Raw genomic sequence first — 1153433 nt, forward strand, 5'->3', positions numbered from 1 at the left:
ATTATGAACTACTTTAAAAGGGAGATCATGAAATGTTCATTCTTGTGCTTCTTTATTGATTGGGAAAAGTTCGCTCTTATGTAAATTAAGTTTATATCCAGAGAGCTGGCTAAACTGGTCAAGAAGTGAAAACATTGGAGGTAAGGATGTAGACGGATTTGAAAGAAAAAGTAATAAGTCATCGGCATAAAGAGAAACTTTATGCTCAAAACCCCCTCTCCAAATCCCGGTCAGTTCAGGACAATTTCGAAATGCTAGCACCAAGGGTTCTATAGCCAAATCAAAGAGAAAGGGACTTAAAGGGCATCCCTGATGGGTGCCACGTTTGAGGTTAAATAACTGGGATTTCTGGAAATAGCTGCATTTCTTGAGTTCCTGGCGGCAAAGGCTCTGTCTCGCACAGTGAATGCAGACCAGACAGAACTGTTGATTCAGGGTTTCTGGTTTAGATAGACACTGAACAACTTTTGGAGGACAATGTCCTCAATGCACTTCCAGATGAAGTTCGTGACCCATTCCGTGAACTCGGAGACATCATCATCACAAAATACATTCCAGCTGATGACATCAAAGCAGTCCTGCAGTGACAGCGTAGTAAATGAGCCTCCCATGGACTGTGTAAGCAGGGGTTCCCAGTGTTGAAAAGGCAGCACGTTGTGGGGTAAACAATGTCTTCCTGATGTTCAGAAAAGTTAGTTGATCATATCTGATGTGACTATTAGCTTCTTGAACAAGAAATGTGAAGGAAATTAATAGTACACTGTAAAGTGGGTACGGCATTCGCACCATCTTTTTGCCAGAGGCCATTGGAAATATCTCAGAAATGACAGCTGACTGCTCCAAGAACAAAGAATTTCGGCCGCGCATAAACCAACAGCATCATTGAGGAGAATACCCTGCAGACCTAAAGACCAAACCAAGCTATTGGACAAGACCAATGTGGTCTACAAAGTCCAATGCGGGGACTGCAACAAGTATTACATCAGCCAGACTGGCAGAAAGACATCCACAAGGATTGGGAGAGGCATAAATTCGACTGGGCATCGGTGAAAGTCATGGCACAAGCAAGCACGCGGCATTGAATTCCTAGAAGCATGGTCTTCTGAAAGCGATTCTATAAACAGATATGCATCCCACTTATAAGCCAATGTGGGCAAAATTCCAGACAATGACAGAGTTCACCATGTAACCAATTAGCAATGGGACTCCTTCCCTCAATCACAATTGAGTTTCTATAATAAAAACAAATCAACTGATTGATAAGTATATAAAGGAAAAGCTTTCGGAGAACACATCACAAGTGAACGGTTCACTGATGATGTCTCCTCTTATGGTGACGAAAAGTTTGTAAGCAAGTTGCTGCTTCACTTGAAAGGGTCATCTGAGTTGCTGGATTGTGGGAGGAAGAGAAGAGGGCCCTGGATAATGTTGATAGTTTACATCCTGCAAGGAACTCACTTTAACTTAATTAAATGATTCCTAGTGTTTCAGCCTCATGTGCGCTATCATTATTGAAGTTAATTACTCAGACATCAAAAGCCCAACTTCAAGTAATCCAGGTAGTAGGTTGGGTGGCAGGGTGGAGACATGTCTCTACCAATGGAGTTGTAAGATGCTCCTTGCCTTCTCTTGGGCAAGGTGTGGCATCTGGTTAGCCCCCACCCCCTGATCAGGGTCACGTGAATCCAATATGAGCAGATGGTGCGTATCTCAACCCTAGTGATGTTCACCATTGACACCGGACACACAATTCCTAAAGAGTATTGATAAAAGCTGGAGTCACCCATCTTGTAAAGGCACTGCGCAGAAGGAAATGACAAACAGCTTCTGTAGAAAAATTTGCCAAGGACAATGATAGCCATGGAAAGACCGTGACTCCCTGCATCATTTTTCACGGCACATAATGGACGAAAGAGTGGAGGAATAAAGGAATTCCATAAACAATCCTATGTAGATGGTGTAAGATAGAAATATGGATGGTAGTGTAATGTTATTACAGCCTCAATGAGACAGGCTCAATTCTGCAGCTGTTTACAAGGACCTTGCACGTTCTCCCTGAGACAATCTGGGTTTCTTCTGGGCACTTCGATTCCACCTTCCAAAGATATACAGGTTAGTAAGTTAATTGGTCACATGAGTGTAATTAGGCGGTGTGGGCTTGTTGGGTCGTAAAGACCTGGTACTGTGCTGTGTCTCTCAATAAAAATTAAATTAATAAAAAAAACAAAAGAAAGTCTTTAATACTTTTCAAGTTGGGGGTAGGAAGTTTTCAGGTTTTCTCTTATATGAGCTGCGCTTTATATTTTAAAAGGTGAAAGACAAAAGTTGCTTAATTTCCAAACGCTGACAAATCAAGTTTCCGTTCCATTAGTTTATCTACCACATACTGGTATTGTTCCAATTTAGTTTGCAGTGAATGTTCTAAAATCAGTGAAGTATTGTTTGGATCAAAAGCTCTGACAGTTATTGAGTCTCCATGATTAATATGGGCTGTAAGATGATTTCAAGCATATTATTCTGTCAAACATCCATATGCACCAGTCAACAATTCACTGAAATTTGAATAAGGAAACCGTCATTGGATTGTTACTTTTTGGTACAAATCTTAACAGAAACTATGGTGTTAACAAATAACTGTATTTATGTCTTCAAGGATATGACTAAAAACTTCAATGACACGTTGTTTCATGAATGAAGCTCAGAAGAGAATCAGACTGTTTGGCCTAGCTATAGAAACGTTGTGCACATCTGTTCTAACATCTATGTTTTTCAGTCAGTTACTCACCAACTAACTAGCACTTGGGTGCCGGAATGGACATACACTTCCGGCCTATCCTTTGCCCCCTTCCCCACAACTGCAACCCTGATGAAGGACCCGCTCATTTCAAAGGCCTGGCTCGACACAGCTCTGATCATACGTAAGCCTGGCTATTCCATTGCAATGTCGGAACTGTTGGGTCTATAAGTCCCAACACCGGTTCCTCCTGTTTGGTCCAGTCCCCATATTGAAAAATGGCTGGTATCTGCAGGTTAACCAATTAGTCACCCCATTAAATCCTTGACTCTACTGCCCTCACTGTGTGTGTGAACACAGATATACAGTGAGCTAAACAACTCCTCAAAAATCACCCAAGGCGGAAGCTTTCTTTTTGGATTTTTAATGAGAACAATTTTGTGACACTGCAGAGAGGTAAGTAAAATACATCTTAAATTCATACACAATTATCACATGCCTGAATATACTAATACCATCAATTATCCTCACAGCAGGTGTTAACCAAGGCAGTGTACAGATAATTAAGTAGTTGTAAGATTACACGTGCATAACACTCCATATCTATATAGTGTAAACACATTGCTTAAAGATAATCATAATATTTTGTTCAAAATGCCTGCTAGATGTTTATTAATATTACCAAAGCTTAAAATTCTCAGATATTTCTGTTTCAAGGGCAAATAAAGATTGGATGGGGATGCATGTCTTTCCTCTGTGTGCTTCAAATCAGAAAAAAATAGCCTGCATGCAGGAAGTGGTGTTTAGACAAAGTAAGCTACATCCATAGAGGCCGTTAAACTCTCAAGCAGGGTCAGAACACTGGGCTTCACATGGCTCAGTGTTGAGAGGTCAGGAGTAACCAATGGGATTAGGATCTGAAAAATTTCTTCTCCTACTTGACTGCCCATTGGCCAGTTAGAAATAGGCCATGTCAGATGGAACATGCCACAATTTGGCCCAACATGTGTTAATGCCCCAGTGCACAACTAGTGCATTATTAAGGATCTGGGATCATTTTCACGGTGTGCGCACTTCAGCTGAGCTCTTGGCTGTTTGCTGAAGTCACCGTACAGGACTGGTGATGCCTGTGGAATGTTGGCTTCGTGTACCCTGTGACGTAACCTGGAGAATACTGGACAATGTTTACATTGTGGGAAAAGGACTTTTTCTCTAAAGTCATCTGTAAATACACAAAGCCTGAATTCAGGTGATCCTTTTCAGGCAACTGCTGACAGGTGCTGATGGATCCATTTTGGACAGCTTCAATAATGATAACACACTTGAGGCTGAAACACTAGGGACCATTCAGACACCCAAAGATCAAAGTCAAAGTAAAATTTATTCTTAAAATATGTATATGTTACCATATACTACCTTGATAATTCATTTTCTTGTAGACATTTACAGGAAAATAAAAGAAATGCAATAGAACTTATGAAAAACTATACATAAAAAGACTGACAAATAACTAACATGCAAAAGAAGACAAATTGTGCCAATAAGCAAAAAAATAATACTGAGAACATGAGTTATAAAGAGTCCTTGGAAGTGAGTCTGTAGGTTATAGAATCAGTTCAGAGCTGTCTTGAGCGCAGTTATCCACGATGGTTCAAGAGTTTGATGTTTGCTAGGTAATAACTAGTCCTGAACTTGGAGGTGTGGGACCTAAGGCTTCTGTGCCTCCAACTATGATAGTAGCAAGAAGAGGGTATGGCTTGGATGGTAGTGTGTCCTTGATGATGGACGATGCTTTTCCATGGGAGTGCTCTACATAAATACGCTCAATGGTGGGGAGATCGTTGCCTGAGATGGACTGGGCTGTATCCACCATTTTCTGTAGACCCAGAGAGGATAGGGAACATAGAGTGAAATCAGACAGAAATCAGTGGGTAGAATGAGACCACATGGTGCAGAATAAATCACAGGTAAACCCACACATATTTTCTTGTATAGAATCAGAATTAGAATTAGGTTTAATATCACTGGCCTTTGTTGTGAAATTTGTTGACTTTGCAACAGCAGTAAAATGCAGTACATAATAATAACATTTGTGAATTACTATACTGTATATATGAGGGATGATTGATAAGTTCGTGGCCTAAGGTAGAAGGAGATGAGTTATACAGCTCTCATTACATGCACATGCAGTTCAACTCTGAGTGATTATGCAGAAAGTTTGAAGTTAGTAACTCATCGGGGTGATTGATAAGTTTGAGGCCTAAGGTAGAAGGAGTCAATTTTAGAAAACCTAGCACATTTATTTTTCAACATAGACCCCTCCTACATTTACACACTTAGTCCAGCAGTCATGGAGCATACGGATCTTGGACCTCTGGAAAGTGTCCACAGCAGGGCAATTGATAACTTCGTGGCGTAAGGTAGAAGGAGATGAGTTATACAGCTGTGTGACATGCACACGCAGTTCAACTCTTTGAGCGATTATGCAGAAAGTTTGAAGTTAATAACTCATCAGGGTGATTCATAAGTTTGAGGCCTAAGGTAGAAGGAGATGAGTTATTAACTTCAAACTTTCTGCATAATCACTCAAAAAGTTGACCTGCATGTGTAATTAACGAGAGCTGTATAACTCATCTCCTTCTACCTTAGGCCACGAACATATCAATCACCCATTCGTGAACAGTTTCTGGAGGTCCAAGATCCGTATGCTCCACGCCCACTGGACTGAGTGTGTAAATGTAGGAGGGGACTATGTTGAAAAATAAATGTGCTGGATTTTCTAAAATTGACTCCTTCTACCTTAGGCCATGAACGTATATGTGTGTGTGTGTGTGTGTGTGTGTGTGTGTGTGTGTGTGTGTGTGTGTGTGTGTGTGTGTGTGTGTGTGTGTGTGTGTGTGTGTGTGTGTGTGTGTGTGTGTGTGTGTGTGTGTGTGTGTGTGTGTGTGTGTGTGTGTGTGTGTGTGTGTGTGTGTGTGTGTGTGTGTGTGTGTAAAATAGTTAAATTAAACAAGTAGTGCAAAAAAAGTAGTAACATTGTGTTTATGGGTTCAATGTCCATTCAGAAATTGGATGGCAGAGGGGAAGAATTATTCAGTGTTTACCTTCAGGCTTCTGTACCTCCTTCCTGATGGTGGCAATGAGAAGAGAGCATGTTCTGGGTGATGGGGGTCCTTAATAATGGATGTTGACTTTTTGAGGCATCACTCCTTGAAGATGTTCTGGATGCTACGGAGGCTAGTGCCCATGATGGAGCTGACTGAGTCCTGTACTGAGGGAGTAATATATAATCATTATATATTACCTCCTCAGTACAGAACTGTCTAAAGCACTTGTCCCTCCCAAATGGCATCCCTCCTGACACTTATCCCTGAAAATGTGACAAGTGCTACACATGTCCCTCTACCTCATCCCTCAACGCAATTCAGGGCTCCTAGGTGAGACAAGATTTCATCTGCGAGTCTGCCGGGGTCACCTATTGCATCTAGTACTCCAGGTGCAGACTATTCTACATCGCTGACACTTGAAGCAGATCGGATGTCAGCTTTGCTCTGTCCTCCACAAAAGGCAAGATTCCCCAATGGCTACTCACTTCAATTTGACTTCCCATTCCCATTCTGACATGTCAGTCCATGCCTCCTCTACTGCCATTATGAGGTCAAACTCAGGTTGGAAGAGCAACACCTCTATCTGGGTAGCCTCCAACCTGATGGCATGAACATCATTTTCTCTAATTCTGAGGTTTCTCCCCACCCCCTTCTTCGTTCACTCTTTTTCCATTCCTCATTTTGGTTATCCTCTCAACCCCACTCTTCTTCTTGCCTGCCCATCACTTCTGTCTGTTTCCCCTCTTTCTTCCTTTTCCGCCATGGTCCACTGTCCTCCCTTATTAGATTCATCCTTCTTTGGCCCGTATTTCTTCCATCTGTCAGCTTCCAGCTTCTTACTTCAATCCCCCACCCTTCCCTACCCACCCATTTTCTCCCTCACCTATTCTAGCCTATCACTTTTCAGATTATACTCCTTCCCCACCCCTATTTCTGGCTTCTTCCCCTTTCCTTTCCAATCCTGATGAAGTGTCTCGGCTTGATCTGTTGACTGTTCATTCCCCTCCATAGAAGCTGCTGATGAGTTGCTCCAGCATTTTGCCTTAGATGTGTGAACCGGATGGATTTTTAAAACAAACTTTCAAGATGAGTGTCCCTGAGATTTTGTTTTTAATCCCATATTTCTTCTACTTCAATACTTTAAAAGTTAAAACCACCAACACTCAAGATTGGGTTTGAACTCAGGTCTCTGGTCTGATGGTCCAAAGCCTGAGCTGCTGGTCCAGTATCTCAACCATTGAGTGTACCAACTCCAGATCAGCATCCCAGTGGAACGGCAGACCTGGCTTGCCAGACTCGCCCAAAGACAAACTATCTTGTGTGAGTTAGTGGAACTTAGAGGGATCCCTCGATAATAAAGGGCAGGTTGGAGCCTGAGAAGGTGGAATACCATCCAAAAAGTTGTTCTTTTCCCTGATCAAAGGTTCAAAGGTACAATTTAATGTCAGAGAAATGCATACAATATACCTCCTGAAATGATTTTTCTTCGCAGCCATCCACGAAAACAGAGGAGTGCCCCAAAGAATGAACGACAGATAGATGTTTGAACCCCAAAGACCCCCCCCAGCTCCCCTCCCTCCCGCGCGTAAGCAGCAGCAGGCAACAATCCCCCCTCTCCCCACCAGCAAAAAAAAAGCATTGGCACTGCCACTGAGCACTCAAACACGAGCAAAGCAACAGCAAAGACACAGACTTGCAGTTACGCCAAAGACTTCACGTTTCACCTGGTATTTGATATACCCCAGATTCTCTCTCTCCCCAAAAGGGAGGAAGAGGTGTCTGCATTTTCCCAGCGAGTGAGGAGACATAACAAACAACTCGCTGGTTTACGATGTTAAAAGTTTGTTACATCGCTTTTTTTCAGGCTCTGTGCCTGAAGATCACAAAGATCCCAGGTCTCCAGGCACACAGTCTCAGATAACCCGACTCGCCCGACAGCACCCTGGTCTCCTGCCGTGACACCGACCCTCGATCTGCCCCGAGATCCTAGGCTTCCGAATCGGAGCCGGACTCTTAGGCCGAGCCTTTGACGTGCCGAACAGCAACAGCTGATCATGGAACCCCAAGAGTGGGTCTCAGTCCCGCAAAGAACCGTAGTCAGTGTGTAACTCTTCAAAAGAACCCTGAAAGGGAAAAATAGAGATATTAAAGATGGAAATAGAGCTGTTTCCATAAATGCAAGCAAAGGAGTCATTCACTGACTTTGCAACTCTGGCCTTGACAAAGCTGAAGGATTCACAGAGTAACTCTAGCTAAGAATATTCTGCTCATAAGATCTTTCGTTTGTAGATGAGATTGAAGCTCTCCTATCCATGAGTCCTCATTGTCCTGTTTATCAACAACCCCTATATTCCCCAGGATTCGATCTTCTCCGACATCCTTTTCTCCCTTTACTCCTTTCTCTTTTCTGATATCCTCTGTTTTGAGGATGTCTGCGGGGAGTAAGAATTCCAGGCTGTATATTGTATGCATTCTCTGATATTACTGTATATGGAAGCATTGAACTATTGAACAAGAGGGTATAATTTCAAGGTGATCTGGAGGATGTCAGAAGCAGTTTTTTTATACAGAGGATGGTAATTGAATGGAATGCATTTCCGGGGTGGTAGTAGAGGCAGATATTGTAGGAACATTTAAGAGACTCTTGGAAGGAACATGGATGATAGAAAAACAGTGGACTATGTGGGAAGGAAGGGTTAGATTGATCTTGGAGTAGGTTAACAAGTCAACAGAACATTGTGGGCCAAAGAACCTGTACTGTGATGTACTGTTCTATATTCTATAATGATGTTCTCGTGTTTAATCCTCTGTCAGCTGCCCCTTTGGTCTTGCACCCTGTCTTTTGTTTCCTTCTTTTTCATGTCATTTCTTTCTTCTCTTCCTTGTCATACTTTGTAATATTTTACTTTCCTGTCTCTCTCTTTCTCACTCTTTCTCCTAAGCCTTTCTTTCTGGATAACTGCATTTGAGTGAAGGTATCAAATTGAAGAGGAGTCCTACAAGAGATATGGAAAAATATATATAATTGACTTTGAGCTGCCCTGATACGATTATCCTTTTTCAATTAGATGCAGATAATAAATTAATTCATTTATAGTACACTTTGGATATAAGAGTGGCTGATGCTAAGGCTTTCTAAATAGAGAGGCAGGGGGAGAAACGGAAATGCACAAAAAGACTTGGGGATCTAGGTATATAAGTCATTATAGAAAAGCTTGCAGGTGAAAAAAGCAATCAAAAATGAAATGGAATTCTGGGCTTTAACATTGAAGGTTTAGAATGTAAAAGCATGTGAGTTCTGCTGCAGTTATTCATAATGTTGATTAGAAGTGAGGAATAAGCCATTACAAAGACTACATTCTCTGCCCTGTGGTTCATGTGGTGCTTATGTGTGTGTATGCACGCGTGAGTGCTTATGCATGTATGTATGAGAATGTGTATGCATTTGAGTGTTTGTCTGTGTCTACGTGAATAAATAGTATGAGGCATGACTCCTACCCTGAGTTATTAACCTCTTTTGGCATTCTCCCCCATCCCCCCATCCCTATATTTTTTGATACAATAAATAGTCTCTCTCCATCACTTTCAAGGCTGATGAGGTAAACCCAAAATCTCAAAAAGACCCTGAAATCCCAAATTCAGCAGAAATCCCATTATCCTTTTTGCCGTTGAACTTTCCCTGCAACCTGCTAATTATTAACCTCCTTGGTTCTCCCATTTCCTCTGCATCTTAAATCTCTTCCAGCAAATTTTACGACATATGCCAGTGATATTAAACCTGATTCTGATTCAGATCTAGTTTATCTCTACTTTTTTTCCAGCTTTGATGAAAAATGATTGAATTGAATCATTAATTCTGCTTCTATTCCCACTGACGCTGCCTGACCCATTGAGAATTTGTGGACTTTCTATTTTTCTCTTCATCATGTACTTCTAGCTAAAATCTACAAACATGTTCCTTTTCAATTTTGCAGACACCTTTCCTACAGCTTCCCATCTTCCCGTTGGAATTATTCTTGAACAGATCTCCACTACCATCACAAGATGGCACTAACCAGTCTCTGACTCTGACATTATGCATTCTTTCTTCTTGTCCGCTCTCCTTTCATCTTCTTTGAGTGTGGTTGACTACTCCAATCTCTTTCAAAGCCTCACCAACAACAATCAGCTTACTGGGTCAAACTGGTTCCATTCTTCTCCATCTGCTGGCAGGGGAGCAAATGCACACTGACTTCTCTTCCCATCTCAGCACTGTTCCCAAGAGGTCTCCAGCCTTGACTCTCTCTTCCTTATTTAAATAATGTTTCCCCTCTCTCCTAAATGTCAATCTTCCAGAATATATTTTACTATTTATTAATTTATTTGTGGTAATATTACTTTATGTGTTGTGTGTGAGCTACTGTCAATGTACTGTGCTGTGCACCTTGATTTGGAGGAACGTTGAATCGTTTGGCGGTATACATGAATACAGTTGAATGACAATAAACTTGAACACAGATATGAATAATAGCGAAAAATCTAGATAGATAGATAGATAGATAGATAGATAGATAGATACTTTATTCATCCCCATGGGGAAATTCAACTTTTTTCCAATGTCCCATACACTTGTTGTAGCAAAACTAATTACATACAATACTTAACTCAGTAAAGAATATGATATGCATCTAAATCACTATCTCAAAAAGCATTAATAATAGCTTTTAAAAAGTTCTTAAGTCCTGGCGGTAGAATTGTAAAGCCTAATGGCATTGGGGAGTATTGACCTCTTCATCCTGTCTGAGGAGCATTGCATCGATAGTAACCTGTTGCTGAAACTGCTTCTCTGTCTCTGGATGGTGCTATGTAGAGGATGTTCAGAGTTATCCATAATTGACCGTAGCCTACTCAGTTTTCCTCTTTCCCACCTGTCTCAACTTCTTCACTGCTTTTGTGTTGTCACATTGTTGGTCCAACCTGTAAATCCTGCACTTTTATCTAAGACTTTAGACGCCACTCTTTTCCCTCATTACAAGCACCTACTTCAATCCATATTAGACCATTGCCTCAGGTTTGCAACCATGTTACAGTATTTCTGCTCATCTATTGAGTTTCTAACCCTATTTCTTCAGCACTCTCGCCCCCTGGCATTGCCTGGCTTCACTTTCATCTCAGCTTATTTGCTTCAAACATTGTTCCAATATCCTTTCCTCCTTCAAAGTTCAATGTTCAAAGTACCGTACATATATCTCACCACTTTCGCCTTCTATGCCACTTTCTATAAGGAGTTTGTACATTCTCCTCGTGTTGATATGGGTTTTCTCGGAGTGCTCCAATTTCCTCTCACATCCCAAAGACATACGGTTAGGGCCAGCGAATTCTGGGCATGCTATTTTGGCGATGGAACCATGGCGACACTGTGGGGCTGCCCCCAGCACATCCTTGGACTGTGCTGGTCGTTGACATGAAGGATGAATTTACTGCATGTTTTGATATTTTGACGTACATACAACAAATAAAGCAAATCTTATTTTACTCTCTGTACTCAGTTCCTCCAGTCTCATTATCATCCTTGTGTTCATTAAGTAAGCTTCCCTATCATTCCAATGATCTAACCTCCATGTTTAAACCTCTTTCTGAACATTCTCCTTCTTAATTTTGTGGAAAGCAATGTTTTCTTGCTGTCTTTTATTTAATTTCTTTTTTGTAATATTTCACCTCTTAAGCAGCCTGCTTCCTTGGCTCTCTGAGTGCCAAGTTGTAAAATTAGTCAGCTCCATCATGGGGATTAGCCTCCATAGTATCCAAGACATCTTCGAGGATCCAAGTGCCTCAAAAAGGTGGCATCCATTATTAAGGACCCACCACCCAGGACATACCCTTTTCTCTTTGTTACCATCAGGAATAAGGTACAGAAGCATAAAGGCACACACTCAACAATTCAGTAACTGTTTCTTCCCCTCTGCCATCAGATTTCTAAATGGACACTGAACCCATGAACACTACCTCCCTACTTTTCAGTTCTATTGTTTTGCACTAATTTAATTTAACTACTTTATTTACATATTTACCGTAGTTCACTTTTTCCTCTATATATTGCATTGTACTGCTGCTGCAGAGTTACCAAGTTTCACAGCATATGCTGGTCTGCAACACAGACCGGTAGAGTCAGTAGACAGTAGAGTGGGGCTAATGCTTAAGAGACTTCATCATTCCAAGACTAAAGGCCGATCTCGCAGCGCACTCTGACAGAGCACAGCAGTTCGCAGACGCCTTTGAGGTCACAATGAGGAACAGTTCTGGTGACAGCACCTCCACTGATTCTATGTGGTCGCAACTCTGTGACACCATCTATAGCTCAGACATAACAGCGTTTGGGGAAAAAAGGAGCACAAGAATGCAGACTGGTATGAAGCTCACGGGGAAGAATGAAGCAAATGACTGAGGCCCCTGCTGACCGAGAAGGAAAGCCCCTGCGCCAGCACATGCGATGTCCTCAGCGCTGCTGGAAACAAGGTGTAGCAAACTGCCCAGCGTTGTGCGGACAACTACTGGCTGAATTTCTGCAGCAAAATCCAATCAGCTGCCGACAGCAGGAACGTTTGACGGCATCAAGTCAGCAACAGACCCTTCAGCCACTGAGACTATCCCACTGAAGTCGAAAAACGGGGTAGTCATCGTGGGCCAGAGCAAGCAGCTTGACTGTTGGGTAGAGCACTACCGGGAACATGGTGACCGATGCTGCCCTGGGGGGACTGCCTGGCTTGCCAGTCGTGGAAGAGCTTGATGCTTTGCCATCTATGGAAAAGTGGAAAAGCCCCAGGGAAAATGGAATTCTCCCCGAAGCCTTGAAGAGCAGGAAGCCTGCCTTGCCGCATCATCTACATGAGCTTCTGTGTCTTTGCTGGGAGAAAGGCCATATTCCCCAAGACCTGCGAGATGCCAACATTGTCACATCGCACAAAAACAGGGGTGACTGTAGTGATTGTAACAACTACTGTGGCATCTCTCTCCTAAGTATTGTGGGGAAAGTGTTCGCCCGTGTCATCTTGGCACGACGTCAGAGCCTTGAATCCATCATCTACCCAGAGTCCCAGTGCAGGTTCCGAGCAGGCAGGTCTACAGTGGACATGATCTTCTCACTGGGCCAGCTGCAGGAGAAGGGTCGAGAACAGCAGAAGCCACTGTACACAGGCTTCATTGATCTGACCAAGGTGTTTGATCTCATCAGCAGAAACGCACTCTTCAAACACCTGCTAAAAATTGGCTGCCCAGCGTCACATCTTCTTTCCGTAAGGACACGCACAGCACTGTCTGCTTCAATGGAGCAACTTCTGCTGCCTTTCCAGTGAGCAGCGGAGTGAAACAAGCTTGTGTCCTGGCCCTGAGCCTCTTTGGAATCTTCTTCTCCATGTTCCTCCACTATGTTTTCATGGACTGCACTGAAGGCATCTACCTTCACACGAGGGCTGACGGCAAGCTGTTCAACATCACTTGTTTCCTCTCCATGACCAAAGTTAGGAGAGCCCTCATCCATGAGGTGCTGTTTGCAGACGATGCAGCACTGACATCACTCACTGAAGGCCGACTCTAACAAATGATTCACCACTTCGCCCGTGCCTGCAAGGAGTTTGAGTTACCCATCAGTCTGAAGAAAAACATCGGGGCCCAGGGTGCAGAATCTCCCCCAAAATCACCACTGATAGTTGATCTCTCGATGTAGTGAACCGAACATCACCATTGATAGTTAATCTCGATGTAGTGAACTCTGTCACCTATCTCGGGTCGACCATCGCCAGCTCCCTGTCGCTCAAAGCAGAGGTGAACAGCTGGATTGCCCAAGCTGCAGGGGTCATGGCCAGACTGAACAAGAGAGTGTGGAGCAACAGACAGCTGACAAAGACCAGGCTGTGTGCGTACCTGGCGTGTGAGCTCAGCACACTCCTCTCGCCAGTGAAGCTTGGACACCATACATCAGCCAAGAGAAGAGGCAAAACTTGTTCCACGTATGCTGCCTCTGGCACATCTTCCACTTCTCCTGGCAGGACAGAATCACCAACACAGAGGTTCAGCACCTCCAGCATCAAAGCAGTACTCAGCCACAGATGCCTCAGATGGTTGGGCCATGTTAGACGGATGGACCAGGGACGCGTTCCCAAGGACGTGCTGCACGGTGAGCTGACCACGAGGAAGACCATGCCTCCACTGCGGGATGTCTGACATGGAGCTGGCAGGCGTTGACCTCAACACACGGGAGGAAACAGTCGAAGACTGTTACAGCATGCAGGGCTGCACTCAAAAGTGGTGTACAACGTGCCGGGATAGCAAGGACCAACATGCTCATCAACAAGGCAGCTGGAAGAAAAGCCAGAGCACCTTCCTCATTCACCTGCAGCCGCTGTGAAAGAGACTGTCGCTCTGCAGTGGGGCTGGACAGCCACTCCAGAAAGTGCAAAAGCCCCAAGTCTACAACCCCAACAACCGTCAGAAGAAGTGTCACGCCATCGTCTCTCGAGAATACCCATGCTGACAACGATTATCATAAACATGAGGAAATCTGCAGATGCTAGAGATTCAAGCAACACACACAAAGTGCTGGTGGAACGCAGCAGGCCAGGCAGCATCAACAGGAAGAAATACTGTCAAAGTTTTGGACCGAGACCCTTTGTCAGGACTAACTGAAAAAAAAGATAGTAAGAGATTTGAAAGTGGGAGGGGGAGAGGGAAATCTGAAATGATAGAAGACAGGAAGGGGAGGGATAAAGCTAAGAGCTGGAAAGTTGTTTGGCATATATACCATTATCATATATTGCATTGTTCTGCTGCCTCAAAGTTCACAAATTTCACAACATATGCCAATGATATTAAACCTAATTCTGTTGCTGCCTCATCCCAAATTCTGGAATCACATCCCCTATATTCCTCTACTTCTCTAGTCCTCTACTCATGCTGGTAGTAACATCTTCCATTAATCTTCAGGTTATCCCTCCTTATCTCTCCATCTTTGTACTGATATTTCATTTCAATGATGGTTCTGCTTAAGAGTCTCTGATCATTTTTCTTCATGAAAGGCACTGGCTACTGACTAAACATAATCAACATTGGCTAAACAAACTTCAATGGATCAAGGTGAAAGTGGTCATTTACTTTGGAGTCACTTCACACAGCAATGAAATTATAGCCAATGCGGTATAATATTTTACAGTGGAAATGCATTCCTGCAAAGTGTTGGACCGCAGTAAAAGTTAATGTTCTATTAAAATGTGAGTCACTCCACATTGAGCTACAATAAATATTTAAATAAAACTTGAATCAGGTAACTGGGCTGTAGACTACCAGCATCAATTAAAGTGTACGCAGCCATTTCTAACAGATCCATACGGACCTCTTCTTTGTTCTACGGTCAGTAGTGGAGATGTTCACAGATAAATGGACAACTGTTCCATTCACAACTCATCAAATAATGAAACAATCCATTCCCATAATCATCAAGAGCTGAACAGGATCAGGCTTGAGGGGAAATGTGACAAGTTACATTTGGGTCACTCAAATCAGTCAAAACTCGACATAACTTTATTATTAAAGTACAAAATTGTCATCTCATTGGTTTATTCATGGACATTCACAATTGATATTGAGAAATGCAACAGAATCAATGTAAAACTACACAAAAACAAAGACAATATGAAAAAGGAGACAAACTTTGTGAATAATAAGCACGAGGAAGTCTGCAGAAGCTGAAAATCCAAAACAACACACAAAATGTTGGAGGAACTCAGCAGACCAGGCAGCATCTATGGAACTGAATTAAACAATCGAAGTTTTGAGCTGAGACCCTTCTTCATTACTTAATTATTATTAAATAATAATAATAATAATAAATAAATAAGTAATAAATAATATTGAGAACGTGAATTGTATTGTCCTTGAAAGTCAGTCCATAGGCGAGTCAATAGTTTCGGGCCCCCCCCACCCAGACCAAAGCAACCTGCTTCATCAGCATTGGATCCACCATGTCAAATATTTGCTCTCTCTACTACACTGCACAGTAACCACAGTCTGCGCCATCCACAAAATTCACCGTAAAAACTCCCCGGGGCATCTTTAACAGAATTTTTCAACTTGGCAACTTGTATTATCAAGTGAAGCAGGTTGATGGACTACATGGAAGATCCCCTGAAGGTCAAATGTCATCTTGTTGTAAAAATAAATTGCCCTTCTTCATTGCTGCTGGTTTAAAACATGGAGCTCCCCAACACACTACACTAAGAGAGCAGCGTTATCACTCAGCCTGCAGGGTCCAAGGTGGGTACAATGGGCAATAAATATTAGTCTTGCCAGTGAAACCTGTGACTGAGTAAAGTAATTACAATGGGCAGTCTTAGAAAACACAGTCAGGTGTTGCGTCCTCCTTATTGGTAATGGGGCACAATTTAAAATACATTAAAATACATTCATTCAACAAAACAGAAGGATTTTTGTAAAATGAATGTGTCATTGTCGATAATTAGACAAGATTCAGGAATTTGAGAGGACTACTGACTGCCCTTTGTACAAAAAATCTTGCAACCCAGGTTAATTAAAGTTGTAATGTTAGAAAGTTCTACCTGTGGAGGGATGAAAATAATGTTTATCAATTTAAAAAAAAGAAAATTTGAAAAAAAAACACTATGCAAGGGCAGGGCGGGATGGACACAGGATGGACAAGGAGAGAAACGCAGCAACGATTAGAAGCTGTAGACATGAACTGTTAAGAAAGGAATTAATAGTGAGTATCTGTATCCTACTAACTTGAAAACCTCAGGGTGAAACCCCTGGAGGAGAGACAATAGCGATAAAAGATTTTATCTGTTAAAGCAACAGCTTTAGCGAGACACTATCAACAGAGACCAGTGTCCAAAATCCCTACCATGTAGTCAGGAATTAGTTCTGTAAAACCATACCAAGGGATTTAGTCAAGTTTTTGTACAAGTTTGTGAATTGACTTACTGGGTACAATAAACTATTTCATTCCAATGAACCAAGAAACAAGATGGCGAACCAGTGCGGAAATGAAATATCTAATGACGCAGAGGATTCAATACGGTTGAATGTATCAGTTATTTTCATTCGAAGCATCTGAAATTGCTTTTCTGCAAGAAATGATTATTTTTACAAAGACTTTGATAAGCTACTGAATGAGATTTACTTTGTTTAAGAGTTGTGATGTTGGAGAATTGTTATGAAAGGAGTCAAGCTGTATAGATACATAATTTTTGAATTTGAATTTAAGCTTGTAGATAAGCCTGTAGAGTACAGAGAAGATTTACTAGAATGTTACCTGGGTTTCAGCACCTGTTACAGGGAAAGATTGAACAAGTTAGGTCTTTATTCTTTGGAGCGTAGAAGGTTGTGGGGGGACTTGATAGAGGTATTTAAAATTATGAGGGGGATAGATAGAGTTGACGTGGATAGGCTTTTTCCATTGAGAGTAGGGGAGATTCAAACAAGAGGACATGAGTTGAGAGTTAGGGGGCAAAAGTTTAAGGGTAACATGAGGGGGAATTTCTTTACTCAGAGAGTGGTAGCTGTGAGGAATGAGCTTCCAGTAGAAGTGGTAGAGGCAGGTTCAGTATTGTCATTTAAAGCAAAATTGGATAGGTATATGGACAGGAAAGGAATGGAGGGTTATGGGCTGAGTGCGGGTCAGTGGGACTAGTTGAGAGTAAGCGTTCGGCACGGACTAGAAGGGCCAAGATGGCCTGTTTCTGTGCTGTAATTGTTATATGGTTATATATACTGCCGGAACTGAAACTGAAGTTAACTTGAGAATAGGAATTATATTTGGTTTTCTAATTAACTAGGGATAAGTAAAAGGGAAAGTTTAGTCTGTAAATTTTTAAATACGGAATAACACTAGATCTAATTAGTTAGAGAAACTGGAGTAACAAAGCTTATTCTATTGAATATCACTGATTCTAACTAAACAGGAATTTGGCTTTTGGTGATTCTAAGATTGGAACCTAAACAGAATATTTGAATTTTGAATTGTTCTTGCTCATGTGAATATTTTGTATGTGTTGTTGTTTTCTTATGTTAAAAACTTATTTCCAGAAGTGTGTGATTTCTACTCACTGCCTCCTCCCGATACCTGGATTCTTCTGATGGCCGACTAGCACCTAGTGTAATTTGGTTTTCTCAGAGTGCGGTGACTAGTCACACAGGATAAGACTGGTGCTGCACAGGTGTTACAATCTGCTTCAGAAGGGTGCTCCTCAAGTGCCATGAATTCAGAATTCAGGCCTGATCAACCTCAGCACCAGTCTTAGGGAGGGCACTTCCTGCTCAGCGATTCGGAAGCCTCCTCCCCTGTGGAATTCTCCTGCACCTGATCCAGCCAAGGCCCAGACATCACCCTATTTCTCGCTTCTGCATCAGACTTCCTGTTTAGAGTGGGGTCTATTAACGTAAGGCCTAACTTCAACGTGGTCTCCAGTTCCTTGCTGCCAGAGTGAGTGGATCTAAGTCATTTGAACATGATCAAGAACAGAGATTGCCCTCTCTGTCTCGCTCTCTCTCTCTCTCTCTTTGTCGATGATTGTCACTCTTCCTCTTTCTTCTTGTGTCTCACTGTTTCCCTTTCTCTTTGCCGCATGGTGCCTGCTTTTCTCTTTGTGTTTCCGCATCTCTTCCTGTCCCTAGTCTGCTCTGTAAGGAATGTAGTACACTTAACGCTGTGCCCTCCCGTAGCAGACTGGCAAGTACGCACGACTTTGGCAACGGTTTACACAATCAGTGAACAAACAGAAGAATCCACCAGCTCTGAAATTGGACTCAGCTGCACATAACAAGCTTGCTGTAATTGGAGGCAATTTCTATATTCACTGGTGGTTAACATGATATTCGTAGAGTACAGCACAGACCCAGGACTCCAGCCTACCTAGTCCATGCTAACCTGGTCTTCCACTGAGTCCCATCTACCTACCCCTGACCATATCCCTCCATACCCTTCTCATCTGTGTACCTATCTAAACTTCACTTAAATGCTGGAATCGGACCCGCATTCACCACTTCCACTGGGAGCTTGTTTCACACTTGCACCACACTCTGAGTTAAGAAGATCCCTCTCACATTCCCACTCACTATGTCACCTTTCACCCTAAACCTATGACCTCTTCTAGTTTCACCCAACCTGAGGGGGGGGAAAGCCTGTGACCTATGACCTGCATTTTTCACTCACACTGAAAGACAAAACAAACATCATAGCAAATCTGGAAGACGTAGCATCCAGGACATCTTCAAGGAGCGATGCCTCAAAAAGGCCGCATCCATCATTAAGGACCCCCATCATCCCGGACATGCCCTCTTCACGTTGTTACCATTAGGGGGGAGGTACAGGAGCCTGAAGGAACACACTCAATGATCCAGGAAAAGCGTCTTCCCCTCCGCCATCAGATTATTGAATGGAGATTGAACCTATGAACATAACTTTTTTTTCTTGCACTACTTATTTAAGTAATTTAACTTTTATATATATATTTGATATTTATCATTATAATTTACAGCTTTTACAACATCAGCCAGCTCCACACTGGCACTAGACGTGTGTGTGTGTGTGTGTGTGTGTGTGTGTGTGTGTGTGTGTGTGTGTGTGTGTGTGTGTGTGTGTGTGTGTGTGTGTGTGTGTGTGTGTGTGTGTGTGTGTGTGTGTGTGTGTGTGTGTGTGTGTGTGTGTGTGTGTGTGTGTGTGTGTGTGTACAGTATATAGTTACTGCGATTCTCAGTTTTCATTATTATGCATTGCATTTTACTGCTGCTGCAAGAACATCAAATTTCACAATGTGTGGCCGTGATATTAAACCTGAATCTGATTCTGAGAATATCAGTGTAATGGCTCCATTGCAACATTGATGATTTGGTCACAGCCTCTACTAAATTTTCTGCCTCTGCTTATGTCCACATGTACCACTTACACTGACAGTGCCACCTCTATAGACTGCCGCCCCCCCCCCCCCCCCCCCCGCTTAAAAGGCAGTCAACAGTGCCGTGTTGATGAGACCATATATTGTTGTGGCTTGGGAGAAATTTACAGTGAGGGGCTGCTTTGACCTGTCTATTACAGCAGTGATTCCTAGACAGATAGGAGAGTGGCACATCTCCTCTCCCCTTGCCACCCAGCCCCTACTGTTCTTCTTTACTTCCATGCTGTGGTATGGCAGCTGCAAATGAAAATATCCTTTCAGGGCAGGCAAGGGAAAATCTGCAGATGCTGGAAATCCAAGCAACACACACAAAATGCTGGAGGAGCTCAGCAGGCCAGGCAGCATCTATGGAAAAGTGTCCTCTTCTGTTATATTCCCCCTTCTCCAGCCCTGTAACTCTTTCACCAATCGATGTCCCAGCTCTTTATTGCCCCCTCCCCCTCCTGGTTTCACCTATCAATTTGTGTTTCTCCTCCTCCACTCCCACAACATTTAACTCTTTTTTTTGTGTGCCATACTCTGCCAGAGCCTCGGCAACCACTTTTTTTTTCAAGTGGTCATCTTGGAGGAAAGGTTCTGTGAGTGGTCCCCCACGTCCTTCTCACAGCGCAGTTGTTTTTTTTACGAGGCTGAGTTGCTGGCTCGACACTCAACCCGGCATGGATGGAAAGCGTGTCCGGTTGCGGCCCGACTGGATTCAAACTCGGGAAACTTCGCTCCGGAGTCCAGCGCTGATGTCACTGCGCCACCAGCCGACAACTTTTAACTCTACTCCTCACCTTTTTTCCTCCAGTCCTGCCGAGGGGTCTCGGCCCGAAACTTCGACTGTATTCTTTTCCATAGCTGCTGCCTGGCCTGCTGAGTTCCTCCAGCATTTTGTGTGTGTTACTTTAAGGGCAGGCTCGTTTCCCATCTCAGTGCTTGGCAATGATGTGACAGCTGTGAGTTCTGCAGACAGCTGCCATCAGGAAGAGGTTAAATAATGTTTTTGCTCACAATTCCAGGTCTGTTTCACTAATTCCCTGGATTTTTGTGATGCCTTGTGATTCCCTGAATTTTTGTGAAGGTCGGTGATGTGGATAATGCAGAGGGTTGTCATAGGGACAGTGACAGGGTACAAATCTGGGCTGAGAAGTGGCAGATGGAGTTCAATCTGGAAAAGAGTGAAACGATGTACTTTGGAAGGTCAAACTTCAATGCAGAGTATAAGGATAAGGGCAGGATTCTTAACGGCAGGGGACAGGGAAACATAGGGAACTTTGGTCCACGTGCATAGATCCCTCAAGTCTGCTGCACATGTTGATGGGGGGGGGGGGGTTAAGAAGGCATATGGTGTGTTAACCTTGACTTGGAGGTGCCACGGTAGTGTAGCAGCGCATCACTATGACAGCCTGGGGCATCGGAGTTCAGAGTGCAGTTCCAACGCTGTCTGTAAGAAGTCCGTACGTCTATCCCATGAGCACGTACATTTATTATGGGCACTCCAATTTCCTCCCCCAGTCCAAAGGCACACCGTGGGTTAATTGGTCACTATAAATTGTCCTGTGATTAGGCTAGGGTTAAATAAGTGGGTTGTTGGGCACCGTGACTCACTGGGCTGGAAGAACCTGCTCTGCGCTGCATTTCTAAAGAAATAAATGAGTTGGGGTAGTGAGTTCAAGAACCACGAGGTAAAGTAATTCTATAAAAGTCTGCTTAGGCCACACTTGGAGTGTTGTGTTCAGTTTTGGTCACCTCGTTATAGGAAGGTGAACACTTTAGAAAGGGGGAAGAGGAGATTTTCTGGGATGCTACATGGATTAGAGAGCATATCTTATGAGGGAAGGTTGAGTGAGTCAGGGCTTTTCTCTCCAGCGTGAAGGGGGATGAGAGGTGACTTGACAGAGGATTCTAAGATGATATGAAGCATAAGTAGAGTGGATATCCAGAGACATTTTCTCAGGACATAAATAGCTAATGTGAAGGGGCATACTTTTAAGATGTTCAGAGGGAAGTATAGAGGGGCGCCGAAGGTAGATTTTTTAACACAGAGAGTGGTAGATGTGAGGAACATGCTGCAATGCCAAGGGAGTGGTAGAGGTAGATACATTAGGGACATTTCATAGACTCTTAGGTAGGCACATGGATGAAAGAAAAATTGAGGGCTATATGGGAGGGAAGGGTTAGATTAGTCTTAGAGTAAGTTAAAAAGTCAACACCACGTCGTGGGCTGAAATTAGCTTTTAACAGTAACTTCCCCCCAAGCACTTTGTCTCTCCCCAACCCCTCCTCTCCCCGTACCTTGATGATGCTTCAGGGATCTGGTTCGCGGCTTCTGATCCTCAACTCCATGTTCAAGTCTCCAGGATAACCCCATACTAGGCTCTGTTTCCAATCTTGATCATGAGCCCAATGACAGATCACAATGTCATTGTAATCACAATATCCCCGAATCAGAAATCCCTCTCTTCAGAGGGAACGACGTACAGCAGCATTCTTAATCGATAAGCACCTGCCAGAGCTGTGAATGTGCTGGTGACAGATGCATTTCTTTAACCTCAACATGAGAACTATTAAAAGTACAGCCCACGTGTGACCCATTCAGTAATTGTTTTCAATCAGCCAAGTGATGCTAATATATATATAAAGCGTTACAGTTCGCTGGAGTAAAAAATTGACTGTGTGCAGGGGCCATGTCCGAACTTGACATAGAGCAGTGGCTGCAAGGACCATCAGTAGCAAAGTCAGTGAAAGGACTTTCTCACCAAGGAGTTCGAGAGCATGTGGAGCACTGGCTGAATGCGAAGTTCCATTTTCTTACTGGAGTTGCAATATATCCACCTGATTCTTTTCTGAAGGGGATCCAATCTCTAACTGCTTTCACGTTAGCTGCCGTGCCTATATTTTTGAAATGATGGGCAGGGATGAGCAAAAGGAGGAGTCCCATAATGGATGTAATATAAACGGCTACTTGCTTCAAATCGTTGCAACGAGAATCGTCTGAATTGATGTGACATACTGTGCTTATGTTTAGCAAAATATGGAATAGGAGCCTACAGACCTTGAACTTGATCTCGGATGATCACTGATCTTATTTATTTATTGTTTTAAAGATACAGCATGGTAACAGGCCCCCTCTGCCCAAATTACACCCATATGACCAATTACCCAAACATCTTTGGAATGTGGGCAGAAACTGCACAGCAATAAGAAGGACGTACAAACTCATTACATATAGTGGCGGAATTAAATCTCAGTCACTAGCATTGCACTGATCGTTACACTACCATGTTGCCCTTGTTGTTACCTCAATGCCACTTACTTGCCTGTTCCCCATAGCTCTTAGCTCCCCCACTGTCAAAAGATCTAACTATTCTGGTGGTGGCATCCGTCGGTCTCGAGAGACCATGGATCTGCACCTGGAGTTTCCAGGGCGCAGGCCTGGGCAGGGCTGTATGGGAGACCGGCAGTCGCCCAAGCTGCAGGCCTTCCCCTCTCCACGCCACCGATGTTGTCCAAGGGAAGGGCACTAGGACCCATGCAGCTTGGCACCGGTGACGTCGCAGAGCAATGTGTTGCTAAGTGCCTTGCTCAAGGACACAAACACGCTGCCTCAGCTGAGGCTCGAACCAGTGACCTTCAGGTTACTAGTCTGATGCCTTGCCCACTAGGCCACGTGCCAACACTAACTATTCTAGTCTTGAATATACTGAATGAGCCAGCCTCCACTGGGGAAAGAACTAGAAAGATTCACATCCTTACAGAATGATGTATTTCCTTTCATCTTCATTTTTGCATGGGCAACACCTTAATACTTTTATTTATTGAGATACAGCACAGAATAGGCCTTTCCAGCCCTTTGAGTCACTCCACTCAGCAATCCCCCGAATTAATCCTAGCCTAATCACGGGACAATTTACAATGACCAATACCTACCAACTGATGTGCTTTTGGACTGTAGGAGGAAACCAGAGCTTCCGGAGGAAACCCACATGATCATGAGAAGAACATAGATACTCCTTACAGCCAGCAGTGGGAATTAAATCTGGGTTGCCTGTACTAACCACTACGCTACTGTGCCTTCCTTACCTTAGTTGTAGACTTCCCTATAAGGGGAAACATACTCTCAGCATCTATCCTGTCAATCCTCCTTACAGCCTTATACCTTTAATAAGGTCATCTCTTATTCTTCTAAGCTCCAATATACTAAACCTGTTATTCCTTTTATTGGTGTTGGCGCGTGGTCTAGTGGATAAGGCATCAGTCTAGTGATCTGAAGGTCACTGGTTCGAGCCTCGGCCGAGTCAGCGCGTTGTCCTTGAGCAAGGTACTTAACAACACATTGCTCTGCAACGCCAAGCTGCTTGGGTCCTAGTGCCCTTCCCTTGGACAACATCGGTGGCGTGGAGAGGGGAAGGCCTGCAGCTTGGGCAACTGCCGGTCTCCCATACAACCCTGCCCAGGCCTGCACCCTGGAAACTCCAGGCGCAGATCCATGGTCTCACGAGACTAACGGATGCCTATATTCCTTTCGTTGTGAGACAGACTTTTTTCTAAATTTCATCTAGTGTAAGCTTAGTCCTCCTCAAATAGGGAGATTAAGACTATACTTCCGGCATGCTCTCACGAGCATCTTGCACAGTTGTAATCAGATTTTCTTTTATATTCCAACCCTCTCACCAAGAAAGGCCAACATCCTGCTTACCTTCTGAAATACTTGATCTTCATGCAAACCACCTTCATGTTCTGGGAAGTTTCACATGATGTCCTGATGAATGGTCTCAGCCCAGAGTGTTGACTCTTTATTCCTTTCTATTGACGCTGCCTGACCTGCTGAGTTCCTCCGGCAATTTGTGGGTGTTGATCTAGGTTTCCAGCATCTGCAGAATTGTGTCCATATATTCTGTACAAGGTTGAATGCAGACTGTAGAACACTGACCCTGGTGTGACAATGGGATGAATCCTGGCCAAGATTTAGAGAGTTAATGAAACAACAGAATAGCTGAACAACAGCTCAGTCAAAGAAGTAGGCTTGGAGGAACATGTTAAAGAAGGGAAGAGTGTTAGCAATGTGGAAAGTTTTAAAAAGCAAATTCCTGACAGGGTCTCTGCGTCTGAAGGCACAACCACCAGCAATGCAATAATTAAGAATGAGGGTGGTCAAGTACAGGGGGAATGGAGAGATCAGGACTCTAATACTGGGGAAAGTTATATTTGAATGAAGGAGTGCTGACATGGAAAATTTTGAAAACAAAAATGTAGATTTTGAAATCGAGCCATTATCTAATGTAGAGCTGATGTCAATCTGCATGCATGCTAGTGATTGGTCATGTGGACATGGGATGGGTTGGGACATTTGCTGCATACCTTGAATGTCCTTTAGTTTAGAGAAGATAGAACAATGAGGCCAGCCAGCAAAGCCTTGGAATAGTCAAGTCTGGAATGAACACAGGCTTGGATGAGGGATTCAGCTGGGACAGTGTTGAGAAATGGAAATGGCTGGCCTTGGTAAGTGAAGGGTACATTGTCTAAAGCCAATTTCAATTTCTCTCAATGTTTGTGTGTTGCCAGGATGGCCTTGATAAAATAAGAACAGGGATAAAGAGATTATGATTTCACGTATCTCAAGTCAAAAACAATAGACATAGATTCCAATCTAAATTCTGAAATGGTGGAGAGGTTGTCACATATTCATAGCCGCTACTGCCAGCCTAAGTGTGCCCCTATAATCTTGAATGCTAGAATTGAGTTTGTCATCTTCTGCAAGTCCTGGGTCAATACTGAAGATCAAAGCCAATTGGAGGTCCAGATTGTAGCCCAAAGGTCTATTATATGGATTGAAGCCCAAAGGTTGATTGGTGATCCAGAAATCAAGGCTTTCTTTGTGCTAACGCTGGGGAAGTTGGGACCCAGTGTTTGCAAATCCACAACTCCACTGGAGGATGGAGGCCAAAGATGGCCTGTCCTAGGGGTAGAGGACTGTGTATTGCGTGGGTAGGGTCAGAGAGGGAGGAGTGAACAGGGCTCGTTTTACTGTTGTTGCTTGGTGTGTTCCGTCTCATTGTGTCATGCGTTGTTCTGCCGAGCATTGTGGGAATGCTATAACGGTGCCAAAATGTGTAGCAGCATTTGCAGGCTGCCCCCAAAATATCCTTAGGTGCATTGGTTGTTAACACAAATGACACATTTCATTATAGTTTCAATAAACTTGTGATAAATAAATTTGAATCTTGATCTGGACCTGCTTCTGCTAAGAATACCTCTCTTCCTATAAAGTGTTTGAAAACATCCAGTCCCAGCAGCTACACAGTGCTTCCAGCCTTGACTTTTCCGTAACTCAACATTAATGCAAAATTCTATAAAACAGCAATGTTCGAACAAAACAAGAGAATCCAAATACATCCTCTCAGGGGAAAGGGCAGGAGGTAAATTAACCCGGCATTACATAGCAATACAGTAACCATGTTACTGGTGGCATGACATATAGCAAGCAGGGCAATTGTGTCATCAGCACTTTCAAAGATTAAACACTGAAATTCCAGGAATAAGATTGAAAAGTCTGAATTGGTCTGACGAATAAAAATAGTTAGATATTGATTTTGTCAGCTTACTAAAGTCAGCACTTGCATTCTGCCCTGCTAACATACGACAGCCATTGAACAAATTTGTACACATGTTTCACTTAATAGATAAAGATGATAGGTTGGATCAGAAATGCTGAACATTTATGCATCAATTATTACTCAAATTATAGGAAATATGAATGATACCTTCCATCAATGATCTTCCTCATTTGTAATAGCCTGGTTCTTGGCAGTAGATCAAATTTCTGATATTTCTCTGCCAATTCAATAACCCTTCAAGGTCCAATGAAACATTGTAAAATGCATCGACACAGAATACAAAGTAGCAAATCATAAAATGAAGGTTTACAAGTTTACTTTCAAATACAGTGGATTCTGGTTAATTAGGCCACCAGTTAATCGAGGCAGCCGTTTATTTAGGACAACTCATAAAGAACAAACACTAATTGAGAACAGAGCCAGGATTCCCTTCGTTTGCTTTCTGCATATCTTGTCAAATTAATTGTGACTGGCATGGGTTTTATGCATTCTGTAATTATTTAAAGTGGACTCCTGATTAGCACTGATTGCTGAGTCCTTGTGTTGAGAATGATTTGTCTCACAGTGGCACTCAGTCGTGCCACTGATATTCTGTTGAAATTCCTATGTATGGTCTCTTGTTGCCGTCTCTACATGGAAGTCTGCTATTCCTCCACATCTGATTTCACTCGTTGCCAGTACCCACTGTGACATGTATGATTACCTATAACTTACTGGGACTGAATAAGTGATGCATCTGTATATGAAGAATGCACTTTGTCCACTAATTTGTCATCTCTGCAGCACCTGGGCCAGTTAACACATTGAATTGTATCCCTTCTATCATTAAATAAAACAAGATGTTTTACACTTACAGAATTTGGATTAGAGAAGAAACTGGTCTAGGTACATATAGTATGAGCACCAGCAGTTCTTCAAGTCTGCTCCAACTGGATCGTAATTGATCCGAATCTTGGAGAAGGAACGATAGACTGCTAATGCTGGAACTTGGAGCAACAATCTCTTGGAGGAATTCAGTGGGTCAAGCAACGTCTGTGAGAAGGAAGGAATTGCAGATATTTTTGGTCGAAACCCCAGAGTTTCTAAACCCCAATCTTTGACTACTCTTTAACTCCCACAGATGCTGCTCGATCCACTGAATTCCTCCAGCCAATTGTTTGCTAATTTAAAAAATTAATGATTAGCTTAATCTTTAATGTCACGTGCACGTTGAAGCTTCAAAACATGCAGTGAAGTTCGTCAATGACCAACAGAGATGAGTTTGTACTAGGGACAGTCCGTAACTGTCACCATGCTTCCAGTGCCATAACTGGCTTCATGCTCAGTTCTTTTTACGTGCCATTATTCTGTGTTCCTTAACAGGTTAAATTGTCAAAACATCAAGTGATCTCATTCTTGGAAACTACAAAGCTACTAAGCTTCTGGGTAGGAAATTTGGAAGCCAATTATTAGCTAAGATTTGTTGACCAGAGGACACTTCAATAGACATTGAAACGAAAAGAAGTAGACAAGCACCAATACAAAAATGAAATAGCCTTCTTCACCTATATACAGTACTGTGTAAAAGTCTTCACAAGATCCCAAGACAAAGGAGCACAAGTAGGCCATTCAGCCCATCGAGTCTGCTCCACCACTCCACCATGAGCTAAACTATTCTCCCGTCTAGTTCCAATTTCTGGCTTTTTTCCCATATCCCTTGATACCCTGACTAATCAGATACCTGTCAATCTCCTCCTTAAAAACCCTCAATGATTGGGCCTTCACAGCTGTATGTGGCAACAGATTCCATAAATCCGTGACCCTCTGGCTAAAAAAATTTCTCCTCTTCTCTGTTTTAAATGGGTACCCTCTAATTCTAAGACTGTGACCTCTTGTCCTGGACTCACCCACCAAGGGAAACAGCCTTTCCACATCTACTCTGTCCAACCCTTTCAACATTCAAAATGTTTCTATGAGATCCCCTCTCATTCTTCTATACTCTAATGAATACAATCCAAGAGATGATAAACGCTCCTCATATGTTAGTCCCTACATTCCAGGAATCATCCTAGTGAATCTTCTCTGAACTCTCTCCAACATCAGCACATCCTTTCTAAGATAGGGGGCCTTAGGCTTACATATATAGCTAGGTGGCTATATATTACTGTAGTAAATATAGCCTGTTAGGGTTAGGGTTAGGGTTAGGGTAGTAAATTTTTACGTGCCATTATTCTGCGTTCCTTAACAGGTTAAGTTGTCAAAACATCAAGTGATCTCATTCTTGGAAACTACAAAGCTACTAAGCTTCTGGGTAGGAAATTTGGAAGCCAATTATTAGCTAAGAGTTGTTGACCAGAAGACACTTCAATAGACATTGAAACGATTACCTATAACTTACTGGGACTGAATAAGTGATGCATCTGTGTATGCATCCTTAGGTTTCAATAAACTTGTAGTAAATACTGCAAGTACTGTAGTAAATTTCTGTATTGCACTGCACTGCTGCCCCAAAAATAAATTGTTATGACTTATGTTATGAATGATGATAAACCTGATTCTGATATGGATCTCTGTTGTGGACTGAGAGTGGGAAGGGGGTAGGGAGAGGGGAATTATGGTTGGAAAAAGGAAAAGGGAGAGGGAAGCATTAGAGGGACATTCTGTATTGATCAATAAACAAATTGATTGGAATCAAGAGATCTTGCCTGGTGTCTCTGGACTGGGTGTGTCCATACTCATGCCACCCGCTGCCCCTGGGCACTCCTCTGCCACTTGTCCTTCACCTTTGCCTTCACAACATCCTTTGCATCCACCAGATTTACCAACTTGCTCTCCAGTATTGTGCAAAAGTCTTAGGCTCCCTAACTATATAAGTGTGTCTAAGATTTTTGCACAGTACTGTATGTTCTATGTGAGTTTACATTCCTTCTGGTGGAAGAATGTATTTGCATGGTTATGTGTAAATTATTATTGTATATAATTAGAACAAGCATCAAAACATGCAAGCAATTAAGAAGGGAGGTAATTATTATACAGTACGAGGAACAGAACACAGTAAGTGGTCTCATCAATATATGGATATATTAACAGACGAGGTGTTGACTGTGCACAGGGTTTTGAACATCTCTGCACCAGGGGTTCCCAACCTTTTTTTATGCCGTGGACCTCCTCCGATAACCAAGGGTTCCCAGATTGGGAACCCCTGCTCTGCACTGACTTGTAGTCAAGGTGTATGGAGCATTCCCATTCACTGTGGCAAAACTTAATCATGCAATTCTCAGGATGTAGAGAGACAAAGATGTCGTGGTCTCAAATGATGGTGAGAACTTTTCTCCTGACCAGTTCTTATCGAAAGCAGGTGAGACATCTTACCGGACTCCTTTATCAAAGGGCGCTAAGCTATTTGCTTGTTGTGTTTGTAACGAAGAACTTTGAGCAGGAAAATCAGGATTTGTGCACATGTCTCCATCCATCCACGTGATAGGGAAGAGGTAACTGGGGAAGGATTTAAATTGTCATTTGAGAGGTTCAAAAAGTTCCAGCTGTTATGTTATAAGCTGAAGCCATCTCATTGCTACCATCAGGATGGAGATACAAGAGTCTTAGGTCCATGAATGAGACATTCAGGAATATCAGGGCAGTATCAATAATCAGGAAACAATCTCTTCTTCAGAGTACCCATAGCTTTCCTAAATGACCAATAATTCAGAAACCTCAGCAATATTGTATAAGTGTATCAGATACTCCAGTATACACAGGAAGGAGGAAATATATAACAGAATACAATGGACAGGGAGATCACTCAATAAGAGGTACTGATTATTACCCTAAGTATCCCATTTACATTTCCGGAAACATACTTTGGAAAGCTGAATTTCTGGGAAGATCTGCAAAGTGTGTTCTCCATAGGATTTGTCTTTAATTACAATTAGTTGAGTTTAATAAATGTGACAGAAAACTGTGTATTCATTTGTCATCATATGTTACACTTTAATAAATCTATCCATTTGGTAAGAAGCTCCTAACCATTATAAGTTTCATTAAGTAACTCATCTCCAATTATTAGTCATTGATGCATCCCAACAGTTTGGCAAGATCTGTTTGGAAGAAGCCACCGTTAAGGCCTATTCTGGAGTGAGGGTATAATTTCAACAGCAACTAATCTTCAGATTTGAATGTGGATTGTAAATTGGATCAAAAATGCAGTTATGAACAATAGTCTTCCTGAAGCTGCAGATTGGAATTGATTGCAAACTGGACAATACTGATTAACATTCACTTTCAGTGCCTGGAGTGCGAGTGTGAAAAGGAGGTATTTGAAAATCATATGTAATGCAAAGGAAGCATTGTAGATACATTGTAACTATAGAATTGTACTGCTGTTACCTTTGATCTTTAGCATATGAGATTGTCATGTACTGTACTATTGGGTCAGACCAGCCTCTTCTTCCGAGAGAGTCTTGAATGATGAATAAACACTTCTGTATCTACCAGCTTCAGTGTATCTCCATTGACTTTGTTCACATTACAAATCCTACTATAACATCATACTCTTTGAAGAGTCCATCAATTTTGTGAGGAACCCACTCCTCTTGCTCATTAAGTTGCTGGCCAATTCAGTCAGTAACCCAACAGTTTGCATTTCTCACTGAGCAGAGCCAACAGTTTGGTGAGTCCGTTCTCAATTTCTTATCAAGTGGACCGTCCTTGTTTTTGGTCATCGAGCAGTCCAACAGTTAGGGGCATTCCTTCTCTATTCTCATTTTATGACGGTCAAAGTCTGGTGACAGCAGGGAAACTCCTGAGAAAGAACTTAAGTATGCAGAGATGTGACCTGTACTACATAAGTACTTACCTATCAGCAAATCCAGCTAAAATACACAAAGAGAAAATAAGTATGAGCAGAAGAGGTGATTACATGGGTGAATACTGTAACATGTGGCATATAAGACACTGCTAATGAACTGTAGTTAATAATCTCAGCTAATTGTTCCATCATGTTTTTTAAAAAACTGTTTAATTTAGCACACACCATTTCCAGATACTCTGCAAAGTGGAACCTGTCACTACTGACCTTTTAAGGATCACAAACTTATTAAGAGTTGAACTCAGGTGCATCTTGACAGATAGCTGTCGTTAGTGACTTTCTCACCCTGCCAAAGATTATCCTGTCAGGTCAGACGCATCAAAAACCCAGCCTGCCTCTCCATGGGTCTCCTCAGACACAGTGAGACTGACAGTCAGACCAGCTTGGGATACTGAGGGTTACAGTGAGGGTTTAGACAAGAAATACCACATGCATCACAATGAGTCACTCTCTAAAACTCACTGCACAGAGGTTAATCTAGATGTCAGATTTACTGACAGCTTTGAAATTGCTTCAGGGCAATGCTCCATCTGAAGTTTTAAGGTAGCTCTCAATCTTACCCAGGCACTAGAAAATAAAAAAAATAAACACAAGAGATTTTGTAGATGCTGCGAATCTTGAGTAACACACACACAAAGTGTCAGAGGACCTCAGCAAGTCAGGCAGCATCTATGGAGTGGATGATGAGGTCCTGATGAAGGATCTCGGTCCGAAACATCGACTTTTTGTCCTATCCATAAATGCTGCTTGACTTGATTTCCTCCGGCATTTTGTCTGTGTGTTTCTTTAGGAAATGAAAGATTATTTTTGTTGTTTGGCTTTGTGTGCCTAATCCATGTCACGATTTCCCTAGCAACTTGATAGCTTGTCTGAACCATGTGTGGGCGTGTGCGTGGGGTGAGTGTGTATAAGTGAGTCGGTGAGTGTGTGGGTGTGTGCATGAGTAAGTGTGTGTGTGTTTGTGTGTGTATGAGTGAGTGAGGGTGTGGTTGTGTGATTGAATGAGGGCATGAGTTTGTATGGGTGAGTGTGTGTGTGGGTGGGGGGGGGATGTTTGGGAGGGTGTGTGTGTGTGTGTGTGTGTGTGTGTGTGTGTGTGTGTGTGTGTGTGTGTGTGTGTGTGTGTGTGTGTGTGTGTGTGTGTCCGGGGGTTGCTTGTGTGTGTGAGGGGGATGTTTATGTGTAGTTAAAGCTGAGCCTGCACTCTAGTATCCCCCGAGTGAGAGCAACTGCTGCTTGGTGAGAAGCCATCTAGGAAATCTTCCAGTGTGTCCTGTGTCATGTTTTATTCAGGCTGCGCCTGCCTTCAGCAACATCCGTTCCTTTCTGAAAGTGAAGCAGTTCACCATTGTTCTGGGTAAAAGCTCCGTCTCTCAGCGAAGTTGCAGAAAGTCAGACCACTGGCACGTGACAGACGTCTTTAGCAAATGATATCATTGCCCTGTCACGGTGCCAGATCACGTTTCTGTGCACAAAATGCACTGCAGGGTAGAGTGAGCCACCTTGAGAAGCTGCACACATTGTCAGTGGAAAGGTACTTGTCCAGCAGAGCCTCTTTCGGTGTTGCATTAGCAAATGATTTCTATTGTCCATATTCTCCACCTACAGCTCACGCTGCTGTCTAATGCCACTCTTTATCATTCCATCCTAATTGCACTGCACTCCAGGCACTGAACAATGGAGAGGGTAATGATTGTCCGGCCTTCAATAACCCCCGACCGTCCTGCCATTAGGAGCAGTGTATTCACCCAACGGCTCTCCCTGGCTCCCAGCGCCCGGCTCTCATTGAGATGCAGAGCACGCTGCAGCCCACTTGTTGACTTGCCTGGCAACAAGAGACCTTTTCAGTGGGAGTGCGATCCGAGTGATGTCTACATTTCCGCCAAAGGCTCCGAGGCAGCTGTGTCAGTCAATGCAGGGAGAGCGAGAGGCAAAGGCGGGAGGAAATAGCCCCCTCGCACACATCAAGCACGGGCGCGCCACCTCACACACACACACACACACACACACACACACACACACACTCACACACTCTCTCTCTCTCTCTCTCTCACACACACACACACACAATGAGAAAAATATTAAAAAGCTCGTGTGAATTAGAAACACAAGAGTTTGTGCAGAAGCTGGAAATGCAGAGCAACTCCCAGAAAATGCTGGAGGAACTCAGCAGGTCAGGCAGCATCTATGACCCAGAATAAACATTTGACGATTCAGGACTGGAAAAGGAAGAGAGAAGATGCCAGAATAAGAGGGCAGGGCGGGGATTGGGGGAAAACAAGCTGTCACATGAAAGGTGAAGTCAGCTGAACAGAATGTGGCTGGCTGGGGGATGTGGAGTGAAGTAAGAAGCTGGGAGGTGATAGATGGTGGAGGTAAAGGGTTGAAGAAGAAGAAATATGATAGGAGAGGACAGTGGACCGTGAAAGAAAGGCAAGGAGGAGGGACACCATAGTGGAACGAGAAGGGATAAGGGGAGAGCCAGAACTAGGTTGGTAGCAGAAAGTGCTGTAGACGGAATGGGGATAAGGAAATAAGTATTAGTTTTACATGGACTATAATGGGCAAACTTGCAAACAGTCCTCATGTTTTTAATAACCCATGAGTTAATGACATCATGTTGAATATGCATGGCCCTGGACTGGTTTATTCCATGAAAAGCGAGAGGCTCTAAAATGTAGTGTTAAGTTTCTTCAAAGAGTCATAACCTTATTTCCCACATCTGGGAAGAGGAAGACAGGTCAGACACAAAATAATTTTCTGTCTGTCTTCTTATCTTTTTTTAAAGTCCTGATGAAAGGTCTCAGCCCAGTGTTGACTGTTTACTCTACGTCAGCATTCTGTGTGTGGTTTGCTTCGAAGACAAGCCAAGTAACTTCAGAGATGAGCATCTTTGAGAGGAAACGAATTGATTGATAACTAAATTGGGGTGTGCAATAGGAAAAGCTGTATTTCAGGTCCTCCGAGTGGTCATCCTACTGCACCGTGAATCGCAGTAGGGGTTTAGCTTTCTAGTTATCTGGTAACTGAACCAAGTGAATCCTGGGAATATACATTTGTAGGTTCTGCTAAAGTACAGCATGATTTTCATTGATTCTATTGTTTTACTGTGAATTCCTGCAAGCAAATTAATCTCAAGGTAGTATATGGTGACATATATGTATTGGATAATAATTTTACGTTGAGAATTGAACTTTGTTTTGGTACAATGTTTTTCAGTGGTGACCGAATGGTTTGAAGAAGAGACCAGGGCTTAAGAGAGATTGCTTGTTCACGAAACACTGCTCTGGGTATGGGTCAATTTGCTATATTTGAAAATTACAGATCAAATTAAAGATTATCTTTATATAATCACACGCACATCAAAGTGTTGAAGAGTGCAGTGAAATTCATCAGTTGTGTCAAATCAAATCAGTGAGGATTGCGCTGGCTAGCCCACGAATGTCACGATGCTTCAGGCAGCAACATAGTGTGCCGACAATTCACTATCCCGAAATGTACATCTTCGGAATATGGGAGGAAACCCACATGGTCACAGGAAGAACGCGCAAATTCCTTTCAGGCAGTGGTGGAAATTGAACCCTGGTAGTTGCTCGCTGGTGTTGTACTAGTTTTACACCAACAACCACACTACTCTGCCGCAAATTTTAACTCTCTAACCAACATATGAAGAGATTAAATTATCAACACACAGCAAAACCCTTCAATTTAGATTACTGCTTAATTAAAACCTCAGATCTGTTTGGCAGTAGGAGCCGTATTGTGCTGTTAAAAGTTTTCAAAGGGTCATCTTTTCCCTGGGGTTTTGTGCTTCAGTCAGGTGATTTGTGACAATGTGTGGTATTCTGCTGATACGAGAACACACACACACACACACCCCCCACCCCCAGGCTGACAGTAGCTGGCATGAAAATTCTGCTCAGCTAAAAGCAGCCTTTTCAACTATGGACAGCTCTGGTATAATGCGTATTTCCATTATGCAAATTGGTTATAATGGGATTGATGGACAAGCGACCACTATTTGCATTACTCAGGCCGCTTTGGTTAAAATGCAACAAGGAACTGGAAAACCAGTTTAGATCTGCTGTGAAGGGAAACTACAGCTTGTGGTGCTACAGTGTGAATTTTGTAGGCCAGCGAAGGCGAGGCCGAGTTGCGGGATGAAGCTTGAGGGCGTGAGATGGAGTCGGAGCGAGGTAGAGGCATGCCCGAGGAAGCGCCAGAGCAGGGTAAAGGTGTATTCAAGACAGAAGCGGCGCGAGATCGAGGCACATTTGAGATGGAGTCGGGGCACGCGGAGCGAAGGAGAGTCAGATTCGAAACTCGTCCACCTAAACCGAGATCAAGTTGTGAAGATGAAAGTCTGCTGCGTTAAGGCTGGGTACGAGGCAAAGGGTGGCGGCAGGGTCCAGGCCTAGAGCACATCGATGCGTCAAGGCCTGGTTCTTAGGGGGAGGAATGACCCGACGTTTAGACTGTTTAAATGCCGGGCCAGGTGGATCAAAAAGACAGGGTGTGGGACCATAGACAAAGTTTGGGCAGCTCTGCTTGCTGTTCCACAATGTTTACTCCTCTCTTTACCAGACTAAGGCAGAGGCTGTGGCCTGCTCCAGCCACTCCAGGCTTTGTGTCTGAGGACTCACTCTTGTTCTAAATGCTATTTGCTTACTTTTATTGCTTGCACTATTCTTTCCTCTCCCAAATACGTTGGGTGTTTAATATTATTTTATGGATTCTTTGTTTTGTGACTGCCTGTAAGGAAATGAAGAAAATGAATCTCAAGGTTATATATATATATACTTTGATAATAAATGTACTTTTTGAACTTTGAGCATTATGGCAGAAATATTTGTAAAAAGCAAATATCTAGAAGAATCAGAACATCAGAACTAGCCCTTATTCACCTTTGATAATATTGCCTTCTTTACTTTTAACCGACTTAAAATGTACTTTGAATTTGAATTTTAAACTCCCCGATGTTGTAGACGCAGTGAGGTATGGTTCTGTCAGCATTACTACTCGCATGACAACCAATATTTCAATATCATTAGATGATGTGCCCAGCACACATTTCCCTTCTTTCACACTTCAGCTGAAATACTCACCTTCTGTGTCACACTTAACACAAACAAAGGAGTCTACCAGACTCACTATACACCTGGGAGAATATTTTGGCAGCCCTTAAGCGTACATTCAGATCAGCTCACTTAGCATTTACAGCAGGAACTTCTTAACTGAGCCATGTTTGAGTTCTATGTTTACGGATCAGAAGTAAACATGGGGGCAAAATGCAACTGTGGGCAGAGAGCAAACACCTTTGCCCTTATAGTTTTATAAGCACTAAACAATTCTATAAAACGACGCAATTAAGAATAAGGAAAAGTCTTATAATTGGGCCTGTCCCTAATTAACCTCCATCATGGTGACCTTTATTTGGATGACAGAGACCACTATTAAAGATTTAAAAAAGTTAAGAAATCTCATGCTAAGGCAAATGATAAATGCTGAGTTTCTCCTATTCCTAACCGAGCCATTGATTCAATGAAGAATTACACAGAGCTTAATCTCTTTGCTCATCTTTCTTTGACCCCACTTCATGTATCCCCCATCAACCTAATCTTCTGTTTTGTAGGGACTTAGCTCCTTATGAGACGTTAAGCCAAGGTTTCCAAGGTCCCCATGATTGACACAGAAGCGAGTGAGGGAGTTCTGTCTGGTACCTTTGTCAATATATCTTAAACACAAGAATTCTGCAGATGCTGGAAATCCAAAGCAACACTCACAAAATGCTGGAAAAATTCAGCAGGTCATGCAGAGTCCATGGAAATGAACAAACAGGTGACGTTTCGAGCCGAAACCTTTCTTCAGGACTAGAAAGGAAGGGGGGAAGATGCCAGAATAAAAAGGTGAGGGGAGGGTAAGAAGGATAGCTAGAAGGTGATAGGTGAAACCAGGTGGTTGGGAAAGGTAAAGGCCTGGAGACGAAAGAACCTGATAGGAGAGGGGAATGGATCACTGGGGAAAGGAAAGGAGAAGCTGCACCAGGGAAAAGTGAGAAGAAGCTGGAGTGAAGAATAGAAGAAAAGGGGAGGGATTGGGGGATTTTTTTTAATGGAAGGAGAAATCAATATTCATGCCATCAAGTTGGAGGCTACCTACATAGAATATAAGGTGTTGATACTCTAACCTTTGGGTGGCCTCGTCGTGGCACATGGATTGATATGTCAGAACGTGAATGTGAATTGGAACTAAAATGTTTGGTCACTGGGAAGTTCTGCTTTTGGAAGATGGAGCAGAGGTGATCAGTGAAGCATTCTCCCAATTTATGACGGGTCTCACCAATGTAGGGGAAGCTGCACAGGGAGCACCGGATGACCTGAGTGGATTTGCAGGTGACGTGTTGCCTCACCTGTTTAGGACCCTGAATGGAGGTGAGGGCGGAGGTGAACGGGCTGGTGTGGCATGTTGGGTGCTTGCAGGGATAAGTGCCGGGAAGCAGATTAGCGGGGAGGGATGAATGGACAAGGGAATCACTGTGGAAAGCAGAGAGTGGGGTGGAGGTAAAGATGTATTTGAGATGGTGGAAGTTGTGGAGAATGATGTGTTGGATGTGAAGGCTCATGGGGTGGTAGGTAAGGACATGAGGAACTCTTTCACTGTTAAGGCGGCAGGAAGATGGGGTGGGCATGGAGGTCCAGGAAATGGGAGAGATGGTGCAGAAAGGGAAACCTCAATCTTTGAAGAAGGAGGACATCTCCTTTGCTAGGAGAGAGGCGTCGGAGCTGGTATGCTCAACTGGGAGTGGTGTGGCGCAGTATCCGGGCTGGAGTTGGTGATGCCCCATTCCCACCTCAGTGTTCGCTCAGCAGAAGACAAGCTCTATTGTGGTCGACTGAAGATTTCAATGGAGTCAGGGTCTAGACTATATACGTATATATATTTATCATGGTCATATTTTATGATATTCTGTATGTGCGAAGACTAGGCCTTGAGCTGTGGTGTCACAGCCACCAGGAGGGACAAGTCAGACCTGGTACATTCCCCTGTGAACAATGTGGCGTGCTGTCCCGGTAGGAGTTAGTGCTGCCAGTGTTAACTCGGTAAAAGACAAGCTCTATTGAGGTTGTCTGCAGATTTCTGAGGTGTTGGATGGCTCGAGTTTACACTTCTTTATTGCGTGGCTGTATCTTTCTATCTTATATGTGTTATGTGTGCTTTGTGCCCTGCGTGACTGTTGGTACTGTGTTTTGAACCTTGACCCTGGAGTAATGCTGTTTCATTTGGATGTATTCATGAGTACTTGTGTATGGTTGAATGACAATTAAACTTGAATTGAATTGAATTCCTGGAAAGGAAAGCATCATCCTGGATCAGATGCGACCGAGACAACAGAACTGAGAAAATGGAATAACGTTTTTACTGGAGACAGGGTGGGAAGAATAGCTACGATCAAGGTAGCCACGAGTCCTGATGAAGGGTCTCGGCCAGAAACGGCAACTGTTTATTCCCTTCTATAGATGTTGGCTGACCTGCTGAGATCCTGCAGCATTTTTGTGTGTGTAGCTGTGGGAATCGATAGGGTTATAAAAGATGCCAGTTGACAGTTGTTTCCAGAGATGGAGACAGAGAGATTGTGAAAAGGGGGGAATAGGTGTCAGAAATGGAACAAGTGAATTAAGGGCAAGGGCAATGCCGATCTCACTTTTTTATATTTCTTATTGTAACTTCTAGTAATTTTATATGTATTGTACTGGTTGCTGCAACAAAACCACAAATTTCATGTCCTATATCAATGCTACCTGATTCTGAAGAATGGAGGAGTTGGTGTAAGGCTGAGACCTTCAGATTTTTGGATCGCTGAGCTCTCTTCCTGTACAGAAGAAAGGGTTTTCACTTAAACTGGAGGGGGACTGATATCCCAGCGGGAGGGTTTGCTAGCACTGCATGGGGTGGGGGGGGGGGGAGGTGTTGGTGAGGAGGGTGCTAAACTAGACTTGTAGGGAGATGCTAACCAATGTGCCAGAACAGGTAGTAAAATGGTTGTGGAGACATGTTGTTAAGACCATAGATAAAGTCAGGAAGCAAAAGGTTGAGCATGGTGAGTTCTGAGTTGTCTATATTTCAATGAAAGAAGTATTGTAGGAAAGGCAGGTGAGCTCAGGGAATGCATCAACACATAGAATTATGATATTGTAGCCATTAGTGAGACTTGTTTTCAGGAGGGGCAGGCCGGCAGCTCAATATTCCAGAGTTCCATTATTTTTTGATGTGATAGAGCGGGAGGTGTGGTGTTACTAGTTAGGAAAAATGTTATGGCAGTGCTCAGTCAGGACATACAGGAGAACTTGTCTAGTTCTGGAACTGAGGAAAAGAAAGGTGTGACCACACTAATGGGGCTATATCATAGGCCACCCAACAGTCTGCGGGATTTAGAGGAACAAATGCGAAGAGATTACAGACTGTTGCAAGGAACATAATGTTGTGAAAGTAGGTGATTTTAACTTTCCACATATTGACTGCGACTCCTATAATGGAAAAGGACTGGATGGGGTAGAGTTTGACAAATGTGTTCAGGAAAGTTTCCTCAATCAGTACATAGAGCCCCAACAAGAGAGTGGACAAAATTGATCTATTAGAGAATGAGACAGGGCAGGTGACAAAAGTTTGTGTAGGGGAGCACTTTGCATCTTGTATTCGTAATGCCATTAGTTTCAAAGTAAATATGGGAAAGGATAAGTCTGGTCTGTGGTTGAGATTCTAATTTGGAGGAAGGCCAATTTCGATGGTATCGGAAAGGATCCGGCAAGTGTGAATTGGGAAAGGCTGATTCTGGCATTGGTGGACTTGTTAAGTGGGAGACCTTCAAAAGTAAAATTCTGAGAGCACGAAGCTTAGAATAAAAGACAAGGATAACACATTTAGGGAAACTTGGTTTTTGAGAGATATTAAAGCCCTGCTTAAGGGGAAAACAGGAGGTGCATAGCAGGTATAGGCAGATAGGAACAACTGAGGAGTATAAGAAATGCAAGGGAACACTTAAGAAAGAAATCAGAAAAGCTAAAAGTGGGCATGAAATTGTTCTAGTAGACAAAGTGAAGGAGAATCCTAAGGGCTTCTTAGGGTAGCACGGTAGTGTAATGATTAGCACATCGCTTTACAGTACAGACAATGTGGGTTCAATTCCCGCAGCTGCCTGTAAGGAGTTTGTACGTTCTGCCTGTGACCACGTGGGTTTCCTCTGGGTGCTCCGCTTTCTTCCCACAGTCCAAAGACTGTGGTTGGCAGGGTAATTGGTCATTGTAAATTGTCCCATGATTAGGTTAGGGTTAGATCAGGAGATTGTTGGGCGACTTGGCTCAAAGGACTGGAAGGGCCTATTTAGCACTGTATCTCAATAAAGTAAAATAATAAAAAATTATGTTAAGAGCAGAAGGACTGCAAGGGACAAAACTGGCCCTCTGGAATATCAGAATGGTAAGCTATGCATTGAGCCAAAAGAGATGGGGGAGATCTTACATGGATATTTTGCATCTGTATTTACATAGGAGATGGACGCAGAGTCTATAGAAGTGAGGCAAAGCACCAGCGTGGGAACGGACCTGATACAGATTACAGAGGAGGAGGCGTTCGCTGTCTTGAGGCAAGTCAGGGTGGACAAATCTCCAGGACATGACAAGCTGTTCCCTTAGACTCTGTGTGAGGCAGGGGCCCTAGCAGAGATATTTAAATCATCCTTAGCGTTAGGTGAGGTACCAAAGTATTGGAGGATGGTTATTGTTTTTCCACTATTCAAGAAGGGCTCTAAGAATAAACTAGGAAATTATAAGCTGGTGAGCCTGATGTCGGTAGTGGGAAAGTTATTGGAGGGTATTCTAAGAGACTGGATATATGAGAATTTGGATAGACAGGGATTGATTAAGGATAGTCAGCATGGTTTTTTTTGTGTTCTAGGTCATGTCTAACCAATCTTATAGAGTTTTTCAGGATGTTACCAGGAAATTGGAGAAGGCAAGGCAGTGGACGTTGTCTACATAGATTTCAGCAAGGCATTTGACAAGGTCTCACAGGGGAGGTTGGCCAAGAAAGTTCAGTTGCTTGGCTTTCAAGATGATGTCGTAAATTGGATTAGACATTGGCTTTGCAGAAGAAGTCAGAGAGCAGTAGTAAATGATTGCCTCTCTGATTGGAGGCTTGTGACTAGTGGAGGGCTACAGGGATCGGCACGGGGTTTATTGCTGTTTGCCATTTATATTAACAATCTGGATGATAATGTGCATAACTGGATCAGCAAATTGCTGGATGACACCAACATTGGGGTTGGAGTGGACAGCAAGAAAGACTGTCCAAGCTAGCGGTGGGATCTGAGCCAACCAGAAAAATAAACTGAAAATGGCTGATGGAATTTAATACAGACAAGAGTGAGGTTTTGTACTTTGGGGGGACCAGCCAGTTTAGGTCTTACACAATAAGCGGTCGAGCACTAAGGACTGTGGTATAACAAAGGGATCTGGGAATACAGATCCATAAGTCATAGATCAAAATATTGAGTACAGGAGTTGGGGGAATGTTACGTTGAAGTTGTATAAGACATTGGTGAGGCAGTATTTTGAGTATTGTGTGCAGATTTGGTCAGCTACCTACAGGAAAGATGTAAATTAGATTGAATGAGTACAGAGAAAATCTACAAGGATATTGCTGGGACTGGAGGACCTAAATTGTAAGGAAGATTCAATAGGTTAGAACTTTCGGATGTAGAAGATTGAGGAGAAATTTGATAGAGGTATACAAAATTATGAGTATAGAAAAGACAAATGCAAGAAGGATTTTTCCACTGAGGGTGGGTGAGACTATAACTAGAGGCTATGGGTAAAGGGTGAAAGGTGGAATGCTTAAGGGGAACATGAGGGAAAACTTTAATCTGAGGGTGGTGAGAGTGTGGAACGAGCTGCCAGTGCAAGTGGTGGATGTGATTTTGATTTAAGAGAAGTTTGGTTAGGTACATGGATGGGAGAGGTATGGAAAGTTATGATCCAGGTATAGGTCGATGGGATTAGGCAGATTAGAAGGTTTAGAATGGAGTACATGGGCTGAAGAGCCTGTTTCTGTGCTGAACCATTCTATGAGTCCCCTATGACTTTATGATTGTGTGGCTGAGCTTGCTAGTCCTGATCCTAATTCCCATGTTTATATGTAAAGTAGATTATTGCAATGACAGAAGATAACTTGGACACGTCACATGTCCAAATTATCAGAATCAGAATTAGGTTTAATATCGCTGCATATGTGTGACACTTAGCAGCAGCAGTGTAATGCAATACACGATAATATAAAAAATAAGCAAATCAATTACAATAAGTATATATATGTATATTGAACAGCTAAATTTGAAAAAAGACAGAAATAATAAAAATAAGAGAGGTAGTTTTCATGGGTTCAATGTCCATTTAGAAATCAGATGACAGAGGGGAAGAAGCTATTCCTGAAATGCTGAGTGTGTGCCTTCAGGTTTCTGTATCTCCTTCCTGATGGTAACAAAGAGAACAGGGCATGACCTGGGTGATGGGGGTCCTTAATAATGTCTGTTACCTTTCGAGGCATCGCTCCTTGAAGGTGTCTTGGAGGCTAGTACCCAGGATGGGCTGACTAATTTTACAAGTTCCTGCAACTTACTTCGATCTTGTGCAGTAGTTAGCCACCCCCCCCCCACCCCCATACCAGACAGTGATTCAGTCTGTCAGAATGCTCACCATGGTACATTGGTTTTTGAGTGTTTTAGGTGACAAGTCAAAGCTCCTCAAACTCCTAATGAAATATAGCCGCCGTCTTGCCTTCTTTATAGTTACATCAATATGTTGGGACCAGGTTAGATCCTCTTGACTCCTAGGGACTTAAAATTGCTCATTCTCTCCACTTCTCATCCCTCTTTGAGGATTGTTTTGTGTTCCCTGGTCCTCCCCTTTCTGAAGTCCACAATCAGCTCTTTGGTCTTACTGACGTTCAGAGCAAGGTTGTTGCTGCGTCACCACTCAACAAACTGGAATATCTTGCAATTTATGTACATCATAATAACAACCATTCCTAGAAAAAAAGCTTAATTGCCTGTAAAGCACTTCCGAATTTTTTTCCCAGGTATGTGAAAGGTACTGTTGAAATGCATTTCTGATGAAGTGTTCTGATGAAGGGTCTTGGCCTGAAGTGTTGACTATTTGCTCTATTGCATAGATGCTGCCTGGTCTGCTGAGTTCCTCCAGCATCGTGTGTGTGTGTGTGTTGCTTCGGATCTCCAGCATCTGCAGATCTTTTCTTCTTTGCAAGTTAATTGTGACCAGTCCATCTGTCTAATTGATATTTTATTTTTACTGCCCCTGGCCCCAATGTCATATGCAGTTCCAGCAACATCGACACTGGAAGTCCAGAGAAATGGCAAAGCCTAACTTTGGACGCAAGCCCAATGCACTATCCATAACAAAGTTCCAGCCTTAAGAATTGGCTGTAGAAAACTGTAAATTCAAAAAACTGGCAGTCTCCACATCAATATATCCCATTGCAGGCAGCATGGTAAAACAAAATATCACTTCTGATAGCAAAACTATTGAACTGAAAAGTAGCTTTAGAAAAATAGCTGGAGTTGGAAAGGCAGCTAATCCATTCATTTTGCACAATTGCATTTTGACATATGACTTTATCATCACCACACAAAGCCCTGGTTTATGCATGACACTTACTTTGACTCACTAATATTTCCTGCTTCTCGCTACAGCACTGGCTCAGTGGCTCCTTCACCTTCGATTCACAATATCATTACTTCACATCCTAATAAAGAGGCCGAAGCTGACACTCCAAGGCAGAACTGAGGATATGCTGCAATGTCGATCGTGTTGTTGTTTAGACTTAGCATCTACACTCCCGGGTTCCATTGCACTATTCCGGAGAGCAGGGAATCTTTCCCTGACCAAAATTCAAACCGGGAAGATGGCTGCTAACTTTCTGTGTGCAAGCTGATTCTGCACTTCCTACACACTTACAGTGACGTGTATTTATAGGCATCAATGACCTAAATTGAGATCATCAGCTCCATCTTAAATGGGATGACAAGACCCCAGATTGTTTTCTGTGCCTTAGCGAGGACAGCTTTGATTTCAGGGTTGTGGGTGGGTTCATTAATGGCATATACACAGACCAAACATATAAGTGTCTGTGGAAGGCGGCATGCTTGCATGGCGGTTAGCACGATCGCTTTACAGCACCAGCAGTAATGTCGTGGTTTGATACCCACCACTGTCTGTAAAGAGTTCGCACATTCTCCCCCATGACTCCGGGAGCTTCGGTTTCCTCTCGCATTCCGAAGGTGTATGGTTAGGGTTAAGGTAGGTAAGTTATGGACATGCTATGTTGGTGCCAGAATTTGATTTGACACAACTGGCATAGTCCACCGCATGTTTCTTTGTTTTGATGTACATATGACAAATAAAGATAAACTTTAGATTAGAATTTTGTTTTCAGTTACAATTCCAGCATGAATTTGATCCAAATTCTAAAGCAGACTAGGCTTTGGAAGTGTGGCAGTAGAGTCAACTCCAAAAGAAATCAGCCCCACTGATGCGTTAATGAGGCAGGAAAGCTATACCAAGACTGTTACCCATCTCTCTTATTAATGCCAGCTAAAGAAGGGATGGTCACACTGCCCTGATGTATTTGTAACATGTAATGTAATATTGCTCTACAACCCACCCCTTGTTCTTGAAGCCTTCATTTGTCCTCTTTTTAGAATCAGTGTGAAGGAGGCCAACTTGGGTATATGATGCTCCCAATTCATTCATTCTGTTAGTCCCATTTCCTCCCTCTCCCCTTTGTCCCACAAATATTTTTCCCTGAAGTACTACTTTAATTCTTCTGAAAGCCCTGAATGATGCTGTTTCCACTCATAGGAACAGTTCCACATCATAAACATTCTCCATGTGCAGGTTTCCCAACCTGGGATCCATGAACTCCTTGGTTAATGGCAAAAATCCATGGCATAAGAAATATTGGGGCCCCCTGTCTTAGTGATAAAGATTTCCCTTACATCTCCCAAATATCTGTTGCCTCTAATTTTAAATCTGTAAACTTTGAACCACCAACCAACGACAACCTATCAGTTAACCTATCTGAATCAGTTGCAGTCTTGTTTACATCTAAACCTTCTTTGCTCGAAGGAGAAAGGGCCCGTTTCTCCATTTCAACCTTACAGCTGAAATTGCCCACCCCCGGAGTTGTCTGGTGCAGTTTTGGGCCCCTTATCGCTGGAAAGGATCCAGAAGAGGTCCGTAAGAATAATTCCAAGAATGAAAGGGTTAGTGCATGATGGGTCCGGGCCTGTGGTCATTGGAGTTTAGAAGAATGAGAGGGGATCTCATTGAAATTTATTGAATATAGGTAGAGTGGGTGTAGGGACAATGTTTCCTATAGTGGTGGATTCTTGGACCTAAAGGCACAGCCTCAGAATAGAGGGACGTCCCTTTAGAACAGAGGTGACGAGGGATTTCTTTACGCAGTGGGTGGTGAAACTGTGGAATTCATTGCCACAGGCAGCTGCAGAGGTCAAGTCATTGGGTATATTTAAAGCAGAGGCTGATAGGTTCTTGATTAGACTAGTCATCAAAGGGGTTCAGAGAGATAATAAATCAGTGGAGCAGACTCGACGGGCTGAATGGCCTAGTTCTGCTACTATGTCTTATGGTCTTAAGGCTCTTATGAGTTAAAACCTCATACACACATATAATAAGTGCAAGATGCACTGTCAAGGACACTTGGTCAGTGAATGCTTTCAGGAAGCGTTATAAATGTAATTATTGTTTAAAGGACATCAGCAACAGACACATAAAACCTAATGGATCAAACTGGATCTAAATACGTGGAACAATTAGCAAAGCTTGGATTTTTTTTTTTTGATGCTATTTGCTTTACAAAGCAGGTATAATTCTTCACTTCCAATCCATGTCAAATGACAGACATTTTATTCTCAAGGGGGATCTAGAACTAGCTGCTCATCTTAAAACTGCTGGTTTGCCGCGGCCTTTGCTATTATGCAAGTAACCTTGACCGATAAAGTACGGCTGCGTCACAAGACATTGATCTATCTGCACAACACACAATGTTAAGTCAGCCTTCCTGGGTTCTCCAATAAAAACTCATCATTTCTGAGAATGATATTGCCAGAATGCGTCTGCCACCTCCAATCAGCAGTAAATCAAATTTATTTTATAGGAGTAAAACTTTATTACGTGAAAGATGAGATATAATTTAGAATGGTCCCAGTGAATGCTGCCTTTGCAGTCTAATGGTCCTTGTGATTAGGTTTTTCTTTGCTGCATCTCCGTCTGGTATGAGGCGGCCATGGCACAGGATCGAAAGAAGCTGCGGGAAGTTGTGAACTCAGTTAGCTCCATCATGGGCACCAGCCTCCGTGGCATCCAGGACATCGTCAAGAAGTGATGCCTCGAAAAGGCAGCATCCATATTTTAGGACCCCCCTTCCCTCTTCTCATTGCTACCGTCAGGAAAGCCTGAAAGCACACACTCAACGATTCAGGAGCAGCTTCTTCCCCTCTGTCATCTGATTTCAGAATGGACATTGAACTCATGAACACTACCTCACTACGTTTTTGCACAACTTATTTAATTTCACTATTTTATATTAGCAAATGTGTGTGAGTGTGTGTTTACGAGGCATCCATTAGTCTCGTGAGACCATGGATTTGCGCCTTGGAAGGTTTCCAGGGCGCAGGCCTGGGCAGGGTTGTATGGGAGACCAGGGGTTGCCCAAGCTGCAATCCTTCCCCTCTCCACACCACCGATGTCGTCCAAGGGAAGGGCACTAGGACCCAAGCAGCTTGGCACCGGTGTCGTCGCAGAGCAATGTGTTGTTAAGTGTCTTGCTCAAGGACACAACGCGCTGCCTCAGCTGAGGCTCGAACCAGTGACCTTCAGATCACTAGACCGATGCCTTATCCACTAGGCCATGCGCCAACACATGTGTGTTTGCTAATTTACTATAATTCATAGTTTTTATTATTATGTATTGCATTGTACCGCTGCCACAAAAACAACAAACTTTACGACATGTGCCAGTGATATTAAACCTGATTTTGATTAAATAAACATCATTCTTTGAGGAGATATACTGTATCCTTAGGAAATGGGGTGGGAGGAAAGTTTAGACCAGCATATGAAACTTAATGGTCTTGGTCTTTATTACTGGTCTTTACTGTGGAAATTGCATTTCTGTTTTAAATAGAATCCAGAAAGGGAGGCAGGGACATTTCAATGTGTTCAAACAAGATCAAGCAGTGTGTTATTTTTAAGACAGGAACAACTAATATGGCACCGAATGATGAAAATCCAAAGGGTCTTATAAAACATAGGTAACATCATTATTCGTGTCTAATACACACTCCAGACGCAGAACTGGTTCTTAGTGAGTTTGTATTTAATCTCCACGACACTTATCAGAAAGTGCTATGGAGTTTATAGATCCTTCTCTCCTCTCTGAATGTCTTCAAAATTAAGAAGAGAAATGGCTGGAAATGTTGTGCAGTTGGCCAGAATATCCAGTTAGATATTTGAGCATATTAATATATTGAGATTAAAAAAGTGTTTGGTTGAACTGAGAGCTTTGTCAGATCTCACCAAAGGAAAGTAATGAATAAACGACCCTAAAGTCGGTCTTGATTCCAAGCATAGGCCTAGGCTATGAGGTCAGGTCCAGAGATTCTCCTCCCTGAAGGACATCAGTAATCCATATAGGGTTTAGAGTCACTGTTAGTAATATCAGTGGTCTGGATTTGAGGGTGAGTGGAGAATGAGTTCAGTTTGCTTCTGACCCTCAAAGTAACTCCATATTTAACCACTGCAAATCTGACAGGGATAACTCACTGCACAAAGCCAGCTCTGTTCACAATGGTAATGCCCCACAAACTTTATCAGCATGCTAGTGGTGGGGGACTTAGGTGGAAGGGGTGGCAAAAATTTTCTGCAGAGATTTAGAGAACAAGCAAGATATGACCACCCCAGATTTTTTGGATGTTTCTAATACAAAATATCCATGAAAATGTAATTTATATTATGAAAGATCTAAACAATACCTTCTTTTGGAAATTTTAAAGAAAGTAAAATATGTCTAGACATGAAAAATTAAACAAATGCTGAATGAAAATTTACCTTTTTCCCTCCGAGTGTTCCTTCTATTTAAATTGGTCATGGTTTAAGAGAAAATCTGAGACTTTCACACTCACTTTGGTACACTGAACTTGAATGCTACATCCATTTTTTAAATCAGTTTGTTTAATAAACTTCAGATTTCCAAGATTACTTGAAGGAATTTGACTTGATCTTTAAATTTTTTTAGTCCAGAGCAATGATGGAAGGCACCTGGGAACACCAACTTCTGTAAGTTCCCTGCTGAATTACATTTAAGATATGTCACTGTTCTTTCTATGTTGCCAGGGCATAGTACTGGAACAGTCCATCCAACGGCATTGTGGGAGTACGTTCACCAGAAGGAGTCAACAGTTCATCACCACTTTCTCAAGTGCAATGAGGGATGGGCAATAAACGGTGACTATCCCAGCAATATTCACACAACATAAATAATTGGAACAAGTATTCCCACTGTGATCTCAATTATGATATAAAGTTCACATTTGAAGCAGTAATTTTGTTTAATACATGGACACTGAAATACTTGGCAGCACAGTGGCATAGTGGTTAGTGTTACAGCACCAGCTTAAGATTGAGATTCAATTTCTGCCAGTCTGCAAGGAGCTTGCACTTTCAGCCCCTGACCGCACAGGTGCTCCAGTTTCCTCCCACATTCCAAAGACATACAGTTATGGTGAATGAGTTGTGCGCATGCTATATTGGTGTTGGCAGTGACACCATCACAATCCTTCACTTATTTGTTATGATGCAAGTGGTGCATTTTGCTGTATGTTCCAATATATATGTGATAATTAAAGTTAATCTTTAATGTGTAGCTGAGAGATGAGGAATTTTAATTGCAGTATCATTTTAAGTGAACCCTGGACCTCTCTGTAGCTTCCTATATATTTTTGTTGAGTACCCTACATCCCTCTGCTCTGAACAGTGGCTTCAGACACTAACTGCATTGTTACTCTTACAGAGACAGTTGGAGAAGGACACAACTAATGAGTGAAGAAATCATGAGGAAACAGAAAACAAAGAGATCAGGTTCAATATGACAGCGAGGAGAAATTGAATGATTTTATTTGACATGGCCTGATAATAATGATAGAATGTCTAATGGTCTCATGCTCACATGTGACTTTATAATTCACTCGCATAAATCATTATCAACAACTTGCAAGTATATAGAGCCTTTAACATAGAAAGATGTCCCATGGTGTTTCACAGGGGCAGAATCAGATTAAATGGATTTTAAGAAAATATCAGATGGGGAAATCAAAAGCTTGATCTAAGAGAACTGTCTTAAGGTAGGACTGTTATTTGTAGAGTAAGAGGGGATTGCAGGGACAATTTCAGATCGTAAAGATAGCAGGAGTATTGGCTGCCTGAATGGAACGGGCAGTGAGCAGTACTGGTGGAAGGAAGTGGCAATGCACAATAGGTTAGTGTTTTCATGTTGGAATAAAAACACAAGAAACATTTCAGTAGTGAGCCATTTGGTTCATCAAGCCATTTCTGCCATTCAGATGATTAGATGGCTAATCATCTAACTCATTTTTACCTTCCTATATCATTCCCATATTTGTGGAGTTCCTTAGCATCTATAAGTCAGTTGCCTACTTAGTGACTAAGGACGTGCATCCCTCTAGGTTAGGAAGAAATCCAAAGGTAACCCCTTGGGTGAAAAAGCTTCCATTCATCTTAGTTCCAAACAGCTCCCTGCTTATTCTGAGCTGACCACCAATTCTTAATCTCCCCAGCCAAGGGAATGATTCTCCCAGCAACTATCCTTGTAAACCCTTTTAAGAACTGGAACATCTCGCACCTCTTTGAGCTCTGGGTGACTTTGTTAATTTCTCCTCAAAGGACAATCTCATCATCCCAAAAAGCAACTCTTTCTAAGTATTAAAGCAACTCTTTCAGAAGTTACAGATTTCTGTAGTTAGTTGAAATACTGTTCCCTAGGAAGTAGCAGAGAGTCGAGAGTTGAAAGTGATGGCTGTCCCAAACCAATTGACGTGGCTGCTATCAAGTGTTTTCTGGTTCATCAGACACTGACATTCTAATAGTTGGATGTAATAAAGAAGTAATCCTCTAACTAGCTTGCCGGCTGTGTGAACATTAACCATACATTCTGTTTCCATCATCCCCTCATGTACATGGGATGGCCCATTAATCATGTGAATAACTAAGATTTACTTTAGTTATAAGGATGAGATTTGTTGGAAGCAATCAAAATAATTAGAACCGAGTTACGGGGCAGTTACTCACTTTTTTTTAACTCAGTTATTTATTGATTAGTGAGTGTCAACAGGCTTTGGATTTATGACACTGCGAAGCCCTTCCTTTACAAGTATCCATTGTTCCCACAGATCAGTGAAAGACTGAATAGGTTTTTTTTATATCCACAGTTTTGTTAACCCTTGGACAGAATCAGCAGCGTGCGTAATACAAAAGTACATTTTTTAAGGTTTACTCATCAAAACTTTGACTTTTCTGCTTTTAATGAGAATTAGATTTACAGAGAAGCAGCCAGATGGCAGATGATGGAATATGTTGTCAGATTTCAGCCTATATAGGACAATGGGGTCTTTAATTAATGAGTCTTCAATGAGCATCCCAGCCAACTGCTTATCTGGGAAATGCAATATTTGATTTGCACATGTCATTGTAAATTCACGTGGGGACTGTTCTAGTCAATGACAGACCTGCATCTTAAGTTGGATAAACAGCTGGGGGAAAAGTTAAATGAGAGGCAGTTACTGTCCACACTCCCGGCTCGCTAAGCTCTGCATTAAATAAACATCGGATCCCTTCTTCTCAACACTGACTTTTCTGCTGACACATAACTGTTCCTCAGGCATGGCACCTCATGATGTACTGAGATCTTGAGGTATACATTTGGTGTTATATTGTGAACACTTCGTTGGAGATTTTCTCCGGTCATTCAAACACAATTTGAAATATGTTTGCAAAATACAGCTCAGCAAGGGGTACAGACCAAGAGAAGTCCTTCCCAAAACTTTTTTTGTGATTTGCTATACCAGAGGTATTTTGGTCTCCTTGTTACTTTCATACATCAGCGACTGAGCTGGCCTTAACTGCATCTTCAGTGTCAATGCCGCGTCTTTGCCAGGCCAATTAATTTTAATTCCCAGGATGGCAAATCTGTCCAAAGTTGCACTTGGTAAGTGTTAGACACTCTGGCATCAATTCTTTCCAGCTCATTTTCAGTCTTGGTTCAGGGAGTAATGGAGGTGAATGGCATATACATGGCAACAAGAAAAAAAATACTATTAACGGCTTGCTTCCCTTTCACAACAAAAAAAAACTAAAGGTGGCTCTGGAATAAAAACATAAAGGATGTGGCATTTTCTTCAGCTCCTCAGCATCTACAGATCTTAATGGAATGATGTCAAGTCTTTCGATAACACAAGCCAAATGAGAGAGAATTTGGGATGCACTGTCTAATTCAGCATCTCTGACTGGCTTTCGACAGGTCACATGATTACTGTTAATCACTGCCACTTGTAACTTGTTCCCAGATTACGTTTTTGAATTGGCACACATGATGCTCCATGTCAAGGTTGGAGACATATTTGCCAAGATTCAGTGGCCAGAGCGTTGTCCAAGTAGGCTTCCAGACTTTTATTTCTTTTCCCATCTTTTGTCCAATTTGCTAGTTTGGTGGAATTCCATGTTCACAGAGAATAGTATGGATAAGCTTGGTTGAGTGAACATTGCTTCATTGTCTCTCCATTTTAGCATAAATGTGATTCGTAGAACATGAGGTTAAAAGCTTTCTGAATGTGAGAAATTGGGTCAGCTTTGAAGAATTAGAGGATGAGGTTGCTAATCCCACTCTTTGCCATTACTTAAGTCCAGTCCAATTGTCTCTGTGCTATGGCCTCTGTCCTTCACTCGTTAAGTTTATCAGAGCACAGCTATTTCTTGGTATAAAATGACCAACAAAATATACAGGAGCAATAAAACAGCACAGCTGAACATTTGAGAAACCCTCCATAACTTAAAGCCCATTTCAGGAGTCCAACATCTGACGCACAGTTTTGAACTTAGACACATCCTGGTGAGATTTAAAGTTGGCACAGCTTTTGACATCAGATTAGTACTCAGTACAACCATTGTTCATCTCTAGACTGCCAACTGGCAATCAGAAAGAAGAGATAGAAGTTGCTTCTGTGAGCCTTCCCTCAATTTACACTTGTTTCCTCTGCAAGTCTTCCCCTTGAAGAAGCAGTTGACCGGCTTGGTGATCATTGATGGTACTCAGTGAACTTATGCTGCAAAGACCAACGTTATTGTTATGCTGAGGAGATTTCTTGCTTCCAACCATAGTGAAAAAATGGTGTGGCCCAACCCAAGTTCTTTTGGCTAGATCACAAAATCTTTTTCCTTCCACAGAGCTGCTTGCGGCTTCATCCAAGGACCAAATGAATCAAAGGATGGCTACAGATAGTGGCAATGGGTGATGGGCTCCAAACTACCTGGCAAGACAGTCCCATATGGCTTCAACTATTGACCATCACTCCAGGATAATTACAGGATCTGCAGAAAAAATCTCCATTGTATTTCAAATGCATGTCACATCTACAGACTCTTTACTGGTAACTTGGAGGACAACAGTTTCAATTGGAAACCCCTTCCTGAAGCAGGACATGTCTGTGACTCATTACTCTATGACCTGTCATACAGGAAAAGAAAAGTGTAACCTATTATCACCTCCACAATATTAATATGGAGTTCACTTCTATTTCTTAGAAAAAAAACTTTGCTGAGTTTTATAGCATAGAAATAAAAATAAAATGAAAACATTTGTGTCTAAATATACAGATGGATAATGCACTTAGCTATTTAAAGCATCATAACTGTAGCACACAACTTGGATTGTTGACAATAACTTTAAAATAACAGTTGATTGACAAAAGGTACATAGAACTGGCCAGGACAGCAGGCGGATTCAATCTACACCAAGCGATTTGTGAACGTATGCAACCATTGTGGCACCTGCCTTAACCACTGGGTATTTTAGCTCAGTACCCCCAAGAGAGATGGTTGGGCAGCTCTTCTGCTGCACTTTCTCAGGTTTGTAGAGACATCCTTTACTGATATTATGATTTCCCTCAAAAGGTTTAAGAAGTTCCAAACATTGTTGATCCTTTGGAAGAGAACTTGGAGTGATCATCCAAACGCTGTTGAGGCTAATCCTGTCCAGGTCTGAAGTCACCGCAAAGGGACGGCAGCTCCACAGCAGACCTGCTCACCGGATGAACTATTGAAGCAAGCGTAGACCTGGGGGCTGCATCCTTAATTCAGATTGAGCTTTAAGCAGGCTGAGGGAGCAGTTTGAACCCTCCTGGGTAATCAGGCTTGGAAGTCGGATAATCTTAATGAGCTGGTGGACTTTGCACTGCTCTTAAGCTGTGTCCTCCTTCACACGGAAAGGGGGCTGTGGTGTGCCAAGGTTGCACTAGCCTGGAGCGACTCTGTTTGGAACCTAAACTTCCTTTCCATTGCAACAACCTTCTGGGTGCAGGTACCAGGAAAACCGCCTCCAAAACAACTGTACATTTTATATACAGCAGGCACTTCACTTTTTGAATTTCCCAAATGAAGCCAAAGTTTACTGTTGGGATTAAGTACATTCAGGAGGGGCGGAAACACTTAGCCCACTATCCTAGAATATCCAGGTAGATGGGGGAGGTCTTGCCCAGAGCTTGCAGAAGCTGATGAATGTCTTTGATGCTTAGCCTCTGCTGGGGCTCTCTCTGCCAGCATCCGAGCATGATGTCATATACCTCCTTGGGACAGACTCTCGGCCTCTCCAGCACACGCCCTTGTGTGATGCATTCGATGACCTGCAATTAAACACAACTACTTTTAGTTTCTGATATCAGCTCTAAATGCTGTGCTCTTGTGTGATGAACGGGGCTGCCGCCAGGCAGAATTTGCTGGCGGTCTCCAAGGAGGCATGTCTTGGAAAACATGACAGTTTCTGAAACAGATACTGACATGTATTGCCCACTGTTACACTGACCCACTCACTGTCTGGATCACTGCCCCATTTAGAATGTGGATGCAACCCCTGCAGTTTCTGATTTGGCAAGCAACAACTCTTCAGTAACTGAACACATGGTACTATGCTGTCTTTATTAAAAAAATCAAGTTTCAAACTTATTGAAAAAAAAACAAATGGCTGGAGGATCACAGCAGGTCAGGTAGCATCTGTGGAGGCGAGACCCAAAACATTGGCCATCTCTCTGCAGATACTACCTGACCTACTGAGTTCCTCCAGCTTTTGCTTTGGATCCTAGCATCTGGAGTCTTTTCTATCTTCAAACAACTTATATTTGTGCTCTTTCTGGGCTGGATTGGTATGTTAAGTCATATTAATTTTTGCCCTCCTTACTTATACAGGAATAATGGGACCTTACATTCATATAGCATTCTTAATGGAGAACAACATCTCAACAGTACTCATATTTAGCATTGACTCAATGGGCCAAATGGCCTCCTTCCATTTGGCAATAATATTATGATTTTAGAGGTGTTATTATACAAAAATCAACATCTAGAGGGTATTTTTAAATCCTCTTAAAATACTAGAAATGCCCAGACATCATCCCTGATGAAGGTGTCAGAGTTCATCATTGAACTGTCCATTTTAATTGATAATATTATAATTATAATTATAAAGCACCTGGCTGGAAGCCCAAGAGGAGTTTATTCATCATATACGCCGGGAAATCCCTAGATCCTTCTTTTTTAGCACTTCAGGAGTTAATATTGCCTAGTAAATGAGTGGCCCATATTAGATGGGTAAAGGAGAGCATCTAGCAAAGGGTTAACACACCAAGTGAAGCAATGGTTAGCTGTCAAGGGGTCTAGTATACCCCAGGGAGCAACAAATTCAGCTGCCAGATCTCCTTAGTTTTATGATTTGGTAGTTTAACATTTTACAAGGATAAACTTGGCATTGCAAGTCATGACACTATTGACTGACCATCAAGGTTCCCGGTAACCCAGAAACAAAATACAAGCTGCTTGCTTGTGACAAGTATGGATGTTGGAGTGGGCACACCCAGCTGCAACATCAGAACACTATTTTGCAAAATAACAATAGCGCAGATAAAGAGAGAATCTGATCTGAGTACAATCACCCTCCTGATTCCATCAGGCTGATAATCACCATAAATAAAATGGGCATGGATGCACTGGAACTGAGAGAATGATGAAACTGAGATCTAAATGACAAGAAGGGAAATTAAATCCTTGTAGCCTTATGAACAATATGGTTCATTCTTCCTCTTATTATACACATGCCACCAATTAAGGTAATTAATTACATTTTAATTTGGAGCATATTCAGCTGTGATTACCTGCTCACCAGTGTGACTACCTGAACGACACAGTGAGTCCCAAAGGGAAGGTGGCACTGTGGGATATAGGAGGTACTGTGGAGTCAACCATTATCGATGCCGCTGTGAAAAGCTACTGCAATAACAGTGTTATATTTTAAAGCTTAATTTTTATGAGCCAAATCCTGCAAGGTTATGAACAAAATTAACCTAACGATGAGCCGATTGCTCTTCTGTGCTGTAAGTTCCTATAAATCTATTCTAGTCAATAATGTAGAATGTCTAAAGTCCAATAAAGACGTACAAAAAAGCTGGATGAACTCAGCAGGTCGGGCAGCATCCGTTGAAAGAAGCAGTCAACGTTTCAGGTCGAGACCCTTTATCAGTATCTGACAGTGTACTTTGTGTTTAAATTCCAATAACAAGGGTGGATTCAAGCAAGGAGGAAATAGTGGGCAAACAAAAACTGGATCAAACCGAATATTTTAAAGAGTGTCTTAACCAACAAGGGGGAGGTGAACTGAATGGTTTAAGAACATAGATTATAGAATATTACAGCACAATACAGGCCCTATGGCCCACAACGTCATGCCAATTTTTTAACCTACTCTAATATCAATCTAACTCTTACATGGTAGCATAGTGGCTACAACAATGCTTTACAATACCAGCAATCTGGGTTCAATTCCTGCTGCGGTCTGTAAGAAGTTTGTACTTTCTCCCCGCGACTGCGTGTGTTTCCTCCAGGTGCTCTGGTTTCCTCCCACAGCCCAAAGATGTACCAGTTGGTAGGTTAATTGTAAATTGTCCTGTGGTGAGGCTGAGGGTAAATGGGGGGGGTTGCTGTGCGGTGCAACTCAAAGAGCCAGGCCTGTTTTGCACTGAATCTTGATAAATCCATATGCCTAGCTAAGAGTCTCTAAAACATCCCTAAAATGTCTGCTTTTACCTCCACCATTGACAGTGTGTTCCATGCACACAACACTTTGTGTAAAAAAAAACTACCTTGGACATCCCCCTAACATTCCCTTCCTTTCTTACAACATTCCCCTCTTTTAAGGAGGGAAATACAGAGAATTTTGCTTAGGTACTTCTGGGACTAATAAAAAAAGGTGGTAGGATCTAGAATCAGAGGACTGGAGAGAAAGTTACAGAGTGAAGATGAATGATGTTACAAGGGAATTTAACCAATGAGAATTCTAAATGCCAGATGGTCAATGGAACATGGGCCAAAAATAGTATTCAAGCCCAAAGCTTAGAGATTATATCCAGTGGCAAAAGCACTTGTGCCCAAACCACACTTACAAGTTGTTTAACAAATATTTTGATGTGATACTGATTATTTCCTGTTGAAAGCTTGCTAATCACAAATTTGAACACAAGAGATACTGCAGATGCCTGGAAATCCAGAGTGGTACACAAAATGCCGGAGGAATTCGGCAGGTCAGGCAGTATCCATAGGGAGGAATAAAGAGCCAATGTTCCAGGCCGCGAGCCTTCATCAGGACTTGCAAATTTGGATCAGGCACTTCCTGGTGAGATTCAGTGCCAGATGGACTGACATTTACCTGATGTTTTTTGTGCACACAATGATATATCAACATGCACAATGCTCATTCCTGCCTAACTGATGGAAATTTAGCAAAAATGTCAATCTGTTCTCCTTGGGTTCATAGCTCCCAATGAAAGAAGCAAACACTTCATCAACTCTGTAAGGGAAAATGAATTCAAGGGGTCTCTACTGGGAAGTCAATGTGTGACAGTTCATGTTAGGCTACCTGAGTTTATTAGTTTATAAAGCACCTACTTTCAGTGGCCACTTTATTCGGTACCTCCTGTACATGATAAAGTGGCCACTAAGTGTACGGACATGCTTTTCTGCTGCTGCAGCCCATCCACTTCAAGATTCAACATGTTGTGCATTGAGAGATGCTCTTCAGCACTCTACTTGTACCATGTGGTTAAATAAGTTACTGTCGCCTTCCTGTCAGCTCCATCTGGCACCAACAATCATTCCACAGTCAACTGAGGTCACATTTCTTCCCAATTCTGATGTTTGGTCTGAACAACAACTGAACCTCTTGACCGTGCCTGCATGTTTCTATGCCTTGAGTTGCATTCACAGGCAGGTGTGCAGGTGTACCTAATAAATACACTGAGTGTATTTCATCTGCTTACAGCTGAGACACTTCCTCCAGCTGCTGCAAGGTGCTGAACCCTGTTTTTAAAGGCTTGGAGCCACTGTCTCATGGTAGCAGACCTGCACTGATAATTGAGGGTGCAGTCGATGGTGTGCTGCCAGAACTATGGCAGTCTTTGTTCCAGTTTCTCCGGCTGGCATGGGGAGATTTATTTAAGGCCATAATTCCTGATGGCAAAGGAACGGCAGCTGCAATCTCTGCAGTGGTCCACTTAAATTGTTTTTTCCCATCCTAATGATTTTTTCTAAGATAGTTTTTTCTAGTCTACTAAATTTTAGATAATCTCTCAATTGGATATCCGCATTAAATGGAGCACCTATTCACCACATTCAATCATGGTGAGCTCCAGTTTCTAGACAATTGAGCAATGGGAGATAATGAGAAGGTTGTGAGAAAGCTGAATTTAAGGAGTACACAAATTTAAACCTGATTGGGGCACTTTAAACAGATGCATCTCAGATGAAAAAACAAATATCTCTAATATGCTTAATTACCTCAGGGTGGAGCCTGTCTTTTGGAGCATGGTCTTCATAAGAAATTTCACAGTCAAAGTGAAGGGTATTATGATACCTCTTCTCCTCACCTGCCTATCACCTCCCCCTTCAGACTCTCCTACTCTCCATTTCACCCATGGTTCTCTCTCCTCTCCTATCAGATTCTCTCTCCTCCAGCCCGCCATTTTTCCTGCACACCTGGCATCACCTTCTAGCTTGTCCTCCTTCCCCTCCCCTCACCTTTTTATTCTGGCAACATCCCCCTCCTTTCCAGCCCGAAGCATCAATTATTTATTCATTTCCATAGGTGTTGCCTGACCTGCTGAGATCCTCCAACATTTTATGTGCATTGCTTTGGATTTCCAGCATCTATAGAACATCTTGTATTTATATATAGCCCTGACGAAGGGTTTCGGCCCAAAACATCAACAGCGCTTCTCCCTATAGATCAGGGGTGTCAAACACATTTTAGGTCACGGGCCGGATTGAGCAAAATGCAGCTTCATACGGGCCAGATGAGTCGGACGCGTGCAAACGCAGCTTTTGTTGCCTCCATTTTTTCAGCCTGCTCTCATGTGTCTCAGTCTCTGCTATAACTACAAAGTGTTTCACTTTACAAATTCCGTTTCTTATGAAGAAGACTGCCGAGCAAGACTGCCGAATAAACACTAAAAACCCTGAAAATCTGGTACCTGAATAAACTCAGCATTAGCCATATCATATGCCATAGACGCTTCAATTACTGGGGCCAGCTTTAATAGTAATTAGATATTATCTCGCGGGCCAAAGATAATTCCACCGTGGGCCGGATTTGGCCCGCGGGCCTTGAGTTTGACATATATGCTATAGATGCTGCCTGGCCTGCTGCATTCCACCAGCATTTTGTGTGTGTTGGTTGAATTTCCAGCATCTTCAGATTTCCTCGTGTTTGTATTTATAGTGTATCCTGCTATATTCTTTCGTAGCTCTCCACCATGTTCACAACTACACCTATGTTTTGTTGTCTGCAGATGTACTAACCCATCTACCTATTCATTCAAGTAATTTCTGCACATCACGAACATCAGAGGCCCAGCACCAGTTCCTGCAGAACATCACTGGTCACAGACCTCCAGGCAGAATAATACCCTTCCATACTATCCCCCTGTATTAAAGGGCAAGCCGATTCTGAATCCAAAGCCAATGGTGAATACAAAAGCCCAAGTGTTATGGACAGCGTGAGCCTGAACTCCTGCAAAGCAGAGCCTCAGAGTCCCATTCTTTCGTATCTGAGCGGGCAAGCTGTTAATTTCACAGCCTGTGTATCCCTGAGTGGTCTAATGAGCAAGTTAAAAGCATGTTACATTTTGGTGTTATTACTATTACTTATTTCTTAATTATTAGCACAGGATTACACCTTTGTAGAAGTCTGAATGGAGCCATTGACTAATCCACCTTAATTAAATTAATTTCAATTACATCTGCTTTGTTAGAATCTCTGTAACTACACATTTTTTGTTTCTGTATGGCTAATTCTTATCTGCAATTTTCTTCTTCTGAGTGTCTCTCAATTTGTAATCTTTTCCTTTGAATATCCTTCTCACTGCATCGCATCCCCAATCACAAACGTACTTTTCTCCCTTCTCCAAATGCTTACATTTTTAGTGCATTCGCAATATTTTTAGCGCATTTAACAAACTCATCACAGTCAGCTGGGTTCGGCCAGTCAAGTTTCAAGATTCAAGTTTAGACTCATTGGTTGCGCGTATATCGAAACATACAGTGAAATGTGTCATTTGCATTAACAGCCTGAGGATGTGCCGGGGGCAGCTCGCAAGTGTCAGCATGCTTCTGGTGCCAACATAGAAGCATGCTTACAATTTTTAGCAGAACAACACGCAGCCAACATACAACAAGACAGGCCCAGCAATAGCAGAACTTCCTACCACTCTACCTCTCCATCACCAGGACGGGACACCTGATCTTCATCCGAGGACTCGCATTCTCGGAGACTATTGTCCCTCGTAATAGGGGCCTGCTGACTGCAGTCCTTGCCCTCAAGGATCATAGTTTTTTATCCTCAGTGCCTGCCAATCCAACCTCCATCTTCGAAGAATGCTCGCTTTTGACCCAGTCTTTTGTCGAGTTCATTCACTATCATTAGCTAGAGTTATCTCCTGTTGTGTACCAAATTAACTTCACAGTGCACAACCATGTCAATCACAACACCTTGCACTTTGTGATGTATACAAATGACATGAATGGAAATGTTGACAGGTTGGCACGTCTGCAGACAGCAGAAAAATGGGTGCAGTTGCGAACAGAGTGGAGAGCTACGAAAGGGTACAGCAGGATACACTATAAAAACAAGAAGTTCTGTAGATGCTTTCGGGCTGGAAAGGAAGTGTAAGATGCCAGAATAAAAAGGTGAGGGGAGAGGAAGGAGGACAGCCTAGAAGGTGATAGGTGAAGCCAGGTGCTGGGGGGAGAAGAAGGAATCTGATAGGAGAGGGAGAGGATCATGGGAGAAATGGCAGAAAGAAGGGCACAAGAGGGAAGCGGTGGGCGAGAGAGGAGAAGAGGTGAAAGGCCAGAGTGGGGAAAAGAAGAAAAAAAATTAAAATGCCAGAAGGACAAATTGATGCTTAGGCTGAGGTTGGACGCTACCTATATGGAATATGAGGTGTTGTTCCTCCGCCCTGGAGAGTGGTCATGGACGCTATGGACCAACATGTTGATACAATGTAGATCAGTTACAGATACGGGCAGAGAAATGGCAGATGGAGCTTAACCTAAGCAAATGTAGGATTTTGCACATTGGGAGGTTACAAGTAAGGGGAAAGTATATAGTTAATAGCAAGTACCTTAACAGCACAAAAGGATTGTGGGGGGATGGTTCAAGTTCATAGCTCTCTGAAAGTAGCCCTGCACGATAGGGTGAATCAGGCTTTTATCTTCATTGGTCAGGGCATTGAACATTAAAATCATGAAGTCATATTGAAAACTTTGGTTAGACTGGACTTGAAATATTGGGTACAATTCTGTTTGTTCCACCATAGGAAGGATGTAGAAGCTTTGGAAAAGTTGCAGAAGAGGTCTATGAGGATGATGCCTGGATTGGAGCCTATGAACAGTGGGAGACTAGATGAACTTGGATTTTATTTTTTCTTGGAGCATTGGTGGTGTTAAGTTTATTAAACTATGAGAGGTATAAGTAGGTTAGATAGTCAGGATCCTTTTCCCAGAGCAGAAATATCAAATACCCGAGGATGTGCGTTTAAGGTGAGAGTGGAAAGCTTTAAGGGAAATGTGTTAGGAAAGTTCTTGTACACAGAGAGCGGTAAGTATCTGGTATGATTGTGGTGTTTAGGAAGCTTTTAGATAGACTTGTGAATATACAAAAAATGGGGAATGTAGATCATTTGCACACAGAAAAAATTTAGCTTAATGCAGCATTGTGTTTGGTACATTGTGTTTCGAACAGCCTGACCCAGTGCTGCACTGCTGTATGTTCTAACATGCCCTGAGCTAACCAGCCAGATTTTTACCTCGTTGTTTGAGAGCTGGAACCAGGGCTGTTTGCCATAGGTGAAGATCTCCCACAGGATAACTCCGAAACTCCAGACGTCACTCTCGGTGGTGAATTTGCGATACATTATGCTTTCAGGTGGCATCCAGCGGATCGGGAGCATGGTGTGACCACCCACCTAGAGTGCAAACAAGCAAGAAAGTCAGGATTCTGTGAGTCACACAGAAATACCACGGAGAGAGTTCTTTTACACTGTGACCTGCTTCCTGGAGTCCCTGGTGGCAAAGACACAACAGCTGCGATCTCTCCAGGGAGCTGGCGTCGGGACTGCATAGGTCACATTTTACCATCCTACTGAATTTTCAAAGGCAAATTTTCCCTGTTTCACACTTTCTTTGTGTTTTTATCACAAGGTATCCCAATTATAAAAAGCATGGTCAAATATAGAATAATGCAATTTATGTGTTGGCTTGTTTGGTTTCTGGCTCCTCAAATTAAGCACATTTGGCAAATGAGACCTTACCATTGAGTCAGGCATAATGATTACACAATTGACGATGAATAAACTCTGCTGGGAATGTCATTAAAATAGTCATTGCATCACTTCAATGTGAGAACACACAGATTTGTAGGTACCAACAATCTTGCACAGGAACTGACAAAGTTTCTCAAATATTTAACAGGAAACTAAACTCAATAGTACTGCTTCAGCTGATGCTGGTTCACTGTGTGTCAGTTCCTTATCCAGATATGAACTAATTCTCAGATTAGAGGTGGTATCCCTGTCCAATGAACTTGGATGGCAGAGCACGAGTATTTTTAGTGCCGTGCAATCCAGAAATGTTGGTGGTTTCCGGCTGAAGCATCAAAGTTCAAAGTATATTTATTATCAAACTACATATATGTCACCTGATACTACTTTGAGATTCGTTTTCTTGCAGGCCTTCACGGTAGATACAAAGAAACACAATAGAATCAATGAAAAGCTACACATAAACAAAAACGGACAATCATTGTGCAAATAAAAAAATCAAACAAAGAAATAATAAATAAATGAATAAATAACACTGAGAACATGAGTTGTAGAATCTCCCCTCTCCTTCATCGTTTCCTTCCTATTTCCCTCTCACCTTATCTCCTTACCCTTTCTTTCATGGCCTTCTGTCCTCTCCTATCAGATTCTCCCTTCTCCAGCCCTTCACCTCTTTCACCAACCAACTTCCCAGCTCCCTTCACCCCTCCCCTTTCCCGGTTTCACCTATAACCTTCTACCTTGTATTCCTTCGTCCCCTTCCCCACCTTCTAACTCTGACTTCTCATCTTTTTTCCTCAAGCCCTGATGAAGGGTCTCAGTCCAAAATGTCAACTGTTTACTCTTTTCCATAGAAGCTGCCTGGCCTGCTGAGTTCCTCCAGCATTTTGTGTGTGTACCTTAAAAGTGAGCCCATGGTTGCGGAATCATTTCAGTTTTGATGCGAGTGAAGTAATCCGCACTGGTTCAGGAGCCTGATGGTTGAAGGGTAATAACTGTTCCTGAACCTGATGGTGTGGGAACCAGGTGGCAGCAGTGAAAGAGAGCATGGCCCGGATGACGGGGGTCCTCGGTGATGGATACTGCTTTCTTGTAGCAGTGCTCCTTGTAGGTGTGTTCAATGGTGGGGAGTGCTTTTCCTGTGATGGGCCGTGCTATATCCACTATTTCAGTCATAAGTCCTACTAGCCAGGATCTGTATTCCAGAATTTAGTGTTTGCCCTGGTACAGGACGTGTAGCTAGTGACACCAGTTGTGGTGTGTTGCATGGTTAAAGCCTGCGTTTCCCAGGGCCAGGGAAAGACTACCACTTAACAATCTAAAAAAAAATGCCAGGAGCACCAATCTTTGAGTTCCACATTCATTTAAACATCTGCAAAAAGGCTCCCTATAGGGCACTTCACAGGGCAGCTCTAAAACTGGAGGCTGCTCAAAACTCACCCCATCTCTAGAGCATATGGAGAATGGTTTGAAAAATACAAAACATCCAGTGAGCAGTGGTAGTGTGGGTGAAAACACTTTGTTAATGAAAGAGGTCAGAGGAGAACGGCCAGACTGGTCAGTAACTCAAATAACAATGCATTACAACAATGGTGGGCAAAAGAACATCAGTCCATGCAAGACGTCGAATCTTGACAATGATAAGATGGAGTGGCTGGTGGATTGGTGTGAGGGAAACCTAAGACTGAACATGGAGAAGTGAAAGGAAGTCACTGTGGACTTCAGGAGGGTGTAGACCAGGCATCCCCCTCTGTGCGTACTTCTGTAGAGAGAGTTAAGTGCACAAAATTCCTGTGAGCTCACATCATGGATGACCTCACCTGGTCCCTTGATATCCCCTCCCTGAACAAGAAGGCATAGCAGCCCCTCCACCTCCTAAGAAGACTGAGGCAAGCAAGGCTCCCCTCCACATCCCCCATCTCAACTGCGTTTTACAGGAGTACCATTGGGAGCTTTCTGACAAGTTGCATCTCCTTTTGGTATGGGTGTAGTTGAATGTTGCGCCAGAAGTCCTTGCAAAGGACTGTGAGAAGAGCTGAGAGGATCACTGGGGTCTCCCTACCATTCACTGGGGACACTTATCAGGAGTACTGCATATGTAGGACTCATTACATATTGTTATGGATCCCACCCTTCCATCTAGCACCCTCTTTGACTTTCTACCATCAGGCAAGAGACAACGATGCATAAAAGCAAGAACAGTCAGGATGAGAACAGTTTCTCCTCTCAGAGCATTAGGGTTCGGATCTCTTGGCCACATCATATTCAAAGTGTCACTGGTTAACCTCTTCTGTACCTTCCAATATTTAAAATAAATGAACTTTAATTGGTTATTTTTGTGTGATTCATCTGTAGATTTTATCCATACCTTCATAAATTATTGCGTGTTATGAGTACTATTGTGCTTTAGACCTTGGTTCGAAGAAAAGTTGTCTCGTATCTATATACAGTATATATATATGTGTGTGTGTGTGTGTGTGTGTGTGTGTGTGTGTGTGTGTGTGTGTGTGTGTGTGTGTGTGTGTGTGTGTGTGTGTGTGTGTGTGTGTGTGTGTGTGTGTTATATATACAGTATATATATGTTATATAGATATATATAATATGTTATGTGTTGGCATGTGGCCAAGTGGTTAAGATGTTGGTCTAGTGATCTGATGGTCACTAGTTCAAGGCTTGGCTGAGGCTGTGTGTGCGTCTTTGAGCAAGGCACTTAACAACACATTGCTCTGCGACGACACCGGTGCCAAGCTGTATGGGTCCTAATGCCCTTCCCTTGGACAACATCGGTGGCATGGAGAGGGGAGACTTGCAGCTTGGCCAACTGCTGGTCTTCCACAAAAAAAAACCCTGCCCAGGCTTGCGCCCTGGAAACTTTCCAAGGCGCAAACCCATGGTCTATCGAGACTAACGGAGGCGTACACATATGTTATATGCATGTATATACAATAAGCTTGACTTGACTTTTCTGAAAGTGGATAGGCTACAGCAGCAGAAGACCACACCGGGCTCCACTCCTGTCCTAATAAAGTAGCCACTGAGTATAAGTTGTAGTTGACTGTTTCAAGCAAAAGGAAATGATACTGTTACAATATCATGTCAGTTATTTTGTGATTGATGTCCCATATCTCCCCTTCCCCTCAGCTCACTCACTGTTCTTCCTCCTTTTGCCTTGCATTTATGTTCTGAATGTGGCACTGTGCCTTAAAGGAAACTGCATACCTTCTGCACATAAAGAACCATGAATCTCCCTCCTACCTTCCTACATATCTCTCGCTTCACCTGTCCTGTCTCTCTCCATCTCCCAATGTGTCATTATAATAAATGGAACGACTATTATTAAGCTGCCTGCAGATGTTACTGTTTATGTAACTAAGCATTTGTTGGTTTAACACATTCATTTGTTTGAAGGTTTATTCAGCTGTGTGTGTGTTGGAATCTATTACTTATGGTACCTGCCTTATGACTACTGCCATCTGCATGTTCTCCCAGCCCTTGCTGCTATATTAATAAGCAATTTTTTTCCCCTTGCAGTTCAGCAGATTTTGAAGCCCTTGCCTGCAGTGTGTTACTTTGTGAAGCTCATGACAGCAGGCTGAACCTAAATAAGCTCTCCAGCAGCATCACTGAGAGTTTTATCCACAGGTAGGATCAGTAAGTACTCTACATTGAGCAAACCTTTTCCTGTTGACTGGGCTGGGAATGGACCTCATCATATCTCAAATGGAATGCAAACACTCTTGCCATAACTACATACAGATTTCAAGAGATGGGAAGGATTATACATTCAGACGTCAATACTCAATCAGAGAGAGAATGAAATTTGAGATGAGGAAAGTTAAAAGAATGTTATCATTTATTGCTTTGGGAAGTGTGGGGATTTATGTTTCAGTTATAAGTGGCACTGAATTCACAATGAAGCTGCTTTCTCTTTGAGAAAAGTTGGCATCATCTTTACTCCTTGAGGCAGCTTCCAGAGGTTGGGTCAACTTACGTTTGTAGGTCTGTCTTGTTTAACCCTTCCTAATAAGACAGCCCACAATCCTGATATGAGTCCAGTTTACACTCTCTGATTTTGCTTCCAATGCTTTTACGTCCTTCTTGAAATGAAATCAAAACTATACGCAGTCCTCCAGATGTGGAGTTATTACACTAATGCCCAGTGTGACTGAGATCAAGCCTCTCCAGTTTTGAATTCAATTCCCTTGGCAACAAACAAGACAATTCAATTATTTTCCTGAATTATGTGCTGTATCCACATCCTAGCTTTTTGCAAATCATGTACTAGGATGCCCAGGTATCTCTGACTCTGAGAGTCTCTCAGCAGTGGGCACTTTAGAATTTTAGTAGGGTGGATACAGTGTGAGAGGACTAGGTGTATTTATAAATGATGGAAGAGGAAGATTATATATATGGAAAAGAGTATGAGGGGTTGAAGATAAAGGCAGAAAGAGAGCAAAAAGCAGGAAAGAAAATCACAAGAGATTCTGCAGATGTTGGAAATCTTGAGCAACATGCACAAAATGCTGGACGAAATCAGCAAGGCATGCTGTATCTAAGGAGGGGAATAAAGAGTCGATGTTTTGGGCCAAGTCCTTTCATCAGGACAGGAAAGGAATGGAGCAGAAGCCAGAATAAGAAGGTGGGAGGAGAGGAAAGAGTACAATCTAGCAGATGATAGGTGAGGCCAGGTGAGGGGCAAGGTCTTCCACCTATCCCATTCCAGTTTCTTTCTCCATCACCACCCCCATTCCACCCACTTTCCTTCTCCCCTGGTTTCACGTATCATCTGTCAGTTTGTCTTTCCAGTATTTTCCAGTCCTGATGAAGTGTTTTGGCCCAAAATGCTCATTCCCTCCATAGATTGCTGCCCAATTTGATGAGATCCTCCTGCATTTTTTTGCGTGTCGGTCAAGAATTTCTGTATCTACAGAATCGCTTGTATTTACAATTTCCTTCTCTGTACATTGTTATCAATGCCCCTCGCCCCTTTCCTAAGGTGAAATGTCATATTAACATATTTTGTTGCACAGAGTAAAGAAGGCACATTTTGCAGATGTACTGTCTGTTCTGAGAGGAACAGTCCACAGGAAGCCCTTCCAGCTTTCTATTCAGAGCAGGATGGTAATGCCCAGTGCTGCAGAGAGCATGAGAAGGGATTGACTACCAGTTTCTCAAATGTAGAGGGTACGGCCCATGACTTTGTGGCACAATAGTACAACTAGAAGAGCTGCTATCTCACAGGTCCAGCAACCCAGGTTCAATACTGGCCTTGAGCACTGTCTTTGTGGAGTTTGCTCATTCTTCCCTGTGATCCCATGGGTTTCCTCCTGGTGCGCTGGTTTCCTCCCACATCCCAAAGATATGTGAAACCGTAAGATATAGGAGCAGAAGGCCATTCAGCCCATTGAGTCTGCTCCACTGTTCCACCGTGGCTGATTTATTATCCCTCTCAACCCCATTCTCCTGCCTTCTCCCCGTAACCTATAACACCCTTACTAATCAAGAACCTATCAACTTCCACTTTAAGTATACCTAATGACTTGGCCTCCACAGCTGCCCATGGTAAAGAATTCCACAGATGCACCACCCTATGGCTAAAGAAATTCCTCCTCATTTCTGTTTGAAAGGGATGTCCTTTAAGGTTTAGGAGTCGACTGTGAAGATTAGCTTTATTTGTCTCATGTGTACAGTGGAACATAATGTGAAATGCATCATTTGTGGCAACGGCCAGCACAGTGCGATGCAGCCTGTGTGTGTTGCTATGCTTGCAACCCACTAACTCTAATTTGCACATCATTGGAATGTGGGAGGAAACTGGATCACTTAGAGGAAACCCACATGGTCACAGGGAGAGCATACAAACTCCTTACAGACAGTGGACGGAACTGACCCCCATTCTTACAGCTGGTACAGTAATAGCTTTACTCTAGCCACAAAGCAACCATGCTCCCCTGTATATTACCCCTGTGGTAGAATTGACGGGAATGTGGGGAATGTACAGTAACTTACAGGGAAAATTCATGACAGAACATGTGGATTACATCAAGACTGGGGTGTAGTGGACAGCGAGTAAAACTTGCTGTGGGATCTGGACAAGCTGGAAAAATATGCTGAGATATGGCAGATGGAATTTAATGCAGACAAGTGTGAGGTGTTGCACTTCACGAGGACAAACCAGGGCAGGACATCAAATTCTCCAACTTCCGGTAATTCCCTCCCTCTCCCTTCCCCCATCCCACTTTCACTTTGCCTCCTCCTCCAGCTGCCTATCACCTCGCTCATGACTCTGCCTTCTTCTACTACCCATAGCGCTTTCCCCTTAGATCCCTACTTCACCTCTCCTGCCTATCCCCTCCCTGCTTCCCCTCCCCCACCCCTTGATCTTTCCTCTGATTGGTTTTTCACCTGGCACATCCCACCCTCCCCCCACCTTCTTTATAGGGCCCCTGCCCCCTCCTTCTTTAGACCTGACGAAGGGTCTCGGCCCGAAACGTTGACTGCTCCTTTCAACGGATGCTGCGCGACCTGCTGAGTTCCTCCAGCTTGTTTGTACATCTTGATTTGACCACAGCATCTGCAGTGTACTTTGTGTTTACATGGTGAGTGGCAGGGCACTGAGGAGTGCAGTAGAAAAGAGCGATTTGGGATGCAGATCCATAATTCCTAGAAAGTGTAAGATAGGGTCGAAAAGAAAAGCTTTACGCACATTGGCCTTCATAAATCGAAGTATTGAGTACAGGAGTTGGGAGTTATGTGGAAGTTGTATAAGCTTTGGTGAGACCTGATCTGGAGCATTGTGTGCAGTTTTGGTCACCTAGCTACAGGAAAGATGTCAGTAAGTTTGAAAGAGTGCAGAGAAAATTTACAAGGATGTTGCCAGGAAATGAGGACCTGAGTTATAGGGAAAGGTTGAATAGATTAGGACTTTATTCTGTGGAATGTAGGAGGATGAAGGGAGATTTGATAGAAGTTTACATAATTATGAGGGGTAGGGGTAAAGTAAGTGCAAGCAGGCTTTTTCCATCAAAGTTGGGTAAGACTAGAACTAGAGGTCGTGGGCCTAGGGTGAAAGGTGAAATGTTTAAGGGGAAGTTGAGGGAAATTTCTTCACTTAGAAGGAGGCGAATGTGTGGAATGAGCTGCCAGTGGAAGTGGTGGATACGGGTTTGATTTCAACATGTAAGAGAAATTTGGGTGGGTACGTGGATGGGAGGGGTATGGAGAGCTATGGGCTAGGTGCAAGTCGCTGGGAGCAGGTAATCAATAGTTAGGCATGGACCAGATGGTCCAAAGGGCCTGTTTCTGCGCTGTAGTGTTCTATCACTCTATGAATAGGATTGCCATACAGACTTAAATGCAATCCCAATGGCTGAACAGCCTCCTGATGTGTCATGAAGAAATCTGGGCTTATGCAGCTTGTATGGAAAAGTTTTATGAGGCAACTTTAGGTGAAGTGGAGCTGTGAGCTGATAGGCAGCTGCATGCTCATTAACTTGAAAGGAATAACAAATAGGACAACAGTTGGAATGGACAATCAGATACAGATGGTTATGAGTGTGTGTAACAGAATGGATAGAGATCGTTTCCAGTGAGTGACTAAGGGATTCAAATCAATACATAACTAAAAGGTTTAGCAGATTGCAAGAAAAGCTATAGTACTGTGCAAAAGTCTTAGGCACATATACCTATATAGCTTGGATGTATAAGACTTTTGCACAGTACTGTGGTAATTTTTTGTATTGGACTGTACTGCTGCAAAAAAAAAACAAATTAATGACATATGTGAGTGATGATAAACCTAATTCTGATATGGGTCTCTATTGTGGACTGAGAGTGGGAAGAGGGCAGGGAGAGGGGAATCACGGTCGAGAAAAGGGGAGGGAGTGGGAAGCACCAGGGAGACATTTTGTAAAGATCAATAAACCAATTGTTTGGAATCAATTGACCTTGCCTGGTGTCTCAGGACTGGGTGTGTCTGCACCCACGCCATCTACCACCCTTGCCACTCCTTCTCTGCCACCTGTCCCACATCCCTCCCGCCACTCCCCACTCCCAAAATCTTTTGCTCCTACCATATTTACAAACTTGCTCTCCGCTCCATATATGTGTGTATGTGTGTGTGTGTGTGTGTGCGCGCGCGCCTAAGACTTTTGCACAGTACTGTATTTTAGAAAAAAACTATGTTGGAAAGAATTTGTCAGAATTTTGTTATTAATGTGAACTGCGAACAAAGCACTACACATTGAGAGTAAATATCAGAGCAGAAATGATGGACCAAATAACCTGTTTCAATGTTGTAGTTTCACGTAGCTGTGGAAAACAATTTTGTCAATCAGTCTGTGTAATGTACAAATGCAACCAATTGTACAAAAAATATCGCTGAATCTGAGGAAAGTGGGTTGCGTGTAATAAATTTCAGTTTAATTAAAGTTACTCTTAATGAGTTTAGAAGGGAGGTCAACGTGTTCTCAATATGCACTCTTTAGTGAAAATGACTGGCTTGTATCTCTTGCTGTTGATCAGCTGCATGGGAAAGGGAAGAGCAGCGTCATCCTGGGACTGGTAAGTGATATTGATGGGATTTGTGTTTCTGAATTGATAATCAACAGTAAGGCAATCTCAGGATTCAACTGAGCCATCTTTAATCTTTTCAAACATAACCCTCTCAAAGAGCACAGATAACAGGATTATTGGCAGATTTCTAAGAAAATAGAATTAGGCGCTTCATATGTTAAGAAGAAAATACATCAGGTCACAACAGTGGCCCTATTTGCTCCGTAACTGACTTCCTATCTGTCGCATCTCCATTGTCAGGGTAACCTGGACCATAAAGTGGGCAAGTTACCTGACAATTACCACTGGGAGTTTGATTAACAGAATATTCTCAGCTTCTAAATCTGGGCTGAATTCTAGATCACTCGGGGAAAAGCCACTGCCCAACTCAATGACCCTGTTTAAGGCTTTTTCACTGTAACACTGTGCTATTAAGGACTGTATTCCATAAAACCATGAGATTATGAAACATAGAAACAGAATTAGGCTATTTGGCCCATCATGTCCAGTCCACCAATCCATCAAGGCCGATTTATCGTCTCTCTCAACATCATTTTCCTGCCATTTCCCTGTAACCCTTGACACACTTAATAACCAAGAACCTATCAACCTCCACTTTAAATATACCCAATGACTTGACCACCACAGCCATCTGTGGCAATGAGTTTCACAGATTCACTGGCTAAAGAAATTCCTCCTTCTAAAGGAACATCTTGTATTCTGAGGCTGTGCCCTCGGGTCCTAGGCTCCCTCACTATAAGCAGTATCCTCTCTATGTCCACTCTATCTAGCTCTTTCAATATTCAATAGGTTTCATTGAAATCCCCTCGCATTCTTTAAACTCCAGTGAGTACAGGTCCAGAGCCATTAAACGTCCCTCATGCATTTAACTTTATTTAATTCTAATTTTGAGACACAGCACACCAACAGGCCCTTTTGGCCAAATGAGCCTATGCTGCCCAATTGTGCCCATATGGCCAATTAGCCTACTATCCCACACATTTTTTGGAATGCTAACCCTTTCATTCCCATGAATCTTCTTTTGACCCTCTCCTGGATGCTCTCCAATGCCAGCATATCCTTTCTTAGATAAGGTCCCAAATCTGCTCACAATACTCCAGGTGCGGTCCAACCAATGCCTTATAAAGCACAGCATTACATCCTTGCTTTTATAGTCTAGCCTTCTTGTTAATGGACTATTAGATGGAGCAGAAAAATGCTACAGAGATATTCCTATAGAAAAATGCCAGAATGTTGTAAGGATTTCCCAAGGTCCTAATGCTCACTGAATTAATTACTCAGCAGTGCCTGATTGTTAAGAATAACCAAGGAAATCAGCAGCTGGTGTGACTGCTTATAATCCTGGTCTCAAAGGGCCAATCTTTTGCTGAGTATCTGTGCAACATGGAGTTTCAACATTTATCGTGACACTTCATATTACTTGAAGAATGAAATTCTGGAGAAACTGGGATCCCAAGATCCCAAGGAATTGGAAATATTCCTCAATATAGGACATATCCTCTCCACGCTCACTCTATCTAGCGTTTTCACCAGGGAGCTGGAAACATTTGTTGCTGCATTTGGTGTACAGCTACAGTGACAAGTCTTCATCCGCTGAAGATCAGGTTGAAATGCCTAATAAATCCAGAAGTAATTAAATCCACACGTGGTAATTTACAATTATGAAATGATCTGGGTCCCAGATACTAACACACACCCTCTAATTGACTTTACAGCAAAGTGCATGAGGCAATGCCAAGTATTTCCTGCAATTGATTTGTTGAAATGAATACATTTCTGCATGCATCAGTGAAACCAATATTAAATACTTCAGTAATGACTTCGATAATGACCTATCATTAAATTGTAGGAAAGCGCTTGTTAACAGTCACCACAGTGGTCTGATTTGCAGACATATCTGATTTTTGTTACTGTGGAACTGAACAGTAGCAGTTTTAATATTTAATTAAAAGAAATGGATGCATGTGGTTCAGTCCCCTTCTGACATGTGGAGCCTGCTCGGCAGTGGGCACTAGGCTTGTCCTCAGATACACGGTCTAACAAGGATCACCTGCATCAACCTCAATCATTCATCTCATAACGGGAAAGCTGTGATGCTGCAAGTGAAAATTTTTTTAAAAAACAACTTCCTGGAATTCTGAAATAAAACCAGAACATGTTGGAAATGCTCAGCAGGGTGGTTAGCATCGGTGGGGAAGAGAAAAGAAGTGTTTATCTTTCAAGTGTCAAGACACTTTTGTCAGAAACTGAAATGGACTCAAACGTGCTTGGGCCTGAAGTGTTAACTCTGTGGATAGTGCCTAAACTTTAAATATTTTCGGCATTTCCTGTTTTCAACTGAGGGGTGAAGCAGTGTTCAAGCTCACTCACTTTTGCTGGCTTCCCCAAGCAGCATTGCCAGTTTAATGCCATTGCCATTGGTGGGCTGGACTGAGGTGGAGTTTGAGCCATGGGTTGATATTCTTTCTCTGTGAAAATGCCCTACTGGACAAAGAATTTAGCTAGCTCCTTCATTACAACTGCTGCCTGAGACTGCCTGAAAATATTCACACTGCACTCTGTGGCCACTTTATTAGGTACAGACGATACATAATAAAATGGCCACTGACTGTATTTTTGTCTGTTCGTGGTCTTCTGCTGCTGTAGCCCATCCACTTCAAGGTTCAGTGATGCTGCACATCACTGGAGTACCGCATAGTTATTTGAGTTGCTGTCGCTTTCCTTTCAGATTGAATCACTCTGCCCATTCTTCTCTGACCTCTCTCACTAACAAGAAGCTTTTGCCCACAGAACAGCTGCTCATCGATGCTTTAATCTTTCGCACCCTACTCTGCAAATTTGAGAGACTTTTGTGCATGAAAATCCCAGGAGATCAGGAGTTTCCGAGATACTCAAACCACCCCATCTGGCACCAACAATCATTCCACGGTTGAAGACACTTAGATCACATTTCTTCCGCATTCTGATGTTTGGTCTGAGCAACAACTGAACTTCTTGCCTATGTCTGCGTGTTTTTATGCTTTGAGTAGCTGCCACATGATAATTCTTTTTTACACGGAGTGGTAAATGTGTGGAACACCCTGTAAGGGGTGCTGGTAGATGCAGATACATTAATGGCATTTAAGGAGCTCTTAGATTGGCATGTGGATGGTACAAAATGGAGGGCTATGCCGGTTAGATTGATCTTAGAGCAGGTTAAAAGGTCAGCACATCATTGTAGACCGAAGGGCCCTCCTGTGCTGTAACATTCTCTGTTATAAGTTCTATTTTATATGTTCATTATTGTATGTTCTATGTTTTTATTGTGAGGATGCTGCATGATCTAGTCACATGCTTCAAACATTATCTGCATTTAATATGAAGGGATTGGATTGGCCTGATCTGATACTCCTATGAAAATCACGCAGAACACAATATGGGGACAATGGAGCTAATCTGCCTTCCTCCTTGTCCACAGGCTCTTTCCACCTGAGCAGGAACACCGCCTATTCCACGTGTATAAGATCTTTGAAAAGGGAATCCAGGAAGAGCTGCTTAACTTGTCATAGAGCAGGGACAACCTTGAATAAGCTGTAGATTTGGTGCCTCACGGCTTCATTGGCATAGCTTAGATCCAGACTGTCTGCAAGGTTGTTTAAGATTCTCGCTGCAGTTGCTTGGGTTTCCCGTGTAAACTGGTCCAGAGATATGCAGGTTAGTAGGTGAAAAGGCCATAAACAATGTCCTTAGTGTTCAGATAAACAACAGAACTGGGGGGAGTTGATAAAGAATGCGGGGAAGATAGGTTACAGGAAAAATGAGTTGAGCAATAAGATTGGTCAGTGAGTGGCCTTCGACAGGCTGAAATGAACTCCTATGGCATTAAGAAATATGGAAGTACAAGGCCTTTGGTTTGAGTGGGTTGAATGATCAACTCCCAAGAAGTAGAAATGGAGAATTAATATTGGAAAATAACAGATTGGCTTTTATTCAGATTGTACCCCAGATGAAAGTATCTAGAGATTTTATAAGACTATAAAACATAGGAGCAGCCCATTGAAATTTCTCTGACATTCCATCATGGCTGATTTATTATTGCTCTCAACTCCATTCTCCTGCCATCTCCCCATATCCTTTAACACCCTTACTAATCAAGAACCTATCAACCTCCACTATAAATATATCTACTGACTTGGTCTTCACAGCTATCTGTGGCAGTGACTTTCACAGACTCACCACCTTCTGGCTAAAGAAATTCCTCATAATCTCTGTTCCAAAGGGGCGCCCATCTATTTTGACGCTGTGCTCTTGGGTTGTACACTCTCCCACTATAGCAAACATCCTCTCCACATCCATGTATCTAAGCCTTTCAAAATTCTATTGGTTTCAATTAAATACCCATCCACCCCCATCATTCTTCTAAATTCCAGCAAATAGAGGCCCAGAGCCTTCAAATACTCCTTATATGATAGTCCTCTCATACCTGGGATCAGTCTTGCAAACCTCCTCTGGACTCTCTCCAATGCCAGCACTAGAAGGTGATTTTGGGAATAGTGTCAGATTGAGTACTGTCAAAATATGAGTTGCACTGTTGAACAAAGTTTGGTAATACTCCTTTCGGCTCAGCTGTGTCAGAAGCTAGAATTTGTTGTCTAGTCTTGTCTCCCACTCAGTGGGATGAGGTGCATCCTGCAGTCAGGATGGTTTAAGGAAAAATAAAGTGCTCATTGAATGAGGCCTTTTATAATAAGGAAAAGCCTAACACCTACCCTGAAATAAGCTAAATTTGAGATATTACCTGTTGGAAAGTAGAAGCATTGAGAGCTTTCTAAAGAGGGAAATGTGTGCAACTTACTTTGGAGAAATTTAATTTAAAACAAGATGCTGGATTCCAAACCAACGACAAATTTAGCGGACACAAGAAATTCTGCAGATGCTGGAAAACTTGAGCAACACACAAAATGCTGGAGGTACTCATCAAATCAGGCACAGTCTATGGAGAAGCACAGAATGGTTGATGGGAAGTAACGGTTCTTGAACCTGGGTGCCATGGGACTTGAGGCTTTTGTACTTCCTGCCAGATCGTAGTTGTGAGAAGGTCCCTGATGGTTGTTGCCTTCTAGAGGCAGCCCCTGTAGATACTATCAGCGGGTGGGAAAGATGTACCAGTGATGTATTGGGCTGAAACCACCAGCCTCTGCAGATCTTTATGTGCCTCTGTATACAGTTTGCCATACCACAACATACACAAGCAATCAGGATACTTTTAACCATATAGGAGCAGGGGGATGTTACTTAGGATAAACTATGTGGAAATTGGGTCTTGACCATAACAATAGCAGCCTCGTTAGGGTGGTTAATGCAAGAGAAACACTGAAGGGTTGACTGTATTCAGAGAAGGGAAGCAGATCACATACCAGCCACAGACACAAATATTTCACTTCTGAATCTGATGTTGTTGCAGAAATGTAATTGAAGGGATTCAGATGTTGAGCTGCTGGAAAGATGGTCTTGGATTCCCAGTGTGATGGGGTAATTAAAGGTTTGGTATAAGGAGATAAGAAATGAAATGGTAGGAGAAATAGGCCAAATGACCCTTAAGCCTGTTCTGTCAGTGGATAAAAGTACAATTTATCTGATCTTTGATCTTAACTCCACTTCATGCTCAATTCCTGTGGCTCTTGACTCCCAAAAATCTATCTCAGGTTCCACAACTTTTTTTGCTTCCAAGTTCCACTTGCTTCATCCTCTCTGCTTTGAGACTTCCCTACAAAGTCCAAATTGCTGCACCAGGGAAACATCCGCTCTGTATTTTTATCTGTCTAGTGCCTAGGCTTCAAGTATGTCTCAATGAAATCCTTCCTATTCTTCTGAACTCCAGGAAAGAATAAAACCACAGGTTTTTATGCAGAGACAAAGATGGCAAGTGATTTGGAGATTGAAGTGGATGGTACATAAGTGTAGGCAGACATTCACAACGTCCATTTAGTACAAGTGGCAGGAAGGGAAGTTAGATGGTCAGCATTTCAGCAGAAATAGAGCGGCATGGTAGTATGGTGGTTAGGGCATCACCTTACAGCACCAAATGAGGTTCAATTCCCACCACTCCATCTGCAGGGAGTTTGTACATTTTCCCCTCGACAGTGCGGATTTCCTCTAGGCGCTCCAGTTTCCTCACACGTTTCAAAGACGTATGGGTTCAGATGAGTGAGTTGTGGGCATGCTATGTTGGCGCAAGTGGTGGCACTTGCAGGCTGCCCCCAGCAGAATCCTCGGAATGTATTGGTCATGGATGCAAAGAATGCGTTTCAGTGCATGTTTCAATGTTTTGATGTAGATGTGACAAATGAAGCTAATCTTAATATCAAGAGTGAAGGAGATTATGGTTACACAGAGAGCGTTAATGGAGGTTAGAGATATGCTGTATACCTCCTAACGTCATGTGGCCAGTGATCTACATTCCCCGTAATAACTTAAGGTTAGTCTTAAGTTATTATTTAAGATGTAAGTTATTACATCTAACATAATACTCAGAGACTCATCAGGCACTTTCTCTCATGGTCAGTAAGAACTCTACTCTGTAGTGATCTGTGGTTAGTGAAATGCCTCCAACATAATAACCAGTGATCAGCGAAATACTTAACTGTTCATATGCAGTGGTGAACAAGGATACTAGTTTGTAATGTTCTACAGTCAGTGAGGTATCTTCAATAACTAGCAGATGATAAGGTAATAAAAATAATGTCCCGTGGTTAACAAGGTATCTACACTTTAATGTCCTGTGGTCAATGAGATACACGCACTGTGATGTTCTGTATTCAGTAAGTACCTACCCTGTAATAATCGGTACTGTAGACATCTCTTGACATTCCAAAATCTCCAATTTTGACCTGTACAGATCCTCCGACCAGGCAATTGCGTGTGGCCAGGTCCCTGTGCACGAAGTGCTGTGAGGCCAGGTAAACCATGCCAGAAGCGATCTGGGTGGCAATGTTCAGCATCTGCGCGATGGTCAGCTCCCCTTTCATTCGTGGCTGTCCATCCACCAGGATCATCGCATCTGGACCCCGAGCCCTATGGAAGAGGACAGTCAGAAGGATTGGTTAACCATTAAATGTCACCACCCCCACACGGGGGCTTGACCACAAAGCAGAGCCAGGGTAGGTCTGGTTCTTCCATGTTCAAGTCTCATCAGGTGACTCCTGTGTTCACACACTCTGTGGCCATTATATTAGTTACACCTGTATACCTGCTTATTAATGCAAAAATCTAATCAGAAAATCACATGGCAGCAACTCAATGCACAAAAGCATGTGGAGATTATGCATATATGGTCAAGAGTTTCAGTTGTTATTCATACCAAACATCAGATTGGGGAAGAAATGTGATCTAACTGACTTTGACCATAAAATGATTGTTGGTGCCAGATGGGGTGATCTGAGTATTTCAGAACCTGCTGATCCCCTGAGATTTTCACTTAAAACAGTCTCTAGAGTTTATAGAGAATGATGAAAGAAACAAAAAAAAATTCACTGAATGTCATTTCTGTGGGTGAAAGTGCCTTGTTAATGACAGAGGTCAGATGAGAATGGCTAGTGTAGTAACCACTACACTACTGTATCCTCCGCTTTTATTAACACAAATTCCGCAGATCTGGAAATCTTAAGCAACAATCACAAAATGCTGGAGGAACTCAGCAGGTCAGGCAGCACCTTTATTCCTAGCTTGGTAATACTGGTATTCACTGCTCCTGAACTGAAGCTGTTAAAACTTGTGTTGGCAGCTCTGTAGTGACAAATAGACCAAACTAGGTTAGGGAGGTAGGTTTTCTCTTTGATGGATATGCTATTCCTTGGAGGGAATAAACTGTCTACATTTTGTGTTAAGAACCTTCATCAGGACTGGAAAAGAAGGGGTCAGAAAGCAGAGCGAGAAGATGGGTGGAGGAGGAAGAGTACATGCTGGCAGGTGATAGGTGAGACCAGGTGAAGGGGAAGATGGGTGGGTGGGGGAAGGGAGGTGATTGGTTGAAGAGGTAAAGGGCTGAAGAAGAAGTCCAGCACATCATTCCCCATAACTTCCACGATTTCTAACATAATGCTACTGTTGTAGAGAACAGGGCAAACCCGAACGCAGGACACAGGCACAGAGATAGGGTTAGGATGCAGTCACGGGCATGAGTGTTGAACGGCAAACAGGAGGGAGTGCAGGAAAGCAGGAGCCAGGCAGAACTTATCTTGACACAGTATAGAAAGGGAAGCAGCAGACAAAGCTTTTCTTAGCACGGAGAGACGGAGTTACACAGGTACACATCGTAACTGGAGTAGAACTTAGAAAACTTATCTTGACATGGAGAGACAGAGTTTCACAGGTAAATCTCGGTACTGAAGCAAAACTTAGAACACACAATCCTAAGCTGCCAGGAAACGCTAATTACCACACTGGCAAAACCAATGATCTGGCAACTAGTGGGTGCAAAGATGGGGTTCTTATGCTGCAGGTCTTGACAAAAACCAGGCCTGCTGCTGTCAAAGGAAATTAGGAGAAAATGGAGAATTAATGGTCGGAACCGTGGCACAATCAAAGGGAATTAGGAGAAAATGGGGAATTAACAGTCGGAACTTTGACAGCTACCACTAAGCACATCTTTACCTCCACCTCCCCACCGTCTATTTTCTCTACGGATCGCTCTCCTTGTGACCTCCTTGTTCCTCCGGCATTCATCAGTTTTTATTTACCTTCACCTTATTACCATCAAGCTGTTCATGACGTGTTTAAAAATGGCAGGAATGGTCAAGCGATCCCAGAGTAGGTACAGCTCGAGTAAGATAGATTACATTCTAGCCATACACCGACTGAGTCCAGGTCCAGCACAGCTTAAGGACTAAGTGAACCCGTCTCCCCTTTCCTTCACAACAATCCTCTTATCCCTCGTTATAGAGTAACCCCCTACTTATCTTTATCCCTGCAAGGAATATCCTCTACTCATCTAAAGCTCCTGGCCTGTTTTCACCAGAAAAGCACAATCACAAGCAGTAGTACTGCAGTTGTCCTGTTCTGTCTGTTTATACTATCCCTGGGGCTACTGGCACTGTTCCCTTTGCAGCAGCCCAGAGAAGGCTGGCTGCCTATTTGTTAACTTGTGTGTAATATTAGATTGATGGCTGGAATAAAAGGATACACTTTCAATAGTACAAATGCCAGCACAAACCCAGCTCGTGATCTGTGGTTAATGCACAAAGCAACTTGGCACTAATGTCAGCATTTTGTTTTACTTTCTGGTTTGAACGTGATGAGTGAAAAAAACACTGCCTGTGGGAACGAAACTTCAACAGGAGATTGCGGGCGGAGAGCTCTGGAGTGCATGCAGAGATGAGGCTGAATTATCCCATTATCCTCGAAAACAAACAGACGAGTTCAAAAGGTTTTCCCATTCCTGGAGAAGATCTCTTTATGCAACCGTGTGAAAAATTAGAATCTGCACGGTAAATGCATCAAGGGAGTAGCCCATCAAAATGACTACCCAGGGGAATGAAAAAACAAAGCAATCAAGATCCTTGTGTGAGGGAATAAACATCCAATGTCATTGCTGTAAGGAATGAAACTCAAAAGGGAAAAAAGTTCACAAGCTGACTTCCTGAGGGTACAAAGTTATTGAAAGCAATGCCTAAAATGTAAACACCATTGTTTTCCATACTTTTGTAGTTCTGTGGCATTTCTTCAACTAAAACAATTGGAAAAATATGACAAACTCAATTCCTACATCCTCTGTCTGAGTTCAACTATCAGAATTACCTTCAGAATGTATCTTTCCATCTCTTTGCAATCCTGACTCAAAAGGCATTTGTCAAGATCACAAAATGTGTTAAGAAGACCATGCGATCTATCAGTTTAACCCTGCGTTCTCTTGCCACTTTGTTTATTAAATGATTCAGGTCTAGATATGGGTGGCAGGGTGGAGATAAGTCTCTACCAAAGGAGGTGTAAGGCACTCCTACCCTTCACTGGACTGTATAGTCACCCTTGGGCAAGGTGTAGCACCTGCTTAGTCCCGATCAGGGTCACATGAAGCCATGGGAGCTGATGATGGATGGTTGTATGAGCAGCTGGTGCATTTCACAATTCCTGGTTTTACGACAACTGAAGCCAGGCAGACAGTCTCTGAAGTGTATTGGTCACCCGCCTTGAAAAGAAGAAGCCAATCGCAAAGCTCTAACCTTAGAAAAAATTTGCCAAAAACAATCATGGTCATAGACATGGCACATAATGACGATGATGTGGTTGGTGATGGATGGGCCTGGACGGAATAACAGCTCAGCATGGATTAGATGGGCCAAAGGGCCTGTTTTGGTGCTGTAGCGGAGTATGACTCTATGACTCTATTCTGTGGATTTTCTTCAATGCACTGTGCTTCAAAGCCCCCTGGTACTGGTCTGTCAGCATGAAAAGGTCCTTTGAAGCTGTCCTAGACATTACCCTCATAGGTTTGAACCCAGTTTTCCCTTGACTTACTTCCACTGCTGATTTTGCACCATTCCCAATGAACATTTTCTATAAGAAAAAAAAGATCTGCAGATGCTGGAAATCTGAAATAAAAATGAGAAGATGCTGGAAATGCTTAGCAGGTTAGGTAGCATCTACAGAGAACAAAACAATTTAATATTTCGGTTTGATGACCCTACATCATAATCTTTTTGTTGTACCATTTATTATTTTAAATAACTTAAGAAATAGGAGCAGGAGTTTCCCTTCGGCCTCTCTAGCCTACTCTCTTAAACAATGTGGCTCAGTCAATTCCAGTTTATGTCCTATCATTATTGTGCTTGATTTCTCTATTAATACAATAAGGTATAGGAGCAGGTGTAGGCAATTTGGCTCATTGAGTTTGCTCTGTCATTTCACCGTGGCTGACTTATTATGCTTCTCTTCCTCATTCCCCAACCTTCTCCCCGTTAACTTTGACATCCTTGCTAATCAAGAACCTTTCGACCTCTGCTTTATGTATACCCAATGATTTGGCTTCCACAGCAATGAATTCCACAGATTCACCATCCTCTGGCTAAAGAAATTCCTCCTCATCTCTATTCTAAAAAGACGCCCTTCTATTCCGGGGCTGTCGTACCCGGAAATGTAAAGATAAAGATCCAAAGGTGAGCTTTATTTGTCACATGTACATCAAAACATTGCAGCATGCAGTGAAATGTGGTGTTTTGCATCAACGATCAACACAGTCTGAGTTGTGCAAGTCTCACCAAGTTCCTGGTGCCAACATAGCACATCCACAACTCACTAACCCAAACCCGTACATCTTTGGAATCAGGAGCACCCGGAGGAAAACCGCGCAGTCACGGGGGGAACGCACAAACTCCTTACAGACAGGGGGCGGGAATTGAACCCCGATTGGTGATCGTCGGTGCTGTAAAGCAACTTTGTTAATCCCTGTGCTGCCATGCAATCTGACCTTGGTGTCATGGCATTTAACGGCTGCACCTCCTGAGACAACTTGCATAGAGGATTTCAAAATGTTCTCTCTCTCTCTCTGTAAGGGGACTTCTTTTCATCTGCAATAAATGGCATTTTCCTTGTAATAAGACTGTGACCTTAAATCCGAGACTTCTCAACAAGTGGAATAAACTATTATCTGTCTCTCAATAAGATATTTATTTATTATTTCAATGAGATCACCTTCCATTCTTCAAAACTTTGAAGCATAGAAGCTTATGAGAGATTGAAGAGACAGCAGAAGGTGGAATCTAAAGCAACACACTAGACATTGGAGGAACTCAGCAACTCAGGTAGTAGCTATGGAGAAGGAGAACGAGCAACTGACATTTTGGGTTGAGATCCTTCAGCTGGACTTGAACAGAGGTTTATCTTTCACAATGTCTCCTTCTACGTCAGATTTGCTTTCTCAGGAACTGGCCTGGCCAACTTTCTCTCAATGGAAAAGTCAGCATTAATTTGGTTCACATCTTCCCCAGGTTATGAATATTGAATGTATAAAGGAGCCATTCAAATGCAAGTGTTACTAGAAAACATAAATACTTAGAAGAGAGGGACTCCATTTTCCAGCAAGTTCGGAGTGAACAACATATGGACAATGGAAACAGGAGTAGGTCGTATGACCCCCTCAAACCTGTGCTGGCATTCAATGAGATAATGGCTACACTCACTATGTTCTCTTTCCAGTCCAACCCCCATGTTGCCTAGTGTTCCTTGTCTCCTTGCATGCAGTTTCCCCCGCTGTGCACCCAAAGTATTGACGTAATCATGAAGAAGACATGCCAATAGCTGTACTTCATTGGGAGCTTGAGGAGGTTTGGCTCTTATGCAAATTTCTATATATGTCTCATGGAGAACGTGTTGATTGGTTTGCATCACAGCCTGGTATGGAGAAGATCATAAGAGGCTGCAGAGTTTTGTGGACTCAGTCAACTCCATCACGGCAGAATCCTCAAATTCAAGTTCAAGTCAAGTTCAAGTCACTTTTTATTGTCATTTCGACCATAACTGCTGGCACAGTACACAGTAAAAACAAGACGTTTTTCAGGGCCATGATGCTACAGAAACAAAACAAAAACTACACTGAACTACGTAAAAACAACACAGAAAAAAACTACACTAGACTACAGACCTACCCAGGACTGCATAAAGTGCACAAAACAGTGCGGCCATTACAATAAATAATAAACAAAACAATAGGCACAGTAGAGGGCAGTAAGTTGGTGTCAGTCCAGACTCTGGGTATTGAGGAGTCTGATGGCTTGGGGGGAAAAAACTGTTACATAGTCTGGTCATGAGAGCCTGAATGCTACGGCCTTTTGCCAGATGGCAGGAGGGAGAAGAGTTTGTATGAGAGGTGTGTCAGGTCTTTCATAATGCTGTTTGCTTTGCAGATGCAGTGTGTAGTGTAAATGTCTGTAATGGCGGGAAGAGAGACCCCCCAGTGATCTTCTCAGCTGACCTCACTATCCGCTGCGGGGTCTTGTGATCGGTGACGGTGCAGTCCACACCATCGAAGACATGTTCAAGTCAAAGGGCTTCAGGAAGGTGACATCCATGAATAACGACCTCCACCATCTATGACATGTCCTCTTCTCTTTACTTTCAATGGGGAAGAGTACAGGAGCTTGAAGACCCACACTCAGAAACAGCTTCTACTGCTGTGCCATCAGATTTCTGAACAGTCCATGAATCTATTCACAAACAAGAGAAAATCTGCAGATGCTGGAAATCCTGGCAGCACACATAAAATGCTGGAGGAACGCAGCAGGCCAGGCAGCTTCTATGGTAAAAAGTACAACTGACATTTCGGGCTGAAACCCTTCGGCAGGACTGGAGAAAAAAAGCTGGATCTATTCCTTTTAATTTGCACTTACTTTTATTTTTGTAGTGTTTATAGTAATTTTATGTTTTTGCGCTGTACTGCATCCACAAAGTTACACATTTCTTGTAATTTAAATCAGTGATAATAAATCTGATTCTGACTCCGACCTCCTTCGTGTTGACAGTTGCTTTGGAGGAAAAAATTTGTCATATCTTTGAAGTCCTCATGGATTCTAAAGAATCTCATTCTTTGGCAACCCACTCATCTTCTGCTAATATCTGACAGAAGGAAATGAAAGAAGGATAAAGGAGGGGATGGTTGACAAGAATCAGATCCATTAATATTTAAAGCTTGGATGTTTATGAATGAACCACATCCAAAGATGGGGCACTTCATATTTTTTGGCTGCAGGAACTGACACATAGTGACTGGGAGCAGACAGCCTGAATCTCATTAGCAACCTTGTTGTACTTTATGGCACAAACATGAAAAAATCTGAAGATGCTGGAAATTTAAGCAACACAAACAAAGTGCTGGTGGAACGCAGCAGGCCAGGCAGCATCTATAGGAAGAAGTACAAAGAGTTAGGGTTAGGGTTGAAGGGTCTCGGCCCGAAACGTCGACAGTGCTTCTTCCTATAGATGCAGCCTGGCCTGCTGCGTTCCACCAGCATTTTGTGTGTGTTGCTTGTACTTCATGGCAGTCTGTTTTTCTCTAGGTATTTGCCGAAGCCTACACTTATGCTGTTCAGTGATTCAATGAGTCCCATTTAATATCAGAGAGCATACACAGTATACATCCTGAATGTCTTAATCTTTGTAGACATCCACAAAATGGAAGAAAAATGAAAAAAATGTTAGGACTCCAAAGCCCAATCCCCTCTTCCACGCACAAATAGAGGCAAAAGATTCAACCTTCCCCCTTGCCACTCGCCCCACCTGCCTTAGCAAAAGCATCAGACCCCCCCCAACTACCCTCCATGCAAGGAACAGCAAAGCCCTCGAGGCGAGCATACTCTAGAGTCCCTCAAAGAAAAACACTGTTCAGCCCAGCACTGCAAAATCCACAGGCTCTCTGTTGCACTAACAAGGGAGAGAGAGGTATCACTCCTGCCACAGTGAGAGGGAGACCCAAAGCTCGCTGTTACTTAGTTACAGTCTGCAGTGTCGCTTATTTTGACAGCAGTGTACACTGCTGTCTCGATGTTCCGATCACCCGCGATGCTTCAGTCAACAACACCGGCTGTTGCTCAATATTTACTTGTTTCAACCGAGAGATGTACAATTTGACCCAAAGTCTTGGGATTGCAACAAGGATGGAAGATTACAAATAGTTATGTTGCCAAGGGCTTCACTATATTTCTCCTCTTCCAGCATCATTGAAAGAAGCAACATCCCTTCTCTGGGACAAACTACTTGTAAACAAAAGCCCAGAAATTCAATCACGTAGTGCATGTTTTTTCTTATTGAGCTGAAGTGGAAAAGCAATCACACTTTTCGAGCACAAGTTGTGCATAATGAAGTGTAGGATTGTGTACTTTTGCAATGGGAATGCTGGGCAGTGACATCAGTCACCGCAACTGTGCAACTCGGAAACAGCATGGAATGTGGCCATGAAAACAGGTCTTAATAGAAGGAAATTACCTATTCAAATGCTTTTTGTACGGGCAAGTCACACCTGGACTTGCGTGTGGTAGTATGGACATTGACTGATTCAAAGTGTATCATCGTAAATCTCTTTGCCCCTTTATTAAGGAGAGAGGGAGCCTGTAGCATGTTGAATTGGTTGGGTGAATGATTCGTTTTTCTGTACTGTAGATCATGGTCTCTCTTGGGGGCTTTGCTATTGTTTGCTTGGTGGGTGGTAGATGCTGGTGTATTTTTGCCGAAGTAAGTAGGGGGAGGGGAGAGCTGACGCGTTGCTGTTGTTTGTGTGTGGAAGGGAAGAGAAGGGGACTTTGGGCTTCTAATATTTTTACTGGCATTCATTCTTTGGGGTACTCTTCTGTTTTTGTGGCTGTCTGTGAAGACCAAGAATTTCAGGTTGAATATTGTATACATTCTCAGATATTAAATGGAACTAGTGAAATATTGAAGTTCAAAGTTTTAAGTAAATTTACTATCAAGGTGCGTCCACTCAGTGGCCAGCTTATTAGGTATCTCCTGTACCTAATAAAGTGGCCACTTAGTGTATTCTTGTGGTTTTCTGCTGCTGTAGCCCATCCACTTCAAAGTTCAATGAGCTGTGTGTTCAGAAATGCTCTTCTGCACACCACTGTTGGAACATGTGGTAATATGGATTATTGTCACCTTCCTGCCAGCTTGAACCAGTCTGGCCATTCTTCTTTGACCTCTCTCATTAACAAGGCATTTTCACCCACGGAACTACTGCTCACTGGATGATACTTTTTGAATTTTTTTGCACCAATTCTCTAAATTCTGGAGACTGTTGTGTGTGAAAATCATAAGCAATCAGTAGTTTCTGAGATACTCATACCACCCCATCTGGCACCAACAACCATTCCACAGTCCAATTCACTTAAATGACATGTCTGCCCCATTCTGATGACTGATCTGAACAACTGTCAAGTCAAGTCAAGTCACTTTTTATTGTCATTTCGACCATAACTGCTGGTACAGTACACAGTAAAAATGAGACAATGTTTTTCAGGACCATGGTGCTACAAGAAGCAGTACAAAAACTACACTGAACTACGTAAAAACAACACAAAAAAAAACTACACTAGACTACAGACCTACCCAGGACTGCATAAAGTGCACAAAACAGTGCAGGCATTACCATAAATAATAAACAATAGACAATAGGTGCAGAAGTAGACCATTCGGCCCTTCGAGCCTGCACTGCCATTTTGAGATCATGGCTGATCATCTACTATCAATACCCGGTTCCTGCCTTGTCCCCATATCCCTTGATTCCCCTATCCATAAGATACCTATCTAGCTTCTTCTTGAAAGCATCCAGAGAATTGGCCTCCACTGCCTTCCGAGGCAGTGCATTCCAGACCCCCACAACTCTCTGGGAGAAGAAGTTTTTCCTTAACTCTGTCCTAAATGACCTACCCCTTATTCGTCAAACCATGCCCTCTGGTACTGGACTCTCTCAGCATCTGGAACATATTTCCTGCCTCTATCTTGTCCAATCCCTTAATAATCTTATATGTTGCAATCAGATCCCCTCTCAATCTCCTTAATTCCAGCGTGTACAAGCCCAGTCTCTCTAACCTCTCTGCATAAGACAGTCCTGACATCCCAGGAATTAACCTCGTGAATCTACGCTGCACTTCCTCTACAGCCAGGATGTCCTTCCTTAACCCTGGAGACCAAAACTGTACACAATACTCCAGGTGTGGTCGCACCAGGGCCCTGTACAAATGCAAGAGGATTTCCTTGCTCTTGTACTCAATTCCCTTTGTAATAAAGGCCAACATTCCATTAGCCTTCTTCACTGCCTGCTGCACTTGCTCATTCACCTTCAGTGACTGATGAACAAGGACTCCTAAATCTCTTTGTATTTCTCCCTTACCTAACTTTACACCGTTCAGATAATAATCTGCCTTCCTGTTCTTACCCCCAAAGTGGATAACCTCACACTTATTCACATTCAAACAAGACAACAGGCACAGTAGAGGGCAGTAAGTTGGTGTCAGTCCAGGCTCTGGGTATTGAGGAGTCTGATGGCTTGGGGAAAGAAACTGTTGCACAGTCTGATTGTGAGAGCCTGAATGCTTTGGTGCCTTTTGCCAGATGGCAGGAAGGAGAAGAGTTTGTGTGAGGGGTGTGTGGGGCACTGAACTTCTTGACCACAATATTCCCTCTATTTTTTCGTACAGCTGTGCAGACCAGCTATTGTTCTGAGCAGAAACTTTTGCACAGCCTGAAAACTGCATGGCACTTTAAATGTTTAAATGGTAAGAAGATCCTTACGGGTCTACTCAGTAAATCCATAATAGAATAATAACCACGATAGAATCAATGAAAGTCTGCACCAACTTGAATGTTCAAACAGTGTGCAAAAGACATCAAACTGTGCAAATGCAAAAAGAAAGAAATGATAATAAATTAGTTAGATGTTAGTTAGATCCCAGTTGGACTACTACAGTTCGGTTTTGGTCACACTACAGGAAGTATGTGGATACAATCGAGACAGTGCAGAGGAGATTTACAAAATTGCTGCCTGGATTGGGGAACATGTCTTATGAGAATAGGTTGAGCGAACTTGGCCTTTTCTCCTTGGAGCAATGGAGGATGAGAGGTGTCCTGATGGAGGTGTATAAGATGATGAAAGGCATTGATCGTGTGGATAGCCAGAGGCTTTTTCCCAGGGCTGAACAAGGGGGCATACTTTTAAGGTAAACACAAAATACTCTGCAGATGCTGGGGTCAAAGCCACGTGCACAACACGCTGGAGGAACTCAACAGATCGGGCCGCATCCATGGAAGTGAACAGTCAGCGTTTCGGGCCGAGACATTGACTGTCCATTTCCACGGATGCTGCCCGACCTGCTGAGTTCCTCCAGCATGTTGTGTGCATGGTTCTAAGGTGCTTGGAAGTAGGTACAGGAGAGATGTCAGAGGTAAGTTTTTCACACAAGGAATGGTGGGTACATGGAATGCACTGCCAGCGAAGGTGGTAGAGGCCAATAAATAGGGACTTTTAAGAGCCTCTTAGATAGGTACATGGAGCTTAGAAAAATAGAGAGGTAGGGAAATTCTAGGCAGTTTCTGAAGTAGGTTACATATCCGGCACAATATTGTGGGCTGAAGGGCTTATAATGTGCTATGGATTTCTATGTAGCCTGAGATGAGGGTCCTTGGACATGAGCCCATAGGTTAGAACATAGAACATAGAAATCTCCATGATTGAAATGTTCCCAGGTTGTGTGAAGTTATCCCCCTTTGGCTCAAGAGTCTAATGACTGAGGGCCTGTCAAAATTTATTTTCCTACAATGTTTGGGATCACATTCATTTGTTCCAGGCACTTCCACCAAATTGAAGAGTATCAATCAAAAGATCAAGATCCTTAGTTACTTTTCCACCTTTCTCATATGTATGTACACAAAGGTTCCCCTAATCTGAGCATCTAGAATTGTGAAACTCTGCAAAACATCAGTCATAATTTCAGCAAAAATGCTCTATGATATCAAGAAATTGCTTGATTCTGACCAATGGCCTATTGAACTGATAAACAGATAGGAGGATGATAAAGATTCCAATGTGTTAAGAGCATAGATTTCTGTGAGTGGTCTGGGGAACGTTACTCAGACAGCTAACAGCAGCAGCTTAAATGGCCATTGACTTGATTGCCTTGCAGAAAAACCACATTATTGAAGGAAAGACCATCACTACTCATCAGAATAATTAAAGTTGTGTGTGAACTGCCTTTCATTGATTTGGAGAGATCTGATAAGGTGCTATACAAATGCAAGTCTATTAGAGTTAATTTACATTTTGCCCTGGGAGGAATGCTTCTGGCAAATAAATGAAAAGGGTCTGAAGCAACAGAAGAGTAGCTGGAGAATATGTGAGCATCCCTGCTAGCTAACAGATTTGCTTTCTTCGGGCAATGAATTGTCTGTGGTAATAAAGAGAGAGACTGCAAATTCTATCTGATGGCAGCTTTCTGCTCGAGAGCTCTCAATGACACAGAATCGTTCTGTCATCCAACATAGGTAACAAAGAGGAACACTCAAATCAAAAGTAGATAGGGCATGGAATTACTTTTTCAAAGTTTCTATTATCCAACGTGACTAACCAAAAGAAAAGCCTGATATATCTGGTTTCTTTTGTTCTTATTAGTGCATCAACATAGTTAGAGCAAATACAAAATATCCTATTGAGAATTGAACCAAGTCCCAGGGAGGACAACTCAGTTGATAAGTGCAGAGCAATTTCACAGTATAAATATGAGAAAGCCCATGGAACGCACACAAAATGCTGGAGGAACTCAGCAGGTCAGCCAGCATCTATGGAAATCGATGTTTTGGGGCCAAGACCCTTCTTCAGGACTAATGTTAAATGTTAGATTTCAAGCATTAACGGTAGATTTCAACCCTGTACCTGATCTATTTCACCCCATTATAACAGATCCACTTGCTTTCGGGAGCTTGAAGCGTGTAAATTAGCTGCCAGGTTTCCTACGTCACAACGCTAAGCACACTTCTAAAGCACTTCATTGACTAGGGGATGTGACGAGCACAAGAAAGGAGTTGGACCGACGCAACTTTGTTTTGCCTTCCTCAGAGACATAGCATCATAATGCTTCACCATCTGGTAGGGGGACACCAATGCAAAGGATCGGAAAAAAGCTGCAGAGGTTTGCAAACTCAGCCAGCTCCATCATGGACATTAAGTCAAGTCAAGTCAAGTCACTTTTGTTGTCATTTCGATGTACACTATGTCCAGTACCTAGTAAAAATGAGACAACGTTTTTCAGGACCCAGCATCCAGGACATTTTCAAAGGACAATACCTCAAGAAGGCAGCATGCAACAGAAAGAACCCTCACTGTCCTGGACGTTTCCCGTTCTCGTTACTACCATTTGGGAGGAGGCACAAAAGCCTGAAGACGTACATTCAACACATTTTAAGAACAGTTTCTTCTCCCACCATCAGACTTCTGAATGACCCTTGAACCCATGAGCACTACCTCACTCAAATGCTCTCTTTTTACACTACTTATTTATTCTTTATATTTTCCTTATGTAACTTACAGAATTTTTTTGTATTGCACTGTACTGCTGCCACAATACAACAAATTTTATGACATCCATCAATGATAATAAACCTGGTTCTTATTCTGGTTCGGAATCTGCTAGGTATTTCAGTTAAATTGGGAAATATTTTCACACACAAATGCTAATGGCACTCTGAGTCTCATTCCATGGATTGTTCTGCATGCTGCAAAAAATCGAAGGTAAAGAGAAACACAAGGAGGTTTGCAGATGCTGGAAATCCAAAGCAACACAAACAAAACGCTGGAGGAGCTCAGCAGGTCAGGCAGCATCTACAGAAAAGAGTAAACAGTTGACGTTTCAGGCCAAGACTTCTAATCAGGACCACCTGCTGAGTTCCTTCAGCATTTTGTGTGTACGTTGCTACAGAAGATAAAAAAATGTTAAAGAATGTAAAACAATTGTGGGAAAGTGCAAGCTATAGATCAGCATGGATCTTTGTACCTGAGTGGTAGAAGCCAACAGTCCCTCACTTTAATGGGTCACTTATTTCAAATGGGAGCAAATTGACTACATCAAATTGATACATGATCTCTGTAGTCCTTATAATTTTTCTTAATCTGATCATTGGTCATGCAAAGATTGGGAAAGGAAGGAAAATGGAGGAATCAAGAACAATAAGTTCAAACTTCAAAGTAAATTGATTATCAAAGTATATACAAGTCACCATATACAACTTTGAGATTCATTTTCTTGTGGGCATACACAGTAAATCTTAGAAGCACAATAGAATCAAAGAAAGATCGCAGCATCTGAAGCTCATCCACACCTTGCCTAGTCTGTAAAAAATCCCATCAACAAAGCCCGACAGGCAGAGCACTCTGCACCATTGAGCACAATTACAAAGAGCACTGCACAAAAGAAGTAGCATCCACCATCAAGGTCTCCCACCATCCATGCCATGCTCTCTTCTCACTTCTACCAACGGGAAGGAGATACAGGGGCCTTGGGTACCACACCACTAGATTCAGGACCAGTTATTACCCTTCGACCATCAGCCTCCTGAACCAGCGTGGATAACTTCACTCACCTCAACACTGAAATAACTCTACAACCTGTGGACTCACTTACAAGGACTCAACAACTCACGTTCTCAGCATCATTTATTTGCTTATTTATTTTTATATATATGTTCTTTTTATATTTGCACAGTCGGCCTTCTTTTGCATCTTTGCTGTCAGTCTTTGTAGTTTTTCATTGACTATTGCATTTCTTTGCGCTGGTGTGAATGCGTGCAAGAAAATGAATCTCAAGGTAGTGTACAGTGACATATATGTGCTTTGATAATAAATTTACTGTGAATTTTGAACTTTGTCCTCAGCAAGCCTCATCTATTTAATAGTACAGTCAGTGACCACATCAGTGTGGGAAACCTCGAAAGCTTGCCATGACAAATGAACTCCCCTAATTCCACAGCCAATCGGTGTGGCAGGTCTTACACGGCACATACAATACATGTCAGCCGGTAGCCTTCGACTTTTCATTTAATATCCTCCTTCTCTGCTTTGAAAGCTGCCTGTTTGTTTGTTTATTTCTCTCCTGACAACCAGTTCCAGCTGGGAGCGACTTGCTGCCCCCTTCCTTTCATCAAGTGAGACAATATAATTTGTGCCCATTGTTTCTCAGTGACACCACCACAGCCTGCTGAGCTGGTGATCTAGTGGCTTCTGAACAACTGGATCAGTGAAGTACAGCAGGAACACAAAGCACTCGGCACAGTTTCAATCCCTGAAGGAAGGCTGTTTTAAATTAAAGAGGCTGCTTCTGCACATCGGTCACCTTTATGGTTGAATATTTCCTCTAAACACAATAAGCAATGAAACACTGACCTTTCACACTGACAACTCCTGCTGTAGACAGAATGGATTGGTTGATAATACAGCATGCATGCTGGATTATTCCTTATGCTTGTGCAGACTCAGCATAGAACAGGCATATTTAAACGCTCGCACTCTTGTTTCAAGTAATTTCTAATATTGTCTAATTATTCAAAGTGGTTGCAATTTCTTTTCAGTAATTACAATATTCCAGGAATCATTCCTTTCCCAGATGCACCTCCTAATTACTCTGTCAGGGACACAGAAATGAGTTCATGGAATTGGGTTTGCTTTGTGGCTGAGATTCTGCATAGGCTGAAAATGAAGGTTCACACGTACAAAATGCTGGAGGACCTCGGCAGGTCAGGCAACATCTATGGAGAGGAACAGTCAGTGTTTCAGGCCGAGACCCCTTCGGGTCAAATTCTGATGAAGGGTCTCGGTCTGAAACGTCGCCTGTTCATTCGCCAAGCATCTGTGCTCCATCCGCCAGAACAAGCGGGATCTCCCAGGGGCCACCCATTTTAATTCCACTTCCCATTCCCATTCTGATATGTCCATACATGGCCTCCTCCACTGTTGGGATAAGGCCGCACTTAGGTTGGAGGAACAACACCTTATATTCTGTTTGGGTAGCCTTCAACCTGATGGTATGAACATCGATTTCTCAAACTTCCAGTAATGTCTCCAACCCTCCTCCCCTCACCATTTCTCATCCTCTTGTCCCTCTCTCATGTTATTCATGTTATCCCCTTGATTGCCCGTCACCTCCCTCTGGTGCTCCTCCCCCCCACACCCCTTTCTTCTTTCTTCCATGGCCTTCTGTCTCTTTGGCCAATCAACTTCCCGGCTTTTTGCTTCATCCCTCCCCCTCCAGGTTACACCTATCGCCTGGCATTTCTCTCTCCCCTCCCCCCAACCTTTCAAATTTACTCCTCAGCTTTTTCTCTCCAGTCCTGCTGAAGGGTTTTGGTCTGAAACGTTGACTGTACTTTTTTCCACAGACGCTGGGCCTGCTGAGTTCCTCCAGCATTTTACATGTGTTATCCTGAATTGGAAAGGTCAGATGCGTGTCGAATCGTGGTGATGGTGTCTGGGCGCCCCAGAGCTGTCCGAGAGTGAGGAATAACCTGGAGTTTGGATGATTTAAGTGCCAAATTGACCAAGTCAGGGTGTCGGAACCAGAGGTGAGGGATGGGATGGTTCTTCCTGGTTCTGCTTGCTGTTCTGCAATGTTTGCTCAGCTCTGCACTGAGCTGAGACTAAGACCTGCTCCAGCTGTGGTGACGCCTGGCTTCATGCCTGTGGTCCTACAACATTTACTTAGCGCTACAATGAACTGAGGCTGAGTCTTGTTTCAGCTGCAGTGATGCCTGGCTTTGTGTCTTTCGTAGAACTTCAGTTCTGAATGCTATTTGCCGACTTTTATTGTTTGCTCGTTTCCTTTTCTCTCTGCGCACTGGGTGTCTGATGGTCTTTTTTTAAAAATGGGCTCCTTTGGGGTTCAAATCACAAACAGGAAAAAATCTGCAGATGCTGGAAATCCAAGCAACACACACTAAATGCTGGAGCAACTCAGCGCCTTTTGGAGTTTCTTTGTTTTGTGGCTGTCTGTAAGAGGACAAATATCAAGATCGTATCGTGTATATATACTTCGATAATAAATACACTTTGAACTTTGAATTCAAAATTGGATTGCCAATGTCATGTGTTGTTGGTGTGAAGGTTCTGGTTTTGTGTATAAGTTGGAAACCACTGGGGATCAGGCACTGCTGCAGAATGACATGCACAAAATACTACACTGATGATTCCCTTGGTGTATTACCAAGGGAATGCTTCACTGTCAGTGGCAGTGTCATTCAAGTGACACTTTAATCTGAGAGACTGCACGCCCTTCTATCACACGGAGCTCCATCTAACTTGCTTTGCCATTTGGTGTCCAGCACAATCATTCTCAGCATGCATCATTTCCCTCGGCCAATGAGAAGGAGGATGTATGTCTTCACTATCCTGCTGGATTACTTCCACTAGTCCCCTAGAGTGAAGAGCAACACACAAAATGCCGGAGGAACTCAGCAGCGTCTATGTAAAAGAATAAACAGTTGACGTTCTGGGCCGAGATCCTTCATCAGGTCTGGAAAAGAAGAGGTAAGAAGCCAGAATAAGAGGTTGGGGAGGAGGAGGGGAAGCCAAGTGGGTGGGGGAAAGGAGTTGAAGTGAGAAGCTGGAAGGTGATAGGTGGAAGATGTAAGGGCTGAAGAAGAAGGAATTTGATAGGAGAGGACAGTGACACAGATCAAAGGGTGGTCAATACATGGAAGTACTACCAGAGGAAATGATTGAAACAGGTTCTTTCATCACCACCATCATGTGCCATGTCGTATGACATGGGCGATCATGGTCTTTTGACTAGAATTGGTCTTAGAAAGTTCTACAGAAGTATTTTGCCATTGCTTTCTTCTAAGCAGTGACAATTCAATCCATTATCAATCCTCTTCAGTCCTGACGAACGGGCTCGGCCCGAAACGTTGACTGTTCGTTTCCACGGATGCTGCCCAACCTGCTGAGTTCCTCCAGTGTGTTGTGAGTGTTGCTCTTCAGAGATTGTCTGCCTGGCGTCGATGGTCCCATAACCAGGACTTGTGATGTGCCCCAGCTGGTCCCATCGCTTTATGTGACCCTGAATAGGGTGGCTAAGCAGGTGCTAGACCTTGCCTAAGGGTAACTGTAGGCAAGTGGACGGAAGGAGTGCCTTACAGCTCCTTTGGTAGATACGTATTTCCACACCATCACCTGCACAGGTACATTAACATTTATAAAGTACAGTCGGCCCTCCTTATCCGCAGGGGATTGGTTCCGAGACCCCCCACGGATACCAAAACCTGCGGATGCGCCAGTCCCTTAGTTAACCTGGCTCAATGCTGTGGTCTTTAGGACCCAGCGGAACCCCGGACTTTATTTAACATGTCTCAGTGCGGTGGACATTAGGACCTGGCGGTGCAGCTCTGAATCTGCAGTGTTTCTGTTCACAAAAATAATCATGATCGCGACTGAAAATAAGGTGGCAGTAATAAAGTGATCGGAAGGAGGTGAAACACCATCAGTCATTGGAAAAGCATTAGGCTACAGTCGGTCAACGATTGGAACAATTTTAATGGAGCATTTGAAAGGCCCTGCCCTGATGAAAACTACAATTATTACTAAGCAACACAATGGTTTAATTATTGAAATACGTATGTTCCTTAAGTGTTTTATATGTATAGAAAGGTAAAATATGTACTATATACTAAGAAAAACGTTTGACTAACTGACACTAAATAATACTGGATGTACCTGTTCCGACTTCAAATCTGACTTAAAGATGGACTCAGGAATGGAACTCATTCATAACCCGGGGAAAGCCTATACTTTTAAGTCATTTCTAGATTACTTATAATACCTAATAAAATGTAAATGCTATGTAAATAGTTGTTATACTGTATTGTTTAGGGAATAAGGACAAGAAAGAATAGTCTGTACATGCTCAAACAACGAGTGCTGGGGAGCGAACTTCTGGGTTTTCCCGATCCGCGGTTGGTAGAATCCGCGCATGCGGAATCTGCGGATAAGGAGGGCCAACTGTACTTGGACAGGTACATGAATATTAAAAGAGTTAGAGAGAGATGGTCCAAATGTGGGTATGTGGGATAAGCTTAGATGGGAATTTTGGTCAGCAGGGACCAGTTGGACTGCTTCAGTGCTGTATGTTGCTTTGATTCTGTGACTCCCTGATGATGGGCCAACTATCAGAGAAACTGCCTCACTGTGCTGGAGATCTAGCTCCAATCCTGACCTTGAATGCTGTCTTTGTGGAGCTCACACATTCTCTCTGTGACCGAGTGGGTGTCTGCCCATCCCTCCGCCACCCCCAGCCCAACCCCCCCCAAATTTGAGTGACCACGTTTCCTTCCACATCCCAAAGACTTGTGGGATTGGTGCCTTAAATGGCCACTGTAAGTTGTTTCGGCTACATGCAGTAGTTGAGCAAAGAATATGGAGCGAGGTCATGAAGATGCATGGAGAATAAAATATAGGAATAGTGTAAATAGGTGGTTGGTGGTTGATGAGAAATCAATAGGCCAAACGACTTGTTTCTATGCTGTACGTCTCTGTGACTCTCTCTAAGGTGGTGATGATGTTATTTTTTAAGGTGCTTCTGCAAATATCCTTGAGTCTTTTCCTCTGCCTTAGTCTTTTGCGATAATTACGTTTTGAAGTAGAGTGCTTCAAGATGGTACCAGGGGCAGTAAGGACTAGCAACCTGAGCTGTTTCTTCTGTGCCTCCCATCAGTCCATCAAAATCCATCAAAGCCAAGAAGTAAACCCCCAGGGGAGCCCGAAGTGGTGGGGGGGTGGTTAAGAATGAGAACCCCAACCAGATGGACCTACAGACAAAGACCCATGCTAATGTTCAACTGACTATGAGCAGGGAATGTGTTTGTAAGAACCTGCCAGGCCAGGATGAGATGTTTGAGCAAGGAACAGCAGGTTCAGTGCACAGGGATCAGCCCCTGGTGAGACACAGGAGGAGCCAGACCTGAAGTCTGCACCCCCACACCTCCCACAGTTTTCAGAACCTCCATGTACTCAAAGCCACAAGTTCAACCATAACATCAGAACATCGCTGGGTGAAGTAGCCTCCAGCAAGCAATGAGGATGAGTGGTATCTGTTCGACCATGATATGGACAAGATACTTGAAGCTTTAGGAGATGTTGGAGACAGAAGGGTCAAGTTCATGTCAATGCCCATCATCAGTTTCACTACAGAGAGGTTTGGCACAGAGGAGAAGCATCAGGTGCATGGACCCATGTGATGAACATGATGGCCAACAAGATCAGCCAGCTACGACAGGAGCTGAGATCACTTGAACGAAAGTTCAAGGAAGAAGCAGAGGAGGAGAAGGAAGCACTGCAGGAGCTTCGTAACATCGTGAGGAAGAAGCTCCTCACCCTCAATGGGGCAGAATAGGACAGACGGCGCAAGAGGGAGAGGGTCAGAAAAAGGGCTGCCCTCATAGCTGATCCATTTAGCTTCACTAAGAACTTTCTTGCACAAAAATTGAGTGGACACCTGCCTTGCCCAAAAGAGGAGATTGCTTAGCATCTCCAGGACACCTAAGCAGATGCAACCAGGGCACAAGACTTGGGGGCATGCAGGGATCTGATAAGCCCACCAGCTCCTACCACTGAGTTCAACAGCAAGGAGCCCAGCTTGAAAGTGGTCCAAGAAATAATAAGAACATCTAGGGCAAGATCAGCAGCTGGACCAAGTGGAGTACCATACAAGGTATACAAGTGCCTCCCTCTGTACGGATGGTGGAGGATCCTCAGGGCGAATTGGAGGAGGGGGGAGTGTGGCCCACCACTGGATATTCGCAGACAGTATCTGGATTTCCAAGAAGGAGACCTCCAAGAATATCAAACAGTTTTTGGTCATCTCACTGCTCAGCATTGAGGGGAAGATATTTTCCATTGTCATTGCCTGACGCCTAATGAAGATTCATTACATTGACAGAATGGTGAGTTAGCACAACTTCCAGGGTGCTTAGATCATACAGGAGGGATCACTCAGTTGATCAGAAAAGCACAGGAAGGCAAGGGAGATCTATCCTTTCTCTGGCTGGAGCTCACAATTGTGTATGGTTCCACACTGAATACGCTGGTTGAAGTCACCCTCGAGACCACCATGTTCCAAACAGGACCAGGAAACTCATTCTGGGCTACTACAGTAATTTCAGTCTAAGAGTCACCTCTGGGACAATCACATTTGATTGGCATTGTCTTCAGAAGGGAATAATAACAGTGTCCGTGATCATCTTTTCCTTGGCGATGAACATGTTGGCCAAGTCGACAGAGGTGGAGTGCAGAGGCCCATTGTCCAGGTTTGGTGCCCGTCAACCACCTATAAGAGCATTAATGGATGACATAACTGTGACAACAATGTCAGTGCCAGGGTGCAGATGAATCCTCCACAGTCTGGTGAAGCCCACTACTTGGGCAAGGATGAACTTCAATCCTAAGAAATCCAGATCCTTAGTATTTAAGAGAGGATACATGGTTGACAAATTTCACTCTAAACTGGGAGACGACCAAATTCAAGCCTATCAGAGAAGCCTGTGAAGAGCCTTGGCAAGGTGTTTACCAGTCTACTGAGGGGCACAGCACCCATCGAAGCAGCCAAGGAAGAGCTGCAGCAATGGTTGGCTGCTGTGGACAAGTCAGGGCTGCCAGGAAGACTCAAGGCTTGGATTTACCAGCGTGGTATTCTCCATCAGATCCTGTGGCCTCTACTAGCTAATGATGCCCCACTGTCAACAATTGCAACCTTTGAGAGAAAAATCAGCCAGCACCTAGGAGCCTAAACAGCTTCACCTTATATGGGCAGAAAAACAGACTGAAACTCCCCATCAGCAGTGTGAGTGAGGAGTTCATGGTCACCTGCGCAAGAGAAGCGAGTCCAGTGACCTGAAGGTTTCGCACGCTGGCGTTGAGTTGAGGATGGGCAGGAGGTGGAGGGTGCAGGATGCAGTTGAACAAGACAAAGCACGGCAGCGCCATTGTGTGCTGGTGGGCGCGGTGGCATCGGGATGGGCGGGCTTGGGTTGCTTCCCAACTGTCCTCAATGATAAGGGGCAAAGGAGCGTGGCGCCAGTTGGGCCAGCGCGAGGTGCGAACTGATATGGAGGAGCTACGCGCCAGCAAGTTTGATGGCACGTGGCAATAAGGCATGTGGATAAGTTGGGACCGGGTAATGGAGTGTGTCTTGTTGGGGGGAAATTTGGCAAGCTGAACCCCACCGCATCGGGTTCCCGAATCCAAACGGTCTATGACGTCTTGCCAAGCCCAGCGAACCTCTACTGCTGGGGTAAGGCTGAAACGCCAGCATGGTCCCTGTGCTGAGGGAAGGGGAGTATTAGAGTACATCCTCAGCTGCTGCCCAAAAGCTCTGAGGGAAGAACACTATCGTTGGCACCACAATCAGGTTCTGAAAACAGTGGCTGACACCTTGTGCACAGCCATCGCCCAGCAAAGCAAGCAATTGTTTTTATCAAGGCAGAGAAGGCTCAAATGCAATCCAAGGGTCATGCCAGCCTCCTAGAAACAGTAAAGGGCTGGAAGTAAAGAATCAACCTGTGGAAACAGTTCAGATTCCCTGAGCATAGCTCCTCAACAATGCTTAGGCCAGATATAGTGCTACTGCCACAGTCATCTAGATGGGTGGTCATGTTGGAGCTGAACATTCCCTGGGAAGACCAGATGAAAAGACCCATGGAAAGAAAAAGACTAAGTAACAAAACTTGGTGGAGGCTGCTGCAACAAGGGGTGGTGGGCATACTTTATGCCCATAGAGGTGGGCACGCTAGACTAGATTTTGTACTCAAACCTCTGCAGTTGGACTTGAACCCAGTACTTTTTAACTCAGAGATAAATAGCACCAGCTAAGTCACCGCTAATGTCAGAGAGTAATCACAAAGTAAGTGAAAAAACGCTTCTAATATATCTTTCTCTCCAGGAGAGCTCACAGCAGAGTATTCAAGATTGATCTTGAAACTCCAGGTCATTTGCCAGTTTGACAACCATGGGTCGGAGGACATGTTACCATTTTAAGATGAGTAGTGGATATTTTGAACATCAAAAACCTGTCAACATAGGTTTACAGGTAACAAATAGGGAGCATAGTAAAGCCATTAATGTGCTTCTCTTGGTCACTCCAGTAGAGGGAGTTGGTTTTCCACATGCTTGCAAATACTTCCTTTTGCTCTCCATTCATATTATTCTAGTGGATAGAATCCCTTCTCACATTCAAAACCTATCTAGTTTTGTACACGTTTGGATATGAACACAGTGACCCAGCAAGGAGCTTGCAGTTGCCGAGAGTTGTAAACTAAAAATGCATATCATTTTCTCTGAGAGAGGAATGTGGAGCTGTGATGCTTCAAGCTGCGATTCAGCTCCTCTGAAAAATGCCTGAAGGCTAAAAGCACCACGGTTCAAAATAGACACTGCAAAATCACCAGTGCAATTGCAACAAACACTCAACACAATTCTATTTACTGCTGTGGAGTTACAAACGGATGGGATTCCTGGATCTGGGCTAACTTCCCTTGTTAGCTTTATCAGTTCCCATGATTGCACAAAACCTCGGGAGAGTCGAGCAAGTACTGGCCTTTATATACGTTAGAACAATTTTTGGGGTTAGCACATGCAGCAAATAACTTTAACTTCAGCCACTAGTCTTCAGATTCAAATATGAATTGTAGATTAAAACTAAAATGTAGTTCTGAACAATGGGTTTGTAAGAACTGTGAACCAAGTTTAATTGGAAGAACAGCCATGCTGATTTAAATTCATTATTTTTATGTATTTGGGCGTCTAATACAGGTGTGAACAAGAAGGTTTGTTGGCGGGAAGATCCAGGCATTTGAAACTGTTACATGTAGTTCAAAGAAAGCATTGTAAATATGGATTTGTTTGAATTGTCCTGAACTTTTCTTTGATCTTAGCATATAAAAAGTTATGTGTTGGGTCAACCAGAAGTCTAGCTCTCTCTTTCTCTTCTCTCTATCTCTTTACCTCTCTCATAACTCCAAAGATTGTCTGCTTATTTGTGATATTTTGTCAAATAAGGAGACTGCTTCATATCTGCCAGTACTTTTTTCCAATGTCTTATTTCATGCAGCAATATAATGTCCCTAATATTCTCAAGTCTGTGAAATACATTTGAAATCCAATCACTGTTTTGATGTTGAAAACATGGAAGCCCAGCAAACTCTCCACTGACATTAATGGTATAGGTTTGTTTCAACACTGGCAGAAGTTTGCTCAAGATAATGAAGATAACCCTCCAGCCCAAAACACTTAGCTCTTCTTTAGTTCTGTCCACCCTACTATAGGAAGGATGGAAAGGGTGCTGAAGAGGTTTACCAGGATGCTGCTTAGTTTAGAGGGCATGAGGCTGGATAAACTTGGGTTGTTTCCTCTGGAGTGGCAGAGGCTGAGCAGAAGTTTGTAAGAGTATGAGAGGTATAGTCAGGGTAGACAGGGAGTATTTCCTTCCCAGGGATGAAATATCTAATATCAGAGGGTGTGCATTGAAGGTGAGAGGCGGTAGGTTCAAAGGGGATGTGAGGGTTAAGTTTTTTTACTCAGAGAGTGATGGATGCCTGGAATGTGCTGTCTGGTATGGTGGTCAAGATTAATACATTATAGGTTTTAAGAGTCATTTAGATAGGCACATGAATGTGAGGAAGATGGGGAGGGGGAAAATAAACATTGTGTTGGTAGGAGGGATTAGTTTGAGGGAGTTTTTGATTTGCTTTTTAGCTGGCTTGGCACAACATTGGAGGCTGATGTTCCTGTGCTGTACTGTTCTATGTTCTATGCTCTTCATTAAAGCTTCTTAAGAGTCTCAAGCATGGTAGACAACGCTAGCGGTTCATGACAACTTCTCCAACACTCTAAGCAGTGCATTGCAGTGTCAATTAAGTCACCCGAATGGAATTTGATTGCGGAATCTTCTGGCTTGTCTTCCCACCTGAAGGTTAGCCATTATGTTATTCTGTGGGAATACATTGGATATGCAAGAAATTCTGCAGATGCTGGAGATCTTGAGCAACCCACACAAAATGCTGAAGGAGCTCAGCAAGCCAGGCAGCATCTATGTAGCAATATCTCATATTCTAACTTGGTAGCCTCCGCCTGATGGTATGAACATAGATTTTTCACACTTTTGCTAATTTCTTCTCCCTGGCCCTTCTCACTTTTTCAATTCCCCACTTCGTTTTCTCTCTCACCTCTTACATTCTCCTCCGTTGTCCATCATCTCCCTCCTCCTTTCCTTTCTCCCATGGTTCACTGTCTTCTCCTGTCAGATTCCTTCTTCTTTAGCCCTTTACCTCTTCCACCTATCACCTCCCAGCTTCTTATCTGGTTTCACCAATTACTTGCCAGCATGTACTCCTTCTCCTCCCCACACCTCCTTTTCTGGCTTCTTCCCCCTTCCTTTCCAGCCCTCTCAGCCCAAAATGTCAACTGTTTATTCCCCTCCTTAGATGCTGACTCCTCCATCAGGACCACAACCTTGACGTGGTTTAGAGGCTCTCAGTGACCTGAAGAGCTACGTTGGCTGAAAGCAGGGCTTTATGACTTGGCTCTTGGTAGGATCACCCATGCCAAACTGAGTGATACAGATCAGCTTTGACCGATAGGGCCTGTTGTTGGCAGCTATCAGAGTGAAAGAGATAAAAATAAAGGAAGAGTGTAAGTGGTAAAGAAGGCAAATGGCATGCTTGTCTTCATCAGTCAGGACACTGTGTTTCAGAATCTAGAAATCGTGTAGCAACTGTATAAGACTTTGGCGAGTCTGCATTCATGATTGTATCGAGTTTTTGGTGCCCCCTTACAGGAAGGATGTGGAAGCTTTGGAAAGGGTGCTGAGCGGGTTCACCAAGATGCATCCTGATTTAGAGATAAGGAGAGATTAGATGAAAGGATTGTTTCTGTGGAGTTTCGAAGGCTGAGGATACAATGAAAGGTGTCATTTTGGGAGGAGAGTGTGATGGAAGCGTGGCTATACTGTCACATGCTTCTTCTGTTCCATTTATTCAACTCCCAATGTCTCTCGACATCCAGGGTTCCCTCTACTCACTACCCTTGGCTTTCATGCTTGAAGGAATATGTTGGCCCTGAGCTCTCATTATTTATCTTATCACTACTCACCCTCCACACCAAAGCCTACTCTTTATGTTGCCATTTGTGCTATTGACCAGAATTGAATTTCTTTGCATTTGAATTATATGTTCATGTTTAGCCCATTGCTCTTCTCCCTCTACACTCATCACTGCTCAAATGCCATCTATAAAGTTGCTAATGACACCACTGTGGTTAGCCGAATCTCAGATGGCAACGAGGAAGTATACAGAAGTGAAATAGAACAGCTAGATGAATGGTGTCGCAACATCAACCTTGCACTCAATGTCAGCAAGGTCAAAGAATTGATTGTGGACTTCAGGATAGAGAAGTGAGGAGAACACTCACATCTTCTTCAAATGGTCAGCGGTGTGGCACAAGGGCTGAACAGCATGGAAACATTCCTGGGTATTAACATCGCAGAGGGTCTATCCTAGGCCGAACACATTGATACAATCATGAGGAAGGTACACTGGTGGCTCTACCTCATTAGGAGTTTGAGACCATTCTCAGGGGTTGCATCTTCATCTGCTATGGAAGCTTCATTGCACGGGATAGAATGAGGCTGCAGAGGGTTGTATACTCAGCCAGTTTCATCAGAAACACAAACCTCCCTACCACTGAAGGCATCTTCAAAAGGTGTTCCCTCAAGAAGACTGAACCGATAATTAAGAACTCTCATCATCTGGGGAATGGCTCATTCCTACTGTCAGGCTGGAGGTACAGGAGCCTGAAGATGCATCACCAAAACCTAGGACCTTTCTACGAAGGGTGTCAGCCTGAAATGCCAACTGTACTTTTTTCCATAGATGCTGCCTGGCCTGCTGAGTTCCTCCAGCATTTTGTGTGCGTTGATTAAAATTCTAGGAACAGCTTCTTCAACTTGCCATCAGATTTCTGAACAATACATAAATCCATGATTGCTACATCTTTATACCTCTTTAGCACTACTTAATTATTTATTTTTATATTCTAACCTTTACTGTAATGCTACCAGAAGATAATAGATTTCATGACACATATCAGTGATAATAAAGATGATATTAATTCTGATATGCAGAGGCTCTAGGTATGAAAGCAAGAAAATGATGTTAAATTAGCACCATTGGACCAGAGCATAGATACTTCACTCTGTTCTGGGCAGTCTAGTTATAGCAAAAGTGTTAGAGACATGGAATGATGGTGGAACTAAAGCAGGTGACAATAGAAAAAAGTATTGGGTTCATTTCAAAATATGGTGAAGGATACAGAACAGGAGCTAAATATTTATTCAGAATTAAGAGGGTAAATACTGGACATTTATTTAGAAAATTTAAAAATATACATAAATTCTGAAATAAAAGCAGAAAATGCTGGAAAAAAATCAGCAGGGCAGGCAGCATAATAACCTAAGACCATAAATAATAGGAACAGGAATAGGCCATCTGGCCCATCGAGCCTGTTCTGCCATTCAATAAGATCACGGTTGATCTGGCCATGGACTCATCTCCACCTACCTACCTTTCCCCCATAGCCCCTAATTCCCCCACTATGCAAAAATCTCTCCAACTTTGGATCTGTGGGAAGAGAATCAGTTAACATTTCAGGTCAAAGTCTCTTCATCAGAACTGAGAGAGAAAAGCAAGTTGGTGGAAGTAGGTGAGAAGGTGTAGGAGGGCAATGGGGAGAGTAAGGGCAATGTTTGCAATAGGGTGACATAACGTAGTCATAAATAGACAGTTCGTCCACTTTTTTCAAGGACTTACCAATATTTTGAAATTTGCCATCTCTGCATAGTCTATCTTACTGACTCTTTCCAATAGACAAAATAGAACGGATGGTTGAGTGGTGTTGCAACAACCTTGCACTCAACATCAGCAAGGCTAAGAAATTGATTGTGGACTTCAGGAAGAACACTCGCTGGTACTCATTGAGGGGTCAGCTGTGTGGCACAAAGGGTGAGCAGTGTGGAAAGATTCCTGGGCATTACTGTACGAAATTTAGAAGAATGGGGGTGAGGGAGATTTCATTGCAACCTATTGAATATTGAAAGGCCTACATAGAGTGGATGTTAAGAGAATGGTTCCTATAGCGGAGGACTCCAGGACCAGAGGACAGAACCTCAGAGTATAAGGATGTACCATTAGATCAGAGATAGGGAGCAATTTCATTAGCCAGAGCATGGTGAACCTGTGGAGTTCATTGATACAGACAGCTGTCGAGGCCAAGTCACTGGGTATATTTAAAGCAAAGGTTGATAGATTCTTGACTACTAAGGGTGTCAAAGGCTTCAGGGAGAAATTAGGAGAATGGGGTTGAGAGGGATAATAACTGGAATGGCAGAGCTCGGTGGCCGTAATGGCCTAATTCTGCTCCTATATCTTATGGGTTTATGTAAAAAAATAGAAGATTAATTGTTTGCATTGTTTGGTAAAATAGTAACTAAAGGAAAGCAGTGAATGGCGAGTTTATGGTGGGAATGAGGACTTTTTTCAGAGGGTTATTAGAATATGAACGATGACTACTTTGGCTCTGACCACTGATATTTAGAGGTCACAATTTTACTGACCTTTTTTTTTGGCTCTTCCCTTATATTCAATTTCACCCAAAACTGTTGTATCAAAAATTTGCACAATTTAAAAAAAAGTCAGATTATTAAGACTGCACTGTGATATCTGAGTGACCAATGAATCTCATTTATTACGTAATGCAAAGTATGATGCAAGAGATCACTATCCCACATTGGCAGTTCTCCATTCCATCCTCTTCTTAATGTAAAACACTCCAAAACATCCTTTTCAGCCCAAGGAATACAAATAATTATTGTTGTGTGATAACTCTGTGGTTTAACACTGTTAGAATTCTGAGTGTAAATAAATTCTCATTTTTTTAATGATCAGGTAGTTCCCTGCATGGGATTCACATTCTTACCTGCTTGCACTGATATGAAAACGTTGAACAATTATTGGCAGACTAATTGGTTCTGTGGTTACTGCCTGTTTGCATGAAACCTCAGAGTGTTCTGAAAGACTCATTGCTCTGTAATTCTTGCTTTAAATGTGTTTTAGGCCTACTTCTTTTTCTCCCTTTGCATACAACTTAAAATCTTCTCCAATTTAGCATAGATGTTTTTATAACACCGAAAGGAAAGTTGTTGTAATTATTTGCCATGTCAAGGGAACTGCATTGAGCTTTTCTTTTAACATCATGATTTAGAAATTGGATCATTACAATTTTGCCTGCTATATAGAAAACCTACAGCACAATACAGGCCCTGCGGACCACAAAGTTGTGCCAAACATGTCCCTACCTTAGAAATTACTAGGCTTACCCATAGCTCTCTAATTTTCTAAGTTCCATGTACCTATCCAGAAGTCTCTTAAAAGACCCTATTGTATCCGCCTCCACCACCATCGCCGGCAGCCCATTCCACGCACTCACCACTCTCTGAGTAAAAAACTTACCCCTGACATCTCCTCTGTACCTACACCCCATCACCTTAAGCCTGTGTCCTCTTGTGGCAACCATTTCAGCCCTGGGAAAAAGCCTCTGACTATCCACACAATCAATACCTCTCAGCATCGTATACACCTCTATCAGGCCACCTCTCATCCTCCGTCGCTCCAGGTAGAAAAGGCCGAGTTCACTCAACCTATAAGGCATGCTCCCCAATCCAGGCAACATCCTTGTAAATCTCCTCTGCACCCTTTCTATGGCTTCCACATCCTCCTTCCTGTAGTGAGACGATCAGAACTGAGCACAGTAGGAGTCTGGCCAGGGTCCTATATAGCTGCAACATTACCTCTTGGCTCCTAAATTCAATTCCACGATTGATGAAGGCCAATACATCATATGCCTTCTTAACCACAGTCAACCTGCGCAACTGCTTTGAGCGTCCTATGGACTCGGACCCCCAAGATCCTTCTGATCCTCCACATTGCCAAGAGTCTTACCATTACTATTATATTCTGCCATCATACTTGACCTACCAAGATGAACCACTTCACACTTATAGTCCTGATGAATGGTTTTGGACTTAAATGTCGACTGTTTACTCTTTGCCATAGATGCCGCCTGGCCTGCTGAGTTCCTCAAGCATGTTGTGTGTATTACTCTGCAAAAAAAATGTTTATTAAAATCTGGGCTTTAATTTTAGTATCTGTATTTTTCCTAGCCTCAGTTATTCAGTTGAAGTATAAAATAGGAAGTGGTGTTCAATAACATGCAATGCAATTCTGTGCCTTACAAAGGCCTCTTCTGTGTAAGTTAAGAAGATTCCCTTTGGGCTTGGTTAGGGAGAGCCTCCTTAAATCACACAGAAACTGGTCTTGGGCCAGTGCTGGGAACTCCATTCAGCCAGGACCTCCATAACCTACTTACTTTCCAAACTGAATGTTCAGCAGAAATGTAGCACACCAGGGGAGAGCCGGGTTCAGCACTTCTCAGCAGTAATGTGTGGTAAAGTATGGCATTCTTTATCAGTATAGAAGATAAGGGATTCAGCTCCATTCAATGAAATAAAGTGATTGGGCCGAAATAAGGGTCTTTCTTCAGATGTAACCTGGAGCTGCCAGACAGTTGAGGAGGAAGGAAAGCTTTAAAACGATAAAAAAGCCAGGCAGGTTCGTGCTTTCTCTGTATTTCCTTTGCTTCTTTCCAGGAGACGGCATGGGAAACAGGCTTGCTGCAGAAACCACACGAGGACGTTAGAAGGTATCTACTGTACACGAAAGAAAAGTGGTCTGGAGAATATGTTTAATAAGAATCAGAAACAGAAGCAGGTTAATGATCACCGACAGGGCAGTGCAGTACATAATTTAAAAGTACTATGTTACTAGAAGAAACATTACAAAATGAATAAGTAGCGCAAAAAGAGAGCAAAATAGTCATGTGGTGTTCATGGGTTCATGGACCATTCAGAAATCTCTTGGCAGAGGGAAAGAATATGTTTAAGTTGAAAAAGCATTTTATATTGCATTGTTGGTTTACAATAGATGTGTATTGGAAATTCCTCAACCAGTTTTTTTCTGAGGCAAACAAAACAGCATTGGGCCTCTCTGGAGGAGAGACTTCCCAAGTTGGATTGGAGCTAAACTTTTGAGTTTCCAGGGAAAATGAATCCAGATATCCTTTGCCAGCAGTGTGGATCAGAGATCGCTGGCATAGTAGCACACGCAAAATGCTGGAGGAGCTCAGCAGGCCAGGGAGCATCTATGGAATAGAGTAAAGAGTCAATGTTTCAGGCCGAGGCATTTCATCAGGACTGGCGTAGGCTGGATTGGAGCATCTGTATTATGACTTTATGACTACGAGTTTGAAAAGATCACATTATGGGGTAGTGAAGAGGCCCAGGACACACTTATGTTTCAGGGGCACTCAATCCACCCAAACAGTCTGCTGACAAACAAGAGAAAATCTGCAGACGCTGGAAATCGAAGCAACACACACAAAGTTTTGGAGGAACTCAGCGGGCCAGGCAGCATCAATGGAAAAGCTTGCAGCTGACATTTCGGGGAAAGGCCCTTCAATAGGACCGGTCTGCTGGTCAGCTGTGGAGTCAGCAGCTCACAGACACTGTCAGCCCAGAGTCACAGCCTGTGGCTCCAATGAGGCAAACAATGAAAATGAGAAATTGATAGCCTGTATAATAATGCATGTTTTTTCTGTCTCTCCCCTCCTTCTCTATGCCTTATTAAGCGGCAGCATTATGAAGAGCCCTTGGACTATGCATCCAGCAACCTCAGGGCTGCGATAAAGAGATCTTTCCTTGTGCACAGGTTTCTTTTCTTTTATGTATTTATTGAGATGTAGCGTGAAATCGGTCCTTCTGGACCTTCGGGCCATGCCGTCCAGCCATCCCCCTGATTTAACCAGAGCCTAATCACAGGAAAAATTATTATGACCAATTAACCTACCAACCAGTACGTCTTTGGTATGTTTATAATTGTTTGTGTTCATTTATCGCGCTGGACCTGTGGATATCGTTCATTTCAAGAGTGAGACAGATGTCTGGATACAAAGAAAACCAGGAATAATAGGGAATTGAAAGTGGGCGTAAACCATGATCTTATTGAATATTAAAGCAGTCCTGGGTCAGAAAAATAAGAAAATTTGCAGAAGTTATAAATCCAGAGCAACACACACAAAATGCTGGAGGAGCTCAGCTGGTCAGGCAGCACCTATGGAAATGAATAAGCAGTCAACGTTTCGGGCCGAGACCCTTGTTTAGAACAAGGTAGTTAGTTGGTTGTCTCCTACTTGTATTTCTGCAGCTCTTACAATGCAATCTTTTAGTTCTTCTGTACATAGAACTCATCTTATTAAGATGAAAGAGGAACATTTTCTAACATGGAATCCTCTGTCGCTTCTTTTCTAGTAATCATCAAGTTAATAGCTTGCCCCTTGAAACTTCCTCTAGAGATTCCATTTCAGGTGTGCGAGTCTCTTGTCAGATTTAACATTAATTATCTTGCATAAGAATTGACCCCTTTTAGCTACTGAATTAATTCTTTTAATTTTCAAAGAGATGTTTTGAATCATTTTTCATCTTTCATCTAAAACAGACAACTGGGTCCCTTGGGGTTTTTCTGCCTCTGTTCCATCACTTACTTTCCAGCTTGATGCAACTCTTGTGTTTACCACTTCCTGTACATTACTGGTGTTGGGGCGTATTCTGGAGTTATGATATACAGCAAATATTAATTGCTACCAATCTTCAGATCTGAATGTGGAGTAGATTGAGTTTAAAATGCAGCCCAGAACAATGGTCTTCCTAGAGTTGCAGACTGGGGTGATTGCAAACCAGGAATCCATTCACCTGAGGTGTCTGCATATAACTCACCAACAAAAATAATTAATACTCATTTTCAGTGTGTTGATGGGAAGATACAGGTATTTGAAAAATGACATGTTACTCAAAGGAAGCATTATAAAGGCATTGTAACCGTAGAAATAGCCCTGTTACCTTTGCTTTTGAACATATAAAATTGAGTAATATTGAGTCTGGAGGCTCCTTCTTCCAAGTGTCACAAGTATGATGCCTACCTGTGTGCTGAGTAAAAATGTCTACATCACCAGCTTCAGTGTCTCCCAATGGCTTTGTTCAAAGTCATAACTGGCCCAACTGACATGTTCATTTTGAACTAATGTTTTAGCACTGGTGGTAAAGTGATATAAGGATAAATTGGTCCGACTTAAAATTCAGACATTGCATCACCGTTTATTCCATTGCCACCTGATTGAATGTATGCATCTCTGAGAGTGAAAGACAATGAGTACCAACTGTGGATCATATTGTCTAACTCTAAAAGTTCAACCTGCATTTCTCATCGTGGTTCATGCTTGTACATTGCTGATGCATACGTTGGAGGTCAATGTCCTGACCATTGTCCACTCTCTCAATGAAACAAATACGAGGATAAACCTTTGAACCTACATCTGCAAAATGAAAATCCTCTATCGACCTGCTCTCACTCTGTAACACTGCCCTTAGGTCATAAAGATCTGGAGATCTGGATAACTGGCCGGTGGTGTAGTGGCATCCACACCGGACTTCGAGATGAGTGGTTCTGGGTTTCAAACCGATTGGCTCCTTGCATGCTTTCCATTCATGTTGGGTTGAGCATCGAGCTAGCAACCTCATAAAAAATACAAAAATGCTAAAGAAATGGCAAGGTTGGTGCCCAAGTGCCACAAGGCACGGAACGGAACAGCAACTAGCCACAGGCGAGGTCCATTAGACCAGAAGACTATAAGGCATATGAGCAGAATTAGGCCATTCAGCCCATCAAGTCTGTTCCACCATTCCATCATGGCTGATCTTGGATCCCACTCAACTCCATACACCTGTCTTCTCACCATATCCTTTCCTGACCCATCAGGAAACGATCAACTTCCATCTTAAATACACCCATGGACTTGGCCTCCTCTGCAGTCTATGGCACAGCAATTCACAGATTCACTACTCTCTGGCCCAAAATATTTCTCCTTACCTCTGATCTAAAGGGTCGCCCCCCAATGTTGAGGCTGTGCCCTCTAGTTCTGGATACCCTCACCATAGGAAACATTCTCTCCACGTCCACTCTGTCTAGTCATTTCAACATTTTGGTAGGTTTCAATGAGATTCCCCTGCATTCTTCTAATTCCAGTGAGTACAGGCCCAAAGCTGCCAAACATTCCTCATACGTTAACCCCTTCATTCCCAGAATCATCCTCATAAACCTCCTCTGGACTCTCTCCAATGATGATACATCCTTTTGAGATATAGGGCCCAAATTTGTTTAAGATACTGCAAGTGTGGTCTGACTAGTGTCCTACATCTGCCCTTCTGACCCTCAACACAGCCCCCATCCTTTACTCCTCGTATACCATGACTGTGTCACCACCCACAGTTCCAATCTGCTAATTAAATTTGCTGACAACACTACATTGATTGGCCTAATCTCAAATAATAACGAGGCAGCCTACAGAGAAGACGTCATCACCCTGACTCAGTGATGTCAAGAAAACAACCTCTTCCTCAATGTCGCAAAAACAAAGGAGTTGGTTGTGGACTACAGGAGTAATGGAGACAGGCTAACCCCTATTGGCATCAATGGACCTGCGATTGAGAGGGTGGACTACCTTTAAGTTTCTTGGCATCCACATCACCGAGGATCTCATGTGGTCTGTACATCTGGCTGTGTGGTGAAAAAATCACAACAGTGCCTCTTTCACCTCAGACAGTTGAAGAAATTTGGCATGAGTCCACAAATCCTAAGGGCACAATAGAGAACATCCTGACTGGCTGCATCACTGCCTGGTATGGAAACTGTACTTCCCTCAGTCGCAGGACTTGTAGAGTGTGGTGCAGACAGCCCAGTGCATCTGTAGATGTGAACTTCCCACTATTCAGGACATTTACAGAGATGGGTGTGTAAAAAGGGCCTGGAAGATCATTCAGGACCTGAGCCACCCCAACCACAAACTGTTCCAGCTGTTACCATTTGGGAAATGTTACTGCAGCATAAAAGCCAGGATCAGCAGGCTTCAGGACAGCTTCTTCCATAAGGCCTGACTGATTAATTCACACTGATACAATTGTATTTCTATGCTATATTGACTGTCCTGTTGCACATACTATTTATTACAAATTACTATCAATTTCACATTGCACATTTAGATGGAGACATAGCATAAAGATTTTTACTCCTCATCTATGTGAAGGATATCACTCTGCACCTCTGAAGTTTGAACCTTCTCCCCATTTAGAAAATAGTCCGCACTATCGGTCCTTTTACTAAAATGCATTTTCACACATTTCCCGACACTGCATTCCATTGCTACTTTTTTGACCATTCTCCAATTTGTCTAAATCCTGCTGCAATTGCATTGCTTCCTCAGCACTACCTATCCCTCCACCTATCTTTGTATCATCCACAAACTTTACCACAGAGCCATCATTTCCATTATCCAAATCATTGATAAACAATGTGAAAAATAGCAGTCCCAATACCATTAGACACTGGCAGCCAACTAGAAAGGGCCCCTTTTATTCCCAATCACAGCCTCATGCCTGTCAGCCATTCCTCTATCCATGCCAGTATCTTTCCTGTAATGCCATAGGATCTTACCTTGTTAAGCAGCCTCATGTGTGGCACCTTATCAAATACCTTCTGAAGATCTAAGTAAATGACATCCACTGCCTCTCCTTTGTCCAACCTGCTTGTTACTTCCTCAAAGAACTCTAACAGATTTGTCAGTCAAGATTTCCCTTTCCAGAAACCATGCTGACTTTGACTTATTTTATCATTAGTTTCCAAGTACCCCAAAGCCTCATTTTTAATAATAGACTCCAACACTTCCCCAACCACTGAGGTTAGGCTAACTAGCCTATAATTTCCTTTCTTTTGCCTTCCTACTTTCTTAAAGGTCCTGGAGGACTGCTGAGTAGCTAATGTTGTTCCATTGTTGAAGAAGGGAACCAAGGTTATCCTGGAAACTATAACCTAGAGAGTATCACATCAGTAGTAGGGAAGTTACTGGAGAGAATTCTTTGTGATAGAATCTACGAACATTTGGAAAACCATGTCCTCTTTAGGGAGAGCCAACATGACTACGTGCAGGGCGAGTGGTGTCTTACTTATTTGATTGATTTTTTTGATGAGGTGATGAGGTTGATTGAAGAAGGTAGAGCTGAGAATGTTGTCTACATTGATTTTAGTAAGGTGTTTGACAAGGTCCCTCATGGGAGGCTCATCCAGAAGATTAAGATGCATGGGATCCATGGTGAATAGACCTTTTGGATTCAGAACTGGCCTGCCCATTGAAGACTGAGTGAAGTGGCAGAAGGGACTTACTCTAGCTGGAGGTCTGCAGGGATGTGTACTGGGACCTCTGCTGTTTGTGATGTATATAAATGACCTGGATGAAAATGTAGATCGGTTACTAAGTTTGCAGATGATATGAAGATTGGTGGTGTTGTGGATAGCGTAGATGACTGGCAAAGTATACATCGGGATATAGATCAGCTGCAGATATGGATCAAGAGATAGCAGACAAAATTTAACCTGACCAAATGTGAAGTATTGCACTTTGGTAGATAAAATGTAAAGAGACAGTACACTGTTAAGGGCAAGATCCCTGGAAGTGTTGATGAGAACAATGATTTTGGGGTCCAAGTTCATAGCCCCCTGAAAGTGGCTACACAGGGGGTTAAGAAGGCATATGGAATGCTTGCCTTTATTAGTTGAGGCATTGAGGTCAAAGATCAGTAAGCTATGTTGCAACTTTATGCAATACTCGGGAGTTAGGCTGCATCTGGACTATTGCATACAGTTCTGGTCACCCCACTATGGGAATTATATCAATGCTTTGGAGAGGGTGCAGAAGAGATTTACTAGGACGTTGCCTAGATTAGAGGCCATGTGCTATAAGGAAAGGTTGTACAAACTTGGATTGTTTACTCTGGAGCCACAGGGGCTGAAGAGGAGATCTGATAGATTATGAGAGGCATGGATAGAGTAGACAGACAGTATCTTCTTTCCAGGGCTGAACTGTCTAATACCAGAGGATATGTACTTAAGGCGAGAGGGGATAATTTCAAAGGAGATGTGAGGGGTAAGTTTTTTTACACAGAGAGTGGTAGGTACGTGGAATGCGCTGCTTGGGTTAGTGGTGGAGGTAGAACATTAGAGACTTTTAAGAGACATTTAGAGAGGCACATGAATGTGAGGAAACTGGAAGGATGTGGACATTGTGCAGGCAGAAGAAGTTAGTTTAGTTAACCACTTGTTTGCTAATTTAATTGGTTCAGCTCAACATTGTGGGCCGAGGGACCTACCCTATGCTGTACCGTTTTATGTTCTACATTCCAAAACATAGAAACATATTGACTGCATCCAAGACTAGCATAGTCTGAGGATGGGCTGTAGACCACAAGTATCACCGATATTTCTGGCATCAACAAAGCAAGCCCACTACTTGCAAAAACGAACGTTTTTGGAATGTGGGAGGAAACTGGAGTACCCGGAGAAAACTTGTGCAGACACGGGGAAGATGTACAAGCTCCTTTGAGACACTGGCAGGAACTGAACCCTGGTCACGATTGCTGGCGCTGTAAAGTATTGTGCAAACAACTACGTGGCCATGCTGCGCTACCGCTTAATAAGAAATCAAGCAAAAAAAAAGCATTTTTAATATAAATGCAGCATTGTTTTCCGGGTAAGTTGACTGATGGAGTATATTACAAGAAAATACTCGATCTATCTCTATTGGTAATTTTCATGATAATGGTGTTGAAACAGAATCAGAACCAGGTTTAATATCACTGGCATATGTTGTGAAATATGGTTTTGTGAAAATGTACAGTCAATGCATTTGCTTGAAATAAAGATCCATTTCCCTTCCAATGCCAGACGGCTTTGTCAGCTGTAAAAATCAATATATTTTATTGATATCTAGAACTCTGTTATATTTCAGAGACCTTAACAGCATAGAACAGCACAGAAACAGGCCCTTCAGCCCACAGTGTCTGTGCTGACCATGATGCTAATTTAAATTAAAGCCTCCTGCCTGCACAGGATCCACATCTGTCCATTCTCTGTGTGTTCATATGCCTGTCCAAATGCCTCTTCAACACCTCTACCATGTCTGCTTGCACCACCAACCCTGGCAGTGCAACTTTTAAATTATTACAATTGATTTACAGTTAATAATATTGACTTAACCATTCTAATAAACAATTATGTTAATCTCATCTAAAATATATATGTTTTTAGAAAATTGTCTTCAGCTTTCCAAACTGTAGTCCTGCAATCCCCATTGCAGTTGATGACATCTCAGAACTGGTGCTCAATCTAAACTGGGAGATAATTACCTCCAGGGTAATTGCAAGAGCCCTTAATTACACTGGAATTCAGAAGGATGAGAGGAGATCTGATTGAAACATATATGATTATTAAGGAATTGGACACGCTAGAGGTAGGAAACATGTTCCTGATGTTTGGGGTGGGGGGGGGGTGGTAGAAGTGCAGAACCAGAGGCCACAGTTTAAGAATAAGGGGTAGGCCATTTAGAACAAAGTTGAGGAAAAACTTTTTCACCCAGAGAGTTGTGGATCTGTGGAATGCTTTGGCTCAGAAGGCAGTGGAGGCCAATTCTCTGGATGCTTTCAAGATATGGGGAGAAGGCAGGAACTGGGTACTGATTGTGGATGATCAGCCATGATCACAGACAATGGCAGTGCTGGCTCGAAGGGCTGAATGGCCTACTCCTGCACCTATTGTCTATTGTCTTTGAGCTGTGCTGTCCAGCAACCCCTGATTTAACCCTGCCCTAAACACAGGACAATTTACAATGACTAATTATCCTACCAGAGGAAATGCACACGGGGATGTGGAGAACAGACAAGCTCCTCCAGACAGCGGTGGGAATTGAACCTAGGTCGTTGAGTAGAGTGTTGTGCTAACCATATGTCACCATGCCGTGCTCAGCTCCGATGCTGAACTCCAGAGGCCAAATGAGCTGAAAGATGCAGCCCCCAGATCCATCAGTAAATTTGAGATTTCAGCATGTAATAGCTTACAGCCTTTTTAATGTTTAAGCACCAGCTGCAACCATCCCACTCTTTTCAGGAGGGGTTTCACTTTATCCCTGAACGCTTGTGTTCTGAGTTCTTGTTTACTCTGCAAAGCCGGTGAAAGGGAGCAAAAAATGTGCAAAAAACAGAGTGTACCACCAACATTAGTTCAGTACCTCTTGCTGCAAGTAAAAAATTCACTTTGGGAGCAGCAGCTGCCTCCAAATCCACTCTAAGCAGCTTTCACAATGCTCCAATCAATACAGCATCTAGTGAAGATTATTAAGTAAGAACATACAGTACTGCATGCTGGCATGCCACATGTTTAGAAGTGGAAATTTGGAAAATGTTGCTGATCCATCAGGAGTGAAAATGGGATAAAACATGCAATTACAGGCATACAATTTCATATAATTGTCTTCAGACCCACCGCTAAAGCAGTTGGTAAGAAAATAACATTGAAATAAGTCAACTTCCCGCCATCTGATGGCGATTATTATTCTGTTTACATTTCCAAGTGATGGGGTGACAACTAAATGATAATCAAATGTAAATGTCACAAAGGAATGTATGATATTGGCCAATAAATTGGCAATTGACATATCAAACAGTTCACATAATGAGACAGAATGATATTCACTGGGGAATAAACGGTATGGGAAAACTTCCAGAGAACGTGGAGAACAGTGGGTGTAAAAGAGGTGCCTTGATTCATCACAAATTGGATCAATATGAGAAAAAGTGTTTGAAATCTGAACCAAAAAGAACTTTTGATCACAGCATTATAAACTGAATAGGTGAATGATTCAGACTGGTTGCTTCATTTCATCTCTTCTGAACAGGCTTGACTGAATCCTGTCTTTGAATTTCTGATTTTGACCAGAATTTGTGAGTGTCAGGTAGTTCAAAGTGACTTTCTTCAGCTACATATACAATTAAAAAAGTAATTACTGTTTAATTGGACTATACATATTTTTCAGCTATTATGCCAGAGAATAAAAATGACTTGTTCTCTCTACTACCATCAGGACGGAGGTACAGAAGCCTGAAGGGACACACTGAATGATTCAGGAATAACTTCTTCCCCAATTTCAGAATGGACATTGAACAGATGAACACTGAAGTCATGCATGATGTTAATAAGTGCACACAAACCTGTATGCACACAATCGTTATCTAAACCTGACATGTGCATTCAGAAACCTCAGACAAATCCATGGCATGGTAGCGTGGCTATTAGCGCAATTTCTTCACAGAACCGGCAATCGCTGATCGGGGTTTGATTCCCGTCACTGACTGTAAGGAGCGTGTATGTTCTCCAGTTGAACGCATGGATTTCCTTCAGCTGTTCCGGTTTCCTCGCACATTGCATAAACGTACAGTTAGGATTAGCGAGATGTGGGCCTGATATTTGGGAAGCGTGGCGACACTTGCGGATTGCTCGTGTAAACGCAGACGCAAATAACACATTTCGCATTTCATGGACAAAGCTTATGTGCAGAAGCCCATACAAGACCAAAGAGATGATTGTGGACTTCAGGAAGGTGCAGGGTGACCACCCTTTACTGCACATACACAGCTCCTCTGTGGAGAGAGTTAGGGGCACCATGTTTCTGAGAGTGCCCGTAAATGTACAATCTCACCAGGTCCCTTGACATCTCCTCCTTGATCAAGGAAGCTCAGCAGTGTCTGCACTTCCTGAGGAAATTGAAGCGCGTGAGGCTCCCTACCCAAATTTTAACCAAATTTTACAGGAGCACCATTGAGAGTATCCAGACCAGCTGCATCATTGACTGGTATGGGAATTGCAAGGGGTCTGACCACATCCTTACGAAGTATTGCATGAGGGCTCCTGAGAGGACTGTCAGGGTCTCTCTTCTACCCATCATAGATATTTATCAGGAGCACTGCACACGCAGGGTCCTTCCCATCCATCCATCGATCTCTGACCTCCCCTACCATCAGGCAGGAGGTACCGTAGCATTAGGACAAGAACTGTTAGGATGGGATAAAGCTTCTACCCCCAGGCAATAAGATGCCGAACCCCCTGCCACCACCCAGATCCTACCATGTATGAAGAGGCAGTCGTGTTCTACTGCTTATTTTTTAACTTGTATCAGATATGCACCCTATTAATTGTTAACTTAATTGTGGTAATATTACGTTATGTGTGTTGTATGTGAGTTATATGTGCTGCATTGCACACCTCGATCCAGAGGAACATTGTCTCATTTGAATGGCAATAAACACGAGCTTGAACTTGAACCTGCATAAGCAATGTCTGTAGTGAGATGCTGAAGATGTTCTATTGGTCAGTTGTGGAGAGCGCCCTCTTCTTTGTGGTGGCGTGTTGGGGAGGAAGCATTAAGAAGAGGGACGCCTCACGTCTTAATAAGCTGGTAAGGAAGGCGGGCTCTGTCGTGGGCAAAGTACTGGAGAGTATAACATCGGTAGCAGAGCGAAGGGCGCTGAGTAGGCTACGGTCAATTATGGAAAACCCTGAACATCCTCTACATAGCACCATCCAGAGACAGAGAAGCAGTTTCAGCGACAGGTTGCTATCGATGCAATGCTCCTCAGACAGGATGAAGAGATCAATACTCCTCAATGCCATTCGGCTTTACAATTCAACCACCAGGAGTAAGATATGTTAAAGTGCCGGGGTTAGGACTCAATGTATTTAAGTAAACTACTTAAGAACTTTTTAAAAGCTATTATTAATGCTTTTTGAGAGGGTGATTTTAGATGCATATCATATTTTTACTGAGTTAAGTATTGTATGTAATTAGTTTTGCTACAATAAGTGTATGGGACATTGGAAAAAATGTTGAATTTCCCCATGGGGATGAATAAAGTATCTATCTATCTAACACACACATGCTCAAGTGTTACACACATAGCTGCAGCAACTCTAATAATCAGCACGTTTGGAAACAGATGCTGTTTTTGTTGCTTCTGTCATTTAGGAAGCCGCACCGTAGTGACATTGAGCTGTGGAACAAGATGTCAAACACTAATCAGGGACCAACTGAACCAATTAATAAGTCGTTTCACTGTTGCGCTGAGAAGCCAGCATAAATCACAAACAGCTTTCAACGTGTGGAAGGCCCATCAGAAAATCAGTGCAAGTACGAGAACAGTGCATATGCCACAATAAAATCATTTGTAGAAGACATGCAGTACTGCAGTCTTGGGTTTGATTCATGCGGTGAACCAAAGCACCGGGTTTTCTGTTAACGCTTGGTGTGGTCTTAGCAATCCATCTAGGTAGCACCATATCATGCTGTACGTATAATGAATTGCCGAGGCAGACATTGGAAAAGGATTCTGAAAGAAGAACTGGCCCATTAGCTAAAAATCAGTACAGGAGCCTTAGGTCCCTCACCACCAGTTTTAGGAGCTGTTATCCTTCAACCATCAGGCTCCTGAATAAGCACGGATAATTTCACTCACTTCAACGCTGAACTGATTCCACACCCATGGACTAACTTTCGAGGACCCTGCAAATCAAGTTCTCTGTTTTTAGATATTTATTTATCTATTTACTTACTGTGATTAATTTTTTTCATTTGCACAATTTCCCACAACCTAGACACTCTCAAGGACTCTTCATCTCATGTTCTTGATCTTTATTACATACGAATAATAATAATAATAATAATAATAATAATAATATCATCATCATTATTCAGTTATTATTATTTATTTTTTCTCAGTCCAAGCTGGTAAAACCTGAGGTACCTGTATAGCCAAGCACACTTATTTCTCAATTGCTAGGAACTTTTGGACTATTCTAGTGGTGTTTAGTGTCATGGCTTTCTGAAGATTTACATAGATATTACTGTGTAGCCTTAATTGTTTAATGCTTTTGTGTAGTGACTTTGGGATGATACCAGTTGTAAATATTACTATTGGGACAATGTATACCTGTTCATGTTCCAAAGTCTTTTAACTTCCTCTTTTAATTCAGCATATTTCTGGTGCTTTTCACATTGATTTCTGTAAGTTATGAGAGTTTGGAATGGCTATATTATTAATAAGTTGTTTTTGCTTGTTTATTCTGTATTATTATACAGTATCCAGATGGTTATTATGGATTGTCCTATCTGTAATAACTCGGCAGTCATAACTTAATTTGTGGTATTCTGACTCTAAAGCTGGATCAGGCCTGCATTTACAGTAAGGTGTGATTTTATTATCAACGCCAAGTGGTTACGGCATTGGTCTAGTGATCTGAAGGTCGCTAGTTTGAGCCTCAGCTCAGGCAGCGTGGTGTGTCCTTGAGCAAGGCACTTAACCACACATTGCTCTGCGACAACACTGGTGTCAAGCTGTATGGGTCCTAATGCCCTTCCCTTGGACAACATCGGTGGCGTGGAGGGGAGACTTGCAGCTTGGGCAACTGCCAGTCTCCCATACAACTCTGCCCAGGCCTGCGCCCTGGAAACTTTCCAAGGCACAAATCCACGATCTCTCGAGACTAACGGATGCCTAGTTTGAAACTTTCTTTTAGCATTTTCACATTGGTTGTCTGTCCCGTTTGGTGCAGTCTTTCATTGATTCCATTGTGTTTCTTGTATTTACTGTTAATGCCCACAAGAAAATGAATCGCAGGATTGTATATGTTGGCAAATAAGTACTTCGATTATAAATTTACTTTGAACTTTGAACTGTGTCTTCATTTGCACATTAGTTATTTGTCAGTCTGTGTGAGTGGTTTTTCATTGATTCTATTGTATTTCTTTGTTCTGCTGTGAATGCCTGCAAAGAATGAATTTCTAAGCAGTTTATGGTACTTTGATGATAAATTTACTTCGTACTTTGAAATATATCCTTGATACTTGCCTGCACCAATACAGTGACCAGTACAATTCAGCCGGCAGCCTGTGCTTCTGATTCATCCTATTACCGAGTGTAATTGACATCTGTCAAGTAGGTGCTACCTGCCTGGAGATCTGAGACCTACACATCCCACCCATCTTAGTTTTACTACTGAAGAAATTCAACCTTGAACCTAGTCAGAGTAAAGTGTGTCGATCTGAAATTATGCTTCTGCTTCTTGGGCACGTCCTTTATTAGCTGAAATTACACTTTGCTTGACAGCGACATTGCAATGACACCAGGAAATGATCATTAAGAGACTTTAATTGTATCATAAGAATTGAAATAATGTAACGCATCATGAATTCCTAGCCTTTTTGTGGCAAATAACCATTCTGTAATTGTTAAAGCCTTGTTATGGACTCTTTTTAATCTCCTTTCTGTTGATCAGTCATATCTTCTATGAGGATTGCGATAAATAGGGAACATGGGACTGCATCTTAAGCTGCACAAGTACTGAGCATTTGCACAACCCACTGTATTCTCAGCAAACTGCACCTGCACTCTGCTTCTTTCTGGCTCCCAGCCTTTGGGTCAACTCCAGAAACAATCATGATCTCATTCCTCCACAACAATGTTAACACACAGCTTTTAATTTTTTTTTGTATTGGAAGCAAATTTCTAGTACAAAAACACTAATATTTACTAAACATTAGTGGGCATGTGCAAAATTAAAATTTAGGAGGAATAATGGAAAGTGTTTTTTTTATCTCCAGTGAGCCGAGTTAAAAGAGGCACCAGTCACATTATTTAAGGCTGATGTGATGGCTTGGGTGACAGGGTGGAGATTCGTCTCTACCAAAGGAGGTGTAAGGCGCTCCTTCCTGCCATGACCTGCAAGTCACCCTTGGGCAAGGTGTAGCACCTGCTTAGCCCCATCGATCAGGGTGACATGCAGCCATGGGAGCAGTGGTGGACGGTCGTACGAGCAGCCGATGCCTATCACAAGTCCTCCTTCTGCGACCAATGATGCCAAGCTGACAATATCTGAAGAGTATGGCTGGTAAAGTCACAACCCAGAAGGAGGCAATGACAAACCACTTCTGTAGAAAAAATTGCCATAAACCATCATGGTCATGGAAATACCATGATCGCTCATTGCTATGCCACAGCGCATAGAAACATAGAAAACCTACAGCACAGTACAGGCCCTTCAGCCCACAAAGTTGTACTGAACATGTCCTTACCTTAGAAATTACTAGGCTTACCTATAGCCCTCTATTTTACTAAGCTCCATGTACCTATCTAAAAGTCTCTTAGAAGACCCTATCACATCTGCCTCCACCACCATTGCCAGTAGCCCATTCCACGCATTCACCACTCTCTGAGTAAAAACCTTATCCCTGATATCTCCTCTGTACCTACTCCCCAGCACCTTAAACCTGTGTCCTCTCGTGGCAACCATTTCAGCCCTGGGATAACGAATGAATGTATGAATATACAAACGTGCTAGTTCTGTCACTAACAATGCAGCATTGATTTGAGGGTGGTCATACTATAGATTCACCAGAGTCATCCCACAGTTTAAAGGTTAAGTACTGTGGATGGGATATATAGAATGAGCAAAAATAGAAACTCATAAACACATCTGTAGATGCTGGAAATCCAGACCAATACACACAAAATGCTGGAAGAACTGAGCAGGTCAGGCAGCATCAATGAAGAGGAATTAATATTCAACATCTCAGCTCAAGGTGCTTCGTCAGGACTGGAAAGGAAAGGGGAAGAAGCCAGGATAAGAAGGTGGGGCGAGGGGTAAGGTGTACAGGCTGGCAGGGGATAGGTGATAAGGAAGGACATGCTGCTGTGATAGCTACTGGAGAAACAATCAGTGTGTCAGGCTGTATCCTTGAAAAGAGAAACATTCAATGCTTTGGATCTGTGATCATTGGTCTGAACTGGTGTGGAAGTCATGACAAAGCAAGGTCTAAGATAATGTGCAGGCAAGGATAATTTACAGAGAGTGAGAGGGCAATGCAGACAAGAGAGTACTTTTAAGATCATAGCTTCATTTTGCACAGCATGGGGCCAGTGCCATTTGGCATACAGTACCAAGACAACATTAGGATGCAGACAAATGATTCTAAGGTGAGACTTATTATTGGTCAGTTACTTTACTAACTCTGAAGTATTATTCGCCTGTAGCCCATAGATTCTATTGGTTGTCAATAGCTCTATTGTTGTAGTGTGATTGGTGATTGGTTATGCAAGCAAGGAATTTGAACATCCACAAGGTTACCAATTGGTCAATTTCTGTATAAAAATGTCATTCATTGGTCAGAACTGGTGTGGAAGTCATGACAAAGCAAGGTCTAAGATAATGTGCAGGCAAGGATAATTTACAGAGAGTGAGAGGGCAATGCAGGCAAGAGAGTACTTTTAAGATCATAGCTTCATTTTGCACAGCATGGGGCCAGTGCCATTTGGCATACAGTACCAAGACAACATTAGGATGCAGACAAATGATTCTAAGGTGAGACTTATTATTGGTCAGTTACTTTACTAACTCTGAAGTATTATTCGCCTGTAGCACATAGATTCTATTGGTTGTCAATAGCTCTATTGTTGTAGTGTGATTGGTGATTGATTATGCAAGCAAGGAATTTGAACATCCACAAGGTTACCAATTGGTCAATTTCTGTATAAAAATGTCATTCCTTTATTAAAACTTTAGAATAGTTTGATGATAGGGAGTTGGGTAGTGCACAGGTAAATAGAATACGATTGGGAAATTTGTCCAATAAATCAGTGAAGACACTGGGAAGGAGAGAGATGCAGATGTTTTTCTTTCCAGTTATGCAATCTGTCCAGGTGAGTCTTACTGCATTTTCTATTTCTGTTTCAAATTTCCAGCATCAGCAGTTTGATTTTTGGATTTTAATATGCAAAACAAGCACACATTCTTGGGAGCATAGGAGATGCAGTGATGTAAGTGATTTGAGAATTCAATAAAAGGTGACGCAGAGAAACAGCTAGTAGATCTGTGCCATGGTGCTCTAGTGATCCAAGTCCAATCCTGACCACCAATGTTATTGGTGTGGAGTGGACACGTTCTCCCTGGGACTGCGCGGATTTCCTCCATGTACTCCTGTTTACCTACATACCAAAGATGTGTTGGTCAGTTGGACAATTGGCCCCTTGTGTGTAGGTTGGCATAATGGAGTGGTAGTGTGTGGGATGAGTTGATGGGAATGTGGGAAGAATAAAAATGGGACATGTGGAAAACGATGGTAATGGACAGCACAAATTTGATGGGCCGAATATCCTGATGCTGTACCACTTCACTCGACTGTATGTTTCTAGATTTGCAGATTTATACTTACATACACTTATGGTTCTATTTTTGTTTTTTTTTTAAACTTAGATTTTAGCTGGTTCGGCACAACTTTGTGAGCCGAAGAGCCTGTTTCTGTGCTGTACTGTTCTATGTTCTATACCACAAGCCAAGGTACCTGTCTAGGGCTGATCTCATTTGCCTCCAAGACTTACCTATCTACGCACTCGACCAAATGATTTTTAAATATCATAATTGTACCTGCCTCATCCACTTCCTCTGGCAGCTTGTTCTATGTTCTTGCCATTCTCTGCATGAAAAACTTGCCCCTCCAATACCCATTAAATCTTTCCCCTCTCATGTTAAACCTATGCCCTTTAGTTTAAGAATTCCAAGTGACCTGAAACACATCACTTTGCATTTGTTGAGTTAAATTCCTTCTGCCCTTCCTCTGTCCGCCTTCCTAGTTGATCTATATCTTACAGGAGTCTTAGACATTATTCTTTGCTGTCCATTATACCACTAATTTTAGTAATCTGAAAGCCAGCTAATAATCTATCTGCATTCTAATCCAAGTTATTAATAGATGAGTGAACCCAGCACTGAATCTTGCTGCACATCATTGGTCACAGGCCTCCAATCCAAAAAGCAACCCTCCAGTTCCTACCACCAAGCCAATTTTGTATCCTGTTAGCTCACTCACCATGGATCCCATGTCTTCTAATCTTCGGACCAATCTACTGTGCCAAAACTTGCTGAAGGCTTTACAGAAATCTATGTAAACAATCCCTACAACACTGCCCTCATCCATCCTCTTGGACACCTCTTCAAGAAACCTGATTTCCCACGTTGTCTTTTCCTAAATCGATCTTTGCATTTCCAAATGCAATTAAGTCTGAACTCTCAAAATTCCTTCCAAAAGCTTTATGACCTTTTGGAAATGTACAAACCTGTGTGAAAGTCTTAGGCACCCTAGCTGCATGTACATGTCTCAGAGTTTTGCATAGTACTGCAGCAATTTTGTGTATTGCACTGTGCGGCTGCCCCAAAAAAAAACAGATTTCATGACCTGTGTGAGTGATGATAATCCTGATTCTGATATAAGACTCCATTGTAGACTAAGAGTGGGAGGGAGAGGGGAATCATGGTTGGGAAAAGCAGAAGAGAGAAGGGAGGAAGCACCAGAGAGACATTCTGTAATGATCAATAAACCAATTGTTTGGAATCAAATGACCTTGTCTGGTGTCTCAGGGCTGGGTGTTTCTGCATCCATGCCAAACCCCACCGCTGGCACTCCTTCTGTTCCGCGTGTCCCACATCTCTCCAACCTAACCATTCCCAACATCCTTTGCTCCTGCCAGATTTACTCACTCTCCACTCCATGTTGACAAACACAGTACAGTGCAAATATTTTAGGCATCTTAGCTATATAAATGTGTCTAAGCCTTTTGCACAGTGCTGTATTTGCCAACGTGGTGCAGAGAGTGAGCTTGTATTTGAAAAACAAGAGAAAATCTGCAGATGACGGAAATCCAAGCAACACACACACAATGCTGGAGGAAACCAGCAGGCCAGGCACCATCTATGGAAAAGAGTACAGTCGCCATTTTGGGCTGAGACCCTTCATCAGGACTGGAGAAAAAAGATGAAATATCAGAGTAAGACTCCTTATCTTTTTTTTTCTCCAGTCCTGATGAAGGTCGACTGTACTCTTTTCCATAGATGCTGCCTGGCCTGCCGAGTTCCTCCAGTATTTTGTGTGTGGAGCTTTTGTGTTTGTCAAGGTACTTGTAAGATGAGCAAAGGAATTTTTCTTTTGCCCCAAAAAGAACAAGGCATCTGTCAGAAATTCCAATAATACTTCCTATAAACTGTAACTGATTTAATTTATTCACAAACTTCACACCTTCAAATCTGAGATTACTATTAACTCGCTGATAAAATTTTGCCTGCCAATGATATGGGTGTGGGCTGGGTCTGAGCCTATTCCAGAACTTCTGAGTATTTGGTGCCTTCACAAGTTGCCCACCAATTCAGGCTCATCTTCCTTAACATTTGAAAAAACAATAGACAACATCATTACTTTTTCACCTGAAACTTTGTCTATCGCTTCCTTTGAATAAACTGTGATGGTCTCCCTCCTGTAAGGTATGAGGGTTTTCTTTCCTTTTAGAATCAGAGATATATGTCAAAAGGACATTAAAGATTGTCATTGGAGATGCAAGGGATTATTTAATTCATACACAAGCTATGGATGTCGTGAGCAAGACCCGATTCCTATATGTCCCTGAAAAGAGAGGTTTGCTGGGGCATTTCAGAAAACTGCCAAGGGCCGGCTACATATGTAGCAAAGGGTCTGGGCTGATGTAGACCAGACACAGTAAAGAAGGCTGATTACATTATCTAAAGGATGTTACCGTAATTCAGTCATTCCATCATTGATGTTATTGAGATACAGCATTTTAAATTTCAGATTAATTTATTTAAGTAACCCAGTAATCATGGTCTCTCCATCACTAGTTCAAACCTCTGGAAACTAGGTCAGAAACATGACTACTGAAGAGATCGGGGCTGACAGCTGATACCAAAAGATTGTGATTAGACAGACAAAAGAAAGACATCAAAGAGGAAGAAGATCAATATCAGGGAAGCAGAAAGCTTCTGTTGGAGAGATAGCACATACCACATTCAAACCACATCTTGAGTTTTGCACACTTCAACATCAGTCCCAGAATGGACCTGAAGCAATGCAGTCATACTTAGTGTTGAGAAATATGCAATAATAGCTATTGTCCTAATTAAACCCGTAGACAGTGATCCAGTTGAACTCTGTTTAGACTGGCAATAAGTTCCTGATACCTCAGTATTGGGTTGCATTCACATGCACAAGGTAGATGAGGGGTTCCAACTTTTTGTATGCCATGGGCCAATGCCATTAAGCAAGGGGTCCGTGCCCAGGTTGGCAATCCCTTAGATAGAGGCAATAATAATGAATAAATTCAGACCCAGAGTGGTCTGATGCCAAAGAATGTCTCTACCCTTAGTCTAGGCCTGCCTGAAAGTGCAAGGCCCACAGTGTTCAAAGGAATTGCTTGTGCAAAGTGAGAATAACACGTGATGTTATGGGACATTATGGCCTGCTGGTGGTGTAGTGGCGTCCGCACAGGACCTCAAGGCGAGTGGTCCCGGGTTTGCATCTGGCCGGCTCCTTGCATGTTTTTCATTCATGCTGGGTTGAACATCGAGCTAGCAACTCGGCCTCATTAAAAACAGACTAAGTGCTAAAGAAATGGCAAGGGTGCCACCTGAGGCACCACAAGGCACTGAGAGGCACAACAAATATGGTCCATAATCAGCCATCTCTGCCCATTGGAGTATTTAGTAGGCAGTCAAAGAACAGTTCCACAGTTCCAGTCTTAGTGCAATTATGTCTGAGTGCACCTATCTTATGATGGGATTGGTAGAGATGAATTTAAGCCCCTGGTTGGGTACCGTCAGGAGAATTGAGATGTTTCAAAGTGAATAAGCATCATATTTATCAATATTAAAATCCATCTGCCAACCTCGCCTTGCAATTTTGCAATTAAATAAATTTGCTTAATATGATTTCCATGAATGCTATTAATCTCCATGAGATTATTTATCTGGCCAGATGGGGTAGCATCAACAACAAATTATATAATATTTCAAGTTTTCTTCTCATGGTATCTGAGTATCAGAAACAGCAGTGACCTGGAACAGACCACTTCAGAACTGTGCTAGTCAGAACATTTCTTAATTATTATCAACTTCCGTTTCCTATTCCCAGATCAGTTTTCAGCTCAGTTAACTAATTCGCCAATATTTCCATGAACTTTGATTAGTGTTAAAAGCCTCGCGTGTGGAACTTAATTAAATTGATATTGAAAATCCAATTAAATTATAGCCACTAGATATCCCTGTCCATTAATCCAGTTAACTCTTCCACAGTCTTTTTACTGGAGAGTCCAGAATGAGCATTTTGCACTCCCAAGCCATACTAAGTTCATCAATATATTTCTCCCTCCAGATATTGGCACAATTGGTCTATTCCTTCCACTATGATATTACTATTCCAAAGCACAGTGTCCTTCTAATTTTCAATCAACTTCTAACCCATAGCCTAAATTCCCTGAGTACTGTTTTATATATCATCCACATGCAACTTTAACAAATGCCTTTTAGATATTCAACTCCATCAACAGAATCATTGACCAAAACTCATTGTGATGTTATTTCTAAGAGATGGATCAGACAGGATCATTACCAGTTCATGAAGTACATTGAGTCTGAATAATCTCTATCTGTTGTGTTACTGTTTGAAGCAAGCAATTTGAAAGGCAATTGGCATTTTGGCCTTTATTTTGAGCGTATGATACAATATTGGCGCATGGCCTAGTGGGCAAGGCATCAGACTGGTAACCTGAAGGTCACCGTTTTGAGCCTCAGCTGAGGCAGTGTGTTTGTGTCCTTGAGCAAGGCACTTAACAACACATTGTTCTGCGACGTCACTGGTGCCAAGCTGCACGGGTCCTAGTGCCCTTCCCTTGGACAACATCGGTGGCGTGGAGAGGGGAAGGCCTGCAGCTTGGGCAACTGCCGGTCTCCCATACAACCCTGCCCAGGCCTGCACCCTGAAAACCCCTGGATGCCACCACCACTATGATACAACAAAATATTTACGTAGACAATTATATAATGAGATAATTATAATATTGTCTATGTACACTTAATGGCCATTCCATTAAGTACACCTGGTTGTTAAAGCAAATATGTAATCAGCCAATCACCTGACAGCAACTCAATGCATAAAAGCATGCAGACATGGTTAACACGAGGAAATCTGCAGATGCTGGAAATTCAAACAACACACACAAAATGCTGATGGAACGCAGCAGGCCAGGCAGCACCTACAGGGAGAAGCACTGTTGATGTTTTGGGCTGAGACCCTTCGTCAGGACTAACTGAAAAGAAAGATAGTAAGAGATTTGAAAGTAGGAGGGGGAGGGGGAAATGCAAAATGATAAGAGAAGACCAGATGGGGTGGGGTGAAGCTGAGAGCTGGAAAGGTGATTTGGCAAAAAGGATACAGAGCTGGAGAACGGAAAGGATCATGGGACAGGAGGCCTAGAGAGAAAGAAAGGGAGAGGGGAGCACCAGAGGGAGATGGAGAACAGGCAGAGTGATGGGCAGAGAGAAAGAAAAAAAGAGGGGGAAAAAAAACTAAATATATCAGGGATGGGGTAAGAAGGGGAGGAGGGGCATTAATGGAAATTAGAGAAGGCAATGTTCATGCCATCAGGTTGGTGGCTACCCAGCTGGTATATAAGGTGTTGTTCCTCCAACCTGAGTGTGGCTTCATCTTGACAGTAGAGCAGGCCATAGATAGACATATCAGAATGGGACATGGTTAAGACGTTCTGTTATTGTTCTGACTAAACATCAGAGTAGGGGTGAAATATGATCTGAAGTGATTTTGACTGTGGAATGATTGTTGGTGCCAGACCGGATGGTTTGAGTATCCTAGAAACTGCTGACTTTCTGGGATTTTCACTCACAGCAGTTTTCCAGAGTTTACAGATAATGGTGCGAAAACAAAAAAAAAACAGTGAGTGGCAGTTCTGTGGATGAAAATGCCTTGTTAGTGAGAGAGATTGGAAGAAAATGGCCAGACCGGTTCAAGCTGACAGAGAGGTGACAGTAACTCAGATAACCACACATTACATCATTGGTTTGCTTAAGAACATCTCTGAATGCACAACATGTTGAATCTTGAAGTGGATGGGCTACAGCAGCAGAAGACCACGAACGTAAACTCGGTGACCACTTCATTAGGTATAGGAGGTTCCTACTAAAGTGATCAGTGGGTCTATATAACAGTTATTTGTATGTGCATTGTGTTTTATAGGATTGATTTTATATTTATATTCATAGTGTCTTTTTCATTCTTTTTTCTTATTGTGTTCCTCATCCTTATTGTGGTTATTTAAGGCTGTCTTAGCCAGGGAAGATCGTGGGGAATAAGCTCCCACTACTTATTCGTTGTTTCCAATGGCATGAATTTCAAATAGTTTCTGACAAATCCAAGGGGAAGGTGCTAGTTCAAATAAGTATTTCCAGAAATGAGTATTACAAATTCGAAGAAGTAATAGACATGTTGCCTAAAAATGAAAACCTTAACTTGAAACTGGGTGGCCTACTGAACCATTTAAGGGGGGGAATGTAGAGCAATTTAGAATCAGACACACTGATGAACCTGGAGAGAAAAGTAGGCCAGAACTTCCATCTTTGTACTGTCTCTGTAAACCAGAGGGATTTTTATAACAATCTGGTCATTTCATGATCACATTGACAGATGCCAGCTTTATATTCCCCATTTATTTAATTACTTGAATTTAAGTCCTGTGTTCCTATGAAGGGATTTGAACACATGGCTCTGGACCAATAAACCATGTTTTTGCACGTTCATTCAGTAAATTAACCACTGCTATCAGACCCTTGTGGGATCAAGCTGACAAACCAGAGCCCTTGACTAAGAATCAGGAGACATAATTTTAAGTTATTTATTGGCTTGTCTGTTGAAGAAATGCAAATAAACTAGATAAAAATATGGAATATATAAAGAAAACTAAATAGTACTGAGCCTATCGAACTGCATTAAAACTCATCTGGTTCATTGATGTTCCTTAAGGTAAGGAGGTCCCAAATTCTGCAAGCTCTGTGATTCTGATCACCTACCTACAGGACAGAGTTTGGAAAAACATTACAAGGATGTTGCTGGGACTTGAGGGCCTCATTTATAGGGCAAGGTTGAATAGGTTAGGAGTGCACAAGAACAAGGGGAGATCTTATAGAGATATATTAAATTATAAGGGGTATAAATAAGGAGAGTGCATGTAGCGTTTTTCCCCATCAGGATGGTGAGGCTAGAGCATGAGTCTCATAGGTTTAGGGTGAAAGGTGAAGTATTTGGATGTGGGACTAGGCAGAAAATTTGTAGTTCGGCACAGCCAAGAAGGGCCAAAAGGCCTGTTTCTGTGCTGTAATGTTCTATGGTTCTATTTAAGGGGACTCTGATTGGGGGAGTTCTTTATTCAGAGGGTGGTGAGAGTGTGAACAAGCTGCTAGTGGAAATGGTAGATGCAGGCTCATTTGTAGCATTTAAGAGAGGGTTGGATAGGTACATGGGTGAAAGAGGTATGGAGGGTTAGGATCTGGGTACAGATGGTGAATACATCCAGACATGGGAAAAGCCCTCCCCATCTTTGAGCGCATCTATGTGGAGAGCTGTCTCAGGAAAGCAGTATCCATCATCAAGAACCCCCACCACCCAGGCCAGACTCTCTTCTCACCGCCTCCATCAGGAAAATGGTACAGGCGCCTCAGGACCCACATTATCAGGCTGAGGAACAGTTATACCCCAGAACCATCAGGCTCTTGAACCAGAGGGGATAACATCACTCAACTTCACTCGCCCCATCACTGAACTGGACTCAGTTTCAAGGACTTTTCATCTTATGTTCTTGATATTTATTGCTTAATTCTTTATTATTATAATTTTATTATTTTCTTTTGTATTTGATGGTTCACTGTCTTTTGTTTATCCACTCTTTTCAGTGTGGTATTTCTTTGATTCTATTATGTTTCTTGGATTTGCTAAGTATGCCCTCAAGAAAACAAATCTCGGGATTGTATATGGTGACATATACGTACTTTGATGAGAAATTTACCGTGACCTTTGAGGTAGTTGAGACTAGATAGATCAGGCTGGAACAGACAGGATGATTCAAGTGGCCTGTTTCTGTGTTGTAGTGCTCTATTACTCTATAAACTTGTTGAACTTCTGCATCCAGTGGTAAATGTGGCTGAAGACTCTTTTGTCTATGCTCTGAGGTGTCCCAGTAACCCACTCAGTTACAAAGGCAAGTAGAATAGGCCAACTGCCAAGCCCTGAGTTTCGTCGAAGAAATCTCCAAAAAGCAAAGCGGCTGCTGTCAGCTCAAAGGTGAGCAGCAATTGTCCCGTTCAGTCATGCCAGTTGTTCATTGAGTGATGATGTAGCCAAACAATAGAACGAGTAATGGAACCAGCTCATTCAGTTAACTGCTTTTCACACTCCACACAAGCCGCCTGCTATTCCCATTCATTTATCACTTATTCCAATTTCAGTCTTCCCATTGAGAGCCTCGTAGCAAATGCAAGCTCTGACTACGTGTCAAGCCTCTTCCTGAAGCTGTGAGACTTCTGAATACCCTGCATATTAGTGGGTGCACACCCAGTAAACATTATATATGACACCAGGAGCATTATACTGTTGTATATTTAACTATATGTCATATATGGACTTTATATCAACTTGTACATCCGCAGAACTTTTTACATTATCTGTTAATATTATTTTGTTAATATTACTTTATGTGATGTATGTACTGTGCACCTTGGTTCAGAGTAACTTTGTTTCATTTAGCTGTATATGGTTGAATGACAATAAACCTGAAGATTCCCATTCTGATATGTCACACGGCCCATTCCCATTCTGATATGTCCATGTCCCATTCCCATTCTGATATGTCATGTCCTATTCCCATTCTGATATGTCCACGTCCCATTCCCATTCCGATATGTCCACGTCCCATTCCCATTCCGATATGTCACACGTCCCATTCTCATTCCGATATGTCACACGTCCCATTCTCATTCTGATATGTCCACGTCCTATTCCCATTCTGATTTGTCCACATCCCATTCCCATTCTGAAATGTCCCCAGTGGCCACCCATTTTAATTCCACATCCCATTCCCTTTCTGATATGCCCCCAGTGGCCACACATTTTAATTCCACGTCCCATTCCCATTCTGATATGTCCATGTCCCATTCCCATTCTGGTTTGTCCACATCCCATTCCCATTCTGATATGTCCCCAGTGGCCACCCATTTTAATTCCACGTCCCATTCCCTCTCTGATATGTCTACCACCAAACTTGAACTTGAAACCATTTTGAATAGGGTTGCTGGGCTTGGGGAGAATGAGCTCAGTGGGGAAGGAAATGTGCAGGTCTTTAAATTTTGGAAGGTTACCTTTGCTCATCCTGAATGTCTTCCGATGATTGTGAGCATACAAATCTATAATCTCACCAGATTACCGGGGAGTGCCATGCTCCCCTTGCCCCTGGAAACGTGTATCTGGAGATCCCACCAGATGGTCAGGTGTCAACATTTCATGCAAGGAATGTTTGACCAACTGCTGCGGGTCTCCTCTATAAATACGAATCATTACAATATGAATGGCCCTTGTTATCTTGAACCTCCAGCAATCACTGCACAGAGGTATCAACAAAACCTATAACTATTGAAAAGGAATTATTCAACATCATTGTTACTTAAACCTTTCTATTAGATTATTATTGAAGCATTGCAAAGGAAATTGTTCCAATCAATGAAATAAAGCCTATAATAGTTAATAATACTCCATATCCATTTACAACATCAAATTAAAAGCCTATTACTATTTGTCTTGGAATATTTTCAGCCTTATCTTAATTAATCATCAGGAAGGATACCAAAAGTCCTTTGCTCATCTGGAAACTCTCAGCAAGAAGGACTGTTTCCATTTGAAACAAGGCCTGAGAAATGCAAAAGATAAATGGTGCACTGTTGAACTATGTTCAGCGGTCAAATTAATATGTACACTTGCTCATCAATGCAAATATGTAAACAGCCAATCATGCGGCAGCAACTCAATACATAAAAGCATGCAGACATGGTCAAGAGGTTCATTTGTTGTTGAGACCAAACATCAGAATGGGGAAGAAATGTGATCTCTGTGACTTTGATCATGGAAAGATTGCTGGTGACAGACAAGGCGGATTGAGTATCTCAGAAATTTCTGATCTCCTGGGATTTTCACACCCAGAAGTCTCTAGGGTTTATAGCGAATGGTAGAAAAACAAAAAAAAAATCCGGTGAGCGGTGGTTCTGTGTGTGAAAACACCTTGACAATGAGAGAGGTCAGAGGAGAATGGCTGGAAAGTTCAAGTTAACAGGAAGGTGACAGTAACTCAGATAACCACATATTACATCAGTGATGTGCAGAAGAGCATCTCTGAATGCCCAATACATTGAACATTGAACTGGATGGGTTGCAGCAGAAAAAGACCACAAAAGTGATTGTAGTGGTGATGTTATTAAGTGCAGGAGGTACCTAATAAATTGGCCACTGAGTTTAAATCACAGCAACTCAAAGATGTTGCAATGAGATCTCGTGCATGCTGCTATAAAATGGAAAATGATATTAAACAAAAGATGATGCAGAATCCTCCTGGAACACATCCTTGTTGAACAGATGTCAGTGCCGAGACATTTTTGCGTTTGCTGTCAGACTTCATCAAACCCACAGTAAAAGGATAATAAGTGTTGGGAAAAATGCAATCGATATTTATGCTAGGCTGCACCACAAACAAATTTAACATTTAATGCAAGACGAAATTAAATTACCTGGCTCTGCTGCTTTACATTAAACATACAATGTTTTATTTTTTTCCCCTCATTTTTAAAGCAATTTCTGCAGTTGTTTACATTGGATGCCGAAAATCAATTCTGTGAGCTACTTGCATTGTGCTAGTGATTTAATCATTGGTGCAGTGTAAGAGGAATATTAATTCTCTCTTTCGCACTGAAAAGCACTGGAATGGGAGTTAAAATGAAAGCGCTATACTTATAATTCATTTTCCAATCCCACAGATATTTTAATATCTTCAGCTGGCTGACTTATCCACTTGACTCGTTTGTGGGTCATGTGTAAACCTAGAGACCGTTCACATGGGTAGGCTAGCAGCACAACTTTAGTGCTTCACTAAGCAGTCAGGCAACAGACACAGTCCGCCCAGTAGGCACAAAGCCATCAACCTGTCAGGTAAAGGCTATCATTGTGAGTTCATGGTATGATCTCTTAAAGAAGGTATAAACATTGTCCAAAGCTAATTTTTGATATTTTGCCATCAATTGTAAACTGCAGCTAACCCGTAACTTGAATCACGAACACAAGAGATTCCCAGATGCTGGAAATACAACAGAGTAACACACATAAAATGCTGGAGGAGCTCATAAGGTTAGGCAGCATCAATGGAAATGGATAAAAGCCAATGCTTCAGGCTGAGACCGTTCATCAGGGCTGAAAACGAAGGGGAAAGATGCCAGAAAAAGAAGGATGGGGAGGGAAGCAGGACACATATATGTCAAACTTAAGGCCCGCGGGCCAAATCCGGCCCGCGGTGGAATTATCTTTGGCCCGCGAGATAATATCTAATTACTATTAAAGCTGGCCCCAGTAATCGAAGCGCCTATGGCGTATGATATGGCTAATGCTGAGTTTATTCAGGTACCAGGTTTTCAGGGTTTTTAGTGTTTATTCGGCAGTCTTGCTTGGCAGTCTTCTTCATAAGAAACGGAATTTGTAAAGTGAAACACTTTGTAGTTATAGCAGAGACTGAGACACATGAGAGCAGGCTGAAAAAACGGAGGCAACAAAAGCTGCGTTCGCACACGTCCGACTGATCCGGCCCGTATGAAGCTGCATTTTGCTCAATCCGGCCCATGATCTAAAATGCGTTTGACACCCCTGAAAAAGTGGGTGGAGGGACGATGACATAAGAAGCTGGGAGATGATAGGAAGAAAAATCAAAGGGCTAAAGAAGAAGGAATATGATAGGGGAGGAGAGGGAAAGACGAGGGGCACCAGAGGGAGGTGAAAGGCAGGTGAGAAGCCAGAGTGGGGAATTGAAGAAGAGGGAATTGTGGAGGGGAAAAAAAATTACCAGATGTTGGAGAAATTGATGTTCATGCCATCAGGTTGGAGGCTACCCAGACAGAATATGAGGTGTTGCTCCTCCAACCTGAGAGTGACCTCATCATGGCAGAGGGGAAGGCCATGAGCCGACGTGTCAGAATGGGAATGGGGATAGGAGCAACACACACAAGTTCTTTTGGAAATACAGCATGGGGACAAGCCTTTCCGACCCAACAAGCTCATGCCACTGTGACCAATTCCCCTACTAACCCATATACCTTTGGAATGTGGAGGGAAACCCATGTAATCATGCAGGAGATGCTCGAGATGTTCTCAGCCGCAATGTCAATTGCTTATTCCCCTCCATAGATGCTGGCTGGCCTGCTGAATTTTGTTTGTGTTACTTCTTTAATGACCATGTTGTCTGAACAGTGAATGGAAACTGACCACTAAACTAACAAGCCAGTGACTGGAAACCAACAATATTATAAACTGAGTGCAAACCGAGTATAAGCCTATTGGGCAGTGATTTAAATAGTGGCACAGACTTCCTAGATCCTTGACCGTGGCTGCACATTGTCCAGAAAATGATTTTACCTACAAGCACAGCAACTGACGTAAGAGTAGTGCAGTGGGTGCACATTAATTCATTTCTTTGACTTGCATCCATTTAGAACAGAGATGACGAGGAATTTCTTTAGCCAGAGAGTGGAGAATCTGTGGAATTTATTGCCACATACGGCTGTGCAGGCCAAATCATGGAGTATTTAAAGTGGAGGCTGATTGGTACTTGATTAGTAACGGCATCAAAGGTTGCAAGGAGAAGACGGGAAAATGGGGTTGAGAGGGATAGTAAATCAGTCGTGATGCAATGGCAGAACAGACTCGATGGCTGAATGGCCTAATCCTGCTCTTGAGTCTTTTCCCACATTATTGAACCCCACTCCCACCCCAGCCGAACAGTTCATTTCTTCCACTCAACATGAGGAGACTTACAGGCTCAGATTGACAACACTTATTAAGATGAATCATGGATAAACATCAAACCTCCATGCAGAGATGCTGAAATTCATTTATTTCAACACAATTATTCTGAAACCAGCATCTGCCGTACATTCTGCAATTAAATTAAAACCTATTATCTAATCTTGAATGCTCACAATTAAAAACTTCAGAATGTAAGGCATTAAATAAATTAAATTAGCAGCTCTGAAAAAAAAATGCCTCTGGATATCTTCTGTTATCTGTTGTTTGAAATGCACGATTGCTGTTATGACTTGTGGATAGTGCACTCACCTGAGGAATTTGTTCAAATCTCCGTTCTTCATGTATTCAAAGACCATGATGAGGGGGTCTCCGTCCACGCAGACACCATAGAACTTCACAATGTGCTCATGCCGGAGGTTGGTGAGGAGCTCGGCCTCTCTCTGGAAGTCTTTCCTTGCAGAGACAGTGGCATCTTTCAGAGTCTGGAAGGGACGGAGAGAGTATGAGATGGTAAGTTTGCTTCAATCATCATTCAGAAAGTAAGTCTCTGTAGTTCACTAGCTGGACCTGAACCTGAATTATTGCATTCAACGCTGTGAAGGATTTAAAGACTAGAAGGGTGCAGAGGAAATTCACTGGGGTAGTGCTGAGTACAAAGAAGTTCAGTAGCATGGTAGAAGGAAGTACACGGTTCGGTACAAAAAAGTTTCCATCAGGGAAGAGTCTGGGTAGCCTCAATGCCATGACCACCTGACTCAAAAACAGTTACTTCCTCAAGCCATCAGGCTGATCAACATCTCTCACCTTTACCCAGTAACCCATCCCATCACACACCCCACTACCACTACTTTCAGAATCTGCTTATTTAGAGATACTCCCGTACCTAGTATTACTCTATATACATACAATCAGTCTAAGTATATAAGCTTATCTTATATATTTGCATTTATTGTGTTACTTATGCTTATTGTGTTTTTATGATGCTGCATCAATTCCTGAGTAGCAATCATTTCACTCTCCTTTACACTAGTGTATTGAAGAATGACAATAAACAATCTTGAATCTTGAATGGAGTCCAGGCAAGTTGGCATCGTTCATTCATTATGTGGTTTAGATAGAGATTTAATAGAAAACTTCAAAGTGACAGGGGTTTTGATGGAAGTGATTGAGGGATACTTCCCAGTGGGAGATGGTCAGTAACTAAAGGAAATCAACTTACTGCAATGGGCAAAAGGAACTGGGACAAGTTTCAAACTATTTTTAACTAAACAGTAGTATTTTTGCTCTGGAATGCACCACTTGGAACATCAGTGTAAATAGATGTATTAATATATTTCAAAAGAGTAATGGATTCCATGGTTGAAAACAAAATACATTGGATTCCAGTTAATTGGGCCATTGGTTAACTGGGGCAGCCCTTTATATGGACGAACTCTTAAAGAACAAAAACAAATCAAGAAAATTGCTGAGATTCCCTTAATTTATTTTGGATTCTATGCCTCTTTATTGGGGCGGGAGGCTGTTGCTGAACAGGTTCTAACTGGCATCAGTCACGCACACTTGTGTGTCCGTTAGACGCTGCACTGTGCTTAGAGCAAACAGTTTTTAAATAGTGTCACTTGTGTGTTTGTGTTCAAAAAGCAGTAACTTTTGTCACTGATAGTAGGGGATAAACAAGCAGTACAGCAATTCAGAACTGCTTTGCTCACAGTGGTTTCAAGCATACGGGCTTGGAGATGCCAGAGATGGCCAAGAGTGAAAATGAAACTATTTCACTTCTTCAACAAGTTAGCAACAGTGAAGAGTTTAAAGGTATCAACAATCATTTTGAATGTTATAATGAAAGATTTGGAGGATGCAGACATCAGTAGCATTGTATGAAGGCAATCCATTATCTGCACTAGGTGTCTGCTCTGATTTCATTCATTCCTCTGTCAATAACTATTAGAAATTAATACACGGTTTTATAGTACTAATTTGTTCTGTATTTTATTTAAATACATCATTTCTTACTCAGTTTGTCCTTTTTATATTTTTTAATCTATTTCCAGAAACTTGAGCTAATTGGAGCAGCTGCTTAATTGGGCCAAAACGTATCGGTCCCAATTAAACAAATCCGTTGTTTTAATGGGAGAGAACAAGAGAGTGGGAATAACTATATTTCTCTTTTAAACAGCTGGCCAAGAATAATGGCTCAAATAGCCTCTTCCTGTGGGTTATGGTTCCATAAATACATTCCACAACATTTCCTAAAATGTGATGAAGTGTTTAGCACATGACAGTACAGGCACTTCAGTCCATGATGTTGGGCCAACCTTATGCAATATCAATCTAACTCTTCCCTCCTATGTAGCCGTCCATGTTTCTTTCAACCATGTGCCTATCTATGAGTTTCTTAAATGTCCCTAATTTATTTACCTCCAGCAGTGCACCCACCATGTCTCTGACATCCCCCCCCCATAATTTCCTCCAATCACCTTAAAATTATGCCCTCTTATTAGCCACTGCTGCCCTAGGAAAATGTGCTGGCTCTCCATTCTATCTATGCCTCTTATCATCTTGTATATCTCGATCAAGTTTTCTGTCATCCTCCTTTGCTTCAAACAGAAAAGCCCCAGCTCACTCAGCCTACCTTTGTAAGACATTTTCTCTAATGGTGGTAAATCTCTTCTGTAGCCTCTCTACAGCTTCCACATCATTCCTATAATAAGGCAACAAGACCTGCACCAAGACTCAAGCAGCTTTTAGAAGCTTTACCTGTCAATCTATAACCTACTGCAGCTGCCATTTGGTATGATCTCTCCATAACTGACGTTAAGGGCTGAGAGAGAGCCCATCGCAGTCCAAGGCCATTGCTGTAGGATTCAGGCGTGTCTATCTCAAGAAATAAAATTAGGGCCAGCGTCTTGTTTGGTTTTGGGACAAAGAATCAGGGAAAATATTTGATACTCAACACTTGGTTATAAATCTTAATCTGGATGAAAAGCCAGCATTAATTTCAGTTTGCAAAAATTAATAAGCATGAATTTTAGATAAATTGGTGAATTAGATGCTCAGCTGTGGGACACATAACACACTCACCTTAACTGCCACCAGCATCTTGTCCTTAGTTGGGCTCAGATTGTAACATTCAGCCAAGAAAACTTTCCCAAATGCTCCCTCGCCCAGCTCACGCTTCAGAATGATATCTCTCCTCTTGATATGCTGTACATCTGTGACAGTAAACAAAACAACGACCGTCCGAGGTTGAGATACGCATCATCGGTTAGATACCAGCACTAATACGTGGTATATCTGAATTTACCTGATAAAAAAGTAATCATTGCAATTACGGCAACCTTAATTCAATTTGCCAGATTATCCAGCAATACACACAAGGAAACATCAATAGGCAAGCAATAACGTCAGGAGTATATAGATCATTGTCCAAATACCCATTCTTTTGGAAGCATTTTCTAGCCTTGTTCGGTATACGAGGACTCCTGATTTAAGAAATGATCGCTGGTTTAGATTTTTGCCTGGGATTGTTTGGTTCAGGAAGGAATTTACCCCTTCTCATCTTCTCACCTGCCCATTACCACCCTCCCCCAATGCGTTTAGTGTCCTTCCTCCTTCCCTTTCTCCCATGACGCATTGTCCTCTCCTATCAAATTCCCAAGTTTTTCAGCCCTTTAACTCTCCCACCTATCACCTTCCAGTTCCTTACTTCATCCCCCCTCCCCCACCCACCCGTCTGCCCTTTCACCTGGTCCGACCTATCCCCTGCCTGATAGTACTCCTTCCCCTTCCCCACCTTCTTATTCTGGCTTCTTCCCCCTTCCTTTCCATTCCTGATGAGGAGTCTTTGCCCAAAAATTTGACTGTTTATTCCTCTCCAGAGGTGCTGCCTGACTTGCTGAGTTTCTCCATTTTGTGTGTATTGCTCTGGAATGGGAAAGAATTCTTCCCTCTGAATGCACCACAGATAGCCTGGCCCAAGGGCAGGTTCCCTGCTCCTGATCACTGCCAAGTGAGACTTGGAGGAGAGGTGGCATTTGCATTTGCATCATCATCTAAGGTATGTGATGATGAGAAGAGAGTGTGTGACAACCTGGTCAATGAGCAGCTGTCACCCAGGCAATAAAGTGGTGGCTGCTTACAGCTATGGGTGGGGCAGTGGTCCAGCTGGTATAGCTGTTGGCACACAGTTCCAGTGACCAGGGTCCTGCTGTTCTGTCTGTGTACAGTTTGCATGCTCTCCCCATAAATTTGTGAGATTATTTCCATATTCCAAAGAAGTGCAAGCAGGTCGCTAAATTGTCCATTATAAATTGCCGAAAGTCAGTAGCTAAGTGGAGGAATCTAGCAGACCATTGCTGGGAATAGGGAGGAAAACAATGGGACTATTTTCGGATTTGTGTCGATAAGTGTTTGTTGTCTGGCATGAGTTGCATGAGACAAAGGGGCTGTTTCTGTGAAATTGACTCTATTGCCTGACTGACTGTTGCTCACTGACCAAGCCATGACACGCCCTCTTCTCATCATCACAAACTTTAGAACGGGCTAAAGTTCGGCAAATGCAAACTGTCTTCCAAGTCTCACTTGTCGGTGATCAGGAGCAGGGAACCTTCCCGAAGGCCAAGCAGCCTGTGGTGTATCCAGAAGGAAGATTTTTCATTCTCTGTTCCAGAGCAAATCACACAAAATATTGTTGACTTCAGCCCCAGTCACCACCTTCAGCAGACACCAGACACTTGCCATCTAGGACATGTTCTCTTTTTGTTACTGCCATCAGGGAGTCTGAGGACCCACACTAAATGCTTTACAGAGCATCTTCTCCTCCACCATCAGATTTTTGAATGGCCCATGAACACTACCACACTATTTCTCTTCAGCACTATTTATTATATTTTTATTTGTATCTACAGCTACCACAATGCAAAAAAAAATGTATACAGCGCTGTGCAACAGTCTTAGGCTCATATCTACAGCTAGGGTGACTAATACTTTTGCACGGTGTTTAGTGATTTTATGTATTGCACCATACTGCGGCCGCAAAATAAGCAAATTTCATGACATATGTGAGTGATGATAAACCTGATTCTGATATGAGTCTTTATAGTGGACTGAGAGTGGGAAGGGGGCAGGGAGAGGGGAGTCATGGTTGGGAAAAGGGGAAGGGAGCGGGAAGCACCAGAGAGACATTCTGTAATGATCAATAAACCAATTGTTTGGAATCAAATGACCGTGCCTGGTGTCTCGGGGATGGGTGTGTCTGCACTTGCTCCCCACCTTCTATGCCACCTCTCCCACACCCATAGAACAATACAGCACAGAAACAGGCCTTTTGGCCCTTCTTGGCTGTGCCGAACCATTTTTCTGCCTAGTCCCACTGGCCTGCACCTGGACCATATCCCTCCATACACCTCTCATCCATGTACCTGTCCAAGTTTTTCTTAAATGTCAAAAGTGAGCCCGCATTTACCACTTCATCTGGCAGCTCATTCCACACTCCCACCACTCTCTGTGTGAAGAATTCCCTTCTAATGTTCCCTTTAAACTTTTCCCACTTCACCCTTAACCCAAGTCCTCTGTTTTTTTTTCTCCCCTAACCCCAGCGGAAAAAGCCTACTTGCATTCACTCTATCTATACCCATCATAATTTTATATACCTCTATCAAATCTCCCCTCATTTTTCTACGCTCCAGGGAATAAAGTCCTAACCTATTCAACCTTTCTCTGTAACTCAGTTTCTCAAGTCCCGGCAACATCCTTGTAAACCTTCTCTGCACTCTTTCAACCTTATTAGAACCATAGAACCATAGAACATTACAGCACAGAAACAGGCCTTTCGGCCCTTCTTGGCTGTGCCAAACCATTTTTCTGCCTAGTCCCACTGACCTGCACCTGGATCATATCCCTCCATACACCTCTCATCCATGTACCTGTCCAAGTTTTTCTTAAATGTTAAAAGTGAGCCCGCATTTATGACTTCATCACTACCCCTCCTGCAGCACTTCACACTAGTCATTTCCAGAATCTATTGCTCCCACCAGATTTACAAACTCGCTCTCTGCTCCATATTGAAATTGTGGAAACTGTGCAAAAGTCTTCAGCACTTTAGCTATATATATATGCCTAAGACTTTTGCACAGTTCTGTAACCAGTGACCCACTTTATTAGGTACACCTGTACCCGTGCTTGATATTGCAAATATCTATCAGCCAATCATGTGGTAGCAACTCAATGCATGAAAGCATGCAGACATGATCAAGAGGTTCAGTTGATATTCAGACCAAACTTCAGAATGGAGAAGAAATATGATCTAAGTGACTTTGGCCATGGAATGATTTTTGGTGCCAGATCAGGTGATTTGAGTATTTCAGAAAATGCTGAGATCCTAGGATTTTCACATTCACACAGTCTCTAGAGTTAACAGAGAACGGTGAGAGAAACAAACAAAAAGCATCCAGTGAATGGTAGTTCTGTGGGTGAAAACACCTTGTAAATGAGAGAGGTCAGAGGAGAATGGTCAGACTGGATCAAGCTGGCAGGAAAGTGGTAGCAACTCAAATAACCACACTTTACAACAGTATTGTGCAGAAGAGCGTCACTGAATGCACAACACGTCAAGTCCTGAAGTGGATGAGCTACAGAAGCAGAAGACCACACACTCCTGTACCTGACAAAGCAACCACTGAGTGTATGTCAGTGTCAGTAAAGAACAGACTTATTTCAAGGTGAGCTACTAGGCCAATACAGGAGAAATGGGGACTCACATCGCACTCACCCATGGGCTCAGTGTGTGATGGTCAGCTGTCAGCTTCTGTAGCAAACAGAATGGGAAGGTGTAAGGAGGAAGAGAGTGCTGATCAGAAATAGAAGCAGAGACACACAAGACCATCTAGGTATAGAAAAGGTTGAGTTACAATTTATACTCTTGAAATCTTGCCACTGTAGCTTGTTCCCAGCTATGCACTGTTTCAATCCTTTTTATGTGATAAGGTTAACCATCAGAAAAATACAGTGTCCATTGCTTAGCAAGAACAAACTGAATCGATTTGACATACCTATTCTAGGTTACTTTGACTGCTTATCAGGATCTGCTAGCCTTAACACCTACAAAACCTAACTGAAGTTCTTGGTCAGACAGAGAATAGAGCTTCATTCAGCGGATTCAGGGTTGTGGGTGAGTGAGGCTAGACAGAAATGCACAAGAAAAGCAGCAACGTTTTTAAAAAAAAATTGAGAGCACTGCTGGAGAACTGGCACAAAGAGGCAGAAACCCTGCCTTTAAATGAACTTGCCTTTTGCCAGCGGTTCAGAAGAGAGCCAGCAGGTCAGAGCCTCCTCGCTGGGCAGCTCCTCTCCTACCTCCGCGTCTGCACAGTGGACCCAAGATGGACATAATGCACTGGAAGTCAGATGCCTGTATACGTAACCTCTAACTTTGCATCAGGTCTTGCCACTGGGTTCAGAGGTGGTTTCTGATTAAACATTGCTGAGAGGCCAGATATGTTTATAGCAAATCATGAGAACAGGATATTTTGTAGATTGAACCTAGGAATTCTGCCCTGAAGAAGGGTCTCAGGTGAAACATCGACTATCTATTCCCTTCTTTAGACTTTTCCTGGCCAGCTGAACTCCTCCAGCATTTTGTGTGCATTGCTTTCAATTTCCAGCTTCGGCAGTCTTCCTCGTGCTTAGATTCCACAGATGCTGAAAACCCAGAGGAAAAAAACACACACACACACACACACACACACACACACACACACACACACACACACACACACACACACACACACACACACACACACACACACACACACACACACACACACACACACACACACACACACACACACACACACACACACACACACACACCAGCAGAGGTCAGGCAGCATCTATGGAGAAGAATAATAGTTGATATTTTGGGCTGAGACACTCCGTCAGGGGTCAGAGCAAGAAATCACAGATTTCATAGCAAGCCAGCTTTGGCTGGTATATCTGCTGGGTCACCATTCATGGAGCTTAGCGGTTATCGTAACGCTTTACAGGGCCAGTGACCTGGGTTCAATTCTGGCCGCTGCCTGTGAGGAGTTTGTGCATTGTTTCCATGACTGCGTGAGTTTCCTCTGGGTGCTCTGGTTTCCTCCCACAGTCCAAAGCTGTATGAGTTAGTAGATGAATTGGTCACACGGATGTAATTGGGCAGCGCAGTCTCACTGGGCCAGGAGGGCTTGTTGCCATGCTGTACCTCTAAAATAAAATTCTGCGAATAAATGTAAATGTAAGTAATGGCTTGTGATTTTAATTTAATTACTATTTAGATTTTTAATTAACTTACACTTGCTAAATGCACTTTAATTATTTTTTCGATGCTTTGAATACAATTTTTAATTAAACATAAGAAGTTTTTAAATATCCCACATGCTGTTTAAAAGGGCACTGACAGCTCAAGCCTCCAGAGTGGTGTACTACTAGGGTCTGCCACCAGAGGCTCCACTGTCTCTCACTGGCTGGTTGAAGCTGCAGCACGCCTTGAGGATATTCCTCATAATCTCCTCGTTGGCCATGTGAGAGCAGCTGGGGGAGTGCTGCGATGATTATTCTGAAGGTGTGAGAATTGCATATCCAGCTTGTCAGATGCACTGTGCTTCAATTAAACAAATGGCGAGGTGATTCCGGCCTGGTCTGCCGTGACAACCCACAGGAGAGTTTACAGGCTCAATTGTGTCACACGGGCATAAAGAGAAGCTGCTCTCTGGGTTGGGAGGCAGCATAATGCATAGAGGAAGCAGCCCACAGAACGTCAATCATGCTGACAGACTGTTAGCAAGCACATCTTAAGAAATCCCTGAATTTATGTGGGCAGCCTAAATGCTAAATGGGATTGACATGATGCAAACAAGAGGATATTAAAAGCAATGGTCTGGGAACCCTAACATGCTCTCTGTTACCGTCAGGCTATACTTCATGTGTACACCCATTAAATCACCAGCTCTATATCTGTCTCTGACAGCCAGTGGCTCTGCTGCTCCGATCTTCATTGGTAAATCCAGATCAAATTCATTTCTTATCGTTCCACCCTTACTCAAAGACATTTTTATAAACCAGCTCACAATTAGTGAGCCAAAAGTATTCAATCCTTTCTTCATTGCACTTTAACTCCTTAAGAAAAAGCACAAGAGATTCTGCAGATGCTGGAAACCCAGAGCAACGCACACAGAACTCAGCAGGTCCTGATGAAGGGCCTCGGCCCGAAACGTCAGGTCTCTCGTCCTCGCCATAGATGCTGCCCGACTTTCTCCAGCATTTTGTGCGTATAGCTGCTTAACAACAATGCCTCCTCCATGACAATCAGAATCAGAATCAAAATCAGGTTTAATATCACTGGTATACTGGCATATGTCATGAAATGTGTTGTTTTGCGGAGGCAGTACAGTGAAATGCATAAAAGATTCTAAATTACAATAAGAATATAAATACTTTTATGCTTTGCACTGTACTGAGGCTGCAAAACAACAAATTTCACAACATATGTCAGTGTTAATAAACCTGAGAGGCTGGTGATGAAACATTTCAACTCCTGCCTGAGAAGTGATTTGGATCTGCTCCAATTTGCCTACCGTCACAACAGGTCCTCAGCAGATGCCATTTCATTGGCTCTTCACCCAACCCTGGAACATGTGGTCAGTGAAGGTGCATACATCAGGATGCTCTTCATTGAATATAGCTCATCTTCCAGTACTATCATTCCCTTAAAACTAATCAGCAAGCTTCACGAGCTTGGCCTCAATATCTCCTCGTACAACTCGATCCTCAATTTCCTCACTTGCAGACTCCAGTCAGTTTGGATTGCCAACAACATCTTCTCCACAATCTCCATCAGCACAGGTGAACAACAAAACTGTGTGTTTTGTTTTTTGCTCTACTCACTTTACACTTACGACTGTGAGGCTAAACACAGCTCTAATGCCATATTTAAATTTGCAGGTGACACCTCAGTCGTTAGATGAATCAATGGTGGTGACAAATCAGCATATAGGAGGGAGATTGAAAACCTGGCTGAGTAGTGCCACTACAACAACTTCTCACTCTATTTCAATAAGACCTGAGAGCTAATTATTGACTTCAGAAGGAAGAAACTGGAGGTCCATGAGCCAGTTCTCATCAGGGGATCAGAGGTGGAGAGGGTCAACAACTGTAACTTCTTCAGTGTTATCATTTCAGAGGCTCTGTCCTGGGCCCAGCACATAAATGCCTTTATGAAAAAAATTATGAAGTGCCTCAAATTTCTTAGAGTTTATGAAGATTTGACATATCACCCTTTGACAATATATTGACAGGTTGCATCACAGCCTGGTATGGGAATACCAGAAAGACAGTTTGTTGGATTTTTCACATTGGTTGTTTGTCTACTCTGTTGGGGGTGGTCTTTCATTGATCCTATTGTGTTTCTTGTACTTACTGTGAATGTCCACAAGAAAATGAATCTCAGGGTTGTATATGATGGCATATATGTTCTGTGCTAATAAATTTACTCTGAATTTTGATATCCATTATCAACCATCTAGAATAACATTAGCATTAATGCTATCTCCTGCCAGGATTTGAATTGCTGGTTTCTCACACCATGCTATGATTTTTGCAGGTTCTACCCTAATCTCTGTCTCCTCCTCGTGTACCACTTTCTGCTGGTGACCCACCTTGATTCCTGCCATTCGCTGGTGTTCCACCCTGTTCCCTCCCTCCTTCTGTAAATGCACCTTGCCCCATACCCCTGTCTACTCCTGGTTATGCACATTGTCTTTCCTAGTCCGTGCCTCTGAGTGAAGCCAGATCATCCATTCTAGTGATTCTGATTGAGAGATAAATACTGGCCAAGCGCAACAGAGAATTTTCCACTCTACATCATAGACATGACCTGTGATCCTGAGAAAGCAGATGTGGTCTCAGTTCAATACCCTCAATATCTCAAAAAGGTAACTCCAGAAGAGTCTCTCTCAGTACTGTACAAGTGTCAGCTTATATCTTTGTGGTCAGAACTTCGACAGGCTGCTGCTGCAAGAAGGCAATTTAGCTGAGTTTATAGAACATTGATCTCTACAACTCAATTAGAACCATGTCAGGGTTCTTTCACTTTTACTGTTAACTTCCCACATATCCATAATACATCTTAGGCCTTCCCTTGGGGTTGATGAGGACTTGTTCCCACTCCATTTCTGAGGAGTGGAAGACGCCTGTATGAGAATCCTTTTAAGGTAGGTTGATCACTAAACACTAGGTAACAAATGGTCCTGACAGAAAGTGATCTCAGTCCAATCATAAGGAGGTCCAAGACAACTGGAGACCAAATAGAGTTCACTCACCTACACACACACACATGCAGATGATGACCACACACAACACGGTCACAAAACATGACATTACCCACACTCTGTTCCTCAGTCCATCTTCCTACTATCTCATCCTGGTCCCTTTCCTCCTCCAAACCCTCCAACACTCCTCCAGCCCAGTCCTCCTTCTCCTCTGTCTTGCCTTCTCCCCTTTCAACTCCCTGTGGCTTAGTTGCTTTTCCCTATTTTGCTTGATCCCTCTTCCTTTCCCTCTGAAGTCCTCCAATCCCCCCCTTCCACCACCACTCTCCCCCTCCAAGGATGAGGCTGCTCATTGACCATTGTTCCACCTGACTTGAGGAAGTACTTCAGGTCCAATTGCCCACTGGATGACAGAGAGATCCCACCAACCTATCGAATGCTGAGCACAGGCTCCAGTTGCCCAGGTTAACATTTATCTTGCAACTGTTGGATTGAGGTATAGAATTAGGAATAGATGGGCCAAAGAGCCTATTTCTATGCTGCAGTGCTCCACAATTTCAATTGTATTATTTTTCTAATAGCTTAACTTTAATATGCTTATAATTTTTATACAATTATCTATATATGGTTAGTGTTAAGTGAATTTTCAGTGACTATAGTGTAGCTGATACTGTATTTTCTAGAAGCTTAGTTTTCTGCAGCAGGTGTCACCTCTCTTGAATCTGGTTACTTCATAGATGACATCTCATCAAAGGAGTATAATCGTCTGCGGGTGACATGACTGCAAACTTGTTTTTCTTTGTTCTTTGTTCTCACAACACAATAAACACACATAACTACCCAGCTTTATGCCTCATTCTTGACTTCTGAAGAACCTCCGAATCAATATCACCAGACCCAACACAACCAAATAATTAATGCAACTCAGTATGACTTTCCGAACGGTAACACACAGAGAAAGGACATTCATCTCATGCGGGCATTTGTACCCAACTGGACACATTATCCTGTTTCTATTTTGCTGTTTTCAAAGTCATTACATTACAACGGTGATTGGATTTGCCTGAAGATGTGGAAGGTACTATAGAAAGGAAATGTCTTCCTGCTTAGCTCAGAAACATGATCTGCAGAAGCTATGAGAACCAATAGCAGCAGTGGCTGAAAAGAATGAACCTGCTGCCTGTCCATATTCTGACTCAGGATAAAATTCCTCGGTAGAGATCGTAAACAGCACCAAATTTCTTGGTGTTCACCTGATGGAGAATCTCACCTGGTCCCTCAACACCAGCTCCATAGCAATGAAAGCCCAGCAGCATCTCTACTTCCAGCAAAGGCTGAGGAAAGTCCATCTCCCACCCCCTATCCTCATCACATTCTACAGGGGTTGTATTGTGAGCATCCTGAGCAGCTGCATCACTGCCTGGTTCGGAAATTGCACCATCTCGGATCGCAAGACCCTGCAGCGGATAGTGAGGTCAGCTGAGAAGAGCATCGGGGTCTCTCTTCCCGCCATCACGGACATTTACACTACACGCTGCATCCGCAAAGGAAGCAGCATTATGAAAGACCCCACGCACCCCTCATCCAATCTCTTCTCCCTCCTGCCATCTGGGAAAAGGCACCGAAGCATTCGGGCTCTCACGGCCAGACTATGTAACAGTTTCTTCCCCTAAGCTATCAGAGTCCTCAATACCCGAAGCCTGGACTGACACCTTGCCCTACTGTCCTGTTTATTATTTATTGTAATGCCTGCACTGTTTTTGTGCACTTTATGTAGTTCTGTGTAGGTCTGTAGTCTAGTGTAGCTTTCTCTGTGTGTTTTTTTTTACATAGTTCAGTCTAGTTTTTGTACTGTGTCATGTAACACCATGGTCCTGAAAAACATTGTCTCATTTTTACTATGTACTGTACCAGCAGTTATGGTCAAAGTGACAATAAAAGTGACTTGACTCGACTTGACGTGAAATCCTGAGCCTATTTGAGCCCAGAATCATATATTCCCTCTTAGATTTAATTATAGGATTTAAGACCAATCATGATAACCCACAGAATTGCCCCTGAAAAGGTTGTGGTGAGGAGCTCTCTGGAATTGTTGCAATGTTTCTGATAAAGCTGTTCCCCAGAGCCGTTGGTGAGGGGGTTCCACCTATGTCCAAATGTTCGCAGCTTAGCTTTTGTATTTTCCTGAAATGTTGTTGCATCCTGCATACTTTAAATTTCCAACATTTTATAGATGGATTGCCTCTGAATTGTAATAGGAGGCTTCGATGCAGAGTAATCCGTTGCCAGAGATAATTTCTGAAGAAGTTAAACAAGAGAGACCAATATTAGATTACACAACGCCTAAACGAAACTGCCGTTGTCTCTCTGAAGGAGCTTGTGCACATTAAGTTGACTTTGACGAGGAGTAATCCATCACACTGACACATTGTGTCCACATCAGAGTGTGAGCTCTCAAAATATTCTGGTCTATTGGCAACCCTGAGGAACATGGTATTGAATAGAATCATATCTAAATAGAAGAATATATTTCAGCCCACTGAGTTTGCTCTGCTATTCTCTCATATCTGAATTAGACCATAAGAGCATTTAAAACATTGAAGAGAATGCCTGTGTCCTCTGGAGGTTGGAGCAGCCATAGCTGATCACAATAAAGTGTACGGGAAGAGGCTCCACTCGTGAACTTTGAGAGGCTGTTTCCCTTGGCTGGAGAGTTGAAATTCTCAGGATAAGGGGTCAGATCAATTAGGACTTAGGTGAAGTGCAACGTCTTCACAAAAAAATTTTGAGCATCTTTTAGAACTATAGAACATTACAGCACAGGAACAGGCCTTTTGGCCCTTCTTGGCTGTGCCGAACCGTTTTTCCACCTAGTCCCACTGACCTGCACCTTGCCCCTATCCCCCCATACACCTCTCATCCATGTACCTATCCAAGTTTTTCTTAAATGTTAAAAGTGAGCCCACATTTACAACTTCATCTGGCAGCTCATTCCACACTCCCACCACTCTCTGTGTGAAGAAGCTCCCCCGAATGTTCCCTTTAAACTTTTCCCTTTTCAGCCTTAACCTATGTCCTCTGATTTTTTTCTCCCCTAGCCTCAGTGGAAAAAGCCTGCTTGCATTCACTCATCTATACCCATCATAATTTTATATACCCTTATCAAGTCTCCCCTCATTCTTCTACGCTCCAGGGAATAAAGTCCTAACCTATTCAACCTTTCTCTGTAACTCAGTTTCTCAAGTCCCGGCAACATCCTTGTAAACCTTCTCTGCACTCTTTCAACCCTATTAATATCTTTCGAATTATTTAATCCAGTCCCGAAGAAGTGTCTCTGCCCGAAACGTTGACAGTTTATTCATTTCATAGATGGTGTCTGACTTTCTGAGTTCCTCCAGGATTTTGTGTGTGTTGCTCTGGATTTCCAGCATCTGCAGCACTTCTGGTGTTCAGATTTATCTACTGCCGATGCTCACTCACCGAGCAAGCATGAAGCTTGTTGGAAGGCATGTGATATCGGGTAGGGGATAGTGAAGTTGAGGTGGATGACCAGCTGAGATCTTGTTGGATGGAGGACAAGGCCTGATGGACTGTAGGTCCTGTGTCTTGCTGTTCTTTTTTCATTCTTCTTATGCAGTTGCATTACTCCACTCTAGTTTGGTGGTTTCTGAAGTGATTGATAAAGCCACATGTGATCCACGCTCTTCCTCAAATTGTGTAGGAGGTGCCAGACATAGCACATAAATAGATACTTTAATAATCCCAAAGGAAATTACTGTGTCACAGCAGCATTACAAGTGCACAGATATAGAAATATACAAATATTAGAAGAAAAGTAAGAAAAACTAAAAAGATAAGTTACCTCAAACAGTGTAACAGGAAGGGGTTATCACTTCCCCTGCTATAGGCTGACTCATTCTAAAGCATAATGACTGCATATAGCACTCTTTGGAGCAATGCAGTTGTCTTAGTCTACCACTAAAAGTGCTCCTCAGTTGAGCCAAGGTGGCATGCAGAGAGTGAAAACCTTTGTCCAGGTTTGCCAGGATTTTCTAGAGGGTCCTTTCTTCTACCACAGCCTCCAGTGTGTCTAGTTAGACTCCTACAACAGAGCCAGACTTTCTAATCAGTTTATTGAGCCTGTTGGCATCACCCATGTTGATGTCATTGCCCCAGCACACCATTGCATTTAAGATTGTACTGACAACATAGATTGATAGACCATGTGCAGGAGAGGCCTGCATTCTCCAAAGGACCTCAGTCTCCTCAGGAAGTAGAGGCAACTCTGGCCCTTCTTGTTTACCACTCTGTGTTGATGCCTCACTCAAGTCTCTCATCCAGGTGCACCCCCAGGTACTTATAGGTCCTCACTACATCCACATACTCTCCATCAATAGTAACATGGAGCAGTGCAGGCTTAGTCCTCGTAAAGTCCATCACCATCTCCTTTGTTTTTTTGATGTTGAGCTGCAGATGATTCAGCTTGCACCATTTGACAAAGTCCTCCACCAGGGCCCTGTATTCATCCTCCCGCTCTCCCTTTATACACCCAACTATTGCTGATTCATCAGAGAATCTCTACAGATGACATGACTCAAAATAGGTAGGTATTTTGTGAACAAGAGAGGGAAGCTCATTCTATTTTCTTTGGCAGCCCCTCGCAATCAAAGGTGACTTGCTTCCATAATAGATTCTGATATGATCAATGAGGCCAAAGTGGGATGCACAAATAGGGCAGAAGTGTTTAATGGGACAGACAAATTGTGACCCATCTGTGTTTTCTGCCATTTATGCTGGGTTTCCACATGCTCCTGATTCATGGACCCAAGTTTCACAGTGGAATTCCTATTGGCCCTTCCTCACATTGTCTAGTCATGGGCCAAGGAGAACAAGGAGTGTGTCGAGGTGTAGCTCTCTTTCAAAGGGATTCTGTCCATTTGGTAAATCCTCCAGTGCCTCGATACTGGTGATGATGTTCTTGTGGAGGATGCTAATGTTGGGTTGCTTATCTAGATGGTAGACTTGGAGTATTTTGTGGTTTCTATCCAGTACCTGGAATAGTTTGCTGTAAATAGACCAAAACTCTGATGCACCCTGAGGGAACTGATCATCTGTGACCTAATAAACAATGAGCTTTCTGCCAGTTTTGACATCTTGATCTTCAAACATCCTTTTCCTCAGGTGACCAAAGGCTGTGTCGGTGTGCTGATGTCATGGTCCTGGCTGGCATTTCCCTTTCCTCCCTAATTGGTCCTTAATCCCCACACTTGATTCCCAGTCTCTCCCAATTCCTCTCAATCACCAGCATCTGGTTTCCATTAGCCACCAGAGGATAAGTCTCCGACAGCTCCGGTCAGCCCTTGCCAGATTGTTGGGGGGGGGGGGGGAAAGAGAGAGAGAGAGAGAGAGACCTTGCTCCAAGTCTTTAACCCCATATCTCTTCGTAAACCAAATCTCCCAGGTCCTGACTCAGCCTGATCCCGATTCTACACTCTCTACGGAGATCCTGCCTCCGTGTCGGAGTCCTGCACTTGGGTTCATTTTCCTGCCACGTCCCTGCCACAGCTGAAGGCATTGGAAAGTTTAATCAGGTGCTCCTGACAGGAAGTAGATCATGTCTGAATAACACTCTATGTCCACAAATACAAATACTCCAGTACTTCGTTTTCTGAGTCTGAAAACAAGACACTATTGTAACACAATTTTGGCTTTCATCAATGACAAATCTGTATGGTGTTTAAAATAAATATATTAACAAAGTATGTACGTTAACATATACTGCCTTGAGATTCATTTTCCTGCAGGTTTTTACAGGAAAATAAAGAAATACAATGGATTTATGAAAATCTATACATAAACAAATATTGACAAACAACCAATGTGCAAAAGAAGACAAATAGTGCAACTAAAATAATATACAGAGACTTGGAGTTGTAAAGAGTCCTTAAAAATGTATCTGTGGAATCAGTTCAGAGTTGTGGTGACTGAATTATCCACGCCATTTCAGGAGCCTGATGGCTGCACGAAATAACTGTTCCTGAAGCAGGTGATCTGATACAGCAACTTTAATAGACCATAGACCATAGACCATAGGAAGAACAGGCCTATTGGCCCACAATGTGAGTGCCAACTTAACTCAAACATGACACCAAATTAAACCACACATCACCCTACAATTACCTGCTTGTGCCGAAAATGCTGGAATTCCATCCAAAGAAAGAAGCTCAGACAGAAAGTAATATGCCACTGATGCACATAAGGAGATCAAGTTCAATGATAATCCTGTTGGCCAGAGCAGGGGAGGATGAGATAGACAGGTGGAAGGATTTAAGGAGCAAATTGAACAAGTGCAATACAACTTGGGGCATTAGCACTAATGCTTGGAAGGTGATAACTGGGAATCAGCAGGGACAACAGAATTAGAGGAAGACAAGACTTTTGGCGGAGATTACTGAGATAGGTGAGCTTCAAAGGATGGGTACTTCACATTTTATAAGTACTTCTGAATAGGTAGTCAATCTATGTCAGTGAACAGAGAGTGAATGATGAAGAAAATAAATCCTGGTCTGAGTTAGAGCATGGGAAGCAGAGTTCTGGATATATGGAAAAGTTCAGAAGGTTGAAGATAAGAGACAGGCTAGAAAAGTGGTCAATTAACAGTAATCAATTAAGCCCTGGTCTACTTTGTATTCAAATCATTGAAGCGCTGTTTAGAATTCCTGTGATGAACTTCACAAGCACTTAACAGCATTTCTTGAGCCTTAGCTTCTTTGAAAAATGGATATTGAATAGACTCAGCAGATTCGCAGTGGGGAGGATATTTCCTCGGATTAAAGGGTTTACAACGGTTACAGCCTCAAAATGTGGGTTGCACCATTAGAAAGGAAAAGAAAAGTAATTCCTTTATTAGGAGGATGACAGACTTCTATAATTCCCTACCGTAGAGATCTGTGGAGGCTCATTCATAGGCTGCTTTCAAAAATGAGATCAAAGGATTTCAGGATATGAGAGGAGTCAAGGTACACATGGGCCAGTGCAGGAAGATGGAATTGAGGAAGAAGACCAGCAGTGATCTTATTGAATGGCAAAGCAGCTTGAGGGGCCAAATAGCCTATTCCTATTTCTTATATTCCAATGTTCCAGACGGAATGAGAATCAGGGTTATTATCGTTGTCTTATATGATGTGAAATTTACTTTTTTTGTGGTAGCAGTAAAGAGATAAAACTACTAGAAATTACAAAATAAACAAATGGTGCAAATAAAAAAAAGGAGCAATGTGATCATGTTCATGCACGGTTCACAAATCAGCTGGCGGGGGGGGGCGGGAAGAAGCTGTTTATGAATCAATTGAATGTGGATCTACAGGTGCTTGTACTTCCTCCCCGATGGTAGCAACATGAACAGGCTAGCTCCCAGAGAGTGGAGGCTGGATTTTGGGTACTGTCTCTTGAAGATGTCTTTGATGGTGAGGAGAGTTGGGCTCGTGATGGAGCTGTGAGTCTCTAACCCTCTGCAGCTTCTTGTGATCATGTACTTTGGAGCCTCCACACCCGGCTGCGATGCAATCATTCATTCAGAAAGCTCAGCATGGTACTTCTGTTGAAGCCTATAGGAACAAACATAATCTTCACAAGTGCGGCAGAGCTGATGCCATGCCCTCTTCATGACTGCATGAATGTGGTGGGACCAAGATGGATCTTTGGAGATGTTGACACCCAGCTCCTCACTCTTCCCACCACCCCTCAAGGAGGACTGACCTATGATAGATAGATAGATAGATAGATAGATACTTTATTCATCCCCATGGGGAAATTCAACTTTTTTCCAATGTCCCATACACTTGTTGTAGCTAAACTAATTACATACAATACTTAACTCAGTAAAAAATATGATATGCATCTAAATCACTATCTCAAAAAGCATTAATAATAGCTTTTAAAAAGTTCTTAAGTCCTGGCGGTAGAATTGTAAAGCCTAATGGCATTGGGGAGTATTGACCTCTTCATCCCAACTTTCCCTTCCTGAAGTCCACAGTTGGTTCCTTGGTCTTGCTGATGGTGAGTGGGAAGCTGTGACACCACTCAGTCAGCTGATCGATCTCACTCCTGTACGCCTCCTCATTGCTATCTGAGATCTTAACAACAACAGTGGTGTCATCTGCTCAATTTATAAGTGGTGCTTGAACATGTTTAGCCACTCACCGTCACAGTAGAGACAGAACAGAGCAGTAAGTTAAGAATGCATCCTGGATGTTTCAAGGATTCAATCACATCTGAACTGATTCCACAACTTATGGACTCACTTTCAAGGACTTTCTAACTCATGCCCTCGGTACTATTTATTCATGTATTATTAGTGTCCTTGTATTTGCACAGATTGTCTTCTTTTACACATAGATTGTCAGTCTTTGTGTGTAGTCTTTTCACTGATTCTTTGTTTTACAATGAATGCCTGCAAGAGAATGAATCTCAGGAAAGCATACGGTGACATATACTTACTTTGATAATAAATCTACTTTGAACTGCAGCAAGTATCCTTACGACATATCCTGTTTTGCACACTCTTAAACCGGTGCCTATTTGCACCAAATAGTCTGCTCACCATAAGCACAAATTCCAACAATAGAGCTCTTAAACACTGACAGACAAATCATGTAAAAATGTCACTTGCCATATAAACCTGTTGGATTAATTAGAGCCTTTCAAATGACACAGTGTGCTGGTGAATGAATATAACGTGACAGAAATGCTAACGACAAATAATTTAATTAAATACAAAACAAAATGTTATCTTCCCCCATACATCAAAGGACAATTGCAATGTAAAAATGCACACCCCCACTTATTCATATCTGGCCACCTACGTATTTTGAGCACAATTCCGAGCCACATCTTCGGAGCAGAGCATGATTATTCATGAGCCGCACGTTAGCTTCCAAGGCCCTGAGTGCTGAATCCCACTCTGCCCAGGTTAGCTTCTGTGGCTTTAACACAAAAAGGATAATGGCAACAGACAGAGGACAGTGTGTTATCGTTTATCACAAGGCAGTTTTAAAAAAAAACTGCCAGGAGGCAGGGCTTCTAGTGGGCGGACTCCCAACCACTGGAGCGTGAGACAGACAAGGCTGTTAGCAGACAGGACACCTACAATTAAGACACCTAATGGTAACATGTTCATTGTGTTTTATCTATTACAATCACATAGTTCTGGAATTGTTTGGAACGCCTGCCTGCCAGTTCCTGATATCAGGTTACTCCTGGTAAAATGGTGGCGTGCTCAGATGCAGCAGCTACTTGGGGTCCAATCTTGCCTCAGTCGCACATCATTGCGGGGTTCTAGGAACGTCAGGTACTGCAGGACTACACCATCAGGGAGCTGCCCAATAGTGATGGAGCTGGACTTAGCGCGTATCGTTGTTGTGTTGTTGCCTGGACTAGTGTTGTGCTGAGATGGTGCACGATCCAACAAATGGGGTGAGTGATTCAAATGGAGCCAGTGATTATCTTGGATGTTTTTATCAGGATTGTAGGACTGCCCTCAAAACAAGGGCTAAGACTGCCTTGGGTGTTTTTATTGGGACTGCAAGACATTGATGAGACCAATGGACGGGTAGTAGCGTTGCCTAGGTTGTGGAAAGGACTAGACCTCGGCTGCAGGGTTGCCTTGAAAGCAGCCACCCAGGGGAGAGAGCAGGGGTTTCTGCTGGGTTCACCAGAATTGTGCTGGGTTGAGGGGGGGCCCATCCAGTATTCACCTGGTGCTGCCACCTGGTGTTCACTTGGTGCTACCCTCCAGTATTTGCTCAGTGGCAGAACAAACCGAACCAGGACAATCTACAGTCCTGCCACTCGGGGACTTGGGCTATAGTTTTTGAATTCATAACCATATCTGCTATTTTTATGATGTGATATTTGCAGTGTGCTGTGTGTTGTTGGTAACGTTTTTTGCACCCTGGCTACGGAGGAATGCTGTTTGGCTATGTTCATGTATGCTTGAATGATAATTAAATTTGAATTTGGACTTGAACATGTTCCATGATATTCATTGAAATCAAACTACCCCACTTTGAGGAATGTACAGATTGCAGCCATCCAAATTTCCCCAGGGATAAGATCCTACGATATAGGAGCAGAATAAGGCCATTCAGCCCATCGAGTCTGCTCTGCCATTCCATCATTGGCTGATCCCGGATCCCACTCAACCTCATATACCTGCCTTCTCACCATATCCTTTGATACCCTGACTGATCAGGAAACAATCAACTTCCACCTTAAATATACCACTGCAGTATATACCACTGCATACACTAAAATAAATATACTTAAATATACTTAAAATATACCACTGCATATACTAAAATAAATATACTTAAATATACCACTGCAGACTTGGCCACCACTGCAGTCTGTGACAGAGCATTCCACAGATTTACTACTCTCTGGCTAAAAAACATTCCTCCTTACCTTTGTTCGAAAAGGTCACCCCTCAATTCTGAGGCTGTGCCCTCTAGTTCTGGATATCCCCACCATAGGAAACAAGATGCCCACATCCCTGAATATATCAAAACATTCTAGTATAGCCACTGATATTCCATCTTTAACTAACCATGGAAACCCAACTTAGCTGTCGAGCATTAAATAGTCTCAACTATGCTTTGCCTGAAGATGAGAAATCCAACTTCCACCTTAAATGCTGCGTGTGGAGATTCCAGTTCAAAAGAAAGACTGGGCATTTCTGGGTATCTTAGGATATCTAAGGATATCTGCTTATGAAAGAAGTTTCATAAACATCTTCCATTTTAATGTTAGGTAGAAAAATTGAGTTAACAAAGTTTTAATCCCCTGCAGCAGATAGAATCAGCATCCCTTGAGCAGTGGGTTTGCACCTTGAGGATTGCACACACTTTTAGAGCTTAGAACATAGAACATTACAGCACAGGCCCTTCAGCCCACAATATTGTGCCAACCTTTTGGTCCCCTTATCTGAAGAAAGGATACAGTAGCATTGGAACCAATCAATAAGAATTCACCTAACTAATTCCAGGGATAAGAAGATTGTCCTATCAAGGCAGACTGAACAGACTGGGCTGTGTTCCTTGAAGTTTGGAAAAATGAAGGCTTAAGTCCCTTAAAGGGCATGACAGTGTAGATCTTGGGGTGTTTTCACTTGCAGGGTCTTGAACAAACATAGATTCAGGATTAGGGGCCTCAAAGAATCTAAGGTAAATAAGAATTTATTCTCACAGAGAACGGTGAATCTTTGGAATTCTCTGTGAGTTGTGGAGGATAGCTCATTAGAATTATTTAAAGCGGGGTTTTGAAACTAGGGGTCTTGAGGGCTATAGGAAACTGACTCGTAAGTGCTGAAGCCTGGGATAGGTCAGCCATGATCTTATTAAAGGGCAGAGTTGACTTGAGGGGCCAGGTAGCAACTACTATCCTCTTGTACTCTCATGCCCATGGCTCACTAAAGATTACTTTGCATTATTATTTCTATGTCAGAAGATTTTTGGTTCAAGGTGCTAGTCTAACAATCTGAGCCATCATTCTGGGTTTGTACCTATCACCAATTCTGAGGGACTACTGCATTGTTGAATGTGCTGCCCTATGGCTGATACATTACAAAAAAAGAGCCTCCATTTGATTTCCCCATGTTGATGTAAAGGATTCTTGGCTTGAATTTGTTCAAGAACAAGATGTCCTGACCAGTATTTTATCTCAATCACTAACAAAATATCACCATGCTGTTTTGGGAAATTGTGCATAGATCAGTTGCTATGATTTCTGGATTCTAACAATGACTACAATTCAGAATGTGCTTTATTAGGACTGAGACAGCCTGAAAGGGATCTGAATAAATGCGTCTTTCTTTTTAACTGATTGGGATTAAACAGATTTGCCTCTTTGTCTATTCTGAGATACGTACCCAGCACCCAGGCAATCTTTTCTAGCCATTACAAAGACGCCATTAGACTGTTGGATTATTACAGGAATCTCAGGCTAATTTTATCCTGTTCTCCTTCTATAGAAATGAAGAACCCAGGACTGAACATAGAATTTTCATCTTTATTCAGAATTTAGAAAATTTGCTATCAATGGAGTAAGAGATGTGATGGAGCCAAGCATGGGGAAATCGGAAGCTTCCAGAACTAAGATCTCTCTGTGTCTCTTTTCTGACATAATTTTTTCTTAAATGGGCACTCTACATAGAATCCCAGAACTGCATTCCCTGCAAAATCTCACAGTTAAGCTGATTTCATTCTCATTCAAGACCTCAGACATCTTCCCAAGAAGAAGTAACTGAACCCTTGATTTAATTTACACTCTCTGTCGTCAATGGCCCTAGACAAATTTGGCCTTCATGCTTCAGATTATCCTCAGTAGCTCTTTGGTTTACCATCAGCTCACACATGACTGAACGGCCAAACACCCAAATAATCACAATACTAAGTTTACCGATGACAGTGGTGGGGCTCGTCACCCACAATGACGAGACGACCCACAGACAGGAAGTGGAAGAGCTCGAGGCCTGGCACCAGTCAAATAACTTCTTCCTCAATGTCAATAAGACATTAATCCTAGCTTAATCACAGAACAACTTACAATGACTAATTAACCTCGGTATGTCTTTGGACTGTGGGAGGAAACCGGAGCGCCCGGAGGAAACCCACGCGATCACGGGGAGAGTGTACAAACTCCTTACAGGCAGCAGCGGGAATTGAACCCAATTCGCTGGTACTGTAAAGCGTTGTGCTAACCACTACACTAAAGTGATGTGCCAATTTATTGTTGCAAACACAAGGAAATCTGCAGATCCTGGAAATTCAAGCAACACACACAAAATGCTGATGGAACGCAACAGGCCAGGCAGCATCTATAGGAAGTAGCACTGTCGACGTTTTGGGCCGAGACCCTTCATTCCACCAGCATTTTACGTGTGTTGCCAATTTTTTGTGTTTATTGTTATTATTTATTATTTATTTACTGTTATGTATTGTATTTTATTATTATTATTGTGTTGTTTATCTCATTGTGTGCTTTTTTTGGGCTGCTGTAGATTGGCAGTAACAATTATTTTGTTCTCCTTTACTTTTGTGTACATGAAATGGCAATAAACAATCTTGAATCTGGAATAAATCTCCTAATTTCTTAGCAATTGTTGGTAATGTTCCCAGAACAACAGAGAAACCTCTTGTTAAAACATTTGGTTAGTGGACCCATAGGCTTATTCTCACCTGCAGGGTGTCACAGCGTGAAATATTACATCGTAAACATCTTACAGAGGAATAATGAGAAAACGAATAGCAATAGAATTTTCCAGAAAAATATTAATATTCACACACACTATGTTAAGATTACTTTACCACAAATTATGATATGAAAATTATAGATTCACAGGGCTTCATGGTGGAGTAGTGGTTAGCACAACACTCCCTGTATGTTTCCCCCAAATGCCCTGGTTAATGGATAACAAACACAAGAAAGACTGCAAGCGTTGGAAATCCAAAGCAACACATGCTCAAAATGTTGGAGGAACACTGCAGGCCAGGCAGCATTTATGGAAAAGCATAAACAGTTGATACTTTGGGCTGAGAACTTTAGTCCTGAAGAATGGTCTCAGCCCAAATCATTGACTGTTTATGCTTTTCAATGGATGCTGCCTGGCAAGATGAAGGACGAAATATCTTTGCCTGGATTATAAATAAGTTCACAAGTTGCTCTATTTCTGAGATTGGATTTGGGTACAAAAACAATCGCAACCTTAATATAGCAGAAAATGATCTGAAGAACATTGTTTGCAAAATAAAATCAATGCTGAACCATGTAAAGAGAAGTTAGGGCAGATTAGGATTTGATGAGGTTTTTGGGTTTCAATGGACATACTAAAGAAGGGAAGAGAGGTGGAGACTGGGTGAGTTTGGGGAGTGATTTGCTGTGCTTAAGGCAACAGACAATGTGCAGCAGAACACGGGGTCAAGCAGTATCTGTGGGAGGAAAGGAATCTTTCACATTTTTCAACAAAACACTACTGTAATCAGTCCTGGTGCAGGCTTTCAACACGAAACATTCTCCATCCGACAGATGCTGGTCGAGCTGATGAGTTCTTCCAGCTGTTGCTTGTTTCCTCCAGATTCCAGCTTCTGCAGGCTCTTATGTCTCCAGTGAATAGTGCCTTGGCAGCTGAAGGTATGGCTGCTAATGGGGGACAATTGATCAAACAGCAGAACTAGAGGAGGGCTGTCACTCATTTTAATGTTTTTTTTACCTGTTTATTCATGGGGTGTGGATTTACTAATCTGTTTCCATTTAGGGACTGTCCCCAATTGTCACTAGAAAAGTGTGTCTTACTAAGCCATTGCAGAAAGTCAGCCATATTGGATGCCACAGTAGCACAAAGCTATTACAGCTTAGGGTGTTAGAGCTTGGAGTTCAATTCTGGCATCTTCTATAAGGAATCTGTACATAATTCCTCCAGGTGCTTGCGTTTTCACCTACAGTTCAAAGATTCATAGGTTAATTGGTCATGGGCAATTATCCCATAATTAGACTATGGTTAAATTGGGGTTGCTGGCAGTGCAGCTCGAAGAGCCAGGAGGATCTATTCTGCGCTGTTTCTCTCTAAATAAATATCAGGGGTATTAGTGAACCAGATTTTATATCAATCTTATGGTTTTATAATTATCATTATTGATATCAGCTGTTCAATACAGATTTATTGAATTAACTAGACTGATATTTCCCAGCTGCCATGGTGGGATTTAAACTCATAACTCAGATTTACTAGGGCAAGCCGCTGAATGTTAGTTCAGCAACTTAAGCACAATGCCACTGTATACATTATTTAGCCATTTGGGACAGGCTCTCAGTTAATCAATACCTCAATTCTCCTTTAGTTTTGAATCAGTCCATGGTCTCATTCCCCTTCATCTCTGAAATCTATTCCAGCCTCATAACACAGCAAGATATCTGCTCTTCTCCAATACTGCCCTCAGGATTTATTGAAATTTAATTGTCCTTTTGTTGGTAACCGTGTTTTCGGTTACCACAACCTTCCTAAATCCAACTACCTTTCACTTTTCTTTTATCCTTAATGAGTTGAATTGGAACATTGGAAAAAATGTTGAATTTCCCCATGGGGATGAATAAAGTATCTATCTATCTATCTATCTCATTGGGCCGGAATAGCCTTTTACCATGCAGTATCTCTAAATAAAATAAATTAGGTGACACATTGTTGTCAGACCCATCTGCTCAACTCTGGTCAGGCCACAATGAGCATTGTGTTCATTTCTGGCTGCTCCACTCTAGGAAGGGTTTTGAGGCTTTGGGGAGGCTGCAGAAGAGGTTTACCAGGATGCTGCCTGGTTTAGAGGGCATGTGCTATCACGAGAGGCTGGATTGTTTTCTCTGGTGCAGCAGAGGCTGCGGCGAGCTCTTATAGAGGTTTACAAGATTATGAGAGGCATGGATAGAGTAGACGGGGAGAATCTGTCTCCCAGGGTTGGAATGTCTAGTACTAGAGGGTATGCATTGAAAGTGAAAAAGGGTAGGTCTATGGGAGATGTGAGGGGTAAGCTTTTTACTCAGAGTCGTGAATGCCTAGAGTGGGGTGTCTGGTATGGTGGTAGAGGCAAATACAACAGAGGCTTTTAAGATAGGTACATGGCTGTAAGAAAGATGGAGGGATCTGGACATGGTGTAGGTAGGAGCGACTAGCGTTTAGACTTTTTTGATTTGATTTTTGCTAGTTCGGCACAACATTGTGGGCCAAATGGCCTGTTCCTGTGCTGTATTGTTCTATGTTTTATATTCTAAATTATTGCACGGAACTGATGTCTTTATGGAAGTGAAGACAAAAAGTTGTTAAGTTGTATCCCCGAAGGATCTGGCTGGATAGATCTTTTATTCCAGGGTCTAACCAGACATCAGTCTCAGTTTTTTATATATAACATAGATCATTGGTGAAGGTACATTAGTAATGCTGTGCAACCTTGAATAAAAGCATTGATGTATTTTTGGCAGGCAGGGATTGAAGCACAGATATCCATGGCCTCAGGCACTGAAGCCTGAGCCATTACTGAAGTGAAAGACAATTAATGTGTAGGCTGTGAAGAGTTTCTGCTTAATCTGCATAAAATATGCAGCAGCGCAATTACGCTGACTGACATTTACTCCACTGTGAGTTTCTGCTCCTGTGTGGCAAATGATTGACTGAGGTCTGCACTCTACAACAAACAGTCTTTGCTGAAATATACACGCGTTCTTCACTGGAATTTCTTCTCTTAACTCAACCTAAAAGAAAATATAATCCCCTTTGCCTTCTTTATATTTATCATAATTTTTTTTGTGAGTTAATTCCTTGAAGTGTGCTTGGTATACTGTCAATTTAATTCCTCAGTTTACCTAACAAATGTTGTGATTTTAGCGGGAAAGGGCTGTGTTGTATTGACATCGGTGCAGATGTCTAAATAGGATCACAGTGCATGAGACAAAAACTTAATCTCCAGAATCTCAGTGATGGATGCACTGACCAAGACATCCTTTAACAAGAACACTCGCTTGCTGACCGTGACATTTTAAATAAACGATTTATTTCTGAATCCCAACAATCAAAAAGATGCTACTCAAAACAGAATTGCCAACCGGCTGCAACTCTGCAATATTTGCTAAGTTTTCTTCCGTCTGCCCAAAATTGTGCTGTTAGCAAATAAATTGTGCTGAGTTTAGGACATTTAAGCCATATTTAAGTTTGCTGACGACACCACTGTCATTGGCAGAATCAAAGGTGGTGATGAATCAACATGTAGTTCAAAGTTCAAAGTAAACTTTATTACAAAGTACATGCACGTCACCATATACAATCCTGAGCTTCAATTTCTTGTGGGCATTCTCAGCAGATCAATAGAATAGTAATTATAACAGGATTAATGAAATATCAGCCAGAGTTCAGAAGACGACAAACTGTGCAAATGCAAATATAAATAAATAGCAATACCTAATGAGAACATGAGATAATGAGACAAGGAGTCCTTAAAAGTGAGATTATTGGTTGTTGGGGCAATTCAATGATGGGGCAAGTGAGTGTGGTTATCCCCTTTTATTCAAGAGCCTGATGGTTGAGGGGCAGTAGCTGTTCTTGAACCTAATGATACGAGTCCTTTGGCTCTTGTGTCTTCTATCTGATGGCACCTGTGAGAAGAGAGCATGACCTGGGTGGTGGGGATCTCTGATTATGGATGGCGGGAGACTGAAAATCTGGTTGAGTGGTGCCACAACAACAGCCTTTCACTCAATGTCAGCAAGATTATTGACTTCAGGAGGAGGAAACTAGCCTTCATCACAGGATCAGAGGTGGAGAGGGTCAGCAACTTTAAATTCCTTAGTGTTATCATTCCAGAGGATCTGTCCCAGGCCCAGCACTTAAGTGCACTTATGAAGAAAGCACTTCAGTGCCTCCGTTTCCTTAGAAGTTTGCAAAGGTTCAGCAAAACATCTAAAGCTTTGACTCACTTCTGCAGACGTGTGGTGGAGATATATTGAGTGGTTGCATCATGGCCTGGCATGGAAATACCACTGCCTTTGAATGGGGAATTCTACAAAAAGTAGTGGATGTGGTACAGTTCATTACGGGCAAAGCCCTCCTCACCAATGTGCACATCTACATGGAACACTGGTGCAGGAAAGCAGCGTCCATCATCAAGCACTCTCACAATCCAGACCATGGTCTCTTCTTGCTGCTGCCATCAGGAAGAAACGCCAGGAGCCTCAGGTCCCACACCATGAGGTTCAGGAACAGTTATCACCCCTCAGCCTAAGGCTGTTGAACTAGTGGGAATAACTTCACTCACCTTCACTTGCTCCATCAATGAACTATTCCCGTAACCTATGGACTCACTTTCGAAGACTCTTCATCTCATGCTCTCGATATTTATTGCTTATTTATTTATTTTTATTATTGCTTCTTTTTTCTTTTGTATTTCTATAGTTGTCTTTTGCACATTGGTTGTTTATGAGGTGTGTCTTTCATTGATTCTATTATGCTTCTTGGATTAACTGTGAACACCCACAAGAAAACAAATCTTAGGGTTGTATGGTGACGCATATGCACTTTGATAATAGATTTACTTTGAACTTTGAAAATCTAATTTGCCCCATTGTCTATAAACAGTACAAAAACTCCTCTGGCAGCTGTTTTACCAGGGGATCTTTGTCAATTAACCTTTGCCATAAATACTTAATAATTAGAGAAAACTATTGGTCTCTGTTTACAATTGCCAATAGTGCAAATTTCTCTCATTAACTCCAACAAACATGAGTCTCTCTAGCTGCACAAGCCTCAATAATTACACAAGGTTGTGATCCCTTTACTAATCCCTTGTGCTACCAGTGGCGTGTTTCCATGAGGTGAGTCTGACAATGTGTGGTGAAATGTGTCGGGTTCACAAGGGGTCAAATCTACATCCTGATAAACCATTTGGCTTCATAGAGCATGGAAACAGAATATTCATCCCACCATATCTATGCCAACACGTGGGAGCCCAGCACTATTATGTGCAGAATCCAGCGCTTAAACACTACCCTTCAAGGCTTCACCAATTCAAGAGCTTACCAGGGTACCTTTAAAATGCTGTCAGTGATTCCACATCCATCCACCACTCTCTGTGGCAGGTTCATTTGTTTGTTATATGCCATGTCGTATGACGTGGGCGATCATGATCTTTCCATGACCGTGATGGTTTTGGCAATTTTTTTCTACGGAAATAGTTTACCATTGCTTTCTTTTGGGCAGTGTCTTTACAAGACGGGTGACCCCAGTCATTATCAATACTCTTCAGAGCTTGTCTGCCTGGTGTCAGTGGTCGCATAACCAGGGCTTGCGATCTACACCAGCTGCTCATATGACCATCCACCGCCTGCTCCCATGGAGTCACATGATCCTGATTGGGCGGGGGGGCTAAGCAGGTGTTACACCTTGTCAAGGGTGACCTGCAGTCTAGCAGAGGGAAGGAGTGCCTTACTCCTCTTTTGCTAGAGGCAAATCTCCAGTTTGCCACCCACTCTGGCAGACACCACTCTTGAATGCCCTCCTCATATTCCCTCTCAGTCTCCTATCCCTTACTTTAAGTCCATCAGTACAAGAGGAAAAGATCCTGTTTATATCCTTTGTAATTCCATACACCTCAATCAGGATCCCCCTTAACACCCACTACTCAAGGGAAAACAGCCCCAGACTCTCCAGTATCTCCTTACAACAAAACGCTCGAACTCAGGCACTATCCTGGTGAATATGGTTTGCTGTCCTGTCCAACCCTAGGAAGAGGGTGAGGTCAGACTGTCATAGAATCATAGATTCTTACAAACAGGAAACAGACCTTTCAGACCTATTCCAACCATCAAGCATCTAGTTACAGCAAAGCTGCACAATGATTATTTTATTCTTATTACTTTCCAATCAAACCTCGCAGATTCCACCTCTCACCAACACAAATTATCGTGGCCAATTAATTACAAGTCTATGGGATGTGGGAGGAAATTATGTAGGTTGAACAAGTTAGGTCTTTATTATTTATTTTTTATTATTATTATTAATCTTTGGAGCATAGAAGGTTGAGGGGGGACTTGATAGAGGTGTATAAAATTATGAGGGGGATAGATAGAGTTGACGTGGATAGGCTTTTTCCATTGAGAGTAGGGGAGATTCAAACAAGAGGACATGAGTTGAGAGTTGGGGGCAAAAGGTTAGGGGTAACACGAGGGGGGAACTTCTTTACTCAAAGAGTGGTAGCTGTGTGGAACGAGCTTCCAGTAGAAGTGGTAGAGGCGGGTTCGATTTTGTCATTTAAAAAAAAATTGGATAGGTATATGGACAGGAAAGGAATGGAGGGTTATGGGCTGAGTGCAGGTAGGTGGGACTAGGTGAGAGTAAGCGCTTGGCATGGACTAGAAGGGCCGAGATGGCCTGTTTCCATGCTGTAATTGTTATATGGTTATATGGTTAAATTCTTCTCTGAAGGTCTATCCTGGACCCACCATACTGATGCAATTACATCAGCGGCTACAGTTTATTAGGAAGTAGAAGAGATTTGGTATGTCACCAAAGACTCTAACAAAATTTCTACAGGGCATTCTCAAAGTTCAAAGTTCAAGTTTATTATCAAAGTATGTGTACCATAAACAACCTTGAGATTCATCTTCTTGCAGGCACTCACAAAACAAAGAATTACAATAGAATTCATGAAAAACTCCATTAACAATGATAGTCAAACATCCAATGTGCAAAAAAGGAAGAACAAATTGTGCAGATGAAAAAAAAACAAACAACAGTCCACAGAACCTGAACTGCAGAGTCCCTGAAAGTAAGTCTACAACCGTGTAGCCAGTTCAGCGCTACAACCGGTCTCAGATGGCCGTAGGTCAAAGCCACGGAGCTAGGCCCATCACTGAGGGGAATGCCAATGGCTGCAGGCTGCAGCTGCAGTGTCAGTTCAGCACTGAATAAAGTCACACAAAGTGGTAAGCTGAATACCAGTTCATCCTTCACCCTTGGCTTTTAATCTGGCTGCTTGAGGCTTAAATTGGCCAAACACTGGCTGACTATCTGGCCTGGGGCCGAGGTCCCACCACATCAATCCAACCCGGAGTTTCAGTTTGGCCCCAAGTGCACTCAACAATGGCCTCTGTGGCCAAACCTGTATTCTTGAGAATCCAGTTCACTGGATCCTTTGGGAAAGCACACAAACATCAGGTTGCACAGATGGTTCAAAGGGACACCCCCCAATGGGAAATTACAGGCTGAGAATGGCAGTAGTCCTAGTCCCAAAAAAATTTTTTATTAGAATTGTTAGTAGTACTCCTTGCTGTCTGCAAAGCTTTGCTGAGTCTCACCTGCCAGTTAGATTGCAGGTCTGATCTAACTGGTTGCATCACCTTCTGGTATGGAGTGGAAAATGCTACAAAGTATGACAAACTCTGTTAGCTCCATCATAGGCATTAGTTTCCCCAGCATCAAGTACATCTCCAAAAGGCGATGCCTCAAAAAGGTGGTATCCATCATTAAGAATCCCTATTACTCTTCTCATTCCTATCACCAGAGAAGAGGTACAGGAGCCTGAAGACTCACACTGAATGTTTTAGGAACAGTGTCTTCCCCTTTGCTATCAGATTTCTGAACAGACAATAAACCAACTCAGGAACACTACCCCAATATTTTTGATCGCTTTTGTACTACTGGTTTAAAAAAATATATATTATATATAATAAATTCTTATTGCAATGTATGGTACAAAATTGCAGTTGTAGCATTTTTTTTATGCATTGCACTGTACTGCTGCTGCAAAATAATAAATCCTATGACATATATCAGTGATATTAAACCTGATTCTAATTCTAAAACTATAGCTTCTGAGGAAAACCAATGTAGTCACAGAGAGAACAAACAAACTCCACAGAGAGTATCGAAGGTCATGATTGAACCTGGGTCACTGGAGAAGTGAAGGGAGAAACTCTGCTAGCTGTCCCACCATGGATTTGCCACCTGGAGCAAATGCTAAGAAGAGTTGGGAAATGCCCACCACCTCTATAATATTGCATCCTATTTGTGAAGAAGTTTTGGAGTGCAAAGCATGTGCCAATGGCCTGCTGCCCAGCCAACTGACGGCATTTGTGAAATTGATTAAACTACTGGGATTCTTCACTCAAGACTCCAAAGTTGGATGACGTATCATTAAGCAGAGAGAGGATCATCATTCATTACAAAATGGTTGATCCTGTCTACAGGTGTTGGCTAATATCATCCCGGCAACTTGCACTAGTGGAATGCTGATAACACTGTGAAGTCGGCAGTGGAGAAGTGGACGTCAAGCGGAGATTACGCAAAGTTAGGGGAATGATGAGACAATCGGCACCTGCTGAACTCAGTAAAGATCTAGAGGGCAGCAGGGTGGAATGGTTTTAAGCATTTCCAGAGCAGATTCTGTATGAAGTAGGAGAGAGAGAATGTGGAAGAGGGACGAGTGTGAAGAGTGAAGGATGAATGACTAAATGCAATCACAGAGAATTTGCAGAAGATGCAAAAGAGATGTCAGACATTCAGCCCATCAGTATTGTCCTACCTGTTAATGAATGGCTTACATTTAACTTCATCCACCTTGTTTACCGAAATAAAAAGTATTTATTTAGTTATATTACTAAACCAGGTATTCACAACTTTGGGTCCATGGACCCCTTGTATAATGGTAGAGGTCCATAGCATTAAAAAGATTAGGAACTCCTGGTCTAAGCCAACATTGAATGCCCATCCTCAAATGTCCCCTTAACTTGGTGGCTTGCTAGGGTATTTCGGAGGGCAGTTTAAAGCCAGATCTGCTGGTGATTTGGAGTCACATATGGGCCAGAACATGTGAGTACATCAGATCTGGGGTTGGCATGCTAATGTAGCAGTTAGCATAATGTTATTACAGTGCCCGCTATCGGGTTCACTTCCTGCCATAGTCTGTAAGGAGTTTGTATGTTCCCACTGTGATTGCATGGGTTTTCTCCAGGTGCCCCAGCTTTCTCCCACGTTCTAAAGATGTGCGGGTTACTAGGTTAATTGGTCACATGGGTGTAATTGAGCGGCATGGGATTGTCGGGCTGTATCTCTAAATAAAAATAAAGTATTTCTTTCTCATATAGACACTGGTGAACTAAATAATTGTTTTACAGTAGTCAAATTAATGAGAAGTGTTTTTAAAAATAAAATTCCTTTTTGTGTTACTAGTTGAATTTAGATTGCTCAGCTGCCAGGTTTGGATTCAAATTCATGTTGTTAGGTTAGTCGTGCAAATCTGAAATCCACTGGTCTGGAGGCAGTTGGCTTTGGTAGTCAGCTCCAGACAATGACTCAACAATGGGCTATTTGGCCTCAGGGGCACACACAAAATTCTGGATGAACTCAGCAGGTCAGGCAGCATCCATAGCAGGAAATAAATAGGCATCCGTTAGTCTCGAGAGACCATGGATTTGCGCCTTGGAAAGTTTCCAGGGCGCAGGCCTGGGCAGGGTTGTATGGTAGACCGGCAGTTGACCACGCTGCAAGCCTTTCCCTCTCTACACCACTGATGTTGTCCAAGGGAAGGGCACTAGGACCCAAGCAGCTTGGCACCGGTGTTGTCGCAGAGCAATGTGTTGTTAACTGCCTTGCTCAAGGACACAACACGCTGCCTTAGCTAAGGCTCAAACTAGCGAACTTCAGATCACTAGACCAATGCCTTAATTACATGGCCACGCGCCAACATGCGGGAAATAAATAGCCAATGTTTCACACCAAGACCCTTCATTGGGGCTGGAAAGAAAGGGGGCAGAAGCTAGAATAAGAAAGTTGGGAGAAGGCCAGAAGAGCACAAGCTGGCAGGTGAGAGTGAGGAAAGAGGTGGGTGGGGAGGGGGGGATGAATTGGAATGATGTGAGGCGTTGGGAGCTGGTATGTGGGAGAGGTAAAGGATCTGAAGAAGGAGGAATTTCAAAAGAGAGGACACTGGATCATGGAATAAAGGGAATTTGGAGAACTAGAGGAAGGTGAGAGCAGGGTAAGTGAAGATAACATTGACAGGGCCACCAAAATGAGCAAAATTGACATTCACGCCATCAGGTTGGAGACCACCCAGGCAGAACATGAGGTGTTGCTCCTCCAGCCTGACCTTGGCCTCATTATGGCAGTACAGGGGTAAGTGAACAGATATTCTTGGGGGACACATCAGTCTTGGAGGAACAGCAGCGACTCCTTCCTTAACTGTTTCAGAGTTTCTAGGGTTTACATAGAATTACTTACCATGTCCAGACATCTCACTGTCTATCGGCCCAGTTGAACCCTTTGACAGGGATGTGGGGAGTAGCAGTGATAGTGGAGTACATTGTGCCACCAGTTCACGAGGGCAGTTCTGGTCTCAGGTGGACTTCCACTATTATATTGATGCTCATTCACCATAGCTGTGAAGGCTGCCTTTCAATGGCCACTGAGTGGCCATTTGCTCTTTGTCTTGGACAAAAATCACAAGGCTTCCTAAAAGCTGATCGGGGAACCACTCGATAGGTGTGGGGAGTTAAAGTCATGACTGATAAATGGTAGCTATGGTGATGAGAAAATGAGGGAAATAATCAAGCGTGGACATTGTGAGGTCATGTTAACAAAAACAGAAATTGCTGGAAATATTTGGCATCTGTGAAGCGTGTTATGAGGAAGATTCTCAGACCTCAAATGTTAACCATTTCTCATTTTACTGATGCTGTCTGACTTCAAGTGCTTCCAGAATTTTCTGTTTATATTTTTGATTTCCAGCAACCTTTCTGCAGTTTTCTGATTTTTTTTCACAGTTGATGTCATTGTAGTACATATAGGTGTGTAGATGTGACTTTTGATACACTAATTTCCAGACATTGCTGTCAATTGAGAGTTTACTGCTTTCAATCAAGAACGTTTGATGGCAGCTCGATCTCTCCATTGCCCTAGTAACTAGCAATACTCAATAGCCTACACATATTGCAGTCACATGATGACGCAACAAGACAAAATTTAGCTGGGTGGTTATGGCAACAAGGTAGGTGTAGAAACAAGACACACGCAAGATCAAGGTAGAAAAAGAATGTACATTTCTGATAGATTTGCCTGCTTACCTAATGTATATATTGCAGAAAAGCCTCTCCCACTTATGTTAAGGGTTTGTTAGTCAGAGATATCAGAAATCCTAAAGGTTAGCTGTACAGCTTGGTATAGAGGCTTCAATGCACAAGATCACAGGAAGGTGCAGAGAGTAACAAACTCAACTAGCTCCTCTACGGGCACAACCCTCCCAACCATTGAGGACATCTTCAAGCAGGGTTGTCTCAAGTAGGCAGTATCCATCCCTAAGGGTTCTCACCATCCAGGATATGCCATCACATACCCCCTCACAGAGAAGGTACAGGAGCCTGAAGATCCACACTCAATAATTCAGAAAACTGATTCTTCCCCTCCACCATCACATGCCTGAATGGTCCATGATCCTCGTTATTCTTTTCTTTAACTATTTATTTGTTTTTATAATTTATAGTCAGTTTATATCTTTGACCTGTACCACTCCTCCAAGAGGACCACAACCTTGTTGTAGGGTGTAGATGCTTGCATGCCTCAATGACCTCAGTGCTGGCTGGGGTCAGGGCTTTGTGCTTTGGTTCTTGGTCGGGTTACAGGTCAAAGAGCAGAGGCTAGACTAAGAGAGGTTCACTGGACCACTTGTTTCAGGGGTTCAGCTCAGTGCTAACAGCCCTGAATGGTCAAAGAAATTGTTATGAAAACAGCAATGAAGAATCCTTCCATACAGACGGAGATGGAACCACCAGTGGCATAATGGGCAATAAGTGAATTGTATCGGTGCCACAGAACAACAAATTTCACAACATACTGTATGTATGTTTGTGGTCTTCAAATGCCGAAACCCATCCATTTCAAGGTTTGATGTGTCGTGGGTTCAGAGATGCTCTTCTGCACACCCCTGTTGTAACTCATGTTTATTTGAGTTACTGTTACCTTCCTGTCAGCTTGAACCAGTCTGGCCATTCTCCTCTGACCTCCCTCATTAACAAGGCATTTTCACCCACAGAACTGCCACTCACTGGATGTTATTCATTTGTCACACCATTCCTTGTAAACTCTAAAGAGTGTTTTGTGTGGAAATCTTAGGAAATTAGCAGTTACTGAGATACTCAGACCACCCAATCTGGCACCATCTGGCACCAGTCAAAGCACAGTCATTGCACAATCAAAGTCTCTTACATTACATTTCTTTCCCCACTCTGATGTTTAGACTTAATAACAACTGAACCTCTTGACCACGTCTGCATGCATTGAGTTGCTGCCACATGATTGGCTGATTATATATTTGCATTAACAAGCAGGTGTACAGGTGTTCCTAATCAAGTGCCCACTGAGTGTATGTCAGTAATAATAAATCCGATTAACTAGTTCAACCTTTAAAGACAAAAACGGGATCTTTCCCAGCAATGCAACTACTGTGGCTAATTCACAAAACATTTAACCAGGAAACATACATTGGCTTATAAACAGAAAGGGTTAACTTCATTCACCATCTGAACATTTGGGAAATGAAATAATTTTCTGTTTGTGAAGTTGATGGGATTTTCAGGGTTGGTGTTATAAACACAACTGCCATCAATGGCATTTTCACTAATGAGAATCCAGCCACTTGGAAAATGTTGATGGTTTCTCTTTCCCTCTTTCTTTGCTTTATTCGGACCTTTGTAGAAATAAATGAACTCAGAGGGATGCATAAATAGGGCAGACGTGATGTGTCTAGCAGCGATGACTGCTAACTAACTGTGACTAATATCACCAGAGTTTGCCTGGGTGACTCCAATGCATATAAAGTTAAGCACTGTTGTCACCTTCACAGCTGCCTGCAAGGCTACTGTGAGAAACAGCTTGCAGTGACTGACGCATCTTACAATAGCTTGAGAAGGATAAAAGCAGTCTCCTGAATTACAGCCATGGGATAATTATTCAGGTTGGACTTTGGAGATCCATGGATCTTGCATCTCAGGATTTCATGGTTCAGGCACAGCCCCCCCCATATCATCTGCCAGTTCCCTTTCTTTCATGTTCTGTCTCCTCAGCACCCTCCCTCAAAGTTCAGGAATAATGAAATCTCCACAGGGAATCGGCATTATTTCACTTCTATTAAATGCTCAGAAACTAGAAGCAGCGGACAGGCAAACAAGATATTCAGGACTTGTAAATCAATGGAACCACAGGAGTGGAAACACGTCTCCTGCTGACCATTGCACCCACAATCAATGCACCATTTCCTTGAGATGTCGGGTGATGTTGATCTGTCACAGCCACTCCCTGCAAATGGATTGTCTTATGTAGTCGGCTCCATCTTGGGTACTAGCCTACAAAGTACCCAGGACGTCTGGAAGGAGCGGTGTCTCAGAAAGGCAGTGTCCATTATTAAGGACCCCCAGCACCCAGGGCATGCCCTTTTCTCACTTTACCATGAGCTAGGAGGTACAGAAGCCTGAAGGTACACACTCAGCGATTCAGGAACAGCTTTTTCCCCTCTGCCATCCGATTCCTAAATGGACATTGAACCCTTGAACAGTACCTCACTTTTTAAGTATATATTATTTCTGTTTTTTGCGTGATTTTTAATCTATTCAATATATATATACTGTAATTGACTTACTTATTTACTTATTATTTCTTTTCTATGTTACGTATTGCATTGAACTGCTGCTGCTAAGTTAACAAATTTCCTGACACATGCCGGTGATAATAAACCTGATTCTGATTCTGATGTAAGTAGCAGCACAAAACTGGACTAGCTGCATGCAATTGGAACTTGTAATTTACATTTTGATGGCGTGTTTTTGGACCGATTGAGTGATATAGCGCTTTGCTAAGGGAGTTCGGTGAGGTTTGTAGTGGAGGGTGTGGACTGGAGGCCTGGATGTCTGGAGAAGAGGCGTGAGCCATGATCAACTCCATTGCTTTTCTCTGATGGGGGCTTCGAGGGCTTGAGCACATGGTTGACTCCATGCTTTTCTACGATTGAGGCATCAAGCAAGGTTGAAATTGATAAGGATAAGAGCGGAGGACGGGCGGTGTTTGGTGCCGTCTGCTTCCATTGACCAGTCTTCCTCAGTGCAGGACTCCTGTGGCAAGGATTGATCAGAACAGGCTGTGGACTCGTTTTGGAGTCCTTAGGGTTCATGTTGCATGTCTTTCTGGATTCTGGTCACTCTTTGTTTTGCTGTTTTTGTGCAGTTTGATTAGGGCGGTCGATGTGGTCTGGGGCACCTTAGTGAAGAATGATTTGCTCTGCACAGGACTAGTGATACAATTCTGACTTGAACTAAACTGAGTACGACTGGACTCCTGGTTTGATGTTTGATATTCTCTGTGTTGACCGCTTGCTTTCTGCCCTTTGCACAATTTGTTCTTTTTTGCCCGTTGGGTGTTGGATGCATTCTTGAACATGTTCCATGGCATTTCTTTGTATTGTGGCTGCCTGCAGGAGGTCGAACCTCAGTGCAGTATTCTGTAAACATACTTTGATAATAAATGCACTTTGAACTTTGAACTTGCAGCCTTTTAGAAGACATGGTAACTAAGGGGTTAATCAGCCTGCTGACCATAAATAGGAACTCACTGGGTTATAAAAAAGAACAGGAATCTAATAACAAGCTACTGTAATGATAATGCAATCCTATCTATAAAGAGAAACTGAACTCTGTCTTGGTGTCTCTAGGTAACAATAGCAGCCATTCAAGACTCCAAATAATTTTATAAACTCAGTGATGAGACATCAGAGAGCTGACCTTTGGATGAACCAAGGTCAAGTGGGATGCGTAGCACTGCCAAGCCTTATCACACAAAGGCACGATGCAGAATTTAACATCACTCACTTCTTCCTATTAAAGAGTTCTGGGTGCTTTTATCTGAAAATGTCAAACCATGACAGGCTGATTCACACTTTGGCAAATTCTCCATCATAAGGAATCTGCATTGGACATAATTGACAGAAACAACATCTCAACAACCAGAACACGTATCTGAACATCTTAGAAATGACATAACATTTTAAAAACAGGGTCACAGTCTTACAGTAAGGGGGCTAGGTGGGCTCTGGACTGAGGTGGGAAAATTTATTCTTCTTCCACAGGCTAGAGAATGTTTGGAATTTTCTGCTCAATAGGTTGTGCAGGTCCAGTGACTGAGTATATTCAAGGCACAGTTAAATAGATTCTTGGATAAGAAAGAACTAGGAGAAAGAGGCTTTGCGGTAAAAGATTCAGTGGAGGAGAAGGCTGAAAGATCCACGTATGTTCATGTTCCTAAAGCGTTCTCAGGTACGCCAGCTCACGTGTTAATCCCTCTTTGTGGGACTGAACCATGTTTTGACCTGAAACATTAATTCTCCTTCTGTCTCCACAGATACCGCCTAACCTGTTGTACACTTGAATGCTTTCTGTCTTACTTCAGATTTCATGCTCTGGAAAGACTGAAGTTGAGAATATTCTTTGTACTGAGTTATTTAACTTGCGCTTGGATAGCAATTAGATTGAGATGGAGAGCCAATATTGACTTGTGCCACCACTGTCAGGTGTTCTAAAGACAGTCAGCCTCAAAGATTTGCACTGCAATCAAAGTGAAAGACTGCTACCCTGCCTCGGGGGAGAGGTGAGCCGGCGCAGTGAGACATTGAATATAATCAAAAGAAGCATAATCTCGTCAAATAGAAAAACAATCTGAACATTCTGAGAAATAATAGAATCGTGGGTCATAGAACACCTTACAAACTAATTTTTCTCCTTCCTGCCTGATAGAGCCTCACACACCAAATGTGCGCTCAAATCATCTTCCTTTATGTGGCCAACTTATTAGGTACGGGAGTGGAACCTGGTGTGGTCCTTTTGCTGCTACAGCCCATCCACTTCAAGGTTCAATGTGTTGTGCATTCAGAAGTGTTCTTCTGCCCATCACTGTTATCAGGCATGGTTATTTGAGTTACTGTCACCTTCCTGTCATCTTGAACCAGTCTGGCGATTCTCCTCTGGCCTCTCTTATTAACACAACATTTTCGCCTACAGAACTACTCTCAACGGATGTGTGGTGCACGAAAATCCCAGGGGAGATCAGCGGTTTCTGAGATACTCAAACCACCCGTCTGGCTCCAATTATTTCATGTTTAAAGTCACCGAATTCACATTTCATCCCCCATTCCCTGAGATTTGGTGTGAACAGCAACTGAGCCTCTTGACCATGTCTGCATACTTTTCTGCATTGAGTTTCTGCCACATGATTGGTTGATTAGATACTTGCATTAACAAGCAAGGGCAAAGGTGTACCTAATAAAGTGGCCACTGAGTGGCTATGATGACTGAAATTAAAGATTTCTGGGTTTAAGTCAGAAGAAACAGGAGAAGAAGTAATGGATTGTTTGGGGACTAAAACAATACCAGAAGGACTAATGAAGGGAGCAGTTTGAGAACCTCAATACATTTTAGTATAAAATTAATAGTTGGCAAAAGTAATTTAAAGAGAGAATTGTGAGTACTGATCTGTTATGAGTCAAAGACCTTTCTCAGCACCATTATCTGGTGCTTGCTTTTTTTGATCCTGTCATCTTACTGTGGCTGAATTCAATGACTATCAATTATTTAGTTGATTACAGGGAGATCTGTGCATTCTGATTAGTTTTAAATGAGATATGAACTTGTGGCTTCTTTCAATATTTCCCATTTGAATACCTCCAAAAGAAGAGCAGAATTCATATAGCAGGCATGCAAGTGCATGTTTAGTATTTCGTTTTTTTATCTAAGACAATAAACTAGGGTACATTCCACCAATGGGGCTGTTTGCCCCAGCCAGCACCACCTCTACATCACAATATTTTGGAATGTGGCCTATCCACAGCCAACTTTTCCTCCAATACCAAACAAGCCCGCCCAAAAATCTGCCCACAGTAAACAGCTTTATTCACAGTTAATTACTTTGGACAGCCTCCAGCACAGTCTGTCCCACACACTGGAATAACTCCCTGCAGGAACTAAGAATATACAAGGGTGGTGTAAGCTGTATGCTAGTGATGGATATAACTGTGTTTCATGGTCTGTCGATCCGTGAAGGAAGTTACCTGGCTGGTACAGGTGGGCAACACAATACTGTAGCAGTTAGCATAATTCTTTAGGCTTCCAGCGGCCTGCGATCGGGATTCAATTCCCGCCGCTGTCTATAGGGAATTTGTGTGTTCTTCCTGTGACTGTGCATGTTTCCTCCAGGTGTTCCGGTTTCCTCCCAAATTCCAAAGATGTACAGATCAGGGATAGCAAGTTGTGGGCGTGTTACGTTGGTGCTGAAGGTTTGGTGGCTCTAGCACGCCGCTCCTAACACATCCTCAAACTGCGTCGGCCAGTGACGCCAACGACGCATCTCACGCTATGTTTTGACGTCTCACTGCATGCAGCATTTATGCTAGCAACCAACACTCACCTGGGATGTGCTGGGGAAGCTCGCAAGTGTCGCCATGTTTCTGGCCCAGAACTTACTACCCCTGACCTGTCTTCCTCTGAAATGTGGGAGAGAAGTGGCATGGTCATGGGGAGAACATAGAAAATCCTTTCAGGCAGCAGCAGGAATTGAACCCCGATCGCTGATCACTGTAAAGCATTATGCTAGCTGCCACTGCTACCATGCTGCCGGCTTACGTTGCCGTGTCACCCATGAAAATACCTTTCCTCGTGCAACTAAAAGAACGTGGATCACTAGAATCCAGCCTCCATCACCCTTGTATGTTGGCCCGGCCATTGCCAGCAGCCCTAGTCTCAGCGACTCAGAATCAGAATTAGGTTTAATATCACCGACATTCATCATGAGATTTGTTGCTTTGTTGCAGCACTACAGTGCAATACATAAAGACACAATAAATTACAAGAAAAATATATCAAATAACTTAATTAAATAAGTAGTGCAAAAAAGGCAAAAGTTAGTGTACAAGGGTTCATTGACCATTAGAAATCTGTTGGCGGAAGGGAGGGAGCTGTTCCTGAAGTGTCGAGTGTGTGTCTTCAGGCTTCAATACCTCCTCCCTAGTGGTAGCAAGGACTAGAGGGCATATCCTGGGCAATAGGGGTCCTTAGTGATGGACATCACATATTTGAGGCACAGCCCCTTTGAAGGTGTCTTTGATACTGTGGAGGCTAGAGCCCATGATGGAGCTGGCAGTGTTTGCAACCCTCTGAGCTTTATCCGATCGGGTGCAGTGGCTCCTTCAGCTCAGACGATAATGCAACCAGTTTGAATGCTCTCCACAGTACATCTGTAGAAACCTGTTAGAGTTTCATTCCCACTAACGTGAACACTGCAGTGACCTGGGAGACCAGCCCCTCCAACACCAGGACCTTCCATGCCCCACTTTCAGCCACCAGCAGCTCTCCTGCTGTCATTAGCATTCCTGGGAGCTTCGACAGAAGGGTAATATTTCTCCTGATGTGTATATCCTCACTAATGCTTCTATTTGAATTTCAAAACCAAGTCTGCATTTTCTGCTTCAGTACTAGCTTTGTAATGAGTTGTACATAAGTAATACACTCGGCAGATGTGACTGTTTGTTTTCTGCTGGCTGACATTTTAGAGTTGCTTGTTGGGCAGAATAGGATGTGGGCACTGTGCCCATGTTTATTAGAGTGGGGATTGCATGTATAAATCACCAGATGATTTGTTTTTGTATTGTTTTTTTGTAGTAGAATAATTATTGACCTGGATAATGGTCTTTTTCAGAGAGTACGATGGGATCATTTGATGCTGACTATAACCATGGAAACAGGCAGTATAGAAGGCGGACATTCAGCCCATCATAATGCTGATGGCCAAAGAAGAGCTTTACATTTAGAAGATTAGCACGGCCCCTGTACAAGAATGACATGCAAATTCTTGAAGTGTTCCATATTTCTGCTCAAGGTATCGTAACAGTTAGCAAAACGCCGTAGAGCGCCAGCAATCACAGATCGGCGTACAAATCCTGCTGCTGTCATTAAGGAGACTGCACATTCTCCCTGTGGCCGCGTGGATTTCCTCTGGGTACTCCGGTTTTCTTCCACATTCCAAAGATGTGCGATTATGTTTAGGGTGAGTACGTTGTGGGCATGCTATGTTGGTGCCAGAAGCATGGCGGCACTTGTGGGCTGCCCCATCACAGTCTTTGGACTATGTTGGTCATTGATGCAAAGCAACGCAATTCACTGTGTGCTTCAATATTTCAATGTACATCAGACAAAAAAAGCTAATCTCTTGAAGAGATTAAATAAAGCTCCCTGTAGTATATGGTCACCTGCTTCAAGCAGGCTTTAATTATACTGGCACTTAAGAAGAACATAGTAACCTGCTTCAATGACTATTGTCTAGCAGCACTTCCATCCGGTATGATGCAGTGCTTTGAGAGGTTGGTAATTAAACGTATCAACTCCTGCCTGAGAAGGAATATGGATCCCCTCCAATTTGCCTACCTCTGCAACAGGTCTGCAGCAGATGTGATTTCATTGGCTACTCACTCAGTCCTGGAACATCTGGACAGTAAAGATGCATGCATCAGGATGCTCTTCATTGACTACAGCTCGCATTCAGTACTATCATCCCCTCAAAACTAATCAATAAGCTTCAAGATCTTGGCCGCAATACTTCCATATGCAGTTGGATCCTCTATTTCCTTACGTGCAGACGTCGGTCATTTTGGATGAGCAGAAACATCTCCTCCACAATCTCCATCAGCATTGGTGCATCACAAGGCTGTGTGCTTAGCCCCCTGCTCTACTCGCTTTATGCTTATGACTATGATGCTAAGCACAGCTGTAATGCCATATTTAATGTACTGATGACACCAACGTTGTTGGCCAAGTGAAAGGTGGTGATGAATCAGCATACAGGAGGGAGATTGAAAATCTGGCTGAGTGGAGCCACCACAACAACTTCTCACTCAACGTCAGCAAGACCAAGGAGCTTGACTTCAGGAGAAGGAAACCGGAGGTCCATTAGATAGTTCTCATCAGGGGATCAGAGGTGGAGAGGGTGAGCAAATTTAAATTCCTCAGTGTTATCATTTCTGAGGATCTGTCTTGGGTTCAGCATGTAGGTGCCATTATGTAAAAAGCATGGCAGTGCCTCTACTTCATTAGAAGTTTGTGAAAGTTGAGCACGGAACCTAGAACTTTGATAAACTTCTAATGATGAGTGCAGGAGAGGAAAGTATACTGACTGGTTGCATCACACCCTGGTATTAAAACATAAAAACCCTTGAATGGAAAATTCTACAAAATCTAACGTATACAGCCCAGTCCATTACAGATAAAGCTCTCCCCACCATTGAGCACATCTACATGGAGCGCGGTCACAGAAAAGCAGCATCCATTATCAAGGAACCCCACCATCCAGGCCATGCTCTCCTTATACCGTTGCCATCAGGAAGAAAATACAGGAGCCTCAGGACCCACACCACCATGTTCAGGAACAATTGTAGTGTGTAGGCCTCCGTTAGTCTCGATAGACCATGGATTTGCACCTTGGAAAGTTTTCAGGGCGCAAGCCTGGGCAAAGTTTTTTTTTAATGGAAGACCGGCAGTTGCCCAAGCTGCAAGTCTCCCCTCTCCATGCCACCGATGTTGTCCAAAGGAAGGGCATTGGGACCCATACAGCTTGGCACCGGTGTCGTCGCAGAGCAATGTGTGGTTAAGTGCCTTGCTCAAGGGTACGCACGCAGCCTCAGCCAAGGCTCGAATTAGCGACCTTCAGATCACTAGACGAACACCTTAAACACTTGCCCACGCGCCAACACAGGAACAATTATTAGCTTTCAGTCATCGGTCTCAGGAATCAGAGGGGATAACTTCATTCAACCTCACTTGCCCTATCACTGAACTGTTCCCACTATCTATGGACTCACTTTCAAAGATTCTTCATCTCATTTTCTCGATATTTATTGCTTATTTCTTCTTCTTGTTCTTCTTCTTCTTCTTCTTCTTATTATTATTTATTGTTTTCTTTTGTTTTTGCACATTGGCTGTTGTCCATCCTGTTGGGTACAGTGTTTCATTGGTTCTATTATGTTTCTTGGATTTACTGTGTATGCCCACAAGAAAATGAATCTCAGGTTTGTATATGTTGACATATACTGTATAAACTTTGATAGTAAATTTACTTTGAACCTTTGGTCATCCAGGTTATTACCCACATTTTTTTTTCAACGCAATGGCATCTTCTGCCTTCATTATCCTTTCAAGCAGTGGGTTCCAGACCTGCAGAAACCTTTGAGTAAAAGCTTTCTTCAAATGTCTTCTAATGATTCCACCATCGACACTAAACCCGAGTCAACTAGTTTTTGACCTGTCTGATAGAATATATAGCAGTGTCCTGTTAACTTTCCCAAGCCTCATTTTAGCTTATAAACTTCCTTTAAAACTTCTTTTGGCTGCTGCCTTTGTTCCAAAGAAACATTTTGCCCCTTCTTAAAGATTAGTTTTCATTTGTCACATGCACATCAAAACATCGAAAAATCCAGTGAAATGTGTCGTTTGCATCAACAGCCTATACAGTTCAAGGATGTGCTGGGGGCAGCCCACAAACGTCACCATGCTGCTAGATCCATAACATGTCCACAACGTACTAACCCTAACCTGAATGTTTTTTTCATTTATTGTGATTTAGCATAGAATAAGCCCTTCTGGACCTTTGATCACACCACCCATCAATACCCTGATTTAATCCTAGCCTAATTACAGGACAATTTACAGTGACCAAATTAATCTACTAAATGGTCCATCTTTGGACTGTGGGAGGAACCCCCCCCCCCCCCCGCCACTCGGCCACGGGGAGAACGTACATACTCCGTAGAGTCAGCAGCAGGAATTGAACCTGGGTCACCCCTGTACTGCGAAGTGTTGTGCCTACAACTACGCTAATGTTGTTTCGTCCCCGTCATTGGAATCTGGAGGAAACACAGTCACAGGGAGAACATACAAGCTCCTTACGGACATGGCGGGAATTGAACCCCAATTGCTGATCGTAGACGCTGTAATGCATTATACTAAATGCCATGCTACCAGGTTGCTGTGCTACCCATGTAACTAACTTACTTAATAACTAGTATACTTTGGCAATAGCCGTGAAGCCTCTTCTGCACCTCCTTGTAAACCATCGTTGTCTTCCTCTTATGTAGTGACCAGGACCAACCATTGTTGTCTAGCTATGACTGAACTAGTGCCTTTTACAGTTCAGATATGACCTTCCTGCTCATACGTTCGACACTTTGATTTTAAATGTAATTATATTAATTACTTGGGGAGTCACTGTAGTGTAGCAGTTAGTAGAACAGTTGGTAAGTTAATTGGTCATTGTAAATTGTCCTGTGATTAGGTTAAGATTAAATGGGGGGTGGAATTGCTGGGTGGCATGGCTCAAAGGGACAGAAGGGCCTATTCTGTTCTGTATCAAGAAAAGCCTCAGGTTATTCTTGATTACTATAACTTATTGAGCACTGATATGTTTAAAAATATCTCAAGGAAGTAGGAGAAGACTACGACCAAACTACTAAATTCTGCCTGCTCCTGCATTACTGAACTTATCTCGGTTCCATTCTACTTCCTTGGTTCAGTCCCTTCCCACCGACATCCGTGATGCTTCTCAAACTACCGATCTCCTCAGTAACCTTCAATTGCCTGGTCCTGAATGCCTCATCCATGGAACTACTACCAAACCACTAAATGGCAAGAACACCATAGAACAAGATGGTGCAGATGATGGAAAAAAATCTACTGCTCATTACACCAATAGCATTTAGGGCAGCAATGAAGGTCCTCCATCTCTGTCCGTCCATACCACCACACACAGATAGAGAAGGAATCTTCATTGTTGTTTCCATAACAATTCTTTTTGGCCAGTCAGGGTTGTCAGCCCTAAACTGAACCTTCAAACCTGGAGGACCAGTGCACCACTTTTAGTCTGGCCTCCACCCATTGAACTGTTTGGCATGGATGACCCTACCAAGAGGCAAAGCACAAGGCCAACATAGCTCTCTGGGTCATCAAAGCATGCAAGCCTCTAAACCCTACAGCAATGTTGTGGTCCTTTTGGAAGACAGTTCATGAGGCGACCATTATTCACATAGCTAATTTGGATTCAGTGTTTCCTTGAATTTAATTGAGACAGTTTCTCTTTTTTGCACTCCTTATTTGATTTAACTTTATATATATATATATATATATATATATATATAAAACTTTATATATAGGCATCCGTTAGTCACGTGAGACCATGGATTTGTGCCTTGGAAGGTTTCCAGGGCGCAGGCCTGGGCAGGGTTGTATGGGAGACCAGCAGTTGCCCATGCTGCAAGCCTTCCCCTCTCCACGCCACCGATGTTGTCCAAGGGAAGGGCACTAGGACCCAAGCAGCTTGGCACCGGTGTCATCGCAGAGCAATGTGTTGTTAAGTGCCTTGCTCAGGAGCACAACGCGCTGCCTCAGTCTCGAACCAGTGACCTTCAGATCACTAGACCTTATCCTAGTGCCTTATCCACTAGGCCACGCGCCAACACTTTATATATATATATATATATATATATATATATATAAAGTAATTTACAGATTATATTATTATGTATTGCAATGTACTGCTGTGGTATAGCAACAAATTTCATGACATATGCCAGTGATATTAAACCTGATTTGGATTCTGAATCATTACTTACAGAAGTTAAGAAAACTCTCAGTGGAAGTCAAATGAATAAAACAGTGCTGCCTCTTGAAGAAGGAAGAAAGATATGAGGATTTTCTGTATTGGATTATGTGTGAGAACTGTGTCTGGGGCGATAGATTGTTTTTTTACAAAAGGAACTGCAAATTGATCTGCTAGGTATGGCATCTGTCATTCAAAATATTCTGGCCTGCGGAATCCCTCCAGCATTTTGTGTTTGTTGCTTAAAAGCATAATTTTGTTTAGTCGTCCCTGGATGGTATTGCCTCTGCCAATGACATGGAGTAAGACTTAGAATAAGATATCTGGAGTTTATGCAATAAGTGGTTTATCTAGAGAACAAGGTTGATGTAGATAGCACATACCAGTCAATTTAAACAATATCTGCAGCACCCAGAGTCTGTTTGAATACTACATTGCAAAGACAAAGTTTATGGAATCCATCTTTCGACCTACTGTTGAACCACAGTACAGTACACAAAACTTAACCAATGTATGCTAACGTCACCTGATTAAATCAAGATGATAATAAAAATAGTAACTGGAGATAATTACGTACAAATTATGGACATAAAATCAATTCTGGTCACTTTGTAGCAGTACTGTTGTCAGATATGATATATCGGAGGATTATCCAATCGTTTCCATTCTGGCTAGGGATATTGGTAACAACAGATGCAGCCAATTTTGTTGACAACAGCAAAAAAATAGAACAGTCAAAGTGGCAAATGAAATACAATGTTGGAAAATGCATGGTCATGTACTTTGGTAGTACAAATAAATGTGCGGACTATTTTCTAAACGCGAAGAAAATCCAAAAATCTGAGGTGCAAAGGGACTTGTGAGTCCTGGTGCAGAACATTCTAAAGGTTAACTTGCAGATCGAGTCGCGGTGAGGAAGGCAAATGCAATGTTAGCATTCATTTCAAGAGGTTGTGGCGACCCACATTCTGCGCAGGCGAACCGGCTCACAAATAGCCAGCGCGCGGGGAGAGACTTTGGTAATGCACCTCTGACGTCATTTCCGCCCGGAGAGGGCGGGCGATAGGGATTTAAATGCCAGCGCCGCAAAGTTTGAATAAACTAGTCTCGAAACGACTTACCGACTGCGTGTCGTTATTTCAGCTCTGTATGTAGCACATCGCTACATTGGTGACCCTGACGGTCCAAACAGGATTTGGACCAAAGATGACCGACTCTTCATCTGTTCACGCAGTTTCGCTAAAACTGCCGACTTTCTGGACGCTGCGACCACGCGTGTGGTTTAGCCAAGCAGAAGCCCAGTTCCAGATTCGGCAGATATCCTCTGATTCCATGCGTTACTACCACGTGGTGAGTGCCCTTGACCAGTAGACGGCCGCCCAGGTTGAGGATTTCATACAGTCGTCCCCGGAAGACGGCAAATATGAAGCATTCAAAGCGCTGCTCATTGGGACCTTTGGCCTCTCGCGGCGTGAGCGGGGTGCCCGCCTGCTTCACCTGGACGGTTTGGGAGACAGACTGCCGTCAGCATTGACGAACGAGATGCTGTCCCTGGCTGACGTACACAAGCCCTGCCTTATGTTCAAGCAAGCGTTCCTAGAGCGACTGCCCGAGGACATACATCTGCTGCTGGCCGATGCAGATTTCAGTGACCCCCGGAAGGTGGTGGCCCGGGCAGATGTGCTGTGGAAAGCCAAGAGGGAGAGCGTGGCATCCGTCGGTCAGATTACCAGGCCATGCGCCCAACAGCAGACCAGACCAGTCCCAGCAGGGGGGTGCACACAACACAGAGGCAGGAGTGAGGAGGCCAGTGAACAGTGGTGTTTCTACCACCAGCGGTGGGGCACAAAAGCCCGCCATTGTCGCCCGCTCTGCAAGGGCCAGGGCCAGGGCCAGCTGCCGCTAATGACTATGGCGGCTGGGCACCAGGACAGCCTTTTGTACATCTGGGACAAACAGTCGGGACGCCGCTTCTTGGTTGACACCGGAGCGGAGATCAGCATCTTGCCCCCGAAGGGGTACGACACCCGCAACAGGAAGCCAGGACCCACCCTGAGGGCCGCAAATGGCAGCACAATACGGACCTACGGCACCCGCACAGTGCAGCTGCAGTTCGGTGCCAGCCGGTTCACGTGGGACTTCACACTGGCTGCCATGGCCCAACCACTCCTGGGGGTGGACTTCTTGCGAGCTCACAGCCTGCTGGTCGACTTGCAAGGGAAAAGACTGGTACATGCCGAGACTTTCCAGACGTTCTCCCTGGGTGAAGCCAAGTTGCCGGCCCCACACCTGGACTCCATCACGCTGTCGGACAACGAATTCACCAGAATCCTGGCGGACTTTCCATCAATTCTGGCACCACAGTTCACAGCAGTCATGCCCAGACACGGGGTACAGCACCACATTCCGACCCAGGGACCTTCCGTCTACGCCTGCGCAGGAAGGCTCCCCCCGGAAAAGCTCCACCTGGCGAAGGAGGAGTTCAAGAGGATGGAGGAATTGGGGATCGTACAGAGGTCCGACAGCACATGGCCTCCCCCCTGCACATGGTGCCCAAAGCAGCCAGGGGTTGGAGACCATGCGGCGACTACCGCAGACTGAACGAGGCTACCACTCCAGACCGCTACCCTGTGCCGCACATACAGGACTTTGCAGCAAACCTGCATGGGGTAAGAATCTTTTCCAAAGTAGACCTCGTCCGGGGATACCATCAAATCCCGGTGCACCCTGAAGACATCCCCAAAACAGCACTCATCACCCCATTCGGCCTGTTCGAGTTCCTCCGAATGCCGTTCGGCCTGAAGAATGCCGCACAGACGTTCCAGCGGCTAATGGACTCGGTGGGACGCAACCTGGACTTTGCATTCATTTATTTGGACGACATCCTTATAGCCAGCAGTAGTCGCCAGGAGCATCTGTCCCACCTCCGCCAGCTCTACTCCCACCTGAGTGATTTCAGCCTCACGATCAACCTGGCCAAATGTCAGTTCGGTCTCGATACCATTGACTTCCTGGGCCACAGGATTACCAAAGACGGGGCAACACCTCTGCCCGCCAAGGTAGACGCGATCCGCCACTTTGCCCGGCCCAACACGGTCAAAGGCCTGCAGGAGTTTGTCGGTATGGTGAACTTCTACCACCGTTTCCTCCCCTCAGCAGCCCGTATCATGCGCCGTTTGTACACCCTGATGTCGGGGAAAGGCAAGGACATTACTTGGGACGAGGAGACCGCGGCCGCTTTCGTTAAGGCCAAGGAAGCCTTGGCAGATGCCACGATGCTGGTGCACCCCAGAACGGACATTCCGACCGCACTCACGGTGGACGCATCTGACACAGCAGTCGGTGAGGTGCTGGAGCAGCTCATCGAGGGGCGCTGGCAACCCCTAGCGTTCTTCAGCAAGCACCTACGACCACCTGAACTCAAGTACAGTGCTTTCGACCGAGAGCTGTTAGCACTGTATTTGGCAATCCGGCATTTCAGGTACTTCTTAGAACGCAAGCCGTTCACCGCGTTCACAGACCACGAACCGTTGACCTTCGCGTTCACGAATGTGTCCGATCCCTGGTCGGCTCGCCAGTGGCGACATCTGTCCTACATCTCCGAGTACACAACGGACATCCAGCATGTCTCGGGAAAGGACAACGTTGTGGCGGACGCACTCTCCAGACCAGCTGTCCAGGCCCTGTCCCCGGGGGTGGACTATGCAGCACTGGCGGAGGCACAGCAGGCAGACAACGAGATGCCCAGCTACAGGACCGCAGTCTCAGGTTTGCAGCTGCAGGACTTTCTCGTAGGCCCAGGTGATAGGACCCTCCTGTGCGACGTGGCTACCAGCCAATCTCGCCCCATCGTCCCGGCAGCCTGGAGGCGGCGAGTTTTCGACTTCATACACGGTTTGGCGCATCCATCTATCAGGACAACCATCCGGCTGGTCTCCAGCAAGTTCGCGTGGCACGGACTTCGCAAACAGGTCAGTGAATGGGCCAGAACGTGCACGCAGTGCCAAACAGCCAAGGTGCAGCAGCACACTAAAGCCCTGCCGCAGCAGTTCGAACCCACCCACCGGAGGTTTGACCAGATTCATGTGGATATCGTGGGCCCCCTACCAGTGTCCCGAGGAGCGCGGTACCTCCTAACTATGGTAGACCGGTTCACAAGGTGGCCAGAGGCGGTCCCGCTCACATCACATCTGCTGATTCCTGCGCCCGAGCACTGATCGCAACCTGGGTAGCACACTTCGGGTACCGGCCCACATTACCTCCAACAGAGGCGCCCAGTTCATCTCTAGCCTGTGGTCGGCTGTGGCCAGCCTGTTGGGAACGCAGCTGCACCACACAACTGCCTACCACCCACAGTCGAACGGACTGGTGGAACGCTTCCACCGTCACTTGAAGTCGGCTCTCATGGCCCGCCTGAGAGGACCTAACTGGGTGGACGAGCTTCCCTGGGTCCTGCTTGGAATTCGTACAGCGCCCAAAGAGGATCTGCACGCCTCGTCAGCCGAGTTGGTGTACGGCGCACCCCTGGCCGTCCTGGGAGAGTTCATACTAGCCCCAAGGGGGCAAGAGGAAGAACCCGCAGCAGTCCTGGACAGGCTACGCGAAAGGCTCGGCAACCTGGCCCCTGTACCAACTTCACAGCACGGACGGACCCTGACCCATGTACCCAAAGATCTGCAGAACTGTAAGTTTGTGTTTGTATGAAGGGGTGGACACCGGGCACTGCTACAGCGGCCGTACGAGGGGCCATTCAAGGTGATCAACAACAACGGGTCCATGTACGTTCTGGACATTGGGGGGAGAGAGGAGGTTTTCACGGTGGACCGACTCAAACCAGCCCATGTGGACTTGGCGCAGCCGGTCGAGGTTCAGGCACCGCGGCACAGAGGCAGACCTCCCAAACAGAGGCTGATCCAGACTGTGGACATTGGGGGGTGTATCGCCGGTTCTGGGGGTGGGTTATGTGGCGACCCACTTTCTGCGCAGGCGAACCGGCTCACAAATAGCCAGCGCGCGGGGACAGACTTTGGTAATGCACCTCTGACGTCATTTCCGCCCGGAGAGGGCAGGCGCTAGGGATTTAAATGCCAGCGCCGCGAAGTTTGAATAAACTAGTCTCGAAACGACTTACCGACTGCGTGTCGTTATTTCAGCGCTGTGTGTAGCACATCACTACAAGGTCTAGAATACCAAAGCAAGGATGTGGTGCTGAGGCTTTATAAGGCTCTGGATCTGTACTCACTGAAATTCAGAAGGATCTAATAGAAACCTTTCAAACGTTGAAAGGCCTGGACAGAGTAGATGTGGAAAGGATGTTTCCCATGGTGGGGGAGTCTAGGACAAGAGGGCACATCCTCAGGACAGAGGGGCGCCGATTCAAAACAGAGATGTACAGAAGTTTCTTCAGTAAAATGGTGGTGAATTTGTGGAATTTGTTGCCACATGCAGCTGTGGGGATCAGGTTGTTGGGTTTATTTAAGGCAGAGATTGATAGGTTCTTGATTGGATATGGCATGAAAGATTACAGGGAGAAGGCCGGGAACTTGGTTGAGGAGGAGAAAAAGCAAGGATCAGCCATACAAACAAGCTGGAGGAACTCAGCAGGTTGGGCAGCATCCGTGGAAATGAGCAGTCAATGTTGGAGTTCCTCCAGCTTGTTTGTACGTGTTGATTTGACCACAGCATCTGCAGTGTACTTTGTGTTAAGAATCAGCCGTGATTGAATAGCGGAGCAGACTCGATGGGCCAGATGGCCTAATTCTGCTTTTATGTCTTATGGTCTTATGTTTATCAAGAGAGCCAGGAGAACAACTCATTTCCACACCAACACCTATAATTCCTCAGGAGGCTGAAGAAGTTCAGCATGTCCTCATCGACTTAGCAATTTTTATCAATTCACAAGAGTAAGCATCCTGTATGGTCGCATATTGGCTTGGTATGGCAGCTGCTCTGCGTGTGACATACAGTGTTAAAAGAGGTGACAGTGGATGTTGGACACCTGAAGGGCGATGCTGGAGAGGTAGTAGAGGGGGATAACGAAATAGTGGATGAATAGTGAAGTAGTACAGGTCCACAATCCCTTATCCGAAATCCTTGGGGCCAGTTGCATTTTGGAATTCAGAATTTTTCGGATTTCAGAATCCCTCCTTATTGGTTCCGGGACCCCCTGCAGATACCAAAAACCATGTATGCTCAAGTCTCTTGTTTAACCTGTATCAGTACGGGTGGACTTTAGGACCCGGGGGAGCTCCAGACCTACGCGCATCCTCCCATATACTTTAAATCATCTCTAGATTACTTATAATACCTACTACAATGTAAATGCTATGTGAACAGTTGTTATACTGTATTGTTTAGGGAATAATGTCAAGAAAAATATTTTTTTCCAACAAAAACATTCAATAAAACATAAAAATATACGGCTTCAAACAAACCGAATCAAACACATGGTAAATGACTTATTGGAATAAATGAGAACATCACTGTCACTATAAAACTTCAGTAACTTGTCTTTCTGTTTCTTTAAATCATATACAGTGGTAGTTCCAACACCATATTCTTCAGTAAGACGCTGCACAGACACACCACAATCAAGCTTCTGCAATTACTCCACTTTCTGCGTTATTGATGCTTCCTTCTCTTTTTCTCATTGTTACCCATAGGGTTATCTGCAGCTCTTTTTGACATTTTCACAGTGAAATTCAACACAAAGTCAACAGTGAACACAAAATAGCAGCGAACAGCAAATGCACGTGTAACCAGTACGAGCGCTGAGCCACAACTGACGTCTGGTGGCTTCTGCTAGTGCTGCCACATCACACCTGAGTGATGTCAGCTGTTGGCAAAAAAAAACTTCAGTTTTCAGAGCTTTTTGGATTTCAGAATTTTGGATAAGGGATTGTGGACCTGTATTTTGCATCAGTCTTCACTGTGGAAAACACTAGCAGTACGAGTATGGTGGAAGTTCCAGTTGTCAGGGGGCATGAAGTGTGCAAAGTTACCATAACTAGGGAGAAGGTTTTTGGGAAACTGAAGGTCAAGAAGCCACCTGGAGCAGATGGTGTACCCCCCAGAATTCTGAAAGAGGTGGTGGAAGAGATTGTGGGGACATTAGTTATGATCTTTCAAGAATCACTAGATTCTGGAGCGGTTCTGGAAGACTGGAAAATTCCAAATGCCACTCCATTCTTCAAGAAGGGAGAGAGGCAGAAGGAAGAAACTATGGGCCAGTTAGTCTTACCTCTGCGTTTGGGAACATGTTAGAGTCGATTATTAAGGATGAGGTCTCAGGGTACTTGGAGGCACATGATAAAATAGACCATAGTCAGCATAGTTTCCTCAAGGAAAATATTCCTGACAAATCTGTTGGATTTCTTTGAAGAAGTAACAAGCAGAAGGCCTTTGAAAGGTGCCACACATGAGGCTGCTTAACAAGCTACAAACCCATGGTGTTACAAAAAAAGATCCTAGCATGGATAAAGCAGTGGCTGATTGGCAGGTGGCCAAGACAGAGAATAAAGGGAGCCTTTTCAGACTGGCTACTGGTGACTAGTGATGTTCCACAGGAGACTGTATTGGACCAATTCTTGTTATATTATATGTCAATGATATGGCTGATGGAATGTCGGCTTCATTGCAAAGTTTGCAGATTATATGCAGATAGATGGAGGAGCAGGTAGTTTTAAGGAAGCAAAGAGGCTACAGAAGGAGAATGGCCAGATTAGGAGAATGGGCAAAGAAATGGCAGATGAAATCAGTAGAAGAAATGAAAGTGTTGTTTCTTCTAAATGGAGAGAAAATGTAAAAAAACTGAAGTGGAAAGGAACTTGGGAGTCCTTGTGCATGATTTCCTAAAGGTTAATTTGCAGATTGATTCTGAGGTGAGGAAAGAAAATGCAATGTTAGCATCCACAGGCACCTATAGAGACCAAAGCTTTATGTACATTTAAGGCAGAGGTTGATAGATTCTCGGTTGGGCAGGGCATCAAAAACTACAGGGACAAAGCAGGAGATTGGGGCTGAGAGGAAAATTGGATCAGACATGATAAAATGGCAGAACAGACTCAATGGGCCGAATGGCCTAATTCTACTCCTATATCTCATGATCTTAAGGCGACCGTAAGAAACTGCAAAGCGTTGTTAACACAGGAAACAGCCTCCACTCAATAAAGCAGCCAGCATAATGAAAGACCCCAGCCACCCCAGACACTTTCTCTTCTCCTCTCTCTCATTAGGCAGAAGATATAAAAGCCTGAAGCCATGTACCACTAGGCTAAAGGACAGCTTCTACCTCACTGTCATTAGAGTCTTGAACAGACGAACTGTACAATAAGCTGGACCCCTGGCTCCACAATCTACCTCATTATGATCCTGCACTTGATTGCTTACCCTCTCAGTAATTCTGTGGTAGCTTTCACACTTTATTCTGCATTGTTATTGTTCTACCTTATTCTAGTTCAATGCGCTGTGTAATGATTTGATCTGTACAAACAAAGGGAAGACAATATTGTCACTGTATCCTGGCAAATGCAATTGCAATACCTTGTTAGTCGACTGTCTACATGGTAAGTTGAGGATTTATGTCTGCTTAGTATTGCAGTTTTTAAAGGTCTTTTGCTGCTGTTCGCACTATATTGAGACAGGATCATCTGAGAATTGCCACCTTGCCGTGGTAGAGAAGCTTATGAATTCCTGAGATCCCGAGAACGATGTCGCCTGGAGCTTAGTTCCAACCATGGAGGTAAGGGCAAGGGGAAGGTTCCAGGTGAAGAGAGATCCAACCAAGACCTCAACAGTGACGTTGGCAGAAGGTCATGACGCATCACAACAGAAATGAAGCCAGAGGAAGGCTGGAGCTGTGAAGTGTCTCCAGTCATCTTGCATTCCACGCGCATGGACCCTGACTCATACTTCAAGGGTCATGTGGTGGCTCTCTGTGCATCAGCCTCCCCACGTTAAACAAAGTCACACACAGGCACTCTCCATTAAGAGAATAAGCCCTCAAGAGAACATCATTCTCAACTCAAGTATTCACACCATTACTACTGTTGAGACAGACATCACCTTCCTTATTTAAATATAATTTGAAGGTACCAAGATAGATCATCATTCCACAGTCATGTAGCAATATTGATACAAGCAGTGCCTCTCACTGAAGTAATATGATTCAGAACTAACTAGCTCTTCCTCATGCAGACCAAGAATATCCCTGTTCAATGTCATTTTGCTCAGATCAAGATGTTCTGGTTTATTTTTCAAAAGGTTATTTGAAACGTAAGGTGAGTGACTTAGGACTGTAATGAGAAATTTCTTGACTCAGAGGGTGGAGAATGTGGATTTCCCGATCACACAGAGCCGTAGAGGCTAAGTCACTGAATATATCTAAGATGGAGACGGATAATTACTGAGATGCAAAAAGCATCTGGGGAGGGAGCAGCAGTATGCTACAGAGGCATTTTCATTTTATACTTTGATATGTATTTTTGTTATATCTTATAGTAATTTAACCTATACCACTGTACTGCTGCTGCAAGAAGAAAACATATTTTGTTGCATATGTGAGTGATGATATACCTGATTCTGATATGGGTCTGTATTGTGGACTGAGAGTGGGAAGGGGGCAGCGAGGGGGTAATCATGGTTGGGCAAAGAGGAAGGGAGCGAAAGCACCAGGAGAGACATTCTGTTATGATCAATAAATCTGTAGTTTGGAATCAAATGACCTTGCCTAGTGTCTCAGGGCTGGGTGTGTCTGCACCCACACGCCCCTCCATCCCTGGCACTCCTTCTCTGCCACCTGTCCCACACCCCTCCCATGGCACCACACCCTTGCCATTCCTAACGTCCTTTGCTCCTGCCAGATTTACCAACTCGCTCTCCACACCACACTGGCAAGCACAGTACTGTGCAAAACACTAAGGCACTCCAGCTATATATATGTGTGCCCAACACCTTTGCACAGTTCTGTATAATAATTTTCATGAAACACAACAGGTTTAACAACTTATGTCAGTGATATTAAACAGTCAGCAACATTCCTCTATGGATAACTCAGTTTGGGGGCAGGCTGTTCTACAGGTAGGGTATTTAGCAAATATTAATTTCAGCAGCAGCCGTTCTTCAGATTTGAATGTGGATTTCAGATCGAATTTAAAACATAGCTCAGAACAACGGGTTTCCTGGAATTGCAGGCTGGGGTCAATCACAAACAAAGAAACACTCCCCTTTGACCTCATATACCTGCATAGGCATGAATGCAACCTAGAGTCAGCGGAATTAACATCCATTTTGGGTGGTTGGAGTGTGGATGCGAAGAAGTTGATATTTGAAAATTATATGTAATTCAAAGGAAGCATTGTAGATCGATTGTAACTAGAGAATTGTCCTGCTGTTAACTTTGATATTTAATATATAAAAATGTGATGTAATATTGGTTTGAGAGGCCTCTTGCTCCAAGAGTGTCTCAATATGATAGCTGCAGCTTATCTTTGTTGAGTAAAGCACTTCTGTATTCACTAGCTTCAGAATTCCTCAGTTGACTTTGGTCACACTACAACACAGACCAATAAGTTTCAGTCAGTCCATAGGCCAACTTTCACCAAGTTAGTGATCTACCTCTGGTTAGTGATTAGCACTTGATGTCAACCTCTAATCGTCACAGTGTTACCTGATCCATTGGTGGCAATGAACAGGTAGGAGAAGTGACCCTGCCAGCTATTGGCTGAGGACTGAATGTCACCTCTGACTAATTCACAGCAGTATGTGGGTCAGAGTGTTGGGAATGGATGTGGGGAAGACTGTGAAATAAAAACACACTCGGACCACAGATCTGGGCTCCAGCCCCCGGTGGGCCACAAACTCTCTCTCTCTGGACTCTGACCATAGATTTGATGCCCTGCGGGCTATAAGCTCCGGAGGCCCCAGCTCCGGGTCCGGCTCAGACCGGGATCCTATGGCCGGGACCGTCGGTGCTGCCACGGGGTCCTGTCGCCCATCCTATTCCCCTGCTACCTCCTATTCTCATTGTGACTCCCAGCCTTCCCTTCATCCCTCATCCCCTCTCCATCCCTCCAATCCCTCATCCTCCCCTCTGCCCACTCTCCCTGAACATCCCAACACCCCTCCTCCCCCTGAGACTTCCCACTCCTTACCCTCCCTTAACCCCAGTCCCAACCCTTGCCGTGTCTTCACCATCCCCCCGACCTTCCCCTATCTGAGGCAGAATGCTCTGTCCTCAGTGAGAGCCTCATTTTTGTCCCCCTCCACCCCCACCTCAGCGAGTTCCGTGTCTGCCATGATGCTGAACTCTTCTTCCGCCGCCTACGTCTCCGAGCCTACTTCTTCAACAAGGAGCCCCCCTCCCCCCAGTGATGATCCATTCTCCCGGCTTCTACGCCCCTCCTCCTCCTGGACACCCCCATCGGGCCTTCTACCTGCTCTCGACCTTTTCATCTCTAACTGTCGCCGAGACATCAACCGTCTCAACTTCACCACCCCTCTCTCCTATTCTAACTTCACTCCCTCTGAACGCACTGTCCTCCACTCTCTCCGCACTAACCCCACCCTCACCATCAAACCTGTGGACAAAGGTGGTGCCGTAGTCGTCTGGCGGACGGACCTCTACCCCACTGAGGCCAAACGGCAGCTCTCCGACACCTCCTCGTACTTACCCCTGCCACAGGACCCCACCAAAAAACATCAATCCACTGTCTCTCACACCATCTCCACCCTCATCAACTCCGGACACCTTCCTCCCTCAGCCAAAAAACTCATAATTCCCACACCCCGCACAGCTCGGCTTTACCTCCTCCCCAAGATCCACAAGCCTGACTGTCCTGGCAGACCCATAGTTTCAGCCTGCTCCTGCCCCACCGAACTTGTGTCTGGCTTCCTGGACTCCATTTTATCCCCCATAGTTCAGTCTCTCCCCACCTACATCCAGGATACATCCCATGCCCTTCACCTCTTCAATAACTTCCAATTCCCCAGCCCCGACCGCTTCATTTTTACCATGGATGTTCAATCCTTATACACCTCCATCCCACATCAAGAAGGCCTCAAAGCCCTCCGCTACTTTTTGGATAACAGACCCCACCAGTTCCCCAGCACCACCACACTCCTCCGGTTGGCGGAGCTTGTTCTAACTCTCAATAACTTCTCCTTTGGTTCTTCCCACTTTCTCCAGATCAAGGGTGTAGCCATGGGAACTCGCATGGGTCCCAGCTATGCCTGCCTCTTTGTGGGTTATGTGGAACAGTCTATGCTCCAAATCTATACTGCTATACTGGCACCTCTCCCCAACTTTTCCTCCGCTACATTGACGACTACATTGGTGCTGCTTCCTGCACCCACGCTGAGCTTGTCAATTTCATCAACTTTGCCTCTAACTTCCACCCAGCCCTTAAATTCACTTGGTCCATCTCGGACACTTCTCTCCCCTTTCTTGATCTCTCAGTTTCCATCTCTGGAGACAGACTATCCACTGACATCTTCTACAAACCCACTGACTCCCATAACTATCTTGACTATACCTTTTCCCACCCTGCCCAATGCAAAAGTGCCACTCTCTATTCCCAGTTCCTCTGTCTCCGCCGCATCTGCTCCCAGGATGAGGCTTTCCGTTCCAGGACTTCTTAAATGTCCTCTTTCTTTCAGGATCGTGGTTTCCCTTCTGGAGTCATCAAAGATGCCCTCACCCGCATCTCCTCCACTTCCCGCACTTCAGCCCTTAACCCATCCTCCCGTCATCACAACAGGGACAGGGTTCCCCTTGTCCTCACCTACCACCGCACCAGCCTCCGGATCCAGCATATTATCCTCCGCAACTTCCGCCACCTTCAACAGGACCCCACCACCAAGCATATCTTTCCCTCCCCACCCCTCTCAGCTTTTCGCAGGGATCGTTCCCTCCGCGACTACCTGGTCCACACGTCCTTCCCCACAGAACTCCCACCCGGCACTTATCCCTGCAAGCGCAAATGCTACACCTGTCCCCACACCTCCCCCCTTACCACCATTCCGGGCCCCAGACTGTCCTTCCAGGTGAGGCAACACTTCACCTGCGAGTCTGCTGGAGTCGTCTATTGCATCTGGTGCTCCCGGTGCGGCCTCCTCTACATCGGCGAGACCCAACGCAGATTGGGGGACCGCTTCGTCGAGCACCTCCGCTCCGTCCGCCACAACAGACAGGACCTCCCGGTTGCCACCCACTTCAACTCTGCCTCTCATTCCCATCTAGATATGTCCATACATGGCCTCCTCTACTGCCACGATGAGGCCAAACTCAGGTTGGAGGAGCAACACATCATCCACCGTCTGGGTAGCCTCCAGCCTGGTGGTATGAACATTGAATTCTCCAATTTCCGGTAATTCCCTCCCCCTCCCCCTTCCCCTATTCCAGGTCCCTCTCTGCCTCTCTCCCCTTTCAACTTTCTGCTTCTTTATCTCTACAGTTCTTTCATGCTTATCCCCTCCCCCTCCCCCCTTTATCTTTCCTCTGATTGGTTTTCCACCTGGCGCCTCTAGGCCCTCCCCAATCCCCTATCTCTATTACTGGGCTTCGGCCCTCTCTTCCCCCCCCCCCATTCCTGATGAAGGGTCTCGGCCTGAAACATTGGCTGCTCTGTTCTCACGGATGCTGCCTGACCTGCTGAGGTCTTCCAGCGTTGTGTACGTAGACTGTGAAATAACCTTGTTCTCCTTTAAACTTCAAAGTAAAATTTATTATCAGAGTACATGCAAGTCACCACATACTACCCTGAGATTCTTTTTCTGCGGGCATACTTAGCAAATCTACAGAACAGTAACTGTAAACAAGTTGTGCAAATGCTGATATAAATAAATAGGGATAAATAACAAGCATGAAATAACAATATAACAGAGTCCTTAAAAGAGTGTTGCTATCTCCTTTTGTTCAAGAGCCTGATGGTTGAGGGGTATTCACTGTTTCTGAACCTGGTTCTGCAAGTCCTGAGGCACTTGTACCTCCTACCTGATGGCAGCAGTGAAGAAAGAGCATGGCCTGGGTTGTTGTGAAGGCATGAATGTTCAAGATCAAGTTCAAGTTGTATATATTGCCAAACAGAACAACATTTCTCCGACACAGTATATATAACTCACACACAATGCAAAGTAATATTACCACAAATAAGTTAACAAATAATAAAATATATTCCAGATGATTCACATTTAGCATCCTGATTGAGAAGTTGCAGAACCTGGGCCTCTGTACTTCCCTCTGCAATTGGATCCTGTGCGGATTGGCGATAACACATCCTTCTCGCTGACAATCAACACTAGTGCATCTCAGGGGTGTGTGCTTAGCCCACTGGTCTACTCTCTATATACACATGATTGTGTGGCTAGGCATAGCTCAAATACCATCTATAAATTTGCTGACGATACAGCCATTGTTGGTAGATCTCAGGTGGTGACGAGAGGGCGTACAGGAGTGAGATATGCCAACTAGTGGAGTGGCGCTGCAGCAACAACCTGGCACTTAATGTCCGTAAGACTAAAGAGCTGATTGTGGACTTCAGGAAGGGTAAGATGAAGGAACACATACCAATCCTCATAGAGGGATCAGAAGTGAAGAGTGTGAGCAGTTTCAAGTTCCTGGGTGTCTAAAGATCTAACCTGGTCCCAACGTATTGATGTAGTTATAAAGAAGGCAAGACAGCAGCTATACTTTATTAGGAGTTTGAAGAGATTTGGCATGTCAACAAGTACGCTCAAAACTTCTATAGTTGTACCATGGAGAGCATTCTGACAGGCTGCATCAACGTCTGGTATGAAGTAGCCTACACAGGACCAAAAAAAGCTGCAGAAGGTTGTAAATCTAGTCAGCTCCATCTTGGGTACTAACCTACAAAGTACCCAGGACATCTTCAGGGAGCAGTGTCTCAGAAAGGCAGCATCCATTATTAAGGACCTCCAGCACCCAGGGCATGCCCTTTTCTCATTGTTACCATCAGGTAGGAGGTACAGAAGTCTGAAGGCACACACTCAGCGATTCAGGAACAACTTCTTCCCCTCCGCCATCCGACTCCTAAATGGACATTGAATCTTTGGACGCTACCTCACTTTTTTTAATATACAGTATTTTTGATTTTGCAAATTAAAAAAAAAATTCAACATACTGTACATAATCGATTTACTTGTTTATTATTATTACTATTATAGTTATTATTTTATTTATTATTATTATTTTATTTATCATTAGCATTTTTCTTTACTAAATTATGTGTTGCATTGATCTGCTGCTGCTAAGTTAACAAATTTCACGTCACATGTTGGTGATAATAAACCTGATTTTGATTCTGATTTTGAGGTGCATTTACTACACAAGTTAAAAAGTAAATATGTATAGTGGATCCCAATGAAACCTCCACACAATATCAGTCACCCCATTTTGCTGCCCCATAACCCTTGGCATTTTCAGATCCATGCCAATACCGTATTCAGTGCAAAACAGCAGAAAGCGGCACATTCCATACCTTCAGGGCAAAGCTGATAATTCACACCAACACCAAAACTATTGAAAAGTAACACACAAAATGCCGATGGAATTCAGCAGGTCAAGCAGCATCTATGGGGGGGGGGGGTGGAGGTGGAATAAACCATCAATCTTTCGGGCCAAGGCTCTTTCAGACATAGAGTTCAGGAATTAGCATCAATTTATTCAGTATCCTGGGGTCATTGAATCATGGAGATATAGAGTGATATAATAAGAATCAGAAAAGAGAATTTTTCTTCCACTTAGACTTATGCAAGAATCAACATGCAATTGCTGAAGGGAGGCTGGACAGATTTTTGATGTAACTTTGCTTGTGAAGAGAAAAGTTCAAGACTATCAAGAAAGGTGAATGGGATTGGAACAAATTAGATGACCCCCTTCAAAGCCCACCTGAGAACGCGAGGAGGAGTGATCTTCAATTATCTGAAAGCACCCTGAGTGCTTCAATGACTCAAGGCAGCGACAGCAGTTCAGCGGACTGCATACTTGAAGCTTTTATGCTATTGGACATCTGGCATTGGATAAACTCTCTTGCTTAAAATTAACTGGGTACTTACCCACTCCATCACAACACTGTCACCGGGAACCCACGTCCCAGTCTGTTGTTGAGAGAACAGTTCCATCCGCGAGGCAGCAATCCAGACCGGATGTTACCCGCTCTTTCAACAACTCAAATCCAACCCCAGCTTCATTCGTCAAAATGGCAAACATTCCAAAACACTTTGAAAGTGCAGTAAGCTCTGCAGTTAATGCCTGCCTTGCTAACATTCTTAGACCTACTGACAGCCGATTGCACTCAGTGAACCTTTTCTGAGATGCGCGTCCTGTAAAACTATTTAAAATCCATCAACATTGCCAGAGGGCTGACAGCCATTTCAAATAAACTTTATTACTTCACTGATAAACATGGAAGGAGTAACAGCAAATGTTTCAACAAAGAAAGAACAATATCTCTCGTCAGTAATTTTAATGCTCACATCAGTTTTACAATAATTTCATCCTAAATTGTGTTTGAACAAATAACCATTATCTTGTTATGCTTGGTGATGGTGAGTTACAGAGTAACGTTAGTAATTAACAAAGCCTCATTGTAAAATAATCCTCAATTTCATTGTCAAGACTCCAGATTTAAGCACTTGATTTTTTTTTTGTTTCATTTTAAGCTCTTATAATCTCCCAGTAATTGTCAAGGAGAATTACTGAACAAGAATTACAGAAAACACCACATGTCACAGACGCCACAGGCAGCTTGGTGGTTAACAGACAGAGCAACATCACACAGTGGTTTTGGAGGGGATGTCATTTCGCGGTTGAGCTGCTGACACTGGCATTTGTGCGGTCTTGTCCTGGGCACTGACATGTGGCTCTCTGAGAGGATGGGAAGGTGCAGGCCTTCACACATTACTCTCGTCCTAGCTGCTTTGTTTTCTACCTCCCCAAGTGTGACTTTATCGCGTTCTGTGTTGTTTTTATTTGTTAGTGAAAGGCCTGGTGCTTTGTAACTCAACTTAGCTGCAATAACCTGCCTCTCACCTCGCTCTGGCGCTTTCTCCTATCGTCCACTCTCTTCTCCTTCTTCAGTCCTTACTTCTTCCATCTATCACCTCTCAGCTTCTTACTTCAGCCCTCCTCTACCTACCTACTTAACCCCTCACCTGCCCACTATCATGTTCTGGCCTGTATTTCTTTCCCTCCCCCACTTTGCTTTTCAAGCTCCTTTCCCCTTTCTTTCCAGTCCAAAACGAAGGGTCTTGGCCTGAGACATTTTTATTCCTTTATTCCCTTCCTTTGGTGCTGCCTGTCCTGCTGAGACTATCCAGCATTTTGTATGTGGTGCTCTGCATTTCCAGCATCTGCAGAATCTCCTGCGTTTATGATTTGATGCAATAAAGTTGATATTCTCCTGTTTCTGCAAAGTCACTTACAGACTTTTAGTCAGATATTTTAGCAGTCCAACAATCCTAAGCTTATAGTGGGCACATTTTCACAGCTTTGATCTATTTTCCTGCATCTTAACAGCATTATCGTGCCTCTCCATGTTTCCACATAGCATCTGGAAACTATACCTTCCCTATAGGTGTTTGCTACGTTCCTACAAAAATATCATTTACTGATGTGATCTGGACTATGCATATGTATGGACCTGTTTATTGTACAATTGTATCTCATACCCTATTCTTATGTCATCTGAATACCTGACTAAATAATCAACCAACGACATTTATAATAAATTGTAAAACTTTAATTACATTGAATAAATCTTCTGAAATCATTACAATTTCACTGATGATTCTGAGAACATTAAAATTTAAACAAAGTGACCTGAAGTGAAACAGTAGATTAAAGGCTGATTGTAGTATTTCCTTGTAGTCAGTCCCTCTGATGTGCATGAACTAAAGTATCTGTTCGGTTTTAAAACAGGGGTGGATCCCATGAGACACAAGACCAGAATCTGTATTAAAAATGCCACAGATAAGAATGCAATAATGAAATCTGCATGGTCTCTTACAGAGTGGCAACTGAGCTGCTCAGTAGCCCGTCTACAATTATATACACAGATGGCAAACGGTACGTCACGGTGAGGAGATTAAACGGGAGACCTCAAGGGAGGGGGCATGGTTCATTTATCTAAATATCCTACAAAGTGAGATTTCTCTTTTGTTACAGGTTTGTGCCATCACATCCTGACAACAAACGGACCAAAGTCCCACGGTGGCATTTACATTCGAAAACCAGAGGTTTTCCTAACTAGAAAGGTCAAATCTTCTCATGCTTTTAAAATAAATGTGCAAAAATCCTACATATTAAAATGACAGAATCGGGAAAGTTTCTGGCACAGAAACAGGCCACTCGACCCACCAAATCACGACTTGCTCGCTCAATGAGAATCCTAACCATACTCTGGACTCTTTTTCCTACTGTTCTCTCTTTGTGGAATGGGTTTTCAAATTCAGCAATAATTTGTCACACAGATTCTAATTTCTAAACACTCCAGGAGTGAAGATTCTTCTGTCAGACTGCTTCTCCATTCCTTCCATAAGTCTTGGAGACCGTCTCCTTGCTGCTGTCCCTTTTCTAACTATTCTCTATAGAATTTGTTTAGAGCAGTAATTAGTGACACTGATACTGATTATCAGCATTCTGAGTATAAAGATCCTTCTAGTTAGCTACCTCACAGATCTATGAGGCCCCCTCTCCTTTCACCCCTTGGAAGCTGTCCGCTCTTCCCACCCTTTAACAACTCCAACCTGACTACTCTTTGAACACTCTCGACTCTAAGAAGCACGTTTAGCTGACCATTGACTCTCACGTGCCTGAGATGAAAGGGTGGCACTTGAAATGCATGCAATACACACAACACGATGCTTGGGCAGATGTTGTGGGGTTCAGAAGAGAGCGTCACTGCGAGGGAAAGCAGCTCAGAAAGAATAAGGTTGCATTGATATTATCAAGCAGAGTTGAAAGAGACTGTCAATCTAGTCTGGTAGATTAGCTGAATGCTTGGCTTTAATCCTTGATCTCCGAGAAATTCAGCCAGGAATATTGTATTAAGCAGAGGCGAAAACACCGCTCAGCCAGGAACATCCCCAAGTGCCAAAGGAAAGCAACAGTCCTGCATGTTTGATGTAAAATAATACAACTCTTTCCCACTGGTATTGCAAGTGAAGCAAACTATCAAAGGCCTGGACTTCACTGCTGCTCAGTGCCGAATAAGTTGATCCCAAAATAAGCAGCTGCTGGAGCTACAATTGATCTCCATGCTGCTCCCAATGGAAAGTGACTCTTGTTAGAATGAGGGGTAAGGGAGAAGATAACAGGTTAGTACACTATTAGCAGAGATATTTATAAGAAAGCTATAATCACTGTTGGAAGGAAAGAAGGGCTAACGGGTTAGTGAATCAGTTGTGACCTTCATGGAATAATCTTGGGCTTTGGTTCATGGAGGAAAAGGACTCCTGTTCCTCTTGCTTGCTCAAGCACTTCTGTACATGTTAATAAGCCTCTTTAAAATTGGATTGGAGATATAACAGGCACTGAGCTTGATTGACTGGAGAGTCAGTGGACTGCCAAATCTACCTGGTTCCAAAGGCATGGCCCTTGGTAATTTTGTTCTGTGTGCATGTGATTAGCTGTTGTAGTTTGTGCATTTCCCACCCAGTATCACTAAGCCTTCACACGGTGGAGGATATGAAGTTAGGTGCTTTTCTCCTCCACTGCTGAGAATGGAACTTCTCATGGAATTTTGCTCCTGCGCCTGACAACACCTCGCCCAAAATGACCGCCTGAGTGCAAGTAGTTGGGAGGCTGTTTGACTTCGCATCCGAGTCAGAATTTGTTCTCACCTGATGTTATACTTGCACCCTCTTACAGGATAATGGGAAGAAGCTGGGACAGGGGCTGATCCTCTCCCTCCCCCAGTCCTGGATGGAGTGTCATTCATTGGCCTGGGCTTAACCTTAGGTCCTTCCACTCTGCATATACCACCCGAGACGAGTGGCAGCGTACAAAGGAAGAAAATAAGTATGGGCTCAAGGATGGACACGAATGGAGACAATGGTTTTTAACAAATGAACAGCACGTGAAACACACTCAAATCTTTGGCATCTTGAGTCTAACTGTCCTGCTTCAGTAGCACAGGTCCCAGGGTGGGTTAGGTATTGTGAACGTCGACTCTTTAAAACCTAAAAAAGAAAACAAGAACACAAACAAAAAAAAACACAGAAAACATCAAATTAAAACGATGCAAATGAAAAGGGAACTGAAATTAAACACGGTGAAACAGAACTGAAATATTAAATTATGCAAGAAAATTTTGCTAATTTGGAACCCGATGAACTGGAACCATAAAATGCCTTATCACGTCTTTTAAAGGTACTTTATGAACAACTCAAAGATGCAGTGACTGTTACCGGTTGGATAAAATTTTTACATCTGAAAAGACCTTGTAAGTAAAATGAGATTACTTTATTTGTTTACTTTGTTTTGGCTACTATTTAGGGAGAAATGCTGGCCCAGATGTCAGGAGAGCTTCCTGCTCTTAATATAAATAGTCTCACGGAAGCTTTAACGCCCAGAAGAGGAAGGTGGTATTGCGTGTGAGTAGGGGGTCATGGTAACATAGTGGTTAGCATAACACTATTACAGTGCCAGTGTCCTGGGTTCAATTCCTGTCACAGTCTGTAGGAGTTTGTACGTTTCCTGTGACCATATACAAAGTTCCTTGAAAGTGGTGTCAAGGGTAGACAGGGTAGTGATGAAGGCACTTGGATAAAGGAGTTGGGAGATTATGCTGTAGTTGTACAAGACTTTGCTGGAGCATTGTGTGCAGTTTTTCTTACCCTGTGATATTCGGATGGAAAAAATGCAAAGAAGGTTTATGGGAATATTTCCAGGAGTCAAGGACATGAGTTATAAGGAATGGTAAGGCAGGCTAGGACTTATTACCTTGGATGGAGGGTGATCCCATTAAGGTATAGTGTATAAAATCATGAGCAGCATTAATAGGGAGAACGGACACAGTCTTCTTCCCAGGAAAAAGGAATAAAATCTAGAGCAGGGGTTCCCAACCTGGGCTCTACGACCCCTCGCTTAATGGCAGGTGTCCACGACATAAGAATGGGAGAGAACCTCTGAGTTAGAGGGTGGTGGTTTAAGGTGACAGGGAAAACACTTAGAAGGGATCCCAAGGGCAAATTCTTCACACAGAGGGTGGTGTGCATTTGGAACAAGCCGCCAGAGGAAGTGGTTGAGGAAAGTCAAGTAACAACTCTAAAAAGAACTTGGAAAGGTACACAGATAGGAAAGGCTTGGAGGGATATGGGCCAAATGGGGGCAAGTGGGACAAGCTTTGATAGGCATCTTGGTTGCCATGGACCAGAAGAGTTGAGGGATCCTTTCCATGCTGTATAACTGTTTGAATCTGACAGACTCATTCACAGGTATTGTGTACTGATTTGTGAAGACACAGGAATGTAAATGAAATGTTAGCATTCATTTCAGGATGACTAGAATATAAAAGCAAGGATGTAATGTTGAGACTTTATAAAGCACTGGTGAGGCCTCACTTGGTATTGCAAGCAGTTTTGGGGCCCTCATCTTAGAAAGAATGTGTTGAAACAGGAGAGAGTTCAAAAGAGGTTCACAAAAGTGATTTCCAGGATTGAATGGCTTGTCATATGAAAATCATTTAATGGCTCTATAATTCAGAAGAACGAGGCGTGACCTCATTGAAATCTATTGAATGGTGAAAGGCTTGATACAGTGGATGCAGAGAGGATGTTTCCTATGGTGGAAGAGACTAAGACCGAAGGACATAGCCTCAGAATAGAGGGGAATCCTTTTAGAATGGAGGTGAGGAGGAATTTTTTTTGGCCAGAGAGTGGTGAATCTGTGGAATCCTTTGCCACCGACATCTGTGGAGGCCAGATCATTATGTATACCAAAGATAGAGGATGATAGATTATTGATTGGTCAGGGCATGAAGGGATATGGGGAGAAGGCAGGAGATTGGAGCTGGGAGGAAAATTGGATTGGGCATGATAAAATGGTGGAACAGACTCAATGGGCCAAATGGCCTAATTCTGCTCCTATATCTGATGGCCTTATGAACTGCAGAAGACACATATGTCAACAACATAATAAATCAGTGGATCACCCAGAAATTATAGTCAGAAACTGGAGCTCAGGAAACTGTGAAATAAGGAAATAATCATCTAAAAACCTCAGCAAAACTCTTACTACATCCCTTGAATTAGCTTCCCTTCAAATGAATACCATCTAGGATACTGATTATGATTTTGAATCCCACAATGGCAGCTAGAGAATTTCAATTCAACTTTAGTCTTAAAAATCCATCTGGCTCACTAATGCTCTTCAGAAAAGAAAATCCTGCCATCCTTACCCAGCCTGGCCAAAGTGTGTTGGTATAGACAATGAACGCTGCCCCTGTCAGTGACAGTCACATCACGTGAATGAGCAATTTAGCCCTCAGCCCCTAATCTGCATTCAATGATACTGGAGGGTGAAGGCCTTTTATTTCCAACTCATGAATTCAAATACGGTGCCCCCACTGCCAATGACCGTATAACGTTCATCGGTTACAGTTCAACCCTGGTAATAACTAGATTATAATTGGCACCTGTATGCAGAGCAAGGATCGGAGCACACTGTGTCAATTATTTTCTACTGAACTCGTTATGAGCAGTTTAGTATGCTCCTGGGTAGGGAAAGTTCCAGAGGTGGACCTGCAGCTGCTCCACAGACCTGGAGCCAATTAATGTGAGGAGCGCTGCTGCAAGAAGCAGAGGGATTCCTCATGACAGTACTTCAAGGGAATGACACTCAGATACCGAACCTCCTTCTCACTGACTATTTGATAACGCAAAGCATGGGCTGATATGTAGGTTGCTCCATTTTTGCATAGGTATTAGTGAAGGACCTGAAACAACAATCTCCTTTAATTCAGATTAAACAATCTGGAATATGTTCAAGAACACCAATTCCTTTATGACATGCAATAGAAATGGGGAAGATGAATTGGGCTAGAACAGGGTCAGTTGGATGCTGGTATGGGAATCTACAAGTCCTCAGGAACAGATGGTATCTCAAGTGAAGTTTTAACTTGGCAGAGGTCAGCTGTGAATCCACAATCCTATTGCTCACATCAGGAAAAGCCGGAATATATTAGGAGACATTGGAGTTGAGGTAATCATGACTATCTTCAAGAAAAGAAACATCTGCCTCTGTGTCTATTTCTGTCACTTCCCTCCCTTTTCTTGATCTCTCTGTCTCCATCCCTGAAGACAAACTGTTGACCAACATCTTTTATAAATCTACCAATGCCCACAGTCTCTTGTAAAAATCTATTCCCTTTCTCAGTTCCTTGATCTCTGCCATAGCGGTTCCCAGGATGAGGCTTTCCTTTCCAGGACATCAACAATGACTTCCTTCTTCAAAGAATGGGGTTTTCCTTCCTCCACTATTAATGCTGCCCTCCATTTCCTGGACATCCACTATCGCCTCATCTTTCCACCACCTTAACAGTGATAGAGTTCCTCATCTCCTTACCTACCATCACATGAGCTTTCGCATCTAACACATCATTCTTCGTAACTTCTGCCACCTCCAAAGGGATCCTACTACCAAACACATCATTACCTCTCTCCTCATTCTCCCCTTTCCACGGGGACTTCCCCCTTCAAGATTCCCTTGTCCATTCATCGCTCCTCACTAGCCTCCCTCCTGGCGCTTATTCCTGCAAGCGGTCAACATGCTACACCTGTCCATTCACCTCTTCCCTCACCTCCATTTAGGCTCCCAAATATCCTTCCAAGTGAGGCAACGCTTCACCTGTGAATATGCTGGGGTCGCCTATTGTTTCCGATGCTCCTGATGTAGCCTTTTCTACATTGCTGGATCCATTTTATATTACAGGACCACTTGCTGAGCACCTCTGCTCCATCTACCAAGAGCAGAACTTCCCAGATGTTCCCAAGCATTTTAATTCCAGTTACCGTTCCTGTTCCAACATGTTAGTCCATGGCCTCCACATGTCACAACGAGGCTATACTTGGGGTGGAGGGCTAATATCTTATATTCCATCTGAATTGCCTCCAATCTGATAGCATGGATATCGATCTCTCCTTCTGGTAAAAAAAATCTTCCCCTCCTGTCTTCTATTCCCCACTTTGGCTTCTTACCTTCCCCTGGTGCCTTTCCCTCCTTCCCTTTCTTCTAGGGTCCACTTCCTTCAAATTCCTTCCTCTCCAGTCCTTTACCTTTCCCAGCCACCTGGCCTCGCCTATCACAAACTAGCTACACCCCTTCCCCTCCCTTCACCTTTTCATTCTGGCTTCTCCCCCCTTCCTTTCCAGTCCTGAAGAAGGATCTCAGCCTAAAATGTTACCTGCCTGTTCATTTTCATGGATGCTGCCTGGCCTGCATTTTTTTCTGTGTTGCTTTGGGTTTCCAGCATCTGCAGAATCTCTTGTGCTTCTGGTCTGTTTGTGTTAACTACAGAGGGTTTTCTGTCATGTCAGGGAAAACCAGGATCCTCTCAATCAGGCTCTCTCAGTGCTGAAGAGCTGCACTCCCAATCGCAATGTGGATTCCACGCATCTGGAGACACAGTGGACGTGATCTCCACTTCTGAAAAATACCTACAGAAATGTAGGGAGCAGCACCAACAGGGCCTTTTCCAATCTAACTAAAGCTTTCAACTTTTCAGCTGAGAGAGGTTTTGTAACACACTCCTTACGCTGTGATGCCCACAGGACTTGTTACCATCCTAGGTCTGCGTCAAGGTATTATGCAAGTCAATGTCCTACTCAGTGAACGTCATTAAGCGGGAAAGGATGCTGGAAAGATTCATAGGATGTTACTCTGACTGGAGGGTTTGAGCTGTAGGGAGAGGGTGGATAGGCTGGGGGCATTTTTACCCTGGAGCAAAGGAGTTTGATAGTTGAACTTAGAGAGGTTTATAAAGTCATGAGTGATTTTATGTCCCTCCAACAATCTTTCAGCAGTTGAAACAATTTACTGTTATTCTTTAAAAAATGGGAAACTGTTTAATCTACAGCAACTTATAGTCTTTTAACATCTTTGGACTATTTTTACTGTGCCCATGGTCTGTTTTTTATCAATGATGGTATTGTTTGCACTGTTGTAACTATATGTTGTAACTATGTGGTTTTGTGTAGGTCTTATAGTTTTAGTTTTTGGTTTGTTGGGTGGTAGAGTTGGTCTCCTGACTTGGTGTGTCTGGGTAGACTTGTTTTGTCTGGTGGGTTTGGAGCTCCTTTCCGGGGAACGTACTAAGATGGTAGTGCGATATTAATAAGCAGCAGCCTCTCCGGACTCTGGATTTGGGGATTACCAAACGTTATGTGGATTTTCTGGTGTAGTCTGTTTTGTCATGTGCATTTGTGATATCATTCTGGAGGAATGTTGTTTCATTTTTTAAGGCACACTGCATTGCAGTTGTGGTTTCTAAATGACAATAAACCAAAATTCAATTCAATTCAAACTACAGAAACAAAGTAATCTAAACCATACATACTTGGATGATAAATGCCTTTTTACAAAGCTACAAGCCATTGTAAATTCATTACTAAAGCATTTGAGTGGATGGTACTTCACATTGGTAAAACAAGACTCCTCTACTGACCTGCCCATCCATACAACACTATTTAAAATTCATAGTGAGAGCCTGGAAAATGTCGACCACTTTCCTTATCTAGAGTGCCACCCCACTGTAAGGAAGGCATCATTGACGAGATTCTCCATTCCTTTCAAAGTCTTTGATTCATAAATCATGTATGCACAGGTCTAATGAAAAAATTACTTGTAGCAGCATCACGAACACATAGCATTAGATACAAAACATCCACAAGAAAAGCATTAACATAAATTATACAAAATTATATGAGAAGGAAGACAATTAGAACTAATCAAAATACGAAGTGCATTCTAATGCAAGTTGGTCAAGGTGGTGGTAGAGCTGCTATTCTGAGGTAGTAGTTAGGATTGTGCAGGTAGGTGCAAGAGCCGACCTGGCTAAAGGGAAGTAGTTGTTCTTGAACCTGGCGGTGTGGAACTTTGGCTTCTGTATCTCCTGCCTGATGGTAGCGGTGAGAAGATGGCATGACCCAGCTGGTAAGAATCTTTGAAACAGATTTTGCCTTCTTGAGACAACAACTTACGTGGAGAGTACCAATAGTGTGGAAGGGTGTACCATATGACCATTAGACCTTAAGACATAGAAGCAGAATTAGGCCATTCAGTCCATTGAGACTGCTGCACCATTCCATCACAGCTGATTTATTATTACTCTGAACCTATCCACCTGTATACTCACCAAAACCTTTGATGCCTTGACTAATCAAGAACCTATCAACCTCCACTTTAAGCATACCCGATGACTTGGACACCACGTCTATGTGTGGCAATGAATCCCACAGATTCACTACAATATGGCTAAAGTAATTCCTCCTCATTTCTGCTCCTAATGGGCATCCCTCTATTTTGAGGCTGTGCCCTCTGGTCTCAGACTTAACCACTGTAGGAAACAACTTCTCCACATCCAGTCTATCTAGGCCTTTCAATATTGAATAGGTTTCAATCCTCATCATTCTTCTAAACCCGAGTGAATAGAGGCCTGGAGTTATCAAATGCTCCTCATACATTAACCCTTTTATTTCCGGAATCATTCTTGTGAACCTCCTCTGGGCCATCTCCAATACCAGCACATGTTTTTGTAGATAAAGGGCCCAGATCTGCTCACAATGCTCTACGTGGGGTCTGACTCAGCATCACATCCTTGCTTTTATTTTCTAGTCCTCTTGAAATCAATGCTGACGTTGCATTTGCCTTCCTTACCACTGACTAAACCTCCAAATCTCCAAGTTAACCTTTCGAGAATCCTGCAGGAGGACTCAAAAGTCCTTTTGTACCTCTGATTTTTGAATTTTCTTCCATTTAGAAAACAGTCCACGGTTTTATCCCTCCATCTGCCACTTCTTTTCCCATTCTCCCAACAATCCAAGTCCTCTACAGGCTCCCTGCTTCCTCAACACTACCTGCCCCTCCACCTATCTTTGTATCGTCTGCAAACTTGGCCATAAAGCTTTCAATTCCGAAATACAAGTCATTGACATAGAACGTGAAATGACGTGGTCCCAACAAAGATCCCTGCAGAAACTCACTAGGCAGCCAACCAGAAAAGGCTCTTTTTATTCCCACTCTTTGCTTCCAGCCAGTCAGCCATTTTCTCCTCATGCCAGTATCTTTCCTGTAATACCATGGTTCTTATCTTGTTAAACAGCCTCATGTGTTGCACATTGTCATAGGCTTTCTGAAATATCCAAGTATATAACATCCACTGACTTTTCTGTGTCTCGTCTGCTTGTTATTCCAACTGATTTGTTAGGCAAGATTTCCCTTAAGTAAATCATGCTGACTTTGGCTTATTTTATAATGGGTCTCCAAGTTCCCTGAAGTCTCTTCCTTAATAATGGACTCCAACATCTTCCCAACCATTGAAGTGAGATGAACTGCCTATAATTTCATTTCTTCTGCTTCCTTTCCTTTTTAAAGTGTGGAGTGACATTCATAATTTTCCAGTCCTCCAGAACCATTCCAGAATCTAGAGATTCTTGAAAAATCATTACTAATGCCTCCAATATCTCTTCAACTACATCTTTCAGAACTCCAGAATGTAGTTCATTTGATCCAGGTGACTTATCTACCTTCAGATTCCCAAGCACCTTCTCCTTAGTAATAGCAACTACACTAACTTCTGCCCCACTGACCCTCCTGATTTTCTGGCATACTGCTCTTGTCTTTCACAGAGAAGGATGACACAAAATACTTATTAGGTTTGTCTGCCATTTAGGTTTGTCCACCATCACTACCTCTCCAGCATCATTTGCCAGTGGTGCAATATTGACTCTCACCTCTCTTTTAATCTATATATCTGAAAAAATTCTTGATATCCTCTCTTTCATATTATTGGTAAGCTCACCTTCATATTTCATCTTTTCTATCCTTATATTTTTTATTTGCTTTCTGTTGGTTTTCAAAAGCTTCCCAATCCTCTAACTTCCAACTAATTTTTGCTATTTGCTATAGTAGATACTTTCTCTTTTGCTGTGAAGGATTGGGCTGAGTCCATTATTCTCTGCAGCTTCTTGTATTCATGCACATTTGAATGGTGTTCCCCTGGAGGAGAGTCTCACCTGGTCTCTCAACACCAGCTCCATAGCAAAGAAAGCCCAGCAGCGTCTCTACTTTCTCGAAGGCTGAGGAAAGTCCATCTCCCACCCCCCATCCTCATCACATTCTACAGGGGTTGTATTGAGAGCATCCTGAGCAGCTGCATCACTGCCTGGTTCGGAAATTGCACCGTCTCGGATCTCAAGACCCTGCAGTAGATAGTGAGGTCAGCTGAGAAGATCATCTGGGTCACTCGTCCCGCCATTACAGACATTTACACTACACGCTGCATCCACAGAGCAAACAGCATTATGAAGGACCCCACGTACCCCTCAGCCAAACTCTTCTCCCTCCTGCCATCTGGGAAAAGGCACCGAAGCATTCGGGCTCTCACAACCAGACTATATAACAGTTTCTTCTCCTGAGCCATCAGACTCCTCAATACCCAGAGCCAGGACTGACACCAAATTACTGCTCTCTACTGTGCCTATTGTCTTTATTGTACTGCCTGCACTGTTTTGTGCACTTTATGCAGTCCTGGGTAGGTCTGTAGTCTAGTGTAGTTTTTTTTCTGTGTTGTTTTTACGTAGTTCAGTGTAGTTTTTGTACTGTTTCATGTAGCACCATGGTCCTGAAAAACATTGTCTCATCTTTTCTCTGTATTGTACCAGCAGTTATGGTTGAAATGACAATAAAAAGTGACTTGACTTGACTTGAATTGTTTCACCAGACCTTGATGCAACCAGTCTGGATACATTCCACATTACACGTGTAAAAGTTTGTTAGAAGTTTGTTAATATGTTGAAACTCCTTAACCTTTTACGAAAGTAAAGCTACTAATGTCCATCTGCTGGAACCAGGAGAAGTTAATTGAAAGAAAGGATGTTTGAATATCAAGACTTCATGGTCTTATAGGTTATGGGGAGAAGTCAGAAGAATGGGGCTGAGAGTGATAATAAATCAGCCTTGATAGAATGGTGGAGCAGACTTGATGGGCTGAGTGCCCTAATTCTGCTTCTATGTAATCACTCTGGTCCATAATCAGTTGTAGTGGTGAAGAAATGTTCAAGGTGGTATTGAAAACTTCCAGTTCACACCATCATGAATCCTCAGAAGCCCTACATGAAGATATCCAGGGAAACACCACCTCCTGTCTGTTCACTTACTTGCCTGGACAGACTCCGGCTCTGTTGTTGATGGAAGTGTCTGCAGTCCGTACACTGGCCATCCGATCATTTCAGAATCCACAGAACCAAAGTCGTTTCCACCAGTTCAGCAGTCACCATCCTTTGCCACCTTCTCCTCTTCCCCATCCAAATTCTCTTCCTGAACCCTTACTTCACTAACGACAAAAGTGTGGGCCTGAAGGCCACTCTGAAGCAACCACAAACATTCCTGTGCCCTCTCCCGACAAAACCGGAGTGGAATTGAATCAAACTTGATTTCAAGCATTTGCCTCAAGAAATAGATAGGTTTGAGAATATAGTCTTGAACTAATGAATGGCTCAGTGAATTTGAACCAAAGGATCTCTTCTTCTGAACTTTATCTGTGAAACCATCAATATATTTATGTTAATGCACCAATAATGAGATTGCAGCTAGCATGCATCACTATAGCGTTATGTATTACAAATGATATGGAAATGTTATATCTTGTTTACTATGATTAGTTTAAATGTTTATTGACTAAAAATTCATTCCAGTCTGTAGCGCTAAACTCACTATTTAGTTATCTTTGTGCTTTGTATTCCACTGAAATTCATTCCATTATCATTACATTCAAGGACAAGTTGTGTTTAGCATCACCAAGCTGCAGTGAATTTCTTTGCATACATTTATAGAATTGCAATAGGTCCAAAGGAACTAGCAGGCAGAAATCAACCAAATTCATAAACACAAGAGATTCTGCAGATGTTGGAAATCCAGAGAAAGAAACACAGAATACTGAGGAACTTAGCATCTATGATGGGGAATAAGAAGTCAATGTATTGGGTGGAGAACCTTCATCAGGACTGGAATGGAAGGGGAAGAAGCCAGAATAAGAAGATGGACGGAAGGGTGAGGTGTACAAGCTGGCTGGTGATAGGTGAAACCAGGTGAGGGGTAAGATGGGTGGGTCAGGGCGGGGGGGGGGGGGGGGTGGAATAAAATGAGAAACATCATCCATTAAGTGAGAAGCTGGGAGGTGGTAGGAGGAAGAAGTGAACGGTTGAAGAAGGAATCTGACAAGAGAGGAAAGTGGACATTAGGAGAAAGGGAAGGAGGAGGGCACCAGAGGGAGGCAATGGGCTGGTGAGGAGAAGAGAAGGGGTAAGAAGCGAGGGAAAATGGGGAATGGAAAGAGAGAGGAGGATGTTAATAATTGGACGTTAGAGAAATCAATGTTCATGCCATCAGGTTGGAGGCGACCCAGGCAGAATATCAGGCATTGCTTCTTCAAGCTGAGACCACTCGTCATGGCACTGGAGGAGTCCATGGATTGACATGTTGGAATGGGACTGGGAAGTGGACTTAAACTGGGTGGCTACCAGGAAAGCAAAAACAGCAGCTTAGGTTTCTCAAGAAAGATTACAAACAAATAAAAATAAATTGAAAAAAAAATCTCTTTTCATGTTGAAAAGTAGGATTTACTACATCTTTCTTCACATGAATTATTTCAATAATGGACACAGGAAACTGGGTGGCGGTCAGGAAGGGGAAGGGGGTTAAGGAGCCAGTGCAGAGTGCCCCTGTGGCCAGCCCCCTTAAGAACAGGTTTGGATACTGTCGGGAGGGGGTGGGTTGTGGGGATGACCTAACAGAGGAAAGTCGCACTGAGTCTGCCTCTGTGACTCAGCAGGGAAGAGGGAAGCAGAGGCATGCTGTGGTGATAGGCGATTCGTTAGTTAGGGGAACAGACAGGAGGTTCTGTGAACAAGAATGGGATCCCTGATGGTATGTTGCCTCCCAGGTGCCAGGGCCTGGGATATCTTGGATTGAGTCCTCAACATTCTTGAGTGGGAGGGTGAACAGCCAGAAGTCATGGTCCACAAAGGTACCCATGACATGGGTAGGATGAGTGACGATGTTCTGCATAGGAAGTTTGGGAGTTAGGTGATAAGTTAAAGAGTAGGACCTCCAGGATTGAGAACTCAGGATTACTACCTGTGTCACGTGCTAGGAAGATTATACAGTTTAATACATGGCTAAGGAGGGAGGACATACAATTTTTGGATCATTAGGCTCTCTTCCAGGGACGGTGGGACCAGTACAGAAGAGATGGTTTGCACCTGAACTGCAGGAGGACTAATCACCTAGCAGGAAGGCTTGTTAATGCTACACGGTGGGGTTTAATCTAGAGTTACAGGTGGATGGGAACGAGAGTGCTAGATCAATTAATGGAGAGATTATGGAGGCAGATGTTGTAAGACCTCAGATAAAGTTAGGAATCAAAAGGTAGAACATGGTGCGACAAAATCGAAAAGGATGAATACAGGGATGAAGATGTTGTATCTGAATGCGCGCAGTATATGGAATAAGGTAGATGAACTTGCAGCACAGGTGCAGACTGGCAGCTATGACGTTGTAGGCATCACCGAATCATGCCTGGAAGATTATAGCTGGGAGCTTAATGTCAAGGATACACATTGTATTGAAAGGATAGTCAGGAAGGCAGAGGAGGTGGCATTGCTCTGTTGGTAAAAAGTCAATTCAAATCATTAGTAGGAGATGACATAGGGTCAGAAGGTGTTAAATAATTGTCGTTAGAGCTAAAGAACTGCAAGGGTAAAAAGACCCTGATGGGAGTTGTATATGGACCCCCAAACAGTAGTAATGATGTGGCTTACAAATTACAACGGGAGATAGAAAATGCATGGCAAAAGGGCAATGCTGCCATAGTTGTTGGGGTCTTCAATAAGCAGGGAGATTGGGAAAATCATACTGGTGCTGGATTACAGGAAGGGGTATTTCTAGAGTGCCTATGAGATCCTTTTTTGAGCCACCTCATAATATGATCAAACTCACCCTGAAAGTCAGATCTATCAGTACTCCAATGGAGTAAAGGGAATTACAGAGGCATGAGAGAGGAGTTGCTCAGAATTGATTGGAAAAGAAGATGACCGTCGAGCAGCAATGGCTGGAATTTCTGGAAGCAATTCAAAGGGCACAGGATATATACATCCCAAAGAAGAAGAAAAATTCTAAAGATGACACAATGATGGCTAACATCAAGGTCAAAGCCAACATAAAAGCCAATGAGAGGGCATATATTAGAGCTAAAATTAGTGGGAAGTTAGAGGATTGGGAAGCTTTTAAAAACCAACAGAAGGCAAATAAAAAAATCATTAAGAAAGTAAAGATGGAACATGAAAGTAGTTAGCCAATAATACTGAAGAGAATACCAAAAGTTTATTCAGATCGATAAAGTGTAAAAAAGAGGCGTGCATGGATATAGGTCCACTGGAAAGGATGGCACATAGGTAGTAATGGGGGACAATGAAATACTGGATGAACTGAAGAAGTATTTTGCATCAGTCTTCACTGTGGAAGATGTTAGCAGTATGGTGGAAGTGTCAGAGGTCATGGAGTGTGTGAAGTTACCATAACTAGACAGAAGGCCTTTGGAAGACTGGAAAATTGCAAATGTCATTCCACTCTTTAAGAGAGAGAGACAGAAGAAAGGAAACTACAGTCCAATTAGTCTGACCTCAGTGGTTGGGAAGATGTTGGAATTGATTATTAAGGATGGGGTCTCAGGGTACTTGGAGGCACATGATAAAATATGCATAGGCAGCATGGTTTCCTCAAGGGAAAATCTTGCCTGACAAATCTGTTGGAAATCTTTGAAGAAATAACAAGCAGGAGAGACAAAGGAGAATCACTTGATGTTGCGTATTTGTATTTTCAGAAGGCCTTTTGCAAGGTGCCACACACAAGGCTACTTAACAAACTACAAGCCCACGGTATTACAGGAAAGATTCTAGCATGGATAAAGCAGTGGCTGATTGGCAGGAAGCAAAGGCTGGGAATAAAGTGAGTCTTTACTGGCTGGCTGACAGTGACTAGTAGTGTTCCAGGATTGAATGGCTTGTCATATGAAGAGCATTTGATGGCTCTGGGTCTGTAGGCACTGGAATTCAGGAGAATGAGGGGTGACCTCATGATGAAATGGCAGAGCAGACATGATGGGCCAAATGACCTAGTTCTGCTCCTGTATCTTCTGGTACATAGAACACAGAACACAGAAATTTACAGCACATTACAGGCCCTTCGGCCCACAATGTTGTGCCGACCATGTAACCTACTCTAGAGGCTGCCTAGAATTTCCCTCGTGCATCGCCCTCTATATTTCTAAGCTCCATGTATCTGTCTAAGAGGCTATTAAAAGACCCTATTGTATCTGCTTCCACCAACGTCTCCAGCAATGCATTCCACACACCCACCACTCTCTGTGTGAAAAACTTACCCCAGACATCCCCTCGATACCTATTTCCAAAAACCTTAAAACTATGCCCCCTCATGTTAGCCATTTCAGCCCCGGGAAAAAGCCTCTGGCTATCCACACAATCAATGCCCCTCATCATCTTATACACTTCTATCATCAGGTCACCTCTCATCCTCCCTCGCTCCAAGGAGAAAAGGCCAAAAACACTCAACCTATTCTCATAAGGTACGCCCTCCAAGCCAGCAACATCCTTGTGAATCTCTCTATAGTATTCACATCCTTCCTGTAGTGAGGTGACCAGAACTGAACACAGTACTCTAAGTCTTATAGACTTGTAATATTTACCTCAAAAATCAGAAATCATTAAAATTAAATGGGAGATAATGAAACAAGTCCTCTGAAGAGAATGTTCATTTGGAGGGAGACTTTGCATTGAGGTCTGAGGTACAATCATATTGACCTGAAGTTCATGTTACCTCCCATCATTTAGACTTCCCCAATTAATCTCTATGATATTACACATGGGTGACTTCATCCAAGAGGTCAAAATAATTGCCACAAAATCTCCCTGCCGGGCATCTAGGATCTGGGTAAAAATGTAAAGGAAGATCTTTAATTGACTCATTTCTGCACTGAACTGAGGCTATGGCCTGCAACTAATGGGCTCTTGACTCGGCTGTGGTGACTCCTGGCTTCGTGGCTATGGACTTACTTTCATGAACTTCAGTTCTGAATGTTATTTCCTCACTTATATTGTTTTCATGTTTTATTTTTTTTGTTCTGCATATTGGGTGCTTGAAGGTCTTGTTTTTTAATGGGTTCTATTGGGTTTCGTTGCTTTGTGGCTGCCGGTAAGGAGACGAATCTCAAGGTTGTATATAGTAAACATACTTTGATAATAAATTTATTTTGAACTTTAATTGATTTGATTGAAAGGCTGGGAAAAGAACAGTGCAAAATCTTAACAAAGAAGCTCAAGAACTAACATTTCATTCTCTTTTACACTTGTGTACTGAAGAGTGACAATAAGCGATCGAAAATACGTCTTGAAGTTATAATGGCAAATTCAATGTCAATTTATTAAGACAAATAGGAAGAAAAATCGCACTGAGATAGAAAGGAAAAGACGGGAAAGAAGGACCTCAAGTGAAAGGCATACGGGTTCATGTTCAGAGGGAAACAGATTGATATTAATTAACTCCTATTAGGCCACCAAAATATTATTTATACCTTAAATTATTTCTTAACACTGAGGCTTGTTACAAAGGATCAAATACAAAAGAACAAATGTTGTTCTTATTATCTCAATAGGGATCAGCAAATGTGTTTCCATTTTGAGGAACTTGACAATTTCTTGATGAAAAGTTATATAAAAGTCTATAATAATTTAGTGTGTAATATATCCAGTTGTAGTTAATACAGTACATGAATGTAACATATTTACATTACAGACTACACAGCTCTTAAGGCTGATTTATACTTGTGCCTACAGGCTACGCCTGCTGATTTTCACCTGCGTTGCTCTGTGCCGTAGCGAGCATGCATGTGTTTGTGTGGGGTGGGGTTTCTATGGCACTGTGTTGAGTTTCTTCATGAGAGACTTGGACGAGGAAATGCATTTCAAACATTTTCACAAGTCGGCAGGTAGACTTGACGATTTGGTTCATGTATTTCGCATTGGTGTACAGACATGGCGGAGAAGAAACAACCAGAAATGCGTAGGAGGAAATGCGATGCTACCAAACGGACCAATCACAGTAGTTGCGGTCTGCATCGCCATGACGCGTGAGTAACTTTTCTAGAGAGGTGCACATCACCCTACTGCATAGGGTACATGACACCTATGGCGTAGATACAACACAAAGTACAAATCAGCCTTAAATACTTAACTATCTGTACAATGTGCAGCAATCAGATAATATTTAGTAAAACTCCATATATGACAGTTCACAATTTAATCCAGGCCTGTCCTCTTCTTACTCCTACCATTGGACAGGAGGTAGAGAAACCACACCTCCAGGTTCAGGAAAAGTTATTACACTACAATCATCAGGCTCCTAAACTGGCATGGAAAACCAATGACCACTATTCTGAACTGACTCTATTTCCTATAAAATAACTTCCAGCAACTCCTTACAAGTAATGTTCTTACAATATAGCTTTTACTTGTACAGTTTATCTTCCTCTGCACACTGGTTGTTTGCCAGTATTTGTTTATGTAAGCTTTTGTAAATTCTATTGTGTTTCTTTTTTGTCTGTAAATGCTTGCAAGAAAATGAATTTCAAGGTAGTATATGGTAACGTGTATCTGCTTTAATAAATTACTTTGAACTAATCTAGAATGCAATTTATAATATTATTAACTAGAGTTAAGTTAATAGATTAAATTTTAGAGACAGAGACAAAATTTTGAAGACTAATGTATACTGCCTGCAGAAGGCGGTAGCTATGTAAGCATTTTATATATTTATTATAGTCTGTATTAGAGTGCAATTAGGAATGCAATGCATTGCCATTCTGCATCTGATGTGGTCTAATGCAGTAGTGGAATTTGAGGCCAAGAGATCAAGGCCCTGTCATCGATGAGTCTGAAGTTTGAGACCTAGAGTTCGGGGTCCCATCATCAGTGAATCCGCAGTTCAAGGGCTGGAGTTTGGGGTCTCAACACCTACAAGTCCTGGGGTCGATACTGAAGATCAAAGCCCAAAGGTCGTTTGGAAGTGCGGAAATCAAGGTCCGATGGCTGAAGCCCTGGGTCTCAAGTCCTCTGGGAAAGTCAGAGGCCCAACATCTGTGAGTCCGTGAATCCAGTGGAGACTGGAGACCCAGAAGCAGCTTGTCCTGGGGTCCTGGGACTGTCTGTGAATGTGAGTGGGACAGGGAAAGGGACTTCTTTTGCTGTTGTTCTGCTGAACATTGTTGGTGGCCCCCACCACATAAAAGCTCAAGACCATAAGATGTAGAGCAGAATTAGTCCGCTCAGTGCACTGGGTATGCTCTGCCATTTCATCATGGCTGATTTATTATCCTTCTTCACCCCATTCTCCTGCCTTCTCTCTGTAACCTTTCACATTCTTGCTAATCAAGAACCTATCAAACTCCACTTTAAACATACACAATGATTTGGCCTCCACAGCCATTTGTAGCAATGAATTCCACAGATTCACCACCCTCTGGCTAAAGAAATTCCTCATCTCTACTCTAAAGGGACGTCCTTCTACTCCGAGGTTGTGCCCTCTGGTTCCAGACTCCCTCATTATAGGAAACATCTTCTCCATATCCACTCTGTATGGGCCTTTCCCATTTGATAGGTTCCAATGAGATCCCCCTCAATTCCCTTTCATTCCCAGAATCATTCTTGTGAATCTCTCCTGGACCCTCTCCAATGCCACCACATCCTTTCTTAGGTAAGGAGCCCAAAAATGCTCACATTCAATAGACAATAGGTGCAGGAGTAGGCCGTTTGACCCTTTGAGCCAGCACCACCATTCAATGTGATCATGGCTGATCATCCACAATCAGTACCCGTTCCTGCCTTCTCTCCATATCCCTTGACTCGGCTATCTTTAAGAGGTCTATCTAATTCCTCCAAGTGCAGTCTGATTAATGCCAATAAAGCCTCAGTATTACATCCTTGCCTTTATATTCCAGTCCTTTGGTTGTGTTGGTTGTTAACAGAAATAACACATTTCACTCTGCGTTCCGATGCACATTTGATAAGAAAGTGATTCTGAATCTGAATCTGTAATAAAGTCTCATCTGCTGCCCATTTGTTTAACGCAGGTTTATGAGGTGTGTGCTGCACATTTCCCCTGTTATAAGGTTGGGCGTGAAGTGGGTGTTAGCAATGATCCCATTCAAAAACCCAACAAGCGTTTAGTGATTGTGTTGGCTGTTTTTCCTCTTGTGTCAGGACTGCATGTGCATCGTTAGCACCTTTTCCACAGACATTCATGTTTTTTTTCATTTTCAGAACAAAATGAACCTGAATAGAATGCTTTTGTGTGTGTGTTGCCCAGCTGTTAAATAATGCATTGCTACCACAGGTTAAACAAATCCCTCTACTGAATGTCACTTACTGCAGGGTTGCATGAAAATAGGTTTGGTGACTGGTTTGTTTAGAAATTTCAGAAATATCATGACACAACCAAGAAGAGAGTTCTCCATTTTACAACTGATGATCGTACAGCTGATAAAAACAGTTCAAACCACTAAGGCCAATATCAGAAAAGCCATTTGCAGAGACTACTGCAGCTGACATAATGACTTAATGAATCCTAAACAAATAACATACCTCCCAAGAGGGATATAGCCTTTGCTCAATATCACTGGTACAGCAGGGTCTTTGCTGTTCTGAGCAGGACTGCAGTTTACACATGGGTCCTAAAATTTGAAGGTGTGACAATACCTCAGAAAGTCCAGGCGTGAACACTGGACAAAGACTTTCACCCCTCAGTCTTTCACATCAGTGGGTACACACTCATTCTGATTTTCCAACAGAACACTAAAATTATTAATAAACTAAAAGTTCTGGTGAGAACCAAACACCAGCTCAGTAAGTGGGTTTGAGACCTTTCATCTGAACCAAGCTACGAACCTGGTTTTCCCCATTTATAATTGGGTATTTTCCATGTCAATATACCGACTGAATTTTTTGACACATCCCGGTTTACCCCTCTCTTATTTAGAGAATAGTTTTTGCATGGATGCAGTTTTACTCAAGCTTGTCTGGACTGCAGAGTTATATAATATAGATAGATAGATAGATAGATACTTTATTCATCCCCATGGGGAAATTCAACTTTTTTTCCAATGTCCCATACACTTGTTGTAGCAAAACTAATTACATACAATACTTAACTCAGTAAAAAAATATGATATGCATCTAAATCACCATCTCAAAAAGCATTAATAATAGCTTTTAAAAAGTTCTTAAGTCCTGGCGGTAGAATTGTAAAGCCTAATGGCATTGGGGTGTATTGACCTCTTCATCCTGTCTGAGGAGCATTGCATCGATAGTAACCTGTCACTGAAACTGCTTCTCTGTCTCTGGATGGTGCTATGTAGAGGATGTTCAGAGTTATCCATAATTGACCGTAGCCTACTCAGCGCCCTTCGCTCAGCTACCGATGTTAAACTCTCCAGTACTTTGCCCACGACAGAGCCCGCCTTCCTTACCAGCTTATTAAGACGTGAGGCGTCCCTCTTCTTAATGCTTCCTCCCCAACACGCCACCACAAAGAAGAGGGCGCTCTCCACAACTGACCTATAGAATATGTTGACATCATCACAGTGCTTGATCCTCTTTTTGATATATCTGCACGTTACCGAGCCAACAAAGGCCCATTGTGGCTGATTCTCCAATGCAAAACTGGGATCTTTCCTTGCTATTTGGGTTTATTCTTGCAAGTACTTCATCATTACTCCAACAATGAGTTGCTCATCGACAGAGTTACAGAAAGAACTGGACTTGGGGTAGATCGTGCTGCTGACTTGCCTCAGAGGAGTTGTTGTGCGAAGGAAATATGCTGCCAAATAGCGTGTGACCATCTTAGCTGCTTATCTTGTGGTTGCAAGACCCCTTTGGACATTGTTAATGTAGAGTGCTGCAAGTCCAGTTCACTGAACTATTGGTGGACAGCAGGGAACCGTGTGGCCTCAGTCGCAGCGAGGACAAGGCCTTAAGCCAGGGTGTCGCCTGCTTACATCTGCCAGGAGAGAGGTGTCGAAGTTGGTGTGCTCCACAGGAGGCGGTGCGGAGCAGCATCCAGGCTGGAGTCAGTGCTGCCCCCCCAGAGGTCACTTGGCTGAAGACAAGCTGTATTGTGGTTGACCACAGATTTCAGTGGCATTCATCAACTCAGGGTCAGGACTCTTTTTTTGCATAGCTGTATTTAATTGATTTCTTACATATTCTTGCTATCTTACATGTGCTATGTGTGCTTTGTGTTGCGCGTGACTGTCGGTACTGTGTTTTGCACCTTGGCCCCGGAGTAATGCTGTCTCATTTGGCTGTACTCATGGATGTTCATGTATGGTTGAACAACAATTAAACTTGAATTGAATTTATTATATAATTCTCATGTTGCAAGTAAAATGAATGTGCTACTTATTGCTAATTGTTTCTTCCTCTTAATATGTTCTCATGCTAACATAAGGGAAACATTCATATTCAAAAATTCAGAAAGTGACTTAAAGAGAGCTCTAACATCCCCAAGAGTGATCAGTCATCATGAATGCATAGCTTTAGAGGGTGTTCTAATTCTTCAGAGAGTACCCATGAGTAGAGAATAATGAAACCTTTCCTATATAGTTATCAGAACCCAAAGAGAGACACAGATCTTCTAGAGATTTGAATCACCTCCAGAAACATCTCCAAAACATAAGCTTTTTTAATGAGTTACTTAGGTACACAGACTAATAAAATAGGAGCACATTAGATTCTGCAGATGGTGGAAATCAAGAGTTACACACATAAAATGCTCCCTGATGAAGGGTCTTGACCCAAAATACCAATTCCTTATTCCTCTCCATAGATGCTTCCTGTCCTTCTGTGTTCTGTATTCTGTGTGTGTTGCTCTGGATTCGCAGCATCTACAAAATCTAACAATTGCTATACTAGGCTGTAATGCAGCCCATCCAAAATGCTGGAGGAACTCAACAGGTCAGGCAGCATCTTTGGCGAGGAAGGAACAGTTGAAGTTTCGGTCTGAAGGCCTTCATCATGAGTTCTGATGGAGAGTCTCGGCCTGAAACACTGTTTGTATTGTTCCTTTCCGTTGATGCTGCCTGACTTGCTGAATTCCATCATTATTGTGTGTGTGTGTGAGCGTGCGTGCGTGCGCGCGTGGGTTAATAAAGTAGGAATTTATAGAGGATTGATGTTTAAAGAACAAGATCCAAATACTGGGAACTGGAGTCCCATGATCTTATTAATTCAGTTTAAAAAAAGCAGCTAGAAGCACCCAACACCCATCATAAAATATTATCCACAAAACATATTAATGAAATTTCTCATCTAGAAACAATAAAAATAATTTCCCATTTTTCTTATGCCTTTGGACGATAGAGATATTCCATAATAATAAGTTTACAAAAGCAGTTCCTTTAACTTCTTCATTGGTGTGAGAAAACTGATTGCTTACACACGATGGCGGTTGTTGTAACTTATGAGGCTTTCACACCAATGAAATTAGTGTAGATGCCAGTGATACTGAAGTAATATCCCACACATTCTGATTATTTGAGACAGTGAGGCAGGAATTTAATAAGAAGCAGAAATGAAGATATTTCGGAGTAATAGCAGCTCACCAATAAATTTCATAATATCACGTTAAAAGCCATGGTGGAGATAATGGAAACTGATGCATGTTTAATATTTATGAAATACAATCTATTTCTGAAACAGGCATGCTGATACTGCTCAGCTTATTATTAAAACACTTCAAATTCAGGGGAGAAATTCTGAACTCTGGAACGTCACTCAATGATTGACTTGACTTTTGTTTCTATGACATCTGTATCTTACTCATCGTTCTAACTCAGCCCAGAATGACACTGGGGTCAACTGTGTTCAGTCCGTGCCAGTTCATTGTGACAAAACTATCAAAATCACTCTTCCCATTGAGCACAAACGAGCTATCCTGTCATGCCAGTGCTCAAATCCCTTAAATAATCTTTGAAAGGTTGCTGCGCCCAGTAGCACATGGAATTTCCTTTGTGAAGAAATCACCTCTCTTTTCATTATTACCAGAGGACATACAGTATGAATATATGAACTAGGAACAGAAACATGCAGCCCCTCAGCCTAATACATCATATATTAAGACCATAAAACAGAGGGGTTTAGGCCATTTGCGTCTGCTTTGCCATTCAAATATGGCTGATTTCTTTCTCCAGCTGCATTCTCCTGCCTTCTCCTCGGAACCCTTGCACCCCTTACTAATCAAGAACCTATTACTCTCCGGTTTGAATACTTCCAATGACTTGGTCTTCACTTCAATCTAAGGAAATGCGTTGCACAGATTCACAGTTGTCTGGCTGAAGAAAATCCTTCTCATCCCAGTTTGAAAAGGACGTCCCTTTGTTTGGAGGCTGTGCCCTTGGAACTTAGTGCCTCCTAGTAAGAGAAACGTCCTCTCCATGTCCACTCTCCTTGTGCCTTTCAGTATCCATTCCATGAGGTCCCCAAACATTCCTCTGAACTCCATAGAGTACAGGCCCAGAAACATCAAAAGCCCCTCATATGCCAAGATTTTCATCCTCCTCTGGACTCTGGACACTCTCCAGAGTAAGTACGTCCTTCTTTACATATGGACTGATATTAATTCAAGCTCAATCATCCACCCCCTGTCTACCTACAATATCCTTTTGCCCTTATGCTCATCAGTTATCTGTTGACCTCTGCCTTAAACTCTGCTTCCAAATTCTTCTCAGCAAGAAAGTTCCAAAGGCATTTCATTCTGTGAGAGAAAGAACGAAAATGTCATTTCCACCATAACTGATTGCATCTTTAATTTAAAAAGAGGACTCTAGATCTAGATCCCTCCACCAAAGAAAAAATTTCTGCCCATATCCACTCTCTTAAAAGTCATGATCTTATACTGCATGTTTCAGTCAAGCTTCCTCAAGCTCTTTTAAGCTCTAAACTTGGAGGCAAAAAGAAATGAGCAAACACTCAGCTGAAATTTCAAAGTTTGGTTGTGGATTTAACCATATAACTATATAACAATTACAGCACGGAAACAGGTCATCTCGGCCCTTCTAGTCCGTGCCGAACGCTTACTCTCACCTAGTCCCACTGACCCGCACTCAGCCCATAACCCTCCATTCCTTTCCTGTCCATATAACTATCCAATTTTACTTTAAATGACAATATCAAACCTGCCTCTACCACTTCTACTGGAAGCTCGTTCCACACAGCTCCCACTCTCTGAGTAAAGAAATTCCCCCTCGTGTTACCCTTAAACTTTTGTATTTGTATCTGCTTTAGAGTTATGGGAAAGGTAAGAAGTTTGGAGTGGGATGGGAGAAGTGTAACCTCAATAGGGCAGTGGTTAGCGTGAAGCTATTACAGCTCGGGCGTTGGAACACAGTGTTCTGTCATCTGCCAGGAATCTGCACTCCACTTCTCTGAGTGCTCTGGTTTCCCCCCCCCCTCCCCCACTCTGAACACATGCCAGTTAGTGGGGTGATTGGTCATGGTGACTGTCTTCTTTTAGGCCCGGCTTAATCAGCAGTTGCTGGGTGGCGCAGTTTGAAGGGCTGGAAGGGTCTATTCCGCGCTGTATCTCAATAAATAAAATTATTCAGAAAGGATGGAGGACTGAAAATCAAAGACAATAAGGAAATTGCTAAATCTTCAGGCAAAGCAGAAGATGTTACCAATGGAGAGGGAGAAAGTAGTCTCCAGATATTGGCACGAGTTTAAAAAGACTCGCAAAGTCAGGGAGCGCCTGTGGAGAGAATGTTCGCACTATAGATTATAAACCATACTAGGAGCAGGATTAAGCCATTCATTCAGTAACTCTGCGCCAACATTCCATCATCCCTCTCCACCCCACTCTCCTGCCATTTCCCCATAACCTTTGAAACCCTGACTAATCAAGAACATAGCAACCTCTGCTTTAAATGTACCCCATGTCTTGGCCTCCACAGGTTCACCATCCTCTGAAGAATAAATTCCTTCTCATCTCTGTTTGAAAGCAATGTCTTTGTATCCTGAGGTTGTGCCCTCTGATCGTGGACTCCCCCACTATAGGAAACATCCCTTCCACTCTATAGTGGTCTTTCAGCATATGGTAGATTTCAGTGAGACCCCCCCAGCCCCTTATTCTTCTAAACTTCAGCACAGGCCCAGGGCCACCAAATGCTCCTCATACATTAACAATTTCATTCCCAGGATTATTCTCATGGACCTGGTGCTCAATAGTCTCGCCTTTTCATCGATATAGTCAGGCCTGCTGAATATTGTCAGCATTTCTTACAGATTTCCAGCATTCATAGCTTTCTGATTTTGTTCTCTTGGGAGCGTGATGTGAGTGGGGAGGTCAGGCAGATGTAAATTACAATGCTTTATGTACTGACTGAACATTTTCCATTAGAAATGATTTCTTATCAACATAATCAATTGAATTATGCCATCAATGGTGAGTTTTAATGAAACTGCAGAGATTATAAACCCAAAGCTTTCCTATCATTGGGACTTGATACTATCTGAAAAACTTTATCTACATAGAAATTGCTAATAAATGAATATTTATATATTTTTAAAAAACAGGTCAAAAGTTTAGATGCCTGACTGAGGAAATAGTCAAAAATAAAAGTTTAAAATCTGAATAATTTATTTATTCTGCTCCCCATCATTATTATTAGATGCCGACGCATATTTGATGAGGGAGGTGTTGCGGTACAATTATCTGAGCAACACAGAGATGCATGTTGGAACATAATTGAGCCAGCCACAGGGAATGGAAATTATGAAATAATTAACTTACAGGAGTACCTGATACAAAGAATGACTGCATCACTCTATTGGGCTTTATGCTAATTCTTTCCCCTCCTTTCTCTGAAGGCAGTGATTTTATTTTCCCCATGCCCATGGACAATGTTTGCCTTCCTCCTCAACCAGCCTCTCCCCAAGTATGAATATAGACAGTGTCTGCTGTATATTAAACCACGGGGGATGTCACAGCCAAATCTGGTCCTGTCCTGAATCAGATTCCCTTTACTGTTGACCACTGCATGGATATCAGGCATCAGAGCCTCAAATCTCATTGCTTTCTGTTGTTGTGGATCAGCGAATATCGGGTCGGAGGTCTTTTCAGGCAGGAGGGGTAAGGCCAGTGACACCCCCTCCTCAGGTCAGCGAGTCAAGGGTTGGAGCGAGGGCCAAAGGTAAAAGTTCAATGAGTCCTGGGGTCAATATCCAGAGGCCGGCAATTCCAGAGGTCAAGGCCCAAAGTTTGAAGCCCCAGGATCAGTTTATTCATAAGTCAGAGGGCTGATGTGTGCGAGTCTGCACATCCTGGGCCAAGCACTGGAGGCCAGGAGGTAGCCTATCCTGGGGTCGGAGGCCTGTCTGTGTCGGTTGGTGCTAGGGTGGGAAAGAAACTTTTTGCTGTTGCTGCTTGTGCTGTCCTGCTGAACATTGTAGACATGCGATGTTGGCCTCAAAATCTGGCAACACTTGCGGGCTGCCCCAACAAATTGTGCATTACATGTACACGTATGTGGATGTACATGTGATATAGAAATCAAAATCTGAACCTGAGATCATTCATGTCATTATTTCCATAAAATTAGAAGGGGTATAGCTAAGGTGGATTGCAGGAACATTTTTCCAATATCAGAAGTAGATAAAACTAGGGAACATAGGGTTAGGGAAAGAGGAAAGAGATTTAGAATGGATATGTGGAGGACCTTTTCCACCATGAATACACATGGCCTGAGAGAGCAGCTGAAGCTGGGATTGCTGATTACAGTGAATAACTTTCTAGATGAGCACTTGCATTACTGATAAGGTTATGGACCAGTTGCTGGGGTGAGATTAATATAGAAGGGCGGACAAGTTGGGGAAATGGCCCCCTTCCATGCCAAACATTTCTATGCCTTCTTAATGCCTCCTCTGCAGTACCAGATGAAGTAAGTGCATCAATTTATTGAGTGCATTCACATGGAGCACTGCCACAAGAAAGTAGCATCCATCATGAAAGACCCTCACCATTTAGACCATGCCCTCTTCTCACCACTACTATTGGGCAGGAGGTAACAAAGCCTTAGGTTCCACAACACCAGGTTCAATCACCAGTCCTGTGAACTGATTCTACGACCTACAGACTCACTTTCAAGGACTCATTGCTACTCGCGTTCCGAATCAGAATCAGGTTTAATATCACTGGCATATGTTGTGAAATTTGTTACCTTCGCGGCAGCAGTACAATGCAATGTACAATAATAGAAAAGATGCGAATTACAGTAATATTAAATAGTTAAATTAAATAAGTAATGCAAAAACTAACTTTATTTCAGATTTTCAATTTAAATAGTAATAATAAATAATGCTTACATTCAATTATTAAATATTATTATTATTTCAGTATTATTTTTTATTTGCAGTTTGTCTTCTTTTGCATCTTGGTTGTTTGTCAGCCTTTCAAAGTTCAAAGTAAATTTATCACTAAATTATGTATGTTACCATATACCTCAAGATTCATTTTCTTGCAGGCATTCACAGTAGAGCAGAGAAGTACGATAGAATCAATGAAAAACTTCGCACAAAGACTAACAAAAGAAACCAAGCTGTGCAAATAAATAAATAAATGCATAAATAAATACTGAGAACATGAGTCGTGAAGTACTTGCAAGTGTGTCCAGTGGTTGTGCAATCAGTTCTTCGTCAGTTTACTGTATGTAAAAAATTTTCATAAATTCTAATGTACTTCAATTTTCCCTGTAAGTGGCTACAAGAAAATGAATCTCTGGGTAGAATATGGTAGCATACATTCTTTGATAATAATTTACTTTGAACTTTGAGTAACTCAGCAAAGAGTAGGCACTGCATATTGCTGTGTGACTCCCTGGATGAGACCTAAACCTGAAAGACATCTATGTTGCTCTACGCAACGCCTGTTGCATTTTAAATGGATACTTAAGGACTCAGATGATTTAGTATATTTTGCAAATTAGGACCGTTGCCAAACATCGACCTAGAGTGCTCAGAGAGGGAATAATCATTTATACTAAGCAGACACTGGTGATGTTGCTGCTTGTAAACAGATAGCTCTATGGTGCCAGGGTGTGGCAGTGGTCTGATTTTTCACCATTGTGTTTTTTTTTGCTGATAGATGACAAGGGAATTGGCAAACCTGTGGCATGCTTTTCCATTAATGTATTATCGCTGATAACTTCACACATACAATGTTAAGTCAATGAGCTAGTGCTTTGTTACGTATCATAAGTCTGTTATGATGAAGCCAGACAAACATGAGTGATAACTTTAATACAAGGTTCTTGTAACTTATTTATTAATTTGCAAATCCTCACCGGGAATTATCTATGATAAATCATCTACATTTCTCAACCGTTAAAAATTCTGGTGATTTATAATGCATAAGCTAGGCCATTTATTTATCAAAGATAAAGGAGAATGTTTTGATTCACAATCATTTCATTCTTTAAGATGAGGAGAGGGCCAGAGATCAAGTATTAGGTATTTCACCAAGGACATTACATTGGCATGGACCATAAAACATTACAGCACAGTGAAGCCCTTCGGCCCACAATATTTTGCTAATGTTTTAATCTACTCTAAGATTAATCTAACCCTTCCCTCCTAAATAGCCCTCCATTTTCTATCAGCCATGTGCCTAAGAGTTTCTTAAATGCCCCTAAAGTTACTGCCTCTACCATCACCCCTGGCAGGGTGTTCCACGCATTCACTACTCTCTATCTGTGACTTCTCTCCTATACTTCCCTCCAATCACTTTAAAATTATGCCTCCTTGTACAAGCCATTTTTGCCCTGGAGGAAAAAATCTCTGGTTGTCCACTAGATTTATGCTCCTTATTATCCTTGACAAGTCACTTCTCATTCTTCTTCACTCCAGAGAGAAAAACCCGAGCTCACTCAACCTATCCTTACAAAACATGCTCTCTTATCCAAGCAACCTGGTAAATTTCCTCTGCACACTGGCTAAAGCTTCTATATCCTTTCTATAATGCGGAGGCCTGAACGGAATAGAATATTCCATGTGAGTTCTAACTAGGGTTTTATAGAGCTGTAACATTATCCACAGCTCTTGAACATCCCCTGACTAATGAAAGCCAATAAACCATTCACCTTTTTAACAGCTCTATCAATGTGCACGGCAACTGAATATTTCCCCACACTGTGTCCAAGCTGTTTCATTATAATCAGCGGTATGGTCCTGGCTAACATCTCTCCTTCATGGTTTAGGGCATTAAACAGGACTACCAGCAAATTCATGAATCAACCTGCACAACCCTAATCCTACCTCAGCAACAGATTACTACACACCACCTCTTACACCATCACAGACTCGTTACTAATTGTGTTTCTGCACTAGCGTCTTGTATTGCACAGCCTTTCCTTTACTCTTTTCGGTAATTTATGTACATTTTTATGTTCTGTATGTTGTCTGAATCTACATCATGTTATCCTGATGCAGACAAGTTTTTCACTGTACCCAGACCTAACTATACTTGTGTATTTGGCAGTAAACTCAACTAGCCTTGACTTGAAATTCAGCACTGCCCAGAAATTACTTATATTACAAATTTACAATATAATTATTTTCACAGAATTTTCTTTTTGCTGTTGACTTAAAAGCTTGTGATTTGCAGACTCAGTGAATGTTGAACATGCTTTAGAACTGATTAGGCTGAGATGAAGAATTGTAAAACTTAATGAAATATTCAGCTTTCAAAGGTTAAAAAAGAAATTTAATTTCTTTTCCTCGTCATCTTTCTCTCCTGAGAGAATGGTTCTCTCTGGGGTTTGTTGGACTATACCTGCAATAGCATTGTAATAATGACCTCAGATTACATATACATCAATAGAGCTTAGAGTATTGAGTTGGGGGGAGGGGAGTGGTTGGGAAATGGAGATCTTATCCAAACCTATTGAATATTGAAAGGCCTAGATGAAGGATGTGGAGAAGATGTTGCCTATAATGGGGGCGTCTAGGACCAAAGGTGAAGCCTCAGAACAGAGGGATGTCCCTTTAGAACAGAGATGAGCAGGAATTTGATTAGTGAGAGGGTGAAGAATCTGTGGAATTCATTGCTGCAGATGGCTGTGGAAGCCAAGTCTTTCGGTATACACTCACTGGCCATTTATTAGGTACACCTGTACACCAGTTCGTTAATGCAAGTATCTAATTAGCCAATAATGTGGCAGCAACTCAATGCATAAAAGACAATGCAGACATGGTCAAAATGTTCAGTTATTGTTCAGACCAAACATTAGAATGGGAAATGAATGTAATCTAAAAGACTGCGATCATGGAATGGTTGCTGGTGGCTGACAGGACGGTTTGAGTATCTCAAAAACTGGCTGATCTCCTGGGATTGTCATTGGCAAGAGTCTCTAAAAAGTAGAGAGTGTGGCTGGCTGCTGAACTACAGTACAAGTATCACGGCTGAGGCTAACCCTGTTGCCAATGGTATGATTAGAATTGATATCTACCGGGAATTATTCAAGTGTGACAGCACAGATTTCCTACGGGTGGTCTGGTGTGTGGATTGGAAATTAAATAGCCAACTGTAAATTGCCTCTTTAATGTAGGTGATGGGAGGCAGGGTGGAGATACATCTCCACTAAAGAAGGTGTAAGGTGCTCCTTCCCTCCCTTAGCCTGCATCCTTGGGCATGGTGTAGCACCCCGATCAGGGCCACGTGAAGCCATGAGAGCAGGTGGTGGATGGTCGTCGTATAAGCAGCTGGTGCAGATCACAAGTCCTGGTTATGTGATCACTTATGCCAGGCAGACAGTCTCTGAAGAGTACAGACAATGGTTGGGGTCACCCATCTTGTAAAGACACTGCCCAGAAGAAGGCAATGGCAAACACTTCTGTAGAAAAATTTGCCAACAACAATCATGGTCATGAGGTCATGATTGCCTGTGTCATTTGATGTGGCACGTAATGATGATGATGATGAATATACAGCACTTTTTTCTTGTTTTAGAAATCTTAGGAAAAATAATTAAACATCATATATAATGTATATTCAGACAATCCAGGAATATTCAGTTCTGATGAATATTCTGGCAATAACTTGAAGGCCCAGGTTTAAGATGAGAGCAGAGGAATTTAAAGGAGATCTGAGAGGTTCATTTTTCACACAGAGGGTGATGAATATATGGATTGAAATGCCAGAGGAAGCAATTGATGCAAGTACAATTACAATGTTTAAAAAGCATTTGAACAGCTTTTTGACGAGTTGACAGCATTGAGGTTCTGGTTAATTTAAACACTTTAAAATACTGAAGTGTCTGGGTGTTTCAAAATATTTTAAGATGCTTTATGGTTTTAAAGTTTTCTCTAACTATATTTTTAATATTGTTTGATTGAGTGTCTTTAAAAACAGCATCATCATCCACCAACGCTAGGGTCAATGTCTCTCAGTGACTGATACAGTGATGTCAGTAGGCACAATAAACATTTATTCTCATTTACTACCTAATAATTGCTAGTGGATGACAATGCATTCAGGATTAATGTCACTTGTGAAAATGTCCTACAGTTATACCGATCAATAATTGCAATCTAGGATTGCTTGTTTGATATACTAAGGATCATCACCTTGTCACGGTGGAGAGCCCTGAGATTCCGACAGCAACGCCATCTTTTCTAAAACAGGGAGACAATTCAGAAATCAGAGGTGTGAAGGGACTTGGGAGTCCTCTGTTGGATACCTTAAAGTTAACTTGAAGGTTGAGTCAGTGGAAAGGAAGGCAAATGCAATAGTAGTGTTCATTTCGAGAGGTCTAGAATATAAAATCAAGGATGCAATGCTGAGGATTTATAAGGTGTTGGTTAAACCATATTTGGAGCATAGTGAGCAGATTTGAGCCCCTTTATCTAAGAAAGGATGAGCTGGCATTGGAGAGTGTTCAGAGGAGTGTCATGAGAATAATTCTGGAAATGGAAGGGTTAACGCACGAGAGCATTTGATGCCTCTGTGCCTGTAGTTGCTGGAGTTTAGAGGAATGATTGAGGGGGTGGGTTGGGGATGGAGATCTCATCGAAACTTACTGAATACTGAAAGGCCTAGATGAAGGATGTGGAGAAGATGTTGCCTATAATGGGGGCGTCTAGGACCAGAGGGCACAGCCTCTGAACAGAGGGATGTCCCTTTAGAACAGAGATGAGCAGGAAATTGTTTAGCGAGGGAGTGAAGGATCTGTGGAATTCATTGCCACAGATGGTTGTGGAGACCAAGTCATTGGGTATACACTCACTGGCTATTTTATTAGGTACACCTGCACACCAGTTCGTTAATGCAAATATCTAATCAGCCAATCATGTGGCAGCAACTCAATGCATAAAAGCATGCAGCCATGGTCAAAAGATTCATTTACTGTTTAGAACAAACATTAGAATGGGAAAGAAATGTAATCTAAGTGACTGTGATCGCGGAATGATTGTTAGCATCTGATGGTTTGAGTATCTCAGAAACTGGCTGATTTCCTGGGATCACAAAAGTCTAGAGAATGATGAAAAAAATGAACAAAACTAGTTAGTAGCAGTTCTGTGGGTGAAAATGCATTGTGAATGACAGAGGTCTGGGGGGAATGGCCAGACTGGTTCAATCTGACAGGAAGGAGATAGTAACACAAGCAACTATGTGTTACAACAGTGGTGTGTCAAAGAATAGCTCTGAATGCACAATGCATCAAACCTTGAACTGGATGGGCTATGGCAGCAGAAGACCATGAACGTTCACTCAGTGGCTACTGTATTAGTTACAGGAGGTACATTATAAAATAGTCACTGAGTTCATTTAAAGCAGAAGTTGATAGTTTCTAGATTAGTAAGGACATCAAATGTAATGGGGAGAAGGCAAGAGAATAGAGTTGAGAGGGATAATATATCAGCCACGATCAAATGGTGGAGCAGACTCAATGGTGGGCCAAATGGCCTAATTCTGTTCCTATGTCTCATGGAGTTTAGCCAACTGGTGGTTTGCTCTTGGTGACGTTAGGCGGGAGGTTCCAAACAAGGAACCATCCAACCAAGACCTCAATGGTGGAACTGGCAGAAGATGACAACGGCAGCTCTTCACTTTGTCCCCATCCCACCCAGGGAGGAACATCAAGGAAAAGAAATTAAAATTCTCTTTCAGGTGATAACTGCTTAAAGTTGCTATGAGTGGTGGTAGCTTGGAAGTACCAGATGATCTAATCCTGCTCCTATTTCTTAATTTTACAATTCTCCACCCTCATTCTATTCAGTTTCTAAACCTTATAGCAGTTTAGTAGCATGTGCTAGCAGGCAGTTAATTTCTTTTATCCCTGTATGGACAGAATGAGCTTCAGATGACTAAGTGACTTTTACCTTGAAGGATCTTCCCAGCTTCTCTTTGAGATGACAGCCTGAAGCAAGGCCTTGATTTTTCTTTCACTAAACTTGGCAACAAACCCAGTCTATTTACTCATAGCTTTCATGACCTTCACCACATGGCTCCAGTGACCAAAACTAAAGCAACAGCACTTGATAAGCCAAGCCGTTTCCCTCGAAAATAGTAAAGGCTTACGAATGATATGTGAACAATCAGTCTCAAACAATTACATCAATGCACTCACTGGATGTGAGTGGAGTGAAGCTTTGGCAGGAGTGAGTGAGCTGCCATGGCCTGGGCTGGAATTTCCCCACCCAGTCTGAGAACAATGAAACCAACTGTAGCATCCCACTTGGAGGTGAACTCCAGAACACGAATGGAGCTTAGTCCCGGAGGAACATGGCTCCAGGGCACAGATAAAGCACATTACTAGGACGTGGATAAAGTGTAGCCCTTGGGTTGGATGGAGCCCAGATCATGTTCTAAAAGGTTCATCAATTCACTCCAAAAACCACTTGATTCTTCATGGATCAAGTAAGCATGTTATGAAAATCAAAAAAACTTTCAAAGGATTGCCGCCTCTGGGATTTTAGTTTTCAAAAAAACACCTGTTCACATGTGGTTGAGATAATGCACACTCCTGGGAATACTGTTCACTAGGCTGGGACTTGGATGCTATGGAAAATACGAGGATACCCGATCATTTCAAGTCAGTTTTTTTTTGTAGCTGTTTTGAGGTTACATTGTAGAGTCCTGCGGTGTATACTGTAGCACGCCACAAGAGAGGGGAATGTAATGTTTGATCTGATGAGATGACAGGATCCCGTATTCAATTTGATGGGGTAGCAGGGCTGCAAAACAGGATCTCTGGGCTTAGCAGATGTGAGTCGATGTTAGACACTGGGATGAGACATTGAGTCTTTGTGATGTCAAGATGTGGTGGTCCATTTATGTGATAATGTCATCTGTTGTAAGATCTGATGGAATATTTGCAACATTATTTTATCAAGGTATGTTTCATAATTTTTCCTAAAACTTAAAAAAACTAATCAGCAATCAAAGTTAAAATTCCACAACATGTATTAGATGGTGACTTCCCTACTGAATTATCTTTTGAGGTTATTTGATAACAATTTAAATAGGTAAATTAGTTTCTTATAGTTCCTTTCTTTTTATTTTATTTTAGACATACAGCATGGTAATAGGCACTTCTAGTGCAAGGAGCCCAGAGCACCTAAGTACATCCATGTAACCAATCAACCTATTAACCCGTACATCTCTGGAATGTGGAAGGAAACTGGAGCACGTAGGGGAAACTCCGTGGTCATGGGGAAAGTGAACAAGTTCCTTCTAGATCTGGGCCACTGGTGCTGTAAAGAGGTATGCTAACCGCTACACTACCATGCCGCCTTTTACTACAGCTAGAAAGTTGGATGTAGCTCTCCCTGCTGCTGAACATCGGACGAACAGGAACATTATATTTAATTCTTCCACCTCTACAAAAATGTACAGTTGCTGACTCAATGTGATTGTCACCATAGAAGAGCCAGCAATGGGGGAGAAGAAAATAATATATCCCTGTGGTTTTATTCCCCAATCACAGAAATTATATCTCTGAGGGAAGTCTTTGGCAGTGCATGGACTTTGATCCAAGTGATAATTTTAGTTGATAAGCACAAAGTGACTGATTTAAATAAAAAACAGTGTGACATCATGTTTCCTTCTATTCTGCACAAAATGAGCTCGTCCTCACAATGTGAAAAATGCATGAATTCAATACTTCGCTGTGATTCTTGCAAAACTTGAATGAATGAGTAAAATACATACACACGAGAATCTGCAGATGCTGGAAATCCAGATTAACACACATAAAATGCTGGAGTAACTCAGCAGGTCAGGCAGCATCTATGGAGACATATATAGTAAAATAGTAGACATTTTGGGCTGGGACCCTTCATCTCAGAACTAGGAAGGAAGGGGGAAGAAGCCAGAATAAGAAGGTGGGGGGAAAGTGGAAGGAGTCCACACTCTACTCTTTCCTTCCACCTTCTTATTCTAGTGATAGGTGTAGCTAGGTGAGGGCAGAGAGGTTTCGTTGAAGCGTGAAGCTGGGAAGTGATAGGAGAAGAAGATAAAGGGTTGAAGAAGGTATCAGATAGGAGGGAACAGTGGACCATGGGAGAAAGGAAAAAAAGTGAGCCATTAGAGGGAAGTAATAGACAGTGTGAGGAGTAGAGGACGGGGGAGGGGGGTGTGAGAGGGGAGCCAGAATCTTGGTGTCACCTGGATCGCTGATGTGTTGTTTGTCATCTATATCAATGGCCTGGATGATAATGTGGTAAACTGGATTGGTAAATATGCAGATGACATCAAAATTGGGGGCACAGTGGAGAGCGAGGAAGGCTATCAATGCGTGTAGCGAGATCTGGACTAGATGGAAAAATGGGCTGAAGAATCACAGAAGGAATTTAATGCAGGTGTATGTGAGGTGTTCCACTTTGGGAGGACAGACCAGGTTAGGACTTACATGGTGAGCAGCTGGCCACTGAGGAGTATGATGGAGCAGAGGGATCTAGGAATACAGACCCATAATTCCTTGAAAGTAGTATCACAGATAGATGGGGTCATAAACAAAGCTTTCGGTTTTCATATATCCAAAGTACTGAGTATAGGATTTGGGATGTTATGTTGTATAAGACACAGGTGAGGCATAATTTAGAGTATTGGGTGCAATTTTGGTCACCTACCTACAGAAAGAGCACGTCAATAATATTGAAGGAGTGCAGAGAAAATTTACAAGAATGTTGCCAGAACTTGAGGACCTGAGTTATAGGGAAAGGTTGCACTTTGGACTTTATTCCCTAGAGCAGAGAAGAATGAGATGAGATTTGGTAGAGATATATAAAATTATGAGGGGTATCGATAGGCTTTATCCACCGAGATTAAGCGAGACTAGAACTACAAGTCACGGGTTAAGGGTGAAAGGTGGAATGTTTAAGGAGAAATTGAGGGGGAACTTCTTCACTCAGAGGGTGGTGGGGGTATGGAACAAGCTGACAGAGCAAGTGGTGGATACAGGGTCAATCTCAACATTTAAGATTTAAAATTTGCATGGATACATGGATGAGAGGGGTACTGAGGGCTATGGTCCGGGTGCAGGTTGATGGGACTAGGAGATTAATGTTTCAACACAAATTAGATGGGCCAAAGGGCCTTCTTCTGTGCTGTAGTGTTCTAAGACACTATTGTCAGAATAAAAGGCAAGAATATCAGGTTCAAGGAGCCTTTGTTTTTGAGAGATATTGAGGCCCTGGTTAAGGAGAATGGGGAATAGAAAAAGCGAAAACGAGTGAGTGCTCACTGCAGATTTTACTTCAGAATGCAGCCTTGCAGGAAGCTCTGAACTACAGTGGTGCTGTGACAGGCTGCGGGGTCAGGAACTGAAATCTTTCGCTGTCCACCCACATTAGAGATAGACTGTGAAAGGTCAGAGATCAGAGCTAGCATTTCATCCATCTTCCAGTACGTCAGTGGGAAGTTCATTACTATTCGATCTCATCTACAATTCAATCCACACTCTCTGTCCATATCCCCACATACACAGCACAATATTAGTGTAGCACTGATTCAGCCGAAGTGGCAACTCCACCTCCTTTAAATACCCACTTGACCTGTCACTTCAGCTCACTGCCTGTTGGGTAAATCTGTTCACCGTGGTACCGATACACTTTCTCTTGTCCTTTCTGTTTACCGCTGATTTCAGCCTATTCTTTGCATTTGCGACAAAAAGTGGCAGCCTCATGCAACGCTGCTATCGTCCTCCATTGAAGAAACTGCAGTTATTATTCTCCTGTAAAGCACAGGAGCAGGCCCTTCGCCACACAAGGTTGTGTTGAACCAAATAAGTTGTTAATCCAATGGACAACTAAACTGATACCTTATGCCTGTGCAAAGTCCATATCCCTCCATTTCCCTCACATTCATGTAGTTATCTAAATGTCTCTTAAAATTCCTTGATGTATCTGCCACCGACCCAGGCAGTGCATTCCACGCACCCACCACTCTCCATGTGGAAAACTTACCTCTCATATCTCCTTTAAGATTAATTCCTCTTACCTTAAGTGGGTGCACTCTGGTATTACATATTTCAAAGCTGGGAAAAAGGCATTTGTTTGTCTACTCAATCTATGCCTCTCATAATCGAATGAACCTCGATTAGATTTCCCTTCTGCTCCAGAGGAAACCACCCAAGTTTGTCCAGCCTCTTGTAATAGCTCATGCCTGCTAATCCAGAAGCGTCTTGGTAACCTCTTCTGCACTCTTTCCACAGCCTTGATATCCTTCCTATAATGGGGTGAGCAGAACTGTATGCAATGTTGCAGATGTGGCCTAACTAGAGTTTTATAAAGCTGCAACATAACTTCCTGACTTTTTGAACTCTATGCCTTGACTAATAAAGGCAAGCATGCCATATGCTTTCTTAATCACCCTATTAACTTTCAGGGAGAAAGCTTATTTCCATCCATAATATTACCATTATGGCTATTTCTATCTACTGCAGTACCTGTAGTGGGATTTTATGTGCATTACAGGTTGAGCATTGATAATTCTGTCCACTACAGAACTAACATTGTTATTTCTGTCCATTATTTGCCAGTATAAAAGAGCAGTCCCCTGAAGAAAGTCTGGGTCTATACTAGTGGAGTTTAGAAGGCGAGGTGACATTATTAAAGCATGTCTGATTTTGGGTGGATGTGGGTGGGATCTGACATGGTGGGACATTTAAGACAGAGAGGAGAGGGACTTTCTCTCAAGAATTTTGAGCATGTGGAATTCTCTGCTGTGGAGACTGTCATTGAATATACAGGCAGTCCCTAGTTAGGTGAGGGTTCTGTTCCTGAGGACCGTCTGCAAACCTTAATCAGAGATGTTCACTTTCTACAAACATGAGAAAGTCTGCAAATGGTGGAAATCCAAAGCAACACACATGAAATGCTGGAGGAACTCAGCAGTTCGGGCAGCATCTATGGAAAAGTGTAAATAGTCGATGTTCTGGGCCGAGTTCCTACTCTGGGACCCTTCTTCATTTTCTATAACAGTCCATATCATATCACTCGGCATACACCTCCTGTAATTCTTTCCTTTCCTCAAATATGTTTTATGTTCAATTTAGCACTCCCCAAACTCATGTAACATATACTGTAACCCACTTGTTAATCAATACAACAAAACATGTTATTTTTAGCATTATTATCTTGAAAAATTCTGAATAAATTTATGGGAGAATTTGTGTTAAAGCAGGTGTCCATAAATCAGATTTTCTGTAATTTGGGGAGGCCTTATCTTTAAAATGAGATAAATAGATGAGGGATTGGACTACAGGGAAGTCTAGGGTTATTGTGAACAGGTAGGAATGTGAAGCTGGGGCCAAGATCAGATCAGCTAGGATTTAAGTGAGTGGTAGACAGGCTCACAGACCATTTGACGTACTCTACCCCTACTGTTCATATTCATTTTTCTGTCCATTATAGTTTCAGGGTACAACTTCTGTCTTTTGCTTTAATTCTTATTCACAGAATTAATTCTCTCTATTTTGCACCTGCACTGTTAATTTCCGACCCCTCCTTGTTTCGTCCATCCATTGGAATCGAGGCGTACAGAGTTACAGAGTTGCGGATCAATACTTCTGTTTTTCATAGTACCCGTGCTGTCCGTTGTGGTGCTTGTGGGAAGTCTGTCCCCTGCAGTGTTTGCAGAGTTCTTAAACAGGAGAGAGCTCACCAAGACCTCTTTCTGCTGACTGCACTGTCACCAACGTACAACCTCAGCTCAGATATTAAGCAGAGCCCTGGGGTTACTGTGGAGTTCACAGTGGCTCTGAGCCAAACATAACACTTTTAATATATTGACACATAATAATGTAATAAATTTTTTTGCTGAGTGAGCAGTAATCACAACTTAAAATCAGCAGCTAGAAAATTCACTCTAGTATATATTTCTCAGGATACCAAAGTGCTATCATACTAACTTCAATTTGTCATTTTAAAGTTCAAAAGGGGTTTTCCAAACAATTGTTCTAGTCAGGGAATGAATTTTGAAGCTCTATTTAAATGTCAAGGGTAGTTTTTTTTTACATAAAATCAAGACAGGAAGGTAGGTCTTGATGACAAGCGAGCAGGTTGTCACTGTCTCAATTCATCATAGCAATGGGACATTTTTACTCACTGCTTGGTAAGATAGCGAGAGAGTCATCGTTATTCACCAGGATTGGGTTGGAAAATCACACAGCTGTGTTAAATATTAGTGGAGCTACTTTAACCAAGGTCAGAATGTATTTCAAAGTTTTCCGATGTTTCCCAGGCACTGCTTTGCACCTTCAATGTAAACGTTCGGACTCAGCGAAACTGGGACATCATGTTGCCTGGATGAAAACGTCACTGCCAGCCTTGTGAAAAAAAAGCCCAAGCCTTCTGAATCTACTTGTACCATTTTTGGCAGATTTTAACTTCCAAGAAACATCTGTTGGACCTGGAGCAGTTGCTGAGCCAATTTGTGCTGTAATGTCGCTGATGGGGGAGCAGACGATCAGGCTGCTTTTCTTTCCAGTTGGTCTGAAACCAAGATATCATAATCGTCCTTTAAAAATTCCTGACCGTTTATACACCGTCTGTCACTGTGATGTTAATGTGCTTATGTAGAGCATCACTGATATGTAATAGTATACCACCAGCAGCTTTGGAACTTTGTAGCCAAGTTTTAAAATATACTGGTATTTTGCACTGAGTAAGGTTAAACTGCAGGACCTTGCATAATTGTCACAGTGTTCTGACCCCCAAGTAATCACAACTCCACAAATACATGGGAACACAGGTGGCAACCTTAATTTCCTGAGTATTATTGGGAACTTCTTGTTCTTGTACTCAATCGGAAGAGATTTGCATCTTGTCTGTTCCAGTTTGTACTGGAATTTCCTGCCATTTATCTGCTTGTGGTGAAATAACCACCTGCTGCTACCAAATGGTAGTATCAGCTTGTTTCTCCTTCTTGAAGAAGCTGAGTGATCAGTTGTGTATTCCTGGATTTTCAAATTTTGGTGTCATACCCTACTGTGCAAAAGTTTTAAGTATATATGAACATATATGACAAACCAAGATAGAATATACAAGGTAAATGGTAGGTCACTGAGGAGTGCAGTAGGACAGAGGGATCTGGGAATACAATTACATAATTCCCTAAAAGTGGCATCACAGCTAGATAGGGTCGTAAAGAGAGCTTTTTGGCACATTGGCCTTTATAAATCAAAATATTGAGTGTAAGAGTTGGAATGTTATGGTGAGGTTGTATAAGACATTGGTGAGGCCGAATTTGGAGTATTGTGAGCAGTTTTGGTCACCTAATTACAGGAAGGATATTAATAAGGTTGAAAGAGTGCAGAGAAGGTTTACAAGGATGTTGCCGGGACTTGAGAAACTGAGTTGCAGAGAAAGGTTGAATAGGTTAGGACTTTATTCCCTGGAGCGTAGATGAATGAGGAGAGATTTGATAGAGGGGTATAAAATTATGATGGGTATAGATAGAGTGAATGCAAGCAGGCTTTTTCCACTGAGGCTAGGGGAGGAAAAAATCAGAGGACATAGGTTAAGGCTGAAAAGGGAAAAGTTTAAAGGGAACATTCAGGGGTGCTTCTTCACACAGAGAGTGGTGGGAGTGTGGAATGAGCTGCCAGATGAAGTTGTAAATGTGGGCTCACTTTTAACATTTAAGAAAAACTTGGACAGGTACATGGATGAGAGGTGTATGGAGGGATATGGTCTAGGTGCAGGTCAGTGGGACTAGGCAGAAAAATGGTTTGGCAAAGCCAAGAAGGGCCAAAAGGCCTGTTTCTGTGCTGTAATGTTCTATAGTTCTATATAGCTAGGGTGTGTAAGTCTTTTGCATGGTACTGTATTTGTCAACGTGGAGTGGAGAGCGTGTTTGTAAATCTGGTGGAAACAAAGGATGGCAAGGGTGGAGTGCCATGAGACGGTGTGGGACAGTGGTCAGAGAATAGTGCAGACACACCCAGCCCTGAGACACCAGGCGAGGTCATTTGACTCCAAACAATTGGCTCATTGATCATTACAGAAAGTCTCACTAATGCTTCCCACTCCCTCCCCTCTTCCTTCCCCTTTTCCGATCCATAATTCCCCTCTTCCTTCCCCTTTTCCGAACCATAATTCCCCTCTTCCTGCCCCCTTCCCCTCTCAGTCCACAATAGAGACCCATATCAGAATCAGGTTTATCATCACTCACATGTCATGAAATTTGTTTTATTTGCACAGCAGTAAAGTGCAATACAAACAGTACTGTGCAGAAGTCTTAGGCACCATAACTATATATATATATGCCTAAGACCTTTGCACAGTTCTGTATATGTGAGTTAGTCCAGGACAAACAGCAAGAATGTGTAAAACAGAGGCTGCTTGGCTAACTTCATTGATAGTATTTATTGAAATGAAAGTAAAATTCAGAAGTATCATTCGACTGCACACAACAGGAGTCAGGTATTCACCCCTTTGTACTTATGAATTTTCAGAGAATTTCATATACTTTGCTATAGAGCTTGGTATTATAGAGAATGTAGCTCTGTGGACAGAGAGGAGTTTAGAAACAGAAGGCAGAGAGCAAGAATAATAGATGTCCTTTGGCTTAGTGACCCCTTTTGTGCTCTTTGGGTCTGTGCAAGAGCCTGTTTTTGTTTACTATTCATGAAAACACTTCAGACAAAAGGCATGAAAGGAATAAAATGGGGGTTAGTTGACATCAAACCGTGGAAAAGAAACGCAGGGGACTGGAAGGGAACGTAGACAGATGTTCGACATTGTGAGCTGTTTTGATAAGGCAAATCGAGGAAACTCTGCCCACATGGAATATCTGAGCAGAAGAAAGCAGAATCTATAATTAATTTTTAAAGGGAGTGGAAGAGTGCCTGTGTAAACCTATAGGGAAAGTGGAGGGTTCTGAGACTAGATGTGCATGTCATTCAGAAAGAACCAAGTCCCCTGGTCTTTGGCCCTCATCTGAACTTCTGTGCTGTAAACAATGTTTATTTTCCCAGGTTAGCAGAAAAGGCAGATAGTTGGCTGGTGCATTTCAATGTGAGGAAACATAAACACAATTTGGAATATAAGAGCATACAAAATAAAACTCTGAAGAGAGCAAAGGGACATATTGTAGAATGAAAACATTACAAGATTTTGTATCCAGGTGGAAATGGAATAGGTGGATTTTATTCAGCCCAGTACTGAGCAGGAGATGATACCAAGCTGAATATATACATGGTATTTGTTGCATCACATTGTTTCACTACATAAGCTTCTGGCCTCGATTTTGCTCAGTGTGGCCAACTGCCTGAATTCACACGAGAAATATTCTGATCTTCCTGATATGTATCTCTTAAAAGAAAACTCGCAAAATGCACAGAACAGCTGTGAAAACTTCTTACCGTTGGCAAAGTCATATTACAGCACTGTTATCTGTCAGAGCTGTCATATTTCCCCTTTTATTCTGAACCATTTAAAAACCAACAGAAAATCAACTGCATTTTAAAATTAAAATATTTGAAATAACCAAATTATTCAAACAGCTTTTTAAAGCTTCTAACAACATCAAAATAAAGCCAAATGGGTAAAAATATATAAATGATCTTACTTTAATTTTCTTCCTCACACAGCAGTCAAATTTTAATTGAAATGAATGTACAGGTCCAATTCAGCACAGGATCTCACAGGGGTGTTTCCTAGACTGATTGCTCAATGTCATAAGTAAGTTGATTTCTAATTATCCATGATGGAACTCCGCTAGCACATTGAAGAGTTCAGTTTTTGCATGAGGAGGCCCAGTGTCTGCATGCCCGACTCCAAGTCTGGCGGCTGAAAAAGACAGCCTTCCTTGGGGATAGAGGACTGTGTATCCCCGTGGGTGGGCGGCTCGGAGGGAGGAATGGGGCTTGTTTTGTTGTTGCTGTTTTGTTGCCTGCTGCATTCTGGGGTTTTTTTTGTGCGTTCTGTATGGATCTGCCGAGCATTGTGGGCGTGCTATGTTGATGTCAGAATGTGTGGAGACACTTACGAATACCCTCAGGTGTGTTGGTTGTTAATGCAAGTGATACAGTTTATTGTGTGCTTCATCATTGGACACGAGATAGATAAACTTTACTCTTGAATTTGCTGATTGAGCTTCCACTCGCAAGGGGTAGTTCAATGAAAAATGAACTGGCCTAGTCTTATAGGCACTTTACAACAACAGTTAGGATATGCAGCAGACCATCTAGATCAGGGGTTCCCAACTTTTTTTATGCCATTCGTTTCTTTAGGGCCCTTCCAGCCCTCCGAGTCATGCCACCCAGCAATCCCTCGATTTAAACCTAGCCTAATCATCAGGACAATTTACAAGGTCAATTAATCTACCAATCGATATGTCTTTGGACTGTGGACGGAAGCCAGAGCACCCAGTGGAAACCCATGTGGTTGCGAGGAGAACGTTCAAACTCCTCACAGGCTGTGCTGGGAATTGAACCCAGGTCACTTGTACTGCAAAGCATTGTGCTAAGCATTACACTACTGTGCCGCCCCATGGGCCACTACCATTAACCAAGGGGTCTGTGGACCCCAATTTGGGAACCACTGGTCTAGATTGAGGTCAAGAATGAGCAATTGTAGACAAGATTTTGAAAAAGAAAGTATCTTCTTACAGTCAAGCAGAAAAGGTGATGAGAAAAAGAGAAAGCAAGTTCCCGACATGATGACTAGTTTTCTGTCAACAATTATTTCCAATGATTGGTGGAATAAGCAACAAGGAAACAGGTGCTAGAGATAATTGATTGAACAATGATCTCACACAGCAGGTTGCCAGGATAAGCTACAAGTAAGTCAAAGACAATAATTGCATTTAAAAGTAAATGGGCTATATATTCGGAAAGAAGTAACACGAAATTATATAAGAAATGATTAGGAAAATAATTTGTAGCTATCACCAGCTAGCACTAAAGGCTGAGTGACTTCCATTAGTACCTTCAAATACCTGAGGTTAGTGTGTCATTTAGAGTGAAGCGTTCTAAATCGTGATTAATATCTAATAGCTCACTAATAGCATGTCAGTGAGCGGTCAATGATCCACACTCTTGTTTACAGTAGCAATAGGAGACTGTTATGAGTATAAATGTCTGGATGTCACGGCATGGTGTGAGTGCAAACTGATCATGGACATCATTCATTGTAGAGCCAGGTCGATCTGTCATAGTTTTTGAAACCTGGGGCGCTCAGGACTTGATGGCTAAAGAGTTGAAGAATGAGAGTATCAGACCGAGGGCATTGGGCAAGGATTATGTCGATACTGACTATTTATTTACTTGTTCCCTAATTTTTTGGGGGATAAAGTGTTGCTGACAAGGCTTCTGAATCAGAATGCTCCCATTGTGCTTTTGGGAATGTGCTTCCAGAATTTCAAAGTTCAAAGTAAATTTATTATCGGAGTATGCATACTGTGTCACCATATATTACATTAAGATTCATTTTTTATTTGCAGGCACTTACAGGAAAATTAAGAAAAAAAAACAATAGAATTTATGGAAAACTATATGACCAATGTGCAAATGAGGACAAATGGTGGAGGTAATAAATAAATAGCGAGAACATGAGCTGTGGAGTCCTTGAAAGTGAGCCTGCTGGATGTGGAGTCAGTTCATTGTTGAAGTGAGTAACGTTATCCAGGCTCATTCAGGAGTCTGATGGTCGTAGGGTAATAACTGTTCCTGAAATTTGTGATGGGAGACCTAAGGCTCCTGTACCTCCTCAGCAATGGCACCAGCGAGAAGAGAGCATGGCCCAGATGAACTTGGCACGGTAAAAATGAAGGAATGATGATGCACTTCCAAGTCTAGATGGCATGTGGCTTGGAGGGACCTGCAGGTGGTTCATTATTAAGAACTCTCACCACCTGGGACATACCTTCTCATTAATAATATCAAGGAGGAGATGCAGGAGCCTGAAGACACTCAGCATTTTAAAGGTTCAAGGGTTCATTTAATATCAGAGAATATGTGGAGGATCAGAGGGATCTTGGGGTCCGAATCCATAGGACACTCAAAGCTGTTGCGCAGGTTGACTCTGAGGTTAAGAAGACATATAGTGCATTGATCTTCCTTAATCATGGGATTGAGTTCAAGAGCTGAGAGGTAACATTGCAGCTGTATAGGACCCTGGTCAGACCCCACTTGGAGTACTGTGCTCATTTCTGGTTACCTAACTACAGGAAGGATGTGGAAGCCATAGAAAGGGTGCAGAGGAATTTTACAAGTATTTTGCCTGGATTGGGGAGCATGCCTTATGAGTGAACTTGGCCTTTTCTCCTTGGAGCGACGGAGGATGAGAGGTGACCTGATAGATGTGTATAAGATGATGAGAAGCATTGATCATGTGGATAGTCAGAGGCTTTTTCCCAGGGCTGAAATGATTAACACGAGAGGGCACAGTTTTAAAGTGCTTGGAAGTAGGTACAGAGGAGATGTCAGGGGTAAGTTTTTTACTCAGAGAGTGGTGAGTATGTGGAATGGGCTGCCGGCAATGGTGGTGGAGGCAGATACAATAGGAACTTTTAAGAGACTCTTGGACAGGTGCATGGAGCTTAGAAAAACAGAGGGCTATGGGCAACCCTAGGTAATTTCTAAAGTAAGTACATGTTCCGCACAGCATTGTGGGCTGAAGGGCCTGAACTGTGCTGTAGGTTTTCTATGTTTCTACATTTCTAATATATACAGTGTACAAACTGAAATTCTTACTCTTCACAGACATCCATGAAACAAGAGACCCCATAGAATGAATGATGGATATGTTGAAGCCCCAAAACCCTTCCTCCCCCCACCCTTCGTACAAGCAGCAGCAAAAGCATCACCCCTCCCCCACTTGCACTAGCAGGAGCACCGGCACCCCCCCCACCCCACCACCACGCAACCAACAGCAAAAGCCCCCAAGTAGATCTTGATCCAGAATCTCTCAAATCAGCAGTCCATAACCCAGCACTTTGGTATCTCAGACAGGCTCTCTCTCTGTCTCTCTTCAGTGAAGGGGAGAGAGAGGGGCCACACCTGCAAACAGAGTGGAGACCAGCAACGTGCTGTTCTGATGTTACAGTCTTCCATGTCACTCCTCCAAGCCCGCTGTCTCAAGGACCAATGAAAGAGAGAGAGAGGGATCGCTCGAGAACAGGGGTCACCTTTCACCAGCAGCTCCATTTAGCAAACACACTGCCTACTGTCCCAATATTTCCTCCGCTCCACCATCAGAGTTCTGAATGATCCATGAAGCCACGAACACTACCGCACAATCTTGCGTTATTTATTCATTTTATATGTATTTCTCGTTGCAGCATAGTGACTTTTATGTTTTGCAAAACAAACAAATTTCACGACACATGTCAGTGATAATAAACCTGATTCTGATTGTGTTCCCATGTGCCTGCTGCCCCTCTACATCTTGGTGTTAGATGTCACAGGTTTGGGAGGTGTGGTGGGAGCAGCCTGTGTGAGTCACGACAGTGCTATTTGTGGAGTGCATGCACTGACACCACAGTGTTCTGGGAGGAGATTCAACGTGCATTTGCTTGACAATAGGGTCGCTTCCCTACATCGGAAAAATCAAATCAACTCCAATGCGAGTTCTTCTTTCTAATTTGCAGAGATTACAAGAAAGAAATGCTAGAAATCCCCCATTGCTATATGCATTAAAATATGCAAGATGTAAGTGCAATGGAACTTCAGTTCCATTGAAGTTCATGCACAAGTGTTCCCGCATTGCCCTCTTCACAGATCTTCTACAGGACAATTCTCAACCTCAAGCATTTTAAAATCCAGAGTGGACAAATTGTTGCCCACACACTAACTCGGACAAGCTACATCAAGGCTGAGACGTCATTCATGGCAATTATTCCGGACTGGAAAAGATGTGGTCTCCTGTGACAAAGCAGCTCTTAAAATGATTGTAATGTTGTCAATAATACAATGTTCTACTTACATAATGGAGATTATAATAGTGCCATTGGGACTACCAATTGTCATCAAAAAGACGATCTCACTGTATCAGAAACAAGTGTGAAGATACTGATCCATAATACTTTCCACCTTTGTGTTTAACCCATTTCTTTGATTAAAAAGAAAACAAAATTCTTTTATTGCCAGTAGCATGCTTCCCTGGAAATTTCCACTGAAAAATATACATTATTAACAATATCTTCTTTTCAAGTCATCCTTTTATTTAGACCCCCCTCTGCTCATTAATGCCAAATCATAAAGCACTCAAAATGCTGGAAAATCACCAAATAAAAGTTTTTCAAAACTTATGTATGAAAGGCAAAAGATTAATTAACGTACAAATTTGGAGCAATCAGAACTCACATTACTCTTCAAGCAAGTCAAATCCAGCTCAGCAAATATTATGTAAAACATGTAGAAGAACAGATATAAGCAGCAGAGTTCATCAAACCTATTTCACCATTCAATTAGATTGCAGCTAATTCTTGTACCAATCCATGTAGTTAAATTTCCTAATAATAAAACTGATATAATCTTTGCTGCAGGTGCAGCTTAAGTCACAGCAAATTCACATTTCACATCACCGTCATAAGCCAATAGGTATTAGGAGCAGAATTAGACCACTCAATCCATCAAATCTGCGCTGGCATTCAATCACAGCTGCTTCCCCCATTCTTTTTTCAACTCCATTCTCCTGCCTTTCCTCTGTAACCCTTTACCAATCAAAAATCTATCAATCTCTGCCTCAAATATACCCAATGACTTGACCACCACAACCCTCTGTGACAACAAATTCTGTACCACTCTCTGGCTGAAGAAATTCCTCCTCATCTCAGTTTTAAAGGGGCGCCCCTTTTGTTCTGAGATTGTGCTCTCAGATCCTAGAATGTCCTGCTGATAGAAACACCTCTGTGTCCATTCTTTCCAGGCCTTTCAGTATTTGCTAGGTTTCAATGAGGTCCTTCCTCATCATCTACAGACCCAGAACTATCAACCACTTATGTCAGCGTAAGTACAACTCTAATGGGCAGTTTGTTGGTGGTCTCAGTCAGTAATGCTGCTTCACAACTTCAAGGAAGGCCTCAGTTTCAGCTTCCAATTTGGTCTAACAGTATGGAGTAAGCATTCTTTGCTACATTACTGCATAGTGGCTCATGCGGGGTCCTCTCACATCTTGGTGGTGTGGAGGTATACCTGTAGCACCGAAGTCTTTATTTATTTATAACTCTCGTAAAATGGAATGTGACAGAATGGAACCTGCGTGACCCCTGAGTGCGTTGCTGGTTTGGATGGAGGCTTACATGAGGTCTGTTTCTGCTTTATGGCAGGATGTGTGTTTACGGCAGGTGGTATTTTGACAACAGTGACAAACAGGACACAGCTGTCATGAGGGAAAGAAGCCTCTATAGATAAATGATCAGATTAAAGACCAGATGCCACAGATGCAGATAAGGAAGGAATGCCATTACGGGATGGAATGACCTCGAAGAGATGAAGTTGATCAATTACTCAATTACTGGGTCCCTGTAAAAGTATAAAAATAGTTTGTTTTGAGCTATAAGAGTGAAGCTACCTACCAACTTAATGTATGGAGGTAGACCTTCCCTTGCAAGTAATAAACGTGCTTGTAATTTGATTCACTCTGAATTTGTTGTAGCTTGTTAGAGTATATTAGAATAGCTAGCTGAACCGTTCACAACAGTAATAATTGGCCACAATAGATTGCCCCTTACTGTAGGGAGGTGGCAGGAGAATGAAGAGGAATTTTAAGATCGTGTGATAGAGAATTTATGGAATATGAAAATTTCCCGGCACAGCTGGTGAACCTGCTGCCTCTTTGTTCCAGTGACCTAGTTTTAATTCTGACCTCTAGTGCTTCCCTGTGGAGTTTGCATTCTCTACCTGTGAATGCATGGATGTTCCAGTTTCCTTCATATACCAAAGATGTACAGGTGGTAGATAAACTGCCCCTTAGAGTATATGTGGATGGTAGCATCTTAGGGTGGTGGGGTGTGCGTTGATTGTAGTGAGAGAAAATTGAAATGGGATTAGTTCAGGTTAGTGTAAGTGGGTTTGACTGTCCTGCTTTGACGCTATAGAGTTATATAATCCCAAACTGTAAAGCTACAGGGAGGTAGAATGAGACTTTACTGCCAGGTGTTGACAGAGACTCGATGGCCTGAATGGCTGCTATCTGTGTTGTACTACGCAATTAAGCATGCTGCAAGATTGATGGATTTTAACTTGCAAAAAAAAACACAGCAAAACATTCATCTGAAAGTACTATGATGAATCTGGAAATCTAACCACAAATGGGAATTCAGTTTATTGATTACACATGAAGAAGTGGCTTTGGCTGTGAGCCGCTTTTCAGTTGTAAATTTTTAATGAATTTCCAGCATTTGGGGATGTTGAAAGCGATCTGATTTTTTTTCTTTTGTTGTTGGCATATTTGTTTTTTTGAGGACCTCTGCCCAAAACAGTTACACCAGCATCAAGTATTCTAGTTCTCATCCACACCCACCTTCTCCCCCTTTCTAGGGAGTAATTACCTCACTGTCTAGTTTCACTCACTGTAAAAATTAATGCACATCCACACAGACATTCTAAAGCTGGAAGAACCATTACATAATTAAACAAAATATACACCAATTGGCTTCTAAGAACTTCTCATCAATTTCATACCAATTTTCATTTGATTGAACAAAAATAAAAACAGTATTAAGGTAGAAATTTGCCTTCAGAATCATGTGCAAAATTTATAATACCATCTGTTATATAGTAGATTTTAATCTGTTTTACAAATTTCTCCCCTATTCACCTTACTGGAGCTCAGTTTCCAAAATGAGTTCTAGGCTCTTCAGCAGAACCCCATTATATTGCGAAAGTACACAATTAATAACGGGTCACGCAACTGCACTGAGGAATCTTAGGCCCCAGTCCATTGCTTCTTGAAAGAGGAATAATAGTTTCCTGTAAAAAGTTTGGTTATATATATGTATCTATATCAAAAGCAATCTATAAATTTGCTGACTACACACCTATTATTGGCAGAATTTCAAATGGTGACGAGCAGGTGTACAGGACCGAGATATTGGGTGGTGTTGCAGCAACAACTTTGCACTCAACATCAGAAAGAACATCAAACTGATTGTGGAATTCAGAAAGGGTAAGATGAGGGAAAACATACCAGTCCTCATTGAAGGATCAGAAGTGGCAAGAGTGAGCAATTTCAAGTTCCTGGATGTCAATATCTCTGAGGATCTATCCTTGGCCCAGTTTATTGATGCAGCTTTAAAGAAGGCACGTCAGTGGCTATATTTCATTCAGCGTTTGAGGAGATTTGTTATGTCACCAAAGCCACTCTCAAATTTCTACAGCTGTACCGTGGAGATCATCTGGTTTGTGGTGGGGGGGGGGGGCACTACTGCACAGGATCAAAAGCTGCAGAGAGTTGGAAACTTAGTTAGCTTCATCATGGGCATTAGTCTCCATAGAAACCAGGACATCGTCAAGGAGCAGTGCTTTAAAAATGCATCATCAATCGTTAAGGGTCCCCATCACCCGGGACATGCCTTGTTCGCATTGCTACTCTCAGGAATGAGGAACAGAAGCCAATGATTCAGGAACAGCTTCTTCCCCTTTGCCATCCAATATCTGAATGAACATTGAAACCATGAACGCTACTTTTTAATTTATTTTTTCACTACTTATTAAACTATTTAATATATATATACTTACTGTAAGTCACATATTTTTACAATGCAATGGATTGCACTGTAGTGCTGCTGCAAAGACAACAAATTTCACGACATATGCTTGTGATATTAAACTTGATTCTGAATCTGATTCTGTACGGTCAGATGCCAACAAACCTGAAGTTGAACAAGTTAATAGGTGGTAAAGGTGCCATATGGAATGCTTGCCTTTATCAATCAAGGTGCTGTGTTCAAGAGGCAAAAAGTTATGTTGCAGTTTTTGAGCTTTTTGATTAAGCTGCATCTGGAGAACGGCACTCATTTTTGTTTCTCCCATTATAGAAAGGATGTGGAAGGTTTGGAGAGGTCTACCAGGATGCTGTCTAGATCAGAGGGCATGTGTTATAAGGAGTGGTTGGACCAGAGCAGCAGACACTGATGGGATACCTGATAAAAGTTTATAAAATTACGTGACGATTAGAAAAATTGGAGAGCTGGAATCTTTTCCCAGGGTTGAAATGCCTAATACTAGAAAGCACACATTTAAGGCGAGAGGCGGAAAGTTCAAAGGAGATGCAAAGGGCAATTTTTTTTACATAGTGAGTGGAGGGTGTCTGGAATACCCTGTTTGGATAGGGGTGCAGGCAGATATGATAGCGACCTTTAAGAGGCTCTTATAGAGACACATGGATATGTAGGAAATTGAGGGATATGGATGACATGAAGGGAGAAATTATTATATGTCAGTAGCATAATTAGTTCACCACAATGCCGTGGGATAATGGGCCTGTTACTGTGCTGTACTGCACAGTTTGATGTACTGAGGGAAAGTTGTGGCCCTGTTTGACATTGATACGAGATGCCAATTTTCTGTGGAGGCCAGGCCAGCAATACTCAGGTCAGACATTACTCAATGAAAGGCAAATTACATCATTATCCAGTTTACCCTGAAGCCCAGCACCACTCAATGACTGGGAAGTCTGGTTCTTGCTGAAGGTTCGAGTTAGGCTTGTGACTCATCTAATCATAGTCCACCTTGTCTTCATGGCTTATCCAATAGAGGAGGGGAGCATCTAATATCAAGCACAGGGCTTTAGAGAATAACTGTTTCCAGGCCAGTCATTGCTTCCCACATAGAATTCAGTCCTAGATCTTGGGGCCCACCCAGTATTGGATTTGGGTGCTTGGGACCCATATAACGTGGAGCACAGGTCCTGGAAGCACATGTTGCATTGGACACAGTCCTGGCGGGCTCAACTTATGTCAGATCTGGGATCTAGCTGACATTAAAATAGAAGAGGTCTCTGAAACTCTATCTCACGTGCAAGGTGACAATTCCAGACCAAACCTGAGTCACTGTGGGATGCTCAACAGCTGTGGCAGGACTTGTAAGCTATCGCTTCTTATAAAGTGAAACCAGACGACAAAGGTGACAACAAGGCTTTGCTCCCATTTGAACCCAATGCCTTCTATGCTCACTTTGACTGTCAAAACATGGAGGAGCATTCACACTCTCCCACAGCCCCCAGTGACACTAGGATTTGAGTCTCAGAGGCTGATGTGAGTGTCCTCCAGGAGGGTGAACTCACAGAAAGCATCTGGCCGAGTACTGAAGTCCTGTGCTGATCAACAGGCTGGAGTGTTCGCCAATATGTTCAACCTCCCATTTTGGCAGTCTGAGGTATTGACCTGCTTCAAGCAGGCTTCAGTTACACTGGTGATTAAGAAGAACATGGTCACCTGCCTTAGTGACTGTTGTCCAGTAGCACTTACATCCGCTATGATGAAGTGCTTTGAAATGATGGTGATGAAACATATCACTGCCTGACCTGCTCCAATTTGTCTACTGGCACTACAGGTCAACAGCAGACGCCACTTCACTGGCTCCTCACTCAACCCTGGAAACTCTGGACAGCAAAGATACATACATCATTGAATGCATTCAATACTACCATCCTATCAAAGCAGTCAATAAGCTTCAAGAACTTGCCCTCAATATCACCTTGTGCAACTGGATCCTTGATTTTCTCACTGCAGACCCCAGTCAGTTTGGATTGGCAACAAAGTCTCCTCCACAGTCTCTATCAGCATGGGTGCACCACAAAGCTATGTGCTTAGCTTTCTGCACTACTCACTTTATTCTTGTGACTGTGTGGCTAAACACAGCTCCAACGCCATATGTAAGTTTGCTGATGACACCACTGTCACTGGCCGAATCAAAGATGCTGACGAATCAGCATAAAGCAGGGGGATCGAGTGGTGCCACAACAACAACCTCTCACTCAACGACAGCAAGACAAGGAGCAGATTATTGACTTCAGGAGGAGGAGATCGGAGGTCCAAGAGCCAGTCCTCACTGGGGGATCAGAGTGGAGAGGGTCAGAAACTTTAAATTCCTCAGTGTTGTCATTTCAGAGGATCTGTCCTGGGTCCAGTATATAGGTGCCATTACAAAGAAAATAATGAAGTGCCTCTACTTTCTTAGAAGTTTGTGAAGATTCAACAGATCACCTGAAACAATGACACTCTTCTATAGATGTGTGACCAAGAATATATTGACAGGTTGCATCTCAGCCTGGTATGGAAAATATCACAAAAGGTAACGGATAAGGCCCAGTCTATCACGTGTAATGCCCCCCCCCCCCCCCATCACTGAGCACATCTACATACAGTGCAGTTGCAGGAAAGCACAATCCATCGTCAAGGACCCCCACCATCCAGGCCAGGCTCTCTTCTTGCTGCTACCATCAGGAAGAAGGTACAGAAGCCTCAGGGCCCTCACCACCAGGTTCAGGAACAGTTAGTACCCCACAACCATCAGACTCTTGAACCAAAGGTGATGATTTCACTCACCTTCACTCACCCCATCACTGAACTGTTCTCACAACCTATGGACTGACTTTCAGTGACTCTTCACCTCATGTTTTTGATATTTATTGTTTATTTATTTATTTTTTCTTTTTGTATTTTGCATTGCACAGCTTGTTGTCTTTTGCACACTGGTTGGGTGCAGTCTTTCATTGATTCTATGGTGTTGTATTTACTGTGAATGCCTGCAGGAAAATGTATCTCACGATTGCATATGGTGACATATACAGTATGTATTTTGATAATAAATTTACTTTGAAATTTGAACTTGACCCAAAAGTCTGGTGACATGTCCATGACGTGGAGGTTCCATGGATGTCAGGCCTGGATCCTTGGGATGCCCAGGTCCTGGTGCCTGATAACCATCCAGTACTGAGCCTGAGCAGCTATGAGTTGCCTATACTTGAGCACATCTTTTGCTTTCACTTATTGCATTTTAAAGTATTATTTTAAAAAGTTGTTGGACTATAAAGTACCTTGATTTATTGCACTTTCCCTGGTCTCCTTGAGATATTTTAATTTTGCTGGCCGAAGGTACATATGTGTGAAATGTAAGCACTCGCAGAAGTGATGGACAATGGTTTGAGAGAATGGACAGAAGGGTCTAGTTTCCTCCCATTAGGTTTGTTGGAAAAGATTGAAGTGGAAAAAAAATTCACTTAAAAAAAATCAGCGTGTTGCCTTTACCTAAGGTCATAAGAAATAGAAGCATGAATATTCATCTACCCTCTTGTCCTTTAGTACAATTGGGACTGAACCATTACCTCATTGTATATTTCTGCACTAATCCTATATCCCTTGATTTTCTTAATATCAAAAAAAATTCTCCTGATCTCTGCCTTGAATATATTCAACAACTGTCTTGGGTCATGAATTCTGATGATTCACTGCTCTCTGCGTGATGCACATTCTTCTCATCTAGCTCCACAATGGCCATTATTTTGAGGCACTGTTCGCTGTTTTAAGAACATCACAACCGGGAGAAACATCAACTTGACACCTACCCAGTCAAACACTTGAAAATTCTACTTGCGGCAATAAGATTACCTCTTATTCTTTTAAACACAAGAGTATATACGCTGTCTGCTTAATCTCTCCTCATATAACAAATCTGCCACTCAGTGAATCAGTCTGATCAAGCTTCACTACACTCCCTATACTGCACACATCACCATCATGTGCCGTGTCGTATGACGTGGGCAATCATGGTCTCAACCATAATTGTTCTTGCCAAATTTTTCTACAGAACTGGTTTGCCATTACCTTCTTCTGGATTACACATATACCCTCCCTTACAATGGAGAGACCTTATAACGGGGAGTCCTAGAGCAGTACAGCACAGAAACAGGCCCTTCAGTCCATCTAATTCAGGCTGACCTGTTTTTCTGCTCAGTTGCATTGACCTGCCCTCCGTACCCCATTCATCCATGTATCTATCCAAACTAATCTTAAATATTGCAATCAAACCTGCATCCATCACTTCTGCCAGCAGCCCATTCCACACTCGCATCACCCTCTGGGTGATGAAGATCCCCCTCAGATTCCCCTTAAATCTTTCGCCTTTCACCCTCAACCTTTGACCTCTAGTTCTCATCTCACCCATTTACTGGAGTAAAGGCTCACATGTATTTACCCTATCCATATCTTATATAATTTTGTATACCTCTATAAGATCTCCCCTCATCTTCCTACGCTCCAGGGAATAAAGTCCTAACCTAGTCAACATATTCTTAAAACTCAGGTCCTCAGGCCTGGGCAAGATCTTTGTATACAGTTGTATACAATACTCCAGGTGCAGTGATCCCCACATTTGTACTCCAGTTCCCTTGTAGCAAATGCCAACCAGCTATTTGCCTTCAGAGTTGCTTGCTGGACATAAATGTATGCTTTCAGTAACTTATTTACAAGGACACTCTGGAGCCATTGAACTCTTCTTTCTCTAGGTTAAGGGTGAAAGGTCAAATACTTTAGGGGGAACCTGAGGGGGGAACATCTTCTTTCAGCGGGTGGTTTGAGTGTGGAATGAGCAAACAACAGAAGTGGTGTATGCAGGTTTGATTGTAACATTTAAGAGGAATTTGGATAAGTACATGGATGGGGGTTGGGGGTTAGGTTCCAGGTGCAGTCAACGGGACAAGGCACATTAACAGTTTGGAGCACACTAAATGGGCCAAAGGGCCTGTTTCCGTGCTGTAGTTCTCTAGGACTCTATGACACTAATTGAAAAATAATCTGCCCTTTTATTTTTCCTACTAACTCAGTTGACCTTACATTTCCCAGCATTACAGTTTAGGTGTTTTGGCCTCACACATTCAAGTAACATAGCTATATCCCAATGAAGTGTCTTTGCATTCACCACACATCCTACACCAGCCCCAACTTTGCATTATCAGTAGAAATGCAGAAAGTTCTCAGCAGCAAGTCATCCATCACCTGAGTAAAGAAGGGCTCCTTAACCTACTGAGTTTTTCCAGTGTTTTTGTTTTTTATTATAGATTTTTTGAGATTTTAGCTATCTGAATGCTGCTCTCAGTCCCCATCAGTTTTGTACAGTACTTCACTAATGTAAGTACTAGCTTATCTTAAAGTATTCTTAAAGTCCAAATGCATTGCCATCAACTTGTTTGCCCTTATCTATCCTCCTGCATGCAGTCTCTTATTTTTCAAATATGTTTTTCCTTTTGTAAATCTGACCTGATAGATCTGGGTAAGATGATGAGAGGCACTGATCGTGTGGATAGTCAGAGGCTTTTTCCCAGGACTGAAATGGTTGCCACAAGAGGATACAGGTTTAAGGTGCTGGGGAGTAGGTACAGAGGAGATGTCAGGGGTAAGTTTTTATGCAGTGAGTGGTGAGTGTGTGGAATGGGCTGCCAGCAACAGTGGTGGAGGCGGATACGATAGGATCTTTTAAGAGACTTTTGGATAGGTACATGGAGCTTAGAAAAATAGAGGGCTATGGGTAAGCCTAGTAATTTCTAAGGTAGGGACATGTTCGGCACAACTTTGTGAGCCGAAGGACCTGTATTGTGCTGTAAGTTTTCTATGTTTCCATGTTTCTAAATCCATGATGACTTTGTCTAGCCTTCTTATGACTTTCCAAGTCCACTGTTTTCACTAGCTCAATAATACATTCCAATGTTTTCACTATGACTGATGTTAGTTTATTTGGTCTATGGATTTTTATTTTCCCCCTGCCTCCTTTCCTAAACATTAGACATACTGTACATTTGATAGCTTTCAAAGCAGATGACTGTTTATAGCATTTATGGAACTTTGGAAGATAGCAACCAGCACCACATCCACTATCTCCACAACCACTTCCTTCAAAATTTGACGGCCATTAGTGCTGGTATTTTATCTTCATTTATTTCAGCACTGTGATATCTTTTTTACTCATTTTAATTGTCCTGAGCACTTCCTTCCCTTGCAGTCTGAAGTTCTCTGCTATTCCTCTTTCAGGAAGACAGAGACAGCACACTTGTTCAATGTTTCAGCCTTACATTTATTCCCCTTAGACTTCAGGGATGGGTTCCCAAAATGTCTTGTGTTATATGTTGTTTCTCTTGAACTAACCTGAAACAATGTCATAAAGTGTCCATGGTCCCAGGCGACAGCTTAGCCTGCAGAACTTGTGCTGTTCTGAAGATCTTCTGTTTCATGGCTGAGCTGATCTCCCTTTACTATCAGAATACAATCTGGGCAATCCTGGCTTCGAAGCATGTGTTACGATTTATTTCACATTTAGTGCCCATGACCCTTGTGTTGCAGCACATTTCAGCAACCATTTAGACCTGATTGGATTTCACACACCGTCGGAATTGTCCTTTCTGAGGGCACTGATGTCTAAATTGCACCCATATATAAGGAAGGACAATGTAGCCCACTGGCTGTCTAGCGTGCAAGCTCGTTCCCAGCAGTTATTATTCACAGTGTAATGTGGAGGATCATAGTGCAAAAGACACACAGCGCTCAGAAATATTTGCACTTACATGTCTCCGGATGCTTGCCGAGGTTATGGGTTTGCCGGAAATACTGGGGGTTTTCAATCACTGGGATCCTGGTCATCCCAATAACCACTGCATCTGGTCCGATGTCCATGGATGAGGGGGTGATAATGCCATGATTGATGTGATGGAGAGGGCTGCCAGAGTCTTCCTCACCACTCATCACTGCCACGGGACCTGTAACAGAGCAACACATGCTGCTTACGTCCATCACCACGAATGGCAATTGACCTGCTCCATGCTCTAGACCGGGGTTCCAAACCGTTTTTATGCCATGGACCAATACTATTAAACAAAGGGTTCACGGACCCCATGTTGGGAACTCCTCCTCTAGACCTTACATGATCGACATTACTTTCTCCATCCTTACCAAACCCAGCAACATTCACCCAGATCCCATCAACACACCCAAGCAGTAACCACAATTGTTCAAGTATATGACCAAGTTGTAATGTCATGTAGTTGATAGGTAATCACAGAAATACACAGTTATCAAAATATAAACTTCCATGCAATCTTATTTCTCATTTTATTTTTAAACTAGTTTGAATAACACATATGCTGGCGCATTATATTCATGGTTTAAGCAAATTGATGGGTTGTAGTTTGTACTTGAATAAAAATGCATACTGTACTGTGCAGCAGTCTTGGGCACATATATATAGCTAGGGTGCATAAGACTTTTGCACAGTACTTTAGTAATTTTATGGATTACATTGTACTGCTGCCACAAAAAAAAAAATTCATGACATATGTGAATGATGATAAACCTGATTCTGATATGGGTCTCTATGTTGACTGAGTGGGAAGGGGACAGGGAGAGGGGAATCATGGTTGGGAAACAGGGAAGGGAGTGGGTAGCACCAGAGAGACATTCTGCAATGATCAATAAGCCAAATATTTGGAATCAAATGACCTTGCCTGGTGTCTCAGGGCTGGGTGTAGCCGCACCTGTGCCACCCCCTGCCCTTGGCTCACCTTCTCTGTCACCTGTCCTCTGGTGTGTGCACCTCCTTCGTTATTCCCAACATCCTTTGCTCCTGCCAGAGTTACAAAGTCGCTCTCTGCTCCACATTGACAAATACAGAACTGTGCAAAAGTTCTGGGCATTCTAGCTATATAATCTGCCTAAGGCACTTGCAGTGGTCTGTACTCTGGGGAGAAATGCCCTCTTAACAAGTTTGTTATCTACATGTTCTATTACCATCTACACCCTGTGTCAGATTTGTCTCCATTGCAATAAAGGCAACTGACAGTATAGGAAATCAATAGGAGTCCTTTACCCGTGTTGTTCAATGTTAGGTGGAGGTTGAGTGATTGAAAGGAAATTTTAGTGGCATTGACAAGGTTAATTTCATAGTTGTAGAAAAGGTTAGAAACAAGTGAACTCAAAGATTTTCTAATTGTGAGTGGAAATGATCAAGAGTGGAATTTAAGATCATGAACTGATTTGAGCATAGGGATGGAAATTTTAAAACGGAGATACTGGTGATCTGAAGGATAATGCAGGCCAGAAGGTTGAGTGTTAAAACGTGACAGAAAGTGAAGGGGTTAGCAGTTCAGAATGCAGATGGCGAGTAGGGCTTGTCTTCCTAGAAAACAGCCCATACGGTGATTCTCCGCAAAGTGAAGCTGTGTCGTTGGTGCACTCATCAGAAATTCGGATTGATATTTATATATTTTCACATAAATTCTGCAAAAGCAAATTTTATTCCGTATCTCCAATTTGTGGGCAGTGATTTGTGAATTCTATCAGGGCAAATATCTATGACCAGAACAGCTATAACACAGGAATTCTCTGTGATGCATAAAGACACAAAGGAAACGACTTATAAATGAAAGGTGCCTGCTTTGGGCTAATAACTAGCCTGTCTAATGCCAGCAACACACACACATCAGCAAAGTATTTAGGATCAGTTCAGGTTAGAGATGCTGTAGGTGAGCATTGTGTGATATAGTGACATGGAGATGAATGGAGGGCAGAGGATGGCCAATAGGTAAGCAAAGGAATCAATGTTGTAGTGTGAATGAAGTCATTGGAGAGAAGTACTGGTAGATATGAAGTAGCCTCTTTATTCGACAAAACAAGGTACAGCAGCCATCATATTGAAAGCCTTTTCAGTGGAAAGGTCTGCTTGACCCAGCCCTACACAACATCATATATGCTAATGATCGAAGAAAAATTCAGATCAATTCAAACAAATCCATATTTACAATGCTTCCTTTGAATTACACACCCCTTTCACGCAACCCTCCTTCGCACCCATACTACAGACACACAAATAACAGATTTAAATCAGGGTTATCTACCCATTGTTCAGAGTTGCGTTTTAGATTTAATCTTCAATGCATTTCAGATCTGAAGCTTGAACGCCGAAGTCAATATTTGCTTTATGTCCAAACACTCAGAACACCTTAACATCAGGACTAATCTGAAAGTGGAATAATTGCACTTGCTACTGGTTGTATTTCATATACACCTGGACACCAGTACACACGGTTGGCTTCTTTGTGTGTAAGCAAGTGAAACAAAAAGAGTTTCACTTGTGTGTTATTGATGTTAAGTCCTTTATTTTCCATTACATTTTACTTTTCACTGCAATTGAATTATGCAGTGCAAAAATATATGACACCGTCCGATCCATTTCTAGGCAAAAATATTCTTTGCAAATTAATTTAACACCACTTAACATTTAAAGATAGTCTCCTTCAGTTAAAAATTGCTCAGTTTTATTTTCAGAAGCATGGTTATCAGAATAAAGAAAATTATTACTGTCAAATACTACATCAAAAAGGTGCAATACAATTTATTCACTGGTCAATAATACAGTTGTTCTACTCTGTAAAGATATTTCTTTTTAACAGTAAGGAAATATACACTCAGTGGCTGCTTTATTTGGTACCTCCTGTACTTAATAAAAAGGCCACTGAGTATATTTTCATGGCCTTCTGCTGCTGTGGCCATCTACATTAAGATTCGATGTGCCGTGCATTCTGAGATATTCTTCTGCTCACCACTGTTGTTACACATGTTTATTTGAGTTAGCTACGCCCTCCTGTCAGCTTGACCATTCTCCTCCAATCCCTCTTATTAATGAAGCATTTTCACTCACGGACCTGCCACTTACTGGATGTCTTTTTTTTTGTTTTTCACACCATACTCTGTGAACTCTAGAGACCGTTGTGTGTGAAAATCCCAGGAAATCAGCAGATCAGTTTCTGCGATATTCCAACACGGTCAAAGTCACTTTGATCACCATTGAATTGAAATGAATTGACATTATTACTTACATCCTTCACATACACGAGGAGTAAACTTTACGTTACATCTCCATCTAAATGTGTAATATGCAATTTATAGTAATTTATAAATATTATGTACAACAGCATAGTCAATATAATATAGAAATACAGTTGTGTCAGCATGAATTAATCAGTCTGATGGCCTGGTGGAAGAAGCTGTCCTGGAGCCTGTTGGTCCTGACCTGTTTTCCCGGATGGTAGCAGCTGGAACAGTTTGTGGTTGGGGTGACTCGGGTCCCCAATGATCCTTCAGACCCTTTTTACACACCTGTCTTCACAAATGTCCTAAATAGTGGGAAGTTCACATCTACAGATGCACTGGGCTGTCCGCACCACTCTCTGCAGAGTTTTGCGATTGAAGGACGTACAGTTCCCATTCCAGGCAGTGATGCAGCCAGTCAGGATGCTCTCAATTGAGCCCCTATAGAAAGTTCTTAGAATTTGGCATCCCACACCAAACTTCTTCAGCCATCTGAAGTGAAAGAGGCGCTGTTGTGCCTTTCTCACCACACAGCCGGTATGTACAGACCACGTGAGATCTCGGTGATCTTCATGCCGAGAATCTTCCCAATTCTGATGTTTGATCTGAAGAACAACTGACTATCTTGCATGCTTTAATGCATTGAGTTTCTGCCACATGATTGGATGATTAGATATTTGCATTAACCAGCAGGGGTGCCTAATAAAGTGGGCACTTTATAAATCCACTTCTCGTCAGTGATACAATACTGGTTCCCTCTGAGTTTATATCCATCTATATTCCCTTTGATTAATATTCCAGTTGGTTTAACCCAACAACTGATGCAACTAGTAACAAATTGTCTGGGGAAAAAAATCCCTTGATGAGCATTTGATAATAGTGCGAAGACAAAATTAAGTGTTAATAACTGGACACAAGGTGGTGGATCTTTCTCTGCTGGTTATTTGTCTTCTGAATGGAGGCAGAATGCTGAAGATTTTACTGATGTGAGTCAGAGCTTTGTATCGCTGTGCTTGGAATTAAATCGGCTTTTTAGCTGTTTATTTACTCAGCAAAATGGGAGTTGACTGTGGTGTTATTTGCCTTTTGTGTCAGATAACCAATTTAACTTAAAGCTAAGTGCTTTGCACAATTACGCATGATGAAGTGTCACTTTCTGGAAGAACACTGCATAAATTGGGAAACTGCCAGATATACAGACAATTTTTTTCCTTTCCTGCCCTAGGTTTTGGAATGATTTACGCTTGACTATTGTGATATATAAAGTAGTCATCCACCGTTTGAAGAAAGTTAGATTTTCTGCTACTTTAACAGTGAGTGACTTCCTATTACCATATCATCTACCATAGCATTCCATCACGACAATCAGTTTTGCAGCACTCCATCAATGCCAATGCTTTGCAAACTCTACTGGAAGACTCCATCACTGGAGATATCCACAATGTGTATTAGTGAACTATATCACTGATAATATCCTCAACAATCTGTGTCAGAGAACTCTATTTGCTGATAGTATTCTGTACGATCTGCTTTTGAGCACTCAATCATTGTCATTGCATTCTGCATTTAAAAATTTCATCATGGTGAATATTCTCCACAATCTGCGTTGGAGAATTCCATTACTAATTATACTCTCAACAATCTGTAGTGTCTCCAGTGCTGCCAATATTTTATACTATCTGCATTCGAAAATGCAATGATTGAGTTCTCTATCACTTTACTATCTTTAGCAATGCTCTCCACAACCTGCAGAAGAAAACTCCTTCACTGTCGTTACTCAACATTAAAAACCAGACAATACTGCTGCCAATACTTTTCTAATTCTGAAATAGGAAACACCGTCATTGATGATCTTAAACACAAGAGATTCTGCAGATGTAAGAAATCCGGAGTAACACACACAAAAGATCCTCCAGCATTTTGCATGCATCTTTGATCATCCGTATTGGAGGATTTCATTGCTGCCATTACTTTCTGTAATCTGTTTTACAGAAATTCATCACTGCTATTTCTCTTTCCATCTACATGGAAATCAAAATCAGAATCAGGTTTAATATTACCCGCCTATGTCACAAAATTTGCTATCTTTGTGGCAACAGAAGAGTGTAATACATAATAACAGAAAAAGCTGTGAATTACAGTAAAGGTGTGTGTGTGTGTGTGTGTGTGTGTGTGTGTGTGTGTGTGTGTGTGTGTGTGTGTGTGTGTGTGTGTGTGTGTGTGTGTGTGTGTGTGTGTGTGTGTGTGTGTGTGTGTGTGTGTGTGTGTGTGTGTGATTATTTAGCTGTAAAGTAAAACAGTTATAAAATAAATATAAAATAAAAGTTGATTTAATGAAGTAGTGCAAAAATATAAAATGTTCAATGTCCATTCAGAAATCGATGGCAGAGAGGAAAAAGCTGTTCCTGAATCACTGAGTGTGTGCCTTCAGGCTTCTGTACCTCCTACCTGATGGTAGCAATGAGAAGAGGGCACATCCTGTGTGATTGGGGTCCTTAATAATGGCTGCTGCCATTTTGAGGCATTGCTCCTTGAAGATGTCCTGGATGTTATGTACGAGCGGTGATTGATAGGTTTGTGGCCTAAGGTAGAAGGAGTCAATTTTAGAAAACCTAGCGCATTTATTTTTCAACATAGTCCCCTCCTACATTTACACACTTAGTCCAGCGGTCGTGGAGCATACGGATCTTGGACCTCCAGGAATTGTCCACAGATGGGTGATTGATAAGTTCATGGCCTAAGATAGAAGGAGATGAGTTATACAGCTGTCGTTAATTACACATGCAGGTCAACTCTTTGAGTGATTATGGAGAAAGTTTGAAGTTAATAACTCATCTCCTTCTACCTTAGGCCATGAACTTATCAATCACCCATCTGTGGACACTTTCTGGAGGTCCAAGATCCGTATGCTCCACGACTGCTGGACTAAGTGTGTAAATGAAGGAGGGGACTACGTTGAAAAATAAATGTGCTAGGTTTTCTAAAATTGACTCCTTCTACCTTAGGCCACGAACTTATCAACCACCCCTCGTGCTACAGAGCCCAGTGCCCATGATGCAGTTGACTAAGTTTATAACACTCTGCAGCTGATTTCGATCCTGTGCAGTGTACACCACCCTCCACCTCACACAGTGATGCAGCCAGTTAGAATGCTCTCCACAGTATATCTGTGGAAACTTGTGAGTGTTGTTGGTGGCATAACAAATCTCCTACAATTCCTAATAAAATATAGCTGCTGTCATACCTTCTTAGCGGCATTGATATGTTGGGCCCAGGACAGATCCTCAGAGATATTGACACCCAACAACTTGAAATTGCTCACTCTTTCCACTTCTTATCCCTCTATGAGGACAGGCATGTGTTCCCTTGGCTTACCTTTTCTGGAGCACTACATATCGGCCAGCACTCTCTGCAATTTGTATCAGAACACTCCATTACTGACCATATTCAACATATTGTCCATTGCTGATAATGCATCATCCCATTACTGTGAACTCTAAGGTAAAGATAAAGCTTAGCTTTGTTTGTCACATGTACCTCGAAAGTTGCAGTGAATTACGTAGTTTGCATCAACAACCCACACTGATGTGCTGGAGGCAGCCCACAAGTCTCGTCATGCTTCCAGTGCCAGCATACCACGCCCGGAACTTAATAACCCATGTGTCTTTGCAACATGGGAGGAAACTGGATCACACGGAGGAAACCCACACATTCACGGGGAGAGCGTACAAGCTCCTTACAGAGCCCAACCTTACAGCTGGTGCTATAAAGCATTATGCTACCAGGGGACTCCGTGACTGCCAAACGTCCCTACAATCCATGTTAGGGAACTCCATCGCTAGGAATACTCTCTACAACTAGAGGACTCTGCTGTTGTCACCAACCTCTGCAATTTGCATTTGATCTCTTCATCGGTAATAACACATTCTAATATCTGTTCTGGAACACAACACCGCTGTCAATCCTCATTACAACCCATTGCTTGAAATACTCTCAACAATCTGCATTACTGATAATGCTGCCTTCTACCTGCAATGGAGCTCTCCACCACTGTTGGTTACCCTATGATCAGTGCTGGAATCTTCCATCATTGTACACTGCACCCTGTCACTGGATATACTAAATTGTATTAGAGAAATCTATTGCTGATAGTACTCCACAATTTGTATTGCTGCACTCCTTGCTGATGACACTAATCTATACCTAAGTTGATATTCTGTTCTTAAATCTTACTCTCATCATACTCTCTCTACTCTACTGCTCGTTATGCTGTTGGCATTTAGGGCAGCAATGAAGGTCCACTATCTCTGGCTGTTCAGGGCTTCCGTCATTGTGTCAGCAGCTCAGTTTTCACTGCTGTCTGTCATGCAAGTCCTGAAGGAGACTCAGGAATAGCATCACACTCAGATGTAGAAGGATTCTCCACTGCTGTTTCCTTAACAATTCTGTTTTACCAGTCTGAGATGAACCCCGAACCTGGAGGTCTGGTGGACTGCTCTTAGTCTGGCCTCTACTGCTTGACCTGTTTGGCATGGGCGACCCTACCAAGAGCCAAAACATGAAGCCCTCACTCCAGCCAATATTGTTCTCTGGGTCATTGACGTATGCAAAAGTCCAAACCCTACGACAAGGTTGTGGTCCTCTTTGAGGTCTTATCATTCCCCTCAACTACATTTCCTCCCACAAGGCTTTTCAACTTCACTTTAAGTGAGTTGCTGAGGTCACCTTAAACCAGAGGTTCCCAACCTGGAGTCTATGGACCCCTCAGTTGGAAGGCGTCCATCCATAAAAACCGCTTGCCTTAATTCCTGATAGCAGATACCAGATAGCAGCTAAAAGGTGCCCTGGGTAAGAGGTAATAGGCTCTCCTAATTTCCTTGCTGGATTTAAAGTTCGCTTCTCTTGTCCGTGGAATAGATCCTGAAAATGCAAAGGCTTTCCTTTACCACATGTGAATGTTGACCTCCTCATCAAAGTTGCAGAACCAAATGAGACAATACAGGAAAATATACTTTTAAAAGAAGTTTGAGAGCACACCATCAAAGCCTGGCTTGATTCATATACAGGTCCAAATATGGAAGTGCAATAATTTTATGATAGAAGTTAAGAATCTGTCACAATTTACTAACCCTAATCCGTTGACCTTTGCAATAAGAGAAGAAACCAGTGTGCGCACGGAGGAAAGCCACAAGGTCATGGGAGAACAGACAAACTCCTTACAGGCAGCAGCAATTGAACTCTGATAACTAGCAATATAAAACATTACCCTAAATGCTACACTACCATACCGCTCTATGAGTTTATATCAGCATAAAGGCTGGGTACTGGATTGGGATTAGAGTGGGATTAAGTGGGGGAGGCCCTGTGGGACAGTAGTTGCAGCTGAGATGGGACCTGCTTGCAGAAGGTTCCAATCACCAGACTCCACAGCTGCTAATCTGACCAGGCAGAACCCACACAGATTTTATTGAAGCAAACCTCATAGTTGGTGTACAGACTGTCCTACACATGAATGGCCCACTGCCATCAACAGACTGAGCAATCATAGCCACAATTTCATTTCTATTTACAGCGTGGGACCGGCCTTTCCAAACGTACATTTGAAATTTGTTCCCAAACTCCCAAGGAGAAATTGCTAAGAAATTCCAAGCAAAGGGAATAGAAGTTAATTCAGATATTGTATTGCCATTGAGTCGTACAGCCAGAGGGAGGTAAATCTATGGAATTTATTGTCACAGACAACTATGGAGGCCAAGTCACTGGGTATATTTAAAGAGAGAGAGGGAAGGGTCTCAAAGGTTTTGGGCAGAAGGCAGGATAATGGGGATAAGAGGGATCTTAAATCAGCAATGATCGAATGGCAAAGCAGTCTCGATAGGCCAAATGACCTAATCTACTCCTTTGCCTTATAGAAACCGACTCTTCATCCCAACTCTTCCAGGCCAACCAAGATGCCCGTCTAACCTTGTCACATTTGCCAGCATCATGCTCCAAACCTTCCCTATACATCTGCTCAAATATTTTTTCAATGGCGTTATTGTACATTAATCAATCATTTTTTCTAGTATCTTATTCCACCTACACACCACCTCTGTGTGAAGAAGTTGGCCCAAAGACCCCTTTTAACTTTTTCCCCTCTTGCCTTAAAATTGGTGATGCCATTGCAGAGTTGCAGGCCAAGCACCCTGTCCTTGGCTCAAATAGCACTGCAGTTGATCTGGCCTTGTAAAGCAAACCTTTTATTTTTCAAATTTCTGCTCAAAAGCATTTCCCAATGCTGGTATGGAGATCTTCCATACATGTCTTCAGCCATTATTTCTTCAACAAAGAAAAGCTGCATTTAAAAAAAAAACCCTGGATTTGTTGGAAAGAGGGAGCTTGTTATAACGTTATTAATGCAGCTGAAACTTGTTAACCACCAACATACATGTGTTAGAAACTCATCCCAGAAGTGCTGAACAAGCCACATAGGAGCAGCCTCAGTGAATTTCAAGAACGTAGTGGTATTCACAGCCACTAACACAGGGTCCCTTTATATTTCCCAGCTGATGACGAACTTCTCAGCTGCAATGGAGTAAAAAGCCATGGAGAGTGGAGAATCCAAAACCAGCTTTCCAACCAGCTGAAATACACTAGTGGAAATGCACATACTCAAACCAAAATCTTCTTGTGATAAATAAAAAACTGGAAATCAATGTTCCCTCTAATTTATAATGACCAGTATGTGCAAAAATCTTGTGCTGGACACTTTTTTTGCCCAGTGACAACATGTGTGCACTGAATAATGTCAACAATGTTCACATAGGAAACCAGAAAAGAATGCCATTGTATGATTGTGAAATACATCGGACATGCCAATGAGGTAGAGTGTGCAGTTTAAACTCCTTAGTGCGCTAGTAGCAAAAGTTAAATGCACACACACGCTTGCACACCTTAGAGGGAACATTGTCGGAAATGTTTCACATGTTCCATAAGCCGTATTTGAGCTTTTAGTCATGTACTTAAGCCATAATTATTACCTAAAAATCTCTCTGACCCTTCAAAGAATAATTTCATCTGCATGGATTTTCATCTTTCATAAATATTTCAAAATGATATATATTTAGCAGAATAAGCAATTCTTATTTAGTTTTTAAAAAAACTATTTATCATATTTCAGCATCTATTTAATCTCATATTTACATTGAAATGTCATCTTGCACCTTGTAAAAGCTTTAAAAAGTCAGTTAATAATTGTCATTTTAATTTCCTGATTTATTGTGTGTGAGAACTCTTCTGTGTGTTTGGCTACTCTTATCAATCTGATTTTGTGTTCTCAAACTCTAGAGCTGATGGGTAATAGTACCTGACTTCATGAGAGGTGAAATCCAGGCCAAGTGGATTGCTAGATACTTAAGAGCAGCTTACTTCAGGGTTATCTATGAAAACTACTGCTTCGCCACTGAGTGTAAATTTTGATCCAATGTCGTTCATTTTTTTTTTGCTTGTCTCTGCCCTGTGGGATCTTTGCAGCTTCTGAGCCTTGATAGTTTTTGATCATTCTGAGCCTCCCTTTCACTAGTGTAAACACTGCAAGCATCTGTTCCCTCTCCCACTAACTCTCCCTAATTCCAGCTATCAATTTAGGTGCCTTTTTTTGAAACTGCACACCATCTGGAGTTGAAGCTGTGAACTTGTACAAGTTCAGAGCAACCTCCTGAGATTTGGGCTGTATTTTTCTGTTCAGCCGGAGCTCTTACCCGCCGTCTCACAAGCTAATTGTGTATCTCCAGTTCAGCAAGCCCAAATCCATCTCTACTGTGTGAAGCTATTTATACACAGTGACACTGCTTATTACCTTGGTGTTTGTAAGCTAACACAAAGTGATGTTTGAATATTGCTAAGATACTTTAAAAGCTACTGGTATAATAGCTTTAAGAGAAGTTTGCACACCCTGTAACAGGAACTTTTAACAATCTTGCAAATAGTATTCCCCTTCGAAGGCTAAAGTAAATCCTCATACAGATCCAACTGAATTATCCTAGAGAGAGTGCAAATTTTATCTTCTTTCTTTCGTGAAATTAACTGAAAGCACAATTACAATCATCCTGCTACCTCACTCTAATAGCCATGATTCATTTAAGTGAAACGTGACAGCAAATATTGCCAAGAGTAATCTCACTGAAACATGATAAATCTCATTTGCTCGAAGGGTTAGGTGTAAGGATGACCTTTTATCCTGGCTGGTTTGTCTGGAACAAAGGCTCCTTCATCCAGAAGGTAGTGTATCCTTGGAATTCTTCACCCTGGGATACTGTGGAGGATCAGTCATCAAGTATATTCAAGAGACAGTTCAAAACATTTTTGGATATGAACGTGGATATGGGGTTGCTTCAGGAAAACTGAGGCAACAGATCAGCCGTGACCTTATTAAATGGAAAAGAGGGCAAAAGGGTCTTTATAACACACTCCAGTTTCAGTCACTTATTATATTGAAACAATAAACCATGGAATGAGCTTCAATCCTGAGTTCAAGGACATCCCAAAAATCCCTGTTAGCCCAGAATCTAATCAAATTTAGCTCCTTGCCCATTATGGTTCTCTAACACACAGCCCATGTTTCTACCTTCACATTTCTCTTTACAAGAAAGCAGGAGGCCATTCAGACCATCAAGTTTATGCTAGCCCTCAGAGCATTCCCCTCTCCCCCCCATTAATTTGCTCCATAACCTCTTCCCTCTAATTCCAATCAATGTCACACCTCCAACCTAATCACCAGATTCCATCATTCACCTACACAGGAGTGGCAACTCACAGTGGCCAGTTAAACTTCTCAACATTACTACTAGACAGATATATGGAGGAATTTAAGGTGGTTATATGGGAGGCAGGGTTGAAGGGTTGGCATAACATTGTGGGCTAAAGGCCCTGTACTGTGCTGTATTGCTTTATGTTCTATACATTTCCCATCCCCGTACCTGTTCAAATGTCATTTAAAAGCCATCATTGTACTTGCTTCTGCCACTTCCTCCAGTAGATAATTCCACTTACAGTACTGTTCAACAGTCTTACGCACATATAGACAGCTAGGGTACCTCAGGCTTTAGAGCAATACTGTATTTGTGAACGTGAAGCGGAGAGCGAGTTTGGAAATCTGGTGGGTGCAAAGGATGTTGGGAATAGTGAAGGTAGAGCACTGCGGGATGTGTGGGGGAGGGGTTGCAGAGGAGTGCCGGGGAGGTGGGGGTGGCATGTGTGCAGACACTGGGCAAGGTCATTGGATTCTAAACAATTGGTTTATTACAGAATGTCTCTCTGGAGCTTCCCACTCTCTCCCACTCCATTTCCCTTTCCCTTTCTTAATCATGATTCCCCTCTCCCTGCCCCCTTCCCACTCTCAGTCCACAAAAGAGACCCATATCAGAATCAGGCTTATTATCACTCACATATGTCATGAAATTTGTTTTTTTTTGCAACAGCAGTACAGTACAACACATAACATTACTACAGTACTGTGTATGCATTCCTTTATGTAAAAATGTTACTCCACAAGTTCTCATTAAATATTTTCCCTCTCACTTTAAACTATGCCATTTAGTTCTTGATGCTCCATGCCTAGGAAAAAAAAACCAAAGTATTTTCGCCGTACCTTTGCACCTCATGATTTCACACACCTCTATAAGATCATCTCCTACACTATTACAATGCTTTCACCCAAAAAATATCAAAAGCTTATTACCAGAAAGAGCAACACACAAAAGGTTGGAGGAACTAGGTGGGTGAGGTGGCATCTATGGAAGGAAATGGAGTGTTGATTTTCAGGCGGAGATCCTGCATCTTAACTGATGAAGAGGTCCATTGAAGGGTCTTGACACAAAACATCAAGTGTCTATTTCCCTCCCTAGATGCTGCCTGACCTGATGAATTCCTCCAGCTCGTTTGTGTGCTGCTATAGATTTCCAGAATCTAACAGGTCTCTCTTGTTCACCGTATTAACGTGGATCTATTAGAATATAAAAGGAAAGGAGCAAAGTTACATAAAGCACAAAGTCCCTGGAGTTGGTTCTTCCACCATTGCACGAGGTAAGTGTCAAGATCACAGAGAATGTGCAATGTAGTTTTGCTTCTGTGGACTGTGAGGGATTTCAGATTCAGCATTGCCCTGGCTTTTGGAGGTGCAGTCGCTGCATGCGTGCTGCTTGAGAAATGCTGCTTGAAAGCAGTGACGGAGGAAAAACTTGGACATTTTCCCTTTAAAGTTGAAGGCTGAGCCAACAGTTCACAGTGTGATGACACTTGAAAGGGAATGTTGCCCTCACGGAGCAGGGTATCATTTTGCTATTTCCACTAAAACATCTCAGCATCTGTCAAACAGTGCTTTTTGAACAGGGCAAGAGTACGAATGAATATATAAAACAATTTATGCTGTAGGCAGTTAAAACTCAGCAGTGGCATGTATTTTCTAATAAAAAACTGTACTGCCAATTCCAGCACTAAATTATGTGTTGCTCTTAATTAGGAAAACCAATTAGTGTTCCTGCAATATTAAAGTGACACACCATAAGGGAAATACCCTAACACTGATTATCTCTGGCAATCTGAACCTTGCCATGTTAAGTACAGGCCCAAAACTGTTCATAATCTCACTCAGACCTTGCAAGGTTGACAGGTCATTCTCTCAAAGGCCTACTTAACCATCAAATTAATAACTTTTGAGTTGAAAAGCCATTGTAGTTTCTGGTTGAGATTACTTGAAGAGGTTGGATGTGGAACAATACTGTTAAACTGAACAAAATCTAAAGGTTCAGTGATATGGAGGAGCCACTGCAGAGGATTGGGAAAAGACTCAAAGGGTTGTAAACTCAGCTAGCTCCAAAATGGGCACTAGTCTTCATACCATCAAGGACATCTTCAAAAGGCTATGCCTCAAAAAGGCGGCATTCGTCATTAAAGACCCCCACCTCCCAGAACAAGGTCTCTTCTCATCATGGAGGAAGTACTGAAGGCACGGAAGATATGTGCCTGAAGACACACAGTCAATGTTTTAGAATTAACTCCTTCCCTTCCACTTACAGATTTCTGAACAGGCAATGAACCCATGAATGCTACTATTTATATATATATATATTTATTTATTAAAGCAATTTATAGCATATTTTTCATATGTAAGAACATAAGAAATAGGAGCAGGAGTCGGCCATCCAGCCCGCTCCACCTTGCAATAAGATCATAACTGATCTGCCCATGGACTTATCTCCACCTACCTGCCTTTTCCCCATAACCCTTAATTCCCCTAATATGCAAAAATCTATCCAACCTTATCTTAAATACTGAGGCTACACCGCTTCATTGGGCAGATATTGTACGGTATGTTTCACAAAACAACAGATTTCATGACATACTGTATGTCAGTGATAATAAACCTGATTCTGATAACTGATTCTGAGATTCTAAAGCCAGGATTTTTAGCCTGGTGTTCTGGGATTTTCTAAAGGATTTTACGATGTCCTATGTCCTTTAATTTCTAAACAGCAGGTAACTTTAAATATTTCTCTGTCAATTCCTGGTAAATTGCTGAAGGCCAAGCACTTTGGGTGGGAAACTTAACCACACCTGGTGTAGATTACGAGAGTAAATAGACGTACCGGAGAGTGAGGTTATGAATGGTGGAGGAGTCACGTAGATTCTCCAGTAGATGCTGTGGTAGTGTAATCAGAGCTAACAGATCACGGAGGGAGCAAGGTTGATCAGGTAGCCCGCTGGATTTAGTGGAAGTACTCCAGCTTGTTTTCAGCAATAAAACTCTCACCATGTCAAATAAACAATTTTACCTCCTGGAAACTACCAGATTTCCTCAGCCTCACAGCTGCATCATATAAATTATATCACTTAAGGCACTAATTTAGTTCCTCCAAACAAACAGATAAGTGGAACTCATAGTTTAGTAAGAAAACTCAAAGAGTGGTACAAATTCATCTTTGTAACAAAGAGGCAGGTTAAAGTTCTCCTTGAGCAGTGATACAACACTATGGAGCAGCTTGGTGTCATCACTGAGCAATGTGATTCCATTCCTGAGAAGACTCCCAGTACAGAGAGTAATTCCAGCCCATTTAAGTATTACCTCAGTTCCATTTGGTGTAAGAGTTTCTTGTGGGACAGCTATATGAACCCAAAGTGAAAATCAAACTGGTAATGTCACAGTTCTATAAAACCTTGATTTTTAGACCACAATTGGAACATTGTGTTCATTTCTGGTCGCCTCATTCCAGGAAGGGTGTGGAAGTATTAGAGAGGGTGCAGAACAGATCAAATCAACTGCCTGGATTGGAGAGTATGTCTTGTGAGGATAGGTTGAACAAGCTAGGGATTTTCTCTTTGGAGTGAGATCAGGTGACTTGATAGAGGTGTACAAGGTGATAAAAAGTATAGATAAAGTGGACAGCCAGATAATTTTTTTTCCCCCTCGGGGTGGAAATGGCTAACACGAGGAGGCATCATTTTAAGGTGATGGAGTATAAAGTATAGAAGAACTGCTAGAGGTTTTTTTTTAACCACACAGGGTGGGAGGTGCATGGAATACCCTGCTGGAAGTGGTGGTAGAGGGGGATACATTAGGCACATTTAAGAAACTTAAACAGGCACCTGGATAATGGAGAAATGCCGGGCTATGTGGGAGGAAAAGGGTAGATTGATCTCAGAGTAGATTAAAAGGTCGGCACAGCATTTTGGGCTGGAGAGCCTGTACTGTACTGTTCAATGTTCTATATCTTTTCTGCAAAGACACTGCAGCTCTAGAGGGGACAGAGTTACAAAGTGATAGGCCATCAAAACCCATCTACAACCCTTTTAAACCGAAGGATGTCAGGATGTGTAATTTTGGAGATCGATGCCATGATTTTCTATTTATCTATTATTTGATTTTGTTTCACAGTGGATTATTCCCAAGGCAGTTTATTGATGAACAAGTCTCTGACTCCCACCCCTCTGAGATACCAGACCAAACTAGAATGGTCAACGATGGCTATACAGGTAATAGAGAGGAAGCACCACTGTCAATGCCATTCAAAAATTAAATACTGGAAAACCACTCCATGTAAAATTTAGAGCGTGCTGTAAATGCTGTGGGATATTCATGCAGTTTTCAGGTCACTGGACACGGTCTCCTGAGACCGGTGGTGTTCCTTTGATAGTGACATTTTTTAAATTGCCCCTTGGTTCCACTGAAACTGTTCCAGGTCAGTGTTGTGTGAAACTTTGAGCCCTAATGTGTATCAATGCTTGAACAAAGACATTATTAGCTTTGCAACTATTTTTGAGGAGAAGTCAGGTGCATTAATATAGATCATACACTGTCCAATTTCACGATTGGCACAATTTCACTTGGACATTACCACTAATGAAATCTACTGCTGATAAAATTAGTTTTGAGTCATAAAGAATTTTAAGCACTTAAGCATTTACCATCCAATTTCTAGATCTATCCTCTTATTATTTCTCTATCCTTAATGCTGATCTATTCACCCGTGTCAGATCCCTGTTGGATTCCAATCAAATATAAAGAGCACGCAGGCTTAAAGCAGTACACTGTCAGGAACCTAGCCAGAAATTTCTAATTTATATCACAGCCAGCTGATAAACCACTTCAAGACTTTCATATTCCTTGACTCTTGATGCAGGGCTTTTACCCAAAATGTTGACAATTTCAACTTCAATTTTAATCATCAGTCAACCATACTCATGTATTCAGCTAAATGAAACAGGGGCCAAGGGGAAAAAGCAAAGCACTTGCAGTCACACACAGCACACGACACATACCATTATCATAGCACCTACAGTCACTAAATAATGTTAGCACAAATCTGTGAGTGGCATGGCCTGAAGATTGATGATGCATGGGATGTTGTTCTGGAGCCATATCTCTGCAAGAACAAGCACGCAGCAGTTTCTCATCTCGCACCTGGTCAGCCGCAGATGAAGGCAATCTTCCAGGGAGCAAACACTGGAGAGCAGCGCCAACATGATGGCTGGCCTGAACAGCCCTATTCCCCCCACCTGTACACGGATGCTGCTCAACCCACTGACTCCCTCCATCACATTGAAGCTTGTGATTCCTGCTTCTGCAGGCCCTTGAATCACCATTTCAAGCGAATTGTTATAGTTAACATACCTGCAGCTAATTCAGATTAGTGTTAGGAAAGTCCAGGTAAGACCATAAGACACAGGAGCAGAATTAGGCCATTCGGCCCACTGGGTCTGCTCTGCTCTTCTACCATGGCTGATTTATCATCACTCTCAACCTCATTATCTTGTCTTCTCCTTGTAACCCTTGATGCCCTTAATAAGCAAGAACCTATCAACTTCCACTTTGAATATACTTGACCTCTACAGCCATCTGTGGCAATGAATTTCTCAGATCTAACACCCTCTGGCTAAAGGAATTCCTCCTCATCTCTGTTCTAGAAGGATGTCCTATTCTGAGGATGTGCCCTCTGGTCTTAGACTCCCCCACTCTCAGAAACATCTCTCCGCATCGAGTCTATCTAGACCTTTCAATATTCAATAGGTTTCAACAAGATTCCCCACCCCCCATTCTTCTAAACTCCAGTGAATACAGGCCCAGAGCCATCAAATACTACTCACACATTAGCCTTTTTATTCCCAGGGCCATTCTTGTGAACCCCCTCTGGACTCTGTCCAATGTCAGCTCATCCCTTCTTAGAAAAGGAGCCTAAAACTGCTCGCAATACTTCACGTGTTGTCAGACCAGCCCCTTATAAAACCTCAGCATTACATCCTTACTTTTGCCACCCTTGGCACATATTTCACACCAAATCCGACAGACAGTGAGGTAAGATCAAGTAGGATTGGAGGGGAACTTCCAATCTTCAGCCCAATCGAATCTACTCAATATTTTATGTGCTCAAATATTAAGGAGATTAAAAAAACCATGATTAAAATACTCAGCCACATTCCATGGGGTGGACATGGTTTCAAAGCTGATTAGAAACTGAATAAATTAGTAATTTTTAAATGTAATGAGCTTGATTAACAAGGGAATTGAAAATGTCATTCTTCAGAGCTTGGAATTAAGTGTCAGGCTGGGCCACTTTAGAGAAATGTTACTCTGCATATTTCCAATGTGGTATCAAGCCTGTGGTGACACGACAGAAAATTGTACACCCGGTTCCTTTCACAGCACTCACCTCACAAAAATAGTAGTCCTTCAATAAACACTGTTTTGCATCTTCAGCTAACATTAGACATCCATCAGAAGGTTACACCTTATTAAATTAAATCTATTGCAAAGGTCATTAATTATCTGCAACAGCAAGCCAGATTAATTATTGGAGTTATTCTTCAGGATGAGTCAAGTGCTGGAGGTGCTGCTTCTCTTTCTATTCTGGGAGGGATTTGTTGACTCGATATTTAATTATATTACTCTGGTGAACTGCAATCTAGAAATTATCTTCCCGGAAACTTGGAGAAGTGCCTTCTTTGACTACAGAAACAAAAGAATTCTCAAGATAAGAGAATGTATAGAACCCATCAGTGAATTTCTACAGAATAAACATCAGTTGATTCCTACTGTGTGGTTCTTCTATGCTAAATTGCATTATACTTGAGGAATATTAAGAATGCATTTCTTTTTAAGTAGGGAAAAACTAAACCTTAAATGTTTGTGGCACAGTCAGTGAAGCTTCATTACCCAGTACACTTCATCATTCTTAAACTACTATGGGAGGTTTTCAAAGCTCAGAGAAAAGGACCACGAGCATTGAACCCATTTCTCTTTCACTTTCTCAAAGAAACTTTCACCCTGATTTCATTATTATGCAAATCCAATTCACTGACTTTCTGTTTAAGGTCTATATTTTAATCAGTTCCAGATTATAGCTGCATATTTCAAAGAGCTGTTTTCAGAACACCATTTCATCTACAGCAGCTTCCTTCTCTCAGAACCAGGCACAATCAGGCACCAACGTTCTGACCACTCCTAATCATCACTTCCACATTAGACACTCTCATCCCTTTCTCTGCTCATTACAAGATTCTCATTGATCACTAATCACAATCTGCACATCAGTCACTCCTCCCACAGCCAATTACAGTCACTCAAAGCAATCTCTACCCTCTTAGTTCCTGTTACTCTTGCTCACACTGCTCATGACCCATGAGCAGTGGGTCTTTCACTAGCTAGTCACTCTTGGCAGCTCTCCAAATCACACCACCATGGAAGCTGCCTGAACTGCAATGACATAGACTTCAGTGGAGGGCTGTCAAGATTAACAGCGAGGACAACAGGTTACATTTACCTGCAGCTACAAAAGACCGAGGAAACCCATAGAGAAGGCCAGCTCACTGTAAGGAACACAGGACCACAAGAGATTCTGCAGATGGTGAAAATCCTGAGCAACTCACACACAAAATGCTGGAGGATCTCAGCAGGTCAGGTAGCATCTATGGAGAAGAATAAACAGTTGATGTTTTGGGCCGAGACCCTGCATCCAGACCTGATGAAGGGTCTTGACCTGAAATGGTGACTATTTATTCCCCTCCATAGATGCTGTCTGATCTGCTGAATTCCTCCAGCATTTTGAGTGTGTTACCTTTCATACAACATGTCCACATAGTGAACACGTTTCCCTGATGTCTCTTGTTCACACTTTGATGAATTCTAAAGCAAGCATGAGGCATTGGAAGATAATTACAGTATATAGAAACAAGACTTGTTGGCTCCAGGGACCATACTTTCATCAATGATCATCCCAGTGACTATCAAGCTTTCAAATTCATTTACAATGACCAAGCATCTTCTAATCTGGTACATCTTTGGACTGTGGGATGAAACCGGAGCACCCGGAGGAAACCCACGCAGTCACGGGGAGAACGTACAAACTCCTTACAGACAGTGGCAGGAATTGGACGCGGGTCGCTGTACTGTAAAACATTGTGCTGGCCACTGTGCTATTGTGCTGCCATAATACCCTGAGATTAACTTATCTTGTAGGCATTTACATTAGAGCAAAGAAATACATTGGAGTTCCCAATCTTTTTTTCTGCCACGGACCCCTACCATTGATCAGGAGTCCATGGACCCAGATTGGGAACCTCAGCAGAATCAATGAAAAATGACACACAAAGGTGGACAACAAGTCATGAGCAAAACAAGACAATCTTCTTCTTGAATCACGACTTGCTTGACTGAAATGCTGTAGCTAAAAGTTCATCAGTTTCCATAGAGCAGCATTTTGATTGTTCCATCTTCATTCTGCAGCAGATCATAATGATTTCAACATCATTAAATTAATTAAATTTGGAATTGTGTCAAGTTAGCTTTGCCAAAATTGTCAATTGGACTGATGGCATTAGTCAGACCTACCTTAGAGTTTTTAGAATACACTCAGTGGCCACTTTTTTTAGGTACACCTGTACAGCTGCTCGTTAATGCAAATATCCAATCAGCCAATCAAAGATGTGACAGCAACTCAATGCATAAAATCACTGGTGAGGTTGCTCTGTCACAGAGAGGGAGAATGTTGCTCATGTTTTCTGTGCCTTGGACTACTGTGCACTTTCTTCAGTCTTATGGTTTTTTTTGTATTCTGTGTTTTTTGTCTGATCTTTATTTTTTTTGTGTGGGGGTCATTTGTGGGTTGATGTGCCTGTTCCATTTTTGTTTGTTTTTTTTCTCTCTGGGTAGGGAGGAGGGATTTAGGGGTTGATGATTGTGCTGCCTTTTATTTCTTTCTTGGTTTTGTGGCTATCTGGAGAAGAATAATTGTGTACTTTGATAATAATTGAAGCTTTGAAAAGCATAGAAGACATGGTCAAGAGGTTCAGTTGTTGTTCAAACCAAACATCAGAATGGGAAAGAAAAGTGATCTAAGTGACTTTGTGGAATGAGTATCCTCAATGGTTTTTGACACTGGTTTGAGTATCTCAGGAACAGCTTTCCTCGGATTTTCATAACAACACATTCTTGAGTTTGCAGAGAATGGTGCTTGCTTAGCTGGCGATGGAAAAAAAATAAAGTTCAACACCCGATGCACAGAAAAAGAGGGGAAGCAAATACAAATCTTGCAAACAATAGGAGCAAGCAACAACACATCAAACTAAAATGTGTTCTTAGATCTGAACCCCGGAGGCCCAAGCCTCGATATCGGCCTGTAATATTAGCGGGCATGGAGCACAACAGCCAGGGACAGTCTTCAGAGCTTCAGCACCATGGAGAGAGGAGTGAACATTGTGATTGAGCAAGCAAGCAAAATTGGCTCTGCCCCTGAACCCGGCGCCCTGTCTTTCCAGTGTATTGTTTAAAATTGTTCACAAAGGCAAGAAAGAAAAATAGGGAAAAAGAAGCAGAAGCCTATGCCTTGAGTTGGGAGTGTTGTGTGGAACATTTAGACCATTAAAGATCTACATAGAACATTACAGCACAGTGCAGGCCCTTCAGTCCATGATGTTGTGCTGACCTTTTAACCTACTCTAAGATCAATCTAACCCTTCCCTCCAGCATTGCCCTCCATTTTTCTCTCCTCCATGTGCCTATTGAAATGCTTCTAATCTGTTGAGGTATTTTCCTAAGCTGTATTTTATATTGCTGTGTGTCTGTAAGATTTGGTTTCTGAATTCTTCTGATAAGAAAGGCAGAGTAACAAATTAGAACAAAAAGCCATCAAAGCCTCTCTTTCATGAATGTAGGACTGACCAGGAATGGATCGAAGAGCTTCTGGTCTTGCATTGGAGTAAAAACATGGATTAGTATACAACTGAGTCTTGCATTCAAGTAAAAATTTGGATTCGTATTTAACTGAGTGCTGCAATTAACTATAAGACATCAGAGCAGAAGAAGTCCATCGAGTCTGCTCCATCATTCCATCATGGCTGATTTAACATCCCATTGAACCACACATAACATTTAGAGGAATTACATATTGTGCAGTTTAGAGATATGTTGCTATCAAAGGAGGTGTAAGGCACTCCTTTCCTCTACCAGCCTGCAGGTCACCCTTGGGCAAGGTGTAGCACCAGCTTATTCCCTGATCAGGGTTGCTATGGGAGCAGGTGGTGGGTGAATGGTTGTATGAGCAGCTGGTGCATATCATAAGTCCTGGTTATGCAACCACTGATGCTAGGCAGACAATCTCTGGAGTATCGATAATGGCTGGGGTCACCCATCTTGTAGATACTGTCCAGGAGAAGGTAATAGCAAACCACTTCTGTAGAAAAACTTGTGAAGAACAGTCATGGTCAAGACCATGATCAGCTATGTGATACCATACAGTACATAACAAACGAGTGAACATATTATGCATCTGAATGGTCAAATGATGTTCTAATATTTTGTTAGTGATGTTTTGCTTCAGATCTAGGCCTACTGATCTGTTGTTTGTTACTGGTGATTCACTGCTCTTTACAACATCAATATCTACCCAATGGAGAAATAAGTTCTTTACAGCTTTTTATTATACAGTTATTTTTCCCAAATAAATAGTATAAAACCAAGAGTAACTTGAAGAAGATGGCACTGAGGTTCATTACTTTGTCAATCAGCACATCAAGCCAAACAACACAACCTGCTGAGATATTGACAATTCATGACTCAGTTGTATTTTTGTGAAATAAATCAATAATCAGCAGGGTGCTGCACATGAACTATTGTCAGTACATTACAAATAATGATGAGAAATTCCCGGTGAAAGTACTCAGGGTGAACGTCGTCAAACAACATGAACCATTTTGAAAATTAGTTCAGCCATGACAAAAAGACATCCCGGTTGGTAGGTTGATTGGTCATTGTAAATTGTGCTGTGATTAGGATAGGATTAAATCGGGGGATTGCTGGGTGGTGTGACTCAAAGGGTCCGAAGGGCATTTTACAGGCTGCATCTCAATAAATAAATAAACAAAATAGAATTATATCAACCACTCCAATAAAATTAAGACATAGATGAAAGGAGTAAATAAGAATTACTTCAGAAAAAGATTAGTTTCATATAAATGTGACTTAATATGAGTGTTATAGTCAGGGCTAAGATCCAGATCATTTAGATGAGATATATTGTTAAAATACAAACTTTGTAGTTTAAATATGGTTTTTAATCAGGATCTATATTTAATGAGCAAGTATATGCTTGAAAGAGAGATGGATGCAATAAGAGATTATATTAGCAATGAAAGCATAATCTCCATTGGGTTCATATGGCAATGAGGTTGCTACGCAACGAGTAATAATGGGATAGCATTGTCCAAAAGAAAAAAATAACAATGTGGGTGCTCTTGATTTGAGGCTGTATTGACAATGGAAATATTCTGAGAATGGTGACTACAGTTAATCAGATCACACCGACAATGGGGATCTGACCTTGGTATAACAGAAATTCATAGACAAAGAGAATCTGCTGTTGATGGATCCATCAACAATAAAGAAGAGCGGACAAAATCCCCTGACAAAGAGTCACATCCTGACAGCTGAGACATTGACAATGGGAATCCACATGTAATAAAGTGCATGAAGCAGGTAGTATTACATTTACGCTCGCTGGTCACTTTTTAAGGCATACCTGTACACCTTCTCGTTAAAGCAACTATCTAATAAGCTAATCATGTGGCAGCAACTCAATACATAAAAGCATACAATCATAGTCAAATGGTTCAGTTATTGTTCAGACTTAGCTTCAGAATGGGGAAGAAATGTGATCTAAGTGATTTAGACTGTGGAATGATTGTTGGTGCCAGATGGGGTGATTTGAGTTTCTCAGAAACTGCTGATCTCTTGGAATTTTCGTACACCAGTCTCTAGAGTTTACAGAAAATGGGGTCAAAAACAAAAAAAAAATCCAGTGAGTGGCAGTTCTGTGGGCAAAAAATGCCTTGTTAATAAGAAAAGCCGTACTGATTCAAGCTGACAGGAAGGCAACAATAACTCAAATAACTACACATTACAATGGTGGTGTGAAGAAGAGTATCTCTGAACAAACAACACATCGAATTGTGAAGTAGACAGGCTACAGACCATGAACCCACAATTGTGGCTACTTTATTAGGTATAAGACTAAAGCAGTTTCATGATGTATCCTGCATCCATGATCCCTCAAGTAACACTACAAACTTATTAAGTTTCTGCATGTGTATCCACTTTCATGAAGGCTTTAACCACACAGAAAGAGATTAAACTAACCCATAATATATTATGCAGCTAATAATATTTGTCCCTTAATTTCATATTAATAAATTGATTAAGGTAGGTGTAGCTTTTAATCAGTGAGTTAGGTTTTAACAAGTTTTTTTTTAGAGAAAGGCAGAGAGGTTAAGAGTGAAATTCGAGGCCAGGCCTTGGCTGGTGAAGGAGAACCCATCAATGGCAGTGGAACTGAAACTGGAGAGAGATGTTGACATTATGGAGTCACAGAGCTGGGAGAGTTTACATGGTTAGGAAGAGTCAAAGCCATGTAGGTAGACAGCAAGGATGCAAATTTTTAAATCAAGGCATCATTTTACTACAGATGTCAACTAACAGAAGTGGTAAGTGAACAAAGCAGTATGGTACGGTAGCATTGAGGTTAGCATAATACAATTACAGAGCTAGGGACCTGTGTTCAGTTCTTCCCTTGACTGTAAGGAGTTTGTATGTTCTCCCCATGTCCATTCAGCTTTCCTCTGGGTGCTCCTGTTTCCTCTCAAGATCTACGGGTTAGTAGGTTAATTGGTCACATGGGTGCAATTGGGTGGAGTGGGCTCATTGGGCCAGAAGGTCCCTGTTACCATGCTCTATCTCTAAATCAAAAAAATGCAAGTAAACATTTGGTGAAGTTTACAAGTTCTGGAGAATGGAATGTTGGATTCTAACAAAGATCTCAATGGAATAGTCTAGAGTTAGCAAGGACATGGTTGAGGGTTTCAGGCACCAGATGAGCTGAGACTAGCTAACCAGCAAATGAGCTGTAATCACCAGGTTATCACATTATAATGTGAAAGCACTCTGGAGATAGTTCAAACTCTGTATTTCCTAATAAGAACAGCAGTGCTTTTCCACATCAGAGGTGCAAGGGTGATCAGAGAGGAAGTTAGGTCCTGATATAAATATTACGTTGAAGGAACTTGACTAGTGGATTGCAGTTCAAACTCAAATCAGTCATTGTTTCAGTTCAGGCTGGGACTTAAACACCTCTCGGAAAATTTGGTCAACAATGTATGAAGACGGATTTATGCCTTTAACACGAAGGTGAGTGTGTTATCAAATTCTAGGTGCTATCAACACTCAGCATTCATAATTACAGAATTATTCACTCTGTGGGGGAAAAGATTTCAAAGATAAACTAACTTATAGAACCATAAAAGCTGGGAAAATCCAGGGATGTCAGAATCTCGGAGTCTGAGATTGGATACCCAAAGGCTAGAGCTCTCCTGTCTATTCCCACATCAGCTTTAAATTCAGATTTCTTTGCAGAGTTCACTTAATCTTATTCTGAAGCACTTTAAAGCTGAACACTCTGATTAGAATGTGATCATTGAGGAATTGCTTCATTGCAAATGTTTTGCTTACAGGTATCATAAACAGCAGACACTAGTGGTATCTTGGCCTCTTCAAATAACATTCAAGTGTTATTTTTAATTCTTCATCTGATAATCATTTTCTATTATTGTTCTGGATTGCAACTGAAAAAATTAATCAGGTCAAGACTGCCTACAAAACACCCTTTATCTACTTGAAAGCATTGTCACAAATAATTTAAGTATGAAACAAAACAAATTTTTTCTCTCTTTCTTTAAAATGCAGTAAATTGGATAGAAAAAACTTTACCTTAATCTCCACTGTGTAGACTGTAATACAGTGGAGATTTGACTGACCTTAACCTGGCAGCAGGTTCAGGGGTTTGGTGAGTGAGACAGAAGTCACTGACTATGAATAAGCATATTAATCTTTTATTTACAAACAGTAAAAAATTCGAGCAAACCTAAATAACACAGACAACAAAGCTAAGTGTTCAACAAACAGATACTTAGTAAAGAGTGTGCATCTGGAGCACCCTTTCCCAATGGTTCTCCAGCACCGATCACCACCTTCCTGTGAAATGGACCCTGGGACAAAGGATAGAGAGGCCAAGTCTCTACTCTTATATCCTCGAGGTGCCCAAAACCTGAAATCGGTACTGCGGTGCACAAGCCAACCAATGGGAAAGAGTAGCCACAACATTTAAACGGATCAATCAATGACTGACACAATAGAAGTGGCTTTTGACCGGCAAGTAAGCCAAAACCCCCCATGTGACACAAATTTATTTACTTCTTCTTCTTCTTCTTCTTATTTATTTTTTCTCATCTCAAGCTGGTAAAACCTGATTGAGGAAAAAATTGCAGCTTTTCATTGATTTTATTGGGTTTTTTTGTTCCACTGGGGATACCTGCAGGATAAGGAATCTCAGGATAGTACATGGTGACACGAAATATGTTGTGATTGTCAACAAAAGCCACTGGAGGAACACGATACAGATAGTATAAAAGTCCTTATTCAGCACCCACAAGCTGACAGCCTTTGAATCACTCTGGATAGAGAATCCTTGACCCACTATTACATCACATTTTTATATGTTAAAGGACAAAGGTAACAACAGGACACTTTCTATAGTTACAACACATTCACAATGCTTCCTTTGAGTTGCATATAATGTCAACTACCTAGATAGTCACATGAACACACGCGAAATGAGTATTAATCACCGCTGGCTCTGCATTCATGCGTATGCAGACACCTCAGGTGAATGGACTGTTCCTTTGTTTGCAATCAAACTCAGTCTGCAGCTCCAGAAAGATCATTGTTTGGAGCTGCATTTTAAATTCAATCTACAATCCATATTCCGATCTGAAGACTGGTTGCTGTTGAAATTAATATTTGCTATATGGCACAACTCCAGAATATGCCCTAACACAGTATATGTACTTTGATAATAAATTTACTTTAAACTTTGATGTTTCTTAAAATAGTGAAATGAAAAAGAAAGATGCTTTAATATAATGTTTTTCACATCTTGGTCACTGACATACCTTACATACAACCTTTTACGGTACTGTGCAAACGTCTTAGGTATATACATATTATATATACATAGCCAGAGTGCCTAAGACTTTTGCACAATACTGTATTTATCCATACTGAGTGCAAGAGTGAGTTTGTAAATCTGGTGGGAGCAGTCAATGTTGGGAATGGCAAGGATGGGAGGGGTGAAGGATCGGTGGAAGAGCAGTATCAGGGGCACAGGTGCAGACACACCCAGCCCTGAGACACCTGGCAAGGTCATTTGATTATAAACAATTGGCTTATTGATCATTAGAGTATGTCTCTCTGGTGCTTCCCGCTCCCTCCCCTCTCCCTTCCTCTTTTCTGAACCATGATTCCCCTCTCCCTGCCCCCTTCCCACGCTCAGTCCACAGTAGAGACCCATATCAGAATGAGAATCATCACTCAAATTTGTCATAAAATCAGTTTTTTCTTTGCTTCAGCAGTACAGTGCAACACATGATATTACTACAATACTGTGCAAAAGTCTTAGGCACCTCAGCTATATATACAGTAGGTGCCTAAGACTTTGCACATACTGTATATAATGTGGCAACCCAATTTAACACAATGCACTCCCACGGATGGCAATGTTACAACTGTGTAATCTGTTTTAGGAACATTGAGTGAGGAATAAATATTTCTTCAGAAGCAGGTGATAATTCTTCCAATTTTTAAAAAAAAAATAATCCCGTGGGATCATGTTATGATCATCTGAGAAATTGGCCAGTTAGTGCTTGACCCAGTCTGTCACCTACCATGGCCACAGCACTTTGTTCTACTTTTGTTGACCCTGAGAACTATGTAGTTTTCAATGTTTCCACCGACATCTCAGTATGTGCTGCACTTAAATGCAGAACGTTCTTGCCCCGCCAAGTATGTGGAAGACAGTATGACTCTTCATCGGTCCTCGTCTGGAGTTCAGTCGAGGCTTTCTTTCAACTCCTACCTTCTGACTGAGAATAAGAGTGTTTCTCTTTGAGTTATCGCTGGCCCTCCTGTAATCGGTACTCACCTATGGTTCAGTTTCAAAATATAGTAAGAACAGAGGAGATCAGTCTTCACAAACATCACTTCAACTTTACTGAATACTGAGGTTTGTAAGATATTCCTATGCATAGAGAGAGCAGCTCATTAACCATTAATTGAGTGTAGCTGCAGATAACTAATTATTTTAAGCTTGGTTAGATGGAAGAAAGAGAATTGTTTTCTTCCGTTGACATCTTTCTTCATTTTTGTTCCATTCTTCCCAATTTTAAAAAAATCCTCACGCTCCACTCTGGAGCTTGAACAACAAATGCTAAGCAGAAAGATGCAAAGAATTAACATTTATTAAATGTAGGAGTACGGCTTTACCTAATGCTTGTTTATGAGAGATGGACTGCGTATGTCTAAGTGTCCTATAGGCTGTCCAATCCATGTTAGGTTCCACCAGTTTACAAAGTTCATCCTTCTGTTCTAAGGTCATTATATAACACAGACCATCTGCTGTTTAAGGGAGCCTGGTGAAAATTGCCTGCTCTATTTTCTGTATTACAGTAGCATTTACAATCCAAAAGCTCTTCATTGACTATAAAATATGAAATGTGTTTTTATAAGCACAGACTCTTATGTAAGAAAAGATCAATGGAAATTATGGACTGATTGTAGTTTCTACAAACATGAACCCCAAACAATTCTCTGATTCAAAACCGTAGTCAATCTCCACGTGAGAGAGAGTGTTATGGGTGAGAGAGAAACAGAGTGTGAGTGAGACAGAGTGAGTGTGTGTGTGTGTGTGTGAGAGAGAGAGGGAGAGTGTTTCTGTACGAGAGAGATTGCATTGTGTGAGAGTGTGTCTATAAGAGAGTTTACATGTGCGTATGAGCGAGAGTGTGTGTGTGAGAGACTATGTGTGCAAGACAGAGAGAGTGTGTGTGCAAGTGAAAAAGTGTGAGCGAGACAGAAAAAAGACAGAGAAAGACAGACAGGGAGAGAAGACGGAGACAGAAGCAGACAGAGATAGATCTGTCATCCTTCTAGTAAGAGAGATAATGCTGTTCGTGTCTCTGTGTGAGAGATAGACTGTCTCAAACTGAAGAAGATTCACTGCTCACTTTCTAGTGAGGGAGACACAGTGTCCGCCTACTAGTGAGGGAGATACACTGTCCTTCTCTCAATAAAAGGGGAACAATGTCCATCCTCAAGATGAGGGAGGTTGCTGTAATTGATTGGATTACCTCAGGAAAGGAACCGAGTGAAATGGAGACAACTCAGCCATACTGTGACTTCATTCTTAACTCTCCCCTATTTACTGCTTAAAATCTGATGGATATAGAAGATAGAAGAGAGACTGACCAAGCCGGCAAGATGACCAGCTGCAAGATGACAGTATGGCAGTGGAGAGGGGAATGAAGACAATATTTCAGTGGCCAAGGCACTGAGTACAAGCGTTAGAGGGTCATATTACTGGTGAACTAAACACGGGATAGAACAGACCTGGAGTATTGTGGGCATCTCTGGTGACCATATGACAGGAAGGCTGCAATTAAGCTTGAGACGGTGCAGACAAGATTCACAAGGATGCTGTCTGAAATCCAGCTTGACATATAAGAAGAGATTGGATAGGTTGGCACTGTTTTCCCTGGAATGAAAGAGACTGAGGAAATTTGTAAAATAAGGAGGGGCATTGATAGTGTAGCCACTCCCCTCTTTACCAGGCTAGGGGAGTTTAAACTTAGAGGGCATAGGTTTATGAAGAGAGGAGAAAGAGTTGAAAGGCATCTGAGGGGCAAGTTTCCACTTAGATGGTGGTGGGAGTCACAGTGTGCGCTGGCAATGCTGGAACCCAAGTGCGGAGGGAAGACAGACTCTGATGCAGAGCTGGCAACCAGAGTTTATTTATAAAAATTCCAACAGAACATCAATGGCTCAGCCAATCGACACCGTGAGACATAACATTCTCAAAACTAGGGCCCTGCGTTTAATGCTAATCGGGCATCTGTTTAAATAACGCAAGTAACATGGAATCCCCAAGCCTATCAAAATAAACCATCAAAATATCAAGTTTAAATATAAAGCACCGGGAAATCGAACTACAAAGAGTGAATTTCTTGAGAAAGTAGACAAGGAACTTTAAATGATTAACAACTTCCATTGAACAGGAATTAACCATTTCAGGTGCTCTAAATACCTCAAAGCCCAATGCCTTCCAGCACAGGCTGCCCGAAAAACTCATTGTAGGTGGGTGTATGGAATGAGCTGCTGCACCGGTGGAAGAGACAGGTACAACTTCAGAGTTTAAAAGCATTTTGACATGGACACAGATAGGAAAGGGACGAACAGATATGTCAAAAATGCTGGCAAATCAGATGAGCATAGATGGGCATCTTGGTCAGCATAGACGAATTGGGCTGATGGCCTGTTTCCATGGTGTATAACTCTATGAATCTATTAATCTATATCCAAACGCCACAGAAACATAGGAAACCTACAGGCCCTTCGGCCCATGATGCCGTGCCGAACATCTATTTATTTTAGAAATTAAAACTACGTGCACCATGCCTTGATCAAAACAACTTTCAGAGGACCTTTGGAGAATTGTAGAGATTCACAAAGCTGGAAAAGGCTACGAAAACATTTCTCCAGACCTGGGTGTTCACAATAAGAGAAATTGCTTGCAAACAGAGGAAACTCAGTACAGTTGCTTCTCTCCCTAGGAGTGGGCAGCCTGCAAATATCACACCAAGAAAGCACAACATGCAATGCTGAAGGAGGTAAAGAAGAACGCAAGGGTAACAGCAAAAGAACTGCAGAAATCTCTAGAACTTGCTAAGGTCTCTGTTCATATGCTCACTAGAAGAAAACACTGAACAAGAATGGTGTTCATGGAAACCATGGAAACCACTGCTCTTCAAAATAAAATCATTGCTGCACGTGTCAAGTTTGCAAAAGACCACCTGGATCTTCTACAATGCTTCTGGGACGACGTTCTGTGGACAGAAAGACAAACTTTGAACTGTTTGGCAAAGATGCACATTGCCATGTTTGGAGGATAAAGAGCACTGCACACCAACACCAAAACTTCACCTCAACTGTGAAGCATGGTGGAAGGAGCATCATGGTTTGGGGCTGCTTTGCTACCTCAGGGTCCAGACGGCTTGCAATCATTGAGGGAGCAATAAATTCAACATTGTATCAGTACATTTTATAGGAGAATGTCAGGGCAGCAGTCCATCACCTGAAGCTTAATAGAAGTTAGACAATGCAATGAGACAATGATCTGAAAGACGAGTAAATCAACAACAGAATGGTTTAAAGGAATAAAATTTGTGTTTTGGAATTGCTGATTCAAAGCCTTGACCTTAATCCTGAAACAAGTCATTCATGCTAGGAAGCTTACCGACATCCCAGAGTTGATACAGTTTTGTAGGGAGGTATGTCCTGAAATTCTTCCAAGGCAAGTTTCAGCACTGATCAACAGTTACCAGAAGCGCTTGGTTGAAGTTACTGCTATACAAGGGGGTCACATCAGCTACTGAAAGCAAAAGGTTCACATACTTTTTTCCAACAAAAACATGTAATATTGGATAATGTTTCTCAATAATTAAATGAACAAACCAACAAGCTCCTTTTATCTAGTTTTAGGACTCGTGAAGATCTGATCTCATTTTAAGTCGTATTTATGCAGAAACAAAGAAAATTCTACAGGGTTCACAAACTTTCTGGCAGCACTGTAAATGCCCATGGTATTACAGGAAAGATACTAGCATGGACAGAAGATTGGCTGATTGGCAGGTGGCAAAGAGTAGGAATAAAGTAGGCCTATTCTGGATGGCTGCCAGTGTCTAGTGGTGTTCCGCAGGGGACACCACAAGTATTGGAACCACTTCTTTTCACACTATACAGTATGTCAATGATTTGGATGTTGGAATTGATGGTTTTGCAGCCAAATCGCAGATAATACAAAAATAAGTGGTGTTCAGGAAGCAGGAAGTCTTCAGAAGGACTTTTCGGATTGGGAGAGTAGACAAAGAAATGGCTGATGGAATATAGTGCAGGAAAGTGAATGGTCATGCACTTTGGTTGAAGGAATAAAGGAGTGGACTATTTTCTAAATGGGGAGAAATTTCAAAAATCAGAGGTGCAAGGGGGCTTGGGAGTCCTTGTGCAGGATTCCCTAAAGGTTAATTTGCAGTTTGAGTAGGTGGTAGGGAAGGCAAATGCAATGTTTAGCATTCATTTCAAGAGGACTAGAATATAAAAGCAAGGATGTATTGCTGAGGCTTTATAAGGCACTGATAAAGCTTCACTTGGAGTACTGTGAGCAATTTTGTGCCCCATATCTAAGTAAAGATGTGCCAGCATTGGAGAGAAGGTTCACGGTAATAATTCTGTGAATAAAAGGGTTAAAGTATGAGGGGCTGTTTAAATTGATATTGATGCTCTTGACATAAAACACTAGATTCATGGAATGGAACCAATCTCTGGTAGTCCCAGTGGACTTCATCTCTGGCTGTACAATCCCTTTGTATCATCCCCAAGAAGGCAACATTTAACACCAAGACTCCTCCATCCATGCCATTTCCTCACAGTTACTTTCGGACAGGATAAGAGAAGCCTGAAGTTCCATAGTAGAGCTATTACATATAAAACAAAGCATGACATTCCTTCCTGAGCTCTTGCCACTTCCTGAAGTATTTGAAGTTTACACAGAATTTTTATAAATATTGTGCCAAGGCAAGATTGCAGCTGTAGTACGGTAATATGCGCTATGAATTAATAATCTTCCTTATTCATAGCTGAAGTTCAGAGAAGATTAAACATTGTCTTTCTTTACCCCACAGAACAATGGGTCCAATTAAAAAAAATAATGAGCAATTCTGAATCCACGGGTTTTAGTGAAAAAAAAATCACTTTTAAAGAATGTTTCCTTTTGTTGCAATGGTGAAATGAATAGTCTTTTCAGCCTCAAGTTAGACTGCTGAGTAATTTATGTGAATACTAAGGAATAACATTGTAGCTCAGTTATTGGCAGGAGAATAAAGTTGAGGACGAGAGAGCGTGTGCAGTCTGAGGGCAGTGGAGTAATTACTGGGTCATGGAGAAAGTCTCACAAGGGAACAAGGTTCAGAAAATGGTCAAATTAATTAAGTAGAAACATGGAACTTGACTTTAATTCCAATACTTGCATACTACATCCAACCTTTCCATTTTCAAACAGGGCAAGATGCCTCTTTCTAAATTTAATTATGAGCTATTAGAAGGGTGACTGAGGGTGCATAGACATTTGGACCTCCTTTCCAGAGGGTGCTTCCCCTAGGAGATGGTGCCATGGTAACTGCAATGAAGTGCACAGTAAGCTACTATCAAGGTTCACCCAATGAAAGTCCTCCAAGCAACTGATAAGAGACCACAATATCAGTAATGATGCAGACCTAGGCTGGGAGTCATTGTTCTATGCATCTGTACTTGCTGTAGACTTAATCATTTTGTAGCAGTAAAGGACGCTTGATAAATTTTAGATACCAGGTGCAACAAAGCTATGTCCTTTTGTGAAAGTAAAGGTAAACTGGTAGAACTATTGTCACATGTACCAAGCCGAAGTGGAGAACTCTGTTATGAATGCCATCCATACAAATCGTTTCATCACATCAGCACATTGAGGTAGTACAAGGGAAAGAGAATAACATCACCGGTGAGGCCTCACTTGGAGTATTGTGAGCAGTTCTGGACCTCTTATCTAAGAAAGGATGCACTGATATTGGAGAGGGTTCAAAGGAGGTTCATGAAAATGATTACTGCATTGCAAGGCTCATCATACGAGGAGTGATTGATGACTCTGGGCCTGTACTCACATGAACTCAGAAAAATGAGGGGTGACCTCATTGAAACCTATCGAATGGTGAGAGGCCTCAATAGAGTGGATGTGGAGAGGATGATTCCTATGACGGGGGAGTCTAGGACCAGAGGACACAGCATCAAAATAAAGAGGAGTTCTTTCAGATTGGAGATGAGGTGGAATTGCTTTAGCCAGGAAATGGTGAATCTGTGGAATTCATTGCCATAGGAGGCTGTGGAGGCCAAGCCACTGGGTATACTTAAATAGATCTTTGATTGGTCAGGGCATGAAGGGATACGGGGAGAAGGCAGGAGATTGGGGCTGAGAGGAAAAATTGGATCAGCTATGATGAAGTGGTGAAGCAGACTCAGTGGGCCAAATGGCCTAATTCTGCTCCTATATCTAATGGTCTTATAGAACGCAAGATACAGAGAAGGTGCAATTCAGGCAGATAATAAGGTGCAAGGCTATGATGAGGTAGATTGTGAAGTCAAGGGTTCATCATATCACACAAGAGTTCCATTCAATTGTCTAATAACAATGAGTTAGAAACTGCCCTTGAATCAGTTGGTACATGGTGTTGTCTCTTCTGCCTGATGAAAGGGAAGGGGAAGAAGAGAGAATGTCAGGGGCAGGAGGGGGTCTTTGATTATGCTGGCCGCTTTACTGAGTCTTGGAAAATGTAGATAGAGCCCATGGAGAAGAGAAGACAGGAAAGAGGGGAGAAAAATCACATCTTTTCTCTATAATTGATTAGATTTCTAAAGGGTCGTGGTTGGGTCACAAGTTCTCCATTCTACTTGGTTAGCAGATTCCTCACCATCTGAATGATTTGTGACCTTAGATGACTTCAGGGAATCTTAGAAAATTAATCAGAGAAGGAGGCAAACTGAGTCTGGGTCCTGGCAACTAAGCGCAAAGCGGCACAAACAGCCACAATAGATGAGCAAATAGAATGGCCTGCCCAATAATTGGTCAAAGTGGGGGAAAGAAAATCTTTTACAGCTGTGAAACAACAAAGTCTCTATTATTGGAAACAGTTTAAAAAGGGAAGGAGAAATAAAGTAAATATGATTGTGAAATCAGCACTTAAAGGCTTATATCGATTGTTAAAAGAGCTTTATGGTTTATTTAATTCTCTTCCACTGCAGGATTAATCTCTGCAATTGTAGTGACAGATGTGTGAGGTCGCGTCCTGTTGTTGTGTTTCGGATAAAGGTGATTAACTGAGACTCTGTTTGCTTCCATTGCTCAGGAGGGAGTTGAAGGTGCCATTACACTCTCTGAAGAAATGCAGACTTCCACTGCCAACATTATTCCTGGACGAAATCCACCCTTTAGCCTCGCTGCACTCTGCAGAATGTTGTTGGTGCTGAATGGCTGCCATCTTTGCCAACATATCAACAGGCTCACAGTGTAACAGTAATTAATGGTGTGAAGCCTCAAGATGCTTTGAAGCATGTAATAAAATGGAAAGTTTCCTACAAACTTTAGAATTCTAGTTGTCTTCTTTTATGTAGAAGGTGGCTGATACCTATGTAACAACAGCACTGAGAGGTAGCAGCACCAAGTCAGAATAGAGCAGGGGTTCCCAACCTGAGATTCATTACTTAATGGCATTGGTCCATGGCATAAAAAAAAGTTGGGAACTGATTTTTACACTCTCTGTCCTAGTGCAGTTACCCACTGTCCACAGAAACCGTGGGTCCACCAGTTGAAGTCTTCTTAATGCGCCTACAGCATCCAAGGGTAACCAGCCTGGGCCACATAGGATCGATTGAAGAACGTGGCAAATGCACACGCGGCCGTATGATAGTGCGGAGAACCGATTGGGCCTCCTGCTTGCGTGACGCACTCTCTTTATACGCAGGCTTTCGAGCGCGCATGTTTTCCGTCTCGGAGGGCCCGGTTTGTCGCTCCCGCACTGTAAGTTGCTCAGCGTGTGCCATGACAGCCATGACTCAGTAAAAACATTTAATTGTACTACTCCGTCATCATTCTGGCTTCATGCGTACATAGTACAGATGGCGTTTAAACTTAGTGCGGGGCAACATCAAAAGGAAAGCCTCCATACTGATTGGTGATGGACTGTAATGTTAAAATTATCACCAATTGTAGCAGGTTAGTCTAAACCACCTTTCATCATCCTGGTTCTTGTGGTTGTACTATATGCTAAATATGTGCAAATATTTAAGAAGTGTACAGTACTGTTCAAAAGTTTTAGGCACATATATATGTATATGGCCAGGGTGCCTGAAACGTATGCAGATAACTGTGGTAATTTTATGTATTACACTGTACTGCTGACACAAAAAAAGCAGATTTTGTGACATATTTGAGTGATGATAAACCTGATTCTGATATGGGTCTCTATTGTAGGTGGAAGAGGACAGGGAGGGTGGAATCATGGTTGGGTAAAGGAAAAGGGAGAGGGGAGGGAGCAGGAAGCACCAGAGAGACATCTTGCAATGATCAATAAACCAAATGTTTGGAATTAAATGACCTTGCCTGGTGTTTCAGGGCTGGGTATGACTGCACCTGTGCCAAACCCACCCCTGGCATTCCTTCTCGGCCACCTGCCCCATACCCCTCCCGTGGTGCTCCAGCCTCGACATTCCCAACATCCTTTGTTCCCAACAGATCTACAAACGTGCTCTCCACTTCTTGATGTCAAACATAGTACTGTGCAAAACTCTATATATACACCTAAGACTTTTATGAAGCACTGTATCTATCTTGTGATGTTACTTCTGATATTGTGTAGCATCAGCTACTGTTGGCAGTTGAATATCAACTGCCTTCAATAAAAGATATTTGTTCAGGAGCTTTGTCTCTCTTACCTGTCTTAACTGAACAGCAATATATAAGCACCCTGGGGCACGACCATGGACTGAGTTAATTCCTTCATTTATTCCATGGTGTCCATTGAAATAATCTCTGAAAGCCCTGACACAAACCTGCAGCATAACCGAACTGGAAATATGAATTATTAGGTGTAACTATTTTCTAAACTCACTGAATAGCAGTGTTTCCAGGCAACAAACATCTGGGACTTCTAAAAAGTTAATAATGATGCGCAGGCAGCCTTCATGCAAGTGGCATTTATTGACAATCTGTAATTTCCCTTGGCTGAAATGAGAGGTCAGTTAATCAGAATCAGAAACAGAATCAAGTTTAATATCGCCGGAATATGTCATGAAATTTGTTGTTATGCAGCAGCAGTGCAGAGCAGGGTCAGAATCACGCTTATTATCATCGGCATGTGCTGTGAAATTTGTTAACTTAGCAGCAGCAATTAAATGCAATTCATGATAGTATAGAAAGAAGAATAAATAAATATATAAATTACAGTAAGTATATATGTATGTATGTTGAATAGATTAAAAACTAGTGCCAACACAGAAATAATATCTATTAAAAAAAAGTGGGTAGTGTTAATTAGGAATCATATGGCAGAGGGGAAGAAGCTGTTCCTGAATAAATAATACATAATAAAAAAACTGTGAATTTCAGTAAATACATATATTTCAACAGTTAAATTAAGTAAGTAGTGCAAAAAGAGAGAAAAAAGGCAGTGTGGTAGTGTTCATAGGTTCAGTGTCCATTCTGAAATCTTATGGCAGCGGGGAAAGAAGCTGTTTTGAAATTGTTGAGTGTGTGCCCTTAGGCTCCTGTACCTCCTCCCTGATGATTATGAGACTAGGACAGGTCTTGGGTTACTGGGATCCTTCATGATGAATGCCTCCCTTGTGAGGCATCACTCCTTGAAGGTGTCCAGGATACTATGGAGTCTAGTGCCTGTGATGGAGCTGACCGAGTTTACAACTTCCTGCTGCTTATTTCAATCCTATGCAGTGCCCCCTCACCCCCCACCCCCATACCAGATGTTGATGCAGCCTGTCAGAATGCTCTTCACTTCAGCTAATCACTTTAATGGGTCTGGAATCAGATACAGGCCAGATAAGGGTGTTTTGAAACTTCAAAACGTTGAACAAATCCAAAAGAAAACAAGGAGCCCAGAGATGCAAGTCTAACTTTGTCTTTTACTTTAAGTGAGGTGCACACACGCCTCGTGATAATGTCACGATGTTTGCAATTCATGTATTATTAATTATTTAATTATTAATGAATTATTTAACCGAACAAGAATGCTGAATCAAACAACGTATATGCAAGATTACTCAAATATTACTGAAATATTAAATACACAACAGATGGTAGGGACCCACCCTTGAAAGACGAGGGTGAGGCAGATAGGTTCATGCAGCAACCTGGGACTTTGGTGGTTACTCTTGCTGTAATTTGTTTTGTATGATTCTTGTAGATATCTCCCAGCCTGTCAGTGATACTTTCATAAAGAGTTAACATCTTGGAGGAAACCAGCAGGTTGGAGGACAAACTGTCTCGAGGTTAGATGACTATATACGCATGTGGGTGAGAGGGAGGAAGGAGTGGGGTTCCTTTGCTGCTGGTGTTTGCTGCTTGCCGTGCTCTGTCTTGTCGTGTTCTGTGTTGTTCTGCGGAGCATGGCAGGCGTGCTATCTTGTGGGACAGCACTGTCAGGCTGCCCACAACACAAACGATGCACTTCGATTTGCACCTGATAAATAAACTTGCATCTTAAATCCTGGAAACACGCCTGACAAGCCACACTTCCTAAATGTGAGATAGCTCTCACACCTTCCATAAACCTCAACAATATTGAGTAACTCCCATAATTTCTCAACATCTCTTCTCCTCACACCATACCCCTCCTTTATCTCACTTTATTATTATTATTATTATTATTATTAATGCAATACAGCGTGGAATGGGCCCTTCCAGCTTTTGGGGCCATGCTGGCCAGCAACTCTCCGATTCAATCCTAGCCTAAGCACGGGGACAATTCACAATGACCAGTTAACCAAAGAACTGGTACGTCTTTGGACTGTGGAAGGGAACCAATACACCCAGAGGAAACCCACACAGTTTAAGGGTGAACATAGAAACTCCTTCCAGGCAGCGGCAGGAATTGAACCCTGCTCTCTGGCACTACAGCGCAATGTGCTAACCACTACACTAACATGCTGCCCATTCTGATATCCTATCAATGGAAGACAATTGTTTGCTTCCTTCCTGCTTGGAGATGCTCAAGAGAAATGACTATTTTTCTGCAAGAGGTATTTGTTTCATCCTTATCCTTCAAGAAAGTGGCTCTAAATACTGTTTGAGAAGACGCACACACTTCTAAGCAGTTAGAAGACAGTCGATTACTCCTCTATAAATAGTAGATTATCACTCACTCTCTTAGACAGGAGACAGCAGTCCTTCTCCCCATTGTTACAAGGCTGCTTTTATCCTCATCTCTAACAGTTAAAGCTCTCATCTGTAAAATTCTCCCTTCAAGATTTCATATGTAATTACTGCACATTACACAGTTCTTTCATGGTGTATCCTAGTTTGTAGTCAAAGTGCAAGCCTATGTGTTAATATTTTATTCTTCAGGCTGCTCCTTATTGGATCTAATCAAAATTTGAAAGGCAAAGGCCTTGCTCTGAAGGGAATTGGTTGCAAGATCTGCAAAACCATTCTTCAGTTATATTATTGTCATTTTTGGCAAAGACAGATGGGCAGATGGGTGGATGGGAACATCAGTGAATCTCACCTTCCACAGGGGAGAGAGGATAATGAGCAGTGATGTTCTCCAAGGATCCAGTGTTTTGCCAAACAGAAAATTGTGTTTATAAACAAAAATGACAATTGGGATTATCAAAAATGGACGCAAAAGTGCTTCATGCTGACTACAGCATACATTGGATAAAACATTTTTACAAAGGCTGAAAAATGCCATTTCTTGAAAACAAAAATCATCATTGTACTCTGTAATTTTACCATAGTAATGCCATCACCATGGCAACAGTGTAGGCCATCTTAGTTTCTCACAATCTGTAATTTTCCTAGTTGTACAGCAATTGTATCAGGACAACCCAAATGCAGATCCAATGGATTCTACCTTGTAATTCCCAATTCTCTTTCCACAATTAGGTGGTAGCAATGTAATGATATATCAGCCAAGCTGGATTTGTATTTGCAAAGCTGTTGTTAGACCTATGAAGGGCAAATTTCCAAGTACTTAAAGAGAGCAACAGGAAGATCAAAAGTGCAAAACCAAATACTCCAACTATGGGAAATTGAACAATATGTTGTAAAATATGTAATGATGCTTAAACAACATTAAACTACATGTTGAAAACCAGTTAAAAGGATAATAACCAAGAAGGAGTTTTTAATTGTTGTGAGAGTGGTGAATATATGAGCATATTTTAATATATATTTCAGCTATTGGCACACACAAAAAAAGGATCCAAATAATCCTTGAATGATCCATGCAGTATAATAGGCACTTCTCAAGGTACCAATCTTTTAGATCAATTCAAAGGGAATGTACATCAATAGCTAGACTATAAAGTTAAATCTAGGATTTTTGCAGTCATTGTTTACCTCAGAAGGAACCTAGTCTAATGGACAGAAGACATCTAAAGATGGTTCATGTTCAAGTTTATTATCATTCAACTGTATATATAGAGAGAGAAATAGATAGATAGATGGATACGTCGTTTCTATGTATTTTTTAAAAAATGGGTTCCATGGTTCTTCTTTGTTTTGTGGCTGTTTGCCAGAAGATCAATTGGGGTTGTATACTGCATACATATTTGATAATAAATGTACTTCGAATATATATACACACACAGTTGAATTACAATAAATATACGTGAAAAAAAAATACTGCCAATTGAAACAACGTATCTGCCAATCAAGCTGCAAACCTTTTGGCCCTTTGAACTGCCCTGCTCTGCGATCCCCCAATTTGATCCTAGCCTAATCATGGAACAAGTTACAATGACCAATTAACCTACCAACCGATATGTCTTTGGACTGTGGGAAAGCCACACAGTCACAGGGTAAACATATAAACTGTTTATCGGCAGTGCAGGAATTGAACCCTGGTCACTGGTACTGTAAAGCATTGTGCATTGACAGCCCGAGTCAAAAAGTATATACTATTGGCGATTCATACATGATGGGCTCTGGGTGGTGTCAGGGCGTTCAGTAGTCTTATAGCCTGTGGGAAGAAGCCGTTTCCCATCCTAACGGTCCTGGTCCTAATGCTACAGTACCTCCTGTCTGATGGTAGGGTGTTAAAGAGGTTGCTTGATAGATGGGAGGGATTATTGACAATGCGTAGGGATTCTGAGTGATCATTGATTTAGCCAAATGGGCAAGTGAATACTCAAAGGGCAGTTCAAATTGGATAAATATATTTGTCATTAAAGACAATTTCTATAGGAGGTAGAGAAATAGAAAACCATCCATGCTTGTACCCGCTGAATCAGTGATGAGAAAATGCTTACGTAATGAAATCCATTTCTAAAATTTGGTACTAGTGCTTTCTGAATTTCCGTCAGAATCAGATTTATTTTTACTGACGTGCATCATAAAATTTTCAGTTTTGCAGCAGTACAAAGACAAAAAAAAAAATCAATAGTACGAAAGGAAATAAATACAGATGTTGTTTGGGTTTATGAATTCATGGACTGTTCAGAAAACTGATGGGAGGGGGGAAGAAGCTGCTTGTGTATTGCAAAAAGAGTCCAAACGAAAGCAAAATAGGCAAAGTTTATAAAGAGTTATTGGGGAAAAGGAGAAAGAAGTCTAATGAACTCCTGCATTGAAAGATAGCACTGCTGTGAGAAAGCAATATACTGTACGTACACAGTTCCAGCTTGCAAGGAAAGCTGAACATAATTAGTATTGTGATGGCTAACACAGAATTAGGAAACACTTAAACTGTGACGTAAAGACATTGATGTGGAAATTTTGACTTTGGTTTACTTCCAAAGTTTGAGCAGTAACGTGACAGATGAAATTCTGAATTAATCCAGGTGTTAGTTGCAATCAGAATAGAGCTGGTACTCCTTTGATAGGCTTGGCTTCTTCAAACCAAACCACAACTGAAGCATCTGTGTAGGAGCCAGGTATCTCCTTTCTATCTACATTGTATTCTGTATTGCGCATTTATTATGGTAACTAGTCACGTGAGTGGGGCGTGGTAAAAGCAAAGGGTTTAGTTCTGAATTCATGCTTTGTTTTGGACAGTTTAGAGCTGAGGACTGCCATGTTGACTGTTTAATTACATTTGAAATCGCTTAACTCTACGTAAATCTGTTCAAGTCCACTTAAGTACATTTAGGATCGCTAGTTTTAGTTTCATTAGTTTCCTCGCTGCAAGGTTGTTTGTTTTGCTAGTTGCTGATAAAGGATCAAATACATTTCTTCAACTTCTTGAGCATTACTATTGGATTGGATCAGAGGGTACATTACACTGGATAACTCCCCGTACTTGGTCTGCAATAGCAGTGTTGGATTGTTCGAGTAGCTGCTACAGGTTGCTTCTGATTTCTTTCCAGCTCCGGCCCAACACCACGCATCCAGTTGGATCAATTCCTTTCGGCTGAACCCTTCCCAATAAACATGTGTCAGGCTGATCCTTCTCCACCAATGATCATAATACTAAATTAGAATTTGCTATTAAAATAAAAGGGGTGTTTTTTAAATCAAGGCAAAAGTTTATCATTTGCAATGTTCACTGACCCGTCTCCCACCCCTTATGTCTTTGACCAGTATTCATCATGTAGGTAATCAAAGTGGCACCTCAAGCTCCTATTGTGGTTAAACCTGAGGCATGAATCAATGTCCTTTATCATTCTAGCCACTGTTTAGGGTGTCCTAGAATTTCCAGGAAAATATGTTAATAATTTGGTTAAAATGCAAATATTTTGGTTTTTAACAATATTTTTAGAATTTTTTGTGCGGTACAGTCTCTCCTGGTCTGAAATGATAATCTCTATGTAAAACTGAAAGTCAGGAAGCAATTGGGAAGAGAGCAAGAAAATTATACCATTGACTGGGAATATTCTTCAATCTTTTTTTTGGATAGAGCAATATCAATCTGATATTACTGCTCATGGAATCAGAAAAGGCTAGGCAATAATTAATTTATAGTTAATTGGATATTTTCTCCAAGGAAAGTTTGTGTGCTCTCCCTATTGGACTGTACAATAAAACAAGTCAGATAGTTTATGCGGTACCTAAGATTATGGCACAAAGAAGATGATCAAAAGCCTTTGATCATTTCATAAGGTCAAAGAATGACATATTTCCAACAGCACCTAAGGGACAATGTTGGGAGAACGTGTGTATGTGTGAGAGGAATTTGTTTCTTGCGTAGTAACCAGTCAGCAAAGTACACTCAGTGGCCACTTTATTAAGTACACCACTACACCTGCTCATTAATGCAAACATCTAATCAGCCAATCACGTAACAGCAAGCCATTGCATAAAAGCATGCAGACATGGTCAAGAGGTTCAGTTGTCGTTCAGACTAATCATCAGAATGGGGAAGCAATGTAATCTAAGTGACCACAGGATAATTTCTGGAGCCAGATGGGGTGGTGTGAGTATCTAGGAAATGTCTGATCTCCTGGTACTTGAGACCATAAGACCATAAGACACAGGAGCAGAATTAGGCCACTCAGCCCATCGAGTCTGCTCCACCATTCCATCATAGCTGATTCTGTATTCCACTCAACCCCATACACCTGCCTTCTCGCCATATCCTTTGATACCCTGATTGATAGAAACTACCAACTTCAGCCTTAAGTATACTCACGGATTTGGCCTCCACCCCATTCTGTGGCAGAGCATACCACAGATTCACTATTCTCTGGCTAAAAAAATTCCTCCTGACTTCTGTTCTAAAAGGCCACTCCTCAATTTTAACTCTGTGTCCTCCAGTTCTGGAAACCCCCACCATAGGAATCATCCTCTCCACATCCACCCGATCTAGTCCTTTTAACATTTGGTAGGTTTCAATGAGATCCCCCCCACATTCTTCTAAATTCCAGTGAGTACAGGCCCAAAGCTGCCAAATGCTCCTTATATGTTAACCCCTTCATTCCCAGAATCATCCTCGTGAACCTCCTCTGGACTCTCTCCATTCATGTTCAGTTATTTGACCATAGCCAACTATGCAATGCTTATTTTGATTTAGAGGACTGAGACAGCTTTTTCAGATCTTCATTTGTGCTTGTTTTGTTTCAAGATCAATGTTGAAATAACGAGAATAGAGTTGAACACACTGATTCTGATGGAGAGAAAGTAAATTTATTATTAAAATATGGACCCGTCACCATATACTAACTTGAAATTCATTTTCTTCCAGGCATTTACAGGAAAATAAAGAAATATAATAGAATTTATGAAAACTATATTTGAGTATAGACTGACAAAAACAGTGTAAAAGAAGACAAATTGTGTAAATATATAAATAAATAATACTGAGAATATGAGTTGTAGAGTCCTTGAAAGTGAGTCTGTAGGTTGTAAAAACAGTTCAGTGTTGAGGTGACTAAAGTTATCCACACTGTTCCATGAGCCTGATGGTTGATGGATAATAACTGCTCCTCAACCTGGTGGTGTGGGGCCTAAGGCTCCTATATCTCCTGCCCAATGGATGTGAAGTATCTTTGTAATGTTAATCATTTCTTTCTCCACTGAAGCTGCTCAGTATTTCTAGCATTTTTTAATTTAAATAGTTGCTAAGATCTGCAGTTTTTTTTTGTTCCTAAGAGGATTAAAATTAATGACAAATTGAGCAAGGAAATTAGAATAATTGAGGAATGGGAAGTAAAAGCATGATCCAGAAGCAGGATACACATTATAGGACAGAGAATCCTTTAATTGAATAATGAACAGAAACTCCCTCTACAATTTATTATGAATTTCTTGGTCCGTTTCACAATCTATTTTTGAGTGTAAGTTGAGAGGACGTGATTAACAGGCAAACAGTTGATTTAATGGTCTGATTTCAGAAAACAAAGGGCGCGAGGGATGTCGAAAGGACGTGTGTTTAGGATTAAGGTGACTGATTAGGGATGAAATTGCTAAACAACCAAACGTTTCCCTGTAATTAACATCTTGTGAATTAATGAATTGCTTTTGGCCTAGCGATCGAATGGTGGCAGCCAGTATCAGTAGAATGCGATGGTTGTGGGCTACAGAGGGGTAGCCAGATTGAAAGTTGGAGACATCTGCTGTTATGTCACATCACTCCTAAATGCAGTCAAGTGTTCTAATTATCAAACACAATTCCCTTGCAGTTTTTCTTTTATTGTTAATGACTTGGTAAGCCTCAATGTATTATAAAGTTTGTGGATTAGAGAATTATTTCTGGTTTTTTTAAATGTGATTCTACACATCTTTCCCGCACCACACTCCCCCCAACCCCCACTCTCTGCTTTCCACTGTGATTCCCTTGTCCATTCATCCCTCTCCACTAATCTCCCTCCTGGCACTTACCTCTGCAAGTGGAGGAGTGCTATTCCTACCCATTCTCCTCCTCCTTCCTCCTCCTCCCTCACCTCCCAAACAGTCCTTCCATTTGAGGCAACACTTTGCCAGCGGACCTGTTGAGACTGTCTACACTATCCGATGCAGCTTCCTCTACATTGGTGAGACCCGACGTAGACTGGGAGATGGCTTTCTCGAGCACCTTCATTCCATCTGCTAAAAGAACGACTTCCTGCTGGCCAGCCATTTTAATTCCAATCCCCAGTCCCATTCTGTCATGTCAAGCCATGGTCTGCCATGATGAGGCTACTCTCAGTTTGAAGGAGCAACACCTCGTATTCCCTCTGGGTAGCCTCTAACCTGAGGGCATAAACAACAAAGTCTCCAACTTATAGTAATTTCCCCCTACCCCCTTTCCTCGTCTTCAATTCTGGGTGCCACAGTGGTGTAGTGGTTAGCGGGATGCCATTACAACTCGAGGCGTTCCAAAGTTCAGAGTTCAATTCTGGCATCGTTCTGTGAAGTGTCTTTATATACGCTCCCCGTGGAATGCACGTGTTTTCCCCAGGTGTTCCAGTTTGCTCCCACAGTCCAAAGACATTGGTCATTGTAAATTGTCCTGCGATTAGGTTCAGGTTAATCAGGGTTGTGGGGTTGCTGGGACGGCATGGCTCAGAGGCCATGCCTCTGGTCAGAAAGGCCAACTCCACACTGTATCGTTAAATAAAAATAAAAGATATATAAATAAAATTCCCTACTCTGCTTCCCCCTCTGAACTCTTCTCATCTGCCTATCACCTCTTCCTTCCCTTTTTCCCATGGTCAACTCTACTCTCCAATCAGAATCCTTCTTCTTCAGCCCTTTATCTTTTTCACCTATCGCCTCCCAACTTGTTACTTCATTCTCCCTCCCTTACCCACCTGGCTTCACCAATCACCTTCTAGCTTGTAGTCCTTCCCCTCTCCCCATGGTCTTATTCTGGCTTCTTTCTTGTTCCTTTCCATTCCCGATAAAGGGTCTCAGCCTGAAACAGTGACTGTTTACTCTTTTCCATAGATTCTGCCTGACCTGCTCAGTTCCTCTAGTACTTTGTGTGTGTTGCTCTGGATTTCCAACATCTGTAGAGTCTCTTGTGTTTGTGGTGGTTTGGTTAGGGTTTCTTTACAGCTAAAGATTAAATATTGGTTGTATTTGTCACACGTACAGTGAAGCATACAATAAAATGCAATAAAATTCAAGATGAAGCCACACTCAAGTTGGAGGAACAACACCTTATATTCCGTCTGGGTAGCCTCCAACCTGATGGCATGAACATTGATTTCTCTAACTTCTGTTAATGCCCCTCCTCCCCTTTTTACCCCATCCCTGATTCATGTATTCCCTCCCTTTATTTTTTTCTCTCTCTGCCCATCACTCTTTGCCTGTTCTCCATCTCTCTCAGGTGCTCCCGTCCCCCTTTCTTTCTCCCGAGGCCTCCCGTCCCATGATCCTTTCCCTTCTCCAATTCTGTATCGCTTTTGCCAATCACCTTTCCAGCTCTAAAATTCACCCCACCCCCTCTGGTCTTCTCCTATCATTTCAGATTTCCCCTTCCCCCTCCCCCTCCTACTTTCAAATCTCGTACTACCTTTTCTTTCTGTTAGTCCTGACAAAGGGTCTCGGCCCAAGACATTGACAGTGCTTCTTCCTATAGATGCTGCCTGGCCTGATGCGTTCCACCAGCATTTTGTGTGTGTTAATAAAATGCATTGTTTGAGTCAAGTTAAATCAGCGAGGATTGTGCTGGGCAGCCCTCAAGTTTCACCACGATTTTGATGCCCACGACACACTAACTCTAAAGGAAATATCGTTGGAATGTGAGAGGAAACCATGTGGTCATGGAGAGACTGTACACTCTCCTTATGGATGGAGGCAGGAATGCAATCCTGGTCCAATAGTATTAGAATAGTCCTATTAAGTACAGCAAAAAAGATCACCTTGGACAGACAAAGATTAAAGGTTACAGAGTAGACTATTAGGGCCCTTCGAGCCAATGCCATGTCAGCAACCCCCAATAAACTCAATTAACCCTAACCTAATCAATTTAACAATGACCTATTAACCTACCCGGTACATATTTGGACTGTGGGAGGAAACTGGAGCTTCTGGGGAAAACCCACGCATTCCACGGGGAGGGCATACAGAGAGGCCAAACGGAATGGCACCAGAATTGAACTTTGAACTCCATAGCTCCTTGAGCTGTAATAGCATCGGCCTAACCTTGATGCTACTGTGGCACCATAGCACTCTCTGCCATTACAAAAGATTGCGAGAATAATCTGACAAACCTCTCAGTCCCTTTGGTTGATCTGCAGGGCACTCGAGAAGATATGAATTGCGATAATCTGACTTGATTCAGTAAGACACTCGCAGAGTTCTCACTAAGCATAGGAGGCTTTCTTCTTGACTGTCAAAGGGGACTTGCTTGAGTTGGTTTCAGCCCATTCAGTCCAGTACCATGTAAAATTTCTAGAAGATCCAATGCCTTGCCTGCCTGTCAGGCCCACATTTCTTCATCATCCCTCCGTCTACTAGTCTCCGAAGCACCATCCCTCAAGATGATTTGCAAGACCTTTGTCAGTCTCTAGCTGCTGAACTTGACTGCATCCTTCACCCTGTCGACAAAGAGACCTGAGCTGAGGTTCCTCCCATGCTCCACATCCTTTATTCTCAGCATCTCTTCTCTTTGCACTTGGAACCAGAATAGTGAAAGAAAGGTCTTTGAGTGGACAGACTGTGTAAGACCTGTCCATAATGCTGGGGCCACATCAGCTACAGAATCCTACAACAGCACACACTCCAAATGAGTCTTCATTGGTGTCTTATACATAGCCAGATTAGTGCACCTTTCCTGGCATAGACAGTTTCTAGACCAATTGCCTTCATTTTTATCACACCTTTCTAATCCATTTTAAAACATCCCAGAGCATTTTACAGATTACTTAGCATTTTCAAAATGTATTACTCTTGTAACATTGGAGACATGTCAAATAATTCCTAACGTAAGCTTTCCCAAAAAGTGTTGAGTAAATAATTAGTTTTATACTATTTTTTCCACAAAGAATTAAATATTGCCCAAGGCATAGCAATAGTTGACTTGAACTCCATGAAGTAAATATAAGGGGATCATTATGACCAAAATAATGAACATACAAACTTAACTTAATGAATCATCCATAAAGAGACACTTCAGACAATTCCTCACCCCCACTATTGCACGAGAGATTCAGTCTAAGGTTATGGGCTTCACTCTGTGGAATGACACTTAAGGAAGGAAACTCAATAACTGAATAGGCAGAATACAGGCAGCTTTCTCTCTGCAGTTCTCTGAAATGAAAAGACTTTATTCTAGTCTAAAGGAAGCAAATAAAGATTAGACCCCAAGTGTTGACAGTTTGTACATATAGCCGCAGATCTGGGGGATCTGTAATAGGGGCTCAGGGAGCCAGGCAGTCAGGAGTAGATCAGTAACTTGGGTTGTACTATGAGTGAGAGCCCAAGAGGTAAAAGGCAGAAGGTGAGAAATAGAACGTAACCTAATAGGGTGACAGTCAGCATGATACCATGAAAGTGTTCTTGTTCCTTGACTCATAGTAGACGCTGGACACAATAGCATCATCTACTTTACCTGACTATCCTTATTTTGCACGGTATTGTATTGGTCAACATGGAGCGGAGAGTGAGTTTGTAAATCTGGAGGGTTCAAAACATGTTGGGAATTGCAAGGGTGGAGTGCCATGGGAGTGGTGTGCGGCAGGCGGAAGAGGAGGAGTGCCAGGGTTGGTGGGTGGGGGGCGGGGGGGGGGGGGTTGTGAGTGCAGACACATCCAGCCCTGAGAGACCAGGCAAGGTTATTTGATTCCAGAAAATTGGTTTATTTTTCATTGCGAGATGTCTCTCTGGTGCTACCAATTTTCCCTCCAGGAAAAATCCAATTTCTTCCAAAATGTTGAAATAAATGTGGTCATATTTCTAGCCAAATCAAGATAAAAGACCAGTTATGTTCCAATAGATTTATACCCACACACTTCAGTCCAACTGCTAATGTGAAAAAATTCCAATAGGTAGTGTTATGGGATATTTATGGCCACCTGGGAGAAGTCAATGATATTAAATAAGTGGACTGCTCAAACTACTCATTGGACCTTGACATTGTTGACACCCCCCAGATGATCCAGGAAGAAAACATGAAGTAACCTTATGATGCCGGAGCAATGCTGGATTTGACAATTCTGTGAAATGCTTATGTACAAGCGAGACAAGTCATGACCACTTAATGTTTATGTTATTCAAAAAAGATCCCAAACATTTGATATAGGAGCTTGAACTGAAATTCCATGATAGCCATGGGGAATTAAGATTAAATTGTGTAACAAATTCTGGACTTTAAAACACTAATATTATTAATGGTGACCATAAAACCATCAAATTTCCACCTTATCACTAATGATCTTCAGAAAAGGATATCTACTACTCGTGCCCAAATTACAAGTGTGGTTGACTGTTAACTAACTTCTCATTTATGCACAATTACATAACACATTCTTCCAGTGTTGGTGATGTTCACTTCCTGTAATGAAAGAATTAAAGAAAAAATATTCTAGAGCCAAATGTGTAGGTTTAATTCTAATTGTGATTGATGGAGAGCAACGCTTGCCTGGACTGGTGGGAAGAATGTACTTATTTTTCTTTACCCTCCTGGGTGAATAGTATTCTGCCGGTATCCTTTTGGTCATTAATTCATTTGGTGTCGCAACAAAGCCCATTAAATTAAAAGAAGAATTAAATATGCTTATCTGTCCAAAACCCTCATTTCCTTATCATCCCAAGAAATTTCATCTAACAGGAATTCTAATGATCCCATCTGCCCCATTGCTGCACTTGAGGCTTGTCAGTAAGTTTTAAAATTTTCTCACTAAAATCGGGCAGGAGGTACAGGAGCCTTAGGCTCCACACCAACAGGTTCAGAAATACCCTTCAACCATCAGGCTCCTGAACCAGCATGGATGACTTAACCCTTCATCATTTGGAACGGATTGCATAGCCTAGAGACTCACTTTCAAGGACATTACAACTCATATTCTCAGTATTATTTATTTGTTTAGTTAGTTATTATTGTTGTTGTTTGTTCCTTATTGTATTTGCAGTATGTCTTCTTCAGCAATTTGGTTGCTTGTCAGTCTTTGCTTATGTATAGTTTTTCTTAAGTTCTATTGTATTTCTTTATTTTCCTGTAAATGCCTGCAAGAAAATGAATCTCAAAGTAGTATATAGCAATATACAGTATAAGTAATTGAAAATAAATTTTACTTTGACTTTAATTCTCTCGTTATATCTCCATTCTGTTATGCTCCTTCCTGTCGTTAATTGATGTACTTTGCCATGCCGCATATTTGACCTCCATTGCATCTCATTCCCCTTCTGTATCCCTTGTTTGCTCCATTCCCACTTTTTCACAACTTCTTCCAACACTTTGCTTCATTTTGCCACTTTTTTTTACTTGCAAAGTATGGGATTCCATGACTGCTGTCAAAGAACTTCCCTGAATTAACTGAGCTGTTCTGAAAGCTACACTTCAGACACCATCCTCACTGTGACTATTGCCACAAAGATTCCTGCAGCAGAGGCAGGCCCAACAAACCAGAACAGGATGAGGAAAATGCAGCTGAAAGAGGTTAACAGAAAGAAATTGGAAAAAGCTTTCGGAGGGATATCTGTGAGAAAAATCATTATTCTTTCCAGCAAGTGAAAGAAGAATTGATGACATTGCATCATTCAAATTAAAGAGAAGTATGGGAGGGTATTGAGCTCAACCCATTAAATATTTACCATTATTATAGGTGAAAGGAAAATGAACAGATCAATTGCACCAAAAAAAGAGGGCAATCAATCTCACGGCAGCTCAGCGTCTCGATTCCAGATGAATTCCTTCTCATTTTCCCACAGTATTTGCCAAGCAGGGGAGAAATAATTGCAAATTTTTGTTGCAAAGAAATACCTGTGAGAAGACCTGTAGGTCAAAGAGGTGCCATTTCCATACTTTTAACTTCACACTGTACAGGTGAAATTAAGATTTATTTTGTCTTTTTCAGAGCAGCTATCTATGCCTGCAGGCCATTGAGATTGTAGGATTCACAAGAAAACCATTTGAAAAATGTTTTGATATTTATAGTAATGAAAATTCATTACTGGGATTTTCCTTGTTTTTAATTTGAGCAAAGGTAGTTAAGGCTACCTTTATTTACCACTGGACCACCAAATGACATAATTAATATGTGAATGAACTGCCAAGTATTATATCCAAGTGTCTAGTTCAGAATGGGACTAAGCTGGAAGCCCAGGTTTGGTGTCGTAATGAATCTATCTATCATTTAGTGACATCCCAACATGCAACACACACAAAATGCTGGAGGAACTCAGCAAGCCTGGCAGCATCTATGCAAAGGAGTACAATTGATGTTTTGGGCTGAGACCCTTCGACTGTACTGTTTTCCATAGATGCTGCCAGGCCTGCTGAGATCCTCCAGCATTTTGTGTGTGTTGCTTGAATTTCCAGCATCTAGAGATCTCCTCTTGTTTGTGATTGCTTCCTAACATGCACTGGTTTCATAATTAAGCAATACACTGACTTAAAATTTACATTCTTGTTTTAAAATCCTTTCTTGGTCACATCAGTGCCATTTCTTGTATAGTCCTCTAGATAACCAGAATTAGGTATCTACAATACATGCTTTCAAATATCATTTGGACACTGTTCATTACTATGCACAATATTGCAGATGACTACTACTGAGCGCAACTTCGTTGTATTGCGGTTGAATATTGTTTCCAGTAGTATTTTCTATCTGTCAGCTCGAAAAAGGTTAAGGTCTTCAAAACTGTATTTGATGATTTCTTGGCATGTGAAATTGGATGAGAAAATGTGATGGACATGCAGTACTAAGATTTGCTTTTAAGGTGGCTGTGAAGCAGGAAGGTGGCTCGTTGGCCTGCTCTTCTAATTAGTTTAAATTGAGAGCAGAAAAATTGTCAGGCTTGCAGTGTTGTCACCTCTGAACTCCCAATGTATCCTGTAGTTAACTGATCGTTGGCCAACAGTCTGTAAATATGTAATACTCTATGCTAAGTGGGAGATAAAGAGGCAAATCTAGGGTCTGAGCGACAATTGAACTCTATAGCTTTCATTACACCAAATTTAACTTGCCTTCTGAATTCTCTCTCTGTTCTTTTCTATGGTTTCCCAAATATTCAGAATAAAGCTTCATATTCATATGTAGCAAGCACAGACAGAAAGTTTGTGACAGAAGAGTTCGGACTCCTTTTCCTGGGCCAAGCTCCAATTCTGGTCTCCGGGGCAAAGACTGAAATTCCTTGGCATGTTCTCCAATGCAGCATGTCGTCAGGCCTCTGCCAGTTCTTCACCACATCCATTAGGCAAGTTAACAACCAATTATTTACTACTTAAAACTAATATGGAATTTGGCACAGTGAGGAATTATTCTTCACTGTGGTAAAACCACCTAGAAATGATGGAACATGAAAAGCAAGACTACGTTGTTTTCTCAACAGAACGAGGTTGCTGAAATGTGTATCAGCTGCTATTTTAGTGACAGAATGTTGAAATGCTTTCCACTTGCTTGGGCGAATGCAACACCAGGGATCTGCCTATCATCCTGGACAAAACAACCCATTTGACTGGCACCTAGTCCATCACCAGTCCCTTTACTCTTGACACATCATGGCCACAATGTGTTCCATCTACCAAGTGCACTACAGCAGTTGCAGATACAGCCTAGACTAGAGAGTATGTCTTATGAGGAGAGGCTGAATGGGCTAGGACTTTTCTCTTTGGAACAAGGAGGATGAGAGGTGACTAGAAAGAGATGTACAAGATGATTAGAGGCATGGATTGAATGGATAGCTTAAGACCTTTGTCCCAGGGCAGAAATGGCTTATACAGGGGGACATAATTTTAAGGAGTTTGGAGGAATTTTTGATTACACAGAGAGTGGTGGGTGTGAGGTACTCACTCTATGTGGTGGTATTAGATACATAAGTATTAGGGTCATCTAAGAAATTCTTAGAAAAATGAAGGACTATGTGGGAGGGAAGGGTTAGATTGATTTTAGAGTAGGTTATAACATTGGGACACATTGTATCTGAATGGCCTGTGGTACTCCATGTTCTATGTGAATTCATCAAAGTTATTCCAAAAATATCTCTAACCCATGGACCCTGCCACTAGAAAGATGAAGGGCAGCACATACAAGGAATGGTCACCACATACAAGGAATGGTCACCACATACAAGGAATGGTCACCACATACAAAGAATGGTCACCACATACAAGGAACAGTAACCAGCTGCAGCTTCTCCTCCAAGACTTACAATCCCCTGACTCAGAAATACGAGGGGAGATTGATAAGTTCGTGGCCTACGGTAGAGGGAGATGAGTTATTAACTTCAAACTTTCTGCATTATCACTCAAAGAGTTGAACTGCACGTGCATGTAACAAGAGCATCTTGGACCTCCAGGTGGTCCACAGCAGGGGTGATTGATAAGTTTGTGGCCTAAGGTAGAAGGAGATGAGTTATTCAGCTTTCGTTACATGCACATGTAGTTCCACTCTTTGAGTGAAAATGCAGAAAGTTTGAAGTTAATAACTCATCTCCTTCTACCTTAGGCCACAATCTTATCAATCACCCCCTGCTGTGGATCACTTCTGGAGGTCCAAGATGCCGACTTCTACAAAGAAGGGATCCGTAGGCTCCACGACTGCTGGACTAAGTGTGTACATGCAGGAAAAGTTAATGTGCTAGGTTTTCTAAAATTGACTTCTACCTTCTACCTTAGGCCACAAACTTATCAATCACCTCTCGTATAATGTCGTTCTTCACCATTTCCAGTTCAATATACTGAAATTCCTTGCCCAATGATTCTAGAACATCTCCACTGGAAGGAGAAAAACTTTCAAGAAATCAGCTCACCATCCCCTTCGTTTAGGGACGGGCAATAAATTATGCCTAAAAACTCTAAATAAATTTAAAGAAACGATGATCTGGCTCATCAAAATAAGAATGTGAACGGACAAAATTTAAAGCTGGAACATGTAGTGATGGAAGACCTAATCACAGGTAGGAGATAAAGGGTTCAAGATTTTAGACAGAATATAAGGAGATATATATTCAGTCACAAAACAAGAGGGATCATTACTCAAATCGCAGAACTCCCACAGCAGAATCATTACCTCTATAGAAGGGTCTTGGCCTGAAACATTGACTGTTTCTTCCCCTCCATAGATGTTGTCTGACATGCTAAGTTCCTTCAGCATTTTACCCTGACATTATTATTCCTGATTTGTGATTCTATTTCTCCCCAACACATCTCCAAGTCAATATTGGTTTCCTTACTTGTCTCATTACCATTTCCTTTTCACTTTGGACCACCATCACTTTTGCCATTCAATTCTTTCTGCCTTCTACACAATCGCATATCCTCCCTTTTGTTCCCTCCTCCCCTCCCTCACCTTTATCTTGTTCCCCTCCAGTTCTCCATAATTGATGTAAGTTTGTTGACCTGAAATACAAATCTGTGAGTGCTGCTCAAACTGCATTACCTGAACTTTTATTTTTTTTTAAGCACCAGACTCCATCCGTGTCTGTCAATGAGATCTAGTCACTTGTAAACTTTATTGCCCCAGTCTAACACATTGCTGCAGATTCTGGGATTGCTCCTGGTGGGTAATGGTTCTGTCCTTTCATCCATTACTTTGTCTCACATCTGGCACCAGCTCTGTGAACCAGCTTCCTCGAGATCCAGGCTCTGAGCAATCATTATAAACACAGGAGAGTCTACAGATGCCGGAAAACCAGAGTAACACACACAAAAATGCTGAAGGAACTCAGCAGGTCAGGCTGCCTCTATGGAGAGGAATAGAGAGCCAGCATTTCAGACCGAGACCCTTAATCAGAACGCAAAATATTGACTCTTTATTCCTCTCCCTGGATGCAGCCTGACATACTGAGTTCTTCCAGCATTTTTTGTGCATTATCTTGAGCAAGGTTTTTTTTTATATCTACCTTTCTCCCTCCACTCTAATGAAACTCTTGGCGAGGTACTGTAGTGTTCTTATGTAATACTGATAATGTTATATTCCAACCACTTTAAGAGCATTGTCTAATTCTAATTAAGACCCCTATATGGATGCACAGTAGATATGATTGTGTAACTACAGCATGTCAATACAGAGGCGACCGAATCTTCACTGAGCAGCAATGTGATCAATTATTGATACAACAGCTAAAGCATTACATCATTTCCAGATTTCATTTTATTGGGGGTTAAACCCTCTGAGGACAAGCCAAAGCAAACATCGCTATTGCAATTAATACTGCATTTCAGAAAGGTCTAGTGCCGAAAAGTTCAAAGTAAATTTACTATCAAAGTACAACCCTGAGATTTATTTTCTTGCAGGCGTCTCAATAAATCCATAATAGAATCAATGAAAGACCGCACCAACTTGGATATTCAACCAGTGTGCAAAAGACAAAAATCCATGTAAGTACGAAAAGAAAGAAATAGCAGATACTCCAGTAAAGTGTAAAAAGATAGCCAACTCTTAAGCCGAACCATGGCCTAGAAATTAAAAATCCAAGATTCAAGACTCAAATTTATTTATCACACGTACTTCAAAACAGACAGTGAAATGTGTCATTTACGTTAACAACCACCACACCCAAGAGGGTTCTGGGGAGCCCGCAACTGTTTCCACGCATTCTGATGCCAACATGCCATGCCCACAATACTCGGCAGAAGACCACAGAACACAACAAGCAACAAAACAACAACAGCAAAAACAAGTCCTTTTCTTCCCTCCCATCCATACACAAACCCAGGCCTCCAGTCTCCAGCGAACATGGATTTGGGCCTGCAGACATGGGGTTGCAACTTCCACAGTGGCCTTTCAGAGATTCACAGACTCAGCTCCGGCTCTTTCTGCCCTGTACTTCTGATATTTGTTAATTAGTTTATTTTATTTAGAGATGCAGTGTAGAATAGGCTCTTCCATCCCTTCAAGCCAAACCACTCAGGAACCACCCCCCCTCCCCGATTTAACCCCAGCCTAATCACAGGACAACTTACAATAACCAGTTAATCTACTAACTTTGGACTGTGGGAGGAAACCATTAAGCTAGCATTAAACGTTTTCTTAACAGCTTATAAAAAAACCCTGCTAGAGTTTTTGATTCCAGTTCTAAAAGAGCAATAGCAGGCTCCTTAGCAAAACACTTCTCTGTTTCAGGAAAATATCCCATTGTTAGTCAAATTTCTTGCGTTACTAGCATGTCTTGTCACAGATCTGCCCCCTGAAAGGCAGTAAAGAGTCTTACCATGAAATAGCCAATACTGTAACTTCGGAGGGTTGGGAAGAAGTAAGTACCTGCTACAGTGATGGATGGGGACTAGCTCAGTCCTCCTGGGTGTTTCTGTGCCTGTTGAGGGGAGATGTGGTGAGGGGTGGGTACAGAAGCAGGCAACATGCACTCAGCTCTACAGAGCAGTATTTGCAGGAGGTAGTGCTTATGCAAAGATCACTTCATGCAGAAAACAACTGTAATGGAACCATTTATAAGCTAATATGCATCTGGACTGACCCAGACACTCTTCTACCATTGAGATCACTCGATGAGGAAGCCGCTTTCAGGAGTACTGAGGGCTATGTTTGAAAAATACAATCTTTGCGTCCATCATTGTGAGTGTGTATTTAATCCCAGGAAGACAATGTAAAGTTGAGTTTATTGTCATATACACAAGAACAATGAGGTACAGGCACAGTGAAAATCTTGCCATCAGCAGCATATTTTGTATGAACTTATGTGTTTTAAAAAGTACAAGATACTGAATTACATACATGTACGGATACCTTAAATACTCTGTATTACACACCATAATCATACTGCCACAAGCAGGTTTTTCATTGTAACTCCTCATACTTGTGCATAGGATAATAAACTCGACCTGGCCTGACTTCCTGGCATTTAATGCACTTTCCAGTTGTAGATGCTAAAGATTGCTTTTATCAAACATAACCTTAGCAGTCCTGAAAGTTGGTTCCTCAGAGAGTGAGAGAAAAATCACTCTCAGGGTGGTAGAAAAGCGTTAGGCTGAACTGGCTCCAGTAAAAAAGCGCTAGGGTACACAAAAATCATGCAGAAAAATAATCCATACTTCAATTGCAGCCACTGTTAACTCACAGAAAAATGAAATCAAAATCAGTGAACAATATTGCGTGCACAATTCCATTGTACACAGAGACTGATAGGCCTGAATTCTAATAATCTTGTTGTACAAACCAGTTCACTGACTACCATCATCAGTACACCAAGCATCTGCCTGGGACTGTAGTTCTCATATCTCAGTGTCTAATCTTCCAGGTGCCTTGCTTCCTGCTTCATTGGTGCTGAAAGGCTCGTACATTACTTTGTGGCTCATAAACACAAGATGTTATGCAGATGCTGGCAGACTTGAGCAACACACGCAAAGTGCTAGAGGAACTCACATAACCACATGTTACTACAGTAGTTTGCAGAAGAGCATCTCTGAACGCACAACACATCAAACCTTGAGGTGGATGGGCTACAGCAGTAGAAGACCACAGCGGATTCCACTACAATCCCTAATAAAGTGGTCACTGAGTGTAAGCAGGTATAATACTGCCATACAGTTATTCTGGATTTTGGGTGTTACATTGAACTACCCTCTCCAGCCAATATATCTATCTATCAGTGGAGTACGGGCCAACCTTCATCCTTCACCTGACATCTAAAACAAATAATCCAAAAGCCAAGTCCTCCAGATGCCAAAATCCAAGATAAAAGTAGAAAATGCCGGATAAACACAGTTGCACAGCCAAAATTGTAACGAGTAGAACAGAGTAAAGGCAATTAGCTGTTCGTCAGAATTTTATGTTTTCATCTCCAAAACATATGATCGGTTATTGTTACACAGAGGAGTTTCCTGTGTCTAATGTAGCTGCTGCTTTCCTGCATTCCAACACTGACAGTGTTGGGGATCATTATGATGAAATCATCATTATGGGTGAACTTAAATGAGAACCAGCCTTCAGAAAATTAAAAAAAAACTGCATACAATTTAACTTCCAACTGATACTAGTGAAACTATTCACTGGCGGTGGGACATTCTCTGTCCTATTGAAACTGCACAGGGGAAGACAATGGATGAATGGACCTGCTAGGAGCACATGGTTAAAGGTGTATCCCTGCTACTTACGGCGCAGTTCGGGACAGATCTGTTTTGTTACTTGCCTGCAAGAAAATGAATCTCAAGGCACTACATGGTGACATATAGTGTACATACTTTCATAATAAATTTACTTGGATTTTATCTTCTGGTTAAACATAGAAGTCTACAGCACATTACAGGCCCTTCGGCCCACAATGTTGTGCCAACAATGTAACCTGCTCTAGAAGCTGCCTCGAATTTCCCTACCGCACAGCCTTCTATTTTTCTGAGCTCCTTGTACCAATCTAAAAGTCTCTTAAACAACCCTATTGTATCCGCCTCCACCACCTTCTCTGGCAGTGCATTCCATGCACACACCACTTTCTGTGTGGAAAACTTACCTCTGATACCCCCCCTTGTACCTGCTTCCAAGCTTCTTAAAACTATACCCCCCTCATGTTAGCCATTTCAGCCCTGGGAAAAAGCCTCTGGCTATCCACACCATCAAGTTAGTTATATATTCATGGAGCCGTCCTTCTACAATGTGACAACAGAGTTTGGATGCCTGATGTTTCTATGTTGAGGCTTTTGGAACAGACACTAGCATTGAATATTCGAAGAGGTTTAGTTAGTTGGGATGTGCTATAAGTATAAATAAGTAATTCTGTAAATTTATCTGACTGTATTCCAAATGTGAAAGTTGAGTAGGTGATTATAGCATTAAACTGTAGCTAGTTATTTATTCAGCAGATCAGGCAGCACCTATGGAAATGAATAAACAGTGTTTTGGTCCGAGACCCTTTGTCATGAACCCTGCCAGCCTTGAACCTGGATTTGTTCATTGTCATCTTATCTAGAGTCGTTAAGCCCCGTGTGCTTTCATTTAATCTTGTCAAACCATAGAACCATAGAACATTACAGCACAGAAACAGGCCTTTTGGCCCTTCTTGGCTGTGCCGAACCATTTTTCTGCCTAGTCCCACTGACTTGCACCTGGACCATATCCCTTCACACACCTGTCAAGTTTATTTTGACTGGCACGGGTTTTCAGCTACTGTGATTATTTAAAGTGGACTCCCAATTAGCACTTATTGCAGGGTCCTTGTGTTTCAAGAATGATTTGTATTGCTCAGTCAAGCCACCAACATTCAGTTGGAATTCCTATGAACAAACCCTTGTTTTTATTCAACATAGGAGTCTGTTGTTCCTCTGAACTTGAGTTCAGTCACCCGTCATCACATGCTGTGACAGGTCTCAGTCCAAAACATCAATTGCTTATTCATTTCCATAGATACTGCCCGACCTGCTGAGTTCCTCCAGAATTGTGTGTGTGTGTTGCTCTGGATTTCCAGCATCTGCAGATTTTTTTGAGCTAGTTGTTTATTGTTCTCTTTGTGTTGGTGAAGTATAAAACATCACGTCAAGAGAGTAAGATTCTCTTGAATTCCTCTGGAATCTCTCTCTCCTGGAGGTTTGCTGCATGAATAAAGATTTTATATTTCTCAGTTACGTATTATATGTGGCTAGGTTTTAGTCAGACACAAGAAATGCATGGTTATGAATTCTCCTGGCTGCAAAGAGCCTGAAGTGACAAAGACGCGGACCATAATGCCGGGATACCTGGAGGAATAATCTCAATAATTCTACTGAATGGTGGAGCAGGCTCGACGGGCCAGATGACCTTCTCCTCCTGTTTCTTATGTTCTTATATAAGTAGAGCTAGCTGTACCTATATTAATGGGAGTGGGCAGCTGTACGGTAAAACAGTTTGTTCTCCCAAACGTGTACCCTGACAGAAGCAAGGTTTGATGAAAAGTCGATTCTATGCAGCTGTATGACAGAGAGAAAGGAGAGGAAAAATGAGAAAAAAAGAGAGAGGGAGACGTGTGTCAGACTTCCTGCGGCCTTTGGCTTCCAGAATAATATTTACAACACTGTCATAAAATAAGCTCTAAATAAATAAAAACTATTGAGTCAAGACCTCCTTGAGAAATGCTTTCAGGAAAATCCTTTTCGTAGAATGCCTTAGTAAAGTCCAGATTAACTCTACCATTAAAAAAAAACATGTGTACTGAAGCTGTGTAAGTGCAAAGGGTACAGATAATCTTGAAAGAGATTTTCATCTGCACACTATTCCTCCCTTACCTCATTCCAAATATTATCTTTCAGCCTCTGCCTCTACTGCTCTATTCCCAACTCTCGAATGCACCTGCATTTTACTCTCCCTTTGGGCATCCTTGCCAACACTGAGCACTGCCACAAGAAAGCAACAACCATCATCATGGACCCCCACCATCCAGGCCATGCTCTCTTCTTGCTGCTGCCATCGGGAAGGAGATACAGGAGCCTTAGGTCCCACACCACCGGGTTCAGGAACAGTAATTACCCTTCAACCTTTGGAGTCCTGAACTAGCATAGATAATGGATTCCTCAACCTATGCACTAACTTTCAAGGACTCTACAACTCCTGTTGTCAGTATTATTTATCTATCTATTTATTTATTGAAATTGCACAGATTGTCCTCTTTTGTGTATTGTTTGTCAGTCTTTCCATGTAATTTTCAATTGATTCTACTGTATTTTTTGTTCTACTGTTCATGTGAGAAAGAAAATGAATCTGAAGGTAGTATATGGTGACGTATAAATATTTTGGTAATAAATTTATTTTGAACTTTGAATTTATTTATTTCCACCTATCATCCACCCCCTCTGTATCTAAACACTCCTTCTCTCCCACATAACTCCATCTGGCCATTATTCCAAGCCTCACTGACTCCATCTAATATCGACCAAATTATCCTACATCACTCCCTCTCACCTCTTTACCCTGGCCATCTTCCCTCTGCACTCTCTGTCCTGATGAAGGGACCAACATGCCCCTCACCTCTACAGAGGCTGCTTGATCCACTGAGTTTCTCCAGCAGTTAGGTTGTTTTTGCTGCAGATTTCTGCAGCTGCAGTCTCTGATATCTCTAGCAGCGAAAAGGTGCTAGATAAATGGTGCTATTTTTTCCATCTGGAATGAGCCTCTGTACCTGTTTTGACCACTTCTCCTGAAAGCAATGCTCTGTTACCTACCACTGTCCGTGTAAAATATTTGCCTTGTAAAAGTAAGAACCTTCAAATCTTCCATAAAAGTAAGAACACTCAGTGAGCGAAAGGTGACATGGTCAGTAATCATAAATGATGTATCTGTGGATGGTCAACAGATTGATTCCCAAAATGATTCCAAGTATATGACTGAGTTTATTGGTGCTGATGCCAAATATTGATGTAGTGTTCATGGACCGTTAAGAAATCTGATTGGAAAAGGGGAAGAAGTTGTTCTTGGTTTTGTTTTATCATTGTCAAGGTAGGGTGAAAAATTGGCTTAAATACTGTTTATACCAGGGGTTCCCAACCTTTTTTATGGCATGGAGCCCTACCAACTGAGGGGTTGGGACCCCAGGTTGGGAATCCCTGGTTTGTACAGATCAGATCATTATACAGCGTACCAAGCGAGAATATGGTAAAACAATAACAATGCGAGGTAAAGGGTAAAAGCTACAACATAAGTGCAATGCAGGGAAACGATTAAGTACAAGGTCATTGGGAAGATTGGGAAGACAGGAGTCCATCTTATCATGCAGAAGGTCCATTCAAGAGTCTGATTACAGTGGGACAGAAGTTGTTCTTGAGCCAGGTTTCATGTGCTTTCATAACTCTGTATCTGTTGCCAAAACAGTGTAAGCCAGAATAAGAAGGTGGCGAGGGAAAAGAGGACAAGCTGGAAGGTGAGAGGTGAAGCCAGGTGGGTGGGGGGGGGGGTGGGGGGGGGGGTGGGGGGGAGGTGGATGATGTGAGAAGCTAGGAGGTGATAGGTGCAAAAGATAAAGAGATGGAGAAGAAGGGATCAGATAGGAGAGGAGAGTGCACCATTGGAGAAAGGGAAGGAGGACGGGCACCGGGGGAGGTGATAGGCTGCCGCAGAGGAGAGTTAAGAGGTCAGAGTGGGGAATTGAAGAGGGAAAGGGGAGGAGAAAAATAAAATGACTGGAAGTTGGAAACATCAGTGTTCACGGCATCAAGTTGGAGACTACCTAGATGGAATATGAGATGTTGCTCCTCCAACCTGAGAGTTGCAGCAGAAGAGGAGGCTATGGACAGACATGTTGGAATGGGAATGGGGATAGGAATTAAAGTGGCTGGCCACTGGGAAATTCCACTTTTTGCTGATGGAATGGAGGTGCTCGACAAAGTGGTCCCCCAATCTAAGCTGGGTCTCACCAGTGCAGAGGAAGCACCAGATACAGTAGATGACACCCAACAGATTCACAGATGAAGTGTTGCTTCACTTGGAAGGACTATTTGTGGCCCTGAATGGAGGTGAGGGAGGAGGTGAATGATGGCCAGACTGGTTTGAGCTGACAGGAAGGTGTCAGTAACTCAAATAACCACGTATTACAACAGTGGCATGCAGAAGAGCATCTCTGAACACACAACATGTCGAACCTTGAAGTGGATGGCCTACAGAGGCAGAAGACCTCTTAGGTTAGGTTAGGTTTCCTAACTCATGGCCGCATCGTATTCAAAATGTCACCTGGCTAATCTGTTCCATACCTTGCAGAATTGGATTTATGCACTTCAGTTAATTATTTATGTGTGATTAATTTGTAGATTTTATCCTTACCTTTATAAGTTATTGTGAGTTACGTGTGTTATATGTACCACTCTGCTTTACAACCTGGCTCGGAGAAATATTGTCTCTATATGCATTATATGATTTTATACATAGTTAAATGATATTAAACTTGACTTGACATGTACTCAGTGGCCACTTTATTAGAAACAGGAAGTACCAAATAAAGTGGCTACACTGTGTAAATGTAGCCTCTAGCAGAATATACCTGCTCCCTGCTAAAACTGATTGCATGAAATTGACAGCACAGTATTAAGTACAGCGCACGTTAAGAGTTAAGCTAGCATGCACAAAAACAGCGTTTGAGTATTTACTTCACAACAGATCGAAAAGGGACCAGCAAATGTTGTGCAGAACATCAGCCGCAGAAACTCAGAGAAATGCATCTGAATGAGCAATACCACTGATTAACCCGTTGCAGCATCATGCATCACCTGAGCCTCTCACAAATTAAGTGTCTCCCTTTTGACAGCCTGCAGATTATTCATGCTAACAAGATCAAAGATTTATATCTCTCACACAAAGAAAAGCACTTGTTGCTCTTTGACAGGTATTTCTCGTAAGTGTGTGTATGTGTGTGTGTGTGTGTGTGTGTGTGTGTGTGAGAGAGAGAGAGAGACTGACTGCATCTTGTTTAATGGGATGAAAGCTCCTTCAAATTTACAGCCAAGAACGACGGCAGGGTCCAGTCATCGATTTGATTTTGTATCTGAAAGGAAGAAATTTGTCACAAAGCTGTACATTTGCCAGTGGAATAGAGCTCAGCTGTAGATATCAGGATAGAAGATTATTACAAGATAAGGAATAAAGAAAAGACTTGCCCCCAGCACCACTTACATTTAGGCTGCCAGTTTACATTGTGAAAGCAAATTAATTATTGTGAAAGCCTTCAGAGAAGAGCAAATAGAATGATTTGGGGATTTAGGGCCTTTAGGTTATGAAGAAAAGCTCATCATACCAAAAATGCATTCATTGCAAAGAGAAGATTAAGAGGAAATATGAAATATGTTTTTCAAATGCCAGAGGGGCTGGTGGGGGAGAAACATAAACAACTTGCTTAAATGAAAGTGAACAAGAGAGAATGAGCAGCAAATGAAGTAAAAAGCCAGATTGAAAGAATTATTATTTTTAATCCCCCACGGGATAGCGGAAAATAAGAGCGAGGACGATAATTATGGACTCCATCAAATGGAAAAGCAGCTGATTAAACGGTGAGAAAAATATGAAGCAGTTCTGACAGGAGGTCTGGGTACAGAATTTCAAACTTTCGACTGAGTTTTCAAAGTAAATTTTATTATCAAAGTACATATATGTCACCATAAACAACACCGATTTATTTTCTCGTGGGCATACTAATCAAATCAATTATAACAGAATCAATAAGAGCACCCAGCAAGGGCGGTCAAACAGAGTGCAGAAGATAACAAACAGTGCAAATGCGAATATAAATAAATAGCAATAAATAACGAGAACATGAGATGAAGAGTCCTTGAGAGTGAGACTATGGGAAGTAGGAACATTTCAATGACGGGGCAGGTGAAGTTGAGTGAAGTTATACCCTTTTGTCCAAGAGCATAATAGCGGTGAGGTAGTAACTGTTCTTGAAACTGGTGGTGCGAGTCCTGAGGCTCTTGTAACATCTCCTTAGCGGCAAAAGTGAGAAGGGTGCACGTCCTAGCTTTACGATCACTGGGACCAGCTGAAGAGGGTGGGTGGGGGGTGGATAAAGTGTGTGAATAGAATGAAGGTCTGTGTGCAGATCAAGGGTTGAGAGTAAATACTCTTAGAACTGGCATGGGTGGAGGTACATTCACAGTAAATGACATTGATCAGGTTGAGGAGTGGAGAGAGATACAGATTGAGGAGTGGAGAGATACAGTTTGAGGAGTGGAGAGATACAGACTGAGGAGTGGAGAGAGATTCAGACTGAGGAGTGGAGAGAGATTCAGACTGAGGAGTGGAGAGAGATTCAGACTGAGGAGTGGAGAGAGGTACAGACTGAGGAGTGGAGAGAGGTACAGACTGAGGAGTGGAGAGAGGTACAGACTGAGGAGTGGAGAGATACAGACTGAGGAGTGGAGAGATACAGACTGAGGAGTGGAGAGAGATACAGACTGAGGAGTGGAGAGAGATACAGACTGACGAGAGGAGAGATACAGACTGAGGAGTGGAGAGATACAGACTGAGGAGTGGAGAGATACAGACTGAGGAGTGGAGAGAGATACAGTCTGAGGAGTGGAGTGAGATACAGTCTGAGGAGTGGAGAGAGGTACAGACTGAGGAGTGAGAGAGCTACAGACTGAGGAGTGGAGACAGATACAGACTGATGAGAGGAGAGATACAGACTGAGGAGTGGAGAGATACAGACTGAAGAGTGGAGAGATACAGACTGAAGAGTGGAGAGATACAGACTGAAGAGTGGAGAGATACAGACTGAAGAGTGGAGAGAGGTGCAGACTGAGGAGTGGAGAGAGATACAGACTGAGGAGTGGAGAGAGATTCAGACCAAGACAATGGATTTATTTAAACTGAGGTGTGGATGAACATACAGAATGACTGGCAGTGTGAATACAGATAGAAACTGGGCCTGAGTATACACAGACTCTACACTGCCTATCGTATCACTGGCACAAGCCTTCCTTGCTTATCGACATTGTCCCACTCCCACTGAACATGTAGGCTGTTTTGTAAATGTATAAACATGCCAGGACTTTGTCACCGTGTGAAACAAACAGTGTTTATATCAGAGATCTGCTTTATTCTCACTTCTAACCCTCACATTCGATTAGGTAATTTCGAATATTATAATGGAAAATCTTTAACATGTGTCATATCAGGCAAAATAAAAAAAAACAATCTCTGGGTTAAAGACTTTGAAACCTTTACAGGACAATTGAGAATGAATGTGCAATGGAATCACCTGATTAGCTCTGCTACTTCTGAAGGTGCAGGAAAGATACATCCCAAAGATGAAGAATTATTCCAAAGAGAGGATTAGGCAACAGTGTCTGACAATGGAAGTCAAAGACAGCATAAATGCAAAAAAGAGAGCATTTAATAACGCAAAAATAGTTTAAGTGTATTGGTAAGCTTATAAAAACCAACCGAAGGCAAATTAAAAAGCCACAAGGAGAGAAAAGACATAATATGAAGGTAAGTTAGCCATAATATAAAAGAGGATACAGTATAAAGAGTAAAAGGGAGGTGAGAGTAGATATCAGAACACTGGAAAATGATACTGGAGTGGTGGTAATGAGGGACAAAGAAATGGAAGACAAAGTTCTATGGGTTAGTAAATTTGCTGATGACAGGAAGATTGGGGGTGTTGTGGATAGTGTGGAGGGCTGTCAGAGCTTACAGTGGGACATTGATAGGATGCAAAACTGGGTTGAGAAGTTCCAGATGGGGTTCAACCCAGATAAATGTGAGGTGGTTCATTCTGGTAGGTCAAATATGATGGCAGAATATAGTACTAATGGTACGACTCTTGGCAGTGTAGAGGATCAGAGGGATCTTGCGGTCCAAGTCCATAGGACACTCAAAGCTGTTGCACAGGTTGACTCTGTGGTTAGGAAGGCATACGGTGCATTGGACTTTATCAACCGTGGGATTGAGTTCAAGAGCCGAGAGGTAATGTTGTAGCTATATAGGACCCTGCTCAGACCCCACTTGGAGTACTGTGCTCAGTTCTGGTCGCCTCACTATTGGAAGGAAGAGGAAACCATAGAAAGGGTGCAGAGGAGATTTACAAGGATGTTGCCTGGTTTGGGGAGCATGCCTTGTGAGAATAGGTTGAGTGAACCTGGCCTTTTCTCCTTGGAGTGACAGAGGATGAGAGGTGTCCTGATAGAGGTGTACAAGATGATGAGAGGCATTGATCATGTAGATAGTCAGAGGCTATTTCCCAGGGCTAAAATGGCTAGCACGAGAGGGCACAGTTTTAAGGTGCTTGGAAATAGATACAGAGGAGATGTCAGGGAGAAGTTTTTTTATGCAGAGAGTAATGAGAGTGTAGAATGGGCTGCCGGTGATGGTGGTGGAGATGGAAACAATAGGGTCTTTTAAGAGACTCCTGGATAGGTACATGGAGCTTAGTAAAATAGAGGGTTATGCGAAATGAGTGCTGTTGCCATTACTAAGGAGAAAGTACTTGGGAAGCTGAAAGGTCAGAAGGTAGATGGGTCACCTGGACTATGTGGATTACAACCAAGGGTTTTGAAAGAGGCAGCTGAAGAGATTGTAATGGTGTTAGTAATGATCTTTCAAAAATCACTAGAGTTTGACATGTTTCCTGAGGAATGGCAAATTGCATATGTCACTCTATTCTTTAAGAAGGGAGGGAGAGAGAAGAAAGGAAATTATAGGCATATTGCAAGTGTCTTCCACAGAGACGCAAAATACTTATTAAGTTCTCTAAAGCCTAAGCTCTCTAATCAAATCTGGTACACTACACAACAGCCAATCCAGAGTTGGCTTTCCCCTTGCGGGCTCAACCACAAGCTGCTCTAAAATGTCATTGCAAAGGCATTCTACAAACTCCATCTCATGGGATCCAGCACCTACCTGTTTTTCCCAATCTACCTGCATATTGAAATTCCCTGTGACTATCACAGCATTGTCCTTTTTACGTGCCTTTTATAACAATCATTGTAATTTGTATGCCACATCCTGGCTACATTTCAGAAGTCTATATAATTCTCTTCAAGGTCTTTTTACCCTTGTAATTTCTTAACTTTACCCACAAGGATTCTATGTCTTCAAATCCTATGTCACCTCGTACTAAAGATTTCATTTAATTTTACCAACAGAGTCACTTGCCTACCTGCTAGTCCTTTCAATGTGTATCATTGGATAATAAGCTCCCAACTACGATCTTCTTACAATCACAACTCATTGATGTCTACAACGTCATATCTCCCAATCCTTAACTGCACTACAAGATCATCTCATTATTCCATATACTATGTATATTGAAATCCACGTACTATATGGAATAAGGTAGATGATCTTGTAGCACAGTTAGAGAGTGGCAGGTAAGAACCTTTTTTTGACAACAAATGAACGTACAGTACTAAGCTTTGCAAGGAGGCAACCTCCAGTTCTGATGAAGGGTCTCAGCCCGAAACATCCACTGTTTATTCCCCTCCATTAATGCTGCCTTACCTGTTAAGTTCCTCCAGCATTTTGTGTTTGTTGCTCTGGATTTCCAGCTTCTGCAGAATCCCTTGTGTTCAATCACCAGACCTTTGTTGGATTTGCTCCAAAAACCCCAATATCAAGAAGACATTTAATGTTTGTCAAGCTTGTTATAGACAGTACAATGGGACATCCTCATTACCAGCATGGAACTGAAAACTATCATTTGCCTAGAACTTTCCAATTTACAGAAGTGAATACAGGACCCAACTTCAAAAATGTCGGCACGCTGAAAGTCCAACCTTATACACTCAGTGGCCACTTTACTAGGCACACCTGCTCGTTAATGCACATATCTAATCAGCCAATCATGTGGCAGCAACTCAATGCATGAAAGCATGCAGACATGGTCAAGAAGTTCAGCTGTTGTTCAGACCAAATATCAGATCTAAGTGACACTCACCGGGGAATGATAGTTGGTACTAGACTGGGTGGTTTGACTAGCTCAGAAACTGCTGATCTCCAGGGATTTTCATGTACAACAGTCTCTAGAGGTTACAGAGAATGATGAGGAAAACAAAAAATACCATTCAGTGAGTGGCATTTCTGTGAGTGAAAATATCTTGTTAATGAGAGAGGTCCAAGGAGAATGGCCAGACTGGTTCAGTTCAAGCTGACAGGAAGGTGACACTAACTCAAATAACTACCAAACGATAGCGTTGTGCAGAAGTTTATCTTTGAACACACAACACATCAAACCTTGAAGTTGATGGGCTACAGTCGCAGAAGACCACGGACATGCATTCAGTGGCCACCTTGTTAGGAACAGGTGATTGCTTATAAAGCGGCCACTGAATGTATGATCAATTCTGGATATGCTCTGGAAGAAATTCCCAAGCAAACACAAGATGCATTTACAAAGGAATTACATGAGGATTCAGGGCAAGGCTTGCTCAATAAAATAAAGTAATTCTCTGACATTTACTTTAGTGTTGCTTATGGGAAACAAACTGAGGGCTGCATTTTGTACATTACAGCAGCAATTCCATTTCAAAGCACGTTGCTGCAAGGTAAAGAGGTTCAGGTGTGTGTGTGTGTGTGTGTGTGTGTGTGTGTGTGTGTGTGTGTGTGTGTGTGTGTGTGTGTGTGTGTGTGTGTGTGTGTGTGTGTGTGTGTGTGTGTGTGTGTGTGTGTGTGTGTGTGTGTGTGTGTGTGTGTGTGTCCCCGCCAAGTGGTTAAGGCGTTGGACTAGTGATCTGAAGGTTGTGAGTTCGAGCCCCAGCCGAGACAGTGTGTTGTGTCCTTGAGCAAGGCACTTAACCACACATTGCTCCAATCCACCTGGCTGAAAATGGGTACGGGCAAAATACCTCGCGATAGACTGGCGTCCTATCCGGGGGAAGTCTCGTACTCTCAGTCGCTTCACGCCACAGAAACCGGCATAAGCACTGGCCTGATGAGCCAAGAAGGCTTTAACTTTAATTTATATAATAATAGTGAAAGATACTGTGCTGTACAATACAGTCAGTGGGCTTCTCTGAGAATCGCCGTAGTGAGTTCCTGAGATCCTGAGAACGATGTTGTCTGGAGTGTAGTCATCTGATGCTAAGCTCCCTGTAGGGTCATGACCACAGTGTTGGAGCCGGCAGGAGATGATGACACATCACAATGGCAGTGAAGGTGGAGGAAGGCTGCAGCAGTGAAGGGACCCCAGTCATCTTGCATTTCATGCCACTGACCCCTGACCCTAATCTGTCAATCACCGTGTAATGGCTGTCCTTCATCATTCTCCTCAAGTTAAACAAGGAAATGCAACAGCATTTTCCATTAAGGGAATAACTCCTTCGGGGAACATCATACTTGACTCGAGGGATCACAACACTCCTACTAGTCCTGGAGAACTCGAGGTTTTCAGAGAATGCCCCAAGTTTACAGCCACCAGCAGGACATTGTGAGTGACAAGCTGCCACTTTAACTAAGTGGCCAATGCAGCGATCTGGCCAAATCATTGCTTGCCAGCTTAGCCAAACAACCAAACCGTTGACTGAAGAGGGTTAAATTGCACATCCCAAAACAAGAAGTCCCACCCACAGAACAGCTGCAATTGCGAAGCATGGAGCAAGCAGAGGAGCTCTTTACTGTTTTCACATTTTGGGTGAGAGAACATTTGAGTAAGCCTTTCCAAATGTTGTTGTAAAGAGGTAACAGGGTGCTGTAAATAGATTATCACTATCAGCTGAGTCTGCTGCCACTGTGTCAGTGGTGACTCTCCCTCTTTCAGAAAAATTGATTCAAATTTCCATCCAAGTCCAGCTTCTGACTTCTGTTTGTCCCAAGACACTCAGCTCTCTCAGAAACATTGGCTATCAGTGATATCTCAGAGCTGTGAAAGAAGCTATTTAAATGCTGGTCCTACAGCTTAATGGCATCTGGAGATGTTCAAAGAATCGCCAATATAAGGAGATCTGCTGTCCAAGGTCTACAGAAGGGATTTGAACCCAGCCTGTCTGAGAGATACACACTAATCTTTTTATTAATTTATTTATTGAGATGGAATAGACACTTCCAGCCTTTTGAGACACACCATCTAGCAATCCTCTGATTTAATTTTAGCCTAATCATAGGACAATTTACAATGACAATCAACTGGTACATTTTTGGACTGTGGGAGGAAACCAGAGCACCCATAGGAAACCCATGCGGTCACGGGGAGAACGTACAAACTCCTTACAGGCAGCAGCGGGAACTGAACCAGGGTCCCTGGTACTGTAAAGCATTTTGCGAACCATTATGCTGCTGTGCGGAAGAAGGGAGAGAGAAAAGGAGAGAGGGGGAGCAGAGCATGGGAAAGAGAGAGAGTGAGGAAGTTGGGGTCAGGGAGAGAGATATTGTCTTTGATCTGTGTGGACAGCAGGGAGAGCTGAAGGGTAAAAGAGTGGGAGAAGGTTTCTTTAAATATATTGATTACACTTTGGTTTTGTCATTGAGGCCCAATGTTTATTTTGATACATAGCCAGATTTGGATACCTGCTGTGGCTTCCTGGTCATTCCAGTGGAATAGATAGAAGATCTTGAGCCAAAAATAGTCCAAAAAAAGCAAGACTTTCCCTTCTCCTGACTTAGCTAATTAGGTCAGGGCAGACAATCAAGAGACCTAAGTCACGTCTCAGACCAAAATCAAGAAAAAGAATCAGAGTCAAGTCTATTATCACTGACAATTGTTGTGAAATTTGTGGGTTAAAAGAACCTGTTACGCTGCTGCACAATTTAGTGTATCTGTGTAGTTCCTATAATTCAGTAGTGAATCTAAAAAGAATTCACTGCAACGTTACCAAAATTGATCATACTGGGCTATATATATCGAGGTGATCTAACATTTGGTCACAGGAACAAGTGTTAAGAACATCAGAAAATCTGAAGTTTTAAGGGCTATGAGGCTATTCTGAGCCGGAAATTCATTGCTGCTCAAAGTAGAGTTATGAATGTGGGAATATCAAGGACCTGAATTAGCAATATGAGACCCCTTGTGGGTTCAAAGGATGGGTGACATTGCAGAAATGGAGAGAAGTGAGAGTGCAGAGGATTTGAAAACAAATTAATTTTTTTTTGAAGTAGAGTCTTTCTGGAATGGAAGGCATGTTAGATCGGGAATGGAGAAGGTGGATGAACAGGATATGGTGCAAGTTAGGATGGGATCACCAGAATTTTAAATGGTGAGCTTCTGCAAGGCAGAAGTTATGAAGCTGACCAGGGAAGCAATGGAATGATAGTCTGTAGGTAATAAAGACACCGATTAGAAGGAAGTTGTGAACTCCCCGATGCTCAGAGCTGCTGATAAACCATCAGGTCCATTGCCTGTGGAAATGATCTATGAGATACTGTGAGTTTGTTTACATTTAGAATAACAGATGGTTGGGAGTTTGTTCAAGGCTGGAGCCTGCTGGATGGGTTCCCACATTGTTTGTGATATAGCTCCACATACAGATCCAGCAATTACCTCTCTTCTATACCCAATCCACAGAATGTTAATGCTTATGTTTGATTCAGTTGCAATTTTCCTATGTGAAATTATTCATTCTTTCTCTGTTGCATCTTAATGATGCCAGTTGTTCTGTGTAGTATGATAAATTATGGTTATTATCCTGTTATGGATTTATTGAGTATGCCCACAAGAAAATGAATCGCAGAGTTGTATGTGGTGACATTTATGTACTTTGGTAATAAATTTACTTTGAACTTTGAATTTGGGCTGCGGTGTTCCAATGTGGCCATGTTTATACTGGGACCCTGGGATGTTATTTCAAGAATTCAATCACCTAATGCTTTTCCCCCCCCCCCCCCCGGAATTACTCAATTGAAAATTCAAATTTTCTTAGAGAGGAATGCAATAACTACCGGTAGATGTTCCATTCTAGAACTTTGTCCTTACTTTCTGAGATGCTGTTCACGCATCCATTCATGACACTGCACAGGGTGATACCGTGTCCTTATGTTTCAAGCATTATTGGGGGATTTGGACCATCAGATCCATTGGACCGTTGGTGGATCGGAAGTCTGGAAGTTCAAGGCTGATGAATGAAGCCCCAGGTCCATGTGCCAGGGGACGTCAGAGGCTCATCATCTGCAAGTCCACTGGAGGCCCAGAGACCTGTCCTGGGATTGAAGGCCTGGCTGTGTGGGTAGGTCAGAAAGAGGGAGGAACGGGGCTTGTTTAGCTGTTGATGCTTTGTTGCTTGTTGTGTTCTGTGCTGAACTGCTGGGCATTGCGGGCATGCAGGATGTGTGACAACACTTGTGGGTTTCCCCCAGCACATCCTTGGGTGTGCTGTTGTTAACACATTGACACGCTTCACTGTATGGTTCGATGTACATCTGATAAATAAATGTGAATCTGAAACCTAAAGTCTGACCTTATGGAAGTTCATAAAATTAAGTGTGCAGACATGATAGATAGTCAGAGTTTGACTGGTAGATCATCAAAGATTGATTGGTAGCCCAGAGGTTGATAGCCAGAGCCCTGGGTCTCTGAGTATGGAAGACAAGCTGGATTGCCTTTATCTACAGCTGACACTGCATGAGATGAGGAACTGTTGCATGCTTGTTTTGCAGAAACATGGCTCCAAGACACCATCTGATGCTCCATTAAAATTCAGACCTTGTGCTAATATTATCTTGTGACTTGATGTGCTGTGTGTGACTATGTGTACTTTGCGTCTTGGTCCCAGAGGACTGATGTTTTGTTTAGCTGTATATATGTGTATGGTTGAATGACAATTAAACTTGAACTTTCTCTTCAGCTCGAATAGCACCAGCTCCATGTACATGAATAATGCACAGGCAGCAGTCTTCTGGGAGACTTCCCTTGTCAACCAGCCGGCAGAGGAGCTTTGAGTGCTTCATTAATAAAAGATAAAGACTGGTTTTATTTATCACATGTACATCAAAACATACGGTGAAATGCATTGTTTGCATTGGGGATGTGCTGGGGGCAGCCTACAAGTGTTGCCACGCCTCCGGCAACATCATAGCATACCCACAACTTACTAACCCTGATGTCACCCCTATGTCTTTGGAATGTGGGAGGAAACTGGAGGAAACCCATGCAGTCACAGGGAGAACATATAAACTCCTCATAGATAGCAGTGGGATCTTACAGCCGACGTACTATCAAGCATTGTGCTAACCACTATGCTACCATGCCACCCAAAGATAAAGATTAGCTTTATTTGTCAGATGTACATTGAAACATACCATGAAAATCTTGTTTTGCGTCAGTGACCAACACAGCGTGAAGATCGTGCTGTGCCCCCACCAGACGTGTCACCAGGCCATGATTCCAGTGCCAACATAGCATGCCCACAACTCACTAACCCTAACCCATATGTCTTTGGAATGCGGGAGGAATCTAGAGCACCCAGAGGAAACTGATGCGGTCACAGAGAGAATAAACAAACTGCTTACAGACAGTGGTGGGAATTGAACCCCGATCAGTGAACAATGGCACCGTAAAGCAATTAAGGTTACCACTATGCCGATGTGCCACACACTAACCAACAATTATGTACATAACTATACTCACCATGAATGTATTATACATAAAATTCCCCTGCAGTGACTCTCTTGTAGTATCATTCTAAGGTACCAGGTTGAACCTAGGTCAGAACTTCAGAGTTAAGTATTGTAATACAGTGAGTAATTCCAGCATCCTAAATGATCCAGCCCACTTTCTGGAGCTGTCAGATGGACTGCCCAACTTTTGACTAAAAATGAGTGGATATGCACACTAACTCTTTTAATGCATCGAAAGCAACTGATGTGCTGAGTGCAAATTGTGTATGATGGACACCTCAAGCTTGCAGTTCAGCCTGAAAAAGAATTGGTTGCCACTAAGCCATCACTGAATATGATGATTCTGGCTTCCTCCTCCTTCCTTTCCAGCTCTGATGAAGAGTATCAGCTTGAAAGGCCGACCGTTTATTCCTCTCCATAGATGCTACCCGACCTGCTGAGTTGCTCCAGAATTTTGTGTGTGTGGATCTGGATTCACAGCATCGGCAGAATCTCTTGTGCCCTTCATATGGGAAAGTTATTTTGGAGTGAAAAGAAACTCAAGCAACTCTACGATGCTGAAAACCTGAAACAGAAAATATTGAAATACCCAGCAGGACAGGCAGCATTTGAGGAAAGGGGAACAAAGTTAATATTTTAGTTTGGAGACCCTTCATCAGTATTAAAATGATGATTGGTAATAAAACATACAAAAAGGAAAACAGGACAGAATATTGATTCATAATTGCCATCAGCATTACAACCTCAAAATTATGATTAGTATTTTTCTAAAAGTCAGGGAATATTCAACAGGTCAGGCAGCCTCCGTGGAGTTCAGATGATAGGTCATCAACCTAAAACATTATTTTTATTTTTCTGACTGTCAGAGAGGACATACAGGAGCCTTAAGAAACACACTCAACATTTTAGGAACAGCTTTTTCCTCTCCGCCATCAGATTTCTGAACAGGCAATAAACCCATTAAAACTATTTCACGATATTTGCACTATTTATTTGCTTTTTAAATATATCTTTTATTATAATTTTATGTATTGCGCTGTACTGCTGCTGCAAAACAACAAATTTCATGACATATGTCAGTGATAATAAACCTGATTCTGATACGGATACTGACTCTGGTTCTGAATTGTCTTCAGACCTATTAAGTGTTTTGCTTTGGTGAGGTAAATTCTGTAGATTAACTTAGGAAGCAGAGCACAATAAAAAAGCAAATCACCCCATCATACCCAGGCTGGTGTTTACACTCTAATAATCATCCTTCCATCTTATTTCATTAGCAAAACCTTCTGTTTATTTCCCTCTCATGCATATGTCAGCATCTCCTTAAGTGCATCTAGGCTGCTACTCAGTTAAGCCACTGAACTCCACTGGACCCACTGGATCACTTTCAACAGCAGATATTGCTGAAAAGTTTGATCTCCACCTGAGCCTTCGCTGTGCATGGAAGTTCTTAACAGAGCGCTGAACATTAAATGGTCTCCATTCCATTAAACATGTCCCATGTAGCTATTATTACAGGGAATGAGAACTTAGAGAGAAGACTTAACAAGTGAAGAGAGAATGCTATTATTTGTACAATGTTATGCTGATTTTCTCTGTATTAGGAAGACCATACAACGGTAGCTTGATAGAAGTTATAGAGTTATACATAAACACAGGAGATTCTGCAGATGTTGGAAATCAAAAGCAACACAAAGAAAATGCTAGTAGAATTCAGCAGCTCAGGTAGCATCTGTGCAAATGAACAAATGGTCATTGTTTCAGGGCGAAGCCCTTCCTTAGGACAAAGGGCTCCCAACCTTTATAATTCCTTGGACTAATACCATTAAGCAAGGGGTCTGTGGACCCCAGGTTGGGAACTGCTTTTCAGGACAGTGAAAGAAAGGGGAAGACACCAGAATAAAAAAGTGGGGAGAGGGGAAGGAGGAATGGAAAATTGATTAGCAAAGCCAGGAGAATGAGAAAGGTAAGAGGGTGGAGAAGAAGGAATCTGATAGGAGAAGAGAGGGGATTGTAGGAGAAAGGGAAGGAAGAGAGACACCGGGGGAGGTGATAGGCAGGTGAGAAGAGGTAAGAGGCCAGAATGGGAAAATAGAAGAGGGAAGGGGGAGGTAATTTATTTTACTGATAGGAGAAATTGATATTCATGCCATCAGATTGGAGTACAGAAAGATGACTTTGGCCCAGCTGATATATGCTGACCAAAATGCCCCAGACAAGCAATCCCATTCACCAGTGTTTGGCTGGAAACCATTTAACCCTCCAATCCATATAACTCTCCAAATGGACCTGTCTACACGTAACTCCACTTTCAGTGATGCATGTACGTATACTCTGTTCTACCATACTCCCCAGAGTTTTGCCATTCATATGAAAGTCTTACCCAGATGTACCTTTGCAAAACACAACCCCTCTCACTTATTCAAATTAAACTTAATTTGCCATTCCTTAGCCCACTTATTCAGCTGATCATGCTCCCCTGTAATTTTTGATAACCTCCTTCTATCTCCACAATAACACTTATTCCAGTAATTTCCACAAAGTTACGAACCATGCCTTGCACATTCTTATAAAATCTTTGTAATAGGTGTTTTGTTTTGTTCAGTACTGATGAAGAGCCCCAGACCTAACATGTTCAATGTCCCACTTTCCACAAATGCTGTCAGTCCTCTTGAGTTTGTCTCAGCATTTTCTGTTTCCTTTTCAGATTTCCTACTTTTTCAGTTTGATTTTCATTTACCATGAAGGAGGAAGCAATGATTACCATTTACTCTGGGTCATCGACCTCTTACTAAAGTTAACTCTGTTTTTATTTGAGCACTAGTATTTTTTGAGCAAAATTAAAGCTTGCAGCATTCAGAAGTGAATATTCAGCATTATATATACACTGTGCAAAAGTCTTAGGCACATATACGTATAGCTGTAATGCCCAAGGCCTTTTGCACAGTACTGCAGTAATTTTTATGCATTGCACTGCAAAAAAAAACAAATTTCATGACATATATGAGTGATGATAAACCGGATTCTGCATGGGTCCCTACTGTGGACTGAGAGTGGGAAGGGGGAATCATGGTTGGGAAAAGGAGAAGAGAGAGAGAAGAGGGAGCAGAAAGCACCAGAGAGACATTCTGTAATGGACAATAAACCAATTGCTTGGAATCAAATGACCCTGCCTGGTGTCTCAGGGCTGGGTGTACCTGCACCCATGCATTCCCCCGCTCCTGGCACTCCTTCTCTGTCACCTGTCCCACACCCCTCCTGCAGATCCACCTTCGCCATTCTCAACATCCTTTGTTCCCGCCCGATTTAAAAACTTGCTCTCCACTCTGTGTTGATAAATACAGTATTAGGAATCCGAGCTATATATATGTGCCTAGGACTTTTACACAGTATTGTATATCTGCCTAAGACTTTTGAACAGGAAATTACTTAAGTATTTTAGATTTTTGACATCTGCATTATTTTGCATTTGTTAAAATCCATTAATTCTCTTACCTGGCCTAACTTCAATAGCTTTTGTCTAAACAGAGAGCAGTGGGGAAAGTAGGGAATAGTGAATTCTTGGTTCTGTAACACAGTAGAGAAAAGAGCAGAAAGATAAAGAGGAACTCTCCAGGGTTGGTACCAGATGGTGAAAATCTGTAACAGGCTCAAATCAGCCCAAGCTACAAACGGAAGGCTAACGTGAACTATTGTAAATTTGTGCCTGGATACCAGCTGACCATGAACTCCACAAACTCCAGGGCAGAATCTTACTATTGTAGATATAATGTGTTCACAACTCTTGTAGTCCAAAGCTGAACGCTGCAAAATACTGAACCTTACTCTTACCGCAGAGAACACGTGGGGTGGAGAGAACGGGGAAAAGGAGATCAAAAATATAATTAAAAATATAATCAGAATAATAAAAACTTTGGTTCGGGGAGCAATTGCTGTAGGACAAATGACCCCCCTTTTGACTTCAGCTTGTAACAAAGAGAGTTTGTTCTGAAGGTAACTCACAGAGTCTGTGTCAATACTTTCCATCTACACAGAGTTCCAGATTTTCACTCCTCTTTGTTCTAAGAATTGGTTCCTGACAGTCTGCCTGCAGTATCAATGACGTACCCACCTACTCTGGACAACCGCAGAATGGTTGGTAATTTTTCCTCTTTCTTCCCCCATTGTGTCTTTTAATCATCTTAAATGTTTCAATCAGGTCTCCACTTAATCCCCTCTATTTATAGAAGTACCAAAAGGAACAGGATTACCATCTTCTTCATTCTCATAAATATCAGGCACAAACTGGTCCTGTTCTACTTTGCTGTCAATGGTACAGGAATGAGATAATTCACCACTCTCTGTCTCTGAACACCCTTATCGTCTCTGATGACTCTAAAGATATCTACTGCTATCGATCTGGGTTTTGTCCAACAGATTCTAATGTCTTTATTTTCCCTGCCGTTGTTCTACATATTCACTCTGCTTCTATTTTTAATCCCTGACATTCCTGCACATTTGTTTGTTTACTGGCTAGAGCCTAACACCCTCCAAATTTCTCTTGCTTGGCTTTTATGGGTGAAAACTTCCCACTGAGAAACAACAAGGACCTAACCTGCTTCACAAGCTCTGAATGATGAACCTAGGTCGATAGATCTATTTTAAGTATTGGGTACTGTAGACTAAAGTGGGATGACAGGTTTAAGATACTGTATAGAGCAGCTATGACCTACAGTGAACACAAATCTGCCATTAGTCCTTAGAGATGGCTTTTGAGCTGAAATGTTAACTCTGCTTCTCTCACCCCACATGCTGCCTGACTTGTGGGTGTATTTACAGCATTTTCTGTTTTTGTTTCTGACAACCTGGGCAGCCTGCAGATAACAAACACTGCAAAATGCTTGGACTCTTTTGATTTCCTGTTTTATATCCTGTGTTTTTTTTAAACTTTTTTTATTATCATTTGCACAATTTGTTTTTTTTTGTGTTTTTGTGAGTGTGGGGGGGGCAGTGTTTGATGTTTTTCTTTGAAAGGGTTCCATGGATTTTCTTTGTTTTGTGGCTGTCTGTGGGCAAGATGAATCTCGGGGTTGTATAGTGCAAACGTACATTGAAAATAAATGTATTTTTAATCATAGAAAACCAAAAAATTGAGTTAAATAGAGACATTCTTTTAACAGAAGTGTTAACATGACACAATTCATGATTATGTATGATGCTGGGTTAATCAGACCACACCATTAATCACAAAGACATTGCCGATTAAAAGATTTTTTTTTCAGTTACTATACCTGTACTTTGCTGCTTTCTGTCAGATAATAACATTATAAATATCTATCAAACTGAGCAAGTTATGACAGAATAAATTAAACAACATTTTCTCTGTGAATGGAAGGGTTCAAAGATCGGGAGCACTGATTTAAAAATATTGCCAAATGACTCAGGGATAAACTCACAGTTAAGCACAAGGGATTAATTCTCTACACTCAGGACTGTCGGACTAGGTACAGTTCATGCGACATCTATAAACTTGCTGATGACAACACTGTTGTTGGCGGAATCGCATATGGTGACGAGCGAGAGGGCCTACAGAAGTGAGATAGATCAGCTGGTTGAGTGGTGTTGCAACAACCACCTTGTACTCAACATCAGTATGACAAAGGAAGGAGTAGTAATCAGCATACACTCTAGTCCTCTTTGAAGTGCTGGTAGTGGAAGGGGTGTACAGCTTCAACATCTCACAGGATCTAGCCTGGGCCCAGCAAACTGCAATCACAAGAGAAGGCACACCAGTGGCTGTACCTCATTAGACATTTGAGAGGATGCGGTATGCCACTAAGGCTCTAGCAAATTTTCACAGATGTGAAGTGGAAAGCATTCTGACTGGCCGCATCACCACCTGGTATGGAGGCTCCAATGTACGGGGTTAAAAAAAAGTCTGCAGAGCATTGTAGATTCTACCAGCTCCATCACAGGGACAAGCTACCCCACCATTGAGGACATCTTCAAAAGGTGGTGCCTCAAGAACACAGTGGATTGAATTGACTTTATTTCTTGCATTCTTCACATATATGAGGAGTAAAAATCTTTACATTATGTCTCCATGTAAATGTGCCATGTACAATCATAGTACTTTATAATAAATAGAACAGTCAATGTAATACAGAGTACACTCAGATCAGCGTGAGTTCATCAGTCTGATGGCCTGTTGGAAGAAGCTGTCTCGGAGCCTGTTGGTCCTGGCTTTTATGCTGCGGTACTGCTTCCTGGATGGTAGCAGCTGGAATAGATTGTGGTTGGGATGACTTGGGTCCCCAATGATCCTGCAGGCCCTTTTTACACACCTGTCCTTGTAAATATCCTGATTCATGGAAAGTTCGCAACTACAGATGTGCTGGGCTGTCTGCACCACTCTCTGCAGAGTCCTGCGATTGAGGGAAGTACAGTTCCCATATCAGGCAGTGATGCAGCCAGTCAGGATGCTCTCAAATGTGCCCCTGTAGAAAGGTCTTAAAATTTGGGGACCCATACCAAATTTCCTCAACCGTCTGAGGTGAAAGAGGCGCCGATGTACCTTTTTCATCACATAGCTGGTGTGTACAGACCCCGTGAGGTCCTCGGTGATGTGGATACAGAGGAACTTGAAGCTGTTTACGCTCTCAACGCCAGATCCACTGATGTCAATAGGGGTTAGCCCATCTCCATTCCTCCTGTAATCCACAACCAGCTCCTTTGTTTTTGCAACATTGAGGGAGAGGTTTTTTTATTGACATCACTGTGTCAGAGTGTCCGTTATCGAGGACCCTCACCATCTGCTTACATATGTACATTCTCTTACATACCCGCTTCTGATTACAGCCATCGGGGGGAGGTACAGGAGCCTGAAAATTCACACTCAATGTTTTTGGAACAGCTTCTTCTCCTCTGCTATCTGAATTCTGAACAGCCTATGAACACCACCTCACTACTCCTCTTTTGCACAGTTTATTTCATTTGTTCCTGTAACTTGTAGTAATGTTTTATGTCTTGCACTGTACTGCTGCCACAAAATTTTTAAAAATCATGACATGTCAGTGATAATCAACAGTGAATGGACTATATGCGTGTATATTCTGTGTTGTTGTATTTTACTGATATTCTGTACATGGGAGGGTTATTGCCTTCCATCAGGGTGGTGTGTCTCAGTGTCCAGGATGGGGCTGGTGCTGTCCCCACCCCCCAGTGTTCACTGGGTGGGAGATGGGCTCTATTGTGGTCAACTGTGAACTGATGTTGCGAGCTTTGGGACTCTTTTATTGCGTGATTGTGATACCATTTGTGCTTGCTGCCTTGTGTGTGCTTCGTGCTGTGTGTGACTGCTGGCACTTTACTTTCACCTTGGTCCCAGAGTAAGACTGTCTTGTTTGGTTGTATTCATGAACATTCATGTATGGTTGAATGGCAAGTAAACTTGAATTGAATTGAGTTGAAGGAAAAACTTCTTTAAGTAGCGAGTAGCTTTTATCTGGAAAGTACTGCTTTAAGGAGCAGTGGATGCAAATTGAACTGTAGCTTTTGAAAGGAAATAAGCAAATATTTGAAATTAAAAATAGCATGAAGCTTTTGGACTGGATGAATTGGTCTACCTAGACTGAAATGGTTGCATGACTTCCTTCTGTTTAAGTCTGTGATTGCAGCAATTAATAACAATTATTATTATTATTATTATTATTAAAACAGCAAAACAAATAGTGATGTGGAGGGTGGAAAATATACTGGGTAATGTGCCAAAATAAACAAGGCCCCTCCAATTTCCCTTTGCTGTCTCATCTGTCTCCAATCATGTAAACTGCCTATAGATTCTGTAACTCCAAGGAGGACAAGATTCACCAAACATGATTACCTACTCACTCAAATCCCAAGTGCTTCACTCCACAAACCACGCACACCTAGAAACAGCATCGCGAAACCTGCAAGACTTTCAAGGTGACCCGAGTTCATCTTCCTCTATGTCAGTTCACACTGAAGGACATTAAGCCTGCTTTCTGATGGATTTTGTTAAAATTACAGAAATGGATTAGTAATTAGTAAGGGATGTTCTCCAGTTTTGAACCTGCTTTTAGACAAAGCAGCAACTCAAAAGTCTGCATGACAGAAGTCTTAAATTCTCTGTGGTCACATTGCCGGCAACTAAATATAGATTGTAACTAATTAGGTACTTCCATTGGGAAAATTGCCATTACATGTCTTCCTAAAGCAGCCACCCGTGGTTCCCAAAATCAAATTCCTTCATTTATTCAATCTTTTCTTGATGGGTTGCCCAGTAACCATAAATCACACAGCATTTGAATGCAACTTTGTTAATGCTTCTTAAAATTAAATATTTTGGGAGTTGCTTGTGATGGTAATGTGGCAAGACATTCTCCTCACTGCAGCTAAGTGACATCAATGATATTTGATTGGATAAAGTCCCTTAATGGGAAAAAGCAAATGGTGAAGTCTGACCAGATGTCACAACTATTTGTTCATCTAATCACTGAGCAAATTTTTCAAAAGATCACCCTTTATATAATGTGATTGTCAATTGGGATTTTAACTTACTGCCCTGATGTGCAGATGTCAGTGCTGCTCATCTTTATAGCCCACCCTCATCAAGACCCCTCAAGCTCCAAGAAGCCTGCTCCTCACTATCCTAATCACCATCTTATTCTCTCCTCAACTGTGCTACATTAAAACTATGGTTAAGAACTTCAAGCCAAGTAAACCAAGTGCCAGCAGGTGCCACCTCCAGGACTCGAGTTAATAAGCAGCCCTGTGATATCTCATTATCCTCTCTTAAATGGAAATGTCAAACAGACAAATGGCTAATGATAGGGCATTAAAGTGCAGAAAAAGAAGGGAAATATAAAAAAAAGTTTCTCATCCTCAACTTATTCAAAATGTCAGCTGCATGAAAAGGTTCATCTCCTACCAATTTAAGTTATTTCCAGATCTCAGAGATGTGTCAGGCTCATCAGACATTTTTAAAATTCTAATTTGTAACCTCATAGAAATTAATTCAGTGTTGGCGCTCCATCCTTGGCCCTTTTAAGAACATAAGACATTAGTCTTAAAATTGTACTGCACAGAAATGCAACTCATCCATGCCGACATTGATACCTATCTCCATTAATCCCATTTGCTTGCATTATGCCCACATCCCTCTATGTTCCCATCTAAGTATCAGTCCAAGGTCCTTTTAAATGTTGGCATTGATCTGCCAACGTAGCATGCCTACAACTTACTAACCCTAACCATATGTCGTGGAGTGTGGGAGGAATCTGGAGCACCTGGAGGAAACATGGGGTGAACATACGAGCTCTTTACAATGGTGGGAATTGAATGCCGATCACTGGCACTATAATAACTTATGTTAACCTCTATGCTACCATGCCACCCATTTTTGTTTTCTATCTAATATTTTGCTGTTCATTTTGGTGGTAAAAAAAAGATTTGATCCTTCCTGATACAATGTCTCACCTCCAGAAAATGCGGCAGAATGCTTCACCTGCAATGTACCACTTATTTCTGCAAGGATTGTTGCTTAGAAGCCTCCACCTCCATTCTCCAAGCAGCAATATTTCACAAATTGCAACAAGATTAACGGCCTGTTCAACATTTTTTTCTGGTGATCCTGTTTGTGGGGGAATTGTCTGCAGGATAACTGAACATGTCCCATAAGGCCATGACCTTGGTGAGTTATTATACTCTCTATCCACCCCTGTAATTGACCACCCATGTCAAACTCTGCTGTAACTCCGTTTGTAAGATTGTAGATGACACCACCATAGAGGGCCAAATCTCAAACAGTGATGAGACAGAATGCAGGTGGAAGACAGAGGGAATGGTGGCAGCATGGAGTCAAAACATCCACTTTTCCCCTCAATGAAGGTGCTGGTCACTGACTTCAGGAAGAAGAGTGGCCCCTATGCCCCTATGTGTATTAGTGGAATTGAGGTAAGAGCTTCATTTCTAGATGTAAATATCACCAACAATTTACTCTGCTCCAGCCAGTGGACACCAGTCCACCAGCCAAGAAAGCATTCCAGTGCCTCTACTTCCTCAGAAAACTAAAGAAATTCAGATTGTCCCTGATAATAATTAATGCTTATAAATGCACCATAGAAAGTATTCTATCTAGATTCATCAGAGCACGGTATGGCAACTGTTCTGCACAAGACTCCTCCCATTGACTCCGTTCATACTTCCCGATTGCTTGAGAAAGAAGCTAACATAATCAAGGACTGTTCTTAACCTGGTCATTCTTTCTTCTGGCAAACACGAGGAAATCTGCAGATGTTGGAAATTCAAGCACCACATACACAAATGTGTGTCGCATTCTTTCTTCTCCTCTGTTTCATGGGTCAGAAGACACAAGAGCCTGAGAGCGTGTACCTCCAGACGCATGGTTAGCATCTACCCCACTCTTACCAGACTCTTGAATGGCCTCTCGTACACCAAAAGATCTACTCTCGTTCTCCTATGCTACCTCTTCATGGCTCTTGCTCTCAAGTTATCTACCTGCACACCGCCTTCTCTGTATCTGCAACATCAAATTCTGCGTTCTGTTTTCTTTTTAGCCATCTTGACATAATTATGTACAGAATGAGCTGTCTGGAATGCACTCAAAAAAGCTTTTCACTCCATCTCAGTATATGTGACAATAATAAACCAATAGCAATACCAGCCCCAGCTCCTTGATAACCTCTGCGGAGCAATGTGGTTTCCTTGATCTCCACTTGAATTTGAAGATGAATCCAAAGGCCTTGGTTTTCTGCAACAATTCTAGACAGTCTGCATAAGTTCTAATGCAGTACTTGCTCTTATAAATTTACGGCATTAGTTTAAAATCATGGGCAAATCATCTATCAAAGGTACTGAGAAAGATTTATTAATTTAGAGATACAGCGAGGATCAGGTCTTTCCAATAAACTGTACTGCTCAGCAACCCACATATTTAACCCTAGTCTAATCACAGGACAATTTACCAATTAACCTTCTAAATGGTACATCCTTAGACTGTGGGAGGAAACTGGAGTACTCAGAGAAAACCACACGGTCAGGGAGAGAATGTACAATCCCCTTACAAACCGGGCTGCAATTGACCTCTGAACTCTTACACCCTGAGCTGTAACAGCACCACGCTAACCACTACATTACCCTGGTGCCCAGACATTGCCACAGTAACCTTCTGACGCTGAGCTAGAACATTCAGATCCTTGGTGTTACATCTGACCACTAGAAGAATCAAAGACAAGCAAAGCTCCTTGGAGGAAAGAAGCCATTGGCAGAGTTATTCCCGCACTATAGACTACAACAGGTAAGAATAAACAAACAGGTCTAGTCAACTGGATGGCAGAGACCAGCAATGGAGAGGAATAGAGAGAGTGATGAACATTACGTAAAATCATAGCTAAATCAAGAAAAAAAGGAAGAGAAACAGTTTATAAGGGAAAATTGATCCCTGGAGAGATGATTTTTTTGGGAAACAGGGTGGTGATGGTGGAATTAAAAGCTGGAGGTAACATGACCTGAAATGAGAGAAAACAATTTACAACATTAGGTACAAGGGAGAATGTTGTGCAATTGGCAATTCAGTCCAAATTGGACAAAATAAACTGGAAAAGGACCATAGATATGATGATTTTATACAGAACAAGGGCTCCCAACCTTTTTTTATGCCATGGACCCCTATCATTAACTGAAAGGTCTTTGACCTCAGGCTGGAATCCCTAATATAGAACAAGGCTGGGGTTCACACAAGGACTAGATAATGACATAATTTCAGGTATAGAGCAGTGGGAAACATTTGAGGAGTTTGGTAGGGGAGAAGAGGAAAGTGGCATCAAGTAAAGAGGCTACAGAGAGGCAAACACGAGGAAATCTGCAGATGCTGGAAATTCAAGCACCACACACAAAATGCTGGTGGAACACAGCAGGCCAGGCAGCATCTATAGGGAGAAGTGCTGTCGACGTTTTGGGCCGAGACCCTTCATCAGGACTGTCCTGACAATGCTGCCTGGCCTGCTGCGTTCCACCAGCATTTTGTGTAGGCTACAGAAAGTGTGTGGTTAATAAAGATGAATTCAGAGTAGAAGCTATTGAATGATAAACACAAGAGATTCTGCAGACTCTGGAAATCTTGAACAACATACACAAAATTTTGGAGGAACTCAGAAAGTCAGGCAGCATCTATAGGGGGAGGTGGGGAATAAGCAGGAAATACTTAGTGCCTAGAAAGTATCTTGGCCCGAAACATCAGCTGTTTATTCCCCTCCATTGATGCTGCTTATCTTGCTGAATTCCTCCAGCATTTGTGTGAGCTGCTTAATGATACCCTGTCATTGGCTAAGCACTGCTTCTCGTTGGCTATTACTTAAAGAAAACAACATTCTCATTTACTTAAATACTGGTAGCAGTTTTAGGGTTATTTGTTATTCTTTATTGTCAAATCAATCAATAGAGATATTAACCAGTATTTGCTTTAATTATGTCCAGCACCTCCTCAATCTCTCCAACTAAATATTGGATAGACTACATTGGTTACTTCCATTGTTCCTCCAGTCATCAGCTCCAGCCTTTGCTACAGTAACTTTCTGAAGTTACATCAGACCATTCATATCCTTGGTGTTACATCTGACCCCTAGAAGAGCCTATGGACCACAGGTCCACTTCATTAGCTCCAACTATTTTGCTAACCTCACACAGCTTGCCCGATACTTGTTGCACTACAACTATTCCAAGTTAAGCAATACCTCTATCTTAAAATTCTCACCTACTGTATGCTTTCAAAATCCCCAGTGAAATCTTTCAGTTCTTCGCTTTTATTTTGTGTTCTCACCCATTTTTTTCTTGTTGCCGATCAGTGAGCTGGGGGGTTGGGGTTTGATGGTCTTGTTATTTCTCCATATGGGTGATCTGTTAGTTTTTGTGTGAGGGAGGGGCTGGGGGTTTTGGGGTTTGTGAGTTTTGGTTTCTTTTTCTTTTTGTGGGGGGAGGGGATCAGTGTCCTTCTTTCAACTACTTCTATGGTTTTCTATATTTTATGGCTATCTGGAGAAGACAAACCTCAGAGATGCATTCTGCATACATTAATAATAAAGTGAACCATTGAACTCCTGACTATTTGAACCTTTGACGTCACTCCCCTCCATCCCTGACACTTCTTTCTGCACTACCATCATTGTAAGACTCTCAACTCCTGGCTCAAGTTTTCTTAAATGTAATCTCATCACCATAGACAGACAGGCAGACAGACATACTTTATTGATCCCGAGGGAAATTGGGTTTCGTTACAGTTGCACCGACCAAGAATAGAGTAGAAATATAGCAAAATAAAACCAGAAATAATTAAATAATAATAAGTAAATTATGCCAAGTGGAAATAAGTCCAGGACCAGCCTATTGGCACAAGGTGTCTGACACTCCGAGGGAGGAGTTGTAAAGTTTGATGGCCACAGGCAGGAATGACTTCCTATGATGCTCAATGTTGCATCTCGGTGGAATGAGTCTCTGGCTGAATGTACTCCTGTGCCTAACCAGTACATCATGGAGTGGATGGGAGACATTGTCCAAGATGACATGCAACTTGGACAGCATCCTCTTTTCTGACACCACCGTCAGAGAGTCCAGTTCCACCCCCACAACATCACTGGCCTTGCCAATGAGTTTGTTGATTCTGCTGGTGTCTGCTACCCTCAGCCTGCTGCCCCAGCACACAACAGCAAACATGATAGCACTGGCCACCACAGCCTTGTAGAACATCCTCAGCATTGTCCTGCAGATGTTAAAGGACCTCAGTCTCCTCAGGAAATAGAGACGGCTCTGACCCTTCTTGTAGACAGCCTCAGTGTTCTTTGACCAGTCCAGTTTATTGTCAATTCGTATCCCCAGGTACTTGTAATCCTCCACCATGTATAGTATAGCTTGCATGGCCAGAAGCTTGCAGCTTCTCTTCACTGACCTATCTTTCTTCCTGCAGATACTCTTTAAAAGTAGCTGGATAATCTTTGGGTATCCTTTCAAGTCTATCACAGCATGATGCCAAATTCTGAATGTGACCATCCTCTGAGACAATTTGAGGTATTATACTTTATACCATGTGCTATTTAAATATGTTTTAATTGTTGTTGCAAAGTATCAGGCATTTTCAGATAGAGGATGGAAGTGAACCATTTGCAGTGGGGTAATTATTAAATAATTAATGTTTTTAGAATAGCCCTGTTGCAAATGTCAATTAGTCTAACTAAACAGGTCAATCAGCCCATCACATCAAAGTCACAAGCCAAGCATGGTATAACCTCTGCAGTTCTCGTAGTTCAGATTGTAATGTGCAGGCTTTATCAACCTCTTCATGAGGAACCCAGTGTAGAATATTCCAAGTTTATGTTCTTAATTGAATCATCTGAGACCACTCTGAGGATACTAGATCTTTTTATGTACTATTAATGTTCCCCTTGGCTATAAAAAGGATTTGAACTAGATACTGGCATAGACAGTCACATGACCATTCACAATTTGCCCTATCTGCAGGAACTCGACAAGATGGGCAACATCTGTGAAGGGAAGTGAATAGTTGAGTTTTTGGGTCGAGACCCTTCAACTGGACCCTTGAAGGGTCTTGACCTGAAATGCTAACTGTCTGTTTCCCTCTGGAGATTCAAGGTTCAAACATGCAAGCTCAATTTCAACATTTACGAGAAGTTTGGTTAGGCACATGGGGGGTAAGGGTACAGAGAGCTATCTTCAAGATGCTGGTTGATTGGACTAGGCAGTTTAAGTGGTTTGGCATGAATTAGCCTGTTTCTGTGCTGTACTTTTCTATGACTCTATTCAAGACTCAAGTTGACTTGTCACATGTACATCAAAACACAGAGTGAAATGCATCATTTGCCATTTGCATTAACAAACAACACTCCCTAGGGTGTGTTGCCTGACCTGCTGAGTTACTTCAGCTCCTTGTCTGTTCAGAGAGATCATGTTTGGCTGTCAAGGCTTGTGCCACCTGATTTCCTAAATTGAAGCTATTCTCAACCCATAATCTCCTCATCAAATAATATGACACCCAAACAGATCTAATCTTTCGACCTGAGATAAATAGGGTGCTCTTCCCCTTGCTGGCTTCCCGTATCAGAAAACAGCTTGAGCTTTAAAACAACTACTTGTCAACTGCAGTTTGCATTCCATGCAACTTTGTTTACACCGGATGCATGGAGAGTTGCAAGAAAGAAAAGAGACTCCAGAGATTGATTTTCTTCCCAAGTGGGTTTGATTAAGTAGCAAGAAATTGCCAAACTCAGCAGAGCTTTGCACTAATCCATCTCACTCTCCACATGAGTCAGAGTGGAAAGCTCAGATAACAAGCCAGCACTTTCTCACTCATTTACAGACAGGATGTGGACATCACCGGAAGGACCAGGATTGAGCACCTTTGAGAAGGCGGTTGTGGTCAGACACTCCTTGAACTATGAATGTACTTCTCATGAAGTGACTGACATGGTTGTGGTAAACCCAGACAACAAAGATGATATATTTAATCAGAGTCCCGATGAAGAGCCTTGGCCCAAATGCTTACTCTATTCCATAGACGCTGTCTGGCCTGCTGAGTTCCTCCAGCATTTTGTATACGTTCTTTTGGATTTCCAGCATCTGCAGATCTTCTTGGGTTTGTAATATGTTCCCAAGTTAGGAAGACATGTCCATAAGGGTATACGAAATTGAGTCTACTCCAGCTTTACATCATGGTTGGTTTATTACCCCACTCAACTCCATTCTCCTGACTTCTCCCCATAACTTCCATAATACACCTGGAGAGGAAATAGTGGTGCCCCATATTTCAACTGCTCCTATTCCACTTTATTATGGAGTTAGCAGGTTTGTGAGAAGTTAGAGTAGGCTAGATGAATAACATTTGTTACAGCATATTTTTACATGGTATGCAATTTGTGTCTGGCAGTAATGGAACAAATGAATATCTAAGGTGGTGGATGTGGCCCCACCCAGTGTGAGAAAGTTCATGAGCGTTGCTCCACTTCTTCATGTCCGTGTCAATGGGCAACATAAACACAGTTGCCATTTTATTAGGTACACCTGTATACATGCTCATTAATGCAAATATCTAATTGGCCAATCATGCGACAGCAACTCAATGCACAAAAGCATGCAGTCATGGTCAAGAGGTTCAGTTATTGTTCTGCCCAAACATCAAAATGGGGGAAGAAATGTGATGTAAGTGACTTTGACTATGGAATGATTACCGGTGCCAGATAGGGTGATTTGAGTATCTTAGAAACCGCCAATCTCTAGGGATTTTCAGGCACAACAGTCTCTAGCATTACAGAGAATGGTTAGAAAAACAAAAAAAAAAACAACTAATGAGCAGGAGTTCTGTGGGTGAATGCCTTGTTAATGAGAAGGATCAGAGGGGATGGCCAGACTTGTTCAAATTGACAGGAAGATGACAGTAAACCAAAGGATCATGCATTTCAACAGTGGTGTGTAGAAGAGTGTCTCTGAATGCACATTTCAAACCTTGAAAAGGATGGGCTACAGTAGCAGAATATTCCACCAGGTCCCACTCCATTACCTAATAAAATATCCGCTGAGTGCAGCTCAGAACACTTCAAGGCACTGGGAAGCAGAAGCAATCTGATTATTTTACCTAATAGTCAGAGAGTCTGATCCAGCAAATTTCCAATGGCAAGTTGCAGATTGCTCAGGGTATTGCCTCAATACACCAAACAAGCCTCCTGCTGAGTTACATCCTGAACTTTATTAAAAAGCAGCTTTTAAAATTGGCCCAGCCAAATCAAAAGTCACATACAAAGGCCCACCAGGCGACCTCTGACCCTTCTTATTGCACGCAACCTCGTAATGTCACAGTGACAGAAATGAGAAAGAGAGAATGAGAGGAAAAAAGGGACTGCTCATGATGATTGGTAATTTAATGTCTACTTCATCCCTTACATTTCAACACTTGCTTTGTCTAATCTGTCACTTAAAGCCTCTGATCAGGATCTTGCAGCCTTTGGATTCTTGGCTTCCTAACACACTTTGTTTAGGAGAATTATTTTGTTACATTGCTAACACAGTGGGGTGCATTTGCCAATAACTCTGTCTGTCTGAACTCCGCCCGCAGCCTGCTATGACATTTCCATTGGCGCCGCCTGACCTGCTGAATTCCTCCAGCATTTTGTGCGTGTTGCTCTGGATTTCCAGCTTCTGCAGAATCTCATGTGTGGGCTTGTGCGTGAGTGGACTTTCAAACGGTGTTTAACACATTTGAAAGTTTAACACACCAAACTCCTTGTTTGGTGCTGTCAAGGACCGTGTTTATTGGAGAGCAATTACATATCTACCCTCAGGTTCAGGGGTAACAGCCCTGACAGGTAAAACAAAACTGTTACAGAAACAGCAGTGAAGAATCCCTTACATCTGAGTCCACCTGGGGTTTGCATGACTGAGTAGAGAAAACTGAGAGGAAGCTACTAACATGATGAAAGAAAGTAGCCTTGAACACCACCAGAGATGGAGGACCTTCATTGCTCTTGTAAAAGCCAGTGGTGTAACAGGCAGTAGAAAATAAACAATGACATATCTGAAGCACCCTTAACACCAAACTGCTTCATATCAGGTCTGGTGAAACTTAGCTACTGAAGGAGACTAAAGAGCACTTGAACCTTGGTAGAAATGATGAGTGTTAATGAGTGCCCTAAAGATTTTAGAAAGACTTAGTTCAGAAATTTTTGGAGTTCAGTGCTTGAAACACAGCTGCCAATAGTCTAATGACTAAGTGAGGACAGGAAGAGCGAGTGAAAATATCTATAAAGTTGGACGAGTTTCCCAGGTTGAACGGTCGAGACATGGAGGGCTATTCAGGGAAGGCACGAAATTGAGATGCCTTTAAACTGGGGCCAAGGGAACATACATGGTTTTCTGTTTTGTGTAATATTCAAAGTTATAAGTAAACTCAAACAGAATAGGATTTAGAGCATCTCCTGCAAAAAAACACACACACACACACACACACACACACACACACACACACACACACACACACACACACACACACACACACACACACACACACACACACACACACACACACACACACACACACACACACACCTGTACCCATATAATCCTTTCATAATTTGACACCATCCCTCACTCTTCCATCTACAGTTTCTATTTACTTGACTCACTGGATCTCATACAAACAGAACCATACACTACCAAATACTTACTCTTGCAAGGATGAAGCCAAGTGCAGAGGACTTTCCATCTCTTCATTCACTCCCACTGATTTCTATGTTCATTCCCGACCCTCTGCCCAGTTCCCTCTATGTACTAGCAACCAATTTCCCTTGGGTTCTCACCGGGCAAATGATGGATCATTGTTTTGATAGTAGTCACTGCCTTTCTTTCCTCTTGATTTTTATTTTGTGCGCTTGTCACACACAATACTGATTTGAGAAACACGGGCTATTTGAAGATCATTTATTATATGAGACAGTAGGTATTACAGCTGAAGGTCTCCGACACTGAGTTAGGCCATGCTAGCTTACAGGAAGAGATTGTTCTGTGGAACAGAGTTGAAACGGATTTCAGCCCAGTGCTCAGCAAAAGGACTGCACGTACACTAGCAGTACCAACACTTGGGCTTTCCATATGATTTTCAGTATCACAATGATTCTTCCGAAAATCTTGGGAGGGAAAGCACATCACTGGAATATGCTAATTGGACATTATTTTTATATTTAAATTAGCTTAATTAGTAAATTGCCTTCCTGCTATAACTGCAAACACCATTAGGGATTGGAATTCGTTAACAGAGTATGTTAATTTTATCTAATTTGCATATATAGATTAGCTGATTATAATATTGCTCTGGCTCAGCAAGTGACTGTTACCATGGTAATTACATTGGAGCCGAGGACATATTGGATGAAGAAAAGGCTACCAACCCCAATGAGCTTGCACCATCTTCATGGATTAAGCCCACCTTCCCATCATAATCAGTCCGAGCCACTCCTCATGTGCTATTAAGCTCATTTCTAGGGTCACTTCACTGTCCTTCAGCAGCAAATCACTCCAGAAGCTTTGCAACATGTTGAGTAAGCAAATGATTACCCTGATTTTGCTTCATAGTTTGTAATATAAAAGATAAAAATTAGAGTCACCAATATCCCTAGATCAGCTTTGTCCATACCCTACGTAATCTACTTTACGTCCTCTGAACAGAAATGTCACTCTCAGCTCCTGTGCGTTAACACTCAGTTCGATGCTTGACACAGGGATAACACAAATCATTTAAAATATCCACCATTAAAGCCAGCAGTAGCTGTCACTGATGGTTCATCAGCGAGGGATGAAGCGCTGATCGGGAGTGAACGGTCGCCACTTGAGCAGGGATCATCTCCTCCCACAGGCACCACGCACAGAATTCTGGGGGAACTCAGCAGGCCAGGCGGCGTTGATGGAAAAGAGTAAACAGTTGACTTTTCAGGCCGAGACCATTCACCTTGATGAAAGGTCTTGTGCCGAAACTCTGACAGTTTGCTCTTCCCCCATCAACGCTGCCAGGCCTGCTGAGATCCTCCAGCATCTGCAGATTTTCCCTTGTTTGTCCACCCTCAGTCAATTAGCTTGTGTAATGAGTGAGCTTCTGCTGAGCTCAGGGTGCAGAATAGGATATGTGTTGAGGCATCAATTTATTCCATATAGCCTCTGAATCCAGGAAACAATGTAGATCCCTGCCCTAATCTCAGTTTAGTGCAGTAATTATCTGAGGAATCAATTTTGATCTCATTTGTATATGGGGTTAACTTGCCACTTTGAAACCTGAGGCCTGTTTGTACTGGCAGATGGTTGCTGGTCCCGGAGGTGAATTCAATGACTAAAATCAGTCACAATCCTCTCTATAACTGGATATTAAGCACAGGTGGCTTTTTAACAAAGGTGACCACAATGGTGATCCTTTGCCGCCCTCATCCCACAAACCACCTTCATCATTTAGGAGGGCAAGACTAGCTTTATTAATCGTGTTCAATCCTTTTCAAGTAGATTGTCACAACCAGCAAGAGTAGATGCATTCATTCCCTCATCTGCCACACATTAGGTATGTTTCAGGGGTTTATTCAACCATGAAATGATGAGGAATCTTGGTCCAAAACATAGACTGTTCATTTCCCTCCATAGGTGCTGCCTGACCCACCGAGTTCCTCCAGCAATTCGTGTCTATTGCTCAAGATTTCCAACAACTACAGAATCTCTTGTGTCTTGGGGATCTGTTTAATCAGTTTTTCAATGGGGATGAGCTAAGATTAGCTCACCTGCACTAAATTTCCTTCTCTCTACACAAAGTGCCAAACATTCTTGTCTCTTGCCAAAATACTCAGATGGCTGATCACGTCCACTCTCCAAACCCACCACCAATGAGCTCAGATCCTCTGTTCTCCTCTCACAACACTGCACATTAACTTTCAGCCTCATTAGCGGGATGCCAAGAGGTGATTTTGTTGGTGTACACAATTTAGTGAATGGTGTGAAATAAAATACATTCAGAAAAATATTTATATAAAATTATCTTTAAATAAGAGACTTCTTGCAAGCATTTTGTCCACTATTTATCCCTGAACTAATCAACTATCTGATCATGATTACACTGATGACCAAGGGAGTTTGTGGTGGGCAAATTGTTAAGATGTTTGTTATATCAGAGATTCATCTCAAACGTACTTTATTGTTTGCTATGTTCCTGCAGGTTCTGTGAAAGGACTGAACATCATTGGATAAATACAAGGTTCTTTTTCTCTAAGGATGAAGTACTGTTAACCCAAACGTTCCCTCTATAAATTATTTAAATATAACATAAAATAGGAAAACAAGCTGAGATTGCTTTGCTCCCATTAAAATGCCAGCACCACCATTAATATAAAAATACATCTTTCATAGTGCGACATAGTTAGCACAATGCTTTACAGCACCAGTGACCCGGGTTCAATTCTTGCCGCTGGCCGTAAGGAGTTTCTATGGCCTCCCTGCGTCCATGTGGGTTTCTTCTAGGTGCTCTGGTTTCTTCCCACAGTTGAAAGGCACATTGATTGATAGGTTAATTGGTCATTGTAATTTGTCCAGGATTAGGCTAGGGTTAAATCAATGATTGCTGGGCTGGAAGAGCCTATTCCGCACCGTATCGGAATAAGTAAATAAATTATGGATAAGTAACTTTGGGAATAATTTTTCTTCAAACTATGATTCATTATTGGTGCAAGAAATTTAGAGACCAAGTTAAAGAGAGACTAGTAAGATCTGGAATTGGGTTAATAAGTATTCAGGTGGTAAAATGGTGGTGTGATGAAGGAGGAGCAATGAGAGGGATTGTGGGATTGTTGGATGTTTAATTGAAAGAGCTATTTGTTTAGATGGGAAAGAAATCATCATCTTGCTCTCTCTACCTCCCTTTATTGACTTAAAAATCCCTTTTAAAGAAAATTGATTTAAAACCTTCAAGAGTCAGTCTCCAGAAATCCCATTTTTACACGAAAGATTCCCACATTTGGCAGATGCTGAGTTAAGGGAGCTATAGAGATGCACGATAATACGTCCCCAGAAGTAACTTGAAAGAAATCATCGATGAGTTTATCTGGTAAGTGGATGAGCTACATTAGCGCATTTGCACATAAGGATACAGATTAGGATGATTGGCTGCATGATTCCAGTAGGGATGGTTTACCACTGCAACCCATTTCTACATTATGTTTCGAAAGAGCATTATCAAACATGATTTGACACTGAACCATATAGAATGATATTAGGAAACTGAGGTAGGATTTAAAGTGCAGTTTATAGGAGGAGAACAAGGAAAAAGGGTTGTAGGGCCATGATTTATGGAAGCACATCTCATCATCTCTCAAGTGCAATGACTGCTACGATGGTGGCAAGCACAGCAGTAATTTTCTTTATACCTCTGTTTTAATAAAACTTGCAATGAGATTGGAAATAGGGAGAGTATCTAGCCACAGGGCATCCAAATGCATAGAATATTACTGCACAGTACAGGCCCTTTGGCCCACTATGTTTTGTTGACCTTTTAACCTACTTTAAGATCAATCAAAACCTTTCCTCTCATGTAGCCATTCATTTTTCAAGCATCCGTGCGCCCATGAATTTCTTAAATGCCCCTAATGTATCTGCTTCCACCACTACCATTGGCAGCGTGTTCCCCTCACCTACCATTCTCTGTGTAAAAAACCTACCTTTGATATCTTCCTCACCTATACTTTCCTCCAATCACCTTCAAATTATACCTCCTCCTGTTAGACATTTCCACTCTGGGGAAAATGTCTCTGGCTGTCCGCTTGAATTGTGCCTCTTAAAAGTGTGTGTGTGTGTGTGTGTGTGTGTGTGTGTGTGTGTGTGTGTGTGTGTGTGTGTGTGTGTGTGTGTGTGTGTGTGTGTGTGTGTGTGTGTGTGTGTGTGTGTGTGTGTGTGTGTGTGTGTGTGTGTGCGTGTGTGTTCCGTTAGTCTCGATAGACCATCAATTTGCACCTTGGAAAGTTTCCAGGGTGCAAGCCTGGGCAAGGTTTTTTTATGGAAGACCGGCAGTTGCCCAAGCTGCAAGTCTCCCCTCTCCACGCCACCGATGTTGTCCAAGGGAAGGGCATTAGGACCCATACAGCTTGGCACCGGTGTCGTCGCAGAGTAATGTGTGGTTAAGTGTCTTGTTCAAGGACGCACATGCAGTCTCAGCCAAAGCTCGAACTAGCGACCTTCAGATCACCAGACGAACGCCCTAACTACTTGGCCATACGCCAAAAATCTTGTACACCTCCATTAAATCATCTCTTAGCCTCCTTTGCTCCAAAGAAGAAAGGCCTAGCTCAATCAGTATATCCTCATAAGACATGCCCTCCAATCCAGGTAGCATCCTAATAAATCTCCTCTGCACCCTCTCTAAAGCTTCCACATCCTTCATATAATGAGGTGACCAGAAGTGAACACAGCATTCCAAGTGTGGTCTGACCTGGGTTTTATAGAGCTGCGATGTGCAGGAATGGGACTGCACAGGCACAGCACAGAAGAGCAGGAGTGGGTAAGAAAATACAGGGGAAAGCTCTGAATACTGGATGGGGTTGGAGGCTGGTCAGCTGCTCTGATCATTCAGTGATGACATATGGTTTTGGGATTCGTGGAATGGCAGAGCAGACTCAATGGGCTGAATGGCCTAAATCTGCTCCGATGTCACAAACACGAGAACATTTGCAGACGCCGGAAATCCAAAGCACGAGTCCTGATGAAGGGTCTCGGCCCGAAACGTCGACTGTTTACTCTTTTCGTTAGATGCTGCTTGGCCTGTGAGTTCCTCCAGCACGTTGTGTGTCCGCTCCTATGTGTTATTGTCTTAAGGGGAGGATATAGCAGCGGGGCATGGGGAATATTAGAAGCACAGAAACTGCTAGTATATTTTACCAGCAAAGAATTAATTTTCAGGACGTTTTCCGGTAAACTGGAGCCTGAGGATGCCGAGCTACAGGTCACTGATAATTTGTGAAGTGTTAATTCTACTATCTTTGGTGCTGTTGTTAGATGGAAAAGTCTGAGTGACTCCATAATCAAACGGCAGCTTAAACCACAGCTGTGAGAATGATTGCATTTTTAAACGGGTGGCCTGATGTTGAGCACTCCTCAGCTCCCCTCGAGGCAACGCAGCCTTTCTCCTTTGGTGACAAACTCTCACAGGAGACCTGTCGGAAGTAATTAACATTAGAGTGCCCGGCTGATTGGTGCGGAGTGAATCGCCACAGCTGAAACTCAGGACCACCCCCTCCCACCCCCAAGCATCTTGGCTACGTTGTGGGGGGTAGAGGGGGTTGAGGAAGTTGGGTGGGGGGGTGTGGTGACGGGAAGAGTTCAGAAAGATGAGCATGAAATAATCCTCCGAACTTTTATTCTCAACTTCCTGCTCTCTGAAGAATTGCTTCAAATCTCGAGACCTGCTGCTGAAACCCAGCCAACAAATTCACCCACACACCATCTGTATTCCCCGCCTGATACTGCACAATGAAGGTAGGAGCTGTGCAGAATGCTTGTGCTGAGATTCTGTCAGTTAATTCAGGCCCAATGCAGTCTCATTTTCAGAATTTGTTCATGTCACACAGCTTGTGTCACCTCACCACACACTCAGCCTGGAGACACAAACTCAGTGTTTTAGGAACAGCTTCTTCCCCTCCGCCAATCAGATTTCTGAACAGACAATGAACCCATGAATACCACCTGACCATTTCTACTCTCTTCTTGCTACATTTAAATTTTAATATATATTCCTTATTGTAATTTATACTGTTTTATGTATTTCATGGTACTGCTCCGCAAAACAACAAATGCCATGACATATGTCAGTGATAATAAACTTGATTCCGATTCCCTGCTCCCAAATAGTAACAACTAATCCCCAAATCTATTTTTGAACCTGTAGGTTGACTACTTTTTGATACTTGTACCTAACACATTTCTGGAACTTCACAGCAGGAAATACTTCAAACAGGCAGTGGATAAACAAGGGAACGTGGCTTCTGAGTAGGTGAGATCTTCAAACGCTCACCCTGAGACAGACACCTAACAAGCAAATTACATCTGGTTTTTGCCTCAGACTTGGAAAGGATTTTATGTCTCCCCACTTTCTCTTTGAAATGGAGGTCTACATGGCTGCAGAGAGTTACGGACAAAGCCAGCCCCGCCATCAGGAGCATCTTCAAGAGGCGGCTCCCCAAGAAACACACACAGGACGCTGGAGAAACTCAGCAGGTCAGGCAGTATCTATGGAAAACAGTAAGCAGTAGACGTTTCAGGCTGAGACCCTTCTTCAGGACTGAGATGAAAGGAGGAAGATGCCAGAATACAAAGGTGGAGGAAAGCTCACGAAGGTGTCTACCAACACTAAGTACTCTCACTGTTTCAGGAATGCCCTCCTTACATTACTATCACCAGCGAGGAGGTACAGGAACCTGAAGATCCACACTCATTGATACGGGAACAGCCTCTTCAATTCCACCATCGTATTTCTTAACTATCCATGAAACCATGAACACTACCTCATTATCCCTTCCTTTTGCACTGTTTTAGTAATTTATAGTTATTTTATGTCTTGGCATGGCCCTGCCGTCACAAAATAACAAATTTCACATCATATTAGTCATTGGTAATAAACCTGATTCCAACAAGCCTGCCAATCTCTAATGCAGGGAGCACTCCGCTACACATGACTCGCTTGTGTACCTCAACCGGTCAAAAGTAGAATTCCAAATGCTGTTTTACACTGACATTAACCACAAACAGGGAAGTAATACTCAAGAATTGCCTTCAAAATTTCAAGCCGAGCCCTTGAGAAAGTAAATGTAACTGCGACTCTCAGCCCTGGAACTCAGTGTCCAATCCAAGCTATCCTTTATCGATTGGTAGCGTCAAACAATATGCCAGAGGCGAGAACTGAAAATCCCCAAAGTCAGTTAAAACCATCTCTTCGACCAACGATCAAAAAGTTATGAGAAAATTAGAATTTATTAGTTTTGAAAAATCAATTTGTATTTTCATTCTAATTAATTTCATTTTGCAAAAAAACCCCAAATTCACAAGGTTTGGTCTGATCGAACTTTATAATTTAGAAGAGACCTAGAGACATGGGGAAATAGGAATAACTAAATGGTGTCGAGCAACTCCACAACAGACAGGTTTACCCAGTGGCCAACCATTTTAATTCCACTCCTCATTCTTATTCTGGCATGTCAGTCCATGGCCTCCTTTACTGCCACGATAGGGCCATACTCAGGTTGGACGAGCAACACTTAATATTCCTGACAGCATGAACAACAACTTCATTAATTTCTGGGAATTTCTCAACCCTTCTCACTTTTTCCATTCCCCATTCTGGTAACCCTCTCTCCCATCTTTTCTCCTTACCTGTCCATCACTTCCCTCTGGTGGCCCTCTGCCTTCCCTTTCTTCCAAGGTTCTCTGTCCTCTCCAAACAGATTACTTCATCCTCAGCCCTTTCTCTCTTCCACCAATCCCCTCCCAGCTTCTTATTTCATCCTCCCTCCCCCACTCACCCACTTTCTCCCTCACCTGGTTTCACCTGTCACCTGGCAGGTTGTACATCTTCCTCTCTTCCCACCTTTTTACCCTGGCTTCATCCCCCTTCCTTTCCAGTCCTGAAGAAGAGTCTCAACTCGAAACATTGACTTTTTAATTCCTCTCCATAGATGTTGCCTGACTTGATGAGTCCCTCCAGCATTTTGATTTTCAGCATCTACAAAATCTCTTGTGTTCTTACTACACCTGATTACACCGGTCCCACTTCATAACTCTTAGTCAAAGCCTTGTGGGTTTCATTATATAAAGTGCTCATCTGGATGTTCTGAGTTCTTCCCCCTACCCTTTCAGGCAGTATGTCGTCAGCCCCCGATGATCAAAAACTCATCAAGTTTTAGCCTTGGTTATACTGAGCTAAAATAAGATATTATAACAAGTAATTATTGTTTTAAAGATGTTGAGAGCCAGAAGCCAATATTAATCAATAAAGATGGAAGGAGCAGAAACCAAGCCAACAGCTATGATTAGCAGAAGTACTGAAATGTCAGCATGAAACAAAAAACAGTTCAAAAATTGCAAACTATAAACATTAGCTACTCTATTCAGAAACACACTGCTGAGATTAATGCTGTCGCTGACTCGGCAACCACACAGCAAAACATGGCAGGAATTTGCTGCAAAGCACTTACATTAGAAGACATAACTTTGGCCATCCAATGCTGAATGGATGAACTGGCTATAAATTGTAGCCCTGTAACTGCTTCCTGGGTTTAGCACTTAACCCTGAGTTGAAGTATTGCCCTTCCATCTTTAAAAAAAAGCTTTATTTGTCACTGTCACATGTACTCTTCACCGAAGTATCAAAATCATACAGTGAATTTCACCATTTGTGTCAATGATGAACAAAGTCCGAGAGCGTGCTGGGGGCAGCCTGGAAGTATCACCATACTTCCAGCACCAACATAGCTTGTCCACAACTTACTAACCAGTAACGTGGCAGAAAACCAGATGGCCTGAAGGACACCCATGTGGTCAGGGTGAGAATGTACAAATGTATTACAGACAGCAGTGGGAACTGAACCCTGAAAAAGTCGTGCTAGCCACTGTGCAACTTTGCTACCCCAACATCTTCTCCAACACCCAGACTGCATGTTTCCTCTTCAAAGTTCTCTTCCATGGCAGGATCTGTCTCATCAGGTCTGCTACTGCTGTCTCCATACCACACTACTCCTGTTCCTTACTGTTCAGCATTTTCACATGCTATTGATTTAAGCTCCTCACAAACTCTTTGCATCAACACCCATGTGCTTGCAGATCTATGCTGATTATGGAACCTCTTTGGGGCTTATGCCGATCCTATAAACTCCTGAAATCAATGTTCCTCATCAGCCTCTCTGTGCCTCTCTGTGCCTTCACAAACTATTTCACTTGCACACTGGGGTTGTCCCTTCAGTTGCCAAGGCACTCAAGCTCTGGTATTCATACCATGGAAATCTCCACTTCTCTAACTCTTTCTTCAAGTTTAAAATGCTTCTTAATAGCCACCAGTTTTACATGTATTAACCTCCCCTTGCCTGGCCGAGAGACAAATTTTCTCTCTTGACCAACTGCAAAATACTACATATCTGCTAATTATTCCATCTTGGGAAGGTTGTGAACTCTAAGCATTTGACAACCAATTATACTTTAACATATGCTAGTGATTATAAACCTGATTCTGAATACTGTGTCTGACAATGGCTTGAATTCAACTCTTCCTCATGAATGCATTTCTCCAATGTTCTCAGGTAAATCTGTGTAACAGAGGGTGAAGTTGATTTTTTTTTCCTCTTTCGAGGAAGAAGCAGCTGATGAACAGTGTTAGTGAATCCATTGAAAGAAAAAATGAGTTGCTTTTAGCAGCCCCATTCCTGATATCATGAAGAAATGTACACTACTCCTGCTCATTCATTCTTTGATGCCATTCTTCAAAATAGCAATTACTTGAACAGCAGCCAGGGCTTGCCGTATGTGATATCTTTCCTCGTACCTAATGGATGGAACAGACAGTAGCCTTCTGCTTGGAGAAGAGATGATAGTTGTAATGCTGTATATTCTCCTTGAGCTTACTGTTAGAAAGCATTTGGCAGTCATTGTTTGAATAGGCATTGATACTTATTGCTGACAGATTGTCTCCCACCCTGTTCTATTGGTTCTGGCATGTTGGTTTGCTGACCAGTGAGGCTGCAATAACACCAATGATAGCATTGGTTCTGAATCTCCCTTTATCCCGGTGGACAGATCAGGGCTGGGTAGAATCCTCCTGCAACTTCACCGAAATTCACCCTACCGATATCCAATTTTATCCATGAGCAATTTTTGAAAGTCTTTCAAGGTGATCCCTGTCTGTGTTAGCCCTTATTTGTTAAGGGTATACTAAACTGAGCTTTAGCACAAGTACATCAGAAATGCTGGAGGAACTCAGCCAGTCAGGCAGCATCAACTGAGAGGAATGAACAGTTGACTTTTCAGCCAAGATCGTTAGTAAGGTATGTCACCAAAGACTCCAGCAAATTTCTACAGGTATACCATGGAGAGCACTCTAATTGGTTGCAGCACTGTCGGGTATGGAGGCAACTGGGGGAAAAAAAACTGTAGATTGTTGTAAACTCAGCTCGCTCCATCATGAGGAATAACCTCCCCAGTTCTGATGACATCTTCAAAAGGTGATGCCTCAGAAAGGTGCCACCCTTCATTCAGGTAGCCCATCACCCAAGAGACACTCTCTTCTTATTACTACCATCAGGGAGGGGTACAGGAGCCTGAAGACACACACTCAATGTTTTAGGAACAGCTTCTTCCCCTCCACCATCAGATTTCTGAAAGGACATTAAACCAGATCATGAACTCTCCCTCGCTACTTTTGTCCTCTTTTTGCATTGTCTATTTAATTTAAATTTGTTTCCATATTTCTTATTGTAATTTATAGTTTTTTATGCATTGCATTGTACTGTACTATTGCCAAAAAAACAACACATATTGCAACATATGTCAGTGATACTAAAACAGATTCTGTTTTGGATATATCAGGACAGGTCTCAGCATAAAACATCAATTGTTTATTCTTCTCTGCAGATGCTGCCTGGCCTGCTGAGTTCCTCCAGCATTTTGTGTGTTGCTCTGTATTTCCACCATCTGCAGAATCCCTTGCATCTCAAATTCAGCAAGTTTGCACCCATGTCCCAAACTACTGATGTTATGCCCAGGAGGGTTGTGCATTGTCACCCGCTGCCAGATCTACAACAATGCTCCGCCAATGCAGTGCTACATGGTTCAAATACTCTGAAACTGGATGAACCATTGTGGCACACTCAGTAGCCACTTTATTAGGTACTCTTGCACACCTGCTCCTTAATTCAAACATCTAATCAGCCAGTCAGGTGGCAGAACTCAATGTATGCAGACATGGTCAAGAGGTGTGGCTGTTGTTCAGACCAAACATCAGAATGGGGGAAGAAGTCCGACCTAAGTAATTTTGACCATGGAAAGTTTGTTAGTGCCAGACAGGGTGGTTTGAGTATCTCAGAAACTTCTCATCTCCTGGGATTTACACACTCAACAGTCTCTAGAGCTTACAAAGAATTGTGCAAAAAACAAGAAAAACATCCAATGAGCGGCAGTTCTGTGGGCAAAAATACTTTGTTAATGAGAGAGGTCAGAGGAGAATGGCCGGACTGGTTCAAGGTGACAGGAAGGTGACAGTAACTCAAATAACTACGGGCATGCAGAAGAGCTCTCTGACCACACAACATGCCCATTCATGAAGTGGATGGGTTACAGTAGCAGAAGACCATGAGCAGACATGAAGTGGCCACTTCAGGAAATTCTATGGAGGCACAGGCAAGAGGTTAATCTGAATGCAACAGAAAAGCGCTTTAATTAACTTTTCGGGGAAATAATTGGCTATTCCAGGCTAACGCATCGTGATGAAGGGATGAACCGTCAACTGTTTATTCCCCTCCATAGATGCTGCCTGGCTTGATATGTTCCTCCAGCACTCTGCGTGTGCTACTCAAGATTTCGAGCATCTGCAGAGTCTCTTGTGTTTGTACCCTTGACTTTAATAGGTTTCCCTTTTGCACTTGTGAGAGCAGCCTCAATCACAGTCAAATTCACTGCGGGACAAGAGCAATCCATGCACAGGCCTGCTCCATGTATTCCTTCAGCCTAATTTCCAATTCACTGCTGGTTCAGCCAATAAATCACTTCAACGTTCAGCTCCAGCATATCCCAGTGATGTAAGATACTCTTTTGTTTTTCTGGCCTGCTCATTACCAGTTAATGGTGCGTAATATAGAACATTGCCTCATAAGGCATTAACAGTCTGTTTGAAGGAAAAGGTGAGAAGCCTGTGCGTCATTTTCTTTCCACAGTACAAGCTTGTGGTTCTGTCGCTCTTCCCTTTTCATGTCTACTGTCAACCATGCTCATTTGAATATCTTTGAGAACATGCACTCTGCCATCCACTCCAATCCATCATTAGACTTTGCAATAACTTAATCAGCAGTGCCCTATTTTGGGATCAATTACTAATGATCTTCCCTTAATCCTTTTTCTTTTCCATGCGGGAGGGGGGCCTCAATGACTTCCATGGTGTTTCTGTGTTTTATTGCTATCTGGAGAAGGTGAATGTCAGGGTTATATTCTGTGTGCATACTTTGATAATAAAATAAACCTTTGATCCTTCATTTATTATCCAGATAAAAGTAACCTAAATAGGGCCATTTAACAAATACATCCCTTTGTAGTTGGGAGTATTTTTTTGTCTCACAGTGAAGACTAGTATTATATAAAGCTGTGACATCATTGCAATATTTCTTTTGCATCACAATGCTACATTTCACTTCTTTCAAAAGGAGTTCAGCAGAGGAGTGCCAAAGTCTTTCCTAGGACAGAAATAGCTAGCACAAGGGGGTAAATTTTTAAGGCGATTGGAGGAAAGTATCAGGGGCTTATCAGCAGTAGGTTTTTTTACATAGAGAGTGGCGCATGTATGGAACCTGCTGTGAAACGCGTGGTGGAAGCAGATACATTGGGGACATGTAAAAAACTCTTAGATAGGCATATTGATGATAGGAAAATGGAGGGCTATGTAGGTAGGTTAAAAGGTCAGCAAAAATACATCTTGGACCGAAGAGTGTGTACTGTTCTACCTTCAGAACCTTTGACACACCAGAATCAAGTTAATACCATCCTCTGGAGCTGAGTTAAGCTATATGCCCAATGCTTCTAGCATAAATCACAGTCTTCGATGTACCAGCACAGCCTATGGTCCACTGAAGGAATGGATATTGAAAAGTCAAGACTTCACACCCAATGCAAAGCTCATGGTCTAACAGGCATTAGCATTCCCTGTCCTCCTGTGAGCTTCTAAGACCTGGACTACCTCAAAGAGACACATCAAGCATCACCACAACTATGTTAACAAACTTCTCCAAACTCAAGAAAGGTAAAGTAATCACTATCATTGACCCCTCCCAGACCAGCACGGAGGCCCCACTTACGCTTACCTAATTATTTTATGTTAGAGATACAGCATGGTCATAGGCACATGGTCAACACACCCAATTACACCCATGTGATCAATTAACCTCCGGACCCATATCTCTCTGAAACGTGGGAGGAAATTGGAGCACCTGAAGGGAGTCCGTGCATTCATGGGGAGTGCCTACGGTCAGATGGTGGTGGAATTGAACTAGGGTCACTGACACTGTAATAGTGTTACACTACCCGCCACACGACCATGCCACCTGAGATGTTGGGCAGGTCACATTGTTCACCAAACTCCTGAACCAGGTAGTCTATTCCAAGCTTTGTCTTGGGATGAGATTACCAGAAAACTGGAGGCCTCCTCGTAAGAGTCCAATGTCTCCGCTGGCTCCTGGGAATCTTTGCCCCATGACCGCTCAAAGTACTGAAGAAGCATTCAGGATGATATTAAGCACCAACTACCGTATCAGGAGCACACAGAAGCTTTGTTTTGATGATGGAGGAAGTGCACTACTTTAAACTTCCCTTCTACTCATCCCATCAGTTGTCCCAACTCGGGAAAACTCTGTCATTTCCACCTTACCCATATCAGCTACCTTGGAACCATAAAACCAAAGTGAGACCAAGGATGACTTGACTTTGAGGAATTGCCCAAGAAGAAGAAGAAATCACTCAAATTTTTTTTTTGTACAATGTCGGTATTATGTAACTTCAAAGTTTCTTTGCCAATTTTTAGGTTAAGATGGTAAAAGTGGGGATGGATAACTGTTAAGTGTAATTTGTGACTAAGAGCAAGTTCTTTTTTTAATTGCAAACTTCAACTTCAGAAGACACAGCTACAAGCAACACTTCAGAAAATGATTTCCCACTTGTTCCTTAATCCACAAAGTACCATGTGGTTGACAAGTTACTCATGAAAGAAAAATAAATCACTTTCAGAATGTGTTTCTAAATTTAAATGTATTTGACACATGACAAGCTCCTTCAGCCTATCAGAATGAGATTCCTATAAAGTAAAATGGAAATTGATGTGACGCACCCAAGAGATTTGTACCATTACCAACTCAAATTCTCAGTTCCTTGCAGATAGAACCTCCACTCTTTCTTATTTTAGGCGGAGTAAACTATTAGTTTAAGCAAACTTCCCCTTATAACTACATACGGCTACTTCCTGAATCTATAAAGAATCTCAAATTGAATTCTGAAGTCAAAAAATGGTCATTTTACTGTTTCCCCTTCATAATTGACAGTCAATGCATCTCCAAAAAAAGTGAGAGCAGAAGTCAGTAGACTTCAGATTCTGTATTATTTAGAGATACAGTATGGTAACAGGCTCTTCTAGCCCAGTACAATTATACCCACGTAGCTAATTTAGCTACTAACCCTTACGTCTTTGGAATGCGGAAGGAAGCTGGAGCACCCAGAAGAAACCCACACATCACTGGAAGAACGTACAGACTCCTTACAGACTGCGGCACGAATTGAACCTGGGTTGCTGGCACTGTAAGGTGTTACATTAATTGCTACACTACTGTGCCATCCCAAAAAAGGAATGAGACCTGACTTTTTACTGTTCAACCTAATAATGTCATCATCATTATGTGCCATATCATATAATGTGGGCAATCATAGTCTTTAACATCCACAACTGCTCTTGGCAAAGTTTTCTACAGAAGTGTTTTCCCTTTACTTTCTTCTGGGCAGTGTCTTTACAAGATGGGTGACCCCAGCCATTATCAATATACTTCAGAGATTGCCTGCCTGGTATCGGTGGTTGCATAACCAGGACTTGCAATCTGCACCAGCTGCTCATATGACCATCTATGACCTGCTTTTGTAGCTTCCCTTGACTCTGATTTGAGGAAGGGGGGTGAGGTTTAAGCAGGTGCTACACCTTGCCCAAGGGTGACCTGCAGTCTAACAGAGGGAAAGAGCACCTTTGGTACAAAATGTATCTCCATCAACCTAATAAAGTAACTTAAAACGATGAAAGACATTTTTAGAATGGGTACAAAGATGTTTCCATGTCAGAAGTACTTAACTAGAGGCATTTAAATGAGAGTAAGCAAGAACTCCAATAAAACATTCATAAGAAACATTCTAATCTAAAGAACTTTGAGAATGTGAAACTTGTGACTACAGAGAATGAATGGGATAAATAATGCTGCCAATTTTAAGGGGATGTGAGACATGTTTGAGGGAGCAGATAATAGAACTTGACAGAGATGAAGTTAGATGAGGAACGATGGAAGGAAGTTTGATTGAATATAAACATTGACTAAGAGGGCTCTGTCTCTAAAAGTCTATGTGAACACTGAGTCTGCAATATAAATTGAATCTCTATCAATGTGTCACTCTTAGGACTTTGGTGGTGCTGGACCAGCACATTTCCCAGACAACTGGATGCCACTTTTTAATATGGCAACAGGCTGTTAATTCACTTTGAAATATAAAGGCATTAGTACATTTCAAGGGAAGACGATCAACAGAACCATGTGAGTGTAAGGGGATTTGGGAATTAGGGCTCTGGTATATGGAAATGAGTATGGAAACCAAGGTCCAGGTGAATAGAAAATGCAAATGACTTCTGATTAGCCAAATACCAGTCCTCTGGGATCTCAAATGAGGATAATCTCAGAGGATAATCTGAATTCTACACACAATATCTCACTCTTCTTTTCAGCTGATCCCTCAAGGTTGGGGACAATCTTTTACTGGTCCTACCTGGATACAGCTCAGAAAACTGAGCGTATTCAGGGTTCGATGGTGCACAGGTGGGACACTACTTAAGAATGCAGGAAGTAGGTTTCAGGAGAAGGGGTGAGTACCATATGAATATCTTATCATGCCAAACCTTTTGCAGAACATTCGATGCACCAGAAGTCATAACGACCTTGGAAATGACTTTGTCCTATAGGCCATGAGTATGCTTGATTCATGTTCCATCTGCCCATTCTGTATAAATGTGCAGGAACACAGCCTTTGAAACCTTGGTCCCTTGTATTATCTGCATTAGACCATAAGACATAGGAGCAGAATTAGGCTATTCGGTCCATCGATTCTGCCCCACCATTCCATCATGGCCAATTTATTATCCCTCTCAACCCCATTCTCCGACCTTCTCCCCATAACCTTAGTAATATAGTACCTATCAATATATGCACAATGATTTTGCCTCCACACCTATTTGTGGCAATAAATTCCACAAATTCACCACCCTCTGACTAAAGAAATTCCTCCTCATCTCTATCTAACTTCCCTGACTTCCTGGAAAGCTTAATCACAGAACCATCTTAAGAGGATTTAAATATGAGTGAAGCTGGTGTTGATATCAATTCATTCTCATTGGCAGTATTCCAACGGTTAGAGTGGTCATTTTATTTCAGATAAATAATGAATCAGATTATAACCTAAATGTTTAAAATTTTCGATGCAACAATTTGCGCTTTGATTTAATTTGAATAATTCGGAGTGTTTCTGTTTATTTCAAGGCAACCCACTTGTGGGTTGTATTTGTGCAAAGGATGGATTAAGGTTGCCAAAGTTCATTTAACAGAGAGAGACAGAGAGAGAGAGAGAGAGAGAGAGAGAGAGAGAGAAAATTGTGCTGAATGTAAATATACTGTAGATTTCTGATGTGAAAGGTCAAGTTAGTTACTGAACTATTGGTGTCTAAGACTGAACTCATTCAGACACTTCCTTTTCATCTCTTGGCAAAATGAAACACTTTGCTGAGTTTCAGCACAAAGCCTGCAACTGAATGCTGGTTCAATTGAGAATTTTCCTTTTCACATTTTCTAAATACACTGGAAAATAAAGATCTTGCTTCCTGAATATTTTTAGGCCAAAAGGCCATAAGACATAGGAGCAGAAGTTGGCCTCCTGGCCCATCGAGTCTGCTCCGCCATTCAATCATGGTTGATCCTTTTTTTCTATCTCCTCCTCAACACCAGTTCCCGGCCTTCTCCCCATAACCTTTGATGCCATTTCCAATCAAGAACCTATCAATCTCTGCCTTAAATACACCCAATGACCTGGCCTCCACAGCTGCATATAGCAACAAATTCCACAATTCACAATACTTTGGCTAAAGAAATTTCTCCGCATCTCTGGTTTGAAAGCCTCTATCCTGAGGCTGTGCACTCTTGTCCTAGACTCTCCCACCATGTGAAACATCCTTTCCACATCTACTCTGGCTAGGCCTCTCAACATTTGAAAGGTTTCAATGAGATCCCCCCTCATCCTTCTGAATTCCAACGAGTACAGACCCAGAGCCATCAAACATTCCTCAAAAGATAAACCTTTCATTCCTGGGCTCATCGTTCTGAACCTCATCTGGACCCTCTGCAATACCAGCACATCTTTTCTAAGATGAGGGGCCCAAAATTGTTCACAATACTCAAGGTGAGGACTCACCAGTTTCTTATAAAGCCTCAGCACCACATCCTTGCTCTTGCATTTTAGATTTCTTGAAATGAATGCTAACATGGCATTTGCCTTCCTCACCACCGACTCAACCTACAGGTTAACCTTTAGGGTGTTCTGCACAAGGACTCCCAAGTCACTTTGCATCTCAGATTTTTGGATTTTCTCCCCGTTTAGAAAAACACACATTTATTTCTAGTACCAAAGTGCATGACCATGCATTTTCCAACTTTTGGATGTATCTTATGGAATTGGGGCTGCTGATCATGAAGATCGCCATGAAATTTCCCAATCTAGCACTACTTCTTTTAAATCACCTGTATTTGTTATTTCAAATCATAATTCAAGTCAAAATAATCGATACCAAGGTTAAGGAAAGCATTTTTGCTGGTCCACAAATCAAGCAGGTCATCAATGACAGCTAATCTGAAGAACTTCTAGGGGGACCAGAAACAATCGCATGGAAAGCATTCAAGGATGCTAAAAATTTTCTTGGCAACTGCAGAGCACCGAACTGCATGCAGGTGGTAGACAACATTCTTCAAGCATATAAAACCATGAAGCACAACATGTCCATAAGACATAGGAGCAGAATTAGGACATTCAGCCTATCGAATCTGCTCCACCATTCCATCATGGCCGATCCCAGATTCCACTCAACGTACACTTGCCTTCTGTCCATATCCTTTGATGCCCTGACTGATCAGGAAACTATCAACTTCTGCCTTAAATATATCCATGAACATGGCTTCCACCACAGTCTATGGCAGAGCTTTCCACAAATTTACTACCCTCTGGTTAAAAAAAAATTCCTCCTTATCTCTGTTCTACAAGGTTGCCCCTCAATTTTGAGGCTGTGTCCTCTAGTTCTGGATACCCTCACCATCGGAAACATCCTCTCCACATCCACCGTATCTAGTCCTTTCAACTTTCAGTAGGTTTCAATGAGATTCCCCCCCCCCCCCCCGCATTCTTCTACATTCCAGTGAGTACAGGCTCAAAGGTGCCAAACGCTCCTCATATGTTAACCCTTTCATTCCCAGAATGACACTAAAGATTCATTTTCAGCATTCCCATTTAGACTTCTTCCCTGCAAATCGTGGCACTGACAGTGATGAGCATGGTGAAAGGTTTCTCCAGAACATTGCGGTCATGGAGAAACAGAATCAGGGCAACTGTAATCCATCAATGCTGGCTGATTATTGTTAGACACTGAGGCGAGAAGCCTCAGACACTGAGTACAAATGAAAATCATCAACAAAGCATTTTTAGCTCGGTTGAACTATTGCAAAAGCGTCAGTGCCATTATGCAATTAAACACATTTTATTCAATAAAAGTTAATTTCTGGTTTCTCCAAACCACAAGTAGTCTGTAATTATATTTACGTTGAGATGATCTATCCTAAACAAAAAAATATTCTGAGGAAGCAATACTTTTGAAAAAAAATTGTTGTCCAGTGATGTTGGATGAATGCACATTGCTGATCCTGCTCTTCTGCATTCAGATACCTTCCTTGAAATCATATAATGTGGTCAATTTTTATCTTTTGACCATGAATGGAAGATAGCAATGCACATTTTTCTTCATAAAGGCACAGGCTTGCAATGACATACCCTATTGATGACAAGAAAAATGAGGGAGAAGAGCATTCGACCAGACTGCAGTGACTGGGGGACACCAAGCTTAGGTAACACTTCCGTTAAATAAGTACATATTAGAGACGGTCCGCGCAAACAGCAGTTTGAAAAGGCAAGGAGTCAGGACCGGAGGTGAGGGTCAGGCCCGTTCTGCTTGCTATCCTGTGCTGATCGCTCAACTATTTGATAGATAGATAGATAGATAGATAGATAGATAGATACTTTATTCATCCCCATGGGGAAATTCAACATTTTTTCCAATGTCCCATACACTTGTTGTAGCAAAACTAATTACATACAATACTTAACTCAGTAAAAATATGATATGCATCTAAATCACTCTCTCAAAAAGCATTAATAATAGCTTTTAAAAAGTTCTTAAGTAGTTTACTTAAATACATTAAATAAAATCACTATGGCTGAGGCAGTGAGCTTATTCCAGCTACTCTGGATTTCGCGACTGTGAGCCCTGCGACGTTTTGCTCCACTGGTGATGAACTTCAGGCTGAGGCTGTGGGCCTGCTCCGGGTTTCGTGCCTATGGACTCACTTTCATTCTGAGCGCTACTGCTTGTTTTTATTGTTTGCACTATTTGTGTTTTTTTCCCTCTCCCTGCACATTGGGTGTCTTTTATTTTCTTTTATGTTGGACCTCTTGCTTTGTGGCTGCCTGTAAGGAGACTAATCTCAAGGCTGCATGATGTATAACATCCTTTAATAATAAATGCACTTTGAAGTTTGACACCTCAACACTTAACAGGAAGATATGCCCTGAAGCTATCATGTTTACATTTGAATATAATGTTGGCAATTTACTTCCTGTTAATTACTCTTTTACCATCTGCAGGGCGTGGCCATTTCTGGCAAGGATATGTTTCATTATCTATCCCGAATTGCCCTGAAATGCAGTGGCTTGCTGGTCATTTGCATGGCTGTGGGTCAGGTGTCACCAGACCATGTAAGGATACAAGTTTACTTCCCTTGTCAGTATACAAGCTTTCTTTCCATGAGAAGCATCAGCTGTCCAGCAGAGGTATTCACAAAGTTATTTATTTACTTAATAGGAGATACAGTGTGAAACAGGCCTTTCTTGCCCAACGAGCTGCACTGCTCAACAACTCACCTATTTAACACTACAGGGCAATTTACAATGACCAATTAACCCACAAACTGATACATCTTTGGAATGTGCGAGGGAACCGGAGCACCCAGAGGAAACCCACGCAGTCACAGGGAGAACATACAAACTCCTTACAGATGGCACCAGAATTGAACTCCAAACTCCAAAATGCCCAAGCTGTAATAGTGTTACAATAACCCGCTATTAAAAATAATAGTGCCTAAAAGTGATGGAAATGTGCAGGGCAACTTTTTTTTTACATAGAAGTTGGTAGATGCCTGGAAAGCACTGGCAGGGATAGTGGGGAGAGCAGACATGATAATGTTTGCTAAGGGGCTTTTCGGTAGGCACATGCCGGGAATGCAGGGATGTGGATACATCTTTGTTATTTAGAAATACATGATGATAACAGGCCCTTCCAGCCCAATGAACACATGCCGCCCAACTGCACCCATGTGACCAATTAAGCAAGTAACCAATGTACAATGTACTGTGTATGTTAATCAAAATGGCTTCTTTGGTTTGCTAGAGTAGGAATGCTTTTATGTTTGATAAGTGTTTTCTCTCGCAGTTGTTTAGCTTTGGACTTGCTGATATGGGGATTGTATTCATTTGTTAACCAATGGGGAATGTTATTTTGTCTTGTGAGGCTGGGAGCTTGGGGGTTTCGCGGCTTTTTCAGGGGAGTCGGGAAGGAGACGCCGAGGAAGGTGGACGTGCGCTGCACTGCTCGGTCGACCACCGGGGGTGGTCCAAGGTGCGAGGACATGGAGGTCAGAGGAATATGACGAGGGGTCGAATGGTTCGATGGTTGAGCTCCAACAATGTGCACTAAACTGACTGAACTTTGATAAGTTGGCGCCTTTTACTTTATTTTCTTTTCCTTCATATATACTGTATTGCATAGTACTCTTTTAGTTTTAGTAAAATCTTTAAAGTGTATTCCATAACGGTATCTGGTGTGAATTTGATATTGCGTGTGTGTACGCGCGGTATAAACCTGATTCTCATAGCACCTGCGTGTACGGGAGGTGGGGTCGGTGAGTGGCTGGATCTCCTTTTCCCCTAGACATATACCAGCCTGTTGGGTAAGTGTTACACCTACTAACCCATGCATTTTGGAATGTGAGAGGAAACTGGAGCTTGTGGAGGAAACCCTAGCAGTCACAAAATGAATGTACAAGCTACTTAAAGACAGCAGTGGGAGGTGAACTGCAGTTGCTGGTACTGAACTAGTGTTGCACTAACCACTGCGCTACCACACCGAATCATTCTTGGCAACATTACAGATATTAGATTTTTATTCCAGATTTTAATAAACTACAATTAAATTTCTCAATTACTGAAGTGAGATTCAGCCCATGGCTTTGGATCGTTAATTTATGCCTTTGGCTCATTGAAGTGCCACTCAAGCTGTGGGTAGGAGTCCCCTAGTGCCCTGTCGCTACTGGTGAGTCCATTGGGAAACCAGCAACAAGTTCAGCCATATGAATCCAGTTTTACACTGTCACTATATCCACTTATTCTTTGCTAATTGCATTGTTTGCTCTATGGATGAGTGTGAACCAGGCTAGCCTCAGGGCCAGCATATGCATGCAGTTGTGCTAAAGAAAGCATATCCAGAAACGAGCTATTTGCAAAATTTATTGTTGTCCCAAAGCAATGTGATAAAAAAAACTAATTCATTCACTCTCACAGCCCAGAGTTGTTAAACATGGGAAATTCAATCGATTCTTTGACATTTTACCATGGAGTTTCAATGCGTCAGTTTCAGTTAAGAATCCACATCAGTCCCATCAGGGATTTTGAGTGTTTTGGAAACTTGGCAGTCCTATTGCCTCTCCAGGGTTCCCACTGGAAGTCTGCAACCTCAGTCTCCTCAAATCATGTAAGATTTTCAAAGGCTCAAAGTAGAAAGGAAAAGACAGACTGTGCTCTTCTGGAACTTGGCAAATAACTTACAGGTGAGATTCAATCCAGTATATGTTTGGTCAGAGGAACTGGGAAGCCACATTAATTGCAAGATGCAGTCTATATGGGGTAAGAGCAAAGACCTTGGGGTATAATATATCAATCGCTCTTAAACACGCTATAGGTTAGCAAGATCCTAAAGAAAACAAACTATGACTGCCGCCCGCTGGCACTGATGCTAATCGTCTGTCGGGCACCTAGCCCTGACGCACCAAGAAAATAAGAATACTTATGTCAGAATGTTGTTTCAGTATTTCAGCTTGGTATTCAACACTATTGTTCTACAAACCTCGATGAACAAACTCCTATTCCTAAGTCTAAATACACCTCTGTGCAACTGGGTGTTGCACTTCCTAACCAAACAGATCTCAGGTAGTCAAGATGCACAGCCTCCGCATCATCTTCAAGCATCCCAGAGCTGGGTGCTGAGCCATTGCTGAACACTACACTCGCACACGACTGCACAGCCAGGCACCCAGGTAAGCACGTCGTTGTATCAAGATCGCCGATGACATAACAGTGGTGGGACTCAACACCAACAACGATGAGACAGCCTACAGAGAGATTGTGAAAGTGCTCGGGGCCTCGTGCCAGGCAAATAACCTCTTCCTCAATTTCAAAAAGACAAAGGAGATGGCTATCGACTTCGGGAGAACTCAATCAACTCACTCCCTTCCTTAAATTCATGACACAGCAGTGGAAACTGAAAGCACTTTCAAACTCCTGGGAGTGCTCATCACACACAAAGCTTCATGATCCCAGAATGACAATCAGGAAGGTCAACAAATCCTGTACTTTCTGAGGAGGTTGAAGAGAGCTGGACTATGCAGATCTATACTCACATCATTCCACAGATGTAGAATAGAGAGCATCCTAACATGCCGTGTCACTGCATGGTACAGAAACTGCACTGGACGGACAGGAGGGCTCTACAACGTATCATCAAAACTGCCTAACACATCACCAGCACCAGCCTAACCACCATCAACGACATACAGTATATACAGAAAGGTGCCAGAAAAGGATAGTCACAACATGAAGGATCCCACCCACCCTGGTTATGGACCATTTGTTCCAGTCCCATCAGAGAGGAGGCTATGCAGCATCCACTTCAGGGCCACCAGACTGAAAGAATCAGTAGCTTCCCCCAAACAGTAAAGCTGATCAACACTTCCACCCACTAACCCACCTCTCTGCACCCACCTCCCCACCACTACTTTATCATTTTCTTATCAGAGTCACCTTATGTACAGACACTCCTGTGTCTCATATCACTTTATGGACATATAATCAATTTATTTATATAAGCTATCCTATGTATTTATATTTATTGTCTTTTTAATTATTTTGTTCTTCATCTTACTTTTTTGTGCTGCATTATATCGGAGTAACAATTATTTCACTCTTCTTTAGACTCGTGTATTGGAATAATCTTGCATCTCGAATTAAAGTAGGAGGTTAGGCATTGAACCTTGGATCGACCACAATTGGAGCACTGCATACTGTTCTGGTTGCAATTCATTGGAAGTCTATTAAAGCAATTATGAAGATTGCAGAAGATTCACAGCAGAAAGGTGAAGGCATAATAGCAAGAGAGGATGAACTGAATGGGAGCAACACACACAAAATGCTGGGGGAAACTCAGCAGGCCAGGCAGCATCTATGAAAAAAAGTACAGTTGATGTTTCAGGCTGAGACCCTTCAACTGTACTTTTTCCATAGATGCTGCCTGTCCTGCTGAGTTCCTCCAGCATTTTGCATGTGTTGCTTGGATTTCCAGCATCTGCAGATTTTCTCTTGTATATTAACAGAATGGTCATCTTTTCTCTCGTGAATAGGATGAGTGACCTTCAACCTATCTTCAAACTGCAGAAAGGTTTTTGATGGAGCAGATCCAGAGAAAATGTTTCCATTTGTTTGAAGAGGTCATGATAGGCCATCGTGATAAGGCAGTCACCAAATATGGGATTCAGAATGAACAGCTTGATTCTGAAAGTGAGAATGCGGAACTCCACTGTGAGAAGTGGTTGAAGTGAAAAGATACATTTAAAGGCAGGCTGAACACACATGAGGGGAGAGGGAATAGAGGGGCAAATGAGGGGAGAGGGAATCAAGTAGCTCAAGTGGACCATACATGCCAATATGGACATGTTGAAGGTTACTAGCTAATTTCCAGACTACATACACTGTGCAATGACTGGGAACAACAGTTAAATTAACTGTCCGTGGATCACCACCCCATCTGAGTACCACATAATTGCTGAGTGTATGTTGCATGCATGGCTTGGAAGAGTGGTGTTGGAATGATGGATCAGTGTTACTGGCAGATGCCAAAGGCGAAGACTAGCAATATACTCATGCTGCATGGTAAAAAGTTCTGCAATTTTTGGTAAGAATACACGATTTTAGTAGCCTTGTGGGGAGAGTGATGTGTGGAGATCGCATATATGTAGGTGCAGTCATTGCATTTCTTATTTTTCAACAAAATGTCCTTTCCTGGAGAGGAAGTGGGTTACACTGACGATAGTCTTTAACACGAGGTGAATTATGCAGGACTTTCATGAGGTCACACCTGGTGCACTGTGTGTCATTTTGGACTCTTTATGCAACAAAGGATATACTTGTTGTGAAGAGAGTGACGTAGAGCCTAAATAGACCGAGTTGTGGATGTTGAGGCAATCTCATTTAGGACTGAGATGAAGGGAAGCTTGCTCACAAAGAGGGTGCTGAATGTGTGGAATTTTCTACCACAGAGGCTGGTCAATGCCAAGTCATCAAAAATATTTAATAATGAAGGAGAGAGGGCAATGGGGACAGGGAGGGGAGGACGAAATGGGAGGGAAGTTGGGGCAGGGGAGAAAGGGGAAAGGATGGTTGATGGGGAAAGGGGAGGAGAAGGGTGGGGAGAAGGGGAGGAGGGAGGGGTGTGGCAAGGGGAGACAAGGGGAATGTGGCAGAACAAGAAAATGATATTGACTTAATGGATGATCTACCACTGCTCTAATTTTTCTATGTTTCTTTTCTCTGCATTCATTAATCATTTGTTTGATGGCAAATTGCATTTGGTTCCATGGGCACAGACTCGTGTAAGATCTTGGAGTGGAGGAGTCCTTCCCCCTGGGTCACTGAAGTACTGTCATAAAAACACAAAATGCTGGCAGAATTCAGCAGGCCGGACAGCATCTATGGGAGGAGGTAGTGACGACATTTCAGGCCGAAACCCTTCATCAGGAGTGAAGTAACATGGGATGGTCGAGGGGGGTTAAGAAGTGGGGGGAGAGATAATGTAGAGATTTAGGAAGTGATAGGCTGGAGGGAAATGGGCTAGGGGGAAGGTGGCGAATTATAGGAAATAAAAGAGAAAGAAAGGTAAGGCTGGGGGGAGATTATAGTGAGGGGGGAATAAAGAGAGAGAAAGAGAACCAGACTAAAATAATAGATAGGGATGGGGGTAAGGGGGGGGCAGGGGTATCAATGGAGGTCGGAGAGTTGAATGTTCATGCCAGCAGGGAGGAGGCTACCTAGGCAGGAGATAAGGTATTGCTCCATCGACCTGCGTGTGGCCTCATCTTGACGGTAGAGGAGGCCATGGACAGACATGTTGGAGTGGGAGTGGTCTGTGGAATTGAAGTGCGTGGCCACAGGGAGATCCCGCCACTGCTGGAGGACTGAGCGCCGGTGTTCGGCGAAACGGTCTCCCAGTCTGCGGCGGGTCTCCCCAATGTATAAATGGCCACATCGGGAGCACCGGATACAGTATATCACCCCAGTTGACTCGCAGGTGAAGTGGTGCCTCACCTGAAAGGACTGTCTGGGGCCTAGGATGGTGGTGAGGGAAGAAGTGTGGGGGCAGGTGTAGTACTTCTTCCGTTTGCAGGGATGAGTGCCTGGAGGGAGGTCGGTGGGGAGGGATGGGGGGGAATGAACGGACAAGGGAGTGGCGTAGGGAGCGATCCCTGCGGAAAGCCAAGAGTGGGGGGGAGGGGAAGATGTGGCTGGTAGTGGGATCACATAGGAGGTGGTGGAAGTTACGGAGGATTATACGTTGGAGGTACTGTCATACTGGATTATTGGAGAAGTGGCTCCAGGGCACTGTGCACGTTTCTGGTTGCCACTCTTTAGGAAGTATGCCTTCATGCTCCAGCGCGTGCAGAGGAGAATCATGATGTTTCCTGGATTGGAGGACATCAGTTATGGGGACAGATTGGAAAGGCCAAACTTGATCCGCATGAAGGAGACTGAGGGGGTGGCCTAATAAAATTATACAAGATCGTAAGAGACGTACATAGGTCAGACAATCAAAATTTATTTCCCATGATAGGGGCCTATGTTTAGTTTGAGAGCAAGGAGGTTTCAAGAGGTATTAAGTGGTAAGACCATAAGACCAGAGACATAGTAGCTGAATTAGGTCATTTGGCCCATTAAGTCTAATCTGCCATTCTATTAAGGCTGATTTATTATTCCTCTCAAACTCATTCTCCTGCATTCTCCCTGTAACCTTTGACACCCTTACTACTCAAGAACCTATCAACCTCTGCCTTAAATAAACCCAATGTTTGGCCTCCACAGCCGTAGTCACAATGGTTCCACAGATTCACCACCCTCTGGCAAAAGAGATTCCTCATCAATAATCTGTTCTAACGGGATGCCCTTGTATTCTGAGGTTGAGGCCTCTGATCCTAGACACCCCCCCACTATCAGAAACATCCTCTCCAACGTCCACTCTAGGCCTTTCAATATTCGATAAGTTTCAATGAGATCCCCCCCCGCCCCCAAAGGGTGCAGGCCAAGAGCCACCAAACTCCTGAGATAAGCTTCAACCTCAGTGAATGTTTGAAATATGAAGTGACCTACCAGAAAAAGTGGAGGAATCAGATATACTGTGATTACTATTTTTCAGATGCATTTAGACAGACACTTGAACAGGTGAAGAGTTAAAGGATATGGTCTCAAAGTGGCAAATGAGATGAGTGTAAATAGTCAGAAAGGTTCACATGGACATGGCAAGTTGAAGGGCTATTTCTCTACTGTACAATTCTATTACAAATCAGACAAACAGATCACTAGACACTTTCCCTCTTAATAAAACTCAATTTTTAAGCATCCTCAGAGAGCAGAGGGAAAAGCTCTTTGATGTATATAGAACCTATAGAGATTGTGTCTAATGATATTGAATTCTACCTTTCTGAGTTCCCTTGAGTCTAAGATAATTACAATGTTAAACCCAGAGTCTGAGTGTCATTTGCACCCTTAGAAATATTACAGCCATTAATTTACCCTTTGCGAACACGTGGCATCTTTGAAATTCCAACTTCTTTTGACTTCGCTATAGAAACCCTGCTACCCAGTCCGTCAACTATCTAGAAACACCACACACATGAACAAGAGTGCATATTTTACAACTAAATCGAATATTACCCACAATAAAAGAAAAATAGGTGTCAGCCACAGTCCTGGAGTTCATTATTTTAGCTGGGAAGGTGAACAGACAGAGTGTGGCCCACATCACTGTCATTAATAATCAGTTCCTGTTACTCACATGCAGGGTATCAGAGATGCGAACCCAAGCAAATAGGAATTTGCAAGTGAGTCAGTTTAATAAGCAGCAGAGTGGTAACAGAGTATTGTTTAATTCTGATATTCAGCTGTAGAAAATCCAGCAGTAATTACAACCCTCAATTGTCAACAAAAGTCCCTCAGAAGGTAACGGTGCACTGTGACACTTCTGTGCAGATTCTACAGAAACTTTGGATGAGGGCAAATGGATGGTTAGACTGAGCTGGCCAAGAAGATGTCTCTTCACAGACATTGTACTATCCGACTTCACTTTACCCATTCAGTCACAGTTTTTGATTTCTGCTGATCAACTCATTTGCTGCTGAAAATTAGCTATTACAAATGTGCTATCTCAGCATTTTTAATTATTGAAGATATTAAAATTATTAGATGTTCTTTTTTTAACTTTTTCATTTAGTCTCTTTTTTCATTTTCGTTCCATTGCTGTTATGATTGTGGAATTGAATCCACCATTCCCTCTAATTTATACTTCTTACCCTGATCTATTAATTTCACAAAGCATTTGTTCAAGTTGTTAAGGAGGTATGCAATGGCCTGCCCTGCACACTCAGACCATAGTCAGCCATTTTCTCATCTGAAACTTCATCAATTCATATCTGAGAAAAAAAACTGCCAGCCAAAAAAAAAATATTAAGAACCTAAGGCAAGAGCAAGTCTAAGTAATGACAAATGCTGTAACAACTGGGACAATAGTACCGGTGGCGGGTTTGGGAGAAGATATTAAACAATCATACAGCTGAACTATCAGTCTACATAGGTTTCACACAGAAGGCACCGTAAGTTTATCAGAGCACACACAAAATGCAGGAGGAATTCAGCAGGTCCAGCAGCATCTATGGTGATAAATAACCAGTCAACATTTTGGGCCAAGCTATTCTTCAGAAGTGGAAAGGAAGGGGGAAGAATACAGAATAAAAAAAGGTGCAGGAGAGGGGAAGGAAGCTAGCTAGAACCAAGAGGGCTGAAGAGGAAGGAGTCTGATAGGAGAGGAGAGTGGAACATAAGAGAAGGGGAAGGAGGAGGGGACCCAGGGAAGGTTAAGCAGGTGAGAAGAGGTAAAAGGGAATAGAAGAATAGGGGAGGGGGTGGGAATTTGTTTTCATGGAAAGAGAAATTGATGTTCATGCCATCTATATCAATCATGCATATGTTTTAATTTCACATTTTCCTCTCAATAATTCCAATGCCAATGGCACCTCCCCATTGCATTTACCTCAGTATACAAGGTCAGAGATGAGGAATTTATTTAGTCCCAGGCTGGTAAAATCTGAGGAACTCATTGCCACAGACAGCTGTGAAGGCCAAGCCATTGGGTATATTTAAAGTGGAGGTTGATTGTTCCTTGATTAGTAACAGCATCAAAATTTACTGGGAGAAGGCAGGAGAATGAGGTTGAGAGGGGCATTAAATGGAATGGTGGAGCAGAATTGACGAGCCTATTGGCTGGATTCTGTTCCCATGTCTTCTGGTCTAATGGCCTTTGTATTCATGACAAAATGCAGGAGGACACATAATGAGCTGTCGTAGAGCTGCAGACGAAAACCTCAAAACAATGATCAAAGACCACGACATCTACAACAAACATACAGAATAGTGGCAAGTGGATGATGATGCATCATTTGATAGAGAGCATCACCTTTAAGTGGTAACCGAATCAAGAATGTAATTTGTGGTAGAGCACAATAGCTGAAGCAAGATCCCATTAACAACAGTAATTTGCACTGATCGAATAATTTTCTCTTTTTGTGATGTGTGAGTGATAAACATTGGTCAGGACACAAACAATAACTCCCCTCATTTGAAGTGGTGCCATGGATTTTTATGTAGACCTGAGAGGAAAGATGATTCTCCATTTCATGTTTCACTCAAAATGGAGTGCAACATTTGCATGTTACTGTACTGAATTACCACTGTTCACATGGAGTGGGATTTGAGTCTGTAACCCTCTGTGCATAACAAAAACAATCTACCCTAAATGAGCCACTACAGACTTTGCTTATGTTGTCTCAAGCAATATAGAAAGTAATTTCTGCAACATTTCATACAGACTGTCATTAATGTTTCTTCACTTATTTTTTTTATTTATTGAGATGCAATGCAGAATAAGCCCTTTGAGCTGTGCCACCCAGCAATCCCCTGATTTAATCCTAGCCTAATCACGGGACAAATTACAATGTCTAATTAACCTACCAACCAGTACATCCTTGGACTGTGGAAGGAAACCCGAGCATTCAGAGAAAACCCACGTGGTCACAGGCAGAAGGTATAGACTCCTTACAGTCAATGGTGGGAATCGAACCCAGGTCACTTGTACTGTAAACAGTTGTGCTAATTACTACGCTGCTGTGCCGCCACAGTATGGCCAATATACCTGGAGTCAGGAGATTCTGAACAGCTTTATTTCACACATTTAACACAAATCCTTCCAGGTGTGTGGATGCATGTCATCTGCGTATGCACACATGCATGCCTTATTCTCACCGCTGAAAAGAAAGGTTCAAATAATATCTGAGTGCTTCAGGTTACATTTTCACTTCTTTTGGGTGACTACCAACTCTTTCTCTGGCTTATACAGAGTGTATCCTTTTCTCTTTTTATTTTAGTCCCCTCAAGGACTAAAAAATATTGCATATCGGAAAATGAAACATCATTGCTTTGTTTGCATTGGTTTGTAAGTAGCAACAGGTAAAGAGTATCTGAGTGACATGTTATTATATCCACAGGACGGACTCTACAAGAACACATGGCTAGAGCTGGTGACGTGGTCATTATTACGTTGCTGAATTTGGGGGCTGGAGGTGCACAAGTGGATTGCCTCATCAATTCTAACATGACAATACTACAAAGTACTTTGCTGGTTGTAAGCAAATTGGGATGGCTTGAAAGAGATGTGAAGGACTCCATTTAAATGCATCCAACTGAGGGACCCCTAAACTGAGGAATCAATAAAGAGGAGAGAGCAAGTCCCCCAAAATATTCCGAACACCTTTGGTCCAGATTGCCACGTAAATTTTACAAATGAAAACCAGTCCTCTTAGAACAGTTCACTTGGGATCTGTATATTTTCATATAATGTTTACTGAGGCTTCAAGAAAGGTTTCTCAAACTTTGCACACCATCTCAAAGTCTGAAATTGCAGGCTGCACTTTTATCTTCTGAGGTTTTTTTTCACCTTTGCCTCAAGTCACATGTTTTGAACTGTGAAGGGCTCTGAAAACCTGTGCCTGCCAACTGCCGGGGGCGTTCAAAGACATTCTCAATCTCTCATTGCTACAGTCAGAAAGAGCGGCAATTACTGTATACCAGTGCCCAAGTAGAGAAGGGTGAGCTGCTTTAATGTCTATCATCATAGCACTCACATCTGTAGTGATAAAGAGCTTTGAGAGGGTTAGCTATGGCTAGAATTAACTCTTGTCTCACCAAGGACTTGGACCCACTGCAATTTGCCTATCGCCACATTAGGTCTATGGAGGATGTGATCTCATTGGGTCTCCATGCAGCCTTGGATCACCCGGACAATACAAATGCCTATGTCAGGGTGCTGTTTATTGACCACAGCTCAGCGCTTAACAGAATCATTCTGATCGCAAAACCCCAGAACTTGGGCCTCTGTACCTCCTTCCGCAACTGGATCCTCAGCTTCCTAATCTGAAGACCACAATCTGTATAGATTGGAAGTAACATCTCTACCTCACTGACAATCAACACTGGCACACCTCAGCAATGTGTGCTTAGCCCACTGCTCTACTCTTTCTACTCCTATGACTGTGTGGCTAGGTACAACTCAGACGGCACCTATACATTTCAGATGGAGACAAGAGGGCGAACAGGAGCAAGATCTTCCAGCTAGTTGAGTGGTGTCATAGCAACAACCTTGCACTCAACATTAGTAAGACCAAAGAACTAATCATGGATTTCAGAAGGGGTAAGACGAGAGAACAGATCCGTCCTGTACCCAGTATATCATGGATTTCAGAAGGGGTAAGACGAGAGAACAGATCCGTCCTGTACCCAGTATATCATGGATTTCAGAAGGGGTAAGACGAGAGAACAGATCCGTCCTGTACCCAGTATATCAATGCAGCTACAAAGAAGGCGCAACAGCGGCTATATTTCATTAGGAGTTTGAGGAGATTTGGTATGTCACCAAAGACACTGGCAAATTTCTACAGATGTACCGTGCAGAGCATTCTAACTGGCTGTATCACTGTCTGGTATGGTTACTGCATGGGATGAAAATCACCTGCAGGGAGTTCTAAGTTTAGTCAGCTCCATCATGGGCTCCAGCCTCCATAGTATCTTTGATATCTTCAAGGACCAATGACTCAGAAAGGCAGCATCCATCATTAAGGATCACCCATCACACAGGACCTGCCTTGTTCTCATTGCTACCATCAGGAAGGAGGTGCAGGAGCCTAAAGGTACACACTCAGTGATTTCGGAACAGCATCTTCCCCTCTGCCATCCAATTTCTGAATGGACATTGAATCCATGAACATGACCTCAATATTTCTTTATTTCTATTTTTGCACTAGCTATTTAATTTAACTATTTTATATATATACTTTCTGTAATTCATGTTTTTTTCTGTTTTTATGTATTGCCCTGTATAGCTGCCACAAAGACAACAAATTTAATGACATATGTCCGTGGTATTACACTTGATTCTGGTTCTGAATACCTTTTGCTCTCTCCTCATTATTCCATTCATAAAACCGGCATCTAACTTTGTTGTTTCTCACTCCACAACTGGTGCTTAGCCTCTTGAAAATTTCCAGAATTTTCTGTCTGCATTTCAGATTCCTTGTTATATTGTTCCCCTTGTAAATACTTTCCTTTGGAATAATGGACTTAGTGAATCCTTCTCCAACACAGACAAAAAGCAATCAGATTTCATTTGAATCTTTCTTCACATGGATGCAAGCTGATATTAATATGCTTGTAGACATATTTAGTTTAAATGTGTATTCACAAATGTAAGAATATTATCCTGTTCTATAATTAAAAATCACTAACAATTGCACAAGACTCAGTTTAATAGATATATACCCACTGAAGTCTTACAGTCTCTGTGGGAACTGCATTAAAAACAATCAGAATTCTCAGTGATCAAATTAAGCACACTGTGACTGACTATTACAAGTATTCATTAAAAATATGGCAATCCAGTTAACACACAGAGTAAATATTATGTACTATTCTTTGGAAGCTGGAGAATGTAACAGAAGAGGCATCAACTGGCTATTTGTACTACATTGACTGATCAATTTTGTGGTTGACAGTCCTAGTGCTCCGACTTGGTGTGTTGGAAGGGGTTTGTCTTGCCATTGTTGTGTCTACTTAGTTGTACGTTGGCTGTGTGCTGTTCTGCTGAACATTTAGGGCATGCTATGTTGGTGTTGGAAGCATGGTGACATTTGCAGGCTCATTTGGTTGTTAATGGAATGACGCATTTCACTGTATGTTTCTAGGAAGAGTATATTGACTGGCCACATCACAACCTGGTATGAAAACACCAAAGCCCTTGAACGTAAAACCTTACAAAAAGTAGTAGATACGGCCCAGTCCAATACGGGTAAAACACTCCACAGCATTGAGCACATCTATACATCTATCACAGCAAAACAGCATTCATCATCAGGGACTCCTACCACCCAGGACATGCTCTCTTCTCACTGCTGCCATCAGGAAGAAGGTACAGGACTCACATCACCAGGTTCAGGAACAGTTATTACCCTTTCAACGATCAGGTTCTTGAACCAAAGTGGATAAATAACTTCACTCAAATTCGCAGTCCCATCACTGAAATATTCCCACAACCTGTAGACTCACTTTCAAGGATTTTTCATCTCATGTTGTTGATACTTAATGCTTATTTATTTATTATTATTTTTCTTTCTTTTTGTATTTTCCCAGTTTGTTGTTATTTACACACCGCCTGATTGCCCAAGTTGGTGCAGTCTTTCACTGATTCTATTATGGTTATTATTCTGTCATGGATTTATTGTGTATGCCCACAAGAAAATTAATCTCAGTGTTGTATATGGTGACATAAATGTACATCGATAATCAATTTACATTGAACTTTGAACTAGTCCTAGTGAATCATAAATCTAATCTTGAATCTTTATCCGTGGCCTAAAATATTTTTCTACTTCTGTCAAATACTTTCATAACCAGAAACCTCAATATCAGTCCTGAATAAACTGAGTACCTCACAGTTGGAACATCTCACTCAGCTAATGGTGCAAGAGGTGGAGATGAGAGAGGACCTATAGCCAGAAATAGACTGTGTGCTATTCTGGTAGAATCTAAACATATTATAGCAATATTCCAAATAAGCTCTTGCTTTTCCAGATGTGAGTAAATCCTATCCTTAAGAATATTCTGCAATAATTTCCCTACCATTAATGTAAGGCTCACCAGTCCATAATTTTATTTTGCCCCTATTTTCCTTCTTAAACAAAGGAACAACATTGGCAATTCTCGCTTCTGCAAGATCCAGATGCAAAAAGACAATGAGGGAAAAAAAGCAAACACAAGAGATTCTGCAGATGCCGGAAATCCAGAGTAACACATGGAAAATTCTGGAGGAACTCAGCAGATCAGGCAGTGTATTTGGAAACGAATGAACAGTCAACGTTTCAGAACGAGACCTTTCATCAGGACTGCATTGACTTGGGGATTGTTCTTCTTTTAGCAAGTGTGAACAAGGGAGTATTCTGAAATCCTACATCTTCAAAAGGCGGCATCCATCTTTAAGGACCCCCACTATGCAGCTCATTCTCTCTTTACGACTATCAGGTAGAGGAGCCTGAAGATGCACACTCAGTGTTTTAGGAACAACTTCTTCTCCTCCATCATTAGGTTTGTGAACAGACAATGAACCCATGAACACTCCCTCACTACTTTCGGTCTCTTTTTGCACTACTTATTTATTTCTTTATATACGCGTGTATATTTCCTAATGTAGTTTATAGCATCGTTTATGGACTGTGCGGTACCGTTGCTACAAGACAACAAATTCGACAACATATGCTCACGGTAATAAACCTGATTCAGAAGCACTGGATGTCACAACGTGAAAAGATGGTGGAAGCAGAAAGCCTGAGTGCATTTAAAGGCATTTGGTAAACATTTGTGAAGTCAAAATTTGCTGAACAATGGAGCAGGAAATGGAAAGTGGGACTAGTCTGGTCCACTTTTATCCAGATGCATATGATGGGTCTAATAGCTTTCTTCTGCTATAAATATTAACGATTCTATGATTCCCTGATACGATCTAAAGTTACTGCAGAGCAACTGAAGCTCAGTACACCCAACAAAGGGTTAATATGGTTTTTCTGAGGGTGCGTTTGTAAAATGTGACATTCCATTTGCTCGGGTGCAGTGGTCAATTCAGAAAAGTATACAACTAATTTCACTTTAATTAACTAGAATTGTGAGTGACTCTGGTAAGTTTTCCAAAAAGCAATCACAATGCTACCCCTCATAACCCCTCCACTGCATATGCTGCAAGATCCATTTAATCTTTTTTTTTTAATTAGCTCTGTTTATTGAAATGAAGATGTGAAATGAGACCTTCTGCCTATCAGAGGTGCAGCAGAAAATAAGGAAGGAAACAAAGGTGATGAATAGGTGACATGGGAGATCTGTCGGTGATTGCGGCACCGATCCAAATGCACTCCCAACAACTCATTTACATTGACATTTTCAAATGGATCCCCTGACTATGCCTGAACCCCCCATTAACACCAGCGAGGCCACACTGGCAATAAAAAGTGCTCTTTTGCATGATGCATTTCTCAGTGAGAGACAAGATTTCAAACACAAGAGATTTGGCAGATGCTGGAAATCTTGAGCAACACACACAAAATGCCGGAGGAACTCAGCAGGTCAGCCCTTTTCCTGTTAGATTCCTTCTTCTCCAGCCCTTTTCCTCTTCTGTCTATCCAGCTTCTTACTTCAACCTCCCCCCCTCCCACCCACTCACTTTCCCCTTCATCCGGTGTACTTATTTATTTATTGAGATACAGCATGGAACCACCCAATAACACTCGATTTAACCCTAGACGGGACAAATTACAATACCAATTAATCTATCAACCAGTCGTCTTTACTGGGAGGAAACCGGAGCACCCAAAGGAAACAAGTGCAGTCAAGGGGAGAACATACAAACTTCTTATAGGCAGCAGCAGGAATCATGTAACACCTCTCAGATTGTAATTCTTCCTACCCCCCCCCCACTCTCTTATTATGGCTTCTGCCCCCTTCCTTTCCAATCCTGACGAAGGGCCTTGGCCCAAAACAGCAACTGTTTATTCCCCTCCATGGATGTGTTGGTCAAGATTTCAAACAAGTGCTTTCCCATAGAACGAACTGGCTGATTGGCAAATGAAGGAGAGGCTTCTTCATGCAAAAGTGTGGTGAGAATGATGAACCTGCTGGCACTGGGAACGGTGGAAACAAACAGTATAGTTACATATAAGAAGAGGCTGGACAAGAATGAGAAGGGGCCGGGAATTGAAGGTTTTGATAGCAGATTTAAATTAGATGAGTCTGAAGAAGCTCAAGTAAAGCGTAGACTTCATGAGCTAAATGGCCTATTTCCTTGTCATATAGTAGCAGTAGTAGGCCTCTGTTAGTCTGGATAGACTGTGGATTTGCACCTTGGAAAGTTTCCAGGGCGCAAGCCTGGGCAAGGTGTTTTTTTTTTATATATGGAAGACCGACAGTTGCCAAGCTGCAAGTCTCCCCTCTCCATGCCACCAATGTTGTCCAAGGGAAGGGCCCTGTCATATATAGTATTTATAAAATCAATAAACCATAAGACATAAGAGCAGAATTAAGCCATTTGGCCCATTGAGTCTGCTCTGCCATTCCATCATGGCTGATTTAGTATCCCTCTCAACCCTATACTCCTACCTTCTCTGTGATCTTGGATCCCCATTACTCATCAAGAATCTATCAACCTCTGCTTTAAATATACTAGATGACTTGGACTCCACAGCCGTCTGTGTCAATGAATTCCACAGGTTTACCAACCTCTGGCTAAAGAAATTCCTCCTTAACTTTGTTCTAAAGGGATGACCTTCAATTCTGAGGCTGTGCCCTATGGTCCTAGACCCCCCCACTATGGGAAACATATTATAGCGCCATATTCTAAGAGTGCCACTTTAGTCCTGGATCTATGGTTAGCTTGCAAATTTACAGTGAGGGAGTAGGGATCTGTGACAGGGGAATGGAGGACAATGTGTATCTGGGTGGGTGGGAGGGAGGAATGGGGCCTGTTATTCTGTTGTTCTATTGCTCGTTGTGTTCGGTGATGTCCTGATGAGCATTGTGGGCGTGTTGTGTTGTCACTGGAGTGCGTGGTGGTGCGTGAGAGCAGCCCTCAGCACATCCTTAGGCTGTGCTGGCTGTTGGCATAAACACCACGCTTCTCCGTTTGTTCCTATGTACACGTGATAAATAGATCTGAATCTGCCGTCAGAACAAACCAAAAAAAAAACAACAGTTCTTGGTTGGGAGAGGGGACAAAGCGAGTCAGATCATTGGGAAAGCAAAAGGAAGAGGAATGCAATGGCCAAGAAGCAAGATGCAAACTCAGTAGGATTCCAGTGGAAAGACTTGATTGGGGTGAGAACGAGTATGTCTCCATGAAGGCCTGTGGCCGAGATTACCACTCTTTATTAAATTCACCTGTCATAAGCCCTGCGGCCTCTGGGGTTTGTTATAGAGCACTGAGATTCTGGGGTTCCTGAGCACCTGTATATACTAATCATTATGTTAACTAGAGCCTTGGGCTTTCGGTTTAATCTTGTCAGAATCAGAATCAAGTTTACTATCACTGGCATATGACATGAAATTCATTAACTTAGTGACAGCAGTACAATGCAATACATGATAAATACGGAAAAAGAAAATAAATTATTGTAAATATATATTTCAAATAGTTAAATTAAGGTAAGTAGTGTAAAAACAGAAATATATTTAAAAAAGTAGTGAGGTAGTGTTCATCGGTTCAATGCCCATTCAGAAATCTGATGGCAGAGGGAAAGAAGCTGATCCTGAATTGCTGAGTGTGTGTTTTCAGGTTTCTGTACTTCCTTCCTGATGGTAACAATGAAAAGAGGGCATGTCCTGGGTAGTGGTGAAAGTAGTGGTGCTTTTCTGAGGCACCACTCCTTGAAGGTGTTTTGGATACTATGGATATTACTAGCTTGTCAAGTTAATTGTGACTGGCACGAGATTCCCACAATCTCTGATTATTTAAAGAAAACTCTGGTTCAGTGCCTTAGTGGAGTCATTGTGTTGGAGAGAATGGGTTGTCTCACGGTGTTGCTCAGTCGCTCCTCCAAGGCTCTGCTGGAATTCCTATGTCTAACCTTTTGTTTCTGTCTATTCATGGGGTTTCATCCGTTCCTCCACTCGAATCGTGAGCCTGTTGCCCACGGTTCCTGGGTTGAGCCGGTGACAGCAACACCCCGTGACAGAGAAAGCCTTCCGTTCCTCTGCACTTGGAACAAGTCCTGCATCAGCACACCGTGCCACCACCTCAAAACGGCAGACTGTCAATGAGACTCGACTGGGGCAGTATGTGCCCTCGCCCCTTTCCAACTCGTATTCAGCACCAATCAATAAAATACGAAACAACCCTCTATCTGTGGGTCCTTGGGTTTTGCTCATCCTGCTCCTTTCAATGCACTACTTCTTGAGGTAGTCAAGAAATTAAATCAAAGCTGGATTGCCACTCCTGATATTAGCAACAACCTCCATATACATCACATTTGTTATAGCACCTTGCAAGAATATTACCTGACCACAAAAAAGGAAAATAAAAGCATTTTCCCAATCCAACAGCACTTAGAACATATAACTTGGAGCACCCCACAGACAAAGGTAGCTGCACTGCTATGACAGGGACTTTTAACAAGGAGTCTTGGATATGTTTCATCTGTCTAAACATGATGCTGCATTGTAACAGTGGAATTATTTTGAAAAGAAAAGAGACAGAGAGTGGTGCCCTGACCCCAGATAGACACCCCGACCCTCCCCAAGCAGCTAGCTGTAAGTTTTAGATGTGTCTGAAATAATTCCAAGTAGCAGAGAAAAAGAAATCATTTCATCCATGCAAAGCCTTCTGATGTCACGATGGATGGGTGACTCTTACACCATGTACAGCTCTGAGGCTCCTGCAACAGAGTTCCACTCACAATGTCCACAAACCAATCTTGTGTCCATTAATTAAAACACCATTCACACGGCGCATTCATGCTCTAAAGTCAGATGAGCTTTGTAATAAACTTGCAATTTTCATGCTCAATCACTATTCATTTCTGGCCTCCTGCTGACAGTTGTGAGCTGTGCTGTTGGCTTATAGCAATAATCGTGTCTTACATTGCTGAACATCTTGTTAAACTATCAAAGATTGTCACACAGAACAATGCTTTAAAACAACATCGCTGACAGCTAGATTCAAACAGGCTTTGAGGGATGTGTTTTCTATTATATATGGCACGTTATTTATGTATGATGTGGACACATAGTGACAGACTCATTCACAGAGTGGATTTGATGGAGGCTGTGTACAAGACAAAATCAACATCCCCGACATTCAATAATGGTGATCTTTTTCCCCCTATAAAGTAAAGGGGATCGTTTGAACACAGTGATTTTTCTTCACCAGCTTGGTGGTGAAACTACCGCCCAGGAAATTTCCGCGCCCACTCTTTGAGCTTCTTCCTTCTTCAGGCAGGATGTAAAGAGAAAGGTTGGTTACAGGCCGAGTCGAGGCGGTGAGGCCCAGGCCCCAGGGCGCATTGAGAGGATTAAACCTGATGTTTGGCCATCGATTTAGGCACTGGGCCAGATTGAAAAGATCAGGGTGTTGGGGCCTGAGATGACGTACAGGCCAGTTCAGGTCAATGTTCCGCAAGATATACTCAACTCTGTGCTCTACCAACCTGAACTATGGGACTCTCTTGCCGACTTCAGTTCAGAACACTACTTGCTTGCATATTTTTCTCTCTCATTTTGGGTGTTCGACTGTCTTTGTTTTATATGGGTCCTTTGATTTTTCTATGGGGTCTTTTTTATGGACATAATGTGTTTTTTTCTCTCTGCACATTGGGTGATCGATGGTCTTTTTTTATAATGAGTGTTTTGGGGGGGGTTCTTTCTTTCATCACTGCCTGTTAGGAGATGAATCTCAAGGTTGTATAATCTATACATACTTTGATAGTAAACGTACTTGGAACTTTGAAGACTTATGTCCCACACCAGCAATTTCACGAACAGTATTACCCCACAACCATCAGACTTCAGAATCAGCATGGATAACTTCATTTACCACTCACAAAATGCTGGTGGAACTCAGCAGGCCAGGCAGCATCTATAGGGAGAAGTACTCTCTCCTTATCTAATATTATGAAAGTTATTATGTGTTCCACCAGCATTTTGTGTGTGTTGTTTGAATTTCCAGCATCTGCAGATTTCCTCGTGTTTGTTCATTTACCACTACTCTGATCTGTTTCTATTACCTACAGAGTCACTTACAAGGACTCTTTATAACTCTTGTTCCCACTACTTCTTTTATCTGCAGTTTGACTTCTTTTGCACATTGGTTGTTTTATGTACAGTTTTCCATAAGACCTATTTTATTTAAGTTTTCCTGTAAATGCCTGCAAGAAAACGAATCTCAAGGTAGGAGAGGGTAATGTATACATATTCTGATAATAAATTTACTTTGAACTTTGATGTTTGTTGAACTATGGGTTGTACAATTTTAACCTATAATCTTATTAAGGGGCAAAGCAGGTTCAAGGGGTTAGATAGCACCCTCCTGCTCCCATTTTGCATGTCCTTATGAATGATGAGAGCAAATGAAAATACTCAAACTCAACTTAGTTGTTATCCATTGATGGTAATCTGAGAATCATGTCACAATGAAATACCCCCAACACAGCCTCCTGTAGATAGAGTAGTCTCTTGGGTGAGGTTCTCAAAGGCACCCAATCATGTGTCTGACATGGTCCTCAGGGGGGAAAAATGAAATAAATCTACAAATATTGCTGCAAACTGGATGATCTGGTGGGAAATTGGACTCAAACACCAGGGACCAAAAATCTTTTTACCGCTGCTTACTTGAACCAAGGAACCATTGGTGCATTAACGTCTGTCAGATTCTGGAAATGGTCTGGGTAGTGGTGAAAAGAATTTAAACTTCTCAGCAGTGCAATGATATCGCAATCGCCCCACCCACATTTCAACATGCGCTGAATGCTTCAGTCATCGTTTTACCTGCACACCAATCTGGCCCAAACCATCTCGCTATAATCACTGGGTCTATAGCAGAAGAGCATCTTTGTTGCAGAGGAATCCCCAGCCCTCATAATACACAAACATTGAAACTTCATTCAATGGTTCAATTTAACGTCGGAGAACGTATACAGTATACAACCTGAAATTCTTACTCTTCGCAGACATCCACAAAACAGAGAGAAATAAAAAGAAAGAATGAACGACAGAAAAATGTTGGAACCCACCCCCCCCAGCCCACTCCCATACACAAGCAGCAGCAAATCATCAATCTTCCTGCTCCCCCTCCCCACACTTGCTCCAGCAAAATGCATCAGCCCCCGTACCACCCTCCGTGCAAGCAATAACAAGCCCTCAAAAACTATAATCTACAGTCCATCAAAAACCACTGTCCATCCCAACACTTTTGAACATCTCAACAGGCCCTCTTTCTCACTAACGAGGGAGAGGTACAGCTCCTGCCACAGCGAGAGGGGAGGCCAACGGCTTGCCAGTTCGATGCCAACTCCAATTTTATGTAAGTATGTGGCGTTGGTTGAAAGTGGAAGATATCAGAATCAGGTTTATTATCAGCGGCAGGTGACATGAAATTTGCTAACTTTACTGATAGTTCGCATTACTGGTGGAATACTAGTGAAGTACTCTAGTAATTGGGCAAATGTAGGTAACAAGGACATTCAGTGACGGGGGTGAACAGATCACTGGCTCCTCATGAGAGTCTGCACTCACCACTTCTTCCCTGTCCCTTTGCCTCTGGGCAGGCAGACATCACTGAGCCATCACTTCCCAAGAACCCATCCTAGTGTTTAAATTCCCAGTGTAGTCAAGACCGTTTTTGAAGCAATCAGTTCATTTTTTCTCCCCCAATGTTCATGTATTGTCTAGTAGTTAGGTATCCCCCCTTAAGAAAAGCTTTGCCCATCTTATAGAGTGAGATTGCTCAGAAAAAATTAAACAGCGTGAGAGGAATTCGTAGTCAAGCAATCAATCTGAAAGGAACAGAACTTCAGATAGGGATGTTGGCCAGAAAGAATTATAATCTACAAATCAGTGAATTTGAATGAGTCAAGGACAGTGGACGTAGACAAGCTAATTCTCTTTATTCTTGCCACAAGGCTGAAGGAATGGAGGCTGCCATTTTGTAAAGCTGCTCTGTAGCTTCCTTAAATTCTGCAGATGCAGGAGAACCAAAGCAACACACGTAAAATACTGGAGGAAGTCAACAGGTCAGGCAGCATCCATGGGAATGAACAAACAGTCAATATTTCAGGCTGAGAACTTCTTTAGGACTGGAACAGAAAGGGATGACACCAAAATAAAAAGGTGGGAGAGAAAAGGAGGAGGATAGCTGGAAGGAATTAGCTGAAGCCAGATGGTTGGGAAAGGTAAAGGGTTGGAGAGGAAAGAATCTAATAGGAGAGGAGAGGAAAGAATCTAATAGGAGAGGAGAGTGAACTAAGGGAGAAAGGGAAGGAGGAGGGCACTGGGGGAGGTGATAGGTAGGTGAGAAGAGGTAAGAGGCCAGAACGGGGAACAGAAAAAAGAGGGAAAGGGGAAGGAGTTTTTTTTTTACCGGAAGGAGAAATCAATACTCATGCCATTGAGTTGGAGTCTATCCTGATGGAATATAAGGTGTTGCTCCTCCATTCTGAGGGTGGCCTCATCATGACACAAGAGGAGAGGAGAGCTCCATTTTGTGGGTTGTCTTGTGAACCGGTATTGCTCAGGAATAGCTGTATCAAAGTGCTTGAAAGTGGACACACTGATACTCCCGATAATTTGCCAGAGTAGAGATCAATTCCAAATACTAAATTATTTGTGAGGTGCTCTTTGGTACGATAGAACATGTTAGTTTATGAATAGTGGGGTCTGTGTCTCCCCTGAGTAACTTGAGCTTAGTAACTGTCTGGTCTGTTCTGATTTAGAACAGTGACATAAATTACCAGTTGTCACTCACTGAAGAGGGCAACAAATTGATGTTTGCTGCGACTACAGCCGATAAGAAACTGACACAAGTTATTCAAATGACCTCAAGCCAACAAGATTGGAACAGGGCATTTGAGCTGATAAGAAGTGTGAGGAGCTTTGAATGCAAAGCAGCGACAACTCATGAGACCGACTATTGCAGTTACCGAGAACCCCATGTCAGACACGTGCAGATCACATTGGTACCATGAGGAATTCTGACCAGCATAAACTCTTTTGCCTGGGTATTACTTTTTCTGTTCTTCGACTGTTTACAAAGGGTCAGGGAAACCTAGTAGTTGTGCACACAGTTAGTCATTTTGTAAATTCACATGCGTGTTAGTTGAGACAATAAAGATACTTGTCAGGATGTACAGTTTCTCTCTGTGCCTACCTGGTCTTTATTACTAAGGAGTAATCCTTGTAACAGGGGTGAATCCAATCACTACCACTCAAAACCCCTTAGGTGTGAGCACCTCTGCCCATCCACCTAAAGCAGAACCTCCCAGTGGCCAAATATTTTAATTCTGATACCCATTCCCCTTCCGCCATGTTGGATCGTGGCCTCCTCTTGTGTCATGATGTTACTCCGTCAGAACCTGTCGCCTTGCGAGGGTTCACCCTCTTAGAAGACAGTCTGACATTGGCCTCCAAAACAGAGATCACGGGGTCACCGTGTGCTGCAGTGACCCTCATAGCTGTAGTTTTATTCTCCCTTTCAAAGCAAGCGTAAAAGGCACTGCTGCTCCTAGTTAGAAATGATCGCATTAATTCTTCCGTGAGATGGAAAATCAATTCTCCTTATGAGATTGCTTCTGGACCTCTGCCCACCACCCACATTCCCATAATTTAATGTTTTGAATCACATACAAAAAATAGAATCCTTCATTTCTATTACTTTTGAATCCTTAAACAGAAGCAGAACCAGCTCCTGCCAGGCTTATGCAAAGGGCGGGCTGAATCTGAAGACTGTCACTATGTCAGTGCCATCAATTCTTCACGCTGTCGCATTTAACACCTAAAGATCACGGAGGAGGCAGGAGAGCAGCATGCTGCCATTGTACGGAGAGTGCAAGATGCACTTCGATTCAATACCGGCAATTAACTCTAAATACCAGTGTTCAAACATTGTCAATTAACATGGTCCTTTATATCAACCATGAGCCATCTTTATATTTTACACAGTCAAGTGTGAGCACTGTTTAAATGTCAAACACAACATTAGGACTGCATTAGAATTTAAATCCAGCAGTGGGTCCCCTTGGGTCATAGGCTCTTTATAAAGGAGGCAGGTATTGTAGCAGGCATCAGTTCATTCTTGTGACTGAAGTAAAGATTTCAAGGTTTTTAAAAAATGTATTAGCTACAGCAACACTGAAACATACAGTGAAATGCATTAATTGAGTCAAATCAGATTAGCGAGGGTTGCGCTGGGAAGCCCGCACGTGCTACCAAGCTTCTTAGAAACCAGAGCACTTGGAGAAAATCCACACAGACATGGGAAGAACATCCTTACAGACAGCGGTGGGAATCAAGCCCTGATCTTACAACCAGCACCATTTGACGTTAGTCTAACCACTGCACGACCATGCCATTCTTCAGGAATAGTAAGTCATTCCTGCCGGACTGGGCTCTGATTGTTCCCATTTAGCTTGCTTGAAGCAGGCAGGTGAAAAGGAATAGCTTTCAATGCATGAGGAGACTGCAGATGCTGCAAACCGGAACACCAATCTGCTGAAGGTATTTGGTGGTTTGAGCAGCATCTGTAGGGGGAAAGACATTGTGACTCAGGGTTTCATTCTGAAATGGTGATATTTCCTCTATCACACACCCAACCTCCCTTCAACAGATGCTACTCGGCCCATAAAATTTCTCTGCAGGTGTTTCCAACAGGGGTCCATGGGCCTCTTGCTTAATGGTATTGATTCAAGGCATAAGAAAGTTTGGGAACCCTTGCTCAGGCAGAATTGTTTACTACTAAAACTTTTAATGTATGTTCTGGAGACTTCACGCTGTCCAGTGTTGGGTAACGTGGACAGACACATCTATTTTCCTTGTACCCTGCTTGATTTGGCAGAGGTTCATGTCCTTCTTCTACCCCTGTATGTGTACACAACATCATAAACCTCCTAAGCTGGAAAAAGAGAACAGAGTAATGCCAGAGAATGACAGAGTAATATCAGTGAACAAAGTCCATGGTAGGAACTGTTATCAACTCCAATTTTTTGCAAAGTGAACTGAGTGATCTCCACAAGAAGGGATGGATAAATTGTTGTGCTGCGTAATGGCTTTTGTTAAGGCACTTTCTGATTTTGGCTGATAGTGTTACTTCAACTTTCATTTAAAAAGAAAAAAAATGGCCTCATTATAAGTGCACTGATCACGGAGCTCTGTATTTTGCTTTTTTCCAACATGTCAAAGCTTATTACAGATAATGAGGTGGTCACAATTACAAATTGATCTCTCACATCAGTGCTGAAGGCAACAGAGCTACTGTGTGAGGGGGAAAGAGCTTTAATATCACTGACATACATATGCTGTGAAATTTGTTGTAATGTGCAGCAGTACAGTTACAGGCATCTGTCAGTCTCAAGACACCATTGATTTGTGTCTTGCAAAGTTTCCAGGGCGCAGGCCTGGGCAGGGTTGTATGGGAGACCGGCAGTTGTCCAAGCTGCAAGTCTCCCCTCTCCACGCCACCGATGTTGTCCAAGGGAAGGGCAAGGGCCGATACAGCTTGGCACCGGTGTCGTCGCAGATCAACATGTGGTTAAGTGCCTTGCTCAAGGACACACCACGCTGCCTTAGCTGAGGCTCGAACTAGTGACCTTCAGATCACTAGACCAATGCCTTAACCACTTGGCCACACGCCAACACAGAACAGTACAACACATAATAATAAGACTATGAATTACAATAAGAAAAATGCATAAAATTAAATAAGTAACGCAAATATATGAGGATATGGGGAGAAGGCAGGAATGGGGTACTGATTGTTGATGATCAGCCATGATCACAGCGAATGGCGGTGCTGGCTCGAAGGGCCGAATGGCCTACTCCTGCACCTATTGTCTATTGTCAAAGAGAGAGCAAAAAATAGTGAGGTAGTGTATGTGGGTGTCCATTCAGAAATCTGATGGCAGAGGGGAAGAGCTTGTCCTGAAAATGTTCTAAAACAAGAGTGTTTGCAACAGAGTTTGTGATCATAGAGTATCCTGCTGTAAGAGATTAAGAGATACAGCATGGTAACAGGCCATCCAGTCCCAGCAAGCTCATGCTGCCCAATTACATTCATATGACTAATTAACCTATGAGTTTGTGTGTCTCTGGAATGTGGGAGGAGACTGGAGAACATAGAGAAAACTCACGTGGTTACTGCGACAGCACATAAACTTCTTACAGACAGAACTGAACCTGGGCCACTGGCACTGTAATAGTGTTACACCAACCACTACACTACTGTGCTGACTTAATGTTAAAAAGTTACTGAGGTGGGGTGTAAAATGCTTAGCAGTCAAACATGCTGGGAGACGGAAGTGTGAGTGACTGGGCAGCAGGTCATCCTTAAACCAAGTGCAAAGACAGAAGGGACAGAGCAGAATGGGGGACTGGACAGTGGGAAGGGAAGCACAAGCACATGTTATAAGAAGAAGCCTGACAGATACTAAATGCTGAGCAGAATGTTTATTAGAGGTATGATAACTAAACAGATAGAAACCAGAGATCTGGAGCAATGAACTGATGTGGCACAGTCGAATCAACACCATGGCAACTGGGGCATTAAAGTTCAACTGGCTAAATGAAGACAATAATATGATTTTCTCACCATGTTGCCATTCAGACTTCTTTGAATTTTCAATTAAAGCTGTTCTCATTACCAATAACAATGAAACTACGGATTGCTATTAATTTATTAAACTAATAACATTTAGTTTATTAAACTACCTATTTCTTGTAAATCCTGGAAATAATAAACTACAGGTATTAAACAACTGGATTGTTTGTATGAGCGGGCATGGTAGTATAGTGGTTAGCATAATGCTATTATAGTAACAGCAACCCTGGGTTCAATTCCCACCACTGTCTGTGAGGCGTTCATACATTCTTCCTGTGACTGCATTGGTTTCCTCCAGATGCTTCAATTCTCTCCCACAATCCAAAGATGTAGGGGTTAGTAGAATGATTGGTCATAGACATAGACATTGGGGTATAATTGACCAGCATGGACTTGTGGGACAGAAGGACCTGTTTCTATGCTATACGAGGGGTGATTGATAAGTTCGTGCCCTAGGGTAGAAGGAGTCAATTTTAGAAAACCTAGCACATTTAATTTTCAACATAGTCCCCTCCTACATTTACACACTTAGTCCAGCGGTCGTGGAGCATACGGATCTTGGACCTCCAGAAAGTGTCCACAACAGAGGTGATTGATAAGTTTGTGGCCTAAGGTAGAAGGAGATGAGTTATACAGATCTCATTCAATTCTTTGAGTGATTATGCAGAAAGTTTGGTTAATAACTCATCTCCTTCTACCTTAGGCCACGAACTTATCAATCACCCCGATGAGTTATTAACTGATGAGTTAGTAACTTCAAACTTTCTGCTTAATCACTCAAAGAGTTGAACTGCTTCTGCATGTAACGAGAGCTGCATAACTCATTTCTTTCTACCTTAGGTCACGAACTTATCAATCACCCATCCGTGGACACTTTCTGGAGGTCCAAGATCCGTATTCTCCACGACCGCTGGACTCAGTGCATAAATATATGAGGGGACTATGTTGAAAAGTAAATGTGCTAGGTTTTCTAAAATTGACTCCTTCTACCTTAGGCCATGAACTTATCAATCACCCCTCATATCTCTAAATATATATTTTTTTAAAAACTCAGCTGGCTCAGCAATGAAGGAACCATGCTACCCTTGACTGGAACAGCCAAATACATCTTCAGACCCACAAGTGTGGTTGGCGCAGCAGTCAGTTCAGGGGCCACTGGGAATAGACAATACAAAGCAGCCATGCCAGTGATAGCTACCGGCTGTGAATGAATAAATAAAAAGATAAAGCTCCCATTGTGAAATGGGGGAGAAACAAGGAATTATAGTGGAGTCTGAAAATGAATGGAAATATTCTTCCACCGTAATTAGTTAATAACCTCAAACAGTTAGCATGGGTTCCTGGTGGTCATGATGTCCAGGACTGACCAAACAACTACACTGCTAGAATTTGTTCATTATATATTCATTGAGGTACAGCATTGAATAAGCCACACCACCCAGCAATCCGCCTTAGTAGAAATGGAAAATTTATCAGTAAGTCCTCCACTTATTGCAATGTGACTTAAACAATTCAAATATAAATGAATATTCCAGGCATCCAGCATAGGAAGTAGTGGAAAATCATGTAATGTATCATCGAGGTCACTATCCATATGTTACGCTCGCAATTGGTTCAGGTTGTATTACAATTTCTAATTCATAGATTATGCAAGTACTTTGCCGCAGTGATCCCCATCTTACCACTGATTACTTTGAGCAGAAGATAGATGTAAAGACACTAAAATTATTCTGTTCCAGCTACATAACTATTTGAATTAAATCGATGGAATTGATGGCAGCACCTATTGTGGAGAATTTCAAGGGAGCAGATTACTTCCCGATGATTAACAACTGATTGTGTTTAATGTGGATGTGATTACCATTCATTTTTGCTCTTGATACATTGACACACCGACTCAAACAAAACAATAATAGAATTCTTCATTGTCTCATCCTTTCTATTTGTTGACCTGAACTCTTGAGTTGATCATACTTCAGCACAATGACAACAAATTTCAACCAATGAAATCCCAATAACTTATTCATTTTCTGATAAATCATGCTGTCTTCAGGAAACTCCACCCCCCCCCCCCCCATCCCATGCCTCCTTTAGCACAGTGAGATAGTTTGCAACAACATGGAACCAGCACTGCAGACTCTTCCTTGTCATTACTCACCCTTCATTCCAAATTTAGAACGCCGTCCATATTTGTTAATCATGATGAACAAGACAAGCAGGAGGATGCACGCAAAAGCTGCAAGTCCAACAGCGATCGAAACCTGTTGGGGGGAGCATAGCAGAGCATCAGAAGTGGTGCTTCTGGACTTCAAAGCACCTTGGCCCCCACCATCATTAGGCAATCTGTAATGTTCCTTTGATGAGAAGCAATCTGCTTTCTCTTTATTTCTTTGAAGTATCAACCATCAAATATTCATGCAGCAAAATCTGATTAAAGTGACATTCTAATTAATCAAGTATCAAGTACGCTCATATACTCTACACTGGAATAGATTGAGCTCCAATGTGGGCAATGGCTCTGCAGCTAATTACTGACCGGCTGTCCTCCAAAGTAAATTTTGATTTTACTTGGAGATACAGCGCTCTACAGGCCCATTTCTCACACCCCCTCCCCACTCCCAAACAAATTGAACAGTATTACAACTACCTACTTAACCCTAGCGTAATCACAGGACAAGTTACAACGAGCAATTAACCTACTAACTAGTCTGTCTTTGGACTGTGGGATGAAACCAGAGCATCCAGGAGAATTCCATGTGGCTCTTGGGGAGGACATACAAATTCCTTATAGACAGCACCAGAATTGAACTTCGAACTCTGACACCCTGAACTGCAGTAATGTTGTGCTAACCTCGACACTACCATGGCTACTGTTTAGCCTTTGACTTCTACAAAAATTGAAAATGTACTGGAATGAGGACGTTGGCGCATCTAACATTCTACTCCAAGGCCAATGATATTCTGGATCACACTGATCGGAGGGGCCAGATGACTTAAATTACTTAATTCCATTCCAATGCTTCTGCCTCACGGAAAGGCCGGTGATTAGGGCGTCACAGAGGTGTAATAGTTGGTGCGCACCTTATAGCTCCAGCATCACAACCTTTATCCTGACATTCAGCGTTGTCTGTGTGGAGTTTGCACATTTCCCCAAGGACCACATGGTTGTCTCCCACGTACTCCAGTTCCTTCCCACAATGCCAAGTTGCACTGGCAAGGTTAACTGACCACTGGAATTTACTCTTATTGTCAACCTTTAGTGGAGGTGAGTCTCAGGAAATCTGGGGGAAGTTGATGAGCATGTGAAAGAGAACACATTACAAGAAAAGGACAAGAAAATATGCCACAAGGAGGTAGCCGCAGATTACAAGGACGTCCCTGAGGAACAGAAATGAGGAGGAATTTCTTTAGCTAGGGTATGGTGAGTCTGTGGAATTTGTTGCCACAGCTGGCTGTGGAGGCCAAGTTATTGGAGTTTGATAGGTTCTTGATTAGTAAGGGCTCATAGGTTATGGGAAGAATGCAGGAGAATGGAGTTGAGAGGGATAATAAATCAGGCACAATTGAATGGGCTGAATGGCCTAATTCTGCTCCTGTGTCTTATGGTCTTATGGCATAAGGGGAACTAATGGTATTGCACTGCTGGGAGCTGGCCTTGCCCAATGAGCTGAATGACATTCTTCCATGTTGCAATTGTATCGCGTTGCAACAGCAGGCGGGAGCAGCTGTGAGATTGATAAAGAGGCTGAGTGTTTCTACAGGGTTGGATCGAGCACGTGCTGGCCAAATATTTCCATACAGTGTCAGGGTGTACCCCTGCCACTTGGAAAGTGCACACAGCCTGTGCCTCAGGGTGGGAAATGTTCATTCAATGCCTGCCATCCTAAATATACAATTTCTGCATAGTATAATGCAAATATATTGTCTCCATTTAATATGGGAAATATACCAGACCTGTACTCCAATTTAATGAATATGCATCGATTGCTTTCTTACAAGCATGATTCTGTTTTCTGTCCTGCGTTTGACCAAACACCTTGTAAATGTTCTTTATCTGAGAAAGGCACAGTTTATTTGGACCCAAGTTTAATTCATAGTGCCCTGCAGTACGTACTGAGGTGAAAGTTCAGAGGAAGTTGCCATAATGCATGCCAATTATAGATTGCAAATGTCCTTCACTGTGCTAGTGTCTATCTGTAAGGGGAGCAAAGATGCACGTTCAAATTCAAATAAACGTTCAAATAACGTCTAATGTGTGATAGTGTCCCTGGTGAATCCTTTCTGAACTGTTTCCGTTGTAGGTATATACCTCTTTAAAAAAGGCAAGTGGAATTGCAGATAAAGGACCAGACTCCAAATATGGAGTCACTAATATTTTTCAAGAATTTGCTACTCCTATAGGGAATTTCTATACTACAATACAACGAAGTCCAAAATCCCTTGTACCTTTGTACCTACTTACTAAAACTATTTAAATGTAATATGATGAGAGCTTTCTTGTATGTGGGAGCATCTGTAAGTTGTGCATTCATAACCCGAGCAGGGCCTGTAGTTGAGTTCCAAGCATTAATCCTCATGGCACCCATCAATACACACAGATAAAGTATGCCATGAACAGTAAATTCAGGTGTACAGTCAATGGGATCATGTTCAATTGTACAACAACAGATCCTCTTTGCCAGCAATACTTGTGTGATAATTAAAACGATCCCCTATCTGCATATGAAGCTGTGATAAAAATCCTAGTAAGCCAAGAGCTTCCCTGGTTGTCAACATCATTGAACGTGATTACATCAAAATGTTCTGAACCATTATTTCAGGCAAAACTGCATGCCAATTGGAGCAGAGCATTCACATTTCCTATTAGGTGATGGTTCTCCTGCTGTAAGCAGTGAATAAATACATTGCTTCCGCAGGTGGAGATGTCAATCGCACAGCTGAAGTGACATTACACAACGTGAGCACCAACAATGCCTCCTCAGTCAATCTCTGTTCAATTTTATAATGCAAATTTTAGCCATAAATAAAAATTTCTGGAATCACAAAGGGACTTATTTGATCTGCCACCTATGCTTGGAACAGTCAGAATTTGGTTCTTTCGGGCTAAAGAATGGTGCTGGGAAGATAATTTCAATGGAAAACAAATATCCAGCCAAATATTTTTAAGTCCCAAAGTGATGTCGCTTTTGTCAGTGAGTACAGAAGTGCTACATTGAACGCCTTCATGAGGAAAGGTGTAGGGTAAGATTTGGGAACTGGGAGAATCATAGAGGCCTCCAAGGGAACCACAACCTTGTCTTACTTTGGAGGCTTCTGTGCCTCAATGATGCAGAGAGCTATGCTGGCTAGAGTCAACATGAGGAAATCTGCAGATTCTGGGAATTCAAACAACAACACACACAAAATGCTGGTGGAACATTGGAGGCTACCCAGCCGGTATATAAGGTGCTGTTCCTTCAACCTGAGTTTGGATTCATTTTAACAATAGAGGAGGCCATGGATAGACACATCAGAATGGGAATGGGACGTGGAATTAAAATGTGTGGCCACTGGGAGATCCTGCTTTCTCTGACAGACCGAGCCTAGGTGTTCAGCGAAACGGTCTCCAACCTGATGGCATGAACATTGACTTCTCTAACTTCCGTTATTGCCCCTCCTCCCCTTCTTACCCCATCCCTGACATATTTAGTTGTTTGCCTGTTCTCCATCTCCCTCTGGTGCTCCCCCCTCTTTCTTTCTCCCGAGGTCTCCCGTCCCATGATCCTTTCCCTTCTCCAGCTCTGTATCACATTCGCCAATCACCTTTCCAGCTCTTAGCTTCATCCCACCCCCTCCGGTCTTCTTCTATCATTTCACATTTCCCCCTCCCCCCACTACTTTCAAATCTCTTACTATCTTTCCTTTCGGTCAGTCCTGACAAAGGGTCTCGGCCCGAAACGTCAACAGCGCTTCTCCCTATAGATGCTGCCTGGCCTGCTGTGTTCCAGCAGCATTTTGTGTGTGTTGTTGGCTGGCTAGAATCAGCTGGCTTTCACTCTTGGTAGGGTTACCCATGCCAAACAGGTCAAAGGGTAAAAACTAGACAAAGAGTGGTCCACCTGTCCTCTAGGTTCGAGGGTTCAGCACAGCGCTAACAACCCTGAGTGGTGAAACAAAATTGTTATGGAAACAGCAATGAAGGATCCTTCAACATCTGAGTTGGCTTGGACAGAGAACGAGGACCTTCATTGCTGCCCTAAATGCCTGCAGTGTAACAAACAGTAAGAAAGTAAGAATCATGTAGTTGTAGAACCATACAGAATGGATATTAGCCCTTTGTCCCAATGAATCCATACTGACCATGGTGCCCAGTGAGCTAGTGCCAATTTCTCATATCCATAAAATGCGGGCTGATTTTCTAACAGATATGAAGGAAACTTTATAGGCAAAGAAATATTTATTGATGAAATTTTGAAGATCTAGGATTTCATGGAAGGCCACAATGTGAAGCATCACATTCTGGGAGATATTGAATTGAGAGCTACATAATGAACTGGAAAAAAACAAAATGAACCATTTGAATGTTGAAAGGGTGGATGTGGAGAGGATATTTCCTCTCCACAGCATCAGAATTGTGGGGTGACCTTTTTAGAACAGAGGGAAGGAGGATTTTTTTTTTTAGCCAGACGGCAGTGAATCTGTGGAATGCCCATAAAATGGGCATTCGTTACCCAAGAAGGGCCTGTAGTTGAGATCCATGCACTGTTCCTTATGGCACCATTCAGCTTAAGCCTTTTAAAATCAGTTTACAGTTTTGATCAACTTCTAGAAGTTATGTTCTAGATATTTAAAACTTATTCACAGCAATTTAAACACTTTTTATATGTATTCATTATCATTATATTCCATGTCAAATTATATGGGAGATTATGGTCTTTAATTTGCTAATAAGCTCTTCTTGATCTTTTCTCTATTCCTGACAATGATTGTTCTTGGCAAACTTTTTTCTACAGAAGTGGTTTGCCATTGCCTTCTTCTGGGCAGTGTCTTTACAAGATGGGTGACCCTAACCATTGTCTGTACTCTTCAGAGGTTGCCTGCCAGGTGTCAGTGGTGGCACAACCAGGACTTGTGATAAGGACCGGCCGCTCATACAACCGTCCACCACCTGCTCCCGTGGCTTCATGTGACCCTGATCGATGGGGCTAAGCAGGTGCTACACCTTGCCCGAGGGTGACCTGCAGGCTAGCGGAGTGAAGGAGCGCCTTACACCTCCTTTGGTAGAGACGTAACTCCACGCCGCCACCTCTTAAATGTATTATTAGATCACTTTAAAAACTCCAGATTATGGAAGTAAAAGAAACTCCTTCCTGGTCTTTTTTTCTTGTCAAGGACTGAAATAGAATTCTGTGGGCATGTCTTCATCAGTATGCAGACATTACCATGTCCATCCTCCTCCATATCCAGTTACAGAATAAAGCTCTGGCAGGGACTTTGACTAGTAAATCCATATAACGAGACAGATTCAACACCTATTAACCTAATGATTTTTTTTCTCTCCGAATTTCAGCAAAGTTTTTGATGCATTATAGCCCTGGAGGGCAGTCTGTAAAGCGTTATAGAAGCAGAGTGGAAATTGCCTGCATTAAAGAAGATGAGATGGTCACGTGTTAAATTGCACAGCAATCTGGGGACCTGCCTGTTCATGTTGCATATCATTGATAAAGGATGGCAGGGAGAGGGTGAGTGAGGGGTTGAATGAAAAGAAAGAACATCGACATTTTCTAATGATGTTAATATTGGAGACAATTGGATCCAGGCTGGTCTGGACAAGAACAACCCAAAAAAAGTGGGGAATTAAATTCAGTGATGAAAAATGTAAGTAATGAGATTGGGGAATAAGAATAACAATGAGACAATCAACTTAATGGTGTCAGATTACAAAGAACAGATTTTGGAAGTTAGGTGGATTGTTGAAATGAATAACAACTTTCATTTACATACAGACATCAGCACTGTAAAATTACACAAAGCATTTCACAGGAGATCAAAGTAGCAAAAGTTGACATCATCTGAAGTAAATCCAGCAAATAAAAGCAATGGATCATAAAACCTAGGATGAAATACTACGGTTAAACAAGAGCTGGTCTGTAATCCTGAACATATTGTACAGGAAGAGTGTCTTGGGAAAAGTTCAGTAGATTCGGGGCCCGCCTACCTAAACTGAACACGACGTTTGGTCCATCTAAATGCTGGGCCAATCTGGAAAGGTCAGGTACAGCCCGAAACGTGGTGGCGGAGTCCAGCCCCAGAGCGTATCAAAGCAACAGGGCTCGGGTCCTAGTAGAGAGATGAATGATCAGATGTGCGGACATTTACACGGTTCTGCACTGCACTGAAGCTGAGGCTGTAGGCCCATCTCCGGCTGCCCCAGGCTTCGTGTCTGCAGGCTCCACGATGTTTATTCGGCTATGTGCTGAACTGAACCAGAGGCTGTGGGGCCTGCTCTGGTTGCCCAGGGCTTTGTGTCTGCAGGCTCCATGATGTTTACTCGGCTACGTGCTGAACTGAAGCTGAGGCTGTGGGCCCATCTCCGGCTGCCCAGGGCTTCGTGTCTGCAGGCTCCACGATGTTTATTCGGCTATGTGCTGAACTGAACCAGAGGCTGTGGGGCCTGCTCTGGCTGCTCCAGGCTTCGTGTCTGAGGATTCACTTTCATTCTAAATGCTCTTTGTTTACATTTATTGTTTCTACAATTTTGTTTCTCTCTCTCTCTCTCTCTCTCTCTCTCAATTGGTCTTTTGAAAATGGATTCTTTTGGGTTTCTTATTTTCTATCTGCCTGTAAGGAGACAAATCCCAAGGTTGTGTAATGTATACATACTTTAATAATAAATATACTTTGAACTTTGAAAACATTGAACTTCTAGCACCTGGTATGTGCTTGCCTACACTGAAGATACTTGAGAAGGGGATTGTACTGAGGTGAACAAGATAGTCAACAACTCTGAGAACTGATTGCATACAACCAAACAAATAATGTCATGTGCAGGAATGGGATTAAGTTCAGATGGCAGAAGCTGAACAAATTACTCATCTGCAAATTATTTATGAGTAAGATGACAAATATTTGGAATAGAATGCTCAGGAAGGAAATCAAACTTATTATACAAGACAATGGTGATGCTGAAAGGTAAACCGTTGGTGCTAGACAGAGTGAACTCTCTATAACCATATAACCATATAACAATCACAGCACGGAAACAGGCCATTCCGGCCCTCCTAGTCCGTGCCGAACTCTTAATCTCACCTAGTCCCACCTACCCGCACTCAGCCCATAACCCTCCACTCCTTTCCTGTCCATATACCTATCCAATTTTACCTTAAATGACACAACTGAACTGGCCTCTACTACTTCTACAGGAAGCTCATTCCACACAGCTATCACTCTCTGAGTAAAGAAATACCCCCTCGTGTTTCCCTTAAACTTTTGCCCCCTAACTCTCAAATCATGTCCTCTCGTTTGAATCTCCCCTACTCTCAATGGAAACAGCCTATTCACATCAACTCTATCTATCCCTCTCAAAATTTTAAATACCTCGATCAAATCCCCCCTCAACCTTCTATGCTCCAATGAATAGAGACCTAACTTGTTCAACCTTTCTCTGTAACTTAAGTGCTGAAACCCAGGTAATATTCTGGGGCATTAACTGTATATCCTTACAATTTTAATTTTTAAAACTTGGAACTGTTACCCAGGACTGGACAGAATCAACACCTGAAGTCTACCAAGTCCATTTCAACAGGGGCAGTTTTTAAATAATCTGAATTTGGTTTAACATCCCTACTATATGTTGTGAAATTTATTGTTTTGCAGCAGCAGCACAGTGCATTACATAATAATTTTTTAAAACTGTAAGTTACAATAAGAAATACATGTTAAAAAAATTAAGTAAATTGTGAAAAATAAAAGCAACAAAAGAGAGGTAGTGTTCATGGGTTCATTGTCTGTTCAGGAATCTGATGGCTGAGGGAAAGAGGTTGTTCCTGAAACATTGAGCGTGTCCTTAGGCTCCTGTGCCTCCTCTTTGATTGTAGCAATGAGAAAAGCCATGTTCTGGTTGATGGGATCTTTAATGATGGATCAACACACACAACACACTGGAGGAACTCAGCAGATCAGGCAGCGTCTGTGGAAACGAACAGTCAATGTCTCAGCCCGAAACGTTGACTGTTCACTTCCACGGATGCTGCCAGACCTGCTGAGTTCCTCCAGCTTGTTGTGCGTGTTGCTTTGACCCCAGCAACTGCAGAGTATTTTGCGCTCCTAATGATGGATGCTCCCTTCCTGAGGCATTGCCTTTTGAAGGTGTCCTTGATGCTGGAGATTCTAGTACCTATGAAGGAACTGGCTGAGCTTACAACTTCCTACAGCTTTTCTGGTCCTGCGCAGTGGTACCTCCATTCCAGAGGGTGAATCAACCAGTTAGAATACATTTATGGTATACCTATAGACATTTGTGTGCGTCTTTGGTGACATACCAAGCCTCCTCAAACTCAAAGTACAAAGTACATTTATCATCAAAGTATGTATACTATATATAACCTTGAGATTCATCTCCTTACAGGCAGCCACAAAACAAAGAATCACAATAAAATCCGTTCAATGAAAATCCCTCGTACGACAAGACTATCAAGCACCCAACGTGTGAAAAACAGATTTTGCAAGCAATAAAAAGTAAACAAATAGCATTAACTGCAGCATCCCCAAAAGTGAGTTCTAGGCACTGTGCCAAAGGCCGCAGAGTTAGTTCAGCACAGAAGCAGCCCCATCAAATTGCACAAGTAGTAAAGAACTAAACAAAAACACATGGTACATGAAATGCAGAGTCCCCGAAGCATTTCAACAACTGCGCAGCGTGTGCAGAAGCCCGAATACAGCTGTGCAACAGCTGCTCCAGAATCTGGAGGTGTGGGACCCAGGACTCCTGCACCTTCTGCCTGCTGGCAGCAGCCAAAGGGACCTGTCAAACGCAGGTAAACGGTGCTGAACACCTGCTGATTTCCTGCTCTCGTCCTCGACCATCTTAATCTTGCTCGGCGCGTTAATTGGCACGGAGAAAGGGAGCCAGACACGGGTCTGTTTGCCAGCACTGGGAATCAACAAAGAATCCCATCCATGTCGAATCCCCCAGGAGCGTGCAGCAGCACCAAATCATTTAGCCGGCCCGAAATTACATTCCTAAAAGTGAAATTAAAGACTGAAATCATTCACAGTTCAGAAGAAGAAGAGGAAGTATATTTGGAAGAAGAGTATCCAGTAGTTTTGTAAGCAGTCGACAAGGTGTGACTATTGGTTACTGGTGCCATTTTGCCGGAACTCCTAATGAAATATATCTATTGCCATGCCTTCTTTGGAATTGCATCAATATGTTGGACCCAGGATAGACCTTCAGAGATGTTGACACTTAGCATCTTCAAACTGCTCACCTCTTGCCCTGCCGAATGAGAACTGATCTGCATTTCCTTGACTTCCCCTCCCTGAAGTCTCAAATCAATTCCTTAGACTTCCTAATGCTGAGTGAACACCACTCAACCAGCTGATCAATATCACTCCTCTACGCCTTCTCTTCACCATCCGAAATTCAGCCAACAATAGTTGAGTCAACAACAAATTTATAGATGAGCTACACAATCATGGGTGTAGAGCGATCAGCGCAGTGGCCAAGGACACATCCTTAAGGTGCACCAGTATTGATTGTCAGCGAGGAGGAGGTGTTATTTCCGATCCACACTGACTGTAGTCTCCTGGTGAGGAAGTGAAAGATCCAGTTGCAGACATAGGTACAGAGGCCCAGGTTTTGGAGCTTGTTGATTAGATCTAAGGGTATGATTGTGTTAAATACTGAGCTATGATCAATTATCAGCAACCTGACATAGGTACTGCTATTGTCCAGGTGATGCAGGGCCAAGTGGAGAGCCAGTGAGATTGCATCTACTGTCGACCTATTGTGGTGACAGGCAAATTGCAGTGGGTTCCACCACCTTGTTTAGGCAAGAGTTGACCAACAACTCAAGAGTTAGCCATGACAACATCTCAAAGCACTTCATCACAGTGCAGCTGGATAATAGTAATTGAGGCAGCTCACCTCGCTTTTCTTGGGGACTGTATGATTGCCACATCTTGGAAGCAGGTGGGGGCCACTGATTGCAGCATTGAGGGATTCAAGATGTCCTTGAATACTCCCATCAGTTGGTTGACACAGGTCTTCAGTGCCCTACCATGTACACTTTGTGAGGGTTCACCCTTTTGAAAGATGTTCTGATATTGGCCTTCTTGACAGAGTTCACAGGGGTTTGCACAAGTTTAGTTTTATTCTCCTTTTCACAGCGTGCATAAAAGGCATTTAGCTCACCTGGGAATGAATCGTCACGGCCATTCATGATGTTAAATTTCACCTCGTAGGAAGCAAATGCTGCCAGAGCTGATGTGCATCTGATATCATCCATGACTTCAATCAGAATTGTTTCTTCACTCTTAAAATAGCCCTCTATAGGTTGAATTTGGACTTTTTGTATATTTCTGGATTATTGGTCTTGAATTCCACAGATCTAGCCCTCAGTAGACAATAATTCTCCTGGTCATCCATGGCTTTTGGCTTGAATAGGTCTGATATGATCTCAAAGGCATGTACTCATCCACATAGTTCTTGATGAAGTCGAATACAAAGGTTGTATATTCATTCAGAAAGGAGATGAGTCCCTGAATATTGTCCACCACATCGATTCAAAGCAGTCCTGTAAGTGCTCATTTGTCTCCCTTGACTATATATCTTCTTAGTCCTCACCACTGACGCTGTGGTCTTTAATTCCTACCTATATGCTGGGTATAGAAATACAACCAGCTGATCAAACTTTCCAGAGTGTGGGCATGGGAAGAGTACTTGATGGTGGTGTAACAGTGGTCAACTGTGTTAGCTCCTCTGGTTCCACAGGTGATATGTTGGTGGTCATTGTTCAAAGACTTCTTCAAACCGACTTGTTTGAAATCTCCACAATGAGAGAAGCAGTCCTGATGAAGGGTCTCGGCCCGAAATGATGACTGCTTACGGTTTCCCATTGACGCTGCCTGGCCTGCCGAGACCCTCAGGCATTTTGTGTGTGTTGTTAATGTGAGAGGTCAGACGAGTACAGCCAGGCTGGTTCAAGCTGACGGGAAGGTGACAGGAATTTAAATAACCATGTGTTATAACAGTGGCTTGTAGAAAACCATCCTTAACACACAACACATCAAGCCCTGAAGTGGACCGGCTACAGCAGCAGAAGACCATGAACATACACTCAGGGGCCAATTTATTAGATACAGGAGGTGCCTGCAAAGAAGCCACTGTACATTTTCTTTGATTCCATGAGTACTCGCAGTTTCCAGTTCCCTGATGTATTTCAGTGAAGTAGTTGGATTTTATCAATAACAGGTTTTTGTCATGTAGATTTTCTGCCTAGTGCCATTCCACTAAACACCAGCTGTGTTGCATTTTCACAAGGTGCAGTGGTAAGATTTTAAAGTATGACCTCTACATTACTGTGTATTATGTTATAAAAGGCATGGAGTGCGAACTATCCCACTGTTCTTGAAATTTAAGACACTGCATTACGGCACCCCCCTCACCACTCCAGCCCACAGCACGAACAGAGTCTTAATCCATGCTCTGCTAATGCTGTATGACTGTCAGGGTATGCAACATTCAACTGAAAAGAAACAGTTTTAATTTTGAGGTAATGGCACAAGTATTAAGGTGACAGATGCTTAATGTAGAGATTTAAATAAAGAGCAGATGGCAGCCAAGGTAAACGAGGTTTAACAATGAAGTGGAGTGGCGTGGGGGGGGGGAGGACGGGGCAGGTGGTTTTGGAAACAGGCTGGCGTAACGTGGAAAATCACAGGTATAAATGCTCTTCGGGTTAGTGAGCTGCGCAGGGAAACATAACAGGCAGGTTGGCAAGAGAGGACAGCTGAAAGCAAAGGTCACAGACGAGACACAGAAAATATAGAACTCACAGGATATCAACTCATACTCGAGTATGCAGCAGAGCTGTGACATAACATCTTGCACACATCCCTCTATTAATCAAGGGTGCTTGGTGGCAGAAGGGAAAGAGGGCGAGGAGCACAAATATTATATTAGAATTACAGTGAAATGTCAACGACACTGCTGTCTCCTGGGACAAATCTAGTACTGTTAGATTCATTAGCTGCCTCTCCCTGTAGGTCATTTTTGTGAAATTACTGCAGTTTGATATTACAACGGCAAATCTTTCCATCTGTACTGGCTCCTTCTGGCAGACAGATGAAAACTCAATAGCAAGCAAAACCTCAGGGCACAAGATGATAATATCAAAGGATGCCAATCTGTTCAGGGAATGGGTCTTACTGTTCTGCAGTCATTAAAACTGGATTTATTTTGGGGGAGGGGTCGGTGGGGGGAAGAAAACATCTCAGATCATCATATTGTGTCGTTACTTCATTGACGTTACCTGGGCAACAATGCAAATATCTCTTTTTAGTCCTGTAATTACCAAGGGGACTGAAAGAACTACATGGCCAAGAATATAGGGAAAAAAAACACAAAGCAATTAAGTACTCTGAAGGCAAAAGTCCAAGTTGACCTAGGATGAGTCACTGACTGTCCAAAAGAGGAGGGAGAAACACTGAGTAAGAAATAGATGAGAGAGCAAGAATGAAGGCTGAGAAAAAGCACATTTTACATCAAAGAGAGAGGCAGGAGCTGAACAAATTGTGAAGAGGATGATCCCTATAGCGGGGCAGTCTAGGACCACAGGGCACAGCCTCAGAATAAGAGGATGTCCCTTTGGAGTAAAGATGAGGAGGAATTCTTTCAGCCAGATGGTGGTGAATCTGTGGAATTCATTGCCACGGACAGCTGTGGAGCCCAAGTCATTGGTATATTTAAAGTGGAGGTGGATAGCTTTGTCAGTAGTAAGGGTGTCAAAGGCAAGAGAATGGGATTGAGGGGGGTTAATAAATCAGCCATGATGGATGATGAAGACTCAATGGGCTGAATGTCCTAATTCTCTGCTATGTCTTATGATCTAAAATCAGTATGAATATGCAGTAAGAGGGAAGGTCATATTCTCAGTTGGGCTGTTAACTATTATCCAAGAAAAGGTTTTGCATAATGTTCTGGATAATTGTGCACACACTAGTTCAGTACCATTAAAGGTCCACATGCTCACCAGAAGATGGACACTCCCTCAATTCTCAGAGGGGAGTGAGGAGAGACCTTAACAGTTCACGGCAGCAGTGGGGATAATATCAGAAATATTGAAAGGAGCTAACACTGCACCATAAACACAAGAGATTCTGCAGGTGCTGGAAATCCAATGCGCCACACCACAAAATGCTGGAGGAACTCAGCAGGTGAGGCAGCAGCTATGGAGAGGAATAAGCAGTTGAGTTTCAGGCTGAGACCCTTCAGCAGGACTGAAATAGAGGGGGAAGAAGGGAGAAGAAATTTGATTTCTCTGTTTTGATGTGTCTCAGCCCAAAACATCGACTGTTTTTTTCCTCTCCATAGATACTTCCTGATCTGCCAAGTTCCTCCAGCATTTTATGTGTTACGCTAAGACAGGAGTCCTAACCTGGGGTCTACAGACCTCTTAGTTAATGGTAGGGGTCCATGGCATAAAAAAAGGTTGGGAACCCCTGCTTTAGAACCACATAACAAGGTTATAACCTCAGCATTGGCTTCCTTCAGCTGAAGAAACCAGCAGTCCTGAATACTCACTTTAACTGAATGGCTCAGGACACCGAAAATAGCTGAACAATTTGTTTTACAAAAGACTCCAGATGCTGGAATCCTGAGCAATACCAAACTGGGAGAGGAACTCAGTAGTTCAGGCAGCAAGTGGGGAGACAAGGGCATAGTTGAAATGTTGGGTTGAGTACTACATCAAAGTATTCAGCATGGGCCACTCAGAGTGAAGTTAAACTAACTGACACACAACTACCCAAAATCATCATGATGTTTCCAGAGGCAAATTGAGAAGAAATCTGACAAAACTGATCTTCAGTCTGTGTTCTTTTTGGCAATGTTTATCTTGTGCTCAAAACACAAGTGTTCCCAAAGGAAAATCCAGACAATTTGAAGATTAGCGCCAGCATTTACAATTATTTAGCTTGAGAGACCTGATTTCAGCAATTCTCTCTCATTGAAGCTCACCTCTACACTGACAACAGTCTACATGGATTTACAGTATGTCCTCTGCTTCTTATATTGGATAGATGTTGCTGAAAAAAATGGCTGATAATTTATTTAAAACTCTGGATAAATAACATACCATTAGGGCTGATATGGTAGCGTAGTGGTCAGTGCAACACTTTACAGCACCAGCTATCATTGTATGTTTGGATATTTCAATCAATTTGTGACAAATCAAGCCATTCTTTAATAAAAACAAAATTATCTGGAGATTGGGTGAAATAGGTCTGTGCAAACAATTGTAGTTTAATTTTCCGGCCTTTGTTTTGTTTGAGTTACCTCATTTTTTTTTTGCAGGCTATAATCTTCAAGTTCATTGACAATGTGCTCTTTCTAACTCATCATATTGATTGATTGGTGGACTCCTGGGGATGTTAACATGATTCTACATCAGTATTGTTTCGTCAACAGTCTTCAACTAGCAGTTCCTACCTGAAACTTCAAAGCTAAAGAATAGCGTGCATGATAAATAAATGGCTTCAGAAATTTTCTCCCTGAATATTAGGAGGGGTGCATTTGAAAATATCCTGCCTTGGCTCTGAAAAATAATTAATGAATGTTTCGCTCTGCAGATAAACAACAGCTTTGCAATTTCACTCAAACAGGTACTTACACCAAAAGTATCTCCCTCGGGCCTATGGGTTACACTGACGGGAGGTCCTGTTGTCACTTCATATGATGGAACTGAAAGAAAAGATCGAGGGGTTACCATTGTGTCCATACACAGAAAAAAATGTCCAGAAAAGAAACCCCAATGCAGTTTGGAACAAAGTCTCCTCTATTACCCTGTCTAATTGGTTCTGCAGTTACACAGAGAGGCCAACTAAAGACACTGAACTATTAGCACAGGTTCGGTTTCTAAGTGGTTTCTCTTCAAACCCAAAGGCTGGACAGTGTTCAAGTATATAATTCATGCAGAGATCTGTAGAATTACTGATTATAACATAGAAGGTTGAGGGGAGATTTGATGTACAGAATTAGGCAGAGTATAGACAGGGTTAATGCAAGCAGGCTTTTTTTTCACTAAGGTTGGGTGAAACAACAACTAGAGGTCACGGGTTAGGAGTGAAAGGTGAAATGTTTACGGGGAACGTGAGGGGGGAGTTTCTTCATTGAGAGTGTGGAAGAAGCTGCCAGCGCAAGTTGTGGATACGGGGTTGATTTCAACATTTATGAGAAATTTGGATAGGTATGTGGAGGAGAGGGGTATGGGCTGGGGGCAGATTGATGGTTTAATGATGAGCCATAGAGCCTGTTTCTCTGCTCTAATGTTCTATGACTCTATAATTGGAAGCATTGATAAATAGCTCTGACAGGAGCTATTTATATACTGAGAGCCGTTCCCCAGGAAGCTTGCTATTACGTTGGGCCATGTGGGGCAGAAATTTTAAGATGAAGCTTTTCAATGTAATTAAGTGATTCTTGACAACTAATCAGGCACGTAGTTAGATATTGCCAAAGTGATCCAACTTGACTTCTCAACCATTTATCAAGAAATTGTTGCCTCACTTGGCATGAGCAGGTCTCTTCCAGGAAGGATTACCGACCAAGTTAGGGAACCATCAGGCATCTCCATCTCAGATACTCCGGTGGTTTTATGCGAATGAAAAATCTCTCTTCATTGCTCACTTATAAACTCCCATGTTAGTTGGAACACAGATTAAACATGGTGTTACACCTGAATTGCCAGTGCACATTGAGTTCACCAGTGCAAATGCCCTCATGAGTACTGCTGAACACAACATATTTCACCATGTCATAATTTGCATTTTGCGGACCTGTTTCTTCCTTGTCACTCTCCACAAAGTGATAGCTAGCTCAAAGATATTTTAAAACGCACCGCCAAAGATTTTGTGCCAACCTGTAGTAAGTCTATTCGAATATACAGTATACCTCACCCTATGCCTGTGGCCTATTCTTCCTCATTGCCCAAAGACCAATTTGCTTGTTAATGGGGGGAGTTATGTGATGTGAAAACAAAGTAGTTCCCTTGAGTAAAGGATCAAGTAAATGTACAGTACTGTGCAAAATTCTTAGGCACATGTATATAGCTAGGGTGCCTTAGACTTTTGCACAGTACCGTATTTGTTAATGTGGAGGAGAGAACAAGTTTGTAAATCTGGCGGGAGCAAAGGCTGCTGTGAATGGTGAGGGTGTGGAACAGGTGGCAGAGAAGGTGTGCTGTGGAGGAGGGGTGTTTGGTGCCGCAGGTGCAGACACACTCAGCAGGGTCATTTGATTCCAAACAATTGGAATGTCATTCCAGAATGTCTCTTTGGTGCTTCTGACTCTCTCCCATCTCCCTCCCCCTTTTCCCAACCACGATCGCCCCCTTCCCACTCCCAGTCCACAACACAGACCCATATCAGAATCGGGGAAATTGTTCTTTTTGCGGCAGTGCAATACACGTACTGTGCGAAATTCCGGGCTCCCAGCCATATACATGTGCCTAAGACTTTGGCATAGAACTGTAGCTCATTACATTCCACAGGGCAGGATAGGAACAGGCCCTTTGTCGCATTGTGTTTATGCTGACTATGATGCCAATATGCCAGAACGTGGTCAATGTCCAGAAGACTAACATATAAAATCAAGGATGTAATGTTGAGGCTTTATAAGGCATTGGTCAGTCCGCTGTCTGAGTACTGTGAACAATTTTGAGCCGCTTATCTAAAAAAGGATGTGCTGGCATTGAAGAGGTTCATGAGGTTTATCCAGAATCAAAGGAAATCTCCCCTCCTCTCTGTCTCAATGTCTCACTCAGAAATGAAAGGGCTAACGTACAAGTAGGATTTGATGGTTCAGGGCCTTTACATGCTGGAGTTTAGAAGGATGGGGTGGGCGGATTTCATTGAGACCTATTGAATATTGATAGGTAGCGTTGCCATGGAGAGGATCTTTCCTATAGGGGGGAGTTTTGGATCAGCATGGCACAGTCCCAGAATAGAAGAACTTCCCTTTGGAACAGAGATGACGAGAAATTTCTTGAGCCAGCGGGTGATGAATCTGTGGATTTCATTGCTACAGACGGCCGTGGAGGCCAAGTCATTGAGTCTATATATTGCAGAGGTTGATAGCTTCTTGATTAGTAAAGATGTCGAAGGTTACAGGGAGAAGGCAGGAGAATGGGGTTAAGAGGGATAATAAATCAGTTATGATGGAATGATGGAGGAGACTTTATGGGGTCCAGTGGCCTAATTCTGTTCCTTCATCTAATGGGTCTATGTCTCTTCATTCCCTGCCTGGTCATGTTCCTGTCTAAATCCTTCTTAAACATTGCTATTGTGTGAGCCTGAAGAAGAAATAAAGTTGGCAAATCCATAAGCCAATATGGTCAAAAGCATCATTTTGTCCTTCACTATACCCATCCTTCATTTTCATGATCAATTATTACAAAAGATAACTTATCAAAAGAATATGCAGTCAAGAACAGACTTTGCAATATTGTTCAATATAAAGCAGAATGCAGCCGCAAGCTTCTGTGACCCCAGAGCACAATTGCACCTGATAAAAATCGCTCTCTCCATGTCATGCTTTTATACTGTGACCTTGTGCCTTGGAACACAGGACAACGCAGAAAGTAACTTCACTGGAGCATGCCCCTATTAACATCAGTACCCTTCTAAGCAAACACCAAGTACAAACATGCTGAGTGACAAAATGGTACTCACTATAAAAGGGATTCTCCAGAATTTCTGTAGAGGAAACAAAGAAAAAAGGAAAACCATTAGTTTTCACAAGCAAGCTGAAGAATTCAGTTGTTGGATTGACACAATGGAAGCTGCAACTGATTGAGGGCTCGATTTGAAAGCGTGCTCAAGAGCAGAGATTATGTCACGTGCAGGACAGAGTGAACGCTGCACTGTTGGAGATTCTGCCGTTTAGACCATGGTGATAGATTGTCTCCATGGCAGTGGGGCTGGAACAGACTGATATTTAGGCAAAGAGAAGGCAGGCACAAGCTGGAGAGGAGATACTAGTTCACCTGACCTCGCACTTCATCACTTTGCATCTGCCCCCCTCCCCAACTTATCTCATCCATGTTGCACAGCCTCATTCATTTGAATTAAATCACTGAAGACTCTACAACTCGTGTTCTCAGTGTGATTTATTTACTTATTTATTTTTCCATTTGCTCAATTTGTCTTCCTTTGCATGTTGATTTTTTATTATTTCGATTTTTGCACTATTTTTAATTTAACTCTTTAATATACACATATACATACTTCCTGTAATTGATTTACCTATCTTTTTTCTATATTATCATGTATTGCATTGTATTGCTGCTGATAAATTAACAAATTTCATGACACATGCTGGTGATATTAAACCTGATTCTGATTGATTGCCAGTCTTTCTTTGTGTGTCGTGTTTCATTGATTCTATTTGATTCTTCATTTCTACTGCGAATGCCTGTAAAGAAATGAAATTCATCGGGGTCATATAGTGGTAAATAAGTACTTTGATAGTAAGTTTACTTTTAACTTTGAACTTGATCACAATGTGAATGAAAGTACTTGCTTTGTTTATTTTTTAAAATTTTATTTTAACCTTTGTTGTATTAATTTATGTGTTTTACATAACTTCATTATTGTTTAAAATTTTACTTGATTGAATCCAATCATCAACAATGCTCAAAAAGCCATGGGAGCACTCAGGGCTATGATGTAGAACCTGAGGCAGAGCCAGTTCTCACTGATGAGACAAATTCCAAGGAAAATTGGACACGGAGCTGCAAATTGAAAATATATCTGAGGCAAAAGTGTTGGGTTGAGTAAAGCAGTGGACTGGACCAAGCACAACCTTATATAATGTTGCAAAAAAAAAAAAACACCATAACTCAAAGTAAACTTATTATCAAAGTTACCATGTACTTAGCTTGAGATTCATTTTCTTGCAAGAATTTATAGGAAAATAAATACAATAGACTTTATGACAAAAGAGCTATGTATAAACAAAAAACTGACAAACAACCAATGTGCAAAAGCAGACATATTTTACAAATTAAAAATGTTAATAATATTGGGAACATGAGCTGTAGAGTCCATGAAAGTGAGTCTGAAGTTCGTAGAATCAGTTCAGAGTGAAGTTGTCCTTATTAGTTCGGGAGCACGATTGTTTTAGGGTATTAACTGTTCCTGAATTTGGTGATTCCTCTGAGAATCCTCAATAAACCAACCCCTGAATGTGCTCGCTTATAAGAACATATCAAAGCCTCAATTGAAATACATCTCCACCGCTTAATTAATACTAAATAAATAATGAGTTCCCGGAAAGGAAATGTCTCACTGCAACACTTTAAACTGTACAAAAAGTGGAATTCTTCAAAATTTTGAAATTAATTTGTATTGTGTGTTTTGTATTATATTTTAAAATTGGAAATCTTTGATTGTATCCATACTTCAGAAGATTTTCATTATTTTAAAGTTTAGAACAATAATAACACAACACCAATGAATTTCAAAATATTTAAGGATTCTATTCCTTACGTCATTTAAAGCACTGCCATGCGACACAATTCTTTTCCAGGGTCTCATGGCTTCATTAAACTCATTTTCCCTTTACTAAACCAGTCTGACATTTGATTGTTTGAACCCACATTTCCAATTTTCGACATTCCCTTTCATTTCAACATTTATCTCTCATCAGCAAAGTTAATCAGTCATCAATTTTCTGTCACACATCTTGTCCAGTGTCCTCGAATAAACATCTACGTAATCTTTGAATGACACCTTACTGACCACCTTAGATGTTCATTCGCTCCTCTCCCAGTACCACAGAGGCTGTAATATATACTCCCGGATGTGTCCAGCCCTCTGGTTCCTCTGGGTTTGGCTGCTACAGGAGACAGAATGGCCACAAGTGACAACAAGGCCACAGTGACAGATCCTGAGGCCCTGCCCATGGACTATGTTTCTTTATTTACTTATATAGCATGGAAAAGGCACTTCCAGCTCTTCAAGATGTGCCACCCAGCAACCCCCATTTAACTCGAGCCTAATCATGGAACGATTTATAATGACCAATGAACCTATCAACCAGTACATCTCTGGACGGAGGGAGGAAACTGGAGAATCCAAAAAAAACCCATGCGGTCACTGGGAGAACATACTAACTCCTTACAGACAGCAATGTTCCTCCAGATGGGACTTTGACATCTTACCACTGTCTAATGTCTTTGACCAAATTTAAAATGTCAGTGACGATCAGAGATATTTAATTCTGTTCAAAATGGATTGAAATAATTTACACTAAGTTAAAAAAAAATCATTTACCTATCCCAGGCTACACTAAGACCACCTTCACAATCTGTGACCTCCACTAAGGAAGACAAAATCAACAGTCACAGGAACATCTACAACTTCAGGCTCCCTTCCAAGTCTTGTACCATCTTGACTGGCAAATATATCATTGCCTCTGGGACGAGAATCTGAAACTCCCCACCCAACATCATTGAGGGAGCCGCTTCACCTGAAAGATTGCGGCAGGTCAAGGAGACAGATTACTGCCAACTTCTCAAGTGACAAAGACTAAATGCTGGCATGCCAGGACCGCCTAGATATAAAAAAAAAATGCCAATGACAATAATTCTGTTTGGTGATCTCCTTTATGTGATTGCGTTGAAGTTATTTCCCAAATGTACGCCTTTATTTATTCAGTGAAGCAACTTGGATATTTCTGACAACCTTTTCTATGTTGATGGACAACGCTGCCCATCACCAGCCATAAGAAACACCTTGAAAGCAACAGCAGCAGAATACCCAGCAGCAAGGTTAGCAGGTGAAGCATTGCATCCTTTAACCAGCTTCAATCTCCTTTCATTGCCCAAGGACTAGAATGTTAGTATCCATATTTTATTTTCTTAATATTTTGTTTAGCCTGAAAATTTGCCCTGCTTGGGGGCTTTTCCCACTGAAGTACCTCAGCCCAGCATTTCACATCTAACGACTGGAGTAATCCGAGTACATGTCTCATTCAACTGACTAACTGCACTTCCTCAAAGTTCAGTCTCTTCCATCTTTGGTAGTGATTGAGTAAAATTTAACAGGGGAATTGGGAGCATTTATCTCTAAATCGAGCCACAGCGTTAACCTGAAAGCTAACCTGCTTTATTTTAAGGGCAAGTTATGCTGAAAATCTGAAGCAATGACAAAACAGGTCAGGCAGCCTCTATGGAAAGGGAAAACAGTTTTAAGGTTTCAAGTTCAGAGGTTTTCTTCAGAACTGGGATACTTCTATCAGATAGAGATTTTGTCATTCTCCCTTGCCTCTACCTTTCTCACCAACCATTTATATTTTACATCTCTCCTCCTCTCTGCCATTTCTCCCTTTTCATGCATCATTTCTGAAACTCTTCCAAGTTCTGATGAAAGGTCTTCAACTGTTTCTCTTTACACTGGCGATCCCTGTCATGTACACTATTTCCCGCATTTTCTGCTTTAGTTTCAGTTTAATTGCCATATTTGACAAGTATTTTCTTACCACAGTGACCTATCTCACCAGAAAGAGTCAATCTCCTGAAATGAAGTCTTCTTCACTTGGCCCAAAGTAATGCCTCAGGGCTTTATGGATTTTGTTAATACCCCAGCCTTTCTTGTTACACAAAAAGCATTTCAGAAGAGTTTTAAAAAATGACATTAATTGTCAACTCTTCTGGAACAGGAGCACAATCACAAAGAAAAAGTAATTGGAATCTTGTCCAGGACTTGCCTAAAAAAGCTTCCTTACAACCTTCCACAGGAAGGTTGCACATGCTAGAACACTTGTCAATTTACATTCTTGTTCAACAACCAAAACTTCATGTACAACACCATTAATCCCAGTGTAATTCCTTTCACAATAATCATTGCCAATGTGATTTTCAACTACTTTATTTGTGAGAATTATATTGACAGCCTCAATCATGTTTCTGAACTCATTGATGAATTCAGCTCCATTATCAGGCACATTTGCAGGATTTTATCCAGAACACACATCTCTTTACTAGGAATTAATGCAGGAATATTAAACCATGTTAATAAAATGTGCATTAAAACCATTCCTACTGTTGCTATCCTATTGTTCCTACAACTATTGCTGAACAATAACTCCTGTTGTTTACATTATTCCTATCTTCAGAGCCAAGAAAACTGCCCTGCTAAGCCAAATGTTAATGCAGCACCTGTGACAGGAGAGAGCGTCCTTCAAAACCTCTCTTGGATTTTAGTTTTCTCATTAACCTCTTCTTCTAATCTTATATAATCTTATTCCCCAGCACTTAAATATTGTGCAGGTAATTAACTTTAAGAGAATTTTTACTTCTCTTTTAACTTTGATAGACATTGCCATTATCACGTCCCAAAGATGCTGAAGATGGCCCGGAAGTTTGAAACTGATCAAATGGTGAAAAGTCTTGATAGAGTGGATGCAGAGAGGATGCTTCCTTTGGTGGGGGAGTCCAAGGCCAGAGGACACAGCCTCAGAATAGAGGGGCATTCTATTAGAATGAATTTCCAGAGAGTGATGAATCTGTGCTTGTTGCCACAGGCAGATATGCAGGCCGAATCGTTGGGTATATTTAAGGAAGAAGTTGATAGATTGTTGATTTCTCAGGGCATGAAGGGATACAGGGAGAAGGAGATTGGGACTGAGAGGGGGAAAAGGATCAGCTATGAGGAAATGGTAGATCAGACTTAATGGGTAAAATGGCCTAACTTTGCTCCTATATCTTATGGTCTTATGGTCTTAAACAGAGATCTGATCCATGATCTATTTGTGTTGATATCATACTGAGCACATTTCTAAAAATTACTACCTTTCAAGAATTGTTTCTGACCTTTTCACAGAAAGATCAATGAGAACTAATGAATTGGCTGAGTGTTTGTTACTACACGTGCAATGATAAGAATGGGTGCAATGATTTGGTGAGGTGAGTGCATTGGAGGGTGGGCACATTAGTAGGGGAGGAAGCATTGGAAAGGGTGGGTGATGTTTGTTGGTGAGGGTGGGTATGTTTGTGTGGATTGGTGTATTAATGAAGGCAGATGTGTCAGCAATGGCTGATTTGACAGGGTGAACAGGCCTCAGGCACTGTAGCCCAACCTCATTTCACCATATTAGCTTTTAACCAGCTGAGCTAGCCATAGAGATTGTCTACGACCTTCTTCCACTGAACTCCCTGTCCTATAGTTGGCCTAATGCCACCTTGACCCTACAATGAAAGCCTGGGATTTGTGCGGAACAAGCCTTTTTGCAGGTAATCACAGCATGAGGAAATTCTGCAATGCTTCATATTGCCTGAAAGTGCAGAAGATTAAGACTCCAAAGCAGTGTTTAAAAGGTAATTGGAATCTTTTAAAGTATTCTAATTCTCAGGAATATATAGATGGCATTGGTTAGACCTCTCAGCAGCCTTTTGAGCCGATGATACAGCTGTCTTCCTCGATTCCAACTGACCTGGATGGTAGCTGCAATATTTTATAACTTATATTTACTTTTCAACTACCCTTGTGTTTTATCTTTCCAGCTGGCTTGGGCTGCTTTACCAGAAAAGATACAAAACCTATACAAAATCAGCACCTGCAGCGCAGATCTCAGGGGTGGAAAGGTGAATTAAATCTTTCAGAGAATGAAAACCAAACATCCAGATTCTGAATTACAATGAGTCTGATTCTTATCCTGGAGTGAACAGCACAGCTGTGACGATTAACAAAATTCAGATCAAATGAATTAGGATGGAAGCATTTTTATTAGCTAATAGATTGAACTTCATCTCATCAAGACAGGAGCTTTGGACATCAGACAGAACATAATGCTTAGTGCTGTGAGTACTTGACTAGATTTCCCTTATTCTTGTTCTTGTCACAGCCAGAAGACACCACTCAGCCAAATGGCTCTCTCTCATCCTGCAGATTGGCTACTAGTTCCAGGTTCTGCTGGCCCTATATATATTCCTTATCCTTCTAATTCATCTCCCTTGTCCTTTCTCATTAACAGTTGGTGTACAACTGCACTTGAACTTCAATAGCCTTGGACTATCCTCTTTGTACCTCCCTGCTTCTGCAACTACTTTGATCTTGGTATGGTGTTGTTTATTTAGTAACACATAAAAGCATACAAGTTAGGAGCAGGAAATTACAGTCAATCTGATTACAAATTATTGTCTAAACAGTCCTCACCCCAATGCCTTCATGGAAGACGAATCTCAGAGTTGTATACTGCATACATACTTTGATAATAATGAACTTTGACTTGTATATCTTCTGAAATGATGTTGCAAGGTATGGAGGGGGTCTCATATGATAAACTGAAGGGCCTTCCCCCTAAGAACTCTAACAACATTGCTCGAAGTGGAAAGACTGGTAAGTTCAGGGAGAGAGAAGTTTACCAATTGCAAGAGTCACCCCTGACACCATTTCAAACAGAGCATTCTGCTGCCTTGGACCCTAGAGTAAGTTTCCACCAGTAACGCCCTTCACTTCTCTTGGATTCCTGCTACCTTAGCCCACACTTCAACTTCCATGCCTATCCTCTTTCCTATGGCTCAATATCATTTCCTTTCCTATTCCTCTGTAATGTAAGAAACCTTCCTCCAGAGGTCAAAGAGTCACACTGATGCTTCTCAACAGTCAGGACAGGAGACAATAACCCTGGCTGCTGGATTGTCAAAGAATAAAATATTCCTGCTGCACAGATGCAAGTAAGCAAGGAAGGTCAGCAGAGCAGTAAAAAGAAGTGGAATACAAAATCACACTCCATCTTATGCACAAATGTGTTGTACAGTAAGACACAACATCTGCTATGAGACTTTGCTTCCATAGAAATCAGTCAACCGAACTTCTGAGGTTGTCTTCAACACTCAGGTTTGTACAGTACATAACTTAATGCATACAACAGAGGACAAGCCCTGTGCAGTAACAAACTATTGGCTGGAGAAACTCAATAAATCGAGCAACATCTGTGGGGAGAATGGAATCGTGAATATTTTGGACAGAAACTATTGGGACTCTCCTCCTACCATCCCTACTCAGTGGATATTTTTAATTTATTAATACAAATGCAACAGAAATTATTAAATATTTAAAGATAAGTATTATTTGTCACAATTACTTTGAAACACACAGTGAAATGTGTTGTTTGTGGGAACGACCAACACAGTCCAGGTATGTACAGAGGGCAGCCCGTAAGTTTCGCCATGTCTTTTTTGTGCCAACATAGCACTAACCCTAACCTGTATGTCTTTGGAATATGGGAGGAAACCGGAACAGCAGGAGCAAACCCTCGCGGTCATGGGGAGAACAGGCAACCTGCTTGTAGACAATACCGGGAATAGAATACCAATCTCTGTTGGAAAATGTTATGCTGACCATTATGCTACTGTGCACACGAGGAAGACGACAGACAGAGAAGAATCATCTAATTGCATTACAAAGAACCCGCTTGGTCTCTGATTTGTGTGTGGTGCTGTGTCCTGTAAAGAGTTATATGTAGGACCCCTCTGCTTGGGGCAGTTGGAATTAAGAAGATATTTTATTCCTAGAATGCAATCAATTAGAATTGACATTCTTAGCGAAGGTATGAATCCAGTTTTTATATTAGAAAAGCATTAGATCGTAGCAGTAGCTGGTCAGCAAGTATTTTACACATGAAGACAATAAATATATTCTAAGTAAAACCCAACATCATGAATGGCAGCGATGTTTCACTACCAGACAAGCTCAACACCTTTCATGCTGGCTTTGAGAATAAAGCCACAGATACGATGATCCTTGCAGCGTATGATGACCCCCTGATCTCTGTCTCGGAGGCTGATGTCAGGCTGTCTTTCAAGAGGGTGAACCCTCCCAAGGTGGCAGGGCCCGATGGAACACCTGGTAAGGCTCTGAAAACCTGTGCCAACCAACTGGCAGGGATATTCAAAGATACTTTGCATCTCTCACTGCTACAGTTGGAAGAGCCCACCTGCTACAGAAGGGCAACAACTACTTCAGTGCCCAAGAGTAGGTCACTATCATCCAGTAGCACTCACATCTACGGTGATGAAGTGCTTTGAGAGGTTGGTCATGGCTAGAATCAACTCCTGCCTCAGAAGGGACCTGGATAGACTGCAATTTACTTATTGCCACAATAGGCCTCCAGTAGATGTAATCTCAATGGCTCTCCGTGAAGCCTTGGATCACCTGGGCAATACAAACACCTATGTCAGCATGCTGTTCATCAACTAACTCAGCATTTAGCACCAACATTCCTGCAGTCCTGATCGTAAAGTTGTAGAACCTGGTTCTAGTTCTCTGTACCTCCATCTGTAAATGGATCCTCGACTTCCTGACCAGAAGACCACAATCTGTGTGGATTGAAAATAACATTTCCACCTCACTGACTATCAACACTGACGCACCACAGGGATGTGTGCTTAGCCCTCTGCTCTACTCTCTCTGCATCCATAGGCATAGGCCAAAAGTCATCTATAAATCTGCTGATGATACAACCATTGTTGACAGAATCTCAGATGGTAATGAAAGGGCGCACAGGAGCAAGATATGCCAGTTAGCAGACCGGTGTCGCAGCAACAAACTTGCACTCGATGTCAGCAAGATCAAATAACTGATTGTGGACTTCAGGAAGGGTAAGACAAGGGAACACAAACCAATCCTCATGGAAGGATCAAAAGTGAAGAGAACGATCAACTTCAAGTTCCTGGGTGTCAATATCGCTGAGGACCTAACCTGGACACAACATATTGATGCAGCGATAAAGGCAAGACTGCGGCTATATTTCATTAGGAGTTTAAGGAGATTTGGTTTGTCAACTAAAACACTCAGAAACTTCTACAGATGTACTGCAGAGAGCATTTTGACTGGCTGCATCACTGTCTGGTATGGGAAGGCTTTTACACAAGACTGAAATAAGTTGCAGAAACCTGTAAAATTAGTCAGCTCCTTCAAGGATACTAGCCTCTGTAATATCCAAGACTGTGGTGAACTACATATACCTGTCTGGACACGCCCCCTGCTGACTGCTCCTGTGGCTCCTCCCACAGACCCCGGTATAAAGGCGATTGAGGCCTGAGCCCGGCCCTCAGTCTCCAGGATGTAGTATGGTGGTCAACTACTGCTTGTTCTTTCTTCCAGTCAATAAAAGCCGATATCTCGCCTTCACGTCTCAGTGAGAGTTATTGATGGTGCATCAAAGACATTTTCAAGGAGTGGTGCCTCAGGAAGGCGGTGTCCATCATTAAGGATCCCATCACCCAGGACATGCCCTCTGCACACTGTTACCATCAGGAATGAGGTACAAAAGCCTGAAGGCACACACTCAGCGATTCAGAAACAGCTTCTTTCCCTCTGCCATCCAGTTTCTAAATGCACACTGAACCCATGAACACCACCTCACTACTGTACTTTTTCATTTCTGCTTTCTTTTTGCACTACTTATTTTAACTTAACTATTTTATAGACATAGGTAGACTTAATGTAACTCAGTTTTTTTCTCTGTATTTATTTATCGTGTATATCACTACTGCTGCCATAAAGATAACAAATTTCATGACTTATGCCGGTGATTTCAAGTTTGATTCTGATTCTGATATTGGTCCAGTAGAAATGGTCCCCTATCCAGAATCACCCCTGTAGTTATCAAGCCAGCTGCTGCCTATGCTCACACTTACCTGGGCCAGGTGTGAAGGGCATATCTCTGCACCCTGAAATCAGGTGGCACGGTATGGGCTGAGTTTCAACTGTTGAAGGGCCTTCCCCCAAAGAACACTCCTAACATTAGTTGAAGTAGAAAGACTGGGGAATCAAGGGAGACAGAGATTTACCATCTGCAGGAGTTGCTACTAATACCAATGATGACCAATTATATCTGAAAACTTCTAGAACTATGAATGAAATAATAAAAAGTAAAATGTGTCAATTATTAAAACAAAATATCTTTCTTTTAAGTAACCAGCTTTCCCCCTGTTTCTCTGAATATTTCCCTAAAATAACCCGGTTGAAATCAAAGGAGCGTCAGTTCCTCTGGCGGGTCTGGCCTGGCACAGAAATCTCTGACGTGGATTTCCTGGTATCAAGCGGAGGAATTCCAGCACCATTTAGAGTTCAGTGGTAGAGTTAAATACGCTTTAGGCTTTCTGTCACTTGAATTGCCAAACAGTAGTTCTGCTGATTAGAATCAGCTGCAAAGATGACAGGCCCTGATCCTGTGAAACCCGTGTCTTTGTCTTGATTCTTTAAATAAAGCTGTAGGAGACTGAGCTCCAGCAATGATGCAGAGCTGAGTTGAGAAGTGGCAGATGGAGTTCAACCCAGAAAAGGTTGGATTTGAACGCAGAACACAGGGCTAATGACACAATTCTAAGCAGTGCAGAGGAACAGAGGCATTTTGGGTACAATGCTGTGCAAGTTGATAGGGTTGTTAAGAAGTTAGGGGTGAAGTGGTGGCATCCGTCGGTCTCGAGAGTCCATGGATCTGCGCCTGGAGTTTCCAGGGCGCAGGCCTGGGCAGGGTTGTATGGGAGACCGGCAGTTGCCCAAGCTGCAGGCCTTCCCCTCTCCACGCCACCGATGTTGTCCAAGGGAAGGGCACTAGGACCCATGCAGCTTGGCACCAGTGACGTCGCAGAGCAATGTGTTGTTAAGTGCCTTACTCAAGGACACAAACACGCTGCCTCAGCTGAGGCTCGAACCCGTGACCTTCAGGTTACTAGTCTGATGCCTTGCCCACTAGTCCACGTGCCAACAACCAGGCAAGTTAGGGGTGAAGAGGGATAATAAATCAGCCATGATTGAATGGTACAGCAGACTTGAAATGCTGAATGGCTCAACTCTGCTCCTACGTCTTAAAGTCTTATATGACTTCTTAATGAACGTGTTGTCATTCATTAGTCAGGGGGATTGAGTTCAGGAGCTACAAGCTAATGTTGCAGCTGTATAAAACCCCGCTGAGGTTGCACTTGGAATATTTTCCCAGGGTCAGAACGGCTAAACTGAGTGGGGATACTTTTATGGTGATAGAGAGAAAGATGTCAGAGGCATGTGTGTGTTTTTTTTTACACAGAGTGGTGGGTTGGTGGAACACCCTGCTAAGGGTGGCGGTAGAGGCTGATACACTAGGGGCATTTACAAAACTCTTACATCGGCAAATGGCTGCTGGAAAACAGAAGGCACAACATTGTGGCCTAAAGGGCCATACTGAGCTACAATGTTCTATTTTCCATATAATAAGAAAGGGAGCATCACTGAGCACTGGTGCAACCAGTCAGAAGTGTAGTACAGCCCATGGCTGTGGAGAAATGATGGAACCCTCTCTGTGATCTGCATGCATTTCAGCACTGACCTTGAATCAGGCAGCAGGGATAAAAGACTACAAGCTGTTTTTTTTTCTCTCACCCAGTTTAATCACTCTGCCTACTTACAAATCTGTCTTCCCCCTCATTTTTATGTAGTTCATTGTGATTCATAACCTTCCATGTCATGGCTTTCTGCTCAGCCTCAAGAGCTACTGGTGTTTCCTGGTGACAGTTCTGTGATTTTCTTCCAGATGTGTAGTACTTGTTCTATCTCTTAATTTTTCTTCGTTCAGGATGAAAGATGCTGTGGTTAAAGTGTACCTTGCAAATTTTCCCTCAGTGTTCCAGGGATGGGGTAACTAATCTCTACACCACAACATACCAAATACCCAACTATGATGTTCACATGGAGACACAAGAGATGCTAGAATCTGGAGCAACAAACAAGGTTCAACGTGCAATGCAAATTCAAAGTAAATTTATTATCAATTTACATACACATCACTAATACTACCACAAGATTCATTTTCTTGCAGGCATCCACAGTGAGTCCAAAGAAATACAATAGAATCAATCAAAAACTATACACAAACACAAACAAAAACAATGTGCAACTTGTACAAATACAAAAAGAAAAACCAAAGTAGTAATAATAATAATAATAATAATAATAATAATAATGAATGAATAAATAGTATTGAGAACTGAGTTGTAAAGCTCTTCAAAGTGAGCCCATCGATTGTAGTCAGCTCAGTGTTGGGGTGAGTGAAGTTATCCACTCTGGGTCAGGAGCCTATTAATTGAGAGGTATTAGAAATCAAAAATTCTTCTTACTGTATTTTCTTTCATGGAAAGTTTTTGACAATTTCTTCTGTAATTCCATTTTCTTGCATTACCTGGATTGCTTCCCTCATTGCAATCTTGTCATGTTCCAATTCATGCCCAACAATTAGTCCTATTTGCGCTCCAATGCCCCTTTCAGTTGTTTCTCAGTTTCAAATTCTATGCAATCAAATGCCTTGGAAGTGAACAACTCATAGATCCTATTCAGTCAAGTTGTTGGTCAAAACCTCCACTGCCTCAAAATCTTTTCCTAGAATTCAGGTTTCCAACAAATAATGCAAGGGCACTACAGCAGGCAAGATTCCTCTAACATGCCTGTTGTTTCCCCTGGTACTGTTGCAGTAGAAATTGCCACTCTCTCATCTCACACTGCGAAGGCTTAAACCCAAACGAGCAAAGCATTAGGCTGAGTATGGGAATGATGCTGGAGCTCCTGAGTGTTATCATGGGAGAGTCCAATTTGGGCATACTGTATGAAGACTGAGTATTTGATTCCACTAAAGCTTTCAGTGCTAGCCATCTAATCTCTGTCCAGTGGTACTAGGGGACAGTAGGCAACTCAACTTCCTGTAACTTGTGATAAACAATATACATCATCTCACCCATCATCTAGGGAACACACACCAGTCTTCATCAAGGGATTAGCAGTGGAAAGGGTAAGCAGCTTTAAGTTCCTGGTTGTCAACATCTCTGAATATCTATCCTGGATTCAACATATAGATGCAATGATAAAGAAGGCATGCCTGTGGCTATATTTTATTAGGAGGTTGACGAGATCTGGTATGTTACCAAAAACTCTAGATGTACTGCTGAGAGCATTCTAACCGATTGCATTGCCATCTGGTAAGGAGGGGCCAATGAACAGGACCAGAAAAAACTGCAGAGAGTTGTAAACTCAGCCTGCTCCACTGGCCTCCCCAGCATTGAGGACATCTTCAAAAGGTGATGCCTCCAAATGGAGGCATTCATCATTAAGAAACTCCTTCTTCCCCATCGAGGTCTTGGACTCTTTTCATTGCTACCATCATTGAGGAGGTACAGGAGTCTGAAGACACTCAACAGAGGGAACAGCTTCTTCTCCTCTGCCATCAGATTTCTGAACAGGCCATGAACCCATATACACTACCTCACTATTTTTGCCCTCTTTTATTCTGTACTTCACTTTTTATATTTCTTATTATAATTTATAGTCTATTTTATATATATTCCACTGTTCTACCGTCACAAAAAACAAAAAATGTCACTGATAATAAATCTGATTCTGAGTACATTGCAGCCCATTTTTTAGCATTTTGATGAACCTTTCATTCTATGTGTCTCTTCCCTTGACAGAACAGCCTACAGTAACAACTGTTTATCTCCTTGTTTTGGACATTCATCTTCATGGTTGTCTTCAGATCACTCTTGTTTGTCTTTTGGCCACTGCCCATGAAAAAAATGTCAATTAAAGTGAGTTCCTTATTCCCCTCAATCGTGTGTATAGCAACTCTCTGGGTTTGCTTAAAAAATGTCAATTGTTATAGGCTATTCGTTATATGTACAGTATTGTGCAAAAGTCTTAGGCACATATACTAGGGTTCCTAAGACTTCTGCACAGTACAGTATTTGTCAACGTGGAGCAGAGAGCAAGTTTGGTGTGAGCTAAGGATGTTGGAAATGGTGAGGGTGGAGCACCGTGGGAGGGGTGTGGGATAAGTGGCAGAGAAGGAGTACCGGGGCAGAGGGTGGCGTGGCTGCAGACACACCCAACCTTGAGATGCCAGGGAAGGTCTTTGATTCTAAAAAAAAAATGGTTTATGGATCATTACAGAATGTCTTTCTGGTGCTTCTCGCTCCCTCCCTTCTTCCTTTGCCCTTTCCCAGCCACGATTCCCCTCTCCTTGCCCCCTTCCAACTCTCAGTCCACAATAGAGACCCATATCAGAATCAGGTTTATCATCACACATATGCCATGAAATTTGGGTTTTTTTTGCAGCGGCAGTACAGCACAATATACAATATACTACAGTACTGTGCAAAGGTCTTGGGCACCGTAGCTATATAAGGTGTATGCGCAATACTGTACTTGTGCATTTTCTGTCTTTGAAGACTCGTGCCACGTGTCTACATTGGTACAATTAAAATGATGATCAGATCGGAATGGAGATAATTGACCTGAATGGTTGCCTTGACAATGAAAATGGGTTTTCCACCAAGACCATCCTTTTTTGGTCTTGTCAAGATGAAGATGATACCACCACTCCTGCTCAAGTTATTTTAGACCACAGCATACACATCCCAATTTACCTGCTGCACAGAAGGAATTTCCTCACACTTTAGGAGCTATTTCCCTGGCTGCAGCATAGGGAAGTCTTTTCAAATGAGAATTCTCAACGTTTGCCCGAATCTGCTTCCTTTCGCAATACCTCACAGAATTATTGTCGCAGTGCATCATCCAGAAACGTGCCAAGATAACAAAGCTATGACAATTAAATTGCTGATTGCTTCTTTGGGTTTTTGATTGAAAGCTAATATTTGAAACCTGCAAAAGTTTTAAAGAGCATTGGATTGAAATAGCTCCATTATTGCAGCAGTTTTGTTGAACTAAGTATATCGTGAGCCGTGAAGTTTAGTAAATCAATTAATGCGATATAAGTGTCCAAGCTCATTTTTACCAATAGGATGGCCTTTTCTCCCTCCCAGATGGCTTCATTATCACTATTATAGCCTCCCATTACCTCTGTAATATTATTGGCATGAAAGAGCAGTTCCATGCATTCTAAGTAGGTACCAAATGCTTTTCCATCTTCATGTTCTTTCCAACGTGCTTGATGTGTATGGTTTGTGTCCAGTTGGCTGGTGTTGCGCAGCTCTGTTTACAGTTACAATCTCTTTATTGCTTGGATCAAAGTTCACAATTTGGACATTGTGCGCCTTTATGGTGTTTCTATGTAGTTCTCAGTGTCATGTTCTCTGGACCAGGCTTGCATCCTCGTTGCCAATGCATTGCCTGGCTTCTCCCTGTTACTTTTGGGTGAGGACGTGAACTAACTCACAGAGCAGGAGCTCAGCACAATACCTCCCTTTTGTTCTAGCACCTCTCCAGCCTTCTCCAGCAAACCTTTAGAGTTCAAAGTAAATTTATTATCCAAGTACATATACATCACCATATACAACCCTGAGATTCTTTTTCTTGTGCACATACTCAATAAATCTATAGAATAATAACCATAACAAAATTAAGGAAGGACCACTCAACTGTGTTTAGTCAGAGTGCAGAAGACAACTATTTAAATACAAAAAGAAGAAATAATAATAATAATAATAATAATAATAATAATAATAATAATAATAATAATAATAAAAATAAGCAATAAGTATTGAGAACATGAGGTGAAAAGTGCCTGAAAGTGAGTCCATTGGTTGTGGGGACTTTTCAATGATGAGGGAAGTTAAGTTTTACCCTTTGGTTCAAGAGCCTGATGGCTGAGGGGTAATAACTGTTCTTGATCCTGGTGGTGTGAGTCCTGAGGCTTTTGTTCAGCAAGGCTTTATAGACAATTGCAACTGATCAAGCTCAGCTGTTCACAAAACCCCGTGCTTGCTGAAGACACAGCCTTAAAGCTATAGTCCCCTTTTCACTGCCACCTAAACTGCATGACACAAATGTAGTTATACACTTAAAGAGGCCAAGAATATACTGAAGAATCCCACACACACTACTCATGGACTGCTTCTTCCACTCCATTCAGGGAGAAGACTATGTAGCATCTACGCCAGGACCATCAGACTCAAAAACAGTTAATTTGCCTCAGCAGTAAGGCTGATCAACACCTCCAGCATTAACCCACCCCACCACATCTCGCCATGACCATGACTTTATCATTTCCTGCCAGGCACCTTACTTACTGACACTCCGGTGCCTAGCGTCAATTTATGTCACTCTATATACTCAATCTATGTATATAAGCTATCTTATGTATTTATATTTACTGCGTTTTTATAATTGTGCATTTATTATTATTTTTTTAATTATTTTATTATTATTATTTTCAATATCTTAGTGTGTGTTTTTACGTTCTGCATTCAATCCAGAACAATTATTTCATTCTCCTTTACACTTGCAGATTGGGAATAACATTAAACAATCCTGAATCTTGAATCTTCATACACTCCACTCTATTTCTCATCTACATTGCTTATTGGTAAATTTGAGAACACTGATTCCTGAGACATGCACAAAATATATTAATGCTCTTGTATTTCATCTTCCTGCTTCCTACATCCTGATTTTCTCTTATCCATGCCAAAGAGACTCTTATTCTGTTCAACTCAAATTTAGCTTACAGCCTTTCATAGAGCATTAATTATTATTTCGACATCTATGTATGTCCTTCTAAATTTAACTGAGCAAGCCACTAATTGCTAGTCTTTCTCCTTCTCATATTTGAACCTTGCTCCCTTTCCTCTGGCATGTGATGTCTTCTACCCCTCAATTCATTTAGCTGCCATTTCTGTTCCTCTTTCCTCTTTGTTAAAAGTGAAGCACTGCATTACCGGACAATTCTGGCACAATCTTTTCCACAATAAGTTAAAATGCTTAAAGCTAAAAACATTTTATAGAACTCTCCAAGAAATGAGAGAAGTAAAGATACTGAATAACTTGGCGGCTCCCAGACCATTTAACAAATATTCCCAAATCAGCTCTTCTATAACTTGCTATAGAAGATTCTGAGCAATAGCACCGGCTAATTAATCATCTATGCAGCATTTGGAATAAATCTTAAAATACCCAAATGATGAATCTGAAGTGGGCAATCTTTAAATTTTAATCAGACCAGAGGGGTAAAGGAATCTACAGTGTGTTGGATACAGGAAACTCATTTAATATTATAGGTGCAAGTTGTCTGGCAAAACTTAGTTGTACAGTAAAACATAAAAATACATCAAATAAAATAACTATTACTTTTTTCTTCAGAGAGCCCTGTGTGATTCTATCCAGGCATAATACCCCCTCTGACAATGGTGCTAACATCCAACCCCTGTGGGAAATGGAGCCTTTAGAGTCAGTGCATCTCGGGCTAGAGGCAGAAATAGAAGCTGTAGTGCTGCATTTCTGGGCAAATTTCATTCTACTTTGGAGCCTTGCCAACAGCAACCAAAAGAACATCAGCCATTATGTCAGGTCACATAATATAAATTAATTCCGATAACCCAATGAATTCCATGAACACAATTCCCTAAACTATTTCATCCAATAACCTTCTTTTACCCTCTTTGGGCAGGTTCAGAATTGGAAATGATGAGTACATTCTGGGCCAGGAATGAGACTGAAAACAGCACGCTATCTTCGGCCCATAGTTCCATCAGCACTTACGGGTCAGGAGAGAAACAATTTACATTTATCTTCCTCATTAGCTTGCAGAAAAAAGAGTAAACACGCAACATAAATCAAGTGGCTATCATACACTCAGTGGCTTCTTCATTAGGTACACGGGTACACCAGCTCGTTAATGCAAATATCCAATCATGTGGCAGAACTCAATGTATAAAGGCATGCAGACATGGTCAAGAGGTTCAGTTGTTCAGACCAAACATCAGAATAGGGAAGTAATGTGACTTAAGCCACTCTGACCATGGAATAAATGTGGTTTGAACAGGGTGGTTTGAGTACATCAAAAACTGTTGATCTCCTGGGATTTTCATGCACAACAGTCTCTAGAGTTTACAGAGAATGGTGCAAGAAACAAAATAGCATTCAGTGAGCAGCACCAACTTGTTTATGAGAGGTGTCAGAGGAGATTGGCCTGACTGGTTCAAGTTGACAGGAAGGCGACAGTAACTCAAATAACCACAGCTTAGAGCAGCATGCAGAAGAGCATCTCTGATGGACTACAGCAGCCTGAGACCATGAACATACATGTGCCCAATAAAGGGGCCACTGAGGGTGTACTCTGCTATCCTGCCACATTCAGTTGAGAATGGTGATGGACAATTAAACAGTTAATGAGAGAGTGTGCTTCCAAGATTACTCCCAGCCTAGCGATGGCAGGACACAGCACACAAGTGCCAATACAAGGCTGAAGCCAGGAAGTAATGAACTGCACGATCCATCTCAGTTTCCACCTGAAGTTCCCATCATCACAGAAGTCCATCTTCAGCCAATTCCAAAAAAAAATCTGCTGTTTAGAAATGGCTGAGAGCACTGGCTCTATCAAGGGTAAAGGGTCTAGACAATTGTCCTGGCTATACTACTGAAGACCTGGCTTCAAGAGCAGCTGTACCTCCAGCCAAGAAGCTCCAGTACAGCCACAACACTGGCACTAACCCAAAAATGTGCAAGGTTATCCAGGAATGCTCAGTGAAATAAACAGGATTACTCTGATTCAGTTATCCTGTCAGTCAGCTTCAAATATTAGCAAAGTGATGGAAGTTGGCATTAAGAGCTGTCAAGTGACATCTATTCAGTTAAGGATTTACTAATCTACCCAGTTTCATACCTTTATTCTGAATTGATCTAAAATTGTTGAATTCCAGAGTGGTATGAGAGTAACTTTCTATCTCTATGACTCTCCAGTCCAAAGGTTTCAGGGGAAACTCATTGAAATCTTTTGAATACTGAAAGGCCTAGATAAAGTGGATGTAGAGAATGTTTCTGATAATGGGAGGGTCTTTGAATGGGCGAGCACAGCCTCAGAATACAAGAATGTCCCTTTAGAATGGACATGAAAGGAATTTCTTTAGCCAGAAGCTGGTGAATCTGTGGAATTTATTGCCACAGATGGCTGTGGAGGCCAGGTTATTGGTTAGAATTATTGTGGAGTTTGACAGGTTCTTGATTAGTAAGGGCAACAAACATTACATAGAGAAGGCAGGCAAATAAGGTGGAGAGGACAAATAAATCAGTCATGATTGAATGGTGGAGCAGACTCGATGGGCTGAATGGCCTAATCCTGATCCTTATGTCTTATTGTGTTATGACACCATGGAAGCATTTGACCAAGGGTAGCATCAAGGAGATTTAGTAGAGCTAAAGGCAATGGGGATCAAATTGAAGTCAGACCTTGAAGAAGAAGATGGTTATACCTGTTGGAGGACAATCATCTCAGATCCAGGTGATCATATGACCATAAGGTGTCCAAAGCATCTTCTGGAGTACTCACTGTTTTAATATAGTTAGTTCAAAGTTCAAAGTAAATATATTATCAAAGTATGTATATATCCATATACGACCTTGAGATTCATTATTGTCACAACTACAAACTCTGTCTTTGGGGTCTGTGAGCCCTCGGAGACGGGCTGCAGAATGGGTTCAGCAATCACACTAATAAATATGCACATTCCAGCCAATTAGTGTTTCATTGTGGTGGTATTTAACTCCCTTCCTCTCATTCCAGTCTTGTTGAGACCTGACTAAAAGCAGAGTAGCGTCAGTGCACTCTGCTTACCATTGTCCTGGCTCCAGGAAAAAGACTACCATTTAGAGTAGCACTGTTAAGGAGCAGTATTTATTTAGTATTAAGATATTATTGCCGAGCTGCTGTATTGGCATAAGCTTTGGATTGAAGTTTCTAGTTAACAGCCCTGTTGGCCTTGTCTTTATTGTTTTTCCTTTATTTTTGTACAGTTATTAAAAGTCAGTGAATTTTTGATCCACTTCAGCGTCTCTCACTCAACACTTTGGCCATAACTACACATCCTTGTCAGCAAATTTCAACCAAAAAGATTTGATCCAGCAGAGAGAGGACAGTTGACCTTGGTCCTGACATTCGTTGGCCAGATAGGAGAGAAGTTACAGTCAGTGAAGCTGTTTGGAAAGAAGTGACTCAAGCAATGCGACAGATACTCTCAGTGCATCAAGGCCAGTACAAACTGAAGATAACAGAGGAGAAACTAAAATCAGTAGAAACTGGATTGACCGAAGTCTCCCATGCAGTATGACAGCTACTTTCAGAATGGCAAGCTGAGCTCCAGCTGGAAGAACAACTGTCAGTCCTTGCAACAACTGTTCAGTAACTCACTGCAGATGGCCAAAATCAGGTGGCAGTGGTTACTGCACTCACGGCCGCGGTTCAGCAGCTTACCACCATTCGCCAGAGTCAGATAACAGCCACCACTGCTCTCGCTGCCACAATTCAGCGGCCTTTAGCCATGTCAGTCCCACCCCCAGTATCTCCCAGATTCTCCTCTTCAACAGCCTCATCAGCCTCGAACACTAATGTCCCGACTCCCATAACACTGTCTGGACTAGAACTGAGTCGTCCTCCAGCAGGCAGATACTCTAGTGGCACCAACAGCTGTAGGAAGTTTATTACCCTGTGTGAGCTGACTTTCCAAGCCTAGCCCGGTCAGTTCAGTGATAATGTGCGTAAGTTGGCATACACGATTAATCTTTTGGATGGACCCCCCCACTCAGACTGCTCAACGCTCAATGGGAACGAGGTTCCCCCTGCAGCCCAGTTGTTTTTGCTACTAGTTGTCGAGTTCAAGAGAGTTTTAGATTTTCCAGTACTGGGTCAGGAGGCTGCTCACCAACACCTGGACCCGAGCCGAGATAGAGAGATTGTAAGGGACTATGCAGCAAAATTCTGCAGACTTCCAGTGTAGACGGGCTGGAATGAGAGATTCCTCGTCACTGCCTTCCAGTGGAGAGCGTACAGGGGTTCAGCATGAGATCGCAGCGCAAGAAGAGCAGGACAGTCTAGCCTGCTTAACCTGATTAATTTGGCCATTCAAATCAACAACTGGGCAACTAAATGGTGCAGAGAAAGAATGCCCTGAGCTACCCACTCCTTATCACAATTTGCCTGTACCCTCTCTTGCATCATCTACTAGTCAGTGCGTGGAGGAGCCTGTGCGGGTGGTGGGGGGGGGGGGGGCATTAACATACCTCAGGAGGAATGAGATTAGTGCAGGAAAGCAGGTTTCTATCTCTGTTGTGGCAACCCAGGACACTTCAGGGTTCATGTCCCAAGCGCCCAGTAAAAGGAGCTATCTGTCAGAGCAGGAAGGGGAGTTTTGATGGGCCAGTTCTCCCTAAAACATCCTACCCTAATTGTGTAATGCTTCTAGCTTCCTTGTCGTGAGGTCCCAGATCCATGAGCTTCAGGCATTTATTGACTCTGGGGCAGCCAGGAAACTCATAAATATCTCTCTGGTTCAAAAATGGAGAGCTCAGACCCAGCAATTGGTGAAAATATCAAAGTTTAGGCTCTGGATGGTCGGCCTCTAGGCACCAACAAGATCCATCTTTACACAAAGCCCCCCCATCTTGTGCGAGAAGGGAACAGTTCTCCTATCTGGTTGATGCGTGTGAAGTACCACTGATGCTTGGCCTTGCCTGGTTATCTTGACACAACTCACGGATTGCTTGGTCCCTAAAGGTGCTCCAAGAGTGGGGACCCACATGCCTGTCTGGGTCCAGCTCAATCCCCTCTCCACGAATCCCTTGCTGCGTCGACTTATGCTGATCTGTCTGTCATTCTTTCTGAATATGCTGATCTTCTTGAGGTTTCCAGTTGAATGAAGGCTACCTCCCTCTCTCTACACTGGCCATACGACTGAGCCACTGATCTTTTACCAGTACTAGTTCTCCCTGCAGCCTGCTCTTTTCCCTCTTTCAGCTTGGAAAGGTGGCCATGGAGAGAGTACATTAAGAAAGCATTGGCCTTAGGGTTTGTTATTTGTCACCCTTGCCAAAAGGGGCAGGCTTCTTTTTTGTTTCTGAGCAAGAAGGATGACAAGCTCCATCTGTGCTTTGATCATCGGCCCCTCAACAATATCTCAGTGAAGAATCGCTACCCTCTGACTCTGCTTACTTCTGCATTTGAACAGTTCCAGGGAGAAACCATACTTTCCAAGCTAGATCTGTGCAATGCTTATAACCTGGCTCATATCTGATTATGCGGACAAGTGGAAGACAGCCTTCAACACCTCCACTTGCCACTACGACAGCCTTGTGATGCACTTTGGTCTGGCCAGCGCCCCTGCTGTTTTCCGGCCCTGGTCAATGATGTGCTCAGGGACACACTGAATCAGTTTGTTTTCATGTATTTTGAATGACATTCTGATCTATTTCTGCTCTAGCCAGTATCATATTCAGCATATCTGGAAGATTCTCAGACAGCTCCTCAAAAATAACCTTAGCAGCAAGCCAGAGAAATGTGAGAATCTTCATTAGATGGCATAGATGGCATTCCATAGATGGCCCAAACCATCGACAGTCAAACAGGTATGGTACTTCATGGGGTTTGCAAACTATCGCCCCTTCAATCGAAGCTTAATTTCCATCAAAGCCACCACAAATGCACTCACCAAGAAGACCTCTGCTAGATTCCTTTGGACAAGTGAAGTAAAGCAATTACTCTTGGATCTAAAGCAATGCCTCACCACCGCCCCAGAGCTGCAACACCCAGACCCATCCTGTCCATTCACTGTCAAAATAGATGCATTACATGTTGGCATTAGAGCTGTACTCTCCCACTGCTCTTCAGTAGATAATAGAACATAGATTCTGATCAAGGACCACAGTTCACTTTCCATTTTTGGAAGGCCTTCTGTTCTCTTGTGGGAGTCAAAGCCAGCATCTCAGCTGGTTTCCACCTCCAATCTAATGGCCAAACTGAAAAGGTAAATCAGGAGCTGGAGACAATCTTGTCAATTCCAATCCCATGTCCTGGAGCTCCCAGTTGGCTTGGGCAGAGATTGTCCGTAATAACTTCTGGTTATCCTCTAATTTGAATGCCAGAAGGAATTCCAGCCACCACTTTTCTCTGACCAAGAGACTGTCATGGGAGTTTCTGCCGAACAGTTGGTCCAATGCTACAAGCACAACTGGAGATGGGCCAGAACTTCTCTGCTACATGCTCAAAAACAACAGGCCTGGCAGGCTGATCGGCTCTGTCGACAGGTGAGGATTCTTAAGCCAGGGGAGAAAGCCTGACTGGCATCTAAAGATCTTCCTTCGAAAGCCAAGGGCTTCAAGTAGGCCCCATGCTATGTAGAACCATTCAAGGCTATCAACAAGGTCTCATAAATATTGGGCCTACCATCACCAATAAAAATCCATCCATTCTTCCATGTTTCCCAGCTCAAGCCGATGATCATCTCCCTCCAACTCTAGTTACCAGCTCCTACTCCTCCCCACTTGGTGGATGGGTCCCTGGTCTATTTTGGGCCAAATAGAAAAGATCAGGGTGCTGAGGCCCAAGGTATGATACGGGTTGGTTCAGATCATTGCTCAAAGCTACAGAACCTGATGTTTGGATGGAGGGTTAAGGGCCGGGCCAGACTGAAAAGGTTAGGGCATAGGGGCCCGAGGCGAGGTTGTTGTTGGGGGGGGTTTGGTTCAGATCACTGCTCCATGGTACTTACTCGTCTCTGCATTGAACTACGGACTTCAGTTCGGAAACGCTATTTGCTTGCAGTCGTGGTTTGTATGATGTTTTTTTAACTACACATTGGGTGTTCGAACGTCTTTTTTATGGGATCTTTTTTAATGGGCACGATGTGGTTTTTATTCTCTGCACATTGAGTGTCAGATGGTCTTCTTTACATATATATGTGGGCTCTTTTTCTGGGTGTCTTTGTTTCTTGGCTGTCTGTTTGGAGACGAATTTCAAAGTTGTATAACATATACATACTTTGATAATAAATGTACTTTGAACTTTGAAGCGCCTCCTGGCATCTCATCTGGCAGGGTCCAGTATCTTTTGGAATGTGAGGGGAATGGCCTCGAGGGAGGGCCACGACATCCTGGACAAATCTCTCTGAGACGTCTGGCAGGCATAGGTTTCTGGTGGCTTCAGAGCTGTGCCTAGGGAGGAGGGGGGCCTGTCACAGGGACGCTGGGTCCGGGCGCCCTCGCATTTGGAATGTGTTTGGCAATCATGCTCGTTAGTATGCATGTTCCAGCCAATTAGTGTTTTGTTCTGGTGGCATTTAACTCCCTTCCACTCATTTCAGTTTTGTTGAGATTTGACCAAAAGCAGACTAAACAGAAGATTGCCATTTGTCCTGATGCCACCAAGGAGTGGTATTCATTTAATACTAAGCAACTACTGGCAAGCCATTGTATCGGCATTAGTTTGAAAGTTCTAGTTAATACCCTATGTAGGCCTAGTGTTTATTGCTGTTCCTTTATTTCTGCACCGTTCCTATTAAAGTCAGTGAACTGTTGATGCACTTCAATGTCTCTCTTGACACTTTGGCCATAACCCCACATCCTGTCAATTTTCTTGCCGGCATTCATAGTAGAACAGAGAAATATAATAGAATCAATGAAAAACTACAAAGGCTGTTAAACAATCAACATGCAAAACAAGACAAAAAGTGTGATTTTTTTTTAAAAAGCTAATAAATAATACCGTGAACATGAGTTGTAGGGTCCTTGAAAGTCCAAAGTTGGTGGAATCAGTTCAAAGTAGAGGTGAGTGAAGTTATCCAAACTTTTATTTTGGAGCCTGATGTTTGAAGGATAATAACTGCCTGAATTGATAGTGTTGGACTTAAGAGTCCAGTACCTCTTTTCTGATGGCAGCATGGCAAAGCGAACATGGCCTGGATCACAGGGGTCATTGATAACAGATGCTGTTTACTCGTGATAGCACTCCTTATACTGTACGTGTGTTCATTGGTGAGGAGGGCTTTGCCATTGATGGACTATAGGCAACATATTGGCCAATTTTCTCATCAACAAGAAACAGAGCAGATGATCTATTTCAGTAATGTTACTAATAAGACACACTAAGTATCATGCAGAAAGACCAGTTCCTCTGTTGTCAGGGGACAACAAAAGCAGAAACAACAGAAGGGCTTTTTCTTGGCATTGACAATTGGTCTGTCTCACATACAAAAAAAAGCTGAAGGAACGCAGCAGGTGAGCCAGATCTGTGGAAAGGAATGAGCAGTTGGCATTTTGGGCTGAGACCTTTCATCGTGATGAGACCCTTGAGGCCTGATGGAACGTCAACTGTTTATTCCTTTCCACTCTCCTCTCCTATCAGATTCCTTTTCCTTCAGCCTGTTACCCTTCCCACCTATCACCTCCCAGTTTCTCACTTCATTCTGTCCCCCATCTTCCCACTCACATGGTTTCACCAATTACCTTCTAGCTTCCCCTCCCCCAACTTCATATTCTGGCTTCTTCCCCCTTCCTATCCAGTCCTGATGAAGGACTGTTTGGCCTAAAATGGCAACTGTTTATTCTTTTCCATAAAAGCTTCCTGACTTGTTGAGTTCTTCTAGCATTTTGTGTGTGTTACTCACAATACTGCGTTTTCATGACTTGCACATGCTGAAAATTGATACATTATGCTTGTCTCAGAAGAAATTAAAATCAGAAGGAGCTTAATTTTCGAGCATTCGGACAGAAATGACACAATATGATATTTTCTGACACTCAGAGTAATTGATTTCAAATATAGACCAGTTAATTACGCATTCAGTCTAGGATAATCTCTGCAAGCATTCTTGTGGATTCTACATAGAGGTTTTATACTTCTGAGGCTTTATAAGGCTTTGGTCAGACCAAAGCACTTGAAGGTATTGTGAGCAACTTTGGGCCTCTATCTAAGGAAGGATGTGCTGGCATTGGAAAGGGTCCAGAGGTTCATGAGAATTATCCTGGGAATGAAAGGGTTAATGGAAGAGCGGCATTTAATGGCTCGGGGCTGAACTCCCTGGAGTTTAGAAGAATGAGGGGGAATCTCACTAAAACCAAATGAATATTGAAAGGCCTGTATAGAATGGACGGGGAGAGGATGTTTCCCGTCGTTGAAGAGTCTGGAGCAGAGGAGACATGTTCAGAATAGAAGGAAGTTCCTTTAGAACAGTGATAAGGAAAACTTTGTGATCACAGTGATCCTTTACCAGAGGATGGTGAAACTAGAATTCATTGCCACAGATTGCTGTGTAGGACAAGCCATTCGGTATATTTAAAGCAAAGGTTGATAAGTTCTATATTAGTAAGGGTGTCAACGATTACAGGGAGAAGGCAGCAGAATGGGGCTGAGAGGGATAATAAATCCGCCATGATGGAATGACAGAGAAGATTCGATGGGCCAAATGGTCTAATTCTGCTCCTATGTCTTATGGTCTTCAGATCTTACAGTCGCTTTTTTCTAAGCTCCTGGGTTGGTCGGGGTCAACCATGGATGTTGCCCCCATTGCTGTCTACACATATGCAAGCCAGGGCAGTACGATATGAAGAGCATGCTGTTACCCTGTGCAGCAGCCCCCTCTCCATGCTGCTGATGAGGCCAAAGGGTTGACAGAGGCTGATACAGTTTGGCACCAGTGGAGTTGCAGGAGTTTTCATTCAGCGTTGAACTCAATGTAGGATCGTCATAGGGACTCCAGCTCCAGATTTTTCCCTGGGGTTTACTCCCGAAGCCTTCCCCATGGGAGGGCAAAGCCGCAAGACAGCTGAAATTTGACATTAGAGTTCTCCTTCTCCTAGATGAGCTGCCAACCATGGCTGATGAGCCGCATCTGCCCAATGTGACTGGTTTTAAGGCACCAGTAACTTGCCTTTGCCCCTTCTCCCCTCAGTAGAAATGGTTCTGCCAGGCTTAGTAACTGAGCCACACGTGATGGCCAGGAGCTGTACCTTGTTGTCAGAGGTTATTGGAGACGCATGCGATTGGAAACATTTAATAGTTAGCGGGAACTTAACCCACGACCCTGACTTATCAGGTCAGCCAGCATCTATGCAAGAATGGTACATTTCAAAGCAATAAGCACACATTGTTGGATGAACTCAGAAGGTCAGGCAGCAGCTATGGAGGGAATAAACAGTTGACAGTTTAAGCTGAAACCCTTCACCGGGACTGAAAAGGAAGGGGAAGCCAGAATAAGAAAGGGAGTGGGGTGGGGGGGGGGAGGAACGAGAAGGAATACAAGTCCACAAATGATGGGTGAAACGGGGGAAGGTAGGTGGGTGGGGGATGGGGTATGAAGTGAGAAGCTGGGGAGTGATAGGTGGAAGTGGCAAAGGGCTGAAAGAGAAGAAATCTGATTGGAGAGGAGAGTGGACCAGGAGAGAAAGGGAAGGAGGAGGGGCCCCAGAGGAAGATGATGAGCAGGTGGGGAGAAGAGAAGGGGCAAACGTGGAAGCAGAATGAGGAATGGAAAAGGAAAGATGGGAGAGTTGAAAGTGATTATAGGAAATTAGATAAATCAATGTTTGTGCCATCAGGTTGGAGCTTAGCCAGACAGAAAATAAGACTATAAGACATAGGAGCAGAATTAGGCCATTTGGCCCATTGAGTCTGTTCTGTCATTGCATCATGGTTAATTTATTATCCTTCTCAACCCCATTTTCCTGCCTTCTCCTGTAACCTTTTACACCCTTACTAATCAAGAACCTATCAGTATCCAATTTAATTATACCAAATGACTTGGCCTCCACAGCCGATTGTGACACAGATTCACCATCCATTGGCTAAAGAAATTCCCCTTGAGGAAATTGAGGTGCTGCTCCCCCAGCCTGAGAGTGGCCTCACCATTTTAAGTCAACGACCCTTCATCGGAATTGCTCTAATGGAAGATTGCTGACCACACCATTAACTTTGTTTCTCTCTCCACAGATACTGCTTGACCAGCTGAGTATCCCCAACAATTTGTTGTTTGTAATTGAAAGCGTTCCTGGCCAGCCATCCTCAATGTATGTTCAGGAAAACTGATTTTATCCAAAACTCCATCTCGCTTACTAACATGCACCAAGCCCTGTTCCCTTAACTTTACGAAGACACACTGACTTTCACTTAAGCAATGCCAGTTTAATATATGCTCGAGATAGAGCATACACCATGTTCCTTTGACTTATATGTACTGCTACATAAAATCTGTGGTATATCTGAGATTTATGTATACACTTTACTTATCTATATTTGCATTACTCACCTGCATTAGATATGTACTGAAATATCGTAGTTCCAAAAGAGATTTATAAAATACCTAGTTCCAGTTTAGAAAGTTGTACTGTTTGCATAAAACATATTTCACTTAAGAAGAAGTAAAATTGCCTGTTACTGCCCTTGACGGTCTGTGCTTGACAAATAAATGAGTCACGAATTAACTCAGAGCTACAATGCAACAATAATCCTTCCCTTGCTCTTTTTATAGCTCTAATGAAAAAATATCAACATGAATTAATGCAAACATGAGGAAATCTGCAGATGCTGGAAACTCAAGCAACACACACAAAATGCTGGTGGAACGCAGCAGGCCAGGCAGCATCTAAAGGGAGAAGCACTGTCGACGTTTCGGGCCGAGACCCTTCATCAGGACTAACTGAAAGAAAAGATAGTAAGAGATTTGAAAGTAGGAGGGGTAGGGGGAAATCCAAAATGATAGAAGACAGGAGGGGGTGGGGTGAGGCTAAGAGCTGGAAAGGTGTTGGCAAAAGGGATACACAGCTAGAGAAGGGAAAGAATCATGGGACGGGAGGTCCAGGGAGAAAGAAAGGGAGAGGAGAGGACCAGAGGGAAATGGAGAACAGGCCCTTGCTAATCACCTTTCCAGCTCTCAGCTTCACCCCTCCCCCTCTTGTCTTCTCCTATCATTTTGGATTTCCCCCTCCCCCTCCTACTTTCAAATCTCTTACTGTCTTTTCTTTCGGTTAGTCCTGACGAAGGGTCTTGGTCCAAAATGTCGACTGTACTTCTTCCTACAGATGCTGCCTGGCCTGCTGCGTTCCACCAGCATTTTTTCTGTATCAACCTGAATTACTAGCCCTGCCATGCTCTCCACTACAGCCTGTCCTACCAGCTGCACGATTCTGGGTGGTTTCAGAATAATCCAATTTCAGAATATTGTTTTATTTATTTACATATACATATATATGTAGCTAGAGTGCCAAAGACTTTTGCACGGTACTGCATTTGTCAACGTGGAGCAGACAGCGAGTTTGTCAATCTGGTGGGAACAAAGGAAGTTGGGAATGGTGACGGTGTAGCGCTGCGGGTGAGGTGTGGGACAGGTGGCAGAGAAGGGACAGGGGGAGGCACAAGTGTAGACACACCCAGTCCTGAGATACCAGGCATGGTCATTTGATTCCAAACAACTGGTTTATTGATCATTACAGAATGTCTCTCTGGTGCTTCCTACTCCCTCTCCTTCCCTTCCCCTTTTCCCAACCATGATTCCCCTCTCCCTGCCCCCTTCCCACTCTCAGTCCATAACAGAGACCCATATCTGAACCAGGTTTATCATCACTCACATGTCATGAAATTTGTTGTTTTTGCAGCAATACAGTGCAATACATAAAATTACTACAGTGCTTTGCATAGGTCTTTGGCACCCTAGCAATATCTATGTGCCTAAGGGTTTCGCACAGAGCTGTATATTTAGAGATATAGCATGAAATGGGCCCTTCTGGCCCAACAAGCTGCACTGTCCAGCAACCTACCTATGAAGTCTAGCCTAACTGCAGGACCAGTTGCAGTAACCAGTTAGCCGGGTAACCAGAATGTGGGACTAAACCAGAGCACCCAGAGAAAAGCCACACGCTCACGGGGAGAGGCGTACAAACTCCTTACAGATGGCGTCGGAACTGAACTCTGAACACCAGTGTTCAGTGCTGTAATAGCGTTGCACTAAATGAAACACGTTTAAAAACAGAACTAAGCTTTTACAATAACGATCTGCAAACCCACTGGACACTTGAAGCACTCTGGTAGGTGGACTACCTCCCCACAAACTACCGGTACTTTAACCCCAGTCACGTGCTGCTAGTCCCTCTAAGTAGAGCTAAAGACTTACCCAGGAGCCTGTGGTTAGATGCATTTCATCCTGTCAATTGTGTTAATGAAGGTCGGTAGCACAGCCTGGCAATCATAGTCATAGTGATCAGATAATCCCCAAATACAGTGGATACTGTGGAATTCCCTTTATAATCCCACATAATTTTGACAATCTCATTAGTTTCAGTTTGGATAATTGTTCATGGCATGGGGGAAATTGATTTTAATTATTCTGCCTCCAGATATGAAAGGACTTTCACACTTAAATTATTAAAGGATCAGCACTACTGTGCTTAATTTGCAATTTCTACAAGAGATTTACACTTAAATCCATAACACTGTGCTGTAGTATGTTCCTCCTTTTGAGCCTTACCAATGATCTCTATAACCTTTGGCAAGTAGCACAAACTTTTAATAACTTAATTGTTTTCCCGTAAAAGAAACAACCCTGAAGGTAAAAAAATGTAAGAAGAGTAATGTGTTAATGACCGAATAGTGCGGAGCTTGCTGTGGGGTTGACCTGTCAGACCCAGCAGGGAGCTCATTGGACTGCGGGTGGCTTATGTCGTGGCCGCAAACTTCCAGGGTATTGCAGGCGAGATTCCAACCAGGCACCGCGACTCATTTCAACCACCTACTCAAGGGCAAAAGGATTAGGGAATAATTGCTGTTCTTGCCACATTCTGTCGGGTGAATAAGTAGCCATTAAGCTGACTGTGCAAACGTGCCGCTGACAGGCTTATAGTCGATCCGTTACCTACTCGAGGTCCTGCTAGACTAGGGTTTCATTGTTCATGCTCTCAAAACATCAGTATTTTCTCATTGCTATCACACAGAGTGCAGATTCATAACAGTACTCTTGGTCCTAGTATCCAAACACTCATAGTCATTGCCCTGTAGTTTAAAAGAGACTTTTCCAGAACGTTGCTCATAACTGACAGCACCTGCTGACAAACCACCTGGATCTAATGGTGTCTCTCTGTTAGACGTGATGGGAACTGCTATCCCCCCCTACCCTCACCTCCACTCACCTTGTTCTATCTGTCTCTTTTTATGTCTGCCTCCAGATCATCCATCTGTCTCCATCTTCCAGCTCAAACCTCCTTCCCACCTGGTTCCACCTGGCTATTACCTTCAACGCTTCTCGGTCCACCCATCACTAACTGGCCACTGTCTCACCACTAACCCCTCTCCTCTTTTTACTGGCTATATCTCCTTCTCCTGCAGCGACCTCAACCCAAAAAATGGATCATTTCTTTCTCTTCCCTCCACCTCTTCCCCCCCCCCCACAGATGCTGCTTGATCCACAGATTTCTACCAGCAGATGACTCGGGCTTCAGATTCCAGCATCCTCCTGTGACTCCCTTTCGCTTTGTTGGGCTGCACAGCTCCCTCTAGCCCAGAGATTCCTCCGCAGTGACGGGCTTAATGATGACTCTGCCCCTGGCCAGTCCATTACACCCAACACCGACCCTTAGAGGCAATCACTGCACATTGCCTTGATGATTACTTCCACTGCGAAGCCATGAGATCTCTTCAACCGCTTCATTGTTGCGGGAATGCCAGCAGCAGACTGAGCCCTCGACCGGCTTGCCGGAAACATAACAGGAATGGCAAAGTCAAAGTCAGGTTGTCATACAAAGCATCACAGCTTGGTACGGCAACTGCTCTGCCCGCGGCCACAAGAAATTGCAGAAAGTCGTGAATATAGCATTGTTTATCATGAAAATCAGCCTCCCCTCCCTTGAGTCTGTCTATGCTTCCCACTGCCCAAGGAAAGCAGCCAACAAAGGCCCAACCTAACCCAGACATTCTCTCTTCTCTCCCATTCCATTGGGCAAAAGCTTGCGAACATGTACCACCAGGTTCAAGGACAGCTCTACCCTGCTTTTACCAGACCCTTTTATGGACCTCTTGTATGATAAAGAACACCTGATCTCTCAACGTTCCTTGTCAGAGCCTTTGCACCTTATGTGACCACCGGCACTGCACTTTCTCTGTAACTCTAACACAATATTCCATATATTCTTATTACTTATCCTTTTTCACTACCTCAGTGTGTGGACTGTATCTCACTGTATTTCACTGTATCTCAGTACACGCAAAAATATTAAATCAATTACATAGCAGCACTATCAATAAAGAATCTCTACATACAGTACTGTGCAAAAGTCTTAGGCACATGTAATAAAGTTTTGTAAGGCAAAGATGGTTTCAAAAACAATGAAATGGAAAGTTTCTAAATACCAAAAATTTACTATAAAGAGCAGTAAACAGTGCAAAACTAAATCAAATCAATAAATCCACTATTCTGAGACGGCAGGAGAATGGGGTTGGGAGGGATAATAAATTAGCCATGATGGTGGAATAGCGAAGCCAAATTCTGTTCCTATGTCTTATGATTTCATAATGCATGGGGCAAAATGGTGGCATACCGGTTAGCGTAACCTTTTACGGCACTGACGTAAAATCGGGTTTCCCTTCCTGGTGCTGTCTTTAAGGAATTTGTACGTTCTCCCTTTTACTGTGTGTGTTTCCTCCGGGTGCTCTGGTTTCCTCCCACAGTCCAAAGGACATGTAAATTAGGGTTAGCAAGTTGCGGGCACGCTATGTTGGTGCTAGAGGCATGGAGACACTTGTGGGCTATTCTCAGCATAAACCTTGGACTGTCTTGGTCATTGATGCAAAATGATGCCTTTCACTGTACGTTTTGATTTATTTATTTAGAGATACAGTATGGTTAAAGGCTCTTCCAGCCCAATGAGACAGCGCCACATAATTACACCCATATGACCAATTAATCTACTAACACGCTTGTGTTTGGAATGTGGGAGGAACCCAGAGCATCCGGAGGTCGTGAGGAGAAAATATAAACTCTTTACAGAGAGCGGCTGAATTGAACCTGGTTCCCTGGTGCTGTTAAAGCATTATGCTAACTGCTAAGTTGCCGTGCATTTCCATGTTTCAAGGTTACTTGCGACAGACGAAGTTAATCTCTTTTTAAAAGACTAATATTATAACCCTAATAAAAGAAATCGTTCAGGTACATACCAGGAAAGGGAACACCCAGGAAGTGCGCATAAACCGTCTCACTGTCGATGCCCAAGTTATTTTCGGCGACAAGTGTGTAGTTCCCATTGTTATAGTGGGTGGGCTTATCAAACAGCAGGCAGCCATAGAGCCAGTCCTTTGCCTTGTCGTACACCTCAGTTTTGATGTAGTCAGTCTCATTCAGCTTGCGGCCCCGGTGCAACCAGTGAATGCTTGGTAAGGGGTTCCCATAGACTGCAAACTGAATGCAGTGCATATGTCGCTGTTCTGGCTCCTTCAGCTCCACGATGTCAGGAGCATCTGTAAGATGGAAGAGATCAGAAAATCTTCATTCACGATTGCGGATGTCACCTCTGCCCTCTCTCCAAAAGCTAAGATACCTTCTGGTTCCTGCTGAGCTTCCTTCCAGTAGAAATGCTCTGGTAGGAAGACCATTGCCTATAAAGGCATAATTGTTGAATTATGCAGATCATTCACCCTTTGGGCCTGTGCTGGCACTTTCAAGGAGTTTCCAGATAATCCCAATCCCTGTTCTTTCTACACTACTTTCCAAAGCATTAGGATCAATCTACCTAAAACCTCCCCATCTAGAACCAATCATTTACATGAAAGAGTCCGCAGTCTCACTTCAACCACAATAGGGCGAGTCACAACTCCACCATGACTATCTACAGAAATAAAGCTGCTGTCAATACCATACTTACAGTAAACGTGCAAGAGCACCGAGGCATTCGTCATCCCCACCACATTCTCTGCGATGCACGTCAGCAGTTTCCCATTATCCTCTGGATCGATGTTAAATAGGGTTAGGTTTACAGCTGAGACTGTGGTCAGGTTATTGTTGGTCTAGCAGAGAGAGAGAGGAAAGAGAGAGAGAGAGAGAATTCCTGACTGACCTCACAAAGCAAACACTGAAAGGCCTGAAAATAGAGGTGATCAGTGGGGATAATTAAGGAACACCAGGACTGGAGATACGATATGGGTGGAGTTCTTCCGTAACTTGCCTCCAAGACAAACTTTAAAAATCATGCATTTCTTGCACGACACAATTACTTGTTTAACTTGACTCTGAGGATTCCAGAACATAAATATGCTTTGGAAGATCCAATTTTGTGTCTCAGTGGTCTCCAAAAAATATATATATAGTAGTTCCCAACCACCTCAGGTCTGACTGGGTAATAGTTTCCTTTCCAGATGCTAATGTTAGTGATAGCTACTAGAAGCCCAACATAGTTTTAGCTCTGATTAGCCATCTGTACCTTCCAGAAACTCACACATTTCTCCACATACTGTATCCTTCTATTCTTTGCCCCTTAGAAAAGTATTCTTTGGATGTCACAAAAGAATGATACATAGATCTCTGATGAAAGAGAGGAAAAACACTATCTGCATGACACCTAGAATGAATATCAGTTCTTATTAAACTGAACTATACTGCAAATTTTGCCGGATTTTACTGTCTGTCTTGTTACAATCTGTGTCTAACCTTTATTATCCGTGTTGGCTTCTTGTTAATTAGTAGCAGTGAGGTCTTTGAGGAAGCTTATTAAGGATCTCCACTATTGATTACATTCTTGACAAGTTATGCTTGTCAAGAATATAATCAATAGAGGGTATCCCCAAGAAGCTTGCTCGAAGTTCTCACTGCTACAAATTAACACGAAGCTCATCGACAAAGGACTGGTGGAACTCAGCGAGTCAGGCAGCATCAATGGAGGGAGCCGGACAGTCGATGTATCGGGTCAAACCCCTTCCTGTGGACTGTTAAAATGTCGAATTACAGCAATGCATCAAATGTAAAATAAAGGCTGAAAATGCTGAAATGCTGCAGGTACGAGAGGAATATAGAATCAACAGTTCAGGTTGATGATCTTGCATCAAAACCTATCCTTATATTCTGAAAATTGTAAATTGGAAGCTGAGGGAATAAAGCACAAAAATGCAGAAATCCTCATTTGCGGAGTATTTTTAGCATTTGCTATTTTTAATTCAGACGTTTAGCAGCTGATTTGTTTAACGGTTAGAGGGATTGAGTTAATATTTCCAGGAAAGAGTAAATAAATATAATTTATATTTACACAGTGCCTTTCACAAAGTAGATATACAATATGCTTTACATCTAATTAAGGATTTTTGAAGTGCAGTTGTTGCTGCATGAAATGTGGCAGACAATTTGCACTCAGCTAGTTCACATAAAGAACAATGCAATAATGACCAAATTAACTTCCACTTCCAATGCTTTTGATTGGAAGATAAATATTGGCCAGGGCGCTGGGGAGAACTTTATGGCTACTCTCTGAGCAAGAGTCACAGAATTATTTATTTATTTAGAGATTCAACATTGTAACAGGCTCTTCAGGACCAACGAGTTCGTGCAACCCAATTACACCATGTGACCAATTAAACTACTAAAACGTACAGCTTTTGAATTCCAATTCTGATTAACTTCTCCTTGCCCCACGATGTGTATTTCTCAGTATGATTATTTTGTTGTTATTATTATTTGTATTTGCACTGTTAGCCTAATTTTGCATATTGGTTGTTTGTCAGTCTTTGTGTGTAGTTTGTCACTGATTCTACTGCAGTTTTTGTTCTACTGTGAATGCCTGCAAGAAAGCCAAGCTCAGGGTTGTATATGGTGACATACACGCACTTCGATAAAAAATTAATTTGACCATTGAACTTTGATCCACTGCAGGCAGTAGCCCATAGTAAGAATACTCATAGTCAATTAATAGTTTAATCCACAAACAATAAGATTATATTCGCATAAACCCTGATTTTTAATTCCTCGTTCAGTTCTATTTACCCCTGACCTCCACAATGCACAACTTCACTGATAATAACCGTTAGCAAAGCAGATAATTGGCTGCTGGTCATATTCTGCAAATGAAATATCTGATGTGATTTTGTTAAGTTTTCTTTTCCTTTTGCTGATTCTTCAAGACAATACAATCAAGAAATAAGAACCAGTCACTCTATCATTAATTCAGAACCACATGAACTCACCATTCCAATGCCAGGGTAACGTAAAAATTTCACAGTGACACTAAGTTACAACATACCGTTTCTGGCACTGAATCCTCTATTTGAGTACAGATTACATGTATTATTTATCATAAGATTATAAGACATTGGAACTAAATTAGGCCATTCAGCCCATCGAGTTTGCCTTGCCATTCCATCATAGCTGATTTATATTCCCCCCTCAACCTCTTTCTCTTGCCTTCTCCCCATAATCTTTTGGGATTCATACTAATTAAGAACCTATCAACCTCTGCTTTAAATGACTTAGACTCCACAGCCTTCTGCAGCAATGAGTTCCACAGATTTACCAACCATGTACAGCTTGGTAATGCAGTGGTTAGCACAATGTTTTACAGTACAGGCGACCTGGGTTCAATTCCTGCTGCTGCCTGTAAGAAGTTTGCATGTTTTCCCCATGACTGTGTGGGTTTCTTCTGGGTGTTCCGGTCTCCTCTCACAGTCCAAAGACATACTGTTTGGTGGGTTAATTGGTCATTGTAAATTGTCTCATGATTAGGCTAGGGTTAAATCGGGGGATTGCTGGAAGGCCTATTCCGAGCTACATTTCAATAAATAGAAAACAAACACATACATGCTCAGTTAATCGAGCAAACTAGCTTTAAAGTCTCATCTGAAAGGTCGCACCACAGGAAGTGGCTCCTAAAATCTCCGCTGATGCGCTTTAAAATGTTGTAGATGAACATTGTAAATTGATGCCACTTTGCTCAACAATCAAAGAGCAGTAGCTTAGGCAACAGAGAGGCAATACCGGGGCAGTGACGGGTACTTATTAGGATCAAGCTTGGGATTTGTTTGCATCCTAAAAATAAGTATCAGGTCGAGTACTATTCCCCGTCCAATCTGTAAATGAGCTACCTCTAACGCACACTGACGTCAGTAACAATGTCTCCGCTGCCCCTTCATCTGTGTGCAAATCAACACAAGGGGCAGAGAAACAACTAATGTCACAGACCAACAGCCCAAGGCAAGATAGTCACCATCCAACAGCACATCAGCAAGTCTTCAGTCATAAGGGATAGATAAATGATAAAGTGTAGAAGTGTTGCTTGATTCCTCATTAATAAGCATTGGATTACCATTCCTCTACATAGTAAATTACCTGCGATCTTTGTTTAAATTTGGTTTGGGAATTTTCTATGAGCATGAATGGCTAAATCTCTGCATGTCAACAAGGTGGGATGATTATTCATCGATATTATACTCTCTGCCCTGTGTTTGCATTGTGCCAACATTACTTGCCTTATCAGCCTATATCTGAATGTTGTCTACGTCTTGCTGCAATCAGACTGCTTCATTATTCTGACGATTTAGATTCAGATCAACTTATTTATCACATGCACCCACCTCAAAGCATACGTACAGTGACATGCGCGGTTTGCATTAACAACCAACAAAGCCTAAGGATGTGCTGGGGCAGCCTGCAAGTATTGCCACACATTTTGGCACCAACAAGACATGGCCAGAATGTTCAGCAGAACAACACAAGCAACAATAACAGCAAACAAGGCCTTTTCTTCCCGAACACCCCCCCCCCCCCTCACACACACACACACACACACACACACACACACACACACACACACACACACACACACACACACACACACACACACACACACACACACACACACATCCCCACCCCCAGGACAGGCCACTTCCACGTCTCCAGCATTCAGTCCACTTGCAGACTCATAGATGTCAGGGCTCTAACTTCCCCAGTGTACCTGCAGACTCACAGACCCAGGGTTTCAGCCATCGGGCCTTGAGAAATAGAATCCGATCAAGTGGAATTTTCAGGTAATATCCCTGATGTATACATTTCTCAGACATTAAATGAACCTATTGAAGAACTTTTGAACTTACCATGAATGGAAGCCATTGATAAAGGAGATGAAGGTGGTATCACCTCCACCTGTTGCTGATCCACCTTCCCTTTCTCCCATGGTGCACTGTCCTCTCCAACCAGATTCCTTCTTCTCTAGCCTTTTCCACCTATCACCTCTCAGCTGCTTACTTCATTCCTCCCCTACTCCACCCACCCGGCTTCACCTATCACCTTCTAGCTTGTATTCCTTCCCTCCCCCTAGATTCTTATTCTGGCATCTTCCCTCTTCCTCTGCAGTCCTGATGAAGGGTCTTAGCTTGAAATGCTGACTGTTTATTTATTTCCATAGACGCTGACTGACCTGCTGAGTTCTTCCAGCACTTTGTGTGCATTGCTGAAGAGGTTTGGCACAAAGGAGCTCCAACAGTGATGGTCTGGGGCAAAGAAAATGGCCGCTAGCAACCATTATAATCCAATTTTTTATGCCAGTTTTGACATCAAACTGGCATATTCGTGCACTGATGTCTTTTGAATTTATTTTTACCAGGGCTCTTAAAGCTACTGCCTCTCTCACAGCTCTTTGGTTCAGATTCTTTGGAGCCCATCCATCCCGATAAAACCAAAGTGAACACCAGTGATCAGCTAATGAGTGAATAGGAGCACTTGGTAGCATGGAGAGCGACACTTTCCACCACTTTGTTAGCAATAGAGAGGATATTGGTTGGGTGATAGGTAGTCACTTCGGATTTAACTTGCTTTAGTGGAGAGGATTGTTGTTCCTTTTCACACCTTGTGGTGCACTGGGCAACAGCCTTGTCAATTCTTTACCATTTTGTCTGCTTTTTATGAGGCTGAGTTGCTAGCCCGACACTTAACAGATGCATGAACAGAAAGCATCCAAGGAGCTGGCCGGATTCGAACCCAGGACCATCTGCCTCAAAGTTTGGTGAGGATGCCACTACAGCACTGGCTGGCTTAGTAGAAAGGATACCCCTGGGCAATTTTCCACATTGTTACATAGGTGTCAAAACTTGAACAGAATGGTTTGAGGCACTAAAGATAGATTTATGCTTTGTGGGTTCACTCAGTATCTAACCACTGAACTTAGAAGACCTAGCAACTTGCTCAGTGGTGACTCTCCCATACCAGTCATGGTGAGGATCACTGAAGATTCCATTCAACGTGCACTTTATCACTTTGTGACCCTTAATGCTTCTTCTACATAAGGAAGTACTGATTCATCAGCAGTATGCTACACTTTGGCTGCGTTAGACCTGATAACATTTATTTATTTATTGAGAAAACAGTACGGAATAGGCCCTTCTGGACTTCGAGCCACAACACCTAGCAACCCCTGATGTAACCCTAGCCTAATCACAGGACAATTTACAGTGACCAATTAACCAATCGACTGGGGGTCTCGGCCCGAAACGTTGACTGCTCATTTCAACGGATGCTGCTCCACCTGCTGTGTTCATCCAGCTTGTTTGTACATGTTGATTTGACCACAACATCTGCAGTGTACTTTGTGTTAACCAATCGACTGGTATATCTTTGGACTGTCTGTGATTTAGGGGGTCTAGAGGATCCCCATCCCTCAGCAACTGCCCACTTGAATACAACTGTAACTAAACCTCTAATGACCTGCACTGCCAGTGAAATAGGACTAAATTAAAGATTACCTGGGAAATTGACCCTGAGGCAAAATTCTGCAAGTGAACTAGGTCAGGGTCTTGAGCCGGTCAGACCTTCTAAGATATCATACCTGTCCCCAGATGTTTAGAAGGCTTTGGAAGTCAGACTCAGCTAGGAGCAAAACAGATTTGCAGGAATCTGAATTCTAGCTTTATTCTGGGTGGTTTATTTTTTTTTGGTCTGCAATGCAATGACTTTGAGACAATTAAACAGCTTCCGAAGTTATCCCAAAGGGCATTTAAGAGTCACCCACATCGTTAAGCATTTGAGTTTATGCTTGAAACCTCACTCGCAAATAGTTTCAGTTTAATAGAGCTTTGGGAATTATTCACCTGCCCTCCACTTTGCTGTTGTACGATGAATAACAGCGTACATATGGAGGCAATCTTTCCTTGGGTTTGTTGGAACTAAACAGGAAGTGGGGAAGAGGACCTGATTGATTGGACTGTTTGGCTAGAATTCAGAAGAAAGTGTGGCTTTAATATGCGGTTATAAATGCCTGTAAAACATCGCTGAAGAAACAAAATCCTGGTTATAAAATATGTGTAAGGTATGTTTATTATTTATTAGGAATAATATATTAAATATGTTAATAGAAAGTAATTTATATGTGCAAATTAGGTTAATTAACATGTACGATGTCCTTTTATTCAAAGGCAAACTCATTACTGAAAAATCTAAAAATAAAAATCTGGCTCAGATCTCATCAGTGGTTGGGCAAAGGTTATATCCTCAGGGATATTCACATCGTTGTGTCAAGAGCATTCACCTGACCCTTTCACTGCACGATCCCTCATTAATTGTCTAAGCAAGTATTGAGCTCTGGCAGAGATACAACATAGAACGTGCTTCCTAGGGGAACCACATGATTTTATGAGTTCAAGAGCCATGAGGGAATACGTCAGCTCAATAAAACCCTGGTCAGAGCACATTTGTAATATTGCATTCAGTGCTCGTCTCCTTCTTACAGGAAGGACGTGGAAGCTTTAGAGAGAGTGTAGAGGAGATTTGCCAAGATACTACCTGGATTGGAGAGCATGCCTTCTGAGGACAGGTTGAAGGAGTGAAAGCTTTGCTCTTTGGAACAAAGGAAAATGAGAGGTGACTTGAAAGAGACATACAGGATTGTAAGTGGGATAGATTGAGTGGACAGCCAGAGAGCTTTCCCCCCCCCCAAGACATTTCCCAATAGCTAATATGAGGGGGCATAATTTTGGAGGAAAATATAGGAGGGATGTCAGAGGTAGGTTTTTTTGCACGGAGAGTGGTGCAATCATAGAAGGCAATGCCAGAGTTGATGGTAGAGGATGGTACATAAGGGACATTTAAGAGACTTGGATAGGAACATGGATGACAGAAAAATGAGTGGCAATGTAGGAATAAGGGTCAGATTGACCTTCGAGTCGGTTAAAAGATTGGCACAACATTGTGGGCTGAAGGTTCTGTATTGTGCAGAGCTATTCTGTATTCTATGATTCCCTGCTCCCAGGAGAGGAATCCCTGAAAATCCATAAATCTGGGGGAAGACTTTGAAGACGTATCTGCATGGGGTTCAGTGTATTATTTTTCTGAGTTCCAAGCTCCTCATTCCCTTCTACATCCTTTTACTCATTCATACATTTATTTATCGATCTATCTATTTATTTGTTGTGATACAGTGTGGAATAGGCCCTTCCAGCCCTTCAAACCATGCTGCCCATCAACCCCCAATATAACTTGAGGCTAATCACAGGACAATTTACAATAACCAATTAACCTACTAACTGGTAGGTCTCTGGAGTGCGGGAGCAAACCGGAGCGCCAGGAGAACGTACAACTTCCTTACAAAACAGCGGCGGGAATTGAACTCAGTTTGCTGGTAGTATAAAGTATTGAGCTAACCACTTCACTACTGTACCACCCATTATAGTGACACTAGCTGGAACCTGGGTGTTTATAGTCAATCTTGCAAAGTCTTCCTCAAAAATATCTGCACCCTGGTCAGAGGGCAATTAAAAGTAAAGCCCTATGGGTCCTGATTAGTTTAGGATTTGATTAGTTTTACCTGAAGCCTTGTACCTTGGGCAGGAGGTACAAGATCCTTAGCTGCCACATCATCAGGTCCCGGAAGAGTTATTACACTACAACCATTTTGCTCCTAAACTGGTGTGAATAACTTCACTCACCTCAGCTCTGAACTGATTCCACTACCTACAGACTCACTTTCAAGGACTCTTTTACTCAAGTTCTCAGTATTATTTATTTATTTTTAATTTGCACTTTCTTTTCTTTTCCCAGTTGCTTGTTTCTCCATCTTTGTTGTGTATAGTTTAACATAAATTCTATTGTTTTTTTTTTGTTGTAAATGCCCGCAAGAAAATTAATCTCAAGATGGTACATAACGGCATAGTCTTTCGAGAATAAATTTGCTTTGACTTCGATTTTGAAGGTTTTTAACAAAAATCCAGTTATCTAAAATGTGATACTAATCAAGGGAGGACTTGAATTTCCTTCCTGAGATAATTTGTTCTGGTATCTGAATACCACCTCTGTATTTTGACCACCACACCAGTATCACCTACCATCCTGTAATTCAACTGAATACCCATCACTGTCCCACCTATTATTAATTTCTTCTCTTGATATAGTCTTAACTCCTGCAGAATTCCCTGCTCCGGCACCTTCTGATCCGCTCAGCTTTTCTCCAATAGGTACTGGACCCTGATGCCAAAAGGACTTCAGAACATTCAATTGCTATTCAAAGGAGCATTTGACAAATGTTCTAACTTATGCTGTTCATTTGGTGCTGGTGCTGTGTATTTTTTGCCATAAATAGAAAAACTGGAAATAGAAATTATCAATTTGAACTTAGGGTCAGGCTCCAAGAAATAAAACACGTGCCTCGGCTCTGCTAAAGTAGGCCTTATTATGCAAACTCTCACACTGTTTTCTAGCATGACTATATTAGTTAATACCTGGTTTCTTCTACGTTTAAATGATGCTATTCTTTCTGGTACAACTGAAAGTTGTTACTGTGATTGAAAACATCGTGTTGTGCCTTCCAATAGCTGAAGTAGCTGGCATTTGTGACCTTAGTCACTCATCACCTAGCTTCAGATACTGTGAAGCACCTGATATTGTGGGATCACAGGCAGTAATTAGAAGCTTTCAGGAAGAAAACAAGGAGAAAGTGAGATCAATGAAGTTGTGTTGGTGTTGCTTATTTCAGTGCTGAATTGAAAAAGCACTTAACATAGATAACTGCTATTAATCACGTGCCATTATGATGGGATTGACGGCTGGGACTCAGTGTCCAGTCAGGCACTATGCTATGAACATTGGGTTGGCCTTGGGAGTGGCCAGTGGTAGCAGAAATTCAACTAGGAACTTTGCAGAAAGTTAGTGGTACTTATGCAGGTGACTCAATTTCACAATCCCCAAGATGGGTGTGCGATCAGCCTTAGGGGAAACTGGTCAGTAGTTTGGTATTCAACCATCATTGACCACTCTGAGGTAGGGCTGGTCTTCTGAGTGCAGCAACAGATATGTGTTCCATTAAAGTAAATACTGTGCTCACAATGAACCTTTCTACTGTTTACCTGATCAGCAATCCGGAACCAATCCCAAGGTCAGGTTGGTGCTTATCATAGAGTCATACGGCACAAAAAAAGGCCCCTTTGCCCATCCGGTCATGCCAGCCAAGATGTCCATGTAAGGTGGTTCTATTTGCCCATATTTGACCCAGATTCCACTAAATCTTCCCTGTCCATGCACTTGACCAGGTGTTGTTTAAATATTGGTAATGTATACTAAGTTGTCACTTTATTCAGTACCCCCTGCACCTAATAAAGTGTCCACTAAGCGTACTTCACGGTCTTCTGCTTTAATAGCCCAACCACATCAAGGTTTGACGTGCTGTACGCTGAGAGATGCTCTTTTGCCCACCACCAGTGTAACACATGTAACACCACTGTTGCATTACTGTCACCTTCTTGTTAGCTTGAACCAGTCTGGCCGTTCTCCTCTAACCTCCTTCATTAACAAAGCATTTTTTATCCTACAGAGCTGCCCCTCACTGGACAATTTTTGTTTCTTGCATACTTCTCTGTAAACACTCGAGACCGTTGTGCATGAAAATCCCAGGAGATCAGCAGTTTCTGCGGTACTCAAACCACCCCATCTGGCACCAACAATCATTCCATGGTCGAAATCACTTAGATCACATTTCTTCCCCATTCTGATGTTTGGTTTGATCAACAACTGAACCTCTTGACCATGTCTTCATCCTTTATGCATTGAGTTGCTGCTGCATGATTGGGTAATTAGATATTTGCATTAATTAGCAGGTGTGTAAGTGTACCTAATAAAGTGGCCACTGAGTGTATCTGCCTCAGCCATTATCTCTAGCAGCTCATTCCCTGTAAGTACCACCCTTAGAATGAAAATGCTGCCCTTCACGTTACTATTGATTCTGTCCCCTCTCACCTTTAACCTGGTTTCTCTGTTCCCTGCTTGGCGAACCTTGGGAAAAATTCACTATGATCACTGGTGTTCCTCACCTTGCCCCTAATCTCTCCCATTCCCTTGACCCCCAAGTGGCAGATCCCTTGGCAAAATGTGCAATGCCCAGTCAGTAATACCCTTGAGCTTGGGAGCAACTGAAATCTCCAGCAACAGGCCCAGAATTGTCCTTCACATTCCATATAACCATATAACCAAATAACAATTACAGCACAAAAACAGGCCATCTTGACCCTTCTAGTCCGTGCCAAACGCTTACTCTCACCTAGTCCCACCTACCTGCACTCAGCCATAACCCTCCATTCCTTTCCTGTCCATATACCTATCCAATTTTTTTTAAATGACAAAATCGAACCCGCCTCTACCACTTCTACTGGAAGCTCGTTCCACACAGCTATCACTCCAGGTAATAATCACCTAGTACACCCATTAGGGAATGCTGGAACTTCTAGTCAAGAGGATGTATCTATTCTAATGGCATAAATGGCTAATTAGCTGCTTTCCATAATTAGCTATTCTCATTTACAAGTCAATATACATGAATTTTGGGACATTAAACACTGCCCTTTCAGTAAGAAGACAGCATACAATGTGTGCACTTATTTTTTAAATGCATCCTTAATCTTCCTTAATATTGTACTAAATCTTCACAAAAATACTCATTTAAGCAAATATGTAAATTCACATGGAAACCTGGCTGGCGACTGATCTCTGAAGCTGAGGTCAGGTGTTTAGCATCAGCTGCATCATCCGATGTACGACAGGAGCACAGTGATTGGCCAAGAGGCCACAGCCAGTAAAGCAGCTGCTTCACAACTTCAGCGCCCTGGGCTCAAACCTAACCTCCGGCACTGTCTACGTGACGTCTGCACGCTCTACCTGTGAGTGGAATAGACACTGCAAATGGAGTGGAAGGCTAGACAATCATTGGCAAATGTCTGAAGCGGGCCCTTTGTTCCAGCGAGTCAACACCAACCATAAGGCGGCATGTGAGAAAACATTTGAGACAATACATAATAAACTGACGCTAGCTGGGGTCAGGCTTTGAGGTCATTATAATTTGCTTGATAACCAAATGTATTAAAGAGAAAAGATGACTTTTATTTGTCATGTGTACATCAAACCATACAGTGAATTGCATCATTTGTATCACATTAAATCAGCGAGGAGACAACCACGCTTACGTTGCCAACATAGCTTGCCCCTATGTCTTTGGAATGTGGGAGGAAACCAGAGCACCTGGAGGAATCCCGCGAGGTTATTACGAGAATGCATGAACTCCTTACAGACATTGGTGGAACTGAACCCTGATCTTGCAGCGGTCGCTGTAATGGTGCCGCGATAACTGCTAAGGTACCGCTTGTTAGCCGTCCTGGCTCAGCGTTTGAAGGTTAATAACGCTCTGTAAGGGCTGAGTCAGATCATAGGCTACCACTTGGCATAGTACTCAGAGACTGTGCGCCACTGGAGCAGCTGCCTTTCAGCCGAAGCATTAAATGGGAGCAGCATCTGCTTACTCCGCGGAATGCAAGTGATCTCAGAGCAGGATTTCAAAGACAAACAGGAGGTATTAAACATTGGCTGGGAGAAACTGAACAGATTGGGCCCATATTCATTAAAAGAACGAAGGATTACCTTATTGAAGTACATCAGATTTTAATGTGAGGGTAGACGTTGAGATGTTTTCACTGGCGGACAGCATGGTGGTTAGTGTATTTGTTTTACAGCGCCAACAAATATTGATCGCGGTTTAATTCCTGCCACAGGGTCTGTATGATCCCCCCTTGATTGTGTGGGTTTCCCTCCAGGGTGCTCCAGTTTATTTCCACATTACAAAGGATGAGTAACTCGTGGACATGTTATATCGCCACAGGCAGCGTGGCAACCCTTGCAGACTATCCCTTCGGTGATTTGATTTGATGTAAGTGACTCATTTCACTGTATGTTTTGTTGTACATACGACGAATAAAGCTCAGTATTTCTCCCTTTAGATGCTGCCTGGCCTGCTGCGTTCCACCAGCATTTTGTGTGATGTTGCTTGAATTTCCAGCATCTCCAGATTTCCTCGTGTTTGCAATTTCAAACTGTTTCTATAGGTTCAGAATAAGTGGCCGGTCATTTGAAAAGAAGGCAATTGGAAATTTCTTCTCACAGGGGTCTCTGGAATCCTCAGTCCTGGAGAATTGTACAGGATAGCTCGTTATAAGAATTTGAAATGGAAGGTGGATAATTTTCTTTTGGAATATTGTCGAATCAACAGCAATGAGGACCTGGCATAGCTGAGGCTTGGAGAAGACCAACCAGGATCATACTGAATGGCAGGGCAAGCTCGAAGACATGGTCCATGTTGTTTCGTTTTTGTGTGCTCTTTTGTTGTTTGTGGAATCCTGCTGTGCACACATTAGTAAAGAAATGCTGACATTTTAAAAGTAGCTCATTGGCTTTGTAATACTCTGTGATGAAGTGTGATGTACTGTCCATGAAAGTTATTCACCAATATTCCAGCAAGGATCACCCACCATCCAGGCCAAGCTCTCTTCTCGCTGATGCCATCGGGAAGGAGGTACCGGAGCCTTAGGTCCCACAACTCCAGGTTCAGAAGCAGTTATTGCCTTCCAACCAGCAGGACCCTGGACTAGCATGGATAACTTCACTCACCTCAGCATGGAACTGATTCTACAACCTATGGACTCTCTTACAAGGACTCTACAACTCATGTTCTCAGTGTTATCCATTTATTCATATATCTGTCTTTTTATTTGTTTGTCTGTATTTGCACAATTTGTCTTCATTTGCACACCTGCTGTTTGTCAGCCCTTGTGTGCAGGCTTTTATTGTTCCAACTGTATTCCTTGTCCTACTGCGAATGCCCGCAAGTAAATGAATCTCAGGGTAGTATATGGTGACATATACATGCATTGGTAACAGAACTCTGGCCCTTATACATGTGTCCAAGCCGTGAACCAATTGGCATGTTTGTCCATAGACAGGCCTTGACCTGAAGTCACCTGACATTTATAATCCATCCACTTCAGCCAACCGGCATTGGGTGGTGTGAAGGTGCAGGATGAGCAGCTCCCCCTTTCCACCTTCAGGCTCTCAGGGTAGTTTGAACCACCACTAACGAATTCAGCTCAGGCTGCAGACAGAGCCTGCGTCCCATTGCTTGTGATGCCTAAATAACACACCGTGCTGCTTAGTTAAACATTGAAGCACTGGGGAGCTTTCAACTCCACTTTAATAAAACTAAAACCAGAAGGTCAGCACAAAATGTGAAATGAACCTAAGATGCTGAACAGTTAGCAAAACAGCTCATGGAATTACTGTGCACTGAGCTCATTAATATCCTAACACACCAGTTCGACACAGCACCAATAATCAAAACAACAATTAGGGAGAGGCAGGCATCTGCAAATTCATTACAGCATCACACTGCAAATCATAAAATTGCCTCAGTTTAATTCATTCATGTTTTAAAGGTCAGGATATGAGGATTACAATCACAGTGTGATCCTAAAGAGAAAGCGAGCAAGTGATTAGTGACGACAACAGTATTCATCTTAATCCTTTTTTCTGTTCTCATGCTGTTTATCCCAACAGACAGATAACGTAATCTCTGGTGTTTGGTGTTTTTATTGTTTGTAAATACCTTGTCTACTATAATGCCTTTTGTCTTCCAGCTAGTCATTCCAGAGGTCCCCGGCAAATTTGGTGAATTAATTTCAATGATCGAAGATGTTCTCGTTTATTAAAAGCCACACCAGACCAATTGATTAATGCTTCACAAAACATTTCTTACTTTGTCAGTTTCTTAGTGAAGTACTCCAATCTACAGGGGCCAACATTAAGCATTCACACACCAAAATGTCACAAACATGATGATGAGAGGCATTGGTCGTGCGGATAGCCAGAGGCTTTTTCCCAGGGCTGAAATGGCTAGCATGAGAGGGCACAGTTTTAAGGTGCTTGGAAGTAGGTACAGAGGAGATGTCAGGGGTAAATTTTTTACACAGAGAGTGGTGAGAGCATGGAATGGGCTGCCGGTGACAGTGATGGAGGTGGATACAATAGGGTCTTTTAAGAGATTCCTGGACAGGTACATGGAGCTTAGAAAAATAGAGGGCTATGGGTAACCCTAGGCAATTTCTAAGGCAAGGACGTGTTCGGTACAGCTTTGTGGGAGGCCTGTATTGTGCTGTAGGTTTTCGATGTTTCTAAACAGCAGCTAACATGATTCTTCTGTGGTTGGTCATTGCTGCAAGTACTAGTAGGTATTGGCACACAGACTTTGGCCATCCGACTCATTCAAGTTGTGACAGCATTTTAACTCACATTGCAATCCCATTCTCCAGATTACTGCCCAAATAAAGTGATAGATCACATTACGTAGGTGTAAAGACTGCAAAACGATTGGCAATCCTCACTGTTACTCTGTGAAATGGATTGTAGCTTTAGGAGTTCACGTAAACACACAGTTTAAGACTGAATCAATCCCCCTCTATGGGCAACACTGTTCCACAGTTTTCTTTGATGGAACCACTGGAAATCCATTGGATTAACAAGAATTATATGTATTTCAGTTTTATTTGTATAAAATATTTTACTTTGTTACATGAAGTGTTTGACAGTTATTAATGCACACCTGATTAACAAACTCTCACACCATAATAAACCTAATTTTAATTTTATATGTTTTAATCCCCTCGGGTAAATACCTCAAAAATACAAGTTAATGCAAAAGTAGATTAGAATCTTAATTTTATGCTAAGTAAGATATTTAAAATAATATTTTAATTCTATTTTTTAGTTCCACTTCCCATTCAAATATGTCAATCCATGGCCTCCTCTGCTCTTGCAATGAGACCACAGTCAGGTTGGAGGAACAACACCTTATATTCCAGCTGGGTAGACTCCAACCTGATGACATGACCATCGATTTCTCAAACTTCCGGTAATGCCCCCACCTCCTTTACCATTCCCCATCCCCCTTTCCCTCTCCCACCTTATCTCCTTACCTGCCCATCGCCTCCCTCTGGAGCTCCTCCTCCTTTTCTTTCTTCCATGGCCTTCTGTCCTCTCCTGTCAGACTCCCCCTTCTCCAGCCCTGTATCTCTTCCACCAATCAACTTCCCAGCTCTTTACTTCAACCCTCCTCCTCCCGGTTTCTCCTATCACCTTGTATTTCTTCCTCCCGTACCCTCACCTTTTAAGTGTAATCCTCAGGTTTTCTTCTCCAATCCTGCTGAAGAGTCTCGGCCCAAAACACCGACTGTACTTTCTTCCATCGATGCTGCCTGGCCTGCTGAGCTCCTCCAGCTTTTCATGTGTGTTGCTACTATTTGAAGATCCAGCTTTTTTCCATGCTGGTAGACTATCTGTGGTGAATTTTGTTTACATACTGTTCTAACATCCTCTTTTTTTCCCTGAACCTATACACTCAGTGGCCTCTTTCGTTACACGTGTGCACTTGCTCGTTTATGCAAATATCTAATCAGCCAATCACGTAGCTGCAACTCAATGCATAAAAGCACACAGACATGGTCAAGGGGTTCAGTTGTTCAGACCAAATATCAGAATGGGGTAGAAATATGATCTCAGTGACTTTCACTCATGGAATGATTGTTGGTGCCAGACAGGCTGGTTTGAGATCTCAGAACCTGCTGTTCTCTTGGGATTTTCACACTCAGCAGACTCGAGACTTTGCAGAGAATGGTGCGAGAAAAGGTCTGTGGACAAAAGCACCCTGTTAATGGCAGGATAAAATGCTGGAGGAAATCAGCAAGTCAGGCAGCATCTATAGAAAGAAGTACAGTCGACGTTTTGGGCTGAGACTATTTTATCCATGAATGCTGGCTGCCTGCTGAGTTCCTCCAGCATTGTGTGTTTGTTGCCTGGATTTCTAGAATCTGTAAATTTTCTCGTTTGTTAATAATAGAAGTTAGAGGAGTATGGCCAGATTGGTTCAAGGAAGGTGACAGTAACTCAAATAACCATGTTTTAGAACAGTGAAGTGCAGAAGAAGTTTTGTAGAATGCACAACACATCGAAACTTGAACTGGATGGGCTACAGCAGCAGAAGATTGCAAACGTAGTCAGTAGACACTTTATTAGGTACAGGAGGTAACCTAATGAAGTGGCCACTGAGTCTATATATTTAATTTCCTCCATTAATTGCTTCAGCTAGTCGAATTTCTTTTAAATGAGCATGCCTGGAGTAAGAAGAATGTTTGTTCAGAAGAAGAGTCTTAACCTTATGTGCAAAGCTGCCAGGAAAGATGCTGAAATGGATGGTTTAATGGGTTCAAGTAGTAATTAACTGACACCACTTAAAGGACGGATTGAGCACTTTGGTGAAATTGCTCTGTCGGAGAGACTGGACTTGTTGAAAACACTGGAACACTCATTGGTTGCTGGACTGGAAACCTTTGATTCTGAGATTTGATGGCTCTTTTGGCTGTCTGCTCACTGTATTTTCAAGATAGAAAGGAAACAGCAGCAAATAAGCAAGTTAAGAAAAAAATAGGAGAGCTGCCCTCATGTTTTTACATTGAATTTTATTTGTTGTTGAGATGCTGTGCAGAACCGGCCCTTCAAGCCCAACAAGCCATGCTACCCAGCAGCCCACCTATTTAGCACCAGGCTAATCACAAGACAACTTACAACAACCAATTAACCTACTAACCGGTACGTCTTTGGACTGTGGGAGGAAACCGGAGCACCCAGAGGAAACCCGTGCGGTCACAGGGAGAATGTACAAACTCCTTACAGGTGGCATCAGAATTGAACTCTGAACTCAAACACCCTAAGCTGTGGTAGCTTTGCACTTTTCAAAATTGCTTTGAAATTCAACAAGAGTCACCAAGCCCTGGCTACACGCACCGAACAAAAACTTGTTAGCATAGTGCAGGCTATTAATTAAGACTTTGAGATTTCCCTGATGGACAGGAGCTTTTGATCCAATTTGATATCCGAAATTTGCTGGAATTGTGGGGATTGTTCAAGTGAAATGCAGAAACTTTGTGCATGCCATGAGCTGCACGAATGATAGGAATCAGTATATTGGTTTGCGTTGGATTTGCACGTTAGCTTGCAGTGAAGAATCCATCACTGGGGATCCTCACCATCCAGGACATGACCTCTTTTCATTACTACCATCAAGGAGGTGGTACAGGAGCCTGAAAAAAACATGCTCACTGCTGTAAGAACCGCTTCTTCCCCTCACCATCAGATTTCTAAATAGTCCATGAACACGACCTCACTACCTTTCTCTTTTTGCACTATATATATTTCTTATTGTAACTTATTATAATTTTTATGTATTCTACTGTACTGCTGCTACTGCAAAAAAAAAACAAATTTCACAACATGTCAGTGATAATAAATTTGATTCTGATTCTAGCTGTTAAAACTACATGACAACTCCCAAACAACAAAAACGTTAGTCAATTCACACCAATTAATTGTCTGTCAATTATTTCACTGTCAGGCATCGATTATCATGTGTCCTGTGATGTAATCCGTGCTCAGGCTAAGGATTCTTTCATTTGCTTGTGTTAGATAGCTGCTATTTATTTCACTGGCCTTCACTGTCTTTGATTCTGCCACCACTCAATAGCTCTACAGATAGCAGGCACAAATCTAAAGACAACGTGTTACATACAATACTATGAAAAATTCTTAGACACATGTATTTAGCTAGGGTGCCTAAGGCTTTTGCACAGAAACGTAATAATTTTATGTATTGCACTGTACTGTTGCCAAAAAAAAAACAAATTTCATGTTATATGTGAGTGATGATAAACCTGATTCTGATATGTGTCTCCATTGCGGACTTGAGAGTGGGAAGGAGGCAGGTAGCACCAGAGAGGTTTTCCGTAAAGACCACAACCAATTGTTTGGAATCAAATTACCTTGCCTGGTATCCCATGCTAACCCCTGCCCTTGACACTCCTCCATCACCTGCCCCTCACCCCTACCATGACGCTCTACCCTCGCCATGCCCAATAGCCTTCGCTCCCACAACATTTATAGACTTGCTCTTTGCTCCATGTTGACAAATACAGTACTGTGTAAAAGCCTTAGGCAAGCTAGCTGTATATATAGGTTATGACTTTGCACAGTACTGTAGAACAATGTTGTTACATGGAAGGCTAATCAGCGGGCAATTGATAGTAGCTCAATAGACATTCTCAAATAGTTTTTTCATTCTGGGCAGTATTGTTTTATGCTAGCTGCCCTGAGCAATGTGATCCTTGACAGTACTGTCCATCAACAACAGATATTCATAGCAATAATTACCTTATAGAAACCAGTGTCCTTCAAAACCAGCAACTACAGGTAACAAAACTCAAGAGCTATCATTCTTGACTACAATAGATACCTCCTTTGACAATGACAGCACTTCGTGCCTATAGTGATAATGGTGGACATAAACATGGTTTGACATTAGCAACCCTCAACACTATCATGTTACAGCACACTGTTCATCCCTGACATCAACAACATGACCTGACAATAGCCATGTTCCTTAACAACAATTGTGTTCCTTAATTATAACATCGTCGCTTGACATCAATGACCCTTGACAACATTAGATCATGTTGACAGCAGCATACCTTGACAATAATGGCCCTCAATAACAACAGTATTCTTTGGCAGCAGTGACCCAGGACAATAATATCATTCCTCAATACAGTGAGCTCAACAGTGTCATAATGTCTTAACACAGACCATGACATTATTCCTGGATACCAACCATTAACAATGATATAATTTGCCAATATAATGCCTCACTCTGACAAAATATGTCTGCTGCACAACTCTTAATCACAAATTGGCAATGTCATTCCCCTCCGCCCACCTATCCTCTTCCCCCAACCAACACAATCTGTAGGCATCGACTGCTGAAAACTGTTAGGAATCCAAGTGACAATAAATTTTGTTCCATATCTTGTACAAAATAAACACAGCTCATCATTAGATTTGCTGGTAAGTGAGAGAGATGTGATAATGACCCGATTATTTAAGCAATGAAAAACAGTGAATTCTTACTGTCTTTCAAACTGTAGAGCTTTTGAACTTTTTATATTTTAATGGGCTCCTTTGCTGCTTTCTGAATGAATGTCTGTTTACTGTGACTTCTCACATCCAGCACTCCAAAGATCAAATGTCAAAAAACATGACAGCTGACAATCTTCCACCAGAATGGTTCACCATAGGTGCACAGGGTAATGGACTATACACACCCTTCTCCACCAGGCACACCACCAGAAAACCCTGAAATTGCCAAGAACAAGAAAGAAGCCAGAGGATTTAGCAAAACTCCACAGCGGAGAACTGAAACCTAAATCGTGCCAGCGAGAAGCTGCAGCACCAAGGTCTCCCTGATCATCCAGAGGCCGTTCATTGGGACATGGACCTCTTTTAAGTATTGGATGGCACCATTCAATTTTGACAGTGCTGAATCTCACACAGAAATGACGCACACCAGAGAGAATGGTATCCGGGCCCAGAATGCTGGCTGTGTGAGGTCATAGGTTGAGGGTGAAAGGTGAAATACTTAAGGGGAACTTCTTCACTCAGAGGGTGGTACAAGTATGGAATGAGCTGCAAGTGGGAATGATGGATGCAAATGTGATTTCAGCATTTAAGAGAAGGTTAGATAAGTACATTGATGGGAGAGGTATGGAAGACTATGGTCCAGGTGCGGCTCTATGACCCTAAGCAGAATAACAGTTCAGCACACACAAGATGGGCTGTAGGGCCTGATGCTGTGCTGTAGCGCTCTATGACTCTATATGTTTGCTGCACGGCTCTTAATCACAAACCAATCCTGTCTTTATTTGTAAACTTTTACTTTTTGCCCTAGAGCACAATTGCCAACACGCTTCTCTGGGTCCAAATAATTCTTGCTGCATAGATTTGAGCAGGGAAAGTGATATGAGCTGTGGGTCAATGGGTATACTCATACCTCTGAGTAATTGCTCAGTGCATTGTAGCTATAAGCCTCACTCCCAAGACATAATCAGAAAAGCTAAGCTGGCACTCCAGAGTGGTTGCATTATCAAGATTGCTAAAATGACAGCTTGACCCAGGGAGTTCAGTTCTCCCCCCTCCCCTCTCAGTTTAGAGTAAAATAATCTGATGCTATTTCAAGAGTGGTCAGGGAAATTCTAACAGTTGCCTTGGTAAATAATAATTGTTCCCGTAACATCATGAAAACAAGATTATCTGATCATTATCTAGTCTGCAGGAAATTGGCACAAATTGGCCAATATTCTTCTATTCTCATAGCCTACACACGCCAAGTACTTCATTGCCTCTTTGGGACATTGCTAGCATGAAAAGTGCTATCAAATGCATGCCTATCTATCTCTTACCTGGTGGATGCCAATGGAGTGTACGTGAGTGACATTCCAATCTACATCAGGGAGTGGGGAGCCTGATCCATTGCAAGTCACCACTGCGTCCTCTCCTGCCTTCACCGACAAGTTACTGTGACTCACGCTGATTTCTGGCAACTCTGTACAGAAAAAGAGTGGGATAAAATCACAATTATATCTGACAATGAGTACTGCTTATGAGTTCAATGGATTTGATGCCAGTTACTAAAAGAGGAAGAGGAGAAAGAGTAAAATTGAATTCCATTAATATAGCATATTTATAGCAAAGACTTAGCACAAGAACTTTATCAAAAATTTTAAATGCTTGGCTAAATGAGGGGATATGTAGGCAATGATACTTATCCAACATGCCAGTCATCTACTGCCGTGATGAGGCTCAGGTTGGAGGAGCAACACCTTATATTCCATCTGGGTAGCCTCCAACAAGATGGCATGAACATCAATTTTTCAAACTTCTAGTAATTGCCCCCACCCCACCTCTCCTTCACCATTCCCCATTCCTGTTTCCCTCTCTCAGCTTATGTCAGACCTGTCCATCACCTCCCTCTGTGCTCCTCTTCCTTGCCTTTCTTCCATGGTCTTCTATTCTCTCCTATCAGATTCCAAACCTTTATCTCTTTCACCAATCAACATCCCAGCTCTTTATATCACACCCTCCCCCTCTCCCAGTTTCATCCATCACCTACTACAGGTGTCCCCACTTTATGAATGTTCGCTTTACGCCACTTTGCTTTTACAAAAGACCTACATTAGTAACCTGTTTTCGCATGACAAAGAGGATTTTCATTTTTACAAAATTTTTTCCCATATAAATTAATGGTTCTTCGCCTTATGCCATTTCGGCTTAAGAAAGGTTTCATAGGAACGCTCTATCTTTGTAAAGGGGCGGCACCTGTACCTTGTCCTCCCCTCCCTCCACATTCTTACTCTGACTTGTCCTCTTATTTTTCCAGTCCTGGTGAAGGGTCTCAGCCCAAAACATCAACCTTTTCATAGATACTGCCTGGCTTGATGAGTTCCTCCAGCAGTTTTGTGTGCGTTGTCCAGTGATATTTAATGGTCACTTGGAGGTGGATTTAATTATGGGAAAAGAAGAGTGTGTATTACTGTGGTGAACTACATATACCTGTCTGGACACGCCCCCTGCTGACTGCTCCTGTGGCTCCTCCCACAGACCCCGGTATAAAGGCGATTGAGGTCTGAGCCCGGCCTCTCTGTCTCCAGGATGTAGTATGGTGGTCAACCACTGCTTGTTCCTTCTTCCAGTCAATAAAAGCTGATATCTCGCCTTTACGTCTCAGAGAGAGTTATTGATGGTGCATCAATTTTATTGACTGGAAGTTTTAAAACATGGAAACCGTTTTACGTCCGGAAAGATTGGATTTGGACCCCCAAGACCCTGAAGCAGCTCTTGCCTTTGAACTCTGGCTTGCATGCTTCCAATCATACCTGGAGGAGGTTTGTGCGACTGACCCCGCTGTTATGCACCGAATTCTCCTCTCGAGGATCACCCCAAAATTTTATTCACTTATCAGAGGCCTGCCGACCTACGAAGGGGCACTGGATGCCCTCAAAAGACAGTACCTGCGGCCGGTGAATACCGTCTACGCAAGACATTGCTTAGCTACCCGACGGCAGCAGCCTGCAGAGTCGAGCGCCCAATTTCTCCGAGCCCTACAGACACTTGTCAGGACTTGTGACTGCAAAACGCTCATGGCGGAACAGCATGTGGAGCTGCTAGTACGAGACGCCTTTGTTACAGGAATTAAGTCAGTGTATGTGCGCCAGCGGCTGCTGGAAAATGCCGATCTTACCTTACTTATAATAGGGACAAATGTGTGTTCGGAACCACCCGACTGGCTATCCTTGGGTATGTCGTGGAAAACGGGGTCATTGGACCTGATCCCGACCGTATGCGCCCTCTGTTAGAACTCTCTCTTCCCACCACTCTCAAAGCCCTCAGATGGTGCCTGGGCTTCTTTTCCTATTACGTCCAATGGGTCCCCCATTACGCAGACAAGGCCCGACCCCTGGTCAAGTCTACCACTTTTCCCCTCTCTGCTGAGGCCTGCGCAGCCTTCAGCTGCATTAAAGGGGACATTGCCAAAGCAACGATGCATGCGGTGGACGAGACCATTCCCTTCCAAGTAGAGAGTGACGCCTCCGATTTCGCGCTTGCCGCTACCCTCAATCAGGTAGGCAGGCCAGTAGCATTCTTTTCTTGTACCCTTCAAGGCTCTGAAATTCGGCACTCCGCGGTGGAGAAAGAAGCCCAGGCCATAGTGGAAGCTATTAGGCACTGGAGGCACTATCTCGCCGGCAAAAGGTTCACCTTGCTGACCGACCAGCGCTCAGTTGCATTCATGTTCAGCAACCAACAGTGGGGCAAAATCAAAAATGATAAAATTTTGCGGTGGAGAATAGAACTCTCCACCTACAACTATGATATCCTGTACCGGCCTGGAAGGCTCAATGAGCCCCCTGATGCTCTATCCCGGGGAGCGTGCGCCAGCGCACAGCTCGACCAGCTATACGCCCTCCATGCACATCTTTGCCACCCGGGGGTCACCTGATTTTACCATTTCGTGAAAGCCCGGAACCTGCCGTACTCCCTGGAGGACATCAGGACGATGACCAGGGACTGCCAAATCTGCGCTGAGTGCAAACCGCACTTCTACCGTCCTGAAACGGCGCAACTTGTCAAGGCCACCCGCCTCTTTGAGCGACTGAGTGTTGACTTTAAGGGCCCCCTTCCCTCCACCGACCGCAATGTCTATTTTCTCAATATTATCGACGAGTACTTGCGGTTCTCCTTTGCCATTCCCTGCCCCGACACCACTGCCACGTCCGTCATAAAAGCCCTGCACCAGCTCTTCACTCTGTTCGGATATCCCTGCTATATCCACAGTGATAGAGGGTCCTCCTCTATGAGTGACGAGCTGCGCCGGTACCTGCTAGCTAGGGACATTGCTACTAGTCGGACCACGAGTTACAATCCCCGGGGAAATGGACAGGTGGAGAGGGAGAATGCCACAGTGTGGAAGGCCACACTTTTAGCCCTTAAGTCAAAAGGGTTGCCGGTCTCTCGATGGCAGGAGGTCCTCCCTGAGGCACTCCACTCTATCCACTCCCTGCTATGTATGTCCACCAATGCCACCCCTCACGAGCGCCTATTCTCTTTTCCCAGGAAGTCTGTCACTGGGACCACCCTACCGGTTTGGCTGACGTCCCCAGGGCCAGTGCTGCTCCAGAAACATGTGAGGAGTAATAAATACTCCCCGCTGTTTGAGAGGGTTCACCTTCTACATGCGAACCCCCAGTATGCCTACGTGGTCTTACCTGATGGGCGGGAGGACACGGTCTCCGTCCTCGACCTGGCGCCCGCAGGAGCAGCAGACCACTACCCCGAACACTCCACGGTAACTATGAACCCTGTACCCGAGGTGACACCGTGCACACCAAGCCCTACACAGACTCCTCACGACACTCATATACCGGGAGTCTCGTACGCGTATATTCCAGGCGCCTCGCACACGCGTGAGGGATCACTGACGCCTAGTGGGCTGACATCTCCAGTTAGGCCGGAACCAGCACAACCTCCGTCTCCGGTGCAATCACCACCGGCACCTGTGCAATCGCCACCACCGACATCTGTGCAATCACCACCTCCGGCACCTGTGCAATCACCACCACCGGCACCTGTGCAATCACCACCACCGGCACCTGTGCAATCATCACCACCGACACCTATGCAATCACCACCACCGGCACCTGTGCAATCACCACCACCGGCACCTGTGCAATCACCACTGGCACCTGTGCAATCACCACCACCGACACCTGTGCAATCACCACCACCGGCACCTGTGCAATCACCACCTCCGGCACCTGTGCAATCACCACCACCGGCATCTGTGCAATCACCACTGGCACCTGTGCAATCACCACCTCTGGCACCTGTGCAATCACCACCACCGGCACCTGTGCAATCACCACCACCGTCTCCGGTGCAATCACCACCGGCACCTGTGCAATCACCACCACCGGCATCTGTGCAATCACCACCGGCACCTGTGCAATCACCACCACCGGCACCTGTGCAATCACCACCACCAGCACCTGTGCAATCACCACCGGCACCTGTGCAATCACCACCACCGGCACCTGTGCAATCACCACCGGCACCTGTGCAATCACCACCACCGGCGTCTGTGCAATCACCACCACCGGCACCTGTGCAATCACCACCAGCACCTGTGCAATCACCACCTCCGGCACCTGTGCAATCACCACCGGCACCTGTGCAATCACCACCACCGGCACCTGTGCAATCACCACCACCGGCGTCTGTGCAATCACCACCACCGGCACCTGTGCAATCACCACCGGCACCTGTGCAATCACCACCTCCGGCACCTGTGCAATCACCACCGGCACCTGTGCAATCACCACCACCGGCACCTGTGCAATCACAGCCGGTGCTACGTAGATCGCAGCGACAGATTCGACCACCTGATAGACTTAACCTGTAAATATACTTGTAAGAAACTTCGCCACATGGGGACTCTCTTTTAAAACAAAGGGGGGTGAATGTGGTGAACTACATATACCTGTCTGGACACGCCCCCTGCTGACTGCTCCTGTGGCTCCTCCCACAGACCCCGGTATAAAGGCAATTGAGGTCTGAGCCCGGCCTCTCTGTCTCCAGGATGTAGTATGGTGGTCAACCACTGCTTGTTCCTTCTTCCAGTCAATAAAAGCCGATATCTCGCCTTTACGTCTCAGAAAGAGTTATTGATGGTGCATCAATTACAAACAGAACAAGTTACTTGTGGAGGGATTTCTGTGTTTCAGGTCTTTGGCAGCTGAAGGCATGACCACCAACAGTGCCAGTGCAAGGAGACAAAGCTGAAGATATCTAGACACCTTGAAAGGCTAAAGGCCAGAGCAGTTTATAGATGTGCATTAGTGATCTGCCAGAGTATGGCTTACAATGTTTAATATACATTTTGACAGGTCCACTGATATAAAGGGTTTAGAAGGATACAGGCAAAGGGGATAAACTTGGATATGCATCTTGTCAGCGTAGGTAAGTTGGCTGATGGGTCTGTTTCGATGCTTGTAACTCTACGGTGTGAAACCAAGGATTGGTTTTAAAATTAAGGCATTGCATTAAAATGAAATTAAAGCTGAGGGTGAGGCGGTCTTACTTTCTAAAGCTCAATCGGAAAAAACTGCAGAAAGTTGTAAACTCAGCCAGCTACATAGTGGACACTAGTCTCCCCACTCCAGGACACCTTCAAAAGGCAGCATCCATCATTAAGCTCCCCCTCCCCACCCCCATCAGCCAGGACATGCCACCTTTTCATTGCTATCATCAGGGAGGAGATACAGGAGCCTGAAGACACACGTTCAATGTTTCAGGAGCAGTGTCTTCTCCTCTGCCATCAGATTCCTGAATGAACAATGAAGCCATGAATATTTCCTCAGTATTTTTTCACTCTCTTCTTCCACAACTTATTTAATTTAATTTTCTTTTCTAACATGTACTTCTTATTGTAATTTATAGTTTTATTATGTATTGCAATGTACTGTTGCCTCTAAACAACAAATTTCACAACATATGCCAGTGATATTAATCAGTGATTCTGATCATGATTCTGAACTTCTCTAGATGCACAGTGGACAGTATCCTGACTGGTTGTATCACAGCCTGGTATGGAAACACCAATGTCCATGAATAGAAAAGCCTATAAAAAGTAGAGGACTTTATATATCTATCTCAGGCAAAGCCCTCCCTATCATTGAGCACATCTACAAGGACCACTGCCACAAGAAAGCAGCATCCATCTTATCCGTCATCAAGGACCTCCATCATCCAGGCCATGCTCTTTACTTGCTGCTACCATTGCAGAGGAGATACAGGAACTTTAGGTCCCACACCAGCATATTCAGTAACAGTTATTACCCTTCAACCATCAAGTTCCTGAACCAGTGTGCATAACTGTACTCACCTGAATCATCTGACTGCGGAAACCATGGACTCACTCTCAAGGAGTCACGTTCTCAATATTACTTATTTACTTATTATTTTCATTAGTACATTGGTAGTTGTCCTGTGGAGGGAGGGGTGGGTGTAGCTTATTCTATTGGTTAGTTTAGAAGCTGCGGCTGCTTTTCCCATTGGTTAGCCACCTTGTGTCCAGTTTCAAATATCCTGGGTATAAACTAGCACATGGAGGGGGCTAGCTCCCTCTTCCCAATGGCATGTATAACCATTGGGATGGTGTGCTCTGTGTGTGCCTTTAACTAAGTATGTTTGTTAAATATTCAACTTTGCAGTTTCTGTAAATTGGGGTACATGAATGTTTAGCCAAATTTTTACTGTTTGCATATAAATGATTAATATACTCATACACAGTCAATGTCTCACCTGCCAGACCCACAAATCTGATTCAATGTTATATTTTGGCACTGTGAGCAGGATATGACTATTTGAGCAGAAATGTATCTCTTTAAAAGGTTATTTAAAAGAGAGGACTCCCTCACCATAAGAGATGAAGAATCCCAGGGTGGACAGATAATTGTGAGGGCTTTGGAAGTTTTCTAACCTAGTGATGGGTTATGGAATGCTGGTATATTGGTCAGACCAGTTAGATTTTGCAGGGTTTGAAATGGGACAGCATATTGTTTCCATCCTCTCTGTTCCCAGGAGAAAGTATAGTTGGCGGGATGCTTTCTGGCTGTTTGCAGTGATTATAAGACATCAATATAAAACAATGACAGGTCTTAAGAATGAATTGGAAGACATAAACCAGCGCTGTATTATTCCAAGAGAATGACTGTTGATGGCCCAGACAAGGGCTGCAAAGTTAGAAGATAAGAATATAGAGATAACTTGCCAGCTAAGGAAGCTACAACATTTAGATGCTGTGCGCCAAGCAGGCTGGCAACTCTGTTAAGGTTGAAGCCGTGATGAGGTGGGGCGATGATCCTACTCTGGGGCTGGGGGATGGAGATATCTGGCTGGATGATGAAAATGAGGGAGAGAAGGTAGCATGGACTCCTCGTTTTAATCCTCAAAAAGATTGCCTTCTCCCCTGCGTATCTGAAACAATACAGGCCAGAGCAGTGACCACGCATTCTCAGATGGGGCACTGACCCGTGGCTTCTTGCTCTAAAGATGGGGAGGCGGAGGAGAATCAGGAATTTATGGGCGATGGTACAATGGGCACCTTAGAGACGTCAGAGATCAGAGAATTCTCTGCTAAGGAAATAGTGGAGTTTATGGGATAGGCACAGCAAATGGCTGGGGAGTCTTTGGCTATATGGTTATCGAGGATATGGGGATGAGCAGGGTACTGGAGTGATTTATCCAACAGAGAGATGGGTGCTTTAGGGAGCCTATCATCCCAACACATGATCAATAATGCCTTGAGAACGCTGATTGCTTCACTTGAGCACAATGTATCACGGTGGGTTCGTGTAACAGCAACAGTTAAACTTAGTACCCCACTCTCACTGAATGGAATTTAAAACCCCAAGTGGAATGGAGCACAATCGAGGACGGGGGCACTAAAGTTCTATGCCAATGGGCTCTTATGACAGAATTATACTGCGATTGTGAATGTGGAATTAACCTTTGGAATGATAGGACAAGTGGTTATTGCAGTGACTTCCCAAATAAAAGGGGTAGTGCTGCCTTTAATAGCACCGGCTGTTGGTCATCCTACTAGTACAGTCATTCAATTATTACAAGGTTTAGAGTATGTAGAAGAGGGTGCATGTAGCCAGGTATGGATGTTGGATAAACAGATGGGGAGCGGGGGATCCCGCATATCCTGTAAAGAAATGTTTTTAATGTAGCTTAAAGTTGGAGTCCTGGGGAGCAGGTAAGTGGGGTTCATACCCCCACCCTCAATGCAATGTCGAGGACGTACTTTCTGGAGAACCAACAAAGGGAGACTGTTGAGAGGGAAGGTTTATTCTTAAAGTCCTCTGCCAGATTCTTCGCTTTCCATTCAGGATGCCCTACAAAGGACCCTGGCTAACATTTGGCAGCAGTGGGAATCAGGGGGTGGTTAGCTCCTTTGCGTCTCATCCTTATAGGGAGGAGGTCATTTGACCTGCATTCCTCTTCCCTGTAAGTAGAACGTGAATGATTTGAATGCAGAGGAATGTGAGGTGTGGACACTCATGTTAGTTTGCTTTTGTGTGTCTGTGTATGTGCATGTGTGTGTGTGTATGAGGGCTTTGCCTTTGAGAGATTCTGTGAATGCATTGGGTGCCTCCCAGTTGGTTCTTTTCTCTCTTCTCAGTTATTCTCTGATAAGTGTGCTACTTCTCTATGAGAAATCAACTGCCAGTTTTACGTTTTTGCGGTTCCATAAAAAGTATTAAAGAAGAGGAGTGCAGCCTAGGCTTTGTGTTTTGTTCTAATCTGTTACTTCGTTTCCTGCTTTCTTAATCTGTTACGTGCTACCTGTTTTCAATGCAATCAGTTTTAGGGATAACTCACATTTCATACTGGCCAGATGAAATTTCAGTTGGTAGGGTAAAATTTTGGGCAACTTTATTCCATGTATGAAGTGCCCATATTTTAGAGGGGCATAAGCATTTGGGAAGCAATTCTAGTAGCTCTGGTGATTTTGTGTTTTCTTAATATCCAGTGACCAATCAATAGCTAGTGCATTTGTATTTCCTTGCAATACAGAATGGTAAAGTGGTGGACGCTGACTTGTGGTAAGAGATCCTATAATACATTATTGGGGATTGCATTTGAGTTTGCACACCAGACCAATGGGTCAGATTACTGAATTTGTATGAGGATTCCTTACAACATTATGGAAGGGGTGCTGCTGATATTGATACCTTTGATAAGGAAAAAGTCTATTGGGGATATTATCTGGTTTCTCAGGTTTTGGCTTTCTGTTCTGGGGGAGCTGAGAGGGAGTAATCTATCGCAGTCAACCACGATCCAGAGTCTGTAAACAGCCTTAAGGGCTTTGGGCCTTAATAGCCCTGGCGGTGTAAGTGCTTTAAGGACTGGTATTTCCCCATGTACCATTTGTTTAATTGGATGGTCCTGACTCTCAGTGTGATTTCCCCACCTGACAGAGTGTTGGTGTAGATGTTGAGTACAGGTGCAAGGTGTAAGGCAGAACAGCATCCTGGGATGGCTGTGACAGATGGTGTTGTGAAGCTGGCCGCTGAATGGCACTTACTGGATATGCAGTTCCCGGTCCTGTCCTTTGTTCCCACAGGGTGGTGCAGTTGATACGTACTGCTGTATGTATGCCACCCCAGTGCCCCGGATGAGGGCCCTGTTTATGCTGGTCGATAAGAGAGCTATCATAGCCTTTCTCAGTTTAGTGCGGTGAGACTGTTGCAGGAACTGATTTCGATGGTCTTGGACTACCTGCTTACAAAAGAAGGTGGAACTTGAGCTGTTATTGTCAAGAATTCTGCCCCTACATTCCTGATGGGTTGGGTAACATCATTCACCTGGTTGATCACATCTGAGAGCTAGTGTATAAGATTAAATGGGGGACCAGCTCATTAGCTATTACACTCCGAGTGGGCTGGAGGGTTTTTGTGTCACAGAGAGGCTGTAGTATGCTGCGAGATGACTGTTGGGTTTACAGAATTGGGTATTGTACACTTGTGTTTTATATATAACTTAAGGAGTTCATGGGAGTCATACTAGTCTGAGGGTTGGATCATCATGACTGCAACTTTCAAGGGGTGGCGAGTCCTGTGGGGGCGTGGCTTATTCTGCCTGTCAAAAATAGCTTTATCATGATTGGTTAGTTTAGAAGCTGCTGTTGCTTTTTCCATTGGTTAGTCACCTGGTGTCCAATTTCAAATATCACAGATATAAAATAGCATATGGAAGGGGCTTGCCCTGTCTTCCTTTGTTTAAGGCAAGCAGTGCACATAACCATTGGGAAGGTATGCTCTGCACTTGCTTTTAACTGAGTATATTTGCTGATACTCAACTTTGTAGTTTCTGTAACTTGGGGAACATGAATGTTTGGTTGAATTTTTATTGTTTGTAAATAAATGATTAATATGCTTATTAGTAGTCAGTGTTTTCTGTCTCACTCGCCAGACCCATGAACCCAATTCAATGTTACAGTTGTTTATCAGCTTTAGTTTGTGTATTTTTTTCATTGATTTGTTTGTATATCTCTGTTCTACTGTGAATGCCCAGAAGAAAATTAATCTCAGGGTGGTATATAGTGAAATATACATCCTCTGATAATAAACTTACTTGGAATTTTTTGAACTATGAACAGATGAAATAAACTCCTGCTTAAACTGCATCAGAAGTCAATGTCTGGGGTCGCTGTGACTGGATGCTGGAAGGAAAGATTTAAATTTGATTTCTCCTTGTTATATGCTAAAATTTGTGATATGAAATGGAAGTTTGAAGACAAAATGCTGTCAGTCTTTAATGTGGGAACGCTTTGAGAAAGTACAGAAAAACTAGTCCACAGCAATGTTTTGATTCTCAGTGTGAGTGCCAGTCTACAGCCTTGAGGGGCGGTAATGGTGGAAAACATATTTGTCTGGAAAAGTACTGGGTTAAAATATACATTATTTTTTGAAGGGATCTTAAAGGGCATAAAAAGGGCCAATTTCTCTAGATAAAATTGAAATCTTCTCTTAGACTGGGTCAAAACTGGTGCTAGGAGTTAGAGACGGAGAGAGAGTGAGATGTTTAGTGATTGATTAATATTATTTTATCTCTTTTGCAACTCTATAAATGATTTTTTATTACTTTTTTACATTTTATTCCTCATATGACTCTAATAAAGTAACTTCTTATGAACTTTAACAGATGCACAGTGCCTCCTTTGTTTTTAGGTATCTCTTATTGTTGAATCAGAAAAGAACATGTATCAAATTTTAAAATATTTTCATTACCGAGGTTAGACTTGGTTTGCACCCATTATAATATTTGAAACTGCAAACCCAGTCCTCAGGACGAAGAGTGAACTGGCACGATAAAAGGACCGAACACTAACAAATGGCCCATACTAAATGGCACATGTCCTCGTAAAAGAGAAAAGCAGAATCCACACAAAGCTGGAAGCAGCAAGCATGGCTTCTGTATTAAAAAAGGGATCAAACAGAGGCAGAGTTCTGTAAGCTTAGTTGCATATCAAAGAATTAGGATAATTTAGATAAAAGCCAGCAAAACAATAGGGATATAATTAAAAGCTGGAGATCCTGCCCAACAAACATCAAAACACATGTCTAATTCAACTCCAATCAATAGATCTAAACACACACACAACTACTGACAGTCCTTCCTACTTCGTCTCCATATGTCTTCCCTTTGGCTAGAACCGAAGGAATCATAGGGGCATACTACAATGCACCAGTGGAACTATATATCATGTTCAGTGCTACAGATCTCAGATAAATTTGTAGGCCATGGCTTTTTACAGAAATGGATCACTCAGTAGTCCCCTGCTGTAAACGATCGTGACAATGGTCATGGATTGAGAATTGGCTAACGGAAAGAAAGCACACAAGAAATGGATCATTGTCAGGTTGCTAGGCATCAGCACTTGGGGCCTAGATTTTCACAATTTATATCAATAATCTGGATAAGGAGACTAAATGTCATATTTCCAAGTTGGCTGACAATAATAGATTAGGTGGATTTGTGAGAAGGGAGGAAGATATAAAGACGCTTCAAGAGAACATGGGAGAACTGAATGAGTGGGCAGGAACATGGTAGTTGGAATATAATATAATAAAATACAAGTTAACCGTTATGGTGCACACACCAGAAAAGAAGACTATTTATTAAATGATGATAGACTGGTTAGTTTTGATATTCAAAGCTTGCACACAAGTTCCTCAGGGTTAACATATAGGTAAAAAAAGCAGTTAAGAGGCAAATCATATTATAAGGGGATCTGAATATATGAGTAAGGAAGACGTGCAATTGAATAGGCTGGGCAGCATGGTAACACAGTGATTTAAATAATACTTTTCAGTTCCAGCTGTAAGATTAGGGTTCAATTCCTGCTACTGACTGCAATCAGTTTGTACATTCAGCCTGTAATTCCATGGATTTTCTCTGGGTATTCCAGTTTCCTCCCACGTCCCAAAGACGTATGAGTTACGATTAGTAAGTTTCAAGCGTGATATGTTGGCACCAGAAGCATGGCTGCCCCCAGTTGTCGGTCATTGACGCAAACAGTGCATTTCATTGTGTGTTCCGATGTTTCTCTGTATGTGTGAAAAGCATAGCTATTCTCTCTTAATCTCTTGCTGAGCACTACAGTGTGGAGGTTTGGGCTCCTTATCTAAAAACAGATACACACACGTGCTTTAGAGGAAGTGCAGTGAAGATTCACTATCGTCTTTCCAAGGATGTTGGGGGTTTGCTGTATGACCAGCAGATACGTAGACTTGGACTAAGTTCTTAGAGTTTAGAATGATGACAGGAGATTGCAAATCCCAGAAAGGTAGTGGCAGATCAGATGTAGGGAGAATATTCCCCATGACTGAGAAGTCTAGAACCAGGTATCACTCTTAAGAGGTAGACTGCTTCAGAAATCTCTTCACTCAGATATGGTGAACCTTTCAAACCCTCTTTCCCAGGGTTCCAACCTTTTTTATGCCATGGACCCTTACCATTAATTGAGGGGTCCACGGACCCCAGGTTGGGAGTCCTTCCTTGCTTTATGCTGAACAACAATGAAGGCTCAGTCATTGTGCTTATTTAAAGCTGAGTTGATAGATCTCTTGGATCAATAGGGAATCAAGAGATATTTTGATAGTGCTCGAAAATAGCACTGAAGTAGAAGAACACCCATTATATTATGAATGGCAGAGCCAGTTTGAAGAGTTAATGATTTCTCTTATTCATATTTCTTAAATTTTTATACAATACCTATTGTACTTTTGTTGTCTCTTTCAGGTTAACTTGTATTTTATCACATTATATTCAAACTTTTGTAGATGTGAAGAGCAGACTATACTGACTGGCTGCATCACAGCTTGGTATAGGAACACCAATACCTTTGAACAGAAAATACCACAGAAGGAAATGGATTTGGCCCAGTACATCATGGTTAAAACCCTCCCAATCATTGAGCATATCTACAAGACATAGGAAATCAACATTCATCATCAGAGATCACCACCACTCAGGCCATGCTCTTTTCTCACTGCTGCCATCAGATAGAAGGTACAAGAGCCTCAAGACTTGCATCAGTAGGTTCAAGAATGGTTATTACTCCTCAACCATTAGGATATTGAACTAAAGGGGATACTACACCCACTTGCCCATCCATTGAGCTGTTCCCACAACCAATGTTCTCACTTTAACGACTCTTTATCTCATTATCTCATGTTCTCGCTATTTATTGCTATTAATTTATATCTGCATTTGCAGTTTGTTGTCTTCTGCACGCTGATAGATCTTCCATTGATGCTGTTCGGTACTATTCTATAGATTTGCTGAGGGAAATGAATCTCAGGGTTATATATGAAGACATATATGTACTTTGTTAATAAAAATTACTTTTGAACCTTGAACTTTGAGGAATCTATTTAGTGATGTTCAACCTTTATCTTCCATTACATGACAGAATTTTAATACACATTCTCATTGTACATTTGTCTTGACAACTCTGCTCTCCACTGCCGCCAATATTTTTACAATTTCCACTTTTCCAATAACACTGTTAAGATAACAGAACTGCTCAGACTCAGGCATCACAAGCCCAGTTGTTATTAGAGGTTAACAGAAGCCCCATCAACCCATCCAAGAGAACTCTGGATAGGTTCATGGATGGGAGGGATATGGATGGCTAGTATGGGTCAATGGGATAACAGTTCAGCATAGGTTAGTTGGGCTGAAGGGCCTGTTTCTGCACTGTAGTGCTCTATGACTGTAACTAAAGTCAAAGTTGGCTGCTCCCCATTAGCAACCACACTTTCACCTGTCAAGTTGCCCATTTCTGAAATAAATACCTTACATGTGCCTGGTTCTATATATCTTCTCATCAGTCCTTTAATACACACCTTTTATTCCTATTGTCAAACAACTGTTTATGCGACTCCCCATCATTTATTTTTAATAATGCTTGCAAGCACAACGTGACTGCTCTCCCATTATGAGCTACTTAAGCAGGCATTGATTTTGGTGACATCAGACCGAAGAGAATTGTTGAGCTCTGCTGTGAGTGTCCTCTTGGACCCTTGGTGATAACCAGTATCACAGTAAACCTGCATGACTTACAAACAACAGAGAAAAACAGAAAAAAAGTGCCTATAGCTAAAGACAACAGAAGAATTTAGATTAGTTGTACAAATCAGTTATGCAGATATTGTCAGATCCTACTAATTCAAAGTTGCTTAATTTGAATTATTCATCAATTCAAATTGAAAAGTGAAGAACGAAAATGCCCCCGTGCTGTTTCTTTAAAGGTGTTTAATTTGAATTTGGAAATAATTTGAATTTTACTCATGTGACAAATGACTTCAGATAAATTGGAGTTGGGCCAGTCACCAGCAGGAATCCATTATCTGCTTTTTCTTTGGCTTTCTCGTGAGTTCTATCATCTTCTTGGGGAGCTAGTTAAATACAGCTAAGCCTCATATCGACTGAACAATCCTGTTCACCACAATGCACCAGGGCAGTGATCAAACACTGGTCCAGTAAACAACCGATCATTAAAAGCCAGTCAAATGGAATTAGAGAACATGAGTCCAGTAGCTCTGGTGAGTCCTTGTTGTAGGATTGCTGTGCTAGGATGGATTGGTGGTACTTCTAGTAACCCCTTATAATGGGCTTTAGCTTTATAAACTGTTTGATTGTCAGCATTGAACAACACAATCAATATCAATCTTCAAATTTCAAAGTAAATTTATTATCAAAGTGCATATATGTTCCCATATTCAACCCTGAGATTCAATTTCTTGTGGGCTTTCGCAGTAAAACAAGAAATAAAATAGAATCAAAATTGACTGCCCTCTCTCAATGCACAGAAGACAACAAACTGTGTAAGTTCAAAAAGAATAATAACAGTAAATAAATAAATAAGCAATAAATATTGAGAATGTGAGATGAAGAGAATAGTTCACTATTGGGGTGAGTGAAGTTATCCCCTCTGGTTCAAGAGCCTGATAGCTGAGGGCTAATAACTGTTCCTGAACCTGGTGGTGGTAGAGTGCTGACCCAGATATTTCTGAGTTCAAAAACCATCCGAACAGAAAAAGAAAGAAGTCAATGTTGACCGCAATACTGAAGAGATATCTCATTGTCAGAAGTGCCGTAATTCAGACAAGACATTAAGCTGAGATATTCTAGAATGGATACAAACATCCCATGCCATTAGTTTAACGAACAGGAGCATTTTCCCCAGAGTCCCCCAGCAAACATCACTAAAGGCAAAAGTGTTTGTGGGATTTTGCAAACAGACCACAAGTTCCTCCATCAGTCACCATGCTTCAGTAAAACCCTTATTTGGTATATCACCAAAGACTCCTGTAAATTTCTATGGATGTGTGGTGGAGAGTATTCTAACTGGTTGCCAACTTTTAAGCTATGCTAAGATCAATCTAACTCTTCCCTCCTACATAGTTCTCCATTGTTCTATCATCCATTATTTCACATCATATAAGGGGTAATAAACCAGCTTCCGATTCTGCTTCTGCGGTTTCTCTAAAGGACCTCTGCTTTCTTTGTTCAGGAATGCTTACCACACTGTGTGATGTTCATATGAGAGATGAGGATGTTGGCCCCCTCTGTTCTGCAGTACAGCTGCTGTTGTTCCAGTTGCGCCTCGCCTGTCTCCTGCCACAGCTGGATCCAGCGAATTTCACAGCTGCAGTTGAACAGGTTCCTCACCAAAATCCTGCAAGAGAAGCAAGTTAGAGTCATAGCACAGAAACAAATCCTTTGGCGCACACTGAACTATTATCCTGCCGAGTCCCTTTGAGCTGCACCTGGACCATTGCCCCCATACCCCTTCCATCCATGTACTTATGATAACTTCTCCTAATTATTTAAATCAAACCTGTTTCCACCACCTCTGCTGGCAGCTCATCCCACACTGAGTAAAGAAGTTCCCCTCAGATTCCCGGTGAAATATTTCACCTTTCACCTTAACCTTATCTCACATAACTTCAGCGTATAAAGCCTGCTTGCATTTACCCGACCTACGCCCCTTATAATTATGTATACCCCTGTCAAATCTCCCCTCAGAGAAATTAATCTGCTTGATAAATACTTCATAAGGTCCATTTTATCCAATCTGCCCTCATTCCAGTCCTTGACCATTTTGCCAAGGCTGTGTCACCCCCCCCCCCCACCCCTACAATTCCAAGCATCCCTAAAGATCAGGGATGAGTGAGAAGAAGGTCGGAGAGAGTGAGAGAAAGAAAGAAAATTATAAAGGAAAAAATACCAACTGCTTGAAGAGCTCATGGGGTCAAGCAGCAATGGGGGTGGGGGCAAAGGGATGATGGGATGATCGATATTAGAGCTCTGCAGAAGCACTGAAAGTGGAGAGGAAAGATACTTGGTAAAAATGAGGAGGGATGAGGAGGAAAGACAATGCCCTCAATGACCACCCCGAGCTCTTGGTTGCACATTGGAAACACCTAGTAATTGGTAGATTACCCTTTCTTGATGGAACCTGAGGAAGCCAAGTTTCTTAAATACTGATAGTTACAAATGGCACATTTACTGTGCAGACCACTACTCACTTCTGGTGGAAGCTGGCCAAATCACCAGTCTATTCTCAGCTCCTCAATGTCTGGAGTTATAGGATCTAGGACTGACCTTCACAGTGAATATGTAGATATGCCCTTAAAGCTACTTGCAGAATCATTAAACGCTGCCAACTGCTAACCTATAATATGCACTAACTGAAGTGGTGCGCCTTAACTTCAGGAGGTATATAGCTGGTTATAAAGATCAGAGTAGTGTCAACTGTTTGATGACCATCTTGACAGTGTGGAAGAGCTGGGGTGGTCTGGTCAAGAACCTCCTCAGTGGCATCCTCCATTGACAGGTCCAGATTATTAGGGGCATCCATCCCAACAGCCTGCCCCTCCTTCAAGGATACATTGGTGCCTAAGAGTCCCTGGACAGGAAGTACTATAGTCATTCATATGCTAAAAACATTTCATGGCTCCAGGACTCTGGAGAGGCACAAATGCATTCTAGATGTAGAAAATAAAATAAGAATTTAATCTTTTATTGATGCTTTGAGTAAAGTTGCTTAAAATAGATATCAAACAGAACTCTTGCTGAGAAACAGAAACAAAACAGCAGAGAAAGGGTCCCATCAGTCCAATTGGTCCTGCTGACCATAGTGCCCACTTAAGCAACTCTCATTTGCCCATGTTTGATCCATATCCCACGAAACATTTCTCATCTATGTTCCTGGCCAAATATCTCTTAAATGATGTTGTACCTGGCTCAACACTTTTCCCCAAAGCTCCTTCCAAGGAATATAAAACAGTTCAGCACTGCACAGGGCTTTTGGCCCACAATGTTGTGCTAAACCTTTAACCTACTCCAAGATCAATCTACTTATTCCCTCCCACAGCCTCAAATTTTCTTTCATCCATGTACAGTATACTGTACATACCACCCTCCATATGAAAAAGTTGTCCTTCAGGTTCCTATTAAATATTTATTCTCTCAGCTTAAACATATACAATACTGTGAAAAAGACTCAGGCACATGTAAAAATTCTGTAAAGTGAAAATGCTCTCAAAACTATTGAAATGAAAAGTTTCTAAATGTCAAACAAGTTACTATAAAGTGCTGTAGCAGTTAAAAAAAAACACTAAATCAAATCAATATTTGGTGTGACCACCTTTGCCTTTAAAATTGCATCAATTCTCTTAGGTACACTGTTGTGCAGTTTTATTAGAAAATTGACTGATAGGTTGTTCCAAGTATCATGGAGAACTTGCCACACTTCTTCTCAGACTTTGGCTGCCTCACTTGCTTCTGCCTCTCCAGGTAATCCCAGATAATCTTGGTGACGTTGAGATCAGTGATCTGTGGAGGCCCCACCATTTGAAACCATGCAAGGCTTTTGCGCAGTACTGTACCTTCTAAGTTCTTGATTCCCCAACCTTTTGACTTCCACCAACTTACTGTGCACATCATAGAAACCAGTCAGAAACACACACAGGCAAAAGGAAAAGGAAGAGGCTAGATAAGAAGGCCACTCATTACTTCTACATTCTTGTCATGATATAGAAAGAGATCAATGCATTGAGAAGTCAATGCCAATTGGATTCATTTGGATGGATATGGTGGAATTTCCCCGGAGATGAATCAATGTCTACCCCGATTAAAAGCAGCACACCAGGTGGAGCTAAAACAGGCAAAAAAATGCAATATTCTCACTAATTCAATTACTCAACATTTCCCAGCAACCTATCGCCTTTCACAAGCCCATCAACTTTCCCCTGGTTTTCCTGCCACCCATCCACACACTAGGGCCAATCTACAGGAGCTAATTAACATACTGGCCCATATTTGAGATGTGAGAGGAAACTGGAGCATCTGCGGGAAAGCTGCGTGGCCCTCAAATCTAGACAAGGCCACAATTGTGAGGGGCAATTCTGTCTTTGTTCTCACAAGACTGCCACACACCTTGGATTCACCAGAGTGCCCGACTAACACGATCCTGCTCTCAAGCATAAAACCATTTGGGTGAACTGATCAGCTTCCCCTTGGCAGTGTCTCCAATCCAACCTCACTATTTTGGACAGGCCACTGCTTTCGAAGTCGGTGTTGATAGAGATTGTGGAGGGCATTGTAATGTCCCAGGCGAGTTCAGAAACTGATTGTGTAGTGAATGTTTGTTTCTCCTGACATACTCAGCGGTCAATAGCACAATGTCTCAGAGACTTCGTGAGAAATTTGCATTCTTTGGCTGCTCAAACTCCATCTGGTGCATTCTTTGCAATTGAACAGATGTTGATTCATCACTGGGGTAAATCCATCACCATATATGCAACAGATTGCTGCCACACAGATCCAGCATTTCAGATTCAATTCTGATGTCTGGGGCTGCCTGTGTAGAGATGGTTCATTCTCCCTGGGATTTCCTCCTACTTCCCAAAGACATATTGGTTAGAAGATTATTTTGTCATTGTAAGTGAGCGGTAGAATTTGGGGAGAGCAGATGAGAATGTGGAGCTGATGAAAATGGGATTAATATAGAATGAGAGTAAATGCTCGCACTGATGAAGGACTGAAGGACTGAAATGTCGACTACTTATTCCCTCCTTAGATACTGCCTGGCCTGCTGACTTCCTCCAGTATTTTGTGTGTTCACATCAAATCAAACGAAGTTTAATTAGCATTCAAACCATACACAGATACAGCTAAATAAGACAGCATTCCTCTGGGGTCAAGGTGCAAATCATTCAAAATAGCAAGCAAGGATTCAAAAATAGCGAGTAACATGATTCAAAATATCGAGCAAGGAAGCATATTTACTCAGAAAAAAAATCATATATAGTCTAAGAGCCCATTTCCAACATTTCTAGATCTCTCATGTTTGAGAGTAAGTAAGTGCATGCTGGTCAGCATGGACTAGAGGCAGCTTCTGTGCCATGTGTCAGTCTCCATAATGGTCATCATACACAGCACTTCTGTTCAACACAGTTTCGCAAAGTTTACTGCTGCTTCAATAGGACTGAAACACAAGTTCGCTGGTATCTTTCAGTATTCCAGAATGTTAAGAAGAGTGAGGCAAACAGATCAGCATCACTGGAATAAGGACTTGATATCAGTGTTAGGAAGAGAAAGCCAAAAGATGTAGCTGAGAATAGGGCACTTATAACATACAATTCACACACATTGTACTTACAGCTGGGAGAGTTGGAGGGTCCTGAAGGGCTGCCAAGACAAGCTTGTGAGCCGATTGCCAGAGAGATTACTACAAATTCAAGAGGAAAGGAAATGCGCTGTTAATTACTCTCAGTCAGTTGTGGATGAACTAATATCAGAAACTTAAATCTTTTCAGAGGCAACCGTTGAATATGCATAACAGTCATACATTATGCTAACACTTTGACCAGTCAGAAAAAACCTCGCTTTACTCAAACATGGAACATCGCAGCACAGTACAAGATCTTCCGCCCATGATGTGCTGACATTTTAACCTACTCGAAGATCAATCTAACCCAGGACCGTCTTTACTCGCCTCAGCACTAGCAGCCCGTGGGCTCACTTTCAGGGAGTCTCTGAGTCACGTTCTATGCATTATTTGTTTACTATTTTATGATTTGCATCCACACAGTGGATGTCTTTTGGTCTTTGTTGTGTGTAGTCTTTCATGGATTCTATTGTGTTTCTGTGAGTGCCTGCGGGAAAATGACTCTCAAGGTTGTATATTGTATACACACTTTGAATTTTGAACTTCCTCCCCATGTAGCCCTTATATTTTTCTACCATCCATGTGCTTATCTAAATGCCTGTAATGTATCAGCTTCTACCACCACCCCTGGCAGGGCATTTTACATATTTACTACTCTCTGTAAAAAAAAACTAACCCTGACACACCCCCATTTATTTCCACCAATCACTTTAAAACTATGCCCTTTGTATTAGCCATTTTCAACCTGGAAAAGAGTGGAACTAGTTCACTGATGTTGTCTTCTTCATGAGAAGAGTGGCAATGACATCAGAATTATTACCCACTTCCTTAAAAGTTGCCCAGGTATCCATAAGCAGTTGGTGACAAGACTTTGTGTTATTTTCTTCTATAAATTCTGTTTCTACAAGCCAGAAGCAGGTAATAGAAGCAGTGAAAAGAGTTGGGAGTGAATTACCCTGCCCACAAACGTATTCCCTGATGGAAATTTGTGAATAAGTAACTGTATAATAAAAAGCCAGCCGCTTGAGACTGAAGTTATCATACATTCCACGTTAAAGATAGTGGTGTCTTTATCTAATTTTAGCTTTTGGGTGAAGTGGAGATGGCAGAATCTATCCCCTAGCCCGCAGCAACAGCTAAAGGGAATGAACAGGGGAACTGGGCTGCTTATGGTCACTGTTCCCAGCAGGTGGGTGGCCTGATGTTCCAGCACAGCAATGTGAACTGCAACAGTATCCAGGATAAGCATCCCTCAGCCCACACGCTTTGCTTTAGAGTCTGTCAGTGAAGTCTGACCCTTCTGGCCACAGTGTGCAAGGGAATGTAAGCCCACTCAACCACTTCACGTAATTTTCAGATCTCCAGCAAGCCAGAACTATAGCAAGTATACCGATCTCCATCAGTAGATGAAGACAACAAGTTTTAAGTGGTTTTACAATTAACTTAAGAGTCTCTTATTTGAACTTTCACCTTTCACTGTTGACAGGCCAGCTAAGTACTCCTAGTGTTCTCCGGGCCAGACAAGACTTTGTTGTACTCTGTTTGCACAGTCTGTTCTGCTATTTTGCTTTGAGCGATCTGCTTTCACGATAAAGTCTTTGGGCTGCGTCACTTCAGACAAGCCCTAGATCAGAAGTGACTGAAGTAGTAAAGCAGGCTGAAGTGGGAACACTTCAAGAACAGCTGGCAACTCCTCAGAAGCAAATGGTTTCTGCTTTTCAGTCACTTATAATGAGTGCTGATAATCAGACCACACACTCAGTGGCCACTTTATTAGGTACACCTGCTTGTGAATGAAAATATCTAATGAGCCAATTACATGACAGCGACTCAATACATAAAATCATGCAGACATAGTCAAGAGGCTCAGTTGTTGCTCAGACTAAACATCAGAATGGGGAAGAAATGTGATCCAAGTGATTTTGACAGTGGAATGATTGCTGGTGCCATACAGGGAGGTTTGGGTGTCTCAGAAATTGCTGATCTCCTGCAATTTTCACACACAAGAGTCTCTAGAGTTTACAGAGAATGGTGCAAGAAACAAAAATAAAATCCAGTGAGTGGCAGATCTGTAGGTAAAAATCCCTTGTTAATGAGAGAGGTCAGAGGAGAAAATGGCCAGACTAGTTCAAGGTGACAGTAACTCAAATAACCATATGTTATGACAGTGCTGTGCAGAAAAGCATCTCTGAATGCATAACATATTGAATGTTGCAGTGGATGGGCTACAGCAGCAGAAGACCACAAACATACACTTAGTGGCCACATTGACAGATAACTCCTGTGCCTAATAAAGTGCCCACTGAGTGTATGTTTCAATTTTTCAATGTACATGTGACAAATAAAGCTAATCTAATCTAATTTTAAATGAGCAGGAGATTGTGTAACTTAGTATTCACTGATAACATTTTTCCCCCCAAATTCAATTATAAATGATTTTGTTTCACAGGGCTATGCTTTCAACACTTAAGAATGCAAATTCTCAAATGAATCTAGTCCATTGACCCAGTCTGGAGATACTGCCCTCTATTGACACGCTAGTCCTATTTTTATCCATAGAATTGCCCCAACACAATACCTTCACCAAATTCTCTTAAGCACTATACCTACCCCCTGTAACATTAGAGACTCCACTGCTCACTTAGCCCTGTTGTCTTGTATCACCATTCTATCTTGAGTACCAAAGGCCAGTGGACCCTGATACATGGCAAAGGTTGAGCTCTCTACCTACGAGTTTAGACATTGTTCCACAAGAAAAAACTGAAAATGGAATAGTAGGCATTTAGGCCCCTCAAGTCAACCCAACAAGATCTTGGCTTATCATCCACGTGTTCCATTTCCCCACAACCTTTGACACGGTTATTGTAGGTTAATAAGGAATGTCGTAGGCTTGCCGGGGAAGCTCCAACTTCTGCTGACAATGGAAGGATTGTAAATTGTACAACCACTGATATCATTATATCTATATGTCTGAAATTGGGCAAATGACCTGGTTACAGTTTCTAGCATATTTTAACATGCACAAAATGACTTTTATCCAGAATCTCTGCATAAAAACTGCCACAAATGGGTCCAATTTCTAGACAAGTCTTCTACAAAATACTTAGAGGTTACTTCCCTGTACAAAGCTATGTGTTCTTATTTCCCCATCTTGGCAGTCCAATTTAAGAAACTGCTCATAACTCCTTAGAGGCAACTTGTTTTGACTTTTTTATGTTGGCTTGAAGAAAATGACAGTAAATGATAGTAATGATAGCAAAACTACCAATGCTTGTGCTAGTTTTGCCACAGTATTTCACAATACTGTACATCGAAGTGTGGTGTAAAGTGGAAGTCTTTAAAAGTTATTTTGAAGGTTTCAACACGCCTCCACAGACTGTACTGGTGATGTCTCAGTGTTAAAATTAACATGGAGGTCAATGAGGCAACATGTACTTGGACTAATTGCTCAACATTTACAATGTTACCCCTCCAGAAGATCTGGCATAAGTCTGCAGAGATACATGGAGCTTTCCCAAAGCAGAAGATTTTGTTTGATGAAAGATTACTCAGAATAACTATGAGACACCTAGGTATCACTTAAAATTGCCTATTAATTTGAAATGACTTATTAAATTCTTTTTCCCCACAGCTTGTTAATTTTAAAAGACTTTCTTAGATCTTTCGAAGGGCTTGTTCCTATAGATTTCTTTTGAAAAAAGTTTTGAAACTTCTTAAAGACCTTAGAAGTTTTTGAATGTTATTGTGGAGAGTACAAATTACCAAACTGCTCAAAATGACTACAGGCTCCTTGTTAAGACTGGCTTTGTAGGTAAGTTTAGTCTTGATTGGAAACTGATGACACTTGACTCATTATAAGGGGGAGAAACATAGAACATGTAATATAGAACAGTACAGGACACAAACAGGCCCTTTGGCCCAAATTTTCTATTCTAACCATAAAGCTAAACTCATTCCCTCTACCTGAACATAGTCTATATCTCTCTATTCCTGCCCACTTATGTGCTTGCCTGTCTAAATGGCTCTTAAAGGTCACTACTGCATATTTAAGGCAGAGGTTGAAGATTCTTGATTGGTCAGGGCATGAGGGAATAGAGGGGGAAGTAGGAAATTGGGGCTAAGAGGAAAAATGGATCAGACATGATGAAATGGCAGAGCAGACTCGATGGGCCAAATGGCCTAATTCTGCTCCGATATCTTGTGGTCTTATTATTTTCTCTGGCAGCTATTCCAGATACCTACCACTCTCCATACAAAATAAACCCACCTTGTAAATATACTTACCTTGGGGTGGCATGGTAGTGTAGTGGTTAGCACAACATTTTGAAGTACCAGCAGCTGGGGTTCAATTCTTACCACTGCCTGTGAAGAGTTTGTATGCTTTCCCCGTGGCCGCGTGGGTTTCCTCTGGGTGCTCCAATTTCCTCTCATAGTCCAAAGCCCTACCAGTTAGTAGGTCAATTAAGCATTGTAAATTGTCCTATGATTAGGCTAGGGTTAACTTGTGTTGACTGCTGGCTGGCATGGCCCAAAGGGCCCAATTCTGCTCTGTACCTCAATAAATAAATAAATAAATAGATCAATAAATTTTAAAGTTTTCCCCCTCTCACCTTAGTGCTGTGCAGTCCTGGCATTTTACGTTTCCACTCTGGGAAAAAGGCACTGACTGTCCATCCTCTCATAATTTTATAGACGTCTATAAGGTTGCCACTCAGCCTCCAATGCTCCAGAGAAATCAATCCAATTCTATCCAATGTCTCCTATAGTGAATGCTCACTAATACAGGCAGCACCTGGTTAACCGCTTCTGCAGCCTCCCTAAAGCCTCCACATTGTTCTGATAATGCGCCACTGGGAAGATCAGGAAGTATATTGTCCACATTCTTAGATTATCACTCAAGTTGAATGCAATGTTTTTTTTTAAATTTTATTTTTATTTAGATAAGGTATTCACAAGTGTTACACAAACTTTTTTGCATATAAAACCTTTCCCATTTTTTATATATGTATAAATTTATATATATTTATACATTCATAAGTACACACTAAGGTGATACAAAAATAATTAGGCACTTAAATAGAAATTTATGTGCAGTTGTAATTCCACTCTATTGAACTAAATAATAATAATACGATGGGGTGATTGATAAGTTCGTTGCCTAAGTTAGAGTCAATTTTAGAAAACCTAGCACATTTATTTTTCAACATAGTCCCCTCCTACATTTACACACTTAGTCCAGCAGTCATGGAGCATACGGATCCCTTCTTTGTAGAAGTGGTCTAAGTTCGTGGCCTGGACTAAGTGTGTAAATGTAGGAAAAATAAACATGCTAGGTTTTCTAAAATTGAGTCCTTCTACCTTAGGCCATGAGCTTATCAATCACCCCTCGTAGTTGTTAAAAAAAATAGTAATAATAGTGGTTGAATAATAATTCCCACATATCTCTTCTGGTCCATTTCTTTCTGATCCAAAATATTGTGTGTAACCCTATGTAACTTCCATCGTAGGTGTTTGTATCTTAACACATTCATATTTGCTCCTGCACACAAACATACTTATCCAATCCAATAAAATACTTCATTTTATCATTTTTTTCCCCAAATTGTTTTCTTTATTTGTGTTAACTCCACTTTTTCCAGAAATAGAACAGTGAACATTCGAACCAAGGGAGCTTACGTTAACACTATTACTATGTTGATGAGGAAAGCGGTATGAACCATTAGGAGAGTCATCTAAAGTCTGCTCGCTTTGAGGTTATAAATTCAATCCATTTATTCCAAACTTGATAAAATTTTCTTTTTGAATTCTCAGAGAGTAGGTCACCTTTTCCATTTTAAATATTTCCAAAATAATTTCATGCCAGTCTTCTAATGCAGGTGATGTTGGATTTAGCCACTTTCTGGTGATTGATTTCTTACTTGCTGCTAAAAGGGTCTGCAGCAGATTTGCATCTTTCTTCTGTTCTGAAAACAATACATGCCCCAAATAGAGAGTCTCAAAGTTCAGAGGTATCTGCGTCTTAAATACCTTAACTAATATTCTGTGAATACCTTTCCAATATAAACTTAATTTAGGGCAATCCCAAAAAATATAGAGGTGATTTGCCTCCTTGGAGCCACACCTTCTCCAACACACCACGTTTGTGTCTTCATATTTTTTCTGGTATGGGGTCTTGAAGTATCTTATATTTTTCCAGCAATGTTCTCTCCAAACCAAGGAGTTAGTTGAAGACCACTGAAAGCTACATATTTTCCCCCCAAGCCTCCTCTGAAAGTACCAACCCTAATTCTTTCTCCCACTTCTCTTCAATATACAATGTGTTTTCATTTTTTCCATGAGAGAGGGCATTGTATAATTGAGAAATTGATTTACTTGGTATTGAGCTGTAAGCTGAATTCAGAATGCAGAGTTTTAAATCAAAGTCAACGGCTAATGATAGGGACTAAAGAATCTAGGTCATTCAGTTGATTTGAGAGACAGATCACATATAGTGTACAAGTAGTACTCTCCACTTGGGAGAATGCCTGGAGTACATGAACAGAAAGTCTTTTCCACTGTTGCAGTGGAAGACACAGTCCTCATCAGTACACCACTGAGCAGTACGCTTCACTGACCAAAACCTAGAACAGTGTCCTCTACAATATATCGAAAGATCAGTGCCAGCCATCAATCAATTCACACAGCTCAAATAATGCAGCGCCACTGTTGAGCTTTGTGTAAACTTGCAATAATGAAAACTTGCATATATTTCTGGGTGGTTTTTTTTTACCCATTATCCTCCTGAATGGAGTTCAATTTCCCTCACACCTTTCCCCAGCAATATACTCCCCAAAATTACATTAATAGTAGTCGTTACTGCCCGTTAATCTGCTGGGGTCTAGGGCAGCAATGAAGGTCCTCTATCTCTGTCTTTGGTCATCTTTTCTATTGTGCCCCAGGTCTGGTTTAGGGTCCTCATTTCTGCCTCTACAGTATGACGCCAAGTTGACTTTGGTGTCCCATATTTTCCTCCCTTTGGGGGTCAAAGAAATGTGTCACATGTACCAAGACACAGTGAAAATCTTGTCTTTTACACCATTCATACTGATCAAGTCATTGCACAGTGTGTTGAACCAGAGCAGGTAAAGCAATAAAGTACAAAAACTACCAAAAAAAGTGCAGAGAAGGTGAACGAGAAAGTGCAAGATCACAATGAGGTATGTAGATTGTGAGGTCAAGAGCCCACTTTATCATGCTTTTGTATCTTCTGCTTGATGTGAGAGGGGAAAAGAGAGATCATCTGGGGTGAGAAGGGTCTTTGATTATGCTGGCTGGTTTACCAAAGTAGCAAGAAGTCTGGGCAGTGTCCACAGACGTGAGGCAGATACTTTTGATGTTCTGAGCTGCTTCTCACTGTAGTTTCTTGTGATCACTTGCAGATCCTCACCACCCAAGCCACGTTCTTTCCTCGCTGCTGACATCAGGCAGAAGGTACAAGAACTCTCACTACCAAGTTCAAGAACATACACTACCCCTCAACCATCAGACTTTTAAACAAAGGGGTTAACTACATTGCCCATCCATTGAGATGTTCCCACAACCAAAGATCTTACTTTAAGGACTCTTGATCTTGTTATTTCATGTTCTCATTATTTATTTGTATTTGCATTTGCACGGTTTGTTGTCTCCTGCACTATAGTCGATCTTTCAATGATCCTATTATAGTTACTATAGATTTGCTGAGTATGCCTGCAAGAAAATGAATCTCAGGGTTGTATATGCTGACATCTATGTACTTTGATAATAAATTTACTTTCAACTGTGAAATTTGAGAGGTTGCCATACCAAGCTGTTATGCATACGGAGAGAATGTTAAAAATTAGTAAGAGTCGACAGAGACAGGCCAAATTGCTTTAGTGTCCTATTACTAAGATCTCGATCTCCCTCCTATATTCTGAACTTTGAACTTTAACTCATCATTATTTGAGATGGCGCACTACAGTGACATTATCTGCCATCCTGAGATACAACCTTACTTACACCAGGGAAGACTTTGCCTGTGTAGGCCAGGTTCATTGTCACTCCCGGCTTCTTCACATCAGAATTGTGCCAAGCTGCTGCTGATCTCCTCCATGTCTCATGGTTTGCTGTTTACTGCTAAGGTCACCTAGACTCCATCGTTTTTTTTAATAAATGTTTTAATTGAATTTTCAAATAGTTACAGAGGGGAAAAAAATTTATCAACTCTTCCCCCCTCCCCTTAACCCCTCCCCCCTAACATATCCCTGTAGAAAGAGAAAAAAAAGAGAGAAGAAGAAAAAAGAAAGAAAGAAAGAAAGAGTGCCTGGATATCGGAAGATCCCCACATGCTCCACGGAGTTCATAATACCTTTAGTATATATATTTATTTCTTTCCCCAAATAACCAATAATTTAATCTTGGGAGCACCTATATATTTAATCCTATCTTTTATAAATAAGGGCACCAAATTTTCAGAAATATTTCATATTTATCTCTTAAATTATAAGTAATTTTTTCAAGTGGAATGCAGCTGAAAATTTCATTCTTCCAACAATCTATACTTAAGTATGAATCCGATTTCCAAGTAACTGCAATAGCCTTTTCGGCTACTGCCAATGCAATTTTTATGAATTCTTTCTGATATTTATTCGGTTTAGATTTTGGTTTTATCCCTTCAATATCGCCTAGTAAAAATAATGTTGGATTATGTGGAAGTTGTGTTCCAATAATTTGTTCCAATAAAACTCTTAAATTTGTCCAAAAAGGTTGAATTTTAAAACAAGACCAAGTAGAGTGTAAAAAAGTACCAATTTCTTGATTACATTGATCAGATAAATTTGGGTTTAATTTATTTATTTTTTGTGGTGTAATATATAATTGATGTAAAAAATTATATTGCACTAATCTTAACCGGACATTTGTTGTATTTGTCATACTGTCAAGACATAGTCTTGACCAACTTGTTTCTTCAATTTTAATATTCAAATCACTTTCCCATTTTTGTCTTGACTTATGAATTCCTTGTTTAATTGCCTGTTTTTGAATCAAACTATACATACAAGAAATAAATTTTTTAATTTTTCCTTTTTGAATTAAAGTTTCTATTTCATTCGGTTTCAGCAATAACATTGTTTGACCCAATTTATCTCTTAAATAAGCCCTTAATTGGAAATAACAAAGAAGGGTGTTGTTTGATATTTTGTATTTATTCTTTAATGACTCCATTGTTAAAGCAAGCAGATTCTTCCCTCAGCCCCTGAAAGCAGGCAGAAGGAGCACTGGCATTTGCCTGCAGCGGAGGCTCTCTTGAAGTGAGATCATTTATCAGATTCTATTCGTGGCTTCACATAAGAATTAGAAGCAGGTGTAATCAAAGTTCAAAGTACATTTATTATCAAATTATGTATACACTGTACAACCTTGAGATTTGTCTCCTTACAGGCAATCCCAAAGGAACCCATTAAAAAAAAGGCCATCAAACACCCAAGGTGCAGATAAATAAACCAAACCATGCAAACAATAGAATAGCATTCAGAACTAAAGGCCACAGAAGAGATCCATCTAGACCCTCAGTTCTGCGCAGAGTTGAGGAAATGCCACAGAGCAGCGAGCTAAACTGGCCCATTCCTCGTGTTGGGCCCTGACACCCTAACCTTTTCAATCTGGCCCATCACTTAAATCAGCATCAAAACATCGGGTTCAGTTGTATCAATACGCTCTGTGGCCTTCAGTCATTTACTTCCATTCAATAAACTTATATGTCCTGATGAGGGTCATGGCCTGAAATGGCAACTGTTTATTCCTCTCCATAGATGCTGCCTGACCTGTTGAGTTCCTCCAGCAGTTTGTGAATGTTAGTCAATAAATTCATTGCAATCTCAATAGCAGTTTCATGCACTAATTCTGTATCCCTTTAAAATCTAAAGTCTATCAATCTCTCTCTCTCTCTCTATCTTAAATGTACTAAGCATCTGATTCACTTTCCAATGGTTCATTTTTCTCTGTTGAAGATATTTCCTCTCATCTCAGCCACGAATGGCAGATCTCTCATTTAGTTAACTGTGACTTCCTGGCTCGACCCTGTCAGGAGAAACATCAAGCCTCTATCTATTTTTTGATTTTAAGAATTTTGTACATTTCAATGAAACAACTTTCATTCTTGCCATTCAAGAGCATATCAGCCCAATCTGCCAATCGCTCTGCATATGACAAATCTGCCATTCCAGAAATCAATCTGACGAATCTTCACTGTTTTCTCACTATCATAAATATATGCTTAGGGAGATCAAATCTGTACACAAGTCTCCAGAATTTAGCCAATGGTTTACATCATTGGAGCAGATGTCACTACTCTTGTACTCATATCAAAAAAGTCAACATGTCATGTGCCTTCTGAATTACCTGCTGAGCCTGCATATTATCTTTCAGCAATTTGCGTACAAGGACAACCATCAGTCTTTTACATCAATCTTCTTCAATCTCTGTTTAAGAAAATAAACCTACACAACTAATTTTTCAACCAAACTGATTGAGCTCATATTTTTCCAATAATCTATCACATTACCACAGCAACGGTCGATGGCCCTTGATATTGCTTTGGAAACAGCAGTGCCCGGGAATAGGAAAGTCTACCAAAAGTGGTGGATGGAATCCAAAACATCATACGCAAAGCTCTCCCCACCATTTTGTACATTTACAAGGAGCACTGTCATAAGATAGCAGCATCCATCAAGGAACCCCTTCATCCAGGTCATGCTCTCTTCTCGTCTCTATCTTTGGATAGGAGCTACAGGAGCCTTAGGTCCTATACCACCAGGTTCAGGAACAGTTATCACCCTACAGCCATTAGTCTCTTGAACAATTATGGATAACTTCACTCACCTCAAGGACTCTACAACTCATGTTCTCAGTGTTATTTATTTATACTACTTGCACATTTGTTGTTTGTCAGTCTTTGTTTATGTATAGTTTTTCACAAATTCCACTGGATTTCTTTATTTTTCTATAAATGCCTGCAAGAAAATGCTTTTCAAGGTAATATAAGCTGACACATACAGTGCCTATAAAATGTATTTACCTCCCTTGGAAGTTTTCATGTTTTATATCATTGAATCACAGTGGATTTAATATGGTTTTTTTGACACTCATCAACAGAAAAAGTGAAAACAGTTCTCCACAAAGTGATCTAAATTAATTACAAATATAAAGCACAAAATAACTGATTGCATAATTATTCACCCCCTTCAAGTCGGTATTTAGTAGATGCACCTTTGGCAGCAATTACAGCCTTAAGTCTGTGTGGATAGGTCTCTATCAGCTTTGCACATCTGGACACTGCAATTTTTCCCCATTCTCTTTACAAAACTGCTCTCGTCTGTCAGATTACATGGAGATTGTGAGTAATCAGCCCTTTTCAAGTCCAGCCACAAATTCTCAATTGGACTGTGGTCTGAACTCTGACCTGGCCACTCCAGACCATTAACAAATCTTCTCCCAAGTCACAGTTCCTGTATTTTGCTGCATTCATTTTACCCACCACCTTCACAAGCCTTCCAGGGCCTGCAACAGTGAAGCATCCCACATCATGATGTAGCCACCACCATGCTTCACAACAGCAATGGTGTGTTTTTGATGTTATGTGCTGTTTAGCTTATGCCAAACATAGCATTTAGTCTGGTGGCCAAAAAGCTCAATTTTGCTTTCATCAGACCATAGAACCTCCTTGAGCCGACATCAGAGGCACCCACATGCCTTCTGGTAAATGTAGCCGAGATTTCATTTGAGGTTTTTTTCCAACAGTGGCTTTCTCATTTCCACTCTCCTATAAAGCTGCAACTCGTGAAGCATCCAGGCAACAGTTATATGCGCAGTCTCTACCATCTCAGCCACTGAAGCTTGTAACTTCTCCAGACTTGTCATGGGTCACTTGCTGGCCTCCCTCACTAGTCTCCTTCTTGCATGGCCACTCAATTTTTGAGGACGGCCTGTTCCAGGCAGATTTATAGCTAAGCCATATTCTTTCCATTTCTTGATGATTGACTTAACTGTACACCAAGGGATATTCAGTGACATGGAATTTTTATTGTATCCATCTCCTAACTTGTGTTTTTCAATAAACTTTACGTGGAGTTGCTTGGACTGTTATTTTGTCTTCATGGTACAATTTTTACCAGGATACAGACTCAGTAGCAGTTGGATCTTGCAGATACAGGCATATTTTTACTACAGTCAATTGAAACATTTTGACTGCACACTGGTGATCTCGAGTGAACGAATTATGTGACTACTGTACAAGTGATGATTTAGTGTCTCATATTAAAAGGGGTGGATACTTACGTAATCAATTATTTTGTGTTTTGTATTTGCAATTAATTTAGATCACTTTGTAGAGATCTATTTTCACTCTTTCTGTTGATCAGTGTCAAAAAAGCCAAATTAAATCCACTGTAATTCAATGTTGTAAAACAATAAAACATAAAAACTTCCAAGGGGGTGAACACTTTTTACAGGCACTGTATACGCTTTGATAAAACATTTACACTAAAATATTGAAGCATCTCTTCATTCTCCTCACAAATCACCCTTAGTGGGCTCTGTGGCAACCTCTTCCCAGGAGCACCTGGCTGTAGTACAGAACATATTTCTACTTAGGCCTCTTTTGTTCCCTGGGAATACTCTCCCACCTCCTTCCCATCATTCCAGAATCCATTCATTTGGCAGGAAATTTGGTTCTCATGATGATAAGAGGCATAGACTGAGGGGACAGCCTCTTTTCTTCTGGTGAATATTGGGGGTGAGGCATATTTTATGGGGATTGGAGGAAAGTGTAGGAGGTTTTTTTACACAGAGTTTGGGTGCGTGGAATGTGCTGTCATGGTTACGTAGAGGCAGATACAGTAGGAACATTGAATAAACTCTTAGATAGGCATATTGATGATCGAATAATAGAGGGCTATGTAGGAGGGAAGGGTTATATTGGTCTTAGAGTATGTTAAAAGGTCGACACAATATCAAGAGCCAAAGGGCCTGTACCGTTCTATGTTCTATGTGAGTATACCCGTGTAATTGAAAGCTTGATGCTCACATTGAGGCATATCCCTTTACATGCCTATGAAGTCTGCTGTTGTTATGCACTTTTATAAGATATGCAAGGGCTTGCAACACCTCAGAAGAGAAGAGTACTCTGAACTTGATAGCACTGGTTTCAGTAAAGCGTTACAAAGGAAGCCGAACGACATGATTATGTAAACCTTGCGTTTGGTCTTCTTAGCAAACAGAATTAGCGTGGTCCCCAAAAGGCTGACATTGATCAGTGTTTGGGCTGATTTTTTTTTTGCTATGTTGAAATGAAACCACACTAAGGCAAGTGGCAACTTCCATCATTCAGGCAACGCCCCCCCCCCCACTGCCACTACCCATTCCCCCCCCTAAAGCCCTCATCCCAGAAGCCCCCAGTGGAGGCCCTGATCTTCCAGACTCAAGTCAGATTTTTGACTACTGGATCTCTGTACCCCACCAGATTCTGGATCTGGCCCAATCTGCAGATTCTCACTTCTAAAACTGCAATACCGGTTCAGTAGCACATCCTCCGCCAGTAGGAAGAAATTTAGAAAAAGGAGTGATCAGGTTGATGAGTATGAATAATAGAATTTTTAATCACTCAAATCAAATTTATTGGCATTTAACTATGTATAAGAATACTATCAAACAAGACAACTTTTCTCCAAACCAGAACACAAAACACGCATACTGATTAAAATAGGGGAGAAAATATGCCATAACCTCGCTGAATTGTGCACAGGACTGCTTTTTTAGGCAATGCATTCCAAGACATTCAGTGAGGAAAAGCAGGATAACACACAAAAGAAAACTGGATGACCTCAGCAGGTCAGGCAGCATCTATGGAGAGGAATGAACAGTCGACGTTTCAGACTAGACCCTTCATCAGGACTTTATCAGTGGGGAAATGTTGCTAGATCCTGATACTGGAAGTAAAATAGATTATATGCTTAAGAAAGTAATCTTGTATTTAAGACTCATTTAAAAGCTTAAAGTTCAAAAGGAAAAGAAGGGCTTGATTGAACTCAGGTGGTAGAGTAGAACAGAGCTGACGTAAGATGTGGACCGTGGTAAAACAAGGTGGAAGAAGAAACTGGCACAAGGACAATAGATCTACAACTGAGATGTTATCAAAAAGGACACTGCAATGTTGCAGAATATGTACATAACTTAAAAAGACAGACTACTTTAAGCTTTGGGACGCAGCAGATAAATAATGATGCAGGAAAGCAAACAAGATTGAAGGAAAGGGCATATGCGGAGCACAGATAAGATAAAATAAGGGAAAGAGCTCAGAAAGAGATAAGGAGAGGAAGGAGAAAGTACGAGGAGAGAATCTAAACAGAACAGTGGTATCAGGATGAATCAGAAAAAGAATACTAAGCAGAAGCCGAAAGCAGAGGATGCTGAATTAATAGAGAGTGGATTTTTTCAGGAAAATTTAACCTGTTCATAACTTTGTTGTTTAATTAGGAGGCATTGGATAGAGGTAAATCCATGAAGGTAGTTTAAAATGGGATGTAGGATATTAAAGCAAGTCAAAGAACTGGAGAATTTAGCTCAGCTAATAATTGTCTTTGGCACTACACAAAATAAACAATCCTTTAGTTGTCAGAAGGGAGAGAATAATGATGGAGCTTGGGAAATGACTGTTTCTATTGAGGACACAAATCCTGATAAATTCTGGTAAATTAATTTATAGCTTTGAGTAAGGAGGTGCCTGGAATGTTAAATTAAAGATGAAATTTTGACATAATCTGGATGTGGAAAGTAAATGGGACCTGCTGGAGTTCTTTTCAGAGATAATAGATATTTTGTGTTGTCAAAGGACTTGCAGGGTGATTTTACCATGGAACCAGACAAACGTCTATGGGGAATCTTAAGAGGTTTGTGATAGGTGGTATGTAGCAAATTGGATTAGAGTTCTGTTATAAGAGCATTTGCAGTGTCATTCTGGCACTCTGTTTCATTTACATTAATTTTTTGCAAAGTGAACAAGACAACAGGATTTCCAGAGTTATAGCTGTTGCTCAGGCAGAGTGATTCAGTCAGATCTTTATGCCCAACCTCCAGCCACACTGTTCCTTATGTGGGGGATAAATTTATTATCAAAGTACAAATATGTCACCCTATACTACTTGCGATTCATTTTTGCAGGCTTTTATGGGAAAGTAAAGAAATACAATAAAACTAATGAAAACCTTTACATAAACAAAGCCTGACAAATAACTAACGTGCAAAAGACGACAAATCGTCCCAATCAAAAATAAATAAATAAATAAATTCATAACTGGATAAATAGATAGATAATGCTAAGAACATGAGTTGTAGAGTCCTTAAAAGTGAGTCTATAAGTTGAGGAATCAGTTCAGTGTTGAACTGACTAAGCAGTGTTATCCAATGCTGGCTCAGGAGCCTGAAGGTTGGAGGGTAATAACTGTTCCTGCACCTATGGGTGTGGGATCGAAGGTTCTTGTACCTCTTCCTGAAGGCAGTACTGAGAAGAGAGCATGGTCTGGACGGCGGGGCTTCTAGATGAAGGATGCTGCTTTATTGTGACTGCACTCCTTATATTTTATTTAAGGTTATTGAGATACAGGGCAGAATAGCCCTTCAAGCCGCACTGGCCAGCAACCCCCAAGTTAATCCTAGCCTAATCACAGGACAATTTGCAATGACTAATTAACCTATCAACTGGTACAGCTTTGGACTATGGGAGAAAACCGGAGCACCCGACGGAAACCCACATGGTCACAGGGAGAACATACAAACTCCTTACGCATTGGCAGGAATTCCACCTGGGTCATTGGTACTGTAAAGCGTTTGCTAACCGCTGTGCTACCATGCCACCTTGTAGATCTTTCAATGGTGGGGAGGGTTTTGCCTGTGATGGATTGTGCTAAATCCACCAGTGCTTGTAGACTTCTCCACTCTTGGGAACTGATGTTTCCATACCAGCTCTGATACAACCAAAGTCACCCTGACAGACTTTAAACTGTGCTGGTAAAATAATAGCTTATAAATAGACTGCCTTTCAGAGGCATTTAACATTGAAATAGATCATTATAAAATAATATTTTTAATTTTAAAGATGAAAAATATTTATGTAATCATGGAAATTTTCAAATAAGACTCACTGGAGTTAACCTGGCTTGAGACTGGTAGTTCCAATCATAACCTTTGGCATTTGCCAGCAATCAGGTCAAATATTTTGGAGCTTCAAAAGAAGATATTGAGGAATATTTATGCAGTGCCTAAATCCACTATTTTGAGGCAGTAGACTTTAGGAAAAATATTGTGGTGTGGTATTTCTTTGGGTGGTTTGTAAAAGCAGAGGGCTTTGGGTTCACACACATAAGACAATGGAAGTAACCAAGGCTGTTAAAGGTTATTTGGATAGTAGAATTTGTCAACAGTTTTCTAGGGTGGAGAAGCACAGGACTACATCAAATGTAGGATGTCCTCATCACCAGACATCCAGCCTCATTGAGTCCAGTGTTGAGAAGCGTCTGAGTTAATGGACATGTGTTTAGTGCAGAGCATCAATAGTGAATTATTGTCCGTGGGATATAAATGTCAAGGTGTAATGGCAAATTCAAATAAAACCTTAGAACATCTACAGTACTGTGCAAAACTCTTAGGCACGTATATATAGCTAGGGTACTAAGGCTTTCGCACAGTATCGTAGTAATTTTATGACAGTAGTAATTTTATGTATTGCACTGTACTGCTGCCACAAAAGAAAACAAATTTCATGACTTATGTGAGTGATATGGGTCTCTATTGTGGACTGAGAGTGGGAGGAGGTGAAGGAGAGGGAAAAGGGGAAGGGAGAGGGTAGGGAGCAGCAAGTACCAGGCAGATGTTCTGTAATGATCAACAAACTAAATGGTGGAATCTTGCCTGATTGGACCTCGCCTAACATCACAGGTGTGTCTGCACCCACACCATCTCCTAGCACTCCTCCGTCACCAGTCTCACACACCTCCCACAGTGCTCTACCCTCACCATTCCCAGCATCCTTTGCTCCCACAAACAGATTTACAAACTCAGTCTCCATTAGATGGTGACAAATACAGAACCGTGCAGAAGCCTTACGCAGCCTAGCTATATATATGTGCCTCAGACTTCTGCACAGTACGGTCAATTTAGGGGCACTGAACTCAGGTTACATAAGTTTTTACACGACTGAAACTCCGGCGGTTTCATCTGTTGATTAACAAGCTCATACCAGTAGTTGAAGTCTTATACGGGTAGTTACCCACTGCCTTTCTCTTTAATGTCACAACACATCTTGACACTAAACTCACTCCTTACTGGCTACAGAACTGAGTGCTGCTCTGACTCTAGGAGGGATCAGGCGAGGCTGGCCCTCAGTCTCCCGGCAATGACTTCCATCTTTCCTTGGACCTCACGCAAGCAAGCCTGCCAACGATTCTGAAACCAAGGACGCCATGGAATCACTGCACCCATACAGTCTCTGGCCTTTTACTGCCCTGGTACAGAGATGGCAATTTGTGGAATGCCACACACTATTCCAAGCAATTTTAGTTCACAGAATCCGAGTTAAAATTTTCCCTAGATTACTGCATTCCTCGCAGTTTCGAATATTCACAGTGCCACACCGCCAATTTACAAGATTGTACAGAACAAATCCCTCCCTTAGATTGGAGGATTAAATACTAATTTTCTAAATCATTGCTGTTTATGACGGAGTCCCAGACAGGTGTGAAATGTGACTGGCTGAGTAAACACAGGGTGACAGCAATAAAACAGGGGTCAGTAAGAGAAAGAAGGGGACAATGGGTTTCATACTGCCCGTTTATCAATCTGGCGCAGTTCCGCAGACAGATGGATGCACGTCTCCTCTCCCTCTGATGAGGATGACTGGTATCCTTTCATCTACAGCAACTGGGCACTAGTCCAACTGAGACAGATGCAGTGAAAGTCTCCTCTCTCTGTGGAGGGATCACACTGGCCTCCAGGATCTTGGCAGCAATCCAGTACATTCATAGGATGAAACGTTCTTCCCTGTGACATCTGGGGAGGGAGCCAAGGGGGGAAAAAAAATGAGTTTGGTTTGTGTCAGGTGAGGTCCCAGGGACAGACACACTGAAGAAAACCAGTTATAACTGAATCATTATCCTGCTCCAATTGAACAATCAGTCAGACAGGAGCAACTGGCGCTCAATGGCAATTGTCCCAATTACAGTCTTTGTGTTGAAGTGTAACGATCTTTATTTGGGAACAGACTCGCTATGGGCTAAACCCAGCCTGGCATAAGTTGATCAAGGCAGAGCAGTGGAGAGATCATGGAGAGACAGGCATTTCATGCGCAAAGGGGCACACATATCAATTCAGGCCTATACACACGAAAAAGCCACATCCACTGTGAAGATGAATGGAAGCATTCACAGAGGCAGACAGAAATAGAACACATACACACACTCTTCTCACACACAGGCGGCACGCACTGGCAGAAGGAAGGTCGCACATGCACAGTGCGGTAGATACACATGGGTGGCACAGGGGGATAGCGCAATCATTTTACCTCAGCAGACACCACCAACCGGGGCTCAATTCCCGCCGCTGCCTCTGTATGGAGTTTGTACGTTCTCTCCATGACCCTGTGGTTTTCCTTTGAGCGCTCCAGTTTCTTCCCACACCTTCCCAAGGTGTACGGTTAGGGTTAGTAAATTGTGGGGATATCATGTTGGTACCAGAAGCAAGGCAACTCTTGCAGGCTGCCCCAGCACAAACCTCACTGACTTGATTTGATTAGATGCAAATGGCATATTTTAGCGCATGTTTCGATGTACATGTGACAAATAAAAATATTTTAAAATATTAACATGGCTGCTCTCAAGAACACACTTGCATACTCAGGTCTACGCAAACAGCAACACTCATGGATACAGTTTCAATGTAGTCTTACACATACGTGGAGATATGTATATGTGTTCACATTTGCTGACGTGCTCAAACACATAACAAAAGATTGAAGAGAGACAGATGTTCATGCAGGTAAGCAGTAGCGCCATCTCTCAAGTTGAGTACGATGTTCTCCTCAGGGTTTGTCTACTGGTGAGACTTCAAGTGACTGTAGAGGCCAATCCAGGACTCATGTATTCTAAAGGGCTTCTAGACCTCTTAGTCCTGCCCCCTTCACCACTTGCTTGCTTAATCTGGAATGTTAGGGTGGCTTTGTTTAATGTGGGGAGGGTGATGCACAGGCAATCACCACATGGTCCTCGACAGATCAGAATCAGAGTCCAGGGGCACAGAATCCCAGACAACCCAAGGACGCTTTCCTGCTGCAGCCTCCCTCCGCCCTCACTGGTGTTATGATCCAGCATCTTCTCCCGCCAGTTGCGGTGATCGCTGTTTGTCTGAAAACTTCCCCCTTGTCCTTAACCACCATGGGTGACCCTTTTCGGGGCTATGCTCCAGGTGGCTAAATTTCAGGTGGCATCACTCTCAGGATCTCAAGAACTCTCAAGCTTCTCCATTAAGACAAGGTGGAGATCCTTGGAGATCAAGCAGATTCGCACAAACTCATGGCACAGTTGGTGTCAACCACCTCCAGACAGCAAAGTGTAAGATACTTTATTAATGAGCACTTGCCTGTTGGGAGGAGGTAACATGTTTTCCACAGCAAAATTGGTCTTTTTATTGACTTGGATATTTCTTTTAAATAAGGATACAAATTGGTCAATCAATCCCAACACTAGATCATCTTTTGGGAGCACTGTTATAATTTGAAGTTGCAGTATCACTTGAGCCTTCCTTTAACCACGCTCTGTTGCGATTTGTATAGAGTATTAAGGATTTTGTACATTTTTGACTCCTTATCTTGAGTGTATATAACAAGTCTGAACAAACTGGATTTGATGTATGTTTACTGGAAGTAAAACTTTCCTGGGTTCTGTCCAGGAGACACAGATTCTCAGGAGGCCCATTATCTCTAAAGTTCCAGACCTTTGATGTTTGGTCTTTAGCCAGACTTTGCAAATCTGTAGCAATTGAGGATGCTGGAACATGGAAGATCTCCACAGAGTGTATACAGTAGGAAGTGCCTAAAAGACTCTAACTGTACATCATTAGGTAAAGTACAGTGACTTAGTGGCTACATTGTGATAATAAACCCAAGGACTGCAAGTCAGAGAAATGTGTTCAGGTCTCACCAAAAGAGCTGGTAATTTTAAATTCAATTAAATAACCTGAAATAAAAACTGGCATTAATGATCCAATTGCTGCAAAACTTTTTGGATCACTGCTGCCCTTCCAGGAGGAAGATCTTCCATCTCATTAGTATGTATACACAGTTGCTACTTTATTAGGTACACTTCTACACCCGCTCATTAATACAAATATGTAATCTGCTAATCATGCGGCAGCAGCTCAATGTATAAAAGGATGCAGATACGGTCAAGAGGCTCAGTTGTTGTTCAGCTCAAACATCATAAAGTTGTCGAGTCATAGAACACTTCAGTATAGAACAGTCCCTTCGGCCCATTTAGTCCATGCTGTACCATTAATTTGCCTAGTCCCATTGACCTGCACCCAGATCGTAGCCCTCCGTACATGGCCCATCCGCGTATCTATCCAAATTTCTCTTAAATGCTGAAATCGACCTCGCATCCACCACTACACTGGCAGCTTGTTCCGCAATCTCTCACCCCCTCTGAGTGAAGAAATTCCCCCTCAAGTTCCCCTTAAACATTTTACCTTTCATCATTAACAGATGACCCCTAGTTATAATCGCACCCAACTCAGTGGAAAAGTTTGTATGTACCCTATCTCTACATATTATAATTTTGTGTACCTCTATCATATCTACCCTCAGTCTTCTATGTTCAAGGGAATAAAATCCTAACCAATTCAATCTTTCCCTGTAACTCAGGTCCTCAAGACCCAACAAGATCTCTGCACTCTTTCAATCTTATTTACATCTTTCCTGTAGGTAGATCACCTGATATGGACAAAATACTCCAAATTAGGCCTCAGCAATGTCTTATACAATTCAACATTGTACTCAATACATTGATTTACAAAGTCCAATGTGCCAGAAGGTTTCTTTATGACCCTATGTACCTGAGATGCCACCTTGAAGGAATTATGGATCTGTATTCCCAGATCCTTCCGTGCTAGTGCACATCTCAGTCCCCATCACTCAGCCGTCCCAAAGTGCAACGCCTCACACTTGTCTGCGTTAAATTCCATCTGCCAATTTTCAGCCCACGTCACCTACTGCAAGCTTGAATAGCCTTCCTCGCTGTACATACACCCTCTATCGTGGTGTCATCTGCAAATTTGCTGATGAGAGTGAACCAATGTGATCTAAGTGACTTAGACCATAGATTCATTGTTGGTGTCAGACAGGATGGCTTGAATACAGGTATCTCAGAAATTGCTGACCACCCGGGGTTTTCAGGCACAACAGTGTCCAGAGTTTACTCAAAATGGTGCAAGTGAACAAAAACAAATGTGCAGCGAGCGGCAGTTCTGTGGGCAGAAATGCCTTGTTAATGAAAGAGGTGAATGGCCAAGCTGATTCAAGCTGACAGGAAGGTGAAAGTAACAAGTAATCACGCGTGGCAACAGTGGTGTGCAGAAGAGCATCCCCACACACACATGTTGAATCTTGAAGTGAATGGGCAACAGCAGCAGAAGACTACAAAACACATTCAGAGGCCACTGCATTAGGGTCGGGACACACCAAATAAAGTGACGACTGAGTGCAAGTGATCACATAATCTTCAGGCGATGTGCATGAAATGTAGCAACACAGAACAACTACCAAATAATTACATTGAATTTATGGGACAATAGCAGGCAAAGTGTTCCTGCCGGGCCCACGTTCCACACCTCTTTCAATCCTATTTCTTTTTCTCCTATGCACAACTGTGACGTAAAGATCAGTGGAGTTGTATGTGGTAAAGAAGATTGTTTAAAGATACAGCAAGATATAGATTAACTGGGAAGTTGGACAGACTCCGCAGTTGGAATTGAATGCAGATGGGTGTGAGGTAACGCACTTTGAGAGGTTAAGGTCTGGTAGCATAAGGACCTTAGGAGTGTTGATGTACAGAGATCCTAAGATTCAAGTACACAGCTCCCTGAAAGTGGCGAATCAGGCATTGAGCACAGGAGTAGGGACATCATGTTGTAGTTGTACAAGACTTTAGTGTGACAACACTTGGAGCACTGCATACAGCTCTGGTTACAACACTACAGAAAAGATATGGTAATAACAGAAAAAGGACAGATGAGCTTCATGGGGATATTTTCTGTAACAGAGGGCTGTAGCTGTAAGGAGAGATTGGATAGATTAGATTATTCTGACTGGAATGTAGGAGACTGAGGGAAGGTCTTACAGAGATTTACCAAATTATGAGATGCAGAGATGAACCTGACACAGCACATCGTGGGCTATTTTTTTCTTTCCTCAGGATAAGGGTGCCTCAGCTGGAGAGTACAGGTTTAAGATCAGAGGGAGTAATTTAAAGAAGTCAAGCTTATTGTCATTTAACTACATACATGTATGCAACATATATAACCATATATTGTTTGTTTCTTTGAATCTGGGTGTAAAACACAGTACTACACATAGCATACAATAACTTATGAGGATGCGGATAAAATCTACAGATGAATCACACATAAGTGACAAACTAAAGTGCACTAATATTAAATACTGTAAGGTGGCATGGAGTTCAGAAGTTCAGTGGCCTGAGGGAAGAAACTGTTTCTCATCCTGACCGTTCTTGTTTTTGTTGCGTCATAGTCTCCTGCCTGATGATAGAAAGTCAAAGAGGATGTTGGATGGATGGGTGGGATCCTTAGTAATACTCAGGGCCCTACGTATGCAGAGCTCCTGATAAATGTCCCTGATGGATGGTCGGAAAACCCCTTTGATCCTCTCAACTGCTCTCATAGTCCTTTGTGGGAACTTCTGGTCTGATGCTCGACTGCTCCCATACCAGATGGAGATGCAACTTGTCAGGATGCTCTCAATGGTGCTCCTTTAAAATGCAATTAAGGTGGGGTGGGGGGTGATGGTGGGAACCTTGCTTGTCTCAATCCTCTTAGGAAGTGGAGGCACTGGTGTGCCTTCTTGTTCAGGGACATGATATTAAGGGACCAGGTGAAGTCATCCGTGAACTCCCAAGAACTTGGTGCACTTAACTCTCTCTATAGGGGAGCCATGTATTCTCAGGGAGGGATGGTTCATCTGCACCTTCCTGAAGTCCACAGTGATTTCCTTTGTCTTCTCCATGTTCAGGCTTAAGTTGTTCTTCTCACACCAATCGACCAGCCACTTCACTTCCTCGCTATGCTCTATCTCATCATTGTTCTTGATAAGGACAACCACTGTTGTGTCACCCGCAAACTTGATGACATGGTTTGAGCTGAATCCTGTGACATAGTCATGTATCAGCGGTATAGAACAGAAGCGGGCAGAGCACACAGCCTTGGAGAGCAGCAGTGCTCAGTGTAAAGGGACTAAAGATGTTGCTGCCCACACGGACTGACTGTGGCCTTACAGTTAAGGCGTCTAGATTCCAGTTGCAGAGGGAGGTGTTGAGACCCATGAGGACAGTTTCTCCACCAACTTCTGAGATTAGAGGACGGTGAATATTTGAAACAAGATGCCGGGGTAGTGAAGGCAGATATTATTGCAATGTTTAAACAGCTTTTGGACAGGTACTTTAATAGGAAAGGAGAAGAATATGGGCCTAATGTGGGTGGGTAACTGAGATGAGCATAGATGGGCATCCTGGTTAGCATGCATGCGGTGGCCTGTCCGTCGTGTCAGCCCATGGCCTCCACTACTGCTGCGATGAGGCCACACTCAGGTTGGAGGGGTAACACCCTATATTCCATCTGGCTAGCCTCCAACCTGATGGCATGAACATCAATTTCATGAACTTCCGATAATTGCCCCCCCCCCCACCATTCCCATTCCCTTTTCTCTCTCTCAGCTTATCGCCTTACCTGCCCATCACCTCCCTCCAGTGGTCCTCCTCCTTCCCCTTCTCCCATGCCCTTCTGTCCTCTCCTAACAGACCCCCTCTACCCCCTTCTGCAGCCCTTTATCTCTATCACCAATCAACTTCCCATCTCTTTACTTCACCCCCCCCCCACCTCTCCCGGTTTCACCTATCACCTACTACCATGTACTTCCCTCCCACCTTCTTACTGTTTTCCAGTCCTGATGAAGGGTCTTGGCTTCCTCTTTTCCATTGATGCTGCCTGGCCTGCTGAATTCCTGGAGCATGTTGTGTGTATTACTGTTTCTGTTCTCTATGACTCATCCTAAAATATGGCTATCTATTTGCCTCATTGTAGTAGTGTGTTTTAGCTTTGGGGATTGGCATTTATGGTTCAAAGTTCAAAGTGAAGTTATTATCAAAGTATGTACATATCAACACATGCTGCCCCGAGATTCACTTTCTGGCAGGCATTAACAGTAGGACAAAGAAATGCAATAGAATCAGTGAAAAACCGCACACGAAGACTGGCAAACGACCAATGTGCAAAAGAAGACAAACTGCAAATACAAAAACAAATAATAAGCATCAGCAGCATCATAAATAAGTAAATAAATAATGCTGAGAACGTAAGTTGAAAGCGAGTACAGAGGTTGTGAAGTCAGTTCAGTGTTGAGATGAGTGAAGTTTTGCATGCTGGTTCAGGAGCCTGATGGTTGAAGGGAAATAACTGTCGCTGAACCTGGTGGGACCTGAAGCTCCTGTACCTCCTTCCCAGTGCAGCACCTGGAGGAGAGTATGGCCTGGATGGTGGGGTTCCTGATGATGGATGCTGTTTCCTTGTGACAGGGCTCCTTGGAGACGTGCTCAACGGAGAGGGGAACTTGACTTAAATCTTTCCTTTGACCAAACTCACCAACTTTCATTTCAGTTTTATCATTTTTTGGGACATACATTAACTTGTTTACTACATTAAAAATGCTCAATAAATGCAAGTCAGTATTCTAAGTAGGGTTTGGACTAGCCAGCTTGATTCTGTCAACAAACGTCAACTGACCCCTATGAACTCATACACCAGTGAGGAGAAGAGGCTTTAAAACCTTTCTTCATGCTAAAGATGGTTGAGGGAAACATCAAGCATTTCCCTTGGATGTTCCTCCTGACATTATGAGGGATCCTCTGAGGGGAGGAGAATGCCTTTCTGTCAGGACCATGACAACACTTAGCTTCTTCAAATTCATGAAAAGTGGCACAAATGTATTGTACATTCATATCAAATGTTCATGAGCCACAAACTATGACAGCATGCACACAGTACTTGTCATTTTCAAAGGGCTGACAGATGCTCTCTGTCAGTCTCAGCTCTGTGTTACTCTCACCATCTTAGTTATTGTTCTGTCTCCTGATCCAGAGTCTTAGCTAGTCATCCATTAGAAAGTTCTTAAATAAAGCACTGCTATGAAAATAAAATGTTGCATTAATATGTCATAGCTCGGATTCTTTCTCAATAGTTCTCCTTCCTTCTTTGTCTGCCTATTATTTTTATGTTACTCTTTCTTCCATTTTCCTCTCAATATACAATACTGTGTAAAGGTCATTGGCAGGTATCTACAGCTAATGTGTCTAAGACTTTTGCACAGTACTGTATTTGTCAACATGGGAGCGGAGAGCGAGTTTGTAAATCTGGTGCAAGCAAAGCATGTTAGGAATTGCATGGGTGGAGTGCCGTGGAAAGTGTTTGGGACAGGTGCCAGAGGAGGGGTGCCGGGGCAGGGAGTGACGAGGGTGCAGACACACCTATCCCTGATACACTAGGCAAGGGCATTTGATGCAAACAATTGGTTTACTGATTATTACAGAATGTCTCCCTGGTGCATCCCGCTCCCTCCCCTCTCCCCAACCACGATTGCCCTCTCCCTGCCCCCTTCCCACTTAGCACACAACAGAGATCCATATCAGAATTTTATCATCACTCACATTATGTCATGAAATTTGTTTTACTGTAAATGCACACCGTATTCTGACTAAACTTTGCTCTTCTCTCTATCCCTAGCTCTCTCCCTGTCAGTATATTTCCTTCTAACTCCTCCTTATGTCTCATCTCCTTGCCGCTGCCTCTATTTCTGTTGCTCCCTCACAGTCCCTCTCCCTTTTTGTGTCTCATTGGTCTGCTGTGCATTTGTCTTTCTCCATATGCCTTCTCCTCTTCCCCTTCCCTTCTATTATTGAATGTGTGCTTTTCATTTATTCTTTCCCACTCATGCACATTAGAACTTGAAGCACGGTAGTGTAACAGTTAGTGCTTTGCTTAACACACTAGTTTTCACTGATCGGGCATCAATTCCCGCTGCTGCGAGTAAGGAGTTTGTATGTTCTCCTCATGAGTTACTTCCCAGCACTCTGGTTTCCTCCTGTGTTCCAAAAGACCTACAGGACAAGGTTAGTTAGCCATGGGCATGCTATGCTGGCACTGGAAGCATGGCCACCACACTCATGGACTGTTCAGCATATCCTTGCTGATTTTATGTGACACAAATGATACACTTCACTGTATGTTTTGTTGTTTCGATGTACATGTGACAAATAAAGCTAATCTTTAAATGTAAGAAATGGTGGGAGAATATAGCCATTTATTATACCTTTGTGCCACTCTCCTGTATGGGCCTCAAAATCCCTTGATTCCCTTAATATCCAGCAATCTATCAACCCACTTCTTGAAAATGATAAGCAACTGCGTCTCTAAAGACTACTTGCATAGAGAATTCTGAAGATTTACCACCACTGGGATGAGCAAATTTAATTTCTCTCCTTTTTGCTTGAGACCATAACTCTTGATTCTAGACACTTCAGCAAAAGAAAGCATACCCTCTGTCGATTACTTTAAGAATTTTATATTTCAGTAAGATTATCTATCATTCTTCTAAACACGAGGGAGTACAGATCAAATCTGCTTAATCACTCCTCAAATGGCAAACCCATGAGGCCAGAAATCACACCATCTTAGATTTCTCTTCAGCTTATCTTTCAATCTCATTTGCTATCTGTTTCTAATATGCTTCAAATGTTCAAGGATGTTCAAAGTGTCAATTGTACTGACATGTGCCAATTGGAATCACGGTTCACTGAAGAAGGTGATATTCCCAATCAGAATGGGACTGTTGTCTGTCAGGTTAAGAATGTTGTGTTTAAAGATGGGCCCTTCATACTCTTAGCATTACATAGCTACCTCCCAAAGAAATAAATTCTTAAATCCAAAGTTAAAGTAAGTGTATACTTGAAATAAAATAACTGCAAACTATCATTCAACGGTGCAGCCCAGAAATTAACCCAAGCTTCCTCCAATATCTTCACTCTTCTCTAATGTCTTGAACATCTTTCACTGGAAGAATCAGCTCTAAAATCTGTGCAAGCGTGACAATCGCTACACCTGCCCTTATACTTGCTCCCTCACCACCATTCAGGGCCTTAAGCAGTCCTTTCAAGTGAGGTAACACTTCACCTATGAGTCTGTTGAGGTCATCTATTGTATTCGGGGCACCTTATGCAGCCTCCTCCATTTTGCTGAGACCTGATACAGATGGCAGAACCGCTTTGTCGAGTACTTTCGCCCCATCTGCCATAAAAGGCAGGATTTCCCAGTGGTAACTATTTCAATTCAACTTCCCATTCCTATTCTGACATAAGTGTCCATGGCTTCCTCCACTGCCAAATTCAGGTTGAGGAACAACACCATCTGTGCAGCCTCCAACCTGATGGCGTGAGTAATTGTTTTCTCTAACTTTTGGTAATTTCTCCCCCTCGCTCTTCCTCTCTTTTTCCATTTCTCAGGCTGATTACCTCTTCCCTTCTCACCTGCCGATCACCTCCTTTTGGCTTCACCTAGCCTCCCTTTCTTCCATGATCCAGCAGTCTCTCCTATCAGATTTCTCCTTCTTTAGGCCTTTACCTCTTCCACCTACCATCTTCCAAATTCACATATCATTCCTTCCCCCACAACCCTTACCCCTCACCTGGTCTCACCTCTCACCTGTTGGCTTCTCCTGTTCCCCCTCCCCCACCTTCTTATTTCTGGCTTCTGTTCCATTGCTGTGATGAAGTGTCTCAGCTGGAAATGCTGACTGTTAATTTCTCTCCATAGGTGCTGCCTTACTTGCTGAGTTCCTTCAGCACTCTGTGTGTGTTGCTCAAGATTTCCAGCATCTGTAGATTCCCTTGTGTTTATCTCTAAAATCACAGCAGCATGATGCCTGCAACGTCCTTCTCCTTAACCCTTTGGCTCAAGGGAATGTTCTGACCCCAACAATGATATACCAGGAACCGAGTGTTGTGTCTACAAACCTAACCCCAATTACAGGCTTACCAGCATATCTCCACCCTACTGTGGAGGTCATCCCCTCAGAACTAATCATTAAGCTTCAAGACCCTGGCCTCAATACCCCCTTGTGCAATTGGATCCTTGATTTCCACACTTACAGATCCCAGTCAAATCAGATTGGCAAAAACATCTCCTCCACAATCTCTGTCAGCACAGGTGCATCACAAGGCTGTGTGCTTAGCCCCCTGCTCCACTCACCTTATACTTCTGACTGCGAGGCCAGGCACAGCTCCAATGCCATAATTAAGTTTGCTGACGACATCACTGTCATCAGCTGAATCAAAGGTGGGTGATGAATTAGTAGATAGGAGGGAGATTGAAACTTTGGCTGAGTTGTGCCACAACAGCAACCTCGCATTCAACGTCAGCAAGACCAAAGAGCTGGTTATTGACTTCAGGAGGAGAAAACCAGAGATCCATGAGCCAGTTTCATTAGAGGATCAGAGATGGAGAGGGTCAGCAACTATAAAATCCTTGGTGCTATTATTTCAGAGGACCTGTCCTGGGCCCAGCATGTAAGTGTAGTTATGAATAAAGCACGTCAGCGTCTCTACTTCCCCAAAAGTTTGCGAAGATTCGGCATGACATCTAAAACTTTGATGAACTTCTCTCGGTCTGGTGGAGAGTATATTGACTGGTGGCATCATGGCTTGATTTTGAAGCACCAATGTCCTCGAATGGAAAATCCTACTAAAATAGTGGACACGGCCCAGTCCATCATGGGTAAAGCTCTCTCTACCACTGAGCGAATCTTCACGGAGTGGTGTCACGGGAAAGCAGTATCCATCATCAAGAACCCCCAGAACACAGGCTATGCTCTTATCTTGTTGTTGCCATCAGGAAGACAGTACAGGGCCCTCATGATCCACACCAGCAGGTTCATGAAAAGTTACTACCCTTCAACCATCAGGCTCTTGAACCAGTGGGAATAACTTCTCTCAACCTCGCTCGCCCCATCTCTGAACTGTTCCCACAACTTATGGACTTCCTTTCAAGGACTCTTTATTCAATGTTGTTGATATTTATTACTTATTTATTAATTTTTAAAATTTTTGTATTTGCACAGTTTTTTTGTACATTAGTGGCTTGTCTGCCCTGTTGGGTGCAGTCTTTCATTGATTCTACAATGGTTCTTGGATTTATTGAGTATGTCTGCAAGAAAACAAATCTGAGGGTTGTATATGGTGACATATATGTTAGTTAAAGTCTGTCCCGACCCTTATAGGCTCATCAAACCGGTGCTTATGCTGGTTTCCATGGCGTGAAGCGACTGAGAGTACGAGACTCCCCCCACCCCCACCCCCACAACCCCCAGATAAGACACCAGTCTATTGCAAGGTTAGACATATATGTACTTTGCTAATAAATTTACTTTGAACTCAGAATAAAATGTGACATGGCAGACTGTAACATTGTTGTTGGTCTCCCCTTTCGCTGTGAAATGGGTGATAACTCTCTGTCCCTTGAGAGAGCGAGCCTGTGGCATGTCGAGCTGTTGGGTAAACAATAGTTTTTGTTGACTACAGATCACGGTCCCTCTTTGGATACTTTGCTATTGTCTGCTTGGGGGGTGATGGACGCTGACGCTTTTTGCTGAAATGGGTGACGGGAGGGGAGGGTTGATTCTTTGCCGCTGCTTGCGTGGGGAAGAGGCTTTTGGGCTTCTAACATTTTTCTATTCATTCTTTTGAGTTCCTCTGTTTTTGTGGGTGTCTGCAAAGACTAAGAATTTCAGGCTGTATACTATATGCATTCTCTGATAATAAATGGAACCATTTGAACTTTGAACTTTTGAGGTTATGGAAAAACAAATAAGTACAGAACATGAATTTTCCAAGTTAGTGGGTGTTAACACCTTATCCACCTCTGGCATTTTCTGTGATTCTCTCTGCCAAATCTGAACCTGATACTGATCTCAGGAGGACATAAAAATTCCTAAGGCTATTCTCGATGAAAATCAAGGTCAGCCAGCACTTATCCTTAATCAGTTCAATAAAAGCAAAATGTCCAACATAATCATACAGCCATTTGTGTAAAATTGGTTTGTACAAATCAGCTACCGTGCTTTTCCCATTGTGATTGATGCTACCTTCCAAAATTAACTAAATGGTTGCAAAGTGCTTTTGGGGATCACGGACAGCACATGGAAAATACTATAGAAATTCAAGCTTTTCCTCCTTGTGATTTCAAAATATTAAAGGGCAATTGAAACTTTTATATGTTTTTTCTCTCTGACAATTTATAAATGTTCAAAGTTAAGGAAAATTAACTTAAACTGTGAGCAGCAAGTCTCAGGACATGAAAATGAAAATAAAAATAAAACAAAATGGCAGATGTTGCGAATTTTAAAAAATATATAAAATATTGGAACTATTCAGCTGGTCAGTGGGAAGAGAAACAGAGTCAGTATTTCAGGTTAGAGACCCTGTGTCATTTCTGTCTTTTTTTCCCCCATTTTAAAAGTCCTAGAACATGTTGATAGCAAAGCACAAACCAGGAGTTTCACTCAGAAAGGTCACTGGCATGCCTGGCAGGGAATGGAAATGTCAAGCTGATACACTGATTGACATCGGTTTACATCTAGCTTGTGATAGAGCTGATCATAGCCAGAAGTAGAAACACCCTATCACTGCAGAGCACCTTTCATAGATTGCCTAAATGCTTTCCGATTAGTGAATATCGCTATTGTTGGATATTAGTCAGCCAATTTTGATACTGCAAGATAGTTCATACGTCAAAGTGGCGTTTGTCAGACTGGCTCATGATTCAGGGACTTACTCACCTTCATATACAGAATTTATTTAATTTTATTTAGAGATGCACTGGGCCAGACTCTTCTGGCCCCGTGACGCGCATCACTCAGCAACCCACCTATTTAACCCTAGCCTAATGACAGGATGAATTACGATGACCAACCAACCGGTACATCTTGGGACTGTGGGAGGAAACTGAAACACTGGAAAGAAACCCATCTGGTCAAGGGGAGAACATACAAACTCCTTACAGACACTGCTGGACTTGAACTCCCAATTCTGATGTGCCAAGCTATAAGAGTGGCCCACTCACAGTTATACTACCGTGGCACCCTTATTTGTCTGGTCATGGCAGTGGTTGTAGGTTCCACCTGAACTTCGGTTCAATTGGTCAACTGAACAGAAACTGGATGCAGAGTGCAGAGTGGTTGCGATGTACATTTTGCACTCAGCTCTGAGAATTTCTAGCCCACACTCTGCCTTTTTGATGTTTTGTTTGAGACATTAACTTTAGTCAGAATATCATGAGTAACCTGCTTTTCCAAACACTTCACATTCATCTGGGGGTGTAGACAGGTCCTTAGTTTAATGATTCATCTGATCAAACCCACCTATGACAGGGCAGCACTCCCTAAATAATAATATGCACCTAGGATATTGTGCTTACATTTCTAGAGTGGGATTTCAACTCAGAACCTTTTGTCTCAGAGGCAAAGAATATAAATTGTAGAAAATGTGGGATGAGGGATGGATGGGTTAAAAGGAATTTGCTGATGCCTGAGTTGCTGTGAGATGAGTTGTAAGAAGGTGGGAAAAAATATTGTTTGATGGTTATGTGCCATATTGTATGACAGGGTGATCATGATCTTTCCTCGACCGTGATTATTCCTGGCCAATTTTTCAACAGAAGTGGTTCACCATTACCTTCTTCTGGACAGTGTCTTTACAAGAAGGGTGACCCCAGTCATTATCAATACTCTTCAGAGATTGTCTGCCTGGCATCAGTAGTCACATAATCAGGACTTGTGATGTGTACCAGCTGGTCATACGACCGTTCACCACCCGCTCCCATGGCTTTACATGACTCTGACCGGGGGTTTAGCAAGTGCTAAACCTTGTCCAAGGGTGACCTGCATGTTTGCGGAGGTAAGGAACGCCTTACTCCTCCTTTGGTAGAGATGTATCTCCACCCCACCACGCAAGACAAAAAAAATTGTATACATATACAAGTATAAAACTGCACATGCTGGAAATCTGAAGGAAAAAACAGGGGAAAAAATGAAAGAAGCATGAGCAGATCAGTCAGCATGTTGAAAGAAAACTATTCATGTTTTGGGATTGTGATCCTTTGTTAGATGTAGAAAGTGAAAGCAAGTTATCAGAAGATGGAGAATTCAGCGTTGAGTCCAGAAGGCTGCAATATATCCAGACAGAAGCGAGTTACTGACCTTCAGACTTCCATTGGACCTCGTTACAACATTGATCATCAAATATATGGATTGTCATAATCATAATCGTGTCTTTCACAGGAAATCTGCTGCCTTTATCCACTCTGGTCAACTTGTGACTCCAGACACAGACATGTGGTTCACTTTTAAATCCTCTCTGAAATTCCCTACCAAGCTGCTTCGTTCAAGGGAAATTAAGAATGGGTAATCAATATCGGGCTTGCCAATATAGTCCAGATCCCAAAGATAAATAAAAGAGCCAAAACTATGGTCTTCCCTGCTGTCAAGATAAAGCTTATTGTCATTCAACAATACACACATATAGAGCTGAACGGAACATCGTTCCTTTGGGATCCAGGTACAAAACACAGGACATATAGTTGCACACAGCACATACGGTCACAAGATAATATTAGCACAAGTCCCTGTGTGACATGGCCTGAAGATTAACAGGTTGACACAAAGTGTGAGGTGCATGTATATGCAAGACAGTTTTATGTTACTGACAGTGTAATAATAAAACAAGCAGCTGTAAAAATATGTGAAACAGGAGCACTAAAACTTGAAAAATGACCAATGTAGAATGAGAGTGTGTCTGGGAGTTGCAGGGGTTGGTGGGTGAAGGTAGCTACAGGGCAGTCAGACAGGTTGTAAATGTCTGCGGGAGACAGCAGGGTGTTATGAAGTCCAACAGTCTAGGGGATGAAGCTGTTACCCAGCCTGACAGTTCTGGTTCTTATCCTGTGGTACCTCTTATTCTAGCTTGGATCTCCCTGCTTGCCTGGCAAACCCTCCAGCTGGCCAGATGCCAGTTGGAAAGCAAAGAATGCAAAGTAAAGTCCTGCCATTCTGAGAGAACCACCTAGCACCCAGCATCTCTCATCAAAGTCCCTGCCCACTAACATTTAATCATCCTTGCAATGGACAAAATTATCTTAAATAAGGGGTCCTGAAGAAAGGTCTCGGCCCAAAACGTTGACTGTTTATTCCTCTCCATAGAAGCTGCCTGGCCTGCTGAGTTCCTCCAGCATTTTGTGTTTTACCTTAAATATGAGTTGAGATTAATGAAAGACTGCACCAATTTGGGTGGTCAACCACAGTGCAAAAGACAACAAACTGTGCATACTAAAAGAAGGAAATATAATAATAAAGAAACAATAAATATCAAGAAATGTGAGATGAAGTGTTTTAGAAAATGCGTCCATAGCTTATTGGAACATTGCAATGATGGGGTGAGTGAAGTTATCCCCTTTTGTTCAAGAGCCTAATGGTTGAGTGGTAGTAACTGTTCCTGTGAGTCCCAAGGTTCCGATAACTCTTTCCTTTCTTCCTTCATGGTATAGTATTCTTTCATAGTGTATTCTTTCCATTCTTTCATATGGTTTGACCTTCCAAAATGCATCACTAAGCTGGTCAGAAGCAGAATCCGATTTATTATCACTGACATATAATGATATGAAGTTTATTGTTTTGCAGTAGCAATCAGTGTGAAGACAAAGCTACTACAAATTGGAAAAAAAATTAAAAATTGCAATAAAAAGAATAATGAGTTACTGTTCATGTTTCATGGGCAATTCAGAAACCTGTCGGACTGGAAAAATCTGATTATGAGTCAATGAGTGCTTATCTTCAGGCTCCTGATTGTAGAAATGAGAAAAGGGCATATCCAGGATGGGGAAGGACCTTAGTGACGGATGCTGCCTCTTGAAGATGTCTGCAATGGGGGTGGGGAGAGTTTTGCTCATAATGGCTATAACCCTCTGCAGCCTCTTAGAAATTTTTAAGAGACTTTGGTGAGACTCCATCTAGAGATTTCTGCTTTTATTTTTATATGTCCAATATTTGAACACATCCTCAGAAATCTGGCCATTAATAAGATACACTCAATGGCCACTTTATTAGAAACACCAGCACACCTGCTCATTAATGCAGATATCTAATCAGCCAATCAATTGACAGAAACTCAGTACATAAAAACATGTTGACATTGTCAAGAGGTTCAATTGTTGTTCAGACCAAACATCAGAATGGGGAAAAATGTGATCAAAGTGACTTTGACCGTGGAATGATTGTTGGTGCCAGATAGGGTGGTTTGAGTACCTCAGAAACTGCTGATCATCTAGAATTTTCATGCACGACAGTCTCTAATGTTTGCAGAGAATGGTGCAAAATACAAAAACAAAATCCAGTGAGCAGCAGTTCTGTGGGTAAAAACACCCTGTTAATGCTTGTTAATGAGAGAGACCATATGTGAATGACCAAACCAGTTCAAGATCGCACGAAGGTGACAGAAACTCAAATAACCACACATTACAACAGTGGTATCCAAAAGAGCATCTCTTAACACACATGTTAAATCTTGAAGTGGATGGACTACAGCAGCAGAAGACCATGAGTATGCATTTAGTGGCTACTATATTTGGTACGGGATGTAGCTAATAAAGTGGCCACTGAGTGTATAAGGTAGAAAAATGTTCCAGGTGTTTCAAACTTTTTGATACAAAATCTGTCACCAAACCATTTTCAGGGCAGCTAACATAAGTATGGTCACAATGAATGGTTCAAAGGAATTTCTTAAAGGAAGCAGTAGAGTCAGACAATTATGGAAGGAAATCTGGTGCTTAGCTCCTTGGTAGCTGAAGAAAGAGACAATAATTAAACACTGACTGAAACTTTGTGCATCAAATCATGGAGTCAAAAAGCTGTAAGGCATAGCAACAGGTCACTTGGCTCAGTTCATCCTTGCTGACTTCAATGCCTACCTACGCAAATTCTATTTAGATTCAGAGTACTACAGCACAGAAACAGATCCTCCGAGCCATCCAATCCATGCCAATCTGTTATTCTGCCTAGTCCCATCGACCTGTACCTGGACCGTAGCCCTCCACATCCCTCCCATCCACGTACTTATCCAAATTTATCTTAAATGCTGCCAGTCAAAACATCCACCACTTCCATTGGCAGCTCATTCCACATTCTCACCACCTTCTGAGTGAAGAAGTTTCACCTCATGATGCCCTTAAACATTTCACCTTTCACACTTAACCAGTTTTAGTCTCACCCAAACTCAGTCTACTTACATTTACACTATCTATATCCCTCATAATTTTGTACACCTCCATCAAATCTCCCCTTCCAGGGAAAACAGTCCTAAATTATTCAATAAGTCAGGTCCTCAAGCCCCAGCAACATCCTTGTATTAGGCCCCCATTAGGCTTGTGATAAGGTAGTGCTTTTTTAAAAAAAATGTTGCTCTGTGCTCTGAAAGTTGACTGAAGCGAGTCCAGCCTCTGGGACAAGTCTGTGCATTAGATGGAGAGGGCCTTCTGCAAACAAAAAACATCAAACCCGAGCATCCTTGGAATTACGAATGCAAGGCAAGCCTTGGGAAATTTTCTGTGGGAAAAGAAAAGTGTACACTGACCTAATTATAGAGCCACAATGCCTTACAAAACAAAAACAGGCCCTTTGGCCCACAATGGCTCTATGGACCAGCAAGTACCCATCCATACTAATTCCATAGTATTCTCACCATACTCTCCCCTCACCCCCACCACATACACACCCCTGATTTCACCTCCAAACTGAGGGCGATTTACAGTAGCCAATATTTGGGAAGTAGGACACCTGGAGGAAAACATCACACGAAGAACCACTCAGATGTAGGGCAAGCAAGGAGGTGAAGGGGAGGTAGGAGAAAATTAGCTTTTTTTTTGTCCCTCTTTCAGCTCGGGAGTTTTGTGAAAGAAAGAAACAAAAGAGAACCGGGCAGTTCTTGAATACAACAAAACTTGACCACTCACACACATTCAAAAAAAATCAAGGACAGCCAGATAGTGGAAAGGGAGAGTGAAACTTTTCCACCCATGACTTCTGGGAAAAAAAAAATTAACAAGGAGAACATCAATGTTTAAATCAATTTAATTGCCAGTTGGGTATCTTCCTGCCATTTCAAGAGTCTGCAGAGCATGGTGAGAAGGCAAGTGGCCTGATTTATAAACTTGAAATGAGGTGTTGGGTGTAATTCCCTTTTCTTGTTTCTAAAACCTTCACTGCTACTAAATGGTTGAAAAACAATGAAAAAAAACAAAGAATTAAATCTGCTTCAGAATGAGTGATGAAGCAGGCTTGTCAATTATTAAAGGCATTCTTTAATTCTGTAATAACTTTTCCATGTCACTGAAGCAATATCGCGCTGAGTGACATTTAAATCAATATCCTTTCATTCCCTTTTATTGCTTCTCATTATTTTCTGTGCCATGTGTTTCTGGTTAAATTGGTGGCTGGACAGCACTTGTCCTTCCTGCCCTGCCCATCTCGTCCTTTGATTAGCCCTGGACCCCAAACTGTGCCTCTTCACACTGAAACCAGACACCCAATAGCTTCATCTTCTGATCTATACAGGAGGTTGGACGAAGAGGTGGGGTCTGTGGTGCCGAGGTCAACCTGTGGACTGACCCTTCATAAGAACAGGCGCAAGAGGGCCGGTGGCAAGACCTGAGACAGGATGTTGTTCTGAACCTTTATTATAAGTCTTAAGTTGAAATATCTGACTGATATTAAACAGGATAAAAGGAAATTAATAGGACCATCTCACTTCAAAGAAAATCTCAAACCACCCATAAACTCAAAGCACTTCTAAGCCAGTTAATAATGATAGAAGAAATTCTTCAATCTTCTCCCAAGGAGAGGCCCCATACCATTTAATGAAGCTGTCCTAGACCATCAAATGGTGCATTTAAAGGGCAACATTCCAATTAATGAGCAAGAACATGTGTCAATTAATCCCAGGCACTTTGCCTGGGGCTCAGGGAAAATGGTGCTGAGCAACTGATCATGCTGACAGAGTATGCCCAAGTTGCGACCAGTGGGAACGGTAACCAAGGTATCTCTTCTGGTCTAATTAACAGGGCTGTCAACCAAGCCAATTCTGTTTTCTGCACTAATGCATTTATCCCCTCATCTCACATCCGGACCATTGACAGGGTTTCCCCTGTCCTTATCTTTACCAACAGGCCTCCTCATTCAACAGATCGTTCATTATAATTTCTGACACCTTCAGCATGACAAGTCTTTACATTCTCTCTGCTTTCAATGGGCCTGTTCTCTCTGTGACTCCTTTGGTTACTACACTGTGTAGTGCATTTAATATTCTAGTAATATTTGAGTAATATCATATACATATTGGTTGATTAAGCATTTTTTTAAAAAATAATTCACTACAGGTTATAGTATCAATACATAAATGTATGCGTTCATCTTGCGATGCATGCATGCCTTGCTTAAAGTGAACACAAAGTTAGACCCAAATACCAGGACTCCCATGCCTTCCTTTAAATTAGTTTAATGTTTTCAAGCCACAAGACATAACACTGTGATTCTCCCAGCAACTTCCCATTCACCCCGACGAGGCACAACATCCGATTTTACCAAAACCTTTCATATCATTCAGGGTTCCTAACAATGAATCACCTGTAACTTCTTCCCAATAAGTTGGCTGTGTTTGGTTCAAAGTACAAAGTAAAATTTATTATCAGACTACATACACGTCATCACATACAATCCTGAGATTCCTTTTCTGTGGGCATACTTAGCAAATCTATAGAACAGGAATTTAAACAACATCAATGGGCAACAAATTGCACAAATGCAAATATAAATAAATAGCAATAAATAACCAATAAATAACAGTGTGGCACACCGCTACAAGACCATCATTTGCGGGAACACCAGAAGGAGAATGAGTGTAGTTATCCCCTTTTGTTCAAGAGCCTGATAGTTGACAGATCATGAACCTGGTGGTGTGTGTACTGAGGCTCTGGTACCTTCTACCTGATGGCAGCAGTGAGAAAAGAGCACGGCCCAGCTGGTGAGGATCTTTAAAGATGGATGTTGTTTCTCTATGGCAGCATTTTATATAAATGTGTTCAATGGCTGAGAGGGTTTTACCCGAGATGTACTGGGCCGAATCCACTAACTTTTGTAGGATTTTCCAGTGGCAAGCCATTTAAATTTCACTTCCCATACCTGCTGAGGCAGAGAGAAATATAGACGGAGTCCCCGGAGATGGCTCCTGTGATGTGCTGAGCTGTGTGTACAACTCTCTGCTGTTTCTTGTGGTCACGTGCAGAGCAGTTGCCGTACCAAGCTGTTATGCATCCAGACAGAATGCTTTCTGTGGTGCAGCAACAGAAATTAGTAAGAGTTGACTGGGACGAGTCAAATTTCTTCAGCCTCCTGAGGAAGTAGAGGCTTTGGTGAGATTTCTTGGCCATGACATCAAGATGGTTTCACCAGGACAGGCTGCTGGTGATGTTCACACCTCAGAACGTGAGGGCCTCAACCTCAGACAGAAACTTGTTCTATATTAACACCTCTGAGGGAATAGATATTCTTCCAGCTTTAACCCAGTTAGAGGGGTCTTTTGCATTTAGTGTTTTCCTTTAACAATGATGATGATGTCATCATTTAACAATAGGTAAGTATCATCAACTTTTGTGTATCAAGATATTACTTAAACAAAAAACAATGCAAAACTAAATAAAAATTCTTTAAAAACTTGAGAAATCCTGTAGATGTTGGAAATCCAAAGTAACACACACAAAATGCCGGAGGAACTCAGCAGGCCAGGCAACATCTATGGAAAAGAGTAAACAATCATTGTTTCAGACCGAGACCCTTCATCATGACTGGAAGGGGAGTGGAAAGGAATCAGATTAAGAAGACTGGGGAAGGGGAGGGTGAAGTACAAGGTAGCAACTTGGGGGAACATTTTATATTCCGTCTGGGTAGCATCTGACCTGATGGCATGAACATCGATTTCTCGAACTTCTGGTAATTGTCCCCCCTCACTTCACTATTCCCCATTCTTGTTTCCCTTTCACATCTTCTCTTCTTACCTGCCCATCACATCCCTCTGGTGCTCTTCCCCCTTCCCTTTCTTCCATGGCTTTCTGTCCTCCCCTATCAGATTCCCCCTTCTCCAGCCCTTTATGTCTTTCACCAATCAACTTCCCAGCTCTTCACTTCACCCCTCCCCCTCCCAGTTTTACGTATTGCCTGCCACCTAGAACTTCTTCCTCCCCTCCCTCCAACTTCTTATCTGACTCCTTACCCCTTCCTTTCCAGTCCTGATGAAGGGTCTCAACATGAAATGTTGACTGTTTACCCTTTTCCATAGATGCTGCCGAGCCTGCAGAGTTCCTCCAACATTTTGTGTGTGCTGCCATTAAAATTCTTGGTCAGATGCAATGAGTTCAAGTACTTAATGCTTTTTTTTAAGAGGGCTCATTTACGTGAGTCACTTAGGAAACTATGAATAACACTCTTAATGACATTCAGGACAAAAGTGGCATTATAGACAAGCAAATCAAGTCAGAACTCAGAGAGAAAATGAGTGCTTCTATATTTCTGCTCAGAGTAGGAAGCTGAGTCATTTTGTCCAACAAATTAAGTCATCTTTTGGTGCCTGGTCTGATCAGATCTCTAGCAGCTGTGGTGGTCAAAGTCTCAGACCTCGTCCCACTGCAATGACAAAACTTTAAAAGCTGTATTTCAAAGTTATACTTCATGTAGCAATGCTTAATCTTCATAGACACAAGTGGTTTTGATAAAAAGGCATAAACCTGAGGAGTCACATGTACCTGTACTGACAACCTTGCTCAAAGCGTTCCAGTTGTGCCCAGGCAGTGATAGAGCATAACAGGTAATAAGGAAGTGTTCTGAAGAACTTTGAATCAAATTATTCCACAAGTGGACAGCCGGAGACTCTTTTCCTGGGTAGAAATCAAGTCAAGTCACTTTTTATTGCCATTTCGACCATAACTGCTGGTACAGTACACAGTAAAAACGAGACCACGTCTTTCAGGACCATGGTGCTACATGAAACAATACAAAAACTACACTGAACTACGTAAAAACAACACAGAAAAAAAAACTACTAGACTTACAGACCTACCTAGGACTGCATAAAGTGCACAAAACAGTGCAGGCATTACAATAAATAATAAACAAGACAATAGGCACAGTAGGGGGCAATAAATTGGTGTCAGTCCAGGCTCTGGGTATTGAGGAGGTTGATGGCTTGGGGGAAGAAACTGTTACATAGTCTGATCGTGAGAGCCCGAATGCTTCGGAGCCTTTTCCCAGACAGCAGGAGGGAGAAGAGATTGTATAAGGGGTGCGTAGGGTCCTTCATAATGCTGTTTGTTTTGCGGATGCAGCGTGTAGTGTAAATGTCTGTAACAGCGGGAAGAGAGACCTCGATGATCTTCTCAGCTGACCTCACTATCCGCTGTAGGGTCTTGCGATCCGAGATGGTGCAATTTCCGAACCATTTTCCAAATGACTAATACCAGGGACATAATTTTAAGATGATTGGAGGAAAGTACAGGGGAGATGTCAGAAGTAAGTCTTTTTACAGAGAGTGGTGTGTGTATGGAATGCCTACCAGGGTGATAGTAGAAGCAGATGTATCAGGAACATCTAAGAAACTCTTAGATAGGAACATGAATGAAAGAAAAATGGAGGGCTACGTAGGAGGGAAGGGTTTGATTTTTGTTAGAGTAGTTTATAAAGTCAGCAAAACATTGTGGGTTAAAGAGCTTGCACTGTGCTGTAATGTTCTATGTTCTATATTTTAATCTGGGTGTGTCTTAGCTTGGTGGAGTTTAGCTTTGTAAGGTTGGATACCAACTGAGATTTATATGACAGCAAAAAAAATCTCACATAGATACTGTTGATTCTAGACTTTATGAAGAGCTCTTTTTTGACTTAGCTATCACCTAACTTCATAAATCCAAATTTTTACTATATCCTTGTTGCCTTCGTTAACAAAAACTATGAATCTCAAGCTTAAAATTATTAATTTGTCAGCAGCAACTATCAGAGTTCCAAACTTTGACCAGCCTCTGTGGAAATAAACACACCCTTCTGAGGTCTGACTCCAAATTGTAGGTCATTAACCTGGTTCCAATCTATTCAAATAAAGCAAGAAGATTCTCTCCAATTCTCTTACTATACTGTAAGGGTCAATCATATCATCTCTTTGACACTATCAGAGATGACAATAATAATTCATACAATCACTGTTTTTATTTAAGCTTTGGTATCTATGGGCCAGTCTGTTAAAGCAACACCAACACTTTTCTCAATTCCAACACATATATGGCCAGAATATGGATTATGTGGCAAATGAAAGAGAAAGCAGTTAAGGAGTTGCAACGCTTGGAGATCTTTGAAGCAAACTGGTGCAAAGGGGCTTTTGAGATGCCTTTCACTCTGAGATGATGCAGGGAGAAAGAATTAAAATAAGAAGGAAAACTGCAGAAGAAGAAACAAGCTCCTGGAGGAATTTAGCGGGTCAGGCAGCATAGCTGGAAAGAAATGAACAGTGCCCTTTTGGTTCAAGACTCTTCATCTGTACGATCTGTCCATTTTCCTCTGTAGACACTGTTACACCTGCTGAGTTTCTACAGCAGCCCCTCAACCCACCCTGTAGATTCCAGCACCTGCAATTTTTTGTTCAGAGAACTACTATATTAATATTAATGAAGGAAAGTTAGAAAAATTACAAAAGAAATGTTCTTTCCATCATCTAGTCCCAGATGAAGGCTACACAAGCCTATAGCCTTGTGCTAAATGTGATTGTCTATTTTCATGCTTTTATTCATAATTAGGAGATTAATATAGTCCCCATGTCAATTTACTCACACGGTTTGGCCATTATCAAAGCAGCCTGAAATAGTAATGAGACCCTAAGGGCCAGTAACAACAACGTTGAGTACAATTGCATTGCAATCATTATCTCAGACCAATGTTTGGAATATGCTCTCCTCCATCATTCTTTTGTAAAATTAGACAGAATTCATTTCAATATCTATTTCTGGTCTCCAGCTTCACATTCAGTAATTGCTAGAATTACCCTGAAAACAATGAGGCAGTCATTATATTCCGTGACCGCGCGTCGATCAAATGTCTTACAAATGTTGTTTAGCACCTTTGACTACTTATTGGTTATGGTACCAAAGAAAGGAACCTGAAGACTGAACTATCAGCACTGCCAAAATGCTATAATTTATTGAGGTGATGCCAGAATATGTTCCTGAAGTCAGGAACCTATTGTTAAAGAATGCCCATTCCCTCAGATTTATGTTATCAAAGTTGCAAAATAAACTATTAATGAATGTCAAACAAAAACAATTAATGAATTTAATTATAAAGCAGAGAAATTCTGCAGATACTGGAAATCCAAAGCAATGCACACAAAATGCTGGAGCAGGGCAGGCAGCATCCGTGGAAATGAGTAATAATCGACGTTTTAGTCTGAGACCCTTCCTTAGGACTGAGAAGGAAGGGGTAAGATGCTAGAATAAGAAGTTGGGATGAGGAGGGGAGGAAGGAGGTGAGTTGGATAGTGACCTATTGGCCCAAAATGTCATAACCTCAGCTTGACTTTCTACTTTGTTTTCCATACACCTTCTCAGCCTTGAAAATACTCAATGAGTCAGCAGCCACAACTCTCAGAGATAGAGAATTCCAATGATTTCAATAGAAAGACCACACAAAAAGTTCAAAGCCACTCAGGATAAAATAGCTGAGATCATTGTTAACCCACCCACTTCCTTAACTATTCATTTTCTCCATCACCGACACAAGATGATGGTGGTGTGCACCATTTACAAGAATTTATCATGCATTAACCAAATGCAGTGTGTCAAATTAGTCAGAAAGTATCTCCAGACCTCCTTAACTAAAGACATCTTCAGTGCTCCTGTTAACCCTTGCTTCTATTCTTTTCACACATTAGTCAATTGCAAGGGCAGAATTTATTACCTAATACTAATGGACCTGGAAAACTAAGTGTAACATCTTCCTGAGCCACTGCAGGCTGCGTGTAATAAGTACGGAGTATGTTTTGGAGTGGAATTTATAGGTGGTGATGCTCCTACTGCCCTTGTTACTGGTGAGGACGTGGGTTTAGAATCTGCTATCAAAGAGCCTTCAGCAAGTTTCTGCAGATGGTACATAGAAGATTCTTGTAGATGGTGCACACCATAGTCATCTTGAGTCAGTGCTGGAACATTTTGTTGTATGTTGCTTTGGATTTCCAGCATCTGTAGAATTTCTTGCACTTATGATTTGCTGCTCCACTGTAATTGACCATCTTAAAGCTTCTGGCATGAAGACTTAAAGGAGGGAAGGCACAAAGCCCAATCATGGGATATTAGTAAAAACTCAAATAACCCCACAGAAAGGAACAAATTTTAAGTTTATGTTTAATCGCTATTTAATATTACAAATTCCACCTCAGTTCCACCATTTTTCATCAGTTCATTAAAATCCTATCTTGAGTTAGTTGGAGCTTGTACCATGTGGAGAACCACAGCAACACCTCCATCTTATACCTCAAGCCCTTCTAGCATGTGAAGGCAATTCTAAACCATGCCAACCTGTTCATTTCAGTTTTTGTTTCTTTTACATTTTTTTGTTCCTCCTTTTCTCCAGCCCTTGCTCTAAGCTCTTCAATATTTGACACACGCACGCTGCCTGCTTCGTCAATGAGATCACTGGAGTCAAAGAGGGCCTGTGACATGGTGTCACTAATGGACTGTGTGGACAACAAACTCACTGCATACAGTTACCCACAATGCCTTGTGTCAGTGATCATCTACTCATCCTTTCCTGGACTATGATCCAAAGCTACATGGAGCAGGTTTTAGTTAAGTAGTTAACATTATCAGTATCTTTGTGCAGTTGTACAGGTCTTTGGTTGCTTGACTAGTTGAAAGAACGTATGCTCAGTAAGTATTTTATCTCCAGGCAAGTCAACTGTAGAACCTAGAGGCTTATACACAGACAATGTTAGAACTTCAACTGAGATGTTTATACAAGGGCTCTTTGCAGAGTACTTCTGGAACTTTCCATACAATTTATTAAACCACGGGAGACACATAGCACACCAGGAAACTGCCTTAAATTAATAATTATATTTCACAACCAATATTATCGATACTAGAACTGTGTGTCATGGTTATCATGGACAGCAAAAAGCCAAAAATGGGCTGAGTACATATTACTGGCCTTTTTCATTTCACTCTTATTTGTTAAGATTAGCTTTGTTCATCACATATACATCAAATCATACTGTATGTACAGTGAAATATGTTGTTTCGTGTCTACAGTTGACACACCTGATGGAATTTTGGGGGCATAGTATTCCCATTAATCTGTACGCTTTTGGAATTTAGGAGAAAACTGGAGCACCCAGAAGAAACTCACATGGTCATGGGGTGAAAATGCCAACTTCTTAGGGACATCAATGGGAATTGAACTTCGATCAATTTTACAGGTGGTATTGTAAGCCATTGGGTGGTGGGCTGGAGATTCTTCTCTACCAAAGGAGGTGTAAAGCCCTCCTTCCCTCCACTAGCCCGCAGATCACCCTTGGGCAAGGTGTAGCACCTGATTAGCCTCCCAATCAGTCACGTGAAGCCATGAGAGCAGGTGGTGGATGGTCATATGAGCAAGCTGGTGTATATCATAAGTTCTGGTTATGTGACCACTGATGCCAGGCAGAATATCTCTGAAGAGTATTGATAATGGTTGAGGATCACCCATCTTGCAAAGACACTGCCTGGAAGAAGGCAATGGTAAACCATTTCTATAGAAAAATTTGCCAAGAATAATCATGGCTATGGGACTATGATAGCCCACATCATACAACACAGTACATAATGATGATGACGGTAAAACAATAGCATTAACCACAGAACAGACTATGCTGTAGCTTTTGTAATCTGCAACAATGAAAGGAGAACTCAATTAACCCTTAAGAGGTCACAAATACCATTTAATGCCCCAGGTTGACTTCAAATACCTTGCTAATCAATTCCCCAAACTTGCTTCAAATGAAGCATTAAAGCCAGCAGAAAGGAACAACTTTCATCACCTCCACCGGATTCCATTTAAATATGAGGATGGAAGGTTGGTACTTAACCCTTTGGAAAGTTCAGACTCAACCTCCATCAGACAATTAACAATTGCCTTATGAAGCAGAGCAATTATGTAAATTAAAATTGCAAATATAACTCATCAGGTGGACTGGATTTAATCTAACAATAATGATTGTTAGGTGCATTGTGCTTTGTATCTTCAGACAACCTATCAATATTATGCTTTCTTATGTTAGATATTCTTTCAGCTTCTTTGTCACCAGCCATTTTTATAAGCAAATATTGTGTTTGCTTATAATAATGGAGAGCACAGGTTACAAATTCTATCATGTAGCACAACAAATTTAATCTAAAACCTGCACTCTGCGCACCAACACCATATTACAGAAGTTTAATCATAGCCCTCCATGCATACAGCAGATTTATGCCAAAGAGTACTGGGCAAGTATGAATGATACAAGTCAGAATACAACAGAGATTTATTTTACCATTCTTATGATTTCTCAATGCAAACATGCTTTTCACAAGTAATACAGGTGTTGACCACTGAATCAGCCCCAGAGTCTAAAGACTTTTGTCCCTCATTATTTTAAGGGACAGACCCAATTTGGGTCACTGTTGGAGAGTCTGGCAATGGAGATTTCACTGAGGAGGTTCCCCAAGGCTGTCCTTCTTTGAAATAGTATCCAGCTCTTTTCCTCTTTTAAACTTGGTAGCTCAATTCTCCAGTCTTCCATGTGTGTGCCCCAAAGATGGCTGTTAGAGGCATGTAGTGCCTGCCAATCACTATCACTCAGGGACAGATCTGTCCCATACCAATGCCATAGAGCCAAGCACCTTTATGATTTTCTACTCTGAGTGCGGGGTAAAGGTGAGTTTTGCACATAATTTTGATCCTGCCAGTTTATCATAGGGACATGTCATAATGTTGTACAGCACAGAAAGAGACCATTCAGCCCATTGCTTCCATACAATCCTTTTGCCATCTACAGTAATCCCACTTGCCTGCATTAGATCCATACGCTTTGTCTCTTTGAATGTCTCTTATATACACAGTAAATGTATGTAATTCCATCCCTTTGTCTAGTAGTGTGCACTCCAGATATCCATCACTCATTATGGTAAAAAGGTCTACACAAATCCACTTTAAAATGACTTTTTTCATCTTAAACCCAAGTCTATTGTGTTTGATAATCATACCATTCCTTAGATAGATAGATAGATAGATACTTTATTCATCCCCATGGGGAAATTCAACTTTTTTCCAATGTCCCATACACTTGTTGTAGCAGAACTAATTACATACAATACTTAACTCGGTAAAAAAAAATATGATATGCATCTAAATCACTATCTCAAAAAGCATTAATAATAGCTTTTAAAAAGTTCTTAAGTCCTGGCGGTAGAATTGTAAAGCCTAATGGCATTGGGGAGTATTGACTTCTTCATCCTGTCTGAGGAGCATTGCATCGATAGTAACCTGTCGCTGAAACTGCTTCTCTGTCCCTGGATGGTGCTATGTAGAGGATGTTCAGAGTTTTCCATAATTGACCGTAGCCTACTCAGCGCCCTTCGCTCAGCTACCGATGTTAAACTCTCCAGTACTTTGCCCACGACAGAGCCCGCCTTCCTTACCAGCTTATTAAGACGTGAGGCGTCCCTCTTCTTAATGCTGCCTCCCCAACATGCCACCACAAAGAAGAGGGCGCTCTCCACAACTGACCTATAGAACATCTTCAGCATCTCAATACAGACATTGAATGACGCCAACCTTCTAAGGAAGTACAGTCGACTCTGTGCCTTCCTGCACAAGGCATCTGTGTTGGCAGTCCAGTCTAGCTTCTCGTCTAACTGTACTCCCAGATACTTGTAGGTCTTAACCTGCTCCACACATTCTCCATTAATGATCACTGGCTCCATATGAGGCCTAGATCTCCTAAAGTCCACCACCATCTCCTTGGTCTTGGTGATATTGAGACGCAGGTAGTTTGAGTTGCACCATATCACAAAGTCCTGTATCAGTTTCCTATACTCCTCCTCCTGTCCATTCCTGACACACCCCACTATGGCCATGTCATCAGCGAACTTCTGCACATGGCAGGACTCCGAGTTATATTGGAAGTCTGATGTGTACAGGGTGAACAGGACCGGAGAGAGTACGGTTCCCTGCGGCGCTCCTGTGCTGCTGACCACCGTGTCAGACCTACAGTCTCCCAACCGCACATACTGAGGTCTATCTGTCAAGTAGTCCACTATCCAATCCACCAATGACTTAGTGCCCTGTCATTTACTCTACATATCCTGCTCCCAACTGACTTCCCTCAATGCACCTCCTCACACTTGTGTCGATTAAGCTGAATGCCTTGGCACTTTGGCCAACTTTCCATCTGATCTGAGTTGAGCCAAAGGAAGCATTTCCATGCTGTATAATTCCATGCCTGTATTATCTATATCCAGCTGCAGCCTTAGACAACCTTCCTCCCTATCCACAACACCATGGATTTTTTGAGTTATCTACATATGAGTAGAGCCAGGCATTGTGGATTGGGTCCTAAATTAGGTCCTATAGAGATTGTTTTGTTCCATGGCTGCCCACATGATCATGATGTACTGAAAGAATGTCTTGGGATTCTTAATCTTACTTACTAAAGATAATTCATGACGTCTTTTACACTCTTAATTTCTTTCTTAAATTCTCTCCAATACCCTGTACATCTGTCAAGAGATTCTCTTGATTCTGTTTGTCGAAAACAGCCATGTTTTTCTTCTTTCCTGATCAAACTTTCAATATTCTGTTATACAAAGGTCCCTTATCTTGCCACTGTTGCCTTTCAGTGTGGCACGGTAACATAGCAGTTAGCACAATGCTCTATAGTGCTAGCGATCACTGATCAGGGTTCAATTCCTGCTGCTGTCTGTAATGATTTTGCACATTCTCCACGTTACCTTGTGTGTTTCCTCAAGGTGCTTACTTCCTTTCACATTCCAAAGATGTACGGTTAGGGTTAGAGATAGGGTTAGTGAGTTGTTGGTGCGACATTGGAAGGCTGCCCCCAGCATGATACAGAGACTGTGTTGGTCGTTGATGCAAAACACACTTCACTGTATGTTTCGATGCACATGTGGCAAACAACATACTTACTGCCCGTTACGTCACTGGTGTTTGGGTTAGCAGTCCTCCATCTCTGTCTGACCTTAGCCATCTTCTCTGTTGTGCCCCAGGGTCCTCAATAGGGCCTCCAGCCTTTACGGTATGATGCCAAATTGTCTTTGGTCTCCTGCATTTCCTCTGCCTGTCAGTGGTCCAATGAAGTCCTGTCTTGATTATGCAGTTGGCCTCTCTTCTTATCACACGTCCAATCCATCTCCCTCATTCCTTCATGATTATGGTGGCCACGTCCTCTTGGTGCCACTGAAGAAGGAGGGCATGGTAGCCAGACATAACAGAGGATCTTCTGGAGGCATTTCTTGCGGGTTGCTTTGGATTTCCAGCATATGCAGATTTTCTTGTGTTTGTGATACTACTACAACCCTATTGTTTTTTTTCATCCATGTTCACGCATCTACCTTTAATTGCTGCTGGCTCTTGAGAGGAGTACTGTATACATCCAGCAAAGATATTACCTCCCTCTTGTTTCTAAATTCTACCCAAATTCTCGTGTTGGAGGATCCCTCCAGGATGTCTTATCAAAGTATTGCTAGGGTGTTAACCCTTAACAGGAGTGCTGCTTCACCCCCTCCCCTTTTACACGGCCTTCCTCATACCTGAACTTTTATACCCCTAAGTTTCAGACTACTAGCCCTGACTGCCCATCAACCACACCTCCATGATTGTGTTAGCATCATAATTGTCATTACAGATCCATGCTCTAAGCTGAGGTGATTTATCTGTGAGACTCCTTGCATTAAAGTCAATACAGTCAAGACTGTCTTTTCCCTCATGCTCCTTGACATAACACTGCTCGCTTTTCTTATTGGGCCAGTTTGATTTATCCTCAGCAGTTTTCTCCCCACCTCCTGCCCCGTTACAATTCTTCCAACCCCTTGTCAAATTAGTTGAACCCCCCCTCCCCACCTCCTTGAGTAGCATGCGCAAACCTCTCTGCAAAGATACCAGTCTCCATCCAGTTACCGAATAGCCTTTTTCTTGCACAGGTTTTGTGACAGCAGAAATGACCCAAGCCCTCCGCTCCCGTTCAATCATCCTATTTCTACCCTCACTAGCATACGGCACAGGTAATTATCCAGAGCGTGCAATGCTAGAGATCCTGCTTTTGCATAATTAGTCAGATAAAAACTGGGATTACTAATTACAAAATCAAACAACGTTCCCCACATGGTGTGCATTTGTATGTTGTGCCACCAGATCTAATATAAAGCTGAAGTCTGTCACCCCCCTCCTGCTCCACTTCAAGACTTTTCTCTTTCTATCTAACATCAAAGCAAATTATATTTTGACTCGGTAATTATAACTGAGAACATTTACACTGTAAACAATATTAGCTACAGGAGTTAATCACAGGAATAGCCCTCTCTTTGAAAGTTTGGCTGAATAAGTACTCTTTATTAATTTAATTCAAAGTCTTTGAATCAATAATGGGTTTATTTCCACAGTGAATGAACAAGTTACCCATGATGAAGTAAATGCTTCTCTACCCTATGGTATAAATCAACAAAGTAGAAATTCACTTTCTTTCTAAACAAGAATATTTAAATGGAAATCTGCCTACTGTGAAATCTAATTTAATTTACCGGCGTCTGTATCTCCGGTTAGTTTGGCACTACCTTTAAATGGTTAGCTTAATCATTGAACCCCAAACTCTCGGTTATCACTGACTGACTCCAAGCTAGCTAAAGACTGCTGGCAGAACCTTCTGAGGTGATACACCTTCCTGAGGAGATGTTAATCACAGAGCACACATGGGCTCGGTACACTTTCTAAATCTATTTCAAGATTCAGGATTGTTTATTGTCACTCTTCAGTACACAAGTGTAAAGGAGAATGAAATGATTGTTACTTTGGTTCCAATGCAGCCTATAAAAACGACACAATCAAAGCGTTACTTTAAAATGGTGTTCATACTTTCAGCTGTGAGAGCAAATTCAACAAGACCTCTGCAAACTCTGAAAGAAAGGCAGCTGATGATGCATCTTCCATGATTTATTTACCAGAGGTAGCCATTCATCAACACTGAATGAAACAGCTTAGGATGTTAGCTCAGGAACGTAACTTCAATGACCAACTGACACTTGAAATGGTTTCGGTTTATTGTCTGCCATGAATTAAAAATACCAAAGCCTTAATTAGTCTTGAGGCACTGACTCTACAAGTGCTGACTTTACCATTGTAAAAATGCATATTAGATGCTTGTTTGAGTATCCTCTGCTTTGGCAGCCCCTCGAAATCAAAGATGACTTGCTTCCAACTCCAGTTCTATAGGCTGTAAGGTGGCATCTGTAGACTCTACCGTGGATAGAGTAAAAATTGCTGCTAAGGCAGGAATGTGATTTGGGAGATGATGCAATCATTTATACTAAAAGTTGTGCATTTTTTAAAATATAAGTAACTCATAATTTGCACCCTTTTCTCAATTTTAAAACAGAACATAGAACATTAAACATTATAGAACATTACAATCTCTTGGGCCCACACTGTGTGCCAACTTACAACCTACTCTAAACTCAATCTCACCATTCCCTTCGACAGAGTCCTCCATTTTACTTTCTTCCATGTTCCAATCTAAGAGTAAATTAAATGTCCCTAATGTACCTGTCTCAACCACTGCTTTGGCAGGACATTCCACACACCCGCCACTCTGTGTAAAAAAAACATTCCTCTGACATTCATCTACACTTTATTCTAATCATCTTTTTAAAAAATGATGTGCTCTTGTATTAGCCATTTCTACCCTGGGAAAAGGTCTCTGGCTATCCAGTCGATCTATGCCTCTGATCATCTTGCACACATCTACACATCTCATTCTCCTTTGTTTCAAATATTAAAGCCCCAGTTCACTCAAACATTTAGAGCAAGGGATTTTCAAAAGTCCTACAGGGATCCCCATAAGATTTTGAGAATATTCCTAATTTTTTTTTCATCATCTTATCTGATAATCTATTGCGTCAGCTTAGAATAGTCACTCTGGTTATTGGGAGAAATTGGCAGAGGTGTGGTGAACTACATATACCTGTCTGGACTGCTCCTGTGGCTCCTCCCACAGACCCCTGTATAAAGGCGATTGAGGCCTGATGCCCAGCCTCATTCCCCAGGATGTAGTGTTGTTCATTCTTCCAGTCAATAAAAGCTGATACCTCGCTTCTTACGTCTCAGAGTGAGTTATTGATGGTGCATCAAGAGGCCAAAAATAACTTGGTTTGGCTTTTGGAGTTGACAGAGTATAATGCTGGACATGTTTCAGTAAAGTATCTTGCCAGTGGATTTGAAGAATTTTGTGGAGGGAGTGTTGTGATATCTCTCCAATGCTTTGAAGTGCCTGCTATAGCCTAGGCAGGACTACTACCAACAGAAACACCATGAGTTTGGTGCCAGGTTTTACTTCTTGATCTTTGAAACTTTCTACCTCAGACTGCCAAAGTCCATGATGGTTCACTATGGTGATGCCTCATCATCTTGATTCCGAGGTAACAGTAGCTCATGTATTGGCGGCAGCTCTCTACACTTCCTAAATATTCATCACAGATCTTTATTACTCAAAGATGATGTTGCGCAGGTTGGTAGAGGAACTTTGTTTTGAAGATATTGAATGTAAGGTCCATCCAATTGTATGTTTCAGCAAATAAGTTGGCCTGGAGGTCAGCACAAAGTACCACTACTCAATGACTGAAGTTGGGGGTGAGGTGTTGTTCTGGAATGGAGATAGCACAGATTGAATGGTTTACTATTGGTCCTGCAGATAGCAACCACTCCAGCAGGAAGCTTGCTGGAAGTGAGGCACATAAAGGTAGTGAGAAAAATAGAGGAAGGGGCAAGAACAATGCACAGCACTGAAATTGGATTTGCTGTGGAACTGCCTGTTAAGATCTTGGCTTCTATAGCTGTATGAGGGAAGTCCTCCTTCCCTTCCCCCCCCCCTTTTTACTCAGGTGTCTTCCCACTTCCTCATCGACCCAAAACATCAACGGTTTATATTTTTCCATAAATGCTGCCTGACCTGCTAAGTTCCTCCAGCGTTTTGTGTGAAGCAGATTCAATGTGTCCTTGGAGACAAGTATGCAGTTAGGAATCCGGATGAGCATTTGATTCTCTTTGCCAAATTCCTATTATGCATTTTATGTTTCTGTCACGCTTGGATTTACTCAATGCACGCTGGAGTTAAACCAATGCTTTGATTTTAAAATTCATTTACTTTCCCTTTCCTTCCATGGTCTTCCCACTCTCCATCTGCGTAAATCTCCTCCAATTCTACAAACTCAGAAACATCTCTGTTTCTCTAATTCGAGCCTACTGCTCATTCCTAAGTTTAAATGTTTTGAAATTGACGATCATACCTTCAACAAACAGTGTCTTATGCTCCAGAATTCTTATCCAAAGCCACTCCACTTCTCGTCCCTATAACTACTGCTTTCACCAGCTCCAGAGTTCCCTAATGTTCTGATCTTATACTGCTTGATGCAATTTAAGTTGTTTTTCTACATTAAAGGTGTTGCAAATGTCAAGTTGCCGCTGTAATGTCTGCAGATGTACCATAGGGAGCATTCTGTTAAGTTCTATCACTGCCTGGTACAGAGGGACCAATGCACTGTATCAGAGAAAACTACAGAGTTGTAAACTTCAGCCAGCCTCATCATGGGCACTGGCCTCCCTAGCATTGAAGACAGCCTCAAAAAGTAATGCCTCAAGAATGCAGCATTTATCTTTAAGGACCATCCAGGATAAGCCGTCTTAGTGCTACCAATCAAGGGGGGTGGGGAAGATACTGGAGCCTGAAGATGCACACTCAACATTTTAGAAACAGGTTCTTCTCTCTGCTATCAGATTTCTGAATAGACCATGTTCTCATGTACACTACCTCACTTTTTGCACTAATTACTTATCTTTTTAAATATTGCTTATTGAAATTTATTGTTATTTTTATATACACTCAGTGGCCAGTTTATCCTGTAAGTCGTAACGTGGCCACTGAGTGCATGTTTGTGGTCTTTGGCTGCTGCAACCCATCCACTTCATTATTCAACATGTTGTACATTCAGAGATGCTCTTCTACACACCAGTGTTGTAGAACATGGTTTTTTGGGTTACTGTCTCTTACCTGTCACTTTGAACCAGCCTGGTTGTTCTCCTCTGACCTCTCATTAACAAGGTGTTTTCGCCCACAGATCAGCCACTTACTGGATTTATTTTTGTGTTTTCTATGATTCTCTGTAAAACTCTAAAGAATGTTGTGCAAGGAAATCCCAGGAGATCTGCAGTTTCTGAGATCCTCAGACCTCCTTATCTGGCACCAACAAGCACTCCATGGTCAAAGTCAACTCCATTATATTTCTTCCCCATTCTGATGTTTGGTCCGAACAACAACTGAACCTCTTGACCATGTCCGCATGCTTTTATGCACTGAGTTGCTGCCACGTGATTGCCTGATTAGGTATCTTCATTAGCAAGCAGGTGTACCTAATAAAGTGTGCACAGTGTATATTGCACTGTACCATTGACCCATAACAACAAATTTCATGACGTACAGTTTGTCAGTGATAATAAACTGACGCTGATTCTGATTAATCCAGCTATGATGCTTGGAAGGTATCACATTAAGTCCCTGTTTGTGCTAAATTGCTTTATAGAACCAAAAAACCATAGAACACTACAGCACAGTACAGGCCCTTCAGCCTTCCATGTTGTGCTGACCCAAAGTACTAAACCCACACTACCCCATAACCCTCCATTTTTCTTTCATTCATGTGCCTGTCCAAGAGGCTCTTAAATGCCCCTAATGTTTTAGCCTCCACCACCATCCCTGGCAACTCATTCCAGGCACTCACAACCCTCTGTGTAAAAAACTTACCCCTGATGACTCCCCTAAACTTCCCTCCCTTAATTTTGTACATATGCCCTCTGGTGTTTGCTTTTGGTGCCCTGGGAAACAGGTACTGACTATCCACCCTATCTATGCCTCTCATAATCTTGTAGACCTCTATCAAGTCCCTTCTAATTCTTCTATGCTCCAAAGAGAAAAGTCCCATCTCTGCTAACCTTGCTTCATATGACTTGTTCTCCAATCCAGGCAACAACCTGATAAATCTCCTCTGCACCCTCTCCATAGCTTCCACAACCTTCCTATAATGAGGTGACCAGAATTGAACACAATACTCTAAGTGCAGTCTCACCAGAGATTTGTAGAGTTGCAACATGACCTCTCTACTCTTGAACTCAATCCCCCTGTTAATGAAGCCTAGCATCCCATAGGCCTTCTTAACTACCCTATCAACCTGTGCAGCGACCTTGAGGGTTGTATGGATTTGAACCCCAAGGTCCCTTTGTTCATCCACACTCTTAAGTAACTGACCATTAATCCTGTACTCAGTCTTCTGGTTTGTCCTTCCAAACTGCATCACCTCACACTTGTCCAGATTGAACTCCATCTGCCATTTTCCTGCCCAACTCTGCAGCCTGTCTATATCCTCTTGTAACCTTCGACCACCTATAGCTCCATCCACAACTCCTCCAATCAAATCTTATATGAAGGAGGTCACTGTTAGAGATTCAATAGGGCCCTGAGTTAAGGCAATACAATCAAGGTGTTTCCAACTGCTGTATTGGTTTTGTTGAAATGGAGTCAAATAGTGATAGCTTAATCTCTGTGATATTGCCCTGTGAGACCAGAAAGTACACAAGCACTTACCATCTCGCCATGTACTTAAGGAAAAGTTGGAGGCATGGGTGCCCATGGTTGCCCAGCTCACGTGTAGCCAAAAGAAAAGGGGCACTTTGAAAGGCTCCACAATTTTAACCTGATGTTTAAGCCGATTCCTCACAGTAGGTCAGGATTTCAGATGTTACACATAATCACAGTTAAGAAGACAATCATTCCTACAGTTCTGATTGAAATGTTCCAGAACCCGGGCCTCTGCATCTCCCTCTGCAACTGGTTCCTCGACTTCCTAAGTGGAAGACTACAATCTGTGCAGATTCTCCGCGCTGACAATCAACACTCACACACCTCAAGGACGTATGCTTAGTTGGTGATGTTAATCCTGATTCTGATAGTTAAATCCAGGAAATGAGAGAACATCCAGTGCAGAGATTTCAGATTTAAGTCACGCTCTGCCTGTTAATTCCTTGAATGTTAAAGGACAAAAAGTGTGATAGTGACCAAAAAAAGTAAATAAGGTGGAGAAGTTGATCTGAACATTCTGCTAACAAGAGCTTTGTCAGAAAAATAAATGTCAGCCAAAATTGAGTTCCAGAAATCATCGTCCACAGAGAGCAGGTTGAAGTATTTTGGTTACAAAGCATTAATCAAATGTGACATGGATTTAAATCAGGAGGTAGGAAGGAAATGTTTTCTACCAAATAACCATCAAGCTGATGGAAAAGGTACAAAATTCCAGTAAGACAGTCATTAACCTGTTGGTACATGATGCTATCCCAATCAAAGGGAACTGGGACAATGAATGTCAACATTGCAGGGAAGTGAAAAATATCATATACATTACTACTTTTTAAAAAGTGAACTATGAACTGGGAAATTATGGTAAATAGATGATGGGATATGAATTTGATCACTTGGAATATATATGCATCTGATTAACTCTTTGATGATCACTGGACCTTACAAAGAACTGAGACTCGAGGCTAGATGTTTGCTCACCCAGTTCCAAAAACAGAAGTGCTTCATCTTTGAAAGTCAGATTAATGTCGAGTTGAGCAATTTTGCACAACTGTCTGATTGCTTTGACAACCATCAGAAAATTTATCTCCTCATTTCTCATGAGGATTTTAATTCAGTCTAACGTTTATCTGGGTGCAAAATCCTGCCAAATGAAGTCAGCTTTAGTACAGTACATGAAATTATATGCAGCACAATTTTCAATTTCTCTGATCTGAGAAATGACCATTCTTATTTACTCTCAAGAATAACTGGGTTTTGATACCTCACTTCCCTTGGGATCAATCCATTTAAAAAGTTCAAACCATTTAAAGAACATTTAAATGTTAATGCTTTAATCTCATTCTTTGTCATCACTGATGACTGTGAATTCATAAGATCTCAGATATAACCTTGCATGTGTGCGTGGACTGCTTTGTTATTGACATCATGTTACGGTCATTCTCAGTTTCTAAGCCTCAGGATCTTCAAATTGCGACTGCTAGTATGTAATAGTTTTACTTTATGCAGCTCACTAGTGCATGTGGGATGTCATTGAAATCCATATTCAAGGATAGGAGAATTTATCTACTTTCCATCGAGCCTGTATCAGTGGTTCCCGATCTCTTTTATAACATGGACCAATACCGTTAAGCAAAATGTCTGTGGACCCCAGGTCGGGAACTCCTGGTCTACAGGAACAGGCAGAAATGGGTTTCCTCGTCCTTCTTTGACTTGAACATGTCCAGAACAAAGAAGTGGGTGGGAAAAATCACTACGGACACAACCCACCCTGCAAACTGCCTTTTCCAGGAGTCCCTTCTGGAAAGTACTACAGGGCTATTAAAACAAAAACTTCATGTCATCTTAAAAGTTTCTTACCCTGGCAGTTAATCTGATCTGATTAACCATTCTAGTTAGACGAACCCCCCCCCCCCCCACCACCACCACTGTATTCCCCTCTCACTACACTGCACTGAAGATACTTTAAACCATTTTTATAATGCAGTTTTGTAAATACATGCTCTTATTTGTGGATCTATGCACATATCATTCCTTATTCATTCTTTAAACTCTAACTTTATTAGCCATTTTATATATCATTCATTATTTTTGATATAGTTCTTTATTGCCACTGCCCAGAAAGCGGCAAAAGCAAACAGTTTCTGCAGAAAAATTTGACAAGAGCTATCTGGTCGTGTGAAGACCACGACTGCCCATGTGATACAGCACGTCACACATATCACATAATGAACGAATGAATGATTCTTTATTATTGTTGAACGCAGTTGTCTTTTGTTGCATGTTGTGCCCTGACCAACATACCACAGCAAATTCCTAATACAGGGAAATGTATATGCCGAATAAAATTGGTTATCAAGTTGATCATCATAGAGCAGGAGGCTGGAGGCTTTGCTGCCAAGAGATCTGACTGTAAACATGAAGAGTCTCTTTGGGCTCAGGGATAGACCACACCTCTCGCAAACACCATTCTTCACCAGCCTGTACAGATCCCTCTAGCCCTTGGAAACTGCCTAACTATTCTCTATAACCACCTCCACTCAACATTACAACATTTATTCATTTATTACAACAGGAAATGTGTTGTTTGTATGGGACAACTCTCTTCAGGTGCTGTTTATCAATACCGCTCACGCTAAGAACTGTAAGCAATGTAACTTATTAATGGGGAATGCAACCAGATCAATTTCAGTACGTGATTAATCAGGGAAGCCCAACATCACAATTTAAAATCTTGCCCATTTTATGACTTACACAAAACAGTGTTCTAACATCCTAAAAAGTTCCAGCCCACTATCTTATACTGTGACAAAGATGAAAATTAGGTCAAGATTAACTTTTTTTGTCACAGGTACATCAAAACATACAATGAACTCCGTCATTTGCTTCAAATCAAATCAAAGAGGATTTGTGGGCAGCCCACAAGTGTTGCCACAGCACCAACAGAACATGCCCACAACTCAGGAAACCGAGCCCTGTCTTTGGAGCATGGAAGGAAACCAGAAATCCTAAAGGAGGCTCTCACAGTCCTGGAGAGATTGTATAAACTCCACACCCACAGTGAAGGGAATCGAGCTCTGATTTTACAACTGGCACTGCAAAGCAATACGCTAACCACCACGTTACATTGCCACTCAAAATATGGAGGCTTCACCTCGCTGCCAACACCCATCACACACAAATATATTAAGTCATATCTCCAGCCAGTATTGCAGCATGCAAAATTTGTTTTCTAAGGTCCAAATAACTTGCAGCACTGACAGCCATGAAATTTTACATATTAGAATCATGGTGAATTTTGACTGGCAACCAATTAAACAGGTAGACTTTTGATTATTAGATCAGAAATGAACAAAAAGCATCCATCAAATAGTCTTCTGTCAGAAATAATGGTACTTAATTTTAATGAAATGGTGACATTTTAACATCATAGATGTATGAACATTAGATCATCATCACTCTGTAAAAACAAACAAAATCATGTTCTTTTTCTGGTAATTGATGATAATGGATAGACAATCTCCGAAAAATGCAGATTTTCCAGTAATTCATTTCTGCCAGTGCTGCATGTAAAGAAACACAAATCTATCCAATTTATTGCCCACATCTTTGTTGTTGTACCTCCTTGACAGAATGTGGTCTTTTACACCTAGATGTGTAGGCAGGTAAAGGTATGGCAGAGTGAGCTTTAGAGGTGCTCAAGTGATATCACACCAATGGAGAACAGTTTATCTAATTAGCTTGACAATGCCATGCTCTACAATGACAACATTGCACAGAACCCACAAGAGTTGATTTCTGCATTTCCAAAATTAATTTCCATCAAGTGACAACTCATTAGAGCTAACGAGACTGTGTGAAATCCTCACATTGGAGGGGAAAAAGAATTAGAAAGAACTGAATCACCAATTAAACTCAGAAATGGATAGAACTCTGGGACTAATTACAAGATTGTGTCAATGGTCAACGATGAGTAATAGCAATCCTTTCAAGATTGTCAAAGTTGATCAGCAGCTGACTGAGTGCTTCAGGGTGAACAAGTTACAAGCAGAACACAGAGGAAAAAACATTTTCTCATCTCCGAGTGGTATTAAATCTGGATTCCTGACACTGTGAGATTTGGTTCATCAGAGAAATATCTCTTCCACAACTTAGTCCAGGTTTTCATTTGCATTTCTGTCCTAAAACTATTTGCATCACAAAATGCATAACTAAGCACAGTGTGAATTCTTGAGTCCTGGCTTATGTGTCAATCAACATCCAAAAAAGAGAAAAGAAAATTGTATTGGCACTCAGAGTGTTTCCAAAGAAATACTCTACCAGCATCTCTGAAGATGTGGGTGTCAACATCTCTGAATATCTAAAACAAGAGAACATCTGCAGGTGCTGGACATCCAAGCAACACACACAAAATGCTGGAGGAACTCACCAGGCCAAGTAGCATCTATGGAAAAGAGGACAGTCAAAGTTTTGTGCCAAGACCCTTCAGTAAGACTGAACGAAAAAAGATGAGGAGTAGATTTAAAAGGTAGGTTGTATATCCATCCTGGGCCCAACATATTGATGCAATTACAAAGAAAGCACAACAGCAGCTATATTTCATTTGGAGCTTGAGGATACAAACTCACTGGCAAATTTCTACAGCTGTAAAATGGAGAATAGTCTAACTGGTCGTATCACCATCTGGTACGGAGGAGCCACTGCAGAGGACTGGAAAAACTTGCGGAAAGTTGTAAACACAACCAGCTGCATCATGAGCACTAGCCTCCCAAGCATACGAGGACATCTTCAAAATGCGATAGTTCACAAAGGCAGCATCCATCATTAAGGACACCCATCACAAAGGACATGCCCTCTTCTCACTGCTACCATCAAGGTGGTGGTACAGGGCTCTGAAGACACCCACTCAATGTTTCAGGAACAGCTTCTTCCCCTTTGCCATCAGATTTCTGAATGGGCAATGAACCTTCTGTCATCAGATTTCTGAATGGGCAATGAACTCATGTATGCCACCTCACTATTTTTTTTACTCTCTTTTTACATTTACTAAATTTAGTTTTTGTATATACCATATTTCTTATTATAATTTATAGATTATTTTATTATGTACTGCTACCTCGAAACAACAAAATTTCGCAACATATACCACTGATCTCAAATGTGATTCTGATTCTGAAATTCACAGTCAGCAGTCACAGTTGTAGTGCAAACAATGTTTATATCAAGTTATGCACAATAACCATATAACCATATAACAATCACAGCACGGAAACAGGCCATTCCGGCCCTCCTAGTCCGTGCCAAACTCTTAATCTCACCTAGTCCCACCTACCCGCACTCAGCCCATAACCCTCCACTCCTTTCCTGTCCATATACCTATACAATTTTACCTTAAATGACACAACTGAACTGGCCTCTACTACTTCTACAGGAAGCTCATTCCACACAGCTATCACTCTCTGAGTAAAGAAATACCCCTTCGTGTTTCCCTTAAACTTTTGCCCCCTAACTCTCAAATCATGTCCTCTTGTTTGAATCTCCCCTACTCTCAATGGAAACAGCCTATTCACATCAACTCTATCTATCCCTCTCAAAATTTTAAATACCTCGATCAAATCCCCCCTCAACCTTCTACGTTCCAATGAATAGAGACCTAACTTGTTCAACCTTTCTCTGTAACTTAAGTGCTGAAACCCAGGTAACATCCTAGTAAATCGTCTCTGCACTCTCTCTAATTTATTGATATCTTTCCTATAATTCGGTGACCAGAACTGTACACAATATTCCAAATTTGGCCTTACCAATGCCTTGTACAATTTAACATTACATCCCAACTTCTGTACTCAATGCTCTGATTTATAAAGGCCAGCATTCCAAAAGCCTTCTTCACCACCCTATCTACATGAGACTCCACCTTCAGGGAACTATGCACTGTTATTCCTAGATCTCTCTGTTCCACTGCATTCCTCAATGCCCTACCATTTACCCTGTATGTTCTATTTGGATTATTCCTGCCAATAAGCTCCAATAAAGAGCAATGAGGCAAACATACAGGTAAGTTACTTTAGAAACTCTGATTGAGAGTTGATCGGGACCCAAAACTCACCAACTCACAAAGACCAAAAATGTGCATTTTTGTGATGAGAATAGTTTCATGACTGAAATGTAAATGCAAACCTGGGTGGAGCCGAGCTGTAGGATTGATGGACCACAAAGAAATGGAAAACATAAAAATACTGGAGAACAAGGAAACAAGGAGAGAACAGGCTTGGGCTTTTCATAAGGATTATAGTTGATACAATGTCAATGAAATGAAATTGGAGTTACTAGCACAGTGCTAAGTTTTTGTTTCACCTTCAAATTGTTGATCAAGAATTTGAAAACATCTTGAAGTCACAGATGAATGAGTAATGATGGAAATCCTAGTGTAAGCAGTGAGGCTTTCACTGTACCTGACAATAGATTTTAAATGGAGTGAAGCAGATAGGGTGGGTATCCTATTTCTGCCCTTAAGTGAATCAGACGATCTGCAAATACTGAATGATTCCCAGTAAAATGATCAGCACTCTGAAATCCAAGTATAACCTTCCTGGATTAGACAGCGGATTTGGGAATGGGTCTAGTTTAATGGGACAACTGATGCTGCTGATGTACTTTTAGAGGCACCAGGATAAATCAGCGTCGTTTTGAATCTCTATGCTCTAAATCCCATATTAAACATAGCTTGACAAGACTGATTTCAATGCACCTTTTCCACATGAAAATAACTCCTCTTCTTCAGGGTGTATGGTAGCATAATGGTTAGCACAATGGTTTACCGTACCAGCGAACTCTAAGGAGTTTGTATTTTCTCCCTGTGACCGCATTGAGTTTCCTCCGGGTGCTTTGGTTTCAAAAGATGTGGCGGTGGTAGGTTAATTGGTTATTGTAAATTGTCCCATGATTAGGCTTGGTTTAAATCAGGGGATTTCTGGGCAACATGGATCAAAGGGCAGGAAGGGCCTATTCTGCACTGTATCTCAGTAAATAAAATTAAATAAGTAAGATGATTAAATAGGCTATGCCTTAACTTGAGCTAGAAAGTTGAGTTAATCTGAAGAAATATATTTTATTTACCTATTTATTTATTTAGCAATACACCGCAGAGTAGACCCTACCGGCTTTTCGAGCCATGCTACCCCAGCAACTCCTGGAAAACCTGATTAACCCCGACCTAATCATGGAACAATTTACAATGACCAATTAACCTACCCAGTACATCTTTGGACTGTGGGAGGAAACTGGAGCACCCGGAGAAAACTCACACATTCCACAGGGAGGACGTACAGAGACGGCATACAGAGTGGTGCTGGAATTGAACTCGAAACTTCGGAAAGCCCCAATCTGTAATAGCATTGCACTAACTGCTCCGTTACCGTGGCACCCACTACACACCGCCTGCTTCACACCACTGCTCTTGTACAAGGATCCACATTTGAAAAAATTTGAAAAACATGCCTATTGCAATCACCATCTATGAAGCCAATTTTGATCTTCTTGGAATAAAGATTCGGAGACTCAAAGTACATTTATTATCAAAGTATGTAAGCAGCATACGACCCTGAGATTCGTCTTCCCACAGACTTCCCAAAGAAACACCATGGATCCCATTCAAAGAAAACAGCAAACACCCAACACCTAAAAAAAAGAACAAGTCGCGCAAACGGCAAAAAAAAACGAGTGAAAACACAGAATATAAAGCATCAAACCACAGAATCCTTGAAACAGTCTAGGAGTGTTGAGTTTAGTTCAGTTCAGCACCATTGACTGCAGGCTGCAGAACCAGACCACCCAATGAAGGTCGCACAAAATAGCAATAATAAAAAAAGTGATTAACCAGAAACCCTTATAACATGATCTGGAGAGTCAATCGACAAACTGTCGATTAAACCTTGCCCAAGGTTGAAGATTCCGACACCGTCCTCCGGCAGCTCTGAATGGGAGGGGGAGGGGGAGAAATAGAGAGATCGGTCAAATGCAGGCAGGCAGCACAACTTCTGCTCTCGTCCTCGTTGATTTCAATCTTGCTTGATGCCTTAATCAGCAAAATCTAAGAGAAATGGAGTAGATCATAGGCTTGCGCCTCGTTTCCAATCTTCTTGGCCTCCAGGCCACTCAGTCCACACTCCCAACCAAAGACTGTTGACATGGTAATGGCTCCAGCAGATTTACTATTAGGTTTTTTATTTATTTAGAGATACACCACTGTAACAGTCCATCTGGCCCAATGAACCTTCACCACCCAATTACACCCATGTGTCTAATTAATCCATTAACCATTAATCATTGGAATCTAGGGGAGGAAACTTGAGCACCTTCCCACAAAGTCACAGGCAGAACGTACAAGCTCCATGCAAGGAGCTACGGGAATTGAACCCAAGTCACTGGCGCAGTAAAAGCGGTTCACTAACTGCCACACTACTGTATTACTCCTTCTCAACCACTAAGCTTTCTCAAAAGTCACACAGCTATATGCATTCGCTCACTGAAGGTCAGAAGATGAATTAAAAGTACAACTTCTTCTGGTGCAAATCCTCTCTATTTTTCTACTTTATCTAACCTACTGGGATCAGCTTCCATTGAGTGGTTATAATTAGGAGATGGGATTCCAGATGCAATGATGCTCACTCACTCACTCACACCGAGCCTTCACTTGACCTCACCTAGAACACAGGATTAGATCTAAATGCAGAAGATACAAAACCAATATACTGCAAACGTTAAACACCAGAGATTCTGCAGATGCTGGAAATACAATGCAACACACTCACACAAAATGCTGGAGGCACTGCAGAAGTTATTAAATATGAAATAGCATCTTTAATTGTTCTGATCTGGAGCCACAAGTAAGCAAGCAATTGTAAAGGGTGTGGGATTTTGGAGATAGCACATGGGTGCATGGTGCAATATTAAAAGTAACACTTCCGAACAAACCAACTATCATAATTGAGCATAAACTAAGACTTACAGAACCGTCATAATAGAGAAAAAAATAAGACTTAATGAGGCTTAGAATATCCCATGCACCATCAATCTTCAGGCCATGCCACTGAGGAACTTCTGCTAATATTATTCTTGTGACTCAATGAGCTATCGTAACTATATGTGCTATGTGTTCTGAGTGACTGTGTATAGTATGGTTCGTACCTTGGCCTCAGAGAAATGTTGCTTTGCATAGCTGTATACATGTGACTAACAATTAAGCTTGAACTTGACCTTATATCCAGCAGGAATCTGAAGCCAGACCTATGGCAGGTTGTAGAGGTGTTGGATATGTCCAGACTCCAAATGCCAGAGGTAAAGGTTCATATTGAGCATAAGAGACTTACATTTATGTCCAGAGAATGCACACTGAAAGTCATATGCTTTGGAATTGGAAACTTTCAGATCCTGAACAAGGTTATTTTGACTACAGCACACATTATAAGCAGCTTTTAGCCTCAGGCATTTTAATCACATATTTTGGGGATGAAATTGATATGAAGCATATTAACTCATTTAACTGAAGGAATTATTCTCTCTAGAGCACATCACAAAATGAAACAAGACCTGACACATTTTGTCCATTATACAATCATCCAGCTTCGAAAAAAGATCTGATGCAGCGATTCACAGTTTAAAATCATAGCAGTTCACCGGGAGATTTTTAATGAGCAGAATCATTGTCAGGTTACCCATAAGCAATAGTAACTTTGAAGTGGAGCACTTCAAAGTTACACAAGTTGCAGAAAATGCATTTCTGAAACGCAATGTACATTACCCAAACCAAACTGACCAAGTGTGATGTTGCACCTGAAACTCACACTTCCTTGCCATTATCTGTTCTGCAGTAAACAGCCAGTGCCAATTATGCTGTTTATTACACTAATGCAGAGGTTCCCAAACATTTTTATGCCATGGACCAATACTATTAAGCAATAGGTTTGTGGATAACAGGTTGGGAATCCCTCCATTAACGGGAATACTATTTTGGGAGCTGTAAACGCAGATTGTAGCTAACTACAATTGTTGGAAGCCACAATTGAACCTCATAAAGGGGAAAGAGAAAGTCAGAACATTAAAGAGGAGATTCACTTTGCATCTGGGTTTAGGGATAATTCAACAATTTCTGGTCATTTCTTAGAAGCTAGACCAGTTAACTTCACTGTCAGTAAGAAAATTATTGCTACCTAGCGCAGACTTGGCAATGTTGGACAATGAGAATAAAGTAATTTTACAAATATGGGTTAACTTTGCACTGAGCTTACCCGTGTCAAACCGAAGACAACGTTATTTTCAAGAGACAGTTTATTCAGATCCAAAATGCATTGTGAAAATGTAACAGGGATAAAAGGCTCATGATTAGAATGAAGATAGAGGATCAGGGGATTAGTGTGGAAAGGAAATGTAAGGAACTGTACAAATCAAGCCACCATCTCATTGGAAAGCTCTTGCAAAGGAAGTTGACAAGTTGCAAGAAGAAATTGCCACCTACTGAGAATAGAAGGTACAGTAGACACTATTCTCAAAGGAGCAATGTAATTGAGGCCCGATAATGGAACAAAGGGCATTTTCAATCTCATTGCTAGGCACAGGAGCATGAAGACACACTCAACGATTCAGGAACAGCTTCTTCCTCTCTCCCATCTGGTTTCTGAATGGACACCGAATCCATGAACACCACCTCACCACTTTCTTCTGCATTCCTTATTTATATACAATATATACTTATTATATTTATTCTTATTATACGTATTCACAGTTTTATTATGTATTGCATTGTACTGCTGTCACAAAGACAACAATATCATAACATATGCCAGTGATATTAAACCTGATTCTGATTCTTTAGCTGTCATATGTTGTATGTATTGTAATGTAATGCAATGTAGTGTGGTGTATACGGATTTCAGCAAAGCATATGATAAGATACCCCATGCAAGGCTTATTGAGAAAGTAAGGAGGCATGGTATCCAAGGGGACATTGCTTTCTGGATCCAGAATTAGCTTGCCCACAGAAGGCAAACAGTGTTTGTAGACGGGTCATATTCTGCATGGAGGTCGGTGACCCACTGGTGTGCCTCAGGGATCTGTTGTGGGACCCCTACTCTTCGTGATTTTTATAAATGACCTGGATGAGGAAGTGGAGGGATGGGTTAGTAAATTTGCTGATGACACAAAGGTTGGAGGTGTTGTGGATAGAGTGGAGGGCTGTCAAAGGTTCCACCAGGACATTGATGGGGTACAAAACTGGGCTGAGAAGTGGCAGATGGAGTTCAACCCAGATTAGTGTGAGGTGGTTCATTTTGGTAGGTCAAATATGATGGCAGAATATAGTATTAATGGTAAGACTCTTGGCAGTGTGGAGGATCAGAGGGAACTTGGGATCCAAGTCCATAGGACACTCAAAGCTGCTACGCAAGTTGACTCTGTGGTTAAGAAGGCATACGGTGCATTGGCCTTCATCAATCGCGGAATTGAATTTAGGAGCAGAGAGGTAATGTTGTAGCTATATAGGACTCTGGTCAGACCCTATTTGGAGTATTGTGCTCAGCTCTGGTCGCCTCACTACAGGAAGAATGTGGAAACCATAGAAAGGGTGCAGAGGAGATTTACAAGGATATTCCCTGCCTTATGAGAATAGGTTGAATGAACTTGGCCTTTTCTCCTTGGAGCAACAGAGGATGAGAGGTGATTTGATAGAGGTATATTAGATGATGAGAGGCATTGATAGTGTGGATAGTCAGAGGCTTTTTCCCAGGGCTGAAATGTCTAGCATGAGAGGGCACAGTTTTAAGGTGCTTGGAAGTAGATACAAAGGACATGTCAGGGGTATGTTTTTTTAAATTATAAACGCAGAGTGGTGAGAGCATGGAATGGGCTGCTGGTGACAGTGATGGAGGCGGATATGATAGGGTCTTTTAAGAGACTCCTGGATAGGTACATAGGGCTTAGAAAAATAGAGGGCTATGGGTAACCCTAGGCAATTTCGAAGGTAAGTACATGTTCGGCACAGCTTTGTGGGCTGAAAGGTCTGTATTGTGTTGTAGATTTTCTATGCATGCAATGTCTTTAATCTGATGAAAGCTTCACAGAAGATATCAATGGGACAAGAGCTAAGTACACTTGTATACTTCGCCTAAACGCCATGTGTGCCCCCCAACCCTGCCCAATTCCCTAACTCAGACACACTCTCATCCTCTCAACTGGCAATGGTCACTTTTCATCTTTTATTGCTGCTGTTTCACATATTCATATGACTGTTTTATTATAATAGAGCCAGTAACATTATACTGCCTTACATAAACTTGCACCTCACACTGTGCATTAACCTGTCAATCTTCAGGCTATATCACTCAAGGACTAGTACAATACTAATTTTATTTTGTGACTGTATGTGCCGGATTGTATCTATATGTACTGTGTTTTGCACCTTTGTCCCAAAGGAACGATGTTTCGTTTAACTGTATGCACGTACGTGGTTGAACTTGGCAACATATTGATAAAGATGCATTTTGTGGAGGCTTCTGCAGAATTGAACAGAAATAACAACGTAGGGGGATTCAGGATATGTGATCAAAGTAGGCAAATGCCATAGAAAAATATTTTGGTTTCACTCATTGACTGTAGCTATTTTACACAAAACCAGGACACGCTGCATCTTACAATGTTGTAGATTAGACCCTGTGGGCACCAGCACAGGATGGTAAAAGACATCTCTGAATTTGTACTTTCTTCAGATTCACATTGCTCTGAATAGTAAAATACTTTGTCTCATTGCTTATAAACGAGATGGACATGTAATCTAGTTCTATTGTAACATCCCATGGCAAACTAATGGAATGCTTCTCTAACTTTGAGTAATTTGCTGTCACTGCTCTGAAAAGAGGCATTGACAAGTTGCCACACGAATCTGAGAAGTAATAACTTAATTATTCAGGAATGAGTAGGATTTTAAAATGCTTTGCATTAGATTACTTCCTAACACGAGCACTAAATGGATGAATTAACCATTATTGGATTAACTAAGAATACTCCTAATCTTTAGATTACCAGAACATTTTCAGTCTTAGTTTTCATCGAGTCCTTTTACTTCTATGATCACAAATTGTCTCAATGGCTGCAGATCATGAGGTCAGGTTCAGATCTCCAAATCTGAGCCTGTCCTTCTACAAATCTCAGAATCATCTTGCCACTTTCAGAACTTTCCCCAAGTTATACTATAATGAAAGCATACATTTGAATTTTCTTCATCACGATAGTCAGGCAGTATCAATGGAGAAGAATGAACAGTTGACGTTTCAGGCCAAGACACCTCATCAGGAGCCGTAATGAAGGCTCTCCTCCTAAAACGCTGACTGCTCACCTCCAAAGGTGCTATCTGAACTGAATTCCTCCGACATTTTGTGCTTGCTCCTCTGGATTTCCAGCGCCTGCAGAATCTCTCGTGTTTATGACTGTGGGCTCTTTACGTGTGATCACGGAATCGTATTAAACAGCCTTCTGTTATTTCTAGCTCTGCTTCAGTCAGGCAATTCATACATGCTTTTATGGTTCAGCCCGATGCAGGTGCATAAGATATTCCAATCGCTCATTCCACTCCACCCCTCCACAACCTCGCTGGTCCATGAAAATGGTTTGCATTTGAACCATAGCAGTACAGACGAGTGAACCAAGGTGTCATATCTGTTCACTGTATATCTTGGAGGAAAATTAGAGGCAAATTAATCTACAACTCAAAGCAATTTGACATCCAGAAATACCATAATGGCGCATGCCTTTAGAGATATGTTCATTGCAAATGACCACTTCTGAAAAGTAATGAAATACTAGGCTGACTATTGGTTAGTTACTACATTCAGCTTCTTAGTTACATCAATAAGTTATTACCAGTAAGAAACAAGTACAGAGATGACAGGAGAAAGCAGTTGTGAAAGAAAATGATTTTTCTGTCTCCCACTGGCCCATGTTATCTCTCCTTTGGTTGTCCAGATTAAGGAGCATCTGTATTGCTGGTGTCATCAGTTTCTGTTGTGCAACCTTGATAACAATGTGCTCTGTGTTCAGTGGCCAAAAGGACAATGTAAAAGTCAATATATGGTGGACATCCAGCTGAGAAGGAGCAAGGCAGATACACAACGTTTCTGCTCAGAGTTGCCCACTTGCTGGGAGCTGGTGCCTCTGCTGGAGCTTCCGCTCCCACTACCCCCACCCAATACCCACAAATGCAGCTGAGCCTCACTAGTTGCGTCAGGCCCCAGGAAAGAGCATGTTATGTGGCTCAATCAGAGCCCATCAGACTAGACGAGAGAGCTGGAGGGAACGTTAATTGAAAAAATCTCCCACTCTAAACACAACCTGCCGTCTCTGTTTCTTAGCATTGTTAAGCGGTCTTCCTCTGAAACTACAATTGTGTTTTGTTTTTGTAGATTGTTGCATCGTGTTCTCTTTTTACCTCAGATTTTCAGCATCTGCAGACTTCGAAAAATATCTTCATTGCCTATATAACTGTTTGCCCAAAATATCAACCAGGTTCAAGGCAGGCAGATAAATGAAGACCAAATATGTTCTTATTTTAAAATATATACACACTCATTTAAATTCTTGTGTCCACATAATTAGATCTGGAAACCCTGGTGGTTGGTCTCAGAAGTATCCTTTTCAGCAACAGGTAAAATATGAGGATGCTCCTCTGCCCAGAAATGACAGACAGCAAACCACAGAGGCTTTTATGCCAACTTCCCATGAAGGAGGAAGGCATATTATCAGCCAGCTTCATAACCTCCAGGGATGATATTGTGGATGATCCCTGTGGAGCGGGAAAGTGGGGCGAGTTTGCCACGTTCTGTGGGATGTTTCCTGCGAGGCACTAGCTGTAGCCGCAATTACAAGATGAGGGGCAGGCATGGACAATCCAGCTGTTTATCACGTGTCAATAAATGTAATATTTAATGTACCAAGCTAGAAATAAAGAACTCATATCATTATATTAATGACAGAACGCAATATAACCTTGAAGCTAGACAAAATTTGATTGCTGCGAAGCCTTCACCAGAGCTGAATTCCATTCCTTGGGAAGAAACAATATCCACTTAAGTATGCACATCTTGGCCTACAAAGCTAACCTTTTTATATTTATAGAAAGGCAGTTTCCATACTGGAACCACTTATGTGACCTGATTTTTGTAAAGGAAACATGGAACAGGCTGACCCCAATAAAGAAATGGCCTAGAGCTTAATAATAACTAAATTGATATGGTTGTTCAGCCTCACCAACCAGTAATAATAGGTTAAAGGGCACGAGGCAAGTACAATAAAATACACGATAAAGTCGGCAGATGTCGGAAATCCAAAGCAACACATGGAACGCTGGAGGAACTCAAGTCAGGAAGCATCTATGGAAAAAGAGTAAACAGTTGATGTCTCGGGCCAATGTCCCTCATCAAGACTGAGTAGGAAGGGGGAAGAGGCCAGAATAAAAGGAAGGGGCTGGAGGGGTAGGGGCAAGCTGGAAGGTGATAGGTGAAGTTAAGAGGGCGGGAAAGTTCAAGATTTGTTCAGCGGAAGGAGAAATCGATATCATGCTGCAGGTTGGAGGGTACCTAAACAGAATACAAGGTGTTGCTTGTCCATTCAGAGGAGTGAAATGCACAAGAACAGATCAAGCTGAAGCCGCTGGAGTCATGAATTCAACCATCCTGAACCGTCTTGTAACTAAGGAAGAAAGAAAAATCCCCAAGGTTCACTTGATGTCCAAAGCCACCTGGTGCGTTCTTTCCCAGCAAACCCATTCACTTCCCATTGTCAGATGTTGGAATTAGCTGAGAAACAGAAAGTGCTGTTTGGCTGTTAAGCTCTCTTCATTTTAGCAGTTTTCCCATTGAATCTCCTTTCTGCTATTACATATCTAAATGATTCTAATTGTCTGGTGACTAAAGGTTGTTCACTTCAGGGAATTTTGCAGGTAATTCACTTATAAACCAACATCGGGAAGAATCACTGAAGGGAATTGTATATATAACAGAACACTGTAACACAGCATGGGCTGTTCAGGCCACGATTTTGCACTAATGATTTAACCTACTCCACATCCATGTGCCCAGGAGTCTTTTAAATGTCCCTAATGTTTCAGCATCTACCACTACTCATGGCAGTACATTCCAAATACTTTCCACTCTGGGGTTTAAATAAAAACTACCTCTGCTATTGTCCCTAAACCTTCCTTCACTCACCTTAAAGGATGCCCTCTGCTATCATTCTTCACCACTCCGGATAAAAGTCTCTTGCATCTTTTGACTTTGCACCCAAAGATCCCGCTGTTCCTCCACACTGCTAGGAATCCTGCCATTGAATTGATTCTCTGCCTTCAAGTACAGCCTTCCAAAATGTATCAATCCGCACTTTTCTCTATTGAACTCCACCTGCACTTAACCCAGCTTTGCATCCCATGTCCTATTGTAATCTATGGCAATCTTCTACACTATTCACATTAGCAAATTTCATGTCCTCTGCAAGCTTGCCAACCCACCTTTCCACTTCTTCATCCAAGTAATTTATAAAAATCACAAAGAGTCGGGGTCCCAGAATTGTTCCCCTTGGAGCATTACCAGTCATAGAACTCCAGGCAGAGTATCCATCTTCTACTACCATCTGCCTTTTCTGGGCAAGCAAATCCCAAATCCACACTGCCCAGTTTCCATGAATAATGCCTTTCTGGATGAGCCTTCCATGGGGAAGCTTGCCAAACGTTACTAAAATCCATATACATCATATCCACTACACTACCTTCATTAATTTGTCTGTCACTTGTTCAATAAAGGCAACCAGCTCATGAGCCTGCATCTCACAAAGCCATGTTGACTATCCATAATAATACAACGTTTCACCAAATACTTATAAACACCAGCCCTCTCCATTGATTTTCCCATTACTGATATGAGACTCATTGGTTTATAAATCCTTATTCCCTTATTGAATAATGGTACAACATTTACCAACCTCTAATCCTCAGGTAATACACCAGTGGACAGTGAGGATGCATAGATCTGTTGCCTCAATTCCCATACTAACCTGGATTATATCCCTTCCAGTCCTGGGGTCTTACATATGTTAATGATTTTCAAAAGTTCCAACATTGCTTCTTTTTAACCTCAAAATGTTTGAACACATTAGTCTGTTCTACACTGACCTCACTTTCATTAATGTCCATCTCCCAGGCAAACACTGAAGCAAGTTATTTATTAAGGACCTCCCTTACCTCCTCCAACTCCAGGCGTTTGTTTCTCCCTCTATTACTAAGCAGCTCTCTTAAGTCCCTTCTTAAACTCTTGCTTATAAGTTTCAAGAATCCTGTCTTACCTTTGCTTCCTAAACCTTAAATATGCATCCTACTTCTTGACTAGAGCTTCAACATTTCTTGTTAACCATGGTTCCCTTCACCATACCATCTTTTATCTGTCTCATGTGCAGGTGCTCCTGAAACAACCTCATCATTTAGAAGATCTGTTCCTAATTTACTCTCCCAAGTTCCTGCTTAATATCCTTGTAGTTAGCCCTTCCCTACTAAATACTGTCTGGCTCTTAATCTTGTCCATGGCTATGTTAAACAACAGGGAGTTATGCTTAAGCATCAAGCCATCTACCACCTGACAGGTTCATTACCCAGTGCTAGATCCACTATGGCCTCTCCTCTAGTTGGCTGGTCCACAAACACCTAACAAATTCTACCCCATCTAAACCTTTTGAACTAATGAGGTGATAATTAGTCAGAAACTGAATCAGAATCAGGTTTAAAATCACCTACATATGTCATGAAATTTGTTGATTTAATCAGTATTAGGGAAGTTACAAGAGGCAGCACAATGGCTTAATGCTTTACGGTGCCTGATGCCTGAGTTCAGTTCCTGACACTGTCTGTAAGTAGTTTGTACGTTCTCACTGTCACAGTTTCCTCCCACATTCCAAAGATATATGGGTTAGGGTTAATGAGACATGCAATGTTGGTGCTGGAAATGTTGCAACACTTGCTCAGCTGGATCGTCACTGATTCGATCTGATGCATTTCGATATACTTTTTGATGTACAGGTGACAAATAAAGCTAATATCTCTTTTTAATTCTTAAAAGTGGAGGTTGATAGGTTTTTGATCAGTAACTGTGTCAAAGGTTTGGAGGATGGGGTTGAGACATGTAATAAGTCAGCTATAAAGGAATAATGGTTGAACAGTTCTTCAAACAGACAATGCAGATATGATGGTCTGAATACTGTACTGGAGGAAGCCATGGCTTTGTACTTCCATCATAATTTTTGATTCACTAAGCTGCACCAGTTATAAATATTTTTCAGAGATAAGTATCTTAGGCTAGAGACAGTGATTTATTTCATTTCAGAATAAGGTTTAATATCACTGACATATGTTGCAATATATGAAATGGTCCAGCGGTAGTACAGTGCAAACTTAAAAATTACTCCAAGTTACAAGCATAAATAGACACTAAAAAAGAAGAATAACAACACAGTGTTCATGGGTTAAGTGCTTTTTTTTAAGTCTATTGGCTGGGTTGAGAATGGAGGCAAACACCTGATGCATGCTCGGATAGTTTCCCACAGCAGTGCCACCTAGAGTGTAGGCTGAACAGTTACACCTGCAGGTATGCAGCAGTGGTTAAAGTTTGTAGAGTACAGTGCCCGTTGTCAGAAGTCTTGAAAAATATTGGTCATGTTTGGATATTCCATCACTATTTTCTCTTCAATTATTCAAGTAACCTAAAGGGAAAAATTTGGGCTTTACCACTGTAGAGGCATAAGTGTGGCCAGTGAAATAATACTGGAATTCTAAGCTGGCTGGTGTATCATTGAAACAGTAGTTGACTGCAGCAGCAGATTGTCGTTCAGCCTCTGCTCTCAGTCACGCTGCTGTCGCCTCAAGCTGCCCCTGGCTCCTCCTCCTGTGTCACTTCCCTTGCTGATGATCGTCTCATAAGGAAGCTGATGTTCTTATTGAATTCCATCTGTTTCATGATCAGTTGATGTTGCGTGAGTGTGAAACAAGTGTGATTGAGCAGTGTAATTAAAAAATACAGGATAATTAAAGTGATATTGTCTACAGGAAGAAGTGTTTGCCAAACTCATTGGCATGTGTTTCCAAACACGTGACACAGTGTGGGCTACATCTGACATTGCTGGAATAGAATTCATTTCATTGGCTCTGCTTCATTCTATCACCAAACAAACATAGGGGATTTGTCAAACATGTTTCTGTTAAGTACTTCTTGAACTGGAGAACTGCAAAAATCTTACAGTTTACATTTTTTTTCCTGGTTATCAATTTACAAGAAGCTGTAACCTTTCAAGCCAAGTTGCATCTAATTATTGAGGATAATTTGTTTACAGGAGTCTAAAATATCTCCCATGAGTCATCTGAGTTGTAAAATTAGTCAGCTCCATCGTGGGTACTAGCCTCTGTAGTATCCAAGACATCTTCAAGGAGCAGTGCCTCAGAAAGGCAATGTCCATCATTAAGGACCCCCATTGTCTAGGGCATGCCCTCTTCTCATTGTTACCATCAGGAAGGAGGTACAGAAGCCTGAAGGCACACACTTAGTGATTCAGGAACAGCTTCTTCCCCTCTGCCATCCGATTCCTAAATGGACACTGAACCCATGAACACTACCTCAATTTTTAAAATTATTTCTTCTTTTTTTACCACTTATATTAATGACTTAATATGCATAGATTTATACATACAGCTTTCCAGTTTTTTCCCTATATTTATCATGTATTGCATTGTACTGCTGTACAACATATGCCAGTGATATTAAACCTGATTCTGATTCCGAATCGAACAGCACCCTGTCATGAATCTAAATCCACCCACCCCCACTTCCCTCCCCTTGCCAGTTCCACATCTCAAGCTCTGCTAAAAGCTAGAGTGAATAGAGAAAAAGCTTTTGAGTGTGATAAATGCATAAGGGCTGTTCTGTTGCACACACAGTGCCTTGGGTTTTGTGCACAATAGCATTTGGCACGAGTGAATCCTTAGACAAAACATACCTATCATACTCAGCACATTCATCACGCTTTCCCTGTCGCTGAAGAATTTCAAAACCAGCAAACCATAGCTCCAGGCTATTTAAAATTGCTTTACAGCCAGCAAAGTGTAGTGACTGCTGTAATGTAGAAAGCACAGCAATCAATTTGCACCTGGTAAGTGACAACAACCAGATAATTAAGATTCTTTTTAGCCATATTGATTGAGGGATGAATATTGTCCAGTATGTGGTGGATAACTCCATCGTGAGGGAAATCCACTTTGAAAAGAGATGAGGAAAAAACTCTTTAGCCAGAGGGTGGTGATTCTGTGCAATTCATTGCCACAAATTGCTGTGCAGGACAAGTCATTGGGTATACTGTAATTAAGGTGGAGGTTGATAAGTTCTTGATTAATTAAGGCATCAAAGATTACAGAGAGAAGGCAGGAGAATGGGGTTGAGAGGGATAATAAATCAGCCATGATAGAATGATGGAGCAGACTCGATGTGTCGAATGGCTTAATTCTGCTCCCATGTCCTATGGTCTACCTTACTGTAATAGTGCTTAATATCCATATGATCGACTGAGGAACAGAAATTGCCTTGGCTTAACTTGTCACCCAAAAGGCAATGCAGAAGTTGTTCACAAAATCATTACAGCACAAAAAGGAGGCAATTTGGTTCATCACATTCATGCTGTGTTTCAGTCTCTGGAATAATAGTGAATCACAACCTCCTGACTCGGAATTGAGAGTGACTACTTTACCTGGTTTCCTAGTGGTCCAGTTGCAATACCCTGATATTCTTTTCAGGATTAACTAAATACAAATTGCTAAATACTAAATACAAATTTCCCAGTGTGAGCCTCGTTATTTTCCAGCCATTCTGCAGCATTCTGGCACATGAAATTAAGTGATTTCTCATGCAACATTCTTATAGGGTATTGCCCAGGGACTTGGACTATATTATTATTGGCCATTCCCATGCAATATACATTGAACCACATTGATGTTAGGGCACTCCTGACAATGGGATGTTTCCGCTGTTCTGTTGGTCTGAGGTGCTAGCCAGGTAAGGGAAATACTTACAAACTTAACTTTTTTGTGGAAGCAATACAGAGCAATAAAAAAAAATCACTACAGTACTGTGCAAGAGTCTTAGGCACCCTAGCTATATATATGTGCCTAAGACTTTTGCATAACACTGCAGGGCTTGACTTCCACAGCTATCTATTCTTCCCAACTCTACACCACTGCATTATTTTTACCCCACTGTAACCGCCAAAACCCCATCTCTATCAGCCATGGATCTGGATCAATCAGCTGTGAAGCCAACATCACAATAAGGTCATAGCGGCAATTGTTTTGATCTTGGCCTTGAATACCACTGAACGCTGCAGCGATTGGGAAAGGGGCAACAGTCTACATATACCAGTTTTCCCCTATCTTGTGTTTCTTTCTGGGTGCACCAGAAGCATTTGGCTCCTCCAGCTATGTTTCAGGAGGAATTTAAGAAGATTTGGTATGTCACCAAAGACTCCAATAAATTTCTAAAGATGTATTTGGAGAGAAGTCTTTAATTTCCTGTGAACACCTACATGAAAATGCAATAGGGCGGCATGTTAGAGTAGTGGTTAGCACAACACTTTACAGCACCAGCGACCCCAGTTCAATTCCTGCCGCTGTCTGTAAGGAGTTTGTACGCTCTCCATGTGACCGCATGGGTTTCCTCCGGGTGCTCTGGTTTCTTTCCACAGTCCGAGGGCATACCGGTTCATAGGTTAATTGTTCATTATAGATTGTCCTGTGACTAAGCTACAGTTAAATTAGGGGTGCAGACTGAAGGGCCAATACCGTGCTGAGTTTCAATAAATAAATACATACTTTGATCTGCTATGGAGGCACCAATGCAGAGGTTTGGAAGGAAGCTGTAGAAGGATGTAAACTCAGTTGGCTCCATCATGGGCACTAGCCTCCTCGGCAATGAAGACGGCTTCAAAAGGTGATGCCACAAGAAGGTGGTATCCAACATGAAAGACCCTCAGCATATCCTCTTCCCATTACTACCATCAAGGAGCATGTTCAGGAGAATGAAGACGTACACCCAATGTTTCAGGAACAGCTTCTTCCCTCCACAGTGGCTCATGAGCACTATCTCTCTTTTTTTGCATTATTTATTTTTTATATATATTCTAATTGTAATTTACAGTACAGGTTGACCACAGATTTTCCGGCACTCTCGGTTCCTGAACCTTGCTGGATTAAAAGAGATCATGCGATCATAATGGCAAAAATGGACTTAAAAAAGCTTAAAAAGGATTATTAATTAAACAAAAAAATTGAAAAATAAATGTAAATTTACTAATTACCATGCTTACAAAAACTATTGGTTCTTAATTATCTTTTTAAAAATTTCATCTAGGTGAAGTTGCTTCATGTGTTTTGATCTCTCTCTGTGTAATTTTTCTTGCATCAAATAAAAATTCATTAGCTCTTGTTCTGAAGCAAAGTTACACTTCTCCAACCCTTTGATTAAATCACCCAACAACTCAATTAACTTGTCAATCGTAAATCTTTCAGTTTCATTTGTTTTCATCATCATCGGAGCCATCTTCATCACTTGCAGTGTTTTTATCAGTATTCAGAACACCGTCTCTAAGTTTCAAACCTGAAAGGGGATGCACAACAGGTGTTTCATCGTCAACAATCATCCAGTCACTTCGATTTTCTTCATTCAGACTACTTGTTATATCTTTGAAAGAAGATCCTGCAACACTTTTTGTGTACACAAGCAAATCATGAGCAATTACTTTCTCTTTTGGTACACGAAATCCTGTAAAATCATCGTCAAGCGTTTCTTCAGATGCTTTATCAAACATCAATCAGGCCACAACTTATGCCAGTCGTTCTTTAGTGTTGAAGGCTCTACCTTCTCCCACCCTCAAGCAAAGAAGCAAAGAAAGTCCTTCATGTTAAATTCTTTAATAAATGTCTGTACGGAAGTGTCCCGATTCACTTCATCCAACAGACATTCCATGAAAAATGAGCAATGCTTGGCCTTTAGAGAGCACAGTATTCTTTGCTCCTGGAGTTGGATAAGTGTTGTACAGTTTGGTGGTATAAACACTGTAAAAACATAATTCTTACACAAGAGTTCAGCTTTGGTGTGAGCTGAACAGTTATCCAAAATAAGAAGAATTTTACAATCTTAATGCTTCAGATGGGTAATGTTCTCTGGCTTCCAGCACAAAATACTTTTCAAACCACTCTATTGTAATATTAGGGGTATCCAGCCATTTTACTTGGGTGATATGCTATAGGGTAAATTTTAACACCTATCAAGGCCCTAGGCATTTACTTCTTCAGGCCTGTGTGAGGTACTGGAGAACTTAGCTTGGTTCATTATCATACTGCCTAACCAGTTGACTCCATCACTCTGTCACTGGCGAAACCATTCAATCATCACTCAATCATGCTCAGTGCTCTAACCAACTTCCATAGTTTTTCCTAAAGCTCATTTGCTTTAATGAATCATTATTTGCATGGAATTGCAATTTTTTTTCTCTTTGGTGCTTTATAGCATACACAGTTGATGAACCAATGCCATAAAAGACACACAGCTTACTCACAAAAGCACCTTGATCCTGATTTTCGTACTTCTCTTGGATCGATATAGAATGATGTTTAAATTTGACACCACTACTGGTACTTGCACTTAACTTAGAAGCCATAGCTAGGGCTAAATTTACATAAAATAAGCACAAAATATTGGGACTACCACTAACAAGTGCAACGTAAATAATAAAAATAGCATGCTTTTGTCAAAATGAGTCTCGCCACAGATGGCGCTGTGCGCTACACATCTAGCCAACAGGTGGCTGTCCAGTAACTACGTCTTGTAATCTCATCCGATTTAAAAGAGGTGCTGAACCATCAGTTTCTGGATAATTGGTGGTCAACCAGTATATATTTTGTATTGCACTGCACTGCCACTGCAAAACAACACATTTTAGAAGATATGTCAGTGGCAATAAACCTGATTCTGTACCCAATATGAAAAATAGGCTCGACAATGTGGACCCAAGTGAGACTGGACAACACACAATGGGCAACCAACTGTACATCTGGCTGTGTGGGTTACTTATTAGTGGTTGACAATGTGCGTAGTCCTTGATACCACATCGTAAATCAGATTTCCAAACTAATGAGCGATGAAGTAGGCATCCATTCACAAGCTTCAGTTTGCAAACTGAGATATAGGCACACCATCAGAGGGAGACGCGCTCTACGAGAACGATCTCCACAGTGCCACAGCGAACAAGCGGCAGCCGCAAAAGGAGAGTCTGAACAACCAAAAGAGCAAGCCACTAAACACATTCAGTAGTTACTCTTGCCCACACTGCACCAGAATATGTGGAGCACAGATCAGGCTCTAGAACCACCTGAAGACCCACCAATAGACAACCCATTAGGAGACAACATACTTAACTCAAGTGATCGCCCAGCTACTGTTACTTCTAGGCACATTGTGCCTGGTCTCATTTATTATTCACAATGTACTGAACTTTTTCTTTTCCCACTTTTCTTTTTTTTTATCTTTTAAAAGGAATTCCTTAAATTACCATTGACACAATCAACAGGATCATACTACTGCAGAGAGAAACTCTGAGGCTTTGTCCACAAACTTCCTTAAATATTTTCCAGATACTAATTGATTCTGATATTGGAATCATCAACCTCTGGAATGTCTGGAAAATTATCCCAGTCGGAATGAGATCCTGAGAGTCTTTGGAAAGAAAGAGCTACTTGATGAGCTTATTCCAAAGATTCATTAACTAAATAATCATCATAAAAATACTTTAAGAGCCCAATCAGTTCAGGCACCAGGGAAGAGAGCCCCTGTAAAACAGATGTCAGAATGCTGAATCTTTAACTTGTTGGACAGAATGTTGTTAAGTAGTTTAAGAATAATGGTCAGTTTGCTTATTTCGTTTGATTGAGTATTTCTATTAAAGGAAAAAGAGTATTTCAAGTCATTCAGGGTCAGAATCAGAATCAGGCTTAATATGACCAGCGTATATCTTGAAATTAGTTAACTTTACGGCAGCAGTACAATGAAGTACATGAGAAAAAAAACTGAATTACCGAAGGTAAACAGATGTTTATTAAATAGTTAAAATAAGTATTCCAAAAAAATTCAGAAATAAAAAAGTAGTCAGGTAGTGTTCATGGGTTCAATGTCCATTTAGGAATCCGATGGCAGAGGGGAAGAAGCTGTTCCTGAATCACTAAGTGTATGTCTTCAGGCTTCTGTACCTCCTTCCCAATGGTAACAAAGAGAAGAGGGCATCTCCTGGGCAGTGGGTGTCCTTAATGATGGATGGTGCCTTCCAAAGGCACCATTCCTTGAAGATGCCTTGGATACTACGGAGGCTAATACCCATTATCTGAATTCTATATTAACAACATACATTTATATAGCATCTTGGGAAAGAAAGCAAGATAGTTTGCATTGATTTAATCTGACATCTATTGAAACTGTGCCAAAAGAATGGGATTTTTGAAGGAGTGACTAAAAGGTAGGCCAAAGAAGTCATATGTAAAGAAAGTCTTAAAGGAAGAGATGGAGGTGGAGAAGCAGAGAGAGTACAACTTTGGCTTGCCTGTCTATCTTTGGACACATCACTTCTGAGAGGAATATGACAGGCCCAGAATTAGACAGTCTGTCTAAAGTGAAGGTCGGCACATTGTGTAGAGTAGGATAATAGTCATATAACTGGCATGGTAAATCTTGAGTCATGAACTCAAGATCCTGCGATGCAGATTCAAAGCCACCACAGTCGCTGATGAACTTAAATGAAAGTAATTAAACTTATCCTGAACGCTTAGTTGTATCAATAGTAGTGATCATGAAACAGATGGGCTGTTCTGAAAAACCCAGTTCGTTTACTGATGCTTTTAGACTAAAGCCTGCCACCCTTAACCAGTTTGGCCTGGGTAAATATATGACTCCAAGCTGTTAGAATGTGATTGACTCTTAACTGTTCTCTGAAACGGCTTGGCTCAAACAATTTGGTTCAAAGGCGATTTGGAATGAAAAAGGAAACATAAAAGGGATTGATGCATTGTAAGGTTGTACTGATTGGATAGCACAACAAAGATTGCAGTACAGGATCAGTATATATATATTTATGAGTAAAGTACATCTTTGAAATAAAAAAATAGAATTGCCAATAAACATCAATCTTACCAATCATGCCCATATACAATAAAAGACTAAGACAGAGGAAAGAACTGAGTGTCTCATGTATTCTCAAGCTTACCAAAATGAGGTTGATGGACTTTGGAGGAAATTTTACTGTAAGTCTAGCTTATGTTGAACCTGATCTACAATTGCTGGATTGACACACTTTAGTGGGAGCTACATCATACATCTAACTCATTGCTGTATCTGGCTTGGGATTGTCTGGTGTCAACACTGGAGCCCTGACATGAAGAGAGAATTTATACCCTTATCCCAGGTGATAACACAAATTGTTTGAAGAATATTTTCATCAGGCTGCACAGACATAACAACAAATCCAAATTTTTGCTGTGTTACTTAAACCATTCATTGGGACACAAGCCACACATATAAAAAAATGGGATGTGAATAGATAGAAAGCTGGAAAGGTCAAATACAAGGAAAATAGATGTGTAGCCGTGGAAACACGACTTTAGACTCAATTATACAATAGTACATTAAATTGTACTTCTCTGGAAGAAGATTACAGTGTTATATTTTCAAGGTGAGAGATGTCAGTAATAAAGAAAGGAATATTGACATCAAAACCTCCTATGTTAGTACGACATGAGTTAGGAATAGAATTATGATCTTGCTACACTGATACGTTGATCATTGCCCAGTCAGATGTTAGATACAGAATAAAAGTCCCACAGTCATTGTTGCCAGGGCTTTTGACCAGGACCATTCAATTTGACCTATTCCTGCTTTTAAACTTCACCTTCCAATGATTTTCCTCCAATATTTCCATCATTTCCAATGTGACGCCACTTCCAGATTTCTAGTTCCTCCACCCACTCCAACCCAATTCAGCATTCCAAAGTAAACTTTGTTTCATATCCCCACCTCCACGAATTCTGCCTCCACTTCCCATGCCACATTACTGTACAATTCCAAGAGATGTACCTTTTCACCCTTTTCATATTGTTTAAAGTTCAAAAGTTCAAAGTAAATTTATTGTCAGTGTACATATACATCACCATATGCAAATCTGGAATACATTTTCTTGCAGGCATATTCAATAAATACAGAGAATAATGGCCATAATTGAATCAATGAAAGACTGCACCAACTTGGGTGTTCAAGCAGTGTGCAGAAGATACCAAGTTCAAAAAGAAAGAAATGATAATAAATAAATAATCAATAAATATCAAAAACATGAAATGAAGAGTTATTGAAAGTGAGTCCACAGGTTGTGGGAACATTTCAATGATGGGACATTAAAAGGGAATACCAGAGAAAGCAATAATTTATACTATAATAATGCAGTTTCCTGCATTTTGTGGCAAATTGTCCTCAGATTTACAGTCACCCATTGCTTTAATTATCTGTCCTGCTCCTACTGGGCCCTTGACCTCTCAGTCTTCCAATGATATTCAATACAAACTCCAGGTGGCTGCAACCTCATCTTTTGAGCAGGCACACTGCAGACTGATTAAAAGATGAGATGTCAATAACCTGGACTGGAATACAACAATCTGACATAATCAGCAACCTTATTCCAGATAACCAGCATCCGAATGAGGAAAGGAACTATTGATGTTTCGAGTTGAAACCCTGCATCAGTGTCCTGGTGTATGGTTTCAACCTGAAACACCAGAAGTTCCTCTCTCCCCACAGATGCTGCTTGAACTGTTGAGTTCCTCTACCAGATTGTCTGTTGCTCCTGATTTCAGCATCTGTGGTCCATTGCATAACCAGCATTTTTCCTTTGATAATTTCAATAGATGATTCTTTCTCCTCCATTCATATTTCCCCCACACAAACTGATTGCGTCCAAGATATCCTGAAGTGGGAGGGTGGTGGAGCCAGAGGTCGTGGTACATGTAGGTACCAATGACATAGGTAAGAAAGGGGAAGAGGTCCTAAAACGAGAGTATAGGGAGTTAGGAAGGCAGTTAAGAAGAAGGACCGCAAATGTAGTAATCTCGAGATTACTGCCTGTGCCACGCGACAGTGAGAGTAGGAATGGAATTAGGTGGAGGATGAATGCGTGGCTGAGGGATTGGAGCAGGGGGCAGGGATTCAGGTTTCTGGATCATTGGGACCTCTTCTGGGGCAGGCGTGACCTGTTCAAGAAGGACGGGTTACACTTGAATCCAGGGGGGACCAATATCCTAGCGGGGAGGTTTGCTAGGGCTACAGGGCAGACTTTAAACTAGTAAGATGGGGGGGGGGGCGGAAATCAATTTGAGGAAACTATGGGAGAGGAGGTTAGTTCACCAGTAGAGCAAGTAAGTAGACAGTGTGTGAGGGAGGAAAGGCAGGTGATGGAGAAGGGATGCGCTCAGCCCGAAGATGTAGGGGAGAAGAAAGAAAAGGATAATAAATTTGAATGCATTGCTAGGGATGAAAAGAGAGGAGGAGGTGGAGAGTATCTTAAATGTATCTATTTTAATGCTAGGAGCATTGTAAGAAAGGTGGATGAGCTTAAAGTGTGGATTGATACCTGGAATTATGATGTTGTAGCTATTAGTGAAACATGGTTGCAGGAAGGGTGTGATTGGCAACTAAATATTCCTGGATTTAGTTGCTTCAGGTGTGATAGAGTAGGAGGGGCCAGAGGAGGAGGTGCTGCATTGCTTGTCCGAGAAAATCTTATGGCGGTGCTTTGGAAGGATAGATTAGACAGCTCCTCTAGGGAGGCTATTTGGGTGGAATTGAGGAATGGGAAAGGTGTAGTAACACTGATAGGAGTGTATTATAGGCCACCTAATGGGGAGCGTGAGTTGGAAGAGCAAATGTATAAGGAGATAGCAGATATTTGTAGTAAACACAAGGTGGTGATTGTGGGAGATTTTAATTTTCCACACATAGATTGGGAAGCTCATTCTGTAAAAGGGCTGGATGGTTTAAAGTTTGTGAAATGTGTGCAGGATAGTTTTTTGCAACAATACATAGAAGTACCAACTAGAGATGGGGCAGTGTTGGATCTCCTGTTAGGGAATGCGATAGGTCAGTTGACAGATGTATGTGTTGGGGAGCACTTTGGGTCCAGTGATCACAATAGCATTAGCTTCAATATAATTATGGAGAAGGACAGGACTGGACCTAGAGTTGAGATTTTTGATTGGAGAAAGGCTAACTTTGAGGAAATGCGCAGGGATTTAGAGAGAGTGGATTGGGTCAAGTTGTTTTATGGGAAGGATGTAATAGAGAAATGGAGGTCATTTAAGGGTGAAATTATGAGGGTACAGAATCTTTATGTTCCTGTTAGGTTGAAAGGAAAGGTTAAAGGTTTGAAAGCGCCATGGTTTTCGAGGGATATTAGAAACTTGGTTCGAAAAAAGAGGGATGTCTACAATAGATATAGGCAGCATGGAGTAAAGGAATTGCTCGAGGAATATAAAGAATGTAAAAGGAATCTTAAGAAAGAGATTAGAAAAGCTAAAAGAAGTTAGGAGTTTGGTTTGGCAAATAAGGTGGAAGTAAATCCGAAAGGCTTCTACAGTTATATTAAAAGCAAGAGGATAGTGAGGGATAAAATTGGTCCCTTATAGAATCAGGGTGGTCAGCTATGTGTGGAGCTGAGGGAGATGGGAGAGATTTTGAACGATTTCTTCTCTTCGGTATTCACTAAGGAGAAGGATATTGAATGGTGTAAGGTGTGGGAAACAAGTAAGGAAGTTATGGAACCTATGACAATTAAAGAGGTGGAAGTACTGGCGCTTTTAAGAAATTTAAAAGTGGATAAATCTCCGGATCCTGACAGGATATTCCCCAGGACCTTGAGGGAAGTTTGTGTAGAGATAGCAGGAGCTCTGACGGAGATCTTTCAGATGTCATTAGAAACGGGGATTGTGCCGGAGGATTGGCGTATTGCTCATGTGGTTCCATTGTTTAAAAAGGGTTCTAGAAGTAAGCCTGGCAATTATAGACCTGTCAGTTTGACATCAGTGGTGGGTAAATTAATGGAAAGTATTCTTAGAGATAGTATTTATAATTATCTGGATAGACAGGATCTGATTAGGAGTAGCCAGCATGGATTTGTGCGTGGAAGGTCATGTTTGACAAACCTTATTGAATTTTTTGAAGTAGTTACGAAGAATGTTGACGAGGGTAAGGCAGTGGATGTAGTCTATATGGACTTCAGCAAGGCCTTTGACAAAGTTCCACATGGAAGGTTAGTTAAGAAGGTTCAGTCGTTAGGTATTAATGCTGGAGTAATAAAATGGATTCAAGAGTGGCTAGATGGGAGATGCCAGAGAGTAGTGGTGGATAATTGTTTATCGGGATGGAGGCCGGTGACTAGTGGGGTGCCTCAGGGATCTGTTTTGGGCCCAATGTTGCTTGTAATATACATAAATGATCTGGATGATGGGGTGGTAAATTGGATTAGTAAGTATGCTGATGATACTAAGGTAGGAGGTGTTGTGGATAATGAGGTGGGTTTTCAAAGCTTGCAGGGAGATTTATGCCGGTTAGAAGAATGGGCTGAACGTTGGCAGATGGAGTTTAATGCTGAGAAGTGTGAGGTTCTACATTTTGGCAGGAATAATCCAAATAGAACGTACAGGGTAAATGGTAGGGCATTGAGGAATGCAGTGGAACAGAGAGATCTAGGAATAACAGTGCATAGTTCCCTGAAGGTGGAGTCTCATGTAGATAGGGTGGTGAAGAAGGCTTTTGGAACGCTAGCCTTTATAAATCAGAGCATTGAGTACAGAAGTTGGGATGTAATGTTAAAATTGTACAAGGCATTGGTAAGGCCAAATTTGGAATATTGTGTACAGTTCTGGTCACCGAATTATAGGAAAGATATCAATAAATTAGAGAGAGTGCAGAGACGATTTACTAGGATGTTACCTGGGTTTCAGCACTTAAGTTACAGAGAAAGGTTGAACAAGTTAGGTCTCTATTCATTGGAGCGTAGAAGGTTGAGGGGGGATTTGATCGAGGTATTTAAAATTTTGAGAGGGATAGATAGAGTTGATGTGAATAGGCTGTTTCCATTGAGAGTAGGGGAGATTCAAATGAGAGGACATGATTTGAGAGTTAGGGGCCAAAAGTTTAAGGGAAACACGAGGGGGTATTTCTTTACTCAGAGAGTGATAGCTGTGTGGAATGAGCTTCCTGTAGAAATAGTAGAGGCCAGTTCAGTTGTGTCATTTAAGGTAAAATTGGATAGGTATATGGACAGGAAAGGAGTGGAGGGTTATGGGCTGAGTGCGGGTAGGTGGGACTAGGTGTGATTAAGAGTTCGGCACGGACTAGGAGGGCCGGAATGGCCTGTTTCCGTGCTGTGATTGTTATATGGTTATAAACCTTTTATTTCTTGACTCTTTTCCACCTTCTTTCCCCTTGCACCGCCACTGCTTTACCATTCCGTGTCCCTCCCCCTTTTCTTTTCCCCTCTCTTTATTTCTCTTTTCCCCTTCATTTTCTCCATGCCTTAGACATGGCTCTTCACTTACCTTTCCAAACTCTGATGAAAACTCATTAGCCATAGACAGTTACTGGAGGTACAGCAAAATTTATATATATCTTTTAAAAACTTTCTTTCTACTCTTCTGAGATATTATCTGGAATTACCAACAATTTGCTGCATTACAGTGACTCAAGTAGCAAGAATATTAAAGTATGTGATTTATGTAATGTGGTAGACTCTCAGACAACTGCTATCTTATAGATCTAACAAAACTTGGTCCAAAGACTAAGAAGTCCAAGAATATTAGAGACACAGGAGATTCTGCAGATTCTGGAAATTGTGAGCAACACACATCTCATGCAGTCAGCTCTGCAGGTCAGGCAGCATCTATGGAGAGGAATAAACAGTCAATGTTTCAGGCCGAGACCCTTCGCCAGGACTGATGAATAGATGCTGCCTGTGTTGCTGAGCTCCTCCAGCATTTTGTGTAAGAAACTTAGAGAATAGTCTCTCTTGGATGTGTTATATACATTCAGGGATGAACACACACACACACACACACACACACACTCTCTCTCTTTAACTATGAATCTGCAATGGTGAAACATGAGATGATAACTTTTCAAAGTTCGAAGTAAACTTATTATTAAAGTCTGTATATGTCACCATATACTACTCTGAGATTCTGTAATATGCTTTCCAGGCCTGTGTGAGGCACTGGAGAATGCTGGGCTCCAATAGAGCACCTGAAATGGTTAATTGTTGTCTAATAAGAGTCATTAATCGTGTAGAGTTCGTTCTGTTTTTCTCAAGCGACTCTCTCTTTGTAGTACACTCTCCTGGTGCTTTCTGTTAAAAATGGTTCCGTTGATTTTGACAGGCTGAGGGATTCTATGTTACCTGCATTTTGTAAGTGCTCACCAGACTAGGACTAATTTGGGGTCCTAGTTTTGGGAAGGTTACTTCTTGGGGTGTCGCTTGGGCAAGCCAACGATGCACTGGGGGAATTTTTATGAATAAACCCTAGATGCCATTCCTTCATCAGAGCTTGCCTTTCCTCCGCACTGGGTTTGCAATAGTGCCAGCGCACATTGCGACAGATTCATTTTCATGCAGGCATTTGCAGCAGAATGGAGAAATACAGTAGAATCAATGAAAAACTATGCACAACGACTGACAAGCAAAATAATTCAAAGTGTGCAAGTACAAAAAATACAAATAATAATTAAGAAGTAAACAAATAATATTGAGATCATGAGTTGTAGAGTCCTTGAAGTGAGTCCATGGGTTGTGTTCAGTGATCAGCTCAAATTTTGTTTCATTATGAAGACCTGCAGCTTATTAGTTCATGAACTGTATGCTATTTTGTCTGCCATATCCAAGTTAGGGAGAGCAAAAGTGGCCTAATTCTTATCAAGATGGAGTCTGTGATCCACCTGGTCGAAATGGCTCAACATTGCCTCGGGTTCTCCATTCACCTTTCAAGTATTCAGCCAACTGTCACATGACATGGTGTGAGTCCATTCTGGGTTAAGCCCTCCCCACCACTGAGCACAGTTACTCAAAATGCTGTCGCTGGAAAGCAGCATCCATCATCAGGAACCCCCCACCACCACCACCCAGGACGTGCTCTCTTCTCACTGCTTCCTTCAGGAAGAAGGTACAGGAGCCTCAGAACTCACACCACCAGCTTTGGGAACAGTTATTACCCCTCATCCATCAGTTTCTTGAACCAGTGGGACTAACTTTAGTTGCCCCATCATTGAAATGTTCCCACAACCTATGGACTCACTTTCGTGGATGCTTCATTTAATATACTTGATATTTATTGCTTAGTTATGTATTATTATTATTTCTTTCTGTATTTGCACAACTTATAGTCTTTTTCACACTGGTTGCTCTATCGCTGATTCTGTTATAGTTATTATTCTATTATAGATTTATTGAGTATGCCCACAAGAAAATAAATTGTTGTATATGGTGACATATATGTACTGCGATAATAGATTTACTTTGATCTTTGAACTTTGTTCATGAGGTTTGTGATGTACATCGGAGGAGCTATACCTAAAGCTGCAAAATGAGGCTGATAGCTGCCTGGCAGCAAGGAATAATATCAAACCAGCTACAGATTGTGATTGAGAATTGAAAAACCAAGTGAGATAGCATCCTGAATTCTAATGAGACTCTCCACATTGCCTCAACAAATTCAGCAGCTGAAATTAAGGAGGGCCTTAAATAAACACCATCAACATCATAAAATATTCAAGGACATCAACAGGTCACAAATAGCTGACGCGCACAGATCTGCTTACTGCCCCAGCATTAATCCTTTTGTGTCACAGTAATCAGTAATTATTTGTAAGCATTATAATTACTTTGTCAAATGAGCAGCTGAATTTCACACATTTTAATGCGTTGCTGGATCTGGTCTTTTCCGGTCATGTCATTTCCGATGTAACACTTAACAATCGGGACCATTCAATGCCAATCATCACCATTAATTGGCAGCCCACTTTGAGAAGTAAGGAAGGAGAAAGGCTTGTATTTCTACTGAACTGTTCTCATCCATTCTGCAATGTCCCCAAAGTACTTCATACTGTATATTGCATTTTTCAAAAGCAGTCACTGTCGTACATTTAATACATTCTCTGATATTAAACCGAATCATTGTTGGGGTTTAGGAAATGAGCAGCCAGCTAGTCTGCAGACAAATGTGACAAGTAGCAATGCACGCATGATCACAGTTAATCTGTTTAGTGATAGTAAATACTGAATAAATATTGACCTAGACCAGTGATAATTCCCCTGTACCATTTCACAATGGTATCAGGGAATACCTCAATGCGTCTGGGTAACATAACATCATCATCATTATGTGCTGTGTTGTATCATATGGCTGATTTTGGTCTACAACCATGATTGTTCTTGGCAATTTTTTCTGCAGTGTCTTTACAAGACCCCAGGCATTATTAATACTCATATAACCAGGATTTTTGGTATGCACCACCTGCTCCCATGGCTTCATGAGGTCCTGAACAAGGGGCTAAGCAGGTGCAACATCTTGCCCAAGATACACCTGCAGGCAGGTGGAAAGAAGGAATGCCTAACAACTCCTTTGGTAGAGACATACCTCCACCCCGTCACCCAGGGTAATATAACAGCCTCTCAAATGATCCACGGCTGCATTGTTTAAGGAAACATGAGTGACAATTTCTCAGAGAAATTATGGATTGACAGTGCAATGGATGTCAAGAAAGATATGTAACAATGTACTATAGGTAATATAAATATACTTTCAAAATATAAAACAAAAACACACAACTGACCTGGCTTAGAAATTGGTCCACATATTTTTGGCTTTAAACAGTGTTGTGGGTCACAAATGCTGTTGTGAAAGTCACATAAAAAACTTCAAATGTGTTGTAAGTTCTTGCTCGTGTTACAAAGAAACACAACAGGTATCATCTTTGCAGGCCACACTAAGAGGATTTTATATATATTGTTACGAATGTGACGCAACTCTGAGGGGCCGAAGGGTACAAAGTCGCCCCCTCCTTTTTGAGAATCGCAAGATCGCTATTAATTCGGGTCTGGGACCCAGGAAATGAGAGAGAATCCACAAGGTTTGGAATGTGTCCTGGCCTCAGCGAAACAAAACCACTGATAACGGTTATTGTCTCTTGGAGATGGAATTGTGTATTGAGTACTGTACTATTCATTGAAGCCCCTCAGGGGATGACCAGAGTGGGCTGGTTGAGGGATTGCATCATCCCAACCTGATTGACATCTGAGACCCCGTGAGTAAGGATGAAAGAGGGTCTGGGGAACAACCCCTTTAGACGCACCAGGAGAAACGCTAGAAATCCCGTGACAGCATTTAATAGCGACAGCCGGTGGGGGCTCGTGTGCGTCCTTCCCTTGCCTGGGATTGGCGGGCTCACCACGGAAGAACGGCCTTAGCTAAAGAAGAGGCCACAAGTGAACGGCCACACCAACGAGACTCTGACGGATCGAAATCATAAAATGAAAGCCGGCAAGTTTTTCTCAAAATCTCTCTCTCTCTCCAACCATTGCCACACAGTGGTCCCCAAAAGGCTGCAGCCTGCATGAACTGAGTGAACTTTATATTTCCATCGGACAATACATTATCCCCTAGACAACGACAGAGCTTATTTCTTATTGATCATTATTATACCCGCACTTTTAGATTTAGTATTGACGACGTATATTATCTGTAATTTTGCATTGATATTATTTTTGTGTATTTTTACTATTAAATACTGTTAAAAATAGTACCATCAGACTTCAACGGACCTCTCTGTCTTTGCTGGTAAGTGACCCAGTTACGGGGTTCGTAACAATATATATATATATAAAAGCTGTCTTTTTACAGCTACTTCGGGGTTTTGTCAAGTAATAAAGGGATGTTGCAATGATGGGTGTGGAGTGGGAGAGATCATCCCAACGGTCAGAGGTGACGTCGGCATGGAGTGGGAAAGATCATCCTGACAGTCAGAGGTGATACGGATGTGGAGTGGGAGAGATGATCCAGAAGGTCAGAGGTGATATGGTTGTGGGGAGGGAAAATTCAGACAGAGGATCAAAGATAATGATGGGTCTGGAGTGGATCATCCTGAGATAACTAAATCAAAATCTCATGTGCTTTCAAGGATCAACGGTCCACTTTATTTGCCATATACATTTACATGTATGAGGAATTTGCTGTGATGAGTTGGTGCAACAAGCAACATAAATAGGAACATTCAAATATTACGAGTAATAAAGTATTACTGGATGTAAAAACAAAGTTAGAAATATGGTTATAGAGTAAAATGTGTACAATACATAAATATCAGTATGTATTTACAATATAAACAGCATTATAAAAAGTGGTTTAAAGTGTTTACAGGACAATGCAGTGACTGGGTAATCAAGGGGGGGAGAGGCTAACTAGAACATTTGATCTGATTAACTGCTTGAGGAAAGAATCTTTTAAGATGCTGTGACGTTTTTGTTTTAATGGCACTTAATGGAACTTCTGGAAAAGGCATTGTCCTGGGTGGGGTAGTGTTTGCAATGTTTTTTTCCCCTGCCTGCTTATTTGCTTATTTGTCCTGGACACATGCAAGTCCTGCGTTGATGGTATACTTATGGTATCCCTTTTCAGCTGCTCTGATGGTTCACTGCAACTTTCATATACTGTGAGAGGATGCTGCACCGATCATCCTTACATCAGTGACTTCCAAGCAGCTGGTAAAGAAGAGTGCTTTGTTCAGAAGGGATTATGAATGTCTTCTGGGGATACAGACATGCACCACTTAGCTAAGTTTCTGAAAGTACATGTTCAATCTATGAAGCCCGGGTTTTTAGGATCTAAAAATCTAGACTGAACTAAACTAGACTAAACTGAAGCAATGGACTAGACTGGAGAGATGATGGTGGACTTCAGGAAAGTGCAGGCTGGCCACACCTCACCGCACACAAACAGCTCCTCTGTGGAGAATGGCAGAAGCACCAAGTCTCTAGGAGTGCGCATAATGGACGATCCTTCAACTCCATCTCCTTTGTCAAGAAGGCACAGCAGTGTCTCCACTTCCTGATGAGACCGAATCGAGGGAGGCTCACTTTCCCCCAATTCTACCTAATTTTACAGGTTCCCATTTGAGAGTGTCTTGAACAGCTGCATCACTTACTGGTATGGGAATTGCAAGTCATCTGCCTGCAAGATCCCACAAAGTATTGCGAGGACTGCCGAGAGGATCATCGGGGTCTCTCATCAAACATCTGATTTATTTATCAGGAGCGCTGTGTCCACAGGGTCCTGAGCATTATCAAGGATCCGTCCCACCTGATTCACAGTACTGCTTCTTCTCCCAGGGACAACTGAACTTCCTGCCACCTTCCAGGCCTCATCACTTAGGAAACAGCAATAGTGTGATACTGTTTACCTTTGAGCTTCTGCTGTTAATGCACCTTATGTTAAATGTCACTCTTCTGGAATATATTTTCTAATTTGTTTGTGGTAATATTAGTTTATGTGTTTTGTGTGAGTTATACTGCATGTACTGTGTTGTGTACCATGGTTGGAGGAACATTGTTTAATTTGGCAGTATACAAGTATGCAGTTGAATGACAATTATCTTGAAGCTTGCTGACTTGACGTGAAAACCTTCAATGTATGTTATGCAAATGCCCATACCTGCTTGGTCTGTTCTTATTGGTTGAACCAAAACTAGAATGAAAACTTCTTATCAACTTGAGCGTGGAGCTTGGGGACCTCTCTCACGCAACGTTGAGCAGCAGTGTGGAATAGTCTTTACACTAGGTAGCTCCATATTGTACAGCCACTAATGAAGTTGTATTTCAGTCCTTATGAGGGCAAAAAAAAAATTGAATTTGAATACTGATCCTTTAAAAAAGTAGATTCAATGGAAATGGGATCCATAGTATCTGGTTGTTCTGTGATGGAGAATGGTCATTTCACAGGTAGGTGGACAGCATTTTAACAGTGTTGCTGAGCAGAGGGATCTTCGGATACAAGTTTACAGTCCCTTGAAAGTGGCTACTCAGGTTGATATGGTGGTTAAGAAGGCTTATGGAATGCTTGCTTTTGTTAATCAGGGCATCGAGTTCAAAAGCCAAGAGGTTATGTTGCAAGTTTATAAAAGTCTGGTTAGGCCATATTTGGAGTAGTACATATAGGTCCAGTCATCCCACTATAGGAAGGATGACGAGGCTTTGGAGAAGGTGCAGAAGAGGTTTACCAGAATGCTGCCTGGTTTAGAGGGCATTTGCTATCATGAGAGGCTGGATAAACTTGGGTTGTTTTCTCTGGAGCGCCAGAGGCTGAGGGGAGATCTGGTAGAGGTTTACAAGATTATGAGAGGCATAGTTAGAGTGGACAGAGGGAATCTGGTACCCAGAGCTGAAATGCCTAATAGCAGAGGCCTTGCATTGAGGTGAAAAGGGGTAGGTTTAAGGGCTATGTGAGAGGTAAGTTTTTTACTCAGAGAATCATGGATGCCAGGCATATGCTGCCAGAAAATACATTAGAGGCTTTTAAGAGATGTTTTGGAAGGTACATGGATGTAAGGAAGATGTAGGATATGGACATGGTTTAAGTAGGAGAGTTTAGTATTTAGCTCTTACTATCTTTCCTTTCGGTTAGTCCTGATGAACGGTCTCGGCCCGAAACGTCGACAGCGCTTCTCACTATAGATGCTGCTTGGCCTGCTGTGTTCCACCAGCATTTTGTGTGTGTTGTTGAGTTTAGTATTTGGGTGTTTTTGATTTGCTTCTTAGCCGGTTTGGCACGATATTGTGGGCTCAATAGCCTGATCCTTTGCTGTACTGTTCTGTGTTCATGGTAGTGCAGCAGTTAGCACAACGCTAATAGAGCGCCATTAATCAGCAATTAGGGTTCAACTCCCAACGCATCTCGTGAGGTGTCTGTATGTTCCTCCCATGTCTGCGTGGGATCCCTCCAGCCGTCCTTGTTGTCTCCCACACGTTCCAAAGGCATCCAATATGTGTTAGGGCTAGTAAGTAGTGGGCCAGCTATATTGGTGCCAGAAGTATGGTGCCACTTGGATGTACTTGGGCTGTGATGGTCGTTGAAGCAAATGGTGCATTTTGCTATATGCTTGATGCACATGTACCAAACAAAGCAAAACTTAACAACTTCTCACTGCAGGTGAATTAGGATCACTGCACCTCGAAAGACATATTGCAGGGCAGTTTTGCTCAGAAAAAAAAAGTGAGCATGAAATTAAAGTGATAAATTTCCTAATAACATCAAGGCATACAGAAATGTGCATATAATTCCTCTTCTTCAGCTTAACCTGATTTTCAATGCTACAATGCTGTTTATTTATGGAGCTGTGTGGAGAAATTTCGATCCGAGGGCCTTAATCTCTGTCATCTGGAAGGGGAACTCCAACGGCGCAGTGCTTGCTCGGCACCTCATGGGGAGTCAGCCTGGATTTTTGTCTCTGGAGAGTTTGACTCAGGAGTGAGTGTGCCACTATCTGTGAGACCACAGTTAGAACTGTACTGTACTGTGCAAAAGTCTCAGGTGTGTATATATAGCTAGGGTGCCTAGGACTTTTGCACAGTACCCTAGTAATTTTATGTATTGCACTGTACGGCTGCCTCAAAAAAAACAAAATTTCATTGCATATGTGAGTGATGATAAATCTAATCCTGATACGGGTCTCTATTGTGGACTGAGAGTGGGAAGGGGACAGGGAGAGGGGAATCATGGTTGGTTGAGAAAAGGGGAAGGGAGAAAGGAGGGAGCAGGAAACACCAGAAACACATTCTGAAATGATCAATAAACCAACTGTTTGGAATCAAATGACCTTACTTGGTGTCTCAGGGCTGGGTGTGTCTGCACCCATGCCACCTTCTGCTCCTGGCACTCCTTCTCTGCCACCTGTCCCACACCCCTCCCATGGTGCTCCACCATCTCCATTCCCAACATCCTTTGCTCCCACCAGATATACAAACTCACTCTCCACTCCACATTAACAAATACAGTACTGTGCAAAAATCTTAGGTATTGTAGCTATATATACATATAAAATGTGTGTGTATGTATATATGTACCTAAGACTTCAGTACTGTATGTATTCAGGATGCAAATTAAAATTGAATGACTGCTAACTTTACTTTTGTATAGAGTAACAGGCCCTTCTAGCCAAACAAGCCTGCACTGCCCAGTGGATCCCATGTGACCAATTACCATACTAACCCGTACGCCTTGGGAATCTGGGAGGAACCTGAGACACCCAGAGGTAACCCATGTGGTCATGAGGATAAAGTACAAACTCCTCACAGACAGTGGCAGAATTGAACCCAGGTTGCTGGCACTGTAACAGCCTTACACTTGCCATTACACTACTATGCCATCCCAACTTGACTTAATGGACTTTTGTTCAGAACTCTGTAGTTCTTAGTGGCTTGAATAAAGATGGAACCTAATCCATTCAGGCTTTTTCAAATGCCCCCACTAAATGTCAACCTCTAAGTGAATCAGCCATATTTTATTACAGACAATTTGATGCCTAACTCATCGTGTCAGCAGATACTCTTCCCACCACCCCTACCAACCACTTTGAGAGTGGGCAGATTGGAGTCATGGATTGCAAGATCTTTTAAAGTTTCAAACCCAAACTGCATTGAATCCGTCATGTATGCTCTTAACTGAATGAAAAGGCAACTCACCCACGCCCAGAAAGGAGGAAAGAGTTTCTCCAGCACTGGTGGACAGAGGAACATAATTACTTAACTCAAGCAGCTTCCTTCCTCACAACCAAAAATTGCCAAGCCAACTCAACCTATCCGCCAAACTCATAGTAAACAATTCTCCCTTGTATATTACTGATCTGATAGTCACATCTGTTTCCAACACCTCAGACCAGCTGTTATCTGTGTAATCTCTGCCTGCCTCACAACCTCAGCAGTTTTTGTTGATGCTCTATAGGAAGCACCCTTCCCAGATGCATCTCTCCTTCCTATGTCAGCTGCTCTGCCTGTGCCCACAAGAAACTGCAGGGAGTCGTGGACACAGCTCAGCATATCATGGAAACCAGTCTTCCCACCACGGACTCTGTCCACTCTTCTCAGTCCCTCAGCAAAGCAACGGGCATAATCAAACCCCCCCCCCCACCCCCAGCCAGCATATTCACTCTTCATTCCCTCCCTTTGGGCAGTAGATACAAAAGTCCAAAAGCACGTGCCACCAAGCTCGAAGGCAGCTTCTATCCCATTGTTATAAGAAGATTGAATAGTTCCCTAGTCCAATAAAATAGACTCTTGACCTCACAATCCACCTTGTTTTGTCCTACACATTATTGTCTACCTGAAATGCACTTTTTCTGTAACTGTCGCACTTTTCTTTGCATTCTGTTAACGTTTTACCTTGTACTACCTCAACACACTGTTGTAATGAATTGATCTGTATGAATGGGATGCAAGACAAGTTTTTCCACTGTACCTTGGTAAATGTGACAATAATAAACCAATTTACCAACTTACCAGGCACTTCTAGCTGTCAGCTAGGCTGGTTTATGGTGAAGGGTTTAGTTAAATCTCCGAGGTATTTGACAAGAGCATCCTTACACCAACCTCCACTGAAGTCAAAATTCCCATTATCAGTGTCTCCAAAGCCTTGTAAATCTTCTGAAAATCAGCCCTGTCAACTTACAAATATGTTACCTTTATGCCGTACTCCACACATTAAATCTCATCTTTGGAACAACAACAGAGAAAAGAACCAGGCTCTAAGCAGAGAAAAAAAGAGAGATTGTAGCTATGGTTAGAAAAAAGAATAGCTTTGAAGGTGCCAGGATTGGGAACTGTATTTCCCCCAATCGGAGGGCTTTGCAGAGAGTGGTGCGGACAGCCCAGTGCATCTGTAGATGTGAACTTCTCACTATTCAGGACATTTAAAAAGACAAGTGTGTAAAAAGGGCTTGAAGGATCATTGGGGGACCCAAGTCACCCCAACCACAAATTGTTCCAGCTGCTACCATCCGGGAAATGGTACCACAGCATAAAAGCCAGGACCAACAGGCTCTGGGACAGCTTCTTCCACCAGGCCATCAGACTGCTTAATTCATGCTGACACAACTGAATTTCTACGTTATATAGACTATCCTGTTGTACATACTATTTATTATAACTTACTACAATTGCACATTACACGTTTGAATGGGGACATAACGTAAAGGTTTTTATTCATGTATATGAAGGATGTAAGTAATAAAGTTGTGTTGGCACGTGGCCTAGTGGATAAGGCATCAGTGTAGTCATTTGAGGATCACTGGTTTGAGCCTCAGCTGAGGCAGTGCATTGTGTCCTTGAGCAAGGCACTTAACAACACATTGCTCTGCAACGACACCGGTGCCAAGCTGCTTGGGTCCTAGTGCCCTTCCCTTAGACAACATCGGTGGCGTGGAGAGGGGAAGGCTTGCAGCTTGGGCAACTGCTGGTCTCCCATACAACCCTGCGCCCTGGAAACCTTCCAAGGCGCAAATCCACGGTCTCACGAGATGAACAGATGCCTAAAGTAATAAAGTCAATTCAATTCAAGAGAGTAAGCAGATTATAAAGAGTAATTGGAAAGCAAAATTGCTCTTGAAAGATTAGCCTTTATTAGTTCAATGGAGAGAGATGGAACAAACTATGGTCTGGACCCCTAAAGTGACTCCTAGATATGTAAGTCAGCAAATCCTGAGTTTGAGGTCCCATCACGGCTAGTCCTAGGGTTGATGCCAAAGAGTGAAGCCCATAGGTCGATTGGAAATCTGGAAGCCCTGAGTCTACGAGTCTGAAGTCCACTGAAGAAACTGGAGGCCTGTTGCCTGTGAGTCTGCCAGATGCCTGGTGGCATGTCCTACAGTTGTGTGGGAGCGTCGGTGGGAAGAAATTACTACAATTACTACGGTGGGAAGCTTGTTTTGCTGTTCTTGTTTCGTTGCTTGCTGAGTTGTTTAGTTGCGTTTTGTGTTACGTTAATGCCTGAATGTGTGGTGACAATTGTGGGCTGCCCCCAGCACACAGAGTCATAGAAAAATAAAGCACAGAAACAGGTCCTTTAGCCCATCTAGTTCATGCTAAACCATTTAAACTGCCTAATCCCATCGACCTGCACTGGGACCATAGGCCTCCGTACCTCTCCCGTCCACGTTCCTGTCCAAACTTCTCTTAAAAGTCGAATCGAAATTGCAACCACTACTGGCAGCTCTTCCCACACTCTCACCACTCTCTGAGTGAAGAAGTTTCCCCTCACGTTCCCCTTAAATTTTTCACCCTTCACCCTTAACCTATGACCTCTAGTTGTGCTCTCGCCCAACTTCTCCGGAAATAGCTTACTTCCATTTACCCTATTCTTTGGCACGCTTCACTATGTTTTGATGTACATGTGGTAAATAAGTGAATCTGAATCATGGTTCAAGTTTACATTTGCACTCTTGTTGGCAAAGAGGTGGGTGAAATGTATATGACAGCAGAGGATTGGTTGGATCAAATAAAGAACCAATCAAAGCACAGGGGACATCATTTATGGAAATACATGGTCGAGAGGATCACTCCGATTCAATAAAGAATGTAGAACATCCCAATGAATTAATGAATAGCCATAAATACTTTAAGGATGAGGATAATGAATGAAGAATAGCTTTACTTGCCACATGTTCAATGGAACACAAAACATACAGTGAAATACATTGCCTGCGTCAACAACCAGTACTGTCCGAGGATTGTGCTGGGGGCAGCCTGCAAATGTCTCCATGTAGCCAGTGCCTAAGTAAGGCAGTGAAAGCCAATTTCTCTTGTGCATAAAGAAGAGAAATTGGTTCAGCAGGACCATGTGAAGGGAGGTGGTAGAAACTGTGAAACTTTGAACTTAAAAATCAGTAGCTAATATACTCAGTGGCCACTGAGTGTATGTTTGTGGTCTTCTGATGGTGTAGCCCAATCATTAACAAGAGAAAATCTGCGGATACTGGAAATCTGAGTAACACACACAAAATGCTGGAGGAGATTAGCAGGCCAGGCATCTGTGGAAAAAATTACAGTCAACATTTCAGGGTTTCAGCCTGAAACGTTGAGTACTTTTTTCCACAGAGGCTGCCTGTCCTGCTGAGTTCCTGCAGCATTTTACGTGTATAACCCAATCATTTCAAGTTTTAAGGTGTTGTGCATTTGGAGATGCTCTTCTGCACACCAGTGTTGTATTGTGTGCTTATCTGAGCGACTGTCACCTTCCTAACAGGTTGAACCTGTCTGGACATTCACCTCTGGCCTCTCACATTAACAATGTGTTTTTGCCTACAGTACAGCTGACCAACTGGACGTTTTATTTTTGTTTTTATTTACACACCATTCTCCGTAAACTCTAGGGACCACTGTACATGAAAATACCAAGATATCAGCTGTTTCTGAGGTACTCAAACTACCCAGTCTGGCATCAGCAATCATTCCAGAGTCAAAGTCACATAGATAACATTTCTGATGTTTGGTCTCAACAGCAACTGAACCACTTGACAATGTCTGCATGCTTTTATGCATTGAGTTGCTGCCACATCATTGGCTGACTAGATATTTGCATTAATGAGCAGATGTACAAGTGTACCTAATAAAGTGGCCACTGAGGTGGAGTGGGGAATGCTGGAACTATGCATTTGGTCTTGGAAACAGTTGGTCATGAAACAGTGGAATCTTTTTTGAGAAAGAACTGTATTGAGGCATATGTAGTATAAAGTTTTAGAGGTATAGAAACATAGAAAATAGGTTCAGGAGTAGGCCCTTCGACCCTTCGAGCCTGCACCGCCATTCAGTATGATCATTGCTGATCATCCAACTCAGAACCCCGTACCTGCTTTCCTCTATACCCCCGATCCCTTTAGCCACAAGGGCCATATCTAACTTTCTCTTAAATATAGCCAATGAACCGGCCTCAACTGTTTCCTGTGGCAGAGAATTCCACAGATTCACCACTCTCTGTGTGAAGAAGTTTTTCCTCATCTTGGTCCTAAAAGGCTTCCCCTTTATCCTTAAACTGTGACCCCTCATTCTGGACTTCCCCAACATCGGAAACAATCTTCCTGCATCTAGCCTGTCCAATCCCTTTAGAATTTTATACATTTCAATAAGATCCCCCCTCAATCTTCTAAATTCCAGTGAGTATAAGCCTAGTCGATCCAGTCTTTCTTCATATGAAAGTCCTGCCATCCCAGGAATCAATCTGGTGAACCTTCTCTGTACTCCCTCTATGGCAAGAATGTCTAAATCATTAATATATATTGTAAACAACTGGGGTCCCACCACTGAGCCTTGCGGTACTCCACTAGTCACTGCCTGCCATTCTGAAAAGGTCCCGTTTACTCCCACTCCTTGCTTCCTGTCTGCCAACCAATTCTCTATCCACATCAATACCATACCCCCAATACTGTGTGCTTTAAGTTTGCACACTAATCTCCTGTGTGGGGCCTTGTCAAAAGCCTTTTGAAAATCTAAATATACCACATCCACTGGCTCTCCCCTATCCACTGTACTAGTTACATCTTCAAAAAATTCTATAAGATTCGTCAGACATGATTTTCCTTTCACAAATCCATGCTGACTTTGTCCGATGATTTCACCTCTTTCCAAATGTGCTGTAATCACATCTTTGATAACCGACTCTAGCGTTTTCCCCAACACCGATGTCAGACTAACCGGTCTATAATTCCCCGGTTTCTCTCTCCCTCCTTTTTTAAAAAGTGGGGTTACATTAGCCACCCTCCAATCCTCAGGAACTAATCCAGAATCTAAGGAGTTTTGAAAAATTATCACTAATGCATCCACTATTTCTTGGGCTACTTCCTTAAGCACTCTGGGATGCAGACCATCTGGCCCTGGGGATTTATCTGCCTTTAATTCATCTGGCCCTTGGGATTTATCTGCCTTTAATATACAACTCCATAATTTCTCTGAAAAGCTTGGTTCATCAAAAGGTCCAGGTTTGGTTTTGCCTGTGATGGAAGATGATTCACTGTGGTTTATTTTAGTTTCAAGGGAGTGCCAAATTGAATGCATCTTATTCTTATTGGCAAGCAGCGCTCCATTGTGTGCTTGAGATCAGTTTCACGTTTGTAATAGTAAATCTCTTGTGTTTCAGCACCCACTGCTGTAAACAGTCAGTTTCATGGCTGACCAGCCACAATTGTTCTAAAGCAGTTAATGTGACTATTGCTTGCTGTCCATTTCATCAGCTGCAATACTTTAATGCTTCCTCTGCTGTTGTGCAGCCTGATATTACATCCCTAGAACATTATTCCACATAAGTAAATGATTGATTTTTCAATTAGAAGCACAACCAGAAGACATGCATAGCCTCGCTCTTCGAACACGTTCTTTCGTGGCTGGCAATTACACAGATGGGGGCCCTTAGGAGCGAAGGCCATCTCAAAACTCTGTCACTTTGCAATTAAACAAAAATAATTCTTCAGGGCACGAATACTGCAGGATTCACAAATGTGATCTGAGGTGTTTTGTGCACCGCAGATACGTGGTTATTTTTCAATTAAATCATCTCGCCCTTTTTTTTACTGTTTCCTGCTATTGCTTGCATTCTATTTCAAGGTTGTTTAATGAAGCACATTCTGAGGAACTGATAGAGGATGTAAAAGCTGTGACTCTCAATTTCTTTGCCCGAAGCAGGTCCAGCCTTTCATAACTGAGTTACCATGAAGGCTAAATGATTATTTCAATTTCTGATTTATGTGGAATGTTCACAGCACAACCAGCTTGAAAAAGGTCTGTGATGTATTGAAATTCAAAAAGTGCAAATCATAAACACAAGAGATTAAAAACACACACAACATACTGGAGTAACTCCGCAAATCAGGCTGCATCTATGAGCTGCCATTTTGGCTCAGCACCCTTCATTAGGGCTGGAAAGAAAAGGGCAGAATGTTAGAATGCGAAAGTGGTGGGAAGGGAAGGAGAATAAGCTACAAGGTGATAGGTGAAGCTTGCCGTGTGGGGGAGGGGTATGACATAAGAAGCTGGCAGGTGATAGGTGAAAGAGGCAAAGGGCTGGAGAAGAAGGCATCTGATAGGAGAAGAGAGTGGATCATGGGAGAAAGAGAAGGAGAAGGGGAATTAAAAGGAGGTAATAGACAGGTTAGGAGAAGATGCAAGAGGTCAGAGTGGGAAATGAAGAAGAGGGAAGTAGGAGGGGAAAATACTGGAAGTTGGAGAAATTGTGTATACCATCAAGTTGGAGGATACGTGGGTAGAATATGACAGACAAAACATGCAGGTTTAATACAATTCCCCTATAGTTGTCAATGGTCACTGAAACCCGTGCAGGATAACAACAATCTGAGAAGGGTGGTGAATATTGCACCAATCCTTAATGTTACCATTTACGAAAGTGGATTGGTCAGTTTACAAGCTGCCTGTTAGGTTAACTTGTTCTGCGCTCTCAATACTGGGATAATTAATATACATAATCCAAATAGATAACTGATGTTCAACAATATTGGATGGGTAATTGTAATTATATACTCTCAGGAAAACTCACACATCGTCATTATGATTATGCTGACACGGATTTGAAACTATGGCAAATTCTCCAGTGTTTACTGATATTGTAAACTCCCTGTGCTATTTATGTGAATGCATTCAGAAGCCACTTGATTTGGTACACTGGTCCAACTGCTTTTTAATGCAAATATTAAATCAGCCAATCATGTGGCAGCGTCTCAATGCATTAAATCATACAGACTTGGTCAAGAGGTTCAGTTCTTGTTCTGACCAAACATCAGAATGTGATCTAAGTGACTTCAACTGTAGAATGAATGTTGGTGCCAGACAGGGTGGATTATCTCAGAAATATCTGATAACCTGGGATTTCACTTACACCAGTCTGGAGGTTACAGAGAATCATGTGAAAAATCAAACAACGTCCAGTTGTTAGTCCAGTTTTACGGGTGAAAACACCTTGTTAATGAGAGAGGTCAGAGGAGAATGTCCAGACTGGTTCAAGCTAACAGGAAGGCAACAGAAACTCAAAAACACACATGTTACAATATCGGTGTGCAGAAGAGCATCTCTGAATGCACAGCATATCGAACATTGAAGTGGATAAGCTACAGGAGTAAAACACCACACTGCATTCCAATTCTGTACCCAATAAAGGAGCCACTGAGTGTAGACTCTCAGGACAACATGCACATTGATATTATGATTATGTAGACACTCTTGCGAAGTCTCTGAATTTTAAACTACTGCAAATTCTCTGATTTTGTCTGATATTGTGAGCTCCCTGCTATGAACTGTAAATACACACACTTGTTAATACAGATATATAAATCAGCCAATTATGTGGCAGCACCTCAATGCTTTACATCATGCAGAGTTGGTCAAGAGGTTCCGTTATTCAGACCAAACAGAACAGCAGAATGTGATCTAAGTGTTTACAACTGTGGAATGATTGTTGATGCTAGACCGGGTGGTTTGAGTATTTCAGAAACTGCTGATCTCCTGGGATTTTCACACACAACAGTCTCCAGAGCTAACAGAGAGTAGTGCAAAAAAACAGAACATCCAGTGGGTGGCAGTTCTGTGGGTGAAAATGCTTTGTTAATGAGAGAGGTCAGAGGAGAATGACCAGACTGGTTCAAGCTGACAGGAAGCTTCACACACACACACACACACACACACACACACACACACACACACACACACACACACACACACACACACACACACACACACACACACACACACACACACACTCTCTCTCTCTTTACAACAGTGTGCAGAAGAGCATCTCTGAATGCACAGCACATTGAACCTTGAAGTTAATGAACTACAGCAGCAGAAAAGCACTCCGAGTTCTACTCCTGTACCTAATAAACTGGCCACTGAGTGTAGAGTTGCACGACAACTTGTACATTGTTATTACGATTATGTTGACACTATTGCAAAGTCACTGGATTTGAAACTACTGCAAATTCCCTTGTGTTGTCTGATATTGTAAACATCGGAGTATAAACTCTGCAGTATTTAGGCATCCGTTAGTCTCGAGAGATCGTGGATTTGTGCCTTGGAAAGTTTCCAGGGCACAGGCCTGGGTAGGGTTGTATGGGAGACCAGCAGTTGCCCACGCTGCAAGTCTCCGCTCTCCTCACCAAGGGAAGGGCAAGGGCCGATACAGCTTGACACCGGTGTCCTCGCAGAGCAACGTGTGGTTAAGTGCCTTGCTCAAGGACACACCACGCTGTCTTAGCTGAGGCTCGAACTGGCGACCTTCAGATCACTAGACCAACGCCTTAACCACTTGGCCACGCACCAACACGCATGTGAGTATGCTTAAGTGGTTCGGAGCGGAGAAAAGTGATGATGGCACTAAATGGCGACACCTTTGCTTGCATCTTCAGAACCAGCTCTATTTCTATCTTTGGTATCTCTTTTTTTCTTTTCAAGGTTCTTTTGAAGACCCTGACCTGCAGATACACTCTGACTTTGGCTCTTTGTGGGAAAGGGACCCGCTCTCAGGGCCTCACGGTCAGCCGCTTGCTGATATCCCAAGGACGCGGCCTGAAAGACTAGCACACCTACAGAGTGCTGGACTTTCGTGGCTCTGGAGATGGGCTGATTCAAACCCGGTGCCCCTGACTGAGGCATTGCGGGAGAACATGGGATATTGGGAGCAATAGGGGCTGTGTGTCCAGAGTCCTGAGCCTTGGGACCGAACCTCTGGGCGCAGCGCTTGGAAAAAGTGACGCAACAGACTTCTAACATCATAAATCAGCAAGTTGTTTGTTATCTCCCCTCTTGCTGTGAAACGGGGACATCTCTTTTTCCCTTATTCGGGAGGGAGAGAGCCTGTGGTCTGTCGAATTACCGTGTGAATGAGTTATCTTTGGAGGATTGCAAGTCTGTGTCCTTTCTGATGCTTTGCTGCACGCTTGAGTGCTCGGTGGGGGGTGCTGGTTGGGGACTGGCGTTGTTGCCTTGTTGCTGCTTGCGCATGGGAGGGGGCTTTGGGGTTCTTACGCCTAACTGTCATTCATTCTTTGGGGTAGTCCTCTGTTTTTGTGGATGTTTGCGAAGGAAAAGAATTTCAGGATTATATTGCATACATTCCTCAGACATTAAACGCACCTATTGAAGCCTATTGAAACTTACGAAATATCATGTGTTTATTTGTATGTATCTGGACAGTCTGTGAAGAACCCTAAATGTTACGTCCATAGATCTTATATACATCACTCTGTACCCCCTGTAATGGAGTTTTGTTGGAGACTAAGAGCATACCTATTCTACACTGATAGAATATGAGTCTGGCTGGGTGAGGAATTGCTGCCATCAAAACTAACGAAATTATCAAGGAGACCAAGTGAATGTGTGAGTCCAAGAAGCTCATTAATCCTGGGAAGCCGGAGGTGCAACCTCGAGCACGAACGTAAAGCAAACAAACACCTGAAAATTTGTCGCAAAGAAAAGAGACAAGCACGTTAAATGGCCAAGTGAAAGACAGTATGAAATTACACAGCAGTCCCAGACCAGTCGCACTGGGATCTTCACTGGTCATGACAAGGTGCAGCATGCTTACTTTGTAAATCAGTGGATGGAGATACTTTTAGGATCACTAACATGACTGGTATAAAGGGCAATGGTGAAATGAAACCTTACGTAAACACATGAAAGCAGTCTTGATGTTGAAATTCGGCTGGATGCTTCCGTGATACTGGCAAATTTACTTGGATGATTGAACAAAGCATTAGAAAGACTGCAGAACCATTGCACCCCGGCACTGTTAGAGACTGTGAATATTGTAAGACTGAAGTCCATAATCAGGAGAGATTTACCTCAGTGTTTTGCAGCTTTGCAGATGTAAACATATTGGCTCTCATTTCCTTTGCCTGAAGCAGGTCCAGCCTTTTCATAACTGACTTGCCATGGAAGCTGAGTGCTTTGGTGCGCTGTGGTTTGCATGGTGTGAGAAGTTTGTATGTAGATAACTGATGAGCCTATCTATAATACCACATATGCCTGATCCAATATTCAAACAAGAAAGCAGGATGCCTCATTGATGGAAGTAAGTTCTAAAATTATGCTGGGATTTCAGCAGGCACAGAACAGTGGTGCAGACTGGCACGGAGAACAATGATGGAGCTTTGACATTGTTTGATTCGCGCGAATGTCGATGGCACACAAAGCAGGAAACTCTGCTGCTTTTGCAATAGAAACCATTTAGCACAGAGGTAACAGTTCCGAAGGGAAGATGCTTCAGTTGGAGACAGCAAGGGCACACAACTTTTATATGCGAGTTAAGTAGAGCATAGCAAACTAAGAGAGTGGCAGGCCAACAGTACAGCTGATGCAGTTACAGATGAAAAGCACAGAAGAGAAGGTTACATAATGTTAGGCAATATGAAAAGTGTACTTCAATTTATACATACACTGCAAAGAAACTGTGTCTTCAAAATTATAGGTTAGTAATAGGGTAATTGAACTGAATATTAACACAACCTATTGGGGAAGGGGGCACCACCAAGAAGCAATTTAAAGTTGAGAACATTTTGGCTGGACTTGGAGAATATGGTTGAATAGAAGATGATTTATTACATAAGGGGCAAAAGGCAAGGCTCCTAGTTATAATGGCTGATCTTGTAAATAAAGTATTTTGGTTGGGGTGGCTTTGGTAGAGCAAGCTCCTGAGAGATTCTTTATTGTAAATGCATCACAACCATATTTAAAAGAACATATGGAACAATATGAAGATATATTGAACAACGGAGATAAATTTCTAATATGTATTAACTCAAATGCAAAACTGATCTATTGTAAACCTGGAGTAATGTTAAATAGTTTGAAAACACATGTAAAAGAAGAGCTAAATAGGGTGAAGTGACAGAGCTTTGGTAAAAGTGACATTAAGTTATTGGGCAACCTTTGTTATAGTATGCCTGAGGCTGGTACAACCGTTTACACAAAGTAAGACAATAAATCAAGAACTCAAATTGGTAGTAGTCTAGGTCTTAATATTTTCAGCTTGACTCTGTCCAGCTTAATAAAGACAACGAAAGCCAATATTATTTAGTAACTAAAGGTTATTGTAGTTTTATTTGTCACATGTTGATCAAAACTTTGTGAAATGAGTTTGTGTCAATGACTGACGCAGTCCGAGCTGTGCTAGGGGCAGCCTACAAGTGTCCGCCCTGCTTCCAGTGCCAATAGTGCATGCCAACTAATTACTAGCTCTAGCCCATTCGCCTTTGTGATGTGGGAGGAAACCAGAGCACCCAGAGGAAAGCTGCACATTCACAGGGAGAAGGTATAAACTCATTACAGATGGCAGATGGATACCTACGACGAGCTTTCCTTTCATCCATAGTAGTAAAATCATTACTAAAAGTATTCCTAGTGACGATGGATTAAAAGCCACCGAAGACCCAATATTGTTTGTATATTCAGGATAACATCTTAAATACAACTGCTATGGAGAAGAAAATAGCAGGGATTGCTCTCTCTGCGACTGCCTTATCTGCTCATCCCTCCCCACTAATCACTCTCCAGGTACTTAACCCTGTAATCCCTGCAGCTGTACTATGTGTTACACCTGCACCATCCCCTCACCATTGATCGGGCCCTAAACAGTCCTTCCAGTTGAGGCAATGGTTCACATGCAAATCCAACAGCGTCATTTACTGCATCCGGTACACTTAGTGTGGCCTCTTCTACCACAACAGCCAGTTCCAATAGCCAACCATTTTAATTCCATTTCTCAGTCCTACACTGACATCTGTATCAGTGGCCATGTTAAAAGCAGACACCGATTAGAGAAGCAACGCCTCCTGTCCCATCTGGGGAGTTTCCAACCTGACAGCATAAACATCAATTTCTCGAACTCCTGGTAACCACTCCCCTCTTTACTCCCAGACTCCCCTCATTTTCCCTTATCCCTGTGGTTCATATCCCTTTCTCTTTCCCCACCCAGACCTTCACAACCTGCTCATCACATTCACCTTCCTCCTTTGGTTCTTCACCTTCTTCCATTTATTCTACCATCTATTGTCCTGTCCTACCCTTTTCCTTCTTCTTCAACCCTTTTCCTCCTTCACTACCTATCACCTCCAAGCTTCTCACATTATTCCCTTTCTCCCTCCTCCCCCCACCTCCTCACTTTCACCTGGATTCTCCTTTCACATGGCAACTCTTGCTCCACCTCTGCTCCTACCCTTTTATTCTGGATCCTGCCCCCTTCCTTCCCAATCCTGATGAAGGGTCTCAGCCTAAAGCCCTAACTCTTCCTTTTCCTCCATAGATGCTGCCCGACCAGCTGAGTTCTTCCTTAAACTTGTATGTGCTCTTATCTGGCATTACAGTCTTCCTGGCATTGAAAGTGTTGCTAATTCCCCAAAGTTATCACCTTAGGAAGTTGCTCTGAATAGTTCAGCAACAGAATATAAACCTTAAAAAAAACCTACCCACCAGTTAAAGAGAAAGAAGACATAATCAAATCCTCCAAAAATTTGAAGGCATTATGAGTTCAGGATTTTTAGGGTTTAAAGTTCTAAAGAATTTTGTGTAAAGGGTGGTGAAAAACTTCAGACAGGCCAGATAAAGCATTTAATTGCAACAAATAATAGCTAGGAGAATTGGGAAGAAGTCTGAAATCAAAGATGCTCCTGAACTGAATCCAGCAATGTTTCCAGAGAGAGAAAACCAGTAATACTTCTGATAAAAGTCAAGATGAGAATTCATTAGATCTAGAGATAGAAAATACAATATCTGCCTTGTCTGCAAGTTCAACACAAATCAAATAATGATGACTGGGAGTTTGAAAATGTGTGACATGGTTAAATCTGTAAAGTTTGGAAGTTTATTAAAAAAAAGGAGAGCAATGCAGTATACAGGTACCATTGCATAACTGTGCATAGTCTGTGAAGAACGTCTCAATAAACTGCACACACCTCATTTGAGCTTCTTCAGTATCACATTAATTATCTGTAGCCTAGAACTCACTCAGTATCTAAATAATCTTTGTGGTTAACAGCCTGGCTACCCTACGCAAACACAATGAGACCCAACCACGTGTTGTGTTTAGGTTGGGATGGGTGTTTTGTCTGTAAAACATTCAGGGCCAGCTTTGGTCAGTAAGTGTTATACTTGTCTTACTCAACACGTTATCCAGGTTAAGCAGATGTATTTAGTGTAACCAGCCATATCCTCTGTTCTTGTTCAATTGTAATATAGACACAGAGTCTTTTTTAACCATTTTCCAGATAATGTCAAGTCAGGATACATAAAATATAAGTGCTTGGGCTAGAATAAGTTTTCAGATGGATAGATTCTGGTTGCGTTCAGGTCAGGTTTAAATTTTATTTTGAAATAGACCTTTGGACTGCTATTACACGCTCCATGGTGCTGACTGCTGCAGCAGATACTTCAGGTATTCATTTCAGCCAGTCTTTCCAATTACAGCAATAATAAGTATATAAAGCACTACTTCATGCAGACATCCTAGAGTTATAGAGCCATAGAGTCCTAGAAAAGTACAGCACAGAAACAGGCCATTTGGTCCATCTAATTCATGCTGAGCCATTGAAACCGCCTACTCCCATCAACCTGCACCGGGACCATAGCCTTCCATAGCCCTAGCATCCACATACAGTAGGTACTTCAAAAGTACAGTCCACATATTATTTGAAACAAAAATCCCTAGGTTTCCTTTTAACTATTTTATATTAGTCACCACTAATTACTTCAACAAGTTATTACAGATTTCTAGTTCTGCCCTTTCTTTCACCATTAGGGATATCTCTCTAAGATAAGTTTCCACGTAACTCATCTTAACGCAGAAATTCACAAATTTCTTCCGCCTTTCCTCTGGGACTGGCAATCAGTCTCATAGCCTTCCTCAATAAGAACAAAAATCTATTTCTTGCTGAGTTTTCCTCTACAGAATACCTTTTAATTTCAAGCTTAAACCTCCATGTTGTGCTTCAGTGAACGGGACTGAAGGTAATAAACTGGAATCATCAATTCCAGTGACTTGTGGTCCAGGTTGGGGCCACATATTTCAACAATTTATTGGCTTTGCTTCTATGTGTTGCTCAGATATATTAAGAATCATGTTTATGATGAGCAGAAGTCTTGTTTTGGGCTTCATCATTAACAATTCTATACCAATCATAGTCATATCAGTGAGAAATTTGATCTGCTGAACACTGAGGTAAGTATTTCTGCTCTCTCAAGAATTTATGCTTATAGTAGCAGCAGAAGTTGTGTTGGATGATGCACAGGTGACAGGGAGTTGGCATTCATTCAAGTTGTAGAATTCAGCACAGTAATTTGAACCCTGTGCAAGCCAGCGACGAGAGTCTGATCTACAATTCAGTCAGCCTCAAAATCACACCCAGTATGTTAAACAAACAATGTGTCTTTCACATGGATGTGATATATTGCTGTAGATATTCCCTGCCTCCTCTGGGGTTGTAGAACAGAACAAAATTATGCAGAAAGAAAATATAAACAGCAACAGCCCATTGTGGCTTTATTCCAACCCAATATGCTGCAATCTCATGGAACTTCAATCCCTGGCCCTGCAGCATAGTCCCAAGGAAGCTCAATCTTGTTCTCAGAATGTCCCAGAGGAATCAGGGAATATCTGCAACAATACCTCACATCCACATGAAAAACACACTGTTTGTTCGGCATACAGAACGCAATTAAGGAACTGACTGAATTGTAGATAGGGTGCCCATGACCAGATGGGGTGATTTAAATTGTTGTGCCCCTTGGAGACAATAGTTATGCTGCATATATTTAGTTATTGTGAGAGTTTTAGCCTTATAATGGCACATTTTCTTTTGGCTGGGAAGTTCTACATTGAATGTGTGATGCACCAAACTACCTGCTACTACTTTTCGCATGGCCCTCTACTGCCCCCTCAGCTCCGGTGTAGTAGATTACATTACGAATAGGGAAAGGTTGTATAGGTTAGGATTTTATTCCATGGAGCATAGGAGAACGAGGGGAGAGGCGACAGATGTATAGAAGGGGAGCGCCTGCTTACCCCCCCGTCACATGACATGAAGCCAAGGGAGCAGGTGGTGGAAGCAGTCGATCTCGGAAGAGTATTGATAATGGCAGGGATCACCTGTCTAGTATCGGCACTGCCCAGAAGAAGGCAATAGAAAACCACTTCTGTAGAAAAATATGCCAAGAACCATCATGGTCAAAGACACGATTGCCCACGTCATATGACACGGCACATAATGATGATGACAATATTTAAAATAATAAGAGGTATGGATAAGATAAATGCAAACAGGCTTTATCCACCGAGGTTGGGCGAGACAAGAACTAGAGGTCATAGGTTAAAGGTGAAAGGTAAAATATTTAAGGGGAACGTCTTCATTCAGAGGGTGGTGAGAGTGTACAACGAGCTGCCAGTGGAACTGGTGAATGTGGATTTGATTTTAACATTTAAGAGAAGTTTGGATAAGTACATGGAAGGGAGGGATATGGAAGTCCAAGTGCATGTTGGTAGGACTGAACAGAATAATAGGCTGGCATGGGCTGAAGAGTTTGTTTTGATGCTCTATGTAGTGCTCTACAACTCTATATTTGGAAGGTGGAGTCCACTCATGTGTTCTGAATGGACAACTTTCTCCTTTAACCAATGTCAGTATAACACATGATCCACTTGCTACTATATTCAGTTGCCAGAGCCTTTGCCATGCACAGTTTGACTGCTTTATCTATACATACAATACAATAATAACAACATACAAAAGTACTTCATTATCCATGGGACTGTTTAAGACTTGCTAAGGATGTGCTATTTCAAGGCATGTACTTTCAATTTCCTTGAATAGAATAATAAGGTGAAACCATAACCCTAATGTAGGGTGGAGCCAAAGCAAAGGACCTAACTTTAGACCCAGTGCACTTCTACCTCGTTGTCAGACTCTGTGGATTTCAAGATCACCAACGTTGGCTCACATGAATGCATGCAGCTGAGTAAGTGAGTAAAATCTCAAAGTGCTTCTTTGATCCCACCCTGCCAAATCTCAACTCAAAATGGTACACTATACAAGTCAGTCCTTGGAGTTTTCATTCATATTCTTTGTTAAAGTTTCCTCAGATTGAAAGTGATTCTTTTGAGGTAGAGATGCATCCCCACCCCTGTCCTCACCTTTAACTGTTACTCACTTAGTAAGACCTTCTTGGCTCTTTTTGCTTTCTGGTACTACATCGAGGTGACATGCTTGCAAGTGTGGCTCCTGATGACTTACCAACCCAAAGCCCTCATTAACAGCAACTTCACCACAGCATGTCTGGCTCACATTATCAGAGATACTCTCTTTGCTTAATTCGTCTCTCTCCCTCACATTCTTTGTAAATTAAAAGCTATGTTACCCTTTCCACAAATGCTGCTACAGCACGGAAACAGACCATCTTGGCCCTTCTAGTCCGTGCTGAACGCTTACACTCACCTAGTCCCATCGACCTGCAGTCAGCCCATAACCCTCCATTCCTTTCCTGTCCATATACCTATCCAATTTTTTTTAAATGACAATATCAAACCTGTCTCTACCACTTCTACTGGAAGCTCGTTCCACACAGCTACCACGCTATGAGTAAAGAAGTTCCCCCTCATGTTACCCTTAAACTTTTGCCCCCTAACTCTCAACTCATGTCCTCTTGTTTGAATCTCCCCTACTCTCAATGAAAAAAGCCTATCCACGTCAACTCTATCTATCCCCCTCATAATTTTAAATACCTCTATCAAGTCCCCCCTCAATCTTCTATGCTCCAAAGAATAAAGACCTAACTTGTTCAACCTTTCTCTATAACTTAGGTGCTAAATTCTAGTAAATCTTCTCTGGACTCTCTCTCCAGATTCTATTCCAGATTTTCAGCATCTGCAGTTCTTTTTTATTTTCATAAATGATTGATGATACTGCCCAACACTACGGCTGGGAGTAATGCAATCACCAATTTAGCTTAACGGATATCTCTTCAAAAATTCACAAAAGTCTTGCAGCAGGTGTTCGGTCAGGAGGAACAAATAACCCCAGAGCCCTTTCAACCATCACTTGGAGTCAAGTGAGGGAGCCATAAACCCTTGAAACTCACTTCTACCATTGACATGATGTACTTAGGTCCTCGCCAGTCATGAACACTAGTCCCTCAACCACTAGGCTCCTGAACCAGTGTGGATAACTTCACTCACCTCAACACTGAGTTGATTCTACAATCTATAGATTCACTTTCAAGGACTCTACAGTTCATGTTCAGAGTATTATTTATTGACTTTTAAAAATTATTTGCATGATTAGACTTCTTTTGCACATTGGTTATTTGTGAAACTTTGTTTATGCAAAGACATAAATTCTATAATATTTCTTTATTTTCCTGTAAATGCCTGCAAGCAAATGAATCTCAAGGTTGTGTATGGTGACATACACTCTGTGGCTAGCTTATTAAGTACACTTGTACACCTGCTCATTAATGCAAATATCTAATCAACCAGCCATGTAGCAGCAACAGAATGCATAAAAGCATGCAGATGTGGTCAAGAGGTTCAGTTATTTTTTCAGACCAAACACAGAAATGTGATCGAAGTGACTTTGATGGTGGAATAGTAGTTGGTACCGGAGGGGGTGGTTTGAGTATCCTGGTATTTACAAAGCATGGTGCAAAGAACAAATAAAAATCAGTTCTGTGAGCAAAAATGCCTTGTTAGAACATAGGACATAGAACAGTCCAAGTTTACTTTTTTTTTAAACTTTTTTAGGTAATCTTTTTTCTTCTTCTCCATGATGTTTCAGATTTGATCAGAAGGTTTTTTACCCCATTTTTTTGTAATTATATCCTCAAATGGACTGCCCAGTCTTCTTTTTCTTTGTTTTAGGTTAGTTTAGTGGGTGTTTTTTCTCTTCTCAACAATACAAATTTTGAGTCTTTTTTTATGAATTTTTAAGAGGTGTTGTGGTTCCTATTATATATTAGCTCTATAACATTATATAATACATGATTTTGACAGTGTATATTCCTTTGTTTGCACTTTTATTGAAATATGTATTTGATATAACTTCTCTGATTTGTATTTATTCTTATATTTTAAATAAATAAAAAGAAGATTGAAAATGAGAACAGTCCAGCATAGGAACAGGCTCTGTCCCACAATGCTGTGCTTTACCAAATAAGTTAGCCAACTAAATCAATCCTTTATGCCTACACATTGCCAATACCTTTCCATTTTCCTCACGTTCATGTACCTATCTAAATGCCCTTCAAGTATCTGCCACCCCAGGCTGTATATTCCAGGTACCCACCACTCTGCATAAAAAATTTGTCCCTTACAACTCCTTTCAAATTATCCCGTCATCACAAATGCACCCCCTCTGATTTTTAGATATTTCAATCCTCAGGAAAAGATACTATCTGTCTCTCATACCTTTATAAACCTCTATCAGATCTCCCCTCAGCCTCCACTGCTCGAGAGGCAACCCAAATTTGTCCAACCCTTCAGTATAGCACACACCCTCTAATGCAGTCAGCATCACACCTTCTCCAAAGCCTTAACATCCTTCCTATAATGGGATGACCGGAATGGGACAAGTTGACTAATTTGCATGGCTGTGCAAGGAGCTAACTTTGAAACTGAAGGGGCGTGACCAAAGCGAATGGAAATAACAAATAGATCAGGCTCAGAGTATAAAAGTGTGTAGATTTCAAGTGAATGTGGGCTTTAGGTAGACTACGAAAACCAAAGATTCGTGAGCATGGATACCAAGAAGCAGACAATGTAGGCAGAATGGGGTAATTGAAGCAGAAGAAAGCTGCCATATAATCTCTTCGACGCATTTTATCAAACAACGACATAACCAAATGTGGATCTAAGTGCATATTGCTGCATCTTCCCTCAAATAAAGCAGATGTTAAATAGATTTACTCTGGTTTAAGCAGCTGTGTTTGTGAAATTTTACCACATTTATATACGACGGAAAGTATTAATAATTAGAACCCTGAGAATGTGAGCAGTTGGCTATTACATAATTTGCAACGTTTTATAATCTAAATAAAAGACAAATGCTAAAATGCAGCCAATGGGATGATCTTGTACCCAGGTTCTAAATTTGTTTGATTGTAGCTTTAAGCATTGACAAGCTCACTAAAACTCGGTAACTCCTACAAACAAGTTCACTTATTCAAATAGCTCCTCAGACTGTCTCTGGAAACTTCTAGAAACAATGATGCAACCTAGAGCACAGTCAACTAACTACCTTACAACTCAGAGAGATAACAGACTGAAAGAAACAATCAGTCCTTTACTGCTGATGGCGCTCCCATTACTGGTTGTTAAAGCATATGTCAAGGATGACATCAAGAGGTTACAGCTGTGGATTATTCAAACCAAGTCATGCCATTCTGATGTGAAATCTCCAAAAGTGGGTAAAAGCTGAAAAAATCACTTCAGGAGACATTCACATCCCAGAACTTAGCTTCACACTCCACCCCAGTGCACCTGAAACAGGTTATATTTTAATATCAGCATGGCAACACATTGAGAAATAACACTCCCAGATCTATGAGAATATGGGAAGAAGTAAGTGTGTGTGCGTGTGTGCGTGCGTGCGTGCGTGCGTGCGTGTACGGGTCTGTTGGTGGCATGATAGCATTGTGGTTAGTGCAATACTAATGTAACACCAAAAACCCAGGTTCAATTCAGTTCTGCCGTTCTCTGGAAGAAGTGTATGCGCTGCCTGAGTTTCCTCTGGGTGCTCTAGTTTCCACCACATTTCAAAGACGCACGAGTTAGTAGGTTAATTGGTCACACGAGTGTAATTGGGCAGCCCAGGCTTGTTGAGCAGAAGAGCCTGCACTGCGCAGTATCAATAAATTTTAATAATTTATAAATTTAAAAATAATTAAAAAGATATTTTGACATCTGCAGATTCTGTTGCCTCTACCCAGTTTCAGCTGACAGGAATGGATAACAGATTACAGTTCTTACTTAAATGCTTCAACTTAATAGAAAGACAAAGCATGTCTACACACAGAACAGAACAAAGAACATCACAGCACAGTAAAGGCCCTTCAGCCCACAATGTTGTGCTCTTTTAACCTACTCTAAAATCAATGTAATCCTTCCCTGACACCTAACCTTCCATCTTTCTATCATGCTTGTGCCCATCTAAGATTCCCTAATGGATCTACATCTGCCTTCACCCCTGACAGCGCGATCCATGCACCCACCATTCTCTGTGCAAAAGAACTTAACCTCTGACGCCCCCACTCTACTTTCTGCTGTGTATTTAATATTTCAGTAATATATGAGTAATCTTCTTAAATATTGTTTGATTAAGCATTCTTTGTTGTTAACAAAGAATTGTGAACATAATTGTTAACCATAACAGTTCATTATGGTTATATGTACGAAGTACGTGAATGACGTATGCCGTCACACCACCGCATCATTAAGTGTGTCTCACTACAGTGAAAACAAAACTAAGCCACACATTTCAGGCTCGCTGGTGTTTATTTCAATTAATTTTGTGTTTTGGAGTTCAAAGCACAACACTGTCCTCCAATCACCTGCCCTCTTATCTTAGCCATTTCCACCCTGGGAAAAAGTCACTGTTCTGCCGTTTATGACCTTATTTGTTTAAGGTCTGCTGACGTTAAATAAAGAGAAGTCCACGTTCTACATCAAACTGATGATTGGTGAGGAAGGGAAGAAGAGAGCTGCCCTCTCTGAAGACCAATAGATCCTCATTAAATGCTGGCAGAGTGCATGCCCATTATTGATCCAAAACATCTCTTTGCTTTTGCAGATGTGCTTGACCCACTGAGTTTCTCCTGCATCACTGGAGACACAGCAGACTGAAGATGCAGGAAGCTGGAGCAAAAAAAAACAAACTGCTGGATGAACACATCGGGTCAGGCGGCATCTGTAGAAGAAAATAGACAGGCGGCGCTTCAGGTCGAGACCCTTCATCTGGATTTCCAAATGAAGGGTCTCACTCCAAAACATAAACTGTCCACGTCCCTCTACAGATGCTACTCACCTGCTGCATTCTTCCAGAAGTTTGTATTTGTGTTCCAAACTCCAGCATTTACAACCTCTTACATCTGTGGTGGGGCTGGCATCCTCTCACATTTATCCACCTAGCAGCCCGTCTGCTTTAGGTATCACGACATTTTATGAAGCGTTCATTAAGACAAGATAAAAAATTCTGTCTGCTATATCATCATAACATTTGGTAACATATAATAGAAATAATTGTTTACTGCGGTCACTTCATGTTTCAGTTAAAAGGAAGAGGAGATGATTTTGAGTTGAACGGAAGTGTTCAGTGGAGTTCCAGGGGTCAGCTATAAGTCCAGTTTTCCTTGGTAGTTTTATTTGTATATAAGCTAGGGCATGGTTAATTGTAAGGAGGAAGTCAGATATAAAACAGATACAGACAGGCTGGTGGAATCACCAGATACATGGCATTTGAAATTTAATGCTGGGAATAGCAAAGTGTTCAATTTTGGTGGAATATATGGAAAGGGACAGATATAATCTAGAGAGGGTATAGTGAGTTCTAGAGTACGCATATGTAATTCACTAAAAGCAGAAGGACATGTTGGGAAAGTGGATACAAAAAGCAAACTGAATCTTAAAAACCTTGGTTTGGACATAACTAGGGTATAGTACACACTAGGAAAGATGCAAAGGTTTACAGTGGTGCAGAAAGGAAAGAAACAAAATGATTCCAGGGATGAGGGACTTTAGTTTTAAGAATAAATGGGAGAAGTTGAGCTTGTTCTTTTTGGAGTAAGGGAGGATGCAAGGCGAACTGATGGAGAACAGAAACAGGTTTATTATCACTACATACGTTGTCAAATTTGTTGAATTTACTATAGAAATTATGATAAGTTACAAAATAAATAGTGTAAAAGGTGAATGATCAGGTAGTGCTCATGGGTAAATGGACCATTGAGAGAACTGATGGCAAAGAGAAAGAAGCTGTTCTTAAAATGCTCTTAATCTTCTTAAAATCATGAAAATGATAAACAGAGTGGACAGAGTGAAACTCTCCTGGTTGGTTCAAGAACTAAAGGGACATGAAGGTGACTTGCAAAACTATCTTGAAGGAAAGACCTTTACTCAGCAAGTGGTTGGGGTTGGGAATGCACTGCCAATGATGGAACTGGAGGCAGATTCAGTCGCAGTTTTTAACCTAGAACTTGACATGTATCTGAATAAGAATTTGCAAGCTAATTGAGGGAGTGGAGGGAAGGGAGAATGGCTGCGTTATATTGGTGCCTGAAAGATGGCAACACTTGCGTGCTCCCTCCAGCACAACATCGGGTGGTGTTGGTCGTAAACACAAACAACACATTTCACTGTATTTTTCAATGTTTCACCGTACGTGTGACAAATAGAGCTATTCTCTTCAACCGCTGTAACTGATTCGGCCATTCATACTCTCTCCCTGCCCACCTCTCTCTTTTAGATGTTGTAAGTGTTTCATTTGACTTTGCTGCATTCTTTCTTTTAATCCCAGACTTCTGCCACATTCAGATTCACTTCTTCAGTTTTTCATAGAACATTTATGCCCCGGAAAGACTCTTCTTGTTTATTGGAGATCCAAGGCGATAAAGAGATTGCATAAAGGAGCTTTGTTCTAAACCTATTAAGCTAAGAGATATCACAGTTTCTGCAAAACACAAGGAATTTGTTACAGGGTTGGAAGGTGAGATGTGCTAAATATTGCCTCAGGTAACAGCCTATTTATGTGGATGTAAATGGCTCAAAGGGGGAGCATCTTTTCAATAATAATAGCCAGCGTGCAGGAGAATGGGCATCAGAGGAGCAAGGAAAGGACATCACTGTCAAATGAGCTTTCAGAAAACATGAGTAAATGACCACAGTAGATGGAAACCTGAAAGGAAGCCATTAAGTTTAATTATCTGCAACAATAAAAATTCAGAGAGCATTTTCAATTCTCTTGGAAATTCTGTCATGCTTTATGGTACAACAGAGAAAAAAGTAGTTTTGTGATCAAAATTGAACACAGGAGTCTACCAGCCATCAGCCGAATCTTTTCCAGAGTTCTTAACTGGATGATGGAAGTGTACTGGAGCCTTCCTATCACCCTCTACTTCACCACCCAAAGGTGGACAACCTCTACACAAAGGTGCATAGCCTCAACAATAGATATGACTATCAGGTATTAGATCTTAGCAACAATAAATGTGGGCAGAGCTAAGATGGTGCTAGACAGCGACTTCTTCAAGCTGGCCAGCGGAAACAGCTTATTTCTACCTTTAATGTCTCTCTTTTCACTTTTTAAGGTGGATGGGGTTCTGTCGAAGATCCTGAGCTAGAGTTGCACTCAAACTTTCGCTCTTTACGGTGATGGTTCCCGCTCCCAGCACTCACTGACCATCCCAAGGACACGACCTAGAAGACGAGCACACCTTCAGATTTCCGGGGCTTCTCAGCCCTGGGGAACGGGCTGAATCAATGCTGGTGCTGCCAACTGAAGCGTCGCAGGAGGAAACGGAATATCGGAAACAGCGGATCAGATGTCGGGGGCTCTGGAATCGAAATGCACTCTCTCTCTCTCTTTCTCTCTCCCTCGTTGGTGGGGAGAGTTTGTTGCTGATTGTTGAGTCGGAGAACTCAGAAAAAGTGTCGCGGCAGACTTTACCACCGTAAAGTTGTTTTGTTTATGACTTCCCTCTCGTGAGTGACAGCCCTCTGCCCCTTTATTGGGGCTTGTGGTGTGTCGAATTGTTGGTTAAGTGATTAGTTTTTGTTGTAGTGCAGATCCTGGTCTCTCTTGTGACTTTGCTATTGCTTTTTTGGTGGGTGGAGGGTGCTGATACTTTATGCTGAAGTAAGTAGGGGAGGGGAGGGTCGATGCTTTGCTGCTGCTTGTGCGTGGGGGGGGGAGAAGAGGGGATCCTTTGGGTTCTAACATTTTCACTGTCTCTCATCCTTTGAGGCACTCTTCTGTTTTCATGGATGTTTGTGAAGAACAAGAATTTCAGGTTGTCCATTGTATACACTCTCTCATATTTAATGGAACTATTGACCGATTGATAAAACGTTAATGAATCAGCTACAGTATTGTCCTACCACACAGCTATCCGTAAAAGGGTTCTGCATCCTCCTTTCAATTATGGATCTAATGCAACAGAGACGTGCATAAACAATAAAGTTCTCCTTAACAATGAAATGCTTCAAGGAAAATTGGCACGCAAATCTTGCTTTACTTTCATACAAACATGATGCAGCTGTTCTGAAATACTCATCCATGATGTTTGCAGAACAGCTCTCAAAAGAGTACTTAACATTCCCTGAGCACTGTTTCATACCACTTCCACTTCTAATGGAAATGGCAGTACATCAACAAGGCGAGCAAGAATTCATGTCCACGGACTTTCCAAGCAGAATATCAATAATCAAGTTAGATATGAGCTGTATATCTACATAAAAAGACATGGAATCATAGACTCAGAGAGCATTACAGCACAGAACCGGGCCCTTCAGTGTATATAGTGCATTCCAAACATTCATTCTGCTTCCCACCCATCGACGTACTTATCCAAACTTCTCTTAAATGTTGTAATCAAGCTCCCATCGACGCTTCCACTTTTCTACACTCGCACCACCCTCTGAGTGATGAAATTTCCCCTCAGATGCCTGCTAAATATTTTACCTTTCATCCTCAATCTATGACCTCTAGTTCTAGTCTCATGCAACCTCAGTGGAAAAGGCCAGCTTGCATTTACCCTTTCTATATCCGTTATAGCATGGTACAATCTACATCTATCAATTCTCTCCTCATTATCCGATGCTCGAGGGGAGTAAGCACTGACCTATTCAACTTTTTCCTATAACTCAGGTGCTTAAATCCTGACAGCACCTTTGTAAATTTCCTTTGTACTCTTTCAATCTTCTTGGCATTTTTCTTGTAGGTAGGTGACCAAAACTGCACACAATACTTCAAACTTGGTCTCACCAACATCTTATACCATTTCAACATAACATCCCAAATCCTGTTCTCAACACTTTGATTTACGAAGACCTACATGCCAAAAGCTCTCTTTTTGACTCCATCTACCCGTGACACAACTTTTTTTTCTTTTTTTTTAATGTGCCGTGACACAACTTTCAAGGAATTATGGATCTGTATTCCCAGATCCCTTTGTTCTACTACACTTCTCAGTGCTCTACCATTCATTGCGTATGTCCTACATTAAACAGATCAGGCAGTATTGTGGCTGTAAAGTTACAGATTTATCAGAGTGGTCTCCACGAGTATTGCTGATCTGAGGCCTTGGAACCTTCCATTATGGAGAGTTCTTGTTAACTCTCCCTGGTAATGAGATTAGGCTGTCATCAACAACGTTGAACCATATCCCTGCCTTCTCACCTTCAATCATATCCATGCTCTATATTGTTCGTTCACCCACTATTCATTCCATGTTCTTCATCCCAAGCCTTAGCCTGAAAGCACAGACCACCAGGCTCAAGTACAGCTTCAGTCCCACTCTTGACCTGGCAATCTACTTTAGTATGCACAGTCTGCCTGTGCTGAACTTCCTCTGCAACTGTAACTCTTCATTCTGCAGTTTTCCTTCGTACTACCTCAATGCTATACAAAATTTACACTGTATCTCGGTACATGTGGCAATGATGAATCAACTTGCCAGTCGACCAAATTAATTGACTTTCTTGGTTTAAATCTGAGTAAAAGAACATGCCATTAATCAGAAAATGTGAGACAGTAGCCCGGGAATTGCTCCAAGCTATTTTTTTTGGCATTAAAATAATATTATGGGCTATCCCAATATCATTCTGGAAATTCATGAGGAGAAATTCACAGGACGATGTTGGTTTCCCCAATGTAATGTCATATTGATTTCTCTGTGTCTTGATGCCTTTCAAGTTTTAAAAACTCTCAACATAAGCAGTAAAACAAAGATGTGATTTTTGCAGCCACCTGTTGAAGGGACATATCATGTCACAAACAACATTCTTTTGCCTGCCGGAGACCGTTGTCACCGAGTGAACAGATGTGACTATAATAGGAAGGAACGGGAGAGAGAGGAGAGTGAGTTGGTGGGACTAGAGCAGTCTGCTGAAGGAGAATGCTCAGAGGAGTTTAACAGAGACCTCTTGGATGACCGAGGAGTGCTGCTGACCGGAAGATGTCAGGGACGCAAAGGCACAAAGGCAGTCTCTGAATTCCTACGCTGTGGGGAAATACCAGTCAGTGCCCGCTCTACCTGGTCTGTTAGGAATGAGGCCTCAAGACACACAGTCAATGATTCAGGAATAGCTTCTTCCCCTCTGCCATCCGATCTCTGAACAGACACTGAACCAATGAATACTGCCTCACTACTTTTTGACTTCTATTTCTGCACTACTTATGGAATTTAACTGTTTTATATACCAGTATCCCCCGCTATCCGAAAGTAGAGCATTCCTATGAAACCTTTCGTAAGCCGAAATGGCGTAAAGCGAAGAAGCAATTACCATTAATTTATATGGGAAAAATTTTTGAGCATTCCCAGACCCAAAAAATAACCGACCAAATCATACCAAATAACACATAAAACTAAAATAACACTGACATATAGTAAAAGCAGGAATATGTGCTACTAGCAGAACCAATAGTAACATCAGCAGCTTTCAATATTCTTTCTCTCTGCGTGTAAATAGTACGAATGGTGGATGCAGGCAAGTTCAATGCACGCACAATGTCTTTATTTCGTTCACCATGATCGAAATGCTTAATTACGTCCAGTTTAACGCTACGTGTAACACCCTTATGAGCTCTCTTAGGCTTTTCCGATATCTTAGGACACATCTTGCTGACAGATGCACAAATAAATCGAGATAAAGCACTCTTGCTGCTCAGGGTGCGTGCTGCCCCTGTAACGGCTCACGGCAAAACAAATGCTGAACCCTATTTTCGCTGTTTGCCTTTTTTTTTTGTAAAAGTGAAAATCCTCTTTGGATTTCTTTTGGTTAGTGAAAACAGGTACCAATGTAGGTCTTTTGTAAAAGCGAAGTGGCGTAAAGCGAACTTCCGAAAAGCAGGGGATACCTGCATACTGTATATAAAACAGATTTCAAGCTATATGCCAATGATATTAAACCTGATTTTGATTCTGACTCTGATTCTGTCAGGAGCAGTTGCTTGGCATCATCCTATAACCCTGAACCCTGTTGCCACACTATAACATCTGAGTTCAGAAGAAGTCACGGGACATGGGAAACAATTTGTATGTGCGCCCACTGAATGCTGCAGCTTAGAAAAAGGATGCTTATTACTGTGAAACCTTATTGCTCTTTGGGGTAAACAAGAGCTGCCATTTTACAGACCACTGAGGCTGAAAATCGTCTCTGCAAGCAACATTTTGAGCATTGCACTTACGTTTGCTTTTTTTTGGGAATGTTTTATGCTGGGAGGAAAATTGTTGGTAGAATGAAAATCCAGCTGAAAAGGTGAGGTGGTGAACTAACCAGTGAGTGTCTTGGCACCCAAAAATACACACAACGCCACTCTCCTCCAGAAATGTGCAAAATTAATATCTAGCCTAGAGTGCCTTCATCCAAGAAAGATATTCTACTCTCAACCTTTAAAGATCCTTTGTGACTTTTTAAAAATGAATCAGGTATCTACAGCTCTGAACTCAGAAAGAGAAGCTAAAACAACAGTGGGATGTTAAACTTACATATGGAATAAAATTTTAAATACATTGAATGAAAGTACTCAGGGATTGTAGCAGGTTTGTAGAGGGATGTATAGGTTTTTGTTCTCTTCCAGTCCAACAACCCTTGCATTCTGACTCAATTTTCACTCAGTCAGCAATACTGAGCTGGTCACAATCGTTTGAATCCCAACACCAGATTCCCAACAGTTAAAGGTTCTGTCATAGGAAGAAGTTGCCTGATAGACAAAGGAAAATCTTCAAGGATGTGATCGAATTTCTTAAGAAATACAACTTTCCCTTGACACTTGGGAATCACCAGCTCATCACTGCTCATCTGTGGAGGAGCCTGTGCTTCCCCTATAGACCTTGTCAACCACCAGAGAACCCACAAAACAGAAGGAGATGCAAGTCATTATTCAGTCCTGAAGCACTATCGAAGAAGAACAGATGGCTGATGGAAGTTTACATTACATCAGTGTTTCCAACCTCAAGAAGGTGGCATCCATTATTAATGACCCTAGCATCCAGGACATGCACCCTTCTTGTTACCAGCATAAAATGGAGGAAGTACAGGGGCCAGAAGATGCAGCCTCAATGATTTAGGAACAGGTTCTGCCCCTCTGCCATCAAATTTCTGAACGGCGCATGAACATGGCTTTGTTATTAGTTTTTCTGTACTATTTATTTACTTTACTAATTTATGGAGTTCTGTATCTTTTCACTGTACTGCTGTTGCAAATATCAGTGATAGTAAATGTGATTCTAATTCTGATTCCGGTTTAACACACTGCAAACCTTGACACGTGAGAATCTGCAAAACGTTAGATACTAAATACTTCATTCATCCCACTTCTTCTGGCAAACTATCACCCACAAACAATAGCCTGTAACTTGCTGTCTAAGTTGAGCTATTGAACCACCTGTAAGACCAGGCATTTCTGCGCTGTGAACTCAAGACATGAAGGTGCCAGACAGTTGCCTGTGACATGCTCCGGGCAGGGCGGGGTACAAAGCAATGTATGGTTATTGCTGGAGTGGATTTGGAGGCGATTCAATGTGGCAGAACTGAAGCAAAGTAAGCGGAGGCAAGGCAGCGTCAAGGCGAAGCCCAGGCCTGAGATCGAGGGAAGACCCCAGGTTTGATCAATTTGATCAGGTTGGGTATGGGCCAAATCGAGGTGTGGGGCTTAGGCCCAACAATGTATTGAAGTGGTAGGGCCAGGGACTACCCAGGAGCGACCTGAGGTGTGGACAATGCAAGCGTAGGCCGTTTTGAAAAGGTCAGGGTGTCGGGGCCGGAGGCGAGATGCGGGTCAGATCAGATCACTGCTCCGCAAGGTTTACTCATCTCTGCACTAAACTTCAGCTCACTTCTCCACGAGGTTTACTTGTCTACACCGAACTGATGCTGTTGCCCGCAACTAACTCCAGTCCGCAAACTTCAGTTCTGAATGCTACTTGCTCACTTTTATTGTTTGCACAATTTGTTTTTCTCTCTGCACATTGGGTGTTCGACCAAGTCTTCGCTTGTTTTGATCGCGTTCTGCTGGGTTTCTTCATTTTGTGGCTGCCTGTAAGGGAATGAACCTCAAGGTGGAATAAGGTATACATACTTTGAAAATAAATGTACGGTACATTGAACTTTGAAATTCAGAGCAACACATGCAAAATACTGGAGGAACTCAGCAGGTTGGGCAGCTTCTATGAAGGAGAATAAGCAGTAGATGTTTCAGGTCAAGACTGGGCTCAGCCCAGAAAGTATCAAGTTGTTTATTCCTCTCTATAGATACTGCCTGACCTGCTCAGTTCCTCCAGCATTTTATTTTGTGTTGCTACAAGCCTCGAAACAGCTGAAATAGAAGAAGAGCTATCTGCAGTCCTGATTTGACGTTCGCTTATTGATATACTCTTTTTGCAGATAATTTGAAAAATGACACCAGATTTGAACAGCAGTAATTCATGGGCCACAGAGCAAGCAACAAAGCAGCCACAAACTGCCAGTGCCAAATCCCAGATGGAAAATAAACTCCATTCATTCAAATTATTTCCCTGATACACTGTCATAACATTATTTGATTTAGTTTTCTAACCTTTTCAAGAAGTTACACTGTTTTCACTGTGAGTGTAAATATTAATATCAGTTTATTTGGAGAACTAAAGAGATACTGGCTGGAAGAATCTAATGAAAATGATCAAAAATTAATAGATTTCAGGGGGTGAAAATTAAAGTATGATTTCTTCTGTTTGGTAAATTGTCAATGAGTTCTAAACTTATGTTGCAGCTGTATAGGACTCCAGTTAGGTCCCGTCTGGAGCACTGCATACAGTTCTGGTCTCCCCATCATAGGGAAGATGTCCAGGCATTGCAGAGGGCGCAGGTGCAGTTTACTAGGATGGTGCCCAGATTAGAGAGGATGTGCTATCATAAAAACTTCCACAAACTAGGGTTGTATTCTCTGGAGCAACAGAGGCTGAGAAGAGATCTGACAGAGGTTTATAACATTAGGAGAGGCATGGGTAGATGGTATATTTTACACAGGGTTGAAACAAATAATACCAGAGGGCATGCATTGAAGGTGAGAGGGGGTCATTTCAAAGGAGATGTGAGAGGCAAGTTATTTACACCCAGAGTGGGGAGTGCCTGGTACATACAGCCTGGGGTGGTGACAGAGGCAGATACGTTAGGGACTTTTAAGAGGCATTTAGATAGACGCATGAATATGAGGAAAAAGCAAGAGTATGAAAGCTGGTTCTCTCAGTGGCCACCCATTTTAATTCCACTTCCCATTCCAACATGTTAGTCCACGGCCTCCTCTACTGTTGCAATGAGGCCACACTCAGGGTGGAGGAGCAACACCTGATCTTCTGTCGGGGTAGCCTCCAACCTGATGGCATGAACATCAATTTCTCAAAACTTCCGGTAATACGCATTCCCCCACCACCCCCCTCCTTCTCCATTCCCCATCCCCATTTCCCTCTCACCTTATCTCCTTATCTGCCTATCACCTCCCTCTGGTGCTCCTCCCCCTTGTCTTTCTTTCATGGCCTTCTGTCCTCTCCTATCAGATTCCCCCTTCTCCAGCACTTTCACCAATCAACTTCCCAGCTCTTTACTTCACCCCTCCTCTCCCCCACCTTCTGGTTTCTCCTATCACCTTGTGGTTCTTCCTCCCCTCCCCCAACCTTTTTCATCTTTTTCTCCAGTCCTGTTGAAGGGTCTTGGCTTGAAATATCACCTGCACTCTTTTCCATAGATGCTGCCTAGCCTGCTGAGCTCTTCCAGCATTTTGTGTGTATTGCTTGGATTTCCAGCATCTGCAGATTTTCTCTTGTTTGGAATATGAATATTATGTTGGCAGAAGAGATTAGTTTAGCAACCATTTTCATTACTAATTTAAGTGGTTCAGTACAACATTGTGGGCTGAAGGGCCTGTTCCTGTGTTGTATTGTTCCATGTTCTGTAGAAAGATAATCAGAAGTAGAGCACAGGGACAGTTTGAAATCATGTTATCACACAAAGAATATGGAATGTATCAGCACAAGTGTTGATTTAAGCAGATTCATTCACTGCATATCAGTAGGAATTAAATATCATTTGAAGAAGAAAGATTTTCAAAGCTGAAAAGAAAAATAAAACAAGAGAGCAGGATTAGTGTAGATAACTCTGTAATGGATTCTATACTAAATGACCTCTTTTTAACTGTATTCACGATTTCTGGGCACTTATTCAAATGTTGCTTTTATAATACTAATCTCACATGAATAAAATATTACCAATGTTCTGTAGATTAAAGCACAACAGATTAGAAAGAGCACAATATGTCCTTGCTGTAATCTTACAGTAATAAAACATTAGTTAAATGAATGTTAGGAAAATCTTCTCAAATCGTCATTGCATCACATCACCAAGTTAGCTTAATCAGTGAAGTCATATAATAAATGGCTATGTCTGGCCTCACTTTTGCTATTTCACTACAGTAACTTGAGGAAGAAGTCTAATCTATGTACCATTACTTTGCACACTCTTGAGCTTTACAATATCTTTTGATTCTGGTCTTACATCCATGCAATTTGTAGAAAAAATTAAGAAGAATTGTTTCTCGTAACGCTGTGGCTTTTGTAGATTCCTAGGAGGGCCCCAAGTCTGTACCTGAGCTCTGGCAATTAATCAGAGTGGGCTCCAATAATCAGCCTAGGATCTATCAATCAAACACAAATGCACAGGGGAAGTTCCTTTGTTCCACATCTTGAACAAATGAGAGAACGAAAGACCCAATTGGTATCTGTGTCATATATTACAGGCTATGTGACATGAGATGGTTTTTCATGTCTTCGTCTTTGTGATAGAGTCAACAGGACAAGGAGGCAACAGAAACAGATTATGTTTGTGTGAATGGTAAAATGCTTGATGCAAAATCAATATACACTCAGTGGCCATTTTTATTGGTTACACCTGTACACCTGCTTGGTAATGTAAATATCTAATCAGCCAATCGTGTGGCAGCAACTCGATGCTCAAAAGCATGCAGTGATGGTCAAAAGGATCCACTGTTGTTCAGACCAAACATCAGAATGAGGAAGAAATATGATCTAAATAACTATGACCGTGGAATAGCTGTTGGTGCCAGATGGGGTAGTTTGAGTATCTCAGAAACTGCTGATCTCCTGGGATTTTCATGCACAACATTCTCTACATTTACAGAGAATGGTGCAAAAGACAAAAATATATGTTGAGCGGCATTTCTGTGGTATTGAGAGAGGTCAGACGAGAATGGCCAGACTGGTTCAAGCTGACAAGAAGGCAACAGTAACTCAAATAACCACACATTACAAAACAGTGGAGTGCAGAAAAGCACCTCTGTGTGCAAACATGTCGAACTTTGAAGTGGATGGACTACAACAGCAGAAGACCACAAACACACACTTGCAGGTTTTCACAAAAAAAAACAAGGCGAGGCGTTTTATGTTTAATGAAACCAGTAACACGAACTTCAAAACCTACACACAAAAGCACGCTAAAATTCTCTACGTAAAAGCGTCAGCACGTCACACCTGCCTCTTAGAGTGAAACCCCAACTCAATGTTGGTGGTTGTGAATTGTGTACGTTTCCCCCATTGTGTTACCCTACACAGCCCCTCCGCTCACCCCCAGAATTCACTATCATCGCATTGTGATCCTGTTTGGAGCTCAGATGAGCTGGCCATCTCAAGACCTGTGGTCCAAGGGTGGAGGAACAGCAGGTACCTCTGGTTCTTCCTGAGGTGTGCTGACACGCTCATTGTGATGTAGTGACGCCAGGGGCATGGCAGCAGAATACTCCAAATCTCAGAGGGCTGGTTTAAGGCGATCTACCAAAAAACACACAGGTTTACCCCTATATCTATGATGAAAGTCTTTTCTCCCAGTTCCGAAGCGCAGTAGGGCCATCGTAAGGGGGCTTAAGGGGATATTGTTGAGCATCACGGTGAATAAAAACAAACGAGTTGGAACGTAGAGTGCTGTAAACCATGATGGAGGTAGGAAAATGTGAAAAGGAATTGAATTTACTTGAGGAGGGTGGAAAGCTGTTCAGAGGCAGAGCAGATAGTCGAGGCGTCAAGAATGAAATCACCTGGTGCTTGTAATGGCCGCCCTTAATCCAATTCCGCCACAGAGGACTGCAGGTCCTCTTTTGGAGTAGTTCTCAGCCCCAGCAGGATCCATAGGACATGTTCATGCCAACACTCGTCTGTCAGGGAAGCTTTCAGAGCAGCATTTAAGGGTCAGTGAAACCACTTGCATAAGCCATTGGACTGCGGGTGATACGTCATGGTGTGGTGTAGCCTAAAGCTGAGGATCTGGGCCATCACAGCCTTGATGTCTGAAACGAATGGGGTAAATATCAGATGGGTTGCCAAACTGAGCAACGCAGGTGCTGGTGAACGCCCGAACCATGTCTGCGGCTGTAGTCAATGCTGGACAGATTACCTCTGGCCACCTGGTGGTATGATCCAGTATGGTAAGAAGGTGTGTGAAACCGCGGGAGGGGGGAATGAGGACCAACAAGGTCCACATTTTCATAGTCAAATTATTGCTTGGGACTTCAATAGGGGCCAATGGCGTCTGAACATGACAGTTAAGTTTTGCTCATTGGCACTCCTTACAGACTACAGTCCAATCACACATGTCCTTTCTGAAGCCATGCCGAACCAGCTTCAGTTAAACCAGTTTCTGTGAGACCTTCCAGCATGGATGCGAGAGGCCATGTATGGAGTCGAAAACAGTCTGTCTCCAGTTTGCAGGCAAAATGGGGTTAGGGCGACTGGTTGAGTCAACGCACAGGAGAGAAACTTCAGCTTCCAGAACTTAATGCCAGCCAACCACAGGCTCGTGACTGCTGTGTAGTAAGCCTGGACCTCAGGGTTGGCTGGCATGCCAGCACAGACAACTCCTATGTGTACGGCCTCGATGGCATTATTTTTCCCCTCGATATGTTGTATATGAGTTGTGAACTTGGATACGTAGGCCAGGAGGCATGGCTGCCGCGCAGACCGAAGGCCTGATATTTTGGCCACCGCGTGCACGAGGGATTTATGGTTAACAACTGCTGTGAAATGCCGATCCTCGAGAAGAAAGCAAAGATGTCGGACAGCCAGGTAGAGACCAAGAAGATCACGGTCAAACATGTTGTTCTTCTTTTCGGAAGGGACGGAGCTGCCGGCTGAAGAAAGTGAGTGGCTGCTACAAGCCTCCGACCAATTGTTCATGCGCAGAGCCACAGCGTGAGCTGAAGCATCAGTAGTAATGGCTATGGGTGCATTAGAGAGCCGGTGTGCCAGTAGGGTCATGTTGGAATGAGCTCGTTTGGTATCATCAAATGCCCTGGTCATGTCCACTGACCAGTCAAGCATTTGATTAGGGGTATTGACTTTAAGGGCATGAAGCAGGGGAAGTAGCTCACCGAATGAAGCAGTGTTAGAAACTTACCATACCTAAAAAACTCCCGTAGTTTTTTGTAGCGCAGGGTGGTGGGAAATCCATAATCACAGCTACTTTTGACGGGAGGGGTTTGTTCACCTTTTCACCATGCGATGGCTGAGAAAGTCAGTGGTTGACAAGCCAGACTGGCATTTAGCAGGGTTAATAGTCAACCTGTCTTGGCTTAAGCTCTTGCAAAGTGTGCGGAGCTGTGATACGTGTTCGGATTTGGACGCAATGGCGACAAGAATGTCATCCAGGTAAACAAAAAGAAAATTAAAGTCTGTTAATACAGGTGCTCCAGCTGTTGGAAGGTCTATGCTGCATTTTTCAGTCCAAACGGCACGTGCAGAAGCTCACAAAGGCCAAACGGTGTTATCACAGCTGCTTTGGGAGTGCCCTCTGAGCACATAGGCACCCGATATTAGCCCCTAATTAGATCGACTTTGGACAACCTGCTGAAAAGTCTTGAATGCGTGAGGGTGGTGGCCAAATTATGGGGTCAGTAATCACCACATAGGCGGCAACCACCATCGGACTTAGAGAGCAAATGGAGGGCTATTCGACTGGCATACAATGCCAAGTCCTTCCATGTTGGCAAACTAAGCCTTTGCGGTTGCCAGCTCTTCTGGGTCCAGTCTACGCGTGCGGGCATGGACTGGCGGGTCATTTTTGAGAACGTGGTGCTCGACCCCCATGTTTTGCAACTGTAGTGGAGAATGTCGGCTTGGTGACTTCTGGGAATTCACCTAGCAGCCGAGTAAACTCACATGAGGTGGTGCAGGCGCTTGGCAGAATCATTGTGGGGAACTTATTAGGGGAGCAGAGCGGCAACCAAAGGTCCTCGACATCCACAAACCAGCTGCTCTTAAGATCGACTAACACTTCTTGGGCACACAGGAAATCTGCACCTAACAGTGATCTAGCCATTGTTGAGAGGACAAAGTCCCATGTGTAACATCACCCACTGAAGCAGAGTGTCACCCGTTATGTCCCATAAGTCTGGATCTTGCTGACGTAGGCAGCCTCCAGCGAGGTTTAATCGCACTTTGTCTTCTCCTTATTAGGAGATGCTGGCAGCCCACTCACTTGAGCACCCGTGTCACACAGGAAGCATCACCCTGAAAGGGTGTCCGTAATCAACAGTAGATGACCTGGTATTGGAACTCACGGTGTTCACAGACCTCTGATGTCCCGGTGCGAAGGCACTGTCGAAGATGCAAGGTGGTCAGCACTTCCTAGCGTACCTACCAAAACGAGCATGGTAAAAGCACAGACCCGGTATTGTCTGTTTCTCAGCTGTGGGTGTCCTTACGTTAGGTCCTTGCTGACCAGACTTATCGAGGTAGAGAAAGGAGGAGGAATGATGCACTGTTGCGGTACATTAGCGAAGGCTATACGGACTTGATCAGACATTTGCTGCTTGAAGAGTTCTTTAAAAATTAAACAAGGATGGTGATTTCCCAGGAGAGACAGAATGTGGTCCATTAGCACTGATGGCTTAGCATCACCGAGACTAGGCAAGGAGAACAGCTGTTTGGTGTGCTCAGACACTGACAGTCCAAAACTCTGTAAAAGTTGAGTTTTCAGCACTCAGTATTTATCATGTATAGGTGGGTATTTAAGCAGACTCACCACTCTTGCAGCCATGGAATTGCTGAGTAAAATTTGGTGTTGACAGCAGAGATTTCTTGCAGAGCAAACTGGACCTCAGCTTGCACAAATCAAGCAGCAGTATTGTGCTCCCAGAACTCTGGTAGTTTCAAAGCAACTGCTTTGGCCATCATGTTCAATAACTCTGGAATCATCCTAGAGTTTCGGGGTCACCAATGCAGGTTTTCACAAATAAAGTGAAGGGAGGCATTTTGTGTTTAGTGAAACCCATAACACATTTTATTGACCTTCGAAACCTTCACACAAAAGCATGCTAAAACTCTTTATGAAAAAATGTCATCATGTCACACCAGCCTTTTAAAGCGATACCCTAACTCAATGTCGCTGGTTGTGAATTAGGTATATTTATCCCAATTACGTTACCTTATACATTTACTGCCTCTATATTTGGTATAGAAGGTACCTAACAAAGTGCCACTGAGTGTAAATGTAACCCACATCTTACGTGGGTGATGCTGCCTTCAGAATTGCACTTAACCAGACTGGTTTTTATTATACTTTGTTTTATTTGATTGAAATGGGCTGAATCAAGCTGGATTTGGCCTGCTGGTCTCCGTAGCCATCTCCCTGCACTAACCTGAAGTCAGGTCCAAATGAATAGTCTTCTTGGCCCTCTGCGCCCATGAGGCAATCAGTTAGCTGAAACAACACAACGGCTCAGGTACTGTGGTCATGGCATCCCATCCCCAAAGCTCGCTGACAGCCTTTGACAGGTCGGAAAGGTAGTGGGTAGGGGTCACTATAGGGGAATTGAGTGAGGTTGGAGATTTATTTCCTTTTAATGCTTTATAACATATTTTAAATGTCTCTGACAGCACAACTGCATAACACTTTACAGTGGCAACTGTAAAATCAGGTTCAATTCCCGCCACTGTCTGTAAGGAGTTTGTATATTCTCGTCTTGACCGTGTAGGTTTCCTCCAGGTGCTCCAGTTCCCTCCCACATTCCAAAGACGTACAGTACATGTTAGAGTTAGTAAGTTTTGGGCATTCTGTGTCGGTGCCAGAAGCATATATTGGGCTGTGTTATTCGTAGATGCAAAGAACTCATTTCGCGGTATGTTTTGATGTGTCAATACACATGTGTCAAATAAAGCTAATCATTTAAATCTTCAGAGTCTGTTAAGTACTATTGTTACCATCATAATATTGTTTTATTATGTTGCTATCAAGATTAATTAATCATGATTAGTTAATTTTACATTTTGCCATTTGCGCAAGTTGTTCTTTTTTTTCGCGCATTGGATGTTTGATGTTTTCTTGAACAGCTTCCATAGTGTTTCGTTGCTTCATGGCTGCCCGGGGGAGGACGAATCTCAGAGGCGTATTCTGTACACGCACTTGTATAATAAATGTACTTTGAATTTAAAATAGGAAAAAAGCACAACTTATTAAAACAATATTCTGTATAAAGTAAACAACTTACGTTATTCCCCCTAACTGCTGGGCTGGGAATCCCCACTGAATTCAGTAGGATCTCCAGTTCGTGCCAAGTCTGATTGGCATAGCACCAGAGTGGCAGATTCCCCATTGTAAAGCTGGGTAATCCTAACAACACTGGGAGAGAACCACTAACATATGTCACTCAGCACGATGCAGGCTCAGAGTGGATCCACGTGAGTCTGGGATTTACTTAACTCAGAGAGGCTGAACACCTGTAGTGTTTTTTCTTGGAACTGGTATCAGAGGTGGCCTCGATTTGGCTCAATGTATCTCAACAATTACTATGAATAAAGTATTCTTTTGGGGAAAATAAAGACGTATCTTATTGGCTGAAAGCACAACAATAACGCGCAAGGAACTGAACCAAAAAATTAGATGTCGCCTGAGTTATTTTTCAGAATCCATTGTGGAAGTTCTTGTCCCTGAGAGTCCAACTTAAAGCTTCTGAATTCACATAAGGTCTAATCTACTAGAGCTGATTTATCATCAGTGAATAGATTGTACTGGGGTTGGATTATGACCAGACTGTGGCAGCAATATTCAGTGAGCAGTAAAAAAAAAGTGTAATTGTGTAGGCTGTGCACTGACCATTTCAGTGCTGGACTTTTCCTGCCATTGGTCTGTTGTAGACGGAGACGATTCTTCCTACACTATACTGATCAACACTGACACAATCATTGCTGCCGATGACTGCAAGGTTACTGTGGCTGAGTAGGCATTCACCATTATCTTCCTGCTTAGCTGTATAATGACAAAATTACAGGCATCAGACACGGTACTTGCATCTGCTAATCCAGTAATGATTCGGTTACAGTGTAGACTGACAATTCCCTATAAAACAAGAGCCAAGTATAACAAGAGCAGTTAGCAGTCACTGAAGAAATTTTCATCAGAAATTCTCATTAGTGTGCATGAACAAAGTGCTGTCTTCCAAATATCCAGAGTGAGTGAAGCCCGTATCTGTACCTTTGTCTTGTCTATTCCAATTCCCTTTCAGCCAGCCATCCAACTCTACTTCCTGCCTCCTAGCTTGCACTAAGACCTGGAGCAACACACCAAGGAGCTGAAGAAACTCTGCGTGTCAGGCAGCGCCTATGGGGGGAAATGGACAGCCAATGTTTCAGGGTTGACTTCCTCCAGCTCCGTTTTATTTTACTCCAGATTTCCAGCATCTGCAGTCTCTTGCATTAAGGCCAGGTTTGATTTTAAAATTCAAAAAACAAAAAAACAGAAAAAAAAATACACCAGGCTGGAGGCTACCCAGACGGTGGATGAGGTGTTGCTCCTCCAACCTGAGTTTGGCCTCATCATGGCAATATGAACATTGAATTCTCCAATTTCCGGTAATTCCCTCCCCCTCCCCCTTCCTCTATCCCAGGTCCCTCTCTGCCCCTATCCCCTTTCAACTTTCTGCTTCTTTATCTCTACAGTTCTTTCATGCTTATCCCCTCCCCCTCCCTCCTTTATCTTTCCTCTGATTGGTTTTCCACCTGGCGCCTCTAGGCACTACCCCCACCCCTATCTCTATTACTGGGCTTCGGCCCTCTGTCCCCTCCCCCCCCATTCCTGATGATGAAGGGTCTTGGCCCGAAACATTGACTACTCTTTTCTCACGGATGCTGCCTGACCTGCTGAGTTCTTCCAGCGTTGTGTACATATTCTTTGATTTTAAAATTCTTACTCTTAGCTTCCTGGCCCTGACTTTGCCCACCTTTGCAACCTTCACCAATACACAATCTTCCAAGAAGTCTGTGCTCCTCTAATTCTGGCACTTGATCTTCCATAAAGTTATTTACTTAACCATTTGTTGTCATGGCTCCAACCTGTGGATTCTTTCTCTAGACCACACATTTAATGCAGGCCAGTGGGTTATCATAACATTATAAGATATAGGAGCAGAATTAGGCCATTTGGCCCATCAAGTGTGTTCTGCCATTTCACCATGGCTGATCCATTTTCCCTCTCAGCCCCAATCTCCTGTTATATCCCTTCATGCCCTGACCAATCGACAATATAAGATCATATTTTCATGTGAATACCTACACAAAAATGTATCTCAAGGTAACATATATGTACCTTAATAATAAATTGACTTTGAAACCAACACAAGTACTCTCCCAAGCTAATTATCCACAACTTTGGGGTAAACGTGTGGAGGGTGTGGACTAACACAACTGGGTGGCTAAGTTACGAGCACGTACTGCAGCCTTTTGGAAGAACACCAGTTTCTGGAAGGGTTGGAATGAGAGCCCAACCAATACTATACTGAAATGGTTAAATCCAGATGGGAGGATGACATGAATGAGGGCGTCAGCAGTTACACTGAGACAGGACAACCTCTAGAAGTGTTACAGAGATGGTGAAAAAAATATGGCAGATTAATTTCTCTGAGTCTAAGATAACCACAAGAGAGAAAATGGGAAAAAATAGACCTGCACAGATTAACATTAAATTTGAGTTTTTCATTTATAGCCATATTACCAATTCTTCAGAATCACCTTCTTGTAAGTTCATCAACACAATTCTGTTGACTGTGGCATATTGCAGCCTTTACTGATTTAGTTCCTTACACTCATTTGCAGATATCATCTAATGGAACAGGCAGATTAAATCTTAAAAAATAACTTCCACACATAATGGATTTTGAATTTTCCTTTCAAAACTTTGGATTTAACAACAAATCAATGAGCTCTCAGAATTGAAAAGGTGAGCTGCTTGTCAGAGTTGAATTGATTTTCAGATCAATCTGCCAATTATCACTGAACTTAGTTTATTTTAACTGAAAATATAGGGTAATAAGAGGAACTAGTAGTGAGAATCCTGGGAATATGCTTCAATTTGATTAGCAGAACTGTCTGTATCGATTCATATTCTTAAAAAAAAATAAATGCCTCATGAGCATAGTGCTGTAAAATGTCTGAGCCAGCAGTACCGTGGATGAAATGTTGGGGAAGTGTATGAGATTGAATTGATATTGGAACCTTTATGGCTGCAAGCCACTTTGCTGCTGCATAAACAGTTCTGGAATTTCCTGACCGTCAGCACTTCGAGCAGCCGATGGGCTGCATTAGTATTCCTCAGCAGGATCTGCTGGGGTAATGAGCTGGTGTTGAGGTGATAGGTTAAGGGCTGTTGAGCTGCATATTTAGATTTAAGCGTTGGATCATTTTTGATGAGAATTGTGATGAGTGTAAGTGATGGGAAGGACATTGGGTGGACTTGATGATATGGAGCTACATGGGAAAGACCCACACTAAAGCCAGAGAACAGAAGAAATAAGACAAGATGAGTTTGCCTTTGTGCTCATTCTACCATTCAGTGCTGATCATTTCTTAGTGTCAACTGTGAATCATATCAATTGATTCCTATCATATAAAATCATCAATTGTTCCTTAACTGGAATATATTCCATGACTGAATCTCCAGAGCTTTCCTCGACAGAGAATTTCAAAGATTTTCTCTTCTCTGGGTGAAAGGTTGAACCAGTTGCTGGATAACCGAAACAGGAGAAGTGTCATAGAATCACAGAACACTACAATATAGAAACAGGCCCTTCAACCCATCTAGTCTGTGCTGAACCATTAATTTGTCTGGTTCTATTTACTGCACCCAGACCATAGTCCTCCACACCCTCTCATCCATATACCTATCCAAATTTTTCTTAAATGTTGAAATCGACGTCACATCCACCACTTGCACAAAGTGCAGCTCTCTTCAGCCTCCTCGGAGAGCAAAAGTGTCGGTGAGCTTTCTTGACTGTGGAAGTTGTGTCCTGGGACCATGAGAGGCTGTGTGTGATGTACTCTCCCGGGAGTTTGACACTGCCTGCAGTTTTCACTTCTGTACCACCTATGTAAAGTGGGGTATGAGTGCCGCAAGCTCTCCTGAAGCCAATAACCATCTCTTTTGTCTTGTTGATATTAAGGAAGGGGTTGTTTGACTGGCATCAGCCCTTGAACTCTTCTACCTCCTCTCTGAGGCCATCTTATTGTTGCTGAGCCCCATCACTGTCATGTCATCGGTGAACTTGATGATGTAATTGCTCAGGTGTTTGGCCATGCAGTCATATGTGATAAGAGTGTACAGCAATGGGCTCAGCACACAGCCTGGGGGCACCCATGTTGAGGATGATGGGGGTGGGGGGCAGAAAGGAGTGGTTACACATCCTGACTATCTGAGGACCATTGTTTAGGAGGTCCAACACCCTGGTGTATTTAGACTGAGGAGTAGGAGTTTGTTCAGCAAGGTCTGCAGACCAATAGTGTTGAACGCTGAACTGAAATCCAGAAACAGCATCTGACATAAGTAACCTTGTTCTCTAGGCGTGCCAGGGCCAGGTGCATGACAGATGCCATGGAATCTGTTGTAGAGCAGCTCTGTCAGTAAGCACATTTGTCCAATGAAGTGAGATTGTGCTGCCTAAAGTCGAGAAGACTGAATGGTAATGTCATGCAAATACACAAAATCCTTCCTAGATTTGATGATAGAGTACTGTTGGAGTGGCCATTGTGTGAGTGGGGCAGTAATAGAGTGGTTCAGTTTTGGCTGAAAAGGCTTGGGCAGGCTCGGACACAGGCTCTAAGTAAGTTTTATTTTGTTAGTACATATGTAGCTAGTGCACTGAAAATAGGTCCAGAGCTAATGGTATGTTCCTTATGTGAAATTTAGGAATGTTGAAAAACATCCAATCTCACTGATAACTACATCTTCCAAAGTGCACCAAGCTGCAGCTGCATATTTTTTGGCTCCTACAGGAGAACAAGGAGGTAAAGGGAGGTAATCACCTCTAAACTGCTGGAAGCAGGAACTTGGGTGACTACCAAGAGAGGAAAGGGAATAGGCAGCCAGTGCACTGTACCCCTGCAGCCATTCCCCTCAATAATAAGTCTAGCGCCTTGCATACTGCTGGGGGTGACCTATCAGAGAGAAGCCGCAGCATGCAGGTCCCTGGCATTGATTCTGGCTCTGTGGCTCAGGAAGGATGTGGGGAGAAGAAGCAAACTGTAGAGAAATGGGACTCGTTAGTTAGGAGAGCAGAAGGGATGTTCTGTAAATGAGAAAGAGATTCCCAGGTACATCTTGGATCGAATCCGCACCATTCTTAAGTGGGAAGGTGAGCAGCCGAAGGTTGTGGTCCAGGTCAGTACCAGTGACATGGTTAGGATGGGTGACAAGATCCTACAAAGTGAGTTTGGGAATGAGGTGCAAAGTTAAAGGACAGGATCTCCTGGGTTGCGATCTCAGGCTTGTGACCCGTGCTATGTACTAGTAAGACCAGAAATAGGAAGATCGTACAGCTTATCATGCGGTTATGGAGTTGGTGTAGGAGGGAGGGCTTCAGATTTTTGGATCATTAAGTTAAAGGAATGTTCAGGAAATGGTGATCATAATATGACAGAATTCACCCTGCAATTTGAAAGGGAGAAGCAGAAGTCAGACATACCAGTATCACAGTTGAGAAAAGGAGATTATAGAGGCATGAGAGAGGAGATGGCCAAAGTTGATTGGAAAGGGGACACTAGAAGGGATGACAGCAGAGCAGCTGGAGTTGGGAGCGATTCAGAAGGCGTAGGATAGAAACATCACAAAGAAGAAGTGTTTTAAAGAGAATGATCCAACCATGGCTAACAAGGGAAGTCAAAGCCAACATAAAAGCAAAAGAGAGATAATATAACAGAGGAAAAATTAATGGGAAGTTAGAGGACTGGGAAACTTCTAAAAACTCAACAGAAGGAAAATTAAAAACAAACCAGAGTGGAGGAAAAGATGCAGTATGCAGTAAGCTAGTCAACAATATCAAGGAGGATACTAAAGGAATTTTCAGATATATACAGAGTAAAAGAGAGGTGAGAGTAAATATTGTACCACTGGAGAGTGACGCTGGAGAGGTAGTAAGGGGGAATAAGGAAATGGCGAATGAACTGATAAAGTATTTTGCATCAGCCTTCACTGCGGAAGATGAACAATATACTGGAATTTTGAAAGTGTCGGGGCAGAAGCGAGTGCAGTTTCTAATACTAGGGTGCAGGTGGCCGGGAAACAGAAAGGACTAAAGGTAGATAAGTCACCTGTACCAGATGAACAATGCCCCAGAGTTCTGAAAGAGGTGTCTGAAGAGATTGTGGAGGCATTAGTAATGATCTTTCAAGAATCCCTAGATTTTGCAAGAGTTCCGGAGGACCGGAATATTGCAAGTGTGACTCTGCTCTTCAAGAAGTGAGGGCGGCAGAAGGAAGGAAATTATAGGTAATTATAGGTCACAGCCTAACCTCAGTGGTAGGGAAGATGTTGGAGTCGAGTTTTAAGAATGAGCTTTTGTGGAACCAGTGCATGAACACTACTTCACTATTTTTGCTTCCTTCCTGCATTACTTATATAATTATATATATATATCTTATTGTAATTTATAGTTTTTAATGTGTTGCACTATACTGCTACCTCAAAACAACTATGTCAGTGGTATTAAACTGATTCTGATTCCTTAAGTGTACTGCTCTTTTTTGCAATGATATAAATCATTTCCTTTGACTTAATATTATCTTTAGCTTCTCTTCTTTTTCACATACGAGCTACCTTTCCCTTTGGGATTTTATACCATAAAGGAATCTGTATCTGTTCTCAACTGTGAATCGTTTCAATGTTAGCTGTTGTTTGTCTACTGTAAAACTTTTTAATGTAGTTTGCCATTCTACCGTAGCCAACCTATGCTTCATATCTTTGTTTTTTGCTATGTTTGGGTAAAAAAACAGGTTTCAGATTGAATTAATCCACATTCAATCTTAATATAATCTCTTTGCCTTGGGGCACTGTTACCACCAGGTTATTAATCAATCCTTTCTCATTACACCATACCAGATATAAAAAAGCAATTCCCATATTAGATCTCAACATACTGATGCAGAAAAACATCCCTTACATAATTATTTCATTCCACCTTCACATTAGTAGTCCTAATTTGGTTAACCCACTCTATAACTGATAGACTCACTTTCAACGACTCTACAATTCGGTATTATTGATTTAATTTTTAAAGAATTATTATTTACACAATTTGTCCTCTTTTGCTCATTGGAGGTTTCTCATTCTTTGTTGATGTATAGTTTTTCATAAATTCTAGTGTATTACTTTATGCCTGCAAGAAAATTAATCTCAACCTAGTATATGGTGATATATACAGTATGTATTTCAGGAGTAAATTTACCTTGAGCTTGATATGTAGATTAAAGACTCCCAGGATTACCCTTGTTATATGCCCCACTAATTTCTTGATTTATACTTTGACCGATATTATCACCATTGTTTGGGAGCTTCTACAAACTCCAACCATGGTAATTAGAAACCTGATGAAGGTAGGGCAGTAGGCATAGGGTACATGGACTTTAGTACGGCTTTTGACAAACCCCTGCTCTGTCAGCCATGTCGGAAAGTTGGCACCCATGGGATCCAAGGTGCATTGGCAGAGTGAATCCAGAGTGGCTTAATGATGGAAGACAGAGAATGGTGACTGAGGGCTGATTCTGCAACTGGAAGTCTGTAATCAGTGGGGCTGAGAACATTGTTGGTTATTATGTATCTCCTGGATGAATCCCCTATCTGAATATTACTTCTCAATGCAAAGAAATTGGATGCAGATTTAAAATGGAGATGGGCTCACAGCTAGAAGCTATGGAATGCTTTTAAACAGCTATATTCAACATCCTTGGCATTCATAGGGCAAAGCGCTGTACTGCAGAGATGAGGTAAGAGTATCTGACTGAGTGTGAGACAAGTGACAGTGGTAAAACCAGAGACAATGAAAAAAAATGATTCCTGGGGTTGGAATCACACCTTGCAGTAAAAAACATATTTGTAGTTGTCATAAACACACGAGATTCTGTTGATGCTGGAAATCCAGGATAACGCACACAAAATGCTGAAGGAACTCAACAGAACAGGCAGCACCTATGGAAAGGAATAAAGAGTGAACATTTTGGATTGAAACCCTTCATCAGTCTATTGAAACGTCTCAGTGCAAAATGTTGATTCTTTATTCCTTTCCATAGATGCTACATAACGCTGCTGAGTTCCTCCAGCATTGTGTGTGTGTTGTTTGTGGTTGCCAGACGTCAATTTCCCAACACAACAACATCACTGTAAAACTTCATCAGGCCCAATCAGTATTAGTCCCAAACATTTTCAAATGCTTTATTATGTCCTTTCTTCCATTTCATTTATCACTCAGCCACCTATAAGTCCATGCAACAATACATAGATAACATTCAGGCTTGGGCCTGAATTACCAAGCAGTGACTATCCCAAGTAGAGGAGAATCTGTCCACCTACTCTGGATAGTTAATAGTATTGTCTCTTCAAGTTCATCATTGTCAACATCCAAGCGGTCACCATTGGTCAGTTGCTCAACCACACAGTTGCTCAACCACCTCATAAACATTATGACTACATGAGAAAGTCACAACTGGCTTCTGGCAAATGACTCACCTCCTGACATCAGCAGGTCTTTCCACTCTCTCTAAGGCCAAGGTTAGAAATATGATGGAATACTATCCACTTGCCTGGATGAGAACAGCTCCAACAATTTTCAATAGATGAAACAACCCTCTTGATTGAAACACTATCCATCACTCGAAACATCCATTCCCTCTGCACCATGGATGTGGTATGTACCACTGACAAAGTGTACTGCAGTCACTCTGAAACCAACTCCCATGCCAGTGATCTCAGGAAGTGCATTAAAAACCTTTAAAAGATGGTTGGATATGTACATGGATAGGAGGAGTTCAGAGGTATGTGGGCCAAATATGGACAAATGGGACTATTTGATGGGCCAAAGGGCCTGTTTCCATATTGTAGTTCTCCAAGACTTTCAGAACAAGAAGATCAAGGCAGCAGGCTTTTGGGAACTCCAACCTCCACTAATTCTCTCTCAACATTATACACATCCACAGTGGAAACATACATCATCCATGCATAGCAATATATTGCTGATTCTTCTTCATCAGAATCAGAATCAGATTTAAAATCACCAGCACGTCATGAAATTTGCTAATTTTTAGAGTAGCAGTACAATGAATTACATGATAAATACATATAGAGAAAAAAATTGAGTTGCATGAAGTATATATATATATATATTAAACAGTTAAAATAAGTAGTGCAAAATAACAAAAATTAAAAAAATAGTGAGGTAGAGTTCATGAATTCAATGTCCAATTAGAAAATTGATGGCAGAGGGGAAGAAGCTGAGCGTGTTCCTTCAGGCTTCTATACCTCCTTCCCGATGATAACAGTGTGAAAAGGGCATACTTTGGGAGGCGGTGGGATCCTTAATGATGGATGCTGCCTTCCTTAGACATCACTCCTTGAAGATGTCTTGGATAAGACAGAAGCTGGTACCCATGATAGAGCTCACTAATTTTACGAATTTCTGCAACTTACTTTGATCTTGTGCAGTAGATCACTCCCCCCACCCCCACACCGGACAGTGATGCAGCCAGTCAGAATCCTCTCTGCAGTTCATTTGTAGAAGTTTCTGAGTGCTTTAGTTGACACACCAAATCTCCTCAAACTCCTGTTGAAATATAGCTGCTGTCTTGGCTTCTTTATAGTTGCATCAATATGTTGCATCCAGGTTATGTCCTCAGAAATATTGACACCCAGGAACTTCAACTTGGTCAGAATTTTCACTTCTGATCCCACTGTGAGGATTGGTCTGTGTTCACTTGTCCTATTCTTCCTGAAGTCCACAATCAGCACTTTAGTTTTGCTGACGGTGAGTACAGGATTGTTGCTGTGACTTCACCCAACTACCTGGTATATCTTGCCCTTTTCCCTGCCCTCATCACTATCTGAAATTCATGCAACCATCATTAGCAACTGTATAGATGCTGTCTGAGCTATGCCTAGCCACACCGTCATGGGTGTAGAGAGAGTAGAGCAGTGGGCTAAGCACACATTCTTGTGGAGTGCCTTTGTTAATTGTCAGTGAGGTGGATATATTATTTCCAGCCCGCACAGACTGTGGTCTTCCAGTTAGGAAGTTGAGGGTCCAATTGCAGAGGGAGGTACAGAAGCCTAGATTCTGTAGCTTTTTGTAGGAATTATGGTGTTAACTGCTGAGCTACAGTCAATAAAAAGCATCCTGACTTTGGTATTTGCAGTGTCCAGATGATCCAAGGCTGCATGGTGAGCCATTGAGATCGCATCTGCTGTAGACCTAATGAGGCAATAGGCAAATTGCAATGGGTCAAGGTCCTTCCTGAGAAGGGTGTTGATTCAAGCCATGACTGACCTCTCAAAGCATTTCATCACCTTAGATGTGAGTGCTACTGGATGATATCATTGGCTCTAAATCTATCAGGCCAGTCCTGATGAAGGAGTCTCAGTTTGAAACGTTGACTGTTTATCCCTTTCCATAGGTGCTGCCAGACCTGATGAGTTCCTCCAGCACTTTGTATGAGTTATTCTGGATTTCCAGCACCTGCGGAATCTCTTGTGTTTATAAGGAAAATATGATGGGGTTAACATGAAATCCTATCCCAGAAATGCAGAGCTACTGTAAAGTGTTCCCACATTCTGTTTCTAAGAATATTATAACAACCAAACTTCCCTTGAAGATAGAAATCCATAGTAGAAAGCCTGTTGACATTTCTTCCCATAACTGAAAGACCGTGCTAACACAAATCATTTTACCAGTGGAAGACTATCAATTTCACTAAGGATCAAACATTTTTAATCATAAAAAGATGATGGGCTCAACAGGACAGACAACATCTGTGGAAAGTGAAGCAACATTTTCATCAAACATTTTGCTGGTGTGGGTTCCCTTTTCCTTTCCAAAGAAAAGTCCATCGATCTGGGCCCTGAATCCAACAATTGGATATTGGCATCTTTTGTAATTGTGGATTCAGAGGATGTGCAAGGCCCAAAGTGAATAATTTTCCCCTCTTCTCAGTCCCATAATAAAACTCGTTATTCTCTAACTATGATCCCAGTTCTGGAACCTGCAGTCAAAGAATAAGCTGGATTTATTTAATCTTTTTGACTTGCGTTATTTGTCACATGTACATTGAAACATAAAGAGAAGCATGTCATTTGCACCCTCATTTGTGCTGCCCTGTGAGAAGCCCACAAGTATCACCATACTGCTGGCCCCAAACATAGCATGCCCACAAGTTACTAACCCTATGTGTTTTTGGAATGTGGGAGGAAACCCATGTGGTCCTGGGAAAAATGTATAAACTCCTTACAGGCAGAAATGGAAATCTTTCAATCACTGGTGTTGTAAAGTGTTACCCTCGCTACTATGCTACCAATGAAACCTCTCAGATTCTCCCCTATCAATTCTCCTCATATCCTTGAAAATCAAAAGTACTGCCAATGCTGGAAATCTGTAAGCAGAAAGTGCTAGGAAAAAATCAACAGCCATCTGTAAGAATGAGGAACAATCAAAGTCCCAGATGAGAAAGCTTCATCAGACCTGAGGAGAGAAAAAAGTTTGTCGAGGTAGCAGTGAAAGTCAGGGGGTGGGGGCAATGGGTTGAATAAAGGGGATTTCTCTAATAGGGTGCAGTCATGTGGCGGATAGGATTATTCCTGAAGATAAATGAAGGGTTCCTCATCTGAAACATTCCACGGACATTGTCTGACCTGCTGTATTTCCCACTTATGCTTTTAATATCATGTTGGCTCAGTTTTTCTTTTTCAATTTTGTTTGTCTGGACTGCTGAGCAAGACCCTGACCTTCCCATTAACAACACAGCACACAAACCAAGAGAGTTAATGTGCTGGCAATTTTCTCCATTAAGTCATTTGGACTCACCTATCATAAACATCACCTTTGCTCTACCCGTCCCTCTGCTAACTTCTCCCCAGCTGAAAGCAAACTTGCAATTTCTCTCTTCCAAAGAATTGCAGACCCAAGTTGTTGACTCTCTCTCTTTCTGCAGATGCTGCCAGATCTGCTGAGTTTCTCCAGCATTTTCTATTTCTATCACCCCTCATGATTTTATTTGTTTCAATGAGAACATATCTCATTCTTCTCCACTGGGTACAGGCCAATCAAAATATCTCCTCACAGAATATTGTCCTTGCAGGAAACAATCTAATGTATCTCTACTGTATCATCTGCAGAGCACTAATGTCTTTCCTTAGATCATATATGTCAAACTCAAGGCCCGTGGGCCAAATCCGGCCCACAGTGGAATTATCTTTGGCCCGTGAGATAATATCTAATTACTATTAAAGCTGGCCCCAGTAATTGAACCGCCTATGGCGTATGATATGGCTAATGCTGAGTTTATTCAGGTACCAGGTTTTCAGGGTTTTTAGTGTTTATTCGGCAGTCTTGCTCGGCAGTCTTCTTCATAAGAAACGGAATTTGTAAAGTGAAACACTTTGTAGTCATAGCAGAGACTGAGGCACATGAGAGCAGGCTGAAAAAACGGAAGCAACGAAAGCTGCGTTCGCACGCGTCCGACTGATCCGGCCCGCATGAAGCTGCATTTTGCTCAATCCAGCCCGTGACCTAAAATGAGTTTGACACCCCTGCCTTAGATGGTTAAATCACATAAAATATGGAGTACACAAACAATGAGATCATGGGTAATTTTGCTTAACAAATATTAAAATTGTGGTATTTGTTAAGCAAGAGCCAGCATATGGCAGCAAGTGCATAGGTCCATGGTGGAACTGGTTTGGGTTAGTACATGGGCCCTGTAATTTTGGACAACATATATGTTAAACAGGACACTACACAGTGCATGGAAGCAGATGTTGACAATCACATTCAAGGCACAAGAGATTATACAGATGTTGAAAATCTTGAGCAACACGCACAACATGCTGGAGGAACTCAGCAGGTCAGTCAGTGTCTATGAAGTGGGAGAAAACAGTTGATGTTTTGGGCTGAGACCCTTCATCAAAACTGGAAAGGAATGGAGCAGAAGCCAATATAGGAAACTGGTGGGAAAGGAGAAGTACAAACTGGCAGGTCATATGTGAGAACTGGTGAAGGAGAAGGTGTGTGGATGGGGAGGGGAGATGATATGAGATTTTGGAAGAGGTAAAGGAATCTAATAAGAAAAGACTGTGCCACAGAATAAATGGAAGGAGGTGATAGATAGTCATGAGGGAAGGGAGGACAAGCAAGGGGGAGAGAGGGTCACCAGAATGTAGACAAACGTAAAAGGAGACGGGGAAGAGGAGAGAGGTTACCAGAAGTTATAGGAATCAATGTTCATGCCATCAAGTTGGAGGCTACCTAGACAGAATATGAGGTGTTGCTCCGCCAACTTGCATTTGACCCCATTGTTGCACGGTAGGTGGCCATGGACAGACATGGGAATGGGTGGTCAAATTAAAATGGGCAGCCACCGGGGACACTCTCACTATAGCAGAGGACAGAGAGGAGGTGCTTGACAAAGACGTCCCCCAACCTGAATTGGGCCATATATTACATCCATCACATTATTGTGCAGCAAATTATTTTTTGGTAGCAGAAACTTCAAATCCAGGTCAGTTGTGAGGCAACATTAAGATGTCTCAACACTGAGCAACTGCCAGTGAGAGGCCCATTCCCAAAAACAATGACAGTTCTTTCAATATTGTCTGAATAAAGCCTGGAATGTTCACAAAATTGAGGCATATAATCAGTGGCCACTTTATTAGATACAACTGTACACCTATCCATTAATGCAAATATCTAATCAGCCAATCATGTGGTAGCAACTCAATGCATAAAAGCATGCAGGTGTGGTCAAGAGGTTCAGTTGTTGTTCAGACCAAACATCAGAATGTGGATGAAATGTGCTTTAAGTGACTTTGATTGTGGAATGATTGTTGATGCCAGACAGGGTGGTTTGAGTATCTCAGAAACTACTGATTCTCCTGGAATTTTCGTGCGCAACTGAATGGTGTGAAAAACAAACAAAAAAAATAATGTCCAGTGAGTGGCTTTTCTGTGGGTGAAAATGCTTTGCTAAAAAGAGTGGTCAAATGGTTAGAGGAGAATTGCCAGACTGGTTCAAGCTGACAGGAAGGCGACAACTTCAGTAACCATGCATTACAGAAGAACATCTCTGAACAGACAACATGTTGATCCTTGAAGTGGATGGGCTATGGCAGCAAAAGACGACACCAGGATTCACTTACGTACCTAATGAAGTGGCCACTGAGTGTATGTGCTATGATGGTACAGACAGCAGATTTCTAATAGTGAATTAATTTATTGCGTCCTCTACCTGAAAGTGCAATATCTGCAAAAGGAAGCCTAAACATCCAAGGCCTCACGGGCTTGTAGGTTGAGATATTTACTTGTGTACAGCAATTAACTACACAAAGGACATAACCAAATGAGATCAATTAAGTTTGAATGAAGTGCTTTCAACCTGTTAAATACACTTGAACATGCCAATACTCTGGCATGTTATTGCAGAAAGAAGACTGCCAGCAGCCTAGAACTTCAAATTAAACTGAGTGCTCTATTTCTCAGCAGGGGTAATCCTGAACATAAAATGGAAGCAAAATAAGTCAATAGAGTCATTATTGACCATACTGTGTCAGTGTAATGTGGAGGCAGATTCGAGGATCTAATAAGTGAAACTGAAGGCCCAGATTGCAAATAGACATATTAACTATTTATTTTAAATTGAGCAGTGAAACACTAAACTGGGCATTTAACTAAACTAGTTAAACAAGTGCTTGTCTAAACTACCCTAAACTACACAAAACTACAATACTGTACATTCAGTCACCCTTAAACTCTACAGGCACTCCATTAAATATCCCCACATTATAAGACTGAAGAACTAAGCATGCTACAAATAAATACTTAACTAAACCAACACAGGGAACCTGTCTATGTCGACAAAGCTCTTTCTCAGTGGTCATGACTTCAGTCTAAAGTGGACCCTGAGGCCGAAAGAAAGAGGACCAGCCTCCTACAAGTGCTATTTTTACACCCCTGAGGTGCCTGGAACCAGAAACCGGTGCTGTGGGGCATAGAGCAACCAATGGGAAAGAGCAGCCACATCCCTTAAGTTGTCCAGTCGATGACTGACACGGCGAAACCGGCTTTCGACCGGCAAATAAGCCAACCCCCACATGACGTACCACCCCTTGAAAGACACAACACCATGGCAAGTTGACCCTCAGGCTAGTAAAACCCCTGGCAGACGCCCCATTAAACTACAGATATTAAGGACCTGTAGCACCCAGGGCATGCCCTTTTCTTACTGTTACCATCAGGTAGGAGGTACAGAAGCCTGAAGGCACACACTCAGCGACCCCCCAGTGTATTATAGTAGACCCCAGAGCTCCAAAAGGCCACTAGCTGATCCCTTTCTTTCATAATCTTATTCACTGACTATCTAATGTGGTCAGCCAGGTGAGCAATATTCTCCAATTCGTCAAGAATGTAGGTGCAACATTCTTAACCAATAAAAGCGCAAGTACCACACACAAAATGCTGGAGTAACTCAGCAGGCCTGGCAACATCTATGGAAAAAAGTACAGTCAACGTTTTGGGCCAAAATCCTTCGGCAGTATTGGAGTAAAAAGCTGAGGAGTGGATTTAAAAGGTGGGGGGAGGGGAGCGAGAAATGCCAGGTGATAGGTGAAACCTGGAGGAGGAGGGATGAAATAAATAGCTGGGAAGTTAATTGGTGAATGAGACAGAAGGCCATGGAAGAAAGAAAAAAGGGGAGGAGCACCAGAGGGAGATAAGGGGTAGGCAAGGAGATAACATGAGACAGGGAAATGGGGGTAGGAAATGGTGAAGGGGGGGCATTATTGGAAGTTTGAGAAATCACAAACTTTCTCTGCGAGCAGGCAATCTAAGGCCATTTGATTCTGCAGGGCAACCATTCGAATAGCTACTAACTTGACCAATACTCTGATCAACACTTCCTCCGTATTCTTGAGAGATATGGCTGTCTCATTAGCCAGTGTCTCTATTGCAGAGGCACATAATAACGATGATGATGATGACAGCAAAGTAACAGGCCATTTATCACCACTAGTCATTGCTAGCGTTAATGACCCAGAAAGGCCTCCTGTTATCTCTTCTATCTCCATGTTTTGGTGTGTACTTCAGTTTTTTCCCCCTTATTTCTGTTTATTTAACTTTGATACATATATGTGAAATGCCTCAGCTGGTCCATGTTGCATGTGCTCACTGCTCTCTGCATAAAGAATTTTCTCTTCCATTCTCTCCTGCATTAATTGATGCTCGGTGTTGCAGAGGGCACGTTTGCAGGCGCAATTACAGAGGCGTGAATCCAACTTGTGAGCAGCCACAGGTGCGAAGTTGTTCCAACATCTCCACTACTGCTTGAAATCCACCCTGCAGTGTTAATGGAGGTGAACTTAGAACACCAGCAACTTTACCATATTGGTCCTACAATATAAATGGGGCATTAAACATGAGGTAGGATGCAATAAATCTACGTTTAACTAGGTAAAAGTACACAGTAATCAGTTACAGCTCATTACGCCAGCCCTCGTTAATCCATCAGTCTTGGATTCCAGCAGCACATTAAGGACCAGAGAGGCATCTGCACAAGGAGAATTAGCCATTGAAACAGCGATTTAAATTCTGGCTCTGTGTGCTTGATTTATAGACCAATTTACGCTTATTTCAATATACATTCAACACACCACATTCTAATTCAGGTCAATTTCTGCGGAAGGAGCAAAAGATAGATAGAAAGAGGGATTAAATAGATACCTGAAAACAGAGACTCATAGTTAGATAGGAAATATGCAGAGGTTAGTGGCTATTACTAAGTTACCAAATATTTGACTAAAAAATGACTGCAAAAGGATTAACAGTGATTTAATATGCATTGAAATTGTCCTTGCTAAGTTGCCTTTGTAATGTCTAAAAGTTTTTAAGCCTTGGCAGTTGTCAGAGTCAAGCATCAGTTAAGGTCAATTTTGAAACTACCTTGCAGGCTTCATTAACATCCAGGTTTGGCTAACAATTGGCTGGTGGCACTCATGTCTCATAAGTATCAGATCATAACCTTCAGATGCATCACAGCAGTTATCCCGCCATTAAATCTTTAAACGCGAGTGACTCTGCAGATGCTGGAAATTCAGAGCAGCACACACAAAATGCTGGAGGAATTCATCCAGTCAGGCGGCATCTATGGAAAAGAGTAGGTCAGTGTAAATATCACCCCAGTAAATACACTCAGTGGCCACTTTAATAGGTACAAGTACCACCTAATAGAGTGGCTACTGAGTGTATGTTTGGGGTTTTCTGCTGCTGCAGCCTACCTACTTCAAGGTTTGACATGTTGTGTGTTTGGAGATCTACTGTTGTAACACGTGGCTGTTTGAAATTACTGTTGACTGTCTGTCAGCTTGAACCAGTCTGGCCATTCTCCTCTGACATCTCTTTTTTACCTACAGAAATGCCACTCCCTGGATGTTATTTTCTCAAACTATTCTCTATAAAGTCTTGAGACTGCTGTGGATGGAAATCCCAGGAGATCAGCAGTTTCTGAGATACTCAATCCACCCCATCTGGCACCAACAATCATTACCGGGTCAAAGTCAATTAGATCACAAAATACTCTGGAGATGCTGGGGTTAAAGCAACACATGCTGGAGGAACTCAGCAGGTCAGGCAGCATCCATGGAAATGAGCGGTCAACGTTTCGGGCCGAGACCCTTTGTCAGGACTGAAGAGGGAGGGGGCAGGGGCCCTATAAAGAAGGTGAGAGTAGGGTGGGAAGGAGAAGGCTGGTAGGTGCCAGGTGAAAAACCAGTGAGGGGAAAGATCAAGGGGTGGGGGAGGGGAAGCAGGGAGGGAATAGGCAGGAAAGGTAAAGAAGGAATGTAAGGGGAAAGCACTGTGTAGTAGAAGGAGGCAGAATCATGAGAGAAGTGATAGGCAGCTGGAGGAGGAGGCAGAGTGAAACTGGGATGGGGGAAGGGAGGGGGAGGGAATTACTGGAAGTTAGAGAATTCAATGTTCATGCCAAGGGGCTGGAGGCTACCCAAATGGTAGATGAGGTGTTGCTCCTCCAACCTGAGTTTGGCCTCATCATGGCAGTAGAGGAGGCCATGTATGGACATACCCGAATGGGAATGTGAAGCAGAGTTGAAGTGGGTGGCAACCGGGAGATCCTGTCTGTTGTAGCAGACGGAGCGGAGGTGCTCGACGAAGCGGTCCCCCAATCTGCGTCAGGTCTCGCCGATGTAGAGGAGGCCGCACTGGGAGCAACTGATGCAATAGATGACCCCAACAGACTCACAAGTGAAGTGTTGCCTCACCTGGAAGGACTGTTTGGGGCTCGGAATAGCGGTAAGAGAGGAGGTGTAGCATTTACACTTGCAGGGAAGTGCAGGCCGGAGATCCGTGGGGAGGGACGTGTGGACCAGGGAGTCACAGAGGGAACGATCCCTGAGGAAAGTGGAGAGGGGTAGAGAGGGAAAGATGTGCTTGGTTGTGGGGTCCTGTTGAAGGTGGTGGAAGTTGCGGAGGATAATGTGCTGGATCTGGAGGCTGGTGGGGTGGTAGGTGAGGACAAAGGGAACTCAGTCCCTGTTGTGGTGACGGGAGGATGGGGTGAGGGCCGAAATGCGGGAAATGGAGGAGATGCTGGTGAGGGCATCATTGATGACGGCAGAAGGGAAAACACAATCCTTAAAGAAAGGGGACATTTGAGATGTCCTGGAACGGAAAGCCTCATCCTGGGAGCAGATGCAGTGGAGACGGAGGAACTTTTCTTTCCCATTCTGATGTTTGGTCTGAACAACAACTGAATCTTATGACCATGTTTCCATGTTTTTATGCATTGAGTTGCTGTCAAATGATTGGCTGATTTTATGCTTGTTGGTGTACAGGTGTACTTAACAAAGAGGCCACTGAATGTATTTGTTTGGAACAAGGGAAGACATCATTGATGCCAATATGTCTCCCAGGGCAAGTACTTTAGCAACAAGTGCAGGGCAAAAGCTGGAAAATCTTCACAAAAATGATTCTTTTATTTCATGAAAGTCCGCCCATCAATTCCAAATTTAGGGCCAATCATCTGTTATAAATGGCTAACCCATCCACTTGATTTATCTCTGGTACTGGATTCAGCAAACATTCACTCCTTCCATCACCTCAACCCAAAATGGTTTCTGTGTACAGAACCAACAGGTTACACTGTAAAATAACATACCTTCATGTCCTATGTCCAGTAATGCCCAGACAAAAGAACAATGCTGGTAAAGCGCCCTAAGTTCCAAGTCACACTAATAATCTTTCACCTCTGCTGAGTCAATTAAATCAATCATAAAACCATAAGATAAAGAAGCAGAATTAGGCCATTCGTCCCATCGAGTCTGTTCTGGTACATGATCATGGTTGATTTATTATCCTTCTCAACCCTTGAGGAAAAACTTTTTCACCCAGAGAGTTGTGGTTCTATGGAATGCTCTGCCTCAGAAGGCAGTGGAGGCCAGTTCTCTGGATGTTTTCAAGAAAGAGTTAGATAGAGCTCTTAAAGATAGCGGAGTCAAGGGATATGGGGAGAAGGCAGGAACGGGGTACTGATTGTGGATGATCAGCCATGATCACATTGAATGGCGGTGCTGGCTCGAAGGGCCGAATGGCCTACTCCTGCACCTATTGTCTATTGTCTATAACCCCATTCTGCTGCCTTCTTCCTGTAACCTTTGACATCCTTCCTAATCAAGAACCTACCAACCTCCAATTTAAATATAGTCAATGATATGACTTCCACAGCCATCTGTGGCAATGAATTCCACAGATTTACCATCCAATGGCTAAGGAAATTCCACTTCATCTCTGTTCTAAAGGGAAGTCCTTATATTCTGAGGCTGCATCCTCTGGTTCTGAATTTTCACATTATTGGAAAGATGCTCTCAAAATTCACACTAACTAGGCCTTTCAATATTCAATAGGTTTTCATGAGACCACCCCCACCCCTCAATTCTTCTCATCTCCAGCAAGTACAGGTCCAGTGTCATCAAACACACTAGATAATTGTCACCTAAAACAGAGGAGTTAGTTTAAATTGCTTCACGGAGGCACAAAAAGCTGAATACAAAAGTAGATTTGTCAAAGAGATAAGCCTTTAGAAAGATGGAATGTTTCTGGGAAGGAATTCCAGAACACAAGACTAAACTAACTGAAGGAATTGTGGAATTGGTGTGGGGGATGCAAGAGACCTGGGCCAGATAATTCATGGGGGTTCCTTAAAGGCCTGCATTAATTTGCAGATGTTGGAAAGAACAGAACCAGAGATTTGCAATTTTAACCGTGTGGTTCCGGGAAAGTTGGAATCAATGTGACAAAACTGAACGCCACAGTAATGCACTGTTAGTGCTATACTATTACAGCTTGGGATGTCAGAGTTCAGAGTTCAATTCCAACGTCTTCTGTAAGGAGTTTATACGTTCTTCCCTGTGAATGTATGGCTTTCTCCAACATTCCAAAGATGTACTGGTTAGTAGGTTCATTGTAAATTGTCCTGTGATTAGGCTAGGGTCAAATAGACCATAAAACCATAAGACAAAGGAACAGAATTAGGCCATTTGGCCCATCAAATCTGCTCCTCCATTCAATTATGGCTGATCCATTTTTTTTCTCCTCCTCAACCCCAGTTCCCAGCCTTCTCCCCATAACCTTTGATGCCACGTCCAGTCAAGAACCTATCGATCTCTGCCTTAAATACATCCAACAACCTGGCCTCCACAGCTGCACGTGGCAACGAATTCCACAAGTTCACCACCCTCTGGCTAAAGAAATTTCTCTGCATCTCTGTTTTGAAAGGGCACCTCTCTATCCTGAGGCTGTGCTATCTTGTCCTAGACTCTCCCACCATGGGAAACCTCCTTTCCACAACTACTCTGTCCAGGCCTTTTAATGTTCGAAAGGTTTCAATGAGATCTCCCCCTTCCTTCTGAATTCCAGATAGGTGAGATGTTGGGTGGTGCAGCTCGTTGGGGCTGAAAGGGCCTGTTCCATGCTGTATTTCTAAATAAAACTATAAAAGAAATAAATAAATTAAATGTAGATTAGCAAGTGCCGGGTCATGGGTGGATGAGTAGGCGGTGTATGAAGTTTTGAAACAAGGAATGAAGTAGTTTATTGAATAGACCATTACCACCTACTCAAAGTAATAAGAATATGCACACTAAATGTGGACTCACCACTGTCAGCCACTAACCAAAATAGCATTGGTCCTTATCATATCCTCATTGTGTTCCAAAGACTTCACTTGCAGCAAATAGAAAACTTCTGCAATCATTGGATGTATAAATGATACCCAATTCCACAAGGCACAATTCCATCAATAGCAAATGAGGTGAATAAACTTTCAGGTCAAGAAAAGTTGATTTCACTAAACATGCGACTTGTGTTGTCTAAACATTGCAATCTCCATCCATAATTCAAGTCCATTGAAATCAGTGGACCTGAAATACAGATGCACCAGAACTATGTACAGCTGATGGTTTATTGCCTATCTTGCACACTTGACTGAGAATGAGAGTCTGCCCTGCAATTGTTCACTTTAGATTGTTTCATGGAAGGGATTATTATAGAAAGTGAGAAAATAAGGCTTGAATTTATATATCAAATTTCAAATTATATTTAAGAGCACACTATAGAAATACCTTTGGACTATTTTGATATTGCAGAAGCAGTAGACGATTTTGACAAAACAAAAACCCCTAAGGTCTACTAAAGTAATGGCCAGAGGCTACCGCTGTTTGCAGATGAATATTGGGCAGGGTTTAGGCTTTGGGCCTACTCCGGGCTTCAGATCTGAGGACTCCAATTTGGGTTCAGAAAGCTGTTGCTCACTTCAATTGTTGGCATGATTTGTATTTTTTTTTCTTTCTCTTGTGAATCCAGAGTTTTTTTTTATTTTTATTTTTATTGTTTGTTTTCTTTAATTGTGTCCTTTTGGGTTTTTGCTTTGTGGCTGCCTGTGAGCAAGCAAATCTCAAAGTTGTATAATTTGTACATTCCTCGATAATAAATGTACTTGAATCTTGAATAATTGGGACTGATTGAGGCTTCCGTCGGTCAGGGTCGACCATGGATGTTGCATCCTAGCTGACAAGATATGCAAGCCTTGGCAGTACAATACAGTGAACAAGCTATTGCCTATGTAACAATCTCCCTCTCTTCATGCATTAATGAATGGCAGAGACCAAAACAGTTTGGCACCAGCAACTTCACAGGAGTTGCCAGTCAGTGTTAAACTTAACGTAGGACTTAGGGAGCCCAGCTCCAAGTTTTTCTCCCGAAGCCATGAGTGGGTACAGCCACAAGGCAGCAGAGGTTTGAGATCAAAGTTTTCCTTCTATCAGATGAGCTGCCAACCAAAGCTGACAAGTCTCATCTGTCCAAAACACAAGAGACTGCGGATGTGAAATCTGGAGCAAAACACAAAAAGCACTGCAGGAACACTGTGAGTCAGGCAGCACCAATAGAAAGAAATAGAGAGTTGACATTTTGGGTAGAGACCCTTCACCTGGATCCCCTGATCTTTCTCAAAACAGTGAATCACTGCAAAAGAGAGTTCACAATCTTGTTTTAAACTTTATCCAAACCAAGGGCTGTCAGTGCAGCGCTCCTTCAGTACAATAATTTGTTCTCAAGCAACAACAGTGAAGGCAAAGAGATGGTTCACATTTCAGATCAAGACACACCATCAGGACTATCCTGATGTCAGAACTTACCTCGTATATTCACAAATGGTGCCTGACTCACTGAGTTCCTCTGGCACTAAGAGATTCTGCAGATGCTGGAAAACAGGGATAACATGCACTCTTTGGCTTTCCACCTAAAACATTGACTGTTTATTCCTTTCCATAGATGCTGACTGACCTGCTGAGTTCTTCCTGCATTTTGTATGTGTTACTATGGAGCTCCTCCAGAATTTTGTTTGTGTTACAATGAAGTTCCTCAGGCAGTTTACTTCTTTCTCTGAATATCAGCGTCTACAATCTCTCTCTCTCAGGCTCCTGTTTGTTCTGAAGCCTCTGACAGTCAACATTCACATAGGAAAATTTCACAAACACTAAGTAGGTGATTAATCAATTACTTTCCTCTTTCAGTTCCTATGCACATGAGAATAACTTTAACTTGAAAGGGTGAATTTTTGATCAGCATGATGATATTTTTCACATCAACTTTAGCAGGTTAGCACAACCTCTTTATACTATCTCACATAATGAAATTCTAGATGGATTAACTTTACATAAACAGCTACAACCCAGAATTAGCGGTCAATATAGAGAGGTATGGCAATGAAAATGGCTCTTTGTCCCATTGAGTATGTAACGGCCATCACCACTCATTTAGAGAAATTCCATTCCTTCCCTCCACATTCCAGCAACTCTGTCCAATTTATGTCACACACCCACACATCAGTATGACTGGGTTATGGGTGGAAAAAGCAACATCTATAGAAACCCTCACGGTCACAAGGAGAATATGCAAACTCCAATTTTAGATAGCACCTGAGAGTAGGATAGCACCTGAATGTATTCCCAGCATCTGAGGCATGCTCTCTACTTGTTACCACCATTGGGCAGATGATATAGGAAGGAGCCTTAGGTCCAAAAAGACTAGATTCTGAAACAGTTATTACCCTACCATTACCTGTGAACCAGCCTGGATAACTTCAATCACCTCAATTCTGAACTGATTCCACAATCTACACGGTCTCCACGCACAACTCATTTTCAGTGTTATTTATTTATTTATTGTTTATTCAAAAAACACAATTCTTCTTTTTTGCAAACTAGTTGTGACACTTAGTTTATGCATAGTTTTGGATAAATTCCATTGTATTTCGTTATTTTTCTGTATATGACTGCAAGAAAATGAGTCTCAAACTACATCAAAGTTCAAAGTAAGTTTATTATCAATGGACATAAATAACCCTGAGATTTATTTTCTTGTGGGCATATACTGTAAATCCAAGAAACACAATGGAATCAATGAAAGACCACACCCAAAAGGACGGACAACCAAAGAGCAAAAGATAACATACTGTGCAAATAAAAAAGAGAAATAAAAACAAATAAATAAGCAATAAATCTCAAAAAGGTGAGATAAAGGGTATTTGAAATTGAGTCCAGAGGTTGTGGGAACGATTCAGTGCTGGGTTGAGTGAAGTGACCCCTCTGGGTCAAGAGCCTGATGGTTGTGGTGTAATAACTGTTCCTGAATTTGCTGGTATGGGCCCTGAGACTCCTGTATATTCTTCCTCATGGCCGCGGCGAGGTGAGAAGAGAGTATGCCCTGGGTAGTGGTGGTCCTTGATGATGGATGATGCTTTCTTGTGACTGCACTCCATGTAGATGTGTTCAATAGTGGAAAGGGCTTTATCGATGATGGACTGGGCTGTATCCACTACCTGTTGAAGGATTTTCTGTTCAAAGGCATTTATGATGACATATACACACTTTGATAATAAATTTACTGTGCAAAAGTCTTAGACACATATATGTAGCTAAGACTTTTGCACAGTACTGTAGTAATTTCATGCATTGCGCTGCCCTGCTGCCACAGAATAAAAACAAATTTCATGACATATGTGAGTGATGATAAACCTGATTCTGGTATGGGTCTCTGTTGTGGACTGAGAGTGGGAAGGGGGCAGGGAGAGGGGAATCATAGTTGGGAGAAGGGAAAGGGATAGGAGAGGGAGTGGGAAGCACCAGAGAGACATTCTGTAATGACCAATAAACCAATTGTTTGAAATTAAATGGCCTTGCCTGGTGTCTCAGGGCTGCGTGTGTCTGCACCCACATCATGCCCCAAACCTGGCACTCTTTCTCTGCTACCTGTCCCACATCCCTCCTGTGGCCCTCCACCCTCGCCATTCCCAACATCTTTTGCTGCTGCGAGATTTACAAACTCGCTTTACACTCCACATTGACAAACACAGTACTGTGTAAAACTCTTAGGCACCCTAGCTATATATATATATGTGCCTAAGACTTTCGCACATGACTGTAAGAGCAGAATGAGGCCATTCAGCCCATCAGGTCTGCTCCACCATTCCATCAAGGCTGATTATAATCGGTCTCAACCCCATTCTCTTCCAGAGTGGAGTTGGAACACACAACCTTCCATCTTACAATGAAGAATATTGGGAGTGCTACCAAATGAACCATGACTTTATCTTTTGAGAAAAAAAAATTATCCACTTAAATCTGGCTCTAGAAAGAAAGATAAGAGATAGGAGCAGAATATGCAATTTGGCCATCGAGTCTGCTCTGCCAGTTGATCCCGACTGATTTATTATCTCTCCTAACCCCATTCTCCTGCTTTCTCCTTGTAACCTAATCAAGAACCTATCAACTTCCGCTTTAAATGTACTAAATGACTTGACCTCCACAACTGTCTGTGACAATGAACTCCATAGGTTTACCACCCTCTGGCTAAATAGATTCTTTATCATATCTGTTCTAAGGGGACGTAATTCTGTTCTGAGGCTGTAACCTCTGGCCCTAGGCTCTGTACTATCGGAAACATCCTCTCCACATCTGCTCCATTTAGACCTTTCAGTACTTGATAGGTTTCAATGACAGCTTGCTACCCCCCCCCCTCCCCCCATTCTTCTAAACTTCAGTAGGTACAAACCCAGTGCCATTAAGCGGTGTTCAAACATTTAACCCTTTCATCCCAGGGATAATTCTCATGAACCTCTTCTGGACCCTCTCCAACGCCAGCACATTCTTTCTTAGATAAGGGACTCAAAAATGCAAGTGAAAGAGAGCTCCCTCTCTTTGACACCCTAAACGAACAACAGAAAGGAGCATACAGAGAGAGGAAAAGGAGGTTTCTCTCCCAAATCAACAGCTGAGAAAAGACAATTGCCAAACCATTGATAGAAATAATAAACAAGAATCTGACTGTGATCTTCCAAGATTTGCAGCCTATTCCAGTGCTATCAATCTTTCCAAGGGCTCCAGCTGCATTGACTGTTTCAACAGGGCGTTCTGACTTTCAAGCTCACAGTCGTGTTTTGTTTTCAAAAAGATTATGGGTCAAGCCTTCGGTGAGGCTGCTCAAGTACTTTTGAATATTGGCTGCTTTCTAAGCAAAATGTGTCTGAAACATTCCAGGGCTGCACATGGTAAAGGTTCATAGGAGGCCGGCGACCAAGGAAGTTTAAACCTAGGGAGAAACAGGCATGGAGTCTAAATGAGAGCCTTAAGATAATGGCCCGAGGCTTGCTATGGATGAGACCTCAGGTTTACCTGCACATTACCATCAAATAGCAGGTAGAGCCAGCACACGCCAGGCTGATCTTGTACACCTGCAAATGTACAAGTGTAACTTTATTCATTTTTCACAAACCTGCTCATCTAGAGATCATCCTGAAAAATTGGTTCAATCAATCTCGCAAAAGGATCAGGAGTATCGTGGTGTGGAATGGGATCCTGTTGTAACTGATGGAGTGCTTTTCATTTCACAAAGTGCACTTCAGCGGAATTCCTTAAAAGTAATTACTTTAAGAAATCCCTAAATTAATTCTGGTCATTGTGCTTTCAGTGATAATGGACATGTAAAGCTGACATGTACAAGAGAAAAAGTTCTGGAGTAATTTAGCAAGTTAGGCAGAATCTATGAAAAGACAAATATGAAAAATTTTGCATGCTGGAAATCCAGAGCAACACTCACACACACACACACGCGCACGCACGCACGCACTGGAGGAACTCAGCAAGTGAGGCAACATCTATGGAAATGAATGTTGATGTTTTGGACTGAGACACTTTTTCAGGACGGGGAAGGAAGGGGGAAGACGCCAGAATTAAAAGTTGGGGGAAGGGAAAGGAGGATAATGGAAGGTTAGAGGTGAAGCCAGGTGGGTAGGAAAGATAAAGGGATGGAGAGGAAGGAATCTGAGTGGACCACAGGAGAAAGGGAAAGAGGAAGGGACCCTGGAGGAGGTATCAGGCAAGTGAAAAGAGGTAACAGGTCATAGAGCAGAATAGAAGAAGAGGGGGTGAAAGGAAATGGACAATCAATAAATGGACTAACTTGAATTTCCTTGTAGAGTGACATTCCAGGCCCTTATTCATCCCCATTTTAGTTTCAAAAAGGACCTAACTTTTCTTTTAATAATGGACTTTATTTATTATGACTTGTGGGCAAGCTATGATGATACCAGAAGCATGGCAACACTTGCACGCTGTCCCCAGCACATCCTGGCTGCCTTGATTTGATGCAAACTGTATGTTTGATGTACATGTGACAAAAGCCAATCTTTAAAATTATCTCTCATCCCTTTAAATCTGAAAAAGCTTCTTTCCAGGCACCTGTAAACATGTATCTTACTGAATCACAATTAGTTACTTAATGCTTCAGGAATGTGTTGCAATGAGATGAGGAAGCTGAAGAGGATATGGGAAGGAACAGAGCAATGACACATCAACAAGCCATATACCAACATCCAAAATGCTGGAGGAACTCAACAGATCAGCTAGATTCTATGGAGCGAAATGAACAGTTGATATTTTCGGCTGAGACCCTTCATGACTCCCGATGAAGGGTTTTGAGCTGAAAAGTCATCTGTTCATTTCTCTCCATAGATGTTGCCTGACCTGCTGAGTACCTTCCAGCATTTTGTGTGTTCCTTCATCTGCAGATTCTCCCGAGCCAACATTCACGGAACGTGCATGCTCCCCACCCAAAGTTCGAAGTGAGCTTTGAGCCCATGCTCAGTATTGCGTGATTGCTATGGTATTGTTAAACCTGTACTGTGTATTCCGTCATTAGGGTGACACAGTAGCACAGCGGTTACCACAATGCTTTACAGTACAGGCGACCCGGGTTCAATTCCCACTGCTGCCTGTCAGGATGTTCGGCCCATGATCTCGTGGGTTTCCTCTGGGTGCTCCGGTTTCCCTCCCACAGCCCAAAGACATGCTAGCTGGTAGGTTAATCAGTCATTGTAAATTGTCCTGTGATTAGGCTAGGGTTAAATCGGGGGTTGCTGGGCAGTGCAGCTCGAAGGTCTGAAGAGCGTATTCCGCCCTGTATCTCAACAAATAATGAATAAATACAATTTATTAGATAATTAAATGCTGCAATTTCACATCCACGGCAATCATACACAATATTTTTCATTTGTAGTGTAAGCATGCTGTTATCAGAATATAAACAGCTATAAAATTTTGCCTGTTTACATTACAAGATCTATATTTTCTTTCCTGGTCATTTGTTGTGCTCCCACCTTGTGTGACTTGGATTCACTTTAGAAAATATGACCAATCTAATTTAAAAGTAGCCTGACATCTGCTTTAGGCAAGTGCTTTTGGCATTTGGAAGTCACTGGGGAGAACGACTGCGAGAGTTCATGACCAGAAAATAGTGTGCTCAGCACTTGTGCTCTGTTGAAATAAAACTGCCATTGTCAAGGCCAAACTCTCCCAGCGTTTCTCACATATCAACGCTAAATAAAATATGAGTACTTAACAGATTATGGACTATTGTTGGCTTCTTTATTTCTATTATGTAGGGGACATGGTGTAAGTGAGTAAAGTCTGATGCTGGGTTTAATCTTGCTGCTAGTATTCCCATTCTTCAATAACTTTGATTAGTAACTATCTGTCTGAGAGAAAGAGATGGCCTTGCTCAATGGTCAAAGGTTTTGTATTGCATTTCCTGAAAACTAATAATGAAGTGCTGATGTCACAGCGTGCCAGGACTGTACATTTCACCTCATCAGAAATGAAGGTTCTCTGATGGAAGAAAGATACATGACCTCCCAGGGAAAGGTTAGTTTGTTCCACTCTCATAAGATCAGAACTGACCCCTTCCTTTCTGAGCTAATCATAGATTCACAGAGTACCGCAGCACAGAAAGAGGCCCTTTGGCCCATCTAGCTCATGACAAGCTGCTATTCTGCTTAATGCCATCAACCTGCTCTGGGACCATAGTTGGGAAAAGGGGGAGGGAGGGAGGAGAGAATGGGAAGCACCAGACAGACATTCTGTAATGATCAGTAATCAAGTGAGTTTTGTTTGTTGTCTCAGGGCTGGGTGTGTGCACCCGTGTCATCCCCCACCCCTGTGGCACTCTTTCTCTATCACCTGTCCCACATCCCTCCTGTGGCATTCCATTCCACCATTCACAACATCCTTTGCTCCCGTCACATTTACAAGCTCACTCTCCACTCCACATTGACAAACATAGTACTGTGCAAAAGCCTTAGGCGCTGTAGCTATATATATGTAACCGAGACTTCTGCACAGACCTGTAGCCAAGAGCTGTAAAGTCATACAGCATTGAAACAGGCCATTCATTGCAGCTGAAGATTCTCATCATACTTTGTCCCATTTTCCCAAGTCTTGTCCATATGGAGCAGATATATTCCTCCAGGTATATGGAGGAATTTAAGGTGGAGGGTTATATGGGATGCAGGGTTTAAGGGTCGGCACAACATTGTGGCTCGAATGGCCTGTACTGTGCTGTATTGTTCTTTATATCGCTCTAAATCTTTCCTATTCATGTCCAAGAACCTTTCAAATGTTGTTGTTGTACTTCCTCTGACAGCTCATTCCATTCACTAACCACTCTCTGGGTGAAGATGTTGCCCCTCAGATTCCCATTAAACTTTCCACCTCTCACCTTAAACCTATGCCCTTTGGTTCTGGGACCCTGGGAAAAAGTCTGTGCATGTTCATCCTCTCTATATCACTCATAATTTTATATACCTCTGTATGGTCACCCCTCATTCTCCTGTACGCCGTGGAAAAATGCCCCAACCTGTTCAGCCTCTCTTTATAACTCAGTCCCTCAATTCCCAGCAACATCCTTGTAAAACTCCTCACTCTTTCCAGCTTAATGTCATCTTTCCTGTGACCACAATGGAACAGAAAATTCCAAATGTAGTCTCAAAGACATTTTCCTTGACTGCAACATAATCTTCCATCTTTTGTCCTCAATCCCCTGATTCCAAAAGCTTTTTTTTACTACCCTGTCTACTGCGGCACCACTTTCAGGAAACCAGGTACTTGTAACCCAGAGTTCCTCTGTTTGTCAGCACTCCCCAGGGCCCTGCCGTTCACTGTAAAAATCCGACCTTGTGCTGGTGGGATTGGGTGGTGATGACTAAAAGAAACCTAACAATAAATGTTATTCTAATAAACAAACCCTCCCCCCCCATTCCCCACTCTGACCTTTTACCTCTTCTCATATGTCATATGTCTATTACTTCCACCTGCCCCCTGTCTCCTCCTCCTTCCCTTTTTTTATGGTCCACTCTCCTCTCCAATCAGATTCCTTCTTCTCCAGCCTTTGGCCTTTCCCATTCACCTGGCTTCACCTATCACCTTCCAGCTAGCCTCCTTCCCCTTCCCTTACCCAGTTTTTTATTCTGGCATCTTTCCCCTTCCTTCTCGGTTCTGAAGAAGGGTGTCAGCCCAAAATGTCGACTATCTACTCATTTCCATAAATGCTACTGAGTTCTTCCAGCATTGTGTGTGGGTTACTCTGGATTTTCAGCATCAGCAGACATGCTTCTGTTAATAAATGTTATTCATACCTTGAAAAACAAATGCTAACGTGGAAAAGACATCAGTGTCTTCTGCTGAATTTCCTTTAAATTCATTTTCAGAAAGGGTACTTTGAGAAGGTGGTTAAGAGCTGCCAAATTGAACAATTGCAATCCTCCATAGATGTTATGTGAAGAGTTCAAGGATTTGGGGCCAGCAGTGATGAAGGACAGGCTATATATTTCCAACTTGGGTGGCACGTGGCCTGGAGGGGAAGCTGCAGATTGCAGCCATCCTGACTTTCTTCTGACATTCATAACCCAATAACTTCACAAATCAAAGGAGGGATTATTTTCATGCTGGCTCTTAATTAGAGATTAAATCTCCCTAAACAAAAGCAATTAGCCTCCAAAAAAACCTCAGGATGAATCTAATTATAACATCTCTCCACAGTAAAAGGATGGGCTGACAGAAAATATGGTTTGGACTCTGGACTACATAATAGATAGCCACTGCAAATGCAGCTAGACTTTAATACTAGGCTGTTTTTTCTGTTTTACTATAGAGTCAAACAATACAGAAATCTTCAGCCCGCCGTCCACTCTGAACATCCAGTGCTAATTTACACTGATCTCATTTCAATTCCCCCACATTCTCCTCAATTCTATATTCACCTACACGTTATTAATAATCTACAACATCTCATTAATGCGACAGCACATACATCTTTAGGACATGCAAGCTCCCGAAGGAATCCCTCTTGATCCCAGAGAGAACGTGCAAACTCCGTACAGTCAGCACCTGCATCGCAGAAGAAAATAAGGAAAGCAAACAGGGAGGAACTTTTGCCATTAGATAGGGCACTCAACATTCCACTGCTCAGGTAAAGATAAAATGTTAGGAAATGCGCTCGCTCAGGAGAGTGGCTTTAACTTTGAATGAGGTTTCTTCAGAACTCAAAATTTTCACCCAGTGAAGTATCTAATGAATCATAGCTGAAATGAATTTGAACTTCTAAAAAGTCCAGGATTCTTTCTTTGTCCATAGTCCTTCAACGCATTCCATGTCAGACAGAGTCTTTCCTACGAAATCAAAAGCTGCACCTTTACATTGCAGCAGGTGGAAGAGTTGCCAGTGGGTTCGTATTTCATCGAACTAAGTACTCATGAAATGCTGAGGACAGATGGAGAAAGAAACAGTGAAGAGCTCATCTTGTTAATTAACTACATGAATTGAAGCCAAGTTCATAATGGCAGTGGTGTGCAGATAAAACCAACCAGTACTGATTTATTTAGTTAATTAATTAATTTATTTGTTTAGCGACACAGCATAGAATAGGCTCTTCTGGCCCTTCAAGCGATGCTGCACTGGCAACCCCAACGAGTCCGATTAACCCTAACTTAATCACGGGACAATTTACACTAAACAGTTAACCTACCCAGTACACCCTTGGACCGTGGGAGGAAACTGGAGCACATGAGGAAAGCCTACACATTCCACGGTGAGGATTTATAGAACCCTTACAGATGGCACTGTAATTGAACTCTGAGTTGTTATAGCACCACGCTAACTGCTACACCCACCATGTTGTCATTGAGTTGACGATAATGCAATATTTTGATAATACATCACAGGTAAGTAGTTGGCTGGCGGTGGAGTGGCATCAGCACAGGAATTTAGAGACAAGTGGTCCTGGGTTCAAATCCGGCCAGCCCCTTACACACTTTCCATCCGCGCTGGGTTGAGTGTCGAGCTAGCAACTCAGCCTCGTAAAAAGAAAACAGACAAAAATGCTAAAGAACATCCTCTACATAGCACCATCCAGAGACAGAGAAGCAGTTTCAGCGACAGGTTACTATCGATGCAATGCTCCTCAGACAGGATGAAGAGGTCAATACTCCCCAATGCCATTAGGCTTTACAATTCTACCGCCAGGACTTAAGAACTTTTTAAAGCTATTATTAATGCTTTTTGAGATGGTGATTTAGATGCATATCATATTTTTTTTTACTGAGTTAAGTATTGTATGTAATTAGTTTTGCTACAACAAGTGTATGGGACATTGGAAAAAAGTTGAATTTCCCCATGGGGATGAATAAAGTATCTATCTATCTATCTATCTATCTATCTAGAAATGGCAAGGGTGCCACCTGTTAGCGTCAACGATTTAGATGAAAGCACTGAGAATAACATCAGCAAGTTTGCTGATGATACTAAGCTGGGTGGCAGTGTGACATGTGATGAGGATGTTAGGAGAATTCAGGGTGACTTGGATAGGCTGGGTGAGCGGGCAGATACTTGGCAGATGACGTTTAATGTGAATAAGTGTGAGGTTATCCACTTTGGGAGTAAGAACAGGAAGGCAGATTATTATCTGAACGGTGTAGAGTTAGGTAAGGGAGAAATACAAAGAGATCTAGGAGTCCTTGTTCATCAGTCACTGAAGGTGAATGAGCAAGTGCAGCAGGCAGTGAAGAAGGCTAATGGAATGTTGACCTTTATTACAAAGGGAATTGAGTACAAGAGCAAGGAAATCCTCTTGCATTTCTACAAGGCCCTGGTGAGACCACACCTGGAGTATTGTGTACAGTTTTGATCTCCAGGGTTAAGGAAGGACATCCTGGCTGTAGAGGAAGTGCAGCGTAGATTCACAAGGTTAATTCCTGGGATGTCCGGACTGTCTTACACAGAGAGGTTAGAGAGACTGGGCTTGTACACGCTGGAATTAAGGAGATTGAGAGGGGATCTGATTGCAACATATAAGATTATTAAGGGATTGGACAAGATAGAGGCAGGAAATATGTTCCAGATGCTGAGAGAGTCCAGTACCAGAGGGCATGGTTTGAGAATAAGGGGTAGGTCATTTAGGACAGAGTTAAGGAAAAACTTCTTCTCCCAGAGAGTTGTGGGGGTCTGGAATGCACTGCCTCGGAAGGCAGTGGAGGCCAATTCTCTGGATGCTTTCAAGAAGGAGCTAGATAGGTATCTTATGGATAGGGGAATCAAGGGATACGGGGACAAGGCAGGAACTGGGTATTGATAGTAGATGATCAGCCATGATCTCAAAATGACGGTGCAGGCTCGAAGGGCCGAATAGTTTACTTCTGCACCTGTTGTCTATTGTCTATTGTTAGGGCATGGAAAGGAATAACAACAAAATATCACAGGTAAATAAAAAATTAAGAACAGTCAGAAATTAAGTAATTAAAGAAAACAGCAAGAAAAAAATTAAGGAGAAGGTGAGAACTCTATTCCAATTTCATCTAGCGTTCACCTTGGTAACACCTCTTGCTTTTATCCTTTCTTGTCACTATCACTGACAGAATTTCCAATACACTTTCATAGTTTCTACGTTACTCCAATGCATTCCCTTTCAGTCTCCTTTGTCCCAACCTTACCTTAATCCTTGTATCCACTTTTTCCCAGGTTTGCCTCAGTTACAATGGGCTCCTGTCCCACCGCTCCCCTTCTTTTCTTTATAAAGACCACATACACTCTTCACTCTCGGCCGTGATGCAGGATTTTGACCAGAAATATTGACAATTCTTATCCCTCCACAGATACTGCTTGACACATTGAGTTGCTCCAGCAGATGGTTTGTTCAACATTTCAAAGTACTTTTACAATCAAGGTACGTACAGAGAATACAACGCCGAGATTCAGCCACGAAACAAAGGAACGCCATAGACCCCTACAAGAAAATGACAAACCCCCAATGCGTGGAAAAAAAAGAACAAATTGCACTATCAGCAAAACGCAAGTGAACAACACATCGAATACCAAACCAGTAGTATTCAGTTCAGCCACCACACAACTGGCCAATGCAGTCGGCAGTGCCATTCTTCGCCTAAGTCCGCATCAATTGCTCCAATCAAACCGCTCAAAAACAGCAAAAACAAAAGCAACCAGAATCCAGGAACACGTGCAACAGCTTGGTAATGTACGTAAATCCCAATATTTCTGTACTTCCCTCCGACAGCAGCTAGTAAGAGTGAGAGGAAGATCAGTCAAATGAAGGCGGACGACGCCAAGCAGCCTCCCAACCTCCACTCTCGTCCTCAACGACTTCCGCCTTGCTCGACACCTCAATCGGAGAGAAGCAGTGGAGTCAATCACGTGCCCCAGGTTACCAGGCCTCCAGTCCACACAGTCCATTCCAATCACTCAATGGACCCCAGAACACACCATCAAAATGTAAACCACAGGTTCCAATAGCACACAGCAGAGTAGTAGGACCACATTTGAAAGAAGAGGTAAAAGAAGCAGCTTCGCGAACTGTCAGCAGGATGTTGCCGTTGCTTACGTTGTCTGCTGACGCCACCCTGAACCTGCCACCTATTCACACAACCTTCCTAGTGGTGCTTCCACTTACCCTGTTCTTATCTCTAACTCTCTCACTAATTACACCGTTTCACTTCAGCATTCTTTCTATGCTACTTTCACTGGTCCTATCTTTGCCCCATTGGGCTGTCTTGTGATCTTTGCAGTATTTATTGTTGTATTTATTATTACCAATGCATACGCTTTGCTCTGTGAGTTTTATGTGAACAAGAAATTTCATTGTCCCCTTGTGTATATGACAATAAACTAGTCTAGTCTAATCTAATTTAATCTAATCTGATGTAACTGCTGGCCAGCTGCACTGCATGAGTCACTATGTTCTATATATTATTTACTGCTCCAGCACAGAAGTGTATAACTCAAGAGGGATGAGATACAAGTACATTTGACCTCCTGCTCCACCTTCAGAGCCACCATCAAGTCCAGAGTATTCTGAATATTTTGGAATATCTGGTCCATTAGCTTTATAGCTCCTATTTTTGGTATATCAAGCATAAACCCAATCACTTGAATGGAGTTGCAGGCTTTGACTAGAAAGTTGTTTTTAGATGATTTTTTTTGTTTATCTCTCTTTAATTATGTGTTTTTAATTGTTTTAAATTATTCAAATCAACATTGACAATTTGACCTCAGCACAAACAACATAGGGACCTAGACCCTGAATATGATTTATTTATTTTTATTTATTTATTGAGATTCATTGTGGAATAGACCCACTCCAGTTCACCTATCAGCCCCGACTAGGAGTTGAGGATGCCATCGTCTACCTGCTGAACCGTGTCTATGCCCACCTGGACAAGCCAGCGAGCACTGTGAGGGTCATGTTTTTTGACTTCTCCAGTGCGCTCGACACCATCCGCCCTGCTCTGCTGGGTGAGAAGCTGACAGTGATGCAGGTGGATGCTTCCCTGGTGTCATGGATTATTGATTACCTGACTGGCAGACCACAGTACGTGCGCTTGCAACACTGTGTGTCAGACAGAATGATCAGCAGCACTGGGGCTCCACAGGAGACTGTCCTGTCTCCCTTTCTCTTCACCATCTACACCTTGGACTTCAGCTACAACACAGAGTCTTGCCATCTTCAGAAGTTTTCTGATGACTCTGCCATAGTTGGATGCATCAGCAAGGGAGATGAGGCTGAGTACAGGGCGACGGTGGGAAACTTTGTCACATGGTGTGAGCAGAAACATCTGCAGCTTAATGTGAAAAAGACCAAGAAGCTGGTGGTGGACCTGAGGAGGGCTAAAGCATCGGTGACCCATTTCCATCCAAGGGGTCAGTGTGGACATGGTGGAGGATTACAAATACCTGGGGATACGAATGGACAATAAACTGGACTGGTCAAAGAATACTGAGGCTGTCTACAAGAAGGGTCAGAGCCGTTTCTATTTCCTGAGGAGAATGAGGTCCTTTAACATCTTCCGGACGATGCTGAGGATGTTCTACGAGTCTGTGGTGGCCAGTGCTATCATGTTTGCTGTTGTGTGCTGGGGCAGCAGGCTGAGGATAGCAGACACCAACAGAATCAACAAACTCATTCGTAAGGCCAGTGATGTTGTGGGGGTGGAACTGGACTCTCTGACAGTGGTGTCTGAAAAGAGGATGCTGTCCAAGTTGCATGCCATCTTGGACAATGACCCCCATCCACTCCATAATGTACCAGTTAGGTACAGGAGTACATTCAGCCAGAGACTCATTCCACCGAGTTGTAACACTGAGCATCATAGGAAGTCATTCCTACCTGTGGCCATCAAACTTTACAGCTCCTCCCTCGGAGTGTCAGACACCCTGTGCCAATAGGCTGGTCCTGGACTTATTTCCACTTGGCATGATTAACTTATTATTTAATTATTTATGGTTTTATATTGCTATATTTCTTCACTATTCTTGGTTGGTGCAGCTGTAACAAAACCCAATTTCCCTCGGGATCAATAAAGTATGTCTGTCTGTCTGTCTGAGACATGCCTCCTGGCAATCCCGATTTAGTCTGAGCCTAATCATGGATCGATTTACAATGACCAGTTACCCTACCAATCGGTATGTCGTTGGACTGTGCGAGGAAACCCGAGCACCTGGAGGAAACCTATAATGTCACAGGGAAAATGTTCAAGTCCTTTACAGGCAGGAACGGGAATTGAATCCAGGCCATCTGTACTGTAAAGCGTTGTGCTGCCCACTGCCTCATGATGCCTTGTGACTGGTGTCCCTCACAGCCCTCTCGGGTGGGTGGTATGTTAACAAAACCAAAGCTGTGGTTGCCAGGTGTTAACGCGGAAACTGCTCTGGGGTTGGGGAAGAGAACCAGAGACTGCAGGTCAGATCAAGCATGATCTGTTTTCCAATGTTTAAAATTTTTGCCCTGTGTATTAATACGTTAAACCCAAGCTCCCAAAGTCTGTAACCTCTGCTACAAGGTCATAAACTCTCCAATCTTCCTGCTGTTCCACCCATGCCTGGACCATTAAAATGGCTGGATCTCATTCTCACAAATTCACACCCTAAACCCAAATGCTTTCAAACTTCTTTCTTTTGATTTAACACCCTCCTGTAGTCAAACTGTTAGTCACCTCTCCTGATCTCTTTAATATCTCTGAGTTTTTCCTCCACTGGGATGTGATGCATTTTAGTAAACTGTGCTGTACGAAGGATATTGTTTAACAAAAGCTACAGCAGGTGAAAGAAATTTAGAGATTTTTTTAAAGAAGCAACAGATTGTAAAAATGGAGGATGAGTCATCTTAGAGATAATTACTTGCTGTCAGAATGAAAGAAGCTCTTAGAATCTTCCAAGAACATTTCATATCAGAACATAACATTGCAAGAACCCTCAGAAGACAAGAAAATCAACACCTGAATCTTCCCAGCATATGTACCAAGCCTAAAGGAAATAACCCACCATCTGGGCAGCCATGTTGAGTGGATCGTGAAAACAAACTGCGGGAAAAACTGAATGAGTCAGGAAGGATCTGGGATAGCCAGCATTTTAGACTGAGACCATTCATTGGAAATTAGGATGACAACTTCCACATTCCCAAATCCAACATTTCCCTCGGAGCTCGGTCAAGTACCTGTTCAAGTGGGATCCAGTGAAAGCCCTTCTGGGACAGTGTCGGTAGTGGAAGTTTGAGGGAGACAACTGCTCATGATGACCTTATGTGAACTGTTAGGATTTGCCAGGGACAACAGAGCAGTGGAACAGCTACTCGAACTGCTGCCCCACGGCAGCCTGAGCCCTGATTCCTCCAGCTGGAGCTTACTGTGAGCATGTGGTTCTCCTGGTGCATGTGTCAGTTTTCACTCACATTCCAAGCATGTGCGTGCAGGTTTGTAGATCAATTGGCTATTGTAAATTGTCCCAAGTATATAAGTGAGCGGTAGAAGGTAGAGGAAGTCGATGGGAATGTGGGAGCAATACTAATTGATGGGATTAATTGGACATGAATATAAAGGAGAGCTTGATGGTCAATGTGGATTCAGCAGGATGAAGGTCTTTCTTGCTGTTATTGTCTCTATGCCTCAATAGTCCCAGATCTTTGAAATCCCAATAAGTATACAGAGCCTGCATTGTCATGAGTTTAGTAACATGTGGTATCTTCTAAGGTTCGGGTAATTTCTGCCCCTCCCCCTTCTCTCTACTTCCATTCATGATTCTACTTCCCCTGTTACCTCTTCTCTTCTCCTGAACTACCTATCACTTCCTACTGGCTCCCTTCCTCCTTCCATTTCTCCCAGGTCCACTCGCCTCTCCTATCAGATTCCTTCTTCTTCAGCCCTTGATCTTTTCCATTTACTACCTCCTCACTTCTCACTTTAACCCCACCCTCCCCCACCAACTTACCTTTGCCCTCACATGGCTTCTCCTATCAACTTCCAGGTTGTGCTCCTCTCACTCCCCCACCTTCTCTTCCAGTCTCGATGAAGGGTCTCGGCCTGAAAGGTCAACTCTTTATTCCTACCCATCGATGCTGCCTGACCTGCTGAGTTCCTCCAGCATTTTGTCTGTGTTACTCTGGATTCCCAGCATCTGCAGGATCTCTTGTGTTTATGCTGTAAGACGATGCTTTCCATGGTGGGCATCATCTTCTCAAAATAAGCTTTCGGCCACTGAGGACAGAGATGAGAAGAAATCTCTTCATCCAGTGGGCAGAGAATCTTTGAAACTTTCCATCCAAGAAAACTATGAAAGCTCAATTGCTTAGTATATTCAAGAGATAGATTAAGGGATCAAAGGGATCTGGAGGGCGCCGATGAACTAAAGGTTAGCCATTAGAGAATGGGGAGGAGTAAGAGGGGCCGAATAGTCAACACCTACTTCACCTTCTGTTCACACGACAGAATCAGTAAACCAGGAACTGATGGGATCAATAATCTAGGAAATGCACATCAGTTACCACCTTCAGATCCAAAGGCAAAGATATCCCTTAGGAGATCATTATCCTCAATATCAAGGAATTGCTAACTGCATACACAACAGAACACACATTGTGCCTTGTCCATGCTGTGGAATATGAAGCAGGAAGGTTATAGCCATGTAGAGAAGAATCAGGTAATAGTAACCAAGATCTAATTACTTATCAGTTTAAATCATTATGGAGGAGGAGTCCAAGATAAAAATGTTGTGCTGTAAAATTTGCTAATGAACAGAAAGTGGTGGAATTAGTTGTGGAAAGGAGAGAGAGGATTGAATTAATTTAACACTGGATCATAAGTGTGTAGGTAAGGTATGTATGAAAAGGGCAAGGACAGCACAGTCAAGCTGAATAAACTAGAAATAAGGGATGAACATAAATGGCCATGATCAATACCAATACTACACTAAAGGTAAACTATGTACTTGGGAAATCAGGAAGACCACAAAGGAATAAATATGAAATAACAGGAAAATTACAGCAAGCTTAGAGCAAGGCCAATCAATAATTTTCAAGGCCACCCACTGAAGGTAACATTATATAATATTCTTCCCTTCAAGTTGTGCTGGAGGATTGATTGAATTCACCTGGGAAGGCACAGGACCTGAAATTAGAGGGAGCATCTGAAAGGCATAATCTCTGACAGAGCAGAACTCCCTCATTAGTGTATTGCAGTGTCAGCCGAGGCATTGTACTCAGGTATCCAGAATGGAAGGTAAAATGACAGCCTGGTGACTCAACGGTAAAGATACAAGGCACAGCTGAAATTCAGCAACAGCCCTGGAGATTCATCTGCAGCAACTCTTGGCAATAGTGACTTTGACTATAATGGGGGAGTCAAGGGCCAGAGAACACAGCCTCAGAATAGAAGGATGTCTCTTTAGAGCAGAGATGAGGAATAATTTCTTTAGCCAGAGGGTGCAGAATCTACTGAATTCATTGCCACAGATGATGGTGGTGGTGGCTAAGTCTTTGGGTATATTTAAAGCAGAGGCTGGTAGGTTCTTGATTAGTAAGGATGTCGAAGATTACGAGGAGAAAGATTATAAATCAGCCATGGTCGAATGGCGGAGCAGACTCAGTGGTCTGAATGGTGTATTCTGATCCTATGTTTTATCATTCCTTCTGGAGCCAGATTTAAGTGGATAATTCTCTTTCTCAAAAGATATAGTCATGGCTCACTCGTAGCACTCCTGATACTCTTGAATATGAATTGAAAGGTTATACATCCCAACGCCAGTCAAGAGGCTAAATATCTAGACCGCAGTACTGTGAGAATGCCACAATATTGAGGGAACGGTCGTCCTGCTACACAGTTAACTTGCAGCACTATTAATGAAACAGATGAGAAGGCACGGATAACTCAACCCCCTTTGCACTGAACTGGTCACTCAACACAACCTGTGGACTCACTTTCAAGGGTTCTACAACTCTTATTCTCCCTACTACATCTTTGTTATTATTTTGTTTTTGTATTTGCTTGCCTTCTTTTGCACATTGGTTTCTTGTCAGTCTTTGTGAGTAATTTTTCACTGATTCTATTGCATTTCTTTGTGCTATTGTGGAATGCCCGCAAGAAAATGCGGGTAGTGTATGGTCACATATATAAACTTTGATAATAAATTTACTTTGAACTTTCAAAAAATATTCTTTTTTTTCTTTGGAGCAAAGGAGGATGAGAGGCAACTTGATGGAGGTGTACAAGATGATAAGATGCATAGATCATCTGGGTAGCCAGAAACTTTATCCCAGGGTGAAAATGACTAATATGAAGGGGCATAATTTTAAAGTGATTGAAGGAAATTACACAGAGACTGGTGGGTCCACGGAATGCCTTACCTGGTGTGATGGTAGAAGTGGATAAATTATGGGAATTTAATAGACTTTAAGATAGATGCATGGATGATAGTAAATGGAGGGCTATGTAGAAGGGAAGGGTTACACTGATTTTAGAGTAGATTGTAAAGTTGGCATAATATTGTGGGCCAAAGGGCCCTCTATTGTGCTGTAGTGGTCTATGTTTTATGTTTGGGGCAGCAGAGTAGCGCAGTGGTTAGCACAACGCTTTACAGTACAGGCGACTCAGGTTCAATTCCCGTCACTGCCTGTAAGGAGTTGGTATGTTCTTCCCTGTGACCATGTGGCTTTCCTCCAGGTGCTCCATGTTTCCTCCCTCAGTCCAAAGGTGGACTGGTTAGTAGGTTAAATGGTCATTGTAAATTGTCCCGTGATTAGGCGAGGACTAAGTCAGGGGATTGCTGGGTGGCGTGGGTCAAAAGGCCGGAAGGGCCTATACTGCACTGCATCTCAATAAATAAATTAATTAATTAATTAAATTCCACATTTCTCCCACCACTATTATCTCTGACACAACATCTTTTCAAACAAATTGATCATTACAAATCCCTCTCAGTGCTCATTGGCCGGTTCATTTCTCATCTTTCCACAATGAAGTACCCAATAAAGTACCTGGGAATGTCCAAAATGCAAGTATTTCCAAATCTCAAAGAAAATTTACTCAGCCAAGATGAGTAAATCAAACAGAAATACAGAAAGAGTCGGGGGAATAATATTAGAGTCATTTGCTGTTGTAAGAATTGTAGCATTACCGTAGATTGGGTAGTCTCTTTCTATGCAGTAATTTCTGTGATTCTGCGATCACAACACAGGTCAATTCCCCTTAATCATGTTATCAACCACTGGAGATCATGTAGAGAAGGCACATGCTTTTGTCTCATTTGGAAGTATTCTCAGTCAGATTAATGTGTGGAAGCTAAAAACTAGTAGGTTTTTTTTTGCAGTTGATTAATGTGCAGAAACAGAGAAAGACAGCAAGAAACAGGCAGCATAATAACTTGAAAACAATGAAGATAAAATCTACCGGGAGTCGAGTGAGTTTTATCAGCCCACGTTTCATGTACAATATCCAAATTGACAGAAATGAAAAGAAATGTTTGCAGACCCTCATGACAATAAAATCTTCCTGAGCCCCTCATAATTTTGAATTTCCAATTGGCATTCAAGACATGATGGCACACTCTCAAAGCTATGGACCTTTGAGCTCCATTTATTCAATAACTCATGCTTAAAGATGCAATTTGGGAAATCAGTTGCATGGGATGCAAATCAGCAGGTATTTTAATGTTGATCCAGTCCCAGTCTCTTGTTTCCTGTCCTCACATATTTGTTTAGACAGTTTAGTTGGACAGTTTCGTTTAGATAGTTTAACTGTATGAGCTACATAGTTCATATAGTTTGGGTGGCTCACAGGAAGAAACAAAAACTATATGGCCACCATCTTGCCTGCGAGGGGATTACTTGCCCATATTTGATTTGACTCTTTTAAGGATTCACTTTTTTTGGGCTCTGGCATAGGTCAGAAGGCCATCGTTTAATTCTTGTCTCCAACTGCTGTTGAGAAATGAATGTGAGTCTGTTGATCCCTCCTGGAGAAGGTATTCTTACATTGCTGCTCCAGCATTTAGACTCAGGAATGATAAATACCTGTGAAATATTTCTTAAGAGTCATAGAAAAGTACAGCACAAAAACAGGCCCTTTGGTCCATCTAGTCTGTGCTGAACCATTTAAACTGCCTACTCCCATTGACCTGCACTGAGTCCATAGCCCTCCGTACTTCTACCATCTATGTACCTATCCAAACTTCTCCTAAACATTGAAATTGAGTTTGTGTGCACCACTTGTGCTGGCAACTCATACCACACTCTCACAATCCTCTGAGTGAAGACATTACCCCTCATGTTCCCCTTAAACATCACCTTTCACCCGGTGCCCGTGGCCTCTGGTTATAATCCCACCTATCCTCAGTGGAAAAAGCCAGCTTGCATTTACCCTATCTAGACCCCTCATAATCGTGTGTACTTCTATCGTCTCCTCTCAGTCTTCCACATTCCAAGGAATAAAGTCCTAACCAATTCAACCTTTCCTCATAATTCAGACCCTCCAGACATCCTTGTAAATTTTCTCTGTACTCTTTCAACCTTATTTACATTTTTCCTGTAAGTAGGTGACCAAAACTGCATAGGCCTCACCGAATTAGGCCTCACCAATGTCTTACACAACTTCAACATAACATCCCATCTCCTGTACTCAGGAGACTTATAAAGGCCAATGTGCTAAAAGCTTTCTTCTCGACCCTATCTACTATTTCAGAAGTGACAAAAAAGGCCTCTGATATATAATCAGGACGGAAACCTCCAGGTAGCTCTGTTCCTGAGAATGTGCTGCCATTGTCTTTACCGGTTATCAAATCAAATCAGTGGAGATTGTGCTGGGCAGCCGGCAAGTGGCGCCACGCTTCCAGTGCCAATGTAGCATGCCCGCAACTTACTAACCCTAACTGTACGTCTTTGGAAACTGGGAGGAAACCAGAGCACCCAAGGGAAACCTGTGCAATCACAGGAAAAACGTACAAACTCCTTACAGACAGTGGCCCGATCTTACAGCTCTAAAACATTGTGCTAACCACAACACCACCCACCACCCCATCTATATTCAACCCTTAATGTGGTGATCTTAAAATGATTAACTAAACCCCCACCAGTTACTTCTTGGAACTTACGGCAAATTATTCCCAATCTTATCACCTTCTTCCTCCCAGAGGACCCACAACCTCGTCGTAGGGTTTGGAGGTTTGCATGCCTCAATGACCTGGAGAACTATGTTGGCTGGAGTCAGGCCTTTATGTTTTGGCTCTTGGCAGGGACCAGACAAAGAGTGGTCCACCAGTCCTCTAGGTTCAGAGGTTCAACTCAGGGCTGACAACTAAATTGTTACAGAAACAGCAATGAAGAATCCTTCTACATCTGGGTACGATGGTATTCCTGAGTCTCCACCCGGGACTTCCATGGCTGGCAGTAGTGAAAACCGTGAGGAAGCTGCTGACACGAGGAAGGAAGTCCTAATTGAGCACCTACATTTGTGCCCTAAAAGCAGGTGGTGTAACAGGCAGTAAGTAAAATATATACCGTATTAAAAAACCTCCAAAAAAAACACAAAATGCTGGCAGAACTCAGCAGGCCAGACAGCATCTATGGGAGGAGGTAATAACGACGTTTCGGGCCGAAACCCCTGATGAAGGGCATCGGCCCAAAACGTCGTTATTGCCTCCTCCCATAGATGCTGTCTGGCCCGCTGAGTTTTGCCCGCATTTTGTGTTTTTTTATTTATTTCCAGCATCTGCAGATTCACTCGTGTTGCCTTAAAAAAAAACCTCCTTCTTATTCAAACAAAAATATGATTGATTGTTACAGAATACGGTAAATGATCTGTGAAAACATTCCGGACAAAGGATCTCCAAGCTGAGCATTCTGTTAGCTATTGATCAATCACTAACCCTGCCAGAGAAATCCGAATCATTGTCTAATTTCTTTTCAGCTTGCTCCTGTTCTTTTTTGTTATTAGCATTGGCCCCCATGCATGCACCTCTCTGATATCAGAATGGCGGAGGATCTGAATCAACCATGCATTGTTAAAGACAGTATCAGACCAGTCGAGCAAGCAGAGTGTTTTCAGATTGTTCAACCAAGCCAAGAGATGCACTTACCGCCCGGCACCAGTTCAGAGACTGACTGCTCCAAGTCCTTCTAAGTTTCCAATTAAAAAGCCACAAGAGCTACAAAAGCTCAAATTACATCTGTGATGTTCCACTGCTGTGGTTTAACACTCATACAAGATTATAAGCACATGAGATTCTGCAGATGCTGGAAATCCAGAGCAACATGCATCAAATGCTAGAGGATCTCAGCAGGTCGGGCAGCATTTATGTACAGGAACAAACAGTCGGCATTTTGGACCAAGACCCTTCATCAAGACTGGAAAGGAAAGGGGGAAGAAGCCAGAATAAGAAGCAGGAGGTGGGGGTGGGGGTAGGGGAAGGAGTACAAGCTTGCGGCAGGTAATAGGTGAAACCAGGTGAGGTGAGGGGAGGAGGACAGAAGAAATGAGAAGCTGGGAGGAGATACTCATACTCACAAAAATTTCGGTGTGGTTCCATAATTCAACCTCTAATTCATGTTTTGTCAGAATGATTTTCAGCAGCAGCAACAGGCGTCTGTTTAACTGGTCTTGCTGAGATGAGCAAATGACAGAATTCTCAGAGGGAGAAAATAAGCTGAAAACCCCAGGACTACCTAGCCCCTGTGCTGGGTGAATAATGACATAAACTCAGTAATTTGGATAAGTACATAGTTAGGAGGGGTATGGAGGGCCATTCTGCAGGTGCAGGTTAATGGGATAAGCCGTAATGATAGTTCAGCACAGACTAGATGGGCCAAAGGGCCTGTTTCTGTGCTGTAGTTCTCTATTTTAGATCTGAGAGTGAGTTCTGTGCTCTCTTAGCCCACATAATTGTATGCTTTGTCAATGCCCGCAAGCCTGGATCATTTCTCTACCAGAATTCCAGCTGAGGTTGTCTTGGAGACTAGAAGAACATAAGACCAAAGGAAATAGGAGCGGATCCAGGACGAGAGCCGAATTCACTCATTCTCCACAATGGTCTCTCCTCTCCATGGCGCTGAAGCTATGAAGACTACTTGGTTGCTGTGCTCTGTGCCCGCTGACATGCTGAACTGATAAATGAGGCTTTGGGCCCACTCCGGGCTGTTAGAGGATTCGGATCTGAGGTCTCAATTTTACTTCAAAATGTTGTTGTTCACTTCAGTTGTTTGCATGATTCGTATTTTATTTCATTTTCTTGTGTATCAGGTCTTTTATTTTATTCTTATTCTTTTTTCTTTAATTGGGTTCTTTCAGGTTTCTTGCTTTGTGACTTCCAGTGAGCAAGTAAATCTCAAGGTTGTACGATTTGTACATTCTTTGATAATAAATGTACTTGAATCTTGAGTTAGGCCATTCACCCCATCGAGTCTACTCTGCCATTCTATTGTGATGGCTAATTTATTATTCCCACTTAACCCCATTCGTCTGCCTTCTCCCATAAACCTTGACTCCTTTACTAATCCAGAAGCTATCAACATCTGTTTTAAATATACCCAACGACTTGGTCTGCAATGAATTACACGGATCTGCCATCCACTGGCTAAAGAAATTCCTCATCCTATGGAGGGTTCTTCTCCATCTCCCTTGGTAAACCAGGAGGAATGTTTCATGATATAGATATGCAAAGGTATATGGACTGACACAACACTTACTCTCGTTCACACTGTACTAGAATAGTTGAGCCTCTACAGCCAGCTGAGGACCCACCAATGAACAACCCCTGAAGAGAACATCATACTCCACTCAAGATTGCACTACCACAATGGGTTGAATGAACAGATAGAAGTTCATGTAGAGAACAATGTGATTATCTAGTTTAGAATACAGAAAGACAAAAGAGAATATTTCCCTGAACATGGAAATTCCTGGAGCTCTGTAGAGATGGGCTGGCCAGGTACACAATGGAGAAGAGAGTAGTGTATGGATACAAAAAATAATCGAGAGGTCTGACGAAGATTTGACCATTGTTTTATAAGGGTTGGTGGAAGTAATCTTTAGTTATATAGAACCTTAGTCATCCGGAGCACTGCTTATACGAATGACATATTGGCAGAAAGTGCTAATGACATAGGTTTTATAGAATGAAACGGATCTTGCACAGTTAAATTGTGACACCCGGTTGTGGAAACATGATTTGTATTTTCTGAATTTAGAAGGTAATTTTATCAAAGTGTTGAATATCGGGATCAGATTTAATATCACCAGCATATGTCATGAAATTTGTTGTCTTTGCACTGGCAGTACAATGCAATACATAATAACAGAAAAAAAAACATGTTACAGTAAAAAAACATAGAATAGTTAAATAAGCAGTGCAAAAATAGAAATAAATGAGAGAGTGTTCATGGGTTCAATGTCCATTCATAAATTGGATGGCGAAGGGGACAAAGCTTTTCCTGAATCGTTGAGTGTGTGTCTTCAGGCCCTGATGAGAACAAGCATGAACTAGGTGACAGGGATTTGATCATAAAGGAACTGGATAATGGAGCCAAAAGTAAAATCTGGTTGGTGCAGATTAACTTTAAAATGTGAGCCAGGCCATATAGAAATAAAATTAAGAAGTTTCCTTTCTATAGAAAAGGTACAGACAAACATATTTATAAGGAGCAAGGAAAGGCTAGTCAGTCCTTGAACCTGTTTCACCATTCACCAACATACACTACCATTCAGTTAGACCATGGCTAATCCGATGTATCCTCATTTCTGCATTTGTCCCTAGTAATCTTCACTCCCTTCACTTTAACAACTATCTGCTTACCTCTGCCTTAAAACTACTCAAACACACTGCTTCCATTTCTCCTGACGGAAGGGCCAAAGTGATGCACATATGAAACGTTCTCCCTGAAAAGGCTTTTGATATTCAAGACAATTAAATTATTCAAAATTAAAATAAAAGTTCTGTTAGCTGAGGGAGTGGACCAAAGGATGGTAAATTGGATTATTGTATAGTTCAGTCATAGAATGGCAAAACATGCCAGAGGGGGTGGATTGCCTCATGTGTTTCCTATCCTTCTGTAAACTGTGAAAGTGTGATGTAGAAATACATCAAAGTGTTTCTTTCATGAAGTCTAATAGAAGTTAAATAAAACTTTGCATGATGGACTATGAACTTTTCAGGACATGAACTTTAAATACTAAATGTCTTATAGATTCGGACTGAGAGTGAAAATAGATCAGCCATGATGAAATGGCGGAGAAGACTGGAAAGGCCAAATGCTCTAATTCTGCTCCCATATCTTATGATCTAAATGAATGAAGGCATCAAGTGAGTTTGGCCAGAAGGGTAAATGTAGAATTCACAACTTGAGCTGCTGGTTCTAAAGCTGATCAGCTGTGGAATGATGCATGTTTTACAATTAATGCTCAAGTACAGCTCTTAATCATGAGAGCAAATTTCCTGTGAGATGGAGACGCCAGAAACAGGTGAGAAGTTGGTCACTGCCATCGTGGCAAATGTGTCATCAGTCAGAAGCTAACATATGTACACCAATAATGTGCAAATTTGCTCACAGGTATGTTAAAGGCATTAGTATACCCCTGTTATTCAGTAGTTGCAAAGAGATACATAATGGTAACAAGCTGATGAGCTAAACATTCACTAAACAATTAATGGTGATGAATCTGGACCTAAACGTTCATTTTAGTTCATGAGCTTCTGCTGTCCGGACAATTTAAATGCTGGCCCAGATACACTGCGGGCTCTTCTCTCCATGATGCTACGGCTGTGAGACTGCCCCCGGCTGCTGTGCTTCATGCCTGCAAACTTTGTGCCAATTCTCCCCTCTAATATAATGGACAAAACACCGAGGCTTTGGGCCTACACTGGGCTGCTCTGGGGATTGGGATCTAAGGACTTGTTTTGGCTCAGAATGCTGTTGTTGTTACTCGCTTCCATCGCTTGTATGATTTGTGTGTTTTTTTCTCTCTGTGCTTATTGGGGGTTGGTGTTTATTTTTTTTAATTGGGTCTTTTAGAATTCTTGCTTTGTGGCTACCTGTAAGCAAACAAATCTCAAGGTTGTATAACTTATACATTCTTTGATAATAAATGGACTTTGAACCTTTGACGTTCTGCTGATCCTCCTTGGCCTTGAGGTGTCGAGTCAATGGAGTTCTGTGTGAATATCATTAGATATATGTTACTGTTGCATTATTAATAGACAAGCCAAATATTTTGGTATTTTCCTTCCTCTAGGCATTTGACGGTATTTCACGAGTTAAGGCAATATCTACACTGACATAATGCCACTCACATATTTCAAGCATAACTCAAACTGGTACCTTTTAGATAATCCAAATAAAACAGACATTGAGAGTATAAGGTGTGATGCTGGAAGCTTTGTATTGGTAGCATTGCCACTTAAATGGGAAAGAGAGTACTATCAGGATTCAAGGCTCCTTGTGCAGTGAAAGATGAGGAAGCCTGTATTCAATAAATACTGGCTACATATGGAACAGAAGGAGGAGTAAATCAACACAGAGAAAACCTGTCAAAGCTGGTTATGATTTTGGCATGCTTTTGGCTTACTAATTCTTTAATGAAACATGGTTATTTGGATTTCAGATGTTGTTCAGTATGCCTGGCCTATCTCTACTCTGTGCCCCAGCTTAGCGTGCTTGGCTCACAGTCCAGCTACTGCAAGCACCTACCTGAACTGACCCAGTCCTGAACAAATACTGTATTTCGGTGGTTCACATCTGTACAAACACTAGATGCACCTGAGCAAACCAATCCTCACGGAAAGAGAGAGATAGAGTCATACAGCACGGAAGAAAGGACCTTCTGCCCAGCAAGTCAGCAGCACTCGTCAAGCATCAGGGGTTCCCAACCCTTTTTATGCCATGATCCCCTACCACTGACCAAGAGGTCCATGGACCCCGGGTTGGGAACCCCAGTTGTAATAAAATATTTTGGCATATCAGATGAACATGAACCAGTCCTCTACAATGCATATGTCAAACTAAAGCCTATACAGATACTGATACTTCTGACTAACTGAATTCTGTACGTTCTCCTCTAGTAACCGAGTAACCCATTACCTTCTGTGCACAGATTAGTTGCCTATATCCAGGTTACACAGCTTTGATAGACATTAACCTCAGAAGCCTTATCTATAATTTGTCCATTTTCTTCAGAGGCACAGTGGAAATTGTCTGTCCCTCCCCGGCCAACCACATCCAATTTTCCAAGCATTAGATGGCTATCTAAGATGTCACCAACTTTCGAGGATCACATCCAAATAATAACAATGAGAAATAAATCATTTATCCATCATATAGACAAATCAGTTACTTTCTGTCCGTGGTCTGGGGAACTGAAGCAAGACTGCAGAGTTAAATGAAGCTGAGCACGTTAAAATTTGTGCAGATGTGCATTTCCATCTGAGGTTTAATTACCCTTCCTGTGGCCTGGTTACACTTCCCATTTCAGCCTCTTCCCACAGCGAACACATGAAATGTGGGGCTCTGCTGGAAAGACAATTAGGGATAAATTTGGAGGGTGTAGTGAGCTCTGACAGGCTGACAGCTCAAAGAGAGAGAGAGAGAGAGGAAGTGTACATCCCACGCTGAATGTCTCTGTTTCAACCCCTCTTATTTTGGCAGACAATTAATTTCGTTGTGAGAACTAATCAGAGACAGGTTGCAGATTAACAGAGGAAATGACAGGGTTTGAAGGATTGTGCAGCTGTAATTATAAATCATGACTTCATTGCAAAAGAACAATTGTGCTGTGTAATTTTCAATCAAAGAAAACCTGTTAATGTCTCTCGCACATAATTTTATACTTATGTATGTAGAACAGTGATATGCCATAACCTTGACGATGGCTCGTGGCCTGTTCCCACATCTTGATCCATGACAACATTCAAAACATTAACAGCAATGAATGGAATTCATTGCACTGGGTTCTTTCCAATGCAGGCTCTGACCATTGATGCCTCTATCTCTGATGGTGCAGAACCACAGACCACTTCATTTTCGTCACTAATCGGCTGACAGAAGTACACACAGAAACATGATTCTAGGAGTACCCTTTGGGTTTTGCCCATTTTGTGCTGAGTCTTTGTCTGCTTATGTATAGTTCTTCATAAAATTCTACTGTATTTCTTTTTATCCTGTAACCGCCCACAAGGAAATGAATCTCAAGGTAATGTTCGGTAACATATACGTAATTTGATAATAAATTTACTTTGAAGCTATTTACCTGTCATTTGATAACCAGGAAGTGAGCAGAGAAGTTCACTTCTTCGCATTTTCCTTTCTTTCATATTCCCTAAATCCATCACTCCTGGTCTTACCTTTGCCTCCTGTCCAGAGTTCCATTAGGATTCCAGAGAGTCATAAAGGCATACAGTGTAGAAATAGACTCTTCAGTTGACTGAAAGAGTGCCTCAAGGCCTCAAAGTTCAATGAATTGTCCTCCAAAATTTCTGACTTTTCCAACAGAAACATTTCCATCGCTTCCCCCCATTCAGCATTTCAAAATGAGGTTGCTTCCAGGATGCTGTGGCCGAGATTTCTACCCTTCTGCCAATAACCACAGGCCTTCCCAAGGCACCTTCACAGGAGAGCCACTATCTGCCTTTAACTCCATCCGTCCTTTTGAAAAGGAACCCAAAGACTTTACCAAGTGAAGCAGTGACTAACATAATTATTCCAGCTGGATGGTGGGATGGAGAAACGTCTTCACCAAAGGAGGTGGAAGATGCTCCTTCCCTCCACCAGCCTGCAGGTCATCCTTGAACAAGGTGTAGCCACCTGCTTAATCACCCCCCCCCCGCCCCAATCACGGTCACGTGAAGACATGGGAGCAGGAGGTGGATAGTCATATGAGCAGATGGTACATATCACAAGTCTGGGTTATGTGACCACTGATGCCAGGCAGACAATCTCTGAAAAGTATTGATAATGGTTGATGTCACCATCTTGTAGAGACACTGCCCAGATAAAGGCAATGGCAAAAAGCTTCTGTAGAAAAATATGTCAAGAGGAATCATGGTCATTGAAAGAACGTGATCTCCTATGTCATACAACACAGCACATAATGACAATGCCGATTCCAGCTCATTAACTGCATTTGTTGCTCTTGACTTGGCTTCACCTACTTTCAAAAGTAATATATTGGGGAATACTTTGCAGAACAATTTCATTCAGTCCACAATAGTGACCAGAGCTTCCCATTACTTGTCATTTTAGTTCTCCATTTTTTTCCCATTCTAGTCTTTGCTATTTTGCTAGAGTTTTCCCATTCTAGACATTCTTGCTATTGAGGGAATGCAGCATAGGTTCATGAGGTTGATTCCCGGGATGGCGGGACTGTCATATGTTGAAAGATTGGAGCAACTGGGCTTGTATACACTGGAATTTTGAAGGATGAGAGGGGATCTGATTGAAACATATAAGATTACTAAAGGATTGGACACGCTAGAGGCAGGAAACATGTTCCCAATGTTGGGGGAGTCCAGAACCAGAGGCCACAGTTTAAGAACAAGGAATAGGCCATTTAGAATGGAGTTCAGGAAAAACTTTTTCACCCAGAGAGTTGTGGATCTATGGAATGCTCTGCCTCAGAAGGCAGTGGAGGCCAATTCTCTGGATGCTTTCAAGAGAGAGTTAGATAGAGCTCTTAAAGCACCTATTGTCTATTGTCTTTGTTGTCCTCACTTTTTCTGATGGGAAAGAAGGCATTTAGCACACTCATCTTCTGATGAGGGTTGGATTTATTGAGCATACCTGCAAGACAACAAATCTCAGGGTTGTATATGGTGATATATGTATTTTGATAATAAATTTACTTTGAACTTTGAACTTTCCAGAGATGGCGTTTGACCTGCCAAGTTCCTCCAGGATTTTGTGAGTGTGACTCTGCTCTTCATCTGTCAGGATGTTGAGTACAGGAGTTGGGTTGTCATGTTACAGCTCTACAAGATGTTGTTAACTTCAAATTTGGATTATGATATATAGTTCTGGTTGCACTTATAAAAAATGCATCCCTTTTAAACTGGAAAGGGTGCAAGAATGATTTACAAGTATCTTGAGTAACACAAAAAATGCTGGAAGAACTCATCAGTTCAGACAGCGTCTATGGAAAGGAAACAACAGTCGATATTTCAGGCCGAGAACCTTCATTGGCTTTGGAGAGGAAGTGGGAAGAAGCCAGAGCAAGAAGACAGGGAAGGGGAAGGAGTATGAGCTGGAAAGTGATAGGTGAAGCCAGGTTGGGCGGGGGGGGGGGGGGGGGTGGAGGCGGATGAAGCGAGAAGCTGAGAGATGATAGGTGGAAAAGGTATAGGCCAGAAAAGTAGGAATCTGATTGGAGAGGAGAGTGGACCATGGGAGAAATGGAAGGAGGAGGGGCACCAGAGGGAGGTGATAGCCAGATGAGGAGAGGAGATGAAAAGAGGCAAGAGAGGAGCCAGAGTGGGGATTGGAAGAAGAGGTAAGAGGAAGGGGGAAAATTACTGGAAGTTAGAGAAATCAATGTTCATGCCATCAGACTGGTTGCTTCCCAAACTATCTCAGTCTCTGCCACTGCTTCAACCCTCACTCTCCACCGCCTGCCATGGATTTCTCCCTTTGCTAGAATTGTATCAGGATTGGATGGTCTGAGTTAAAATGAGAGGCTAGACATTATCTCCTGGACCAGAGGAGGCTGGGAACGGACAGAAACTTATAAAATGATGAGGGGCATTGATAAGCTAAATAGCCCCACAGTCTTTTCTGCAGGACACATGTGTTCAGCACCAAGAGGTTAAAAATTAGAGGGGAAAGATTTTAAAGGAACCTAAGGGGCAACCTTTTAACAGAGGATTTTGCACATATGAAATGAGCTGCTAGAGAAAGTGGTAGAGGCAGGTAAAATTACGGTATTTAAAAGACATTTGGACAGGTACATTGATAGGAATGTTTTAGAGCAGGGGTTCCCAACCTGGGGTCCACGGACGCCTTGCTTAATGATATTGATCCACGGCATAAAAAAGAATGGGAACCCCTGTATTAGAGGGATATGAACCAAATTCATAGAAATGCAACTAGCTCAATTAGGCAACTTCATCAACATGGACAACTTGGGCCAAAGAGCTTCTTTCCATGCTGTATAGCTCTATGAATCTGACTCTGTGCAAGATCAAATCAGGTAATATCATGCTATCATCCAACTAAGCACATTACAGCCTTCTACACTTAGCACGTGACAGGAACCAGCCCCCCTCTATGGACTCTGCCTATACTTCTCACTGCCTCAGTAAAGCAGCCAGCATAACCAGAGACCCTACCCATCCGAGACATTCTCTCTTCTCCACTCTCCCACCAGAACCAGAATCAGGTTTAATATCACTGGCATCCATCGTGAAATTTGTTATTATGCAGTAGTAGTACAATGCAATACATAACCACAAAAACTGCAAATTACAGTAAGAGGTATACTTATATTTCAAAAGTTAAATTAAATAAGTAGTGCGAAATGAGAATAAAACAAAGAACTGAGATAGTGTTCATGGATTCAATGATAATTCAGAAATCTGATGGCAGAGGGGAAGATTTCTTTACTGAGATACAGTGCAGAACAGGCCCTTCCTGCCCTTTTGGCCCTGCTGCCCAGCAATCCCCTGACTCAGTCCTAGCCTGATCATGGAACTACTTACAATGACTAATTAATCTACCAACCGGTATGTCTTTGGACTGTGGGAGGAAACCAGAGCACCAGGAGGAAACCCATGCAGTGACAGGGAGAATGTACAAAGTCCTTTAACACAGTGGTGAGAATTGAACCCGGATCCCCTGTACTGTAAATCATTATGCTAACCGCTACGCTACCATACCGCTGAGCGAGTCGCTGAGAGTGTGCCTTCAGGCACCCGTACCTCCTTCTTGATGGTAGAACAAGGTTGAACAAGTTAGGTCTTTATTCTTTGGAGCGTAGAAGGTTGAGGCTCCACGCATGTTGGCGTGTGGCCTAGTGGGCAAGGCATCAGCCTAGTAACCTGAAGGTCACGGGTTCGAGCCTCAGCTGAGTCAGCGCGTTGTCCTTGAGCAAGGCACTTAACAACACATTGCTCTGCGACGTCCAAGCTGCACGGGTCCTAGTGCCCTTCCCTTGCACAACATCGGTGGCGTGGAGAGGGGAAAGCCTGCAGCTTGGGCATCTGCCGGTCTCCCATACAACCCTGCCCAGGCCTGCGCCCTGGAATCTCCAGGCGCAGATCCATGGTCTCTCGAGACCGACAGATGCCACCAGAAGGTTGAGGGGGGACTTGATAGAGCTATTTAAAATTATGAGGGGGATAGATAGAGTTGATGTGGATAGGTTTTTTCCATTGAGAGTAGGGGAGATTCAAACAAGAGGACATGAATTGAGAGTTAGGGGGCAAAAGTTTAAGGGTTTCTTTACTCAGAGAGTGGTAGCTGTGTGGAACGAGCTCCCAGTAGAAGTGGTAGAGGCAGGTTCGATTTTGTCATTTAAAAAAATATTGGATAGGTATATGGACAGGAAAGGAATGGAGGATTATGGGCTGAGTGCAGGTAGGTGGAACTAGGTGAGAGTAAGCATTTGGCACGGAGTAGAAGGGCCGAGATGGCCTGTTTCTGTGCTGTAATTGTTATATGGTTATATGGTAGCACTGAGAAGAGCAACAGGCAGAAGATACAAAAGTCTAAAAGCACATACCACCAGATTCAAGGACAGCTTCAAGCCCACTGTTATCAGAAAATTGAACGGACCTCTCGTACAACAAGATGGACTCTTGACCTCACCATGTACCTCACTATGATCTTACATTTTGTTATTTACCTGCACTACACACTTTCAGTTTTTACCCTTTATTCTGCGTTATTATGTTATCTTATTCTAGCTCAATACACTGATCTGATCTGTATAAACAGCACGCAAGACAAGATTTTCTTTGTATCTTGCCACATGTGACAATAAAAAACCAATATTAATGCAACAATTTCTGACAAACAACCACACATTTCTGCTGTTTAGTTTTCTGTCGCTCTCTTCTCAAGTTTCTTTTGTCTCCTCCTCTACACACCTGCTCATAGCTCTGTTATCAGTGAAAATATGTGCCGGTGCCAAGCACTGCTGTATGTGCGTGGGTTGCCTGTCTGTCACCGAAGGACTTTACATGTGGAGCCAGAATCTGTTGTTGTCTGTATCACCTGAGGAGACAGGCAAAAAAGATGCTTTTCTATCGCAGATGCCCTGCCTTGTTGGAACAAAACCTTAATTTGCACATAAACAATCTGGCAAGTATTCAACAAAGTACAAAAGCAAAATATCACAGGTGGTGGAAAACTAAAGTTGAATCAGAAAATGGTGAAATGCACAGTGGGTCAGGCAGCATCTATGGAGCATGAAAGGGATATAATTTCAAGTCTCTTTCAGCCAGCTTTATCACTGTTTGTATCACCAAATCTTTCCTTGCCTTCAGCCTTTTCTTTAATCTCTGCATCTCCCACAAACACATTTCTCTGCAACATAAAACTTCTTTCATTCTGAACCTTTCTCACTCCCCAGAAGCTGACTCACCCACTGTATGTTTCCACCATTTTCAAATTTTATTTTTGATTTCTGCCTCCTGAAGTATTTTGCTTCAGGGGTTTGTTGAATGCTTTGCTGTTGGTTGCCTACGTGGAAATTAAGACTTTGTTCTGACAAAGAGGATATCTGTAACAGATAAGCATCTCTTTATACCTGTCGCCTCAGGTGATGCAGACCGCAGCAGATTCACCACTGCCTTTGCCTCCACAGGTAAAGCCCTCTTGTGGTGGATAGGTAGCCAGCACACTGACAACGGTGCTTGGCACTGGAGCATGCTTTCACCGATAACAGGGCTGCAAGCCATATAACGTCAAGGTGAAAAAAGAACCATTCCTAGCATGAATAAAGACCCAGAGACTTTTTGCAGCCAAACCCTAGTCTAAAAGATGAAACTGCCGTAGAAGAGATCTGTTTCACAGCAAACTTTCACCTAAGTGAATGCACCAAACTATGGAATTATGTCATCATGATGAGGAAGATAGAACACTGATTCCAAGCAGCCCGACTGCTAAGGGAACGGGTTAGTTCTCCACCGGGAATCATTGGCTAAATGCAGGTGCACGTTCTAGACTCCACTCTCTACATGCTATAACACAAAAAGGATCAAGGATCAACTTTATTCACTATATATATTTACATGCCTGAAGAATTTACTGTGGTGTGTTGGTCCGGGTGTGACATGCAGCAAAAAACTGTTGCATAAATCCATAAAAAATGTCGACAAGTTGGCAGTTCAAGGGAACAAATCTGCCAAGCTGCACTGTCCAAGGATGGCACATTGAGTCCGTGTGCATTCATTACAACCTGAGCTGAGGAGCCGTGTGCATTTTGTTTTGGCTCCTCGGGTATATCCCACTCACATTTAATGTGAACTCATTCATTTGAACGGGGATGTTGATTCTCATTCTAAAATCAACTGAAGGTAAGTTTGTTAACTACGTTGACTTATCAGGATCTGGATGTTTGCTAACATTTATTGCCCAGCACAAGTTTAATCCATCTTTTAGTTAATTTAGAACTTAGAACATAGAACAATACAGCACCAGTGAAGGAGCTCCAACCTGCAATGTCTGTGTCCAACGTGGTGTCATTCAAACTGATTTCATTAGCCTGTAAGTGGTCCATGTTTTATCATTCTGAAATGTTTCTCTTGCATCTGCTTCTGCCATTTCCCCTGCTAGCATGTTCCAAGCATCCATTGCTCTCGGTGTAAAAAATCTTGCTTTGTAAATCTTCTTTAAACTTCTCTCCTCTCAACTTAAATCCTTGCCCTCTAGTGTATGTCATTTTCATCTCAGGGGAAAGGCTCTGATTCTCTACCTATCTATGCTACTCATAATTTTATATTCTGGGTAATTGGGCCATTGGCTAATCGGGGAGCTGCTTACTTGGGACAACTCTTAAAGAACAACAAAAACTAATTGAGAGAATAGTGGGATTCCCTTTGTTTATTGTGGGACACAATGCCACTTAATTGGGACAGGAGACTGTTGGTGAAGTTTCTAACAAGCTTTAGTCATGTGCAGTTGGGTGGCTGTTAGATACTACACTGTGCTTAGAGTAAACAGTTTTCAAATACCGTCGTTTGTGTTCAAAAAGCAATGATTTTTGTCACTGATAGTTGTTGAAACAAAAGCAGTAAGACAATACAGATCGGTTTTTCTCAAAGTGGGTTCAGGCATTCAGCCTTGGAGATACCAGAAACAGTCAGGAGTGTAAATAAAATGACTTCACTACTTCAACGAGTTAGGAATTTCAAATAATTTGATGATATCAACAATCATCTTGAATGTTACAATGAAAGTGAAGATTTGGGGGATGCAATTGTCACAAGCATTGTACGAAGACAGTCCATTTTCTGTAATAAGTGTCTGCACTGATTTTGTTCATTTACAAGTCAATCAAAAAATTATAGCAGTATATACCTGATGAATTCCTCTATTGGTAACTATTAGGAACTACAGTTTTAATGTTCAAAGTTCAAAGGAAATTTCTTATCAAAGTACATACACGTCACCATGTACAGCCCTAAGATTCATTTTCTTGTAGGCATTCACCATAAATACAAAAAACATAATAGAATCAAAGGCCGCACCAACTGTATAGACAAATAACCAATGCGCAAAAGACTGCAAATTGTGCAAATACAAAGTAAATGATAATAATAATAATAAGCAATAAATATCAAAACATGAGATGAAGAGTCCTTGAAAATGAGTTCATAGGTTGTGGGAATAGTTCAGTAATGGGGCAGTGAAATTGAGTGAAGCAATCCCCTCTGGTTCAAGATCCTGATGGTTGAGGGGTAATAACTGTTCCTGAACCTGGTGGTGTGGGTCCTGAGGTATCTGTACCTCTTCCTTAAAGCAGTAGCAAGAAGAGAGTGTGGCCTGGTTGGTGGGGGTCCTTGATGATGGATGCAGCTTTCCTGCAACAGTGCTCCATACAGATATACTCAAAAATGGGGAGGGCTTTACCCCTGATGGACTTGGCCATTACTTTTTGTTAGCTTTTCTGTTCAATGGCATGGTGTTTCCATACCAAACTGTGAAGCAACAAGTCAATATGCTGTCCATCACACATCTATAGAAGTTTGTCAAAGTTACAGATTACATGCTGAATCCTTGCAAACTTCAAAGAAAGTGGAGACACTGCCTTGCTTTCTTCATAATGGCACTTTAAGTGCTGGACCCAACAGATCCTCTAAGAAACTTAATGTTGTTGTCCCTCTCCACCTCTGAACCCCAATGAGGAGTGGATCATGAATCTCTAGTTTCCTCCTCGTTAAGTCAATAATCAGCTCCTTGGTTTGCCAATACTGAATGGGAGGTTATCATTGTGGCACCACTCAGCCAGGTTTTCAGCCTCTCTCCTACATACTGATTCATGTTGATTCAGCCAACATCAACAAATTTAAATAGGGCATGGAATTGGTGCTTGGCCTTACAGTATAAAGTGAGTAGAGCAGGGAGCTGAGCACACAGCCTTATGGTGCACCTGTGCTAATAGAGATTGTGGAGGAGATATTGTTGACAATCCGAACTGCAAGTGAGGAAGTCAAGAATCCTGCTGCACCAGGAAATATTGAGACCAAAGTCTTGATGCTTATTGATTAGTTTTGAGGGGATGTTAGTATTGAATCCCAACCAGTAGTCAAAGAAGAGCACCCAAATGTAAGCACCTTTGTTGTCCAAATGTTCCAGCATTGTGCGAAGAGCCAATGAAATAGCATCTGCTTCGACAAATTAGAGCAGATCCAAGTTGCTTCTCAGGCAGGAACTTAAGTCTTTCATCACCAACCTATCTAAGCACTTCATCACAGTGGATGCAAGTGCTATTGCATGATAGTCAGTGAGACAGGTTAATGCATTCTTCTTAGGCACTGATATAATTGAAGCATACTTAAAGCAGGTGGAGTACCTCAGATTGCTGAAGCAAGGGGTTAAAGATATCGGTGAATACTCTTGCACAGGTCTTTAGTACTTGGCCAGGTACCCTGTCTGAGCTGGATGCTTTCCTTGGGTTTACCCTCCTGAAGGATGTTCTTATGTCGGCCTCAGAGACTGATATCACAGAGCCTTCAGCGACTGTGGGGCTTTGTGAAGTTTCTTCCATGTTTTGATGGTCAAAAGGTTTTGAGCTCATCTCGGAGTGAAGACTTGTTGTCCCCGATGTTGCTTGGTTTCACTTTGTAGTACTGCAGTAGTAGTGTTTAGTGTTCTAATTTGTTCTGTATTTCATTTAATTAAATAATTTGTTACTCAGTTAATTAGTAGTTTGTCTTTTTTTCCATACATATTTAACTATTTCCTTGAAACTTCAGCTAATTGGGCCAATATGTGCAGTTCGCGATACGTCCCGATTTACCAAAATCCACTCTAATTTTATTAGGTCCCCTCAGCCTCTAACATCACAGAGAAAACAATCCAGGCTTGTTCAACTTCTTTGTAGTTAGCCTCTTAAAGGTGAAAAACTGTCTAATCTAGGCAAAGTCCTGGTGAACCTCTTCTGCACCCTCTCCAAAGCCTTCACATTCTTCCTGGAATGTCACAAGCATAATTAAACACAATACAGTCGGCCCTCCTTATCCGTGGATTCTGCGTGAGCAGATTCAACCAACCGTGGATCTGGAAAACCCAGAAGTTCTCTCTCCAGCATTCGTTATTTGGGCATGTACAGACTATTTTTTCTTGGCTTTATTCCCTAAACAATACAGTATAACAACTATTTACATAGCATTTACATTGTATTAGGTATTATAAGTAATCTAGAAATGACTTAAAAGTACAGGCAGTCCACGGGTTATGAACGAGTTCCATTCCTGAGTCCGTCTTTAAGTCAGATTTGAAGTCGGAACAGGTACATCCGGTATTATTTAGCATCAGTTAGTCAAATGTTGGTCTTAGTATATAATACATATTTTACCTTTCTATGCATATAAAACACTTAAGAAACATATGTATTTCAATAATTAAACCACTGCGTTGCTTAGTAATAATTGTAGCTTTCATCGGGGCAGGGCCTTTCACATGCTCCATTAAAATTGTTCCGATCGTTGACCGACTGTAGCCTAACGCTTTTCCAATGACCGATGGTGTTTCACCTCTTTCCGATCGCTTTATTACTTCCACCTTATTTTCAATCGCGATCATGATTATTTTCGTGAACAGAAACACTGTGGATTCAGAGCTGCACCGCCAGGTCCTAATATCCACCGCACAGAGTATGTTAAATAAAGTCTGGGGTTCCGCTGGGTCCTAAAGACTGCTGCTCTGAACCAGGTTAAATAAGGGACTTGAGCATCCGCAATTTTTGGTATCCGCGGGGGGTCTCGGAACCAATCCCCCACGGATAAGGAGGGCCAACTGTACTTCAAATGTGGACTAACCAAAGTTTTATACAGCTGCAGTATGCCTCCTCAATTTTTATACTCAATTCTTGAACCAGTGAAGGAAAATATGTTGTATGACTTCTTTACCACCCTATCTGCTTGCTTTGGCATGTTCAATGAATTATGAATTAAATCCCAAATCCCTCTGTACTTCAATGCTCCTGAGGATCATGTTATTTAATGTATCCTTTCCACTTGAATTTTCCCTCCCTAAATACACATCTCACACTTATCAGTATTAAACTCCGTCTGCCATTTCTCTGCTCAGATTTCCAGTTTGTCTATATCCTGTGGAAACCTTTAAGAAAACCTACCTCACTATCCACAAGTCTACTGAATTTTATGCCATCTACAAACTCACTAATCAGCCCACCCTTATTTTCATCTAAACCATTTAAAGAGGGTTAATTATGCTTTAAAGACAATATATTATTTTACACATAACATTTTGAATTTTTGTTTAGCCTGTGTGAACTGAGTGGGTATGTTTCTGATTATCAGATACATCAGTGGAAAGGCTTTCATTGTTCACCAGCTGTAGGAAGGCCATCATGGCAGACTGCAGGTAGGACATCAGTCCGCACTACCTGAAGTTGAGACGCTGTTTCCCATCTAACAGAGCAGCCACAGAGGAGATAACTCATGGTGGCTGGTAACTGTAGAGTTGCAGTAAGTCATTACTGTCCCAGGGTTTGAATCAGGATCATTGTGAGGCATAACAATATCTTCATGCAGTTTCTTTAAAGGATAAGATTTATAACATTTTTCCTCATTAACGCTGACTAATTACCTTCAATTCCATGACAGCAATACCGATGAAAATTTAGCTTTTGAAATTCAGGCTGAGCAATTCTCTCTCAGTGACGTGGAATGTTCAGAACATCATAACCTTTCTCATCTGGCAGCAGACCCTTGCAGAATATCTATAAGTTAGAGTTACCCAGTTCTCACATAAATAAACAATATTCCATTATCTAGGTGTTTTTACAGCATAAACAAGCTTGTGGAACCTCCAAGGTCTTTTTTTTTCACAAATCTTTCTGAGCTTGTTCAAACTCCCGTGTATCATAAGGATGTTAATTTAACGAAAAGAAATAAGCTTCTGGGCCATTGACGTTTTAAGTCTCTGGAGTAATAGATCGTACAGCAGTGTAATCTTTATTACCTCAGCCTCTGAATTTAAACACTCAGCTCCTAACCCTCTATAAGCCCAGCCTAAGCTTGAGATGACTTACATGTAGTGAAGGTGAGGATTTTTGGCAAATGCTCTGGGCGCAATCGACCGCAGTCCTGAATTTATGATTGTCCTGGAAATGAGAACAAATGCAAAAGGTTACAAGCTCTGTTGGCTCAAAACTGTGACTTACTATGCACCTGATCAGATGGGTGGACTGGATAAACCGTCAACACCATGGCTGCTTGTACTCTGTACAAATTAAACATCTACAGTAACTGTAGAACGACCGGGAAACAAACCTCAGCATTTATTAAAAATGAAAAGTACCTTTGATGAGTTCAGATCAAAGCGATGAATAGATTCTTTGTTCAGTTTTTCTCCTGATACTTTTCCTTGCCAGGCATCTTACATTAATATTAGTACACATTGCACACTGTATCATTCAGCTCAAATGAGTCATCAAGGACTCTCAGTCAAAACCAAAGAAGTGGGGCCCAGGTTGAATCAGATTGCCATGCCTTCGGTATCTCATATCACAGCAGAGACTCTGATAATCTATTTTTTCTCCCCTGCAATCAGTCCTGGCAATATATTGAAGAGAAAGCTTTAGTGAGCTGGAGAGAGGTTTTTGATGGCATTGAACTATTGCTGCACAGAAGGTAACTGCAGGTTTAAGGAATTTAGCAAATTTTAACTGTTTTAAATCTGGGTCCACAGAGAAATTATATAAGCATTAATTATTGACCGGATGAAAACCAGTTACATCTCTGGTATACTGACAGGGAGTTGAGCTTCTTTAACTGCAGTGAAACTAGGAACATTCTGGCAAGTGGGAATTCAAATTTTGGTGCAGTTATAGCAAAACCCAGCTTTGGTTGCAGGAACTAGAAGTACAGCCCCAAACATACGATGGACTGCTGGGGAGAGCTCATTGGCCTGGGGCTTAGTTTTGGAAAGACCCAAATGCCAAAAGAGGCTTCACCGTTCAGCAAGGCCATAGTCAATCTGATTTTGAACCTATATCCAATTCTTTCCTGATCTCCAATACTCTTGACTCCAATAAAGATTAAAAACCTGTCAATCTTGAGTTTAATTAGTGACTTGCTCATCAAAAAATTTGTAAAGAGTTTGACCTTAGATTGATAAACTCTATGGTTTACCTAGGCCCAAACATAAAGCAGGGCCTTGAGGTCCATTTGATGCCATTTTGCTGACTCCAAAGGCTGGTCAAGATTAAGAAAGAGAACATAAATATTGAACTAATTACAACAAGGTTAGAGGTTTGAGGGCTTAAGATGTTAAAGTAAGTCAGCATTTATGAGAAGAAATCTGATTAATGCCTTCATATCCTTGGGATAAATCTAACATTGCTTTCCACTATCTTTTTGCTCATGAGTTCCACCATGATCTACTTCTTTTCTTTCATCCAACCTTCGGTGAATTAAGGACAGAAAGTAAACGGACCTCAAATATTTTAGTTGGTTTCTTATCACCAAACTCAATCACATCAATTTACTGGTGAGAAGAGACTGTAATGCTCATCATGTTCATGTTGAATAAAGAAGAGCTTAATCCCCCCCCCCTCCGCACTCACCCAGCTCGTGGTCCATTGCCTTTCAGAGTATGACACTTTAAATTCAACTGTATGTGCCATCTATAGTTACAATAATAAATTGGCAGATGACATTTAACCCGATCAAATGTAATGTTTGCACCTTGGGAGATCAAATGTGAAAAAACAGTCCACTGTTAATGGCAAGACTTTAAACACTGTAAACGACCAGAGGGATTATGGGGTCCAAGTACATGATTGCCTAAACGTGGCTACACAGGTTGACAGTTTGGTAAAGAAGGCATATTAGACTTCATCAGTAGAGAAATTGAGTTCAAGAGTGGGGAAGTAATGTTGCAGCTTTATAAAACTCCAGCTAGGCTGCATCTGGTGGATTCCATTCAGTTTTAGTTGCCCCATTACAAGAAAGAACGGGAGGATTTGCAGAGCGTGAAGAAGAGGTTCAGCAGTATGGTGCCTGGATTAGAGGGTATGTGCTAATGGGAGCTTGTTTTCTCTGGAGCAGCGGATGCTGAGGGGAATCTGATGGATGCTTATAAAATTATGAGAGGCCCAGATAGAGTAAGTAATACCAGCGGACATGCACTTAAAGTGAAAGGGGCAAATCAAAGGCGATGTACAGGGCAAGTTTTTGTTTTGCACAGAGTGGAAGGTACCCAGAATATGCCATCTGGATTGGTGGTGGAAGCAATTTCAATAGAGTTATTCAAGAGACTTAGATAAATACATTAACATGCAGGAAATCGAAAGATAGAGACATTGCGTGGGAGGAAAGGATTAATGTAGTTGGGCATTTGATTACCAATTCAATTAGCTCAGCAAAACACTGTGGGGCAGAGGGCCTGTTGCTCTTCTGTACTGTTCTATGTTGTCTGTTGAGGGTCTCTTCTTCCATTATCCATTACAGAATTCATCATTCACTGGGTGAAAATAATTTTCCCCCAACTCCACATTGGTCTTTCTAAAAGCTCCTTTAAGTCTATAACACCCTGATATTGACATCTCGGCAAAGGGAAAAATGCCATTCCAGTTCATCTGATCTAGCCTTCATATAAATTCTATACAGTCCATTTTCATCTCCATTCAGTGCCGTGTGTTACAAAGGTACTAATCGGAATTCTCCTCAGAACTCAAGTTTTCCATTCTAAGCAGCATCTACATAATCTCTTCTGAACGCCCTCTAGTGCTTTCACATAACCCCTGCTATGTTGCATGCTGTACTCCAGCTGTGATCTAAATGATGTTTTATATAGTTTTAGCAAACTCCTTCCTTTCTCTACAGCATCCTGTGTTTCTCTTAAAAAGAGCAAGAAATGCTGAGCAACATACTCAAATTGTTGATGGATCTCAGCAGGTCAGGCAGCATCTATGGAGGGGAACAAGTGCAAGAGATTCTGCAGGTGCCGGAAATCCAAAGTAACACAGAAAAGATGCTGGAGGAACTCAGCAGGTCAGACAGCATCTGTGGAAAGAGCCAACATTTTGGGGCAAGGCCATTCATCAGAACTGATAACATCTTTGGAGAGTCTCTTTATTCCTCTCCATAGACGCTGCTTGACCTGCTGAGTTCCTCCATCATTTCATGTCTGGAGGAGATTAGACAGTCAATGTTTCAGGCTGAGACCCTCCAGGACTGGAAAGAAAGAGGACAGAAACCAGAGAGAAAGGAACACATGTGGCGCGTGATAGGTGAACCCAGACGAGGGGGGAAGATTGGTAGGTAGGAGAGGTCGGAGAGTGATAATGATGTGAAAAGCTAGGAGGTGATAGGCAGAAGAGGCAAAGCGTTGAAGAAGATGGAATCTGATAGGAGAGGACAGTGGATCACGGAATAAGAAAAAGGAGGTGCAGAGCCAGAGGGAAGAAGGTGCAGGAAATGTTATTGTACATTACTTTCAGTCAAAGGCCAGTGGAAGTCATTAAAATTTATTTTGGCTTCACTATGTGTATGATGCCTTTACAAATCAGGCCAAACACCCATGCGATGAAGTCAATGAGCATGCAATTTGTGTTTCAACATCATGTGCACATGCCTGATTTCTGAATGGCAAAGTCTTCACAAGATATTTGGCACCACAGATATCAGCACAGTCCAGTCTCTGGTCATTCCATTGTAGGAAGGTCACCTATGGATTTTTGCAAATCCTCTTGTCTGACTCCCACCCACCCCTGTGGCAGCTGTCCATTAGGTGCTCCCAACGCTGTCAGCTCTCTCGTCCTCCAGCAATCAAAAGCATCCATGACGCTTGTCGTCTTATCAGGACCCTAGAAGGAATAAACCATCTCCTATCCCCATTTTCTGACTGGATCAAGGTCCCAATCAAGGACCTTTCATCAGATGTAAGATCTTCAATCAGCAAGGTTAACTGTTTCTCTTTCCAAATGTGCTGCCTCATTTCCAAAACTTTCTGCTCTTATTTCAGATTTCCAGCATCTGCAGTTATTTTTAATTTTCAAAGCTCTGATCTCTTGCAGCACATTCGCTCTCCCCCTCCCACAACCCACCCCCACCTGACCGAAGATACATTATTCACTACTGTCCTCACACCCACAGCTCAGTTCTCTCTCTACACCATAACCCATGACTCATGACCATTCCAGTACCAAGCCCTGTAAATTGCTGTGTATAACTCACTGCTGGCTGAGAATGCAGTTGAGAAAAGAGTTCATAAGCTTGATAAGTAGAGACAGATAGTATAGGAGCAGGGGGATATGCTAACATGTTATATTTGCTATAATTTTAACACTGCATGCATTTCTGGGCAGTACACCAAAAAGCCTAAGGAAAGATGCAGAAGGAATTTACGAGAATAATGTCAAGGATGGGGTTAATTCAGAGAAGCTGGTTGGTCTCCTTAGAACAGAGGTAACTGAGTGAGGAACTGATTGGAGAACTTAAAATCATGAAGACCAAGGCAGGCTAGAGAGGGAGTAATGATTGTCTCTCGCAGAAATATCCATAATCAGAGAACAAAGAGTGAAGACAATTGGAAAATGAAACAAGAGATACATAAGGAAAAACAGTGAGTGGTCTGGACTAGGAATGCACTGCTATGGTAGCAGATTCTCATATGTGTTCAAAAGGGAAGAAGAGATCAGCACTGGAAAAGAGAAGAAATAGAGGACTTTCAGTAGAGGGTAGGGATTTTCTGAACTGATGGGCCGAATGGCCTTTACTGTAACCTTCCTCTGATTTCTCTGAAATCACCTTCCAGTCACCGCCAATACCCCCAAACATTTTCCTTTGCTTCCTGTTACTGAGAAAATTTTGTTGCCATTTGCCATTGCCGAGGCTTATAGTTCAGCTCTCTCAGAGAGCTAGTGCAAGTACGACTTTCTCAATGTACCAACACTTTCTCGTGTTAGTGCGAGTACAATGTGTCAAGTGGCCTCCTTTTGCTTCAAGGCCCTTTTGGACTTCACCACCTCACCTTTTAGTCTGCATGTGAAATATACAGACGGGTGAATTTGAATGACGGAGCAACATAGACAAAACGCTGGAGAAACTGAGCAGGTCAGGCAACGTCTGTGGAGGGAAATGAAGAGTCGATGTTTTGGGCCGACACCCTTCCTCAGGGCTGAGGCCAGAATAAATGGGCGGGGCAATGCTAGGAACAGGAGCTAGTAGGTGACAGGTGAATCCAGGTGAGGGGGGAAGGCAGGAGGGATGGGTGAGGGGTGAGAAAAGGGGAATGATGCAATAATCTGGGAGGTGATAGGCGGAAGAGATAAAGAGCTGATGAGGAAGGAATCTGATAGAATCTTGAATTCTGTGCCTGAATGTGGCGTCTGAGATTCCTTGATTTCACCAGAGATTGTGGGGAAGGAAGAAGCAGGGGAAAGTGCTCTAATTTTAAAATACTTTTGCTTCATTTGCACTCTTTAATTATTAATCAGCTTTAGCTGAGATTTGAAATACTTCCATTTTAATCATCTCGAAGTCTCTCATTGTTACAGACATCTAAAAACCATAAGAAATAAATTATAGCTTCTGTGGCCAGCAATGGCCAGTCCCAGCTCTTCCAGCTGTTACAGGTATTTCACGGGGTGGGGCTTCATCCTGGGCTTTCATGGGGGGTGTGGGGTGGGGGATTCTATCACCAGGAGAGCCCGTGCTAGTGTCCAGCCTGCAGAGGACCAGTGAGATTGGAGCTTCATGTCCGGATAGGTGAACGTGGTTGAGGTCGGTATGCGTCCAGACATTTTGGGCAGGGAGAGCTGATCGATGAGTTTCAACCCATTTGCATGTGTCACATTTTGGTGTGAGGGTCACTGTTTTTGGGTCATGATGTTGAAGCAACAAATTTTCATATCTGGTCTTGAACTTAAAATGGCAAATTAAATAATCAAATTAAAGCCAGCTGACTCTGTGGGATGTGAAGAAATCAGAATTTATCACAGCTTATGAAGACAGGTCTTCCTGAATCACCCTGCACCTCAGCTGACTTTAATCAGTTCCCCCGTAAGCTATGCAGCAATAACTGAATCATGTCTTTGCAGTTTCATTAACAGTGAACACTATTTCATCACAGCATTTTTTTACAAAGCACCTTGGCATTGCACATTCACTTACAAATTCTGCAGTCCAGTGTAAGGTTCCATGTCCAAAGCATTCAGAGTCTGAAGGCTTTTCTGGTTCTCAATGTGTCTGTAAAGGCAACAAATAAGTGAAGAGATCAGAACGTGTCCAATTGCAGCTCATAATTCTATGTGACAATTTCAAAGGTGAGAGTTTTCCAAGGACAGAAAGCACTGAATCAGCATGCTGACATTTGAGGAGAAAGAATAGTTGCAGTGCTCTGGGTAAATATTGGGAGTGTATCGAAAAAAAAAAGGACTTGGCACATAACGATGATGATCAAGAAAATACTGTGAACACTCAACAGATCAGACAGCAAATGTAGATGTTGGGCTGGGGCGGCACAACAGCATAGTGGTTAATGGGTCACTTTACTGTGCCAGCGATCACTGATCAGAGTTCAATTCCCATTGCTGCCCGTAAAGAGTCTGTATTCTCTCCCCATGATCCCCAATGGGTTTCCACAGGGAGTTCCACTTTCCACCCACATTTGAAAGACATAAAGGTTAGGGCTTAGTAAGCTGTGGGCATGCTACGTTGGCACCAGAAACAGGTTGACACTTGCGGACTGCCCAGCACAATTCTTGCTGACTTGACTTGACACAAACGACAAATTTCACTGTATATTGCGATGTCTTGATGAACATATAACAAATAAAGCTAATATTTAACCAATGTTTGTAGAAAAAGAAATAGTACAGTTTTAAGTTGGAGATTCTTTATCAGAACTAGAGACTGTTGACATAGCAGTGACATCCAAATTTCTCATTGTCAGTTGGGGGAGGGGGGGGACCAGATGAGGAAGAATAGATGGTGTTTTGGAAGGATGAACTAGTTCAGTGGGTGAAGCAATCCATCTGCCTGGACAACCCTCTTGGAGGTCTGGGCAGAAAGCAGAGGTGGGGGTCTGAGGGGCTAGGGCACTCCAAGTTTGGGAACTATGGAGGGAAGATCTCCTGAACTAATCAGGTCCATGACTGTGTTAGTCAAAACAGCCTGTGTACTCCCTCCTCCTTTCCTTTCTCCAATGATCCACTCTCCTTTCCTATCAGGGCCCTTCCTCTCCAGCCCTTTACCTTTCCTACCCACCTGACTTCTCCCTTCCTTTCCGGTCCTGAAGAAGAATCTCGTCCCGAACCGTGGACTGTTTATTCATGTCCATAGACACTGCCTGACCTGCTGAGTTCCTCCAGCATCTTGTGTGGATTACAATAGGCTGATGTTTAGTGGGAGGTCATGGCCCAGAGGGAAGTATGAGCATTCCTCTCTGCTGAGTATGGATTGGTCACAGGGAATAATGGGATGGATCAGCTGGGACTCCACATAGACTCAATGGACAGAATGGCATCCTTTAGCACTGTGTCAATTCTATAAACGGCACACTCTAACAATTGGACACAAGAGGCCTAGCTCATGTTCAGCTGTGCCAATTTCTGCTGAGGTAATGTTGTTTTATGGTAGTATTTTGTTACCAGTAAAAAGCTTGTAAAGAGACCAACACTGACAAATCTACAGCCACTTTTACAGACAGAAAACCTGATGCATTCTGACTTGTCATTGACTTTTCATTAAACCAATAAGCCAAACTGAACGCTCTTGGAGTGGGCTGGTTCTCACTGCACAAGCACAATGATATTGGTCTCCATGTTCCTGTTCCATTTACTTATTCATTTCGCGTTGCTCAGAGAGGCAGCTGCGTGAACGTCTGGTTAACCGTCAGTCTGGTGAAGCAGGCTGCAGAGGATGTTAAGGAGTTTGAATTCAGTGCTCAGATTCAATAGGGGACTGAGAAACCAGCAGCGATTAAATGTCTTCCGATAGCTGAGGGAGTTTTTTTAGAGAGCTGCTGTCTCTTTGATGATGCTGATTATCTCACAGTCTTGACACATGGTTTCATTTGGGGAAAGTTAAGAAGGTATTATGTGTGAAAACATTCCTTGATGAAGTCTCAAGGAACAATCAGCTCAATCGACCGGAATTTCCCATGGTCTTCTGCCAATGACACTCTGGGGACTCTTGGAAAGCACAAAATAAAAAAGGAAATTCTGGAGTGACTGACGCCATTCCCCGAAATTCTGAAACGATTGTGCGACTCCATCTTACTGTCACCAAAAACATTTTTTTTCAAGGTGAGAGGGGAAAGATTTAGAGGGGACCAGAGAAGCAAGTTTTACATGCAGAAGCTGGTGAGTGTGTGGAACAAACTGCCTAACGAAGTGTGGTGAACTACATATACCAGAGTGGTTTGCTCCCAACAGACCCCTGCTGACTGCTCCTGTGGCTCCTCCCACAAACCCCTGTATAAAGGCGAATGAGTCCTGAGGCCGGCCCTCATTCTCCAGGATGTTGGGTTGTTCATTCTTCCAGTCAATAAAAGCCGATAACTCTCTTCTTACGTCTCAGAGTGAGTTATTGATGGTGCATCACGAAGTGATAGAGGTGTCTATTTAAACTGTATTTAAAAAACATTTGGGCAGTACGTGGATAGCAAGAGTTGAGACATATGGGCCAAATAGAAGCAAATGGGACCACTTAGAAAAACACATTGGTTGGCATTGACAAGTTGGCCGAAGGGCATGTTTCTATGCTGTATGACTCTAATTATTATAGGCTGCTTACTACTAAAACCAATTGTGATCTTTAATTTCCTACATTAAAACCTGCTTTTACATTGGTAGGAATTAGATTTAAAAGTAAATGAGGTAAGGAGACTGATTTATTGCTCATTTAGCGTGAAGTACAGAAAACCAAAATCAAGTTCATCCAACTGAGGAGCCTCATCTAAGTTACTAGAAGACTTGCAGCTGTAACAATTAAAATGGACAACATAAACTATCCTGGAAAACAAATAATATCTTTAACAGGATTCAAACAGTGTATAATAGACAGCACAATGTTATAGTCAAGAAAGTCCATCCATCCAGCAGCACACATAAACTCCTAACATGAATTCCCAATCCAATAATAGCATTCTCTGCTGCTAATGTTGTCAATTATCCTTTAAATGTATGGAATTTATTTTAACTAGTTGATTAATCAGTTGACAACTGTTCCTTAATATGCAATGTAAAATCCATACAATGTGCATCATGAATCAATTGGTAGTTGTCAGTGGTGCATGAAAAATAGCACAGCTCAGATATAATTCTTCACATTGTCCCTAACTGAGATATGAAGGTAAGATTAGCCACCTTTCTTTTGATAGCTGTGAATCAACATGTACACAGAAGAATGCAGTTGGCAGAGATAATCATTCAATAATAAATCAATAATGAAGCAAAAGGCAGTTATTTAGTCTATACCAGATCCCCACAGAACAATCTATTCAATCCCATTCCTGCCTCTTTCCTTGTAACTGCCTACCCAGTTCCCTAATGAAAGCTCTGACTGGCTCAGCTTCCATCACTATTACACACAGCCAGTTTGTGATCAACACCACTCTGTGTAAACAAATTGTTCCTCACAGACCCCTTATTTTTAGTGTTTGCTCAGATCGTTGAGATATTTTGTCTAATAATCGTGCGCGCACACACACACACACACACACACACACACGTACGCATGCACACACAGCAAAAAGTCTGGAGATATGAAGGTGAATCTTAAATAAGAACTGGAAATGCTAAAAAAACACATGTGGAGACAGAAACGGTTCATGAAGTGGCATGGTAGCGTGGCAGCTAGTGTGATTACTTTGCAGCACCAGCGGTCACCAATCTGGGTTCAATTCCCGCTGCTGTCTGTAAGGAGTTTTTACGTTCTCCCCTTGACGGAGTGGGTATTCTCCAGGTGCTCCAGCTTCTTCCCACATTCCAAAGATGTACGAATAGGATTAGGGTTAGTAAGTCGTTGGCACATTATGTTGGAGTTAAAAGTACGACAACACTTGTGGGTTGCCATCAGCACAATTTTGATTTGATTTGATTTGACGCAAACAGTGCATTTCTCTCTACGTTTCAATGTTTCAATGTACATGTGACAAATAAAGTTAATTTTCAGCTTGATGACCTTCCATCACAGCCAATGACAAATTCTAAAGAAGGGCTGCCATCCTGAAACATTAACTACCGTAGTTCTCTCTCCACAGGTGCTGCCTGACTTGCTAAACATACACAGCATTTTCTGTTTTTATTTCATTTAATTATACACTGCTGACAGACCAGTTTAAACAAACTGCAGCAACAATTTTAATTATCCAATTAACAAAAAGGAGGGAAACACTGAAATCTGAAAACTTCTCTTACATTACCATATAGCCCCAGGCTATGTGAAACATTTAGGAAACCCACCCAAACACAACAAGATCTTATTTAAAGCAAAGGATAAGTAAGACAAAAACAATATGAAATAGCAACAGAAAATGGAAAATATATCCAGCAGGTCAGGCAGCATCTGTAGAGAGAGAAAGGGAGTTAACACTGTAGATTAATGAACTTCATCAGGTCAAATTTGATCAATAGGCAATGGATAAAGGTATGTTGAGGAATGCACATTAATTTTCATATGTTTTAACAGTAATTATTAAATTTTGCCACCTTCAGAACATTCAGAACATGCACCCCACATTGTTGACTCAAAGTTCAAAGTAAATTTTATTATCAAAGTGCACTTGTCACCATCCACAACCCTGAGATTCATTTTCTAGTGTGCATATTCAGCAAATCTATAGAATAGTAACTATAAGAAGTTCAGTGAAGGAACAACCAGAGTGTAGAAGGCAACAAACTGCAAATGCAAATATAAATAAATAGCAATAAATAATGAGAACATGAGATAATTGGTTGTGAGAACATTTCAGTGATGGGGCAAGTGAGTGTAGTTATCCCCTTTTATTCAGGAGCCTGATGGTTGAGGGGTAGTAACTGTTTTTGAAGCTGGTGGTGCGAGTCCTGAGGCTCTTGTACATTCTACCTGATGACATCAGTGAGAAGAGAGCGTGACCTGGTGGGTGGTGAGGATCTCTGATGATGGATGCTGCTTTCCTATGACAGCATTTCATAAAGATGTGTTCAATGGTTGGGAGGACTTTAGATATGACATACTGACCCATTTCCACTAACTTTTGTAAGATCTTACTGCCTCACCATCTTCAGTATGCTTTGAGTGTATATACCTGCTACCCTCTGCATATATATCAATTTGTCCTTGGCTCTGTATTCCTTGATGCATTTAGTGCAATTCTATCAACCTGCACAATTTCCTCCATCTTCAATATCCATCTCTCACTTCTTCTTCCCACCCACTGGGACTGTCTTCAGCAGCTCTTCCTCTGAGTCATGTGCTTATCCAACTACCCTCCACACACCATCATGACCTGGAAATATATCACCATTCCTTCACCATCAGCAGGTCAAAATCCTGCTACTCTCGGCCTATCCGCTTTGTAGATATATAAGACCAGAAGACCATAAGATATTGAAACAGAATTGGGCCATTTAGTCCATTGAGTCTGCTCTGCCATTTCATCATGGCTGATCCATTTTCCCTCTCAGTGCCAATCTCCTGCCTTCTCCCCATATCCACACCTCAAAGTCTAAAACAGTTCAAAACTACTTTGGGGCAGCATGGTAGCGTAGGAGTGAGCACATTGCTTTACAATGCCAGCGACTCGGGTTCAATTCCTGCCACTGTCTGTAAGGAGTTTCTTATGCTTTCCCCAGGACCATGTGAATTTCCTCCAGATGCTCCAATCTCCTCCCACATTCCAAAGTCCTACAGGCTAGTGGTTTAATTGTCCAAATTGATGTAATTGGACAGTGTGGGCTTGTTTGGTAGGAAGGGCCTGTTACCGTGCTCTAAATAAATAAAATGATAAATAAATAAATGAATTTTACTCACTACCACCTCCTTGAAGGTGACTAGAGATAGCAATTAAGTGTGGCTCAGTCTGTGAATCATAAATCACAATCAGAAACTGGTTGATTATCATTGACATACAGCATGAAATTTGTTGTTTTGTGGCTGCACCACAGTGCAATACATAAAAATTACTGTTAGTTACAATAAGAAATATATATTAAAAAAGTAGTGCATAAAGGGAACAAACAGTGAGGAAGTGTTCATGGTCCATTCAGAAGTCTGATGGTGGAGGGGAAGAAGATATTAAGTGTGTGCCTTCTGGCTCCTGCATCTCCTCTCTGACAGCAGCCCTGTGCTGGATGGTGAGGGGCTTTAATGATGTATGCCACCTTCTTGAGGTATCACCATTGAAGACGGCGTGTTGTATCAGGAAAATTATGAATGGTGGGGAGGCTAGTGCCCATGATGGAGCTGAAGCCACATCCCTTGAATGAACATAACAAAAAGCACTTTACAACTTCTACCTCTCCGCCATTTTAAGAGGTAACCCTTAAATGTTCCCCTTTGAACAAGAATTTGGCCACCATCCGTAAGTTCTCCTCTTCCTGATGCAACTTGCTTTGTATTAAAATCGTAATATATTTTCTAATATGGGCATTTCTGTCTGAACAGCTTTAATTTTCCATCACAAATTGCCCTCGAGGTGCTGAGGATGAACTGCCTTCTTGAGCCACTGCTGTAGTGTACCTGCTATGCTTAAACCAAATGATTCATTGAACCATTCTGAGTATCACTGTGAATGGCAGAGCTAGTCCCTTTCCTCCACCACCCCCCAAAGGCCTTTAGTGAACCAGAAGTGTTTTTACAACTATTAATGAAACACTACAGCAGCAACAGAGGAAGACTGATTAGACAGCCAATTTAAATTCCAGATTATTAATAAACAGAATTAAAATGCCGCAGGTACTGTGGTCAGTCCTTTGCTAAGTTAGCACAGGTTTCTGGATTACTGGTCCAATAATTTTGTCACTGGGTCATTACCAACTGTTCCCATTTTCCAAGGGTGTCACGGTAGCGTAGCAGTTAGCACGACGCAATTACAGCTTGGGGGGGGGGGGGGGCGTCAGAGTTCAGAGTCTCGGCGTTCACTGTAAGAATTCTCTGTACATCTTCCCCAATGAATGCGTGGGTTTTCTCTGGGACCTCTGGATTCCTTCCAGAGTCCAAAGACCAATGGGGTAGATCAATTGATCATTGTAAATTGTCCCATGATCAGGTTAGGGTTAAATGGGGTTGCCAAGGGAAGTCAAAGGACCAGAAGGGCTCTATTCTGTGCTATAGCTCTAAATAAACAAATAAATAAAATGTGCCTGGTGATTGTGGTTTGTTATTAATAGAACTTGTATTTTGTCACTGAAAATCTGGAATTAGATCACTGAGCACTTTCAGAAAATCAAGAAAATGTTGACCGAGGGAGAATAAAGTCCAGCTGTAGAAAGAGAACCATTGCAATTTTACTAACATGATACAATTGATGGATCCTGCACCCCCAACATCATCACAATCACCCCATCAGTGCTAATTTCAATATTACCGTTCCCTCAGTACCAACCACAATGCTTCAAAACCTCTCTCTGCAAGTGGACCCTTGACTTCCTTACTGGGTGACTAGAGACAGTGCGGATCAGTACTAACATCTCCTCCTCACTGTCAATCCATACGTGCACTTCAGAGCTGCACGGTTAGCCCACTGATCCACTCTCTCTACACATGATTATATCACTAATTAATTAATTAGTGGCTCCGTCTGTCTCAGTAGACAAAAGATGCGCCCGGTTTGTGGATGACTAAACACAGCTACAAACTCACTAGTAGATCGGTTGGTTGAGTGAAGTTGAGGGGAAGACACACCAGTCCTCATTGAGGGGTCAGCAATGGAAGGTTAAGCAGCTTCGAGCTCTTGGGCATCAACGTCTCAAAAGATCTATCCTGGGTCCAATAATATATTGACGCAATAATGAAGAGTCGCGTCAGTGGCTCTGTTTTGTTAGGAGTTTGAGGAGATCTGGTCTTTCACCGAAGACATGCAAATCTCTGTAGGTGTACAGTGGGGAGAATTCTGACGGGCTGCACTGCAGCTCAGTATGGAGAGTCCTGTGCAGAGGATCAGAAGTGGCTCAGCCTGCTCCATCACGGGCATAACCTTCCCCACCATCTGAAGAGACAGAGCCTCAGGAAGGCAGCATCCATCACTGAGGATCCTCACCGTCTGGGACTTGCCCTCTTCGCGCTACTACCATCAAGGAGGTGGTACAGGAGCCTGAAAACCCACATTCAATGATTCAAAGACAGCTTCTTCCCTTCAAGCATTAGATTTATGAATGGTGCACGAACCCATCATTATTCCTTTTTGTGTTGCTCTATTTACAGTAACTTTACACCACACTGCAGCCACCAAACAACAAACTTCATGACAGTGATAATAAATCTGACTCTGACCAGGAAGCTTACTCGGGAGACGCGCAACTTGCAGAAACAGAAATGCAGCAACGTCTGCCGCAAGAAAGGATAGTTCAAGACACATAAAGATGGTATTCTTAAACGTCGTGGAGATGATTGAAAATCAGGAATGATAACAACGGAACCTCTGATACAAGTGACCTTCATAACTGAATCACTGAATTGTAAAGGAAGTATTCTTTACACTTGTCAATCCAGATCCAAATTTCCTTAGCATTATCCTGGCGATAATTTGTTAATTTGTACATTGAATTTCTTTTACTGCCCAATCCTGACTACTTCAGTGAAAGTATGGCTCATTAATTCCAAATTTTCACTGCAAGAAGTAGACATTTTTTCGAATGTCAAAACCCTTTGCTTTATCCCCCTCATTTATACATATGCCTTTTAAGAAATTAATAATGGAGACAGATATTTCATAAATTGAGTCATTGAATTAGGTGGTCAAATGTTCTCATCTAATATACATGAAATACAAAATGTACTGAGTGAACAACAAACTGCGACTTGGTAAACACATCTGATGTACAAATTACCATTGTACATTCGAGGCATCAGTGCTAGACAGGGTTACACAGAAGCACATCACAGCTTTCAAGACTCAACATCAAATTCAGCAATTTCAGATAATCAGCCCTTCCAGACTTTTTGTCACATTTCCAAAATTTTGATGTCTTTCTCTCCTCTGTTGAGATAACAAGTTTCACGTATCCTTTCCAATTTACCCCTATTCCCCCTTTCCACATCCTACTATCACACTTATAAGCAGAACCATTGCTTATTGAGTCCTGATGAAGGATCTCGGCCCGAAATGTCCACTGTTTGCTCCTTTCCACAGATGCTGCTTGGCCTGCTGAGTTCTTCTAGCATTTTGAGTGTGTTGCTTTGGATTTCCAGCGTCTGCAGACGTTCTCATGTTTGTGATTGCTTTTAACGCTCAGCCTGTCTTTGTCAGCCTGTTCTACCACAGAGATTCCCTTTGTCTTCCCTACCCCTTCCCTGACATTTAAAACTTCCATTAAAAAAAACTTAAGAAAACACACTCAGTGACAACTTTATTAGGTACCTTCTGCTGCTGTAGCCCATCCACTTCAACGTGCTCTTCTGCACACTAATGTTGTAATGTATGGTTAGTTGAGTTGCTGTCACCTTCCTGTCAGCTTGAACCAGCCTGGCCATTCTCCATTGACCTTTCTCAGTAACAAGGCATTTTTTATCCACAGAAATGTTCACTGTATGTTTTTCTTCTGTTTCTTGCATCATTCTCTATAAACTCTAGAGATTGCTGTGTGTAAAACTCCAAGAAGATCAGCAGATTCTGAAATACTCAAACCAGCCCATCTGGCACCAACAATCTTCCTATCGTCAAAGTCTCTTAGAGCACGTTTCTTCCCCGTTCTGATTTTAAGAGCAAATCTTGCCAGGCAAATTTGCTGGAATTTTTTCCGTATGAAGTTACTTTTTCCGTTACTTCCGTTCCAATGAAGTAACGAGACATTGATTTGGAACAGAGATGAGGAGGAACTTCTTTAGCTAAATTTTATTGGAATTTATTGCATTGAAGGCTGTGGAAGTGAAGTCATTGGGTACTTTTAAAGTGGAGATTAATAGTTTCTTGATTAGTTAGGGTGCCTAAGGCTGTAGGGAGAAGGCAGGAGAATGGGTTTGACAGGTTTGAAGAGCATAATTCTGCTATGTCTTATGTTCTTTTTGTCTTACAGTTTTAAATGTCCATATCACAACCATGAACTATGTTGCCTTATTCAAGATTCACCCATGAGCAGTAATATCTCCATGTCAATCTTCTTTTGCCCGCTGGGGACCTTCTGTATTACAATCAGATTAACCCACATTCTTCTAAATTCTGAAGAACATGATTCTACTTTTTTGACAGCAATGCACACAATGGTGGAGGAACTCAGCAGGCAGCGTCTTTTGAAAAGAGTACAGTCGATAATTCGGTCTGAGACCCTTCATCAGGTTTCTGCTCTCTTTCGCACGATTTATTTCTTCATTTTTTCTCGTAATTTTCTTTTGCATTTTTATGTATTAAATTGTACTGCTGCCACAAAACAACACATTTCACAACGCATGTCAGTGATTCTGAATCTGATTCTGATTCTAATCAGAATGAAGGTGACGGTTTCATAGCACAGTCCATGGTTTGCAGGGCCTGTTACAAGCCAAGGACTAAATTCATTGGAGGACAACTGCTAGCATTTCAGCTGACCTCCAAATGCTTGTACCCAATAAATGTAAAGCATATGATGTGCTGAGGGAAATTGGATTGACTTGGTAAACACACCTGTTCAAGGAATGCCAAGGTACACATTAATGTCCCTGGAGCACAACAAGACTATTTCAGCTTTTCTGCGGCAACCCATGCAGATTCACACACACAGCTTCCCCAATGCAGATGTGTGAAAACTCAAGTGGAGAACTAATTGTGAAGCAGTAACTTGCCCAGGATGTCCACTGTGTAATCTGTGCACTTGGCAAATAGAACGTTTTAACAACATGCCTCATCTGTTCTCTGAAAGTGCAATATAAAAGCCTTTTTTTTACATTCCAAATGCAACTTGTAAGCATTTCTGCTTTATAATTAAATAGGAAAAAGTAAGGGTATAATTTAATCCCAGTATCCTTCATCAAGAAGGATGTGAATTATTAGATTTCCCCAAAGCCTCATTAGTACACTTGAATCAAATCGGCAGTCAATATCCTTTGAACAAGAGCTTATGGTGGTTTAACCAATTCCATGCTCCACACCATTGGGAGACGGTACGTTTCTACTACTATTGCAGTCTACTATTCTCCTTAGGAATAAAATGCTCTGGCAGCACCGCCACAAGAACACAGCATCCATCATTAAGGAACCCCCACTAAGCAGGCCATGCTCTCTTAATGCTGCTGCCATTGGGAAGGTACAGGAGCCTTAGGTCTCACACCACCAGGCTCAGAAATAGTTATAACCCTCTAACCATCAGGCTCCTGGACCAGCATGGATAACTTCACTCACCTCAACACTAAACTGATTACACAACCTATAGACTCGCTATCAACGGGCCTACAACTCATGTTCTCAATATTATTTATTTACTTATTTATGATAATGATGATTATTATTCATTTCTTTTTGCATTTGCACTAGTTGTCTTCTGCACGTGAGTTGTTTGTCAGATCTGTGTGCAGCTTTTCATTGATTCTATTGTATTTCTTTGTTCTACTGTGAATGCCTGCGAGAAAATGAATCTCAGGGTGGTATTTGATGAAATATATGTACCTTGATAACAAACTTACTTTGAACTTTGAAACTATTTTCTTTAGAAGATATTGCTGAAATGGGGCATTGTAACAAGCCTTTCTCACATACTGCTTCATTTCAACTGTAATTTTAGCAACAGTCTTTTTTTTGATGAAGTGACTCCCAAAATAAGATGTTATCTCTAATTATAGCTCTAACTTTATAGCAGGGGTTCCCAACCTGGGGTTCGCAGACCCCTTGGTCAATGAAAGGTTAATGATAGAGGTCCATGACATAAAAAAAGGTTGGGAACACCTGCTTCGGTGACTCTGAGAAAAGGACCACATATTTGGAATATATGTTGGTAAAGTTGAACATTTGGCCGAACCAGTCAACGCTAGCAATTACGTTCCATCTAAGTCTCCTCCTGTCATTTCTAATCTAAATTTAATCATGTAATCTTCTACTGCATTTTTCCTCACATACTTGCCCAGTAACCCTGAAATCTTTACCATTCCCCATGTTCTCAGCACACCTCAGTTAAAGTTTTCTGAATTTACAGCTGAGTTACTTGTGGACTACAGCTCAAGTAAGTTGAAAGAATTGAATAGCTGTACGTAGCGCTGTGCTTCCAAAATGCGGTTCTGCAAGGACAATGGACACTAAGTTCTGAATCACAGCAACCACTCCCACACCACATGATCCAGGGTGATTTTTTTTCACTTCACCTTCTCACCACTCTGCAGTACTGAACAACAAATCATTCATTTGTGGAATTATCAAATGGTTTTACGGAAGAAGCTATTACAGCCAAGAGAGGCTATTAACTAAAGCATTGGATATTTTTGTTCAGCGTGGAGAGGTCAAAGGACAATTTTCAATTTCCAAAGGAATATCAAATTCATGCGGTAAGCTAGCAACAAGGAAACATGGAACTGATGATCAGTAAGGAACTGATTAGCCATATGACCCATGTCACTAAGCTGATTGTATGCCCGCTGCCCTGGACTTTTAGAATAAAGACCAGAGGCATGGGAATCGGGAATGCTGCAGTCTCCAATAATTGCAACTACAGCTGCCAGACTCGTTGATATATTCTGTTGATTCAAGAAAGTATTTGACCCCATCTGCTTAACAGTGAAATAATCATTCATAGCAACTACCACCTAGGCCTGGAGCTTGGAGTGGAATAGTTAAAGTGATTTGTGTATTGGCTTGAGTATTAATAATCATTGTGGAAAGGATATCCTTAAACTGAAATAAAGATGAAAATCCTAGAAGCACTTAGTAGGTCAGGAGGTTACAGTGGAAAGAGGAACAGAGTTAACGTTTCAAGTCCATGGCCCCAACAGAACTGGATCACGGTCATTAACTGGAAATATTAACTGTTTCTCTTCCTACAAATATTGCCAGACCTGCTGAGTGTTTCCTGCACTTTCTGTTTTTATTTCAGATTTACAGCATCTGCAGTCTTATGATTTTCATCTTTGTTAAAACTATTTGGATAGAAGATTTGAGTCACTGTTCCTCTCTGCCTGTCACCTCTCATCTTCCTCTCTCTATAGCATAGTGGTTAGCACAATGCTTTACAGTACCTGCAACCCTGGTTCAATTCCTGCTCCTACATGTAAGGAGCTTGTATGTTCTCCCCGTGTTCACATGGGTTTTCTCCAGGTGCTCTGGTTTCCTCCCACAGTCCAAAGACATACCGGTTGATAGGTTAATTGGTCATTGTAAATTGTCCTGTGATTAAGCTAGGATTAAAATCAGGGGATTGCTGGGTGTTGTGGCTCAAAGGGCTGGAAGGCCATATTCCACACTGTACTTCAATAAAATAATAAAATACATCCTACAGTCAGATCAGCCATAGTTAACAAATATTCTTTCCTTTCTTTTCACATAGACTTTACCCTATCACAGACTGTCCTTTTTGTGTCCTGCATCATAAAACCCCCTAGTTTTTTCACTTTTCCAGTCTCAATGAAGGGTCGTTGTTGCACAGTGACTTTTCACCTTCCCCACACACTACCTGACCTGCTGAATAATCCTACATCCTTATTTGGTTTCAAATTTTTTGCATCAGAATTTTTCTTTTTGCTGTTCAAGGGATCTTCATTGCCTATCATTAGTCGCAAGCAACAAGGCTCAACTCCTTCAGGCACAAATAGGCTGGAACAACTTTGTTCCTAACAAGTAAATTCCAGAGAACTCAGTGAACATTCCTTCAGTTTTATCCAACTGGTACTCCATTGGAAACTTTCCATAAGATACTAACAAATGTTGGAAGATTTTAGGAAAATTGAACTGCTGAACCTTATTCTGTGGATTGCCAGCTTCAGGGTTTACATGTGCTCCTGGGGGATCAAACAACATCTTCAGACTTCCCTGTGCCTCAAACCCACCAGACAACATTTTTCTCATATTTCCAACATATTTAACATTAATTTTTGATAAAATGATAGAACACACACACAAACTCCTTGGTTGTTTTTCTGTCTCTTTCTCTCTTTTGTGGAAAATCTTGCTGATTTGAAATTTCACAAGAACCGAGGGCAAAGGAGTTTATGGCCTACAAACTGCAAAGCAGTCATAGCCAATATCAAGCAGAGGTATGATGGGAAAGAGGAATAGTGTTAATGTGGCAATAGTTATACATTTTTCACTCTTGCTAACTTTACAGGAAGAATTTCGTCCTTGAGCTCACTGGAAATATTTATTTTGGAAAAATTGGAGGCACAGAATTTGTCATCAGAGTGACAGAATTAGAGTCACACTAAAATACAGCAGAGGAGAACTGACATCCTTTCAGCCAAAAAAGTGACGATTCATCTAGTTGCGCCTCTGTCAGCTCACTCTTTAGGACTATTCCCCTATTTTTTTCTCAGTGCTTAAAAACGTTTTGCATCATCTCTATCCAATACCTATTTTAAAGTCCTGAGTTATTTTAATTCTATTATGCTTATAAACAATGTGTTGCCAATCATAATAATTCTGCAGGAAGGAACTATTCTCTTCATAATTTCTCTTCATAGCTTTTGCACAAAACTTAAGGTTCATGCACCACTCTTTCAATTTCCACTAATGGGAACAGTTTCTTTTTTCATCATCATTATGTGCTATATGATGATGGGTGATCATAGTCTAATGACCATGATTGTATTTGGCAAATTTTTCTACAAAAGTGAGTTACCATTGCCTTCTTCTGGGCAGTGCTTTTAGAAGACGAGTGACCTCAATCATTAACAATACTCTTGTATTGTAGAAGAGTTTACATGGATTCTCTTCGTGTGTAAATTTCCTCTTTTCCGAGGTCATTTACTTCACTATGTGATAAGTAAATTGATTGATCAGACTTGGATTTCCACCAGGATATGGATAAGGCTTCCAATAGGAATCAGAAGAACATGCTGGTGAGTTTCAGCTCTGGATTGTGGTAGCACTTCCCTCCCCCGCATGCATCTGGCTTGCTTTGACCACTACCTTTTTACTGTTTGTAGGTCACAGATTCCTTCTCACTCAGGCCTTCACAAATGCCAAATTGATAATAAGTTTGCACATAGTTACAGAGAAACAAAGGGAGACAGAACATAGGCAGATTCCAGCAATTCTTGTTAACTCAGCGTTTGATCCTAAATTAGACACTAAAATGCTGCTGTACTGAGTTGAAGCCCTTACAGAGCGCTGACATGATAATTGTGAGATGCGGAGCGATGCACACAGAAAGATATTGACAACTTTAAATTGAGTTAAATAAAAGAAAGCCAGGTTCCTTGATTGGAATATTAAATACAATTTGCTTGCATATGCAAATCTGAAGTCCATTTTGACCTCTAAGGCAATTAACTGGTGGAGCGCACAAACTAGCAAAAACAGACCATGATTTTAGGCCAAGTCTTCATTTAAATCCAGAAGGCGAGTAGCATGACCAAATGTGGCCTTGTTCACCACACAAAGCCTAGATTACCATATAAATCACCTCAAGCTAATAGTCACTTATTTATGTAAATGAATTTCTCACAGAATTTAAACCACTTGGCTTTGCCTGACTGCATGGATTTTTACCTTCAATGTGGGCAAATTAGTTACACTCTGCTCTTCCTCAGCCTCCTTCCAGTGAAAGGCTAATTACTGGCCATTTCTGCATCTAAAATGTCATCTCAGTGGGTGGATAGAAATCTACCGAAGCATAGCAGATGCATGATGGGAAAGAACAGCAGAGTTACCAAGGTGAATGTTCATATATTTCATGCACTTATTCTTCTGACAGCCTTACACAGATAATTAGTGACTACCTATGGAAAAATTGAGACTTATGGAATTGTTATAGCACAAAAGGAGGACATTCAGCCCATTGAGTATTTCCCCTAGGAGAGAAGGTACTTCTGACCCATTCTCTTGATTTTTCCCCAGAGCTCCTCAATTTAGTTTCAAGCTCCTATCTAATTCTCTTTGAAAGCTCTAATTCCATCTGTTCCATCACCCAGCCAGTACATTAGTTAATAAGAACTCAGGGTCATGTTCTTCCCATCCCCTTTCCAGCCTTTGCCCAAAAGTCGGGCCATCTTTCTGGGAATTGCACAATGTGAGGCATGTGTTTAAATATGAAGACAAGGACTCAGTATGAATTGTAGCTCTTTAAAAGCGGAAGCTATGTCAAGGATATATACCAAGCAAGGAAACCCAATACAGTGTGCCAAAAGTGATTCACATGCAAGTAAAGCATGCACCCAGGTCTTTGGTGGAGGAATGACTGTGCACGGGTGAATTGCTCTGACTGGCCTTTAAGGTCGAAAAGCACTGTGCCACTTAACAGTAGCCGAGCTCAACACTGTCCGAGATATCTGCAGGACTAGGATGGTTAACAGTAAGGACAGAAGTATAACAGTTGTGTCAGTACCGGTTGAGCGCCACAAATCCAGAATGATTTGGACCTGTGCAGTGCCAGATAAGTGAATTTGCCAAATCACACAGGTGGTTAGGTTAGGATTAAATCAGTAAACACCTCTAACTCACTTGATGACCAGCTCACCTGCAGAAGAGCCAGTGTTACACAAGTTGCATATGCTTTTTATAGACATGCCACTGTTGAGCTTTTTCAGAAGTTCCACCTTATCCTGGATAGATAACGTATGGTGTTTACACTTCACACCGCAAGAAGCTCTTCCTTTGTTCAACGAAGACATGACTGGGGCCACATAAGCGCAGGTTATAAGAATAAATGCAGAATAGAACAGAGGAATAACTTGCTTCTTTTGAAGACCACGTCCACAGCTGATTCTGCTAATGGCACCACCAAAACGATGGCGACAGGTTGGTGTGGCAGGGCGGGAAATCTGGAATTAGGCTGGCAAAAATTATGTCTGAATTAGCGGTAGAACCAGATTGCTGATTGCCAGATTTGAGGTGGTCGACCTATACTGCTGTCTCTATGGTCTCAATACCACTTACCACCACGCGATGCTGATCCATATGTTCACCCCATCCATGGTAACTTTGCGAAACATTGCACATTATTCATATGAGTAAAGTCATGCCTTCAAGATGCACTGCAGATCTGTAAACTATGCAAAGCCAGCCTTTCTCAAGGCTGCAAGTCAAATTATTTCATATCCACTGAGGTACAAGAAACAGAAACTCTGACTGACAGCCAAGCTGACATGGAGATGCTGTGCATTTCTGAGGCCAGCTCTCCAAGGCCTTGTATAATGAAAGAGCAACAGCTAAAGTAACTTAGGACAGGGGTTTTCAACCTGGGTTCCACGGACCCCTTGCTGAATGGTATTGGTCCATGGCACAAAAAAGGTTGTGAACCCCTGCTTTAGGAGAATAATGTCGAAACTACTGTTTTTTATTCAAATTGTTTTATTTTAACTTTCTTTAATACTTTAGTGTAGATGCGTACTTGATAATTGGCATGGACACAGAGGTTCAAAAGGCCTATTTCTGTGTTGTATAACGCTATGACTTTACAAAATGGTGCTTGAATAACAAAAGTTTGTTTGAAAATGGTGCTGATTGATTGCTGAGGTGAAATGAGCAATCGGGCCGTGGAAGCTAAAGGTCATGTGATCAAACCTTCTGGAGTGGGATAAAGCAGGCCTGACAACCGTACTGTCTCCCTGTTCACTTCAATTCTCAACCACTGACGACTTCCTTCACTCAGGGTCACTGTGAAGACGTAACACTATCTACAGCTATGGCAGCTCAGGCGTATTTGGTTATTCTGCTGTCAGAGGGTTGTAGCCTCTAGGTCTACTCCAGAGACTTGAGTGCAGAGATCTCAGCTGACATTTCGGTACATTATTGTCACGCACCATGACAGGTGCACAAATAGAAAAGGTTCAGAAGGGACGTGGACCAAACCCAGGCAAATGAGACTAACTTTGGATGCAACCTATCGACTCACTTTCAAGGACTCTACAACTGACATTCTCAGTATTATTTATTTATTATTATTTTTTTTTTGTTTGCACAGTTTTCTTTTACACATTGGTTGTTTGCCAGTTTTTGCAGTTTTTCATTGATTCTATTGTAATTCTAAGTTCTACTGTGAACGCCTGCGAGAAAATGAATCCGGAGGTAGTATATGGTGTACTTCGAAAATAAGTTGACTTTAAACTTTGAGCATCTTGAAAGGCATGAACAAATTGGGCTGAAGCGCATGTTTCTGTGTTGTATTACTCTATGACTGCAGTAGTGAGTGGGCTCTCCTCTTTCGGAACAGCCTGTCACGATGTGCCACAGACAGGAGTGAACCCAGGAGCAAAGGAACGGCAGACTCCCCATGAACAGACGGAAACAAGAGGTTATACATAAGAATCCCAACAAAGCATCAGAGGCATGACCGCACAGCACCACGAGACAAATTATTCTCCACAAACAAAAGGAATCTGCTACCGTGTTAAACAAGAGTCCCCCTTAACTAATCATAGAATGCAGAAAACCCATGCCAGTCACAATTAACTTGACAAGATTAAACAGAAAGTATAAGGGCTTAACAGCTCTGTTTAAGGTAACAATAGAGAATACAGATGCTCGAGAAAGCTAGAAGCCCAACTTTCTATGGCAAGCCATAGTGCCCCACAAGGGCTCATGACAGTACCTTTCTCCCTAAAGCCAGCACTTGACAGCCCAAGGATCCTGGACAACTCATGATAGGGCTGGGAACCCCAGAACAGACATGATGCTCTCGAGACAGGCTGGAAAATTCGGGAACATTGCACCTGTAACTCGGGAACAATGCGCGTTAGGCTCGGAAATTTTGCGCACGTATCTTGAAAAATTCCAGCGGGACTCATGACACTGCCATTCTTCACATAAAGTATTGAGTCCTCTCAGGTAAAAGTTATTGATCCCACTGCAATACTTCAAAGAAGATGGGGTGGGTGGGGAAAAATAATACCTGATATCTCGCTGACTTGGAGGCTTCACTCAATGTCACTGAAACACATTACCTAGTCAATATTACATTACTGTGTTTGGAGCTAGTACAGTGCAGACTGGGGGTCAATAGCTATTGAAGTGCACATGACTTTCAGTACCACAGGTAAGGTTCTCTGGTTGAAAAAGATTCCAATTGAAGCAGCGCAGTTGAAAGGAAAACTTAAGGCAGATGACAGAAAGAGTTCTTCAAACAAGGAGTGGTCCAGAGAAGCCTTTAGGACAGGAGCACAAAGCGGAACCAACATTCACAAACGCATTCAAGATCCAGTTACGTGACACAGCAGGGGTCATGATTGGGGTGAATAAACTAACGTGGCAAAAGAAAAAGCTCCAATATAGTTACTGTGGAAAAAAGTGTGAAATGTCTCAAAACGTTTCCCATCCCTTGAAGCACTTTGTAAGGGTGCACCCACCATTATCCAGCATTGCAAGCTGAAATGATATTAATATCACACAAAGCAAGAAAGAAATACATTGCAAAGTGACTATAGTGAAGATAGTTTCTTGTCACTTCTAATTTGCCGCTTGACAAAGTTAATATAAACAAGAACTGGCAAGGGCTTTGCTCGAATTTGAAGTGGTTCTTATAGAATAACCCATGATGAGCAATCTTGAATCAGAATTATTATGAGTAAATGGTGAATCTTTTACAGGCCACTGCTGGTACTGTTGTGCAGAGATGAAAAGCTCATTGAATCAACTTAGAAGAACCTTGGGGAACATGTCTTATGAGAATAGGTTGAATGAACTCGGCCTTTCCTCCTTGGAGCGACGGAAGATGAGATGTGACCTGATAGAGAGGCATTGATCGTGTGGATAGTCAGAGCGACAGAAGATGAGATGTGACCTGATAGAGAGGCTTCAATCGTGTGGATAGTCAGAGGCTTTTTCCCAGGGCTGAAATGGCTAGCATGAGAGGGCATAGTTTTAAAGTGCTTAGAAGTAGGTACTGAGGAGATGTCAGGGGTAAGTTCTTTTCACGCAGAGAGTGGAGAGTGCGTGGAATGGGCTGCCGGTGATGATGGTGGAGCAGAAACAATAGGGTCATTTAAGAAACTCCTGGATAGGTACATGGAGCTTAGAAAAATAGAGGGCTATGGGTAAGCCTAGGTAGTTCTAGGGTAAGGACATGTTCGGCACAGTTTTGTGGGCCAAAGGGCCTGTATTGTGCTGTAGGTTTTTTATGTTTCTATGTTCAACATTTTGACTAGGTTCATGGACTTGGAGTGTATAATCCATGTGCGAAGTCCTCACTGATATGAAGGACAATCTGGATGGGTCAATACTTTCATGTCAGCACCAGTTCTCAGTGGATGAATATTCACAGAGTGCAGTGAGATCGCCATTTGTCCCATCTCCCTCATCCCTCTACAACCCACTCCAAGTCTTCACCCATTCCCCATCTCAGCCCGCCGTCATATAGCATAGGAACAGAGCTTCCGCTCAACAGGTCCATTTGATGTTGTGGTGGTTGTCAAGCTTGGCAATTAGCTTGCAGAAGTTTCATTAGCAGTTCAGGAGACACCTTCAGTGCGCGGTTGTTGGTGTTTCTCTCTGGGAGTGAGTGCATTTACACAGACCCGCATTCGCTTGCTTCGGGCCTAATTGGCTACCATTTCATTCGACCTTTGAATTCTACTGGCACACGTTTCCTTGGCTCTTAGGGGTTCGAAGATGGCATCTGTTTCGTTATGTTTGTTTACCAGTTATCAGAAAACCATGCTTCTAAAACTTCTTGTGCCTGCTTCATATTTTCCTGCACCAGAACCTCTGTGGTGTCCCAGTTAAAGTGGTGTCCTTCTCGGTCTTTATGTACTGAGATCAGGAACAGTGGATCTGTGGTACAGAGACACCGCAACATCAGACACCTCAACTCAAGCTACCAATATTCACCATCATCCTAAACAAGATTTACTACACTGAATGAGATCCCTATCTAATTTACCATTGAGAATGGGGCCACAAGAACTCAGACAGCATTGGGCAAAATCTGGGCCATCATTGACTCACTTAAAGGCCATTTGAGCACCTCTCAATTGTTGAACTCCCTTTGTTGGCCACTTTATGCCAACAGAGATTTTGCTGGGCATCTGCGAGGTCCACCCACCCTTTCAAAGGCATACAGGGTTGGCGCAACCCCAAGGAAACCCACAGTAACACAGTGACTTCTTGTCTTCCCCTTTATCCATATTGCATTCTGAGCACGATAATTATCATCAGCCAGAGCTCAAACTTATAGTTGGAATTCACCAACAGCACAGAAAACCATGGTAACAGGCAGTAAACTTGCTGGAGTCTGCCTCATTATCACCTGCCCATGGAAACGTTGCCAAGGTCTCCTGGAAAGCTGTGAAGCATACTGGTGTGAGGGAGGGCAGAAAGAATATTTTTATTTAATGGCTTCAGATCTCTCTTCCATAATACACTGTGATGTTCCACTCTCGTGCGTGGAGAGCCAGTCAGTGGAGCCCTACTGTGGGCTGAAAGATAATGCAAAGATTTGAAAACCTCTTTGTGGCAGAGGTCAACAGTACTGTGCTAATTGTGCAATTTGTATGCCACCTCCATCATTAACTGAATTAAATCTACTCATAAAACGCCAAACTTGTTCAGCCGAGTCCAGGAGGGATGATAACACTTTAATATTTGAAATGAAAGCTTCCGAAATCAGAGTGAGCCCTAACCTGATTGTGCCAAGGAAATGAAAATTCTGTCATTGAGATAAGAAGCCATGCAAGTCAATGAAAAATGGTTATCAGATTGAATCTGGATGAAGGAAAATTGACTGAAAAAGACGCAAGATGATATGGAAATATCCACATCAACTTTATCGTAAATGATGGTGCACATGTGTGCCCAATTGAATGGCACCTTCAGCTGTCTCTCTGCAAACAGTTTCACCAAAACATTGAACAATTGAAAACAAAAACAGAACATGCTGTCAACAGGCAGCAGCTGAGGAAAGTGAATCAGAGTTAATGGTTGAGGTCAAAGCGCCTTCATTGGAATTCGGGAAAAAAAACGATAAAAAAAAAATAGAGTTGCAGTGAAGGTGGTGAGATTAAAGGATATATCTGTGATGGGGTGAGACCAGGTAAAATGGATTAATGGGACAGTCAAAGGGTGATTATGTTTCTTTGTGTCCTATGTTGCAATGCCAACTGAGCTTTTCCAATTCTGAGGAAATTCCTATGCACTCCCCTCAGTCATCAAAACGTCGTGGCTGTAGTATGTACCATCTACAAGGTGCACTGCAACAATATGGACACATCTCCATAATGTTTGATCTTCACCACCTAGAAAGTCAAGTTCTTCACCAATGTTTAGTCTCATCTTCCATTGCAGGCGATCCCAACCTGGGGTCCACAGACCCCTTGTTTAATAGTATTGGTCCATGCTATAAAAAAGGTTGGGAACCCCTGCTGTAATGGATAAATAACGTCTGAGATTGTTACATTTACAGAGAATGTCAGGTTGGGTTGGGAATGGAAAAGATTATGTGCAATCAGTTTGAGTTGGGTGATGAAAACCTGAAATAAACTTATTACATGAGAACATTGAATAAACAGCTAAGGAACTTAATGAGTAGAATGAAATGGCCCATTGATGCTTTGGGTCAAGAGCTTTCACCTGGACGGAAAGACATAGGGCAATAGCCGAAATAAAGAAGAGGAAGGATCTGAAAAGGTGACTGTTTAGTCTCCTCTACAGAAGGTACCTTTCCTGCTGCATTCCTCCAGCACTCTATTCTCTTGCTCTGTATTCCAACAGCTGCAAGCACTTGTATCTCCATTATAACACTGGAGACTAGTCGACCCTTTAAATCTGTACCTGCTCCCAGCAGAGAAACCCCATCAGCACCATTTCCTACTCATATTTCTCTGCAACCTAACTTCTCTCACTTGTCCATCCCAGATCCGCCCATCCACATTCACAGTCATTTTCAGTCACCGACTGACCTACTAGCACATCTTTAAGATGCAGGATGGAGTCAGAACATTCAGGGAGAAGCTACATTGTCCATAAGACATAGGAGCAGAATTAGGCCAATTGGTCCAGTGAGTCTGCTCTGCCATTTGAATCAAAGCTAACCAATTTCTCTCTCTACCCCATTCTCCTCCCTTCTTTCCATAACCTTTCATGCCCTGACTAATCAAGATCTATCAAAATAGATCTGGAAGTCCCTTTGAATTCTCCTCAAAGAACTTAAGACGAAAATTTCTGAGAGACGAATAAATAGCCTTGCTCCTCAGCTAAAGAAGAATAACATTTGGTTTCCCCCAGCCTGTAAATCTCAGTGGACTTTATTTATCCTCAAACTTCATAGCCAACTGTGCGGAATTGTGTGTACTCAAAACCAACTTTATAATTTGTTATCCAGATCTGGGTTCATTATTCACTGCTATCATAGGTGGGTTGAAATAGCTTTAATTTTTTTTCTTATTAAAGGCGACTATTTAGAATTGGAATGGGTAATGGAATTTAAAGCTGACAACAAAGCTTCATGCTGTGGAAAATTGTGATATGGCTAATTTTCTAGGAACCAAACCCACTTCTGTATACATGTTGCCATCTTTGGCTGCCTTCACACTCCTAACATTGCCATCCCGGTCCAAGAGTGACCATAAGAATAGATTAATTGTCCTGTTTCTGAATGCAGATTGTTTTACACGATAAGAAATGCTATATTTAGATGTTAAAATGAGGAGCTGTCTTTTCACTGCAAAGAAGATATTCCAGCCAATATTTATACCTTGCTCAACACATTTTCTTGATATCATTACACTGCTGCTTGTGGAAACTTGCAAATTCTACAATAATGATCACACTGCAGAGATACCTTATTGGGTGCAAAATGGCTTGATACATCCTGAAGGAATGCAACAGGTACAATCAAAATGCTAGACTTCTTCACTCTGCCGCAACATTTGATCCACTGTGTTAGGTCTAACTTGCAGGTTTGTCTTTCAGTTTAGCATAATTAGCAGTAATCATACATTTCCATTAGATGGGTCAATAACAAATCTGCTTAAGTAAAGAAGAGACAGCAGGGAATTGCAATGTGATAATCATTCATGGTTGCATTTTCCCACAGGTGAAGTGGGCAGATTGCTGATGAATGAAAACATAAGCCAGTTCAGAAAGTCAGTCAGTGGCTGCTTCCTAACACAGGAGACGGGGTGATGTTATATCAGTGTTAGATTAGATTTTGTATTGAGCACACCTGAAATAATTCAAGAACAGGAGGTTTACAATGCTCTGCACAGGTAAGCATCAGTTAACCGAAGGCTAATTTCCTTGCTTAATGAGAATGTTTAAAAAGAAGGAACGGTTTCCAACAGAGTCTTAAGGAATCAACAGCTGCAAAAACTTTCTTTTTATTTTAAGAACATCCCGCTGAAGTGTGAGCAGAATTCTGAAAACTCTTCACTTCAACAGAGGATGTATCAACCACCATTAAAAGAAGGAGGAGAACTCTTGATATGAAACATTTAAAAAAAATTGTAGAGTTTATAGGACAGAAGCCAGGCAGTTAATTAACAGATTAGAATGTTCCTTAAGTTGTGATTTGGATAAGAAACTTAGAGAGGAGAAGGCGTGTTCTGTCCTGGGGCTGTGGATCCACACCTGAAAACTCCCTACATTGAATCTCATCTCCTGTGTCCATGTGCAGAAGTTTTGAAACTCTGATTTTCACCAGTCATTGTGCCTGCAGAAGGCTTCCTGCGGGAAAGGCCAGTGAGCGCTCAAGTAGGCAAAATGGGATTTGAATTTGGTGAGTTCATTTCTCATCTCCAGCAGCTCCTATTCTTCAAGCTCCCGTGACTAGTGGTTTTCCACGCGTCTTGGAGCTGGTTCTCTTGCTTAACATCCAATTTAATGACTTAGATGATAATGTAGTAAAATGGATGAGCAGCTTTGTGGCTGAAACCAAAACTGGAGGTGTAACAGACAGTGAGGAAGGCTATCAAATCTTCCAGTGGAATCTGGACCAGTTGGCTGAAAAATGGAAGATGGAATTTAATGCAGACAAGTGTGAGGTGTTATACGTGGGAAGACAAACCAGGGTAAAACTTATTGTGTTTGATAGTTTACTGAGATACATGTAGAACAATGAGATCTGGAAATAGAGACCCATAATTACTTATAAGTGGCATCAGAGATAAATAGGGTGTTGTAAAGAGCGTTTGGCACATTGGCCTTCATGAATCAGAGCTTTGAGTACAGGAGTTAGAATATTATATTAAAGTTGTATAAGGTACTGATGAGGCCAAATTTGGAGTATTGTGCGCAGCTCTGGTTATCTACCTATGGGTAAAATATCAATAAGAGATTGAGAGTGCAGAAAAAATTTACAAGGGTGTTGCTGGGACATAAGTTGCAGGGGAAGGTTGAATAAGTTAGGTCTTCGTTCTCTGGAGTGTAGGAGATTGAGGGGAGATCTTATAGAGATATATAAGTATTGAGGGTGAATGCATACAGATCTTTCATCTCAGGCTGGATGAGACTAGAATGAAAGGTCATAGGTTTCAAGTGAAAGGTGAAATATTTAAGGGAAGCCAGAGGGAGAACTTCTTCTCTCAGAGGGTGGTGCATGTGTGGGACAGGCTGCTAGCAAAAGTTGTAGATTCAGATTCAATTGTAACACTTGAGTAGGAGTTTGGCTAGATACATGGGTGGGATGGGTCAGGAGGGTTATAGTTTGGATGTAAGCAGGTGGGACTAGGTCAGGGGTTTCTAACCTGGGGCTCATGGACCTCTTGGTTAGGGATAGAGAACCATGGCATAAAAAGTTTGGGGACTAGGCAGAAGACCAGACTGCCACAGACCAGATGAGATGAAGGACCTGTTTCTGTGCTGTAGTGCTCATTGACTGACCCAACCATCCTTAATAAAGCTGGAGAAAGGTATAAACTGGGCCAAGGGCGTGGCAGGACTGCTGAAGAACAACCAGGTTTTCCTTCTATGTCAATTTATGGAAGTTAAGCAACTGGGTTTGATGTCTACACCCAATATTTCCCAAGACTTTTGTTTACTGTTTCAAGCAGGAGCTATATCCAGACTTTAAGGATGAAAATCTACCCTCACCCCTTGAATAATCCTTTGCCATAAAATAGTGGCAAAGATGCTGCAGTCAAAGTAACTCAGAACAAACTCAGGCAATAGGCGCATGCACCATTAAACTTAACTACTGTACTGATAAGATCCCACCCAAATTTACAGAAACCATTGGCTTCAGCAGGAAGGCTCACTATAAAATGCATTGATGTACACAATTTGGCAGAATAGGTCACTTCATTCCAGTCTAAATATACTTAATACATTAATATATCAACAGATCTCTCTGGCACTGAGTATTAGCTTACACTTGGTGTAAACTAGAAACAGCAGCCCGTAGGGCTGTCAATTAAATGCTGGAAGGTGGAATGAAGTCTGTCAGCTTCCCCTTTAACTGGGACACCACGCAGGCAAACACGTAGTAGGTATGAGAATTTTTAGAAGTGTGGTTCTCTTCTGATAACTCTGTAAATAATCATATCAAAATAGATGCCATCTTCTTAGGTGGAGAGATGTTGCCCCACCCACCCATGCTCAATGGCTTAATGATATTATGTCCTGTTTAGACCTTGAAAAAATTCACTACTCTCTTCTCAACTCAAACATAAAGTTTGACAAGGTGTGGGGACCTTTTCTTGAATATTTTCATCACTCCTCTTTAGATTAAGTCTATTTTTTTTCAATCCCTTACTTTCAGCTTTTTTTTCTTTCTTTGGTAGTAGGCATTATTATTCTTTGCTTTTATTTTCATTTACAGTTTCGGGCGTTTAAATGCCCTGATTAATATTTTTTACATCTTGTAATGGTTGGCCTGGAATTTTTTTTCTGTGGGGGGGGGGAGGATACTAACTTTTTTTTGGGTGCTCTTTTATCATTGTTTTGTATTGTTATGTTTATTTTGCTTTGTATTAATCTTCATTTTGCTGTTGGGTTTTTGCTGTAGTAATTGTAGAAATGCATAAAAAAAACAATAAAAAAATAGATGCCATCCATGAACCCCTAAGAAAAAAAGAAATGTGAGCCAATAGAATTCAAAGGTCAACTGAAGGTGTAGCTAATCAGGACTGAGGCAAGCTAATGGGGTCCTATAAAAATTCGAGCACTCCCAGAGAGAAACACCAACAACTGCATACTCAGGATGTCACCTTGACTGGTGATGAAATATCTGCAAGGTAAATGCTAAGCTCCGTGAACTTCACAATATCGAATGCCTTCAGTCTGAGCGACCAAAGTAACCACTATCCTGAACTTCCTCTTTGATTGGCACAGATAACGTGAGCTGAGTGGCCTTTTAACAAGTTGTTGGAAATATCTTAATACACTAAGGAAGACTTAAACATGCTCTGCTCTTACAGCCAAGCACTACCTCCTCTCTCCAATGACAGTCTTTATGTTTGCAAGGTCCTCATCTCACAGTTCCAACAACACTCGTTTAAAAAATATTGGGCTGTCAATAAGTGTGTGTCACTGATATAGAATAACAGCATTTGAAGAAGTGAACATCAATACAAAAGTTAAGCAGTGATGAAGGATCTATTATGCCAATCAAGCATCAAACTGCGGGTATTGGAGAAAACATCAAGTGTATTGTTCAACCTTAACTTCCATCATAAGCACTTTGATGCTGAGTTAAATGTAGTTTTGAATTCAAGGAAGGATATTGGGAAGAAATAAATCATGAGTTGACATGAATAGCAAAATGACAATTTCAATAACCTAAACCAAAAGTGTGAGAAGCCAGTAACATTAGTGATGTGACATACACACATTGGCCACTTTATTAGTTATCTCCTGTATATGTGATTGATAATGCAAATATCTAATCAGCCAATCATATGGCAGCAACTCAAATCATAAAAAGCATGCAGACATGGTCAAGAGGTTCAGTGGTTGCTCAAACCAAACATCAGAATGGGAAAGAAATATGATCTAAGTGATTTTGATAATGAAATGATTGTTGGTGCCAGACTGGGTGGTTTGAGTATCTCAGAAACTGATGATCTCCTGGGATTTTCTAGAGTTTACAGAGAATTGTGTAAAACAAAAGCAAGAAACACACAGTGAGTGGCAGTTGTGAGGGGGTAAATGCCTTGCTAATGAAAGAAGCCAGAGAAGAACGTCCAGACCAGTTTCAGCTGACAGGATAGCAACAGTAACTCAAATAACCACTTATTACAACAATGCTGTGCAGAAAAGCACCTCTGAATGCACAACACGTCAAACCTTGAAGCAGATGGGCTTCAGCAGGTGAAGACCAAGCTGGGCTCCACCCTGCACCTAATAAAGTGGCCACTGAGTGAACGTGTCCAAGGGTGAGAAATAGTCACATTTGTAGCAGAAATACATTCACTCTCTCTCTTTGTTTCAGAGAGAAAAGATGTCCAGAGAACATGAAAAAGTTCCATATACTATTGCTTCCATTTTGATCGTCCAATCAGCAATACCAAATGCACAGATTCACTGTTCTGAATCTGGCGTTCACTGTGCTCAAGTCCTTTGAAGTAAAGCCTACCCAGCACTGATGCCACTATATAAAATGCTTAGATCTACTGCTGCAGCAAAAATCTAAAGCAGTTTTATTATAATGAAGAAAGACAGCATAATTACAGGCCAGTTAATCTCTCATCTATGGCAGGAAACATTTTGCAATCTATAATTAAAGATGTCATTACTAAGTATTGAGGTAAAGAGATAATAATCAGAAGCTAACGTGGAACTTAGCTCTTCCAAGATTTAGAAGATGGAGCTGAACAGGCCCTTCAGTCCATGATATTTTGCCGACTTCTATTAACGTACTCCAAGATCAGCCTATCTCTTCCCACCCATGCAACCCATTACCCTCCATTTTTCTTATACCTGTGTGCCTATATTATTTCTCAGCCTTAAAGAGTGGTGCAGCATCCCATGGAGTTTCAGAAAGACAAGACTGCACACATTGTGTTCAGTTCTGGTCACCTCATTATAGGAAGGATGTGGAAGCTACGGAGAGGGCACCGAGGAGATCTACCAGGATGTTGCCTGGATTGGAGGCCAAGTCATATGAATTAAGGTTAGCAGAGCTGGGACTTTTCTCTTTGGAGCGTAGAAGAATGAGAGGGGACTTGATAGAGGCCTACAAGATTATGAGAGGCATAGATAGGGTGGATAGTCAGTACCTGTTTCCCAGGGCACCGATAGCAAACACCAGAGGGCATATGTACAAAATTAAGGGAGGGAAGTTTAGGGGAGACATCAGGGGTAAGTTTTTTTACACAGAGGGTTGTGAGTGCCTGGAATGACTTGCCAGAGATGGTGGTGGAGGCTAAAACATTAGGGGTATTTAAGAGCCTCTTGGACAGGCACATGGATGAAAGAAAAATGGAGGGTTATGGGGTAGTGTGGGTTTAGTACTTTTTTAAAGGATTTTATGGGTCGGCACAACATGGAGGGCTGAAGGTCCTATATTGTGCTGTAGTGTTCTATGGTTCTATTAAGGATGAAGGGGGCATGGAAATGAATAACTAGCAACCAGTTAGTAGTGAGAGATCAATACAAAATGGTGTCTATATTGATGGGCTGAGTGACCTACTTCTGTTCCTATATCTTAAGGTCTAAAGCTTATGGTGTTGTGCCATCCCAATACAGTTGACACAGATCTGGCCTATTCTCCTTCGATGAATAGACCAGACTTCATCTGTTTATACCGTGCTCCCTCTTCTTTATTTTGTAGAGATGAATTTTGTGGGACTTTGTCAGAGCACTTTGAATTATTTTTGTTATTTCTTTAACATGCATTTTACATCCTTAAGAAAAGGCATTTGGGGCTTTGGTTTTTCAACTAATCCAAAGCCGAGAATTATCAGCATTGTTCTTCACAGGAGATCGGTCGCTGCACATCTCATTAGATTCCTCATCCTCACAAGCAGTATTGTCCATGAAAAGCCTAATTAATACGGGAAGCTCATTTAAACCATGCAGGAGAGGTCGGGGAGCAATGTTGATTGAACTTCCTGCCAAAGTCATTGTTTGGTCAAAGAGATTGCCTCAGCAACCACTAACCCCAGGAAAACTTATTGTTAGAATTGACAGCAATACACACAAAATGTTAGGGAAAAGCAGCAGGCCAGGCAGCAACTATAGGAAGAAGTAAAGTCAACGTTTCGGGCAAGACCCTTTGTCAGGACTAACTTAAAGAAGAGATAGTAAGAGATTTAAAAGTGGGAGGGGGAGGGGGAGATCCAAAATGATAGGAGAAGACAGGAGGGGGAGAGGTGAAGCTAAAAGCTGGAAAGTTGATTGGCAAAAGGGATACAGTGCTGGAGAAGGGAAAGGATCATGGGACGGGATGCCTGGGGAGAGAGACCCTTGTCCATTCGTCCCCATCATTCCTTCCCACCGATCTCTCTCCTGGCACTTATCCTTGTAAGCAGAACAAGTGCTACACCTGCCCTTACACTTCCTTGCTCACCAAGGGCTCCAGACAGTCCTTCCAGGTGAGGCGACACTTCACCTGTGAGTCAGCTGGTGTGATATACTGTGTCCGGTGCTCCCAGTGCGGCCTTCTATATATTGGTGAGACCCGAAGCAGACTGGGAGACCGTTTCACTGAACACCCCTGTTCTGTCTGCCAGAGAAAACAGGATCTCCCAGTGGCCACACATTTTAATTCTACGTCTCATTCCCATTCTGATATGTCTATCCATGGCCTCCTCTACTGTCAAGATGAAGCCACACTCAGGTTAGATAGATAGATAGATACTTTATTCATCCCCATGGGGAAATTCAACTTTTTTCCAATGTCCCATACACTTGTTGTAGCAAAACTAATCACATACAATACTTAATTCAGTAAAAAAAATATGATATGCATCTAATTCACTATCTCAAAAAGCATTAATAATAGCTTTTAAAAAGTTCTTAAGTCCTGGCGGTAGAATTGTAAAGCCTAATGGCATTGGGGAGTATTGACCTCTTCATCCTGTCTGAGGAGCATTGCATCGATAGTAACCTGTCGCTGAAACTGCTTCTCTGTCTCTGGATGGTGCTATGTAGAGGATGTTCAGAGTTATCCATAATTGACTGTAGCCTACTCAGTGCCCTTCGCTCAGCTACCGATGTTAAACTCTCCAGTACTTTGCCCACGACAGAGCCCGCCTTCCTTACCAGCTTATTAAGACGTGAGGCGTCCCTCTTCTTAATGCTTCCTCCCCAACACGCCACCACAAAGAAGAGGGCGCTCTCCACAACTGACCTATAGAACATCTTCAGCATCTCACTACAGACATTGAATGACGCCAACCTTCTTAGGAAGTACAGTCGACTCTGTGCCTTCCTGCACAAGGCATCTGTGTTGGCAGTCCAGTCTAGCTTCTCATCTAACTGTACTCCCAGATACTTGTAGGTCTTAACCTGCTCCACACATTCTCCATTAATGATCACTGGCTCCATATGAGGCCTAGATCTCCTAAAGTCCACCACCATCTCCTTGGTCTTGGTGATATTGAGACGCAGGTAGTTTGAGTTGCACCATATCACAAAGTCCTGTATCAGTTTCCTATACTCCTCCTCCTGTCCATTCCTGACACACCCCACTATGGCCGTGTCATCAGCGAACTTCTGCACATGGCAGGACTCCGAGTTATATTGGAAGTCTGATGTGTACAGGGTGAACAGGACCGGAGAGAGTACGGTTCCCTGTGGCGTCCCTGTGCTGCTTACCACCGTGTCAGACCTACAGTCTCCCAACCGCACATACTGAGGTCTATCTGTCAAGTAGTCCACTATCCAATCCAAAAAAAAAGGTTGGAGGAACAACCCCTTATATACCGGCTGGGTAGCCTCCAACCTGATGGCGTAAACATTGATTTCTCTAACTTCCGTTAATGCTCCCCTCTCCTTCTTACCCCATCCCTTATTTATTTATTATTTTTTCCTTTTTTTCTCTCTCTTTTTTCTCTCTCTGCCCCTCTCACAATCACTCCTTGCCTGCTCTCCATCTCCCTCTGGTGCTCCCCTTCCCCTTTCTTTCTCCCCAAGTATCCCATCCTATGATCCTCTCCCTTCTCCAACTGTGTATCCCTTTTGCCAATCAACTTTCCAGCTCTTAGCTTCATCCCTCCCCCTCCTGAATTCTCCTATCATTTTGGATTTCTCCCTCCCCCCACTTTCAAATCTCTTACCATCTTTTCTTTCAGTTAGTCCTGACAAAGGGTCTCAGCCCAAAACGTTGACTGTACTTCTTCCTATAGATGCCGCCTGGCCTGCTGTGTTCCACCAGCATTTTGTGTGTGTTGCTTGAATTTCCAGCATCTGCGGATTTCCTCATATTTGTGTTAGAATTGACAGCCACATTTCAAAGAGAGCAGAGACAAACTGTTCTATATAATCCCAAAGACTGCATGACACATGTCTCAGTACATTATTGTGCAGAATAATAAGAAACCTCAGACATTTATTTTCCTGGAATGATTTCTTTTCCTATGTAATTATTTTTTCACCTCAGCAAATTGAAATTTGAAGAAGTATCAAATATAAAATGTACCATTTTGGAACCAGTTTATTCACCATTTTATTGTGGGGAGTGCTGTCAGGGAACGTTTCTGAACCGCATTCCAAAGATAGAGTATTCTCAAAGCTAGAAGTACAATCACGTTTAGCACCAAAATTGCCAGGGTCAGCTGCAAAATTAAGCTCCCTCCCCTCTAGTCAAATACAATTTGGATAAATGCAGAGTAAAACTTCATCTTTATTTTGCCAACAAGCACTCTCAGAAGAACCTAAAATGTCTGGGTACATTGTGTGCCTATCACAGGACCATTCTTTATGTACGGTACATGATGTGCACGTAGACTGAGAATGCTGGCATTTGCAGTGACATTAAGTGGCAAACAAGATAGCAATTGCATGAGTTTTTTTTGACAATGCAAGCACAGATAATGAACTGAGTAAGCCTTGACTCAGATGCACACTTTAACCAGAAGGTTAAGGCTCGCTTCTGTGTTACAGGTAGAGCATGTCAATGAGTTTCTTCTCCATTATGCTTTCCTGAAACACAATGCCTCCCCGCCAATGAAAGAAGATTATCCCCGCATATCGGTGTAAGAGATACATTTCCCATCATAGGTATCCTCAGGCTCCTTTGCATGAATAATAATACTAATTAATACTCAAATTCTGTGAGTTCCACACTTGCTTATGAATGACAATGGAGCCAAAGGCCAGTGGAGTGAATCATTGAAAGTTGACACAGGCAATTTAGATGCATAGCCAGAATAGGTGATTATTTTCTGAACAACACACATAAAATGCTGGTGGAACACAGCAGACCAGGCAGCATCTATAAGGAGAAGCGCTGTCGACGTTTTGAGCCGAGACCCTTCGTCAGGACAGGGTTTTCTGAACTTATTTAGAGATACAGCAAGGCAACAGGCTCCTCTGGCCCAATGAGCCCACACTGCCCAATTATACTCATGTGACCAATTAAGCTACTAACCCGAAGATCTATTATATTGGAGGCTTGCATATTCCAGCTCTTGGGGTACAAATTGTGCAGCGCATTGCAAGAACCCTGGTGGGGGTTGGTTTAAGGATGATATCAGGTCAATCACATGTCCTGAAACAACTGGGAACGTGTCCTTCATCCTAAACTCATACAATAATGAACATGAAGAATCCAGAGCAACACACACAAAATGCTGGAGGAACTCAGCAGGTCGGGCAGCATCTGTGGAAAAGAGCAAACAGTCGAGGTTTCAAGCCAAGACGTTCCTTCAAGGCTGAAATGAGAGGGGGAAGTCGCTAGAATTAAAATGTGGAGGGAGGGGAAGGAGGCTAGTTTGAAGTTGATAGGTGAAGCCAGCTGGGCATGAAAGGTAAAGTGCTGGAGAGGAAGGAATCTGATCGGAGAGGAGAGTGGACCTTAGGAGAAAGGGCTCCAGCAAGAAACGATAGGCAGGTGAGGAGAGGTAAAAGGCCAGAGATGGGGGAATAGAAGAAGAAGGGAGGGTTAACCTCGTGAGGCCTCATCACTTATGGAATTATAACAACTGAGGACTCAGCTGAGTCTCCCCAGACTCATTTCACTTTAGTTCAGGAATTTACATTCATCACTTTCAGCTGATTTTGTCACATCATCCCCACAAGTGAAACAAATCCACGAACTGTAATCTGCAAAAATACATCAGAGATTGCAATCAAGGAGTCTGTTTGCAAGACCAACACATTGCTGACTGGTGCCATCTGTATAACAGACAAAAATTTTCCAAAATACGGGTTTTATTTTCTTCATGATGAGGTTAGAAAAGTCTGTATTTATCAAGAAATTGTCGGGCTATCTACTGTCTACTGATGCAATACATACAAATAAGTTGTTCAATACTGAAGCATCAGTCCTAGGAATATCGCAACACATATTAAGCTGGGCTCTCTCACGGCCAAAGACAACATCCCATGCTTATTGTAGAAGCAAGAGCCGGATTTTCAGAAATCCGGTGATGCTTCTAGTCTAACAGAGCAAGGGGCAAAGATGGAACAAAAGTCAGCATTAACACTCTTTCCATTTTTTCTGAAAAAAAGTTATAAATGTAGACTTAATTGCGTCTCCAATCATTGTTTTTTTTTGTAATATGTTCAACCATTAGGCTAAGTCTATCTTTTACCTATTATTACAATTATAATTTAAATGTGGCTGACATGTCTAACATATTTGGTATTGAATTATTCAATAATTTGAACACAAGAGATTCTGCAGATGCTGGAAATCCAGAGAAACACACACACAAAATGCTGGAGGAACTCAGCAGGTCAGGCAATATCTGTGGAAAATGAATAAACAGCCGATGTTTCAGGCTGAGACCCTTCCCAAGACATTTTGTGTGTGTTGCTGAATAACCTGGAGCAACATTAGTCCTGAGGGACAGTAGGAAGTTCATGCATTAGAGTCAAAGAGTTTGAGAGCAATACAGCGTGGTCACAGGCCCTTTAGCCCAAGCACAAGAAAATCTGCAGATCCTGGAAACCCAAACCAGCACACACAAAATGCTGGAGGAACTCAGCAAGTTAGGCAGCATCTTTGGAAAAGAGTAGATAGTCAATATTTTGGACCGAGACCCTTCTTCAAGACTGAAAGGGAAGGGGCGAGATGCCTGAATTAATAGGTGGCGGAGGAGAAAGAGGCTAGATGGAAGGTGATAAATGAAACCAGGAGGGCGTGAAAGGTCAAGGGATGTAGAAGAAAGAATCTGATAGGAGAGGAAAGTAGACAATAGGAGAAAGGTAAGAGGGAGGGGACACAGGGGGAAGTAATAGGTAAATGAGAAGAAGTAAAAGGTCAGAGTGGGGAATAAAGGAGGGGTGAGGAATGTTTGTTCACTGGAAGGTAAAGACTGATATTCATGCCATCAGGTTGGAGGGTACCCAGAAGGAATATAAGGTGTTGTTCCTCCATCCTGGGTGTGGCCTCATCTTAGCACAAAAAGGAGGCTATGGACCAACATGTCTGAAAGAAAATAGGAATCAAAATTAAAATGTTTGGCCACCGGGAAGTCCCACTTGTGATGGATGGTACAGAGGTGCTCAATGTGTCCATGGCAACCACAATCACAACCCCCTCCACCCACCTAGTCCCAATTTCCTACATTTGGCTTATATCCCTCTAAGTTCCACTCTCCAAGTAGCAATCCAAGTGTTCCTTTAATGTTGCTATCGTATTTACCTTAGATACTTCTGACAGCTCATTTCATATAGCACCTCGTGCATGAAAAACTTGTCCCTCGGGTCCCTTTTTAAAACTTTCCACTTTCATTCTAAATCTGTACCCTATAACTTTGGACTCGCCCGAGGAAACGGACTGTTACCAACCACCTTATCTGTTCCTTTCATAATTTTAAACATTTCTGTAAGTTTGCCTCTCATTTTCATATGTGCCAATCATTCCATGATTTCAAAACCACATTAATAAATGTACTTTTGCAAAGTGTTGATAAGTTGATGGTTCAAGGCTCCAAGAAGAAAAAAACGAATCCCTGAAGGGTTTTCTTTTTAACAAAATAAAATTACTTTGCTAAGAATGTTTGCTGTCCCCTTCTTCTTCTTTAGAATGTCAGTGGCTATTCCGAAGTGAGTTACCGGTAATTCTTTGTTCATCCAGATGCTCTTCACAAACACTGCACAGTGAGTGTACAGAATTACAAACAGGATTAAGATGGATTCAGGTTCATCATCTGAAGCACTCCCAATCCAGGGAAGCCATTACAGAAGTTATATAAATAATGACAAAGAGACAGTGAAGTGTATAAGTGAGAGGGAGGAAGTGAAGGAGGGAGGGTAATAATGGAAACAAAGCAAGGCAGAGGACTAAAATATGATCATGGAGAGTAGAAGAGGCAGATATTCACAAAGATACTGAGAGTAGTATACAAATAGATGAGGACCATAAAACCATAAGACATAGGAACAGAATTAAGCCTATCAAGTCTGTTCCACCAATCCATCTTATTTTCCCTCTCAACCGCATTTTCCAGCCTTCTGCCTGTAACCTTTGAAGCACTTTCTAATCAAGAACCTATCAACCTCAGCGTTAAATGTACCCAGTGACCTGTCTTCCACAGCTGTCGATGGCAATGAATTCCACAGATTTACCACCATCTAGCTAAAGCAATTCCTCCTCATCTCTGTTCTAAAAGGACATTATTGCGTTCCGAGGCTGTGCCCTTTGCTCCTAGACTCCGCCACTATAGGAAACAGTCTCTCTACATCTACTCTATCTAGGTTTCAATGAGAGGCCCCCCTCCATTCTTCTAAACTCCAACAAGTACAGGCCCAGAGCGATCAAACGCTCCTCACACGTTAATCCTTTAAATGGTGGGATCATTTTTGTAACATTTTCCAATGTTAGCACAATGTTTGATCTGTGGCACATCTATTAAAGTAAATACATTTGCATCTCGCAGCACACATAGAAAACTGTCCCAATGAATCCTTCATTCAGTCAATTATAAAAAGCACTGATCTTTAATTGAAGTTAGAGTCAATTAAGTACTTTTAATAGATGGTCACCGACCTGAAACGTTAGCTTCAACTCTTCCTTCATAGATGCTGCCTCACCTACTGAGTATTTCAATGATCATATATCAAACTTTCAATTTCTGCTGTCTTTAGCTGTTTGAATATTGATTGTTAAAATGTTAAAAATTCTACTTAATGCAGAAACATGAATGTTTTCAAATGTGAACTTGCTTCAGTTGCATTTATTGAATCGTATTCAGCCAACCAAGTCTAAATCCTTGGGAGAATATTACAACAGAAATCCCACCATCTTAAAATATTACATCCCCAGAATCCACATTGATTTATTCAAAAGATTGTCTTTGCTGTTCAAGGTAAAAAAAATGCATAAACACAAGAGATTCTGCAGATGCTGGAAATCCAGAATAATACATACAAAATGCTGAAGGAACTCAGCAAGTACGGCAAAATCTACAGAAAGGTATAAGCAGTTGACGATTTGGGTCAAGACCTTTCATCAGGGTCTTGGCTCAAAATGTTGACTCTTTATTTCCTGCATGACCTGCTGACTTCCTCCAGCATTTTATACATGGTACTCAAAAAGAAATGCATGTAACTTTTCATTTAAATCTGCAGGACAAGCGTTTTCCTGACAGACACCTAATTACTAAATATTTATTCAGTATCTGGGCCTCAGAGCAGACTTGAAATCTCAGTATATCTCCCAATTTCCAAATATTTTCATTCTGTGAATCTCAGGTTGGAAATGGAAGGTCCTCATCCACCAGTTCACGAATTTTCATGCTGAATTTGCTGAAAAGGACTGAATCTAAGCATAATCTGCTGAACTATTAATGAATAAGACTCCTAACCATGCTGCTAACCAAATGAATTCACAAGCCATATCAAAATCGATATCAGCAATATCAAAATCGAAAAAGCCCATCGTCAGTATAGCATAAGGACTCAGTATAGTACAAGCTCAGTGTAGCACAAGTGTTGTCAGTTGTTTGGAAATCAGATTCATACTTAAATATGGACCGTTGGAATAATGAAATATATAGCTGCGTTACACTTGAAAAAATTACTTATAATTTAAGAAATAAATATGATATATTTTTGAAAATTTGGCACCCCTATCTACAAAAGATAGGATCAAATATATAGGTCCTTTGAAGATAACATTATTAGTTATTTGGGGAAAAAATAAAGATATATACTGAAGTTATTTTGAACTCCATGGAGCATGTGGGGATCCTCCGATATCCAGGCAATCTTTCTTTCTTTCTTTTTTTTAGACAAGGATGTAAGGGGGGAAGGGTTAAGGGGAGGGGGGAGGGCTAATATTAAATTTCATTACTCTATTATTCTATTCATTGTATCCAATTCTCTTAAAAAATTAATAAAAATATATTTAAAAAGTGTTGTCAGTTGTGTTGCGTTAATAAGTGAGAAAATGTTTTTAATAAACAACCAAAGCTCATTGGTGCAAATCAACACCGACAAAATGCTGGAGGACCTCAGTAGGACAGGGAGCATCAATGGAAATAAATAAACAGTCAACATTTCGGGCAAGACCCGTCATCAGGACTGGATAGAAAGATGAGTAGTTGGAGTAAAAAGATGGGGGGAAGGGAAGAAGAAGTTTAAGGTAGTAGGTGATAGATGAAACCAGGAGATGGGGAAGGGATGAAATAAAGAGCTGGGAAGTTGATTCATGAGAGAGATACAGGGCTAGAGACGGGGAAATCTTTGGGGGGATAGGGTGAGGGCAGGCATGCGTGAATTGGAAGAGATTCGGGTGAGGGCAGGATTGATGGTGGAGGGAAGGAAGTCCCTTTCTTTAAGAAGGAGGACATCTCAGTCATACTGGAATGAAAAGCCTCATCTTGAGAGCAGATACAGCTGAGGAACTGAGAGAAGGGGCTGTCAATTTTACACGTGACAGGGTGGGAAGAGGTATAGTTATTGATGCAAGGTTCCTTAAGCCAGCTTCAATTGCAATTCAGACATTATATTCCATGGACTTTTATCTGAGCGTTATTTGTCAAATGTACATCAAAACCTGCAGTGAAATGTGTCATTTGTGTCTAATCAAATCAGTGAGGATTGTGCCCTGAGGGCAGCCCACAAGTGTGCCTACATTTCTGGCACCAACATATCATGCTCGCAATTTACTAACCCTAACCATACAGCTTTGAAATGTGGGACATAACTGGTGCACCCAGAGGAAACTCCCACGGACATGGCAAGAACACACAAACCCGTTACAGACAGTGGCAGGAATTGAATCTGGATCACGAATCGCTAGTGCTGTGAAGTGTTTGTGCTAACTGCGACACTATGTGCCACTAATAAAGCCATGGAGATCTCAGCTCTTCGTTAACCCAGTAGCTCAAAGCAGTGCTCTCTGAGGTTATCTGCCACCCACAGCACGTACGTATTCCTTTGTCTAATACGTGAGGCAAATCTATTGTTCTCAACTTGGTTCTAGCTGCTGAACCAATCAAGTTGGATCTACTGTTCCTTCCCCTTAAACCCCATCCCCTATTTGACCCCAGCCATTTCCCTTGATGTGTCTATATTCCATTTACTTTCCTCTCATTGATTCATAGATCATAGAACAGTCCATCACAAGAGCAGGAACAGGTACTTTTCCCCACAACGTTGTGCCAAATTGATTAAATCATTAATCAGATGCCAACATTCCCATTGCAAAAGGCAGGATTTCCTAGTGGTTACTCATTTTATTTCGACTTCCTATTCTTACTCTGTCCGTGGCCTCCTCCACTGCTATGATGAGTCTGAATACAGGCTGGAGGAGAAGCACCTCTTATTCCGTCAAAGAAGCCTCAAACCTGACAGTATGAATGTCCATTTCTGTAACTTTTGGTAATTCTGCCCCCTTCCCTCCTTCTCTCTTTTTCCATTCCTCTTTCTGGTTCCTGTCTCACCCCTTCTCTTCTCCTCAACTGCCCATCACCTCCTCTTGGTGCCTATCCTCTTTCCCTTTCCTCCATGCTCCAGTATCCTCTTCTCTTAGATTCTTTCCTCTTTAGCTCGTTATCTCTTCCACCTACTTCGTTCTACTTCATCCCCCCTCCCCTACCTGTCACCAGCTTGTACTCCCCCTCCACCACAACCACTTTCTTTTTCTGATTTTGCCTCCTTTCTTTCCAATCCTAGTGAAGGATCTTTGCCCAAAATGTTAACTGTTCATTCCCCTCCACAAATGTGGCCTGACTTGCAAAGATCATCTAGCATTTTCTGTGCATATTGTCCAACTAATCTAATCCCTCCTGCCTTTGCAAACTCCATATCCCTCTATTTCCTGAACAGCCACATTCCTAAGAGGCTCTGGAATGACCCTGTCATATCTGCCTCTAACACCACCCCAGGCAGTACATTCCAAGTACAAACCAATATCTGTATTTAAAAAAAACTTGCCCCGCTCTTCTCCTTTGAACTTACCCCTCACCTTAAATGCATGCTCCCTGGATTTAGACATTTCAACCCTGAGAAAAAGATACTGGCTACCTACCCTATCTATGCCTCTTCTAATCGTATAAACCAAGACCTCCCTTTGGCCTCCATCGTTTCAGAGAAAACAACCCAAGTTTGTCCAGATCTGCATAGGATGTAATATTCTAAGACATCAGTAGTATTTCTGTTGTAATAATTGCCACAGGAATTAGACGTAGATGGGTGAACAGAGCCCGCTAAGAGGTCCACAACCTCATCGTGATTTGAGGGCTTGCATGCTTCAATGACTCTGAGAGCTTTGTTGGATGGTCAGGGCTTTATGTTTTGGCTCTTGGTAGGGTCACCCATGCCAAACAGGTGGAGGACAGACTAAGAATGGTCCACCGGTCCTCCAGGTTTGAGGGTTCAGCTCAGGGCTAACAAATCTGACCGATTAAAACAAAACTGTTGTATGAACAGTAATGAAGACGCTTTCTACATCTGAATGCAACAGTACCCCTGGGTCTGCACCTCAGGGCTTGCATGAGTGACAGCAGTGAAAACTGAGAGGAAGCTACTGACAAGATGAAGGAAGCCCTGAACAGCGCCAGAGACGGATGTCCTTCATTGCCACCCTAAACGCCAGCTGTGTAACAGACAGTAAATCAGTCGGGTGAACAGATAATGTGTCCCTAAATAGAATGTGTTTGGAAATATTCTTGCTTCAGCGTAAAGTTGTTTTTTTTTCACATTTAAAGATCAATATCCAAATAGCTAAAGAGAGCAGATACTGGAAATCTGAATTAATAACAATAAATGTTATTTGTAGTCATTGGATGAGATGGCATCTGTGAAGGTAAGATTAGAGTTGACATTTCAGGTGAGTGACACTCCTTCAGAGGCATTTCATTGACTCCAATCCTCTCTCCCACTCTTACCCATGCTCCTTCCTGGGATCTTCATTTCCAAGCCAGTCATTCCTCCCCAAGCCTTAACTATCCAAAATTCCAAAAGTCCTTCCACTCTCCAGCCACGGTCTGAATGCCATCTCGGGCCAACTACTTGACCCTCTAGTCTCTAGGACTACTAGTCCTCCCCTGGGTGGAGGACTAAATGTATATTTTTTAGATGCAGTGTCTGATTTTAACCAAAACGTGGCAAAATTATGCATCGCTGTGCCTTTAGGGCAACGTAGTTCCTGTTCACTGACAGCTCTGCGGCTGCAAGCAACATGAGCAAAAAGAACATCAGAAGCTAGAGCCCTGAAGGTTCAGTCACTGGATTGCCAGCTGAGGAAGTCTGTTCAAGCCCCATGGGTCAGATCAAAGACAGACAGGGAGAGCTGTAGGCAGTTACTTCTGACTTGGGCACAGCAGCATTCTTTCTTAAAAATGCACCAAATCGTAGTTAATGGAAAATTACAAGAAGGCCTTGGAGATATGGAGAGTGTGCAGAGGAGGTTTTCAGGATGCTGCCTGGATTAGAGAACATGTGCTATGAGGAGAGGATGGACAACGAGGGTTGTTTTCTCTGGAGCAGCGGAGGCTGAGTCGAGTCCTGACAGAAGTTTACAAAATTATGAGAGGCTTAGACAGAATTAGCAGCCAGCATATTTCCCAGAGTTCCTTAAGTTTGTTATAATCTGGAGCCTGCTGAGAGTCAGATCAGAGGCATTCAGGTCTGGAGATCAAGAATGCCACAAGAGGTGCAGGTACAATCTCCAGAAAGCCACCTCTTGGGCCAAGTGGAGACTCCAGACTAGACTGAAATCAACGAGTGATGCTCGACAGCTGTACAAGGTTTGAATGACATTACCTCCTACAAAGCTAAATCTTGAGTCATAGGGGACAGCAGAGCTTCGCTTCCTGATGAACTCAGTGTCTTCTATGCTTGCTATGACCACCAGAACAAGGAGGAACCAAATTGCAAACCCTTGTCTCCTGATGATCCTTTGGTTTCAGTATCTGAAGATAACACGTGGGCTGCCTTCAAGAGAGTGAATCCAAGGAAAGCATCCGGTCCCGATGGAGTGCCTGGTCAAGTACTGAAGACCTGTGATGACTAAATGGCTGGAGTATTCACAGAAATCTTCAATCTCTCCCAAGTCTTCAAGTAGGCTTCAATTGTACCAGGGCCAAAAAACAGCATGGTAACCTGTCTAAATTACTATTACCACTTACATCCGCAGACGTAATGTGTTTTGCGAGGCTAGTGTTGAAGCATATCAGTTCCTGTCTGAATGGTGACTTGCATCCACTCCAATTCACCTACTGAAGCAACCAGTCTACAGCAGATGCTTCCTTTGGCTCTTCGTACACCCCTGGACATTTGGACAGCAAAGGTGCATGAATTAGGATGTTCTTTATCGATTATAGCTTGGCATTTAATAGCATCATCCCCTCAAAACAAATCAATAAACTCCAGGACCTGGGCCTCAATACCCCTTTGAGCAATTTAATCCTGGATTTCCTCACTTGTAGATTCCAGTCAGTTCAGATTGCCAAAAACAACTCCTCCACAATCTCCATCAGCACAGGAGCACTGCAGGGATGTGTACTTAGCCTCCTGCTCTACTCACTTTACACCTGTGACTGTGTGGCTAAGTACAGCTCCAATACCACATACAAGTTTGCTGATGACACCACTATTGTGGGCTGTATCATAGGCGGTGATGAATCAGCGTACAGGAGGCAGATTGAAAACTTGGCTGAGTGGTGTCATAACAACAACCTCTCAGTCAATATCAGCAAGACCAAGAAACTGATTGCAGACTTCGAGAGAGGGAAACCAAAGGTCCATGAGCCAGTAATCAGAGGTGGAGGAGGTCAGTAGCATTGAATTCCTTGGTGCCACTATTTCAAAGGACCTGTCTTGGACCCATCATATAAACATTATTGCAAAGAAAGCACAACAGCACCTTTACTTCCTCAGGAGTCTGCGGAGGTTTGGCATGTCATCGAAAACCTTGGCAAACTTCTATAGATGTGTGGTGGAGAGAGTGCTGACTGGCTGCATTATGGCCTGGTATGAGAACACCAATGCCATGAGTGAAAAATCCTACAAAAGGTAATGGGTTTGACCCAGTATATCACAGGTAAAACCCTCTCAACCATTGAGCACATCTACGTAAAACGTTGCCATAGAAAAGCAGCAGCTATCATCAAAGATCCTCTCCACCCAGGCCATGCTCATTTCTCGCTGCTGCCATCTGGTAGAAGGTATAAGGGCCTCAGGATTCACACCACCAGGTTCAAGAACAGTTACTACCCTTCCATCATCAGGCTCTTGAACAAAAGGTGATAGCTACTCTCCTTTAAAGGCTCTGTTATATTGTTATTTCATGCTTATAATTTATTGTTATTGATTTATATTTGCGTTTGCACAATTTGTTTACAGTTAACAGATCCTGATGTTTAAAGTTTACAGTTACTGTTCTGTAGATTTGCTAAGTATGGGCACAGAATAAAGAATCTCGGGGTTGTATGTAGTGACATGTATGTACTCTGATAATAAATTTTACTCTGAACTTTAGTCAGGGGTGGTAATGGGGATAAGCTCCCAATGCCATGCACCTCAAATAGCCTCTGACAACCAAGTCCAGCTTCTGGCCTTCACATGTGCTCAGCTACTAAGCCCAGTGGAACCATTTCTACTGACAGGAGAAGGGGCAAAGGCAGGTTACTGGTGCCTTAAAACCAGTTTCTTCGGGCAGATGGGGGTCATTAATCGTGGTTGGCAACTCACCTAGGGGAAGGACATCTCCGATCTCAAAACTCTGCTGCCTTGTTGCTATACTCACTCATGCGGAATGCTTTGGGAGTAAACCCCAAGGAAAAATACAGAGGCAGAGTCTGTAAGGCAGTCCCTACGTTAAGCTCAACGCTGACTGGCAACTCCTGCAATACCACTGGTGCCCTCCCATTCCTTTGGACTCATCAGCTGTGTGGAGAGGGGAGTCTGCTGCATGGGCAACAGCTTGTTCTGCACATTGTACTGCCCTGGCTTGCATGGCTGGTAGACGGCTAGGATGGAATATCCAAGGAAGACCCCGCCCAACAGTATTTCCTGGGGTCAAAATGTCTCATACTAGAGGATATGAATTAAAGTGGGAGGGGCGAGACTGAAAGGAGATGTGTGGACAAGTTTTTTTTCAGACAGAGAGTGGTGAGTGCCAGGAATGCTTTGACAGGGTGGTGATGGACATGCACGTTAGTATCAGCAAAGCAGAGGCTAAGTGTGGAATCTGGGAAAAAAATCATCCAAATGTGGAAAGAAAGATGGGACAGGGAGGGGAAAGGGAGGCATTTATATCAAATACAAAAGAGTGTTACAGGTACTCAGGTAGGCAGTGGATACAGAAGAGAGGAAACTGTGTGGACTAGGTTAAGGCTGGGGCACTGTGCACTAAACAAAACATTGAAAATGATAGGGGAACACCAGACAGGATTGTGTGAGGAATGTCAGGAAGAGAAGCCAGTAGAACATGTAATTCTGAGTTGCAGAAAGTATGGGATCTAGAGAGAGATGATGAGAATTAATCTAAGGGAATTGGGGGTGCAGGAATTCACATTTAAAGGGTTACTGGGCATGGGTGAGAGGGCACAGGTCAGGGTACTTTTAGCTTTCTTAAGGGATACAGGGGTTTTTCATAGGATATGATGGATAAGCAGGAATAGGGTACTAGGATGGCCAAAGAAGGCAGGATAAAGTGTAGATTAGGGTATGTGTGTGTGTGTGTGAATGGGTGAAGGGATTTAGAATGTAAGTCTATCGTCTGATCCACACTCTGGAGCAAAAGGTGGCGGTAATGCACCATTAAGCTGGGTGCCAAACCGCCAAAAAACAAGAAGAAGAAGGTGGTGATGGACACAGATACAACAGAGGCATTTAGGCAGTTCTTAGATAGGCAGAAATATGCAAAGAATGATGAGATATGTACCATGAACAGACAGAAAGGGGTTAGATATTATTAGCTTAATTGCCTTGGCACAATATCTTGGACTGGAGGGCCTGTTCCAGTGCTGTACTGTTCTATGTTCTAAAGCTAGGTCAATGTTTTATGCCTAAAAATAATGGAACTAGCTGGGAGTGAAGGCAGAGGCTCGTGGAGGGTGAAATACTGTGCCATGGTATTCATGGTAAAGGAAACAAAATGGCAACTTTAACCCAAGAAGACTTCATAGGCACATAATGTGTTCACATCCTGAAAGAAAAGGATGGTGATACTTTACTAGGCCAATGATCAGATGATAAGATATTGGAGCAGAATTATGCCATTTGCCATGTTTCCTATGGTGGGGGAGTCTAGGACCAAAGGGCACAGTCTCAGAATAGAGTAACTTCCATTTAGAACAGAAATGAGGAGGTACTTCTTTAGCCAGAGAGTGATAAATCTGTGGAATTCTTTGCCACAGGCAGCTGTTCAGGCCACATCACTAGGTATATTTAAGACAGAGGTTGATAAATACTTCATTACTCACGGCGTGAAGGGATACAGGGAGAAGGCAGGAGACTGGGGCTGAGAAGGAAAATGGATCAGCAATGATGAGATGGTGGAATAGACTCAATGGGCCAAATGGCCTAATTCTGCTCTTATGTCATATGGAATTGCACTGTCTGCCAGTCCACAAATGTCAGAGTAGCCTGCAGTCAAAGGGCAACTTCTGAAGCTTTGTTCCAGAAACAGAGGACAGCACGTTGTAACACAAGCAACATGAATTGCTGTTGAAGAGATAATGGCAATCACTCCCCACACCAATTCTTCCTTCCAAGAATCTAAATGCCACTCATCTCAGGCGAACCGACACAGAGTAACGGCTCATGAAATGAAAAACGGATCAAAAGGCAGACATCGCAAATGCAACACCAGAACGGGGAGAGCAAGTTTCAGTAGGTAGCTACAAACAAGGTATCTGCACAATATAACAACCAGCACAGGTCACAGAACTTACCTTGTAGTGCACCCATGCGACAAGCAACTGTAGCGTGAGACAACAAAATTTTATGGCTACAATTCTGATGGATGAAAAGCCATCAGAGATGCAGACAGACACAGCTGAAGACTAATATGGGCACGGTTACAGCCACAATGATCTACATTGGATGCAATCACTTTGGCTTTCTACTATGCCTAGGACCACCTGGGCAACAGCAAAAGCTATGTCACTATTTTCGCTCACTTTTTGAACTACTTATTTTATATGCATATATATGTATAAATAAGCAAATACAAATGAATAAATAAAAATAAACTATATGTATAATTATTTATAGCTTTTTGCATTGCACTGTACTGCTGCAACAAAACAACAAATTTTACGATACAGTATATGTCAGTGATAATAAACCTGATTGTGATTCCAATTCTGAAGCAGAAGATACATTTATGCTTCAATAAAGAACAAATTCCATATCTAGGTGCTTTCAGGACAAGTTTTGAAATCCTTGAAACAAATATGAAATTTGGTATGGACTCAAGACTAAAGCCTTAAATTTTTGTCAGCTCAGGTAGACTACACCAAACATCTTAACATGGGCGGAGTTAAGATGGCGCCAAGTGGCTGCCTCTATGAGCTCATCTGTGGAAACAGCTTAAACTCCTCTCTTTAATGTCTCTTTTTTTTTCCTTTTTAGGGTGTTTGAGGTTCTATCGTGGTCCTAATCTGCAAGTGGCACACAAACTGCTCACCCACATAAATGATAAAGAGACAAAAGAGACATCTTCTTTCAAACCCAAAAACATCTTGGAAGATGGCTTAACTGAAATCATTGGATCCAAAGCACTGTAGGGATAGACCAGGTGACAAAACACATCTATTCTAAACCAGTTCATAATTCCTTAAAGAGCCAAATGGAGGAAGAGATTGACAAGTTGGAGAAAATACTTTGCTCAAAGTAACTGAAAATGATCGGGAAAGAAGTTGGCAGATAAACGGTAAGATTAAGTAGTGATTACAAGATAATATTAAATTGGACAGTTATTGATAATCAATATCCTTTAACATTTTTTCAGTGTGCACGGTTTGTGGAATCCACTTTTTTTTCAATGAAACTTGATTTGTCACATGTTAAGTGCAGCTAGAAATGGATAAATACTGTCAGAGATAGTTCACAATCAACAGAGCAAATCCTCACAAAGGGTCTGTCAGTCCAGCATGAACAAAATTTTGCAGGGCATTGACAATAGCCTGTCATCACCAGATGACTTCCAGATTACTACAGTTTGTCAATGGGATTGGGTTTGCTGACCGAAAAATTGCAAACTTAAGTGAAGACCTTAAACCCCATCTGACATTAAAAGCAATGAGTACTCTCAGTAAAAGATATTGTATTGTAACTGCACAATTTCAAAGACTAGTTGACTTCCATGTTTATTCTCCATGCTGCGTTTAGCTGTCCAAACCCACTATCCGAGTGGTTCCCTTTCTGTACCAAGGAGAACATACTTCCAGCTAACAAAATAGCTTAAAACACAAGTATATTCCCATAAATTTAAAAAGAACATACCAATGATATAGACAAACCAGTCATCCATTGCAGAAATCGAAGGCAGAGACATTGACTCTATTTCATCCCGTGTTTCTTTCATGCTTCTTGATGTTCTTTACCCCATTCTGAATAAGCCTGAATTGCTCTTTTCATTTATACAGTTATTTTGCCACTCTGGAAACTTCACACACATCTGATATTCTTCCAGATACCTTTTAACATAAATGGTCTAAAAGCCCCTTGGAGACACAGTTCCCAGCTACCTACAATTAATACTATGAAGCTAACCTCCCTGAGTTTATAAGCATTCTAACTTATTAATAGATCAGTTATTGATATGCTAAGTGATTGTCTCTGGTCTACAAGCTTCCTTGAACTAAACAACTTAGACAGCATTGTCTGTTTTGAAACAAGACAAATTAAATAACCAATTGTCTTATACTGCATCTTTTCAGCAATAACATGTGCTATGAACCAGTAAGTCTGCTATATACAGTGCTTCCATTTGCAAAGCTGTTTTTATGAACTTCAAACTGATTACTACTTTCTGTTTATATTTTAAGAACTGAAGACTGGCTCCTGCTTATGGCCAGAAGGTAAACAAAGAATATAGTTGGAGGTTTAACTTAGAACTCTTTAAAATTTACAAGTGGCAGTTGCTGTGCTTAGAAAGCTAAGCTTGGTTAAAAACAAGAGCACCCCCCACAACCCCAGCACAGTAAGTGAATATCCATCACATTATTTTCAGACAATTAATGTGTTTTAGATGAAGTACTGAAACAATGTCATCATCACCTCATCAAAGTGAAATTGTCCAGCCGTGTATAGATACAGCCTGTGGTGGTGTAATGGACTGAATCTTCAATGAGGACCATCGCCCTGTTATGGTGGAGAGGCTTGTGAATTCCTGAGATCCCAGGAGCCAGGCCATCAGGAGCTTGGCTCCTGGCGGGGTCACCCATGGCAGTAAGGTCAAGGAGGAGGTTCCAAACAAAGAGCAATCCAGCCAAGACCCTGACTGTGAAGCTGACACATTGCAACAGAGGTGAAGGTGGCGGAAAGCCGCAGCAGTGAAGGGTCCCCAATCATTTTGCTTGCCGAGCCACAGGAGTCTGACCTGATCTGTCGAGAACCATGTGGTGGCTGCCCATGCACCAGCCTCCCCACATTAAACAAAGTCACACTCAGGCTATCGCCATTAAGGGAATAACTCCATGGGAGAACATCATGCTCAACTCAAGTGATCTCACTACTAATGGACTGAATCCTTCTAAAAACATGATGAACCCTATATTAAAGACAAAACAAAAATGCTGGAAGGCTTTGTTCCGTTCTGGAACTTATTCAATATAATTCCAAATTATTGCCTTGTGGTTCCTCTACCACTGCACTAACTTCTTAAGAAGAAGAAGAAGAAGAAGAATACAATAGGGTATTTTAAGAGGCTTTGCGGATACGATAGGGTCTTTTAAGAGGCTTTTAGATAGGTACATGGAGCTTAGTAAAATAGTGGGCTATAGGTAAGCCTAGTAATTTCTGAGGTAGGGACGTGTTTGGTACAACTTTGTGGGCCAAAGGGCCTGTATTGTGCTGTAGGTTCTCTATGTTTCTAAGAGAAATGGAATTAGACAGATGCATAACAGAAAGGATTTTTAGCAAGTTAAGTGCAGCTTGGATAAAAATTCACTGCAGATTTACGATGAAGTGATGAGAACATTAAAGCAAACGTGATGTTTCCACATTCACTATAGTTGTTATCATCAGCTATGTTATGGGTGTTAAGAACAACAGTTTGCAACTACTTCGTGTACTCTCAACAACATTACATGCAGATAGGAAAAGGAGCACAAGCACAAGTGATTTGACAGATACTGGAAATCCAGAGTAAAACACACAAAATACTGGGGGAGCTCAGCAGATCGGGCAGCATCTATGGAGAGAAATGAAGAGCTATTATTTCAGGCTGACACCCTTCAACAGGAGTACAAGCAGTCACTTGCAGTTTAAAGGTACTCCAATGATCCCATTTAATCACAACCCCTTTTTGGCACCTTCCAGAGCAGAAAATTCAACTTTGTTGTCCTAATCTAAATCAGGTATCAAAGTAAAATATATCAGCTGAAGCCCTGACCAGGTAACTCAGTCGGATTTTCTTACTGTAACTTCCTGAGAAAGATTTCCTTGCAGTAGCCATCGAGATTGGTTAATGTACTGAAGCTGGACTACGAAAAAACTTTGACAGGATAGACGAATGTGGATAAGTGTGCAAATGAGGTCTTATAGCCAATCTATAATCGCAAATTTGAATTATTGAGCAAATTGTGGATACTGAGATGTCACTCCAAGTGCTCTTGGGTAAAGACTTGTAGATGAACAATATACCCAACATACCGATGGGCTAGTAAATATGAAGTTTCTTACTGGGAGTTTTGTATATTAACCGAACATTGATGGAAATTTGGTGAAAGTTGTGTGCATGGTCTTCAGCTGATGTAGTCCATCCACTTCAAGGTTCCACTGTTGCAGCATGTGGTTATTTGAACTAACTTTGCCGTCCTTTCAGCCTGAACCAGTTTGGCCATTCCCCTCTAAACTCTCTCATTAACAAGGTATTTTCACCCATGGGGCTGTTGCTTACTGGATGTTTCTTGTTTTCTGTAAACTCCAGAGACTGTTATGTGTAAAAATCCCAGGAGATCAGCAGTTTCTGAGATTCTCAAACACCCTGTCTGGCACCATCAATAATTCCATGGTCAAAATCATTTAGATCGCATTTATTTCCCCATTGTGGTGTTTGGTCTGAACAATAACTGAATATCTTTACCATGTCTGCATGCTTTTATGCATTGAGTTGCTGCTACTTGATTGGTTGACGAGACAATTGTATTAATGAGCAAGTGTACCGATGTACCTAATAAAGTGGCCACGGAATGTAGTTTATTATTTATTTATTGAGATACAGCACAAATTGGACTTTCCAGCCCTTTGAGTCATGCCGCCCAGCAATCCCCCAATTTAGTCCCATAATGACCAATTAACCTACCAACCAGTATGTCTTTGGACTGTGGGAGGAAACCGGAGCATCCGGAGGAAACCCACATGGTCATGGGGAAAATGTACAAACTCCTTACAGGCAACGGTGGGAACTGAAGCCTGGTCACTGGTACTGTAAACGGTTGTGCTAACAACGTCACTGCTGGCATTTACCAGCCTTCCGAGCAGTACCACTAAATGCAATATTAGCACTAGGGGAATGGCTGACTTGGCCATTCGAATGCATCCATTTTGTCAAAATAATTTCCTCATACCACTGGCAGAATCGATCGTAGTTAGACATACAGAGCAGCAGAATGCACCGATGAAGAGGAGAGATGAATCTTTGCTACGCATGGAATAACATAAGAATTAATGCCCAACAATGGATCATAGTTCACTTTGAATTTATTTAAGAATTTTCTGTAATGTAATGGCAATGAACATTTATTGATTCCTCTAAATCATTTTGCATCCAAAAGGGTAACAAAGATCTGTACAAGTGCTCAGAGAAGCCTTGAAGAAGTAACTGCTTCAAGGTTATTCTGGCTCCAGGATGAATCTTCAATTATCTTACTTCTTATTTAAATTCACTGCGATTCTGCACTCTACCCCTGGTTCTACCCTAGAAGAGCAATTAATGCATTGCAACACACACAAAATACTGGAGGAATTCAGCAGGTCAGGCAGCATCCATGGAGTGGAATATATAGCGGAGTGGAATTTCAGGCAGTGGCACGTCATCAGGACTGGAAAGGAAGGGGAATGAAACCATAATAAGAAGGTGGTGGGGGATAGGAAGGTGTTGGCAGATGATAGGTGAAGTCATGTGAGGGGGAAGGTTGGTAGCTGGTCGAGGGAGAAGAGAGGAAGGTGCTGGCAGGTGATAGGTGGTCATGTGAGGGGAAGGTGGGTGGAGACATGAAGCAAGGCATGATAGGTGACAGAGGTAAAGGGCTGAAGGAAAAGGAAGCTGAAAGGAAAGGACAGAGGACCATGGGAGAAAGGGAAGGTGGAGGAGCACCAGAGAAAGGTGATGGGCTGGTAGGTGAAGGAGTACGAGGGGATCCAGAATGAAGAATAGGAAAAGAGAAAAGGGGGAGGGCAGAAATTACCAGAAGTTAGAGAAATTGATGCTCATGCCATTGGGTGGGAGATTACCCAGGCAGACTATGTTGTGTTGCTCCTCCAAACGCGAGAGAGCCCCCATTGCGATAGCTTCATACCGTCGGTTTGCAGACTACCCAGATTAACGCATTGTCTTTATACACAATTACGTGGGGCAGCCTAATTAGAGGGGAAAACTAGAAAGTGAGCAATTGAAACAAATGCAATATGTATTTGGAGGAGAGAAAACACATTAGAGTGTTAGAGTCACCAGGTCAGTGAGCAAATACTGAATTTGTCAGTGGGTAGCCAAATCTGTAGTCCAAAACAACACTTGGTTAGCAATGGAAATCACGTCTGAAACATCCGTGTTGATAAAACGTTCACAGCAAGAGATGTACCAGTTGACGCTGCACAAAACCAAATCTATTCATGAGGTTGATGCAGTGTCAACAATTACTAAAGAGTCACAGAATAGCAGTCAAGAGGTGAGAACTTCTTCAGTTCCTGGAACAAGTACAACGTCAAAGACAAGTGCACAGTTGCAGAGGTCATTTCAACTCAGGGAGCCAGTCAACAGACTGAATCATTAATGATTATGCGTGACTGTAAAAAACTGCTGACCTATTTTTATTTGGTAGTGATAAAGACTTGTTGCAGTGTACGTACACAGTTAGAGAAAGAAGCCACGTGGACAGAAGGCATGGTGGTATACGATCTCTTGTAAACACCAGACCTGTGAGCTGGGATAGACACATTTGTTTGAACCTGCTGTATCCTGTGTCTATCATTGTAAGCAGAATAGCCTTGGAAAGTGGGTAACCAGCTTTCTTCATTATTTAATAAGATATAATTTATATATTGTGTATTGTCAAATTCTCCTGATTATTTGACAACATTGAATAAAACTGAAATTAACACACCAGGCCTTTGGCTGGTCAATATCCAACTGAATAGAGAATATTTAACAGGATGTTAAACCAGTGCTCCATCTACTCATTCAGGGAGATGTGAAAGCAGAGTATTGAAGTGAGCAGATTATGCTGGCAGTAAAAGGGCTTATTTTTGGGTTTAAAAAAAAGGCTTGTATTTCTGTCACAGTCAGAGAGTTACAGAAATACAAGTCTTTCTATTTTGGCTGAATGATCCTCCTCATCCAGAAAAATAGTTACCCCTTCCAGGTAAAAGAGGGGTCATGGTAACATAGCAGTTGACATAACACTACAACACCACCAGTGACAAGGGTTCAATTCCCGGCACAGTCTATAAAGTGCTTATACGTTCTCCCCATGTAGGTTTTCTCCCTACATGGTCATGGGGAGAACGTACAAATATATTTTGTGTGTGTTGGTGTGTTGCAATGTATTAATAGCTGTACTGGGGCAGAACCAGGGGTAGAGTGCAGGATCATAGCAAATTTAAATAAGAAATGAGCTGATTGGTGATTTATCCTGAAGCCGGAATAACCTTCAAACAGTTACTTCTTCACGGCTTCTCTAAGCACTTGTACGTTTCAAAGACATGTGGGCTAGTAGGTTAATTGGTGACATGGGAGTAATTGGGTGGCGCGGGCTCTAGGACGGAAGGACCTGTTACTGTGCTGTATCCCTAAAGAAATAAAATAAATAAAATAAAGCAGCAATATGCCTTTTACGGAAGATGGGCTACAGGCCAACACCAGTTCAGGCTGCTTATACGTGATGTGACCTGACTAGCCCCAAGAGGGAAAAGAATGACGTCTTGAAACTTCTTAACTGATTAATTGGTGTCAGTGGAAGATGGCAACCTCCCACTCATCCGCATTCCAATTAAACTCATCGTGCACTTGGCATCTCTTCCAGGATGTCAATAAAGAAAGGGCCACTTGGATATTGACCAGCCAAGAGCCTGACACAATAAATTGTGCTTCATTCAAAGCTGTCAAGTGAACAGGAGAATCAGACAATACACAATCTATGCATGGATGACATCTAGTTAGATGATGAATGAACAATAGCAACTTATTTCTGAGACTAGTTTGTATACCTAATAACAAAAATATTCATTGCCTCTTGCCCAACTGTACGTCCCAGAGTGAGACTATATGGCCCAGTATTTCTCTCACTGCTTGTTTCCTTCATATGATGGCAATGAAAGTTACAATATGAAATTTGAAAAGTACTTGGAGAATTCATGAACTATCACTGCCAGTGGGATTAGTTCACTTTTGCCCCACAGATACATAAAAGGCTATTCTCCTCTTTGCAATAAATGTTACACCAAATAAATTTCAAAATTACAACATAAAAGATATGCCTGTGGAAGCTGCCTCTATGAGAATATGGAAAGCCTCCACCATTATCTGCATTCACATGAACATTTTATTTGCTCCTTATCTCAGAAAATAGTGCATGCAATTGTCTGCTGATTTGATTGGCTTCCCACAGGACAATTTCCACTAAATGTCAAAGAGCAAATCAGGATTTGATATCTTAGCACTAACAACCAAATGTGAGTGCTGCCATGGTGAAGTCTGTATATTCATCAATTTCTCTGTGTATTTTAAGTTTCCAACATCGGCTGGTTCAGGTTTGAAATTTACCAATGATGTTTCATAGTTTCACAAACTCTCATTTAATGTTCTGATGAAAGGGCAGGATGGTCGTGTAGCGAACGCTTTCATCAATGTTCTGACGAAAGGGCGGCACAGTATTGTAGCGGTTAGCAAGCACTTTCATTAATGTTCTGATGAAAGAGCGACACGGTTTTATAGCAGCTAGTGAAATCTTTCGTCAGTGTTCTGATGAAAGGACGGGATGGCAGTGTAGCGGTTAGTGAGTGCTTTACAGTAGCCAGCTGGAAGATGAGGGTTAAATTCCCGCCTCTGACTATAAGGAGTTTGCTTGTTCTCCCCGTGACCATGTGGACTTCCTCTGGGTGCTCCAGTTTCCTCCCATATTTCAAAGACTATAGGTTAAGGTAAATTGTAGGCACGCTGTGTTGGTGTTGTAAGTATAGCGACGCCTGCGGGCACAATCTGCACTGATTTGATTTGATGCAGAACAATGCATTTCACTGATGGTCTCCATGTATATGTGTTAAATAAATGAAATCTTTAATATATTGCTTTAGAAAGTCCTTGACCCAAAATGTTACCTATATTTCTTTCTCCATAAGCTGCTCGACCCACTTCCAACATTTTCTGCACTTACTTCGGAATTCCAACGTCTGAAGGTCTTTGATTTTCATTTTGCAAACTCAAGTGGAGCAAAACAGAAAGTAAGGAATACAACCAGAAAGAGGGTTGAATGCCAATGATGCTCTGACCAAATACCCATGGTTTAAAGGGTCATGACTAGCCTTGGGAGTCCCCATGAAACACATCTGATGGTTTACACCCTTGATCGAAAAGATAGTAAGCAGCAAACTGCAGTCTGTTAGAAATCTTTGGAAATGATCATCAGAAATCTGCTACAGTAGCTGAAGCCGGCAGTTTGGCAAGTGGCCACTATTATTTGTGTAATTAAATTGACAAAGCAATCCTAGACGTAAATGCTACTTATAAATAGTCTGTCAAAGAATGCACTGCTTTATTACAGTACAATTGTGTATGTTATTGGACAACACCAACAGTTATCTGATTGCACTTCCATAAAAAGGACATTTGCCATTTAAAGTATTTTTATTTATGCAACAGCTCCTCATGCTTAGCATGTTTTGCAAAAACATCTTAAGCCACTGTGTACGCAGGGAATTAAATTAACTGCTGTTTCGTAGACAGCCATAATAGCTGAGCAAGATCCCAAAAGCAGCATTGCAATGACAGGTATTGTGCTGTAAAGACAGGTATTGTGACAAAGAAAGCAGGGGATGGATTTTAACCTCATTTGCCTGCTGCTGTGATCAACAATCTACCCCACCAGCCCACATCACACCATAACTTCTCCAGACTTCTAAATAACAGAAAGGCGGCTCAGGTTTTATAAGGCTAGGCTTTATTAATAGGGCCTCTCAAACTCCAACCCCACATCCCTGACATGAGGGGCAGAAATGGGTAAGGCTGGCCAAGAGGGCTCTGGTGAAGCTGTACACACAGATGTTAAAGGAACTCAGCAGGCCAGGCAGCATCTACGGAAAAGAGTCACCAGACAACATTTTGGCCCGTTTCAATCCTGATGAAGGGTCTCGGCCCAAAACGTTGACTGTTTACTCTGCTCCAGAGATGCTGTCCGGCCTGCTGAGTTCCCCCGGCATTTGTATGGATCGCTTTGAATTTCCACCATCTCCAGTTTTCTCTTGGCTGGAGAAGCTGCAGAGGCCAATCCCCTGTACAGTGGATGCAATCGATTGCAGAAGCGTTGATGAGCTCCAACCATACCATCGACTTCAGAGGATATTGGAGACAGGAGGCCATCAATGGCCTATCCTCTAATGGGAGCTAAAGGCCCACGTAAGCAAGTAGAGTTAGTTATTTATTCATCTATCTATTTATTGATTGGTTAATTGACTGCCATGCAGCACAGAGTAGGCCATTCTGGCCCTTTGAGCCATTCCACCCAGCAATCCCTTGATTTAGTTGTAGCCCAATCACAGAACAACTTACAATGACCAAATGTCCTACCAACCAATGCATCTTTGGACTGTGGGGGGAAACCGGTGCACCCGGAGGAAACCCACGCGGTCATGGAGAGAACGTGCAAATCCTTACAGGCAGTGGCTAGAATTGAACCCAGGTTCCTGGTACTGTAAAGCACTGTGCTAATCACTAGGCTCCCAAGGCAGCCAATTACTAACAGTCCAAGGGTTTGAAACCAAAATCCCATTGCAGGTCCTTCAGCAAGGCAACTCAGAGAGCCATTAAAGAGAGGAGTGAAGCTGGAAGGGTTACAAGGAGTACAATGCTATTCCTTGGATCTCAGAACAGAATCACTCCTGTTGATCCTTCTATTATGCTATTAAACCTTTTCTGTTTCGCTGTCAGTTCTCACTGAACCATCATTGTACATCTTCTCCCTTGTTAAAACTGCTTTGGGCGCCTACAGACTTTACAAAACGACAAACTGCCTTTTCCGCATAAAGGAAGATCAATCCAATCAGTAAGATTGCCAACTTGTCAGCCCGTTTTCAAACATCATTAGATTGGTAGCGGTGGGTGGGTGGGGAGGGGAGCTGACATTTACAAGTCTATCCGTTGCCACTTACCCCTGAAGAATCTGTTCACTGGGGCTCAGGTGAAACACAACTCTCCCCCCACCCTCCACTTCCTGCAGGAGTCGCTCCCTCCATGATTCCCTTGTTCATTTGCCCCCTCCCCACAAATCTCCCTCCAGGCACTTATCCCTGCAAGCAGCCTAAGTACTATGTGTGTCCACACACCTCCTCTCTCACCTCCATTCAGGGCTCCAAACAGTCCTTGCAGGCAGGGCAACACTTCACCTATGAACCTTCTGGGGTCGTCTATTGTATCCAGTGTGCCTGATGTGCCTCCTCAACTCCGTGAGACCCATCGAGCACCTCTGCTCCATCCGCCACAAGCAGTGGCCAAACACTTTAATTCCAATTCCCATTCCCATTCTGCCGTGTTAGACCATGGCCTCCTCATGTGCCAAGATTCCAGCTAGCCTCTTTCCCCTCCCCCCGCCACCTTTTTATTCTGGCATCTTCTCCCTTCCTTCTCAGTCCTCAAGAAGGGTCTCGGCCCGAAATGCCAACTGTTTATCATTTCCATAGATGCTGCGTGACCTGCTGAGTTCCTCCAGTATTTTGTGTGCTTTACTCAGGTGGGATCTACTATGATTACTTGGCTCCTGACCTCATTACTCCCTTGGCCAAGTGAGAACAAAGAACTGAATTCTAGTGACCGAGGACAGCAACTGCACTTAATATCAAAGCAGCACTTGACCAAGTCTGGTAAATTTAGATTCAGTTAGTACTAAGCCCTCCGTGTCATTTGCTGGAGCCACGTCTAACAGAATGAAACATGGCTTTGGGTGTCAGGGACCCGTATTCTTATTCCCAAGTATCAGCAGAAATGTTTATTGGAGCAGGGTCTTGGGCAACCAGCTTCCCTTGTTTCATTCATAAGTTTCCCTCATTTGTGATGACGATCACATGGTGTTCTATTCAAAGTTCAAAGTACACTTATCGTCAAAGTATGAGTACATTATTCAACCTTGAGATTCATCTCCTTACAGGCAGCCACAAAACAAAGAAACCCAAAAGCAACACACACAAAATGCTGGTGGAACACAGCAGGCCAGGCAGCATCCATAAGGAGAAGTGCTGTCGACGTTTCGGGCCGAGACCCTTCTCCTTATAGATGCTGCCTGGCCTGCTGCTTTCCACCAGCATTTTGTGTGTGTTGCTTGAATTTCCAGCATCTGCAGATCTCCCCGTGTTTGCTTTTGAAACCCAAAATTAATCCGTTAAAAAAAAATCCAACAAACATCCAATGCGCAGAGAGAGAAAAAAAACCAAATTGTGCAAATAGTGAAAGCAAGCAAGCAGCACTCAGAACGAAAGTGAGTCCATAGACAAGAAGCCCGGAGCAGCTGGAGAAGGCCCACAGCCTCAGCTTCAGTTCATCACACAGCGGAGAAAAACGTCACGGGGCCAGCAGACACAAGGCCCGGAGCAGATCCTCGGCCTCAGTCTCATTGCAGCAGGGAGCAGAGCAAACGTCCCGGAGCAGCATTCTTAATTTCTCAGCTGATGGCTGTGACAGTACCTGGATATTGTGCAGGCAGCCTAGTATAAGTGTCATGCTGGGTTTATGTTAACAATAAGAGCAAAACTGCATGATGTATTTGGTTATGTGTGCATCATCCTGCTCTGGGGTCACATAAACCTTTTTGAAGTGCATGCAACGCTGCGCACACTGAGAGTTACTGGACCCAAGCACCCACAGGAGAATGTACTTTACTTACAAACACAATCGTATCACAAAAATGCAAGTTAATGCCCATCTCTAAACCGGGCTGTAGACTCAGCCAGCTCCATCACAGGCACAGCCCTCTCCTCTGTTGAAGACAACTTCAAAAGACAGTTTCTCAAGAAGGCAGCTTCCATCATTAAGGACCCTTGCCATCCAGGACATTTTCTCTTCTCATTACTATCATCGGGGAGCTGGTACAGGAACCTGAAGATGTGCACTCAGCATTTTAAGAACAACTTCTTCCTCTCCGCCTTCAGGTTTCTGAATGGTCCACGAACCCATGAATATTAGTTCACTGTCCTCTTTTGCTCTATTTAGTTATATTTATAAATTATAGTAATTTTCATCTTTCACTGTACTGCTGTCACAAAGCAACAAATTTCATGACCTGTGTCAGTACTAATAAACCAGATTCTAATTCAATCTTAAATTCAGTGATTCATGAATAATTTTTCCACTTTCATGTCCATAGTCACTAATGCCTTGGGTTTCCCATTAATAGGAAACTTAATGGACCAGTCACAAAATAGTACTTCTACTAAAATAGGTCAGAGGCCAGATATCCTCCCTTAGAGACAGAGTAATGGGCCCACAGAGTCCTCACTGACCGTCAAGTACCCTTTTGCACTATTCCCATCAACTCTCTCCCTCGATGCTTTTGGAGGATAGTACCGGAGTTCTTGAGCAAGGTTTAATCGACAGCGTTCGTGGATTGCACTGTAGTTCATGTTATGACATGTTTCTGTCTTCTCTTCGCTCCTTTCTTTGTCGCTATCTTGGGCAGCTTTTGAATCAGGGCAGCCTGCCGGTAATGAACACTGAGCTGAATGGAATATGCCTGGACTCTTCCATTTTTGTGTTTTATATTGTGTTTCTTTGCTCATTTTTTTTGTTGCTGTTTGCATGATTTTTTTGGTTGAGCGTGCAGGGGAGGGGTGTTTGCTGTTTTCTTTGAATAGTTTCCATGGTTTCCTTTGTTTCGTGCTTGTCTGTGGGTTGTACACAGCATACATAATTTGATAATGTGTACCTTGAATCTTTGAATTTTGAATCTTTGCACCCACATCCTATCACTCAACTACACATAAAGGACAATTTACTCCTGCCAATTACCCTACCAAGGTGCTTATCTTCAGGAGTGGGAGGAAACCTCCTGGAGGAAACTCACGTGGTCACAGAGGGAATGTGCAAACTTCACACAGGCAGCGGCAGAAGTCAGGATTGAACTCACGATACTGGAGTCATGAAGCAGCAGCTGCAAGACTGTGCTTCCCACAATGAGTGATTCATCTCCTGACTGCCTACAGGAACCAAGTCCGGAATGCATGAACAATAGTTGCTGGCCTTGTCCTGCAGACTAGGGTAGACAGTCAAAACTTCAATATAAAATTGTAGTCCCATGTAGATCTGAACTGTAACGTAGTTTTGTGTTGTTTCACATAGTCTAGTATAGTTTTGTGTTGTTTCACATAGTCTAGTGTAGTTTTGTGTTGTTTCACAGTCTAGTGTAGTTTTGTGTTGTTTCAGGTAGTCTAGTATAGTTTTGTGTTGTTTCACATAGTCTAGTATAGTTTTGTGTTGTTTCACATAGTCTCGTGTAGTTTTGTGTTGTTTCAGGTAGTCTAGTATAGTTTTGTGTTGTTTCAGGTAGTCTAGTATAGTTTTGTGTTGTTTCACATAGTCTAGTATAGTTTTGTGTTGTTTCACATAGTCTAGTGTAGTTTTGTGTTGTTTCAGGTAGTCTAGTATAGTTTTGTGTTGTTTCACATAGTCTAGTGTAGTTTTGTGTTGTTTCACGTAGCACCAGGGTCCTGGAGGAATGTTGTTTTGTTTGTACTGTGTACTGTACCAGCAGTTATGGTTGAAATGACAATAAAAGCCATTTGACTTGACTTGACTTGAAACTAGAATCATATTAATAAAGCAGGACTCATTCAGTATTTCTTCATATTGTCTTCTCAGAGAGAGGGGGAATAAGAATTTCAACTTATGTCATTTGATTGAAGCAATCCATGTTTTCAACTGAGAAGTTAATCCAATATTAGGGAAGACTGTTGGCGATTTTTGAATGAAAATTATTATTAAATTGTAAAGAGAAGTGAGTAAATCTGGCCCTACTTTGTTTGCTTGTTGTAGAATAACAGGAAAGCACAGCACAGACAGTTTGCTATCTAATTGTTTAGACAACATAATGAGCATTAAGTTTCCATACTCCCTTCCAACTTACCTGGACCCTCTTTCCTGCACTCCCTTTAAACTCAACTGAGGCTTACTGTATATCCTACACTCTGTTTAAAATCACTGGGTGTTCCATGTACTTACAATTCTCTGTGTAAATAACTGACTTTTGACATCCCCTCTATTCCTTCCTCCAATAACCTTAAAATTTTGCTCTTTAATCATTTCCGTCCTTGGAAAAATATCTCTGGCTGTCCACTTGATCTATGCCTCTTACCATCTTCTACACCTCTATCAAGTCACATCTCATCCTCCTTTGATATCAAAGGAAAAGCCCTTGTTGGCTCAAGATATCATTATAGGACATGCTCTCTAATCTAGGCAACGTCTTCGTAAATCTCCTCTGCACCCCTCTCTAAAGCTTCTACATCTTTGCTATGAGGCAGCCAGAATTGAACACAATATTCCAAGTATAGTCTAAACAGGAAAACTAAGAGTCTTGCTGCAGAATGAGAAACAAATATGGCATAGAAATACAATTACAGTTTCAAAACACTATTATCCCAGAGGTAGTGCCATTTCTAAACTATTAATATGCAAATATATGCAGTTCAGAACAAATATGTCAAATAATTAACATTTTCATTGAACATGTATCCAACATAAGTTAACAAATTCAAGCTCACTTGCATTGTTTTTCTTCATTAATTTTAATGAAATGCTTAATCTAATTCTGCAATTTACCTGAAATCTACAGCTTGCAGAGAAAACACTGTGAGATGGATTAATAGAACATATGTAGCGAGACTCTTTTGAATGTTTGGAGATTCTGGAACATTTGGGAAGGCAAATGAGGGTAGAACATACACAGAGAATGGTTAAGACCCTGGGGAGGGTTGTAGAACAGAGGGATCTAGTAGTACAAGTACACGGTTCCCTGTAAATGGCATTACAAGTGGTGAAGAAGACTTTTTGCAAGCTGGCCTTCAACAGTCAATGTATTGAGTGTAGAGGCTGTGGGGTTAGGTTGCAGTTGTACAAGACGTTGGTGAAGATGCATTTGGAATAATTATCTTCAGTTTTGAGGCCACTCTCAGCTTGGAGGATGCACACTGACTTCTCCAGCTTCTGGTCAGTAGTACCCTCTCCCATCCCATTTCCCCAATTCCACACTCTGGGCCCCTTCTTACCTCTTCTCTTCTCTTCTTCTGCCTATTACCTCCCCCGGTGCCCTTCCTCTATCCCCTTCTCCCATGGTTCACTCTCCTCGCCTATCAGAATCCTTCTACGGAATAAAATTCTTAAACGGGTTAATAAATCATCTTTCTGTGCTTGTCATTCTCTTCTACAATTTAAAGTGGTTCATAGAGCTTACATTTCTAAACAGAAGCTCTCCAGTTTTTACCCTGTTACGCCTGTGCCCCCAACTCTGAGGGGCCGAAGGGTACAAAGTAGCCCCCTCCTTTTTGAGAATCGCAAGATCGCTATTAATTCAGGTCAGGAGACCCAGGAAATGAGAGAGAGACACACAGAATCCACAAGGGGTTTGGAATGTCCTGGCCCCTCAGCGATACAAAGCCACGGGAAACGGCCATTGTCTCTTGGAGATGGAATTGTGTATTGAGTACTGTGCTATTCATCGAAGCCCTCAGAGAATGACCAATAGTGGGCTGGTTGAGGGATGGCCTCATCCCAACCTGATTGACATCTGAGACCCCGTGAGTAAGGATAAAAGAGGGTCTGGGGAACAACCCCTTTAGACGCACCAGGAGAAACGCTAGAAATCCTGTGATAGCATAATAGCGACAGCCAGTGGAGAGCCCACGTGCGTCCTTTTCCATTTGCCTCAGAATTGGTGGGCCTCACCACGGAAGAACAGCTTTAGTTAAAAAAGGAGAAACCAGCCCCAACGACAGTTCGAAGGATCGACATCATAAAAAGGAAAAACGGGCAAGTTCTAAAAATCCCTCTCTCTCTCTCTCTCCAACCAAAAGCTGCAGCCTGAATGAACTTGAGTGACTTTTATATTTCCATCGGACAATACATTATCCCCTAGACAACGATAGAGCTATTTCTTAGTGATTATTATTATACCCGCGCTTTTAGATTTAGTATTGACGATGTATATTATCTGTATGTTTGCATTGATATTATTTTTGTGTATTTTTATCAATAAATACTGTTAAAAATAGGACCATCAGACTTCAACGGACCTCTCTATCTTTGCTGGTAAGTGACCCAGTTACGGGGTACGTAACAACTTGGGGTTCTCGTCTCGAGATTTGATACCAAATTGGGGAGCCAGTGAATCGGGCTTGTAAGTCCAAACTTGGATCTGGTTGCATGAGTAGCCAGACGGGAAACCAGCAAAGATGGACGTGGGTGAATTTATAGAAAACCCGACTCTGGAGGCGCTAGAGGCGGCCACCAAATCAGACTTGATAAATATTGCGAAGGGACTAAACCTTGCAGAGGTGAGGTTGTCAATGAAAAAACGGGAAGTGCGGAGGGCCATAACTCAGTATTATATTGGGAAGAATGTGTTTGCAGCTGAGGTATTGGAAAATATCCCTGAAAAGGTACCAGCTAGTGGGACGGCTCAGTTAGAGTTGGAGAAATTGAGGCTGGACGCAGAACAGAGGAAGAGGGAGCATGAGTTCATGCTCCCTCTTCCTCTGTTCCGCATCCAGCTGGAAGCAGCTGAGAAGGAGAAAGAACGGGCCGACAAGCAAAGGGAGCATGCACTCCAGCTAAAGGAGTTAGAGGTGAAAAGGGAGCATGAGCTCCAGCTAAAGGAGTTGGAGGTGAAAAGGGAGCAGGACAGGGCTGAGAAACAAAGAGAGCATGAAATTCAGTTAAAACAGCTGGAAGCAGCTGAAAAAGAGAGGGAAAGAGCCGAGAAGGAGAGGGAGGCAGAGAAACAGAGGAAACATGACTTGGAGATGGAGAAGTTAAGGCAAGAGCGAAGAGCTCAAGGGTCAGACCAAGAGGAGCGGTTTAATGTTAGTCAGGAGTTGAGGGTAGTACCTCCGTTCGAGGAGATGGATGTTGATAGTTATTTCTTGCTTTTTGAAAAGGTGGCAGTGAATCAGAAGTGGCCCAGAGATCAGTGGGTGGCGTTGTTACAAAGTGTGTTAAAAGGGAAGGCACAATGAGCATATGCGGCATTGTCCATTGAGGAGGGAGAGGCGGAGAATTATGCCAAAGTAAAGGACGCAATTCTCCGGAGTTACAAATTGGTACCTGAAGCGTATAGACAAAAGTTCAGAAATTTAAAGAAAGGGGGGAATCAGACGTATACCGAGTTTGCCTATGAGAAGGGTGTGCTCTTGGATCGTTGGTGTACAGCAGAAACAGTGGAAGAGGATTTTTGGCGTCTTAGGGAGTTAATTATGATTGAGGAATTTAAAGGTTGTGTTTCGGAGGATATCCGGATGTATTTGAATGAGAAGCTGAATGTCCATTTCCGAATTTGCTAGGTTCGCAGATGAATATGCCCTAACCCACAAGACAAAGTTTTCCTCGAATAAAAGTTACCATAGAGACTGTGGGAGCGATAGAGAAAGCCCGCCGGCTGAGGCAGCTGTCCCGCCGGGAGCTAGTGGTAAGATTGAGGAGGAGAGGCAAGACGGCCAGAGATTTCTGGGCTTGACCTGTTTTAATTGTGGAAAGGGGGCACATATTGCATCTAGGTGCTTTGCTCCGAGGAAGGAGACAGGAAAATGGAAAGCTGCAGTCCCTATAGGATGTGCCATGGTAATCAGTAAATCAACAAGAGAGCCCCGGGTAGACAGAGTACGAGAAGGGTCTGAGACATGTATGTCAAACGGAACCGCGTCTGTGAGAGAGGGAGACCCACCAGTTCTCGTGCGGATCTGGAGAGACACGGGAGCTGAGCTGTCATTGATTAGCAGTAAGGTACTGGATTTTGGTCGCAAGACGGGAATGGTAGCTGTGAAAGGAATAGGAAAAGGGACCGAAACGGTGCCCTTGCATAGGATCATTATGAATTGTGAGCTGGTATCTGGACCAGTTGAAATGGGGGTGCGATCAGAATTCCCGAGAACTGACGCAGACGTCCTTCTGGGTAATGATTTAGCCGGTGGTAAGGTTTGGTCAGCAATGAAGATGACGAGACAGCCGGTGGAGGTCCCGCCCCTAGATTCCAAGATCTATCCCGCATGCGCAATCACTCGCAGCATGTCGAGAAAGGCAGCTGAGAACGACAGCAGTTTAAATCCAGCCAGTATCGATTTGGCCGAGACGTTTTTACCGACCCTGTACCACGAGGGTTTAGAGGGTGGTAAAACGAAGAGTAGTAAAGTGAAAGAGAGTAAGGGAGAGGAGGTAGACCTGCCCTTAGCGAGGAGAAAATTTATAGAGGCACGAAATAAAGATGAGAAACAGATAAAGCTGTTAAAAGGTCCAGGGTTGGACATGGATGATCTGTCTGGTTTGGCAGAACTGTTTGAAGAAGTTGAAAATTCTAAAGGTGTTCCCGATAATGAAATGAGGGCAGTCCTAGAGGAAAAGGGTGCCCTTACCTTGAAGAAGTCTGCTGGGTTGGCAGATGAGGTTGTTTCAGCCCGCGGGGTTGAGTTTACTCCGGAAGGGAGTTGCCCAGAGAGTAGCTGGGAGGATCAGGGGAATTTAGAATTTGAACAGGGTACGGGTGTTAAAAGCCTGGAAGAGGCAAATGTCCAGTTTGAGTGTGTCCAAGATGTAGATGCACGTGGTACTGAACCTAGTAATGGAGCTCAGAAAAAGTCTGAGGTATTTGATTCAGTTGAAAAGGAATGCAGTCCTTGTGGGTCAGATGGACTTGGTTCAGTGAAGAAAGGGTTAACCTTGGTAATAGTGGGAAGTGAGAGTTCCCAGGTGTTTGTGCTCAAAGGTGTGTTAAAAGTTAGTGAGGAGATAACAGGTGGTGAGGTGAATATTATTATTGAAGGAAAAGGGAAAAGTGTAGTTTCCAAATCGAATGAAGAAAATTTAAATTCTGGATTGATGTCAGACGCAGCAACCAGGCTACCGAGACAATGGCTTGGTACCACAAAGCCTGTGAATCAATTACAGATTGAGTTGGAAGGTAAAGGGGCCCCACACGCTATTGTTATTCCAGAGTGTGGTGTGAAACCGCAGAATTCGAAATGCTGTTTGAACAAAGAGGGATCGCTGGTATTGAGAACTAATCACCTGAAGAGAAAACTAGCAACTTGCGTAAAATTAAAGAATTGTGTGGAAATTTGGAAAATCGTCTAAGTTTGGAACACATTGTTGATAAAATAACTCCTATGAAAGGAGCGGACGAAAGCCTATTTTGCCAGGGTGCGCAAGCTCACCACGTGGGAATTAACCGGAAAAGAGGCGAGGGTTAATGAGACGCCATTTTTAAATAGCAGAAGCCGGTTTTAAGGGATTTCGACAAAGCATGTGAATAATAAAGACAACCCCCATGGAAGCCTGACTGTTAAGTTTGAAAGTAACATAAAGATTAGTATTTGCATGAACTTTTGTAGTATAAATGTAAGCTAAGATCACAACTCTTTAGTTTTTGTTTGCCGAAGGAAAGAAAAAAAAGGTGGTTATTAAATTGGAGTCTGATGCTACAAGACTTTAGTAAGGTACAAAATGTTAAGATATTAAAGGAAGTGACAATGTAATCGGTAACTGTTTAGATGCTGAATTGAATGTATAACTGTATTACTCTGTAGAAAAAAAAACTTTTGTATTGTGTTAGATTCTAAAATCCTGTAAGACTCTGTATTACTTCGTTTTTACCGATGGTAAAAACGTGTTGAAGAAAGGGGGTGTTAAGCCTGTGCCCCCAACTCTGAGGGGCTGAAGGGTACAAAGTACCCCCCTCCTTTTTGAGAATCGCAAGATCGCTATTAATTCAGGTCAGGAGACCCAGGAAATGAGAGAGAGACACACAGAATCCACAAGGGGTTTGGAATGTCCTGGCCCCTCAGTGATACAAAGCCACGGGAAACGGCCATTGTCTCTTGGAGACGGAATTGTGTATTGAGTACTGTGCTATTCATTGAAGCCCTCAGGGAATGACCAATAGTGGGCTGGTTGAGGGATGGCCTCATCCCAACCTGATTGACATCTGAGACCCCGTGAGTAAGGATAAAAGAGGGTCTGGGGAACAACCCCTTTAGACGCACCAGGAGAAACGCTAGAAATCCTGTGATAGCGTAATAGCGACAGCCAGTGGAGAGCCCACGTGCGTCCTTTTCCATTTGCCTCGGAATTGGTGGGCCTCACCATGGAAGAACGGCTTTAGCTAAAAGGAGAAACCAGCCCCAACGACATTTCGAAGGATCGACATCTTAAAAAGGAAAAACGGGCAAGTTCTAAAAATCCCTCTCTCTCTCTCTCTCCAACCAAAAGCTGCAGCCTGAATGAACTTGAGTGACTTTTATATTTCCAGCGGACAATACATTATCCCCTAGACAACGATAGAGCTATTTCTTAGTGATTATTAATATACCCGCGCTTTTAGATTTAGTATTGACGACGTATATTATCTGTATGTTTGCATTGATATTATTTTTGTGTATCTTTATCAATAAATACTGTTAAAAATAGTGCCATCAGACTTCAACGGACCTCTCTATCTTTGCTGGTAAGTGACCCAGTTACGGGGTACGTAACAACCCGAATGTATCTCCACTTTGTAATAAATGCAACTCTGCTGATGCCTCTTAGATAGATAGATAGATAGATAGATAGATAGATAGATAGATAGATAGATACTTTATTCATCCCCATGGGGAAATTCAACTTTTTTCCAATGTCCCATACACTTGTTGTAGCAAAACTAATTACATACAATACTTAACTCAGTAAAAAATATGATATGCATCTAAATCACTATCTCAAAAAGCATTAATAATAGCTTTTAAAAAGTTCTTAAGTCCTGGCGGTTGAATTGTAAAGCCTAATGGCATTGGGGAGTATTGACCTCTTCATCCTGTCTGAGGAGCATTGCATCGATAGTAACCTGTCGCTGAAACTGCTTCTCTGTCTCTGGATGGTGCTATGTAGAGGATGTTCAGAGTTTTCCATAATTGACCGTAGCCTACTCAGCGCCCTTCGCTCAGCTACCATGTTAAACTCTCCAGTACTTTGCCCACGACAGAGCCCGCCTTCCTTACCAGCTTATTAAGACGTGAGGCGTCCCTCTTCTTAATGCTTCCTCCCCAACACGCCACTACAAAGAAGAGGGCGCTCTCCACAACTGACCTATAGAACATCTTCAGCATCTCACTACAGACATTGAATGACGCCAACCTTCTAAGGAAGTACAGTCGACTCTGTGCCTTCCTGCACAAGGCATCTGTGTTGGCAGTCCAGTCTAGCTTCTCGTCTAACTGTACTCCCAGATACTTGTAGGTCTTAACCTGCTCCACACATTCTCCATTAATGATCACTGGCTCCATATGAGGCCTAGATCTCCTAAAGTCCACCACCATCTCCTTGGTCTTGGTGATTCATATGTTTTGGTTTTGCCCTACAATTGAAAAGTTTTGGCAGAAAGTATTTCATACCTTCTCTCAACTTTTTAGGGTCCAATTTGACCCAAATCCCCTTACTGCCTTGTTTGGTATTATTGCAAATGAAGATATAACTTTAAATACTCCTAACCTACAGGTTTTAGTTTTTACCTCTATTTTAGCAAGAAGAGCAATCTTGCTTAAATGGAAGGAGTCTACCCCTCCTACACATCTTCAATGGCTACGTGATATTATGTCGTATTTAAATTTAGAAAAGATCCACTGCTCAGTCTTAAATTCGAAACAATATTTTTATGATATTTGGGGACCTTTCCTAAATTACTTTTCCAATTTATAAAGTTTAACAGTGCACAGACTTTTATGTATATTTTTATCTTCTCTTCTTAAGTGAATATGTTTTTTTTCTCATGATCCATTGTCATCCATCAGCTTTTTTCTTTGGCAGTTGGTAGGGGGTTGACTTTTTTTATATATAAAAAAATTTCTTTTATGATGTATGACCTATCTTTAAATTTTTGATTACAGAGTGGTTTGCCTTTATGTGTTATGCTATAACATTTTGATCAATTTTATTACAGTATATGAATGTACACGTTATGTTGAGATGTATCTATGTGTTGCACTCTGTAAATTTTTTTTCTTAAAATATTGTAAACAGAAGAAAGAATCCTTCTTCTACAGCCCTTTACCTTTTCAAATTATCACCTCACAGCTTCTTATTTCACCACCCCACCCCCACCTGGCACCTATCAGCTTCTAGCTTGCATTCACTCCTTCCGCTCCTCCCCACCCCCACATTCTTATTCTGGCCTCTTCCCCCTTCCTTTCCAAAACGGCCCAAAACATCTACAGTTTATTCATTTCCATAAGTGCTACCTGACCTGCAAAGTTCTTCCAGCATTTGTGTGTGTTGATCTTCAGTCTTGGTTGCATTGCTATAGGAAAGGAGCCATTAAAGTGGAGAGAGGACAGAGGAGATTTAGAAGGATATTGCTGTGACTCGGGGAGCTGAGCTATAGAGCGAAGTTGAGCAGGTGGAACTTTGGAATGTAGGAGAATGATTTTATAGAGGTGTATAAAATCATGAGGGACATGGATAGGATGAATGCATCCATTTTCCCAGGGCTATGAAATCAAGAACTAAAGGGCATAGATTTAAGATAAGAGTGCAGAGAGTTAAAAGGAACTTGAGGGTAACTTTTTTCTCTCCGCGATTATATAGAATAAGCTGCCAGAGGAAGTGGTTAAGGTAGGTACATTGGCAACATTTAAAGGTACTTATATGGGTATATGGACAGGAAAGATTTAGAGCCAAAAGCAAGAGCCAATCTGAACCAAAAGCAAGCAAATAGAACAGCAAGATAGGAACCTTGGTTGGCATGGACCATTTTGATTGAAGGTTCCATTTAATACACTAAGGGGTGCAGTTTCAGTGTAAGAGAGACAAAGTGGGTTTGAATCAGGCTTGATCTCAGTGAAGAAGTAATATGCTTAAATGGCCACATGGTCTATTATGGCTACTCTAGTTTTTAATCAAATTAGATGATTATGAAATTTAAACTTTCTTCCATTTTTGGGATTAATTACAAACGTTTTGCATTATACAGCTTTTCCAGCAGCACTAAAGCACCAGTCTCCAGTAGAAGCTGGGGAGAAACTAAAACTGTGCCCCTTTCAGAAAATAAGGCAGCTCAATTAAGTTTATGTCTAAGTATGAAATCAAACTAAAAACTCAAGTTTAAACATTCAGTGGCCACTGTTTTAAGTACACCTGCTCGTTAACACAAATATATAATCAGCCAATCAGGTGGCAGCAATTTGTGAGAGTAAGCATTCGGCACGGACTAGAAGGGTGGAGATGGCCTGTTTCCGTGCTGTAATTGTTATATGGTTATATGGTCAAGCTGTCCAGTTGTTCAGACCAAATATCAGAATGGGGAAGAAATGTGCTCTAAGGGACGATGACCATGGAATGATTGTTGGTTCCAGAAAGGCTGGTTAGAGCATCTCAGAAACAGCTGATCTCTTGGAATTTTCACCAAAAGCAATCTCTAGATTTTAACAGAGAATGGCGCAAGAAAAATCTTCCAGTGAGCAGCAGTTTATGGACAAAAATGCCTGCTTAATGAGAGTCTTCAGAGGAGAATGGCCAGACTGGTTCAAGCTGCCAGGAAGGCAACGGTCACTCAAAAAAATCATGTGTTACAACAGCAGTATATGGAGGGTCATCACTGAATGCGCAACACATCGAACCTCGAAGTGGATGTCCCACAGAGCAGAAGACCATGACCTATACACAGTGGCCACTTCATTAGATGCAGGAGTATTGTACTTGAGTTTTTGGATGTTACAGATTGACAGAAAAGACGGTATGAGAGAGCTGCAAATTTGCCATTGGCTACAAGTTCTAAACACAAAGATTTATAAATTGGCCTTAATAATATTCTGAAGATTATGGACGGGAAATAACCTTCACAAATGTCTGATGACAAATATGTATTGAATTTTCTTTGTATTCCATATCAATGCAATACCACGCTTCCAATAAGCAAGGCTCAAATCTTCATGGAATTAAAGAGATGGAGGAAACAAAGTGAGCCTGGAAGGATTTAATTTACATCTTTTGAACAGCTTCTCTTCTGTCACTGAAGTTAGCGTAAATGTTAAAGAGTTGGCATGCATTTGGAGGAACAAGACAATTATATTCTGTCTGAAAGAAGACCCTTCAATATTCTATTTAATTCTTGTTATATCACACAAGAAACCGTGCCTCTGTCAGCTATTGAGGGCATCAATCAGCCCTCAGCATTATCAAGAAAAGATTTTTCAACTGACAGGAAATTCCTCAGTCAACTTCGGTCTTAATCCATTCTTTACTGCAATTGCACTTGTTCTTTTCTTTTGTTTTCTTAGTGCACAAAGAGGCTCAGGGCTGGTTCAAGGACACAGTTCTCACTATAGATGTGTAGTGGAGAGTGTATTGACAGGCTGCATCACAGCCTGGTATGGAAACACCTATGCCCCTGAGCAGAAAATCCTACAAAAAGCAGCGGATATGGTCCATTCCATCGTGAGCAAGGCCCTTCTCACCGTTGAGCAGATCCACATGAAATACTGTCGCAGAAAGAAGCATCCACCATCAGGGACCCCCACCACCCAGGACATGTTGTCTTTTCACTACTGCCATTAGGTGGTACAGGAGCCTCAGGCCTTACACCACCCGGTTCGGGAACAGATAATACCCGTCAGCCATCAGGATCTTGAACCAAAGGGGATAACTTCACTTGCCCCATCACTGAAATGCTCCCACAACCAATGGACTTACTTTCAAGGACTCTTCATCTCATCTCCTTGACATTTATTGCTTATTTATTTGTTATTATTATTTGTATTTGCACAGTTTGGTGTTTTTTGCACACTGGTTGAACACCCAAGTTGGTGAGGTGATCTTTCATTGATTCTGCTATGGTTATTATTCTAGTATTTATTGAGTTTGCCCACAAGAATGAATTTCAAGGTAGTATATGGTGACATATATGTATTTTAATAATAAATTTCCTATGAACTTTGCATTTCCCCTATTCACTCTCCTACTCAATGTTCAAAAGTTCAAACATCAAAGTAAATTCATTATCTAAGTACATATATGTAAAAATGCCCTTCCCTTGGACATCGGTGGTGTGGAGAGGGAAGACTTGCAGCTTGGGCAACTGCTGGTCTTCCATAAAAGAACCTTGCCCAGGCTTGCGCCCTGGAAACTTTCCAAGGCACAAATCCATGGTCTATCGAGACTAATGGAGGCCTACACACACACACACATATATATGTAATCATATACTGCCCGTTTTCTTGTGGGCATTCACAGTAGATCCAAAGAAATTCAATAGAATCAATGAAAAACTACACACAGACCAGGACGGACAAATAGTCAATGAGCAGAAGATAAACTGCAAATACAGGAAAAACCCACCATTTAAATAAATAAATAAACAAATGGATGAACGAATGAATGAATGATATTGAGATCGTGAGTTGTGGAACACTTGAAAGCCCATAGGTTGTGGAATCAGTTCAATGTTGAGGTGAGAGGAATTATCCATGCTGGTTCAGGAACCTGAAGGCTGAAGGGTACTAACTGCTGGTGTGGGACCTGAGGATCCTGTACCTCCTTTCCGACGGCAGCAACGAGAAAAAACCGTGGCTTGGATGGGCAGATATTTTTACACACTTTGGCTGACCTTGGCATTGGTAAAGAATTTGCCTGATCCAATGCAACTTCTTTGTTCAGCTCCTGGTGTCCTGGATCACGGACTTGATGTAACTGCTATAAAGGGACAGTAATATATTCTGCTGAATTACGTGGGCATGAATTCAGATCCTCCATGCACTCAACACACCTTATAAAGCCTGAAGGTCAGATAAGAGCTAATTTTAGACAGCTGTCTTAAATTCCTGCTTCTTGCTAATCACTAACTAAACCATAAGATAGACTATAAGATATAGGAGCAAAATTCAATCATGTAGCCCATCATATCCATTCTCCTGCTTCCTCCTTGTAATCATTAACCACTTTACCAATCAAAGACCTATCAATCTCTGCCTTGTCAATAACTTGGCCTCCACAGTGCTAACTGGCAATGAATTCCTCAGATTTGTCACACTCTGAATGATCAGCTCTCTTCATATCACTTTGGATACCTCGGTGACAAATTTTGATGACATTTCTACAACACAGCTTCAGAAGATTTGCCATGTTACAAGTGCACTATGAACGCAATGGTATTTCTGCTGTAATAAAATGTCCTAATTTCCTTCACTGTATGACTGAACAAAACTTGACACAGAGCCACTCATGAATTGGCATCATAAAGTTTGGCTAAAAAGGTATATATTTTTCATTAAAAAAGCTGGAGAGGCAGAAGGTTTTGGAGGGGGAAGTACCTGCTTCTCAATCTTGGCAGCTGAAGGCACAGCCACCAATAGAGGAACAGTTAAATTCAGGACAGATCAAATGACTGGAATTGGAGGAACGCAGAAATCTTGGATTGTTATGGAGATTACAGAGGTAAGGAGGTCATATGCCATCAGGAAATTGGAAACAGGTTTTGCTAAAGGTACCACAAATGGAAGGTCATCGAGCCGTACAGCATTCTCTTCATGACTGCCTGGATTTCCTCTGAGTGCTCTGGTTTCCTCTCACAGTCCAGAGCCGTACAGGTTAATTGGTCACATGGGTGTAATTGGGTAGTGCAGCCTTCTTGGGCAGGAAGGGCCGGATAACATGCTGTATCTCTAAGCAAATCAAATAGAATAAACATAGAAACACTCCCTTCAGACCAACAAGTCCATGTAAACCCTAAAGCATCCACTTACACTAATCTTTTTATTCTCCCCACATCACCTCCTCTGATATTCTATTGCTCATGTACACTATAGTGGCCAATGAACCTACAAACTCGTACATCATTAGGAAGTAGGAAGTAACTAGAGCACATAAAGGAACTCACATTGTCAGAGGAAGAGTGTACAAACCAGATTGTTATCAGCCAAGATCAAATTCGAACTTGCAGCTCTGGAACTTTGAGGCATTGTCTCTACTAGCTATTAGGATGCATACTTAGCCCACAGCTCTACACTCATAACTGTGTGGCAAAGCACAGTTCAAATACCATCTATAAATTCACCTGTGACAACACTGCCATTTTCAGAATTTCAGATGGTGATGGTGGCAGGAGTGAGATAGATCGACTGATAGATAGATAGATAGATAGATAGATAGATAGATACTTTATTCATCCCCATGGGGAAATTCAACATTTTTTCCAATGTCCCATACACTTGTTGTAGCAAAAACTCATTACATACAATACTTAACTCAGTAATAATATGATATGCATCTAAATCACTAACTCAAAAAGCATTAATAATAGCTTTAAAAAAAGTTCTTAAGTCCTGGCAGTTGAATTGTAAAGCCTAATGGCATTGGGGAGTATTGACCTCTTCATCCTGTCTGAGGAGCATTGCATCGACAGTAACCTGAAAGTTACTGAAGTGGTTTGCAACAGCAACCTTGCACTCAACACCAGTAAGACCAAGGGATTGATTGTGGAGGGATAGTTGGGAGAACACACACAAGCCCTCATCGAGGGGTCAGCAGTGGAAAGAGTGAGCAGCTTCAAATTCCCGAGTGTCAACATCTCAGAGCCTCTATCCTGGGCCCAACATGTTGAGGCAACCATGAAGAAGACATTCCAGAGGCTATGCTTCATTAGGAGATTTGGTAGATCACCGAAGACTTCAGCAAGTTTCTACAGATGTAACGTAGAGGGCAATCTGACTGGTGGCATCACTGTGGTGAACTACATTTACCTGTCTGGACACGCCCCCCCCGCTGACTGCTCCTGTGGCTCCTCCAACAGACCCCGGTATAAAGGCGATTGGAGCCACAGACCCTTCTTCAGTCTCCAGGATGTAGTGTGATGGTCACTTGCTGCTTGTGCTTTCTTCCAGCCAATAAAAGCCGACCTTAACCCACGTCTCAGAGTTGTTGATGGTGCATCAATCACCACCTGGTATGGGGGCTCCAGTGCACAGGATCAGGAAAAGCTTGTAAATGCAGCCAACTCCTTCTCAGGTCTAGCTACCCCACCATCAAGGACAGCTTCAAAAGCCAATGCCTCAAGAAGGTGTATTCCATCATGAAGGACCCTTACCATCCAGGACATGCCTTTTTTTTTAAGAACTACCATCAAGGAGGTGATAAAGGAGCCTGAAGATGCACACTGTGCTTCTTTCCCTTCACCATCAGATTTCCGAATGGACCATGAATGCATGAACAATATCTTACTATTTTGCTCTCTTTTTGCACTATTTATTTAAATATTATGTAATTTATAGTATTCTTTTATGTGCTGCACTCTGTTGCTATCAGAAAACAACAACTTTCTTGGCATATGTCTGAACCACCCTAAATGTTGCTGTGAAGGCACAACAGCAGCTATATTTCATTAGGAGTTTGAGAGAGATTTGGTATGTCACCTAAAATACTTGCAAATTTCTACAGGTGTACCACAGAGCATTCTAACTGGCTGCATCACCATCTGGTATGTGGGGGTGTGGGCACTGCACAGGACTGAAGTAAGCTGAGAGAGTTGTAAAATTAGTCAGGTTTATCATGGGCACTAGCCTCTGTAGAATCCAAGACATCTTCAAGAAGCTGTGCCTCAAAAAGGCAGCATCCATCATCAGGAATCCCCACCACCCAGGACCAGCCATTTTCTCTTCATCAGAGAGGAGGTACAGAAGCGTGCAGGCACACACTCAAATGATTCAGGAACAGATTCTTCCCCTCTGCTATCTGATTTCCGAATGGACATTGAACCCATGAATGCTACCTCACTACTTTTTATTTCTATTTTTTGCACTACTTATTTAATTTGAAGTTAACAAATTTCATGACATATGCAGTGATATTAAATTTGATTTTGAACCTGATGCCTCCGCTGGTCATTGGAACCAAAGCAATAAATGCTCCAAAGTTCAGGCAGGCACATCTTTTCGATTTGTTTCTCTTGCACAGTAAGAGAAAGAGAATGGAGCTAAGCCAATTCCTCTGCCTCTGCCACGAAGATAGATGAGAAAACTGAGCATCACATTGATTCACAGTCAGCCCAGGTCTGGCATCCAGTCAATGCCCGGGATGTTTGCTCATCCCTTTTGGATTAATCACTTGTCGAAAGTGGCTACTGACAGGTCAAGTAGATCATGAGCTAGAATTCAAGACAGCTGGGCTCTCGTAGACAATATATTGTTTTGCATTGGAGTTATTGTTTAATACAGGGAACTCAGCACTCTGTCTTGCATAGGAATATCCACAACAGTTTATGATCTGTTACAATTGAAGGTAAGAAGACTGAGAATTAACTTCAAAGTTCGAAGTAAATTTATTATTTAAGTATATGTACAGTACGCTACTATATTCTACCTTGAGATTAATTTTCTTGCAGGCATGTACAGGGAAAAAGGAAATACAATAGAATTTTATGAAAAACTATATTATAAACAGACAGCTGAAAAAAACAACCAATGCACAAAAGAAGACAAACTGTGCAAATAAAAAGAATACTGAGAACATGAGTTGGACAGAGCTTTTGAAAGTGAATCTGTAGGTCATAGAAACAGTTCAGAGTTGTGGTGAAAGAATTTATCATGCCTCTTCAGAAACTCGACGATTGTAACATAATAATTGTTCCTGAATCTGGTGACGTGGGCCCTAAGGCGCCTGTACTTCCGCTCTGATGGTAGTAGCGAGAAGAGGGCATAGCCCAAATGGTGGGGGGTCCTTGATGATGGATGCTGCCTTCTCATCTAGCGCTCCATGTAAGTGTACACAGCGGTGGGAAGGGCTTTGAATGTGATTGACTCGGCTGTATCCAACACTTTCTATAGCCTTTTCTGTCCCTAAGTATTAGTTTTTCTGTTAGCCAGTTAGAATACTCTCTACTGTGAATCTATAAATGCTTGTCAGTTTGTTAGATAACATGTCATATCTATGTAAACTTCTAAGAAAACAGAAGGACTATTGTGCCTTCTTTGAGAAGTCACTTACGTGCTAGTCTCAGGACAGATCCCCAGATATTTTAAAGCCAAGGAAATAATAACAGTAATAATAATAATGTGCTTTATTGATCTCGAGTGGGAAATTATTTCATTACAGCAGCAACATTTAAAAACACATCTAACAATAATAATAAATAATAACAATTTAACTAATAATAAAGCACAGAATAATAACATATATAATTTACCAATGTGTAATAATAATGTACAAAATAATAAAGCAAGGACTATTGTACTATGATGTGTGTTCTCCTGTCACACAGAGATGAACTGTTGTATATGCTTATTGCACATGGTAGGAAAGATTTTCTGTAATAGCCCCTGTAACAGAAACTGAACGAGCCTGGTTGAAAGGGTGCTCCGCTGCTTATTTAGTGGACTGTGGAGAGAATGTGCCTGTTACTGATAATTAATGTTACTGATACTCTCCAGATCTGTTCCACTAATGAGGACTGACTCATGGACCTCTGGTTTCTTCTGCCTGTAGTCAATGGTCAATTCTTAAAGTTTGTTGACATACAGTGAGAGGATGTTGTTGTAGCACCACACAATCTCCCCCCTATATGCTGATTCTTTGATTTGGCCGACCACCATGGTGTCCTCAGTTAACTTAAATACGGCTTTGGAGCTGAATTTAGCCAATCAATCATGAGGATCAAGTGAGTAGAGCTGAGTGTATGTTTATGACCTTCCGCTGCTGTAGCCCATCCACTTCAAAGTTTGATATGTTGTGCATTTAGAGATGCTCTTCTGCACCCCACTGTGGTAACATGTGGTTATTTGAGTGACTGTCACCTTCCTGTCGGCTTGAACCAGTCTGGCTCTCTCATTAACAAGGCACTTTCATCCATGGAACCTCTAGTCAACAATTTTTTTGTTTGTTTTTCACACCAGTCTCTGTAAACTCTAGAGACTGCTGTGCATGAAAATCCCACAAGATCAGCAGTATCTGAGATACTCAAACCATCCGATCTGGCACCAAAAATCATTCCACTGCTAAAGTCACTTCGATCACATTTTTCCCCATTCTTATATTTGATCTGAGCAACTGAATCTGTTGACCATGTCTGTGTGTTTTTATACACTGAGTTGCTGACACATGATTGGCTGATTAGATATTTGCATTAATGAGCAGATGTACAGGTGACCCTAATAGATGGCCACTGAGTGTACATTTACAGTAGGAATTTGCTGTGGTGTGATGGTGTGACATGCAACAAAAAAAACAGCATGCAATAATTGTGAAGAATAAAAAATTATTTATATAAAATATAAAATTTGAGGCTAAAATATGGATAAGGAATAAAATGTGCATAAATACATAAATAACAGCATGTATTTACAATGTAAACAGCATTATAAAAAGTGGTGTAAAGTGTTTAAAATGCAATGCAGTGAATGGGGGTCATAGATAGAGGGGGTGGGGTTGGGAAGGGGTTTAAATAGAATAGCGGATCAGACTAACTGCCTGGGGGAAGAACCATTTAAGATGATTTAAAGTTTTATTTAAATTTTAGCAATCCTATAGTGCTTTCCAGAAGGGAACATTTGGAAAAGGCAGTTTACAGGGTGGGTAGTGTCCACAATGATCTTCCTGTCTGCTCGTTTGTTCTGCAGTGGTGGTAGACTGCACCCAATGACTGTTAAGGGGCAAACACTGATCCACAATGAGGTTCCCAACTCCATTATTCACTAGTAGAGCTCAAGAACAAGGAAAGAAAATGGACGAAATCAAAATTTCATCCTATTCCTGATGGTAAAGCAAAGTGGGTCTCATAAACTACCTCTCTAGTAAGAGATGGAGCCTCCCGGCTTTGTTAGAGGTCCCAAAGGGATGAGCTTCACCAAAGGTTCAAAGAAGAATTGGCAAATTGATACAGCTTCATTAACTGCTAAATATCCAGCACTCCTGCTGGTGTCATAAGTTGATTGGCAATGTGAAATTGATGGAGGGAGAGGGACTGTGGTTTCCGATCTGGCATCACAGGGGTTTGTTTTATTTCTGTTGAGGTACACCATGGAACAGGCCCTTCAAGGCATGCTGCTCTGCAATCCCCCAATCTAACCCTAGTCTAATCACGGGACAATTTACAATCACCGATTAACCTCCCAACTAGTACATCTTTGGAATGTGGGAGGAAGCAAGACACCCAGACAGGGAGAACATACAAACTCCTTCGGGCTACGGTGGGAATTGAATCCGGGCCACCTGTACTGTAAAGTGTTGTGCTAACCACGATGCTACCATGCCACCCCAGTGATAGGGCAAGAAACTGTCACTTCCTTTGACTCTCCAGCAATGGGAAAAACATGTACTGAAATCGCAGCATGCAGCATTGCTCTAACAATAATCTTGATAATGGTTCCGAGATTAACCAGTGTCACCTTGGTACCAAAGGTATTGGAAGTGATTAAATTTCTGATAAAACAATTAATCTAAGAGGAAGTACAGTAGCAATTCTGACAGATTTCATTAAGAAGTTTAAGGGTTTTTTTATATTGAGATAACTAAGTCCTAATACCTTGTTTTACATGGCTTTAAACTCTAATTAAATGGCATATCGGGAAGAGGATGTAAACAAACCATTTGGATCTAAGTACTTCATGGGGAGTAATGATTGTTTTTAACAGATTGCTCAAAATGGTACTAGAAACAGTCACATTAATTAAAAAAAAACTGAATCAACACTGTAACTGTACAATGAAGTCTATGCTACCTATCATATCTAAACTAACTCACTGCAGAGTAATCTTATCAATACCATTCTTGTGGAAGTACAAGGGTCTGTAAATACTGAGATATCCTATAGAGAATCCATTCTTCTGTTCTCCAATGAATAAATCAGTAAATTCTTCTCCCTCAGGCACCTATCCAGCCTCCTTCAGGGTTTCTCACTCCAGCACTGGACGGCAGCCTGCTGTCATAGCAGTTAGCACAATGCTTTACAGTGCCAGCTATAAGATCGGGGTTCAATTCCTGCCACTTTCTGTAAGGAATTTGTGACCGTGTGGATTTCCTCTGGACTGGCTGGTTTCTTTCCACATTTCAGAAATATACTAGTTAGGGTTAGTAGGTTGTGGACATGCTATGTTGGCATCAGATGGATGGTAACACTTGCAGGTTCCTCCAGCAAATCTCAGACTGTGTTGGTCATTTAGGCAAAACAATGCATTTCACTGATGTTTCGATATATATGTGACAGATAATGCTTATCTTGTCACTTTATCTTTAGGCAGTGAGTTCTAGATCATAACCACTCGGGGGGGGGGGGGGGCGGGATTCACAACCACAATGTTAAATCTCTATGTTTAGGCTGTATAGAATATTGGCTTGTGTAGAATTAAGTTCATTATACAGAGAGAAGTAGCTAGCAAAAATAGTAGGGTTTGGGGGGGGGGGGGGGTGACACAGGCCACTAACTTGAGTCAATTGGACCATCCATTCTGATTCAGGGAAATGTGGGTTTCCTTGTAGAAGCCTGTCCACAAAACTCTTACTTCCAAAAAGATGAGAGGGTAAATTGAGTCTGCTCCTCATGCCTTCCATATGCACTCCTGCCTTTGCCCTCCCCAGGGGAATGTGAAGAATCGCATTACACTCTTTCATTGAAGATTGGGGCCACCCAGGCATCATAGCGAACACTTACACCTTAATCAACATCATCAAGATGGGTAACATGATCTCTTATCACTCTTCTTTGTGAGAGCTTTCTGTGTAAAAATTGGTTATCATGGTTCCTACATAACAGCAGTAACTACACTTCCAAAATACTTACTGGCTGGAAAGTTCTTCATGAAAACCACCATAAAATCTCTCTTTTATAATGTTCTTGTCTGATCCTGTACATCTCATTGCTCTCTCTCTGCTCTCTGGAAAGAGTTGCTATGTTCTCCCCTTGACCATGTGGGTTTCCTCCATGTGCTCTGGTTTTCTCCCACATTCCAAAGACTAACAGGTTAATAGGTTACTTGGTTACATGGGTGTAACTGGGCGGCATGGGTTCTTTGGGCCAGAAAGACCATAAGACCATAAGATATAGGAGCAGAATTAGGCCATTTGGCCCATCAAGTCTGCTCTACCATTGAATCATGGCTGATCCATTTTCCCTCTCAGCCCCAATCTCCTGCCTTCTCCCCATATCCTTCCATGCCCAGACTAATTAAGAATCTATCAACCTCTGCCTTAAATATACCCAATGAATTGGTCTCCACAGCCACCTGTGGCAATGAATTCCACAGATTCACCACTCTCTGGCTAAAGAAACTCCTCCTCATCTCAATTCTAAAAGGACGCCCCTCTATTTTGAGGCTATATCCTGAGGTCTTCGACTCCCCCACCATAGGAAGCATCCTCTCCACATCCGCTTTATTGAGGTCATTCAACATTTGATTGTTTTCATTGAGGTCACCCTTCATTCTTTAGGTTATGGGATTTTATATTGGAGAGAAGCACAATATTTAACCTGGAATTAATTTTAAAACAAGAACCCAATTACTGAGTATATATAAAATGTGTTCAATTAGGGGTGCGGTAACTGTACTGTATCTCTAAATAAAATAAAAATATTTTTTTAAAAAATGAAAATTGGTTGAGAATACGAAGGCCGGAATGTGCCAAAGTCAACTGCAAATAGAATCCCCCAGCCTGGCAGGGAGAAGGGACAAATGCCAGGAATCAGTGTTACAAACCAATAAATCAATGGCACAAATCAAGCACTATAAATCACAGCATAAAGGCAACTCATCCAAAATTTACACAATAAGTGGTTCAAAACTAGCACAAGCTAGTAATGCTCGGGGTGATACATTAAATTATTAAAAACCACTTGTCCTGAGCAATGAATGTGGTGAAATTGAAACATGGATTGAAAACTCAGTATTCTCACAAATACGTATGATTACAATTAAGGGGAGCTACACAGGTAAGTAACACTAACAGAATTAATGACGGGTCGAGCTTCTAACTGCCTTCCGAATTTTTTTTTTACCAACTTTGGTTTCATTTCTCAACTGGACCTCTTTGCTGTCGCTCCCCTGTTCTAGCAGCAAATAAAGGATGAAATCTAACCTCAGGACCTTCAGCTACCAAGGGATCAATTACTGCTGCACTCTCACTTCCCCGAAAGCCTGTCAGCGCCAGGTAATATATCAGGGAAGCTGGAAGTAAAGCAGATACCAACAGTTAGAAGAGAGACTCGCACAGAGGGAGACAAGAGGTGAGGCTGTTTCAGACAGCAATCGTTTCAGATCAAAGTCTGTAGCTGAGTGAGTGAATTATGGGGAGAGCGTCCAATGAATACAGGAGCATACAAACAATGGCAGACAGGAAAAAGGCTCCCTGGTCCATTTAACCTATCCTGCACAGTTCAAATAGCTAGTGTGGGTATATGCTCCATATGGTCTTTTGGGAATAATGGAAAAAACAGATAAGAGTCAGAACTAATGTGAGAAAAAGAAACTCTGTAATTTCCAAACCTATTAGCTACATGACTCTAATCCAGAAGATAATATTAGCTTTGATAATTCCTTTAAGTATCACCTTTAATAACATTAATGATCTCCACAGCTAGTCTCACTAATTGAACGCATTTTTTAATATACTCAATAATTGGGTCCTTGTTTTAATATCAACCCCAGCGATTCCTGATTGAATATTGTACCACTCTCCAATATAAAATTCCATAATCTAAACATTCCAATTGTCTCTGATTCAAAATACCTGCACTCTCATTTGAATTGTGCATTAATCATATCAGATTAAAAATAGAATTTGGCTGACTCAGAAAGAAGGCGTTAATTTTAAATAGAGAATAGAGTTAGAAGTTCAACACGTTCAGTAGGATTGCAACTGTACATATTATATATATATATATATATATATATATAAGCTTGAAGAGTGCATGGAAGAAGAATATTTTAGCTAGCAAACATGAGTCATCCTGTGGCAGCCTGCGGTGAATTGAATCAATGCAAAGAGCACAGCCCAGCAGCCCACAAGGATTCAGACTACATTATCAAACCTCAACAGGTATGCCTACAAGTCTAAGTGGCTCATCTGAATCATCAACTAGGAACACAATAGACAGATGACACAAAGGTTTTTTTTTACATTTCTGTTCTTTCCAAATACAGCATCAATCTATATCATTTACCCCCGTTTTGTTCTGTGCAGTGTACCTGACAGAGGCATGATGTAACAAAATTAGCCACAGGTAGGTGTTGCAATGTGTGAAAAAAAGGCTTGAATAAAGAGAAAGAGAGAGAATGAGAGGGAATGAGAGAGTGGAGGAAATGAGTGTGTGTGTGAATGAAAATGAGATAAACTAAGAGAGAGAATGAGAGAGAGAAAAAAGACAGAGAGAATGACAGAGAGAGAATGAGACAGAAGAACTATAAGAGAGACTATGAGAGAGACAGAGAGAGTGAGGGGAGAGACATGAAGTTTGACAGAAAGTTAGGTTTTCCTGAGCTTAATGTCCAGGTATTTGAGGAAGTGGTGGATGGGCAAGAGGTCAGAACTGAAGATTAAAGATCTGGAAGATTAAAGAGGTGAAAAAAAGTCAGAGATAAAAAAGAGAATGAACCAGGATGAGGACTCCTACTCCTCCAGTGGTTTTGTCAGCACCTGAGTTGTCTTTTGTTGGCTCTGCAGGTACCCATCCCCCAAGTGGAACCTTGGCTAAACCTGCTGAAGCTCACCCTGTTAAAAGATTGCCCTATTAAGAGAGATTAATCAGGTTGTCCGCATTCTTTGAAGAATGAGGAGTGATCTTATTGAAACATGGAAGATCTTAAGCAGACGTGGGAGATGTCAAAGATGTTTTCACAAGTGGGAGAGTCTCCAGTGGGAGGATGCAGTTTCAAGATAAGGAGCTGTATTTTTTTAAACTGCGGGATGGAGAAATTTCTTCTTGTAGTGTGTAGTGAATCTCTGAAAGTTTTTACCCCAGGCAGTTGTGGGGATCAGCTCATTAGAAATATCTAAGGCAGAAGTAGATAAATATTGAAAATTATAAGTAGAAAATAGAGGGTAGATAAATATTTAGAAAATTGAGAGATTGATAGTGACAAGAATCAGGCTCAGTTAAGGCCTGGGGTAGATCAGTCAAGATCATAATGAAGGTCAGGACAGGCTTGAGGGACCACATGCCCTGCTCCTGCTCCTGTTTTCTTGTGTTCATCCGAAGCTACACGCAGGGTATCATTGCAGCAGAGCCCGAGGGAAAATAAGATGCAGCACAACATCCTGGGGAATTTCCATCTCCTGAATAAAAAACAGTGTCTCTCACTGGTGGACGAGACAAGTCATTGTTCCATAATGTCATAAGACATAGGAGCAGCATTCAGCCATTAGGCTGATTTATTATCCCTCTCGGCACCATTCTCCTGCCTTCTCCCCATTACCTTTGACACTCTGACTAATCAAGAAGCTATCAACATCTGCTTTAAGTATACTCGATGTCTTGGCCTCCACAGACATCTGTGGCAATGAACTTCACAGATTCAACACCCACTGGCTGAAGAAATTTCTCCTCATCTCTGTTCTAAAGGAACATCTTTCTATTCTGAGGCTGTGCCCTCTGGTCTTAAACACCACCACTTTCGGAAACATCCTCTCCACACCCACTCTACCTAGGCCTTTTAATATTCGATAGTTTTCAATGAGATCAACCTTCATTCTTCTAAGCCCTAGCAAGTACAGGCCCAGAGCCATCAAATGCTCATCGTATATTAATCCTTCCATTCCTGGGATCATTCTCGTGAACCTCCTCTGGAGCATCTCCAATGCCAGCACATCCTTTCTTAGATTAAGGGGCCCAGGTCTGCTCACAATACTCCAGAAGAAGTCTACCCAGTGCTCAGTTTGATAAGGTACCAGTTCCCACTCAATGTCCACGAGTTCCCACCCCCACCCCGCCCATCCTTTCCCAGATCTATGTATTGGGATTTGTTTCCAGGAAAGGAGAAGGAGGGAAAAGAATAGGAAGGAAAATGTGTAACAATCCCCACAGAATGTGTACAAGAATGGCACATTAAATATGTTAAGTAGACACACAGACAAAGGGAAGCAAATATGTGAAGAGTGAGTAAGCACTGCGAAGGAGGCTGTGGGGGTGTTTAGGTCTGTTTTTAAAAAACATATACACATTTTTTTCCACCAAAGATATGCATCAGTTTTACAGGATGATAGTTAATATTCCATTACCAATCAACTGAGCTGTGCAACAGCTCAAAGACTGTCACACTAACGCCCCCGACAATCTATCACGCTGTGCCTCGAGGAATCTGCTGCCATTTAATCCTCTTCCATTCCACAATAGGGCAGCCATGGCTTCAAGACTGAGATCAACTCCCAGGAACTCAAGCGACATTAAGCTTCAGTGTGATAACAACTGCAATAATTAAGAACATATAAACTTAAGAAATAGGAATGGGGAAAGGTTGCACCACCCCTCAGACCTGCTCCACCGCTCATATAGATCATGGCTGACCTGACCTTAGGTCTACTTTCCTGCCCTTCTCCCGAGTCTTCAACTCTCCATGCAGTCCAAAAATCTGTCTCAGCCTTCAATTATTAGCTAGCGATGTCGTTTTAAGAACTCACCCCAAGGACTCAAAAATGTACAATGCCTTCTTCCACTTCACAAATATTTGGAATAACCGAATCACAGCTTCCAGATCTACTGCCCGTGCATTTAAGAGGTGTAATGTGACTTTGGTTGGAGGGTGAAACACATTTGAGAGTGTTGGTTAGTGGGGGCAACACCTTCATGTATTAGGCTTCAGGTCATACTCACCCCTATGTATTTGTTTGACTATATTTCCCTCAACTTTCACTAATATATTTATTTATCATGTAAAGTCTGTCATGGTCCTGTCTGACAATTCCTCATTACCTCTTTAATTGGGCCCTAACTCCCTTGTCTGATTTCCAATTGTTCCCGGTTCAGCAAATTACGCTCACCTGCTTCCCATCAGTAACTGCAGGATAAAAACCCTGGAAACACAGCAAGGAACTGCCAGTTCGGTGGTCAACTCGTGTATGAGTAACCTTGTTTCATGGATATTTAGGACGGTCAGTTCTGAGTTCTGCATCGTCTCCTGGGTTCTCCATGTGAACCTTATCTCTGTATAAAGACTCTCTGAGATACCGGCTCCCTACTCGCGGTGGTGCTAACACCTAACGACTCTGCCTCAGCGCCTGCATCCTGCACCCGGGTTCATCCCCAGCCACGTCCTTGCAACAAAGTCATGTAGAATTTACTTTAATTTGTTAAGTTTATGCAATTTATGTTGTCATGTTTGTAATATGCAGTTCTGTGATGCAATCACAAAAGTGCACTTCTCATCCTTATACTCTAACAAACTTCTGCAGATGTACTGTTGATGGCTTCCTGACCGGTTGCACCATGACCTCGAGAGGCAATTTGAATGTGTAGGAAACAAGCTGCAGGATGCAGTGGACTCTGCCCAACACATCACAGGCACATCCCTCCCCACCATCGGTAGTATTTGCAGGAGTTGCTGCTTCAAAAAGCACCATCCTTCATCAAAGATCCCCATCAGCTTGGACACTTATTCTTTCACTTAGAGATACAGCATGGGACAGGCCCTTCCTGCCCAAAATACTGCACCGTCCAGCAACTCATCGATTTAGCTCAAGCCTAATCACAAGGCAATTTACAATGTCTAATTAACCAACTAACTGGCACGTCTCTGGATTGTGGGAGGGAACTGGAGAAAACGCATGCATTCACGACGAAGACATGCAAACTCCTTATAGAGGGTGCCGGAACTGAACTCCGAACTCTGACGCCCTGAGCTGTAATAGCATCGCGTTAAGCACTAAGCTTCCGCGGCTCCACGTCCCCTCTTCTCTTCTCACAGCTGCAGTCATGCAGGAGCTACAGGATCCGCAAGTCCCACACCACGATGTTCAAGAGCAGATGCGTGTAGCTACAGTTTCAGGAACAGCTTCCTTTCCTCCGCCATCAGATTTCTGAACGGAGAATGAACCTGTGAATGCTACTTCACTATTTTTGCTCTCTTTTTGCACTATTAATTTGACCTATACAGTGATATACTACGTTTTTATTGTAATTTATAGTATTTTTATGCACTGCACTGCACTCCAACTGCAAAACAAGAAATTTCACAATGTATGTCATTGATAATAAACCCGATTTTGATTTCCCTTCAGCCATTTGGTGGTTTGAACCAATCAACACAACCCACATCACAACATCTCAGCAACACTATCACCACTTTGCACTAAAATGGACATGGATTTTTAAAAAATCTAATTGTGTTCTTTTATGTAAAGCTTGTGTATTATTTGTTTAATTTCTGTTTTTCTTGTGAATGTTGTTTATGTGATGTTACGTGCCCATGGCGCTGCTACAAGTACGTTTTCCATTGCACCTATGCAGATGTGTACTTGTGCGTATGACAACAGACTTGATTTAGAATTTGCTGCAGTAGAAGGCTAAGTTTCTTGGCATTTACACCTTGGGCTGGTATGACAATGACAATGAACTTGAACTGTTCTGTAAGTCAATATAACTCAGTCTGCAATGGAAAGGCAAACAGCAATCAGTCTCACAAATGTTCAGTCTTAGTCTCCACAGTCTTTCTACTGCCCTGAAGCACAGTCCTTAGTCAGATCTGATGGTGCATAAATCTGAAAGGTCTAGTTACAGTGGATGTGGAGAAGATAGTTCCAATACTGGGGGAGTCTAGGACCAGAGGGCACAGTCTTAGAATAGAAGTACATCCATTTAGAACAGAGCTGAGGAAGAATTTGCTTAGCCATATGGTGGCGAATCCATCAAATTCATTGCCTCAGACGGCTGTGGAGGCCAATTTAATGGGTACATTTAAAGCAGAGTTTGATAGGTTCCTGATTAGTAAGGTTCGGAGGAGAAGGCAGGAGAATGAGGCTGAGAAGGAAACTAAATCAGTCATGATGGAATGGCAGAGCAGACTTGATAATCTGAATGGACTAATTCTGCTCCTTTGACTTATGGCATCATGGTCATATCCCTGGAGGTTTTAGTGTATTACTTTGTATTTACATCCATTTTATTCTCACACACCTTAAACATCCTCACAGTTCACTGTCTTCATTTCATTACCCAAATGTCCATCTAAAGCTTTCCCTCCTCTGAACCTCGATTATTTATTATAACCGAAGTCTAAGAGAGTTAAAAAAAAACAAAAATGTGGGAACGGGTGATAAATGCAAGAGGTTCCGCAGATGCTAGAAAGCCAGAGCAACACACACAAAATGCAGGAGGAACTCAGCAGGTCAGGCAGCATTCATGACATTTTGCAGCGAGACCTTTTATGCCACCATATGCTACCCTGAGATTCACTTTCAAGCAGGCATTCACAGTAGACCAGAGAAGTATTATGGAATCAATGAAAAACTATGCACAAAGACTGACAAGCAACCAATGTGCAAGATAAGACAAACTGTGCAAATACAAATAATATGGAGAACTCAAGTTGTACAGTCCTTGAAAGTTAATCTATAGCGGCACAGACCAAATGCTGGAGGAATTCAATAGGTCAAGCAGAACCTATAGAAAGAAATAAACAGTTGACTTTTCGGACTTTTCGAGACCCTTCATCAGGACTGCTTATTCATTTCCATGCCTGCTGAGTTCCTCCGGCATTTTGTGTCTGTGATAAAGGTCTAATTGGTTCCAATTCACCCAAATGGAGCAGAGGCAGTTAGCAATCAGTTCTATGCTCATTCAGCAAGGAGAATCATATCAAATTTACATTCAACAAGGGTAAAATGCAAATACCAAACACTTAAGGTAACTGAACAGTTATACACAGCTGTCATATAACCCTCTGCTCAAATACTTCTTGAATATTCTGCAATGAATCAGTCAGGACAAGGGAACATTTTGCAACCTTTAGTGTTGCTATCATGTGTTGAGATGCCATTATCTGCAAAACAAGCTCTTATCAAACCTTTTTACTCTTTACAAATGCATTACATTATTTACATCATCTCCTCTTTTGTACACAGCATCAGGATTAAAATTACACAGTTAATGTTACTCCCACATTTGCCAAACATTTTTTTCCTTGATGTAGTACCCCTTTAATGGGAACTTCTTTGTTTTTGTGATAGATAATGACAACATTTCACAGCAACAACATAATTAACTAGCTGCGTGCACATAAACGTGGAAATAAATTAGTGTTTACAATATTAGCAAACCGTAGGCGGGACCCTGGGGAAAACAGCGATGAAAGTGGAAGGGAAGAAAGAAAGTAGGAACAGAGAGAGAATGAGAACAAGAGACAGAAGAGAAAGAGTGAGAGAGTGAGAGAGAGAGAGAGAGTATGTCAGCAAGGCAAAGGAGCAGGTTATTAACTTCAGGAGGAAGAAAACAGAGGTCCATGAGCCAGTCTTCATTAGGGAATCAGAGGTGCAATGGGTTAGCAACTTTGAATACCTTGGTTGTATAATTTCAGAGGATCTCTTCCAGGGCACGGGTAAGTACCATTACAAGGAAGTACGACAGCGCCTCCACTATTTAGACGTTTGTGAAGATTTGTCGTCATCTAAAACTTAGACAAACTTCTACAGATGTGCAGTGTAGAGTATATTGACTGGTTGCATTACGGTCTGGTATGGAAGCACCAGTACCCTTGAATGGAAATGCCTGCAGAAAGTAGTAGAGACAGCCCAGTCCATCATGGGTCCGTCACTGAGCACATCTACATGGAATGCTGTCATAGGAAAGCAGCATTTATCATCAGAGATCCACATCACCCAGGCCATGCTCACTTCTTGCTGCTGCCGTTAGGAAGAAGGTACAGGAGCCTTAGGACTCATGCTATCAGGTTCAGGAACAGTTATTACCCCTCAAACACCAAGGTCTTGAATGAAACAGGATAACTTCACTCAAGCAACACACACAAAATGCCGGTGGAACGCAGCAGGCCAGGCAGCATCTATAGGGAGAAGTACAGTCGATGTTTCGGGCTGGGACCCTTCGTCAGGGCAGTCAACTTCACTTACCTTCACTTGCCCCATCACTTAACTGTTCTCGCAGTTTATGAACACATTCTTCATCTCATGTGCTTGATATTTATTACTTATTTCTTTATTATTATTATTTAGTTTCTTTTGTTTCTTTTTGTACTTTTACACTTTGATGAATTTTGCACATTGGTTGCTTGTCTATCTTGTGTGTGAGGTTTCTCATTGATTCAATTTTCTTCTGTTTTTTACTTACTGTGAATGGCTGAGGCTTGAGTATGGTAACATAAATGTCCTGGAATAATAAATTTACTTTGAGCTTTGGGGGGGGAGTGAGGGAAGGAAGGAGGGAGATAGAAGATGAGAAGGAGTAAAGGAAATAGAGAAAGAAATAGAAAGGGAAGTGTGGAAAAGGACAGAAATAAATGGAGAGAGCAGGAGAAATAGTAAGAGAAAGAAAGAGAATGCAAACAGAAAAGTTGGAAAAAATAGGTGAGAGACAATAAGTGACAGAGAAAGAGTAAGAAAGCGTGAAAGAAAGAAAAGAGTGTTCCAAAGGCTGGTTTAAAATCTCAGCAAAAATGCAGCCTTTTCAGTGATGCATCCAAACTGTTAACTGAATTTATTTGAGCTCTTCTCTGGAAAGAGATTTATAAATAATCTCACTTACCTCATGCAATGACATCTGAGAGTTGAAGAAGAGACTGAGAACATAAAGGGAATAGGACAAGAGTCAACGATGGGAGGTGGAGAAGAGCCATTTGTAATGACACTAATGAAAGAGAAGTGCAAATGCTAAGCAGCTGAAATGAAAAACATTTTAGATGCACTTGGCAGGTCTTATACCTGAGTGTAGAATATTGTGGGGATCTGCTTGCTCACTGGCAAAGGAGAAATGGAAAGAATGGGGGCCACAGTTCTGTCAGCTCATCTCAGTCTCTTCCAACTTGTAAGTTACATAAGAACACAAGATGGCAGGAGATGAACACATGGCCCCTTCAGGCCTACTCTGGCGTTCAATAAAATCACCCTGGTCTGATCATGGTCCTTATTCAACTTCACTGTCTGTTTCTCATCAACCTCAATTCTCTTGTGTTCCAGATTAGCTCAGGATAACACAAAGAACAGAAAACCCTTTACAATATCACACCGCTTGTGGAGTATGACCCACTGAATCTATCAGGATTTCCACTGTTTTGTTCTTCACATGTGCAGATGATCAAGTCCTGTCCTGTACACAAGAAGCTGGGCTGATTCACTACTGATCTGGTTTGTTCTTGTCCCTTTTGATCACGATGTGAAAACTGTATCCATTACTTCACTGATTGATAATCCTGCCTCGCCCCTTTGGTAACGAAATTTTTTTCAGTTCAACACACTTTAGCAGTAAATTCTCTTCCGAGTTACTTTGAGCACCAAATAGAGAGATTACGTATGCCAAACCTTAGTATCCCTGACATATACACTCACTTATTAGATACACCTGTACATCTGCTTGTTAATGTAAATATCTAATCAATGAATCTTGTCCCAGCAACTTAATGCATAAAAGCATGCAGACATGGTTAAGAGGTTCACTTTTTGTTCAGTCCAAATAGCAGGATGGGGAAGAAATGTGATCTAAGTGACAATGACCGTGGAATGATTGTTGGTGCCAGACGGGGTGGTTTGAGTATCACAGAAACTGCTGATCTCCTGTGATTTTCATGCACAGCATTCTCTAGGGTTTACAGAGAATGGTGTGAAAAACAGAAAAACGTCCAGTGAACAGCATTTCTGTGAGTGAAATTGCCTTGTTGATGAGAGGTCAGAGGAGAATGGGCAGATTAATTCAAGCTGACAGGAAGGCAACAGTAACTCAAATACAGTATCTCTGAATGCACAACACGTCTAGACTTGAAGTGGGTGGGCTACAGCAACAGAAGACCACAAACATCCACTCACTGGCCTCTTTAGTAGATACAGGAGGTACCTAATAACGTGGCCACTGGGTCTATCTCCTTCCTTCAGCAACAAAAGTGATTTATCACAAAATAAGCAGCTAACATGATTTTCAAAAATTACCTTCATAGCCACATGGGAAGAAAAACAGACAAAAAGTATTGATTGCATCAAATTCACCACTACCTCCATCATATACACATCACCCATACACAAAAAGCCCTTTGCCCCATAAAGTCCATGCTGGCAGTTTCTATAAATCATAAATTAACACCGTCTTATTCTCCCCTCATTCTCATCAACTCCTTCCAAATTTAACTTTTCTGATAAGATAGTGGTGTGTTCAGACACAGCAGCCTCTTGACTCAACCAAAGGTCCTTTTGTCTTTTGTAAATTTCCTTTTTTTGATTGCAAGACAATGCTAGACATTAAGAACTTCAGGTACTGCAGGTCTACCCCTTTAGCGAGCTACTCCATAAGACCATATGACATAGGAGTAGAAGTAGGCCATTCAGCCCATCTAGTCTGCTCCACCATTCAAACACGGGCTGATCCAATTCTTCCAGTCATTCTCATTCCCTTGCCTTCTCCCCATACCCTTTAATGCCCTGGCTAATCAAGAACCTATCCATCTCTGCCTTAAATGCAGCCAATGACTTGGCCTCCACAGCCACTCGTGGCAACAAATTCCACAGATTTACCACCATCTGACTAAAGTAATTTCTCTGCATCTCTCTTCTAAATGGATGTCCTTCAATCTTGAAGGCATGCCCTTTTGTCCTAGACTCTCCTACCAGGGGAAATAACTCATACTCATTGGTTAATAACCTGGAGGAGGTGGACTTGGCGTGGACCATTTTACTGCCTGCTACAGAAAGGCATCAGAGTCAATGTGTGAAAGCGGTGTGCAGTTTAACAGCTTGTGATTGTCTTAGTTGTTACTCTTGTGATCGTAACACCCTGTTGGACATTGGTAATGTCAAATGCTGCAAATCCATTTCCCTTGTTTATTGCAAAGACAGATGGTGGGGGAGCTATGTTGTCTCAGTTGTAACAAGGACTAGGCCTCAAGCCGCAGACTTGCCTGTTGCACCAGTCCAGGAGTGGAGATGCTGAAGGCAGTGTAGTGTGGTGTCGGTACTGGGTTGGGGGCTGGACCCTACCATCAGTGCTTACTCAGTGGAAGGACAAGCTGGATTTTGTGCGTGCATGTGTACGTTCATCTGCAGGCTACTAAGAACTGCTTGTTCTTGCCAATAACACCCATGTACTCTACTATCAATTTACAGGACATGTTGCTCAGGAGCTTGGCCTATATATATTTTTGTGAAGTTGTATGTTTACTTGCTATTTTATATGTGGTCCATGAACTCATGAACACTACCTCACTATTCCTCTTTGGTACAATTTATTTATCTTATTTTTTATTGTAACTTAGTAATTTCTGTATGTTTTGCACTGTACTGCTGTCAAAATTCAACAAATTTTATGACATACAGTATGTTAGTGAAAATGATTCTGATTCTGAGGTAAGTGTTTCAGTTGAATGCAGGTTAACTAAACTCCGGATTAAATACCAAGACCAACTTGCTCAGAACTGGAAATTAAGCTGAAATGAGTAGAGACATAGAGACCTTCAGCTCAACTCATTTATACTGGCCAAGATACCCAAGTAAGCTTATCCATTTACAAATGCTTGGCCCATATCCCTCAAAACCTTTCCTATCGATGTACCAGTGCAAGAGTCTTTTAAATGTTGTTAATGTACCTGCCCCAACCACTTACCCTGACAGCTCATTTCCATAAACAGATCGCTTTCTGGGTGGAAAGTAGACCCTTAAGGTTTCTATTAAATCTCTCCCCCTCACCCTAAACCAATGGCCTTAAAGTATTCCAAAGGAGACATCTGCCAACTCACCTCCCTTATTTGGTTCCATGCTCCATTTTCCTTTCCTATCAGATTTCCACCCCCACCCCACCCCCATCTGCAGCCCCCTGTTGCCTGCACCTATCCGAAACTCTGTCATTATTTCCATTCTTCCCTCTTCAATCTGCCTATCATCTGTCCTCATCTGGTTCCACCTATTGCTTGCCGGGTCATGATCTACCCCTTGCACTCACGTTTCTGTACTGGCTATTCCCTCCAGCTTTCAGTCCAGATGAAGAGCCACAACCCAAAATATCAACTATCCATCTCCCTCCACAGATGCTGCCTGGCCCATTGAGTTCTTGTTCGTTGTTCTTGGTTCCTCTGCAGTCTTGTGTGTCTTTATCCTAATTTCTACCACCAGCTCTTGGTGACCTCTATTAAGATCCTGGATAAATGACACTTTAATTTCAAAATTCTCTTTCCTGTTGACGAATTCCTCCCTTGCTCCAACTATTCAGATCTAAAACTATCTCAAATGTATCCGGTTCATATTGGCTTCTGGATCAATCCTATTTGGTTCACTCCGCCACCATGGTCATATCTTCAACTATCTGCGCCCCACGTTTTATCATTCCTGCATTCCTCCTTTACAACTTTATGCCTTTTAACACTACATCTTTGTTTAGTATCTCTTTATATGGCTTTGCATCAAAATCAGTTCGTTAAACACATCAGGGAAGCACTTTAAAACATATTAAAGTTGTGACATAATTGAAATTATTGCTGTCTCCTGTCTCCACAGTTAGTCTCATTAGAGAGACCCTAGATACTCCAATTTCTAATTTTAATTAAATACACTATTTAAAAATAAAACATAATTTTTTACAGTTGCCAGGACTTGCTGTACACTCCAATATCCTATTTATATTTTTATCTTTAGCTGTTGTAGATTTCTTTCCCCTTAGCTCCAAAATTATAACTTAATCTTAAATTAAACCAGAAGTTTTAAAAGGTCGTGTTTTACAGAGATGAAAAGGTCCTGGGAAGAGATCTGATGGAAATGTCTGCATTGGCGCACAAACATGATCATTCTTGTTTGGTCATTCAAACACTTACAATATCAAAGTTCTGATTTGTTTTATTTGGTACAAATTTGATTCATACACAAAAGTTCTGTGTGAATGATTTATAACAGTTCCTATTGCCAGACCAGACTAAAGTCTGCAATTCTATAGTAAAGCACAAAATGCTGGAGGAACTCAGCAGTTTTGGTAGCATCTATTGAAAGGAATGAAGGATCTATACTCCAGGAGCCAAGACCCTGCATCAGGACTGACATTCCATAACCTTGTCCAGAAAATCACTGGATTTTGGGCTGATATTAACTTATCCATCTTGGCAATCAACTTTGTTATCATCCTTTTTTCATGCAAACCATTAATAATTCTGCCCTTCAATCCTTCTGTCCTCTCTTAGCGCAAAATATCTCTCAACATTGCCATTATTGAGCTCTTTAATTGCATTAACAATTAGAGCAATTCTATATCAGCTTCATCTTGCCAATATTCCTTGCCTCTCTGAACTAAGAAAACACTTATCTCTCTCAATCACTCCACTTTGCTCAAAAAAAAATGAAATCACCATACAATCTCTAGCCCTTCTCTTTCTATCCACATCCTTTTGGACATCTACCAATCTCAGCTGGATGGAATCCTCAGCATAAGGTCTCGTTAATAACCCATCCCGTCAATAATATTTCCATGGAATTTTCTATTCATTTTTTTTCTTTCTGATGATCCAACACTTTGAACCAGCTGCTAGTTTCTCTCATGGTGCTTTGGAAGGACAACTATCTTACCCAGACCATTCCCTGAGGCACTTCCCTTGCAATGTCATTTACCTTGCACTATCTAAAGTGTGGTTTCATCAATTAACTTATCTAACATGTCCTCCAAGAGGACCACAGCCTTGTCGTGGTTTGGAGGCTTGTGGGCCTCAATGACCTGGAGAGTTATGTTGGCTGGAGTCAGGGCTTTATGCTTTGGCTCTTGGTAGGGTCACCCATGCCAAACAGGTCAAAGGGTAGAGGCCAGACTAAGAGTGGTCCACTAGTCCTCTTGGTTCAGGGGTTCAGCTCAGGGCTAACAACTCTGACTGGTAAAACAAAATTGTTACAGAAACAGCAATGAAGAATTCTTCTACATCAGAGTGTGACAATATTCCTGAGTCTCCACCTGAGACTTGCATGACTGACAGTAGTGAAAACCGAGAGAAAGCTACTGATATGATAAAGGAAGCCCTGAACACCACCAGAGATGGAGGACTTTCATTGCTGCTCTAAGGGGTGTAATGAGCAGTAAGTTATCTAACATATACAACTCCCTGCCTTTATTAACTCTGACTCTACTCATTTTCCTGAATTTTACCACCTTACACCTTTGACAATTCTTGTACCTTGACACTCACCCTTTGATATCCCAGTCTGAGATAGATTGTTTGAACAGATTCCTGTCCAATTTAGGCAGTCACAGTTGCCCAGTCAGGTTCACTGTGGCTGTCTGCCGTCCTTTGTCTGGTTAATTTATCCTTCAACAAAACACTTCTGCCTTTACTGAGTCTCAGGAGTCTACACATTAGCCAAATGTTTTGTGCAAGACACCTTAACAAATTATTTATGAGAGTCATGTGGGAGAAATTCCTCTGCTTAATGGATGAATGTGTATTGTCTGCTGAAACGCCAAGACATAATGGAGAGCAACTTCAAATCAGAAATTCACACCTTCATCTCCAATGTCTGGGAGGAGCAGTATCTACTAATGGATCTCAGGGACCTCATAACGGTGATTTCCTTCAAGAATAGAGACAAATCTAATGGGGTAATGATGGAGGGGTTTCAATGCCGCCAGTGACCAGGAAAGTCATTATTCAAGTCAGCTCCAGCTATCTTCCCCACGTAGCTTGGAAATTATGACTTTAACCAAAGGTCTCACTGCAGACTCGAATATGGTGCACAACGGTGTCAGCCAAAGCTACATCATTAGAGCAATGCTGTCTGGCTGCAATACTGCACTTCACTCGGGTCTGATTCTCATTTATAGAACAAGTGAGAAATCTTTCAGCCTGTGTGGCCTCCACTTTTTAGTTACTCCCACCTCATTCATTCTGAAGCACAGAGATGCATCAAAATCGGAATGTCCTTGGAGACAATTTGCAGGAACGGCATGTGATTAATAAAGGCCGCCGAATGAGTTTCAGAGCAGGAGCAAGCTTATTGGAAATGAAGTACAGCATTGTGGCATAGTAACGTAACAGCGCAAAGCTTTATAGCGACAGTGACCATCAATTGGGGTTCCTTTCCCTCCACTGTCTGTAAGGAGTTTGTACATTCTACACGTGACCACATGGGTTTCCTCTGGGTGCTCCAGTTTCTTCCCACAGTCCAAAGATGAGTGAGTTGAGGGCATGCAATGTTGGCACCAGAAGCATGGTGATGCTTGCAGACTGCTCCCAGTCCCTGGCTGTTAGAAGAAATGATAGGTAGGTCGAACCCTGCACAAAGCTCATGGTTTACTTAGCAGCAGTAATATTTATCCCCTGGTGCACCACAAGAGGTATCTCAAAACATTGGGAGGATTCTGTTTTCATTGTCTTCATAAAACCCTCCAAATCTACTGAAAGGATAAGCAAATGAGCATCAGCTTCTTTCTCGAAGGCCAACATACCCCACAGAGCCCTTGAAAGTGAATTTGTAGGTTGTTGAAATTCTGTGTTCTGGTGGTTCTTTAAGGTTGTTATAGCTGGGGATGGTAATGGGGACAAGCTCCCACTACCTATTAAATTCTCCCAATGGCATGCACCTCAAATAGCCTCTGACAACCAAGTCTAGCTCCTGGCCTTCACGTGTGGCTTAGCTATGAAGCCCAATGGAACCGTTTGTACTGATGGGGAAAAGGCAAAGGCAGATTACTGGCACCTTAAAACCAACCACTTTGGGCAGATAGAGCTCGTCAGCCACGGTTGGCAGCTCAACAAGGAGAAGGAAAACTCTGATTTCAAACCTCTGCTGTCTTGCTGGTATACCCACACAGGGGGAAGGTTTCAGGAGGAATTCCCGAGGAAAAGACCGGAGCTGGAGTCCCTAAGGCAGTCCTACCCTGAGTTCAATGCTGGCTGGCAACTCCTGTGTCACCGCTGGTGACGAACTTTATCGGTCTCCCATTCCTGTGGATTGATCAGTGGACGGGGGAACCTGTTGCATAGGCAACTTCTTGCTGTCCAAGGCATACTGCCCTGGCTTGTACACTGGCTTGCATATCACATAGACAGTTAGGACACAATATCCATGGTCGACCTGACCAATGGAGGTCCTCTGGTGAGTGAAGTTATCCACCCTGGTTCAGGACCTGTTAGCTGAAGGGTAGAAATTAAAAAAGCAGGAAGACATTTGGGCCTAATTGAAAATTGCTAAAAGGGAGTTGGGTTCATATTGGCCAAGAATGTAGAATGATTTAGCTTGAGAAATTTAACAGAAATTCTGTGGGTTATTTTACTCTGAGGAATGTCAATTCTCCCAGAGCAAAGGAGCACTAGATCCTATTTTCTCGGAAATCAGTTATAATGAAGCTCAAAGTAAGCTCGGGAAAATAGTGCCTTATCTTCTACATGGCAACATTGGAGTCTTCTGTATTTGATAACTTCAGGTGACTCGCTTTCTCCATTTCCATCATAACTAACCAACTCTGTTGTAGCTCACATCGACACACAACGAAAACACAAGCCCTTCAGCTCACCAAAACAGCACTAAAAAACAATCTCCCATGAAAACTAATCCTACACTAATCCTTCTTTTTAATTCTTCCCACATTCTCATTACCTCCCACCAGTTTCTTCTACTCACCTACGCACTAGGGGCAATTTGTAATGGCTGCTTAACCTGCCAATCTGCTTGTCTTCGGGATTTGCGAGAAAATGAAACATCCAGAGGAAACCCAGGGAAGAAGTGCAAACTTGACACAGGTGGCAGCTGAGGCTGGGACTGACCTGGGTCTTAGGCTGTGTCGACGCGGTTCCTTCAGCTGCACCATTCCGCTGCTCCACAGCCTTCCCATCTGTGCTACACGTTCACTTCTCCCTCTTTCTGTGAACTATTTCCATTTCCTAAGACCATAAGACTTCCAGGAGGACCAGAAGCTTGACATAAGGTTTGGAGGCCTGCCTTAGTGCGTTAATGACCCAGAGAGCTAAGGTGGCGGGAGTCAGGGACTTGTACTTTAGTTCTTCATAGGGTCAAAGGGCAGAGGCCAAACTAAGAACGCTCCACCGGTCCTCCAGGTTTGGTGGGTTCAGCTTAGGGCTAACAACCTTGACTGGTCAAAAACAATCGTTACAGAAACAGCAATGAAGAATTCTTCTATACAGAGAAAGGTGAAGGGCCTTGCTTGCTGCCCTAAATGCCTGTAACATAACAGGCAGTAAGAAAGACCGTAAGACCGCTGTGGAATTAGTTAATTCAGCCCATCAAGTCTGCTTCATCATTCCATCAAGGTTGATTATTTTCCCTCTCAACCCTCTCTCCTGCCTATTTCCCCTAAACCTTTGATGCCCTTACTAATCAAGAACTTCAACCTCTGCTTCCTGACCCCTTCTCCATGAGTCAGAAGTTTGTGCAACACCCTGTTGAATCAATTAAACAAGACAAACAGATCTACTAATGAGTGAGCTGTAAAGGCAAAGGAAAACACTTCCTATAATGGTGGCATAACCTAAACATAATGGCTTTACCTTGAAGAACTGCTCTCCATATATATTGCTCCTTTCAGCATTCACGCTGCTCTTCAGAACAACATAAAGAAAATTGGAGTTGCTGGTGTTTATAAATAAGTTAAATTTAAATGACTTGCTCAGTAAATCTTGGAAAGTCACAGCAGCTATTTTTTGACATTATCTACATTCCATCACACATCACTGAGGTTTGTATAGCTCAAAGCGATGGTACACGGGTGCTCAACAGGACTTTAAAACAGTTGAAGTTCTGTTCCTTCTCTTCTGCACAATTCAATTTTCTAAATGCTTCGTCTATTATCTCCCGATCTGTAAAGCATTCTCTTACTTTATTCAGCCTGCAGTGTTAACCCATACGACAACAAGAGTTTTGCTGACTCCTTTGTCAAAAGATACACAGACGAATTAGAATTTGCTGCCAACTTTTCAGAATTCTGTTTGAAGCTATCCATAAAAATATCAGAAGCACCTATAGATAGTGGAACAGAAAATAATGTTATTAAATATCAACCTGTTAGTGAGTTTATTTGGTTTTTAATTGGTGAAGGAAGGGAGAAACCTGTGGGTGACTGGTGTGAAAATGTGGTGGCAAAGGTCATATGATGAACCCTGCGGAAATATCACCAGCCAGGATATTGCCCACACTATGAAAACTTGGCACGGGCTCAACGCGCTGAATAATCTCCTTCTGTGCTCTAAAGCTTTTATGATTCTGTGATTCTATCATCAATTCTCCCGGGTCCCAGTGATTCATATTTACTACAGCTGAAGTGATTGTGTTGTCCTGAATTTTACGCTTGTAAATTCAACTGCTCATCATTAAAAGGTATCAGATTCTTAGCCTGTACAGTCAAACCAATTATTTTCCTGGTTAACATCCCACAAGATAGCGTTAACTAGATGATTGAATATCTGAATGTAGTGGCAGTGTAGACAGCTGCTTCACACAGATTTACATCATTTATTCAGAGATCTTCAGAGGTGAAAAATAAACAACCCTCCAATGGCTTGTGGGCTTCATGCAGAACAAAGAACGGTCACATTTACTTGTCCATTTGTGCTGTTTTCATTGGATAACAGATCACAAAACTAGCTTATAGGTTTAGGAAAAGCTGATCTCTCTATGTCATGAACTCGTCCTTCCAACAGTGGCAGTACTTTCCGGCCACACTGACCTCTTGCCATCATCAAGAACCTCCAACACGCAGGCCACGCTCTCTTCTTGGTGCTGACATTGGGAAAGAGGTCTCACTCCACCAGGTTCAGGAACAGTTATTTCCCTTCAACCATCAGACTCCTGAACCAGCCTGGATAACATCATGCACCTCAACACTGAGCTGGTTCCACCACCTATGGACTCATTGTCAAGGACTCTACAACTCATGTTCTCAGTGTTATTTATGCGTCTGTTTATTTACTTGCACAATTTTGCACAGTGGCTGTTTGTCAGTCCTTGATTGTGTGTAGCTTTTCATTGATTCGATTGTCTTGTCTCTGTTCTTCTGTGAAGGCCTGCAAGAAAATGAATCTCAGGGCAGCATGCGGTGACATATACACACTTTGATAATAAAATTAGATTGAATTTTGTACCAGTGATCCTCAGTTGAAATCTGAGTCTGTGGAGTTTGGCAGAGGACAAAATTGCAGTTCACTGCAAGCTGGTTCACAACTGAATCACTAAACAATCCTCATTACCCTGGCTTTCATGTGAAACACGGTCATTACAGTGAACTGTCAAAATAAACCTCGCGGCAAATTAAAGCCAATAAGAAATAATGGAAGCAAGTTACTATAGAGCATATATGTCAAACTCAAGGCCCGCGGGCCAAATCCGGCCCGTGGTGGAATTATCTTTGGCCCGCGGGATAATATCTAATTACTATTAAAGCTGGCCCCAGTAATCGAAGCGCCTATGGCGTATGATATGGCTAATGCTGAGTTTATTCAGGTACCAGGTTTTCAGGGTATTTAGTGTTTATTCGGCAGTCTTGCTCGGCAGTCTTCTTCATAAGAAACGGAATTTGTAAAGTGAAACACTTTGTAGTTATAGCAGAGACTGAGACACATGAGAGCAGGCTGAAAAAACGGATGCAACGAAAGCTGCGTTCGCACGCGTCCGACTGATCCGGCCCGCATGAAGCTGCATTTTGCTCAATCCGGTCCGTGACCTAAAATGAGTTTGACACCCCTGCTATAGAGTATACAAAGGTAGAGCAAAGGAGTATGGTCAGCCCTTGGCGTCTGTGCCGACCATGATTCCAAATGAAACGATTCTCATCTGCCTACATATCCCTCCATTCCCCCATGATCGTGTTTCTGTCTAAGTGCTTCTCAGATATGTCTCTGTCTACCACTCCACTGGCAGCACATTCTAGGCAACGACCACTCTGTGTTAAAAAGGACTTGCCTTGCACATCTACCTCGATCTTTCTCCCTTTCACCTTAAAGCTACGCCCGCTTGTACTTTCACCCTGGGAGAGAGACCAGTCAACCCTATTTACAGTCTGTCACACGTAATTTGACAGTGCCGGCTGGCGTTGTGGTGGCATCAGCACCGGACTTCGAGATGAATGGTCCCAAGTTCGAATCCGGCCAGCTGCTTGCACACTTTCCAATCATGCAGGGCTGAGTGTCAAGCTAGCAACCTGGTCTTGTTAAAGACAGACTAATGCTAAGGAGATGGTGAAATTTGACAGTATTGTGCAAACTTTAGAGACACATATATAGCAAAGGATGTTGGGAATGGTTAGGGTGGAGCACCACAGGATGGGTGTGGCACAGGGGGCAGAGGAGCACCAGGAGTGGGGAGTGGTGTGGGCGCAGACCGACCCAAACCTGAGACACCAGGCAAGTTCATTTGATTCCACACAAGTGATCTTTACAGAATGTCTCTGTAGCGTTCCCGCTCCTTCCTCTCTCCATTTCCTTTTTCCCCACCATGATTCCCATCTCCCTGGCCCCTTCCCACTCTCAGCCAATAATAGAGGCCCATATCAGAATCATCACTCACATACTGTATGTCATGACATTTGATTTTTTTTGCAGGAGCAGTACAGTGCAATTCATAAAATTACGACAGTTCTGTGCAAAAGTCCTGGGCCCCCTAGTAATATATATGTGCCTAGAACTTTTGCTCAGTACTTTGATTAGGTCTTCCTTCAGCATCCGACACACAAGAGAAAAATATTCAAATCATCCAACCTCCCATTAAGTACTATTCCTTGTGCTATTGCACTATTGAAAAAGTAAAAATTTAACTTCTTTTCTTCCTGACTATCCATTCTGGTTATAAAGTTGCATATCAAATTTGCTGAGAACACAGGAATGAGTGAAGATTAAAATGCTTTATCCAACATGGAATTGAAACGGAGAAGGATAAGTTTTTTTTTGGTGTACAGTATACATCAGTTGTACAGTTAGCATTGCCAGTATGCGACACTCTGTTCCTGAAATTTTGTTTCATTGAAATCAACAGAACTAAAATTGCAAAACAATGAAACATTACTAAATCAGACACACAACAAAGGAAAATTTTAACGCTGTGGTGATGCTTTTAAGAAGTCCATTAACTTTTCTTGCTGCCTTCAGATGTTTACTTTGCATTTGGAATAATACTGTCCAGAGGTAACATTGTGATAGCCCTGCCTTCGTAATCCACTGATTGTTGAAAATTACTGCTGTATTTATTTAACTCACACAACAGAGGACAGATCTTTCACTGCATTTTTGAGAATCATTTCTGACAATTAAGATTGTTTACTCTGGCATTACAATGCTCCTGCGGGAACTGTTTCACAACTTTCTCAAATGTTCGCAGTTATCCAAAGTTCAGATGGATTTAGGCAGTTGTCCCCAATTGTACAGGGATCCCTGGAGGTTACCAAAGCCGAGACCGGTTGCAGAAAAGCAGAGAGAAAAAAAAAACAGGAAATGCTAAAAGTGCTCAGCAGGTCAGGCAGCAGCCATGAAGAGACAAAAACAGCTTAGCTGTTTCAGGTAAATCGATGGTCAGAAATGCTAGCAGTTTTTCCTGTACAAGTATGCTGCTTGACTTGCTGAGTATTTCCAACATTTTCAGTTTTTCCACAGGGGAACCAACTGTAAAGTATTACAAATTTAGTGTCAGAAATGCAAAACCACAATTACCAAAATAAGAGGTTTTTTTGGAAAAATGACAGTAACTCTCAACATGACAGGTTATACTTTAAGATGATGCTTATGCTGTTCTCCGAACACATCTGTATGGTAAGCAGTACAGTAGTGTCAGGGACATTGCAAAGTGCAATTTTGTGAAGCTGATACCCACTGTTATAGTGACAACATAAGTGGTTGCTGGATGGAGTACAAGCTGCTCTGGCAGGAAAGCCTTTCTAAGCTCTTTCCATGCACAGTATCATAATACCTTTCCAAGACACTGCATTGTGAATCATTGGTGAGTCCTTCAGAACACCGGAGTTAAAACTTTTATGAACAATTAATGAAGCTAAGCAGTAAGTCAAATTCCTCCTGCACATTGTGTGCATTGCTCAGATTTCCAGCATCTGTTGTGACTAAGAAGAGTTCTAGCACTGGACTTTAAGCTTAAGTGCTGGGGAGAACCAACTTCTAAAAAGATGAAATTATCTCTCAGGATCTTCACTGTTTCATTTCAAAGTTTAAGGTAAGTTTATTATCAAGGTATGTATCCATGCTGAGTTTCATTTTCTTGCAGGCATCCACAGTAGAACAGAGAAATACAATGGAATCAAATGTGCTGGTGCCTCGCAGTTCCAGTGACCCTGGTTTGATCCAAACTTATTGGCGTGGGGGAATTGGTGAAAAATAAAAAACATAAAGAAATTGACGGGCTTATGGAAGAGAACAAGGTGCATGGTTGTAAGGGAAAGGGACTGTATGAGAGTGCTGAGGAGTGCTGGCATTGATAAGATGGGCTGAAGGGCCTCCTTTGTCACAGTAAGTAATAAAGTCCTATCAGTTGATCCAATTTCAAGACTTACTGTTTGGTATCACTATAGCCCAGAATGGACGCGTTGGGGTGTCACAGCCTCCAATCCTTTTAGAAGCAGAGGACATCAGACAATGACTTTGGATGTTTTTCCTTTGCATGGGTTTTTAAAAATTTGAATATAATTAGAACATCAAAGGCTGAGAACAATCTCGTAGAAGTCTTGAAAAAAGATTTGAATGGGCAGCAGTAGAGAGAAGTGTTCCACGCAATGAAATCCTATATTATGAGCTATTAATTAGATTTGATTTATTTATTAATCACATATACATCAAAGCATTCCAATGCAGTCTGAGGACCTCCGTCTCAAAAGGTAGGATTTACTGGTGGCCACCAATTTTATTTCTGTCCGTCATTCCCACTCCAACATGTCGGTCGATGACCTCCTCTACTGCAATGATAAAGCCACTCTTAGGCTGGAAGAGCAAAACCTCATATTCTGTCTGGGTAGCCTCCAACCTGATGGCATGAACATCGATTTCTTTAACTTCTGGTAATTTCTCACACTCCCCCCTTTTTTTTTTTGCTTTTTCCATTCTCTATTCTGACTCCCCTCCTACCCCATATCTTCTACTTACCTGACCATCAACTACCTGTGGTGTCCCTCCTCCATTCCTTTCTGCCATACTCCACTCTCCTCTACAATCAGATTCTTCTTCAGCCATTTATCCATTCCATCTGTCACCTCCCAGCTTCTGACTTCATCCCCCCTCCCCTACCCACCTACCTTCTCCTTCACCTGTTTTCACCTATCACCTACCAGCTTGTCCATGTACCCCTTCCCCAACCTTCTTATCCTATCCTCTGCCCCCTTCCTTTCCAGTCCTGATAAAGGGGATCAGCCAGAAACATTGACTGTGTATTTCCCTCCATAGATGCTGCCTGACCTGCTGAGCTCCTGCAGCATTTTGTAAATGTTGCTCTGGATCTTCAGCATCTGCAGAATCATTTGAGTTTCCAATCTGACAATAACCTGGGTGCAGTGCAATGAGGGACTGGAAAGATATTGATTCCCTCAATAGATGGACTACATTTGAACCTCGCTGCTACAAAGGATAGTTGAGTCAAGTAATTAAAATGTTTTGAAAGGGAAAAAGGCGTATACACAGGAAGAAAAAGAAAGGAAGAGTTGGCTGCTGGCTTTGATGAGGTAGGGTGAAAAGAGTTTAGTGTTGAGCTATTGACTATTGACTGAATGGGTGGTTTTCTTCATAAATTCACCAAGCAGAAAACAAGCTGCTTCAAGTTGGATTCCTGTTTCAATATTATTCTCTTTTGCTGTGAAATGCAGAGTAATGTTCAACTGCATCTTAACCTAGTGGCAGACTATAATTAGAATTCACTCCCATTCACTCCCAGCACTTATTACCTGGTCTGTCTTATATAACATACCAGAGGCTTCAGTAGGGACGCCTCAGCACTCCTAGGTAGCTGGAGACATTTGGAGTGCAGTGAAGATCATACACCTGCTGGGAGAAGCCAGGCATGTGGGAACCGAAGACGAAGAGATCATGTGAGGATGCCCATGGTGGCAGAAGACATCTGAACTCACAGAGGAAGCTCACCAAACATGGAATAATCTGCAGATGCTGGAAATCCAAAGCAACACACACAAAATGCTGGAGGAACTCAGCAGGTCAGCATCATCTATGGAAAAGAGTAAACAGTCGATGTTTTGGGCCTGGACCTTTGATCGGGTCCTGATGAAGGGTCTTAGCCCAAAACGTCGACTGTCCCATGGAAGGTGACCAGATGTGCCTGGAACGGAAGAGGAATTAGCATCCATGGAGCTGTTCCTCAGGAAGAATCAGCACTACCTCAAGGCTGCGAGGAGAGACACTGATGAAAGAATAAAAACGTTTACCCAGATCAAGATCAGCAGGTAATTGACATCACTTTCAAATTAGAAACTTAAGGTTATGCAGATTAAGACATTAAAATAAATTAACATCTTAGGAGGTTAACAGTTTTACAATTTGAGTTTGAAGTCATTTGAAGATTATTAAAAGATTATTACCTTTATAATTCATCAGGAAAATGGACTTTGAACTGGGGTTGGAAATAGAAGCAATTAAAAGACCCCCTGAAGAGTACACAAGTGACAGACTCTCAAAGCATGGCAAAAGCATCACAGCCCAAAGACACTGGTGAGATTTATTGTTTTAAAATTGTGTGTTTTGCTCATGTGTGTTATCAGACATAGCAATGGAATACCTCCACAGGGACCAATGAATGAGGGTTTTTCAAAGTTTGTTGGAACTTAATTGAAATTTTTACTACATTGAGATCAGCCATCCTCCTGGAAACATCTTTATTTAAGTTAAAGACACTCTTAAGATGAGCAATATTTATGGCTGGTTTTAACCCTTAGCCTGTAGCGTTTAAACTTAAGGTATGCTCTGTTGTCAACACTTGTTCCACAACTGACCCTGGAGATTTAGCTAGGTTGGGATTAAATTTTGTCCTTTTTTTATGGATAGAAATCAATCTTACCTGCAGTGAATTTTGAAATCTCTGTGATAAGACTGCTATCAAAACTGTGACAAAACTGGACTAGGACTTTTCACTCAGGACAAACATCCTACCTGTACAGCAAACAGGCGCTTACAGCACGAGCTCAAAGGAGATACAGTACACTGCTGCTACGTGCTAAAGAGTCAATGAATTAAAGGGTCTCCATTTTGTCGTGCTAATCCATATAGTATCTGCCAACCTCACTTTCCATTGCTCAAGATATTTGCAGACTTAGTTTCATCTTTGCTTACTGCCTTTTTGCTTCAGCGCAAGAAGCTGCCAGCTCGGTCTCCCTGACCATGCTGAACGTCACAGTCAAGTCAAGCCACTGACGTCATGTGATTCCAGCCCCCCATTTAGGGATAGCAGGGGCATTGGGACAGGCCATTCGCACAGAAGATCACCTTTCCCCTTTCCTTTATTACTTTTACACAGCAGTGATCGCGGTAGGTTGTGTTGGCACATGGCCAAGTGGTTAAGGCGTTCGTCTAGTTATCTGAAGGTCGCTAGTTCGAGCCTTGGCTGAGGCTTACGTGTGTGTCCTTGAGCAAGGCACTTAACCACACATTGCTCTGCGACGATACCGATGGGACTCCATGTATGGGTCCTAATGCCCTTCCCTTGGACAACATTGGTGGAGAGGGGTGACTTGCAGCTTGGGCAACTGCTGGTCTTCCATAAAAAAATCCTTGCCCAGGCTTGCGCCCTGGAAACTTTCCAAGGTGCAAATCCATGATCTATCGAGACTAACGAGGCCTACACTACTACTACAATGACCGCAATGGGAACAGATCCCTTACGGTCTGATACTCTCCTGCACGGCAACAATGCAGCCATTGCAAGCTTTTCGTGCAGCACCCTTCGGAAACGTGCAGCACTCCTTCAAATGTCAAATAGAAGCGTGAGGCGTCAAAATAGTTGCCATTCCTTACCCTATCCCAAACCCAGTTTTTGAGAAATTGAACAGGCACCGGATTTGCAGAACAGTTAACTGGCCTAAATGGGGCAATGGGGTAGTGTGATGGTTAGCATTAACACTAATTCAGCGCCAGCGACCCAGATTCAGTTCCCGCCACTGCCCACAAGGAGCTTGTACCTGATCCTTGTTGTACACTTTCCCTCTGACTGCGTGGTTTCCCCCAGGTGCTCTGGATTCCTCCCACATTCCAAAGACGTAGAGGGTAAAGAAGTGGATTGGACATGGCTCGTTGGGCTAGAAGGGCCTCTTACTGTGCTATATCTCGAAATAAAAAAGTTATTAAGTTAAAGATATGTTTGACATAATTTCTGAGCTATTATGTCCATTGTGGAACACATTAGCTATCAGTACCATGGAGTCTTGTTCAGCCCTAACTTGATGCACACATTTTAAAAGTACTCAGATGAAGGAAGAGAAGTACCATACCAAAAAGAGCCGATGAGATTAGTGTAAAAGTATTAAGGTATAATTAATGATCAGAAGTTTTAAATGTAAAAGTAAATTGGGGTGCCATGTTAACGCAGTGATCAGCACATGTAGTGTGTAGGCCTCCATTAGTCTCGATAGATCATGGATTTGCACCTTGGAAAGTTTCCAGGGCGCAAGCCTGGGCAAGGTTTTTTTTTTATGGAAGACCAGCAGTTGCCCAAGCTGCAAGTCACCCCTCTCCACCAATGTTGTCCAAGGGAAGGGCATTAGGACCCATACATGGTGTCCCATCGGTGTCGTCGCAGAGCAATGTGTGGTTAAGTGCCTTGCTCAAGGACACACACGCAAGCCTCAGCCAAGGCTCGAACTAGCGACCTTCAGATAACTAGATGAACGCCTTAACCACTTGGCCATGCGTCAGCACAACACATAACAGATTGGGGCATTCCAGCATTTGGAGTTCAATTCCAGCGCTGTTCTGCAAGGAGTCGGTACCATCCTCCTCATAGATTGTGTGGGTTTTCCCCATGTGCAGTGGATTCCTCCCACGGTCCAACGATCGACTGGGTAGGTTAATTGGTCATTGTAAATTGTCAAATGACTAGGTAAGGGTTAATTGGGTTTGTTGGCGGTTGCATTATATCACAAAAAGAAAATAGTAAAATGATGAGAAAACGCTTAGCTAGCGAAATTTAAAGTATTCCAAAATGAATTTCTCATCAGAACTGTATTATAGTACCTTAAATATTCCCTACATTTGAGTGAAATTATGGTGCAGTCATTTAGCCATATCCATTGAATTAATTGAAAGCAAAGAGAATCAGATTCTCTACAGAAGTATTCTGAGCTGACAAATTAAGCAAGGCTCTATGTAATAAAGCAGTGACCCACGTTGGACGGTTTTGTCTAGGACTACAGAATCCGAACAAGATAGGGCGACTTTGACTGAAAGGTTATCAACATCAATGTAAAACTTTAATGTCTAAACCTTTCGCCTTCCAGCTCTTGAGGAGGAGATTAATTTAGGCCTGATCTTCTGAGAGCATTACTCAAATTTAATGAAAATCCTCTTATAAAGATAAGCGATTCTGCAGATGCTGGAAATCCAAAATATCACACACAAAATGCTGGAGGAACTCAGCAAGTCAGGCAGCGTCTATGGAGGGGAATAAACCGTTTTCATTTCAGGTTGAGATCCTGCATCAGGACTGGAAATGAAGGGGGCAGAAGCCAAAGTAAGTGGGTGGGAGAAGGGGAAGAAGGAGTACAATTTGGCAGGTGATACATGAAGCCAGGTGAGGTGGAAGGTGGGTGGGTGGTGGAGGTGGGGAGGGGTGAAGTAAGAAACTGGAAGGTGATGGGTGAAAACGGTAAAGGGCTGAAGAAGGAGTCTGACAGGAGAGGACAGGAGAAGGCATGAGGGTGGAATCCTCTTACAAAGGAAGGTTTCATTACTTGAAAAACACATTCTAGATGCTCCAGGAAATTCCCTTATTCAATCATATTTTCCTTAATTGTTACCACTGCAAACATGCAGTAAGCAAGGCAGCCAAAATGTATGCAAAAAGATCCTATAAAGAACTACATAATTTTGGCCAGGAAATCATAGGTAATATTGGTTGAGAGATAAATAGACACCCAATAATAATTCCTCTTCAAAATAATAGTCTGCGATCATTTATGTTGTCCCAAGAGGGCAGACGGAGCCTCAGTTTAATGTATTTTCCAAAAGAGGGCATCTCTACTTGGCAACAAAGTATCAACTTAAATATTTCTTCCCACTAGCAGAAAGCACTTCCTTACTGAAGAGCAAGAGAACTTGAGCCACAACTAATCCTACAGTGAAGCCAAATCTCACTAGGTCGACAAGAATGAAGCAAAATGTTAGCCTACGCTTCCCTCAAAGGGGATTTTGAAGAAGATGTGATAGATTTTTCAGAAATATCCAAAGGGATAGATCCAGGAAAATTCTAATGCGATATGTGGGTCACGTCCTGGAAAACTGATGGGACAGCAGAGGATTGATTTAATTTCCTGATATGTGGAGTTCATTTACAGCCAGTAATGTGTGATCTTGAACTCGTGTTGTAAATACCTGTTTGGCATACAGGTGGGTGTGTATTTGTGTATCCTGAGCGTAAAGACCTAGCGCAGTTTTGCTATGATAGCAGTCATATCACAGAGGTATCACAATTCACCCAAGATAACTTTAATTGCTAACTGATATAACCATAAGTTACTGGAAAGAATACTGAAGAGGAATGTAGTAAATAGGTTTAAAAGATAACTGGAGATAAGGTGTGAAGAGATTGAAGGATGTACTTTTGATGTATTCAGTAGGTCAGCTTGATCTACAAAAAATGGATTGAGATTAATAGGATCTTTGTCCTGGTCCCACTGCTAAAAACATTTCAACACACTTTCACGTGTGATTCTTTATACAGCCAAATGATTATAGCAGCAGCAAAATATAATCAAAGTGACATGATATATAAAAATTTCAGATAAAACTTCATGCTATTCAAAAAGAACAGACCAGAATCCTTCAGGATATCCACTGGGAATCCCAGAGCTCCAGAGGTTAATTGTACTGGAATATAGTATTTATAACCCAGAGGGCAAACAATCTCACCCCATATATTGACTCCTATATCTCTCGGCATAATCAGAGACAATCAGACCATTCTGTGAAGGAGCCTGGACTTTTAACGAACCTGCAGTGAGTCAAGAGTCTTCTTTTAATTGTGAGCCTCAGGTTAAACAGAGAAGTGTTGGTGCCCTTACTCTTGACAAAGATAGACCAAAGTTATGCTGCAGGAAAGCCTGGGGCTCTTAGTTTAAGGCAAGGAGAGTCTGAGATAAAGTTAGACTTTCAAAACCTCTTTTTCCTTGGTGATGTTACAACTGGTTGATTTTTAAAGGCAACCTCATTGCAAAACCAACTGATTGTCAACAGGAGTACATCTGAGGTCAAAGATGTGTAAAACCTGTTGACTAATGGAGCATTATGACTAAGGCCAGTCTCGGCTTTCTTCTGGATTCCAAGAAATTGCCTTTGACAAGTAGAGAAGACTGCCCCCTTTTCTGCAATAAGAATTAACCAATTAAGTCCTCAGTCTAATCTTGGACCATTTCACATCCAACTCTTCCTCATCAAAGGTTTTGGACCATGGTGTCTGGAACACATTGCCTTCCTCTTTGGCTACTATCACAGTTTCTGATCCCTTGATATCAACCCACTCCCTCCTTCTTCCTGGCAAATGCCCAAGGCTGAACCAGAGTGTTCTCAATCACAGAGGACAATTTGAGTCCACAAGGAATATTAACTATGTACCTGACTCATCTCTAAGAGCACCTATTTCCATGCCATTGCATTATTCCACCTCTGCCCATTTCATCTGTTACTATTCCTCTGTGCTTGACCAATGTGATGCACACTGGGCAGCTTTGCTTGACCTACCCTCCATAAACTTAAGGTCACCAAAACGCGGATGCCCCTGTTCCAAGCCCCATTCCAAAGTCTTCCCAATCCTTCTCGACTTATGTTGGATCTGGTTTAGGCAATCGCTCAATTTTAACATGTTCATTCTTATTTCAAGCCTTGGCATAATCTCCTTCTCTCTATCTGTGATTATTGCATGCTCCACTATCAAATAAATGCTAATCAAATTTTGACTGCTTGATCACTACTAGTTTGGAGCAGTGCCTCCCACTGCTAAAACTTAGTACGTGGAACCCCTCTCAAAATCCTAACAAATCATGACAGCCTGGTTAGATTGACATGATGAAGGGTCTCGGCCCAAAACGTCGACCCTTTATTCTTGTGCTGCCTGGCCTGTTGAGTTCCCCCAGCATTTTGTGTGTGTTGCTCTGGATTTCCAGTACCTGCAGAATCTCTTGGTATTTACAGCACCCAAAAAACTGATCATGCCAGCTATTCGGAATCACAGCAGTGCTTTAGATCACCAAAGCTCCTATTGAAAATGTCACAGCCAATCCTCGTTAACCTGCTGATTTGTAATCCACAGACCTACCTACTCATTGAGGCAGACCCTGAGCTCATCATAATTTTTTAAACAAATATATCCATGTACTAACTGAGGAACTAATTGTCACGTGTATAAATGTGACAAGTCACTTTCAGACCGATCACTATTTGCAAGCTTCAATATATTTGGTTGAAATAGTTTGTAAGTTAATACTATTTCCTTCAAATAAAAGAAAATGCTGGAAATACTCAGCAGGTCAGGGAGCATCCGCAAAGAGAGAAGCTGTTCATATTTCAGGTCCAGGGCCCTATAGGCATCCATTAGTCATGTGAGACTATGGATTTGCGCCTTGGAAGGTTTCCAGGGCGCAGGCCTGGGCAGGGTTGTATGGGAGACCGGCAGTTGCCCAAGCTGCAGGCCTTCCCCTCTCCACGCCACCGATGTTGTCCAAGGGAAGGGCACTAGGACCCAAGCAGCTTGGCACCGGTGTCGTCGCAGAGCAATGTGTGGTTAAGTGCCTTGCTCAAGGACACAAACACGCTGCCTCAGCTGAGGCTCGAACCAGTGACCTTCAGATCACTAGGCCATGCGCCGACACCTCCAGGACCCTGCGTCAGGGTCAAGAAAGAGAGAAATAAGGTGGCAGAGAAGTTTATGGGCAGAACAAAGTACTCTGATAGGGCAAATGACATGGCAACTATGGCACAGTTAAGATCAGACCAATGTTCTTAAGAAGTGGCTACCCTTCACCACCTTGGCTGCCTAGGCTAATGTACTAGGGGGCCTCAGTACCCCCTTATGCAACTGGATCCTGGATTTCCTCGCTTGTAGACCCCAGTCAGTTCAAATTGGCAAAAGAAATCTCCACAGGAACACCGCAGGGATGTGTGCTTGGCCCCCCGCTCTACTCGCTTTACACCCATTGCTGTGTGGTTAAGTACAGCTCCAATACCATACACAAGTCGGCCGATGACACCACTGTTGTGGGCTGCATCAAAGAGGGTGATGAAGGAGCGTATAAGAGGGAGACTGAAAATTCAGCTGAGTGATGTCCTTACAACAACCTCTCACTCAATGTCAGCAAGACATTCGGGAGAGGGAAACCAAAGGTCCGTGACCCAGTAATCAGAGGCGGAGAGGATCAGTAACATTAAATTCCTGAGTTATTGGCCTGAGTCATTATCTCAGAGACCCATCATATAAATATAATTATGAAGAAAGCATGACGGCACATCGACTTTCTCAGGAGTCTGCAGAGATTTGGCATGTCCTCAGAAACCTTGGCAAACTTCTGTAGATGTGTGATGGAAAGTGTGCTGACAGGCTGCATTATGGCCTGGTATGGGAACACCAATGCCTTTGATTAGATTAGATTGTGAGGACACTCAGTCCTCGTTTATTGTCATTTAGTAATTAAGAAATGATAGAATATTCCTCCAGTATGATATCTCAGAAACACAAGACAGACCAAGACTGACAAAAAACCACATAATGATAGCATATAGTTACAACAGTGCAAAGCAGTACCGTAATCTGATAAAGAGCAGACCATGGGCACGGTAAAAAAAGAGTCTCTAAGTCCCCGATAGCCCATCATCTCACGCAGACAGTAGAAGGAAGAAAAACTTTTCCTGCCATGAACCTCCAGTGCCGCAAACTTGCCGATGCAGCACCCTGGAAGCACCTGACCACAGCCAAAAAGCGGAAAATCCTACAAAAGGTCATGGATCTGTCCCAGTACATCATGGGTAAAACCCTCCCAGCCATTGAACACATCTACATGAAACATTGTCACAAAAAAGCAACATCCATCATCATAGATCCTCACCACTCAGGACATGCGCTTTTCTCACTGTTGCCATCAGTTAAAAGGTACAGGTGCCTCAGGACTCACACCACCAGGCTCAAAAACAGTGACTACACCCCAACCATCAAGCTTTTGAGCAAAAGGGGATAACTACACTCATTTAAGGACTCTTAACTTGTTAATTCATAATTGTTATTTATTGCTAATTATCTGCATTTGCACAGTTTGTTTACAGTTTACAGATCCCGTTTATAGTTACTGTTCTATAGATTTGCTAAGTATGCCCGCAGATAAAGAATCTCAGGGTTGTATGTGGTGACATATACGTACTCTGATAATAAATTTCACTTTGAGCTTTTATCAGCTCCGACAAGAGGTCATAGACTTGAAACTTCCTGCAGATGCTGTCTGACCTACTGAAGGTTGCCAACACTTTATTTTCTTATTTCAGACTTACAGCATGCAGATTTATTTGATTTTCATTTTCCTTTCAAGTGTTTCAACGTTTTAGCATTTTTATTAACAAATGTTAATGCTTTTAGGATATTACAATGCTTAGTTGTGCTTATTGGGGTGGGTTGGTAATGTAGCTGTTAATGCAATCGTTTTAGAGCACAAGTGATCATTGATCAGGGTTCGATTCCCTCCACTGTCTGTAAGGAGTTAGTATGTTCTCCCCTTAACATTTGAGATTTCTCCAGATGCTGTGGTGTCCTTGCACATTCCAGAGGTGTACGGGTTAGGGTTAGTAAATTCTGGGAATGCTATACTGGCATCGCAAGCGTGAGACACTTGCGGGCTGTGCCCAGTGCATCCTCGGACTCTGCTGGTTGTTGGTATAAAATGATGAGTTTCACTGCATGTTTCAATGTAACTATGACAAACAGAGCTAATCTTTAGCAACACACACACACACAATGCCAGGGAAATCAGCAGTCCAGGCAGCATCTATAGAAAAGACTATAGCCGACATTTCAGGTCGAGATCCTTCATCAGGATTGATGAAGGGTTTCGGCCCGAAATGTCTACTGTATTCTTTTCCATAGATACCACCTGGCTCGCTGAGTTCCCCCAGCATTGTGTGTGTGAGTGTGTTGCTTGGCATTCCAGCATCTGCTGAATTTCTCTTGTTTGTGATTGGAAAGCTAATCTTGAATCTCCTTACAAAGGAGAGGTCCTTAGTAGTCCTTACCCGTATCCATGTGTTGTGGTATCCATGGAATTACTGAGCCCCTATCCCTTGTGGACATTGAGAGTTAGTGTATAACAAGAACTTTGGATATCGGGTTCACAAAACAACACTGTTCAGTTTCCCAGTGTAACATTGCACTGACATTGAACTGACATTGAAACATTGTGTTGAAGCTGACAATGTTCTGCAAATTCCCAGTGTTTTCAGCATGTAGCCCAACAGGTGTGATCTTGGTAGACAAACCTCAAAGGTTCACATCACAGCAGAAATAATGCTCTTTCAGCGACAGGGGAGTGTTGCTACTGAATGAATGAAAGCTGTAATGAGGGAAAGTGAGAGAGAGAGTGCCCCCTTGTGGTCAGGAGGATCTGGGCAGGCCGGTGAAGAACAATGACCGTGGGAGCCATTTTCTTTGTACAAGGTGCTAGGGTTGACTGTATAGAGCCGCAGCTTGGTTTACTAAGCAGGAGGTTGCCAGGAAGAATTCTGTACAAATGTGTGCAATCTCCAGAAGGCTGAACTTTGGCAAAGCTTTAAATGGAGGCAGACGAATTCCTCCAGCAGTTTGTGTGTTGCTTGTGAAGCATGCTGTTGTTTTCTTCCATTAAGACTGTATTAAATATTAGTCTTATTTGTTACATGTACATCACAGTGAATTGTGTTGTTTGTGTCAAATCAAATCAGCGAGGACTCTGCTGCACAGACTGCAGGTGTTGCTATGCTTCTGACCCCAACCTAGCACACCCACAACTCACCAACCCTCCAACTGAAGGTCTTTGGAATGGGAGAGGAAATGCAGAGTACACAGAGGCCATGGGGAGATCGTACAAAATCCTTACGTACAGCAGAACGCCAATCGGTCAACACTACCACTGTAATAACATTACACTAACCACTATGCTACCGTGCTGATATTATGTGCGTTAACTGTTGCTATTGATGTGGCACTGGTCAATTTTCCCCCATTCCCCTTCACTGCATTGGCTTTCCAGCTTCTGGGGAAACTTGCAGGGATATTAATCAGAATTTCACATCTTCTGTGAACACTTAGTCACTTGCAAGCCACAAATGTAATCAGAGCTGCAAACCCTTTTAAAATTTATTGCAATGTGGACCACAGACTTCAGTGCTCCTCCATCCTTTCCATCTTGGTTGCAATGTACAAACTATCACTCCTTCCAGCGAGTCCACTCCCAATCTCTGCACTGGTGGATACGTTTAACTGGAACTGCAGAGTTCTGATGAGTGATTTCTTCAGTTTCGCAACAAACTGTGTAGCTAGATGCCAGTCTTAGAGGCACCAGCTGTCCAAGAATAAATTCTACAAACTAATCAACAAAATGCACAAATTAGTTGGTCATTATCACATCACAGTGCATGGGACACCACACTGCATTTCATTGCTGACTACAGTTCTCTATCTTGAAATGATTTATGTGGTAAAAAAATGCTCTGGATATTCAAGCCTTCCTCTCCATCAATCCCTCTTTACAGGTATCTCTCTTACATATAGATTTCATTCTTTCGTATGTACAACACAGAAACAGGTCCTAAGGCCCACCGACTGTCAAGTAACTTTTCCTCTTTTATCCACTGCTCTACTCAACCTACGCTCATGACTGTGTGATGAGGCACCACATTATAGATGCAAACTAGAAATTCACTGTTGCTGGCAGAATCTTGGATGGCAACAAGGAGGCATGCACAAGTGTGACAGATCTGCTGGTTGAGTGGTGCTGCAACAACAACCTTGCACTCAATGTCAGCAAGACCTGGGAACCGACTGTGGGCTTTAGGAGAGTGAACACACATTAACCATCATTGAAGGGTCCGCAGTGGAAAAGGTGAGCAGCTTCAAGTTCCTGAGTGTCAATGTACCAGAAGATTTATCTTGGGCACGAAACATCGAAGCAATCATAAACAAGGCTTGCCAATGGCTCCACTTTATGAGAAGTTTGCAGCGAGCTCTCTGACTGATTACACTAAACTCAGAATCAGAATCAGGCACATGCACGGAATATGTTGTTTTTGCATGCAAAAAAGTAATGAAGTAGTGTTCATGGGTTCAATGTCCATTTAGAAATCTGAAAGCAGTTGAGAAGGAGCTACTCCTGAATTATCGAGTGCATGCATTCAGGCTCCTGTACCTCCTTCCTGATGGTAGCAATCAGAAGAGGGCATGTCCTGAGTGATGGGGCTTCTTAATGATAGATGCCTTCTTGAGGCATCGCTCCTTGAAGATGTCTTGGATGCTGCGGAGGCTGGTGCCCATGGTGGAGCTGACTGAGTTCACAACTTCCTGCAGCTTCTTTCAATCCTGCGCATTAGCGCCTGCATTTCCCCCCTCCCATAGCAGACGGTGACACAGCCAGTTACAATGCTGCCTGATCTGGAGGCTCCAATGCACAGGATTGAAAGAGGCTGAAGAGGGTTGTGGACTCAGCCAGTTCCATCACAGGCACCAGCCTCCCCACCATCAAGGACATCATCAAAAGGCGGTACCTCAAGAAAATGGCATCCATCATTGAGGACCCTCACCACCCGGGTCATGCTGTCTTCCCATTGCTAATATTAGGGAAGAGGGTTGGGAGCCTGAAGGTGTGCACTGAATGCTTTAGGAACAACTTTTTCCCCTCCACTATCAGATTTCTGAATGGTCCATCAGAATCTGAAGGAAGCTGTGAGCGGCTATTGCTATGCGGCTCACTGTGGCTGACAGATAGGCCTCTGCACTCGTGTGGTGTCTCTCTCTCTCTCTTTCAGTGATGTAGAAGGATGTTACCATGGTTCCGCAAAATGGATTGGATTTTTGCTGTTAAGGACTGTGGACTCTCTCAGACTCATGGTTTTTAAATTGTGTTTCTTGCCTATTCCTTTCTGTTTTGTTGTGTGAAGAGAGGGGGGTTTGGGAGATGATGCTCTTATTGTGTTCTGTTAGCATTTTTACATGGGGTGAGGCAGGTTTGGGGTCAAAGTTCTTGTTCCATTTCATGCACAGCAGGGATGATCGGAATGCCTTTCTTTTTTTGTGCGGGGGTATGTGGGTTTGATGTTTCTCTCTGAATGGTGCTCATGCTCTTTCTTTGTTTCATGGCTATCTGGAAAAGAAGAATCTCAGAGTCATATTTAGATACACACTTTGATAATAAACGAATCTAGGAACCTTTGAATACTTTTCTGCATTTCCATACTTCTCTCCATATACTATAATTCCCATTTCTATTTCAGTCTATCTTTCCTCTCAATCAATACCCAACTCCAGCTGTTTCTCTGTCCATCTTTCCCAATCGTTGGTAGACTCATTCAATTCCTCACACTGTCAACACCTCCCTCTCTCTCTGTCCTTCCTGTCAATATCTGTGCATAACGGACATCAGTTTGGGTGCGTACGTGTGGCAGGTCTGGACACTTGATTATTGAATGTGCATATGAAGCAACTGAAAAAAGCTTCGTTACTTTCTTTAGGAAGTTACCATCAAAGCTGAGTTATGTTTCAAAGACATCTTGAGGGCTTTTTCACTGAAGCTGTGAAGATTAAGCAGTTATTTTCAAGATTTTTATGGGATGTAATAAGGTAAATAATGATGGATTGATTCTATTACTCAGGAAGATGCTCTGAGAGAGAACAAATTTAAAATAATTATAGAAGAAAATTAAAGTAGAGGTTGGAAATAAAAGCCTTCATGCAAAGGAACATTTTCTACTAGAGCAAAGAGGATTACTAAGAAGTTTAATGAAGGTTTTTTTAAAGTACTGAAGTATTGTGATTGAGTGAATTGAAAGAGTGGTTTGGAAGTCAATTAACATTGTCACTAAGAGTGAGGAGAAGTACCAGGAGAAAATGTCTTTAAGTTGGCGATTGTTGGAGCATTGAATGGTTTGCAATCTGAAGTAGGAAAGGCTTGGAACTACTGCCTGCCTTGTGGGAATACTGAACAAATAAGTGATGCAGGGATACGAAGAAAATTGGCTTTCTTTTTTGTAAATTCTTGCAAAGAAGTGTAACAGAGAGCTACTTCATGAGGTTCGTGAGACTCTGTCAACAACGAATCTTGAGCTGTGTGCCTAGCTACACAGTTACGAGTGTAGAGAGAGCAGAGGAGTGGGCTAATGAAAAAGTAGGTGCTTAGTTTTTTTTAAACACGGAGATTGTTGGATGCATGGAAAGCATGGACAGGGGTGATGCTAAAGGGAGATACATTAGGGACATATAAGAAATTCTCAGACTGACACTTGGATGATATAAAAATGGAGGATTAAGTAGGAGGAAAGTGTTAGATTGATCCCAGAGCAGGCTATGAGGTTGGTACGATATCATGCGATGAATGTTTTGTACTGTGTTGTTGTGTGTGTGTGTGTGTGTGTGTGTGTGTGTGTGTGTGTGTGTGTGTGTGTGTGTGTGTGTGTGTGTGTGTGTGTGTGTGTGTGTGTGTGTTGTTGTTGTTGTAGTGTGTGTGTGTGTGTGTGTGTGTGTGTCCGTCCGTCCCTAAGGCTTGTTATAAGCTGTGCCTGGATGTCATCTCTATTTGACCGATGAGATATGGACACCAATTGGGATGCCAGTAAGACCAAGCACCCACAGAAAGATCCTGAAGCACGAGTTGGGTTTACATTGAAATAGCATTGCTGGAAGGAGCCCTCTGCTCAAACTCCAAATAAGTGCACAATTTTTGATTAAAAAGTGAAGTCAGCTACCTTCTCAGTGCTAGCCTCAGGCCTGAAGTGTCCTGTAGACACAAAGCCCTCTGATTTGTGTAAAGAAGCAGAGACCTTCATCAGGCGCTAGGGACCTGATTCCGGGGCGCCTTGAGGCGATCTCGTTACAGCGCAGATCGATGGATAAATGTTCCCGTTTCAGTCTGATACAGCTGAGAATCACAACTGCATCCAAGGTCTGTACGGTTAATAAAGATGTATTAATGTGATTGAGCAATCTATTGCTGCTTAACACTGACAGAAACAATGCCAATTGTGGCCATACTTCTCATCAGACTCCTCGTGACTCCCGATTGGGGATACAGGTGCTCTTAAGAAAACAGGGATCTCGATTCCCAATACCGACTATCTTGCTGGCAAACATACAATCTCTAGTAAATAAAATTGAAGATCTCACAGCTAGGGTGCTGCATCAAAGGGACATTAGGACCACTTATGTCCTTTGTTTCACAGAATTTGGTTCACACTTCTGTAGCGGGCACAGTGATTCAGATTGAGGGATTCACTATACACCATCAGGGCAGGACTGTTGAGTCTCTCAAAAGGTGGATGCCTCATGACCAACTCCTCTTGGTGCACAAATGTATCAGTGACATCCCAATTCCGCTCTTCAGGCCTGGAAGGAATATCTCTCAATTAAGTGCCATCCACTTTACCTGCTGTGGGAGATTTCAAGGATCATTTTGGTAACAGTGTACATTCCACCTCAGGCCAATGTCAAACATGCCTTGGATGATCTGAGCAATGGGATCAACATGCACGAGCCAGCACACCCTGATGCCTTCACCATCACTTTGGGTGATTTTAATCAGAACAGCTTGAAAAAGTCACTAAATAATTATCATCAACAAATCACGTGAAGTACCAGAAGAAACAACACACTGGACCTCTGTTATACCACCATCAAGAATGCCTGCCGTGCTATTCCACACCCACACTTCAGAAAGTCTGATCATTCCACTCCCTGGGTACGGACAGTGGCTGAAGACTATAGTACCAGTACTGAGGACCAAGAAGGTATGGACAAGGGAGGTACAAGAGCACTTACAGGACTGCTTTGAATCTGGGGACTGGACTGTATTCAGGGATTCGTCTTTGAGTCTGAATGAGGACGCCGCCATTGTTACAGACGTCACTAAAACCTGTGTGGATGAGCATATACCCACAAAAACTTTCTGTAAGTCCCAAACCAGAAGCCAAGGATGATCGTTGTCTGCTGAGGGCTAGATCTGTGGCATTTAAGTTTGGTGACACAGGTCTGAACTAGAAACACAGGTATGACTTGTGGAGGGCTATTTCAAGAGCAAAGAAACAATTCTGAGCGAGGCTGGAGGTGACATCAGATGCATGGCAACTCTGGCAGGGTTTGCAGGACATTATTTCCTACAAAGCAAAACCCCATAGCATGAATAGCAATGATGCTTCACTACCTGATGAGCGCAGTGCCTTCTATGCCTGCTTTGAAAGGGAGAATATAATTACAACGTTGAAGGTCCCTGCTGCACCCAGTGACTCTGTGATCTCTATCTCAGAGGCCAGCGTCAGGAGGGCGAACCCTTGCAAGGCAGCAGACCCTGATGGAGCACCTGGTAAGGCTCTGAAAACTTGCGCCAATGAACTGGCAGGAGTATTCAAGGACATTTTCAACCTCTCACTGCTACAGGGAGAAGTTCTCACCTGCTTCAAAAAAAGCAACAATTATACCAGTGCTCAAGTAGACTAGTGTGAGCTACCTTAATGACTACCATCCAATAGCACTCACATTGACAATGATGAAATGCTTTGAGAGGCTGGTCATGCCCAGAATCAACTCCTGCCTCAACAAGGACCTGGACCCACTGCAATTTGCCTATCACCACAATAGGTCTACGGCAGACTCAATCTCAATGGGTCTTCATACGGTCTTAGATCATCTGGACAATAAAAACACCTAGGTCAGGATGCTATTGGTTGACTATAACTCAGAGTTTAGCACAATCATTCCCGCAATCCTGATCGATAATCTACAGAACCTGAGCCTCTGCAACTGGATCTTCAACTTCCTTACCAGAAGACCACAATTTATGCAGACTGTTAATAATATCTCCTCCTCGCTGATGATCAACACTGGTGCACCTCAGGGGTATGTGCTTACCTACACTCCCTCTATATCATAACTGGTATAGCTCAAATGCTATCTATAAATTTGCTGATGATACAACCATTGTCAGTAGAATATCAGCAGGAGATGAGACAGCATACAGGAGTGAGATATAGCAACTAGTTGTGTGGTGACACAGCAACAACCTTGCACTCAATGTCAATAAAACAAAAGAGCTGATTCTGGCAGGAGAAGTAAGATGAAGGAACGTAAACTAATCCTCATAGAAGTTCTTGGGAGTCAAGATCCTAAGGATCTAACCTGCTCCCAACACATCGATGAAGCTATAAGACAGCGGCTATATTTCTTTAGGAGTTTGAAGAGATTTGGTTTGTCACCTAAAACACTCAAAATCATCTATAGATGTACCATGAACAGCACTCTGACAAGTTGCATCACTGTCTAGTACTGGGGAGGCTACTGCAAAGGACCAAAAGAAACAACAGAAAGTTGTAAAGTTAGTTAGCTCCATCCAGGGTACTAACCTCTGTAGTATCCAAAACACCTTCAAGGAGCAGTGCCTCAGAAAGATGGTGTCTATTATTAAGGACCCCATCACCCAGGACATAGCCTCTTCTCATTGTTACCATCAGGAAGATGGTACAAATGCCTGAAGGCACACATTCAGTGATTCAGGAACAGCTTCTTCCCCTCTGCTATCCAATGTTTAAATGGACATTGAACATATACATACATACATACATATATGAGGGGTGATTGATAAGTTTGTGTCCTAAGGGAGAAGGAGATGAGTTATACAGCTCTCGTTACATGCACGTGCAGTTCAACTCTTTGAGTGAAAATGCAGAAAGTTTGAAGTTAGTAACTCATCTCCCTCTACCTTGGACCACGAATTTATCAATCATCCTATGCTGTGCACCACTTCGGGAGGTCCAAGATGCCAACTTCTACAAAGAAGGGATCAATATGCTCCACAATCGTGGGATGAAGTGTGTAAATGTAAAAAAAATAAATGTGCTAGGTTTTCTAAAACTTACTCCTTCAACCTTAGGCCATGAGCTTATTAATCAGCCCAGGGATATATACATATATACATACACAAGTATCTCTACAGACTAAAAAAAGACAACAGTTATCACCTTTTCACCCACAGTAGACACCCTTCTCCAGTGCGGTCACCCTCAAAATCAGAATGGTTAAATGGTACAATTCTCTTTATTAAAAAATTTTAAAAGAAACAAATTCAATAAGTTACCTTAAGAAGCAACTAAGTTTTTTCAAAGAAGCACTTTTACTATAAGAGGGAATGATGAAAAGAATGGGACGAGTGAAGTCCATACTTGAACAAACCATCACATGGTGAGTTGAATAACTTGCTTCTATAATTGTTCTAATCTGTCTCTAATTTTATATATTTCTCATACTTTTTATGAGAGAAGAAGAGTCCATTTGGCCGATTGAGTCTACACTGACTCTCAGAGCACTCTCACTATGCTATTCACTTATTTACTTCCTGATTTTCTTCATTTGTTAATCAACTTCACCTTGATTTTTTAACCCACCAATGCCCGGGCAATTTACAGTAGCCAATTAACCTATCAACCATCGCATCTTTGGGACAAGGGAGGAAGTCAAAACACCAGGAGACTCCATGCAAACTCAGGATAAGCAGCAGCATCGTCATGGAGATGTGAGGTAAGAGCAGCTGTAATTTTTTGTGATTCACTGTTTCTTTGACCTCCTTTTCTGTCAACTTTTAGCTTCCAATAATATCTCTCCTATGTCTCTTTCATGGTCTTCTATGTTTGTCTCTCTCACTCACTCAAACCTTTCTTTGCATCATGAAGTACTTTGAGAGGCTTGTCACAGAACACATTAACTCCAGCATCCCACACAGCTTCAACCCACTGTAATTCGCCTACGACTGAAATAGGTCTCTAACCCTTTACTCATCTGGACAGTAATAACACCTACATTAGTCTATTGTTTATTGACTACTGCTCCAAGAAAACTCATCTCCAAACACCTACATCTGGGATTCAACACCTCCTTTTGCAACTAGATCCTTGACTTCCTGACACAATCAATAAGGATAGATATTGAAACCTCTACCATGATTACTCTCAACACTGCTACCCCCACAAGGCTGCATCTTCAGTCCCCTACTCCACTCATGTCATAGTGGGCTGCATCTCAAATAACAGTGAGTCAGAGTACGGGAAGGCCTCGTGACACGTTATCACGACAACAACCTTTCACTCAATGTCAGCAAAACAAAAAAATAAAAGCCCATCACTGACTTCAGGAAGGGGGACTGTGCACATCCTCCTGTCTACATCAATGGTGCCGAGTTCAAGACGGTTGAGAGCTGCAAGTTTCCAGGAGTAAGTATTGACAATAAACTGTCCTGGTCCAAATGCATTGACACCCCAGCCAAGAAAACTCAGCAGTGCCTCCACTTCCTCAGGATGTTCAAGAAATTTGGCATGTCCGCTTTGACCTTCACCAATTTCTTATCAATGCATTCTATCCCAATGCATCATAGCCTGGCACGGCAACTGCTCTGCCTGTGACCATAAGAAACTAAAGAGATTTGTGGACACTGCTCAGCACATCATGGAATCCAGGTTCTTCTCGATGGACTTTCTACCCTCCTCACTGCCTCAATAAGGCAGCCTACATAATCAAGGGCCCCATCTGACCCAGACATTCCCTGTTTTCTCTCCTCCCATTGGCAAAAAAAAAGTAAAAGCCTGCAGGTACATACCACTGGGCTCAAAAACAGCTTCTACCCTACAGTTATAAAACTGCTGAATATATTTTTTTTAATAGAGATACAGTGTGGAATCGGCCCTTCGAGCCATGTTGCCAATTTAACCCTAGCCTAATCACAGGACAATTTACAATGACCAATTCAACTAACAACTGGTATGTCTTTGGACTGCGGGAGAAAGCCAGAGTACCTGGAGGAAACCCATGTAGTCACAGGAAGAATGTACAAACTCCTTACAGACAGCAACAGGAATTGAACCCGGGTCACTGGTACTGTGCCGGCCCTAGTACAATAAGAATGACTCTTGATCTGATGATCAACCTTGATATAACCTTGCACTTTATTCTTTCACTATACTTTCTCAACCTGTAACTATTTTGTACTGTTACTACCTCAGTGCACTGATCTGCATGAATGTAATGCAAGGCAAGTTCTTCACTGGACTTGAGTACATGTGACAATAACAAACCAATAAAGCCAAACCAATACCTCCCCTTTTCCTTCACACATTGGTTACTCTTTATATTACCTGCCATTTAACTATCTAAGTAGATGCAGGAACATATCAGTAGATAGTTTGGTAACCATTTGTTTGTTTGTTTTGTGCTATGTCGTGTGCCATGAGCGATTATGGTCTTTCCATGACCATGATTGTTCTTGGCAAATATTTCTACAGAAGTGGTTTGCCATTGCCTTCTTCTGGGCAGTGACTTTACAAGATTTTTACATGTAGAACAGAGTGATCTAGGAATAATGGTGCATAGTTCCCTGAAGGTGGAATCTCATGTGGATAGGGTGGTGAAGAAAGCTTTTGGTATGCTGGCCTTTATAAATCAGGGCATTGAGTATAGGAGTTGGGATGTAAAGTTAAAATTGTACAAGGCACTGGTGAGGCCAAATTTGGAGTTTTGTGTACAGTTCTGGTCACCGAATTATAGGAAAGATGTCAGCAAAATAGAGTGAGTACAGAGGAGATATACTAGAATGTTACCTGGGTTTCAGCACCTAAGTTACAGAGAAAGGTTGAACAAGTTAGGTCTTTATTCTTTGGAGCGTAGAAGGTTGAGGGGGGACTTGATAGAGGTATTTAAAATTATGAGGGGGATAGATAGAGTTGACGTGGATAGGCTTTTTCCATTGAGAGTAGGGGAGATTCAAACAAGAGGACATGAGTTGAGGGTAAGGGGGCAAAAGTTTAGGAGTAACACAAGGAGGAATTTCTTTACTCAGAGAGTGGTAGCTGTGTGGAACAAGCTTCCAGTAGAAGTGATAGAGGCAGGTTTGATATTGTCATTAAAAAAAAAAATTGGATAGGTATATGGACAGGAAAGGAATGGAGGGTTATGGGCTGAGTGCAGGTCAGTGGGATTAGGTGAGAGTAAGCGTTCGGCACGGATTAGAAGGGCCGACATGGCCTGTTTCCATGTGATATGCACCAGCTGCTCATACGACTTTCCAGCACCAGCTCCCATGACTTCATGTTACCCTGATCAGGGGGCTAAGCAGGTGCAACACCTTGCCTAAGGGTGACCTGTAGGCCAGCAGAGGTAAGGATTTCTTAATAACTTCCTTAATAGAGACTGATCTCCAACATGCCACCCGCAATAGATAATAGACGAACATAAATGGAAAGGCAGTCAGGCAAGATGGGTACTGCTGGTGCACAGAATGACAAGAAACCGAAGTCTGCGACTGAATTGGTCAGATTTTCAGCAACTTGTATACCTTGGAAGACTGACTACCAGTGAACCCGCAAAACACCAGCTCCAAATCAAATTTTGAGTGATCAACTGAAATAAATGAGGTATCTAACTTTAATTCATTTGCAACTATACAACTTACTTTAGAAATCAAGTCATGATCATTCAGTTGAATTGTCATAGGCATTTATAGGTCTTAAACTGTGGGATTCATATCTGTGATACTGTACATACCGATGAGATTTGATGCATATTGATAATATAGCACCTGACACCTGCCATTGTGTTGGAATCAGTATGTAACTGATTACCTATTTATACGTCACTCAGTAATAGACAACTCTCTTGGCAAATAGTTCTATGTTTAGATCTGGGCAATATAAGCAGCGGTCTATACCTCTCCCATCCAGAGGGCTATAGTGCAGGTGCAGGTTGATCGGACTAGGCAGATTAATAGTTCAGTAAGGACAAGATGGGGCAAAGAACCTGTTTCTCTGCAGTACTGCTCCATGACAGGTTTGCTGGCTCAGCTCCCACCATACATTTTTGAAGAAGTCAAGAATTGTTGTTTTTCACTAACATCTAAGCGATATAGTTTGGCTATCATCAGGTGGCAGCTTGTTGATTTTCGCTGTGCAAATATTAACAGCATTGCAGCACTACCTATTAAAATCACTGAAGTTTGCATTGCCATCACTTGCAAGTTTCCTGCTAGGTTATCTACTCTTTGAATTTGCAAGTACCTTGTTCCTTCATCAGAAGGCCTGAATGCTGGATCCCCCTCAACCTAATAACTCTGTGGGAGTATTTCTGTTATATTTCCAGAAGATAAGTAAACATTACTTTCTCAAGGCTTTCCCAATGATGCTCACAATCTGCAATCTGTAAAGCCTCTCTCCCTCAACACATGGCACGGTAGTATAGTGAGGTGCCACAGTAGTGTAGCGGTTAGCATATTTACCGAGCCAGCGATCGGGGTTCAAATCTTATCACTGCCTCTAAGGAATGTGTTCTTTCTCCCCGTGACAGCGTGGGTTTCCTCTGGGTACTCCAGTTTCCTCCCACAGTTCAAAGACATACCATTGATAGGTTAATTGGTCATTGAAAATTGTGCCTGTGTGTAGGTTAGCATTAAATTGGAGGGGTTGCTTGGCAGTGTGGCTTGCAGGTCTAGAAGGGCCTATTCCTGACTGTATCTTGATAAATAAATAACATCTCTTTTCCCTACTTTGTTTTTCTGTAACACAAGAAATTCTGCTGATGTTGGGAACCTTGAACAACACACCGAGGATCTCAGCAAGACAGGGCAATATCTCTGGAAAGGAATAAACAGTCAACATTTCAGTCCAAGAGCCTTCATCAAGATTGGAAAGGAAGGTGGTACTTCCCTTGATGTGCAGTCCCTGCCTGTTCCCACTACCAAAGTCCATTGTTAATTTGGACACTGCTGAGGCAGCTCCTGTGTTACACAAGTTTTGTTATTTTACATTGGTTTACATTAGATTTTGAAGACTGAATGAAGGGGGAAAACGAAAAGAAAATCACTCAATGTCAATGGGAGGACTGTGATGGAAATGAGAATGAATCTTACTATATTTACCTTAACATAGTCACAATACATAAAAGGTATATTAATCCAGATCTGACATGATCTGACTCAATACAGAAGAAAAATATATACTTTTTTATTTGAGTCTTTAGACAAATTTGCTTGAGGGAGAAATCAAACTATGCATTTCAAACATAAACAGGACCAGTGATGTTTTCAGTCTGACTGGCAGTCAGTTTTCAATTAAGCTGACAGCCCTGTTAAGCTCACAAGTCTTTGAAACTACATTTAAGCAAAGCAAACTGTTCAAATCACTCAGATAGATAATGGCAGCTAGATCCTGCATTTGGAAAGAAGGGCAGGTTAATTACAAAACCTATAGTTCAGTAGATGAATTACAATACTTTGAGAAGTACAATCCTACAAGAACTTTGAGGCACTCTATTATGCTTTTATATTTTGAAGTGTTACGTACCCCGTAACTGGGTCACTTACCAGCAAAGATAGAGAGGTCCATTGAAGTCTGATGGTACTATTTTTAACAGTATTTATTGATAAAATACACAAAAATAATATCAATGCAAACATACAGATAATATACACCGTCAATACTAAATCTAAAAGCACGGGTATAATAATAATCAATAAGAAATAGCTCTATCATTGTCTAGGGGATAATGTATTGTCCGATGGAAATATAAAAGTCACTTTAGTTCAGTCAAGCTGTAGGCTGCAGCCTTTGGTTGGAGAGAAAGACGGGTTAAAACTTGCCCATTCCTTTTATGATGTCAATCCTTCGAGAGTCGTTGGGGACTGATTTCCCCTTCGAGGTTGGCTAAAGCTGTGCTTTCGTGGCAAGACCCACCAATTCCGAGGCAAATGGAAAAGGACGCACGTGGGCTGGTTCCACTGGCTTTCGCTGTTACGCTGTTACAGGAGTTCTAGCATTTCTTTTGGTGCGTCTGAAGGGGCTGTTCCTCAGACCCTCTTTTATCCTGACTCACTGGGTCTCAGATGTCAATCAGGGTGGGATGATGCAATCCCTCCACCAACCCCCCCCTCGGTTCATTGCCTGGGGGCTTCGATGCATCGTACAGTATTCAATACACAATCCCGTCTCCAAGAGACAATAGCTGGTATCAATGGTTCCGCCTTTCGGAGGCCAGGACACATTCCAAACTCTTTCTGGATTCTGCATGTCTTTCTCTCATTTCCTGGGTCTCCTGAACTGACTTAATAGTGATCTTGCGATTCTCAAAAAGGAGGGGGCCACGGACGTAACAGAAGCAAGGGCCATCAAAGATTTGATTGAGAATTAGAGCATATTACAGAAAGCTTTCAATATTATCCAATACTTACCCAGGTTTCAGACTAGTAAACAGAGGTATCCTGTATTCAACTGGGAAAGTTGCCCAAAATATGAGAGGCCAAAGTATCACAAGCAAAATTGGCAGAAAATACCAATAAATATAAGAAAGACTGAAACTCTTTTACTGTAAAAATGCACTATTGTGAGAGCAAATCTGTCTGCCAGAGAGGAATTATGTACTCGACAATAAAAATGTGTCCGTAGTGCATTTAAAGAGATTTCTCTAACCTTGAAGCAAGAATTTGTTCCTTCTGGAGCAATTCAAGCAAGGCCATCAGCATCACTTCTCATATCACAAAATTATAAAGCAGGGCTTGTCAAAACTTCACCTTAGCAACAATCCAATCCTAGAGGCATTATTGGATGTTGGCATTGTTGCAGTCACAGTGGCAATAATGCCGTTAAGTAGCATCCCCTGTTTTGTGATATTATCCATACAATGAAATGTAACAGTGAACCAGAGAACTCAAAATTGCACCTTTTTAAGATTATGAATGTTTTAAAGGATAGTGCCTGTGGGATCTGATTATTACTACTTTGAGATGGCAGGTTTCTGCAGAGTAAACAGTATACGTGCTTGGATTATGTAATACAAAATCGCAACTCAAGATACTGAACTAAAGTGAGCCTGCAGTTCCTGAAGGTGAAGCTTAACATGGCTCAAGGATTTCCTTATTTAATTGAGATACAGTACAGAACAGGCCATGCCACTTTAATCCTAACCTAATCACGGGACAACTTACAGTGACCAATTCACCGACCAATCAGGACTGTGGAAGGAAACACGGAGCACCCGGAGGAAACCCACATGGTCACAGGGAGAACATACAAACTCCTTACAGGCAGCAGCGGGAATTGAACCCGTGTCACCTGTACTGCAAAGCGTTGTGCTAACCACTACACAACCATGCCACCCAACATGCACGGGATTGGGGCTACTGCTAATTTTGAAGAATGTGTTGACAAACTGATCAATTACTTGGTTTGGGGTTTTTAAAAATAGTTCCAGTTGGTTTTGTTTTATGTGCTGTTTCTTCCCTCTCCAGCATAGCCTCAGTTACTCAGGTGGAGGGAGGAGAAGCGAATCTACTTCCCCTAGTGAATTATCAGCTGCTTCCTGCTTATTCCATGCCTAATAATATGGTTCCAAGGAAATAAGAGATGGAAATCTATGATCCAACATACAAGGCTCCAGGAATTGAATTGTAGATTAGACAGTGTAGAAGATACAATAGTTTGTGCTTTTTATTTATATCTATAATAGGAAGAATTTTCAATGTGTATCATGAATAGATATGAGCCAAAGACTTTGAAAAGACACATGTGATAAAGCCTAGGCTGGTAATCTATTTAAGTGAGGTGTACAAAGCTGAAGTTAAAACTCCTCTTCTAAGCTGGGTCTTCCAAGCATTGTGGGCATGCTATTTTGGTGCTGGAATGGGTGGTGACATTTGTGGGCTGCCTCCAGCACATCCTTAGGTTGTGTTGGTTGTTAAAGCAAATGACACATTTCACTGTACTTTTCGATGTAAGTGTGATAAATAAATGAATATCTGAAACTGAAATAACAAAACAGCATTTTTGCCCCCTAAAGTGACAACTGCTCAGGTTTTAGTTGCACTTCAGCCTCACATGTCAGGACTGGAGGATCTGAGTTATCGGGAAACATTGAATAGGTTAGAGTTTTATTCCTTAGAATGTAGAAGATTAAGAGGAGGATTGAGGGGGGTAGGCAAAATTATGAGGGGTATACATAGGGTAAATGCAAGATAGAGATGGACTACAACTAAAGGTTATTGGTTAAGGGTGAAATGTGAAAAGTTTAATGGAAACATGAGGGGAAACTTCTTCACTCAGAGGGTTGTGAGAGTGTGGAACAAGCTGCCAGCTTAAGTGGTGCATGCACTCTCGATTTCAACATTTAAGGGAAGTTTGAATAGGTCCATGGATGGTAGGGGTATGGAGGGCTATGGTCCCAGTACAGGTCAATGGGAATATGCAGTTTAAGGGTTTTTGGACTAGATGGGCTGAAGGGCCTTTTCCTGTACTTTTCTATGATTCTATGACATTCCTTATCTCTGGTTGTATGGTTCTATGTTGTGGGCAGGGTGGCTTTATGCCATTCAGGGGGATATTGTACCTGGCTTGCTCCTGGGCCTGGCTAACAAGTCATTCATGAGTTTAGCATCAGGCAGTTGAGGGTTCTGCCCGAGCTGATTGCTTGCTCATCATTTGGGGTTAAGTCAGTGTCCGTGTGTCCCAAAAGAAGGTTCACCCGTTGAGAGAATGTCTATATGAACACTGGGGGCTTCTGGGACCTGTGTGTGCCACAGGGGCCTAGGTGCATTCTGGAGAGAGATGGCCTATTATAATTTGAAGCTATTGACTGTAAAGTGCATGAATTGTAAAATACTTTAGTATTGTAATGATGTAATGCTGTAATCACTGAATAAACCTTCTTTGAGAAAAGAAAACAGCAATAATGTCTACTCTCAAAATGCTAAAGTGATGTTTTCCTTCTCCAACCCTTCAGTAAAATATGGTCACGTTACCCACTAAATCAAACTTTCCCTACCAATACTTCAATTTGTCTATGGTATAAAAATAACATTCAAAATCATAGCATTGTGTGAAATCAGGTTCGCGGGTTCAGCGAGCAGGGGTAGGAGACACTCACCACTGGTCTCACTAACTATTTATCTTCTGGACAAGCCAGGCACTAAATATTCAGTAACGCCCGTTTACATATACTTATCTAAAGTCTGGACTCTCTCACCACAACATACTTTTACTGTTCCCGTGGCACCAGTCATGTGCCAGCCCAAAGTAAAAGAGACTGGTGCCTTAAGTGCACTAGATTTATACTCTACAGGCGCCATGGCACCAAACGGTAGCCCGTGGAAGGGCTGCAATGCTCCTTAAGCAGGCCAATTCCTCATGGACATGGGGGAGTGGCTTTCAATGAACGGGTAAGATTGCAACAGACAGCAAGGATGGTAATTCAAATGCTTTGTTCTACAGTCTGGGCCAGCAGAAAGGGCTGTCTGCTTAACAGTACAATTGACAATGGCAACAAAGTATCAGCATAACTTCACTCTTTACACAGAATGTGACGTTTAAGGCTCTTTCACCTAGAATACCATAAGACTATAAGTTATAGGAGCAGAATTTGGCCATTCGTCCCATCGAGTCTGCTCCGCCACCACTGATCTATTTATCCTCTTAGCCCTAATACCCCTCCCCTCGTATCCCTTCATGCCCTGACCAATCAAGAATCTATCAACATCTGCATTAAATATACATAAAGACTTGGCCTCAACAGCTGCCTGTGGCAACAAATTCCACAGATTCACTACTCTCTGGCTAAAGAAATTCCTCCTCATCTCTGTTCTAAAAGGACACCCCTCTATTTTGAGGCCGTGTCCTCTGGTCTTAGACACTCCCAATGTAGGAAACATCCTCTCCATATAGATTTCAATTAGGTCACCCCTCATTCTTCTAAATTCCAGTTAATACAGGCCCAGAGCCATCAAATGCTCTTCATATGACAACCCATTCAATTCTGGAATCATTTTCATGAACCTCCTTTGAACCCTCTCCAGTTTCGGCACAGCTTTTCTAAGATAAGGGGCGCAAAACTGCTCACAATACTCCAAAGTTTCAATATTACTTGTAAAGTTCAGTATTATAGCCATGCTTTTATATTCTAGTCCTCTTGAAATGAATGCTAACATTGCATTTGTCTTCCTCATCACATACTCAACCTGTAAATTAATCTTTAGGGAATCCTGCACAAGACCTCCCAAATCTCCTTGTGCCTCTGATTTTTGTATTTTTTCTCCATTTAGAAAATAGTCAACCCTTTAATTTCTTCTACCAAAGTGCATAACCATCCATTTCCTGACACTGTATTCCATCTGCAACTTCTTTACCCATTCTCCCAATCTGTCTAAGTCCTTCTGCGCGCTCCCTTTTTCCTCAAAACTACCTGCTCCTCCATGTACCTTCATATCATCTGCAAACTTTGCAAGAAAGCCATCAATTTCATCATCCAAATCATTGACATATAACGTAAAAAGAATTAGTCCCAACACAGACCCCTGTGGAACACCACTATTCACTGGCAGCCAACCAGAAGAGGCTCCGTATATTCCCAATCTTTTCCTCCTGCCAATTGGTCAGTGCTTTATCCATGCTAGAATCTTTCCTGTAATACCATGAGCTCCTAGCTTGTTAAGTAGCATCATGCATGGCATTTTGTCAAAGGCCTTCTGAAAATCTAAGTACATAACATCAACCATTTTGTCTATACTGCTTGTTATTTTTTCCAAAGAATTCCAACAGATTCATCAAGCAAGATTTTCCCTTGAGGAGACCATGCTGACTACAGCCTATTTCAACATGTGCCTCCAAGTACACCAAGACCACATCCTTATCAATCGACTCCAATATCTTCCCAACCACTGAGGTCACACTAACAGACCTATCGTTTCCTTTCTTTTGTTTCTCTTCCTTCTTGAAGAGTAGAGTGACATTTGCAATTTTCCAGTCTTCCAGAACCACTCTAGAATCTAGTGATTCTTGAAAGATCAGAATCAGGTTTATTATCACCAGTATGTGTCGTGAAATTTGTTAATGTTAACACTTGTCATTACTAATGCCTCCACAACCTCTTCAGCCACCTCTTTTAGAACCCTGGGGTGGACTCCACCTGGTCCAGATAACTTATCTACCTTCAGACCTTTCAGTCTACCAAGAACTGTTACCCTAGTAATGGAACTTTTGTACATTTCATGACACCTGACACCTGGAACTTTCACCATCTTGTTTGTGTTTTCCACAGTGAAGACTGATGTAAAACAATTATCAGTTTGTTCACCATTTCCTTGTCTCCTATTACTAACTCTCTCCATCCTTTTCCAGCAGTCTAATATCCACACATGCCTCCCTTTTTGCACTTTATGTATCTAATGAAACCTCTGGTATCCTCTTCAATATTATTGGCCAGCTACTTTTGCATTCCATCTTTATCTTCTTAATGCCTTTTTTATTTGCCTTCTTTTGTTTTTTTTAAAAGCTTCCCAAACCTCTGACTTCCCATTAATCTCTGCTCTTACATACCCACTCCTTGTCCTTTATGCTGTCTTTGACTTTGCCTGATAGCCATGGTTGTGTCATTTTTTCTTTAGAATACTTCTTCCTCATCATCCCTGTCAGTGTTCCTTTCCAATCAATTCAGGCCATGCCTCTGTAATTCCCTTTACTCCATTGTAATACTGACACATCTGACTTTAGCTTCTCCTTCTCAAATTTCAAGATGAAATCTATCATATTATGATCACTTGCCCCAAGGGTTCTTTTACCTTAAGCTCTCTAATCAATTCTGGTTCATTGCACAACACCCAATCCCAAATATTTGATCCCATAGTGGACTCAACCAAGAGTTGCTCCAAAAAGCCATCTCTTGGGCCTTATAGAAATTCCCTCTTTTGGAATCCTGCACCGAGCTGGTTTTCCCAATCTACCTGCATATTGAAATCCCTATGAATATTGTAACATTGCTCTTTGACAGCAATTCCTATCTTCTGTTGTAATATATAGACTTCATCCTTACTACTGTTCGGGGATCTGTATATAAATCCCATCATTGTCTTCTTACTCCTGCAATTCCTTAGCTCTATCCACAATGATTCAACACCTTCTGACCTCTTTCTGATTATTTAATTTATTTTTCCCCCAACAGAGCCACAACACCCCCTCTGCCTTCCTCCCTGTCCTTTGAATACAATGTGTATCCTTGGACTTTAAGCTCCCAGCTATAATCTTCTTTCGGCCATGATTTAGTGATACCTACAACATCATACTTGCCGGTCTGTAACTGTACTACAAGTTCATTGACTTCATTCCGTATACTGCGCACATTCAAATATAGCATCTTTGGTCTTGTATTCACCTTTTTCGATTTTGTCTCACCTCTTACATTGTAACTCATCCAGTTGACTGCAATTTTGTCCTATCATCAGCCTCTCCTTGCTAGGAATCTCATGACACATTGTCTCTGTTTGTAAACCAACTACCTCAACTTCTGCATTATCATTCTGGTTCCCTAAAATCACTACTTAGCTCCCCAAAATTTCTCTTCAGTACCTTCTCACCTTGTCTACCTACATCATTGGTTCCAATATGTACCAAGACTTCTGGCTGCTCACCCTTGAGAATACATGAAGATGATCTGAGCCATCCCTGATCCCGGAACTTGGGAGGCAACATACATCTGAGTGTCTCTATCGCACCCACAGAACCTCGTCTCTGTTCCGCTGACGAAAAAATCTAATATCAACATTGCAGCCCTCTTCATCTCTCTGCTCTTCTGAGCCACAGCACCAGACTCAGTGCCAGAGGCCCATTCATTGTGGCTCCTCCCGGTAAGTTGTCCTCCTCAATTTCTATTCTTACTATCGAGGGGATCAGCCACAAGTGTACTCTGCACTGGCTGTGCGTTTCCCCTCCTTCTCCTGACAGTCACCCAGATACCTGTCTCCTGCAAGCTAGGGGTAACTACCTCCCTGTAAGCTCCTGTCTATCTCCTCCTCGTTCTCCTTATGAGTCGAAGGTCATTGAGCTGCAGCTCCAGATCCATAATATATGTTCCCTCTGAAGTTGCAGCTCGGTGAACCTGGTGCAGATATGTTTATCTGGAAGACCTCTGGTCTCCTAGACATCCCACATCCCACATGCAATACAAAACACTGTCTCTGGAGCCATACTCACTATACACTGCACTAATAGATGAGTAATGAACAAATAAGTTCAGAGAGAGAGTAACTTGCAAGACAACCTACCTCACTCAAGCCTGATGAGCCAAAGCCACTCTAAAGACTGGCTCACTCACAGAACGTCCACTCCACTTGTACTTGAATTATTCTTATTTGCCCTTTCTAATGAATCCTGCTTGCTGGTGGGTCGCTTCTCAAATCAGAAAAACTGTGTGAAACTGTGCCTTCAACATCTTGATCAGTGCACTAGTTAAAAAGCAGCGCTTTTCACATGTCCCTGGTGTAGATTGTCCAGCTCAGAATCAATGAAAAACTATAGACAGAGACTAACAAACAACCAACGTGTAAAATAAGCAAAAGCTGCAAGTACAAAATCAATAAATAGTAAATAATCAATAAATAGTAAATAAATACTGAGAACGTGAGTTGTAGGAGCCTTGAAAGTGAATCCATAGGTTGTGAAATCAGTTCATTGCTAAGGCGAGTGAAGTTATCGACACAGGTTCAGGAACCTGACGGTTGAAGGGTAATAACTGTTACTGAACCTGGTGCTGTGGGACTTAAGGCTCCTGTATCTCCTTCCTGATGGCAGCAGTGAGAAGGGAGCATGGCCTGGATGGTAGCGGTCCCTGATGATGGATGTTGCTTTCTTGTGGCAGCGCTCCTTGTAGGTGTGCTCAGTGTTGGGGAGGGCGCATGAGGGGTGGTTCCTGATACTCCTCGTGCTGTTGTTTCAAACAGGACTACAAGGCAGCTCTAAGGGATTGATATCCCAAGGGTTTTGGGATCACCTGCTCACTTCAACAACTTTGAAGCTCTGTTTCTCCCTCCACTGTCATCTACTGCACAGCGTTGCCTTCGCCTTTTCACAGAAACTGTGCTTCTATATCGGTCTTGCATTACCTAACTGTTTACCAAATGTGGAGTTATCCCACGGGCTCTTGGAAGAAGTCAGCATGTCGCTCTGTAATCCTTCTGTCACAGGTAATGCCTGGAACTAAAGAGATTTCTGATGAATGCAACAAGCATCCCTACCTTGCAGATTAACGCAAGAGTCAAGATTTTGTTTGAACGCATATATTTTGTCCTCCAAAGTCTCAATCCAGAGTACGCTTAAATCACAGGATTAACGATCTCAAGTTACCCCTTCTTTAATGCAGAGTGTTTTAATTATTGTGCCAAATGGTTATTCTAACAGCTTATTAGTCAGTAAGTGCCAGAGAACCACCATTACAAACATCAAATTTGCATTATTTCAAATAGTCCTATTACTGTAATTATAAAACAGCAGGTTTCCACATAAAATTGCCTTTTGTATTTTGTGGTGCGCTGGTCACAGCAGTTTTTACTTCAGAGAAACATATCACGTGTAATTATGGGGGCAGTTAGTGCACTGAAAAGCATTGGAAAGAGGTCTCACCCATCTTCCATATTATGAGATACCACAGACCGGGCTCAGCACTGGCCAGTGTGGTCAGTTAGCAAGAATAACATCAGTGCTATGAAAACTAAATTAAGGAACTGCTTTCTCATTTCAGTCCCCGAGCCTGTGTGAAGTGGGTGACCGGGAGAATGGCCTGTTAAAAGATGTGTACCCAGCCTGATTCTCAGCTCCCTTGCAACAGCACCTTTGGCTCCCTCGCCCCAGCAGCAAGTGCCGATGCTCAGAAGACGTGCAGTAATCCTAGCATGGCAGCCTCTGGAGTCGCCAGTGCATCACGAGCACGAGCAAAATGTCAAGAGTGTCTGAAAAATATTTAAATGAGCTGGATTGGTGGTATTGGCCAGAGTCAGCTCCTTTATGTATGGAACACACACATTTATCAGCTCCATAAAATCATCAAACGTTTCAGCTTAGAAAGCTTCTGCTCACATTTTCTCTGTAAACTGAATAACCACTCTCTCCATTTTCTGTCAAATTCTTCTTTTTTAAAGAAATTATAGACTGCAATTCAATTACCTTCCGTGGTTGTATTGAGCCTTATGGCAACTATCTTTTGTGTAAAGGATCTTTTAAAATTATTTTTGTAATTATCCTATGTTTATGCCCTTTCATGATCATCTTGTCAACCGTGAGTAAACAACATTTATCCTATTGCAACTCTCTTTAAGCTGAATGCCACCCTTCACTGTGAAACGCAACCATCAAATACTTCAGCCTCTCTTCCCAACCGTTGCCCTCCATTCACTGTTGAAAGCTATTATGCATGCATGAGTAGATGCAGCAATTGCAATTAATGCACACTTGTCCAGGGTTGGCAAGGGAAGAATGCACAAACGCATTAGTCTCTTAACTGATGGTCAGTCAGAATGATGGCAGTATGGGGTCACAGCTGGCACTGCAACTGCTTAAAATACAAACAAAATTACAGACTTCTTTGATGGAGCATTAAAGTGCAAGCAGAAAGTTTGGATTCCTTCCAAGTGAGTCATCACCCAAAAGAGAAAAGAAGATAACTATTTGTCTACCGCTGACCAGGCTACATACAGTTTCAGAGATTTCTCTTTTAGTTTGAGGGTTTGTTTTCTGGATTCCCACCATGCCCCGGCTGACACCCACTCATCTGGGTTACTCAGTCTAGAGAAGTTTTCCAAGAGATGGACAAAGTCCTAATTGGAACACACTTAGGGACACTGTAGCCATTTCTAGGCCTAGCACTTTATGAAGAATACCACAAGGCAATAAGACACGAGAGCAGAATTAGACTATTCAGCCCTTTGAGTCCACTCAACCATTCCATCACGGCTGATTTATTTCCCCTCTCAATCCTATTCTCCACCCTCTTCCCATAATCTTTGACACTCTTACTAATCAATAACGTATCAACCTCCACTATAAATATACCCAGTGACTGTGGCAATGAATTCAGCAGATTCACCACCCTCTTGCTGAAGAAATTCCTCATTATCTGTGTTCTAAAGGGATATCCTTCTATTCTGAGTCTGTGGTCTATGGTCCTAGACTCTCTAACTATTAGAGACATCCTCTCCACATCCAGTCCATCTATGCCTTTCAATATTCGGTAGATTTCAATGAGGTTCCCCCTTATTCTTCTAGACTCCGGGATATATAGGTTCACAGCCATCAAATGCTCCTCATATGTTAACTCTTTTCATTCCTGGGATCATTCTAATGAATGCCCCCTCGGCCCTCTCCAATGCTAGCACATCCCTTCTTAGAAAGGGACCCAAAACTGCTCACATAATCCAAAGGTGGTCTGATAGAGCCATTGTGTTACATCCTTTTTATATCCTAGTCCTCTGAAAATGAATGCTAGCATTGTATTTGTCCCCCTAACCACTGATTCAGTCTGGTGCATTGCCCTGGTAGCAGAAATTCACTCTGGACTGCAATGTTTAGAGATTGCAAAGGGAAATTAAACGAAAACAACATGCAGATGCTTGGCAAAAAATTTTAAAGATACCTGAGTGAACTGTCAGGATCTGGAGAGAATCCACCTCCATTCACATTGTCCAGAAGGTTCCCAAACTTTTTTATGCTGTGGACCAATATCTTTAAGAAAGGGATCTATAGATCCCTGATTTGGAACCCCTGAAGATTGTAATATGTTAGGAAATGTGAGTCATTCCGCATCAAGCATTTTCTAAACAATGTCAAGGTCCCAACTTCACTAACCAGTTTTTTCTGGTTATTTCCCCGGCTATGTTCTGGCTCTGGATGATTTTTTTGGTCCAGAGGCTGATTGTGAGCTCTTCTGTACCCAGTACACCAAGGGTCTCCCAGTAAAAGGAGTTAATTCATTTCAATGGGGGAGAGGAGCTGCTGGCAACCAAAGCACCATAGAAGTTACATTTTTCTTTTATTAATCATGTTTCCTAAAATGTTCCAGTGTTTTTCATAAATTTTAGTTTTTTGATGATATCCTGATTTTTAATAGTTTTATTTTGTCAGAGAGTTACAAATGGATTTAAAGTTCTGATGGATTAAAAGCACAACCCAGCGGGCTGTCAAAACTAAGACTCTTCATAAAAATATTTTCAGCAGATTATAATAGTTATGTTATTATCAGGTAGTTCAGCAGCAAGCTGCTACAGCTCTTTCTGACTCTAAATTCCTGCACATTCAGAAGCAAAGAGCAGAAACAATTCTACATGCAAATTAAAGTATAAAACTCCCTTTTGCAAATAGATGTTGTTGATACTGAGCCAATTGTTCATTTAAAATCTGAGTCTTTAATAACTTTGTTAATTGAATGTATTAAGGGACATGGGTGAAAGGAGAGCATGTGGAGCAAGGTGACAGATCAACCATGATCTCAGCAGATTGGACAACAAGTTCCATTGACTATTCCTTACACTGCTCCATCAAAGACAACATTGTTTAATGAGCCTTTGGTACAGTTTGAGGTCAAATCCACTAAAATATGACAACAGCCTCAAACTCCGGAGAACTTTCACCAGCTATACTGGTAGCAACGGCAATGGGAAGGGTCTGTTCGAGGGCAGCTTGAGGAACCATTTATTCTGGACAGCCATTGGTGATTAAGTGACATGCCAAACATGCTTGGCCAATGTGATCTGACGGAAGAGTCGGACCTGAAGGCATTTCCTCTTCAAGATCTGGTGACACGGCACAGCTGTCACATCACAAATTCTTGGCCCCGGCTGCTGAATGCCTGAGATGCCCAGTGCTACTTGAATCTTATTCACTTAAAAAAAATGCTCACAAGACATTACTTGCAGCTGTACAAGCAGGATGGGGCAGAATGGTAATGAGGCAGGGAGTAGCAGGAGAAGGATAGAACAGCAGGGAAGTCATCATATCCACTTGCTCTGGTGAACTTTAACTCAGCAGCTCTGTGTTCACAAATAGCAACAGTATTTGCAACATGGTTGGAGTCCGTTTTATGCAGCCAGATCGAGCTTCAAGAATTCCTTAACAACAAGAAATTTGTTTGCATTTCAGAGACAACAGGAGGGATGTGCAGTGCACACACACATCCACAAAACCCCAACGTGCAGTAAAGTCTAACTGGGAACTTCTGCATCTGCTTTTTGATCAACCAGAGAGAGATTGAAATAACATTAAGAGTTCAGAGGATGAAGATTAATCAAAAGGGTGCCAAGAAAAAGGGAATTAACAGAGGCACAGCACGAGAAAAACAAGTGTTGGACTGAAATATCATCCATGTTGAAGGAGACTATGGCAAAGGAGTGTCACTGGTCTGGATAATCCACGGGGAAACAAAATAATCCATTGATTTATTTTTGCCCAAGCTCCATACAGGAGGTTAATCTCTGCGTGAACCTTTCACTGACTTTCACTGCAACCCATTTACTAAGGGATCAGACATCTTCTCTGGAGCAGGGAGTGCTGTGACCCTTTGGCCCTACAAGAAAGCAAAAGCATCCTCTATTTGAATCCATTCAGCGAACGGCCAAAGTGGTGCAGTTATATAAGACCGTAAGACATAGGAGCAGAATTAGGCCACTCAGCCCATCGAGTCTGCTGCACCATTCAATCATGGTTGATGAATTTTTCCTCTTAAACATATTCGCCTGCATTCTCCCCATAACCCTTGGGTCCCTGACTGACCAAGAACCGATCAACCTCTGCTTTAAATATACTCAATGACTTGGCCTCCTCAGCTGTCCATGGCAATGAATTGCAGAGTTTTACCACCCTCTGGCTAAAGAAATTCCTCCTTATCTCTATTCTAAATGGTTGTCCCTCAAGTCCGAGGCTGTGCCCTCTGGTCCAAGACTCACCCACTATAGGAAACATCCTCTCACATCCACTGCCTAGGTCTTTCAATATTCTATAGGTTGCAATGAGATGCCCTGCTCATTCTTCTAAACTCCAGCAAGTACAGGCCCAGAGCCATCAAATGCTCATGGGTTAACACTTTCATTCCCGGAATCATTCTCTTAAAACTCATCTGGACCCTCTCCAATGCCAGTGCATATTTTCTGAGAGAAGGCGCTCAATATTGCTCATAATACCCCAAGGGCAGTCTGACCAATGCCTCAGTATCATATCCTTGCTCTTATATTCTACTCCACTGGAAATGAATGCAAACATTGCATTTGCCTTCCTTACCACAAACTCAGCCTGCAGGTTAACCTTTCAGGAATCCTAAGTCCCTTTGCACCTCTGATATTTGATTTTTTTTTGCCATTGAGAAAGTCGTCTATGCCTTAATTCCTTTGCCGTACACAATATTCCATCTGCCACTTCTTTGCCCATTCTCCTTATCTGTCTAAATCCTTCTGCAGACTCCCTGCTTTGCCCAATCTACCTGCCCCTCCCCTATCTTCTTATCATCTACAAACTTGGCCACAAAGCCATCAACACTGCCATCCAAATCGGTGATATATAATGTGAAAAAAAGCAGTCTTAAATACAGACTTTGTGGAACATCACTATTCACCAGTAGCCAAGCAAAATTATTCCTACTCATTGTCCCTTGCCAGTCAGCCAATCTTCTATCCAGTGCTAGTATCTTTCCTGTAACACAATGTGCTCTTATTTGTTAAGAACCCTCGTGTGTGACACTTTATCAACTACCTCCTGAAAATCCAAGTAAACAACATCCACTGACTCTCCTTTGTCTATCCTGCTTTATCTATCCTATTTCCACAAATTATTCCAACAGATTTGTCAAACAAGATTTCCCCCAAAGAAAAGCACACTTTATTTATATGTGGAATAGACAGGATTCTTCAGCAATTCCAGCATAGTTGATATTTATTGCTTTTCTATTATTATTTTTTTCTTTTTATTTTTGTAGTTTGTTGTCTTTTGCACAATGGTTGAACTCCTAAGTTAGAAAGTACATAGAATAGTACAGCACGTTACCAGGCCCTTCGACCCACAATGTTGTGCCGACCCTCAAACCTGCCTTCCATATAACCCCCCCACCTTAAATTTCTCCATATACCTGTCTAGTAGTCTCTTAAATTTCACTAGTGTATCTGCCTCCACCACTGACTCAGGCAGTGCATTCCACAGACCAACCACTCTCCGAGTGAAAAACCTTCCTATAATATCCCCCTTGACCTTCCCTCCCCTTACCTTAAAGCCATGTCCTCTTGTACTGACCAGTGGCGCCCTGGGGAAGAGGCACTGGCTATCCACTTTATCTATTCCTCTTAATATCTTGTACACCTCTATCATGTCTCCTCTCATCCTCCTTCTCTTCAAAGAGTAAAGCCCTAGCTCCCTTAATCTCTGATCATAATCCATACTCTCTAAACCAGGCAGCATCCTGGTAAATCTCCTCTGTACCCTTTCCAATGCTTCCACATCCTTCCTATAGTGAGTGGTCTTTCATTGATTCTGTTATGGTTATTATTATATTACGGATTTATTGAGTATGCCCACAAGGAAATTAATCTCAGGGTTTTATACGGTGACATATATGTACTTTGATAATGAACTTACTTTGAACTTTGAATAAAATGAAACATGTTAAGTTAATTTTTAAGCATTTATCAAATCATTACATTATTTCATGTTAGGTCTTATCAGGGTTATGGGGAGAAGGCAGGAGACTGAGGCAGAGAGGAAAATGGATCAGCCATAATGAAATGGTGGAGCAGACTCAATGGGCTAAATGGATTAATTCCACTCCTATAATTCATGGTCTTATGCTCTAATTGATAACTGATACATAGCAGTTTTGCAGGTAACCCTACTCAAAGAATTAGAATTTTAAAACTTTGTTCTGTCCTTTTTACTTCCGACACCCGAGTACAAAAACCTAGACAGACACATCAGTGTGATACTGAGGGAGTGCCACACTGTCAGATGTGCAACACGCACACAGTGCTCAGCATGCCAAGCAGCAGCTATGGAGGAAAAAGAAATGTCAACATTTTGGACCTGTTTTTCCATCAGGACTCGTCATGAATCAGAGACTCCATTACAATGAGCCATTATACTGAAGAACCATTAAAATGGCATATGAACCATTTAGTCTGAAGTGATTTTGCCCCCTCAAGCGTTGCAAAATAAAAAGATTACATGCTACTATTTGGAAGAACAGCAGGAGGCCCTTCTTAATGTCCTGGCCATACTGAAGCTTCTTCTAAAATCATTAAAGCAGATTATATAATCATTACTTTTAAGTTATCACTGTTTATGCAAACAGAAACCACCATCTAGAGCACACAATAGCAGAAAATAAATGTATCATGATTCACAGAGGATAAACCATCAAAGACCTATTGACAATTCATTGAAGCCATCCCGTCAGACATATTTAAATGCACACCAGGTCTTCCTAACAATGAGAAAGAAAGGACATTACTATAGACTTCTTAAAGATAGGGCAACCGGCCTGTTTTGCTGCAATAATCAGAAGGCTTAATTTAAAACGATAAATCATGGATGCATCTGTATCAAACAGTTACAGGCTAACATATCGAGGCAATTTCCTCCAAGGTCTGTTGAAATAGATTTCATCTGGTTAGACTGGGCACAAGATATTGCAATGGAAATTGCAAGGAGGGGAAAATTAAATGCTGGTTCACTAGTAACCCGACAGATTTCGTTTTTTTTTGTGAGGAAAGTTATTAACAGTTTCCTTAATTTAGTTCAACAAACACAAAATGCTGGAGGAACTCATCAGTTCAGGCAACATCCTCGGGAAGTAATAAACAATCGATATTGTTTCAGGGCGAGACCCTTCATCAGGACTAGAAATGAAGGAGGAAGAAGCCAGAATAAGAAGGTTGGGGTGGGGGGGCCTGGTGGTGGGGAAGGAGTTACCTTTAATCTAGTAGTTGAAAACTGCATTTATATGCTTAGAGTGACAATGGAGACCCAGAGAAGTTCAGAGCTTACTGCACTGGCTGAGGTTTACAAGGTTACACAGAACTGATCATAAGCTGAGATCTCCCCTATCGATTACAATCCACGTACACTTGATTGTACTCTCTCCTCACAAACATGAGACAATCTGCAGATGCTGGAACTCCAAGCAACACAACAAAAACGTGTTCACTTAGCAGCAGCAATTCAATGCAATACATAATCTTAGCACAGAAAAATAAATAAATGAATAAATAAATAAATAAACAAACAAACAAGTAAATCAATTAGGTATATTGAATAGATTTTTAAAAAACGTGCAGAAACAGAAATACTTTATGTTTAAAAAAAAGTGAGGCAGTGTCCAAAGATTCAATGTCCATTAGGAATCGGATGGCAGAGGGGTAAAAACTGTTCTTGAATCACTGAGTGTGTGCCTTCAGGCTTCTGTACCTCCTACCTAATGGTAACAGTGAGAAAAAGGCATGCCCTGGGTGCTGGAGGTCCTTAATAATGGACGCTGCCTTTCTGAGACACCGCTCCCTAAAGATGTCTTGGGTGCTTTGTAGGCTAGTACCCAAAATGGAGCTGACTAGATTTATAACCTTCTGCAGCTTCTTTTGGTCCTGTGCAGTAGCCTCTCCATACCAGAAAGTGATGCAGAATTCTCTCCATGGTACAACTATAGAAGTTTTTGAATGTATTTGTTGACATGCCAAGTCTCTTCAAACTCCTAATAAAGTATATCGCTGTCTTGCCTTCTTTATAAATACATTAATATGTTGGGAGCAGGTTAGATCCTCAGAGATCTTGACACCCAGGAACTTGAAGCTGCTCACGCTCTCCACTTCTGATCCCTCTATGAAGAATGGCACGTGTTCCTTCGCCTAACCCTTCTTGAAGCCCACAATCAGTTCTTTTGTCTTACTGACAGTTAAGTGCCAGGTTGTTGCTGCGACACCACTCCATTAGTTGGCATATCTCACTCCTGTACACCCGCTCGTCACCACCTGAGATTTTACCAACAATGGTTGTACCTGAATATACTTAAGCTGTCGATATTCTCACGACAGGTGTTAACTGAGATAGCACACGTACGTAACACTCCATAAATATTAGGTGTAAACAAGAGACAACTCACGGAGCAAAGATAAACTCAAACATAGTACTTTCTTCAAAGTTACTCTACTAAATGTTTTCCAATATTATCAAAAACTGATGACTCACAGGTATTGTTTCATGGGCATATAACGATGGAGATGTGTGCTTCAAATCAGAGTCAAAAAAACCTACTTGTGCAGGAAGTTGTATTAAAAAATAGCTTATGTTTAGGAAGTGGTGAACAATGCCTCTAGAGGTGAGAACAAACCTTCATCAGGACTGCACCTTTCAATAGTTTACCTGATCTTAGGCTCTACTCCACATTCCTGTGTGTCCTAATTCTCTTACTGTTCACCAATCTGTCCCTCCCCATTTTGGTATCTCTAATGACTTCACTTGGACAGCTTCACTGGGGTAGAATCCAACAAAGATCCCAAATCATATGAAAGAGGCAATGCCAGCTCATCTCCATGTTAAACGGACACACACTTATTCTAAAACTATGCACCCTTGATACTCCCATGAAAGGAAATATTTTGTCAAACTAACCCATCAGATCCCAAAGAACCTCGTATTCATTGAACACCTCTTATCATTCTTCTAAACTTTCCTGACTAAAGGTCCAATCTTTCCTCAGAAGACAGTCAAACTTGTGTACCCTCTCTTGAAAATCCTCCAGTATATGTTTCTTATTAACTCATTGTTACCATCAGGAAGGAGGTACAGGAGCCTGAAGGCACACACTCAGTGACTCAAGAACTGTTTCTTCCCCTCTGCCATCCAATTTCTAAATGAACATTGAATCATGAACACTACCTCACTAATTTATTTTTAAATTTCTGTGTTTTGGAATCCTTATCTTAATTTAACTATTTAGAATGCATCTATACAGTATACTTACAGTAATTCAGATTTTTTTGTTGTGTATTGCATTCTGCTGCTGTCACAAAATTAACAAATTTCACAGCATATCGGTGATATTAAACCTGATTCTGATTCTTAAATCAAAGGATCAAAAACTGAAAAGAGTACTTCATGTTAGATATTTAAAGATTCAACAGCAGAAATTGAAGTGTTTAAAGACAGGAGGAAAAAACATTGCAGAACCTCTTTGGGCCCGTCGGGTAATCTGGCACTTGGCTGTCTCCGAGAGTGTTCCATGAGGCCGTGACCGAAATATGCTGTATGGAGGCCAGGAAGCCACGAGACCATGATCACTTGCCTACCTTGCCAATTAAAGCACTGAGGAAGATTGAAACCATCAAGGCGGGTGTGGAGGGCAAATGAGTGTCCAGTGCCTTCTACCAGCCTCTCGCTTGCTGCCGCCGGAGAAGGTGTTTGCACGTAATGGTCCCTTTCCCCCTCTCGCTGCTCCTGATGGAAGGTCCTTGCATTTCAACGATCTCTCTCCCTCAGTGCTATCGGCAGATGGTGCCAGAGCAAATTTTAATCGACGCAGATTGTATATTTGGACTCTAATTCAGGTTTATAATGTGTTCTAGTTCTGGTTGCTCTGTTTTGTTACTACTTCTGGGCAATTTTTGAATTGGGCCAGCCGGCAGATAATTAACACTGAGCTAAACTGAACTTAAATACGCTTTTTGATTTTGTGTTCTATATTCTATGTTTTACTCTCATTTTTTGTTGCCATTTGCACACTTTTATGTTTGTGGGGGGTGTTGATGATTAACGTTTTTCTTGGGAGGGGGGTTCCATGGTTCTTCTTTGTTTTGTAACTGTGGGGAAGACAAATTTCAGGGTTGTATACTGCGTACATAGTTTGATAATAAAGGTACTTTGAATCTTTGGAATTCAGGTCACTCTGCCTACTTATGTATCTCCAATTCTTCTTCATTACTGATAAGTTTGTGTTTAGTTGCTATGCCTGAACCTATGTGGGATTATTGGTTGCTGTTTCAACACAGTTCTACTCCTTCAATTTCGGTGACTCAAATGTGTGGGACGAGAGTTTAGTTGGCAGCCAATACCTCCAGACATGCTTAATGTCTGTGACCAGCTGTGAATATTCCCTGCCTCCCCCCCGCCATTCTTAGCACAGTCCCCTCCTAATTACTTAATATTGCTATCTGCACAACTCTAATGTGTTTAATGAAAACACAAAGAAGCTTTTATGCTTCCTAATTTGGCACAAATGCACATTTCATTCCTATTGTTGAAATAGCTGAATTAATTAGTTTACACTCCAATTATTTCAAGTAAATATTAAGTATCTGGCTGCTCATTCCTTCATAAGGGTTAAGATTTGCCAAGTTCCTTCACAATCTATGTACAAATAACCTTTGAAAGGAGGGGTAAAAACACTCCCACATCAGATATAAATGACAGCATCAAAACTCAACGAAAAACACACACAAAATGCCGGAGGAACTCAGCATTGGCCTAAGGCAGCATCTATAGAAATGAGCAAGCAGTCAATGTTTCAGGCCCAGACCTTTCATCAGAGTGTGAAAAGTTGGCCACTTACTATTTTCCATAGTTGCTGCCTGACCGGATGAGTTCCTCCAGCATTTTGTGTGTGTTGCTTTGGATTTCCAGCATCTGCAGACTTTCCGGTGTTGGCAATTCAATGAAAACCTTTCTCAGTTGTCACACAGCATAAAACAAAATCTTCAATTCTGCCGCCGATTCAACATAACATGGTAAAGTCTCTCAGAAGGCAGACGCGATAGGCCAGTAAATGACATGGACATTTTACACATTTCAGAGAGTATTTATGATGCCCGGGATAACTGCAAATTATCTCATAAATTATTTACATCTTTGTTCAGTCTACTTCAGTGGTATTCAGATCCTCATGGGATCAGAGCCTTGACATGGAGCTAACATTTCTTATTTCTGCAGCTCAAGTTTGGAGAAGTCATTTTGTTGGGGTTATTCAGAATTGTTGCACTTCTCCAAAGCCCCAGGGATGATCCCAAAAGGCGCCGGGCAATGGATTTCTTTGAGAAGCAGAATCTCATTCAGCTGCATGCAGGAACCGGATTGTGTACAGCAAGATCCCATAAAGAGCGACAACGAATTTTGTCTTCGTGTCAGTTCACAGTGAAAAGATTGCGTGCTTTACTTCTCCCAGCTGCATGGGATCTCTGAAATCTGCAAAGCGATCTTCAGTTCATTACAAATATAAGATGCAGACATCTGGAGGGACTCAGCAGGACAGGCAGCATCTGTGGAGGGAAGTGAACAGACCATGTTTAGGGTTGAGACACACCCTTTATTCAAATGCGGTCTGTTCACTATATGAAATGCACAATCCAAAACACCAGCTGTTCACTTCCCCCAGTGATGCTTCCTGACCCGCTAAATTCCTCCAGCATTTTGATACATTGTTCCAGATTACAGCCACTGCAGTCTTTTGTGTCTCCAAGCTTTCAATTCACTGTCCTTACAACACCTGTAATGATGTGGCCTTCCCACATTACTGCACTGAAGGGTTGGGATGTAAAGGGAGCTTCAGCTCATGAAGTGGAATCCCCCTGATGAGGATGCAAATGGTTACTATCACTTCATTCCCATGCTGTCTTCCAATATTGTCTCCTCTTCCACACCTACACCAAAGATTCCCTTGTTCCAGTCTTTTAAGGTCAACACATCCTCCTGATCACACCTGACACCACTCACCTGAATGGCTAAACACAAGAGATTATGCAGATGCTGGAAATCTAGAGCAACGAACAAAATGCTGGAGGAACTCAGCGGGACGGAGAGCATCGATGAAGAAGAATAAACAGTCAGCGTTTCGGGCCGAGTCCTGATGACGGATCCAAAACGTTGACTGTTTATTCCTCCCAACAGATCCTGACTGACCTGCTGAGTTCCTCCAGCATCTTACGTGTGTTACTCTGGATTTCCAGCATCCACAGAGTCTCCTGTGTTTATGACCATCTGAAACTGCTCAAGCCAGCTTTCTGAGTGACAACAATGCTCTAGATCACCAAAACAGCTAATGAAAATGTCATATGCATACAGCCAGCCCTTGTTATCCACTGATCTGTGATCCACAGAAATACTTCCTCATTGAGGCAGTACCTGAGCTGCCCGACCTGCTGAGTTCCTCCAACGTTTTGTGTGCAGTCAGCAGAACATCTGCTGTATACTAAAAAACTTACTCCTGCAAAGTGAATTCTGAGATAGGAAATGGTGTCACTCTGCAACAAACATCCTGCTACTGTAATGTGCTTGTGAATATATTTGGGACTCACTTATTTGAAAATAGAGTTTAATCTACAATTTCTCTGGGAATCAGTAATGGAAAAATTAAAAAAAAATCAATGACTAGATATATCAGAAGATCAATGGAAATGTTACAACATGTCAAACTTCTGAGGCTCTCCATGGGAATGGTCCTAATCTGTCTTGGATGACCTGTGCACTTCCGGCTCTCATTTGCTTGTGGATGACTGTTTTATCTCCATAATTGTCCTTTGCTTGTCAATGTCCAATTCTGGAGAGTGCAGATTAAAAGCTGAAATTAAACTTATACTGATATCTCAAGATGACGCAAAACATTTCTAAGTTGATCCTATTAAAATAGCCTTTTTATGTCTTGGTTTAATTGCTGTTAATTTAGGAAACGTAAACCTAATTTCTACAAAAGTTCTGATATTGAGTTTCATTTAGTCCTTATCCTATTTTGATCCATAGGGATTATTTGCATGGCCGATAAAATTATTTTCTGTAAATTTACAGAAGTGAGGCTATGGCCAACTTAACATGTAATACGGATGAAACTTGCAGGTATAAATCTTTTGACCATCTCAGCCTCTGAGCTAAAGATTAGTGGAGAATAAACGTACATCAAGCAAAGAAGGGGGAAATTAGAGGTTGTGTGGGGAAGAGGGGAAATGGTGGGAGGGGAGCTGTAAAGAGTAAATATTTCAAACTAAGAATTTGCAATGAATGAGGAGGCCCTGAAATTTTGAAGAAAAAGATGGAATGTGACAAGCAAAAGATCAGTTTCCATCAATAGAACACAGAGTGCACATTAAGATTCACAATAGTGTCTGAAAACACACATGATATAGCAGAGACACAAGAGACTGCAGATATTGGAATCTGGAACATAGAACAAAATTCTGGAGGAAATCATAAATACAACAGATTCTGCAGATGCTGGAAATTTTTGAGCAACAGAGATGGAGTGCTGACGGAACTCAGCGAGTTGATCAACAACTATGGAGTGAAATAAACAGGCTCAGCCTTAAACGTTGACTGTTTATTCCCCTCCATAGATGTTGCCCAACTTGTTGAGTTCCTCAAAAATACTGGAGGAACCCAGTGAGTCAGGCATCCATGGAGGGGGAAGAAATAGTTGATGTTTTGGGTTGAAACCCTACATCATATGTTTTCCTGACCCAGACTGACTAAGCACATGACCACCACCCTGTACTGTGTGTAAGTGTCCCAAATAATGCAAGGGTGCTGGAAATCTATAACTGAATGCCACAGACTGCCATACTTAAAAATGTCCAGAACTACAGGCTGAAAAATATATTGATTCTTGGTGCAGCTGCCTCTTAGGTAGGTGGAGAAGAAGCAGAGTATGATTTTCTCCTGCTACTGCACCTGGAAGCAGGAATCTGCATAAAATTCCTTAGATACTGCTCCTGAATGAGTGTCAAAGAAAAAAAATAATAGCATGCTGATATGATGCAAAACTTGCAAGTAAATGGAATTTGCCTAGAACAATGAAGAGCAACTGAGTTATATATTTTCAAACTTTATAAATAAAGTATATTTTTGAAAAGTCCTAGACTTACCAGGAAAATTCATATCCTATGAACACATAACAAATGAGTTTATACAGCATATCATCTGAAATACTGCGCTTCATAAAAATATGTGCTGTGAGTAAGGAACGGGGTAATTGAACCTGGCTGATTCCAAAGAAAATTGAGATCTTCCATATTCCACTGAGCTTGTCAGATTTCCTATCTGAAAATTCACAATGTTTTAAAATAACATCGAATAATTCAATGTAACAGAAGCTAAATTGGTGGCAGAAAACCATTAGCAAGGCTAATATCCCTAGCTAGCTTGTAATTGTGGCTTGCCTGAGGCAACCTCTGCTATTAACACACACCTGTCTATACTAGGCACTGACTAAGCTATTCAAATACAACACATTTAGCTGAAATAACTGGGCCCCCAGCTTTTCACAGATGTTTCTGTGTCAGAGTTTGATCTTGTCCTTCAGGAACTTTACGTCCTACACATGTCCAGAATCAGGAACAGTTATCACTCTTCAACCTGCTGAAGGGTCTTGGCCTGAAACGTTGACTGTACTCTTCTCCACAGATGCTGCCTGGCCTGCTGAGTTCCTCCAGCATTTTGTGTGTGTGACTCTTCAACCATCAGGCTCCTGAACCAGCGTGAATGACTTCACTCAGCGTAACGCTGAAATGAGTCCACAACCCGTGGGCTCACTTTCAAGGTCTCTACAACCCACTTTCTTAGTTAGTTACTTATTTGTTTGTTCATTCAATCATTCATTTATTACTATTGGTTGTTCTGATTTTTCCTAATTGCACAGTTTGACATTGGTGGTTTATATGTAGTTTTTCATTGATTCTATTGTATCTACTTGTGCTACTGTGAATGCCTACAAGAAAATGAACCTCAAGGTAGCATAAGGTGGCATATACATACTTTGATAATGAATTACTTTGAACTTTGATGAATTAGAATGATAAAAGGAGTTGAACTCCTTTTGATTGTTCTGTAGACACATGGACCCTAGGATTTGGAGCGTAGAAGGTTGAAGGGGGACTTGATAGAGGTATTTAAAATTATGAGGGGGATAGATAGAGTTGACGTGGATAGGCTTTTTTCCATTGAGAGTAGGGGAGATTCAAACAAGAGGACATGAGTTGAGAGTTAAGGGGCATAAGTTTAAGGATAACACGAAGGGGAATTTCTTTACTCAGAGAGTGGTAGCTGTGTGGAACGAGCTTCCAGTAGAAGTGGTAGAGGCAGGTTTGATATTGTCATTTAAAGTAAAATTGGATAGGTATATGGACAGGAAAGGAATGGAGGGTTATGGGCTGAGTGCAGGCCGGTGGGGCTAAGTGAGAGTAAGTGTTTGGCACGGACTAGAAGGGTGGAGATGGCCTGTTTCCGTGCTGTAGTTGTTATATGATTTCCCTTGACTGACCTTTCACATTGTGAGGCACCACATTACAGGAACAATTTGAATTATGATGCTGGTTTAAAGCCTCTTACCACCACATACCACAAAGAGAGGGAGCACTCGTCAAGAATGTAGTGGTGGCAGGAGTGAATGGGGGCAAGTTGGTGTAAGTGCAGAATTGACAACACCCACCTTTCCCTGGACTAAAAACAGTGGGAAAGCCTTCACTGGAAGGACTGTACAGTTCAGACATTCACTGCACCACTCTCTCTTTAAGAATGGTTAGGGACAAGTGATAGATGTTGACTCTTGTCTCTAAATCAAAAGAATATTTTAAAAAAACCTCAAGATCTGCCATTTGCAAATGAAGCATAAAGTCAGGCTTTAGAGTTGAATAGTCTGATTCTCTGGCTGGGAAAATGTATATAGAAAATGTATTTATGTCCCAAAAACTACAACCTATTTGATGGATGTGGGTTTGATTGCAACACTTAAGAGAAGTTTGGATAAGTGCATGTACGGGCGGGGAATGGAGGGCCATGATTCAGGTGCGGGTCAATGAGACTAGGCAGAATAATAGATCAGCATAGGCTAGATGGGCTGAAGGGTCTGTTTCTGTGCTGTAGCTCACTATGACCCTACCTCTTTCCTTCATGTGCTCTGTACTGGAAGATAATGCAAATGCCGAAAGGTCTATTTTGCCTGAGGCCAATACAATCCCATCGGATGCTGCAACTGCCAGGACTAAATCAGATCTCAGAATGCCATTCGGTGGTATATTCAACAGGAAAGACTTCAAGAGTTAATCTGTCTTTGTGCTGCAGTGCTCTCTGCAGAAAGACAGGTCTCCCCTGACCATGGGAAGGTTCAACAGTTGCAGTTTGTATCTGGCTGCATTTAGCTCTGATTCAATTGTGCAATATTTATTTACACTGACTAATCAAGCTCTCCTGTATGTAATGACTTTTTACTCCAGGAGCATGCAAAATATGATGTGTTTAATCCTTCTTCTGAACATCTATCTTTGATTGCTATTTTGTGGAAATACATCACAGAGACTTTACTACACTAGTAATATAACATGTTATTTCAAACAAGAGCTGGAAAAGCATTGATGCAGGGTAAACCAGGGGTAACCAACCTCACAGGCAAAATACTGGATCCATCTTATAGACCATGTATTTGATACACAAAAATGTAGTAAGCTTGTACTAGCATTAATTCACAAACAACACATGAGCGAGATACCAAAGAACAGCAACTGAAAAATGAAGCTCTCTAACAAATAGATTTATCCCATTATTGATTCTGAGAGTTGACTGGAATTTTTGAAAGGCAGAAATAAATATTTTCTGCAAATGTTGTACTTCTCAGCAGACACTGGGTTTCCCAACCTTTTTTATGCCATGAGCCAATACCATTAAGCAAGGGGTCTGTGGACCCCAGGTTGAGGACGTCCATCCTAGCCCAATGCATTTTATTTCAGAGGAGGAGATATACAAGCAAAATAAATCCTTGCTATTCTGATATAACAGCATGCCTACCAATCATTCACCCAGGTTATACACAAGTCCACAAACTCCGGACTTCCAATATTTTCCACAGTGGTGATTTATCCTACTCTTCCACCTCTTACAATAATTCTCTTTCTCCGAGTTCAACCCAGTGATTGATATCTTGAGGGTATCAAAAATTATGGGGAGAAAGCAGGAGAATGGGTTGAAAGGGGTAATAAATCAACATTGATCAAATGGCAGAGAAGAGCCAATGGGCTGAATGGCCTAATACTGCTCCTATGTTTAATGGTCTTCATGATGAATTAAAGGGCAGTCACAGATATGGGCAAGCTTGGTCAAAATTTCATTGGCAAACAATTAATTTCAACCTCAGTAATCCAAGTGCATGGCAGAAAGTTTAATTATTGATGCTTCATGGTATCTTGCAATTTTCCAGAAACAGTTTCACTGCACCAGCTTTCAAACTACACAGGAGAAGAGAAGAGGACAATTACTTTAAGATCGCATGTAGAGATCATCTTTAGCTCACACCAACTGCTCCAGATTTGTGTTCAGGGATCCTGAAGGAACCAGAAAAGTCGAAAAGTTGCAGACGCTGGAAATCTGAAAGAAGCATTGAAAATGGTAGGAATGTTGCAGTTAAGGTAAGAGGGGCTGAGGGCTAATGTTTCAGTTCAAAGAGACACCATCAGAACTTGGAAAGAAAAGAGCTGGCTTCAAGTTGCAGAGCTGGAGAGGTTAAAGGGTAGGACAAAGGAAAATATCTGTGATAGGATGGTGACAAGTTTGTGACAGGGCAGTTTGAGAGTGACAAAGAAGTGTGATGTTCTGCAAATATATAAAGATGTGCCAATGGAAAACAAAATAAATGACCCACTACCACAGATGGGTCACTTACAGCTAAAATGGCCATTTCTGATACAGAGAGAGAAAATAAATCATGAGAAGTTGGAGAATTCAAGACACAGTAATAAGCTTCAATGTTTCTAGACCAAAGAGTAGACAGTGTTTCTCAAGTTTGTGTTGGGCCTCATGATAGTTCCGGAAGCTACAAACAGACAGGTTAGAGTGGGACACACGAGGAAATCTGCAGATGCTGGAAATTCAAGCAACACACACACACAAAATCCTGGTGAACACAGCAGGCCAGGCAGCATCTATAGGAAGGAGCACTGTCAACGAAGGGTCTCGGCCCTAAACGTCAGCAGTGCTTCTCCCTATAGATGCTGCCTGGCCTGTTGCATTCCACCAGCATTTTGCGTGTGAAGGTAGAGTGGGAGTGAGGTGGAGAATTAAAATGACAAGTAACCATCACCAACCAATCACCACTACATACACCTCACCTAGCGTCACTTTATGTGCATACAGTCAGTCTAAGTATATAACAGTTACTTATACATTGTGCTTTATAGAATTGCTTTTATATTTATTGTACTTTTTTAGTTTTTTAAAATCTGTTCTTTATGATTATTGTATTTTTTATGCTGCAGCGGATCAGAGTTACAATCATTTTGATCTCCTTTACACTGGTGTACTGAAGAATAGCAATAAGCAATCTTGAACCTTGGACAGGGTCTCCACAAAGTGACCAGGCACGCTTTATCTTGCTTCTCCAAAGCTGAGGAGACTTCACTGTGAACATCCAGTATTGTCCACCAGATGGAAAGAGATGCAAGTGGCAGGGTGCCTCACCTGGAGAGAATTTGTTTGGAACCCGTCGGGTTTCACTGCTTGTGTCAACCTTCTGGACAGGCAGATACAGCTGGGAGTGTTGAACTGTGTCTAATTCGAAGCTGAAGACTGCTGTATGTGCTTCAGCCGTCCTATCGTGTGGAAACTGAAGCACGCATTCAGAGCTGCCCCCTTGGACAGGTGTGTGTGTGTGTGTTACCGAAAACAAGCCCGATGGAATAGCCTTCACTTTCTCCCGACAGCGGCCACAGTTCGCGGCCGAGGGAACTGCTGCCGTTTTAGGCAGAGGAATGTCTTCGGCGGCGTGCGAGCCCAGAGCTGTCAGTGATAAATGAAGAGCGACTGTCGGGCACAAAGTAATCACCGCTGTCAGTAGTCATTAAATTTTCAGCATAGCTCTAAAAATTATGGCTTCTGATAATAGGAGCCGGATGTTTAATATATTTACAACATTGTTCTGTTTTTTTTTATTGAAGCTATTTAAGCAGGTTGATGTCTTCTTTACAACAACTGATCAGAGAAATGTCACATAAACACATAAAGTGTTCATCCGCCACCACTGCTGTGGGTCGTTAACCTGTTCCAGCACTCGAGTGGCGTTTATCAACGTAAAAGACGAACTGGCGGGGGCAGAGTGCATGCGGCACTCCGATAACGCCGACTAAACCCGACGGTGGGTTTCCAGGATTCCCCGTTTTTGTTTTAGGGTTTACAGTATCTGTCGATTTTTTAAAAAAAAATCTATTTATTGTGGAACGAGAAACCAGTTCACGGTTCGGGTCAGGTATCCTTTCATCCGAAATGAGACAAGAACTTGCAGTGGAGGGGGGAGAGGGTACATCAAAGATGTACACCAAACCGAATGGCCTTTCGTTTCGTTACCAGCCTGTGGGACACTGGGAATTTTTAAACTCCATCCCTGTCATCATTTCAAAGGACCGTTCCTGGCCCCAGCACATAAGTGTAATTACGAAGAAAGCACGGCAGTGCCTCTAGTTCCTCAGAAGTTAGCAAAGATTCGGCATTGCATCTGATACTTTGACAAACTTCTGTAGATGTGAGCTGGAGGGTATATTGACTGGTTCCGTCACAGCTTGGTACGGAAAACAATGCCCTTGAACGGGAAAAATCCCTTGTGCAAACTCAGTGACTACCTCAGAGAGAAACGTGTTCAGGCAGTACACTTCTGCTTCTGAATCCGACACCTGATTACACACTGCAGGTCAGCGCCCTCGTCTAAGGCTTACACATCTGACCTTTCCAAACAGCATGTAAACACGCGGAGAGTTTGTGTTCAATCGCATTGTATGTTCACCGGCGGTGAAGTCGACTAGCACGGCTCACTGCTCTCTCTGATAGTTTTCCTTCTCCAGAGATTACAGACACATAGTCTTGTCCTGAACGTGCTGCACCATTTCTCTTGGGTAGCCTGTCCACGTGGCCACAGCTGGGCGTGCGGACTGCTGACTAGCCACAATTGGATAGGGCTCCGACAACAGTCTGTTGGAGGAACTCAATGGCCCTGGAAGTCCAGGTCCAGACAGTTTGCTGCTTCACGTTCCACCATCTGACCATCTGCAGTCTCTTATGTCTGCACTGGACTAGAGACAGACTTTGCAGGCACAAGAGACGGCAGATGCTGGAAGCCAAAGCGAGATTCTGTTCCTCCGTCATTCATTAGACCCATTTGGGAGTGGCCCATTCCTGTAATCCATCCCAAATTCACCCTTCTTATGCTGTTGCATAACCTGTTAACCATCCCAGCTCCTAAATTAGGTGTCATAATAGGTCGGTCTGGAATTACATTCAGGACTGTTTGGATAAGCACAGCACATTCCACCCCTGAGAGATGGTGAATTGATGTAAGTTTTACAAAGATTTATTAGTCAAGAAAAATAACGTCCATGTTAAAATTATGCTCCTAATGCGGGGTTTGAACCAATTTCTCCCGCTGAATGATCCAGCATTCTCAACACCAACCCACAAAGACAACCACCATGCTACCAACTCCATTAGGCACTGGACAGAATAGAGAGGGGGTGTGGGGCTTGCTGGTGGTCCACAGTGAAGACTTGCCTGTTTCTCTGTTTATGAACTCTGGCTCCGAAGTTAATTTTCAGAAGTTGCTGGCAAGGTGCTTCTGAACAAGATTATAGATAATGGTCTAATTGCAACCGAGGCCGTCTGATCAGATGCAGTTTGGAACAGACCCTCCATGAATGGGAGTGAGTGATCTCCACACTCACTCCCAGAGTGGCTGGGAGGTTGTATTCCTGAAGCATGTGTCCTGGTGCTTGATGAAAGGCCAATGAACTAAAAGGGTAAACTGCATCTCAGAATCAGAATCAAAATCAGGTTTACTATCACCTGCATATGTCGTGAAATTTGTTGTCTTTTTGGTAGCAGTACAATGCCATACATACGTAATAAAAAATGTGAATTACAGTAAACACACACACACACACACACACACACACACACACACACACACACACACACACACACACACACACACACACACACACACACACACACACACACACCACCCCCCCCCCCCCCCCCGACCGATGGATAAGTTCGTGACCTAAGGTAGAAGGAGTCAATTTTAGAAAATCTCGCACATTTATTTTTCCTATATTTACACACTTAGTCCAGCGGTCGTGGAGCATACGGATCCCTTCTTTGTAGAAGTTGGCGTCTTGGACTTCCAGAAGTGGTCCACAGCATGGAGTGATTGATAAGTTTGTGGCAGCCTGGGGTAGGAGGAGATGAGTTATTAACTTCAAACTTTCTGCGTTTTCACTCCAAGAGTTGAACTGCACATGCATGTAACGAGAGCTGTATAACCCATCTCCTTCTACCTCAGGCCACGAACTTATCAATCACTCCTGGTGTGGACCACTTCTACAAAGAAGGGACCCACATGCTCCATGACCGCTGGACTAAGTGTGTAAATGTAGGAGGGGACTATGTTGAAAAATAAATGTGCTAGGTTTTCTAAAATTGACTCCTTCTACCTTAGGCCCTGATATATATTCACGCACATATATATAATAGTTAAGGCCAAGTGGTTAAGGCATTTGTCTAGTGATCTGAAGGTCACTAGTTCGAGCCTTGGCTGAGGCTGTATGTGTGTCATTGAGCAAGGCACTTAACCACACATTGCTCTGCGATGACACCGGTGCCAAGCTGTATGGGTCCTAATGCCCTTCCCTTGGACAACATTGGTGGCGTGGAGAGGGAAGACTTGCAGCTTGGGCAACTGCCAGTCTTCCATTAAAAAAAAACCTTGCCCAGGCTTGCGCCCTGGAAACTTTCCAAGGCGCAAATCCATGGTCTATCGACACTAACAGAGGCCTACACATACATACAGTTAAATTAAATAAGTAGTGCAAAATAGAAATAAAAAAGTAATGAGGTAGCATTCATGGGTTCAATGCCCATTCAAAAATCAGATGGCAGAGTGAAAGAAGCTGTTCCTGAATGGTTGAGTGTGTGCCTTCAGGCTTCTCTACCTCCTTAATGATGGTAGCAATGAGAAGAAGGCATAGCCTGGGTGATGAGGGTCCTTGATGATGGATGATGCCTTTTTGAGGAATCACTCCTTGAAGTAAATTTAATTGTGATTTAAAGTAAAATTGGATAGGTATATGGACAGGAAAGGAATGGAGGGTTATGGGCTGAGTGCAGGTCGATGGGACTAGGTGAGAGTAAGCGTTCGGCACAGACAAGAAGGGCCGAGATGGCCTGTTTCTGTGCTGTAATTGTTATATGGTTATAAGATGACCATGATGGAGCTGACAAAGATTACGACTCTCTGCCATTTATTTTAATCCTGTGAAGTAACCAGCCTCTGCCCCCCCACCCCCCCCCCATATCGGATGGTAATAGAGCCAGTTAGAATGCTTTCCATGGTACATCTGTAGAAACTTGTGAGTGTCTCTTCAAAGATGCTGCCTGACCTATTAAGCATTTCTGGTATTTCAGATGTCTGTCTTAGGTTTCCAGCATCTGCAACATTTTGCTTTGGTAGTTCAGTCTAGAGAAATACTTCTAATTGCCTTTTCACCACATTTATTCTTTTCAATAACCTGACAACCAGAAACTTGTTTGTGAGAAAGTTAGAAATAGCAATAGAGGCAGTGAGTCAAAATGGGTCACAGGGTTCCAACAGTGAAAATTCTTTTGTCTTGAAAAAAATATAAATAACTGACAGGCAGGAAAATTAACCTTATGGCATTTATTTTTAAGGATACACAGGCATTCTGTAATTTGGTTAAACAATCATTATTAGTACAGGGCAAAAGGTTAATTGAGGTTAATTGAGGAGCACTGTATTAGTCAGGCAAGGGGAGAACAGCAATAAGATTATTTGTGAAAGCAAATTTATGCCATTTTATAATTAAATAAAGTCATAATTTTCAAACTGATTGGAATAAAGTGAAAAATCTGAAATTATTGAAACTCAATGAATAATTTGTTCCCAATGTTTGAGTTTGCTGTCATTGTACTTTAGCCATTCCTATGAAAATTCACATAACATTGGTTCAATTAATTGATCCATGCCAATTAGTTTTTACATGTTTTTACCAGTGTAGCTACATTTCCAAATCCCTTTCCATATTGACTACATCTAATGATTTTGCCACAATTATTAGTGTCTCTGAAAGGAGACAACATCATTGCTAGAAAAAAAAGCATCTGAACTCCTCATTATTCCCTCCACCCCTCCATACCGAACTTGGCTAGTTACAGTATGTCTTTCCAATACGCTTCCCTTCATTAGCAACTGCACTTCACCAAAAATTGTTACCTCTGCAGAAAGCTTTGTGGAAACATTAGAACATAGATGAGTTCAGCATGGGAATGGGCCATTAACAATGAGCTAAAAATCAAATCAAAAACACCCAAACACTAATCCGTCCTACGTACACCATATCCATATCCTTCCATCTCCCTTACATCCATGTGCATATCCAAATGTCTCTTAAAATATTCTGAGGCACAGTTTCAGAAAACAAGGATATCCTTTTAAAACAGGGAAGAAGGAATTTCCTTCGCCAGAGAGCAGGGAATCTGTGGAATTCATTACCACAGACGTTTGTGGAGGCCAAATCATTGGGTATATTTAAAGTGGAGGTTGATAGCTAAGGGTATCAAAGGTTAAGAGGAGAAGGCAGGAGAATGAAGTTGAAACGTATCATAAATCAGCCATGATGGAATAGTCAACAAACTCAATGGGCTGAATGGGCTGATTCTGCTCATTTGTCTTGTGGATTTATGAAAACAGGGGAGAACAAAAGATTAAGAGTGATCTGAAAGAATTAAATTTCAGTAAGGAAATAATGGAAGGTATGGAATAAAGGAAAATAAAACTCCAAGACATTCTAACCACAAGGTTTTGCAAGAACTGGTTAGGAAGATAATGAATGTACTTTTTGTTCTTTCCCTAAATACCATACATTCTAGAAAGTCTTCCAAAGACTGAAAGGCAGCACATGTAACACCACTAGTTAACAAAGGAATAGAGAATTGGGCTAGTACTTGCTAAACATCAACAGCAGAGAAGAGACTAGACCATAAGACATAAGAGCAGAATCAGGCCATTTGGCCCACCGAGTCTGCTCTGCCATTTCATCAAGGCTAATTTATTATTCTTCGCAACCACATTCTCCTATCTTCTCCCTATGTTTTGATGCCCTTATTAATCAAGAACTTATCATTCTCTGCTTTAAATATACCCAATGATTTGTCCTCCACAGTCATTTGTGGCAAAGAATTCCACAAAATTCACCACCCTCTGGCTGAAGAAATTCCTCCTCATCTCAGTTCAAAAGAAGCATCCTTCTGTTCTGAGGCCTTCCCCTCTTGTCTGAGACTCTGGTGCAATAGGAAATATCTTCTCCATGTCCACTCCATCTAGGCTTTTAAATATTTGGTAGGATTCAATGAGATCTCCCATCGTACTTGTAAACTCCAGTGAGTATAGGCCCAGAGCCATCTAACACTCTTCACGTTAACCCTTTCATTCCCAGAACCATCAGACTAGAATCACATATTAAGAAAGTAGTAGCAGGACATGTAGAAAGTAAAAATAAGACTGAATAGAATTAGCATCCGTTTAAGAGGGCAATATAATCTTTGGCATAAAAAATGAACTTTTTGAGGTTGTAGTTAGCAGTGAATATGGTGCATTTTGACCTTCAAAAGGCCATACAAGAGATTAATGAGAGGACATGGGATTGGGGATCATATTGCCACACTTGATGAGCCTTATAGAGGGTGAGTGATATTTGCTTTGCTTTATTCTCTACTTGTTCCCTTTCTCCTATAGTCCACTCTCCTCTCCTATCTGCCCTTTACCTTTTCCACCTATCGCCTAATAACTTCTCACTTCACCAACCCCCCGCCCCACTCCTCCACCCACCCACCTTCCCGCTCAACTGGCTTCATCTATCACATTCTAGCTTGTATTCCTTCTCCCCACCTTCTTATCCTGGCTTCTTCCCACTTCCTTTCCTGTCCAGATGAAGGGTCTCTGCTCAAAACGTCAACTGCTCACTCCTCTCTATAGATGCTGCCAGACTCGCTGAGTTCCTCCAGAATTTTGTCTGTGTTACTCCAGACTTCTAGAATCTGCAGAATCTTTAGTGTTTATGACTTGTTGCTCTCTACTGTCACCTCCCTATGATGAAACTACACTACTAGCATGGTTCCAATGAAAGCAGGAAAAAAATTATCAATCTAAAGCATTTGTTCTTTTCATCTCTCCCCTGGCCTGCTGGATATCTCCTGTGTTTTCTGATTTAGGTTTTCCAAACCTCAACAATTATTCCCATAGGAAATCTAGTTTAGGATGACCAGGCAGTGAGAGACCTTTTGGTAGGGATCAGAAATCTCCTTTTGTATAGAATTAAAATCTGACTCATTCTGAACCAAAGTGAGAATTTACATTTTGCTTTTGATTTGCATCTCTCAGCAATTAGATTGGTGTCGTCATGCTGGGGAGCCAGGGAACTTGATCATTAATATGCCGCTCTAGATTTTCCTGGGAAATTTGCCATTACCCTCACAATCAACAAATATTTATCATTACTTTAATCAATGGCAAGTATACTAGTATTAATCAATAGTGCAGTTAGGTTTCACAACATGGATATCAAGACTTAGGTAACAGTTGCTGCTCCTTTCATTTTTAATCTCATTCACATTCTGACTATTCTGTCATCAGCCTCCTTGAATGTTCCACAGTTCTATACACATTTGAGATAAAACACCATTACCTGATTGGAAACATTACAGTCTTCTAGATTTATCATTGAGTTCAGCATTTAGAAGTCATTAGAATTCTTGACAAATTTAAGATCTTCAAAATACTCTCCATATTATTTGATAATTTTAGATAATTTTACAATTAAACCTCCTCCAGATTTGTGTTGCCCAACACCCCTGTTTGTCTTTTAACCTCTTCGGCCTGCCATCTCCTCATTGACCTTTGGCCTCTCCATCCTTCTCTCAGCATTTCTAACTTGTTTCATCTTCAGTAATATCCAACCATGATGAGAGGTCAGTAACCTGGAATATTAATTCTGTATTTCCAACATTTTCTGTTTGTATTTCATATTTCTCACATCTACCATGTTTTTTAAAAATATATTTATTTATTAAATTTTAGAAAATTACAAAGAATAAATGTGATAATAAAATAGTAAGAAAAATAATATTGACCCTCCCCCCTCCCCCCTTAACCCTTATCTAAAGAAAGAAAAAAAAGAGAGAAAGATTGCCTGGATATCGGAGGATCCCCACATGCTCCATGGAGTTCAAAATAATTCAAATATTTATTTTTACTTTCCCCAATTACTTTATAATTTTATCTTCAAAGGACCTATGTATTTAATCCTATCTTTTGTAAGTATGGGAGCCAAATTTTCAAAAATATATCATATTCATTTCTTAAATTGTATGTAATTTTTTTCAAGTGGAATACAGCTATGTATTTCATTATTCCAACGATCCACAGTTAAATATAAATCAGATTTCCAAGTAACTGCAATAACTTTTTTGGCTACTGCCAATGCAATTTTTATAAATTTTTTCTGATACTTATTCAATTTAAGTTTCGGTATTGTCCCTTCAATGTCTCCTAATAAAAATAATACTGGACTATGTGGGAGTTGTACTCCAGTAATTTGTTCCAATAAAAGTCTTAGATTTATCCAAAATGGTTGAATTTTAAAACAAGACCAAGTAGAATGTAAAAAAGTACCAATTACTTGATTACATCGAAAACATTGGTCAGACATATTTGAATTTAATCTATTTATTTTCTGTGGTGTTATACATAATTGATGTAAAAAATTATATTGTATTAATCTAAGTCGAACATTTATTGTATTTCTCATACTATCAGAACATAATCTTGACCAGTTTTTTCCATCAATTTTAACATTCAAATCAGATTCCCATTTTTGTCTTGATTTATGAATTCCTGTTTTAATTGTCTGTTTTTGAATCAAATTATACATACAAAATATAATTTTTTTAATTTTTCCTTTCTGAATTAATATTTCTATTTCACTAGATTTTGGCATCAACATTGTTTGACCCAGCTTTTCTCGTAAATAAGCCTTTAATTGAAAATAACAGAAAAGAGTGTTATTTGATATTTTATATTTATTTTTTAATTGATCAAACAACATCAATATACCTCCTTCAAAACAATCCCCTATATATTTAATCCCCTTTTGGAACCAATTATGTAAAAGTTTATTATCCACCTACCATGTTTTGTATTTGCATTCACTTTATCACATATTCACTGAATCGGAGATTTGCAGCTTAATATGAGACCAAATATAATTCTAAGTTTTAAAATAATTAGATTTGCTGTCAAACAAAAATGGTAACTTACTACTAGGTCAATGTACAGCAAAGAAAGACGTTTCAGCAAAATACCTCAAGGTTAAAGAACACAAATTCTGTGGTACTAGGTAGAAATAACCAGTCATAAAACACCAGAGAAACATTTATAGTTGTAATTTATTAGCCCCTTAGGATTCAAACTAAAGCTAATTTCAGAGATCAACTGATGGCTATTCAGTTCAAAGTTTAGATTTGTTTAAATTATTAAGTGGGATTTCAATTGACCTTACAGCTCAAATAAAACAAGCAATAACTTAATAAAAATAGAAGCATAAAATTGGGGATTTTAGATTTTTATATTTTCATCGAGCCTTGTTAAAAGTGAAGCAGATTTTTAAAATGGTTGTCACAGTATGGGCGCCACAGTAGTGTAGTGGCTAGCACAACACTTTACAGTACAGCTGACCCAGGTTTAATATCCGCCACTGCCTGTAAAGAATTTTTATGTTCTTCCCGTGACCGCATTGGTTTTCCCCACTTGCTCCAGTTTCCTTCCACAGTTCAAAGACATACCAGCTGGTAGGTTAATAAGTCAATGTAAATTGACCCCTGATTAGGCTAGGATTAAATCAGGGGATTGCTGGGCAGCGTGGCTCAAAGGGCCTATTCCATACTGTATCTCAATAAATAAATACGCTTTCCAAAAATCATTGACCTCTACACCTGTAGCTTTTGGCTTTTCTTCAATCCAGTCTTGAGATAAATTCAAGTCCATATGAAGGTTATTAAAGTTGCCTGTTAATTTGGGTTCTACCATGAAATAAACTAACTCTGGTGTTGGTAGCAGACTTGCCACTCTGAGTTTTCAGCATTTTTGGCATGTACATTCAGATTAATTCAGTGCATATGTAACGTTTGGAGTCAATTCATCATTGAAGGAATCAGAGTAGCCAACAGTGCATACTTCACAAAAGATGCCGTTGAGGTGAAATCTGCGGTTTGTAATCTATCAAAATTTAACTTGGACAATGAATACTGAATCACAGTGTTTAAAAAAATGTCAGACAACAGACCAATATTTAAGCTTGTCTCATTGAAGTAATTTTATAGGAATCTTCTTTTCAACACAGTAATGTAGTGATTGACACAACACTTTATAGAACCAGTGACCCAGGTCAATTCCCACTACTGCCTGTAAGGAGTTTGTACATTCTCCTCATGACCACGTGGGTTTCCTCGGGTGCTCTGGTTTCCTTCCACAGTCCAAAGGCTGTAGGGTAATTGGTCATTGTAAATTGTTCCTTGATTAGGCTAGGGTAAAGTGGGAGGTTGCTGGGCAGCACAACTCAAAGGGCCGGAATGGCCCATAACATCCTGTACATTAATAAATTAAACAATAAACAAAATTAATCATCAAATATGCCTTTACTTGGATTTTAATCACCAATAACTTGCCCTGATCCACCACACAGACACTATGTACCATAGGGAACTCTACTCTTGAGAGGATAAAGAAATGTGACATTCCCCTTTGACCCTCATCAATTTTTATAGAGGCACCACCGAGAGCCTCCAGTCTGGGTGCATCACGACTTGGTAAGGCTGCTGCTCTGCCCATGACCACAAGAAACTGCAGAGAGTTGTGGACGCAGCTCAGCACAACACAGAAACCAGAATCCCCTCCGTGGACTCTGTCTACAATAATCACTGTCTCAGTAAAGCAGCCAGCATAATCAAAAACTGCCCCTCGCCAGAACATTCTCTCTTTTCTCCCCTCCCGCTGGGCAGATAAATGGCAGAACAAAGATCTATCACTGTTTTACGATACATATGACAGTAATAAACCAAATTTGCTTCTTCCATAACAAAACATATGATTATTGGAAATGTCTCTAGTTCACATCATTCCTGTGATAATTTTATCGTATTTACCACTAATAGGTGCATTACCATGAGTATGATTTATCCACTTCTTGTTTTTTTTTTTCGCAGATAATATTCCAGTGTGAATCTGCTTTTATAATTTTACCTTAAATGGATCAAAAATCAATTTTGTTCAATTCATAAAGTTAACTTGAATAATATTAGAGTTGTTTTTATGCTTTCACAGGAACAATAATCACCTTCGTAAACCAACCATAAAATGCAAGCTTCCAATCCCACAACCGCACTGACATAACACCTACACACATACTACTCCATGCACAAACAGAGCTCCAGTCTAGTAGAGATGTAATAATTCAAGATAGCCTTTCAATTTTAAATGAAAAGTTACTTCGTGCCCAGAAATCAACACAAAACTCATTCTATCCTGGGCCAATAGCAGAGGTATAGATATAGTCTGCAACCTGTGGTTTAGGAGTTAGAAACAGTGGACAGGTGGTGAACAAGGTTACAGCAACCATCCATTCGAACCATTTGCACCTGTCAATGTAGACTTTACTATTCTCATTACAGAGGCCAAAATAAAGTTGACACAACCAATTACTTGTCTTAATATTTCAATAATGTAATTAATATTTTACTGATTTCACGCACTCTTCTGAGTAAACATGATCTTTCTCAATTTTTCACAAAACCTGTCTTGGTATTATGAAGGTAATTCAGCAGTGTTTTGAAGTACTTCTGTCTGTTAAGTGTACATACATTCAACAGGAGAGCAGTGTATTTGGATACAACAGTGCATTGGGATTAAAATCTTGAGACCTCTATAAATGATAAAGTGATATGTGATCAAGTCCAGCATGACACCCGGAAATGTTTGTGTTTTCATTTTGTGCCGTGTCGTATCATGTAGGCGATCAAGGTCTTTCTGTGACCATGATTGCTCTTGGCATTTTTTTCCGACAGAAATGGTTTCTTCTGGACAGTGTCTTTACAAGGCAGGTGGCCCCAGCCATTATCAAGACTCTTCAGAGATTGTCTGCCTGGCGTCAGTGGTCAAATAACCAGGACTTGTGATATGCACTAGCTGCTCATATGACTATCCACCACCTGATCCCATGGCTTCATGTGACGCTAATCGGGGAGCTAAGCAGGTGCTACACCTTGCCCAAGGCTGATCTGCAGGTTAGTGAGGGAAGGAGCACCTTCAACCACCTTTGGCAAGATGCATCTCCACTGCACCACCCATCTGGAAAATTTAGACCATTTAACAAATCCCATTAATAGTCATTTGAAAAGTATCTACCTAATTAAGATAACTTAGCCAATGAAATTTCCCTTCTTTTCCTGTTCCTTACTGCAATGTCAGTGGCTTTTACTTGCTCAATGGCTGTCAGTTATGAACATAAGAAATAAACACTAGCTTGGTGCTGATATTCGGTACAATAAATGACACTGATATGCGATACTGTCCGATTCAGTACAATACGGTGACAAACAATAAACTATTAACAAAAGCAGTCAGAGAATAGTGGTTGAAACATTGGCCAAGATTTTCCCATCAAAGCAAATATAAATTTAAAAGGAATCCCTGGTATCTAGACCACTGAACCATGTTTAAAACTAACGTATAAGCATTTCCCATGTTGAGGCATTCTGGGGCAACATTGATAAGCACTAAATAATGTAAATTTCTGTAACAGAACTAAATGTGCCAAACAAACTTAAGTTATTTCATTTTGTGCTTGGTTGCTCTTGGTGTAATTCTTTGAGGCTGTTATAGCTGGGGTTGGTAGTAGGGATAAGCTCCCATGACCTAATAAATGCTCCCAAAGGAGTATGTCTCAAATAGCCTCTGACAACAAAGTCCAGCTCCCGGTCTTCATGTGAGGCTTAGCAACTAAGCCTGTAAGAACTGCTTTTATTTTGCCTAGGGGAAGGTGCAAAGGTGGGTTACTAGCACTTTAAAACCAGTTGCTTCGGCCAGATGAGAGTCGTCAGCCATAGCTGGTAGCTCATCTAGAAGAAAAACTCTGAGCTATAATCTCCATCGCCTTATGGCTAAACCTACTTATGGCGAAGGCTTTGGGAGTAAAACCCAGAGGAAAAATCCGGAACTGGAGTTCCGAAGGTGGTCCTACATCGAGTTCAACGCTGACTGGCAACTCCTGCAATGCTGCTGGTGCCAAACTGTGAAGGTCTATGCCATTCCTTTGGATTCATCAGCTGCATGGAGAGGGGGAGCCTGCTACATGGTTAGCAGCTTGCTTTCCATATTGTAGTACACTGGCTTACACATCAGGTAGACAGCTGAGATACAACATCCATGGTTGGCCTTGACCAAATGAAGGCTTCAAGGCTCTTGGTATGTGGTTTGGTAATAAGGACCAGCAATAGACCTCTTTGCCACGAAAGATTATCTATTTTAAGTTTGGGGTCCTATTAATTCAGCTTTAAGTGTTAAAAGACAATGTACAAAGTTCAAAGTAAATTTATTATCAAAGTACCATATACAACACTGTGATTTTTCCATGCAATCACAGTAAATTCAAGAAACACAATAGAGCCAATGAAAGTCCACACCTTAAAGGGCAGACAACAACCAATGTGCCAATAAAAAGAGGGAAAAAAGAAATAATAAGAATAAATAAATAAGCAATAAATATTGAGAACATGAGCCGAAGAGTTCTTGAAAGCGAGTCCAGTTCACTGAGAGCAGTTCTATGATGGAACACGAGAAGTTGAGTGAAGTTGTCCCTCAGTTCAAGAACCTGATGGCTGAGGGGTAATAACTGTTCCTGAACCTGGTGGTGTGAGTCCTAAGGTTCCTGTACCTTCTTCCCGATGGCAGCAGCAAGGAGAGAGCATGGCCTGGCTGATGGGGGTCCCTGATGATGGATGCTGCTTTTCTGCAACAGTGCTACGTGTAGAAATGATCTGTGATGGGGAGGGCTTTACCCATGATGGACTGGGCTGTATCCACTACATTTTGAAGGTATTTCCACACAAGGGTATTTGTGTGTTTCCATACCAGGCCATGATATAACCAGTCAGTATACTCTGTAGTCAATGAAGTTTGTCAAAGTTTTAAATGATGTGGAATTTTTGCAAACTTTAAAAAAAGTAGAGGTGCTGCCTTGCTTTCTTCGTAATGGCACTTACATGCTGGACCCAGGACAGATCCTCCAAAGTATTAATACCAAGGAAGTTAAAGATGCTAACCTTCTCCACCTCTGATTCCCCAATGAGAAATGGCTCGAGAACCTCTGGTTTACTCCTTCCGAAGTCTTGCTGACATTGAGTAAGAGGCTGTGTGGCACCACTCAAACAGAATTTCAATCTCCCTCCTACATGCTGATTCATTACCACCCTTCATTAGGCCAATAACAGCAGCCATATTAAATATGGCATTGAAGCCATCCTTCACCTCACAGTCGTAAGTATAAAGTAGGTAGAGCAGGGGCTAAGCACTCGGCCTTGTGGTCTCCTGTATTGACGTATGTTGTGGAGATGTTGTTGCCAGGCCAAAATGTATTGGATCTGCAAGTGAGAAAATCAAGCATTCAGTTGCACAAGGAGGTATTAGGCCTAGGATTTGAAGTTATTGATTAGTTCTGAGGGGATGATAGTATTTAATGCCAAGCTGTGATCAATGAGGAGATGCATGCATCTTTGCTGTCCATATGTTCCAGAAATGAGTAAAGAGCCAATAAAATTGCATCTGCTGTTAAACGGTTGTGACAGTAGGCAAATTGAAGTGGACCCAAGTCGTTTCTCAGGCAAGAGTTCATATGTTTCATCACCACCCTCTCGAAGCACTTCATCACAGTGGATATAAGTGCTACTGGATGATAGTTATTGAGGCAGGTTACCACATTCTTCTCAGGCACTGGTATAATTGAAGCCTGCTCAAAGTAGGTGGGTACCTCAGACCGCCGAAGTGAAAGGTTAAAGATATTGGTGAGCACTCCAGCCAGCTGATCAGCACAGGTCTTTAGTTCTTGGCCAGGTACTCCATCTGGGCCGGGTGCTCTCTATGGGTTTCACCCTCCTCTCATGTCAACCTCAGAGACTGAAAAGCCAGGGTCATCTGTGGCCGTGGGAGCTTGTGAACATGCCTCTGATGTTTTGGTGGTCAAAGTGAGCATAAAAGGCATTGAGCTCATCTGGGAGTGAAGCCTTGGTGTCATCTAAATCACCGTTTCATTTTGTAAGAGGTGATAGCATTCAAGCCTTGCTACAGCTGTTGACCATCCTTCAGTGATTCATTAGGTCCAGGAATGCCACTTCACCCATGAGATAGCTTTCCAGTGATTATACCTGGACCTTTTGGATTTAACTTGGTTGGCAGAGCTAAATGTCACTGATCTGGCCCTCAGCAGATTGTGGATCTCATGGTTCATCCAGGGCTCCTGGTCAGGGAAGACTCTGAATGATTTTGTGTGGATGTACCTGTTTTTATAAAGTCCACGACGACCGTGATGTATTTGTTCAGATCCACTGATGAGTCCTTAAAAATGGCCCATTCCATCCATCTGACACAATCCTGTAACCTCTCGTGACTATCTCTTTGTTGCCCTTATCTCTGAATGGATTTTTCCTCTCTTAATGGAATCTAATTTTTCTACTCATTATTTCTCTTTCAATTTCTGATTTGACACTGAATTAACTCATTTAATTTCACACTGCTTCACTCAGACCGATCAAGATTAAGTACCGAAATATGCAAGGTAATGTTAAATCAGGACCACAATCAAGTTTAATATCATTGACATGCATCATGAAATTTGTTGTTTTGCATTAGCAGTGCAGTAAGATGCATTTTAAAACAAACTATAAATTACAATCAGAACTACGGTAAAAAATGAAATAAAATGAGCTGTGCAACAAGAGGGCAAAATAGTGTTCATTGTCTGTACAGAAATCTGATGATGGGGAGGAAGAAGCTGTTCCTAAAATGTTAATGCCCTACAATGTAAAGTGTGACTTTTCAATTCAGAACATGTATGTTTGTGGGTGGACTTCAGGGGAATGGGGCCGTAGCAATGGTAGAGAGACTGCGAAGTTGAAACAAAATAGAAAAACAATCTATCGAAGTTAATGGTTTGGTGTGTAACCTCTTACAATTCCCCCTGAAGGAATGAAATTGAGCGTTGCTGATTTTTAGAGAACTTTTCCCATGAAGTGTTGAAGTCCAATAAAAAAAAAATCTAATCTCTGATTTAACGCTTTGAGTTGGATAGTGGTCGGATGATCGATTAGATGGTGATAGAGCCTACACTGCTACACTCCCAATGTGTTCCTGCCTGTGTTCAGTTTAACTGCTCACTTTCGAGAGTCAGCTTGCGGCACCTACAGTGCAGAGTTTCATATACTGTATAAGCAAACATTCGTGTAACAAGCTCGAGCGCTGGAAAGGTCCTGGAGCTGAAATGTCAGTGCAACAATGGGCTTCAATATCAGATGAGTTCCCACCCTCCATCATCACCTCCCCACCCCCCTTAACCATTAATCCACATTCTAGGGCTCAACTAAATAACACCAATCAGTTTACAACTGTAAAAGGCTTTGGTGAGATGGAACGTGGATTACTGTAAGCAATTCTGGTTGTCTAGCTAAAGGAAGGATTTCACTGAGCTGGAAGTGGTACATCATAGATTCACAAGGGTGTTACTGGGACCGTCAGGCTTAAGTTACAAGTGTCAAAATGGTTATTGTGATGTATCTAGTGTGGTAGTGTAGCGGCTGGTGCTTGTTGCTTTCACTTTGAGCTTCCACCGCTGGCTAACAGTCTTGCGAAAAGGAGAGCTGAATGTATAAGTCTCTGCCAAAGGGTTTCGGCCTGGAGCATCAACTGTAATTTTTTCCATAGATGCTGCCTGGGCCGCAGAGTTCCTCCAGTATTTTGCACATGCTGCTCGAATTTCCAGCACCTGCAGATTTTCTCTTGTTTGTGATTTGATTACTACTCTGCAAAGTCTCGTCCAGGGATATGTATCCTGAAGTTTAAATCTTCCCTTCAATGAAACTCTCTCTCACTGCTCCCCCGCTGTGATCCCTGCGGCTCTCCAAAGCCTGCCAAAGGGTTTTGGCCCAAAGCATCGACTGCATTTTTTTCCCATAGATACTGCCTGGCCAGCTGAGTTCCTCCAGCACTTTGCGTGTGTCGCTTGGATTTCCAGCTTCTGCGGATTTTCTCTTGTTTGTGTAAGTCTCTCCCTCTCAGTACACAGCCTCTCCAACAGCAAGACTCATGTAGTGCCTCCTCGATGGTGGCACATGGAACCCGAACTCCTTTTGGACTCAGGCTGGACGACAGAGGGTGGGGAGGAGGTCTGGCCCCTGCATAGGCCCATCGGTGTGTGAACATGCCCTGGTGCTCATGAACCAGAACCCTCTGGAGAGATGAAGGCTACAAAAGTAAACCAAGACTACAAATCTGGAGTGGAGCCCCTAAAGCGGCTGGACATCATTAAACGTCCTTCCGGCATCTCCTGCAGCCAAGTTGGTGCCAGATGTATTGCTTCACAAGCTTTCCTTTGGATGACATTTGTGAGGCCGAGAGAGGGATCTTGATGACTGGGCATCTCAGGATCTCCATACCTTCTGCCCAGGATTGAGATGATGATCATCACCACCCATTGTCCTTTGAGACAGATGGCTACCAACCACAGGAAGAAGTGGGATGGGTTGATGTCTTTTAACCCCTGGATCTACAAGTTTAAGGATTAGTTTTATGGCAGTGGGGAGGCATGGCAGTGTAACACTACTGCAGCGCCAGTGACCTGGGGTCAATTTCTGCTGCTGTCTGTAAGGAATCAGTACGTTCTCCCCTTGACTGTGTGGGTTTCCTCCCATATTACAAAGGTGTACAATTTAGTAGGTTAATTAGTCACAAGAGTGTAATTAGGTAACGTGGAGCTTGTTGTACTGGAAAGGCTTGTTACCCCGCTGTAAATAACAATATAAATAAATTTATAAAATTGTCAGAGGCGTAGCTACAGTAAATAGTCACTGTCTTTATCCCAGCATAGGGGTGTCTGAAACTAGAGATCACAGACTAAGGTGAGAGAGGAGGTATATAAAAGGTTCCTGAGAGGCATTTTTTCTTTGTTTTACGCAGAGGATGGTGAGTTTATGGAACAAGCTGCCAAAGGAAGTGGTTGAGACAAGTACAATTACATTTAAAAAGCCTTTGGATAGATACTTGGATAGGATGGTTTTGAGGAATGTGGGACAAACTCTTAGGAAGTGGGACTCACTCAAGCTGTTATCTTGGTTGGCATGATCTCTGTAACTTTCTTTTGCAGCTTTAATGAATTTCTCAGATCTTTTAATTAAAAGAGTAATATAATTAATTGAAAACTATTTTAGAAGAAAGGTAGCGTAGTGGTCAACGCAGCACTTTACCAGCTGTAAGATTAGGATTCCATTTCCCCCACTTTCGGTTAGGAGTTTGTACATTCTCCCCGCGACTGCATGGGTTTCCTCTGGGTGCTCTAGTATCCTCCCACATTCCAAAGATGCATGGTTAGAGTTGTGGGATGGTTATGACGTACTGAAGCAAGGTATCACTTGCAGCTTCCCCACAACCCCAGCACAATCCTCACCGATTTGATATAACACAAGTGACACATTTCACTCTCTGTTTCATTGTCCGTGTGACAAATACAACTAATCTTTAACACAAGCCAAATCAAGCTGAGCCAGCATCAATAGATCAGCAACACTATTTACTAATCTTTAATAAAGTGGAATCTAAACATCAAAGATGGAATGTTTTTCTGTTTTGTTTCAGCTTTGCCATTGCCATAAAACCAGTCACAAGGAGTCTTCCCTTGAAACGTCATCAGGGCAGCAAAGGCCAAACTGATTTAATTTTAACATTTTAGCGGCTTGGGCATAGCGTGCCAACGTCTTTCACTTTCTTAGAAGGTCAAGGAGGATTGGCATGTCACCAAAGACTTTTACAAACTTTTACAGATTTACTGTTGACAGTAACCTGATTGGATGCACCACACTCTGGTAGAGCAATTCGAATTGAAGTGTACTCAGCCGATACATCACTGGCATGCCCTCACCACCACTGGAAGTATCTACATGAGGCACTATTGCAAGAAGGTATTGTAGCAATGTACTACATACAGAGCTAGAGACGACATGCAGTCGGTAAGTCGTTTCGAGACTAGTTTATTCAAACTTCGCGGCGCTGGCATTTAATCCCTAGCGCCCGCCCTCTCCGGGCGGAAATGACGTCAGAGGTGCATTACCAAAGTCTCTCCCCGCGCGCTGGCTATTTGTGAGCTGGTTCGCCTGCGCAGAAAGTGGGTCGCCACACAATCAAGTTTTACAAAGCCCGTCTGGTTCCCTATACTGTCTTTGTTAATATAACCAATGAGCTAAATTGCATGGAGACTGAAGGAATTCTTTCCAAGTTTGAGTGCAGTCCATGGGCAACACCACTGGTCCCAGTAGCCTATAAGAATGTCAAGATGGATAGTGATTTTAAGGTCACTAGCTGCACTGTGTGGGTGCCGTAGGTCCATATCGTGCTGCTGTTTGCTGCCCTCAGGGTGGTCCTGGCTTCCTGTTGCGGGTGTCGTACCCCGTCGGGGGCAAGACGCTGATTTGCGCTCCAGTGTCGACCAAGAAGCGGCGTCCCGACTGTTTGTCCCAGACGTACAAGAGGCTGTCCTGGTGGCCAGCCACCATAGTCATTAGCGGCTGCTGGCCCTGGCCCTGGCCCTTGCAGAGTGAGCGACAACGGTGGGCTTCTGTGCCCCACCGCTGGTGGTAGAAACACCACTGTTCACTGGCCTCCTCACTCCTGCCTCTGTGTTGTGTGCGCCCCCCTGCCGGGCCTGGTCTGGTCTGCTGTTGGGCGCGTGGCCTGGTAATCTGACCGACGGATGCCACGCTCTCCCTCTTGGCTTTCCACAGTACGTCTGCCTGGGCCGCCACCTTCCAGGGGTCGCTGAAATCTATGTCGGCCAGCAGCAGATGTATGTCATCGGGCAGCTGCTCTAGGAATGCTTGCTCGAACATGAGGCAGGGCTTGTGTCCGTCAGCCAGGGACAGCATCTCGTTCATCAATGCTGACGTCAGTCTGTCTCCCAAACCATCCAGGTGAAGCAGGCGGGCACCCCGCTCACGCCGCGAGAGGCGAAAGGTCCCAATGAGCAGCGCTTTGAATGCTTCATATTTGCCTTCTTCCAGGGGCAACTGTATGAAATTCGCAACCTGAGCGGCCGTCTCCTGGTCAAGGGCGCTCACCACGTGGTAGTAACGCGTGGAATCAGAGGATATCTGCCAAATCTGGAACTGGGCTTCTGCTTGGCTAAACCACACGCGTGGTCGCAGCATCCAGAAAGTCGGCAGTTTCAGCAAAACCGCGTGAACAGATGAAGAGTCGGTCATCTTTGGTCCAAATCCCGTTTGGACCGTTGGGGTCACCAATGTAGCGATGTGCTACACACAGCGCTGAAATAACGACACGCAGTCGGTAAGTCGTTTCGAGACTAGTTTATTCAAACTTCACGGCGCTGGCATTTAATCCTTAGCGCCCGCCCTCTCTGGGCGGAAATGACGTCAGAGGTGTATTACCAAAGTCTCTCCCTGCGCGCTGGCTATTTGTGAGCCGGTTCGCCTGCGCAGAAAGTGGGTCGCCACAGTATCTTCTATTAAAAGATCCTTCAGAGCCATGCTACATTCTCTCAACTGCCACTGGACAGGAGGTACAGAAACCTGAAGTCCCATACCACCAGGTTCCTGAAGTCCCCTATCACCAGGTTCCTGAAGTCCCACACCACCAGGTTGCCTTCTACCATTCAGTCTTGAACCATAAACTCAAGAGATTCTGCAGATGTTGGAAATCCAGAGAAACGTGCAAAAAAATGTTGGAAAAACTCAGCAGGTCAAGCAGCAACTATGGAGAAAATAAATAGTCAAAGTTTTGGGCTGAGATCCTTCATCAGGATGTGACATTGCTCCCAAGACTTGTGGATACTGCACTTTGTCTTACTAGGGAGGTGCGGCTAAAAGGGCTTTTCCATGCAGTGATAAACTTAGACAAGTTTCACTTATGGTCAGAGCATTAAGCTGACTACGTGTTTTAGGTTCTCTGGATTGATTTTGTCATGAAACAGATTAATTGAAGTGGTGTTGTGAGGATAAAGGGTTTCGGCCCAAAATATTGAATATTTATTCCTGTTCATAGATGCTGCCTGACCTGCTGAGTCCCTCCAGTATTTTGTGTGTCAGATAGATATTGATTCCAGAGGAAATTACAGTGTCACAGTAGCATTACAAATGCACAGATATAAGTATTAGAAGAGAAGGAGAAAGAATAAAAAAATAAGTTACCACAGTCTAACAAGAGGGGGTCATCACTTCCCTGGCTGTAGGTCGGCTCGTTATAGAGCCTAATGGCCGAGGGTGAGAATGACCTCAGAATCAGAATCAGAATCAGGTTCATTATCACCGGCATGTGTCATGAAATTTGTTAATTTAGCAGCAGCAGTACAATGCAATACGTAATATACAAGAAAAAACAACAAAATAAGATAATAACAATGAATAAGTAAAAAGCAATTACAGTATACATATATTGAATAGATTAAAATATAGCACTCTATGGAGCAGTGCAGTTGCCCTAGTCTATTACTAAAAGTGTTCAGCCAAGGTGGCATGCAGAGGGTGAGAAACATTGTCCAGAATTGCCAGGATTTTCCGTAGGGTCCTTTGTTCTACCACAGTCGCCAGTGTGTCCAGTTTGACTCTTCTAACAGAGCCAGCCTTTCTAATCAGTTTATTGAGCCTGTTTGTATCATCCATGTTGGTGCCATTGCCCCAGCACAACACCACATAGGAGACTGTACTGACAACAACAGACTGGTGGAACATGTGAAGGAGAGGCCTGCATACTCCAAAGGATCTCAGTCTCCTCAGAAAGTAGAGGCGAATCTGGTCCTTCTTATGCACAGCCTCTGTGTTGGTGCTCCACTCAAGTCTGTCCTCCAGGTGCACTCCCAAGTACTTTTAGGTCCTCACCACATCCATGTCCTCACCATCAATAGTAACAGGGAGCAATGCTGGCTTAGTCTTCCTAAAGTCCATCACCATCTCCTTTGCCTTACTCATAGTGAGCTGCTGATGATTCAGCTTGCACCATTTGACAAAGTCCTCCACCAGGGCCCTGTATTCATCCTCCCTTTATACACCCACATTTGCTGAGTCATCAGAGGACTTCTGTAGATGATATGACTCAGTGTTGTACCTAATAGTTCTTGAATCGACCTGCACAGATATAATCACTACCTTGGTATGTGATCACTTTGCACTTCAGTGGACATTGTTGTTCTAACAACATTCTTTCCTATTCTATTTACTGAGATGAGTCGTGGAACAGACCTTTCTGGCACTTTCAGCCACACTGACCAGCAATCCCCCAATTTAACCCTGGCCTAATCATAGTAGTGGCATCAGCGCCGGACTTTGGAGCGAAGGCTCCCGAGTTTGAATCCAGCGGCTCCCTTGCACGCTTTCCATCCAGCCTGGCAAAAACAAGAAAGCCTGCTGAAAAAACGCCAACACGACGGTGTCCCGATGACTCCACTCGGAGTTAAGGGCTTTCTTCTTCTTCTTCTAATCATAGGACAATTTACAAAGACCAATTAACCTACCAACCAGTACACCTTTGGACTCTGGGAGGAAACCAGAGGAGGAAACACACATGGTCACAGGGAGAAGGTACATGCTGTGGCAGCACTGTAGAGCATTGTGCTAACCACTATGCTACAGTATCGTCCTTACATTGCTAAATTGTTTTGCTTGTGAGCATTGCATCTAATCCCACATGCCTGTGATGCATCTGGAAGAAGGTTTTCCATTACCTCTGTGGATACGTGTATTTGTGCGTATAACAATGAAATTTTGAAACATCCTTTGAAGGACAATAATGAAGCGTGGAGCAGATTGCCCTCAATCTTCTCAGAACACCACTGAATTACTTAATTCAAAGACAAAATCAATGCAGGCAAACTAAAACATGTGGTTAACTGAATGCCCTAACTGACCACAGGTGACACTGATCTACATCTCTCGCTGCACAGAAAAGCACTTTTAGCCAAAGTATCTAGATAACGCAAAACAGAGCATCGTGAAGCCGCAGTGGAATGTTATCATCGACCTGGACGTGGACCATACAAACTGCCAGGCACAGAGCACAGTTGTACCTCCAGGAGCTCTTAAAGTAGCAAATCCCAATCCCTACCTGAACTATGGGTTTCACTTTAGGTAGACCTACCTCAAGTGTATCAGCAAGGTGTGGAATTGCAGGCAGCATGCATCATCAGAGGGGACCATAGCTCCCCAGAAAGCCGCCGCCTTCTTCTACTATTGCTTTTTATTGGCGGTTGGCAGACCAACTATAAAGGAGCATTACTGCCATCTGCTGAACTGGAGTGTGAGGAGGATTCAGGGGATTGATTTCCCAGAAAGCCTGGGGTGGGCCGGGAGGTTAGGAAAGATGAATACATGAACGTGAATACAGGAATTCAGGGAAAATGACCAGTTTGGTGAAGTCCTAAACACCAGAATCACAATCGCCGGCATGTGTTGTGCAATATGTTAATGCAAGTAGGGACCCAAGCAGGAACCGGCTATAATGTAGGACCAAGATTTAATGCATCTTTTACCATCATGTAGAAAATAGTGACTGATAGCAGTCACTTGTGGTGCTCCTTTCAGTAGGATGAGATGAGCCTGACTGTCTCCAAGCACAGACGTGAATATTTGGAAATGTACTATCCACACACGAAGTACAAGTTCCATTATCTGGTCCATTAAGTTATTGCAATGCACAAGCTAATATCATAGCTTTTTGGATTTTAATAGAATGCCTTTCTTGCCAGAACTACCAAACTTGTAAGCATTTATATAGCACCCGTAACATGATCAAAATACCCAAAAGGCACTTAACCAGACGCAACGATCCAAGTTTGATTGTCCGTCACAACTACCAGCCCGAAATGCCAATCTCAATAACTAATAGTTACCGGCTCTATCATCATAGCGACCCAGTTCCTGCAAGGAATACACTTAGAGGCTACTTTATCAGCTAAACATGTACACCAGCTTGTTAATGCAAATATCTAATCAGCCAATCACGTGGCAACAACTCAGTGCCAAATTTGAGAATCTGGAAGATATGCGACTTTGATAATGGAATGATTGTTGGTACCAGACTGGGTGGTTTCAGTGTCACAGAGACTGCCCCTGGGAATTTCGCACACAGCAGTCTCTGGAGATTACAGAGAATGGTGCGCAAAACAGAAAAAAAAACATCCAGTGAGCGGCAGTTCTGTGAGCAAAAACGTCTTGTTAGTGAGAGAGGTCAGAGGAGAATGGCCAGACTGGTTCAAGCTGATGGGGAGGCGACAGTAACTCAAATACCATACATTACAATAGTGGTGTGCAGAAGAGCATCCCTGAATGCACAACACGTTGAACCTTGGAGTGGATGAGGCTACAGCAGCTGTAGACCAAGAACCTACACTCAGCGAGCATGTTATTAGGTACAGAAGGTACCTAACAAAGTGGCCACTGATTGGGTAATCACTCTGATCGTCAAGTAATAGATTCATCAGCTTTACCTATCAGTGGCCTCATTGTTAAGCTGTCATTCTCTCTGTGTTGTTCACTGCCAGAGCTTTGCAGGGGCGGCTGTAAGCTCAGATGAAGAAGAGCTCAAGAGGCATTAAAGCTTCCCCTGGATCTGAACAATGTCTGTCTATCAGTACAAAGATGACGTGAGATCAGAGAAGATAAAAGGGGAGTAGAAATAATAATCCCAGTGATGTTCAGTAGATGCTGCAATCAATCTCTAACTCTGCTTCAGGTAGCACGGGACATGCGTGAGGTTGGTGTCAAGATTTCGATTGCACAATTCAAAACACCTTAATTTCTGTGCAGTATCACAGAATTAAGCTCTACTGGCCCTATGTCACCGATTGCATTCTCTACTCTTTCAAATCTGGTTTAGAGGATGAAAATTTATCCCTTGACCCTTCTTCCCTCCCTTTCATGCTCCAAAGAGCAGAGCCTTCATCCCACACTGGCCTGTTCCACTGAATCTTCTGTAAGTGTCTGGTGTTCAGGGTCCTGACATTGGTGAGTCTAGGATTCGAAGCCTAGTGTTCAGTGACTGGCGGGCCCTGGGACTGATGCAGAGGACCGAGGGTCAGTCGGAAGTCGAGGCATGGTGCCTGAGCCCCAGGTCTACGAATCTCTGGAAACCCAATGCCTATGGGCCAGAGTCCAACTCCACCGGAGGCCTAAGATAGCCTGTGCTGGGTTTTGAGTACAGTGTATGTGCATGGGTGAATGGGTAGCAGAGAGGAATTAGGATTGTCTTGCTGTTATTTTGTTGCTTGTATCCTGCTTGGTTCTGCTGAGCTTTGAGGACACATTAAAAGACCAGAAGATATAGGAGCAGAATTAGGCCATTTGGGCCATCATGTCTGTTCCACCGTTTCACCATGGCCGAACTATTTCCTTCTCAACGCCATTCTCCTGCTTTCTTGCTCTGCCTAATCAAGAATCTATCAATCTCTGCCTTAAATACAGCCAATGGCTTGGCCTCCACAGCCACCTGTGGCAATGAATTCCACAGATTCCCCACTCTCTGGCTAAAGAAATTCCTCCTCCTTTTGGTTCTAAATGGACTTCCCTTTTTTCTGAGGCTATGTTCACTGGTCTTGGACTATAGGAAGCATTCTCTCCACATCCACTCTATTGAGGCCTTTCTACATTTGATAGAGACCCCCTCCCCCCATGTAGGCAGTAGAATATGTGGCAACAATTGCAGGATTACCGCAGCACCCTCAGGTACATTGGTTGTTTAAGGCAAGCAAAGCAATTTCAACGTACATACGATAAATAAACTTGTCTCCTCCTTTAATTCTTTAGCCCCGCCTTCAAACACCTCCATAATTCTGTTTCTACAACAGCTCCCCTGACTGCTCTCATTTCTGTCAGTCTCCCATCACTCTTTATAAACCAGCTTGCTACATTAACACAAAAGTACATTTTGTTATTGCAAGCAGTGTTATCTGCCATGTCAGAATGACTGACTGAGTTATTTTAGTTTTTGAGAGAAACAAATTACCTTTCTCGATTTGACCTGCAAAATGCTCCAGTTAAAATGGGTGATAATTGTCTCATGATGCCCTTTGGAGATGATCGGGAAGCCCTTCAGCTGCAAGCAGTCATGAGCAGTTCAAGGGACTGGCAAGTACCACCTTCTCAGGGCCTTCAAGCTTGGAGCAAAGGTGACCTTGCCAGCATCATTCATTCACATCCTTTCAGCAAATACAAAATAAAAGCTTTAAACAATTTACCACATTCTTCACCAGCTGAGCACTTTGGATTACTGGAAGGCAATTGTCTTTACAAGTCTGAGCTATCAATGTTATATGTTGATTAGTAAGACCATAAGACATGGGAGCAAAATTAGGCTATTTGGTCATCAAATCTGCTTGACCATTCAATTGTGGCTGAGTTATTTTCTCTCTCAACCCCATTCTCCTGCTTTCTCCCCATAACTCTGACACCTTTACACTAATTAAGAACCTATCAATCTCCACTTTGAAAATATCCAATGACTTCTAAAGGGATGCTCTTGACTTCTGAGGCAGTGCCCTCTGGTCCTAAACCCTCCCACTATTGGAAACATCCTCTCCACGTCCATTCTCTCTCAGAGTTTCAATGAGATCTCTCCTTGTTCTACTAAACTCCAGCAAGTGCAGACCCAGAGCTCCTCATGCATTAACCCTTTCACTCCCAAGATTTTCAAGTAAACCTTCTCTGGGATCCTCTCCAGTTCAGAACATCCGTCCTTAAATATGGGCCTAAAACTGCTCACAGTACTCCATATATGGACTGACCAATGCCTTATAAAGCCTCAGCGTTACATTATACAATTCAGGCCAGTGTTACCAAAATGTCGAATGCAGTTGCCTTTTGAGCCAATTGTAAGCTGGTTCAATTGATAGCACTTTTATCTACAGGACATAGGTTCAAATCCTATCCAGAAACAGGAGCAATCTAGGCTGATGCTCCAATATGGTTCCCTTAGTGGTTTTCCAGTGGATGATCAAACCAACACTCCAGTCGTTTTCTCAAGGGGATATCAAAATTTTTCCCAAAAATCATGAGGTAATGTTACAGCTATACAAGACCTTAGTTAGACCCCAGTTGGAGTATTGTGTTCAGTTCTGGTCACCCCATTAAAAGAAGGATGTGGATATTACAGAGAAAGTACAAAGGAGATTTACAAGGAAGTTGCCTGGATTGGAGAGCATGCCTTAGAAGAATAGGTTGAATAAACTTGGCCTTTTCGCCTTGGAGCGATGAAGGATGAGAGGTGACCTGATAGAGGTGTAGATGATGATGAGAGGCATTGATTGTGTGGATAGTGAGAGGCTTTTTCCCAGGGCTGAAATGGCTAATTGCAAGGGGGCATAGTTTTAAAGGTGCTTGGAAGCAGGTATAAAGGGGATGACAGAGGTAAGTTTTTTTTTTACACAGCTGGTGTGAAGTGGTGAAGTGGAATGGTGGGTGTGTGGAATGCATTGCCAGTGAAGATGGTAGAGGCAGATACAATAGGGTCTTTTAAGAGACTCTTAGATAGGTACATGGAGCTTAGAAAAATAGAGGGCTATATAATAAGGAAATTCTAGGCAGTTTCTGGAGTAAGTTACATGGTCTGCACAACCTTTTGGGCCGAAGGGCCTGTAATGTGCTGTAGATTTCTATGTCAAATGCAGGGGGAACTCAGCCGGTCAGGCAACATCTATGAAAAAGGAATAAAGAGTTGAAGTTTCAGGCGGAGATCCTTCATCAGAGCTCGTGAAAGGTTTCAGCACAAAACATTGCTTACAATAGATACTATCTGACCTGCTGAGTTATCCAGCATTTTGTGTGTGTTGCTCTGCACTCCCAGCATCTACAGAATCTTGAGTTGTTAACTCTTTTTCTCTCTTTTCACAGATGCTGCCTGAATTTCTGAATGTTTCCTCCATTTTCTGGTCTTTTAACTGATAACGTTGCACTATATCAGACAAAAAATATAGGGAATTGTTGTTGGAGTTTTGCCAGATTACTCAACACTAATAAAAGATTATCTGCTCTGGATGCTCACTATGCACATGCTAGCTGTTGCGTTTCCTGCATTAAAACAGTAACATTTTCAAATACATCATTGACTGTAATGGGACAGGAAAGATATGATATACACAGCAATCTTTCTCCTTTACAAAGATGCTATGATGATAATGAAAGTGAGGCAGCACAGGGAGATCATAAGATTATGTGATGCTGGTGATATTAACAGTTTAAGGCCTGTTGCACAGTTTGTAAAAATGTGAGACAAACACTTCCTTCTAAAGAAATTCAGCACTTAGAGAAATGAAAGTGGGTCAGCTCCATGTGGACCAAGGTGGGACGTGAAGGAACTGAAACCAAAGCTCCTAAGCTCTTCAAGTTTTTTTTAAAACACAGACAGGTGGGTGCGTGGAACACCCTGCCAGGGATGGTGGTAGACGCAGGTGCATTAGGGGCACTTAAGAGACTCGCAGATAGGCTCATGGAGATAGAAAAATGGAGGGCAATGTAGGAGGGAAGAGTTAGGTTGATGTTAGTGTAGGTTAAAAGGTCAGTACAACATCGTGGGCTAAAGGGATGGTACTGTGCAGTAATATTCTATGTTGTATGTTTATTGAAATCCAAAGGCAGATCGGCAGCCTCATGGTGCAATGATTCTCGCACTTCAAATAGCACAGTTGAGAAAAAAAGCAGCTGCACCACTTTCAGCGCTGGTGTGTTCACACACACACACACACACATATAAAGTGCTGATGTTCAGCAGTTTCGAAGACTAAGCTCTCACCACCATCCCCAAACTCCTCATTTGTTTCACACAAGTCACTTAGAACCAAACTGTTCAGGTAATGAAGCAGAACGTGGCTACATGCAGCAGCTCTTGGACAATATTCAAGTGTGATCTGTAAAGAGGCAAGTTATATTCATGCCACACAAGTACCAGACGATAAAGATTTCAATTCCTTTCCATTGTCCAATGCTATTACTGTAGCCAAGTATCCCACCGTGAACATCCCAAGGATCGTTCAGGTAAATAATGGACCCATTACATAAATTCTATATGGTGAATGACTCACTAAAATGGTTCTACTATTTATGAAGGACAGGTCAGGGGTGTACTGGTATATTCTTCTCTTGTGCAAGTTAGTGCAGCTCCATACAGGCCAAATGATACACTTAATTGCCTCACTATTGCCGTGTACCATTCAGATAGGTCTTCTAATATACAGAAACAAACCAGAACACATTATTTTACTTGCAAGGGAAGTTCTATCTCCAGATAAGTGTCTGGAAAATAGTTTCAATCTTATGTTTCTAACAAAGCACTTTTAAATTTTTTTACAGAGAACAGTAATGAGGTTGCTCCATTTCATAACATTCCTCCGTTATCTTGCTCTGACATTTGTTCTTTAGAAGCTGTGACCTGTTTACCTCTGTTGTCAAAACATCCTGCACCCCACCCCTCCACATAAAATGGATCGCCGAGCCAACTTGGAGAGATTGAGAAAGGCTTGCTTGGACAGCGAAATCTAGGTCTGAAGTGAATTGGTGGTGGAACAGTTCATCGCGGGCAGGGCCCAGGTCCTAGTGTGAAGTTCAGACAACTTAAATGCCGGCCCAGATAGAGTGCGGGCTCTCCTCTCTCCGTGACGCTAGGGCTGTGAGACTGCCCCCAGCTGCAGTGCTTTATGTCTGTGAACTTTACACGATTTCTCCACAGATATGATGAACTGAACACTGAGGCTTTGGGCCTACTCCGGGCTGCTCTGGGGATTTGATTCTAAGGACTCAATTTGGTTCAGAATGCTGTTGTTGTCACTCGCTTCTATTGTTTGCATGATTTGTTTTGTGTTTTTTCTCTCTTTCTAAATGAAGAAATCTCAAGATTGTATACATTTATACATTCTTTGATAATAAATGCACCTTGAATCTTCCTGTCATAAAACACACATGCAGCATCCCATCATAAAACACACACAGACTTGTCCGCCTCCCATCCAAACCAGCAGAGCACCCTGGGATTTCATAGGTTCCATTTTGTCACATTACATTTTTAAAATGTTTCAAATTCAGGAAGTCTTCAGGAACACAGTTGTATTTCCACAGTATCTATTAGCACAAATATTTATTCCCTCCTCCACCGAAGCACCACGATAATAATAAAACCTGCTAATTGCACTACAGTTACTCACCCAGGCTACTGTAACAGCATCTTACAAACACTATCACCAAGGAGGACCAGTAAGGAAGCATAGGGAAATGTCACAATCTGCAAAATCCCCTCGATGCCACAGGCCATCCTGATTTGCAACAGTTTCTCCATCATCATTGGGCCAATCATGGAAAACCCTACCAAGTAGTTGGCAAGGCAAGCTTTTCACTATATGTTGGTGCATGTGACAATAACAAACCAATGCCAATAGGGAAGGACATTCACCACAGGAACTTCAGAGATTAAGGAAAGTGGCTTGTTTTCACACTCAGATTTAAATTGGTACCACTACAAAATGGCAGCCTTCCCCACAATGTCCCAACACAAGAAATCAGAGTTAAAAACCCATACCAGTCTCTGGAAATGCAATGATTTGTGGCAGATCCATTGGGTTTTGAACCTAATTAGAATTGATATGAAAATAATCATCTCTGCACATGTCATTGTGTCATTTATTCTACCTACCACGATAACAATTCCTTCTCACAACATCACTTGGTGGTTCTCTGCACATTCTCTTTGCTTCCTCTCCAAAGAAGAAGTCATCTCTCTGACACAGTGGTGTCAAGAAAACAACCTCTCCCTTAATGTCGCAAAAACAAAGGAGCAGGTTGTGGATTACAGGAGGAATGGAGACAGGCTAAACCCTATTGACATCAATGGATCTGGAGCCGAGAGGGTGAACAGCTTTAAGCTCCTCGGTATATACATCACCGAGGATCTCACGTGGTCTGTACATACCGGCTGTGTGATGAAAAAGGCACAACAGCGCCTCGTTCACCTCAGACAGTTGAAGAAGTTTGGTATGAGTCCCCAAATCCTAAGGACTTTCAACAGGGGCACAATTGAGAGCATCCTGACTGGCTGCATCACTGCCTGGTATGGGAACTGTACTTCCTTCAATCACAGGATTCTACAAAGAGTGGTGTGGACAGCCCAGTGCATCTGTAGATGTGAACTTCCCACTATTCAGGACATTTACAAAAGGGCCCGTAGGATCATTGGAGACCCAAGTCACCCCAACCACAAACATTTCCAGCTGCTACCATCTGGGAAACAGTACCACAGCATGAAAGCCAGGACCAACAGACTCCGGGACAGCTTCTTCCACCAGGCCATCAGGCTGATTAATTCACGCTGATTACAACTGTATTTCTATGTTATACTGATTTTCCTGTTGTACACACCATTTATTACAAAGTACTGTAAATTGCATATTGCACATTTAGATGGGGAGGTAACATAAAAATGTTTACCCCTCATGTATGTGAAGGACATTGGTAATATAGTCAATTCAATTCAAGTATTTCAGTCATTGCAAAGAAACCAGACCTTGCTGATTCCTGGAAATTAAACTTTTGTTGCTTCAGCAACTTCTGACCATTACTGAAATTATCACAAATCTTTAAGATAATGATTGTTAAATCAGTCCTCATTAAGTAAATGGCCTTCAGGGAGGAGGTTGAGGAAGGGTTGGTGATGCATTCATCAACATATCAAGGAGAGGACAGTAAGAATGAATTTCCATTCCCTGTCAGTTGTGCAGCTGGGCTCAGATTGTGGAGGGAGTGATAGGTAATGAGAGGGAGCAATTGCCCCTGCTGGAATTTCTGGCTTGGTCTTGAAAGGCTCTGCAAATATTTTTGTCAGTGATAGCGCAAGATATATATAATATATCCTGTTCTGTAACAGCATGCAAACCTGCATTTTTTCACGGTGAATTAGTTCCTGGAGCTCGTTGGCTGGCTATTTTCCGACATTCTCCAGGAAGACGGCACCTCCGGGGTGCAGTCTTGCACGGCCCTATGGACGACTGATTCCAGGCCAGTGTTGCCAACTGAGGTGTCGCGGGGGAAGGAACATCAGGATTTCGCTGCAGCGGATGTGTGGACGCAGGTCTCTGTAGTCGAGCAATTGCTCTACCTCTCTCCATTTCTCTCGACAGTGGGGAGAATTTGCTGCCAATTCTCGAGTCAGAGAATCTCAGATAAAAAAACAACGTGGCAGACCATAATATTATAACAATGACTGCTGTTGGTCTCCCCTTTCACTGTGAAATGGGTGACATCTCTCTGCCCCTTGTGAGTGAGAGACTGAGAGAGAGTGAGAGTGAGAGGGAGACAGAGAGAGAGAGTTGAGAGTTTTTGTTGACTGAAGGTCAGGGTCTCTCTGGGTGCTTTGCTGTTGTTTGATGGGTGGTGGGCACTGAATCATTTTTTGCTGAAATGGGTGGGGGAGAGAGCGGCTGATGTGTTGTTGCTTGTGTGGGGGAGAGGGGAGAGGCGGCTTTGGGATTCTAACATTTTTCTGTCTTTCATTCCTCTGGGTTTCAGTTTTTTGTGAATGTCTGCAAAGATTAACTATTCCTGTTTGTATACTGTATATATTTGCTGATAATATATGGAACCATTTTAAATATATATACATAATCCCAGGCTTTCTGGGATTACCTGGAAAGACAGAAGCAAGCAAGACAGCTGAAGTCTGCAGAAGAACAGTGGCAAGTTCTCCAAGATGCTTGGAACAACCCGCCAGCCGATTTTCTTATGAAACTGCACGACAGTGTACCTAAGAGAATTGATGCAGTTTTAAGGGCAAAGTGTGGTCACACCAAATATTGATTTGATTGTCTTTTCTTACTGTTTTTAGCTCCTTTTAGTAATTTTTTCGATATTTAGAAACTTTTCACTTCATTATTTTAGAAAGCATCTTCACTTTACAGGGTATTTTTACATGTTCTGAAGAGTTTTGCACAGTACTGTAGTATTTACATTCTATATTTACAGAAAACTTCCTGATAAAGGTTAGAAGTTTTGATCTATTTTGAGGTATCAAAAACATTGTTGCATAAACATCACTGAGACGCAAGAGAACATTAGTGAGGGCATGGAATTGACAGGATTTGTTGAGGGTTTATTCAAACATTATTCCCTTCCCAGAATTCTTAGCTGGGTCTTTAAGCCCTTGCCTAAACAACTATCCAGCTGAGAAATGATGGCAGAAAGCACTACAAATATCCAACATGGCAGGCAGCATCTGTGATGGGAAAGAGTTTGCAAATGCTTCCTGAGACAATATGGATTTCCCCTGGGTTTTCAATCATCTTGTCTAATATCCATTATAGACTTTTACCATCTTCATTACATTATTATGCTTAATGCCCATTAAGTGACATTCCACTACATAATTGCATATTTCATTTAATCCTCATTAATCTATTTCCACATACTCATTACATTTATACATTTAGTACCCATATTCCAAACGTCAACTAATCTAATTCAAATCCTGATGAAGAGCCATTGAACTGAAACATTAATTCAGTTTCTTCCTCCACAGGTGCTCATTGACCAATTGATTGTCTCCATTGCAGATTTCCAGCAACTTCAGCTGTTTTGTTTTCACCAGTTCAGAAGCCATTGTCATTAAAATCCAAGAGGTATATAGATATGATTTGAGCAATAATGATTACACCAGCACATTCAATGTCATGTTACCCATGACGTACAAGGAGAATTATCAGCCAGTCAAATCTATGCTAGCAGTCTGAGCCGTCTTATTGGTCCCATTCCCCATTAGTTCCCGGTTACCTGTTCTCTCTCACACGTCAATCAACTCCAGGCTAATCCTCTCATCACATTCCCAAAATGAAGAATGTACAATTCCCAATTGATCTATCAACCAGTGTGCCCCTTGGAAAATGGAGCAAATGGAGAACCTGCAAACTCCACAGAGACAGTACCAGTGGTCAGGATTGATCCCAGGCCAAATGGAGCTGTGCAGCAACAGGTCATCTGCTGCATTAGCAGTAGAAGTAGTGTAGCAGTCCTCTTCACTGCTTGGGTTACAAATTTATGCCCTGACAGTATCCCGGAATTCAATGCTGATTGGTTTATTGTTGTCACATGTACCAAGGTAACACGGAAAACATCCATACAGATAATCCCATCACAACAGTGCAAGAGGTAGTACAAATGAAAACAATAATAGAGTGAAGTGTTACAGTTGCAGAGGAAATGCAGTGCAGGCAACCAATCAGGTGCAAGGTCATAACGACATAGATTCTTGTCATACTAGGGAACTAATTAATAGTCTTATAACAGCCGGATAGAAGCTCCCCTTAAGCCTCTTTATAAGTGCTTTCATGCTTTTGTATCTTCTGTCAGATTCGAGGGGAAAGAAGAGAAAGTAACCAGGGGTGATAATGTTGTTTGTTATACCAAAACATCGTGTGGTGCGTGACCAAGTGGTTAAGGCGCTGGACTAGCGATCCGAAGGTCGTGAGTTCGAACCACAGCCAAGGCAGTGTCTTGCGTCTCTTGAGCGAGACACTTAACCACACACTGCTCCAGTCCACCCAGTTGAAAATACGTACCGGCAAAGTGCTGGGGGGTTAACCTCGCGATAGACTGACGTCCTATCCAGGGGGGTGTCTCGTACTCTCAGTCGCTTCTCGCCACGGAAACCAGCATAAGCACCAGCCTGATGAGCCTGTAAGGCTCGGGACAGACTTTAACTTTTATACCAAAACAGCGAGAGTGGGCCCATGAGAAGAGGCGGTTTCAGTGATGTGCAAAGATGTGTCCGCAACTCTCTTCACTTTCTTGTGGTCGCAGGCAGTGCAGTTGTTATTCCAAACCATGCTGCAGTGCGATGCTTCCAATGGTTCATTAATGTAGAATTTACTTAAATCATACATCCATCCCTGAACGTGAGGGATTAAAAATCTTAGCATTATGACTCCGTTGCAATGTACAGACATGTGAGTTTATAAGTCCAATGGCTGTCCCCTGTTGGTCCTGGTTTTAATGCTGCGGCACCGTTTGCCAGACGGAAGCAGCTGAAGCAATTTGTGGTTGGGGTGACTGGTGTCCTGAATAATCTTCCAGTCCTTCTTTCTGCACCTGCTGCTATAAAAGTCCTCAATGGAAGGAAGTTCACATCCACCGATGCACTAGGCTGTCCGTGCTACTCTCTGCCGTGTCCAGCGATCGAGGTTGGTGCAGATCCCCTACCAGGCGGAGCCAGTCAGTATGCTCTCAATGGCGCGTGCCCCTGTAGAAGATCTTGAGGATTTGGGGGCCCTTGCCTAACTTCTTCAGTCACCCAAGTTGGGAGAGACGCAGTTGTGCTTCTTGATGCCACAAAGGCAGTGTGTACAATCCAGGTGAGATCATCAGTGATGTGTATACTGAGGAGCTCGAAACTACTCACCCTCTCAACTGCAGACCCATTGTTGTTGATTTTGGCCCTATGATACCTATGTGATTGGACCAGGAGAGGCTTTTGGTGATGTTCACTCCTAGGAACTTGATTCTTTCAAAGCACTTAACCTCAACAGCATTGATGCAAATAGCAACAAGTGCAGTATTAGTTGGGGTTACAAAGGTCTGGAGTTCGATAGAATGTGGATAAGACTGATCTTACTTTCACTCATAAGTCAGGAGAACGATCAATGATTCCTCATCCCTACTTCGTTCTCACTATTTATAAAATTTCTATCCACTGTGCATTGACGGGCTTTGATTGGGATCACTGTGAATGACTTATGGGGCAGTTTCACCTTGTGTAAACATAATGCTGCACTGTCAGTTTGAATTCCACAGTAATAAAAAATTAATCATGGGGCATTTACCTCAGGTGTCACCACTTCACTCACCTACCTTTAATTTGTTTTCTGAAAATTTTGCTGCTTTACAGGCAGGAGCTGCTCCACAATTAACATTTATGTTATGCAAATTACTTCACTGTGGTAAGAATGATAAACTAGCTTTACTAACAGTTACTGACAGGGAATGTTAATCTCACTTGTCCCTATATTCCAGTACCAGTGTTGCTGTCTTCAGATTTCCCCGTGTCCTCAAATTACAGTTCAAAGTTCAAAGCAAATTTATTATCAAAGTACATATATGTCAGCATAAGCCACCTTGAGATTTGTATTCATTTAGGCATTTACGGGGGAAAAAAAAGAAATGCAATGGAATTTATGAAAACTATAAACAACAAAGACCGACGAACAGCCAGTGTGCAAAAGAAGACAAATCATGCAAATAATTTAAAAAGGCAAATAAATAATACTGAATTGTAGAGTTTTTGAAAGTGAGTCTATTGGTTGTGGAGTCAATTCAGTGAGAAGAGCCAATGAAATGGCTTCTGCTGTGGACATGGTGAGATGGTAGCCAACTGTAGTGGATTAAAGTCAGTGCAAGAAAATGAACCTCAGGGTTGTATATGGTGACATATATGTACTTTGATAATCAATTTACCTGGAACCTTGAATGTTTCCCCCATAAAATATTGTGATTACCCCAGCCAAGGTTTTTTCACAAGCTCTTTTTATTTCTCCTCTGTTACTTTCTGACCCCAATCCATTTCAAAAAATAACTAGAAAACCCATTTCAAAATCATATTCTTGGTTAGATCTGAGTTATTTAATCTTCTGGCATTATTTCCCAGAGCTCAAAAACAACTGATTTTATTGCTTCAACCACTGAGAGAATTTCACAACCCCTGCCCTAGATTGCTGCCATTTCAACAGTTACCATTTTATCTTGGTATTATTGCTAGAAAATCCCAGGTTTGTGAATTAAGTATTACCGGATAGCTGGTGAATTCTGATGGGAAAAAAATTCCAACAGACACAACTGTCACCATCCAGGTAATATTTCAGCTCGGAGCCATCTATAATTTGAGATTATATCCTCACGTGGCAGTTAACTTACTTTCAAACCATCTAGAGAGGCACTTAATAGTAACAACAAGCTGAAATTTATGGCTTGAACTGAAAGTGCTAGGTTTTACTAGAATCAGAAGAAGTTTGCAGTACACTGAATAAATTATGATAAACTCATTGGCACTGAAGAGGCTCAGAAGGATTGAAAGCAGAAGATACAGAGCTACTACAGATCTGATCATGATAACTAGATAGATAGATAGATACTTTATTCATCCCCATGGGGAAATTCAACTTTTTTCCAATGTCCCATACACTTGTTGTAGCAAAACTAATTACATACAATACTTAACTCAGTAAAAAATATGATATGCATCTAAATCACTATCTCAAAAAGCATTAATAATAGCTTTTAAAAAGTTCTTAAGTCCTGGCGGTAGAATTGTAAAGCCTAATGGCATTGGGGAGTATTGACCTCTTCATCCTGTCTGAGGAGCATTGCATCGATAGTAACCTGTCGCTGAAACTGCTTCTCTGTCTCTGGATGGTGCTATGTAGAGGATGTTCAGAGTTTTCCATAATTGACCGTAGCCTACTCAGCGCCCTTCGCTCAGCTACCGATGTTAAACTCTCCAGTACTTTGCCCACGACAGAGCCCGCCTTCCTTACCAGCTTATTAAGACGTGAGGCGTCCCTCTTCTTAATGCTTCCTCTCCAACACGCCACCACAAAGAAGAGGGCGCTCTCCACAACTGACCTATAGAACATCTTCAGCATCTCACTACAGACATTGAATGACGCCAACCTTCTAAGGAAGTACAGTCGACTCTGTGCCTTCCTGCACAAGGCATCTGTAGTCCAATCACTCCACAGTGGTAGCAGATTTTTAAAACACGGGAATTATTATACATAGCAGGTCAGTGGAAAATTTAGAGGACAATAACTGCACAAGAGGCAGTACATTTCCAGAAGCAGACGTTTCTGCTTGGCAAAACTCCCATCTTCATCTGGAAACGTTTACAGAGGATTGGAGGCATATTGTTGGTGTGGAGAGTCACCTGAACAACTATTAAATGTAACAACATAAACAAAATGGGTGCTGTAGTGTATTTAATATTCCAGTTGTAACGGATAACTGAAAACAAATCAAAACCGCCAACAGGCTGAGTATGGGAGTTAACACTGTGTGACGCACTTCCAAATAACTAAATTTCCAGTTGAGAAAATACGTTTGATCCCAAAACCAGCAAAGACAAAAGATCTTATAGCAAAAAAAACTAACAAAGCTAAAGATATTAATGATTTTAGCATTCCAATTAGTGCAAATAATGGTCAACAAAAAATATCATTCCCTGGTTACCTCCAACTCTCTACTAAGCTAGAATAACTACGACAAAGTGACAATACATAAGTATACTCACTCACTTCCACCATGCCCTAACCTACATGACAAATTACCCATAATAAATGCGCAAAACAAAATATTATATAGACAGGAATAAGATAAATGGCTCCTCCAAGTAATATTTGAGTAATATTGTGAATATATTGTTTAATTAAGCATCTTCTGTTTAAATAGTTCATTACGGGTTATATGTAAAAGTATGTGAATAGCATACATCATCATGCCACTACGCCACTCGTCCGCACCTCGCTTAAAGTAAAAATGAACTTGGACTTGCATTCTGGACTCCCTTGTTTTCCTTCCAATTAGTTTTGTGTTTGGGAGTTACAAAACGTAACAGGTGCCATGGTAACACAGTGGCTAGCGTGACGCTATTACAACTCATGGCATTCCGAAGTTCAGTGTTCAGTCCCCACCGCTGTCTGTAAGGAGTTTGTACGTTCTCCCTGTGACTGCCTGGGTTTCCTTTGGATGCTCCAGTTTCCTCTCACTGTCCCAAGACCTACTGATTAGCAGGTTGATTAGTCATTGTAATTCATCTGGTGAGGGTTAAATAGGTGGGTTGCTGGGTCGGAAGAGTTCACTCCACACTCCACCTCAGAATAAAATAAAGTGCTAGGGAAACTCAGCAGGTCAGGAGGGAAATTGATAGCTAACGTTTTTGGGGTCAAGAAGTTTCATCAAAACTGAAAAGAATAAAAGAGTCGGGAGAGGGGCGGAGCAAGTGACAGGTGAATCCAGGTGAAAGGAAGGTAAGGGAAGGGGTAAAAGGGAATGATGTGGAAAGGGCAAAAGGCGGAAGAAGATGGAATTTGATTGGGATTGGAGAGGACAGTAGACCATAGGAGGAGGTGGGGAACCAGTGGGAGGAAGGTGAAAGTGACGAGCAGGTTGTGAGGGCAATGGAGAAAAAAGAGGAAGTGAAGGGACCAGAGGGATAAGGAAAAGTGTGTGTGTGTGTGTGTGTGTGTGTGTGTGTGTGTGTGTGTGTGTGTGTGTGTGTGTGTGTGTGTGTGTGTGTGTGTGTGTGTGTGTGTGTGTGTGTGTGTGAGATCTCCTGGTGGCCATCTGCTTTAATTCTGCTTCCCATTCCTATGCACCATTTTCTGTCCTCGGCCTTCTCTACTGCCATGTTGGGGTGGTCAGTGAAGCAATTTTCCCGCGTCTACAGTAGGTGTCACTGACGTAGAAGCGGCTGCACCAGAACTTCTCTATTGACATCTTTTGAGGTCATGGTTGCATCCAGTGCTCATATTCTGTCTTGGTAGGTTCTAGAATTTAAATATTAACCCCAAGTATCTCTTGCCTAAAGGCAATCTATTGAAATTATGCACTCAATGGCCACTTTCTTAGGTATACCTGTTCGTTAATGTAAATATCTAATCAAACAATCAAATGGCAGCAATTCAATTCATAAAATCATGTAGACATGGTCAAGAGGTTCGGTTAACATTCAGACTAAACTTCAGAATGAGGCAGAAATGTGATCTAAGTAACTTTGACTATGGAATGATGGCTGGTGCCAGATGGGGTGGTGTGAGTAACGCAGAAAGTGCTGACCTGCTGGGATTTTCACACATAGCAGTGTCTAGAATTTCCAGTGAACAGCGCAAGAGGCAAAAAACAACCAGTGAGCAGCAGTCCTGTTGCTGAAAACAACTCGTTAATGAGAGAGGTCAGAGGAGAATGGCCAGACTGTTTCAACTGACAGGAAGGTGACAGTAAGTCAAATAGCCATGAGTTACAACAATGATGTGCAGAAGAGCACCTCTGAGTGCACGTTGAATCTTGAGGTAGATGGGCTGCAGCATCAGAAGACTATGAACATGCACTCAGTGTCCAATTTATTAGGTACAGGAGGTACCTAGTCAAATGGCCTCTGCGTGCATTTTGCTTCTTGAGCCATGGCATTTGTGAGTGTTAGAGATGGGGGCGGTCAGGAAAGTCTTTTTGAGAGGCATCTTGAAACTCTTTTTCCAATTGGCATGGCAAGATTGCAACAGGCAGGTTTTGAAGAGGCAAGGTCACGTGACAATGCTTCCAGGAATATCTCCATCGGAAGATGGAAACACAAGGAGACACTAAGTGAAGTACCACAGAGATCAGTGTGTGGATCTCTGTTTCTCATTTACACATCAGCAAAAACCATCTGTGAGCTTGCTAAAATTGCAGACAGCATGACAACACTGAAGTGGGGTGTGAAGTTTAGAGGACATAACAGAAGATTCACTGAGGGTTCCAGTCATTGATAAATTCTCCCCTGGCAAACACAAATCATTGCACAGTGAGGAAAATGAGAAACACAGCACAAGCAAACTTTGAAATGAAGCAGTCAGACCAATAACATCTCCATTTTAAAACTGTCTGCCTTGTTTAATCTTTACCTATACTTACTGCCCCTCTGGCCCTTCAATCCTGCACTTCCTCAGTCTTGGTCACTTGCTGTCTTTGGAATTCAATTACTCCACCATCGGCGACCATTTAACTGTCAAATTACCATAGAATTTACTTTTCTAGACTTCTCCACCTCTCTTTGTCCCACAAGACACTCATCCCTTTGACCAGGCTTTACACAAATACCCTAATTTGTTATTATTATTTTGCCTCATCATTGAAATGTTCCCACAACCAATGGACTCACTTTCAAGGACTTTTCATCTTATGTTCTCGATAGTTATTACTTATTTATTGTTTCTTCTTTTTGTATTTGCACAGTTTGATTGCCCAAGTTGTGTGGTCTTTAATTGATTCTGTTATAGCTATCATTCTATAGATTTGTTGAGTATTCCCCCAGGAAAAATAATTTCAGGGTTGCTATCTCTGGTGACATATACTGTATGTACTTTGGTAAGTAAAATTTACTTTGAACTTTGATTCAAGGAATTATATAAAGAGAGGTAGTTGTTGTTGGGTAATAGGTGTATTATTTCTTAATCTCTAGAAAGGAGATTTGTAGACTGGAGAGGGAGACAAAAGGGCTATATGACTGATACATTAGCGTAAAATAGAATTGGCATCAGATTTAGTATCATCAGCATATATTGTGAAATTTGTTGTCTTTATGGTGGTTAAAAGCTGTTTCTGAATCATTGAGTGTGTGCCTTCAGGCTTCTGTGCCTCCTTCCTGATGGTAGCAATGAGAACAAGATATGTCCTGGGTTCTAGTAAGCATATTCAAGGTAAGACTGTCTCATCCAACCATCTCCTGGAAGAACTTAGTGGGTTTGTGGAGGGTGGGCAAAATGTACTGCCGATGTTTGGCATCAAATGCTGCACTCGACTCAAAAGGCTGACAATTACCCCACAAAAAAGAATCTACTTGTCCTGCTGACTTCTGCCAGCAGATTCTGTGTTAATCTATATTCCAGTTTTTTCCATCTCTTGCATCTCCATAAAATTGTCTAGCAGAAGCAATGGAAGGTATATTTAACTTCAGGTAAAGTATATTGGGAACAGAGTCGAAAATTCTTATCCACTTTGCCTCAGTGTAAAGAGGATGATGACGAGTTTGCTGCAATTTGCACATATTTCTCAGTTTTTATTTTCATGATTTAATTTGTTAATTGATTCGTTAATGTCAGAACCAAGCCTTTACACACTTTGTGACAACAGAACTGAAGAAACTTCACAACCAACCACGCATTGTTCCAGTGAAGCTGCTCTTCCCCCTCTGCAAGTTCTCAGGAAGGAACCCCTTAATCCCATGGAAGATTTTGGATATTTATTATTTAATCTCATAAAGGCATTCAATACCACACAGCACTTTATTACCAGATCTATTTCTAGTTAGCTTTAGATCAATTACTTTAGATCTCATTTAATGTAAGTCTGAAGAAATTAAATATGAAAATGAAACCTGCAGTTGCTAGCATTTGAGGGACTCAGAGGCTCAATATTTATCTAATACTTACTTTTATTAGCTTTGTTATATGTCAATAGTTTTAAATTTGCAGTCAAATGTTTCTCGATGATAATTTTACTGGATTTGTTCAAAGTCTTTGTTGTTCACTTGGATTACCTGATCAATCTTGATAAACTGATATCATTGACAGACAATTTTGTTATAGCCCTTCCCCACCTTAAACAGTATCCAATTCTTGGCCCTTCCTATCAGTCAAGGGAAAACAATGGCATTTTTTCTGAGCAAAATAGAAAAGAATGAAGCCAAGACGTACACTAAAAAATTTCCAAATGTTTTCAGACACCTTCTTGCACTCAGTCTGCAGGAGTGACTCTGAGCTTCTGGAACACGATTACTTCACCCCAGCATCTCACTCTCACTCTGAGCTGTCTGCAATATCCTGCAATAACACAAGAAGGGGCAGCAAAAACGTGAGGAATAGCATCTCGTATTCTGTCTGGGGACGTGGCAGTGCTCCAAACTCAATATCTTAATCTACAACTTTAGGTACCTCGCTCTCACCTCTCCACTCTTCCCTTCTCCTTACCTGCCTATCACCTCCATCCAGTGTCCCTCTTCCTTCCCTTTCTCCCATGGTCAGCTCTTCTCTCCTATCATATTCCCTTCTTCTTCAACCCCTTTACTTTTTTCACCAATCACCTCCCAGCTTCTTGCTTCAATCCCTCCTCCACCCACCTACCTTCCCTCTCACATGGATTCACCACTCACCTTCTAACTTGTACTCCTTCCCTCTCCCTACCTTCTTATTCTGGCCTCCTTCTCCTTTCTTTCCGGTCCCGATGAAGGGTCTCAACCTGAAGCACTGACTCTTTATTCTTTTCTGTAGATGCTGCCTAACTTGCTGACTTCTTCTGGCATTTTGTATTTGTTCCCTAGGTAACTCACTCTTTTTTAAATGTCTGCAGCAGATCATCTTGTTGGCTGTTTTTGTTACCTTTTTCCCTATTTTACAGCTTCTTGGGGCAAGTCAAATAGCTTTGCTGTTAACAATATTTTACACATAATATATTGTGCTTGTGTATGTTCCTGTTGACCCATTTGGGCATGACCAATCAGAGATATTCTCTTTGTTCTACTTACCCCTTCTCCACCTTTTGCACTCCCCGCCCCCTCCATTTCCCAGGACTGAAGGGACTTGGACCTGAAATGTTAATCCTGTATCGCTTTCTGCGGATTCTGCTTGCTCTGCTGAGTGTCTCTTGTTTGCTTCTTTTCATCATCATTTTGTTTCCACTCTCTAATCTATCTACCTGTACAAGGGTTGACAACCTTTTTTATGCCATGGAGCCTTACCATTAACTGATGGGGTCTGTGGACCCCGGATTGGGAAACTCTGTATTGTAACCGTATCTAGTTTATGCACCCAATTTTGTTCTAATTATGTTCTTGTAATATGTGTATAATTAATGTTTAATTTATACTTTTTCATTGTGAATGCTGCTTTTTTGTAGCAATATGCCTGCTGAAAGTATTTTATCATAGCACCTCTGTGTGTGTGTGTGTGAGAGAGAGAGAGAGAGAGAGAGAGAGAGAGAGAGAGAGAGAGAGAGAGAGAGAGAGAGAGAGAGAGAGAGAGAGAGAGAGAGAGAGAGAGAGAGAGAGAGAGAGAGAGAGAGAGAGAGAGAGAGAGAGAGAGAGTGAGTGAGTGAGTGAGTGAGTGAGTGAGTGAGTGAGTGAGTGAGTGAGTGAGTGAGTGAGAGAGAGAGAGAGAGAGAGAGAGAGAGAGAGAGAGAGAGAGAGAGAGAGAGAGAGAGAGTGTGTGTGTATATATGTATGTATATACTCTGTGTGTGTGTGTGTGTGTATATACACACACACAGAACAATAAACTGGACAATAATCCTGCACAGGACAATGAACTTTTCTTTGACTTTGAATTATCCCCATTTCTTTCTCCATTATTTTCCTCATCTTTTGCCTCCGTCCCTAAATTGGATTGGTAAATGAAGTAGACAACTGACTTGATTGTTTTAACAAAGCAGGGGGAAAAATAGTTTCTCACACCACGATAGTTGTCAGTTGGGGGCTGACAGCTCAGTGGGGTTCCAGAGTTCAGAGTTCAAATCTGGTGCTGTTCCGTAAGGAGTCTCCTCGTAGAACACCTGGGTTTTCCATTGGTCCTCCAAGTTCCTGCCCCAACCCAAAGACCTACTGGGTAGGTTAATTTGTCACTGTAAATTGCCCCGTGATTAGGTTTGGGTTAATTGGGTTTTTCGAGGGTTGCAGGGATGGCAAGGCTCAAAGGATCAGAAGGGCCTGCTCTGCACTGTATCACTAAATAAAATAAAATAATTTATATTTACTTTTGCCAGAGGAAGTTGCCATTTGGCCCATCGTGTCCATGCTTGCTCTTAGAGCACACCTATTCCCCTCCTTGTTTCCTTGCCACTAACTTATTCTCCCATGCCCATCATCTCCCCACGGACTATCTAGCCACCTACCTACATTGGCAGAAATGGGCAATAACCATTTAACCCAGCATTACATCTTTGGACTGTGGGAGGAAACTCTAGCATTGAGGGGAATCCCACACTGCCACAGACAAAACATGCAAACTTCGCATGGACAACAGGTCAGAACTGAAGAGGGTTACTGGAGCCATGAGGCAGCAGTTATATGAGTTGTGCCACTGAGCTAGGCTTCTGGGACGAGATAGGAGATCTCTCAAATCACCTTGCACTACCATCAGACCATACCACAAAGTTGAGGGGACAAAACTAAGAATCCAGTAGCTCAACTGATGTATGAAATATCCTAGCACAGCAAAGTTCGATTCCCCATAGTTCAACACAAGTGTCAGTTATATCTCATCTGTTTCTATTTCTTATATTTGTTTCTTCCCTTGTGAGCTTATTTGACAGTGAATACCCAAAGTACTGGAGTTTCATACAAGTCTCATACTGTAGTAATCTGCTACCTTTCAATTGTAAAGCAGATTCTGTGACATCACGTTACCACAATCAGCTAAAGTAACCCGAAGGAAAGTCTCAGCATGATTCTAGGACACAAAACAAGATGAGTGAGCTGCCCGCAAAGCCAACAACACTTAGATGTAGCTCCTTGTATTTGTATGAGGTATGGAAAGCAACAAAATAAAAACCACGTTAAAAAAAGCAATAAAATTTGCATCAGTTTTATCAACACAATACTTGCTTTTTTCACGATATATCTCCCAGAGGAAGGAAGAATTGATGTTGAAAATGTCAAAATCATTAATTGCTAAGCAACAAAAGTAACAGTGGCTTCATAGAGATTGAGGAAACGTTCTTTTACCCTACTGCCAAGGAAAACGCACATGCAGAGTTCAGCTGGTCAATGAAGATATTGACGCATCGAGTAAGGTCAAAGAATCACCATCTGGGTTTGCTAAGTGTTATGATCCAAGAATAATTCCCAGCTGCAATATTACAGCAAGATCAGGCAGGAAATTGTCTCAAGTACTCATGCATCATGGTTAAAGTTTGCTCAGCATGCTATGCTTATTGTCTGACTAAAGTACAAATAAATTTGAAATGTCACAATACCCATTCTTATTTCAATCTTCCTTTTTCTAAAAGAGACATTACACTAAGGCTAAAGTGGAACTGAGTGACCTTCGCGAGCAGCAGCATGTTGACACCTTCTTATTGCCCCGTCCCACGTGAATTTCGGCGCCAGATTCCTCACACTCTAAGGAAGTGAAGCAGTCATTAGCAGACCAATCCTCAGACACAACATGCAGAAAAGCAGAGAATCATGACCAGCAGCACACACAGCTGATAGCAGACTTACACATCCCATTGCAATTCAAACTTCATTCAGTTACTTCACTTGGGTGCCACTGCCAGAGATAACATCGCTTCCTAATCGGACTTGAGAAGTGGTGAAAAATTATATTTTTGAATTACTTGTCTTCTGGAAGTACCAAGTATGGATTTAGACCCTGTGATAATGAAAGAATAGTGATATACTTCCAAACCAAGATAGTCTCGGACTTTGAAGGGATCTTTCAAGTTCTAATGTAGATTTATTATCAAAGTGTGCATACTATACATTACCTTGAGATCCATTTTCTTGCAGGCCTTTACAAAAAATTATAAATTCAATAGAGTTCATGGAAAACTATGGGTAGCACAGTAGTGTATCAGTTAGGGTAACACCAGTACAATGCCAGCAACGTGGGTTCAGTCCCGTCACTCTCTGGAAGGAGTTTGTACGTTCTCCCATATGTGGATTTCCTCCAGGGGCTCAAGTTTCCTCCCACATTCCAAAGATGTACACTTCTCATTCCAGAATGGAGGAGATGTCCTCCATCTTCAAAGGAAATGGCTTTTCTTCCTCCACCATCAACACTGCCCTCACCTGCCAGTCTTCCATTTCACGCATGTCCACCCTCGCCCCATTCACCCCGCCACCCCACCAAGTATAGGGTTGCTCTAGTCCCCCATCAGCCTCCATGGTAAGCACATGATTCTCCAGAACTTGCACCATCTCCGACAGGATTCCACCATCAAGCATGTCTTCCCCTTGCCCCCACGCAACCCCCATCTTTCCGCTTTCCACAAGGGATTGCTCCCTACGTGACTTCCTTGTCCATTCATTTCTCCCCACTGACTTCTCTCCTGGTAACTGCAAGCAGAACAAATGCCACACCCGCCCCTATGCATCCTCTCTCACTGCCATTCAGGGCCTCAAACTGTCCTTCCAGGTGAGGCAATACTTCACCTGCAAATCTTTTGAGGTCATCCACTACATCCAGAGCACCCAGTGTGGCCTCCTGTATATCGATGACACCTGACATAGATTGGGAAATCATTTCACCGAACACCTATGCTCTGTCTGCTAAAAAAATACAGGATCTCCTGGTGGCCACCCATTTCAATTCTACTTCCCATTCCAATTCTGACATGTCAGTCCACGGCCTCCTCTACTGCCACGATGAGACCACACTCAGGTTAGAGGAGCAACACCTTATATTCCATCTGGGTAGCCTCCAACCTGATGGTATGGACATAGCTTTCTCAAACTTCTGGTAATTTCCCAACCCCATCTCCCTTCACCATTCCCATTTCCCCCTCTCAACTTATCTCCTTACCTACCCATCACCTCCCTCTGCTGCTCCTTCCCCTTCCCTTTCTTCCATGATCTTCTACCCTCTCCTATCAGACTGCCCCTTCTCCAGCCCTTTGTCTCTTTCATCAATCAACTTCTCAACTCTTTACTTCACCCACCTGCCAATTTTACCTATCACCTACCACCTTGTACTTCTTCCTTCCTTCCCCCCACTTCTTACTCTGACTTCAGTCCTGATGAAGGGTCTCGGCCCGAAACGTTGACTGTTTACTCTTTTCTGTAGATACTGTCTGACCTGATGAGTTCCTCCAGCATTTTGTGAATGTTACATCCTCAGACTATGTTGGTCTTTGATGCAAATTATGCATTTCACTGTATGCTTCAATGTACTGCACATGTGACAAATAAAGCTAATCTCTTTAAACTATACACAAAATGACAAACAACAAATGTGCAGAAAACAAACTAGGCAAATAAAAAAACATGAGTTGCAAAGAGTCCTTTAAAATGAATCTATAGTCATAGAATCAGTTTGGAATATGGTGATGGAAGTTATTCACACCAGTTCAGGAGCCTGATGGTTGTAGGCTAATAACTGCTCCCAAATCTGGTGGTGTGGAAATAATTGGGTGATTCCATGTAATTTTCCTTCATGAGGGAGGGACGTGGGTTCGGCAAATGACACCAGTAGATTTTGCCCATAGCGTAGAACGAACCCATGAGGCACTGATAGTGAATATGTTAGATAATGGATGCCTGCTTCTTCCTGGATGATGTCAGGCTTCCTATCTCTAAATGCGAGAAGACATGCTCCACACGCTGTCATAAGGGAAAGCACTGGAGCAGAAACAGATGGGACGCGTATACTGCTTAACTACTCCTGTTGCTTCAAAAATTCCATGACAGCCGAGATTTTCAACAGCTGACACGAGTAGTGAGAAGTGTAACAAAATAAAGAGAGTTTATACTTCGGCAGGTAAAGGGAAAGTGTAAACAGTTCTTGCCACCCCATTTTCAGCAGGAGAGATGATAGCATGGATTCCAAAGACATTTTCCACATTTCCCAGAAATGAAAGGCTTAGAAATACTAATGACTGCCCTTCAACCATTCCTCTGGGCTCTTCCTGACGATACTTTCTCCTGCCCGTCGAGACATTTTACCCACGATGCCTAAAGCAGAAAGCAGCAGTCCTTAAATCTGGGAGTGTGGCTTAGCATATTTTAAGAAGCATTCTTTCATCATGTACTTGGGCTAAGCGATTATACTAAACCCCTTTCTCAAGCCCTCTTCACATTGTTACCGGCGGGACGGAGGTACCAAAGTGTGAAGATGGACACTCAGCGATTCAGGAACAGTTTCTTCCCCTCTGCCAACAGATTTCTAAATGGACATTGAACCCATGAACACTATCTCACTACTTCTTTTATTTCTGTTTTTTGTCAGTACTTATTTTAACTTAACTAATTAATAGACATATATACACAAATTGTAATTCAGTTTCTTTTTCTCTATATTTATTTATTATGTATTTCATTGTACTGCTGCCATAAAGTTAACACATTTCACAATGTATGCTGGTGATATTAAACCTGATTCTGATTCTAAACCATTATTCTGCCATGAGGAGGAATTTCATACAAGTATTGTCTCTCAAGAGCATAGACGTGATTGTTAGGTACCACTTGATATTTGTGGTTGTAATTCATGAACAACAGATTGTCTTAAAATAAAACATTATGACAGTCTGGAAATAATAATGTCATGCTGATGGTATAAATGAACAACATATTAAAACTGGGAGTTTCTCCCCTAATCACAAAGGTACAGAGATTCCACGTTGGACCTTGTAGACAATATGCGAACAGTAGGAGCCCTACTATTACTGTGGATGTCACCCTTGTGTTGAGCATCCACTGACAACAGAGAAGGACCAAACTTGAACATAGAGAACATGGAATGCTGCTGTACAGTACAGCCCCATGATATTGTACCGGCCTTTTAACATACACTAATCAGAATCAGACTCTGGTTCAACATCACCGGCGTATATCGTGAACTTTGTTGTCTTTGCAGCAGCAGTACAATGCAATACATAATAATAGGGAAAAGATCTGTGAATTACAGTAAGTATATAGAAGTATATTAAATAGTTAAATTAAGTAGTGCAAAAAACAAATTTTAAAAAGTAGTGAGGTTGTGTTTATGAGTTCAAAGTCCATTCAGAAATCAGACGGCAGAGGGGAACAAGCTGCTCCTGAATCATTGAGCGTGTGCCTTCAGGCTTCAGTACCTCCATCCTGATGGTAGCAATGAGAACAAAGCACCTAAGATCAATCTAACCCTTTCCTCCTACATAACTCTCCAATTTTTCTAACATAGATAGAACCTCTCCCGAGGTTAGACTGGTATTAAATGAGTTAAAACAGAAGGCCTGTTTTAGAAATGCAATCAGTGTCTAAAAGTAGCAACACAATCACATTCAAAGTCCAACACATAGCATGGAGATAAATAACCAGGTGATTTGTTCCTGCAACATTGGTTGAGGGACAAATATTGGCCAGGGAACTGGGAAGATAGAACCAACCTTCCCTTGAAATTGTGCAGCAAGATCTTTTCTATCCAGCAGTTTGGGAAGAAGCCACCTCAGGCTGACATCTCATAGAACAGTACAACACAGGAACAGCCCCCCGGCCTGTAATGTTGCACCAAACCAATTAAATTAGTAATCAAATGGCCAACTAAGCTAATCTCTTCTGCTTACATAATGTCCATATCCTTCCATTTTCCTCACATTCATGTGTCTATCTAAAAGACCTCTCAAAGTCCCTAATGAATCTACCTCTACCATCATCCCAGGCATTGCATTATAGACACTCACCACTCTTGTGTAAAAAGAAATTGCCCCTTACATCTTCTTTGAGATGATTCCTTCTCACCTTAAATGCATGGCCTCTGGTATTAGACATTTTAGCTCCAAGAAAAAGATACTGTCTATTCTATATAAGCCCCTCATAATCTTATCATCCTCCATCAGATCTCCCCTCAGCCTCCACCGCTTCAGAGAAAACAACCCAAGTTTGCTCGACTTCTTGTTATAAACAAGACAGCATTATAGAATGCTGTCTATAATCCAGGCAGCATTCTGGTAAGCCTCTTCTACACCCTCTCCAAATTATCAACAAAGCAGTGGCTGAGATTTACTGCACATGTCATTGACAGATAAAGCACAATGTGCCCAGTGAGCTAAAATGGCTCCAACAAATTAAGTGATTTGCATGACTGCCAGCTATACTGTGTCAGTGCTGGAATTTGGCCCCAGGTCTGCTAGCAGCATACTGTACCATCTCCATTGTGGCTTCCTTGTTCAAGCAAAACCTTGGCAGTTGAAAAGGCAAGCACTGATGCCTGCAAGATATTAGTCTGTGAGTCAACACAAGCAGAACGGAATACCACTGTGGTCCTGATGAAAGATCTCAACCCGAAATATCGACTGTTTATTCCTCTCTATCGATGCTGCCAGAACTGCTGAATTCCTCCAGCACTGTGTGTGTTGCTCAAGACTTCCAGCATCTGAAGAGCTTCTGCTGGATGACCTCTGCTGAAGCCTGGCCTCTCTCTGCTCGTCCAAAAGGACACAGGGAAATTCATAATGGGAAATCCCTGATGGAAGACAGGAATCGGAGTTCGCTGCTTAGCCCTTGAACCTGTGCTGCCACTAAGTTAAAGGGTAACATGTACAAACAAGCTGGAGGAACTCAGCAGGTCGGGCAGCATCCGTGGAAACGAGCAGTCAACGTTTTGGGCCGAGACCCTTCGTCAGGACTGAAGAGGGAGGGGGCAGGGGCCCTATTAAGAAGGTGGGGGGAGGGTGGGAAGGAGAAGGCTGGTAGGTGCCAGGTGAAAAACCAATCAGAGGAAAGATCAATGGGTGGGGGAGGGGAAGTAGAGAGGGGATAGGCCGGAGAGGTGAAGAAGGAATGTAAGTGGAAAGCACTATGGGTAGTAGAAGGCAGAATCATGAGAGTGGTGATAGGCAGCTGGAAGAGGAGGCAGAGTGAAAGTGGGATGGGGGAAGGGAGAGGGAGGGAATTACCAGAAGTTGGAGAATTCGATGTTCATGCCAAGGGGCTGGAGACTGCCCAGACAGTGTATGAGGTGTTGCTCTGTGACCCATCTCCATATATCCAACTTTTCCTTATATCCCCTTGCCAAGAAGCCCCTCAGGTGTGTCTTGCTATTCAACTGAACTATAGCTGCTCTGTATCTGTGTGTGCATGTATGTGTGTGTAGGGTGTGGTGGAAGAAAGACAAAAGATGTTTTAAAAATTACTTGGCTTAATTCTCTGTGGTTCAACAGCCAAGAATTCAAATCTAGTCCCTAAGAGCTGCTTTAAGCAGGCATAAAAAGACCACAGAGGGTTGCTAAAGCGATAGCCAGCGACCAATCTGGACAGTGAAATTTTGAGAGGAGGGGATTTCAACCAGGTCCCCTACCCAAGTAGAAAAGGCAGCAGCAGGTCCCTGCTTTCACCAGCAACTGGTTGGCTTTTGGGATTGACTAGCAAGAGCTAATTAAAGGAAGGCAGGGGCAAGCGCAGCAGCCATTGTCACAGTGGCCATCATCTGAGTGGACAGAGTCAGAGTTGTGATCTCAAGGCTTTCGCTCTTTGAGGCTTCAGAGAAGAGATATCTGCTCAGTTAGGAGAGTAGAGATGCCAGGCAGGATCGTTAAATGCTCCTCCTGTGGGATGTGGGAAGGCAAAGAGACCTCCAGAGTCCTTGACAACTACAACTGCGAAAAGTGCATCCAGCTGTAGCTTCTAGCGATCCGTGTTAAGGAGTTGGAGCTGGAACTGGAAGAACTCTACATCATTCAGGAGACTGAAAGGTGATAGATAGGACATATAGAGAGGTAGTTACGCCCATGGTGCAGGGCACAGGAAACTGGGTGACAGTCAAGAAAGGGAAAGGGTCAAAGAAGCCAGAGCAAGTACCCCTGTGGCCATCCCCCTCAATAACAGGTATATCACTATGGATACTGTTGGGAGGATGACATAACAGAGGGAAGTCACAGTGGCTCTGGTCTCTGGCTCTGAGTCTGTCTCTGTGACTCAGAAGGGAAGGGGTAGAAGAGGCACTCTGTGGTGATAGGAGATTTGTTAGTTTGGGGAATGGACAGAAAGTTCTGTGGGGGAGAACAAAATTCCCAGATGGTATGTTACCTCCTTGGAATTCTCAGATCGAGTCCTCAGCTTTAAGTGGGCGGGTGAACAACCAGAAGATGTGGTCCATTTACGTACCACTGACATGGGTAGGATGAGTGATGAGGTGCTGCATGGGGAGCTCAGGGAGTTAGGTGCTAAGTTTAAGGGCAGGACCTCCAAGGTTGTGATCTTTGGATTGCTGCCCATGCCACATGCTAGTGAGGCCAGAACTAGGAAAATTATACAGTTTAATCTGTAGCTAAGGAGTTGGTGTCGGAGGGAGGGCATAAGATTTTTGGATCATTGGTCTCTCTTCCAGGGAAGGTGTGACCAGTACAGAAGGGATGGTTTGCACCTGAACTGCAGGGGGCTAATATCCTAGTGGGAAGGTTTTATTAATGCTGTACAGTGGGATTTATACTAGAAATGTAAAGGGATGAGAACCAGACTGCCAGAACAGTTTCTGAAGAGGTTGTGGATGTAGCTGTTGGTAAGACCTCAGATAAAGTTTGGAATCCAAAAGTTGAGCCTGGTGCAACTAGTGCATGATTCTCAATGCAAGAAGTTTCATAGGAAGGGTGGATGATAGTGCTGAAGATGAGGTAGCTGGTTTACAAACAGAGGCAATGTGTAGTGAGGTCAGGCTATTGATAGGACACAACTGCAGTCAACAGAAATGCAATGCAAAAAGGTAGATAAAATCAAAAAGGGTGAACACAGGACTGAAGGTATTATATTTGAATGTGCACAGTAGATGAACTGAATAAATATTTTGCATCAGTCTTCACTGTGACAGAAACTAGCAGTATGGTGGAAGTTCCAGATGTCAGGTGTAATGAAGTGTATGAAGTTACCATTACTTGGGAGAAAGTTCTTGGGAAACTGAAAGGTATGATGGTAGATAAGTCAACTGGACTAGATGGTGTATAGACCAGGGTTCTGAAGGAGGTAGCTGAAGAGATTGTGGATGCATTGATAATGAGCTTTCAAGAATGATTAGGTACTGGAATGGTTCCAGAAGACTGGAAAATTGCAAGTGTCACCCACTCTTCAAGAAGGGAGAGAGGCAAAAGAAAGGAAACCATAGGCCAGTTAATTTGACCTTCGAGGTTGGGAAGATGTTGGAATCAATTATTAAGGATGAGGTCTTAGGGTACTTGGCGGCACGTGATGAAAAAAGGCCATTGTCAGCATGGTTTCCCCAAGAGAAAATCTTCCCTTCCAATTCTGCTGGAATTCTTGGAAGAAATAACAAGCAGGATAGACAAAGAATAATCAGTGGATGTTGCGTACTTGAATTTTCAGAAGGTCTTTGACAAGGCGCCACACAAGAAGCTGCTTAACAAGCTACAAGCCCATGATATTAGAGGGAAGATTCCAGCATGGATAAAGCAGTCGCTAATTGGCAGGAGGCAAAGTGTGGGAATAAAGGGAGCCTTTTCTGTTTGGCTGCTGGTGACTAGTGGTGTTCGACTGGGGCCTGTGTTGGAACCAATTCTTGTTACATTATACAGCATGTCAATGATTTGGATGATGGAATTGATGGCTTTGTTGCAAAGTTTGCAGACAAAATGAAGATAGGCAGGCAGTTTTGAGGAAGTAGAGAGGCTACAGAAGGATTTAGACAGATTAGGACACTGGACAAAGAAGTTGCAGATGGAATAATGTTGGGAACTGTATGCTCATGCTCCTTCATAAAAGAAATGACTATTTTCTAAATGGAGAAAAAATGCAAAAAACTGAGCTGCAAATTCGACTTGTGAAGCCTTGTGCAGATTTCCTTTAAGTTAACTTGCAGGTTGAGCCTGCGGTGAGGAAGACAAATGCGATGTTACCATTCATTTCAAGAGGACTAGAATATAAAAGGAATGATGTAATGTTGCGACTTTATAAAGCACTGCTGAGGCCTCACTTGGAGTATTGCGAGCAGTTTTGGACCCCTTGTCTTAGAGAGGATGTGCTGAAACTGGAAAGGGTTCAAAGGAGGTTCACGAAAATCTTTCCAAATTGAATGGCTTATTATATGAAGAGCATTTGATGGCTCTGGACCTGTATTCACTAGAATTCAGAAGAACGAGGAGTGACCCCCTTGAAGCCTATCGAATGGCAAAAGGCCTTGATAGGGTGGATATGGAGAAGATGTTTCCTATGGTGTGAGAGTCTAAGACCAGAGGACACAGACTCAGGATAGATGAGTGCCTTTTTAGAATGGAGAAGAGGTGGAATTTCTTTAGCCAAGGAGTAATGAATCTGTGGAATTCTTTGCCACAGACAGCTATGGAGGCCAATTCTTTATGTATATTTAAGGCAGAGGTTGAGAGATTCTGGATCGGTCATGGCATGAAGGGACACGGGGAGAAGGCATGAAATTGGGACTGAGAGGAAAATTGGATCAGCCATAATGAAATGGCAGAGCAGACTCAATGGGCCAAATGGCCTAGTTCTGCTCCTTTATCTTATGGTCGTATAAGTAATTGCACAAATTATCCTCATTACAGTTTCCTAAATAGATCCACCAACAACCCACTGCATGCTTCCTTTGCCAATTAAAGGGGAGAACTAGAACGAACTGCAAACAAAAAACTGTGAAAATCAGCAGCAACAATTTCCAGGTCCTTCTTTTTAAAAAAAGGATTTGTCATACTTGCTAAAAAAAGGAAAAACACCATAAGGAATTGATGGAAAATTAGGATTGAAGTTGTGCTGGAAGTACTTATTTACGGTTCCTAAAGAAATTGGATAGCTTTTATCCAAATTTCTACATTTAAAATAAAATCAAAGGAAAAGCTTCACCGCCAAATGATTAATAGTTCAGCAGTTTAGTTCCAGGTGAAGATTTGTAAAAATAACCTTTAAGTGGGAGTGCAGATAGTTTTGAATATAAGGAGTTTGTGAACCTCTGTATGCAGTACTGTGCAAAAGTCCTTGCTGCTGTATATTATATCTTTCCAGTTACCAAATAAAACTTGACATTACTGAGCTGATACAAAGGTGAGTACTTATTTCTGTTTCACAACCACCTTCTTATTTTAACAGTGCTGTATTTTATTTTGAAATACAGCGTCGTGCATGACAACGCACTGTAAATTCACCAAATTGCCACCCTTGCAAAATGGCATGTGAAAGTTCTGTTTGCAATGCTACTTCTTGCAACAGATCTATTGCCGGGTTATGAACCCACCTTGGAACTTGGTTTGCTGATTTTCCCCACAATTCCTGTCTCCGGCAACTTGACTCATACTTTTGGAATTCCTTGAGGAAGTAACGGATAGGATAGACAAAGGAGAGTCAGTGAATGCAGTTTACCTGGATTTTCAGAAGGCCTTTCTCAAGGTGCCACACATGGTATTACATGAAGGATACAGCATGGATAGATTAACTGATTGGCAAGATTGAGAATGAAGGGGGCCTTTTCTGGTTGGCTGCCGCTGACCGCTGGTGTTCCACTAAGGTCTGTGCTGGGACCACTTCTTTTCTCATGATAGAATTGACGGATTTGTGGCCAAATGTACCGACAATATGAAGATAGGTGGAGGGGCAGGTAGTGTTCAGGAAGCAGCGAGTTTGCAGAAGGACTTAGGTAGATTGGAAGAATGGGCAAAGAAATGGCAGATAGAACTTGTGTATGGAAGCATATGGACAAACTCTATAGTAAAAGGAATAAAGGCATGGTCTGTTTTTTTAAATGGGGAGAAAACTCAAAAATCAGAAGTACAAAGGGACTTGAGAATCCTCATACAGGATTCCCTGAAGGCTAAGCTATTGGTTGAGTTGATGGTAAGACAGATAGACAGACAGACATACTTTATTGATCCCGAGGGAAATTGTGTTTCGTTACAGCCGCATCAACCAAGAATAGTGAAGAAATATAGCAATATAAAACCATAAATAATTAAATAATAATAAGTTAATCATGCCAAGTGGAAATAAGTCCAGGACCAGCCTATTGGCTCAGGGTGTCTGACACTGTGAGGGAGGAGTTGTAAAGTTTGATGACCACAGGCAGGAATGACTTCCTATGACACTCAGTGTTACATCTCGGTGGAATGCGTCTCTGGCTGAATGTACTCCTGTGCCTAACCAGTACATTATGGAGTGGATGGGAGTCATTGTCCAAGATGGCATGCAACTTGGACAGCATCCTCTTTTCAGACACCACGGTCAGAGCGTCCAGTTCCACCCCCACAACATCACTGGCCTTACGAATGAGTTGGTTGATTCTGTTGGTGTCTGCTGCCCTCAGCCTACTGCCCCAGCACACAACAGCAAACATGATAACAAACAAGGAAGGCAAATATATTGTTAGCATTCATTTCAAGAGGACTAAAGTATTAAAGCAAGGATGTATTGTTGAGGCTTTATAAGGTATTTGTTAGACCACGTTTGGAGTATTGGGGACAGTTTTGGGCCCCTTATCTAAGAAAAGATGTGCCAGCATTGGAGAAGGTCCAGAGGATGTTCATAAGAATGACTCCAGAAATGAAAGGGTTAATGTATGAGGAGCAATTGATGGCTCTAGGCCTGTACTTGCTGGAGTTGAGAAGGATAAGTGGAGGGGAATCTCACTGAAGCCTATTGAATATTGAAAGGTCTAGATAGAGTGGATGCAGAAAGGATGTTTCCTAAAGTGAGGGAGTTTAGGACCGGAGGGCACAGTGTCAGAATAGAGGGGTGTCCATGTAGAACAGAGCTGAGAAAGAATTTATTTAGCCAGAGGGTAGTGAGTCTATGGAATTCATAGTCACAGTTGGCTGTGGAGGACAAGCTATTGGATATATTTAAAGCAGAGGTTGATAGGTTCTTGATTAGCTAAGGTATCAAAGGTTATGGGGAGAAAGCAGAAGAATGGGATTAAATCAACCATGATGGAATGGTGGAGCAGACTCGATGGGCTGTATAGTCTAACCCTGTTCTTGTGCTTTATGGGCACTCAAACTTTTTCTAAATATTTCTGCATTTTAATTCCAGCAGGACCTTTACAGAAAAGTATCAGAGCACTAAAACTTGGAGTTATAACATACCAAATGGAAATGCTTATGAACAACTGCATGACCCATCATCACCACCCTCCAATCCTGAATAAAAACAATGTGAGGAAAATGCCTATCTAACTTAAGCAACTGATGAAGAGCAGGTAAAGAGTTTGATCCAAAGCAAGTGGCTTCATGATTTGAACAGCACTTCAACAGGCTTCTTTCTGAAATATGACAGCATTTTTCCAAAGAAAAGTGCATGGATTGAGGTATAAATGTCTTCGGAGCCTATGCAGAGTCATAGATCATCTTTTGCAGACTGAACACTTTATCCAGCTCAAGTTCAATCGGAGATTTACAAAGTATTTTGCATATAGGATTTCTCAAATGGAACCATGAGCATCCCACCCGAGAGAATGAAAGATATCAAACTCAATAACCAATCCATGGATTTCTACAACCCAGATGGAGTATGACTCAATGGCAGTATTTCAGTCAGTGTTAATTGCGCCCAGTTCAGAACAGGCTGCCAACTGGCAAATGAGCATGGGCATCATTCACTTCAGTCCACACTCAGTACAGTGCACATTTACCCAAAAAGAAGAATCTATATCCCACAGGACTGTTGTCTTGCACCCAGTGGAAGCAGCCTATCACATTGCATGGTGGATGGGTGTGGACACAATAGAAACAACCAATCCCACAGTGCATTGGACAGCAATCCATTTGGAACAGTCCGAACCCTAGCATATCGAATAGGTCCAATATGAACAGACCACTCTACAATACACAGGATGCAAACCCTGGATCCCATTGCAGTGAACTAAATATCTATTCTGAATTGGACATCAATAACCCTGACAGATTTCTCTTCCACTCAGTAACAATCTGATTTTGGATTGGGTAGATGCAAGATATAGTTATTGAACAGAATATGTTCTATTTCTTTGGTTTTCAGGACTAGATGCTTAGGATTATAGCTGGGAAATCTGCAAATTTCCAAGCTAAATCAATAGCTATCTTAATCCTAGAGTACTGAAATAAAGAGAGAATCTGCAAGGAATATTCAGCACCTCAGGCTTCATTGATAAGAGGGAAACACAATTAACATTTCAAAAATCTAATCAGAATCAGAAATAGAAACTGAATGTTTTTAAAGGGAGGAGGGGCTATAATAAAGAGGAGATTTGTCATAGAATGGAAATCATGAGAGATTGAATGACTAAAGGTGGTGGAGCCTGCTAAAGGGGGCGGTGGTGAAGGCTGATTAACCATACAGTAGCTGCTTTGCCTTGGGCAGAGGCAACCGAAAGGGGAAAGAAAGAACAAAGAGCAGAAACCCTGCATTGCATGAAATCTGAAATAAAAGGCACCATCAATGGAGAGAAAAACTGAATTAACACCACAGTTTGACGGCATATTTGCACAAACAGAAGAGATCCTGCAGAAGTTAGAAATCCAGAATTCTGAAGAAACTCAGCAAGTCTGGAAGCATCAATGACGATCCAAGGGTTGTCACCTACCTTGTAATATTCAATATACAGAGCACCGATCCAGTGGGAAAGGCCTATACCACATTACATTGGATATTGACTCCAGGAAAGACTGGCCTTCCCTTCCAACAAAGTAACAGGAAACTCAGATCAGTTAGATTGTAAACCCATTCAGCAACAAACAACATGATGGAGGAACTCAGCAGGTCAGGCAGCATCTATAGAGGGGAATAAACGGATGACATTTTGGGTCAAGGCCCTTCATCAGATTTATTCCCCTCCGTAGATGCTGCCTGACTTGTTGAGTTCCTCCAGCATTTTGTGTGCTCCTCAAGATGTCCAGCATCTGCAAAATCTCATGTCTATGTTAACCCATTGAGTTAGCTCTTAAGATAGGCCTGTCACGCTAGATATTTTTACAGTCACAGTCACATCACATTAAAAGCGACCCTGGTGTCACACTGAGAATGTCAGTACCCCATTTAAGCTTCCAAAATCAAGGGGCTTACTCTTGAATAAAACTCGGCCTCAGTGCTGAAGATGGTTATCAATGCAGCCTGCTTTCTGTGGATGAACTTTCAAATGTCAAGACACTTCCACAGTTGACAGTTATTCAATAGGTGCTTGACAGAAATAGTTTGATTAAATGGATCTCGATAAATGCAAATAATGGAGTTCAATGCACGTTACTGAGCTACAACTGAAGTCCACAAGCACAGCTGTTAGTAGACTTGATGTATCCAAGAATAACTATGTCTATGTAAAGCATGAATAACTTGAACATAGACCCTTCAGCCCATGATGTTGCACCGAACACCTAACCTAATCTAAAATCCATCTCACCCTTCTCTCCTAAATAACCCTCCATTTTTCTATCATCCATGTGCCTATCTAAGAGTTTCTTCAATGCCATTAGTGTATCTGCCTCTATCACCACTCCTAGCAGGGCATTCCACACACCCACCACTCACTGCGTAAATAACTTGCGTTTGACATCTCCCACCTCCTTATATTACCCTTCAGTCACCTTAAATTATGTCCCCTAGCCATTTCCTCCCTGGGAAAAATGTCTCTCAATATCTATTCTATCTATATGTCTTATCATCTTTGTACACCTCTATTAAATCACTTCTCATCTTCCTTTCCTCCAAAGAGAACAGCCCTGGCTCAGTCAACCTATTTTCAGTTACCTCTAAACTTAAAACCACTTCTGGAATGACATTTTTTTTGGATATACTTTATATGGATTCAGTTTAATACAATGTGTAGATATCCTGTTTTCTTCTGATTATGTCGGCCATCCACCTTGCAACCAACCTTTACTCTTTTTTCAATACTAGTGTACGTGCCAATGTTCTATTTTCCTTCTTAGGTGCAGTTTGCCATCCTACATATTCACCCAACCACATTGCAACTCTTTTGCTTTGGATTCAAGACCCATCAACCTGCTTTTTCTTCCTTGCACTTAAATCACTCACTCATCGCCGTTTTAGACTCATTAGGCTTTGCACTCCATAACCCCTCGGCCTGTGAGTCTCAACTTTAAATGTCACTTCCTCACCATGTTATGATCTGTTGTATATTTGATCCTAGATGATATTCTCAAGCAAAGTCCCTGATCCTTCTAAAAGGGCAATAATTTCAAAAGTCCACGATTTAAAAAAAAACATACAGCAGGGATATGTGGACACAAAGTACACTGCAGATGCTGGGGTCAAAGCAACACGTACAAGCTGGAGGAACTCAGCAGGTCAGGCAGCATCCGTGGATTCATTTCCATGGATGCTGCCCAACCTGCAGGGATATGTGGATGCTTTCCAATGCTATTATCCAAACCAAGTTACTTTGAGAAGGTAAGTGGGTTTTCATCTTTGAGATACTTGTTGTGATTCTAACGTGTTTGGGTTAGAGGACTTTCAATCCAAGAGTAAAGGCCAAGTGTCCAAGCCGGTATGATGTGCTCCCTGCAATGGAATATTGGAGGAAATAGTGCCCTCATGATGATGCGAATCACGTTCATCTCAGTCGCCAAGGTCAGAGAGGTAGCTGAAATTAGCTTGGTGAGATGTAGGGTGGATTCTGCAGACAGTCGGTAGTGCAATAAGAGAGTCAAAGTGCACAGCTGGATATGAGGGATTTTGTTTCGTATGCAGGATGAATATGGTCCGGACCTCACTTTATGGAAGGATGGTGTATCACTGAAACCTTTCAAAAAATAATTGAGGAAGCATAGCTTCATGCTGAGACGGGTAAAATTTAAGGGAGATGCACAGGGAAGGCTTTTGATATACAGATTGTTAGATGTCTGGAAAGTGCTAGCAGGAGCAGTGGCAGATACAGGCATAATGACAGCATTTAGGAGGTACTCAGAGACACACATAAATATGAAGGGAATGGAGGGATATGAATCCTCAGCAGGTAGATGGGGTTAGTTCCATTTGGCATCATGTTTGGCACAGGTATTGTGGGCTGAAGGGCTTCCTCCTGTACTGGACAGTTCTATGTTCTATACAGCACTGGGGAAACCTATTCTAAAGGGTACAGGGAATGAGGTTGTCTGGATTGTCCTAAAAGAGCTGCATGAACTTGATGGGCTGAATAGCCTCTTTCTTTGACATATGCAGTTTCACAATGTTATAATTTTGAGTATACCAGGAAGTGACAGACTGGTTATTGAATTTTCTCAAGCCAACTATAATCATTCAGTAGTTTATCCTATTTTATAAAATAGGAAATAACTGTAATCAGGAAGACCATTAAACAGCAAAGTAAAAACCAGCAAGATAAATTTTACCAAGTTTTCACACAAGCTACAAACCTGAACCATATGGCAGAGATAGGTTTAAACAAATTATTCTTCATGTAGTCCTTCCTAAATTGATTGAGTATTGGAAATGTTATTTAAAAGAAAGAATATTGGTAAGTGCTGGACATAAATAACACATGAAGAAGCAGAACATTACAAGAACAGCAGGAGCATCAGGCTGTGGTCAAATAGATACCACCCATAGATAAGAATGCTTGACTGCTGTGTCAGAAACCACTGTGTGAATAGGAATCATTACCTCTCTATATATGAACCACTAGGTTATATGATGTTCAATAGTGCCCACTGATTGAACCTGTAATGTACATTTGAGGATACTGTGTTCACTCTTCGCCTGTTGAAAACACATTTGAATTCAATGCTGACTTTATGTTTTCCGATCTGAGGTCAGGAAGGCATTCAAACAATCCACTCTGCATTCTATAGCACACTGCTCTATATCATCCCAAGTAGACTTAATTACTGAGTACCCCCTGCACAATGAATTATTTAAGTAGCACCCAGATTTGGAAACACAATAGGGTTCGATGGCACATTCATTACAGATCCTGTAATTAATCCTTATAAGCAACACTTCCATTACAGATGCATTTAGAATCTGTTTTTAGCACATGAAAAGACAAGATTATTGTGAAAACTTTACTTTCCTATAATTGTTAGAGCATAAACTAAATAAAGTTGACTCTAATTAGATCAATAGCTTAAAATGAATTACTTAATCATGCGGAAGGTTTATGTGAGCTCAAGAATACAAGAGCAGAGTAATGCCAGTGACTCAATGGTATTAGGAGCCTGGCAATGTAAAAGAACTAGACATTCTATTATGCATCTCTATATCATGATCATAAGCCATAACCCTAGGCGAATGTTCCCTTATAGCGCAGGCTATCCAGACAAATAACTGAGGCCAAGCTCCACTTAACTGAGTCCAGTTAACGCAAACAGCAAAGCAATCACGGGAATCTTATTGCTCTGATGGTTCGGTAAAATTCAGCCAGTCATTGGGCTATCACCTTCTCTCTTCATGAAACAACTTACTGCTGCAATTAGTTTTCAATCGAAGCAGGGAACCTTTCTCAGGAAGGAAAAGACATTTAGGGTGGAGGGAAAAGACCTTCTTCAAACACGCACAGACAAAAAGACCGGAGGAGTACAGCCAGTCAGGCAGCATCTATGGAAATGAATAAACAGTCAAAGTTTTGGGTCAAGACCCTTCTTCAGGACTTCAAACACTTTATTTCAGAAGAAAATCTTGAATTGGACATAAGGTCACACAACCCCTCAATCTGCACTATTTGTATTGCCATATATTTTTGTACCCAGTTAATAGGGGCCAATCCACCCCCTTAGAACCCACTTAGAGATTACAACAGCATTAAATAGAGGACTACTTTGTGACACAAATGTATAACTGAGTACACATGCTCGCTCACACACAAAACAGAATTCCACCCCCAAGAAAATTGTACTCATGTCCCTGAAACTTATCGACTATTGAAAGGCCTACATTGAATGGATGTGGAGAGGATGTTTCCTGGAGTGGGGGAGTTGAAGACCAGAAGGCACAGCTTCAGAATAGAAGGATGTCCCTTTAGAATAGGGATGAGGAGAAATGTCTTTAACCAGGAGGTGGTGAATCCATTGCCATAGATGGCCTTGGGGGGCCAAGTCATTGAAAACATTTAAACTGAGGTTGATAGATCCTTGAGAGCAGGCAGCAGAATGGGGGTTGAGAGGGATAATATATCCGCCATAATGGAATGGCGGAGCAGATTCAATAGGTCAAATAGCCTAATTCTGCTCCGATATCTGATGGTCTAAAAACCCAGAGTCGGGCTAGCCTTACCTCATCAGTGGTGCATTCACAGTACTAATGCATCTAATAGGTATTAATTATTTATTACATCTGGCCAAAAAAATGACAGGTACCTACAGGGAAAGTCATTTTAAAATCAGGATCGTAGATTTCAAAGTGACCGAGAATGTTAATTAGATTTGAAAAAGCATACATATAATCATTAGATGGGAATATGTGTAAGCATTGAGCTCTTTATACATTGAGATGGATCAATATAATCACAACCAATTCTATCTATATGCTAATCGGAAGAAATGGATGCCGCAATCTCTTCAAATGTTTAGCAGCATCATTTGGATGCTCTTTGCCAGATCCACAGACCTATTGTTCAGTTGATTTATTAGAGTTGTTCCGCAAAACAAAATAAAAGCCATTTTGAGATAATACATTATGTTTATTAGACACTGTCACCTCACCAACTGAAGTCTACCACTTGACAGGCCTGTGGTAGATTCAGGAGTTACACTTATAAAAATAGATCCAATAACTCTAGACAGTTACACTGAGCTATTGGACTATTCCCTTGTGCTTTCCATGGATTTTCTTGTTAACTTCTGACAGATTGCTCTCAATAAACAGTGTCGTTTCTAAGTATTTACCAGAAGGTTAAGATTAGCATCTGTGACATGTGCGCACAGTGTAATGCATTGAGTCAATGACCAACACGCTCCGAGGATGTGCTGGGGGCAGCCCACAAGCGCCTCCACACTTCCAGCAGCAACATAGCATGCCCACAGCTTACTAACACGTACAGTACGTCTTTGGAATTGTTGTGTCGTGGATACAGAAATTTCAGGGTCCTGCAATCTTTTCAATCAGAAGCACGAGGGGAATAGTCCCAAACCACCCTGTGCCACTGTCTACTGGGTATCACAGGCACAAGAAGCAGAACACAAAACGCTGAATAATTCAATGGGCAAAGTTGCATCCAAAGGTTGAAATGGACAATTGGCATGTCAGGTCAAGGACTTTAATCTGGACTCAAGATGAAGAACAGGTGAATGGTCTCAACTTGAAAGGTTAACTGTCCATTTCTCTCCATAGATGCTACCTCCCCACTAAGCTCTCCCAGCTTCTTATGGGTTGCTCTATTAAATATCAGCCTTAGTAAGACAACTCACTGTTATAATGCTTCACTCAAAAATACTATTCATTTCAGATGCCCATTGAGCTTTGCCCATTGGCCAAGCAATAGTAATACTCTGTGTAAGGCCAATGTGGACCCGACATAGCCTGATGAGTGGTTTACATCCTCATCTGAATACATCATCATTTCTCTGCCTCGTACCAGACTCCCAAACACAGTCACTGCACCATCAGGGTAAGTGCTTCAAGAAGGTAACATCCCTTCTAGCTCAAGGTATTCCCTTGTCTGTGACCACTCAAAACGGGGAAGAAGCATTTGTGAATGCATGGACCACCTCCATTCTCTATACTAGGAGTAATTAGAGGGTATCGGTAAACAGCAGAAATGCATTGAACATCCCGTTCAGCCCCATCGCAACAATCACACCCTGCCTAGCCTCTGCAAATCTCTCATTGGCTCCTTCAGCGGCCGTGATGACGTTATTGGAAAATAATAGGGGAAAATGAGATTGATGGGACAGTACCAAGTGTAGATTTGTGTGGCTGTATGGCCTCGTTCTACCTTAAAGGGAAATGGGAGCCCACAGAACTGAAATGGAAACGAGTCGTTTTCCTGCCTGATGCACTAGACACGACGAACTTTCAATATTTTACTTTGTGTCCTTGTGTTTCTGGATTATGTTATTCAACTTTGAAATTACACAAGGCGCCTGGTTGCAAAAAAGTCCCTTAGTAACTATATCCTAGATCAGAGAATCTGGTCAGAATAAAACTACCCCCTTTTTGTTATCTTACATTCAGAATTGCAAAGAGTACTTCTGAACCCGTAGATCCCCGGAGACTAGCTCAGAACACGTTACTCGACTCAAGATTCCGCCTTTGGTGAAGCCTGAAACCACTCCATCTGTGGGGTTATTGACTAGTCCAGCGCCCTGCTGTCCTCACTGGTTCAGTCGTTTTTATTTACAATTGTTACCAGAGCATCGCAGGAGCAATATTGGGCGGCTAAATTTAATTCGGCTTTCAATAGATTGCACATTAAGCAATTATTTTCCCTGAAAAGCATGGCATTTGTTCATGGTACATTGACTGATAATATTACGCCCATGACCTTGAGATGATTTTATACCAATTCGTGAACCGACTTAAAAACTTAAGGGGGGGGGTTGTTTGCATTCAGCAATAAACTACTGATAAACACACCGATTTTGTTCAATGTTTAATCTTTAAATATCAACTGGTGAGCTGCTATTAGTCTTTGCCGCCCATCCTCGGTGTAACTGATGCGATTTCCCAGTCCATCACTATCGCAGCCTGTCCGACTTCCTGAACTTTTCTTTGGCCTGATTTATTTCTCTCCTTCACCAGCTCTACCACACACAAGCTCTCTTTGTAGGTTTGTCACTGTATTTACGTTCTGCTTTTCCCTTTAGTTCCGCGTTTGCTTCATTCGTGGTGTTTATTCTTCAGAATATGGAGAGAGTCACAGTCTTTCTTCCCCAGGGTAGGTGAGTCTAAAGCCAGAGGCTGGAGCCTTAAAGCGAGAGGGGAAATACTTAAAGGGGATCCGAGGGACAGATACACAATTAGGGTGGTGGGTATACAGAGCGAGCTGTCAGAAGTAGCGTTTGATTGCTCTGGACCTATACTCACTGGAGTTCAGTAGAATGAGGGCGGATCTTGTTGAAACCTAACGAATATCGAAAGGCCTAGATGGAGCGAAAGTGGAGAGAATATTTCCTATTGTTGGGGAGTCTGGGACCAGTGGGGACAGTCAAGGACGTCCCTTTAAACCTAGGATGAGGAAGAATTTCTTAAGCCAGAGGGTGCTGAATCTGTAGAGAAGGCAGGAGAATGGGGTTGGGGGAAGGGTTCATATAAGCCTTAATGGAATGGTGGAGTAGAATCGATGGGATGAATGGCCTAATTCTGCTCCAATGTTTTATGATCTTATGTTTAAGGTAATAGTAGAGTTGGGTACAATTAGACCATTTAAAATATTTAGACCGGTACATGAAGAGTAAAGGATTAGAGGGAGATTAGGAAAACGCAGACACCTTGGTCGCCACAGAAGAGTTGGGCCGAAGTGCCTGTTTCCGTGCTTTATAACTCTAAAGCAAAGTGTGAAAGTGAATCAGTTTTAAGAATAGCGAATATGGGAGCGAGAACTCAGCTACTCATATTAGATGTACTCAACAGGTCGAGCACCATCTGTGGAATCAGAACATAGTTAACTTTTCAAGCTGTCTAAATGCCGGCCAAAGAACGTTGAGTGTAACTGACCCACATGTGCTGCTTGTTCTGACGAGCACTGCCACCAGCTTTCTGCTTTTACTTCCAGTATAGTCTGGGTCATTTCTAACTTAACACCTGTTTCAGTTGGAGCTTCAGCCCTGGAACTGTTGCCGGAGCCAGCGTGGGGAGGGAAGAGGTTGTGGCTTTTCTTGACCTTGCTGTCGCCCTCCCAAGGTTCCTATTCTGGCTGAAGACCCGGGGGGGGAGGTATAAGAGATCTTTTGCATCGCTGACACTCGCTCATTGTGTCTCAACCCGAGTATTTAGTTTTCTAATATTTACTGTGACGATTAACTAAAAGTAAAGACTCCGTGTGTGATTAAATGACGACTGTCAACGTAACCTCAACTTGGTTGAACACTGAGTATTGAATTATTTGCAAAAAAATATATAACTTCTCGTGCCAACTGTTTATACAATGCTCGTCTATAGGCACGAAGCAAATTTTAAAAGCCTCATTTCAGGCTAGTCTGTTACTGTAACCTGGGAGATCCCAATCCCAGTCCGGAAACAAGTTTTCGACGTCTCTAGAGTTCAAACCCGGCGTCACGAGTCTAAATTTTACGTTAGAGCACATATTAACTCGTTAACTCCTGACACCCGGCAACACTGGAACGGGGGAAAGAGCAGAAATCCTTAACAGTTCTCCTCACACCGGCTGAACGCGGGGGACGTCGCTTCAGCTGTGCTCAAATCGTGCAGCTGTGGTGAAGCAGAGGTGCAGTATCCTAACGGTTCGGCACAGTTTAAAATGTTGTCCTGCAGCCTCCCCTATGTGTTGGTAGCTAGACCTGCTGTTGCATCAAGCATCTTGTCGATCCCCAGACCGAACAATCACGCCAGAGCCCCGCAGATGTCTAAAATAGTAAAGTGCCCATGGTGCCTGTAATGAAGCGCCAGTGACTATTGAAAGGGACGGCAGGTGGGGGAGTTCCACTGACGTTCTAAAGTTAGGACAAGATTCCTGACAAAACAAACTGCAAATATTTAATTTTGCTTATATGAGTCATAGAAATAAATTAAATATGAAAATGTGTAGAAGGCACAGCCGTGAACTTTACCTGTGACTACTTCCCGTGGGGTTGACGATGGACTTTTAAGACCAGTCAGTCTTCACATTAAAGGGCGGGTGTTGGTCCAAACCTCTCCAAGCGACATTCGCCACAGTTACAGCAAAGTTCACTAGTGCGGAAATTGCGTCCCCGTCCGGTCTTTTGAAGGGGAAATGCTAATGAAGGAAACGCGGGTAAGCGGTATCATCAGAGTGAACTACCGCCAAACAGGCAGTGTGTCAAGGGCAAGAGAATTAATTCTTCGCATCCCAGTCAGTAAGGGATTCCAGACCAGATTCCCATTTGCCAGGGAAGAGGACAGGAGGGCAGAGGCGAGAAGATTATAATATACTTCACCAGATGTTCCAAAGTGCATTAGTGTTGAAATATGACAGCCATTGTGGGGACAGTTCCACAAACAGTAATCGCGATTAACCGGCACGTTTAGTAAACTATTGGTTAGCAACAACTTCCTGCTCTTCCCGGAGATATGACCATTGTAGTGATCTTGTCCAGGTGAGAGAGTAAATGGGACTTCGCTCTCATGCCTCATTTGACAGGTCGGCACTCCTTCTAGAATGGTGCTGAAGTGTCAGCTCCGATTGTTATCAATTGGAATTTGCGCCCCAAATGGTCCGAATCAGAGGCCAGGGCGAGTCACCCCTGACTGTCGATTAATGGAAAGCAGGACACGAGGGGACTGAAATATGCGTTCTGAGGAAGGGAAACTGACAATCACCAGGTCGAGAGTGGGGGAGTTAGGGAATGACAGATACCTGGGCAGGTGGGGGGGGGGGTGCTGCCGCCACGGATAGAAAACAAAACCGAGAGGGGGGGGGCAGATGCTAAAATAAGGAGACGAGAGCCCCAGCTGTCAGGACTCTTGAGTGGAGAAAGGATTGGAAATCAGACATAACAGATATTCATTCAGACCAGGACAGACAGATAGAGACACACAGCGACGCAGAAAGGGAAGGGTTGATCCCCAGAACTGCGAGACAAGGTTTGAGATGGAGACAGACACTGGGATGCAAGGAAGTGGCGAGGTGAGAGGGGGAGTTGGTGGGCCTGGTGGATCTCCGAGGACACTAAATTAGCTCAACGCCGCCAGATCCCTCCTCCCCTCTCGGGCGGTCTGGAGTTACTGGGATTACTAATTTGAAGACCGTGTCTTAATGTCTGTAGTGTCTGAAATGTTTGCGAATAAAGCCGCCGCAGCATTCCCCGTGTACTGCAGATTTCTGTGGTTTCGTTCCTGTTTCTCACTGCCTCCAGGTGCCTGCAGTGTGTAGCTGGCAACCGAACGAGATGCACAGGCGCCTGTGCACCGGGCGAACGCGATCAGTTGAATGCGCTGGGGTGGAGGTGATCGGGAGAAAGTTTTTTTTAAGATAAGGGTACATATTCTGCCTTTAACCTACGCGACCCCACCACTGGCACATCCAAGCAGTGAACACTAAGCACCAGCACCAGGCGCATTGACCTTACTTCTTTAAAATTCTGCTACAGTTTTCTACAAATGTCCATTATCATCTTGATTTTGTTTTACTTAGTTTTCTCAAGATTAAAAAAGACACATCAGGTAGCACGATAGGTTTCTGTTTTAGCTGCAGTGCAGTTAGGAATGGAACAGTCTCCAAATCCAATAATGTATTCTAACTTCCAGCTATCACAATTAGCTCCGGCCGCGGCTTCTCTCGTCTGATTTACATTTCTTTATTTGCAACTAAGCAGTCAGTCAAAACTCGCACCTTTCTGGCCCAAAGAAGGTCGGCGGGCGATCGACCCGCGTCCACAACGAACGTGTTCACTGCCCGCAAGGTATGTGCAAGGAAATTTAAACAAGAAAGACTCACGATTTAAGGCAATAAGACAAGTCTTACTCACATTTCTGTGACGTTCGCCATCTCTTGCAAATCCAGGACCGGGAAGATGGTGACATTGTCGGGCTGATTGCAGTAAATCTGGCTGATTTTACATTTACAGTTACCCGGGCAGCCCAGAACCCAGAAACAGTTCTGCAAACTGCAAGAAACCCACAAAATCCTCCACAGAATTCCCCGAGAGGGTAGGGCAGGCCAACCCGACATGGTCAGTGTCTGAAACTGTTACAGCTTGTTCGACGCCTTTCCAGCCGATAATGCGCTCCCATATACAGGAGAGACGGGGGTGGGGGGGTCAGATAAGATCAGGCAGGAGAAACCGGTTCCCCCCTTCAAAACATCCTCCCATCTGCGCGCCTTTTCTTCCTTTTTATCACATTCGTCCCTTCGATGCTCTTTCAAAGAGAGATAAATAAAGTCATCTGTTGGAAGCAGCCGCTGCAATCACAGGGTAAGTGGTTGCCGGGGAAGGAAGGGGGTGGGGGGGGGGGTTGAAACTAGCCCCAGAGCAGAAACTGACCAGCGTTCAGAACGGGAAAATCCCAGTGAAAATGAGGGAAAAAAAAACCTTCGGGGGAGTCCGAGAAATGATCGCAATCCGGCGCGGGGGTTCAGCAGCTACAAGCCACCGAGTTAGACTGAGCTACGGTGACGCACGGATGCTGCGTGCGGGTCCACAGAGGAGACGTGATGAGAGAGATATGATGTGAAGCGGAGGCTGGGGGCGAGCTACGGTTTATAAATTTCCAATCCTTTGCATCATCGGCGCCCGTGTGTGTGGGGTCGAAACCCCATCGTCCACCCCCTTCCACCTCCTCTCCGGGGTTTCCGACGACACCGTGCAAACAGTTGTTATTTACCCAGTCTTCAAAGATTTCGCCCTCGAAAGTTATAAATCGCAGGCAGCTACGTCTAAGCTGCGATACGCCAATATTGCAAGTGTCGAAGGAATTACTGCCTCATTCTCAAAGGCTGAGGGAAGCTGGAATTGAGCCCAGGGCTGTAGGACCGAGGCAGGTCGCTCGGAGCATTGCGCTGTTGAGTGGCTAATACACAAATTCGGCAAAAGATTTTGAGGAAATCAGGAAAAGTGCAAAGCGGAGAAAGAGGGAGAGAGAGGGAGAAAGGGGAGAGAGAGGGAGAAATGAGAGAGAGAGAGAGAGAGAGAGAGAGAGAGAGAGAGAGAGAGAGAGAGAGAGAGAGAGTGGGGAGAGTGGGAGAGAGAGATAGCAAAAAAGAGAGGGGAGAATTCACACAGGCAGGAGGAACACCTCAAGAGAGAATAGGCGATAGGAGTTTCCAAAGACAGCGAGGAAGGTGGAGGGGTCCCAGGGAGCCAGTAAGGGAGAGGATGAGAAGCGGAGGAGGAGGTGGTCCCAGAGATAGGCAGGTGCAGGGGGATTACAAAGGGACTAAGTTGGGAAACAGAGGGGAGGTCCCAAGGGAGCAGCGAGAGAGATGGAAGTGATGCTCCTGAGGGAAGCGATGGGGGAGATGAAGGTATGTTTCAGATGGGGTAGAGAGGGAAACGGAGAGGATAACTCAGAGAGAGGTACTGAGGAAGGAGGGGATGCCCTAGAGGGAGGCAGTGAGGGAAATGAAGGGGCAGAGGGAGGTAGTGGAGGAAATGGAGATGTGGTACCAAAGTAAGGTAATTGGGGAATTGGAGGTGTTCCAGAGAGAGACAGTGAGGGAGGTGGAGGGGTGTCCCAGAGGGAATCAGTGAGTGACATAAGGATGATCCCAGAGTGAAGTAGTGGGTGAAAAGGGGCTGTCTCAGAGAGAGGCAATGAGGGAGGTAGGGAGGAAGAGAGAAGAGAACAAAGAGGCAATTCATTGCCATGAGAGAAGGGAAAAGCCATGAGAGAGAGGGGCTCTAAGTGATCGGGTAGATAACTTGAATAGTGCCGAGTCTTCTGAATGTTCTTTGCCACATTTACTGGAATTGTGCATTGGGGTTGGTGGATGCAATTGATGAGTCAGGATGGAAGTCACTTACCACATGAACCCCAGCATCTTGACTGCTCTTGCAGCCAAACTATTTATGAGGCTGGCCCAGTAGGACTCCAGAGTGCTGGAGAAGGGAGATTTGAAGCTAATGTTGTTGAAATCATTGGCTATTTATTAGACTTATTCTTGTTGGAGATGGCCATTGCTTGGCACCACAACTTGTAAATACTACTTGTCACATGCCAGCCTACATCTATTTGTTTCCAGTATCTTGCTGCATCATTATCTGAGGATATACAAATAGAAGAGTATGTAGACTTCATGAAAGAGCAAGTTTTTCAATGAAGTAACAAAAGGAAGTTGGGCTGAGCAAAAAATTTGCTGCAGAGGCCTGAGGGTGAGAACATTAGATCACCCAACCATCTTCCTTTGTGTGAGGTGTGACTCCAACCATCAGACACAACCCCTCCTTCCCAATTCTCATTGGTTTAAAGTTTTTTTTAATGACTTCTGCAGAGAAAACATGATGGATCAAACAGCCCAACTCTGCTCCTATATCTTATGGTCTTAGATGCCACCAGTTGTGAAATACAAACCTTATTTCAACGGCAGTCACTTTCATCTGATCAATGGGTCCTGGTATAGTGTCAGCTATGGATCAATTAATGACAGTCTTGTTTAGGTCAGGTGGTACATAAAAGGTTCAGTCTCGCTGCAGAGAACACAGTGCTCTGGGTCAGAGGTTTCCAACCTGGGGTCCACGGATCCCTTGCTTAAATGGCATTAGTCCATGGCATAAAAAAAGTTGGAACCACTGCAATGCTACATTTCCATTAATGTTTTCTATTAGAAAAGGCTGTCAATACCTCAAAGTGGTAAAGGACAATCATCTCTAGTGCCTTGCATAATAATTTACCCCTTATTTCCTTCAGAACAGCCCAATTAATATGTAATCACTGTAAAGCCTGTTGCCATTTATTTTGGACCTTTTGGCTGGTGGACCTTTTACACTGTAGTATTGGCTATATTACAATCCTTAACTCACTATGAGTAGAAGCACGTCCCGATGAAGGGTCAGGACCAGAAACATCAACTGTTTATTCCTTTCCATTGATGCTACCTGACCTGCTGAGTTCCTCCAGCATTTTGTGTGTGTAACTCGCCAGCTATGAAGTGCTTTGGACATCCTCAATTTATAGATAAAAGATGCAAAGTAACTGCAATACTCTCTGGCTTTTAGTTTTTTTTTGTCCACAGTTGGATCAAGACTGCAGTAATATAGCAAATACCACCCACCCCAACCCTGGCACACCACATTTAAAACATTAAAACCAAGAACAGGAAACAATCGAGCACAGTACAGGTTCTTTGGATCATGATGTGCCAGTTTATATTAACATATTCCATGAGCATTCTAACCCCTCCTCCTACATAGCCTATAACCCTCCCATTTTTCTTTCATCCATGTATCTCTCTACAAGTCTCTTAAATGCCCCTAATGTATCAGGCTCAACCACCACTCATGGGACACTGCGTTCAAGACTCTTGTGTAAAAAAAACTATCTCTGACACCTTCGCTAAGCTTTCCTCTACTCACTTCACAAGGATATCCTCTGGTGTTAGCCATTGTCACACTGGGAACCAAGCTGTCCACTCTCTGACCAATATCAATAGAAGTGTATATCGATATTGGTCAGACAATAGTTGCTGAAAGCATAGTAAACAATATCTTCCATTACCTAACCTCTTCTCACTGTTACCGTCAGGAAGGAGGTACAGAAGCCTAAAGGCACACACTCAGCGAATCAGGAACAGCTTATTCCCCCTCTGCCATCTGATTTCTAAATGGATATTGAACCCGTGAACACTACCTTTTTGCACAACTTATCTTAATTTAATTATTGAATATACATATAGACACTATAATTCTTTTATTTTTGTTTATCATGTATTGCATTGTACTGCTGCCACAAAGTTAACAGATCTTACGACATATGCCGATAATATTAAACTTGATTCTGATGACTGTGAATGATTAGTGAAATGCAAATTAGTTGGATTGGATTTCTCTCGGTTATAGATTCACCTGGATAATTTTCTCTTTGTTACTTAGATATCGGTGATCTCAGTGCATTGGAACACGCAGGCTAGGTATGCAGTAATAAATAATCAGCTGGAATAATTCAGTGGGTCAAGCAGCATATGTAGGAGGAAAGGAACTGATGATGTTTTGGGTTGAAACCTGCGTCAAAACTCAGAACATTGACAAGTCCTTTCCTCCCACATATTCAGCTCAACCCACTGAGTTCTTCCAGCAGATTGCATGTTGCTCCAGATTCCAGCATCTACAGTCTTTTGTGTCTCCTATGACGAGATCGGTGATTGGTTCCAGGATTATTTAGGGCTTGAAATCCTTATAACCCATAGTTACTCAGCATTACAAATGGTCTACAAAGTCCATGTCAGCTTTCCAAAGGGCAAACTAGTCAATTTTTCAGTCCTCTAAATTAATACTATATACACTAATCTGATATTGTGTTCTGCTGACATCCCCAGCAGCTCAGAATCAGAATCAGGTTTAATATCACTGGCATATGTCATGAAACTTGTTGTTATGCAGCAGCAGTACATTGCGATACATGATCATAAAAACTATAAATTACAGTAAGTATATATATACTTAAAAAGTTGAATTAAGTAAGTAGTGCAGTAAGAGAGAAAAAAGTAGTGAGATAGTGGTCATGCCCACAAATATGGAGAATGTGCAAATACAGACAGCCTCATAGGTTAGGATGGAACCTAAGTGAGGCTCCAGTTCTACCAACTCTAGCAATGAAGTAGATTTTGCTTTATCCAGTACATTCAGCTGTCTTGATGACATACTGTGGGGGTGTTGTAGCCGAAATCTGCTTTCTGTGATGTTGGGAAAATCTCCAGACTGAGGAGAATAAGTGGAGGTGCAGGACTTGGCTCTATGAAAAGCTGACATGGAATTAATGGTCTCTTTTGTATTCTAATGATCTTGCAATTCTGTATCTTTGAACAGAACGTGTGCTGAGGAAAAAGGGAGAGAGAGAAAGAGTGGGAGAGAGATAGAGTGAAATGGAAAGAGAGAGCAAGAGCAATAGAGCAATAGAGTGATAGAGAGATAGAGCGATAGAGCGAGTTAGAGAGAGAGAGAGTTAGAAAGAGAGATAGAGAGTTAGAGAGATAGAGAGATCTAAAATTGAGTTACCAGATTTATTAGAATAAAACCCTGATGGTTTTGGATACTATATAAAAAACTTTCAGTCTATTCATTGGAATTTATTTCCTCGTTCTGAATATTCTTCACATTCAAAATACCAGGAGGTCATAATTCTGTCAGTTCATTTTTTTGTCTCCGATTGATTTAAGTGACAAAGCAGATCATTGAAGGGCTAAAGGAGAAAGTAAGTGTGAAAATATTTTGAGTATTTGTACAGTGAGAGGGTCAGGGATGCACAGGAATGCAGTGAATTAATGTGTGGGAAGATGCCACATGCAAATGAAGGAGAGAGTCAGCCAATCAGTCTCACTGCAATAAACTTAAAAGGAAAAACAAACAGAACACTGAAGTAAATAGATAGATGAATGAATGAATGAATAAACCAACAAATAACTACATGGAATGATATGGTATGTTGGCTAATTCTGTTTGTACATTTCATCATTGAATAGAACTCACGTTATGGGAATTCCAGAAAACAAACATATCATTGCCTCTGTGTTTCTTCTATATCATCAGCTTTTGGGTTATTACTACAGGAAAGAATAACAAAACTCACTGGTTATGTACTGTTGTGACTTGAGCTGCTTATGGACATGTGGGGGAGAAGTTATCCTTGAAGGATCATGTTTTATACCACACTGCCTTCTTCTTGATCTACCGAAGCAGACTTGATGGGCCAAACAGCCCAATTCTGCTCTTGTATCTAATGGACTTATTTTTAGGCACTCAGATTCTTTTAAGATGGCGTGCAGGATCGAATCAACTTTCCACAGGAGCTGTTCTTCCCTATCGACCCCATTTATGGCAATTCACTGGATTTCCTATGCAAAAATATTCTACAGTCTCCAGGAATTTAAAAAAAAAAATATTATTCATTCACAGGATACTCACAAAAGCAGTTACTCAGTGTTAATTGTCCTTTCCCAATTCTCCCCTAAACTGAATGGCTTGTTTGGCCATTTCAGTGGGCAGTAAAGAGTCAAGCACACTGATTATTATAGAGTCATGCAGTATATGGCAGATTTTGGATCTAGGAACACTAATACAGTAGAAATTATTAACTAGTAATCTTGCTCTTTGTTCTAGGTGTATCCAGAATTTCCTGTGGTGATGAACAAATTGATAGGTGAGTCAATAGTCAAGATTTCTGAATGCTAGTTCAAAGTTAATGTTATTACTGAAGTACATATATGTCACAATTTACAACCCCAAGACTCATTTTTGTGTGGGCATACACAGCAAATCTATAGAATAGTAACTATAACAAGATCAATGAAAGATCAACCAGAGTGCGAAGACAACAAACTGTGCAAATGCAAATATAAATAAAAACAGGAACATGAGATAATGAGATAAAGAATCCTGAAAGTGAGATCATTGCTTGAGGGAACATTTCAATGATGGGGCATAAGTGTAGTTATCCCTTTTTATTCAAGAATCTAATGGTTGAGGGGTAGTAACTGTTCTTGAATTTGGTGATGTGAGTCCTGAGGCTCTTGTACCTTCTACCTGATGGCAGCAGCAAGTAGAGAGCATGGCCTGGGTGGTGAGGATCCCTGATGATGGATGCTGCTTTCCTACAACAGCATTCCATATAGATGTGCTTAATGGCTGGGAGGGTTTTACCCATGATGTACTGGGCCAAATCCATTATCTTCTGCAGGATTTTCTGTTCAATGGCATTGGGGATTCCATACCAGGCCATGATGCAGCTGGTCAATATACTCTCCATGAAACATCTACAGAAGCTTGTCAAAGTTTTAGATGTCATGCTGAATCTCTGCAGACTCGTAAGGTAGTAGAAGTGCTGCTGTGCTTTCTTTGCAATTGCACTTAAGTTCTAGGTCCAAGACAGATCCTCACCTGGGAGTTTAAAGTTGCTAACCCTCTTCACCTCTGATTCTGTGATGAGGACTGGTTCATGAACCCCTGATTAAGCTAGTCCAGTAACTTATGCTCAATGGAACGACACCCTGCAAATGATGAACTTGCTAGATGCCTCTGGGAACACACCTGAGAGAGAACCTGACGGGACTTTAAACAACAAAGTCTCTTTGATTTTCATTTTTATGTGAGCACTTACATTTATAAGAATATTCTCTGTATAAATAATCTTGGTGGTTAGAAGCGGAGTACGTGTTTGGAGTCTCTAGGAATCTGCACAAACTGAGTTGGCCAATCTAAGTCCCTTTTATTAGACTCTCCAACTACAATAACATTTCTTCAACTGGTAGCCAACACTATTGCACTGCCCCATCCCACACTTACTTGTGACAACCTAATCACTCACCATCTCCAAAATCTTAGGATTCTTCAACTTAATCACAAGAAAAACCTTCCCCACCATTGAACACATCTACAAGGAGTCGTGGCTATTCCTCGAGATCGAGGATGATGGTCTTCATTCTGTTGATCTATCACAGAGTGAAGATGCCTGTGCGTTTATTTGTTTAACGTGTACTTGATGTTGCACTCCAAGAAGCACACGATACTTCACAAATCAACAACTGATTCTAATGGCATGGAAACCACGACGATTGGAGCTGATAGATTTGCTGCAGCCTTCATCCGCCTTCACAGCCGTTGAGTTCGAAGTAACTTCATCTGATTGTTCTTTGTCAGAGACCTCACCCCCGATCTTACCACCATGGGTGACCCTACCAGGAGCGTAGCTCCAGACGGCATCGCTCTCGGGATCTTAGGACCACACAAGCTTCTCCACCATGACAAGGTGACAATCCATGGAGAAGTACAAGGAGAGCTGCCACAAGAAAGCAGCATCCATCATTAAGGACTTCTACCATCCAAGCCATATTCCCGTCTCAATGCTGCATTCAGGAAAGAGGTACAAGAGCTTTAGGTCCCACATCACCAGGTTCAGGAACAGTTATTATCCTTCAACTGTCAGGCTCCCGAACTAGTGTGGACAACTTCACTCACCTCAACACTGATATGAGCACTGAACACAATCTATGGACTCACTTTCAAGGGTGCTACAACTCATATTCATGGTATTTATTTATTCACTATTTGCACAGCTCATCTACTTTTGCACATTGTTTGCTTGCCGGTCTTTGCTTGTGTGTAGTTTTTCACTGATTCTCTTTTTTTTGTCCTACTGTGAATGCCTGCATAGAGGGTAAATGGGTTAAGCGGTAACATGGGTGTAATTGAGCCATGTGGGATCATTGGGCTGGAAGAGCCTGTTATTGTGCTGCATCTCTAAATAAAAAAAAACTTTTTAATAAGTTAAAAATATGTATGACATAACTGGCTAAGCTATTTTATCCATTCTGTCCAATGGAGTCTTATTAGACCCTAACAGTTCCAGTTGAAGCACACATTTTCAAAATAGTCAGACAAATGAAAGGAGGTACTATTATAGAAAGGGCAGAATAGATTAGCATCAAAATATTAAGGTATAATTAATGATTAGAACTTTTAAATTAAAAAATAAATTGGATAGCCATGGTAGCTTAGCAGTTGGCACAGTTCTATTACAGCTTGGGAGGTCCAGAATTCAGAACTCAATTCCGGTGCTGTTCTGTAAAGAATCCCTGTGGAATGGATCCCTGTGGAATGGCGCTACTGGATAGGTTAATTGGCCATTCCAGTTTAAGATGCGTTACCGAGGACATGTAACAGCTCATTGGTAGTTCAAAAGCAACGGAATTAGACTAAAAATATTTATTAATAACACTTTTCTGAAGTAAATTGTGGTAAACTACCACCACAAACAATGAAGAGCCGAGTGAGGGCAAAGTGAACTTGAGAGATGTGCCCTTCTGGTGTGCTGCAAGATCGACGCACTTGCAGTTGGAGCTGTGCTGGCTAGAGTGAACGATTTGGAGGGGAGAAGATGGGACAGAGAAGTACCAATGCCCGTCCAGTTGGGCTGGGGGCGAGGGTGGATCACTCTAAGCAGTGAGGTTGAGAACAGCTTCTACGGCAGCAAAATTCAGATCCGAAGCAAATCGCTGGGTCGCGTGTTCTGGGCCCAGAGCGATTTACAAGGCCTAAGTCCTATTGCGAGGTACAATACGCTGTTTGGACAATCAAAAGAGGTGTAGAGAGTCGGGCAGGGTTAGATTGCTCTAAATGCCAAGTCGATTTGGAAGAACAGAAGAAGAACAGCTTCTCTGGTAGTGAAATCTAGGTCTGCAATGATTTGTCACAGTGGGGCCCAGGTCCTAGTGTGAGGTTTGGACAATTGCAATGCTGGCCCAGATGGTCCGGAGGTTTCTCTCTCCACAATGCAGAGGTTGCGAGACTGCACCAGCTGCTGAAATGGCAAACAAGAGGGGGCATAGCTTTAAGGTTCTTGGAAATAGGTACCGAGGGGATGTCAGGGGTAAGCTTTTCACACAGAGAGTGGTTGGTACGTGGAATGCACTGCCAGCAGCGGCGGTGGAAGTGGATACAACAGGGTCTTTTCAGAGCCTTTTAGATAGGTACACAGAGCTTAGAAAAATAGAGAGCTATGTGCTAGGGAAATTCTAGGCAGTCTCTAGTTATACATAGTCAGCACAACATTATGGGCCAAAGGGTCTGTGATGTGCTGTAAATTTCTATGTTCTATATCCTGGCAATTAGGAGATTGACAATCCTTATCAATGTTGACACATCTGATGTATCTGAGCAAGTAACACCTTGGGTGGTTAACTTTCATCATGGATATGAACTACAGGAAGATGTCAGTCCCAGTGATCCGACACACAGACATGGACCTCCCTGCTATACCAACCCACCCATCCCAGGCACTCTGGCTCTAATTTGCCTTAGCTGAAGACAAAAAATGGTGCCAGAACTGCCTGAATGCTAATTCCTTCATTGCACCCATCATTGGTGTCTTATTTACACCAGTAGCCTCAGATCTAGGTGCATGTTAGATCAGATCGGGGGCACAACCACACTGAGAGTGGAGCATTGCTGCTAAATTATATTTCAAAGTTCAAAGTAAATGTTACTATCAGAGTACATACACGTCAACACATACAACCCTGAGATTTTTCTTCCTGATGACATACTCAGAATGGTAACTGTAAATGGGATCAATGAAAAAGTAGAGCATAGAAGACAACAAACTGTGCAAATACAAATAGGAATAAGAAATGAGAGCATGAAATAACAAGATAATGAGTCCTTAAAGTGAGATTATTTGTTGTCTCGCTAGTCATCAGAATGTATCAAGCATCACTCTGGAGGTGGGGTAGGGCTAAAAGATTCAGAAAACAATGTTAACCCATTAACTTTGACAAGGACAAAATTGCAAGTCATTATAAGTGGCAAGCAGAATGAGAGAAGCAAAGCCTCATGTAAATGTCTACTTTTCCCATGATTTGGATGAGTTATAACTATGGTGGGATCCCTAGAATGCATTATAGCTCTTTAGCAAGACTCTAGGCAAGAGATAAAGCAACAAAATATCGTCACCTCCAACTGGGACCACAAGCATGTAGAGTGAGCATTCAGTCTGCCTTGATTGACATCACATCAAGAGCTCTCTTGTTCTTTTCAGTACCTCGTGCTAGAGGTGGTACGTATCTGACCACACCAGCCTCTGGGATTTAGATGCTCCGATTCTCTGGAGCATGGAGAGCCGGTGCAGCCTCTTTAAAGATTCAGGACCACTCCACTAATTGGCGGCCATGTTTTTGGTGCTAAGGTTTGGATATTTACAGGACACATGAACTCAGGTTCTATGCTCAATCATCAGCTCAACTTTGGTTCAGTCTGTGATGGCTTTTAGGGTTTCTGTCTCATTCAGATTCTCATCTAGTCTCGTCAGTTTCTTGTCTAGCATCTAGTCCAGATCCCTGTTCTCATCTCAGCCTCGAAATCATGTCTCGATTCAAGTACAGCAGCACTTGAATGCACTAAATGTTCACCTAGGCCTCTTGTCACAAGATTCCTATTGTAAATATTCAATACACCAAATAAACATAATCATACAATTGGCAAGTGATCTTATTAAATAAACAAGAACAAGGTGGAGTAGAAATAGCTTCTGTTCAGTTAAAACAAAAGTGTGCTTCAGATTTTCCTCTGCTCTTTATTGCCAGGCAACATTGGTTGCCCAGATACAATGGGAATTCATTCAATGGCCTCAATATACAGAAGGCTCCGAATAATGATTGTGCATCATTTCAAAAGTAAAGCAAGGCTCGCAATGACTGTAATTAGCAGCACCTCCCCCCCCCCCCGCCCCATCAAATGTCATGTGTTATCAGAAACAGGTATGGAGATAGTTGAGAAAAATCGCTTCATATTTTATAATTATACAGTACTGTGCAAATGTGAGGCTCAAGAGCCTAAGACTTTTGCATAGTACTGTACTTGTCAACGTGGAACGGAGAGCGAGCTTGTAAATCTGGATGTTGCGAATGGCGAGAGTGGGGCATGACAGGAGGGGCGTGGGACAGGTGGCAAAGAAGGAGCGCCGGGGCGGGGAGGGGGGGTACAGGTGCAGACACACCCAGCCCTGAGACACCAGGCAAGGTCGTTTGAATCATTTGAATACAAACAATTGATTTATTGATCAATACAGTATGTCTCCCTGGAGCTTCCCGCTCCCTCCCCTCTCCCTTCCCCTTTTCCCAACCATGATTCCCTTTTCCCTGCCCCTTTCCTACTCTCAGTCCACAATAGGGACCCATATCAGAAGCAGGTTTATCATCGCTCACAGATGTCATGAATTTCTTTCTGGCTGCAGTACAGTGCAATATGTACAATTACTACAGTACCGTGCACTATACGTGCTTGAGATTTTTTCACGGTATTGTATTTCTCCTGACATAGGAAATCATTTGAATCGTTGGTTCCATCAATGCTGCTTCCCCTTTTGTTTCCTGTAACCTTTTCTCTGTCACATGACCATCAACTCCTCCCTCTTTCTCCTGTGAACACCCCCAGTCCAGATAAGTTACAGCAGCAAACTAACCGTCCACCAGCAGGTCCTGTTGGGGAAAACCTCCATGGTCACTGAGTCCACGCCAAAGTCAGGATCAAACGAACATTGCTGGAGCTATGAGATAGCCCGTACGCTCTCACCCTTCTCAGCATGGTGTGTCACTTTTATTGGTATCTACCACAAACCAAGTTCTGGCATATAAAGATCTGAATAACTTAGTTTTAATGTTTTACTTATTTTTATGTCTATTGGCCTGAATTAGTAGCTGCAGTCTTTTCTTCAGGCTAGCACAGTCAAAACTAGAGGGATTAGGTTAAAATGAGAGGGGATAGATTTAAAGGGGACCTGGGGGACACAAAGAGTGTCCTCCAAGTCCACAAAGAGGCTGGTGTGTAGGTGGAATGAGCTGCTAGCGGATGTGGTGGAGGCAGATACAATAACAATGTTAAAAAGAGGCATATGAAGAGGTAGGTGCAGAGCAAAGGTTTAGAGCTGGAGTTCCTAATCTGGGGACCCCTTGGTTAATGGTAGGTTTCCATGGCATAAAAAAGGTTGAGAAACCCTGGTTTAGAGGGATATGGACAGCAAATGTGACTGGCTCAGACAGAGAACTTGGTGAGCACAGGCAAGTTGGGACGAACAGCCTGTTTTCCATGTGGTATAACTCTCTGACTCTGTGATCCAAGTATTGGGAAGCAATATATGATATTCTGGGTGGCCTGAGTGAGTAACTTCCAATAACTGACGAAGGTCACTTCCCTTTGACTCATGTCACATTAATGCTCTTTCATTGGACAATCACAGAGTGTTCTCAAGTTCAATGATGTGGGAGTGATGAAATATTACAGCTGTGCACTAAAGTAGTCCAGGTTGAAGAACATTACTGTAAAGGCTGTGGAATCTGACATGAACTAGAGTAAAAATAAAATGGACTCACTCCATGAGAACAGTTCCAACCAGAGTTCATTCCCAATTATATCATAAACATCACTTCAAACAATACTTCCGAACCCATCCAATAGGGAATGCCACTGTGTAAGCTATGGTTCAGTGAGCAGTACTCCCAGCTCTGAAAAGACACAAATTCGTGATTAGACAAAAGCCGAATCATCCCTTGTTCTTCGCCAAGATTTGTCCATAAGCTAGAAATCTAAACCAAACTATGTGGTGAATGATGCTTCAGGGAACTGACTCTGTGCAAATAACCAGCCGTTTTTCCTACAAAATAGAAACCTGCCCTTCAAAAAGTTCTTCATTGACTCTTTGCAGTTTGGGAAAAATACAGAAGCTTGTATGTTTGAGTAGGTAAAAAAGCGAATGTTGGAAATTCTCGGCAAGGCAGTTGGCTACTGAAAGAAGCAAAGTCCAAAGGGAAATACATTGACCTGAAATAAATTTGGTTCACATTGCCTGTCTCTACAGCTCTCCACCTCTCTGTCTTCATTTCCACACGTGCATTAGCCGAGCTAACGATCTCCTGTTTTAATTTCACATTTCCAGTGTCTGGTGCTTTTTCTTTCGTGTATGAAAGCAAATCCTTTTTTATTCTCAAGCTCCCTTCCCAATTGCTGAGAATTACATGCAAGTTATACATATATATATTGCCCGTACCCATATTTCGTCAACTCAATCAAGAGAATTATTGGAGTTTGCAAATGCTGAAATCTGGAACTAAAAACAAACCACTGGAGGAACTGAATGGGTCAAGCAGAATGTGTGCAGACTAAGTGATAGTTCACATTTTGGGGAGGGATCCTGATGTGGTTTGTTCTTTGAAATGTAGTCTACTTGAGATAGGAGTGAGAGACAGAAAGAATAGGATCCCATTCCCTGGCCCTAATGTCTGGTACCTTGGTAATGAACAACCAATCAATTTTCCTCTCTTTTAAATTTTACATGTGAATATTATGTGACAGATTATTGAAAACAAAGATATCATGTTCAAATTGCATAAAGTTCTGAATGAATTCCGTCTTTATTTTTCTGTTTCTTCTGTCATATTTGGTCTGCAGTCTTCTGTTTTCATCTCTGCTCAGTGTAATATCTGAAATTCTGTTGGTTCCATTTATTTTGAATTATGTTATTGAAGCAGAATCACATTTGATCATTTAACAAACCATGCATATGATTTAAAATTATGTACTTTCTCCTTAATGTCAATTATGATAAAATTACAGATATTTTCCTCATTTAGCCAATAAATATGTCTATGGTTATTTTTTTTTGAACAATGAAGTGAAGCTCAAGGCTGTCTGAATCCAGAGCTGGAGAGTAATATAGATCAAAAGGTCGAGGAAGACCCGGAGAGTCACTTTAGCTTACTGAGGGGTAGGGTAAGGAAATAAATTATTTGAATTCATGTGTAAAATGATAAGACCAGCATGTGTTGGTAAGTTGGCTTATTATGGGCATGTGTACTGGGGTACAATATAAAAAACAGGTTTACATGTCATCCGTACAGATCAGTTCATTACAGCAGTGTATTGAGGTGCTACAGGGGAAAACAATAACCGAATGCACAGTAAAGTGTTACGGAGAAAGTGCAGTGCCAGCAGACAATCAGGCGCAAGGCCATAATAAGATAGACTGCAAGGTTAAGAATTCATTTTATTGTACGAGGGGACCATTTACTATTACAATAATGGCTGGATAGAAGCTGCCCTTGGTTCTGGTCATATGTGCTTATTTGACTTCTTCCTGATGGGAGGGGGGAGAACAGAGAAGGACTGGGGTGAATGGATCTTTGATTATGTTTTACCAAGAAAGAACGAAGTGTACACAGAGACATTGCCCTTGAGAGAACCGAGATAAACTCCACATGCTTCTCGAATAGCCTGTCCGAGCTTTTCAGAGAGCCGGCATGTCGATTTGATAGGCCAGCTGATTACACCTCCATAAAGAGACCGTTGACCAGATTAGACATCAACTCGAATACAAAATTAAGAACTGACCCAAACCAAACACAACCATGGCCTTTCCAACACTGACCAGAGCTTGAGTAATGAGAAACATCAAACTGAAACAGAAGCCGATGTGCTGAAAACACGCACGTCAGCGAGCATCTGAGGGAAGAGAAACCTGTCGGTGTTTGTGTCAGGACAGGGAGGGAGTGGAGGGGTTTCAGTTTAGGTAACAGGGCTAAGGAGAGTGAGGTGTAAAGCAAAGTTAAAACAGATCAGGTGATAACAAGTATGAGTACTGACCAAGGCCATGGCACAGATAGGGACTGGGTGACAGTGGAAGACAATCACAATCATAGTAAATGATGAGAGAACATCTTACCTGAAGTTAGAACCTGAATCTCTTTAATGTTTCTATATCTCACACAACTTGATCACCACTATGAATATAACTGTCTCAGAATCAGGGTTAATACCACCGACATACATCATGTAATGTGTCGTACAGTGCAATGTGTAACAATGCTATAATTTACAATAAATATATAAAAATTAAATTAAACAAGAAATGCAAAAAGAAGAACAAAAATAGTGAGTTTGTATTCACGTGTGACATATTGTCCATTCAGAAATCTAATGGTAGAGGAAGAGAAGTTGTTCCTGAAATGTTGACTTGTCTGTCTTGAGGGTCATCTCTAATGGTAGTCACAAGAAGAGTCCTGGTTGAAAGAGCACTAAACATTGATCAAGAACAAGGAGTTGATGATTTAATAGTAAGAAAAACTTCCTGACCTAGAGAAAGTACTGAGCTGGTTGAGCATGTTATCAAAATAAACACTTCATCTGACCCTTATTGTTGGAAAGCCAGGCTGTAGAATCTATTAACTGTTATTTTAATAGTCACTGGATTATTGATAATAGCTTATCATCATAGGTTTAATTGATTTAACTGAGTTGAGGGCTCCATTGTTACACGAAAAATACATCCATTATTACTCAAACAATACATCCATTGTGCTACCACACCAGAATGAAAAGAAAGAAGGCAGGGTTTGCACCTGGAACTGGATAACTGGGCACTATGCAAATAGGGGCAGATTGAAGGCTTGCTTAGATGAATAAGATCCTGATAGAGCATGACAGGGTAGATATATTTCTGAAAGAAAGGGTTATTAGCACAGAAAGAGAGTTGCAATCAGTTTCAATGCCGAGTTCTGGGGTCGTCAGAGGTCCAGACATCGAGGCCCATTTTCCAGCCACCCAGGACTTCAAATCTCTATGAATCACTGGTTTCACTGCGAAGGTCAAAGGCCTGCTGTCTGCAAGTCCAGGTCCGAGTCCTACGGAGGCTGAAGATAGACTGTCCTGGGGTTGGAAGACTGTGCATTTGTGTGGGTGGATGGATGGGTATTGGGAAGGAACAGGGCTTGTTTTTGCTGTTGTTGTTTTGTTGCTTGTTGTGCTGTGTTCTACTGAATACTACCTCATGCTTTTGCTCTATTTTCACACTATTTTATTATACATATACATATAGAGCATACAGATAGATGGATAGATACATTAATCCCAAAGGAAATTACAGTGTCACACGTGGATTCTTGTTAACCGGGTCATTGGTTAATTGGGACAGTCGCTTATTTGGGACAACTCCAGAATGATTCCCAGCGATTTTCAGTCATGTGCGCTTGTGTTGCCGTCATCTTTGCTGATATTTAGTTACAGCTTTCATTGAAAATTAATTCTTCCTTCCACATCTGAGGATTGTACTTTCAACTAAAACTGATAGCATAAAGCAACAGTGAATTATTTTTTCTCCCAACCTGGAGTCCACGGACCCCTTGGTTAGTTGGAGGGGTATATGGCATTTAAAAGGTTGGGATACAGCTTGGTAACAGGCCCTTCCAGCTCAACAAGCTCACGCCACCCAGTTACACCCAAGTGACCAACGAACCTACGAACCTGTACATCTTTGGAATGTGGGAGGAAACTTGAGCACTTGTAGGAAATCCTCAAGGTCACACGGAGAACATACAAATCCTTTAAGACAGTGATGGAACGAAACCTGTGTCGCTATCGCTGTAATAGCGTCACCTTTACTGCTATGTTACTGTGATGCCCCAATTACACTGATGCAAGGCCCCTAATATGGGGAGAGTAATGGCAAGTCAAAAGCAACCCATACCTATTGCTAACCAATCCAAAGCTGACTTTCACTGATCAGTCACTGGTCCTGACAACGTCTCAAATGTTCTTCATAACCATTTATATAGTCATGCTCTGGATGCACTATTGATTTTATTGGCTGTTGGCTTTACTAAATAAAGGTCTATTCTCTTGATTTCAGGTCTTATAGGTAGTTTTATATGAAAAAACGCAACAGATAGGGTCTGCAGAGCTATGAGGGGAGCTGAACGGATACTGAGCTGTACCAGATATTGAGATTAATATTGAAAGGGAAGTCATAGGTTGATGTTCAAGGAGGGCTTAGTGGGAAGGAAGGTGGTGGAGGATGTGCCAGTAGACCTGAAGTGAATTTTTGGCCTAAAGGACTGAAGATTTGACTGCTGACATCTGGAGATAGGGTGAGCAGAACTCAGAAAATGGTGAGAAACAAGAAGTTTGAGGAGTTGTGAGAGTTGGGGAAAGAGAAGTAATGAAGAAGTGTCGGTATGAGAACGTACATTATAAAATTGAGGAATTGAGTGATGAGGAGCCTAGTGAATGCCAGCATGCACAGGAATACTTGATGTGGCCTGAGATGTAGGAAGTTGGGTGTTTGGATTTAGCAGATGGAGGAATAGTGACTAGTCAGAAGTGGATTGGGTATTCAGGTCTGATGGTGGGATGGATGGTTTCAACGGTGAAGGTGTTAAGGTCAGATGGAAGTACGTAATGGTGGAGTAAAGGTGGAGGAAGGGGATTTATTGTCTGAGGGTGTTTGGACTTCACAGCATAATCGCAAAGTTGCCAGAGTCCAGTTTGTTATCATTTGGATAAGTACATGTCTGCATAGCTGAAATGAAAAACTAACTTAGAGCAGCTTTACAGGCCCATAGCATTGGAGACACAACGTTCACAAGAAAAACACAAATTATCCAAAATCACACAAGCAAGAGTACAATTGGAACAAAAGAAAGCCCAAAGTTTAGAATGAGGAGATTGTGAGCAGTTTCAACACTCATGAAGCTTGATGCCATTATGGACACAACAGCTCACTTGATAGGCACCCCCATCCACAACCGTTTACCCACTCCATCACAGACACGCAGTAGCAGCAGTTTGTACCATCTGAAAGATGCACTGCAGCAACTCGGCAAGACTCCATAGGTGGCGCCTTTCAAACCCGTGACAAGGGCAGCAAAAGCACGTAAATACCGCCAGCTGGAAGTTGCCCTCTGAGCCACATGCCATCCTGACCTGGAAATATATAACCATTCCTTCATCGTTGGTGGGTCTGAATCATGGAACTCTCTCCCTAACAGCGTGCTGCTCCTCTCCCTGCTGTCATCAGGAAGGTGGTACAGGAGCCTCAGGACCCACACCACCGAGTTCAGGAACAATTATTACCATCAGGCTCTTGAACCAGAGAGGATAACCTCACTCAATTTCACTTGCCCCATCACTGAACAATTCTCACAACCTATGGACTCACCTCCAAGAAATAACAAGTTTCTTGTTATTTGTCTGTGGTGAGGAAGACAAATGCGATGTCAACATTCATTTTAAGAGGACTGGAATATAAAAGTAAGGATGTAATGATGAGACTACATATAGCAATGGTGAAACCTCACTTGGAGTATAGTAAGCAGTTTTGGGCCTCTTATCTTTGAAAGAGTGTGCTGAAACTGGAGTGGGTTCAAAGGAGGTTTACAGAAATTATTGCAGGATTAAATGGTTTGTTACATGAAGAACATTTGATCGTTCTGGGCCTGCGTTCACTGGAATTTAGTAGAATGAGTGGTGACCTCATTGAAACCTATCGAATGGTAAAAGGTCTTGATAGAGTGGATTTGGAGAGAATGTTTCCAATGTGGGAGTGTCTAAGACCAGAGGACACAGCCTCAGGATAGAGGGGCATCCTTTTAGAACAGAGAAAAGGAGGAATTACTTTAGCCAGAGAGTAGTAAACCTGTGGAATTCATTGCCGCAGGCTGCTGTGGAGGCCAAGTCTTTATGTAGAGGTTGATAGATTCTAGATTGGTCAGGGCACGAAGGAATACAGAGGAAGGCAGGAGATTGGGGGTGAGAGGAAGAATGGATCAGCCATGATGAAATGGCCATATAGCCTAATTCTGTTCCTACATCTTATGGTCTTATGACCTTATGGACTCTTCATCTCACATTCTCGATATTTATTGCTTGTCTATTTATTTATATTAATATTATAACAATTTTTCCCTCTGCTCAAGCTGGTAAAACCTGAGGTGCGGGCATAACCAAGCATGCTCATCTGTCCATTGCTAGGAACTTTCAGACTATTCTAGTGGTGTATAGTATTGTAGCTCTGAAGATTTTCATTGCTATTGCTGTATAGCCCTAATTGTTTAATGCTATTGTGTAGCAACCTTGGGATGATACCAGCTGTAGATATCAATATTGGGATAATGTATATACTCTGTTCATGTTCCAAAGCCTTTCAATTTCCTCTTTTAATTCAGCATATTGCTGGTGTTTATCACTTACTGATTTCTGTAAGTTATGTGTTTGGAATGGTCTATCTGTTAAATAAGTTGCTCTTAAATGTTATTATAATAATGATCTTTTCTCCTTTTTGTATTGTACAGTTTTTGTCTTTTGCACACTGGTTGTCTATCCTGTTGGTACAGTTTATCATTGATTCTATTATGGCTAATGGATTTATTGAGAATGCCCATGAGAAAATGAATCCCAGGGTTATAACTGGTGACAATTATGTACTTTGATAATAAATTGACTTTCAAGTTTGAAATTTGAACTTTGGTGGATATGCCCACGCCTCAAGGACTGCAGTGGTTCAAGAAAGCAGCTCACCATTGCCTTCTCATGCGTATTTAGAGATGGTCGACTAAATGCTGACTCAGACTGTGAAGCCCACATCTATTTAAGTGAATAAAACAAATAGAGGCTGAGGAAGGAGTGAGAACAGTGGTATGGTAATAGTGTTTGCAGATTTGGAATCTAATTGTTATTTTCTTTGCAATTTAACAATTAATTATCTGCTTGTATTTTATGTATTTCTTATATGCACATAAGTTTAATATGACTCTGGTAGCTTTACAAAATATAATTTTAGAAAGCCCTGGAAGCTTCTTTGTTCTGCATTAAGTGAATAAGTAATTTCTCATTGGTTAACTTGGTACTGCAGTACTGAATATGTACTTTCTAATTGGTTAACTCTTATCTATAGATTTTAAATGGAATTTTCCTTATCTCTTTGGGTATATAATAGCTATACACAAAGCAGCACCAACTTAATCTTATTTAGTCTTTAATCTTCCTTTCCTTTCTCTATCACTGTCTGTTCAACTTTCTTCTGTTCCATCAATTCTTAATAAAATGATTGTGAAGCAACAAGTTTTGTGCCTCTTTCCTGTATTCTAAAAGAACCTTGGATCAAAAACACCAGAAGCAAGAGTAACAGCAGTGAAATATCTGTTTCTTTGCTGGTTGGAAGGACCCAACCTAGAATAGATTTATAAAATTAATTTCAACCCAGTTCTTTGTGGATGCCACAATGGTCACATTTCACTGCAAAGGACATAAGATGACTGGTGTGGGTTTCTGAGGGTCCTCTCCTGCATCAATGCCAAATTTACTGGTTACTGGCACTCTTACATCCACTGTTCAGCCATCCCTGCCAGAATGTATGACACTTCTCAGAACATCTGGAGTAGCAAGGGGAAAATTTATTTCTGTTCATGCCACAGAAGCCCTTTCACTTAACATCTACTGACATTGCTGAAATCAAAAGATTCTTAGATGGATATATGATTTACCTAAATGGGTCATTGATGGCCAGTGACAACGTGATGCGCTGAAGGGCCTCATTTTGTGCCATGACTCTCTTTGACTCAAGTCAAGTCACTTTTTATTGTCATTTCAACCATAACTGCTGGTACAGTACACAGTAAAATCGAGACATTGTTTTTCAGGATCATGGTGCTACATGAAACAGTATAAAAACTACACTGAACTATGTAAAAACAACACAGAAAAAACTACACTAGACTACAGACCTACCCAGGATTGCATAAAGTGCACAAAACAGTGCAGGCATTACAATAAATAATAAACAAGACAATAGGCACAGTGGAGGGCAGTAAGTTGGTGTCAGTCCAGGCTCTGGGTGTTGAGAAGTCTGATGGCTTGGGGAAAGAAACTGTTACAAAGTCTGGTCATGAGAGCCGAAATGCTTCGGTGTCTTTTCCCAGATGGCAGGAGGGAGAAGAGTTTGTATGAGGGGTTCGTGGGGTCCTTCATAATGCTGTTTGCTTTGCAGATGCAGCGTGTAGTGTAAATGTCTGTAATGGCGGGAAGAGAGACCCCAATGATCTTCTCAGCTGCAGGGTCTTGCGATCTGAGACGGTGCAATTTCCAAACCGGGCAGCACTCCATGACTACAATAAGAATAAAGCTGCAAGGTTGTAGTTTGTGTCTTTTTAAACAGACACTAGAGAATTCCCAGGTGCTGGGGTGTCGTACGCACACATTGTAACTGCTGGCTTCCAGCTCACGGATGCATTGCGATGTCTTGGCCTGAAATATTGACTGTTTATTCATTCCTATAGATGCTGCCTGACCTGCAGAGTTCCACCATCATTTTGTGGTGTGTTACAACGGTAATAACTGCTGTGATACACCCTGACAATGACTGCTCAGCTACAGCTTGGGTGACACTTGCACCTGAGGCAAAGCCTCATATTGTGAGGAGGAGTTCATTACCACTGCCAATACCAATGGTGAATCCTTCACATCACATGACTATCAAAAAACCATCCTCAAATAAAAGTAACATTATGTTTTGACATATTAAAACAAAGACACAGTGTCATCAAGTAACATTTAGCACTGAATTATATAAGATATTAAACACAGATATTAAGAAACATCTTAGTAAGAAAGTGATGGAGGGATTTATGGTGAAGAGCGCTTTGATGGAAGGGGAGCAAAAACTCATGGAACTTGCAGGGCACAGATGGGTGATGATCTGAAGGAGGTGGCAAATGTCACGGTACCACAGGCATAGGCACCAATTAGGCAAAACTCATTCCTTTAGCTCACATACAAAATGATGGAGGAACGCAGCAAGTCAGGCAACGGATTTAGATAATGGAATTGATGGCTTTGTAGCAAAGTTTGCTGATGATATGAAGATAGGTGGAGACGTAGGTAGTGTTGTGGAAGCAATGTGATTGCAGCAGGACGTAGACAGTTTGGAAGAATGGGCAAAAAAGTGGCAGATGGAATACTGTGTTGGAAAATGTCTGATAATGCATTTTGGTAAAAGGAATAATAGTGCAGACTATTATTTAACTGGGGAGAAGGTTCAAACATCAGAGGTGCAGAGGGACTTAGGAGTCCTCGTGCAAGACTCCCAGAAGGTTAATTCACAGGTTGAGTCTATGGTAAAGAAGGCAAATGCAATGTTGGCATTTATTTCAAGAAAAATAGAATATAAAAGCAAGGAGATAATGCTGAGCTTTTATAAGACACCAGCCAAGATGCACTTGGAGTATTATCAACAGTTTTGGGCCCCATATCTCAGAAAGGATGTGTTGTCGCTGGAGAGAGTACAGAGGAGGTTCATGAGGATAATTCTGGGAATGAAGGGGTTAACATATGAAGCGCACTTGGCCGCTTTGGGCCTGTACTCACTGGAATTTAGAAGAATGTGGGGGTTCTCATTGAAACCTACCGAATGTTGAAAGGATTAGATAGAGTGGATGGGGAGAGGATGTTTCCTATGGTGGGGGTGTCCAGAACTAGAGGGCACAGCCTCAAAATTGAGGTAAGGGGAATTTTTTTTTTTTAACTAGATAGTAGTAAATCTGTGGAATGCTCTGCCACAGACTGCGGTAGAGGCAAGGTCCATGGGTATATTTAAGGCATAAATTGATCATTTCTTGACTGGTCAGGGCATCAAAAGATATGATGAGAAAGTAGGTGTATGGAGTTGAGTGGGATCCAGGATCAGCCATGATGGAATGACAGAGCAGACTCGATGGGCTGAATGGTCTAATTCTGCTCCTATGTCATGGTCTTATGGCACCATCTTTGGAGGGGAATAAACAGTTGTCGTTTCAGGCCAAAACCCTTCATCAGGACTGGTCTCAGTCCTGATGAAGTCCTGTCAATCAGTCCTGATGAAGGGTCTCCACCCAAAATGTCGACTGTTTATTCCCCTCCAAAGATGCTGGCTGACTTCCTCCAGCATTTTGTATGTCTTGCTTAACATTTCCAGCATCTGCAGAATCTCATGTTTATACTCATTCCCTTGCACTCAGTCTTGTACTATGCAAGAGAAACACACAAAGTGTTGGCAGAACTCATCAGGTCAGGCAGCATCTATGGAGCAGACTAAGGGTTTTGTGACAAAGCCCTCCGTGACGACTGGGTGAGGATTCAGCAGTGAGCACACACTGCTTGCCAGCAGCCGTGAGTCGTTCCACCTGCAAAGTGATCTGATTCTGTACAGATGGGAGCCAACAGTCTGCAAGATGGGTACAGGGAGGCTCTACTAGAGCCCCCGGCAGTCAACGTATGCCTCAGAGCTGAACATGGATTACAGAAACTGATGAAGCTGCAGGATCTGGGCATCAGAATGGCACCTTATCTTTATATTATCAGTATGCCTTCCGAACGGGATATGAATTTGGTGTAGTCAGCACAGCTGAAATTAGGCCAGCATTAATGCTCGGATCCTCTATTAAACTGATTGATTCTCCATATCCAGTTCTAAATAAACAGCTTTAAAACTACTTTACCAAATGTCAAAACTAAACAAGCTCTGTTGTTCCAGGCTCCCTTCAAAAGGCATTGATTCTGATTGCGTAACAGTGTAAAATAGATTGTGGTAAGTCGCTTATCAAATTAATACCTGATACGTCTCATATCTGGGGAGCATATACAAAACTGACTGGAAGAGCAAGATAGAACCAGGTCTTGTTCTGTCCACTCCACGCATCGACTCAGTAAAGTAATGCCTTTTGGAACAATCGGCGGCAGAATGTGTGGCAACACTTGTGGGCTGCCTCCAGCACATCCCTAGGTTGTGTTGGTTGCTGATGCAAACCATAAGACCATAAGACAATAAGGCATTGGACCAGAATGAAGCCCCTTGGCCCAGCAAGTGAATCCAAACCAGGTTTACTTCTTTCCTCATTTGAACTTCCAAGGAAGATGTTACAAAAGGCCACCAATTTTGCCATTGCCTAATTTACACCATGCACCAAATCGCTGCTTGATTAAAAGTAACAGTCTTATGTAAAAAAAATGCAATGATGTCACCTGTAACCGATGATAACTATAACAAGATTTAAACAGCTTGCAAGTATGGAAGTGAAAGGTAAAATGAGCAGGGGGAATAGTGAATGAAAGAGATGGTGTGAGAGACAAACGATGGAGCAAGGAATGAAGGAAAGGAAGAAAGATGTTGAAGAAGATAGGAATAGCAGGAGTTTGATGAACAGAATGTGATGACAGAGGTGAAAGGAAAGAAAGGATTCATGGGCAGGACACAGAAAAAGTGAGAAAGAAAAATTCAGAACTTCAGAGAGATTTATAAAACATTTATAAGTCCATCAATGACTGTAAGAGATCGCAAAGCAAGTGTGGGTAAGGTAGTGGGCCCCAGAGCTTTTGAAAATGGTGCCTTTTATCTCTGCGTTTGAAACTGACCCAAAATGAAAGGGCACAGCTCACAGCTGACTGCTGAAGGACCAAGACGTGGAGCCCAAAATCTGGTCCCAGCAGGAGATCGTCAGCCTCATAAAACATCCCATAATTTGACACTAATTGGCACTAACTGTCACCAAGCCACTTCAGTCAGAAGAGATGCAGGATGGATGGCGAGGCTGGGAGTCAGAATGACCGGGAATAAAACCTGGGCTTTACACTCATCTCTTGCAGAACATAGCTTTCAGGCGTTGGTTTGAACCCATTAGCGGCAGAACAGCAAATATCTGCAAATTGCAATGTGTGGCTTTTGCTGAAGAATTAGAGAGCTCTGTGGTTCCAGCAATTCCCCCATTCTACTTTATGATATTGATCATTAAAAATTTAGTGAGGTCTGTTTCCCTGAGTGTTTTTAAGAAACATGATGTTTGTTGAAAAAGATAGGAAATTTATCAGCACAGTTGGCGAATTGTGGTTGATTCGTTAGACGGGAAATTTAAAAAATTAAAATGCTTAATGGTTATAGGCTTGAAAATAGTCTGGTTGTCTCTGCTGTAAGATAATGCCTGAAATGTTACTGTCTAAGGAGTCTATGTATATAAGCTATCTTATGTATATTTATTTATTGTGTTATTTTTATTATTGTCCTCATTATCTTATTGTGATTTTTGTGCTGCATCAGATCCAGAGTAACAATTATTTAATTCTCCTGTACCCTTGTGTACTGGAACTGACATTAAACCATCTTGAATCTTGATGCTTAATCTTGAAGGGCCGCTCACTAACAGTGCCATCTCTTGGGCAGTTCACCCAACTACAGGCATCACCGGATGGCACATTCTGAAGGCTGATCTGCGGAGTGGCCTTCAGGATGCTGGGTTGATAGCACTCTTAGAGAGACCACACAGCCAGCGACTGGAGGGTGGGGTGGGAGGGGGTGGTGTTCACAGATGTTGAAGGAACACAGGGAGAGGAGTTGAGTGCAGAGAAATGGAGCTGAGCGGGAAAGGGAATCAAGCCAGGGAGGGGAGACTAACAGGAGTATTTCGGTGAAGGGGGAAGAGTTGAAGGGAGGCCGAGGAAGGAGAGAGTGAAGGGGCGTAATGAATCAGAGTGAGGGATGGAAGAAAGGGTGTGAAAATCAGAGTGCATCTATATATGTTTAAAATACGTACACTTCCATGTCCACAAAAGCCTGTGCAGCAGATTCTTGTATCCAGCTCTACTGCACCTTCTTCGCATTGGATCAAGACCCTTTGTCCAAGACCATTTGATAGATGGCATGCTTCTGCCTTCCTATATTGCACAGGCATCATCCATCCCCAGAACTGGAGAGGTGGTAAGTTACCTTTTACCAGATAAACAACCTAAAAAGGTTCAATCAATTTCTGATCCTTCTGCCATTGATATTATTGATTATTGATCACTGAACATTGATCTGTTAAAGAGGCATCAACTGCAATAAGTAGGGAAAAGACAATTAATAGGAATCTTCTGAGTGATAAACTTATAAAAATCGAAAGGGGTCAATTAGCTTTGAAACCAATGGATTACAAAACAGAGAATGATTTCCATTTATATAGCACTGGAAAGGTATTTTGAAGTTTCATTATTTAAGTAATTGTCAATATGATAAAAATCAGAAAACTATCTCTATATTGCCATGTTTATTGAGGAAAAAATACTGTTCAGAATAGCATGAAAATTAAAAGAATGATTAAAGATTAGTTTTGCTTATTACAAGTGTATGGAAACATACGGTGAAGTGATTTGTTTGAATCAAAGTAAATCAGTGAGGATCGTGACGGGCAGCCCCCCAAGTGTCGCCATGCTTTCAGTACCAATATAGCATGCCCACAACTCCCTAACCCTAACCACAGGTCCTTGGAATATGGAAGTAATCTAGAGTGCCTGAAAGGAATCCAAGCAGTCGTGTGGAGAATGCATAAGTATGAACTCTTTACCGGCAGTGGTGTGAATTGGATCCCAATTGCTGGTGCTGTAAAATGTTGTGCTAACCACTTGCTACCGTGCCATCCTCCTTTCCAACTGAAAGTATTATTTGAAGGACAGCACCTCAAACAGTGCAATTATCCTTCAGTATGTTCTGGAGCAGTGACAGCCTGGAGTCTGTTCTTAGTCTTGAAAGTGGGACCTGAACTCACAAATCTTTGACTCGGAGATGAGGGCGCTGTCAACTGAACTGCGAATGATAGTAAAACATTCGCACTGAACTTTCCAGATCAGGTTTCACTTCTGTGCTTTGTTCAGTCAATTGAAGCAAAGATTGGCTCCCTATGTTGTTGTCCTTGGACAGGGAGGGGCTAATGGTGGGATTAGTGGGAGAGGGAGTTGACAGTGAAGGACTTCAGCCAAGATTGCTGTTTCTGATCATGGTGCGGTGAATTTGGTCTCTTTTAAAAACTTCCTTTGAGGATGGGGCTGAGTTCTGAGTAACCAACTATCATTAGTGGTTTTTTGCAAGTTTCTGGGCTCCACAATGATGAATAGCCAGGTAGGAAGGCAACAGCTGTGCACCCAGAAAATAGACAAGAGCAGAGGGAGGCAGGATTATTCCAAAAGAAGAACAACTATATATGGAACTAAACAATCCCAGGACCAAGTATGAAGTAAACTAAGGCAGAGTCACTAATTTATTTATGTCAGCATTCTGGGTAACCACACTATGTACTATATTCATGTGCAAATTAAATTGTATATAGCTTAAAACTACTATCTGGAGGATAATTGTTTTAAGACCAAAGTACCCTGAATGTTCCTTCTACGAATCCTTTAACTGTCTTAAAATCATGCAACATACTGAATTTATGTTCTCCATTTCAAAATAAAAAATCATTTGTCTTTTGAAAGCTGTAGAGGTCATTGAATGTTCTTTTATAGGCTGCAGACTCAAATCCCAAGTCGTTGGTGACATTTTTAACTGTGTCCTAGATTTCATATCATGTACGGTAGGCGGAGATTCAAAGAAGGCGGCTGTGGAATTTTATAACACTGGAAGCACAAATTCTAATTCTTTTCTCATAGGCACAGAGAAAGATTCAAAGCAGAGCATAGGGTCAGCACGTAGTATAAATTTCAGTAACAGAATACAGGAAATTGAAAGACAGTTGATGTCTCCTCCAACCAGTAGCTGATGAATTATCAAACTGACTTCAGATGGATAAAATCCCTCACACTTCTGAGCCAGGAATATTGAGGTTAGAAGCCATAGTTCCTTTAAAACTGGCATTTATCTTGACTTCAGGATCACGGAATCATTGCAGAATATAGAAGGCAGTCATTCCAAATTCACAATTATGTGTATTCAACCATATACATATATACAGCTAAACAAAACAACATTCCTCTAAAGGCAAGGTGCAAAACACAGTGCAGATAGTCACACACAGTACAAATAGCCACCCATCTTCCCACTGCCTTAACAGTGATAGGGTTCCTCATCTCCTTACCTACCACCCCATGAGCCTCCACATCTAACATGTCATCCTCCATAACTTCTCTCATCTCCAAAGGGATCCTACCATGAAACATCTCTTTACCTCCTCCCCCCACATTCACAGTGATCACTCCCTCTGTGACTCCCTTGCCCATTCGTCCCACCCCACTAATCTCCATCCTGGCGCTTATCCCTGCGAGAAGCCAGGGTTCTACACCTGCCCCTTCACCTCATCCCTCACTTCCATTCAGGGCCCCAAAGAGTCCTTCCAGGTGAGGCAAAACTTCACCTCCAAGTATGCTGGGGTCATCTGCTGTGTCCAATACTCCCAATGCAGCCTCTAGTACTTTGGCGAGATCCGTCAAGAATTGGGGAACCGCTTCATCAAGCACATCCTCCCCATCCGCTGAAAGCGAAACTTCACAGTGACCAAATATTTTAATTCCATTTCCCATTCCAACATGTTGGTCCATGGCTTCCTCTTGTGCCAAGATGAGGCCATCCACAGAGTGGAGGAGCAACAGCTTATATTTCGCCTGAGTAACCTCCAACCTGTTGGCATGAGTATCGATTTCTCCTTCCGGTAAAAAATAATTTTCCTCCCCCACCGTCCTCTTCTATTCCCTACTCTGGCCTTTTACGTCTTCTCATCTGCATATCACCACCCCCTTCCCTTTCTCCTATGATGTACTCTCTTCTTTCAGATTCCTTTCTCTCCAGCCCTTTATCTTTCCTACCCACCTGGCGTCACCTTCTATCTTCTCTTCCTCTGCCTTTTTTTGTCTGGTGTCTTCCCCTTCCTTTCCAGCTCTGAAGAAGAGTCTCATCCCAAAACCTCAACTGTTTATTCATTTCTATAGGCGCAGTCTGACCTGCTGAGTTCCTCTAGCATTTTGTGTGTGTTACTTTGGATTTCCAACACCTTAAACCATAAGAGAATAAGATAAGGGAGCAGAATTAGCAAATCTGGCCCATTGCGTCTGCTCCACTATTTCATCATGGTTGATCCACTTTTGATCTCACCATTTCATTATGACTGATCCATTTTTCTTCTTCAGACCTTCTTGTGTTTATGATTAACATATAGTGATGATCCAGCATATTCAGTCACAAAATAGTATCAGCACACATCTCTAGCCTGGAGCAATTCTGGCAGGTTGACATAAAGTGTGAACTGCGTGGTATGTAGGAATAGTATAATGTTACGGGCACCATTATAATAAAAGAAAAATTTGTATAAATATGTGAAACAGCAGCAATAAAAGATGAAAGGTGACCAGTTTAGGATGAGAGTGTGTCTGTGAGCTGAGGAATGGGGGCAGGACATTCAGACAGGATGTGCATATATGCTGGGCAGCAGCAAGGTTTCAAAGGTACATTTAATATCAGAGAAATATATACAATATAGATCCTGAAATACTTTTTCTTTGTAACCATTCACGAAAACAGAGGCATGCCCCCAAAGAATGTACGCCAGTTAAATGTTAGAACCCCAAAGTCTCCCCCAGCTCCCTTCCCTCCCGTGCTTAAGCGGCAGCAAGCAACAATCCCCCCCTTCCTCCATCGGCAAAAGAAGCATCGGCTCCCACCACCAAGCACTCAAACGTGAGCAAAGCAACAGCAAAGACACAGACTTGCAGTACTCCAAAGACGACATTGTATCAGTGAATGGCATTCGACTTACCACAGGCTCTCTCTCTCTCCCTAATAAGTTTCACAGCGAGATGGGGGACATAACAAAGAACCTGCTGGTTTATGATGTTAAAAGTCCGTTGCATCATTTCCTCCTGAATTCTCTGCCCAAAGATCCCGGGTCTCTGGGTACACAGCCAGAGATCTTCTGTCTCCAACGACACACTGATCTCCTGCAGAGGCACCAACCTCTCCATGACATCCTAGGGCTCTTAGGCCGAGCCCTTGGTGTGCCGAACAACAGCCAGTTGTGAAACCCCAAGAGTGGGTTCCATTCCTGCAAAGAACCCTAGTCAGTGTGTAACTCCAGGCCAGGGTCTTCAAAAGGACCCTGAAAAGGAAAAATAGAGATATTAAAGATGAAAATTGAGCTGTTTCCGAAAATGCAAGCAAAGGAGCCATCGTTAGGTGCCATTAGCCATCCTAAGCTCCGCCTTCTTTAAGAAGTCTAACAACTGGGGAAGAAGCTGTTACCTAGGCTGACAGTTCTGGCCTTTATACTGTATTTGACTTATATGTCAGCCCCTACTCCTTGGAACACAAATCAGATTAGTTTTTCATGCCTATTCTTCTTACTTATATCTGATATGATATCTGATATGTATCATATCATATACTGATATGATACATTCATATCAAGAACTTATCCAGTCCCAATTACTGAATTTCCCTCCACTCTTTCTGCAGTACACTTCAAACTATAACAATTAGCACTAACAAAAGAAAATCTGCAGATGCTGGAAATCCAAAGGAACACACACAAAATGCTGGAGGAACTCAGCAGGCCAGGCAGCATCTATGGAAAAGAGTACAGTGGACGTTTCAGGCCGAGATCCTTCAGCACGACTCAATCAGCACTAAACGTCCTTCCCTTCACACCACTCCTGCTTGCTTTTGACCAGTTATTAAAATCTATGTCGACTGTAGGTTAATACCTCCTGTTGCTAGAACCAATTGCCTTGTTCCTTCAGTCCATCAAAACCTCTCATGACTTGAACACCTTGAATAAATCATCCCTTTGCTTCCATTTTCCAAAGAGAAGCATAAAAATCTCAAAGAATCTTTCTGTTGTTATAAAACTCTTTGGAACTTCACTGATATAATGTAAAGAAACGCAGCAGGTGATTTTCACCTATAAAAATTCACAAGGCGCTAGAATTTGAAGGTTTTGAAGCTCTATTTACAAGACATCATTCACAAGGGGTACTTACTCTTTCAAGGTCAATTCCTTCTGTCTAGTAAAGTTGCCAAGTTCCCATTTTGCTTTCAAGTTGGAGCTAACTTCATGAAACTTAGTCTCATCTACAAAGCAGACAAGCTACAAATACACTCCTTAATAACTGACGATCCTAAGCAACACATACAAAATGTGGAAGGAACTCAGCAGGTCAGGCAGCATCTACGGAAATGAATCAACAGTCGACATTCTGGGCTGAGGCCCTTCATCTGGACTGGAAAGGAAGGGGGGGGAAGATGCCAGAAGAAAAAAGTGGGAGGAGGGAAAGGAGGATAGCAGGAAAGTTAATGGTGAAGCCAAGTCGGTAGGAAACAAAGGGCTGGAGAGGAAGGAATCTAATAGGAGAGGAGAGTGGACCATAGCAGAAAGGGAAGGAGGAGGGGACCAAGGGGGAAATGATAGCCAGGTGAGAAGAGGTTAGAAGCCAGAGTGGGCAATAGAAGGAGAGGAAGAGCGAACTTTTTTAGCCAAAGGAGAAATCGATATTCATGCCATCAGGATGGAGGCTACTCAGACTGAATATAAGGTGTTGCTCCTCCACTTAGAGGGTGGTCTTATCGTAACACAAGAGGAGGTCATGGACTGACATATCAGAATGGAATGGGAATTGTAATGAAAATATTTGGACATTGGGAATTTTCTCTTTTGGTGGATGGAGCAGAGGTGTTCGACGAAGCGATTCCCCAATTAACGACGGGTATCACCAATGAAGAGGATGCCACATCAGGGGCATCTTCCTGAAGAAGGGTCTCAGCCTGAAACATCAACTGTTTATTCATTTCCATGGCTTTCTGAGTTCCTCCTGCATTTTGTGTGTGTTGCTTTGGATTTTCAGCATCTGCGGAATCTTTCCTTTTTACATACTGATAAACCTGCCAGCTCGCTCATACCATTGGCAGTAGTTGTTGAGAGGCCCACCACAGCCCTGCCCACAATAAACAATGATGCATCACTATTTTGGTTCTAAAGTTCAAGTTCAGAGAGAGAAAATCATCCCTGATTCCTACTTTTGACCACGAAGCTGGAAACGGCTGAATCGCTAGTTTATGTGGATATCAGGCAAAGAATACATCTGATTCAGCGGACATGCTTGATGATAAAGTGAATGTAGCTAATAAAACCATCATATACGCCATTCCCAACCTGTGCTTAAGGAAATCACGAGCATCCTTCCTGAACCACTGCCATCTAGAATCTAGTGACCACACTCCCACAAGAGGTGTTTGCCAGGGAGTTCCTAACTTTACACCTGGTGAAGATGAAGGAATGCCAATGCATTCCTAGATCAGAATAATGTGTGACTTGGACTGGAACATGTAGGTGTTGGTAATTCCATGTTACTAATTTAGAGCCGGATGTGATATGGAAATCGTTGTCAGGACAACCGCATCCCAGCCATAGCTAAGGGAAGAGGGGAAAATTGTGAAGATGATGTATAACTTTCATCAAGGAAAAACGTAACATTTGATTTGCTACAGTAATGTGTAAGGCTTTATTGCAGTCAATATACTACCTGCCTTTCAGCTGAAAGAAGTATTCTCCACAAGCTTTCAATATGACATGGGACAAACTTTGATAAGTGCAAAGTGGAGAGTATCCTGCTTGGTTGCATAAGAATGGAATGGGAATACCAATGCCCAAGAATGGAAACATCTACAAAAAATGGTGAATGCAGGCCAGTCCATCACAAGCAAAGCCCTCCCCACCACTGAGTACATCAGCAAGAAGCGCTGCCACAAGAAAGTGGTACCCATCAACAAGAACTCCACCATCCAGGACGTGCTCTCTTCTCGTTGCTGCCATCAGGCAGAAGGTACAGGATGGTGCCCCGCACCATCTGGTTTAGGAACAGTTATTATCTTTCAACTATCAGGCACCTGAACCATTATGGATAACTTCACTCACCTCAGCTCTGGACCAATTCCACAACGTATGGACTCTGCAACTCGTGTTCTCAGTGTTATTTACTTGGTTGCTCGTCTATTTGCATTTGCACAGTTGTCTACTTTTGCACATTGGCTGTTTGTCAGCTTCTGGTTGTGTGTGACTTTTCATTGACTATATTGTATTTCTTTGTTCTACTATGAATGCCTGCAAGAAAATGAAGCTCAAGGTAGTATATGGTGACGCGTATGTACTTTGATAATGAATTTATTCTGAACTTTGATCAGAAGCTGGGAGATATAAACGCTCCTTCTTCCCAAGTTTTGCCCTGTGACCGTGATGGGATCCTAAAAACTTGCTAACACTTATCTGTCATTTCATATTCCACAGAATTGTTGTAACATTCATATAGGCACATTGCTCATAACTGTGTGATGGGATGGGGTGGACCTGGGTTTAAACAATTACCTACAAAATTATAACTGGCTACAATGGAGGACAGAAAACTTAAAAATTTTAAGGACATAGAAAATGCAGTCAGATTCATAAAAGGGTTGAATGTAATGTCCAGAAAACAGCTTATTTTTAAACTTTTCTCTTGTGTTATCCAATCTCTCACAAATGCTCAAAGACAGACTATCTGTCCCAACTTATTCTGATATCAAGTCCATCTCGATATCTGAGAAAAAAAGGATTTTTTTTCTTGGAGGGGCTCTGTTAAAACATTAATCTGTCTCTTCAAATACTGACTGAAGCACTGTGTAAATCCCAACATTTGTTCGTTTAATGACAGCAAGGTTTGATCACTTCGGACCATATCATTTCTTAAAGATAAATTTGTTTTAAGAAATGTTCCTTAAATTAATTGTATCAAAAGGCATTTTAGTGTCTTTGAACAGGTAGGGAGAAATATTGAAAGGGTGAGAGTGTGAAGGAAGGACAGGAGGAAGAAGGGGGGAAGAGGGGGGAAGGGGGGGAAGGGGGAAGAGGGAGAGAGGGGGGAGAGGGAGAGAGGGGGGAGAGAGAGGGGGGAAGAGAGAGGGGAGAAGAGAGAGGGGGAAGAGAGAGGGGGAAGAGAGAGGGGGAAGAGAGAGGGGGAAGAGAGAGGGGGAAGAGAGAGGGGGAAGAGAGAGGGGAAGAGAGAGGGGGAGAGAGAGAGGGGGAGAGAGAGAGGGGGAGAGAGAGAGGGGGAGAGAGAGAGGGGGAGAGAGAGAGGGGGAGAGAGAGAGAGGGGGAGAGAGAGAGGGGGAGAGAGAGGGGGAGAGAGAGGGGGAGAGAGAGGGGGGAGAGAGAGGGGGAGAGAGAGGGGGAGAGAGAGGGGGAGAGAGAGGGGGAGAGAGAGGGGGAGAGAGAGGGGGAGAGAGAGGGGGAGAGAGAGGGGGAGAGAGGAGGAGAGAGGAGGAGAGAGGAGAGAGAGGAGAGAGAGGAGAGAGAGGAGAGAGAGGAGAGAGAGGGGGGAAGAGAGAGGGGGGAAGAGAGAGGGGGGAAGAGAGAGGGGGGAAGAGAGAGGGGGGAAGAGAGAGGGGGAAAGAGAGAGGGGGAAAGAGAGAGGGGGAAAGAGAGGGGAAAGAGAGGGGGAAGAGAGGGGGAAGAGAGGGGGAAGAGAGGGGGAAGAGAGGGGGAAGAGAGGGGGAAGAGAGGGGGAAGAGAGGGGGAAGAGAGGGTGGTGGAAGGGAGAGGGGAGAGGGGAGGGAGAAGAGAGAGGAGAGGGGAGAGGGAGGAGTGAGAGAAAGGGGAGAGGGGAGGGGGAAGAGAGAGGGGAGGGGAGAGGGAGGAGTGAGAGAGGGGGAAATAAATGAAGGGTAAGATGGAAGAGGGAAAAAGATCACAGAGCGCTAACATTATCTCCCATCCTTCAGACTTCATCGACTGTATACATGCCTTCCCACAGAGTTACAGAGCAGTTCTTTGATATAAATTCCCTCCCAATGGAGAATACAAGTGGATACTGAAATACCAGCGAATATATAACACACATCCTTAGACATCTGAGGAAAGTAACTGCCCTAAGCAACTGATAGAAAGCGCTATGGATTAACCTGACCAGAAAAATAATTCAAGGTTCAAAGTAAATTCATTATCAAAGTATGTATATGTCACCATATACTACTCTGAGATTCATTTTCATTCAGCTATTTACAACAGAACAAATAAATACAGCAGAATCAATGAAGGATTACACACAAATACAGACAATGTGTAAAAGACAAACAAAGTAAATAAATAGTACTGAGAACATGTGTTGTAAAATCCTTGAAAGTGAGTCCATTGCCTGTGTTCAGTGATCAGTTCAGTTTTGTAGTGAGCAAAGTTATCCATGCTGGTTCAGGAGCCTGATGTTTGAAGGGTTATAACTGTTGCTGAAACTAATAGTGACAGGGCTGTATCCACCAATTTTTGTTGGCTTCTTTATTCTTGAACGTTGGTGTTTCCTGACCAATTAGGATACTCTAAACCGTGCATCTATAGAAGTTCGTCAAAGTTTTAGGTGACATGCTAAATCTGGGCAAACTTCTAAGAAAGTAGAAAAGCTGCCACATATTCCTTGAAGTAACAGCTACATGTTGCTCCTAGGACAGATCCTCTGATACGATAACGCCCAGGATTTTTAAGTTACTGATCCTCTTCATTTCAGACCCTCAAATGAGCTCTGGCTCATGGAGAGCCAATCAAGCATCTCCCTTTGCAATACTTTCAATGTGCTTTGAACTTCCTCCCAAACAACTGCACAACCTCATGGCGTGACTCTCCCCAGTTGACTACTGATGAGAATTTTGGGAAATGGGGTGTGTGCAAAGCAATCATTTCATTGGTTCTGCTATGGGATCTTGTCCTTTATTAGTCTCCTCCTGCCAACGTTCCCTACTAGAAACACAGAAAACAGCATGGTAGGGTAATGTTATGTTAACCATGTAACGTAGTTAGCTTAACACTATTGCAACACAATGACCTGGGTTCAATTCCACCACTGACTGGAAGCAACACACACAAAATGCTGGTGGAATGCAGCAGGCCAAGCAGCATCTATAGGAAGAAGCACTGTCGACGTTTCAGGCCGAGACCCTTCATCAGGACTAACTGAAAGAAAAGATAGTAACAGATTTGAAAATAGGAGTGGGGAGGGGGAAATGCAAAATGATAGGAGACCTGAGGGGGTGGGGTGAAGCTAAGAGCTGGAAAGGTGATTGGCAAAAGGGATACAGAGCTAGAGAAGGGAAAGGATCATGGGATAGGAGGCCTCGGGAGAAAGAAAGGGGGAGGGGAGCACCAGAGGGAGATGGAGAACAGGCAGAATGTTGGGCAGAGAGAGAACAAAAAGGGGAGGGGGAAAAATAAATAAATCAGGGATGGGGTAAGAAGGGGAGGAGGGGCATTAACAGAAGTTAGAGAAGTCAATGTTCATGCCATCAGGTTGGAGGCTACCCAGCCGGTATATAAGGTGTTGTTCCTCCAACTTGAGTGTGGCTTTATCTTGACAGTAGAGGAGGCCATGGACAGACATATCAGAATGGGAATGGGATGTGGAATTAAAACGTGTCTGTAAGCAGTTTATGCATTCTCCCTGTTACCATGTGGGTTTCCCCTGCGTGGTCCGGTTTCCTCCCACATTCCAAAGACATACGAGTTAATAGGTTAATTGGTCACATGGGTGTAACTGGTGAATGCCCCATGTCCAGTGTGTAGTCTTGTCACAATGATGTGAGCTTCAGTTAGGTGTTCCCCCATTCTTCTAAACGTAAAACATAGAACGAAAAACAGTACAGCACCAAAGCAGGCCTCTTGGCCCACAACGTTTGTCCAAACCAACTAAAAAATAATAAAGAAAAACAAAGCCCTCTTGCCTACACAATGTCTATATCCTTCCAACTTCCTTACACTCCTATGCCTATCTAAATGTCCCTTAAAAGCCTATAATGTATTTGCTTCTACTACCTTATCAGGCAGCGCATCTCAGGCATCCACCACTCTGAGTATAAAGCTTACCCCTCACATCCCCTTTGAACCCTCCCCCCTCACCTTCAACACCTGCCCTCTAACATTAGACATTTCGACTCTAGTGAATACCATCCTGCTGGAACTAATTTTTCCTTATTTAGCAATTCTGCCTTCCCAAGTCAGCCTGCACTCTTTTCACATAAAGTACATCTTACATAGGGTAAGGAGACTGAAGTAGACACTATACTTTAAAAGTGACCCTGCATAATTGTGTCAAGATATCCGTGCTCCTGTACTCAAATCTTCTTGCCATAAGGCTTCCTTGTGAAGAATGGCTCTTTGGGAGAGCTCTTGTAAGATGTTTAAAAACTGGTTTATTAGCACTGACATGTGTTGTGAAATGTGTTGTCTTGCAGCAGCAGCGTAATGTAATACAAGAATTATTATGTTACAATAAGAAATAGATATCAAAAATAAATATTGCAAAAGGAGAGCAAAATTGTGAGGTCATTTTCATGGGTTCATTGACCATTCAGACATCTGTTGCCATTGGGAAGATGCTGTTTATGAACCTTTAAGTCTGCATCTTCATGCTCGGGTACCTCATCCCTTATGGTGGTAAACAGAAGAGAGCATGTCCTGGAAAGTGAGGATCTTTAATGATTGATACTGCCTTCTTGAGGCACCACTTTCTGAAGATATCTTTGATGGTAGCGAGGCTTACGCCCATGACAAAAATGGCCAAGTCTACAGCCCTTTGTAGTTTTCTACAATCCTGTGCATTGGAGCTTCCACAGCAGGCAGTGATTCAACCAGTCAGAATGTTCTCCATGGTACATCCTTTAGGTTGGAACATCACACTATTCAGATTCTACAATGTTGGGCCATGTAGAAAGTTTCAGACAAGTTCTTTGGAGTAAATCCCATGCTCAGAGAGAGAAGAGAACAGCGAAAGAAAATGCGCCGATCCATCAGGAACTAAAAGACAAAACATTGGTTCAGGTTTCAGGGCCAGTTTGACCTCTTCACAGTAGTTGAAATGACAGAATCTTTCAGTGAGCATATAAATAAAATGCATGTCAACTGAGATTAAAGTGCATGAACCAATATAAAAGGAAATGAGGTTCCAAACCACTACTTCCTCTAAATTAGTACTTTCAGACAATGGTGAGTCATTTATTGAGTCAGCATAATTATAGCAGGCAATTGACAATGTTGATTTCACCCACCTTTAAGATAGGAATTCATTTTGTATAAACAATGCGAATAAATAATTGCTTAAAATGCATTTTGAACTCTTCCATTACCAACAGACACCTCCTTTCCCCATAGGAGTCTTGACAGATGGGAAGAATCTTGTGTTCAGAGTTTGACTGCTGTGATTCACTATTGGAAAAGTTTCACAATGAGCTGATATTGTGAAATCAGTTGTTTTTTTTAAAAAAAATTATGCAATTGTGTCGTGACTCTACTGACACTGCTCAGAGCACCAAAAATGGAATCCTTGGATCAAACTATGTACTCATCCATACACCAAGGACATACAGTAAGACAGGAAGGTGGCATCCATAATTAAGGACCCCTATTACCAAGACATGCCCTCTTCTCAATGCTACCATCAGGGAGGAGGTACAGATGCCTGAAGGCATACACTCAATGATTCAAGAATAGCTTCTTCCCCTCCGCCATCCGATTTTTGAATGGACATTGAACCTTGTTACTTTATTTTTGCACTACTTATTTAATTTAACATATATATTCTATTAAAAAAATTAAAAACAACTTAATTTAATAAAATTTGTTTTATTAAAATACATTTTTTATTAATATGTATTACAACATACTGCTGCTGCATAACAACAAATTTCATGACATATGCCGATGATATTAAACCTGGTTCTGATTTCAAAAGGAATAAAGCTCTGTATTATCCAAAGACCATTAAGATTAATTATATCTCAGGCTAATTATTGAGTAAAACTTTTTGGACACTGTCTCATCAACAAAACCAGTCAATAATTTTTAGGATCATCAGGATCAATTTGACCTCTCAGTGAGAGACGCTCATAAGTGAGGTACAGTTTGGAATACTTTATCTATATGTATCCTTTATTTACTGCTAAAATAAGCTCAAAATAAGTAAGCAACAGATTTGAACTCCTACATTGATTCATTGTGTACAGCCAGATTAGTTGCACCATAGGAGGGATTCAAAGTAAAAGTACTTCATTGTATTCTGACATCACTTTAATGACAACCATTATAGAGCATTCCTCTAATTACCTTCCCAGCAATTCTGGTTTATGCATTATAGCCATTTATTCCACATTATGGAAGTGAACTATGGTGTAGTGTTGCCTTCAGTACAAATTTAGCTAAAGTCATTTTAGGACGATAAGAGGAGACGGTCAAGTCACCGTCCCAAGAGGGAAACTAATTCAGAGAGACAAAGGTGAAAATTTGTTGAAATCTCTTATGGCGAGAAATGTGAGCACCTAATACCCATTTTTAATCAATCATAAAGCTCGTTGTGTGCGTGTTTAAGCCTGATAGCATTCATTTGCAGTGATAGCCTTGAATTTGGAAAATTGGACCAACCATCTCCCTCCTGGCACTTACCCCTGCAAGCAGAACTACTGCTACACATGTCCATTCACCTCCTCCCTCACCACTACTCAGGGCCCCAAACAGTCCTTCCAGGTGAGGCAACACTTCACCTGCAAATCTGTTGGGGTTGTCGACTGTATCTGGTGCTCCTGATGTGGCCTCCTCCAGCTGGAGGAACAACACGTCATAATCTACCCGTATAGCCACCAACCTGACCGCATGAAAATCGATTTCTCTAACTTCGAGTAATTTCTCCACGCTCATCCTTTTGTTTTCCATTCCCCATCCTGGTTCCCCCTTACCACTTCTCTTCCTCGCACTGGCCCACCATCTCCCTCTGGTTTCCCTCCTTCTCCTTCCCTTTCTCTCATGGTCCATTCTCCTCTCCTATCAGGTTTCTTCTTACCTTTTCAACACATCACCTCCAAGGTTCTCTCTTCAGCCTCCCTCCCCCACCCAACTACCTTTCCCCCCCACTTGGCTTCACCTATCACCTTCCTGCGTGTACTCTTTCCTCTCCCACCCTTTCTTATTATGGCCTCTTCTCCCTTAATTTCCAGTGCTGATTAAAGGTCAGCAGATGTTAACTGCTTATTCCCCTCTGTAGATGCTGCCTGACCTGCTGAGTTCCTCCAGCATTTTGTGTGCATTACTCTGGATTTCCAGCATCTGCAGAATCTCTTGTCTTTCACCATTCCCAGCCTTGACTCTTCTTATTCATCTGATGTATTTTTCATGCATTCAGAGATACAGCATACTAACAGGCTCCTCCAACACAATGAGTCCTCACTGCCCAATTACAACCTAGTGACTGATTAAGCTACTACCTCATTAATCTTTGGAGTATGCGAAGACACTATAGCACCAGGAGGAAACCCACACAGTCATGGGGAGAACATACAAACTCTTTACATACAGTGGCAAGAAATGAACCCAGGCCACTGATGTAAAGCAATGCGCCAAGCGCCATGCTGCCACCAGTCCTTCACGCAGTGACATCATCAACCCATGCAACGTTCGCCTCTGGAGGAATAACTTTGGACTTAAGTCCACCTAAAGCAAAGAGAAAACCCCTGTAGTAATCCGGTTCAGAGATGTCAATTACAGAGTCGCCACTGGGACATCCGACCTGCCTGCCTCAGGATTCAAAGTTCTGCACATTGCCACATCTTGCTGGGTCTTGTAATGTTTATTGCAAACCTTAAAAATGGGAACAACATAGTTGTGGCATGACTTTTGCCAATATAATGCATCGGTGACTTGTAGTACACTCTCAGTGTATAAAGAAGATCATAGCGATGGCTACACCCAGAGAGAAAACAAATGTTCCTTTTGTTCAGATTCAGATTTACTTATCACATGCACATGGAAGCAAACGGTGAATGGCATTTTTTTAATGTTAATGACCAAAATACCTGAGAGGCCAGCCTGCAAGTGTCATTGACATTCTAGTGTCAATGTAACATGCTAACAATGCTCGGCAAAACAACACAGAACACAACAAAACAAAATGCAACAAGCAACAACAACAAAACAAGTTCTTCTTCACATGTATTTCCCACATACAATCCTTCAACCCCAAGACAGAACAGGCCTCTGGGCCTCCAGTTTCCAGTCTCCATGCTTCAAGCCTTCAGGCTTCATGTCAACCTTCATGCTCCAATTTTCAATATTGCCCCCTGGACCTCTCTTACATACTCCCTCACATTTGACTCTTCCAGTCAAGATGGCACCTGCTTACAACGCTCTTTCAGTCGGCATCTTTAGGATAGATCAAGAAACTGTATATTTCACTTCTTTTTATGTCTTTTATGTTTGTTTTTTTTTGTCTTCAAAGTGATTCTGGAACTGCTAGAGCCTGTGATTTGCAATTTGGAGATTGTGTGGATGTTTCAGTGCTCTGCAGTCTCCTAGGCAATATGCAGGAACCTCATGGTGAGAAAGCTGCAAGCCAAAGTTCAATTCCATTTAATCGATTAACGTGATGAGGGAGATTGAAACGCCGCCTGCCAGTCTTTTTATCACAGGGAGATTGCTCGACTGCAGAGAGGAGAGACTGCCCTTTTATCGCTTGTGAGATCGCTCTGCTACAGAGAGGGGAGACTACATTTTTACCGCTGGCGAGACTGCTCTGCTATCAGAGAGGGAGAACGCTGCCCAGGTTTTCTGCATTTTGGTTGAGGACTTGGACTGTGGACATTTTTCCATCTTATCTTTGTATTGTGTGTTTTCTCCCGACCTTTCTCGTTTTTTGTGTGTGGGGAGGAGGATTTGGGGTGGATGTGCCTGCTCCGATTTTGTTTGTATTTTGTGCGGAGAGGAGGGATTTGGGGGTTGACGGTCGCTCAGCCTTTCTTTTCTTTCTTGGTTTCACGATTATCTGGGGAAGAAAAATTTCAGAATTGTATACTTTGATAATAAATAAACATTTAAATCTTTGAACCTTTGAACATTCATGGCAGAGATCCAGACCGTGGTTGCTATTAAAGAGTCATTTAAGGCTGTGACCTGCTTTTGATTATTCCTAACACTAAAGATATGGTAGCTAGCTAGGTTTTAATGCTGTTATCAGATGAAGATGTATAACACATGTAATAAAATATTTATTTCCAATTACACATCTTCTAGATTGGTCATTAAATGCTAAACTCAGGATTTGTTTTCTACATAGTATAATGCTGATATCCAAATTCTAGACAATGGTGTTCTTCAACTCATCAATAGATCCATCATACAGCATGATCGTGAATGACCTCTGACCCAACTTCACACACCTGCCCTTTACCCCACACTATTTAATGCCCATGGTTAAGAAATGTCTATTAGATTCAGCTTTAAAATTAACACTTTGCCTTTCATTTGTTAAATGCTAAAGAGTGTTGCAAATTACTACAGATACAAGAGAGGCTGCAGATGCAGGAAATCTGTACCAACACATTAAAGAGCGGGTCAGGCTGTGCCCAGGGAGGAAAATGGGCAGGCAACATTTCGATTGAAATAATTAAGGCGTGATGTAAGGTCTTGACCCAAGACATTGACTCTCCATGTCCGTCCAACAGTGCTGCCTGACCTGCTGTGATCCTCCAGGAACTTTTGTATCGTAAGTTATTACCACCTCCTGTCTGTAGCAAAGTTCCTTACTATTACCAGCGCCTATCACTTTGTTTCAGCTCATGGTCGGTTTTTTATTGGATTGTGGCTTTTAACCCTTGACTCCAACCATCAGAGTAATTCTTGGCCTTCTTACTGTACAGTGAAGCCAGTTTCCAGTGCAATCAGTGGCCGCTTTATCAGGAGCCTGTTGTACCAAATAAAGTGGCCGCTGAGTGTTTGCTTGTGGGGTTCTGCTGCTGGGGCCGCCCACTTCTTGGTTTGTAGTGTTGTTATTTAGAAAGGCTCTTCTGCACAGCACTGTTATAACGTGTGGTTAATTGAGTTACTGTCACCTTCCTGTCATCTTGAACCAGTCTGGCCGTTCTCCTATGACCTCTCTCATTAACAAGGCATTTTCATCCACAGAACTGATATTCACTGGATTTATTTTTTTTTTTTTAAAGTTTTTTTGCACCATTCTCTGTAAACTCTGGAGACTTTTGTGTGCAAAAATCCCAGATCACTTCCTGAGGTACTCAAACCACCACATTTGGCACCAACAATCTTTTCAGGGTCAACGTCCCTTTTATCACATTTTGTTCCCATTCTGATGTTTGGTCAGAACAACAAATGAACCTATTGACAATGTCTGCATGCTTTTAGAGTTGCTGCCACGATTGGCTGATTAAATATCTGTGTCAACGGGCAGGTGCACAGATGTACCTAATAAAGTGGCCACCGTGTATACAAGGCCTGTTGAAGGATCTCAGCCCCAAATGTCGCCTCTTGCCTCCTCTGCATAGATGCTGCCTGACCTCCTGAGTTCCTCCAGCATTTTGCGCGTGATGCCCTAGACTTCCAACATCTGCACAATCTCCTGTGCTTCCAGAATAAAATCCTGGAGAGACTTGTTATTCAGATAATGAACAAACTGACAAAAGTTGACAACAGTCAAAAATAAATTATCGGGTCACTTGCACAATTGATCCCCATTTCAGACAAGTGTCAGTTTCCGTTCTTTGTCACTGAAGTACATGGAACCACACAGGGAATATTGGAAAATCCCTTTCCCATACAGCAAGTGTTATCTTTAATATGAGACGGATTGCGAAGTGAAAGCACAGCTGCTGATCTCCCAGATTTCTTCCTATCTATCCTCTCTTGGCTTAGTCTCATTTAACTCACCAACAAATGCATTAACCCAGATCTTGTGGAGGGAGCCTGAAGGAACAGACAAGAACTCCACCATTACTAATGATACATATTATCTATGATCATTAGGTTCCTAATTAAAGTGAAATCCCCAGGGATCCAGGATAAAATATAAAAGAGAAGCCGGTTAAAGCAACAACACAGAGTGCTCAAGAAGAATGCAGTATTCGATGAGGGGGACATTTTAGGCGGAGTCAGTGACATAAAGATTTGGATCATTTCGTGTTTGTTGCTACCTGCACTAAATGGTTAATTAATTAATTTCCACTTTTCTTTAGAAATACAGTGTAGAGCAGGCCCTTCCAGTACAATGAGCGGCACTGTCCTGCAACCCATCTAATTTAACCCCAACATAATCAAAGGAAGATTTACAATGACCAGTTAATCTTCTAACAGGTACACCTTGGGGGAGTTAACCAAGACGGTCCTGGCAGAACATACAAACTCCTTACAGAGAGGAGCAGAACAGAACTCCAAATTCTGACCGCTGAGCTGCATCGTGTTACACTAAACACTACACTACAGTGTACCATATACTCTGAATAGAAAAACTGGAGTGGATCAGAATATCAGAATCCGTTTTAATGTCACTAGCATCCATTGTGAAATTGGTTGTTATGTGGCTGCGATACAGAATAATAAAAACTGTAAATTACAGTATATATGTATTAAATTAAATAAGTAGCGCCAAAAGAGAAAAGTACTGAGGTAGTGTTCATGTGTTCAAAGCCCATTCAGAAACCTGGTGAAAGAGGGGAAGACACTATGCCTGAATCATTGAGTGTGTGCCTTCAGGCTCCTGTATCTGCCCCCCTAACAGTAGCATTGTGAACTATCCACTTCGAACAATGGCAATTGTCGACCATGTCAGAGAGGAGTGAGAGGGTAACACATCTATCAGAAGTTTGTATTTCATAATCATATTTCTCAATGCAATCCATAAACAAAATATCAGGTTTACTGAATTCAATTTGATACTGTATGCTCCTGTAGTTAAGTGTAATCTAGTGACTACTGGGTCAAACGTAGTACATCACAGGCATTACCAGTACACAAATGCAAACTCTAATACTTCATTTGAATATCAATGTTTTTAATCACTCATGCATTTTAGGTAAATGCACAAAATATTCTTAAACTATCCAGAAATTTTGATCCAGAAGATTGGAATGGAAAATGAGTGTAAATGAAACAGATGTCAGGAAGAACATTACTGAAAGGGTGAGAAATCTCTGTAAGAGTCTGCCAAAAAGAAAATGACAAAAACATGAGACAGAGTCAACGTGAAGATAATTCATCTTTTGGGGTTAAGGTGCTATTGAATGAGTTGGAACAGCCAAATTGCTTTTTATCAGTCCTTTGCTTTTATTTTTGTTCTCTCTCTCTGAATCTTCTCAATGTTTTTTATAACTGGCAGACTAAAGGCTATCAAAATCAGAATCAGTTTTTAAATCATTGGCAATGCAATACATAATAATAGCAAAAACCGTGAATTACAGTAAATATATATATATGTAATTACATTAAGTGTGCAAAAATAAAAGTTAAAAAAGTAGAGGTAATGGCCACGGGTTCAATGTCCATTCAGAAATCAAATGGCTGTTCCTGAATTGTTGAGCATCTATCTCCACCTAATGAACAGGTTCCAATTTTACAAACATCTTTAAGATAATCTTTATTTATGAGTCAGAAGATACACAAAAATCCCTCAATATGGTAAACATATCTCTTCAATATTGTAATGAATGGGATCAAAAGCACCTAAGACTGATAAAAAAGAATAATTACCAAAAGTGAAGAGATAAAAGTAGCTGTGCCATTCATAGCACCAAATATACTCTATATATGTCAGACTTCTGAATTTAATAATATAGTGGGATCTCACTCAGATATACAGTATGAGTTTCTGCAAGTCAAATGCTCATAATCTCTACATGGCCTGTAATATAATTAAAATTTTGGCTCACTTCATAATTTATAAGTAATTGACCTGAGAATAAATGCACGTTCCAATAGGAAGGCAATGTTTGTAAGGTTTAACCTCAATTTGTGGGGATGCTTTAATATTTCATCAACCAAGTGGAACAAATTGTGATTCTATCCTTTCTGCAGTAGGCAGGAATATCCCAGTGACCAACCATTTTAATTCCAGTTCCCATTCCCATTGCGATATGTCAGTCCATGGCCTCCTCCACTGCAATGGTGAGGCTAATCTCACAGGTTGGAAGAAAAACACCTCATATTCCATCTGAGTAGTTTCCAATCTGAGGGCATGAATGACGCCTTTTATGACTTCCAGTAATTTTCCCCTCTGTGCCTTCCCTCTTCTTCCATTCCCCACTTTGGCTTCCACCATACCTCTTCTGTTTTCCTCACCTGCCTATTGCCTCCCCCTGGTGCCACTCCTCCTTTCCTTTCTTTGTTCTCCTCCCCTCTCCTATCAGATTCCTTCTTGCTCAGCCTTTTCCTTTCCCACCTATCACCTCCCAGCTTCTCCCCCCCCCCCCCCCACCCACCTGGCTTCACATAACACTTTGTAGCTTGTACTCCTTCCCCTATTCCCACCTTCTTATTCCGGCTGCTTTACCCTTCCTTTCCAGTCCCGATGAAGGGCCGCAGGACAAAATGTTGACTGATTATTCCCCTTCATAGATGTTGCTTCACTGGCTGAGTTCCTTCAGTATTTTGCGTGTGCTGCTCTAGATCTCCAGCATCTGGAAAACCTCTTGTGTTTGTGATTCTATCCTTGCTGCTTCAGAGCGTTTGCTGTTTGGACCACTATTTGTGCATTGTACATACTCAAAGAATAACGAGAATGAAGCTACCGAGGGCATCCCCATCACAACGCCTAAAGAGGGAAACTGGAGGATAAAATACCAGAGACAATCAGCAGTTCTGACAAATTTCTACAGAAGTATTGTGGAGAGCTTCCTGATGGTTGCCACACCAACTGGTCTGGGCACAGAATCAGAAAAAAGCTGCAGAGAGTTGTAAACTCAGCCGGCTTCATCATGGGCACTAGCCTCCTCACCATCGAGGACATTTTTAAAAGGTAATACCTCAAGCAGGTTGCCTCCATCATGAAGGACCCTCAACAGCTGGGATATCCCGTCTCCTCATGACTACCATTAGGGAAGAGGGACAAGAATCTGTCAACGTTTTTGGGACAGTTTCTTCCCCTCTGCCATTAGATTGCTGAACAGTCCGTGAACTCATGAACTCACTAATTTACTCTCTTTTTGCAATATTTATTTACTTACCATATCTTTTTATCATAACACAACTTATTTTATATATTGCACTGTATTGCTGCCACAAAACAGTAAATTTCATGGCATACACTGAGCAGCCACTTTATAGGTACACCTGCTGTTTCGAGTCGCTCATAACCGCATCAACTTCTGGAGTACAAAGAGCTGGCTCAGCCCCTTTAAGGGTTCAGGACTGTCCTGCTAATTGGTACTCATGTCTTGGATGCCAAGAATGGAGTATTTAATGTACACCTGAACTGTGGTTCCATGCCTGACTGCTAGCCCTACTAGTGATATTGTCTATTGTTTCATGTCAGATTCAGTTTGAAACCATGTCTTGAACCTTGCATCATATACCCCAGCATTTGCTTCCAAACCATCCTGTCAAAGACTCATGTCACACCTGTTCACCTGCACGTTAATGCAAATATCTAATCAGCCAATCACGAGGCAGAAACTCAATGCATAAAAGCATGCGGGCACAGTCAAGAGATTCAATTGTTCAAACCAAACATCAAAATGGGGATGAAATGTTACTTAAGTGACTTTGTCAATGGAATGATTGTTGATGCCAGACAGGGTGGTTTCAGTATCTCAGGCATTGCTAATTCCCTGGGAGTTTCACGCTTAACGATCTTGAGAGTTTACAGAGAATGATGCAAAGAATAAAAAAATATATATATCTCCAGTAAACAGTAGTTCTGTGGGTGAAAATATCTTATTAATGGAAGAGGTGAGAGGAGTATGGTCAGACTGGTTCAAGCTGACAGGAAGGCGACAGTAACTCAAATAACCACGTGTTACAACAGTAGTGTGCAGAAGAGCATCTCTGATCACACAACATGTCAAACTTTGATGTGGATTGGCTATAGCAGCAGAACAACACACTAGTTCACTCCTGTACCTAATAAAGAGGCCACTGAGTGTATAGTATGTCAGTGATAATAACCTGATTCAGATTCTGAGATCAGACAGCTTCTGTGCGAAGAACAGAGTTGTCATTCCTGGTCAAGAATCCATCATTGGATTTCTGGCATCTGCAGTTATGTTGCTTCAGCTACTTGAAGAAGGACATGTACAAGCATAAGTCACACGTGTGTCTCATCAGAGACTTCAGTTTTGGATCGGGCAACACAGTGGTCAGTCTCTTGTCCCACCTCAGCTGATACACAAAGTTCCAGACCCTGAATGGATTAAGTCACCAGCCAAAATCAAGAGCTTATGAATACAGCGGGAATTGTATTCATAATTCCTAAAAAAAAACAGGTAACGTCCACCCTAACAAGCGTCCTCTGTCTGCTAGTGGTAAATGACTAAAGTGAAATTAACATGTCTCGATCCAGCACTTAAAAGGTTTGTCTGCAGCATACAGCCATCTTTAGGTTGCTATTAATTGACATTAATACCGTGAAGTATTGCAATATAGGTGCAGAGAATAAAGTACCTGGCTTACAGAGTGCACCATGCCCTTCGGAGACTGAGCCGAGGGGAGTAATGAGAGTATCTCGCTGTGCTTGATCATGGAGTGGTTAATGCTCTTAATTGGAAGTATTCCATTTGCCAGCACTAATAAACCTCACCTTGATGAGCACAGAAGTTTATTTAAAACCTCTCCCATCATAACTCATCCATCTGGTACATTAACTTTCCCATCAAAGTCCAACTAGTGAATACATTAACTTCCACTGTTGAAATCTATTCTTATAGTACATTAACACTTCCAGTGAAGCCTCTCTTATACATTAACTTTTGCATCAAAGCTCATCCTTTTAACACATTATCGTCTACTGAAACTTTTTTCCTCTATACCTGTTCTTTTATTGAAGCTCACACAACTGATCTACTAACTCTTCCATCAAACTCCAGAGTCTCATCGATTACCTATCCTCCTGAAACCTATTCCATCAGTACCTAGCTCTCAGATGAAAGATTATCCCTCTAATAGATTAATTCTCAAACTCATCCATTGAGTACATTTATTCTCCTGCTGCTGAAACTCCAACTAAAGCCTATCCCTCTAGTACATTAACTCCGCCACTGAACCTCAGTCAATGCCTCTCCTTTAATGATATCTATTTTGAATAATTCCAATATAATTTTCTCCACTCTAAACAGATCATTAGCCTAAGACATTAACCCTGTTTATCTCTGCACAGATGGTGCCTGACCTGCTGATTTATTTTCAGCTTTTTCTGTTCTTATTTTTCTCTCAACTCCCCATCCTTTTAATTATTCACAACATTTCTCAGTCATACAATAATGTCGCTTTGTTAGAGTCAATGTGATATCTTCAGCTGATTTCTGTTCTTGTCCTCTACCCATATTTGCTCGTCTTACTTTGAATTATTAGACACGGGGATTCCATTATCTATGTTATTTAATATGGTAAATACTGCACCTTGATGAGCTTTGCTGAGTTATGTTTTATCTGCAAAGAACGTAGGCTTCAGGCTGCCTTCATTACACATCGACCTTACATCTGGAATCCCTCTACACCCTCTCTAATCTTTATTTATAGTTCATTTGCTGGAATGAAATTATCTCTGAGTGGGGTCTGGCAGTAGTTATCGTGTCTTAACAGAGTTCATGGTACCGGAGCCTTAAGTCCTACATCACCAGGTTCATGGGCCTTTCAACCAATAGGCTCCTGAACCAATATGGATAGCTGCAGTCACCTCAACTCTGAACTGATCACACAACATACAGACCCATTTTCAAGGATTAGACAACTCATTTTCAATATTATTCATTCATTTTTATTTGTTTTTTTTGTATTTGCACAGTTTGCCTTTGTTTATGCGTTCATTATTTATTCATTTTTGTTTGTAGTCTCTCTTTGACTCTGTTGTATTTCTTGGAATCTACTGTGAATGCCCACAAGAAAATTAATCTCAGAGTAGTATATGGTGACCTATCTGTATTTTGAACTTTGAACATATCTCTGTTGACTTGTACACTGCTATGTTTACCAACATTGATTAAAGCACAGAGAAAGATTGTAATAATCGAGGCACGTGCAGAGGGCAAGTGAGTGTTCAGCACCGTCAACCAGCTTCTTTCTCGCTGCTGCTGGAGGTAGCTGCATGTGTGTGTGTGGGGGGGTCGGGGGTCTCTTGCACTCTCTTGCTTGAGGGAAGGTCCTTGAATTCAAGTGATCCCTCTCCCTCGATGCTGGAACGAGATTTAATCAATGTGGATTAAATGTACATTTGGACTCTAATTCAGGTTTATGATGTGTTCTAGTTCTGGTCACTCCCTTTTTGTTAATACTTTTGGGGTATTTTTGAATCAGGGCCATCTGCAGATAATGAACACTGAGATGAACTGAAGTGAAATATGCCTTTTGATTTTGTGTTTCATATTCTGTGTTTTAGCTGATTTAAATTGATATTGTCATCATTCTCAATTAATCTCAATTGCTCCCAATAACCCCCCCAAAAATAAGATAAATCTGTGGTAACCCAAGCCTCATCTATTGATGAGACCCTTTGCCCTTCTCCATCCTTCTCTCACCCTCTCTGCAACTTAATTCAAACTGTTTTTCTTTCCTCAATTTTGAGGAAGTTCATTGAACACATTGATGATCTTTTTTCTTGCTCTCTCTGCAGATGTGGCCTGACCTGCCGAGTGTTTCCAGCATGTTTGGCTCTTTTATTTCAGAATTACAACAGCTTTGGGTTTTTGCTTTTCCAGGCACTGCTTCTTTATCGTCTCACTGCATCCATTTCAGATTCCTCACCATTATTTACAGGCTCATGTTAAACCTCTCTGCTTCTCCCCAGACATTAGGTAAAAATTGTGTACAGCTGTTCTTCAGGGGATGAATTACTGTGGCAGTTAATTCTTGCTGCCACTGCATTAACGCCTTCAACCATCACCGTATGTGAGATTCCTTCAACCACCTTGACATGTCTCTTAGGTCCCCAGCATCTGTAAAATAATTCTCTTCAGCTGTAAGCCTTGTACTTGTTTATGCCCAATTTGCCTTCTTTCAAAGCACTTCAGTGAATTAATGCAGTACCATTGTTTTTTTTCCATCAACTATGAAAGGATAACTTGCATTTTCTTGACCAATGTGCAATACATTCCATTTCTAAATGTTGAATTGCAATTGACATAATTGCCAATTAAGTTTGTTCTGCATCTATAATGAAGAATCTAATCTTTAAGCTGCACATACAAAATGCTGAAGGAACTCAGCTGGCCAGGCAGCATCAAAGGAAGTGAGTTAATGGTTGACATTCCAGGCCAAGACCCTTCGTTAAGGCTGGAAAGAAGGGGGGAAAGGGCTAGAAAAAGGTGGGGGAGGGGAAGAACCACAAGCGAGAAGGTAATAGAGAAAACCAGGTGGGTGGGGGCGGGAGGAGAAGTAAGAAGCTGGGATCTGATAGGCGGAAAAGATAAAGGACTGGAGAAGAAGTAATCTGATAGGAGGGGAGAGTGGATCATGGGAGAAATGGAAGGAGGGACACCAGGGGGAGCTAATTGGCAGGTGAGAAGAGGTAAGAGGGGTCCAGAGAAGGGAAATGAGGAAGAGGGAAAGGGGAGTGGGAAATTTACCTGAAGTTGGAGAAATTGATGTTCAAGACATCAAGTTGGAAGCTATCTAAACAGATTATGAGTTGTTGCTCCTCCAATCTGAGAGTGGCCTCATCGTGACATTAGAAGCAGCCATGGACAGAGATGTCAGAAGGGGAATTGGAATTAAAATTGTTAGCCACTAGAAAATTCTGCTTTTTCCAGATGTAGAAAAGTTGCTTGACAAGCAGTCCTCCACCTACATTGGGTCTCACCAGTTTAGAGGAGGTCACATTGGGAGCACTGGATACAGTAGACGACCCCAACAGATTGCAGGTGAAGTGTTGCCTCACCTGGAAGAACTGTTTGGGGCCCTGAAAGAAAGTGAGGGAGGAGGTGAATGGGCAGCTATAGCACTTCTTCCACTTGCAGGGGCATTGCAAGGAGGGAGATTAGTGGGGAGGGGCGAATGGACAAGGGTATCATGGAGGGAAAGTGCCAAGTTGGGGTGGGAGGTAATGTTCTGTTTGGTGGTAGCATCCCGTTGAAGGTAGCAGAAGTTGCGGAGAATGATGTGCTCGATGATGTGCTCGATGATGTGGAGGCTCATGGGGTTGTAGGTAAGAGCAAGAAGAACCCTATCCCTGTTAAAGTTGTGGGAAGGTAGGGCAAGGGCAGATGTTCAAGAGATGGAGGAGTCAAGGGTGAGGGCAGTGTTAATAGTGGAGGAAGGGAAACCATATTCTTTGAAGGAGGATGTCCTAGAAAAGAAAGCCTCATCCTGGGAACAGATGCGGTGGAGGCAAAGGAACTGGGAAAAGGGAATGGCATATTTTCTTTTTATTTATTTATTTATTTATTTATTATTATTTTTTTATTTTTTTTTTACAGGAAACAGGCAAGTTAGCCGTGGGAGTCAGTAGATCTATAAATTAAATCAGTAGACAGTTTATCTCCAGAGATGGCGACAGCGAGATTGAGAAAGGGGAGGGAGGTGTCAGAAATGGACCATTGAATTTAATGGCAGGGTGGAAGCTGAAGGCGTAGTTGATGGAATTGACAATTTCTTGAAGCAGCACCAATGTAGTTGTCAATGTAGCACAGAAAAGGTTGTGGAGCATTAGCAGGGAAGGCTTGAAAATATCGACTGTTCAGCATAGCCAGGCATAACCGGGGGTCTTGCAGGTGCCCATTGAAACACTGAGTGTGCAGACAGCAGAAGGAACCGAGAAAGAAATTGTTGAGTATGGGTACCAGATGGAGGAGGGCAACTGATTGGGTCTGTTGTCAAGAAAGAGGCAAAGACCTTTAAGATCTTTTTGATGGGGGACAGAAGTGTGTAGAGACTGGACATGGAGGGTGAAAATGAGGCAAACAGGGCTAGGGAATTGAAAGTTGTTAAAGGAGATTGAGAGCATGAGAAGTGTCATGGATTTTGATGGGAAGGAACAGAACCAAGGGGAATAAAAATGGAGTTGAGGTAAGAGGACACACGTTCAGTAGGGCTGGGACAGGCAGAAACAATAGGCCTATCCCAACAGTCTGGTTTGTGGATCTTGGGTAGGAGATAGAAACAAGAAGTGTGGGGTAAGGGAGGCTGATGGCATTGTGTGGGAGATCCCCAGATTTGATGGGTTAGTGATGGTGTTAGAAGCAATGTCCTGATGATCCTGTATGTGGTCCTTCTCAAGGGGTAGGTAAGAGGAGGTGAAAGTCATCACCTGGCCCCAGTGAGGTAGAGGTCAGTCCACCAGACTACAACAATCCCTCTTTATCTGTGAAATAAATGGTGATGTGGGATTGGAGTGGAGAGAGTGGAGGGCAGTGCATTCAGAGGTTGGAGATGGGAGAAGGGGTCATCAGTGCAGGGTGGGGAAACCTTGCCAAAGAAGTGGGCTCAGAGACGGAGGCAGTGGAAGAAGAGCTCAGTGTCATGGTGGGCATGGAACTCACTGAAGTGTAATCAAAGGGGGAACAAAGGTAAGGTTGCTGCTGAGGACAGAACATTTCACTTCAGAGAGGATAAGGTCGGAGGGAATGGTGAAGAAGCGACAAGGATTAGAGCTGGGTGGTATGGCAGGGATTACAGTTAAGCTGTTCTTGACCTTATAAATCAAAATCCTTCCACAGACTTTGACTGAACCATTCTCTTTGGTGTCTCTCTGTACTTATAACATCAATGAGCTTGTTCTCACCTGGTTACCATAGCCCAGTTAATCATATTAGTTAAAAATACTAGAAGTCTGAGTGCTATCCTCCAGCAAGCCATTTTCCAACAGCCTTCACCTCAAGTTTTCCATAGTTACTGACAGATTCATTATTTTTAAGGTTATTTTATTCAGCACTATGGTCTCTTTGAATTCAGATTCCTTTTCATCACTCCGAATTTGTGCTGCTCAGATTTAAAGTGGGATGCTTTTAAATGGAGGCTTTAGATTCTTGGCTGAAGTTCCACTTGCAGGTCTGGTGGCATAATGACATTGTTTGTTTATTGTGGAGAGTTATGTATGCTTGCAGAGAAAGACTAACAATCTGAATTATATCTGATTTCAAACAGATATCAGACAGTGTAGCAGAGAAAGGGGCTGGAAGATTTACAGATAGCGCCCCCATCACTCTAAACTCCTTTTGACAACCTTCTCGGCTCCTTGCAGTAAACATATTCACGCATAAATGAAGGCACAAATTAACTCGCGTTCCAACTCATAGGTGCTAACACATTTTAATACATTTCAATTTCCCTAATTAATTAGCTATTGGAGTTGGTTCAGTCTTGCATATTAATCAATTAAATCATTTTCAGAATTTTCATAATTGTGTGAAAGGTTACTAATTAATTATCCAAACTGGCAGACCACAGACGTACAAATAGCTGAACATCCTAAATACAAAACTAGCGATTAAAAATCATTTCACAGATTTAAAATAATTATATCAGAACATTGGCACCCTCAGGCTTAGCATCCAAGAATGCACTCACCACGCTGAGCCAATGACTCATCGTAGCAGTTACCCAAGTCCCTTGGATCCAGTGTGTTCAATGTTATCACAGCTGCTTCAATACCAGACACACTGATGACGAGTCTGAAAGGTGTGATAGGGTAGTTCCCTACTGACAAGTCATATAATTGACTCAGTCCATGCGGGGGTCCTTTTCTTCTCAGTAGTTTCTATCACACTTCTACGCATTCACACTCTCCAGAATACAACAGCATCTGTGCATAATATGTTTTCTCTACAACAAGGCCACCACATGCTTCTGCATTTCCCAAACGATCTGGAAGATCTCCCTCTTAGAAGGAATGACGAACATAAATCCAACTGTTTGGTTTAAACCAATAATTTCTAAAGGTACACAAGTCAGATCTTCCAAGGCAGTTACCCTTCCCTTGAAGATTTACCATTACTTTAAGAGACAGGGTATCTGTGATCAATGGGCAAAAGAATTCATCTTTGTTTCCCAGTGTGAAACATGTATAAAAACATCAGCTGCTGATTATACCCACCTCCCACGACTCGGCATCAGAACCAGATGTCCAAGATGAACATAACTGGATGCCAAGAGTTTGGCATGAGTAACGTAGATCAAAATGCCTTCCCATAAAATATTGACATTCGCAGTGATTTATTTTGGTCAAAAAAATGAAAAACGGGCACTAAGAGAGTGCTGTGTTAATAAGACAAATGTGTTTACGTGTTTAGCAAAGAATTTTGGTGCAAACTGCTGATTACACAAAGTGAGGTGCTAAAGCAGGCTCATGTTTAACACTTGGATGCTGATTAGATGTGATTTTCATGTAGTGTACATGGACCCTTCACATTCATTTCCACTGAAGATATGTGAAGAGTTCCTGTTGGCACATTGCAATACACAGCAGTGAAAGAGGGAGAATCGGAACAGATTCCCAGATGCAGTATTTAAGACCCTGGTGGAGGGGTTCCAGAGGAAGAGGAATATCCTTTTGTGGTAAATTACCACATCATCCTTCTTACCTGTTCCTCTTTACTGCTCCAAAAGGCTTCTTGTTCCCTTTCCATGCCTATCCAAACTATGGAAGCCTATAACAGAGACCGATGGCCAAATACTCCAGTCCTCCTGCTGATTCCGAGAAGTTGTCCATTGTGCTGAATTACTTGGTGATGCTCACTTTGAATTTTCAGAATAAGTGACGCCAATAAATATTTAAGAATAGAAATGAGTGCCAGTGAACTCTTCACTAACTATCGTGAAAGTCTCCTTTGGGACAGAGATTCAGAAGGTGAAATTGAAATGATGGACATCCCTTTACGTAGCCACTGCAGCTACTTAGTTCAAAAGGTACTGCCAGCAGTTGTTTTAAATGGCATTCTGCCCCTTTAGGTCCCTGGATAACCACTCTCAACATAAGATGCAATTCCTGTATTGGATCGTAAGAGCAGGGAGAGCTTGGTAGGGCAGATACAATAACAATATTTTCTACCAGAGAATGGAATCTAAAAGCATTCTCAAAATAAGACTGGAATGAGCAGTAATTTATATTCTTAAAGTATTGAGAATGTTTGATTTCTCTACCTCAAAGAGCTTTGAATGCACAAGAACACATAAAATTAGGAGAAGCAATAGTCCCACTTGGCCCCACAATTCAATATGATAATGGCTAATTTGCCTCAGGTCTCATTCTCCTTTTTCCATAAAACTTAATTCCCTGATCTTTACAAATTTTGAGCCCATACTCTGAACATTCATCAGTGATCCAGCCTTGGGGTGGAGATTTCCAGAGACTCTCCGCCCTTTGCAATGCAGACTCGCTGAATATATTAAAGGCTGAGCTAGCCGGATTATCGGATCAGAGGGAGTCAAAGGTTGTCAGAAGTGGGTAGAAAAATGAACAAAGGCAAAGGTAAGATAATCCCTGATCCATTTGAATGGTAGAACAGGCTCAAGCAGCCAAATATCCTCTTTCTATTTCTTATACATACATTTACTAAAGTGACAAGTTATGCTGAGCACAGTCCCAATTTGTATCATAGTATTGATATCATTTAATCAGACACTATTCTGAACTTCTTGGGAAGATCGCACGCATCTTTCATTTCCAGCTTTTAATAAGATTATAACTGTTGTTTTAAATGGCAGTTGTTGGAAATATCCACACTAGGCTTGCTGTTTTACTCCAGGTATCTGAGGATCTCTTCTCTCAGAATTCCTTGAATTACATAAGAATGGAGAGCACTGTGTCACCATGTACACGATGGCTTTCGTTCTGAAAATATTTCGGCATTTCCAGATGACGTTCCTCACAGGAGGCTGGAGGGACAGTACAGATGCGAAACTGCCGATGAAAATAATAACATTTTGGTAACGGTGCTGTAATTCTCATTGTGTTGATTCCATAAGTGGCCAAACAGTAATGATTGCTAATCAGTGGTGAAATGAGAGGACCGCTTCCTCGCACGCACTAGTTCCATTTAAAAAAACCTCATTCATTGTACTGCTTTTTTGTTTCTCAGTGGGAAATTCAAAGATCAAAAATTCAAAGTACATTTATTACCCAAGTATGTGTAGTATATATAATTGAGATTCATCACCTCACAGGCAGCTGCAAAACAAAGAGATCTGATGGAATCCATTAAAAAAGGCTCAAACACCCAATGTGCAAAAAAACAAGTAGTGTAAACAATTAAAAATAGGCCAATTCAGAACTAAAGTTCATGAAAGCCAACACTGCAGCCAGTGCAGGAGCCCAGTATATGCAGGCCACAGCCTGACCTCAGCGCAGAGACGAGTAAGCTGGCTGAGCATGTAAACAGAACACCTGCCTGTTCCTTACCTCCAACAATGACACACTGATTTTTTTTTCCAATCTGGCCTGGCACTTAAATTGGCCAAACATCCGGTCATTCCTTGCTCTCAGACCAGGTCCCGATGCTTCAATATGCTCTCAGGCCTGGGCCTTGCTGCCTCAATTTGGCCCATACCTAACCCTTCCAATCTTGCTTAGCCCTTCTATCAATCCAACATCGGCTTGTTCCTTGTTCTTGGACCCCGCCGCCTTGACTCACCTTGGATCTGCCATTCCGAATTGGCTCCAAGCCCACTCCAGTAATGGCCAAATATTGGGTCATTCCTCACTGTCTGGCCCAGGACCCACCACCTCAATTCAGCCTGTACAAGCCATGCCACAACCATCCTACACCTTTGGGACTTCAGTTCACACCGCAAAAATGGCAGGTCATACAGACGGTTCAAAAGTTCAACTGTGAAAGGGAAATTGCAGGCTATTTATGGCAGTGATTTTTTCTCCCCCCCCAGAATATGTGTCCTAAATGCTATCACCTCTTACAAAGTAAAACCAAATGATATAGGTGACAAGAAGGCTTCGCTCCAAGATGAGCTCAAAGCCTTCTATGCTAACTTTAACCATCAAAACATGGAGAAACCTTCTCAAGCTCCCTCAGACTCCAATGATCCTGTAACTTCAGTCTCTGAGTCCAATGTGAGAGTGTCCTTCAGGAGGGTGAACTCACAGAAAGCATCTGGCCCAGATGGGATACCTGGCCAAGTATCAAACACCTGTGCTGATCAACTGGCTGGAGTGCTCACCGATATCTTCAACCTCTCACTTTGGCAGCTTACTTCAAACAGGCTTCAATTACACAAGTTTATAAGAAGAATGTTGCTACCTGCCACAATCACTCTCGTCTAGTAGCACTTACATCGACCGTGATGATGTTCTTTGATGGATTGCTGATGAAGCACATCAACTCTTACCTGGGAAGCAATTTGGATCTTCTCCAATTTGCCTACTGGCACTGTCCCATTCTCTGCCATCTGAACCCCTTTTGATCCTTTTGTGGTAGAGGTAGATGCATCTGACGTGGGCACTGTGGCCATCCGCTCCCAGCGAAGACCAGACAGGAAGACACAGCCTTGTGCTTCCTTTTAGTTTAAGTTCAACTCTACACAGCGCCATTAAGGAGTAGGAGACAGGGAGAAACCTGCCATCATATAGGTCTCGGAGGAATGGCGACATTTCCTGATGGGAAACTTTCTGATCTGGACTGACCATATGAACAACAGACCAGCCAAATCAACCCATGTCAGGCTCACTGGGCCCTCTCAATTGAGCAATTCAGCCTCACCAATCTCCTATCGGCCTGGCCCTGAGAACACTAAAGCAGCCGGCCTTTAGCAACAGTTCAACCCAGCTGTAACAGAGTTTGGCCACCAGCACCTCATTCCATCCTCACTGATTGTCTCGAATCTTGACAACCAGATCCAACAGGCCCTACAGCATGAGCCTGCCCCAGCTGACACACCTGACAACCACATGTGCATGCTGGTGGCCGTGAGCTCTGAAGCACTCCAGTGGGCCCACTCCTCAACCCTCTCTGGCCACCTAGGTGCATGATGGACTCCGGAATTTCCGCAATGCTGGTTCTGGTGGACAGCCAAGATCAAAGAAGTACTTCAGTCTGTTACTGCCTGCCCACAACATGCCCAGTCCAAGTCCTCCAACCAGCAACCCTTTGGCCTCCAGCAGACCCTTGACACCCATGGTTCCACATCACCTTGGATTTCATCATGAGTTTGCCACTTTCTGAAGGGGGCTATGGTGACCATGACAGTGGTGGACTGGTTCTTCAAGGCAACCCATTTTATTGCTTTCAATAAAATTCCATCTGCTATTGAGATGGTGGACCTGGTTCTCGAGCATGTAATCTTCTACAGCTTCTCTGAGGACATTGTGTCAGACCAGGCTGCACAATTTGTCTCCTGCTTCTGGCAAACCTTCTGGTCCCACCTCTGCACCTCAGTAAGTTTGTCCTCTGACTATCATCCACTGACTAATGGACAGTCTGAAAGAGCTAGTCAGCAAGAGGAGAAGTTTCTGCACTGCTTTGCTGTCTCTACCCCTTCCATATGGAAGAGGTATCTGGTCTGGGCTAAGCTGTGACACAATCTACCCACCTCCTCTGCCACAGGTATGTTGCCCTTTGAAGTATTTTGTGGATACCATCCCTGTTGTTTGCTACAAAGGAGCAACAGTGGAAGTTCCGTCCACCATATCCCTGGTTTGCCAGTACCAGAATGCTTGGCAGATGGCATGGAGAGCCATCCTACCCGCCAACTGCATCAAATGGTACCAGGCCAACTGCCAACAACACCCAACCAGACTACTCCAACTAGGGGACCTGAGATCTGTAGTGTGCATGGACTCCTGAAAGCTTTCAAGCCAGTTCAATGGTCCCCTTAAAATTACCATCTCTAGTTACCACCATCCTTCAGGATCACACCTACCTTCCATGTGTCCGGCCTTAAGCTTGCTGTCCATGGAGCACTCAACCCTCCAGAATAAAGGATGGTGGAAGATGGTCCAATGTACATGGTTCTCTGGTTGATAGATTCATGTCATCATTGACAGGATGTGCAGTACTTGGTTGACTGGGTTGCCAGTAGGAGATATAATGAGTGCATTCCAGTTACACCTTGGATCCATGCAGATTGTGTGTTGGGCCACCAGGAGCTAGCTGTGGGGGGGGGGGGTGTTTCTGTTAGGCCTGAAAATTCAGGCTCCTCCCAGTCTCCACCCAGCTACAGGGGTCACCTGCATTCATTTCTAACTCATTGCCTGCAACCTAGTTAAACTCAGATGTCATCCACTATCCTTGTTCACTCATATGAACCAGTTGTTCCTTGTTACCTTGTCATGCTAAGTATCAATTATCTCTTGTTTCTTGGCCCCTCATGACTTGTTATTTTGCAGTTTATGATTAAAATGATCATTCACTGTTAACTTGTCTCTGTTGCACTGTGTCTGGGTCAAGCCTCCCCTGCATTTCCTGACAGAGTGAAATTTATATCCTGAGAGTATAGATTTATGATCTTATTGTTCAAAAGTCTCAATGGAAGTCATTATCATGCATTGTCATTCCATATTGGTAAATTAGTATTTGTTGTTTGCTTCTCCAATTCAACATTAAGCCTTATCAGTAACTAATTCCAGTCAGCTGAGCAAATAACTCTCAATCAGAATGATGATTTCATCGCACTCATCAACACTATCATCCTAGAGGACACTATTCAGTCAGATCAGAATCTACAAGTGAATTATCACAGATAAAACTTTGCATCCATTATTTGTGTTGTAATGTTTCACTGTATGATCAGGACAGTATGTTTTCCTCCTCCCGGAAAATGTTCCTTTCACTGTAAACCCCTAGTCTTCTAATCCATTATGAAGAATGGCAGAGAGGACTAAAGTTTGAATAAAAGAAAATGCAAGTCAAGGGAAAGAGTTTTGGATAGGTTTCTAGACAAAGTGATTATATTAAGCCAGATTTTTTATATAATGATTGTAAAGGATACAGGTCAATGAAGCACAACTCTGTAATATGTTTATTGGTATCTACTCTTCATTGTTTCTTAAAGACCCTAAGACAAGGAGCAGAATTAGGCCATTCATCCCAGTGAGTCTGCCCCACACTTCATCATCGCAACACACACAAGATGCTGGAAGAACTCAGCAGGCCAAGCAGCGTCTATGGAAAAGAGTACAGTCGACATTCTAGGCCAAGACCCTTCGACAGGACATTTCATCATGGCTGATTTATTTTCCCCCTCAATCCCATTCTCCTGTCTTCTTCCCATAACCTTAGATACCCATACTAATCAAGGCCCTATGAATCTCTGTTTTAAATATACCTAATTCCTTGGCTTCCACAGCCATCTATGGTAAGATTCCTCACCCTCTGGCTAAAGAAATTCCCACTCATATCTGTTACAAAGGTACATCCTTCCATTTGAGGCTGTGCCTTCTGGTCCTAAGTTTTTCCGCTGATGGAAACATCCTCTCAATGTCCACTCTATAAAGGCCATTCAATATTCATTAAGTTTCAGTGCGATCCCCCCCTCCCACTCTTCTAAGTGAGTACAGGCCCAGAGCCAATAGCTCCTCAAACATTAACCATTTCATTGCCAGGATATTTCTTGTAACCCTCCTTTGGATTCTCTACAATGCCAGCACATCCTTTCTTAAATATGAGGCTCAAACTGCTCATAATACTCCAAATGTGGCCTTATAAAGCTTCAACATTACTTTCTTTATTTGATAGTCCAGTCCATGAAATGAATGCTGACACTGGATTTGCCTTCTTTATTACTGATTCAACATGCAAGTTAACCTTTATGAAATCCTGCACTAGGACCCTCAAGTGCCTTTTCACTTACAATTTCCAAACTTGCTCCTCATTTAGAAAATAATCTGTGTCCTTATTCCTTCTACCAAAGTGCATGACCATACATTTCCTGCACTGTATTCCATCTGCTACTTCTTTGTTCATTCTCTTAATCTGTCCAAGTCCATCTGCAGATGCCCTGCTTCCTCAGCATACCTGCCCTTCCACCTATTTTGTATCATTCACAAACTTGGCCACAAAGCCATCAGTTCCAACATCCAAATTATTAATATAATATTTCTGTTAATATATAACAGAGTTAAAACTAGAATTATAGAATCAGAACAATCACAGTTTTACAGGAAATCATTTTAAAACATACAGCTTCATATCCATCCAATCTCATTGACCCCTCTTTCCATATAAGGATGCAAATTATTTTCTCTCAGTTACCAATCCAGTTTTTTTCCCCCTGATTAACAGTATTCCCAGTCCCATGAAGCTTTGAATTTCTGATCATAAACATTCACACTGGAAAGAATATCTTGCTCAGCTCACATCTTCCTCTGGTCCCTGAACAAGAATCAGTATTTATTGTCACTGATGCATATAATGTGAAATTGGTAGTTTGTGGCAGCAGTTTTCTACAAATCCAAATAACTTCTGAAGCTATCATTGTCTTGTGCTCTCCCCTCAAACTTCGAGTGTTTGTGCTCCTGAAACTTCCAGTGTTTTGTGATGAGATAAAGGTACAATGATGTAATTAATGAAGACTGACTCCAAAGCTGAGTGTCATCTGCTGTCCTGGTAGGGCTGATTTGAAAGCAATCAGAGTAGGAGGTTTTTCTCCTATTCATTTTATTTTACAATTTTTCATTTGTGCAATTCTTATTAACTTCACTTTCACTCCTTTCATTCACTTTGCTTCCTTACATCTTTAGATTTTTTTTTTATTTTACATCCCTCACTCAGCCCATCACCCCTAAATCTCTACTCAATTCAATTTTCTATATTTATACCCTTGTGGTCTGCTGTTTCATACACTGGTAAATTATTCAATCAATATGTCTCGGACTTCCATATAAAATAGCCATTTTTGTGGAACCCTAATTCTAGATGAAGTTTAAATATTTTACTGCCAGTGTTTCAGATCATTATGGCCAACTACAACCTGCTGCTTCATTTACTGCACTTGTCAAGTATACCAAGAAAACCCATACTCGATGATTCATAAAAAACTTCTTCCTCTCTGCCAGATTTCTGAATAGTTCATGAATACTATCGCATTACTCCTTCTTTGAACTTTATTTGTTTTGTAATGTTTAGTTATGTCTTTTCACTGTACTGATGCCACAAAACAACAAATTTCATTTCATATACTAAATCAGTGATAATAACACTGATTCTGGTCCAGATTCTGGTTTTGAAAGTTTTATAAAACAGATCAAGCATCTTTCTATTTTCTGTCTCCTTATTAATCATGGGACATAAATCCTTCTTCAGCCACTCAAAAATTAGATGTCCTAACTTCTGTTTTTATATCAGGAATTTTTTAAAAATCTCAGGTAGTTTTTCCTATGCAAAGTAGAATTTTGTTTTCTAATTCATTTAATTTTCTCATTTGCATAATTTTTATTCCATTCATTTCACTCCTTTTAATTATTTCCCCCACCTTCCCTCCTTCATGTATCTGATTTGAATCCAGTTTTCCATGGTTATCTGCCTTTATTCTTTACTGATTTTGTTTGTTCTAAGTGGATGTAACAATTGGCTAAGCAGGCAAGACTTTTTAATATATTGTTTGAAATTCTGTTCTTCACTTTGGTTACTTACACAGGTTTATATATTTTCCAAGTCTTTTTGCTTTTCTATTGAATGGATTTATTGTAGGATTTCAGGTTTGATTTTCTATTACCAAAAACAAATAATAAAACTACTTTTTCTTTGGATGGAACAATACCTACACTATATATATTAGCATTATGTCGCCTTTTTGTAGGTAAATTATCTTTTGCCACACTTAAATATTCACATCTGCAAATATCAAGTTCAATTTTCAGTCTGGAATAAACTTTCTATTTAGTTCTATGGAGATGACAGTGATAAAGATGGGTTATTTCAATTCCCTCACGTAACTGGTGTACATTATCCCTCCTGTAAATTGTTTATTTGTGGACGTTCAGAAAGGTGTGGATTATACCTCACCATAGTGTACTTCACAGCCAAAATTCTTGCTGCCATTCACTGTTTATATTCACACATGAAAGTGTTCTGTTAAGCCAGCTAGCAGGGGGGCTACTGATTGTGAAAGTATAGAGTGATTTTCAACAGCTGAGCAAGATTCAAAATCAGAGATAGCACTTGCACAAAGGTCAGCACCACGGATAGCGCTTTCGCTGGAGTCAGCACCAGAGACAGTTCCTCTGCCAGAAGTAATGCCACAGTCAATTTCGCCTGAGCATACAAATCAGCAATTGAGTCTGTGGAGACAACAAATCAGCACCCGAATCACCTCCAGCACTAAGAGTACTGCTAATGCAGTGGGGCTAGGGGTGGGGGAAAAAACAGTGCTCTCTGAAGCAAGAAAGCCATTCAGCCATCAGATCGTGTAAAAATTAAGAAAAATGGAGAGGTTTGGTGAATGCAGAGGTAGTGACAATTGACTATTTCCTATGTGCACATCAGAGTATTGACTTAATCTATTCATAAAATGAGAAATAAAACACCCAGAGTCTGCACCAATAGAATCTATCTCTTGAAAAATGCAAACATATACTTTCTCCCTGTCACCATGTGAGTTTCCTCCAAGTACTCTGGTTTCCTCCTACATTCCAGACTTACAGACTAGAAGCTTAATTGGTCACATGGATGTAATTGGATAATGCAGGCTTATAGGGCCAGAGGGGCTTGTTACTATGCTGCATCTCTACAGTATAGTACTGTGCAAAAGTCTAAGGCACATGTATAGCTAGGGTGCCTAAGATTTTTGCACAGTGCTGTAGTAATTTTATATATTGTTCTGTACTGCTGCCACAAAATAAAAACACATTTCATAGCATGTGTAAGTGATGATAAACCTGTTGTTTTAGGGGTCTCTGTTGTGGACTGAGAGTGTGAAGGTAGCAGAGAGAGGGGAATCATGGTTGGGAAAAGGAGAAAAGTGAGGGGAGGAAATAGGCAGCACCAGTGAGACATTGTGTAATGATCAATAAACTAATTGCTTGAAATCAAATGATCTTGCCCGGTGTCTCAGGGTGTGTACTCCATCTCTGCCACCTGTCCCACACCCATCCTGTGGTGCTCTATCCTCTCTATTCCCAACATCCTTTGCTCCTGCCAATTTTACAAACTTGCTCTCCACTCCACATTAACGAATACTGTACTGTACAAAAGCCTTAAACACCCTAGCTATATATATATATATATATATATATATATATATATATATATATATATATATATATATATATATATATACACACACACACACCCCTATAACTTTTGCAAAGCAAGAAAGAACAAAAGAAAGAAAGAATCTGGAATTGTGATCAAAAAAGTCTAGTATGAATTTGAATTAAATCACTGCGAACCTGAATATATATGCCTCAATCACATGAAGCTGAAACTTTCTTCAAGCAGAAGAACACAATTCACAAATGTCTTCTGATGAGCCAGGAAAAAAAAAATAAAAATGTGAATATTATCTAAGTGGAATGTACTGCAAAAGGCTCTTTGAGTTATCCCCTTCTTCCAAAAGTCATTGAATTCATAAAGTACAATTTTGGGGTAAAGTCCTTTACTGCAAATGACCCAGAATTATTTCCCACCTCTACAGTCAACTAATCCACAAGTTGGAGGATGAGGAAATTAAAACCTCAATCCACAGTTTTATGTTTTCCTGGGCCTTAGTCTTAATCAATGCACCATAGAACACTGCAGCACAGAAACAGGCCTTTTGGCCCTTCTTGGCTGTGCTGAGCCATTTTTCTGCCTAGTCCCACTGACCTGCACCTGGACCATATCCCTCCACAGATCTCTCATCCATTTACCTTTTTTTCTGAAATGTTAAAAGTGAGCCCACATTTACCACTTCATCTGGCAGCTCATTCCACACTCCCACCACTCTCTGTGTGAAGAAGCCTCCCCCCCCCCAATGTTCCCTTTAAACTTTTCCCCCTTCACAACCCATGTCCTCTGGTTTTTTCTCCCCTAGCCTCAGTGGAAAATCCTGCTTGCATTCACTCTATCTATACCCATCGTAATTTTATATACTCTATCAAATCTCCCCTCATTCTTCTATGCTCCAGGGAATAAAGTCCTAACCTATTCAGCCTTTCTCTGAAACTCAGTTTCTCAAGTCCCGGCAACATCCTTGTAAACCTTCTCTGCACTCTTTCAACCTTATTAATATCCTTCATGTAATTCGGTGACCAGTCAGGCCTATTTCTTAAAATAATCCATTGCCATACCCAAAAGAGATAATTTTGATCTCTTTCCCACTGAACTGTTGTTATTTGTGTCATATTTCTGTGATAGTGATAGTTATTTATGAGTTGTTTGCATGGGATATGCCTTTCCCCCAATTCACTGAAGTAGTAAGGCACAGTCCTGACTGATATTACCCTATGAGTATCAGAAACTAAACCTGATATCTCAACTTCCAGGATTTACCACAGAATGTTTGGATAGTTAGTTCCAGGGAGAAGAGAAATCCTTGTTTTTCTATCAAACATTTATTCAATTTCTACACACAGCAGCTATGGAATAGACACACTGCTGCAACCATATTATTCACAACATTCTTACGGCAACATTAAAATATAAATTATGGTCTGGAATTCAAGTTTTGGTGACACTCGTTGAGCCTGAACTATTTGTCAAAGGTTTGCCCATTTCACATCCTTGTTCAAGCAGTGAACTGAATTCTTAATCTTCAACCAAACAACCATACGGACTTAGTATAAGATTTTTTTTGAATTACAGCACCCCCAATAAAACAGCAGTTCTTACTATCGAGGCTTTATCACATACAAAGTTGGGATGAGATTTATTGTTATGGACTTAAGTGATATGAAATCAGAGTTTTTGCCACAGTACAATACAAAGACAAATATTACCAGAAAGAACCCAAAATAAATACATAGTGCAAAAAAGGAATAATGAGGTAGTGTTTGTAGATTCATGAACCATTCATGCTTCATGGTTCTAAATCATTGTTTCTAAAGCTGTTTCTAAATCATTGAACATGTGACTTCAGGTGCCTGTGCTCCTCCTCAATGGTAGCAATGGAAAGACGACATGTGTTGGATGGTGAGCGTCCTGACTGATGGATACTGCTTTCTCAAGCACCGCCTATTGAATGTGTCCTCCATTGGTGGAGATGACTGAGTCTACAATGTTTTGCAGTTTCCTGCTATTCTGTGCTTTTGAGCCTCTATACCAGGATGTGATGTAACCAGTCAGAATGTTGTCTAACATATATCTACTGAAGTTTTGTAAAAGTCTTTAGCCATATACCACAACTCCTCAATCTTTCAATGAGGTAGAGCCACTAGCATGTCTTATTCATGATTGCATCATACTAGAAAGTTAAGCTTCCAGTGAATGGTATCGGAGTCATGCCTATTAGTACACTTATAAGATTAGATGCATTGGTTTGCAATGGAAATCACTCACACATCAGTTTCCTGCTGTCAACTGCACTAAAGTGTCTAACCCTCTGATAGGGAAACATAACATATTCCCAATTTATTTCCAATCTTCTTAAAGTTCAAAGTATATTTATTATCAAAGTATGTACAAATTATACAGCCTTGTGATTTGTCTGCTTACAGGCAGTCACAAAACAAGAAACCTGAAAGAACCCAACTTAAAAAAAAGACCAACACCCGATGTGCAGAGAGCGAGAAGTAAAATACAAATCATGCAAACAATAAAAGCAAGCAACAGCATTCAGAGCAAAATGGATTCCATAGACCAGAAGCCTGGAACAGCCAAAGTAGACCCATAGCCTCAGTCTCCGTTCATCACACAGTGAGGAAAATTGCTGAAAAGCTCACAGATATGGAGCCTGGAGCAGCCAGAGCAGTCTCACAACCTCAGCCAAATAAGAATAGTTTGCATGTATGTAATGTTCTGATGGCTGCAGAAGCTCGGCATGAGTCTCCAAATCCACAGGACTTTCTACAGGGGCACAATTGAGAGCATCCTGACTGGCTGCATCACTGTCTGGTATGGGAACTGTACTTCCTTTGATCGCAGGGCTCTACAGAGAGTGGTGTGAACAGACCGGTACAGCAGTGATGTAAACTTCCCACTATTCAGGCCACCTACAGTGACAGGTGCGTAAAAAGGGCCTGCAGGATCACTGGGGACCCGAGTCACCCCAACCACAAACTGTTCCAGCTGCTACCATCTGGGAAACGGTACCATTGCATTAAAGCCAGGTCCAGCAGGCTCTAGGACAGCTTCTTCCACCAGGCCATCAGACTGATGAATTCATGCTGACACAAAAGTATTTCTATGTTATATTGACTGTCCTGTTGTGTAACTTACTGTACATACTATTTATTACAAATTACTATAATTTGCACATTGCACATTCAGATGGAGACGCAACGTAAAGATTTTTACTCCTCGTGTATGTGAAGGATGTAAGAAATAAAGTCAATTCAATTCAATTCAAGCTCACCAAAAATCTTCACAAAGAACGATAATCAACTTTGGATATGAAGATTTAGAAGGAACAGCTGCTTAGGCAACCAAAATTGTGGATTGTAAGCAGGATCTTTAAGGGAAAACACTGGGGAATGGACTTAGAAATCGCATTTTAATAGATTGGTGCCCACTGTTGCAGATCAGAATCAGAATCAGGTTTAATTTGTTGTGTAATCAGGCATATGTTGTGTAATTTGCTGTTTTACAGCAGCAGTGCACTAAATATTTTGGCACAGTACTTTGATAATAAACGCACTATGAACTTTGAAATATTTGCGAACAGTGGTGAAGGGACTCGGAATCTTACTAACAGCACAGCTTATTATCATCTCATTTATTGATGCTGGAAGATGAAAGCTTTGCTTTCAACCTTAGCAAAGATAAATTAATAGAGATTTTCAAAAAGGATTCCCTGCTCACTTCCTTAGGGAATCCTTTTTGAGAATCTCTGTTAATTTATCTTTACAGTTTCTGATAATATTTACAGATTAAATTGAACTGAATTACTGCAGATTTTAGCAGTGATTGAATGACTGGTGATTGTCATAATATACTTATGCTTTGCATACCACAGATTTAAACTATACAAGGGACCATGACGAACCAGCACAGAAAGCTATCATATCACAAAACAGCAATTAACTCATTCCGGAGAACTAGCTGATGTCTGGGAGAATGCGTGCTTGCTGCCATCATTTCAATCACGAATGTCTTTCTGACTGCAGACAAAACAGTCTCGATCCACTCGTCAAAGATGACAAGAAATTTAATTTAAAGGTCTTTAAGCAAAATGCTGTTGCACAAATCAGCGCTTAAGGTTTCCCATCCTAAAAAGGCTTTTACACTCCAATCACCTTTCGTATCTCCATAGATAACAAATTTATTCAACAGTACAGAGATTTTCAATTCCAACCTGAAGCTATTAGTTTCATTTCCCATATGATCAAAGGGCTAGTTTTTACTGGCTGCATTCGGCATTGGAGTTTCACTGAGCCACAGATTTCTGAGACTGGGCAAATACAAAAGTCCAAGACTCACTGAGTAACACTGGACATTCCACTTGTCGCTATGAACTGTCATGAGACTCCAGAAGGAAACCAGCAGCAGATCCTAGTCTTGCTGTGTTTTCCCTATATTATGCTGAAGGAATCACATCTTAAATCCTATGATTAGACCAGTCCAGGACTGTGATCTGAATGGGGATTAAGAGACAAGACAGAAATTTGGACATTTCTTTTTTTAATGATTTTTTTTTCCATTTCTTAATGTTAATTATTTCTTATTGCTTTTTATGTTTTATTTCACATTTTCTAATTGAAAACAAAATTATTGCTTCAATTTTAAAGATGTCTTGGAATGAAAGAAATATCCATAAACCATTTTAATTCTTCATAGCTTCTCAAAGGCAACATCCATTCTCCAGAGTTGTATTGTATCAAGACCTGGGGAAGTATCATAGATATAGGCCTTCCATTAGTCTCTATAGACCATGGATTTGCACCTTGGAAAGTTTCCAGGGTGCAAGCCTGGGCAAGGTTTTTTTATGGAAGTCTCAGCAGTTTTTTTTATGGAAGACTTGACCCAAGCTGCAAGTCTCCCCTCTCCACGCCACCAATGTTACCCAAGGGAAGGGCATTAGGACCCATACAGCTTGGCACTGGTGTCATCGCAGAGCAATGTGTAGTTAAGTGCCTTGCTCATGGACACACATGCAAACCTCAGCCAAGGCTCGAACTAGCGATCTTCAGATAACTAGATGAACGCTTTAACCACTTGGCCATGCGCCAGCACAGTATCACAGAACACAGTATGTAGACAGTCAGAAAATTCAGGACAGGCTGGCACTCATCATAACACCAGGGCTTCATCACTGTTGGGTCTTTGTCACATAAGCGTAGCGTGCAGACAGCCAGTGAGGTCAAATTTCTACATCCGGTTCAGTTAAATGTGGGCAAATGGTGACTACAGTTCAAGGAGAGACAGGGGTGGAGATGGGCAGAAACAGACCAGATTATATAATTAGCCAATCACGTAGCAGCAGCTAAATGCTTAAAAGCATGCAGACATGGTCAAGAGGTTAATTTCTTATTCTGATCAAACATCAGAATGGGGAAGAAATCTGATCTAAGTGACTTTGACCATTGATTGATTGCAGGTGTCAGATGGGGTGGGTTGAGTATCTTAGAAACTGCTGATCTCCTGGGATTTTAAACACAGAATACTCTCTGGAATTTATAGCAAACAGTGTGAGAAACAGTGGCAGTTCTGTGGGTGAAAATGCCTCATTAATGAGAGAGGTCCGAGGAGAATGAACAGACTAATTCAAACTGACAGGAAGGTGACAGTAATTCAAATAACCATGTGTTACAACAGTGGTGTGCAGAAGAGCACCTTCGAATGCACAACACATCGAATCTCTTGAAGTGGATGGGCTACAGCAGCAGAAGACCAAGAACGTACACAAAGTGAACTCTTTATTAGGTACAAGAGGTACCGAATAAAGTGGCCACTAACAGTACATTTCTATTGACTTTAATGTGGTGTAAAATTGGAGCTTTTGTAAAATCAGCATTCAATCCTGAGTGCTGGATAAGCTTAAAAGCACTAACATTTCCTTTTGTTTAATTGGTGGGATGTTTCAATAACAGACCAGCGCTGGTGTAATCTGACCAATTGAACCAGAGAGTCACAGAACTATATGGATCATTCAGCTCTGCTGGTATGTAGTGTTGCTTTTCTCTATGAGAACAGCTTCAAAGTAAATATGTCAAAGGGGAGGAGGAGCTGAGTTGAGATGTTTTGCACTGTGGAGTATTCTGTCGTACTTATTGCCCATGTTCCTACCTAACTAAAGATAAAATAAATAAGTGAGGGTTTGGGGAATTGTCACTACTACCATTGGGTAGCAGGAACATGAGCTTTAGGTTCAAGGAACAGCTTTACCCTTCAACTATTACTCTTTTATTGCCTTCAAGAATATGAACCTCAGGGTAATAAATTTACTTTGAACTTTGAACTGCAGGCCCTGACTTTAGGCAGTGCGTCCATGCCCTGGGAGGCAAGTGGTGCGACTGGCAGTAAGCTCACTACGTAAAATAAGATTTGAGATTGAAAAGGTGCTGCTGACATATTTTCTGTTATAATGTGTTTGCATTTAATTAGGGCATGTTTAATTGATGTAAATGTGCTATGCTAATTGAATCTGTCTGCAGGGTTAAGGAATCCTGCCTGTATCACATCTGTCACTGGTACGTTGGAATCCCAGGCAGAGCCGTGGACGGGCATGTGGGGGATGGGTTCGGACCACCGCTGCAATGAATTATTGACACTTTGGTTTCATGAATTCTTAAATAAACTTGAGAAATTACACGATGAGCTTGGAGAGAGATCTGTTAAAAAAAAGTCAGGCATCGCAATAATACTTGTCTGAAAGGGAAGCAGTTCTCAACCCGTCTGAGACTTCCATAATTGTATTGGATTTCAATAATCACAAACTAGTATACTCATCCTGTAAGGCCAGGTTCTCTTGCCATTGTGTCACAGTTCCTCAATAGCTTTTGATGTGAAGCCTAGACGTGAAAGGTATTGCTACAGAGGCTGAATGTAATGGGAAGCATGCTTCATAGACTAAATGTGTTATGATACAACAGACTAATCAATAGAAATGAGAGGAGAGCTGTACTATTCCTGAGCTGCTCTGAGATTCCACCAATCAAACCAAAGGAAATGTTAGAATTTTTAAGTTTATCCAGCTGTCAGGGATACTAATTTTATCGCTGTCCTAATTTTACACCACGTTGAAGTCAATTGAAATTTACACTCACTGACTCCTTTATTAGATGTCTCTTGTACCTTATGCCACTGCGTGTATGTCCGTGGCCTTCTGCCGTTGTAACCCATCCATTTCAAGGTTTGACGTGTTACGCATTCAGAGATGCTCTTCTGCACACCGCTGTTGTAATGCATGGTTATTTGAGTTACTGTCACCTTCTTGTCAGCTCGAACAAGTCTGGCCATTCTCTTCTGACCTCTCAAGGCATTTTCACACACAGAACTGCTGCTCACTGGAGGCTACTTTTTAATTTTCACACCATTCTCTGTAAACTCTGGAGGCTGTTGTATGTGAAAGTACCAGGAGGTCAGCAGTTCCTGAGATTCTTGAACTACCGCCATCTGACACCAACAATCATTCCACAGTCAAAGTCAGTTAGATCACATTTCTTCACCATTCTGATGTTTAGTCTGAACAACAACTGAGCCTCATGACCATGTCTGCATGCTTTTATGCACTGAGTTACTGCCACATAATTGGCTGATTAGATATTTGCATTAACAAGCTGATGTACAGGTGTACCTAATAAAGTGGCCACTGAGTGTATGCTAGTTGACAAATTAACCAGCATTCCATCTTCTCAATTGCCTACTTTGGTGCAATATTGAGATTATCTCCAATACCCAATGGCGTAAATGTATTCAACTTGGGAGATTGTAAGGAGATGCTCTAAAGTGGCCCTTATAAAAATCTACAAGTTACATAATAGACAGAATAACTAAAGCTGGAATGGTATAGTCAGATATTCTGGAAGAAAAGTAGAATGGAGTAAAAGGTCAGGGTTATGAAATGAATATGTAAGCAGGCACCAAGAGTTATTTCTTTAAGGAGATAGTGATCAGTAACTGAAATGAATCAGAAAGAAAGGGAATTGAGGCCAGGACACAGGATTCAGTTGCAAAAATATCTTTGAAGTTTGAGTTCTTATTCAATAAGTTGAGAATGAAATAGACTGTCATGCACTTTTCATTCACGGCCATTACAATCTCTCACGTGTTCTCCCACGCCAGGTTCACCTTTGCGCTAATGACTACGGAGGGATCCTATGCACTGTAAGTCAACTTAAACCCAAGTGCCATCTGGTTTGAAAAACAGGACTGGAGATCATTTGAAGAATATCAAGATTCACATCTTCATTTGCTTCAGCCATTACAACATTTTTCATTAAAAAAAAAACAGTACATAACATTTAGCCCTCACTTGGGACTTATTAGTTTGAAACCTCTGGCCTGCATTGTATCGTCTTGCTATTCTGTGCTTCTGAAAGTACTACCTCAGATTTACCTTCTCCATCCATTGTTTAACATAGTTCATAGGGGATCCTCTCAGGCTTCACTTAAAATGTATACCTTATGTGGCAATATCCAAGTTTATTCAGCTGTAAAGTACATCCCTTAACCAGCATAATATTTCAAGCACGCATGATATCCTTCCATAGTGTAAAGGTTAGCACAATGCTTTACTATGTAATGATGCAGCTCTATAAAACTCTAGTTAGGCCACACTTGGAGTACTGTGTCCAGTTCTGGTCGCCTCAGTATAGGAAGGATGTGGAAACATTGGAAAATGTACAGAGGAGATTTACCAGGATGCTGCCTGGTTTAGAGAGTATGCATTATGATCAGAGACTAAGAGAGCTAGGGCTTTACACTTTAGAGAGAAGGAGGATGAGAGGAGACATGATAGAGGTGAACAAGATATTAAGAGGAATAGACAGAGTGGACAGCCAGTGCCTCTTCCCCAGGGCACCACTGCTCAGTACAAGAGGACATGGCTTTAAGGTAAGGGGAGGGAAGTTCAAGGGGGATATTAGAGGAAGGTTTTTCACTCAGAGAGTGGTTGGTACGTGGAATGCACTGCCTGAGTCAGTGGTGGAGGCAGATACACTAGTGAAATTTAAGAGACTACTAGGCAGGTATATGGAGAAATTTAAGGTGGGGGGGGGGTTATATGGGAGGCAGCATTTGAGGGTCGGCACAACATTGTGGGCTGAAGGGCCTGTAATGTGCTGTACTATTCTATGTTCTATGTTCTATACAGGCAACTCAGGTTCTATTCCCATCACTGCCTGTAAGGAGTTTGTATGTTCTCCCTGTGACCACGTGGCTTTCTTCCACATTTCTTCCCACAGTCCAAAGACGAATCATTTGGGTAGAGCATCTCAGAGGGCTGGAAGGACCTATTCTACACCGTATATCAACAAATAAATAAATTTGCTCACTAATTATTACAAAAGCTCCCTTATCATAATTTGTTCTTCTACGTATGAAGAACATAGAACTTAGGACATAAGGAGTATAGCACAGGAACTGACCCTATGATCCGTAATACTGCACCAAACCAATTAGATTAATAGCCAAATGGCTAACTAAACTAATTTGTCTGCCTACAAAATGTGCATGTCCTTTCATTTTCCTCATATTCATTTACCTATCTAAATAACTCTTAAAGGTCCCAAATAACATCTGCCTGTAATATCATCCAGGCAGCACATTCCAGGCACCTACTAATCTCTGTGTAAAAAATAGCCTGCCTTTCACATTTCCTTTGAAATGACCCCCTCTCACCTTAAATGCATGCCCTCTGGTATTAGACATTTCAACTCTGGGAAAACTCTAAGAGGTTTCCCCTTTATTGTGTACCTGCGTGACCAAACTAGTCACAGCACATCTAGATTTCATATCAAAAGCTCTTGAAGTATTCCAATGGAATGACAAGAGATGCTGGCCTTTTAGGATGAGTGGAATGAAATGAAATTATTGAAATTCAATACAATTATGAGGGCCTTGCACGAGTTCAGAACTGCTTGAATTCCTGCAGCATATTCTCTGAAATCATTCTGCATTTTCCAAAGGCAGAATCATGCTCGTAAGATTTAAAGATAAACTCTTGTAGTCGTACATTGCCTTTTATGTTGCACTCAGAACAAAAAGGGCGGGGCTATAGATGGCACCAGGGGGCAACTTCTCCCAGTTCATTAGTGGAACTGATCGAGTTGCCTCCATTTTTCTCCTTTTCAAGGTGCCTGGGGTTCTGTTGGAGTCTAGAATCCACAGCTGCACTCAAACTGCAGATCTTCACCCCCTGCAATATTCCTGTTTCTCGAGCTCACCAATCAGTGTGTTTTCGATATCTTCAGGAGCGGCCTGGAAGACGGTACCTTCAGGGTGTGGCCTAGTGCCGCCCTGTGGGCCCGATTCCTCACCGGTGTCAGGAACTGAAACGCTACAGGGAGATGGGACATGGAGGCAGTGAGGGCTGCTGTTGGAGGTTCTGCACATGGGTGATCTTTTTCTTTCTCTCTCTCTCTCTCTCGATGATGAGTGAGAGTTTGCTGTCGATTTTTGAGTCGGGGAAAAGTAGCGCTACAGACTGTAACATCGAAACAGCAACCCTCTCACTGTGGAAGGAGTGATATCTCTCTCTCCGTTTTCAGAAGAGAGAGAGAGCCTGGGGAATGTCGGGCTGAACAGTAATTTTTGATGGACTGTAGACCATGGTCTCTCTTTGGAGCTTTGCAGGGTGGTTGTTGGGAATGCTGATGCTCTCTGCTGGAATAAGTGGGGGGAGGGGGAGGGCTGATGCTTTAGCTGCTGCTTGTGCATGGGAGGGTGGCCAGGGGCTCTGGGGTATTAAGGTTTTTTTTTTGTTTCTGTCATTCGTTCTTTGGAATTTTTCTTCTGTTTCGAGGATGTCTGTGGAGAATAAGAGTTTCAGGTTGCAAATTGATTCTCTGATTTTAAATGGAACCATCGAACCAGAGAACATCGCTGAGTTTTAAAGCTGATTTTTGAACTATTGTCATTGCTGGGATGTAGGAAATGCAGATGCCATTTTCCATCCAGTAAAGCTGCTGTAATGAGCACACTGATCACCACCAGATAACATGCTTTAATGAAGTTGATTGGGAGATAAATATTGATTGTGGCACTCAGAGTGACTCACCATCTTTTGTATTCAATGTGTCATGTAGTGGAGTGGCGCAGGGTTGGCCATTTAAGTAACAGATGAAAGCTAACAGCCCGGCATTCATCCTATTTCCCCCACAGCTGCTGGGAAGTGAGGACAACCTCAGGGAATGTGTAAGTGTCGTATTTCATTGCCTTTAATCCAAGAATGACAGTAGTTCCTTATTCCCCTGACTTATTTGGCTCCCTGCCAGTAAACCATCTCCTTTCCCCTCATTATGCAGTCCAGCTCAAAAGAAAACCTGTCACTGTTCCAGTTACTGAACATGGAGAGTCTGAGGGTTTGGAGAGATCTAAAACTTTCCAAACCATCCTCCTGAAACTTCCACCAGCAGAAGTAGTCTCACCAACAATAGCAGTGCAATCATTTGAGTTGATGTTCTCTCAAGGTGTTATTTCCTTAATGGAGAATGTTTTGGCATGACATCCTTTGATGTTGGGAGGCTGATACATGGGCAGCCACCACACTGTCCTTGACAGATCACGGTCAGGGTCCAGTGGCACAGCATGCAAATCAACTGGGGGCCCCATCTCTGCTGCAGCCTTCCTCTGCCTTCACTACCATTGTGATGTATCATCGTCTTCTGCCAGCTCCATCGTTGAGGTCTTGGTTGGATGGCTCTTTGTCTGAGACCTCAACCTTGACCTTACTGCCATGGGTGACCCTACCAGGAGCTAAGCTCCAGAAGGCATTGCTCTTGGGATCTCAGGAACTCATAGGCCTCTCCACTGTGACGAGGTGATGATCCTCATTAACTATACTGAAACCTGGCGCAGCACGTCTATTGAGATTCAGGAAACTCACCTTCAGTCTGGTTTCCAGGAGGGGATCCTCTTCATAAAAATAATCACTAAAGAGTTATACAAAATTTGACAGGCCAGTCAACAAGGTAGTTATAATTATCAACCATAAAGACCGAAACAATCTCATTATTACAGGCATAACACAGCAACAGCAATAACTTGCTGCAATGTAATTATTTCAACAAAATAAAATTTTACATTGTGGGTGGAATAAGGTAGTGAGCAAATCTTTGGCATTGAAATAGAAATAATTCTCCTAGTAACAAGAAATACATGAAGCAATATGGCTGTGTGTTGAGAGGTTCTTCAATAAGTGAGGTTCTTCAATGGCTTAGAGTTGTTGACCATTTTCAAATTTTGCCACAAACGTCATAGTAGTAAATTGCTTTAAATAGAATTTCATTGATTAATGAGTTTTCAGGTTTCTGCAATTGGCAATACTGGAATCTTTCTCCTGATTGAATATTTGCTCTCGATTGATCAATAATTGTGAATACCCAGCCATGGATCTTTCTCATGTTGAGAGAACCCTGGGTGATAGGTTAAATAATCACTGTAATCCCCACTAATGGTGAAATCTGGGGGTGGGGTGTGAATCTACTGAGATCTCCACCCTCATATTTCTGAACGGACAATGAACCAATCCATGACATCTACCTCACTATATTTAACTCAAGAGATTCTGCAGATGCTGGAAATCCAAAGCAACACACACAAAATGCTGGAGGAACTCAGTAGGTAAAGCAGTATCTGTGAAAATTAGTAAACAGTCAAATTTCAGGTTGAGAGTCTTGCTCTCTTCTTCCACTGCTTATTTAACTTACTTTTTATATACTTCTTATTGTAATTTTTAGCTTTTTAATGTATTGCTCTGCACTGTCAAAACCAATTCTACGACTTATGTCAGTGATATTAAACCGGATTCTGACTGTGGGGAGAATTGGCCAAGCAGACTCAGTGACTGAAGAGCCTCTTTCTGAGCTGTGATGAGAATCTGAGGTGTCTTGATCCAGGCAGGAGAGCATTAGAGAAGCAGGAAATTTCATGGAGGGAACTACAGAGTATGGCGATCACCATGGTTTTCCAATGCAAGGATGAAATGGAGATGCGCAAGAGATCAGAATAGATCAATTTCTCAGAAGGTTTGGGTTGGAAGGGGTTGAGGAACGGCAGTGGAGCCACACTACACACTTCAATGCAGTCAATGCGTAAGGAAACTGCAGTTCGTAGGAAACATCTGACATTTAAATGTCGATATGACAAAACTCTACCAAGGGCTGTCCCAAGCTCGGCTCTGAAAGGAGGCGAGTGGCTAGCAACCCCATCCCATAAAAACCCAGAGCTACAGAAATGCCAGCAGAAAAGCTCCAAAGATCTCATCCTGGGAGAGGAATAACCTTCACCTCAAGAAGATGACCTGCAAATGGGGACAACTTGGAAGAGAGGCTGGGCTAGAGGACTCTGGTGAGCTGCACCCCACTTGGGGTGATGGGCTGAAGTAAGTAAGTAAAATAAATCACAAAAGTTAACTGTTTTCATTTTTTAATATATAAGGATATTGAAATGAGCTACTGCCTGACAGCTGCACAATCACTTGCTCAAACTTCTTTCATCTTTTAATTATTCTCTTTTATATTTGGATTGCAAAGCCTGAACTGTGAACTCAGTGAATTAAGTTTCAGATTACTATGTTTCTACAAGATGTAATCCTTTCTTTATGCCTTACGACAAGAGTGCCAGTTAATATTATTCCATGAGCTGCCCGAATCCTTCCTAGTCTATGTTAACATGTGTTGAAGGTTTACACTAAAGATTATTTCTGAAACCAAATTCTGGCTATAGAGAAATTAAATCTGTCATTGCATAAGAATGAGAGCCCCGTATAAAGAAAATGGGTGATTTCTCAGTGAGAGTTATTTTGTTTCTGGATGGTGAGTGTAGAGAACGATGTTGAACCAACCTCCTATTATTATTTTGGAGATACAGCACGTAACAGGCCCTTCTGGCACAATGAGCCACTCCACCTGCATTACGCCTATTTAACCCTTGTCTAATCATAGAATAATTTACAATGACAAGTTAACCAACTAACTGGGACATCTTTATTCCGTGGGAGGAAACTGAAACACCTTGAGGAAACCCACACACTCATGGAACGGACATACAAACTCCCTGCAGACGGCATCAGAAATGAACTCCGAACTCTGATGCCCTGAGATGCAATAGTGTCACGCTACTGTGGCACACTCCAATATACGAGCCACTAATTTGGTTTCCACTGAATTACAAATCAGAGGAGGTGTACCTCGGGTTCAATAATATCACCCAGTTTAAATGACTTTGGGGATTAGAAATTAAATCTAGTGAGTTTAACCTGTAAGCAGTAGAGTGGGAATATGTTCCATCTGATGCTTGCGTTAAGGTAGCAGATCTTGGGAATGGCACGAATAGTGCAGCAGTTAGCGTAAGGCTTTTAAAGCACCAATGACCCAGGTTGTCTTCCACTGCTGTCTGTAAGGATTTGTACGTTCCCCCAGTGGCCAGGTTTCCTCTTGGGTCCTTTGGTTTATTCCCACATTACAAAGACTTATGAGTTAATTGGTCACATGAGTGTAATTGGGTGGCGCGGGATCACTGAGCCAGAAGGGCCTATTCTCGTCCTGTGTCTCTAAATTAAAACAATCAATCAGATCGGAGGAATATTTATATTTGATGCTAATGGCTTGAGGTTTGTGAAATCCGGAAGAGTAGGAGAAACAGGGGAAACAGTCAAAGCAGGTTTTAACCCAAAACATTAACAATCCCTTTCTCCCACATGGTTGCAGATCACCCTGCTGAGCACCTATTGCCCAGGTCCCAGAATCCTCAGTCTCTTGTGCCAACTATGTTTCCTGTTGTTCATCACTATCTTATCACTCTTGATGGAACAGCTGGTAGTCAAAGACCATGTGCCTGAAATCACCTCTATTAATGATATTGTAGCAAGACCTGTGAACGTTGGCCACATGGCTGGCTTGCCAGAAAGTGATATGCACCTCAAAGTTCAAAGTGAATTTATTATCAAAGGAGGTACTCGTCACCAAGTACTACTGTGAGATTTATTTTCACGCAGGCATATACAGTGGAACAAAGTAATACGACAGAATTAATGAAGAACTACACACAAAGACTGACAATCAATGTGCAAACGCAGGCAAGCTGTGCAAATATAAAATAACTATAATGTATAAATAAATACTACAGTGAACAGGAATTGTCGCGTCCTTAAAACTGAGCCCATAGGTTGTGGAATCAGTTCAGTGTTGATGTGAATGAAGTATTCCATGTTGTTTCAGGAGTCTGAAGGCTGAAGGGTAATAACCATTCCTAAACCTAGTGGTGTGGGACCTAAGCTCCTCTTCCTCCTTCCTGATGGCAGCAGCAAAAAGAGAACATGGCCTGGGTGATGGGGGGTCCTTGATGGTGGATGTTGCTTTCTTGAGGCAGTGCTACTTGTAGATATAGTCAATGGTGCAGAGGGCTTTTGCTGTAATTGTAATGCAGCGACGAGTCTACGTTTCACTACTGGGGAAAAATGTGCAAGGTGAAAACTAACCTGCCGCAAGGAAATCGAGATAGTTTCTACTCGTTGGCACAGAAATAACACCAAGGGAAAGGATGCCCAAAGGCAAGTCAGAAAATGTAATATATCCAGGTGAAACGATGACCAAGTTAAGAAAGTATAAAGATGGTAGTTACAGTAGTGGATCTCCTCTAACCAAAGTTCAAAGTTCATATATTATAAAAGTATGTATACGAGGCATGTTTGTGGCCTAAGGTAGAAGGAGTTGAGTTATACAGCTCTCGTTACATGCACGTGCAGTTCAACTCTTTGAGTGATTATGCAGAAGTTTAGAAGTTAGTAACTTTTGTGGTATTTCTGTTTCAGATAATTGAAAATTGCAAGTAAGCACTGTCTGAGAAAATGGACAACATTGGCCTTTCCACAGTCATCCGCTACCTCGGACTCAAGGGCTTATCACCCAAGGAGGTCCACGAGGACATGGTTTCAATGCTAGGGGAGGGTGCCCCTTCTTACAGCATGGTGAAGAAGCGTGCTTCTGAATTCAAACGTGGCAGAGAGAGCCTGAAAGATGACCCCGTCCTGGAATGTCTGTCAGTCACCTCACAGGAGACCATTGACAAGATCCATGACATGATCTTGACAGATCGACAAATAACACGGCGGTACATTGCCACAGAGCTGGGTATCTCCCAGGAACACGTTCGTGCAGTTATCCACAACGAACTCCAAATGACCACGCTGAGTCTCGAAGCTCCTTGGGCCTGATGAGAAGCGGAATCGGCGCAACATGTCAAGGGATAATCTAGCCATTTTTGAGGTGGATCCCGAGAGATTTCTCCAGCAATTCGTAACCATGGATGAGACTTGGATCCATCACTTCCAACCAGAGACAAAAGAACAATCGAAACAGTGGAAACACCCAGGATCTCCGGCTCCCAAGAAAGCCAAGTCGGTGATGTCCGCAGGCAGGGTGAAGGCCTCCGTTTTCTGGGGTGCAAAGGGAGTGCTGCTGGTGGACTACCTGGGAAAGGGTCACACTGTTACAGGGGCCTACTACGCTGATCTCTTGAGACAGTTGTGGGAGAAAATCAAGAAGATTTGGCGTGGAAAGCTGACAAGAGGAGTCCTCTTCCACCAGGACAGCGCTCCAGCCCACAAGTCACAGTGGCGATGGCTGCCATCCAGGAATGCGGTTTCAAACTCGTCGAACACCTGCTCTATTCACCTGATTTGGCACCCTTGGACTACCACCTGCTCCCCAAGATGAAGAAGGAGCTCAGTGGTCACCATTTTGACACTGATGATGATGTCATCACTGCTGTGGACGACTTGCTGGAGGTCCAAGACGCCGACCTCTATAAAGAAGGATCTGTATGCTTCACAACTGCTGGACTAAGTGTGTAAGTGTAGGAGGGGACTATGTCAAAAAATAAATGTGCTAGGTTTTCTAAAGTTGACTCCTTCTACCTTAGGCCACAAACTTATCAAACACCCCTCGTATATACATTATGCAGCCTTGAGATTTATCTCCTGACAGGCAGCCATGAAAGAAGGAACCCTAAAAGAACCCATTAAAAAAGATCAACCAACACTCCAACGTGCAGGGAAGAGAGAGAGAAATGAATCATGCAAACAATAACCGCAAGCAAACAGTATTCTGAACTGAAGTCCACAAACAGAGCCCAAGAGCCAGTAGAATGGTTAGTATGTGGAACTTGCTACCACATGGAGGCTTTAAGGGGAAACCAGTACAGAGAAAAGGGAGTTACTTAAATAGGGTTTAAGCAATACTAGACCAGGACAAGGGTGAGATAAAGTAATTTGGGGAAAGACTCAAATGGAACATCATATTTGTTGGGACATTTCTTAAGATTTTTTATTTGGTTTATTATTGTCACATGAACCAAGACACAGTGAAAAATTTTGTTGCATGCCACACAGACAGAACTTTCCAGGTGCAAGAACATTGAGCTGGGAAATTAACAAGGATAAAACAGAATAGGGACTATAATGTTAGAGTTACAGAGAAAATACAATACAGGTAAACCAATAAAGTGCAAGGGCTACAAAGCGGTAAATTGAGAGTTCAAGAGTTCATCTTTATTGCATAAATGGTCCCTTTAAGATTCTTACAACAAAGTTCAAAAAAACTAAATTAATTTATTTTCAATGTACATATATGTCACCACTTACAACCCTGAGATTTATTTTATTACCGGCATACTCAATAAATCCAAGGACCATAATAGAATCAATGAAGACTGCACCCAACAGAGTGGACAACCAACATGTAAAAGCTAACAAACTGTACAAATACAGAAGTGGAACAAAAGTAAGCAATGAATATCAAGAACATTAGATTAAGAGTCCTTCAAAGTGTGTCTATAGGTTGTGGGAACAGTTCAGTGATGGGGCAAGTGAAGTTGAGAGTTGTTATCCCTCTGGTTCAGGAGCCTGATGAGATGAGAGGTAACGACTGTTTCTGAAGTTGGTGGTGTGAGTCCTGAGGCTCCTGTAACTTCTTCCTGATGGCAGCAATGAGAAGAGAGGATGACCTGTGTGGTGGGGTCCCTAACGATGGATGCTGCTGTCCTGCGACAGCGCTCCATGTTTATAAAAGCTCTCTTTGTGATTAGTGGTACATGCTTTCAAACTTCTGCCCAATAGGAAGGGGGAAAGAAAGAAAGTCCGCAGTTGGAAGGGTCTTTGTTTATGTTGGCTATTTCCCCAAGGCTGCAGCAAGTACAGACAAGTCAGTGGGAGAGACGTTCGCTTTCATGATAGATTGGGCTTTATATGTTTCTGTGCTGCAGCCTCTCTGTGAAGTGGAGTGCCCAGATTATTAGAGTATTTAAACAGGGCAGAGACAGGAATGAATAAAACACAAGATGGGAAAAATCTGGATCATCTCATCTTGGACTTCAGTCATCATAAAGCTCAAACTGCTCATAAGAAGATTGATTCATTACATTTTATAATATTTTTATGACTACTGCTCTGTAAAATTGATAGTCTGCAATAAAAACAGAACCTCTGGAGAATTCATAGATGGTGTTAATGGGAAGCGATGTAATATAGGGAGAAGGCCAGGTGATTAAAATCTATGAAGATTTTTCTTAGATTGGAGACTTCTGACATTCATTGAAGATTTTAAAGAAAATGTTCATTTAAGTAGACGTTTGAACATTGCTTTCAAACTTTTGTTTGAAAGAAGCAGGCATGCTCAAACTCTTTACTCGGTGATTTGCAAGAGTGTTGAATCTACTTGAACTGTCTCAGACCAGCTCCCAAGACTAGTGAGCCTCATAAAAGCAGCTTCTAGCCCAACACAGAACAACTTGGATTTTTCGCTGAAGTCATAGTGTGGCTAGTTTCTCCAACCTCTGGTAATTTTTTTTCCCTTCCCCGTTCTCCACTTTTCCCATTTCTCAATCTTGTTCGCCTTTCACTCTTTCTCTTCTCACTTGTCCATCACCTCTCTCTGGTTTGCCTCTGCTTTCCATGATCCTCTCCTATTAGAATCATTTTCCTTCAGCCTTTTACCTCTTCTACCTATCCCTTCCCAGCTTCTTTCTTCATCCCTCCCTCTGCCACTCACCTATCTGTCCCCTCGCCTGGTCTCACCAGTCACCTGCCATCTTGCATTCCTTCCCCCCCACCCTGCCAAACATTCTGCCTTATTCCTCTCCAGTCCTGATGAAGGGGCTCAGCCCAAAACATTGACTGTTTATTCCACTCCATAGATGCTGCACAACTGGCTGAGTTCCTCCAGCATTTTGTGCATATTTCCTTTAATGAGCTTGGGAAAAAGTAGTGTGAGTTTTTCATTGCAACCTGCTCCTGCTATCCCCAACAAGAGACTCCTTAAAGCTTACTCGCTGTCTGAAAGAGGGAAGCTTTTATCTTCCCTTGATAAGCATTAAATTCACTAAAGTGTTAATAGTCAGCCTGCTCATATTCATAAAATATTTTGAAAACTGATACTCTATAACAGCAGTCATTTCAGACTCTTACACGATCATTATAGATAATTCCCTGAACTTATAGATACCCTAGGGATAGATCAGGCAGTAGAATTCTGCAGGGCTGTCCTTGATCTAGATGTTAAAGACCTCCAAGGCAATTCTTACTCCAATTAGCCAGGGATTTTTTTCTGTAACACCAAAAGAAGTTCCACACCTTTGACATTACACAAGTCCAAATAATAAATCATTTATCAGTATTGAAATTAATAAGATACTCTTTATTGAATGATTTTATAAAAAAATTATTTTAAAAAAAGGTCATGGGTAAAGGGTGAAAGGTGAAAAGTTTAAGGGGAACATGAGGGGAAACTTCTTCACTCAGAGGGCTGTGAGAGTCTGGAAGCAACTGCCAGTGCAAGTGGTGCATGTGAGCTTGATTTCAATGTTTAAGAGAAGTTTGGGTAGGTATATGGAATGTAGGGGTACGGAGGGCTATGGTCCCGGTGCAGGTCAATGGGAGCAGGAACAGACTAGATGGGCCAAAGGGCCTGTTTCAGTGCTGTGCTTCTTTATGATTCTATGGCTCTAACTGAAACATTATCTCGCTAGATTACTGCATTGTTAGTTACCCTTACTCTGGTAAATCTTAACTGATTTTTTTGTGTTTCTGTAGTCCGAACGTGACAGTGGATTTTCATGCTTCAAGCTATAATAATAAAACCACAGCACATCAAGGCATTAACATAGACAAAGTACTTGACCAGAGGGTTTTCCACATAGCAGCCATTGACCCGGCAACAGTAATATAAAAGAAATACAAATTATTTCCTAACTACTGTAGTGCAGTTCAGTATGTGCTTCTTTCACTACGCAGTTACTTGGCAATTACTTTAATACCGCAAAGCCTGTACAGAGTGGATGTGGAAAGGATGTTTCCATTAGTAGGAGAGTCCAGAATCAGAGGGAGCAGCCTCAGTGTAAAGGGAGCATCCCTCTCGAACTGAGAAAAGGAGGAATTTCTTCAGCCAGAGGGGTGGAGTTTGTTTTCCTGGAAAACTAAGTCATTAAACCAGGGACTGAAATGCTTTGTTAAAGGGGTTAAGGGTTATAAGAAGACAGGAGAATGGGATTAAGTAAAAAAACCCAGCTACAATTAAATGATAGAACAAACTCTGTGGGCCAAATGGCTTCATTCTGCTTCCTAAATCTTACGGCTTTCAGTATTTTCTCACAACTGGAAATATCTGCCCTTAAAACTTCTGAATCAGTTAAAAGTTGCACAGATTCCAAATCATAAATATTAACTGGTCACTAATAAGTACGTAGTTAAAAGGAAGCCTGTTTATTGAGAGAATGTTGCAATGCAGAATTCCCCATCACTTGGAGTAGCTGTAACAGAAGTATTAACTACGCTGACAGAAATGTGAAGTGTGGGGGAAAGGAGTAACTGATGGAAGGAGTTAGATGATGTTCTGTGGGAAGAGGATAATATAATTATATATCCTTTATATAATTCTAATATATAATACGCTGATAATATAAAAACAATGTTGGACTAATTAGAATGATATAGTGTTCTAATTTATTGCAATTCTACCCTCAGTGGCCACTCTATTGGGTACTTTATGTCACTATTAAAGTGGCCACTGAGTGAACGTTCGTAGTTTTCTGCTGTTGACTTTGATGCATTGTGCACTCAGAGATGCTTTTCTGCACACCACGGTTGTAACACGTGGTTATTTGAGTTACTGTTGCCTCCCTGTTAGCTTGAACCAGGCTAGCCATTCTCCGCTGGCATCTCCATTTAACAAAGCATTTTCACCCACAGAATTACTGCTCACTGGATTTTGTTTTCTCACACCATTCTCTGTAAACTCTAAAGACTGTTGCGTGTGAAAATCCCAGGAGATCAGTAGTTTCTGAGATACTCACACCACCCCATCTGGCACCAACAATTATTCCACAGTCAAAATCACTTAGATCACTTTTCTTCCCCATTCTGATGTTTGGTCTGAACAACAATAGCACACCTGCAGGTGTACAAGTGTACCTAATAAAGTGGCCACTGAGTGTACTGTTCTAATTTAATGAAATTCTACGATTCCAATTAAGACAAATCAAAATGTTTATGCCACTCAACAACTTATTTATTCATGAGATATTTACAATTATTCAAATATAGTAATCTGGCGTTATGAACTTGCCAGCGTTCTCCCCACCCAGAAGTGACCACTGAGACGAGATTCACTTTTCTTACAGAGTCAGTTTCATAGGCTTTTTTGGAACATTACATTCATAAATCTCATTTCAGGTAATGCCTCGGACCTGACAGCATGCAACATCAGGATATTGCTGTTGGATTAAATGTCAAGTACCCAAACACAAAGCATAAAATATCTGAATAATTCAGACTGAAGCTTGTGTTTAGAGTGACCTCATTAGTAACCCAGAAGTGAGAGAAATGCATTTAAAGAAACCACTGCTTTGTCACCAAGGAATAAAATACAGATTGGCAACATTAGAGAGTATTAAAGTTGCATTAACATAAAGTACAGCCAGCAAACCTCTGACATCTATGCACCCCAAATGTTCCACTACTAATTGAGCTAATTTGACTGGTTGAAAAATGTAGAGCAAACAATGATCGAATGAACATGCAGTTGACAACCCACCAGCAAAGCAATTGTCAGAAATTGCTACATTCAGTTGCTTTTGCTTTTTGTGTATTAAAGCGTTTTAAAAGGCATGCTTTCAATATTACACATTTGACATTTGTTCAATTATCTTTGTATAATATTTGAATCAAATTAGGAAATTTTGTCAATGGGTCAAAATCTTTTTCTGAAAGGCGTTCTGAAGGTGTAGAGTTTGCGGATACAGTCTGTGGCCACTTTATTAGACATCTCCTGAACCTAGTAAAATTGGTCAGTGTATGCTCATGGTTTGTAGCCCACTACAAGGTTCAACATGTTATGCTGTCAAAGATGCTCCTTTGTCACCACTGTTGTAACACCTGGTTATTTGAGTTACTGTCGCCTTCCTGTCAGCTTGAACTAGTCTTGCCATTCTCCTCTGATCCCTCTCATTAACATATGTTCGCCACAGAACTGCCACTCGTTGATTTTTTTTTGTGTTTTCTGCACCATTCTCTGTAAACTCTGGAGCTCTTTTGTGTGTAAAAATCCCAGGAGATCAGCAGTTTCTGAGATACTCAAACCACCCCGTCTGGCACCAACAATCATTCCTTGCCAAAGTCAATGATGTTTGGTTTGGACAACAACTGAACTTCTTAACCATGTCTTCATGTTTTTATGCTTTGAGTTGCTGTCACATTATTAGCTGATTGGATATTTGCATTAATGAGCAGGTGCACAGATGTACCAAATAAAGTGATAACTGAGTATATGTACGAATCAACAGTCAAATGAACGTGCAGTTGACAACCCACCAGCAAAGCAGCTGTCAGAGATTGCTATGTTCAGTTGCTTTAAAGCATTTTAAAAGGCATACTGTTCCTTAGGTTTTATACTTTTGATTTTGTTCAATTAACTTCAGATAATATTTGAGTCAAAGAGTAAATAAATGGGAAATGTTGTTGAAGGTAGAATTCGTGTTGTGGAAGGATTTCTCAAGGAGGGGAGTTTGCAGATAAATTGCAAAAAGAGATTAAGTGCATACGCAGAGTCGTTGCGAGTTTTGGAGGAAATGAGAGGTTGAACACAGCTGTCTTGATATTGGATCCACCTGCTTCTTTTATTATGTATAAATATCACATTTAAAAAGCAATTTTGCACATTATTGGAAGAATTTTCTCACTTTTATGAATTTCTGGCTACTGTACACTGTCCTATTCACTTGCACACAAATGTATTTTCCTTTGCTTATTTCCTGCACACGATGATGTTATCCAAGTAGTTTAGATAGTGCCCATTATTTACTTACAGACTGAAAATGGATTAAAAGTTTACAACTTACAAAGTTCACTCTTATCTCGCATTAAATCAAGAGTACACCATGATGAAGTTGAGAGACCTACATAAAAATGAATAAGAAGTTTGCAATTTACAATCTTTGCTCTTATCTCATTGTCTCATGGAATACCTCATGGTGGTGTTCAGAATATATGATTTAAAACATTCTCTGAGATAAATGGAGATCAAGGATGCTAGGATGCAAATAGAATAAGTGTGGAGCCATCTTGGCCACAGCAAGTAAACTAGCCCAATCCATGCTCAGGAGAGGGCTACTCCAGGCTGTATTCTCCAGTCTACAAGGGAGGGATCACATCAACAACACTGACCAACGTGGATCCACAGATACCTCAAGTGTTGTGGGCAGTTAAAAAGGCATATGGTGTCTTAGCCTTCATTCATCAGGGAACTGAGTTCAAGAGCCATGAGGTAATGTTGTAGTTCTATAAGATGATGCCAGGAAAATTGTGTTCATTTCTGGTTGCATCATTATAGGAAGCATGTGGAAACTTTAGAGAGGATGCAGAGGAGATTTGCAAGGGTGTTGTCTGAATTAGAGATTACGTCTTATTAGGTTTGGATGAGTGAACTAGAGCTTTTTTCTCTGGTGTGGTATGAAAGAGGATGAGAGGTTACTTGATAGAAATACACAAGATGACAAGAGGCATCGATCAAATGTATAATCAGAGACTATTTCCAGGGCAGAAATGGCTAATATAAAGGGATTTTTTAAAAAGATAACTTTTAAGGTTATTGGAGGAAAGTATTGAAGGGATGTAAGAAATAAGTTTTTTTTTAAACACAGAGACTGATGAGTGAATGGAGTACCCTGCAGGGGATGGTGGTAGAAGCAATAAGAAGAGGCATTAAAGACATTGTGGGCATTAAAGAAATTTTATATAGGCATATGGATGATAGAAAAGAGAAGGGCAACGTAGGCGAGAAGAGTTAGATTGATCTTACGGTAGGTTAAAAAGTTGGCACAACATTGTGGGCCAAATGGCCTGTACAATGCTGCAATGTACTATGTTAAATTTCCTATGCAAACCCATTGTTGCTCCCTACTATGAAATGTGCAGGTCAGATTTTAATGCTTCTAAAAGAGTACATACTGATAATGATTTCTTAAATATTAGATTAAAGATTAGCTTTATTTGTCACCGGTGCATTGAAACATACAGTGAAATGTGTCATTTACGTCAATGACCAACATAGTCCGAGGGTGTGCTGGGGACAGCCCACGAGTGTCGCCATGCTCCCAGCAGCAGCAGAACGTGTCCACAGTTTACTAACCCTAGCCCATATGTTGTTGGAATGTGGGAGGAATCCGGAACACCCAGAAGAAGCCCAAAAGGTCTCAGGAAGAACATAAAGGCTCCTTACAGACAGCGAAGGGATTTGAACCACTATTGCTGGCTCTGTGAAATGTTACATTTACACCTAATTACTGTTCTCTAAAGCAAAAATAATCCAATTTTGCAAATTTTAATGACATTCTATTTGGCAATAACAGTACAGTAACTCCTAATGTGGGGGAAATCCAATTTCTAGGCACTTTCTAGGGTAAATACTGCATTACATTTGAAGGGAGCTTCGATAGCTTGATTGGAGATTATGACAGAACTAGTTATATGGGAAAAGATGGCTAAATGAATGACAAGAACACATTACAGAATAAGAAACCTATTCTTCAAGTAAGTTTGAGTCAAAAGGAAATCGTACATGATGCATATAAAAAGATTAATTTGTGGGAATGATTCTATAATAGTTAGGTTGTACAGGCTCTGTGGAACAAGGAGAGATGAAAGGCTGAATAATTTTCTATTCTTTCTTGAAGTTTGTACTATGAGTTTCAGACCTAGGGACTTGTTTCTGACTACTGGCAATTTGCCTGTATTTGTCATAAGATAAGAAATTTTATTTTAAATGCATTCCGCATGCTTCTTGCCTACTTCTGTTCCAAGAAAGCATCAGTAGATTTTGCTCTTAAAATAGTGTGCAGTTCTTGTAATGACTCTACTCCCTCAATGAAGTTAGGGAATTCCAGGATCTAGATCCAAAGGTACAGAAATAATTATAAGACCATAAGATATTGGAGCAGAAGTAGGTCATTCGGCCCATCGAGTCTGCTCTGCCATTCAAACGTAGGCTGATCCAATTCTTCCAGTCATCCCGACTCCCCCGCTTTCACCCCATACCCTTTGATGCTCTGGCTATTCAAGAACCTATCTATCTCTGCCTTAAATACACCCAATGACTTGCCCTACACAGATGCTCGTGGCAACAAATTCCACAGATTTACCACCCTCTGACTAAAGTAAGTTTTCCACATCTCAGTTCTAAAAGAAAATCCTTCAATCCTGAGATCGTGTCCGCTTGTCCCAGAATCCCCTACCTTGGGAAATTGTTTTGCTATATCTAATCTGTTCAGGCCTTTTAACATTTGGAATGTTTCTATGAGATCCCCCCTTATTCTCCTGAACTCCAGGGAATACAGCCCAAGAGCTGCCAGACGTTCCTCATACAGTAACCCTTTCATTCCTGGAATCATTCTTGTGAATCTTCTCTGAACCCTCTCCAATGTCAGTATGTCTTTTCTAAAATAAGGAGCCCAAAACTGCACACAATACTCAGTGTGGTCTCATGGGTGCCTTATAGAGCCTCAACATCACATCCCTGCTCTTATATTCTATACCCCTAGAAATAAATGAATGCCAACATTGCATTCGCCTTCTTCACAACCGATTCAGCTATATGGTATCTTGCACAAGGACTCCCAAGTCCCTCTGCATCTCTCCATTTTGGATTCTCTTCCCATCTAAATAATAGTCTGCCCGTTTATTTCTTCCATCAAATTGCATGACCATACACTTTCCAACATTGTATTTTATTTGCCACTTCTTTGCCCATTCTGCTAAACTATCTAAGTCTCTCTGCAGGCTCTGTTTCTTAACACTACCCACTCCTCCACTTATCTTCAAATCATCATCAAATTTAGCCACAAATCTGTTAATTCCATAGTCCCGATCATTGACATACATCATAAAAAGTAGCGCCCCAACTCCAACCCCTGTGGAACTCAAATATTAACTGGCAGCCAGCCAGAATAGGATCCCTTTATTTTCGTTCACTGTTTTCTGCTGACCAGTCAATGCTCCACCTGTGCTGGTAACTTGCCTATAATTCCATGGGCTCTTATCTTGCTAAGCAGCCTCATGAGCAGCACCTTGTCAAAGGCCTTCTGAAAATTCAAGTGCACCATGTCTACTGCATCTCCTTTGTCTACCGTGCATGTAATTTCCACAAAGAATTGCAGTAGGTTTGTCAGGCAGGATTTTCATTTCAGGAAACCATGCTGGTTTTGGGCTATCTTGTCATGTGCCTCCAGGTACTCCGTAATATTATCCCTAACAATTGATTCCAACAACTTCCCAGTCACTGATGTCAGGCAATAGGTCTATAGTTTCCTTCTGCTGCCTCCCACCCTTCTTAAAAAGCAGAGTAACATTTGCAATTTTCCAGTCATCTGGTACAATGGCAGAATCTATCGATTCTTGAAAGATCATCAATAATGCCTCTGCAATCTCTTCAGCTACTTCCTTCAAAACCCAAGGGTGCATTCCATCAGGTCCAGGAGATTTATCCACCCTCAGACCATTAAGTTTCCTGAGCACCTTCTCAGTTGTAATTTTCACTGCACAAACTTCACTTCCCTGACAATCTTGAATGTCCGGTATACTGCAGACATCTTCCACTGTGAAAACTGATGCAAAAATCTGCCATCTCTGCATTTCTCATTACAGTATGTCCAGCATGATTTTGTATTGATCCTATATCTACTCTCGACTCTCTTTTATCCTTAATATATTTTAAAAATATTTTAGTATCTTCTTTGATATTAGTCACCAGATTCCTCTCATTATTCATTTTTTCCTTCCTAATGACCTTCTTAGTTTCCTTCTGCAAGTTTTTAAAAGCTTCTCAATCCCCTATCTTCCCACCAGCTCTGGCTTCTTTGTATGCCCTCTCTTTTGCTTTTACTTTGGCTCTGACTTCACTTGTCAGCCACAGTAGTGTCCTTCTTCCCTTTGAAAATTTCTTCTTATTTGGAATATATCTGTCTTGCACACCCTCATTTTTTGCAGAAACTCCAGCCATTGCTGCTGTACTGTCCTTCCTCCAAATGTCCCTTTCCAGTCAACTTTGCCAGTTCCTCTCTCATGCCATTGTAATTCCCTTTATTCCACTGAAATACCGACACATTGTATTTTATTTTTTCCCTCTCAAATTTCAATGTGAACTCAATCATATTGTGATCACTGTTCCTCAAGGGTTCCTTAACCTTAAGCTCTCTTATCACCTCCAAATCATTGCACAACCACCAATCCAGCACAGCCAATCCTCTAGTGGGCTCAACAGCAAGCTGATCTAAAAAGCCATCCTTCAGACATTCTACAAATTCTCTCTCTTGAGGTTCAGTACTGATCTAGTTTTCCCAATCCACTTTCATGTTAAAATCCCCAACGGCTATCATGACATTGCCTTTCGGACATGCCTTTTCTATCTCCTGCTGTAATTTGTAATCCACATCCCGGCTGCTGTTTGGAGGCCTGTATACAACTGCCATTAGGGTCCTTTTACCCTTGTCATTTCTTAACTCAACCCACAGAGACTCTACAACTTCCAATCCTATGTCATCTCTTTCCAGTGATTTAATATTATTTCTTATACACAGAGCCACACTACCCCCTCTGCCTACTGACCTATCTTTCTGATACACCATATATCCTTGGACATTCAGCTCCCAATAGCAGGCATTCTTTAGCTATGTTCCAGAGATGACCACAACATCATATTTGCCAATCTGTAGCTGAATTTCAAGATCGTCCATTTTATTCCTTATGTTGCATGCAGTCAAATATAACACTTTCAGTCCAGTATTTGTTTCTTTCTGTTTTAACTGCACCACACTTCTATTGCCCTCTAACTCTTGCCACTGGCTGTGATTAAGCCTTATCTCCTGCCTGTCCTTTCTATCATCTCTGTTGCACGCTATCTTTGATTTATTTCTGTTTTCCCCTTCCTCAACCCTATCACTCCAGTTCCCATCCCCCTGCCAAATTAGTTTAAACCCTCCCTAACAGCTCTATTAAATGTTACCACTAGGATATTGCACTCTTCATACATTAACCTTTTCATTCCCAGGTCAATCAGAGGTGCAAAGGGACTTGGGAGTCCTCGTACAGGATTCCCTGAAGGTTAGCTTGCAGGTTGAGTCGGTGGTAAGGAAGGCAAATGTTAGCATTCATTTCAAGAGGACTAGAATATAAAAGCACAAATCTGATGCTGAGCCTCTGTAGGGATTGGTCACAATGTATTTGTAGTATTGTGACCAGCTTTTGGCCCTATATCTGAAGAAGAATGTACTGTCATTGGAGAGGGTCCAGAGGAACTTTACAAGAATTGTCCTGGGAATGAAAAAGTTAATGTATGAGGAGTGCTTGATGGTTCTGGGTCTGTGCTCACTGGAGTTTAGAAGTATGATGGGGTATCTCATTGAAATTTACCCATTACTGAAAGTGCTAGATAGAGTGGACATGGAGAGGATGTTTCCAATAGTGGGAGAGTCTAGGATCAGAAGGATATCCATTTGGAGCAGTTTGAGTAGGAACACCCCAAAGGGTGGTGAATCTATGGAATTCATTGCCACAGACAAATGAGGAGGCCAGTGATTGGGTAAGTTTAAAGCAGAGGTTGATAGGTTGTGGATTAGCTAGGACATCAAAGGTTATAGGAAGAAGGCAGGAGACTGGGGTTGAGAGGGCAAATAAATGGTGGAGCAGACTCAATGGGACAAATTGCCTAACTTTCCTTCTAAGTGTTATGGTTTTAAGGTCTTATGGTCAGTGCACCAAGGAAGGAGTGAAGTGAGTCCATTACAGTGGCAAAGAGAGGCGACTATCCTATCCTGGATCATGTTGAACTTCATGAGTGTAGTTATTTTGGGTTTATCCCAACAGGTAATTAATTATTCAGTGTTTAAAAAAAATGATCTTATGTTTAAAAGCGCTGACAGAAAAACCAGGAAACCTAACATCAAGGAGGAACCCATCACTACCGCCTGTCTTCCCTATATTTTCAAAGTTTCTGGAAGGATCGCCAGGATCCTGAAGAAATACTGGATTAAAACCATCCACAAACCCATAAGGTCATGGCTTATGTGGGTCAAAGATGAACTGGAAGTCAGTTTGGCTGCCGTTTACAGGATTCCCTGTGAATGCGGAGCAGCGTACTTCGGCCAGACGGGATGCACAGTGGAAATGTGTCTCCAGGACCACAGGAGGTGTATCCGTTTGGAGAAATCGGCAGTAGCAGAACATGGCATTTGCAATGGCCATAGGATTAACTTCGGTGGCACAAAACTGCTGTGCCATGTCAATGGCTTTTGGGACTGCCCGGTAAAGGAAGCCGTTGAAATAAAACTAAAGGAAAAGAGGTTTAACAAAGATGACAGTCTCGCGCTAAGTAAGAACTGGAATTCAGTTGTGAACAAGGGGGAAGAGCGGAAACCTGATTGGATGAGGGCTCACCAATCAGGAGGGATGGAGTACAGGAGTATAAATACCACCGGATTAGACATGCCCAGGCATCCACCCTGAAGAAGATGAAAGAGTTTGTCATCAAACTGTCAGTTATAATCGATACGTGTACCTGGTTTGAAGCCCAAGAAGAGTTTATTATTCAATGTCTAATGAATTGTGGAATCTAAAAGATAATTAAACATCTTTGAAGAATCTCTTGTCACTCTGCATCCAACCTCTTGTAACTATAATGTGATATTGGCAGCTCCAGTTCAGTTATTGGCCATTACTGATATCCCTTGTACCTAAGATTCTGACGGTGGGGAAAGGAGAGGCTGGACTTGTTTGCAATCCTGTATTTATGCACCAAGAATATCCGACTGTCTCTAACCACCACTAGCTGAAAGAGAGGATCCTACCCATTCTACTGTTCCACAAAATTCAGGTCAAGTCTGCAAAAAATAAATTCTAATGGTTGAATCCTTTATGTATAATATAGTTGTGATTAAATTATAGAAAGATTAGGTTGTATCTAACTCTAAAATACTTGAGCTGTCTAAAACATTGACACTGAATGTAATTTCCTAAAATTCAATTAGAATATCATATAGAAGATAAACACATGAAATGTTGCACAGCTGTCAATATTCTACGAGAAGTTGCTTGGAAATAAGTGAGTGCTATGCAATTTTATAGTATAGAAACAGACCCTTTGGCCTAGGTCATCCATGCTGATGATGAAGCCCCTCACAGTTAATTACAATAGTTTAAAGATATTGTTCCCAGAGTACAGATTCTATGTCATGTTTTTACCCCAACGCTGTTCCGCATCTTATTTTATTTTTTTAGTTTTTTTTGCCAGCAAAATCCAATTTTGAAAAGTAAACTGAAAATGATTTGTTTGTTCTCTACCTGTGCCTACAATATGAATGATAACTCAACTTGGAATTTACAGTTAGGTGTGAGTGTAAACATGTACCGTAGAGGAGGCAATCAGACTAAGGAGATTCTCCCATTCTTGCACAAGAATAGTTTCTAAGATTTCTTCAGGAGGTGAAAGTTGAGGACCTGTGAACTACAGCTACTTTAAGTGACTCCCCATTATCCGTCCACCATCTCTTTGACTCTTTAGCATCAGGCAGGAGGAGGTACTCTAGCATTAGGACAACTGTTAGGATGGAAAACAGCTTCTTTCCCCAGGCCATTAAACTATAGAATTCCCTACCACCACCCAGGCCTCATCACTTATGAAGCATTATACTGCTTACTGAGGCAAACTATGCTCCCACTCCCCAATCTTAACTGAATTTTACAGGAGTACCATTAAGAGCATACTGACAAGCTGCATCTCCATCTAGTATGGGAGCAACAGAGCATCAGTACAGGAGTTTCTACAAAGGACTGGGAGAATGGCTGAGAAGAACATCGGGATGACCCTACCGTCCAAGGGGGACATTTATCAGGATCCCGGCATACACAAGTCTCTTTGTATTGTCAAGGATCCTATCCATCTATCTGGCTTCTTCCCTCAGGCCATTAGGCCTCTGAAATCCTTGCTGCATCATATTCAAAGTGCCTCCAGATAATTTGCAGTGTACCCTACAATATTTAGTTTATGCACTTTACATTGTTTATCCATGTATAATTCATTGTGGAGTTGATTCTTACTGTCCTAAGATACTATGTGTTATATGCATGGTATGTGCATTACCGTGCTTTGTACCCTAGTCCAGAGAAACGTTGTCTTGTTTGATGATATACAAGTATATAGTTAAATGAAATAAGTTTGACTTGACTTGATTTACTTTTTAACTTGTTTCATAAATTATGCTATATGTCAATCTTCTGGGACATATTTTATTACTTGTTAATTTATTTGTGGTAATATTACTTCATATGTTTTATATAACTTACATGTGCTGTGTTGTGCACCTTGGTCCAGAGGAACATTGTTTTGTTTGAAGTATACACTTATGGCTAAATAACAAAAAACTTGGAACTTGAACCTACTTATAAGCAGCTTATGGTCAAGGTATCACATGTTGGCTTTGGCAGTGACAACCACATCTCAGGAATGAATTAAATAAACTTTTAGTTTTAACCATCCCAGATTTTTCTTTTCCTATTCAAATAATTTGTTTCTGTGTGTTCCTCACAATAAATCAAAGCTCATTGCTCAGAATAGAAATCTAAAATTACAACATGAAGTTTCAGGAAGTTAGATCAAAGACCATATGATTGGAGGTGCTTTGGAACTTTTCCTGTCAGACATTGGCGAATCTCTGGAATTCTCCCGCCCAGAGGTTTGTGAAGGGCGGGCCATAGGCAACATTTAAAGAAAAAAGTTGATAAAAGAGGGCAGCTTGCTAGAGTAGTAGCTAATGCAATGCATTACATTGCCAATGATTGGGGTTCAATACTCACTGCCGTCTATAAGGAGTGCGAACGTTCTTCCCATGGACATTTGGGTTTCCTTCCACGTTCCAAAGATGTATGGGTTTGGACTAGTAAGTTGGGGGCATGTTATGTAGGTGCCAGAAGCATGGCACTATTTGTGCTCTGCCCCCAGCACGTTCTCAGTGTTGGTGGTTGATGCAAGTGACACATTTCATCATACAATTCGATGTTTTGATACACCGGTGACAAATAAAGCCTATCTTTGAATTAACCCTGATGATATTAAATGACAGGGCAGGCTTCAGGGTGGCCTACTTCCACACTTATTTTTTTATCGTTCACTCTGCTCTTCATACAAGCCTATTCATCTGTGATGAAAAAATCCAAAAAGCATATTTTTGACTCTTATTTTTAGTTTAAGGTAGACAGCCACAAGATGTGCTTTCAAAGTATTTCCAGTTTATCATTTTGAAGTTGAAAGATATTCTCCCCTCCGCTCAGCTCTGGCTTTCAGTTTATTGGAGAATTCATTGCCTGCTTCCTTTCACTTTCACGCAAAGCACTTCTCCACGTGCTTAGTCTTTTCTCTCTCTATGATATAAAATGTCTATTGTCCCTTCTTCCTCTCTCTTCCCTGTACTGAAATACCCTAGTTATAGGTGATCTGATGATATCCGATATGGAGAGCTAAGAGTTTCCACTTTCAGTTATTTCCTGCGTTTCTATTAAGCTTTGCTTTAGGTTGTCCCTTGAATTTCTAGTGTCAATCGTTCCATAATCCCCATGGCACCATATTCCCTACACTGAATCACATCTTCAGCATTACACTAAAGTCCTTTCGAAATCTAATAGCAATATCTTTCTCTCATCGCAATACTTTTCATAATATCTGTTATTGCAGTACATTTCTAAGTATTTTTTATTCTTTGTGATGTTTAATACAAACGTAGGTGGAAGTACCATGCTAATCCTAGTTGTTCAACCTGACCTATCTGACACCATTTCGTTTCTCCTTCACCCACAGAAGCACGGTAGCATTGCGGTTAGCGCAACGTTCCTACAGCACGGGGCATTGGAATTCGGAGTTCAATTCAAACACCCTCCTTAAGGAGTCTCTGTGAAATGTTTGTGTTTACCCCAGACTTTCCAGTTCCTCCCCCCCCCCCCCCCCACACACAGTCCAAAGACAGACCGGGTAGGTTATTTGGTCATTGTAAATTTTCCCTTGTTTTGGTTGGGGTTAAATCAGGGTTGCCATAGGTTACTGGGGCAGCACTGCTCAAAGAAACTGAAAGGGCCCACTCCTGGCTGTATTTTTAAATATAATCCCTTTATGTTAAAAATTCACATTTGACTTTTGTTGCAGTATCTGTCCACAGAATTAACTTCCTGCACAAAGTATTGTTTTCCAAACTCACCCTTCTCATTCCTTTGAAGGAATAATCTTGAGATTGCTCATTTTTAAAGTTGCTTTTGCTTTATTAAGTAATATTTCTCTTTAACTACCTTCCTTTCTTGGGCAAGTTACTATTAATAATCTTTATGAAAGCAAAATTAATTATTGAGAAAAATCACTGCCCCCTGTGCAGTCTGTTCCCATCAGTAAGTGGCTACTTTGGCCAGTTAATTGTCTCAAACATCTGGAGATGGGGCTCCCAATTTATTCAGCAGTGTTTTATGGCCTATTTTATCATGGAGCTCCATCTGTATAAAGCTAGAGGAGAGAGTCTCAAAGCTCATTCATTAACTGCATTTACACAGAATTTGACATGATCTCGGCTTTCCATAAGCATCGGGCTTATAGCTGAAATGCTTCCTTTAAGTTCACTCTTTTTTCACAATAGATGTCACACTAATAGGACAATAACTACCAGGGGAATGCTTTGGGCATTTTTAATCCAACTGGAATCTCATCAGTCTTCCAGGAGCTCCAGGCTATTAATGAGCTTCCGAGTTTCTGCTGTAGCCCCTCCTTTTCCTGATTTTACTTGAGCGCTCTCCAGTGATTTCCATTTGAGCCCTGTTTATGAATATTTTACTAGTCTACTTTCATGTCTCTTTAGTCCCTTGGCCACTACTTTTCTTACAAACTTAAACGCCTGCTTCATCATCTCACTTACCAATTTGATTGGCTTCTAATGCATCAGGCACTAATCTACATTCCAACCTCAGTAACAACATCATCCTTTAATGCTTGACTGATCACTCGATATCTGTGGCAATTTCATTCTGCAATTTCCTCTCTTCTGCCTAATTATTTTTACACTACATTTTACATTTCTGTAATTATAGTCTCCTTTTCTCCTGCAACCCCCTCCATACCCATAAAATTTACTAAAATGTTTTCCCTTCCTTGTCTTCATTAATGACTTTGATGTGAATTTTAAAGTTGTCCTCCTATTCTTACAAAGGTCAAATGTCCCAAATTCATCATTAAGGTCTGTTGGAGACACCTACTGTCCACAACCTTACAGAGACTCCTACTTCATCCAAGTAGCAGTGAGGGAGTCATTGACCTGGCCGAAGGAGAACACATAGTCAATGCCTGCCCTAACAGAAACTATTAGAGTCAAATCATCAACATAAAAAAAGTGTTAATTTTGATTGGAACCATTTGTCGATATTTCATCCTATTACTTCTGATCATGCAATATCAACCAGTTTAGTGCATATTCCTGTCACAACCAGAGGTTTCAAAAGAAAAGTTTTTTTTTCCAGATTGTATGTGGATCGTATTTTATTGGTGGAACCTCATGGGTATGCATCTCTTGGATTGCTTACCTTTTACAGTATACCTGATTGTTTGTCTCTGCACTAGCTCTGGGTTTTCTCTTCGTTTTGCAGGTATCTCATTTGGTATCATGGGGATTGTTAAATTCACATTGTATTTATCACTGTTATTCAATTTGGGGTCATTGAATTAGCACGGGATTTTCAAAGTAGTTATTGTCTGTGAGCATTGTTGCTTTGTCTGGACTCTGGGGCTGTCTGATTGGTCCTGAATCCCTGCATATTTGATGTATTTCAGGGGAGCTTGCCAAACCCTCTTTGCTGAGTGGATGTGTATCACAAATGATTTCAGTTCTTCAGGATTCAAGATTCTGTCTAGCTTGCTAGTTTTTGCTGGTTAATTTCTGTAATACATCTTTTGTTTGTTTGAACTGCTGAAGTCTCTGGGATTCCTGCACTTGAGTTCACTAGTGACACCGATAATTTCCTCTCAGATCTTTGAACTCGGTGTCAGAAGTTGCCAACTCTGAATCAGAGTGATGAACCTTTAGTTGGTGAAATCACTCAAACTGACCTGAACAAACCAAAGGAAGTCCCAAAGGGCAGTTGACACAGTTCTGACTATAAGAACATAAGGAGTAAAAGCATGTGTGGGCTTTTCAGTGCCTTGTGCCTTTTCTCACATTCAAAACAATCATGGCTGATCTTTTAGCTATGAATTCACTTTCAAGTACACAACTCTAGTATTATTCCTTTACTATTTATTATTATTATTTGTTTTCTTTATTTGAACATTTTATCTTATTTACATTGTTTATTTGTAAGTCTTTGTTTACGTGTAGTATTTCGTGAATTCTATTATATTTCTTTGTTCTACTGTGAACTCCCACAAGAGACTGAATCTCAGGTGACATACAGATACATTCATAATAACTTTATTTTGAACTTTGAGCTTAGCACTGTGCCACTTTTTTCATACCAATTCTAAATCCCTCAAGACCTAGAAATATATGATATGCTACTTGGAATATATTGAAGGTGTGAACCTCCATTGTCCTCTCGCATAGAGAAATCCGTAGAAACGTCTTTTCAACTTTTGTCATTAAAGCCAATCCCTTATTTTGAACTTTTAACCCTTGGTTCTAAACAACCAGGCAGAGAAGCATCAACTCAATGCCTATTCTCTCAAACCCTGTTTAAAATTTAAAATCACCTGACATTCTTCTAAATTCAAAAGACTCAAATGACTATCCTGAGCAACCTTGGGCCCCTTCTCTAAGAAAGGATGTGATGGTATTAGAGAGGACCCAGAGAAGGTTGAGAAGAATGATTACTGAAAGGAAAGGGTTAATGTTTGATGAGTGTTTGATGCACTGAGCCTGTACTCGCTGGAGGTTAGAAGAATGGGGTGGGGGGGCATCTCATTGAAATCTACCCAATACTGAAAGTCCTAGATAGGGTGTATACGGAGAGCCTCAAAGCACAGTCTCAAAATACAAGGACTGTACTTTAGAACAGAGATAAGGAGGAATGTCTTTAGCCAGAGAGTGGTAATCATTACCATAGGCAACTGTGGAGGCCAATTTATTAGGTTAATTTAAAGTGGAGGTTGAAAGAGTTTTGAATAGTAAGGGTATCAAAGGTCATGGGGAGATAGGAGAATGGAGTTGAGAGGCATTTTGAATCAGCCCTGATGGAATGGTGAAGCAGACTGAATGGGTTGAATGGCCTAATCCTGCTCCTATGTTTTATGGTCTTATGGTCTAAAGGATTAATGTGCTTAATCTCCCCTGCAATAAATCATGAAATCAATTTGGTATCCTAAGCTCTTTCATTTGGAAGTATAGCTTGGCTTGGAAGACCAGACCAGTAGACAACATTCCATTTGTGGTCTACATAATGAGAGTACACTGTTCTTATTCTTGCACTTAAATCTCTTGCATTAAATCCCAACATATTATTTGCTTTCCTAATTGTTTGCTGACTTGCAAGTTAACATTCAGTGACTCATATGGTAGATTGCTGTGGCTCCTCATACTCACCATTTTAAAAAACAATCCATCTTTCTGCTTTGTTTTCCCCCAAAGAGGGTGACCTGACAGTTTTCTACATAATATTTCATCTCTAACTCCTTTGCCCATTCACTTCATAATTTGAAGTTACTCACCATTCTCCTCTCATCTCACACTGACATCAAAATTTGTCTCTTGGACAGAATGAAGGACATACACTCAGCGACCACTTTATTAGGAACCCCTTTCACCACCCTGTTAATGCAAATATCTAATCAGCCAATCACGTGGCAGCAACTCAGTACATACAAGCATACAGACGTGGTCAAGAGATTCATTTGTTGTTCAGACCAAACATTAGAATGGTGAAGTAATGTGATCTAAGTGACTTTGATTGTGGAATGGCTGTTGGTGCCAGACAGGGTGGTTTGAGTATTCCAGAAGCTGCTGATCTCCTGGGATTTTCATGCACAACAGTCACTAGAGCTTATAGAGAATGGTGCGAAAAATAAAAAATCTAGTGAATGGCAATTCTGTAGGCAAAAACGTCTTGTTAAGGAGAAAGGTAACAGTAACAGCAATAACCATCCAATACGTCAGTGGTGTGCAGAAGAGTGTTTCTGAATGCACAAAATGTCAAGCCTTAAAGTGGGCTACAAACATACACTCAGTGGCCACTTTATTAGGTATGGGAGAAAGCTAATAAAATGGCACTGAGTTTAATACATTTAATCCTCTCACCCAAATCATTTATATAAGTAATGAACAGCAGGGGCCCCAGCACTAATCCCCTTGGCAAACAATTTTCTAAAACTTCCCAACCTGAAGATGATCTGCATAACCTTAATCTCTTATTTGTCTGTTAACCAGTCTTCCATCCATGCAGTGCATTGACCACTACACTAAGCACTCTAATTTTAGTTGATAATCCCTTTTGGGGGACTTTCTTATTTTCCAAATGCACCACAGCACCAGTTTATCTTTATCTTTACCTAGGCTGATAATTACATTCTGGAAAAAAATTCCAGCAGGTTGATCTAACGTTATTTCCCTTTCATAAATCTGTTGATGCTGCCCAATCTTATTACTGCTTTATTGAAGCAAACTGGTCTATACATTCAGTGGCCACTGAGTGTATGTTTGTGGTCTTCTGTTGCTGTAGCCCATACAGTTCAGGTTTTGACATGTTGTGCATTCAGAGATGCTCTTCTGCACACCACTGTTCTTTGAGTTACTGTCACCTTCCTGTGAGCATGAATCAGTCTAGACATTTTCCTCGGATCTGTCTCATTAACAAGGTGCTTTTGCCGACAGAACTGCCACTCACTGGGTGCTTTTTATCCACTGTATGTTTTCTTTGTTTTTTGTACCATTCTCTGTAAGCTCTGGAGACTGTTGTGCGTGAAAATCCCAGAAGATCAGCAATTTCTGCAGTACTGAAACCACACCATCTGGCAACAACGAACATTCCACAGTCAAAGTCACTCAGATCACATTTCTTCCCCATTCTGATGTTTGGTCTGAACAACAACTGAACCTCTTGACCATGTCTGCTTGCTTTGATGTATTGAGTTACTGTGACATGATAGGCCGATTAGATAACTGCATTAATGAGCAGATGTAACTAATAAAGTGATCACTGAGTGCAGTTCCCCATTTTCACATGCAGTAGTGGGGAACGTCAAACAGATAACATTGCCCAGAACTCAACGCCAACATTCATAAAACACAAATTCAGGTTAGAATCAAAAAAATAGAAGTTGCATACGATTATGGAAATTGCATTACGGGAAGATTCAGCCTCAGAAGCGGCTCCCTCCATCTGCTGACTCTATCCTTCACTGTGAGAATAGATTAGGTTCATTTTTTATTTATGAAATACGTCATATGCACCAAATCAGTGAGGGTTGCGCTGGACAGCCTGTAAGTGTCACCATGCTTCTGTTGCCATCACTGTATGCCCACAACATACTAACCCTAACCATATGTCTTTGGAATGTGGGAGGAAACCGGAGCACCTGGAGGAAACCCACATGGTCATGGGAGAGTGTGAAAACTCCTCTTAGACAGTGACGGGAATCGAACTCCAATCTTAGAATTAGTACTGTAAAGCAATGTGCTAACTGTGGTGTCCCATATTTCTCCACTGCAAATACTTAATTACTCCTTTTAGGACTATTCTCTAATCCCTAAGTCAATACCCATGCAGTGAATCTTCCCATGATCTGGTCTGAGCAACTTCCTTCTCCCTTTAACTTGCCTCATTCAGTAAGAATAATTTTATCTCTGTGCACTTACTTACATTTTGGTTCCCAGCTTCACTCATCCCCTTACATCTGCAGCTCGACTGGGACACGCTGCGTTCCTGGTGGTTCTCCCAGCTGTTTCCCACCACTCACAATCCCTTGTCACCTTGTTCCCAACCCTTATTCTCTGCCTCCCTCCAATACTTCCTTCTGATCCCAGTATACCATGCCCTCTGTGACCAAAATCGGATCGAATGCAGATTGATATTGCGATGAATTGATTGAGAAATGCCCGGATTCCTCCCTTTTCACATGGGCTTTCAAGTGTGCAAGCTTTTGTCTCGGTGGGCCTAGTTCGTAGCTCCCTCACTGTAAGTTGACCAGAGTGTACCATTACTCTCATGCCTAATTCAAATCATTTAATCATACAACTCTGTTGTCATTCTTGCCCTGCGCATATGTAAAGCTCTGTAGTGACAAAGATGAACTGGGAAGCTGTTAGTTGCAAATGTTTTGAGAGGGAATTTGAAAAGATTGGACTTACAGTATATTCTTAAAGCAACTTTCGCATCCTCAATTATGGAAAACATTGTATCATTGCCCCATTATCACTGCTGTAATCGAGCAGCCAATTTCTGCAAACATTGATCTGGATTTCTTTAATCTGCTCATTCACGAGATGCAGACGTCATTGGGCATGACATGTCCATCTCATTAATGGGACTTGAAGTGAGAATGCAGGTAATTCAACTAGACTGGCAGATCTAGATTCACACAGAGACCAAAACTGTAAAATCTGCAGATTTCTTTCCTTAAAAGACAATAAATCGGATTGCTTTTTATAATACTTGTCATCATTCCATGGTCAACATTAAGTTTAGATTTGACTTTAAATTTCATAACTTCTACAGTGGGATTTGAACTTATTTCTCAAGATCAATGCCTCTGATCTCTGACAGTAGACCAGCATTTTAACCATTAAGCCCATGGTACTCCATGGACATGCTGAATGAAGGATAAATATTGGTCCCAGGACTCTGGGTATAGCTCTTCCATTCTTCAAAGTAACAAGATATATTTTCTATCTATCTGGAACATCCCCTGAGTATCGTAACTCATTACATCAAGACCTGACATGGAAACACCAATGTCAAGAAACAGAAAAAGCTACAGAAAGTGGTAGATGCAGCCCAGTCCATCACAGGCAAATCCCTCCCACCACTGAGCATGTTTAAAAGGAGTGCTGCTGCAAGAAACGGTCCTCCATCAAGCACTCCTGCCATTCAGGCCATGCTCTTTTGTCATTGGTACCATTCGGCAGGATGGTAAGACCATGATACATGGAGCAGAATTAGGCCGTTCTGACATTCCATCAAGTTTGATTTCTTATCCCTCTCAACCCATTTTCCTACCATCTCCCCGTAACCTTTACTAATCAAGAACCTATCTACCTGCACTTTAAATATACCCAATGACTTGGCTCCACAGATTCATCACTCTCCGGGTAAATAAATTTCTCCTGAACTCTGTTGTAAATGAATGTCCCTCTATTCTGAAGCTGTGCCTTTTGGGTCCTAGACTCACCCATAATAGGAAACATCTTCTCCATATCCACTTCAATAGTCAATAGGTATCAATGAGATGTGGCCAAGTGGCTAAGATGTTGGTCTAGTGATCTGAAGGTTACTAGTTCAAGCCTCAGCTAAGGCAACGTGTTGTGTCCTTGAGTAGGGCATTTAACCACACATTGCTCTGCGACGACACCGGTGTTGCTGTATCGGCCCTTGCCCTTCTCTTGGTCAACATCAGAGGTGTGGAGAGGGCAACTGCCGGTCTCCCATACAACCCTGCCCAGGCCTGCACCCTGGAAACTTTCCAAGGCACAAATCCATGGTCTCTTGAGTCTAACAGATGCCTATTATTATCATTATCAATGAGATCCTAATCATTCTTATAAACTCCAGTGAGTATAGGCCCAGAACCATCAAATGCTCCTCATATGTTAACTCTTTCATTCCAGGTATCATTCTTTTGCACCTCCTCTGGACCTTCTCCAATGCCAGCAGGTCCTTTCTTCAATAAGGGACCCAAAACTGCTCTCAATACTCCAAGTCAGGCCTCACCAGTGCCCTACAAAGCCTTAACAATATACTCTTGCTTTTATATTCTAGTCCTCTTGAAATGGATGCCAACATCACATTTGCCTTCCTCACCACTGACACAACCTGCAAGTGAACTTTTAGGGAATCCTGCATGAGGACTCAGAAGTCTCTTTGAACTTCAGATTTTTGAATTTTCTCTCCAGGTAGAAAATTGTCTATGCTTTTAGTTCTTTTACAAAAGTGCATGACCATACACTTACCAACACGGTATTCCGTCTGTTATTCTCTTGTTCATTCTCTGAATTTCTCCGAGTCCTTTTTTATCCTCTCTACTTCCTCAAAACTACTCCGCCTATCTTCGTATTGTCTGCAAACATGGCCACAAAGCCATTAATTCCATCATCCAAATCACTGACATATAATATAAAAAGAAGCCATCCCAACATAGACCCCTATGGAACACCACCAATCACCGGCAGCCAACCAGAAAAGGCTCCCTTTATTCCCAATCTTTGCCTTCTACCAATCAGACAATGCTAATATCTTCCCTGTAATACCATGGGCTCTTAACTTGTAAAGCAGCCTCATCTACAGCACCTTGTCAAAGGCCTTCTGAAAATCAAAGCACACAACATCCATCAATTCTTTGTCTGTCTTCAAAGGATTGCAACAGATTTGTCAGACAAGATTTTTCCTTAAGGAAACTATGCCGACTACTGCCTATTTTATCATGTGCCTCCAATTATCCTGAAACCGCATCATCAACTCAATATTTTCCAAACCACTGAGGTTAGACTAATTCGCCTATAGCTTCCTTTCTTCTGCTTCTTTCCCTTCTTGAAGACTGCAGTGACATTTGCAATTTTCCAGTCCTCCAGAGCCATGCCAGAATCAATTGATTCTGGTAAGATCGTTACTAATGACTCCACAATCTCTTCAGCCAGCTCTTTCAGAGCCCTGGAGTGTAGTCCATCAGGTCCAGGTGACTTATCTACCTTCAGACCTTTCAGTTTCCCAAGCACCTTCTCCCTAGTACTGACCAGTTCACATACTTCTGCCCTCTGACATTTTCAAACTTCTGGCTTACTGCTTGTGTCTTCTACAGAGAATACTGATGCAAAATAGTTACTCAGTTTGTTCGCCATTTCCTTATCCCCCAGTACTACCTCTCCGCATCATTTTCCATCAGTTCGATATCTACTGTTGCCTCTCTTTTACACTTTATGTCTTTGAAGAAACTTTCTGTATCCTCTTTAATATTATTGGTAAGCTTAAAAGCTTCCCTATCCTCTAACTTCACATTAGTTTTTGCTACATTATATGCACTTTCTTTTGCTTTTATGCTGTCTTTAACTTCCCTTGTCAGCCAGTTTTGCATCCTCCTCCTTTAGAATACTTCAGCTTTGGAATGTATTTATCTTGTGCTTTCTGAATTGCCCAACAGAAACTCCAGCCATTGTTTTTCCAGCCATTATTCCTGTTAGTGTCCCTTTGCAAATAATATTGGCGCCCCCTCCTCTCTCCTGCCTCTGTAGTTCCTTTTACTCTACTGTAATACTGATACATCTGATTGTATCTTCTCCCTCCTAAGGGTTCCTTTACCTTAAGTTTACTAATCTATTCTGGATTATTACAGAACACCCAATCCAGAATTCCCTTTCCCCTAGTGTGCTCAACCATAAGCTGCTCTAAAAAGCCATCTCATAGGCATTCTAAAAATTCCCTCTGTTGCTTTCAGCACTATTCTGATTTTCCTAAACAGCCGCATATTGAACCCCTCAAGATTATTTTTACATGCCTTTTCTATCTCCCATTGTAACTTGTATCCTACTTCCTGGCTACTGTCCTGAGGCCTGTATACAATTCCTTTCAGGGAGTTTTTACCCTAGAGTTTCTTAACTCTGCCCACAAGGATTCTATTCTGATCCTATTCACCTCATTTTTAACAAAAGAAGGTATGTGAGTCTTAGGTCCCAAACCACCAGTTCAGGACCAATTGCACTATAACCATCAGATTCCTATACCATCACTGTTTCCATGCTGAATCAACAAATATAAAATACAAGTAAGTACATAAATAAGTAAGCAATAAATAAATAATTAGATAGAATGAGAAATATATTGATAAATAAATAGATAAAAATAGATTTGAAGTAAGCATGGGATATGGCGGCCCCAGTGTGTGAGAAGGAGTGCTGGAAGGTGAATGCCAGATGCCGAACCATTAGGATTTCCCAAGGGTCAGATAGTAGATATTAGTTTCACTGTATTCACAGTTCTTTGTGCTATCCTCAAAGTCAAAGTTGAGATTATTGTCATACGCTTGTCTGTACAGGTACAAACAAACACTTGCAACAGCATCATATACACAACGTTCACAAATAAAAGCTTAAAGCAAACATACGTCATACAAAGTTATAAAAGAAAATCACAAGTGAAAAAAATGGTTTACTGTCAGTGAAAAGCTATATTATTGATTTTATACCATTCTATTATATTGTACATGTAGCGTATGTGAACTCCCTTGAAGTTATTGCATTTTGTTTATTTTTCCTTGGAACAATATCATGCTCCTCACATCCTTTCTATCCCAACCTTCCTGTTAGCTTCCTGTCACTCCATGGGGACATCATCCAAATATTCAGATTACTTTTGACAACAAACATCATACCCCATGTGTCTTTGCAATCCCTTAGCTTTTCACCTTTCAAGGCTCTTGTCTGACCTTCTCCAGACAAGAGAGATTGACATACCCAGTAAAGCAACCACAGAATCCATATAGATGAACTCTATTCCTTACCATGTCTCCACACTCTTTGCAAGTTGATCCACTCTCACTGATCCATCTTATCTTCGAGAGCAAAGGAATAATAATCACTCAAAGCTTTCTTCAGCAATATTGACTCTGTCTCACCAGTCAAGAACATCAGTTGGCAAATACATTTTACTTGACATCATCAGTGTAAACAGAGAGCTATGGATGGTGGTGAACCCAAGTGCAGAATAAGGTCGAGAATAGACTCAGGCTAAACAAGACAATGCAAACAAAATCGAAAGGCAAAATCACAAACAGTGGTACTTGAAATAAAACTCCTATGATTGAGCACTGAGTGCTCAGCACATGGCCTTTCAGTACAAACTTTCCATGAAGGAATGTGGCAGGCAATAATTGGGTCTGGGCCTTAAAGGGATAGCAACAACCAACCCTGCTCCAGGGAACTGGAAAGCCGAATCTTGGATGCCTACCACTGTTCAGTTGCGACCATGAGAATTGGAATTGTATTGTTTGACAGACCATTTAACTCAACAGATCAGTGCTGGTGTCACTACTCCGCACACAAGTCCCCCAACTCTACTTACATAACTCAAATCATTTAATCTGATTTATCTGTTTTTAAATGCTTTCTCCTCCCCCTCAATCCACCTCCCCCAACAAATACACACAATTTCCACTGGAATTTATTGCATTCACCTCAGTCATTTCACATTCCCACAGCTCCCTTGAGTACATCACTGAAATTATTTACAACTACCTTTCATACTTCTGGGATTCCTAATGGGAATCAACTTCTCTCCATCTACCGTTCTGAGACCCTTCATTTTAAGGCCAGGACTAAGTCACCACTTCATCTTAAAGCAAAATTCTGAAAATCATAAATAAAAATAGCGAGCATTGGAAATCATAAACAAAAGAAAACCTATAGATATTGGAAATCCAAAGCAACACACACAAAATGCAAGAGGAACTCAGAAGGTCAGGCAGCATCTACGGAAATGAATAAACAGTCAACATTTTGGGCCGAGACCCTTCTTCAGGATATTGTAGGAAATGCTTAACAGGTTAGGCAGCATTGGTGGGGGGCAAAGAAAGAGTTAATGTTTAAAATGCTCTGGTGAAGATTACAGATTTGAAACTTTATTTTTTTCTTTCCACAGCTGCTAAGAGACCTTCAAGTGTTCAAGGCTTTCTTGGTTTTATTCCTCTCATCGTGCCTTTTCAGGAAATAATAGTTTTAGTACATTCAGACCTCATTGATAGTTTTATCCTCAGTTCTGTAAAGAGTCTTGTTTTCTTGTAATTTCTGCAGTCTTAAAATAGTGAGTCCTTGAAATAGTGAGTCCAGAATTGTGTGCCATATTCTAAAGTGTAATTTAACCAATTTTTGAGATAAATTCAACCATTTTTCTTCCCTTTTAATTTTAGTTTTCTTAGGTTAACCCAATAAATTATTTGGCCTTTTATAGCTTTCTTGATCAATGTTGTCTTGTTACTTTCTGTGGCAATATTAAATTAAAGTAATTATTATTTCTGCTCTTTCATGATCATTGCAGTTTCCAGAAACTTAATGGATTTTTATTGGACCTGTGGAAGAACTTTGCAATGTTGTTCTAGAGCTGCCCAGTAATTATTTTCAATACTTGGCTTTCCCTGAGATTCTGGTTTGAGTTGCGAATGTGTTTTACTCACCTTTGTTCTTTGGACTGTTGTTTTCCCTAGATCATGCAATAATATACAGTCAGTGCCCATTTTATTAGGTGCAGGAGTGGAACCCTTTGTGGTCGTCTGCCCATTCACTTTAAGGTTTGAAGTGTTGTTTGCAGAAGAGCACCTATGAACACACAACTGTTGTAATGCAGGACTCTTGAGTTTCTGTCACCTTCCTGTTAGTTTGAACGTTCCAGTCTGGACATTTCTTCTTTGGCTTCTCTCAAGGCATTTTTGCCCACAGAACTGCTGTCCACTGGATTTTCTTTGGCTTCTTTCACCCTGCTCTGTAAACTCTGGAGACTGTGATGCATGAAAATCCCAGAAGATCAGCAGTTTCAAACCACCCCATCTAGCACCAACATTCATTGCACGGTCAAAGTCACTTAGAACAGCTCAGTATGGTGGTATTTCAGAGATGTGGGAGGGAGTCACATTACACATGTTGAGTTCACAAATTATTCAGTCTGACTGATGTTACCTTTTTCTTCTCCTACAGTCCTTGACAGTACTGTGGCATTATGGATGAATTACCAGCTCCAAATGGCTATGATGGGATTAATGCACTTCAGCATCATAAATCTAACATGCAACGCAAGCAACAAACTTTGATGCTGACCCACATGGCAAGCAGGTAATTTTTATTTTGATTTCACCAAGGTTAATGCCTTGCAGTTATGGAACACAAAATGATACCGTTCTTTACAGGAAACTGCAGGTCTTTCTTAAGAATTCTTTCTGATGCTGATATTAATGAGTCATTATTTTTTCCAAGCAACTTTAACCTCAAGTACTTTCCTATTCTTCCATTAAATATTATTTTCACAGAGGCGTGTATTATTGATTTTGATTTTAATCACAACTTATGTTCTCAGAATGATTTATTTATTTATTACTTTTTAAAAATTTGCTCAGCTTTTATCACTTTGCAAATTGGTTGGTTGTCAATGTTTGTGCATAGTTTTTCTGTTGGTTCTATTGGATTTATTCCTTCTAATGTGAATGCCTGCAAGAAGTCTCGGGGTAGTATACGATGACATTTATGTACTTGATAATAAATTTATTTTGACCTCTGAACTTTGAACATCCCATTATTTTAATACTCCAGCTCTCTGCAGACAAATCAACAGCTTACATCCACTGCCTGGCATTCCATATACTAAATGCAGACATAGGCACTTTTTCCTTGCTCCAGATTATAAAATGAAAGAGGTTAAGTCAGATATTGAATGTGAGTCTGCTTTTGCTGATGTCAATCCAACCCACGTAAGCCAAAGGTATTAAGATGCTCTACAAACATTGGAAAAAGCTTGATAAAACTTGCAGACACTGGAACCAGAAAAAATTGAATGACCCCAAAATATAATTGATGTACAACACAATCGAACGCTCTCATGCAGAACCATTCTAACATCCAACAGACAAAATAATGTAATGTACTGAAATATCACAATAACTTCATCCAAATGCTTTAGAAAGCCAAATGCAAAGGGGGAAACTTCAACCAATATTAATGTCAATTTTGAACGAACCCCAAATAGCAACAGAATCAATGAATGTAACAATTATATTAAATATGAGAACTAGATAAAGAACAAGATTAAGGAGTTGATGCAGCAGTTGTGCAATTAGCTGGAAAAAGAGGTCTTTAATTGGGTTTTTGAAGCTCCCAGGAGGTTCTTTGGCATACACAGACAAGCAAATTTGTTTAATCAATCATTGGAATGAGGCCTTTCCTCTTCATTGGTTAATGTCAGCTGTTCTGCGAGGCAAGAACTTAGTCTAGCAGTGATAATGCCCATCTTGTACCCATATAATCTTTTATAAATAGCAACCTGTAAACAAAACAGCCAGTGGAGTGGACAGCTTTATTGCCAGACTCCCATCAGACTGATGGCAAATCAAACACATACGTAAGTTGCCACTCATTTCCTTTTGTTCTCATCTAGTAAAAGCATAACATCACGTGGCATAAAGTTTGGATTCAAACACTGAACGAACAGCAATACAGTACAGTTCAGGTCCTTCGGCCCACAATGTTGTACCCTCTAACCTCCTTCAAGATCAATCTAAACCCGACATACCGCTCCGGTTTTCTTTCATCATCAGTGAAATGCAAAATTTGCGTCAACAAGCTACATAGTCCAAGGACATGCTGGGGTCAGGCTGCATGTGCTGCCATACTTCCAGTGCCAACATAGCATGCCCACAACTGACTAGCACTAACCCAACAGGAACAACCGGAGGAATCCCACATGGTCATGGGAAGAACGTACAAACTGATTACAGACAATGGCAGAATTGAACCCTGGTTGCTGGCACTTATAAAGTGCTACACTAACCACTATGTGACTGTGTGCCCTCACTGATTAATTTAGCATTTCTCAACGGACTCAGACTAATTTGTCTCTCCGTCATAACGATCAACAATCCTGGGTTTTAGTTTTGTTAAGCTTCCCATGTGACAAAAGAAAATTGATCTATAGCTTAATCGAATGGATTTGTAGACAATTAATGTATCTGCTCCTTCAATCTTCAAGTTCTACTCACACACTGCAGAATGGAAGAAGTCTGCATGGCTCTTCACAAATCCAAATCAAACCTATGAGGCTGATAGATTGATACTTGGATTCAGAGGTTAATCCTGGGAGTCAGCATTCTCAGAATTCCATCCATTCTGATTGGCTCTCTTGTTATTCATTGCTCCATGGCAACAGTAAAAGCCAAGCATGAGATCAAAGGAAGTTCACAAAGTACTCAAAGTGGAAAGTAGATTATTTTTAGTAGACGATACTCTTGGAAATTGGGAATAATGGAAAACCAGTAACGGGAGAGTAAACTAGATACTTTCCTTAACAAATGGTGCTTTGAAGAAAAGAGAGGGGGTTTCCACTGGAACTTACGAAACTTTAGCTAGGTCAGTGCAGGGCTGCACTGTGTTCTAGTAGGCACTTACATTCTGGGAGGGATGTGATCATATTAGTGGGGATGAGGTCAGAACCATGAAGATGTTGCCAGCTACAGAGTTGCAGTGAGAGGTAGATTGGAGTCGTTCGATGTGGGAGAAATACTATTTTTAATTGAGGTGCTTAAAATAATGAGATGATTTATGTTTTAGAAGTGAGATCAAAAATGATGGGGATAGATATTTAATTGGGGAAAAAAATTAGAGAGGGTTTGAAAGGAATGTTTTAGAGTCTGGAACTGACTACCTGAAAGCATGGAGGCGGCACAGAGATCAGCTTTAAGTACAAGAGAGTCTGTAGATACTGGAAGTATTCAACAGCACACACGAGCTTTAAGGCAGGGGTTTCAAACCTGAGGTCCACGGGAGGGGTTCCGTGGCATAAAAAAGTTTAGGAAACTCTGCTTTACAGAGCATGCAATGTACAAGGCAAGGAGCTGGGAAGTAGGAAGTAGCATTTGACAAACTGCATTGAAAAACTGGGACAAATGTCCTTCTGTGCCATTAATTTCTATACTTAGTGTGAGAAAAAATTGCCGAAACAAAAACCTTGATGAAACTAGACCCGTGTTACTCTGAATGGCCTGAACCTCCAGCATTCAATTTAACCAGAGTTGCTGTTCAAATGTGCCTCGAAGTTTTTCATCCTGATTACCCACATCGTATCAGAGCTGAGTGAACTCGCGGTCTGAGTGCCCTGTTATGTATGCAACAGATAAAGGATGAGTTCACTTGTGGCTCAGACCAGCTTTCTCAAAAAGAACAGGATGTGTTGAATATCAAATAAAGCTCAGAGTGAGTGATTGCATATTGCACTGATCATTGTTGTGTGCTCTACCCTGAGACAGCGCTTTCCACATTTTTATTCAGTGACATTTTGTGTGAACGATTAAATATTTTGTGAACACATTGCAAACCAGTCCAGTGGGGTTTAGATTCTCACTTCAAAATTCACTGCACTAGATCATGGAGTCAAAAGCCTCAGATGTGCAGCACAATTTCAGGACACTGCTCTGTGAAGAGGCGACGCCCACAAAATGCTGAAGGAACTCAGCAAATCAGGTAGAACCTGTGGAGGGAGGGGAAAATGGACAGGTTGACATTTTAGAACTGGAAAGGAAGGGGACAAAGCTAGAACAAGAAGGTAGGAGGAGGGGAAGGAGTACAAGCTGGCAGGTAGTAGGTGAGATCAGGTGAGGTGGTGGGTGGGCAAAGGGAATGAAGTAAGAAGCTGAGAGGAGATATTTGGAAGAGATAAAGGGCTAAAGAAGATGGAATCTGATAAGGGAGGACAGTGGACCATGGGAGAAAGTAATAGGGAAAGGGGCTCCAGAGGGAGGTAATGGGTAGATATGGAGAAGAGAACAGCTAAGAAGGAACCAGAATAGAGGATGGAAAATGAGGAATGGGAAGGGGGGAGAAATTTCCAGAAGTTATAGAAATCCATATTCATGCCATCAGGTTGCTATCTAACCAGGTGGAATATGAGGGTTTTTTCCTCCAACCTGAGTTCAGCCTCATTGTGGCAGTAGAGGAGGTCATTCTAACATGTCCATATGGGAATGGGAAGTTGAGTTGAAATAGATGGCCACCAGGAGATCCTGCCTTCACACATTTTATTTCCAGAAGACTGGCTCTCATTTTAGTTAACTTATAATTACGCTGACCATAATTTCATAACTCCAGAATGACCCCTAACTTTTACCATCCCTTTTAAACAGCTCCATCTCACTTCCCAGTCACTCTCCAAACCCCAGCACTCTCTTCATTCTCCGTACAATCACTGTATCGACATCCGCCCCTGACACAACCTTTCCTTCATTTGTCCTTCAAACACCAGTGTCTCTGCCTCTGATCTTTCTCCAACACCACGTTATCTCCCCATCACCAACACCCACCCCTCCAAAATTCATCCTGTACCCCTCAGCTCTTCCACAAAAATGCACCTGGACCAGCGCTGGTGAGAGTAGGTAAACTCACTGTAATTGTTACTTCAACTTCTGAGCCTTTGGCTTGTAGTCATGTCCTCTGTGCACTTTGCAAGAATGGCTCTTAATGTCTTCTCCAAGACACATCATGAGCTACCTGACACCAGATAACCCAAGGAAAAAGTACGAACCATATTGCAAAATGTTAATAATCACAGTGGAATTGTACAGAAAGGAATTGACGGTTTTTACATTAATGGATTAAAAGAAAGAATTGCTGGGGATATTCAGTTCTGATGAAGGGTCATTGAGCTAAAATATTAACTCTGATCCTCCTTCATCAGATTTCCAGCAGTTTTTATTTTTATATTGCAATCGACAATAATGAATATGACCTGAATCTAAATGTAGCTCCTTGCTGTTGAATTTTAACTATTCATTTCACTTGCTCCATTCAGCAGGATCAATGGATGTGAAGAAAAATTCATTCAGGTATTTCATGATTCTTTTTTGTGTCCAGATTTATTGTCAAGCATTGAAGAAAACTGAGCTAGCGGCCTTCATTGGTTAACCTTGGAGGTTGAGATCACTTCTGATGAACTGCTTTTTTCCAAGATTCTGCTTCGATTTTCTCTTCTTATCTGAAAGCACTGCCTCTTGCTAGGGCAGCATTCAATGATACATAAAACTATGAGGGTTCTGGATTGTATAAACGTGAAGAACATTCTCTCAGTGGCCACTTTATTGGAACACCTGTACTCCTGCTTGTTAATGCAAATATCTGATCAGCTGAACACGTGGCAACAACTCATTGCATTAAATCCATACAGACATGGTCAAGAGGTTCTGTTATTGTTCAGACCAAACATTAGAATAGGGAAGAAATGTGACTTTGACTGTGAAATGATTGTTGGTGCCAGACGGGGTGGTTTGAGTATTTCAGAAAATGTTGATCTCCTGGGAATTTCATGCACAACAGTCACTAGAGTTTACAGAGAATGGTGTGACAACAAAAATAAATCCAGTGAGTGGCAGTTCTGTGGGATTAAATGAATTGTTCATGAGAGTGGGCAGAGGAGAATGTCCAGACTGGTTCAAGCTGACAGGAAAGCGACAGCAACTCAAATAATCACACATTACAACAGTGGTGAGCAGAAGAGCATCCCTGAATGCACAACACATCAAACCCTTGAAGTGGATGGGCTACAGCAGCAGAAGACCACGAACTTGCAAATCAGTGGCCACTTTATTAAGTATGGGAGGCACCTAGCAAAGTGACCACTGAGTGTATTTCCCTTAACAATGAGGTTAAACTTTCTTTGGGGGGGGGAGGAGTTAATGTTTTAATTTATTGTTAAAAGAATTAGGCGGGGGGAGATGAAGACTGGGAATTCCACCCAGATTATGGTAAGGAAATTCAGTGCCCGAAGGATTGTAGAAAGAGTTGAGTAATAAAGATAGCTGAAGCATGGAACTTGCCTTTCAAATCTTCAAGCCTGCACCAACCAACAAACTCCTCTTTATATTAAACAGTCCCAAAACCTGCCCCCAGCTTCTGCCTCTTACCTAAAGAAGATTAGCTTTATTTGTCACCAGTACATCAAAACACACAATGAAGTGAGTTGCTCTGTGGCAAGAGAATCAGAAAAAGGTTTAATATCACTGATGTATGTGGTGAAATTTATTGTTTGGTGGCAGCAGTACATTGCAATATATAGTAATAAAAAAACTATAAATTAAAATAAGAAATATATATTAAAATTAAATTATGTAGGTAGTGCAGAAAGAGAGCAAACAAGAATAGTGAGGTCATGTGCATGCATTTCAGACCTTTCCGAAATTGGATGGCAGAGGGAAAGAAGCTGGTTCTATGACATTGAGCGTGTGTCTTCTGGTCCTGTGCCCCCTTGTTAATGTTAGTAATGAGAAGAGGACATGTCCTGGCTCATGGGCGTCCTTACTGATGGATGCTGCCTTTTGAGTAATCGCCTTTTGAAGGTGTTCACTATGCTGGGGAGGCGAGTGCCCGTGATAGAGCTGGCTGAGCTTGCAACCTTCTGCAGCTTTTTTCCAATCCTGTGCAGTGGCCCCTCCATACCAGACAGTGATGTAACCAGTTAGAATGCTCTCTGTGGTACATCTGGAGAAATTTGCAAGAGTCTTTAGTGACATACCCAATCTCCTCAAACTTCCAATGAAATCCAGCCACTGTTGTGCCTTCTTTGTAATTGCATCAATATGTTGAGCCCAGGATAGATCCAACACATAAACATGGGAAAATCTGCAACTACTGGAAATCCAAAGCAACATACACAATGCCGGAGGAACTCAACAGGTCAGGTAGCATCCATGGAACTGAGTAAGTAGTCGACGTTTCAGTCTCGGCCTAAAGCGTTGACTGTTTATTCAGCCTGACCTGCTGAGTTCCACCAGCATTTTGTGTGTGTTACTATAGATCCAACACATTCTGGGGATTGCGCTGGTGGGGGGGGAGGGGGAGTAAACCTGGAAGTGTTGCCATGCTTCCGGCACCAAAGTAGCATGCCCACAACTCATTAACCCTAACCGTATGTCTTTGGAATGTGAGAGCAAACCCACACTGTCACAAGGAGAACATAAACCTCCTTACAGACAGTGGCGGGAATTGAACCCGATTTGGTGTTGCTGTGAAGGGACTTTGGTAAATGTTGCACTATCATGCTGACCCTTAGAGGCTGCAAAGCAAATTGCTGAAGAAAAGCTGGAGGGAAAAAAAAACCTACTTTGGAAAGGGCAATGCTGTACTTCAAGAATCAACCCAAATAGCTGGGCAAATTCCATTGTTTCACTGTTAGCCTTGAGAAAATGGCATTCATCCTCACTTCCTTGTTATTTTGAAGAAGTGGTCATTACCGCACATAAACAGAGCCACAAAACATCACAGCTGCTACTCAGCAGGCTAAATTGCCTTTTGTCTATGTGTTAATTGATGTGTAATAACAATCAGCTTCTCCAGGCCAGAAGCTCATTTTAATATCTTGTAAGTCCTTGTTAGAAATTTCAAGCTTTTACATTTTAACCTGTATGTTTGTATCTCTCTCTTTCCTCGTCTGTTTGGTGTGTTGATCTCAGTGATTTAGGGCACAAATTAGAGATTCAACATACAAGATTGCCTATTGCCATTTCCAGTGCACTAGTGTAAAGAAGAATGAAAGATTTGTTATTTCAGATCTGATTGAGCACTAAAAAAGCACATTAAGATAAACAACATAATAATAAAAAATGCATTAAATATAAGTACTTATGTAAGATAGCAAATATACATTGATTCATTGTAGGTCTATAAAGTGGCATGAGGCACAGGAGTGCCTCATAAGGTGACTGACAGGAAATTATAAAGTGTGGTTGTTGTGGAGTGGGTTATTGGGTGGAGGTGTTGATCAGCCTTACTGTTTGGGGAAAGTAATTGTTTTGGTTCTGGTGGTTCAGGCATGGATGTTACCTAGTCTTGACCCTGAAGGGACTGGGTCGCACAGTCCACGAGCAGGGCAGGTGGGATCCTTCATGATGTCACTGGCCCCTTTCCCGCACTTTTCTGTACATGTGTCCTTGAGGGCAGGTAGGCTGGTGGCACTAATACACTGGGCAGTTTTGACTACCTGTCATAGAGCCTTCTAGTCCACGGCAGTGCAGTTTCCGTACCGCGCAGTGAAGCAGCTTATTGGGATGCTCTCTACTGCACGTCTGTTGAATGACGTAGTATAGATGTGTGTAGTCCAGCTCTGTTCTGCCTCCTCAAAAGTAGGAGCGTTGGTGAGCTTCCCTAATTATGCATAACGTGTTCTGGGACCACGAGAGCTTGTGTGAGATGAGCTCTCCCAGGAATGTCAAACTGTTCGCAGTTTCCAAAGCTGTGCCACCAATGTGAAGAGGGGTGTGAGTGAGGGCGAGTACCCCTGAAGTTGATAACCCTCTTCTTTGTCTCGATAGCATTAAGGAAGAGGTTACTGCCTGGCACCAGGCCTTGAGCTCTTCCGCCTCCTCTCTGTAGGCCGTCTCATCGTGGTTGGTGATGAGCCCCATCACTGTCGTGTCATCAATGAACTTGACAATGTGATCACGTGGGTGTTGAGCTGTGCAGAGTGTACAGCATTGGGCTCAGCACGTAGCCCGGGGGGCACCCATGTCCAGGTCTGCCATCTTTTTGTAATTCCAAAACATTAAACTAATTGAAAAGGAAACAAAAGAGCCGAGAAATACAAGCTTTAGTTTGTGTTCACTTTAAGCGAGGCGCACACATATCACATGGTAACATGACACATGCAATTCACTTATTTTTACATATAACCCATAATGAATTATTTAAATGAACAAGGATGCTTAACAAAACAATATATTTACAATATTACTCAAACACTGCTGTAATATTAAATACACAACTAGTATGATGGGGAGGGAGGAGTGGTTGTGCATCCTGACTCTGAGGTCCATGATATGGAATATTGCCGTGGGCTGAGAACGGATGAAGTTTAATTATAATACGTCCTTGTGAAGAAGGCTAATGGAATGTTGGCCTTTATTACAAAGGGAATTGAGTACAAGAGCAAGGAAATTCTTTTGCATTTGTACAGGGCCCTGGTGAGACCACACCTGGAGTATTGTGTACAGTTTTGGTCTCCAGGGTTAAGGAAGGACATCCTGGCTGTAGAGGAAGTGCAGCGTAGATTCACGAGGTTAATTCCTGGAATGTCCGGACTGTCTTACGCAGAGAGGTTAGAGAGACTGGGCTTGTACACGCTGGAATTAAGGAGATTGAGAGGGGATCTGATTGCAACATATAAGATTATTAAGGGATTGGACAAGACAGAGGCAGGAAATATGTTCCAGATGCTGGGAGAGTCCAGTACCAGAGGGCATGGTTTGAGAATAAGGGGTAGGTCATTTAGAACAGAGTTAAGGAAAAACTTCTTCTCCCAGAGAGTTGTGGGGGTCTGGAATGCACTGCCTCAGAAGGCAGTGGAGGCCAATTCTCTGGATGCTTTCAAAAAGGAGCTAGATAGGTATCTTACGGATAGGGGAATCAAGGGATATGGGGACAAGGGAGGAACCGGGTATTGATAATAGATGATCAGCCATGATCTCAGAATGGCGGTGCAGGCTCGAAGGGCCCAATGGTCTACTTCTGCACCTATTGTCTATTGTCTATTGTCCCCAACAAGGCTGCCTGTCCTCAATGGTCAATTCATAGATTTAGACTGGAGCTCTGGAAACAACACAAAGAGGGGCCAATCTTTTTAGGGCAGAAACAGAAGTAAAAATAAAGGAGATGAGTATGCCCACATCTGGCTATTTACACAGAATTTTGAAAATATATTTTTAAACATTCCTAGTTCAGGTACTTGTAAGCATCTGGTGCATATTAACACAGAACATAAAAGAGTTCAGCACAGGAACAGGACCTTTAGCCCACAACAAATGCAATGTCACATTCTGATAAACAAATTGATCCCACTCCCCTTCTCTATTCCCACTGTCCTTTTACTTTTCACCTGCCCATTACTTCCCCCTGGGTCCCCTCCTCTTTCCCTTCCTACTATTGTTACGAAGGATGTAACAGCTCTGATGGGCAGAAGGGTGCAGGGTTGCCCATGTCCCCCTCCCCGGGAGAATTACAAACTGTTACCGTTGCCAGGCTGTTAATGAGAGAGAAAGAGATGAAACAAAACATACTGGGACTGGAACATTTGCTTCAGACAAGGGAAAGATAACACCGGGGGAGAGAGACCATATTATGACTCCTGTAAGACTCACGGCTCCGGAGAGGGCTATTTACTTGGTACTATTCTGTTCATTAAAATTCCTCAGTGGACAGCCAGAGTGGGCTGGTTTGATGGGCTAAGCCATTCAAAACTGATTGACACCTGAGACCCCGTGAGTAGGGATAAAAGTGAGGTCTGTGGAGACACCCCTCAGACACACCAGGAGACACACTAGTGAGCACTGTTTAAGTGTTGGAACCCACGAGAAAAGTGTGGGGCATCAGAGACCGAACGAAGGATTGGTCAATTTTAACTCACAGTGTTTATAGCGAGGCCGGTGGGGGCTTGTGTGTGTATCCACCCTTGCCTGGGTGACAAGTCCACCATAGAAGAACAGTCTAGCTAAAGGACAGAGGGGTCATACCTGAATGGCCACAACAACACATCCATGGATCAGGATCGTAAAGGAAGGTTTGCAAGACAATAGCTGTCACTGTTTGCTCGCTCTCTCTCTCTCTCTCCAACAATTACAACACATCGACCAACAACTACCTCAGCCTGTATGAACTGAACTGAACTTTATACTCACATATGACAATTCATTATCCCCTAGACAACGATAGAGCTTGTTTAGTATTTATTATTATTATACCCTCACTTTTAGGTTTAGTATTGCTAACGTGTATTATCTGTATATTTGCACTGTTGATATTGATTTGTATATTTTACTAATAAACACTGTTTTGAAAATAGTACCAGACTCCAATGGATACTTCTATTTTTGCTGGTAAGACACCCAGTTATGGGGTACGTAACACTATGCTCCACTCTCCTCTCCTCTTTCTTCTCTGGCCCTTGACCTTTCCCACCCACCTGGCTTTGCCTGTCACTTTCCAGATAGCCTCTCTCTCTTCCTCCCCCCCCCCCCCCACCTTTTCATTCTGGCTTCTACCCCCTTCCTTCTTAGTCCCGAAGAAGGGTCTCGGCCCGAAACATCGACTGTTTATTCTTTTCCATAGATGCTGCCTGACCTGCTGAGTTCCTCCAGCATTTTGTGTGTGTGTTACATTAAACTATATCTCTAATGTCTGAACATGATTCCATTATTCTATCAGCTTCTGCACTAACTTGGTAGCCCATTCTTGGCACCTCTCTGTGCAAAATATCTGCCCTACACATTGCTTTTAAACTTCCTCCCTCTCACCCTAAATGTATGCTCTCTAGTACTTAACATTTCTACCCTGGGGAAAGATCAAGTTTGACTAAGTGCCTAAAAAGAATAATGTTAGCGGCCTTAATAACTATTGCCCGGTAGCACTCACATCGACAGTGATGAAATTCTTTGAGAGGTTAGTCATGACTAGACTGAATTCCTGCCTCAACAAGGACCCGGACCCATTGCAATTTGACTATTGCCATGATAGGTCAACAGCAGACGCAATCTCAATGGCTCTGCACACAGCTTTAGACCACCTGGACAACACAAACACCTACGTCAGGATGTTGTTCATCGACTATAGCTCAGCATTTAATACCAGCATTCCCACAATCCTGATTGAGAAGTTGCAGAACCTGGGCCTCTGTACCTTCTTCAGCAATTGGATTCTTGACTTCCTAACTGGAAGACCACAATCTGTGTAGATTGGTGATAACATATCCTCCTTGCTTTCGATCAAAACTGGCGCACCTCAAGGATGTGTGTTTAGCCCACTGCTCTACTCTCTATATACATATGACTGTGTGACTAAGCATAGCTCAAGTACCAACTATAAGCTTGCTGCCAATACAACCACTGTTGGTAGAATCTCTGGTGGTGACAAGAGGGCATACAGAAGTGAGATATGCTAATTAATAGAGCGGTGTCACAGCAACAACCTGGCACTCAAGGTCAGTAAGATGGAAGAGCTGATTGTGGACTTCAGGAAGGGCAAGAGGAAGGAACACATACCAATCCTCAGAGGGATTAGAAGTGGAGAGAATGAGTAGCTTCAAGTTCCTGGGTGTCGAGATCTCTGAGGATCTAACTTGGTCCCAACATATCGATGTAGATATAAAGAAGGCAAGAAAATGGCTACATTTTATTAGGAGTTTGAAGAGATTTGGCATGTCATCAAATACTCTCAAAAACTTCTGTAGTTGTACCGTGGAGAGCATTCTGACAGGCTGCATCACTGTCTGGTATGGGGGGGGGTAGGGGCTACTGCACCGGACTGAAAGAAGCTGCAGAGGTTTGTAAATCTAGTCAGCTCCATCTTGGGTACTAGCCTACAAAGTACCCAAGACACCTTCAGGGAGTGGTGTCTCAGAAAGGCAGCGTCCATTATTAAGGACCTCCAGCACCCAGGGCATGCCCTTTTCTCACTGTTACCATCAGGTAGGAGGTACAGAAGCCTGAAGGCACACACTCAGCGATTCAGGAACAGCTTCTTCCCCTCTGCCATCCGATTTCTAAATGGACATTGAATCTTCAGACACCACCTCACTTTATTCCCCCCATATACAGTATTTTTGTTTTTGCACAGATGTTTTAATCTATTCAATATACATAATTGATTTACTTATTTATTATTATTATTTTATTTATTATTATTTTTTTCTCTCTGCTAGATTATGTATTGCATTGAACTGCTGTGAACTTAACAAATTTCACGTGACATGCTGGTGATAATGTACCTGATTCTGATCTCTCTCACCCACGTACAGTGCCCTACCAGTAAAGAAAATAGGTATTTTTATCTCTTCATCCCGACTCCTTATAATTTTATGTATCCCTTATGCAACCTTCCACTTCTTTCACAAGTCCTTTTCCACGTGAAAGACAAAGAATGGATTAAACTGACACTTCCAAGCAAGGCTGTTGAAGATCCTATTTGTTGGATGAGGTATTAAAGTGATGACTTATCAGCAGTCCCTAATGGCTACGAAGCCTTTATCGAAAGGAGTTAATTCATCGGAGTCCTGTGTAATATTTATCCCTTGGCCAAATCACATGCTAGTCTACATTGGGGAATTAGCAGCAGAGAGTCAGCAATTTTAATTACCTTGGGCGTTAACATATCGGATAACCTGTCCTGGGCCCATCACATAGGAATCACAATGAAGCAGCACCAGATCTTGGGTGATCAGCTTATGACTTCTACAGTTACTGTGAAAAGTATCCTGACTGGTTACATCATGGTCTTGTATGACAATTCGAATGCGTAAGAACATAAAAAGTTGCAGAATGTAATGGACTTCAGATTCAGTTTATTGTCATTTAGAAACCACAAATGCAATGCAGTTAAAAAATGAGACAAGTTCCTCCAGAATGATATCACAAAAGCATATGACAAAACAGACTACACCAGAAAATCCCCATAACGTTTGGCAATCCCCAATCCAGAGTCTGGAGAGGCTGCTGCATATTAATATCGCGCCTCTGTCCTAGCGTGTTACCCGGAAAGGAGCTCCACATCCACCAGACAAAACAAGACCAAAAGCTAAAGCTACAAGACCTGCACAAAACCACATAGTTACAACATATAGTTACAACAGTGCAAACAATAGCATAATTGATAATAAAAAAACAGACCATGGGCACAGTAAAAATAGTCCAAAGATGTTAAAGAACTATAAGTTCAAAAGAAATCACAACACAGTTTCCACAAGTCCCCAGGGTTCCCCACGCTGGTGGCAGAAGGGAATACCCCCGCTATGGACTTCCACAGCGCCGCCCGACTCAGCCTCGCAGACACAGCACACACCGAAAGCGACCTGACCGTAGCCGACTCCGAGTCCGTCGAACCTCCGAGCCGACGACCATCCCCTCCGGCACAGCTTCTCCAAGCACCATCCTCTGCTGAGCGTATTAAGATGGCCCCTCCAACGGCCATCGGCAACGCGACCCTGAGGACTGGGGGCCTGTTCTTCCCAGCAGAGTCCTGGACCTCACAGAAGCAGCAGCAATGAAGAATCTTCCTGGAGATTTCCCGATGTTCCTCTGTGCTCCCACGTCCATTTTCAATCGAGTATGATTGTGCACGACACCCCACTTCACAAATAACAGATAATCAGCTCCGGAGTGGCCACTGCAATCTGCGTCGCGCCGCCATCTTGGAAATTTTTGCCTCTGAACAATAATCATAATCCAAAATATTTAAATAGTTCTGAAGCTCTTATAAATAATCTGAAAGTATCACCATCATCATCATGTGCCGTGTTGTATGATGTGAGTGACCTTGACTGACTTTAGCAAATTTTTCTACAGAAATAGTTTACCATTGCCTTCTTCTAGGCAGTGCCCTTACAAGATGGGTGACCCCAGCCATTATCAATACTCTTCTGAGGTTATCTACCTGGAGTCAGTGGTCCCATAACTCAGACTTGGTCTAATATACAGTATCATGGGCACATTCCTCCCCACCACCAGTAGTATATATAGTAGGTGTTACCTCAAGAAGGCAACATCTATCATTAAAGATCCCCGGCAACTTCTCACCACTACTATTGGCAGGAGGTACACGGAAGCCTGAAGTCCTTCATCACCAGATTCAAGAATTTCCTTTCAACCAGTTGGTTCTTGAACTATTCTGCACAAACCTGTTGCAAGGATTACCCTTTAGTATTAATGTTCAGTTAGGCGCAGAAAGTATCTTTATTTACCCACAAGTACCTTTATTGACTCTGTTCACAAGCACATGAATTTACACAACTGAATACCCGTGTGCACACCTACAAAGTTTTCCTGTCCCTCCACGAACAGTCAAAGAATAGAAAAGGTAATACCCAGAAAAGGAGTCTACACTGGCCATGCGTTCCTCGTGGTCCCGATCCAAACTCCATATGCCCGTGGGGTACACCACGTCTGCAGAGTTGCCGCTCCATTGCATTCAAAACCTCTGCTTTTATACTCTTTTCTTACCAGTCCAAATGTCACATTTCAGACTTGTTGGCTGTGGGTCGTCTGACTGACATTCTTATTGGCTCTATCTCAAGTCAGCACCCATTTATTGCCCTCTTCCTCAAGTCACAACTGGCAATTTATGGCTTTTTGTTCTAAACAGTTACTAAGCCAGTAACCAGCTCAAATCAGTTAGAGCAGACGCAGACCCAATCATTCGCAAACCTGTATGTTATATCTAAACAAACAACACCTCACAAATAACTTCTTATTCAAAATTATCTCTAGTCCAAAAGATTACCTGGAGCATCATTGTGTCTACTTTAAAGCATTGATTCAGTCAAGCAAAACCAATTCACAAAATGAAGGATGCAGAGCAGCTTCACAAAATGGCAGTCTCAATTCCTTCAACCTCATGGCAAGAACAAAGACAATTGGTCTGTCTGCTTCTACTGTCCTAGATTCATTCGAATCCATTGATTTGAAGACTGTAGTTCTTTCTGGCCAACAACTAATTACTACCAGTAAAGCAACACTATGACCACTTTGACAACTTTACACAACTTTCTATTTTTGTTATTCTTTTATAATCTATATTTAGTTTTTGCTTTACTTGTGAATACTGTTTATCTGATGCTATGTACCTGCGATGCTGTGCAAGTAAATTTTTCATCGCACCTGCACATACATGTACTTTGTATTTGAACATATGACAATAAACTTTGACATGACTTAAACAAACTGACTAGTCATTTCGACATTGTTGTTCATAGAGGCAATCTAATAGCAAATTAGCTGCTGTTTGCCTCTGAACAATAATCATAATTCAAAATATTTAAATGGTTCTGAAGCTCTTATAAATAATCTGAAAGTACCACCATCATCATCATGTGCCGTGTTGTATGATGTGAGTGACCTTGACCGTCTTTAGCAAATTTTCTACAGAAATAGTTTACCATTGCCTTCTTCTAGGCAGTGCCCTTACAAGATGGGTGACCCCAGCCATTATCAATACTCTTCAGAGGTTATCTGCCTGAAGTCAGTGGTCCCATAACTCAGACTTGTGAAATGCACCAGCTGCTCCCATGACCCTGATCTGGGAGGGATAAACAGGTGCTACACCTTACTCAAGAGTGAGCTGTGGGCTAACAGAGTGTAAGAGTGATTTGCACCTCCTTTGGTAGAGCATATCTCTATCCCACCTCCCATTTGAAAGTATAACCTACTGAATATTGAAAGGCCTAAATAAAGTGGACGTGGAGTGGATGGTTCCAAATCATAAAAGAATCTATGATGAGTGGGCTCAGAATAGAAGGGTATCCTTTTAGAAAAAAGTTAAGGAAGAATTTATTTAGCCAGGGGGTAGTGAACCTGTGGAGTTCGTTGCCAGAGATGGCTGTAGAGGGTGAGTCTTTGGGTGTATTTGAAGCGGAAGTTGATTGGTTCTTGATTAGTAATGGCATCGAAGATTCTGGGGAGAAGGCAGGAGAATAGGGATGAGAGGGTGTATAAATTAGCCACAATTGAATGGTAGAGCAGAATCAATGAGCTAATTCTGCTCCTATGTCTTATGGAATATTTCTATATTCCTATCTTTATGTCTTATTCCTTTATGGTCTTATGGAAAGGAATGCAAAAGGCACTACTTAAATGCAAGTTTTCTTCACCCAACAACAAAGCCCTAAATTGTTACTCTAAACCCACAGTCAACAATGGTAAACATTCCTCGAGAAAAGAGGAATTTCAAGCAGCCCAGAATATCCGCGATCGACAGACAATTAGAGAGCTGTTGTTAGTGGTTTTCCCATCCTCTTAACTAAATGCGTTTTAGGTGTGTTTACTCCATGTAAGCAAGGCAGTCTGACAGGTGTATATTGTTCAGGATTCCATGGCTGTTTCTGGTCTTTGAGTTTGTCATACCAGGGAGAGGACAACATATTTGTTTTGTGCAGGCAACTTTGGCACTGCAAAGCAACAGCAGTTGTATTATAGCAAGACAAAGAAGAAAGGAATTGGATATTAGGGAAAGAATGGAGAGCTACCTGCAACTTGACAAAAGGTCATTGTGACAAGACTCAGTGAGAATAACAAGTGAGAGAGGCAGATGAGGGATAGACTGGAAACAACAGCTGGATGTGGTAGAGACAGTAATACCCAAGGTAATATCACATGAATAACTTATAATGGGAGAAATCAACACCACCAAGAAATGTATTCATGGTTGGTGGTGCTACACATAAAACATAAAGCAACCGTGCAATCTGTCGCACACTTTGAATAATTACAAAATTCATAATCAAAGAAAATTTACTATCCAAGATCCAAATTGCATTTATTATCAAAGTACGTACGCAGTATACAACCCTGAGATTCATCTTCCCCACAGACAGCCACAAAACAAAGAAAACCATGGAGCCTGTTCAAAGAACACCATCAAACCCTGTCACGGGCAAAACAAAATGCACAAGCAGCAACAACAAAAAACGAGCGAGAAACACAGAATATAAAGCACAAAATCAAGAGTCCAGGCATATTCAGTTCAGCTCAGTGTTCATTATCGTCAGGACGCCCTGATTCAAAGTTACTCAAAGCAGCAATTAAAAAAAAAGGAGTGACCAGAAAGCAGAAACGCATCATAATGTGAACTACGGACTCCAGTCCACAAACCACGTTGACATCATCCTCCAAGAACATTGAGGGAGAGACCATTCAAATGCAAGTATGTATATATCACCATACACTGCCACGAGATTCAATTTCTCACAGGCACTCAGAGCAGAACAAAGAAAGGTAATAGTCAATGAGAAACTACAAAGAAGAAAAACACACAAGCAACCAATGTGCAAAAAAGACAACCATGCAGATACAAAAAAAGCTTAATTAATAGTAAGAACAAATAAATAAGTAATCCAATGATACTGAGAACTTGAGTTGTAGAATTCTTGATAGCAAATTCATAGGTTGTGTTCAGTGATCAGTTCAGTGTTGAGGTGAGTGAAGTTATCCCCATTGGTTCAGGAGCCTGATGGTTAAAGAGTAAAAACTATTCATGAATCTAATTTCAATTAAATGACTCCCAGCAATGGATTACGATCTTTGAAATGAGGCTGCTATTTTGTGAAGCTGCTCTGCATCCTCCATTTTGTGAATCAGTTTCTCGAAAACGATACTGGCCAGGGATGAACGTGAACTGAGATAACTGTTGCCTGTGCTAACTAGAGAAAAGCATCTACAGTTGAAAAATTCACATTGAGTTTGGCAAAGTAAAAGTGGGTCAGAATTGAAAGAAAAACATTTAAATTGCTAATTTTCTTGAAGAGGTAAACCAATTTTCCAATTATAAATATCCAGTTAAAAAATAAGTAAAAGCAATAAAATATTCAATTTTCTTGAATTTTAACCACAGGCTAGACTAATTTTCCAATTATAAAATCTAATTTTTAAAAAAAGCAATAGACGTTCTGTTTTGTTTTAGGGATTCTGTCAAGTTCAAGTTTTCATTGCCTGCTCCCGGCCAGCATCTAGAAATTGTGAACTTCTCATTAATGAACATTTAATTTTCTTGAGAAATGAAAATATTAAAAAAACTGCAGATGCTGGAAGTCTTAAGAATAAAATCTGAAAAGCTGAAAATACTCAGCATATCAGGAATAAGAAAAAGAGCTATTGCTTCAGTTCCAAGACCCTTGATACTGCAAGATGGCACCAGCAACCAATGGTGATCTTTTGGAGACATCTCACAAAACTAGTAGATACTTTAGTAGATATACCTCTTCTGAACTGTGATCACTGCAGACTGTAGCCTCTAATTTCCTTCAGCGCTTTTGCAATCTCCTGGGGGATTTGGCAAACTAGACTCTGGAGGGTGCAGATACAACCAAGACGACCATTGCTGGGGATCGTCGCTTGATAACTGAAGATGAATCCGTGCTCGGCTCCATTACACCACAGCGAATAAAGTATCAAATAGGATTAAAATTTTTTGAGGACGAGAGCAGAAAATAAACAGGTATTCAGCAACATCTGCCTGTGTTTGATTGGTCTCCACCACCTTTTGCTACTACTATCAAGCTGGAGGTGCAGGAATCTTGGGTCCCATCCTGCCAGGTGCAGAAGCTGTTGTTGCCCAGCAACCATCAGGCTCCTGGATGGACTTCGCTCACCTCAGCTGTGAGCTCACTTTCAGGGATCCTGCAGTTCATGGTCCATGTATTTTTGTTTACTTTCTTTTAACTACTTGTCCAATTTGTCCTCTTTTGCAAATTGGATATGTGGCAGTCTTGTTTACTAAATTCTATAGCATTTTTTTATTTTGTGAGAGCCTGCAAGAAGATGCACCTCAAGTATATCATATTCAATTTTGAAGCCAACCGTTAAAAGTTCAAATTTATATCATATACATACTTAAATAATAAATTTGAACTTTAATTATGGGCAGTTTCATTTTGCTCCCCTCTCCCCAGTCAAAATGTCACAACAGGTCATGTGAATGACCCAAGACAAGAAAGTCAGATCTGTCCCTTGTCAAGGGCCTTCACAAAGAATTGGATCCCAAAATTTAGAGTTCTAATATCAAAACTGAGAATTGACTGTTTTTTAAAAAGTAAATGTGGTTGATTTGAGCATTAAGCAGCAAGAATAAATTTTATTTGTTCAGCAGGACTTGACCAGGCCAGTCCAAATAAATGTCTCATCCCATTTACATTGGAAACCCATGAGGAAGAATATGTATTGGCAGAGTTACCCATGGGAATATTAAACAGATTGCTCCTGCCCTGGAAAATTAGTGCAATATGTTATTAATCATCCAAGATTCCACATGCCTTGTCTTATTGTCTCATGCCAGTATAGAGTTATGCGGACCCACCAGAGTTAAAGGCTCTTATAGAGGGAACAGATTCTTCAGGTGAGACTCAAGCTCACAGAATTTATTTATTGACATACATACATCCATCTACATCATTTATTATTCTATTGTAATTTGTCCTTTTGTGCCTGTTGTCTTGTTTATTAATTATTGCACTGCCCTGCACTGTTTTGTACACTTTATGTAGTCCTGTGTAGGTCTGTAGTCTAGCGCAGTTTTTATGTTGTTTTACCTTAGTCTAAGTGTCGCCTTGTGCTGTCTCACATAGCCTAGTGTAGTTTTGTGTTGTTTCACGCAGCACCAGGGTCCTGGAGGAACGTTGTCTCGTTTTTACTGTGTACTGTACCAGCAGTTATGGTCAAAATGACAATAAACTTGACTTGAATAGGCCTTTACAGCCCTTTGAGCTGCACCGCCCAGCAAGCACCCAGTTTAACCCTACCCTAATCACTGGACGATTTACAATGACCAATTAACCTACTAACTGGTACATCTTTGGAATGTGGGAGGAAACCAGAGCACCCAGAGGAAATCTACATGGTCACTGAGCGAGCGTGCAAACTCTTTACATGCAGAAGCAGAGATTGAACCCGGGTCCTTGATACTGTAAAGCACTGTGCTAACCACAATGCTACCTTGCCAGGTTAGGGTTAGTAAGTTGCGGGCAAGCTATGTTGGCGTCGGAGGAGTGGTGACACTTGCAGGCTGCCCCCAGCACATCCTCAGACTGTTTTGGCTGTTGACGGAAATGAACCATATGTCTCACTGTTTTGATGTATGTGTGACAAATTAAATTAATCTAAAGCTACTCCATTAAAAATTGCGGGGACAGGTAACCATGAGGATCAACATCAGCAAGACCACTTTCAGACGAATAACTGACCTGCTTGACCAATGTCTTCAGGTACTGCTTCATTCGCCACAACATGTCACACATCTGTCCGCTGCCATTGTCTGTCATCACTCATAACATATACATGTGCTTTACCCTAGCCTCACGCCGCAAGCCTCAGACCCACAACTCACCATGCCAACTATACAACGACAACAACGAACAAGAGAAAATCTGCAGATGCTGGAAATCCAAGCAACACACACACAAAATGCTGGAGGAACTCAGCAGGCCAGGCAGCATCTATGGAAAAGAGTATAGGCGACATTTCGGGCCGAGAATCCTCCTCAGGACTGGAGGGAAAAAAAGATGAGGAGTCAGTGTTAGAAGGTGGTGCTGGGGGAGGGAGAAGCACAAGGTGATAGGTGAAACCAGGAGGGGTGAGGGGTAAAGTAAAGAGCTGGGAGTTGATTGGTGAAAGCGATACAGGGCTGGAGAATGGGGAATCTAATAGGACAGGACAGAAGTGCATGGAAGAAAAAGGGGGAGGAGCACTCCAGCAAGGAAGTCACTCATGGACTTCAGCAACTCTTGCAAAATTGGTATTGGTATCATTGTCATGTGTCCCAAGATATAGTGACAAGCTTGTCTTGCATACTGTTTATATAGCAATGTACACTTCTCGCTGCCTCAGTAAAGCAGCCAGAATAATCAAAGACCCCACCCACCCCAGGTGTTCTCTCCTCTCCCATTGAGGGTAGAAAACCCTGACAGCGCATACCACCAGGCTCAAGGACAGCTTCGACCCCTCTGTTATCAAATTCTTGAATGTGTTGTGCATCCCAGCAGTGCAGGAACACAGAGACAGAAGTAACCAAGGAGGATGAAGGGAATGGAGGGGAAAACACAGACAGCTGAATTTTCAAGGCACTCCTACAGAGGAGATCAGGTTCACCATCTCTGGGTGTCGTGAACCCTGTAGGTCTCTGTGGTGTTACACAGCATTGGGCTTCCAGGTTTCTCAAGCACCTGTATTTACTAATTGTCTTGATGAGAGCCATTAAGCCCTTATGCTTTCTGTTTAATCTTGTCAAGTTAATTGTGACTGGCACCAGTTTACCACTTTCTATTATTTAATGCGGACTCCTGGTTAGTGCTCATCGTGGAGTCCTTGTGTTCAGAATGATTTGTCTCGCAGTGTTGATTGGTCATGCCACCGATTCTCCGCACTAACTTTTGTTTCCACCTCTACATGGGAGTCTGCCATTCCTCTGCGCCTACATTCAGTCATTGCCAGTGCTCACCATTGCACTGGGATGCTCAGCCTAAGAACAAGACTGATGCTTCCGTAGGCAGCAAGAAGCTAGAGACTGCATGAACTTTGGTCTCATTTTCTCTCAGCTCACGGTCTCCTCTGCAGCACTTCTGGAAATTTTTAGAATCAATGGGAGGAAGAAAACAACCCAAGTTTCAAATATAGCCAGAGCATAAATCCATGAAAGTTAGCTTCTTGCAGCTATAGCACAGCACGTAATGAGGACAAAGATAAGTTAACATAGGCTTAAATTAACTCAGCAACAATACTACCCAGTTGGTGGCTGAAGGCGCTGTAAATAGCAACGGAGCAAGCTTTCCCTGCTGTGGACTGAATTGCGCTCACATAACCAAAATCACAAGCTGTACACAGTTTCTGGGTGAACATTGGCAGAAAGTGGAGCTTGGCTGCCTTTATTTACTCTCTGTACTGTGGAAGTAATGAGGTCTGTTTGATAGCGTGGCTAGCCTCAGCCACCTCGGCACTCATCAAGGTATTATTTCTCCCCCACTTTGAATCAAAACCGTTGCTTGACCTGACTCTTAGTCTTGCAAGCTGAAGATTGTGAGTTCACATCCCATCACAGCAAGTTGTGTATTGAATTGCCTTCACAGCAAACATCAAGGTAACTGAATAGTTGCTAAATAAAGTACTGTTCATGAATATCCTTCCAGTGTGGCTAACTTCACTTACCTCAACTCTGAACCAATTCCACCACCTACAGACTTACTTTCAAAGACTCTACAATTCTTTTTCACATTGGTTGTTTATCAATCTTTGTTTATGTATGACTTTCATAAATTCTATTGCATTTTTTCAGTTTCCTGTAAATGCCTGCAAGAAAATGATATTTTGTTTGTTTTTTTTAATGTATTTGCACAGTTTATTGCCTTTGCACATTGGTTGTCTGTCCATCTTGTTGTGTATGCATTTTTCATTGATTCTATGCTGTTTCTATAAGTATTTTCCCTCCGTCTCTCTTATATTCCCTTCTCTGACCGCTTACCTCTTCTCACCAGACTACCATCTTCCCCCAAGTCCTCTCCGCTTTCCCTTTCTCCTATAGTCCACTCTCCTTTCCTATCTTCTTCTCCATCCCTTTATCATTCCAATTCACCTGGCTTCACCTATCACTTTCTAGCTTATCCCCATTCCCCTCCCCCCACCTATTTATTCTGCCACCTTCCCTTTCATTTTCAGTCCTGAAGTAGGGTCTTGGTCTGAAATGTTAACTGTTGGTTTATTTCTAGAAATGCTGCCTGACCTGCTGAGTTCCTCCTGCGTTGTGTGTGTGTTACTTTGGATCTCCAGCATCTGTGGACTTTCTTGAGTTTTTGATTTACTGTAAGTGCCTGCAAGAAAATGAATCTCAGTGTGGTAGATCAAATCACAAACAAGAGAAAATCTGCAGATGCTGGAAATCCGAGCAACACACACACAAAATGCTGGGGGAACTCAACGGGCCAGGCAGCATCTATGGAAAAAAGTACAGTCGACGTTTTGGGCTGAAACCCTTCGGCAGGACAGTGATGTATATGGTGACATAAACAGGCTTTGATAATACATAGAGTTTGATATTTCAAGAAACTTCACCTTCCTATGTAGTCTGGCTCAGATCAGATTTAGTCCAAAGTATATGGTTGATTTTCTCCCCCACAAGCAACAGTTTTACAATGGGTTACCCTATCCCTCTAATTAAAACAAGGAGGATGAACAAATATCAGCAGTATGGCCATCCACTGAATCCTCAACACTGGTTAAACAAAACAATAATCTTATGATTGGTATTTTCTTCCTTGGTCCCTGCTGCTAACAAATTCCTACATGTAATCTCCCAAAGAGCTGTGTTGATGCAGATCCACATTTCTGCCATCTCAGCTCTGTGAGAGCAGTAAGAACATCACATCCAGGTGAACGTTGTGTAAATCCAAACAGAAATCCCTACAGGGAACAGATCTGAAGAAAGAAATAAAATGAAATACTCTAATTAGGTTTTAAACAGCTGCTTTGGGTAAACAGATGGATTACTGATCAATCTGAGCCGAGTTTGCTCCGTTAAAATCAGTGTAGCTTCCCCCTGCTGAATGAGTAAATTGATGCAAGGTCCAGCAGACAGCTTATTAATGCAATAGTACAAGCTACCACAGTAATGAGCCATCTTAACAAAGAACCACAGTGCACCAGTGCAGTGACAAGTTGGAATCCATGGAGTCGAAGAGAAGATATCACAACTTCAAATAAGAAACAGGCTATTCATGAGGACTTACTTCCTTACTGCCTGTTAGGCTGCTGGTGTTTAGGGTAGCAATGAAGGTCCTCCATCTCTAGTGTTATTCAGGTCTTCCTTCATCATGTTAGTAGTTTCCTCTGGGTTATCACTACTGTCAGTCATGTAAGTCCCAGGTGGAAACTCAGGAATACTATCGCACTCAAATGTAGAATGAACATTCATTTCTGTTTCCATAACAGTTTTGGTTTGCCAGTCAGGGTTGTTAGACTTGAGCTGAAACCCCAAACCTGGAGGGTTGGTGGTCCACTCTTAGTCTGCCCTCCAATCTTTGACCTGTTTGGCATGGGTGACCCAACCAAGAGTCAAAACAAAGTACTGACTCCAGCCAACATAAATCTCTGGGTCACTGAGGCATGCAAGCCTCCAAACCGAAACAAGGTTGTCGTCCTCTTGGGAGATTCAGGAGTCAACACACACAAAATGCTGAAGGAATTCAGCAGGTTAGACAGGATCAATAGAGAATAATGAAGAGCTGATGTTTCAGGCCGAGACCCTTCATTCGGTCCAAAATGTCAGCTCTTTATTCTTCTCTATAGATGCTGTCTGACCTGCTGGGACCTTCCTCCATGTTGTGTGTGTTGCTCAGAATTTCCAGTATCTGCAGAATCTCTTGTGCTTTTTCAGGAGGAAAGATAGGAAATATATATTTCCTTAAGACCATAAAATATAGGAGCAGATTTAAGCAATCTGGCCTATCGACTCTGCTCCGCAACTTCATTAGGGTTGATCCAATTTTCCTCTCAGCCCCAATCTCCTGCCCTTCCCCCCCAACACCATATCCCTTCGTGCCCTGACCAATCAAGAGTCTATCAACCTCTGCTTTAAATATATATATAAAGTCTTGGCCTCCACAGCTGCCTATGGCAAAGAACTCCACAGATTCACCACTCTCTGCTGAAAGAAATTCCTCTTGATCTCCATTGTTAAAGGACACCCTTCTATTCTGAGGCTGTGTCCTCTGATATTAGAAACATCCTCTCCGCATTCACTCTAGCAAGGCCTTTCACCATTTGATAGTTTTCAATCAGGTCACCTCTCATTCTTCTAAATTCCAGTGAATACAGACCCAGAGGTATCAAATGCTCTTTACGTGACAAGCCGTTTAATACTGGAATCATTTTGGTGAACCTCCTTTAAACTCTCTCCAGTTTCAGAATAACTTTTCCAAGATAGGGAGCCCAAAACTGCTGACAAAACTCTGAGTGAGGCCCCATATAGAAGATTTTCAGTGTATTTGTTGACATGCCAAATCTTTTCAGACTCCCGATGAAGTATAGCTTCTGCCTTGCCTTCTTTATAACTGCATTAATATGTTGAGATTAGGTTAGATCCTCAGAGATCTTGATTATTACCTGAGTCACGAGCAAATTTGGCTAGGTTAAATAAAATTAGGGAGTTAAATGCGTGGCTCAAAGACTGGTGTGGGAGAAGTGGGTTTTGCTTCTTGGGACACTGGCACCAGTACTGGGACAGGAGAGAACTGTTCCGGAGGGACGGGCTTCACCTGAACCGGGCTGGGGTTAGTGTCCTGGCGAATCATATAACTAGGGCTGCAGAGAGGTCTTTAAACTAACTAGTGGGGGGGGGGGGGGGGGGGAGGATTCTAGAGAGCAAATAATTAAAAAGACAATGGAGAAGGTAATGGATGTAGGTAAAAGTGGAGGAATAAAAAGACAGAGTGTGTCAGGAGGGGAAAGAATGTACGGAGATAAGCGTAAAGTTGTACAAAAGGAAAAGGTAGGAAATAAGTGTCAAACATATTTGAAAGTCCTTTATTTGAATGCACGTAGTATTAGGAATAAAATTGATAAGTTGACGGTACAAATAATTACGTATGGTTATGATATTGTGGCAATTACGGAAACATGGCTGCAGGGTGACCAGGACTGGGAATTAAACATACAAGGGAATTCGACAATTAGGAGAGACAGGCAAGAAGGAAAAGGAGGTGGGGTGGCTATGTTAATAAAGCAAGAAATCACTGCAATAAAGCGAAATGATATTGGCTCAAAGGATCAGGATAACAAAACAATTTGGGTAGAAATAAGAAATAGTAAAGGGAAAAAAGCAGTGGTGGGAGTAGTCTATAGGCCTCCAAACAGTTGTAACTCAGTTGGTCGGAGCATAAATCAGGAAATAGTTGGGGCTTGTAATAAGGGAACAGCTATAATTATGGGGGATTTTAACTTTCATATTGACTGGACTAATCAAGTCGGACACGGCAGCCTTGAAGAAGAGTTTATTGAGTGTGTTCGGGTGTTCGGGATGGGTTCCTTGAACAATACGTTACTGAGCCGACAAGGGGGCAATCAGTCTTAGATCTGGTCCTGTGTAATGAGACAGGACTAATAAAAAATGTCCTAGTAAAGGATCCTCTTGGAATGAGTGACCATAACATGGTCGAATTCCATATTCAATTAGAGGATGAGAGGGTTGGATCTCAAACAAGCGTACTGAGCTTAAATAAAGGAGACTATGATGGTATGAGAGCGGAATTGCTTAAGATGGATTGGGAAAATAGATTAAAGGGTAGATCGGTACTTGATCAGTGGTGTATATTTAAGGAGTTATTTTACAACTATCAAGAAAAATATATTCCACTGAAGAAAAAAGGGTGTAAAAGAAAAAATAGTTATCCGTGGCTAAGTAAAGAAATAAGCAAAGTATACGACTAAAAAGAAAGTTATATAAGGTAGCTAAATCTAGTGGGAAGATTGAAGATCGAGAAGCTTTTAAAGATCAGCAGCAAATAACAAAAAGATTGATTAAGAAGGGGAAGATAGATTATGAAAGTAAATTGGCGAAAAACATAAAAGCAGATAGTAAGAGTTTTTATAGTTACATAAATAGAAAAAGGGTGGCTAAAGTAAATGTTGGTCCCCTAGAAGATGAGACCGGGAAATTAATGGTAGGGGACATGGAGATGGCGGAAACGCTGAACAAATATTTTGTATCAGTTTTTACAGTAGAGGACACTCAAAATATCCCAACACTGGATAAACAGGGGGCTCTAGGGGGAGAGAAGCTAACTACGATTCAAATCACCAAGGAAATGGTACTTGATAAATTAATGGGACTGAAGGTGGATAAATCCCCTGGACCGGATGGCTTGCATCCTAGGGTCTTAAGGGAAGTGGCGGTCAGGATTGTGGATGCATTAGTGATAATTTTTCAAAACTCGCTGGACTCGGCAATGGTCCCGGCAGATTGGAAAAATGCTAATGTAACTCCTTTATTTAAAAAGGGCAATAGACAGAAGGCTGGGAATTATAGGCCAGTTAGCCTAACATCTGTGGTTGGCAAAATGTTGGAATCGATAATTAAGGAAACAGTAACAGGGCATTTGGATAAACATAGCTTAATAGGACAAAGTCAGCATGGCTTTACAAAAGGGAAGATGTTTGACAAATTTGTTGGAGTTCTTTGAGGACATAACATATAGGGTAGATAAAGGGGAACCAGTGGATGTGGTGTATTTGGACTTCCAAAAGGCATTTGACAAGGTGCCACACCAAAGATTATTACTTAAAGTAAAAAATCATGGGATTGGGGAGAATATTCTGGCATGGGTGGAGGATTGGCTTTCTAACAGAAAACAGAGTTGGGATAAATGGTTTATTCTCAGACTGGCAGTTGGTGACTAGTGGTGTTCCGCAGGGGTTGGTGTTGGGACCCCAACTCTTTACAATCTATATTAATGATTTGGAGAAAGGGACTAAGTGCAACGTATCAAAGTTTGCTGATGACACAAAGATGGGAGGGAGTGTAATGAGTGCGGAGGACATTGAAACCCTGCAGGGGGACATAGATAGGCTGAGTGATTGGGCAGACATTTGGCAGATGAAATATAATACTGACAAGTGTGAGGTCTTGCACTTTGGCAGGAAAAATAATAGAGCAAGTTATTATCTAAATGGAGAGAAACTGGAAAGTGCTTCTGTGCAAAGGGATCTGGGGGTCCTGGTGCAGGAAACACAAAAAGTTAGTATGCAAGTGCAGCAGGTGGTCAAGAAGGCCAATGGAATGCTGGCTTTTATTGCTAGGGGGATGGAGTACAAGAACAGGGAGGTCTTACTGCAGTTGTAGGGGGTATTGGTGAGACCACACCTGGAGTACTGCGTGCAGTTCTGGTGTCCATATTTAAGAAAGGACATACTGGCTCTCGAGGCAGTGCAGAGAAGGTTCACTAGGTTAATTCCGGGGATGGGTGGGTTGATGTACGATGAGAGGTTGAGTAGATTGGGACTCTACTCATTGGAGTTCCGAAGAATGAGAGGCGATCTTATTGAAACATATAAGATTGTGAAGGGGCTTGATCAGGTGGATGCGTGGAGAATGTTCCCAATGATGGGTGAAACTAGGACTAGGGGGCATAATCTTAAAATAAGGGGATGCCATTCCAGGACTGAGATGCGGAGAAATTTCTTCACTCAGAGGGTAGTGGGGCTGTGGAATTTACTGCCCCAGAGAGCTGTGGAAGCTACTACACTCAATAAATTCAAAACGGAGATAGACATTTTCCTGGATAAAAATGGCATTAGGGGATACGGTGAGCGAGCAGGTAAGTGGACATGAGGCTAGGTTTAGATCAGCCATGTGATCTCCTGGACCAGTTTTCGATAGCCTGGATGGGTCGGAGAGGAATTTTCCAGATTTTTTCTCCTCAATTGGCAAATCGGTTTTTTTCCCCCCGGGTGATCACATGGGTTTGGGCGGGATGAATAATAAAATAAAATGGGCGGCATGGTGCCCTGTTGGTTGGCACTGTTGCCTTGTGGGATTCGGTGAAAACTAGAGTTAAGATTGGATCAGCCATGATCTTGTTGAATGGCGGAGCAGGCTTGAGGGGCCGATTGGCCTACTCCTGCTCCTATCTCTTATGTATGTTCTTATGTTGACACCCAGGAACTTGACACTGCTCACTCTCTCCACTTCTGATCCCTCTTTGAGGATTGGTATGTGTTCCTTCATTTTACCCTTTTGGAAGTCCACAATCAGCTCTTTTGTTTTACTGATGTTGAGTGCCAGGTTGTTGCTGCGGCACCACTCCACTAGTTGGCATACCTCACTCCTGTATGCCCTCTTGTCACTACCTGAGATTCTCCCAACAATGGTTGTATCATCAGCAAATTTATGGATGTTAGTTTCTCCTTCTCAGATTTTAGGGTGAATTGGACCATATTATGATCAATGCTTCTAAGGGTTCCTTTACCTTAAGCTCTTTAACCAATTCTGTTTCATTGCAAAACATACAATCCAGAATAACTGACCCCCTAATGAGCTTAACCATGATCTGCTCTAAAAAGCCATCTCATAAGCATTCTAGAAATCTTCCCACTTCAAGTCCACACCAACCTGATTTTCCCCATCTACCTGCATATTGAAATCCCCCATGAATATTATAACACTGCTCTATTGTCATGCATTTTCTATCTTCCCGTTGTAACTTGTAGACCACATTCTTACCACTCTTTGGGGGGTAGAAATAGAAGGAAGAGGATCATAAAAGTGGTGCAGCTAGTAGAGATGCTATCCCCACATCTCCAGTCACAAATATTTAATGTTTATCTCTGGTGCTGTCAGTGCAGAGTTTGCATGTTCTCTCAGCAGCTACGTGGCTTTCATCTAGATTCTCTGATTTTCTCCAACTTCCTAAAAGATGCAGGTCCACTGTAAATTGCCCTAGTGTAGCTGAATAGTCCTCCAAGTGGACCACGACCTTGTCATTGCTGAAGGCTTGTGTGTCTCAACGACATGGTGACCTATGTTGGCTGGAGTCAGGGCTTCATGTTTTGGCTCTTGTTAGGGTCACCCATATGCCAGCTGGTGGTGTAGTGGCATCAGTACGGGACTTCGGGGTGAGAGGTCCCGAGTTTGAATCTGGCCGGCTCCCTTGCATGCTCTCCTTCTGTTCCTGATCCAGCCGGTCTCACTGTTCCTCTACCTGCTCATTGTTCCCAAAGCTGATTCATGAGTGATGTATTACAGGGACTCCCCAAGGTAAGTCACGAACCCCTTCCACATTATTGCTTTGACAGCCTGCCAAGCTACACCCAAATTTACTAGCTGACACACTTATAGAGCCATACAGCATGAAAACTGGCCCTTTGGCCCAATTTCTTCATGCTCACCAGGACACCCCATCCAAGCTAGCCAGCCCCATGTGCCAGCTTTTGGCCCATCACCTTCCAAACCTTTTCAATTCATGTTCTAGCTAACTGTCGTTTATATGTTGTTATTGTACCTGCCTCAGCTATTACCTCTGGCAGCTCCTACCACATACTACCCTTTTTTTTTGTAAAACGACTGTGCTTTGTGTAAAAAACTGTTGCCAAGCCACTTGTAAGTTCTATGACTGTCTCTGACATTTACAAACATACCAAAAAAATTATTCTAATAAATCATTAAAATGGTTCAAAAATGTTTTAAATTTTAAAATGTCAAAGTTCTTAAAATACCAGAAACACTTAAAGTAATTAAATGCATCTCAACATGTCTGTTAATTCAGTTATGATCTGACCCATCTCCCTCACAGCTGTTCCTCTTCACTGAATTGAAAGCACTGACTGAAACTACTCCTAGTCAAATGTGGCACAACTGCAGCACCCAGATTTTCTGACCAGCCGTCCAACGTCAAGGTATCGTTGGAATAACCAGTAGCAGAGACCACTGAGCAATTTCAGAGTAACACACACAAAATGTTGGAGGAACACAGCGAGTCAGGCAGCGTCTATGGAAATGAATAAGCAGTTGATGTTTTAGGCTGAGACCCTCCATCAGGACTGCAAAGGAAGGGGGAAGACATCAGAGTAAGAAGGTAGGGGAGGAGGAAGGAGGACAAGCCACAGGGTGATAGACGAAGCCAGGTGGGTGGAGGTTGGGGGGTGTATGAAGTAAACAGCTGGGAGGTGATAGGTGGAAAACATAACGGGCTGGAGAAGAAGGAATCTGATAGGAGAGGAGAGTCATCCATTGGAGAAAGGGAAGGAGGAAGGGCATGACGGGGAGGTGATCGGCAGGTGAGGAAAAGAGGTAAGAGGCCAGAGTGAAGAAATGAAGAAAAGGGAAGGTGGAAGGGGAAAATAATTACTGAATGTTGGAGAAATCGATGTTCATGACATCAGATTGGAGCCTACCTATTCAGAATATGAGGTGGCTGTCTTCCAACCTGAGAGTGGCCTCATTGTGGTAGAAGATGCCATGGGCTGACATGTCTGAACGGGAATGGAGTTGAAATGGTTGAAATGGAGTTGAAATAGTTTGAAATTGAAATGGTTGGCCACAGGGAAATATTGCTTTGTTGCAGATGGAGCAGAGGTGCTCCAAAAAATGACACCCCCCAACTTACATCAGGTCTTTCTTTACCCCTTTCCATAGATGTTGCCCGACCTGCTGACTTCCTCCAGCATTTTGTGTGTGTTGCTCTTTCCAGCATCTGCAGGATCTCTTATACTTTCATTGAGGAAGCTCAAATTTCATGAACGGACCTCAGAAGCTTTCGAATTATCAAGGTGATGTGTACCTTACATTAAAAGTATATGGTACTGATGTAATTAACAACCCAGTAAAGGCCATTCTGAGATTGGGAACAGGTTTAATGATTTTCTGCTGTTTAATATGCTCTAATAACAAGTTATGTTAATACAGCACCTTTAACAAGGCAAATATCCTTCATTGGGTCATAGATTAAACATGAAGAAAAACTGTAAAATTAATGTAGCAATGAAGTGTATGCCATTGCAGAAGATAACCACATACACATGTACAATAAAAAGAACTATACACACTTGTGTATATAAGTTGGCAGGTGATAGGCAATATCTGGTGAGGGAGAAGATGGGTGGACGGGGGGGTGAGGGTGCAAAGTGCGAAGCTGGGAGGTGATAGAAAAGGTAGAAAAGGTAAAGGGCTCACGAAGAAGGAACTTAGTAGGAGAGGAGAGTGGAAAAGGAGAAAAAGGGAAGGAGATTGGGGACCAGAGGGAGGTGATATTCAGGTAAAGAGAAGAGTGGGAGTTAAGAGGGAAGCCAGAATTAGAAATGAAAAAGGAGAGAAGTGGGAGAAGGAAGGATTACCAGAACTTAGAGAAATCAATGTTCAATCTGCACTCTATGGCCACTTTATCAGATATACCTGTACACCTACTCATTAATGCAAATGTCTAATTAGCCCACCATGTGGCGGCAACTCAAAACATAAAAGCATGCAGACATGGTCAAGAGGTTTCGTTGTTCAAACCAAACTGCAGAATAGGGAGAAAATGTGATCCATATGACATTGGTCATTGAATGGTTGCTGGTGCCAGATAGGGTGATTCAAGTATTTCAGAAACTGCTGATCCTCTTGGATTTTCAGACACAACAGTCCCTTGAAATGGATGGGCCACAGCAGTGGAATACTACTCTAGATTCCACTCCCACACCTAGAATGTGGCCACAGAGTGCATAGCTCATACACCTAAGAGATACACTCACACACACAGATATGTGGTGGATTCTGGCTAATTAGGACACATAGGAACCAGTGTATCTTGGCCTAATTAAGCAGCTGTCCCAATTAGTTAAATTTTCATGGAAATAGTTAAAAAAGTATAAACAGGACAAACTGCAATTTAGCTGAGTAACAAATTACATATTTAAATGCGATACGGATCAAATTAGAACACTAGCAATACTATCACAGTACTATAAAAATGTGTATTAGTTCCTAATAGTTATTGATGAAGCAATTCATTCAGACTTCGCTTCCACATTCTTTTAATTGACCGTGAGTGAACAAAATCAGTAGATGCCTAGTGCAGATAATGAATTGCCTTTGTACAATGATTGCATCCACTATTTTTTAAATTTTCATTGTAAGATTCTAGATGGTTGTCAATACCTTCAAATTCATTGTAGTTCCTAACTTGTTGAAGTACTGAAATAGTTTCATTTTTACTGCTGGCAGTTTCTGGCATCTCCAAGCCCAAATACTTGAAACCACCATGAGCAAAACAGTTCCAAATTGTCTTACTGCTTATTTATCCCCAACTATCAGTGACAAAAATCGCTGCTTTGTGAACACGATCACACACAACTGACACCATTTAAAAAATGTTGGCTCAAAGCACCTTGTAGTGTTGAACGGCCACATAAGTGCATGTGACTGACACTAGCTAGAAACTATTTGGCAACAGTCTCCTGACCCACTCAAGCAGCAGAGTGTCCGAAATAAACAAAAGTAAACCTTGGCCATTTTTGATCATTTTTGTTCTTTAAAAGTTGTCCCAAATAAGCAGCTCCCCTGATTAACTAAAGGCCCAATTAACCAGAAGAGTGAGTGCATGTGCGTCTTAGCTATTGACGCATGAGATACATTTCATCTATAGCACCTTGAGACATTCTACTGCATTAAGGATGCCATATTGTTGTTATGTCATAATGCATTTTTATGTACGACATTTACTCACCTTGACTACCCAACAATACCTCCCAAGCCAGTGGTCTCCACAGTCAAGAAGAGCAATTGATTCAGGGACTACACTTCATTAGGAGTTTGGAGAGATACACACAAACAATTCTATAGATGTACCGTAGAGAGCATTCTGACAGGCTGCATCACTGTTGGGTACAGGGCGGGGTGGTACTACTGCACAGGACCGAAAGAAGCTGGAGAGGGTTGTAGGTTTAGTTAGTTCCATCTTGGGTACTAGCCTACAAAGTACCCAGGACATCCTCAAGGAGCAATGTCTCAGAAAGGCAGCGTCCATTATTAAGGACCTCCAGCCCCCAGGGCATGCCCTTTTCTCACTGCTACCATCAGATAGGAGATACAGAAGCCTGAAGGCACACACTCAGTGATTCAGGAACAGCTTCTCCCCTCTGCCATCCATTTCCTAATTAGACATTGAACCTGTGAACACTACCTCACTTTTAATATAATAGTTTTTTTTACATGATTTTAATCTATTCAATATATGTATACTGTAAATTGATTTGCTTATTTAATATATTTTTTCTTCTTCTACATTACGTATTATCTACATTTTGGCAGGAATAATCCAAATAGAACATACAGGGTAAATGGTAGGGCATTGAGGAATGCAGTGGAACAGAGAGATCTAGGAATAACAGTGCATAGTTCCCTGAAGGTGGAGTCTTATGTAGATAGGGTGGTGAAGAAGGCTTTTGGAACGCTGGCCTTTATAAATCAGAGCATTGAGTACAGAAGTTGGGATGTAATGTTAAAATTGTACAAGGCATTGGTAAGGCCAAATTTGGAATATTGTGTACAGTTCTGGTCACCGAATTATGGGAAAGATATCAATAAATTAGAGAGAGTGCAGAGATGATTTACTAGGATGTTACCTGGGTTTCAGCACTTAAGTTACAGAGAAAGGTTGAACAAGTTAGGTCTCTATTCATGGAGCGTAGAAGGTTGAGGGGGGATTTGATCGAGGTATTTAAAATGTTGAGAGGGATAGATAGAGTTGACGTGAATAGGCTGTTTCCATTGAGAGTAGGGGAGATTCAAACGAGAGGACATGATTTGAGAGTTAGAGGCCAAAAGTTTAAGGGAAACACGAGGGTTTATTTCTTTACTCAGAGAGTGATAGCTGTGTGGAATGAGCTTCCTGTAGAAGTAGTAGAGGCCAGTTCAGTTGTGTCATTTAAGGTAAAATTGGATAGGTATATGGACAGGAAAGGAGTGGAGGGTTATGGGCTGAGTGCAGGTAGGTGGGACTAGGTGAGATTAAGAGTTCGGCACGGACTAGGAGGGCCAGAATGGCCTGTTTCTGTGCTGTGATTGTTATATGGTTATATGGTATTGCATTGAACTGCTGCAGCTAAGTTTACAAATTTCACGACACATGCCTGTGATAATAAAACTTATTCTGATTAACTTTCACATGCATCTCCCTCCAAGTGATACACCACACTGAACTCTCATATTTCCAGATGATGCAGAAGAAAGCTTTAAAGCGGGTGCAGAGATCTACCAAATGGCTGCCTGAATTAGAGAGAGTGTCTTATGAGGATGGGATAAGCGAGCATTTTTCCTTGGAACAAAGGAGAACAAGAGATGACTTAATAGAGATGTTTAAGATGACAAGAGGCATAAATAGAATGGCAACCAGTGCTCTTTTTTCCCCAGGGCAGAAATGGCAAATGGGGGGTAATTAATTAAAAGTGACTGTTTGAAAGTATAGGGCAGATGTCAAAAGTAAAGTTTTTCACAAAGATAGTTTTGGGTGCATGGAGCCAGGGGTGGTGGGAAAGGCAGATACATTAGGGGTATTATGAGCGACACTTAGATCAGCACATGGATGAAAGAATAATGGATGGTTATACGGAAGGAAAGGTTTAGATTGATCTTGGAGTAGGTTAAAAGGTTTGCCCAACATCATGGCTGAAGGGCCTGTACTGTCTGTACTGCTCCATGTTCTATGTTAAAGAGACCATTTGATTTATGGAGCCTAAAGAAAGAATAGAATTATATAAAGATCTAAATCACTAATCTTTAATTGTCTCCAGATCTGAATCCTAGAATTCCCTCCTCAACAACATTCAGTGATTGTACTAACTAACAGGATGGCAGCAGGTCAGGAAAATGGCTCACCACCTCCTTCTCAAGGGTAATTAGGGATGAGAAATAAATGCTGGCTCTGCCTATGATGAGCAGGTCTTGAAAACTGGATTTAAAACCCATGATGTGGTATGGAATTGATTTTTATGCAATGGTTACTTATAATTGCCATGTGAAGAGAGGTCAATTAGATGAAGCAGTGCACACCGTTCCTATCAAGTAGTTACAGAGAAAGAGCTTAAAAAAAAAAATTCCCTAAATAAACATGAATAAAAATTAGAAAAAAAAAGGAAAAAAATTAAAATGTGACAGAAATTGAAGAGTGAGCTCCTGTTTAAACCAAGCAATTGTTATCATGGGATGGATAGGCAAAAGTTTTAAAGAGCTTTTTAGAAAGACAGATTAAGACCATAATCGTCTATGAGGCTCTGTTTCGATTGATTAATCTGTCCAAAATGAAGTTGGATTGTGAGTCTTGTATGAAAATTTACCATGGGTTGTGAGCTTGAACATTAGGGAACTATCATCTGGGAAAGTTTACGAAGGACAGGCCCATGTTCTTGAAAAAATGTGGGATTTGTTGGGATATAAGGACCAGAGGATCCAGAAAGGAACATTTTACGTTACATAGCAGATTTCACACCTCTGCAAAATATTCCAAGGTATTTTGTAGTTAATGAAGAACTTTGAAGTATTCGCTGTATTGGCATAGTTCTGTTCTATGTAAGCATTTAGTTGGGATGCACACTTCCCCTGTTATGGGCATGTGCGCATGGTGTGAAAGGGAATTATGGGTAAGAAGATGGCAGCCCCCATGTACTGAATGCTAAAGGAGAAAATCTTGGCTTTGTTGTTTGAGCATTAACCAGTGGTAGCAGAGGATGGCTTCCTTTTATAGGATCCCACCAGCATTCGACAAGCCTTGCGAAAGCTGGAAAAATGAAATTGGAATATGGATTCAGGTTACGGGGTTCAAGAAAAAGATGCAGGCCCTTGCCATTATACTGCCGCTTTTGAGTGAGGGAAACTGGGATGGGAATTTCGGTGGAAGACCTGAAGAGAGGTGATGGAATGAATACACTAGTAATTACACTTGACTCAGTTTTTTGAAGGATCAGATTTATGAGGCATATTCAGACCTTGACAAAATTTCCAGAGATACTTCTGGATACAGGGAAAATTATATTATTGATTTTGAACAAAAGTACAGTCACGTGCGTAAATATAAAATGGAACTTCCTGACACTGTATTAGCTTTTAAAGTGTTGGATGCAGCATGTCTAGACATAAAGGACAGACAACTAATGTTAACTGCATGTACAGAACTAACAGTTGCATCTGTGAAATTAACACTGAAGAGAATTTTTGAAGAAAAGGACTCCAAGACAACAGTTGGGATTAATTTAAGTCAGGAAATGGCATACATCACTAAGCAGAAACAAGAGTGTGGAAAGTGTAGGTCCCAGAGCAACTAAACGAGGGTACCATTACCTGGAAAAATCCACTAAACAAGTATGGCAGGAGGTCAAATATCTTACCACTGGGCAAGAAACTGTCTGCACAGAACCGAACAAGTTAGGCTATCTGAAGAAAATAACAAATCTGAAGATGGAGAAGAGTGCCATATCACATTGCAGGCAAAGGAATCACTTACTAATGTGGAAAAATCTTTGCAGAGATTTCGAGGATAACATATCTGGGATCAGCATGCAAACGCTCAGTGTGAGGAGGAAAATGGCTTGAAAGCTATGTAAGTGAACTAAACCAGAGTGAAGCGCAGATACAGCCAGTTACAAAGCAATCAAATTTGGAGTTGGAAGGATCGTACATTCTACCAAAAGAGTGAAAATTCACACAAAAATAGCGTAGACAAAATGTTACATTGAAACAGAAGTAGTATCAGTGAACATTCCATTATGCTTGAGCAAAACTTCCCTAAAGAAACCAGGGGCAATACTGGATATGGAGAATAACCAAGCAACAATGTTTCAACAGCCGGTGTCTCTTGAGCTCACCAGCTCTGGATGTTACTGTGTGAACATTCCAGATAAAGACATTACTGAGAACCAATGTGAGAATGGAGTACTAACTGTCACAGGGAACATGACCATGGATGAGTAACGCAAAGTGTTGCTCAAACTTCACAAGCAGTTTGGACACACTTCAGTTGATAGACGTCAAAGACTGCTCGGGAGTTCAGAAAACAAAGAAACAGACTATTTTTGCATTCTAAAACAGATAGTTGACAGCTGTGAGACATGCCAGAAATTTGGAAAGCCCAAACCCAAGTCTATGGTTGGTCTGCAATGAACCAGTAGCCGTAGACGTACATGAAATGGAGCAAGGAGTGTGGTATGTCCAAATCATTGATGAGTTCACATGTTTCAGTGCCAGTAGCATTGTAAAAACAATGAGACCTCAAAGATAGAAAAAGACTTCATCCATTCCTGGATAAGTAGGCAAGGCCCACCTCGGAAAGTGTTCAGTGATAATGGTGGAAACTTTAATAATGATGAATTCAGAGATATGGCAGAGAACTTTAACATTGAAACAAAGACAACAGCGGCATACAGTCCTTGGAGAATGGGCTTGTGGAGCTACTCAATCAAATGCTTACTGAAATAATGCTGAAGGTAAAGAAAAGCAATGGCTGTGATTGGAACGCAGCCCTGGACCAGGCCCTTATAGCGAAGAATATCACACACTCAGTTCAAAGATAGGTCAGATTCTATGGGTGGCAAGACTGAGCAGACCTGACCTCATGTTTGATGCCTGCAACTTGCCATCTAGCTCAAAAACTGCCACAGTATGAACTTTACTTGAAGTCAACAAGATAGTGCACAAAATTCAATCTGAAAAGTTAGACTTGAAGTTGCAGCAGCTTGGAAGACATGGTTCACTGAGGATGATAGTCTTCAGTGATGCCTCACTTGGAAATCTTCCTGATGGAGGTACTCAATGTAGACTTCTTTTGTTCTGATGAGAGAAGAGGGAAGGTTTTCACCCCTCTGTTGGCAATCAAAAAAAGATCCAAAGAGTTGTGTATAGTATCTTGGCAGGAAAAATCCTTGCAATGACTGATGGTATAAACAATACTATTTATCTGGCCACTCTCTATTCTGAGTTTGTCCATAGTGACCCAAAGCAGTATACTGTACAAGTAATTTTTGTCACAGACAACTACTCAGTGGCTGATGTCATCAAATCCACCAACTCATTTTCAAAGAGGCTTCGTCTGGAGATAAGCAGAAATGAAGGAACTCATCCAAGCACCAAAAATTCATCAAATGCAATGGCCTACTACAAAGGAACAACTAGCTGACTGTCAAGGAACAAAGAAGGAAACAGAGCTCTTGAGCTGTTGAAGGAACTTAGTGAAGGCATTTGGTACCTTAAGAACTGTATCAACATCAAGGGTTAGAACTAATTCCCATTTCCTAATGGACATTTGAATTGATATATATTTTTTTAAATTTTTGAACATACATAAAGAGGAAGGGAGATTGTTGAGTTCTGTTCATTTGGGCGATGCAAGCACTTAGTTGGGATGTGCACTTCCCCTGTTAAGGGCGCATGCACGAAATGTGGAAGGCATTTGTGGGTAAGAAAATGGCAGCCCTTATGCACGGTATGTGAATGAAGAAAGTAAATCTGTTCAAACGAAATAAATCTTGTCTTTGTTGTTTGAGCATTAACAGGGGAAACACACAGGCTAACTTGCAAACAGGAAGCTCCCACAAACAGCAATGATCAGATAATCAGATGAATAAAAGCGATTGAAGGGCCAGTCTTACCAGCATCATGGAAGCTGCTCAGCAAGCTTTTTTCACAATAGCACCATGTGATCTTCTGTGTCTCCTTCAGGGAGGAAGGGCTGAGATAATATCAAAAGACACCTCCAAGTGTGTAGCACACCCTCATGAGTGGTGAGTGGATGGAGTGCAGGGTTGGTGGTGGAGCTGAGATATATTAAGGACACTTAAACTCTTAGACAGGCACAAGAATGACAGAATAATGGATTATATGTGTCTTTACGCATGTTCCAAGGCTCTACAGGAGTTTTGAATCCACCAGCATCCAACTCAAAGGCAAGCATGGCATCAGCTCAGTCACAACTTGCCATATGGTGGGCGTTGAGAGCGGACCCAAATGCAAGACACAGACACTGAAGTACTAGGGACAGACTAGGTGTGTCAAGAAAGCAAGGGAAGAGGGGAAGAAACGACGCTGGACAAGCCACAGGCCCTGGATGAGACAAGGATACAGGGCCTAGGCTAGGACTAGACCAGGAAAGCAGGACCTGGACTAGGAACTAGGTACTTGAAACCTGGACAAGGACTCCGAGCCAGAGACTGGACTGGGACCCGGAACCTGGGTCTTGACTCGGGCTTGGAGTCCGGATCTAGGAGAGGACAAGACGTGGCAAGGCAACAGGACTGGATGCGATACACGAAGCCCAGACTTGGTCTTGGGAGACGGGGACACGTGACACAGAACCTTGGTCTTGGGAGACGGGGACGCGGGACACAGAACCTTGGTCTTGGGAGACGGGGACGCGGGACACAGAACCTTGGTCTTGGGAGACGGGGACGCGGGACACAGAACCTTGGTCTTGGGAGACGGGGACGCGGGACACAGAACCTTGGTCTTGGGAGACGGGGACGCGGGACACAGAGCTTTGGTCTTGGGAGAAGGGGACGTGGGACACAGAGCCAGGACCCCACCTTGGGAACAGGACGTAGGACCAGGACTCATATACAGAAAGCTGAACACAACAAAACGGTTCCCAACACAAGGTAGTGTCAAACGGCCCAACCTACCTTGCAAAGGCGTGGACATAAAGAGACATTTCCAAACAACAAAAGATAGTTCCTTATCTAGACACAGCAAGGCTCCGGTTTTGCTCTGGCAGTAGAACTTGATAGCAAGAATAGGGAAAAGGTAGCAGGTGGGGCTCCAACCAAGGGCTACAGAAAGAAGGGGAAGGGAAGGGAACAGTCCAGCCTCAGGGTAACAGCAAAGTCAGCCTGACTTACCCCACAGAGACGAGGACAGGATACTGACAAGACAAACCAGCACCTACACTTGAACCCAGGGCCACTTATATTCCCAGCACAAAGACGAGCATCAGGTGCCTCTGATTAAGCCCAACTGAAAGAAGGGACAGCCAGAAGACCCGGAGTCCGGAGTCCATGGACCAGACTGTGAACCAGAATGCTGAGTTCATGGACCAGACCACGACACAACTAGTGAACTTCTATGCGGAAGTTAGTTGATAATTTGCAAAGCAACAGGAAAAGTGCAGAGTAATGGGCTGATTGTATCATTTACAAACAGTTGGAATGAACTGAGAGACAGAATCACCTCCTTCTAAGCTGTTTCTCTGGGTCCAGGTTTCTAAGCAGAGTGAAAAGAGAAGTGCATTGGGTGGACAGGTTTTGACAGGAAGGTTAATGGCAAATTTCAAAAAGTGAACTAGTATTCTCTCTAATATTTAGTAAGCTGAAATGCCTTTCACTAGTGCCAGACTTTTCCTCCATCTTAGTGTTTGTGGCTCCAGATTCCAGTATCTGCCATCTCTTGTGTCTCCATTGTCTTTTCCCAGCAAAGTCTCTGAAAGGTATGACACGTTTAAAAATGAAGACCATAACCATAAGGTAGAGGAGCAGAATTAGGTCATTTGGCCCATTGAGTCTGCCCCGCCATTTCATTGTGGCTGATCCATTTCTCTATCAGCCCCAATCTCCTACAAGACCACAAGATTTTCACCTTCTCTTTAATGGGATTTCTGTGAGACTCTCTTTTATTGCTCCTTTTACATGGCCTCAGCTATACTCCTGTTCATCTAGACTCTCTACCCACACCCCCAGCTCCTTCCTTGGCACTTGCCTCCCCTGACAGCTTGTCCCACTTGGCCTCCAGCTCAATTTCCAGGCCTTCCAGCCAAGATATGAGGTATCTGTCCAGACGAATGGTCTCCACTCAAAACCTTGCTGTCTATTTTGCTCCACAGGTATTCCCTCATCCACTGAGTTCCCCCAGCTTTTTATGTGTTGATCCAAATTCCATCATCTGTATCTGCTATTATCTAGTGCCTGATTGAGCTGTGCTCTTAACCCCTCCAGCATCAGTGAAATAGTGATCTTTATTTTTATATTTCTTTATTTTATTTAGCGATACAGTGCGGAGAAGGCCCTACCGGCCCTTTGAGCCACTCCACCCCAACAAACATGATGAAGCTGAACCTAATCATGGAACAATTTACAATGATCAATTAATCTACTCACTTCTCTTCTCACTTTCCAACTATCATAGAGACCTGGACCCAGAGAAACAGCTCAGAAAGAGGTGATTCCGTCTCTCAGTCTATTCCAATTTGTAAATGATGCAATCGGCCCATTGCTCCGCACATCTCCTGTAGCTTTGCAAATTGTTAAGTAACTAAAATTGTGGGAGGTAACTCGAGAACCCAGGGAAAACCCATGCATTCCACAGGGAGGACATACAGACTCCTTACGAACGGCATTGAAATTGAACCTCCAAACTGTAATAGCATCACTCTAACTGCTATGCTTCTCCAAGAGGACCAGAGCCTTCTCGTGGTTTGGAGGCTTGTGTGCCTCAATGACCCGGAGAGCTATGTTGGCTGGAGTCAGGGCCTTGTGCTTCGGATCTTGACAGGGTCACCCATGCCAAACAGGTCAAAGGGTAGAAGTCAAACTAAAAGTGGTGCACCACTCCTCCAGGTTCGGGAGGTTCAGCTCAGCGTTACAACCCTGATCGGTCAAACAAAAACGGAAACAGCAATGAAGAATCTAGAATCTTTCTATATCTGAGTGTGACAGTATTCCTGAGACTCCACTCGGGATTTGCATGACCAACAGTAGTGAAAACCGAGAGGAAGCCCACAACACTGCCAGAAATGGAGGACCTTCACTGCAGCCCTAAATGCTGGTGACATAATGGGCAGTATGCAACGGCTATGCCACCCCAGTGCCCAAGTCTAACCCTATTGTCATGCCCACCATTCGTTCAATCCACATTTTCAGTCTCACAACTATCATCTTGTGAATAAATAAAACATGAAACAGAGGCAGCTGAATGCGGACTTTGATGGAATTATTTTACAAATTGTAACAAATAATAAGCAACATTGCACTTCAAACATCAGCCTGGAAGCCCTGTTGGGAGAATTAGATACAGTGTGCCAGGGGCGGTGAAGAGAAATTGGATTGTAACATTCCGACCTACATCTTAATCACTTTCCCAAGACTCATTGAAATGCACAGAGAACGTGCAGAAACAAAAGTCACATCGCTGGGGGAGGGGGCAGTGACAGGCTAAATTGGACTACTGTGCTTATTTGTGAAAATAATCTATCTTCTGTTGTGAAAATAAAATCAAGCACAAATATCAGGGAAAAGGGCAGCAAATGACTTAAAGTGGCAAGCAGAAAAACTGCCAATTGATTTTAGTTTAATTTTAAGTGGATCTGATCTGAACCTTTAGCGACATGGTAGGCCGATAATGCTGAACGGAGAACAATAGACTGACATATTAACCATCAGAAATGGCACAAAGGATTGAAGTGGGCTTGAAATTTACTTCCATTTGAGACGGAATTCATTTGGAGTCACAGAAGCAGAATATTGTAACTCAAGTCCAAGAAGAACCCTTGTGAAGTGCAAGTTCTGTTGAAATCTGAGGTGGAAGTAGTGGATGCTGGAAATACTTAGCAAGCCCATCAGCATTTGTAGAGAGAAACATAGTGTTCCAGGCATCTTCTTTCCCACACTCCACCTCTTTCCATTGGGAAAAAGATTGGAAACATGTACCACTAAACTCTAGGAGAACTCCTGTCCCGTTGTTATAGGGTTCTGGAATGGGTCTCTTGTACAATGAAGATGATCTCTTGTCCTCACGATCTACCTCGCCATGGTCCTGGCCCATTATTGTCTATGTGCGCTGCTCTTCCTCGGCCATGATACTGCAACAATAGTTGGCCACTTTATTAGGTTTTCACCCACAGAACTGTCATTCACTGCATTTTTTTTTGTTTCTGGCATAATTTTCAATAAGCTCTAGAGATGGTTAAGCACAAAAATCCCAGGAGATCAGCGGTTTTTGAGATACATGGATGACCCCGCCTGGCGGGGTGAATCATTTCACAGTCAAAGTCGCTTAGATTGCATTTCCTCCCCATTTTGAAGTTTGGTCTGAGAAACTGAACCTCTTGACCATGCCTGCATGATTTTCTGCACTGAGTTCCTACCACATGATTGGCTGATTAGATATTGGCATTAACGAGCAGGTGTACTGGTATAATAAATTGGCCACTGAGTGTATATTCTGCATTCGATTATTGCTTCTCCCTTTGAACTACCTTGATGTACATGTTTTGAAATGCTCCATATGTATGACAAGCAAAACAAAGTTTTTCCACTGTATTTCTGTACATGTGACAATAATAAACTAATTATCCTTCCTCAGAACTCTTTATCAGATGCTGCTTGGCCTGCGGAGTGTATCAAACATTTTCTGATTTTGTCTCGGACTTGCAGGGTCTGCAGTTTTTAAAATAGTTTGTAGTTACCCGACTGGACAGAGTTGTAACATGGATACCAGAGAAACCCATGTGAATCTAGCGCATAGTTCTCTATATTTAGTTTGTAGTGAGGTTGCTGCTTCAATTGTAGAATCATGTGATTCTCTGCCAAAATCATGCATTGGTATTTTCAAGTTTTCAAAGGTGTAATAACGTGGCAGAATGCACAAGGGAGCAGTTAGAATAGGATGATATATCACTGAGTGACAGCAAGCTAAATAAATCATGAGCAGTGTGCAGTATTCTATACATGTGCTTAACAAGAGACCAGCGGTGAGTCTAGGTATCCCAGCTTGTATAAACTACACACTCCAGTCTACATTCAAATTGAATATCGAATTCTTTTTAAATTGTTTCTTTTGTCAGTGTTTTTTAAAATTTCTTTATTCCAAGACTCTAAATGCATCATCCTACACTTTCACCTTTATATGTTATTTCTTCTGGCTATATTGTACACTCCCTTCCTTTACATTGTCCCTGAAAACATTTCCACCTATCCGTGCTTTGAAACATACGTGGCCTTTCCACACCTGTAACATTACATTTTACACTTTGTCCTCTGACTTACGACAGCCACAACGTATACTGCATCTTATCCATGTTCCCTCCACCGTACACGGATCTCCACCCTCTCTGCCTCCCGTTCACTTTGTTTTCTTCAACCATCTCCCTATTTCTGACTCCATCATGCTTCATCTTCAAAGTTCAAGGTCAATTTTATTATCAACGTGCATATATCTCACCCTATATAACCCTAAGATTCATTTTCCTGCGGGCATGCTCAGCAAATCTATAGAATAGTAACTATAACAGGATCAATGAGAGGTTATCTAGAATGCACAAGGCGAGAAACTGTGCAAGTGCAAATATAAATGAATAGCAATATTTATATAAATAACAGGAACGTGAGATAACATGATAAAGAGTCCTTGAAGTGAGATCATTGCTTGAGCAAATGAGTGTAGTTATCCCCTTTGTTCAAGAGCCTGATGCTTGTAGGGTTGTAACTGTTCATGAAACTGGTGGTTGGAGTCCTGAGGGTCTTGTACCTTCTACCCAATGGCAGCAGCGAGATAAGAGAAAGGAACATGGCCTGATGCACACTAGGCTGTGATGCAGTCAGTCAATACACTCTCCTTGCTGTGCTCTGTTGAAATCCAAACTCATTGCATTCCCTTCTAGTCCATTCATTTCTTTTCAAGTATTTTGGAGCTCCCTCAAAGTTTCCAGCTCCCTACAAGATCAATGATGGTCCTCATACATTTGACAATGGGGACTCTAGTAATGGCAATGCATTTGAATCTCAAAAAGTAATGAGTATATTTTCTTCTACTTGGGTTTATTGTCAGGCACTTGAGTGAAAGAATTTCTGCTTTCATGTTATTAGCCCATTCCTGTATGTTGGCCAGATCTTTCTTGAAATTGATATGGAGCATCCTTTGATTTTTTAAAAAACTTTAAGTAGAACTGTGAATGGACTGACCATTACAACCATCAGAGACCATTATGACATCTAATATTAGGAGGATATGGCATCACTGATGAAATAACTCCAACATAATTGGATCAAGAACAGTGCTCTCAGGAAGATTTGCACAGTTGCTCTATTTCACGATTGCCTCTCAAATTCTGGCCCTACGACCTTGCCAACAGAGGTGGAAGTGGGTAAGGCCAGCCAAAAGGGCTCTGGCAAAGCTGTATAGGTCAATTTCCTGTACAGTGGATGCAATAGAGTGAGGAAGTATTGTTGAACTGCAACCATATCATTGACTTCAGAGGACGATGGAGACAGGAGGTCATTGATGGCCTCTGCTCCACTGGGAGCTAACAGCCCAAGTAAAGCAAATGAGTTTGTTTCATTATTAGCCTCTACAAACTTCTTCCTTCAAACTAGGTACAGCTTCAACCATGGTAATTCTCCCTTAATCCCCATTTAGCTCAGTTTAACATGATTAAGATTTATGTAGTTGGATGCTTCTTAATCAATCCAGTTCTCTCAGTTCTTTTATCTGTGTCTGGAGCCAAATAGTCCTGCTGGAACCAAAAGAAAGCACTTTAAGATCCATTTTTTTGGTATTAAAGTGTTCCTTGCTTCATTTTTTTTCTTGCTTCATCCTTTCAGCCCTGCAAATGTCCTTCACCCAAGTCCTCGATGGCCATGCTGTTGCAATAATAGAACCAATTTAATGACTTCCTCTGGGTACTCAAAGATCCAAGGAACATTTATTATCAAAGTATGTATGCAGTATACAACCCTGAATTTTGTCTTCCCCACAGACAGTCGCAAAATAAAGAAAACCATGGAACCCGTTCAAAGGAATACCTCATGAACCCACCCCCCACCAAAAAAATTGCACAAACAGCAACAAGAAAAGAGTGATAAATGCAAAATATAAAACACAACATTGGAGGAGTCCAGGCATATTCAGTTCAGCTCAGTGATCTTTATCTACAGGCTGCCCCAATTCAAAATCGCTCAAAATAACAACAAAGAAAAGGAGTGACCAGCAACATCATAACATAAAACTGCACAGTCCAATCCACAAAACGCATCAATTAAACCTTGCCCAGGACCCAGGACTCTGGTACCATACTCCAAAAGCATCGAAGGGTGGAGAGACTCAAGTGAGAGCTAGAGAGGGACAATCAGACGCAGACACCTTCCTTTGGCAGCAGCGAGCGAGAGGCTAACAGAGGGCGCTGAACACCCTGTTACCTCTCACACCCACCTCGATAATGTCAATCTTCCCTGCCACTTTAATTGGTTTCCTCCGATATTCCAAAGGTGCATGGCCAGGGTTAGTGGGTTTGGGCATGCTATACTGGTACCTAAAATGTGGCAGCTCTTGTGGGCTACTCAGCACAATCCTTACTAATTTGATATTATGTAAATGACACATTTCATTGTGTGTTTTGATGTATATATGATAAGTAAAGCTAATCTTTAATGTGACCTAAAGGGGAATCCAAATGGGATTCTCAGTAAGTGAAATGAACATTCTTATTCAGCCTTGACTATGGGCTTTTGCATGTGACTTTGGACAGTGCCAGTCTCACTTGTGCTGAGCAAGACTTGAAACAAGTGTGAGAATTACTGAAGAACCATTTGAATTGTCCTGTAAAATATTGAATTGTAAGATAATTGGATCAAGGACAGTGCTCTTGCACTTGTGCGCTAATTGATAGCTGACCTCCACAATTTTCTTCTTTCAAACCTGGTAGAACTGAAAGAAAGGAGAGTGAGGTTGAGAGGGATAATCAATCAGCCATGCTAGAATGGCCGAGTGGGCTCGATGGGCTGAAAGGCCTAAACCTGATCATTTGTCTTATGGTCTTAACTTGATGAGATGAGTAAACGGGTTTACTCCCCATCCACCCCGGCACCAGGGCCGATTCAGGTAGGTACCTTGGTCGGATGTGTTGGACCAAAGGGACGTGATCCCAAGCTGTAGAAATCTATGGCTCTATCCGTACAACTTGGTTCCAAGATTGTCAAGTCGAGGAGTGGTAGTGGGGACAAGTTCCCACTACCTAAAAGTGCTCCTCATGGCATGCGCTCAAATAGCCTCTGACAATCAAGTCCAGCTCCTGGCCTTCTCGTGTGGCTTAGCCTCTAAGCCGGTGGAACTGTTTCTCCGACAGGAGAAGGGGCTAAGTCGGGTCCTGGTGCCTTAAAACCAGTGCTTCGGGTAGATGGAGCTCGTCAGCCTGGGAAGGCAGTCCATCTAAGGGAGGGAAAACTCTGATTTCAAACCTCCGCTGCCTTGCGGCCATACCCACTCATGGGAAAGGCTTCGGGAGTAAACCCTGAGGACAAATCCGGAGCTGGAGTCCCTAAGGCAGTCCGATGTTACATTCAACCTCGTTCTGTCAACTCCTGCGACGACACCGGTGCCAAGCTGTATCGGCCCTTGCCCTTCCCTTGGACAACATCGGTGTTGTGGAGAGGGGAGACTTGCTGCTTGGGCAACTGCCAGTCTTCCATACAACCTTGCCCAGGCCTGCACCGTGGAGAGGGCACAGATCCATGGTCTCACGAGACTAACAGATGCCATATCCAAAATATACCTGCAATTAATTCACCATGTGGGAGGTTTATCCCCACTGGCAGCATCTTTCACTCTGATAAAAGCAAATTCACTGTTGGCTAAACTGTCAAACTGTGAAATAAGAAGGATTGTGTGTTCACCTGGTGTATTGTGTGTTTTTGGCATGTGATCCTTGACCTCTGCTTTGGTGCACTTGACAGGAAGAAGAGCCATTCCTTCAAATTGCTTTTCTAACAGGTAACGGACGGACATAGACAAAGCATCCGATGGGACCCATCGGGACTGAGGGAGCATGAGCTTTAGGAAAAATCACTGCAGAGACGTCAATCAAAAATATCAGAGTCAGAATTATCAACTGGTTGCAAACAAGACTGTCAGAAAGCGAATTGGCTCATCACATATAACTCAACACCTGCATTTTTTATTTGCAACATGATTTCCCTGTGAGAGTTCTGCTTTTGTTTTGCAAATCCATAAAATAAAATCCTGGACAGTTCCCCTGGATAGCTCAGTTGGTGAAAGCTCCATCGGCTGTAAATACCAAATCAGATGCATGGAGAAACGCCGACTTCCTTCTTCACAAGGTGAGCTGTGATGTCCTTCTCAGGATGATAAGCTGCTGGCACTTATTGCCTGATGTTATGGATGGATGAAGGATGGAGTGGAAAAAGAACTGCACGGCTGTCAGCGGAATTCTTTAAGGAGACTACGGAACACACAGTGGAAGGAACAGGACAACGGACAAAGGGAAGCTGAGAGATGAAGAAAGGAGAAGGCAAATATTGTTGGGAATGGAAGATAAAAACATGAAAAAGTACTCCTTTGCATCCCCTTGGAATTTTGAAAGTAAAATGCTGGAGGAACTTAGTAGCTCAGGCAGCATCTTTGGAGTGGAAAGGAAAATTAATGTTACAAGCCATGAACCTTCATCAGGATTGGAAAAGAAGGTAGAATAAGAAGCTGGGGAGTGGATGGAGTACAAGCTGGTCTGTGATAGGTGAAGCCAGGTGAGGAGGAAGTTGGGTGGATGGGCGAGGAGCTGGGAGGTGATTGGTGAAAGAGTTAAAGTGCTGAAGAAGGAATCTGATAAGAGAGAAAAACAGGAGAAAGGGAAGGAGGAGAGGCACCAGAGGGAGGTAATAGATGGGTAAAGAGAAGAGTGGAGCCAAAATGTGGAATGGAAAAAGAGAGATGGTTTCAAAGGTTTATTTAAAGTCAGAGAAAGGTATACAATATAAATCCTGAAATGCTTTTTCTTCGCAACTATACACAAAAACCGAGGAGTGTCCCAATGAATGACAGTCAAATGTTAGAACCCTAAAGATCCCCCCAGATCCCCCCCACTTGCACGTAAATAGTGGCAAGCAACAATCCCCCTCCCTCCATGGGCAAAAAAAAGCATCGGCACCCACAACCAAGCACTCAATTGCGAGCAAAGCAACAGTAAAGACACAGACTTGCAGTTACCCCAAGGACTACATTGTTCACCCGGTATTCGACATACCACAGGTTCTCTCTCTCCCTAATAAAGGAACAGGCGAGCAGGGAGACATAACAAACAACTCACTGGTTTACGATGTTAAAACGTCTGCCACATCACTTCTTTCGAGCTCTGTACCCAAAGATCTGGGCAAACAGCCAGAGATAGACTGACTCCCCCGATGACACACACGTCTCCTGTCATGACAACGACCCTCAATCCGTCCATCTCCAGAGGCCCGAGATCCTAGGCTTCCAAAGCCGAGCTGAGCCCTTGAGATGCCAAACAATGGCCAGTCCTGAAACCCCGAGAATGGGTCCCATTCCTGCAAAGGACTGTAGTCAGTATGTAACTCCAAATGAGGAGAGGAGAAATTACCATAGGTTAGAGAAATCAAATTTCATGCCCTCAGGTTGGAGGCTACCAGGATGGAATATGACATGTTGCTCCTCCATACTGAGAGTGACCTCATCATGGCAGTAGAGGAGGCCAGGAACTGACATGTTGGAGTTAGAATGGGAAGTAGAATTAAAATGGCTGGTCACTGGAAAATCCCACCTGTTGTAGCAGACGTAGCAAAGGTGAAACATTAATTTTGCAGAAGCTTAAGATCTGATTAATTCACTGTGTGAAAAGCTATATAATAATTCAGCAGGAGGTACATCAAAATCTTAATATCTTTGCTTGTTCATTTCTAGTCCCTTTGGAGACCAGACTCATTGGGTATGAATATAAATGAATGCCAAAAAAAAATCCAGATGACAGATTATCTGGACTTGAAAACCATTCTGAAGAACCTGAGTTAAAAGGAGAGGTGGCGTAGACTGGGACTTTATTCCCTGGAACACAGAAGACAGAGGGGTGATCTGATATACTGTATATAAGATCAAGAGGGCACAAGCAGGGTAAAAGCACAGTCTTTTTCCCAGAAAGGGAGTGCTAAATGGTTTAAAATCAGAGATGAGAGATTTAAAAGGGACAGCCAAGGTAGCCTCTTCATGCAAAGGATGGTGCATATTTGGAATGAGTTGCTGAAAAATTAATAAACGTTAGAGAAATTAATAAATGACGGGAAGGACATGATGGGATGGGAAAGACCCAGATGCTGGTGGTCGAGTGTGTATCATAACAGGACACCTCCCCTAAGGTTGACTCCTGACGACTCTGGATGCTCATTTTACTTCTTTTCCACCTCACTCCTTTGTATGCTGGCTTCTGCCCCCTTCCTTTCCGGTCCCATGGAAGAGCCTCAGCCCGAAAAGTCGACTGTTTATTCACCTCGATAGATGCTGCCTGACTTGCTGAGTTCCTCCCGCGTTTTGTGTGTGATGACGAAGGAGAGGTTTAGAGGGCGATGGGAAATCGGCAGCATATGGAACTAGCTTGCCAGGCAATAAGGTCAGCATGGATAGCAGGGCAGAAGGGCCTGATTCTGTGCTGTATAATTCCATGACTCTTGAGTTCAAAAATAATACTGAAGAACATCAGAAATTTATGACTTCTGTGCCAGCATCCAGGTTTTCTCCCTGCAAGAAGCTTTGCCTTTCTGCTACTGTCCACTTGCACTAAGCTCAAACATTTCATCACTTTTGCTGTATTACAGACGTTCCCTCCTGTTTTCTACTCCCCTACCTTCTTCCTTTTATGATCTTTTTATGTCTAACATTTTATGGTTCTAATGAAAAGTCATCACCAATGTTTCACTCTCCGTAGGAGCTGTCTGAGCTGCTGAGTATTTCAACCATTTATTTAGAATTTGACTGTACGTTGCTTTGTATTCTTCTTCCTGGTATGATGTGCATGTCCAGAGCTCCTTTCTATATTTCTTGGAGTGCTGTATTTATTGTAACATTTTTAGTGTGAGTATTAGCCCACCAGCAGATCCTGAGAGTGTATTTCACTTAAAAACTAAACCATCTATCAAGTGGAGTCCATCTGAAAAAAAATCAGACAGGGATCCTTCACGGTTCCTAATCTCCTCTGCAGCTCCCTTGACAATTCAAAGATTGATTATTCACATTGCAGTTAATTGAATATATAACTAATCTAGTGTGTGTAATGCTCACATTCAACATATTGATCTATCTGTTTAATATCACCTGCCTTGATAAGATCATTAATAGAACATTTATTGTACTCTATGCAGTCAGAATGGAACTCAGCTTGTTATTAAAATGAAATAATCTCATTAAAAAATTCCATTTTACCAGTTTATGCTGTGTTTGAGGGTTACTAATTGAATTTCTTTATTATTAACTGAAGCAATTGAACAGACTTTAATATACATTTTGAGGTAAATCATTGAAAAATATGTTTATTTCTAATTGTTCATTTATTCAACGAAATAGCAACATCTGCCTATAACTCAAAGATATCTCTTTGTCATCTGCTTCAGAAGATTTTTCAACCACACATCCACCTGTCATAAAGTGGACATTGAGAGCCGACCCAAATGCAAGACACAGACACTGAAGTACTAGGGACAGGACTAGGTGTGTCAAGAAAGCAACGGAAGAGGGGAAGAAATGATGCTGGACAAGACACAGACCCTGGACGAGACTAGGATACAGGGCCTGGGCTAGGACTAGACCAGGAAAGTGGGGCCTGGACGAGGAACTAGGAACTTGGAACTAGGGACTTGGGACCTGGACAAGGACTCTGAGCCAGAGACTGGACAGGGACCCAGAACCTAAGACTTGACTCGGGCTCAGACTCCGGATCGAGGCAAAGACAGGACGTGGCAAGGCAACAGAACTGGACGTGGGGGCAGGACGTGGGACTCCTGGGCTGGATGAGGACATGAAGCTCAGACTCGGACTTGGGAGACAGAAACACAGAGCCTTGGTCTTGGGAGACCGGAACGCAGAGCCTTGGTCTTGGGAGACTGGAACACAGAGCCTTGGTCTTGGGAGACTGGAACACAGAGCCTTGGTCTTGGGAGACAGGAACATGGAACACTGATCCGGGACCCCTCCTTGGGAACAGGATGTAGGGCTGGGACTCAAACACAGAACACAGAGCCAGGACCCTTCCTTGGGAACAGGATGTAGGGCTGGGACTCAAACACAGAACACAGAGCCGGGACCCCTCCTTGGGAACAGGACGTAGGGCCGGGACTCATACACAGAAAGCTGAACATGACGAGATAGTTCCCAACACAAAGTAGCAGCATACTGCCAGACCTACCTAACGAAGGCGTGGACACAGAAACAGCTCCAACTCAAGGTAGCGGCAAACAGCCGGACCTACCTAGCAAAGGTGAGGACACAAAGTGACAGTTCCAAACAACAAAAGACAGTTCCTTATCTAGACACAGCAAGGCTCCGGTTTTGCTCCAGCGGTAAAACTTGACGGCGAGAATAGGCAAGGACGCAGGCGAGGCTCCAGGCGAAAGGTAGCAGGCAAGGCTCCAGCCAAGGGCTACAGAAAGAAGGGGAAGGGAAGGGAACAGTCCAGCCTCAGGGCAACAACAGACAGCCTGGCTTACCCAACGGAGGCAAGGACTGGAAGGGACAGACCCAACTGAAGGGTAACAGAAAAGCCAGCCTGACCTATCCCATAGCAGTGAGGACAGGATACTGACAAGACAAACCAGCATGCACACTCGAACCCAGGACCACTTATATTCCCAGCCCCAAGATGAGCACCAGGTGCCTATGATTAAGCCCAACTGAAACAAGGGACAGCCGGAAGACCCGGAGTCCGGAGTCTATGGACCGGACCGTGAACCAGAACACGGTCCTCACGGCCCGGACCATGACACCGCCAGATCTCCCACCATCACAACCTTCCATGCTTCTCCATCCTTGGACAATGAGGATTCCTAACATTGTTTAGGTGCATTCACAGAGTAGTCATCTCAAGACTTTATGATGTCAACTACACTGCCTCATTTTTCTTTGTCCCGCCTCTCCACCTCAATTGGGAAAGAGAACATATACTCATTAGTTGAGTTGATGGTCCTTATCAGTCATTTATTTAGCATTATCCTCTTACTCAAGTATTTGAAGCAAGCAGAAGTGTTCAATAAACGTAAGTTAAAAAAGAGAACTGTAGTTTATAATGTCCTAAAGACCTTTCTCTCTGAAGGCAGTCAAGCTGTGTCCCTGGAGAACAACCTTCAAATCCTGGAGACTTTAACGACTAGCTTCATTCACCTTTCTGTCCTCTCACAACTCCTCTATTCTACTTAGATGTTTCCTGTTTGGTAAATACACCTCTTAGGTAATAAAGAACGAGAAAATCTCAGATACTGTTCCGAATTCATCTGGACAGGAGTGAGCATTAAATGCCTTTGAGTTTGGGAAAGCAGAGTTTTCCAACTTCCATTTTCCTTATGACATAGGAGGAGGTAATTCAGCCCGAGGCTTTGAAGATCGCACAGCAATCTTAACAGCCATTGTTTTTCTTGTGGCCTCTAATTTTCTTGTGGCTTATAATTCCCATTAATTCAATCCCACCCCTCACTCACACACAAGAGATAAATTACTGTTACCAATTAACCTACCAACCCACATGTATTTGGGATGTGTGAGGAAACATATGCAGTTTCAGAGAGAACATGCAAACAACCAGCACGGGGGGGGGGTCAAGGTCAAATCCCGGATGCTGTATTTGAGGTGGCAAGTCTACAAGCTGGACCTCTTTGTTGCCCTGCTTTCTGCTTCTAAGTACTATCCAGTGAGCTATGATATATGACAATAGGTGCAGAAGTAGACCATTCAGCCCTTCGAGCCTGCACCGCCATTTTGAGATCATGGCTGATCAATTCCTATCAATACCCGGTTCCTGCCTTGTCCCCATATCCCTTGATTCCCCTATCCATAAGATACCTATCCAGCTCCTTCTTGAAAGTATCCAGAGAATTGGCCTCCACTACCTTCCGAGGCAGTGCATTCCAGACCCCCACAACTCCCTGGGAGAAGAAGTTTTTCCTTAACTCTGTTCTAAATGACCTACCCCTTATTCTCAAACCATGCCCTCTGGTACTGGACTCTCCCAGCATCTGGAACATATTTCCTGCCTCTATCTTGTCCAATCCCTTAATAATCTTATATGTTTCAATCAGATCCCCTCTCAATCTCCTTAATTCCAGCGTGTACAAGCCCAGTCTCTCTAACCTCTCTGTGTAAGACAGTCCAATTTGTAGATATGGATGTCTAACATAAGACAGTACCTAAACTTTTCGACCGAAGTTCAATGTATTCTTACAAACAAATCTCAGAAGTAGAAAATTCCAATCCATCAGGAACACTAATCCATATCACATTTCTATGATCTTACAGTTCAGAAGAAAAGTTTTCAGTCTGTAATTCTGTATAATTATTTTTACAAAGAGCCTAAAGTGTGAAAACCTGATGATTAAAACAGACTATTTTAGTGGAATTAGAAAACTTAAATCGAGCTCTTGCTCTTCAAAGATGTTCAGAATATAGTTTTCTTTTTCAATGGCAACCTCCTGCTGGTTGGATTGAAAACTAAACTTTAACTGAGAAAGAAAAGGATTTGAGAAAAAAAGTCTCAGAAATCTTATATCTAAGTGCACCAGCTAAGATCAGTTTGTTATTGGTATACAAGATCATCAGTATCAGTTGTACTGAGGTAGTGTTATGTAATGAGCTCTTTGGGCCTGTGCAGGATGCTAGGGAGCATTGGGCTCAAGGTGTTTAGAGCACTTGAACTGGATAATTGTTGTTTAATGACAGCATAGCGTTCCTTGTGTTTTTCTTGAGTGACTAGCTCTTTGTAATGCAGCCTCCTAGTACTTTTTGTTTAAGTTTGTTAAGCTTATCTAGAAAGGCTCAGGGAATCCATGTTACTTACACTATTTCAGCGGATGCCTGAGTAGCTCTAACTGTGGAGTCCTAGTTTTGGGAATGTTACGTCTCGCAGCGTCACTTGGCCAAACCACCGATGTTCTTTTGGAATTATTATGAATAAACTCTCGTCATCGTCTCCTCGTTGAAGTTTGTCTTCCCTCTGCACTTGTGTTCCAATATTGCCAGCGCACATCAAGACAGGTTAGGATTATGCAGGTTGGTTTTTGTAATTCCCTAAACCATTGCAGCTCTTCTGGTGAAGATAACAGCTATTTATTCCATATGTTATTTAATTAACCAAATTGACGCCCCCCGGCTGACAAGATGAGATTTGATCTCTCGTCTCCAAACTATTTCTCCTGACTTCTGGATTTATTGCTTTCATGCCCTGTTATGAATTCCAGTGTGTACTCTTATGGAAGTCCCCATTTTGTAAACTGGTTATACTTTAATTATACATTTAAAAGTGGTTTAATTACAGGGTGCTAATTTTACAAATGTGGCCTCATGAGCAAATAATGAAATATAAAAAATATTTCTTTAAATGGTTAGTGTAATTGAATCTCCTACAGTTGCAGCCTAATAAATATTGTAGTTGTGTTGATTATTCTCTCCACAGGAATCAGTGACATACAATTTTGCAATATCAGTTAATAACAATAACCACGCATTTATATTACTTTCTGAATGTTGTAACACATTCCAAGATGATTCACAAGGTTCAATGGTTCAATGGTTCCATTTAATATCAGCGGATGTATACAATATACAACCTGAAGTTCTTACTCTCCAGACATCCTCGAAACAGAATAAAACCCCCAAAGAATGAACGACAGAAAAAAGATTAGCACCCCAGAGATCCCCTCCCTCTCCCAACAAAAGCACCAAACCTCCTCCCTCTTATTCAGCAGAAAGCATCAGCCCCCCCTCCCCATACCCACCATGCAGGCAACAGCAAAGCTCCCAAAGAGAGACCATAATCTGCAGAAAACTCTCCCACACCATCAAGAGAGAAAGACAGAGATCACCTGAGTGCAGAGGCGTCTGATAGCCACACCTGCTGTCTCGATGTTACAATCTCTCACAACACTTCAGTTGGACAACACCGGTAGGGAATTGAATTGTCCACAGGACCGCGCAAGGCTGTACCCCGAAGGCGCCCTTCTTCCAGGTCACTCCTGATGGTATCAAAACGCGGCCAATCGGCAGGCTCCAAGAACGGGAACTACCGCCGAGGAGAAGCGCAGTTTGAGTACAGCTGCAGATCATGAACTCCGGCAGGACCCCAGCTACCTTGAAAAAGAAAGAAAAGGTATTGGAGAGAAGAATTTAAACTGTTTCACAGATGGGCTGGCAGAAGTCACCCACTGGCACCATCTTTAGCTCCACCCGCCTGAGAAAAGATATGATACAGGTGGCCCAAAGATTGATCAGCAAGATGTTAAAAGAAGAACAAGACTGCCAGTAATCTGCCACCCTCAATTTATGAGGATAGGTTGAGTGAGTGTGAGCTCTTTATTTCCAAGGATAATAAGAGGTGACTTGATAGAGGTGTACTAGATAAGTGGTGTAGATTGAATGGAGAGCCATAAACTTCTCAGTGCCAAAATGGCTAATACAATGGCTAATACAAACTATTAAGGTGATTGGAGAATAGTATAGGGGGATGTCAGGGGTAGATGTTTTACACAGAGTGCTGGGCGTGTGAGACACCTTGCCAGGAGTGGTGGTAGAGGCAGATACATTAGGGACATTTAAGATACTCTTAGATATGCACATGGATGGAGAATGGTGGTCTACGTAGGAGGGAAGGGAGGGAAGGGTTAGAGTGATCTTAGAGTAGGTTATAAGGTTGTCACTATATCACGGGCTGAAGGGCCTGTGCTGTGCTGTTACATTCTATGCTCTATGCTCTTGGGAAATTAGTGAGCCTGTCTTGCCAATTTTCAAGACTATTGAATATAACTTCTATTAATAACCAAAACCACTTTAATTCACAGTTCTTTTAGTTGTTACAAGGTAGAATGATAAATTTTATAGTCATCCTGTGTTTAATAGAAGCATGGGAACCCGGTTTCTGTATGTTTGTAAGCAGTATGGGAAACAAAGCCAAATGATATTGAAAGGGACCAAAGGAGACAGGGCCCCGGTAAATTTTAAGGCATTTCAGCAATAAAGGTTCTACTGTATTAAAAGGGGAAATGGGAATGAGGGAAGAAGTGAACTTAAAAGAGCATTGGATACCAGACTCGAGAGTGTTTAAAGGGAGTGTGGGAGAAGGTGCTCTGGTGAACTTAAAGCTATAAGGCCTTAGACCAAGGACGACCGAGTTTTGCACCTTGTCCTTGGAGTAACACTGTCCCATTTGGCTAAATTGATGGGTATTCATGTATGGTTGAATGACAGCTAAACAAACTTGAACTTGGGGTAGAATTAGGACATTCGTCCTATTGAGTCTGCTCCAGCATTTAATCATGGCTGATTTATTTCCCTCGCAATCCCATTCTTCTGCATTTGACACCATTACACACCAAGAAGCATCCAATTTAAATAGACCCACTGACTTGGCTTCCAAAGCCGTCTGTGACAATGAATTCCAGAGATTCACTAAAGAAATTCCTCCTCTCTACCCTTAAAAGGAATCCAGGAAACAGGGCCAGATGACGCCAATGCCAAATCATCAGGGAACCCACTCATGAAGAGCAGATTGTTGAGGTGTTATTACAGAAAGGCAAAATGAAGGGATTCCAGAGCTTAAGGGCCAGGAGCTGAAGGTGCAGACATCAACGGTGAAAAAAATTAACCTCAGTGACAGATTGTGCAAGACCAGGCATGGTAAGGGTGTTGTGATTTCTCTCAAAGTCTCAACACTTCACTGGAAATATCTTTCTCCAACTTATTTCAGGTGAAAACCCATTATCCGTCGATGCCCAGATCAAAGCCCTCGGTTCTAAGCACATAACACTTGTTAACTAGGCATACACAGCTTCTGATTGAGGTGTTATCCTCTGACTTGATTCATGCAAAGATTTTAGACAGTTTTTGATAAACCAGTCCTCAGTCTGACTGCACTGATGAGTATTACAGTTAAGCAACTTCACTTATTTAATTTAGGTGAAGTTATCAAAGAGAAATCTTAAATAATGCAATAACTACATCAATATTGCTTAAATAGCAAAAAAATTATGATTACTTAACAGTTTGGCACAGCAGATTTTAGGAAAGTGATAATTGGCTACAAACTCTATTACACCAAATAACATTGGTTGCAGGGATTACCAGAGACCTACTAGGCTTTTATAATATTTAGGTAATTTATTTATAGAGTGGATGGGTCTCTACCAAAGGAGGTGTGAGATGCCTCTTTCCTTCACTGGCCTGCAGGTCACCCTTGGACAAGGCGTAGCACCTGGTAACCTCACACCCCCCTCCCCCCACCACAAGTCAGGGTCATGTGAAGCCATGGGAGTGGAGGTGGATGGTCGTATGAGCAGCTGGTTCATATCACAAGTTCTGGTTATGTGACCACAGGCGCCAGGCAGACAATCTCTGAAAAGCTGATGATGATTTGGGTCACCCATCTTGTAAAGGCACTGCCCAGAAGAAGGCAATGTCAAACCACTTCTGTAGAAGAATTTGCCAAGAACCATCATGGTCATGGAAATACCACAAGCACCCACGTCATATGACACAGCAGATGATGAACAAATGAGTTTATTTATAAACTTAAGAACACAGAAATATAAAAACAGGACCATGTAACCTAGCTCCTCAAGCCTATTCTGTCATTGAAAACCATCATAACTGCTTTGCCCAGTTCTCAACTCTTCCCTTCAATTCCACATAGCCGCCAACTTTTGGAAATGTATTTATCTCCGCTTTAAGCATCTGCAATTATCTATCAATAACTGGATAGAGAAATCTATAGCTCAATCACCTTCTGCCCTCTGCCTTTTCTCTACCGTATGGTGGCAAGATAGCATAGCAGTTAGTGTAACACTGTTACACACCAGCGACCTGGTTCAGTTCTACTGCTGTCTGTAAAGAGTCGGTACGTTCTCCCCATGACCACGTGGGTTTCTTCTGGGTGCTCAAATTGCCTTCCACATTACAAAGACATATGGACTAGTAGGTTAATTTGGTCAATTGGGTGCAATTAGGCAACATAGGCCAGAAGGACTGTTACTGTGCTGTTCCTCTAAATAAAATAATAAATGCCAAAATAAATAAGAAACTCTTCTATAAATCCGTTTTAAAAATAGTGACTTTAAAAAATAAGTAAAGATAAATAACAGAATATTGATTTGCTGTATGTGCTGGCAGACGGGTGTGAGCATGTATGTAGAGTATACAATAGCTTAGCGGTTACCACAACACCAGCAATCTCCAAGTGGGGCTCAATTTCTGATGCTGTCTGTAAGAGGTTTGCATGTTCTCTCTGTGACCATGTGGACTTCCTCTGGGAGCTTTGGTTTCCTCTTACAGTCTGAAGACACATGTTTAAGGTTAAGGTTAGTGAGGTGAGGGTTGCCCCTGCACATCCTCAAGATGCATTGGTCATTGATGCAAACAACACATCAACCCACCCCCCCCAACTCATCCCAAACTCAAGACAAAGCTTTAATTGTCTGATCCAAAATATGTTTCGATATTTCGATTGCATGTGACAAATAAAGCTAATCTTTCTGAGGATTCCCTGCAAATGCCGGAATCAGCACAACTCCAAAGGAATGTACTGCTCCACAGATTATCAAAGTCTTTATGAAGAATCGTGTGTTTTGCCATGTGTGAAGAAGTGGGCTTTCACTGAAAAAGGTTGAGAGTGACAGTCACCAGATGATAATGTCCATTTCAATTTTGGCCCCACATCTGCTTACCTAGAAGAATCTGTGAATGTTGTTGCCTTGAGTGTTATTGAAAGGCTATCACAGGTTTTCGTAGTGGAAAGTATGCTGTCTGGCACTGAAGAGGGCTCCAAGGTTTGTTGGGGGGAGGATGAAAAGGGGCTTGTGACCATTGGCTCATTTGTGACCTGGAATTACTGACTAGATAAATGGTTCTTGAGGTGAAGGATCTTATTGGGAGGCTGATATAGACATTTGGTGCCACAAAGAGGAAGGCAGACCTAAAGATCAAAGGTCAATATGAGCCTTACATTGATGCTATCACAATCAAGAAGAATGTTGATTGATGGTTAATCCCCATGATGGTTAATACCAAGGTAACTTAATCTAAATTTCTCTATAATACACTAGGGTAGGGGTTCCCAAACTTTTTTATGTCATGGACCAATGCTATTAAGCAAGGAGTCCATGGACACCAGGTTCAGACCCCTGCTCTAGGAGAAGCTTTGCTTGGGGAATAACCCCATCCATCATATGACCTTATGGAGATTCTGGGTAAGATTTATAAGGTTGATCACTTTTGTGAGTAGAATTTCAAAGGTGATATGTCATAGCTGCATTTTATCACAGAAAAAAATATCAATTTTTCGACCATCTGAGCACTGTAAAAAAAACAATGCCAAGTATAGAAATTTTAGGTCTTTAAACTCAACTTTCCTGTTCCTTTTCCTATATGTCCAACACGCTTGTGACAATCTCCAGCCCCTTTTTTTACTCCCTGAGAGATATCCAGTCACCTCCTGATTCTATTTTTGTACAAATTATTTCCACGTATTTACCAGGTATCTAATATATTTATGATCCTTCCCCAGATACTTTGAGACATTTCCTAATTAATACCCCATGGGTTTGGTCCCATACATACTGGTGAGAATTCAATGGGACCAGCTTTATCCACTCAGTTCACCATCTTCAAATGTTGAATAAGATTCTCCCCACTCAGCACCCACACACAAACTCTTCCTTTTTTCAGGAAAGGTCTGGTTTCCTTATTGCTGCTCAGTACACAAAGTCCCGCTTGCCTTCTGAGATTTGATCCTCGGAACCTCCAGGGTAACATGCTGCATAGAGAATGCACTTCTCACTTGTGGGCTGACCCCAGCACATCCTTTGATGCACTTCAATGTATGGTTCGAAGTACATGTGATAAATAAATAAATAAATTGGAATCTGGATCTACTGCAGAGAGAATGGCAAATGTTAATTGAGTGATATGCCATCAATATATTAGTAATAGGAAAATCTACTTCTGCAGCACTCAAAGGAGTACAGCTCCCCACACAAAAGAACATCACGTGTTGTTTCTACATTCAGTGATCACTTTATTACGTGCCTCTTGTACCGAAAAAAGTGGTCACTGAGTGTATGTTCAAGGTCTTTTGCTGCCGTAGCCATTCCACTTTAAGGTTCAAAGTGTTGTGCCTTCAGAGATGTTCTTCTGCACACCACTGTTGTACCTGTAGTTATTTGAGATACTGTCACCTTCCTGTCAGCTTGAACCAGTCTGGCCATTCTTCTTTGACCTCTCTCATTAACAAGGCGTTTTGCTCACAGAACTGGTGCTTGTTGGATTTTCACACCATTCTCTGAAAACTCCAGAAACTGTTGTGCATGAAAATCCCAGAGAGATTAGCAGTTTCTGAGATATTCAAACCACCCCATCTAACACCAACGTTCATTCCACAGTCAACGTCATGTAGATCACATTTCTTCCCCATTCTGAGTTTGGTCTGAAAACCGACTGAACCTCATGACTACGTCCGCATGCTTTTGCGCATTGAACAGCTGCAACATGATTGGCGGGTTAGATATTTGCATTAACAAGAAGGTGTACAGGTATAATGAATAAATTGGCCACTGAGTGTATATTCACCTTCCTCCTTGCTTGCTAAAACGTGACATTTCATCCCATCCAGCCTAACATATTAGATGTTTGCAATATGTTGATGGTTGTTCCCAAGGCTCGGCTTTGGGAGCATTACTATTCCATTTATTAATTAACAACTGCCAGAAATACCCCATCCAGCCTGCATGTCTCTAGCTGTCTGTTTCTATGAGAGCACTTCAGTTATTGGGAGCCCTTGCAATTCCATCAGTGAGAGCAGATGAAGCACTTCGGCCCACGATGTTATGCTAACCTTATAACTTGCTCTAAGATCAATCCAGCCTTCCTTCCTATATGGCCCTCCATTTTTCTACCATCCAAGTGCCTATCTAAGAGTTTCTTAAATGCCTCAAATCTCCTTAAAATGATGCCCCCCCCCCTTGTATTAGCCTTTTCAGCACTGAGAAAACATTTCTTGCTAGCCACCCAATCTACGCTTGCTATTCCTCCATCTAAGAACTGAGACCGTGCCCAATACTCAACAGCACTGTGGGAGCAACTTCACCAGACATACTGCAGCAGTTCAAGAAGGTAGTACAAAGTTTCAAAGTATGTAACCATATGCAACTCTGAGATTCATCTTCTCCAGATAGTCACAAAACAAAGAAAGAACATGAAAGTCATTCAGAGAGAGACATCAAACCCACACCCCCACACAAAAAAGAATGGCATCTCGATCATCAACCGCCAAACCCCCCCCCTGCACAAAACGCAACAAGAACATCGACCCTCAACTGCAACCCCCCTCCCTCACCTTGCACAAAAAAACTAATAGAATGCAGCTTGGAGTTAGCTGTTCATGGACATTGAAAATCTGAAAAAATGCCCATTGTGAAAATTGTCAAATGACGCCTCACACCATTTGTGGAAAGATAATGACAGAGGACCAGAACCCAAACTTTCTTGGCTCCTTCACGTACCTACCATTCTTCCAAAGAACTTTATTGAATGTTCTTGAAGTACATTAGCTGGACCTCATAACAACCTTCTTGAGGGCAGACAGAAAGTAGGCAACCAATGTTGACATTGTTAACAACATCCACATTCTTACAAATTTCCCATTGAGTCGCTTTTATCATGGCCTGAATCGGTGTGGTTTCTATTAAAGTAATCATAACAGCAACTTGTGTTTATTTTGGGGCAATAAGTCTCAAAATATGGCTTAAATTTACCTTGAGCAATTGCACACACATATTTCTATGTATCTTTTTAATCAATGTGAAATCAGAACCTGTGAAATTGAAGATGATCCCAGCCTGATTACTTCATCTAAACCATCTATTCAAACTTTATCTGCACAGCTACCACTTCAGTAATTATCACTGAGCAAAATCTTTAAAAAGTTGTTGGGATTCAATTTGGCACCACCTCATTAACAAAATAATTTCCCTTCATTTAATCCAATAAATCAGCCCCAGAGTTCCCAGTTCTATATGTCGCTGCACTTAAATGGTTTCACTTATGTCCCCTTGGTCTAGTCTCTCCAGATTTTCCTTGGCCCATTGCAGATTGAACCCCACTTGAGCGTCAACTTCCATTAGTACTAATAGGAAGGCCTCCCTCAACAAGACAGGGATGATTCATTGATTAGTCCAAATGATCTGCGTGTATAGAAAATGGCCAACTTCAAAATCCAACTGCAATGTTTACACCAAGTTCATATGGCAACTGTCCTAAGAAACATCCATTTTAGTAGAAACAAAAAATGATTGTTTCTTAGATGGTGAGAGATTGTGAAATGTTAATGATTAAAAGGGCTTGGACATCTTGTGCACTGTTTGCTCAAAACAATCATTGAAGTCATTGAGCCATACAAATCTACATCAACTAAGTACGCATTTACACTAAATCCATTTTATTATCTTCACATACCCTTCAGCTCACAAACTTCTACAGAATCTAGAGGCAATTTACAATGCACAATTAACCTGCTAACCTAAACACCATTGTGATGTGCGGAGAAAATGGAACATCTGGAACAAACTGAGGTAGTTACAGTGAAAATGGACAAATTCTTCACAGAGAGCATCATAAGCCAGGTTCAAACTCAGATCACTAGAACCAGGAGACAACAGCTATATGACCTGCATCCTGGCAATGCAAGTGCAACATAAAGCAAATGATATGTTGGCCTTTAGCACAAGAGTAGGGGTATCTTACAATAATCACATTGGACCTATAGTAACACTGCTTCTGGGAAATTCAGTACAATTCAGCCCTGAGAGATGTTGTTTACTAAGTCAGAGGATGAGAAGTGGTTCTTCAAGTGAATGGAAAGTTAAAACAACAAGTAAGAAGTTCATGATCAGTCCTACAATAGAACAGAAGTGTTCTGCAATGTGGAAACTCAGTCTACATTTGGTTTCTTCTGCAGGGAAGAAATGACATTGTGAGCATCAAATGCATTATGTCAAATATACAAGTGTTTAACCTGGAAGTGTTTGGGCCCTAAATGGCAAGAAGGGGATGAGGTAAAAACTGTAGATTCTGCATCCTCAGTGGTTACACGGGAAGGCCACCTGAGAAGAGGAGTAAGTATTTTTGGAGACAGATAAGTGAAACAGAGATCTGTAAAAGTAATGCCCTCTTTATTTTGATGAGAGTAGATGTTATAAGAAAAAATTATATGAAAAGGTTGAGTAAGTCAGGACTTTATTCCTTGGAAACTAGAAGTTTGAGTGGAGATTTGATAGTTATACAAAATTATGAGAGTTATAGATAGGATAAATACAAGCAGGCTTTTTCCACTTAGGTTGTGTGAGACTACAACTAGAGGTAATAGGTTAAGGGTGAAAAGTGAAATGTGTAAGAGAGACTTGAGGGAGAACGTCTTCACTCAGAGGGTTGTGAGAGTGTGGTGTGAGCTGCCAGCATGAGTGGTGCATGTGAGCTTGATTTCAACATTTAAGAAAAGTTTGGATAAGTACATGGATAGTAGAGGTGTGGATGGCTATGGTCCAGGTGCAGGTCAAAGGGACTAGGCAGTTTAAACGAGTTGGCATGGACTAAATGGGCTGAATTGCCTGTTTCTGTGCTGTACTTTTCAAGGACTCAATGGCTGTATGTTCAGATCAGTCTCATTCATATGGAAAGAGGGATTAAAACCTCAGGTAAATCCAAGGACTCCCCACCGCACAAGCACGCAAACACACACAAAATTCTTCCTCTTCGCGCGCAGCTGCACATTTCCTATCATTCTTACTCCAGATTCAAGGCATTCAAGCATGTAACCTTTTGACATCAGGCCAAGTTCTTTCAAAATCTCTCAGGTGTCTTTTTTAAGAGGGAGGAGACAATAGAATTAGCGACAGGCTTGCAGAGAGAGGGTAAAAAAAGAGTGTATGAGAGGAGAGAGAAATGATATGAAGGCTGGAAAAGGAAAAATGGAAAGGGGCAAGGAAAGGAAGAAAAATAGAGAAAGGGAAAAGGAAAAGGGGACATCTTCCACAACAGTTACTGGGGGGGGGGGGGGGTGGAAGGAAAAAAAAATATTTGCAGAATTTTTAATCTACACATCCTCTAATTATAAGTATAGTAATTTAATTTATTCAGTTCCAGCCCGGAACGGTATGCCAAAAAATGGCTGTCATTTATTCTGGAGCCTGGCAGTGGGTGCTTTTCTTTGTCATTTCTTTATAGAGTGACAGAATGTGTTGCTAAAGTGACACACAATTACTTTCCCAGTACAGTTCAGCAAATATTAATTACTACAATCCAACGCCACTCATGCAGGACAACATCTGCTACAGAAAACAAGACAAGAGTTTCACTTCAGAACACACTGGAAATTGAGCTAAGGGAAATAAGACTAAAATGTTAAAAAGCTCTGTGTAACAAATTGAACAGAACACAAACGAGGCAGAACGATGACTGCTAAAATCAGCCACAATAGCCATCATTTACTTGCAGAATCTGGATTTGGGTCCAAATCGCAAAAAGAACTGAGTGTTTTCTCTACATCTAATAGCTAAGGCTTTCAATAAAATGAGTTAAAGCAGTCCCTACTGACTCTGAACAAGTCCAATGCATCATTATATTGAATAGAAAACTGCCAGTTGTTATACATGATCATCAAAAAAAAAAAATCAAAAGTCGCAGATGCAAGAAATCTGAAATAAAAACAGAAAATGCAATTAAGACTCAGCAGGTCAGGTAGCGAGGTCCAGTATAGTTCGACTTGCAGACACATCTCAACCGATGGTTCAATGACAAACTCTGCCACCTTAATCAGGGTGATTCCTAGGCATGTCTAGTCCAGCGATATATATACACAACTCCCGTTGTCTGCACCCCCCCCCCCCCCCCACCGTCAGGAGCTGAGTATATATGCCGCCGGACTAGACATGCCTAAGCATCATCCTTGTTGAAGATGGCAGAGTTTGTCATCGAAACATCAGCTAAAATCAACACCTGGACCTGGCTGGAGGCCCGAGAAGAGTCATAAATACCAGGAAAGCACCGGAAATCTGTGGTGGAGCCTGTTCCTGCTGGGATTCAACACTACACTGGGAAATCCATCCTTTTGATCTCACTTCCTACTCCTGATCCAGATAGTTCCATTTCACATTCTAGATCCCCTTTTACCCCTTCTCTTCTCCTCACCTGGTTATCAACTCCCACTGGTGCACCTCTTCCTTCCCTTTCTCCCATGATCCTCTCTCCTCTCCTACCAGATTCCTTCTTCAGCCTTCTACCTTTCCCACCTATCACCTTCCAGAACATCACTTCATCTCACAACCCCCCAACTACTCACCTTCCCCACTCAACTGGCTTTACCTATCACCTGCCAGCTTATACAGCTTCCCCTGCCCCACACCTTCCTATTCTGGCTTCTTCCCCCTTCCATTCCAGTCCTGATGAAGGGCCTCAGCCCGAAACATCGACTGTTCTATTCCCCTCCATAGATGCTGCCTGACGTGCCGAGATCTTCCAACATCTGCAGAATCTCTTGCGTTCATTACTTGTTGTAATTACTTGTTGTTTTAAAGTTTTTGCAATGTTTAAACAAAAGTATATATTAATTAATTCTTAATTTGAATAAATAAAATTGTAAAATGCAAAAAGAATAATACTGTAGGTAGGGGAAATTTGTAACAGGAATAAAAAAATCTGGAAATATTCAGTAGGTTCAAAACTTCTTACAAATAGAAATTCTCCAAGGACACCACTGCTGTTGGATGAATTACAGACAGTGATGTGTGTTAGAACTGACTGAAATTGGACCTCACGGAAGCTACAACTGAGAAATATAAATGTCTATTGGAAGTAACTACATGAAGCACTGCCTGAATAAGGTAACATCTCTCATCAACGATCTGCACCGGTTTTGCAGCTACCATTGGGCAGGAAGTACCAAAGCTTGAGGCCCCACACCACCAGGCTCAAGAATATCTACATCCCTTTAGCCTTTCATGTCTTGAACCCTTAGCCATTTTTGTCACTTGTCACAAGCAATATTTTTAAAAGTGTGTTTTCTTGTGGCAGCAACACGGTGCAAGGGCATAAAATTACAATAAATTACAAAAATAAATAAAACATAAGAATAATGAGATAGTGTCCATGGATTCATGGAATCTGATAGTGGTGGAGAAGAATCTGATCCTGAATCATTGAGTGAGGTTCTTCAATCTTTGTATATCCTCCCCCCCCCCCCCAAGGGGTAACAACAAGAAGAGGGCATGCCAGATATGAGATTCTTTCTGATAGATGCCACCTTCTTGAAGCAAAGAACAGTGGAAGCGATGTAGAAATGATGCTATTTCCACTCCTGTAAAACACCATTCCCTGTGATGCTGACCGGCTGCAGAAAAATGCAGGTGTACCAGCACGCTCTGGCATTCTGAAAGCTGCAGACAGTGTAATTCACAGGGAAATGGGAGGAGAGGATCAGCCTGATCTGTAATTCTGTTTAATAACTATTCACTGACTGTGCAATTCTAATAGGTGAAAATTTATTCATTTTGAAACCCTTCTGGGAAATAGCAAGGGTTTGCTCTTATGCTCAAAGTGGATGTCATACTCCAGGTGCGCACCCAATCAAAAGAGACCCTAAGTTGTAAATTAAAATAATAATGGACTGTTGCCAACATCATTCACGTCATTGATTGGCAGCTAATCTTACTGGGGACAGTTGCTTGTAATTTCTGCCTTACTGGCACACTAAAGGCATGTGCAACTCCTAAGAGGGAAGTGGACTTCGACTGCAAGCAATTTTCTGGGGGCACAGACAGGCACAGAAGAAGATACAAAGACCACCCTGGATTTCAGACATTGCTTTGGAAATCTTAGAGGTTAAGATACAGATGGAGGGCATCTTCTATCAATCAGATGTTAGATTTCCCAGATAAAATGTTCAGTGCAGGCAGCAAAGTCTGCCAACGAGAGGATGTGAGTGCAATGGAGGAAGAAATTGAATGACCTCTCAGGAATATCTAAGGTAATCATTCTGACATATCTATCATTCCTCTTGCAATTAGTATTATACAACCTGTCACCTCGTATATCTCTCCCTTGATTACCAGCATTCTTCTACAATCACAGCTTCTTCATTTTGAGCTGCAGAACATTTAATCTCCCGCCCTCATCTCTATACATCCTTTGATGTTCCACGTTCTGCTGCCTTGCACAGGACAGCTGCTCTGGTCCACTCTCACCAGCATGTCCTTAAAAGAATCCTCAACAATAATGCTGACGCATTTCTGTTTGAAACGCAAGGTCACACACAATAACAGGTGAAAAGACTGAGAGTGATACAGTAATACACATAGAAACACGTCCTTGCCAACCATGCTTCCCACCAAGCTAGTCCCACTTCAGACTCAGATTCCAATTCACTTATTTATCACATGTAAATCAAAACAGAGAGTGAAGTGTGTTATTTGCACTAACAAGCAGCTCAACCTGAAGATACGCTGCGGATAACCCATAAGTCTGCCTGCACTGGTCCACATCCCTCTAAATCCTTCCTACCCATGGACTTAACCAAAGATTTACGTTCCATCCACGTTCTATCTCTACTTCTTAGCAAATCAGGGGTATATAGACATAGAGTGTGGTAAGTACACAAGAGATTCTACAGATGCTGGAAATCTTGAGCAACACACACAAAATGCCGGAGGGCCTCAGCAGGTCAGGCCGCACCTCTATGGAGGAGAATAAACAGCCGACGTTTCGTGATGAGACCTTTTGTCAGGACAGGGGAGAGCCAATCCCCATGAAAGGTCTCAGCCTGAAGCATCAGCTATCTCCCTCCATAGCTGCTGCGTGGCCTGCTGAGCTCCTCCAGCATGTTGTGGGTTTGTTATGTATGTGGTGACTCAGCAAGACTGAAGACCCTTCAGAGTCTTTTAACCACCCCCACCTAATTTCATATTTTTGAACCTAAATCTCATAGTCATGCTTAATTTTAGGAGATGCATCTTGCTTCACTATGGCACCAAATTCTGACTTTTGGGCCTCCATTTATATTCAAGTCCAGAAAATGCACACAACTCCCAAAAGATTGAAAACCCTTCATTCTGCATTTGCAACGCTATATTCTGATTTCTGTTTTACCATCTCAGTGCCTTTACATACGGCATGATCTGTCTGGATTGCACACAAGCAAAAACTTTTCACTACATCTCCCCACATATAATAATAATAAACCAATTCCAATCATATGTGGAAGATCATATGGTAAGTGATGTTCTGATAGCCTGAATTATTTTATTTAGTTACTTTATTCAGAGATAAAGCACGGTAACAGGCCCTTACAGCCTAATGATCTCCGATGCCCAATTACAGAATGTGGTCAATTAGCCTACTAAGCCATACATCTTTGGAATATGCAAGGAAGCCAGAGCACCTGGAGGAAATGCATCCATCTTGGAATTGAACCTGGATGATTGGTGCAGTAATAGCATGATGGTAACCTCTACATGACCAGGCTACACCTATGGAGAGAGGACAGGCAGGGATTTTATTCCTTAGAGTGTTGGACAATGACAGATAATTTCATAGAGGTGTATGAGTTTGAAGAGATTTGGAATGTCAACAAAAGCAGTCAAAAACTTCTATAGATTTACTATGGAGAGAATTCTAACAGGCTGCATCACTGTCTGGTATGTGGGGTGGGGAGGGGGGAGTTACAGCACAGGACCGAAAGAAGCCGCAGAAGGTCATGAATTTAGTTGGCTCCATCTTGGGTACTAGCCTACAAAGTGCCCAGGACACCTTCAAGGAGTGGTGTCTCAGAAAGGCAGTGTCCATTACTAAGGACCCCCAGCACCCCGGGCACGCCATTTTCTCACTGTTACCATGAGCTAGGAGGTATAGAAGCTTAAAGCCACACACTCAGCAATTCAGGAACAGCTTCTTCCTCTCTATCATCCGATTCCTAAATGGACAAAAAAGCACGACCTCACTTTTTTAATATATATTATTTCTGTTTTTGCACAATTTTTTAATCTATTCAATGTACATATGAGGGGTGATTGATATGTTTGTGGCCTAAGGTAGAAGGAGTCAATTTTAGAAAACCTTGCACATTTATTTTTCAACATAGTCCCCTCCTACATTTACACACTTAGTCCAGCGGTCGTGAAGCATACAGATCTTGAACCTCTAGAAAGTGTCCACAGATGGGTGATTGATAAGTTTGTGTCCTAAGGTAGAAGGAGATGAGTTACACAGCTCTTGTTACATGATTATGCAGAAAGTTTGAAGTTAATAACTCATCAGGGGTGATTGATAAGTTCGTGGCCTAAGGTAGAAGGAAATGTGTTATACAGCTCTCGTTACATGAACATGCAGGTTATCGCTTTGAGTGATTATGCAGAAAGTTTGAAGTTAATAACTCATCAGGGGTGATTGATAAGTTCGTGGCCTACGGTAGAAGATGAGTTATTAACTTATAAGCCACGAACTTATCAATCACCCATCTGTGGACACTTTCTGGAGGTCCAAGATCCGTATGCTCCACGACTGCTGGACTAAGTGTGTTTAAGCAGGAGTTTAAATACAGCGAGACAAAAAGGATATGGATCCAATACAGGAAAATCGGATAGTGTAGATATATACAATGGGTAGTATGGACATTCAGGCTGAAAGGCACATTTCTGTTTTGCAAATCTTCAAGAGCCAGTGATTATGAGTTCAGATTCTGTCCCCTAAACACAACAGTCTAGAACAATGCCCCAGTGCACTGTTGCAACATCCTGATTATCTCTTGGGCATTTCTATAGTTCCACAGTGGCGAGTATCCTTAATGGTTGCATCATGGTCTGGTACGGACACACCAATGCCCAGAAAATGCTAAATGATTGATGCAGCTCAGTCATTCACAGATTAAGCCCTCCCTACTACTGAGTATATTTACATGTTTCTTAACCACCCTATCAACCTGTGAAGCCACTTACAGGGAACTATGAATTTCGACCACAAAATGCCTCAGCTCATCAACACTCTTAAGGCTTTTGGCCTTAACAATGTACTGTCTCTTTAAATTTGACCTACAATAGTGCAACATTTCACATTTGGCTGGGTTAAACTCCACCTGCTATTTATCTGCCCAATTCTGTAACCGATCTATATTCTGCTACACACACAAAATGCTGGAGGAACACAGCAGGCCAGGCAGAATCTATGGAAAAGAGTAACCAGTCGGTGATTCGGGCCGAGACCCTTCATCGGGACTGGAGAGAAAAGATGAAAAGTCAGAGTAAGAAGGTGAGGGGAGGGGCGGAGGAAGAAGTACAAGGTAGTAGGTGATAGGTGAAACCAGGAGAGGGGGAGGGATGAAGTAGAAAGCTGGGAAGTTGATGGTGAAGAAGATAAAGGACTGGAGCAGGGGGAGTCTGATAGGAGAGGACACCAGGCCATAGATGAAAGGGATGGAGTGAGGAGCATCAGAGGGAGTTAATGGGAAGGAAGGAGATAAGGTGAGAGAGAGAAATGGGAATGGGGAATGGTAAAGGAGAGGAGGCGGAAGGCAATTACCGGAAGTTCAAGAAATTGATGTTCACATGATCAGGTTGGAAGCTACCTGGACGGAATTGCTCCTCCAACCCAAGTGTGGCCTCATCACTGCAGCAGAGGAGGCCATGGAGTGACATGTCGGAATGGGAATAGGAATTGGAACTAAAGTGGGTGGCACCAGGAAACCCCGCTTTTTCAGGCGGATGGAGCGTAGGTGCTCAGCAGGATGGGCTCTCAATCCACGTCGGCTCCCACTGCTATAAAGGAGGCCACACCGGGAGCATTAGATACACTAGATGACCCCAACAGGTGAAATGTTGCCTCTCCTGGAAGGACTGCTTGGAGCCCTGAATGGTAGTGAGTGAGAGGGTATAGGGACAGTTGTAAAACTTGTTTCACTTGCAAGGATAAGTGCCAGGAGGGTGATCAGTGGGGAGGGACGAGTGCACAACGGGGTCGCGTAGGGAACAACCCCTATGGAAAGTGGAAAATGGTGTGGGGAGGGAAAAATGTGCTTGGTTGCGGGATCTCGTTGGAGATGGCGGAAGCTATGGAGAATTATGTGCTGGACTCAGAGGCTGGTGGGGTGGGAAGGAGAAGAGGAACCCTATCACTGGTTGGGTGGCGGGTGAATGGGTTAAGAGCCAACGTGCGCGTAATGGAAGAGATTCGGGTGAGGGCAGTGTTGTTGGTGGAGGAAGGGAAGTCCCTTTCTTTGAAGAAGGAGGATATCTCCTTGGTTCTGAAATGAAAAGCCTCATCCTGAGAGTAGAGGCGGCGGAGATGGAGGAATTGTGTGAATTCTTCCCAAGTAACAGGGTAGGAGGAGGTATAGTCCAGGTAGCTGTGAGGATAAAAGGATATCAATAGATCAGCTATCTCCAGAGACAGTGAGAGCAAGATTGAGAAAGAGGAGGGAGGTGTTGGAAATGGACCAGGTTAATTTGAGGGCAGGGTGGAAGTTGGAGGCAAAGCTGATGAAGTCGATGAGCTCTGAATGGGTCCAGAATGCAGTCGATGTAGTGTAGGAAAAGTTGGGGTGTGATACCACTGTAGGCTCGGAACATAGACTGTTCCACTTAGCTGGGACCCATGCAAGTGCCCATGGTTACACCTTCTGTTTGAAGGAAGTAGGAGGATTTTGCTACATTCTTTGCTAGTCATTTATGCTACCCACAACATCAACAATATTCGTATCATCTGCAAACTTGCTAACCCACCCATGTTCATTGATATAATTCCCAGTACAGATTCCTGCGGAACACCACTAATCACAGACTGCCAGCTGGATTAAGTCCCTTTGACCACCACCACCAGTTTTCTACGGGCAAACCAGTTCTGAATGTTCAATTCATCATTGATCCCATGATTCTTAATCTTCAGGATGAGCCTCCTATGAGGGATCTTGTCAAATGCCAAATGCATTTGCATGTAGACCACATACACAGCTCTATTTTCATCATCCACACTCATCACCTCATCAAAAAATCAATCAAGTTAGTAAGATTCAACTTCCCCTGACAAAGACATGGTAGCTGTCCCTAATTAGGCCACGGTTTTCCAAATGCTCATAAATCCTATCCCCAAGAATTCTCTTCATTAGTTTGCCTATCATGCGACATTTCGGTCTACGGTTTCCAGCCCTGGCTCCCTTCTTGAACAATGGGACAACATTACATACTCGCCAGTCCTCCAGCACCTTTCCTGTGGTTAAAGAGGACACAAAGATATTGGTCAAGGTCCTATCAGTCTCCACTTGCCATTCTCAGTAACCTGGGGTATATTTTATCAGACCCTGGAGACTTATCCACCTTCCTGCTCTTTAAAAAGCCCAACACTACCTCCTCCTTTATTTCAAAATGCCGTAGCATTTTAATACTCTCAGCAATGATTTCTCTATCCTCCACATCCTTCTCCTTGGTAAATACTGATGTAAAGTACTTATTAAGGACCTCACCCGTATCCTCTGCATCGAAGAAAATGTTCCCCCTTTTATCCTTGAGTGGTTTCACTCTTATCCTCTTGCTCCTGATGTATATATAGAGTGCCTTGGGATTCTCATTATACTCCTCAGCATAAAATACTCACACTTCAAAATATCTGTCCTATCATATCTATTATTTTCCCCTGTCACCTGTTTTTACTGGCCTTGACATCTATCTCCTCCCCATTCCTTCACTATCTGACCTGATGCTCTGGTCCCCATCCCCCTTTTAAACTAGTTGCAACCCTTCCGTGTAGTCCTAATGAACTTCCAGGCCAGGGGTTTGCTTTCAGTTCAGGAGCAACCTGTCCCTCTTGTATAGGTCATTCCTGACCCAGAGTGATTCTAATAATCCAATAATTTAAATCCTGTCCCCTGCACAGTGCCTCAGCCACTCATTCATCTGTACTATCATCCTATCCCTGCCCTGATTAACATGTGGCAGAGCATCAGCCATTTTCCTAACTCCCAATACTCTCTTCAGAGGACCTCTTTCCCCTTTCTACCTATACCATTGGTGTCAATGTGCACCACGACCTCAGGCTGCTCACCCTCCCACTTGAGAATATTCTGCAGCCCTTCCAAGACATCCTGGATTCAGCTCCTGGGAAGCAACACACCATCGTGGCATCTCTTTCCCGGCCACAGAATCTCCAGCCCGTCCCCCTAACTACTGAGTCTCCTATCACTATCGCTCTGCCTGACTTCATCCTTCCCTTCTGAGCCTCCAAGTTGGCCACAATGCCACTGGCCTGGCTGCTGCATCTATGCTCTGATGGGCCAACCCCTCCCTGGAGTATCCAAAGGGGCATATTTGTCGTGAAGGGAATGTCCACAGGAGAACCTGCACTGACTATCCACATCTCTTACCTTTTCTACTGTCTGAGAATGACCACCTCAGTAAAAGTGTCATCTGTGAGATTTTCATCCTCTTAGTTGGTCCTGAAAACATTCAGCTCTACCTCTAGTTCCTTGAACTTGTCAGTCAAAATCTGAAATTGGGTGTACGTCCTGCAGATGGAGTCATCTTGGAGACCATTAGGTACCCCGAAATCCCACATCTCACAGGAGGAGCATTTCACAGCCTTGACCATCCCTGTCTACAATGAACCAAGGATTTATGGATAATTTAAAGAATAAAATTATCTATGCCTTCCCTCTGAAAACTTTGAGTTTCACTCCCACCTAGGACATTTACTCAGCCTCATCTCAATGAGCTTGCTATAGCTTTGGCTGCAACATCTCAAGCCCAATTTTCACAATCAAAAACAAATGAAAACAAATGACTCAACACCCTTGGCCTCTGCCTGTTCTCGCCAAAAAGCTTTGAGCCAAAGCCTGACCACTTGAACACTGGCCCGCTTCAACAGTGGCCACTTCGACAATGGTCATTCCACTTAAACCTCCCTTCTTTTTATTGGCTCAAATAAAACTCGCCCTGCAATGAAGTCATATTCTCAATCACTAATTCAAAGCAAGTCTCACTCCCGATGACAGATGTCCATTTCAAATGGCACCTGCTCTGCACTGGTGTCATGTTCTCACTCCCTAATTCAAAGATTTTGGAATGAAGTACTTTGATAATATACTTACTTCAAATTTTCAATAAGGTTTAATTGAGATCCATCTGTTCTGAGGTGATGTAAAAGATCTTGTGGTACTTCTGCACAGAGGAAATATCCTCTGTGCCCAGGCCAACATTTCTACTCCCTTAAAAATTAGCAAAAGAGATTTTCTGGTTACTATGACATTGTTACTAGTGAGAACTTGCAGACTGCCAATTATTTTATTCATCCTTACAATATATCAATGATTCTAAATGCACATATGGAAAGAGATGACATGACTGGCAGATTCAGAATTATTTATTGTCATTCCTCAGGACATGAATGTGCAGGAGAACTAAACAATTGTTACTCTGGGTATAATACAGCATAAAAAACTCAATAAACATATAAAACAATAAATATAAAGATAAAAGCAATCCTACAAAACACAATGTATGAATAACTGTTGAACGTAGGCATATGCAGTGTACTTAAGATTATGTTATATACATACTTAAGAACAACAATTAGCGACTCGACTCCACAAGCCTATCATTCACTGGTCTCTTTGTAACCTTACCCACTGTCACATTGCCCATGGCAACCTTTCATCCTCATGCTTATTTTGAATCTTTCAACCACTGCCCCCAAAATATTCAAGGACTCTGCTTCCAGCATCTTTTGAGGAAGAGAGTTTCAAAGACTTCTGAGCCACTGAGAGAGAAAGTATCTAACCTCTGTCTACTTGGAATCTGCAAAGCCACTCAATAGACTGTGAAATGAAAATCAATAGCTGACAAACCTTTAGATTCAATCCATGCAGTCACGAAAGATGCCTCTGATCTGGTTCAGAGTACCAGTGGTTTACACTGTGAGAACACTTGTTGATGCAAGTCTTCCAATATAGCATCAACAAGAGCTCCTGTCTGTGACTTGATATTCCAGAGGGCATAGATCAGATACTGAGAATAGGGCATTTGTCTCCTCAGAGACAATTTGACATCCAGTGGTATGGATGGGACAAAACAGATTTGGGGACTGTGCGTAAAATGCACAGAACAAGTGCCAAGATTCTAAAGGAGGTAGGAGGCAAGAGGGTAAACAAAGCGATGGATGGCAAGTCAGAGTTGTGAGCTGCTAAAGGTGTTCAAAGTCAAAGTAAATTTTTTTCAGGGCATGTGCTCATAGCCGATTGAACTCAGCTGTAGAGAAATTACAGAATCCCATGTAGAGACAGAAACAGTTTATTCACAGGAATTTCAACAGAACATCGGTGGCACGATTCAGTGACACTGTAAGACAGATCATACTCGAGACACGAGGACCCCGCACTGAGCACTAATCAGGAGTCCAATTGAAATAATCACTGTATGCTGAAGACCCTTGCCAGTCAAAATAAACTTGGCGAGATTAAACAGAAAGCACAAAGGTTTAACAACTCTAGATAAGACAACAGTTCAAATACAGTTGCACAGGACTGCAGGGCTCATGACAAATTTTTAATGAAGTATGCATATGTTATCACATACTACACTGAGATTCATTTTCATGCAGACATTTACAGAAAAATAAAGAAATGTATTAAACTTTACAAAAAACAGTCACACATAAACAATGACTGACAAATGTGTAAAAGACAAATTGTGCAAATACAAAAAATACTGAGAAAATGAGTTGCAGAGACCTTGAAAATAAGTCTGTAGGTTACTGAATCAGTTCAGAGTTGTGACACAAATACGAGGAAGACATGTTATATTTCATTAGGAGTTTGAAGAGATATGGTTTGTCACCAACGACTCCAGCAAATTTCTACAGATGTACCATGGAGAGCATTCTAACTGGTTGCATCACCACCTGGGATGGACGACCCACTGTACACAATTAGAAAAAGCTGCAAAGAGTTGTAAACTCTGGCAGCTGCATCATGGGGACTAATCTCACCACCACTGAGGGCATTTTCAAAAGGTGATGTCTCAAAAAGTTGGCATCCATCTTTAAGGTCACCGATCACCCAGGACATGCCCTCTTCTCATTACTACCATCAGGGAGGAGATACAGGAGCCTGAAGACACACACTCAACATTTTACAAACAGCATCTTCCCCTCTGCCAACAGATTTCTGAATGGACAGTGAGGCCATGAACACCTTTACTAGTTTTGCTATCTTTTTGCAGTACTTTCTAAATACATATTTCTCCTTGTAACGTATATTTTATGTATTGCACTATATTGCTGGCACAAAACAATGAATTTCACGATATACAGTATGTCAGTGATAATCAATCTAATTCTGGTGAGTGAAGTTATCCATTCCTTTTCAGGAGCCTAGTGGTTGTAGAGTAATAATGAACCTTGTGGTTTTGTAACTTCTGCCCACTGGTAGAAGTGAGAAGGGATTACAGCTGGAAGTGGGGTTTCCTCGATGAAGGTTGTTAGAAGAGAAGAGTTAGATAAAGCAGAGGATGCCAGATCAGAGAGTTGCTAAAGGGTTTGGAAGAAAATTCCTGTGATCATTTCCTTCCATGCCCTTGCTCCTGAATTTGACCTACAGTGCTGTGCAAAAGTCTTAAGCACATGTAAAATAAAATCTGTAAAGAGAAGTTGCTTTCAAAAATCATGAAACAAAGATTCTAAGTATCAGAAAATTTACTACAAAGAACAGAAACAGTAAAAAACAAACAAAATCAGATCAATATTTGATGTGACCACCCTTTGATTTAAAACTGCATCAATTCTGTTAGGTACGCTATCATGCAGTTTTACAGGAATATCAGTTGGTAGGTTGTTCCAAGCATCCTGGAGAACTTGCTGCAGTGCTTTCTTCGAAATTGTACTACATGCTGGGCTCTGGTCAGGTCCTCCAAAATATTAGCACAGAGGAATTTAATTTGCTGACTCTCTCCCCCTCTGAATATCCGATGAGGGCTGGCTCATGGGCCTCTGGTTTCCTTCTGCTGCATTCAATAATCAGCTCCATGGTCTTGCTGACATTGAGTAAGAGGTTGTTATGGCACCGCTCAGCCAGATTTTCAATCTCCCTCCTATATGCTGATTTGTCACCACCTTTGATTCAGCCTACAACAGTGGCATCACCAGCAAACTTGAAGATGGCATTGGAGCTGCACTTAGCCACACAGTCATAAGTATAAAGCAAAGCAGATGCCTAAGCACACTGATTTGTGGTGGGCCTGTGCTGTTGGAGATCATGGAGGAGATGTTGGTTGCCAATCCAAACTGACTGGGGTCTGCAAGTGGAGAAATCAAGGATCCAATTATACACAAAGGCATTGAGTCCAAGATCTAGGGGTTTATTGATTAGTTTTGAGGGGATGATAGCATAGAATGCTGAGCTGTAGTCAATGTAGAGCATCCTGATGTATGCTGTTCGAAAGTTGTTGAGGTAGGAGCCAATGAGATGGAATCTGCTGTGGCCCTGTTGTTCAGGTAGGCAAACTGAAGCAGATCTAAGTCGCTTCTCAGGCAGGAGTTGATACATTTCATCACCAACCTCTCAAAACACTTCATCACTGTGGATGTAAGTGCTACTGGATGATCATCGTTGAGGCAGGTCACTAAGTTAACTGCACAATTTAAAACATTGACACATTTCATCCAGTGGTTTGATAGAAAGGGAAAGAAATTGCAATTGATTCTGCATGACATTTAAATTTTTGGGCAATTAGGTGCATTAGGAGATATGGATCATGGTAGCAGCTATCATGAATGACCTCAACATTGAGTGGTAAACATCACAAATGAATAGATTCAGAGGAGTGCTGGTTAAAAGAATGAAAACAGCTCCCACCCACCCTTGCAGCTCTTGTCAATCAGCACTTAATAATTCATCATTGGTGATGCGAAAATTTGGTCTGGGTGTTTTCTTTCTTAAATTTGCCCAAGATCATTTTTCTGCTTTCTGCTTTCTTTGTCTGAAGCTGGGAGTAGGCTTTAGTTTGATCCCTTGTGGGTTGATTTAACTGTGTGAGGAGTGTGAATCAAAGGCTGGTTTACTACTGTGGGTGGGGGAAGGAGTGGTGGGGCATTTTTTTTTTGGTGCTGTTTGGGAGTTTATCCACACTTCTTCAAATTGTGCAATGGATTCTCCATCTGAAATAGCAGACAGGGTCTTAGTTTAATGCCTCCTCTGAGAGACGGGTCCTTGCCACAGTACAACAATCCCTCACTACTGTTCTGAAGTGTCAGGCTAGATTAAATAATGTTTCCTGGAATAGGGTTTAGAACCCTCAGACAATAATGACAGCAATTTAGCCAAGCTGACATTTAGCATGATTAATAAGTCACCGGACAATCTGATGGCATTAAATTGCGCTATACACAGTAATTGAGGGAGATGCAATTATTCACAAGCTGAATTGACATGCCCTTATTCAGCAGTGATATGCATTTGTATTTACTTTGAGCTTTCTATTTCTGAAGTTTATTTTATTTATTTGCTCTGGAGATGTATGAAATTATTTTCTTATCAGCAATTCCTTTTTCTGCTGTTTTAACTGTTCGGGAATGATATTCGGGATAAATTGAACTGCTAGCATCTAGCTATTGATGCATACAAAACCCACAACAGTAAAAGCTGACAGTGGAATCTATTACCCTTAGGAATCAGCTAGACATCTCATCTGGGCAGCTGAATTCCTGTGTCATCATCGTCTGCAGCTTGCTGCTTCATCTATTTGTAAGGAAGAAAAAAGGAGTAACATTTAATTGATGAAGCAACTCAGTGTTTCGAGGAATAACCCACGTCCACCAATTACTCATACTGGACACGAACCCACTGAAGATGACACTATAATTTACACTCAGTTTCAAAGGCAGACAGTGGGACTGAGTCAAGCTGCGTTCCCAGCAGTGTCCTAAGGTTTGACCTCAACACTGAATGGCAAAAATCGCAGAAGAATAGATTCAGAAGAGTGCCTGTTAAAGGGATGAAAACAGCTCCCACTCACCCCTGCAGCCTTTGTCAATCGGCACTTAATAATTCATCATTAAGAGGCGAGTTGTCACGAATAACATTATTGTCTGAGAATATTCTGTTTTTAAAAACGAATTGGCCAGTTATACACTAAGTATCTGTTATTTCAATGATTATCTACTCATTTTACTCTGAACAGAATGTCTCCCAGAAACTAGATAGTTCATTTATTTTAAAATGTCGTTTTTATACTGGATCATTATTAAACCAACATCTCCTCCTTAAGCACAGAAGGTCCAGAAATGATCCCAGAAATGAAAGGATTAATGTACGAGGAGCATTTGATGCTGCTGGGGATGAGAAGAATGGTGGTGGTGGGGGGGGGGGGGAACCTCATTGAAACCTATCGAATTTTGAAAGGTCTAGACTGTGTGGATGTGGAGGAGATGTTTTCTATGGTGGAGGAATCTAGGACCAGGAGGCACAGCCTCAGAATACAAGGATATCGCTTCAGAACAGGGATGAGGAGGGAACTTCTTTAGCCAGAGAGTGGTGAATTTGTAGAATTCCTTGCCTGGATGGCTGTGGAGGCCAAGTCATTGGGTATATTTAAAGCACAGGTTGTTAGGTCCTTCATTATTCAGGGTGTCAAAGGTTACGGGGAAAAAGAAGGAGAATGGGATTGAGGGAGTTAATAAATCAGCCATGAAGAATGGTCGAGTTGATTTTAATGGGCCAAGTGGCCTAATTCTGTTCCTTTAAGGTCTTTTGATCTTATAGTGTTAAGAGCAGAACAAGATGATTTCTAATTAAATTATAGAGTAAAACAGCCAAAAACTACCATAAGTTGTTGAATTTATTTTAATAACTGGCCTTCAACATATGAGATGAGTCAAAGCACTTCTCTTCTAATTTCAAAGTTCAAAGTAAGTTTATTATCAAATTATGTAAATGTTGTAATGTTCTACCTTGAGATTCATTTTCTTACAGGCATTTGGAGGACAGAAAAATATACAATAGAATTTATGAAAAACAATACCGGGCCAGACCAAAGACTGACAAACAACCAATGTGCAAAAGAAGACAGATTGAGAAAATAACAAAAAATATCTGCTGAGAACAAGTTGAAAAGAGCCTTGAAAGTGGGTCTGCAGGTGATGAAATCAGTTCAGACTCATGGTGAGTGAAGTCACCCATGCTGGTTCAGGAGCCTGACATTTCTTCTTCTCCTTCATGTGCCTTGAGCGATCGCTTGGGTGATCACGGCTCTCCACATCGAACAATCCCTCGCAGCGTCAATGATATCTCGCACACTTAGATCTGTTAGTTCTTTCACAGTGTCCATGTACTTTCTTCTTTGCCTTCCTCTTCCACATTTCCCAGGCAAACAGTCTTGTAATGTAAGACATACTATTTCTCCCTTTCTGATGACAGGACACAGGAAATTAAGTTTCCTCTCATTAAAGATCTTTTTGTATGGGCACATTGGAGTACTGTCTCATTAGTTACCCTATCTCTATATGGTATTTTCATCATTCTTCTAAGAAACCACAATTCTGTTGCTTCTAGGTTTCTTTGGAGTTCTGGTGTTATAGTCCATGTTTCAGAAGCATACAGCAAGATTGACCAGATGTAACATTTTAGTAGCCTAAGCCTTGTTGTCATAGAAATGTGTCTGTTGGTAAAAATGGGTTTCATTTTTTGGAAGTTGGTTTTGACAATGGCAATTCTTCTTTTTATTTCTACTTTACTTCTAGTATCTTGTGATATAAAACTACCAAGGTAATTAAAGCTTATCTTTAGTTTAATCTCTTGGTTACTGATATACAATTGGCAGTTGGGAGTCTCCTGCTGTTTTGATATTACCATGCATTTGTTTTTTTTACAGTTGATGGTTAGACCAAAATCTGCACTTGTTTGTACTACTTTATCTAGGAGGATTTGTAGGTCTTCTGCAGCACTTGCTATTAGGGTGGTATCATCTGCATATCTTATATTGTTGATGTTAACAACTCTAATTTTTATTCCATCTAGGTATTCTATTTCTCTGAGAATCATTTCAATATAGATATTAAATAATTCTAGTGAGGCAAAGCATCCCTGTCTAACTCCTCTTTGAATTTTAGTCCAACTGCTTATATTATCATCAATTTTTACCGCCACCGTTTGATTCCAATATGAATTTTGAAGCAGTTTTTGGTCCCTTTCATCAATGTTTAGTTTAGCGAGAACTTAAAATAATTTATCATATTGCACTTTGTTGAATGCTTTAGTGAAATCAAAAAAAAACATAAAAAGACATTATTTTGATATTCAATTCCCCTTTCTGATAGCATTTGTAGTATGAAAATTGCATTCCTAGTTCCTCTATCCTCAATAAACCCATATTGCAGTTTAGAAGTTTCTGGCCTTAACTTGTTTTTAATTCAACTCAGAACAATTCTCAGCAAGATCTTTATTATGTGACTTATAAGACTGATTATTCTATGATTTTCACAGTCAATAGTTCCAGGAATTTTTGGCAGAGTTATAAATGCTGATTTCAAGAGATCGTTAGGCAATACAACAGCCTCATATATGCCATTAAACAGTTCAAAAAGAATATCCATGCCCAGATCTTCTAGGGCTCGTATCATTTCCACTGAAATTTCATCAGGTCCGATGGTGGTGGTGTCACCTAAAGTGACTGAAGTCTTCGGCAGTAGGGAGATGGATCCCAAGCTTTGGTGAAGGATTGTCTTTGTACAACAACAGCAAATGTCAGGCAACATCTAATGTATGATTCCCAGTTTGGAACACCAGTAGAGATCAAATGCTCTAGTTAGATGAGCACTGCGGCAACAGAAGGAAACAGCAAACCACTGTTGAAATTTCTGCCTAGTCAATCATGGAAAGAGACAAAAGAAGGAAACCAGACAACAGCGTGAACGAGGTTGATTCTAATCAACGGAACAACACCTTGCTCGTAGGGGTAGTCATGTGCTACAGGTGACACAAGACCAGAGACTGTAAGCAATAGGGAAAGGCTAAGGGTAGCAACATGGAACATCCGTACACTTTACCAGAAAGGAAAGTTGGACAATACATTAAATGAAATGGAAAGGCTGGAAGTTGATAACTTAGGCCTGTCAGAAATTAGATGGACCAACAGTGGCAAATTCACTAAGAATATTTCTCTGAGAATGTATTCTGGAGATCAACACCATATGTATGGAATTGGAATTATTTTAGACAAACAAGTATCAAAATGTCTTATGGGATATTGGACGATATCCGACCGGCTGCTTTTAGTTAAATTAAGGAGGAACCCTTTTAACATTAGCCTGAAGTTTGCAGAGTAATAATTCTTCCTGAAACTGGTTGTGTGGGAGCTAAGGTTTCTGTACCTCCTACCAGATGGTAGTAACAAGAAGAGAGTATCTGTGATCACAGATGCTGTTTTCTTGTGCAGTTCTCCATGTAAATGTACTCAATGTTGGGGAGGACTTTGTCCATGAAGAATTGGGCTATATCCAACACTTTCTGTGGCCTTTTCTGTTTCCAAGTCAGGCTGTGATGAAACCAATTAGCATACTCTTATTACGCAAAGATAATCCCTTGGGAATGAGAATGATTTACTTCTCCCACTCCTTCTGCTCTGTCTCCTTCTCTATTGGAGTAGAGAAAACAGAGACCTCTCCTTACACCCTGAATTGGTGAAACAGAGGGCACCCACACTTGTAAGCTGTGGCCATAACATCGTCATGGAATGTAAAGAGGATGTTGACTGGCTTTATCACTGTCTGATATGGGGGATGGATTACTGAATAAGATCAAAGTGAGTTGCAGAAACTTGTAAAATTAGACAGCTCCATCATGAGTACTTGCCTCCAAAGCATCCAAGACAACTTTAAGGAGCGGTGCCTTAGCAAGGTGGCATCCATCTTTAATGACCCTCACCACCAAAGACATTCCATCTTCTCATTGTTACCATCAGAAAGGAGGTACAGAAGCCTGAAGGCACAAACTCAGTGATTTAGGAACAGCTTCTTCCCCCTCTGCCATACGATTTCTAGATGGACATTGAACCCACGAACATGACCTCAGTACTTTTTTTATTTCTGTTTTTTTGCACTACTCGTTTTAACTTAACTATTTAATAGACATATATATATATTTACTGTAATTTAGTTTTTTTCTATATACTTATTTATCATGCATTTCATTGTACTGCTGCCATAAAGTTAACAAATTTCACAAATTTAATGAATTTCCCAGTGATATTAAACCTGATCTGTAGATCAAATCAAAGGAGACAGAGTATTGTTGGTTATTTTACCAGGACAATAATAGTTTACATTTGTTGGGGCTCAGTGAGCCTTCTGCCCCTCAGGTAATGGGCTAGTCTCCTCAATGTGGACCAAGAGTTGTACACTATGTGGGTCTGCCCTCCATACTGATGGCCTCCCTTCTATTCCTCATTGTCTTTGTCCTAAAGGACTGAAAGGAAAACCTGGAGCAACCTTTCAATGGATTGATCACTGATGTCGAACGTGAAGTATCAATGGCTGAACAAATGCACAGGTCGTTGTAAAAGAGGGCAAGATTTGTAAGACGTGCATCTGAAATAATGACGGATGAGATTAACAATTTCCTTGCTTAATTTGTGTGTATGTGTATGCTAACTTCATCAAAAAAAACAGCTTTTATGTCAGTCCAAGACTTATCATGACATTCCTGGTAAGATCATGAAATTTCTCATGGCATTATTTCTTGCTTCCATAACTGTCACTCCAGGTCGACCCCATCTCACCCATTTTCAGGTTTTAACAGCTGCCCTTGTAGATCTCTAGACATGCAGCCACTCATGCCTAGTCCTAGCAAACTGAAGCTTCCTCCTTTCCTCTAGCTCCCACAACAGTGGACAAGAGAAAACCTTGATGCTTTCCCTATCCCTCCATCAGCCACAGTGGTGCTTCTGCTCCCTAGTTACCATGGGGAGCAAGTCTTTAAGACTGACACCCTTCAGTAACTGTCTGCAAATGCCTGCAGCTGCACTGAATTGTGTGTGATCATACCTGGAACCATAACTGTCTCATTTTAGTACATGATTCTGTACCTCAACAGTACATGTTAAGGTACAGAATTTATAGAAAGCACAAGGTACAAGCTCTGTAGCATAAACTGTAATGAAAGAACATTTTTAGAGCAATTCATTATGTCATTCCAAACAGCTTCTTGTACACTGAATTGTATTTAAAGTACATTTACTGGTGTGATGTACATAACAATACCCTAGGGGTATGGCAGCAAAATGGTTATGATCATCTAATAATCCAGAGACGCAAGTTCAAATCCTGCTATGGGAACTGGGGAGCTTAAATTCACTTAGTTAAATAGATCTAAAATAAGAAAAAGGTAGACCTGGTAATGGTGACTGAGAAACTGTTATATTGTTATTAAAACATAACTGGATGTTAGCAAAATAAATTTACAGTTTTTACTGTGTCTGGTCAGATAGTCAAATCTGAAATAATCTAGTCACTGAATTCAAGAGTACTGTAGGTAAGGTTGGAGCAACATACGAATGCACTGGAGGAACTCAATGGCTCGGGTAGCATCTACCGAGAGAAATGAATTTTTGGCAATTCAGATCAAGACTCTCTCCATTGGGGTTGCTGTATTGACAGAATAAACACAAATGATTCTGCAGATGCTGAAAATTCAGACACACACACACACACACACACACACACACACACACACACACACACACACACACACACACACACACACACACACACACACACACACACACACACACACACACACACACACACCTACCTACCTACCTACCTACCTACCTACCTACCTACCTACCTACCTACCTACCTAAAGGAACACAGCAGGTCACACAGCACTAATGAAAAGGAATGAAGGGTTGACGTTTCTGGCCAAGACCCTTCATAAGAACCTTCTTTAAATAGAATAAAGAGGGGGGCTTTAAGGCCCTCTTGATGCAGGATAGTATATAAGGACTGGACATCCGCTGTAAGCATAAGGTGATCGGGGCCAGGGAACTGAAAGTTGTTGAAGAGATCAAGAGCATGTGAAGTGTCACAGATATAGGTGGGAAGGGACTGATTTAAGGGAATTCAAAGGTTCAAGTGTTTGTTTATTATCAAAATATACTGTACATCTCTTAAATTCTTCTTCTCCAGAGAGCCACAAAACCAAGAAAGAAAAAAGCAGCAGCACAATCATCAACCCCCAAATCCTCCTTTCCCACACAATTCACTCTCATTTTTGACACAATTGTCTAGAAATTAGATTTCATCTCCTTCTGGTGCTCTAAAGCTTCAGTGCATTTATTACCAGCACCAAGTTTTTTCATGAAATGGGTAGAAAAGGATTAGAATGGTTCACACACAGAGAGAAGTTCTAAAACAGGTCCGGTGTTATTCCTAATAAAAGTATAGCAGCTGTGGGTGCTTATAATCCCACTGAGACTGTCATGGAAGAGAGAGAAAAATAAATTAACCCACTAGGTGCTGAAAATAAAAGCCTGAAGTAATTTTCTTTATCAAAGTACGTACAGTTAATGTCATCACAAACAACCCTGAGATACATTTTCCTGTGAGCGTACTCAGCAAATCTAAAGAATATTAACTACAACAGGATCAACGAAAGATCAACCAGAATGCAGAAGACAACACACTGTTCAAATGCAAATATAAATAAATAGCAATAAATAACAAGAACATGAGAAAACATGATAAGGAGTTCTTAAAGTGAGATCAGTGGTTGTGGGAACATCTCAATGGATGGGCAAGTGAGTGTTTTGTTGATGGTTGAGGGGTAGTAATTTTTGAACCTGGTGGTGCACATCCTGAGGCTCTTGTATCTTCTACCTGATCTGGAAATAATGCGTATCAAGTCAAGCAGCATCTATGGAAAGAAAATCAAAGTTAATGTTTCGCATTGATGACTCTATATTAGAGCTGAGAGAGAGAAAATTATATAGTTCTAAGTTGCAGAGACAGCAGCAGGACGATGGATGAAACTAGAGCAATACTTCTGATAGGGTGATACCAGGTTGCCTAGGTGACAAGCTATTGATGAAGTCATCTGCTTGATAGGTTAATGAGGGTGGCTGTAGAGAGATAATATTTACGCATAAAAATTTCGTGAAGTGAAGGTCAGGCCTCTTGGATGATCAGGTAGCATTAGTGGAGAAAACAGATGTATGACCGGATATGAAAAGAAAAAGCAGTCATTATTGAATTCGATATAAAGTCTGAGAAGTTTCAATGGAAGGCAAAGTTGTTGTTCTTCAGGTATCATTACAACAGAGGCCACAGGCAGGTCGGTTAGAAAAGGAGTGAGATGGAGAATTAAAGTAACTGGCAACCGAATGGTCAGGGCATTTCTGCCCACTGAATGCGGGCATTCTGCCAGCTGGTGACCCAATCCATGAATGCACTTCCCAATGACTAGGCACTATGGCATGGTATGATCACATTGTGAACAGCCATAACAATACACCAGATTAGAAGAACATTGTTGGAAGGAACACATATGTTCCTGATCCTTGGCAGGGAAGAGGTGAAAAAAGAGTTGTTCTGTCTCTTGGGGATGGTTAATTGCTGTGGAAAATTGGACCAGTGGACAAAAACAATGATCCTTGCAGGATATAAAGGATGATCATGCTCTGAGATTTAAATAAAATGTATCTCCTCATCCCTGTCTCACAGGGTAACACCCTATTTTTTAATAGTGACCATTGTTCTAGATTCATCCACAGAAGGTGACATTGGTCACCTTGCCAAGATGCTGCAAGATTTGGCATATTTTAATCAGGTTATTTCCTGTCACAGCGCACGCTGACAAAGTCAGCACCCAAGTATGGAGGAACAACAGACTCCGATGTAGAGACAGCTACCAGAGTTTATTCATAAGAATTCCAACAGAACATCTGTGGCTTGACCGAGCAATCTAGCAACATGTAACATTCTCAAAACTAGGACCCCGCGATTAGCACTAATCAGGCACCCACTTAAATAATACAAGTAACAAAGAATCCCGGTGCCTATTAACTTAATAGAATTAACTTAACAAGTTTATACAGAAAGCACCAGGAGACCACATTATAAAGAGCGACTCACTTGAGAAGAACACAAGGAACTGTGAACGATTAATGATTCTTATTAAACAACAATTGACCAATTCAGGTGCACTAAAGATCTCAGAACCCAATGCTCTCCAACACCCCGCATAGGGCCAAAGAGCTAATTACAACTTCTCACACTTCTAAACACCATGGATAAAATCCCAGCCTTTCCTCATAAGACAACGAAGCCCACAGACCCAAGTTGGCGAGTCCAGTAATCGAAGCCCAGCAGTTGAAGACATTGGATTGGTATGTCCAGAAGTTGAAGGCCCAATGTCTGCAAGTCTGAGAGTCCAGTTCAGAGACTGGAAGTTGGAGGCTCAGTGTCTGCGAGCCTGGGAGTTTGAAGCTAAGTACTTCGGAGGCTTGTCCTACAGTTGGAGGCCTGTCTGTGTATGTGAGTGGGTGGGAGGGTAGGGAAAGGGCTTGCTTTGTTGCTGTTGGTTTGTTTTACTGTTGTTGTTGTTGCTACTGCTTGGGTTGTTTTTCTGGACATTATGGACATACTCTCTTGGCACTGGAATTTGTGGCGACACTTACAGGTACCCCTAGCATGTCCTTAGGTGTGTTGGTTGCATTATTTTGATGCATGTGTGATAAATAAATAAGTCAATCTGATAAATCTAAATCTGACTGTTACAGTCATTAGCCAAGTGAATCTTCTTTGAACTACACTCTTCCTTTGATAGAAGATAAACATTTTATACTGAACTCCAGAATGGGTCATAGCAATGCCCTTTATAAATGAAGCATTCCCTTGGTAATAAATAATGTTTACCCACTCACTTAAGCCATCTATATCACTTTGAGTGATGTTTCCCGTCAGTAATTGGAGACACTCTGGAGTGAACTATGTGATTGTGAAATAATTGGACATGATTTACAGCTGCCACATTATTTGTCAGATAAAACGCCCTATAAATGGTTGGTCCTTAACCTTTGCTTGAACTGCTCTTGCGTGGCCAACATATCTCAAAGAGCCCTGTGACATTTTCCACCATAACCCTCATATTTTGGTTCTTCCATGGAGGAACTCAGAAGGTCAGGCACCATCTATAGAGAGAAATAAACAGTTGACATTTCTGCCTGAGACCTTTCACCAGGACTCTTACTTCTCTTCAAAGATGCCACCTGACCTGCTGATTTCCTCCAGCATCTTCTCTGTGTGTGTGTGCTCTGGATTTTCAGCATCCGCAGAATCTCCTGTTGATATTTTGCTTCATCCATCCTCAGCTGCTGTTGTTGGAGAGCAGACTGGCATGAGAACTATGGCAGTAAAGGAAGCAAAGTTCTCCAGGATCCCTTCTTCTCAATAGTACTGCTGGCCGAATATATGAATGCATTTATTTATTGAGAATAGGCTCTTTTGGCCCTTCGAGACACAACACTGAGCAAGCCTTGGAGTTAATCCCAGCCTAATCACTGGACAATTTACAATGACTAATTAACCCACCAACTGGGTATGTCTTCAGACCGTGTTAGGAGACTGGAGCACTCGGAGGAAACCCATGTGATTATGAGGAGAATGTACAGACCTCTTAAGGGCAGAAGTGGGAATTGAACCCGAGGCTGCTAGCATTGTAAAGCGTTGTGCCAACCACTATGCTACTGCTGTACTATGTCTGGTAGTGCAAACATCCCCAGGACGAGTCATCTATCCTTCCAGAAATTTGACGCGAATGTACAGTCCAAGTATGAAGCAACAGGGAAACTTTCTTATATTGTATACTTTATAACAGCACAGAAGGAGGGAATCTGGTTTACCAGGACCACACAAGCTTGCGGGCCATCAGTCCCACTATTCCCGCAAGTTATTCCCTCCCATACATTCCCAGCAACTCCCATCTATTGGGGCTGCATGGCAGCACAGTGCTTACTGTAACACTATTACAGCACCAGTGATCCAGCTTCAGTTCCACCGCTAACTGCAGAGTTTGCGCTATCTCCCTGCGACCGCGTGGGTATCTTTTGGATTCTCCAGAATCCTTCAATGACATACTGCTAAGTATGTTACATGGATGTAATTGGGCAGCATGGGCTCATTGGGCAAGAAAAGGCTTTTCCCTTGTTGTATCTCTAAATGAAAAATATAAATAAAATCCCCCTTTTAAAATTCCTTTTTCCATTACTGGGCTTATTATCTAGAAGCTAATTAATGTAGCAGCACATCTTTAGGATGTGGGAGGAAACCCACACAGTCACAGAGATTACAGCCAAACTCTGTGCAGATGGCTCCTGAGATCAAGACCAAACCTGCATACCTGGAGCTATACCACAGCAGTATTAACTGCTGCAGCACTATGGTACCCCTTTTAAAAACATGGTCAAGGATATTAAATTGACAGTCTATTGAAATCAAAAAGAGTGCAGAGGATGGAAGTCTGAAATGGAACTAAAAACGCTGGGAATGTTCGGATTGTGTTGAAAGTGAAACTGATTTAACCTTTCAGTCGATGTCCCCTAGAGTGAATGACTCTGCACTTGTGGGAGGCTTGAAATACTGGCAAGTCCTGGTGCCTTATTTGCCACCTCTGAAATCAAAGCAGATGAATTCACTTCTTCAGCAAAAAGATGCCTGGGTGTTAACACTTCAGGGTACTGAGACTGAGATTGCTCATTGAGAGAGATTCTTTGGGAATTCAAGCTCCAGTTTATGAAGGTATGAGCAGAAATTAGATGTGTCATTAGATGCACAACTAAGGCCAGGAGAACGTCTGGAAGGTCAGTGGGGCGGACTGTAAGTTGAAGATCATAGGTAAATCTCAGTAACTTCACTTGGAAAGCACCACCAGTGCACTTTATAGAAGTAGCATGCCGCTAAAAAAATATATTATGCAATCCAGTTTTTAGGTATATCTGTTTTTGCAGCTCTATAAAATTCTGGTCTGACCACAGTTAGAATATTGTGTATAATTCTGGTCCCCATTATAGAAGGATTGTGGAAGCTTTAGAGAGGGTGCAGAGGAGACTTACTATGATGCTTCCTGGATTAGATAATGGGTCTTATGAGGAAAAGTTGAGCAAGCTGGGGCTTTTCTCTTTGGAGCGAAGGAGGATGTGAGCAACTTGATAGAAGTGTCTAAGATGATAAGAGGCCTCAAGTCGCGGTATTGCCTGCTTACAGCCACCAGGAGAGAGGTGTTGGAACTTGTACGCTCGCTGGGGGCAGTGTGGCCCAGTGGCTAGGCTGGAGTTGGTGCTGCTCTGCAGTGTTTGCTCAGCAGAAGACAAGCCGGATTGTGGTCGACTGCAGATTTCTGCAGCAATCCTGGCTCGGGTCTGGACTTTATCATTGTGTGGCTGTATCCTTATATGCTTGCTATCTGGTATGTGCTCTGTGTGCTGTGTGACTGTTGGGACTGTGATTTGTACCTTGGTTTTGTTTGCCTGTATTCATGGGCATTCATGTATGGCTGAATGATAATTAAACTTGAATTGAATAGTTAGAGTGCACAGCCAGCACCTTTCTCCCAGGGTGGGAATGACTAATAAAAGACAACATAATTATAGGGTGGATGTCAGAGGTAAGTTTTTTTTTACACCACGAGTGGTGAAGTGCATTCCCAGCGGTGGTGGTAGAGGCAGGTACATTAGGATCACCTGAGGGTCTCTTAAATAGGCACACGGACGAAGGGAAAGGGAGGACTTTGTGAAAGGAAAACATTAGATGATCTTGAAATAGGTTGAATGATCGGCAGGAAGTCATGAGCTAAGAGGCCTGTACTGAGCTGTGCTGTTCTATGTTCTATTTTCTACCAAGAACGTTACTTAGCTTTGTTATGCTGTAAAAAGACATCTTGTGTAATGTTGTAATGAAGTACTAGATTATATTGCAAGTTCATTTAGTGAAATTCCATTCTCTGTGTGGAGCCTTGACAGGATTCATAGCCAAGATGAACACAGTTCTGTTATTTCCTATTCTGCATTTGACAGTGAAACTTTTCACCTCTGCACTCAAGTCCAGTAGTGCAACTTTTAATATAAAGTATAAAAATATATAACATATAAAGTATAAAGAATAAAACCTTTTAATATAAAGGTGAGATTACCATTCATTAACTACAGACATTATACCCTGCAAATCTAGAATGGTGATGAATGCATCACATGTTGAACTCTGCACAAGGATACTAAATCAATAAAAGCTCTGAATAAATACTTGTGACTTCTTACTATGATTCATTTCAACGTTAATAAGCATTTGTCAGGAAGGATGGAAATTCAATGTCATTATAGGTAATATACAATGAAATCACAATGGAAGATGATCTAAGGTTGCAGTTGTAACTAATATTCCATCAATATTTTTCTAGCACAAAGAACTGAGAGTAGAAGTTCATTCACGCTGCTCAAAAAACATACAGTGCACTGCTACTGAAGATTGGGTAAACATAGCATAGAGCAATTTTACACCTTTTTCTAGGTGCCTTAGTGCTTGTAGGGGAATTTGTCACCTCATTGTTCAGCCAAAATTTCTTTCTTCCTAGCACACTTCTTCAGTTGAGAGTGCCTCAAATAAAGTCAAAAATAGGGTGAAGTGCATTTGCAACGAGATTACCTCTCTCATTGGTCTGGGAAAAAATATTGACACACAGAGCAGGCAGCATTTATGCCCTTCTGAACATTTTAAAGGACAAGCATTCAAAATGCATCATTTGTCTTCAGTGAGATCTCTGACATCCTAGAACCTGAAGACACCTTCACACACACACACACATATATATGTCATAGCTTGGAAAATAGCTTGTTCAGCCCAGCTCTTCCACATCAACCCAGGTGTCTCTCAAAGCCAGTTCCATTGGCCTGCAGTTGACCCAAAGCCCTTCAAATCACGCCCCTCACCTCCCGCCACCACCTATGTTACTATCCAAGTGACCCAGCGCAAAGCTTAAAGTTGATTAATTTAGTGATGGATCTGGGGTGATACTGAAGGCCATAACATCCAATTCAAGCATCATCTTTCTCATAAAAGTTTCAAAGTACTTGTTTGCCTACCTTCTTATGATCTTGCACCTTACTGTCCATCTGCACTGCATTTTCTCTGTAGCTGCTACAGTTTATTCTGCATTCTGTTTTTGCTTTACCTTGTTCTACCTCAATGCACTGTGTAATGATCTGATCTGTTTGAAAACTATGCAAAACTTTCAGTGTATCTCAGTACATGTGACAATATAAACCAATTTTCACTTCCAAATCCAATTCCAATAATTGGACTAAATTGGCATTAGCTACAAAATTGAAATTGCTGTGTATGTTTCAGTTGCTTTGCTTGTGGGGGTCAGGGCCATAGTTACTCCAAGCTTCTTAAAAAAATCTTTATCTGTCACAGGCACAATGAAATACGCCATTTGTGTCAATGCTTAACACGGTGCTGGACAGCCCGCAAGTATTGCCATGCATCTGGCACTAACATACCATGCCTACAACTTACTAACCTAACCTCTACATCTTTGTAAGATGGGAGGAAATCGGAGCACCCACAGGAAACCCACAGAGTCAGGGCGAGAGCATACAAACTTCTTACAGGCAGTGGCGGGAATTGAACCCCAATATTCCAATCAATTGCTGGAGCTGTAATCTTCTACACCAACCACCTCACTGACGTGCTGCTTCCGTGCTGCCATGCCACTAGGTCGCTGCTGATCTTTCCCACACCTCACAGCTTGCTGCTAAGAATCGCAGTAGGGAAATCACTCAACTCCACACTCAAGGAGAGTTCACTTAGCACACAGCAGCATGTAAAGAGGGCACAGAAAACTCCCCATATCACAAGCTTGCGTGTGTGGACTGCATTCTTGTTCCTGTAGAGATCTCGCTGGAAATGTACTGTCAGAGCTCCTGGCTGTGGCCGTACAAGATCCTCCAGGCCTCTATGCACACAGGACATTCCTCCTACACACACACACGCACACACAATTCTTCATTTCACTCCATCTCCTCATCTCATTGCAGTATCCACTTATTCAGTCTTAAACTTCACCTGTAGGTGGAAAAGTGATGCTTCTATTGTGATATATATCTCTTTTAAGGCGTATAGTTTCTGCTGTGCCAAATCAGGAGAACTACAAGAATGAGAAACACAAGAATTTCAGGGTTGGCACAATATCACACAGAAAATTCCAACAACCTTGTACTGTCAACCTTACAATTGAAGTTATTATGCAAATTTCATACGAAAGTGACCCATAATGGTGTCTCAACACCAAAAAAAAGGATTGGAACAAATTCTAGGCCCTGGGCAACAGGAAAAAAAATGGTTACTGCTCTCAAGAATGTTATTGCTGCCTCAACCGTTCACCATGAAGGGTATCAGCCTGAAATGTCAACTGTTTATTCCCCTCCATTGATGCTGCCTAATCGGCAGAGTTTCTCCAGAATTTTGTGCATAATGCTCTGGAATTCCAGCAATCTGCAGAATCTCTTGCGCCTGTGATTAGCTACTAAACAAAGTTTGGTTTGAAGATAGATTTGGAGACAAGCATCTGGTTGGGTTTTGACTTTTGACATGCTTCCAATACATTGTATAATCTGTATTCCATATTGTTTACTGGAATGCCTGCTTTTCATCTTCCTCTCCCATCCATTTAAACCTCTCATTTGTTTGCCTTGCTGTTGACGCAGTTCGCAGTCATACACTTTTCCCAGGTTCTTTGAATGCACATTTGTAGAGACTTGATGTTACAATACAACAGCTTGCTAAGGGACATCAGCTATTACATTAGAAAAGTTGAAACTGCTCTGATAAAGATGTCCTGGGTGGTACAGATAACCAGATAAAATAAGCGGTCCTGCATGGTTTTAAGAGACAAATGTCTTGGAGAAAATAACAACCTGCTCTCATTAAATTAATCTGTGATTTGACTACATTTGCAATCAAATTACTTCAAAAGAGTTTAGAATCAATACCTTGTTAACATCTCACTGAATCGGTTGGTCACATTTGTTCAGGTTTCACCTTCTCCTTCCTGCAGCTAAGAATTTTTTTATTTGTTTCATTAAAATTAAACAGACTGGGAATGAAGACTTAGCATTAAACCCAATGACATTAGTAAGACATGTGTGGATGTCCCAGCTCAAAAGGATTCATGTGAGCTACCATACACTATACATGATTAAGAGAATATGTGTATATTAAATATAGGAGTACAAATCAGCCACATTAAGAACACCATATTATGTTGGATCTTTAACGAAGACAAACATGCATGGGTAAAAATACTAGAACTATTTTATTTACAGATTTACAGAATGGCTTCAGCTCGACCATATTTTACTCTGGACACCCCAACCCGCCAAGCACATGTGCGAGTCCCATTCACCAATGTCACTTCCAGTTCCTGGGAACTGAAGTTCTTTATTATGTACACACATAATTACACATCTTCCCCCTTTAAAGCAAGCAAGCACAATATTCATTCTTGTCCAGCTTTCTTTAATATTAGAACTTACAGTACTGTGCTAATGTCTTAGGCACATGTATATAGCTAAGGTGCCTAAGACTTTTGCACAGTATTGTATCTGTCAACGTGGAGTGGAGCGCAAGCTTGTATATCTAGCGGGAGTAAAGTACATTGGGAATGGTGAGGGTGGAGTGCAACAGGAGGGGTGTGGGTTAGGTGGCAGAGGAGTGCCAGGGGCAGGGGATGGCACAGGGGCAGATACACCCAGCCCTGAGACACCAGGCAAGGTCATTTGATCATCACAGAATGTCTCTCTGATGTTTCCTGCTCCTTCTCCTCCCATCTCCCTTCCCCTTTCCCCAACTATGCTTCTCCTCCCCCTTCCCATTCTCAGTCCACAATAGAGACCCACATCAGAATCAAGTTTATCATCACTCACACATGTCATGATATCTGTTTACTTTTGTGGCAGCAGTACATAACATTTCTACAGTAGTGTAAAAGTCTTAGGCACCATATATATATATATATATATATACAGCAGCTGCAAAAGGAAAGACTGAAAACTCAAAAGTCCCAACGACTAACAACAGCCCACCACTTACCTCATGTCCACACGGTACCAGAATATGTAGATCCTGGACTGCTTTCTACAGCCACCAATAGGCAACCCTTTTGGAGAACATCATACTCAACTCCAGTGATTGCACTACTACTATTAAGGATACAAGTTTAAAAATCCAGCATCTAGGCATTATTTGGGCAAAGACTTCCAAAGTTAACGATTCTCAAGAAAAAAAATTATTACCTTAAACTTTCTTCTATTCCCTCTGGTTGTAAATTCACTGATAAGAGTAAACATCCTTCCCTTTCCTTCCTTTCACTCTTCTAAGTGCTGCTCAACTTCTCTTTAGGGAACAATCCCTTCAGCCCAGGAATCAAGGCAAGTACTAACGAAAACGTTAGTCTCAAAAAGTCCTGCACAATTATTTTAAGATACCCTTACTCCAATGTTACAACCCTCTTGCAATAAAGGCCGGCATTACATTGATCTTATCCAATCAATAAATGTATATTAATTTTGTACACATCTTGTACCAGGACATGTAGATCTCACTGAATAACTAATAGTGTCATGTCATTTAAATAAAGTACTTCTGTATAGATTAACAAAAGGGGACTGTGGAATATGATGTCAATGTGGAATTAGACTTATTAAATAGTAATGAAAATGTCTACTTCTATCTTATGTTCTTTTAAGTTAAAAAGGCAAAAAGAGCCAAGCATGAACCTTCCAGTATTTCTTACATGGATGTTGATTAGAATTCAGCAACGTTTTTTAATTAAGGTTTCTGAGGCACACACACAAGCTGACAAGTAAAGAGCTTTATCTCAAATCTGCTTCTAAGGCTTTAGTGACTCAGGAGCAAGGTCTGTTTCTGGAAGCGATTTAACTCACATACGTGCCATTATTTCATTAGAGGTCAAGATACCACAGAAGCTTTGATTCTGAATTATAATAGGGTATACTGGAAATAATCAGCAGGCCAGGCACCAACAGAGGGAGGAGAAAGATAATATTTTGGGTCAGTGACCAATTACAACAAAATTACTTCTGTTTCCATACTCTAAGGCCTATTGAGTACAGCTAACGTTTACCGTTTGCATTCAAGTCAGGGACTCAGAATCCAGAATCTACAATAATACCATTATCCCATCCTTTTTTTTAATGGTTACAACGCTTTACAGTACCAGTCACCCTGGTTCAATTCCTACATTCTCCCAGTGACCGGTGGGTGTCCTCTGGTAGCTCCAGCTTCCTCACACATTCCAAAAAACATACCGGTTGGTAGGTGAGTTAGTCATAGTAAATTGTCCCGTGATTAGGCTAGGATTAAATCGGGTGTCGAAGGGCGGTGCACTTGAAGGGCTGGAAGTTGTATCTCAATAAGCAAATAAATACATAAATTCATCACCTTCCTGCCCTTCTAAATCTGTAGCCTCCATATCCTTACTTTCCCTTCCTGCCCTTCTCTGCCAGAATCCTTCACTCTCTTTAGACTGATTCATCATTTGCTCTTGCGGCATTGTTGCCCGGTAATTTGATTGGCATCAACCAATCTTCCAGTGGAAGCTGACCATTTGCAGCATGCAGAATCGCCCACACAACCTGAGATCTCTCCCAATGCAAACGACAAACCCCCTTTTGTTTGCAATCTTTAGTGTTCTTATAACTGGAAGTAGCTTTATGTCTTCGTACTGTACTGCTGATGCAGAATAATAAATTTCACCTCAGAAGTCAGTGATACTAAATCTGATTCAGATTTAGTATTACTAATGGTGAAACCTAACCACAGATTATCATTCATCCAAGCTGCTTTTCATACTCAATATCTGTAAATATCTTATACAAACTTACTCGGAGCCAACTGAAAGCTAAAAATAATATTAATAGAGCTATTTTCCTAAATTGATCTCAGTGACCCAGGTTTGATTCCTGTCACTGTCTGTAAAGTGTTTGCACGTTCTCCCCGTAACCATGTGGGTTTCCTTCGGGTTCTCTGCTTTCCTCCCATATTCCAAAGAAGTATGGTTTAGTGCGTTAATTAGCCACGAGTGTAATTGGATGGCATAAGTTAATTGGGCCAGAATGGCCTATTACCATGCTGCATCTCCAAAATAAGAAAAAAATACTGTAATTTACATTGTGAAGTATTCATAAACCTTGCAAGTAAATCCAACAGTATTTCTGATGGACCTTCAAGCAGGTAAGGAGGCAACTAAATAAAAGAAATGAAACAATAAATGAACAACTTAAAACAACTTTTAACACTTAAACTCAATTAAATAATTCCAATAAACACCTTCATTTACCTATTGGCCAGCAACTGATTTCTCCCATTGATTTCAACGGGTTAGCCTGCTAACTTAACATGTTCAGCAGATGGTTTTTCCCAGCCTGAGGGCGTTCACTCTGCCCAGTGGAATTCCATGAGGGGCTCACCACTGCAGCATAGAGCAAAAGACCTATTGCAACTTTTGCTTTGCAACTGTCTCCCTGTGGATACATCCACTTGAAAATCCAATGAAAATCCTGGAAAATTTGCCCTTCTGTTGTGTGTGCCACATAATACAACAGCAATGAAAATTGAGATGAAATTATACATCTGGGACTCAATGTGAGTTGCTCAAATTATTTGATTTTCATAAATATTCTCCATATGTTGACATAACCCAACACAGAGGATCCTGGACCTGTCTTCCAAGAGCATTCAGTCTCACTTAGGGGGCACTTTTAATGATAAACCTGAAGACTACCCATGCCAAAGTAGACACGCTATGTCAGCCCAAATGGGGTAAGTCCTCTTTAAAAGATGTACACTGAATGGTCACTTTATTAGATACTTCCTTTACAAAATAAAATGGCCACTGAGTGTATGCTCATTTCCTTCCGCTGTTGGATCCCGTCCACTTTAAGTTTCAACATGTTGTGTGTTCAAAGATGCACTTCTGCACACCACTATTGTAATACGTGGTTATTTGAGTTACCGTCACTTTCCTGTCACCGAGAATCAGTCTGGCCATTCTCCTCTGACCCTTTTATACTAACAAGACATTTTCACCCACAGAACTGTTGCTCACTGGATGTTCTTGTTTGCTTTTTGCGCCATTCTCTGTAAACCCTACAGACTATTGTGTGTGAAATTCCCAGGAGATCAGCAGTTTCTGAGATACTCAAACCACCCCTTCTGGCATGAACACTCATTCCACGGTCAAAGCAATTTATATCACATTTCTTCCTGATTCAGACGCTTGGTCTGAACAACAACTGAACCTCTTGACCATGTCTGCATGCTTATATGCATTGAGTTGCTGCCACATGATTGGCTGTTAGATATTTACATTAAAGAGCAAGTGTATGGGTGTATCTAATAAAGTGGGCACAGAGTGTAGTCATCTGGTTCCTCTGCAGAATTCCCAACTTAACCAACTCTCTCTCTCCTTGCTCACTCAACTTGTTCCAATCCCTTTGCTTGCCCTCTGATCCATTTACTCAACCCAAATTCTCCACCAAGTTATGGACAGCTCCCCCTGTGGGTTCTGCAACCATGCTGTAGATCTCATCCACTGACGACCAATACCATCTCCTGACCTCTACGTCTAAATATGAACCTCCTAAATACTAACTCTATCATCTCCTCCATATCCTTGAGAACTATGAACTCTTTCCCCTCTCCACAAGAGCTAGAGCCTGTTCCTACACATCGGTTGCTACCCTGACACTCCTTTTACTTCCTCCCACCATCTCAGCAAGACCCAGGAATCTTTCTCTCCAATCTAATAGAGTGACCCACAGCTGAATCACAAGCAAGTTTCTTTACATATTCCACAATGGTAGAATATGCAGAGATGAGACACTTTTGGGCAAATTTTTTCAGTAGGTCTCATGTGCTGCTGAAGTGTGTTTGAAAGCTTACGAAGAAAGCAATTGTTAGCCCACAATAAATCACTTGAATGATCGGACTTCACAGATGCCAGCCAATCCGTGAACACAAATCTTATGTCTTCCTTTTCATTTCCGACGTCATGACCTAACATCGCTGTACATGACTGAGAAAGCCTCGGAAATGAGAAAGAGCTGGATTTTTATTGAATAGACAATTTTTTGGGCACCCAACACCATAAAGTGAACACCTAGTTTATTTGTTGAATGCATCTGTGTGTTTTCTCTCTCTCTCTCTCTCTCTCTCTCTCTCTCTCTCTCTCTCTCTCTCTCTCTCTCTCTCTCTCTGTGTGTGAGTGAAAAACAGATCATATTGCAAATGCAACATTTCATTACTGACACTGATGGCAATTTTCCGAGCACTGAGCTGATTTGTGGTCATCTCACTGGGAAAAGCTTACTGATGTCTTGTGAGATCAGCAAGAATCGGCATTTGACATGTAGGAAGCTGTAACTATTTCACATCATGATCCGTCTAATTGACACAAAAAATAGGCAGCTGTTCAACACCCTGACTAAATCAAGCAGGGCAGAAATAGGCATGTCAGCACTATTTTCCATTGCGGCCACAGTTATATTTTAGTCTCCACTGTCCACTTGTCTGACTTTATTTGTTTACTATTTCCTCTTATAATTTATTTATTTATTTATTTGATTGAGATACAGTGCTGAATTGGGCGTTCTGTCCCTTTGAGGCACACTACCCAGCAATCTCCCAATTTAACCCTAGCCCAATCACAAGACAATTTACAATGACCAATTAACCTACCAACTGGTATGTCTTTGGACTGTGGGAGGAAACCCATGTGGTCATGGGGAGAAGGTACAAACTCCTTACAAGTAGCGGCGGAAATTGAACCCAGGTCACCCGTACTGTAAAGCATTGTGCTAACAACTACTCTACCATGCTGCCCGATGTGTGCTAAGATCTGCATCTTAGAATGTAGAACATCACAGCACAGTCCAGGCCCTTCAACCTATCAGGTTATACCAACCTGTTAATCTGCTTTAAGATCAATCTAACACTTTCCTCATACATTGACCCTCCATTTTAAATCATCCATGTACCTATCTAAGACTTTCTTAAATGCCTACAAAGCATGTAGGTCAACTATCATACAACACACACAAAATGCTGGTGGAACACAGCAGGCCAGGCAGCATCTATAAGGAGAAGCACTGTCGACGTTTCGGGCCGAGACCCTTCATCAGGTCAACTATCATGCCTGGTAGTGCATTCCATGCACTCACCATTCTGTGTAAAAAAAAAGACCTACCTCTGAGTCTCCTGTATACTTTCCTCTATTCAACTTAAAAATTACCCTGTATTGGCTACTTCCACCCTAACTATCCAGTCAAGCCATGCCTCTTATTACCTCGTATATCTTTATCAAGTCACCTCACATTCCTTCCACAGAGAAAAGTCCTTCTCACTCAACCTTTCCTCACAAGACAAGCTCTCTAACCCAGGCAACATCCTGGTAAATCTCCTCTGCACCGTCTCTAAAGCTTCCACATCCTTCCTATAATGAGGGCCAGAACTGAACACGATATTTCAGGGTTTTATAGAGCAGCAGCATTACCTCAAGGCTTCTGAACTCAATCCGCTAATTAATGAAGGCCAACACATCATATTCTCTCTGAACAAGCTTTGAGGGATCAATGGACATGATCCCCCCAAGGTCCCGGTGTTCCGCCACACTGCTAAGATTCCTACCACTAACCCTGCCACCTGCCTATAAATTTGACATTCTAACAGCATCACTTCACACTTCTCAGCCCAGCTCTGCATCCTGTTGTAATCTATGACATCCTTCTGCACTAACCACAACTCCACCAACCTTTGTGTCATCTGCAGTCTTACCAACCCACCTTTCCACGTCCCCGCTTCTTGAGGTGTGTTTTTTTTTTGCAAAATGGGAACAAGTGAAGGCCCATCCACTGTAAAAATGCTAAGCTCATTCCCTCGTCTCCAACTTGATATTGTCCCATACTCCTCAATGCCTTTAATCCTTCTCCACACTACATACTGAAAGTGATATTTCTATCCTTTTTCTTCTTTACTTAAGACCTTTACTCTAACACATGTGAATAGTGACCTTAATTATTTTGTACTTTTTTAGAATTACGGCACAGTAACAGGTCTTTCCAGTCCAACAAGCATGCACCACAGAGTTACAACCACATGGCCAATTAACCTACTAACCCGTACGTCTTCGGAAAGTGGGAGGCATCTGAAAGCCCAGATGAAACCCAACATGGCCACAGGGAGAATGTACAGACAGTGACAGAATTGAACCTGGGTCGCTGGTGCTGCAATACCGTTACGCTAACCACTATGCCACCGTGCCACCCCTAATTACTACTCCCCGCTTTCAACCTTTGAACTAAAACTGAAGACAGACTTTTGTCTGACATCACAGAGTATCAAATGCAAAATTGCACTATCTGAAAGTGAATATAGTCAGACTCTTCTCATTCACAAAGCGTGTACTGCTTCTGTTCATTCGCTCAAACACGTGAAGTCAAGGGCCCCGTCATCAAGGACACCCCAACCATCCAGGCCATGCTCTCTTCTCACTGCTGCCATCAGGAAGGAGATACAGGAGCTTCAGGACCCATTCCACCTTCAAGAACTCAGGAGTTCAGGAACAGTTATTACCCCTCAAGCAACAGGCTCTTGAAGCAGAAGGGATAACTTCACTGAACTTCATTCGCTCCATCACTGAACTGTTCCCAAAAGCTATGGACTCACCTTCGAGTACTCTTCATCTCATGTTCTCGATATCTATGGCTTATTTATTTATTTGTTTGTTTGTTTGTTTATTTAATTTTGTATTTGCTGATTTTTTTTAACATTGGTTGATGTCCATCCTGCTGGGTGTGGTCAAAGTTCAAAGTACATTTTATTATCAAAGTACATATATGTCATCATATACAACCCTGAGATTCATTTTCCTGTAGGAATACGCAGAACAAATCTATAAAATAGTAACTTTAACAAGATCAATGAAAGATCAACTAGAGTGCTAGAATCAAGTGCTTCATTCTGTTGTGCTTCTTGTATTTACTCTGATTGCCTGAAAAAAAAACAAATCTCAGGGTTATAAGGTATGGTGACATCTATGTACTTTGATAATAAACTTTCTTCGAACTTTGAACTTTGTAGTTACTAAATATCCTGAGCAATATAACCCAATAACAATTACAAAGAAGGAATTGACCAAGTAAATATTAATAACAGTATTCATCCAGGCAGTCAGCAGAGGCCGGGCTGGTCACGGATAATCAGAGATTAATCAATCACAGCCTACCCAGAGTCATTTCATATCAACTATTGATTAGTCCAAACTGCTTTGCACAGTCAGTCAGGATGAAGCAATCAATTACTTACAACTTTATTACACCAACTTTATTTTTGATATAATTCAGGTTCAGGTGCTTGTATGCTGATCCAGATGATGAGCTGTTTGAAAATAAGTGTACCTAAAGAGCTCTATTCCAGTGGTGCTAAAAATACATGTATCGAATAACTTACTAACTAAAAGTAATGACAACAAACTTCACTTGATTGGCTTTTCACCACCAGCTTCTGGGATCCATCCATCTCATTGCAGAATCTGCCGCAACAACATTTATCTTCTGTTCTTTACTGTTAACTAAAATAAATAATCTCACAGTCACAAGGCTCTAGTGAAGCATTGTTCTGCCCTATAAATTCCTTGTATTTTCAGACCAGACAAAAGCAGAAATCATTTTCCAGACTGTTGTGTGATAAGAAAACACAGAGGAGATCAAGTGAGATTGATCGCTTCTGAATCAGTCAACGAATATGCATTGATTTTTTTCATTTTATGCATTTTGACAACTGAACATACAAATCAGTTAATAAGGGATCAATATGCAAACATGTGGAATTAATTTTGAAGAGAATAATTAAGATAGAAGCTCTAGGATGATTTGATGACTATCTGAATAAAGGAAATTGAAACTTCAGTGACTTAATAATGCGTTACCTGTGGCTCACAGCAACTCTGTCAGTATCTCACTGTGACTCCGCCAGTGGCTCACTGTGACTCCATCTGTGGATAGGTACCATAACTCTGTTTTTTTAGTATCACACTACTTGTGGCTTAATCTCAGTCCACAAGCCATCCAGCCAGCTCCAGAGTTCACAAAACTGAACTGTAACAGAAACAAATCCAATCCAACAAGAGTTTCACAGAAAGGAGCAGATATTGCGTGTTCTACTGATACTAAATTGTGCCCTCAAGAAGTCTTGCCATTTCAGAATCCCTCACTAAACCCCTGCTTTATCTGACCTCAGTCTTCTATTTCAGTATTTCCTTAAAACCCAGTTCTTCACACACTCACTTACATTTCTGATCTCCTCAATCCTTGGCTCTATGCCCAAATTTTCTTCACTCTCTTTAATGTCTGAGGATATACAATATTTTCCCCATTAAAGCCATAACATGTACTGCTTGTTACTTTGCTATCTACCCAGGACAGATGATAGGATTATATTCTATCACAGCTTGAATCCAGGTTCTTTGGCACTACTTCGAAGGCTTGACAATGATCAGTCACTTACGTTGAAAAAGACATCCTCAGATAGAATTTTCAGGGACCTGTTTCCAGGCTGAGTATCTTTACGGGTTCCATCACAGCACTGCCTGGAGCTAAAAGAGGATGGCTGACCTTCCCGTGGTCTCTAAAGCAGCACCTTTCACACCAACTACAGGGCCTGATGACTTTTAACATGTGAGATCCTTTTACCAACTTCATTCAATATATCAACATCAAATAAATGTCACCGATATTTGTCTCTCAATACTTGACGAGGCACTGTGAGGAAATAATGGCTAAGACTCCCATCAATGTGTTCCTCTGGTTAGTATTGTCAATACTGTAGATGTTCAGAGTGATGTGGGCAGTTATCGCTGAGAATAACAATTAACAGATGAAGAGGAAACCATTGGTTAACGTCTACTTATCACACCAATGATTGCACGATTAGGATATCAACATTCAGTCATTATCTGCCAGATTTGCCAAGCATCTGTTTCTCTTCGGGCTGTGCTGCCAAGCACAACCCCAAAACTGAGGGAGCACATCTCTATCGGAACTGTTGACTTCAGCGGCAGCATTACACCATGAGCCATCCGCCCGTCTACGGCGCAAACAATCCCGTGACCCTATTCTGAAACCGAGTGTGTAAATTACCCCTGACGTTCTGGTTAAAGTATAATCCTTATTCAGCATCGCACACAGAGATGGGCGGCTTTAATCATAAGAGTACACACTGTCTGTGGAAGATTGCTGTGTGTAAGTTAGCTGTCATGGTCCCCAACAGTGACCACATTTCAAAAGAAGTCACTATGGCTGTGAGCAGTTATTATTCTTTAGATTAGATTAGCTTTATTAGCCATATGTACGTTGAAACATACAGCGAAATGTGTTGTTTACATTGAGGATCTGGTGGGGTCAGCCAACGGGTGTAGCTATGCTTCCAGTGCCAACATAGCATGCCCACAGCTTACCAACCCTAACTCAGATGTCTTTGGAATGTGCGATCAAATCGGAGCACCATGAGGAAATCCACATGGTTACGCTCCATATAGACAATGGCTGGAAATGAAGTCCAATTTTACAGCTAGCACTGTAAAGCATTGGGTTAGCCATGACACTACTATGCCAGCCCAATTTTTTTGGAATAACCTGACCTACAGGCATCATATAAAATCAGATCTTTTTTCACTATTCCTAAACCCCTTCACGTTGTTAATTCTCTTCTCTACCCAGAGCTTTTGATCTCAGTCCATTCTCCCAACACTTAAAACCACATTCGCCTCCCCCAACACCACACAAATAAACGTTTGCTCATTTTGCCCATTTCGCTGAGCATTTATGCTCCATCCACCAGAACAAGCGGGATTTCCCAGTGACCATCCACATTAATCCCACTTCCCATTCCCATTCCAATATATCCATCCATGGCCTCCTCCACTGTCATGATGACACCATGCTTAGGTTGGAGAACAACACCTTATATTCCATTTGGGTAGCCTCCAACCTGATGGCATGAACATCGATTTCTCAAACTTCCAGTAATGCGCCTCCCCCCTTCAACATTTCCCATCCCTTTTTCCCTCTTTCATGTTATTTCCTTGCCTGCTCATCTCTTCCTTCTGGTCTCCTCCCCTTTTTCCTTTCTTCCATGGCCTTCTGTCTCTTCCACCAATCAACTTCCCTGCTCTTTGCTTCATCCCTCCCCCTCCAGGTTTCACCTATCACCTAGCATTTCACTCTCTCCTCCCTCACCTTTTAAATCCACTCCTCAGCTTTTTCTTTCTCCAGTCCCATCAAACTGTTACAGCCCTACACATCGACTGTACTTTTTTCCATAGATGCTGCCTGGCCTGCTGAGTTCCTTCAGTATTTTGTATGTGTTGCTTGGATTTCCAGCATCTGCAGATCTCCTCTTGTTTGTGATTTACTCAGCTTTCCTATAGTTTTGCATAACCTTTCAGGACACAGGATTACCCTCTCGTCTTCTCTAATTTCCCTTCATGGATCCACTCTACTTATTTGAGTGGGTATCTCTAACCTTAAAATAAGTCCTGTTTTGTCAACAGCCCCCCCCCCCACCACCTCATTACCACATTGAGTGATCCTTCAAGATGGGAAACCTTGGCCCCAACCTGACCTCACCTGATCTGACACAACCAACTGATAATAGCCCATGTTATTTCCAAATGGAGCAGCCACCAAAGAATGGTGGAAGCCCAAATATAAACAAGGCATCACAATCATTTTCCAAGACCAAAGCCAAACTGACAGCAGGATTTCAACTGGATGGATAGTAGCATAGCAACAGGGCAAACAGCAACATAGCAACAGGGAGGTAGCATCATAGCATGGCAACAAGTCATAGCAACCAGGAAGGGATGGCATAGCAACATGGCGGAGGCAGAACTGAAACAGGGCAGGGAACAAATCGAAAAAGCATGGCCAAGAACAAACGTAGCAGAACAACAGAGCAGATTTAGCATCGGAACAATGCGAAGCAGTTGGATATAGGCACCATGGTAACTAGGTAGGGAGCTTTTTCATGCTATATGACTTGCTGCTGATAGAAATCAATTAAAAATTACTTTGCAGCATTGCTGATGGGAAAGTTTGAAGCCTTTACAGTTAAATGAAATTGTCAAATTGATCCTTTTGCAGTCTTTGAAGAGGTCCATCAAACACTACACATTGCATTAAAATGGACAGAAGAAACAATCTATATTGGAAAATGGTCACCTCCAGTACTGTAAATTAATCAGGATTCCACCCACCCTATCCCATACTTTGAAACATATCACCACGACTCAGCTCCTTATACAACTTTGAAAAAGAATACAAGAGTCCTCACCAGTACTCCAGCCACTCTCCAGTTTTCAACCAGTTCTGAAGATGAGATCATGTGTCTGTAGCATTTTGCAGCTCTGTACTTCTGTCTCGAGGTGGAAATTCATCAGGTCTAGAAGCTGCAGATCATCATGTCTCTCCCCATGCCATTACCACGACACCCTGAGGGAAGTTTACTGTCCCGACATTCAATTGGAAATGCTACAAATCACTGAGCGAAGGAGCAGAACAAATGGAAAATATTGTTGATAAATTTGCACACTGCTGGACTGAAAATGAAAATAAAATTGATCTCAAATAATTTGAGAAATGGAAGCAACTGTTGTATAATTGTCCCCTCAAACCTGCTCAGCCATTCAATAACATCGAGGCTAAAATCAACATTGGCCTCAAGACCATTTTCCACTCTTTCCCCAGATCCATTCACTCCCTTCAAGTTCAAATATCTGTCATTCTGTGGTTATGTTCAGTAACTTCACTTCCACAGTTCTCGAGCAAAGAATTCCAAGCAGTCATAAACCTTGAAGAAAAGGCATTGCCTCTCGAAAGCATGCCAACCATCTAGATGTTGAGTGTACACCAGTAGACAGGCAGCATGAGTCCAAGTTCTTTTTTCAAAACAGCAGTAAATAGAAAGTGTGTCTAAATGTCTTACATTAACAGGACTGTGTGATTGTTCAATTAAAAAAAATGAGTGTGTGTGTGTGAAAGACAGAGAGAATCACACAGAAAGACAAAAATAATGAGCAGTAGAGAGAGGCAGAAGGACAAATAGAGAAAAAGATTACCTGAGCCCTGTGTCTTTTGGCCACCCAGAGGACCAGAACATTTATGATAGTGATGTAAAATGGAGACTCCATATAAAACCTTCTTTCCTGGAACTTTAAAACTGCCAATAATCAAAAATCATTAGAGCCAGCTAAGAGCCCTTGGAAGGAGTACTCATGGTCCTGTTTATGTCTAGAAACATAGAAAACATACAGCACAATACAGGCCCTTCGGCTCACAATGCTGTGCTGAACATGTCCCTACCTTAGAAATTACCTAGGGTTACCCATAGCCCTCTATTTATCTTAGCTCCATGTACCTATCCAGCAGTCCTATCATATCCGCCTCCACCACTGTTGCCGGCAGCCCATTCCACGCACTCACCACTCTCTGAGTAAAAAACGTAATCCTGACATCTCCTTTGTACCTACTTCCAAGCACCTTAAAACTGTGCCCTCTCATGCCAGCCATTTCAACCCTAGGAAAAAGTCTCTGACTATCCACATGATCAATACATCTCACCATCTTATATACCTCTATTAGGTCACCTCCAATCCTCCAACGCTTGAAAGAGAAAAGGCCAAGTTCTCTCAACCTATTCTCATAAGGCATGCTCCCCAATCCAGGCAACATCATTGTAAATCTCCTCTGCACCCTTTCTATGGTTTCCACATCCTTCCATTAGTGAGGCAACCAGAACTGAGCACAGGACTCTAAGTGGGGTCTGACCAGGGTCCTATATAGCTGCAACATTACCTCTTGGCTCCTAAACTCAATCCCACGATTGATGAAGGCCAATGCACTGTATGCCTTCTTAACTACAGAGCAGCTTTGAGTGTCCTATGGACTCAGACCCCAAGATCCCTCTGATCCTTCACACTGCCAAGAGTCTTACTATATTCTGCCATCATATTTGACCTACCAAAATGAACCACTTCACATTTACCTGGGTTGAACTCCATCTGTCACTTCTCAGCCCAATTTTACGTCCTATCAATGTCCTGCTGTAACCTCTGCCAGCCCTCCACACTATCCACAACAAGAGTCGCTTTGTTTTACCAGTAGTTGCATGTAAAGTGGACTCTGTGATGTTAAGGAAAGGCTGCACAGATAGATAGATCCAGGTAGGTACAGGTAGGTAGATGGATAGGTAGATGGATAGATAGATAGATAGACTGACAGACAGACAGACATTTGCTGATGCAGTTCTGTATCTAGCTTATTTCAAATCCTTCAAACAAATTGCCTCATTTATTCATAAAATATAACATACATCATCCTCCATTAAACAATGATGAAGGTCACAGTCATTTCAATGTCCTTCTCTCGAAGAGTGACTTCTCTTTTGACAGCTGAGGGTGTTTGAAGATCAAGACCAAATTACGTGGTCTACCAGACATCAGTGGTCCCTGCCCATCTGTATGCTTTTGAGACTGATACCACTTACGGCAGGCACATGGAGTCAATGGAGGGCTGCCACCAATTCTCTGTCCTCATAATCTACTGGAAGAATATGTTAAACAATCTCAATGCCTCCTTCCAGACTAATATCCCCAGCACCCCGGAAGTCAAGGCCCGTTGGCCAAAGCCCCGGATCTGCGAATCTCTGCAAGCTTGCTCGGGTAGCTGAAGGCCCTAAGTCTGCGTGTCCAGGCTGAAGAAGAAGAACTATCTTGCAGCTAGAGGTCAATATGAGAATAGATTGAAGGGAGGAATGAAGCTTTTGTTGCTTGTTGAGTTCAGTTTTGTTGTGTTCTGTATTGTTCTGCCAAGCAATCTGAGCTTGCTATATTGGTGCCGGAATGTGTGGTGACACTTGCGGACTGCCCCCAGCACACCCTCGTGTGTGTTAGTTGTTAACGCAACTGATGCATTACACTCTATGTTTTGCTGGACACTTGATTAAGAAACTTGAATCTTGCATCTTGAATTGAAGTACTAAGCAGGATAGATAGTTCCCTTGCCTGATGCTAGACTTCATTCCAAGCTCTGTGAACAGAGATTTCTAGGTGGACAAAGGAAAAGGTCAAAAGATATTCTCAACACCTCCTTGCAGAATGCAACAACCCCACTGATTCTGAGGAACATGAACACTCAAAGTGTAGAAGATGCATTTAGGATGTCACAGAGAATCTCGAGTCTATGTGTTAGGACCTCATAGACACAGGATACATAGCTGATGGACTGCATTTTTCTCAAACAACTGACCCACCTGCATAATCGGGAAACCTTTACTCCAGGTGATCAAGGTAGTTCATCTCTCAGATCAGAACCCACAAAACCAAAGTGGGGCCTCATCACCCTCAATCCTGAGAAAATAACAAGAGAGAAATATACCCAAAATATATATAAAATCCATTAATGTGTGAATCATTATCACATTATCACCACATCATTGCACTGCAGATGTTAAGTCCCAGGTGGCACATTCTAATTGTCACACTTCAAAGTCTTGCAATTCATTCTCAATAAACTGAACCAGTCTTTCTCCTGCATCTGGAAACAGCTATAACTGTGGCCCCAATGGATGTTTTTCCCTACACTTAACTATTAAAACCAAAAGGACATTTCAGGAATTTTGAGGGGTATAGAGAGGGTACCTGCAAGCAGCTTTTTCCACTGAGGCTGGGTCAGACTCCAACTAGAGGTCATAGGTTAAGGGTGAAATATTTAAAGAGAATATGAGATGGCACAGTGGCATGATGCTTTATAGTCTGAGCGATCCGGGTTCATTTCCCACTGCTGTCTATAATAAGATTATACATTCTCCCCCAGACCACATGGATTTTCTCTGGGTGCTCTGGTTTCCTCCCACAGTCCAACAACATAACAGTTAGTAGGTTAATTGGTCATTGTAAATTGTCCTGTGATTAGGCTAGGGTTAAATTGGGGGTTGCTGGGCAACACTGCTCGAAGGGCCGGAGGACCTATTCTGTGCTGTATCTCAATAAATAAATTAATTAATATCTTCACTCAGAAGGTGGTGAGAGGTGGAATGAGCTGCCAGAGGAAGTGGTAGATACAGGCTTGATTTCAACATTTAAGAAATTTAGGATAGTTACATTGATAGGAGGTGTATGGAGGGCTATGGTCAGGGTGCAGGTCAATGGGTACAGGCAGAGTGTAATTGTTCAGCATGAACTAGACAGGCCAAAGGGCCTGTTTCAATGCTGTAATGTTCTATGACTCTTTGAGGAAAGCAGCCAAAGTGAGAATTTTATTCCAGTTTCAATTGCCTTCATGCAGGCAAGTTTGAGGTGGGGAAGAAATCAGAAAGGATATGTTGTTACACAGTGATTTCATGAATGATACAATGCTGAGTTGAAACCGGCGTTCCGAACAGAATGCCAGCATTTCTACAGGCTATTGAAAATGCCAAACACAGAAGCCGTCACTTAACTGACAGCCCACGCAAGTGTGGCACTACCTTTATGTAAGTGAATTGCTGAGCAAGTAGTCAGTGGAATCACAGTTCACTCTGTGGAATAAATATGAATGAAAGCTATACTTCATTGAGCTTCAAAGCACTAATGAAATCAAGAAATGAAGCACGCTGTGGAACAGTGAATACTGTGATTTTTGGCAGCCATTTTATTCTTGGAGTCAGCTATAATTTTGTATACTGTCCATGATAATTTGACTCCAAAGTCCATACTACTCCAGAGCCTCTGCACCATAAGATTAGTGATACATCTAGAGTCATACAGCACTGAAACAGGCTCATTGGCCCAACCAGTCAATGCCAACCAAGATGCCCCTCTAAGCTAGTCCCAATTGCCTGTGTTTGGCCCATACACCTCTAAACCTTTCCTTTTCAAGTAGCTATACAAGTGCCTTTCAAATGTCACTCCATATATTGAACACCTTCTGCGTGATAAACGCCACTCAAGTTCGTATTACACCTATTAGTATTTATTTCAAGAGGACTAGAATATTAAAACAAGGATGTAATGTTGAGACTTTATAAAGCACTGGTGAGGCCTCACTTGGAGTACTGTGCGAAGTTTTGGGCCCTATATCTTAGAAAGGATATGCTGAAACTGGAGACAGTTCAAAGGAGGTTCGCCAAAATGATTTCAGGATTGAATGGCTTATCGTGTGAAGAGCATTTGATGGCTCTGGTCCAGGATTCACTGGAATTCAGGTGAATGAGGGAGAACTCACTGAAACCTATCAAACGGTGAAAAGCCTTGATAGAGTGGATATGGAGAGGATGATTCCTATGGTGGGAGTGTCTAAGACCAGAGGACACAGTCTCTTTCTTTAGCCAAAGGGCAGTGAATCTGTGGAATTCTTTGCCACAAGGCAGAGATTGATACATCCTTTATTCGTCAGGATATGAAGGGATACGGGGAGATGGCAAGAGATTGGGACCGAGAGGAAAATTGGATCAGCCATTATGAGATGGTGGAGCAGACTCGATGGGCCAAATGGTCTAATTCTGCACCTATATTTTATGGTCTTATGATCTTATCTCTCTCCTCGCACCTTAAACCTAAGCCCTCTAATTGGTTTGATTCTCCAAACCTGGGAATAAAGGTGGTGTGCATTCACTTAATCTGTTTGATGATTTCTGTTTGATCATCTTCAATATCCTAAACTCTGAAGAATAAAGTCCTAGGCTGCCCAGTCACTCTATGTATAACACAAGTCCTGGCAACAGCCTAGTAAATGTTTTCCATTTACCTTTGACAATACAGTGTTCAGTTGGCCCTTCCAGATCTTTAAGCCTCACTACCCCAGCAACCTTTGGCAAACCCGATAAACCCTAACCTAATCACGGGGAAATTTACATTGAGCAATTAACCTACCTTGTATGTCCTTGGACTGTGAGAGGAAACCGGAGGACTTGGAGAAAACTCACGTGGTGAACGTACAGAGAGTCCTTATAGAACAGCACCAGAATTGAACTCCGAATTCCAGGATGCCATAATATTGTGACGCTAACAGCCATGCTATCATTTTTCGTGTGTGAAGGGGAAACTAAATAAATTCAAATAGGTCAGGTTGAACAACTAGGATTAGCATGGCAGCTCCACTTACGTTTGTATTATACATCACAAAGAATAAAACATAATATATGGAAATACACTGCAATAACAGGTATTATGAAAAGTATTACAATGAGAGAAGTGCATGGATATTGGATTTTGG

At 42.1% G+C, this 1153433-nt stretch overlaps 1 protein-coding gene and 1 non-coding gene across 3 annotated transcripts; one reads left to right on the forward strand and one right to left on the reverse strand.

Annotated features, from left to right (window-relative positions):
- Positions 1 to 49476: 49476 nt before the first annotated feature.
- Positions 49477 to 928076, reverse strand: LOC140718912 (NT-3 growth factor receptor-like). Of its 2 annotated transcripts, none has more exons than XM_073033211.1 (17): positions 927204 to 928076; positions 700244 to 700318; positions 694156 to 694227; positions 497267 to 497335; positions 493122 to 493276; positions 477366 to 477508; positions 456623 to 456764; positions 455919 to 456218; positions 422705 to 422728; positions 419647 to 419717; positions 404934 to 405036; positions 262601 to 262792; positions 140762 to 140892; positions 137990 to 138162; positions 77910 to 78150; positions 62011 to 62169; positions 49477 to 54288 (listed from the first exon to the last, which is right to left on the reverse strand). In XM_073033211.1, exons 1-17 carry the CDS (start codon positions 927404 to 927406, stop codon positions 54103 to 54105), a joined length of 2439 nt encoding a protein of 812 aa, XP_072889312.1. In that variant the 5' UTR covers positions 927407 to 928076; the 3' UTR covers positions 49477 to 54102. The 2 variants fall into 2 exon arrangements, with proteins under 2 accessions (XP_072889312.1, XP_072889313.1); XM_073033212.1 differs by lacking the exon at positions 927204 to 928076 and adding an exon at positions 925326 to 925542.
- LOC140718952 (U6 spliceosomal RNA) lies at positions 181363 to 181473 on the forward strand. The gene has a single exon (XR_012096841.1). It is a non-coding gene; the product is annotated as a U6 spliceosomal RNA (small nuclear RNA).
- Positions 928077 to 1153433: the final 225357 nt, after the last annotated feature.

The sequence above is a fragment of the Hemitrygon akajei genome, chromosome 30, assembly GCF_048418815.1.
Source record: "Hemitrygon akajei chromosome 30, sHemAka1.3, whole genome shotgun sequence".
NCBI classification, from domain to species: domain Eukaryota; kingdom Metazoa; phylum Chordata; class Chondrichthyes; order Myliobatiformes; family Dasyatidae; genus Hemitrygon; species Hemitrygon akajei.

Coding starts and splice junctions, on each gene's coding strand:
- LOC140718912 (XM_073033211.1), bottom strand. CDS start 927,406: ATGTCGGGTTGGCCTGCCCTACCCTCTCGGGGAATTCTGTGGAGGATT. Junction 456,765..477,365: donor ACTCCATTGGCATCCACCAG/GTAAGAGATAGA, acceptor TCTCTCTGCTAG/ACCAACAATAACCTGACCAC. Junction 419,718..422,704: donor TCTGGAGAATCCCTTTTATA/GTGAGTACCATT, acceptor CTTTTCTTTCAG/TTCCATCATATGAAGTGACA.